The sequence below is a fragment of the Strix aluco genome, chromosome 2, assembly GCF_031877795.1.
Source record: "Strix aluco isolate bStrAlu1 chromosome 2, bStrAlu1.hap1, whole genome shotgun sequence".
In the NCBI taxonomy this organism is placed as follows: domain Eukaryota; kingdom Metazoa; phylum Chordata; class Aves; order Strigiformes; family Strigidae; genus Strix; species Strix aluco.
The window spans coordinates 111,448,626-112,602,058 of NC_133932.1; the positions used below are offsets into that span (position 1 = coordinate 111,448,626).

The 1,153,433-nt window shown below is 38.2% G+C and overlaps 3 protein-coding genes across 17 annotated transcripts; 2 read left to right on the top strand and 1 right to left on the bottom strand.

Annotated features, from left to right (window-relative positions):
• The first annotated feature begins 5,840 nt into the window (after positions 1-5,840).
• DCLK1 (doublecortin like kinase 1) lies at positions 5,841-263,729 on the top strand. Of its 4 annotated transcripts, XM_074815834.1 has the most exons (18): positions 5,843-6,308; positions 9,404-9,792; positions 20,446-20,792; positions 135,146-135,245; positions 181,186-181,302; positions 195,761-195,855; positions 213,340-213,424; positions 214,787-214,895; positions 219,792-219,849; positions 221,258-221,377; positions 227,232-227,378; positions 232,458-232,591; positions 233,283-233,360; positions 234,004-234,100; positions 235,999-236,079; positions 243,297-243,410; positions 249,097-249,170; positions 258,582-263,729. In XM_074815834.1, exons 2-18 carry the CDS (start codon positions 9,417-9,419, stop codon positions 258,637-258,639), a joined length of 2,190 nt encoding a protein of 729 aa, XP_074671935.1. In that variant the 5' UTR covers positions 5,843-6,308; positions 9,404-9,416; the 3' UTR covers positions 258,640-263,729. The 4 variants fall into 4 exon arrangements, with proteins under 4 accessions (XP_074671938.1, XP_074671935.1, XP_074671934.1 ...); XM_074815833.1 differs by lacking the exon at positions 249,097-249,170; XM_074815836.1 differs by lacking the exons at positions 5,843-6,308; positions 9,404-9,792; positions 20,446-20,792; ... (1 more) ...; positions 181,186-181,302; positions 249,097-249,170 and adding an exon at positions 194,698-194,829.
• Positions 263,730-325,598: 61,869 nt separating this feature from the next.
• NBEA (neurobeachin) lies at positions 325,599-840,287 on the bottom strand. 11 transcript variants are annotated; one of them, XM_074815840.1, is made up of 59 exons: positions 839,635-840,287; positions 748,374-748,605; positions 741,946-742,046; positions 741,595-741,690; positions 738,188-738,309; positions 727,463-727,589; positions 720,993-721,112; positions 715,462-715,608; positions 710,175-710,372; positions 709,614-709,747; positions 696,368-696,476; positions 693,715-693,867; positions 692,775-692,943; positions 679,984-680,063; positions 679,156-679,218; positions 678,950-679,047; positions 676,924-677,016; positions 673,696-673,804; positions 671,523-671,604; positions 671,192-671,315; positions 670,672-670,864; positions 669,384-670,403; positions 665,445-665,662; positions 663,789-663,942; positions 656,885-656,908; positions 654,297-654,477; positions 653,049-653,179; positions 651,659-651,766; positions 646,602-646,770; positions 645,120-645,215; positions 631,989-632,427; positions 619,556-619,692; positions 615,324-615,450; positions 610,080-610,207; positions 590,973-591,034; positions 577,551-577,615; positions 564,332-564,440; positions 560,507-560,673; positions 520,972-521,096; positions 498,263-498,406; positions 495,111-495,149; positions 483,003-483,139; positions 431,057-431,174; positions 430,068-430,170; positions 424,209-424,324; positions 414,551-414,663; positions 404,945-405,085; positions 397,190-397,309; positions 386,289-386,441; positions 374,396-374,563; positions 353,653-353,742; positions 351,970-352,162; positions 348,724-348,795; positions 346,413-346,568; positions 345,297-345,467; positions 333,928-334,029; positions 330,376-330,572; positions 329,500-329,651; positions 325,599-327,385 (listed from the first exon to the last, which is right to left on the bottom strand). In XM_074815840.1, exons 1-59 carry the CDS (start codon positions 839,911-839,913, stop codon positions 327,295-327,297), a joined length of 8,865 nt encoding a protein of 2,954 aa, XP_074671941.1. In that variant the 5' UTR covers positions 839,914-840,287; the 3' UTR covers positions 325,599-327,294. The 11 variants fall into 11 exon arrangements, with proteins under 11 accessions (XP_074671941.1, XP_074671940.1, XP_074671939.1 ...); XM_074815839.1 differs by having other exon boundaries at positions 351,970-352,147; positions 619,538-619,692; XM_074815838.1 differs by having other exon boundaries at positions 619,538-619,692.
• On the top strand, positions 477,862-482,092 carry MAB21L1 (mab-21 like 1). 2 transcript variants are annotated; one of them, XR_012622088.1, is made up of 2 exons: positions 477,862-480,872; positions 482,028-482,092. XR_012622088.1 is itself a non-coding variant. In XM_074815849.1 (1 exon), exon 1 carries the CDS (start codon positions 479,230-479,232, stop codon positions 480,307-480,309), a length of 1,080 nt encoding a protein of 359 aa, XP_074671950.1. In that variant the 5' UTR covers positions 477,862-479,229; the 3' UTR covers positions 480,310-481,174. The 2 variants fall into 2 exon arrangements, 1 of the variants encoding a protein (XP_074671950.1); XM_074815849.1 differs by lacking the exon at positions 482,028-482,092 and having other exon boundaries at positions 477,862-481,174.
• Positions 840,288-1,153,433: the final 313,146 nt, after the last annotated feature.

Consider the following 1,153,433-nt stretch of genomic DNA (forward strand, 5'->3'; position numbering starts at 1 on the left):
ATATATGCTGCCCAAAGGGTTTGATTCTGGTTGTTAACAGGTGTGGAACCCAGCAGATGTTGCTTGACAACCTCATATGGCCAGTGCATCACAAAAAATAGCATCTAGAAGGTGAAAAACTACTCTTAATATAGTGAAAATTTGAGACACCTCTCAGGTCACTATTGTTTTCCCACTTCACTTCTCCTCTTTGAATGACCTGAGATTTCCCCCGTTGTTTCCTGTTTTCTGCCCTCAGACATCCTTTAGTGATCTGGGACACACTGGCTGATTACTTTCTTGAGACTGAGCTAAGGTCTGTCCCTCCCTCTCCTCGCAAAATCCTGCCTCAGCTACTGTGATGTTCCAGCCCTCTTCTGACTGGCAAGACCCACATGGCAAAAAAATTATTTGGGGATTTACTTCAAAAGTGCCAATAGTTGGTGTAGAATTTCACCCTCTAAATTCTTTTGGGAAGCAGGCCCTTCTTAAAAATAATGTTTGTAAAAATTGTGTCCCAACCCTAGCTCCTCTAACTTATTTTTAAAACACTGGTAAACAAAACTACCCCATATGTTGTTCTTAGGTTGTTAAAAAAACTGTGTACAGTTTGTGCATTTATATTCATAAAACATTCCAGCTTTCTCTCAAAATGAAAAAGATGGTCCTGAAATCCTCAGTTTAGAGCATGTGAATACTATTGAGATTGACTTGAGGTTATTGTGAACATACATATTCTAAATTATTTAAAATGCTTCTGCCAAAGGTTAGCAGTCAGCAAAGAGTATCAATTTACTTTAATTAGTTTGAACTAAAGACCAGCAAAAATTCAGATCCTGCACTTCAGAATTATTCTAATTCAGCTTCTCGGCAATCTGGAAAGGAGAAAGATTATAGTAACAGTTTACTTGGATATACATCTTGCTATACTACATGACGATGTAGAATATTTTGGAGATGGATAGAGTTGTTTCACAGGTAGTATTTGGCCTGCCACACGGATAGTTCATTTATAATTGGTAATCCCAAATGACAGGGGTTTATGTTCAATTTGTTAACCAATACGGGCAAGCAAATCAAATCAGACAAACAGCTTTTTAAACATGCCCTTAATAATATCTTAGATAATCGTACCTGGAACATATCTGAACAATATCTGAAAGAAAAAGAATTGAGTCATAAGTCTGACGAACCATGCTGGAGGTCTTTTGTTGACTTAGTTAAAATATCCATGGAGTATCAAAAAGTGAAATACCATAATTTTCCAATACAAAACATGTTCACTTTACAATGGGACCTCTTTCCAGTGGACTAACATGTAGAAATAAATTTAAGAGTGTTTTACCCATAGACCAGCATGTATTTATATCTACTGTATGCAAAGAGAGTTAAGTCCTGGTCTATAGCCTGTTTTTAAAAGGATTAATTTCTTGAAGAATTCAGTTATAAGCAAATAAACGAGACAAAAAAGAGTCTTTATCAGTGAATGATTTTACCAGATTCAGAAATCCAGTTGTGCAGTTAGAGAGAATAGTGTCTTTTGTTAAAAATATCCTCACTGAAGAGAAATACAGAAGGACAGATAATACGGCAAAAACTTTTATTTACTTGTTAAGTCTGGACAAGTGAAATATGAACAACAGACAAATGAGAAATCATCAGTGAGAAATTTTACAGCCAGAAATACTAAGGACAAAGAGGAATTAAAAAAAAAATATTGTGGACAAAATTAATCCTAGAAAAGTCATAGGTCTGTTATTAGAAATGAACAGTTGAAATTGTCAATAACAGATAGAAGTATTCAATGAATATTTCTGCATAATGGAGTCTCATCCCAGCCATGAATGCCATATGTTTTTGCCTAAAATAAGATGGCAAATGATTTTTAATACACGGGTAGTTTAACCCTAAAAAGAATTTATTTACGGGGCTGCCTGAAGGATTAATGTTGCTATTCAAGAAATTAAAGAATAGTAAGGAAGTATTAAAAGCCTGGATAAAGCCAGGGTTACATTTGGACAACATAAAAATATATATAAAAATATTATATAATTCTAGCTATCCTGGAATCAGTAGCAGGTAAAAGAACTGAAGGCCTGATAGGTGATGTAATCAATACAGAAAATGATTGTGTAATTAGTGCCAGTGAGCATGTCAAATTGGGTAGCTTTCTGGGTGAGATTGCCGAATATGATTGATAAAGGTGACTGCATCGACATGTGCTTCTGTAAAGCAACAGACATACAGCAGTACATCAATCTAATTAAGTGATAAGCGTTACACAAAATCAGTGTAACACATAGCAATTAATTAAAAAACGGCTAAATGACAGATCTCCAAAAACAACTATAAACAGCTAATCATTATCCCTTGGGTAGTTCTTGAGGAATTCGTAGAGTTCTGTCATTTTTCATGAGCGAGTTTTTCCCAGCGCGTCTCTGGTGCGTGGCGCCAGGGCTGGGTCGCCCCACCCAGGCCTCTGCAGTGCCCAGCTGGCTGGTGCAGCTCCAGCTGCTCAGAGCCCTGCTGGGAGCTGGCACAGGCTGTTTGCTGAAAGGGGCACACGCCACCACTCTCGCACCAGTTCCGTGGCCTGGTTTGGCACCCTGAGAGCTGCCGGCCTCTCTGACACAAAGTGGAGTGAGCTCTAAACACACCCCTGACACCACTGCCTTGGGGGATAGAGCCCCACATGTTAGAAAACGCTGTCCTCTGCTACTCCATAAATTTATGAGTGATCTGCAGAAATACTTAACAGCATTAATGGTAAAATTTGCAGATGACATAAAATGCATAAAGCACTAAATAATGCAAAGAAAAGACAGTATTTCTGTGGGGAAATTGACATCCTTTAGTAAGCCAGGATCATTTGAACATGCTTTTTGAGACAGCTGAATGCAAGGTCATTCAGCAGGAACAAAGAATGTAGGTCACGTTTAGAAGACTGGAGACTGTGTCCTGGAAAGCAGTGACTCTGAAAAGGATTTAGGGGTCACAGTGGTTAGCCAACTAAAGAGAAGCTCCCAGAACAATGTTCCAAGGCATTTGGTACAGCCTTCAGATACGGGAGCATTGGGTAGTGCCATAACTGTATCCAATTCTACTGCACACTTTTGACAAAGGTGCTTAAAAATTATAAATGTTCAGAACAGCACTGTTGGAATACTGTTAGATCTGAAAAACCTGATTAACAATAACAGAGATGAGAAGTCCAAGTTACTTACTTTATCCAAACTGGGATTAAGAAGTGACTGTATTGTGGTTTATAAAGATGTGTTACAAAGGGATCAGGAAACACACAATATTCTGAAGTCTGTCCAACGAGGAAAGACAATTTTGCATTAGTAAAACAGTATGCCGTTTTACACGGTGACTATATAACTGTTGAAACAATTCACGCAAGCTTTGTTTCTATTTAGAATTGCATTGTTTTAATTTGAGGACAAATACATGAAAAAGGTGAAGGAAAAGCATCTTTTAAAGTGCTTTAAAAAGAAAGGCACGGCAAGCATGCATGACAGGCAAGCAGATTGTACAGTATTGTGTTGTGTCTTCATGTTAAATACAAAACTCTAAATGAGCAAAATAACACATTTTAAATGATACTTTCTTATTGGGTTTATGTTGTATTGTGTAGTATTATGTTGTATTCTTTTGACTTTTTTTTTAACATAATCAGAGTGAAGGTCTTTCTTGAATATCTGTGAAACATTTTGCACACTTAGGCTAGACATAAATAATACATGTCAGAGAGATGTAAACACCAATGGGAGAAATAAATTATGTACGTGAACACAGGGCACTATAGCTAAAGTAATGAGCTGAAACATAAGAAACTTCCATTAACCTGATCGTCAGAAGAAAATTCCTTACAATTGGAGGAATTCAACTTTGAAGAGATGTCTCCTTTGGGAATTAGAAGCCCCATTACATTTAAAATGAACTGGACAAAACAGCACTGAAGAATGCTAAAGAACAATCCTTTGTCAGGACCATAATAGTCTTTTCTATCTCTAAGCTTTGTGATCTCCTGTTTTTTCTTATCATTTAAGACTGTCATGAATATTTTATTTGATTGTTGACCTACAAAAGAAGTGGTTTAAATAGAATTTTATTGAAAGATTACCAGAATTCTTCTAAAATTAGTTTCCATTCTCCTGTCAAGTATACCAACATTACCAATATCGCCGTATTATCTGTTAGGTCTAAACACAGACCAAGAGATTTGCAGAAACAATAGACTAAAAAGCAACATGGCTGGTGAAATACTCAGTGTGGAGGTGCTCAATTTTTAGGAACTCGAATCTGAAAAATGACAATCTTTAGCAAAGTGCCTCAGCACCCCATTGACCATAGGGGAAGAATCAAGTGCCTTAGAACAAGATCCACGAAAGCTAAGCTAGGTGCTAAGAGCGTGCTGAGGACAGAGCTGTATATTGAATTATGAATCTTCAATGTTCGGGTATTTTAATGCTATTACTCCTTTGAGCAGAGGTTTTCCTGAAGGTTTCAGGTGTTTGTTTCTCTTTCAAAAACTAACGAAAGAAGTGTAGCCGCCAGAAGACTCCTGTCTCTGCTCTGTACTTCGTGATTAAAAACCTCCTCCAGGATGATGAAGACAGCAACAATTAATTTTTCTCCTTTAGGGAATCTCCCGCCTTCTAAGACCCTATCTGTGGATGATTCTAGGGGAATAGAAAAGGACTGTTCCATTCCCTTCTTCTTTTGAGCCTCTTACAGGTTTTGTAGACTGAAGGCTTCGTTTGCCTTCAAACAGATTAAGCAGGAGCCTCTATTCTGATTAGAAGTCTATCACTGGGAGCAGGGCACCATGGGCTTAAGTCCCTGCTCCAGTGATTGTTTCTGGATTTATGGATATAAAACACATAAACGGTCCGTAATACAGACACACAAAGCCATCTTTTGTCCTTCCCAAATGAGTGCCATAACCACGAGGTTACAGACTAATTCCTTCTCTCTGATCTAATGCATTTTTAATTCTTTCAGAGTATGAAGTGAAGCAGCTTCAACAGAAGGGATGGGCTGTGTTTTCTTCCCTTCTACGTCCCCCTGGACTGCGGGCTGTTTGCCTGACAAGTAGAAGAGAGTTGAAGTCTTTGTTGCACAAAGGAAAGCAAACCACGTGCTTCACCTCGAGAATGTTTTAACCACTGAGATTTTTATATTAAAATGAACAGTAACCAAGCCTTTGAGAAGAAAGCATCAGTTCATGCTGAATTTTTGTGTGGAGGTTGACCTAGCAAATGCAGTCTAAGACCTGAGGGGCTTGGGCATAGGAGGAGCGAGTCAGACGAAGCCTGAGACGCTTTTGGGCAAATACATCTTCTGGGAAATTTAAGCATAAAAACTACAGCATCTCTGGAGGTTAGTGACCTCCAAGGTGAGCTGTAACTAAGCCAGTGGTGTGAGGAGGCCTGGCTCCAGATTTACTACCTAAATTCCATGTCAATCCCACCTTCAGCACCCAAGCCCAGTCATAGGGCTCTGGGGACCGGGTGGGCTTTCAGTACTTCGGGACCAGGCAAACCTCACAGAAATGCCAAGCGACACATTTGGTAAAAATACATCTAAAGGCGTTTTCTGGACTCCGGGCCAGGGCCTCGTAGGGCCAACTGCTGTCCCCCGCCAGGCACGGCCCTGCCCCGCGCAGTCAGGCCCCGTGCGGCACATCTCAGCGGCCGGGGCTCTCCGGGGCGGCGGGAGGCGGCGGGCGGGCAGCCGCTCGCGGTGCGGCCAGAAATTACCTCAGGGGGAGCCCGCTGGGAGCGTAACCGACCGTCCCAGCGCGGCCTCCCCCGCCCGGGGCTGACGGCGGGGCGCAGGCGGGCGGCGGCTCCGCTCGCCCCCCCCGCTCCGCGGCAGGGCGCGCTGCCGGGGGCGGCTCCGGCGGTCGCCCCGCAGCGCCCGGGGAAGAGCGGGCCCGCAGAGGGAGAACGAGAGGGGGAGACGGCGGCGGCGCCGCCCTCTGGAGAGAGCGCCAGGGAGAGGCTGGTGTGAAGAGCCGCATTTCAATGAGGGCCGGGCTAATGCAAATCACTGCAATCGGCAGCAGCGGCGGCGGCAGAAGAAAGGCGAAGCAGCTGCAGCCCGGGCTCCCCAGCAGCGCGCTCCAGCCAGGGGAGGCGTAACAAAGGCAGCGGCGCCGCTTTCTGCGGCAACTCCTGCGCTTAAAGCCGGGTGGTCGCCGGGGGGGGGGGAGGGGGGAGCTGCCCCTCTTTGGCCGCTTCCCGTTCCGAGCCGCCGTTTTCCCTCCGCGCCCCGCCGGCAGGTCTGAGGGAGGAGGTTGGTCGCCAGGCTGCGGACAACAGGTAAGGGCCGGGGCCGGGGATGGGTCCGTCCGTCTCCCGCGCGGGGGCTGCGGCGCGCGGGGCCGCCGGGGCGCGGCCGCGGTGCACCTGTGCCCATGTGCCCATTGTGTGGGGCGGCGGCGGCTCCGCCGAGCGCCCGCGGCGCCTTCCCCGGGCGGCTGCGGCCGCCGGTGGCGTGGGCCGGGGTGTGTGCCCGGCCGCGGGAGCGTGGGGCGCCCCGGCAGCCCGGGGGAGCGCGCGAGGTGCTTCCCCCTGCGCCCGGGGGCGAGTGCGCCTCGGTTTTGTCACCGTGCGGTTCGCGCTGCGCCGCCCGCCCGCCCGCAGCGGGGCTCAGGTGCTTGATGCCGCTTGCAGCGGGGCTGGTCCTGTTTCAAGCACGTTTCCCCTACCCCCAGCAGCATAAACCCTCTTTTTTCTTGGAGCCGCTGCCGCATGTACCCACGTTTCCCCCCCGCCCCCCGCCATGACTAGTAGTCAGTCTGCTGCTTAGTCTCTGAATGATCTTCGCCGGGTCCTAGTCACATCGCTGCATGATGTATTCTTTTTTTATGTCAGCATGTATGATTGTTTTATGTAATTGCTCACCCACACCTGCATTATAAATAATTCTTTAGCAGATGTATAGGGTGTGAAGTGTTGGGCATGGTGGTTTTCCAGGGGTGTGTCCTTTCATTTTTCTGTATCTGTATGGATATGGATATATATTTATACACACAGGGAAATGTCTGATCAGATCAAATCGTTTAGGATTTCTTTGTCTGCTCTGACCTTGTGGTTTGAACATGCTTTTCTGTAAATAGCAGGACTGTGGTGTTCAAGGGGAGCTCTATTTCTGTTTTAAAGGGCGTGATTGGGAATTACAGCCGTTATTGATTAAAGCGTAAGTGTGCGGAAGAAAGGGCAGTGACTCGCAATTCTTCCTCCCCCCATCCAAAATTGGTAAAGCTGAAAGTATCTTAAAAAAGTATATCTTCATGTAAACTTGCTTTTCTTTTTTTGTGTGTGCGTTTGAGATGGTTTGAGCAAATGGAACAGCAGACCTAAGAAAAATCCATTTGTCTTGATACAGGCATTGCTTTTGAGATACAGTTTCTGAATTGTGAGTTCTGGGATTGTTTAAATCTGAATAACAGGTTCTAATTGGAATCAGAAACGAAGTAAAACAACTGGCATAATTTTTTTAACATGGAAACGGTGGTGGTGTAATCTTGATCCTAAGCTGTGGCCACTAGGTGATATTTTGTATTTAACCTATAAAGAAGTGTCAGTGAAATGTCACAGCAAATGTTCTTTCAATTGAAGTGAGGGGGGTGTGTGTGTATTTATGCTGAGGAGGAAAACGTAGATTAGTCTTTTATGTGTGTGTGTTTATATATGTGTACACGCACACAGATACTGCACCATAGGTACCTTTTAAAGTATTTACAAATATAAATCTTGCATATATACATAAGCACATGATACTGTGCCAATGTAACAAAACAAGTTGTGGCTGTAACTGAAGCAGGGTAAATAATTTCCACCAAGGCCCTGCAATGGCAGTGCTTAGCCTTAGGTGCTTGTTCTAGTCAAGCACGTGAATTGCTCTGAGGAGTTGTTGAGCACATCCCCTACAGCTTTGCAGCATCAGGGTCTAGCTGTATAATTATTGGTTTAATACAAACTCCTGTAAACTAAAGAGCATCCATAAGTCTTTCTGTATTTCCTCCTACTGTTTTACAGCTGGTCTGAATATATTTTTTTTTCTTAATGGTCACACAATTATGAGTGGTTGAAACAAAGCTTCTGCTTGCTAGTTTTTTTTTCTTTCTATTGGAAATCAATAAGAGAGACCACTTCTAAATTAGATCTGTGTATGTGTGCTATAAATAAACTTACTGTGCTTTGCTGTTCTGGAGACAGCTGCAAACCTAGGTGGCTCCTAAATTAAAAGAAGTGTGTTTTCAACATAATGACCTTTTGATCATTGTTTGGTTTTTTTGTATTTTTGTTTCTTTTATTTGAGAAGATTAGTGAGCAATTTGTTGTATTTACTCTTGTGTTGGTCACAGAAAGGAACAGAAGTATCTACCTCCTTGATTATATTTCAGAACACGAGAACTTCCAATTATGTGAACTATATTGAGAAACGGATCATTTTGGCCAGAGCTGATGGGTTTTTGTCACTGTCAAGTATGGGAGACACCAATAGTGAATTTGCCCATCGACATTGAATTTATCACTCCTTCAGTGATAGTTTTGTAGGCAAAAAAAGCTGTCAGCCTTAATCAGTTTGAAGATCGGGCCTAGGTTATTAATAATACGTCTTGCAAATGTTACAGAGCACTAAAGTAGCTTGCTCGTTGAAAAATACTAGTTTCCTGTCTCCCTCTAATATTTTTTTTAATTTCATGACATTTGAGCACTCCAGTTAGTTCAGAGTGTGCAGAGTATTTGCAAAAGGACAACTGAAGTAATTTATTACAAATCTTAGACTGTAGGGAAACTGGTGGTTGGAATACACAAGGACTTTTGAACAGTGGTCTTGACCCACAGAGTGGTAGTCCTGATTTTCATCACCAACCTGCGACATCTGTTTCTCTGAGAAGTTCTTAATTGCTTGATTTTTGGCGACTGGTTGCCCTTCTGAAATGGTACCTCTTGAGATCACAGTTGGAACAAACAGTTTAATGGGGCTGAACAGTCTAGAAGGTAGACCGGACTCAAATAGCACCTGAATATAACATGAGAAAAAGTAGAAAGCTTATGTGTTTGTCCTCTTTTTCCAGTAGCTCAATTTTGTCTCCTCATTTTCAGAGTTCGTACTGAATTTGAAGTAGCGCTTTTAAATGTTTGCATATTGCTAGCAGTTGGTTTCATAAGTGGCATTTCCATGGTGTATAAAAGCCTAACTTATAAACTAGGTATTATGGCATGGCAAGAGCGTTAGCGGTAAAATTAACATGTGAACATAGCACAGTTTCATTAAAATATTCTTCCCAACCTGGAAGGCAGTCCTCTGTAAGTGCCGTGTATAGAATGTGAAGTCTCAAAGTGAGGTCCCTTAAAATGTGTCAGTTTCTTAAACTTTTTCTTTTCTCTTGTTCATCCCTTAGGTTGAACTTCAAGATGTCCTTTGGGAGAGATATGGAGCTGGAGCATTTTGACGAGCGTGATAAAGCGCAGCGATATGGCAGAGGGTCCCGGGTAAATGGTTTGCCCAGCCCTACTCACAGTGCCCACTGCAGCTTTTACCGAACCCGTACTCTACAGACCCTGAGTTCTGAGAAAAAAGCCAAGAAAGTTCGTTTCTATCGTAATGGAGACCGGTATTTCAAAGGGATTGTATATGCCATCTCCCCTGACCGATTTAGATCCTTTGAAGCTCTCCTGGCTGATCTGACCCGAACTCTGTCTGACAATGTGAATCTGCCCCAGGGAGTGAGAACAATCTACACGATTGATGGCTCCAAGAAGATTTCCTCATTGGACCAGCTAGTGGAAGGTCAGCAGTAAGATTTGGAAGTGTAAATTTATGTTTGAGTCAGTGTTTGTTTGTCTAATCTGTTAAGTCTTCTGCAAATAGGTAATGGTATTGTTGTTCTTATTGATAAAGAAAGGATCTTCGATGGTATAACTAGAATTGTGAATATCTTAAATTGTGCCATGAAATGTTGTTGCCTTGCTACTTATTTCCCTCTTGTTGAAAGTGTCTGACCTTCCCCTTATCTGTTAACCTAGCGTTGATAGTCCTAGATCTCAAAGATCACATCTGCTGCTTTTGAACTTGCGTATTTAAAAATGTCAGTGAGTTAAACTCAACAAGGTCCCTGGTGCTGATGAAACCTACATGAAATTCAGTTCTGATTTTTTTTTTTTTTTAAAGTCTCTTGGTACCTCTAGTGAAGAGTTCCAATTCTTCCCTACAAGTAAATATGGCTTAAGTAAAATATTCGCCTCTCATGGAGTGACATAAATGTAGGCAGTCTGTTAAAAGAGTAATGTTGTAGCCATGGTCAGCTGGGGTAGACTGTAAACTTTTCTCCCATGTAGCATTTCCCTTTTCCTCTTCCTCAGTCCATTGGCATCCTTATGTTGTTTTTAGATAGGGCTCGTGTACCTGTAGCATAATGCATTACCAGTGATTTGGTCAGAACTGGCAGGTCTTGGTCACCGGCAAACATTGGAGATGCCAGTCACTAATTTGCCCATCAACACTGAATTTATCACTCCTTCAGTGGTAGTTTTGTTGGCAAAAGAGGCTGTCAGTGTTAATCAATTTGAATATTAGACCTAGGATATACTAATATCTTTTACAAATTTTACAAATCGCTAAAGTAGCTTTTCCAACATAAAGTGCTTCTGGTTTGCAGTGGGTTTCTTTTTGTGTGTGTAGGCAGTAGTTCCTAGTATGAAACGTCAGAATGTATAAGGTCTGAAAGCTTTAATTAGCACATGGCCATAAATGAGGCTGATTTTTATCTGTAAAGTTTAAATGCAGGTGTTTGACTGTACTCAAAGGAAATAAAGGTAGAAAAATTTTTTCATCATGCTTCCATCCTGCCCCTGGCCCCAGTGTGCCATGGGCAAACCTGGAAAGCATGGATCTATAGCCACTGGATAGCCAGTTTAGAATTGTAACAGAGATTGTAATTCCTTTATGATTTCCATTTTTAGAACCGGGTGAGAGAACTTGCAGTATCAATACGTAATGAGATGATCAGAAGGCTAATGTGGGGAGAGAAGAAAAGGGTAGTGTTGAATAAGGCTCCAGAAAGGGGAGCACATCTTGCATAGCAGCTGTTCAGCCACTGTTGAGTTGTCTCCTTTAGGTGTCATAGCAGAAGAAAGCTTTTTAAGGGGAAGTTTTGAGAAGAGGATGTTCTTGATTATCCTCCTTGCATAAAAAGGAGAGTAGGACACAACACGAAGATGCTCAAAAAGAAAATTGAAGTGGTGGAATTGTCCATGTAAGGGTTTTGGGGGTTAGGACTGTAGGTTTAGTGAAATGAAAAGGAAACTGGTCTTAAGATCAATGTTATGAATTCCAGGCAGAGTTAGAACTGTATTTGTCAGGACAGTATTTAATTGGTGGAGAAAATCAATTTCTGGAAGGAAAGGCCAATATTAATCAACATCTGTTTAAAAGCAGTGTTTGTGCATTTTCTTCTCAGTAGTTGTATAAATAATTGTGCTTATTTGATTGGTATGCTCATCAAGAAGCAAGTATCATTGATGTTAATGTTGATTTGCACAGTCTTTTGCTGCCAGTCAGAACCAGCTTTTGAAAAGAAAGAACTGAATGCAGAAATAAATTCAGCAACCTATAAGATAGGGTGGGTTTTTTTTTTTTGCAACCTAGGGAAGAATAATACCAGTTATAAATCAGTCAGTCAAAATGAATGACAGTACAAGAGCATAAATTTATTTTAAAGAAGGGATTTGGGAATTCTTTTAGTTCTGTGGGACTTTATTCCTTACCTTTTCAATGAACACATTCTCCCTTCCTGTGTATAGTTCAAGTTGGACAGTCTTATTTTCTTGTGCCATTAACACTGTGGGATTTACAGAAGTCAGTCTTTGTGTGCAAGTAGAGAGCTACATCCTTGTTTCGCCTGAAAGAGGGCTTCTGTCTATTTGTACAAGGTGGGTTATTTTGTTCTGTTTCCCTCATAGAGCTTCACTGTAGAGTACAGGTTCATATATTGTTAGCTCAGGGATGGTTTTTATATAAGACCCTTCCACTCCACAGTACAAATTTATTAGAGTTTGGCTAGTCTGGTACAGCATTAATTAGCTTGAAGCTGTGCTTTGTGTTTAAATAGCTGGAAAATCACTTCATTTTTGCCTCTTGCCAAATGACATTTGTGCTCGAACTATTGAAATATGAAGCATTGCTTTCTTTGTGGTGAGACTATTCCTTTACTTTATGAATTCATTTAATGAGATTGGTATGAATTGAAATCGTTTTTTTAAATCTCTTTTTTTTGGGGGGGGGGGGGGGGGGCGTGTCATTGATTTTAGTGTTTATGTTGTAAGGTAAAAGTGCAAGACTTTGATTTGGTGGTGGTTTTTTGCCTTTATGCCTGTGAGGAAGTTAGTGTACTCTTACCTTCCCACATGGCATGTGAAGACAGAGAAGCAACTAGCTCCTGGGGAAAACAAGACAGCAGCCACTGTCTTTCATCCCACAGCTAAATACATAGAACTGCATGAAAGATAGTCCCAAAGGAAAAAGATTGTAAAGGAGCTGTTTTGCTTCAGTAATATTTAGTTTATCATAAAGTTCAGAGTTGGCATGGCTCTGTGCTGGTGCTGTAGATTATTTTGAGGTGCATGGACACATCTTCCCTTTATTTGAAACTAGTGGCTTCCCTAGTTTTTTGTTGTGGTCTTTTTGTTTGTTTGGTGGGGGTTTTTTGGTGGGGTTTTTTTTGTTGTTGTTTGTTTAGTGTTTTTTTTTTTTTAAGACTTGGGGCATTGAGATTTGTTGGAATTTGATAACAAGGGGTATATACTGTTGTAAAAAGTTTCACATGCTCTACAACTTCTCCTGTCACCTTAGATGAAGGAAAGAATGCAGTGGATTCAGGTTACCTTCTTTTTTGTCAGCCCTGATGTTCAGGACCCTCTTACTTTTGAAGAATGGTTTCCATATGTGACAGGACTTTATTTCCTAGGGATGACATGTAATCAAAGCACATAGAAACAATAAAAATGAAGTTGCTATTAAGGCTAAATTGTCTAGCTGTAAACAAAGTCTCAGGAAAGGACTAAATGCCATTTGCTTTTCCAAAAGTGTACCATATTTAAAGCTGAAGGCAGAGGTCAACTAATGGGTTTTACCCCCAAAATTACCACTGAACACTGTAATAAGAACAGTAGTAGATTGGAATAAGCAGGATAACTCTATTTCAGAGTATTATTTACAGTTTTTACTCATGGGGTCCTGTTATGTGGAGCAAAGACCACAGAATCAATCCATAGCCAGAACTGCATCCCTTTCTCATTAATTTTTGTTATAATATTACCTCAGAGTCTTGGATATTAATCAGAATCAATTGTTTTAGGTTTCCATGTTACCTACCACAAAAGATGAACCCTGCAGCAGAGAACTGGCAGTCAATGACAAACCAAAAACCCCAAACCACAAGGCTGAGAGAATACTGGAAAACAATATTGTCACATGTCAATATTGGGTGCACTGCCAAACTATTGTAGAGACTTGTATGCATGCGTGCACATTTTGTGTAAGCATAATGAGAAAAATGGGAATAATCTGAAAAAGAAAAATTAATGTTTCTCAGAGGTTATCTTGGAGCTGCAATCCTCATTGAAGGATCAGTTTGAAAGAGCACAGATATATCAGTTTTAAAATCTGGGAGTAACTGGTTAATAACTTGGGAGATCTGGACCTCATTCCAGTAGCAGAGATGGTGGGTCACATGAGGACTGCGAGAAGGCTCTTGCAAGTCTTGGAGACTGGCAGTTTGTTTTATGCAGCAGAGAAACTGCCTGCCAGTGGAGGGTTTGAAAGGCAGTGTCTCCTTGCTAAAGTGGTGGGCTGTGACAGAGTTTTTGACTTTTTTTTTTTGTATGTGGGTCTTTCTACTCCCACCGTCACCTCATTCTTCTTATCTCAGCTTTTCCCTCTCCTACCTGCTACTACTGCTGCCTCCTTGACTGCCACCCGTTCCAGTGGTGCTGGTGAGAAGCCTAGCCAGGCCAGACTGTAGGAGCTGATTGATGTGGTTTCTGATGCGCTCTGGAGATAATGCTCTTTCTTCTAAGTCATGCCTGTCTCAGCAGCTGGGAATTAATGGGCTGGAAAGATTCATATGCATATGTAATATATCAAAATAATAATAGTAAAGTATCTGTTTAAATGTTTGTAGAGCTGGATCTATGTGGACATTTGTTTATAGGATTGAATTTACAGTGGATATTTACCATGGACTTGATCCAGCGCTATCAAAGTTAGTGAAACTTGGATTGGATCCTGTGGCAGAAATGCCTGCAATCCTTACATTGTTTAATAAACAAACAGCTGAATAATCCTGTTGGATAAAATGGTACAAGGTTGTTCTGGCACTGTTTATTTGATTATTTTATTTCATGACTTTGAGAAGATTCATCCATTAGCCAGTTGATTCACTTTGTCTTCCTTAACAACTCTTGGAAGGTCCCATGGTTTTTTATTCTAGGCGCTTTCCAGTTATTTTTTTTTTTTAAGCATGTACAATGCCTATCTTTCTTGTAGCAAGACTGAGGAAATTCATGGGGGCAGAGGGGAGGAAGTATGTCTTTATTTTTTCATTTGGCTTTTGATGAGGGGGAAAAAATAGAATTTTTAGTCTGAACTGAGCAGAAAGAAGTCCTTTAAAAGGTCTGAGGTGATCTTATCTAAGGTTTCTGGTGCATCTGATTGCTAGGTGAACATGAGTAGGTCATATTTATTTTCTGTAGGTGCTCCATCTCTTTTGCACTGTTGCATTTTTTCAGACACTGCAGAAAGACAAGGCAGCAGTAGTGTAGTTTAAGTAGGTTATTGCTCTATTAACTAACACATTTGGGAACTATCAGGTAGTAACTTATTTGGTTCAGGTCATCTTCCTTTTGCAATCTGCTCTGCATGGTGAGGGATAGTCAGAATTCTCTGTCCTTTCCCCTGAAAGATTGCTCTTCTGCCTTTTGTATGTGGAAGTGAAGAAGGGCAGGTTTGCCTGTTGCACAGGGTACTGGGGGTGCCAGTTCTGCCCCTGTTCTCTTCATCTGTTTCTTACCCCGTCCATTGGGGGAAATGGGACTGCAGCAAGTGCTGTGCTAAACACCGTCATCACCGAAGTGTGCAAGTACTGTGGTTCCTCCATCTCTGGTGGGCTTGTAGATCAACTTTTCCTCTCCTAGTACATACTCTACTGCAAGGAATCAACAGTTTTCAATGAATTGGCTGTCCTGCTGCTTCCACAAAGAAGGGTTGGTTGTTCCCTTTCTGCTTGCATGATTCAAACAGGTTCTCTATTCCTTCTTCAGGGTTTTCACCTAAGACCAGCTGGCTTCTTTATGAAGCCATTTTAGGCCAAGTCGCTTTTAGTACAGAAGAGAAATGCAAGTAATTCCCTTCAAGAGATAACGCCTTGATCATGCTTGTAGTGAGAATATCAGCAAGCTGAATGTAACAAGCTAACTGCTAATGTCAATATGCCAAAGAGGGAATCAACACTTGCATCAGGAAAGCTCCAGTACTTGGAGGCAGTGATTCAATGTCTCCTTAGCAGCCACCTTGTACACAGATATTATTTTTTAAATTATATTTTTAATACACGAAGCATGTCATGAAATTCTGTTGTGACCTATAAGAACTATCCTTCAGTGTTACATGGCTCTAGTGGTTCAGCCGCATTGAATTTTGACTGAGGTGTAATTGCAGGTAGTAGGTTTTTGTCTTTTTTTTAGCATAAACCATGTTTTGGGATCTGCCCTTCTACATGATTAGCTTTCTGACTAGCTTCTCAATGCTAAGATTTATTTCAATTGTTCCACATGGAATTTCCTGAAGTGTTGTGCACTTACACAACTTAAATTGTAGGATTACTAGTTCGAAACTGGCAAACAAGCATTGTGTATCTTCTTTTTTTTTTTTTTTTTTGTTGAACATTTAGTGCTGTGCATTTCATTTGCACTGTTGCTGTGAAGAAGTAGGAGGGCTGTCAGGAAAGGGATTCTTTCTAAGGTTTTCGTAATTACTTTTTTCCTAGATGTCAGATATCCCAAAGCAGCTGCATGTCCCCCTTTTCTTTTTCTAATGGCTATTGATACTGTAATCAAGAGTCAAAATTTCATTAGTGACAGCTGACTGCACTGTGAAATGCTTGCTCCCCTCTCTTGGGGACCTTTGGTCAAATAGACACTTTAAAGGCTGTCTTTCCTATGCTTTTGTTTAATCCAGTTAGCTCCAAAGATTCCTTCTTCAACACATATGTTCTGTTACAAATCTAGTGTTTGGAGATTGTTACTTTCTTCCTCCAGCTGCCAGTTAATCAAAGCCGATGTTTGTGGGCTGTATTTGTGCTTAGGCCTGACCCACAGTAAGAGCTGATGGTGCGCACTGGGATTACCCCAGACGTGTATTTTCCTGGTGCTTTGGAATTGGGAAAACCAACTTGTTGCTGGTATTGCCTGTCTGCAGATCACAGCTTCTCTCTCCCCTCAGGTACAAGTCTTGGGGGTGAGGCTGTTGTCTGCGAGGGAAGTTGTTAAAAATAAAAAGAAGAAAATTGTGTTGTCACCTAATAGTTTTGTTGAGGAAGCAATGGTTTAGGGAGAAGGTGGATTTTATTGACTAGTAAGTCATGCCACTTGTGAAACTTCTTTGCAGTCTTCTCTCCTTAAGGTAACAGCACAAAGGAAAAGAGGATGAAAATCTAGGTGAAGGCTTTTTGTCCTTTTCTTTGAGACTTCCTCTGCGTACAAACACCATGGGCACTAAAGAATTAGGCTAGACATCGAAATTTCTGGCTGCTGTCAGGGTGGGTCCCATGTTCAGGAAACTTAAGCTTGTATTTGAGCGATGTAAGATACTTTTAGGACATAGGGGTTTTGTCCATTCACAGAATCACAGAATCAGAATCACAGAATCAGAATCAACTAGGTTGGAAAGGACCTTGAAGATCATCTAGTCCAACCATTAACCTAGCACTGCCAGTTCCCATCTACACCATATCTTTCAGCGCTATATCGACCCTACTCTTAAACACCTCCAGGGATGGGGACTCCACCACCTCCCTGGGCAATCCATTCCACTGCCTAATAACCCGTTCTGTAAAGAAATACTTCCTGACATCTAGTCTAAACCTTCTCTGGCGCAACTTGAGGCCGTTGCCTCTTGTCCTATCACTTGTTACTTGGTTAAAGAGACTCATCCCCAGCTCTCTGCAACCTCCTTTCAGGTAGTTGTAGAGGGCGATGAGGTCTCCCCTCAGCCTCCTCTTCTCCAGACTAAACAACCCCAGTTCCCTCAGCCGCTCCTCATACGACATGTGCTCAAGACCCTTCATCAGCTTCGTTGCCCTTCTCTGGACACGCTCGAGTAATTCAATGTCCTTTTTGTAGTGAGGGGCCCGAAACTGAACACAGTAATCGAGGTGCGGCCTTTGTTCTTACAGGCTTTTTGTTCTTACAGGCCTGGCCCTTAGGACCACCATGAATGAGAACTGCAGTCCGTGGCTAACATCCCTGAAGGTTTATAAGCCCCAGCAGTTTGCTTGAAGTATAAACAGTCTTAAATAACAGCATTATGGGAGAGCTGTCTGTATTTCTGTTTTTCTATATAAAATAGCTCTTACTAAAGGTATTTAATTAATCTTAGGTGACCTTGGATACTCTTACCTCCAAGATATTCTGTAGCTAAATATGAGCCTCTTCAATGAGAAAAAAATATATCTTGGTGTGAATACTTTACTAATGTAATATAGTACTATTGGAAATGAAGAAAGGGAAAAAAGTCTCATGTTAAAGCAATCCTATAACTTCAGTGGTTGTCTTGGTCTTTTTTTAGGATCATTTACACAAAATTAGTTTTGTAATGTAGCACTGACATGTGCTCTTAGATGCTACGAGGAACCCAGCTGACCTTTAAATATAGCTGATATTAAAAATCATGTGGAATGCTATCCTTTCAAGAAGGGGAACCAAAAGAGTTCTTAATAAACTAAACGTAAATCTTCTGGGTACAACATGTATGGCCATTTATTTATGCACCTACCCTTTGAGAAGTAAGTTTTAATATGAAAGCTTTTTAAAAATAAATGTTATTTCATGCAATGAAACTGAACAGTTTCTCTGATAGCTTTGAACCTGAAAATCTGATTTTTATTCCCCCCCCCCCCCCCCCCCCAGTTGTTATTGGATTTTAAGTCTTACAGCAAACACAAGTGGAGACAAGAATAATTTAAAATAAAATTATAAAAGAGACTTCTGTAAAGTATTTTATAGAACAGGTATTTATTGTATTGAATGCAGTCCTATTCATAGTAGGATCTTTTTTTTCCTCATTTTATTAATGTTTTTTAAAACTTGTTAATTTTATGGAGTGGTGTGGGTGCATTCTGACCTTGCAGTAATTGAGTAGCTAGTGCTAAAATATTGGACAGGGACATGGATAAAAGAGAGTACATACTGTTTGATCACTCTTGGATCATTACTGTGGCTAAGCCTTTCTGTTCTGATGTCACCCTATATATATATCTCTCTCATATATATACAGTGGATAAAAGGAAGAGCTTACCTTTGTCTCTTGTAAGGTTGATGTAAGTGTTCCATCTTAGATTCTTAACACTTCAGATGTTGCTGCAAAGTGCAGGTTAACTTGAATTTAAATGACGACTAGTAAGCATTGGAATGTCTTACTTCATCTCCCACTCTGTATTTTGTTCTGCTTTAAAAGAATGATTAAAAAAGAAAAAGGAAAACCAAAAATCTTTTTATGGTTCTTGCTTGATCTTATGCTGTCATTGCATTTATCTTTTCTGCTCAGTGGTCCATCTTCACATGGTGCTCTGAATTCTTTGTCTTCTTTGGAGTCTTTCCGCTGCCTTTCTGGTAATCATGGTACAGTGTGTTACTGTCTCACCTTTGGATCATCATGCCAACAGACTTGAACCTCTGTTGCATCCAGGGCCTCGTGTCCCAGCAGATCTCCCCCCATTACTAACTGTGGTAACTCTGTATCTGCCAGCATTCCTTGTGTGCTGTATTGTCTGTGGAGTTGCATTGGGTGCCCCAAAACCTTAAAATTTGTGTCCAGAAGTAAAATTTAAATACTGCTTTTTCTTTTAATAATTGAATTGTGAGTCCTCTTTCCTTCGGGTAGGGATCATTAGGAAAATCTTTAGTTCTTATGTGCTTTTTGGCATAGGAGGTACATCACTGAGATTTGCTTTGTTTTTATTTTAATACCTTGGGCAAAACTGCTAACATGAAGGCCTCTATGCTGTTAGCATACACTGAACTACTGAACCCAGAAGAATTAAAACATCTCAGATGTTTCTGTGCTATTGTTCAGGATAGGATTTTGCATTATTTGTAATGGAGTTTAACTGCAGGCTGCCAGAAGGTGTGGTCTTGCTGGATCTAGTATTGTTTTCCTTGGGTTTTTTTTTGCAGCCAGAGGGTGAACCAGATCAGCTTGTTGTAAAGTTAGTATTGTCTTTGTTATGTTCAGTCAGATCACCGAGCTGATCCAATTCACCCAGTGCGACTGGCAGTACAGTCACTCAGTCAAGCTCAAGGGAGAGGTTGGGAGCATCCAAGCAGGTGCCCCTTTCACAGCAGCCTGCAGCTGGACCCAATTAAGGTGTTAATCAACAGGGATGTGCTGATGTTTTCTGTCTATCTTCTAGTGCCCCAGAAATTGTGTGTGTGTGTGGTATTTGCAAAAATATTTTATTGTAGATAATGCTCCCATAGAAATATGAGCTATAATCCACTTTTTAAAGTATGGTAAATTTGTTGTGAGGAGAACTCTCTAATTATTATTCTTTGCCTTCCTTTCCCCCCTGTATTATATATTGAGTCAGTAGAATAATACATCGAGATTCTTTGCCTATACATATCCTGGGTTTATACTACTTAAAGCTTTAAACAACCAAATGTTAACAAATCTCCTGTGACACTTTCATCCACCTTTTACAGAAAGTTATTTGTAACCTATAGTTTTTGATAACAGTTTATATTATTTCCTCGGAAGTGTTTGGGGCCTGCTCTTTCGTTAGGAGTGGGCCATTTAAGCATAAAGGCTGGGGGACTATTGGGATGATGTGCTGGGACTGGACAGCTGATTAGTTATGAACACTACTTACTGACAGCAGCAATCCCCACTGCAGATGGTGTTTTCTGAAAAGAAAATTGCTGCTTTCAAGGATTTTGTAACAGCATTTTCTGAACAGTTAGCTGATGAGTGATCTTTAAAAGATATTTTATAGTCTGTAGCATCTGAGAAGGGAAGAGATCAATACTGTATACACTGTAGATCAAGAACGATAAGAATAATGTTTAATAATTTGAGAAGGATTTGATTTAATATTTTTCTGGTTTTGTGGTGTGTTTTTTTCTTCCCTCTCCAATCTGACTTGCTGGTCTGGAATTTTTGTTTCTGCAGGGGAAAGCTACGTATGTGGTTCCATAGAACCCTTCAAGAAACTGGAGTACACGAAGAATGTAAACCCAAACTGGTCAGTGAATGTTAAGACAACTTCTACTTCTCGTTCAGTGCCGTCTCTTGCCACTGCTAAAGGAGGTACTCCAGATGCAAAAGAGAATAAGGATTTCATTAGGCCTAAACTAGTCACTATCATCAGGAGCGGAGTGAAACCACGGAAAGCAGTCCGGATTCTGCTCAACAAGAAGACAGCACATTCATTTGAACAGGTTCTTACTGATATAACTGATGCCATCAAGCTGGATTCAGGGGTGGTTAAACGCTTATACACACTAGATGGAAAACAGGTAAGAATTTTCATGATGCTCATTCTCATCATGAAGAAAATACAGTTTTCCAAAAGGAAAAGAATTGTACATTAGTAAAAAATTACTTTTTTCTAGAACATAGAACCAGGCCTTCCACTACTTACAGTGTACTTAAGATCTGTGAGCAGTTCAGGAACATATAATGAAGCATTAGTTGGCCTCAGTGACGGTCTTGTCATTTATGATAAATAATAACTCTAAATCTGTCAGTCGAAAGTGTGGTGTGGTTTTGGCTTTGCAGGCTGGAAACATAGGATGAAGGATGTCATTTTAAAGAAGCTCATTCTGTTAACTTGTTTCAGCTTTTTCTTGCAGCAGTTTTATGAATCATTGTACTTGCCTTTCCATGAACTTTAAGAACAGTGAGGACACATTCCACCATGATAAATGCAGGCCTGATGCTGTCCAGAGTGACCAAATGATGAATCTTACTGCAGCTAGAATGGACTATGAAGAAGGTGCAAGCTTACAAAATGAGTGAGCTTTTTCCCTTTTGCAGGAAAACAGGTAGGGTTATGTGTGGTGCCCACATTTATTGAGGAGTCTCTTGCAGGTTACGTGTTACTTCTTCTATGAAATAACTTCAAGCGGTGTCTCTTTTTTGCTGACTTATTAAATTGCAGTAGGGTGAGATTTTTGAGAGGCTTCTTATTGAACATGGGGATGGAGGGACAGGAAAAAATATTACAGAGTAATCCTACTTCTTTTTTGTCTTTCACTTTATTTGTAATTTATCTACGGACATATATTAATTATAGCAAAACTGGAGAAGCTGTTAACCTGGTGAAGGGCAAGACTAATTTCAGCATGACCTTAGACTAATTTCAGCATGATTTAGAGCAATGGTGACTCTAGAGAAATAGGCAGATACTTGCATTTAGAGATGTAACTTATTAAATCAAAGAAATGATAGAGGTATAAAATGTGGGTAGAAAGATAAGTGAGAAGCTTCTCCCTGAGAAGCTAGAGGCTGCTTGAGACCAAGATATCTCTGCTGTAATATAGCTGTGTTTTACAGATTCTAGGCTCAATGAATCACAGGTATACAACTAACAGTGTAGCTATCAGCAGATGCTGCAAACTATGCTTGATACAGGTAAATACTCAGCTAGATCTGGTGGTGATCCTAACATGGTCTGCAGTTACTGGGGTTAATATGCAGGCATAGCTCAGGGAACAGCTACAGCAGCACCCTCTGATCTCAGAGAGGGCTGGTTAATGGACAGGCTGCTTATTCAGAGCACTGGTTCAAGTCAGGGCCAAGTCTGGCTTGACCAGAGGTCCATTCCATCTTCTGTTTTGTATTAGTAACTTCTGACACCAGACACAGACAGTAGTTCAGTTCCTGATGACTGCATACATGCCTGTAATGATCTCATTACTGTGACTTCGTTGGGAACTTTGACCTGGAGCAAAAATGTGCATGTGAAGTTCTTTTTGCCTGCAGCAAAGGTAAAGTGTGTGTCTGGGGAAACTCTCATTTCCTGTCCTCCTTACCTTGCCTCATACTCCAGAGAGCACTAAGGCTACTAAATTTGAGGAAAGAGTTGGGATTTTAAAGCTGCAGAGATCAGTGGTGGTCTCTGCTGTGACCTTGACAGAAAATCTTGAGTGACTATTCCAGTTCCTGCAAACACTCAATAAAAAGGGATGCATATCTGTTTTGTATTGTATATGTAAATAAACTTGTGGTTTAAGTATGAAGAAGTGCAGCCTGGAAGGATGCCAATGTGGACTGTCTCCTGGATAACGTGCTCACTTTTTTTATATTCCAAAGTCCCCTTTAATGGTTGTGCATAAAATGGAAAAATACCTTTACACCTGTTTTAGAGCTCTAATTGCTAGAAGTAAATAGTACTATCCTACTACTGGGGGAAAAGGGAGGACCAGGTTTTCTTGGCCCTGAATCAGTGGTGTACTGGGATATTTGTTACCTACCTTGTAGCCTGAAACCCTTGTGTCTAAAGGCTTTTCTAGGAGACTGGTATCTCCACACTCCTTCCTTTTTTGGCTATGCAGTAAAAACTGCATAGCTCACTGCCTGACCCTACTGGTAAGGACAGGTTTTGAGGGAAGGTGTGTGTGTGTCCTTCCAGTGAAATGGAGACTTTGCTCACTGCACGTACAAAGCAGCTTTGCTGGCAGAAAGGGAAATGAACGATCCTGCGCTCAGCAGGAGTAGCCTGTTGCTCACCCCTGTGCAGGGAAGTCATTGATTTCCTGTGCTGCTAGACAATTGCTGCTCCATTTTTTCTCTGCCAAAAGCCTGATCTCCCAGATGGCGTTTGGGGCACGATGATGGATTTCTTTATTGCTAAACTCAAGCTGTGAGTGATTACTAGGAGGAAATCCATGGTAAATCCAAAATTTTTCCAGCAGTGTTTATAGTTGGGAATTTCTACTGTGAGTCCTGCTGCAGCTTTGAAGGTTCTGGTAAAGCCTATGTTCAGTGGCTAAATCTAACAAATCTGTGATTAAATCTTTCATCACTAACTTAAAAAAGCAATAAAATCTTGAAGCTCTGAGCCAAGAAAAGTAATTTACTGTAAGGATAAAAGAATAAAGCTCTCCTAGGATTATTCTTTGGGAATGCAGCTTGGAGAAAGGCTATTCTGTACAGTCATCTCTTGTGAGTTATTTTATGAGGCCAACAATGGTCAATTTTTGCTATGGATGGACATGAGTCCCATGTGCAAGTGGGCAGTGAGGTATGTGTACTGTTGTTGGGTATTATCATTAGATGCCTCAGGCTAATAAAAAGAAAGTAGTAGGAGTCAGAGTCTTAACTGGGCATCCAAGTTACGTGGTTGTCTCATACTGACCCTACACATTGAGGAATTGAACTTAAATGCTCTCCCTCCAGCAGCTTGGTTAGTTGTGAAGTTTTGATTTGTGTCTCTAAAAGATGTTAATAAATATAATGTTCAGTTAAAAGGAATGTAAATGATGGCCTATAAAATTTGATGACAATGTAAAGAGCTTGTCTTGATGAGAGAGGTAGTGCTTGAACAATCAGTACCTGAGGAAAGTTATGATTACTAGGGAGAAAGCTCTTCCATGCCATCCAGTTGCTTCCCCCATCACAAAAATTCCTTCTTGGTTTTGGAAAATTCAGGATTTTTTGGTGCTCATGATGCTTTTTGGGTGTTCCTTAGAACTTGAGAGAGCTTGATTAAGCAAGTGTGTTGTAGTAGCCATTTCAATTTTTTAATGCTGGAATAGCAGAAGAAAGGGGGGGGAAAAGCCCAAACAAAACCCCAACAAAAAAAACCACAAAAACCACCAAGAAAACAACCTTCAAGAAAGCAAACCCCAACAAAATTAACCAATTTTGTCTCATTGGGTCAGTGGCAGTTCAGGGACTGATACTTGATGTTTTCTAGTATTGAGTAGGTATTTACTTTGGATTTCATGCATTCAATTCAGTTTTCTTAAAATGTGTTTCTCCGTATTACAGAGTGACTAGTGGTTTATTTGCATTTCCTTATAACTTGTCCAAACCTGTATTTTGGCTACGAGGTTTCTGAAAGTTTATAATTTAATTTGTGCTAGAGGGGGGACAATATACAACTGCAATCTGGTTGTATAGCTTATCAGTGGCCTGTGTTTAGTGTACTCTTGCAGTTCAATTATTAATGATTCCTCAAAGCAGGATAGGTTTCGTACCGTGTCTGGCATAGTATATTTTTATGGATATACTTATTTTTTCTACTGGTACAAGGAACTGATGGTGTTTAGAGGAAGAGATGGAGTCACTGTCCTGTAACATACTCATGTATTTGAAGATGGTGGGACTCTCAGAAGTGTTTAACAGTCTTATGAGCTCAGGCCAAAATTAAAATCTTTCCAGGGGGAGGTCTTGAGGTGTTTTCCTTGCCAACTTTGCTGTGTTAAGAAAATAGATTGAGTAGGTTTAATGGCTGCCTGTAGGAATATGTATCATGAGGGCATGCTCTTACTGTATTTATCTTTTTTTTTTTAGATTAAAAGGTTGTTTAAGTGCGTGAAAAGATAGTGTTTATGTTGACCCTTAATATTATCATGTACTTGTGCAGAGAAGGAACACCTCATAGCTAAAAATATCTCTTGCTTTACTGTAGCTGCACCGTTGCAGTTTGGTTTTTAACCTTCACTTAACAGAAGGTGTCATTTTTAGTTTGATGTGCATTAAAATATGGTTTTGTAAAAGACAGTGTGCGGACACACAATGCAAACATTAAGGATACAAGCCGCCCATGGAGATAGAGCCTGGTTGCTGTGTTGCAAGCTTACTTCTCTGGTTTCTGTTTACTTGGTGCACTTCTAAAATGACACCAATGACTAAAATGGGAGAAAACTAATGAAGGTCACACATAACAGCTAAATTGTGAAACAGTGTCATTTTTAGAAGTATTATGTGTGCATTTGTACAGGGTATTTACAGTTTGCATGTTTAGACAAAGACTAAAATTTGGACAAAGTGCTTTGTTACCTTGTAAGTCCTCCATTAGCTTTTGGTAGAACAAACATCTGGTTTATAATGGGACCTACTTATTTGAACATGTGGTTTGTTTAGCTTAGCAAGATGCAATCATGCAAATTATTTTTCAGTTTATGCATTATGCTGTTGATTTGACTCCAGAGAGATAAGTTGTCAGTGACAGAGATACCAGTCACTATCTGATTTTTTTTTAATTTTATTTTATAAATATGTTATTACAAATCAAGTTACCTTTACAAATACGAAATACAGCTACTATTACTTAGACATACCTTACAGAAGTGTGTGTGAGAGGTGTAGGATGTCTCAATAACCTTGCTTTAAGCCATTGAAATAGCTATTAAAAAAACTGGCTGCAAGGATAGGGAACATCATAGTGCTGAAAAGCTTGAAGCTTCCTCATTGAGTATAATTGGGGTTTTTTTAATTGGAACCCCACTTTAAAGGGCGTGTCTTATGTGATACAAACAAACTCCCTTTTCTGTGGACTCCTCTCTGTGAAGGCACCTAATATCTTAAGTTTTAAGAAAGTACTCTCAAGAAAAAGAAGGCAACGGTTTGCACCTACGCCTAAACTGAGCATGTGCTCTTTTTATTGTTTTGTTCTTAACAACTGGAAAACATTTGATAATAATGTCTGTATTCTACAGTAAATTCTTGGCAAAATCTACCCTTTTGTAGGATGGATTAAAGATCTCAAATGTCTTTCTCTAGACCTGGATTGTCCTTGGTACAGAAAAGCCTACATAAAGCAAGGTAGGTATCATTCACGAAAAGACATTCTCTATTGAGCATTTGTGTAGCGTATGTTATACAACAATCTAGACAGAATGAATGTTAAACAAAATAAAATTTACGTGCAGCAAGTGACTCGTTTTGTGTGTGCTCTGTAATTTTGATTCACATCAGCATTTGTAATCAGTTCCATTCTTAATATAGAAGGTGCATTTAATTTTAAGGGTGACTGTACATGTTCTTTTTATTTGTTCTTCAGTTGTAGTAACAATCCACTCGAGATGTATGCAACTTAAAATTATTCCTAGTTTGAAAAATGTGGACAATAAAGTGCTATTTTATCTTCTGTATGACCTCTCTTGAGTGCAGTAACTTTAACTTCTCTCTTTTGTTGAAGGCTTTGGAGCTCGCTGCCAGCCCCAGGCACGCAGGGGTGGTGTTGCTCGAGCAGAGGACCATGGTGAATTCTCTGAGAGATGTAGCTGTGCAGATACTGACTAATTGGGAGCAAACACTAAGTAAAATGGCTTCTGCAGCTCAGGCAAGCATTTTAACAGGGAAGCAACAGCTAAGGAGACTTATGCTTATGTTTTTGAGGTGGTACTTTAATACTGTGTTACCACCTGGGGACCTGCAACCCATTGTGCTTACATGGTACAAGCTGTTTCTTCCTAAGGGGCTTCTAATGTGAATGCTTGATGGTCACACCCCTCAGAAAATTCCCTAGCTGCTTAATTTTAGACATGAAGTTTAGTGCCCTTTCTGGAAGATGCTGACAGACCAGCACACTCTGTAGCTGTGAAACACTCGCCAAGAACAAAGAGTGTCTCCAGCTTTTAGTGCACCTCACTTTGCTTCCTTCCTGCCTGCAGTACATTTAATCAAAAACTTTTTTCTTCCTCTGGAAGATGTATCATTTCTGGCTTTGGTGTTTTGAAACTGATTTTGGGAAAGGACTTAAAAGATGAGGATTTTTTCTCAATGCTGGGGAAAGGGCCCCTTTTTGAAGATAAAATAGACTGGAAAAAAAATCAGTGCCTGTAAATTGGCTGTCTCAGCAGGTGGTGATGAGCTCTGGGGGTCTTGGAAGATTCTTATGATTCCTGTTGAGAGAAGTGGCCTTCTACTACAAATTAGACTGTACTTTGAATTATTTTGAACCAGATTTTTATGCTTTTATTAAAGACATCCTAAGGTAGACAGTTTGCTGGCAATTGGTATTATCCTGGTGTTAGAGGAGGTGATAGGTCCTTGAACCCTTGTGACTCTGGGTACACTGTTTTGATGTCATGTTACGACATTGACTAACAATTTTAATTGTTACTTGAATAAAGTTCTGTAAAGGAGTGAACAGAAGCCCATTCCTAATTGAAAGCAGTGTGTTCATTCATTTGTCTAGGGTCGGTTCCTATTAAGCTTGAGACTAACTGTGTTGCTCTGTCTCTAAAAGGTCTCTGACAATAGGAGTTTCCAGGGTTGCTAACTGGCATCCCTTAGGAACTGTAGGCTGACTTTGAAAATTAAGAAGAGAAGATGCCATCTTCTCTTCTGTGACCTTTAGATTGGCTTTCATGCTGTGCAAAACAAAAGCTGTTATTAATTGAGTAAGACTGAAAACTTGCGCATCTGCTTCAGTATGCTTTAAGTATCATATAAGTTGATCTTAATGTCTTATAAGGATATCTAGCTACTCATTAGAGAGTTTATGTATAGTCAGAAGCCTTTTTTTTAAGGAAGAGTAATTTCCAAATCTTAAAAGATGGAGTATCATATTGTGTAAGTGTGAGGAAGGGTGTCTTAGTGGTAAGGAGATGGTGTGGTCATTCACAACGATCAGTTACTATAATAAATGTCCTTTTCCTCTACATCTGAACTTTGTTTCATTGCTTTAAATGCTCAATATACCTAAGAAGAGCCTCTCATCCATTTAAGTTCTGATTTGTGTATTGCTGACTAGTGGGGGCAAGAGGAAAGAAAATGGAAACATCCCCAACTGTATAGTCTTGTTGGGGGTGGCTTTGTGTGTGTCTTTTTTCCTTATTTGTTTGGCAAAAGAAGACTTGGAAAAATGCTTTCAGATTTCTCTGATGATGCTGTACGATTGTTTTGTGGAGACAGGCATGAGGTTATTGGTGATCATTGAAAAGAGTTTCCACTGCTCAGTAACACGCAGTCCTCAGGACCAGATAGGTTCTCTGTCAACAGCTGAAATCTTTTTGTGATGCTTTCAAATAGTGGTCATCCTAAACTTACTGTGTTCTGCTCCTCCATCCTGTTAAGATACTGCATTTCATGACTTTCACGGAACAAGCTCAGCTCAATAGTTTGAGAGTTTGACAGTGCACACTGTAAAGTCTTCATGTTCACTGGGACAATTTTATTTTTATTCTCTGAAACTGTTATTGTTAGTAATATATTTTTCATTGGCATAAGTAAGTGGTGTGTGTGTATTTCCTTTTTCTGAAGTGGTATGATGTAATAAGACTAAAAAGGATAATGAATCTTGGGTTTGCTGGGTTGTTTCCCGTTCCTTCCAAAACTAGTTGTTACAAAAGGTTGAAGATTTTCCAGCCGTTTAGCAGAATTCTAAGCATCATCAAAAGAGAGAACATTTTCCTCTCATATTTTTTTCTTGCAGCACGTGTTTTTGCTAAGAAATTAAATTATACTATTCATAGGAAAAATTCTTAATACCGCATGCAGCTTATTAGAGTTTAAATATTTGCTTTTTAATGTAAGCATTTTAGTATAATTCTATTCTTGGATTGTTGGGCCTTGAATTTTTGCACAAACACTTGGAAAATCCTCACAATCTCTCTTTCGAAAAAGTTGAATTGATAAACTAAAGGCTGATAACTTTTTAATCAAACTCAAGTTTGAACAGCTACCTGACACTTAGTGCAAGTATGTCCTTGAATACTCACTCTTTCCACTTACTTGTCTCTTCAACACCTTTTTGCCAGGCTGTTGTGCAGAAGAAAATTCTTCTGTGAATGATGAATTTTGAGAGGGCAAACTACATAAATATTCTGTCACTAGATGTGTTTTTCTGGGAAATCTAATCCTTTCATTTTTCTTCAAGTTTTTAGGAACCAAGATCTTTAAAACCACAAAACATAATTCATACTGGCAAAATAGTCCTGAAATTACTGATGGTGGAGGAGATGGTAGTGACAGCCCAATTTTGTACCTTGTTTTACTAATTAAGCTATTATGAACCCAGTTTCTTTTCTGAAACTGCAGTTAACTGTGAAGCATCTTAACTTCTTTTCAATACTTTCCAGCTTCTCAAGCCATGCATTTTACTGTCCCTTATAGAGAATGGCAAGAAACACAAATGTCTTTGGATATTCTACCTATTTGGTCTGGAATTGCCTCTCATGATTCTTTTTCTGTAGAAAGTGAGTCTAGGGCAATGACATACTTCTCAGGTGCTCATCAATTTAATCAAGATGAATCCAGGTCTCTATCTTTAGAAGGATTCTTTCTTAAATGAACCCTGCTGTGTATAGAAGTTGGAGATGCAATTCTGTTTCCTTGCTCTGTGTGTCTGACGATTTCTGCTGTGAATTTCAGTAGAGGTGGGACTGAGACTTAGAGGATCTTCAGGGACAACAATATTAAATACTATTAAATCAGTGATGTACAATGTATTCTGCCTCTTTCCCCCTCCATTCCTCTTTAAGCTTGAAACTAATTTGTTCAATCCTGTAGGAAGTACTGACTTAATCTCTTCTGAATCTATGTCCCCAATAATGTGTGGCAGTTCATGGGGGGAGAATGTCCAGACTCAATCAGATTTAGGAACTAATGCAATTGCTAGTAAGCTAAAATGTTTCCATTGTACTGAATGAAGCCAGTAGTACTCTGAAAATGGCTTTATTTACAAAAATAAACCAAACTCTTTGAGGCTGTTTTCTTGATGGTACTGGTTAATGGTATGCGAAAAGGTGTATATCACTTATAGTTTGTTCTTAAATTTTATTAAGTACTTTCTGTTACGTTTTCCCCCAAAAAACTTTTGAAGTAGGTCAGACCACCTGCTACAAGGAGGTGTTTTTGCCTGAGAAGGCAGCTAAGGAGGGAATCGAGGTTCTTCCATAGGATTGAATTCTTGAAGTCATAGACAGAAGAGCAAAGAAGTCTCTGGGGACTTGAGGCATGCAAGACAGAATATGGCACTTCACACATAAATAAAATTTACACATAAATGCAAATGAGTGTGAAATTATCAGAGGGAAGTGAGTTAAAATTCAGAAAGCCAGACAGAAGACTGTAGTATGCTCACACTGGAACCAGCAAAGCATTATAGGTTTGGAATTCAGAGTTGGATGTTACTGAAAATAAAACTCCTGTTAAGTAGTTAAGGCTGATTGCCTCTCCCAAATCAGTTGTTCTGGTGGATTTGGTTTTCCATTAAATGTTGGATCTCAGAAACTTCTTTTATTTAAAACTCCTGAGTTTTAATAGCTTAAAACCATAAGAGACATTTACTCATTGAGTGAAATCTCAGTTTGAACTGCTTTTAATTATCTTTTTGGCTTGGTTTAAGCAATGATTTTCTCAAAGCAGCCAGGCAGTAGGGGAAGATTGGGGGCATCTTGTGGAATAGCCAGGGCAGAGTGCCTTTGATTAAAAATGAGGGAAGGCAGAAGTTGCCTGAAATGCACATGCTGACTTTTTAAATAGAAAAATGTTTACTGTTCAAAATACCTTCACCTGCCTTTCCTTGCAGCCAGGTTATGTGTCTGTTTTGCATTAATTTGAATTGCAAACTGCAGCTGCTGCTATATATCATGCATCCAAAAGCTAAACCTTTGACACTTTCTTTATTCTAGTTGTCCCTGAAGTATCCCGCTGTCTCATGTTCCCTTTCTTGATTGCTTATATGCCTCTGAATCATTTGTCTGTTTCTGAAGGTTTTCTAGGAGACTCCTTCATTTTCTTTGAGTTTTTAACTACTTTTCTTGTGTATTTCGGTATTACCTCCTTTTTTGATTTCTAGTCGCAACTCCTGTTCATTTAAAATCTAGCAAATTCTGACAAATGGTGTTTTCTGTGGAGCTTGTTCTGTGTGTGAAATGGTCTCCTGAGCACATCTAGACTCCATAGTCCAGCTCTTTTTGGTTCTGTTTGTATATCTTGTATGCTATAAGCATATCAAGATTTCTTTCACCTTCTGCTGTTTCTCCATGTATGAAATCTGTGTTTGCAACTTACACCCACACAAAATCTGAGTTAAAGCTAATGCAATATATGGAGTCTTTAAGTGGCATACTTACATGCTCCCTGGAGAGGAAATAACTTTGAGAAGGAGGTGAGTGTAACACGCGTGTGTTGTGGGAAATGATTCTGGCACACTAGACACTGATAATGAGAAACCCTGTGTTCACATGAGAATAAACTCATGCATGCTATAATTCTGTCTTGGTGCTTAAGAATAAAAAGGTTAAAAATATAGAAGTTCATGATCATAAAAAAGTCCATATATGACATTGTTCATTCTGATACAGAGTAGTTCATTTTCTGTCAACTTCTTACTATAGCTACATGAGCATGAATAGGGTCTGGTAGCAGAGTTTATAGCTGAGCATTTGGGTTTAGGGTGAGAGGACCTGGAATATAAAAAGGCACCCTATTATTTCCTGTTGTCTGAGTAGTCCATATTGCTATCTGAAATGCTATTGCACTTCTTTTATTCTTACTGCTTAAAAATACCTCCTGTGCTCTAGCACATTCAGTTTTCTATACGTTTGTGAAACAGAAGGTGACTTATAGGTCTTAAAGAAAAAAATTGTATTTGGATGTTTCAGTTTCTAAACCAGAACACATCTGTTCTGGGGCAGATTGAGGAGCATTGCAAATACTCTGGAGGAATCTGTTTAAATAGTGTGATCTTGATGAATTGGGAACACGGACTGCAATCAGTGTAAAATTTAATAAGGTAAATATGAAGCAGTTAATGTAGGAAAGAATAATCAAATGGCCTATCAGAACTAGAGGAACAGAAACCAGATGAGAGTGCCGTAAGCATGACGTGAAGGTTTTTAACAGAAGGAGTGTTGAACATTTCATTGCTTGAGATGGTGGAAAAACCTATGTGTGTAGGAGAATGGGACATAGAAGTAGTAAGTGTTTAGTGGTTGTGTAATAGGATCTTTGTGAAAACAGTTGTTGACATTGCTTTTTTTCATCAGGGATAGGCATAGATAATTTCTGTACCTTATGTAAAGACAATTGGACTAATACTAGCATTGACTGCTCTCAATAGGGTGAGCAAAGGTTGAGAGAGACATAGTATCTAAAGGGATGAAATAGGAAGAACAGGGCTATTCTAACTGGCTGAGAAGCAGCAACATTGATACTTGAGCTTTTTACTTTTTTAGTTAAATTTAGCAACAAATAAATTTGAGATGAACATTCAGTATCTGTAGTATGGAGATGCCAAGCAACTAGGTAAAGTCTGTCTGAGGCTCCTTTTCTATAACACAAGTTTGAAAGGAAGTAAAACCTTTATAGTCATGTATAAGTGTTCCATTAGTTAATAAAATGTCTGACATTTTCAGTTAAAGTATTTCTCAAAATGAATACATTTACCTAATAACTTCTGTTTTTGACAAAAACCTATTCAGTTGAATGTTTTTTTTAATTGGACAATTTCATTAAGACATGAGCAAGAAATAATGCCATGAAACTAAAATTAGTTTTAAAACATTTGCTAAATTTTAAATGTGAGACCAAAGGAGCAAATGGGTAAAGATGTATAGGAGTCATTAGGAGATGAATAGTATTTGCAGGAATAACACCTTCCTGAAAAATGCTTTCAACTGAACTTATATTGCAGCTTTATTTAAATCTTGTTTAAGCAGCAGTATCTTAATGAGAGGTCCTTGTATACAGCCTGCTGTGTTTTATACTTTGGTTGTTTGCGGGGGGAGGGAGGTGATGAGAATGAAAGGATGAGACTTTTCTTTCTCTGGCAAGTCTTCAATGACACTGTAGGAGGAGTAGCTTTTAAATGTGGCATCCCTGTAAAAAATGAACCCTTCTATCTGCAGATGGAGGAGGGCTGTCCTAGAAAAGAAAATTAAGCTCTGGTTTCTCTTGTGCTGAGTCCAAGTGAATGCCAGTCATCTCTCACAGCATACAGTAGGAACTGCTCTCTTAAATGTTACAGAAGGAAGGGGGAGAGGAACAACTGAATGTCACATTGTAACTCTGTAGGAAGAGGAAAGCTTTAACAGTGCTTCTTCTCTTATAGGCAAATAATCAGAAGGATCACTGAAATAAGAGGCGGATGCTCTGAAAAAATGACCTATATTGTGACTATACTGATTGAAGCTCTTTACCACTGCCTCCAGCTCCTCCCCTGGGTATGGGAGGCCCTCTCTTGCCTTTAGTTTCAAACTGTGGCATCTTGTCCTGCTGCAGCATTGAAACAGGAATGTTATGATATTATGTGGTGATCAAGCTTACTTTTTTTTTTCTTTTTTTTAAACAGCCTCTCATGACTTAACATCATCCTGAAAAGATAGGCAGCTCCAAATTTTCTCCTGAAGAACCTAGGTAGAGTGTGTGGGAAGTTTTTGTATCCCAAATCAATGGCAGTCTGTCTGTACAGTAAGTGTTTCCATTCTTTGGGAACAAAGCCTCGCTAAAAATGTATACCAACTTTCCTTAGCTTTTATTCTGTATTATTTTAGATTACTCCCTGGAAATAAGTCTTTAAACTTGGTACAAAAAGCTCTAAGCAGATTAGAAAAGGTGACAAGTCATTTTTAGCTTGTCAAATAGAGCTGGAACAGTCTTACAAGGTGCAGTGGGTGTGTGCTGCATTAGAAAGAACAAAGACACCACTTCTGCCTGCAGTCCTAATCAAGGTTAGGCAGCAAATGCTGGATAACAGTTAACTGAGAGGCTTATGCAAAATAGAACTTGAGATGTTTTGCCTTTAGTAAGGTGTATTGGGTTTGCATAGCACAGTTTTGGTAGTGGAGGGGCTACAGGCGTGACTTCTGTGAGAAGCTGCTAGAAGCTTCCCCCCATGTCTGATAGAGCCAATGCCAGACGGCTACAAGATGGACCCACTGCTGGCCAAGGCCAAGCCCATCAGTGATGGTGGTAGCGCCTCTGGGTTAACATATTTAAGAAGGGGAAAAAAACCAACCTGGGCAATAGTAGCTGGAGAGAGAAGTGAGAATATGTGAAACAACTCTGCAGACACCAAGGTCAGTGAAGAAGGAGAGGGAGGAGGTGCTGCAGCTGCCAGAGCAGAGATTCCCCTGCAGCCCCTGGTACAGCCCATGGTGAGGCAGGCCGTGCCCCTGCAGCCCACGGAGGTTAACGGGGGAGCAGATCTCCACCTGCAGCCTGGGGAAGAGCCCGCACCAGAGCAGGTGGATATGCCCAAAGAAGGCTGTGACCCTGTGGGAAGCCTGCACTGGATCAGGCTCCTGGCAGGACTTGTGGACCTGTTTTAAGATTTGATTTTTATTTCTCATTGTCCTACTGACTTGATTGGTAATAAATTATACTAATTTCCCCAAGTCGATTCTGTTTTGCCTGTGACAGTAATTGCTGAATGATCTCTACCTCTCCTTATCTCGACCCACAAGCCTTTTGTTATATTTTCTCTCCCCTGTCCAACTGAGGATAGGGAGTGATAGAGAGGCTTTGGTGGGCACCTGGTGTCCAGCCAGGGTCAACCCACCACATAAGGTGTACATAATTCCTTTTTAAATTAGTAGTTAATCTCAATCACTTAGAAATAGAGATGTAGAGATGGAGATTATTTAGCAGTGGACATGAAGATGATCATGAGACTGGATCATCTGTCCTTCATGAGGGGAGATACAGAAGTTGAGAGGACAGCGTAAAGTTGTTATGGATGCTACTAGACTGGAATGGTGAGGCCAAACACAGCACAGAAGGAACAGCAAGGAGAGAAGAGTTTGTAGAAGGCAGTACACAGCTACTGAAGGGACTCGAAAAGATCACTTACTGCCTTTACACAGGAGCCTGTGTTGCTTGTAGGTCAGGAAAAGGAACTTATTTATAATCCTGTGAAACTCTTATGGGAGCCCTGGGAGTAGAAGGGTTATTGGTAGGCATTGCAGAGGGAATAGTGGCTGTCTCCTGGCAAATCCCAAGTAATGCATCGCAAAGAAGGAAGAGAGGACTCCAGAAGGGTAGATGCTCCGCCATTTCCAAAAACATAACAAGTAATTTAGTCTTCTGCCATCTACATAAGCCGTGATGTAGCCAAGTATTTATGTTAGATCTTTAGCAAGTCTGAAAAAATTTTATTTGCAGACATATCTGAAGAGTTCATTTGGTGAAGCTGTAGAAGATTTTAGCAAACAAAAGATTTAGTAGCCTAAATTTGTTTTCTGTTGTTGGTGAAACCATAATTTGGGTTTTTTTTCCCTTTAGGCAGCTCTTTTCTGTACAACTTTAAAACTTTCCGTAGACTTTATGTTCTAACTTCCGTTCTCAGAAAAGATTTAAGCACTGTGAATAATACCATTCTGAGTCAACTGGCTAATGCTAACAAGTTTCAAGTATTGTGACACATCCTTCAACAGAACAATAAACTAAATTAACCAGGGTTTTTTTGGTATGGCTCTCATTCATAAAATTCATACCCTGTGAAAACTCTCTTCAGATGTCTTATCTCATTCACTTGCTTCTACATTGTCATGTGGAGGAGAAGCAGCACCATCAGCTACTTACCAACACTGCAAAACAGCTGGGGAAAATCTATTCTTCCTACTTTTCTCCCTTCCTATATGGAGGATGGTGTGTAGGAAGGGGCAGGGAGGCAAAGGGGAGATTGGTTAGGGGGTGCTATTTCCTCCCCCCAGTAAATGTGAAGTTATTTCCTGAATGAGGATACAATCAATCTACACTGAAAAGAGTTGATTTTTTTTTTTTCCTTTCTTTTATGACCCTGCATAATTCAGGTTTTGTTTCTTCAGAGATGCTTCCGTAAATCTCTGCTACTTGGTAATTTGCCTATCTGGGAAGGGCAGGTTTGAGCTCTTTTATGTGTTTGTGTACTCATATACCCACGATCCAGCGCTAACATCACTTCTCTTGAGAAAAAATAAGGAGTTAGAATTTTTTCTGCCTTTTTTTTTATTATTATTTTTACCTCTTCCAGTTGGTGGTGTCTGTGAACAAAAACTGTGCTATCCCAGTTATTTTTTCAGGTGGATTTTCACCCCTCATGTTCTTCCTTCCCCTTGCTAGTATGGCTCAGATTTCCCTCAGATTTGTGAAGCTTGGTCCTGCTGGGAACTAGTACCGAGCAGAGCCTGTCTGGACTAGTCCTTAACTATGGCAGCTGGCTTTATAAGGAAGTAGTTTTCATATATGGGATAGCACATACAGCTGTCTTTGGAGAGGAAAAATGATTTATCATTCTAGAACTAGAAAGTTTGGGGTGGTTCCTCCCTGATCTTGCTCCTTCTCATATAAATGCAAACAATCTGTCGCTTGTTTCAAAATATTTGTTAAAATCTTTTCAGGCTGTGGAAAAATTGTCACCAAGAGAGTCATTATTTTAATGCCGTTGCTGATCTTTAGAGCTATTGGAGTGTGTTGCTTTCATATGAAAATGTGAAAGCTCTTACTTTCAGAGGTACTGGGTAAATGTTTTGCTTATAAAATCATAGAATCATTTAGGTTGGAAAAGACTTTGAAGATCATTGAGTCCAACCTAAACCGAACACTGCCAAGTCCACCACTATACCATGTCCCTAGGTGACACATCTGCATGTCTTTAAAATACCTCCAGGGATGGTGACTCAACCATTTCCCTGGGAAGTCTGTTCTAGTGCTTGATAACCCTTTCAGTGAAGAAATTGTTCCTAATATCCAATCTAAACCTGTCCTGGCACAACTTGAGGTTACTTCCTCTCATCCTATTGCTTGTTACTTGGGAGAAGAGACTGACCCCCAGCTCGCTACAACCTGCTTTCAGGTAGCTGTAGAGGGCGATGAGGTCTCCCCTCAGACTCCTTTTCTCCAGGCTAAACAACCCCAGTTCCCTCAGCCGCTCCTCATAAGTCTTTTGCTCTTAGACCCTTCACCAGCTTCGCTGCCCTTTGGACAAGCTCTAACACCTCAATGTCTTTCTTGTAGCGAGGGGCCCAAAACTAAACACAGTGTTCGAGGTGTGGCCTCACCAGTGCCGAGTACAGGGGGATGAGCACTTCCCTAATGCTACTGACCACACTGTACCTCATACAACCCAAGGATGCTATTGGCCTTCTTGACCACCTGGGCACACTGCTGTCTCATATTCAGCTGACTGTTGACCAAAATGTTTAGAATGATGAAGGATCCTTAATCTAAGGGATGTTTTAGGATGAAGAATGAAGAAACTGTTAAACAGTAAACTGCATATTCTTGATTTATCATATATCATGACAGATACCTTCTTCCAATAAGTTAATAGTTTGATGAGCAATTGGAGTTACAATCTTCTCTGTGGGCAAACTGAATTCATGTAGGCAGTGAAGAATGAATTTGTCACTTACCGTTTGGAAAATGTCTTCAAAGTATAATGCTGTCAGATATCCAGGCAGAGTTTAATTGATTGACTTCCTGAATTCAAGGGAAGTTTACTGGACTATCTCTTCAGCAGAAGAGAATTAGGACTGCTTCGTGGAGAGCGTATCTTCACCTGCCTCTTCAAAGAGCAGAGAATGTTCAGTGATGTATTTCAGTGACATGTTATTTAGCTGACGTGCTAATAAAAACTTCTTATGCTTTGGGATACAGCCTGTAAAGAGAGAAGAATGTATGCTACCCCCCTTTTATGGCTCTTTGCTAAGGTGATAGTGCCTCTAACTCTTTCAAGGCTTCTGACTGGCCAAATGATTGAAGTATAAAACCATTTCTGAGATAGCTGGGTAAGTTTCTTACGTTTCTTATGCTTCTGTCGAGTGATAAATTTGGTCTGCACTCATAAATCTTCTGCTGTTCAGTGTCCGGTTAAAAGAACTCAAATTCCTCATGCCTTGCTTTATGTTCCTGTTTTTTTTTGGAGGCTAACTCAAAAGTTACTGTAGCTCTGTTAGGGTACTGTGGTAGAGAGAACTTCATAGGCAGTATTTGGTACACCAACCCGTCAAGCTCTCCAGAGGAGCTGTGTGCAGTAGTGTTTGTCAGGTTATTAGGGTGAGTCTGTCTGTGGTGGGAAATAGGCTGTTGGTGCATAATGCAATACACTGGAGAAACTTCTTACACGCACCCTATAGCTCAGAAATGATTTCACTATTGCATTAAAATTAATGGAATCTCTACAGAATTTGTTTGTTTACATAGCAGGTAACATGTTAAACTAAGGGAACTCAGTTCAGTTGGGATGTATATTTATTTTCTTTTATAATTCATGATAACTGATTGGTATGCACCATTTCTCCAGAGCAGCTGCTTTGCTTAGCTCCACTGGGTTTTACACACCTGACAATCTTGTAAGAATACTACTTTTCGCAGTTCATTGAATAGCTGAGGATGAGTACGGTTGTATGACTGATTTCTTTCGTTTGCAGAAAGCATCAAGAGGATGTTTTTTCTTTTAAATTTGCTGGTGTCTTCAGTGCCAGTCTAGTTTCCCATGGGAATAAATTTTATGGACTATCTATTTCAGTCGTTGGCTAATACATTTTGAACCTATGGGTCTGCTTAAGTCAAACTTGAAAGAGCAATAGTAACTTTGAAGCAGTTCCAATGACTTTATGAAATTTTATGGTTGAATAAAGCAGGCTCAGGTTGGCGCCCTCGGTGCTGCAAGTGGACTTTTGCTCTTGTGGAGGTGAGGCAGCTGGGACTCTTGTCACTGATGCAGTGTTTGGCAGTAGCCAGCTGCTCAGCAGACAAATAGTTACTGTCTAAGCTAACTCTGTGGAGGTGTCATGGTGAATTGGAGAGTGATGAGGTTAACATGGCAGGAGGAGAATCCATCCTGTGCCCGTCAGTGGGAACCTGCCATCAGCGAGCCTGTCTCTGAGCAAATGTACTCAGGCTTTCTTCATCTCTCTCTCTCTTGAGTATATCATGCTGAGGAGTTAGGTTGCCTGGCTAGACAGCAGAACGTACTGGTTTTCTATTTGAAGAGAGGACTTGTTGTTATATTGGTTTACTTTCCTGGGAAATGAAGCATGTGGTGGGGTTTCCCCCTCTTGTTCTCTAGTAAAAATGTATGCCTTGAGCCTGCTCTCCACACGTGCACATGCACAAAATGTAAATGTGGTTAAAATGCATTAAGGAGATGGCTGTCTCTGGCATCTCTCTAATTACTAAAGAAGATAAAATATTTTCTATTAATAAATATTTGTTAATGAATAAGAAACTTGAATATGCGTTCCTTAACTCAAGTGAGCTATGATGTACAGTTCTGCCTTTTCACTATGTGAACACTTGCTTTATCCAGCTTGCAAATATTCTGGGCGCACCCTTCAACGGTTGTTCTGTGCCTTTTTGCCTCAGCCCTCTTCTTCCCTGAAAGAGAAAACACTGTCTGAAATGGGAAGCATTCCTCTTTGACTGTGTTAGAAATCTTCAGGTATATTTGCCAACCTGAACTAAAGGGAGAAAGGGGCTACTCGCTGCTGATGCATTGAAACATTAGCTCTCTGTAAACCCAATTTTAGAGAAGGAATGAAAATTGCAACTAGTAATTTAGTGTGTTATTTGGTGATTTTTTTTTAATGGTGGGAATGCTGTAGGAAGTAATACAGAATATACCCACCCTATTTAGGGTTGCCTTTACAGTTGCTTTGTTTCAGAGTTTTTATAAATTAGTCTTTACCGTTTCCGTGGCAACTCAGTTGTCTGCATTGGTTGCCAAGGAACAGCTTCTGCCGCACAAAGGACAGGGACACTGCTACAGAGTGATTTCATTCTTGGCGCTAATAGGCAGTGGAAGCAAAAGCTTAATATTCGATGGAGTATGGCCTCCATATTGACTGTTAGCAGGAACTTTATTTTTTTAAAAATGTAATTGGGGCGTTGGCTTTTCTTTGTAATTCAGCCATCACGACCTCCTGTTATACGCAGCTACAGGACTCCTGTGGAAAGGTGTAATGGTTGCATAGACATAAAGCACTGGGAAATGCATGTTTTCAGAAAAGTTTACAATACAATTGTGTTATTCTCTGCTTAAAAAAATGAATGCAAGATAAGTCCCAATTCTGTGATTTGCAGAGACCAATTAAATATTCTATTTCTATGTATACCAGCAAAGACAGGATTAAGAGTGAGCACTGTTAGGATAACTCTTGGGACACATGGCTCCCTACGCTCTCTGGAACTCCAGAAGTATTTTCTTATTTGACCTCTGGTAAAACTACAGTCTGGGTTCCCATCTGATCTTTCTTTTATGAAGCACAAATTGACACCTGTCATCAGCTCATCAGCTTTCTAAAATGAATGCAGATAGAGGGAGCATATTGTGAGTCATGATTCTGTGTTAGTGTAAAATTTTATTTTTGAGGCTGCCTTGCAGCCGTCAGTTCTATGGCTGTGAGTTTCTGAGTGCATGGTCTCAAAGTAGCTAAGGAATTAATTTGGAATTTGTTACAAAATAATATACATATTTTCAAAGGGAATATTAATTTGATTTTTAGTTTTGTAAGTGGTAATCAGGACAAAATATTGTACATCACACATAGACACTAATAAATCCAGTTCTGTGAGAGTGAAATAGTGAGAGAATTGGACTCTTTCTCAGAGGCTGGTGTAGACACAGAAATAGGATCTTTTGATCTTAGTATAGAATCTGTAACTCAGATTTAGTCTACCTCTTCTCATTGATTCTCTAATGAAGTGCCGTTACTATACAGTGTTACAGGAGTACTGCTCATAAGTATTTTTTGTTAGTATTTGGAATAGCTGCAAGGAGGGTGAAGTGAGTATTGTATAATGCAGATTAGTTTGTTATATGCAAAAATGCAGATACTTCTGTGAAAGAGAAAAGCTATTGCATAGTATTGTCTGTCCACAGGTGTGTAAGAAAAGAGGCCGAGAATAGTTCTTTTCACCCTTAGCTAAAATGCCAAGGGTTTGCAATCGCAATGCAGCTTACAGAGTACAAGGAGAAGCTGAGTGTTTACAAATTTGATAGCATCTCTAGTTCTGTGGCTTAGGCAAAAAGCTATATTACCTGCAGCCACTTTGCTGTTATAGATACTGAGCAGGGCATATCATCTTAGGATAAGTGTGGCCAAAAAGCACTGTTACTACTTTCTACTTTTTGGACACTTTTTAAAGCCCTTTGTCACCCAGTACTAGCCCTCCTTATGTGAACTGGCATGCCTGCAGGCTAAGTCACAGGAGTTCTTTTGGACTTGATTTAGTTTAGATTAGAAATGCTTTGTTCCTTGGAAAACTGGAGTTCAGTCTCTGAAGCAAGTCAGTGCCTCCACATGGTATTCCCAGCTTGATGGATTACTGAGTGAAGTGCAGTTTTATTTCTGACTGTTATCACCCTTATTACTGAATTTATTATTTTTTAATTTCTAATAAATATGGAGAACTGCTCAAACCTTTCCTGTGTTGTAATAAAAATAATCTGTTGTTTCATAGTGAAGATGTTTGTAATGAAAGCTATTATGCAGTCAGCACAGATAAACCTACTGGAAATCAGAGCGAGCAGTAACTTGATTTAGATTAATGTTTGAAAAGCTAGATGCCAGATTTCAAATATTGTATTGCACCTTAAGCAAACCAACTACATTTTGTAAATTAGGAATAAAGCAGTGGGTATGGTGGTGGTATTTCATAGTGCAAACCAGAGAGCCCTCAACCCCTTTTTTTGCTCCTAGTTAGCTGTAATCTCAAAGCTTTGAACAGAGAAGAGAGAATGCACTGGATAATAGAGGAGCAAGTTACCTATCTTTTAATGAATGCCATAAATAGTAGCCTATCCTTTGTACTTGCTCTCTCTTTCAGATACGGTATGCCACGACACAAGCCCTACAATGTTCTTTAAAAACCATTTGGGGATTATTAAATGGGGAACATTGAATTCTCTTTCTCTATAATGTACTTACAATAATTTGCAGTTGCCCAAATAGCTTTACAAGTCACTCGAGGCATGATTTACTTAAAAATTATATGAATCAATTAGATACTAAAACATACTTAATGTAAAAGATATAGCACAGACTGATAAAAGCCAGGCAACTAGATTAAATACTTGACCTAAACTTGTCCTTTTGAACCAGATGCAGGGCAGCACTCAGGCTGTAGGCTGAGTGTAGATATTCTGAACTGTACTGATGTTCTAATCTCCAACCAGATAGGTTGATTGGAGAGCCTGTGATCACTGTTTAAATATTTATTAAATAAAAATGTTTATTATAAATACCATTTACAAGGGAGTAAAGGACATTGCAATACAATTGAGCACTATTTCCTGAGTTGTTATTAGACCTTTATTTAAATGAGATCAGTCATCGATATTGTATAGAATCTGGCCAAACTGGGGATCTTTTTTTTTCCTTTTCTTATACATCAGACTTTAACATCCTGCTCTGATACAGCAAATCCACACAAATGTGTTATGTAAAGTGCATGTCCTATTCCATCTCTCTTTATTGCCTGCCCTGCCAAAATCAAATAAACTGCTGAATGCACACATGAATATCTATTTCTAAAAAAGTCCTTATTTTTGCTAGCTCTATAATGGCCGAAAAGAATGTATTCTGGAAGAGGGTTTGAATGGGGAAACTCTTTATTGTGCCCAGGTTGATGCAGCTTTGATGAGATGGGGTTGCTCTGTAACTTGTTTACATTTCCTGGTGTGCTCACATTGTCGGGGCTTGCTTTCCAGCCTGGCTGTGGCTCTGCAGCTGTAAGCACAAAAGCTAGCCCTATCCTGGATATTCCTCCCAGCTTTTGGTACTATCAGAGTATTCTTCTTGATTTGATTCTGGGTTGGAGAGAGTCTGTTTATGTTTAATAGTCCAAGTTGCTAATAATTCAGTCTCACAGGAAGGAACTGAATGATGGCTTTAAGGTGTTTGTGCTACCTAACGTAGTTTACAGTCATCCCAGTCTAAGCTAAAAAACAGTCTCTTTTTGCACTGCCTCCAAAGTATCTGGAAAGAGAAGGAGACACTAAATTTAACTGACTATTTCACATCATATCTTAAAACTAACAAAACTAAACCTTAGCTACAGTCTGTGCCATGTGTTGGAGCTGGGCTGTGAGAAAATTCTGTAAGCATACTAATATTGCCTTAAGAAAGGAGTTCATCTGACCAAGTAAATTTCCTAGAAATTTCATAGAAATCTCTTTGGGTAGATTTCCCTGTAAGGGTAATTCACAAGAATGTGTGAAGAATATGGTGGTGATTTGTGTTAAAATATGATGACTTTGTTAAGAATTTACCATGTACATAAGTTAAAGGAGATATGTCATAGTTTTATTGTTAAAAGGGGTTTGGAGGTTTTTTTCCCTTAGTGACAGATGCTAAGCAGGTGGAAAATTACCGGCGGGACCCCTGTCAGAAGTCCCCAGCAACACCGGATTGCGCAGGTGAAATATGATTGGAGGAATCCCTGCCAGGAGCCCCAGCAACATCAGAAAGCCCGGGAAAGTTTAGGGGGCTCTGCTGATTGGAGGAATGCCTGCCAGGAGCCCCAGCAACACCAAAAAGCCCGGGAAAGTTTGAGGGACCCTGCTGCGCATGTGAAGGAGGGACTATAAAAGAGAGTGACGTAGCACCACCCGGCGCTCGTCGGTGCGGAGTGGGAAGCCCCCCCTGCCCCCCGGCATGCCTAATTTTTTTTTTTGCTTGTTCTTATTGCAAATAAATTTATTAAAGATATTTTCACCTCTGCCTCGGCATTTATAACAAATGTTATCACCGAATTGAGACTTTTCTGAAGTATTGCTGAAAACCAGCAGGTGACTGGAATTTCCATTTAGTAAGTTGTCAGTACTTGCTGTCTAAATAGAGATTTACATTGTGCACCATTAAAAGAAAGTTACTCTCATACTATATTGCTGTTGATTTAATAAAGACATTGACACCAACTGTGTGATATGGGGAGTCTATACACTTAACAGGTTGTTGACCCTTTTTAGCCTTCAATGAGTAGACCAATCAAGCCTTGTGTTAGAAGAAGGTAGAGGATATAATACTGGGTTTGCATATGAATACACAAAATGGCACCAAAAAAAAGAAGTCCTGTTTTATTCTGCTCCTGCAAAGGGACTCTCTGCTTGAGGTTCTTACACCCCTTCTTTAGTCATTGCCTGTGTCCAGAGCTGCTCCGTTTTTTGGGGAAACTGTTCTGTCTATTTTTTTCTTAGACCAACCCTTCAAAAATTAGGTAAGCAAAGAGCATGGCTTCTGTGTTTCTTCATGAGTTGCTGAAAGTCTCATGAGCCATACTTAGGTATTTTTTTTAGTATTTTTTTTCTTTTTGAGTCTGTTCTGTGTGCTACCTTGTTATTTAAAGCTCTGCAAAAGTGTGTTGAACTTCTTTAGGTGTTCTATATAGAAGGACCTTCTATAAGTTCCTTAAATCTAGCCTGCCCAATGAACGCATACAGGTAAGTGTTAGTCTTGCTGGTTTTAAGTGTCACATAGTGACACTGATGTTCCTTTACCTATTACTCATTTTCCTGCCATTTTAAACAGCATCTAAAAGTTTGGGCTTTTATAAGACCTCTTGTTCTGATTAACAGAGACAATTCATAGTAAATTGGGATGCCTTTGGCAAGATAAAGAACAGGAGGACATAAATTTATTTTCTTACTATTAACTTGTGCAGTTTTTGCCTTTGGGACTTTTTTTTCCTATATATACATTGTGAGGCCTTAATAGCTTTGGCTCATTAGTCACACAAGCTACACCTAGTAATAGTGACATTTGAAATATGCACACAAGGAGAATATGGTTCCTGGGGTTTGAAGTTGGCTTAGAGGGATTAAGCCTAGTTTAGTTCAACTTCCAGGGTTTATTAAAGTGTATGTATGTGGAAAAGCTCCAGGGTAGGGTATCATACTGCTGTGTATAATCACCCAAGCTGAAACCTATACTGCCCACAAACCTGATGCTTTGGCTGATGGAGCAACAGGTATTGGTAGTTTTTGTGCCCACTTTGAAAAGGAGCAGAGAAGGGTCACAGTCACTGTAAGACTTCAGAGATACTTGCTTTCTTTTGAACATGCACAGGCATGGATATATTTTCACTGCAGTGGCAGGATCCCATCCTGCGATTTGAAAGTGAAATTATATTTATTGTTCACAGCTGCTGTCAAGGAGAAATCTTGCAAGAATTGTGTTTTTCAGGCAAAATGCTCACTTTTCTCATTCACCCTTGTTTCTTAAGTTGGTGGATTTTTTTAATTGTGGTTTTAAATTTGTGGAGGACGCTAGCCTAGTACGCTGTGGCTCAGTTTGCTGAAGTTAGCAGCAGCAGGCTAGTCCCAGGAGCTATGCGGGGCAGCCTTCATGGGTACGGCTGCTTGCTGCATCTTAATAAGCACATCTGCAAGAGCTGAAGCCAGCTGCAGGGAGTTCTGGGGAGGGATAAGTTTTGGACTGTGTTCACCATCAGCAAATGGCAGCTTTGGGAGGGTGGTGTTGGCTCAGGCCGAGAAGCCCAGCGTGGAAGGGCAGTGAACATTCTGAGCAATCTGAATGTCCCTTGGCAAGGTGTCTGCAACTGCCTCTCGTGTTCGGGGTAGTCATCCTTGGAGGGTTTTTTGTATAGCTTCAGTGAGTTAAACTACATGGGTTATATGTGTATCTTTAGAGCTTGGGTTGGATATTTTTTTAGTTGGTTTACAGTTTCTTGTTTGCTGATACTAGAAAGGGAGAGCATTTTAATCTGTTGCTTTGTGTATTAAACATTAGTCATCATGTTTCTACATTAAATCGATCAGTTGTTTTACCTAGGGAAGAACAATAATTCAGCCTTGATTTGCCTTTGATCTATGCAGCAAACTGTAATGCGTCTCTTGATTGCTTTCTTGTGATTGCTGTACAATATTTTGAGCATTCTTCTGCTGTGAATCATTGTTTGGCAGGTACATGGAGAACTGCAGGATCTAGCTGAAAACTGACAACTTTTCCACATCCTGCTGATCTTGGCCATATTGCGGAACAGTGGTGGTCTCTTGTACTTATGACTTTTGAGTCTTGTGTCATATCTTAGACAAGCTTTTAATCTTGGTTTTGGGCTTATCGTCAGAAAAAATATTTGGATTGAATAAAGTGTCTGTGCAATATATTAATGTATAATGTCTCTTGTTATAATGGTCCTCAGGTACAGTTCCAGGACAAGAAACTGTTTATATTAGCATGGCTACTTTCTCAGCATTCAAACTAGTAACTGTATCAATATCTTTATCCCAAGCACTTGAAAATGAAAGACTAAATGATCACTATCAGCTTACAAACCTGTATGCTTATTTTAAAAATAGAAAAAAAGAAACTTCCACTTCCTTCCCCTGCCACCCCCTGCCTTTTTTTTTCCCCACCAGATGTTCTTCCAGACTCTCAGCTGCAGATAGTTAAGAGCTCCCTCATACTGCACACTTTATGCTGAAATCTGAATTGGACAAGTATCACATGATTGCCTGAAACCAGGAGCGGACGCTTCAGGGAAATTACAAAATATTGCATGATTCCCGATTAAAATTGTGCATTGGCATTGAGGAGGAGTTAGATTCCCTAAAGTCCAAGCCAGGATTATGATATGGAAAATAAAGCATCCTGCATGTGCAGTGCAAAAATGAAAACCATATGTAATACTGCAGGGCCTTGAAACAATTGTAAGTGAGAACATGTGAGACTGCAGTAGAGTTTAAAATGTGTGTGAGTAAACATGGTGTGTTCTTCCATCTCCTGCTGGTAGAGTACCCCTTGATGCAATTTCATTTCATAAAGCAATTTGCAGTTTACAAGCCCAAATAATTATTTTTGTTTGACTTCATTTCTAAGTTTATCCCCTGTTCCCATGACTCTAAAATTTTGCTCTAGAGCAAGAAAGTTAGTGTCCAGTCAGAAACAAACTATTAAAGATTACAGAGGTCTTGAAATGGTAACTTTAGGTACACCAGAAGCAAATGCTAATCAGGCAACACAGTGTTTGCAAACGGATTTGGTGGCAAATGCAGGATACATCAAGCCTAGTTAGTGGCCTGTAAACTGATGCTTAGGTGTGGAATTTATGAGAGTCTAGCAGCTACTTTTCAGAAACATCTCTACCCTCCTGGCAAGATTTTTTAAAGGTGTTTATGTGAATATAGCTGCCCACAGCTAGTATTCATCGGAAAGCCTTAGCCACCTAAATACCTTTTAAACTGTTCATCTTTGCCAGAAGGATCACAGACTTTGCTGGGGTGGGTCTTTTGAACTCAACTTTAATGCTTAGCCTGTGCTAAGACAGGTAATGTCAGGGAGAAGATAAGTATAAGCCAAATCAGACATGGTTTTGGGAACAGTACGATGGGGTTTTTTTCAGGGTGTACTTCACAGAGACACTTGGACAAAGTACAGGATTTGCAAGTCTCAAAAGAGATTGTCAAGCAGTTTGTTCAGTGAGCCATATAAAGGCTCCCCTTCAGAGAAGCAAGTAAGGAAAGCCAGTAGGAAAACAGACAGGTCTTGGAGCTTCACAGAATCATTCAGGTTGGAAAAGACCCTTGGGATCATCGAGTCCAACCATCAGCCCTACTCTACAAGTTCTCCCCTACACCATATCCCCCAACATCTCATCTAAACGACCCTTAAACACATCCAGGGATGGTGACTCCACCACCTCCCTGGGCAGCCTATTCCATTGTCTGACCACTCTTTCTGTGAAAATTTTTTTCCTAATGTCCAGTCTAAACCTCTCCTATTGCAGTTTAAAGCCATTCCCTCTTGTTCTGTCACTAATCACCTGTGAGAAGAGACCAGCACCAACCTCTCTACAATGTCCTTTCAGGTAGCTGTAGAGAGTGATGAGGTCTCCCCTCAGCCTTCTCTTCCTCAAACTAAACAGTCCCAGCTCCTTCAATCCCTCCTCATAGGATTTGTTCTCCAGGCCCTTCACCAGCTTCATTGCCCTCCTCTGCACTCGCTCCAGCACCTCGATATCCCTCTCGTATTGAGGTGCCCCAAACTGGACACAATACTCCAGGTGTGGCCTCACCAGTGCAGAGTACAGGGGGACTATCACCTCCCTACTTCTGCTGGTCACGCTATTTCTAATACAAGCCAGGATGCCGTTGGCTTTCTTGGCCACTTGGGCACACTGCTGGCTCATGTTCAGCTGCTTGTCAATTAGAACCCCCAGATCCTTCTCTTCCAGACAGCTCTCCAGCCACACCTCCTCAAGCCTGTAGCGATGCATGGGGTTGTTGTAGCCGAAGTGCAGGACCTGGCACTTGTCCTTGTTGAAGCTCATCCCGTTAACGTTGGCCCACTGATCCAATCTATCCAAGTCTCTCTGTAAAGCCACCCTATCCTCATGCAGATCGACACTCCCGCTTAACTTGGTGTCATCTGCGAATTTACTGATGATACACTCAATGTCCTTATCAAGATCACTAATAAAGATGTTGAACAGAAATGATCCCAACACCAAGTTCAGTTCAGTTCTGAGTTCTGGTTCAAATGTTCTGAATGAATGATGGTATGTCCATCGCACTTTCTGTAATAGGGTCAGGGGCTGTTTCTAGCCCTCTGCTCAACATTCTCACCATAGCAAGTGATTCCTAATCTTAACAGCAACATAGTACAATAGAAATAAGAGATTTTTTCAAAAAACAACCCATAGGGCTGAGCAACAGAAGCTCTTTAATACAAAGGGACCTCGGATAGCCACTTGACTTCATGGCATCTTCCCACTGGTTTCTACCTAGAAATTCCTGGAATATCCCAAAGTCTTCTCTCCTGCAGTTCAGCTTCTCAGCTCTGCTGCTTGCCTTCCCAGCCTTCCTCCACAGCCTCAACTCAAGCACTGCATGGGCACTGCAGACTTTCTACCAGACAAACTGCCTCCGTTTTTAGAAGAGGATGTAGGTTGTCTTAAGCAATGAATCACTTTGTATTTTTTCCAACATACATTAAGATTCGTAATCCATCCCTAACCATGACCATTTAACAAAGCAACACATAATTTGATCATTTGCAGAGAGGTTTGCTGGAGAAACTTTTTTTAACGTGGGACATGAAGGATAACAAGAAAGGATCCTGCAAGTATGGTAGTTGCAAGAGAAAGTTCAGGGGAAATGCGGTGCTGTTCAAGGATGGAGGAAGGCAGCCCGATGACAGGTAACACACAAAAAGCTGAAGTACTCCTACACTTCCCCATCAGTCTTTGTAGACAAAGTTTCTTTCCTAGCAAAGTGGTTTGGGAGGGAGAGGAGCAGCCTGCAGTTGGGGAGCAACAGTGTAAGGATTACTTCTCTTAAGTAGTTGGACACCCCTAAATTGATGAGCCTGAAAGGCTCATCAAAGTCTACGAAAAAGTAGTGTGAAGCAAAGTAGCAAGGGGAACAGCTCACTTGGGAAGTTCAGTTTGGACGTTAGGAAAAACATTTTCACTAGAAGCGTAGTACAGCACTAGAGCAGTTTGCTTGGAGTTTGTGTAATCTTCATCCCTAGAAGTTTTTGGAGCTTGACTGGATGGAAACCATCAGAAATGAATGGGGCTCTGGACTAAAGATCACCAGAGGTAATTTCCAACCAGATATCTATGGTTCTGTGAATACTTCCTAATTTTGTGTTTTGTTGCATCTATCCTTTATTTTTTATTGGCTGTTTGGATAGGCCAGCAAGCCGAGCTTCTGTCATGAACTGGTGGTGAATGGCAGTTTTCCATTCATAGCCCACAGTCAATGCGACGGACCATGTTCCTCAGCGAAGAGTGTGCCTTTGAATGTTAGGTACATGGCAGCTACTCATCTTGAATCCTGAGTATTAGCCATGTAATAATTCACCTATGCAGAGGTCTGATGGTCTTGAGATTTCATTCTCTTGTATGCTTTGTAAATCACAACTGTTGATACTTCCTTATTGTTTTGCTTGGGACTAATTTTCTTACTGGGATTAGTATTTCTCAGGAGACCTCAGTGATCTACATTATAACTCTGTTTGCTGATGGATGAACACGTGCAAAGATTCAAGATTTGTGCAGGTGTGTGTGGTAAAACTTTATGGAACATTGATCAAGTAAAAATAAGAGACAGCACAATAGCACTGGTGTTCTGTGATGCATCGATTCTTAGATTTTTTTTTTTAAAGGTTATAGTAAAAACTTCAGTCTTGCATTCTTTTTGAAAACTGTTTACCTTAGAAAGAAACAGCAACAGCTCTCTTTGCCTCAGAATCATAAAAATAATTATTTCAAATTCAGTGTAAATTTGACTTCTAGGCAGATGAGTTTCTGGTATTTGTTATTAAAGTCAAATATGTGTAAAATATTCCTTTTTTTTAATATGACCTCTTGACATAGTATGTTCATGTAAAAATAGAGAAGACATAAATATATCTTGTACAGAACACCTTATGTTAAAGCTTGTTTGAATTATATATATAAGCATGAGATACACTGGTACCCATTTTCAGTGTATTATAGGAATATTGTAATTTTTATTTCTGTTTAAAAAATGTACATTTACACAATTTCTAGGAGATGGCATACACAGACGATAGTCTATCTCCCTTTCTTTTTCAAATGTTTCTGTGAATTTGTCTAGCTACCCTTCAGTCCTCTGCCAAAACTGTTTTGAATAAGTCTCTTGGACTAACTGTTGGTTAATAGTATGTAAATTCCTAGATCTGGAGCATCATGTGTTTATGCATCTTTCCCTTCATGCCATCCTTGTGGCCCTTCAGTATATTCTTATTTTTGTGCTTATCTTTATTTTCCTATTTATCTCTGAGTAGCTATGGTAGTCATTACAAATGTAATAGAGATTAGCCTGCTTTTGAAACTCAGGGTGATTTTTAAGATGCTAATGTTCGGTGTCATAGAGAGATGGGATTTTTTTATTACCAGCTCAAGCGAGCGTGGTATAATTAACATGTTTCATCCAGATCGAATCTCCAGAGCTTTGCTGTTGACACAGAGCAGCACTGTAGAAAGCAGTTTCCTGTTTGGCTGGGGGTCTGTTTGCAGCACTGCCAAAAGATGCAGTTGTGTTTCCTCCTGCCTCTTCTGTGCTAGCACCAGGACTCAGAGATGGCTGGCTGGGATCCCAAAAGTACTAATCCCAGTACAAACTGGGGGATGGGGTGAAAGTGCTACAGCTGGCCAGAGGTGGAAGGGTGAGATGTGACTAGCCACATGACTGCAGCACTATTGTGGGCTGGCTGCAGTTGTTCTTGGTGAAACCACATCCTAGCAGAAAGCTGCTGAATATATTTGAGTTATGTTCATTTCAGAAGCCTGTAATTTGGTCAAGTTCAAGAGGGTTTTCACAAGAATTTAAAAATTCATGAACTTGGCTTTAGCTTCCTAACCAAATGGCGAGTCTGTGCTCCAGATTGTACAATTATAAGAACTTCTCATTGAAACAAGTGTTCAAAGAATTTTAATATGAAGTAATCTCTTCATGTTGGACCTGTAGTTAATGAGGCTTCCCACATCAATGTGATGTGAGACTGCTACATGGCATGGGAAGTTTTACTCCAGATACATCATACCTTGCCAAATTTTGGAGAAGTTTTCTATTTTTAGAAGTGGATTAGTATCATTGTTCCATATAAAAAGGGGAAACAAAGGGGAAAAAAGGCAGGAGGAAGGACAGGGTTCTTGTCACAATATGATATTAATCGGTCCCTTAGCCTTGATGGTGTGTTACATACCACTACTGGGCTCACCTCCATGTATGGAGGGTAAGCAGACTTTTCCTGCTGGGGAAGAGACACGCTTCCAACTCCATTCCCTTCAACTGCAACTTCTGAGGGGGGACTTCCCATGTGACTGCTAATGTTCAGTGTATGGTGAAGTCATGTGGGGTTTGCCTTTTATATAAAAGCTTCTTGTTTTCCTTTCATCGGTCTTCAAAAATTATCAGTTTATTCATCTATTTGTCACTTTGTGCCTTAGGGGAGAGGACTTCAATTTAGAGATACTGCTTATATGACCAAAACAAATAAAGGTTATTCAGCAACCTCTGTTTGCTAGCTGGGTGCCCTTTTCAGCTTCTGAAATGAAGTTGATGTGCTAGGTAAAGCATTGTACTGGGGTAGCAAATAACATTATTTTTAGAAGATTATGTTTTGGCAGCAGGAAAGTTACATGAAGATGGTCTTAGTTGTGATCTTGTCTCTAGATAAAGCAGTGTTTAAGTGATGAACAAGAAGGAAAAGTCTTCTATGGCTTCACAGAGCTCCCTTGTGGAAAGTTCTTTACTTGTGTGCATTTAATGGTTCTTGAAGCTCAGGGAGTTTGCAGCCCATTGGAATAGTTGTTTCTGCCTAGGCAGGAGAGCAAGTTGCCTGCCTTGGGCCACAAGCTGACGATGGCAGGATCAGCATGGTGTGGGTCAGGTAACAACAGGCATACGCTGTCAGGGCTTCATATGAACAGTTGCTTTCATTATTTACTTTTTATACCACTTGATCACCTCTGACTGTTACTGCAGCACATTGGGATTTTAAGGCCATATAAAAATCATTTTTCTGTTGCTAACATAGGAGACTGAAAAATGCATTGTGTGTGGCCTTTTGGGGTAAAACCATCTTGATCCAATATAATAAGAGTAAATTACAAAATACTTTAAAAGTTATAACCTTCTGTCCCCTGAAGAGAAAGGTAGTATCTGCTAGCATAATTTTTATTTAGATGTTTTAGTTTTCCCAGGGGTAAAAAAGTCTGTTTGGTTTTCTTGCTTCATTTTTAAACTTAAGGTGTTCTACAGAGCTGGGTTTGGTGGCTCTGTGCGGGATGTTTAGCTTTGAAGTTAGGAGTAATGGTTGTTTTTGTGATTGTTTTAAAGTTGTAGAATAATAAAAAATCAGGGAGTCCTTCCCTCTTCAGTTTTATAAAAACAGATATTTAAAGTAAATTTTACTTTGTTCTATTTTGAAAGTAAGAAAAGACAAAGCAAAAGGGAAAGCTAGCTTCCTGTAGTGGATAAATGGTGTGTAACAAAACAACTGCTGAAGGCTTTTCAGTGGTTGTCTGCAACCTGTCTTGGCAGTGCAGCCTCTCTGATAAATGGCAGTGAGCTCCTATGCATTCTCCCCCTCCCAGGAGTTGTTTTTATATCTTTCTTTATTAAGAGTATCATACAATGAGGAGATATGTTAAATAGCTGAGACCTTTGCTTCTCTGTCAAATTTGAGTGAAGCCAATGATTTTAAATATTGTGGAGATAAAAATACGTGGTTTGTAATACACAGTATGTTTGCATAAGGCCTGTTTCCTTACAAGATTACATTGTTTAGGATTTTTGGATTTTTTTCTTTTTTTTTCTTTCCTGGTTTTACCCAATTACTTGAAAACCTCCAGGTTCAAGTGCATGTGGCCTTTAGTATTAGGTTGTACTTAGGTCTAACTTTGTATTCTAGATGTATGGTTTAGTGTTCTGTCACTGCTTTCTAAAACTGAAATAGCTGTGGACATGCTGCCATTGCTCTTGAAGAGGAGGGAGAGAACTGCATGCTGTTGAGAACCATGAGTTCACCATGGTTTTGACATTACGAAATCCCCACATTTCCTTTCTGCCTTCAGATTATTTATTACTTTTGAAAAGGTTTTGCTCTTTCTAATGCTGCTTGTGGCCCAAAACTTACCAAGTATTTTGGGGTCTTTGAAATTCAAACCAGAAGAGTAAAATGTTTCCCTGCGTGAGTGAGCAGAACCAGTTAACACAGAACCAGAGAATGGAATAGGTGGAGCACCTCTAGGAGTCTCACTGGCTGAGGATACAGACAACTGCATGTGTCTGCAGGTACCATATATGATAGTCAGAAAAAGTTCTTACAAGATAGGAGCTCTAACTACGATTTTTCAGTACACTCATTTTTCAGCACAGTTTCTCTAAGACGTTCAGAAAAAATATTGTATTAGGGCCCAAATAGTGGGGCCCTAATTAACTGTTGTGTTTTCTGCCCTTTAAAAATTTATATCTCCCTCTGGAGTATGTTGAACTGAGAAGTTACATTTTTGGGATGTGGACAGTCCATGACTCTCCAAAACTGGAATGTGAATGGAGGCGCAGTCAAGTGAGCATGGTGTTGGTGTTTGTTATTTGCTAGGTTATGATGTTTTATAGACAAAGGTGATTCCCATTTCAGGTAATAATACTGTTTGGGTAGAGAAATGAATCAAATAAGAGTTCCTTAGATGTATAGCAGAGTTGAGTAAGTCTTCAAGTAATTTTTGTGAACTACTACTTTGGTAATGCTTTGTGCTGATCTGCTGTTGTAGAAAATCACTTTTCTTTTGCTCAGAAACTCGGTGTAAAGGTCAGTAGCACAGCTGTGACAGGCCATCTCAGACAGGAGTGGCAGTTCCCGCAGTATCTGCTCTCCCTCTGTACCAGAAGGCTGGTGCATCTGCTCATCCCATTACCAGCTGCCCTTCTCACTCAGGAGCTTTTTAATACAGACCTCCAGCGACTGCAGCCTTTGTGGAAAGTTACCTGAGCTAGCAAACCGTAGGGGTTTCTGCTTCTTGCCATTTGTATATGTGGTATCGAAACATAAAGGGGGAAAAGAAACCCGTTGAAACTAGATCCTATGCTGCTCTTCTAATTCTTAAATAAGACATGCCATTCCTACTAACGTAGAGTGATTTTGCTGTTTCCACTTACTGGATTTCTGTGGCACTGAGGCATAGCCCTTAGCAAATTGCTCAGGATGTCATAATGTGGTTGTACTGTAATATCACCAATTTGTACTGTGAAACCTCAGCAGTATGTAAGGTGTCTGCAAAAATGTAGAAAATGTATCTGTTGATGTTAAAGGGAGGTGATCTTTTTACAGCTGTAAAAGTGAAGGCATTGGGGATGGGGTACTGTCTAACTTCGGCATTTAATTGATGTACTTTTGGTACAGCCTCTCACCTAGCTGTAGGAGACTAACTCCTGCAGTCCTGGACAAGAGAGAAAGGACTGTTCAGAGCAGAAATTAACCAAGGTTCTGTTAATCTTTCTGACTTTTGGAATAGAATTTACAATTTTGTTTTGGATGTTGAAGTTTTCTAAATCAGAAAGGGGAAAATTAAAGTGGCAATGAATGGTATTGTCTACTGTATCAGAGGGTGGAGAGAAAGGGTCTTCTGAATTAGAGAGGGCAGAAAAAGCTTATATACAAAGTAAGCACTGCAGTGGAAGAGAGTGTTTGTGGTTTTGACAAGCAGACGAGAGAAGAGGATCAGTTAAAGGTAAAACAATGAAGTTCAGAAATAGTGAAACAATAGAGGAGTTGAGAGAAAGTTTCTTAAAGATTGATACCAGTGAACAAGAGGGGGGCTGAGAAGTTACAGCTGTGTGTGATGTTTTGCTGAGACAAGAAAGAAGTGAAAAGGAGCAAAAGGTAGGATCTGGATAGTGCTGGATTTTTCAGGTAAGAGTACAGAGCTGAATCAAGCTCAGTATCTGTTGGATGACTGAGTCTTTATAAGGATGCTGGAGAAGACAGTTCAGTTCTGCCCTCTTCTTTAGAATAGGGTTCCTTTCTTGCTGTTGCTTGAAATGATTCAGTTGGCGGGAAGCACCCACCTTTAACCAGGAGTATTTCTGTTCTGATTGAAGGCCATTTTCCCTTCTTGTGACTAGACATATCTTTTTCCATTGCAAAGATAACCTAAGTTTAGCATACGATCAGGAACATGCTATCTCTGGTGAGAACTCTTTCACTGAAGGGGGGCAGTTCCTACACTGTCTTGCCACACACCTTAGCAATGATCACTGGAGCTATTTCATAGGAAAAGCTCCTTCGTAAGCATCTCTCATAAGAAAAGGCTGTTGAAAAGTCCTGTTCTGTTTAGATTCCCCTTCTTTCTTAACTGCCTGACAAAGTTCTATGTAATGTCAGATTATTACCTTGATTTGGTAATTTCTAAAGTACTCCCAGTGATAGTGGTAAGATACTGTTGACTTAAAAGCAGCAGAACTCCAGATAAGGTGCTGAATTTATGCTTCTTTGTGGGATTTGACTTGGTTTGCTTATTAAGGTGAAGTTACTGATTTGGGGGTGAGTACAACAGTGATAGTGGGAGTTAGCAAGTTCATTCCCTTAAATTGCTGTTTCATTTCCTTTTTCTAAACAGGAAACTTCAGATTATTTAATTCTGCCATGGATAAGCCCATTTATTTTAATACATACTTTTTTTGTACTTGATTCTTTATAATGGTTAACGAACTGGAATTTTTTATGAAACGAGGAGATCATTAAGGATTCAGCAAGGAGATCATTAAGAAGTTAAGTTCAGCTCCCATGATTTGTAGGCTGAGGACTGGCATATATCAGAGAATGCAAACAGGAGCTAAGGTAGCCCAGCCCAGAATAGGAAGGGAAGGAGCCATGCACAGCTGTGAGTCTGTCTCTTCAGGTGGGATTCATTTGCTTCACTTCAGGTGTTTGCTCCCTCTGTTTAAGCTAATTGTCTAGACTATTGTAATAGCCAGTGAAAAGACACAGGCATTTCTAAGGCATGACTCATGTGATCTTTTGTAAAATGAGATGAACTGGACCTGCAAGAGAGGATTGTTTCTTTGTGAAATGGAGCTTGAGGTAACCAGAGTACATGTAGATGTTTGCATCATGGAAAGCCACCTCTGGGGCAGAACATCACTGTGGGACACGCCTGGCACTTGACACTGCTAGAAACAAAACGAAGAGAAAGGGGCTGGAACTCTATGCTACCTGGGAATCCACCCCAAAACCAATGGTGTAATAGAGCTCTTAGATGAGCATAGCCTATCTGAAAAACTGTTGGTTTCTAGTTTTGAGGGTGTTGGGGTTTTTTTTAATCCCACTTGGGAGTGAGGGAGTTATATAACAGCCATGTCAGCACACCCACAGCATCAGAGTGGTGACACAGTTACAGGGTGAGAAGAGCAAACCATAGATGCTGTTTGCCCAGAAATTTTAAACAAAATGGGCTGTTCAGAGGTGTTTAATTGCAGTGTTGGCAGCTCTAATTTTTCTGTCCTTAATTTTGTGGTAGTCATTGTCTGTCTTGAAAATGTGGCTTCAGAATTCTTGCAGCTTTGTGTGAGAATCTGTATTGCTCTTTTCTTCTAAGCTGCTAGATATTATGCTTTGGAAGCAATTCTAGAAATGTGATTCACAGCATTTTATTCACATGCTGTTTTTTATTAACCATTGAAGATCTTCCATTTGCTTCTTACCTTAGGAAGTTTGGGGCTGCCTTTGTGGATTTTGAGCATACTGATTTGACACTGTTGTGAGAATTGTAATTGATTTAATTACTTAGGCAGAATTAATTTGAATTGTTTAAATTTTTTGCCATGTATAGAGTAGCTTTTTGAGATGCTTTTGGGCAGATCACTCCAAACTGAGTAGAGCAGAAGAGAATGGAGATTGGGGATGGCTTGCTTTTTTTTGATACCATAAAAAAAGCTGGAAAAGTTTTATCTTTCGGTGGAAGAATAACAGGTAATAGGGTGGAGGTGTAGGTTATTTCAGAGTTTCAGTTTTTATTCACTGTGACTATATGTGTCTCAAAAGACTAATTGACAACAAGTGAATTAGATTTTCTGGTAGCTTTTCTGGCCTGAGAACATCTAACTACATTTGTTAACCTGCAGTAAAAAACAATTGCCAGAACACAGGACATGTTGATGTAATTATTTTCACTGTTTATCTTGTGATAGGAAAATGCATACAGACAGATCAATATAACAATCCCTATTAAATGTTTCTGTTCTGTAAGACTTGGGGAATGATGCTAACGCAAATGCTCTTCTGAAACTATCCTGTTGATAGTTTCTCTCTTCTGAAACTGTCCTGTTGATAGTTTCTCTCTTCTGAAACTGTCCTGTTGATAGTTTCTCTCTTCTGAAACTGTCCTGTTGATAGTTTCTCTCTTCTGAAACTGTCCTGTTGATAGTTTCTCTCTTCTGAAACTGTCCTGTTGATAGTTTCAGAAGTTTGCTGATTGTAGTGAAAGAGCCAAGGGTAGGGAGGGGAAATCTGCTAAGGGCTAAATTATGATCCATTTTTGCATGGTGAGTATCAGGGAAGGTACCCTGTAAACCAGCCTTTCTGGAGAAAGTTTCTGAAAGCTTTCCTTCAAACAGTTCTGAGTGTCCATCAGGCCTCAGATATTGTGGAGAGTAAAGTGTCGCTGAATTGATAATTCTTGCCTTGGGCTTTATTAGACAATGATGTCCATGGACCACAAAATCATCTCTTCTTTGTCCTTTTGAAACTCTGTTAGGTGTTTATTGAAAATTATTTCCTATTTATTCCTGACACTTTATTTCCTATTTTAACCGCTTGCTGAGCAGGGGGCTGATATTTTCATGCAGCAGTCTATCATAGCTACCAAGATCTTACTGCTAACAGGTGATAGTTTACTCAAGCTCACAATTTTCTTTCTGAAGTTAGGATTGTTTTTCCTATGTGCATTATTTGAGATTTAATTACACTGAATGTTACCTGCTATTTTATTGTCTGTTCAGTCATTTTTCATAAAGTCTTTTTTTCTGTAGTTTGCCTTTGCATTTATTACCTTGACTAATGTCTTTGGTGGATGTTGTTGTCAGTGCACTCACCCCTTTATCTGGAGCAGAAAGGCTGTATGTCCTGTATGTTCCAGAACTCCACTGGTGACGGTAAAAATTGGAAACATGAGTAGGAGTATGTGGTCAATTGATTATTTGCCTGTGCAAGAAGGGCCTTTGCTCTTTTGCATACCTAGTCTCCTTAAAAGCCTTAATGAAGGTCTTTGTTGAAAGTCTTTTGAAATTTGAAGGAGAGGAACTGCATTAGCCTTCTCCACTGGCTTGTGGATAGAACTCCAGTAGACCTGTAAATCAGGATATCCCATTACAGAAACAAAGATGACTCTTCCCAACTGGATCATATTTACTCAGATATCTCCTAATTCCATTCTTCATTGCAGTTTTTATTAGTATGTACAACACATATCTCAGGCTTAACATCTTGCCTGCAGTCTTTTAAAAGTCAGTTACCTCTGCCACTACACAGTCCTCTACTACCAAAATACTTGTAATTGAGAGGTGACATACTGTTGTGTTAGTAATTCACCAATTTCATGCTTGAGTTCCTTTAGGATTCCTGCGTTGAGTGCCGTCTGGTCCTGGTGAGTTGTTAGCACTTGTTTTGTTGGTTCCTGCTGTATCTGCTCATACAGTCATTGTAATTTCAAACACATCCTTGGAGTCCCCTGCAAAGAGGGGCCCTCATAGGGGAATCCTGAGAAACAGCATTACAATATTGTAGCAATAATGTGGCAAAACTCTGTGAGACTTTATAGGAGGGAAAAGTGATTTTATTTTAATACAAAGCAGGTTTCATTCCACACTTTCACACCTGTGTACCTGTAGGCACTAAGATACTTCTGCCCACGCAATTTAGCATTCAGGCACCAAGATGTGTGTATCCACGTCTTTGGTCCAGGATTCCTTGCAGTAATGTGGAAGACAAGGGACTCCAGCTATTGAGTTCTCACCACAACTTCTGGATCCTTAGTTTGGCAGGCATGTGATTAGTCTCCATCTGGTTAGTGGTTAGTCCATTCTTTCTCACCTGCATCATTACGAATTAGTTGCAGTTCTTTGTTTTTAGACTTCTTTTGCTGATTTGAGTATCCCAAAACTCTACATATAAATGTGCTGCAGTTTTGCTGGTCTGCTAATCTTAAATGCCATGAACAAATGCCATTCTTATATTCCCTCTTCTGCTGCTTTTCCTGGTGTTTCTGTGCTCAGACATTACCATTTAGTCTCTATTCATACCAATGTTAGTATTTCTATCATAGTTCTTTACAGAGGCTCCCCAGTGGCTCATACTGTTGCCATCACTGCAGTGAATCTGGTGTATTTTCTGTAATGCCTTTATCTTCTGAGTGTGCCTTTACTACTCTGATCATGAGTTGCCTCCTGGAGTTTCTGGCAGGCTTCCTGTTCCTGATGTGCTTGAAGAAAGATTTATCATTAGTCTCTGCCAGTTGTTCATCAGATTTTTTTGTTTGTTTTGCCTGCCTTGCTGTGCTTTTACATTTGATTTGCCAGAGATCATGATCTATTGAGATATATTTTTCTATTTGTGCTTAACTTTGGCTTTTTTGAGGTTAACCTCACTCCTACACTGTTGTTCTAACTGTTATGTTTTCCTTTCTTCCTTTCTCAGGTTTTACTTAATAGGAAATATGTACCTATCTTGTCTTTCCAGTCTTATCACCATTTGTAATCTCCACAGTGCCTGCAAAGATCTAAATTCTTTATCTGGCCTTTCTGGATTCTCTTAACAAGCTTGCTTACGTTTCATGCTTGCACTCTCTGAAGCTGGGTGCAACTGTAGGTTGAGTTTTCGCTTCCACTGCTCCTGATGGGAAGCTATTGCGTGGAGGATTTTTCAAAATCTTGTAGTTGAAGAGCCACTCTATATTTAGGATGATATCGAGGGTTGCATTTTCTTTTGTGGGCTTCCTACCCAGCTGCTCTGTGAAACAGTCACTGATTTAATTCAAAAAAAAGTCACATCCTGATATGATGGGAAATTTGTGATCTACATTGAAAAGAAGTGAGCTGAAGTTTCCCATTACGATACTGTACTTTCATCATATCACATTAAGTGTTGCTATTCTGGTTGGGTGGTAGTAAGGACCAAATACCTTCCTGTTTCAGACTGAAATCTAGTCCATGAGGATGCTGCTTTAATTATGGAAATGATAGGTTTATATATTTGAAATAAGGGGAACTGAACATACTTGTAAATCAAAGTTGTACTTTATTAAGCATAATCATAGAATCGTTTGGGTTGGAAGGGAGCTTATCTAGTTGCAACCCCCCCTGCCATGGGCAGGGACACCTTCCACTAGATCAAGTTGCTCAAAAGCCCCATCTAACCTGGCCTTGAACACTTCCATCCACAACTCTGGTCAACCTGTTCCAGTGTCTCACCACCCTCACAGTGAAGAATTTCTTTCTTGTGTCCAATCTAAATCTACCCTCTTTCACTTTAAAGCCATTACCCCTTGACCTATCACTACAGGTCTGGTAAAAAGTCCCTCTCCACCTTTCTTTAAGTATTGAAAAGTGACAAGAAGGTCTCCCCAGAGACTTCTCCAGGCTGAAGAACCCCAACCCTCTCAGCCTTTCTTCATAAGAGGGCTGTTCCAGCCCTCTGACCATTTTTGTGGCCTTCCTTTGGACCCGCTCTAACAGGTCAATGCCTTTCTTGTGCTGGGGACCCCAGAGCTGGATGCAGTACTCCAGGTGAGGTCTCATGAAAGCAGAATAGAAGGGGAGAATCACCTCCCTCGATCTGCTGGCAGCTCAAGTCAAGTAAGTGGAGTAATTTTTGTGACTGAAGTGCTGAATAAGTAGTTTACTTAAGGATAAACAAGGACAAGTAAGAGGAGAAATTATTCCTTTGTGTGTTAAAGATGCCTTTACTTAATCCACTAGGCAGTGCTGAAAGCCTTTAAAGGTACAATGAAGAAAACAGTGATGCTAGTTCTCTTTAGATTCCCCAAGTAGGCTATTTCTCATCCCTCTGTGTTTCCAAGTACAGGGTATAGTATTCAGGGGGACTTCAGCTACTCTGGCAACTTCCAGAAAATAGTGTTTTAACATGCACAGTCTAGCAAAATTTCAGCACTTCTTTTGATGAGCAGTGCTGAAAGCAACTCGGGGTGAAGGTCTTCTGTATTTGCTTCTGACTAAAAGGAAGGAATGGGTGGAGGAGGGTGGTGAATTGGATGAAAGTGGCTATTAAGCAATGTCCTGGAAAACATACTTCAGAAAATCAAAGAATTTGTTGAAGTCTGAGGACAGAAGATTTAGTGGTTTCTTAAAGACATGCTGTAAGGGCACAAGTACAAGCTGTTTTTTTGGGAAGAATAGATAGCCATAATTGCCACTGCCTAATTACAAATTACTCATTAGTCTGAAACTGAAGGAGCCATGCAAAAAAGGGATACTAGGTCAGCTTTTGAACATGTCTTATAAAAGAATAGTACTCATATGTAGAGACATTATTAGAAGGACTTGGTACAAAATAAGACAGAGCTGGCAAAGCTGCAGCAAAAGAAAGCACTAAATCACTAAAGAAGAACTTGTCTGTTAGGCAGAAAGGCTAGAAAGTTACCAACAGATATTTCTAAAGAAGTTGTAAGCACCATTTTTACTTTACTGATCAGGATTAACTGAGCAGACAAGCACAAGGGCTAAGATGTCAGAACACAGCCTAGCATACATACACAGAGGCTAAAGCTTGGGATCTTATGGCAGGTAGAAGGTTTAGGCAAATGACTAAAATAAGTTGATACTATTAGGGGACCTTATTTGAGAATGAACAGAAGGTAACTGAAATTCTGGAAAACTGAAAAAGGACCAACTTAGTGTTTCTAAAGGGAACAGAGTGTAGAAGTATAGAACAGAACTACAGGCCAGGCAGATTAATTCCTGGAAAAATACTGAAACAAACAATTTGTAAGCATTGGAAGAAAGTGAGGTGGTAAACAACAGTCAACATAGATTTGTCAAAGACAAGTAATTTTGAATCAATTTGTCTTCCTTTTGTGACAGAGCAACATGCCTGCTGGATATGGGAGAAGTAGATTAGATGTATCTTGACTGTAGGAAAGCTTTCAACACTTTCTTAGTGCTCCTATGAACAGGGTGTAAAAATACTATCTAGTTGAAGCTTTGTACAAAGGAGACATAGAACCAAGTTTAGTGTATGATTATGCTTGTTTGTTTTCAGCTGCAGAGAAATTCCCAGTTTTGGAGTAACCTGTCTCAAGTCTGCTACTAATTAATATTAATGCTGTTAACAATAAGATCTGTCCTGCAAATCATATCAGAGATTGAAGCTATCTTAGAGAACAGATTTAAAACTGAGGATTTCTTTTTTAACACTGTAAAAGCTAAGTGTGAATTTCTGAAGAATAATCAAATACCACATAGGAATTAGTTGCTAGTGAAGCAGGTCTGAATAATTTTGAGGTTGTAGTTGATTCCAGCTGAACACTAACTGGGAACGACATCTTGTTGGAAAACATTGCCATTGGCTGTATAAGCAGAGTGGTTATATGCAGCACTGGTCTGGCTCAGAAAATACAGAGTAAGTAGTGAAATGAAATGTGCCCTGCATGGGGCTTCAGGCTTCAGAAAAGATGTTTGACTGATTGGAGACAAGCCAAATACAAGAGCACCAAGACTGAACAAAGATCTAGAAAACTTCCATGACATGGCCCATGGCTGTGGCAGTCTTTGTCTGCAGTTCTTGTTCATATTACTGAACTCCCTGTGCTACTGTTGACTGTGAGTTACAGTAAATCTTGTATATAATCATGGGGTTTATTTTTACTTTTCATGTAATCTTCATAAAACTGCATTAAAAAGGAGCAGGGAAAAGTCCTTATTCTGAAAAGGTCCTTACTGAGGTTGCAAAATCTGGTACTTAATTTGAGAAAGGCCATTTCTCGTGTGCATAAGCATATTCAGCCTCAATGTGTGACCACAGGCTGTCTTTTTAGTTACGCAGTTGCATATCGTTTTCCTCATACAGGTTTCTTGTCTTATTTACTGCGTGTCGTGAACGCACACAAAATCAGCAATGGTGTGTGGTCATCATTAACATATCTGCTATTGCCAGTGTTTGGTTTGGTGCAGTCCAGTGTTCTTAAGGTTTGGGGCTTTTTTTAATTCATGTGGTTCTACTTGTATAGCATCCAGTATGGATCAGTTCAGCTTACTGCAAGGCAGTAAAATGAGTTTTAGCGATTTAATATCCAGTTGTTCACGTTGGTCTTGTTGAAGCTCATCCTGTTAACGTTGCCCCACCGATCCAATCTATCCAAGTCTCTCTGTAGAGCCTCCCTGTCTTCATGCAGTTTGACATTCCCACTGAACTTGGTGTCATCTGCGAACTTACTAATAATACACTCTATGTCCTTATCAAGATCATCAATAAAGATGTTGAACAGAAATGGTCCCAACACCGAGCCCTGAGGAACACCACTTGTGACCGGCCGCCAGCTGGATTTAGCTCCATTGACCACCACTCTCTGGGACCATCCATCCAGCCAGTGCTTGACCCAGCAGACCGTTCGCTCATCCAGGCCATGGGCAGCCAGTTTTTCTATGAGAATTCTATGGGGAACTGTGTTGAATGCTTTTTGAAAATCCAGGTAGACAATATCCACAGCTTTTCCCTCGTCCAATAGTTGGGTCATCTTGTCATAGAAGGAGATCAGGTTTGTCAGGCAGGACCTGCCTTTCATAAACCCATGCTGACTAGGCCTGATCATCTGGCTGTCCATTATATGACTTTTAATGGCACCCGAGATGACCTGCTCCATGACCTTCCCTGGCACCGAGGTCAGACTGACAGGTCTATAGTTTCCTGGATCCTCCTTTCTCTCTTTCCTGTAGATGGGTGTCACATTTGCCACCCTCCAGTCCAATGGCACCTCCCCAGTTAGCCATGACTTCAGGTCAATCATGGAAAGTGGCTTGGTGAGCACATCTGCCAACTCTTTCAGCACCCTTGGGTGTAACCCACCCGGTGCCACAGACTTGTGTGCATCCAAGTGGTGTAGCAGGTCTCTGACCACTTCCTTTTTAATTGTGATGATCTTAATGGCCATTTAAAAATAGAATGTTCACCACTTGCAGAAGATAAACTTGGTGTGATAGCTTTTGTTCTTCCTAGTCATGCCATAAATAATATTTCATTACTGTGGTGTAAGAAAATTAATTTAGTCATATGCTATGCTGATAAAAAGATGAATACAGTGATGTATATGAACTCATAGGTGAGCAAGGTCTTATTCTGATCTTTCTTCAGCTGATGTAACTCCAGTGTAACTGGAAAGAAGTCCTGGTATGTATTTTCTATATAGAAATGGGTAACATTTGTAAGAGACACTTACGCTGTGTGCTGAAGGGCAGGGGCTGTATATTTTTGGAAGGTGACTTTCTTGAACTGTGTGTTTTGAACTCTGTTTCAGTCTGACTCCCTGCAGAAGAGAGAATTTTCTGTTACCTTGTAAAAATGAATAATTTATACTTGCACTGTGCCATTCAGCTCAAAGAATCTTGAAGTACCTATAGAAATGCAAAGAGAATCAAAATTGCAGGTTACCATGAAAGTATACTAGTCTGAGCAAAAATTGGGAACAACTGCTCTATAGTTCACAGCTCTCCTGGATAAGCATATTTGAAAAAAAAAAAGGCAAAAAGAGAATCTGTTTCCTCTTTACCCCTTATTATGTCAACCAGTTTCAAACTGGAGCTGTGCAGTGAGAGGCTATAATTGCTTGTCATGAGGGATAGAGGAGTTTAAGGAATACCTTTCCTGTGAATCCTTTGTTGAGTAACCTAAATATTTCTGATTGTTAAACTGAAATCCCTAATTTCAACCATCTTCTGTATGAAATCCACAGACTGAAAAACTCAGGAGTGGCGGTGGTTACAGCCATGCATGTGCTCTCTCCAATATTTCTCTGTAAGCTTCCAGGGGGTTGTACTAATGAAAGCTCCTGGCATGTCTGCAATGCGGTCTGAAGTGTGACTGCAGTTCCTTATGCATACTGAGCTAACTCTAAGCCAGGTGGAGGCTGTTCTCTATCCACAGCAGCACAGGTTTTAACCACTCCTTGTAGCAGCCTCCTGCTTTTCTTCCTTCCCAGTAAACTGCCTCTGGTGCAGGGAACTGGAGGCAGTGAACAGAAGACTGGAGCTTCTATCTTAGCAATGGAAATGGAGTGAGCATGCAGTGGAGAAACTCCCACACTGTCTCTGTTGGCAGGAAGAATTAGAAATTGTTGTATATTAAACAGCTTCCTTTCATTCCTTCTCTCCCTAAACTTACCTCTCCACAAACGTGCTTAAACTTTCTAATGGTTAAATACTAAGCTTCACTTATTCATGCAGATTGTGCATGAAGGCATTTTAATTAGCCTGTCAGCTGAGTGGCCTATGAGAAAAGGAACTGTGGCTGTTCTTGTAAGGTAACTTCATAGATTGTCCTGCAATAAACAACAGCTGAACAGAAGAGGATAGTGTTTGAGTCAATAATGCTGCTTGATTTTGTCAGCTGGCATATGGTATTTGTAGTCCTTAAATTGGTTTAAAACATAGATCTCCTGCTGTGCTGATAGTTAAATCTGATTATTCAATGATCTGGCTTTTCCTGTAAGATACCAGAATTAAACAAGGCAGCATATTTATTACGACATGCACCAGGACTGCGTCAGTGCATCCTTTAATGACGAATTTGTGAAACCAGCTTTGTGGGACTAGAGTACTGAAGGTGAGATTTGACTGTTCCAATGTGCCTGGCATTTATGAGGAGGTAATAAAAGGTGTCTAACTTGCTACCCTAGATTTTACTATAGCTTCACTCTGAAGCGGCAGCAAATATCTGCTTAGTGACTAACTGTAGTTTAGTAATCCTCACTGCAATATTTGACACAAAACTATTGCTGCAATATTTGACTTTCCTGCAGTGTTCAGAAAGAAAACGATGACTAAGTTCAGTTCTGGTTTCAGAAAAATTTGCAGACAGACATGGAAAACATAGCATATTTGCAATTTAAAACACTTCAGACTATTTTTCTTCCACAGCATGTTGTGTTTCTCCAGTTATAAATTCATTGAAACTATATTAATCTTTTCTGTCTTTTTCTTATGTGTGGTAGGTATCTGATGGTATCCATCATCATCTGCACCTTAGAAATAAGAAACGTAATAGAAGTTTAGCTGCATAGATCAAAACTCAACAATGAATCATCTGTTCTCATGAGTTGCTGAACAGTTTCAACCCATTCAAGAAAAAAGTAGTATATCTCTAATGTGGGAAGTAAAAAGGATTTAACTAAAGAAAATGCTGTTTTCCAAATCAACTATTGATTATGCCCATTCACAGTATTTGGTTGGTAGTTTAAATCCTTTTAGTGTTAGAGAAGAGCTGCGTGGCATTCCTGCCACTTGGTAAACCCAGTGCATATCCACAGTGGTTTTGGATATATCGGATTTACAGGTCTTGACAGGGCATGTGTATTGCACCTCTACAGAAGAATGGTTAGTTCCTGCTTGCATGGGATTAACTACCTATTCACAGTACTGTTGTTCTGTGCTTGTATGACAGCTTCAGTGTTGCTGGGGGGCCGTGCAGGTGTAGGTTCCCAGTGACATGATAGGCTTGAGGGACTGCAAGAAGGCTCTATCCAGGTTAAGCTGATGCAGCAGCTGCCAGAGCAATGAATCCAGCCTTTGACCTGAAGACCCTTTTCTTACGCTTGCAAGTTGCCCTGAGGAAATGAAGCTGTCTGGAGTATAACTAAATGGATTCTCCTGGGGGACCAGATCTAGCCTCTGTACTGAAGGTTGAACAGAATGAAATCCATGTGTTTCTTCCAGCCTGTTTCTGTATAATATCTAAAGCTTGTAGTGAGCAGAAAGATTTGCAAATACTAGTTACAAAAAAGTATACAGGAGATAGAGGAAGCTGATAGTGATGTTGATTTTAACGTAAAATATCTGTGTATGCTCTGTGTGCCTGATAACTTCAGAGTATTTTTGCTGTTTCATGAGAATTTTTCCAGAGTTGGCTTTGGTCGATGACCGTCAACACTGAAGCTGTGTATCAGTTATGTGCTCAGGCTGAAACATTATGGCATTTTTTTCCTGCAGTGTTTCTAGCTTGTTTTGAAAGTAATCCAGGAAGCAATTGCTTCTTCTGCAAGGTTTGTACCATGATTCTGTGTGTGTTAGCACCAAGAAGTTATGACTATATCTCTTCTCATGACTGTAGTTTGGAGAGACAGACATGAAATTTTATTTCTTTAGTGTGCATATAATTGCAAACTAGTTCTTCCTTGTATTAAAGAATGGGTTCTGAAGAGTGCAGCTGATGTTGATTGCAGACCTTTTTCTTATCAGATACTTCAAAAACTTGATTCCCTCTTCTGATATGTAGAAGATGTTTTCCATAGTTGGCCGTAATACCAGTTAAGGGACTTGTCCAATGCTGGACTCAGTGTCAGAGAGGGAGGGGGGGAGGAGACAACTTTTCTCCCAAATTTAGTTCCCCAAAACCAGAAAATACTCACCATATGAATCAAACCTACTCTTTTATAGTTCTGGGGAGAAGGAGAGGAGAAAATCCAGCGGCGCAGTCCTTTGGGACATTTGCTAGAGGTGCAGGTTTCTCAGGGTGAAGTCTCTGACGTGACTGACTGACACCAGTAATGGCTGTGCTGCATCCCTGTTAGAGACTCACCCCAGAATCCTTGTTTTCTCTGTTGAAACTCTCCTGCTGTGTTGCTCAGATCCCAGCTCCAAGTGCCTCACCTCGGTAGGGAGCATGTTCACTAGATAAGCAAGCACTTCACTCAGGAGGTGCAGACGTGTCGTGTCCAAACCCAGTGGGCAGCCCGAGTTAATAAGCCCTGCTGGATTGCTGCTGACTCTGTCATGAAGCACAGTTTGTAGAGATGAAAAAAACTGAAAAGTGAGACTCTGCAAAAATACATTGAGACTCTTGGCAGAGGAGTTTGTAGTCTAATTTGATATCTGTTAACTGAAACTGTTTCATTTTAAATAAACAGGAAAAACTGATCACCAAGGTTCCTTTCATGGTTGGGAGTTTTTTAGCATGCAGACTTACTGTAGGGAACCTAAACAGGATCAAAGTGGGTGCTCTTCACTTTCATCCATGTGTGATTCCTAGGTGCATATTGGATTTGGCCCATGAACGTGACCCCTTACTTCCAAGTATTTGATAGCAATTAAAATATTGGGGATGAGGAGGGAGGTTAGCAAAGATTGTTTACATTCAAAACAAGTTGGAGTGAAGAACTATGAACTAGATGACCTCTTAATTTGTTAAGTCTTTTAAAGTCCTTTATAAATATGGTGATAAACTTGTTTCATAACTTTCCCTGGTTGTTTCTGTGTTTGTGTGTGTTTTTTCTCCTGAAAACATTGAATTGCAGGAAATGGAAATACTATTCCTGAAATTGCCATTACAGTCTCAATAAATATAAAGACTTTCTGATAATCACAAGTAAAAACAAGGAAAAATTTAATGACAAAATGAGACTTGCTCATAGAAGGAATAGCATGGATTCTTGTACTGTGATTACAAAGAAGAAACCAAATTTACATTGCTTTAAGTCAGCCTAGGAGCCAAACACCATCCACTTATATTTTTAAAGGCTATATATCAGGTGCAACACATCCAAATGTCTGCTGTCCAATTTCTTTTTTTGTCGTTCTGTAGAAGTAACATCCAGTTTTCAAAGGACAAATATTTATTTCCTGAAAATCAACAGAAAGGTATTAGTTACTCTGACATCTCTTCAGGTTATCTGAATCTATCAACATACTGTTCACTGTGGTTAGTAACACACTCAAGTTATTCATTGTGCAGTGGTGCATTTGCACAAATACCTTATGTTGAGGATTTGTGGACGTTAACAGGGGTATCACTCTAATAATGTAATGCCGTTGCAGTTCCCAGAATGACATGTCATGCTCTACAGTGTTGACATTTGTCATACAGCAGTGATGTTACAATCAACCAAACTAAATAAACAAGCTAAACTAGTTTAGTGTTTGTTTCTTCAGTTCAGTCAAAGAAGTAAGAACTTCTAAATAAGATCTGATATCAAAACATTTGCAAACTAATTTTGTTTCTATGCTGAAGTTTATTTTCAATGGCTCAGACATGGATCCAATTTTCTTGGGAACAGCCTCTAATTCCTTATCACTTTCCCACCCTTCTGACTGAAGTATTCCAGTTAAATTTTTCAAATGGAATTTCCAGTTGTGGGCAGGAGAAGTACGGTATGCCCAGCCTGCAATTGCTGTTCCCTCCTGGCCCTGATTATTGAGTGTACGCAATGTCTTACAGATTTAGTGGAACTGAGAACCTCAGAAGAACATGGTCTGTGTGTCTGTCTGGGAACACCAGGACTGACACCTGCAACAAGGCTTTTGTGGTCTGGGGAAAAAAAGCAGTTAAGGAGAAAAATCAGAAGAATTAATGGGATTTGGTAGGTAATCCTCTCTCAGAAGAATCCTTGTAGGCTGAGGGGGAGTGTTGGTGGTTGTTGGAGGAGGTTACGGAAGTTCACTTTCCTTTGTGGAAAAAACCCCCTGATGGTTGACCCTTGGTGGTGCAGAGGTGCTGTTTGTGCTTCTCAGGAATCCTTCAACTTCTCTGAACCTTCTAAGATTTTGCAGGTGCTTACCATATGAAGCATCTCAGACCAAACCTACCTTCTGAACATCGTTTCTTTTGAAACACTTGGAGTTTTGCAGTTGTTGACGGGGGCTTCCTGCTTCATTTAATAACATTGCGTTGAGTACTTGTTCTTTGCGTTTACGTATAGGGGTATTAATGAATTCATTTTGAAGATAGTCTGAATTGACAGGGCTCTTTTTATCCCCTAGAGCAGCGTGTTAAATATTCAGATTTCCTGATTGCTTTGAATATGTTTGCTTTAGTGATTATGCAATATTATTCTAATATTCCTGATATAAGGAAATAAAATTACATAGAAGTAAAGCAAGTGGCTTGGTGATGCAGTAGGAGACAGACATCTCTGGTGGAAATTATCTTATTGCAACCAATGCTGCCATTAAACTAATGTGTGCCTCCAGTCATGTCAGTTCTGTACATTCAGATATTATTAGGCAGGTCTGGCTGCCTGAACATCACTTCATTAAGAGTGAGAGTCCAAAGGTCAAAGGCAGCCTTTGAAAGAATATGGATTTAGGATCTACACCCCATGGAATTAATCAGAAATCAGGGTATTTTGAAACCTGTATTTCGTCTGCTGAAGATACTGTAGTGCTGCAGTTATTATTAAAAAGAAATATTTACTGATATTGTCGTCTTGGATTCAAAGTAACTCAGAAGGAAGAAACTAAGAAATACTATTTACAGAAATTTTTTGTCCTGCTTTTGATGCCTTCAGTTTCAAGGATGCATTAACATGGTATGTTTTTTGTACTGTAGTGAATGTTTCAGAGCAGAGAGTGATTGCTCCGACTTCAGAGATAGGACTGCAGCATTTTAGCTGCTTGTCTATACATCTGCCTCTTGGCCATAGTATTTAGCTTAAAATAGCGTGTCACAGGGGTGAAATGAGTTATCATGTCTAATTATCTGTAAATCCTATCCATCCTTCTCAGTGCCTTTCAGAGAAAAGATGCTCATCTTTTAAACCCATCTAACTTTCCCCTCAAATACCATGAACAGAAAGGGTCCCATTCTCTCTCATTTCCACATGTGTTGACATGCCAAACTTGCTGGTTATTGTGAAGTTGCTCAGCATGACTTTACTGTGATGACTTCAACTTTCTTTTCCTTCTCTTTCATATTCTCAGTGTTTGCTTGCTAAGCCCTGCATTTTAAGCATCAGTCCCACCAACACTGAGACACTTGAGTGTCATCACTCAGCATGTACAGGACAACCAAGTGATCAGGCCCAGTCATTATGGGTTTATGAAAGTCAAGTCCTGCTTGACTAACCTGATCACCTTCTATGGCAAGGTGACCCGCTTAGTGGATGAGGGAAGGGCTGTGGATGTTGTCTGCCTGGACTTTAGTAAAACCTTTGACACAGTTTCCCACAGCATCCTCCTGGAGAAACTGGCTGCTCATGGCTTGGATGGGCGTAGACTTTGCTGGGTGAAAAACTGGCTGAATGGCCGGGCCCAAAGAGTTGAGGTGAATGGAGTTAAATCCAGTTGGCAGCCGGTCACAAGTGGTGTTCCCCAGGGCTCAGTATTGGGGCCAGTTCTGTTTAATACCTTTATCAATGATCTGGGCAAGGCGATTGAGTGCACTCTCAGTAAGTTTGCAGATGACACCAAGTTGGGAGGGAGCATTGATCTGCTTGAGGGAAGGAAGGCTCTACAGAGAGACAGGCTAGATTTGAAGGGCTGAGGCCAATTGTATGAGGTTCGACAAGGCTCAGTGCCGGGTCCTGCACTTGGGTTGCAGCAACACTACAGGCTTGGGGAAGAGTGGTTGGAAAACTGCCCAGTGGAAGAGGACCTGGGGGTGTTGCTCAACAGTCGGCTGAATATGAGCTGGCAGTGTGCCCAGGTGGCCAAGAAGGCCAATAGCATCCTGGGTTGTATCAGAAGTAGTGTGTCCAGCAGCATTAGGGAAGTGGTCATCCCCCTGTACTCGGCACTGGTGAGGCCGCACCTCGAACACTGTGTTCAGTTTTGGGCCCCTCACTACAAGGAAGACATTGAGGTGCTGGAGTGTGTCCAGAGAAGGGCAGTGAACCTGGTGAAGTGTCTAGAGCACAAGTCTTATGAGGAGCAGCTGAGGGAACTGGGGTTGTTTAGCCTGGAGGAAAGGAGTCTCGAGGAGCCCTTATAGCTCTCTACAACTACCTGAAGGGAGGTTGTAGCGAGATGGGTCTTGGTCTCTTTTTCCAAATAACAAGTAAGAGAATGAAAGGAAATGGCATCAAGTTGCGCCAGGGGAGGTTTAGATTGGATATTAGGAAAAATTTCTTCACTGAAAGGGCTGTCGAGCATTGGAACAGGGTGCCCAGAGAGCGGTTGAGTCACCAGCCCTGGAGGTATTTAAAAGACGTGTAGATGTGTTGCTTAGGGACATGGTTTAGTGGAACTTGGCAGTGTTAGGTTAACAGTTGGACTTAATGATCTTAAAGGTATTTTCCAACCTAAATAATTCTATGATTCTGTAATTCTAAACTGCTGAATAAAATTACAATTCATTGCTTATATAAATTACCCATCCGAGAGGACCTGACTTATAGACTCTGTTTGGCTTCAGATCCTAAGTCAAAAATGGTTGAATGTGATTCAGTCCTTGGTTTCCTCAATATCTGAGTCAGTTCTGAAAATGTGCATTAGGAGACTGTGGTAGTATTTCCTCTGGCCTTTATTTCATATTTACTATGTGCACTGCTACTCATGTAAAAAGCAACATAGTAATGAAAAATAAATATGGTAGTAGATGTGTCATTTTTTCAATAAAAAGTTCACATTATGGCATAGTACAAGTATTTTGTGATACATGAAAGTTTTTACTTGCTTCATGTATGCAATTTACTACTGACAAACTTTTTTTTATCTACTGATGGGGGGAACCCAGGTGTGAAAAAGTGATCTTTTACAGGTTTCATAAAGCTTGAGTTGCTACCCCCATTTCATAAATTTGCCCTCTGTGCGTTAACCAGGAAGGGTGAGTTCTGCCCGGATAATGTAACACAACAGTATTCAGGGTTCTTACTGGATTCTGGCCTCCTAGACAATCCTTGATTAGCTTGAGATACAATTGATTAACAATAACATACAGATAATGTTTATACTCTTTCCTCTCTAAAACAACTTCATCAGGAGTTACCAGTTTTGCCTTGGAAGTCAGTGGCTTTTGTCTAGGAAAACAGAAGCTTCATCTAATCTCAGCTTCGGGAGTAGATTTTAGGTAACCATGTTTGGTTTTTCCAAACTGCGAATCTGCAAGTCCTTCCCACACCCAGATCTGCACACACAGATATGTGAAAATCAAAGGGCATAATCTGGTAGAAATTCTGCTGTTACTATAGCATATACAAGACGATGACAGTTTTGGCTGAAGTACATTTTTCTAACAGGCAGCATCTGGCTTTTAGTATTAAAAGTAAGCCTGTGAATAAAATTCAGACTATTCACAATGTGTTATCATAAGACTATTTTTCAGCAACATTTGTCTTTTAGGTGCTGGTTGGAATGATTCATTTCTAATGATAAACATTTTGCCTCTTTTGCAAAATCCATTGTTTTAATTCTAAAAATGAATCAATGAGAACAGAGCTTTCTATTTACAGCTTGCCCAGCTCAGGTTAATGAGCCAAAACAAAAATATGCACGGTGTTGGCTGTGAAATAATCGTTCGCTTTGAACAGAAAGCACTCTTAGAAGCAAAGGAGTTGTTAGGACTAATCAGATACTTTTTTTTTTTTTTTCTTTTTATATAGAAAAGCTTTCATATAATTATAAGTCCCAGAATGAGGTATATACTAATTCAGGAATGAAATGAAAAATAGTCATGTGAGCTATGTATTTTGGAGGACAGTGTCTGCTCCATATTCTGACCTTATTTGCTTCATTTAAAAAAAAAAAAGAGAAAAGAAGAGTCTTACGCAACATGAAAGAAGATACTGTTGTCCTTTTGCTTCCCAATGCCTGCTAGTTTTGGGAAGGAAGAGGGCTACAGGATCTTTTCTTAGGTTACAATTCTGAGTCTTTTTACTCTGATCTCCCAAACACCTTGTATAACGTTGTTTTGGGGGGTGGGTGGGGTGTGTGTCTGTGTGTGTGTCTGTGTGTGTTGTCTGAAGGTGCAAGATCCTTCACCAGTCAGTTTTGAGGCACTGTTTCAAACTACTGACAGCTGACTTTGGATGCCCCATCACTGGAAGTCTTCAAGGTCAGATTGGATGGGGCTTTGAGCAATGTGATCTAGTGAAAGATGTCCCTGCCCATGGCAGGAGTGATTGGACTAGGTATCTTTAAATGTCCCTTCCAACCCAAACCATTCTGTGATTCTATGACTTATTCGAAATATATAGCTCCTGTTCATTCATGGCAGTTTACATGAACCTCCCATCTCAATTTGACATTCAGTACTGCTGTAATACATTTTCAGAGTGATCTTAGGTTGACCTTTCTTATGGGACATTATAGACCATCACTTCTCTTTGTCAGTACTTTCACATTTACATGCAGGTGAACCATTTTAACAGTAGTTTCTGTCTTCTCATTGATACCTCTGCTCAAAGGGCATTATCCATAGCTTTGTGCTCTGATTAAGTATGCCCTCTTCTTGAGGTTAGGCACTTGAAACTAAAAGTGAGTAAGGAAATGAATGTAGAATAGTTCTGCATACAACAAATAAATACTGTATCAGCAACTGTGAGTATTTAAACTACATCTTGGTCTAAGTAAGGTAGTTTATGCAGAGAAGTCTTGTTCTTCATTATGGCTGTTACCACAGTGAAGAGCTTGTCTGTGCTGGAGATTGCGCTGCAAAATAGGGGAGGGGGGAGGAATAGGAAGAGATGTGTGTGGCAGGGTACTGTTACATTTCTGGGTCACATATGTAAATGTCTACACCTGAATTATCAGTGATTAGTTTACATTAAACTTTGGAGGAAAAAAGTTCATGTCAGTATCTCTAAAAAATTTCACTAGGGTCTTGCAGTAGGTTGTATTATCTTGCCATTAGTGAGACTGGAGACAATTATTCACTTTCTCCTGATTCATCCTTTTTAGACTTCCTCCAGGAAGTGAACTGCAAACAGGATTTTCACTTTGCCAGCAGTTTTTAAAATAGCTGCCTTTTCCATCCTCTTTTGATTGTAAAAGAAATCAGTCTGAGATGTCTGAGATAAGTTTGGGGTTTTTTTTAATTATTTTTTTGTTTTCTAAGATTCAGCATTTTAAATAGTACTCCAGTATGAGTCAGTGCTTTGGTATCTGCCTTTTATCAGCGCCTTACCTTGCTTAGAAAAAAGAAAAACTGAATTTATTGTGTCATGGATGCTAAATTTGCAGACGTGATACTGAGGGCTGAGCGCTTCCAGGTGATTTGTTAGCAGCACCTTATAATAACAAAAGAGTTTTTAACTGAAAGTTAATTTCAAAGACTGCTTAATAGAGTTACAGAAATATGAAGAGATGAAGGTGTCCCATGGGGTCCTTACAGGTAAGCTTGTGGTGGGTGTGAGCTGTGTGGCAGATCAGAGGCAGAGGACTTGTAAGAGCAGGGGGACTTCTGGCATGAACATACCATGTCATTACATAACGTTACCTGTGATGATGCTGCTTTTCTCTTTGTGGTTTTGTGGATGAGTCATCAGTTGCAAGTGTGAAAATCAGATACTTCCCTGAAAATCTAGGGACAAATAAAAAAAAAAAAAAGCACCTGATCTTCAGTTTTTCAACCCAGTACTCCGCGAGCATAGATGATTTGCATTTTTATGCATGACCAGAGCGCCACAGGCTTACCAAACTATAAATTAATAACAAAAGCATAACATGGGTATAAGTAACTGACATTTAGGTTTTCCTTGCTCTTGAGTATGCTAATATCTGGGCTGGAAAATTATGGTCCTTCATGTTAGCTGGCTTTCTAAACTAATAATGATCTGTGTTGTGCTTTGCAAAGCAAAACAGCTTCATTATGGGGCTAAGTGCTGCTGCCCAAAACAGTTTGACCTGGTGGTTAGAGCACTTCCCTGAGGAAAGGGAAATATTTTCTTTAACCATTAGAATATTGCTTGTCTGCTACCTTTGATGATTAAAAAGAAGTAGTCTTGCATTTCTTTCCCCTTATGGAAGGGCTTTAGCTTGTGGATAAATGCTCAGAGGAAGCATTTAAGATTGGCAGAGGTGGCATTTAAGGTACATCCTTCCCTCCCCCCAGTTCTTCATGTTTCCTGTTAATTGCTCATACTCCATTGAGTGCATTTATTCATTTCAGACCCTGTTCCTGAGAGATCTGATGAAGTAACGTAGAGACATCATACAGAGACTTCTATTCTTTCTACTCTGGAAGAGAAATGCCTCATTAGTCTCGGCCAAGGTTTATCTTTTCTTGAGTACACCCGAGTTTACTTTTGTATTCACAATTTTTGCCTGCCTACCATAAGCTTTCTTCTTGCATGCAGTTTCACTCCCCTCACCACATTAATAATTTTATGTTTCCTTTGCCACTAAAGGCATAATCACCAAAACAATGCACTGAAGTCAAACTTGTCTGGTTCTGAGATATTGGAAGCCCAACACAGATCTTGGAAATACTGCAAGGATGGTATTTCTGTGAGTTGTCCATGATGTGCTTATGTACCCAGCAACATATGAGTTCATAGTTCCTACCTGCCAGTTCAATATCTGGAAAAAATAAATTGTTGCAACTAGGCAATGTACACTTGGGAGTGTGTTTATGTTCATAAAATCTAGAAATATTTTTACTACATTATAATTACACTATTATATTACAGATCTTGATCTCCTCCATGCAAATTTTCATCAAAAATTTATACTGGAAGTATTATAGTTAGGGACATTCCAAAGTTGAGACATACCTAATATATTGCTCTGGTTTTCCATTTAAGGAAGATGGGGCATCATGACAAATGGATACCACAAAAATATTAGATTTTCACTATTCCTTTGAGTAGTCCCTGACCTTTATTTGGTGCATATTTTTGTAACTGTGCAGCACTGAAGTATTTTGGGTTTCGGATTCCATGTTAATAATGTCATATAATCATGGTATTAAAAGAAAAGGGAAAAAAAAAAGTTGGAGGTAATTAACTGCCATTTACTTCTGTGACCCTTACAAAAGTTGTAATGCTCCTGCTTCTGCAGTCTGCAGTGCTTGTTTCCTCTTGTGGAAACTCTTGCCGTTTGCTGAGAGTAGGAGCTGGAAACCTGTTCCCAAGCACTGATTATATCCCACAGATTCATCCAGTGCTATTTATCCAGCTCTGGTACAACAGCTGTGTACCTACATAAACCCTACCCTCAGCATTTCTTTTTCCAAAGCACAGGTCCATTAGTCAGTTGGCCTAGCAGGCCATGAAGAACTGTTACTACTTTAAAACTTCATTGACTTTTCACTGAGAAATCAGATGACTGTGCTTTATTGGGCCTATGATTAGACAGGAATGCAAATTCACTGCGACACTTAGCGAAGGGTTAAGAAAAGGTTTCAGTGTGGATAAAAGCAGGAAATAGAACCTACAGGAACTTGCTCAATGACACTGTTTTCTCCTAAACTAAAGAGCTGTCACTTTCTATATGTGAAATTTTTTAATATACAAAAGGCAGATGTGGCTATAGGGAGAGTGGTAAGACATTTTAAGATAATTTGATCAAAATCTGATAGGCAGAGAAGTTAGGGCAACAGAATTCTTTCACAGTTGTTTGACTTTTAATCTGTGTTTACTGGTACATAGATATTTGTGCATTAATTGAATAATAAAAATTCAGCAAGGGATTTTTTAGATAACCAGGTCTGAATGTAGCTATATATATTTTCTGTTTGTTTCCTGAAATTGAATGTTTTCGTAAGCAAAATAGCAATATAGACTGAAGTTTTGCTTGTCTCAGCTACCTGCTCAACTACCTCATTTGCAAAAGCCTGTGGGTAGTCTAGCTTCACTGGTTGACAGTCTTTGAAGAGGTACTTCCATTTGAAATCTCTGGGGGTTTTTTCCTTTGTGATGTTTGGAGATAGGGAAGAACACCTGTAGACTAATATTCTATGAACAGATGAGAAACTCAGTTACTGGGATTTTTTCGTTTGGGATTACTGTTTTATAAAAACCAGCTATCTCTGTAGCCTTCTGGTTCCCTATAGGCTAGAGACACTCAGGGATTAATACACAAGAAACTTGAGATGTTGAGTAGCATACAACATGAATTATAAAAAGGGACTATTTCTCTTATGTTTCAGCAGGCAAAGGGAGGTACAGAGGTAGAATAAAATAAAGGAAGGGGTGATTCATCTCACCTAGCTCTAACTGTCTAAAGTTCAGTGTCTAGTCTAAGCCAATTGTTTAGAGATAAGTAGGTATTTCCACAGGGCAATTCAGTTTCTCTTGAAACAAGCTGATACGACTGATGCAATGAATTACCCTTTCAGGTTTGCTGTTCTTCGTTAACTATGCTCTGCCTTCAAACAACAAACTGAGACCATTCTTGACTTGTGTGATAAATTGTTCTTAAAGTCATAGGGTAGTCTTTTAACTTCTAATTCTTTCATTCTTGAAAAACAACCCTCACTGCCCTCCCCCACACCCAACCCCAAAATACCCTGCCCCACCCTCTCCTGTAAGGTCTTATAAGTAGTGAAAATATTAAGCAGATCTTAAAATCTATGGTTGTATTGTTGTTTAAGCTCTGTTGGAATGGATGCTTGAAATGGCATATTGGTCCTCTAATGGTGAGTAGTCCGAGTCTTCTATCTCTTTATTTGTTGGTAGGTTTTTTGTTTTGTTTGGAGAGCTGGGGAGGGATGGATCAAGGCATCTCCCTAGGCAGAGATGCAAATGCAGTGATGGCTCACTGCATGCTCTTAAGTCACTTTTTTAGTCACGTTCTTTAGCTTTATCCAGAAATCTTAGTTTCACTATTGTTTCTGAAGGAAAGAGATGAGTTTTCAACCTTCATCATGATGAGCTGCAAAACTGGCACAACTACTCAAAGACCCTGGCACCTCTCTGAAAAGGTCTAATCCATACTCTGAACCCAGTCAAGGTGGCAGATTATGGGTTCCCCAAATAGGTCTCTTGCTGCTGCCTTGCAGGGGTACTACGAAATCTCTTCTTAAAGCTTGTCAGCTCAGTATGAATAATTGCATGGAGAGCTTTGGGTTGAAAGGTCTGGAGGTAAATTTGCTCTGATGCTGCTGCATCCCTTGAGGTAAAGCTCGAAGCCATGCTGGAGGCCAAGAAAGATAAAAGGAAGCTCATACAGAATCAATTATCATGATCCAGTCATCTCATATACACATAGTTGACTTATCATTCTACATCTTCATTACAGATCTGGACCTTGTCACAGACTGACTTTAGTGATCTGAAAGTATTTACAAAAAAAGAAAAGAAAAATGTGCTGAAGATTTGATTATTAATTGTGACAATTAATAAATTGTGATTATTAATTGTGACAATTATGTGTGTTATGTTGACTGATTATGTGGAGATAAGAAGATAAAAGGACTGTTTGGAACATGGTAGGAAATAAATAGTGAATTAAACTATAAAAAGAATTTCAAGAGAATATTTTTTAGATAGAATGTGTAGTGAAGGGGGAGGAATGAAATGCTGCTTCCAAAGAGCAGTATTGTGGATTAAGGCAAGGGGCTCTGCTGGATGTCTGGGATATCCTGGGTGATAGAAGCCCTAAGAAAGGGGATGAGCTGGAAGCAAGTTCCAAACATTATCTGCTTAACCTCTTTTCCTCTGCTTTTTCAGCGCTTTGGGGGAGGATGAACAATGTTGATTTGGAAGGAAGTTGCCATTTTGAACTGTTTAATCAGTCACTGGTAAGAGCTAAGCAAGTCTTACAGTTAGGCTTGTCACAGATTCCCCCAAGAGCTGTAGAGGTGCAAGGTGGTACTTACAAAGATATAAAGGCAGAAGTTGTCTTTGAGGAGCATATTGATAACAGAATTCTTATTAGAAGTATGGCATCTAAACTATAGAGTTACACACAGAATCCCCAGCAGCAGTAAACAAAAGAACACGGATCTGTATTTCTGTCGAACCTTCATGGCATCCACGCTGCCTCTGATGGTATCATGGTATATGAGTTAATTTCTCCTAGGGTCAAATTTGGTTCTCCATCTTCCCTCTTGCCTTGTCTGTTGACCTATGGGATATATTTGAAAGAAGGGCATAAATGAATCTGGTCCTGAATTTAATGCAAAAATCTCCTGAAACAGAGACAAGATTTCTTAACAGGGCAATGTTGTTTGGTTTTTTTTTTCTTCATGAAAGAAAAGATGTCTTCTAGCAAAGATGACCTTGAATTCTTTTGAAAATTCTTCTCTTACATGCTAATGTGGGATTCTGCATCCCTTATTCAAAACTTAGGGCATATTTGAAGTATTACAGATAATTAAAAATACATAATATTTCAAGGATTTTATGTCAGTCAGAGGAATGGCTCTTTAGAAGTTAGTCTTGTATATCAGTGCCTGTATGTATCACATTGTCCTCACATTGAAATAAATCACAGCATTATTACAAATATGACTTCTTTGCCACTATGGTACATTTTAAACAGTCATTTACACTCATATTTGATTTTTTATTGGTAAAAATTGTACAGTTTCTACAGTAGAATGAGAAAAACCATGAACCTGCCAAGTAATGCTTTTTTTCCCTTTTTTTCTGCATGCACAAATCTGAAAGTTGTTCCCCTCAGCAGCTGTCATTTGGTTCATTTGTGTGTGTGTATCTTGAATGACAGTTGGCAACATTGAAATGTTTAAGTGAAGACTGTCTCCATCTTGCATGAATGGGGAACGTAAAAACCATCATTGTATCGTTTTACTCCCTTCCAGATACCAGAGTGCTGAATGACTAGCTATAACCAGGGCTGTGGTTATTCTCTCCTAAATCAACCCACCCTGTATCCAAAAAAACCCCACCCGAAAACCCTATAGATCCACAAATGATAGAAGCTACCTTACTAGTGGGAACCTTCTTGTTTGCATGGACAAGACATCTATTGACAGAATTATTTAGCAGCAGTTCCTGTAATACTGTAGAGATTGACAAGCGGTGTAGCATAATGATGGGAACAATTCTGAAGCTGTTGGCTAACATGTCTTCTGCCCTTATTACATTTTGAGCAGTTTAGTTTCCAAGGCAACTGCTCATGTCAGCATACAGATGTGCTTAAAGCTATGGGAATACATTTCCCAACAAATCCTTAATTTAGCGACAAAACATAAAGGACTGACTTCCGACCTTCTTTCCAACATCTGCAGAGAATTCAAGATTTCCTGTGAGCCAGCAGCATGTCACGTTAACACAGAGATTTACCAGAGGGGAGTGATTGGGACAAATATCTAAGTGAGGCATGGTATTTACTGATGGAAAAAATGTACTTTTGATTACATCTCTTTACTGTGAGGACTAGAAAGTGAATAATGAATACATTGTAACCATTGTTGTTAAGACGTTGTTGTGGTGAGGTTTGGTCTTGGTCTTGATTTTGTCTTCCTGTTGAAAAGAGAAGACTGTATTATTGTAGAGAAGCACATTGTGAACACTGTACACAGTGCCGTGGAAGGTGCAATGCTTGCTGATGGTGCTTTTGCCGGACCTATATTTCTCAGTCAGGTAGGTCACTTTCTAACTAACTGGGGCTGCTTTCTTGAGGGAGTAGAAAAAGGCAAATAAGCATCCTAAAACTGTTGAGCTGATGAGCCATTACCATAATGGTTTTAGTTCAAAACTGCAATGAAATACAGAAGAAATACTATTTTCCATGCCTTGTGAACCAATCGGAGGACTTTGTAACAGAGCACAGTGGTTATCTATTAAAGAAAAAATTAGGGGAAATTATCCATGGGTGCAGAGATGAAAAGATCAGAATGATCTGTTGTGGTCACCTACCCTGATCTGCCATGTAAAGCGGAACAAAGGGGTTTGCTGTTCTCATTTTGGCTCCCAGGCTTGTATCTATATTTGAATACCATCCACTATAGCATAAACACTGATATTTAAAGAGTTCCCAGGGAGTGAAAAATCTACCATAACCCTTTGGTAGTTACTATAAGTGGCTTAATATTTTCCTTTGTTGAGAAATATGGTGCACTTTTTATCTGAATTTATCTAGCTTCAACTTCCAGTAATTTGTCTTGATTAGGCCTTTGTCAGCTAGACAGAAATTCTTAAATAATTAAGTTTCTTTTTCCTGTGTAGCTGCTTTGTCTGTAGTCCTTTTTATCTTCTCTTTGACAAAATGAATGGATAGGTCTCCTTGAATGTTGTTGCAAAGGGGTATGTTCTGATCCCTCAGTTGTTCCACTGGCCAGTCTCTAAACTCTCCAACTTACTGCCACTGTCCTAGAGCACACAATGTGCCAGGAACATCTGTGTTAGACCAAAACACAAAAATATCATTGCCTCTATACCACTACTTGAGATCGCATTTTGTACATCCAAATGCTCTTTTTGCTCTTTTTGGCCTTAACATTACAGCAGGCACAAATATTTACCAGATCACCCATCAGAAGTAGCACACCTCATTTAAATCAACTATTTCCATGTTCACAAAATATCAGTGTAGTTTAACAAGACCAATTTTCCATAAATCTGTCCCAGTTATCATTATTATATTTCCTTCTTGTACTTGCTTGAACCCCATACCAGCTACCATCTCATTTTCCAAGAACCTAGTGTCTGATTGACAAGACTTTTTAATTATCCAGATAACCCTGTTCAGTTCCCTTGATTGTTGGACTGGACCCTTTTCCCAGTCTTTCTGGACTTTTGTTGCTTCAGAGCACCTCATTCATCCTCTTTTACAGGTCTTAAATGTAAGTTATCCCCAAGTTTACTGATTTAAAACCCTTACTGGAGCAGCTGTTGTTTAGCATCCTCCTTTGATGGTAATGGTAGGGGCATTATTTCATCCTTTATGATGAAATGTTTCAGACTATATCCTATTTTGTATCACTGACCTAGTTAAGAGCTTACTTGCAAAAATTCTTCCTTTTTGCCTTCTTTTTGCTTTGGCAGTAAAAAGGATTCTCAAAGAAATTCACTTTACTGTTCCTTTTTCATGGTATCTTCTGTTTCCATGCTGAACCAGGCTACTAGGTTGCAGATTGACTCATTTCTTAACCCTATGATGCTATTAGTTTGTAAACCTGCTTGTCAGAAAATTCTTCTATGGTTCTTGTAATGTTAGTTCTTATCCTTTCAAACGTTAGTTGTCTTCTAATATATAGCCACTAGTCACTTCTCTTTTTGGTTACTGCCCAGCAGCATATTGAGAAGAGGAGGGAAGGCCTCCAACTCTGTATCCAACAAAGCTATTTGCTGCTCTCATCCATCCCACTGCTCAAGCCAAAAGGGATGAGCAACTGGCAACTATTCCAGTTATTGAGCATAGTCACCAGTAGTCAGGAGTACAGAATTTCAGGGATAGTTCTGGTATGTATGTTGCATTGTATCAAATACATATTTGAGAAAACCGATTACTAAAGAGGTGTTGCTCAAGGAAAACATCTGCCAGTTAACTAGAGGTATTGGTATGGGGTACTTGCTTTGGTTCCATCCAGTAGAGGAGCACATTCTTTTTCTGAGCAGATCAAGTTCTACAAGAATTCCTGTAAATCAGGAATGATCAGACTGCATCATCTTTGCTTCTAAGAACTTCACAAATGTACATTGGAAGATGGTTTTTAAATCCTGTATCAGTTTGTTATACAAATATTTGCTAATGGAATGAAAAGTGTATTTCACAAGTGTCAGGGATATTAGGAAACATGTAATCAGTTGTATCAACTGCATCAGTTTACACTTATGAGAGGTAATGTCTATGAAATTATTCCTTCTGTTGAAGAACTCATTGAGGAAAAAAATGGCTTTAGGTATGGTGGGATGTTTGCTTTCAAGAGGGACAATTTTAGTGTCTTTCCTCAGAATATATGTGTACCATGCTGGGTGAAGGGTAAATTAAAGCCTAATTCCTATTCTTGGAAGAATCATACTTCGGTTATGATTAAATCCCACAAGAAATCCCAAAAGTTTGCATAATTGAAAAGGTAGTGCTCAGAATACTAAGAGTAAGTGGAGTCTCAACATGAAGAGGGGTAGAGGGACTTCACGCCCCACATCTCTCCTAATGCTACTGGTACTGAATACTGTGATAGATTCAAGTTAAAACTTATAAAGGAAGGTAGAAAAAGACTTCCTAAAGTTGATTGTTGAGATTAGTTGAAATGAAAAAAGTTGATAAATTGAGATTATTTGAAATAATTTCAAATAATAATATAATTTCAAATAATTTGAAATAATCTCAACTATTTGATTTAAGTTGATAAAGTTGATAAATTGAGATTATTTGAAATGTTTAGGAGGTGGTGAACTTTTAAGAGTGTTTCACTATCATGTTTTGCTTTGCTGTGAAGATTGCATGGCTGTGTTAGTTAACATTTTGCCCTGTTCATTCCCTCAACTGCTGTAAGCTGGTGATTCAGGATGGTTCAGTAGTGTCACTGGAACAATCCTGTTTACAAATGTACAAAACTGAAGAGTCAATACTTTAAAAAATACATGCTTTTTTGGATTTTCTTGAAAGAAATCTTAGTTTTGCTGCAAATGGGATGTGGACCATTTTAATTTCGAGGAACAATAAAAATACTGTTGAAGAGCAGAGAGTTTACATTAAGTTATTTTTGTGGTGATTTTTTCCAAGACTTTTACTATTCATATACTTGAAGAATTTTTCTGCTGTAAATAAAAGTAAGTACCATTTGAAATGGATCACGACAACCACTTGCAGACTCAAGCTTCAAACCTGTAACTGATCATGGGGAATTTTCATTCAGCAGGAAATTCTGACATGTCAGAGTTCTGTGCTTAATTGGGAAAAAATATCAATCTCATTTGAGGATGGAGCACTTCAAAAACATTGGCACTGTTTTTGTTTAAAATATTGATGAAATGCCTACATTCTCAAAAAATGTTTTAATTAAACCAAATCCTCATTTCCCAATGATAAAAATTCCAATGTTTTTTCAGCCTGTTTTACACAAGAGCACGAAAAGTGAGTTAAAATTCACTTGTTACAGTAGGAATTAATTTTTGCATGCATGACAGAATTTGGGTACTTAAGGAGAATCTCTTTATCATGCATAAAAAATAAACCATTCTGTTGCAGAGTTGTTGGCTTGCAAAACTAATATGACCAGGTTAGCATTTTGCTGTCTGTTTTGCACCTCTATCTTCAGTCCTTTATCAAATCAAATAAGATTAACTGAGCTCCTTTGGTTAGGAATCTCTCACTAATATAATGAATTTTCCTGAAAACAAACACCAGTGTGTTTTTTCAAGTCTTAAGCAAGTGGTGTTGAGGAAGCAGATCAGCAAAGCCCTGTTTGGAGCTGTTAGGTAGGCAGAGGGGTAGGACACATACCATTAGACTTTTGATGCAGCAGGGGTATGGAGAGAGAAATACAATCAGTTGGCACTGCTTCTGGAGTGTGTTATTGCTGAAGGCACCACTTCAGCAGACATCCTCAGCAGACATATTCAGAGTTGTGCCTGCTAAGTTTACTGACTAAAAATACATTCTTTATTTTCTTCTGGCTGTTAAAATTCGGGACTGAACCCAGCCATCCTGTGAGCAGGGAGAGGCACAGCGAGTACAGCACATCCACGCACCTGCGGCTTGCTGTCCCCTGAAGCTCATGGGCTGCCTGTCACTGATGGGCCCAGCTGGCCCGTAGCTGGGCATGTGTGCACGGGTCTGCTTTGGTTCGGCATTTGCAGTGAGATTGATGGCTCACATTCTAGCTGTAGGATCTCTTTGCCATCAAAGCAGGAACCAGAAATACTTGGATTTGATTATGTTTACAAGGTAACAGTTAGCAACAGTTTTCTGTTAGGTTAGGGGGAGATATTCTGGAAGTTTAAAGCAGCTTTAGGCATGAGTTTTAACTGTTCCAATACAAATGATATTGAACAACAAGGATTTTATAACATGAATCCAAACCATGCTACTGTTCTGCTTTGGCGTGTAACCATTGTAGCTAACCCTGTCTAGTCATGTTGTCCAATATAACAAAATCCATGCCAGGACAGCTTCCTGTAAAACTTTTGCCAGGGAGCGACGTCATGCCAGGATCATACTGTTTCTCCTATCTTAAGAGTAATTCAAGAGGCCGGAGCCTCTGCTTCTCTCTGCTGAAGCCTTCTCTGAAGATAGAAATTTTTCATTTTCCTATTCCTTTGTAGATGTTCCTGCTTGCATATGTTTACCACATCTACTGGAAAAACATAATATCGCCAAGCATCAAGCAGCTGCTCTCTGTGCTCTTCTCCAGGCCACAGAAGGAGCAAAACTGGAGCTGAAAATTGTAGTGTTTAGGGACAGTCTCCAAGAATGGTTTGTCATTAAATGCAGATCAAGTAACTTTATTATAATTGCAAACTGCTATTGAGGACTTCTGACATTCTTTAAACCTCCCTTGCCTGTGTAGTCAGGGGACCGGACCATATGGTCACTTGTTTCCTGTGTAGTTATGAAGACTTGATTATTTATTTTTCAAGCTACATCTCAACACTTTGGTTTTGTAAGCTTCAAAAAAAAAAAAAAAAAAAAGAAAAAGGGGAAAAAATAGGCTGGACCACCCAGTGGACTAATTTTTAGTTAGGCTAGGTTAAACAGATCCACTCAGAAATAAAAATGTATTTTTTGATGACAAACCAAGGATTTGCTAGTGTATTATTCTTTTTTTTTTTCCTGTTAAAAATGTTTATTTGCATGTTGATTTTGCTGTGTAATGATAAGATCCACCTCTTCCACCTGCATGTATCAGATATTGGACTATGCTTACACCACCTTTGCATTGTTTTGCTAGAATTTTTTTCCTTTCTACTGTGCTCTTTGAGGGGTTAAGCCTTTGCTGAAATTATTTTTCATATACGCATAGTGGTGGTAATTTTTTTTGGATGATACTACTCTTAAATCTTAGAAACAATGTGTCAAATTGCAAGGTTTAGATTTTTGGAGTCTTGGAAATAAGACAAAACTGTTGGGCAGTTTTTAAAGGAAGGCATATGGAGTGATGGTGTAAAGTGCTATGGAAGAGAGTATTCTTCCAGACTTGTATGCCAAGTAGCTGCTACCATTGATTTATTAATGTGATGCTGTGATTCAGTGCTGTCTTTTGGAAAACCAAACTGTGGCTTTGGGGTCCTTCTAGAGATCTGCACAGTTTAGCTTGTCAAAGAGTATGAAGAAGTTTTCTCTCAAAACTAAAACTAGTTGCCACTTTTCTTTGAAGGCGTGTGTAGGATTTGAAGCGACCAGTATTCTGGGTTTAGACCAAAAGCAGAAAGTTGCCTTAGACAGGGCTTCTGGAGAAGTACAGGACTGGGAATGGCACCCAAATTGGATGTGTAGCTGTTCTTCAACCACACAAGTGACAGTGCTTTGGACTGAGTTGAAATGCAGGCAGTCTGGCTACAAAATAATCACAATTAGAATCTCTTTGGAGTAGAACTGTTGTTCTGTGTTAATTCTTTGCAATTCTTAATATCCTTGTCAGCTACAGTGAACACCGCTGCAGATTAGCCTTGCTGCAGCTTTCTACACTGGCAGCATCTTCTTTTCAAGCTGGTGTTCAGAGTCTTGCTTTGGTAAAAAGCATAAGTTATTTGTGTACATAGTACTTAGAGGGACGCTAAAGAGGGCCAGAGTTTGTGAAAGTCTTCTAGACCTTCACATGCGATGGACTAGTTTAAAAGATAGCCATCCAGCATAGCTCAGCACCAAGGGTGAGGATTTGGGGTTAGTGATGTTACCCAAGTTGCACAGTCATCATTCCTCTAATATCTTTTATATTTCATTTTCTGTCAAAAAAACCCCCACAAAACTGTCACATTTTTGTCATTGTTTTGGGGACTCTGGATTAAGTTTTTCTGTATTATTTCTGGCATAAAAGGTAGTCTTTTTAGACTTCAGAACTGCTGCAGTTGCACCTGTAAAAGTGATGGCTATGGCTGCACCCTGAGTTACTCAGTGGGTAGCAGTAGTTGATCACAAGCTGCCCTCGTGCATCCATTTTGAGACAGTGCTTTGTTTTAGAGCTTTGAAGTCTTTAATTTCATCCATAGTCTCTTGTTCTGACTGTGGACAGACAACGTAGAAAAGTCCTGGTAGACTGTTCATTGTTCAAATGTATGAAAGATGTGGGGTCTGCTAAAATACCTTTTTATTTTTACCTTGTCACGTGATATCTGTTTGTGTTAGTGGTCGCTGTTGACTCCCCCTAGAAAAAAATGTGATTTGAGACCATCAGAAATAATAGTATTTTTCAAGTATCCATAAGCTGGACCTGACTAGTATACTTCGCAGTATTTTTTTAAGACTTCTTCCTGGGAGCTAAGAATTTTGAATTGATTTTGGAAGGTGCTGTTAGAGGGTAATTACTAGTGGAAGTTCCAAGTAAAATGGAAGTTTCAATTATTCAGGCTTCTTGTAGGAGGCAAAGCTGTGGAGGAGGAATGGTTGTATTGGTAATTAGTATTTTTGAAAGACCATATAAAAATAGATAAAAATAGATAAAATGCTTTACAAAGTTACATATGGTGAATTTTGTAGCATTTGAAAGAAACAAGCTGTATACACTGATACTTTATTTAAATGTAAGCTTCAACTTTAATCCTGGTAATGCATTATTCTTACAAAATGATAGTGGGAGAACAGAGCATTAATTAGAGAGAAATATAAATACAATATGGAACTCAGGATGGTTAATTCTAAAAGGAATCTTGCCTTAAAACTTCCCCACATTGCTGGAAACCAGTGGTTGTGAGGGTCATTTGAGTAACATCCGAAGCACAAGACACACGTAATGAAAGATCAAAGAAAGAAGAAAGCTTGGGGAGAGAGAGAATGGGAAGGATTCTGTGCAGAGATGCTGACAAGTTTTAGGTGGAAGTGAGCAGGTAACAGGGGAATAAGGGAACTGGAAAAAGGCCTTTAATATGGATTTTGCTTTGAGGTAACACAGTAATCCAAGCCGTAGGCCTTCACCTGTGATGTTTCTGTGTGCAGAGGATTTGTCTCTGAGGTGGCAAGTTCTTAAGGAATGGATATAGGGCTAATGAAGGCTAAAACAGTTTAGTTTGAATTCCAGAAGTCAAGAAGTTCAGACTGAGCCAAGATTAAATTAAAACTAAGCCTGGAGTATGGATGGTTTCAAGATTTTAAAGATTTTTAGATTATGGTAATTGGGGTCGCTAGGAAGAGGTTCTGTACCAACAGCTATGCTGAGAAAATAGATTATTTTCGTCACAGGGGTGTTTCACGACCATCACCATTGAAGCTACAGTGAAGAATGGTAACCGGCGATGAAAAGGAGAACCTTTCAAAATAAAATTATTGGCCTCTGCATTGATTAAAAAAAATAACCATTCCTGACTCCCATCTGCCTTTATTTTCTTTATCTTTTCCCTGTTTTATAGTTCTCTGTAGTTTTCGTAAATGTCATCGTCCACATCTTTTTGTAGCTCCTAGTGCTTTAGCAGGATTTTTGAATGTAGAATACGTTTCCAGGAAGGGATGAGCCATGCCTTCTCAGTGCTGTTAGACAAATAAAAATTATATTTATTCATTTTTTTAATACATTCCAAAAGTTATGTATCAAAGTGTAGCATGTCTGCGTTGGCTGCCTTCTTTATGAGACAAAGCTTGTTATTAATATTCCTCAGTCTATGCACGTGCCTGGGTTGGTTTTGGGATAGGTGGGACCTTAGGTGGTTTCATCTGTCCTTTGACACATCTTGATGTTCATTCTAGAAACACATGAAGTACATTTACTAAGCTATTGATGCTTTCAGTTTACTGCTTCAAGCAGTGTTTGTTCGTGTTCTGTGGAGCATTGATGAAAAGTCAGTCCATGTCAAGGTGAGAACAGCTTCCTGGCTTTAATGAAAAGTAGCAGTATGTGTCCAGGTCTAGTTTTGTTTTCAATGTTCCTCACACTTTACAAGATCAAGAAACATTTTCTATAAAAAGTGTCTGCCTCCAGAAAGTAGTGCTGTAGATAAAGCACTGGACCAGGCAAAATATGGGAAACTTCTCGGAACATACTTCCTTAACAAATCAGTTCATTTGTCTTTCTGTTTCCTAAGTCACATATTATGTATATAAAAGGTTAGCTTTACAGACCAGAGGCTGTCCTATATATTTCTACAGAATTTAAAATACTTGTCATAATATAAACCCAATTAACTCATTTCTGGTTCAGTGCAATTCTAGGTTTGCAGGTTTTTTGCCTTTTCCTCTGTGTGGGCTTGTTGCCCTGAACTGGATGGGAAATGGATGTAAATTGTTCTGGAGTAAGATTTAGGAAAGTTGTTCTCTGACCAGATGCCATTTATATAAAACGTAACGGGGGTAGATTGTTCAGGACTACTTTTTGTAGTGCTCTGCTTAGCTCTTTACTGAAGTGCACAAAACCCCGAGTGCTTTTTTCAGGACTGTCCAGAGTGGGACACAACATATTAGGGCTTCTGCCCACCGCCTGCCTTCTCCCCTGTGCAACCTTCGTGGAACGAACCTGGCTCTGTGTTTAGCACAGGAGGGATCTCCACTGCTGTGCCCCTCTCAGGTTGGGGTAGGGGCTTCAGTGTTGCCCATGGAAATCTGTAACCAGAGTTGTGGGCTAAAACTGCAGTTATAAGAAAATAAAAACCTATTGTGAGCTGTAATTACTGACTAAACACCCTGCTTTTCTTTGGTTAGTTAAGTATGTTCTGTTCTGGCCTGTGGCTTTGAAATGTGTTGGGTATCATAAGGACTTTCCTCATAATTTGAATTGTAGAGAGTTGATTGCACCATTTCTGCTAAAATATGACATCTGCAACTTCTATCTAAGGTTGTGCAAATGTTGTTGTCAGTGTTCAGAGTATTAGTTTTACAGGATTTTGTTAAGGCTGTCCGTTAAAGCTGCTCTTTCCCGTCATCGTAATGAGGTCTACAAACCTAAACTTCAGAAAACTTTTATCTTTGTGCTTTCTGAAATCAAGTAAAATCACAATTAAAAGCAGTTAGCTGATAGCTGGTGTTGAATGTTGTAATCTCTAGAGTTAAAAAATTCTCTGTAACCTTTCCTAGTACGTAGAAATCCAGAGTAAAACAGTGAGTGGGATGTGACTGTGACAGCTGACATATATCATAGTCTCAGGTCAGTCTTTTCACTTGGGTCCCTAGTGCTGTCCTCAACACCTGTGTTTATAGGCTTTTCTCTTGCCTGAAGCTCTGATAAGCTCAGCTGTCACACTCGAATATGTGGAGCATATAAATCTAAATGTTAATGGCAGTGTTTGGAAATTTTGTGAGCCTATCTTTTGACTGCCATGTTCTTCTTCTGATGTTACTGGGTCTGTCTAGCTAAGTTACCCTCCCTTGTTCTGCTCAATGAAGATCCAAACAAAATGTCATTTCTGCTTCCTACATCTTTCCTTCCCCTGGAACTAAAATAAATGCTACAGTATAATGTGTTTCAGTTACATAAACACTGTTCTTCATCTGGTTAATTTTACTCCCCTTCCCCACTTCCTACTGATCTCTTCACCAATTTCTGTCTCCAGGTAGAACAATTTGTGACCTCCACTTCTTATCTGCAAGTTAGTTAATTATGGCCTAACATCTAAGAAGCAGGAATGCAACTAGAATAATTGCTCGCCTGCATTATTGTGGAAAGGTCTTGTAATGTGTGCCAACCTAATTTAAATGCTTTCCAAATAGGTTTAGTGTGCGATGTTGCAGATACACGATTACTTGGCATACAGCAGCAGCTTAGTGGTATGATGTTGGAGCTTGGCTTAGGTTCAACTAGTGCATTGTATTATCCTGGATCATGCTGATATGCCAGTTGTCTTGCATTCCAAGCTGTGAATGCTTTTGAAATACAAGGGTGATGCTCTAATGCAAAAGGATTTCTCTGTGCAATTCTAGCACAAAGATTTCAGTAACTTGTAGATGTCAATGGGATGATGAGAGCTGTACATTTAATTTCAGAATTTTTTTAAATGAAATTAAATCTACTTTTCATGTAAATTTCCTTATGATCATACAATGCATTTCAGCAGAGGGACTTCTGGTAACCATCCAGAAATTTAGGATCAGGGTTCAGTGTTGCTGCTGTTCTTTAAGTTTGTATGAGGTACAAAATGTGTGTGGACCACCCCACTACTCATAAATACACCATTGCATGCCTGGCCAGGTCTGTTAGCTGGGATGCAAGTGTCAAATATATCAATATGTATTTAGGAAAGACTAATCTACATTCCAGGAAGCAAAGAGATACTACATGGTATGTAGGCTGTGAAAAGTGTGGTGGCTACTTGCTCCATCTGTGCACTTGAGAAGGGTTGATCTGAATTTGGCATACTATGTACACTGTGGCATCTTGCAGGATGTCACATTGCTTGTGCTGACTCAAAGACTAATCTCAATAGCAACAGAATGGTCTTTATTTTCATTTTTTTAAAAAATTGTTCTTATTGACTCCATTTGAATTTTATTCATAATTACAGAACTTTACCGATTAAAAAAAAAAAGCACATTACTTGTCTTTATCTCCAAATTTGTAATGTGTTACATTTTGAAAATCATATTTTGAATAAACATGCAAGATAAAAGAATGATAAACGAAATAGTAAGTAGCAATTTAAAAGTTAAAAGAAAAGGATTACCTGCTAATCCATTGGATTAATCTAGAAGATGGCAGCAGTTTCAACTAGAATTAGGACTTTATATAGAAAATATACAAAAATTTCCCATTAATAAGATTCAGGAGGCAAAACTGCATTGCTCACATACTCAGAATGTAACAGCTTACAAGGTGTTGTAGGTCTGTTTTACAGACAGAAGGGATCATAAATTTGACACCCTTAAAATTGCTATAGGAGTGAAAAACCCAGGGGAATCTGTCGATCCTCTCTTTCTGTTTAGGAATGCCTGCATTTCTGAAAGCACATTTCTACTTTTGTTTTGACTTTGGGATGTCAAGTGTTTCTAAGGATTGAGACATTTAAAGAGATAATTGGGGGTATAGCAAGGAGGACATGGATCATAAATAAGGGAAACAGAAATTGCCAACAAACAGAGACAAAACCAGCAGTATTGTATGGAATTTTACTGGGTCAACATAGAAATCCCAATATAGGATGGAGGAAAAATGCTATTGTTTAAAGCAGGAAAAGCATACTGCCATACCAGTGAGTTTATATTCTTGGGGTGTTTCCCCTCTATGAGCACTGATGGGAAAATGTAGTCATGTGATGCTACTGAGCAAGAAAAAATGGTGAGTAGATACAGAAGAAAGATTTGCCTGCATTAAAGGACTGCCCTTCAGCAGTTTTTTTTTCAACAAGATTTTCATGTTAGATTTTACAGCTGAGTTAAGACTTTTCAGTAGGTAGCTGTTATTTCAGATAGGAAGGAATGGTCCTCCTGGATGTGCAATTTCTGTCACAGAGACATTTAATATAGTTCAGAATATACTTGGCAGAACTTTAGAATCAGTACTGACTTTTAATTTATTTTCCACTTTTGCATCAGCTCTTACAGTGAGAGTTGATAAACCTATATTTCTTTATGCAGCCTGTAGCTTTCAAAGCTGTAGCTGTTTTAAAGTTCATCACAGAACTGATCCAGCCATCTCTGGAAAGGGACTGTATAATGGGGTGGTGGTTTCCCACGAGAGACACAGTTCATCCTGAAAGGCAAAGGTACATGTGCAGGGCAGCTTTTTCAGCAAGGGGTGGCCAACAGAGGACATTGCTGTCATGAGATCAGATGGCACTGTGTTACCCTGTCTCAAGACTGAAATACAAAAATGACTTTGAAGCCCCGTGCCCTAAGAAATGCATATTAGGGCCAAGTATCTGAAGCCTTTCTTGATAGGGCAGACAGTTACCAGGGAGAGAAGCTCTCAATTAGAACTGTGAAGGTAATTGGGTACTGCAGGGATAGGCATGGCATAAATTGGCATTAAGAGTTGGAAGTGGTAGCTGTGGTGAAGCCTGGTGGGAGGCTTCCTTGTGGCTCTGATGGTGATGCCTAGGACACTTAATACAACTCTCTTTTCCTCTTTTCCTGTTTCAAAAACAATAAATGTTTCTTTCATGCTGCTGCTATTGTGAATGGCTCATGAGCTTCCTCTTCATATAAGGACTGTACCCCTTTCTTTCCAAGCAAAATGACAACAATTCAAGCCCTGTTCCCTGAGAAATCATCTACACAAAACTCTGGGTAAATGTGAAACGTGAGCTTCCTGTTGGCTGCAGATATTTTGTTTCTTGCTGGGGCTTGTGCAGTTTCTTTCCAGCTTTGCCTCACAAGAAGTCTTACTGCCTTCATTTTTGCTAGTATATGTACCCTTGACTAAGATAAAATGCCTTTGCATTGTTTTCTGATACCAAGTCTGTGTACCTGGTATTATTTAAATAACCCTTATAAAATAAATACTACCACAGTGAGTCCGCTTTTCTGTCTGGTTTAAAAAAAAAAAAAAAAAGTTGATGAAATACCAATCCCTTTTTATCTCTTCTGCAGCCCAATTTACAAGCACTTTTAAATGGTGTTTACAAACCTTGCACTACTGCTTCTTGATGCAACAAATTATTAAGAGGATACAGTGATATGTAGAGGACGGATGGGGACAAGGAAGAGATCCTTCGAGAGTCTGGCAAGAGTGTGAAATTACGAATGTCAAGAGGCAAAACTGAAAGTGGAGTAGGCATGGAGATGGGGGTGGGAATTCCAGGACTGAACACAATGAGCAAATGCTTCCTGCCTGTGAACTTGAAGAAGGACAGAAAATGGAGTAGTTGCAGAGGCAAGAGAAACTAGAGTATTTGATTTTACCTTCTTTCTCTTCTTTTACTCTTTCTGGAATGCCCATTTCAGATCTTAAAACTAAAATCATCTGTTTACATGAGTTTAGTCTTTGTGTTCCTCTCTTTCTGAACTCCTGCCTTTGACAATGCTCCCTATGGAAGCTTCTCCATCTCAGAACCGCCCAGCCTTGGAGCAGGCAGGCAGTGGTAGCTGGTCACCTCCATTTCCCTGTTCCTGCCTTCTCCAATAGACCCCCTCCCCAGCATCCTCAGTCTTTTCTATTAAACAGCTTGAGAAGTTTCACTGTTTAACCTCTACCTTGGTTAACTTTCCCCTCAGCAAAAGGGCAATTCATTTGACTTTTGTACTGTCCAGTTTCTCTGTAACTATATCCATCTTTTCTGATCGTCCTGATTCACCTTGGTATCCCCTAAGAATCTTCTGCCTCTGATCCTGTCACTCAGCTTCTCTGTACCTTGTAGTCCTTCAGCTCTGTTGACTCCACTGCTGCTTTTAATTCTTCTTCCTTTGGTTATCCTGTAAGGGCAATTTGTTTAATCTTTTTCCCATTTAAAACTCCTTGTTCAGTATTAATTAAAAAGGAATGTAACACTTCGAGTCATGTGGCAGGCCTGGTTTTGGCTATTAAATTAATTTCTCTGGATCTTTGTTATTTAGTAGGGCTGAGCTTTCTTTTTTGGTCCAAAATGATGGTAAAGCATAAGACTATCAGGAGATACTGATAAAAGTGGAAGGTGAGGGAATATGCAGAGTTGAAAGCATTGGTTGCTACAGAACCAACAAAGCAACTTTCCCAAACCTCTTTATAAATAGACTGCAATTCAGTTCTTAAAACTTAAAGGTGGGTATGATTAAAGTGTCTATGTATAAATATAAGTGGTAACAACTAGTTGTAGTGTACCAGCTAGATACGAAAAAAAAAAATTCTTTTTTTATTGGGGAAAAAAATTTTCCTTTTTTTTTTCACATGGGAAGACACAGAAAAACAATAGCTTGAAACAGCATTTCAAAAATTGTATTTATTTTTCTGAACAGTAAATGTACTCTATCAGAATTGAATGTTTCTGTGACAGAGTTTGAAATACACGATTACACAGACACATGCCCTGTGCCAGCCGTGTTACTTGTAAGCAATAAATCAGTTTATCTTCAAACAAATTAAATCTGACAGCTGGCCTTTCATCACTGCCTATCAAATGAACATGTCAGACTGTTCAACTCATTAACCTCCTGCTTAAGTCAGAATCCAGCCTGGGTTTCATATGAAGTGAGGTCATGGTAGCCTTTTAGCATCCATTCTTTAAGGAAGTTCCTAAGTGTTCTTCTAGGAAGAAAGATTTAAAATCCCCATCCCACTCAACCCCAATCCTTTAACCCTGTGGAGAAGTTTGTGAGGCTGTTAGAATACTTTGGTGGTAGTAACAACAGGGAAATTCAAGCAAATGGCTTTGGAAACGTGTGTGTTTATCTTCTTGTTGTCCAGATATGGAACTGTAGCATTATGATTTATGCTATTTAAAGAAAGGTTGAAAATAAATTATTTTGGAAGCTAAGCTCTGCCTGCTGAACACAGAACTTAGGCTGAGGAGTTTTATTTTGCAGTACCTGTTACCTAGACACTGGGCATATGGATCAATTGCCCCTTTTCTGTGGGCATATGTGGGTGGATGCTAGGGTACAGGGATATAACTTCTGCAGATGTGAAGAGGAAGCAGAGAGCACAAAGGAAAACGTATCTAAGAAATGATCTGGTTATAAAGAGTTTTCAGCTGAACTGTGTTGCACGTGGATCAAGCATTATTGACTTTATTGTGCTAGGTTTTGGACAATACACAGAATAGTCTTTTCCCAAACCATTTGTAGACTAAACTGGAACACAGACTGATAAGATAAAGAAGTGGAGTATAGAGCGCTTCAAGTCTTTTACTGTACAAGTAAGACTTGCAGAACTGACTCCTATCTCACACTTCCCTGCAGTCCTCTGCACTGTTTTGTGTTCTTTGACCCTTCTGCTTTCACTTGACTCAACCTTCATCACAGACATGAGATCTAATGTGTGAGAAGATGCCTGAGAGGTCTGCAGGTAAGTCTGGAGAATAAAAACATGTAGAATTGTAGCAGGCAAAGAGTAGACTTGAATGCAACAAAACACCGCTTTTATTCCTGGCAGATGCCCCAGGTTAGCACAAGTAAATAAAACGTCATTGGTGAAAAAATAGAGGTAAACTTGATTTAAAAAAACAAAACCAAGAAAAAAAAAAGGCAATTAGTTGACCTTTGGGAAGCTTGTTTCCATATCCAACATTTAAAAATCTTTAGTTATTTTGAAATTATAGCTCATAAACAAACAGGCTTATGGTTATGACTCTGTCATTTCTTGGACGTGAAATACCTGATATGAATTGCCCGTAAGTTTTCTTACCTTCTCCAAGTTCAGATTTCTTTTCAAGGTTCATTTTTATGGAGCTCTGTATGTCAGCCAAGAAACAGTGATCTGAATTATATTCAAAAGGTTGGAGTAATAGTTGGTTAAGTAAGGGAGCATCTAAGTAAGGGAGCATCATGGAAAGAACAGGTCTGCTTAGTCTGTAATTAATGAAAAAACGAGAAACAGATGGTGGGAGTAGGATCAGATTCATAATTAAGTCCCAGAAGGTTCTGTGCTAAGACTTGTCCTGTTCATCATGCTCATAAATATCCAGGAAGAGGGATGCGTGTTGGGTTGACGACGTGTTTTATATTGGGAAAGTCAGTACTAAAGCTTGTGGCAAAGACTTACACAGGTATTTTATGATATTAAATAACTGGCCAGGAAGAAAGCACAAATGTAACTTCTTGTCAGCAGGTGAAAAGTGATGCACCTAACTAGGTATTCAATCATTTCTAAATCGGCTGTTTCTGTTAGGGAAAAAGATCTTGAAGTTGAAATGCACTGTATTTTGAAAGCCTCAGCTACAATACTCAGCAGTGGTCTTGGGTGCAACTGGGGTATTAGAAGTGGTTTGGAGACAAAACAGCAGATGCTGCTGGTGCCCACAGCACTGTAGGGGCATGGACACTTCTCAATTTGTGCATGCAGTCCTGCCCAACCCTGTGTTTTCTCTGATATACAGAGAAGAGACCTGCAACTTTTTCCAAGACTAAAACTTTTTAGCAAGGAGAGGAAAGACAACAAAAGGGAAATGGAGTTGAAGTCCATACAGTCATGAATAATGTGGGAACTTAAATAGGGAGTTACAGTTCACTGTTTCTCATTGCATCAGCAATAGGTGATAGATCGCAAATAGAAATAGGGAACAGTTTTTACATTTAATTCTGAAGTCTATTGTCATTTATCATAGAAAAATGTATGCAGATTCTAAACACTGTGTACTCTTAATGCAGTGAGTTAAACTAATGTGACAAGTGGACAGATAACTGTCATTCTGAGCTAGCCCAATTGATCATGGTTTTCAGTTCCTTCTTAGTTTCCATCTCAACTTTAAATTAAAATGCTTATGACTGTAATATACAGGTCTTATGTGATGCCTGTTCTTTAAGCTGAAGACATACTTGAAAAGTACTGAAAGTTACAGTTGTATGTATAAACAAGTGTGTGTGCGTGTGAGGCTTAAAAGTCCTTTTTCTATTTACAGATAAGGCCAGAAATTTTATTTGAATGTAAAGCTACCTTCTCTCAGAGGCTGGACTCTAGGCTGCCCTAGTGTTATCAGTTTCAGAGTTACCAAGATCTAATAGGTTTAGACTGATTCTTCAGTGATGATACTCAGTCTCTCAGAGAGATTAGTATCTCTCATTAGCTTCATGTGGCATTAAAAATATGTTTTTTAATTGAGGTTGGGTATTCTGAGGGAAAAAGAACAGTTCCTGTTCTTACGTTGTTACAGGCATGCTGGCTTAGGAGATGCTGCTGTCATTTACGTACTCTGTGTGGCACAGAACGATGATTCAAAGCCCTTGGCTCTATTCTTTCCTTTTCTTTTAAAGATGAATTGTAAAAGGGGAATATGCAGGGTTATTTGACATATCCGGGGAAGAGAGTCCAAATGTAGAAACAGACTCTGGCTTTACAAACTATGCCAAGTGTATCATGTTTATAATAGTCCTCTTAAGAGATGTAATAAATATTTTCTAAAACTTGTTCTAAATCTATGTTTTACTAGGAAAAATTACCTTGTGTACAAAAGGAAGAAGTTGCTGCATCCTGTCCTCTTTCTATCCAAAAAGTTTGTATTGTCAAGAAGAATAAGAATGTAAAACCGGTTTCTTTTTCACGCCTCATGTCTGCTTTACACATGGAAGCTGAAGATCAGCAAACACGAAGGTTGTCTTTGTTACGGATAACTTCATCTTTACAGATGAGGTGACCAAAAACCCCTCAATTTGGAGGTAGACTTTTCTCTGCACAACAAAATTGGGAGTATCTAGAGATCTAATCTCATGACTCAGAAAAGTGTCGAAGTCTTTAAATTATTTTCATCAATACAAGAAGATACTTGAGCAGAACTCACACGTTTCTATCTAGGCCTAGCGTTTCTGTGACTTTGCAAACATTCTTATCTGTGCTGGTTAAAAGATATGCCATAAATACGTTAGGTTTTGGCAACATAAGAGGGAGAAGGATATTTTCTCTCCCAGAGTAGGCAATTGTATTCATTTTTTGTGTGCATACTATAGTATTGGGGGAGAAAAATATTTGAAAGGGATCAGTGGCCTGTTGAGTCAGCCTTTCTTTTCCAAGGCAGGACCAACTCTTTGCATATGTCTGTCTAAACCTTCAACCACCATGAGATTCTGCAACTTGTCCATGGAATCTTTTATAGTATTTTACTGTTCTTCCTATCAAAAAGTTTTTCCGAATATTAACCTAAATCTTCCTTGCTTATAATTAAATTTCTTCCTGTCTTAGCAACATATGCTTTTCCTATGCAGTAGTCCTTTCTATATACAAATGCTTATGACCAAGCCATTTTTTCCTTCCAGAGTAAACAATTCTAATTTGCTCAATTTTTTCCATATGTCACACTTCATACATTTTTCTTTCTTCTTTGTCTTTCTTGGACTCTACAGCATCCGCTGTCACTGCAACTCTGTTGTCTGTAACATTAAATGGTTTGAAGGCTCCCTAGAATGCTTTTTGGTCTGAGCTAACTAGCATACTCCTGCATTAGGGAAATGTTCAATTTACTTGTATAGGTGTCACCTGAGGGTCCAAAGTAGCACTGCAGAATGATTAGGGATCTATGAAACGTAATTTGCAAGGCACTTCTTGCATATGCCTATCCTTGCCTCTTGCAAATCTCATCATCAATGACTTTATTATATTTATTTTGGGGTCATGGACTGAAAAAAAATACTGTTAAACATCATCAGGCCCAGTGGATCCCTGCTGAAAATGATGCCTTTCAGGGTGATTTCCCAGTTGCAGCTACTGTTTGAGAACTGTTATTCAGCCACCTAATCCAATTATCATGTGCTTATATTGTAATTTTTGAATCAGAATGTAGTGCAATAACAAATGTCTCATCTAAGTTTGTCTGTAGCATCTATGTAGTTACCTTTATCAACCAAATCGTTATTTCATTGGAAAATAAAGCCAGATTTATTTGACAATGTAGATTTTTCCACAGAATTGCATTGACCAACACTAATTATATTCCCATCCTCTAGTTCTTTATTTCCCAAATGCATTAAATTTATCAGGACTGGTGTCAGGCTAACTAGAGTATATCTGCCAGTGTTATCAGAAATTACCTTTTGTTTTTTACTGGTACCCTTCCAGTCTTTAAAAGATTCTGTAGCAGCCAAAGATTTATGTATCAACAAGATAGACTATTTTTCAGCTAGTCTCTTCTAGGCTTTTGGATGATACTTACCCAGCTCTTCTGATTTTAAACGGTTTGTTTTTGTAGTAGATATTTTCTGATACTCTCTTCAGTTATCAAGGGACTGGAACACACTCTGTCATGACTTGATGCAGTAACTCTTCTGATACTTCTGAAATGCAGGATAGACAAACATTTCCTGCATCTTTATTAACAACTTTGCCATCCTGATCCATAGAGAACCTGCACTATTGCTTTTGTTCTTAATTTGCTTGAACATTTTCAGTATCCTGAGTCCTTGGAGGTGAGATTTTCCTTTGTCTTCTTTCTTTACTGGTTTTCTGTCCTTTTACAGCTTTTACCATGCTACTATTTATTTCTCTTTTTTTCATTTGTGTGATTTGATAAAAGACACCTTAAATTGCTTTTGTTTAACCACCAGATGAAAGGTTTTTCGCCCATGTTATGTTGCTCAGCCAAGCCACAGGTTCTAGACAACTGAAAAAAATAGTTGTGATATTTTTTTCCAATCATTATGCTCACAGTTATGGAATAAATAGGTAGCCACTCAGAGCTGGGGAGCATCTTCTTTTGGAGGCACAAGTGTGTGCTCATGCGTTCAGTTCAGACTCATTTCAGTTCTCCAGTAATTTTCAGACTGTGGTTATTACTTCAAAGGTAAAGCGCTTACACTGTCAATTTACTGTTCTTTATACAAAAGGCAAATTTAGTATGCAGTAAGGTGTTTTTTTTTTATTGGAAGGTTATTGTGTAAAATATTTTAAAAATGGATGCCATGAAATGCTGCTGTTGGTTTCACGAAAAATCAGTCATACGTTTCCTATCTTGAAGTGTGGGAAAGTGAAAGCTTGGTCACTGTGCAGTGGTGAAAAAGAGTATTGTTCATTCTAGTGGAAGGGAAGAAGAAGAAAATGTCAATGGAGATAAAGTCTGATTACATACTGATCTCTGGAGACTAAGTGTTTGGGTGGCTGGCAAGGCAGACAGACAAAGGAGCAAATGAGGTTGAGCTACACTAAAATGTCAGATGTACCTGGAGAGGTCTTGAATCAGAATGGCACTTTTTGGCATTTTAACTGCTCTTCTAGAAGAAATATTGCAGAGGGGAAAAAATGAGAATGAAAATGCCTTTCAGTAATGCTTTGTTGCCTGCAATTATGTTTTCAGTTAGGGTTGATCAGAAGCTAGTATTAGGGTTGCAATTAGATTACTTAACAAAACTGAATTTCTGTGCTTGGAAGTGTTTATTGCATTGGAAAAGAGTGTAGACCTCAGAACTGGGATGTATCACAAAGGCAGTGAAGAAAGATGAGTGCAAAGAAAATTGGCTAAACCTCACTTAAGGTATAGATGATTGAAGCCCTCACAACAGACTTCTGCTCCTTAAAGTAGCACAGATATATAGGAAGTTCCTCTTGCCAGTGCATAAATTAGGCTTCTTGTATGTGAAAGCAGTCAGGCCTGTAACATCTATGTGTGTTCTCACCAAGCCATTTATTGGCAGGCTGAAGGAGTGGAAAATCATGACCGTTTTCCTTGAGATGCTTGGATGAGATTGTTGCCTTGGGAAGTGTGAATTTGATGGCACTGTTTCACAAATCAACCATTTGAAAACTAGCAGATGAGCTCCCTAGTCCTCCAAAGGTCTGTGAAGGTGAAGAAGGAAGGAGTGGTCCTTCGGGAGCTGGAAGGACAGAACACAGCCTTCTGCTGCGGAGCCCCTGTCTCACGGGCCAGTCCTCGGTGCTGCTCTGTGTCTCTTTCCACATGAACTGTAATGGGACATGTCTGTCCTTCACAGGCACCGGCTTGACACCTGTAGGAATTGTGGAAGGGCAGAGAATTACCAGTGTTTAAGTAGTTTAGCATACCCTCACACAGCAAAGCAATGTGTATTGTGCTGGAACGGTAGCTCACTGACAGCTACGGAAAATCTGCAAGTGCTCTCTGCCTCTTTCAGGCACACGGTAGTCACTGGGTAAGCTAAAGTCAGCAAGTTTAGGTGTTTTGAATTTATCATTGCCCGTGTACATAATGATGTGTAGGAGAGCTCTTCTGGCGTTGTCCTCCATATCCTGCTTTATTAAGAGTATTCTGGTCATAGGGGAAAAAACAACTCTATGATCAGCAAAATCCATCCAAATGCAACTGCCTCCACCCTCGTCCACAGTTTTACTATTGCATGAAAATTAAAATTGATGTAAGGATTCCATTTTGATCCTGTTTCCTCTAAAGGGTACCTTTTGGAAAATGCTATTTTGACATGCACATGAGAGCCTCCGTATTTGCGCCGCCATCACAAGAGCACACAGTAGAGATTTCCACACTAGTTTTAAATTAACAAACTATTATTGGAAACGGTGTCTCAGCAGCAGCACAAGACTCGATAGGGGCCACTTTACCTTCCCAGGCAGTCACTGTTTCCACAGGGAGGCATGTTCCTGCTTACCACCGCAGACAGACAGTAGTGATGCTGTCTGCCACGGACTCTCAGCAATTCCTTTTCACCTATTGTGGTATCATATTTGGCAGAGTTAAATAAATATGGAAATTCCTTTGAAGCCGAAAAGTGAATGTACAGAAATTAAAACAGCCCTAAGTTCAGGGTCAATCAGTTAAGATCCAAATCTTATGCTTAATTGTATCAAAATAATGTCACACTTCTCTGTCAATGTATCAAGAAGTAGCTGGAAGCCTTACTGATAATGATGCTGAAATGCATAAGGAATACCTACTGCATGTGCTCTGTTTTGTTCTAGATTATCTCTCTAGCTATTTTAAACCTCATTATAACTGGAAAATTACCTTGCATAACAGCATGCACTGCAAGAACTGAAAGGGTTTATGAATAGCAAATGGCAGTTAAGTTCCATTGCAATCAGCAGTGCTGTTTTTAGGCCAGCTGAGTACTCCTCTCTATGGTTAAAATGTGATTGCTATCAGTGTGATGGTAGAAGCTCACAGAAAGAAGTGAAATTTCTTCTGGCAATGCTTGAAACAGCTTTAAAATGCTCTTGCTGAACTGTGTTGGGAGTCCAAGCAGAATTTTGTGTCAGGTGATTAAACTCCATCCAAGTTTAACTTAGTGAAATGATCTCTTCTCTCACCATTTATATTCTTTTTTAAGAGAAACAGAGTCTTCACAAGAAACAACTGTTGCTCCTAATATTCCTCTCTTTGGGAAGCGTTGGAATTTGATAATAATCTGAACATCCCCCTCTTTAGGAAGACTTGGAGTTTGATAATGAACCTAGAGGCAGTATTTTCTGAATAGCTACCCCTTCTGTAGGAGATGAGCACCACTGTAGGTGCTTCTCAGGCCTGAAGATCATCTGAGGCACCTACACAGTCTGAGAACTGCAACCCATACCTACAAAGCAGAGGAAACTGCAGCATTTGTGCTTTTCTCCTGAAGCCTCCAGCTGCTCCGCTCAATCAAACAGTAACCACTTCTGGAAGGGTAGGTTGGGAGTCTCATTTTATAATCTGGTATACAGAGAAAATGTCAAGAAGATCAAGATCCCAGAGAGGGCTAAGTGGCATTCACTTATAGGGCTAGATTTCAATAGAAAATGCTTGGCAGTTACTCTTTCTGGTTTCTGATGTGGAGGAGGAGCCAAGACTGGAACTGTGTAGAAGTGAGAGCACTTGTTATTAAAGCATTGGTTTTCAGAAAGGTTGCATCCCATGGTAAAGAATTACTCCTTGAAAATGAACTTCTGACAAATGCAGTCCCTTGATTGTGGTATGTTTCTTAGCTAGCAGCTGTCCCTTTTATTTCCAGAGACATGTTGCCTGGTCAACACTACAAAACTAACTTTTCTTTCCTTTATTTTGTAGGGATGTCTTTGTGGGAAGGTAAATTGAGCTCAAAATCTGATTCCCATGTCTCTTGTTCTGTCAAGAGACTCTGTCAAGAGGTTCCCTCATCAGCACACAAAAAGTGACACGTGTTTCTCTCTTTGGGGGTGGGGGCTTATTGCACTGAGTGGTTCCTACACAGTTCTTGACAGATGCAGTGCCCTGTACATGGCACTATCAATGTTTCTTCACCTCTTCCGAGAACATACTGCATGGACTAGATGAAGGTAGCTCCTGTCTCTCACTGACTAGTCTCTAATCCCATGTCCCCATGGGTAGGGAAGGAACATTTCAGGTGGTGTCTCCTGCTCTCTGTAGTCAGTATTATTTGCTCTCAGTTAGCAGCTTCCTTCTTATCACAGGTTTTCAGAGCAGCCATCCAGTACTTGTCCAAGAAGTAATGTCACAAAGCCTGTGGTCTCCAGTTTACTTTAGTGGAGGGGAATTGTGTACTATGCTGCAGAAACTGCTTCTGCCCTTGAGATCATTTGCTAGTTCATTTGACAGGACTTAAAACATTCACTGGATTGACCCCACCTAAGCAAAAAGCAGGCACTTATAATTTACTTCATTAGACTCTGCTTTTTCATGGTGGTTGCATCTATTTTACTACCAGACCAAAAGATTAAGTTCTGCTACCCTGTCCTGCTCAATATTACACTACTTTGTTTTGAATTACCCTGGTTTCAGTTCCAGCTGTGACTGTTTCTGGTGGCTTGGTTCCTCTCACTGTCCTGCCTTTGTGATCTTGAAAATTTGAAATTGGTAGGATCTCATGAGGACAAGTGTCCTAGCCATGCTTATGCAGTGATGGAGCTGATGACTTTTTCCACAGGGCAAGTGTTCAGATGGTTCAAGTTTTGAAGCCACTGAAAAACCCTAGGCTAGTTTAGGGCTTTATTTGAGCAAAACAAGAAACTCCATATGTACTATGTTTAAGGTGTCAGTAAATTGTGATTTAGTAGAATAATAAATTCTATTATTATGTATATTATAATATATAAAATAAATTTTATTAATCTTTTATTAATAGAATAATCAGTAGATTAATCAATAATCAAAACTCAACCTGTGATGCATGTAGTTGTGATAATGTAGAGGAAACATTAAGATGCTGTTGCTGTTCTCTCTAAATACACATGAACTCACATTTATATTATTCTTTCATCCCCCTGCCTTTGTAAACTCACTGTGACTTACATCAGAAGAATAGTCTGCAAAACTTACTGAAGAAAGTAGAGTAGAGCTGTCCTGTTGCTTCAAAAAATCTTTTGAAACATTGGTAACATTCCAGATAAAATGATAAACACTTTCCTTCTTAGTCAACCACAAGTCAGTCCTGACAGTAAGATCCAGATGAGTAATAGTGGAAAATGTTACCAAACCTGAAATCATCCAGAAAGATCTTGGTCTTAGCATCCTCTTGTGCTTTTGAACAGCGATCTTTCACCCTTTTGTCCCTTTCTATCTCACTCCTTGTCCTTCTTGTTCCTGTCCTTTACTCCATCCCAATTCTGCACCCCTCAGCGCTGTGCTCCAGGCACTTGTACAGGCAAAAGCAATTCCTGATATTTGCTCTGGTTAGTGATGCCATTTTAGCAACATGCTTTTGAGAATCTATCTGAATGCTCTGTGGTGCAGAACAAACTGGCAAATACGTAGGGAAAAGAAAAGGAGGAAACCTGGCCTGTGTCACAGGCTCCTGTTTTCTCTGATGGAGGAAAAGGGAGAAGATGAGAGGAGAGGTATCTGTGTGCCATACGTTTAAATGGCTGCAGGCAGGGCTGAAGCTCTGACAGTGCAGGACAGTTGCCGGAAGGCAGCAGACAGTAGGACAGCAGCCCTGCTTTGAGCTTGTGGGTTGACTGTGGTTCTGTAAAGGAGTTGAGAATTAGGTGGGGGCGGGCAAAAGGACTTATGCTTGATGAAGGAAAAATGCTGTCTAAATTAAATGAGATTGTAGAAAGGGACTGTAGATTCTGCATGTTGAGCTTAAGTGTTTGAGCCTGATTGCTTATCAGGACATTGCAATCCTAAGATTAAAAAAAAAAAAAAGAGAGAAAAAAGCATAATTTCTCTCTCTTGTGGTATGATTACCTTCAATTCAGTGATAAGATGACTTTGCTTTGAATGAGTTAAGCTACTAACTCAACCCCTGTGGCTCTCCTCCTTCCTTTTACCCTGTGGCAGCAGAGAGCATCCTCACAGACAGTTGCTGTTTTCCTGCTGAGCTCCTCTAGTGTGAGCAGGCATGGACTGCTATACAAAACACAGGTCTGGTCATGGAGAAAGGAAGAGTTGGAGGGGTTTTAGTTATCTCATCTCTGCATGATTCAAACTCTTTGGTTGATGGTGCACAGACTTCAGGTTTTTGTTGTAGCAAATGGGGAAGGAGATAATGCAAAGATTATTGGGCATTCATTGAGGCTGCAACACAATGGGGAAAATGACTGCAAATGGCTGAAGGTTTAAGTATTAAATCTAGGCTTCCAGTGTAGTTTGGATAATTGTTTGAACTATTTACTGTGAACTTCCTCACCCATTCCTGTTCTCTGCACCCCATCTTCATAATGGCCTCAAGTTGCACCAGGGAAGGTTTAGACTAGATATTAGGAAGCATTTCTTTACAGAATGGGTTGTTGGGTGTTGGAATGGGCTGCCCAGGGAGGTGGTGGAGTCCCCATCCCTGGAGGTGTTTAAGAGTCGGGCTGAGGGATATGGTGTAGTTGGGAACTGTCAATGTTAGGTTAATGGTTGGACTGGATGATCTTCAAGGTCTTTTCCAACCTAGATGATTCTGTGATTCTGATTCATTCTTGTCATCTGGCCATCCATAAGATACCATGGCCATCCTTCTCCTCATGCCAGGCAACCAGAGCTCACATTTTGTTGCAGTAAGGAAGCAGTGGCCATGGTGTGCTGTCTGTCTTACAGGTATCCAACTGGAGGGCCTCTCCTTAACCGTGGCTTCTGAATTTTCCTTCCAATGTGCCTTGAAGGAGATTGGAGTTTAAGTTGTGTCTCTGCATTTTAAATATGTAACGTTGGATAGGTATCCTTTTTTGAGTTTTGTACATATTTGGCTTTTTTTAAAAAACAAAACAAAATTACCTGAATGACTGTATATTAAATAGCCATTTTTTTTCTTCTCTGTGTGCGATGCTGAGTCTTACTGCTATTAATAGTTCATGTATAAATGCATTAATGCGTTAGAACCACTATTTGTTTAATACTCTTAAAGTCACTTCAGAGACATTGCAGGGGTTATACCCATTTTACAGAGGAAACGGAAACATGGAGAGATGCAATACGGTGTCTCACATATTTTCTGATTCTGGGTAGCCAGAACAGTGTGTCTGTATCCAGGCTCCCTATGCAGCCCTTTTCAACAGTCCCTTAACAGCACAGCTTCATTGTGTTTAGCAGCCTCAGCCACAACACCTTCTTTTTCCCCTGCAGTGTCATTTTGTTCAATACATACCTGCTAACTTTTCTGCCAAATGAAGGAGGATCCTACAGATAACAGCTTTCTTCATTTTCCTTTTCCAAAGGACACCTGCTCGGGGAATGAGGTAGTGTATGATCACGTAATTAAAGACTATATAATGTCCGTTCCCCACTAGGGGACTATGGGGAGCGTGGCAGCCACAGCCCCTGGCTCCCATTCTAATGCCGCAGTAGCATCTGGTGGTTGGAGCAGCAATTACACATGCAAAAATGGGGCTTTTCTCTTTCTTGTGCCATAGAGCTGGGAGGGGCACATGCTTGTTAATGTTGCTCTGTGCTTTCTGGGGCTAAAAATTGGCCTATGGAGGCAGAGCATTAGAAAAAGAGATTGTCTGGTTATAATATGCTTCTATAGGATGCACATTTGAATAACGCACACCCACCTTAAAATCTGAGCAAATTGGAGTTTTCACAGGGAGAGAAATGATGCTTTTCTTTGACCTTGATGTAGTCCCTGCTCCAGAGAATGGAGGGGCTAAATATTCTGTATAAAGCACTTGAGTTGTTTGAGTTTTATCCTAGCTGATAACAGAGAAATGGCTGAATAGCTGCTGCTGTTTTCTGGGACTGACACTGGTGTGAAAAATGTCAAATGGTTTAAGAACTCAACATGATCATCAAGGATGTTGATACATAATACTATCTATACATAGTGCAGCCAGCTCTACACAGGCATAAATTCTCCCTTCTGCAGAGAAGAAATTAGGAGAAGCAGGTTTCATGTGACAAAAATGAGATCTCTTTCAGAAGAGAAGTAGTAATTTAAAATCTAAGTGATTCTTCCTTGCAGTGGTGCTTTGTCTGTTCTGGTTACAGTTCATCATCAAGCAGGTTGTAAACTGCAAAGAATATATGTATGTTCTGAAAATGCCCAGTGAGCTGCTTAGCCATGGAGCTTGACTTCAAAGCTGACAAAACACTGTGGTCAAAAGCTGTGTGCTTGGCCCAACTTATGCCTGGTGAGAATGGACTGTGTGAATGAGGGCTTGTGATTGCACTTACGGGAATGTCATAGACTCTGAGTTTCTCTCCCCTGGCTCTCCATAGGGCTTCTTCCACCATGAGATGGCAAGACAGTTTCAAGTCTGGTCCTTTGAGGGGCTTCAGAACTAACAATACCATAGATAGCCCTGACCTTCCCATCCTGTTGCCACTTCTTCCACAAATTTTCAGCTGAGAGATCCTGAGTCCTTTACTTGCCAGCAGGTTGTGGGGGATCACCCCAAGTATTCAAGGTGGGAGTGAAAGCAGAAAAGTAGATAAGCTGCACTAATGTGGTCACTAGGTAGAAGCATAGGGGAAGAAATGCTGCAGTGTGGTTCTGCAAATGAGTAGTTCCTAGTTTCAGTATGTTTCTCCTGTTTTTATAAGTTTGGAAGGATCTTCACAAAGACATAGTTGAGCCTCTCACTTTTTCTGCCAAGCAGACATTGGTAGAAGGCTTTGGTTGCAATGCCCCATAGTTTTGATGGTGCTGCACACTGAGTTTGACTTCAGACTGTGGGAGGATGACTTCCCAGCGGTGTGACACAGCTTCTCTGGGCTGTCATCTGCCTTGTTAGGCCGTGTTGTATAGACACTTGCTGCTTTCTGTTAACTGTGCTTGGCTGAAGTGGGAGGAATAAGCCTATTTCTCCCCATGCAGTCTGACTTCAGCTTGAGTAAATCAGAGTTTCTATGCTTGAAATGCTGTTTTCTGCCCTAGTATCGCAGTACTGTACAACTTAACAATAAAAACTGTGTTCTGTGGACCTTAGTTACTTCCTAATAGGAAAAGGGATAATGTTAGTGCAAACTTTTTTTGAAGATCATGTGTTCTTGCTTTAATATCATGTCCTTGAACACAAGCCAAGTAGTTTTCAGTGATAAACTTTTCATATCTTATTCTAGGTTTAAATCAGAAGATGTAGGTTCTTCTTCAGTGCTCAAGAAAAATTAACTTCCTTCTCTGCATTATGCTTTTACTGAACTCTCTCCAAACTCAGGACACTTTGTAAATGTGCGAAAAAATATACCTGTATTGTGACACATTGATTAAACTGAAACAAATCATGTGGTGGCTTCTGGAAGGTCAGACTAAAATTGAACTTGGAACAGAACCTATAAGAGTGCATTCGTAGGCCTAGGGGTTAAATCTGTATAGCCCAAATGCTACAGGGGTATGAACCTTTATTCCCTTTTAGGACTCAGTACATTAATTAGTTTGTTACGGCTGCTAATTATCCCTTCCTGCATCTAAGTTTCCAGTCCTGGATGGGCTGTGATTTTCAAACTTTGCTGTCACCTCAGAAATAGTCAGTTATATAAATGTATGTCTTCTTGTTTTCCCATGGACATAATTTAAACTTGCAGATTTTTTTTATGCTGTAAGGTATGTAAAACAGTAGTAAATATAGGATTATGTTCATTAAATGAATTGGAAGCTGCAGATTTCAAAGGGTCAAGTGTATTGTGCATGACAGCATCCAATTGAAAATAATACTAGAGGAAGCTGTCAGACAGCAAGACTTCCTTCTGCACCAGGTGAAGTGGGCTGGCTGCAGTGACTTTCCTGCTGAAGGACTGGGTAGGCTCGTTTATTAGTGGATTCAGGCTGTCTTGTGCTGTCTGCCTGCAGTTACTTCTCCATATCCAGTTGGAGAAGGTAAAGGCTGTAGCAGGAAACAGTGACAGTGACAGGTTTATATAAATGCATGAGAGAGCAAGCAAAGAGAAATTATAGGTTAAATAAGTATTTGCAAATATAACACTTAATCACACTGTCTTTCAGAAGATCCAATGTACTCCATAGCAGGTTCATAGCAGTCATTTTTTAGCTCCAGTAAATATCATGAAAAGTATGTCTTTTGTGTGTTTATCTTAGGAAGTTACAAAAAAGTACTCCATGACATTTTATCTGGAACACAGTGTTCTACGCTGGGGTTCCTTGGTTTTCTTCTCAAGGAAAAAGAGTGCGTGTTTCACTCCATTGGTCATATAGCTCGATGCTGGAATCCTGACACTGCTGTGGTGAAAGGTTTCCATGGCTTTGTCTATCTGCCTGTTGCTTTTATTTCCTCAGAAAGTTACAATTTGTGCTTGTGTGTGAGAACATGCTGTCGTGGTTATTATGGATCTGTGCTCAGAGGCAAATGAAGAGCATGATGAAGACAGAGCTTTTCTCATTTCCTGCTAAATAAGAAAAGAGTTAGATCTGAGAGACAAATCCATTTTCTGACAGCCTGTGTCCCAAATGTCTCACTTCAAACCTTAGGCAGCTCCAGACCTTAACTACTGTGAATTGCAATAATGGACAGATTAAATTGCAACTTCTATTTTGAGTTCAGAATAGAAAAGCTCCCTAAATTAAATTTGGTGGATCAAATCCTCAGAGGTTGCAAAGGCTGGGCAGTGGTTTCCTCTTCTCCCCTTCTCCCCCATCCTCATCTGTGACAAAAAAAGACCCTGGCAAGTTTGTGTTTCTGCAGAAAAGGTCATTTAGGAGACGTGCTACTCCGTGTGAGGCAACCTGCACAGGAAGAGCTCAGTGCTTTGTCTAGACTGTCTGCATATTTCTTGCCATGAATAAGAGTTGGCCTTTATTGCTTGCTTCGTCTCATCCCTATGTTATGCTTGGGTAAAGCCTCATCTGTGAGATAGGAAGAGACTTTATGGTGATGGCTGTTTGTGCAGTGGAGCATGTGGTTGTTCCAGGTTCATGTAATCTGAGAAAGTAGGTAAGATAGTAGTAGTATGAAAATGGCATGTAGGGTTAGTGGGAAAAATGAGCTACTGATCATTGTCCCCTTTCCATGTAACAAAGTAATCTCTGTTCATTATTTCTTGTTACCCTTTGACCTCTTGTCACACTGGTAATAAGCCTATTATGTGAATGAAATGTGTTCTGTAAACTCAGGTCAGTTCTTAATGGACAATAATTCAAATGATGAGACACGTAATTGGTTATAACTTACTCTAATTGACATGCTTTTCCCAAGACAACTCCAGTGCTCAGACAGCAGGAGCATGGATGTTATTAACCAGGACGAGTGTGAAGGACGTCCCACTTTTATATGTCCTGTTTTGTTTCCCTGGATCAGATGCATGATAACTTTCATCTGGACAAAATGTCTTTTAGATCATGTACATAGAAACACCTTCAACCTCAAAATCAGCCAGAAAATTCCTTCCTACCTTAATTATATTAAATTTGAATGCTGTTGCAGGCAATGACAGATAATAAGCAGGCAGTAAAAATTAGGTGGCACTGCAGTGCATGTGTCTGCTGTGTCTTTCAAGCATTGGTCACTTCTTCCAAAGAGGCTAGTCTTAGGCCAGCATTTAAGAAAGAGTATTTTATTTTCTTTGAATTACCAAAAATTTGAAGGCCTCAAATCTGAAAGGGCAGAAGATAGAATGTTTCTTTCAGAAGGTGCTACTTGTAGCAATAACAGTGCAGTGACTTTTTTCCTCCTTCTAGCCCGGGAGTAGAAGACTGAAAAAATGTTTTCAGATGATGGACTGCACTGATATTGTATGTTAACATAATTTCCCATCTTAAAATTGTACTGCCTTTAATTTATTTAAATAGAAGAATAAATATTTCTCTAAGTTGAGCAGACAAAAGTAGACATTTACTCCTGCAGAGTGGAAAGCTCTCATGAGCTTTAAAGTCCTTTTTTAAAAAATAACTGCAGCAACTGCGAAGGTTTTTGGTTATGGAAAGACTGAAAATATTTTCTCCTTCTCTTTCTTAGACTCCCTCAGAGCTGCCAACGACTACAATCACCTGTCAGCCAATGATAAAAGAAAGATGTTTTCTTAATGGGAATCAGATACTGGTTTCATACACAGGAACAGTCAAAAAGCACAAAATTTTACATGTTCCTATTAAGCTATTAAGTCAAATTGTTGATGATTTATATTTGTGCCTGTTCATGAGTTTCTGAAAAGCATTTAGTTTCATTCTTACAGTGTGAAAAAGTTGAATGTCACCTACTGGTTTTTCCTCCTGAAAGTCCCCTTCCTGCCTGAATATTTAAAATATGTCTTAATTTCCACACTTTATGTAGGCACACTATTAATTGAGGGGAAAGTTTTTGTAGGCCTTTAGGACAGTTTCTAGGATCACTGTTTTAATCCCAGGCTGTTTTGTTCATTTTGTATGATGGCAAATGCACTTTCTTCTACACTGGATGCACAGATTTTAATCTGCTGTAATGCTCTGGGTTTCAGCCATTTCCTTATTGCAAATGAATAATGAATAAGCTGTGGTTTGAAAGCTAATGGTTCAAGATGAAATCAGAAGCTCATTGCAACATGGATGATATTCATTTGTCATCTCCATGGAAACATCTATTTATCAAGACACTGCAGCTAAGAATGTAACAAGAAAGTAAGCAATTGCTGGAATGCTGGGGTTTTGCTGAGAAGCAGATTTACCAAACAAATGATCACATACAGGATTACACAGGAGTTCAGCGTTATTTTTGAAATTGGATTTTTTCTTAAAAATACATAAATCTTTTGCCTCAAAGGATATAGATTTTGTTGTGCTTTGAAAAGTTGAAAAATACCAGTAGAATGAGGAACAAGAAGTGTAGATACCCTGGAAGTTCTCTCCCATTCTCACCTGTTGTGGTCCATGTGCCTGAGAGCATGTGGTAGTTTCAGAGCTACAGAGTTACATGGTCCCCTTGCATCCAAACATGGCAGCATGGCCCCCTGCAGATAATATGCCAACTATAAATTTAACTGCATTTAACAGTGCTGCTTAGCAACAGGCAAAATGTTACATAAATTTGTGATAGAACAAACTTCAAAGTTCTCTTTAACTGAGTTTGGGTTCAATCCTTTATTTCTGTTAGCGGGAAACAGGGGCTTGTGGAAGAGGCACAAAGGTACAGTAGGTGTCATTCCTCAGGACCGGACTCACCATTTCTTCTCTCAAACAGATTATTCTTTTCTCATTTCAATAGCTATAATAGTGCAAGCCCCCATCTTGAAACACTGTTTAATATGTCATTCCATAACAAGCTTGAGTTTTTGGGTTTATGGATGTAATGCAGTGGACTCAATACTGTTTTAGTACTCTTAAGACAGCTTTAATTGTGTGCCAGGAGGTAAGCTCAGAGCTTGAGAGGCAACAGAAGGAGCATTGAAGGCTTTTTTTTAAACTTTTATTTATGTCATGTTTCTTCTTTTTGAAGCAGGAAAAGGTTTCCCGAGCTGGTGCTGCTCTCTCCCAGGAATGCCACATGCCCTCGCTGAGGCAGGTGATGCAGGAGGGAAAACAGCCTGTTTTTTCTCCCCAGAGTTTCCACAGCCAGATTAAATAGTTACCCCTCTTCCTCAGGAACAGGGTCAGGGATAGTTTGGCTTCTGGGAGTGAAGTTAATGAAGACAGATAGGTTTGTCATTTGATGTCCAGGTAAAGTTGGTGAGGAAAATGTTCACAGGGCATAGGCAAAACTGAGAGGGATTGGTGGTAGTGAGGTTTGTCTCCTGTAAATTATGGACACACAATTCACACAATCTGTTCTGTTATTTATTTCTGTTCCACTTGCATTTATGAAAGTGACTTATACTGAGGTTGGGTTTTTATTTTTTTGCTTTTTTAAGGGAATGAGCTATTTTGGAGCATGCTCATAGCCCCCCTGTCAGGGGTTTTTGCTTCTAAACCTATATAAATTCTGCTTATTATCCTTTACAATTAGTTTCAAAAATCAGTTTGAAAAAAAAATCAGAAATTTCAACTTGATTTTGCAGAATATTTACCATGTATGTGTCAGTTCCACAAATGAAGCATGCATTTACTTCCAGTGCGTTAGCAGTCCTTGTGACATAGGGAAGCATTTTTATGTTGATACAAATAGTGCAATTTACTGGTAACACAAGGTATGTATGATAGTATGTACACCTGAATCGATGGCCTCTAGCCATGCTGATGATGTTCTCCTGTAGTGCCTCTTGTCCCATGTTACTATAGAGATGGAAAATGCTTCAGTAGGACCTGATCGTTAGCTCCAGTTGTCAAACATGTAGCCTCTCCTCTTACTTCCCAAGGGCAAAATATTCTTTCACTGTCTGAGAGTGAAAAACAAGAGTTGAAGAGTAAGCAGAGAGACAACAGGGTGGGAATAAGGCAACCGAGGCAGTGGGTATTAGCAGAGAAAAGAGGGAGAGAGTGATGGCATAAGAAAGTGAACTGAAGGAATAAAATCACAAAATCAGAGTGGTTGAGGCTGGAAGGGACCTCCAGAGGTCATCTGGTCCAACGCCCCTGCTCAGGCAGGGTGACCTAGAGCAGGCTGCCCAGGACGTGTCCAGATGGCTTCTGAGTGTCGCTGAGGATGGAGGCTCTACAACCTCCCTGGGCAACCTGTGCCAGTGCTCAGTCACCCTCATGTTAAAATCTGTTTCCCGACGTTCAGAAGAAGTGGGAGAAAGTGTGAAAAACAAATTTCACACTATGAGCACTAGCTTGGGTGATTGCTCATAGGCGAGCATAGCTTTAAGAAGAGCTGAGTTCATGCATCTGAAGTGTTAGAAAGGGAGAAAGGCTTTCTCCTGGGTAGAAGCAATAGATTTCTCACCCTTACAAAACCAGAATTCACTAGTTTTGAAGTTCTGCAATAAAAGCTCCCTTGAGGATGGAGTAGAGTTCGTTTATGATCCTTTTTTCCCCCTTTATTTCTCCATTTATGTGCTATTTTTCCTCTTAAGCCTCTCTGGATATAAAGAGGCCGAGTACGAAGCTGTCTCTCTGCTAGAGAGTGTACAAAAGTAAAGTAAACCAAACCCAGCGGGTGCTCGGCTCTGCCCGCGGAAGGTGGGCGAGGAGCGGGCTGTGGCGCGGGGGAGCGGCGGGGCGGCGGCGGGGCAGGGGCGGGGCGGCGGCGGGCAGCGGCCGGGGCTCGGCGGGGCAGCGGCCGGGGCTCGGCGGAGCCGCAGCTCCCCCGTGTGTGCAAGCGGGAGGTGGCAGCGGCGCCCGGGGGCTCCGCTCCGCTCCGCTCCGCTCCGCCCTGCTCTGCTCCGGGCCGGCCGAGCGGCCGCCTCCGTTCCTCTCCAGCCTTTCTTGTACGGTACATCAGTGCGCCTGCGTTTTCTGAGAGTGCTGTCAACAGGCATCACTGCTTTCAAATAAATATTCAAATTTAAGAACGCTAACTTTTAACGTTAAATAAACTCATGATAAACTCATGATAAACCAAGCGAGTTTGTCATATGTGGCTGAGCCTGAGTATGCAGAGCATTTGAAGTCTGCACTGATAATTAAAATTGAATGAAGACCTCTGGAGCCACTTCAGATGGACAAGGAACTATTTAGTCTCATTTAAAAGCAGTATTCAGTTCTCTGAATATTCAGGGCTGGTTAGGAGGGAAGGCAAGGCCTGCCATTAGGATGATGTCTCTTTCTCAAGAGTGAATTCATTCTGAAGTGGCCACTAATGAACTCAGTAAGGTAGATAATAATCTTTGTACAGGAAATATTTTAAAAGATGCCCCAGATAGTGATTTAGAGCTTTATGTTCTTCCGAGCCTTCAGGTTGGTTGAGTCATTGTGCCATTCCAAACAGTGGGTAGTTTTTCCCCTCTTGAATATTTTTCCACCAGCTTTTGGGTCACTTGAAAGAAATTAATACATTACTTGCATGATCAAGTTTCTATTTGCAGAGGCAAGTTCTAATCTTGTCTGGAGGATCTTTAGATATATCTTATGAATCTCTATTAGTGTTCCTTTCTTTTCCATTGCTGTGTCTCTATGTTGTCCCTCTCCTGCATTAATTTGCAGGTTTAGGAAGCTTTGAGACAATTAGGGATGCCCAGTGAGTGTATTTATTCAGGTTAACTAGTAGGCCTGTTTTTTACTGAGACTAAATTAGTACACTGTCAGCAGTGAGGTACCTCTTGAAGGCAATTCAAAGTGCTGAAAGTTTTGCTCCTGCTCTGAACCACCTCTTTAAAACTCTGTCTCCTTCCGTCAAAGAACTTTCTGTCCATGAAGTTAACTTTTGGGAATACATTCCCTCTGTGTATAATAGCAGGAGAAAAGAAATACAATTTATTATAACTTAGTTTTAAAGGAATATTAATACTTATGCTATGTCCAAATCATATATTGCCAAGTAAAAAGACCTATAAAACACCTATCCAAGTCCTAACATTGGCCTGATAAAGACGCATCACTGGTGGTGCTAAAGTCTCTGGCTCCTACTGAGAGCTTATTCTGGGTCCTTGTAGGTTATTTCTATACCAAGTTACCTCTCTGAAGCAGACAAAAGGAATTTTGTATTCTTTCAGGTTCATTTTTATTATAAGAAGGGAAAACATGCCCACAGCCTCTTGGCTTCTGCAAAAAAGGGTTATACTAAAGGCTAACCATCTTGAAGAAAAGCCAAAGTAACTACCTCTATAAAAATGCAAAGTGATAGAAAGAAGTATCTTGGGGATTGAAAGAGTTAACTTGATTTCAAATGATGGGGAAAGCTCAAGTAAGGGTGTATGTTTGAGGTATTTTTGGCTAAGTGAGTCTGTTGCCTGTTATAAATTTGCTAGAAAACTGTAATTACGTAGTTAATACAAACCAAATGCATCTCATACATTGCTGCCTAATATACATTGCAAAGAGTTACTATGCTGAGTGCCCTTGAACAGTTATGCACTTGGCAGAGCACTGCAAGCATGGTTGTGAAACTCTGATTTTTCTGTGTTCATATTCCCCTTTTTCAGGGTTTCCTTTAAGTGACAAGAAGAGTTAAAGTTTGGATTCAAATATCAAGTTGTTACTGCAGTATCTCTTAAGAAAGAAAAGCATCTCATATTTTTTCTGAAGCATTACCTGTGCTTGCTGAAAGTAATTAACAACAATTCCAAACTAATGAAGCCAGTTGGAGTAATTGGAGCCTTGCCATTAATATAAGTGAGAGTGCTTTTCCCCTGTCTCATACCTAATGCTTGTGAATATCGTTCAAGGACTCCTTGAAGAGTCCCAGGACTAAGACTGGCTCATAATTATTTCCATCCCCATCAGAGTGTGTCACCATCTGTGAGCTGTGTAGTCAGTTCCTTCTTGCTGCTTTTGTCTGACTTGATAACTATTTTTTTTTTAATTCTGCACAAATGATCCAGCTTTGACAGTTAGTGTATCCACAGCTCCATCTTTGCTCTAAGGTGGTCAAGCTACTTGCCTTTTCCCCTTTTTGCTTCTGAACTGGCAACCCTGTTCTTTCAGTTCCTTGATTAACAAAAAAAAAGCCCCCCAAACCCAACAGCAACAAAACCGTATGCAAGCACAGGAGAGAGATTCAGACTATGACATTTCACAGACATACCTAAAATTAGGAGACATCACCAGTTTGGACAAACCTTCATGTGTTTTTTTTTCTTATAGGCCAGACATTTTTTGGTTCATTATGTTGGCAGTTACAAATTGTATCCTGGGATCTTTAGATCTGTTGATATTGATGCACATGGGATGTGTAGAGAAACGTATATGGTTTTAACTCAGTTTCCTGAGTCATTCTGGATGCAAACACTGAACGTGGGTGCAGTGCGAAGATCAGCTGTCCTTCTGGGGATCTGGCCCTTTGTGCTGCAGAAAAGTGTCAACGAGTGAAATGGAAATTCAGAAATGCAGCAGGGCATTATCACAGGTGAAATTGCTTTGGGTGCAAGTTTCCCTTCCCAACATGATGCTGTTTTCTGTTATTGTAGCTTTCTCTCTCGAAGTTATCTGCGCCTAGCAGCCTCCTGAATCACAAATGCACTAAATTCTTCTTCGTTTTGTAGCCTGACTTCTTTCATGTTTCTTTATCACATCATTCCCTAAAAGGTGCAGGATCTCAAAAGTAAAGGATTTTTAGCTGAACGCTGTTAGGTTTGAGTTCATAATAGGTAGTAGAATCAGAACATAGATGATACAAGTCGAAAGATTGTAAAGTTGTGTAAGGAACAGCCGAAGTGCTGTATGGTTTGATGGACTTCTGGCCCTCCCATTAAAGTTCTTTGGCCCCAGATGAAGTTATTTGGGGCTGCAGTGCCTGAGCAGAGATTGCTTCATCTTTTTGATTTCATTTGGTTTTTGAGTCCGTTTTCTTCAAATGCATGTTAAATTGCATATTATTTCCAGGCGCATCTGGCAAATATTTTTGGTACGACTATTGCATGTAAGTGATGCACTGCCAGCAGAGATGTGCATCTGCATCAGGGTGTCAGTTTGATATATCTTATTATGTCAAAAAGAATCAAAACACTTCCAAATTCCTTTGGCAGTTATTACATCTCCACATGTTTCCTCTAAGCTCTGCTACAGCTTAAAATAAGTCACACTAAAGGTGCACAGATGAGGATGAACTTTCTAATAATTAAGCATGAATGCAATGCTCTTCGCTTGTGGAATCTATAAATATGCAGCTGTCAGGTCAGTGATGAATGCAAGAGGTTTTTATGGCAGCCAAAATTTTCCTTTACATTTTCTTAGGCAACAAGTATATTTTAACAATATTGGTATTGGTACCAGTATTTTCTAATAATTTTAATCTTAAAATTAAAAACTCTGGATATCTATTATTAATAAAAAGTACCTCCTTTCACAGTTTACAGCTGAGATTAAGATTACAGTTTAAATATTAAAATTTTTTTTCTAGCAAAATAGAAGGGATTTTGAAAGAATTGTTTTATGTGTCATTGTGCTAGAACTTTCTGATGTGCTTGAGAAAGCTCCTCTTCACTTTCCATTGCTATGTTAATTTATTCTGTGTTTTGCTGGCCTGGATTTATTTGATACTTTAACTGACTGCATCTTTTTGTTTAGGTATCTCTTAGCAGGTTTCTTTTTAATTCTCAAATCTTTGAGTAGTCAGTTGTGACTCTACCACTGCTTGTAAAATACTTTTTCCAAGTGTCAAATCTGAGTTTTTTGCTTGCTTTCTTTGATGACAGCTCTATTCCTGATGGTTCGTGTCATATTCATGGATTTGTAAACTCTATTCATTTTTTACTTACTAGATTTAGTAATGTCCCAGAACTCGCTGTACTGAAAGATTCACAAGCAATAGTCTGCATTCCAGTAAGAATCGTTTACATGAGAAAGCAATCTCCAGGTTCAGTGTACTTCAGAAAACTTAACGGTTGTAATCAGCCTGCCTGCGTAGTGGAGACACTGTTCTGACCGAGGTGTCTCTTCCACAGAGCTGGGCTTAAAATTCCAGATTTTTGTGATTATTGCTTGTGTCTGCTCTTTCTCCATCGTTAAGCTTTTGAACTCTTTCACATTGTAAATTTTTGTAAGTTAGATTCTCTCTGCACATTTCCTAGCTTTACTGCTCTGTCCTAAGGAACCAAAGCCCAGTGAAAACAGCTTTCCAGTTACGAGAATCACTTCACCAGAGTCCAGTTATGGATTGCACATGTAGACCCTATTTACGTTGCTTAGTAATTTTTCTGACGACACAGTCTTTGTTAATGGAATTACCTTGAATTTATAGCAGTTACTAGCAAGACAAATTCTCTGATTAATTTCCCAATAAATGCTCTTGGGGAAGTATATAATTTGAACAGTGGCTTTGCTAGATAGATACTTATATATTAATTTTAATGTTTATTTAACATGCTCTCTATCCATCTTGTTAACATCTGTTGTAATAATGGAAACTATTGCCAAATAGTTTCAAGAGTGATGGTGATGAGACAGCATGCATCTGAATGTCTGTTTGGATTGGACTTTAGATTTATTGTCCATATTCTGCTCTTAGAAGAAAGAGAATCTCTCAATTTTCACTTTTCTTGAGCAGAAAGAGTTGAATCATTTGATCTGGTTATTGAAAGGATTACTATTATTGTTCAGCCCAACTGACCCTCTGGAATTTGAGGAAGGTGTTTAGCCATTTGAGGTTTTGCATTTTCTGCTATTTTATTGCCCTTATCGTTACATGAAATGCTACATTATCAGCATACTTGTGTTGTTTTTGTACTGGTTCCAGCTGCAGTGTGCAATGACTTGTTGAAACCTTGACATCTGTTTTCCCTTTTCCTCCTTTTTTTTTTAGAAGTCAACCATGTCGCTCTTTTTCAGTGTTGCATGCTGAGCCTTAACTAAGCATGTGTATCTAGCCAGAAGGCATCATACATCTCAGTTACATTCCAGACAGTATACGATGGAGTGCTGTCCCGCATACTTTTTATTAATGATTATGCCTGAAAGAAATGCAGTTTACAGCATTATCACCAGAGTCCACCATTAGTCAGTAAGCTAACATGAGAACATTGTGACATGGACATTAAGGTGATGCCTGCATTGTAGTACTGGGATTTTGGAATTAAAATGCTTTCAAAGAAGGAAAGATACGTTTCCCATCTCTAAGTATATTTGGGTAGCTATATGTTATTGCACAGTCCATCTGCTACTTGAATCACTGGTTGAAATCTGGTGCTGCTGCAGGCATGAGGTATGATATGTTCAGTTCAGATATTAGTAACTCTTCCAAATTCCATGTTTCTACCTGCTTCTGCAGTGCACGCTCTCTCACAAGAACAAGAAAGCCAGAAATATTCCCACATTTGACAAAGACATACTGTGAGGCAGGTTGCTCTGAATCCAAAGACCGGTCCAAATGAAAGGAAATCTTTGGTTTTAGGGGGCTTTCCAGAAACTGCCTCCTTGAATGCCACCGGGTGGACCTGATGACATGGTAGTCTCTAACTTGGATGCTTTCATAATGGTGTGTAGACTATAACTTTGACCTTTTCGTGTATTAGTCAGTGATGTATATAATACAATTTCTGTTATACAGAAATTTGCAGTATCTAAAGCAAAATTACAAATTGAAGATTTCCATCTGGATTTGGATCCAGACAACTAGTAAATTTTATTCAGACCAATTCCCAGATAAGTGGTGTCTTCTGCAGTCTCCAGGAGAAGACTCTGTGATCTCCCAGGGTCTGAAAAAGCGATTGCAGCTTGCTGCCACAATTTGCAGCTGGGAAGGTAGAGAGCAGCATCTGGCCAGCCAAGTAGAGCAGGACCCAGCTCATAGCTTTCTGCTGAGCAGAATTTTGCAAAAATAAGAAAACCTCTAGAAAAATACATAGTGGACTGTGGTGAAAAGTGAATCCAGTGCTTCTGCTCTCAGAGTTAATTTAAGGACTCATACTTGTCTTATAGCATGTGTTTGATAAATGTCTTAATTGAAAACAGAAATAGTGGTATTGTACACTTTCAGGTAAAATGAGGAGAGAGCCTTTGGTTGAAAAATTGTATTGAATTCAAAGAGTGATTGTGATCAGAACATTTTACTGATCTGCAAGTATTTGGAAAAAGCACATTTTGAGAAAAATTGATCATGTGCTCCTCATTTTTGAGATTTATGAATGAAATCCGAGTTTGCAAGATTTTTGGGGAAACACATTAACACTACTTCAGAAATAGCAGACCCACTAATTGCCTTAGGGGGAAATGAGCCAATATAATGCATTTATTAAACACAGTGAGCATGACTGAGTACAGTGTTTAATTTCATCAGCACTGGAAGCTTACCCTAAAAAATATTTTTATTTGTACTTTAAAAAGACATTTCCTTCTTGTCTCCAAACCTGTAATTACAATTTGCAGAAATTGGCACCTGACTACATTTTTCTTTTGAATTAATTCATTTTACCTAGCTGGTCTCTGCCCCCTCATTTACCTGCTCTAAGCAACTAGAAGTATAGGATTAAATCATCAGCTACAATTTGTCATGAAATATGAACAATGAAAATTCCTGATTGATTGTTCTGGCTTATTTTAGAAACTTTACACACAGACGTGCGAATGTATTCCAGTGCTCTGCTGTTGATTGCAAACATAACAAAGCTGTGGATTTTAATTTTTTAATATATCTGGCATGGTATTCTAAAAAGTAATATTATCCCAACCAATTAAAAAAATAGCATTTTCACTTGTAACATGATTGATGATTGAAAACCCACTTGGGTTTTCTACTACGTGGCCTTCAAATCGTAGGTTTTTAGTTCATAAGAGGTTTTGTCATACAAAGGCCTTCTTCAGCCAACAAGCTCTCAAGTATCACTGCTTTTTGAAGAATACACTGACAAGTGCTTAAGATCATTTAAGAGACTGCTCTGAAACCAGCAGCTTTTGTTCAAGTCCAGTTGCAGGAACGCGATGATTTGAATGGCAAATAAGTAAAAGTAAACACCATCTTGATACAGAGGATATTAGCCATACTAGCGTAAGTGGATGAACAAGCTTCCTTAGGATTCCTCATTCATTAGATCATGGGCAACATATTCTGTGCCTAATTTTTCTATTCCTGAGTCTTTAATGGTAGAATTCGGTAAAAATCATGAAATAAATAGCTCACAAGGGCATGGTACTGCATTTATTTTTTTTTCAGCAACAGACAGCTTGTATAGTTGCATAAATTGTTTCCCTTGAAGATACACATTCTGAAATTCAGATACATTTCAACAGAAGTCCACAGAGTTGTGTGAGATAGTATAATGGGTTTCCTGGTAATGTTGCAAATGTTTCTGTTTTGTTTGCCTAGTCTTTGAAACTATTTTAGTATCTCTGACAAGGCTTTACTCAAACACCTAATATCAAAGAAAAATTATTTTGTTTAGTGTTCAGAATAAAGTAGTAATATTAGAGTAATATTAATTTCCTGGTGCTTAGCATTATACGAATACACTATTTAGTCTTAAAATAATTGCTACCTGTTTGGACAAAAATACAGGAGGGCTGCTGGATTCTGCACTTTGTGTGTCTGACCACTAAATGGTGGTGTTGTATTGCAGCTGAAAAAGGAAAATACATGAATATGGCAGAGAGAAAAAAAAAAGTCCAGATGTAGTTGAACTCTGCCATCAAAGTCTCAAGTGTTTTTCCACTGGCCCATTAATTACATCTTCTGCTGTTAAATCAGCCATTCTCTCAATGTTTGATTGTTCTGAGAAACCATCCTCTGTTTAACACTGATTTATTTTAAATGTGTGAGGAGTTTTTTCCTCTCTGTCCCTCTGTGAGCTTTGTTCTGCTGTTTGAATTGTCCATGACAAGCATGCTGATCTGTTGTGCAATTGCCATGGGATTAACAGGAGCATATTTTACGGTGACTAGCAGGATTCTGTTTCCTTTGATGCAAAAGAAGACTGTAGTTGATGTGGCGAAGTGATTCATTATTTAGGCGGAATGTTTAGTTGGCCTATGTTTGACTTTTATGAGCAAGATTGTCAGGAGTCTGGGACTGTGAAGTTATCTCTCTCTTAATTGTGGTGTAAGAATATGCATCGTGTATTTGACAGGGAAAAAGAATGCTTGGAGATGTGCTTGTGACAGATGGACATCCCACTTCTTAATCCAGCTGGACCTCTGAACCTGAAGGTTCACTTTCCTGTTTCTTTGCCAAAAACATTGCTTAGAAATTGCTGCAGTTTTTATATTGCTCATAAGTATGCCTTTCTGCTTACTTGCTTGAATAATCTATCTGGTAATTCAGCTTTATCTTTTGTGTTCTTTATTAAAAAAACCTTCATTATAATCAAAATATTAATTTAAATATAATGATAAATAATACTATGAATAATAATACATTTATTTTTGAGATAACATCTGTGGTGTTGGCTTTCCCTGTATGCGGGAGTAGTTCTGACTTGTGCTGCAGCGTACAGATACATGGCCAGCTGCTGCTCTCAGTAGGTGTTACTGAGCAGAGCTGCTGGGGTAAGAAAGCATGCCTCTATCCTTTCTCAGGACGAATACAAGAGGCAATAATAATGCCTGATCCTGCTTTCTGTATCACCCTGGGGCAGACAGTAGAGGACTTTTGCCTTACAGCTGCTTTTGCCTTGCTTTATGCTCTAGCAGCCTCCTGTCTTCCAGGAATATGCAACGGGCCGCGTGTTGGACCACAAAACACTAGGATACAGCTCTGATTCAGAACTTGGAGCCAATGTCTGTCTTTTTGTTGACTCTTTGGGGGAGTTGGATCAAGCATTGTGTGACTTGTTGTATGCAAGTCATTGCCTGTTTGTCATTGTGATTCACTAGACACTTTACAGTAGTTTAAGGAGTAGCCAATGCCGCAAGGTACTTCCAGTCAATATATAGGATATACCTGGCTGGAAATGCAATTCTCATTTTGTAGGAAATGCCAAACAATAAAAATTTTGAAGCCACGAAAGAAACAGAGTTAAAACTTGCTATTCAGAATTTTTAAACTATTTGTAGTCCTGGGATGTTGCTTTGGAGTTGAGCAAGATATGGGACCTTGAGTATCCATATAAACAAGTACCAGTGTGATGTTCTTAATGTGATGCTCTCCTTCATCAGTTCATCTCATGCCTTATTGGCAACCAAATAAACATAAAATATAAAGAGAAAATGTACAAAACACAATGAAAAACTATTGCTTGCTATGTAAACTGTCCAGGTTTCCCTGATCTAAGTTGTGTATGATAGTCATTCTCAAAACAGATATTGCATAAATAAAAGTGGCTCTGAAGAAACTCTACTGAGAGTTGTGTTTTTCTGTAGATAACATGAACCTGCAATGCACTCCAGTTTTGCAAGGGCAAAAGCTCATGCTTCACTGGTCTTCAACCGTTAGAGGGTTGGGTGAAGCTCGTAAAAGTGTTCACCTCACATCTGATAACTGCAAGATCTGAAATACTCCTCTGAAATGCCTACTCTTAGTTGCTACAAGGCAGGAGCCGGATAGTTAAAAGTAAAAGATGTATACTGGCTTAAGGTTTCCATAATAGTAGCAAAGTATTTGAGACCCCTTTTATATACAGAGTTAAGGGGTGAAGTATTATCCTAAATTTAGGATGTAAAGAGAAAGAGGAACACAATAAGATTATGGACTTGGGAAGCCAGTAGTTTTACAGCTTATAGTGTAGTCTCTGAAGTTAGAACTATAGAAGCTGTAGAGTTTCCTGATGGCTGTAATCAAGGACATAGTACAGAATAAGAGGAAGGAGCCAAAGACTAAGCCACTCCAGAAATGAAAGAGTAGTTTGAAACTGCAAAGAAATGCATTGACTTCAGTCTTTGTGAGCAGGAGAATAACTAAATATGGCACCATGAAAACCAGAAGGGAGGTTTCTGCAGAAATTGTGTGGCTCTGATAAATTGGAGTTAAACTGAGAATGAGCGAAAAGCATTTCAGAAGGAGGCTGCTGTTGAATTTGCAAATGCTGTCCTTAGTGGATTGATGGAGAGATTGTAAAGAGCCACAACTTAATGCCTGTGGTGCTCTTTGGAGGATGCTGAAGAGGAGAATGTGGGAGGAAAATTACATTGTGTTGCTAGAGTATTGTAGCCAGGGTATGGAATTAATGAAAAGAGTGTGCTCAAAGAATTCGTATGTAGGAGAGAAAATGGAGTCTGGTAGAAAGGCAATGGGAGTTGCCTTGGGCAAGATATATTGTTGTGGTGTGTGGTGTAGAGGGCTGAGTCTAGAAGAGAGACTGAAGTGAGAGGGCAACAGTAGTGTTTGAAGTTAGAGGTGGGTGCGAGAACAGGCATCAGCGTTAGAGACTTTCAGAAGTAAGAGGTGCAGAGGGAAATGAAATTTTAGTTCACTGAAGGGTTTGAATAGTGGAGTGAGGGGATGAAATAAGCAATGAGCTGGCTAGAAAACTGTAGAGCAGCAAGTTTGTATTTGATTCAGGTAATGAAAAAGTAGGTGAAAGGAGGAGATGCCCACTCTAGGCTTGATGATGCTGTCTCCACGTTTCCTCTTTCCCATGTGAATGTGTGGTATCTTGCTCCAAACTAACTAGTCAGCACAATTGTACAATGGTGCAGCTGCCTAAGTAAGGTAACATTTGAGGAGTCATTTTTGGGTGCGGATAAGAGCCATGTTCTCACTGCTTTTATCTTGTCTGCCATGAAACAATTTTTGACAGAAGTTTGAACAGGCCATGTTAGTGGTTCCCACAGAGAAACCTTTCATGAAACTGAATACTAGTGCTTGTCAGCATTGCATTCATGCCTAAGCCCATGGGTTCCCTGTTGGGAAATATCCCCTGCTCTCCTCAAATTCTGTAATAAAGAAGCCTGTTAGCTAAATTAGTTTTAATCTAACAGAGAAATTGTTCAGGTCTCACCTCATGTTTCAGGCCAAGGTATAGCAGTTTCAGTGTATTAGAACTGCCAAGTTTCTCTTGTCTTTATCTGAACTTTAGAGGATTAATTTGGAAGTGTTTAAAAAGATCTGTCACAAATTAAACACATTCCTCAAAAAGGTGGTGATGGCACAGTTGCAAAACCTAGGATCTTAATTTAGATTGATTTTCTTTTATGCATGTCATCATTTAGTGCAACATAGAAAAACAAAACAGAGGATATTAAGATTAGTATATAAAGCATAGTGTGGAAAGGTTTTCTTGTCCTTATGTGAAAAGCCCTTACTGACCAAGACAGAAATATATATTTTAACTCATGAAAACAGATACTTCGTTCCTAGTGATTTATTTTCCAAGTCTTAGCTGGATAAAGATCATGAAGGCTCAGACGTGTATAACACAGAATGGATGTTGGTGAATACACAAATTGTAGAATTAGACTGATACTGTATCTTCAACAATTAAAAAAGTAGAGCAACCTCAGTATTAGTGGCAGAAAGAACAAAACGAAGAGTAGTCAGTCCTGAGTCGGTGCTAATCAACAGGCAGCTGAGGCAGAAGGTGTTCATGGGGTGAAGCATGACTCCCCGGGGCACAAGGGTGCTGGCTTGCTTCCCATCTGCTCCTGTGAGGCAGCAGGAGAGCAAGATATTTTTGCTGAGTTTGAGTATGAAAATTTATGTTTTAACTATGATGGTGTCTTGTGTTCATCTGATTTGGGGGACACACATACTGTTTCAGAGGCATTAATCTGCAATGTGGCCTCACAAGCCAGTTGGTAAAGACTAGGTTCAGCCAGTTTGAACCCCTACAGTAACATCTCTTCATTTACAGAAACCCCTACGGTAACATCTCCTCTTCATTTACAGAGGGCACTCTTGTAATGAGAATTTCATGATAAAATGCTCTTCTTCACTGAAAAGTGCTCACAGCTTGATGATGCAGTTGTCACCATGGAGATTCCACTCTGACAGAAAAGAATGAATTAGGTGTCGTTCAACTTCAGAAATGTGTAGCAGATACCTCCCAGTGCCTTTGGATAACCTACCACCTGAGGAGACAACTTGGACTAGAAGCTGAGAAAGGAAGTACATATATGCTGATGATAAGTTATATTTTTTGTAGATGATCAGCACAGGAAAGACATGGATCTGTTGGAGTGGGTCCAGAGGAGGGCCACAAAGATAATCAGGGGGGTGGAACACCTCTCCTATGAAGAAAAGCTTGAGAGAGTTGGGGTGGTTCAGCCTGGAGAAGAGGCTCCAGGCAGAATTACTGTGGCCTTTTGGTACTTTAAAGGGGGTCTATAAGGAAGAAGAGGACAAACTTCTTAGCAGGGCCTGTTGCAGTAGTACAAGAGGTAACTGTTTTAAACTAAAAGAGAGTAGGTTTAGACTAAGTATAAGGAAGACATTTTTTACAGTGAGGGTGGTGAAACACTGGAATGAGTTGCCCAGAGAGGTGGTAGATGCCCCATCCCTGGAAATATTCAAGGTCAGGTTGGACGAGGCTCTAAGCAACCTGATCTAGTTGGAGGTCCCTGCTCATTGCAGGGGGCTTGGACTAGATGACCTTTAAAGGTCCCTTCCAACCCAAACTATTTGATGATTCTATGATTTATAAGCTCTTAGGAAAATCCATAGCTGTCACAAGACTTCTTACTGACTGCCAGTGGTAGATGGCAGTGAAATCAGTTCAGGATCTAATCTGAGATGTTCCTCCATGAAGCAACAGGCAAAGTGTGGGGAAATGGATAAGTACTGCAGAGGTGGTGGTTAGTGGAAAATATAGTTTGATTGAGAAAAACAGAGGGAAAATATCAATAAAGATCAATTCATATCTTAAAGCAAGGAGGGGCTTTGTTTTGTTGGAAAAATCAGTCAGAGGGAAAAAAGAAGAGAGAAGTAGTAGAACAGAAGTATAGTGAGCTTCTTTAACATATGAAGAACTAAAGAGACCTGCCTAGGAATTAAACATTAAGGCTGAGTGAACCAAAAGTAGCAGGAAAATGAAAAACAGTTCCGTAATTAAACTTGACACAAAATTAATGAGTCAGAGTCCTAAAATCATGAGTCATGTAAACACTGAGGTTTTTCCAAGGATAAAGTTTTTTTTTAAACGTCTTTTTCACCATCAGGGAAATGATAATCAAAACTCAACATGAGATTGTTTCAGGTTCAAAAAGGCTACTTTAAAATAGTTTTAAAACTTCCCAGCTGGCTGGCTACAGGATGAAGTCTAGAAGGTACTTGCCACTGACTCTCTGCCTGCCTCCTCCTTTGGGCTGCTCTTTCCCCACCAGCACTCCGTGTGTGCTCCTGCCTTGCAGCCCACGTCTCCTCCTTTCTTAATGCCTCATGTTTTCCTTTTGTCATCTTTAATTTCTCTTTTTCTTTTTAGAAAAGCCCTATATCCACTTATCATTTGAGTTCTTAAAACCTTCTGCCTCTTTTTTGTTTTACCACCTCATTTCTTTGTCCTCACTTTTCTTTCCAGCTCTTCAACAGCCCTGATGCCCGAGGGCACCCCAGCTGGAGGTTTTCTCATTGCTCATTCAAAATAGCTTTCATTTTTGAGTCTAATTAAGTCGTTGTTACTAAAAGAAAACAAACACACAGAACACCCCCCCTCCTTCTTTTCTGTCAAAGAACCCAGCATTATGAAAACTGTAATGAAAACGTGAGAGTTAGTAATCCTGGTGGTGGTGGTATACTGTGCTGGTGTTGTGAGCTATTCCTGAATGCAGAGGAAAATGTGAGTTTCTGATTATTTTTTATTTAAAAATTTCAGAGTTGGTATTAACTTGATACGTGGTCAATTTTAAAACAATAGGAAAGTATTCCGTTTGCTGTGACTGACATATGCAAAGAATTTTGTTCTGGGTTGTTTTGTGCATGTGTTTGTTTTAAAACATGAATTCCAAAAGGTCCCTGATCCCACTTTAGCTAGAATACAACAATTATAAAACGTGATTTCATCTGTAGCTTTCATTTCATGCTTTTAGAGAAAGGATTGATTCTGTCCCTCCCTCCTTCCCTCCCTCTTCTCCCTCTCCCTCTCTTCCCCTTGCGTTTCTCTCTCTTTTCCCTCCATTCCCCCTTCCTTCCCTCTCTCCCTCTGCACCTCCACACCACTATCAACTGCTCTTTCTCACTTGTAAGAGAATAAAACCAGGTAATGGCTCTACAAGCTGCTATTCTTACTCTCTGGTCATCTGTGCTCCAAAACCTAAGGCATAATTTCTCACATCTTTTGTAGATATAAGAAAGAGGGTCTTCATAACAATGTTACCAACTTCAAAGAGGTGAATATTGAGAGCTTAAATGTTTTGGGCCAGACAAGGGAAAACAAAAGGCTCCGCAACAGTTAGGAGATTTCTCATTGGTTCCAGGTACTTGTCTGTTTAAAAAAAGAAAGAAAAATGAAGGTAATTTTTAAGGTGCATATAGTGTCTGTGCTATAGTGCAAAGTCAGTCCTGAGGCTGGGCTGGAAGCCAAATTTGCTGCTCTGTTCCCTGTTCTCCTGGGGCAGTTCAACTGATCTGCTTCGTGCTCCCCCGGCGGCTGTGGGTGCCTGGTCCAGCTGGGTCCCTGTGTCCCCTCTTGAGCTTTTAGCAAAAGCGCCACAGCAACTGCTGAGATATGAAATAATTTGGGGTTCTTCCTAGGCAGACACCTGTGTTTCCCCCTGGAGGGGCATTGGAATGTTGTTTACTAGGACAAGGATTTGGGGGGGAGCCAGGCTTCAGCCTGTACAGCTTGCTCAGGTGAGTTCAGGCATGACGAATTCTTCTGCCTCTCCTCTGTTTTGCATCAGCTATGTACAGGTCAGGTAGTCTTTTTTATGTGACTTGCGTATAGCCCGAAGCCTGTACTAGCGATCGATTTTCTTTGCTGTTGCTTGTTGTTTTTCTTGCCACCGATGCAAAGGATTGTAATGCCTGAGACTCCCTGGTCTCTGGTAACATTCCCCTACAGAGTGTAAGAGAGACACCATTAACTTTAAAAATCACCTCTTTGCCAGAAAGTTTTTTGTTTACAAATGTCACAATATATTTAGTATCAGGTGTGTGGTAGAAAACATTTATTTTTTCAGTTTCTTTTTTCTTAAGGAGTATATTTGACTGCTCCTGCATAGACTTTGTTTTCCCCACTGTGAGAAACACCCTGATGGAATATGGAACATAAAAACTCTTTTGTGAAAAAGGAAAAGATGGATTCTGTGATTTCAAAACAACAAAAATGTTAACAGAGGCTTTTATAATTTGCTATTTAAAAAATTTACTAATTTCAAAGCTGATCACATGCAATAGAGCACACTGGCCTCTTAAGCACTGGCACAGTCCAGTATAGGTGATACAAATCCTTGATCTTCTAAACCATAACTTCTGAGGAGCTGTGTTCTCCAGAAGTGAAAATGTGTAATAAAAAGCAGGTCCTGTTGCTTAGCTGATGACTGAGTGTGAATAAGAAAGTGCTTGCAGATTTCTCTCCAAAAAAGCCTGGAGGGGGGTGCTGTATATTTGTTAGATGCCTTCTGGAAAGGCCAGAGTAACTTCTGAGGAGTGTGAGCTGGGGAGTGGAGTGGGCCAGGAATGCTGAGACAGAAAGGATGGGAAATGCAGACAGTGAAGGACATCGCAAGGCTTCCAATAAATAATATAATAAGATACTGGAAGCCTGAAGAGAACTTAGTCTGCAGTGGGATGGGTTTGGAGGGAACTTACACTCCTGCTATGAGCTTTCTAGGAGCTAGAATTATAATTCCCAAATTAATAAAATCTCAGAAGGCAAGAAAAGCTGTAGGAAGTGTACGTAGTTTTAGTTAGAGTAGGAAACTGAGAGTCTGGAGAAAGAGGCAAGCATAAGAACACTTTATATTGTAAACGTAAAGTTTGATAAAACCCAAAGATATCTAAGTACAAATTATTTTTCTATTGTGCTAATCCTATTTTCTTTATTTGCATATAAATTACACTGATTGAACCCAAGATGCTTTAAATATTGGTGTAGTTGAGCCTGGTTATGTGTTGCTACCTCAATTTTAATGTCTTGTTTAGGCTTGAATGACACCCTCTTAACTGGGGAGAGCCAAGCATTTTTGAGTTTTAGTAAATCCATACAATTTTTGGATTCAAATATGAATTTAATTTTCATTCATGCTTGTTGTCAAAATAATTCAACTTTGTGCCTAGGGTTGCTTATTATTCATTCAGTTCTAATAGTGTGCTTAGTATAAACACAAATGTAAAGGTTATCACTCCCCAGAAGTGTGTCAAACTTAGGAAGCAAACAGGAAATCACAGGATTTTTCGTGTCATTCTGCAAATTAGTAGTTTTGTACATTCTGTGGGAGAGGTGGCAATTTCAGAGGAACTTGACTGAAGGGAAGAGATGTTTGAAGCTTGGTGGGAGTATGGGGTGGGAAGACAGGCAGGATATGTCTTGTGGACCAAAAAAAAATGATGGGAAGTAAATGAGTTTATATAAAGGTTGCTGAGGCTGATACACTAATAGAACATAAACTGAGTAGGAACATGGTAAAAAGCTCCATCAAATATTTACATTTTTGATGCTGGTGTTCAGGTACTGTGTGGTGTTAAGATGACAATGATGATAGGAATAGGGTTGTGGTGGACCTGAATTTAAAATTACGTGCATTGCTTAAGAAAGGTTAATTTGGGGAGTACGTTTGTCCTGTTTTGGGTATTTATTTCATCTGGATCTTTTTCTCTCAATTTCCTGTTTTTTCATTTGCTACTGCTCTACCTTTAAAATAGTTTTAATGACAAATCTTACTCTGCAAGCAAGTCACGACATGTGCCACTGTTTTTCTTCCTTAAGGTTTTTCTAGCGTAGAGGCTCATAACTGTTGTAGATACTGAAGCCTTCAGGCATGTTTCTGGGAAGCATGAGATGAATTTTATAACCCCTAGACACCAGTCACTGCAGGTTGGAGGGGTGCTTATTTTTTTATGCCAAAGTCTGGTAAAATCTTATTAGCTAATTCTTTTACTTGTGTTTTTGTAGGCTTTAAATGCTGACTTCCCCCCCACTGCTTGTTATGAGGCTGGAGGTCTGGTTCAGCTGGACTGTTCTCAACTATTTTGTCAATTTGTAGAGATTCTTTATGTGTTACTTTCCTGTCTGTAGACTTGAAACTCTATTTCTGAAATTATCCTGTTCAAACATCAGTGCACTACTTTATTACAAAAATTATATAAAAAATAAGCAAAAATAGCCTTTTAAAATCTTGTAAATGTGAAGCAGGAACAGAATTCACCAAGTGTCTTTGTTTTTTATAGAGGTAGTCAGATATCTAATTTGGTTTTAAAATTTGTCAAAACTGGATCGGTAAGTCCAAAGTCAGGTTTTTGGAATGTTAATGATTTTTCTTTAAGAATATTAGTAAAAATAGTCATATGAATGGAAATATTAAACTGTTCAGTAGTGCCCTGCGAACTAAAAGCTGTTGTAAAGAAACCATAGAATCATAGAATAGTTTGGGTTGGAGGAGACCTTTAAAGGTCATCTAGTCCAACCCCCCTGCAATGACCAAGGACATCTTCAGCTAAATCAGGTTGCTCAGAGCCCCGTCCAACCTGACCTGGAATGCTTCCAGGGATGAGGCATCCACGATCTCTCTGGGCAACCTGTGCCAGTGTCTCACCACCCTCATTGTAAAAAACTTGATCCTTATATCTTACCCATATATCTAGTTTAAAACCATTACCCTTTGTCCTATCACAACAGGCCCTGCTAAAGAGTTTATTCTCATCTTCCCTATAAGCCCCTTTAAATATTGAAAGGCTGCAGTAAGATCTCCTCGGAAATCTCATGTATGGACATAAAACTACACCAGTGTAATTCTGACTACTCATATTTGGGAGTAGAAGGGATTATCCTTTTACTCAGTATGAGAAGAATCATTCCGAGCTCACCTGATTGTTCACCTTGGTGCCTTTGAAGAGACTTCACATCGACTCTCTTGGCAAAGAGGAAGAGTGTGTGATGGAGCCTCAGTTCACCTGTATGAGTTTCATTCCCTATTAGGGAGATTTTGCTGAAATAACTACATTTCATTCTGCATACACAGCTGTAACCTCGTTTCATTGCAGTCAAAGGATAGAGATGTGGACTCAAAAGCAAATTAATTATCCACTAACTACTGAATGGTATCTTGGGCGTAAACAAAAGGCATTTACCTCATACACCACTGATGCATCATGTAATGAATGTGACAGTTATGGCTTTTTATCTTATCTCTCTCTTCCTGCAGTGTCCATGAAAGTGTTTCTCACTTGTAACAGATGGTCAGAGCATGGCTTTGAAATTTATCTGGAGGTGAAGCCCTGTTGATTCCATTAAAAGTGAAGAGTTTTCATGCAGATGGAGACAAAGAGGGATTTATTGTTCTGACAATTCTGATGATGAGGTATTTCATACAATGCCTTCCTTTCCTTTTTGCTTGTAGGTGATGTGCCTTCAGGATTTCTTTGGCGATGATGACATTTTTATTGCATGTGGACCAGAAAAGTTCCGTTACCAGGATGATTTCTTGCTGGATGAAAGTGGTAAGAAGATGTGCTTTTAAAATGTTTACAACCAGAGTAGAGGGCAGATTTCCATATCATGCTAATTAAGCCAAAACTTTATCACCTAAATTGATTTCAGAAAGAAGATAAATATTTTTATTCTTTAAATTCTGAATACTGAAAATAAGAAATAACTGAAAGTGATAATAAAGCTGCGATAATATGCAGCATAAAACTTAATTTCAGCCTGAATTTCATATACTGTAAGAAACAGTCTTGTGTTTGGTGGAACTCCTTTTTTGCAAGGTCTTTCTTAGTGTTTTGTCTTTATTTTCTCTTTGAATTTATTCTGCTTCTTTATCACAATCTTTCAACCTCATAGTTCTTACAACTGAGATTTAGATAATGCTTCATAGGTAATATGATAATGGAAGATAGATACAATTCTGTATGGAAGATAAATATATTCAGCAAATGCAGACAAAGTCATCTGAGAAAATTCAGGGAGTCATCTGTTTTCCCAGAGACTGACTAATACAATAATGTAATCAATGTACATAATCCTCTAAGGAAAACACTTGTTTGATTTGCAAATACCTTTACTGTTACAAAGAATATTCCTAATTTAGGAACCACAATAGTAAGAAAAAAAACGTAAGCTTTGTGCGTTTGGAAAAAAAAAAAAAAAGAGCTACCATTTAAACTGCATTTATTTTTGTGTTGAGCAAGACCCAGCAAAGGTTTTATTGCCCCTGCACTCTCTCTCAGTCCAGGGTATGTTTGTAATCCATTGGTATCGGCTCCTCTCATCTTTTTTTGAGACATTAAAGGTCTCAAAGAACAGCTGACTGAAAAATTAGTCAGAAAAGAATTTGTTACAGTAGTAACTACTTCATAGTCATCATGTGCGTGCTTATTTAATTTCACCACTTCATCACTGGTTTCGATGCAAATATACATTCAAAATGAAAGATGGTGCACTTGTATTTCCCTGACTAACCTGTGAAACTGGAAGGCTTCTTGGTTTGCCTGGATGCAGAGAAATGCTTCATTAGCTTGTGTAGGAGCAGAGGAAGCCAGCTTGCACAGACCTTACATTGTGAGCTGAAGGATGAGTCTGAAAAAGGAGGTATCTTTGCTTCTGGGCGAGGGAATGGTGTTTTGTATCAGGCAAAGACAGAAGCAAGCACACATTCCACTTTCCTCTAGAGGACCTTATAATACAGAAATAAAAATCGAACAGTGCACCAGATTTGTTCTTTGCAATAATCAAATTGTTGTAGTTGCCTTTAAGGTAAAATGTACTAACCCTGGAAAAGTAACTTTAGCCATCTTTAGGACAGGAATTAGAAAGGTAAGAGAAACACATTTGTGCAGCAGGGGAGTTTCCCAGGTGGCATTGTGGCCAGCACAGCCGTCCTTGCCTTTAGTAAGAGGAGAGACAGGTAGTTGACAGCATCATCTGGATTCACTAGTGTCTTATCTGAAAAATGACACTGGCGGCTGCCCGGTGTCTCCTCACAGTGAATCCTGCAACAGTTTTTCCAGAGCTGACTCAGGGAGAAACGCTGACAACAGATTTGTCTAAATCCCTTTTTGAAGTAGATAGTTCTTTTTTGGAGGTCTCGTGTCAAAGTACAGACATAGCCTGACTCTGCCTAGTCTTTATTTGTCTGACATATCGTCATCTCTTTGAGTAAGCACTATCTTTCTCTGGAACATTGGTGCTTAAAACCATATCATGCTGAGCTGAAAAAAAAAAAAAAAAAAGCTTAAAATCTAGGTTGAAAATACAACTTTAGCAATTTGTTGTGGTGTTTGCTTTTCTACTAGATAAAGCTTCAGTGAACATTGACTGTTTTGACTACAGGAGTGAAGAAAGAGCAGAAATTCAGACTCCAGACTGTGTCCCTAATTCCCTTTCAAAGTGTTCATCAACTTTGTTCTCTATTTTTAGGGAAGCTTGGTATCAGAAAGCTTGTTTAGGTTGCTTGTCATTAATAGCTGATGTACCAGCTGATGTGGATCTAGTCTCTGAGTTCTAGTTCTCTGAGGTAGGAGCAAGATTTGGAGAGATAACTAAAAAATAACTGAGCTTTTAGTTTGTTTTACTTGGCAAATGAAGTTTGTGTGATCATACTGTGTGTCTGTGTGTTCCTCATTGTTAATCTAAGGACATTAAAATTATTAGTTAGTGCTGTCCAACTGTGCAAGGCTTGGAAAGCCTGTCTGCTTTCCTGAAAAGCAGCTTGAAGCAACACTGTTAGTCTCTGTCACTGCATCTCTCCAGTGTTTACCGGTTTCAGCCAGATGATAAGAATAACAGTTAAGTTGTTGCAGCTAAAGGAGTAAAGAAAAGCAAATTTTGAAGGTGGGAAAGAAAAAGCAGAGAGAATAAATACTTAAACAATAAAGGCTCTGGGCTTTTTGGAATTACATACCAGGGAGGAAGAATACCCTTGTTCTATATTCAGAGTTCAGAGCTCCTGATACTAGAGGTGAGCAAGAGACAAAGTTTTCTGGGATTGGAAATCACCTGTACTGGGATTCATTTTAGCTAACACTAGATATCAAGAGAATAGGTACCTGCAACTGAGCCAGTCCCAGTAGCTTTCTTTCCCAGTAAATAAAACTTAGACCTATTGACAAGGTAGATGGTAGATGTTTGTTTGACTTAGTTGAAGGTGGATGTTTAGAACAGTTCATGTGACTTATACTGCAGAAATGTCTGGTTTGCTTTTTAAAGGGATCTATATGCCTGATTTAGCTGTTCTTATCTACATTGTATTTCTGTGAAGTTGCTGAAAAAACTTTTAGGATGAGATTAATTCCACCTCATCAGAAAGGCAAAGTCTAAAGACTCGTCAGTCTGCGTTGTTTCTAGTCATCTTTCTTTATCCTGCTCCCATGGCTTGCTCCTAGCATAGGATAACACCTTCTAAACACCACAGATTCAGAAATTTAGAAAAACCAATGTAGAAATCAGTGAATCAATCTCCCTAAGTGTGGGATTAACATTCCTCATTTAATTTCTGACATACGTGTCTAACAAACCCCTTTAACACCTCTGATGAGGAGGAATCTGTAACCTCCTGAGACATTCTGTGCCAGTGGTGAGTTCTCCTTATTGTTTTTCAGCTATCTTACCCCAGATTCCCTTGCTACAAATGAAGCCCATTACTACTTTTCTTATCTACTGTGAACATTGGAAACAGATGATTCCTTTTTCTTTGAAAAAATCTGTGGACTGCTATGAGCCTCATCAATTTTCTCTTCTTTGGGCTGAACTAATTGTTCAGCCTTTCTTTGTTTTGACTTCAGGCTCAAACCTGTCCTTGAAGGAGGGAGTGTTTTCCTTCTTTGTATCATCTCCCTTGTCTGTTTTATGTCTTTCAGGAAGATGCATTGCATATCCCCTTGGCAATCAGTTAAGAAAAGTCAGTTAATTAGGGATCCATCAAAGAGAAAAACAAGCAGTCAGCACTATACTTTGTAGTTTCTTTCTCTTCCTTGATGTACAGATGTTTTTCATATTAAACATGCTGTTTATTGCATGAAATACAGAATCAATAGGCACCACCCCCATCATAATTCCTAGCAATCATCTCCATATCTGACCTAATTGATAGATATAATAGCCACACACACTTCCATCAAGAGAACTGCAGGTGGGACATGAAGATCATGGGAATTACCATAAAATCAAGGAGTAAATACTCCTTGTTTGTCAAGCATCAGTGGCAATGCTATTTTCATAGAAAGTTTTTGTGGGAAATGTAAGCACAAAAACATTATATTAATGAAGCACACATTACATCAGCCAGCTTGTAAGAAGAAAAATTCCTCAGCGTAGAATATGGCAGTGTCTGCTTTAGGCATTGTTAGCTTGCAGTTCTGGAAACTTTCCCAGAAATCCCAGGTTTTCTTTAACTGATGATGGTTCAGTTTTCAAAGAAGATAAGTCAGAGGATGGTTTTCCATAGCCCTCAGCTGCACGTTGGCAGAGATTAGGGTTTAAGGGCCATGCTTACAAAAATATTTGCCATCAGATGTTATTTAGGCACCTAAATAGGATTTGGCAATTGAAATAATTCATGGGATAGGCCCCAAATGAGAACATCTTCTTGGCTTATATGGATATTTCTCTCTTAGCACTGTAAAATATGAGTGTTTTTGAGGCTGACAGTATCAGACTTAAAAAAAAAATTTAATTTTTAAAAAATTATGTTTAGTTAATATTGACTGGGTGCTTTGGAAGCTTGAGTCGCACAAACCTAAGTATGACAGACTTCATGACAGACTGTGAGATGCATCATGTAAAAAGGCTGCAATCTCAGCTGACCAAAGCCAGTGTCTGCCTCTAAACAGAGCGTAACCAACGTAGAATGTCTGGATGTGAAAACAACTGCAGATCTCTTGTCAAGAGCACGTATTACTGTTGTGGAAACAATGACGAGAATTACTTTCTTCTAGGGGAAAATTAAGACTGGAATCTTTGAAACCCAATTTCACTTTGGCTTTGCTGGCCTGTGTTAGTCCTCAGCTCGTCATCTCTGTGCCAGCAGTGTTACTGCTTCATCTTGCCAGCAGCAGACAACTTGCCAGGAAAATCTGAGTCCTGTGGCGTCCGCACACATGCGTGTGTCTGTAGAGGCATGCACACGCATCTGATTCAGTAACTGCGGTTAAGGTCAGGAGTCTCATGTTTATCCCTGTTAATAACTGTCAGGTTTCTGTAACCTCCATTACTCTGTCCTTCCTAAAAGACGGAGGAAGGGGAAATCAGTTATAGTCCTTGTCTACCCTGATTTATAAGACAGAGACTGATGTGTTAAGCAGTTTTTGGCTGGACTTAGGAGTGGAGAGCATGCTGGCTGACTTACTCTGCCCTCATCAAAAACTCGTGCTTTGGCAATTGGAAAGTAATGGTGGGTTCTGGGGACGTGGAGATATAACTTTGCTTTCAACAGAGGCATAAATATAAAGTGTTCCAGTGCAGGGTGATATTTTAAAATGTCAACAACTGGTGGGCCTTGGAGACAGATATTCTGTGTATGAGGCAGAAACAAACGAAGGCAGGAGGGACCAGTCCTCTGGCTGTGTGTACCATTTAGACTAATGGTTCAGAAAGGGCAGAAGGAAAGAAGCTATTTTTCCTGTGGATTAGCATCCAGTGCCTCCTTTATTTTCCTACTCCAACACCTCCAGTTTAATCTCTACCCTCTTATCATGCCTTAGACACTTGCACATTACCCTCAGGTCCCTCCCGTTTGGCACGCTGCTGCCTGTGCTCATTCTCTTCCTCACAGTAAGGACGTTAACAGGATTTCTCTTTTATCCATCAGTGTGACAGTTGAACAACTTTCCCCAAACCGATGGGAATATCCCCTCACTGAGACCACCTGCATCCAGCTGCACTGCAAGTACCTCCATCCCTCAGCCCGGGCGCCAGGCTCCGCTCTGGCTGTGCGGAAGTACGTGGTCCTATGGTAGCATGCGAGTGACTCACCTGTTTCTGTTATGTTAAACTCTTAAAAGGAGGATGCTGTTCTGCAGTTAAATACTAAGAACAGGCTGTTAGCGTGATTATCAGGTGGCTGTTAATATAATATCATGTGGCGTTCATTAAATAAAATCTGTAGTAACACTTGAGTCAAATGAGCTGTTCACATGAAAAATACATTTACAGAACTTAATTTTTTTTCTGTGCAGGATTTCTTTTTTAATATTTGGCTTTTTTATAGATATGTTCTTGATTACGTAAGTCCATTTCTTTATCTGTTGTGTGCAAGCTATTTGCTCTGAATATTCTATATTCTGTCTCACAGGTCTACTTATTTGAGACATTGCTTCTCACCTTTCTGCCTTAGCATCTCTAGCAGTGAAAGTTGGGTCACTTAAATCATAATCTTTGCTCCCCCTGGCTGGCAGATTTATAGACATGAATAAGGATGGACATTATAGCTTTCAGGAAGATTACATATGTACTTTCCAGTCCAGATTTACATTGAAGTGCCTCTCTCTTCTTTCCCTTTCCCCACCTCCTCACCATGCATGCATGTATATTTGCATAGTTATCACTTTTCATCAATGTTGCTGTGAAAAACTTGCCTGTATGTATAACCAGGAAGAATCGTGATCACTTAAAACTTAAAAAACAGTCTCTCATTTAAACTAGCCAAACAGTAAGGCTGCAGTTGATGCTAATTCACTCTGCTCATTGAACCAAATGTTCTTCAATATGCTTTCTGCAGTATTTGCTTTCTCTGATGTCTATTAAAAATAGCATGAATGAAACACCATCCAATAAATTAGAACTGGTGGAAATTCCTACTTCATTTGCATAAGGAGTTTTGAGTGTGCATATTCCTTCAACATTTTTCCATGTTAGAGCTGATTTGTGATATAAAAATACTAAAAACTTTCAGTCCAAAACCATCAAGCTTTTCTCAATAATACGTGTGTATTATTTAAATAGCATTTTTATTGGGAATTTATAAATATAAACTTCATAAAACTTCAGCTTGTTTTAAATAAAAGAAAAATTGTTATTAAACATCAGTAGTATTATATTAATGTACAGGTTTTAGTCATAACAGGTAGTGTTAATATGTAGTTAATAACAGAGTAGACAGAATGTGTTTATTGGTTTTATATAGCTCGATATTTTTGCTCTTTTATTTTATTTTTGTGTTGTAATTTCTTGAACTGAATCTTGCCAGGTTTGGATTGGTTTGGTTCAGGTTGGTTCAGGAGATTGGTTCAGGAGAATCAGATTGGTTCAGGAGAAAAGATTTTTCTTACAAGACATTTTAAGCTAGTTTCCCAAACTATGAACATCTCAGTTGTATATCCAAATGCTAAGGGTGCAATTCCAATTTTTATGACCAGTTTTATAAACAAACTTTCAGTTCTGGGGAATTAACACAGAAATGTGATAGACCCGACAGGCTAGATCTTGACGCTTGAGTTCTTAATTTGACTGTGTCATATCTCTTCTTTCATTGAAGTTGCTTTATTTCACAGCCTTTGAGCATAGTCCACAGTTTGTATAATACTTCATTCTAGACCACAGGTTGAGTTTTGAGCTTGTACATTCAGTCTGTATCCTCAGAAGACAGCAGTTTCCAAAATATCAGCTTCCTTAGAGTGCTTTTTAGGAGAGACTATTTTTCACTTTTCCAGTTCTAGTGATGGTGGAAGCAGCAGATAGTAGCTGTATATTATAACCCCCCTCCACTGCATCTGTTAAGTAGTTTGATGACAAGTGTAGGGGAGTTTAATATCAGAGATGTTTAGAAATCACCTTTCCTATATGTTTATCTTTGCACTTTTCCTTGTCTTGTTAATTAGCTTGGTAAAGTGGAATGTACAGTGTTGGTAATCTTAGCAAGCCTATTTGTATTTGTATTTTTCACAGTTTGCAGATCCTTTCCAATGCTGGAAACTGTAGTCCTATTGCAGGAGATCCTTTGGGTGAGCAACATAGTCCCATCTTCTCCAGTTATTCCAAGGTTGTGAGACAGCTTTGAGATGAATAGTTGTTATAACATCAGTGCTTCATTATTCAGTTTGCGTACCCGAACGAACTGTGCCATCTGCTAAACTGTGTTAGGATGTGCCCTGGAGACCTGCCTGTTTGTTGGATAGTATGGTTGCATCAGAGAGATTTTGTATTGAGATTAGAGTCTACTCATCATCAATAAATTTGGACTGACTTGTTAAATGGACCATTGTAATTTTCTACTTCTCATACTAGATACAGGCACTATACCTGGAATTGTGTCACGTCTTGAGTAAGTATGTGCACACATTTTTAATGCCAGAGCTGTCCACAGGTTCTCTTATACTGGCAAAATCTTTTGAAAAGAGAATAATTATTCAAAATCCAGAGTTCATTAGCTTTTAGAAAGCAGAAACTTTCTGAAGGCATATGAGGAAATTGTATTCATCCTTAATATTCATTAAAAGCTTTTTCTGTTAAGAAATGTTATCAAACACAAACCACAGTACAGCAGCTGAGAGAGAATCAAAACCAGCCTGGATTATATTTCAATTTGGTAAAATCGGAAACTGAGTACCTCATATTTATATACTCATACGTATTTAGTGAGATGCTGTGTATACAGACACAGATATATCAAGTATAAAGGGTTTTACTGTCCTGCAAGTACAGCCAGTAGACCTCTGTATAATGGCTGCGTTGGTCTGCACCGCAAAACTTATGGCTCACAATATATGCTGCAATAGTTGCTCAATGCTGTTATTTTCAAAATGTAACCTACAGAAATTTGCCAATGAAAAACTCAGAAGTGTTACCTGACAGCTCGGGTTGCTTCTGTGAACAGTCACCTTCGAATAAACTTTTTTCATGGCATAGCTGCTTGCAGGAAGACTGGATGCTAATATTATGCATAAAGTAATCTAAGCCTGAGTAATCGTTAGGAAGTCTCATGTTGCCATGGAATTGAACACCCGTAGGTGGTAGGTCATGGAGCTCTGATTTGGATTCTTTTATTCTTCAGTCAGAGCTTTTTTTAAATTTTGTTCTAAAGGAATTGTAACACTTGGGTTTTTTTTTCTTCTGGAAGAATGTCTTCTAGGGTCTTAAAATTTATTGAAACAAGAAGAAAGGTAGCCTGAGATCTCATTCTTTTAAGTCCTCTGAAGGACCTGGGTCAAGGAAAGTTTTTGGAAGATTGTTAATTATCCTAACAGACTGGAGGGTGGTTAGAAGATGAAAAAATTTAAATTGCTTAGTTTTTTCTGTTACTCTGGAATAGGAAGGAGAATTTTTTCACAGCTACTTAGAACTGCTCAGATTGTCTAGAAAAAATGGGAAGGCAACTTACAGAGCAAGGCAGTTTCTGATGAAGGCACCATGTTTAGGAAGAAGAAAATCCTGCGGTAGAACATATTTGATAAAGCTTTATAAAAAAGTATTTCTGTCTTGAACTTTACATGCTTTTTTTGTTTTGCAAGCACATATTAATGTCTACAGAATAAGTGACTTGAGAAAATGGAATAGATTGATTTTTGCATAGCAGTTGCTGTACTGCAGGGCTAGAAGATAGGATATATTGTTTTCTGCTTAAAAAAAATAATTGGGAAACCATGGGGAAATACACACCAGGGAGCTTAACTTTAGGATCAAATAAATTGCTTGAAATTGTCATTAAAAATAAAATTTTTAAATCCATACATAAGCATTTAATAATAAGGACAAACCTATGCAAATAAAACAGGATTGATTTTTTTTAAATCACTTTGGGGAGGACTCTTCTCCTGAGATTCTGCTGGGAGTCTACTGGGATCACAGCTCAGACTGGATGCAGAGAGACAGCTGCATAGTTTTCACCAGTGGGACAAATACTAACATATTATGAGAAGCTTTAAACTTCCTAGATGCAGATTAGAGACAAAATGCTGCTAATGCTAACTGGGAACATTTATTCCACTTAAATTTAGTGCTGTTAATAATAATGATATTACGGAGAGCTGTCTTAGAAAGAGCATTAGATGTTGTAATTGTGTGTTGATTTCATTTATGTTCAATAGAGGATTAAAGAAAACCAAACCTGCCCTTCAATTAAGGGTTTTTTTATATTAAGAGAGAACACTTTGAAAAATCAAGAGAATTAGTCAGTGAAGTCTGTTGGACTTAAGAATTTGGGGACTTGAACATTGGAGGAGGTTTGGAATTTCAATGAAAAACTAACCCAAAAGCTCTCTTAGGTTTGCATCTGTCCAAAATATATTGGTAAGGATCCAAATTCAACTGGCAGGAAATGGAATGCCTAAAAAGAATTGGTCAGTAAAGAAGTCTACACCAAAACATAGACATGAAAATGTTCACGTAGTCACATTTGTCAAAATTATGCTGATTTTGACCTTGCAAAAGAAATTAAACTAGATAAAGGTTTTAGCCAGATGAGGAGATTAAAAAAACCCAAATAAACCACCGTGAACTGAAGTAATGATACAGTGTGGTAATGACAGATATACTATTTCAATATTTTGGCTTCTGTATTCAGGGAGAATAAAATATGTAATGGGAGAAAAGCACCCTGTCTAATCAGAGTCTTTGGAGAAATGCAAATGACTGTCCCAGAGAAGAATGCAGAAGTCAGTTGCAAAATGCATCGTTTTGTGCAAGTAAGACCTGTCACGATGGAGGAAAAAATAAGTTTGTATGCACTATTAAGCTAGTAACAGCATTTAATGCTATGCACCTTCCTGTAAAGCACAAGAAACTGATATTAGTAACGCTTGTCTGTCATTTATGTACTGATCTGATTTCCCATACTCAATAAAATGAGTTTTCAGATAGGACATCAGCCTTATGAACAAACTCATCTGTAAACTTCAAACCACTCATCTGAACAATCTCTGAAGTATGCTGTGATATACAGAATGAAAGATGGTTTCATGGGCTATTTCCAGCCTAACATGCATTTTCAATCTGCGATTATTTAAACTTTCTCAGAAGAAAAAAAAGTCATTGAGACTTTACACACCTCAGTAAGTGTTGTGGTGTTAGCAGATATTCTTAGTAAAGCCACGTTTTCCAGATATCCCACTGTTAGCCTATTGCCAGGATGACTCAGCTTGTTTACTTTAGTTTTATCTAAATAATTATAGCAAAATTTAATTGCCTGAACCAAATAGTGTTGAAGGAGAACCCGTTAATATTAGAGGCAAAAGCTGCCTAGGGGCTTTTAAATTAGAGACAGTCCTGGAGTCCTTGGTATTTTTTAACTTAGGAAGCTAATTTTTGGATTTGCTGTTAATAGGTACAGTAATGTTGCACTAAGTCTGCTTCAGCTGAGGGCAGCGGTAGCATCGTGGAGGTAGAAGAGGCAAATATGTGGGTGGGCTGGCAACTGCATGTGCCTATGGGTGGCAGGCGGGTTTTGTTCCCCACATTGCTCAGTGTGCAAGGCATGTGTGTTCAGGTGTCAATGTTGATTTAACGTCTGCATATAAAAGTGTTTTGCTTTAGTAAGAGTGTTGTATTAAATTGTTTCATGGATGAGGATTTTATCTGTAAAAATACTGTTAGTGAGATCTGAATTGTGGTAGGCTTGTCTGAGTCTCCAGTTTTGCCTTTTTCCCTGCATCCATTTGTAGACTCCTTAGACTCTGGTTGATTTGATATTTCTCTTATGTCACAGCTCAATATTTTTCTTGCGTGTATGAAAATTTGATAAAAATATTCAAAATCGTTAATATTTGACACTGTAGGCATTCTTTTTGTTAAGGGCATGCCAAGTAATGTTGTTATTTTAAATAGCCATTAGAACACCAGGTGGCTTTATTTCTTCAGACAACATCACTTTATGGTTTTCTTATTTGAAAATTGCTGCCTACTAACTTTCAGTACTCTTATTACAGGCAGGTTTGAGACACTAACTAGAAAAAAAAAAATCAGTCTGTAATATTCTGAATTCCTTGAGGTATGTTAAATAACTTTATCTGCTGCAAAAGACCCAGTGTGTGCCTGTTTAACTTTCTTTAAAACAAAACCTACTGCAGTGGACACTTACATAACAGATTGTGTTTAAATGGAACAAAAATATGGTTGTTATAATTCCTTCTCTATTTATTCCAACAATGTTGTGAGAGTTTCATCTCTTTTTCCTACCCATTACAAGCAATCTGCACTACTTACATGTTCCTGCCAACCAAAACCAAATTCAGACTGGTTACACAGGTCTGAATTTGGAATAATTGCATTCTTTAAGGAAGTGCGTGATTGGTGATTGGTCAACTGGACTGGATTTGGATACAGCTTTTCATAGTGAAGACAGAGGAATGGTGTGAAAAGAGCCTACAGCTTCCACACACATGCACACACACACTTCCCGTGATATAACACTGTTTTAAGTGTATGTATAGATGATTGGTAAAGGACAAGATGAGAGAAAAACCTGCAAGAAATGCAAAGTAAGTATTGTAGGTACGTAGCAAGGTAGTGCAGAATAGCCAATATTTTTGACAGGGTTCCAAGGTACCTGCTATTCTTGTTATGGGCAAGTCTATAATTAGTCTAAAACCCTACACATTAATTGAGCTATACTACCAAAACCAGTGACTTCCTGGTAGGCTAAAATAGTCTGATTCTTACTGGCACTGGTCCACATTTTCCACCTCCAAAACAAGTGTCTTGATATTTTGCATGTAGGAATACGAGAGCCATGAAACTGAAGAGGTAGGAAGCAAGAAGGAGCATGTGTCTACAGTCTAGGAAGTAAGGACATATACCAGGGAGAAGAAGCACTTCCATTCAGCTCCCTCCTTCCTGGAATAGTTTGTAGTGTCTGTATCCACCATAATTTGTAAGCAAAAATGCATAGACATTAAACCTTAATTGTCATCTGTTTTAAGTTAGTGTCCTAAATGCCAGGTAATGGAACAAGGCACTGTTGCAGGTGCTCTTGCTCACCTGTGCTGTCCACATTGACTGGCATGGTCATGTCCCACGTCACTTTGTCATCCAGGTGAACCCCAGTCTGGGAACCTGTTTTGCATTCATGAATCCCTTTCAAGAGTGAAGGAACCTTAAACTTTGGAAATGACAATCCAGCCCCAGGAGGCTTCATCCTTTCTCAAGTTGCATCCATAAACCAAGATGCAATAGGCATAGCTCCTTAATCATGCCAGTGCTTTCAATTTTGTATTTATAGGTATCTCTCTCCTTATTATCAATGCACTTTAACTTAGTCATTTCACATATATTAAGTAAACAGTGATCTTCAGTTAGTACAATGCCTTTTTTTTTAGTGATAGCATCTTAAGTGACAAACAGAATATAGGGTTACTTTTACTTTTAAAACTGATTAGACAATTTCCCTTATGCTATGTTAGATAAACATTTTTCTCTAAGTTATTAAAATTGTTTCTAGTTTCATGATCTAGCCCTGTATTTGCTTCTCTGTGAGTCGGACTGCTTTGTTAGCAGGCCTTTGTGAGCCTATATCCAACTTTAAGTCATTTCTGTTGCAAAAAAAGCCCCACCAACACTAGAAAACTGTAAATTGTAAATGTCTTAAGAATGACCATGTTTCACATTATCATTACATAATCACATCTTGTCCAATGAGAATGTCACTATAGTAGTTATTTAACTGTTCTTACAACTCACTCAGACATTAATATTGCAAAGAAGGATTTCCTTACAAACTAGTGTTGTACAGATAGTCCAAAAATCTGTTACAGGTGATTTGAAGAAAGTTGTGCTTAAGCATTGAAAAAGTAAAATAAAGAGTCGAAACCTAATATAAATAGTGTGCTGTAATTCCTTTTCTACCTTATGATGTTTAAATACATACCTTACTCTTCGTCTCCCCATTTATGCCTAGAGTTTCTAGAGTCTGGGTCAGGTTGAAAGATGTAGTTTGCGTTTAAAATTCAGAACTTTTTTGGCACATGTGACCTTACTAAAAGACACAGAATTGTTGTTGCATTGCACTTATATTTCGTAACTGGTCTGAAGAGTGAAATAGCTTTGGAAGGAGCAAAGCCTTTGTCAGTTCATGTCAGGGTTGAAAGTTTCGTAAAGTGAAGAGTTCATGCATCAGCAGACTCTTTACACAAGAACATGGTTATTCATGAGGTCTGGTGCTGAGAGTCTTATCAGTTAACTGTGTGTCTGAACTCCAGCACTGCTAAAAAGTTTTCAGTCATCTCAAGTGCCCCAAGGATTTGTGGAGAACATGCTTTTTTTGTCATCTTGATCCTTTTCCTGGGTCCTCTGTTAAGCATAGCCTTCTCAGCCCCAGAGTTTGGTTCCAGTTGAGGTCAAAGTGGTTAACTCCCATTCCAGAAGTGATGCTATAGTTTTCTAGCTAAAATAAGAGGTTCATTGATACTGTGTATTTCTGTGTTGTGTTAGAGGTGAATCTAATGAATAGCTTTGTTACGAGATTTTGCATTCCTTGGATTTTTATTGCGTTGAGCTCTAATATAATTTGCATTGCATTGTGTGTAAGCTTTCATCTTTAGTGAGGTAGGATATCGAGTATTTCCTCTTCTTACTTTTATAATGTTATTTCCGACTCTGAATTTGATTCAGGTGCTTATTAGGTATTTTGAACTCTTTATAGATGACAGGCACTTATTGATGGAGATACAACTATATATAGCAGGAATTGCTTGTAGTACAGAGGTGCAATAGGACTTCTTTAAGTTGTGTAAAAGTAACTGGAGTATATGGGTACAGGGGATATTTACCAGCTTGTAGGCAACTCTGTTTCTGAGACGGAAACTCCATAGATAGTTACTTGTTCAATTGATATTGCTGAAGTCAAATGTAAGTGAGGTTTCCTTTTTAAAGCACATAAATAGTCTCCATTAAACTACAGGCATTTTGTTAGCTTTGGGAGTTTTTGCACTTTGGGGAGGGCTTTGCCTGCATAGGGCCTTATTTCTTCCAGCAAAACAGTCATCTGGAAGATTTCAAAAAATGCTTGCATTCTTATAACTCATGTTTCAAATTATCAGTACTGTATACTGAAGACCACTTGTACAGTTTTTATTGCTGTTCCAGAATATTGACATACCTGTGGGTTTTTTTCTTTATCATCAGAATGTATAAGGGGGATGCAGGACACACCTTCTCCACCCTCTCAAATGGATGGCAAGAGACCAGCTTTCTGTGATGTATAGTAAATTGCAATAGCAATATCCATGTTTTCACATTAACTCTTCATGTAGTCTTTATATATTTGAATGGAACAATGAATCTCACTTTGCAGTAGTACATAAAGTTGTTCAAGAAACAACAGAATAGTTCAGTTGGAAGGGTGTGAACATTCCTGCTTTCCTAAGAGACCAAGTTTCTGCAACAGGTTTCCTGCTTACGTAGCAAGTTTGGAAAATAAGTCACTTGTGGACATAATTTGATAAAGGATGTCCATGATGAATAAAATTATTTAAGCATGTTAGCTATGACAGAGTTTCCAGATGAGCAGTTTCTCTTCTCAACAGATAACAGGGAAAACTTCTAAACATGCTTACCTTACACTCACAGAATGGATTTTTTCTCAATGAGATAGATTAGAACATAGCTCTCCTCTAAATGACTTAGAAGTCCCTTAAGAGCACCTGCCTTTCTTCTGAACAGCTCGTGATGTTACCTGCTCTTCCACAAGTATTCCTAGCTTTGGTGGCCATTTCATCCATATTTTCCAGAGCTTTCTTTCCCTCTTCTCCCTCAAACATATGAAATAGCCTTCATGGACTCATCCATAAGACTTCTGTTTCAAATCTTCGTTCAGTGATACTACTTACCTTTCATCTGGTGAACCTCATGATGCAGTTATGTGGACTGGCAACTGAAAATATTTGGTGATTAATGTGAGGGGCAGGTCTTTTTCTCCTCCTTTTAAAATAATCTACATGGATATTTCTCAAAAGTACTGAAAGCTGCTTCCATGTCTTTATCTCCCTTTTAGGGAATATTTCATGATGCTCCATCAAGTTCACCATGTCCTTTTTAATGACAATGATACTTTAAAATACCATTATTCAGCACTACCTACAATGAGCGGGGCTGTTCCTGTTTCAGGGCTCTGTACAAATTCAGGCAAACGTATTCAAATTATACATGGGTGTTTTCATGTCTGAGAAGGCTGACATGAAACTCTGGAATCATAGAATTGTAGAATGGTTTGGGTTGGAAGGAAACTTTAAAGGTCATCTAGTTCAATCCCCCTGCAATGAGCAGGGACATATTCAATTAGGTCAGGTTGCTCAGAGCCCTGTCCAACCTGACCTGGAATGTTTTCAGGAGTGGGACATCTACAACCTCTCTGGGCAACCTGTGCCAGTGTCTCACCACACTCATTGAAAAAAATTTCTTCCTTATATCTAGTCTGAATCTACTCTCTTCTAGTTTAAAACCATTACCCCCTTGTCCTGTCAGCACAGGCCCTATTAAAAAGTTTATCCCCATCTTTCTTATAAGCCCCTTTAAATATTGAAAGGCTGCAATAAGGTCTCCCTGGAGCCCAGGATACAGTTGGCTTTCTGGGCTGCAAGCGCACATTGCTGGCTCATGTCCAGAATTTTATCCACCAGTACCCCCAAGTCCTCCACTGCAGGTCTGCTCTCAATCTCTTCATCCCCCAGTCTATATTGATACCGGGGGTTACCCTGATGCAGGTGCAGGACCTTGCACTTGGCCTTGTTGAACCTCATGCAGTACACATGGGCCCACTTCTCAAGCTTGTCCAGGTCCCTCTGAATTGGTCTTTTCAAGTGTACCCTTTAAATCTCTGTCTCCTTTCCATTATGCTCCAGCAAGAAGTAAAGAACAGAATTTGGCATGTGGGACACAATAAAAAATAGAGGATACTGAGTTCAATGGTCACAGATTACTGATGCCATTGCAAATTCACAGTAACAAACAGTTCTTGCCCATTTCCAGGCTCCAGTTTAGAAAACTATTTCCAGAAAGACAGCAGGTTCACTAAGTCTTGAGTAATTATTTCCTAAAAACACTTCCTAGAAGATGACTTGAGTGGTCTGTTCAAGGATCATCCATCACATTCATCCTGTGGGTTAGTCTTTTACTCCAAGTCTGAGGAAAAGATGATTTAGGTGGTATACATGGGACATCTGAACGCATTTATGTATGATTCTGTCTAGCCAGCTTATTACTTCTTTCCCTTACTGACAAATTCTTCGGGACAAAGATTGCATATTTTTGTGGTTATGGTTAGCACCTCTTATATATGGGAATAACTTCAGTAAACTAGTAAACACCTGGACATATATGTTTAACGTTATTCTTGGATATACTGTGATGAGATCTGACACAACAGCTGTGCACGTATTGAGAATGGGAGAAGTGAGAGAAAAAAAGATCCTCATCCCCAAACATGATTTTTAAAAGTTCGAGTGCATTCTTCCTACTGCAGCATACACTTGCTGTGTATTTATCGTGAGAAGTAGCATAGCTGTCAGGCCTCCCACTTGGAAAGTGATTAGATGCACATATTGTGTGTATTAGAAGTGCCTAACTAGGCAGAATATGTGACTTCCACCATTGCTACTGTAGTTGAAGTTGGCCTCATTTTCTTTAAAGTTGCCTGTGATCTGCAAACCCAGTAATGAAGAAGGAAAAAAGAAACAAAATGAAACAGTAATATGTATCTCCTGGGTATTTCAAAGCCACAGAGCACTAATTAAAATCTCAGACTTAAATATCTGATACTTGGGGGTATAAAACAGCGCATAGGTTAGCTAGAAACCATAACTTCACAGATAAACAGTGGCAAAATAGAAACATAACTGTCTGGGGCCAGTTGACTTGGGTGTTAGTAGAATTTGATTTGAATAACTGTTGGTTTATACATCTGAAAACTGTCGTTTATTTTTCCAGCATTTGCATATATTATCTGGGGTGTTAGATACTTGAGCTGTAAGATGCCAAGAGATTATCAAATTACTGGTGTGCTTTATGTACAATGTTCAAGCTGTGTCACCTTAGAATATAACTCCTCATGCAGGGAAAGCATCCCATCTTTGCTGGCTCACCTCGTCACAGGACAGGGGATGATTCATACTGTGCAGAAATGATAGTGAGAAGCTGTTAGAGCTTGATGCTCAAGAAATTTCATGCTAATACTTTTTAGCCTGTCTTCTTTACCTTCAAAGTATCTCCAAATAAATCAGTCAGTGCACTTGTTTTCCTCTACCCTCATGTTGTAACCAGCTGAGTGGTAATGTGTGGTCTGTGATAGAGAAGGGCAGGAATAGAAATGGTGTGTGAAAATAGCAAAAATGGACTATAATAAGAGCAGATACACTGTATGGAAAGAACTAAAAATACATTCTGGATAGATGTATGTGTGTGTGCATACACATATGGGAACAAAACTTTAATGGTCAGTATACAGATTCTGTTGCTTGGGGGTTTTATTCCTTTAACGATGTATTGATTTCCACTTCCCCTTTTCAGAATTTTTTTGGGGGAGTTTGGTTTTGGGTTGTTTTTTTGTTGGTTGTTTTTTTTTTTTTTTAACACCTGAAGTAATTTATTTCTTTACTGTTGTTTAAAAACAGTAAAATCTTAGCAAATAAAAATCTCTTTTATATAAGTACATGTAAAAATCCACATAAATGCTTCAACTAAACAAAAAAAGGAAGAAGGAAAAAACCTCTCAAAATCCAAAGCACTATGTAATAATACTGTGCAAATATTAAGCAAATCAGGCTCACATATGTTAGGGAATTCACAAGTTATGGTTGCCTACCAAACTATGTTTTACTTCATCATTATTTGGCTTCCTCAGTGCTTCAGCATGGCTGTTCCCTGCTTCCTCTGCCATCCCTTACAGGACAGCACTGGGAGTACAAAACAGAGAATCTCCAGCTTTCATTTCCGTGTTTGGAATAGCAGTAGCCTGTGGATATCAAGAAGGGAAATTGGAAAGAAAGTCCTGCTTCTCCCCCAATAGCTCCAAGTGGGAGATGCTCAGTGGTGGTTGTACAACATGGCACAACTAACCATGCAATCAGTGGGCAGAAGCTGTGGAGGTAGGTCCCCCATGATGCAGGCAGGATATTCAGAAAATATCTCTGTAAGGTCTGAAGACCTCTAAAGAAGTCTTTTAATCACATGAAAACATGTCTAGAGGTTTGTATTTTGTCTGGACCTTTGCTTTTCTGTGTAGCTGTGTAAATCACAGAAAAACTAAACTTGATCAGTAAGGAGTTTTATGGAATCAGATGGTTTTGGGTCTCTTCCAGTCCTGATTCCTCTGGTTTCTTTAACCTGACAAATAATAAACTTTCCCCTAACCATGTGTACCTTTTGGGAATCAACTGAGGACTTACAAGTTGTGTAAACTGGCCTGACGACAGACAGTAAACATGGAAAATTTCAACCCACAGTTAAAGTTTTCATGAAGTTATATAAGCAACTGGTAAACAACATTTTATAATGGGAGGTATCAAGCAGCTTCAACTATCAGTCAACTGTATTCAACTTCAAGTGAACTGTAATGTTCCACTTAATGTAAGCTCAATAATGTGTTTTGCAGTAGAAGGGAGGACTCACGATGTGGTTGGTGTAGACAACATTATACACGTGAGTTGTGAAGAAACAGAAGTTCTTGGCACCAAATATCTTACCTTTTAGATGTGGCAATGTGCAATATGAGTCACAGAATGGAATAATTTAGTGTTTCTTTGTGCATTTCTTGACATGCATTTCAGCAGAAGTACAAAATTTTAAAATTGCTATTTTATTTTAAAAATTTATCTTAAATACTGCTACTAATTACAACAGCAAGAAAACCATTGCATGTTTTACATTGAGATACCTGTTAATCATGGTATTTGGAGAACAATGCAGCTGTGCTATCTAGGACTTCTCATGCAATTACTAGCCTGAGGGTCTAAGTCCTCACAAAAATCAGGTGCTCAGAGATGTCTGAACATATAAATCATTAAAGCAAAATTTTAAAAAATCAATAAAATTTACTGGATATCTTTTATGTCAAAGAATTTTATGAAAATGTTCAAAAATTTTCTATATGTTATCAAGATCTAGGAGTATGAGCTGGTTTTGGTAAAAATAAATTTTAAAAATACCTGTGTTATAAAAATATTTTATCTGGTATGACTTTATGGAAGGAAAAAAAAAATTTAGGTAGCTTGATGTTTGAACTGTTCAAGAAAAGGTCATTTTATAAACAAGCTACATTGAGCTAAAAGCCTTTGGAAGACTTAGAAATGAGAAGGTAAGTTAGAGCCATACAGATCATGTTATTAAATCTGGGCAAGCCTGGCATTTGGTTTTAAGCCAATAGAAGTTTCGGACTGAAAAAGTAAGTTACATCTGGCCCTCTACTGAACTTTGGTCTTTAGTACCCTTTCCCATATTGCAACATGGCATGCATTTGAAGCAATGAAAATTAGCTCCATGATGAAAGGAGACTGTTTTCTGTGCTGGCGGTAGACTTCAGCAAATACCTGTGGCAACCCAGTGGATTCAAAATAACACCAAAAGCAGTCAAAAAATCCTATAATAATAACAGCAGGAGAAAGCTTGATGTTTGCAGTCTTCTTAACTTGTACTGGGAAATGTAAAAGACTGGTATCTCCCTTAAACTGCGACGACTCCTTTGCCAGGACACCACTGGTCTTACAGCTGGCACTGGTGGTCTTCCCGTCATGGTCTTCTCAAATTCTCTATTTGGGGTCATTTCTTCATTCTTCAGCTGCAGCCCCAGTGTTGCTTGTGTTATTCCCAGCTCATCAAATGTGGTTTCTCAGGACTTCCTAATTGTCCATTCCTGGCAGGATCACAAAGCCTCTGCTGCATCCTTCTTCTCTTTGACCCTTTTCAGATTCTGCACTGTTTATCACACCTTCTACAGTAACATCTTCACCGTTAAGTCCTGTATTTTCCTCTCCCAGTTTCTCTTCCTACTCCCTCAGAGCTTCAGTGTATCATCACAAAAACAAACAAAACCCCCACCTACTCCTAGGGAAGAGGGGAGAGAGGTGATAGAATAAGCCTCAGGATGTGATAAGATGCTGGTAGACAATATTTTTGTTTCTAGCTGAGCAGTGCAGTTAAGGATGCTCTTCAAAATTGTTACTGGGTCCAAGCTTCTGTGTCCTGGAAATTTCTCAGGAATGCCATTTCTTAGATCCACTTCATTTTAACATATTACTGATCTTTGAAACAAAAGTATCCTGTGCCCCTTTCTTCTTACTGATGAAAACTAATTTGTTGGAAATGTGAAAATGGAATTATGGGAATATGTATTTATGTTGATGGGAGAAACTCTATTATCTCAAGGTCTTTCAGTGTTTTCTTTTTTTGTCCTGCAACTCTTAAATTAGATTGGGCCTTCGTTGTCTTTTGTGCTTTGACCTTGGAGGTCTTACATGTTTGTAGTGACCACCAGGATTTCCTACTTATGCTGGTGGTACTGCTTGTGGTAGAAGCAAACTCACTGTCAAAAAAAGCAGAAACTTGATTACGAGATTGGACTACTTGACAAAGGTAGATATTTAGGCATTCACTCATACCCCTTAATTAAGATGTATTTTCAAATTTCATTTTTCCTGTCCTGTTCAGAGTAAAACCACATAATTAAAAAACCCTAAAATATCATTGCAAAAATATGTATGATTTATTTAAGAAAATATGTGGAAAATAGGAACTCTTGTTAGAAGGTTTGTGTGCAGCCAAATACAATTCAAGAGGAACATCATCAGCTAGTATATATTGTCATAGTCCTTTCACGGTAATTCAATTAAAATCAAGATGTACAAGCTGAGAATATGCACTGAAGTGTGCATATTAAACATCTGCTGTTCAAAAAAAAAAGATTTAAACTATCTGAACAGTGAAATAAACTGTGAAAAATCTGTTTTCCCTTGTTTTGTCTTTTAAAACATTTAGCCCTCTATACCATATATTTAAATTGAAAATATATCAAGGTCATTTAATTAGAGAAACCATAAAACCTGAGATATAAGATATAGTATTAAAAGAAGGCTATCTGCTAAACCAATTCAGTCAGTTTCTTTCAGGTACTCAATATGATGTACAGGTAGAAAGTTATGGAAATTCCCAAGATATGAGGGGAACAGTTTTGTAAAAATGATGGAAAAAAAATTCATAGGACTGGATTGCTTCTTGGTTTGTTTTTATAGCATGCTTTGAGAATAAATTTTCTTTACTGATGCATATACTAAAAGAATCCTTTGCTGCAGCCTCTCTGCATTGCTTCCCAGAAATTGAGGATGAAATACATAGCTCTTTTTCATACAGGTTTGTTTTAAAAAGGGTGCAAAATGACTAGGTTTTTGGTCAGGTAGACTTGCAGAAAAATTACCCAGCTTAGAGAAGGTCAAGCTTCACTAGTGTGAGTACAGGAGTTCTCATTACTGTGTGCAACATGGTCCTTCTTACTTCACGTCATGTAGCTGATGGTTTCTGAGGTGAGCATCTTAATGTGAATCTAGGTCCTGTATCTGATAACAGCTTAAACCAGTTATTTAGGTTCTTTCTGTGTAAGATGAAAAAGAGGAAAACAGGTAAGAATGTCCCTTGTCTCCTTTGTTGCTTAGTTGGTTGTAGAATAAATCCAGATAAGTGAAGCATAAGGCTTTTGCTTTATGTAGGTGTTCTCCACTTCTGTAGTACCAATACAGTAAAATCACCACATATTTTCCCACCCCCTACGTACATAAAGAAAAAATAGCTTATGCCTGAGATGTAAAATTAATCTTGTGGAGATCAGCAGCACGCTGCTATGCTCAAATTCTATTGCTTCCATAGAGATTCATTTTCCATTTCAAATTGCTAGGGGAGCCATAAAATATTTAGATACCTACGTATGTATAAATCTTTTGTTGGATACAATTGTGTCCAAATATAGAAGATCTGCAGTTAACTTTGGGGGCTGGATCTATTCAGATTTTAAAAAAACCCAACAAACCAACAAACCAATGCTAACATCTAAAATTAATGCTGTAGAACTTTCCATGTTATTTAAACTAACCTTCAGATTAAAATGAAATTAATTGCTCATTTACCATAGTAATAAAAAGCAAAGTGTTGTATTAAACCAAGGATGGCTGTAGAGTTCTATTGATCTAAAAAGCTTCCTCACCAAGCTGAACTGGAAGAACAATGCACATCTCTTGTGTAACTTCTCCAGATTTTATTAGCTCCTTTATTCTCTCCATGGTGTAATTTAGCAAAAGGAAATGTAGCATACAGCCTCTTAAAATATATTAACATGTGGCAAGTTGTGCAGAGATAGGCGAAGATAACAGATCAGGCCAATTCTTTTTAGTACTCTTTGGATTACAGTCCATCCACCAAAGCCTTGCAGAAATTGTCCCATGAAAAGGGAGAATTTCTTCCCAGGTTCATCCCTACTTGCTTAGGTGATAGTTTATTTCTGCCCTTTCCCTCCAGTATAGAAGGTGGAGAGGAATACCACACTGCTGTGACAGCTGCTACATGCTTCACCAAGACTCTGCTATCAGTGGTAGATCTTCACACATCCAAGTAATACGATTAAATGTCTGTCCCCAAGAATCACAGTTCTGCATTTGACTCCTTGACTTTCTCCTGTCCTTGCTCACATACACTAACCTCTCCTGTCTTAAGAGAAGTTGAATGTTTCCTGTGAATTTTCTTCAAACAATGAGTCCATTATTTAATCCAGTGCACCCAGATGTTCCAGTTGGACTCTGGGAGGGGGTGGGGGGTGAAGAGGAAGCAAGATTCAGAAACAGTAAAACTTTCATAAATGGCTGTTCTGTTGTTATGTCTTTTGAAAATGGTGTATGTGCCTGGTGTGTTCCATAAACACATGCATTGCATTGGGTACAAGCCAATGCATTTCATTCAAGGACATCTAAATATTAGAGGGAAACCATCAAGCAGTTATGGCTGAAGGGAAAAATTAGAGGGAAGAAGAAACAGTTCTGCCTAGTTCAATGAGTAATAACTTGATTGGTAGACATTTATAGGGTAATATTGAAAGAGCAAACAAATGTAAGTCATCTAATTAGGAAACTGAAAAAAATAAGAATAAAAAAGAGGAACTGAAGAAGACGTATACAGTAACAGCTATAAAAGTGTCTGTTGAATTGCTCTTCATAGTGAAGAATGGGGAGGACAGTATCTGATTTACACAAGGGTTCTCTCAAGTTACAGAATGCAGTATTTGTGCCAGTGTAAAACTGGGAATTATGTTGGTGTTTGTGTTTGGCATACTTTGCGCAAAAGTTCTGAGCAGATGTTTGCAATAGTTTGTCATTAGTGGATGTATAACTTTCTCATAAAATGATTATGTTATCCTCACAATGAATTAAAATAAAATGTATCGGTCAATGTATGTGTGTATGCTACAATATTAATAATAATTTGCAGGATGATAGAGATTGTTTCAGCTGCCTAATTCAATATGGAAAGTCAGTTCATGATCATAAATCATGGAACAAATTATCTTTTATCTTAAAAGAGAATGAAAACACTGCTGTTAGATTTATGTGAATGGACATATGCTCTTGCACCTAGCTGTTCTGAAAGAAAATTAGTCAGTTTTCCATACAGATGCATTTGAATTTTCAGATCAATAGTTAGAACAGCATTTATACTTTGTTGGGGTCCTTCTTCATTTTTTTGTTGTCGTGTCACTCATTAAATTAATAAAATATTTTAAACCCCTTTAAATTCAATATTTTTATATTCTAAATTATTTGCTTGGCTGGTAGACTTTAAAGTTCGCATACACAAGCAATTTCAGTAGCTTGAAAAGTAATCACACATCAACTCAGCTGTAGCAATTGTCCATGTGCACATAACTTCATCTTCTATTGTAGACTCAGCAAAGCCACGTTGCATTAACTCACTTTTACTATGCATATATGCAGATAATTTCTGTGACTCAGCTGACACTCAGTAACTCAGTAAGCTGCAGTAACCTGATCATCTGCTTGAGCCTTTTTTTTTGTTTTAATTACTGTTTTAAACAAGACCTAACAAAGTTTCTCTTTCTTTTGCTTTTTAAAAATACTATTTCTTGTTTGATTGGGCATGGATCCATTTTTTTTTTGTGTGGTTGGATCAGCCAGGTTCTGCACATTAATTTGGGGCCACAAAGTGAGAGGGGTTATAGAGACCTGTGTCCACAGCTGTGGCTCATACTGCTGTGAAAAGAGAAGTCAAAACTCCTTCTCTGTCAGAGACATGGGGAGCAAGAGCCCTCATCAACAAGCTCAGCACAGACGAGCACTTTGGAGCCACGAAACAATCTCCTGCCCACATGGGAGTCTGCAGGAAAGGGTGGGAGGTTGACGGCTTTTTGGATCTGGCCCCATTTCATCTTAATCTGCTCTGGCTCCTGATCTTTTCAAAGTCTCCCCATTGTGCGTGTGATTTCTGCTAAACACGCAGAGAAATTTTTAAGATCAAGACCATATGATATAGCAAGATTAATCTACCCTTTGGCCTTCACCTCTCCCTCCCACTGGGGGAGAGGTTTGGTTCTGCTAATTTGTCATGTTACTTTTTTTTTCTCCTGCCATCATTTTTTTCCTCCTCATGGTTCACCTAAATTGGGGATTTTGGCCCAAACACTCTCAGCATATAATGAAGATAAATAGAATTCTTCATGTCCACTACATGAATTTTGAAGAGATCATTGTTTATTTCACCCAGTTTTAATGTGGAGAATTTGTAACTCATTTGTAGAATATAAGTGTTTTTTCACTTTTATTATATATTGTAGCTGAGTGAATCCCTGTAGGTCTGTGAAGCAGATGTGTTAGTACAGCCAGTATAAAAGCTTCATTCCTTCCCTCATCTTCTGCAATGCAGTCAAGTTTTGAATTGTTATGATATGCAGTAATTAAATATGAATAAATAAAATATCACCAGATAATGAAGCTGCAGTCCCCTCTGTCATGTTAAATCATTGATGAGGTGCCTGTGAGTAGGAACTGTGTCTGATAGTGTCTTCTGACTTGAAGTCTCTGATTAGTTTTGGGAGCATTTGTGTAAATTTTTCCATCATCTTTGCATCAATAGCCAGAAAAAAAATATTTTGCCACAGTGAAACATACATGGATCCTTACATCCTCCTACCTCATCAATCCGATCCTTTCATGTCTTCTGTCACCGGAACCAGACTGCGACTGGACCATGGCGTTTCCACAGCAATTATGGTCTAAAGCCGGGAGGAAGGAACACTTGATGGACTGAGCTATACATCTTAAGTGACCAACTGAAACAGCTGAAGAGCAGTAGCATTGCAGCTGCCTGAACTGTTTCAAACAAGCAGCACCTTTTAAAGTAGCCATCCTGATGCATAAATCACCTTCCAGCTCAAAGACAAGCTCCTTTCTGTAGTACTCGCATCTGATGAAACCGAATGACAGCTTTCTCATAACTTATAAACTAGATACTCTATAGCTCTCTCATGGGTGAGAGGAATACAGTGCAAGCAGAGGAGTCTGAAATTGGGTCTCTAGAATCTGAAATTAAATATTATAAATCTGAGATATTTATAGATATAAAACTAATAGAAATAGATACAGAAGCCATGTTTTAGATGAAAGCCATTATGGCGACAGGAGGAGTTTTCAGAAGAGTACGAATACTGAATTCATACATTATTTCCCACAGAGTAGGATTTGTAGGATCTAAAATACCTGGATTAACATCTGGGCCACTTTGAAACAGACAAATGCAATGATTTTCATCTTCTTCATTATTTCTTCCATTCCGTCACTGAAATTAATATTTTTTCTGGCATATATATGACTTCAAAAATGGAAATAGATAAATAGAAGTACTCTGCATCTATTCCCAAAAACCTAACTCTTTATTCTAACAATCTTGCAAATTATGTACCTAACAAGGTAAAGTTGAATTACATAGTTGTTATCTGCAAAATTGGTCTACTTCCAGTTAGGTTGAGACTGGACAATCAAAGCACTTGAGGGTTTGGTTTACCGTGTTCTGTTGGGATTTATCATTGCATTTGCATGGGTGTATCTTTATAATACTTGTATCTTTTTTCCAATATTTCCTTATCGTTAGAATTACTTTTCTTTGAAGCAATGTCTCTGGTACTCTGCTTTTATATGATTGATGAACTGCACCTTCTGTCACATAAAGATAGCATAGAATATAGTAATTAGGAAAGAAATTGGACTTGAACTGATTATTTTTCTTCAGTAGCATCACAGAATTCCTCTTAATACTAGCTACGCCCAAGTGAGATTTAAATAAACCCTCTCACACAATCAAGCAGTCTGTTGTAGCAGCACAGAAGTTAGCATATGCTAATTTACCTTTGCAAGCTCCATTTTCCTGTAGCTAGGTTGCTACCAGTACTCAGGTTAAATCTAGGATGGTACCTCCAGATCTCTACACTGCAATCACAAAGTAAACATGCCTCGTTAAAAGACTCCTATTTGTTCGTAGCATTCTTTCAGCGTAGGAAGACACGCCTGATCTACACAACAGAGTGTTGGCATCCAGAATTATTTTTTATCTCCACAGGTTTGCATGCAGGCACATGTAAATGTGGAATAAGCAAACAAAGCTCAGCTTGTGGCACCTAAATAGAACCACATGCCGCAAACCTCAGCCAGCAACGCAGCTGCCAGCAAAGCTTCAGCGTGCACACATCCCAGGAGCAATGTCAGCAGCTGTGAGCCCAACAACATTTCTGGCAGTGATGTTTTCCAGTTTAGGCCTGACCACGCTTTACATCTCTTGCCCATCTGTTTGTTTTGCATTGTGTTACATCATCCTGATTGCAATATTTAAACTATAAAATCATCGGGGGATCATACAGAGGGGGAAACTGCCTTGTGCAGGTTGCCTCAGGGAGAGCTTTCTATTCATAGAAGTTGGTGTCAGAGAAAGTGCAGAGGCTTTTTTGTGGGAGGAACAGACATATGGGAAGCTGGGGCTGACACTGACAAAACCACGGGAAGGTTAGAAACAAATTGGAAAGTTAAGGCAACGATATTTTGTCTTCAATATTCTACATTTTGGTTATGAGGGAGATTTATTATGTTCTTCATTAGCTTCTTGGGTTCCAGGTACTGGTAGAATGGAAATGAGGAATTCTAGGGACTATATTTCATCATCAGCATTGTTGTCTAATTCAGTATTTTGTGGCTTTGAACAACATTGCTATATATGTGCTTAAGTTTGTGAGAAAGAGGTCAGATTTTCTCTTAGAATGTCTAGAGGGAAATAGAATCACACACAGAATCACACAGAATCATCTAGGTTGGAAGAGACCTTGAAGATCATCCAGTCCAACCATTAACCTAGCACTGACAGATCCCAACTACACCAGATCCCTAAGCGCTATGTCAACCTGACTCTTAAACACCTCCAGGGATGGGGACTCCACCACCTCCCTGGGCAGCCCATTCCAACACCTAATAACCCGTTCTGTAAAGAAATGCTTCCTAATATCCAGTCTAAACCTTCCCTGGTGCAACTTGAGGCCATTCCCTCTTGTCCTATCACTTATTACTTGGTTAAAGAGACTCATCCCCAGCTCTCTGCAACCTCCTTTCAGGTAGTTGTAGAGGGCGATGAGGTCTCCCCTCAGCCTCCTCTTCTCCAGACTAAACAACCCCAGTTCCCTCAGCCGTTCCTCGTACGACATGTGCTCCAGACCCTTCACCAGCTTCGTTGCCCTTCTCTGGACACGCTCGAGTAATTCAATGTCCTTTTTGTAGTGAGGGGCCGAAAACTGAACACAGTAATCGAGGTGCGGCCCTACCATATATAGGAGTATGTCCTGTGAATAAACCTGGTTTTTAAGTTAACTTTTGGGTTCAGCTGTGTTTGGAATTCTTGGTATTTGTTTATTTTCAGGTATATTTGAGTATATACATAAAAAGTATATTGGAATGACTTTCCACAGTAAATTAAGTGTCTTTTTGAGAATATTTATAGAAAATAAGTTAGTAAATGTTGGCTTTGCATCAGGTCTTTACCGGTAGCTGTTCCTTATCTGTTCAGAAACGGCTTCTGAGTGTTGCATCCCTTCCAAGACTAGGAATACTCTTACTTTCAAATATTGAATCATCCCAAACTTCTCAATGCATGTTTGAGAGGAGTAAGACTTTAAATAAAGAACATATCTGAGAAGATTGTGGGTGACTCCCAAAGAATAATATGACAGAACTTGTTAAATTAATTATTTTTTCATCTTTCATAGTTGCTACACAGCTTCAACTCAAAAGCAGCACAGTGTTTTGTCAACCCATATGACAGACCTCTTCAAACACTTAGTACAATTTCATCTTTATTAAAAATATTAGCAATGGATATGGTTCCACATTTGAATTTCTTTAAAATGAGTGGATGAGATACAGGGCTAGGAATGTTTCTTGGACACCGCCTTGAAGAACAAAAAATTACATGGGTCAAAGAATTAAAAAAATGAGACACCACTACAAAACATTCTTGTCTACTGCACTTTTAGGTTTAGCATACTTTCTCAGTCTTAGTAATGGCTTTCATTTCATGGAAGAAGGTCAGCTCCTCCTGTCCCCCTTTGCCTGCCCACTTTTTCTTGACTATCATTTAAGCATCAGCTACATATTAAGCTGTGATCCTTGCTTCAAATGTTGAGACTGCTTCAGAAGGTGGTGTGGACTAACATGTTTGTGGTTGGTTGGCTTTTATTTTGGTTTTTTATGACAGGTTTTCTTGAACTGTGTAGTGTGTGTGAGTTTCTGCTTTCATTTTGTTTTTTTTCATCAGGACATGGGCTTAAGAATGAAAGACCTGTTTCTAGATTGAGTTGTGGAAGATGTAGATAGAGCCATGCCCCCTCAAGCAACTCTAGCATCACAAAATCAGTTTAGATCTGTCCAGTGAGAGTAAAAAAGGATGTAATCCATGAAGTCAGTAAGACATGTCTTCTCCCAGTATTAAGTTCCATCATATAGTTGGTTTGGAGGGAATGTACATACATTAGCCAACAAGATTCTGAATTGTCTGTGAAGGAGAAGATCTGTGGTTTTTGGGAGATACCAATCCTGCTAATGTCCTGCTGAGAGGAATTCTTACAGCTAATCAATCTGTCTTTTGAAGACAAATAAAAGATTTATATCTTAATAGTCACCGCACTCAGGAAATTATAATGATTTTAATTCACCCGTTAAGCAAGCACTTTTCCCTTGCTAAAATGTTCATGGACTTTCAACCAGTGCCTCTCTTCCTTTTACTTATCTTTCAGCTAAATCCAGACAGAAGTGCTGACAGTGGAAAACTTTTGAGTACCTTCTATGAGTCATACTAGGAAGACTTAATCAAAAGAATCATAGAAGGGATCTGAGAGGTCCCAAAGGAGGACCTGCTGTATCTAAATTGACTTTACAGGTTTCTGGCTAACCTGTCTGTGTGAAGTTGTAGTGAGGAAAATTCAACAGGTCCTCCACATGATCTGTTCCAGTACTTATCCTTGCTGTTAAAAACATGTTTCCTTATGTCTGAATTAATCTACCTTTTAGAAACTTAAGATCACTCTTTTTTGTCCTATTTGTGATACAACTTACAGTAGGAATTTATTTTCTCCTTTTTTTTGGCAGTCTGTTAAACATTGAAGGCTCCTATTTTGTCTCATCACCTCTTTTCTGAACTAAAGATCCTATTTATGTTAGTTATCCTCCATTGGTCATGTTTCCCAGAGCTGTGATCTTCCTTGGTATTCTCTCAACCCTCTGAAGGTGAAAGCCTTGCTCCTAAATGGGAAACACAAAAGTGGATTTGTTGTGTAAGCTTACGCTGCAGTAGTCCTGAGGAGAACAGAGTAATTCAGGTGTCATCCACGGAGTGGTCCTGATCATAACAGCAGGATAATGATTTTGCTGCAGTAGTTTGCTTCAGATTCAGCATGTGACCCACTGCAAGACTTATGTCCCTCTTTGCAGAACTGCTGTTTAGTATTTATGCAACTGACTCATGTAGTGAGCTGGTTTCTACCTTTTTTCTGTTGCTTATTCTTTCCTGGTGGTAATATTTTGGACTTGCTGTGTCCTGTTTTTTCTAATGACTTCTCCAGTTTTCAGGATTCTTCTAAATGGCATTTATGTTCTTCTGTAATGCTTACAGCTTTACCTGTGGTAGTGTCATCTCCAGATTGAAAATGCTTACTCAATTTATTAATAAAAATATTGACTAGTACCAGTCTCAGAAACAAAATGCTGGTGAGCTCTTCCACTCATTCTCTCCTAGTTTGACAGTAAACCAATGGTAACTAGTGTGGTTTGGTTTTCCAATACCCATCTTAAAAGTGGTTTCTGTAGGTGGTATTTTACTAAGTTGCAGCTTGGCTTTCAAAATCCCAATTAGAAAAGTTTATCATCTATACTGTCCTCTCTGTTATCCTTTTATAGGAAGACTACGGTTTGTTCTTGACAAAACTATTTAGACTATTATATATAATTTTAATATCTTTATTGTTTTGTATTGTTACAGAATCACAGAATGGTTGAGGTTGGAAGGGACCTCTGGAGGTTATGTGGTCCAGCCCCCCTGCCCAAGCAGGGCCAGCAGGATCCTGGTGCCCAGGATCATGTCTAGATGGCTTTTAAATATCCCTAAGGCTGGAGACTCCACCACCTCTCTGGGCAGATGTTCCTCTGATGTTCAGAGGAAACCCTCTGTGTTTCAGTTTGTGTCCATTGCCTCTTGTCTTGCCACACCCAAAGGGAAAAGAGCCCAATTCTGTCTTCTTTATACCCTCCCTTTGGATAATTTTTTCCATAATCTCAAGTTAGGCTGACTGTTCTTCAACTCCCAGTTTTCTGATTGGTCTCTGTTTTAAAAATCAGCACTTGCTTTGACTTTTTCTAGTCTCTTGTAACTTTACTTGTCCTTCACAGTTCTCAAAAAATAGTGTCTGGTAGCTCAGAGATTGTCTCAGGTGTATCCCTAATTATTCTTCGCATCTAACTAATTTGAAAATGTTATCTAAGGACTCTGTCTAACCTGAACTCTTCTTAGTGTGTCATGTCTTCTATTCTTGCTAAAGTTATGTTCTCTGCCTTTTTAATGAAAATGGAAACAAACAAAAAAGATTAAACAGTTGGCTTCTCGTATTCATCTGTTTTTAATGGATAGTTTATATATCCTTTTTTTTTTTTTTTGTGCAAGACTCCTTGCTAATCTAACTAATTAGCTGTGTAAGTGCCATTGGAATTTGGTTTATGCTTAACTGTTGTGACTATAATCTTTAGCCCAGGATAGTGTATTTTGTTTCTTTGAAGAAAAGAAAAAGGCTTTTAAAACTTAATGCTGCACAACAAAGTTGTTAGACTGGTAAATGCATTATAAATATGCAGATTTACTTGAGAAAAAGCATCAAAGCTGAAATAAATAGGACAATCAGTTTAAATACATATTTTGTCCCTCACCACAAATCAGTTAGAAAAATCTGGAACTTCAGGAGACCTGGTTAAAATGTCTTAAAAGTTAACTATTTTGAATGGAATTTTCTCGGTAATACCTTTAGCTGATGCTTTCCATGTGAAGCCAATGTTCTGCAAATGGGGATTTTTTCTTTTCTAACCATGGAAAGGACTTGAGCTTGTAAACTTCAAAAAGAGTAATTTGAAATGGAAGATGGTGGAAAACAAGTGATACTCTTCAGAGAGGGAGTAGTAGTACCAAAAACCCAGAATCTGTTGGACTGCAACATTGTCACTTCTCTTAGACTGGAATAAAAAAAAGTGATGGAATGCCTCTGTACTTGATGCTTAGGATGATGTTAATATTTACCATATGGATTGGATAGGAGGTCTGTTTATTCTCAAAATAAAGAACAAGATGATTTTTAATGGGTAATACAATAAATATTACCTCTTTGTGTGGAACAGCAAAGTAAGCTGTTGACCTTGCTGAACAGAAAAGTTAAGAACTAATTAATTTGTACCATCCTCTCATTTAATCTCCAATTTCATGAATAAAACAATGCCAGGAAAAACGCCATCCAGATTGTGCATATAAAGTAAGGCACTTCAGTGATGAATTTTTCCCCTGACTTCACCAGGGGTATTTGAGGGATATCTGCTGTTAGAGTATATGCCCAGTAAACAAGCTTTTGTTACAGAAAGAAAAAGAAAGCTGTAAGCAAAGGCATGACACATTTCTTTTTTCGTTAAGAATAATGCTGAGGCCAGAAATAAAAATAATACAGTTGATTGAAATTATAATTAGTTGTGTCATCTTAACCATTTCCGGTTAAAAGTAACTCTCTGATATTTTGGTCAGTGCAGCTATTGTGGTAAACCTGCAGAAGTAGGGGCAGGGTTCTGAATATAGGTGCAAACTAATGAACATTTATATCAGCATTGAAACAACGTGGGTGAAGCATACTGAACAAACAGTGATAAATTAAAACTCTGGAAGTGAAGCAGAGTGTGTGGCAAGACATGCAAGACATACATATTAAAGATTACATGTGTGCTAGTGGTGTGTTTTAGCTAATGACAAAAGTCTTTTTTCAACTCAGTCTTCGAGTTTCTTAAAAATAATTTCTGATAATGCAATTTCAGTTTCAGAAATTAATACTTTACACATGCAAATTCATTCACATGGATTCAGTAGGAAATATTTCAAATTCATTTAGGCAAGCAGGTTTTAAGGAAGCCGCCTAATTTTGGCTGCCTACAAATGCAGAGTTGGAAAATAATTAGATATTGTACCTTGTCAGAGAAGCTGTTGCAGTGATGAAAAATGGTTTTTAACTCCTTATTATCACTGCTGTGGGGTGGAATTTTTCATGATAGCAGATTCCTTCTCTGTTGAAAAGTAAAATTTAACATCATAGCGTTTGTATAGCCAGAATATTAAAATGGAGGTTTGTGTGAGACGATTCTGACAAAAAGGTTAGCACTTGGAGAAGGCAGGAAGATAAAATATACACAGTAAGATCATGAAATATAGTAAAAATCTTGTGTTAATTTTTGTATTCAGTGAAAGAGCCCATCCCCATCCAAAGATACTGCTTCCAGTTAGGGTATGTTCACCACTACTCAAAATCTGTAATTTCTAGGTCATTCATGAATAAGAGTCATCTTTTCTAATTTACAGGTTCCTAAGATAGGTCACAGAAGTGAAGATGTTCCATTGCCTGTAGAAGGACCATGGGATGAACAGTTCATACATATACATCATATTTTTAGTTATCTAAATAATAGACTAGATGAGTTCAATTGTCTCAACAGTGTCTTTAAGTTACGTAGACAGGGGCATGTTTGAAGATAAAGGAGGAAATACTTGAAGAAAAGTTTTGATTATACCTAAAATCTATTTACCTTTTTAGAAAAACTTTCTGGGTGACTTCACTGAATTTAGAAACAAATGAGGACTTTGAAAGTTATACAGGAAATAGTATAAAAAGTTATACAGGAAAGTTATACAGAAAGCAGGATGAGATATTAGTGACAATACGTGAATTCATGAATACCGTCCTTATTTCTAACTTATAAGGCATTTTTGGAGTAGTACATACACCTGAAAGTATTCTTAGTTTGGGTGAAGCTATTTGGGTTCCCAGGAACTTGCAAGATTCTCTATTTAATTGATTTGCAATAAGGCATAGATGGCTTTAATTGTTTGTATTTTATTGTATGTAGGTTTTGCCTTGTCAGTGAATACTTATCCCAATTTCAGAATTGGAGAATGATTTTTCACATGAAAGAAAATCTAGCTTTTTCTATGTTTTATACCCCAGTCAAAGCATGTTTCTTGGCAGAATTGAAAAAAAAAAAAAAAAAAAAAAAAAAAAGATGTAGATATTTGCTACCACAAATATCTGGCACACAGTTGAAATAGTATTCCTAATTGTTATCATGAGTGGAGGACTGGTTACTGGTAAGAAAACAAATCAGAAGATAAGATGCCTCAAAACCCCAGATAGCTTAGTGCATGGGATAAAACTTTAAGATTTTGTATTCTATGCACACATCACTGTCCATCTGCATCAGGAACATGCTGAACAGGAAGACATGCAGAACAAAATTGAAGTAGGCACAACCATGACGATAAAAGATTTGAAATTTCTTAAACCTCTGTGAAACACCCTGTTTTCCTTTCATTTCTAGAAACTGTATGATAGTTACCCTTTCGAACATGTTGTAATTACAAGTCATAGCTGCCACTGATTCATCAGTAGGGTTGGGTGAATTGCAGTGTATATCAATGCCACTAGACAGGATGGTACCATTTTCCTTTTGCTGAAGAGAGTGAAACTTAGTTCTGCAAACAGAAGGTTACTGGTTTTAATTGAAGGCATGAATGCAACTGAAAAGTAAAATCTTATTAGCTGCATTAAGAATTAGCAACATGGAACAAATTACTCTTAACATTAAAAACTGAAATCAGTACTGCATTTGGGATAATGATCTGCTGACTGGCCTGAGAACATTGCTAGTGAGGCTAATGTCTTTAAGTAGTGGTAAAAGGTACCAGCCTAAGGCTTACAGTAAAGAAGTGGCTTACCAACGGCTGATATCCTTGATCCTCCCTCCTTGCTTATCTGGCGGATACAGCTGTTGCATGAAACTGATGTTCTCATCTTAGAGAAGCAGATTGGCAGGGATACTGGAAAAATAAATATCTGTCCCCTACACATAGACCTCAAAAAAAAAGCAAAACACAGCAGAGAATGATATTTTAGCTCAGAAAGAACTCATGAAGCCCATACAGTTAACTTCTGAGTATCTAAAAAGTAAGCCTTTTTTGATCTCCTGGTAATTTAGATAACTTTTCCCAATCTTCTCTAGAAACACATTAAATTTGTTCATTTTATGACACATTTTTTGCAGGTTAGTTACTCTCTGTTGCTTTCTTGCCATTGCAAATTCTAATGAACGTAGAAGCTAATGAAACATTTCAGAAATGAAACATCACAGAGCCGGAAATTGGAGGTGTTATGATTCTGCGTGGTAGCATCCCTTAATTACCTCATAGTTACATTTTGTCCATTTGACAACAGGAAAAATCAAGAGCTCACAAGTGAGTATGTTGAGGTTCCTCCTAGTTGTACCAGTTCCTACTGCTCATTGACACCACCATGCAATCTCAGGAGCTTTGTGCTCCTTATCTTGTCCCTAAGGTGTCTCAATGACGTCAAATTGTAGCCTTGGGATATTTCCTCTTTTCTTCTCAGCCTTATTGTTGTTAATGTCCATTAAATGCCTCAGACCTCTGTGGTAATATTCAATGCTATAAAGGGACTGCAGTGTTGCATTGTTAGTCTTGTTGCCAATAGTCCGTACTTCTCTCTCCTACCTTGTAGTTCTTTCTGTAGTTATATAATACAACATCTTATTGCAAGATGTTTTGGCTGGAAAAAACATTCTTATTTATCTGGTATTACAAGTTGGAAAGCTTTAAAGCTTGTAATCAGACCTTAAAATTGAGTTTCACATTACCACCTTTAGTCTTAGTCAGTGGTGAGAGGAAGGACTGAGGCTTCATGATACATTTATTTCCTCACTGAACATACTATAGAAGCACCTGGTGTTTCTTCTTGGCTGAGCATGCCCACATGAATGAGAAAGCCAGTATAACTCTCTTCTGTCAGGAGTTCAGATCTATTTCTGATATAGTTTTGGCATCAAAAGAAAATCAAGGGAAAAAATGCTCTTCTATTTCATGGCTTATGAAGGACCCATTGTAGAGTTATCAGAATACTGTTGGTGAGGAGAAGATATGTATTTATTTCCTTACCAGTATAGATTCTGTATAGAAAATATGGTTTTAAAAAACACGCATTTTGATTTTGTTTTTCCTTCCTCTTTAGGTACACATAGTTCTCCTACAGCAACAGGCAGATTATGGTAATGTCTTAGAGGAGACAAGCAGTGGTTGTGTGGTTACTGAGTGGGATATTTGCCTGCAGTAAAATTTTATTTTCCAAACTAAATGTGATAACAGAATTGCATAAATAAGCTGTTCATGGGAGCTGAGACCTACTTACAACAAGCAGCATGGTTACATTCTACCCATGACTGGAAATCGTTTTAGACTCTGTAAGTAGTCTTGCCACAGTCTTTGAAGACATGAGTTGCCTGACCCTGGTGTGCGCGGCACTGAAGGCTTGCCCACATGGTTGTCCACAGGCCATACCGTAGTCCGTGTCATTTATGAGTAAACTTGTAAACCCATAGGAAACATGGCACTTGACAAGATTTCCCTTAGGGTTCACAGTGGTATTTGAGCAGAGAGAATATATGCTCAATTCGAACTATGATCTTTTAAAACTTCACAACCTGTGAATTATTTTTGAGAGAAAAAAACAAAATTGTGCCAAAGAAGTTAATAACTCAGCTCAAAAGGGTTTGTACAAATAGAAAATAGGGAAAGACAAAATTTCTGTGACACAGACTGAAGAGTTGCCCTGACAGCAGAGACTGCTAACAGCATCCGGGGCTGTATGAACAGGAGTGGACTCAGTAGAGACAGGGAAGTAATTAGTCTCTACTCAGCACGTGTGAGGTCACATCTGGAATACTGTGTCCAGTTTAAAGTCCCCCAGTTCAAGAAAGACATCACTAAATCAGAGGCAGTTAGAGGAGGACCATCAAGATGGTGGGGAGCTGGAGCACTTGCACTGTGAGGAGAGGCTGATGGAGCTGGGCTTCTTCAGTCTGGAAAAGGAGATGGCTTCAGGGGGACCTGCCAGCAGCCCCCAGTGCCAGTGGGGCAGCATCTCTTCTCCATCAAGATGATGGAGTCAGGCTCCACACAATGATGCATGGTAACAGGATGAGAGGTGACAGGTATAAATTGAAACAAGAGGTTCAGACTGGATATAAAGAAAAACATTTTCACTGGAATGGCAATCAGGTACTGGAATGGGTTTGTCCGGGGGGCTGTGCAGTGTGTGGGGATTTTCCAGAAATAACTGGACAAAGCCCTGAGAATCACAGAATCTCAGAATGGTTGAGGTTGGAAGGGACCTCTGGAGGTCATCTGGTCCAACTCCCCTGCTCAGGCAGGGCCACCCTAGAGCCAGTTGCCCAGGACCATGTCTCCAAGAATGGAGATTTTACAACCTCTGTGGGCAACCAGTTCTAGTGCTCAGTCACCCCCACAGTAAAAAAGTTCAGACAGAACATCCTGTGTTTCAGTTTATGCCCATTGTCTCTTGTCCCATCACTGAACATTGCTGAAAGAGCCTGTCTCTGTCTTCTTTGCACTCTCCCTTTAAGTATTTATATACATTGATAATATTCCTCCTGAGTCTTTTCTTCTTTAGGCTAAACAGTCCCAGCTTCCTCATCTTTTCCTCATAGGAGAGATGCTCCAGTTGCTTAATCATCTTAATGGCCCTTTGCTGTACTCTCCCCAGTACCTCCATATCTGGGGAGCCCAGAACTGGACACAGTACTCCAGGTATGGCTTCACCAGTGCTGAGCAGAGGGGAAGGATCACCTGCTGGCAACGCTCCTCCTAATGCAGTCCAGGATACCATTTGCCTTCTTTGCAGCAAGAATGCATTGCTGGCCCATGGTCCTCTTGTCGTCTGCCAGGACACACTGGTGTTTTTCTGCAAAGCTGCTTTCCAGCTGAGTGATCCTCAGCATATATTGGTGCATGGAGTTGTTTCTCCCCAGGTGCAGGACTTCAGAGTTCTTGTTGCACTTTGTGAGGTCCCTCTGGATGGCAGCACAACCCTCTGGTGTATCAGCCACTCCTCCCAGTTTTATGTCATCAGCAAACTTGCTGAGGGTACACTCTACCCCATCATCCAGATCATTAATGAAGATGCTGAGAAGGACTGGACCCAGTGTTGACTCCTGGGGTACACTAATAGTCACTGACCTCCAACTAGACTTCATGCTAGTGATCACCACTCTCTGGGCCCAGCCACTCAACCAGTTTTCAATCCACCAGTTTTCAGTTTTAGTCTGCTCATCAAGCCCATACATCAGCAGCTTGTCTACGAGGATTTTTTGGGAGACAACACTGAAAGCCTCACTGAAGTCCAGGTAGATGATATCCACTGCTCTGCCCTCATCTACGAAGCCAGTCATTTCATTGCAGAAGGTTGTCAAGTGGGTCAAGCATGACTTCCCGTTGGTGAATTCATGCTGACTAATTCTAATTATTTTCTTGCCCTTAATGTGCCTTGAAATTATTTTCAGGATTCATTGATCTGTCAGTTTCGCAGGGACTGATGTGAAGCACACCTGTCTATAGTTCCCTGGGTACTCCTTTCTGCCCTTTTTGAAGATATGAGTGACATTTGCTGGGTCTTCAAATGGCTATCCCAATCACCGTTATCATTCAAAGATTATTGAGAGTGACTTTGCAATGACATCAGACAACTCCCTCAGCACTTGTGGGGTGCATCCCACCAGGTCCCATGGACCTATGTATGTCTACTTAAGTATTCTCTAATCTGACTCTCTTCCACCAAGGGTAGATCTTCCTTTCTCCAGGCTTTCCTCCTGATTCTGGGACCTGGGATTCCTGAAAGTCAGTCTTGCTAGTAAAGACTGAGGCAAAGAAGCCATTCAATATTTTAACCTTTTCCATGTTCTATGTCACCAGGGCCCTGCCTCGTTCAGCAGTGGGTGTGCATTCCCTAGTCTTCCTTTTGTTCCCTTTGTACGTAAAGAATCACTTCTTGTTGCCTTGACATCTCTCATCAGATTCAATTCCAGTTGGTCTTTGGCTTTCCTAACTGTCTCTGCATGCTCAGGCTTGCTGTATATTCCTTCCATGTTACCTGTCCCTGCTTCCACCTTTTTTATACTTCATTTTTGTGTTTGAGTTTTGCCAGGAGCAACCTGTTAATCAATGCAGACCTCCTGGCATTTTTGCCCAACTTCTGCTTGTTGAGATTTTGCTTGTTCTGGAGCACTAATCAGCTTTCTTGGGTCCCTCTTTCCTCCAGGGCTTTATCCAGTGGGACTCTTCCAAGCAGATACCTGAAGAGTTCAAAGTTTGCTCTCCTGAAGTCCAGAATTGTGATCTTGTTTTTTGCCCTGCTCCATCCCCTCACGATCCTGAACTCCACTGTCTCATGATCACTGCAGCCAAGGCTGCCTTCAGCCTTCACATCCCCAGTGAGCCCTTCCTTTTTTGTGAGTGTGAGCAGAGAGAGAGAAACCTCACTGGTTTCTCTATCACTTGGATCAGGAATTTGTCATGGATGGTTTCCAGGATCGTTCGGCACAGGTTATGCCTTGCTGTGTTGTTCCTCAGGTTGGTTGACATGTCCCCCAAGTGGACCAGGACTTCAAGCTTTGAGCAGAAAATTGAACCAGAGAACTTCTCATGTCCAGCCTGGATTATCCTATGATCCTGTGATGATTGTTCATTTCTGAAATCATCATTTGGACATATATTTTGTCTGTGTTTCTGCTCCAGTGGGGAGATGTTCAGCTAGCTGCGAGAGGTGGGTTCCTCATAGGACAATGTGCCACTAGTATAGGGTTACTCTGATAATAGGTCATGGTCTATATGTAGCCCATCAGAACAATTTGCAGACCACTCCTAACATCACCCTTTTTAAGGAGACTGTCAGCAGGGAGGGACGGTCAAATGCCCTAGTGGGTGCAGCCAGCTGCCATCCTTCCTCTTCTCCAGAAATGGTAGCACCTCTCCATACCATGTGAGCAGGAGCACTTCTTGCTGGGAGAGAAGGAAGATGGTGACAAGATGCTGTTAGCCTCTGCAGTTCAGGTCACCCACACTGTTCTTGCCCATGTGTGACAAAACCTCAGATGAAGAAGAATTACTTTTTATTAATTTTTTCATTCCTGAATGGGTTGGGTGAAAATGATATAAGGGCTGTCTTGAGTATTGTCCCTAACAGCATTATATCCGTAGGATGGAAACATAACCTGGATGTGCATTTAGTTGCCTCTTCTTTCCTTTTGTACTGCTTTCCACCTGGTCCTTTCCAATACTATGAGAGGAAATATTCAAATATAGAATCATATCTCTAACATCATTCTAGCTCTGGCTGCTTATAACGTATCGAGAGAACTTGAATGAGTGTTAATACTTGCAACAAGAGAGTTAAGCTTTAGTGCATAACATGAATTGCAAGAGAGGGATGTAGATAATTCAATCATGGGTTGGTATACAGGGCACCAGACCTTTTGGCATTAAATGGAATGCACCTGTCCCAGAGGGGGAAGAGGATCTTGGGGCAGGAGTTAGCTGGGCTCATTGACAGAGCTTTAAACTAGATTTGAAGGGGGAGGGGGGCAAAACATCATCCCATCTGAAGTGCATGTATACCAATGCACACAGCATGGGTAACAAACAGGAGGAGCTTGAAGCCATGATGAAACAGGAAAATTATGATGTAGTGGCTATTACAGAAACATGGTGGGATGTCTCCCATGACTGGAGTGCGCCTGTTGATGGCTACAAGCTCTTTAGGAGGGACAGACAAGGAAGGAGAGGTGGTGGGATGGCGCTGTATGTTAGGGACTGTTATGATTGCTTTGAGCACAAGTGTAGCGAAGACAGGGTAGAGTGTCTTTGCGTTAGAATCAGGGGGAAGGCCAACAGGGCAGATGTTGTAGTAGGAGTCTACTATAGGCCACACACCCAGGACAGAGAGGTGGATGAAATATTCTGTAGGCATTTAGGAGAAATCTCACGATCACTTGCCCTTGTTCTTGTGGGAGACTTTAACTTCCCAGACATCTGCTGGAAATACAACACAGCAGAGTGGGACCAGTCACGGAGATTCCTGGAATGTGTGGGAGACAACTTCCTGACGTAACTGGTGAGAGAACCAACCAGAGAAGGTGCCCTGCTGGATCTCCTCTTTGTGAACAGAGAAGGACTGGTGGATGATGTGGCAGTCGGAGGACGACTAGGCACAACGATCATGAAATAATAGAGTTCTCTATTCTTAGAGAGGCCAGAAGAGGGCTAAGCAGAACTGACATCCTGGACTTCAAAAGGGCTGACTTTGTCTTGTTTAGGCACCTGCTTGAAAGGATCCCTTGGGACATGATCCTGAAGGGTATAGGGGTCCAGGAAGGCTGGGCACTCTTTAAGAAGGAAGTGTTAATGGCTCAGGAGCAGGCAGTCCCCAGGTGCTGTAAGAGAAGCCGGCGCCAGAGAAGACCACCCTGGCTAAACAGGGAGCTTTGGCTGGAACTCAGGGAGAAAAGGAAAGTTTACAGCCTTTGGAAGAAGGGACTAGCCACTCACAGTGATTACAAAGAGGCTGTGAGGCTATGCAGGGCAGAAATCAGGAGGTCTAAAGCCCAGCTGGAAATTACCCTGGCTTCAGCAATCAAGGATAACAAGAAATGTTTCTATAAGTATGTCAGTAGCAAAAGAAAGACCAGGGAGAGTCTCCATCCCCTGCTAGATGCAGGAGGAAACATGGTAACAGGTGATGAGGAGAAGGCTGAAGTCCTTAATGCCTTCTTTGCCTCGGTCTTTAATAACAAGACTAGTTGTATTGAGGGAATCCGGCCTCCTCAGCCAGAAGACTGGGAGAACGACCCCCCCGCAATCCAGGAGACAGTCAGTGACTTACTGCATCACATAGACACACACAAGTCTATGGGCCCTGATGGGATACACCCGAGGGTGCTGAAGGAGCTGGCTGGGGTGCTCGCCAAGCTGCTTTCCATCATTTACCAGCAGTCCTGGCTGACCGGGGAGGTCCCGACAGATTTGAAACTGGCCAATGTGATGCTCATCTATAAGAAGGGTTGGAAGGATGATCCAGGAAATTACAGGCCTGTCAGCTTGATGTCGGTGCCCGGGAAGCTGATGGAGCAGCTCATCCAGAGTACCATCACACAACACATGTGGGACAACCAGATGATCAGGCCCAGTCAGCATGGGTTTATGAAAGGCAGGTCCTGCTTGACTAACCTGATCTCCTTCTACAACAGGGTGACCTGCTTATTGGATGAGGGAAAGGCTGTGGGTGTTGTTTACCTTGACTTCAGTAAGGCCTTTGACACCGTTTCCCACAGCATTCTCCTGGCAAAACTGGCTGCTCGAGGCTTGGATGATCACACGCTTTGCTGGGTAAAGAACTGGCTGGATGGCCGGGCTCAAAGAGTTGTGGTGAACGGAGTTAAATCCAGTTGGCAGCCAGTCACGAGTGGTGTCCCCCAGGGCTCGGTTTTGGGGCCACTTCTGTTTAACATCTTTATTGATGATCTAGATGAGGAGATCGAGTACACCCTCAGTAAGTTTGCAGACGACACCAAGTTGGGTGGGAGTGTTGATCGGCTCGAGGGTAGGGAGGCTCTACAGAGAGATCTTGACAGGCTGGAGCGATGGGCTAAGGCCAGCTGTAGGAGTTTCAATAAGGCCAAATGCCAGGTGCTGCACTTGGGCCACAACAACCCCCAGCAGCGCTACAGGCTTGGGGAGGAGTGGCTGGAGAGCTGCCAGTCAGAGAGGGACCTGGGGGTGTTGATTGACAGCCGGCTGAACATGAGCCAGCAGTGTGCCCAGGTGGCCAAGAAGGCCAATGGCATCCTGGCTTGTATCAGAAATAGCGTGTCCAGTGTTGGGGTCACCATTAGCCAGGGTCCTTACTTCTCCGTGCAGGAACAGTAACGACACAACACCAATATGATGATCAGATCGTCCTCCGTTTATTTCCCAACCCTGGTTACGTTTATATTCCACTAAGTTCCGTACAGGCGCTCATCTATCTTCTAATAGGCTACAGGTTATCTGCATGCACTGTTCATACGCCTCTACAAGCATTTGCATTGGTTAATTGCAATTAGTACGTAAAGACCAAAACTTGCCAAAAATTCCCTTATCTCATACCCTGTTTTGCTCCAACTCGTGTGCTTTTGCTGACCACAGATGTTTCTCACTTATCTGCTATCTTCTGTGTTTTTGCCAGCCTGATTTTGCTGGCCTTGTCTTTGTCCTTGCATTCTTCTGCCTACACTAACTTCCCTCCAGTGTGGCCCAGACTCCTACAGGCCAGCAGGGACAGGGAAGTGATCTTGCCCCTGTACTTGGCACTGGTGAGGCCGCACCTTGATTACTGTGTTCAGTTTGGGGCCCCTCACTACAAAAAGGACATTGAATTACTCGAGCGTGTCCAGAGAAGGGCAATGAAGCTGGTGAAGGGTCTGGAGCACATGTCGTATGAGGAGCGGCTGAGGGAACTGGGGTTGTTTAGTCTGGAGAAGAGGAGGCTGAGGGGAGACCTCATCGCCCTCTACAACTACCTGAAAGGAGGTGGCAGAGAGCTGGGGATGAGTCTCTTTAACCAAGTAATAAGCGATAGGACAAGAGGGAATGTCCTCAAGTTGCACCAGGGAAGGTTTAGACTAGATATTAGGAAGCATTTCTTTACAGAACGGGTTATTAGGTGTTGGAATGGGCTGCCCAGGGAGGTGGTGGAGTCCCCATCCCTGGAGGTGTTTAAGAGTCGGGTTGACATAGCACTTAGGGATCTGGTGTAGTTGGGATCTGTCAGTGCTAGGTTAACAGTTGGACTAGATGATCTTCGAGGTCCCTTCCAACCTAGATGATTCTGTGATTCTGTGAACAATTGTTTTCTTTACATGTTTGAAACAGGAAAGCTTTTTACACAGTAAAGTATATTACAGAAAGTAGCTGTCTTCTGCATGGACAAGTTTTTCTATTACGCAAATGACCATAGTCATTTAGCTTGAATGGGTCATTCTACTTTGGTCGTGTTTGTTGATGGTTAGAATATTCAGCTCCCTTCCTGACTGATTCCTGTGAATGGGGCCCACACTGGGATAATGTAGTTTTACAAGATCAAACAAGTTGTCTGTTAGGTGTTTGGACATTTAAATTCTTTGTTTACAAGAAAGGTAAAGAACCTGTTTACATTTGACCTGTATAGATGATTTCTGGAGCAGCTGTTTATGTCGATACATCAGTGTAAGGTTCTTGCTGCAGTTACCTAGTGGAATCTAATTGAAAGCTTTCATCTGATTCCTCCTGTTTTCAGCTGATAATTTCCTCTTACAACAGAGGAAATGTTTTTCTCCATTTCCACTCATCATTCAGTATAAAGTGAGAGTAGTCATCAATGAATCACATAAAATGTCAACAGAAAGAAATTAGCTGCTATTGGGCATTAGGAAGGTGGGAGAGTTTGGGAAGAAAAGCTTCTTTGGGAAGACCAAAGCATTTCTCTGGTCCTCTCAGCTCTCAGCTGTGCTGTATGTTCCCTCAGTAACGCATCAGTTCTTGCTTCTATTTCTTTCAACAGCTTGATGAAAGACAAACAGTTAAGGCAGCCAAGAGAAATACATTTCATGACATCATTCTCTGGTGGATACGTTTAAGTTAATTAGTTATGCTCAATTTTATTTCTTTGTTCTCTAATCTGTCTAAACTATGTTACAGGCTCCACTGATCATCTCTGTGAAGACTAAATAATGTGCAGGCTTGTACATGGTATTTTCTGACTAGGGAGGAAAAATTATTGTTTATTTCTCTTAACCTATGTTAAAGAACCTTAACCATGGGAAGAAAATGGGCAACAAAATTCTGATACAGAACTACATGTTTACTGATGTATTTTTAAACAAGTGATGTATACTGACATCATCAGGTGAAGACAGCATAAACATTGCTGCAGGCTTCTAATTGTATATTGGCTAAGAAATCTCTTTTTTTTTTTCCTTGTCTGTATGATATGCCTGGTGATTAATTTACTATCCATTATGAGTGCAAGACATCAGCATTATACACACTAAGTTCTTTCATCCTCAGGCCAAGAACCATTTTGCAGGTGTAATGCAAGGATGCCTGTGTGGGTGTATATAAACTCTAACCTGAACATCTTGCAGTGTTCTCAAGTGGGAGGGTAATTTCGCCTCTTCATTGATTTTACTGATGTCTCTTATGAGCAAGTAGTGCCATTTCCCTCAACCTGTGATGAATTGCGTGTGCTATACAATGTGGGCTGTTGCTCACCAGAGGATTAAGCAGGAGCAACAAACCTGCTTCACTTTCTTCAAAGCTTTCATGAGTGACAGACACCTGCGTCATCTTGTACAGTCTTAACATTTTGATATATAAAAGCAGCCTTCCAGTTCTTCTAGAGGAGACTGCCTAGGTTGACAAAAATGCTTACATTGCATTTGGCTCGTTTACAAAAAAACCACTGCATTACTTGTGCTGAAATCTTCAAAAGCAAATTTTATGTGTAGTCTCAGCACTGTTAAATTAAGCTGTCCTAAGTACCTGCAGTAACCATGGTATTTAAAAGTCTGGATTACTGCAGCAGTTCTTTGTCTGGGATGTGGTACATACTGTACTTGGATTTTAATGGAGCCGTTTATACAGATTTTATATTTTCCCATAAAACCCCTCAAGATGAATGAAAACAAGTGTGGGCTAGATGTTTGTGCTTTTCAGTGCTCTTTCTGTTACAGAATCTTGCTGACTTTCTTAATTGCTAACTTATGCAGTTTCTTTGTCTTTTAGAATGTCGGGTGGTGAAATCCACTTCCTATACCAAAATAGCTTCGACTTCACGTAGGAGCACCACCAAGAGCCCGGGCCCATCCCGACGCAGCAAGTCTCCTGCTTCTACTAGCTCAGGTAAAGCACTCAAGAAATCTTTCTTAACAGCAACCACTCTGTTTCAATACAGTGCGCAATGTACTTAAATGTACACGTTTCTGTGGAAAAACATTGTATGTATGAAACAGTTGATAGTAAAAATTCACTTGTTTTCTTAGTTGCATCTGAGATTAAGTCTTCCCAATACAAAATAATTCTTCGGTGTTTTATAAATCGTACTCTGGCATTACCATGGTTCAATTTACTTTATTTTCCATACATGATTTTGCTGCCAGTACCTAAAGAGTGACAAAAAGAGGTATTCTTTGTACTAGGAACTGAATAAGCACAGTGCAGAAAGTAGTCGAAGTTATGCAGCATAGAATCTGTGTCTGCAAACGGCTGATTTCACAATCTTTTTCTGTATTTTGTTTCTGAGGGAATTAAGAGGTAGCAGTGAGAAAAGGAGAGGTTAAAGACAGTGAGGATATTGAGGAAAGGGGGGCAGGGAAGAGAAAGAATGCAATTACAGATGTGAATGTGAGGTGCAAAGATAGCTGAGGAAGAAATAGGTCAGAGTTGACCTAACAAGCCAGTAGTAAAGGCTGGAGAAGACACAGCAAAAAGCTTTAGAAAGTTCTGTCTGAAGGGCCTTGCTTTGGCTGCCTTTGCAGCTGCTCCCACTAAATAGTCTATGACTAGTTCCCCCCTGTAGCTTTTTCCCAAGCAAAACAAATAAATAAACAAGAAAAGTGCATTAGATAATTTGCCAGTATTGATGCCTGAAAGCACAAATAATACTTGGTGTGGGCCAGTTGAGTAAACCCAATCCAGCATTTGCAGCATTGCTTGTCAATATGGATTTTGCAAGAGGCAAAGATTAGAGCTGTCTGAAAGCCACCTCACTCTTTCTGCAGTAAGTCTTCTACCAACAGGGAAGCTAATGTCATAGTGGGACCTGTGTCCAGCACCAGTCTTTACGGGGAGGTGGTGATCAGCCCCGGCTGCTAGCAGGTTTCAAGGAGGGGAGGCATGCACTTAGTCTCTGTTTTTTCACAAGAGATGAAGCTGAGAAAAAAAGCATCCTTGCTCAGGGAAGGAGGGGAGTGGGAGAGACACAATGAAAGACAGAGGTGTGGGTAGCAAGCAACGTGCCTCCTACACATCCTAAGAACAGCTAAAATAGAGAAACCTGAAAAGAGGGAATGGGAAGAAGAATTGTGAGGAACAAGCCCAGAGTAGCTCTTCCTTAAACATGTATTAAGTAGCTTTATTTGTAGCTAGGTAGAACAGAGTTAAATTAAACTGTAGCAAGGGAGGCCCTGTTTAGTGTGTGAATGTTATGGAGTCTTTCTGTTTTTTCCCAACGAATATTCATTTGGGAGTATGAGTAATGGACACTGAACCTGTATATGTTCATTTCTATATGGAATAACTGTCCTGCTATGCATAACAAATGTTTCTGCCATGGGACTAGCAACATTTTTGTCATGTTGACTATGTGATACATTGTTGGGTTTGGTCCTGAGAGAATAGTACTGTTTTTACTTAAACGTGCAGGGGAAGCGTAGGTGAGTAAATCTTAATTTCCTGCAGTTCAGTTTTACAATAGTTTGAGCAGAATACCATTACACGTTCAGTCACTGCAAAAGATCAGGAGATTATTTCACAGCTTGTGAAAAAAAGGAATGTTTTCATTGTGCCACAATAATAATTAATATATCATTAAATTTATATCATGAAAAGAAACTGTGGTGGAAATATTAATGGTTGGTTCTGTTCTGATGACCGATTTACCCATCTTAAAAATATCTTATGTAAAAACAATAAATTTACAGGAAATAAGTACATAATAGTTTGTCAAAAGGTGGTCCATGACCTTGCCTATTTGACATATTCATTTGGACACTGTAATTAAGATTTTCTTAGAGAAAGACATCAGATGAATTCCTACAGGAATGTGTAGGTTGACAGAACAGACTGTCAGCTGGCAGGAGCCTAGGTGAAGAACTGGCTGAAAGGCAGGGCCCGAAGGGTTGTAGTCAATGAGGCTGCAGCGGTGTTCCTCAGTCCTTAATTCTAGGCCAGTTCTGTTAAATATTTTTATGAATGATCTGTATGAAGGAGTTGAGTGCACCATTAACAAGCTTGCTGATGATCCCAAACTGGGAGATGCTGTTGACTCTCTCGAGGGACAAGAGGCCTTGCAGAGGGATATAGATAGATTGCAGCATTGGGCAATCATCAATGGGATGAAATTTAACAAGAACAAATGCTGGATTCTGTGCCTGGGATGGAGTAATGCTGGGCACAAGTATATATGGGGAGAGTGACTGGAGAGTAGCCCTGCAGAAAGGGATCTTGGGGTGCTGGTCACCAGCAGGCTCCATAGCAGTCAGCAGTGTGCCCTGGCAGCCATGAGGGCAAACCACATCCTGGGGTGCTTCAAACACAGCATAACCAGCCAGTCAAAAAGAGTGATTATCCCAATGTATTTAGTGTTGGTACAGCCTCACCTTGAGTACTGTGTGCAGATCTGGACCCCACAGTTTAAGAAGGATGTGAAGGTACTCAAACGCATCCAGAGGAGGGCAACAAAGCTGGTGAAAGGGCTGGAAGGAATGTCATATGAGAAGCAGCTAAGGACTTTGGGCTTGTCTAGTTTGGAGAAGAGGAGTCTGAGGGGTGACCTCATTGTTGTCTACAGCTTCCTGAGGAGGGGAAGTGGAGAGGGAGGTGCTGGTCTCTTCTCCCTGGTGATCGGGGATAGGACGTGTGGGAATGATTCAAATCTGCACCAGGGGAGGTTTAGACTGGACATTAGGAAGCATTTCTTTACCAAGCTGTTTGTCAAACATTGTGTGTTGGGTTGACCCTGGCTGGACACCAGGTGCCCACCAAAGCCACTCTATCACTCCCCTGCTCAGCTGGACAGGGGAGAGAAAATATAACAAAAGGCTTGTAGGTCAAGATAAGGACGGGGAGATCACTCACCAATTACTGTCACGGGCAAAACAGACTTGACTCGGAAAAATTAATTTAATTTATTGCCAATCAAATCAGAGTAGAGTAATGAGAAAATAAAAACAAATCTTAAAACACCTTCCCCCCACCACTCCCTTCCCAGGCTCTACTTCACTCCCAATTTTTTCCACCTCCTCCCCCTCAGCAGTGCAGGGGGTTGGGGAATGACGGCTGCGATCAGTTCACAGAATCACAGAATTGTCTAGGTTGGAAAAGACCTTGAAGATCACCTAGTCCAACCATTAACCTAACATTGACAGTTCCCAACTACACCATATCCCTCAGCGCTATGTCTACCCGACTCTTAAACACCTCCAGGGATGGGGACTCCACCACCTCCCTGGGCAGCCCATTCCAACGCTTAACAACCCGTTTTGTAAAGAAATGCTTCCTAATATCTAGTCTAAACCTTCCCTGGTGCAACTTGAGGACATTACCTCTTGTCCTATCGCTTATTACTTGGTTAAAGAGACTCATCCCCAGCTCTCTGCCACCTCCTTTCAGGTAGCTGTAGAGGGCGATGAGGTCTCCCCTCAGCCTCCTCTTCTCCAGACTAAACAACCCCAGTTCCCTCAGCCGCTCCTCGTACGACATGTGCTCCAGACCCTTCACCAGCTTCGTTGCCCTTCTTTGGACATGCTCGAGTTCATCAGATGTTGTCTCTGTCGCTCCTTCCTCCTCAGGGGGAGGACTCCTCACACTCTTCCCCTGCCCCAGCGTGGGGTCCCTCCCACGGGAGACAACCCTCCACGAACTTCTTCAACATGGGTCCTTCCTATGGGCTGAAGTTCTTCATGAGCTGCTCCAGCCTGGGTCCCTCCCATAGGCTGCAGTCCTCCCAGCGACAGACTGCTCCAACATGGGCTTCCCTCAGAACCTCGGGCTTCCCTCAGAACCTCGGCCTTCCTCAGGCACATCCACCTGCTCTGGCATGGGCTCCTCCCCGGGCTGCAGGTGGAGATCTGCTCCCCCGTTAACCTCCGTGGGCTGCAGGGGCACAGCCTGCCTCACCATGGGCTGCACCACGGGCTGCAGGGGAATCTCTGCTCTGGCGCCTTGAGCACCTCCTCCCCCTCCTTCTTCACTGACCTTGGTGTCTGCAGTGTTGTTGCTCTCACATATTCTCACTCCTCTCTTCTGACTGCTGCTGGTCTTGTGCAGTTTTTTTTTCCTCCTTCTTAAATATATCCCAGAGGCACTACCACTGTCACTGATGGGTTCAGCCTTGGCCAGCGGCAGGTGCATCTTGTAGCCAGCTGGCATTGGCTCTACCAAACATAGGGGAGTCTTCTATCAGCTTCTCACAGAGCCACCCCTGTAACCCTCCCACTGTCAAAACCTTGCCATGCAAACCCAATACACACAGGCTTCATAGAGAAGGTGGTCGATGCCCCAAGCCTGTCAGTGTTTAAGAGACATTTGGACAATGCCCTTAATCACATGTTTTAACGTTTGGTCAGCCCTGAATTGGTCAGGCCATTGGACTAGATGATCATTTTAGATCCCTTCCAACTGAACTATTCTATTCGTTCTAAGCTTGTTACCGCTTAGAAAGGATAAACAATTGAAAATGTTTCTATAGAAGTTAATTTTAGCAAGGACAATATATCTAATTTGTCTGTCTGTATCTCTTGTGTTTGGTTTCTGCAAAAAGTGAGGTCAAATTGTGTGAATGTTACAGGAAGCCTATTTCTACCTTTACATACATGAGTATTTACATCAGTATTACTGTCATAAAAGGAAACAATATTGTACTAAGTGGGCACTTGCCCTTGAGAATTGTTTTAGATCACGTAAAACTAAAACCAATTGATTAATAGATTTTTCAAATATGCAATTTGATATTAGACACTGCATTAAAAAAAAACAACAGCGGAAAGAAAAAGAAATACTTGCTCTTAGATGTTAGACAAAAAACCAAGTTCTCCCATGAAATGCAGACAATATGTACACATTTCACTATTCTGCCATCCAGTAGGCCTAAAAATACTGCCTGTTTATTGGAATTATGTACCCATGACAGTAGCAGAATAGAGAAATTACCAGTACACATATGAGCAAATAATTTTTTTCATGTTGTCTACATTAAACATCTCAGTATTAGAGAGTCTCCCAAATGACTGGTGCACAACTGTAAGTTATGCTTTTGTTGTCATGTTGTTACTGCTAAGTGTATATATACGTGGGGTTTGTATTCTGTGCTTTTAAACTGCTTTCAGTTCATCTTTAAACTACTGTTAGGGGGTTTTCTTTCACTGGGGATAAACATAAAAAATACTTGAGAAAAACAGTAGATTCTTTGCTCAGATCAAAGGTAATACCTACACATTCCAAAAATGAAAAGATATATCATTTTGTGAAGAATTGTATGATAAAAGAAAGTTGAGAAAGGTAGGGATAAAGGGCAGGCAGAAAGAAAGCATTATTGATAGTGTACCCTTGAGAAAAAGCTAAGTGAGCTGTTTGGAGAACAGTGTGTTGCTAATTAGAAAGAATCTGATTACTCTTGTTTGATTCTTGCTGTGTTTTGAAAACTCTGTACATTCATGCAATGCAAAAGGATCCGATGCCTGCCTTGGTCATCAATTCGTGCCCATATCAAGATAATACACATAGATAACTACATGGGCCAAAAAAGGAAAGTTGCATAGACAAAGATTATGTTAAAAAAATGTAAAAATCTCAAAGTTAGATATTAAAACTGATGAAATCCTAAAATGAAGAGATATCCTTGAGTTACCCTTAATTCTCTCCTGTATGCATCTATAGTATGGTATTGTCTTTAATGTAGGTATTCAACATTATTTTTCTTCTCATCCAGCACAGGATTCATCATTTTTAGAGTTAATGAAGGTAGAGTCTTTGGGTCATTTTCCCATTGTTAGATAAATGGATGTGTAAATGAGGGTAGGAAATGTAGCCAGTCTGCTTTGGTTTAAATACCATCCTCAAGAACTGTTTCCCTTCTTTAACACAGAACTTCAAGTGGTAAGTGAATTAAGCCAAGCTTCGGCTTGAACTAAACGTTTATAAATGCAATAACGTCCATGAGTCCCTTGTTCTGAGGAAATTATGGGGTGATGAACTTTCCCAAATTTGTCCCAATAGCTTCTGAAGTTGCTTACAGAAATCAAAGGGGTTATTTTGGGGGGTCGGTCGGTTTGTTGGTTTTCTTTAATGTCTGTGTCTCATTTTCACATCTCTAAGTTTGGAGCAATAACATTTTACCAAAACCAGTGCTTTGAAGATGAATTCCGTAATGTTAACAAATAATTTTCAGAAAAAATTCTGTTTGAAGGCCCTCACCCCTAATGTGTAGAGCTTTCTGTTTCAGTCTCACCTTGTGGTGGCTCTGGCTCCTGACTATGTGAGGGAGCAAAAGGACCCTGAGTGTCCCCTGTCCTTGGCAAGCCCCCAGCCACTGCTCATCTGGTGCTGGGGGCAAAGGGCTCTTAGTGGCATTCCCAAGGGTCTTGGATTACTTTCATCCTTTGGAGTTGCCTTTCTCCCTCCATGCCTGTAAAGGCAGCATCTCTGGTGAGCCTGAAAGCCCCATAACAACACTGTTGGGCTTTGCAGGTACATGGCCATGGGAATAACAGCATGGGAACAACAGGATAGAAAATACTGTCCCCCAGGCTGCAGGGTTGCAGAGAAAGACCCTTAGTGATACCAGAAGCTACACTAGTGCTCAGTGCCATGCAGGTTCAAATCTGTACTCTGGTTAACTGAGGGCAATGAAATATGTGTCAATTGGGAATGGGAGACACTGTCCTCACTGTTTTTTGAGCTATACAATCTACAGTGATCAAAAAGGCTACATCTGCTTTTACACCATTTCTTGACATATTTAAGAGGAATGTATGCCTATCCATAGGTGATGTTCACCTTTCTTCTGTCCTTGCTTTTTCCTTTTTTTTCTTAACAGAGCATATGCTTAATGTGCTTATATTTTCCTAGTAACCTCCCTGGCTCCTGAGAGCAGATGCATCCTATTTTTATGTAAAAACACAGAATACTTTTTTCTTAAAAGAGTATGTGCGACCTAGGAAGGTCTGTGGTAAGAGCTGACTTCTCCATTTTTATATGTTTTGTTCAGTTTTTTATTTACATCTGACTCTGTTTCAAAACAGTACCACAAGACAGAAATCTCGCTGCAGGAGGATTGCTTTCTGTTTTTTTACAAATGCATTTGAGGTATTGTCTGCTTCAAAATGCTTTCAGTCTAGTTAGAGGAGAGAAGCAGGGAACAAGGCAAAGAAGAGAAACAGAGAAAGGTAGCGTGACCTCCCAGGCAGGCAGAGGTCTGAAGTCTGGTTCCAAGTGCAATAGATAATCCTGCCTCTATTTAATTTTCCTGATGCCTTCTTAAAGCCTGTAAAACACTTTGATGGGTTTTTTTGTTGGCAGCAAATATTATTCAGGAAAGGACATCACAAAAGAGACGTTGATTTTCAGTGAGACCGGGTATTGGCCTGTTGCTGGTAACTGAAAATTATGAATTTCTGACGGCTATTCAGTAACTGTAGGCTTCTGTCCAGCTACTAATTAACACCATTGGTGGCAGCCTCAGTGCAGGTAAAGAGGTAAGGGATTCAAAGAAAGCAGCGCTTACTTCTTCATGATCATTAATCAAATCAAGAGCAGCATGAGATGGCTGGAATTATTGTACTCTTGGTCCATTAAATTAAGAAAAGATACTGCATTCGGGTGAACTATGTTTTAGCCTCTGAATTCCCAACTCTAATTTTCAGGACTTGCTCTCAACAGAAGTAACTACTTTCTTTTTTTCAGTTGGAGCACCTCCTTCAAAATTATTTCCTTCTCAGTTCTCCTCCCTTCTGAGCTATCTCCTATTGCCCTCAAAGTATAATCCAAAATATTTTGGATGCTTGAAATCTTATTTGTAACAGAGATTCAGGTTTGGTGTTAAGAAGAGTTATTTAGGAGTTTCAGTTATTTAGTGCACAAGTATCTATTTCAAGAGTAACGGGATTAATACATACCTATTCCGAATGATGAAGGGAATGTATGTGAAGAATGGATAGAGTAGGTTATATTACCAAAGGCTGTGTGTTTTTTTAAAAAATTGCGCCTGGGAAAAGAAATTGTGAAACTACATGTCAAACTAAAGCCTGATCAAAACTGTAGATGGTCCCTAAAGAGAAAAGTGTTTTAGGATATGGAAATTGGATCTTACTGAAGGCTTCTCTAGAGCAGATGCTTGTGCTTTCCTCAACTAGTTAGAAAAAAAGAGGTAGATGTGTTCCTCTGCGAGAAGATATGTTTTCATTTAGTTTGATAGTTCATCCCCAGACCATTATCCAGAAACAACCCTTCTTCAGCCACCTGACTCAAGAAGGTCTTTTGGATCCCAAAGGAAGGAACATGATGTATCGTATTGTCTTTGGTGAGGTCACGTGTTTTTATTCACCCTGTTATAGGTACTCCACTGACAGCTTTCGTAATAAATACGCTGAAGTGAAAATTTCCTGAAGCCAAGAGTACAAACCCATGGGACCGATGGAGTCATCCTACAGACCCAGGAATTTCCAGATGATTTTTACTTTGATCCTGGCTTCCTTTTAATTTTTTATTTATGGTGTTTGTATTTGATACTAATAATTAAAAAAATAAGGTTTATCATTTTATAGCTTTCATAAGTTAGTAAGAGAAATAGATTTGGTTAGACTGAACAGTTTGACCCTCTTAAAGGATTAAAAAGTTAAATACTGAATGAAGAAACATCCTCAGAGTTGATACTTCATTCACACAGACTGATTTGCGAATCCTAGTCTTTCCGATTAGGCAAAACAATTCAAAAGAGACATTTTTATTAAATCTTACACACGTGTAGGTGCTCCTCAATTAGGTATTACATGAAATTAGCAGCCAAGATCATAGATATCAGCTGTACTCTGATGAAGTGCAGAGAAAAAAACCAAGAGGCACTTACCCACCTTCTGAGGCTACAAAAAAAATATTTGTGGATTCCAGGGAGTTGTATTTTCAAGGAAGGCTCCTGTCTTCTGAGATATTGGGCATGTCTGCAACGTCTATGTGTCTGCAGGACTTCTCTGCCTGATAGTGTGGACATAGCTGACTTCAGGATGAGATAGAAGTGCTATAGTGGGCACTCCATGGAGATCAGTGAGGGCTGAGCATGTGGCGGGTTTACAATCCCTGCTGAGCTCTGCACTGCTTGGGTTACATTGTGTGGCTACCACAGGTACCAGTTACTTACAGGGACTTGGGTATTGGTGGTTCCTGGGATGCGAATGTAAACCTGACCTGAAGGTGATCCTTTCTGATGACATTTCTAATCTGTTGATCTGTTGATGCGGTGAAAGCTCTATATGGGTCTGTTAAGCCTTGTCATCATGGCAGTTCTTCTTGTATCTGCCTAACTTCTTGACATAAACTGTAGAAAAGATTGAATGTATAATGTGCAGTTTAGCACCAGTTAAAACTAAGGTAGTACTGATTATTTGGGATTTTTCTCAACCAGTTACACGCTAAGGTAGAACCTACAAAGCCTTGTCTTTACTGGGGAGTGATAATGAGGGCACTTGCTTAATGTGGTGCTCTGGATAAACTGTCTTTTGGAGTGAAGACAAAAATGATGAGATGTATACAAGTACAAAAGCAGAAGGAACGAAAAGGCAAGGTATGGTTTGTTCCCCAACTACTCTGTAACTACATAATCTTGCTAACACAAAAATGTTTTGGAAATGACAGTGACAAACTACAGGAGTAATTGAGACAAGGTCAAGTAGTGATCTCACATCACCATTTTCTAGCTAACAGTTGCTGACACACATTGTTGTGACTTCTGTAAATCATTTTTTAGTTTAGGCTGTCCTAGTCATGAGTAAGTTGTGGGTGCAAAAAAGCCTGCACCATTCCTTTCCCTTAGTCTCCTCTTTCCACCTCACACACACTTTTGTGTTTGGCAGACCACTTTTGTAAACTCACAGAGTCATCTCTACAAGTTTTATAGAGTACAAGATGCTAACACATCAACAGGCAGTTTTATAGAAGAGCATGATTTTAATACAGTGCAGTGACATTGGCAGCTTCTCAGACTGGCACTTGATACTTTAATTCAGCCTTTCTCACTTTTTGTTTTTATTACTTAACAAAAAGATACTGTATCAAAATTTATTTATTAGAATGCCATCAAAGTGCTTTTTTTAAAGCATTTTCACTAGTTTATAAACAGTATGATATGAAGACCTATATTGCTTTTATCTCAGTAGATGATGGTATCCAGCTTTAGTGTTCTATATAGTGGGGTTTTCTACCTTCGTGTGTGTGCCAGGTGCTGGAAGAACAAATGCAAAGAGAGGTTCTTGCCCTGTTATGCATCCTCAGCAAGAGAGGACAGTAAGGAAAGGAGTTCACAGCTAAGCAGTTGTATACCGCTGCTCAGAGCAGCCACAATAATTTTGTTGTTGTTGTAGCTTTTTAATATATATTTCACCTGTGAAATTTTGAATGGATAAATCTTTTTCATGAGACGATGGGAGGGCGCTGTGTGTTAAGCTGAAGTCCCTGACCCCTGCAATTCTATGAATAAAAAGTGACAAGAAACCTCTTGCCTCACTTAATAACATGATTAATCACAACAGTGATTTACCAATTTCAAATGTCTTTATCTACATCAAGGTTCCTTGTGGGAACATGTGCTGTATCAGTCAGTGAGAAATGCAGTGCACATACTAGACAGGAATGCAGTTTCCAACCAGAATGCATTCAACCTAAAAATGGATTTTAGGTCAGTTTAGACTATATTCCTGTACTTGTCAGGAATGCATTATTATTAAACATTATAGATTTTATTCACATGTTTGTTTCCGTGTTGTCTGGTCATGAGCGACATATGTGAGAATGGTGTTGTGTTTGTAAATGGAGTTCAAGAAGGGGGTCAGAATCAGTCCAGTCTCTTTGTGCTACACAGCACCTAATACCAACTCTGCAACCAAATTTGCAAATTCAGTACAATGACTCACAAGGAACTAGAGACAGAGGTGGAATGGCCAGAAAGCCATAAACATGAAGATAAAAATGAAGGGCCCCTGGAGTGGACTGGGGAATTATTAGGAATTACCATTTCTTCCCTGTTGTGATGTCTGTCTTAAGCATTACATTAATAATATCAGTAGTAATAGTTATATATATCTACAGGTATACAGAGCACCCAGAAGACAGACATGATGTCCACAGAAAGTTAATTCTGACAGAACTTAAAGCCTAAGTAGGCAAGTGGTAGAGATTACATGACTTGTCTGATGTTGTGCAGATGCATATAGAAAGCTGGGCATAGAACCCATGTCACCCAAGTCCCTGTTCAGGTTGACTCCAGTGTAGACTCTGTGTGTCCATCAGTCATCAGAGTTTATTTAATGGAGTTCTGCTCTTGGAATAAAATCCACCAAAATTGATAGGTGGGGAGAATTTTGATGATTTTGCTTCATTACCAGCATATCCTAAACCTCTAGGTATGTGGGTTTGGATTCATCTTGCCTAGCTTTAGAAGTCTACACTGCAGTGGATGCTCGTAGTACATTCTTCATCAGGTCTGTTTTAGATGGTTGCTTGGGGATGATACAACTCATGCTATGACAACAGCTGGGTTAAAATAAGGTCTGGAAGACTACTTCAGATTGGTAAAAGTAGTCTCGTCCCCAGTGCTAATTGTCATCTCTAGAGTTTCCTGAACAGTTCTCCACGGAGAGTCCTTGTATACTCCTGGAAATCCTGGTATGCATTTTAGGTACTTAGCACCTTTGTGTTTTGGATTTGGGTAAGGAGGTGAGCAAACTCCACTTAAATCTCCTGAGGGTCTTGATCTGTTAATTGTGCTCCTGATTTCACATATTACAGATGGCCTACAGAAGCACAACTATCATAATTTTCCTTTTTAAAAAGTGCTGTTGGGGAGAGCTTTGGAATTTAGCTTAAATGCTCTGGATACTTTGGTAGTGGCAAGTGAGTAATTTTTAGGGTTTATGATACTTTGTGTTTTCATCTCAAATAGATACTCATTAACATGGTACATGTGGGAAATAGATCAAGAGTCAAAGACAAAATTGCATCTATTTGTCTGGTTCCAGTTGGTCGCCTCAAGTCTTTGTCTTCAGGACAGAATCATGGCAATAGCAATTCTAAGAAAAACTAATGTTGAAAGTTACGAGGAAGGAGTAGATCTCTAAGGAAAAGGAACCAGTACCTAGTGCTACAAGGTTTATTAAAGTGTATCTGTTATCTTAATTTTTCTCGTAATAATAAGATGTAAGAATATCTTCTTGGTTTAAAGAGAAGGCAGAGCACTAGTCTTGTTAATCAGCAGTCTTGAGGACTAGCTCCATGTGAATAGTAGTAGTTTAGTATTAGTTTCTAAATAATGTCATAATTGTTTATAAGAAGCCCTTTAAAACTTCAGAAGTTTGAGATTCCAGAAAGCTCATTTTTAATGTCCTCATCTTTCCCTTTTCCTAAATGATTTCAGAAGTATTGATAATAAATTTTATTTTAGTCATTATTGGCCAGACCTATGGGGTATTTTACTGAATACTGTATGAACATCAGTGAATGTGTCCATATGCATGTGCTTTCCCCCACATGCTTAGTACGATATTTGAATTAGTGCTGATAATGTGCAAACCATTGTCCTCTGTAGAAAGAGAATTTGAAGCCTAGATGAGTGGAATGGTTTTCTAGAAAAGCAGCCTATTTAATTCACTTAGTGTATCTTCTTGTTCCTATGTGTTCCAATTAGTGTATCTTGTTGTTCCTATGGTTATACAAATATATTGCACCTTTACCTTAAACAATGCCTTGCACAAAGTGATGTTGAGATTTGATCACTCATAGCACCTAAGCACTATTAAGTGATCATTATTTATCATGCAGTATAATGTGTTTTATTGATGTGTATGGTGTGGCACGTGTACATTATGTGTATGTGTACTTATAATGTGCGGGCCCAGTATTAGCCAGTGAGAACAATGTATTACGTAAAAAGTGAGAAAAATCTATTAAAAATACCTATTGTATTATCCAAAGGAATTAGCATTTGCTAGATTGCCAGTCAGCCAAGGTTTTACAAGAGTTATTGTCATTTTGATTTTCAGATGAGTCATTTGGTATATTGCCCCCAAAGGCACCTCATTATGATTCAGTGCACAGCATTAAAATTGCTTAGGCTTTCGGGGCTCCATGGAAAGCGAGTGGGGGTTGCAGTGGCTCAGCGTTGTGAAGCAGCAGCATTATGCTTAATTGACACCTTTGATGTAGCCCTAAGACAGCACCTGCACCTCCCACTGCTGCTCTGAAGACGTCAGCCTTACGCAGAAAAGGCTTCTGCTTATGAATCCTGCATCGCATTCAGCTCATTCTGTGAGCAGCCCCAGCTATCCTTAGCTAATCCCATTGCTTCTCAGTTTGGCTACAGCTTGGCTTAGTAGAGAGCAGGAATTTTGCTGCTTGCTCTTATCAGGTTAAACAGTAAGATTTTGTCCATGTTAGAACTCATAGAAGGTAAGTCAAATGCTTTGTTGATATCCTAGTATGTAAATATTCTCCTAAGATTCAGAATCTGGGAATCTGATTGTTGATTCTTTTTTTTCTGGTGCTGACAAATGTGGACTGTGATATAACAGTTGCTTGTTTAAGAATATTTACATACATGTGTGATACACGCTTCGTAGTGTTTCTATCAGTGCTTCAGTGTGAACATTATTGATAGCCTCTTGTGTGATTAGTTTGTAGTAGAATTCTGTCCTCTGCTGGTATTGTTTTGTTAATTTAATGGATAATGTCACATGCATGCAAAAGATGCTTCTAAAATGATAGACACTGACATATATGAAGGAACCTACTTATTTGAGAAAGTGGTGCTTTGCTGTAAGTTAGACCTGAGGTGTTACATCCAGTTTATTTGCATCTGGAAAGCTCTTCTGGGTTTAGTCTGAGGTGATGTTTGGGTCAGATAGTATTGCAAAAATCTCTTCAGATGAATGAGTGAGAAACAGCAAGCAGCTGATTTGTTCCTGCAAACAGTACTGCTTTTTATTTTTGGTGGGTAGCACTTCAAGCCATAACTAAATGGAATGCAAAGGTTTATATATGGCAAGTGTCTGTTAAGGTTAACAATGCACCTTGCTCCCCATCAGTTTCAAGCACAGGAACAATGCAGTTTAAGAAAACGGGATCATGTTCTCTGCCATTGACTAAACAGTCTTTTCAGGTTTGTTGATAATTTGCTTGCACTCTGTGTAAAAATTGGCTTCATGAGCCAAAACTCTGAGGAAACAGTTCTTTTGTGAATTACTTTATTTAATGTTTAAAATACTAAGTAAAACCAAATTAATATATTCAACAAATAATTAAAAGAAATATGTTGATTTAACTGTTTCTTTGCTTTTAATAATGCCTTGTGTTTATTTTTTTCAATTTATCATCCTTTTAGTGAATGGAACCCCTGGTAGCCAGCTTTCTACTCCCCGCTCTGGGAAGTCTCCAAGCCCATCTCCCACCAGCCCAGGAAGCCTACGGAAACAGAGGGTAAGGAAATAAGGAAACTGATTTCTGAGCATGGCTGGGGAGAATCCGGCATAACCATTATCCAATAGCCTTCTCCCCACTGATTGCTTATGTGTAGAGTCATAGGGTGGAAGAGCATGGATACAGTCCTTGTTGTGTTTGTACAACACTCTGAAGTGGCATACATCTGTTCTGTGTCTGTCAAAATGATAAGTATGCTGGGACTTGGTTTATCCTTGAGGGGAAAAACAGGGGTACCTTTCTCCTTTGCAAAACGGGGGTTTTTTTGTTTTTCATTTTCCATGGGCATTATATCACTTGCAAAACCTACAAACAGCTTTGATTTTGAAGTGAGGTGAAAGAATGTGCTGCGGAATTTAGCTGTGGATTAGCTGTGATATCATAGCCTTGTGCAGTGAAGATACTATCAGTACCAAGGCAGCATGAGACTTGTCAGTCACTTTGCTGGACCAGAGTTGTTAGTAGCAGTAGGTTCCCTCTAGTTATCATGTATAGAGGAATCTACAGTGTACCTAAGCATCCAGAATTAAGGTAGTACCTATGTTATTGCTGTAACCCGCTGACAAAATATTACTCGTTCAACCCTAAAGGCTTCACATGTTGATTTAATTAATTGTATCTGTTCAAAAGCAATGGGACAGATGTCTATGTTATCTTCTCTTCTGCTATTTTCTAAACTGTGATCAGTTCTCAATGAAAGCTTCCCTAAGGCAGTACTCTGTATCTCAGACTTGTTTATAAACACAGTTTGAACACATGCTTTTTCTGCCTTTTCAGTTTTTAAATAAAGACATAATTTGCGTGTCTCAAAGTAAGAGGATTATGAACAAAATTGGCAGTGCTTGACTTTAGGGGCTGGTGCAGACGTGATTCTGCAGATATCGAGATCAGGAATAGCTGTAGCATGGCATGACTCCCTTGTAGCCTGTGTACCCTTCTTCATGTCTGGTGGATACCAGGGAGCTGAGGAATTGTGCCTGCCTAAGTCTTACCTCAGGCTGGGATACAACCATGGTTTATGCCATGTCTTAGTTTATAGTTAGGGAAGCCGACTGTGATCTTGCAGTACAGAGATAGTGAGTGAGCGGCAACTTGAAGCCTCAGGGTAGTGTCATAGTTTTCATCATCTGGTACACAGAGAGTAAAGATGCAAGTTTCAGTTGGGTAAGCTGGTACTAAAATCCTCTTGAATGCAATGCCTTCCCTACACTTGTTTGTTCCTACTGTCAAAGCTTATTAATGAATCATTAATAAGTCACTGAAGAGGGAACAAAGTGTCTTCCAAATGAATTATACATTGGTGATGTAAGGGTGTCTGTTTAGATCGATGATACCAGTATACAGTGGATTTTCATTTGCTTTTCACTGGTAACTTTCCTAAACTTCCTTCCCCACTGCTGATGCTTCTCTTCCTGCAGTGAAGAAATGTTTTTCTGTTAAGGTTTCTGAATGGGTGAGTGGGAACTATGTGGTCATCACCATTAGACACAAGAGGTTTTTGGCCACAAGATTTCTGACTTTCAAATGTGAAGAGGAGAGCATATGGGCTTCTTCTTACCCAGGTTCCCTGTGTGGAAGTGTAACAGGATCACTGAGTGGCAGTATTACGGATGCAAAGGGCTGTGTAGTGGTAACGTAATCACATTGCTAATGGTATAGAAAATAAATATTGAAGTAAACTACAGGAGAGACAAGACATTGTTAAAGAGTTTAATTCTCTTCTTGGATATTCATATCCAGTCCCCTTGACCTTGGTAGAGGACTTTTCATGCTTGTCTGGCTTTATTTTAGACAGATTTTTTTCTTTTTACCTGACAAAACATGGAATACGTTAATGTAAAAATAGATTGCAATCATGTAAAAATGCATTGCAATAATATTATTTAGGTTACAAAATCAACTGCTCAGAAGTTCAGGGATGGAAACCTTACACTTGCTCTGAGAATTTATTTCAGCTCCTTTCATGTTTAACTTGTGAAGTGAATGAGCTAGAAGTTCAGTGTAAAAACATATGACTCTGGCATTATAGGTCATAATGTGTTTTCCAATGACTAAATTAGTTCTATGAACAGGCATTAAATAGTGTTTACTAATCTTAATTTTCTTGTTAGCAGTATAATTGGTGTTCTGTTTTGTCTTAGTATCATCTTTTGTATGTTGCCATTTAAATTTTATTTAGAGGATACGTTATTTTATGTACCATATTGTCATAAACCAAATTTGAACCCAAAGCATTTGGCTTTGTCTTCAATGGCTTCAGCTACAGGGCTGACAAGCCAGCTGCAGGAGAAGGTTTATTCCCTAGGAGGTTATGGAAGTGTTGGTATCATGTGATAGACCTACAAGAGAGAAGAGGAGACTGATTTCAGTGCCTGCCTTGTCCCCAGTGTTGAGAGGTGAGGTATTCCCACCCCAAAAGAAACGCATTGACTGCTAGAGCCACAGTCTGGGGTTGAAGTTGATGGCTGGGTTTCTGACTGGTCTGGGTTTCCCTCTTTACATGGAATTTGAGGGAGCTACTGCTTTAGAACTGAAATAAGTTGCTGGGTCCTGGGAATGCTAGCTCAGCTGTGTAATTTGTTTTTTCTCTGCCCCCCCCCCCCCCCCCCCCCCCCCCGTGCAGTTAGAGTTAGAGGAGTGCCTGTTCTCTTGTGCCGTCAGGTACATGGGGATGCCAGGATGCCAGTGGTACATGCTGGGTCTGGAAGGCGATAGGGAACTTTGACTCTAGCATAGCCTGATTCCCCTTGACGTAACTAATCAACCAGCAATTCAGCATCCCCATCCGAGTGCTGTGAGGAGTTGTAGGCTTGGAATGATCAAACTGCTGAGGGGTCTGGGCAGGCTGCCAGCATTTTTCCTAGGAAGTACAGGTGAGGGCAAGTCATGCTTTTGAATTCAGAGGCACAAAAGCAAGGTATATCCACAAACAGAGACATTTCTCCCTGTGAATAGTAAGGAACTGTAAAAATAGTAGAGATGGTAAAATTTTCTGAAGAAAATATTCCTTCTAACCATGGAGTGCATTAGACAATTTAAAATAAGGATCAATCATCTTGCTGACATTTTATCACTCACCTTTTTAAAAAAATAAATTATGGCCTTTGATGTAAGGCTTTCCATTGATGTAAATAAAGCTAAAATGGTGCTGTGGTAGGTACATACTCAGGAAAACATCACTCTTGTAACCCTACAGATAAAATTTTGTACCCTCAAAAGCCAGAACATAAAAAGATAAAGTTTTATCCTTTCTCACTTGCATATGTATGTGGCTGAGTTGTTTCCAGAAATTCAGAAATCAGTGAAAGTTATAGTTTTATAATTTTGGGTGAAATTCAATCTATATTTGAGGAAAGTAAGATTTGAAAGATTAATTTCATGGGTGTAATATAAGGACTTGAAAGTGAACTAGAAACCATTTATCAGCTATCTGAGCTAACTGACAACCAGTTACCAGCTTCTGAACATTTTAACTTGCAGGCTGTGTACTTTAGTTATGCTTTCTTGTAATTTAATTCTTTCTTTATTCTTAAATAGGAAGTTAAAATTTTTCTTTTAAAATTGGTATGTACTTAATTGTGTGTTTCCACAGAGGATTAAAACACCTGAAATTCAGGTTTATAGCAGTTGAAGTACAGCACTATTGTGTTGCTACCACAACACAGTACGGTTAATGACACAGACTCAGAAAAGGTGACGTGGCAATCATAACAATAAATATATACGTAATAGCAACCCCCACATTTTATTTAACTAGACTTTATAATACTTTATGAGCTTACTTGCCCACTGTCTTGTGTTCAGAGTCATTACTTCAGTTAAGGTGGACACATTCTATACTTTATACCTGATTTTCTGTTGCTCAACATTATTTTAAGTGTTTTTTCTACTTCCCTAGAGATTAATCTATACAATAATAAAAACCTGGATTTAAGGTACCTCTTGACTAATTAGACAAAGAAGTTGAATTCTATGTATATAAGGATTTTTTGAGTTGTATCTGGCCAAGAAGTCTTACTGATTCAGCAAGTTTTGTCTTTTTATTAATCTATGCAAAATAATAAATATATTCTCCTCATATTTTTCAGAAATACAGCTCTTTGGATAATTATAGGCAAGGAAAATTCTTGCAGAAAGGAAAACTTTAAAAACATTTGAAGTATTTAAAAGTATATGAAAAAGAGAGAATATGATCCTGATATCTTCTGCATGATTTTGCTTTAAAACAACCATAGAATTATTAAAATAAACACAAAAATATTCCCTAAATATTTAAAGTCGATTCTCACAAATATCTTCTTTGTAAGTTCTGAATGCATATTTTTTATATTCAAAGGAGTGAGCAGTCACCTGGAAGATACTATTCAAAAGTTTGGGGTGATACCCTCGCCAGCAAATCAAAAGAATTTTTTTCTGTACTATATATTAGAAATTCCCAAACTGTATATGCTCAAAATAAATTTTAATAATTAACTAGTTAGTATTCAGAATGAGATGGTCTTATCTGTTTAAAATTCTTCTTTTGTCTAGATTGTTCACAACAAAACAGAAATGTATTTAAGATCTGAATTTTCACTCTGCCAGTCTAACATGTCTGCTACTGTATGTACACATGCCCATTGGCAGAATACATGCAGAATAAGCATTCTAAGGGAATTAAAAACCCCTTTAAGGGACTTAAATCTCCTTTATATCATGCCTGCAAGTAAAACATAAACCTGCATAGATTACTGAGATCCTTGTAAATTTGGAATTTGTAAAGCATTCCTTTTAGGTAGTCCTTATTTTATAGTATAGCTTTTAGTTCTGTTTATTTTTTGTCTCAGTTATCTTTCTGTGATTTAAAAAAAACCAAAAACCCCCAAACGTCAACCCTAAAGCTGGATCCATCAGCCTTCCCATTCCCACGTGCTCTTGTATTTCGTCTTGTAGTTGTTTTGTTGTATTTCATAAATGTGTTCTGTACTTAAAAGATCCCCCAAAGCACCTTAAAGATATCAGAGCTTGGCTATGAGGTATGCTGGGCACCTGCCTACTTGGCACCCGCCTACTTGGCACCCCTCTAAACTGTCAGTTATGCATAATTCACCTTAAAAAGATAGTACTCTGTCCTCTACCACATCTCTTTGCTGAACTTTCTCTTTCATTCAGTGCCACCGTGTATCTTGGCAAGAATTATTGTGCTGTGTAGGTTGGATAGGGCAATGTATCATTCCCTAACACCTCTGGCATTTGAGGATTATCTGATCCATCAGAGGATGCTCGGAGTGGGTGTTGAAAAAACGAAGAGGATCCGTACACTCAGACTCTCCCTCTGCTGTCATGAGCTGGTTGCTTGGCTACCATCAGAAAGAGCCAGTGACAGGGGGATTTTACACGTTGCCTTTTTACACATACACACAGAGACAGCAAAACTGTGGAAAAGAGATACCATTGTCAGTACAGTGTAGGTAACAGCAATATTCAGTATCAGCATTCTGGGGCTCAAATGTTGCTGGATCCATGATATATCACCAGTGGGTGGCAAGTTTTGATTACCTTATATACGGTAAGCACTTACTTTCCTACTGCTGTTTGCAAAACAGCAAAAAGGAAAATATATTCGCTTTAAGATTAAACTCATATTGCCAAGTTTCCAAACAATTAGGAGATTCTCCAGAATGGATAAATACTGTTTTAATAGTGTTTAGTAGGAAAGAATTAAAGAAAAAAAAATAATTGCCTCTTTGAATATGTTGTACATTGAAACTACAGCTTTATTTACTAACCATCTATTTGTTGATTAAAAAATGATTATATGACATTAAGCTAAAAATCTGAGTATCTAGAATATGTGTATTTTATGTTAAACAATATCTTCTGGTCCACAGTAACAAAAAGAATGTAAGACAGTTGCAGTGCAACAAATCAAACACAATAAACAAATCTATACTGCACTTCATCTTACAGGACCTGTATCGCCCACTCTCTTCGGATGATATGGATTCAGTAGGAGACTCAGTGTAAAAGAGAAAATGGAACAATGTTTATGGTTTGTGATTTGGTGAAGGTTTAACATTTTTAAAGAGAATAGCTGCTAATTTACAGTAATAGTGAATCGCACAAAAGAGTTTTGCATATTTAATATTGAAAACATGGGGCCAAATTAATTCTAGTGTGTGGGGGTATTTTTGGCTTTACCACTGCATTTTAATGCAAGAATTTGAAATGAACGAGCCATTGAATATGTCTATCAAATACAAAACAGCATTGTGCACACTTTAAGGAATGAAGATTGGATAAAGTGAATATAACGCACAAATCTGTAGTGGGCACATTTATGAATAGCACTCTCTTTATCATCTAAGGTACTGATTATATGTTCTGTTTTTACCATAGGTATCTTTATTCATTTTGGTATGAACAGTTAATGAATACTTTGCTTTTACCAACGAATAGGTAAAATGCAGAAAAGAAAAAACCTGCCATATTAAACTGCTTGCACCACGCTGTCTGATCCCAACATGCACATTTTGAGCACTCTAAATTTAGTCTTTTTATCTAAATGAAAACTAAGAAATCCCGTATGGTCACAGGACAAAGAGTAAATTCTTTCAAAGCAGTGTCCAAGTTCTGTTCACCGCATTACCATCTGACGACTGTAAACAGAAGGGAGTTCACAGGCAACATGAATGTTTTACCTGGCAAGAGCTGTTAATACTGATCATCTGTGTGTTGCAAGTAAATATGGACAGAATTCTAAATGAGGAAATACGGGGGCCTGCTGGCTAGCAGCGTCATCTGACACACGTATGATGACACCTTTTGGAAAAACACATTTTGCCTGAGAAACTAGTGATTATTTTCACTTAAGGACAGGAACATAATTTTTTATTTGCTGTAATAAGACATTTTATCCTTTTTAAAATGAAAGCCTGCAGAAATGATGGTACTGTAAATCATCCTCCTATTGACCTAATTTCTCTGTTTTCATGATTTCTAGAGGTGGTCATTTTGTACAGCATGAATATGCAAAACTCCTTTAGTGTTAAAGTAGGTCACGCATTATAACCAGTTGCTTAACAAATATTTACTAATTTTATTTGTTTTCTGCTGCTTTATTGTGAGAATCTTAGACTAATTTACATAATAGCAATATTTCCTGTCGTATATTGTATATTGCTTTAAAATTTATCTGTTGTATTTAAGCCCATAGTGTAGTGATCACACACTTTTACTGTCTTATACCTTTCCTTTCAGTATCTCATATACTAATGATTTAAGAATTAGAAATTAGTGTGATTCTGATCCTCAACAAAAATCTATAGAGATTATATTTTTGAGCTGCTTAGTGTTAATATATTTTGAAATCAGCAAAATTTTCTTAATAGCAGAAAATGTTTAGCTGCCACATGCCAACTTTTAAATGTATTGAAATAATTCCTTTACACTGATCTGTCCATAATAAAATTCAACACCTGGAAAACGTTGGCATGTGATGTTATGGCTTCACTGTATCAATACCATTTTCTTTATGGAGGATATTTGCAAAGAGAACAAAAGGGCAGCAGAATACAAAACTTACCTTCTCTGTTTTCAATACTTGGTTCCAGTATCACCTGGAGAAAAAGTCATTGATCTGGCAGGTTTGCTGAAGCAGTTAGGTCATTCCCTTTTAAAATGCATGTTTCGCCATTCTTGCTTCAGACTTCAAATCTAAAACTGTTCCCAGCAGCAGGAACAATCCCCCCTCACCATCCATGATCCTAAGGCTGTCCTGTTCTACTGAAAAGGTTCGCAGCTGTGAAGTTACTTGCATTTTTGCCTGTTATGAGAGAATGTCTTTGTAAAATGCATTACTTAATCGCAAGAAATGCTTATTATGTAAAAGTGCATTGGGATCAGTTTCCAAAAATTCAGACGACTCCACCAGACTGAACAAAATACTTACTGACGTTTTGAAAATTGTTTTTTCCTGTAAAGAAAATAAATTGCAGGAATTTTATTTTTCCTCCCCTCTCCCATATAGGCTACTGCTGCTTAAGGCAGTTTATTAAGAATGTTTGTTCTGCGCAGGGAACACAGATCGCCAGCAAACCTGAATCCCATGGCTTTGCTTAGCTGTGGAAAAGAAAAATGGACCTTATATCAGTAATTGTTATCATAGCAAGTTCTCCATCAAGACTGTTTCAAAGAATATGCTAGTCCATAACATTTAATCATTTCAACATATGACTTGTATTAAGGGGCTATTCAGGGGCAATATGTATCATTAATATTTCATTTAAGGAATGAAAGTCCCTTAGAGATTGAAAAGGTACACTGTTTATAGACTTTGAGGTCCCTTTTGTGTGGAATGTAATTCCCATTATACATGAGCAGAAATGAAATGTTTCTTTTGAGCAAGACCAGAAGGTTTCAGTTTATGGGTGAAACTGAAATTGTGTTTCTTGATGCTGTAGTTCTGCTTGCAACAGCACAGGTTTTAGTTTGTTCCTAGATCTCATCAACTTCATTAAATAATGGAATAGCTTAAGCAACTTTATAGTGTTTGAACCTCTTATAGTTCTCTGTATGCTGCATTATTTGTGCCTACTCTAAGGTGATTATGATGTAGCTGAAGAGTCTTATATAGATTTTGAATGCTTTGCTTCCCTCTGAGCTTTATGAATACTTGTGATTACTTCCCTCATGCTTTCTGCAACTTTCTGGGGTTTTTTTAATCTCTTTTCTTCTTCTCTTATGCAAGAAACAGTTCACATGTGAAGCACAGAATGTGTATGTTTATATTTATACACACACACACACATAGATAGATTAATGACTTTGAAACCCATGCACAGTTATGTCACATTTGTGGCTTTAAACAAACACATGGGGAAAATGTATTAATAGGATTATCTGGTGGGATTTGTATAGCTCTGTTAAAGTCAGTGGAGCTGCACCAACCTGTACTTGCTGAGGTTACTCCCCTGAGGAAGTCTGTACAATTTTAAGAGATCTCATGTACAAACAAGGGCTAAGTTCTGCTCAGTTTGAAGTTAGTGGCAAAGCAACAATTGACTCCAAGGTGAGAAGGATAGGACCTTATACACAAACACATATACAGAGACAAAATATTAATCATGAATCATAAATTTGAAATGGTATTATTTTGACATGCTCAGACTGTCTCCTCTTGAACTGCACTGTTCTGCAGTGTATTGTCATGCAATATTAGAAGTTCTTTTGTTGAAATCAGTAAAATCTTTAACATTCATTATCCAATGTGAAAATTGCTTTTCAATTTGTAAAATAATTCAGCAACAGCACGTTATATTTAGTTATTTTTCTCTTTAAACCATTTTCACAGGGCATATATGGCTGTCAAATGAAAATTCTGGGGCATTAATATTGTGGCTATAAATGTATATTATAAGAAAGGATACATAATGTTAAATAGCCTTGAAGAACACCTGAGTTGAGATTGTGTGGTGTAACAATTGAAATAAATAATAGCGTTTGCTTTTACAGTTTCATACTTCACAATGCAATGTGAACTTTGTATAGTGCAGTACATTACAAAAAATGTCCTCCAACTCTAAATGTTAAAATGAATAAACAGTAATACAGAAAAGAACCTCTGATCAACCCGTTTACTGTTTTATCAAAAATAGGACAGAAATGAACAAACAGAAAATCTTCATGGTGCTAAATTACCTGGTCACTCGATGAATACTTAGACTGATTAATGTTGTCTGGGCTTTTTGTTGTATCCAGTAATGGTATACAACCAAATACAAGATTGTTCTTTATTTAATCTTCACTTTCAGTTTATCTGTTAGTGATGGTATAAGAACATTTAACTATGAGTGATCAATAGAAAAATAACCTTACTTCATGCAGCCAGCAGTAGCTTTACAGGCAGAGCAAAGCAAGCAAATCACGCTCTTTGGAAACGGGTGTGCTGTCCCCCCAGGAAGCCCCTCCATTCAGAGAGCAGGGCTTGCTGAGCAGAGCAGAGGCTATTCTGAGCCGTCTTTGATGTCGTAACACCTTTCAGCTGGCTTGGTTTGCCTCTTTCACCTTGCACCTGATCTCAGACTGGCTGAGCACCCTAACTCTCCACGGAAGGCAATGGATATGTAGATACATGTGTTGTGTGTGCACACATTAGCAAAGAGTTAAAAACACACGCAGTGGACACATACAAATTTGTATGCATTTTAATGTCTGTGTTTACGCATGTTGATTATATTCAAATTTGCTTAAATTAACCCTCAGCAGTGAAGTATGAAAAGAGCTGTACTGTATTCAGCATATACGTGTTGTCTGATGTTATATGAGGTAATTAGTTTGTGGTTTGCCCTTCAATACAGTGTTTTGGAATTTGGACTCTAGTGAAAGAGGAGCTAATAATGTTTGTGCTAAGGCCTCTTCATTTTGTTAGTTGCACTATGATATTGTAAATATTGGCACATTTACAACATAAGTTTAAGGTTTTACAAAGTTATGCATACAATTATTTTTTTTAAAGAAAAGCTCTTGGATATTTGCTTTTTAAAATATACCATTTTTGTATTAATGTGATGCAGGAAACCAAAAAGAAAGTTGTTGTTTTATCAACAAAAAATGTAAAACTTGCAAAAATAAATGCCGATGAATGTTTTATTTCATATAATCAGCCGAAGAAAATCACCGTCATTTTTATGCCATTTTTCATCATACTGTGTTGAATTTGTGTTTCATATTTGAACATGTCATCCTGGTTGCAATTTGTTGTTTCGCTAGATTTAACATAACTGTAGATTATTGTAAGCGATGTAATAAATATATTTAAAAAATACACACTGTTCAGTGAGTTTATTTTGGAAACGTGATTAACAGGCTTAAAAAAAATACTTTCAGGTGGTATTACTTGTTCATTTTGGATCAGCGTTGTCCATCTAACAGTTCACTTAGTATAAACATATGGGATTCATGCATCCTAATGGGTTCCTTTAAATAGTAGATGTATTCAGTGCCTTTTTAAATAATAAGCTTTGGGCTTTAGTGTGTAGATGCAAAAGAACCTTCAAGGAAGAATTTGGTTTCTAATGGGTCTTTTGGAGACAGTAAATATACCTGCCTTGAATTGCTTATGGGTAAGTTCATGTGCATGCAACGGGATAGATCTGAAGTATGAAGTGGGAAATTAGTAGACTATCCAAAGCAAGGTACCAGCTCCCTGCTGACAACTCAGCTACAGCAGCACTACTCTTAAGACAAGTATTAGGAGAATAAGCCTGTGAAAAGCTAAGAGTACTGAAACATGCCCATGTTGTTTTCTTGATATATCTTTCCACTCTTTAAAAATACATATCTATAGCTTAATTTTATTTTTTGTTTGGCGGGGGTGGCGGAAGAGAGACGTTACAATTTCTGACATGTCACCTGCCAGATTGATGCTTTAGCTGATGTTCAGTCACTATCCTAGAGGGATCTGTGAGCCTGCTAAAAGTTCTAGTTTTGAAACCCTCTTGGTTGCTAGTAAGTAGGACTGCATAAATAAGGTATACAGACATGGAAAAGAAACAGTAATATAGGAATGAGGAAGAGTAGAAATAAAATAATTGAGGTTTCTGCCTCTACCAAGTAACAGTTAAGAATACCAGGAGAGCTTTTAAAATACAACTCAAATAGATTAAAAATAGAAGTGCTGATTTTGCTGTGCCCTTAATCAGGTGGAACAGATAAGAACCTCTTTTGATGGCCTTTCAATTTTTATTCTGTAGTTGAGTGGAAAAGTCTACCTGTATATAACTTTAGAAAAGAAAAAAGGAAACATTCACATTGTATCACTGCACATGTAACTTTTTATGTTAACCGCAGTATGGATACAGTAATGACAGGACAATTTCTAATACCATGAATCTGATACTCTTTTTTTAGATCATCAGTCTTTTCTGGAGGATGACAAAGGTTGAGTGAGCCTACAGTCTGAATTATGGCTCAGCTTTGGAAACAGCTGTTAGGAGCTAGTGGAGGTTATGTTTAACTTTACTGTTAAATACCATATAGGAAACTGTGTTGGCCTTTCAGAATTGCCTTGTTACACAAATCGAATGAGTGTATAAGCAGTCGCTGCAGTTTGATAAGAGGATCCTAATAAAACAAAGTGCTCCAGCTTGAAAATTTAACTTCAGTCTGTCAACTCCATTTCCTTGCAAACTCTTCCATTTGTACCTCTATCCCTCAAAGAAGAAAGCCAACACAAGTTCCTGAATGACACATGCTGGATTCTTGCTTGTGTCATTTGAATTTATCTCTTCTCCAAGCTGTGTAAATTCTGAATTGCATAAATGAAATAAAATCATTTCCCTAGTAGGGAAAGTGAAATCAAGTGTCTAACAAGAAAGGGCAGGATGTAGAATTGTGGATAAGTAGCAGGTTTGCATACATTTTTTATTGTTTCTTTCCAGATGAAACAGTTTATAAATAAATTTGGAGCTTATGTGTCAGGTTAGTATAGTGTCTGAATTTAAAAAGAAAACAATTGCATCATTTCTCTTTCTATACATTGAATTCCATTGGTTTCTATTCTTTTGGCATGAAGATTGTGGATTTGATGTTTCTCCATGAAGTAATTTTTTTGCCAGCTCTGTACTGTTTACGTGAAAAATTTTTTCCCTATCTCAGCTGAATGGGCCAAGAAATGAAAGCGATTAAACAGAAGAAAATCAGAAACATTTTTCTCTGGATAGATTTGGGAGAGGGAGTTTCAGTGTAACCTTTTGCTTCTCTCTAAATTGAATAACAACCAAAAAAAAGAGTGTGTTCTTAAAAGTTGCATCAAAATATTACTGTTTTAAACCAGCTGTCCTCCACTTTACCTTTTGTCCTCTGGAGGTGTACCATTTTGTAGTATTGACTCACTTATTTCTTCAACACTGTTACATATGACAGGATTTTTTTGAGCCCTTCAAAGTCCTTCAAAGCTAATACCTGCACTGGACTGTTGTCTTTATTTTACCATTAACCATGATGATCTTTAGGCTAAGAAATTGACTGTGTCAGGAATTCATGACGGCTGTCTTGAAAAGGTTATTTATAATCAAACTTAATACTAGTATGGGCTCCAAAAGACGTGAGCATGGTTGCTTAACTGTTTAGTTTTGGTTTTAATGCTATTTCTCCTTGCTGAGTTTAACTTCATCTTACATGTATTACTGACACACATAGCTTTTTATGTTTTTTAAATTCTGTAGAATTCTTCGGAATAGGGAAAATCTTAGGAGGCATCATTTAAAGATATTAATAATTACCTTATCCTGAGCCTCCTTCCTGAATTTACAATTTGTTTACTAATTATAATCTTCACTTCATTAAGCCCACTTCTAAAAGAGCAGAACTCTGCATGAGATCCAAACTTAGTGTTACACCTGTGTGCATTTCTGTTACTTGCATTTCATCCAGATGCTTCCTTCATGCTAGGAAAATACAAAGGAATCTATTGTTGAGAGACTTTGTAGACTCCATGTGCTGTAATAAAGATTTTGAGAGGTTTAGAAAATATAGTGTAGTGTTTGGGGTTTAAGATTCAGGAATCTGAATTGCATTAACAAACTTCCTAGTCATACTAATTTCTAAAAAGTTTCTTTTCGTAACTGCTGATACTGGTAGTCCACAAGAATAATTACTGCTGTTTAGCTGGAGTGGGATTTTAAGATTAATTTACGACAAAGGTGAGTATGGGGAGAGAGAAATTACAGTAATATTTATTTTACTGCCTTTTTTCCATGCATTTAGCACAATTTCCACTGAGATACAAACTATTTACAAAACAGTTGCTAAATAAATCTCCCAGTGAGACATGGATGAAACTCTATAGCACTAATGTTTCTATTCACATCAATGAGATGTGTGGTGTGCTGGCCATCTGTTATATAAACCTGAATAGGATCTGAAATCCTTACACCAAAGATCTGATTTTTTTTTTTATGCCATCGCTTTTATGGAGGTGTGCCGTAAAAATGGCCATGTGCTGGCAACCTGTGCAACTGGACTCCTTTAAGACTGGGTAAAAGTGATGACATTTCAAGCACCTCAGCATCTCTTAAAATTAAAACAGCTAATTGCATTAAGGTCTGTGTGTTGAAGAGATTATACTCTTGCTTAGAGTTTGTTTTTCCCCCCTCCCCATCTGCAATATCCCTGATGGGGTCCACAGCTGTGAGAGGAACAGTGTGCACGACAGACTGCCTCACGATTGGCAAGCCAACTGGAAAGAACACTGAGACCCACAAGGATTGCTGGACCCGGAGGGCTTTCAGCGTGTGAGAACAACGAGCTAATTAAAGTCTAAATAAATGGAATGTCCTTCTAGCTGAAGTAAAGATAAATAAATAAATGCCTACGTTTGTTCCAGAGGACTGAATAAAGATTAAAATATTAGTGTTGTGTTTACCTAGTAATGTCTCTTTAATTGTTAAAGGAGGTCTGTCAGCAGACTTGGTGAATATATCCAAATGTACAGTTCCTGGTTTGTTTTTAATCTTCTGTTTTAATAGGAGGGGTTCAGCAAAGGTAATGAAAAATATGTGCTTTCTTCATAATTTTCAATTTGTTTAAAAATTTTAAAGCTTAACGTTTTAAAATCTCAGTATGTATTTTTAGCAAATGTCTTCTTAGCTACTGCTTCCTTGTCACTGGTGAGCTCTGCTTCTGCTCACATGCTGGTACTTCACACTCAGATCTCGCTGAAGGGGCTGTAGGCTTTGTTTGCACACCTATGGTACAGTATGTGCTACTAATGCATCACTTTAGTTCTTCAGTTATGAATATCATCTTAGCATTCCCATCTTTGTAGTGTCAATAAGAAAAGAAATATGACACTTAAAAAATTGATCTCATACTGATATTTTATTCCTTTTCAATTTTCTATGGGCCACTTTTTTTTTCAGTTTGTTTAACTAAACCTAGGTTAAATACATATTTAGGGAACTATACCTAAGGCAAATATTTAGGAGTGAATTTAATTTCAGTCGTGTGTAGGCCATTAAGGCTATTTGTATTTAAAGTCAAGCACTTGCTGAAGTTCTTTGCTGAAGTGAGCCTTCAAAGGAGTCTAATTTTGGAAGGTCTGAGCAATCGCAGTTCTCAGCTAAACCTTGTCTTGAGGGTTCTTGAGAAAGTAGGTTCCCAAATAGAAATTTGAGTCTCTCTAGGCACCCATTCTGAGAAGATGTGGCCAGTGAGTTAGGTCTCGATTTTCACATCTCCCATTCTCACAACTGAGAACAATGGGTGCAACACTCCATAGAGACCATCAGACTGCTGAATAAAGCTGCAGTGCTGTGTAGTCAGCAGTCTTGACCTAATATCTGTTGAAAAGTGTAATCTCACTATTTAAAATTTAAAAAAATGAATAAAGTAGTTGTTTGATAGTCTATTGAAAATTTAGCGCTAACCTTTTTGTGTTGTACCCCTTAAATGTTGTAAAGATTCATTCCTGGTTGTATATGTAACAAATATTAAACATTTAAATTGTAATTACTTTAAGAAAATACTGTGAAGTGGGAAAAGAAGTAAGAAATTGGATGCCTGGTCTAGGAAAACAGACACATTAGAATGGGTAGAGAAAATGTTTTTCTGCTTATTTTACAAGCAGGAGTGTAAAGGAAACAATTCTCTTATTACATGTGTATAAAAATAGGCTTTGAGAGTGGCTTCTCCAGGCATGAGAACTCCTAGCATTTTCCTGTTACCTTGATCCTCATCTGCTCATTTGTTCAAAAATGAACCTGAGAGGTAAGTTTTTACTGAGACATCCTGCAGAGTTTAGCACAGGAATAGCACATACATAAACACATCCTAATCATGAAACAAGGGCAGCAATATCTTAGTGAACTGTATAAAATCAGCCAGTGCTCACTTCTGTGGTCAAGAGGCAGCAAAAGTAGTCCAAAAACTGATTAATGCAACTTTTAATTCTGGTCAAAACTCAGAAGAAATGCTTGGATGGATGAAAAGAATGAGCTGGGATTGATTAAAAGAAAAAACTGGCAAAGAATCTCTTGGTAGATGGGATGTGCAAGCTCTCGGAATTATTTAGTGAAAAGTAAGCCAAGTTCAGCCTTTGTCTAAATCATCTGACCTTAGTCTATTGTGGGAGAAATTAAAAGTTAGTCTGTTCAAATGAACTCAGCATACTGGCCAGCTTTTAACTCTGCTGACTGCCTTCTCCCTGCCTCCGTACTCTGCAAAAATCCCAACTACTCCATTGTTAGTTATTCTTGCTCCAGTCATCGACTGTGCTTTGCAGTGGCAAAGGAGAGAGATCATTCCAATGAAGCTGTATTAAATTTGTAAAGTGGATTGGCACCTTGCAAACACAGATAAGGAACTGATAGTGTTAGTTACATGCAGTACAGCCTGAAATTTATGTAATATATAGATTGAAGGAGGTAATTAAATACCACAGCACTTTGTAACCTTTCAGCACGTGAACTATGTGAACCTGAGAAAGTTTTAGTTTTGGAAATCCTCTGAATACTTCTCACTTATCTTGCCACAGGAGGACCTGAGGAAATGCTCAGTTTTGCTGTAAGTTTAAAGGGCCACTATTACATTTGTAGCTTCTTCTGATTTCTTTTGAAGATGGGAGAATCCTGAAGATATGTTTGTATAATCGTTATGCAGCACAGGATAAAAGTTTTGGGTGAAATCCAGTCCATATCATATGTCTGTGTAGTTTCATCCATCTAGATGCGTGGTGAAGCAGTCTTCATAAAGTACATGCCTAGAGTCCATATGTAACTGATAGACATTGATAGGTGCTTTGGAAGGCTTCCCTAGTGAGATCCTGCCTGCTATACTTTTGGCATCCAAGCTGGGTGGCTACAAGTCTCCTTCTAGAGACTACAGACATACCGTCCTCCCCCCATTAACTGTATAGGCAAATATAGACACTTGCTGTACAAGTACTTAAAACAGAGGTACAGACTCGTGCCTCAAGTGAGTTATATACAATCAAATGCTTTTCCGAAAAAGCAAATGTTATTCACCCTGACCTTTTATTTTCTCCATACATTGCCATAATGATTTCTCCCTTCTAGAACTGGAAAGGATTTCACCAGAGGGAAGTTTGCAAAAGTGAGGAATTCTGCCCATAACAAAGCCAACTTCAGTCAAAACAGATGTTTGTGCTTCTAGTGCCTGCTGGGTTAATGGTGTCACTGAGAAAACAGTCTCCTGCCTGCAGAGGGCATAGAGCTCCTTAGTTTTCCCTGCCAAAATGTGTGTATAATAGGGAGAAAGTAATGGACCATACATAAAAGCATTGGATCGGGGATATCACCATGTACCAAAATGTGTAATTTCAGTGGAAAAATTGGACTCTTCCCAAGCATCCACATTTCCCTCCACCAGAATAAATTGATACTTTACATAGGGAACACTCTGGGATGTGTGTCCAGCAGGAATGTGCTGCAGATACTCATGCTTCTTAAAAACCATCTGTTTTCATTTGTGTCTCTCCATTTCCAGAGTTCCCAGCACAGTGGCTCCTCTACCTCATTAGCATCCACCAAAGTTTGCAGCTCTATGGATGAAAATGATGGACCTGCAGAAGGTAACATTCGAAGGCTGACATTTCAAAGCAGTCAATGTAGTGATAACAGCAGCTGTGTAGGAAATGAGTCATTCTTCCTGCCGGAGAAGGTGGGAGCGTTGCGGGCTGGATGACTCTCTTTGAGGAGGCTCATCAGTCTTAGCAAAGCAGTTAGGTTCACTCTGGATCAGATTTGGTCTGGACATCGCTAGTCAGAGGTGTTTTTGTCGCTGGATACTCAAGATCCTAGTTTTGCAGGTGACGTAGTGCTGACTGGATTATTCCAGTAATTTTTTGTCTCATCTGTTATGGTACTAAAGAACATACTGCAGTCCTGAGTCTTTACTTAGAAATGATTAGTCTCACCCCGTACTAAGGCTTTGAGCAAGTTGGCTAAGGGATACTGCCTGCTCGAATACTGCCAGTTCACACGTACATATATGTAAGTGTGTGTGTATATTCCCATCTGAGAGTAACTCTTCATGCTGCCTGTGAATTCAGGCAAATCCCAGCCTCCTTGTAGCATAACATTCACTTTTAATGCTAAAATGGAACAAAGGACAGATAAAGATACAGTTAAAAGTACTGTCTTAAAGAGTGTAAATTCAAGTCACATTTCTGAGAGGCATTTTTTTTACGTTACGATATTTATATAGTAGTTTGTATCAGCTGCAGTTTATAGTCAGCTTTTAGAGGCATGTTAGGTATTTGTAACACGCTATTTCAAATACATTTAAAAATAATAGTACATGAATGAGCACTAAAACACATGAAACTACAAGTTTTTCTTATGCTTAGACACTGTGTAATGCAATTTTACCTAAACATCTGGTGCCCAGGTTGCATGTGAGGTAGTATTATTGAGAACATTTGTTTAAAAACTAAATATTTAATATTGGGGGAGGGGGAGAACTAGCACTTAGCACATGAGGAGTTTTATGGATGTCTCAGTTTACAGGATGTAATAAAATAAGTGCTTGAGTGTTGGACTTCTTTGGTACATATATTTAATCATGCTGTGTCAAGGAGTTCCAACCCTTTTGGAGGCTGGTCTGCGCTTGTGCAGATCACAGAGGCCTTTTCATAATTAAAAAAATACAATTTTGGTTTTGTCCTGGGGGCATATTGCAGTGGGAACGGTAAACTATGTAACACTCGAATGGTGGTATGTTTGAGCCCCCAGAAGTCTTATTTTTCATTATTGTATCTGTGTGAAACCTGTTGAGTATATACAATGTCAGCAGCATGGTTTCACTGTACAGTAAGTGAGATACCGACTCTGAATGGTTTCCAGGCTCCTAAACCGTAGACTTAAAATGCATGTTATGTGCAACATCTGTGTTTCCTTCACTAACAATAAAAATGTACTAATGATTCTTTCAGAAGTGTTGGAGGAAGGTTTCCAGGTTCCAGCATCGATAGCAGAGCGATATAAAGTTGGAAGGACTATAGGAGATGGAAATTTTGCTATTGTGAAGGAGTGTATAGAAAGGTGAGGAGGATAATATGCTTATTACTGTAAAAATAACCATTAATGTCATGCTTTTTCTAGATCATGTCTTTATTTGTAGAATATAGGACATGTAATAAGGTAATGTCTCAATGCCAGATGGAGAAACTAGTCTAATGCCCTCTCGTATTAAAAAAAAAGTGAGTCCAGGGGACAACTATGAATTTAATACTTTGTGGGTTTTATATGGTTTGGTTTTTTTCTCCTGCACTCCACATGATTTTACCAGTTCTTTGCATTAAATCTTTCTTCTTGCACTGAAATAACATCTTTTCTTGCAGTATATTCTCACAACTCTCCCTTTAAATTAGACCAATGAAACATTTCACATGTAGGAGCATTCTGTAAAGATGTCAGGAAGTTTTTTATGTGTGGTGTAGTGGTGGTAGTCAGCACAAAGAGTTGACTTTGGATCCATCTATTCTGCCTCTGACACTGAGGAGTAACCTCCTCTATGTTTATCTTCAATTAAATGAGCACCTAACTCCTGCTTGCCTACTTTATGCCATTATATGAACTCTATCCAACTTTAGGAGCCTGCACTGCAGACATCAAAATCTAACTTCTTGAGTGCCCTTTACCGTTAAGAGGTGAGAACAGTCACCCTTAAAGACTGATTTTAAACATCCTCCAGATTAGAGAAGTCACAAGTCACCTCAAATGGCAGCGTTGCTGAAAGTGTCCAGGTTGACTAGCTCAGGCGTCGGTTTCTAAATCTGGTCAGGCAGGTCATGAACCAGGTTTGAGCTGGCTCTACCCAACATTAAGAGTGTAAAAAATAGGGAACAAAGGCATAAATGCTCTGAGCAGAACTGCAGGTGATATTGTTAAAAATAGGAAAATACGGGGTAAAAGAAGGCAGAAAGTACCTGTATGTGAAATGATTGTAAGATTGCTCATGTTAGATCGTAGCAATGCAGAGAGGGCAAAAAACTGCCAGAGCTAGAGATATGCAAAAGAAAGAACAATAGAGATGTCAAGGTCTAATAATGAAATTCCACACGTGAAGTTTTATATTCCTTATTACCATTTCCTAGAGAGAAGACTTACAGAAGACTGTAACCTCACCTTTTGGCTCTAAGAAAGAACTTCTGCTCTTTAGCCTGTAAGAATGTGATATTAACCCTAGAGAGTAAGTCAAGATTAGATCTCATGGCAGATGATGATAAATTAGCTTGGCTGGTTTTAAAGTAGAGTCTCTTTGGAAAAAGACAGGACCTGCTCTGCATCTGAAAGAGTCTGGCAAGTCAGAGACCATGAAGACAGCTGTTGGGAGAAGGGGGAAGAGTGGATTTTGTATCAGTTGACAATGTGCTTGTGGGACTTGGCCAAAGCTCTTGTGAGGCCTTTAGAGCTCTGTCAGAGTGAGTTCATGGTGGAGCTGGTCATCTGGAGGGTGATAGCTGTTCAGATCAAACCCCAGAGTCTGAACACAGAACTGGGGAATATGGAAACCTAAAGGAAGCAAAGCAAAACAATATGAAAACAAGAAAGCACCGTAGAACCCTATGGAGAGTGCATGACTGATGAAAAACATGGGTGAAAACATATTACTAAGAAAAGATGAAAAGGCAAGCTAAAAGTAAGTGAGTAGTGACAGAGAGAAACAGATTACAAGGCAAAATAAAAAACAGTTAAGGTTTTGATACACTGTCATTCAGCTGAAAATGCCAGTTGTGCTGAGAGACAGTTCAAATGTGCTAGTGTGCATTTTACAACTCTTTCTCAAGCTGAGAGAAAAGACATGAACAAAATTAAATACAGGTCCCACCACACCTAAAAATAGTACTGATTACAATATCCTCAAGAGCTTAAATGAAAACTGTTTCCTGTCCTCTTGTCTATCCCACTGGTCCCAGAAGTATCCGATAACACAACATATCTAATGAGTCTGTGCTCAAATAGCATGATTACTCAGGTATTCCCAGATATATACTCTTAAGCTCTCCATTGTGTAGATCCCATTTATATCAGAGAGTTACTACTTTGGGAGAGCTTGAAAATTAAAGTAGAATTATTTCTGTTAAATTTCCACTTCTAAAGCAGTATACCCTTACCATCACAAGTGTGGAAAGAGAAATTAAAAGTTCAGAGAGTAAATTAAAGCCAGTACATGTAAAACCCCTTCAAAAACATTCTTCACAGTCTTTCTAAGCAAAAAACACTTCACTTCAAAGTCTGATATGTCCATCATTTGCAGAGCCAGAATTGATGGGGTGATATTTGGGACAGAGGACTTTTCCGCTTTCTTCTGATGTACAATTCCTGTGTGCATTACACTTCAAAGGAATAGTGCCATGAGGTGTTAAGCAAGTAGGAATGGGTCCTGTTACACATCTTCACTGATCACATGGATACTTCTACTCCATAGCTGTGGAGACCAGCCCATGTGCACTGGTTAGCCACTCTAACACTTCAGATGCGTTCACAGGCGTTTTCCTCTGGCAACAAACAGTCCAAATAGAAACAAATACCATCTTCAAAATTTTCACGTGAGGACTTCTGAATCCCATTCTATGTATGGATGAATGCATGGACATACACACTCACACACACACAAATACATTTAATGCACACACAAAAATAATGAAGATAGATTTTTGTCTCCAGTGCAATGGAAATCTCTGTGAATTTTGCAAAAAGTTAAAACAGCCAGGGAACATGGCACAGAGCCCTGTTATGAACTAGGGGTCTAACTCTGTGCCCTGCGGTAGTGCTGTGGGTCCAGAATTTTATCCAGCCATAATGTGTTTCCTACTTTGTGTGGCACCTTTTTATTGTTTGGGCTGAGTGATAGGTGAGAGGTGATATGCCTGTTTCACTGTGAGTTTCTGGCATGGCCATGCATATTTTTTGGCAGGTGTGTAACTTGCAGCACTGTTGACAGCCTGCGGTTCTGCAGCTTTTTAGGGGAAAGGATTTGCATTATCTTAGCTTTAATTTTCTTTTTACCAAAACAAAGAGCAGTCAGAGTTGTCATCTGCTCGTTACATATCTGCTCCGTCATATGTGCAATTTGTCCTGCGGTGTTTTCATATGTGTTCGTTTTTAACTTTCAGATACTTCCAAATTCTGACATTTCCTCACTAGCTCAGATTTCCCAGTGTTTTGGAGTACATGGAGTCTCCTATGGCCAACAAAAACCATCAATTTCCTTTCTCATGACAGAAAGGAAGCATTCCTAGGGCAACCAAGCAGCTTGAAAGAGACTCCTATTGAAAGAGGGCATATTTTATCTGAGTTTGAACCCCAGATATGTTAATTTCTAATATTCCTTCTCCTACCTCCTCCTTCCATTCCCCAAAAATAGTGTCCATATCTCTTCCAGTCCCCTCACTGAGCTGGGACTGTAGCCACCAAAGAGCAGCACCGGGAAGGGGCACCGCACATGGAGTGCAGCCCATTTCTGTGGCTGTAGCATTAAACCCATTTGTGGGGGAGTACAAATATGCGAAGTTTTGATTTTTTCTCTGCTTGTCTCAAACAGCCATGCTGTACTTTTTTCTGAAGTCATAAACTTAATGATCCAGTGTGATTTCTTTGCACAGCCTTTTAACTGATGTCTTAATACAGGCTGTCTTTGCTCCCTGATGACCTGGGAACTCAAACAGAGTTAATATTTTGGGATTTTTTCTTTCTTTTCACTGAAGTCCCCATTTTCCTTTAATACCTACTGGTATATCATTGGCGGAGGAGTTCTCTATGCTTAAATGTGGCAATGAAAATGCCCAGTCATTTTCCTAATGCAGTGCTTTCAGTTTATGACTCACTTTGCATGTCCTATTTGACAGACTGTGCACACTTTTAGGCATGTTTATTTATGTATTTAACTTATTATATATCAATATAATGTATCAGTTTAACTATGTTTTACTAAACAAAGAATGAAAAAAATCCCCCAATATGCTTCAGAGGTTATTTTTTTCTTTATTTTTAACCAAACGTATGCCTAAGGGCAATGTAATAGACTTTTGTAAACTGTTTAGATTTTTATTACAAAATGAAAGCGTTTCAGTAAGAGCTTTTCCTTATATTACCCATTCTCCATTTAACCTTATAGTGAAACTAGAGCTTGTGAACAGAGCTTATTGGTTTCATCCTTACAGACTACTTTTGGTTTTGTAACTTGATCAAGAAATGGAAATTGATACTGTTAACTTGTACAAGCTTATTTTTCTATGTTAGCATTCTGCATAGTAAATATCCGTATATATGTGGTAGTGATAAATATTATATGGTTTTAAAAAAAAACACTTAGAAGGAAATGTGTTTTCATCCTGAAATAATTCTCTATAATTTCTTACTGTCTCCAGAACCTTTCATATTCTGTCCTATAAACATTGTATTTAACTCTGCTAAATATCATAAACTTATGAATACATAAAACATTATTCTAAGGGCTGACTTTTTTGTCATTGCAGTTGTGAGTGCAGATATGCAAACAAATGAATTTTCATTTTAAGTAAAAAGTAAAACTATTTTCCATAGCTTGTGTTTTTTGTATAATACAAAAAAACCCTTTTTGTTTTTGAAAATACTTGGATCTGTAAATACGATATAATAGTTTTACATAAAACTGCAGAAGTAACAATTACCACTATAAAATTAAAAACTCAAGATATTTTGTTTTTAAAAAATTGAAATTATTTCATTTTTTAAAAAAAAATGCTTAATGCTTTTTTCTCAGGCACATGTATTCAATAAATTTGGCTTAAGTTCACAATTCCAGTCAAATCCAAGCTTCATTTCTTGACAAAACAAATACTTGGATAAAATTCTTGCCCAGACCTACTGTGCTCAAATGACAAATATAAACTCGACTGAGACAAATATTTAATGTGATTGAACATATGATTTTTTTCTTTTCTCTTTCCTTAGATCAACTGGTAGAGAATATGCTCTGAAAATAATCAAAAAAAGTAAATGTAGAGGAAAAGTAAGTACAAAAAAAATCATATAAAACCAAAAGATTTTTTTTTTAAGAAACATTTTGTGAGAGAACAGTTTGGGAAGCTGTCAGTGTTTGTCTTCTTCCTGTCAAGTGTTAGAATCTTTTTGGTTGAAGCCTTTGCCTGCCCTCTGGAGACCCTTGGTGTATCAGTATAAAACACTGCAATGTGTCCTTCTAGATGCATGTGTTGATTCTCCAGTTGGTTCGTTGTGTGTGGGCACTCCCCTTGCTCTTCACCCCTGTAATTATCATAGAATCATAGAATGGTTTGGGTTGGAAGGGACCTTAAAGATCATCTAGTTCCAACCCCCCTGCCATGGGCAGGGACACCTTCCACTAGACCAGGTTGCTCAAAGCCCCATCCAGCCTGGTCTTGAACAACTTGTCTGGGCAACCTGTGCCAGTGTCTCACCACCCTCACAGGAAAGAATTTCTTCCTGATATCTAATCTGAATCTACCCTCTTTCAGTTTAAAACTGTTAACCCTCATCCTGTTACTACAGTCCCTGATAAAGAGTCCCTCCCCATCTTTCCTGTAGACCCCCTTTAAGTACTGGAAGGCCACTATAAGGTCTCACTGGAGCCTTCTCTAGATGGAACAACCCCAACACTCAGCCTGTCCTCATAAGGGAGGTGCTTCAGCCTCCCCAGTCATCTTCATGGCCCTCCTCTGGAACCACTCGAGCAGGTCCATGTCCTTCTTATATTGGGGGCCCCAGAGCTGGACACAGCACTCCAGGTGGGGTCTCATGAGAGCAGAGTAGAGGGGGAGAATCACCTCCCTAGACCTGCTGGTCACACTTCTCTTGATACAGCCCAGGATATGGTTGTCTTTTGGGGCTGCAAGCACACATTGCTGGCTCATAGTCAGTTTTCCATCCACTAATACCCCCAAGTCTTTCTCCACAGGACTGAACAACCCTGTCCTCTAACTTTCATAATTTCAGATGCTATAGAAAACAGAAAAATACACTAATTATAACAACACTGGTCACTATGTCTAAACAGTATGCAAGGTTAATCAAATCGATATCAGTTTTATACCAAGTGACTGTTAGCTTTTGAAATCTATAACAAAAGATTCTCTGAGAAGATGCTATCACATTTTTAAATCAGAAGATTCTGCATCAGAGAAAAAATTTTATAAAATTTTCCTGCGTCAGAAACATGTCTTTTCCTCCATCTCTTTTTCTGCATTCTACTCTCTGTTCTTTCAGTTATTACACTGATGTTATTTCTAGACATATTCCTTCCATACTTCTGGAGGAAACCTTCGTTACCTTTCCAAAAACCCTGGAGAATCCATGCAGGTCCAAATTCTCTCTGCTTTTTCCACTGTGAAAGTTTTTTTCTCACCAACCCATAGTCATTAAAGATTTCTTTTGTGTGGCAGGAGCACATGATCCAGAACGAGGTATCTATTTTAAGACGAGTCAAGCATCCCAATATTGTACTTCTAATTGAGGAGATGGACATGCCAACTGAGTTGTACCTTGTCATGGAACTTGTAAAGGTGAGTATTTTAGAGACAAGCTGTTTATTAAGAATTCTTTCAACCATATTGAGAAATTTCATTGGTACAAACACTTACTAAAAATCATGTAATCACAGAATAATTTAGAATGAAAGGGGTCTCTGAAGGTAGTCTTGTCCAGCACCCTACTGAAAGATGTGTAACCCACTGTCAGATATTTTTTTATAGCTTTCAAATATTTCAAATATTTGTCTAACTTTCTGTAGGACTGTCCTGGTTTCGGCACTCAGAAGTGCCCTATGGACAGTAGTTTGGAGATCACCAGTTTTATTTGCTCCCCCAAAAGAAGTCTCTAAAAAGTTTTATCTTAAAGAAAAGCATCTGCCTTGAGGTGAATTGAAAATAGACCCAGTCCAAATAGCCGTAAATGCCAGCCTTCAAAATTCAATATTCTCTAATAAAATAGTTTAATTGAATGTTATTAATTTATGTTAAATTTAAACAATATTACCTGTCTTTTTTCTCTCCTGATTTATATTAACACATTGTCAGGCTTGCCTCCTTGATAATAATCTAAATGTAAGCTGGAGGAGGGGAAAGTGAAAGAGAAAAACTTGATATTTAAAGCATGGTTCTATTCTGAAAAGTAGGTTTGCGAACGCAGTGTTTTACATTTGGGACCCTATTTATTTCTTCGTAGTAACTTTCAGATCTCATGCATTTATTTCACTCACTGGTGGAATTACATATTCAAAATGGGTTATGAAACTCAGACCAGGTCATCTCTTGCCCCCATACTGTCAACAGTGCAGTGCAAGAAGTATGAATTTAGCTCTCAGTTCTGGTACTAATACACAAGTATGTCACCATGCATAAAAGGTAGTAAAATTCCATTTGAGTAAATTGTACAAATTAGGACAGAAAACTGTTGAGGACATCTTGTCCTCCATACTTACTTTAACAGAATACACCCGTTTTTCACATTCACTAGTATGATTAGTGATTCTCCTTCCCTTCTCAACTATCCTGTGGGAAGGACATCTTTCCAGCAGCTACCTCCATTTCCGTATTTTGATCAGCATGTTCTTCTGGGGCAGCCTATCATGCCTACACCTGGGAAATCCACAGTTTTAAGTGATTAAGGACAAAGATTACAATAAAGCTGTGCAGCAGCGGCGTTTTTGTGCAGGCCTGTTGTATGTGCATGCTCAACACTTGTGAGTAAATCAGGCACTCTGAACCCTGGCACCCTGATCAATTCCACTTAAATTAAAAGTGTGGTCACCTTCGGTAGACATCCTCTCTGTCCATGGTTAGAAACAGGCACCACAAGAAGTCATGAGAAAAAGTGATTTTGGCAAGCAGGGTCGTTATCTTCTTTGCTGTGGTTGTAGGTGGAGATTAGGGGATGCTCTTAATGTAGGCACCTCATTGAGGTGTTAGATAGGATGATTCCAGGTCCAAGTATTTCTTAAAGAACTTCTCAATCGCTGGGCTGGAATACGAAAGCAAGGAGAATGAAAAGATTTTTGGTTTATTCCATTATCCCCTGTGCTCCATGGCAGCAATGGTGGTGCAAGCTGTGTTCCCAGTGCAGAGCTGGGTGGCTGTCAAGGGTGGCCTGTGGGTGGATGGCCACATATTTTTCCTGTCCTTGTGGCAGGCTGGGACAGCCTTGTTATCCCTGAGAAGCTCAGCCCATGCCCCACATCTTAGGAGATAGCAACATTGTCCTCTGTGTTTTGAGCCTGCCAGATGTCCTACATGGCTTAAGTGGTGCTATGGAGGTTATGGTCTCACTAACACTAGTGTCCACCATCTCCAAGCTCTGAGGAAGCACACTGGGACGTGCTGGTGGCAAGGACCTGACGGGGTGCCCAGCATCCCCATTTTGTCTGTGATGGAGAGGCTAAATCCTAAGAAAAATGGAAAGTACTGGCACTCTTCCATGCCACGAATCTCTCTGTGTAACCAGTCCCAGAAGAATTTCCCCATGTTCTTCGTAGTCACAGCCCTCTCTCGCACTGAGGAGTGCAATGTGGAATAGCACAGCTTCAGATCAGATGCCATTAGCCATCTAACACTATTTTAATCATAATTATTGCTCTTTCCTATGATAAGTAATCTCACTCTGAGATCGATGCTGCTGCGGATTTTTCCAGTGTCCATGAGAGCTTGTTCAAAGGTACCTCAGTACTCTTGCACAGCATTGCAATCTAATGTAGCCACAGCTTCAGCCTTCATTGAGAAATCCTTCATCTTGGCCCCGTGAGGTGTGCTAAGAAGTAAAAGCTGTGCCTTGTCTAACATGCCAAGACATAAGCACATAGCTGGTTTTATGGGTGCAACCTGCTGTGCTGTTCATACTTGGAAAATATTCAAACTGTAGTCTCTAGTGGATTTTTAATCAAAGTCCTACACAGCTAAATAAGAGAGGAGGGGACTGACAACTCTTACAAAATAACTAGCCTAAAAGATGTATATAAATAAAACCACCTATTATATTCACTTTCCGGAAAAATCTGTCTTCTTGCACTCTTTCTTGTTTACTCTTCAGGGTTACTGCACATACTGAGATATTTGTGCTTTTAGTTATGCTATAGAAGGGTTTTATAGACATCTCTGTAGTACAGATATCCTAGAGAGCACTGTTTTAATGTTCTTTACTTTTATGTGGAATAATAGAAGAAATTTAGAAGTACCCTGATCCTGGGAAGTCAACTTTGTTTCTTTGAAGCAAACATCTATTCCTTAATGTTTAATCTGGAAAAAAAGCCTTGTTATACTCTATGGGCACCAGGGAAGGTATTTCTGGAAATACATTAATTGTTAATTCACCAATCCTGTCTGTTACCATTTCATAGCATGCACTGTTAGAATTGATTAACCATCTGTTATTGACTGACTTTTGAAGACCTGACTTTAAATCAAACTCACAGACAGGAAAGAAATTCAAGGAGAAAAGACTTGATACTGCAGAGCACGGTTTCAGTTAATACCACCCTGCATTAATTGGCAGTAACATGTTTGACATAAGTGGCTGCTGCAAATACTGCCCTCACTTCATGGCAGATAGGCCATTCATTGCTTTGTAAAGTGTAAGAAAAAGCACTTCATAAATACAAATATAAACACATTGCAAGTGGTGCTTGTAAAAGGAAGCAAGAACCTGGTTTCTGGCACGTTGCCTTTTTACACAGCGAAACAAAATTGTTATTCAAACCTAACAGGGGTTTGGCCAATTTAACAAGCAAGATTTATTGCAGAGTTTCCTTTACTGCTCCAGGATATGATTTCACTTTTGCAGAAGAAAAGAGAGATTATATCATTTACATAACAAGGTAATAAATAAATAATTGGTTACTGTACTTCCAAGTATACTTCCTCATGTGCACAGATGATAAAAACTGCATTCAGATGTTTCTGGTCCCATTTCACTCCAGAACAGGGGATTTAAGACTGAAATGTCATCCTGAACTCAACCCTTGTGCCTGAATAAATGATAGTGACCTGCTGTGTGAATTGGCTAAGCAGAACCTTCCAGGTTAAAGTGCTCTTCGGGGAAAGGGAAGTCTGAAAACAATTCTGCCTGATATAGCTGTCAGCTCTGTTAACTCTTTCCAGGATATTACCTCTCTTTTACCTGCAGAGAATCCCACAGACTAAATATATGCTCTCGTTCCTTAGCAGGCTACCTGGTAAGAAATTTTACTGAGTAAAGTAGACTGCTTAGATGGAGAAAATTATTCTGCTTCAGATTGGTTTGACTGTCTGTTAATGTGCTCTGCAGCCTCTATCTTGTTTTGAGTTTAGGTTTCTCCTGCACATGAACATTTGTACATTTGTACTTTTTCTTCTGACTTTAGGCCAAAATTTTACCTTCTCTTTTTAAGATTCAGCTTCATTCTTTCCTGCCTCTCATATCTCAGCTTGCACTGTTTTCTTTGTTTGGAGGCAGATCTTTTGCTGATGTTATTGACACTTCTTCTGAGCATCTGGAACATATTAGATAAGACCAACAATCTGTCTAATCCACTACCTCATGTTAAAAAGCAGCTGGTACAGGGTCTTCACAGGAAGGAGCTTAGGGAAGATAGATTATTTATCCCACATATTTTGCCACATGCTGATATCTAATACTTAGGGATCAGATAATGCCATGAAGTACATGGTATTGTACTTTTGCCAAATATTTGGCCTTGCTCTCTAATCCTCTATCTGGTTTAGCTTGGCCTTTTATCCCTCCTTTTCCTTGACACTATGTATCTTGATGTATCTTGATCAGTCACTAGCCAGAGCAAGAGGTTTTGATGTGGTCCAGATTTGACAATGGTTGGCTGCAAGCAGTTTCCAAAGCTGGGGTTTTGCATCTGCAATGGGAATAAACATGCACTGGTAGACTTCAGCTGCACCTCAACAATGCAAAATTTACAATAGTTTGTTTGGGGTTTAACAGGTAATGTCTGCTTTCTCAGATTTGAGTCTTCGGTCTTTCCCTTTTTCTCTGTAGCTGTGATTCCTGGAAAAAAATCTGGTTTTGTTTCTTTCCCCTCCTCCTTTCACTAAGAATTGAAAACAGTGTTTACTCTGGAGCTGAGCCTTAAAAAAACCCCAGCAAATAAATTGAGGCTGTTGATAAAATCATGAGAGTTGGCAAAGCTGGGACTCCTCTGTTGCCTTCAGAAAATACCTACTTTTTTTAAAAAATGCATTCTCCTGTGATTTTTTTTCTTCATGTTTTGACTGCAGCAGGGATTTTTTGCATTGTTTTTGCAGAATTATCTATCCCTCCTCTTTTTTTTTTCTATTGGTCTGTGTTTTCTTTGTGGTGCTGCTTTGATTTTGGATGAAGGCCCAATACTTGTGAGTAGTATCTCTCAAAAGATATTTGTTTTTTCCTCCACTCTGTCAGGCTTCCTTTTTAATCTCTTCTTTAAACTTATCTTTTGGTCTTTCTCCAAGTGCTTACATGTTCTTCTTCCCACTTGCCAGCTCAGCTCTGGAAATACAGTCCAAATGTCATGGCTGCCTCAGATCCTGGTGAAGATCATTTCAACTTTGACGACTTCCACTTAATTTTCCTTCTTTTCTTCTCTCTTGTTTTCTTGTGGTGGTTTGGTTTTTTTTTTTTTTCACTGGCAGTAGCTTTTAGCTGAATTAAACAGCACAAGCTGGAAATGGCACAAGCTGCCATCTGAATTTGTAGCTGTGGTGCAATACTAATGTTAATTCTTAAGTGTCTTCTAGTATGATTGTCTGACAAAGGTGCTGGAAAGTTCTTCAATATTAGCTGCAAGAAGCATTGCACTACCAAAAACTTCACATCTTATGTACAGCAAGTGTGTTCTAAAATCCACATTTCAAAGTTTTATGAGATGGAAACAGACTTTTAAAATACACTAGCAGTGATGACAGGTAGCTGGTTTGAGTTTTACTCAGAGTTCCTATATCCTTCTGGAGTTCAGTCAGGCTTTGGGCAAAAATTTGATATCAGCCTGTTTGTGATTATAATAAAGAGTGGCAAGAGCTGGTACACGGCATCATGACAGGCAAGCATGTAGGCATGCCAGAAATTTTCAACAGGGTCTCTGAACACACAGGTTGGCAAGTGCTGGACATGTTACAAAAGCAGCAGCAGGTGGGAACAGTTTGCAGTAGAGACTCTGGCCTCTTGGATAACCAACTAAGCCATGACAAATGGTTTTGAGTTAGTGATATGTTCAGCTGCCATTATGGGGGATGTCATCACAGTACCCATAGTTTATAGCTGCAAGGAAACTGTGCTGCTCCTCCCTCCTCCTGCTCCTCTATAAATGATGCTCCTTGATCTTCCCAAAATTTTCAGTCATTTCACAAGCAGTATTGCTCATATGCTATGGTCATTTTGCTCCAGGGAGGAGATCTTTTTGATGCTATTACTTCCACCAACAAATATACAGAGCGGGATGCCAGTGGGATGCTTTACAATCTGGCCAGTGCCATCAAATATCTTCACAGCCTGAACATTGTCCACAGGGATATCAAGCCGGAGAATCTACTGGTAAGTGAAGATTCAGCTTTCAGTACTGTTGATAACTTGGGAGTGTGTGAGAGAAGGCCTGCTCTTCTCCCTCCTTCCACATACCCACCAGGTTTATTTCAGTCTTTTAAGTCATTGGTCTTTTAATTTTAACCTTAGTATTGTAAAGCTCTCCTAAGAATAACAATTATCACAAAAACTACAGTAACATAAGCTGGTATGTCTAGACTGTTCCCCAGGAAACAGCAGCAGAGTTGTTCCAGTGATCACTAGAAGTGACCTTTTAGTAAGCTGCAGTATAATTTCGAGCTTCTCATAAATACAAAGGTGTTCTGTCCTCAATAGACTATTCTGTACTTCCGCAGCTACCTCAGTAATTAGCAGCAGTTCAGTTTTTACAAATATGGTGGGTGTAAATGTTGTGCCCTAATCATGTAGCACGTCAGAGCACAACCAGGAAGATACTTCAGTGTCCTTCCTTTCCATGCTCCATCTTCCAAATAATCCTATAGCACTTTTTATTAAGCCACTTTCCCAAATACACAGCCTAAATCTTCCTTTTCCTGACTGAATCTGTATGAGCCCTATCTACTGAAGACAATGAAAAACATACCCTGGCAGTTAGTCCTTCTTCTGAGAATTTTGCACTCGTGAATGCAGCAATTGTGTTCTCCAACTGACATAGTTTTATTTCTTCTGAGAAATTAATTTCCGATGATTATTTCACTGTTCTCTGAGCTTTCCTGAATTTGGTGACATGTTCCAGTATCAAGATGTCCCAATTATCCATATATTCAGCAACCATAAAACATTGTTTAAGATGCCTAGAATATCAGTTCTCTCAGTTGTGTGTTCTCTGCCATGAATTACTACACTTAGTCCTGGTTGACCCTGAAGAGGTTTTATGGAAAAGTTGACTCAAGTAGATCTTACTAAACTTCCATTTCTATAGTTGAGGTTACTCTAGAGGCAGGTGCCTTTATAGTTCTGGGTGAGGAAGTAGCCTGCCCTCATTTTCCAGAAACTGCTAAAAACTTGTTGGGTAGAAGTTTCACTAGACCCTGACAACTGATACTCCTTTTGCAGCCCTTGTGCTGATGTTCATAGATGGCTGCATGCAGAAGTTATAGCAATCATATGCCAGGATTCATTTATGCTGTAGCTTGGAACATGCAGGAGGGTCATGGTCAGGGGCAAGGCTTGCTCTGCTGCTGTCTTGGCACGTCTCTAAATGCCTGAAGTCTGACAACAATAGAGTTAAGCTTTTGGGGTAAGAGAGAAAGGTAGGCAGGAGATGGGAGCAGCAGGAAGAGGATTAGATTTGCATGACCAGCCATCTCTGGTAATTACCCATTACCAGGAATGATCACACTGTTTGCATTGTAGCTGAAATGTTTCTGAGTGATTTTTTCCAGTGTTGTGCATATGTAAAGGTCCTACATTGATATTGATACTGAACAGTGAGGATACAGCGCTTAACCTCTGGCAGTATCCTAACTCTCAAAACCCAGCATTTGATTCATAGATTATATTAATTCTCTAAGGTTTATTGGGTCCTTGAAAGAAACGAACACTGTGTTAGAGGAGTGCTTAGGAACCAGCCTTACCTGAGTTCTGACCCTGTCTCTGATGTTGGCCTTAGTGTCTCTTGACCTTTCTACTCTTATCTTCATATCTGTGAAATGGGATGGGTAGTTCCTTCTATCGCAAGACTGCAATTAGGGTTATTTTCGTGGCATTTATAAAACACTTGCAAAATGCCATATGGGTCATAGCCTTTCTGTTGCTAAATACCTTCAACTTGCCTTCTGTAGCCTGCCTTTTGCTTGCAGCTCTGTAACCTCTCACCTGGTAGTATTTTTCCCTAGTTCTTGTGCTGTTGTTTTCACACCGTTACTGTCATGGTCTTGCACCTGCAAGCCCTGTAGTGTTGTTACAGCAGGTTCTTCTGACCACCGGTGTGAGAATCAGCCCTTTCCCAAGCTCTTTTCCTACCTGCGGGTTGTAGCTTTAGGTTTAGTGGAGCCTATAACAGACCTGCCCAAAGCGGAGCAACAAACCAGGGGGGCAGCATCTGCCCTGATCAATGCATTTTCCAAGGCTAACAGCCCCATTATTAGGAAAAAGCAAGGGGGATGAGCAAGGCCTGACAAAAGCTGTAGAGTTACTACAGGAAAAATATGGGAGGTGAAGTAGAACATGATGCTCTGGAGAGGGCGCCCAGAGGAGGATGCTCATGTAGAGCCTCCCCTTATAGCATCTCTTCCCGGGCTCCTGAGACAGCTTTCCCTTTCACCTCCCTCTTTCTTTTCATTTTTCATCTTCCCCAAGAGTAACTTTCATGCTAGAGATGATGTGTGCCATTGGCTATAGACCCTGCTGATAAATGTTCGTGTGTGTGACCCTGTCTCAATGTCCTATGTGCAACACCAGTTATTTCTGTAAGTGCTTAAATATTCGGTATCCTCAAAGCATGCAAAGCCCACCTAACAGTCAACTGTCCAAGAGTTTAGGGTATGCTGAATACCTGTGATTTTTTAGCATTTTTTTTGTTCTCTAGAGAGTGTCTTCCATGTTTTAATTGGAACATTTTTCATAATTGCTGCTATTTAGCACGTTTATTTTGTCAAGTCATGGGATGTCTTTATAGCCATATAATAAACCCTAGAGAACAACTTCTCTGACTGTTGCCATCTGCACTGATCACAAGAGCAGCTTAGAAAATACTGACAGTCTTTGTAGTAATAGGATACATATGGTGGCACACAATTATGTGTGGCTGCATTCAATTAGTGTTGTACAATTACACAGTTTTATTGCTTAGTTAAAACAGTGAAAGCACTACATAGTGGGTAATTTGCACTAATCCCCATTTCTTTAATTGCCCTTCAGTATTTAAATGCAGTGGAACATATATAGTGTTTGTTCTGAATAACATGAGCATTAAATTATCTTTCACATTCCTTGACTGGCAAGTAACATACCACAGCTTCACATTGGGCTCCTTTTTATATGGAGTTATAAAAGGGTGAGGAAAAGTTACTTTCTTCAGTTTTACAAGTCAACTGAAGTAGTTTTCAAAGGAAAGTAATTCCTGGAAACAGATGGGGCAAAATACTGGAAAATGCACAGTACGAAACCTTCTGCATTGGTAAACATTGCCAAACAAGCCTCTTCCATAATGAATTTCTAGGATATTTGAGTCATACAAGGTACGGTCTGTGGAAGGAAGGAACTTATGAATGTTCACTAGGTTAACACAACTCAGAGGGCTTTGTAAAAGATAACCACATGAAATAGAATATGAGATGCTAATTAGACTGGATTCAGCTCTTGATGTCTAAGTGTACACTTTACATTTTTCAGCATGTGAATATTTAAAGCTCTAGTCTCTAGCTTTTAATTAAAACTGTTGTTGAAATTAGATTTATTACTGCCATTTCAGAGAGCACTTTCTTTAGTTTCAGGAACCAGATGTATTTAACAATCTGTGTTTTTAATAAAACCATAATTGCTTTTTATCCGGTGCTTTTCTATAAGACTATCTTTTTTTCTGGCTTAGTAGCAGAGAAATGTGAATCCGTATCAAATTGCTGGTCCTCTTAAAGATCCAGTTGTAGTATTAAAAATAACATAAGGGGGAAGAATTTTGTGTATTCTGAATGTCTGCTTGTGGCTGTATCACCTGGTAGTATGGGATTCGGGACAGAGAGAGGTTTTCTCTCTAGACATGACTAACATTAACAAAGGAGAAACTGGGGGGACTTTATAATATAAATAATTATTAAGAGCTATAGCAGATCTGTAGCAAACAGTGTCAAGAAGCTTCAAGATTTCTTTTTTGTACCAAGTGAACTGTTCAGGTGTCAATTTTAGAATTCATTGTATTTTTGTAAGGAAAAAAATCCAGGATTTTCCTCTGCAAACCGTTGTAGATAAATGTGATTTCTGTTGTAGGAGTAGCTGGTCAAGATGGGTATTAAGGATTATTTTGGTTTTGATTGTGAAGTATGATATCTTCTGGTTTTGCACAGTGTTACTGCTAATTGTTGTCAGGATATCACTATTGGTGAGCCAGACTGCATGGAGCTTCGAATTGGGTTGCAAAATAATAAAGTGATGCATATATACTTTAAGAAGGCCTCCTGTAGACTGTTTCCATTTTCTAAGGTGCTGTTGTGGTAAACAGCATTAAATTGCATCATAAGCAATTCCAAAATGGGAAGCAAGAACCCAAACCAGCAGTTAGATTAAAGAAAGACTCACAGTCTAGTGTTTAATTTAGATATATTTTAGTCTTTTTTACTTTAAACATTTTTTGGTATTTTTTCAGTGTTTGCAGGTTTGGGGTTGTTCTTTTTCATTGACCCAGCTTTTAAAATTGTGTATTTTTTACTGATGTTCCTAGCTTTTTTCTTGTGACTGTACCTTAATCTCCCTTTGCACCCATAAAAACCCATGAAGGATCATGTTGCTGTGGTGAAGACCATGTCTTAAAACAGGATTTTCAGGTATACTCATTAACAGCCCTACCTATGTCTGTTGGTGATGGTAACATACCACTAAGACACTGATTGGTGTTTAACAGTCATCCAAGGAGAGGACAGTGTTTCTAGGTGAAATAGTCCACCCAGGTTTGCATCTTATTACTTCAATACACAGAGAAGAATCTGTTGCTGCTATCAGTGCAGTCACTGTTGTATTATCTAAGAAGTTGAAGTTCCTGTGCAAGCCTTTAAAGTCTGTGCAAGTGAAAGGTATAAACTCAAAAACCCTACAATCTGAATTGACTGTCAGTGGGGAGTTAACCTAGGAATGTCACTGCTGGAAGGTCAAACCTTTGCTTCTGGGCTTTAGATTCTAGCAAGTAGTATGTCCTTTGTTGGCCAGGTACCAAGGTAAGTCTTTCCCAAACATCCTGAGCGCATTCAAGGGAAGTTGTCAAAATTGTCTGTGAATTTTCAAAGCAGAGAAGTATGTTATAGGTAAGGAGAGAAAAAAGAATGTAAATTAGAAGGAACATTTCAGGCAGTTAGTAAATGATACAGTAGTTACCTTGACGGAATTGTGTTAAACCTTTGAATTTTCCTCCTGGTTTAGGTTTATGAACACCAAGATGGAAGCAAGTCCCTGAAGCTGGGAGACTTTGGCCTAGCAACAATTGTGGATGGACCTCTATATACTGTTTGTGGGACCCCAACATATGTAGCTCCAGAAATCATTGCTGAAACTGGGTAAATCACTTCTAGTGATGATTCATTGATGTGTACACAGTGGAGCATGTTCTCGACGATGTGCCTGACAGGAGTTCTTGCAATTAAGATTTTTATGCTACCTTTGCTTGGGTATGACGCAGAATGGTGGCTCATAGAACAATTTAGTTGGAAGGGTCCTCTGGAGGCTATCTTGTGCAAACCAGCTCAGAGCAGGACCAACTTTGGAGTTATATCAGGTTTCTCTGCCAGTTGTTGGCCTCAAACTTCTCAGCTTAACACTGAGTTATTAACTACACATTTGCAGATACATTAATTCTTAAGCTGTCCCCAGAGACTGCTAACTACTGTTAACTTAATTTTATTTTGTTATCACACACTGTCTTCTTCTGATTTGTTCCACAGAGTAAAATGCCTTCTGGCTTGAGCAGCCTGTGTCACCTTTGCAGGCTTCTTGTTGGTAGGCGTCACTGTCTGTCTCAGGAATACAGCACAATATCTTCTGTTCACTCCTACATTCTGATCTAATGTAGTTTTAAGATGTAAATGTTAAAAAGATTTGAAAGTGGAATTAGATAGGTAGGTAGGACATAGAGAAAATTCAGATGAGAATATATAGGAAATTATTAATAATTCTGAAAATGTTTCCTCTGTTCTTGTACTGTAGTTCATAGGAGTCAAATGTCTCTAACCATGTCTCTCACACTTCTAGATATGGCTTGAAGGTGGACATCTGGGCAGCGGGTGTGATTACTTACATCCTGCTCTGTGGTTTTCCTCCATTCCGTGGGTATGGACTGATCTATTCAACGATCGTTGTTCTGTGAATTGGTCCCTGTGCTGCTTTTGCATTAAGCACAGGGATTCCCACTGGAAGAAGTTCTCTGCTTATAGGGTTTGGTTTTTTCTGTGCTCTGCATAGTATTTGACACAAACCCCATAAATGTCTGTGATTTTACTGTAAAATCTCTGTCTCATGTTTGTTTATTTTAATTTAAACTTCATTGCATTACAAAACAAGAGCCTCCATTATGGGTTCTGGGTGCCTTTGCCTGATGTTTAAAATACACAGTGAAATAGCCATCTTCTTTCATGGACCAAATACAACATATTTTGTGGTCGGTAAAGGTAATTAAAAAGTAAGCCACTTAATAAGGACATGTCAGATCTTTTGTCCCCTCAAAGCAATTGCAAAGTTGTCAACAATCCTAAAGACAAGCAGGTTACCTCAGAAAGAATGCACCAAATGCACTTTGTTTTATGATCTCGCCATTCACAGACATGGTTGCATGCCGGAGGGGAATCAACAGCTTCCAAAAGTATACTAAGGGATTGCCAGTTAAAACCAATTTCAAGAAGCCCATTGAATCCAGCTCTGGAAATAATTTCTTTGTGGGTTTTGTTGTTGTTTTTGTTTGGTTTTTACTTTACAGAAGTGGAGATGACCAAGAAGTGCTTTTTGATCAGATTTTGATGGGACAGGTGGATTTTCCATCTCCGTATTGGGACAATGTTTCTGACTCCGCAAAGGTGGGTTTTATAGTTGATGATACTTTCTTCTCCAATATTATTCCCAGTGCCAGTATCTGATGCGTGTTGTTCTTTCACAGTGCTGTATTTGACATGTCTCGTATATCTCCTGCTACACCCATAAGTTCCTCTGGGTCACCAAGTACGTTGTCGTTTGATCACTGGTCTGTTAGACTCCAGGTGGTTCTGAAATGGACCCCATCTCTTATGATGCCTCACACAACAGAGGCACCAGCAGCCCTTACTGATCAAGAAGACATTTCAGTACCTTTGCTTGACCTACACTTCTTAGCTTGAAAGCTCTCTGGGACTTTGCTTTATATGTACTTACGATGGGGACCAGTTACCAACCTGGAGCCTTTGAATATTATATAATAATATTATAGGGATGCTGTTTTCCCTTTATTAATCCTATTAGACAATCTGTCTGTTGTTTCTTTCTGTCAAAGAACCAGGCCTCGCATTGCCTGTAACTCCTTATTGTTGTCATTGTGGTATGAAATACAGACTTGTTCTGGCCACCAGTTCATGGGCCATAGGCTCTTGGAACATGACACAAAGGAGGTAGAGCTTGAAGTGTGCTAAGGCAGATACAATCCTTTTCAGGTACAGATCCTGACAGAGTTCATTATACTTGCAGAGCAGATCAAGTTTTTTAACTCTTATTAGTGCACTGGAGCAACAGTTTAACTCACAGAATTTCTAGGGACCTGACATTCACTATAGTTGGGGAAGGGGTGGAGAGAGAGAGAGAGAGAGAGACATACATGTATGGAAAAAAAATAAAAGCCAAAACCATAAAACTATTCATATGATCATCCTGTAGATAAGTGCTTAATTTCTGCCAGTTTACTTCTGTAGCCTGTAAGGCAAAGCCAGGCAAAACTGTCTTCCTGTTTCTTTCAGTTTAATTAATCACAAAAAAAAAAAAAAAAAAAAAAAAAAGAAAAGGAAATTTGGAGGTAGATGCAGGTAATGAGAGTAGTGTTCTACATTCTGAATCTCCATTCTTTGGAGAGTTACATCCTGCTTTTACAGATATGTGGAGGGTGATCAGGACTAGTGTTTTAGCCTGTTAACTAATGAGGTTAACAAATGGGATACAGTCACAGAGTTGGAAGAAGTCCTCTAAACCACATCATTGTGTTGTAGCAGGCTTTATTTTGTAGCATCATTAATGAGAACTCTGCAAGTCCTTTGCCAATCGTGTTACCCTGTGAAACTCCTTCTTCCAAATAGTCCAGTCTAAAATTTCTGGTTTGAAGCATTAGCCTATTCATTTAACTTCTCCTTGTCACTCAGAATTATCAACTTTGGTCTTTGGTGATACCTCTTTATTTACTGTCATACTGCCCTCCTGTTTTCTGTGCACTCCACTCACTGGTGGAATTAGATATAGGTTTATTTACATGCTAGTTGAAAACTAGGTAATTGCAGAGAAAATCAGAGGATGAAAAATAATGTTTTTAAGTGGGTTTTTTTATTATCTTTTATGTCATTTATACAAGAGCTTAAAGTAAAATTCTAGATTTACTGGCTTTTTTCCTACTGAGGAATTGGCTTTTTCTTAATGGGAAGCTAACCTAATTTCATGCGACCATCTGTTTTGTAGATTATGTGTTAAGTGCTTTTCTCTTAAACAGTGGCTACAGAACTGTAACTCAGAACTGTCTTCTAGCTTTCCAAGATACTGTTAGATATTGATTTAAAAGTTCATCTTGAAGTTCAGCAGTTCATAGTTGTTCTTTTTTTAAAATAATCTTAATATATTTCTGCAGTTGGTAGTTCACTCTCTCTTCGAGCAGTCTTACATAATCAGTTGAAGAGCACTTTAGTGAATTAAATGTTGATTTATTCTTTAAAAATGTTTAAATTTGACCCAGTATTCCATTTCTCAGGAACTTATCACAATGATGCTTCAAGTAGATGTAGATCTGCGATTCTCAGCCTTGCAAGTTCTTGAGCATCCATGGGTTAATGTAAGTATTTTTAGGCTTGTAGATGCTGCTTGTAATTTGGCATCTTTGAGCTCTTTTCTGTCAAATCCTTTCTGTGCCCTTCTGGAGCCAGTACATTCTAAAAATGCCATAGGTTTAACTGGAAATAAACTGGGTTACACACATACCTTGGAGTATTCACTGTTTTATGTATGCTCAGCTACATTTTCTCTGAAATATTTTGGGCCAGGTTTTCAACAAATTTCAACCACACTCGACAAATTTATACCTCCAACAATCAGCTTGTGGGTTCAGTGACACATTTTGCTCTCCTAAAATCAGATGGACTCAAAACTCTGACAGTTGTGATTAAGAACTATTGAAATATAGTCCATAGTGTTAAGCCTACTTGATCCAGAATGAAACAGGGAAACCTTTAGAATCATATTTAGCTTCTGATGTTGAAATATACATATATTTATTTGCAGCCATATCCATTTAATCTGAGTTACCATGAAATAGCTATTTATGTATCCTGGCTTGTCTCTAAGCAACTGGACTTTTGCCATAAAAGTCGTTATCAGTGAGGTGGCATACAGATAAATCTGGCAGAGAATAAAGAGATTTCTCTTTAGTTAATGTTGAGACAAGGACACTACTTAATATTGGTTAATTATTTCAGACTATTTAATATGTCTTAAAATATTTGGGTGACAAGAAAGAAAAATTGGAGAAAATCCAGATTCAAATTCAGAAGGGAAGATTGAGAAAAGAAATACAATTGGGATGAACAGAGAAAAAAAATAAAGAAGGAAGAAATAACGTTTCATTTTGCTTGTTGCACGTTTGAGTGTGCAGTCTTCCTTGGAATACTATTCGGTCCCGTAGCTGCTGTATCCAAAACTGTTTTGTCACTAAAACACTATTCTAAAAGTTCAAATATACAGTAATCTCAAATGCTAATCTTTTTTATGAAAGTGTCCTCCAGATAGCCCAGAACAGTGGTGATCAGTTTTTTACCAAGTATATGCTTCTGTCTTGGAGGCTCCCTTTTTGCCCAAACAATTTTTTTAAAAATTGTAAATGCTATTATCATGCAGAGCACTTCTGCAGTGTACAAAGAGTGCAAGGATCCAGGACAATGTCTGATGAAAATCTTTTCATTTTCAAGATGACATTCAAGCAGCTGAAATATTAATTTTCCTTGGTGCCAGGTGCTGTCCTTGGATATAGCGTTCTGTCACAGTTTATAATGACTTCTGGTGACTGAGGTGTCTCTCTGTCTCCACGGGAGAAGGACGGGTGGGGATTTCTGGAGTGCTGCTGATGGAAGTGACTGATCAGAAGCCACAGAGAGGCCAAGTCACCCGTGGTATCACTCTGCATACTGCTGCTGAGGTTACTAAAACATCACTTGTTTACACCACCTGAGGATGTGGTCACTAATCTTCCTCTGTTTCTGAAAAATACATTGGAACTGTTAATGCTCCCCCCAGACACCTTTTTTTTTTTTTTTTTTGGCTTCAGTTACACAGTGATGTCTTTTAGGAAGCCATTTTAGCAAGATGTATTAAGAAGAGATGCAGCTCTTTGTCAGTAACATGATGGTGATGATGTCCCTGCTGATGGGGAGGGACAGGGAGAGGGGCTGGGGGCTAAAGTCTTTTAACACTCGAGAGCTCCGTTAACCAAACCTGAGCTCTGGTTACTGGAGCACCCTGGAAAATTCCTGAGTTTCTGTGCAATAAGTTAAAATATGGAGCCCTTTACCAGAGGATGCTGTAGAGGCCAAGTATAAATGGATTCAAAAGGGAGTTTGATACATTTTTAGAGGATGAGCCCATTGGTGCCTATTAAATATGGGAGTCTGGATATAGCTCTTGGCTCACAATCTTCTTAAGTACTTGGTTGGCAGAAACTGGAGGATATACCAGGGAAAGTTCACAATCTACTTGTCTTCGTTAAATGTACTATTTCATAAACAGTGACTATGATGCACTGTTGGAAACAAGATACTGTGTTCAATTCACCTTTGGTCTAGCTCTGCTGCACTTCTCATAGTTTTGTGATGATTATAATTCTTTGCAATCAAAACCTATAGCAGGTCCGTCCATAAATAAGTGAAACAAATATTCCATGACAGCTCTGTAATTTCTTCTTTTCTGTCCAACTGCTGCTTTTAGCAACTGAGATGAACCAGTATTTTGTCTTCAGCAATACGCTAACGATAGTTCATAATGCAGATCAAAACCTCTTTTGAATTCCTCCAGATATTTTTTCTGGAAGGAGAAAGGCCAGCACTGGGACCAGTTCAGGAAAGTGCTTGAGCACATTCCAAACATTGCTCCTATTTCAAGGCATCACACATGGAAGCACTTAGTATTAGGCATAAAATTAACTAGATGGCACTAAAATTCTAGTTCACTTCAGGAGAAATGAGAACATGGCTGAGTTGAAACAGGTGCTTAAATGCTTTTGTGAAAAAGGACACTTTCCTGAAGTGGATCGGGGAAGTATGCAGTAGATAGCCTAGCAGGGACAGCCTGCCTGTGTACAGAGGCAGAATGATACCTGGTGTCAGATCTGACCTCGCATCCCCGTACCATGACCTGCTTGGGAGGTCACACAACCTCCCCATACCTCATTTTCCCAGCTTCAGGACAGGGAATTAATATACTCAACCCTGTTTATAAAAGGCTCTGCCATCTATTTGTCATAATTACCTGATCAATTATCTGCAACTTCCATAAAATACTGTCTTTCTGAGAAGAAATGGCACATGGAGTTTTCACCTAACACTCCGTTTTCACAGATAACCTGTTTAAATACTTTTCCATGGCATCAAATGCTGGACTTTACTTTCCCTTTTCTTATTTTAGTTTTGAAGCTATTCACAGAGTGGTAAACTTGCAGCTAAAATACTGCATAGGACAGCTGGCTTGAAAATCAGGCATGTGTTTTCTTCGACAATTTTAAGAAACATTTTCTCTCTTTGATCAAACCTTTGATAGAAGTGTTGTAACTGCTTACACTGTATAAAAGCGTTTTGTAGATTGTAAATAACCATTCTACTTTATAGCTGCTTACTATGTGATTACTTGGTAAATTGCTGAGATTCCTGGAATGTGCTTTGACAGTTTCAGTAGGAGCCAACCCTCATTTCAGTTTCAGTTTTTGCTATAAAAATAGCTGGAATCCTCTTGGAAACTGAAAAACTTGTTATGGTCAGAGTCAGACCAGTAAAGCAGTTCCTATGTCAATAATATCCCAGCTGTTTTCAATTCAAAAAAACAGAACCTGAAAAGATGTTGGCTACATGCCACTGCCACAGATGGAGATCTTGAATTCTAAATGCAATTCGGCAGCAGTTCCTTGCCCCCTCCATTTAGTTTATTTGGATTTGTCTCTCCTATGCAGTATACCTGGAAACAAATCCATGAGTTTATACTTCCCCTACAGGGACCCCAGCTTTTTCCTTTACCTGCTCAAATTCATTGCAAAACCAAAGAATTATAAAAGAGGCTGGAAACTTGAGGTCTGGCATTTTAAACATTGATGCTATTGATAACCTGAATTGTACTATACAAGTTGCAGGATAAACCTACTCTTTTTATTGTAGAAGTAGTAAATATTTCCTGATACAGCGCTGAGTAGTGAATGCTGAAAAGGATGGATTGCATTCTGTAAATCCTTCTCTGCTAAAATCATCAATGTAAAATGTGGTGTGTTGTTGCTGGAGGAAAAAGATGGCACACACAAGCATAAAAGACAATTAGGGAAACTGGAGTTTTTACATATTTCCTTAACCATGTCTGCCTTGGAAATCTGTGTGCAAAAGAATTGAATAACCAAGTAATAAATAGTAATGAGCTGAACATTTGTAAGGAAGTTAATTTAAAAAGACATTTCTTATTTGGCAGCTGCACTACTTTTGGTTACACCCTAGGACACTGCCCAAAGAAAAATTCCTTGTAATCCTTAAAGGAAAAAGAGTCCAAAAGCTCTTCCAGCACTTCTATTTGCTCTAATTTTCTGCTGTTATTTATATAATGACCTGTTCATCTGATGCTTTTAGACCTGGAAAGTAAAGCTCTTGTGACAAGCTTGTGAAATGGATCTGAGTGCTTCAGGGCAATAGGAGTCTGGAAATCCTAAACTTCATTCCATCTTTTAACACTTCTTTTTTCTTTGAGTGGGAATGTCTCCTGCCATACAGAACAATGCAAATATGAAAACAGTGTTTATCAATTACTCAAATGATGCCAAGATCCTCTGCCTCTCTTTTTTAAAATGTTGATTTCTTGCAAATAGACCATGAAAGGTCTTTTGTGGAGGCTGATCAAATAAAAAAGAAATCTTAAGATCCCAAGTAGTTTACATTGTCCAGGTGAAAACTCAAATTCTGGACCAGAGTTTTCAAACTGTCAAAGGATTTTGACTGCCCAACTTCTGAGACGTGCTCAGGAGAGCGATTCTTTCAGACCATTAGCAGTCAACATTTTCTGAAGCTCATGACCCTTGAAGTTTCCCAGAGTTAAGCATGAAAAATCGCTAGTGATCTTTAAAAGATCTTGTCCTGTCTGCTAAATCTGAGATAAAATTCTGTGATCCTAACCCACTGCAAGAAGTAGTTCCTAATACAAAGGTTAAAATAGGGGAAAGGAGCAGTTAACCTCTTTGGGGACTGACATCCTTCCCATTACAGCAACCTGATGAAATTCTTGTCAGCAATGTTTAGCCTGTTCGCCAATTCTACAACTTACCCTGCTGATTCTGGTGAATCTGATGGTTTTTTTTTCACTTCTTGCCTTTTTAAACTGCAGAGCAGCTTGTTTTGTATGTAGTTAAACATCTGTCATCTTTCACCCTCAATATCTATCTATTTTATTGTTGGCTGAAGTGATTCCAGGAGCCAGCTAATGTATATTAGCTTGTTTCTAAAGCACGTTGGAATAAAAAAAATAGCTACTAAACATCAGGTAGCACCAACAGTAGTAAGAAAATTTAATAATGGTAGAGTAATTCCCATATATCCCTATGCTGCATCTTAAATGGAGCTGGAAGATATTTAATCTAAAAGCTGAAGCCCAAACTGTGTGTCTCTGGTACATTGCCACTGGAATGGTGAATGTGGTACTTCACCAATAAAATATTACCACAGTGTTGGTAACTATTGTCTTCTCCATAATTTAGTCTTTTGACAAGATGACATGAACGTTTGGCACACTTTCATGTCAAGAAAGCCAAGGGAATGATTTTTCTTCTTTTTTTTTCCCCCTCTAGTGAAGAAGAGTTCACTTTACAGGCTAGCTTTCTTCTGGGAAAGGCAAGGTCAGCAGAAAGCAGGTTATTTTTAGGGGTCATATAGCACTGAGCCAAGACTCCCCGGTGCTAGACAATAATCAGCTACTGGGTTGTATTGTTTTGTTTTGTGTTTTGCAGCTGTGTGCACTTGACCATATTTTGCCGGCTGAGACATTCTGTTAAGGGGTGAGTGAGGGATCTCTAAACACAAACTCCCCAAGCTAAATGAATAACAAACCCTAACCAACCTCCCTAAAATTCCCATATGCTTGCTGAGCTCATGATTTACTGCAGTGACTCTGTAACTCTTTAAGTGCACTCAGAATTGCTGCAAAGCCAGAAAAAAAAAAAAAAAGTGCCTGTCATCTCTCTGTATTCTGATCTTGTCTCTTGTTTGCCTGTATTCTAGGATTTCTCTTAAGTGGAATTTAAGAACTTTTCCAACGATAGTTACACATACCATGCAGTACCAGCTTGGGTACTTTGTGGATGACCATTGCGGATGGCTAGTGACCTGATATCCTGCATATTCTGCCTATTTTGTGTTTTGTTGCCTATTCCGCCTATTCTGCATATTGTTGCCTGAAATCCTGCATATTCTGTTAGCGGAGAAGTCTCACCAAGCAGTGGCTTTTTGCACTTTTTTCAGGCAGAAGGATCTTATTTGCAATTTCTAAAAAAAACTCCTTTCTTCTCTTGGGCTTGAATTCAAGCTGCTGACTTGTGCAAAACTGCAAACTCCCTTCTGTCAGGGTTTCACTTCAGCAGCGAGGATGCCTGCATGCCTAGGTGCAGATAGACAGGTTTGCTCTGCACAGTGGGATGTCTCAGCCAGGAGAAGGCACCTCCCGGCCCAACCGCATGGTTCTGGGCTGGAGGTCACGCACAGCCAAATCGCTTGGTGCGCACAACAGCAGAACCTTGCAGAACCATCCTTGGCCATGCAGTTGTGTGCCTACTTTTAGCTCAGGTTAGCTCAAGTTGAGAACGTGTCTTTCGGCAAGGAAGAAGAGGCCATCCACAGCTGGCTCCAGCCCTTCCCTGCTTTCCCAGGCAGGTTGTACCTCTGTCTGTCCTTTCCCTGCAGCATCCCAGGCTTGTGTGCCTTGGGACTGGGGGAAGGAATTGCAGTCCCTTGTTATTAGTCAGTCAGAGATTCGATTTGCAGAGGTGGGTTTGTTTAACTATATGGTTTTAGTACGGTACAGTCATAGTCTGCGGGGAATGCCACAGCAAGCCGTGAGCCTGCGCCTAACCTGGCCTGCAGCCATACGCAATGATACAGCCCGGTGTTGGTGAGGTCCCGTGCTCACCTGTCCCGAGGTCTCAGCTAGGATATGTCTCAGCTCCCATCTTGCCTGCGTTTCCTCACTGTGGGACTCACTGAGCCATGGCTGGAACATTCACCGAACACCATAGTCCCTGAGTTTGTCACCTTTATGACGAGGCAAGGACCTTATTGGTGTTTCTCAAGGCTTTTGGAGGTCCTTTCCTGCATCCTCCCAAAACACGGCCTCTGGTTTCCATAATCTCTTGGACGCTTTCTACTTTTGGGGTCATTATCTTTAAATTTATGTGATGAGTAAACAGAATCATAAACAGGTCCAAGCCTATCAAACTTTGAAATATTAATGAACCTAAAATAGCTAGACAGTGGTAGTTAAGACATGGTAGAAAGAATAATAAAATGCTAAACAATTATTATTAATTAACATTCCCTAAAGTTTGAGAGGAAGATGTTGGGTAAAGAAGAAGTGAGAGGCTGGTTCGTGACATAATGTGATGTTCATCTTATAAATACCTTAGATATATCGATGGAGACAATGATTGACCCGTATTTCATTACAGACTTTTTGTAAACTTTTCTATATTGACAGGTGCTATCAGAATCACCTTGCAATTCCTTTATTTTTCCTTTTCTCACTGAAGTTTTGTTTTGCTTTATTTCTCTGCAGGATGATGGCCTTCCAGAGAATGAACATCAGCTCTCAGTAGCTGGGAAGATAAAGAAGCATTTCAACACAGGCCCTAAACCGAACAGCACAGCAGCTGGAGTTTCTGTCATAGCAGTAAGCATCTGAAATACACAGCTCAAACACTTAAATATGTGCCCACAAGGTAGTGTGTGTTTAGGACATGCCACCAAAAGAAACCGGAGAGGGTTAATCTTTAGGTAATTCTAGTGTTTAATTAATATAAACATAGTTAGACTGGTATTCTGCACAATTATCCATTGATTCTCCTTGTGAGTCATATTGTTATTTAACAGCCCTAGGAGATATAACTGTACACACACTTCCACATTTTACCAGAAGATCAGTGGACCTAACTCCAATGTAGATTCAACAATTTGAACTATGGGATCATGACATTTTACTTGGCAGCTGAATCATCACATGGATTGAGGCCACACAGAAGTTGTAGCAGAAGGACAGCAGCACTTTAAAATGGAAATTAGTTCAAAATTTTAACAGAAAATATGTATGGCAGCCTTCTCTTCTCTGAAGACATCAAAGAGAGCTATGATGCCTCACTCCTACCTTCATAGTTGATATGAGTCTAGCCACTTCAGATTTAGCTGAGCAGCAGCATTTTATTGTACTGCCGCATGCAAGCTGCTTCCCTTTAGGCAGAAGGACTTAACTGGGTAAAGGCTTAATGGAGCTCCTTGTTGCCTTCTGTCATGTTGCAATTCCAGTCCAGGCTTTCCAGGTTAGAACGTGTTAGAGCTTCTGAAACCAAGCTTGACCAAACTTTTGACCAAGCTTTACTGAGGTTTCAATGGCATCCTCAGTGTAGCATACATTGCATACATTTGTAATTTTTCCCCAAAGATGAACATGTGTATTAGATATACATGCACACAGAATATATTCAGTGTGTTATGAGATTATTCATACTAATGCCATTGAATAGTAACGCACATCCTTCACATTTTTGATACATCTGCCTGTGTTTGTAAGCTTTTCTTTATTACTCATGGTAGTGTTAACGCTCCAAATAGTCACTAAAAATAAGTGACACGTTAAGCATAACCATTCCCATATCAGATTACTCAGTGTTCATTCCCAGCTTCCATAAATTGCAGGTGGTGTGACTGCACATGTACACTTTCTTGTACTGTTTCCACTTTCATGTTTCTCAGCTCAGCCCCTCCAGTGGTGAGTTAAATCAGCATGAAGTAAACTCAGCTCAGCACATGCAATCTGGCTCACAGGTGTGAACTGTTTGTGCAGCAAAACGGATACTCTCTCAAAGTTACTTGGTATAAGTACTTAAAATTTCAAGCTGTGCCTCTCTCATATTTTTTCTTTACTCTTTCCAACCCTGAACGTCCTCAACATGGAAGCAAGTTGTTCCTCATGCTTTTCCTAGATTTTCTCAGTCATCAGCTAACATAGTCAGCATTTATTTATTTTCATTTTTAAGCAATAATACTGCAACAGCTCTCCCACAACTAAAACATCACATACCCATTGCTCATCTGAAATGCAGGTATGTTCTGTATAGACTAGCTGAAACCGTGTTCCTTTCGAATGGACTGCCAGCACGCTTGTCCATGAGAATTACTGCTCAGAACCTCCATGCTAATGACTTCAAAGCTTAAAAGTGAGAAATGATGCCTCTGTCCTCATCCATCCCTTGCCTCCTTTATGTTTTTAATTTCCCCACCCTCCTTTTCTTTTTCTTTGTCCCAGTTCCTCTGCCAAGGAATTGTTTACAGCAGTTTGACACTTGAGTAATGAAAAAGGCACTGTAGTGAATCTTTCCACTGCAAAGCATTATACATATATATAAAAAGTATATGTTTAATTATATTCTTAATGGCTTTTATTTATTTTTTAGTGTTTGGAAATTTAACAGATTATTTTTAGTGATCATCCCTATGAGTGAACATCATACTCTGGCATGATTAATCCTGCAACTTGGCCTATGAAGTAGAAATGTTTACAATATTTTAACAGAATTCAGAAAGTGGTTTCATTAGCTTATGTCAATTATTTTCTAAAAACTTGGAAGAGATGGGGAAGTATAGACCTCTTTAGTGTTTTGGTAATGTTCCAGAAAGCTAGATAATTTTGATTTCGATAATAAATTACCTTTATTTTCTACAAAACTAATAAGTAAAATAAAGCCAGAAGCAAAACAACAAAGCCTTTAACTGTTGTTTCTGCATTTGAAAGCATACTTAATATACATTTGACATGCATGTCATCAGGGTTTTATGTTTGGGAATCTTCCTTTAACTGTGCAATCTCAAATATCATAGAAGTAAATCTTATTAATGAAGACTGCTCTACATTTAGAATTTTCAAAGTATGTACAGATGCTGTAACATTGTTCAGCACTAAAGATGTGCACTAAGTATATTTTCTACAAAAATACTGTTTTATTGTGCCTGCCTGTATGTTTACTGTAACTTTTTGAGAGAGTGCTTGTGTATATAATATAGAGATGCCTTCTATATATTATATAACACATCTGTGTCTGTGTGTGTTTGTGAAAATGTGTTAATATGTGCATATATTTATATAGCTTACTTAATAGTATAAAAGAGAAATATTAGCATTATTTTGAGTTTTATAACTCTGTTTATGCACAAAGATAGCTAATCTGTGGTATTTAGTTCTTAATTTGTCCTCTCATTGGTATGATATTATATGCCTATTTTCTTCGGTGGTGAGAAGTAACACACCTCAAAGATCTCAAGCAGTATTTATCATGTGCACCAATTAAAACTATAATATAAAAACTAAGTTCCTAAAGATATGTTTGTGGTCAGTTTGACTGGGAGGAAGTTTGAAGCCACGTGTATTTTGTATATGTCTACTGTGGCTACTACTTCCTTCAGCAATGTCCAAATACATTGTACCGACTCCTTGGTTCAGACCTACATCTGCTTTGTTGATGTGGTAATCCTCAGTAAAAGTTGTCTCTGACTATTCAGGGCAGAGACATCCTACAAGTTCTCGTGCATGTGTCCAGACTTCAAGTTTGTCCACATTTGAAAGGATTTGTCAGTTTGGACAAACAACCATAATGAACACGTTGTGCCTGCCTAGCAGAGTAGTTCCTTTGCTGGTATAGCAGAAGATGATTCCTCAAACAAAATTAACTGTACAGGCAAAGAGACTTCTCTGTTGATACATTAATACATCATTAAAAGTTCTGCCAGCATAACTACGTCAGTTGGGAAAAAATTCCCTTAAATCAACATAGCTTTGCCAGCAAAATTTTAATTGGAGAACTAGCTTTTAAAACAGCAAGAGAATTAACAAGTCCCTAAAAAACAACCGCTTGCTGATGGGAGAGTAGAGATCAATTTACTTGCCCTATTCTTAAACTCTTGTCATGGGCACTGACAACCAGTCTCTGTAGGAGATGGGCTGGGCTAGTGCCTCCCCAGTCTGTGTCAGAATGGCCACATTACTGTAAAGTCTATGCCAAAGTATTTGCAGAATCAGGTTTCTCATACAGCTTTCCAATAGGAACAGTATTCTGTAGTTCCATGATGGTGTTTATAAAAGATACTGCAGTAAAAACATAAAATCAGACGTTACTAAATAGTCTTTTTAAAATTTCAGGATAGATTTTTTCCTTCAAGTCTCCAAGGATGTTATCCCTTTTTTTTTTTTTTTTTTTCTTTTCCCCTTTGGCCACGAAACGATACTCTGTGGCTGTACCCTCTGGGTTTTAGTGACAGTGGCTAAAGGGACCAAGAGCCAAAATAATTTTTTAAGAATGCTTCTGCAATCCAGAGGTGTGCTGTAATTCTTTGTACAAACTGAACATCGTTGACTATGTGTTCATGTCTGAAGTGTTAAAGCTTTGCCTGCATGTTGTCACTTTTGTGCTTGTATTTTTGCCATTGTTAAGACAGAGGAAAGACTAATGATAATCTTCTGTTAAGGTTGTATGAGGTCTCTGTCTTGGCAATGGGAGCAAACTCCAGCTGGAGACTCAGAGGAATCAAGTAGGACAGCAAAAGAGAAAAGCTGCTGAGAAAGTTGGTGCAGCTCTCTGCCTTTTGCAGAGTCCTAGCTGGGCTGGTGAGGCTGCTGCAGGCAGTCCGGCAAGAGGAAGGCAGCGGATGGGTCATTGCCCTGCTTTCTGCCGATTTTAAGACAAAATTACAAAGTGTTATTTTTAGCGGTGGGATTTCTTGGGTCGTGTGGAAGAGAAGCCAAGTTTAGTCTGTGAGTTTTGCTTGGCTTAAAGATGAACTGGTGCCTAGGCTATCACTTCCCATCTATTGTTTGTGTTGTCCTGGGATCATTGTCCACAGTCAGGTTTCTCATGGCAGGATTTCCACACCAACGAAATTGTTTCAAGTCATGTTAGGAAGCAACTCTCCCGATCTTCTCTATATCACTTTTTAGCTGTCCAATTTTAGGGCAATATTTTTGGTCTGCTTTTTAAGAAAACTTCCCTTTTGTGTATTTTATGTGCAGCATACAAGGAAGCCAGTAGATGGCAATAGTAGACCAGTGTAGTTAAGCCAACAGAAAATTAACTTTAGGTACAAGGTCCTCATGGTTTTAAACAGCAAACCTCCTTTAAATAATTCTAAATAAGATGAAAGAGGCATTGTTTTAACAAAATGGAATAAATTATTAAATTCTACACTTGCAGGAGAGTCGTCAAGAAAAATTTAAATTTGCAGTTAGCTCCTAGCTACCCTTGAAGTGCTTGGTAACTGGAAATGTGTTGAACTGCTTTTCTGAATTTAGAATTAGAAACTGTCATCAGTATTGGAAATACATGCCACGCTCTTATTGAAGCACAAAATGGCCTTTTCTCTTCATAGGGCAAAATGTGAAAATCATCGCAACTAACAATTTTAAAGCAAGCAGAGTGTCTCCCTCAAGATAATTTCCCCTAAATTTTATTTAACTCGGCTAAATGATGTCTCCATCGTCGGTTAGTGCAGCACAGAAGGGTTAGAGAAAACAACACATTTTCTTTGTTCCTATGCACATGATTCTGCTAATGATAAACTAAACTTAAAAGATCTCTATTGCTTAAGTAATGTCATGAGCATACTTTCCTGGACACAATGTTAAATTCATTTCCATTTTGACTTTAATTGGTGCAATTTTAAACCGAATAGTTTTGTGCTGTTATCTTTTTGAGCATGAGGTGTAAGCTGAAATGATAAACAATGTTATTCATGACTCTGAGTAGTCCTACTCTCCAAGGTTAACGCATTTTTAGAAATGAATTACCATGATTGATGGGGTATCAAAACCTGATTCTTTTCATCTTTACACATTCCATGATTATGAAGCAGTCTAATTTAAGCCTTGTGTAGTCTGTCTAGCCTGCTCCTTGTGATGGTTGCACTGCATTTTTTTAAAAATTATTAAACCTCTCAGTTTAATTGCAAAAGATAATTTTCCATTGCTGGTATGTGCAACTTAAAGGGGCACTTCTGTCTTTGGAGGTAACAAGATAATTGTCAGACTTTTAAATGAGTGCATTATGCATTAAGTAACCTATTTCACAAACTCCATTTTAGTTTGAATAAATTGGCTTCTAATTTAGCAAGACCGAATCTAGAGTTAGTATCTTTTTCTTTTATTTCTTCACTTTTTTTTCTTTTTTGTCTGAGGTACGTAGCTTTAGGATGTTAGATAAGTGCCTTCTGAAAGTGAAAACAGTAAATATGCACTAAATAAGGAACAGCTTGCTCTGGAGTCTGAATTCTTTAGCCTAATGTCGATCCACTGAGTTGCCCCATTTCTCTCTGCTCAGCTGGACCACGGGTTTACCATCAAGAGATCAGGGTCTTTGGACTACTACCAACAACCAGGAATGTATTGGATAAGGTATGAGATGGTGCAGCGCCAACAGTCAGTGTTTCCATGGCAACGTGCTGGCAGTCTCCATTAACCAGTTCCTTCAGTGGATAAACATGCTTTTTGATTTGTTATCCGGTCCATATGCTGCTTTATCAGTTTCGTTTTAATCTTGATTGAGATGCCACACCCCCTCATTCCCTTTCTTCACCCATCCCTCACACCCACATCGCCAGCTTTCTCTTCATCGCACATGCTCAGTATCAATTTCCCCTATAGTTAAAAGGACAGTGTATATAGAAAATCTACTAGATATGCTGAAGTACGCACCCTCCCCCTCCTTATTGCTTGTTAAGGCATCTGCTTCGCCTGCGCTCCTGTGTTGAGACACATGGAGCAGCAACAGGCTCTCAGCATATATTTTCCTCTTTTTCCGTGTGAGATGTGGAACTATATACTGTCATTTTAAACCCACTAAACACAATCCTTACCTTAGATTGAACAATGCATTTACATAACACGGGCCGTAGAAACTCTCCCAAGTTCAATGAAATACAATGCATTGTATGTGCTGGTAAGCTTGTGTTTCTAACAATGCATTCTTTCTCTTTTCTTTTTAAAACCCTTCTGATACCTATTTATTTTGATTTTATTTTTTTAAATATTGCATGAGTCTTTTGAATATATTTTTCTTCATTGTGTAACTGTGCCAGGGTTGTCGTTAGCTGGCTTAACCTATATGATAAAAAGGGGGTCTGGGTGGGAGGGGGTTATTCTGGAGCTGGGGCAAGGAGGGATCCAGGTCTGATAGCCCACACGAGGCCCACACACCTCCTCAATCAATCCAGAGCCCCAGAATTTCCATCAAGTGGTTATTTGCTGGCTTTTTTCCTTCTTATTACTCACAAGACCCACATTTTGATAGCTGGAGAAATTTGTATAAGTTTGTTGCAAAACCTGCGTTTTCTAACACTGCAGTGATTGAAGCCTTTAAAAACTCCTCTGTGAGGTATTTGGAAAAACTCAGCAAATTAACCACATTAGTGAAACAATAAAGATGGTCACTGCAAGTGTTTCCAGTAAAGTAAAACTCCCACCCTGGATCATTTCACTGAATGCATGGATCAGGCTCCAGCACAGTTTCCTAGAGGTTCCCTGAGCACACACCAAGTGTTAAGTAGATTCTGATATGGATGTTCTGGGGAAAGAAAAAACAAAAGTAATCCTATTTTTCAGGCAAAAAGTAGAAAACTATTTCCCATCCATCAGCTGAATGCTGGCTAGCAAGAATTGAAAAACGCTTTCACGCCAAGTGCTCGAGTGTGCAGCAGGATGTGTAATTCCAGCCTATCGCACTTGCATTGGTGGCTATAAACCTACCGTGACCTGCAAGGACATAGCAAAACCTTCTTGGTCTGTGGTGTCACTTGGCATCACGCTTCGCAGGTTCCAGCCCTGTAACACAGCCGAGAGACAACAGCACAGCATCTCTGCTTTTTGGTTTTGAAGAAGGGGGGAACAGGGCCTGAGTGCCCAGCTTTAGCTGAGTGTGGGTTTGATGGTACTAGAGCAATTTTTCTTTTCTGCTTATGAAGTAAAGATGGCGTTTTGGGTCAAGCAGGACTTTGCCAAATAGTTGCAAATTTAATGCCTCCTCTGTAAACTGGGAGAAAGCTCTCATGAGCTTTATTTATCTTCCTGGAGTTTAGATGCTCTCCATGATCAGCTTATACTCCTTCTCTGCTTTACTATTTTTATTTTACACCAAAAAAAAAAAAAAATCTGGCTTTCCATTTGCTATACACAATGTTTGGCTCTTTTAAAACCCCAGCTTCAGGGGGAGCAGACCACCAGAAACAGGAGCCTGTGATAAAAGCGAGCATCTCCTCTCAGATTGGCCTTGACTCAGTTTAACTGCATAGCCTAGATTTTGAAACAAACCATATGCATTTTGAGGAGGTAGGGGGGAAGACTCTAATTCTGCAAAGTGGTAAATAAATAAACGCTATAAAAAAAAAAAGGGGGGGGGGGGCATTTGACTAAAGCACTAGTAATGGCTGCCATCAGCATACAAAATGACACATCCCTGAATAATGGGCTGGAGCAGATGGGCGATAATCTCTCTTATTCATACATAAACTGCTCTGTTTTCCAGCTGGGGGCAGTAACAACAATGTTTATAATTAGTGCTTTCTAAACAGGGCACCTAGTGTGGAAAGGCAAATTGGGAGAGCAGGGCTCCTAGGTGTAGATGCTTAATTAGGAAACGCTGTAACAGGGTACCTCCGAACAAGCACTGCCTTGTGTTTGGTCCTCTTTCATCTCCAAGAAATAAGCAACTGCTGTAGTGACCAACATTTTAGTCTAAATAAAACCATTTCGATGTAGCAAGAGTTTACTTTTTAGTAGCGCAAATGCAAAGCATATGAAAAGGTTCATCAATTCCCATCTATAAAACAGTTAATTTATCACAGGCCCATGAAAATCAGCCTGAATTCACAAGTATAGCGAAAAATGAAAGCAGGTCCCGAGGAAAATGCAATGCTCCTTTTGTTAGTGTTAAACTATTCATCTCTCCTCCACTCCTTTCATCGTTTTCATCCCTAGTTTCTAGCAGTCTTCTAAAATATCTTTTTAAATGGCACTATATCCTCCCTCAATCAACCAGAAAACCTTTTCCTTTCTCTGCCTAAAAGACTTTCCTATTCAAAGTGCCTCAAAATCCTAGGTTTCTGAGCACTCATTCTACATCCTGTTTTATTCCCTTTCAGTAGGATAATATATGCAAAAGTGACATGACTTTTTGAGATACTAAAATAGAACAAACCTTATGTTCAGTAATAGTTGTTGTAGCAGGTATGAGATACAATGCCTGGAAAATCTTAGTGTTCCTTGAATATGAGGAACAGAAAGAAACACAGAGGCCAAATCAGTAAAATCATTTGGATCCTAGACTGATAAATGTTTTCAGGGCAGCCAACCTAATGCTGTGGAGACATCAGCACTGCAATCAGAAGTGCAGCAAAGGCCAAAGCAGCGTCAGTAAGGGATGAGACCTGGAGGTCTCAGTTAAACCCCTGCAGTCTGCTCTGCCCCAAGGCTGGTGAAACTTGTTCTTGATAGCCAGGAAAACCAGCCTTGGTTCAGGTGGGTAATGCCCATGGTGCAATCACACCTTCATTCACTCCTAATTATCAGTGTCAACTCAAGTCAAAGACAGCACAGATCACCCATCTCTGAGCAGATACTATGTTTGGGATTTCTTTTTTTTTTTTTTTCCTCCAGTCAGACCATTCTCTGATAGATCTCTTTAAGAAAGGGTTAAAGCCAATGCATTCATCTTTTTAATTTCCATCTACTGGAACTTAGCAACAGTGACCACGAAAAATCCAAATGGCACCTTCATTGTCCAGAAATATCATAACTGATAGATTTACTTTCTTATAAGGAACTTTTCTTTAAGATGCACTTAACTGAGACTTTTAACAGTTTGTTGCTTCCAGTTTTTTGGCTTTCTTGTAAGTAAGCCAGAATATTAAGAGTGAAAGTATTTCAAGCCTTTTCTTTAGCCCCAAGTGTTGCAGTGTCCTGCCCATAGCCTTCCTCAGCTGCTTTACCTGTTCCTCCTAATGGTAGCACATTTTGAAGACAATACTTGGCATAATTTACCAGTGTTTTCTTCGATCCTGAATTTCCTTTCTGGTTCTGGTTTATGTCTGAATCTTAACATTACTTTAATCTGCTTCTGACAGAGTGGCCTGAATTTTTTGCCTTTTCTGGGCTGATTCAGAATATCAGGGGAGCACTAGAATGGTTGTATCTAACATAAAATATTAGTACAGGTAGTATTGCATATAAGATTAGTATAAAATGTTAGTGTATGTTGTTTTCTAGATATCCACAGGCACTGTAGAAAAGCTAAAGGAGCAAAATAAAACCCAGGAAATGTACAGGAAAGTCATTAATGATCTTATCTATGTAATGACAATAGCAAGGAGATGAGTTACTTTGGATGCTTAACAAAGTCATCAATCCAGTCAGTACTGAATTAATAAAATATTGGATTTTTAAAATACAGTTGTCACTGTCACAGTTAAAAAGTATCTGAATAGCTCATTTGAAAACCCATAGTTCCATCCTCTGTGTTTGATTCCTAATTCCCATTACTTTGCATCTGTCGAGTTACTTAACACCTGTCCCAAGTGAATACAATACACTTTCAAGTCAAAAGTTACAGCCAGACAACTTGACAAAGGGACAAGGAAGTTGGGAATCAGACTTGCTATCTGTAAAGTGCCATTTTTAATACCGTAAAACCCTCTGTAAACTGAATATTGGTAAAAACAGGAAAACATCTAAACTCATTTAAAATATCTTCTGCTCTTTGACTAAGAAAACCACAACTGATTTAAAAAATATAAATAAAATTCACCCATGCAAACAACTTGGCACTAACTCTCTCCCATCTATAATTGAAACCAGCTGAGGAATCGTGTCTCTAAAAAGGAGGGATGTCAAAGAGTAAACACGAACTTAAATATAGCAATATGAATGCAGCAGTTATATGTGTAGCATACTTGTCTTTGTATTCACTCACCAATACAGTACAAAGCATACATCAAATTGATTTGGTTTTCTTTCTTTTTTACTTTCATTTTAGTTAAATTTCATGCCAGAAGTTACATGGTGTGCTAAAGCACTGGCCTTTTGTATTTGGAGGTCTAGGTTCAAATCCACTTGATTAATTTGTCCCCTCGATGTGGTCATTTGCATGTCTCCAAATCACCGTGTAACTTGACTTAGTTATAGCTTGTGCCTAAGAGGCTAAAAATAACATGTGTCTTTCACTCCTGGATTGAGGTGCATTGCTAAGTTTGAAGTACTCTCCAAAAAGTGTCTTGAATCATGAATCAATCACATGTGTGTGTATATATATATATATATATATATATATATATAACCTGAGGAACCCATGGAAAAAATATTAAAAAATCAGACTGAAAGGCTGCCTGGCTCTGCCATGAGCATTGTTTAATGGTCATTTTTGCAGTAAGGAAACCTGCCGTTACATATCTCAATGTATTGAGGTCACTAGCCAGAAGCTTGAGGAAATAAGATAAAATTATCTAGGTGTGAACATTTAAATATGTACATACACATACATGCATATAAAACAATGCACTGGAAGAAAAATACCAGTGTTTCAATACATAGTCCATGCAGGTCCACACACTAAACAAAGCATCACAAAAACTGCAAACAAATTGCAAATATGCTCCTGCAGAATGAAAGCGAGTGAAGGGAAGGGTTTCTTAGATTAATGCATGAACAGCTGCATCCCCAGTTTGGTCTCCTGGCTGATATGAATAATGGATGGGCTAAGAGGCAAAATGCACAATAATGTTCTTTTATTAATGAAATGAATATATATCTATATTTGGTGACCAGCAGTAAATTAAGACAAGTGAAAAGAAAAACAGTCATTGCTCGCATTCATAAAATGCAGTTACTTCAATCCAATAATTACTGACCTGACAGAAAATATCACCCCACAGCTAAAATAAGGCGCTTCCCACTGCAAATCCAATATATGTATCAAAGCAGTTGTAGTTTTTGAATGTCTGTTCGCAAACACAGAGTTCAACATTTTCCAAGATAAAAAAACGAATTTGCATGGCTCAGGAGTCCTGCAGCATCAAGAGGTAGAAATCAGAATAAAGACACTCCCTATGGCAAAATCCTGGGAAAATACTAACTGCACCTTAGTATATAGGTGACAGAAACAGTGATTTTAAAATAATGCTCTGTTACTTCAAATGAAATGCATATTCAAAAATGGCTTGTTAACCATTTGGTACCGAGTGTCAGGATTACTAAAGGTTGATGCAAAATACATTAGTGCTTAATGAAGTGCTTCAGACCCATCAGCACCAAACTATTAGAGGCAATCCACTTATCTGCTGCTGGATAAGAAGCTCTACATTTCCTCATATGGATTGTAGGAGGACAGTCTCATATCTTATTTAAGAACACTATCCTTACATTTTAGTTGCCATTACTATCATATAGTGCTCAAAGTTCTCACTCTCTCACCTCGAGCCGGGAAAAAAAATGTCAAAATGTGATAATGAAAATCTGGGATTTGCAGTCCTGTGAAGCATAAGTGCACTTCAGATCCTCTTATTATTTATTGAAAGAGAAGCTTAAAGTAGAAATGCCCTGGAAATCCATAATGGACTGGTTCATGCACCAGCGAACCACCCAGCTGAATAGTATATGAAATAATACAGCTATTAAACCAAGGCAATGTGTATAAGAGGCCTTTGTTACAAAACCAGTAATAATAATGAAAAAGCTGATTTTTGGAATATACCCATGTGCACAAGAGGGTACAGTGGGTGAAAATTACACTTTCAAAATGTATGCAGTCAATACTCAAATGTATCTTACCATCTGCCCTGCATTCCAAAGCACTAATCTATCGTATTTTGAAATTCTTTACAGGTAAAAAATAACCATGACCTCATTAAATGAAAAATAGCATTTGTGCAGAGTGACAATACTGTCCAGCAGTGTATTAGTCACTGGAAGTGCAAAATGTCTTCATAACATTGAGCAGAATAAGCCTGCTCTTGCAAGGTCTGTAGGGCTTGTGAGTGCTCTGTCTGTGGCCAGAAGGGACCCATTTTGTGGTTCTGACATGTTAAATATTAAACATTAGACTATGACCTATGTATTTTTGCTTTCACTAGATAAATACTCCCTTCTTTGGCTCTCTGTGACTTTATACATTTTTATTCAATAAGTTCTTTGGGTGAGAACGGCTCTGAATATCTCTCAGCCCAGGAGAGTGACCACAATAATGCCCCTGAGTCTACAAGCATGTCTTTACAGAAACCGATTGGATCAAATTCACGGGAGACTTTGGATAAAAATGCAAAGAAAAACAAAGTCTCAAAATATCTCAGGAAGTTTCTGAAAGGTTAGGAAGCCCGAAATATTTGGTCCTACAAACTACAGCATAAGGTGCTGGATTAGGTGAGATCATTGGGGTTTTTTTGCTTAACATTTTTTATTATTGAGGCAGGAAGTGCCTTTATGTATTCTTAAACAAATACTTTTAAACAAAAGCCCCCAGAGCTTCCCCAACAATAGTAGAAAACTGGTATCTTGGGGTTTATTTTTTAAAGGTATCTTTAAAAAGATGTCCTGATATTTAATTATCTTACTAGTTTTGCAATTTTAGAATTCTGTACTTTAAAAAAAGCGATATCCTAGGCTAAATTTCAAAACCAATCTTTTATTCAAGAGTATTCTCTTCTGTGTAACTTATCTGATTTTAAATACCTTCAGTTTTTATATATACATTTACCATTCCATGTAGTAGGTTTAAAAATAAATTTAGAATTTAATACAAGTATTTTAATTATTCGACTAGAAATGTTAAACTTTCTCAGAGGAGAGTATCTATTACCACAGGATGATGTGATGTGGTTTAAACTTTAAATAAATGCTTATTTCCTCTAAGCATAAAAAATCTTTTAAATGGAAATCTGTATTTTATAGAATGGTAATATATGCCATTCTTTGCAATTTTCACACAGCATTACATACTGTATGCAGTATATTCACTGTGTGTAAAAGATCTAGGAATTCTTCTGTTTCACATTAAAAAATAATCAAAACCTGAATTGGTTCAAGGCTAAGAAACATAGAAGGCATTGAAAATACTAATTGGAGCTCTTAACCAAAATATTAGCAGTAAACAAAGAATTTCTCAGCAGATTAGAAGTGTTGGATTTTTTAGCAATTTTTGTTTAAAATACGGGGATGAACTTATCGAAGTTAATTATTTTACCCCTTTAAAGTAGTGATATGTAGGTCCTAAACACAAAAATAACAGTTCAGCAATTTAGCCTAACTAAATCCATTTGCTATAGTAGCTCTGTACTCTTGTCCATCTTTCTGTCTCTGTTACATCATTATTGAATGCTGATTGCATTATTTTAGAGCATGGATTGCTATAATGCTATTCTGCACTGGTATGATGGATTTAGTTTTCATTTTGTTCTCAAAAATATGTTTGCTATAAATACATCTCTGCTCTCCTATGAGGCTCACACTATAACTGGTAAATTTTCTAGAGAAATCAGTCATGTATATCTCAAGAGAAAACAATAAATCCTTTGAAGCAGAATAACCTTTTGGCTGCATTCTTTTAAATGAAAATTTTCATACTAGGGACAAATTTTACAAGCCTTAGCAGTTAAACCTATACAGTTCTCAAAGCTATCTTTGCCTCCAGTGCCATGATCAGATATTTGTTTGCATTTTGTATGTCATCTTACTAGCCACCTGCCTTTTCCCATTTTGCTTTTTCCAAAAAAAATCATGGGCCGTGTTTTAAGAAGGCAGCCCTGCTTCAGAAGGCAGTTAACTATGTGTCAAAGTGCTCTTGCTGAATCAAGGCCATCCTGTCGAACTTGTAATTTTACAGTGATTTCAGGGACTTCAGTCTAATGCCCCGTAATTATAAAAACTGCAAAACCCAGTCCTATGCTTGAAATCATTAGTCAGACTTGGGCTGCCCTTACCTGGGTTGCAGTTTCACCTTGTAAATGTGCCAGAAAAGCAGAAGAAAGGATGTGGCTAGAAGTTACAGCCATCTTATTAAGACTTGCATTCTCAATAGTGGCAGAAACTGATCAAAAAGTAAAGCCCATCAAGTAAATGTTCTTCTTTCCCATTCCTAGATACTCAAGATAGGCCTAGATAAAATTAGCGAAGCATTTCATTTGATAGACCTTGGTTAACAGGAGGAGACAGGGTGGTCAGGTTAAACGGGTCTTTCCGTCAGAGCTCTTCAGCGTTCTCCCTAAGAACATCCATTGAGTGGCATGAGGAGGTGTCAAAGAGCTGGACTAGCTCCCTTCGGTGTTTGTTTTTTTCTTGTCTGACAACTTCATCACAATCCATCTTTGTTAGCCAATTGCACTGACTTGAACATGGGTGAGTGTGTATCAGCCTTCATTAGGTCAAATCAAAGACAAGCGTACATCTCTGCCTTGCCTGTAGAAACAGATTTATACTTTGAGAAGGGTGGGGGGAAGGTCAGTTGGTATTTGGCTTGAAATTTGAATCTATTAAAGGATGAAGTTAATAGCATCCAGAAGTAGAACATATGGCATCCATATATATGGTACTGTATCTGCTTGATGATGTCACGCCACCTCTTAAGGTTTGGGAAATGCACTTTTTAAAGCATTTAGCTATGTTGTGGGCTCAACCTTTCAGACCCGACTGAGACAGAGCAGGTTTAATTTGGTCTGAACATTTATTATCCCTGATATTTGCAGGCCACATAAAAACTCATGGTTTTCATTAGCTTTGCATTTCACACACAGCCTAATTTCATTTATTCTTATTTTATGCCCCTGCCAGACCACCGCTCTTGATAAGGAGAGGCAGGTTTTCCGACGAAGACGCAACCAGGATGTGAGGGGACGTTATAAGGCACAGCAAGCTCCACCTGAACTCAACTCCGAATCGGAAGACTATTCACCAAGTTCATCCGAGACTGTTCGCTCACCTAACTCACCCTTTTAATAAAACACTTTTACTCAAAAGTCTTGGCTTTAACCCTTTGAGACCCTGAAAATCCTTCAGACCTGTGTGAAGTGATTAGAGCTGATCTATCCAGCAGTAAATGCTGGGATGGTGGAATACAAAAGGGTGCTCACAGAATCTTTGTAAGAATAATTTCCTAATTGATTGAAATACTTGTTCTCTGTTTAGATTGCAACTTGCTGCTAATATGATCCTCAAAGGGTTAAGGCTATTTTGCTTTTTTATTTCAAGATAGAAGCAGTGAATGTTTTCATCAGTGAAGCTAGGAACTGCAGTATGTAATTTTAGCACATGTTAACCCTCTGAGTAAACAATCAACTTATATCTTGACAACCCACATCAGGGCTTTATTCTGGCTTTTTTGCTTTTATACGCACATATCTTTTATAGTACCCTGAAGTTCCTTGCCTGTTTCTGGCCAAAACAATATCAAACGCACTATTGCTTAGGGGTTACAAATATAGGCTTTAAAAATGAAAATAAAATTAAACAAACAGCATCTTCTACAGCAACTTGTTCTAAACTTGCATCATACTTCCACAGGGACTGACTGTTGTTGGATGATATTATTCAGGCTAATTGGGATATTCAGTTCAGGGCAGCCTCATAGTTTACAGAAGATGACCATGATGATGGCCACAAAAGGTTGCTTCCATATCGTTTGCTGCTAATGACAATGCAGAGTCTTGGGAAATGGCTTGAGGACACATTCTGTCATGTAATGGTATGTAATGATCTAGTTAAGAAGTTCCTGGTTCCTTTGCCTCACACTCAGAAATGTACAGGGATCCTCTCAGCATGACCTGGTTATTCCTGGAGAGTCACTTTTAAAGATTAACATTGATGAGAATTACCCTTAAAATAGCTAGAGTACTTCTAAATCAGGGAAAATACAAGTAATTTAATATATATGTAAAGCGTAAACTGAATTAGCAAAAGTTTTGTCTTAGAATGGAGATCTAAAAATGAATCACCAGTTCTATTTGTAATATTTAATAAAATGGGCATTTACACAGAGTATACATATTTCTGGTTTGTTAAAACATCAGCACAGCATTATAGCATTTTATTTAACCATTATCCCAAAGTTGGGTACCACAGAAATATTACACTTTGTAGACTTTTGCTTCAGATGTGATAATTTAAAAGAAAAATTATTATAAAATAACTCGAAATTTCACTTGAATGAAAAAGGCAACTTTGAAAATCCTATTCTAAAATAAAAATCAACATTGTGAAATTTATACTTTTATTACTTATATAAAATGGAAATTTTATCCTCTAGAGTTAAAATTTTCTCAGTGTTTTTAAAAAGTCACATAAATATGACTCTCTCCTTGCATTTTTCCTTTTCTTTCTTTCCCTTCCTTCCTTCCTTCCTTCCTTCCTTCCTTCCTTCCTTCCTTCCTTCCTTCCTTCCTTCCTTCCTTCCTTCCTTCCTTCCTTCCTTCCTTCCTTCCTTCCTTCCTTCCTTCCTTCCTTCCTTCCTTCCTTCCTTCCTTCCTTCCCTTCTTTCTGTCTTTCTCCATTTTTCTTTCATATCATACAGAAATATTAATATGCTGCCCCAAAACATATGCAGACTTTTCTGATTTTGCTGGGAACTATAAATAAATTTTGGAGGAACGGGGCAAGTTGCCCACAGTGCCGTTTTCATTCTGAGTTGTGTGTGCTCATGGAACTGTCCCTACAAGTAGTTGTGGCAGCAAGTGTGTACCTGCAGCTTGTTAGAGCTAGTGTAATGCTCTTTTGCATTTCTAGTTGAACTGTATTACAAGAAACATTGAAATTCTTTTGTTTCTCCGTCCTTTAAAGTGCATCTTTCATTGCTTCAGTCATGAAAACTTATATATTAAAAGTTCTGAATATTTTAAATACAGGAATTTGTACACAAGTGGTACAAGTATTTCATACAGAATGCTTTTGAATTTACCCAGTGTCAATAATCTAGAAGTGAGATATTTAGTAGAAGAAACTAGATCTCCAGACTTCCTTGGTAATAAAGAGAGGTGAGTGTTTCCAGGTTTGATTCATCTCACCTGTCATGGACATGCAGTTTAGACAGGACTCATGCTTTAATTCACCTGTTGCTCTCACTCCATTGACTGTAGAAGGAACTGCTGCCAAACTTCAGATTATGAATTTAGTAGAATGAATCTCACCCTAAATCATCAGGAGACTCTGATCTCTGAACGTATGTCCATGGGCAGAAGACCTGTGCACAGCCTCAGTTACTCTGTCTGTAACCTGAATAACAACCTAAGTTGACTCCTTTCTTCATTTCCCTTTTGAATCATTGCATCGTATTGGTGCTAAATGTGACAACAATTTTTTTTTTCATGCTTATTACATATACTAGGTTGTTAACAATCTTAACCTAAGTGAAGCAAATAGGTGTCTTGTGGGCAAAATCGACAGGGTCAAAAGGTGAAGGGATAAAGGAACTGCCTTACAAAAGTTCTCAGGTTTTGGGAAAGGGCTGCATCTGTGGCAGATCGTAGACCATGCCCTTCTAACCGTAGAATCATTGCAGAAAGAAAACCCTTGGTAGATAGGGCACAGCCACTGCCATTGTGATGTTAATGGTGTAGTTTGATAACATTTGGGTAGGACAAGGATTATTTTCCATAGGATCAAACCCTCAGCCAACATAAAGCCTCCCTTGCCACTTACCTGCTTCAACTTACAGTAGGTCAAGGCACATGTTCTTCCAGCATTTTCCTTCCCACATTATATCATAGCCTTCCCTTTAGAAGAGATAGAATTCAGCCATGTAACTGCAAGACATACATTTGGTAATAAAAAAGTGTCCATTAACATCACATGTTCCTTGACTATTGGGAAAATTTGGCAGTCTTAAAGCAAAGGCCAATGTTCATTCTTCTTAATTAGAGCGGAAAGTCAGGAGAAAAAAAAATAAAAATGCTTCACTTGATGCATGAGAAATATTATTCAAAAACCCATCTGGGATTTTCCTATCACCTTTTCTTTGCTTTACTTTGGAATACAGGGTTATCATTAAAATAAGATGTTTGGCTCCTTCATCTTACACCATCTTGTACTACTTTAAATGTATGTAAAAATAATCCTAGATCCTGAAAACCCTACTCATCCCCAGCGTCTTATATGTTTCTGATCTTTGGTTCATGTTTTATGAACATAACTATAAAAATACTTTTAAAGTTATTTTTAGGTCTGTGAGAGATGAGGTTTCAAATTTCTGATAGCCTCTTTTCAGGCTTCAAGGAAAGGTATCTGAATATTTAAGCTGTTTAAAAAGAGTTTGCAATGATGGTTTTAAATACATCCATATATATTTTTTAATATAACCATATATATGAATATATATATGTATAGTTTCATGGAAATAATAATGGTTCAGGCTTGTTTGGCAGTGAGTGCCCTTTTTCTTGTCTAACCTCTGAATTCCTGAGGGTAAGTGAAGACAGAATATGCGGCCCTAAAAATACTTGAAATAGCAGTGAAAAAAAAGAAATCAAAGATAACAGGCTATTTCTAATGTGATAATCTGGGAGACCACATAGCACACTGTGGTCATTTTATGGTAAAACATACCAGTCCTCCTGACTCCTTTCTTCATTTCCCTTTTGAATCATTGCATCGTATTGGTGCTAAATGTGACAACAATTTTTTTTTTAATGCTTATTACATATACAAGGCCAACTTCCTACCACCAAGCCTGTGTAGTTATCTGACATGGAGGGCAGTTGTGGTAGGCACAGTCTATCACCAAGGAGATGGAGAGGAGCGCTTCCAAAGGATGATTCAGGTCATCTAATATCTAATAACATCTGGAGATGCCTGACAGTCTGATCTCAGTATTTACAGGAGAGTAGAACAGGGTCACTTCCAGCTTGATTCATCTCAAATATAAGTGGGGATAATATGGACCCCAACCTAAGTGCAATATTCTAGTGAGCTTACATGCAGTAAGCAAACTCTGATATGAAAATGTAGTACTGATAGGTGATAGCACACGATTGGTTAAACGGTACTGAGTTGGGCATTGTCTCATCTAGAGTTAAGCATCTAATTTAGCGCAATCATCTAAACTTCCCTTATAGTTGCTAGAGACTGGCTTCTCTAGTGGATAATTAAAATTCTAGGATGGATGACTCACTCACTAGATGAGTGCCTGGCCTAATATATTTAGAACATGATTTATTAAGTCATGACATATAAATTAATATTTCCATAAATTACAATTTTCATAGCATTAATGTACAAAAAATCCAGAATACTATGGTTCTACTCAGAGGGTTAACAGAAAAGCACTAGGCATGCTGATTACATTGGTGTATCCAAACTGCTTTGCTTTTTTAGCCAGTGTTTGCTGATTTTTTCAGAGAATTCTTGAAAAATTTCAAGTTTGAAATAATTTAAGTGTTGTTGTTTAAGGAATTTCTATAACCAAATTAATCTTATTTTTAGCTTAACTTATCACAGGAATAATATGTATCATTGATGCAGTGTAAGTCTGTAGTTATCAATTTTATTAATTCCACAAGTGATTCCAGAAATCTCTCTTTTTTTAAGTACTTACTATAGAGCTTACAATGGTGGCATAGGTGACTGAGACTGTCTTTCTTATTGGTAAACAAACAATATTGTAATTTCAAGAAAGTCCTAAGAATCAGCTTTTCAGTTTGGTAGTGTACTAGTTAGGGGAAAGCTATCTCATGACATGCATTGTGTAAATCATCTTTGTAGATGAAGACTGTTCATATTAATGAACACATTCTTTTTCCTTGACATTGTAGCAGAAACTGTTTACTTGTTAATGAACAACCAATACATTAATTTGCTTCAGACTGTTAGAGGGGAAAGTGAGATTCCAGTCATTGACAATGTTATTGCTTTACAGTAGCCCTCATCTAATTTAAATGTGGTGCATACTACAATAAGCAAAGCCAAACCTGTGAATAAACTCCTGAAAAAGCCTGGTCGGTCTTTATTCAGTTGGGTACTCGCATACAGTAGCGTATGACAGCAGGAAGGCTTTCAAGAATTGTTGAAATGAAAGCGATATATCCACAAATAAGAGCTAAATTGCAATCCTTTCCCTATAGGGCATATATGTTTAAAAAGAAAAAAAAAGAAAAGAAAAATTGGCTCAGAGGTTTGCAGTGCTACTATATTACCACAGGGCAAGTACATTAAATCATTGTTATTTGCTAGCCTGGGGTATATGTTAGAAAATGGCATCTTTTTTATTTAGTTTAGATTGTGGGCAGGGAGACCTTTCCTAATATTATTGCAGTGCCTGCTAGTGCTGCCATGGTTAAAGCTGTGAGTATTTCCATTATAAACTCTTAGTCTCAAAGGTTTTTAATTTGATCGTAAAAATTTGCTTCAGGCAGAAACTTGGCATACAATTTTTCAGCTCAGAGTGATTCTTTTCCTAAAATATGAGGGAAATCAGCTTGACCTCTTTGACATTTATTTTCTAAGTGTACACAAACGTTCACACACACAGACACAAAGGCGGGTTTTATGCAGCTCATTTCAGATGTGTTACATTTTTCAAGCATATCTCGCAGGTCTTAACTATGAAGGTGACAGCTCAGAACTTTTGGACATTTTGAAAACCAGGGAGAAAACTCAATGATCAAGAGCAAAATGTTCCACATGTGGGAGAGTTTTATTTCGACGTGACAAACATTTAAAGTTTGAGCAGTAACGGGTATGTATATATGCCCTGTTGAGTGCTTGTGTAATTCCTAAACCCATAAGTTTAAATCATTCCATGTCGGAAATGCACAAATAAATGTGAATATGCTGAATTTCCCTGTAAAACTGGGAGAAGAAGCAGGTTCATCTTGTGTTTTAGAGTAACACCACGGACAAAGCTGACATTACACCAGCCAAAGGGTCCACAAAAAAGAAGAATCAAAGGAACATTTTCTCTTAAAGGGAAAAAAAAATCCCCCGAATAAGACAGAGTTGAAAGCTTACACTGAAAAAGAGAGGTATTAAAAGAAGTTTAAAAAGCATAAGTATGGAATCATTTGAAAACTAGAGAAGTGCAAGGGAGCCACACAGTGTAATGAATCCATATGCGGAGCCAATCAACTACTAATCTGGAGCAAATTTACAGCTACAAACAGGCATAATTAATCTACAAATCAAACACACCCAGCAGCAGGTGGAATTGAAATCCTAGTTCTTTTAGCAAACATAATGCAGACCTCTTTCTCATATATTCACTAAATGAGACCGTGTGTAGCTGTTTGAAGTAGTGTTACATACACGTTAGTGGAGAAATCAGGTGTTTAAAAAATGACAGTAAATTAATTTTTTAATAAAAATTCTGCAGCATGCTTCTACCTTAATGGGTCCTTGGGAAATGACTGCTTTCAAAAAGTGATGTCTATGCATTTTATACTTGTCTACATATATACTTCGATAGCCCATGCCAGATAGCTTCAGTAAAAGTTGAGTTGCTATACTGAGGCTTCATATTACGTGCAGTTTTCTGCAGCAGGGGGCAGAGGAAGGAACAAAGCGTCCATGGAATAAAGAGTTCATGGAATGACCCACCTGTAATGGAGATGTCTTCCTTAATCCTTCTTAGTGGTTGACTTGAGTGATTAACTACAGTGCTCAGTCATTTCCAAAGGTGTTCACCTTACCTAAGTGGGTGAGGAGGGTGTTGTGCCAATTTTCTTGGTGTCCACCTGCAGTGCTACGCATTTTGTCAAGCCATGAGTAAATATCAGTTTTGGGAAAATAGCTGTTTATGCTAAATGACAGAGACAGAAAAAAGCATATAGGTTGAGATTAGCCATGACAAATGTAGACTGGCATTTGGAAGATGGTTTCCGACCAACTAATCAAACAGATTTTTGAGAGTTTTTTCCAGTAGAATCATTGGAGCCAAGAAACTCCAATTGATTTTCAGGTGGAACTTGATCTGTTGATGCGAAACTTTCTTCTTGAGGTGTTTCTGATATGTCTTCATATACATTTGCTGTTATAGGAGGACTTTGGACTCAGAAACCCAGAAGATACCTTGTATTTCTATGTTCCTAGCAGATTTTAAAGCTAGTGATGAGTTATACACATCTAATTTTAAGTGCCTGGAGAAAAAAACAGTGATGAAGAAGAAGCGTAGATTACTTCTCTAGAGTAACTCTCAAGAAGAGCTGGCATTGCTACTATGTTACTGTTACTGTTACTACTACTACTACTACTACTACTACTACTACTACTACTACTACTACCACCACCATTGCTGTTCAGAGGTAATTACTTTTACCTACTCATCTCCATTAGGTGCCTGGAATGCTTCAACATCTGCTAATAAGACCAGAAGGGTCTTAAATGAGTAACAGCACCTATAAATTTATTTTCTTTTCAAACAAAATGCCCAAAGCTATTGAAGCTGGGGTGCATAATATGGTAAGAGTTTGAGAATTGGTAATAGAGAAATTGGTAAATTGAGAGAGAGGATTACTTGTAAAATATAAATGCAATGGATCGTATGTCCAAGGGAATTCCTGTTGCTGTATCTTGCAAAGCAGAGTGATAGATTTTTTTCTCTTCAGCATATCCAAGCACATAGGAAAAGGCAAATAAGCTTTTAAGTTATGAACTTCTGACAATCTGGTATTCATCATGAATCTTAACTAAGTGTAGTCTTCATGAAATTACCTTAGTGTGATAGGGAGTTAAAATTTAAGGTGGGTAACATCAGATCTTGACAATTTTTGCTATTGATAGTTAAGGGGTGGGAGGAATCAAATTGACTGACTGATGCTAAAACCAGAAGTAGTTCAGGAGAGGCATTTCCAGAGAGAGTTGATGTGAAAAAAGGGAGGAGGAGGACTCTTGAGTAATTCCCAGAGGCCCATTTATCACTTGCCATTTGTGGTGGTCTTCGGTGTCTTATCTGAGGGAGAAAAAATTACTCAAACTGCTCCAAGGTTAAGGACATATCCGCTATAACTTATTTTTTATTTTATTAAGGAATTAATAATAACCTTTTATATTCTGCCTGAAAGAAAATTGTTAAAGGATTAGTTGAGTGTGAAATTAAATAGAACTTTTGTCATGCATGCTAAAAAGCTATATAAAGAAGTGGTGACCTTTAAACAATTTTCTAAACTATTTCAATTTAGAAAAATTTTCAATTCTTTTGAAACTTAGGAATTACTATGTGGTTTGAATGGCATGGATGACTCTTTAATATTCAAGGTACTAATTAAATAATTTCTAGATGATACATATTCCTGCAAAAATAAGGAGGGAGGCCAAATGGCATTTTTCAACTCCTGCCATTTATGCTAATAAATGTAAATGATCAGGAATGAGATCTGATATTATCCCCTTAACTTATGAGCTAAGTTTTTAAGTTGTTGCTTAATTTTATGTAAAATATTTGCTCTATAATGGTAATAAAAGTGTAGAAAAGGGCAAATCACTTAATACTTCAGCTCTAGTCTCAACTTCTAATGAGCTCATGTTTCTCGAGCTGAGAAGCATTACAATATATTTCAATTCAGTCATCACAAGCAAGCCACTAAGGAGTTACATCCAGCTGCATTCCTGAGAAGCTGTGCACAGGCTTTAAAAATTAGTCATGCAGCCACATCCTAGTTTTCCCACATAAACCTCTGCACCAAAGTGAGTCTTGATGTACATGCTTATAAAAAAAAAGAAGCAACTATTCAAAAAATTCACACTTCATGTGTTAATTTCCCAGCACAGGAGGTGAGTTTGGATAAGCGTATGGAAATCAAATATAGTTGTGGACTGACAGCCTTTGTATCTGGTGCCCTTCAACACTATACATACCAACTCTCATGAGAAATGTGAATACTATTTTACAGTGGAAGCCTGCTAAATCCCACTAATGACTGGAAGTTTCATTGTAAATGGCTGGATTTTGGAATTAGCAGGTGAATGAAGAAATACAATAAAAGACCAGAGGATAATGCATTGCATAGTGTACTTTTTCATTTGTTCTGACATTTGATTTAGTTTTAATTTCATACTTCATACATTATCAGCAAGTGTGCTGGAGTGTAAAAGCTACAAATAAGGAGTCTGAGTAATATGAGATCCCACCAGGGGTCTTTGATTATTTTTGCTGAAAGGCAGAAAAAGTGCTATTTTATCTGTTGATAAAAAGTGTGTATTTTATCCTACCTCATTTACAAGTTAATAGTTGCTATTTAACAGCTGGTTCATGGAACAATTCTTGATGCAGTAGATAGCTGCAAAACTAAAGAGTCTGTCAGAACATGTCTGTCTGTCTGTCTAGAAGATGAATTTTTATGTTCACAGAGATTATAAACTGACAACAGGGTTACAGGCATGTGGTACTTTCCCTTTTGGACTTTGTCTTCCCAAAGCGTGTGCCCTCCATCTTACTGACGGCACAAGTTTTTGGCATGCTGAAATGAAAGCTAGTGATTTGTGAACACAATAGACCTTCATGAACCTTCACTGTCTTCAAACAAAACAGCCCCCTTCTTCTGTACTCCTTTTCACACACCTCCAGCCCCTCCAGGCCCCTTGTTGCTTTATCCTTCCTACACTCCTCTCATGCAGTACAAATGTACATCCATGCAGTAAAACAGATCAGGGAAACTGCTCCAGTGGAATAAAAAAGTTTTACCCTGCATTGTTCTGTTCATTGCTCCGATACAGCAGGATGCAAGGAAAAAGGGTATGAAAAAGTAACTGCTTCAGTGGGAAAATGGGACTACTTTCAACAGCAGTGGTGGCTTAAATTGTAAATGAAAGCAAGGGATAGGGTCTAAAAAGTGTGTATTGTGTCTGTTGGGATCAAGTTCTACATTGTTGTTCTTTATATCTGGATCTTTCAAAGCATTTTTATTTTGAATAAACTGAAAGAGTGGGGTAATGTGAAAAATATTACAATAACAAAAGAAGATAGTCTTGGAGGAAGTTGGGACACCACCACTTATGTGTAAACATTACATATGCTCAGTAAGACGGAATATGTGAAGAGGGGGCATCATGTGCTGCCTTCAGATTGCCTACATGATCTAGGTTTTTCTGATGCTTTCTAAAGGACAATGATGGAAGACACACACAGACTCTATCTTGCAGTCACTTGCCCCAAGGTGATAAATAACATATAGCTTTATTATTTGTTGCCATTCAACCTTCAAGATGGGAAAAGTCGGTTGCTGGAAACCTTAAGCCTAGATGCTGCCCTGGTTGTAGCTTTTTGCTCTGTGAAAAAACACCGGTAGCCTATGAGGCTCCTCTGCACTGTACAGTCACCAGCAGCTTCCAACAAGGTAAAAATTTATGATGCCTTAAATACCATTTAGTCTGGCTGAATGAAGGCCAGTGAAATCCTCTTTTTGAAAGATAGTTGAACCAATGATAATTATGGAAGACACACTTCTGCAAAGGGACTGAAAAATGCAGCTATTGGGGTGCTGGTTTGTTGCTTCTATACTGGCTGTGAGCACATGCCAGGCATCAGGCAGCAAAGAGGGACCCTGTGGGCAGCTTGCAAATCAGTAATCATAACCAAATCTTCCCTGGAAAGCAGATGGATTTAGGGTTTGGGTTTTGCTTTCATTTTTCTAAACAGGAAACTTGTTCAAAACTCATACTTGCCTCCTGTTACTTGTTTCTGTTATATTCAGGGTAATGGGACTTTGAAAACATTAAAGAAAAAAAAAACAGCATTACATCAAAGAACTATCCAAATCTTATCGTGATTCTCCTGTTTGGGCAACAGGCAGATTGGGAAAATAGAATCTAGATTATGTCTAGCTGCTCATTCTGAAGTACAGACATACTGTACTCCAGGCAGATAAATCACCTGAATGGAAACCTTGGTAATTCATTATTTATTTCCTTTCATGTAACATGGAGCTTGGTATTGTTATTTTATGTGCAATTGCCACATAGTCAAATCTATCATACCACAACATTCCAGGATATCCCCAAATTGTATCTTTTTATACCACCTCTAGGTAGGAGAAATAAAATAGAGATGTAGCAAATTTAATGAATGACATTACAGTTAGAAAGTTAAACTTTTAGCACTGAGAGAGTTTCCTTTTGTCAGAGGTTGCCTGATTTTTGATCAAAAACATGAATTTGCATGTATTTGTTTGAGCAAATACTGAACTTTGAAATATAGCAAGTTTAATTATACAATATGGTAAAAAAAAAAAGACATCTCTGGTCCAAGGCTTCTCAAATCACCTGCATAGAGAGAAATCAATTTATTCTTTTCTGTTAGACCCCTGAAAAGATAAATCCACTGACCCTGAAAATAGATCTCTTTTTATTCTTGGCCACATCCATAATCCTCCTTTCTTAATAGCTGAAAAGAAAGTCATAATTAATATGCCACTAGAGAGTTTTCATTATTTCCTCAGAATTACCTCTTAATTTACTAGATTAGCTTGATTAAGTAATGAATTTGTCAGTTCCAGTTTTTCCCTAAGAATATGAAATATCTCATTTTTGACCAAGTGATGCTGAATTAAACTGCAACCGAGGAAGACATTTTGGCCTAGATTTCTTTTGTTAAAAATTCTTTAAAACCGTTTTCTTAATGCACACTTAATTACTGAAGGCTACAGAGCCCCACAGGCCCTCTCTACCTGCAGACTTTGCAGCCACAGAGCTGGAAGTAAAGCGCAGTGGCCCAGCAAGCTGTTTCCCTGCGCTGAGAGCCACAACACAAAGGGAGGAAGGGTGTTCTAGACCACAATCCTGCTGCTATGTCACAGCAATTTGGTCATTTACTGAAATGCTGGGTTGAAGTGCCACTAAAGATAAACAATCACTCTCCTGCAGAAGTGGTCTCTTCCATTGGCTGGAGGAGGAGAAAATCCTGATTTTCTGACTAATATAGGTCAAATTTTCTGTACATCAGTGAAGAACACCACCCTTCCTTCACCAGTGCGTAGCAGAAAAGTTTCGTGTTGTTTCTGGGTTCATTTTTTGAGAACTGTGGACTTTTCTCTTTGGTGTTTTTGTTGCTAAGTAAACACCTGTCAGTAATTAATTGTAATATTTTCTTCTAATTGTGAGTCTGTAACAGATCAGAAAGTGTCATCCTCTCCTCTTTACATGTCAAGAGAGACTGGTCCTCATTCCTTGCAGTCCTTCCCATTTCACCCAAATGAATCAGTTAAGTAGCTAACTCACTGACTGCATATATTAATGTGCTCAGTAGCCTAATTTGTGTAAAATATGCAGTGGTTGCCATTAAAATGTCAACCTTTACCCTTATAGCAGTTATAAAGGAAGGGAGAATTGTAGATTCCTGCCTGCAACTCGAGGTTGATAGTACCATAATTGTCATAGGTAGAAATTTTCTGAGGCCATTGGAAGTGTTTAATGACCGGCTCTGTGCCTGTATGGGAATACAGACTGGCAGAAACTGGCTTGTTCTGCCCTGAGGCCGCTGGTAAAAATGCTAAGAGAGGCTGAGAAGTCAGTCAGTCTTAGGAGCTGGAGTAGGATGGAGACAGGTATATATATATATATATATAAAATGATAGCCGGAGAAAACCAAACCGCAAATAACCATGTGGCACTGAAATTCCTAGAGACCAGCAGTCCACAAATCAAGAGAACATACCCAGTGAAGAGTGATGAGCTGAAAAGGAGAGCACAAAAGCCTGACACGCCATGAGCCAAGCAAAAGTTTCCAGACTGTAGGATTTCAGTGACTCACAGTCTAAAATGTTTGGCGGTGCAGGAGCTGGTGAGAGCCAGCCAGCTGCTCTGGTTGCAGGGAGTTTCACACTGCACAAGCATGCAAATGATGTAGTGATGATGAAGTGTAATGCTATAAGGGGAGAAGTGGTCAGCTGGCTCATGTGGACTGTGCCAGCATGGGGGCAGGAGCTGGCTGTCCCACCTCCCCACTTTGAAGGACTAAACTTCGTGTTTTCTGCTTGATTCCCAAACCTGTGGATTTTTCTTTTAAACCAAATGAAGAGATGACAGCTGCTTTTATTTTAACCTCCTGTCTGCAACTCTGATGTTGTGTCTCCGCTACAGGGTTATGCTCTGCTCAGGGGAGACTTCACTGCAGCTGGCGCAGAGGAAGCCCTGAAACACATCAAACCAATGAAGATTTTTAGAAGTAAAGCTCTAACAACCTCCGGTGTGCATGTGCAACTATTGGTGTCCAGAAACTTTTCAAGTTGCCCAAATCACAGGAGGAGCATGTGGCCTCTCTCTCACCCCAGCATCAGCTTAGTGGCCAATTTTATGTCCTTGCAGCAGAGCACAGAGGTACTAGAACTCTTCAAAGAAACAACAGGAAAATAACCCATCAGTTTGAAAAGCCAAGGCCTATGTGATGGCCTAGATCTGGTTTATTTGTTAATTTTTAGCTTGCATGAGGTGTTCTTTAGAGAGGTGGTGGTCTGTGTGAAAGGGGGTGGCAGCCAACTCCTCTGGGAGCAGTGCAGGCTGCTCTACCAAGCCATGGAGCTGGCAGAAACGGGGTAGCTGATGAAAGCAGCAAGGAACAGACACGGCCCAAGCTCGGGGGTGATGGCAAGAGCATCCAGAGGAACAAAATGGGCTGAGCAGAGTTTGCTACAACCAAAAAGCCATGGAGTTGGCTGAAGTGGAGGTTGAGAGAAAGGATCTGTCTGCAATGACACAATGGACAGGGGGAGGTGCATTAATTAATCCTTTTTTTTCTAGTCTGTCTGGCATAATCAGTCGGAGCTTAAAACAAGTTGACTGTCTGAGTTTGTGTTTGAATATAGCCTATCTGGGTGGTTCAAGGTCCCCTTCTGGGGTCACTTCCTGAAAAGAGTAAGTTTTGGTGGGGCTAGCTCAATGCTGTGCCTGACTTGAGACAGAGACATTAAGGGAGACCTTGACTGTCTTTAAAAGTTGCTCACTTTCAAGCCCTCGTGCCCTGTTCTCCTCTCTGCCATCCCAGTGACTGGATGCCCCTGCCCAGTTCAGGGAGAGGAGCAGGAGAGTGTTTCTTTGCTCTCCCATTTCTGAAATAAAAATGGAAATCAGACGAGGGCAAAGCTTTCAAGGCCTGTTCAGCCCAAGTGCTTTCAACTACAGCAAAGCACAAGGGACAGAGGGGCGATGCACGCAGGCTACTGTGCGAAGAGGATAAATTCAAAGCACTTTTCCAGAAAGTATTACAGTACCAGGAGAGCTAATGAGGAAAAAAGTAACAGAGATGAGTAATACAGAGAAAAAATGAAACAAAATCACAAGAATTTGGAGGCAAACTGGCCACACATTTCAATGTGGACACACAAAAGGCCTGCTGTGCCACAGTCCCTCACCCAGGCATTTCCCTGGGACACCGGGGCTCTGTGCTTATTGCTCCAATGATTTGGGTTACACTGTAAATGAGGTAATGGAAATGTGGACCAGTCAGAAAATTGAATGGGATATCCAGAAATCAAGTGTCAAACTTACTTTACTACTTACTTGAGGTCCAAATGTGGAAGAAAAATCTCCCATAGGACTTTCATTCAGTCTCCTGTGTGCTGCCTTTCATGTGTGTCTTAAATTACACTCAAATGAGGCTCCTGTGCCCACAGAGCTGTCAATGTAACACCGCTTGCCTGCGTCTGTGGAGAAAAATTCATTAGTTTGGGTGCCAGAATACCATTAGTTAAAACCTTACCTCTTTTCCTCTCTAGATGTCCCACTGACATCAGCCTGCTCCTCACCCACTCCTCCTTTCACAACTTCTGTGTCTGTTGGCTGATTTCAACCAATTTGGAGAGAAGAGGCAGAATTCTCAAAAATAATTAAGGATGTACATGTATAGTGACAAACAGCTCAGTAGCTGAGAGAAGCCTAAATTAGCTGTTGGCCCTTGTGCCAGAGAGAAATGGACGGGAGCTGGCAGTGGTCCTGTCTAAAGGGGCATCTTGGTGGTTGTATCTGGCTGCCTTTCTGCAAGGAGTGCTGGGCTGTGGTGGCTGAAGGGATGGGTGGAGAGCTGACTTGATGCTGCTTTGAGCGTTGGGCAGTACAATGGACAGCACTGATGTCACCTTTTCACACTTCCAGCTGAAGTACTTGATCTCACTGCCCTGCAATATAGCTGAATGGCTGGAAAACCCTGAGAGGAAGCAGCAGGTCTCTCATCTTCTTCCCTTCTGCCTCCTACCTCTGCTTCATCCTTCATTTTAAAGGGACGTTATTATCCCTTCTCTTTTTCTGCAAGAGAGAGGAGTACCCTTTTGCCTTCCCTTTTTTTTCTCTTGATGCACTAAAATTAGAAGTGAAAATGGCTGCTCCTAGGCTTCCTGTCCTAGGTTGAGTTGTATAATTTTGATCTTTTTAATATAAAATATTCTGTTCTGAAATCTGTGATGATGAATGTAGCTCCCATTGAAACAGAACTCTTCAATATTTGAGTCCCGTGAATATTTTTGGAAAAAAAACATTCCCTTATTTCATAATTCTAATTTTCTTCTCAGAAGAAACATTGATTTTCCAGTTAGCTTTCCTTAGAATCTATTATTCAGCTTCTAAGCTTATAGAAGAAAAGATCTTACCAAGAAAATAAAAAGATTATGGGAGGAGGGAAACCAACACAAAACCCACCCCCTGAATATTTTACACATCTTTAACATTATTCTTTAAAAAAAAAAAAACACACAGACTGACTATGCAAGTGACACTGTCTTGCAAGTCTATGTGAACATTTCCTTGGCTAATGTTCATCAATCTGAGGAAGGAAACCAGGTGACACATGTGAAATGCTGATCCTGCTGCTTGTCCCCATGCCATATGGCAGCAGAAGCTGGCATTGTTCTTTGGCATTTAGACCAGAAAGCTCTTTTGCCCCAGTCCACTGCTGTTTACAGAAATAGTGCTTCAGCCCTGACCATTAATGATGTGCATGTGTCGGACGACAACGCTGTAACCTGCAATAACCTTGTAAAGCCAGGGCACAGCACAAACACTCTGAGGACAAACACATTGCAGCATTTAAGTAAAAAAGATTAAGTTTGATGTGGTTTAATTTACTGGAAAAAGGAATTCCATTCTGGTTTTTATAGGAGAAGATTGGCTGGAAAGAAACACAGCTCTGTCTAGCCTGGGCCGCTGGCTTTATCAGGGTGAATTCATCCCATATAGAAATGTTATAAGCCTCTCAATGCTTTTTGGTTCCAGTGTTAAATTCTTTGATAATTGTATCTTGAACTATTTCCCTTGCCAGCCTGATCTTTAACCCAATAACCTTTTAAGTCGGATTTTTTTTCCTGTCACTCAGTTTAAATCTCGTCTTCCTTAAATTTAAGTATATGTCTGTTTCCCTTGCCTATGTTTTTCCTGCTGAGCCCTCAGGTTTATAGGCTGAGTCATTCCTATGTGAGGTTTCTTCCCATTCTTTGCTTTGTTTGTTCTGCTAACTTAAGCAATCTGTTTCTCTTTTGTTCATGTACAAGAATTTAAAATTTAAGAAACTCTTGTTATCCTCACCATTCATTTTCCCACTTCATCATCTGTCTAACCTGCCATGTAATTCAGTCCTTCTCCAGTGGCTTCAATTGTTTTTATAATGAAAAACTGTGTATGGGATGTGAATGATCCAGAGCTTCAAAAGCAATTTCTTGAATATTAATGACTGTGCTTTTTTTATCTCCAGGATTATAGACTGCCAATATCCATGTCTTTGAAAGCCTTTCTGACAGGAGGTTAACCATCCACTTCAGCTTGGCATTAATCATGCTAATTTGATGACTTTTGTTTGCTTGTTTACTTGTTTGCATAGTGGATCTTTTCCCTCTCTTCCCCTCCTTCCTTTTTTTTTGACTACCCTTTTGATCAGCTGGTGGATTAATTAGACAACAATTGTTCCCCTGATTTTCAGCAAATCCACTGTTTTGGAATCATGATCTAATAGGTACATAGCACAGACTTGGGAGCATTTGAGTCTGTTCAGAGTTGCCTAACTCAGCATGTCTTGTTCCTTTGTGCCCCCTTTTTTTCTACCTTCTGTAAGGTGTGAATTGGTCTACATGACTAATCTGAAGCAGTGGACAAAAGCTATTTTGGTCCTTAATCCAGTTTGAGCAAAGGATTGCTTTCCCTCACTAGTGTTCTTTAACAAAAATAGACCTTCAATCCCTGTCTTGTGATCTCCTGGTGTGCGACAGGTCAGAGCACCCACTTCCTTCTCATAATTAAATGAACGTGTCAACAAAATAGGGCTTTGTTACAAAGGGAAGAAAAATAACTAAATAGACAAAGCTTTCTGCTCAAAAGCAAACAAATAACCAATGAAACCAATTCTTCTTTCTTCTAAATCTATGAGCACCTACAAAGCTCAGAATATGGAGATGCATTTCCCCATTCTCACCTTCCTTTCTCAGATCCATGTGCAATATATGCCTCATCTTTCTCTGTAGATGTTCAGGACCAGTCACCCAAAACCCATTGCAGCCTCACTGTGATTGATTGCTGTCTTCTCTAGGCAAACATTAGTAATGAATTATATACAGCCAGCGTGCTACAAGCATGCAGGTTTCTAAGTACAAAATGATAGAGGATGCAGGGTTCAATGAAAGATGTATTCCTCACTGAGTCACACCAACAAGCTGCCAAGAGGAGGGGGCAAGAGGTTCAGACCACATTTAGCCACAGTCCTTTACTCACCAGTTAAGAACAGCAGGTGAGTCCTAATGTAGTATTCTTTGACATACTAGTAAATTATTAATATAACTACTAATACACTATAACTGATCCAATAAATTACTAGTAAAACACAATAACAGACGGGTTGCTATAACATTGCTCTAGTTGGGAAGCAACCTTTATTCTGCTCATGAGGGTGAACAGCCTGTCTCCTACTTCAGGCACAAAAAGAAGCATTTAGGGGTAAAAGATTAAGCCAGTCTTTACCGTTTAGGAGGTTTCAAAGGGCCTGTTGGCTATAAAAGCTGAGCTATCCTTTCAGAAAGGAGGCATGGGCAACAGCAGAAACTGTCATCTCATCAGGAGGTAAACAGCAAATCCGCTGAATAATGGAACGAGAGAACTTTCTCGTGTTACCTTAGTCTAAACAGATTAAGCATATTTTTGCTTTTATTTTTTCTGCCTACATCTTTTATAAACATTTGTGGCTGCATTGTCTGTTTTGAATATTATGAATAAATGCATGTTTGTGTTTTTGATTAGTCTGAGGTGAGGGAAGTGTAGCTGGCTCACACTGAGTTTCAGGTCACCTGCCAGCGGCAGAGAAGCATTCTTCTCTCTGGCCTGTGGCAGGGCCATACTTGGCCCTCGACAAATGATCCCTCTCTCCTGCATCCTGCATCCAAGAGATCCAGTAGAACAGGCCCACCTGAACCACACGGGGAACTAACACAGGGGTCAGGAAAGGCAGAAATACCTTCCCGCTCGCTGTCGGTGAGGCAAAAGCTCTCTGCTATGCTGGAGGGGGTCAACAACATCCCTCTAGCCCAGGCATCACTGTGGCAGAGAGCATTGCACTGGGAAATGAGAGGATCAAGTTTTTCTCCACCACAATAGTAAATTTATTAAATGGCTCAAAGCATAGACATACTTTGATGCCAGCCTGTGTGGGAGCATAGGTTGCCTGGCTAAGGGAGAAAAAAGACCCACAGGAGGCAGGGCACAAGGAGTAAATGCACAGTCCAGCCCTGCACCAAGCTGTGCTGCCTCACCGTGGGGATGTCAGACTTTGGCGCAGGCTGAAGAAACACTGACCGGTTGCAGCTGCTGCTAAATAAATTGGTGCTCGGTGGATTTAAGGAGGGGCCTCTAAAGGTAGAGGTGTACAACAGTCCTTTGGGAGGCTCTGTGGCCCAGCAGCAAGGTAGGTCTGACTGCTGCATGAGGCAGGATCATGGAGAAACACTGATCGGCAGTGAAGGAGAAGCCAGATGTGTGTTTACATCGGAGCCCGTCACTCCAATCAACATTTGTCCTCAATGCAGAGAAATGGGCACTTAAAAGACATGGCTTCTCATCCTAAGGTCACATGAAATATGTCAAATGAATCATTAGCTGTATGACCTGCTCAGATGTAGGCATCTGTAAGGCTAGAATTACTTGGGAATAATTCTTTCCAATTTCTCTGCTACAGTCCATTATACTGTTTATCTCCTGAACTCCTCCATGTTGTTCCCATAATGTTTTCCTGGTGACAGAATTCCTCCACATTTCTTGCTGTCAGGCATTGTGGCCTCAGTGTACAATCAGATGGAGCCTGTTCAAACCACCAATAGCTGAAAGCTTTATTTCAGGATTAAAATAATTTTGCATCCTCAGATGTGATATGTCATATGTGCAAATAACTAATATAATTCAGTGATTGATACTGATTATTTAGATACTAACAGGATTTCCTAAGCATTCAGTCAGCCAGTATTTTGAAAGCATGGTGTGAAAAATTCATATGTCTCAACCAAAGATCTCCAGAACAAATGACATTCACAAAGCTGTGGGTACTCGTTTGCTCAACTGCTTTCACCATAACTTGACTCTCTGTTTCTCCTTTGCTAGTGCATTTTAGGAAACCTAAAAAACCCCAAAACTAAAAACCTAAACAAGAAGGTTCTTCAATTCTGGAATTTCGAGAGCTCCGTCAAGGAAGGAAGAATAGCAGGACCAGCTAGGATGTGCCAGCTGCCCTAGCCTGGGACACATATTGCAATGCAGTGAGACAGGGAGCTAATTGTGGGCATCTAAGTAGATCTGGTCCCTTAAATAAAAGTAAATTGGGTCCTTCTTGAAAAGAAATGCAGAAAAAACCACTTTTGGAACAGATACAGTGCACAAAGTAAAGGAGTGCTATGAAGGGGAATGGGGGAAAAAAGCAGGTAGTCATTTTCCTGATATCTCTGAAACAAGGCATGCACAAACCCAGGGAGAGACTTAGGAAGCAGTAGAGCTGTTTTGGGATCAGGGAACAGTATAATGTCTAGAGGACAAGCGAGGCAATGGGAAAGATGTGCTGTCCCGCTCACAGGTGTGACAGGCATGGCAACGCTCTGGTTACAAAGGGCAAAGGAGACACCGCTTGAGGTCTTGAATCTTGTCCTGAAACCCTTTCTGCCAGCAGTTCTGACAGGGCAAAGGTAGGCACCAAAATATTTGTGTGCAAGCCTCTGAAAGGAAACATGTGCTGAATAAGCCCTGTGTCAGTTAACACAAGAACCTCGTGCCAGTGAATTGCCCAGTAGCACTTTTGCCTTCTTTAATCATATTGGTTGGGTTAATAAAAAAGGTATGATTCCTGTATAAATACTACAGTAATTTCTGGCTCTCACAGCACTGATACCGAAATGTGGAGTTATTTCCTATCTCTTTAAGGCTCTTTCAAATATTTTTAAGATTTTTTCCTGTGTAATCTTATTTCACTCTTAACAGGTCATGACGTATGTTATATCCTGGCTGTACAAAGAGAAATAATACTATATCCTCTTTTACCAATGCATCAACATGTCATTTTCTCTCAAATAAAAACAGAAAGAAAAATTGTTAAATGAGAGAATTTGAAAAAGACTTCATCCATATTATCTAAGGTATACTTTTGTGAGGAAGGTATAGTTTCCTGCCACAAACATTCAAGGGAAGAGTACTTCTGCTTTATTATTTAGAGACCTACAAATCCTACAGCTCCAGGGACACTGGGGCTGGAAAAGGCATGCCAAGGGGAGCCCAGCATTGTACCAGCATTGGTCTCTCCATACATTTCTAATCCTTGCCACCCATGGTGTTGGGGACCTCAGCAGCATGACCTCTGACCCATGCAGCAACTAGAGCTAGGGTTAGGCTTAGGTTTAGGGCTGAGAGAGTCACAAAGCCTACAGCTCCAGGGACACTGGGGATGGAAAAGGCATGCCAAGGGAGGCACAGCACGCCAACAACATTGCAGCCGCCACACTTTTCTAATCTGGGACACCCATGGTGCTGGCAACCTCAGCGCCAAGATGCCATTAGGGTTAGGTTTAGGGTTCAGAGAGCCAGAAACCTTACACTTCCAGGGACACTGCGGCTTTTCACATCTTGATCTGAGCAAAATGCTTCTTTGCAGAGGACACTGTGCTCATCTCCATGATGGAATTTTTTTTTTTCATAAACATGTTTAGCTACCCATTAGAAACTTTTGCTTGAAAACTGTCATACAGCAAGTTTTAGGGATAGATAGAGGAAATAACTTTAAGGCACTGCCTTAAACATCTTGGTTTGTACTTTATCTTGTGTTATATTGTATACTAAATTTCTATTGCAGAGATTCACTGGATCCAGAAACAGTAATTAAAACTAGTATCTAGAAAGTTTATTTTAGGGAAGGGGGGATGCGTGTCTCATATCCCTATAGATGCACCCAAGTCGCTATTGCTCGTACAGGCAGTTTGCAGAAACAGCTTGATGGGTGAGTACTGTAAAGTGCTTTAGTTGCCTCACAAGTTGATGAAGGTGGCAAGTTGTGGTCCATGATCAGTTAGCCAAAGATGCTTTGTCAGACATTTTCATTAGTGAATGCCTCTGAGAGACTGAAAAACTTTTGAATGCTGAAGAGCCAGGTTTTGTTCACATATGATAATTAACTGCCTTCCCAAGTAATGAAACTCCCAGTGATTGGGTCAGACTAACAGAAATAGCAAAGATGTGTGGGTAATTCTCCCTTATCTCCTGGGGTCCTTTCTTCACGATTCATTTTCAGTCATCCCAGGGACTGTCTCTGTTGCTACCAGCCCTGCCCAGTGATCTCTGGTCCCTAGGAAAGATCCTCCTGTCATCTTGAAGGTGGGACTCTGTTTGTCCCTTGCAGCACTTTGTCTCCATGCTTGAAGACAAGCAGACTCACCTCCTGTCTGTGGCTCCTCTCATGCCAGCCGAAGCTTCAGGATGCTGGCCTGCAGCAGTGGCAATTTCTGCTCTCCTTGGGGGTCCTACTTGGTTCAGTCTCCTTACAGGAGTATCAAGGAGTTGTGGACAAGAAGGGAACAACCCCAAGTACTGTCTGTCACAGTACTTTTACAGTATAACTGTAACTTGTTTACAAAAAAGTAAAGAAACCATATTTTGTAGTCATCTGTTTCCTGCTTATTTTATATAATAGCTACTGGGTATTGAGGGCAGAGACTATAAATGATCTAAACTTGAGAGGGTAACAAATAGTTTTAGGGAACGCAAAGGCCTCTGCACCTAAAGAGTATAAAATTAGCAAGGGAACGTTCATTTTAGCTGATATATTGTTTTGTGACAAGAATATGGCCTGATCTGAATGCTAAAGCTGAGACACGAAGCTACTTTCTTCAGTTACTGAAAGGTAGTTTTGAGCTTGGATTGTGTGTATCTCCTCATGAATGAGAAACAAACTCAAGTACATCTGGTCTAGTGTAAGGCTTAGGTTTCAAAAGGCATCTTCTTCATGACAATTTTTTTTTCTTTCTGTTAAAGTAATTTTTCAGATTGGGTTGCCCCTGTATCTCCAAACATAAAGGAGAAGATTGAGTTTTACAGTCCTTCCCAGGGTTCTAAGAGATTTGGAAAAACGTAGATAAATATTTCTTGTGATTTTTTAATCTTCATTCCTTAAAAACTATAAAAAATAACAACGAAAACTCCAGGCAAGTTCCATAAGGAAAACAAAGTTTCAGCAGCTTCTGGTGAACATGGGCTCACTTTTGTGAATCAGCCATGGATGATTATGGTTTCATGTGGAAATTGGGCAAAACTCTGCTTTTCATGATGTCATGCTTCACACCTAGATTAACCACAATGTGTTTAGTTGAGTTTAATTTAGTTTCTGGTTTGTTCAGTTCTGAAGCGCTATAAAAACAAAGCACGACAAGGGGCATGACCCCCATAGAAAAGAAAACACAACAGGGTCTTGCACTAATAGCTGTAAAATACTACTGCTGAGTTCAACGTTGGTTTAACAAATTCCCTATACTTTACCAGTCCTTATTTATTAAAAAATAAATAAGGATAACTCTGTTCATTGCACCTGCTACTCCTTTGCAAGTAATATATATATACTTATACATGTGTGTATATATATACACACACATATGTGCATGTGCACACATACATGTTATCTATATGTATTGATTATATATATATGTATGTGTTTGTCTTTCTACTTGAGTAGATGGGCAAAACTCTTTGATTAAAACTTAAAGATTGGCATTAGAAGTTCACGTTAGCTATTGATGATCCAGCCTACAAAGAACAAATGGCCAAGAGAGGTACCTGGAGCACAGATTTCGGGACTGGAATACAGCTTGTGTGTTTAATACCTATAAAATGCCATGATATTTTTAACTGAATTCATACTCTGAACAACTGAGCAGTCATTTGGTTACCCTTTCCAACCATTACTTGGTCTATTTATCAATGATACATACAAACACACAAAAAAGAAGTGCTGACTTACATGTTGCAACTTCTTAAGTTTCTTGATGTTTTTCTTGATGTATTTCTTGATGTATTTCTCTCAAATACATGTTATTTTGTTATGACTCTGGATTGATGCTGACTTTTCACACAAACTAGCTCTCTTGGTTCTAACTGAATTATTTCTCAGAGGAGGTTTTCAGTGGGTATATACCAAAAAGTTTGTAGTCTTACCCAGCATATGTTGAAGTGTGAACTAAATACTTAATGGTCTGTTCTGTTGATGATACACATGTGTCCTGGTTTAGCTAGGATAGGGTTAAGTTTCCCCAGAAGTGGGGGGGAAGCTCTAGCTGGGTTATTCAATACCATGCTGACGTCACCTCTGGGCTCCGAAGCGCGGGAGCTGGGAGAATCGGTGAACGCGTGTGTTATGTGATCTCTCTGCTCTCACTGCTGTATCGGTACATATCTTGCACTGTTCATTGTTATTACTGTTCTTGTTCTTGTTATTGTTGTTGTTTGTTCTGTTGCTGTTGCACTGTTGTATTAAACCTCTCCTTATCTCAGCCCCGGGGCTTTGTATTTCATTCCCTTTGTGGGGGAGGGGCAGCAGCCACGTGGTCTCAGACCCCGGCAGGGAGTAAACCACCACAACATGTATACTCCACTAAGACCATGAAGCCTACTAGAAAGTAAAATTGAGCTCAGGGGAAGCATCCATGTATCACATAGCAAACTGTAATGTTGCCTAAATTGGCTAAAAAATCCTCTGAAACAAATATGAAATGGGAAGCTTTTGCTATTGTCATAAAATAGTGCAAAGAAACACCAACAAAGCAGAACCTCGTTGCAACAGATGCTATAAAAGAGAATAAAAAGCTCATGACCGAGTTCTGAAAAAGTCAGAGGTAACTGTAAAATGAATGTTTTATTGTATATTTAAGTAGAAGTCTTGGAGCAGGGGACAATAGCTAAGAAAGAACTGAGATTTCAGTTTACTATGCAACTATTTGCTCATTATTCTTCTCACATACAGCTTCTTTCACGCATCCTTTTCCTGCCCCATCCTCTTGTTACATTTGTTAAGACAAGGTTCTAGATTTAGAAGATCTGAACTTTGATTTCTTAGTAGTTTTTGTCTCATTTTGCTGATGCAGTGCTCTTTAAGGAGCAATAAGAGAAGTCATTTTTACATTAGTCATTGATTTCATATATATGCTTAGAGATGAGTGAAGTTGAAAAGGTGAGAAGAGCAGAAAGCTTCACTGCATCAGTGCATAAGGAGTGGAAAATCATAGTAGTTCCTCCCTGCATGCAAAGGAAAGGAAAATCTCTAGGCTGCTGGAAAAAAAGGTCATTTGTAAGTAAGGGCTGGGGAAATAATTTTCAAAAGGAGAAATCATCAATACATGTTTATGTGCATGCATGTCAAGGCTCTGTATTTATCCTATTGGGATGGGTAGCTAAACTAATTAGAGTTTAAAAACTCTAATAAACGAATTCTGCAACTTTGTTTTGTTCCCAAATCGTCTGAAGAGTTATTTTTTATTACAATGGGGACTGCATCATTTATTGTGTTAGAATGATGCTGTAAAGTAATGGACAAGTATAAGGGGGATTGAGTGAAGGCTGCGTCAATTTTTCTTATTTTTGCTACTTGACTTTGCAAGCTTACTTAGATTATTTTAATATTCCTTTTGCTTTGTTTTATCTATGTTTGCATCTTTTTAAAGATTTGATAAAAACATAGTGTTATGGTGCCCAGCACATCTCTGTTTTCCATTTCAGTCAGTAAGTTAAACAACAGTTTCCGTCTCTTCTAGCTAATATCAGAAAAGGCAGTAATGTTTTAGGAAACTTGGAGATCAGATGAAGAATGCTCTCTTGCCAAAACACCTGGCTTTGATGGAGTCTCAGCAAGCTTATGTAAAGATTTTTCACAGTTGCTTTTCGATCTGATAAGGAATAAGTTCAGTAACTCTAGAGAAAGTGGCTGTTTGCCATGTAAGAATTTAGCATTTAAGCTAAATCTAATAAATGCCCAGAATGTGATGCTTATTTCCTGATTTCACTAAGTAATGTAGATGTAAAGATTTTTATCAAGGATACTGGCCACTAGTCTTCAAGACACTATCAGAAAATCAATTCACCAAGACAAGATTGGTTATGTTCACCCCAGACATGTGTTCTGTAATGTCAGACACTTAATTAATATACCCCAGGTCTCCTGTAGATTTAATCTCCTCTCCGTCTGTGTCTCATCTCCACTGATGCTGAAGAAGTATTTGACAGTGAATTTCTATTTATAACTTTATACTCCTTTTCAGTTCCAGACTCATGTTTTGTTACCTGCAGGGTTTGTAATCTGAGACTATAAGCAGGAATCAAATGATTGTATCCCAGACCAATCTGGCTTTAGATAACCACATTGCATAATCTCTTCCCTGTATTTTTCTTGTAAAATTTACCTCAACAGTTAAAATAACTAACATTAGTTTGAGGGTTATGGCTTCTTCATTTACTTTTTTTATTTACACTAAAAAATATTTATCATCTGTTGCTCATTCTATACACCCAAAAGTCTAAGGTAGAGGAGGAGGATATACTTTTAAAAAATTTAATTGCTTATCAGGCAGCAAAGGCATGGAGCAGCTGACATACTCCACAGATCATTTTTCTGTATGTTTAAAAATGTCATAAAGTCATTTATGCACAGCCCTCAAGAGTATCTGGTTCTAAATGAAGTTTTAATTAGTCATACGCCTTGCTGAATTCTAAATTAACTCAGGAAAGACACCTGGGTACTATTATGGGAACATAATTATGACTTCTAGCCAATGTGCAAGACCAGTAAAAAACCACAACCTCAGCAATATTTTAGAAACGGGACAATGATAATTTGGGAGGTATTAAGTCATCTACATAAAACAGTAGTTATTTTAGAACAGAAATATTACTATATAATATGTTTAGTTCAAGTTATCTCATCAGGAAGGGATGTATTCATGACAAGTATTTAGAAAAAGGAAAGTGGGTAATTCATACTCTGACCTGTTTTCTTTAGGGCAGAAGAGAGAGAAAAGTCATAATAAAAATGTACTAAGAAATAACTGATAAACACGAAGTAAACACTCAGTATTTTTACACCCATTCTCAGAAATAAGAGTATGTTCAACGAAATTGGGAGACGGTACATAGCAAATGGACACAAAAAAGTATTTCCTCTTGCTGCACAATCTTCAGCTGTTCTACAAGGTGAGAAATACCTGGAAAACCTGCAACGACTTTGGAAGTGGAGTTTACAAATCATCTCAAATAGAGTAGGAAGCTTTTAAAGAAATATCTGAAATTCTCTAGGGAACATTTTTAATAAGGTTTGAAGGCATATTTCTGTATGCTTCAAAGCATGAGCCAATTTTCAAATGGTGGTAGATAGAAATAAATGTCACCAGTAAGTTAGGCCATGACTGCTTCCCAGAAAGTTTCTTCTGTCTTTCTTGACTGGTATGGCCCTACCATCGATACAATCTGTTGATTAATTTCTTTATAATCTTTCTAAGCCCCACCTGTCTTGAGAAAACCCAGAAGACTCAGTGAGTGAAGGAATTTGGTAAAATCATAGAGTCACACAATTGACTCCAGTGTTAGAGAATTTACTAGGATTCTACGAGAATTGACTATAAAAAATGTAAATACTATGCTTATTGTAGAAGAATTTGCTATAAATAATATCTGAAACTGTAGGAAAGGCATCCTATAGGTATTAGGTGGTATTATCAAGAGTTATTCAATATATATATCTTTTTACACAATTTCTTCTTTTCAAACCTCACAAAAGTACTCTGTGGTTGATTCTTTCCACATTACCATCAGATGTTGATGACAGTCCAGCATTAACTACCTCTGAATTATTTTGTTCAGAGGATACCCTCCTAACTTTTGTACACTATTTAAGCCTGTTTTCGTTTACCTAAAAAGGAAAGATTGAAAACTGATTAAGTTTGTACATCATAATTAGAGAACAAGGTTCACTGCTGTAGGATCTGCTGTAACTGTAGAACAGAAGTACAGAATACAGCTGCCTATTAATTGGAAATCCTTGCAGAAAGTACTCTACGCCTGTTCTCTGTAGCATTTACTAGTTTCCAAATTGTTTATAGCAGTATTATAAGGAATTGTATTTGATGCTGTAAACTCCTTGGAAACCAACAATTCTGGTTATTCTGGGGACTGTTTTTTCTACCTGTCTGATTTCAGTATAGTTGCAACTCATTTAGCATGAGAAGTGACTGTTGGTGCATAAGAGTTTCTGATGAGGACTCTTTGATCTCAGACTTTTATCCCACCTTTTAATCCCATTGTGTCTTAGTTTGTTTACTTTGTTAGCTTGACAGCAGAATTTGCGTGCCTTTCCACATTTTCCTGAGTCAGTGAGATTTAAATAATGTTACTGGTTCTGTTTGAACAAGCAGTACCCATACATGACATTCAAACCCAAATTATTGACCTAGCCAAAGCCATTCCTTTGCAAGATACTTACCAAACCAGCAGCTCTAATGATGCATAATTAGTGCATCACCTTGCTGTCCTTTGCAGAATGGCACATTGGAGTAGTTTACTGAGAGCATAAGTAACTGATTATTTGATAACTCATTGTGGAGACTGTTAAAAAGGAAAAGATTCATCATGTAATTGCAGAAGTTAATTGAGGTGAGTAATGTGGAAGGCCCAACTTGCTTCTAATCAATGGAAATTCTTCCAGGGAGATATAATGGTTGTGAACATAAGGAAAAATGGGTAAAAATGAGGAAAATATTTATTAGAATTCTTAGTCATTCTTTTTCTGAAACATTCTACCCTGATAAATGTGGAGGATAAACACTATACAGAAACTTTGAAACTATAAAGAGACTTTGTGTCATATAAGTACAGGAAAGTTTTGTCTAAAGTGCAAAAATATTTCCAAGCCAAGAAACTCACAAGTACCTGTTAGTGTTTAGAAAACTGCATGAGTGACTGTGTATTATTAGGCAATGAGGAGTCAGCTGGAAAGGAGGCTTAGCTAAGAGTGAAGTCAAACAAATTTCCTGCATCTGTGTTTTCCATGGAAGGTGCTATTCAGAGGGCATTTCCTATGGGAAATCAGACATTGGCCTTAAGAGAGATTGTAGTGTCTCAGGAGGAAGTTATGAAGCAACTTGAGAAAGACAAATGCAGTGAATTACCAGGAGCAGATGGTATTAATCTGAGGAATTTGAAGGAAATAAACTGTGAAATAGCAGAGATACTGATGAGGTCCTTCCATGTACAGTGTTTGTTCCGGGGGACTTCAAAGTAATTTCATTCAATTAATTTGATTTTTTTGCCTCATCAGAGGAGGGTTTGTTCCAGGATCTACTGCCTGGATGGGCTTCCTTGTGGTTTCTGCTCTGGGAGGATCACTAAGGTGCAGGATGTGAGGAAGACTAATCCAGTTGTTTTAGACCAGTGTGGCTACTGCACAGGAAAATCTTTAGTGCTTAAACTTACAGGCAGACAAAGGAAATAGGGAAAAACTGATTCCCAAGTTAAGTCATGGGAAAAGATTTTCAGTGAACGGCTGTTTGCTAGTGTCAAGATGTCAGTAGTGAATAGGGAGTTGAATAAATCTGTAGAAGATATGCAATTGTGGGAACTAAAAATTATAAAGAAATGGGAAATACTCTAAGCAGATTTACATATGTATATATGGGCTGAGAAACAAGATGTCAGATAAGGTAAAATCAAATAAAGGTTAAGGAGTAGATCCAATATAAATAACATATATCTTTATAGAGCAATAGCTGGTGAATTCATAAAAGACTCTGTGAAAGAAAAATGGAAAATGTCAGGTAAGGCTGAAAAATATATCTGTGGATTAGAAACTTGAATTGTAGCAACTTCTTGTGTGGAACACATTAGGTGAACACACAGTACTATGCAACAAATGAGAGTGAGAACTGGAAAGGCAAAGGTTTTATTCTGACAGCTATTCACATAGACATTTCCTGTGAGCAGGAAAACCATAGGAGTGAAAAATCTCAGAAATTATTTTCACTGAATCATTACAGTGGCAAGATAGTGATAAACATTATATTTATAAATGATATCAATGTGAATGTTTCCTTTAAATGTTCAGCTGTGACATTAAAAGGAATGGTCCTTATATAACTGTCATTTTGTTATGCATGACTTCGGATTATATATTTTTAATGAGGTACCATACAGAAAATAGGAAATGGGATTAGGTATCTGAAAGACTCTAAGAAATGATTTGTGGGATTTTCTTTTCTACTTTAAGAGCAGGAATTAAGAAGAGAAAGGAATGTGACTACTGAGAAAAAAAAATGGAATGGATCTGGGGGAAAAAAAAAAAAAAAGAAAAAAGCAGAATCCATGAGGTCAAAATTCTTCTGAAGTGGGTTCCTAATACACATTTCCTAGGCAACAGGTGCTCCAGAAGTAGATGGAGGAGGTGTTAGGACAGTGGATTTCATGGAGTTTAGAAGAGGGTCTGCAGACAAGATAAATCATCTTCCAAACAAGAAGATGTGGAAGTCAGACAGCTAGCTAAGGAGAGCTGCATGTGGCAAAACATGGTTATGGGGAGAAGACAGAGTTTGCCTAGTGAGGAGGAATAAAAGTAATGGATAGTTTTGCTGTGCAGAAGAATGACGGGGACAACCAAGAAGAAGATAGGTGACAAAGGAGAAAGGGAAACCAGCCGCGGCAGAAAAAGAAGATAGAACAGCTTACATAGTCTGAGACTGGAGTTTAAAGAAGAACACAGATACTTATTCAGGTAATTGTGACACCGAGAGAGATGATAAGACAGAATGATCTGAGGACAGACAAAAAAAACATTAGAGAAGAACATGAAATTTGCTTGAACATGAAGAATAGAAGTTTTTATGAACCAAATGACAACTCATTACTCTGAGATGCTAGGCCTGCACTGAAGCAGAGAACAAAAGGATGTGCTGTGGACACATATGAGGCTAGAAAGGATTCTGGAAGAAAAATCTGTGGGTCAGCCTTCAAATTAGGGCAGATGGTGCTTCCAAATTCTCACTGAAATAGATGAAAGAAACTTGCGTGGGCAAAGTTACTCAAATAAACTCCACTGATCCTCTGAAGAATTCTCCTGTTCAATAGAAAACAGGGCCAAAGTTTGACAAAGCTATGGAGATGGTATCCAGGTCTTAATTTTTAAAGAAGCTTTGTGATATTGACCATTGAGAAGAATTCATAGAGGGAAAATATTTTACATTTCTGTGAACTCCCCTTAAATAATCAGATTTCAGGCTTTTGGAACTCAGGCTAACACAACTGGTAGGGAGATCTCGAACCTTTGAAACAGAAAAGCAAATTCAGCAGACACTTTTATAGTCTCCAGGCTTAGATTTAATATACACAAATATGAAAATCCAGCCATTAGGAAAAAAAATATAAAGAAGTCCTGGTGTTACAGGTGCAAGCAGATTTCAGAAGCATAAGAGAAACATGTTTTTGAACAGCTATATTGCTTAGGTCAGCCATTGAAGAGTGCATACAGTTAAAAAAGATGTAAAAGTGAAGTTAGAAGGGTAGATTGTATATGATGATATGGTTCATAATGACAATATATCAAATGATAGTATGGACAAAGTTTGAATCAAAATTATGCCAGTCAAATATACCATCAAAAAGGGGTATTTTCTGAGGTTCTACTAAGACTCTTACAGTCATCCTCTAAGTGGTACCACAGTCTTCACTGCTTTTGATCAAAGCTGAGAAAAATAGCACAAAACCTTTCTGTTTCCCTTTTTCCCATTCCCTTTTTCTCCTAGAGTGCTTCTCCCTGACTTTACTGAAAAGTTTCTTGCTCGTTACTCTTTTGAGACCATTGAGTATCCTGCTGGCCATAATGGTCTTGCTCTTTGATGGAGTCCCTTGGTTTTGCACTTGTAAGGTCTGTTTCTTATGTTACTGAGTTTGTGAGCTTTTTGAAACAGTCCTTATTTGTATGTGACCGAGTGCAGCAGGATGCTGCCCTGTAACTTTTAGGTATGGGGATCTCTGGGTTGTTCAGAAATTATTGTAACTTGTGCAAGGTCATGCACAAAATCCTAAACTGGGAGTTTCTGGACTCCATTCTTGTGTGCAGTCCATCAGCATACGGCAAACCTGAGAGAGAAAGTAAAATAAAGTGATGATAGGTACTTCCTTGTGGCTTCAGAGATGATGTGCAACTAACAATGTGAACATCTTAATTTTGTGAGTTCCTGAAACCTTTATGATAAAGCTAGAGATGGTGAAACATTTGAAATGCTGCATCCTGTTACTTTTAATAGGACTTTCTAAATCATTTTGGGTCATGTCCATGCTATAAAAAGGCTTTCTTTCTTGAAATTCTACAACTGTTCACATACTTGGTCTGACTGATTTATCTGTTTTGTTCTATTATAGCTTAATTTTCCAAATAAAAAACTATAAACCTGCATTTGTATGATGTCAGAATCTTCTGCAAGAGATTAATAAAATGCATCTGATTGGGTTTTGCTATAAATTTTTGCTTGATTTGTGGATTTAAAGCATCCTTTGACCCAACAGCTGTGAGGTTAGAGAAAGGAGGAAACAACCATACTTCTCTTGCTCCAAGGGGACTGTAGAGATAGCTTGCTGAATCAACCAGCAGGATGCTCAGTACTTTAACTAATCCAACTTGCTTACAGTCCCACCCTCAGGATGCACCACTTTTCTCCAGATACATGCTGTATCTGCAGGAAGAAGGAGGCCTAGTCATCACTATGAGAAATCTCTGAAATCAGTGTATTTATTCCCCTGTGCAAATCCAGCTGCTCTTACTTTCTGTGCTTGCACTCTACCTGTGAGGGAGCACCAGCTCAACGTATCATGAATTGTCGCTTACCCCTTTGTATAGCAATGAAGTTTGGCTAAATATAAACTATTTCCAGATCAGTCAAGTAAATTCATGAACACATTTTGTGGCAAGTGGCTGATATTGCTTAGGAACGGTAGAATTTTAACCTAATCTCTAGTATCTGAAACCTGTAGATTTTTAGGTTAATCTGTGTGTCTGGCTACCTCATCTGGACATTTTAATCAACTTTGAATGTAAATGTTAGGCTGGACTGTCTTTTGCTTGGTTATCATCAAGAAGTTAACATAAAATGCAGGGTTGTCTTTTGGGATGTGACATGCATCTCCTTCTGTAGTGAACGGGGCTATTTCCAGAAGGGACATTTTTTATAAAACTGCCTCTTCTACACCCAGCTCAGACAGAAATAATCAGTTTAATGTAAGTATGTATTGTCATGTGGTCAAGCTTTAGGTGAGAGCAGATTTACGCAGAGAAATCAAAAGGAAATGGCAAGAGATGTCTCTTGCTGGATTGTGTGACAATAAGTGGCCACACAATGGAGAGCTGTCAGCTCTAATCTCTAGTCTTTTCTCCATTCTCAGAAAGTGGTCTTTCATTTTATAGAATATTAGTTTCCAGTGTACTCATCTGTATCTGTTAAATATTGATTATTTTTTCCTTTATTACAAGGGACGTATGTAAACAAAGAATCCATATTCTAAGGACCTTAAATGTCTCAGAGAATTACATTTAGAAATCTAAGTCTCACACATTAGTTGTTAGAAAACAAGGTATTCGGACAGTTAAGATGGATAGACATCTCAAATCTACAAATACTTTAAGATGTATATATGAGGATGAATGGGGAGGTGCACTTTAGGTATATCAAAAGAGGCATAAAAAGGAAAAGAACAGAGTGGAAAACTGTGGCTGCTGAGAAAAATTTTGGCAGGGTATTTGGCTGAGAAGTAATCTCCCCAGAGAAAGGTCCTCTGAACAAACAAAACCAGTCCAGACAAAGGGCTATAAAAAGTTCAGAATTATGTGCTGAGATATAATGGCTGTAATTGCATTGGTTTTCTTGTTTGTTTTTCTCTCTCGCAGCTCTTGGAGTGGGTTTTCCTAGAGAGCACAAGCCGATTCTGGTAGGGGCAAGGACCCAACATTGTCATCCGCATGTCACTGGCAGCGCTACTCACTCAACAGCACATAAGGGAACGTGGGGATGGGAGGCCTGTGGTAGGATGGTAACACTTTCTTCCCTCAGCTGGAGGGGGCTCCATGGTCCTGGCTGCAAGCAATGCAGATGGAGAGAAAAAAACAGCATTTAGAAGGGAGTTGTGGGAGTGGAGATATTCGCAGGACCCTACACTAGCTTCAGAGACATGTCCTGGGAACCTGCAGGCAGCTCATTTGAAAGCTTCCTGGCCAGCTTTCTTTAGCGTGTCTGTCACATAGCATTCATGAAGCCTCTATCCTGCTCCTGTAGGAGCACCCGGGGATGTCCTGGCAGCCCTGGCAAATGGCAGTGGGAAAGGCAGGCTGTTCAGGAGCGCTGTTTTCCTTGGGGCAGGGCTTGGTTTTCAAACCATATCAGAGGCAGCTACGGTCCCTGCCGCAGCCCTGTGCATCACAGCTAGCAGCCGCTCTCAGCAAGCTCTGCATCCCTTGCCAGCTGTTTGTCGCAGATGCCAGCAGCTGGCTTCACGCCTGCCCTCCCCACCCTGCCTCCAGCCAGGTGGGCATGGCAGGGATGGGGAGCTGGGAGAAGGTGGCTGGGAGCGGAACAGTGGACATGTCCCACACTGGGCAGAAATGGGAGTGTGGTCAGGGGGCGGCAGGAGCAGTTTGAGCAGAGTCTGTGCAAAGAGAATGACAAAAATGATAGGAAAAAACAGGGCAAGAAGGGAAGTGATAGTATTGCAATAGATTTTTGGTGGGTTTTTTTTTTTTTTTAATTGCTAGTGAGTAAATATTTTTTATGTGTGTGGAGGAAAGAGTTGCAGATCTATAAGACATAGCTCTCTACAGAGAGGTCTGTGTATAGGGCTAGTGTGGAAAAGGGACTGTCATCTCCTGCAATATGTTATACGCAGTAGGAATGACAACAGGTCATGTCTTCTGAAAATAACTTTGGAGGAGATCTAATTTACGCATTTGGGTACTCTGATACAATGCTGCTCAGTGTGGCATCTGAGCGCATTTCAGATGTCTTCAAATCTGAGACTGAGACATTCACAAATAAAGTGAGACAAGTGGAAGTTGGGGGGGGGGGGGGGGAGTGTCTTAGGGAAGACTTTCCAAAATTAGATTCTTCCCCTGCCTCACATGTCACCCCACCCCCGTGCATTTTTGTAGGGTTTTCAGTCTAAATCCAAACATGCACCAGAGAAAAGAAGCAATGAGATCTCAGGGTCAAAGGGTGAACTCTGCTTGTTGTAACATCTGTTCTTGCTCACACAGGGAAGTTACATGGGTGTGAGGAAGAGAAATCAAAAGAAGTAGTTAAAAAATGATCATGAAATGCTGGAGAAAATAATTTCTTGTTCCTGTCAACTCTCTCCTCCCCCCTGGCTCTGCCCTTTTGGAAATCCTTAGTCACATATTTGACTGAAGAGTAAGAAGTGGATTTGAGGAGACTGTGACTAAATGCAAATTGGCAAAAGAGGGAAAAAGGGATTTTAGCAAAAGAAGAAGAGTTCCCATTTTTAACAGAAAAAGTCAAGCTTCCCTCTTCAGAGGATTTCATTAACGCATCCAACTGAGGAGACGGCATATGGTTTACATAATGAGTTGCAGCTTTATTAATATGGAAAGCAAAATAAATGAGACAGACTCATTTTTTTTTTTTTTTTGTGGCTCTAGGTGGAGTTCAGCCTGATACTGCACTCTGATTTTCATGATCCGTCTGTGCCTTGCCACCCAACCCTCTGTCCAAGTGCTGGACTGTCATTACAGGGAAACCTTTGAAACTAACACCACTGGCTCATCCACTGACTACTGAATTGCTTTTAGCCCAAATCAGTGAATTCTAGAGCAAAGGCAGGGCTGGTCTGCAAGACTAATCGAAAAATCTGTGACCTTGTCTCTGGGAAAGGTAAGATTAATGAAGAGAGCAATTCAGTGCAGTAGCCAGTGACTAGATGACAAAATAGAGTTATCTGCAATGTGATTGCCAGGAGAAAATCCAGCAAATGACTATCTGACATGACAGTCACTGTCAGGTGTCCTGACATCGAACACTTGCCTGTTATAGGGCCGGTTAAAGGGCAGGACACAGCTTCACGGTCCTTGTTCATAGGAAGAGATGCAAAATCAGATGGCTTTACCACACTTTCAGATATTAAAAAACTGTGTTCTTCACCCAGAATTGAATTGTTTTACCTACTTAAATTCATGTTGCATCTTCAGTTTCCATCATATTTTCATACTTTGCCATTGAATTCACCAGGAGTCACAGGCCTGTTTAAAGACTTGTTTCCACTATTAAACTTCTGCTTTATCTTTCAAGTGTATGATCAAGTGTACGACATGCAAGAGCCTTATCCCAAGTACCTGGTGTTCTAATTCAGGCTGTCTGGCTCGGTTTAGTCTATGAGCTATGCCAGAATGAGCAGAAGATTTCTTTTTCCAAATCAACCACTCTCTGTATCGATTCTGTGATTGTTACTACTATCATTTTTTTAGAACTGAAGGTTTTATTTAATTTAAAAAAAATCCAGTAAGGCTCACTTAGATTACCTCCAACACAGTTGTATAGGAAAGAAAGACTTAGGATAAGTCCCTTGTACCTCATTTGTTAACTGTTTGATGGCATCATACTCTCTGAGCCAGTCTGTCTGATCGGTCACCAGTGACAGAGCCAGTCTGCCCTGCCTAGGTACTCTTTCAGTGGATTTTACTTTGTTTCTCCCTTGATCCTGTAGCAGTGGTGCTGAGCTGTTGTTCTCACTTGGTGCTTGGCTTGAGGTTTAATGCCTGCCTTTCAGACTTTTTAGTCTGAAAGATGTCCTAATGGCCATCTGTTTTCTTCAAGGTTTTGAACTGGCCCAGTGAAAGACATTACATGTCTTCCCAGTGCTACATGATAACATACAGGTGACTTAGTGAGAGTCCTTTGGTTGCCTCTGTGCAGTAGCCCTTCAGAGCACCACAAGTGATATAGGCCTTTTATATAAGAACTCCTTTCTTCTTTCCCCCCATCTCTTTAAGAGAAGTAGAGATTTTGCCTCTTAGAAAAACACTGCATTAGGCTGGGAACCAAGGGGTCGTAAATTGATGTAGCCTACAAATTGCAACCAATAATTCTGTGCTATTCCTACATTTATTTTGCTGCAATGCCTCTAACCCCCAGCTTGCAAGCATTTTTACCTATTTTGCAAGGTACATAATGCACAGGTTGTAAAAATGTAATTTCTGGCAAGAGTGGAAATAAATTCTAGATTTTAACATGGACACATCCACTGTTCACTCAGTTTATTACAGTATTCCTCAGCCAAACCTCTGCCTGTCCTGTCTGAATGCCGGGCTGTGTTGGCCTTAGCAGTTGTAGGACTTGGCTTTTCTGTATGCAAACATTATGCAAAAAACATCCGGCCAGCAAAGCCAGAAATAGCAACGGGCCGATTTCCTCAGTTCTGCCTCACAAAACTCTGCATAGTCCATTAACAAAATACGTGCCATGTTTCCACTTAGTATGTTCCAATAACATCTGCTCCATTAGCTTCTCAGGAAGAGATCTGCAGCATGAGTTTAATTCAAATAACACCAATGATGTGTGGGGAGAAATAGAAATGGCAACAGTTGCATATATCGTCACATAATTGAAAACTGCCCTTGGATAACAGTAACAAATCCCTTCTCATCTGGCATTTTCTGTGAAGTTTCATGGCTACATGTGTCTCTTGAGGGACTGCCCAGGAAGCTGTAATCTGTGAGATTTGGATGGAGGTGGCCTGAGTCACTTGTACTAAGCAGCCTCAGTAGTTGTTATAACTGGGAATATCTCCACACAGAGAGAAGCAGACTTGGATTCATGGCATCAGAGAATATATCAACTTGAAACAGACCCACAAGGATCACCAAGTCTAACTTCCTGCTCCTTGCAGGACTACCTAAAACTAAACCACGCGACCAAAATCATTGTCCAGATGCTCCTTGAACTCTGACAGGATTGATTTCATGACCACTTCCCCAGGGAGCCTGTTCCAGTGACCGAGCACTGTCTCAGTGAAGAACCTTTTCCTAATGTCCAATCTGAACTTCCCCTGACACACCTTTATTCCATTTCCTTGTGTCCTATCGCTGGTCACCAGAGAGAGATCAGCACCTCCCCCTCTGCTGTTCCCCTTGGGAAAGCTGTAGGCTGTGATGAGGTCACTCCTCAGCCTTAAGCTGAACAAACCAAGTGACCTCAGCTGTTCCTCATAAGTCTTGCCCTTGAGGCCTCTCACCATGTCGGTCACCCTCCTTTGCACATACTCTAATAGTTTGATGTCCTTCTTATATTCAGGCACCCAAAACTGCACACAGTACTTGAGGTGAGGCCACACCAGTGCAGTGCAGAGTGAGACAATCACCTCCCTTGACCGGCTAGCTATGCTGTGCTTGATGCAGCCCAGGGCACAGTTGGCCCTTTTGGCTGCCAAGTTTGGCTTGCCCCTTTTCAAGCTCAGTTTTGCTGCTGTGCTACCATGGACTAAGCAGTTTTCAAACTACAATTGCTTTCATGTCTAGGTACTCTGGAGTGAAAGCAAGGTAGGAAACAAAAAACTCTTCACTGAAGAGTTGTTCCTGCATTGTCAAAAGCTCAGGTTAAGGTACATGGGTGTAATTTCCCTGGTGCAATATATTTTTAATAATCACAAGCCCATAGACATAACTAGGAACTAGCTAAATGTACATAAATGTGCAAATGCACACAGCTACAGACAAAACCCACATCCCTAACGGTGCACTGTCACAAGGAGGAGAGGAAGCGGCACCAGGGAAGCCCCCCTGTTTGTAACGAGGTAGATGAGAAGGTGGGTTGTACCTGCTGTCATCTTGCTGCTCTCTGCAAGGCCTCTGGGCTCAGCACAGCAGCACCCATCTCAGCTGCCAGCTTTGGGTTTGACTGTTAAAATGTACAGGGCCTGAACACTCAGCTTTGTGTGTGCTGAGATGGGGAACTCAATATTTTCAATCCTCTTCCTTACACCTCCCAGAATGTCTGCATCCCAGGTGTCAGGGAGGGGTGTAGAGCATTTTGTTTTGGGCCACCTTCTCAGTGGCTATAATATAGGTTTTCTTCTTTTATGATTTTTTTTTTCCTCCATCTTGAGAAATTGTCTATCTCCAGGTCATTGTTCTGGTTTAACCTTCTCATGCCTGCACTGCCAAGGTAAGCTCCATTTCAGAGTAGATCACCATAAATCTTGTATTTTAAATATATTGACAAAAGTAGGAAAGAGTTGGATATCTTGAGCATCAGAGAGATCTAGCAATCTCTTTTTTCTTTGAGATAAGAGTAGGCAATTGCATGATCCTACTGGATATTCTTCTCTTTGCTTGATCTGTTCATCTCTGTGTCTACTGCTCTATTATAATCTCTTGTGTGAAGAAAGTTTGAGATGTGAAGAGAGATAATAAATATATTCCATTGTTCACTGCTACTCTTCAAATGATTTCTATAATTTAGATTAAGTAGTGTGGCTGTCCTTTCCCCATAACTCTCCCTTTTCACGTTCCCTGGTACCTGTGTTTATCCAGGTTGCCCAATGGCTGAAGTATATGACAAGGAAAAAATGTATGATTGTCAGTGTCTTACTAAATTAATGCAGGGCCAAACAGAATGGAGAGATAGATATTTGGAATAAGGGGTTGATGTTTGCAATCTCTTTCACTAGCAATGTTTCTTTAATGTAAAACAAAACAGCAAACTTGAGTTTTGGTGTAGTTACTTTACGGATCTATCTCTCTCTGTAAACCCAGCCTGTTTTTTTCTCAATTCACAAAACTAATCTTGGGGTCAGATTCTAAATTGGGAAGACCAATGTTTGAAACTGCAAAGTGCTTTCCTGTAAAAGTGGCTAAATGTTAATTTTACTACTGGTATGTGCATTCAGTTGTTTAACATGTCTGTTCAGTACTGAGTTAGTGTGGACACTAACTGCTGTGAGTTTCTTGGGTCTTGAGGGCTTTCTCCCAAGGAAAGCTACTGAAGAAGTGCCCCAGTCTGCTACTAAATAGAAATTCTTGCTGGGTAGGCTTTTTAAAAAAGGCTTTGGGTGCTGTAAATAAAAGTCAGCTTCCACCAGCTAAACACTGATTTGATTTTAGTAAGGTTTCAGTTCAGCACATTAATATTTCCTATGCAGAAAACTGACAAAGTTGGAAAGTTTCATCAGCTATACATCAGCAGGTTTTTCAGTATTTTTCGGCTACTTTTAAAACCGGCGATGTTCCGTCTTGTGTGACCTTTTGCTCTGACTAACAAAAGTAAATTGAAAATGTGAAACAAAAGGACAAAAAGATAATTGACAGTTGTTAGAGCCTGAGACACAGATAGAAGATGGTGTGATAGGTAAATATTTAAACAGCAGAAGAAGATGGACTCCATGTATCACACCTTGCAGTGGCCATACAGAGGAGTAAATGCACAGCCTGAGCTCTGTAGGCTGCCTGCAAGCCTTGGAGCCAGAGCTGACCTGAAGCTGAAGGCTGGCACTGCTGCAGTGGATGGCTGAGTGAGCTCCAGCTTGACCTCGGGTGACAACTGCACAGAGAGCAGCACTGAGAAATGCATCAAGACATCTATTTTAATACCATTCTTGTAGACATGGTCAGGCTTAATGCACTGGTGTCACAAGAAATATCTTCTGGGTGGAATCTCTGAAGCAGCTATGGGTGCTGTAGGTAGAAGCCAAGAACCTCTCCAAGTGCAGTTTGAGGTCTGAGCCCCTCTGAGAACCACATGTGCTGACATGGGACTTGCAAGTGGGTTCGTGTGGTCTGAAGTTCATGTGAACTGTCACTTGCTCAAGTTGTAGTTTTGCCGTTGTTTCCCTTAATTCTCTTTGTCACACCCTCTGAATTCCCGATTGGGTCTTCTCAGCACAGCTTTTGCTAAAGTACGTTTATTTTGTCTCTCCAGTGCTGCTGCTATAAGTCATCATTTTATTTTTATAAAAACAAATTAGTTCTCATTTATTCTGTATGCAACAACTCATTTCCCCATGCCCCCCAAATTAAAGTTGGTTCCATTTTAGACATTTTAGTTTACTTTAGTTCTCACAGGATGACATATATTGAGGTAACCTCTATGTGTCTCCAGTTTCAAGACTCAGGTAGCACCTAGATGCTCAAGGATTTGTCCTTTTTGCTGGGGTGGTGACCAGAAAACAAGCAGCACCATTTTCAGTAGGCTTTCTATAGCCAGTGCCATGAGATAGGAACTGTGTCAGCTAAGGTCCAAGGGACAGCCACCCACTGCAAGCCCCTTGCAGTGGCCGTTTGCAGATGCTGGTTATGGTTATCATGTTGGCTGACCTGCCAGGTATAGTTTATTCTAATTCTGCCAAAGTCTTGCTAATGTTCCTTGGTTCCCTGCTGAACAAACATGCAGATTTTAGTACTTGTCCTCTTTAACAAAAATGACATTGTTATAGGTTCAGCTGCTGTTTTCCAGCTCACCCTGCAGCTGGGTGAGCCAAAGGCACAACATCCTTTGGGACTGACAGTTGCACATGTTGTTCTGATCCTCTCCTGGTAAATTTAGGGCCCACTGATTTGAACTTTTGCATCTACAATACTGCTGATTATAAAATGTATGTGCTACATCACTGCTGCACTGTTTCATCACTCCCAGTGTTGAATGGATCAGTCAGGCACAAGTTGCTGGAATTTCAACCAATCTCATGCTTCCTGGAATTTTGGGGGTGGAGGGTTCATTTATGAGTAAGTTTCTATTCTTAGCAGCTATCCTTGTTTGTGCAGGATAGCACATCCCTGGAACCACTTTAGCAATATGTATAATGAACGATTCTGTAATTTGAATATTAGATCTTTAATAGTTTAAAAGTAAAGGGTAGGGCTTTGTTCTGGAGTGACACTCTTCCCCCAGTGAGAGGCATAGATTGTCTCTTTTCCTTGTCATAGCAAAGAGAGATATATATGAGGTAGGAAGGGAGGAGACATACTCTTTAACTGCACCTGATTAGAGATATACCTGAGATACACATGTGGTCCTTCAGGAGGAAGGAAATGAACTCTTAAATCACCTTATCCCTTCCTGATTTCAGATTCAGTGAGTGGAAGGTCTTTGTCCTACCAAAGTGTTTATACCATGGCAATGTCCCTAGCCTTTGCCCAGCTCAATCTGTGCTACAGTCCCACCTCCGAGAAAGCTGATGGGCAGACATGTGCACTGATCCTGTCAGGGGAAGTCAGGCTGGAGGGAGTTCCTCTTGCCTGACTTCTGATATCTACAATGCAGACCTTCTTTTTCTCTGCTGACTAAATTAATTCTAAAGTAATTAAAGTCAGGTGAAGCCCACCTGGTCACTCTCATTTGCACAATGGTTGTGCTGGCATAGGGTCCTTCTGGGTGTATATGAGGTTGTTATAATGTGTGGAGGGATGGACACTGTATGTTCTACATTGCATTCAGACATACCATGAAATTTGCTGATTACCAAATATCATCAACTCCCAGAATATAGTTAAAGATTGAAAGCTTATGTACAAACACTTTTCTTCAATAGTATATATGTATAATGTTGATTTGGAGATCAGTTGTTCAGATACATAACCTTCTGCTTGGGAATAAGTAAATTTTCTTAAAGTAAAAGTTAACATCTCAGTGAAAGGAAGATATTTATAGAAAGCTGATTACATGTAGACTTAACACAGGCTATCTGCTCTAAATATTTCTCTTCTTGAAGGCTAACAAATAATAAAAACTCAAAACAGAAATCCAGGTAGAGAATTCATGTTTACTCCTAATAGAAATGGAGAAATTGTTTTGGAAAACCACCCACCATTCTGGGTTTTGATACCATGTCTGAAGGTTTCATGGGAGGTCAGGTAGATGGCAGAGGGGAAAATGGTGATGAAAGGTCCTGATTTTTAGAAGAGGTCCAGAAAACGCCTTAGTTTGAAATTTAGTGTATCAATGTAACTACTAATCTGTTCTGAAAGATAGTGCATCAGGGATTAATAAATCAGTGCTTGTAACCCATTCATTCATCTAGTCTAAAAGAGCTTTCAGAGCTTTTTGTTCACTGGAGAACAAAGTATATCTGTATGTATTATATACAGATATATATCATATCTGTAGTGAACAGGCATATTCATAAGGTAACCGTTTTTCACTCTCTGTTTTAGAATCATAGAATCATTTTGGTTGGAAATGGCCTATAAGATCATCTAGTCCAACAGCTAACCTAACACTGCCAAGTCCACCACTAAACCAAATATCTCTGGGATGGTGACTCAACCGCTTCCCTGGGAAGCCTTTTCCAGTGTTTGATAACCTTTTCAGTGAAGAAGTTTTTCCTAATATCCAATCTAAACCTGTCCTGGCACAACTTGAGGCCATTTCCTCTTGTCCTATCACTTGTTCCTTGGGAAAAGAGACTGACATCCACCTTGCTACAACCTCTTTTCAGGTAGTTGTAGAGAGTGATAAGGTCTCCCCTGAGGCTCTTTTTCTCCAAACTAAATAACCTGTTCTCTCAGCTGTTCCTCATAAGACTTGTGCTCTAGACCCTTCACCAGCTTTGTTGCTCAATGAATGTTGCTGCTTCTACTTGTCTGGCATCCTTTCTCTTTTGGGAGCTTGCAGGCTCATAGAGCAGCTCCCCTGTGGAGTCAGCAAGAATTTTCCATGGTGTCCCCATTACAAAGCGTGGAACTGCCACCTCTCACTCCTGGTGTGATAGAAACTTCACTTTTGCAAATCAGAAGCAATACAATACTTGCTTTGAGAACTGTGCCACCAGTCTTCTAACTGGGCGTTTCAGTGGCTTGAGAGTATGAAGCCTCAGATGATAAAATAATAAATTTGAGATCATCCGGGACTTCTGCTACATGTAATGTGAAGGATCCCCATTAGCTTATTCAATAAATTTCCCAAAGCAGAAAAAAAATATTTTTAGCAGCATTGTAACTGTATGTGCTGTAAATCATTCACATATATCACTTCTGTCATGTAGTGATTAGATCTGTGGCTGGTCTATGACCAAATATTGAGATATAATGAACAAAATGGAAAATATGTTTGACCTGTTAAACAAAAGTGAGAACTGGATCTCACAGTGTAAGTCTGCTCTCTGTGTTTGCCTAGAGCAAACAAGCAGGAAAGGGAAAGCATTCATGTGGAATGTGGATGAAAATAATTCAGCAAGGGTTACTGTAAATACTGTAGGAAGCACTGGTGAAAGCAGATTAAATTCACATTACAGGCAGGTCTCAAATGCTGTAACACTAAGACATAAAATACAGAGAAGAAACAAAATAGTTTGGTTTAGTAGCCTTGTGTATACCCTAAGGAAAGAAGTGTCTTTCTACTGTCATAGTACCTTCAACAGTTTTCCGAGCAGATACAGAAGCTGTTTCCACAGTCCTTTTTCAGGGATGGCAAAAATTATTTGTAAATTAGCCTACGAAGTTTCTTTCCAGAAGAAAAGTACATTAGTTATTTTTCAAGAAGAGGCAGACATCTCTTTGTTTGCAGGTTCCACAAAGCCACTGTACTGGATTTTTAATATTTCCATATATTTCTTTTTATATTTCATATATATAAATATTTATATATATTTAATATTTCCAATTATCAAGGGGGGAAAATCCAATATTAAGAAAATTATACCTGTTTTATTCTCCACGGTTTAACAAAAGCAGTATAAAATCCCTTTTGACTACACAGAATTGCCTTTAATTTTCATTGTTGTGGAACCCATGTAGTTCATTGCAGTACCTTAATTATTTTGTGTACACAAATGAATTGGCTTACAGTCTAATATGTGCTTTTGATAAGGAACCAATAGAATTAACTAGAATTACTAGATGCCTTCTTTGAAGACTTACAGATGCTGCCTGCTACATAGGACTGGAGATACTATTTTTACAAGAAAGGAAATCTTTTTGACCAGAGTACTTTATTATGGAAGCATTGCAGCTGCATTTTGGTAGTGGTTTTTGTGTACCTGCTCCATGTTATGGTCAGCAAATGTGAAAATACATCTAGCTGATGCAACATGAGATACAGAACACTTCCAAAGGACACAGAAGTGATACTTAGTAAGATGTGTGCTTTGCATCACAGGCCACTGGTGTGAGCAAGCCAGACGTAGCTGACCACAGCAACTGCTACATGAGAACAAAATGTGTCAGTCATCAAATCTTGTTTGTAATTTTATTTTCTTAATCTTGAAAACAGTGAACTCTCCTCTGTACACTTTTTCTTCCTTACTTCCTTTCTCTGTGTTCATCTACATGTAATTTTAAAGTGAAAACATATGACTTACAGCCTAACTCTGTCCATTTACTCAGCTGTACCTATTTAATCAATTTAAATTGGAAGGAGAGTTTACCAACTTTCAAAAATAAATCCAGGACCAGTGCAGAGTATTGTATAAACAAAGGTCTAATTTCATTTTTGCTTATTTTTTAAAAAAAAAATGTGTGCAGGGAGAAAATTTTACAAATGACCTTTCTGCTTGAAAAAGAAAAAAAAAAAAAAAAAAAGAAAGAACATGGTGGTTCTTTACTTGGATTCTTCCTCTTCTAAGGCCACAACAATATTAAGAAGCCCTGAAACACAACGGAGAGTTTAAATTAATAGCTTCTGGCAAACTGTCAACTGATATTAACTTTATCATTCAACACAATGTCAGTTTGAAAAGCTTCAGGATAGGGCATTTGAATGTTAGAATCCTGATTAACAGATTAAATGAATTCTGCTTTATCTTTCAGCCCAGTACTGTGGACCAGAACACCTGATTTACTAATCTTCCCTGACTTTTGGGTAAGTATCACTAACTGCAGCTTGGACTCAGACCATCATAAGACACATGAAGACAGCATGGCAGATAGTTGCTAGAAAACAGCAGCTAAGCTATTTTGTTATTTTGGTTGGCCAGTTTAGATCTCATTAATGCTAATACTGGAATAGGCTCATGAAACACAATCCGAATCTGTGTTTCATGTGGCCTGAATTTTCTTGGAATCAAAGTTTCTTAAATAATGTTTGCATTTGGTGTCACTAAGCTCCATGGGCCCGTCTTGCTATGTTCTATAAAATTATTTCATTCATGCAATCCTTCTCCTAAGGTGCTGCTGCACTTTATCAGTGGCAGAAAGCAGTATGCACTCTAGCCAGGCCAATGACTTGCTTGTTAGTATATGCTCATTCCCACTTTTAAATGTGAAAATTTTATAGCTTGCCAGCAAATACCAGCAAGTTTTGTTTATACCATTGTTAAGCAGGTGTTGCTTCATACCTAACATCTCAATGAAGTTTCCAGTTTTCCCAGAGATTTATTTTTGTTTAAACAACAACCACTTGCAGATTTGAGATCTTTTAGGATTTCAGATGCGCTTAGAATTGAGATGCACAGTTAAATTTGAGGCTTTCATGCAGGCGTTCAAATAACTGAGTGCAAAAAAGCAGATAATTTTCACAACCAATTTTGGTGTGTGCTTGGAACAGGAATGTGGAATTAATAACACATAGAAATGGTTAAAACCATTCTGAGGTCCAAACACCTTTGTTTGCAAAACACCATTCTCAAATTTTTTTTTCTTTTTGTAGACATAAATATTCCCAACAACTTCATTTCTGTAAGGAATTACCATGTCATTGAGACAGGTATAATTGTGGAAGGACAACTGGAAGAGGAAATTAATCTTGGGATGAATTTTAAGATGGGATTCCTCATACCACCTTAAGCTGTTTCCATTTGAGTTAGTCATCCTGAATTCTCTTTACAGACAAAAGAGATAAACAAGTATTTAAAACAGTAGGTCTCTAATTTAGGTGTTTGTTTTAGAACAAGAGGAGTTTTGTTCTTTAAACTCTTGTTCATCTCCTTTGTCAGTAAAGGGAACTGAGGACAACTAGTTCTGCTGTGCATATGAGTTGTGCAAACTGAGTCACACCTGTGCACCTTCTGTTTCTTGCCCCGTTGCCTGTTCCCAAGGACAGATAGGTCCCAGTATATTCTTCCCACCTTCCTGTTCCTTAATTGATCTGTTGCTGAAAACAATAGAAGCTTGAAGTTGTTGAACAGGTATTTCCCATTATTCAGATTTGTCTCTTGCATGTCTGGTAAATGAGATCAACATTTTCACCAGTGACAAACTTGCTGGTTTTGCTGTTTGCTGTAGAGCTTCTCTTTCAGGAATATGTGCCTGAAAAACTGTTCCTTTTTAAGGCTGATTTTTACCCTCTCTTTCCAAGGACAGTAGTATGTGCTGGTGAGGCCATGACAGTTGATTAACTCTGGTTATCAGGATGCTTTCTTTATTCCTGTTAAGTCTCTTGCAGACGTGTGGTTCCAGCTTATCACATCACTTTGAAGGCAGTCGCATTGTGCTCTTTTGACCTTTTGACTATTCTTCATTAAAAATTCATTGTTATGATTCCCCCAAGAAATATGCATTTCTCCTCAACCATGTTTCAGCTCTGTAAAACACTAAAATGCCTTTTAAACCCATTTTTGTCCATTCAGAAAAGCATTGCAAAACCATGCTTCTGCAGCACCTCCTACCTAAGAATGCCAGAGCCCTTCACAGGCATGAATACATGAGAGTAAAGTAAATATCATACTCAAAAGATGGACAATGCAGGACAAGGTTTCTTTGCTAAAGCTCAGACAACAGCATCATAATGGTATATAGCACCTTCCACATGATGCTCTTTTTTTTGACGTCCACTCCCATGCCTTAACCACAGTAGCCCATAGGAGCACATTCCTCTCTCTTTTCTGAGAATTGATTTATCACCATAAGGATGGTTTATTATACAGCCTCATGCTGTAAATTTTTCCTGCTCTAATGGCTGATAGAAGTCTGGCACCGCAATGAGTTCCTGCTCATTTACTGTCTGGATATCAGGTACGCTGCTGATGTGAGAATGAGCTTCCTGGGAAGACTCTCTTACCATAGAAATGTGAGAATCAAAGAATTCAATTCTGTTGGGATTTTTCCCATTAATCAGGGTTCTGAATGATTTCATAACCCTTTGTTTCCTTCATCTTAATTTTTATTGCATCCCAAGTTTTATAGAGAAAATTTTTTTAGATCAAAACCCAGGAAATAAAGAACCAAGCAATAACTGTGAACTACTGCCTCAGCAGGACTGTTTGTTCAACACAGTCAAACAGAGCCAGTCTGCTTTAAAAATGTGTACAGCTTCAGTTTTATTAAATGTAATTTGTCTTAATGCAGGCGATAATCAACACTGCATACATCTGTGAGGGAAAGAGGAGGGCTGGGAAGGCAAGGGATCCTTTGAGATGATTTCTGTAGTCTCATGAATTTATTTAGGGACTTGGAAGGGGTCTTTAATTCACTACAGGAATTGCTTGCCAGTGGAAGCAAGGCTTAATTCATAAGCAGTCTGGTGTTGTAGAGTGCTTTACAGTCCTTACATTGAAGGTGCCCCTGTAGTGCAAAGTACTGTCACCATGGAGAAGTGACACAGTAATATGAAAGATGACTCTTGGAGGCTATATCTGAATGGAAGTCATAAATGTAGCTGCAGCTCATGTAACCATGCCTGAGCTAATTGCAAATAGGCTGGTTTGGGTAAGGCTGGCCCCATGTCTGCTCCGGTCTGAAAGCTGAGTGAGCACAAAGTAAAACGGTAATGGCTTTTCCCTCTCTGCTATTTGAAAGGACACCTGTGTAAAAAAAGTAACCAGTTAACGTTCAACTCCAGAAAAACTAAGACAAAATTATTAAGATCTACAGAGTATCTCTTCCATAATATCTATATTATGGGATAGTTGTTCTCAGTGGGTTTCTTGTAGATCCCTCCAATACAACTTGTTACCAGACAGCAACAGTCTTAATGTCTGTGTCTGTTTATGAGTGTCCCAGTGCTAACCAAGCACAGACCTAAGCACAGGAACATGTGCATTTTCACGCTTAATCATTACCATTCAGTCTATTAAGAGGAAAAGTCTCACCCTGATAAAGCTCCAAGAGATCCAATTACAGCAGGTTGTCCACCAAGTAATATGTTAATGTGAACATGTCACTCCTGGACTCAGTTTCCTCTTCTCAGTCTTTTTTTTTTCTTTTTTTTATAATTCAAGTTGTGTTTCAAAATGTTTATCCTGTGTTCAGAGCTGCCTTTGGGAACAGCCCCTATTACCTTTCTCCTACAGCAGCTGCTTTCGCTGGGAAAAATGTAAGTGGTAATGAGCTTGGCGGGTGTGTGGGAGGCAGCCCTGTTTCCACCACAGCTAGGAAGGGACTTTGGAAAAATTCCTGCAAGACACATCGTGATGGACTTTGTCATTCAGAAAGAAAATGTGTGGTTCTTGACCCTGCAAGCAGAGTTCTCTGCTAGAGTCCTACTTAACCAGGTAAGGTTCATGGTGAGAGGGAAGGATTTACAGTTTGTTGCTATAGAAGAGGTGGCCCCTCTGGCACCCTTTCATTTCACAAGGGGAGAAGGGGTGTCCCCCTCTGCTGAGAGATCTTTTACAGGCGCTGAGTCTCCTGGAGGGTTTTTCTTGCTGAACACTTACCTCAAATAGCCTTCTTTTCCCTGGTTCAGTGTGGTTTCCACTTTGCTCCTGCCTCAGCCCTGATGTACTGAACATCTCGATCACATTAGGTTGCCTGGTAAAACAAGGAAATGGGAGTGTTGGGACATAGCAGCTCTGGGTTGAGAAATGGTTAGGGAGAAAGATTTTAGGGAGGCAGGCTCCCAGGTAGAAGGCTGCAGCCTTGGGAACAGTCAAGGTACTTCTGAGGCGGAAGGGTTTGAGACTGATTTTCTCACAATGAGGGCTGCAAAAGAAATTGGTGAAACCTGTGTGGAAATACAAGGTCTTCATGTGCAGTCTGTTCTTTGTGCCCTCTACACATACGTTGCTTTTTGTGGAAGTCAGTTTGGAAAACAGAAGTAACTATCTTGGGACACCTCTCTAGGGCTCTTTAATGAGGTGTATTTCTGGGTGGGGTATACACAGACCAAGATGCCTCTTCACCTTCCTTTAAGGCTCTCTTTCTGTTTTGTGTCAGACTCACGGCAGCTCTCCGCTACACTTCCCAGCCACAGACCCTGCTATACCTTCCCAGAAGTTGAATTTTAGCCTCCACTACTCTAGGTTCAGTTAGCTTAATCCCTTAACCTCATAGCTTGCCCTTTTTGGGTCATGTAGTTGAAGCAAGTAACTGCAGATTTCAGTGAAGGACCTCTGAAGCAGCTATGCGTTTCTTCAGACAACACAGCAGGTAACACAGAGATAGAGGAAGCAGGGACTCATCTACATCCTCACTCCTGACTGCTCATCAAGGTTTTGGTCCATTTCCATTCAGTATTAGTGGTCCCCTCTAATTATTTCATTTCTCCTCATAAGATTCTTCCAAGTCCAGGAGCTGTTTAAGTCCCTTTGATTTTGACAGGTTCCTCAGGAAACTCTTTGCTCAAGAGGCCAATCACATCAGTCTGAGAAGGAGCTTCAGTTTCTCTACACCAGCCTTTGTTTTTTTAAAGGGTTTTACCAACATCTCCAGCTCTTTCTTTCCTCTTTGATTTTCATATACTGAGAAAGCAGCCTCCTGGGACATTTGAGTTGAGTTTGCTGCCTTGGAAGGCAAATGCATCATGGAGTCTCCACTCTGTGATTGTTAAAAACCTGATTTACAGTCTAAATTAATTTACATAATGTTTGTACCTTTTGAATTTTCTGCCAGAATCATCCTTTATTTTAAAATAGTTCCTTTGTGCTTGCCCTCCTGGTTTACTTATAGACTATTAGACCTGGTAATTCTTGTTTGTACCCATCACATTTTTAATTGATTTCTCCTAAGAATGGTCAACCAGGAAGCTGTATCACACTTCTGATGAAATCTCATTGTAGTACTTTTTCTAATGGCGGTAACAGTGTCTTACTCCACTGGAAGCAACTCACACAGAAGGTGAATTTGAGATTGTGTTTATCTCTTTTACAGGTATAATACATTGCATAAGAACAGAAAGATTATGGCAGCTGGGATTCGTTGGGGCAGAAACTCAGCATGCCTTGGCTGTCTCACCTGAAGTGCCCCATCCTGTATGTATCCCTCAAGCAGGCATGACAGGCTAGGCCTTGTGCCAGGCAACACATGTCTAACTCCCTCAATCAAAGTACTATGGTCTTGTTTGACCAAATCTTGAGAGGGAGAGTTGTGTTGTTGGTGGGGAAGGTGTATATATATGAATTTGTCTGATTCACTTGTTACTGAGATAGACTTTCCTTACTAGCTTGTGCATTAAATAGGATTTAGGATGGAATTAAGCATTATGAAGCTTAGAACTGCTCAGGCAGAGGCATTTTGTTGTGTGCACAATAGCAGAAGGGTAAGCACCAGGAGCAGTGGAAACCTAGGTGTTAAGAGAGAGCTGGTATCTAGATGTTTGGGAATGGCAGTAGTAAGGGTGTAAAACTGTAGATACTAGTGGTTCGCCTTAAGTATAATGGAAGCACTAAAGAATAGATCCATAGTCTAGTCATATCTGCCTTTGTGCATATTTGAAGTATAAAGAGAAAAAAAGTGAATTGAGTTCATATGCAAATGTAGATTGGTACAGGATTTACTATGGATTACTAATTTCCCCTCAGGTTTATCCTTATTTCATGAACCATCAGGTCAGAACATGAAAGAATGAACTGCTGCAATGGCAATTACTTCCTGAAAAAAACCACGTGTATTTGTGTGATGGTCACAAAGTTACAGATGTTCATTTCCAGTATTGTAATGTGTAGGACCCTCATTACCTGACATAGACCATGGTGATGACACTTCCTTTAAAGGCATATTAGTAGTTTATTTCATTTTCTGCTTAGACATGCCTGCTGGTCTTCATCACTGCTGGAAATGTGCACATGTCTTAATGTTCAGAGTTTCTATGTTCAGTGGTATGTATAGCATGAAAATTATGAATGTAAATAATAAAAGTCAGCAAAGGCATGTACAATTTTGTCTATTTTTAGTGTTCCATCCAAATGCTTGTTCAATTATGTTTTTGTCCTTTCCACCTGGCCTCCCTCCCTTTTTATGTTATATGTGTATGTTGTGTGCCCTGCCCAATAATGCTGAAAATTGTTAACTCTTGACAATTTGAGGGCAGACAGAAGGGGCATCTGTTGTATGTCGCGGGGTTTTTTTGATGCCTGGTGATAATGTTGATACAGATACTTTGATCTTTAAGCAGTTTGACTTCATGGAAGAGATTCTGACCGTGTGGATGTCTAAGTAACTTCCATCAGCTCATAAATCTAAATAATTCTCAAACTCTCCTACTGGTTTTATGGTCTCCTAAATTATACAGTCTAAAGTATTTTTCAACTGTTCCACATTTCTGGACAAGCCTTTGGAGATGGTGAAAGCTGAGCCTTTAGCGTCCTGTTTCTATGGCAGGAAGGATGCAAGCAGCATTTGTAGGCTTGGGCAGATGAAGATGGTTTTCACCTGCTTTGTTCTTGGGCAGATGTTTGTCATGCTTAGCATCCATTCTCCTTTAATGCCTTTATTAAAAACCTCTCCCCCACACAGCATAAATTTTGCAGCCTACCTGATCTCTCATTGATGTTGCAAAGGTCTTTCCATGGCAGATTTGAATAAAGGACAGATATTTTAATATTTTTTTGGTAATAACTCCTGTGGTTTAGGAGAGGTTTTTTGTTACCACTGGAATGCAATAAAAGCCTCTTTTGAACACTTTTGATGAAGGGTGAACTCTTTCCATGCCTGTATGTGTGCAGGGGTATGTGAGGAGTACCCGCCCGGGACTCAGTCTTCCTCAAACTGGTCTTGACTTTTAAAAACTGCTCTGAATTAAGGACTCCCTCTCACCTCAAATCAGCACCTTGCAGGCACAACTCTGGGCTTCCTTTCTCTGATAAAATCTCTATTTGAAAAGATATTTCTTCCAGGCTTCTCACATTTCTGAAAAAGTGTGATTTGTAGAAGAAATTTCACTTTGCCAGTAATGCTCTGATTAAGCAGAGGAGGAAGACGAGGAGGAGGACCACCTTCACATTGCCCTCTCTTCCTTTTCTGAGGTCTGTGTTAGGTACTAACTACTGAGTCCTTCTGGTCTCATTCAGACCAAATGCAAGTTTTGGCCAGATTTTCTCTGTAGAATGGCTCCAAGTAGGGCTATTTCATTGTATTGTGTATCAGCAGGTTAAAATTGCTGCGGTATCTGTTGGAGCATAGTAACGATCACTGCTTTCCTCTTATCCAAATCCTACATGGCCAGCAATGGCACTCTGCAGCCAGAGGGAAACAAAGAGCCATTACTTTCAGTGTGCGCTTCTGATCAGGATATATATTGATAGTTTGTGCTAGGAAGAAGGGTTTATGCGTGCCTCTGGCAACTGGTGGTGTGAGCTGTGCACCTATAAATTCTAAGTTGGCAATATCAAACAAAAAAATATTCTCCAGCTATAGCCTGAGGTAACAAGGAGTGGGAAAAGCCAAGTTGCACTACTAATCCATAACCACAGAAATGACCTCCATTCCAAAACAAACACTACATAAAATCTTAAAAGCTGGCCAGCCCAATATATGTAATAAAATGTCAGTAGTATAATTTAAACCAACCTTAGAAATCGTGATATATTGTATTTGGCCATTTATACACTTCTGTATCAGTGTTAGCTAAGAACAAAGGTCAACAGCCATTCAGGAGCTCATTCCACCCAATGAATATTATCATCAAACCATTCTGCTTTGATGGTAATATTTGCTAATTACCAGGCAGCACCTACACAATAACACAAATATACTAATTTTAGAGAATTTAGTTTCATTTAAAATGTCATAAAGAAACATTTGTGAATTACAATATAGTTATTGTGGATTTCACAATGTTATAGCTGAGAGAAAACTCTAACCTTAGAGATTTGGCAGCAGTTGCATTTGAGAAATGATAAACCCATTATATGCTCAGTAGACATCCCCCCATCTGTTGACAAAATAAAATTATAGGAAACATTGGACTGAAATCAAATGTTTTTAATAACCATTTTTCTTCTCCCCCCAACAATAAAATAAATTCAGTATAACAAATAAAATGTAAAATGCACAACAGTTTACACAAGACAATTTTTACAGTTTCATGGGAGATTTTGAAATTTTCTCTGTGGAGTTTCTCCAGGTATTTCAGGCAGGTGTTTGTGCTATCTGTATGGCCCTCTTGCTATAATGAATTTAATTTTGTGGGAACCTACTTAACTCACCCTGTTTAGTTAAATTATTTAACAAATTAATTCTGCTTTGTCTCTGTTTGCTGCATCTGTGCTCCATAGCTATGGACAGAAAATGGGATAATGTTGAGCTGTATGCTTCGTTAGCCAATCGAGTTTAAAAGGCAGATACAAAATATAGAAAATATATGTTATTTTATGACTTCTCATTAGGGCATGATGCTGTAGATTTCATTTTTATCCTTCGAAATGCCTCCTGTCTTCAGATCAGAGACCTGTTGGAGCATGCCGAGGCTTCTCTCCTGTCTATGTTTCCCTTCCTCTGCCCAGATGATGGGTCTGGCTGCAAACTCCTGCTGTGGACACAGTGGTTCCCAGTCTGTTAATAAAGACATACCCTTAGATGAATGTTTTGAATTGTCAGAAATTGCATAAGCTAAGGACATATCTCTGAGTCCAAACATGCTTCTCAAATACTGCTAGAAACACTGGGGAATTTTTCTGACTATTACTGGTATCTGGGAGACACTTCTTCACCTGATCCCCAGATCTTAGCCTGGCTTGTGCACCTTTTACTGATGTGTGCTGAGCAATTCTTTAAACACCTTCAAGAAGGGCTTTGGTGAGTTTGTCACTTATTCTTGTAGCCCTGACCTTGTCGTTTAGATTTGTTGTATCCTGTGTAAGGAATTCTTTGTTGTAAGCAGGTTGCATGAAATCATCCTTAATTCAAATCAGGATACAGTAAAATGCAAATCCATTTATTCATTTACAACATGCTAACAGAAATCACAGTTACAGGTGCTTAGAAAGAAACACAGCAGAAAGAAAATCATGCTGAAACTACTGCCACCAAGATGCAATCGGAAAAGCCCCTCTCCTTTTATTTGCCTGACTTACAGTAGATGCTTCCCAATGTACAGAACCTGCCCCTCAGGCTGTGCTCCCCAGGCACAACCCACTCTCAGCAGATCATACCAGGTTTTATAGCTCATCCCTCTCTGGGGGTCCTTTGTATTCCTTCTCCGTTTCATCTCCCACCTCTCTATACATTATCTCCTTTAACCTTATTCCAGGGATACCTATAACATGAATCAGAGAGGGTATGGTTGGGCAGTGTGGCCCCAAGAACTGATCCAGCCAAGAATGAAGCCAGTGGGCAACAAAAAAAGGGAAGAAGGTATCTCTTTCCAGCCTGATCCACTTCTTGACCCACTTTACCTGGTAGGTGGGAAAAGAAGCCATACCCACAGGGCAGGGAGAGTCCAGGTTTGGCTGGACCAAATGGAAAGGAGGGGCTCAGTGGTCAACACCACTTTGAAATGCCTTAACTTGTACAGATGAGAGGTATTTACATTTGAGTCAGTCACCCCAGGGTGCATTTGTTACCAGTGGAGAGAAATAAGTATGTATTACCACAGGAAGATTTCTGTCATTAGGTATCCTAGATATCTAAGACAGGTATCTCAATAGTTCAAATGACTCTCTCTCCACAAGTGCCTGTTTGCATCTTTCCATTGATGATAAAGGTATCCTGAGGTGACATGTATGGATTTGGATATCTGATCTTAGACAGCCAAAGCATTGGATGAAACAAATCCTGGGTTTAGTGGGTGCATTTCCATGCTGACAAGGTCCCAACCAAAGGACTTGAAACCCATCTGCGTATTGATAAATAGCTGAATGACACGAACACATGTACAGGCTCCTTACTGACTTGTCTCAATGGGAATCAGTTCGTTTGGGGACACACTAGACCAGAATCGGTACTTCAGGAGATGTTTTTACAAGATGTTACAATTCAAATCCTAATGAATCAGATATTTAATTCAGGGGTCACACCAGACTTTTGTTAGAAACTCAGACTTCAGACTAGTTTTCTTCTCCCCTGGAAGACACAGAGAAAACTATGATAAATTAAGTGTCAAGTGTGATATACAGATAAATGTTGCCATGAAGTGTGTTTCTCTGGAATTTAACCAGGCCTGTAAGCCAGTGTATCACTATAACCTAGATTTAGTAGTGGTAAAGTCAATTCAGAATGTCTTCATTCTGTATCTAATTACCTGTCAGTCTTCTTTTGCATGAGATCTGTGTGATTACAATTTTTTGAAATGTGTGAAACAATTTTAAAATTTCAGAAAATATTTTCTCACAACTAACTTGTTGGTAAGTGTAGTTTTCTACTGTAAATAGCACTGAGCTTAAGTGTCTTGTGTAATAAGTGTCTTGAGTCCCTTTAGCCTCTGCATTCTCAATTACACATTGATTTTTAGTGTAGTGGATAGATAAGGAAAAGTGAAGTTGTTAGTGAAACCAAGGAATGCATCTAGTGTTTCCTTAATTCAGATATAGACTTCCTGAGAAGCGTTTAGCCTAACATTACCAAGTGTCACTTTCTACTTATCCGCTGGAACCAGTGCAAAGGTGGGCTCTCCAACTCTGCTTTGCAGTTAGAGTGACTGGTTTCTGAAGATAGAGTTCACTCAGGTGATTCACTCAGGGTGTTATGACAGCTGTATTCTTATTTTTTTCCCTGATTTCACAGCAGTCTCCCTAGATAAGGTTTTGAAAGACAGAGCTAATAGGTTGCTTGTCAGCAACATGGCTTTACCTGTTAAGAAGCTGGGGATGCTTGTGTTGTCAGACAACAGTGGTGCTCCTCCCAGCTTCTTTCATCTGGATATTCCTACTTCAGGGAACAACATGTTGAACAGCAGTGTTTTGTATGATTTCTGCAGGGCAACTTGATTCCTCTGCTTTGAAGAGAGGACAATATGGTACTTTTAGCAAAGCTTTGGAAAGCCATGAGGGAGTGTGAGTTGTCCCTTCCCATTATCTCATGGGAAAATGTGGTTGCTGAAGCACCTAGTTGTGTGCTTCCAGTTCCCTGTGTTTGTCTTCTGTCTGATATGACCTAGTGATGCTCAGCCCAGCTCCTGTTGGCACATCTAGCCTTCTCGGGAAATGTCTTGGGAATCAGAGCTATATAAATTATCTGCTGCTGCTTGACAATCTTTGCTGAGTAGTTTGTTGATAAAGTTGCTCCTCTTACTTGTCCAGTCCATCACCATCACCAGCAGAAAATAATTTTAAAAGATTGTCCAAAAAACTCCATGAAAATTTTGCAGTATTTGATGACCCTGCACTTCCATGATAAAACCAGTACGATTGCACAGGTTTTTCTCTAGACAACTGCCAATCATGAAGGTAGACTTACTGATCTTATAAATTTTGAGTAATCTTGGCTCAAAAAAAGTTGCTTATAATTGTAACATTTAAATGTACCTGTTTCATAACAATTTTTATACCAAGTGCACCTTAGCAACTCTAGGTGCATGGCTATTAAAAACAGAGACTGTGATCTGAAGTATTTTCAATGGTACATGTGACTTGACAAATCTAGACAACCTTCTCAAATAGAAAAATGCTTTTAGTTGTTTTTAATTTTGTTTCAGAAGTTTGGGTTACACTTCTTAGGTACAATTAGGTATAGTCTCTCTAGTAGTAGCTATTCTAACCAATAATAACCTTAAGATATAGTGTAACTAACCTCTTTGTTTCTGTTTTGCTACATTATATAATATACACTATATAATTATAAATAATATTGCACAAAACATATGTAAATAGAAAGAAAGGCAGAATTTAAAAGGAGCTTGAGTTTAAAACTTGCTTCACCAAAAACATGGCTTTGAGCTAAAATTGGCTATTGGAGTTGCTTGAACACTCTTGGGAAATACAGAAGCATGAGGATTCCATGTTTGACGTACTTTGCACATTTAGACGTAGTTTGCACATACAGACTTAGGCCTAAGTGACAGAAGAATTCTAGATAGCACACAAATGGATAAATGGTTAATGGTAAAAAAATAGTTGCTAATGAACCCTGTATTTTTGCTGTTGTCACTCTAATCCTTATTTAGCTGTTGTCTGTACATGAACAGTAGATATCTCTATAAAATCCCCCTTAAATTTCACAGTCTTCTCAGAAATTACTTTATATGTAAAAATATTTTTTTACATTTAAACTTTTTTTATAGGAGATCCACTTTATTACAGAAAATTATGTTTACTAAACTTATTAATACATTATGTAGTAATAAGTTTAATGGTTAAATAATGATGTACTCATTATTTGACATTGTATTAGATGTATTTTAAAATCCAGGTTTTATATAAAGTCTCTTCCCTTCAAACATCAAAAGGCACTGAGATCAATATCAGACTGAAAAACTAAAGGTGAAGTATTCTCAAGTTCACTGAGAAGACAGTGTTAGACAGGAAACACCATAGCGCCTCCTGAACCAGTCTTGAAAATGAGTAGTTTTATTTCAGGCTGCAAAGGGATCATATGCATTTGCTTATTAGTGTCTGTTGCCCACTGTGTGTTACTCTGGACAATCTTGGAACATATGCAAAAGATCTCCAGTCAGTATACATCATCACTGGCACTTAGGACACTCATTAAACTGGACAGTATCTCCTTTTTTTGAGTAACAATTCTTCTGTCTAAAAGGTTGCTGTGTATTCATCTGCAGTGACATTTATATGATTGCCTTTTATATCTTCATGGTTTTCTCCCCAGTCATTTATTTTCCAGTCAACCACTAAGTACATTCCTATGAGTCCTTTATTTTTTGTTATATGAGCTAGCTAGCTGCCTGTAAATCCATGAAAGCTGCTTTTTATTATTTATTGTCATATGTGGTTGAAAGGCCAGCCTGTACCATAATGTGTGTGACTGCTTTAGTCCAACAAGGAATTAGGCGAGCTCCAAATGAAAAATAAGGTGGACTGTAGGTGTTGTCCCACACCCACCCCTGGCAGCCCCAGGAAGTGTCCAGTGCACAAGGAACACACTTTTTATATTAAATTTCCCCATCATATGCTCAAAATTACTATTCTCTTCCTGCCTTGAGTGGGCACGTGTCTCCCTCAGAGTAGGGGTTTGAAGCCCCAGCTCCTCTTCCCCTACTTTCTCATGCTGTTGGCTTAAAACAGCTACAGGATTAATAACCAGATGGGAATGAAGAAGCAGAGAGGGTGTCAGTAAAGTAATTTGATTTAACTCAGGTGTTTTGGCTCCAAACCTTATTGCTGCAGCCACCATGCGTGAGGGCTGCTGGTGCTGCGCCTTGGTGGGGAGCAGCTGGTGCCTCTCACACGTCATCAACATAATCGTCTAATGAGTTCAGGCAGCAACACCCGCCTGGCCCCACCACCGTGCGGGGATTACACCCCTATCACCGCCAGCCTAATCTGTGGCCCAGGGGAGCACAGGTGTAACTGAGCACCTAATTTGGCCCTGCAGCACTGTTATTATTGGCGATGTGGAAGGTGGTTTGACCTGACACGTGAGGTGCAGAGCCTGGGAGTGAGTCAGTAACTGTAATCCTCCTCATTTTGGCCTGGAAACTAAGCGTGTTTGGAACACAAACATGAAATCAGTCCTTGTAACATATTTGTCAATGTTTTCTCGATTTCCAGCCTGATATAAATCTTTGTCTCCTATCATGCAATATTTGTATATTCTTGCCTTTGGTTTAATAAAACAAGCATTTGAGTCTGCAAGTAACCCTTCTGCAGATTTTTTTTTTAAAAAAAGTTCTATCACACTATCACAATAAGGAACATCTTGGAGAGATAGGACATCTTCAGGTTTGCTAGCAGAAGGTAAGTACTCTGGATGCCTCTGCACTGTAGATTGACAGGAATTGGTGTAATCAAGCACTACCTCTGAGGAGGACAAAGTGTTTTGGTTTGACTTTAGCAACTCTTGTTTTCCATGTTATATCAATAAAGCCCATCGAAACAAAACATGGGGTCTCAGAAGAGACAGGCCCTGTGTAGCTGCATTGTCTCCTCAAGATACAGTGTCATTCAGTGTTGTCCTAGCTGCCATCTCTGCCCCTTTTTGTAAGAACAGGTTTCTTTCCAACACTGTTTCCACTCCCCCATCCCCATTTCTTTAGTTCAGGAAATGCAAAGAAAAGACTTAATTGGAACAGACTTCTCTATGGGACTGTGCTGGTTTTGGCTGGGGTAGAGTTAATTTTCTTCATAGTAGCTAGTATGGGGCTATGTTTCGGATTTGTGCTGGAAACAGTGTTGATAACACAGGGATGTTTTTGTTGCTGCTGAGCAGTGCTTACACAAAGTCAAGGCCTTTTCTGCTTCTCACCCCACCCCACCAGTGAGCGGGCTGGGGGTGCACAAGAAGCTGAGAGAGGACACAGCTGGGACAGCTGACCCCAGCTGACCACAGGGATATCCCAGACTATATGAGGTCATGTTCAGCAATAAAAGCTGGGAGAAGAAGAAGGAAGCGGGGGACGTTTGGGGTGATGGTGTTTGTCTTCCCAGTAACCACTACACGTGACGGAGCCCTGCTTTCCTAGAGATGGCTGAACACCTGCCTGCCAATGGGAAGTAGTGAATGAATTCATTTTCCTTTGCTTATGTGGGTGGCTTTTGCCTCACTTATTAAACTGTCTTTACCTCAACCCATGAGTTTTTCCACTTTTAGTCTTCGAATTCACTCCCTCATCCCACTGGGGGGTGAGTGAGTGAGTGGCTGTGTGGTGTTTAGTTGCCAGCTGGGTTTAAACCACAACAGGGAGAAAACCCTATCTCAGCTAATATGTCAGGGATGGGGATCACCCTTTTCCCCTCCAAATGTCTTGTTTGAAAGTCTTACATTTTCATGAATTGGTCAAGCTAAGTCCCATACATTTGTGAATTATCCACACCAGAGAAAGACATTACTGCTTCAATTCCTGGATGAAGTGGGTCTGTTCTCCCCACTGGCTGGTGGCATTCTGGTCCTCTGGAATGACGAGGGAGCTGAGAACTTCTTGTAGAAATCCCTCTAGCCTGGAATGTTACACAAGGCAAAGAAATGACCTGTGGGTCTGTAAAGGTGGCACTATATTGTTCTAGGAATTCTTAATGAAAATATCATATTGTTTTGAACACTACAAGGAGTCACTTTCTTTCAGTGAAAATTTTATAAATTAAATAATAGAGATTACTTAATTTCCACATGTTTGAGATTAAATGTTCTGCTGATGTAAAATATCTCAAGGCAGTGTATTCTGTAATTAACCTCAAAGAGTTTAAAGGGTCTGGATGAAGGTGTCTTTTGAATTATTGATTTTTGCTTTGTTTATTTTTTATAAACTGATTAAAACACAAAATTTCTTGCCAATCTATTAGAAGGAAAAATGAATCAAACTATGACAGGCCTGTCATCCTGACAAGATCCCGTGGAAAATAGTAGTTAGTAAGGAATTTACAGATGAGTTAAAATAATGACATAGTTTGTTATCACAATAATTTGTGAAAAAATATACAGACGATATAGTTTTGATGAGATTACAAATCTATTGAAAAGAATAACATGGTTTCATTAAAGGCTTTTATTTTATAATGCATAACACTTTGATGAAGAAATAACAGTCACATCCATGTCAGTATTTGAAAATGTAGTTGTTTCCACTGGAATCCTGCAGAAACATTTTTCTGTGAGAAACCCACTTCCAAAGGCTAAAAGCAATGGAAGATGCAGGAAGAGGACACTCTGATTGTCCCACACTTGCCCAAGGCAGAATCCTATCTTTTTATTTTTCTGTCAAAAATTGATTTGTTTTTGAGTTCATAAATTTCTCGTTGATTTGAGATTTCAAATATTTTCTTCTGGAAAGCCTTTCAGTGGGTCTACTTTGCAGTTATATTAATGCTTGTTTAAAGTTTCCCTGTTCTCTTAGCCTTTTATGCTTTGAAACATGCATAGTTTGTATTTAAGTGCTAATTTTTATGGAAAGTGACAATGAGCATTATTAAGGAGGAGGACTTTTACTGAAGATACGCTTAAAAGAAATCACTGCAAACATTGATGTCTGAAAAGAAAAACAGTCTTCAAGAAGGACTGGAGGTTTTATGCACTTATAACTAGATCCACATTAAATGCCTGGAAATGGACATTTCCGGGAGTTGCAGTCCCATAATATGATTTTCTACAGGCTAAATATATAGAGATATTAGATTCTAAAACCAAGATTTGAGTATAATTTAAGTAGTGGCAATATAAATACAAGTGTTTTATCCTTCAAACCCTGCTTTGTGAATGACTGCATCTGTTAATCTGGAAAGGTTACTATGAACATCTTGTCTATTCTAAGATTGTTAGTGCAGGCACCTTCCTTCTTTTTGCCTTAGATACAAAAAAATGGACCTGGGGTTGGGCTCCTAGACTTGCCCTGAGCCCAGGTCCTGCCAGATTCCCTGACTAGAATTTTTACCGGTCTCTTTCTTCTCCTTGGTACCATCTAGCATTGCGATATAATGATTTGGTTTGTTTTGGCCTGTTTTTTGCTAGAAAGTTCCCTAAGTAGCAAAATGAGTGATCCATAGTTGAGCTGCCTTACACACACATACATGCATGCAGGCATACTTGTGCTGTGAGTGCCTCTGAAAGGCACAGTGGTCCCTTCCCTCCCCATGACAAATACATGGTGACAAAAGGGATCCCAGAAACAGGGAGAGATTGGGGAGAGAGAGATTGAGCAAGAGGTTGAAAATGTCCCTACAGGCAACTTATCTTGAAGAAAAGTTGCAGGCAAGCAATCTTTTTTTTTTGTTTTCTATCCTTAACGTACATTCAAAATGCATCCTTTTACCCCTCCATCAAATAAGGAATTGCATTTTACAGAAAAACATAATCTTTGAGCTGTCTACTTGTGTATGTGTTGCCTCATCACATTCATTATGGGCTGCCATGGAACTCAGAAGGCATTCCTGACTAGTGTACTGGGCCAGATCATCCATCAATGAAGAAGGATCAGCAACCCTTGGGACACTAATCCCAGCCTACATAGAATGGGGTGTATGTGATCACGCTATTTGTAGTCAGCTCCTGCACAGGATCCATATTCATTCATTACACATCTGGAGATTTATGTCCCAGCTGAATCCTTCCCACCTGATATTCATAAGTGCTGCAGTAGGTGTCTGGCTAGCAGGCTTATCTCCCACAAGATAGCTTCTTGCTATTGAGGGACTTATCAAGTTAGGGCATAAGCCTCTGCAGTGAGGCTCTGACAACAGAGGAAGCTATAGCAATGGTGATGGTAGCTTATTACCTCTTTCCAAGGTAACCAGTTTCATGGATCTGAAGCTGGTGTCAATGAGCTTCATGGAGAAATGGCCAAGGAGGTCCCTGACCGCATACCTCTTGAGGGCTACAAAGCAAGCAGAAGCTCTTGCCAGTCAGTGTTGACGTTCACTCATGTAAAGGTATACATAAGGCAGCATGCAAGGGGACTGTGAGTTGCCTGCCAAAAAGCACTGAGGTCTTAATAAGCTCAGCACATTTCATGTAAGTTATTGCAACAGCTGTAGTCAGTCATCCAAAAGCTGTAGTCTTAGGGTATAGTGTTCAAACAGGATAGAGCGGTCTTGTGCATAAACTTGTAGCTGGGAGTTATTCTGAGTCCCAAGTCCCATCTGTCATGACTGTGTGATATGGTTGATAGGCTAATGAGACTCCTTGTAGGTGTCATGACTACATCTAGCAACTTGAGCAATGAAAGGTGGAGGCTTGGGCACTGTGCTGTGTGTATGGCACACATCTGTATGGCACACCGTTAACCTATCGCCCTCTAAACAATGCCCTGCATTGTGCATGGGCTAGGATGGGTTAAGGACTGGTCCCAGGCAGTCTGGCAGCATGGCTAGAGGCTGTCATGCCACTTGCTTTCAGGTCAGAGAAGGGCCCTGACCTGTGCTAATTACTAGGAGAAAAATACTCCCACATGACCGCTGGTTCTGCTCGAAGACACCTGAAAGGTAGGATACCCTTTTCATTTCAGGTTTTTACCTCGTGCAACTCACAGTGGGACAACAAGGAACTTGGTGAAGAGATTTATATGGGACTTCTGAAGCCTCACATGTGTGTGCTTTATGCTGAATCTGCTCTAGTTCTCCCTGGCAGTTAGGGTGAGTGAGGGCATGTGATGGGTACCAGGAGGGACATGGTTGTAGGAGAGACAAAGTCCAACTTACAGCCTGTTCTTCATGGCAAGTTAAAACAAGGGGGACAGAAGGGTTTAGTAGAGGAAAGAGGGGAAAGGGACATTGCAGGACCGGAGCTGGGCCAATCTGTTTGGGCCTATTTGGAAGAAATGGACCAAGTGTTTTGTTTTAGAAGAAATCTGTCCCTCTCTGACTTTTTCCAAGCCCCTGGCGCCTTCCAGAGTCCTGCTGCCTTCCTACTGAACCAGTCACTTTTTTCTATTACTATTATTTGAAAAGATGTGCATGCAGGGACACTGGCCACCAGGCATTATTTTATTTCCTGTTTGATAGCTCTGTACAAACTAATGCATCTGAACAGCTATGAGCACTGTATTTATATATATAGCTGTACAACAAGACTGGAAGATCACTTTCAATTTTTCTGCTGCCTTTTCTGGTGATCACTAGTTCTGCTACACAATGAAGGAAACGAAGTGCATCATTCTTAAATTTGCATAGCTATGATACTAGGATTAGTTTTGCCACAGGGCTTGGTCACTGCAGCATCCTGTCAAGACTAAGTCTCTTCAAAGTATAAACAGACATGAAAATTTTAAACCAGATCCACTGGTGCTGATAGCTTTTAGCTCTCTGTAATCTTCTGGCACCAGAGGAGATTTTTTTTGCGTATTAGTTTTCTGCATAAAAGCATATTCTCTGCTCAATGTTAGGAATGCTAGGCTGAAGGTAGCTTGGCATTGTGGCACCCTTAGGCACACAGAGCCCTTACACCAATCCTTTCATGAATAAAATGCACTCCAGCCTCTGAATTTTGCAGGTAGGTACCCATGTTAATTATCCAGGTCCTTGTTTGTGCAAATGCGGTGCTATTGAGAGAGGACTTACTTCTAGCTAATGATGCTGAGCTGTAGTGCTGTTTAGGCATGATGTCACCACAGAGGGACACATAAACTGAGTCAGCTGTTTGGCAGATTTTCATCTTCATAAATTCCTCTGTAAACTAATTATATGGCCACAGCTTATAAATTTTACAAGAAAGTAATCTACAGACTTGTTTTTCTTGTCAGTTGCAGATCTTGAAACTTAACTGTAGATGTTGCAAAACTAATCAGTGGGGTTAGAGAGTCTATAAACTGTACTGTATTGCATAGACATATAAATTTCCAGTACTTTTCTTCTTTAAATACCAGCATAAGTTTTAGTCCATTCATTTTTAGTGTCTGCAAGTAACACACACACACAAAAGCCTAAATAAAACCACAGTTAAACCCTTGGAAAATGTGAGCATAAACTCCAGCTAGAATTCTCCACATGAAATATTTATATGTACTAGACAACTTGTATCAGGAGGTGGTTTCTCTTGCTGTTATCAGAAGTCAGCCCTTCGCTCCCTGTTTCTGCTTCAAACGCTTTTATCCCCGGCAGCACGAGGCTTGCTTCAAACATCCTGCTCACTTGTCAGCAGGGCTGATGCATGATATTATAACAAGCATTCACCACAACTGTTGTTCACAGGCAGCATTTTTAGCTCTACAAGCACAACCCATGAGATTCTCTATCAACATAATCATTATTTATCCAAGTTTGTTCCAGTAAATTGAGCCTAACTAGTCTTTCCTTGGGGTAAAATGCTGCAGCCTTGTATTGTTGTTTGTGTAGAGAAAGCAGCATCCTCCTTAACAGTGGTAGGATCTGGACAAGACCCATAGCTGTTGCATCATTCTCCTGGTATGGCATTGGCTTATAGTCCAATTCTTAATCGAGGACTAACTGGCAGGAACATAGTCAATAACTGTGCATTATTTTCATTGTAGGTGTATTTTAGTTGCACAGTTATGTGACTGTAAAAGCCTGTTAATACATTCTCCTTGTCCTGTGACTTTGTGGAAACCCCCATTTTTGTAACTTAAACCATAATGGAAATAGCACATTATTATTGTTGTTACTACTACTACTATCATGAGTCTGACTTGTTTGGATACCCTTACCTATGAATGCAATACAGTAGGATTTTTTTTTTTTCCTTTTGTAACCCATGGACAATGTCTCATACAAAGGTTTGCTTGGGCACAAAATCTTCTAATTTGTTACTAAATTGTACTTCTCATAATGCTGAGAGACTTCATGCAAACTGTATTAATTAAGATAATAGTGATATTAATTTTTTGTTTAACTGCAATGGTGCATTTTTTAATCATTTTTTTTGAATAAAATATGAAATTAGGGGTGATACTTGTATAATAATGGAATGGACATTGTGATGTATCAATAAACTGTTTCACATGCCACTATTAACATACCAATCCTCTCATCTCCTCTCCCATCTCTCCTCCATCCCCAAAACAATCAAGTCCGGTTAGCCACTTCAAAAGCTGATTGATATAAAAAGATACCTGCTAAAATGTGTACTGTATTCTAATAAGGTTCTCAAATATTGGTTTTAGTTCATTCTGATAATTGTTTAAAGAACAATCCTTCTAAATGGAAAGGCAATGAGTGGGGCAACAAATTGAAGTGTTGGTTGTTATTCTGCTTTTTAGTCAGTCAGGAGTTTTCTAATTATGAGGAAAGTATTTTGCTTACCATTACAACCTTAAAGTAGACATCTGACATTTAGATAACTACCAATCTCTACTCACTTGCTATAATCTTTGTAGGGACCTCAGCATTTCCAAAAGGCAATTTATCCCACCTGTTTTGTTCTGCTATGAAAGGAGTGTAGATATCTAACTTTCAATGCCCAAAATAAGCTGAAATTAATTTCATCTTATCACATATTGAGAGATACCCAAAATGGCTCTCATCAGATCTTTGCTTTCTGCGAGGTTTACTATACAAGATTATTGCCTGTTCACAAGGACCCTAAATATCCCTTAAAGGCTTTGATTTTTCACTTCTGCTGATCAAAGTATCTTTAGTAGCTTCTTTTCATGTACTGACAATCAAAAGAGTTGCAAAACACACTCTGTAACCTCCATTTTATTTCCTGAGACCCCAGTAAATACAACCACCCAGGCATGCATAATTTTTGGCATATATATAGCATATAAGAGAGGATTTCTTAAAATAATTGTTTGTTCCTAATGATAATGTGAATGTTTTGATGAAAAGTTCATTGAAATGAAAAACAATCACTGAATTCTTTGCATATTTTATTTTTCTTTTTGATTTCCAACTCACACACATCTGGCATATTTTACATCTTTGCAATAAAACATGGTTACAATAGCTTAAGGAATTTATATATCCAAAATATTTCACCATGATCTCAAGATGAAATGAACTTGTCTTCCAGATGTTCAATAGTCCCCCAATTCTAAGCTACAAACTCAAGATATTGCTTACAGACGGGTGATGAATAACTTAATCATTACGTTGATCCCCATGATTTCAGAATCTTATAAATACAAACAACAATGAAGAAGGAAATTCAGTGCTAAACTTACTAATACAAGGTGGATAACAAATAAGTAATCACATCAATAAATAATGATATGTTTCTGGTGCAAAGTGCCAATACAAAGAATCCATTATCTTTTTAAATAAATGACTGCAAGTGAGTGTAAATTCTGAGAAAATTACATTCCTGTTACATGCCTCATAGCCCTACCGACACAATATGTACATCTATGACAATACAGTCACCAAATATACAAAGAAGAAACATGAATTAAAGTGTATATACCCCTGGGTGTGTAATTTGATCAGTACAATGTGCAGAAAATTATTCCAATAGTTATCATTACAGTATTGTAAAACATGAAGTGCCTTAGTCTGAGTGGCTTCAGGTAAGATTTTCAGAAGAACCAAAAAGAATAACCTCAGTCACCTTTACAATGAAGCTAAGGCTGTCAAATAAACCAAGCTGCTCAGAGGAAAAATAAGTGAAAAAAACACTGGGGGCTCTCTTGCCCATGATTTATATGCCAAATGTTAATAATCCAGAAGTATAGCACTTTGTCTGTATTGGGAGTCATTAAGCATTACAAAGCATTAAACTGAACTTCCCTCTTTGCTCCCTTTCTGTCTAGCCTTTGAATTTAAAAGGGAAGAATTTAATTTCTATTGTATAAAGTATAAATATGGCAAATGATGGCTTTTTATCCAAATGCTTCATGAGCAGAACTCCACTTAAGAGGGGTAAAGTTTAGATTCAAAAAGTGAAAAACATGTTGGTGGAAATGTCAAAATTACTGTTTGCGCCCAAATTCAACCCTTTAACACAAGCTGTACCCTTAGGCAGATCTCCAGTTTGATTTGTGTGAATGCACCTGTTCCTTCAAGACATCAGGTTTAAAGTACATGCAAGTTGTAACTCCACAATAAAATTAAGAAACAGTTTTGTTCTTTATACAAGGTTTTACTTTTACAAAAGTATCCCTTTAAAGTTAAGATGTGCATCTGATGTACAAAGTATCAAACGTATTTTTTTTATCTCAGCTTGAAAAGAGGCTGGAGATGGGATGCATGTTAGGTTCAAAGCCTAAACATTGAAATAACTGGACACAAGGTTCCCCAGAATTTTCAAAAGTCTTTTGTGGCGCATCCTACTACCTTTTCTCAATAAACAAAGATATATGAAATAATTACCAAAACATTTCCTAATTCATATAATTTACATGATACAAGCTTGCTTTTCAGCAGCTGGTGTTCAGTTGTGAAAAAACACACAAAGTAAAATGGTTGCTGACTACAATGTACAGCTATTGCTGGGTGTAATGGAATGTACAACGGAGGTCAATGCAGACGTGGTTTTCCACCAGAGACTACACCTTTCATTGCAGCACTTGTGCTCTCAGCTCTACCTGGGCTTTCAGTTCTTCATTCCACTTCAATATCTGTTCTGATGTTCATAATGCCACCGATTAAAATCTATATTAAAAGCTACAATGCTGCCAGAAGCCATGCCAGTAATCAGAGTTCTGAAAAAGATAGGAAAGATGGTCCTGTTAATCCTCTTTTACCTTTTCAAGCAATGGGTTACCATAAACGGTAAAAAATCTAAAAGAACAAGGCACTTTTTGCAACACTGTCTGAAGATTAAGCTCATGGGGGGGGGCGGGGGGGGATTCAGTTTGTGATGGGATTCAGTTTGTGATGGAGACATTACATTTAGGTGCTGACATATGAGCCAAATTTCCATGTTCCCATATAGTCAAGGGCGATCTAGAAGTCCATTCAGTTGCCTTCACATAGGTAAAAGCATCATGCTCTCGCATATCTTGCCTAGCCTCCAGCTGCTTCTCCAGAAGGGTGTGGGTCTTCACTAGGTCCTTTGTCATATGTGCTACCCCAGGTATGTATCTCAGACCTCTGAGTCATCTCAAACAGTACTCACTGGCTATGTGTAGGCAACTGAATTAGGCCCTAACCAGTACCCTCAGTGCAGTCTAAGACCAACTCTCTACAGGTCACTGGGCATGTACTTTAGGGTGATTGTCCTCTAGACTCCACAGTCTGTAGCAAGTAAATTATTACAGGGGCTTCTTCCTGTAGCTCACATGAAGTTGTCTATGTCAAAACACCTTCCTTCGGGTGTTTTAGAACCCAGCTGCCTAATTTTGGGCACCTTGTGCCACTGGAAGTGCCCCAGTTTGGCTGACATGCCTATGCTGACTGGCAGCTGGGACACAGGACCTCTGCACTTGGGGCTGCAGTTGGGATCTGCTGGATATCCTTGGGCCTCCCAGACAGAATGGGATGCCTCTGCAAAGACAACTGAACTGCTCCCTTAATCACAAGCTGATCACACCTTGGTACTCCTAAAAAGCTTCATGTTGAAATGTAGCCCCATATTTGTGTTGTTCTGGTGGTAATAGTTGACGTGATTTTCCAGTTATCACATATCCTCTACTTCTGGTAGCTGAGTTTTAAAATTGGATTTAATCACCACTTCTATCAAACCATACATAAGCCATTCTCTGCTTAATTATGTGACTAAAGCTGAGCAGGTACTTAAAGCACTTTGCACAGTTGGGGCTTCCCAGACTGGTATTACAATAAGGGATAGAGAAAACAGGCAAGCTGAAATTTTTTGCAGTGTAAATAAATCTCTTCAAACAGAGCACAGTATTGTATGCATAAATTGGCAAAACCCCAGAAGCGAATAGGTCTCTTCTAGTAAGTTAGTTTCAATTAGACTAAGTTTGAGATGAAAAACTTGTTTCAAGTCATCTACTCATACATGAGTAAATTAGGTACGTATTTTGTTTATAGGCGGTTTTGTTGCTTTACAAAATGGGTATATAGCATAGCAATGCTGAAAAGTGTAAGAAAAATAAACTGAAATTAATGCTGTATGATTGTTCTAATATCCTATGAATTCTTTGCATGTCATGAGTTTGTATATTAATAAGAAATACAAGACTGATCCATGATGTAAACAGCAAATCCACTCATAACCCTGTATAAATGCACATATAGGCTTACATTATAATCACATTACAATGGAAGACTGAGGGACCAGTTTCATATATCTTCTACATTTACACTGTGCATTTTAGTGCCACAGCAATGACTACAAAAATCTAGGCTTGTACACTGCATCTCCATTGCTCAAGGTCAAAGAAAAGGACCACACTCATTCCTTGTGGATAGATCCACTGATAATATTACACATTATAGTCTAGATGCAACCCCAAGAAGTTCTACACAGCTGAAAATCAGAAATGTACCACAAACTTTTGTAATTGGTTTTAAGACATTGGTTAGTATGCACTAATGCACGCCAATCCAGTCTGACTATTCCTATGTTCTTAAGTTAATGCAATTTTACTCATATTTTGCTAACTGAGTCTCTGGCTTACTGACTTCAATGACATAAGATCTCGCCTTAATGTTAAGTAATAGCGCTATGAGGGTCAAGGATCAGAAAAAATGCTGAGTCGGATAAATCAGCAAGATAACAACTGGGGTAATGGTTCTGTACCATATCCTGTTAATGACTGCGTATCATAAATTCATACCTTAAAGTTCATTGATATATATACTTTGTGTAATTCTACCACTTGCATACAAATATTAATGACAAACTCACCTCTGATCATGAGACAGATCCATAGCTCTTATGCCAGCATCACAGCCAGGGTAAATATAGAGCTGCTTGAAGTCACAGGCCTGCCATACTTCCACTACACCATTGTCTCCCCCTGTCACCAGGTTCTGCCCATCGCTGCTCAGGAGGATGGCCTTCAGGAGAAAAAGACAAAAACCCAAGCACACAGTTAGCTTTTATGGAAATGGGTTAATACTACAAAAATTTAATCAACTTGTAAGCATTTCTTTAGCTCTGCCCACTTTAAATTTGAAGAAAAAGGCTCCCACTCCTATTTCTCCCCAATCAGAAAATAAACCAACAAATTTTGAACTTCCAGATTTTAAATAAAACAATTTTGTGCTTTTAAACATGATATATAACCAAAAAGCTCTTTAACTGAATCTTCCAAGACTTGAGTTCAGCGCATAACATTTCAATGTTTGTCTTACAATACTTGGTGCCATCACTAACACCTAAAGCAGAGCAGCAATCTGCATTCCTAATGCTGCTTCAAGTGATAGTGACAGAGCAGAGCCCTGAAGGCACGAATTCATGTCTTGGCTAATAAATGAAGAATGGACTCTTTTCAGAGCATTTTGTTTTAAAGACACATTTCCCACTAAAATTTAATTCCAAACAAAAATTCCAGGAATCGTGTGGGATCATAAACAATTTGTTCTTATTTATTCTGGAAAAGCTCAAGTGCATTTTTGCATTTGGAGATGGAGACGAGAGGATCTGTGTTTGAATATGACTTAACCAGGAGGCGGCAATTTTACATATGTGATTTCCTTTAAACTACATGGCAAATATATTCAATTTATTTTAATAAATCAGGGTGAGACACAACAAATGTTTGTTTGCATTTAGATTTACCCTGGTTGAATCATTGATCTCCATCTGAGCTAAGAGTTTGCCATTAATGCTGAAATTGCTGAACCGTCCTCGTTCATAGTAGATGATGCAGTGACCTTCACTAGATACTGAAATTAAGCGAGGATACAAGCAGTTTTCTGTTCCTTCCAGGGCTCTCAGCAAATCTCCAGTAATTGTGTGTACCAGACAAGGACCTTCTGTACATGAAAACATAATATATCATACATTTGCTGCTTATACAAAACATATATGCTGTGTACAAAAGCAATGCATAATACACATTTATATCACATTAGTCCTGCATAGATACAAGAAGATGCAATGTCTGCTTAAAGAATTTAAAATATGCAACAGAAAAGGAAATGCAAGCATATTAAGAAAATAGATACAACATGCATAAAAGTGGAAGTTTATTATTTACTTAAACTGGTAGGAGTTGTCATCGATCTGTTTTCTAAAATATTCTTTCCTCCTTCCAAGCATTCATAAGCCTCAGCCTTACTGCCTTCCTCCAACAGCATGAACTCTCTTTAGCCTGCCTGTTCACATTAAACAGATGGGGCCCTATCAGTGACTAGTAGGAGCAACTCCCAGAGGGCATATAATCGTATCACTGCATATTTCTCCTATAGACAATGGCAGTTCCTGTAGGTCCTTTCCCCCAATGAATATGTTATATGCAGAGATTTCAGTCCCAAATTGTTTTAGCAATGGGAGTCAACCGACAGTCAACAGAGTTACTAAGCTATCTGGACTATAAGAGCTTTTAGGAGTCCACACTATATCTGCATTTACTTCAGAGAGATTTTAATACAAGATTTTAATGTCTTTTTATTAATACTGATGAAAGAAAAAACCAAGTATGAAATCTACAATGTACATTTTAAGACACAAAACTAGGCTATTTCCATTTCCAGACCTATGAGAAAAGCTCTTGTGAAAGTGAGATCTGTATTCCTACGAAGAAAAAAGTCTCTTCTGTGATAAATGTAATGAGTCACGGTAAATACTAAATTTTTTCTTTTATGAATCATAGGATACTCCTGGACAGCACAGTAATCTCTTCCTTATACAACTGGCTCATGACCCTGAAAGTAAATTCATACTGGCAGACTCAGCCACCTCATGTTAAGTCCTTCTAACTTCTCTGAAATTCACACAGCAGCTGGGTTTGCCCAGGTAGAATGAATCACAGCATCAGTGCATTCGTCTGTGGGCCCTCTGGTACAGGTTTTTATCTGTATTTGCATAAAGACTTATGCAGAGAGACCTCAAGCCTGACTGGGACCACGGGATACGACTTCAATGGAATTATTTCCTCAAATACTTGAGTTTCAGCTCTGGAAATACTGAAGTGCCAGAATGTTATAAGAAATGATTCTTCCACCTTTAGAATAATTACCGTGTTAGATTTTTCAAAAGAAAAGTGTAATGCCTTCATAGCCAAGTGGTCATGGACATGAAAAGGCACAAAGAAAATCTGATGTAGGATGTTACTGTAAAGACATAGAGGCCAACCACTCTTTTTTGTGTTTGTTGGATAAGAACGTGCAAACATCAACCTGACGCACAGGATTTTTCTCAGAGGAGTCCTGCATGTGGTGTCTCCCTGCCTCAGCAGATTCTCGAGTGCTGCATGTGTTATCACAGTGCCACAGCCAGCTCCGGAGGGACAGCGTCCCCACGAGGGAGCACAGGCAGTGCTCAGGCAGGATGGCAGAGCAACACAGCACTGCCATGAAATGCAATCTAAGAAGCTGGAAAGGGAGTGGAAAGGTCAGAAACTGAAGAAGAAGCTTTAAAACAGGCATCTGCTGGAAACCAGCAATAAAAAAGGGATTTTCTGTCTGCATTTATATATGGACTAGAGTTTGAAGAGAAAGAATATGAGAAGAGTAACTCAGGGGACAGACTGAGCCTCCAGTTCTCTTGATCAATTACAAACATATTCTGGATTTCATGTAAAAGTCTTTCATCCTCCAGCAGCCTTTACCTCTAAAAATATGTAAGTTACCAGAGCATTATATACTTAGTGAAGCAGAAGATAACTGAGTACAGATTCCAGCTATTTTAATAAGAGGAAATTTGCAAAAAACATAGTTGGAAAGGGCACACTATTATGTCAGTAAGAGTGTATAAAGCTGCCTTAAAAGGTAAGAAATAGCAGTGCTGCAAGAAAAAACTTTAGGTTCAGCATCACTGTAGATTTTTTTCATAAATGTCTTGACTTTGCCTACAACTGTTATGTACTATGTCATTATGAGAGTTAATGACCCATTAGGATTTCCTGGTAAAAATGCCTTTACTCAAAAGTTTCACACTCAGTTTTGAAAATAAATGTTGAGCTCCGAGGCAGTATAAAAGACCATAACCCAGGAGCTCAGCTGTGAGCAAAAGAGGGCAGAACAAGCATCACATCCTTCTTACCCTCAGAAGAAGCAAACTTTTAAAAAATGAATACAAGAATATCCATGGGGATGAATAAAACAGACATCACTGTAGACAGAGAAAGCAAGTAGCTGGATGTGGATGTAGGAGTGGATTAGAAATGAGATAGGAAGATATATAAGGAAGAAGAACCTTAAGGAAGGACAAGGGTAATGTAAAGAAAGGAAATAAGAGAGGAGAAGAGATAATGTAGCACAAAAGAAAGTAAGAGAGAAAGGGGAGGAGGGGGAGGTAAATAGGAAAGGAAAAGGGAAAAAGATATGCAGTTTGCCAAATTAAGAAAATAAGCTGAATGAGAGAAGGCAGTGGGGGAAGAAGAGTGGACATGGAATTAAGGGGAAAAGGAGAAGGTGGGCAGAACAAGTGAAATGGACCAAATGCAGGAGATACAAAGTAAAGAAAGATGAAGCAAACAGTCATTGAGGTGGGTGCTTTATTTACATCGATTACCAGTTACACAGGAGACTGCTGCAGGTTTGGAAAGCTACTTTGAACATTTGTGTTAGCAATTGTTGGATACTTGGATTCCATAGATAAGTAACAGGGAGAAAGAGTGAACAGATGGCTCTGTTTAATAGAAGAGAGGTAACAACAAACCTGCAAACTCCTCATTATTTGGAGTCCACTACAAAAAAAATAAAACTACTGGATGAAATGCTGTCCACAGATCCAAACCCAAGCAAACTGACCCTGCTTGCCTTGTTGAGGACACTGACGTCAGTTCTACAAACTGCCATTCAGTAAGATCAGGGTGGAGAACTTGGAGCTGGGCCTCCCTTAAATACAGGTCTCTATCAACAGGTTTCTTCAAAATTGTGTTATTGTATAAATATTTATCAAATTCTCTTCCAGAGCTGGGGGGAATAGTAGCACAGGCTAGCAGTTAGAAGGAATGATCAACTTAATTTGTGTCTAAACCTTGTAAGTCCAGATAGTAAGTAATAGCGTTTAGAGTAAGCTGCTGCAGATACCCCCAGAATTATAACACCTTAGTAGAGGAGACTTTAGATAATTAAAGTATATGTGGCTTGAGGGAAGACTGAGAAGTACAACTAAAAAAGGCTCTAAAAATGTTAAGAGTTAAATCATAAAACCATTTCTGACCTTTAGCACCACTGATAACGAGTCCCAGCTCTGCACAGACTGACACGCAGACAACTTCATGGTCATGACCAGTTAGAACAGCACGAGGAGCTGGATAATCACCTGTTAAAAAAACACACAAGAAGAAAAACAAAAAAAGGAAACAACAGAGGAATGCCAAACCACACCTGTTTCATCAACAAAGGAACTTTGCTGTAATTTGCCTTAAACGAGGAAGCATCAAAGAGAGGTGCAGTGTGCTTAAATATCTCATACTTAGGTTTCTGAGTAAAATACATTCAGATATCATAAAGTTTCATAAGCACAGCATCTCAATGCATTAATTCATACATTAACAAAAAGCAAACTTTTTTGGTTTAGAAATTATGGACCACATGCTGTTTACAATACACAAATGATAACTACATCACTGGTTTATGACCTAAAAATACTGAAAATGTGTATTTCAGATAAAGAACACAAAGCGTGGTGGTATTAAAAGCACTGTAATGTAAAAGTCTGCTATTGAACATACATGTCTCGACTTCTGCTAGGATGCTAAAGAATAGCATGAGTTGAGGATGTTCCTATATTAATGATCTTAATTTGTTTCATGAAACTGGGGATAGAAGAGAGAAGGAACAGCACTGTACTAGAAAGATATTAATGTTGCACAGACATTATTGATTCAGAAACACATTGAATGCTTATAGATTAAAATTATACCTAAAAATGGTTATGGATATACATAATTTTATATATATCACTATGGATACCTGTGCCTTTTTCAACACATTTAATTTATTAAAGAGTAGGATAGACTACTCCCTAAATATTTATCTTTTACATTCAGGAGATAAATGTATTTTATTTTGGGTTCAAACAAGTGGGTATTTGTGGAGTGTTTATGAGACAAATAGCAACTTTTCTGTGGTTTCTAAGAATAACAGATGCTGACATCTTAACAGTGAAACTCTTATATGCAGTAAGGAATTGCTCAGTATTTGATACTGCTTTGCCAGGCAGAGACTAACTTGCTAAAAGTTAGCAATTTGCTTGATAACACATATTTAATCTGGTTATATTTACTTTGCAGAAATGAAATATAGAAAATTGGGATATTCCAAAGGACTGGAGTTCTGCCAGTGTACTTCAAATATTAAAAGGGATAAAAGAAATGATCTAGGGAACTGCAGATGAATTACTGTAACATTAATCTTATGCAGAATAACAAAATGGTTAATCCACAGTTCTGTCAACAAAGAATCGGAAGAAAAAAATCTCATTAATGCCAGTCACCATGCTGTACTGGAATGGTAGTCTTGTCAAGTGAGCTTCTTATCTGTTTTTGACAGGATGACAGGTATAGTTGATAAAGATGGCTATGTTAAAATGGCCTCCATGTATTTTTTTCAAGATATTTGTCTTAGTAATACAATGTTTTTATTTAAACCTGGTTTATATGGAACTGACTATGGACAACACAGAAGCTGGTTCAATGACAGAGCTTAAAATTTTTTGTCCATAGAAAGGTATCTACTATGCTAGGACATTGGAAATTAGGGTGTCCAGTAAGGAGCTGGGAATTGATTCTTGATCGAATACTAACCAATAATGGTGTCTACAGGATAATATAAAAATCTTTGCTGGTAAGATATGCATGTACATAGAACTGGTACAAAGATAATGGAGAAAGTCATTATTATAACATTCTCTGCACTGCCTAGTTAAATAAAAAGGTAGTAAAATGTGTTTTGTTTATTTTATTTATTCTGAATGAAGCCAGGTGGAAGGTTGATGCTCCTGGACAAGCACAAGCTCTGCTCACTGGAGAGGAGATTCTGTTCTGGAAGGCAGTGAGACAGAGAAGGATTTATGGAGCGAGAAAGGAAAAGTCCCTCAGCATTAACTTTCAATGCAATACTCTAGAATAGGAAATAGGAATCAAGACCTATCTTGCCACTGTAGACCAGAAAGATTAAAGTCTTGTACCCACATTTACAGAAATAAGCTTAAAGGAGGGCCACAACTGATACAGAGAATAAGAGGAGGCTGCACAGTGTTTGAAGTGTTTTCTCTCTTCACTGCACAGGCAGCAAAGCAGTGACTTGACCACCATAGCTGGGAGTCACAGTCATAAAAGATGTCCAATAGCCCAGAAATTTATCTTGCAGCTAATGGCACAGCAAGGTCCAATGGGTGAATGACTGCACACTTTTCAACTCTGCAATAAAATGTAGTTTCCTAACTGGAAGAACAGTTAAACACTAAAACAGATTAAAAAGGGAACTACCTGAGCAATATCGCATGAATTTCTGAAAGATATGCTTTAGGAATGGAGGCTTGAATAGACTTTTGTGTGTCAATGAATTTAGTCTTTTTTATTGCAGACACTCACATCATATAAACCTGTTCATAAATTAATGAAATGGCTATCTGGGTATGTGACTTGGAACAATGTTCCAGACCTTTGTTATTCTCAAGGAGAAATAATGTGATTTTCAGTCTGAATTTATTCCTGTCTACCTTGTATCTCTTTGTTCTTGTGTTAGCACTGTCCTTTAGCTTCAGGTCTTTTCCCTCTCTTGTGTTTTCCCCACTGATGTACTTACAGAATAAATCAGCCCTCTCGGTCTTTCCTCTTGACTCTGTTAAACAAACCAAACTCTTACAAACTCCTTTGCAGTGACAGGCTTGCCGTTTTTTAGTCATTGTAGAAACACATTTCTGTGTCTGTCTAACTCCAAGTTCTTTCTTAAATTTCAGTAGCCAGAACTGTATGTAACAATACTTGAAAATTTAGCATGAATCTACAGTATTTCTTGTCAAACCCTAATGTCTCCTGTCATCAAAATTTTAATAATAATTCCACATATTATACTATCTTTCTGAACCAGCTGAGAACCATGGATTTACAGACTTCAGTTTTGGACCCAATAGTACAGGGAGTCAATCTACCTGGTTTTATCATTGCATTGTACAGACACATTAACAATTTCCTATCTCTAATGAAAACAGCTACCCCAATAAATCCTGTTTTCCCAATCTTTAACTTAGCCTGAAAGAAAAGAATCTTTCTGGCCTGGAAACTGAAGATGTGAAATGAAAACTGGGCTTTACTGCTAGGAAAGGATGGATGTTGGAAGAAACAGAGAAAGATGATTTGTGTATCTCATCAAATACTAGCTGTATTTTGAGATTTAGATTTTTATCATTTCCTCATCAGTGTTGCTGCTGAGAACCCGATCTCCTTTTGAGGTTTTCTCTTCTCCAAGTGCATAGCAGAAAAGTGAAAAAAAAATGCTATTCAACTAAATTCAGAATTTCCCACTTTTTTTTTTTCTTTTTTTTTTTTTTTTTTTCCTGTTTGTCGCCCTGGAAGAGAGAGGAATTATGCTCAATGTTCATCCTGCCTTAAGCTCTGATTACAGAGGTGTATACAGTCATGTCATCAGACTGCAAGGGTGAATGACTGAAATTATTAGATAGTTAGAAATTTTTTAATGGAAAAGAAATAATGTAATTTTCAAAAGGAGTTTCCTCAGTGTTTCGTAGGAAAACACTATAATATCATGAAACTGTAAAATGTCAGAATATGAAAAAGGAGCATATTTCATTGACTTCATTTATAAAGGAAAATGCTTATAAGAAACAACTGCCCTGAAACATAGATCTTTGAGTCCTGCTTTTCAATAAATACAAATTAATAACAGAATATCATTATTTGGAGTAACAGTCCGACAGTAATTGAAAATAGGATTTTTCCCCTTAGGGCTCAAACAAAAAAAATTATTCAGTGATACTTTCTACAGGAAAAGCTGTGGCATGGGGAAGAGAACCTCAATCATATTACATTTTATTGCTAAGGACAGAATTTGTGAACTCCAGGAATCATTCAAAATCTAGCAAAATATTCTGTCACTGTCACATCACTACTGATAGATGCAGCCAGAGGTCAAAGGCTGAATCTCTGAGGGAATTGCAGGTGAAAAAAATCCTACCTATGAACTGAGATACCATCACTGTAAACTCCATGTAATTTCCCCAAAGGAGCACCTTTGAACCAATTTACTAGAGGGCAGAAGGAAAAAAAATAATAATCTGCTGTATTTCCAAACAAATAAGTTTTTCTACAAAGCCTAAAATAAAATACATCTTCCCTTCTCTCTGAAAAATATAATGCTTAATACTATTGTAATGTTCTTCTGGAACAAATGATGTTCTCACATTGTAAGGAAAAAAAAGAAGAAAATAAAGAGAACAGACAGGATTACTATTTCTCTCACATTGTTCTTTTCCAGGAATTATGTAGAGATTGCTATGGGGACACATCTAGGAGTCTTCTGTATAAAGAAACATGAGGCAAATCTCAGCTTCCATTTCATCTTTGACTTTGATGGATGCAAGTACAAGGCTATAGCTGAATTATTTGTTGAAAATAGTTTACTTTACTATTTACTTTACTATTAGCACTTTTGAGGGGATACTCATCAGAAAAAAATATCATAGTGGCTTTCATAGAAGTGAAATGCAATAACCTTGAATTTTTCCTGCCAGAAAAAAATATCTTGGAGTTTGATGAAAAGATAAGGTTATGACCAATAAATAAGAATATTTCAAAATAGGACATAGCCATTAACAATGTCCACAACATGAGGGAGCAACGGTTGTAAAAGAAAGATTGCCTACAGAAATATATCCATATATTAAAAATATTCTCACCTCCAGCAGAACTGGTTTATTTGCTGAGGAATGTGAGCAGCCTTGTACATATCTACAAACAATTCACCTAGATGAGTAGACTTTCAGGTACCTTGTACCTATCCAGACCCCAAAAGGAAAATTACAGTGGAGGAAAGGAGAGTAAGGATTTGCTGCTTCTCTTCCTATTTCTTCCACTAAATTGCTTTGGGAACTTTGGCAAGCTACTGAACCACCCTGCACTGTACAGTTACAAGCAACAAAGCATAGGCACAGACATCTGTTGATAAAATGCTAGATGTAACTGCATTAGTTCAGGTGTATTATTGGCTCATTTACCTTTCTGTATCAGCCTTAGGAGAGAGATGTCTTTGGCTACGAGAGTAGAGATGGTGCCAGTAAAAATTATACACTAGTTTTCAAAGAGCTTCTACTCTGGCAGAACAGTGCTAAGATACTGTATTTTAAAAATTAATACCTAAATTGCACAAACATACAAGTACCATAATAACTCTTTAAACAAGCAAAGCAGATTGCATGTGTGCCAACGTGCTTCCGCAGGACCTTCACACGGCTGTTCAGTCCACTTTGTACAGATCACACTGGTGGCTATTTCTAAACTGCTGCCTTTTCAAGGTTAAACTAGGGCATTTTATAGGGTATTAAAATGTAGAGGGATATAAAAGAATAAGTGAATATTCTGAGTTCAGAATATAACTACTCTTTCAAGACATAAACTCGTAAAAACTGTGATGTTCACAATTTGAAATTGTTTCAAAATTATGTTATGTAAAAGGAATACATAAAGGTATACTTCATGACAGACCTTAAAAAAAGTGCAGGTTAACCTGACAAAGATTCTTCACAGTAGCGCTTACCCTCCCTTTCAGGCATATACAGAATATACTCACTGGGATAGGATGAATTGTTAGCACCTCTGAGGATTATGTTATAATGTTAAACAAACCCAGTTTAGGGCTGATAGACACAATATTTTCCAATGGTCAGGACAGTTCCTGTTAGAAAAAGCAGGGTTAACTCTCACACCTCGTGTGACCATCCTCTTGGAAGCTACAATAGGTAATAAGAAATGTCAAGTCCCAAGATCAATGAAATTTCAGGCTCTAGGGACAAAACAGGAATAGCATTGATCCTTTTAAAGAACACCAGTCAGAGGGTGAATGTAATATATTGCACAGAGAGGCTCAAGAGGATAAGCGGCCAAGTCCAACATACTTACCTGACAAAAAATTCAATCAGCTTTTAGCACAAGCTGCCTACTCTTCCTTTCTTTCATGCAGGAGTCTGGTTCCAATTAAAGTGTGCAAATTAATTTTTATCACTTCCAAATTAGTTTCTGAATTTGTGTCTGTTTCAGATGAAAGCATCTGTCCCTCACTTTTCTGCAATTCTATCATCCACTTTGGTATCTGTTCAAAGACTCAGAGATAATTCTCATTTTCGAAGTCACTTGTTTGAAAGAGACATTCAATAAAGCAATCATAAAATATAAAACAACTATAACGATACATGTTGAACTCCAGGGCATATCATGTACTCTCTTTGCTCCTTTTTGTGATGACTAATACAGTTGCTATGTGAGAAGAAATTTGTATACAAATTAGCGCTCAGTTAAAACAAATCTCAATATATCATAAGAGAAAAAAAATCAAAACACAGATTGTCAAACTCCATCTCAATAATTTTTCTATTCAGTCTCTTAGAACTGTAAAGATTTACATTTGCCAGATCACTTCAAAGAATTAAAATAAGCAAACTATGTCTTTTGCATGTGCCGTGTCTTCCTAAAAGAAAACAGATTCCTTTCACTGTTCTCTCAACTGCAGCTGATTTATATAACGTGGTCATCAACTTAATAAGGTGCAGATTCAGATTACCTATTTCAGATGGGCAATTTTGGCTTAGAAACTAGGTATCTGACCCTGGCAAGATGACTAAGCTTCATTCAGTTCAGTGTTTTTCTCAAAGGTGGTACTTACCTAAGCAAGGATAAAGAAATAAGGGGAGGCTCAAACGTACATAAAAACCTGCATTCAACTGCCCCTTCAGCCTAAATGAATTAATGCCACATCTCACACTTTCCAGGAGCATCCCCAGGCACCAGCCTCTAGTCTAGGCTGGATAAAGACAATTTCTATCACTGCTATCAGAGCTTAGCCATTGCATAGCCACGAAACCAATTTTTGTTGGACCAGGGAAAGTATGAGTAGGGAGAAGATTTGCCCTACATACTGCTGTTGAAGGTACGCAGTTTTGGTTCCTGGTTTCTTGATTTATCTCTATTTCTATCCAATCATCATGTCACAGAAGATGCATAAACAAGAGCAGAGAAAAGAATTTTGCTTTCCACCAAAGCTGGAGGTTCACACAGGGCCCCTCCCACATTAATTTATAGCCTGATAGTCAGCATATGCTTGTGTATATGGGAATGCAGGTTTGAATTGCCTCAGTCTCTGGAGGCCAAGAACTTAGTCTCCCACTTCCTGGACAAACATTCTAGCCAGAAAGATTTTTTACAAGCTATTTTTAAAGCTACTCCTTGGAAAACATTGTATTTAAAATCTGGTAAAAATTCATTCTTTTCACAGCAATTGTGAGAAGTGTCAAGACACTGTGACAAGTGCAAACTGAACCAGAAACTCCTTTTTGATACTTATTGTAGAATAAAAGTGATAACTTAATAAACACATTGATTGGAAAAATTATTTTAAAGTTATAAAATGAAGATCATCATGCTCTCATAGGCTAGTTTTCAAGACACTTGAAAGACTAATCCAAGACACAGTTTTTCTCCATTCTCCTCTTTAAACCAAAGCTGGTTCTGTATTTCCTACAGACACAGCTGAGGTCACCCTCTGAGCACACGCTTACACACGTATTTCAGCAAAAGGCTCTACACAGGTCTGACAAGTTATGTTATTGACATCCATGTTGTTTAGTAAAGATTTTATCGAACTCATGAATTCTAGAAATTTTAGCAGAATCGGTAAGGAGTTTGTTCTGACAATCTTTTGCCCCAGAGTATTTCACAATAAATGATTGTGATTGCTATGTTTTCTAATGAAATTGTATCTACATTTTTCTATACAGATGTTAAATTACATAAACTGTTTAGGACTGGGGGCTTGCTTTTTAGCCCCCTTAACATTTTCTGAAATAGCTGAAGTTCCTTTTGGTAACTGGATGCATCAAAGTTGAAATTGATAATTAACTGTCTTTCAGCTTAAAAGATCATTATAAAGTCAAACATCTAACCCAGATAATTACTATATCTGACATTTTTCTTTGAATTCTTCACCTTCTTACAGTCTGTGGTATAAAATATCTTATCTGTGTCTCCAGATGACAGCTTTTAAAAAACTAATCCCCCTTTTTTCCACTGCAAATATCATCTACATCTTTCTGGAAATTCATTCTAAAGATGTTAACTGATTGGATTTGACCTACAGTGAACATCTCACTTTCATTTTTCCTACAAGCTAAATCTTAATCTTCTACCAGTAAGTATAGAAGAAGATTAGATTAGGAAATATTTCTTTACTACTTTGGTGGCTTTAACTATGTAAAACTTTAAACATATTTTCATAAGGATTGTTGAGAATGCTTCACTCCTGAAAATTAGTATACAGGGAATAAGTCGTACAACAACTACCATGTGTGTTCATGGTAGGGAACAGAATCTAGTAGTCATTACTTCAGCAGAAAGATTTAGTAATTGTAGAAGTTTTGAAAGGCAGAATCATAAAATCATAGAATACCAGCTTGGAAGGGACCTCAAGGATCATCTGGTCCAGCCTTTCTAGGCAAAAGCAAGATCTAGACAAGATGGCCCAGCACCCTGTCCAGCTGAATCTTAAAAGTGTCCAGTGTTGGGCAATCCACTACTTCCCTGGGGAGATTATTCCAGTGGCTGATTGTTCTCATTGTGAAAAATTTTCCTCTTGTCCCCAATCAGAATCTCCCCAGGAGTAACTTGTACCCATTACCCCTCATCTTTTCCACCTTTTAAAAGTGGAGTCTCCATCTTCTTTGTAGCCACACTTTTAATACTGGATCATGTTGATAAGGTCTCCCCTAAGCCTTCTCCAGGCCGAACAAACCCAATTCTCTCAGCCTTTCCTCATATGACAGAATTCCCAGTCCCTTGCTCATCTTTGTGGCCCTTCTCTGGATTCTCTCCACACCTGTCCACAGCTTTTTTGTATAGTGGGGACCAAAACTGAACACAGTATTCCAGGTGTGGCCTGATAGGCTCTGAGCAGAGTGGGATAATGACTTCTTTACCTCTGCTGGTGATGCCCTTCATGCAACCCAGCATTCTGTTGGCTTTCTTTGCGACTGCATCACACTGTTCACTCATATTGAGCTTGTTGTCCACCAGGAACCCCAGGTCCCTTTTCACAGAGCTGCTACCCAGCTGGGTAGAACCCAGCCTGTGCTGCACTCCTGGATTATGTTTTTCCAGGTGCAGGACCTTACACTTGTCCTTGTTGAAATTCATAAGGTTCTTCTTAGCCCACTCTACCAGCTTATCCAGGTTTTCCTGCAGGGTGGCTCTCCCTTTTGAAGTGTCCACTTTCCCTATGTTCTTCAGGCATGTGATCTACCCTTACTGATATATGTTCATGAAAATTCAAGTATATGTTCATGAAAAGTCAAAGTATCTGTCAATAAGGATATGTTTACAACATGTGAAGATCTGGTATCCATGGTAACTTTAATCCACTGAGTAGAGATAGCAATAATAGTGATGACATCACTCTTCTTCAACATGAGTCTTCAACATGTCTTCCACATGAGTAGTAAGAAATCTGATCAATGTATTTTGAAGCTACCAGAGTGGACTTGGGTATTTAATCTTCCTGAGTTCTGCTACCTGTGCCTGTGAGATATTTGCCTGGACATGACTATCTGCAGCACAGTCTCCCATTAATCTGACTAAAAGGCCTTTTCTTCAGCAAAACAGCACCTTATCCATATAGAGTTAGAGACAGAGAGCGAATAATACAAAATTCTTTTTTCATTGATTTCGTCAGCCAGCTGATATCCTTTCTTTTCATAAAATGAAAGATCTCCAAGGCAGACACTTCCAAAGTTTCACAGCTAAGATATAAAACCTGAGATTCCAAAAAGTACCACTTTCTTGCATTCAGATATGTTCATGATGTCAAAAAGGTATCAGAACTAAAATAAGTCTATCTGCAAAAGAATTGGAGCAGTTTGTATCAGCCAGTAGGGAGATGCTAATGGCAAGGCTGTCCAAGACATAATCAAATGAAGTAAAGGAAAAGTCTTACACTTTTTCTTCAATGAAAGGAGCAAGCTCTTTTTTTTTTTTTTTTTTTTTTCCTGACTCTTAACATAGAAATTCCTAAAACTTGGTATGAATGACACAGGCATTCAAGGAAGCAAAATGGTGTCAAGCTAAACAGAGTGTCCTGACATGAAATTCCTTTTCTGACTGAATTCCTCCCTACCTGAGAATTAAGAGCTAAGAAATCCCTGTAATATACATAAAAAATAGAGAAATTTGTTATGGAACACTTTTTTTTTTTTCTTCTCTCCATTCTCTGTTATAAAAACTAAAGAAAGTCAGGTGAGAAAGTGAGGTTTTTATCTGTCTCCGCTTTGTTCATAGACAAATGGAAGAAAATTAAAGCACAATAAAAAATCAGCTGCTGCAAAATTAACAAAATTTTTACTTTGTAACAAATAAAACACTTTTATACCAGGCATTCAGTTGAAGAAATTATTTCACTTAGATGTCTGTAACTGACAGGTCTACAACTGCCTCCAGTCAGTACTTGAACCAGAAATCAAAATTGATAGTGATGGATTCTTCCATGTTTATCTAAAGAGGCAATATCCTTGTGCTTAAAATAATCATCAGAATTCAGAAACTGTTTTGAATGAAATGGATTTAGTGTTGTACAAAACAGCTATCGTACATGGATAAAAGTTGCTCTTGTCTTTAGCTGTGGTCACATTTCTGGCTTGGGTGAAGGGATCCTGTAAATTAGTAGTGTACTTTAAGTGCCTTCTTACATAAATTAATATTACTATTTTTGTGTCCCCTTCACTCTGCAAAGCACTGATAGTTAGTCCCCAGCAAATGAAATGTAAACTCCTCCTGACATTTTATCTTTTTCTATTTTTATTCAGTCACATTGCTTCTCCAAAGGTTTGCTTCCTATAGAAAGACCTTTCTCAAAGAGACTTATTTAATTCCATGGCATGTGAGACATTCCTTTTTTGAAAAGGCAAGCAGCTGATATAGCATGCTGTAGCACAAAAGGAGTAAGCTAAAATGCCAAAAAGTATTTCTGGGGAAAGGAAAGTCAAAATATAGTGATATACGTCCTGTCACTTAAAGGCCATAACCATCTAGTTTATGATGACATGATGCTGTAAGTGATAAAGGTGATTATGAATTTAAGAATTACTCCCATACTATTAACTGTTACCATGCATGGACTGTTTAAACTTTTTTTTGGCTAGTATTTAATGAATTGCTTAGCATGTGGTGCTCTTCTTATACCAACTTTCAACCTGTAAGTTAAGTAATCGATATATTTGGTAATACCTTCTGAAGCTGATAGAAGGAATGCTAAAAATCAATAGGTGTGACAGAGGACCTCTCAGGAAGGTGTTTTTTACAGGATACTTACTGCTATTTGGATTGTCACCTATAATATGATGTCGGCCACTCCAGTACCAAAGCAGCAATGTAGCGTCACGAGACCCAGACACAATGTAGCAATCACCACCAATATAGGACTCTGATCTGGCAAGGCAAGTCACGACATCCCAGTGGCCAAACACAATCTGAGTTAATTTTCCTGGTGGGAGTGCAAAGTGATACAAATTCAGGTTTTTTAAGTACTTGCAGCATTTAGAAATCACTAACTAAATCATCAACAAATATTCAGTTCAAATGTAATTTTTGCCTCGTGTCCCTTAATTAGAGTTCACTACATGCTACAACAAGATTAAAATATCACAAAGATAAAACTTTTTTTTTCTCTTTTTATGTTCCTACTGAGGGCTGTGCTCTGTGTCAATCCATAGCCTAACCCTTATCTCTGAAAATCCAAGTCAGTGCTGCAGTCACTGAATATTAAGTGGAGTTGCTGCTCCATCAGTATTTAAGCTATGCTGTTAGAACACTATTTGTGAATTTAATGAATGATATGCATAAGACAGCATATGAACTTTTCCATAATGGTGTTACATGATTATATTAAAAATGTATATTTGTGCCATGTTAATGTCAAACTAAGGTTTACTATGATTATCACCTCATTCTTTCTATTATTGCAATCAGTTTTTTGCAATACACTGATGTCCTGGTTTCAACCATGACAACTGAATGATATTAGGCTAAGCAATCAGACAAAGAAACAAAATATTAGTTCCCCGTAGCAGGGTATGCAACCTACTTCCTTATTACATTAAATAAATAGAGATGGAAACAATACAGCCATGAAAATATTGTAACAAAAATTTTGATTGATCCTTTTGATATGATCGATTCCCTGAATACAACCATAGTATTCAAAAGTTACCGCTAACAAAATTGTATGTCCTTCTCTTTCCTTTTAAATCCTTTATCTTCAAAAAAAAAAAAAAAAAAAAAGCATCTTAAAGCTATTATGCCTAAACAATAATGAAGAATTTTATAAACTGCCCTTTATAATTTATTGAATGGTAAGCACAGGCATTAGATATGGTAGTATTAAGACTTTGTGACCTAAGAAGAAAAAGATAGTTGTATTTAGGGTCACCTGTTTCTGTAGAATAAACTCGAAAGCTCTTGTCCCAGAAACCACAGATAAGAATGTAGCGATTATCTGCTGTGACCACAAAGCAATGTGCATTGATCTGGATGCTCTGATCCACAAGGTCTGTGATCTGCCGTTTGTTCACACCAGAGTTATTGGCTGTAACGAAATGCAAAACACATTTTACAAGTAAGCCATTCCAACACCTTCCTGTCATCCACTTACAGGAGAAAATGAATACGTTTAACTTTCAATGAACTGTGAATTTGTTGTTGAGTAAGCATTTTGAATATGAACATTTAGAGCTGTCTATATGGGTGTCAGAAATATAAAATTATTGCGAGATTTCTGGTTTCCCTTTGAATAAGACAAAAGATTTTACAGGGGATGAGAATTTCTTCTGAACTGCCTGATGCACTGTGTAATATGTGGTAATATTTTAAGTGCTCTGCTGAAGTACTCTCCAAAACCAAACTGAACTAGGGGAAAGTGATGGAAGTCCATTTAAAATACCAAGTCAACGCTAACAAGACTGCAGAAAGTAAATTCCTGCTGGTTGGTATCTCTTCTACAGAAAATATCCCAGCTCGTATTGTGTGACCTTGACATACCCCATACCTGCAGATGCTTAACTGGATCAAAAATATAAGGATTGAACCAATAAAGCTATTCAAATCTAATGTGATTTTTCAACACTGTCTTATCACCTACTCCTCAAGCAAGGAGCCAGGCCATGGGCAGTAATGTTAGAACTGGCAACGCCACCTGGAAATTCCCCCAGAGAGAGGGAAAAGGAATGGTTCATGAAGAATCCCGCCACCCTGACTGTCAAACAGAGCTGTTAGGAAGGACTGGGAGTAACCAGCTAATGTGCTCTTTACTTCCTGTGACACAACAGACAGGATTCGACAATACAATAAAGGTGTGTTCCCTCTCACCTAATATTAACTTTCTAAAAGTTCAGTATATAATCTAAGTTAATTATCTACACTCTCTCTGTACTCACTGGAGAGAGAGACTTTTCACATGGCAAGTCATCTCATGCTGTAATAGCTATCCAAGTGCTAGACAACTCCAGAGGATGGTTTCTCTTTCTACAGTAGCAATGGAGGGAATCTTGACAACTAACTTCAGCTAACTGAAGTTAGGTGAGATAAAACTCACTCTGAGAGGCAGATTTCTCCCAATGTAGGAACACGACTTAATGCAGACAATATTCTGAAATTTCTTTTGTCACTATTTTTGGTTATCCTACTTAAATTGCTCACCACTGCATGAAATAAGAGACTCAACCAAAAAGACCCCTTATTTTAAATTTGCTTGTAAAAGCTAATACCATGTTTATATACATTCCAAGAACACATATTTAAATTACCAGACCCTCTATGTCCATTCACTGGAAGATAATCAATAATAAATTACTCAGATTTCCAGAACAGGTGGACTCAATAGTTGTGCCCTAGCTTTTGAGAGAAAATTGAAAAGAAAACCATTGACATTATATGAGCAAATGAAGCATACAGAATGAGGAAACTAACTCTCCTGAGGTGCTTGTATATAAATCTTTCAACTGTGAATATTGACACAGGAGAAAAAGGAACTTTTCATCTGGAGATGTTTAAAAATGCTTTTTTTTTCTCATCAATGCTACAAAATTGTCTCTAAGAACCTTCCCTATCCCCAATTTTTCTCAAAAATATGCCTATGGCAAAATGTAAACAAACCACAAAGCAAATAGTTGCAATTAAAGAGAAATAAGGGCTGTTAGTAATACAAGTCCTGCAATCTAACGGTTTTGGCAGATGCTACTTCTCAAAATACTCAATTCTCAAATATTTTTGGATTTAAAAAATACAATTATGTATCAATTTAAAACCCAGTCTTTACTAATTTAGTAATGCCGTCTTGAACAATCCAAACCATAAAATGAATGAAAGGAAATGAATCTGCATCTGCACTGAGATACACACTACTGGCTGTAAGAAATGAAAATATGTGAACTCTACCAGACCCTCACATTTTATTTTACTAATGTGACCTGATAAAAGAACAGAATTATAGATATGGACTGACAATGTAAGTGACTTAATTGGTTGTTTCTTAAATACCAATTGCTGGTGATGTTAATAACAAATAGCACTCATGTAATTCATTCAGCATCAATAGCTAATGCTTTTAGTTCTCCAGGACTGACAAGAATAAATATTTTCCTATCTCCTGTGTTAAATGAAGCATAATATACAAATATAGCTTAATCAATAATTCTTGAAAATGCTGTTTTCAAATATATTGCAACATTTTCATTTTGACATACCAATCAATGGATCCATTTCGATTGGAAGATGATGGGCTTGATCCAAAGAATATCCTGGGGCTCCTCGAAGGCCTATGCATGAAAGGAAGAATAAAGCACATGACAACCTTGTTGTCTACATTTCTTATATGATTTTTCTAGGTTCTAAACCACATTATCGCATTATTACATATGAAAAAAAGTAACTTCTTACTAGTTCTATGAGTCTTTTAAGATTTCTTCTGTGCTACACAAATATGCATTTGTTAATTCAGTTATATAATAGTAACTACAAATGCATGAGCACTAATTTCATCATGATTTATGCAGCCACAAACATTCACTAAATAACTCCTTTAAAATAGCGTAACAGAGAAAGTTTTCTACGTTTTATCACTGGGGGAGATCTTATAATAGCACAGAAAAGAAAAATAATTGGATTAAACATTGTTATGAGTTTCTTACATATGGAAACCTGTAAGTGACAGAAACTTGGACCTTTTTACGGATTTATCTAGAATTTTTAGCTGGGAAATTGTGGGCTACAGTAAATTTGTCACAATTATTCCTATTACTTCTATCTTGAGCAGTCCTTAAGCTGTTCAAATGTGTATCAGGGGATGCATATTTAGTGTTACCTGCTGTCATGCATGTATAGCATTGTTTTGGCTCTTCTGAGCACCTTCCCTAGCATATAAATCACAATGGTCACTACTAAAACCAGAATTTTTGTCAGGAACTGCCATGTTGCACAAGAATATCCTCCATAAGAGGACATTCTGGAGAATAAACTCAACTTTCTACTACTGCAACTATTGCATTTTCTACTTCTGCAATAGACAACCAGAAAAGGTAAAAGAAAACAGAGTCTACAGCTGGCCCTGTTAGCTTCTGAAAAACATTGCTTTGAGAACTTTTCCTTCCCTCCTTTCTCTCCTTTCAAAACCGAACCTGTTTGGGACAGATCTTTACTGATATTAACTTCATTTGCTTCTACTGTGAGATGACTATGTAAACGCCTTCTACTGGTAGAAACCCTAAAGCTTTACATACACCTCACAACAGTAAAAGTGGTCTGTACACATTTCTGCAGATGAATGCATCCTTTATACTAGAGTTGTGATTTTTAAAAATAGTATTATGGTAATAGCAGGAAATTGCAAAATAAAAGACATTGCCAGGCAGGATGTAAAATCATTAGAATGAGTTTTGATTCTCCAAACAGTTTTGTTTTCCCGTCTCTTCCTGTTATAATATATTCAGAAAGTATTCCTCTCTTTGAAATCTACACCAGAGGTTTTCAAATGGTGTGAAGTTTATTTCATGCTTGGTTCATGATGTGAATTCTGCATGTTTGCAACGTTATATGTTTTACAAGAGTATATATGAAAAACTAAAACCTAACAGTCACATGCATTGTAAAGGTCAACATGACTTTTACTAAACTAGATGACTTCAAATAACAGTTAAGGAAACCCTTGAAATCCAGGAAACTAAAACATTAGTGACCTTGACTCCGTCACAGTAAAGTATGGATAGGAATTTTGGCTTCCCCTCACTGGACAGTCTGGATGAGAAAAAGCATACTCAAGCACTAAATAAGCCTTCTCAAATGGAGAAGATGTGAATGATGATGGGTACAGAGTACTTGGGCAGCATCCCTGAAAAATCCAGGGGAACTAATTAGGAATTAGTCAACCAATGTTAGGCAAAAGAGTATTAAAATACCAGAGGACAGTTTCTGTACCTCTGAATCATTTCTGACATTGGGGTCTTCCACTGAGGACACTGTCACGTAATATTTTTTAAAAATGTTTTGTTTGTTCTTCCCTCTAAATTTTCCTCTTTCATTTTAAAGAAATGGGCAGAACATTTTTACATCTAATGCAGTTGCAGCTGATGGAATATCATAAATGCATGGATTTGTGAAAGTCAATCAGATATCCTGGTCTGTTCCTGTCACATTCTCTAAACCGCCATGTAAAGTTTGTTTACAAAAACAGGTACATTCAGAATACATGCGAAATTTAATATTCATGCTAAAATTATTTAAATGTTCAGAATAATAGTAATATTAAATCTTATATTAGTATTCAAGAATTCAGAGTGATATTAACTTTACGTGCTCTGATAGTTCCTCTATCATCCAACGCATGCCTGTGTGCCATTCATTCCTCTAATTATTGCTTGTAACACCAGTCTTTGGCCAGCCTTGTGCATAAGAGGTGGGATCCATTTCACCTGACTTGAATTATTCACTGAGGAGATGTTTACATGTAAATCAGTGAAATCCCTAGGTAATCTAGAATCCCTTTATGTCTATTGGAGGTAGACATCTAACCTAAATATCACAAATCCTTTTCCAGGAGGACCTACTTCTGCCCAGGGGTTTGTCCTGTATGTAAAAAGTGGAGGATTCTTCTTTTTTTTTTTTGCCTAGTCCCTAAAAAGTTCCTGAGCCAGCTACTGAGTCACACTCTCAAATACCAGGTACCTTCTTGTTTTTCTCAGGTGGTAAGAAACCTTCAAAGGTTCCAGATACTGTAGCATAAGGGATATCACAGCAGGAAGATACCATAAAAATGAAACCTGTTCACTCCCTCATGTACCTCAAGGCCCCACCACTTATTCAGTAATGCCTGGGACAACCTCAGCACCTACATGTCCAGGTAGAGAGACAGGACAGTCCTAGTGGCAATATGGAGAGGTGAGCAGACGAGCTGGAAGGCAAATTTGGGATGACCCTGTTGGGTGGGTTTTTGGGAGGGAACGAGGAAACTTCTCTTCAGAATAGTTCAGTGTCTGGCTGCTTAGGTTTGCTTAGGGACCCACATTATCTAACGGTGACCCAGGGGAAGGCTTATGACAAGCTCCTGGACAGACCTGAAATCTCTCTCAAGCAGGAGACAGTGATGTACACCCTGTAGTATGTCAGTATGTATTCCTGAAACCTGGGACATATTAATATCAGCTGCATCAAGAACAGCAGCACTCTCCTGAAAAGCATTATATCAAAGGCTGATCCTGATGTAACCACAAATCGATTGGCTGCCATGGTGATGTGCTGCTGTTAGGAAGAGTGTTTCTAGGAATGACACCAGAGAAAAGACAAACTTTGATTATTTGACACAAACCAGAAAAAACAGTAATTTTTTGTGCACAGGCAGGTCAGTGAGATTAACCCACATCTGGCTAAATCGCACTCAAAATTAAAGCTGCACTGTTATGGTCCTTACATTTGAATGAAACAAGCCTGTGAGAACCTACCTACTGTGTTGTGCCACCGATTGACTGCAAACAGCCTGCTGCAGGTGACAGTCACCACGGCAGGAATGGTCAGGTGGGGCAGCGTGTTGGCTGCCACGTGTGTGACGGGGGAATTTGATGGGAACTTCAGCACCATGATGACATCCTGCTGCATCTGATCTTTAAACATGAGTGGGCTCTGTGGAAGGAAACACTGTTGAGTAGAAAGGAGAAGAGAGCAGAAGAAAACAGAAGGGATAACACAATTAGTGAGGAGGTCTGAGGGAAAACAAGGTTAAAAAAGAGCAGGCAAGCATGTGCACATACAGGGAAAACAACACTACCTGCACATCTACACTAGTGATGGAGGAGAGCAAGATCAGAAGCTATTATTGGATCATTACACAAGGGCAAGCAGAGAATAGGTATGGTAAGGGTTATCATTACAGGGCGCAAAATGACTGTTAGCATTAATTAATATACAGCAAAATGTAAAATTATACAGCAGTTAATATTCTTACAATAGAAGTACGAGTTAAATAAAAGAGTTAAACAATTAATACATCATAAATATAAATGCTATAAACTACAATGGTTGAAAAAAGAAATTTTAAGAGGGACTCAAAAACTCACAGATATTTAATTTTTCTTAATGAATTCTTTAATGAAATACAGCACTTTCAAACATAGACAATTTAATTTTATGTAAAGTATATACTTATTAGGGAGTCTGTAAGTAATTATAAACCTGTTTGATGATTCTAGAAGTGACAGTTTTTTGTACATAGAAAATAATAATGTTATTAAGTACTGTTTTTAATATGTTTTTTTTCAACCACTGTTATAACAAATAGAATTCTTTCTAGAAGTTCAAATAATCCTTTCTACTTATCACTTTAAATTATTATTAAAAATATATTATCCATATCTTAAGAATATAAGTATTATGTATGTTTGACATCTATACATTACTTAAAATAACACAGCTAACACTTCCAGATCAATTCCCACTTTTGCAGTGTACAACTAGATAGAGTGGTTTCCTTGTAGATAGATAAAATGATTGAAACTACTGCACGTATTACTGTCGATTTACAAAACTTAGAAGAAAATATCTAGCTCTAAGCATTTAATCAAAGGCACCGAGGGGCACAGAGATTCGTCTCATTCAGTTTGGCTATTTCATATCATTCTTTGCAAGAAGCACAGAGAAGAATGCGTTAGGAATGAATTCTGGAGTTCAAATTGAAATTCGAAATATACATTGTATTCTCCCAGGGGAACAGGCAAGAGGATTCCGGCACAATTTGAACTCATATACTTCATTTTTGTCAAGCAAGCATTGTTCATAAATCAGCCCCTAACCATCCTTTAAAACAAAACAAAACAACATGCTCACTCTAAGAAAAGCCTGCAGTCATTCCTAGTACTTGCAGAAATAAGAATGCAGACATGTATTTATCAGGCGTATATTTAAGAAGGTAGGGCCTTTTAATACAGTATTAGACAGGAAAAGCCAGGACTATAGAAAACTAAAGCTCCACCTTGTTCTGCTAGAGCACTGCGAGCCGTTGCTGCCAGGAGAAAGTATGGCTGCATGGGCAACGGAGGGCATTAAAAGTGTTGCTTAATGGGTACTTTATGACCTACAAAGGATCCTCAGGTTCAAAGGGAATGCATTCCCAGCCATCAGTTATGTCTCACCAGGTGCATGGCAGAGCTCCGAGGTGGATGGGGCTCAATGAGCAACTGCGATGGCGTCTGTCCAAAGTTCTGTATCTGCGCCTCCATGGCCTGCGGGCAAGGGAGAGGGACTGTCATGAGCAATATGCATCAAGGAGAGAGGTCAACACACTGTGTGACAATGCAGGCATATCCCAAGTCAGCCATGAAAAAAGTCCAGAAAATTCACCCGGTGCTCTCCTCCCAGGCTGTGGACTCATCCAAGTGTTAGTATTTTGTAGACAAGCTTTGCTTCTCCTTTCAAGCATGCTTCAGTTAACCATCTAACCATACTCATTTCCAGTAACTGGCGTTATATGTGAAAATGTTAACCTGTGAGGACATGCAGTTCAGGTCTTGGGAGAGCTTTTTTTTGTACTAAAAAGAACATATATACCTTAATAAAGTCCTTTGTAAGGAGGAAAGTATGAGGATCTCTAATAAAATAAGCCTCTGGAATCTTAAATGGGGGGAAAGAAGAGCAAACTGAGAAACAAAATTCATGAATAGAATAGAATAAAACCAAAATAATTACTATTTCAACAACAACATTAGTAGGTTAAAACAAAAAAATGCCAGAAACAAATCTTGCCAGGCACATTCAGACTAATGTAAAAATCCTTCCAAGTTGCATACATTCACTGAGTATTTATTTAATGTTTATTTTTATTGTATTTTTTCATGAGCTTTCAGGCTTCACAGGTTTGAAATAAAAACTTAGCAAATCCAATGCATTCTTCAAGACTTAAATCTACTTTCAGAATAAATCTGGAGTGATTTGATAGGAAGTAGAATACAGCCCATATACTGAGATGCTTCCACTACTCAAACAGTCCATTCAAACAAAAATATATTTAAGATATATTCTTAAGAACTTTGGCAAAATATTGCTGCTTGTAAAAGCAATACTGTTAAAGAACACTCCTTATTTTTCAGACAGGTACTATTTTATTTGACCTTGTAAAACTGAGACTAAAGCATTCATAGAAAACTAAACTGGCAGATTTTGAAATGCACTGTGCATTATGTACCTATATATATACTGTAACCTGCACTACTGACCCTTATTTTTCTTGAGAGCTTTATGAATTTTTCATTCGCTACCACACAAGAAACATGGAAAAACACTGAAAACATTACTATCTTGGTAAATCATGTTATCTCTTTCAGACATAAAATGGTAAGAAGCACAAAAGATACTTCATGATACAGAAGAATCCTTGCAATCTACATATTTTATAAGTCTTACAAGCCAATCTGTGTTTTCCTCCACTTCACAGCATAGATGCAAGAACAGATGTTAGAGAGAGATTTCCTAATAGGTCACTAATGTCTACCACTCTTGATGCCCTAGATTGACAGGTATATAATGAAATACCACAAACAAGCATTTGGCAAGAAAGAAACTTAATGCAAAGTCCAGCCAAGCGACTGAAGGAGTTTCAATGGATCGTAGCCCTAGCGCATTTGATGCTGTAATTATCCCAGCACAGGTGATTTCTTGTTTTTTTGACTAATTCAGAATTAACTTCATTCTCCAAGGCACTGGGTGTTTCTTGGGAACTGGTGAGCATCTTGGGTTTTATCAACATAATTTAATGATGAATTAATTTAAAATCATAGAGTAACTTTATACAAAACGAACTCATTTGTGTGGGCATATGTGTGTCTGTGTGTACACGTCTATACAGCAACTATCTATATGTACCGTACAAATAGTATCTCTTCACACACCGTAGATACCTTCACTCATGCAGACACTTTTTATACAGGAACACAAAATTCACTTCAAGTCAAACCGAAGGTAGTATTTTCTATTTACTTTTAGTACTCTAGAACTGTTTTGCCTGGTGGGGAGAAGGGAAGAGAATTGCACTTGTTTCTGAATTTAATTTTCAAAATGACAAAGACTAATATTAACAATATCAGGCACTCTGTGATATATGCTTCCACACAGATCTGTCAATAATATTTTCAGAAAAGTAATTTCCATTTTTCTTTTTCCAAATAATTATCAAGGTTAATTTAATTTTAATTTTTGAAAGAATTCTGTGCTGAAATAAGAGTGTGAATTGTATTTGGCAGCAATACTAAACAAAAACCAGATCTTCCTCTCCCACCCTTTATAGTGATCCTTTAAATTATACTTCTGTTCTCTCACTGGCACACTGAAATGAATTATTAAATTTTTTTTTCAGTGTAGCCCAATTCTAATTTACAAGTTTACTTTCATGTTGTCCGGTCTTGGCAAATTCTGATTGTTTGGCTGTAAATTCTGCACATATAAACTTTGCTGGTTCTGCCTCTCAGTTCAGGTAGATTTATGATAGTAATAGAGGAAGAGAAAGAGAAGCAGAATATGATAATAAACCAGCATGAGTTTTTCAGATTATGAGGAATGGACACTTAAAACACAACTGTCAAAACTAACTATTATTTTACAGCTGAAGATGTCCCGGTAAATACTCACTTGCATATTTTACGCACCCATAATTTTAAAACATTTGAGTTAATGCCAAGTCCTTCTGTAACCAGAACAAATGCAGAATCAAAACCTTGATATTCAGGGAATATTGAATATTTTTGCTGGCTTGCATTTACAAGACAACCTCCTCTCCCCCACCCTGTGGACAGTAATGTTATCCTTTTCTTTAAAAATACCATTTGTAAAACTGACAACTCTTAGGAGCATTAAAGAAACTGAAAAATGTTTCTGAAAAAGTACCCATAATATTCAACTACTGCACTGAGACTATAGTTTGCATAACACCACAGCTGTGCATAGCTACAACTGCTATTCCTCTCTGGAGGAGAGCTCACAACACTTAAAAAGGACAGAAAAACCTTGTCAAAACTTAACACAGAAGATAAACATAAGCATACAGAGATAAAGTGACTGGCCCAAGGGTATTCCTAATGCTGCCTCCCATCAGATCACTTGACACAAAATGAAAAGCAGGTACAGAACAGATCTGTGAATGATAATGTAATACATTGATTTGTTTACAAGAGAACTCTAGCTGTATCTGAAATTAATCTGAAAACTGGTAAGTGTACACTGCAGTTTTTCTTGAACTGTAAATCACCAAACTTTAGATTTATTTAATGGTCTTAAACATTTCATTTGAATTAATCAATTCCTTTTCTTCCATCAGATCTTGAGTATTGTGTGCAAAGTGCTACACCACTCCCTGAGACACACATTCTAGTCAATTTAATACAAATTTTAATAAAATAAAGTTTATTCTCATTTCACCTTCAACTGTCCTTTGTGCAGAAACAATATAACCTTGGAATTCAGTGGCTGCCAAATTTAACGCTTTCAGAACAGCAAAGTGGCAATTATATTAGTTTTTACTTTCTTAATAAGGTGTTGCAGAAAAGCTATTTAGTGAGCTGATTTGAGATTTCCCACTGTTTTTAATACACATAAAATGAGATTTGTACTCCAGACACTTCAGGGAGTATCTGTTAGGATATGATCATGTATTGCAGAAAGAGAAAATGGGTCTTAAGACTATTGTTTGATAATCATAGGTCAGAACAAGGAAAGAAAAAATATCTGCAAACTTGCTGGCAATTCAAAATTTAAAATGAGTTGATCTCACACATCCTAATTTATGCAATCAAGCAAAACACAACTTAACAGCACTTAATATTGGCCATTTCACAATATTATAGAGAGATATTATATATTATATAAATTCACTTATAAGTTTACGTACATTTTGGTTAAGAAATCAATATATCAAATCATCTGATCTTGTGAATGGTACTAATCTTAGACACAATGAACAATATCCTCAATGTATTTTGCTCCAATGAAATAAATGATTGGGTTCCAATTTTTATGCTTAAAGGCAGACTGTACATTCACAAGGGCACTGGGATGCTCTTCTGCAACCTGGAGGATCAGTCCTTAGTGTCAGCTTGCTGTGGAATTAAGAGTTCAATACATCTGCTTTGCTCATTATGCAGTCTACTGAAGTATTTGTGGTTTATTTCTTAATTCTGGTCAAAAGAAATACAAATCTGTCATTAAATAATTCGAGCAATCTGTTTCTTTAGGTGCAAGAACTATTTTTAGTGGTCAAAGGCAATGCCTCCATCAGCAGGCAGTGTAACTCAACAGGAGCAGAGCTGCAGAGCTGCAGAGCAGAAGACTTGGTCGTAGAATAGAATAGGATATTTTTTTTCAGTTGGAAGGGACCTACAATGATCACTCAGTCCAACTGCCTGAGCACTTCAGGGCTGACCAAAAATTAAAGAATGTTGTTAAGGGCATTGTCCAAATGCCTCTTAAACACTGACAGGCTTGGGGCATTGACCACCTCTCTAGGAAGCCTGTTTCAGTGTTTGATCACCTTCTCAGTACAGAAATGCTTCCTAATGTCACATCTGAACCTCCCCTGATACAGCTTTGAACCATTTCCATGTGTCCTATCACTGGATACCAGGGAGAAGAGATCAGTGCCACCTTTCTCTTGAGGAGCCCATGCTGAAACCGTGCCCACTGCAGGGTTTTCCCATCAGGTTGGCTCCAGCGTGTGCTGCAGACCCCAACAGTGGCTGAGCTCTGCTAGCTGCACCCCTGGAACACACTGCTTCTGTGACTTAGAAGCCAGTTCACACACCCCACATACTGCTCGGCAGTGTGAATGAAAGCATGGCAAATGGGGACAATCGGCAGATTCATTTCAGAAGCACAGCCCTAATCTAAGTCAAAATGCTTCAGTTGACTCATCTAAAACATTACAGAAGTGAAGGGTTTGTTTGCTCTTTGACATACCTTTGTAAAAAGGCTAAGCCATGAAGCAGTTTATTTTAACATACTTTTTCTCTAAAAAAGTTCTTTAGAAATGCAGGTAAAATCACCAAGGAAGGTATTAATGGTCCATCTCATTTGCAAACTTCCTTTTTACTGAGAGAGATGTCTGGTGACTACAAAACACAAGAAACATAAAAGCATGAGCGCTTTTACTTTGAATCATGAAGGGAAGAAAGAAATTCCTAAAACCAGACTGCATTGCAGATAGTAAGACTGTTTTTATTCTTATGTGAAGTGGCCCTGTTTTATTCATCTTCACTGATTACTGACATAATCAGTTATTTTTTCTAAACTACGTATTATCTGACTTTCTCTATGTTTTTATTACTTTTTTTTACATATTCAGTTTTTTTATTACTAATTCCCATAATCCTGGTGTGTTTTGTTCCTCTTGTGTACCACATTCAGGTTTTTCTACAATCCATTTTCCCCTGTGCATGGGGACTGGGTCCAATGAAGAGCGAAAATCTGTAGCCATTTGAGAAATATGCTCCACAGCAATAGTCATCCAACTCTGCCTTTCCTGAAAGTTTATTTCATTTTTTCATCCAAGTAAACACAGGAATCCTTTATGTGCTCTCCCGCCTATGCAGCCAGCATGCTCAACAGCCCCCAAACACCATCTTCTTCAGAGTAAATGTGATTGACAGCCCTTTGATGGGTAGCATAAGCAGCTTGAAATGTTATTGTTTTGTATGAGTGGTGTGAGAGAGTGCTTTTTTTATTTGCATCTACAGCTGTTAAGTAGCATCAATAACTTCAGGACTTTTGATAAGTTAGATTAAGATTATTGATTTCCATTTTATTATTGTATGTTTGGAGGAAAAAACTGCTGTAGTTTAAACACAAGCAATGACTCAACTAGTCTGGAGGCTTTGATACAGTCGGTTATTTAATCAGGATACTCAAGGGACTGAAAGATAGGCACAGAAATGGATTTTCTCCACAGGTCACTACTTTATTAATTTAACAATGGAGAAGGGGCAACCTTAAGCTCCTTCCCCTCACAGGAGGTATCTCATTGGATCCAGTGTGCAATTAAATGGCTCCCCAGCAGACGACCAATAGCTCAGAGCTGACCTTCAGCCTCCTCCCAGAGTCAGTCCACCCCTGAACTTCTTCCTCATTCCTCTGTGAAAGGAAATAGTACTACGAAAGGAGTAAGAATGTGAAAAGTAAGCTCTCCCATTCTCTTTACAGGCATGAATCACATGGGTGACAGAGAGCACTGCCTTTTAACTTTCACACTTACCTCATTAAGCTACTAATTGTGATGCCTAGTTCTTCCCTCTTTCACCTTTATATTTCTCCCATTCTTGTCCCTGGTAGTCCAATACATTGTGTCTCATGACACAAAAATATTTTAAACACTCTGCCAGCTTAAGCAAGCATTTGGTTAATACACTGCAAATGGGAAATAAATTCAATACCTCTCATAAACAGAAACAGAGAAGCTGAAGCAAAAATACCATAAAGATGGATATCCTGCAGCCCAGGCAGGTCTAGCTGAGAGTGACCCCTTACCCTTTCAGGCATACTCTCATGTGAGGTTCCTGTGTGCCTGAGCACAAATACTTCCTTTTCCCCTCCAGCAGCCCATTCCCCTGAAAATCACAGAAAACTTACTACACTGAAAAGGGCTGATGTCAAAAAGTGAAATGCTCCCCTCCCTAACTATACCAGAAGGAAAAAAAAAACAATTTTCTATAGTTTTTCTCTTTCTTGTATACTTCCAACTCTGCCTGGAACAAAGGAGTTTACCACTGATATAGTGAAATTCTCTCACTAAATTACACTAAAAACTACAGCAAACACTGTTATGCTCTAAAGCAAATAGCTTTAACTCCCAATTTCTCTGACAAGGTCTATGTTGTTATAGGGGCTCCTCAGGCCATGTTGCTCAGTTCATCACTTTCTTTTTATAGTTGCGATAATTTTTAAAACTGTGGGTTTTGCTCACAGCCCGTGGCAATTTTGCTGCCTTTTCTTCCCTGCTGTTTGCCTGTATACAAGGCAGATAGGGAGCATCCCTTTGCTTGTAAAGTCAAAGCCGTGCAAAACTCTAAACATAGGCTGGAACTGAAAAAAGTAATATATTTATTTATAGTTTGTTTACAATTACATTCAAAATTTTATTTTTCAGAATAGAATAGAATAGAATAGAATAGAATAGAATAGAATAGAATAGAATAGAATAGAATAGAATAGAATAGAATAGAATAGAATAGAATAATTTCAGTTGGAAGGGACTTACAACAGTCTAGTCCAACTGTCTGACCACTTCAGGGCTGTCCAAAAGTTAAAGCATGTTGTTAAGGGCATTGTCCAAATGCCTCTTAAACACTGACAGGCTTGGGGCATCGACCACCTCTCTAGGAAGCCTGATACAGTGTTTGATCACCCTCTCAGTAAAGAAATGCTTCCTAATGTCCAGTCTAAACCTCCCTTGGTGCAGCTTTGAACCATTCCCATGTGTCCTGTCCCTGGACACCAGGGAGAAGAGATCACCACCTCCCTCTCCAATTTCCCTCCTCAGGAAGCTGTAAGGAGCAATGAGGTCGCCCTTCATATAAAGAACATTTTATTATTCTCATTTCATGCCATTATCTTTTTCAGTTGTTCATTTGTAATAATTCCTGTCCCATACAGATTGGTAACATTTACTGAAACTCTTGTGTGTTCATTGATGTCATGCCAAATGAAATCATTGCTCTGTCATCATTCTCCCAAATCTGTATTAAGTTTATAAAAGAAAATGCTGCTTTCTTTGATCATTAAATTACTGAGTACAACACATTAGAAAATATTTTACTGCTAAATTACTTTTGTGAGAGATGCAATAGCATCATAAAGTAATTCATTAAATATGTAACTTCATGCCATAAATAGTTAAGGTTTTGAAACCTGGGCAATCAGGATTTTTTATTTGTAGATGACTGATAATTGCCCTGAAATAATTTTCCTATTGTTACGTAATGGACAATGTCAGAAACAAGGATTCCTCTCGATCTGACAAGAAATTTTGTCTTTTCTGAAGACATTCAATCTTGTTTTTTTTTTTAAAACAGTAATTTTTGTTCTTGTTTTTAAATGATAAGTCTTTAAGGTGACTGACTGAAATAATTTATCACCTAAACTCTACCTATATAAGGAAACACTTCCATATCCTCTTTTCATTATTCAGACACCAACACTTACAGTTACATTCAAAAGGCTACATGGACAAATGCTCTGTGTGATTTGTTGGGTGAGAGGCCAATCTAGATGATCTTTCCCATCTGGTGTTTAGGTCTATGGAACAAGCTTGTCTTTGACATCTTGATTCTGCAATGCAAATTACTAAAATGTACACCTGCAACACAGAATTTCTCTGTTGATACCACTCCTTTGTATTACTCCTTTATGTGATGGTAATCAAAGCATCACAATATGCAGAATTGCAGATGTGTCCTGGCTAGTATTTGCAAACCAAACCAAACCAGTTCTGTTGCCTCAATGTTGTACCTCCTGTTGTATAAAGCCTGTTACTAAGACAGAGTCCTCACTCTTAGGTGTTAGCAAGATCTTGCTCAGAATATCATCTTCTATTCTGGCCAAACTGTTTCTTTCTTCTTGAGTTTGTGTCGTCAGGTTCAAGTTCCAAAATCTTGAAGCTATCCTTGCCTGCATCTTTCTGTTTTCTTTTTTTTTTTTTTTTTTATTTTAAATCTACTATTACAGTCTTAGATTTGTCACACCTCTTATTTCTTGACACCCCTACTCAGGAGTTTTTGCTTTTAAGCCAAGTGTTTCCTTTCCTCTCCCTTATGTCATCCTTTAACTAATTTATTTTTCTCTTTTGCATATGAAATACAAGCCAGGATGCTGAAATCTTCATTTTTGTTTTTAGATCTTTGGGATGGAATTTTTTTTTCTTGGAAGCAGAGCAAACTTTTGACACAAACTTTCTTTTCTGAAAAGGCTCCTATGATTCCAAGTGCATTATCTCCAACAATGAAAGTTATTTCAAGGCTTTTCTAAAGCAGAGATAAATTTGTTACATTTCCTTGAATAAGAACTGAACTATCCTCTGAATTTTTCAATGTAGCTTCTTTTCTGACCGGAACCACTACAGATTTTCAAAGTCTACAAAAGAGGAAGTGAAGGAATAAAAAAATTACATGAAAACTGTCATTAGCATCCTTTAGTTGGCAGTCACTAAAATTTAGAGTAATTTTAAAAAAACACTGCTGCTGTCTGGGATGCTAAAATTGTTTCCACATGTGAAAAGCAGTGAGTAACAGCCAGAAAGCCTGAAGTTCCAGTTGTGCTAGGCTAAAAATTGCCAGTAGTATTTTTCAAAACACCATCAACTGCATTTAGAAACCTGCTAAACTTCACAAGTCAAAAGTACAAAATAAAGTCTTTTTTGTTTAAAATGCCTAACTAGATTACAATATCTCAATGAATTCACTAATGAAAAAAGTGAATTCATTGAAAAGTCCCAAAGGTCAAGACTAAAAAATCCCATAAAGCTCTGGGAAGGCTGCAAACATCATTTCTCTGCATTAACAACCATACCAAGAGCTCTCTATTCCTATGAATCCTTCACTTCTTCTACAAGGCTCCCAAGAACTGGCTTCCTATCCCTTTCCCTTCCTCCTCCTCTCCATCAAGAGCTCCAAATGTCCTTTCTGTCCTTTTCGCCTCTGTTGTTCACCTGGCTTCTCATGCTCCCATTGCACCTTGGCGTCTCCCTCCCCCAAGAAGACAGGAGCTGTGTAAATGCTCATCTTCTCATGCAATTCCATTTCCCCTCCATCCCTCATTTGTATTTCTTTTCTTCAGACATGAAGAGAAGCTTCTCACCCTGACCTGTTCAGTTAAACACTACAGCACATGTAGGGCTTTATTCTGGGCAAAAATTGAAGGCACTTTTGGTTTTCCTATTATATAAAAAAAATTCAAACTCACATGTCACTGATCCATCACCAGAATACCGAGCTGAAAGCAGAAGCTAGTGATTTTGTGGCAGTGAAGACAGTGGTATTATTATACCTTTATATTCCTACAATAATAAGCTCCAGATATTGTCCAGGAGTAGAAATGTTACAAAACAGAGAAGGTACTTGTGAAAAATCTCTTGTTAATCTTCCTCTCCGTTGAGGCCGAAGAAAGAAGAAACTTCTACTGTTCATGAACATCTGCTGGGGAAAGAGACATGGAGCAACCTCTAGTCTGGACAAAACAGCAAAACTGAGCATCTGTCTTTATTCCATGGCATGGTCTGCAAAGCAGAAGCAGTCAACCTGACCTCCACTCACAGCTCTCAACAGGCCAATGCATCAAGCGAAACAAATGGGGAAGAGAATATTTCTGAAGGACCCTTGACTTTCAAGCTGTGTGACCAAATGGCTCATGACTTCTGCTAGCCAGGTAAGGTCACAAAAGCAGAAAGAGCCTGGTTTTGTTGGTACCTGCACAGCTGCCAGAAGAAAAGGAAAAAATAACCAGGATGAGAATAAAATACAAGCACCCTAGACGTGTTAAGTGCTTTGGGGAGTAATTGGGAGTGGAGCCAAGGAAGTAGCACTGGGCTACTTCTCATGGTTTTCAGGGAAGCTGATGTCATTGGAATAGTGCACTGCCTCTTACACATAGCAAAATTTTACTCCGTACTGTAGGAAGGGAGAATTTGTTGGGGACCACATCAAGTTTAATACTATTTATTACCTCCCCTTGTCTTTGGTTTTGTTTAAGACACCATATATGTTTTTAATTGTAATTTTTAGGAGCGGAGAGGCCTTTAAGCATAGGCATCCTATCCATAAAAATGCAATAGTAATATCAGCAGGAGGTTTCATTGAAACTTTGAAACTTCATCCACTCTTTTCTAATTAATTTTTTTTCGTTGTGACTAAGAGCTTTAACAGTGAATGCTTACAGCTGGTTTTAACTATGCTTTTTATTTTAAAAGCTAAATTGTGAGCTTTAAAAATTCACAGTTAAACTTTTTAAAATCAACAATAAATGTATGCGAAGTTCCTGCATGACAAGTTTATTTCGGGAGGGAATGATTTTTTAAAGAACAAAAATTCTTAAATTCCACCACCTCTTTCATTATTTTTCTGTCCATCAACTGAATTTATCGATTTTTTAAGAAAAATGTCTCAAGTTATTTCCTTACTTTTCTTCCACTTCAATTACACTTCCCTCCTCAATACTGTTCTCTTGCTCATGAATTTACATTGTATTCTGTAAAACTACTACACATTTATACATTTTGTGTAACATTCTGACAAAATTGGCAATATAAGAAATAAAAAAGGGAATGTGCATATTTAGGACAGTATTTAATTTCTGTGACTTGGCGTAAATTAAATGCAACTGGGTTTGGTTGTAGAAAGTGTAGTAAACTCTAACTCTGGATAGCAATCTATACATGGCAGGTGCTCAGGACATCTACTGACTGCATTTTTTTCAAACTATTGACTTAGCAAAGGACCAACCCCTCAGACAGAGGGACTTAAACAGTGAAGAGCTCCGAAGAGCTAAATTGACTGTCTTGAAAAATTTCCACCCATAATGTAGCAATTTTTAAAAAATAATTTCTACATTAACCATTAATTTGTCAAAAATTAAAAATTTATAAAGATAATCCTGAATTAAAACAAAAAAGATGCAAAGACTTATGATGGAAGTTAGTGTAACCATGAGGCACAGACTTAACATAGTTAGTGACAAAGTACTTGCATTCATGTGATGCTTACAGCTATTACTATAACAGAATGTAGCAGAATAAAAGATATAGATTTAAAAGTCCCAATTTTTCTATCTGCCCATAGTGTATATTCTCCCTAGCAGTGCATTTTTACAGTATTTGCCTATTCTAGCTTGAAATGACCCATTTAATGAGGCTTCTACGATTTCTCTTTTGAGATTTGAACAGTCATATTACAGCCTATAGACCTTAGGAAACTTCTGCCATTAAACCTGAACTTGATCCTGTAACTGTTAGTTAATCTGACATCACACCAATTAATATCCCTATCTCAGTTGGCATGAGCTACTCTCTATATTCCTGCTTTTCTGCTACACACCCCTTTTCACTCTGTCCTCTCATCAATAGGATGTTCTTCTCTGAACATTTCTGGTACACCAGCATAGGGACTAACACACCATGCTCATGAGGAAGTTCAACCAAAACATGAGAGAAAAGGGATCTATTAGCAACTGTTCATACCCCATGACAATTTGGCCAGTAGTTGACAAGAATTCAGATGATCATAAACAGATAGTCTTTTGAACTACTGGGACACTGATATCTTTTGATGTACAAGTAAATAAATGAAGGTATAGGATCGAGTCTAGAGAATATCACTGTCATGGAAAACATTATTAATAGCTCAACTAATGAGTAATCTTTACTGACAGAAGGATAACGTACACATTTCAGAAAGCCATTACACAGAACACACACATCATATTTAGTTCTACTTATTTTACAATTAAGAACTTCCCCTACCAGAAGAAAATGAGGAAAACGGGGAAGCAAACAACAGAACAGTCCTTCTGAAAGCTTGCAGTAATAAAAGAGGAAAGGGTACTTAATCATTAAAGAATGCATTTTAGCTGTGACTTTTTTTCTTCTGGTTTATTACTGAAATAAAACATGATCACTGAAGAAATTTTTTAATGCTTGGAAAGCAGAACAGACTCAGTAAATCAAAGTATCTAGCAGGCGTATTTTGTTCTTGTTTTATAAATATAAAACTATATAAAATTAAAAGTGTGACTTCATGTTCTACTTCTGCTTTGTCAAAAAAAAAATAGCAAAACTCAATGAGTAAAATCTTGTTAATGAAATAAAATGCATTAGATTAAGAATGTGGTAATATAACACTAGTGGTTCTTTTTTTTATCTGAATGGAAAGTAAATGCTGGCTTATCTCTTTGCTCTCAGTTTCATCTTTCTATCACAAATCTTCTGCCTTGTTCCCACCTTAAGAAGGTGCTCTGAGATTTGAAAAACACATACTCTTCACTACAAACTGCGGTTATGATGAGGCTCCAACCATCTGTCAGCCTTCAATTTATCCAGTGCAGGACACAAGAACTATCTCAGAGAACAGGCAAACCTTCAAAACTAAGAGCTGAAATAGGACTGACAAGGAAGTAGGTAAAACATACATACTGAAAGGTGTTGCATATAGTATTCATGAAGCTTCAGTGTATATTAGAATTTCAGTTTTGGAAACAGGTTATACTGTTACATTTAAAATAAATGTTCTCAGTTATTTTCAGGGTTTAGCTTATAAAGGAATAATTCTGTTTGGATTATTTCCCAGAACGCATACTTCAAAACTTCACTTTGTTCTTGACATAAATTGAAAACAATAATATAGATATACTGTACACAGGCTTCAAAATGGCATTAAAGAGGCACATTATCAATATGTTTAAAACATTTAGAAAGCTCAGTTTTGCCTCTTTCTAAGTGAATGACTACATACTTAGACCGAGTAATATCTGTTCCAATAAACTGCTGTGTGTGAAATGTTCTGAATAATAGTTAATTTATGCTGAGGTAATGACACCATAGTCTAACTGAAATCTGTGCTAATAGGAAAAAAGAAGCCCCTTCCAGCTATTTCTGTTACAATCAGCTGCAGTAATTTTCACCCCATATCCCTCTGTCTCTCTCACATAAAATACTACTTCAAGTGTATGTTAAAATTGTTGCTAATTTTAAAAATCAGTAATTGGTACCTGTCATCCATATGGAGAAAAACAAAATAACCAGACAATACAGAAGAAATTTTCATGTACAAGACCTATATTTTATATATTTCTGCAATAAAAGAGAGCAATTGTGGTTAATGATGTTCTTTTTATATCAGCAAAACATTAAACTCAATTTGGGTAAGACTCCAGGATGTTCTGACAAAAATGCATATGAAATTTCTAATGTAGATGAGAACTGGCCAAATAATTTATTCCAAATAGTATTCAAGGTAGATTAAGACATTTTTCTGGGCTATGAGTTATTTACAAACTCACCCTAGTATTCCTTTGATGAATGAATTACCTGAAATATTTATCAAATGGGTTGGTCGATGTCTCATCCGCTAAAGAAGTTATCAGCAGTTCTTCAGTTTGAATGGTTGGTGATGTACAGAGTGGCAGTGCTTAGCTCTGTCTGGATGCTGAGGTTTTTAATCACAAGTACAATGAATAATAAACAAATCTCAAACCTTCTAATATGTCATTTTGGACCAAAAAACCACCTGTATGCCACTTTTTTCTTTTACTTCCAGGGACTGTGTATTTTCTTGACTATGAAAGGATTCTGAATCCCCATAAACATATAACAGCAGAATCCAGGAATGGTTGTGAACTCAGATCAGCACAGATTCACTAAAATACTGATTACCTGATCATCTCTAATACATTAATTAATTGGAGATATCATGATCAATCATTAATCTAACTGTAGATAATTGTTTTAAGCAATGGTAGAAGGATGTTATTGATTTGGAATCCTATGGATCAGATCATGATTTCTGAGTTCTTGTCATAAATGGCTTGTGTTACGTAGGGTAAGTACTCCCAAAAAGTTATTTCATAGTACAATTGGATGCACAGATAAAATGCTTCAGTTATTCTGCAGTAAACACCTTCTCAAAGCCCTTTCCCCTGAACAAGAAACAAGAGCACACATTAATTTCAAAATAAAAGCCTAAGAATTGGGCAATCACTGGATGGTAAGTGACCTCATGCAATTTACACTAATTCCTTATTGAATATCTGATTTAAGGTGTCTCCTCCTGTATTCAGTGTCTTCTGCAGGAATCTTTACCTACAGAAATAAATATCTTGCCCTCTAAAAATCCCTGTGTTTTTCTTCTTGATCTATAGAGAGCTGTCATAACAAAGTGACAGCAAGTAAAAACTCTTCCTTTCCCATTTGCAGAAGAGGATACTGAGCTTTGAAACTCATTGGAAAGACATAAAAATTATTATATCCAAAAATGCTCCCAGAGTGAAACATAAAAATCCATTTAGTTTTCTGCTGATAATCTCTTAATGCATACAAAACAGACTCACAGACCAGAAATACTATAAAATAACCAAGATGTTTTTCCTCAGAATGGTATACATTCAGAAAAAATTCCCTGTTTTGTATGTCTGGGAAACACAGTGTTTGTGAGTGAAGGAGATGTAGACTTTCTGACAAAAATCAACAGGATGCAAATACACATTTCTTGGAGAAGAACAGAGCTCTTAGCATATAAGAAAATAATTTCCACTTCAGTGACAGCTTTTACTTGAATAACTGTTCTTGCTATACAGATTCCTTCAGTTAACTTTGAAAAAAGTAGATATTGATGCTACTTGCAGCTTCCTACTTATTTCACCACTATCCATATTCATGCCTATGCAGGACTGCTCCTAGAAAGGAAGCAAAGGCTAGCCCTTGTATGGAGGCAATTAAGCACAACTGAACATGTAAGTGGCCAGTGCTGCGGGTACAATTCAATCAAGCAGATCCATAGGGGTGGTTTTGATATTTTTGTCACATCAAAGAAACAGTGTCCAGAAGAAAAAGATCTAACAAAAATGAAATCAGAATAAATAAGAATAACTCCAAACGAAAACAAGAACAAGCACATGGTTGCAAGGGCTGATATTACTTTGAAAGCATTATATAGTGCTATTAGAATAGTGTGTTAATTTTTTCCTCATAAATTTGCCAGGTTCAGCCACCAGGGAAAGGCTAGCATTCCAGCTCCCTTTGTTAAAGATGTATCTATCTTGCTGAGTCTTGACAGCCCTATCATGTCAGCCCTCTGTAGTAGCAAAGAGTGTTTCAGCAAGGAGGGGGGAAAAAAGGAAAGGGGAAAAAAAAAGAAGTGAAAACTGATGTGATCTACTCTGCTTCCTGTGGGCATATTTCACTATAGCAGATCCAGAGGGATGCTTTGTTATTCCTGTCAGATCAAAGAAAGAGATAACAGAAGAAAATATAAGAGGAAAAATAAAACCCAGAAATGAGGGTAACTGAAAAGCACTGCAAGTCTACCACATCATTATGACTTTTCAAATTATTTAAATATGCTAAATATCAAGTCACCACCAAAGAAATAAATATTGCATAGGCCATATGCTCTGTTAGCTGCCAGCAAAACTGTCCTACTAGGATTAGTTTACGGGCGCAGCAACTGCCTGTCAAACACTCACAATTTTAATCATTTTTCAATTTGCTGTGAGTTGCAAGTATGCTCAGGTATTTTGACAGGTGGCTGCTCGGAACAAATATCTGAGCCCAATAGCTTCACACCGTCTGGCTTTCCTACACACTTGCAATTCCTTTTGGATTGGGGGGATGCAAGCATTTGGTGAAGATGCAGCAGTCACAGGAAAGTCTGTACTGCACTGCTAAGCTGTATTTGCAACTCACACAGAACACAAGTATGACACAAAGTTAGTCTAAAGTCTAGTGCAAACCAATAGCTGTGTAATATAATGTTCCACTTGATTTTTCAAAACATTTCTAATCACAAACAAGCTGAAGGTCTAAAAAAAAAGTAAATAGAGATCTGGCTATGATTTTAAACAAATAAACAGAAAACATGAAATAGTACTTTTCTGCACACTAGATGTGCTTTCAGTACTACATGTGCACTAACTGCCCACTTAATTAGTTTGTATTTAATCTACAAGATAGTACTGAAAATAATTTTAGCTCTTCTGTTGCATTTTCTAATGACCAGTATAACTGTGCTGTTCCCTTTCAGCCACAACATTTTGTGTCATACAGGAACAAGTTCCTAACTTGAAAAAAACCCAACTCTGTGGATTTTTGAGTGTCCAGATTCCAGGTGTTTGGGAAAAATGAGGCTCCTAAAATCTATAGACACTTGGGGAGAAACCAAGGGAGGATCTATATTTTCCTAAAGAAGTGAACCAATAACATCAAAGCACCATAAATAAACCACACTTCCGATATTGTTCTTTAGCATTCTCAGCATCAACCCCCTGAAGTCAGCAAAATCTGTCCAGTGGAAAGGATTTGGATTATGATGTAAACTAACAGTAAAGACAATTCCAAATAACATCTAATGTCCAATATAACTACTGTTTACATATTAAAAAGAGATACAGGCTTTGTACCAGGGATGTTCTGTCATGTTTCTCCACAGGAGAAGACTGTCATGGTAAAGTTCATTATCAATTACTGCTTTACAAGTACAAGATGAGTTAAGCTGTCATAATTTTCTCAGCCAGAGATCCTGTGCTGTCAAAGAATGTCAATTTTTAATCTGACAAAAGGAAGAAAATTATCTGTTATTCTGACCTCTAATTTCTTGACATTTTAATGCTGTAATTGCTGTGGTTAGTGCTGCAACCATGATTTCACCTGTCAAGTAAGAATGAATCAATACCCTTAAGCTATTCTTCAAGTTTTAGCTTTCACCTCACTGCTTTTACTTTAAAAAAGGAAAAATCTACAAATAGAATACAAAAGGTTGCAATAAAAAAAACTAACAGAAGAATAATTTGGGGCTTGAAAAATGTTTGTTACACATTTTTTTCTTATTATTACAAAATGAAAATGACTTTGCCATGTGCAGAATAGGAGAGACCATTAGAACTGATAGAACTGGAGAATTTCCTAATTTCTAATCATAAAATATCTAAAACAAAATTTAATTTTATACGTTCTGTGGAGCATTTAAGTCAGCACTTTCATGTTGCCCTCATCACTACCTGAAAGAAATTATAGTGATCAAGTATTTTTTGTGGTATCAGAAAATTACAAAGTTGCTTGAAATATCAAAATCAGTATGTTTAAATGAAACAAGTATACTTTACTCATCCAGCGCAGATCTTAAGTTGCCGAAGAGTTATTACAGGGGCAGACATATGTGATTTCGTAGACTTTAGTAAACTAAAATTTAATGCTATCCCAGCATTCTGGTTTCACCCACTGTGAATTTGCAAAATAGAAAAGTCGGATGGAGAGTCTTCTACTAAATAGGTCCAAACAGAACAAAAGCACAGGTTGTCCATTTTCCCAGTGTTAAACAGTAGAGAGTTCTTAGAGGGCTCCCCCATGCATGTGAGAAAGATTGCAAGGAATGGCAGGGATGAGTTATCCCATCATTGAATATATTTTTGCTCCAGCTAGAAGGCTACTGAAGTGACTCCTTTACCATTCTTCACAGAAAACCAAGAACAACATATTCCTCTGTGGTTAAGTGAGGTGCTCAAGCAAATGGTGAAAGTGAAAGGGCCAAGGTATAGCACGAACAGGTCATGGGGATCTGCCTTTACAAACGATGTCTTTCAATCAGCTCAGACCTAAATGGCAGTTTTTTTTAATTTGGAGCCTTATTTCACCAGACAGGTTCTGCTGGGACTCAGCTCAATATGAAATTAGTTACAGCCACAGTTTGAGGAGGCCACTGCCGTGTTTGAGCCCATTGGTCTGATAATGGTCACTGCCAATAAGGTTGTATTATTGGCCTATTTTACAGTCATTTATGGAGAACATTCACCGTCTTCTGTGTGACAGAACAAAAATGTTTCAGTTTATTTAGAAACTAATAGTGAGAGATGCATTTTCCTGGATAACTGCAAAGCTCAATTAATTTTAAATTGCAGTGTTTCTAAGTTAAGATGCCAGACACCACCACCTGCTGCTGTGGAACATACTAAACAATAGTTATCAGTATTTTTAAAGGTGCTAGTGTTCCCATCCTTATATTTCTGTATTTATAAGTGGTCTTCAGAGGCTTTTAAAAGATCTTTTTGATTTTAATTTATTTTCTGGAATATCTAGTAAAAGCCAGAATAAAGTAAAAAAAACCAACAACACAACAACAAAACAATGTATATAGAACATATATACTTGTAACAGAAACATGACATCCAAATACCTGATCTACTAGATCATCAAGATGTCAGATGCTTTATTACTGGCCAGAGAAGGTCTGCTAGTTTAATAAATAGAGCTCAGGGAAACAGAATAAGGCTCTAAATCTGTCTATATTTACACATGTATTGTAATTTCTAATTAAAAATTAATAAAAAATATTTTTAACCTTTTTATAACAAACCACAAATGACCAATGTCTGAGATCTCTTGGAGGAGAAAGCATTCTATTTTTAAATGCATGCATATAACTTTATGTGTCTATATATAACAAAAATTAGGAGGATTCGTTTTTCTAAACATTTTGCCTTCTCATTGCTAACAATGACATTTATTTACTCATCTAATTTGTGGCAATGAAGATAAAATTGTGCTTTTAGAAGTTTACACAGCATAAATAGCCTAAGAGGTTTATATGTTATTGACTGACAGGACATAGGTTAGATGTACGAGTGAACAAAAACATCTCCATGAATTTCTTGAAATTTCTGATGACAAGTTATGCATGTAAGTAGAGCCACAGGAGAGCTGAGGAGTCTCATCATGTCATAAGATGTTAAATAAGGTGCACAGACAGACAGATAGACCTCAATCCTACAAGCTGCCCTGTGGGAGTAGACCCTTAAAGTCAAGACATAGGAGTCTGCCCATGCAAATCAGGACCTTAAACCATGCAAATCCCTTGTATTCATGGTGCTTGACACCTGTTTTACACTTTAAAAAGCATTGCTCCTTCATATCTCCAGTTTTGTACTTTACTGACTCTTCCCAAACTCAAAGTTTTAAACCCAGAAAACCATTATGTAGATGTTAACATTAAAAATTTGAGGCAGTGCAATCAAAGGAATTCTGCCCATTCTTAAAACTAAGCAAATACTAACTGTTTACTAAATACAAGCTTTGCAGTGCATGGTGTGAAAATCCAGCTCTAGGAAGCTAGAGGTCCCAATGTTTTTTCAGTTCTGCTCCTCAAAAAGCACCAAATGTAACAAGATGCAACAACACACTTCTAAAAAATATGCCAAAACCCAATATATAGCTGAATACGAACGCTTTCTAGAATCTCTTTCAGAAATCTGTAGATTTCTAACTTCAAGATTGGAAAACAAACAAACAAACAAAAACTCAGCGCCTGGCAATGTATAAATTATTACTGTTTTGCATACAGCAGATGGCAGCTATCTGGGGGAATGGAAGATTGTGTGTACAGCTTCATCACAGCGGTACTCATCTAGCAGCTGTTGCTTCTTTACACTTTTCACCAAATTTCAATTGTTTTAGCCAACAAATAGATGATATTAGAAAATGATCATTCAAATTAATATTCTAACTAAAGACAAATACAGACACTGGAAGGAAACATTTATCAGGATAGCTAGCACATTTTTTTAAAAAATTTACTGATGAATTTAAAACATTCACTTGTATATATGTGCATGTATAATATTTCACACATACGTATATACAAACATAAATACTTGTATGAACAAATACCATTTTTTATTTTGGTAAGAGTTTGATTATACTTTACATGATTATGTGCAAAAGTAATCTGAATATTTGCTACTGTCACTCTAGAAAATATATTCTTTTTCAGATGCATATTTTCATCAACATTATCTGACTGAAAAGGTTACATTTTTTCCCTATGACTATGATGCAGTTTTTTCTTTCAGCTTTTCAGTTCTACTAAGTGAACTTAATAAAAGTAAATCAGAAAAAGTAGCAGAATATATATTACATTATAATTTCCCACATCATAACTGATCATTCATCTATGAGTAACTTCAAGCAAACAAAATACTTTGGGACATCTGTTTCATTGCTAGTTTATTAATCGTTGCTTCTGAAGTCACCTAGGGCCCAAGTTCTGAATCAAGTCACACACAACAATTTTCTCCAGCAATGAAAGATGGAAAAAATACCATTTCTTGTGAGATGACAGCACTTTTTAGAACGAAATGGCAGTAAACACCTACCTCCCTGAGGACAGGATCAGTGATACTGTCCAGGTTCACAGAGCCTTCATATGTTAGGTAGTGGAAAACATTGAGTGCACGCACTGCTTCTGGTCCTCGTTGCTTGTAGCCAAATATAAGGTCAATCCACTGATGAAGTTGACATGATACAAACTCGCTTTCCAGGGCCTGCAAGTGAAATTCAGAGATAGGAAGTAAATTCCATCTTGCAATTTCATGCTTAAATTATGTCCTACCTTTTCTTATTAACTGAGGAAACATAATGGGTATCATTACACTTCCTGTTCAGGCTTATTTGAAATATTTTAAATCCTTCAAATATTAAAAAACAGAACTAATTATATTGAGAGACACACTAAAAAGATATTCCTCTTTCCTTCAGCTTTATATCATGCTAATTTTCTTCTCAGCTACTGGGTTTCTCCCAGCTGCAAGGGTTTTAACTATTAATTTTTGGGCTTGTCAAATAAGTTAGGTAATTTGTCAAGAAGAACTCATGAAAATGAGAAAACAATTTCAAAAACCCAATCTTCTAACTTATTTTCCAACTAGTTCTAATTAGTCTTAAATCTAAAATGGAAACTTGAGGATTAAAAAGCTGTATTGGCAAAATAAGGTTCTGAACTCTATGTGTAAATTGTGACTGATTTCTCAAAGGAGAGAAGTATTTTTCACACTCATTTTTGACATTAGGTTGGTTCACCAGAGAAAACACAGGCTGTGACTAGCCAGTTTAAAAATGGGTTCAAGGTTTGCTATTCCTTTGCTCAGCATATGGAAAGAGATTAATTCTAGAGGGAGGAAATGATAGTATCACCCTTGAGCTTGATCCAACCAATGTGCCTTTATCAGACATGATTGGCATCCTCAGTAGATATCATTGCCTGAAATGAAGCTTTCAAAAGCTGAAGACATTACACAGTTTCTCCTTACCCCTCTACCAGACTACCTGTCTTAGTTTCCCATAAGCCTGTACCTGGACACACAAATCATTCTCCTATAAAGACTCATCACGTATTTAAGATGGCATCCTGGCCCACTCATTCCTTCTTTCCTAATGTTACCTTTGAAGAAGAACTGTGATAAACAGGAACTGGTATTAAAATAAAGATTCATGGTTCATTGACCAAATTTTTATACATGTCCTTGCCCAAACTCCATCACAGTCTTCATTTTGTACAGTGTCATGCTCCTAGTTCCCTTTGATCATAACAAGTGCAGTTCATTTCCCAGATCTGGAAACTAACTTCCGATTAGAAAAAAAAAAAAAAAAAAAGTTACAGAATCACAGAATGGCGGAGCTTGGAAGGGGCCTCTGTAATTAACAGGTTCAACCTCTCTGCTCAAGCAGAGCCACCAAAAGCAGGCTGCCCAGGACTGTACCCAGACAGCTTTTGAATATCTCCAAGGTTGGAGATTCCACAACTTCTCTGGGCAACCTGTGCCAGTGCTTGGTCACCCTCATAGTAAAGAAGTGTTTCCTCATGTCCAGAGGGAACCTCCCATGTTTCAGTTTGTGCCCATTGCCTCATGTCCTGTCACTGGGCACCACTGAAAAGAGCCTGGCTCACTCTGAAAAAAAATACCAGCCTTAATACTATTTATTATGTTAACATCTGTGTCAAGCTTACTACTACTCACTGCATACAGGCAGAGCTGGCAGCAACACTCTATATTACAATATCTAATACTTCTAATTCTCAAAGATTGTTGCTTTTCTGTTTTCTTCCCCTGAGAAATCCTAATTCCTCCATTGTTTCTAGCACTACACTTTCCAGAATAAACACTTTCCAGCTAGGACAGAGTTTCATGCCTGCCCCAGGAAAGTTCAAATTTTACAGGGGGATAAATTTTGGAAAAAATGTATTTTTATTTTATTCAGCCACATTGTGAGACTGCTTCAGAAATAGTCATCGGACATGGTAGTACTGTGCCATGCACTGCCCACCGGCAGCAGCCCCCTGCCCACCACCCCACACACAGGAATAGCCACAGACAGGGCAAGACACATGGGTCTGTCTCCCTGAGTAATCATGCCATCGTTCCTCAGACATTATCCCTGTAATGCCCCATGTGGAAGAGGAAATCTCTGTGCTTTGGTAGAAAAATGGATCCTTTCACCATAATGGTGACTGTTATTTCTGAGGAAAATAGATGAGAAGGCTCATGCTTAATAGCTGACATGTAGCTCAGTTTTCAAGGGCTTAAGTTCAGCATACCATAAGAAGCTATAAAGAAATGTTGCAGAGAACCGTATAAAAATTTGTTGTTTCCTTTTCAAAATCAGAGGCCTTCATATGCAAATTGTGACTAATATTATCTAAATAACATTAAAGCCACTTAAACATACCATTTTGTTTCAAAGCATGTCTCCCAATAAATAATTAAGAAATGCAGGTCCTTAATTATATTGTGTGTGCAACATGATATACTCAGCAACTACAACATCCTGTATAATTTTTTTCATAGGACTTTTACCTCATTTAGCATTCAGAATGTTAGCATGCAAGGATAAATTAAGTATGCCACAGCAACCATAAATAAAGCATTTCCTAACTTTTAAATACTCAATTTTTAATGTTCCTTTGTATGTAATAAAACTTAAAATAGAATTTAAAGCCTGTTGTCTTTCCAGCATCCACTCTGACCAACTTACAGCAAGCAGCCTAACTGTTCTCTTCCTCCTCCAAACTCTGCATATTTATAACTTTCTTTTGCATTGGCATCCATTATTTATTTATTAAAAAGTAATGAAAAAAAATGTTAGACATTTGCTTTGGTCAAAAATAGCACTGTTATTTCTAGAATATGGAGAGCATTTCAGGAAAATGGCAAAACTTCTGACTATTTAAAGGTGGGACAATAAATTTCAAAAAATAAATGCTTGGGCCAAATGAGCATATTTCACCCATTATCTCCTCCAACATCCTCTCCCTGGTGTTAGAATCATAGAACCATAGAATAGTTTGGGTTGGAAGTGACTAAAGGTCATCTAGCCCAATGCCCCTGCAGTGAGCAGGGACATCTTCAACTAGGTCAGGTTGTTCAGAGCCCCATCCAACCTGACCTTGAATGTTTCCAGGGATGGGGCATCTACAACCTCTCTGGGCAACCTGTTCTAGTGTTTCACCACCCTCATCATAAAAAGTTTCTTCCTTATATCAAGTCTAAATCTATCCCCTGTTAGTTTAAAACCATTACCCCTTGTCCTATTGCAACAGGCTGTGCTAAAATATTTGTCCCCATCTTTCTTATAGGCCCCTTTAAATACTGAAAGGCCACAATAAGGTCTCCTTGGAGCCTTCTCTTTTCCAGGCTAAACAACCCCAACTCTCTCAGCCTTTCTTCATAGGAGAGCTGTTCCATCCCTCTGATCATTTTTGTGGGCCTCCTCTGGACTCACTCCAATAGGTTCAGGTCTTTTCTGTACTGAGGGCTCCAGAGCTGAATACAGTTCTCCAGGTGGGGTCTCACGAGAGCAGAATAGTGGGGGAGAATCAATTCTCTCAACCTGCTGGCCATGCTTCTTTTGATGTAGCCCAGGATACAGTTTGTCTTCTGGGTTGCAAGTGCACATTGCTGGCTCATGTCCAGCTTTTCATCCACTAGCACCAAGTCTTTCTTGGCAGGGCTACTCTCAATCCCTTTATCCACCAGCCTCTATTGATAGGAGGATTGCCCTGGCCCGGGTGCAGGACCTTGCACTTGGCCTTGTTGAACTTCATGAGGTTCACAAAGGCCCACTTCTTGAGCTTGTCCAGGTCCCTTCAGATGGCATCCCATCCCTCAGGCATATCAACTGCACCACTCAGCTTGGTGTCATCTGCAAACTTGCTGGGGGTGCACTTAATCTCTCTGTCTATGTCATTGGTGAAGATATTAAACAGTACTGGTCCCAGTACGGACCCCTGAGGGACACCACTTGTCACCAATCTCCACCTGGACATTGAGCTGTTGACCACTACCCTCTGGATGTGACCATCCAACCAATTCCTTATCCACTGAACAGTCCATCCAGTAAATCCATATTTGTCCAATTTAGAGAGAAGGATGTTGTGGGGACTGTGTCAAAGGCCTTACAGAAGTCCAGAGAGACAACATCTGTAGCTCTTCCCTTGTCCACTGAGGTAGTCACTCCATCATAGAAGGCCACTAGGTTGGTCAGGCAGGACTTGCCCTTGGTGAAGCCATGTTGGCTGTCTCAAATCACCTGTCGTCCACGTGTCTTAGCATAGCTTCTAGGAGGATCTGTTCCATGATCCTCCCAGGCACAGAGGTGAGGCTGACAGATTAGTAGTTCCTGGGGTCCTCCTTTAAAAATGGGTGCAATGTTTCCCTTTTTCCAATCACCAGGGACTTCACCTGACTCCTGTAACTTTTCAAATATCATGGAGAGTGGCTTGGCAACCACATCAGTCAATTTCCTTAGGACTCTGGGATGCATCTTGTCAGGTCCCATAGATTTACATATATTCATGTTCCTCAGGTGGTCACAAAGCTGATCTTCTTACAGTGGGAGAGACTTTGCTTCCCTAGTCCCTGCCTTGTGGTCCATCTACTCAACAGGTGTGGAGGTGTGAGAAGAGAGGTTGCCAGTGAAGACTGAGGCAAAAAAGTTGCTGAATACCTCAGCCTTCTTGTCCATTGTTACCAGTTTGTCAGTCATGTTCATCAGGGGGGTACACCTTCTTTGACCTTCCAAGTTAGGAGAGTTAGAAGAGTTGAATGCCTATGTTATGTTTCCCTGAGGCAGTTTCTACTTGCATGATCAGCCCTTACTCAGCAGTAACACCAGAGAAGGCGTTACTGACCCTGGCAGGTTTGGAGAACTTCTATTTCACATGGATGAATGGTTCTTTAATAACTTATTAAATAAATGATTTACTTTTTAATTGCGGCATGCCATGTCTTCATCTCCAATTCTTTAAGCAGATCTATTGTACTATTTTTATAGGTCTAATGGTTCTTTAAAGAACCTTGGGGTCGGTCCTTAGGCGCTTGGGGAAGAACCTTAGTTTCTTGGGGAAACTTTGCGGAAATTTGTAAGGAGTGAATTTAATTATTTTGAAATATAAATTTCAGAATTCCACACAGAATTGGAAGTCAGAAGAACTGCTGTCAGGGAGGCTGTGAGGGTGCTGGTGGTAGCAAGGAGACTAACAGCACTGTGCCTGCCAGGCACTGTGTGGTGGAAGATCAGTGTGGTGGGGGATTTGGGGCAGAGACAGGAGTGGAAGGTGGAGAGAGGAGCCAGAGTTGTGAAGGACCGTGGCTCTGCATGGGTCTTAGCACCACACAGCCTCCAGCTGTGGGCTGTGATGGGTGCTTGCGATGTTCACGTCTTCCCCATCGGGGTGTCCTGTGGGGTATGGCACTGGGCACGAACAATAGGTAGGGTGCACTGAAGAATGGGCCACCAAAAGGCTACAAAGTCCTAACTGGCTCTCGGTGGGGACAAGGCTCCTGATCTGTGCCTTATAACCTCGATTTGTTTTAGTCAGGAGAAAGCTGCTGATGTCAGGTCTGACCTGGTTTGCTGGTGTTTCTTCCAAGTACTTCTGCAACGCTACTCATGCGATACTTGCAGAATTCTCTCCCTAATTTGCTCTAATGCACAGGCTGCTCCCCCTCTATGTAAGTGCCTCCTGAAAATTTATGAGCTGTTCACTGTCAACGGTACATCGTTTGGTTCCTCAAGAATATGCAGTGCTCAGTAGGGAATAGGGTGAGGGAATTTGCTGTGTGAAAAATAATTTGTAGGTACAGTAGGAACATCATACAGAAAAATATAACAATAATATCCTTAAAATAGGCTGGTGATTGCCCTAAAGAACATCATTTTTCAAGAACATTTTGGCTTTAAAGCATTTTGGAGGCTTTAATTTTGTGAGCATATTTTCAATATGAAATATAAGGAAACATTTTTTTTAGAAAAGCAATAATAAGTAGTACTTATATAATATTTATGTTTTTTAAACATTCTTACTGATAAACAGAAATGAGCTAATATGCAGCTTGTTTTCTATTATAACTAAAATGTACAGAAAACAGAGTTTTATTCAGGCACTCTCAAACTGAACTTGTTTGAACCACTGTTATTAGGGATTAATTTTCAAATAACAGTATTCCAGTCAGTATTTTTTCATGGGTTTTGTTTTGAGGAAGGGGTCTCTTGTTTCTGTTTACAGTGGAGTGACTTACATATTTTGAAGTAAAAGTACTGTGTTTTTTGTGTGTTTGCACACATGTTCCACAGGCTGAAAAGCTGACCTGTAGCTATCATAAAATATAAATAGGCATTAGTAAGTATAAGTTTATGTATATACTAAGTAAAGTTAATATAAGCCAAGTTACTGCTTAATGGGATCAATCACTATAGCTCTTTTCAGACCTTTGTGGAGTATGAATGCTGTACATCTTCTGCTCATCCTACTTTGATGTTAACATTATTTTTTACAAAGATTCCAGTAGGAGGCATTGGGTTTTATTTTAATGCACACTATGTGCAGTGTAAAGTATCAGGAGCTCTGGATTTGTAAAATATGCTATTCCAACCTCTTTCTAACACAATGTTTTGTGTTATCCAGGTATTTTGTGTCACCAGACAAGAGGAAAGCTCTAATGCTGTCCCTCATCTGGACCACAGCTGCACCTGCCCCTCCTGTTTCTGCAGTTCCTGCCTTGTTTCCCGCCCCTCCATAGCTATATGCTGTTTGCCTCTCCAAGAATTCCTACCACAATATCTTGCTACTAACTTCAGTATATTTAAAAATGTTTCTTCAAACTGCTCTGAGACACTTTTGTTTTGCAAATCTGCTCAATAACAGACCATTGGCTGTCTCAGCCTGAGCTGGGTTTTTCTTCTCTCCCCTTTAGATCTGTGCCCCTCTGCAGCCATTGAATACACAGATTCTCTCCACCTAATATCTGTTTCATTTACCATTTCTTGTACTGACTATCAGAGCAAAGTCTTTGACTCTTGTAATAAAGTAAACAGGCAATACTGATATCTGAAATTAGTTATATTCATTTAAACAAAGTAATTATTTTTAACAAAAGTGACACAGAAGTGCATTCTACAGATTTGGGTTATTCAGGGATGTCTGCACAGAAACTGATCCTTTATGTGAGTGTCTTCAAGATGTAAATGAGATTCTTCAGCAATAGAGAAGGTTTAAAAAAAATCACTACCATTTCCAAATTAGGTTGAAATCTCTGTTAGCTGAATGAGTTTTAATTGCATTGAGAACAAACCTTGGCAATACACAAAATAAAATCAAAGCTACTACTGAGGAAGTAATATCAAATCTTATCTACTGTTTATCTGCTAAAAAAGGAATGTCAACTGCTTCTCAATGGTGAGGAGAAAAGATAAATGATAAATCTTCCATATCCTCATAGCACAGAGATTTCATAATAGACATTTCTAATGACTATTCAAGAAGCTTTTTAATTATGAAATACTATGCATGCTTCTGAATAGCCAGGGAACTGTACAAAAATGTAATTGGCAGCAGAAGAGTGCAAATAAATCATTCAAAGACAGAAAGAAAATTCAATCTTAGTAAGTTATGTAATAGGAACAAAATATGTATAACAAAAACAGGACACAGTTTAGTCTCTCAAAAATATGATTTATAGTGAATGCATTTTACTCAACACTGTAATTTGTAATTTAATATGTGCATAAGCCATAATGAAAATATCATCATAATTAACTTTGAATTACACAATCTTGCATCTTTTGTTTCAAAACTAAAGAATGCTTATTATAAAAGCTCTGCTTCAGTGTTTCACAGTGGTGTTCCCTGCCTTGATTTAACATGCTTGACTTACTGACTGAATCTGTTCTATTTCTGGCTCTCAGGACCGCTCTAAGTCTGTGGGGACTGAGAGGCTGAGTAGGACTACAGATGCACATCTGTGGAACATTTTATGCGTGGGGTTTTTTTTTCCTGGTAAACTGGGAGATTATGATTGATGAGCCCTGCATTAGGGTAATGTTATCAGGGACACTTTCTGCCTCTGTCCTTTGTGCCATTGCCGAGGTCAGACCATAATCATGTTAGCATTGAACATAGTGCTTTATTAATGTTTCATGAGTAACTCCGTAGTAATCAGTCTAGCTTTGTTTGGATAAATAAAACTGCTACAACAATCCCTGATGTATACACTGAGTGCTTTAGAAGCTACTGTAATAAGTCTTAAAAGTAACTTGACTGAATATCTTTTCTGGTCTTTATAGTAAGTCTAATTTTCATAAGTTTAAAGGAATCTCTTTTGATGGAAAACCATTTTCATTTCCATTCCTGTGTTTAGCTTAAGTGTAAAACACCCAGCTGAACAAGCAACTAAAACAACACTAAAACCCTGCCTGCCATTTATTAATTTGTACAGAATTTTAGTAAAGTTTGTTAACCAATTGGTTAAATTACGCTGATTTGTGTCACTGTGCCTCTGTGATGTTTTCTAGGCTGTTCTCTACTTGCTTTGGTAAATCTCAGGATGAAATGCTGAACGTCTTGTTGCTATTTAAAGAAAATGCTCACATTCATATATGTGCAAGTTGGCTATATATAAGGATTTTTATTTACTCCCACATTAAATTACACATTATATATGCCTGCAGCAAGCAAAAACAAGATCCCACTGTATGTTACACAGTATCACACAGGATCCTTTCCACTGAAATGAAATGACTACTGCTGATTTCATTAGACAAGGGATCAGGACAACATTTACTTGAAATATTCCTCAATTTTCTGTGGCTTTCCTGCAAACGTGTTCTCTACTTGCTTTGCTAAATTGCTGTAGAAATTCCAGGCTTGCACAAGCTTGCTGTGTTTTACACGTCAGCACCACACCCAGGCTGTTTTTTTTCTCAAGATAGATTCTTGTATAACAGCCAAAGCTTGGCCTGGGGATGACCTAACTGAATAATACATCTGCTGGCCAGTTCAAAACATGGAATCAGACATGAGGTAGAGAATGTCAAACTTTCCAATCCTTTTATATCTGTTCCTTACTTTGAACAGTCTAGTTCTAGTGACCAAAACGAGAGAGTACTGGCAGTTCACTGTATGTGCTAATAAAACCCTATGTGAGGAAGTTTTTCTGAAAAATTATTACACTTTGAAAACGTAATTCCATTACTTCTTACTACACATACTATCTGCATTTTTGTGAAAGAGATTATCCTTCTTTAGCTACTTGTTAATTTATTATAAGCTTTATAAAAAACTATGCATATATCATGCTCTTTAAACATCCCAGTTATTCATTTTGTTACTATCTTCTGAACTCCATCCAAATGTGAATACTTCTAGTCTCCCAGAAGTGAATTCAGTATTCCAGGTGCAGTCTCAAAAGGACTATACACAGATACAACTGTTTACATCCTCTGTGATGCAATGATTCTCCATAGATGGCATCAAAATACACTTATTTTTGGTGAATATAGAATTACAGAGTTTTATCTAATCTAATTGCTGCTCATTGTCACCCTTACCTCGCTACTGGTCTATTTTTGGTACTATTTTTGTTTCCAGACTTCTGCTTCCTATTGAATATCTTTAATTCTTTCCTCCCAAGGTGATTTCGAGTGTATTTTCTGCATCTAATTCAAATAAATCTATGCTTATTTCTCCTGGTTTCTACGCAATTCCCAACCTTATTATCATTTGTGAACTTCACCAGACTGTTCACTAGAAGATAGCATGTATCTGTGTAGAACTGAATTTTAGCTATTGATCATGCTCTTGCTAAAAGTAGATGCTGGGATGAATAAAGGCCATGCGTAAACTGCCTCCAGGCAAAACTGTATAATAACAGCATGATGCTGTATAGGAAGGGTATGATACATAAGTGAGATCATTTCTGATTTTAGAAATCTGAGAAGTACTCAATTAGTTGAAGCCTGTAATTCTAATAGTACTTGAACCTTAACATCAGTTTGTCTGTCTATTGGCAGTCTGAGCATACTTACACATGTATGGAATCAGTCATTAGTGCTGTTACAGGTTAATATTTAAAAGGTATTTCCAGCTTGTAACTATTGGTCTTTCTTGAAAGTACAGTCCTGAAGAGGCATAAATGCTACACTCTAAATTCATGCAAGCAGCTGTTTTCTTCAACAGCACAAAAGTTTTCTGTAGAGAGCTTCTATGCTATTTTCTAAAAAGAGAAATTGCATGAGAGAAATCAAATAAACTAAAACTAAAGCTTTTCTTCAAGTGATCTCTTATCACATAGTGCCTTTTATCCTGCTATTAATCATTCTATCTTTGTGGAAAGGAAAGATGGAGAAAACACAATTTAGGATACAAGAAGGAATATTCATTATAAAATTACCTGAAGGGAGTTATTAATATGCATCTCTCATTATATTCCCCAATAGGTGGCAGCTTGTTTATCCTTTTTCAGTAAGGTATCAGACTTCTGTTCTTACAGATGTCAAAACTAAACCTCTTGGTCAACTTTAGTGTGCTTACTCCTGCACCCAGTTTGGGTTTAGCCACAACCGCAGTCCAAAAAAGGGCTCTGTGCAGTGACACGGGCACTCTGGAGTAGCTGTGATTGTGCATCCCACACTTCAGAATGCTAATGGAGCTTTGAGGCCACCTCCTTCTTTGCTAGTAAAATTGCACTTGAATTTATTGCCACCAGCTGTGACAATTACTTGTTTTGAGAATGTTATAATGTATGCAGCTATAAGATAAATCAGCCAAGAAAAAGAAGGAAAATGTTGTTCAGCTTCTTCCTGCCAACAAAGGACCACTCCTTGGAACACTTTTCTCATGCTTTGTGTAGTTCATTTTGTATGTCTCAAGTGATAGCTTGCTATTACTTCCTTAGGAGACTGCTGTACATATGTCAAGCCATTTACTCTTCTAAATGGAGGACACTTCTCAATCATATACATCTAGGAGTAGGTTTGTTTCTATAATATTCTTCTATTCTTTCAAACTTCAAATGGCTATTTTTTCTATCATCTCCTGAAGAACAATTTTCTTTAAATAGACAGTTCTTGAAATTAAATTGCCAAACTGATTAGAAGAAAAGCAACACTGCTAGACTTATAATCCTACAACAAAAGCACTGTAGGGAGTAATGCACAAGCTGAACAGTTCTGCAACTGTATGGAAACACATGGCTTATTGAAAGTATAGTCCTGACTCTATAACCAAGACAAGCAATATGCATTTTAAGAAAGATCCATTTCCAGGACAATACCATAAATTGAACTATTGCTGGCCAAAACATCAGAATATACCTTGTTTTTCCTAAAAATTACTAGAAGCATTAACTAGGTATTAACTCTATCATTAATAAAATCATTATCTATCAAATTAAGGCAAAATATATACAACATAGATAAATGGGTTTTCATGCTTAAATTCTGCAGACTTGGTGTTTTACATCAGAGCAGTTCTTTTGCAAAATTTCTCGCAGTTGTTGGCTTATGTTCATATTTCTACACTTCCAGCTCATCCCTGATGTGTATCTTCATAGTGCATAGCTTCAGTCGAGTAAGAAATATAATATATCTTGCAGGATACCAGCATTTATAATAACCTTTTATTTTTTGATGTAGAAGGTGGTGAGGAGGAACAGACTTAAATTTTCCAGGCTATCCTGTATTGCCCAGCTCATGCCCATCTGATGCTTTCTCATGAGAGAGTAAATAACTGAATTTCATTTTCCATGATTTGGGCACATGGAAGGAAAATCCAGGGTAAAATAAAGGGTTCTGTCAAGCAAGACAGAATACAAATCCTCCTTCATTTTTTATTTTGTTTCTGTAAATCTAGTTACAAGGAGATGAAAACCAGCATTAGGTTAGCTTGTTAAAACACAGAACTTCTTACTTAGGCTGAACTAAAGTGCACCTTACCATCCTGTTGATACGGACGAAGTCTTCAGGCTTCTTGGCCCATGGGGGGAGATCAACATCGTTCACAACAACTTCATCTTCCCTGATTCCTAGATTATAGCCATTACTGTTGACAAACATCTCTGGTAGGTAGTAAAACTCTGGAATTAACTCCTAGCAAGGAGAAAACACACAATGAGATTTCACATTTATACAGAGATTCTAAATGGTGCTGCCAGAATCAGGCTCTGTTGTAGTACACATTAAAACATTCCTGGTTTTGTTTATGCTTCTGTGCACTTGTTTAAGAAATTTTATAGTATGTTTTCTTGTACTTACGGTCAAACATATTTTTCATAATGAAATATTCAGTCTTTGTTTTTCCCATATCTGGTTTTATGAATAGGATAACTTTGGACAGCAGTGCATATCAATAAAGGAGATCTCTTCAAAATAACCGGTACAAGAAAGTGTATACTAAGCCTTCAATACTATAAATATGTTGGATTTTGTAATCATTATTTAACTAAACTATTTAAAAGGGAAAAAAAAGTTGCTGATATACTGTCTTGATTTTACTTTCTCTATATTCTTTAATTGCATAAGAAAAGTTGGCAATTTGATAACCTATATAAGGAAAAAAAATTCAGGGTGAATTAATTTTTCTACTGTAAGAAAAATTCAAAAATACATGGATATAGAAATGTCAGTACAACAAATGTCCTTAAAACAGTAATACATGATATTTAAACTGTGAAAGATCAATAGCTGAGTAGCAAAGATCATCTGAAGTGTATTAATACATTATAGATAAGTTAGAGTGTGAAGTTTTTCCCAGTTTCCAGGATAGCTAAATAGAAAGGCATTTTGACATAAATATCGCCATTTGTTGCTATCATTTTAGCAATAAGTATTGAACTGCAATAACAAAAAAGCTTTAAAGCCCGCTATCTCTTTTCTAATATCCAGATATGGATTAAATTCACAAAATTACATTGTTAAAAGCATTATGGCATTCAGTTGTGTAACATGATCAAAACTGATGACACAGCACCTGAAACTTGAGTCTCTTTGTGGTCCTTTCAAAGGCTGCAGACATGAGAAGCATAAAAAAAATCACTGCAGACACAAACTTATCTAATTAAATCTGATCTGCAACTCCATAGAGAGTAGAGCAGTTAAAGCATAGATGGTCCTTCCAAATTTATTAATTTAAATTTTAAAAAAAACAAGAATATTTATGTTACAATTTTAAGTATGTTCAGAGAGGCAATTTACTTGCTTCTTTACATCATTTTTAACATACTATAAACAGTCTGAATTCAGATTAGACTACAATGCAATGCCAATTAATATCTAACCAGTGCAAAACACTAATCAAGTGAGACATGCCTGAGCTTGAATAGCTCATTATGAAATGAGCTGTAATTAAAAAAAAAAAAAATACATGCAGTAAATAATAAAATAGTTGCTAGAGCAAAGTCAAACTAAAAGCAATCCTGAATATCCTATAAGGTTAAAAGAAAAAAAAAAAATTTACTGACAATCCTAAATTTCATCATATACCTCTAATTTACTCAGAGTATTTCTAACTCTCACGTTCCCGAGGTGTTCTCTAATGAAGCCCGAAGAAGAATGAATGATCCTCACAGTTGGAGAAAACTAGACACTAATCTTTCTAGAGCTCAACAAACTACTACTAACTTGGGACTAAAAACTGGCCAAAACCCAACATGTGCTACCATAGAAATCACTGACAAACTAAAAGCATTGCCTTAAAGAAAAGAAACAGTCATAAGGACCTCAGAATGATGAAATATTAATGTCAAAATTGAATTAAACGTCAATATTCAAACGAAACAGAACTTATTAAAGGAAAAAAGTAAGCAAAGTTTATTTCTATTTTGTATAAAAGCCTTGAAACGCATACCACTGCTTTTAATTATCACCATTTTTTATGCAACATGGTGGTGTACTAACCTGCAATGTCAAATAGCAAGCAAGTTCTTGATCCCATCAAAGATACGTTATCTCTTAAATTTCCTTTTTCAGTTTTAAATGACCTAGGATCTAATTGTGAACTTTTACATCTAACGTATCTGAAAGATTTGTGCTACCTAGAGACACATGTAGCGTTAACTGAATTCTACTAACGTTCTGACTTCAGGGGTATCTTGAAACAAAGGGATTTAAGTAATTAAATATTTTTAATGGTATTTCCATTTAGTAATTTTATCTTTGTTGCTATTTGCTTTCAGTGTAATTTAATGTTCCCTTGTCTGGTATAACAGAAAACATAAATAGAAAGCATGCGATTAACTTTCTTCATAAGATTTATTGTGTTGTATGTGTTTAGTTTGACCTGTCTTATTCCTGTGCTCTGGAAACTAACCACTGCCAGACTTCTAAATCCTCTTCAAATAACACTCTCTCTAGAACCTTAATCATTTCAGTTACACTTCTTCTGGTATTTTTTTTTTTTTTTTTTTGTCAAAGTAATGAAACTAAACACAGTATTTCAAAAAAATTTAATAAATCCACTTATTATAGTCTCAAAAGTTTCTTCGATGTTATTTTTAGCACAATTTTGTTTGCTTTTTTGAGTACTATTTAGCATGAATTGAACCTTTTCTTGAGATACAAACAATGTTGCATGTGACCTTTCCCAGATACTGACATATTTCCCATACTTTGCATTAACCATTCCGTTTTCTTTGGTAGCTTTTGATATTCCCCTTGTAATTTTGGGGTCTCCACTATTAATTAGACTAAGAAACCACTCAGATAAATCCATCCCCTTCTCATTTCTAGAGAATGAATGAAAATATACTAAAACATAGATCCACTATGAAAACTTGTGACACGCTGTAGGTACGAACTTGCTAACATTTGGAAAAATCTTCAAAATGTGTAGCTACTTAGAAGCATGGAAAACACAATCTAGAGAAGTGTGATAGAAAGGGTTTTTTTTATGTGTTCACTGTTTATTCCACTGTGAAAAAATAAAGAAGCTGTCTCTTCTACCTCATGCCAATGGCAGGTGCTGGGTGAGGATGGAAAGGTGAATACTTCGTTCCCCAGGGCCCCTAAGCGTGCTTCACTTGGAGAAGTACAGCTGGGAGAAGCAGAGAGAGAAGGGACTAACAAGGACAGAGCACACAGCAAGGACAGAGCCTGGGAGCTGGGAAAAGGAAGGAGCAGACAGGAATGAACCTCAGCAGAGACAGCAAGATGACAACTGGGGCCCAGTGAGAATTGCTTTAACCAAGAAGTCACTGAAAATTGCAAGAATGAACACAAGAATGAAGGAAAGGATAACACTAGCAAGGGCTAGAGTTATTTTCAAAACCTATTTACATTTTTCTCAGACAGAGTTTGGGTTTTCTTTGTTTCGTAAGTGGGCTTGTACCAGTTCATATTCTAATAAAGATTATAGCTAGAGAGAGACAGCTCTCTTGGTGCTTTTACTGTTAAGGACAAGGAACAGATACATCAAATATCTGTTTCCAGGGTCACATTTGGAGAGATGACCTTGCCCATTCCTCTGCTCCAGAAGAGGTTCAGCTATACCATCTTTCCTGACAGATATCTGTCTACCCTGTTGCCCCAGAATTGGAGTGACAGGAACTCCACAATCCTTCCATCAACTGACTTCAGTATTCTTCATCTGAGGAAGTTTTACCTAATGCCTGGCCTCAATTTTTCTTTACACAATCTAAGTCCATTTTCCCTTGTCCTAGCTATCAATCCATCCCAGATACAGAGAACAAATTACTGTTTTCTCTTTGCATAGTTTATTACATGTTTGGAAAGCATTATCCTACCAGCTTTACACCCTTTCAGCTCCTAAAAATCTGAGTGAAGGACAATGATTTTGCCTTCTGTATTGCTACATTGTTTAAGTTTTAGTTACAGATATGTAAAATATTATTTTAACCTCCCCAAATTAGCTAGTAGAATTATTCCTAAAAAGTGCATAACTTAATTTACTCCTATATATACTTTGGCCTTGTTATATTTTATCACATGTTCATCACACAGAAGCCAAAATAAATGTTTTTATCAACCTCTGTGGTCTTTAGATCAGAGATTAAGATTGCATGCTTTTCTGACAGGATCTGCTATTTCTCATTCATTTTTATGCACAGTGTAATTTGCCATACAACATAGCTTCTTGCAAATCACCAGCTTCATACTTTAGAAGGGTCATTGTTAAATTCCTCTGGAAGACAGGAACAAGGAGACTCAGAAATTAGCAAGGGAAAAATGTATCTCAGGGATGGTATTTACACCAGGGGATGGGACACAGAGGACCTTCTGTCTCCCAATTTGCTTTCCACTTGACAGACAGAATAGCTGATAAGGGGATCCTTAAAACTCCTATTGCACTTTCAGTGGCACTAGAGGTAAAAGGTCAAAGCAAAGCCAGGTCTATGCAAAGGAATGCTTGTTTGAAGCTACCATGATTTTGAGAAGTTTATGTTTCAAGCTAAAAATGTTCATGAAAGACAAATCTCAAAATATTTTCTTCCTACACTAGAAACATTGACTCAGCCAGTGTAAAGCAAGACATGAAGGAAAATATCAAAAATAGGAACATTAAAAAGCTGCCCCAGAAGTTGCATCAGTTTGCAGGCATAAAATGAGGGAGTGCAAAGAAAAGACACAGAAGATCAATATTTTTAAAAAGCCTGGTATTTTTAAAATATTCAGAGACCAATTAAGCATTTTAGATGCATATTGTTATTGTATGCCATTCAGCTGATATATAACTTTGCATTAATTGATACAATTCCGTAAATTTTATTGGTTTCTTTGCTCTTGCCAAAACATATCAAAGGTTCTAAATAAATCTTTCTGACTACATAACCTGTCATGGGTAATTTCTTACCACAATAAATATCTAGAGTTCAAAGAGTTAATAAAAATAGGGATTCTAGTGATCTAAACCTATTTGCAGTAATTTCTGTCTAGTTGTCCCTGACATTTCACAAGCTGGTAACCTCCTCTGCTCCCCTTTCATTCACACTTCTAATAAGATAGGTTAGCTTTCTATCATTTAATAGTCAGCTACCTTTCAAACTGCCCGAGAAGCTTGGCTCTTCTCAGACGAAGAACGATGCAGTAAAGCTACTGAGGGGTGTAAAAAAAAGTAAAATGAGTATTATAACAGACATTTCTTGTCTGTAAATGTGATCTCTAGTTTATTTTAATAGCTATACTAAAACCCCAAGGTATAGTTAACAGTATTATATGCCTTGTGTCTTTATATAAGAAAACATCCCCAAATGCATTTTCTAATTTACAAGCCTGTGACAAATCCAAGCTGCTGAGAAATTAAACTTTAAAAATATGTCTTGGGGTGATAGAGGACCACTATTAACACTATCATAATTGTACACCACTTGCATCAAATCTGACGTTTCTATTTAATATGTTTTGCTAAGGGTATACCATTTTATGGCCTCCCAATGAAATCAAATCCAACCCAGACGTTTTCACTTTTCTAATATATTTCACTTCAAGGTTTTAAAGCTGCCATTTCTTTTTCTTTCTTTCTTTTCCTCCCAAAAGGTTGATCCCCTGGCATCCATTAATTCCACAAGAGCCTAGTACTGGGTCAATGAGTCAGTCATGAGTACCTCCATTAACTGTGTTAATTCACACTAAGGCACCTTAATGACATTTTGTCAGAGCTACCTTTCTAACTTCTAAACACACTATTCAAAAAGTAATATAACAAGTTTGAGAGGCATTAGGAAAGATTAGTGCCTGAACAGGAGGTTCTGGGGAAGTCAGTGTTACCAGAGACTGGAGCAGGGGGGAGGTGAAAAGGAAAAAATGTGAAAGCTGACTGGCCAAGTTATGGTCATTTCCGGGTGACTTGCTTCCTCAAAGGTCACTCCATGAACGTTCATTCTTCCTCCAGCTTGTACTGATTATCTCAGTAGAAGGTCAATGTTGAGAAAGGGAGACACAATAAAGTAAACTCTGTTATGCAGGTTCTCACTTGTGTGTTACCACCCTAACATAGCACATACCATATTAATTCTGCTTCAGCCACTCTAGGTGAACAGGTTTCTTTGAAAATGAACCAAACCAGCTCCAACAAAAGGAACAAAATTGTCTATGTAGATAATCATATATTAAGCAATGATGTACCATACACTACATTTTTCAAAGGTAGTGTACCTTTTTCCACAATTCAAGATGTAGTAATTATAGCTTGTTTTTCAGACTGATCAAACTACTGCCACAGCCCTATTTTCATTCGCTCAGTGTGAAACAATTTAGTTCCAGAGGAGACTACACACACACAAAGGGAGAGAGGGAAGGAAGGAAGGAGAGGAAAGGGAGAAAGGGGGAACAGAGAGAGCGACAGCCAGAGAAGACACATGCATGTGAAAAAAGGAGACTGACCCACAGAACTGCAGCTTCCTAAAGAGATATAAGTTCTTTTGCAAATATCAGGTATTTGTTTTTTAAATTTTAACGCAGATTTTCTTAAAAGTGGTTTGTATGTTTCTTTTAAAACTACGTTGAGACTGCAAAAGAACACTGTTGTGGGAAGTGTCTGCATTGCTTAAAAATCTGAATTTACTAGTTAAAATTGACCTACTTCAGAAGTGACTTAAGCACTTAAGAATAAAGCACCTCATAGTCTTCTTTCTTAAACAATAACTGATGAAAGAAATCATAATACAGATTTTACTTTCCTAAAAAAATTAATTTTGAAAGTATTTTTTTAATTAGACCTTGCTAATAAAGAATTTAGGCAATTCATATGATTATTTAATACAGTACTTGAAAGCAAAAATTGTGGCCGTCTTACAATAGACACCATTGAAGAATGTCAGATTAATTCATTATACACACTGTGTTTAAATTATTTTATAACCTGTGCCACAGTAATTAATGAGATTAGTGAGATCAGAGATTAAATGTATTTAAAGCAGCTCAGATGAATTTCAACTATATGATAAGGAATACATGAATAATGAACACTTGCTATTCTTAACAGTTTTCAAAGTTTGCTACTTTGACGGATAGTCCATATTCCACGCACCTAATATTTACTATAAAGATTCAAAAATCTTTAGACTGGGAAAACAATTCACAGCATGTATATTGTGTGGGAATCCACACTGCCAAAGACCCCCATTTATAACTGTGTGTGCAGCCAGAAGAAGCTACACAAATATGCAGAACACTTTGACAGTGAACATGCTTTAAGGTTTTGTACTCACACAAGCTCTATACATCTTCTCTTTTGCACACTATCTACTTTCTCACAGGACTGCTAGATAAATATTACAAGATGCCAGACAGCTGAACGTGGATTTTTGGATGTTTCACACTCTCAGAGGTGAAGGTCTTTTGTTGTGCAAGACAGTGGTTGCAGTTCTTAGGACAGTGGGCAAAATGAGTAGAGATTTTGAGGGGGTTTCTTGGTGATTCCCCAAACCTCACTGCTTTTCCAGTTCCTGAAAACTTGATTAAAATGCTTAAAAAGCCTGTAAGGCATTCCAAGCAGTAGCACAACTGATCTGAAAAAATGAGGTATTTGTAGTATTAATAATAGTTCAGTTTCCCATCCTTTTGCAGAATGAACTCCAAGGCCTCAGGGAAAAGTTGGGCCTGTTGTCATGACATTGAGAAATGCAGTTCATTAAGATCTTAAGCAACAAACAACAGCAACAATTAGCTGCTATACTCATTCTTGATTTATCACTAAGAAACACAGACTCTACAAATGGAAAGGGCCTAAAGGGTCAGCTAGCACATCCTCTTGCCAATTCATGATTGTCCCTGATGCTTTTTCAGTGCTTTGCCAGTCTATGTTTCTAAGAAGCTTCAGAATTAAGGGGTTTAGTACTTCCCCTTGTGAGGATATTCAAATTCAGAATACTCAATTTCACTTTAACTTTTCATACTCTGTTAGCTAAGTAAGTGTTTTTCAACTCTGATCCCTTTCCTCTGAGGTCTACCTCTTCGTTCCCTGACAAACAATTCTTCTCCCTTTCATATGTTTGCATATTTCATAGCATTTATGTTACCATGTCTTCACGTTTAGACATTAATTCCCCACACATACACTCATTTTTCTTCCTGTATCCAACTCCTTAAACACATTTGCTGCTCTTCTTATGGCTCCCTCCAGTTTGGGTATATCCTTCCACTAGCTAGTTCCCAGCAAAGAAAGCACTAAGAATTTGTTTTATCCAGTATACATACTAAAAAAACAGAACAATGAAAAAACAAAAAACTTGTGCTCTCCAAGAACATGAGAGCTCTGAAACGAATGACTAATCAGACTGTTTCATGTGGAATTTAGATGCCATGAGATATTCTAGCTGTTATAATGCTAAGGATATAGCTTCGGTCTCACTACAAGCTTTCTGCCATCCTGCTGATCTTCAAGTTTCCCTGTTCAACTGAACATAAAACAGCAATGCATTGACATATATTGCTTAGACTACTGAAGTGTACTTCAGTAGACTTATTCCAGTAGTGGTTTTGTATTAATATATAACAAATTAATTTGATGATGCAATACATTGAATGCTGGTGTTAAATACATTAAAAAAACTCCTCTCATTTCTACCTTTTTTTTACTTTTTTATTTAGATAGCTTATGAACTTTTTCTATTTGCTTTAGCATCCCTTAAAGATTCAGCTTTGAATCTGCTTTTGTTTATCTATTTTTATCTTAAGATGAATCAACTCATAATAAATCAATTCAAGGTTAATTTCTAAACCCACCTTCCCTGTATCTTCATTAATTAACAAAACTGTATTTTAAACAGCATCTTTAATCCCTAAAGTATCCCTGAACAGACAGGTCAGGGATTATCTGGAGAAAACATTTATTGGCTAACATACCTCATCTGTGCCTCCCATATTAGATTTTCTGTAATGACTTAGCTTCAAGTAGTATTTCTCTTTCTAATGGCATAACAGAAATGTATATATATCTAAATCTGACTCTGGGTCTCTACAGCAGACTCCCAAATGTATTCTAGAATACATTATTTTACAATCTTTTCCCCAGTGCAACTCTGACCCTTAATTGTTACTATTTTATCCAAGTTATCCCCAACTCCCTTTTATACTTTCAGTGACATTAAAGTACATAACTAACCCACATCTTCACCTTTTGCCTTCCTTTTCTGAAGGTATCTGGTTTTGAACATCTTTTTCATACTTTTTTTATTTTAATAACTTGACATTTTAAAATACAAATACATTTTTGTAATGCAACTCTTATCCCTCCGTAATTCCTGCATCCTTGCAATAGCTGGGACCAGCAGTTTAAATTACCCCCACTTGGTTCACAAGACTCCTGGTATTTTCATACAAATATTTCAGCTCTTTTTTACTGATAATGCATTCGGTTGCTAGTTTAGGAACAATCCTTTCACTAATTATATACCCTATTTGAATACCATCCCTCAGTCTGTCCACAGATATTCCTTTATCTTTTGCAATGCCTTCATGTATATAACTGCCCTCCTCCTGAGTACTAAAGCCAGACAAGAAGATTACAGTCACTTCCAACTGTCTTCCCCTATTCCTCAGTTTAAGGCTCTTATCTCTTGTTTCAGCCCCACTCTTAGGAAGCCATTTTCCCAGATATTTTGGTGGAATTCCAGGAAAACCAGATTTCATTGAAAGGGAAAAATCAAAATGTCAGCACTCTGAATTTGAAGAAATGGCTGCTTTTCATATATAGTAGATATTAATTCAAATTCCTTCCATGTTCTGAAATTTCCTTTGTTTTTCTTACAAAGGTAACAGTGATAGTACTTAAAATATTACTGATTTCCAGGGGAGCACAAATAAACATGAAATGCGTTTTAAGAGTTTTAGGTTAATTTCTTTTCTTTAAAAAGCATTTTCTCCCATATGTTAAGATGGCCATACAATTTACAATTTGTTATTCTAACTAGTAACTGAATAATAACAACATAGTTTGTCCACATACACTTCTGAGACTGCTGGAATATTTATGCAAACAGGAGCTCTGGAATAAAAACAAAATGACAAATATACTTCTCTTTTTGTCAAGTTAAGTGAAAAATATAATGGTAATGTGACCTTGACTTTTGCATTTCCTAGTATGAGTGGCAGTATCAAAACAGAAGAGAGACATATTCACTTTAAAATTAAGTATAAAAAAAAGAACAATTAACGGTATACTGCAGCTTTTGCGTACTTCATTACTAGAAAATGAGAATCATGAAAGGACCATATTATTCAAAATATTATTAGATTTTGGGTTCTTTCTGATAAGGTCCTATGTATATGAACAATAACCCTTTGTATTTAACAATAGGTAAGGAATAACAACAGTAAAATCACCCTGCTCTCCGGCTGTTTCTGTATATCGTGTAGAAGTTGTTTTAATCTAATGTGTATTGTTGCATAATATCCCCAGGCACATTCAAGTAAAAGCTAGAGCTGTACAGAAAAGCCAACATTTTTAATGGGTCTTGTCATTAATGCTTTATTAATTGCCCCAGGCAATGCAAACCCAGAGCTAGGCAAGCTATAACAATATGACACTTTAAGGTCAAATCCAATTCCTGCTGTGTTTTATGGAGTGGGCCAAATATTGAGTTAACAGCAGGAAAGAACAATTTATTGGGCTTTTCTCCATCTCCTGATTATCTGATCTAAATTAGATCAGTTAGGTTTTTTTTTTCTCTAAAAACAAAACACCTTTTGTCCACTCAACTTCAAAGAATCTTTGATGGTTTCTGTTAGAACAATAATCTTTAGTAACATCTACCTTTTATTTAAACTATATCTAGTGTACTAAATATAAAGATATGAAATATAAACCCCTCTTTGTCCCTACATAAAACAAAAGACCATAAATGAAAATGCACATTTATTGATTTATTTAATGTATATATTACCTTCACATCTGAGGTATCTCTTTGGCTGTTCCTCCAAGACCTGGCTACTGAAGAGAAGGTTCGATCTGGGTGGTCAAACTTGCCATCATTTGCATTTAGAAAGAACGTTGTAAAGGGCTCCTGTAGTCAGCGAAATGAAGACGGATTAAGAAAACAGCAAAAGGAATCATGCAGCAGGTTTCTAACAAAATCCAAATTACTGTTGCAGACCAAAATGCTTCATAAAGGCAGAATTAAAGAAAAATATGGCACCTTAGTTGTATCTATGCATAGGTATTTGTACTGAATATCTTAGTACATTTATTGGCAATAACACATTTTACACACACAGAGATCTTGAGTTCTGGCAGGAAAGGTTATTTTATATATTCACTCTTCCATAAGACTAATTATTCATCAGTGGCAGATCTATGTAGCTTAATTCCAGTTCACAATGGCTGCCTACTTCACTGCAACCATCATAAACACCCTCTGTGTTATTTATATTACCATGCTTTGCCTACCCCTTGTAAGATGGTATGCCAAAATAAAATCTTAAAAAATCCCCTGCCTGGATTTTCCTTTTGTTTTCATTTAACTTAAAAGAGCTCAGTAGGTTCCACTTTGCCTCACGGTGGGCAGAATGGCTCTATGGTCACTGTGAGACAGGCTATGGTTACAGGATATCTAGCTTTATCATTACTTTGGGGCAGAGATACAGAGCTGAAATATTTAGAGTTTTTACTTTTGCTAATTCTATCTGAAATCACACTCCCAATACTTACTAAATAGAAATAGCTATTAACTTTGGGTAGGAAGAGCTCAAGTCTTAGACAGTCTGGAGAACCCATTTTTATGTCACTGCACTCCACTGCAGGGAAGGGGTTGACAGGGGACCAAATCCTTAATTTGACAGCAAAACCTGAATACTGAGATCACTGCCAACTCCCTGGTTTTCCAGCACCACTCCATTAGCTCTCTGATTCAACTAATATTTGGCAATATGTCTACATGGATGGAAACTATGTCTTTCTCTTTGCCAAAGTCTGATGGCGAATGCTTGAAAAAGTGTGCCTTCCATTAAATTCACATATAAATTTATTTCCTTGCATGTCCTGATCATTTGGAAATTTTGTTAATCAAAGCAATTCATAATAACCAGATCATAATTCTTATTACAGTATTACCCATCTGCTTTTTGCATTTTATTCTATATATCTTCTATCTCCTTTTCTGAAACTTTTGAACAAAGCAGGGAACTCCTCCATTAATAGGAATTATGTCACACTATACACCTTGTGTTTAAATTAGCCAAGATTAAAGAAGATTCAAGCAATTCATTTTCCATAGCATTTAGGAGCAATTAAAATATACGTAAGGAAAACATGGATGCAAAGGTAGTGAAAGAATCCAAAAAGGAAAATAAAAGAGGGAATTCAGACTTACAGAGACCATTCTTTCTCTAATCTTTACTCTGCATGTCTTCCTAATTAATTGTTTCTATCATACATAACAGTCAACACAGGCTACTTTTTTTCAAAGACAAGAAAAACTCTAAATTTCTCTCTCTAAATGAGAAGGAATGGGATCTCTCTCTTATTGTCATCATAGTATGCCAGTACCTTTGAAGTAGCTTAAGGGAATTGTTTATATCTGAACAAACATTTTTTTTAATTTTTTTTTTAGCCAGGGACAGTATTTTATCTTTCAGTGTCTGTCAGTGCAAATATGGAATAACTTTCATTATAATAATGCAAAACATTCTACCGCTAACAGAATGGTGGGGGGGGTTTCAGTATTTTTTTTTTCTCTAAATACATTGGGGATTTATTTTTAAAAGATATATTCAAAATAATAGGTAACAATTTAAGAAATATACTTTCATCAGTGCATTTATTTCCATCAAAGAATCTTAATATGTGTTAAATAATTAATTAAAAATAACTAAATTAAATACCAAATCATCACAATATCATTTCTTATTGGAAGACCCTAAATCCCATTGTACAATGACTATGTTTGCACTTGTGACTATTGAAAGAGTGTGTGTCAAGTGAAGAAGAGGTTTATAATTTGAACAGAATACTAACATTTAACGGTAGCTGAACTTGATGAGCAGTACAAAAGTATCACAATGAATTGAAATACTGAAAGAAAAGAAATTAAGTTTTTATGTGTCCAGATTTTACAGTGATCCATATAGTGAACTTCATGTAAAATATAAATGAAAAAGTGTATGATTTGGACCCAGAGCTAGCAAATGGCAAACAAAATACACAGGAATTGGATTATAATAATTTATCTTAAAATCCTATTAATATTATCATTTTAATATTGAATTTACATAAATTCTTTTAACATTAGAATTATTTTGGTTTTGACTGAATTCTTCCCCCCCAGATCCCTGTATATATTTGCAATAGCAATCTTTGCAAATTATGCTACTTTTCTAGCTTACCCATACTAAAAGACTTTATACATTGTTGATCTGAGCACAAATAATTCTGTCTTCTACCAACCCCTATCTATCACTTTTTTCTTTGTAAGATATGTGTAATTTGTTGTGAGTATCATTGTGAAGCAGACTGTGGGTCACTGCTGAGGTTCTGAAATAAGAAGCAGTTGATGGATTTAAAAAAAAGCAGAAACCAGAAAAATTATTTCATTACAGTAAATTATGTAAAAATATTAATCCAAAATTCCATTAATCCACAATTCCACATTATTTTATAAGCATCTGAGACAAATATACAAAAGCAAAAAAATTCATAATCAAGGATTAAACTTTTAATAGCTGAGCACTACAGGGTGCCCTATTATGCTATCTTGCTATGACCTGTTGTGCCTATCTTTTTAGATTTTTAATCCTTAGAAGAAATTCAGAGCTTTCACTTTCTTTATCTCAGACCTCTCACATAATTTTAAGGTAATTTTTATTCTCTGGAAAGTCAAGTGCTTATGTTATATAAATACAATTCATATCTGTATTCAATATACTCATTTAAATACTGTTACTCTATGATACCGATTACTGTCATTTCATGTAAAGGTTTTGTTGCTGTGAAAGCTATAAAGCTGCACAATGTTTTCATTATAACCCCATCTCGCTCATTCCTAATATTCTGAATAAAATTTACGCCTTGTTCACTGCCAACAAGAAGATAAATTTGTGGGGTACTTGATTACGATGAATACAAGCTTGAGCTGTGGGAACAAGGAATTTTTCCATTCGACAGCACTTCTCTCCCTCCATCCCCTTTTAACTGTGCCTACTCCCATTTGAAACATTTATGGTGGAAGTAGAGGAGGGAGGAGGAAGGGATGTGTCATTCTAAGACATCTTATGGCAAACAAAAATGTCTTTTCAGTCATTTGTAAGAGGACAAAAAGAGAGTATTTGGGGTTTCAAGTCTTCCCCACCTTTGAATCTCACCAAAAGATTGGGGTTTCAGCTCAAATCAGACCTGACTCATAATAAATCCAGAATTTCTTTTACCTTGTACAAGTACTTAGTCATTGTAACATTAACTGGAAACCAATTATTCTCTACAACTTCTTAACTACCACCTTAGAGAATCATGCTCTCTAATACTGGTCTCTCTTTCAATGAAGATGTAACTGACTCACACAAACACAACCTCTTCAACAGCAACTACTGAGAGCATCCAATTGCACCACAACTCTAGTCTATTTCACCCAAAAATCTGAAGAAAATGCTGATATTCACATTCTACATTATACAAGCCAGAATTCATTCAACTGCCTACTTTTCTGTTTCTTCTGTCTACTTTTCAGGTTGATATTCAAGTCACTGGAGTATATGGCATTCTGATGTAGCATTCTGCAACTTATATACTCAGTGGTCCAGATGGAAAGCATGTGAAAAAAATGCTCTTGAACCAAGTGGTAAGGTCACCTAGCCATAAACTATGAATATTTAATTTCATTTATACAAAAATGGAACTAAGTCAACAGAACAGTGCATCCCTTCCCAGAACACTTTTTATTCTGTTTGCTGAAGCAAACTTGTGGGCGATGTTGGCTCCTACGGAATAAGCAGAATTTCTTGGGTTTGTATCTAAAGATGTGTGATGTGCAAAAATGTTTAACCATGGTTTGATGTCAGTTACACCTCAAAGGAGGGGAAGACATTATTATATAAATCATGGCGTTCTCTGCTCGCTTTTATCATCATTGTTAACCTGAACAATTGTTAACTCAACAATACGGTAGACTTTGACATTCATTAGCTACCTCTGTAAAGTAGTTATCTAATCTTTAATCTACCCCTCAATTTAGAAAGAAAGCTGATCACTTTCAAGAAACAGTTGATTTTGGATATAAACCTAACGTTTCTGGAGATCATGTGGAATTCATTTGTAATTATAGCATTAAATATTTCTAGGCTGTGGCTCAGTTCATTTCTTATGTAGCTAATTAAAGGGTTATCTCTTGACCTTTCAGAATTCTAGCATGATGTAGTCACCTGAAATGTACAATTGATTAGTTTAAATAAACATGTACAGGTAAATTAATACATGTACAGGTAAATATAATTTCAATTCACATATGAGTTTGTGCATGCACACATGTATGTGTGTGTGTGTAGAGCAGTTGTACAGAAGGAGGGTGCATGCATTATCTTGCTTTGGGAAAGTTTCAGGGTCAGCTATATAACCCTCAAAATGACCATAACCAAACTGATATATGGCCTGGTGAGGCTGAACCATTGCTTATCCTGAAACTGCCTTCATTTTTTTTCTAGCATTCTTACAGAGAAAATGGAGCACACATAGACTTGTACAACCAGCTCACAGAAAATACAAACAGAAGCTTTGCAGATGCAGTAGTAGCTCACAGCTTCAGTTAAGGATTACACCCTATTCTATTAAGTACAATGAAAGGCAGAAGAACAAAAATTAATATTAAAATTATTATATTAGCTGCAATTATCAGTAGCCTCAGCATATTATATGCTAAGCCACTGTCGTATGTTTGAAAACATAATTAAATGGGTCACTTTTAAAGATGGATTTTTACTGGACAGTCTTAGTATACAAAAGAACTCAAAACCCTACTACCGGTGAAAAATTTATTAATGACAAAATGAAGGCAGAGATTGATGATATCAAATTTGATTAAACAGGACAGAACTGAGGCTAAGGCATAAAGTGCCTTTTATAAAAGTAGCCTGATATATCAGATAAAGGAAAGCAACAGAGGGAAATATAAAGCAGTAGGGAGCAGATTATCAGAGAATTGACTCAGAAATATATTACAAGCAATGTTTTGAAGAGAACTGACAGGAACCAGATTGCATCTGTCAAAGCCAAAAAGCAAGATTCAAAAAAATTTTTAAGGTTTTATGGCAATTACACAACTCTATACATACATACTTCAGAGTGACTGAAAGGTCCTCTCCTACTGAAACTACTGTTTTCTCCAATCCAAATGCCTAGGCACATAGTTTCTCCCCCTGGATTCCCATTACTCTATACTGGTTTGTTCTATTTCTGTCTAGACTATCTCATTCCCAGTATACTCTTTGTCATAGCTTTTTGTTTGTTTGTTTGCTTGGTTGCTCTCCATTTCTCTCTTTTTTCTTTCCCTTTTCTTTTATTCTTTGGTCTATGTAGTCTTCTCCCATGATTTTACTTTCCACTCCTCTCTTTCACTCTGTTTGTTGTCACCTTCTACCAAAAGCTCTGCTGTTACACACCCTTTCCCATGAATATTCTTCAACCCCTTAAAATACTGAAAGCATTTTTCTATCTGAATCTCTGCATCTCTTATTGTCAATTTCCTGCACTAGACTGTAATTTGCCTTTTATAAAATGTTCTTACACAGTCTTCTTCGTAAACTCATACCAAAACACTAGCTCAAAAAATTCACGAGCATGAAATCCTACTTTAACTTCCAGAAATCTGATTTAGCCTTATCTATCAACTTCATTGGCATAATCTTCTCCCTTAGGATTTTTCATCCTTTAATTTGTAGCCCAAAATATCTCTCTAAGGATCACTATGACTTTATAATCCCCATAATCTTTTCCTGTCTCTATACACACTTATTTTCAAATCTTTATTTTGGGTTTCCGTATGCAGCCTTATCCGATTTCATCATGTTATTTCCTTTTTCCCTTTTCTGAGCTTTAAACTTTCCCCACGTCTGTCTCCCTCTCACTTCTGTTGTCTTCTCCCACTAGTGACTGCTTTTTTTTGATGGTCACTCCTATTTAAATAACCTTTAGAATATCTGTCTAGGTGTGCCCCATATTTAAATTGTCCCTTTGTTGTTTTCACCTTCTTGCCATCAGCAATCTCTTCCCTGGAAAGCACTGCCTTTCCTTTTCTGCTTTCTATTCTCACATATATTGTTCGCTCTAACAAAAATAATTTGTCAGGTCTATATTGCAAGGCCATCAAGGCAGAGACCTTGTTCTCTCGCTCTTTTAGGTCAGAAAAGAGAGAGCAAGAACACCTACGGTATTACATAAACAACAGTAGTAAAAATGACACAGCATTAGCCTAATACAGGAAATGAATACTCCTTGGTGTGTTGTACATTCAGCCTGTAAGCAGACTTTTAGACCTAAGAAATTGCCAAACAGCAAGAGGGGATCTTTTGTTGAATAGCAGCCAAAATTAATACATAAACATGCAAATAAACCCACTGTTTTTAATATACTTTAAGGCAACAAAGAAGCACATGTGAACCATAAAATGTATTCACAGTATATGAATAATTTAGCAACATTTAAAAGGAGTACAGTGATCACCCCATATAGGAGTGTAATCAACGTTTAGTTTCCCATGGGTTAAGAAGTATATCCTGAACTCATAGACACATGAATTCTTCCCTTCTGAGCAGAAAAGCAGGACATGTCTAAGGGAAGCTGAGATGAGTGAAAAATCAGATGTCAAGCTTTGTGCAGTTCTGCTTTGCTTGGTTGTGCGCAAAACATACTTAGAATACACCTTATGCAACCGATTTTTATTGGCGGGGTATAGTTTAAGTTCAGTAATTACACAGTGACTCAACTTCTCATTAACTCGGGTTTCTCTGTTAAACTTTCAGTCTCTCATCAACACTCCTTTTTCTGTAATTCAGTGTGTTAACATGTAAACTGAATTCAGATTCATTCTATCTTTGAAGTTTGGCCACCTTCCCTAGATCTGATTGTGAAGATTGGGTTTAAGTATGAGGTTTCCAGAACTGAAACAGCAGCTTAAGTTAGAATCTACAATTTTACATTTCTGAAAACTGTAAGTTATTAATCCATTGAGAAACATTGTTCATTTGCGTAAAGTATTACTCCATACTGCTTTAATATAAAACTGGTTCTATAATTCCCCTCTCAGTTTGACACAGTTTAATGTGCTTTCTACAAAAGATTTTTCTTTAATGTTGCATATATCTGTCCCTAGCTGAAAAATAATGAATATATGAATAGTATCAGTTTCTCTATTATGTAGAGACTTTTTTTTTTTTTAGATGGATTTAGTTTTAGATGTATTTTCTTCATCATATGTGACCTTACACCACAGTTTTGTGTCTAAACATATTTCAGATTGTTTGGGTTGGAGGGACCCCCTGATCACTACAAATGAATATACACAGTATATCTAGAGAACTTCTGAGATTTTAACGTAGGGAAGAACAATAAGATTTTGATAGAAAGGTACTTTCATTAAAAAAATTGAAATAGTGGCAAGTGACAGAAGAGATGCTGTAGAAAAATATATTAGTAAAAACCAGGGTACAGAAATACTCACAATACGAACAAGCCAAGCCAATGTAGAAGTAGATGTAGAGTAGTGGGTGTTGTAATGATAAGGTGGAGTCTGATCATCTTCCCATGTCTCATACCGTTCTGCATAGAAGACTGCTCTCTTTGGGTTCAAAGCACCAATAGGCTGCAAAGGGGGAAGAGGTCAAATGTATTATCAGCTGAAGGGCAGCATGTCTGATATGTCATGGGTTAATTCTGCATTAAGATTCACTACACAGGAGAGACTCTGCAACCAAACTCATTCCATGCTGTAGTAATCCCTTCAGATTGCTGTAATCTTAGATTTTCTTTTGAAAGGCTTTGTGTACTAAAAGTCTTATGACTTTATTTATTTTAAAGGACAAATACAAGTGATCCACATCTGCAGATTTTTCAAGACCTTCTTGAAGTATGAGTTGTTTCCCAATTAATTCAGTTAACATTGTTCTGGAAATAGACTTCTAAAAATGCATTTAAAATGCATCGAGGCCAAACTAATATTTCTGTTGCTGTCATTCACCATAATCACACAGCTAATGAAAACTGACTTTTGCTCACACAGGATACTTTGTAACGCACAGTTCATGATGAAAAGATTTCATGCAGAACTGCTGATGGTGTCTGGTGATCCTAAGCAGAAATACTTAAAAACCATGCATAGTCCTGCAGGACTGGATGTATTTTCTGACTGAACAAAGCCACATTTTACTGAGCAAAACAAACAAGCTTTGTACCTAAAAACAATAGAATTTGGAAATTATTCACAAAGTCCATTCTGAGCACATGTAACAGACAATCTATACAAATTAGGTAAAAACCAAAAGAAATGTAAGATAGTAGCAGGAACTATTACTTTTGGTGTGTCTACTTAGCGGATACATGCTTTTCTGTGATTTTTTTAACCTACTTTAGCTCAGAATTTTTTTCAAAATGTATTGGTCATTGTGTGTCCAGAAGTCCCTGGGATAAAGAAAATACAACAGAAAGTAACTAAAACGTTGAAATAAATATATAAGTGATCTTAAATCTGTTTTTCCAGATGAGCTAGTAGTAGTGCATTTATTACCTATCTGCAAAGAATCTTCAGATTTTAGCTTTTGCAGTAAAATTGACCAAACACACAGAGTTTAATACTTAGAGGAGAGCACAATTCCACACATAATAATTGTATAACCTTAATATAATTTTAAATGATTACTTGATTTGTATTAATCAAAGATTAAGAGTTAGAATTCATATTATTAAGGGAATTACGACTTGACAACAAACATATACTCAAGGACTTTGACACTTTTCAAAATACTACCAGGTATTATGACATTTCATTTTACCGCATAATTTTTCTACTGAGCTAAAATGCAAAGTAATTTGGAATGGAAATAGCAGTACAAGGTCAAATCAGTTTGTTTCACTATTCTATGTATGTAACCGAACTATTTTAAAGCTACAAGTATTTTATTCCTTCACTGCTGCTATGTTTTTTGAGATGGCTGTTAAAAAGGCTGACGTAGAACATCACGTTTTCCAATTTTACATATTAGAACTTGTTTTTAAATAGCAGTGTTTGATGAACACTTAGATTTTAAAACTATGATTTCAGTATTTTTCACATGAAACACTTGGGATGCTTAATACTTTGCTGTGTCATGGAGATGTTAATAGCTTTCTCATAAGTGTAAAATGTATGAGTAATCCCTAAGGATCAGTGTTATCTGGTGCAGATTGCACTGCAAGACCTCACAAAACATTGTTGAAAAAGAAGTATGAGCCATTCCCTAACACTCTCCAGGCTTGTTTTCCAACTACTGGAAAAAGAAGAAATAAATATTTGCATTTTTGTTATACTCAGTTTTGCTACACATCCTGCCACTGTCAGGAAACATGTTGGCATTATTATAGTCTATAAGCTGCCAATATATAAAAATGGTTGTTCAACCTATTTCTTGAAAGAGTAACTTATTAAAAGACATTCTTTTCCTATTAGACTGACAAACTGTGTAGATATATGTGCATTTAGCTAAGCTGTATCAGGGCTCTGGGTTGCTTTGGGGACTGCATGGGACCTCCTGATACCACCCTCATTAAGCTACTGTGAATCCACTACTCTGGCAAAACAAATTCCCATCCCCAAACGCACATTTCAAAAGCTAAAGCAGTAATTCACACCCTAGTCTGTTAACAGGAAACGTTCACCCCCTCTGAGAAAGAAACACAAAATGGCAGACAAATCAGTGAGATTGTATTTTGTAATGGAAAATACACCCTGAGAATATCTCTTCCCTCCACTGTGAAGGTACCTCTTACCCTACACTGCAGTGAATTTTGAGGCTATGGAAGACAGAGGCATCATCTGTCACAATATTACTGTATATATATGTTTGAAGGTACAGTAGGGAAGCGATATGGTGATTAATTCAAGACTGAAAATCAAAACTCTAGGCCTTTCAAAATATATTTGAAGCTAATCAGATATCTTTCATCAAATAAGCCATGTGTTTTCATTCTTCACTGTAAATTGATTACAGTAAGAAGAACTGTGATGCATAACTGATGCTCAAAAATAATTACAAGGTATTTTATTTTATAGAGTAGCAAAAATTTAATGATGGTTTAACCCGTAGCTTTAAATAACTCCTTTTTTAAAAAAAAAAAAAAATATATAGTTGTATTCAATGAAAAAGGTACTTTCACTCAAGAACTTGACAATGATTTTCCAAAATCACATAAAACGCTAATGCAAACACACCATCATGTTTTCTAGGTTCTTCACGGAGAAGTGTTATTTCAATTTAAAAGATAAAAGATGTAAGATTGTAAAATGGTGCATTCCCATTTTCATGTAAAAATGCCTGCACAGTAGCTAAAATAATCTACTTTCAGAAGACACATGTTCAATTTATTAAATGATAAACCTAAAAAGCTGTATTCTGAAGATTACCTTCATCCTCATCAATATTCTTTTCAGAGTCTGAATCCATTTTTCTTTCAATTACTTTAGGATTCATTTGAAGAAAAATGCTGAAATGCACAAAATATCTGCTGAATAAAATGGAATCTTTAGAGAAAAATATCACGAGACTCATCTCTTTTCTTGCACGGCATGGAAATTTTCATGTGGAAATCTCTGGGAAGAACCTTTTCTGGGAATTACCTGTCCTTGCAGAGAAAGAAAGGAGGAGGTGAGGTAGAGCTTGTCTTCAGCTAGAAAGTCTCACCTCGACTTCTTGGGACAGATCCTGGATTTGAGGAACTAGTGATCTGGATGGTAGCCTGGGATTCGGGAGATCCAGGTTCATTTCTGCCATTCCACAAAGATTTCTAGTGTTCCCGGGTGAACTGCTTAGGTATGACTATCGCTTGCAATACAAAGGTGTGCTAGAAATCCCTGAGCTAGCTCTAGAGGAGCTAACATGCATACACAGCACCATTTATGCAGAGATGACAACTGGAGTCTCAGAAGTAGTGCAGCTGCCTCACTGCAGCACTGCACAGGGAGAGCTGGGAGCTGCCCATGCTCGTACAACTCTGCAGCTTCTGGTTCAGCATTACATCAGTTATCTCTGGCCTGTGGCAAATAAATACAAGGAACATCTGATCCCCCTTTTCTCCTTTTCTGTGCAGTAATGGTGACCTCTATGTGAACCACTTCTATGCACATTAATGGAAAGTACTCAAATCTCACATTTTTTTGTTGTGTAATTTAAAAACTTGTTGATTAACCACAAATAGATCAGCTTCTGTGTTCCAAATGCCCAGGCATTTTCTGAAAGCAAAAACTTCCCTAAATGAAATGCCACGGAGTAAATTCAGAGAAGTCTGCCCCTAGCTTCCTTAGAATTTTTTTTAACGTCCATGTGGCAAAATGCTGTCACCCAAAGAAATGGTAGAAGTTCATCCTTCAGTAAAGACATGTATTTTCTGTAAAGATTTTAAAACTCAGTTGTACAGACTAGCAACTAACTCAGATTTTCTCTGATGAGGCATGTGTCCTGCTAGGTGACATGTTCTACAGTAATGGTAGTCTGACATTTCTTGTGAAATGTGTAGGGTATATGCAATTTTGGTCACTTTTCCATAGTGTTACAGTGCCATTCTCAGTCCAGAAAGTCAACTACTATGGTTTTAATTCTGACACCATGGGTATAAAGTGAAGATAAATTTTATTTATGGATCAATCCCCGTACCTTCACATAATGGGAGAAAATTTTATTTCCATTTCAGTGAGATTCTACTGCTGTGTAAACTAGTTAAAATTACTTGCATAAACAATACAAAGGCAAATATCAATCCATATACTATGTCTCAGTCCAGTACTTTAACCATAAGACTAGTCCAGAAACTGAATTTGAGTCAAATTGTTCTGAACATTAAATAAAACGTTCTTTCTATAATGTTTTATAAAATGCTTTTTCCAAACACACTATTTGTCTTTTTATTAAAAAAGCCCTTTGTAAAGACTCATATCAAATAGTATTAACTTTTCATAAAATGGTATTATAAGATATACTTTACTCCGACCAAGCAAAAGAACTCACTTTATGACAATGCCTATTCAGCCACTTCACTTCTGATGTACTAAAAGCTGCCTGAGTTTATTTTATACTTCTTTTTCCATTTAAAAATAAAGTAAGTATTTACTTTAACATTAAAAACACACTGTTATTCATGACATTCTTTTTTCATCTGGCTAATCTCTTTAGACATCTGGCCTTTGAACCAGTGTATTGTCAATACATCTAGTGTTTATATCCACTGGACATGTTATGTTAGCTCATGTAATATTTACTGTTTTGCCAGCAATCTTCATAGAACTACATTCTCTCATGAGAGCATAACTGAACGTAGCATCCCATTTATGCAGCCACTGAAATAGTGTGCTTATCTTGACTCTAATTCATGCAGCTGTTATCTGTTTATGTCTTTTTTTTTGTAATGTACTGTGCAAAATAGTAGCTAGGTACAAAAGAAATCTTGAGCATGCCTTTATGTGGCTCTGGCTGAATACAGACTGAGCTCTTCCTGACTGCTTGCTTTTTTATTAAAAAAACCCACCAAACAACAACCTTTAAGTAGAACTTCTCAGGAGGGTACTTTAAAGTTTAAGATAAATTCTAATTTTATCCAAATTTGTAAACAACTTTTCTTCAACACATCAATATCAACATTATAAAATACAAGAGTTCTGGCAGATTCAAAGTACCAGAGTTTCACAGAGTAAACAAACTTCTTATTTAAAAAAATAAAATGTTTAACTGTGTGGCTTAAACCAAATGAGAATCAAACTCACTTTTCTTCTGATGGTAGAGTTGCATGCGGTAAAGAGAGAAGTTACAGAAACCGATTTCATTTTTACAGTGAGAGTGGCTCTTGATAAGTCCATAAACTCCATTCCACAGCTTACACATTTTTGGAAGTATTAAGTGTGGTTTGCCTTGAAATATTCACACTTCGATGTGTTCATTTGCATTATTACATTTAGAAGCCTTGGGGCTTTATCACTTCCTTTTCTTGAAATGGCACAGTAATAAGGAAAAGTGGTTATGCTTATCACCACCCGTCAGTCAAACACCTTCTATATTAACAAAATATAATTTTTTCCACTCAATGAATGGGCGTGTGATGTTTCATACACATGTCAATATTAGTATTACTTTGCCTGGTGAAGAAATCATTTTATTTAACAGGAGGTATGACTGGAAGTAAATGAGAAGAAATTCCCATTTACACTTTAATGAGCAGGGACAATGCAGCATGTCAAACCGATGCACTCACTATAATTTAGGAGTAAAAGTCATACAATTTTGCACAAACAAACCATACTACATTTTAAGTGTGTTGAAATCCCCCAAAACTCAGTGTACAGTAAGGGCTGCATACACATTTCCTGTACTAATGTTTAATACCATGGGTATTCTTCCAAAGGAAATCTCAATAAAGAAGAAAATAAGCAGATCACCTGGTGGTTTGATAGTGAAAAGATAATCTATGTATCTATGACAGCCTCTTTCATTAGCTTTTCATCCTGTCAAACAATAAATATAACCTTTAACCTTGTATATGTAATGAATAAAACTTGAGCCTACACTGTCTAATCAAATGAGAGGTCCAATATATCCTACTGCTATGGCACCTTCTATGCCCATGGGCCCTGGTTTTAAATCTCAAATTATATGTAAAAGGAAAAAAAAGCCTTGATAGGGGAATTTCCAAACACTTCAAAGAAAAAGGACAGAGGAATTCTCAGACTAATATTTAACTATAATTGTTCTGAGGCAACAAACAACATCTGGAAGTAAAAGTACCACAATAAGGAGTGCTACATAAAAACAGAATAAAATAGAATAGAAGGAAAGGACAAGTTACATGTTCCAAGACAGCTTTGCAGAAATGTAAATATTTAAGTTTGAGTTAAATGCAAAAGGCATATGTTTTACTCTGTCACTAACATCATAAGCAAGCCAAACACATCTAATTTCATTTCCACAAAACACATGAATTGCATTTGTTGTGTATGTTCACTTAGGAGTTGTGATATTGCAAAGGTGGTGTATCACATTTTATACAGAAAGCCTAGGAATCAAAGGTTAAAAAATTTCAAAAGAAGTACTGTCAATTATCATAATTGACACCAGAGCTTTGTACGAACTTTGTGTGATAATACACAAATTAGTTATGTTTTAGAAAGTTAGATTTAGCATCTACATTTAACTACCAAAACTATTTTCAATCAACAAAACAAAGCATGATAGATGTTTTCTCTTTTAATTTCATTGCTTTTGTGTGCTTTTACCACATATATAATAGTGTTAAAATTCTAAATAATTTCAAAAGATTGTTTGAGAGGTATTAATTACTAAACTTTAAGGACAGAGGCTTTGTGAAACCTAAGAAGGGCAAACTTGCAGGAAGAGAGAAAGCCAAGAATCGACAAAGGATATTTTATCCGTCAACAGATTAGCTGGAGGTTCTGATTTGCCATCAAATCTGCAGGAATATTTCTCCATTGCAAGGTAAAATCTGACAGAAGGAAGTGGCTCCTCATGGAAAGGATACTGTGTGTGCCTGCCCCAGAGGTCTGGCTGAGGCTTAATAGCACACCCCGGTTCAATAATGTGAACAATAAATCACTAACTCCTGCTTTTAAGCACTAGGCTACTCAGGATTCACCTCCCTAACAAGGAAAGAAGGGGCTTACTTACAGATACAGGACGATATCAAAAATAAAAACAGAATTGCCAAGGAAATACTTCAGATATGTTTTGATTTTGAAGATTTTTACTGATAATGCACAAATTGAAACAGGATGCAAGTAATGCATAACAGCCCAAGTGCACAAAGAGGGGCATTTAATATTAACTGGCCACTGTCTTCTACAAAAAATTATTAATCTATTTTTCCTTTTAAAACCATTGTAAAATGATCAGATGTTATTATAGTAAACACTGGAAAAATTTGACAATTACACCCCTTTTATCCTGAGGGATCCCACAACACTTTACAGATTGCACGTGTTTTCTCACGCATCCATGGGATAAATGCAGCCCAGATATTGCCAGAAAGGAAAGACCATTCTCCTTAACTAGTTCTGTGTAGGCTTTTTTTTTAGTGGTCAAAACCCTAGCTTTTCCAGAGGAAACCACTGGTAGCTTTTGAATAAAAGAATGCAGTTATCAAATTGGGTAAGAAAAAGTCCTCGGGCAAAATACTGCTGTGCACATTGCACAGATTCTTGAAGAATCATAAATAACCAGGGACTTGATTTTATATTTCCTTTCAAGGGAGAGTTCTACTAGGAGTGCAGTGATACTGAATAAGCTATACAAGCACTAATTCCATAATGAGTCTTTACTAACTCATGAGGAAAACCTATCTATTCAACTATCATGCTACTTCCTGTAGCAATTACATACTTTAATAGGCTGCCATAAAAATTTGGATTCAACCAAAACTAAGTACCTAATGAAGGACTCCTGAGACGCTGTCTTAATCACGTTGCACTTCACCACATGCAGTGCTATTAATACTAGCAAGAAGTGAGTTTGAGAGATTTTGAAAAGTGTAAGCATCTTAATGAAAGGTTTATCACTACAAACAATTCTAAACCAGAAATATTTTTATACATGCTAGGGAACAAGCCAGTGCAGGATGATCACTGGTCTTTATTTAGCTCATGTCTGTGGATTTTCCGTTATTGTTCCTGGCACAGATTACAATGGTGTTACAGAATTGAAAAACACATTTGTGAAACATACCTATAATATTGTGAAAGGTCAGAAGTTTTACATAATGTAAGTAGAGTCTCAACTAATTTGTTTACATTTGAGGCATACCGTGAATGTAGATTAATTTCTGGTTTTATTTAATTATTTATTTATCTAAGAAAAAAAGGGAGAGAAAACTTAGGTGTCTCTATCTGCTATTATGCAATCAGGTCCTACTTGAATTATTTTGGAAGCCTCACAAAAGCAGGCTTCCAGAAATGGTTACAATACATCTGGAGGTATTGCAAGCACACTCTTTCCAACAGGGATATGAGACTATGAGATACCCAAGGTGGGATCTCTCCGTTGCTGCCCAGGATGTGTGTGTGCAGGAAAAGGAGGAAAGAAAAGCAGACTTAAAGGCAGAAGCCACAGAAACTCTCATCCCTCTCCAGCAACAGAAGGAAAAGCAGGGGCTGCAGCACAGGACTGCAGCACAGGTCTTGGGGGTCATTTTCTACTCTCCAGCCTCATTCCTTAAGTCAGCAAATGACGGCCCCCTATGGTTTTGAGACTCACTCAACTTGGACGGGCAACTTCTCCCTCCTGGCTGAGGAACTGTGGCAAGGATGAAAGAAAGCTGTCCATGTCCAGACAACAGAAACGTCACGCTGGGGATGTTGCAAGGCTACCCACCTTCACTAGTAAGAAAGTACACACACTTTCTTAGTTGATAGGCACCAGGGAAGAGACTTCCCACAACCCAGTTTCAAACCCGTTTTTTTGTGTAGAGCCCCTCCATATGCTTCTGCTATGCTTGGCCAACACACCTTCTCTCCAGTCTCTTGACACAATCAGAGGACCACAGCTGGGTATAGATGGCAGTCTGGTGCTATTAGAGAAACAAATACTAGGAACTGTGTAATTATAAAGCACTAACTGCCCAAGTCTGGCTGAAGGACAAAACCCACAAATAATGAAAGGGACCAGATACTCCAGGGTCTAAAATACAAAGTACTTGTTTACTGGATAATTATTAAACCAAAAGGAGGTGCTGCTATTACATTACTCATCTAGTCACTGCAAAATAAAGTGAAAAATTAGTTCAAGCTTTTTATTTCCAAAGGATCAGCTTTAAAAAACTAAGGGAGATAATTAGTGAGATGAAGTGGTCTGATGTGATCCATATCAGAAAGTACAGAGGAGTTACAGGTTTGGAACCAGATCAGTCAGGGACATGGAAGTAGCATAATGTAGAGATTCAGTACAAAATTATTCTAAAATAGAGAAGTCTATTTCAGACTTTTCCGACTTTAAGATAAAGACCTAACTTAACCAGACTATAAGTATAAAACAAAATTTCTTCCTGAAGGGTCTGGCTGACTGTCTTTAACAGAATTGAAGCATACCTTTGAAAGATCTCTGAAGTTCCCTGGAAGGGTCAGGTCTAACTCTTCAGATTCATAGTTTGTTAAAACCCATGGAAATACAGGGTATTGGTTCAGATCATTGTATGTTCGTCCTATTAAGAAAGAAAATGTTTAAAGAATTAGAAAAAAGTGTCCACTTCTCCAGCTGAAAAGCAATCTAGCGGTTACTTTTGTTGCATCACATGTTCTCAGTTCCCACCACTTGACAGAATCAGGTGTAAATCTTCCAGACAAAAGTATTCATTTAGATGCACTTATCTTGAATCAGAGGTCAACACAGAAATCAGCATAATATAAAGAGCACAGTATCTTTTAGGACCAACTAAAATGCACCATATGCCAATAAACACTTTCTTTTTTATTTCCATTAAGCTATTTTCATAGCATGAATGTTGAAATGTAAAACCACTAGACTATTATTTTCCTAACAACTGTATGCAGTATCATTAGCTGGCAAAGATTAAAGGAGACTCCAAACAGCAAGGGGCTAAATTTGAGGTTTTCAAATCTAGGTCTATCCTAGATAGACCATATTAATCCATTATTCCCCATGGCTCTTCTTCACTGAAGAAGTGGTGAGATTTCACAGCAATCATGGAATCAAAGTGGAGGAAGTCATGTTTGCTTTAATACTATTTTGTAACCACTTTGAAAATTAAAAATATTTTTCTCCCTCCTAAAAGACAGCTGACTGTCCCAGGCCACTCCCTCCAAACTTAATGAAGGAAACATTGCTACCATCCCAGTGCCTCAAATGTGCAAAAGCCATCTTTATAGTTTCAAAAGAACAATCTGCAACTGAAGTGAACTGAAAATTATGAATCCATCACCAGGAAAAGTGTGTTTGGGAAAGTCTGTTATTTCTATCTCAGCTGATATTTAGTAGTATCTAACACTTCAGTGATAGAACAAATGAAGTTGCTTAGTACAGAACCATCCACCATATTGATTTACTGAGAACCACACAATATGCAACATGAGTCTTAAAAAACAAAATCAGGTCATAAATATATGTGTGTGTGTATTTATATAATATAATTAGCAGACTGAAATAACCCAGGTTAACAATTCCCAGTCCTGCAGCAGATTTACAGCCCTGTCTCACTAACTGCTTCCTTCCAGATTCTGAACAGATTCCTGGGGTATAAAACCCAGCACAGGAAAACACAGGCTTCCTTGTTCTGAATAGCATTTTCAATTCTCCACAAAAATCAGCTCTGCCTTAATGAAATGTGAAACTTTCACTACTCTACAAACACCTTATTTTTTCAATAGAAGTTGATGAACAAGAAGCATGTTTCTATTTTGTACATAGTTTCACTGAAAACAGGAAAAGTGTATCTTTTTAACAACTGTGTGTCCTCATTTTTACATTTTGAACACAGATGTTCACAGGATTATAAAAAAAAAAAAATTGAGTTGCAATTACAATTTTGTTAAAAAAAGTAATACCAGCACTGTGTGCCACACACAAATAAAGATGGATAGAAACAAACCCACTTCTTTAATATCAACAATGAATGAATGCAAAACCACTCTTGGACAGAATGAGAATGTATCAAACAATTAAATCAAGAAATACACCAGAATTTATCCATGTGAGCAAGGAAAAGGAAAGGTACTCTCTAGCAGAATATTAATTGTTTTACATTTTTCTGGAGGGGCTCTATATGTCTTGAAGTAGGACAACTCTGCCTCATTTTCCATATCTGTCAAATCAGAATATTATTTTCCTTTTTGGCAAGGGATTAATTACATATGATTTGTAAAGTTTCTTGAGACTGTCAAATTTAAGGTTCTATAAAATACGGCCTTTATAAAACTATACCGTTATACAATCAAAGTTTTTCTCACCATCAGAATCCTCAATTAAAGTAAAAGAAGAATGTGCAAAAGCTTCCACAAAAGGAAGACATTTGTGTTTATGTAGACTGCAGACTAAAAGAAATTTGAGATTCAGGAAGAGAATGACTGAGATGACTGTAGTCTATTACAAAGCATAAGCAAAAATGACGATTCTTCAGAATCAAAAGTTTTATGGAAAAGAGTTCACAGTTATAAAGACCTTCAACTGAAAACACTTTATAAAAACATTTGGAAGGGTGAGAACATCTTTTTGCAAAATTTTGAAAGGAAATTTAGGGTTATCCAAAATGATGTTTTATTTCAAGATTGAGATTTTCCACATTGGGGTTTTACTTAATTTTGACATTCATTTCATTCATTTAATTTCAATTTCAGTATTCAGCCAACAAGATTTTGACTTTTTGTTCCTATTCCACATAGGAAAATCATAAATATGTGAATAGCGCAAGAAAAAACGCAATCCTGAGCCTAGCTGCTGTACACGAGTTCTCCTTTACTGTGTGGTTTTGATAAGTTACTTATAGTATGGACACATGAACAAATTGTCATGTGGAATTAACTCTACGTCAGGACACTGCAGTAACTCTTGTGTGCATTTTTTTAACCCCGCAGTGAGAAATAATTTGAAGCAGTTTATCCCTCAGTTTAAGTAGGATAAATTACAAACAACAGAGCCTTTGTGATCATGTATTTGATAAATATAATCATAGTTTTGTGAAAAAATAAACAAAATATTTACTTCTCTCCTACTTGAATATTTATAAAACATATTTTATTTATGAAGAGATTAACTACAAAGAATAGCTGTTAATTTGTTTAGTAAAAAAGTTAGTGATTTATTTTTCTCAATTCAACAATTTTCTTTTTAATATCAACAAACAAAAAAGACTTGAGAAGATGAACCATAATTTAAATTGTGAAAGGAGACCAAACCTAAATGATGAGGTAAGACCACACATCTATGCTTATCTGAGTGGAGGACAGTGATCTAGGCCTATAATGGGATTACAGATCCCTAATTCTAAACATGCATAAATATTAGTGGTTTAACTTTATTAGGAATGCTTTCTTGATCAGTTCTGGATTCACAATGACTACTTTCAGAGTAAAGTCACCAGATGAATATATTTAGCCATCTCATCAGTTGTCTGGTGCTTCCAGCAAGAATTATTTGGTTCTTTCTGTAGCTGAATAAATATAAAACATAAACCTGTACCGCTATTGGTAGTCCCTATACCTTTTCAGAAGCTTCAGATTTTCCCCCAAGTAGGCTTACAGAGATTAATATTAAAGGCTGAATATTAAATATCGCAAGCCTGTGACACTAATCTACTTGAACAATAAAACTGAGGCATAGTAAATGAGATCTCAGAAATACTGGATATGTTTCTTCATTAAAAAAAACTTTTTAATTAAACCATCCAATTTAACGTTTTTATATGGCACTTTAGTTTTGAAGGTAAAGTGAGCTAGAGACAGCTGACAAAGAAATTATAACTGCAATTCCTTGGTGAAAATGTTAATGACAGCAAAATATTGTTTAATTAGATGATTGCAGCATCTGGATTAACACTCTTTAAGAGCGATGTTCCTGTGCTTGTCTGCTTCTTCACACTTTACAGACATTTTGTCATCTCTAGGTCATTAGGAAAGAATTTTTAATGATTTTTCTAGAAGCAAGTAGTTCGAGTTACATCTAATTAGATGACAATAATAAGCCCAACACATGCAGTAGCTAAATATATACATAATTAACCAGTGAGGGCTTGTACATCACAGAGTAAAAAAGTGGAAAATGCTAAACAGGCGAAAAAAAAGAGGGAGGGGGAAGAAGTTCATCTGAATTTATTACCTGACTGAAGATGTCATTTTTTTCCAAAAACCTTTAAAAATAATCCCTTTCCACTATGAGAAATGACTTACAAAAATTATGGATATAATTATTCTCCACTTCTTTTAAAAGCTGTGGCAGGTAGGATTTAAAAGAATTAAAATTCTAATAAATACAAATGCAAACACTCATTCTGCAATTTGAAAAGAAAAAAACCTAGCAGAAATCAGTTAAATACTGAGAAATAGATTTGAAATCTAGACTTCTAACTAAAACAGTGCGCACTGCAACCATATTACAAGATGACTTCCTGTTCCCACTCTTCTTGATTCCTTTTGCTGTAGTGGGATTAGTTTTAAGTACTTTTTTCAATAATCTTGTAACTGAGAATAGTAAAAATTATTTGCTCCCTATATCACCCAGAGGGTTGACATACATGCTGATCACATGCAATATGGCCTTTTCCTGTGCATCTAAAGAAAGGACAATTAGAATAATCATAGATGGTTCCAAGCATTCAAAGCTAAAGGATCCCTGAGAAGGCAATAGGTAGGAGGAGGGGGAAGGTGGCCAGGAAGGCTTATGTCTACATAACCAGGACAAAAACCAGGGGCACAGAGAGTATAACACTGAGACTGATTGATAAGTAGCAGAGTGTAGTGTTTACCTTTGGGAGAAAAACCCAGAGCTGTAAACATGATGAAATATGCTCAAGTCAGAAAAGAGGGCAAGAAAGAGGTGAAGACCTTGGAAACAGAATAGGGAGGCGAGAAAATAGTTGGCTAGAGGGCCAGACAAACAGGTTGAAACAAGACTTTAAAGAGTTTTGAAAATGGAGAGTAATTTCGAATTGAAATTGCAATGAGACATCAGGCCAGTGCAAGTGATGGTAATCAGATATCCTTGGGTAAGAAATTATCTAGAAAGAGAGAACTGTGATAGCTGAAGTAGACAGTTATTAAGTCATGAGTACAGATCACAACAGAAACAGTTAAACTAAAAATGAAGTCGGGCAATGTTTCAGAGGTGGTAACAGGGTGATGTAAAGATTTTTTAAAAAGTCATAGAAAGATGGATTTTTTCCAAGGGGACACTTCAGTATTTCAAACATTGATTAAGAACTTATAGAATAGCCAGGGGCCATGCTTGTCAAGACAGACAAATTGGCAAACCAGAGAGAGATTTAAGGAGAGATTCATATATTTATTTCAGTGGTCCTGTTCTACAGAGACCAACCAGTCTGTGTAATTAACAGTATTAACGAGCAGTCAAAGGACTTCTTGTGGGAAAGGACCCAGTTGCATGTCACAAATGAAAGAAATGAGTTGGTGTCAGAAGCCTCACTTCTAAATGTCTCTCTTCCAAGGCTGCTGTTTCTTGAATAATTTCAGAAAAGGATCACAAGAAAACATAAGTGATTTCTTACCGTTTTGTAAAAAGGGCTAGATGCTACTTAAGGACCATTGTAAGAAGAAAGAAAGCTACAAAGAATTGGCAAAAAAGTGTATTAAAGCACTTCGTTAGTGGAACTCTATCTATTTGGAAGAGAAGAAAAATCAACAAAGGGACCTATGTATCAATTACCAGCAGATAATCCACATAATCCACAAGTGCCAAACCTCCACACCTCTTAACTGACTAAGCTATAGCTCAGATATGCTGAAAAAGCCAGTAGGAGCTAAATGGCAACACGAATAAAAAAATTTTGAAGCTTGTATTTCTCAATAGCTAAAACCAATGATATTGTCAAAAAAGAAGATGCTGATTAAACAAACAGTTATAGTCTAAAACTAGGCCATTGCTGCCTACACGAACAATTACTGGCAAAGAAGTTGTATCTTCTAAGGAAATATTTCTTATGCGGTCTCATTACAAAAGAGTGTAATTAAAAATTTATTTGGAAATTGGATTTCCAAAGAAGAAAGAAAAGAAAATACATGTCTTGTCTTTACTTGGCAAAGGAGGTCATGAATATAGTCAATACTCTGTCTTTGTATACAAAATAGAAAATCCTGTATCTACTTCTGACTGACAAGGGTCCTGTCTACAGTCCATATAAGAATTTGTTTCTGTTTAACACAGATGTATCTGGACAGTTATCAGTTCAGTGTTATCAAAACAAGGGCAACATGTAGTAGAGATACTTTGCTTCCAGTACTGTATTTCTGGTAGATATATTATTTTTTTTAGTGCTTCATCGAAAAACACCTATTTGTTGTAAAGGAAGTATTTTGGAGAAATACCTTTCAACAGAAGATTTACAGAAGCACAGGCACAGCTGTAAAAGCAGTGGTGTCAATCAGGCTGCCTCATAGCTCTCAACCCCGCAGTTTCCCAGATCTCAAGCCCTGGCAGTAGATTGCCATGCAATGGTGGAGCCAGGAAACAGGTTGGGGATGTGAGAACCTCTAGGCTTTATAACATATATTTATGTTTTGATGCTTTCTCCTCTGCCACTGGACTTGGAGCTCACATACACTCCATTGTGGGTGGGTTTCTGGTTTGCCAGGAATTTTATGAAGAGATTCTTTGCAATACCCCCAAGTTCTTCATGAGTTTTTGGAAGTCAGCTTCCTAGCTGAAGTTCTGACTTCATTAGAACTACAAAACAAGGTTATCTTTCAAAAAAAGAACTTTGGGGGATTTTTTCTTCTGTCAAAATGTTGGAAAAATTTAGGGTTTGTTCCAAACTGGAATAAAAAGCTTATTGCCATGTGTAGAATCGCCTGTTGGCTTTCAGTCAGTTTTAATTCTCTTATGTTGTTTTCAGAAAAGTTTTTATGTGTGTGTGTCACTGGCAGGGAGTCCAGCTATTGACAGTAAATTTTATTCTAGTTTTCAAAAAAACTTCACAAGTTTCTATGAGAGTGCATCAGTGACCGCAGATGTTATAATGACATTAGCAACTGAAATCTATTTATCTGTGTTCATAGAGGCTACAAATCTTCAAAATCTTCAAGAAAATGAAGCAGAAATAGGAAGAACATAATACAACAATGCAATCATGCTTTCTTACAAGCTCTTTGCATTGAAGGCCATTCTAACCTGCAATAGTCATAGGTGATGTCAGTGGACCCTTTACTTCACTAATCCTGCTGGAACACTATCAGATGTGACAGCACTCTTGCTGATTGGGAAAGCACCCAAGAATCTCAGCTGCTTTTAGACATCCCTCCAAAATCTTTTATGAGATCGTACAGTGATACATGAACATGATGACTGTTACCCTTCTTGGAAAATGAAAACACAGCAGAAAATAAAGAGAATGGTAAGGACCCATTAGCAAAAGCCAAGCAATGCAGATGGGTTTGAAATAAAAATCAGAGTAAGGGATATTCTTTGTGGCAAGGAAAATGTCTTCAAATGTTACCCAACATATTGTTGACATCTTAGTAGAAGAGTATGCATGGTATTAATTTTTATTTGACCAATACTGGTCACTTCCAAAACTTTTAACAATCAGCATATTGGCTCTCCTTCAGAAAACATATATTTGTTGATCCATGTGACCTCAAAGCATCATTAAAAAGAATGACTTTACAAAATGAGTCAGTTAATACAAGATGGAGACAAAGAGTTAAGCTGAACTGCTTCTAGAGACTCAAATTTACCTCCCTCTCTTTCAGGGAATATGGTCTTTACCTAAATTAGAATTTGAATTTGATGATGCACTGCTGAAAGACTTCATAAGATGGTAGGTAATGCTGTGAAAATGAGCAAGTGAGGTTATGCAATTAACAACAATGAGATTATATGAACAAATGAGATTTACCAGTAAGAAACTGATAGCAAAAAATCTGCCAGAAAATAAGTGCTTTGAGTCAGAGAGAGACACTACTAAGGTACTGACCAAGCTGCTGTAAGCTTTTCCAAATACAGTACAAGCTCATAGACACACAAACAAAATAGAGTCAATAATCCTCCAAACCTTTGGTATAGCAGGTGGTACCTGGAGTGCAAATGTCAGGCCATCCTGTTGTAAGGCAGGTGAATGACACTAGACAACATTAAAAGAAACTTGCCTCATGCAACTACCCAGGTGTTTGGCTATAAAGCCTGCCTACCAGTACTACTGTCAAACAACAGGTCAAAAAACATTTTTCCTGAGACCTCTGAGATACTCTGAAAGGAAACTCTTTAGGCTGAAACTTGTTTATTGATGGATACTTTAGCATAAGTGTCACTGCAATTCCTAATTGACTTCAGACTTAATGATGTCTTTCAGGTTTGGATGCTTTGGTGATGTACCTAAAAATAAATGACCTTGGAGTTTTAAATTGATTAAAAATGAAAAGTAATTTATCAAAAATTGGCTCCACTCTTGTCTACTCTCATTTAAAGAGTTTAGACATGCTGCTTACAGAAGAAATGAATGCATAAAAAGGAAATTACAAGTGAAGGACGGTTCTGTCGGTAACATATTGGACAAGGACTGAGGGGACCTAGGCTAACTTCCCAGCTCTCCAGTAAACCCTTCAAGTTCAGGTGAGGCAGTCAGGGAGCCTGTGAGGCTCTGCCTGCATTTCCTCATCACCAGAAGGGCAGCGGATGTGAGAGACACAGAGCGGCTGGAGTCAGACTGATGTCCAGGAGCAGGATAGCAGCATTCCTGTGGTGCTGCGCCAGAGGTAATAACCGCTCAGCAGGGCTCCTTCCTTCAGCAGAGATCTGCGGGACGGTGGCTATAGTGCTCGTGAACCAAGCTGGTGAGCCTGTGTTGGGCCGCACCATATGGGCTTTCCAGCCCAGGTCTCCAGTAGCTTCAGGGACTCTGCTTTGTGCTCCACTGCACAAGGTAAACATGCTCTCAGATTTCCAACTGTTCAGCAGTAGCACTTCTGTATCACACTGGGATAATTTGATGACACATTTATTAATGTCTGTAAGACTGGATGCACAGAAGATGACTACCATATAAGCACAGAGGCAAAAGCCTAAAGGTTCAAAGCAAGTTAGTTTGACAGCTCCTGAATTCTGCCACTGCCCGACTGGGAAGAACATAGTGACTGTCCTCAGACTGGTCAGCGTAACAGGTACTACCTTTGGGTTTCACACTTAAATTTGTCTTATGTCTGGCCTGAGGATAACCTCAAGTATAAAAGTCAGGACCAAGTAAAGATGAGACTTGTAACAGTGGAGTACAAAATGCCTTGTGGAATTTAATTTGGGTTTCAAATTAAAGATCACTGGAGTGAAATGTCTGAAGAAGGCTCTCTGCAGGCAGGTTCATAAGCAGCATGTGTGCTACAGGCAGGAATCGTAATAGTAGACAACCTCCTGGAAATCTTTGTATATGGTGTAGAAAACTGCTGCTTTTTACATTTAAAATTGCCACGGGAGTTAGCACATAGAAAAGGGAAAGGTGAAAGGAATAATGTCATTGTGAATGTTTAATTAATGACAATTGCCAGAAAAGCTCTTCTTTTGCCAATAACGATTGGATGTCTATGGCAGTTATTTCTCATTTTAAATACCTAATCTGATATTATATTTCAGCTCAAAGAACTAAACGAGAAAAGATGCTGTAATCTAATCATACCACAATCCAGGTGACATCTGTACTAGGCAGAATACTGTTGTTATTCTGCTGTCTAGTTGCTGTTGCTGAGAATGATGAAGTAGCGAAATTACATTTTCCCATTATTATTTCCAGACACTCTCTGGCAATGGTTTGTTGACTCTAATAAAGCTTCAGACAAAGCTGTCAGCAGAGGAAATGGCAGAAGGGGAGCAAGGAACAGCCTCCACAACAATACATGAATCTAAAGTCTCAGTGATAAGTTGTGCATTTTCTGATAAAATTTAATGTGTGTGTTTCAGAATCTATCATAAAGCTGCAGCTGAATTCTAGAGGGATAAATGTATTCTATCAAGTCATGGTGCTTAAGACTTTAACAAACATAAACATATTATGAAGGATTAAAGAGTCGGAAGCCTTACCTGCTATAGTGTTGAGGAACATCAAGTATTCAAAGTTAGATATCTCCCGTCTCTGCCAGCGCTGAGTCATGTTGGAGGATTTATAAAGCTGTCGGGGAGTGGCCAGAGAGATTCTCCTAGGAAATACATTTAAAGAATTATTTTTTTAAGAGCCTCATTAAATGTTAAGATGTAGGGCAATGTTATTAGCGTGATTAATTTCAGATTCTCTCAGAGGCTTTTTTATTTCGTTTAATGAAGTCAAGAAGACACTATTACCCTTATTTGAGAAATTACTAAAATTAAAATCTGTATTTAATTTTACCAGTACTACAGCACTGTAATAATTCAGAATAATATATTTGGGGCCTTATTTTATTCTGAATCTGGTTAAAAGACTAGAAGTAAAAGAAACTGCAGACCTCCTGGTGCCTGGCTTGTCCAGCAGGAATAAAAGAGGAATACCATTTCCCTGTTTCAAAAGAATACATTGAGATAAGTTCATTAAGGTGAGTGAGTGATAGATTAAAGTGCCATGTATTTCCAGCACATGGGTTGAAGATATTTATTCCACAGTTTGGACACCTCCTCCATGGTGAGCTACCCGTGATCCCTTCCTATATCGCAGTAAGCTTTGAGATTTCTATTTATAGCCTGGTTTCTGAAAGAAACAAGGTTTATTCAGTTATCTGCTCACATGTCCATCTGCCTGTCTCTCCACAATAACTTCTGAATTGCATTTCATTCAAATTTGGAAAAGGAGTAGAAGACTCTAAGATACTCAATTTCCACACATTTTCTAAAACTTAAATGACTGGATAAGGGAGAAAGAACCAAACTACTGTGCCAAGGAAGAGAAAAGCAGAAAACTTCAGCTCTTCTATATTGAATTTGACAACATCACAATAACCAAATATTGTGCACCAAGTTCTAAATTACCCATTGTATATACTGCCCCTGGCTGGTAAAATATAGGGGACTAGATTCAGTCTACACTAATGCATTAAAGAAAAAAATCTGCAACAAGCAGAAATAGTCTCACTGCTCACAACACGTTTCTAGGGAAAACAGTCCTTGCTGAAAAAAAGAAAAGGAAAATCTTTGGAAGAAGAAAAATTCATCTCCTCATATACTTTGTGTTACAGAAACTTAAATCTTATAAATGGATCAAAACAGAGAAAATGTTTATACCTGTTAAAAAAAAAAGAGGATCTCTAATGTGTAGCCTATTAATGCATTTAAAGAATGCACCTAGTATTTATATAGCTTGTCAAGAGTAAATAGAGACCCAAAGCTTCAGCTTTCAGCTGCACACTAAGCACACTAAGTGTACTATTTCTAGACTCTCAATGCTGAGTATTTTCTTAAAATAAAGTCATATACAAGGTGTCAAATTACAAATTTGTGGACCATCTATTTCTAAAGATACATGTACATACTCCTACCCACGCACTAAATCCTACTTCTGGAGAAAGAATGATCACAATTAAATTATCACAATTAAATGTCTAAATTGTCAATGTGTAGGTTGTCAATGTCTGCCATACTTAGGCTTACAAATTGGGCATACAAAAATGGCCACTCAAGTGTAGGTACACTTCTCTTTTTAAAAATCTCTGTTAAGTCTTGCCAGCTTGGTTAGCTTTATTTTACAGTAGACTCTAGGATGCCAGTGGTAAATACACTTTACTAGTATACAGGAGACATTACAAAAATTTTTTAAGTTGTTTCTATTATGCTTCTTCTGAACAATTTATCAAAAGAATTATCTGAATGTAATCATACTTTAGATTGAATTTTATAGGATAACAATTACTTTTACAGTGGAACTCTCAAAGACATATTGTTCCCAGTAAACTATGACTAATGCTACACACAAATTAATAAATACAGAAAATAAAAATACTAAAGAGATCATTAAATTTACAAAGCATTTGTCACAGACTTTCTGTTCCTCCCATGACAAAACAACATTTATGTATCAGTACAGCTTAGTAACTGCTTTTAGATTTTACCCACAATCTCCCAGGGAGTCTCAAAAATCTATAAACTGTCAAGTGCTGGACTTTGCATTTGAATGCCTGATTTGAGCAAACTCTACAGAAAATCAAAATATACTAAAAAAGCTCTTTATTTACTCTATAGCTAAGGTGTTTGAAAGATTCATAGTTATTTCAGCAGAGACTGGAAAAAATTATGCACAATAAATTGGTTCCACACCTGCTTGTTTCAGTTAACACAGGAAGACCCACTGTTTTGTGTTTTGCTAAATCCACCCAACTTTGATCAAACCACTTCTTCCCTTCGATATGCCATCACCAGTATGAAGATGTATAAATGAATGTGCTTCCTTTGCTAGTAGAGAACCATGAAATACCTACTCAAAATGGAATCTGCAGAAGACTCTCTGATGTACAAGGGGATGATCCAATTTTTCAAGCTTTGTATGCTTTAAAAATGTTTAGAAAACACGTCATGGCATTTTGTTAAGGGAAGGGATGTTATATATCCCATATGTGGAGCATGATCCACTCCCTTTCACAATTACTTTTAATTTAGTTAGCTACAATACAATCTTTAAGTATCTTGTAAAAAAAGTAGCACCTGCATGATGTTTTCTGTTGTGTTGCTCCTGTTCAGAAAAAAAAAAAAAAAAAAAAAAGACTTGGGAAAGTCACTGGCTTCTGCCAAGAGATTCATCAATATTCACTTTTAATCAAAGTTCTAAAAGAGGTTTTATGCTTTGATGACATCAAATCTTAGTTTTCCTACCTCTCTCCCTTCCCAAAATCCAAGCTCTGCAACCAGCTACACCAAGATCTGAAAATCCATCATCAAGCTACTGATGTGGAATAAGTGCTAGTGCTGAGCTGACGTTGAATATAGTTACCATACCAGCCAAAATATGCTTTCTTCCAGCAAAGCTTCTTTATTTGTATTTCTTAGCTTTAATAACTGGAGCCATTGTTTTACCCAATGCATTAATAGCCCACAGAATTTCAGTGAAAGGTGCTAGCACATGTTTAGTGGTGAAGTATGATACTGTATCGTTTACCAGTTCTTTGATCTCTGTACACTTACAAAATCATCAGGCACCTCACAGTTGGTTTCTACGCTGTGATGTTACCCTCAAGAAAGTGCATCAGTAAATTACACCTGAGGTGTTAGAACCCTAAAAAGTGGTCTGCTAATAGTATTGTAAAGATGCGGATATTACTCTACCTATGCAGAATCATATGGAGCTATAGAAATAAGTTAAATAAAAGGCACAGTACTGTCTGCCCAGTTGTATCATATGGCTAGGTCATAAGCAAACTACAATCAATGCAACATGTTTCAGGAACAGTGAAAATGCATTCATCAAAGACAGATGAATTTGATTACCAAATCAAACTGAAGTCTTCAACATGTGACTAATTTTAAGGATGTAATTACTTCTTTGTAACATTAAGTACAGGTTTGGATGTTTTGTTGAATCAAAGCATTAGACAGGCTGTTGGGAAAGGTAGCAAAGAAGCAAACTGGAGACTTGCTCAGAACAGCAGGTCTGTAACAGTCTTGGGAAGAGATACCAGTTTGCCTACTTCTAATGCTTTGTGCCATTAGAATATGATAAATATTGGTTTTTCCTTCAATTTCCTTCCATCTTTGTTAATTGCAGGATTTCCCTATGAAAACAGAAATGCACTTAAAATCCGTGTACTGCATTAAAAGTAAATTACTCCTTCAGAATGTTTCCATCATGAATGCAATTCTTTACGATAATGTAATTAACTTTAGATGAAATGTTTATCAGAGTAGTATCCGAGAGGAAATATTAGTTACAAAAATAAAACTAAAGAACTTAACCAAAACAACCAGAAAGACTTGTTTTTTTAAAAATATTTTAAAGTACAGCTTAATCTGGAAAATGGGCCATAAAAAAAGTATAACATTTTACTCAGCATAGCAGCTCCTTTTGGTTTCTCAGCATAATTTCTCCTTATGTTAGTTATACAAATAAGCATATTTTTAAAAATTAGCATTCCAGAGCATATTCATAGGAAGGAAAACTATATTCTAACATCAATAAAATATTAATTGCAGAGCAGTTATAAAGCCAGATTTTCCCTCAGTTACTTCACTTGCAATCCTACTGAAGACAGTAAGGGTATGTAGACAGAAAAAAAAGGAAAAAACATGATTACAGGGTCTTTATTGTGCATAAATCATACCATGATTATGCAAAAACAAGAAAGAAAAACGAACTTCGCTACCATATGCCAGATTTATTCTGAAGGCTAGCAAGCCCATTTTCGATTCAACTTGAACTTTAATCAAAAAGGTATGGAAATAACTGCATATAATATTGAAGCTGAAACTTTTCCAAATAATTATGTATCAACAAACTTTTTCAGACAATTATTCACTGAATAATGCACAAAGGATATGAATTTCAAAAGTAAAAAATGTCACTGTAGATATGAAATTCTGATTGAGAAATTTGCATTTTGTTTGTTCTAGAACATGTGGCCATTTTTATTTCAGAAAGCAATACTATTACTTTCCATTTAGAGACAGCAATTCCTTTAATTTGAGCATTTGGAAGAGCAATGCAAATATTAACAAGATGCACCTTCCAAAGAAATGCCCCAACTTCCCCTTGATCTCAGTGAAAACTTGAGAAATTTGGCAGTTTGCCTAAGAACTTCAGCACATTCAGGAGATCAAGCCTTAAGCATCATGAGACTCTTGAGCTCATGACAGGGAATGATGTTCAGCTGGGAATGAAATAGTTCTCCAATCCTACAAATGCTTTGACATTTCAGAGTATTTCCACATTCTGCACTGGGATAAAACAAGGACAATATGAAGTTTTAGTTTGTAGGAAATGACTTAAAGAAAGAGAAAGACATATCCCAGGCATTACACTGATGATTAAGTAATTGGCTTTTGGCCAAGTCAAGCCAAATGGAGATCTGAACTCAAAGCACCATATTTTGTGAATTTCCTGCTGTTTCCTCACTCCTTTATATTTATTTGTTCTTCTTTGATTTTGACCAGAAATTAATCCTGTGCCTAAACATTTTTCACCAAACTTTCTCTTACACTCTCAAAACAATTTTAGGTCTAAACAAAAAAAAAAAAAAAAGGAGGCAGGAAATTTTCCCTCCCCCCATCTCAATGAAGTACACATGAAGATCATTTCACCCATCACTGAAATATGAATGCTTTTATAGTATAGGATCTGACAAGTTCCAGCCTTATTTCTGACCAAAGGCTGATTTGATATTGATGTTGATGAGATAATAAAAACTGTACTTGTCCATAGTATGTGAAAATCTCTAAAACTGAACCTTAGTTGGTCTTTTACAAAATATATATCCTCCTTAATTTTGGAAACAGAAGAATAATGCATTATACTAATGAATGGAAGAAATTTGGAAATTGCAACATAGCTACTATACTGATGAGCAATGAAGTAAAACCCTTACACATTCATATAAAAGGTGAGTGAGAAGATATATATAAAAAATAATTTTCAGTCAAGTTTAGTACCATGTCCTGCATAACAATCACAGCAAGATCAACATTTGTCTATACATTTATAAAACCTGACTGAAAGCAGACTCTGAAGAGATAAGGTATAAGTTTTTTTCTGGTCCTTCACTGGAAGGTACTTATTTCCTGTAATTAAAAAGATATAATTTACAATACTTTTACTTCTATTCATAATAACAGGATGTATAGTAAGTACAGCGTATTGTTTCTCAAACTAACCTTAAGAATGACAAAATCTGTTTTCATGACAGGAATAATGTTTTAGTATTGACATGTTTAAAAATATCATTTGTATAACATAATAAACACAAAATATAGAAACTATTTTAATTAAATTACCTGGCTTGTGGCAAACCATAGCTGGTTCCTACTCCAACACGTGGTAAACTGTACACAACTTTTTTCACTGTTGCTTGGTCAGGAAAATTAAACATAACAGAAGCTAAATGAAGAAGAGAAAATATGGACTAGTAAACCACCTGCAGAAGTATGTTTCTCCACCTGCATATATTTAAAAAATGCTCTTTGTTTTTTATTTGGGAAGAGAAGTCAGTTCCACTTTTATCCTCCTGAGGATCCAAGTTAGAACAGAAACTCCCAGCATACTTCACACCTATGTATCATTAGCTGGTTAACGGTTTGGTAATAAGTCTCCCCTTTTGCAGAAAACCTGAGTAAGGTATGCTTCAGAAGAACCGCAGCTTACTATTAACCCATGTAACCTTTTATCAGGCTGGGAAACTGTTCAGTAGATGGCATGGCATTCGGTCTTCTAACTGGTGCATTACAAAAAAGAGGACCAGAAATTGTTTAATTCCCTCTCCAGTTTAAATCAAAACTTACATTAGAGCTCCCTGGGGCAAAAGACTACTGACACACCTCACCAACCATTCAACTGGGATTCAGAGTAGCGCACAGAGAAAACTGAGTGGATTCATTTATTGATCTGGTCCTTTTTACTTTAACTCAGTTTATAATTAGAAAAGGAAATATCCTTTTAGATATTTCAGTAAAGTATTTACAGAAAATGAAGGAGAGGGGTAAGATCATAGAAAAAGCAAACTTCCTAACAAATATTTGAAGAATTTACCAATTTCAATGATCTGTTTTTATAAATAAATCTCACTGCTGCACAGAAATCAGTGAGATTGATTTATGTGATTGATTTTAATACAAAATGCAATGAATACATACAAGAGTAAGCATTACTGAACACAGACATAAGCACTTCACCAAAGGAAGCACAGAGTTTAAATTCTAAGATTAATAAGTAACACACAAAATAACTACTAGTACATTTTAATGCAACAAAATAAACAAAGACATACTTCTGTTTGCCATAAACACTTCCAAAGCTGTGTTCTGGAGAAGATAACGTCTTGAAAAAACAGCCCGAATCTCACTGAACATCCATTTTCCATGAAGGCCTTCTGTATAGGCAAGGACCTTTAAAGAAAGTCAAGGTGACAGTTATCAGCAGGAGTTTTTCATTAAAATATTGCATAAGAACATAGTAAACTTAACCCATCAATGAAGTACAATTAAGTTATCATATCTCTTTAACACTTAAAAACCGTGAGTTAAAACATGAACTTAAATGTTTTTAAAAAATGCAATGAAGTATAGCTTTTAGAAGAGTATCAGTAAGTACCATAACCTGATATTCCTAAGACCTATTTCTTATGAGTCACATCAACTTATTTTCCTCAAAAACCCACAAACTCTACAAGTAAGCATAGGCTAATGGACACAGTTGCAATTATGCTTAGCTGTATTTTCTTCCAACAGTGTGCATGACACAGTTGTCAGTTATGTATTGCATAACAGATTTACTTCTGAGGCTATGTGCAAAGTACAACCAAAATAATATCATTTGCTATTCACATCCATTTCAGGGTCATAAATTAGATCTCCCTCCGTTCCATTAATAAATACAGAAATTAGCTAGAACAGTATGTCAACACAATAATTTTTCTGAAGTTAAGTACATCTAATATTTCAAACCATGAACAAAATTTAAAAATTTGTATTTTTGCATTTTAAAATTAATGCAAAAATATTTTAAAATAAAATAGTTAAAAATCAGCAGTGCTTTTTCAGTTAGTAAGTTTCTCAATTGAAGTTATTGGTCTAAGATGAGATACTAATACTTAAATGATCTTTTACAGTCTTTCACTGTTCTGGATGTTCAGGAAAACAGACAAAAAGACACAATTTACTGAGGTAACAGCTTTATTAACTAATTTCATCTGTGAGTTATCATTCTAGCAGTATCATGCATTGTAGAACAACCCTTTTCCAATTCTCCTTATCAGCTGGAAGGCTGCCTTCAGCCCTCCACCTCTGCTCAAGTGGGTTTTGCCCATAGCTGAGACCCTGACACTTCATCCTACGAGGAGTTAGTTGTTTGGTATGGGGACCATGCCCTCACTACACCCAGCTGCATTTCTCAGGCTCTGTAGACTGTGCCTTCCCCTACGCTGCAGTCACTAAGAGAGTTGCAGCCTCAGTGAAACAATGAAATGCAATGAACACCTTCACTAAAGGGAAATGCAAAAAGATTTCAGACTGGAGAGACTACTTCTCTGTTCACCATTAGTTACACAGAAGCTGTTGGTATACCAGCTTGCGGTGCTTTAGTCACTCAGTTGAGGTCTTTGCTTTCTGTAATCATGACCTCCCCCAACTTCTGAATAGGGAAATGTTAGAGAGACCATATGTTGCTGCTGTCAACGATCCTTCATGCTTGAGGTAACAGAAATTTTATTCCTTCAGTTTTTTCACTGATGTAGCTTCAAGTTAGTAACATGTCTTCATATATGAAAAAGCTAATTTAAGTTTGTACACTTGGTGTTAAATGAGTTCCATGGATTTTTGTTAATTTGTTCTCCGTAACTTTTTTCTCATAACCATGATGAGTCTATTTCGGAAATGACAGTAACAACAGCAGCAATACAAATGTGCTTCAGCACACTGAAGAGCATTAAATGTTAGTTCTGTCCTTGACAAAAACTGGACAGAGGAACACACTGTCTGTAATGTCTACATGAGAAGTTACAGACAAAATTTAGAGCAACATTGTGGCTGATGGTACTGTTTCATTCACCTCAGCTCTCCACACTAACTAAACACAGCCCTGAATAAGGGAAGGGGTTTGATTTCTTTGAAGATCCCCCAGACACATGGAAGAGACTATACACTCCCTCCATTCAGTCACAGGCCAGCTGTGGAATTACTACTTCATATGCTAAATTCTTGCAATGGTTAAAAAATCTGCACCTTATTTTTAATTTGAACTCTGTTGACTTTAGCTTCTAGCCACTAGATCTCGTGACACCTTTTTTATATGAGATTAGAGTGTTCTGGTATCAGATAACTTTTCCTTGTGTCAGTAATTACAGACTCTGATCCAGTTACTGCTTAGATTTCTCTTTGATGAGCTAAATAAACCAAATTTTCCTTCAGTCTTTCATTGAGATCAGATGCTAGGATACAGGTGGTATCATGCATGTGAAATTCAGATGGTTAAGAACAATGACTGTGAAGATTTCAGCACCCTTCTTCTTTGAATGTATTCTGCTGCTATCTGATACGTAATTTTTGTAAATACATGGGTCCTTAAGACACAGAGAGGAAACAGGGAGGAAAACACTCAAGTTTGAAAAGCTAAAAGATGAGAACAGTCTCCAGAGAGAGGAGTTTGAAATGTATATAGCTGTAACCAGATCTACAGCAGTCAGCAGATTTGCTAAAGAATTAGTTCCTTGACAAAACACCATGCTTCAGGAATTCACATTTTGTTTCAAAAATGTTTCTAGTTGTCCTACTTTTTTCTAAAGAAAAATGTTTAATACTAACTATATCCTCTGTATTAACATTTTAGATGATTCACAGTAATACATTTCCAATGTTTTGATATATACCATAGTTTAGTTATTATAGGTCAACACTAAAAGCACATTGTATACTGACCACACACTGGTTTCCTCTTTCTTCCTCCTCTTCTTACTCAAGTATAAAGCAATTGTAACTTCATAGAGTTACATTTACCCCACTATGAAATGAATGACTTAAGATAGCACTCCATTAAAGCAGTAGAAAGGATAGGAAATCAGAGGAAAGGAAGGAGTCTATAATTCAATTACTGTCCTCAATTACACTCTTCTTAACTGTCTATTAGTCCTACAAATATCAGATTATCATGTTGATATCAAATCATCTCAATTATTTCGGTATTTCTGTTGTATTGTTTTCCTGTCCAAGATATACTACCCATTTTTGTCATCCTCCATAATATTCATCTAACACCATTTTCAACCGATGCATTAAACCCTCCGTCATTAGGTATCTACAGTTCACAGCAGAAGTTACTGACACTGTTGCAGAATTCTTTCTTCTCGTTAAAACAACCAAAACAAAGTAATTTCATTTTTCTGAGTTAGAATCTTTTAAAAGGTTTATACTTTTGTTTCTTCTTCCAGGATGATTTTTAGCATTTCACTTTTTCATATCACATGAATGAAGCCCTGGCTATTTTACGTTTTTTACAGACTGCACGTATTGTATATTTTATTATTCATAAAAGGATGCAAATAACCACTTCGTTCACCAAAAGACACTGGAATTATGTTACCTAGTTATCTGAAGCCAAAATTACCATGTGCTCCATCCAATATTTCATTGTTGTTTATATTTAGAGTCAGTGCTCGTTATTTTGATAGCTTTATGAGTTTTTCTCCTAAAAACAGTTGTGAAGACTTCTTGTTCTAGGCATGTCTTAATGGTTGAAACTTCATGATTAAGCATGGAATTCTAGATATGTTTCAAATAAGCTGTTTTTTGTAAAATAAAAATCAACCAACAATGTCTACATGTGAACTGAGCACACTCTTCATTTTTTCATATCGGCTGCAATTGTTTGGTTTAAAGGTTACTTCTACTTGTAAAACCCTTTCATTTACTCAGAAGTATGAGTATGTTTTAAAGATAGTAATGGGTCCACTGGCCAGATGGTAGATCAAGAATAAAAATTTGCTAGGATACACTGCAGTAAGATGAAGCTGTCACCTTAACAGGTGAATGAGAAGTCTCTAAATCTCAGGGTTCTGTAATATGGAAAAACATCTATTGGAACACTTACTTAGATTAGATTAGTAAAGCAGCTTGGGATGTTCAGATGGAAAGTTCTACAGAAAAGAAGCAGAACCATTACTGAAGTGCTTTCCTACTTGGCTCAGATATGAAGGCTCCATTATTTTAACTTTATTTCTGAGGTAATCAAGATATCTACTTTTTTTTTTTTTTTTCCAATTAAGAGTCAAGACATTTTTAATCATAAACCTACTTCAGTAATTATTCAATTATTGATAATGAATTAATTGTTAATTAACAGCTGGAATTTTGAAGCACTGCATTAACCAGAAGATCAGAAATACTAGTTTCCATTATGCTAGAACCCCTGATAGATTATGTCCACAAGTGAAACACTTTAGTATTGAGGCTTATTTTTGCTGCTTTATTCCATTTCTTAGTATTTCATAGCAACAGACACAGCATGTAAAAGGATACTCTGGTCCTTTTCTTTTGATTATTGCTTTTGGAAATGAAATAATTACAAAATCAGGTGCTATAAGGAAATCAAGGAAAACAACCTGTACAAGTCTTATCTATTCTCAGTCACTAACTTTATGGTAAGAATGGTCACTTCTCCAGCCTGTTGTAAAGAATTGTTGCTTACTGCTTGTATTTTGCTCAGTATTTTTTTAAAATAGCCCTTTGGGGTGATTCACCAATGCCTATGTATGTGAATTTAATCTACTAATTTTCAATGGGAATTCATCATTTGTCTTTTAGAATCAGATTTCTGGTTCGTGGTATTTTAATTCTAACCTGATTCCTCAATGAAAGTATCAGTTGATACTTGTAACATGTAACATCAATTGATACTTGTCTAGCTTTGCTTATATCTAGTGCAAAATGCATATATACATTAACATAAAATATAACTTTGTTGTTGTGTTTTATGGGGTTTTTTATTTTCAAAGCACTTATTCCCTGATTTCCTTCATTATTATTTACCATTTGTACTAATAATGTCAAACAACAAGAGCAGTAAGGGACAGGGTTGCCTTGCACTTATGTATAGTAGAGCTGGTTAATTTTTTGCTGCATTTCCACAGATACATTCCAAAGTTCCTATAGATTTTTTTTTTTGCACAGTCTGAAAATGATCCCCAGAGTCATGCTTTCTGAATAAAATGGCCATTTCCTGAAATTAAATGCATTTTTTTTCCTTTATCAATGACCAGAAGAACTTCCAAGAATAATGTAATTTTGCCACTGAAGATAGCTTTTCATTTTACAAAGACAGTTTTATCCAGTGCTTTAGTGTAGCTACTCTTATCTGTAACCTGGACACCACTATTTTAGGTAGAACATTAAAGAAAAGAGCTCTGGCATGTCCTTAGTTTAGACATCAAAATCCCACTTCTTCAACTTCAATCTTTTGCGTTTCAAAAAAATTATTCACTCTGCATTTTAACAGATTTGTCTTGACTGAGTAAGGTCTAGTGGGATGCTCCTGCATCCTGGTGGCCCAACTCAAAGCAACCCTTCATCTTTTTATTTGATTCAAAGGTTTGGAGACATATGCTTAAAAGCACTGTATTGTATATTCACAATCTGCCCCTCCAATAGTCCACTAACCTTAATAATTTTTTCAGATCTCTCTATTTTCCAGTGTTTTAAATGTTCTGAATTATATGTGTCCAGTGATACAATTTTCACCAAACTCAACAGTGGTAATTATAGCTACAACTAATTTATGTATTAACTATACACTGTACCCTTTTTGTCTTTTTTTTTTTTTTTTTTTTTTTTTTTTTGTAACTAAGCTTGCAAAGCTTCCAATACAAAATAAGCCCTTGTCATCCCCATATACAGTGGTCCTTTTGTCTGAATAGGATTTTTGTTTGTATTTCATTCCTCGTTCACCATCACCAACTTTTGGAAAACAGATTACCTGCAAGAGCCAACTATAAGTCTATCTATCTCATGTGTCCCAAAAGACAGAAAGAAGAAATCTTGGTTCATTTCAGTTACACTGCAGTCCTGACACCTATGTTATCAAAATGAACAAAAGTAAAATAGCCTTGGTGTTCCAGATTTCCAGGTCAGGAGCTCACATACAGTTTCTCATGACAGACTTTTCTGTGAATACAGTTGCCAAGGAGAGAAGAGAAACCCTCTGAAGCTCCCTCGACCATCCTTGTCAAATGAATATTTAATATTCCCTAAGGTTGAGAAACTGTTTTTTACAATGAAATCCTGTTGTGAACTTTGAAAAAAAAAAAAAAAAGATGTATTTTTGTCGGTCTGGCACTACCCTCCTGAAAAATAACCAAACATAGTTGTGATGGGCATGAACTATCCAAAAGGTTCTGCTTGGGTCTTTTGCCTCTCTATTGTCTGGTGGAAACTATCTCCTGCTTTCTGTATAAAGCGAGCTCAGAGGTCCATAATGAAAAAGTTAAAATCTAAATCTGTGGTCACCTCATCATTTTTTGTATATGAATAGGCAGGAAAGAAAACAAAAAAGATGCCAAGGAAGGGAAGAAAAAATAAATTATCATTGTGGGAAAAGCTACTACCCTTTACAGTTATAATTGAAATAGCAAGCAATAGAGCAATAGTACGCTTCAGTCACAGAGCATCAGTTGATTTCACATTAACCATTTCATAACAGCCTGGTAACCATAAAAGTCATGGAACTTATCTGGTTGTGCTGGGTTTGACTGGGATAGAGTTAATTTTCTTCATAGTAGCTAGTATGGGGCTACATTTTGGATTTGTGCTGGAAACAGTGTTGATACTGCAGAGACACATTAGTTATTGCTGAGCAGTGCTCACAGAGTCAAGGCCTTTTCTGCTTCTCACCCCACCCCACCAGTGAGCAGGCTGGGGATGCAGAAGTTAAGGGACACAGCCGGGACAGCTGACCCCAGCTGACCAAAGGGATATTCCATACCATATGATGTCATGCTCAGCATATAAAGCTGGGAGGGATGTTAAAAGTTATGGCATTTGTCATCCCAAGTAACTGTTTTGCATGATGGAGCCCTGCTTTCCTGGAGATGGCTGAACACCTGCCTGGTGATGGGAAGAGGTGAATTAATTCCTCGTTTTGCTTTGTTTACGTGTGCAGCTTTTGCTTTACCTATTAAACTGTCTTTATCTTAATCCACAAGTTTTCTCACTTTTACCCTTCCAATTCTCTCCCCCATCCCATCAGGGGGGAATAAGTGAGCAGCTCTGAGGGGCTGAGCTGTTGGCTGGGGTTAAATCACGGCACTGGTACATTCCCAACATCAGTGTGTTATAGGATGCTTCCAGATTTGCAACCTCAGCACTTAAAAGAAGATGCCTGCCAGTGAAACATGGAGTACTTCACAAAAACATATCACAGTGAATAGATGTTTCATCAGATAGCTGTCTAGAGCCAGCTACAGAAGTGCGGTTATGCACCTGACCCAGGTACACGATAGGTATTCAGAAAATAATTTAGCATCACTGTACACTTTTAGAGGTTAGAAACACATGAAAACAATTACTAAAAATCATTCTCTCCTGTCGGGATTTGGATTTCCCTTTTACAACTGTTTGCTAGCATCTCCATTTGCTTCAAGGAAAATTTGAAATTTTGAATGCAGTTCTTCATCGGTTAAAAAACATGGTTCCTGTGCACATACAGCAAACTTTCTTCTCTAGAACCATCTAACAACACGGAGCTCACTACGAGTACGTGGCAGACTGCATGATTGCTTCATGTATTCTAAATACAGTTTGAAATGACAGACATTAATGGCATGGAACCAGACTCTTAGAGTTTATGAAATACCATATTGAGTAAGCATTATGTAATTTCAAAATGTTTGATGAAGTACTGAATATAACTTTCAGATTTAGCAGGAAAAATATGCATACACTGTAACAAGGGATATATCATGTTAAGATATGTAAGTGCATAAAGAAAACATTTATTAAGAAATTTCAAAATCAGGTAAGTTCAAATAATGAAACACCTTGTATTCTGCTTTTCTGAAATGGAAAATTGAGAACGTAAGTAGACAGAAGGGCCAATTCAAATTCATTTAATATCCTAGTGTTTGACTGAGTTCTTACTATTTTCTTTTTTGGTATACGTTTAAGATACTTCAAGAACATCCTTTTTGCCTAATAGTCACATAAGAGTAAACAATTCTAAAATCTTATCAAAATACCACGTTATCATTTTTTCTTTGCATACTTTGGTCTAGTAAAACATTCTCAATTTCTCTTTACATTAAGATCTGCTTTCCCCTTCTTTATAATATGTTTCTATGTAAAATGTTTCTTTATTTGTAAGCTTTAAAAGCTTTCCTTCAAGTAGCTCTTTGTGATACTATACTCTGCAGGATGAGTTGAGTATTATGTGCCATTATAATTTCTCCATTCACATCAGTTTTAAAAATCTTTTTTAGAACTTTTTTTAAAAATAAATATTGGCACTCCTGCTTCATTTTTCTCCTCCTCTTCAGGGATCTAAAAAATGCAGATATTATTTTTGTGGTTTTGGGCTTTACTTCCTTGCCAAATTTTCTCAGCTTATACTTCTACTTCCAATGTTTTTTTAAGCTTTCAAGAGGCCCCTTTTCTTGAAACAGAACATGAGGTTCTGTTCACCCCAACCTTTTTTAAATTTGATTTCTCTGGTCAGCATACCTCTTCAGTATCCATTAAAACAATGCCCGCTCAGCTGACAGGAACTGACGCTCTTATTCCCACATTCATTTTCAGTCATCTGAAAAATTATTTGAAGCTGGCCCATTTTCAGGCCATTTTCCTCTTTGCATTGGTAAAATGGTTTTGCATATTGTGATTTTGTGTTTGAGGGAAGCAATGGACAGGATATGGGGACTTCTTGAGAAGCAGCCGCAGTAAGGTTATTAGAGTTAAAAAAACCTTGCTCCTAGATACGGAAACACTGTTGCTAAATGTTAACATCTGGATTAAAATAATCTAAAGAGAATATTTTATGTACTCTAAACGCATTATTTCTAGCTCTGCCTTTGTGAAACACCCATGCATAGTTTTAAATATAAGGATAAGTGGTACTGACGTGGGAAAAAAGCGAAAACAGAATTCTGAATAATAATTATTCTTAATCATTCATTTTATGGGCATTACACATCTGTGTGCCTTTGCATGGTTTCCCTTCTATGCAACATGCAAACAGATTGTCAATTTAAGAGAGCCCTAAAATGCCAGCAAGGGACTGAAATTCTTTGGAAGAGTAGTATCAGGAAGAGGCAGGTAGCAGATTTAGACATTACCACTTTAGAAAAGGGAGGCAGAGGCCTTTTTTAGGCTCTACTTCCAAACTACATTCCAACAATTACTGTTTTAAGCAGAAGTTTCAGCTGATTTAAGGATTCTAAAACCGGGAATAAAGCTGATGGTGCCCACTGGGTCAAGAGCACATGTGAAGAAGCAAAAGGTAAATATATTCTAGTGCCACAGAAAGCCATATTAGAGCACAGTCCAACTCAAAACACAGAGGTTGAGGAAACAAATATTGGGGCAAAATCTGAAGTAGAAAAGCTCAATTAGTTCTAGTTAACAACAGGATTGAAGCAGATTGTGCCTGTTACCTCACAAGGTTTAAGATGATTTTGTGTTGACTTTGGCAACAATGGGATATCTGACTAAAATCTAGTGAGAAATCTCAACAGAACTGTTGTTTCCATTCTCACTCTACATCTCATGCTTAGAGATTAATCCAAACAGGCGAATGGTGATCTCAGTATTTACAGTCAAATTGCTCTGAGAAATTCTGCCTCAGCACCACATTCAGTGAAATGCAATCAATTTTTTTCAATTAGAACTGTGTAAATTACATTTTCAGTGGTGTGGACAAGCCAGAACAGACATAAAATTGATATGATCTGAGCAAAAACTAGAAATATTTTTTCAGGATTAAAAATGGAGAGCTTGTTTTTCTGTCAGCTGGTTCATTCTGGATCTCCTTGGCAAAAGTAAAGCTATGGAAAGAAAGGACTTGTAATATTCACAAATCCAGGGAGAAGATAGTGTTGATAAATGCTTGTAACTTGAAACCAAAGCTGGACATTTATTCATTAAATAGTTACTTGACAGAAAAATCCAGTTTTATTAAACTTGAAACAGTGGTGGATTTGACAGAATTTCTGAGTTTTAGCTGAGAAAAGTTGCGGGACTAGATTCAAACACCAGCACGAAAACAAACAAGTTCTCTGTTGCCTAAAGTGAGAAGTTGGGATAGGAACTCACATTCAGTTCCCTTTTATCTCAAAGGTATGTGAACACAAATGACATCCTTCCCCAAGGGTGTTGCCAGCTCCACCTCACCGCTGTGCTCTCCATGAGCAGCTCGCAGCTGGAGGAGTGTTCCTCACTGGTCCAGGACTGGAGGAGTGCTCCTCACTGGTCCAAAATGGACAGTGCATGAGTGAGCTGCGTCAGCTGCCTCAGCTGTGTGCTGCCCCAAGAAATGGCAGTGACAAGCAGCTCCTCACAAGCTCCTGCACATGTACGACCAATTAAACAATTGAAAGGGAAGCTCCCTGACTCCTGCCATGTTTTTGTAGGGATTGCAAAGTAAGCACTGCTTGCTGGTCATAGTTTACCAACATACAAGGCAACCTGCTCCCTTCAAACATAGGAAAGAAGTGAAACAAGACTCCCTGCTTTTCAGGTGAGTGTGCTGACCATCCAGTTATTGGAAAGGACTAGAAGAAGCTCACGTTCTTCTACATTCTAAAATTGTGTCTTTGGGAGATTACTCCATCCTCATGTGCATTAGTTTTCCCTTTGCACTAAGTGACTCAATCAAGTTTTAGGACTCAGCAAAAGCAAAAAATGTAGGAATAGTTTGAAGAATAAAGAACGTATGGTATCCACAAGAATGTTATGCGTTCTTTCCCAAGAATAAAGCCATCACAAAATCCTCGGGGTCTTTTTTTTTTTTTTCTAGAACTTGCATACTGATATATTTATTCAAAAGTGCAATGCCATAAAAAGTATCTAAAGACTCAAATGCACCATGATGCAAATCCTTAACATTATAATAACTGAAGGCACTATAATTGGTCTTAAGAAAAGTGTATATACAGAGTTTTGTTAAACATTACGCATTTCCTACCACGTGACAGGTAGAAAGATAGGTTTATGTCCCTCTTTTTACAGATGTGAACTCGATGTCCTATAGAAGATATGTGCAAGTGTCTTGGATTTTAACAGTTTCACTTTTGATTTACTCAGTGCAGAATGCACATGATCTAAGATCTATAAAAGTAATTAGAAGACAACATTTTTCCTACTACAGAGCTTAATTTTTTTAAGTTTCTGTTCCTAATATCTCATCCTTTATAAGATTGACAATAAACCAGTAATACTTTGTTGTTAACCTCATACACAAAAGCTGTTTTATTAATCCCAACATTTGGGAATATAATTGGAGTAATTTCTACTACTGAAATTTTAGCAATAAATTTAAAATTTATTTTTATCAGCAAAAATATATATATGAATTTATAAAGTGATAGATATTATACATCTACAAGACCCTCACTATCCCCAAACTTTCTGTATTACAGTTTGTAACAGACAAGCATAATCCTCAAGAAATTCAGAATTCTACAGCTGCCACATGCTCAGCTGTGCCTAGAAGTGTGGGGTCTGAAGCACTAGAGACTCCTGGAAGTCAGTTTGCTTGGTGTTGGAATTTAGAGCAGATTCAGGGCTACTCTATGTTATGTCAACTTCTAATGTCCCCAGAGGACAATTACACTGCCTGTGAATTATGATGAACATACATCAAAATATCTTCATTTCCTGATATATTGCCATACCAACTGATTCCTTATTAACCCACTTAAAATGAGTTTAAGATGAGTTTCTTTTGCACTACTGCAGAAGACAAGGAATTATAGCACTGGAAAAAACCTAATCCACAGCAACCAAAATTCTACTATACCTTTTATTATTATATATGGAACATTATCTCATATTACTAAGTCTGTGCAAGGAAAGAATAGCAATGTTTCCTCTGAGAATTTTAACTTGGAGTGCTTGCAAACTTCCTGGTGTAACTAAATAATAATTTAATTAGTTTGCATTTCATTACACATTTTGCTTTATTATTTCAGAAGTACCTATACATTCTATACTTGCTTTAAGGAACATTTCTTTTTATCAGATACAGTAATTAAGCACTGAAAAATAAATCCACACAAAATATAAAAACTGCAGAAATTAATATGTATCAAATGTAAACTGAATGTAGAAACCCCATAAATTATTTTTATGTCAATAACTGGAGCCAAGTTTACACAATATTTTTAGTACGTGCATTCTGTATATTCTATGTGTATTTTCACATAGTTATCAGCTTGTTTAATGTGAACAATGTAAAGGTCAAAATGATAGATAGATACAACTTTTTTTGGGGTCTAATCCTATACAAAAAATTCTCAAGAAAGCTAGGAGGAATTTTAAGAGTCTACTCAGCTGGCTACCAAAAATGGATTCTGGGGCACACATATTGTCTTCTGATGTCTGCAATAGATAGGGGAAGAAGTGCTATAGCAGATTAAATATACAGTTCCCTCCCCTTCAGATTTCTAGCCAACTGGAATGTAAACCTGCATGTCATGAATTTGGGCATACTCACAGTCTTTCCTGTGGTGAACTCTAGGTTCCCAGTATGAAATTACTGCAACACCTGTCAGCATATGGAGACACTTTGTGTGAATGTGCCTCTGTTTTTATCCACTACAAGCTACTCCACCACAGAAGGTATTTAGATTTTATGGACTTCTGGGTACTATGCAACTATGAAAAAGTGCGCCAAACCCAGTTGAAGAGGGTTCCTTCATATAGCCTCAATTAATTTATTCTTAACATTTGTTTAATTTTAAAAAATTATTAATAAAATGGAATTTACCTCAAGCTTTACAAATAGATTTGATATTTCCACTTTTTTTAATAGATTACAAAAAAAAAAAAATTAATAGATAACAACAGCCAGCTATTCAAATTCTACTATTAATCTAGATTCTTACCTTTCTTTTATGGGGGTAACAGGCTAATTGCTTTAGTAGACAATAAACCCTATTAACTTGTATAGACAGATTACTGCCTGTACTGTGATTGGCTCTATTCCTACCACCATTAAGTCTGGATTTGATGCATATCACATTCCTTCTAAAGAATACAAGCACCCTATGTAATAGTCTATCTCTGATATTGCAAGATGCATCTTTTCTTTGTAGCTGAGTATCCCAGCTCATACTGTTTGGAGTAGAAGCTGAGAGTACTGAGCAGCCAGAGAGCTCAGCATCTTGCAAATTTGCTTTTCTTTCACTGAAAGCCAAGGAAGTCAGATATAAAGAGAAGAGGGGAAAAAAAAAAAAAAAAAAGGAAAACTAAAAGCCAGGAAAATTAATGTTAAAACATGTCTTAGCTCTCTAACAAGCAATGCTGTTCAATGTATACTGAAATACTGGCAAACATACAGTGATCCTCAGGCTGGCTTTATTATTATGAAGTTCCTTCATTTTAGAAGTTTTTTGCATGTGTACACATTTGTGAGTGAAAAAGAAAATGGTACAAAAGGATCATATAGTTTAATTAAATGAAGCAATCATAAGAGATTTTAATTCAACAGTTCAAAAGTTTACAGTGACCTTCTAATCTCACTGTGTAAAACCAGAGAGAAGTCTGCTAATTGCTATTGTTATTGTAATTGTTATATGACTATTTTTGGCTATTATGCACAAAACAAAAAAAAACCACCAGCCAGTGGATACATGGACACATAGCTATAAAAAGAACCTAGTTTTGTTAGTAAGACAGTCTACAATGAAATATTTGCTCTTCTTCATTTACATTACAGGGAATTAATGATGAAACCAAGCTAAAATAAGTCACCACTCAACTTTTTAGCACAAGGATGGGGTACTTTTAGAGCAGTCCTTAGAGAGAAAATCCAACACATGCCATTTGAGTGTTGCTAACTAATCCTCACTCTGCTTCTATTTCTTTCTATGAACTGCAATACAAGGTCCAATAGAAGCCTTAGATGCGTCTCAGGTCCAGTACATGCTTTTCAAACTTAATCAAGGGAATATAGAAATGTATATAGAAAGATGAAAGTGTCTTTGCCTTTATACGTATTGGAAAAAAAAAAAAAAAAAGAAGAAGAAGAAAAAGCTGGGGGAAAATAAAAGTGAGATGTTTCATAGGGGAAGGTTAAGTCTGATGCTAATGCTTATTTAAAACGGTGACAGTCTGGAGTAGTGAAGCCTTGCTGGGCTGCTTTAATTTCTCCCTGGAATAGCTCTCTCCCAACCTTCGGCAGCACATCAAAGTCTCTGGAGCTCAATTAAAATTGGATTATATTGAAATGGTCTATCTATGGAACTGTGTGCTCACTAACACTTTTCTTTCAGTAATACTCCAGATGACAGTTGCCCATCCCAATTTAAACAGTTGTCATAGAGACCATGAACTAAAGCAGCAGTAACTAACAATACAAAGGAAAGGTAAGTGGTAGGATTTCTGTGAATGAAGGGCTTGGTTTCCAGCCACAGTGCTCACACTGCAAGCAGCTAAATGCAGAAAACATAAACGGCTGTAACGCTCTCCACAGTCCTAAGTAGAAGGGCAAAGTAAGCAAAATAGTAAACATTTTCCTTTTTTTCCCAGTAGCTAGAGAAGTGTTTTACACACCAGCATGTTGTAGCTACCTAAAATGTCCAGAATCAAGTGACACTCCCTCAGAAAAACATCAGGTAACCCTGGAGTCAAACTACAGTCACCAGTCCATAAATTAAAGCGGTCAATAGGTACTTTAGAATTGCAATAGGAAAAATAAGGTATCGAGTGTCTTTTTCTTTTCAAAAATATTTTATAGGAGATTCTTTAATTATAGACAATGTACAAATCCTTTGTCTTTATGATAAAAATCTAAAATGAAGATCTGATACAAATCTGTAAGAAACTCAAGAGTATGTTAACACTGTGACATTCGATGTGCCTAATGCTTTCAAATAACTTTATTACTGGTTTTAACTGTTTTATAATCTACAGCCACGTAGATTTTTGATGTACTGAACTAAAGCCTGACAGTACCACCTGAAAACTCTGGCAGTTTCCAAAAAATCCAAAATAACATAAACAGCTCACATTTCTGGCAGCACCAGACAGCAATGTATTTAACAGTGTAGATTGCTAGCAATGATACTATTTTCTCATGTAGATGGCATGTTTCTGGCACTATAAAACTCTTAACCTTTCTTGTAATTGGCTTATTGAGAGTCCCAAGGTTGTTTTTTGTGCCATTGGGCTGATCACCATGGAAATGAACACTTATTGCTGTTTCACTGTAGTGCTCTATTTTTCTTCCAAGCCCTCCGCAAGCATCCTCCCTGCTCTCCTGGGAAGGCAGTGTTAGGATTTTGAAGCAGCAACAAGGCAGAGTGCAAAGAGCGTAGGCCAAAGGGGAAGAAAACAAAAATGTGTCAGAAAATCTAAAAACTGCACAGATCAGAATTTGTCAAAACAAGGCCTTGCTTTAAACCAACAAGAAGGGCCCTTACAGCTTGGGCCTTGACAAAGCGTGGCCTCTTTTTTTTACTTTATTATTATTTTTTTTTATTTTTAGCCCAGCTGTAGAAAACACCATCTAATGAACCTGTCTGGGGCTGCTGTCCCCATCCTGTCAGGCATGTCAGGAGATGACAAGCACTGGGGACAGGCCGCCGCCAGTCACAGACAGGCCTGCCAGCTGGAGAGTTCAGCCCCAATCTAATCACACCACCAGAAAATAACTTTCACGCTTGCAGCCTGACAGGATGGGCTCAAGGAAAAGAAAAAGAAAAAAAAATTAGGATCGAAACAATGCTTTTTGTTTCAATTACATACCATATTGGGGGGCAAAAAAAAAGAAAAACACTTTTTAAAGCTGCTAGCACTTCATGCTGGTTTCCATCAGTGGAACTGTTTCTGTCTTTCCTTTAATGAAAAGAAGACCAATAAAAACATTAATGCCAGCAGTTACAGAAGAAGTGAAAATGAGACAGTATTTGCAGTACCTAGATATGCTTTTGTTGCATTTATTGCTATGTATACACACTCTTTTCCAACATATATATAGATACAAAAATACCTGCAACCATTGGCAGAGCTACACTTACAAAAATGTATGACTGATGGTATGTGCTTTTATTATTTCAAAGAAACTGGGTTCATTGAATAATATATCTCTTCACAGCCATCACTCTAGAGTTTGTATTATGTCAAAGTACTAATGGTGAAGGTGTTAGTGCTTCTGAAATGGTAATGAATATTCATACCTAAGAATAATAATTCAAAAAAAAGTATTAGAGCCCACAGCCTCAACACTGGTAGTTCTTTCCTATTTACACACAGACCATGAATAAATAAAAAGGAAAGTCTTGAACGTGTACCTTCAAAGGGGCTATACTGAAAAGGCAGTAGTATACTGGTAGGCATCCTATCTTTCTCATTCAAAAATTGCCAACACAGATCTCTGCTATAGAAATTTAATAATCAAAAATTGCTAATGTAGATCTCTGCTCCAGAAATCTAACAATCAGTAAATCCACAGAAAGAGAGGCTAAAAATTATTATTTAAAAAACAAAAAAAGTAATTCCCCCAACAAGCATTAAAACAAATTATTAGGTCTAGACACAAACAAAATTACTTAAAAATACACATTCAGCTGAAATGAAAGTGCAAAGTGTTAACTAAGTGTACCCTATCTACTCCTAAATGTAAAGCAAAATATATTTCTCTTCTAGTACATGCATCTTAATATGTACATCTTAGTAAACAACTGCATTATCTGGAGGGTAACTGGGATGGCAAATGATTGGTTCATGTAGTACTTAGTAATTATTTTAGAAAGAAATTATGAATGAATGTAGGTCCATCTAATCCCTATAAAATAATAAAAAATTAAGATTTGTTATTGCATCCTGCCATTCATTCACTCTCTGCTGACATTATAGATGTCAGAAAGTCTGTTTAAAAGCTTGCTATCTCTATTCATCTTTGTTTCTGGCATGAAATACAGACTATAATAATCTTGTCAAGCCCACATTTAGACACTAATTCATGACCCTCTGCTACAATTTAGAGAAAATTCATACATAACCCTTTTAAAACAAACTATGACCCCAGACAGAAGAGTAATATCTAGATCCAGCTGCCAAATATACGCTGACTAAAGCCACGGCCATGCTGATGTTTCTGTATGGATGAGATGGTCCAAACCAGTAAGATGTATTAATTTTTTTTTAACCTAAAGACTAATCAGATAGGGTTTTTTTTCCATTTTGAGATATTAGGTATTCAATTAGGCATCATCTTACTTTCCTGGAAAGAGAGAAGTAATCATCTCTTTCAATATTTAAAGACTATGGCTAGAACTGTGAAAAAGAAAAAAGAAGTTGAGACTGGATGCAGCCCCCACTGCCCATGCCAATGAGATATGGGGACCCTCAACTTTTCAGCAAAGCCTAAAACTCACCATCAGGGACCCAGCCTGCAAAACTTATGCAGGAGGATACATAGTGGAGCTGACCATTACTCAAAACCTATCTGTAGACTTGGGAGGACAACCTCAAACGGAAGTGGGTTACTGCATACATACAAATGAAAACATCTTATGGGAGCAGACTAGATACAAATGCACTTTTGCAAGGAACCTGGATACAAATGTAAATATACTTCAACCTACAATCCCCTAACCATGTTTGAAATCTGAAAAATGAGACAGTAGAAGCAAGTGCTGTCACAAAATCTGTTAGTATTTTGATACATATGCTACCTAGATTACAAAAATCTTTTAGAGAGCAGGAAATAAGAAGCCTGTTTGGGTTTTCTTCCATGTTTTAGGAATTTTATTTTGATTAATTTGATAAAGAGAATGGAGAAAAATATGCTTATTATTAGGGAAACAAAGGTACGCCATACTGGTCATGATGACAGTAAACTAGCTGCCAGCTCTGCGTGTTGAAGGCATAGATTGACATGATGAAAGGCAATGACATTGATAGATTTCCTGTCTCCTATATTTGGTATTTTCATATGACTAGTTACAGATTGATGCAATGTCTTATCTTCATTCATATACACAGGGATTACTACATTGACCAAAGAAATGCAGTCAACTCCTGTTGATTTAAGATGTGGAAACATCATCTAATATCACACACGAGTTGGGTCATGAAGTGGTACAGAATAGTGCACCCACCTGAAAGGATAGAAATTTCTGCTAGACAGAATGTAATTATTAAAACTGTAATTTTCTCTGAACATCAGCATTACCACCTTTGTTAATAATTAAATGTACTGCATAAATTTAAAAGCCTCCAACTGAAAAAAAAAAAAAAAAAAAAAGCTGCTCTATCTGAAAACAATGGTAATAATTAAAAAAAAACCAAAACCCACTGATTTGAAACAGCATTTCTACAGATTTTTTTCTCATAGAGAGTATCTTTCTCAAAACCACCATGTATTATTTTATCATCAGCTTACACACTGCTGCTTTATGGTGGTATTATTTAATTTATTTCATTCATGTTGAAGCAGAGAGCTCTAGCCTCTTGACCCCAATTTTCACTTAAAGAAACAAATTTCTTTTTTGCAAACTAACTCAATTTTTCTCCTGTCAACCTTTAGCCTCACTTTAAAATATTAACCTTTTTCCTATCATGATAAGCATCCAACTTTCTTCTATCCAAATTTAATGTTAATCACCATATCTTATGATAATGTTATATTCACTTTTAGCTACCTCTGTCAAGCACACAGAAGTAATTTAAATCTATACATCCTCTTGGAATGTAGTAGCACTTGAGCATTTTTGTACATGCTAAAACTGCACAATACCCTTTAAAAAGCAGTATTTCTTTTGAGTATTTGCATTTTTCCATTTTGTATTCTAAAATGGTAGCTAAAAGATGTGTTTCTCCTTTGAAAACAGAACAGGAAACTGAGACAAGGCTGAAGATACACTTAACAGAGAGCAATGCAAAATTATCACAATTGCTTGCCTGCCTTTTCTGCCAAAAATCATTAGGCAAAATGAAGATACAGCAGAATTAGGGAGAGGAAGCCTGAACTGGAGGGAAATTTTGCCTACATTTATTTTGATGCTATCCCACCAAACTAATTGAATGAGCTGTATCAGTGTTGCTGACAGAAAAATCCACTTTATATAAAATACTGTAAATAATTTAAAACTTCCAACACTACAGAAAATAAATTAGAGAAATTTTTACATCATCTTTCTAGAAGCAGCATCTAAATAAGATACATTAGTTATTATAAATATTAATGCTGATTTTGGACTTGTTTGCAGAAATGTTGAGTGCTCTAAACAGCTGTTACCTTTGGAAGTTTGAAGCAGAAGCTGCAAGTACTTCAGAGAGTCCAAATTTGTTTTTACACACAGGTGCCCACTATCAGGAACCTATAGAGTGACCTTACTTGCTTTTCCCATGGAAGAGTGTTTCACCCATGTATAAGGAACTGCTGAGAAGAAACACCTATTTGCTCCAGGAGGAAGACTAGATATGTACATTTCTCCTTCCTGGTATTAATCACTTATCCATAAGAGCCCACAGTATTATTCATTTAAAAGATTACAAAACATAAACAAAACAAGGCCATAATAATTTGTGAAATACTTCAATGAATGAAAACAGTGACCCTCTCTTTGGCCATTTCAATCTTCCAATGCAACTGTACAATACTGACATGAATTTCCTACATCACTGCATTGTAGCATGTTTACCATGGAGAATAAGGTAGTCAAGATGTATATTAAAAAAATCTAGTGAGAGCACTATTCTTGGAAGAGCTTTTTAAAAATCAGTTGGTTGCTGTTGGAACAGCTTTCTCTACCAGCAGGAAAACTTTGGGTATTTTTAATATTTATGGAAAAACATAAGATTTTTACAATAGAAAATGTCAACTAGTTCTATTAAAAAAGCACTTGAAATACTTTTTGTCATTTTATAGTGGAATGAATCAACAAATATGACTTTTCAAACTTATTATTAAAAACTTAGAATATGGGAAGACTCAGTCTGGTCCTGCTGAGGTCTTTATTTATGACACTGAACAAAATACTCCTAAAAAGATTCCAATTTTTTATAAGCTTACACCAAATAACACCAGGAAGTAACATTTTCCTACCTCAGTATAGAGAAACTAAATTGATCCTAACGAAGAGTAGAACAACCCAATACGTATTTTACATGAAAACATCACTTCATGTAAAGAAGAAAACCTGCTTATGGGTAATTGCTGTCCCAGATGTATCAGGCTCTGACAATAATGAGCTCGTTTGTCCACTAGAGGGCAAGGAGGTGGAAAATTAAAATATTGAACTGAAACATCACATATTTCAACAAATATTTCAAGTAAAACTCCTGATAGTATAGACAATAACATAACAGAAACACAATTAAAGTTAGCTGGAACTTGTATTCATTAACTATCGGAGTTTTCCTCTGTGATAAATGACCCCATTTGGATGAGGATGGCAGTACTTTTACGCCTCTGGAACACACTAATGTCTAAGGATTTTCATGGACATTAAGCCGCAAAAGGTTTGATCAGAATTGCAGAGCTGCTTGATTTTAGAAGGACGGGGCCTTCTCCAAAACCCACTGAAATTATTCCAGGTCTTTCCACTGATTTCAGTAGCTTTGGATTGAAAGGAACTCTGATCAGAGAAACATCACTAAAAAGTGGGGGAGCAACCCTAAACACCACAAAACAGAGAGAGAGTAAAAAAGTAAACACATCACTCTGTTCAAATGATTAGGTGCTAAAAGAAAGGAGGGCCACTGGACAGATAAAACATAACCACAATACCCTGCTCTTTTACAGTATTACTGCATTCTGTAAATACATGCAGAAAGGAGGTGATGCTGTACAATGAAGGCATCACTACGTATTGTCAGGATGTCCCTCTGGTTCCCTGGGCAAGAATTACTCCTCAGTTTAGTATGAACACATCAGTTCAGATACTTGTCCAAAACTTTCTATAAAGCCAGTTTTGCACAGTCTGTGTGTTCCACCCTGCTTAGTTCAGGCCATGTATGAACAGTCTGGATGTAGAAGAATGAGATCTCTTTTATAAAAATTAGTCAAGCAAAATCATCAGAGAATCTCATTGTCAAGCTGGATTCTCTCCTGGTTGCACATAATCACCAGTAACTGTAAGCCACCTGAGGCGTATGCCACATGTTGACATTGTAAAATTGAGGTGTACAGAATTTTCAGTAGACTAGTAGGTCAACCAGTAGAGAAAAAAATGAAAACTTGTTTTTGTTTGAATTTTCCCTGCAAAGCTAAATACATTTCTTGGTGGCTTAGGTTAAAGATAAAAGTCATGAAAAATTCCACTGTGCTCTTTTGAGCATCACTACTCATAGCAAAATCAAATCTCTGGAGGCAAAATGCTTTCCTCTCTACCTCCTTCCCCTTTCTAATACACAGGCTCAATAAAGTCAAAGAAACATTACACTGAGCAGTGATGGGACAAGGGGAACACAATTAGATTCCCACTTTCTCCACGATTCTTGATCAGTTCTGCAAGATATTACACTGCTGAATACCGGAACAGAATAGGCCAACCTAGGGGAAAAGTATTGCTGATGGACTGACTGACTTCTCTCCCTCAGCACAACAGAGGTGGGTGTGAGGACCAGAATCTTTCCACCCTCTCACAGAGTGAAAAATTTACCATGTGTTCTGGGAGAAGATTTTGCTGATGCTAAGCAGTCTAACCACTAGCACTGTGGCCAAATCACCACAATACGAATACAATTTTTTATTTAAATTTAAAATATAAGATACAAAGCTGACATTAATCTCTCCAGTCAGATAACTTGCGTAGTCTGAATTTGCTTTAGTAACAACTGCTTTGAACATTAATAGCAAAACTCACAAGGATTATCTGATCACTGCCATTATCTATTGATTATTATGTCTTGATAATGGCAGTGATTTTAGACTTTTAAACATAACTGTACTATATACTATGAACAAGTAAAATCCACAAAAAGGAACGTGATCTGAACTATCAAGCACAGAAATGTGTTCTGCCTGTAGGATGACCCAATTTCTAAGTTGCATTGTTCAGGCAGGTCATTGTGATAGATATTGTGATAGATCTAAGCATGAGATCCTGTAGATTACTAAGAAAAGCTTTGTAATGAACCTGAACAGAGTCCTCTGGTCCTGTGAAGCTCCTCACAGCATCATTTGATTCCTGGGCAGCACAGCATTCGCTCTGCTGAAACAACCTTCTCATATTCTTGTTCTCATATTCATTGCTAATGTATCAAAGCATAACACTGAACAAAATTGCTATCTACTCTTTTCACACACATATTTTTCAATGATCGATAAACATACAGCAATAAAGTGCAGCCCCCTCCCAACCTAACCCAGCTCCCAACCCCCTTCTGTCCTCCAGTACTCCTCTCTGTTTATCTTGCTATTATGCATGAGGTAGCAGAGAAAATCCTTCTCCCCCAGTGTTTCGGTTTCAGTCTCTGCCAGTGAGTGAGCCTGTGCTGTTGACCTTAGCTATTCTTTCTGAAATCCTGTATATGAGCAGTTCAGTTTAAGAAATACACAACTTTATGTAATCAAACCCAATTTTCACTACTAGAAAAAACAATCAAGCGAGGCATATTCCCCACTGGTATTTTTTCTTATCAAACTGCAGGTTTTCATCTGTCTCCCTTACAGTACTAAAGTTCCTAAAAAACCTCCTTTATTTTTCCCTAACAGAAAGGAGCTGAGAAATGAATTTCCTTCCCTTTCCTTTGGTGTCAAAACTTTTGAATAATTTTTATCAGTTAAGAAAAAAACCCAAAAAAACAATTCTGTTTACTTCATCAAAACCACTCCTTATCTGAAATAAACACAGAAAAGAAAATCAAAGTAGCTAAATACTTTTTTATATCTATGAAGGCTTAAAACCCAGAATACATTCTTTGAATACAAATAATTATATGTTCTTAATTATCCAGGTCCCTGACAATTCTTTTGAAACTAAAATGTACAAAGAGAAAACATCATTATCAGGGGAAAACATTTTATATCTATACAATATTTAAATATTTTTTTTAAATTGTATTATATACCAAGATTTTTAAAAGCAAATGGGATATTTTTAAAACTATATTCTGCAGTAAAATCAGCTGCTACTTGAAGAATGTACAGAAAATAAGGATAGTAATTGAATTTATTGACCCAGTGATAACTCTGAGTAAGCAAAACTTGACTTCGACAGGAATTATACTTGAGTTAACACTGCAGGATTGGTCTGCACAATTGCCAAATGACTTCCTGTTTCTTCATCTTGTATATTAAAACCTAGTAAAACCTTGATACCTTGACATAATTTTATGTTGTCACTAACGTTACAGGACACTCCAGCTTGCCTTTGTGCTTGGAAGAAGCCCTTCTGCTGACATCTATTATGTACAGTCTGCTTACATTTGCAACTGTGCAATGCAAACAATGCATAGGGAATGACCTGTTCAGTTCTACACCAGCAACAGATAAAACTGCCAAGTTTGGAAGCACAATTAAAAACAGTAGCTGTGACAAAAAAAAAGAACATCCCACCAGCTTACTGTTCTGACCACAGGAAGACGCCAGGAGAAATAGCTGTTGTGTGTTTATGGAAACAGGGAGGTGACTAAAAAGTGCCCTGTCAGTTTTCAGCTCTGTCTTGCCAGCTGCATTAAAATGCAGCCCTGAGCAATTTTTTTTTTTTTTTTTTTTTTTTTGTCTGGAATTTCAGGAGCTGAGAGTACAAAAGAGCTGATGAGCAATGAATGCTTCACCCTTCCTCAATTAATCTTGTCTCTCTACCTTTGCTTTTGCTTTCCCTCTACATGAAGGTAATAATGACACCCTCATCCATTATCCTTTTATCCCTGTTATTCTCGTGAAATTGCTTAATAATATGTTACAGATTCGTCTTCACTCACATAATTCTTCCTGTCATTTGCAGTATATCATCCTGCAAACATACAGCCCACTTTCACTGGCCGTTCTTTGAAGATTATTGTCAGTGACATCTTCAGGATGCGTTTGGAATCTGGAGCATCATTTCCGTTGCGATGGGGAATTACACTGACTTATCTGTCATTGCCAAAAGCACAACAAGCAATTCAGTGTTAATGCAAAGGTAACACAGGTTTTTATCATGCCGCCAGAACAAGAGCTCTTGTAAATTTATGCTAATATGGCCCTTTTATAGTTTAATAACCTCCTCCCTTACTGGAAAAAGGGGCACATGCACACGCACGAGCACACACATGCACACACACACGCACCCACACATGCTGGTAGTTTAATAATCTGTGTCACAGTGTGGTAGGTAATTTGTAGCTGATCCTCTTGTAATTATTTATTTTAAATCTTTTTATGAATGTTAATCTTATATAGTACAGCGGATCTCCAGTTTTGTTAGATACACAGAAATTGTAAGAAGCAACTGAACAGCTTCTAACAGTAGGTATCAACCATAAATAGTTCCCACAACACAAATTCCCTATTTCTCAACAAAATAATAACAGATCAGGTTTTTTTGGTTGACTTTTTTTTTTCTTTCTTTTTTTTTCTGTAAGGCTATGGCTGCTGATTCCGTTTGCCTTCCTCATCAAGAAATCCACAGTACTAGAAATGAGCCCTTCTCCCTGATCCAGGGTGGCATTCCAGAGGGACCCTGGCGATCCTGCCTGCATGCCAAATCTGACAACACATGACAAGCCGGTCGGCGTGCAGTAATTTGACTAATTATACCGGATTAGAGCATATTAATGCAAGCTGTTTTCTCCAGAGTTAATGACCTGCTGACTGGGTTCTGTAAGGCCCCACTAGGTCTACAGACAGCTAAAAAACAAAACCCTGCTTTCTAAGCCCTCGTCATTTCGCATCAGCAAATGAGTATATCAAACTACTGAGCAGCAAAATTCAAGCGACATTTTGTGTGCTACAAACCCATACAGCCTTCCCTAACTTTCCACCTCAAGGGTTTCTTTGATATAAAATTAAAATCTACTTTTTTCTTATTTATTTCCTTCCTGCAATGCAGAGTCCAGAAATTGAGGAAGATTTTTCTTTTCTAGATTTTCCCCCCATTTTGTATTAATGAGCACAGAGAAGAGAAAAATAACTTATGGTCACTGTAATACTGCCATGTGATTTAATTATTATGTTAAGTTTCTACACTTCTCAAATAATTCAGTACTATAAACTTTATGAAGTGATGTTCTCAAATTAAATGTGTTTTTTTAGGAGGTTACACTCCTTGGGATAATTATTTTGGGATTGATTTTTTGTCTACTTTTTTACTAGCTGAATAACTTTTTCATAAAGAGATTGTCTGTTGTTTTAAAATATTTTAAGTGAATGAAAAATATTTTCTAAACTTGAACTGGATTGTTTAAAAATAATTTAGTTGTAAATTTTTGCTGGTTTTAAATACAGAGTTTTAAGAACATAATCATTTTGACAAATATGAAACAATGGGCTGAAACTAAAGTTTTTTCCCCCAAGAGCCATGGATAACCTTTAGCAACATGACAAGGGCTTTGCATGTAGCTGTGTGTATACAATGTAGATTCTCATATTCTGAAATATAGAAACATGTCTTTCATTTAATGATACATAACTGAATTATCTTACCATTCTAATACATAAATTCACATGTGGAGCTCTTCATATGTACAGGCTTGTGTATTCTTATTTAGCGCTTGGAATATTTCAATACTCCACTGAATACTGAAAATATGCCCATTCAGCAGAAGACAACAGTTAACTTCTTTTCCTTCTTTTTCTCATGTCATTTTTTTAAACACATGTATGTGTTACTTTCTGGAATAACTAGAAATATAAAATCATATGCCTGGTACGTTTTTCTCAAAATACACGTGAAAGTAGGCAACTGAATTGCAGCTCAGACACATTGAGCATGTATTTCCAATATAAATGTATCACTGATGCAAAATATGATAAATTTATTGCAGGGAAAAAGTTAGAATTTCTGTTAGCACTATACTATTATTCCATTATAATTCTGCATGTACATTTATATGTTATGTCTCATAAAGGACTAATTACATATATCCAGTACGTAAATTATACACAGAGAATCAAGTACCGTGCTTATGCCCACGTGTGTATCTTAGCATAACTCAAAGGGAATTTAAATTTACTTTACCATAAATGAGATCAGAAACAAACTCAATTAGCCCGTAAGGTCTTTGAGTCAAATTAAACTTGGTACAATCCACTATCAAATTAGTTATGCTTTGCATTTTGTAAGCCAGAAGAAAACCAGGCTATTTGTGACTTGTGCTTGCAGAAAGCATTCTTTCCTTTCAGTGAGTAAAAGAAGAGGGTCTGAGGAACATTAGTAATGCTGTAAAAAGTCCTAGAGGACTAGCTCAGTCAGGAAATTGGTAATGGACTAGAGAACTTGACTCTAATTTACTAGACTATATACGGTAATTGAACCCCGGTCTTGCTTTTAATTACCCTAAGACCTCTGTTTTGCCATTACCCTGAAGAGCCTGAAAGTTATCACCCTCAGACTGCTGTACAATAATCTATGGAAAATGAGATGTCTACTGCAACCTGAAAGGCAGTTACCAAACGTTCACAGCAAAAAGGCACCACCAGCCTGGCATTCTTGTTGGCACTCCCAGAATGGGACTGGAGGAGTGAATGGGTATGAAGGCTACTAAGCTGTCACTTCTAAGGGGGATCCTTCAGGTCATGGGTGAAGCATATCAGGAGGGCAGTGTGGGAAAGGCAGAACTATTGCTGCTCATGCATAAATAAAGGACTTTGGTCTTCAGGGCTGTCAATCCAGCATCTTTCAAGAGAACCAAATTCATTATACACAAAAAGTGTAGATAGTCCTTCTAAAAGCAATAAAGCTGCTATCTGATCCTCCTCTGGATAACTATGTAATCAATTTTATACTGAAGTTGCTTTAACAGTAAAACTAGGTTTAGTAAATGGTTTTGTATGCTAGAGGTAGGAAGGAAAAACAAAACAAACCAAACAAGGTATATGGTGACTTTGTTACAATAAGAATTCAAATAAATTCACATTTTAATATAAATAGACATTATGTTTTATACCAACATACAAACTGAAGAAAATACAAATTTTAAAATGAGGAAAACATCTGTATAACACTAAATAGTAGCTAAAATGTACACACTGATAGAGAAAATCTCAAAGTTTAGATTAACAGCCTTTAAAGCTTTATTGCTTTTAAGAATTTATGCAGTACAGACTTACTGTGATTGAGAAGAAATATTTAATTCCTGACATTATGTAAGTTCTGAGTCTGTTTATCTAAAATTCCAACCTTTGTAGCTGACAGAAATTTTTAGGCTTTACTTGAACAGCCTGATTACCATTCACACCTTCATATCTCTGTGACACTGGCACAAAATGGCGACTGGGTGATATCCCAGAAACTTACACGGATGCATAAATCATGCTATCATTTTCCTCTTATGGCTATATAAATCCTGGTAGAAAGGACAGAAGGTTTGTCACACTAAGGTCCACTCTGATAATTTCCCAAGACCTCAAAGGTTGTATCTAGTTTACATACAAATGTCCATATGTACAGTTGTAAAACACCCTACCGAAATACAGAATTGAAATCTTTTTTCTATCATTGTGTTTTCTGGTAGATAAGTAAGAACTAATGACTGGCAATGTTCACTGATCTTAAGTCCACTTTTCCTTCAACTGTAAACTCTGGCATTGCAGCTGTGAAATCCATTCTCTTTTCTTGCAGACTACCTATACACCAAAGCATATAAAGTGAAAAAAACCTATAATAAAAGGATCTAGCAGGAAGGCGAAGTGGACATCTACTCAGAATAGGAAGGTTCAATAGTTTCATTCTGAAGAAATAATAAAGCACTTTTCAGCCTATCAATCACAAAATATCAGAGTGTAAAATATATTTTATGTTATGGGCGCTATTTCATAACCACTATGATTCTTTATTTCAGTTTGTTACAATTTTTTAAAGGGCATCTCTCCAGGCTGCAGGACACTGAAATTATAAAATCAAATACCTTCCTGAAAATAGCCAGGTTAAAAAAACCAAAATGGTATGTGTTGAATATATACATGTAATGGTCAGTCAGGAAGACAGAGTACTACAAATCAGTGATGGAAGTTTTCTGTAATATAAAAATATCTGTTGATACCCTATTTTACCTGGGCATGGCAAACAACACCTGGAATAAATGCTTCTATAGTCAAGTGACTGGGTTCCCTTTAGACTAAAGAAACTGAGTAATAAAGAACCAAAATCTGTGACATTCTAAATCTCGTATTATTCTAATCCTCTTGGATATCTAGAGCTCAGAACAGCCTGAACATCTTCAAACAGGCTTATATCATACAATTTACATTCACTTCATTCATTTGTGATACTAATTTATGCAAAAGCCTTAAAATTGGGGTAACTGAGGGAAAAACAAACCAAAGCAAAATACACTCCCCCACACCATTTGTTACTACTGTAACTCTCTTGTTCCAGAGTTAGACAGTGTTTTTGAGGAAAAAAAAACCACCACGGGAGACATACATTATGAAAAGAATTGGACAGTCAAGGCTTTTATTTCACCAGTCACTATGCACACTGTGATCCAAACAGAAAATACATTCCCATTTGATAAAGAAGTTGACAGAACAAGTTTTAAATTATTTCTTGTTACTTCCATCAGACACATCATATTAATATTTCACTGAGAGCTGAGCATTTAAAAAAATGTCATTATTTATGGGTGTCCAAAGCCCTAAAGCCAGCTATTCCTGTCTAAATGTAAACAAAGATCTGATTGACTACAAACACAGACTACATTAAAATCAATCACCATTTATTATGCACAGTTTATTGTTGAAGCTAAATTCTCATCAAATGAGATTCAAGAGATAGGTCAAAACTTTTTTTAAAATTATGTTTTAAGTGGCATTTCCTAAAATTTAAATTCAATGAACAATAATATATGTAGAGTTTTTGATCTGGCTTAAGTATTATTTAATAATGATGGTACTAAATAAAAATCACTAGAAAGCTATAGCATCTGCAAGACAACAAAAAAGGCTTACAGCAGAGACTCCATGAAACATTTAGCTGGTATTTTCCACACACTGATCCAGTGAAAAAGGGTAAGCTGTAAAAACGTGCTTCTGAGAGTTTCAAACCATATTGTACAGAAGTCACATCAAATTAATACTGAGGACCATTTAGAGCTTTTATTCTGAAAAGCTTTTGAAAAGGGATTAAACTATGAAAACTCACATGATACTAAAGTACCTATTAATGGGTTTAGGGGGGAAGGAACAATGAAAGTGTTATTTTTAGATAAATCGTTACTTTGTATGTAGCAGCACAAAGCATTTGCTAAAGAGACACTGCAACAGTTCTCCAGCAATATCCCACACATCTAAACACTGAGTAGCAGGAGAATTTTTCTTGTCATTAAGAAGAATCTTACACAGAAAGGAGGGTCTTATGGTTTTCTCTCTAATTTTCAACAACTTCTATAAATAATTCATTAGGAAAATGTAGTTGTACTCGAAAACTGTATAAGTAAAACTGGCGCCGTTTTTAGAAGATTACTTGTTATTGTCGAAAATATGACTGCATGTTTGTAGTCTTCCATATGCACATCTGATTATCGAAAGCCTGCTAACAAACTACTTGTATAAAAAAAGTTCACATTGTACAATACACTTAACACACAGAAAAATTACGTTTTCAAAAAATAACAGGAAACAGCATGAGTAGTGAGAACAAGAAACTGGGGTAGTTGTCATCTCATCAAAAATAATGAATGCTCAAGAGATTTCTAACTTCATCTCTTCCCAGTCATTTGTCCGATAACAATAGGCTACCAGAAGAGAAAAGACTAGGCACAGAGCGCGCTCTTCTTCCTCAGTTCTAGCTAGCACCTGTAACCTCCAAACAACTATGTACCAGCTGAAATCCACATGACGACAGCCCCAAAAGACAACTGGAAATGTTGTTCCTAGCCTGCTGTGCCTCCATTCAGCGACGGGATGCACCACATGGTGGATGACAGCTTTGTGTCTGCCCCATCTTGCAGCCTCCCCTCCTCCCTCCACACACAGTCGTGCACACACAAAACAGTCTTATGGCTAATGATGCAAACATGAAGTGTAAAGTCTCCTTAATTTGACCCTTGTTAAACTCCTAATTGGATTGAGGCGGTCTCAGAGTGGAAAGCAACCCTGGATTATTCAAGAAAGCTTTTACAAAATGAAGACCAAATTACAAAAGGCTTCCACTCTGGCTGCAGGACACCACAAAGAACAGGCAATGAATTGCAGCTGTCACTTAAGTTAAAAATCTAATCAATTGCCTTTTTTTTAAACAGGTAACTTTTTGAACAGTTTCTTCATTGTGATACTCTTCAGAGTGCGCTTGACCCAAATTTAATAAGCTGCTATTAAAGCAGAAGAGCAGCTGTAGAGCAAACACTGTAGAATGATACCGTGCATTCAGGCTCTTAATGATTTTAAAATGACTACAACCATTGCTTCATTCAAGAGGAACAAAGCTCAGGGCTCTTTGCTCAACAATGTCTTAACACAAACTGTCTGAACAGACAGCATTCATTTGTCCTTCATGAACCCAAAAGGTCAGCTGCATTGCTGAGAACATCTCAACAGTTTAATTGTGTTTCTCCTGTAGGAAGACTCAGAGGAGAAACTTGGGGATTCCTTGTATATGAAAACTAGCCCTTTTTTTTTTTTTTTTTCCTTCCAAGGAAATATACAGCTTAAGTACAGAGACAAGGGGTGCATGATATGCAGACAGGTGTAAAACATGAAGTAATTATAGAAGCTCAAATTAGTTCCTAGGCCTGAGGCAAAAAAGAGAACAGTGCCTTGACAAAAGGGAATAGCAAATAAGGATAGCAAACAAAAAATGGCTTGAATGTGTAAATTAGCAAGAAAAATGAGACAGAAAAGCAGCTTTACTCTACTATTATTCACCACATGAGAACAGAGCAGCTGAACATGATCAAGAGGGCTTTGGAGGAGAGAGGCAGGCATCAACACCGAAACGAAGCCAAAGAGTGGCAGCTCCGCACTTTCTAGTCAGTCACTCATTATGTGGTGAAGTGCTCTTGAGAAGTGCCTCTTATACTTGACCTATCATATTACTTCTTCTGTAAACACATAATCCCTGCTTGTTAGGTGGTGTCAACACTAGCATTCATTCACTGTGGTAGTCCTTTTGTGTATAGACACTTTAGAAGTGCTGCCAAAACCAAAGAATTGACACCATAATAAAACAATTTGAATTTCAACCAGGTAAACAGATCCTATGCGCTTCTGTAAAATGTACTGTGCAGAGCACTACATACAGTGTCCCTTATTTGCAACAAAGCTTCTTTCTTATCACAAAACTATTTTCTTTGTGTGTCTTTTAGCCAGATTAACAACCACCTAATGATTAATATTAATAAATGAACAAGGTTTAATAACAGGAATTACAGCCACTGCAACTTATTTGCTTCATGCGTATATATATATATATATAAAGAGTTTCCATATTTTTACCTCCAGTCAGCTAAGCAAGAAGACACCAAACAAAACAAATTGTGGTTGTGTAAGTCTGACCGCCTCCTATATGCAACATATTATTACCATGAAGGTCACAAAAAAGCTATAAAACTGGTCAGCTTTTATGCCAGAATTTCATCCTTTTGCACAGATATTTTATACTTCAACCTTTGTAGGGACTTATGTCTGATTATTAGAATTAGATATTTAGACCTTCCACTTTTTGCTGTTAAAGGCACAAATTCATACTGAAGAACACCTTTTTTTTTTAACCAGTCCATAAGTATAAATAATGGATTCTGTGCTTCTGCATTAACAGAGGTATTCTAGACACGATATCACCCTCACATTTATGAAGTGCTCTGAACACTTTTGCAGCCTATATGACTAAAAAGATGAATCATTCTTTCACTCAACACTCGATCAAATATGAGTGAACTTTGCGATGTATCACTGAGTATCAATGAAACACAACACTAGAATAGTAGTATTTGGTTAAAATGATAATTTTACAAATGAGTCCACAAAGATACACAAAAGGAAGACTCAGACACGTAGCACCCCACCTCTCAAAGCTGAAGAGCCATGTTAGCACTGGGTACATCAAAAGGAGCAAGAAAGTAACATTACAGGCCCGATATGGCAACAAGGTGAGGTGATGCATTACTGCGGCCCTGTCTACATAAATAACATATTATCATGTTACACCAATGTCATCATCCTCCTGCCCAGCATTGCCAAGACTTTTTTGTTGGGTTTTCTTGGGCAGGAAATGGAGCCTACATTCCTATCCACACGTAAATTCTGCAGCTGAATGTTTTGTGTTCATGCACTGAACTGTGCATTTCTGGGAAACCTTGACAACACTAGTGTTTGGCTCAGTTGGCTTACTTAGCAGGCAAAAATAGGCAGCTTGCCTACCATTTGGTCTATAACGCATCCACATGGGAGCAAGGACAGTGAAATATTCCTACCTGTACTAGCCACTGCACCTCATTCAAACACCTCTTATTGAATTCTCAGCAGCCTCAGCCAACCTGAACACACTCACATCAAATGAAAATCTAATTTTCACACCTTCTACTTTTGCCTTTCAACTGTTGCTTCTCCCAGTCCTGACCCTTAGACAGAACTGCACTACATCACTGTCCTTTTAGAAATTCCATTTTATACTGGCTTTAAAAAAAATCAGATATACAAGCTTCCTACATAATATAGTAGTAGCATTATTTATTACAACCTTTTTACCTTTTCCACTACCTCTTCTATTTTTTTCCACTATTTCTTCCATTTGCCAAAATTAGACTGTAAAATGAGGGCAGAATCATAATTTTTATTTCTCTAAGGCAACATGGAAATGTGTGTCACTCTATAAATATTAAATGAGACCAATAACAAATAATGTAGGCTCGTGAATGGTCTCATAAGTCCCATGTTTAGTAACATTAATTTAAGAACATATAGTACCACACAATACAAGCAAGTTCAGCAGTTTGTGCATCCAAAAAGGTCTCATTCAGTCCTACTCATCAGGACTTAATTTAGAAGGTAAAGAAATACCAGCCAAGGTGTTAATATAACTATCTACAGTTTAAAGATGTGCCAGGAACTTCATTATACATGTTCCCTCTCAACTTCTGGAATCTCTCTGTTGTCTCCTTCTCAACATATCCTGTTTCCCATCCTAATAAAGCTCTCCTTTACTGTATAGATTGCATAAGCCTCTGGACAGGTTAACCTCTAGGTCAGTGAAGGATGCTGAAAAGGCTGCTGTTTTCACTGTCTGGGGCTCTGGAGAGCAGCTCTTGGAGAACTGCCTTATTCGCTTTCACAAAGCAATGACTTCTGCCCACAAAAGCAGCAACTACATTGAGGCCAGCTCAGTTAAACCACAGCCCAGAGTAAGCCTGGGAAATGTTGACACTTTCCAGCATGATTCACAACATCAGAGTCACCATGTGGGCTTAGGTGCGCTGGCAGAGATTCCTTAAATCTGGGATTTCTCCTTAGTGTGGTACTTTATATGAAGAAAACCCTACATGTTTCCACTTTAATTCAAACTCTTTTAATCAAACTTCTTCCTTCATAATTTGTCCTCTGATTTTCCCCTTTGATTCTTTATATTGCTTTTGTAGTCCACTCCCTTCAATTAAACAAATATTACTATAAGTTTTCAAATTAATTTTTCCTGAAAAGTTTTAGTATCTCCCATTTCAAATTAATTCTCTTTGATCTTTTTGCCCTGATCTTCAGTCTGTCCAATCACTTTTTTTTCTAACCCAAGCACAGCATATTTTTTGGTTGTCTTCTTGTTTGTGATTTATTTCTCCTATTCCACAAAGCTGTATAAATGTAACTAAATGGATATAAAAATTGGGGTTTAATTGAATCACTATTATTTTGCCTGCACAACTGATCATCACATACAGTACCACAGGGTCACTGTGGGGTTGGAGTTCAAATTCCTTATGTATTCACTAAACATTTGCTTTACAAGCAGTCCAACATGTCCACTGTGTGACTGACTGTCACATGTGGAACATGGCAAACACTCTTCCGTCAACATTTTTTCAGAATTTCTAGAAAACAGACAGTCCAACTGGGCAGCCTGGTCCCATAAATCTGGGAGACTACCAGGGAAAATGGAAGGGTATGGCTTACCAGCAGAAAGGAAAGCCCGCTTCTAACACTGGTGAGCTTAACAAATAAGAATTTAGCACCCAAAAATCAACTCAGATTCTTGGTTCCAATTTCTGCTAAATGGTTATTACTGTAGGTTATGAGTATTATTTTACTACTATTTTTCTAGATACTAATAAGAAAAAATATTTTTGCCTACCCATAACTGATAAGCCAATCATACACACTAGCCCTAGTGTGGCATAGTATAAATAAGTTTCTAGGTTCAAGGTGACTTAAATAGTCATTCCTGTCACAAAATTCATGTAAAGTAGCAAAGGAATGGAAATTAATAACATGAATGCATCTTACCGAAGAAAGGAAAGTAGCACAGAGGGTGAAATTACAGCTCTCAGAAGGCCATGCTCTGGTCTGATGCAAACTCTTGCAGAGGCTGACTAACATGAGACATGAGTTCACGCAAATGAAAAGTTTGGTCAGTGCAGAAGAATGACATGTAAGCTTCACTGACCCAACTACATCTGATGTAATTAGTGTCGTTGGTTTAGCTAGTGCTTGATTTGGACCATTAATCTTAAATATTTTATGAAATGTTTAAAATTATATAGAACAGATGTACTCTGACTAAACATGAGTAGATTACTCGGAAAACTAAACTACACCTAACAACTGTAATATTTGAATAAGCACAGAACCATAATTCCAGCTAACTATTCTTTCAATGTGTGACAATCTTTCTCCAATTAAAACAACTGCTCATTTTTAGGCATTTTCTAATATACCAGTCATTGTAGTTTGTCACAGTCCTTTAACACAGAACAAAGAAAAACCCAGAAAACCTTATAGAACGTGGAAAATTCTGATTTTCATCTGTAATGTCTAACCTATCTAAGGATTTTAATGATAAGTACATGCTGACAATTTAGCAAACCTCTTGCAATATCTGGGATGGTAAGCAGGTAATATGTGTGTTATCCCAAAAGTCAAAACCTATCATAATTGTATCATCAGCGAACCCAAACCCAGGCCAGATTTAATATCGCCATAAATCATCATGTAAAAATTGTCCTCAGAACATGCTTTTATATATGGAGGAAATACAGAACAAGCATAAAGCTAAACATCCTTACTGCCACAGTCCAAAAGCAAATTCTGTTTATTTCAAACAACTCAAGCGTAACTGCTACATTATAAAACAATTGTTCTCGGCAAACCAGTTAGTTTTCAAATTGTGTGTTTCTCCATGTACATTACATACAGGTATATTCATACCCATTATATGAAAACAGCTTTTCTCCAACACTCTTACCTTCTGATGGTTATCATCTTGGGTATATAACACTGCAAACTCTTCCTAGGAGAACATGCTCCACACAAATTCAGGAGCAACAATGAAGTGACTGGCAGACCTTCTGTCCTCTTTTATCTTCATGGTTATGAAGATCAAGGTTAGCTTGAAATTTTGTTTTGTTTCCTTTTCTTTCCCAGTGAAAGTACTGATTTTGAAAAATGCTATTGATACTATAAACTTCACTACTGGGACAGGTTAGGACACAGACAAACTTCAGGTCTGCTGGTGACGACATCCTCTTGCTTAACATACTAGCTGAGGAATGTCATCTTATACGATTCACTTCTGAGAACTAGCAATATCTTCTCACCCATCATGCTGCTAATGTTGTCATAAGCACATCCCAGGTTGTTTTCACAAAACCAGGTTAAAACAGTAATTCATTCTCAGTAAAACTATTTTTCTAGTCATGCAGCTAGTAGGAAGGATGTGAACTGTATTTTCTAAGCAGTTGTTTTCCAACCTTACAAAATGCTTTTTATAAAATGTACACAACAATAAGGTTGTCTCTTCTCCCATTCCTACAAGCAGTACTATCACTTTTAATCTTTTTTTCTGGGAAGGAAAATTTTGTTTAAGCACTGAAAAGAAGATGCAAAAGTCTTTCAAATCTGGATACAGAGCTAGGGGGTGAAGATGGGAAAAGCTGATATAACTGAAGACAGATATAATTGAAGACTATTACAACTGAACACAGATGCTGAGATACTTGTAAAAACATCCAGCCTGATTGGATATCTGTGAATCTGGTAGATGAAGTGATAAACCCTGGAGTTTCTGTGCACCCCATGACTTCATGACTTCAGAGGTATGTTAGCATCTTGGAAAAAAGATTTTTAAAACCATCCTGGCAAACAAATGTATGAGTACTTGTACAGAGGAGGAGGCCCACTAATGTCATTGGATTTACTTGCCTGAGAGACTGGTGAGTCAAGACAAATTAGAGTGAGAATGGTATATCTAAGGTGAAATAAAGGTTGACAACCAGGCTTCAGTAATGATTTTTTTTTTGTTGCTATTTCCTTCCCAACATTTAAATCCATCTTTCCACAAAATATCATCAATTACCAGAATTCAAATTGCATAATAAAATCTGCTTTGCTAAAAGCTATAAAGGGAACCTAACCTTAACTTATGGGGTTCAGAGAAACTCTGAGGCATTTAACACAAGTACATTTAAGTGGGTTACTGCAAGTCTGGGAAGAGTAAACAACTAGACAAGAGCCATACTGAAGTCAATATCCCTAAAGTTACAGATCCCATTTATAATTTTCAGTTCATCCCTATATTTTTAAACAGATGTACCCAGCCAATATCTTTGTAATTAGTCTGTGGTACACTGAATAGCAAATTTTCTCAGATGGACTCAATACCACATGCTCCCATACATGTCCAAAGTGGAAGGCACAATATAACCATTTTACAGAACTCTCAGGAATCAGACAGGAGCAGAATAAATCACTCTGCGAACAAGCTGTGTACCAGGCTTCATTAGTTATAATTACCCCCAAAATATGCTCAGCAGAATGCGCACGTGTCATCTGGGAGTGACACACAATAGAGTGGGCAACTTATAAACTCCTCCAAGCACAGAAAGAGTCCATAAAACAACTGGCTTGTGCATTTGGATTCATGTGATAACACCTCCTATTGCATAAGCCACCAGATGACACAGATGGGGCAAATACAAACAAGGAACATTTCTTTTGTACAGGCATTGGACTTCATTTGATGCCTATTCAACCAACAAGCCGAGAAAGCTGAGTATGAAACACTAGATCTTTGTCTTTTTTATTTCCCAGATTGTGCTACACTTGCTCAAAATAATGAAACATGTATAGTTTTAAATACTTTGAACATAATGACTTAAAGAAAAAACAAAGTGAAACAAAACAAAACAGGATGTTAAATTTAACATAGTTATGCACAGGCAAAACCAAATACTCTTCCCCAAACTTTAAATGGAAACATTTCTAATATAATATTAACCAGCATCTCCCTTTCATACATCATATCACCAAAAGAGTACTGCTATGGAGATTTGATAATGTGAAATATGCTTTACTCAGAGGGAAACTGATATTCATATACAGTTCACTGTACAGACTGATTTAATGGCAAGTATGTGCAAGTTAAACATGCTCATATATGTCAGCATTTTAAAATAAACACAGAAATATATTTTGTTTGGATGTTACATGCGTAGGCTACTGCATGTGTACACATATTGATACGAATGCCTATACATCTGTTTGCTTCTATATTTAAGTGTACAAACACATACAAATAGACCCATATAAAAATACAGACACATGTATGTGTACACACTCAAAAAGCACCCTACACCTTTAGGCGGCATATATGGTGCTTATACTGTGTTACATTTCTGATGTGCTGTTAAGGAACTATGTAATATCCTCACATCTGTCAGCTACTTCCAAGAAAACCCAGAAAGTAACTCCAAAACTCTGACTGCATAATATGTTCAGATTAGTAACTTAACGTTAACCACATGAAACTGCTCATACCCACAAAATAAATACCCGGCTATTTTGATACATTGGACTCTAACTGAGGTTCACAGACTTAGAGTGGTAACATGAACTGTCATGGAGAGAGTTGAGTATATCCACAATATGTGAGATCAATTAAGGTCTATTATAAAATACCATCAGTTAACCTGTGATCTGTCAGATCTGTGCATCAGTAACACTGTGTAGATGTAAGCAAGGACAGAATTTCACCCGCTTGGCCCCATTTCCGTGTAGTGCAACCAAGAGGTCAGCTTCAGTATTCATGCATTCAGTGCCAGCAAATCCATATAGTGCTCACAGGCACAGTGGCAGCAATTTCCTATTTTTAAAACATCAGAGAAGCATGAGCAATTTGTGAATAGGAGCTGCTATGGTATTATTTGAAGTCACTGTCTTCTTCTTTTCTTTCTTTTTTTTTTTTTTTTTTTCTTTTTTAAAGAAACAGATATTGAAAGTATCCCAGCTAATAATTTCATTCTGACACTTGAGTTTAAAAGGTTAAGTTACTATCTGAAGAAAGGTAATCTGGCTGCCTTTCATAGCAGCCTGCAAGCTCTGCAATCTGCATAGAGAGGGGCATTTGTCATCATTAGCTGAGCAGTGACAGCTGGCACCTAGGGTGTCCCAGATTCAAGAAGTGGCAAAGGCACTCTTTTACCTTAAGTTGCCATTAAGTATAGCATGCTTCATAAGGAGCGTATTTTCTTTTTGTTACATAGCATGAAATAACAGCAGTGAATGAATCTGTATTTTTTTCGGCCTGGAGAACGGGCTGATATACAATTAGCAGTTGCCTTTAGACAAGACACCAGGTTTATTATATGAGAAAACATCCAATTCGTTTCATTTGAAAATAACTACAATTGGCTCAAAATTAGGGCAGTATATTTTCCTTCAAAGATATTTCAGACAGATTGATTTGTAAATTTTATTTATGGACATGACAAATTGTGAATAAAACACAGTTTTTAACTAGAGGTATTGTACTGTCACTTCAAGCTAGAAATGCCTAATTCCTTAAAACAGACAGGTTATTAGATATAGGAAAAAAAATAGTCCTACACTGGCATATAAGCTAATGCAGTTCATTAATGCTTTGAAAGAATACCTGATGGAGCACTATTTTAATAGCAGGATTCAAAACTTCAAGTATATTCTTAGAGTGCATTTAACAGTTAAGTTTGCCACATTTTTTTTTCAGAACACTTCCATGAGATTTTGCAAATGTTTTCATATTTAAGACTGTATTTAATAAACAGAATGTGTAAAAGTCTATGAAAGAAGTCGTTTTCATACTACCATCAATTATTAAATCTATGAAAGACTGAAGAAATAGTTTATAAACATTAAAAGACCCTGATTTGATTAGTTTTATAGAAACAAAATACAAAGCTAAAAACTAATATGCCTTGAAATTAAAAACAAACAAACAAACAGAATTTCTCCACAGTCTCTCAAAGTTGGAAACATAATCCATAATGCTAGATTTTGCATTATTATGTAAACTAGTTTTTCACAAATAAAACTAATTTTTGTGTTAATGTAAAATCTATGCAAATACATGCAGTCATTTATCAGGGAAGCTGACAAGCATTCCATATTGGAGAGGGAAAATGAAACTGCCTCAAGAATAGAGGCAATTAATTATTTCTGTATTTTCTCTTCCTCTGTCTTGAGGCACAAAAGTTATCCATCCAGTTAAAACAGCAAATGAAATAAAGAGATTTTTTTTTTATTTAAACACATATGGCTTTTGCCTGCAATACTGATCACCACAAGGTCTACAGATGCCCGTGGCTAAATTGTACACTGGCAGATGCACACAAGGGAAAACTGTGTTAATGCAGCGTGGTGAACAAAACAAATGAAGAACTGAATTTTGGGGGGGGGGGTGAGGGAGAGAGGACTTCTTTTACCCCATCAAGATACGCAGTTTACCTACCAAGAGTGGATTAGGTTAATTATAAATTTATCCTGCAAAGTTTTTTCTTATCTCCTATGTCAAAAATCTGAATAGCACGTGTAAAAGAAAACACCCGTGCAGATCCACACAATTTTGTAAGGTACAGATTATAAATAATGGGCTTGCCAAGATAAATGGTTATATTATTTCATCTTTACAATTAAGGACTAATAATACATAATGAATGTACTCACAGAATATAATGAGAAAACTGTTGTCCAACATACTTGCTGTCATATTTTACCTACTTAAAGAAGCAATCTCTTGAAGTGTAGCTAAAAATTGCAAGCATTATGGCACAACCTAGCATGTGTCATATACTCTTCTGTGCTTCAGAGGGCTAGTAAGAGTTCTGCACTTGTTAACTGTTCCTTTTGATAAGGTTATTTTAAAAAATTTAAGCCATAATTAGCCAGTTCATTCCTGGAAATATTTTGCAGAAGAAAGCAAGAAATAGACATGGTAAAAGATTCACTGAAAATAAGACAGAATCACATTGATCACAGTAACCTCTCTCTTAGTGGGCTTGTACACACCGCATAACTTTAAAATCACCACTGTAATGACCAAATAAAAACCAGTAAAGAATATATTTACAGTCTATTCCTGACATGTATTTTGAGTATGTCGCACAACGTAAGTATATCCACCCCATTAAAACCAGCATTGACAAAAAAAAAAAAAACCACACCACACCACACAAGAGTTTTTTTTCCTGGAAGTTTCCTTTAATTTTACAAAATAATTATTCTGTATCAACTGAAACTGTAAATAAAGAAGATTCAGAAATGTAAAATAATAAAGATATCTCCTTTACCTCATCTGAAACCAAGAAGACTTAAGAGAAAACATTGTCACTACCCTAATAGATACACTGTAGGTTTTTTCTTCTTTCCAATGGCACTAATGTATTATAAGCGATAACATGCTCAAAAGGCAAAATCTATTTCTACTATTAAGAAAAATTGATAGTAGTATTCCTTTAAGATAAACAGATATTTCCATAAGCAGCTAGTATTTCTCTGTCAACAACTGTATTGGAGATTTATGAAACTACAAGACTATGTGTTATTTTTGTAGTCTTTCACATTTCAATGACACCAGCACTATGCCACAAAGCATCCAATTCTGTATATTCTGTCCTAGAGCTCAGCTGAAAAAATGTTAGGGAAAAGTAGGAAGGACAGTAGGTGGTCTAGGTTAAATTTCCAGACCCAAGTAAAAGGAGAACTAGCGCGATTTGCTGCTTTTAATAAGAGACTCATTTCTCCCCCAGATAAAATATTACACTCTACAATGACAATGTTCCACTAGTTCAGGAAAAAAAGTTCAGAGTGGTGGTGGGAAAATCAATACATTTTAATCTAAGTATCAAGTTTTTCCTGAACAGATCTCTTCCCTTCTTCCTTAAATAATAAGCTGGTTGACATGTTTATATTACAGTTATAGCTAGGATATTTTTAGGAACAATGAATAAGTGTTTTTAGCAAGTAGGTTGCTTATATTCAAGACTGTTAAAAGATTCTGTACCTTTTGGGAGTTATAGAAATAATCCTGAATATGCAAAAGTACATGAAGAATACAGTTGTAATAGAGATTTTGAAAGCATAATCTTTCACTCATTCCTTTGAATAACCTCACTCTCCATGTAAGGGGTTTAGAGCAGATTAGGGAAAGCATTTTTGTGGGACCATCTTGTTAAAATATGGACAAAACAGCACTGTCCTTTCTCAAGAAGCTAATTCAATACTATCGCTAAAACACAATGAAATTAATAGGGAAGTTCTGCTTGACAGAAGAGCAGATACTTGGGCGCAAAACATATTTCCTCACCAACGCCTGTATTTGATGCACTAGATATTTTAAAGACACACCGTATTTCATCCTATTCAGATGTTAACCTCCAAGTATTACCCCACTTTGGCCCTGATCCTGCAAATAACTCCCCACGCACTTAACTGTGAGCCTAAAGAAGCCCGTGACCTCACCAGAACCAGCTGAATGTTTCACTAGCCATGTGTGCATTGGCAGGATCAGGGCCTTCATAAGGTTCAATGAAACTTATTAATCACTCACGACCAACTCACTCAACTCTTCACTGCTATTTGGAAAGAAAATATCGGAGCACTATACACTACATTAAAAAATAGAAGTCTGCATTGAAATATGTTAGGCATGTCTTTTTATAGCTAAATCAAGATAAAGTGAGTTACACAGGTAATGTACCATAACCATGCTATTGTAAGGGGAGAGGACAAGTTTCATTTTGCCTTAGGGGGACTTAACATGCCCCAAGTATTGGCAACATGAAAATTATCAGTAAACACCTAACATGACAAAATGTATATGAAAAGATGGTGCTTACTTATAGCTTTATATAGGCTAGTGTTCAAAGATGTTAAGCAACATGTTTTCTGCTGATTTCAAAAGCTCCATCAGCTACCTACAAGATGATGTTGTTTAGTTTGCTAGTTGATACAAAACCAGTTTACAGAAAAACACCAATCACAAAAATAAGTATGTTCAAGACTTACCACTCTCCCATTTCGACTGGACTAATAAGATGCTGGGTTACTCATAAAACATAGTATGAACAATCTGAGTGATGCCATAATTTATATAATGATGCATTTCAAATGCTCCCACACTTCAGTTTCAAGTTACATTTGCTACTGCTCTAGTCCTCTCTCAGACAACGTTATTCCAGGGCTAGAAGTTACCAAGGGGAAAGGTTAGTTTAGACATAAAGTCTTCGGAAGCTGCTCATCCAACACATACGGCTTTATTTTCAAGGTCAATGTTGAATATTTTCAGTCATTTAATCATATACAGCATGAGAGAGTAATGAGAGTTCTGCAGTGGTGGATGACCCACTACAGATGTAGTAGATTAAAAGGCGTTAATCCCCACTGATTCCACGCTCCTCTCGCAGTTCAGTAGAAAAGAGCATTCTCCAAGCAGATCGCTTTTTTAAAAAAAACAACAGTGTTGGACTGCTTAAATAAAACGCTGTACTTTAAGGAATGTCTGGCTTTGGAGAAGCTGATGGAGAAGTAAACCAAATGAATAATTCAATGCATTTTTTCCCTGCTTGAATGTTTCTGCAGTTCAAGCTAAAATTACAGTTGTGTAAACTCCATGTTTACTTTTGAGATGTAACATTTTAAAGAAAACAAATCAATTATTGCTTTTTTCCCTTAACAGACTGCAGAACAGAGGAATTTAAAGCATTAACAGTTCATCTGTAAGACCTAAGATGACGAAGTCCGACACTAATGAAAACTCTTTTCACGTTGTTTTGTTTTTTTTTTTTTATCTTTAAGGGGAAGAGAATACATACGTGCATTAAGTTTAGCACTGATGAATGCTGTGTGATGCAAAAAGGAACTATATCACATTTTTTTAAAAAAGGAACAAAATATTTGCAGAAAACTGTAGATAATGGAAGAAAAATGTTTGCATACCTAATTATACGAAACTTATATGCAAAAATCTAAGTAATGAAATGTGTAACATCATTAAAGTTGAACTTTTGCAAACACGGCAGCAACTTAGATTTAAACAACTTTTCATTTGTTGCAAAATGTGAAAGTGAAGTCAAAAAGTAAACTACAAATAATAATACAGAAAATTGCAAGTACCATCAACTATCACAAAAAAAAAATGATGGTGCGTATGTTATATAATCTGACACTTAAAGCAAACGCGGCACAAATATCTGTCTTTAGTTTTCCTACTTGAAAAAAAGTAAATTTATTGTTGCTGGCAGGATGATATGGATGAAATAACCAGGATAAGGGGGGAAGGGGAGAAAGAGGAGCCAAGAAATCAGATCCATTCAATGAGCCTTCAAACTCACTTCAGCAGTAGGGATAAATAATTTAATCAACTCAGCTTCATTTTTTTTCCAAGCTCCCTAGCGCAATAGGCAGATATTAAAAAATAAAACTTTAAAATTCATGAGTAGTTGTGTGTGGAAGAACTATCACTATATAATACGAAATACAAAGTGATATCAATACAAGCACTTTTTTTGTGCATATGCATTTACATGTGCATTTTAACTCAACTTTTCACCACATGAAAAGGAATTATTGGTGAAATTTATATATGGAACTTTCTTTTTTTATTTCTCTTTTTCAAATTACACTTTGGGGGGTGGGCGAGTACCTGCAATCAAAGATTTTCAACACCATTTGGCTTTTTGGCTAACATGAGCACTACGTGACAAGGTGCTGTAGTTTGAAAGATTTGAAATAACAAGCAGAGTTCAACAAATGCTGCTATAGTACTCCCTAATTAGGGGAAAATATGTAGAAAACAGTAATTTGGTAAAAGTCACCAATATCATATGGTACCATTACCATGACAAATGATCAATCATCATTTTAATGAGGTGATTTTAATCTCAATTTTCCAGAACAAGTCAATACATATAAAAATAAAACTCGGTGATGAAAAGGTGTTCCTTCCTTTTATAATTTATGAAGGATATATGAATAAATACAGAGAAAAACTAACTGCAGTAAGTGGTCAGAAGCTTCGAAAATATTAATATTTGGTATCATATATAGTCAGATAGGCAATAATTTTTGGAATCTAAATCAAACCACCGACTTCTTGCCATGTGAAACAATCAGGTCACCTCAGCAGTTACATTTCAGTGGTTGACTGGTGTCAGCGATGCCTAAATCCACAGATTTTCAAACTATCCAATGTTTACGGTGTGTGTGTGAAATGAAATGATGTAGTGAAGTTAACAGCAACCTTTAGTGCCAAACATCACCCAGCCAAGACTAAGGTTAATATTTCCCATAGCCACCAAGATACAATAAATACATATAACCTGCATTACTTGATATCGTAGGTTAATCTTAGCATTATATATTCAAAGCTCGGATTTAGGGTCTAAAACGTAGCTTTTATTTAAGTTAATTTTGCCACATTATGAAAATTAAGATTACTGGCAGTTTAAGGGTACGACCTATCGCCTTTTGCCTTTAGCAACTGGATTTACGGAGCTAAAACCCACGGGGCAAAACTAAGCAACACCTCGCCCGAAACATTTCCATGGTTAATGTGTGGCTCTGCTGCAGCTGAGGCGATGAGAAGTTGGCCGGGGCCGCTGTGCCCCCTCCGCAGGAAAGGGCTGTTCCCTCGGCGGAGATGGGAGGAAGGGACAACCTTTTGTCCGCCCGCTTTAACTTTCGTTTTTACACGGCGCCGGTATGTAACCTCGCGGGGAAGCAGCTCTTTCTTATTTAAATCGCAAAGAAGCCGCCCCCAACGAGGCAGGGCCGGAGGTTTCGCGCCGGCCGGCTCCGGGGCCGAGCGGCTGCCGCCGGGGCGGGAACCGGCCCCGGGACCCGGACTGGGACCGGGACCAGCTCCAGCCCCGCCGAGGGCCTTCCCCCGCCCTAGGCAGTCCCCGGGACCCGCCCGCTGGAGTTGGACTCAACTTCGCCGCTTTTCCTTCCTCCGCGCAGCCCAGCCGTGCCCTGCTCCGGCCGCCGCCGCGCCTGAGTCTGAGGGCAGGGCGCGACCGGCATCGCCCCCGGCCCCGAGGGGCGGGCGGGAGCGGCGGGGAGGGGGGGTCGTCCCGGGCCCCATCCGCGGGGGCAGTGGGGCGGGATGTGCCGGGCCGGCGGGGTGCCTCCCCCTCCCCGCCCGCCGACGGGGCCCGCGGCGGTGCCGCCGAGCCGCCCGCGGCCCGCGGAAGGGGGGAGAGGTCCGGCCCCCGCCGCCGCGGCAGGTTCCCTGCGCGCTCGGGGGCAGCCGCCGGTAGGAGCAGCGGGGGACGGCGGCGGGGAGGCGCCCGCCTGTCCGCTCGGACCCAGCGAGGACCCCTGTAAGTGCCTGCTCGGGGGAGGCGGGGGGGAGCCGGCGGCCCCGGGAGCCCCCCGCACGCCGCCGCCCCGGGGGGGAGGGAGGCGGCAGCCCCGGAGCCCGGGCGGGGACGGCGGCAGCGGCCGGCGGCTGCGCGGCTCGGGGGCGGCTCGGGAGGCGCCGGGACCGGGCGCGTTTTGCCGCCGCCGGACCCGCCGCGGCCGGGGGGCTGCGGCCGAGAAGAGGAAAAGCTTCTCCGGGACGACCTGTCACCTGCAGTTCTTCAGCGAGGCGCCCCAAGGCAGCCCTCGCCCCGCTTTACTGACGGGCAGAAAATGATTCCCGCATCAGCTTCCTCCTAGGAAGAGGCACGGGGAGCACCGTACCAACGGCAGACCGAGCGAGCCAGGCACAGAGTCAGAAATTCTTCGCGATGCGCAATAAAGTTGGTCGCATTAAGACGTTGAATAAATGTCGTGAAATGTTCTTTGCGGTATGACTTCTCTTTGGCGATGGATGTGCCTGTGACAGTTACTTTAGGAATTAGTAATCGGGCAGTAGATTGAAGATTCCAAGTGATTAAAAGCTTTGCTTTTTTTTTTTTTTTTTTTTTAAATTTTAAATATATATAATTCAGGGCTCTCTTGAAGTGAAGCTCAGTAAATGCTGCAAAGCAGCAGAGTTTGCCACTCCAGTTTATTTGCAAATAAAGGTCCTGATTACTAACACTTAAAGTACCGAGGGCGAAATTTGCTAATTACACATCACACACACGAAACCCCAAACTGTCAGATTAGTAGCATGCCAGCATGTTTGCAGTCGCTAGCATCCCTCCCGTGTGCACATTTACTAAACGCAGCTTGCTAGCAGAGCTCGCTCTACGGTAAATCGTCCAGGTTTGAAATTAATAGATACTTATAGTGCGTCTCAAAAAGCAGCTGAACATTCACTCTTCACAACATATTGGAGCGCTATACGGAACATAAAAACGAAGCTAAGAATTGGCAGATGAGATTTACCGTTCATATCTGCTACTTGATTTCTGGAGGGAATGTGAAAAAGACCTGACAGATACGTTTAGCGATTGATTCTCCCTTCATAAGGTACAAACACAAAAAGCAAGGCAGAGACAATGCCGAAATGCATTAAACCTCAAAATCGATTAGAGCCCGTCAGAAGATCTTTTAAAACAATACAAATCGTGAACCTGTGCGTAATATTTTATTCCAAAGGACACTAAATTTCCCGTGAATCTGCTGCCTTGTTCACTGGCCGGTTCATGAGAGGAAAAAAAAAAAAAAAAACAAAAAAACAAAAAAAAACCCCAAACAACAAAAAACCAACAAACCAAAACACAACAACTTCTCGCTTGCAGTTACAGACAACTATCAGGAGGAAAGGACAGCGTGATGTGACGCCAAGTGTGAGTTAATGAATTTACGCCTCTGCTCCTGCAGGAGCGAGCCCGGTCTGTAGCTCCCTAGTTGATGGATGCCCATTAATACACCTGCATTCCCGTCTCGGCCGTGGGGAGGCACGCAGGGAGCCAGTGCGGAGCGGCACAGTTTTGCCAAGTCCTTTCGAAACGTCAATACCCTTCAAGTTACACCCAAAGGAGAGCGATTTCTCTTGATTTCCGAGCGTACAGATGACCGGGGCGGGTTTTCTGCCAGTAACCTTCTACCTTCCTATATGTGCCTGCGTGCGCGTGTGTGTGTGTGTGTGTCTGTGTATACATATCTATCTCCTAGAGAGGGATTAATTAGCCGGGTTTGAGCTGAAAGAGGCTGCAGTGACGAGCCCAGTGGCGATTGGCCGCCCGCCTGGCTGGCCCTGCCTTTATAATTTCCACACGAGTGCATCTGGGCTCTTATACAAACCAACAGCCAGCTTCTTCTGACATATACACACACACACACGGCACTTTTTTCCACCATCTGATTAACCACCCTGCACACACAGAGTGATTACTACGGGAAAACATAAATAAATACGAAGAGGTTTTATTATTTTGACTACTGGAAGCCTCGCTGTGTCTCAGTGCAACTTTTGTTTTTCTTGCTGCTGGGGAAGGTGCAGCTCTCGATGCTTTCCTCTCACTCACGGACCCTTTAAAAAAAGGGGGAGGAAAAATATCGCCCCCTCCAGTCCCCCGCCCGCCCCCCCCCACCCCACCCCACCCCCACCCCCCCCGCCACACACACTTCAAGACGGCTGATCTAAAAAAGCAGGAAGAGAGCATCTGAGGAGCAGCAGCCCCAGCGCATTTTGAAAAACATTTGTTACATTTCAGAGTGCGGCAGCCTGTTTCTCCTCTGAAGTTGGCTCCAGCCTTAGCAGCCGCATTGGATCCCACAGCCTATTGCGAGACTCCGGTATACAACCCGGATCTCTGCCCCAACATGATCGCGGCCCAGGCCAAGCTGGTGTATCATCTGAATAAATACTACAACGAGAAATGCCAAGCCAGGAAAGCTGCCATCGCCAAAACGATCCGAGAAGTCTGCAAAGTGGTGTCGGACGTGCTGAAGGAGGTGGAGGTGCAGGAGCCTCGCTTCATCAGCTCCTTGAACGAGATGGACAATCGTTACGAGGGGTTGGAAGTCATCTCCCCCACGGAGTTTGAAGTCGTGCTGTATCTGAACCAAATGGGGGTTTTCAACTTCGTGGACGACGGCTCCTTGCCGGGCTGCGCTGTGTTAAAGTTAAGCGACGGGCGCAAGAGGAGTATGTCCCTCTGGGTGGAGTTCATCACGGCGTCTGGCTACCTCTCCGCTCGCAAAATCCGGTCCAGATTTCAGACTCTGGTGGCTCAAGCCGTGGATAAGTGCAGTTACAGAGACGTGGTTAAGATGGTGGCGGACACCAGCGAAGTGAAGCTGAGAATCAGGGACAGGTACGTCGTGCAGATCACTCCGGCGTTCAAATGCACGGGCATCTGGCCGCGGAGTGCTGCCCACTGGCCGCTCCCCCACATCCCCTGGCCGGGACCCAACAGGGTGGCGGAGGTCAAGGCGGAAGGCTTCAACCTCTTATCCAAGGAGTGCCACTCTCTGGCCGGCAAGCAGAGCTCGGCCGAGAGCGATGCCTGGGTGCTGCAGTTCGCGGAAGCCGAGAACAGACTGCAGATGGGCGGCTGCAGGAAGAAATGCCTCTCTATCCTCAAAACCTTACGGGACCGTCACCTGGAGCTGCCGGGCCAGCCCCTGAATAATTATCACATGAAGACTCTGGTTTCATACGAATGCGAAAAGCATCCCCGAGAATCGGACTGGGACGAGTCGTGCCTGGGGGACCGGCTCAACGGGATTTTACTGCAGCTCATCTCCTGCCTCCAGTGCAGGAGGTGCCCGCATTACTTCTTGCCCAACTTAGACCTCTTTCAGGGCAAACCTCACTCGGCCCTGGAAAACGCGGCCAAACAAACGTGGCGACTGGCTAGGGAAATACTTACCAACCCGAAAAGTTTGGAGAAACTTTAGAGAGTAACTATAAAACCCGCCCGACCGATAAATCTGCTTATTTCCCGATGAAGTTGAAGCTGCCTGTTCGAAAAGTCAACTATTTCCACTTGACAATGCAAATAATATTCTCTTTTAAAAAGGAATATAGCTTAGGCTCTTCACAAAGAAAAGCAAATAAGAACAGCAAGTATCGTTCCTCTAATCTTCGTCAGAGTTTTGCAGTTCCCCGTGGAAAGAAAAAAAAAAAAAAAAAAGAAGAAAAAAAAAAAGGAAGTATGTTACCTGGAAAGGAAAATTGGCCGTAATTTAACATGATTGTTACCATTCTGCCTAGAAACGGTACCAACGGATTATAACAAAACCCGGTATTTTTATGTAAACCCTCTGTGAGTAAAAGCTATTCGGATATGCCACCTGAACAAACCCTAATGTACCTTTTAATTTGTATCAAATATTGTGATCTCACATTGTCTTTGAAATTGTGGATGTTGGTGTTTTGTGATTTGGTGAACAGAAGTTAAATTGCCATTTTGGATACTTCAAGGACATTTTCTGCTAAAGAGAAGATACCATTTAAAAAGGTAGATTTTATCATGGTACTTTTGTTAATTGTCTTTTGAAGTGTCTGAACTTAACAAGTTTACATTTTTCGTTTCATATATATTGCTTGTTCTATTTCTAACATTCCATAAATATACTTGAAATGTTATTTAAATATATTCAAAAGAAATTTGGATTCTGCTTATATAATAACGCTTGAATATTGGAATTATATATTTGAAAATGCACTTGAAATACACTGGATAATTACCTTTTGTGATTTAGATTTTAATTTCTGTTGCTGATTTATTTAATTACAAGCTAATAAATGAAGTAAAATGCATATGGGTAAGCGTTTCAATACTGGATCAAGTTTTCTACTTGAAAAAACAGAGGCAGCTATGTTTTGTGAATTTTGCCTTTCTGTGGATAGTTGCTTAAATCCTGTAAAGCAGAAAACTTAAGGGCAGGCGCCTGGCTTTGCATTTTGAATAGTTTTGTAGAAGGGAAATATTGGGGGTACAAACACATTAGAATTTAGCTCCAGATGACCATCAGCAACTGTCAGACACCGAATAATGCAGTAACACTCTTTCAGCCGTCAGAAAAGAAATCTATTTTCGGAATGTTTACTATACGACGCTGGTGTGTTTCTGCTGGGTTTTGAACAAAGCTGAGGAAACACAAGATAGCCCTGAAGCAGCCAGTGTACTGAGTAAGCAGTGAGGCTGATACAACTAGCATTTCGGCACAAGTAGTAATAAAGAAGAAAATAAAATTTATAGGTGAAAGGTTCAAGCCGGCACCAATAAAGTGAACAACAATATTACTTCTGACCTACAAATCCGTTATGAATGTGATAACATTGCCAGTTGCACTCCCAGAAATCAAGCCCCTGCGCTCCCAGGGCATTCAAAGGGAATAACATGTGTGTGCCTACAAAACTGCAAGCGATCCAAAACTGCCCATCCATACTGCAACGCCTGGTCCTTCTCAGTATGCATTTCTCTAAAGCGGCTTTAAAATCAAAACGCAAAATACCAGCGCGGATTTTGTGTAGTACCCTAACAGTCAACAAGTGCTGAAAGAGGCCGATCGCCTGTGTAGCACCCACTAGCAACTATTTCCAGTGGGTGCACTTTAACGAAACCGTTATACCCAACGATTCTGACAGATTTTTTTTTTTTTTTCCCCAGCACTGCGAAGAAAGTTCCGAGTTTGAGAAATTAGTCGTCAAAGAGAAATCGCCTTATTACAAACATATTCAGACGAGGTCGCTAGCATTTTCTTGTAAATTATTTATGATATTTCTGCAGGAAAACAAAACAAAACAAACCCCAAGGTCTTTGTAAGAGTACCTCCCCTATTTTCTCTCTTCTAACATTTTCCAGAGCAGTAACAAAGAAATAAAGCAACAGCGATATGAATAAAAAGAGATGCAGGCGGGAGGAGCGCCCTGTAGCACCCGTCCCTTCCGTACGCCCCCTCCTCCCCCCGCGGCAGCCCCCCGCTCCGTTCCGCGGGGAGGAACCACGCAAAGGTTTCTGCTCAAGTCACGCACCCCTGCTCTGCTCTGCTGCGGCTGGGCTCGAGGTTTTCGCGGAGGGGAGGGTGGGGGACGGCGCTGGGGAATTGGTAGTAGTAAATGACTTCAGAAAAAAACAGAGCTTTCCCAGGAATCAAGTCTTGGGTACATGCCTATTTCCTTTTTTTTTTTTTTTTTTTTTCCCCGAAAATTAGCGTTCACTTGCATTTCAGCAATCAGAGTGTTTACAAAATGCGCCGTGTTTTCTTACATGGAAATAACGGGATTCTCCGATATCCTCGGAAGGGGTAAAACCTTCCGCTGTGCCTCGGGAAGGCTGCGGGCTGGGACTGCTGCTCCCTCCAGGGATTTCAGAGCAATTGGCTTAACTACTAAATCTGACCACGTTCATACAAAGGCACCGAGCGAAAGGCTGTTGGAAAACGCGCACGCTGCCGTAATAGAGGATTTAACATCATTAATACATTACGCTTTTTTCTTCTTTTTTTTTTTTTTTTTTTTTTTTTTCTTTTAAGTAAAACGCAGCGAGAGGCGGCAGACGGGAGCGGAGTTTGGAGGGAGGGGGCGGCCCGGGCGCACGTGTGCCGGGGCCGGGACGGGGACCGGGACCGCCTGCCGCACTCACCTTGGCGTCGATCTTCTTGAAGGCCGGGTCATCCTCGTCCACCTCGAAGTAGATTTCCGTGGTGGTGATGGAGAGCGTCCCCTTGGCCACCACCACGGGGGCGATGAGCTGTGCCGGCGTGCTGAGGACCACGGGGCCTGCAAGGCAAGGGCAGCGGCGTCAGGTTGGAGGCGCCCGGCCGGCCCATCCCCGGTGGCCCTTCCCCTTCCCTCCGCCAAGCGAGCGCCCGGCGAGCCCCCTAATAAACTCTGTTTGTAACCCGCCGAGCGGATCCCCCTCCTGCCCGCGGTCAGCGCTTTGAACTCCGCAGTCAGGACAGAGGCGAGTCTGGGAGCTCCGGGGTTGCGAGATAAATCAGCCAGCAGCGAAATGCAGAGGGGTTAGAGTGAAAAATAGCTGCCTCTTAGAAGTAGGTCCCTTCTCTTTTCATGCCCTTTTGCTCCTCGTTAACACTATCGCTGTTTATGTGCGATAGCGGCGACTCGTTACACACAGCTTGGACCCGGCAGCGAAGGGTCCCCGCGGGGGCCGGGCCGGGCCGGGCCGGGCGGGCGGCAGAGCAGCCCCTGCCCCTGTCCCTGCCCGCCACACCGACCCTCCGAAGCCTGCGGGCATTGCTTTTAACTCTGGGTCCACACCTCAACTCCGAAAGTACCGCGAAAGATCATATATATATATATATGTATATATATATTTTACCTACTTCAATACCACACGCACACAAAGGCTGGCATCGTTAAATATATTTACGGCAAGATCATTTTTACTTCAACTTGCTGTCACTTAATGCTTTTAACATTACTGTAACAACATTTTGCTCAAATATATTCCTTAACGAGACGCTTGCATGGGCACTGAAAAGATGGGATGGGAAAAACCTATTGTAAAAGGCAGCCTGCATCGCACAAATGGTTAGGTTTTAATTCAGGAAAAAAACCAACTACTTTAATGCAAAAGACACCAGGGGATCACTTTTTCACCATCTCATCTTCAATATGAATGCAATCTACTCTTAAAGCCGACAGTGTCGGTGTTTAGGAAGCTCACTGAAAAGAAAAGATTAAATATAAAACACTCTTCTAGATTTAACCACTAAAGCGTGTAGGGTAATTTGTATACACATATATAAACACACACATCCACATGCATGCACAAGCACACAGCTGACACGCAAATAATAAAAGCCTCAGCACTGAGAAACTGGGTACAACATCCAACCGATACACCTTTTAGAAACCGGCAAACTGAGCATCTCAGTGAATGCTAAAGAGGGGTTGGCTGGTTTATGCAGTCAAAAATCTCCTCTGCAATGAGGAAGACCTTGCTGGGATGGCAGAGGGTGCCTGCGTCCGCTCCCAGCTGCCGTCCCCAGGCGCTGCCCTCTCCGGGGCCGAAGGCAGGGTGCGTTCGGAGGGCCTGGCGGGCGAGGCAAGGCCCGGGCTGCAGAGAAGCATGGGGGCAACCTCTCCTCCTCCTCCCCTAGTACTGCACGCACACTTTACTACCAGATCTTGCAAGCAACACTTCAAATTACTCGCTTAGCCCAAATTAGTCCTGTATCGGCACATCTAACTGTCATGTTGTTAATGTTTTACTGTACTGTAACACCCAATTTGAGACCGTATTGCACAATGTTTTGTCATTTACGCTGCAAAACAAATAAAGAGGAAGGCAGGGATTACTGTGTGTACAAGGGGAAGCTAAAACGCACAGTTTCAGTGACAGCTTTCAGCAGCCCAGCATGGCAGGCTGGATAATATTGATACAAACTCTATTTTCTTTCATTTTATTGTTTTCCATCTCCTAATAAACCGGGGTAGCCTCTTGACCCTAGTCAGCTGATCAGAATCACATGCGCCGGGCTTGCTTTGCTGCCCTCCCCGTCTCGCCTCCATCTTCTCTCCCTCCCTCCCTTCGCGGTGAGAAAGGAGCCGAGCCGAGCCGAGCCGAGCCGAGCCGGGGAAGCCCGGCTGCAGGCTCCAAAGGGCAGCGTGATCGATCCGAAACGCCGCTTTAAAGCCTCATCAATCTTCATCTAGGTTGCTCAAGTAATTACGCCCGATTCTCTTGTACGATTACAAGTGGATTTGGGTTTCTATTCCCCAGGCCCCCTTTCTTTGTGTTTACAGAAGGGGGGTCTGGGCAGACAGCGGCTCCCTGCCCTGCAGAAGCACTTGCCCTCTCAAGCAGAGCGTCCCAGCCCTCCCCTCGCCCTTCCCCGCAGGGCGGCCGGGAGCCGCTGCTTGGCCCGGCGCACGGTGATGGGCTCCCGGGCCTTTGTGCGGGGAAAAAACCGCCTTCGGAAGATGCGTCCTGGAAACCACCCGATATTCTATCACTTTAAGGAGGCGTCTGTGGGCTTTGCTGAATCCCAGAAGGAAGACCATCAATTTAATCCAATTACCCCTTTTCCCTAGTGTTGTGTGGCTAAAATAAAAATAAAGCCACCGCTACTTAATGGTCAAAAGGCCAAAACCCATAATCTGACATCCAGGAGAAGACAATAGGTGCACCCCGGCTAGCGGGTGTGCTAGCGAAATGCACTCACGTCCTGGAGGCGAGGGCAGCGCTGCAAAAGCGGGGGATGGATGTGGAGGTAAAGGGGACATTCACTTCTTAGCTTGTTACTGAACGCAGGGGAAATCGGGGATTTCTGGCTTCCTCCTTCTCCTCCCAGGAAAAAGCTCTGAGCTCCCAGACCGGTACCTTGGCATCTGCCCTGTGTTCTCCTCAGATGACACCCTAGATTTGTTGCAATGTAAACATGTCAGAGGTATTAAAACGCGACAAGGAGTAAGCGTTATTGTACCCTGCAGATGAGAAAACGTTTGCTTGTGGGTTGTGTTGGGGTTTTTTAAAATTTATTTTTCTTTTTTTTTTCGTAAAAAAGAAACAGCATAACAAACAGTGGTCAAATTATGGGATTTCGGGGCAGGGAGTGTTCAAACTAAGTTCCAAAAATCTTCGCAGATTTTTTTTTTTTTTTTCCTCCTGAAAGCACAAAATGAAAAAAAAATATTCGGTATTAACAGTGTATCATTTTTACACTTGTCCTTTGGAAATCTCCAATTACAACTTCCAATTCCATAGCATGTTTAAGGAGCACTGAGTCTTTTTGTTGTAGCCTTCAGGGAGCAAGCCAGCCACCGAGAGAATACGAAATTAATCCACTACAGCTATAGAAAGAGAGGATTATGTTTTAATCCCCTTTGGGATAGTCTCTGGATTTTAAGGATCCGATATTAAAATGTTTACATAGAGCATAATCAAAATACTGCAGATTTTCCATATGGCAGCCGAGCTACCGGGAAGCTTTGGATCCCCTTCCCGCACCCAATTGATAATCTAATGAAACAAAAGCCGGGCACACCTGAGCCAAGAGCCGCGGGACGGGCTCATTCGCATGCGGGGAAGATAACGAGCTCCGGCTACCAGCCGCACCCCGGCCCCTCGGCGGCAGCGGCGGCGAGCTGCGCTTTTCCAGGGGGGTGTAAATATTCATTCCCAGCGCGGCTGTAGCCGCCGAGAAGGGGAGCGCGTCCGGGACCGGCACCGGGGCTGCCGCCGGGCGCTCCCCGCTGGCAGCGCCCGGGGCACGGCCAACCTGTGGCTGCTCAGCCGCGCCCAGCGGCCCGGGGCTGGCGGGTGGAGGGGACGCGCCTCTGCAGAGCGCCTGTCAGCCGCGGGGACCCCAGCGCAAGAGCATCTCTTCTGAAGGAGCGTTTCTTGCCTCTTCCCGACCTCTCTGAAGCGGTCGGGGCGGCCCACAGCAGAGAGGCAGCGACCTAACAAAGACGTTCTGGCCTTAAAACCAGACCAGGGATCACTTCAGATCCACAGGTCTTGTAATCTGTTCGAATGGAGAATTTTCCGCTTTGCCTGGTCCCTGTGGTCGGCACATGTGATTTACATTTCTAAAATAAACGCTACCGCGCATATACATTTTAAAATAATATTTTCTTTCCGAAAGTAAATGATTGTGGGATTAGAAGGTCCCAGTGAAAAAAGGCAATATGTAATCTCTTTCCTCCCCTCCGTTAATTTTTGTTAAACAGAGACCCTCACTCCTTGTATTTTGTTCTTGTACTAATACCTAGCTCTTGTATTTTTCAAGTTCAAGTAAAGAAAGTCAATGCAAGTGAAACATTCTATCAAGTGAAAGAGTTTGCTATCTGTTAAAGCAACACCGGTAAAATTACACCTCTTAAGGAAAGCTCCAGAAGACTGGTATTTTGAACTTGTTATTTCAAACATTTTCATTTTCATAAACTGTCATTTTTAACTTCAAGAGCTAAAGATGTGTTATATTTATGAGCTTGAAAATTACACCGGAGGTGTATTTGCTGAAATGATTGGGCATAATTACTCCTAAGTAGGATAAGATATATGCCTTTATACGCTGAATTATGAAAACAATCAATTTACCTGCTGCAGACATAAAAGTCTTAACTTTTAAAATAATATTTTGGTCATTACTTATAGATCAAAAAATACTAGCTGGGACAAACACTTTGAAAACATATCCAATCAGATAGACCAATTTAATTTTATAATCTACTGGTAATTATTCTGAAAAAAAAAGTGGTGAATATTGTCATGTTTAATTTTTAGCTGATGCTGTTTTAAAAGAAAAAACATATCAATCTTTTTTCATATACCGTTTAACATGGAAAATACAAAACAGATTATCTGAAACTAATACATTTACTATGTAAAATAGTTTACATAAACTACAATTTGTAATTTGACATGATACTTAAGCAAGAATTTTAAATTTAAGAATAGTTATTAAAAATCACTCACAAGGTACCTGAAATTAGACAACTGAAACTCCCTCAGCACTTCACCTCTAAAGCCAAGTGTTTCTGGCACTGACTTGCATTTAAAATGACTACAAATCCTTATACTTGAAACAATTTACATGTAACACACACTCTCGCACACAAAAACTTCAGCTTCTTGTAATATAAATCATATAGCATACAAGCAGAAACAGGTATAGGCATCAGAAGCCTTTGGGAAAAGCTCTGTAGTCAGGAAAATATTTCATCCAATTAAGATCATTAATATAATATATGCACTGCCATGTAAATAACAAGTAAACAATGTAAGATTCCTAAAAATCAAATCACAGAATTCAGTCTTTTTGTTCCTATTCTTGTCAGAAATCTGATCCAAACTACCCTTTAAAAAGACTTCTGCAGTAAATATATTGAACTTACATGAGGATGGTTGCCCCCAATTTGTTCTCCACTACAGCAGATACAGGGAGTAACTCCTTCACTCAAGCCAAGGCTTTTATAAGAATGTATATATACAGCTCCCTTTACATATCACTTTCAACAGTTTCAATAAAGAGAGTAATTTGTACAACTTTCTGATTGCAAAAACCAGAATCTAAGTCTAAACATGACTATAATCTTGTTTTTCTCCTCCGCCACTGAATAACAACCCCAATTCATTTCCCCTGTTTTCAGAGATATCCAAGCTTACTTTGTTGGCTTTTTACTCTTGCACAATCATATGTTTCATATTGTGAGGGAGGGATTGATTTTTATTGTTTGTTTAAATGTCATTGCCAGTGTGGATAGGCCCTGATATCAAAAATTTTCCCCACTTTTCCCCCCTTTCCTCCATAAGGCATGTAACACTACTACTAACATCAAAGATCAACTTCAATGGTCTTTTTCAAGAACAGTAACTAAACAATTACAGCAACTCAATTCTCTTAAGTGGTGCCATAACAGCAAACAAATGTGTTCGATTAAAAAGTAAGTGTAAATAAAAATAACCTTACATATTATAACTGTGAATCAAATAGTAAGAAATAAATACATATTTTTAATGAGATTGTGAAAATAGTTAAAGATAGTGTTGCTTAAGAAAAAAAAAAAAGTAATTTTCTCTTAAACATATACATAATTTTCATACATTTGAATCAAGTGACATGCACCTCCACAGGCAAATTATTATTTGAATTCCATACCTTCCTGGTCACACTGAAAGAAAAATATAAAATAGTACTTCTTGCTGAGGGAAAATGTTTCACAATATTCCTAGGAATAAGTATCTCTTTATATTGTTCAAAGTGTGATAGAAAGCAACCACTTAATAGAATGGTTACAGAATATGCAGAGACAAGCTCAATACTGTACCAAAGTCAATCTTATTAGGTATCTTCTCACTGAAGGTCCCACGGAACAATTAGCTGGGTGTCTAACAGTCTAAAGCAACTCATAAAATCAACTTTTGCCCCCTTTTGCAGGTAAAGTCTGATTTGCTCTGTGACACACATGAGAACCTCTGAACTGTGTTCAAGCTCCAAGTGGCTTATGTGGGTTTAGTATTGTTCCAGGACGTGTTTGAGCACCAACCTGCCAGATGATCAGGTATTAATAATAATCAAGACTCCCCTTAATGATTTACAGCTGGCCAGAAACTTAAAATATTTGGGATAGGGACCTCACTACTGCAATGCATACATTTGCCACTTCAAAATTAGATTCATTCGGTGTGCTCTGCCTGAAGCTATACCTTGGAAAGACTGAGTAATTTAAGCTGGTTTGGAAACTAAGAACTGGATTGTTAAGCAGTGCATCCAGATGTGAGTATACTGCACTAATGCACTATGACCCGCACTAGCTTCCTCCTCATTTTCAGGTAAAATTTAAGGTACATTTTTCAACCTAGAAAACCTTAAGTGATGTTGAACATGCCCACATAAGTGACAGTTTTTCTCTCTGAGAGAGCCACTACAGCTGTCTATTTAATCACAAGGTAACAGAAAAAAACACACCTTAGAAAAGCATATTTAATGTTGGAGGAAGAAAGGAGAAAGCAGAGGGAGCATCCTGCTATAGCAGTATACCACCGAAACAGGAACTCATTGTAATGAGTCAGGAACACGAGGGATCAAATCCCAGTTGCCAGTCTGAGTGAACCAGACTTGACAGGTATCTTATACAGTCTAGCTTGTGTACTTTGTCATGCCAATAGAGCTCAATTGATTAGAAATGAAATGAAAGATGTGAGCCCTCAGTTTTCATTTCTTCTAGTCTCCATGCTGGAAAAGCTCTTCAGGATAAACTGTGAGCCTTATACTTCTTGAGACCGTAGCGAAGGGAAGTGTTATGTTCAGATAGCTTGTGATAGTTTAAAGTTCAGTTATTTGGTTAGCTACTCCTATATGTGTGTGGGAAGAAAGAAAGAAGTTGTTGAATAAGCGTATAACTTGCTAGGTATATTTGGAAGAATCATCTAAGATGCAATAGTTGCAACTTCAAAATTTTCTGAAAATACGAGTATCTCTAAACACCACCAGAACCAATGGAGGATGTTTTGTAGTGTAACTCTGTCTACTGGTTGATTGCATGTTTTGCTTTCCCACAGTCAGGGAACTTCTGAAGACTCTCCCACAAAGATTCTCTGGTACCTAATAAAAGGAGAACCAATGTGACAGGCTCTGTCATATAGGCTTTTTTCCTTAACAACCTGATTTCCTTGCAGGAATTTTATTGCTTCTGAAATACTTACTCCTGTGTTAAAGTTTGTTCAAAATGGCTTCCAGGTTCAAAAGATGCATAGAGGCTGACAAGGATACTCACATAAACCTTGTTTCTTTAGAAAGCCAAGCTAAAAGCTCTCATGTAATAGGCTGCTAGCGAGGACTGTCCAAATGCACTGGGTGAGGCCACCTCTTGTACAATTTCTGGCTAATGAAACCAGGACTAACCAATCTGTCCTCTTGACTGAGTTTTTAGCTTGCTTCTATAACACTAGTGGGAAAAAAGAGAAAAGGCAAAAAGCAAAAATCTTGTCTGTAGGTCAATGAAAGTGCTTAGTTTAAACATAGGTACTGTTGATACAGTTCTGGATATATTCCTACCACTAATCTATATAGGTTCATCCCTATACATTCTTATGAAGCTTACAGGGATTTTTATATGGGAACCAATTGCATAGTGAACATGAAATAAGGCGCAAAACAGTGGAGTCTGGCTCCTTGTGACTAGATATGTCTTTCTGCAGTCTCTCTCCTATATATCAGGTAGCTCATCGGCTTGACTTCTGATAAGCTAACCAGTTCCATCCAGGTTGTGGTACCACAGGACAAGGGAGAAGCTACACACCTATGCACTAGGCAAGTGTGCAGTCATAGGCTCCACTGTAGTCTAATTTTGCAGACTTAGAAATTTCAAATAAAAAGAGTTTTGCAAGTTATGGAAAAAAAAATAGACTGGTATGAGTGGTAAGAGCACATGAAGCACGCTCAGAACCATTCATAAATACCAAACAAAAAAGTTTGAATTGACTTAATTTTAAAGCTTGGAAAGCAGGAAATCCAGCTGCATTTTAAAAGCTGAAGATGCTCAGAGTGGGGTGTAATAAGGTACAAAGAGAAGAGCTCTTCAAAGCTGTGCTTAGCAGCACTATGATATGTGACTGACAACCACCTTATAAAATATTAAGCTATTTTCGATAGTAATGTGGAAAAAATTATTAGAATAAACACTGAGACGTCTAAAAATAGTATGTTATAGAAACTGTGGGCTTTTTTTTTGTTTTCAATGTGAAAGCCAACTACATATCAAAAGTGTAACTGTTTTCAGTTTATGCCTGAATCTATACTCTAAATTAAACTCATACAAATATGCTTTTCTTTTTTATACTTAGACTTGAGGATCAAAATCTGAATATATAATGAGCAGAAACTATGGAAATCTGGCTGAATTGAATTTCCATGTTTGGAAGTACAAGGCTTGTGTGGTTATGTGTCTACCATAAAAAGGGAAAAAGAATATTCTTCTTCCACATTCCTGTCCCTTCCTCAAATAAGCAGTTCCCCCCAATGAAATTCCTATCTTGAATGCTAATTTGCAAGAAAAATGGAGTTCGAGGGGAGAAAACTACTCATTAGTACATGCTGAATTCAGTGAACAGTTTCTATTGAGAAGTGGAGAAGTATTAAGACTTTTTTTGGTGTTTTCTAATGAAACTTTGATATTTGTTATTTAACTGACGTATTTGTGTGTGCACATATACATACATACTTTCTTAAAGAAAAAGACATAAAACATGGAAAAGCTTAAAGTACCTTTGCCACCTCCATACAGAGGGAAAAAGAGAGTGAGAGAAAGATAGTGCAAGAGGGAGGAGAGAGAGAGAAAATGGAAAAAAAATGAAAGAGAATAACTACTATCTCTGACTCTGGAAGCCTCAGAGGTGCAAGCTGTTGGAGGCTGAGAGAGAATTATTAGGAAGCATCACTGTATACTTGTTACAGTCCTTCCTGGGCTTCCACTGTGGTCGCTGCTTTCTGCCCCCTTGGGACCCCCACAGACCATCAGAGCCACTGGAGCACGGACAACAACTGCTGTAGTAGGACAGCCCATGATGGGCGGCAGGGATCTCCCAGCCTCGCAGGACAGAACATACCGGGGATGGAGGAGAAGGGTTGGAGAGGGAAGATGAGACCACTCTTGGAACTGCTATCATAGAATCATAGAATCATTCAGGTTGGACAAGACCCTTTGGATCATTGAGTCCAACCATCAGCCCTACTCTACAAAGTTCTCCCCTACACCATATCCCCGAACATCTCATCTAAATGACCATTAAACACATCCAGGGATGGTGACTCCACCACCTCCCTGGGCAGCCTATTCCACTGTCTGATCAATCATGCTTTGCTCTCCAGGAGTTGAGAGGGATGAAGATGATTCCTCTCCTCCAAAACCTCCTGGGTAGGCTGTGGTTGCTGCTGGAGACAATATAAGTGCTATTCGGTCCTTTCTTTCAACCCATTACTCTGACAGCAGCTAATGTAACAAAACTTTCTCTGGTTGACCCCAAACGAATTATGGATTTTTTGCCTGCAAAATCTAATAATTTGAAAATCTGCCTCTCAGTAGAGGCCCAAGTTATTGTTCTTTTCTTTAATTAAGAAAATCTACTGTTTGTCTAACTCCATTAACAAAAACAATAGAAATGATCCTACATACCTTAAAATAATTTTGAGATGGCAACAGAAGAGAAAACAAGAAAATATGTCTCTCCAGTACTCCTTAAGAATAGGTAAGAAAAAGTTGCAAAACAGCTTTGCTTTGCTTACCAAAGATTGTCTGGTCACAATATCTGCTCAGAGATTTACTGGTCAACTCTTGTAAAGAAAATTCAGTGTCAGATTTTGGCCATAAGAGATGTCACTGTAACTAAATATGTATATGTATAAATATTAAATGCATATTTTATATATATATAAAGATGAGTCAATTCTATCTAAGTTTTCCATCCCAAATACTTATTTCGTGAGCTTTTTGTGACTTTATATGCAGTTTCTTGGTGTGTTAGTGTTTTTATTACTGCATCTGGCCCTACGCAAGGCTTCAAAATAATTTCAGAAATGTAAATGAGTCCTTTGTTAGAACCCGGAATAGAAAATTTCCCTAAGGGCTAAATGATTTACTTCTCTTTTTTAGGTACTGCTATACAATTTTAACTGTAACTCTGTGTAGTAGAACTTTTGGCACTATTCCAATTTCCTCTAATGACAGTGTCAAATATTTTTTCAATTGGAAATTGCTCAAAATCATAATGATTTCTGTTAGTTTGTCTAAAATGAGACTAAAGGCTTATTTTGCTTAGGCCACAAAACAGATGTTGATAATATTTGGTTACCACCAGTCTTGTCTGGACTTCAAACAGATGACCTGGAAGTGAAAGGTCTTATATCTCATTAATAATAATACAAGCTGTCAAATCCTCATGACCTAGTGTGTTCCTTAGCACCGGCCAGTAAGTCAATACACTCAGCACACTACCAAGAAGTCTGGATAGAGGGCTTATCACATTTAGCCCCCAAGCCAATGCGGACTAGCTACCCATGCTGGTTTGGATGGAAGATCTGCTCTTGTTTAGCAGTAGTATTGCTGTTTTCTAGAAATATTTCTACACTGAAGTTCAGAGTTGCTAAAAGTTAGGGCAGTGCTGGGATGCTGCATCTCACTCAAACCTTCCTGGCACATTCGCATTGTAGGAGGTCTCCTTCCGCCTAGAGACAGAGACAGATGTCCAGGAAGAAGGGAAGATTCTGTACTGAAGGTTAAGATATGTTAAGACTAAGATGCATTAAAGACAGTTAGTGGCTTTCTTTGGGTTTATTTGGATGAGTTGCTCAATCTCCTCGTACAATGGAGTGAATAATATGTATTAATTCTTGCAAGACTGTGTGAGGCTGTAATTTACCATGGAAGTCAGATTCTGAGTTGATTGAGCCCATGCAAGTAACCAGACAGATGCCTGCCAAAGCCTTTTGTCTTCCTAAAATAACCCAAAGCCTCATATCCTCCTATCTTTACTTCCTTTTTTCTTTCTAGAAACTACTTTTTAGAGAGTAGCAAAAGACTTTGTCAGGGATACTTTGCTTGGCTGGGGCCTATTTGCTGTTGCCACCAGACATATGACAAAATAGATTAAATGTGCTCCAGTTACTGAACATGTATCTTTCAAGATTGTCATTAAGACTAAATTCTGCTCTCGGATGTGCACAAACAATTCTCAGCAAGTCAACTGCACTTTCACAACAAAGAGAAGAGAACGTATTTCTAAAATGTAAAATTCATAAAACCTGAGTGGTTCAACCTGCATTCTGTGGGTGGTGATTTTTTTGTTTGTTTGTTTTTTTTTTGTTTTGTTTTGTTGTTGTTGTTGTTTTTTTAATGCTCTATTTTAGGGCAAGATCAGTGCTTTAAAAAAAAAGTTTTGGGAAAGAATATTAATCATCTGTTAAAACATATTTCCATTTGAGAATGCCAGTTTACGATATTAAAATACATCCACATATTTTTCATTTTGAAAAAGTCACCTACTAAGCAGAAGACAAATTGTTAGCAAATTTGCATTCTTGGGCTCTTAAGAGAAAAGGTAAGTATTTAAGAGCCCTACTGCAGCATTAGAAAATAGAAAAGGAAATGAAAAGGAGAAGAGTTAGTAATGTCAACTCACTACAGTGGATTTGATTGTACTACCCACAGATTCACAATATATTAGAAAACTGTTAAAATTGACTGGGCTATCTCAATCATTAGTTCTAAGAGAGATGTGACTTGCCTCTTGAAGTGAACAGTCTGGGAAGAAAAGGAGCTAAAACTGAAACAGAAAAATGTAAAATATTTTAATACGCAAATGCTAAAATAAGAACAATATCTTTTGATAACATACTGTAAGACAGTTAAAATACTGCTTTAGTTAAAAATCTTGATGCAAACTTAGAAGTCATAATTCTAAAACCATAATAACATGGAATCTGATTTTTATATTTTATTAAAATGCTACTTAAGATAATGAAATCTGACCAACTGCCATTGCCACATATGGAATACTAAGATTATACAATAAAAATATTCAGACTATAATTATTTAAAAATTCTCTATCCCATATGTAATTTATCAAAGTGAACTTTACATTGATTTGTGCCACATGGTTGATGAAAAACTATAAAGAGTCTCTGGAACAAAAGGTATGTACAGATAACTTTGTACGAACAGTCTCAATCTGTTTCAAACTTTTTTTTTTCTTTTTAGTTTAACTTCATAAATCAAAATATTGTAATATTTATATTCGCTTAGTTAAAAGTCTCCTGAAACCTAAGGTCTTGTCTTTTTAAAAGGTGCCTTAGTTTCATGGAATAAACAATGTTAAATTGTTTTAGTTAAATGTGGACAATCTTAAATCAATTTAAACCTGGTTTATAAAGATTTTGTTTAAATCTTATCCCTTACTGAGACAATCCAAATTGTTGTAAACTAGGTTTAAATTGATTTAAGCTTTAAAGTTAAATTGGAGGCATATTTGAATATAGAAATGCCTATGTGCCATTCCACTCTGAACAGTAACTAGATATAAATGATGCTGTGATATACCATAACTTGATATATCTCAAAGATTTCCAGATCACATACACTGAATCTACATAACTCTTTAGAATTAGACAGAATGGACAGTGTGGCTTTATTGGGACTTGCTCTTCAGAGCCGTCAGAGGTTGTTCTAACTTCCTTAGGCATAAAACCCTCCTTCCTTGGCTACTGCTTTTCTTGATTTCAGTTATGGGACACAAGTTCCAGAGTCACATTGTATATACTGAGAACTGTGGAAAACAGTGACAAAAAAGTGACTGCAAAATCATGCAGTGAAACAGAGGGTATGGCAGGATTCAGGTTTTTTTCACTGATGGGGAAAATTTGTAGAAGACATATATGACACCATTAACTCTCAAAATAATTTCTGCTCCAAAAATGAGCAAGAGTTGAGTAGCAAAGGCTGGAGTGAATCTAATAGAAAAAATGAGGTAGTGGAATGTGGGTTCGAGAAGTTCAAGGTTTTTGGTACACATATAGCAACATTACCACATCACCTCACCAGACTTGGAGTTGCCTTGCTTGCCCTGTCAGTGTCAATAGGGAACACAAAGGCTGATTTCTGACAGTGTTAGGACAGACATCCTGTCAGTATTTCAATAGTTAATTTGTTTCAATTTCTATAATTTCTGTTTTTCTAATACTGGCAGTATCTCCCAATTTCTACAATCGTAAAAGCCAAGGACTAGAATTACCGTGCCATGTCCTGAAGGAGCAGGGGATGTCATCTATGTAGTGATCTCTAGTAAAAGGGTACATTGCACATTAACACGTAAGGATGCATTGAAATACCAGTTTTTTGAAGAGAGATGTAGCTATAGGTATTGTATTGCATGGGCATGTTTTAACGAAATGGCAGTGTGGGGGCATAAGAACTTCATAGCTGACTGGGAGATTTTCCAGACTGGGCAAGAATTTTTCACGTCCACTTTGCAGTTCTAATTAGTATTTCAATGTAAATGCAGCCTTTAAACTATAGCTACTGTATGTATATTTAGTTGGAAGCACTCTTCTAAGTATAAGAACTTAGCCAAAGCAGTACCGAGTTTTCCTTCTAAAGGAGAAAGGGACATCGATCAAATTATCCCACTAATAGTCCTGCTTGAGGCACTATTGTACTGGCTTAAGACAACAGTGTCTCAGCAAAGGTTAGCTGCAGATTGAGAAAGCAAGCAGATTTACATATTAACTGTGATAATCATATACTGAAGGTTGCTCCCACATAAAAGCATTTACTTCCCCCTCTGCTCTGCTCTAGTTTCAAAGTATGAGAGGCATTTTTTTGCTTTTTTCATTTGATCATTTATTTTTTGTTTTACTTTGGTTTTGTTTTATTTTCTTTTACCATCCATTTATGATCTTATCTTTGCTACAAATATCCACTATGGCATCAGAAGAAAGTGCAGGAGCAAAGACAGCTAGTTTAGAAATTCAATTATGCAGAAAAAATCCTGAGACATCACAAAACTTCCCCTGAGTGGAGTAGTTTAATAAAAGTATTCCTAAGTAAATTAACCTAAAAAAATTCATACTGCATTTCACAGTTCTCACATTTTTAACTCGTCTGAGAGTGCATTTTCAACTTTCAACATGCCTTTCTTTCCAGACTACTTTCCCAGGAAAGGTAATATTGCCTCAAGACAGGGCTGTAAAGAACCTGTTAGAAGATGGATAAAACTGAGACCTCACTGCATACCTTCACCGAGGGAGAAAGGACCAGAAGGGCTCTCTCACGTACATATTTACAGAGGATTCATTCCCAGCTTGTATGCTAATTAACAAAGTTCATAGCTTGGTTACAGTTTCATTCCTTCTTAGTCCTTGCTTAAAACAGTCAACTTTTTCCCTCGCTGTGACAGATGGGTTGAGATACTGCAGATCCCCCTTACTCTATCACTGAGAGAACTGGGTGCCAGCAGGAGCGCAGGTGTCTCTCCACAAGCTGTGTGGCACTTGGGATCAGGTCATGAATGCACACAACCACACTCTGATTCACAAAACCCTGAACTGTGGAATTAGCCCACATTTTTTAACCAAAAGAGACGTTCCACAGTGGTTTTACAGAATTTTCAACAAGTCACAGGCAGTAATAAAAGCACCTCAGGTATTGCTATTTCTCACATCTCTGCTGAAAGACACTGCAATGGGCATATGCTTTGTAATCAGCTCCCCTAGGTCATGGAAGTAGGACATCATACTAAATCTAGAACACAAAGAATCTATTCATACTGTAATTGTATGCTTAGCTGTCAATATCAAGACACTAACCACAAAGGTTAAGAACTAGCAAGTTTAAAAGAGCCTTTTGGCTCATATCTTAGTTGTAATGAAAAGTATAATTACCTGCAAGGTTGTCAATCTCTTTCTCTTGGAGCAGACTAACAGCATCATCATCTCCTTCCAGCATAAGCTCTGTTTCTGCATTCTGATTTACCACAGCTTGACTTCGGAAAGTTTTCTTTGACTTCACTACATCCTCTTCAGTGCCTAAAAAAGTTACAAATGTTGTGAATTTAGCTGAGTAATATTTTAAATATAAACCAACCACAGTCAAGTAGTAAAAAAATACAGTATAAATCACCTTTATCAAAAAAGGGAAGGAACATTTTCTAAAACTTTATGAAGGTTTACAAAATATGCAGCCTTATTCTGTCTTTCAAAATGTATCTTGAATAAAATAAAAACTGTTTCACAAAGACTCTCCTTCTTTTAATATTTGCTATGTACTTTATGTTCAATGTTGTTCCATTAGTTTTCCGCCTGCAAGAAATTCAGCAGGAGTTTCTCTTGGGTTCCTGGTGTCTTCACTCAGACTGACATCTGAGAGCTCAAACCACCTAGTCTAAAGAAAGGACTTGTTTTCAGGAATTCAAATCTGTCATGACTTTTGTCTTAGAAATCAGGAGGGACAGGATGGTGAAGTAGGAGATGGGTTATCTCAATACATGGCAATAGGCTATGCAGAGATTCAGAAAAGACTGAAAAAAGACAAGCATGGTGAGGGAACTTTGGTGTGCATCTGTGTGTGTGGTGTTTAAGGAGCACAATAAAAATGTCAGTGTATGGACATGTGCCAATTACCTCAAAGGACTTCACAGGTAAGTCTTACCCTTTCTTCTTGCCTACAACTGACTTTTTCTATTCAGACTGTTGGTTCCTTACGGCAGGAGATACAGAATCATAGAATCGTCTAGTTTGGAAAAGACCTTTAAGATCATGAAGTTCAACTGTTAACCTAACACTGTCAAGTCCACCACTAAACCATGTCCCTCAGTGCCACATCTACACGTCTTTTAAATACCTCCAATGTTCCAATGCTTGACAGCCCTTTTGGTGAAGAATTTTTTCCTAATATCTAACCTAAACCTCCTGTGGTGCAACTTGAGGCTATTTCCTCTTGTCCTATCGCTTGTTACCTGGGAAAAGAGACAGACACCGACCTTGCTACAACCTCCTTTCAGGAAGTTGTAGACAGCTATAAGGTCTCCCCTCAGCCTCCTTTTCTCTAAGCTAGACAACCCCAGATCCCTCAGTCTCTCCTCATAATATTTGTGCTCTAGACCCTTCTCCAGCTTTGTTGCCCTTCTTTGGACACACTCCAGCACCTCAATATCTTGTAGCAAGGGGCCCAAAACTGAACACAGGATTCGAGGTGTGGCCTCACCAGTGCCAAGTACAGGGGGACGATCACTTCCCTAGTCCTGCTGGTCAGACTATTTCTGATACAAGCCAGGATGCTATTGCCTTTCTTGGCTATGTGGGAACACTGTTGGCTCATATTCAACCGTCTGTTGACCAACACCCCCAGGTCCTTTTCCGCCAGGCAGCTTTCCAGCCACTCTTCCCCAAGCCTGTAGCACTGCATGGGGTTGTTGTGACCCAAGTGCAGGACCCAGCACTGTACCTTGTTGAGCCTCATACAATTGGCCTCGGTCCAGCAATCCAGCCTGTCCAGACTCTCTGCAAACCTTCCTACCCTCAAGCAGATCAGCACTCCCCCCCAACTTGGTCTTGTCTGCAGACTTACTGAGGGTGCACTCAATCCCCTCGTCCAGATCATTGATAAAGATATTAAACAGAACTGGCCCTAATACCAAGCCCTGGGGAACACCACTTGTGACCAGCTGCCAACTGGATTTAACTCCATTCACCACAAATCTCTGGGCCTGACCATCTGTCCAAGCCATGAGCAGCCATTTACTCTAGGAGAATGCTGTGGGAAATGGTGCCAAAGGCTTTACTAAAGTCCAGGTAGACAACATCCACAGCCTTTCCCTCACCCACTAAGCGGGTCACCTGGTCATAGAAGGAGATCAGGTTAGTCAAGCAGGACCTGCCTTTCATATACCCATGCTGACTGGGCCCAATCACCTGGTTGTCCTGTACATGTCATGTGATGGCACTCAAGACGATCTGCTCCCTAACCTTCCCCAGCACCAGGATCAGACTGACAGGTCTGTAGTTCCCCATATCCTCCTTCTGGCCCTTCTTGTAGATGGTGTCACATCTGATAACTTCCAGTCAACTGGGACCTCCCCGGTTATCCAGGACTGCTGATAAATGATTGAAAGTGGCTTGATGAGCACTTCTACCAGCTGCCTCAGGACCCTTGGGTAGATCCCATCCAGCCCCATAGACTTGTGTGTGTCTAAGTGGTGTAGCAGGTCGCTAACCATTTCCCCTTGGATTACGGGGGCTTCATTCTGCTCACTGTTCCTGTCTTACAGTTCAGGGGGCTGGGTACCCAGAGAACAACTGGTGTCACTATTAAAGACTGAGGCACAGAAGGCATTAAGCACCTCAGCCTTTTCCTCATCCTTTGGCACGATGTTTTCCCCTGCATCCAATAAAGGACAGAGATTTTCTTTAACCCTCCTTTCTTGCTAATAGAAACATTTTTTTATTGTCTTTTACAGCAGTAGCCAGATTAAGTTCTAGCTGGGCTTTGATCCTTCTAATTTTCTCCCTGCGTAGCCTCATGACATCCTTGTAGTCATCCTGAGTTGCCTGCCCCTTTTTCCAAAGGTCATAAACTTTCTTTTATTTCCTGAGTTCCAGCCAAAGCTCTCTGTTCAGCCAGGTTGGTTTTCTTCCCTGCCGGCTCGTCTTTCGGCACATGGGGATGGACTGCTCCTGTGTCTTTAAGATTTCATTCTTGAAGAATATCCAGCTTTCCTGGACTCCTTTGGCCTGCCATCTTAAGTTTTGTGAAGATCCTACTAGCGCTTGCCAGAGTTATTCGCATCATGTAAAAAATTAATCATGATGTGGACAAATGATAAAATCACAAGTAGCTTTCATATCATAAACAGCTTTCATGATACTGTTGTGACATCTGTATGGTGTTTGTTTCTTAGCTGGGGAGAGGTCATTAGTTTTATTTTCAGTACTACAGGCTCATAGTAGCCTTAGGCAAGAAAGCTTTCTGGTTTTTTTCCTGAACAGAAAATCCTGCATCTCACCTTGGACCATACAAGATCTGGGCATCTCCAGTTCTGCCAACCAGGAAGAAAACCTGAAATGTAATCTCTCCTTTCTGTATAATTTGGAAATTTGATTCCTAGTAAGCTACAGAATGATGGGTGAAATCTCAGCAAAACCAGGCATGTGTGGATTTTGCTCATCTTCCACAATGCCTGAACTTAAACATGATGAATACTATTATGGCAGATGTAAAATGATGAGGTAAAGCCCAGTAAGACTTATGGCCTCATATTAATACAGGACAACTAAGTGGAATATAGTAAGCAGATAGGTTAGTGAAGATAGATGCATGAAATGGAACTAATGTGTAAGGCAGTTTTGTTATTACAGTCAGTGGGGAAGGTGTTATGCTTTTATCGCCTACTCTTATATGATTCTTTTAATTAGTTTGTGCACAGGAGAGTCACACCATATAAATAAAAATGCTGGAGGCATATTTTTCTGTGAGTGTGTTTACTCGGTTTGAAGATCACTGTTAGCATGCCACTATTATCAAACTCCACCACAGGCTGAGACAACCTCATGTTTTACATTGTCTAATATTAACCTTTTGTATACTATTGCTATTATCCCAATTGCTATTTCTGAAACTACAGAGCAGGTAAAGACAAAGTAGAAGTAAACAAAATCCCATTTTTATCACCAAGCTCAAAATTAAGAACAGCATCTCTAGTCTTCCTGTTTGTTGCTCTCTCCAGTAGGACCATACTGATACCAATAGTGATTAAGACAATACTGACACTGTTATATACTTATACACTGTGTTTTGCTGTGTTCAGTTATTAGGCTGTGATCATTACTTCACTTGCATAGGTTGCTACTTAGTATAACTAACTGTAATTATTTAACCAATTTAAAACTGAATCAAGTAACTAACGGTTGGAAAAGTTTTCAGTACTGTGTCCAAACTTTTGTTTTTTTGTTTGTGGGTGTTTTTTTTTTTCTTTTTCTTAATTCTCAAAAAGGAACAAGAATTGTAGGAGCATGGAAAAACACGAAGGAGTAATGTGCTTTAACAGACCTTCAGTTTTATTACATCAGAATTGTCCTGAGCATTTAATCACTAGATCAGGATCTTGTTACACTTGTGTTTCCTGCAACGGAGTTTAGCATCATTTGACACAAGTAATATGTCCTGCTGTGAAGCATTTGACACTAAAGGAGACCAGGCCTGAGATGAACTAACACAGTGGAGGAAGGAATCATGAAAATACTGTTCTCTTCCTTTTTGGTAGGTTTGGTGAGAGTTTTGAAAGTTTCTGAGCTTTATAAAATGTGATAATCTTCAATTTAATTACTTAAAAAGTACTAATCTGGAGTAATAGTAGAGTCAACCATTTCTGTAGTAACAGATTAGATTAGTGACAATCCTTTAAAATTATGTATGCATGAAGATGTATTTTTAAAATTACAGGAAAAAAGTTCCAAGCCTCAAATCATTACTAGCATTTAAAATGCATCACAAGAACCTGAAATTTAGTGTATTTTAAATCCCTTGTGATGAGAGTTCCAGTTAGCAGATTACAGAAATATTGCCAGACACCAGTGTAAGAAATGTGGTAGAGTAGAAGGCATTAAATTAGTTTGGCAAATTTGGAGCTTAGCAACAAGACAAATGTTTCTAATATTCATTCTGGTTTATAATATTAAACATACATTTATCTAAAAGAAATATTGTAAATGGCACTTCTTTGTCCTGATGGAAAAAAGCTCTGGTTTGGCTGTTGTTTAAATTTATCACTTTGTTGAGTGCACCTCAGTTTTGCTGTACTGTACCAAACATTTATCTAAATGAAAGTGTACGAGACCCAGAGTTGCCCTTCAATCACTATATCCTTTATGAATTAGAGTTCCATTTATCAAAATTACAGCAAGAAGAGTAAGGTCTCACAGGGCTGTCTCATTACAAGGCTTGTAAACACTGTCCTTACAAAGAAATGGTTTAACACCTAACAAATCAAAAACTGATTTGGAATAGAATTTATTTGAGATCATCTATCTTCGGAAGACGTGCTGTACTGAGTGCACTTCGTGGCCTTTCTACCCATTCATCAAGAAATTAACAAGCGAATACCACAGACCACCAGATCTCCTTGGATCCTGAAATGTGAAATATGTTCAAAACAGATCTGTCACAGATGTTCTATTTTTATATTTCACGACAACTTCAAAAAGGTTTTAAAATAAGAGAACCTCTCCAAACAAGAGTAAAAAGAAAAACAACTTGTCTCTTTAAAACCAGACAACAAACTGAATAAAAAATTATATGACATAAAACTATGTCTAGTATTGTTAACAGTGATATAAAAAGGAGAAATGAACACTTGATATTTCAACATGTTTGAGAAAAATTAAAACTGAAATTATTTTTTCAAAGCCCCAGCAAAATTACTATGAAATACAATCCATTTCCTGATAGTTCATTTAAAACTTTTTTTAGGACACAAGGAGTTTGTATTTTAAAGACACAATAAGGAATTGTATTAATGTCAGTTCCTAAGTCTAATTAGAAAATGTTTCAAATCTGTTAAAACAGGAAAAAAATAAAATGAAACTAAATATAATTTCAAGAAAGCAACATTTTGACATTGGTGTGCACAGAACTGGAACTGGCAGATGCTATCAGTTCTTGTCCTTACCAAACTCCTTCTTAATGGATATTTTTCTAGACTGAGATTTGGAAAGAAGCCTTGAAATAAGCAGCTAAGTATTTCTTAAAACTACATTTTGTAAAGAAGTTAAAGGAAATAAGTTAGTCAGCTCACACTGAAGTCCAGCAGAAGCTGGTGCCCTAATTTCTTGAAACTTGAGGCACCGTGTTAAAGATATTTCAAGAGAATGTATGTATAAGATTAGATAAACCGTTTTAAAAAAAAAATCCATATTTTGTTGCACTTGTTACCATCTAGGCAATTTTTTTTTAAATGTGCATGTTAAAAACTGGCTTCCTACAGTAGCTTCACAATAACTGAAAAGATCTCATCTTTAAAAGAAATTAAAGAAACCAACCAGCACTCCTCTACAAAACCCAAACTTCCATGAAAAGGTGTGCATTTTATATGTCTGAAAGGTTATATGAGCTGCACAGTAAACTTGTACAGTATTGCCAAGAATTTTCTCATCTCTCTTCCAGTAGCATTACTTTTCCTTAAACAGAAATTATTAAGCAGACAAAAAAACCCCGTACCAAAATTCCACAAAAACCTAGTAATTTCCCAAGAACAGGAGAATCTCATGCTATTTTGCAGCTACAGCCTCTAGAAGTATTTAATACAGACAATATTTAAGCAATTTGGTGGGGGGGAGGGGTATTGTTATTGTAATATCTGAATTTTTGGCTTCTGTAGGTCACAACAGGTTCTATGGATGCAGTCTAAAGTTCAAAGACGCTGTAACTGTCCAGACCCACAAAACCTGTTACTAAATAAAAAATTAAAATTAGCAGTACAAACATAACATATTGATTACATTTATGTTTATGTAAGCTTATTTTATTAGACTTTACACTAATTACTATGATTTAGTTGAACACAGGAAGGGAGTTTCCAGTTCCCTCTTTACTTCTATCCATTTATTATGTATTCAAATATAGTGTTTTAAATTTTTTCTCTCTGTATTTGGTACAAAATGAGGTTAAAAATATGGTTAATTTTAAGAAAAGTTTGCTTGGTAATACTGTAACCAACAAAAGGAGACTACTGCTTCTTATAAAGTTGTTTCCATAGTTTACTTCAACGAATTACCGATAAGGCAATTTATGCAGTGAGTGCTCTTTGATCTCTGAAGAGACATGGCAGAATGGAAAGTTAACCTCATTTTAATGTTACCTAAATATACTGACAGGAAATTCTAATGTTTCCAAACATCTGGAAATCTGCTTCATGGGATGGTGTTCTTCTTTTCTATAAGAAACCTTTTTCATATATTGTCTTTTACAGTTTTATGTGGCTTCTAAAGGAACATTTTGACATAAGTAAAGTCAGTTCTCTTTATAGTAAAATGCTGCATTTAATTAAAAACTCTCTTTTATAGCATCTAAAGTACAGTTTTTGTGAAACTTAGCTCTACTCAGAAACTTTTAAGGGTAAAGTTGCTTTTTCCTCCTTACAGATCATTAGTATGTACTGTTCTGTAGAACGCTGCTTTTGTTGCTGAATTTTAATCATGTAAGCTAGATTTAATATTTTATTAAATGAGGGAATTCAGAATTAGTTCTTCACAAGTGGGTACCTGATAGGTCATGATGTGAATCATGGAATTATATCACAGGTAAAATATAATTTATCAACAGAGCTTGAAAGAACTAAGCTTTTTCCCGGAAGAATTTTTTTGTGTATTTACAAACTAACTTTTACAGGAAGAACCGAGCTTACATGTGCATAGAATTAAAATGCAACACTATTATCTACCTTTTCTGTTCATTCAACATTATTAATACTTGAAAATACTTAGAAAAAAAAGTTTTGCTAGATAATCTTCCTGCTTTATGTATTCTAACAGTTTAAGCCCCTGCTTTTATTGCTAATCTTTACTAACTTGATTAGGCACCGGGACCCTCGCAGCAGTCACAGTTATGGAGAGCAGCTGCTTGGGAGTCTGTAAACTGACCTCTGCAAAACCCAGTAAGATTAAATCATCGACATGGTGACCACTCCAGCCCAGGCTAATATCTTTCCGCACGGCTACAGAACCAGCCCTCCTAGGACTGCATTCACTCCATGGGAAATGTGCACCAGGTATCCCTGGGTCTGCTCAAGAGACTGGCCTTCTGGCTTTGAGTAGCAGACCGGTGCTGGCATATCATGATGAACTGTCCCCACCTGTGTCTGCTAGAGTTGTTATATAAATTGCAATGTGTTTCTGGAACTGGCAGCTTTGACTGGCATATAATTTAGTTTCCCCAGAGAATCAGAGAAGTGACTGTTATTAAAGGAAGGCTGGTTTTAATAGATTTAATAAAAGCCAGAGGAATCTAAGTCATATTTTCATTATTAAGGATCTTTGAAGAAATGAGGGAGAAAAACTATGAACATTGCATAGAAATTAAAAGTTGCATATATTTGTATTGGAAATTACTTCCACCAAAAGTAAAACCAAATCACATTTTTGTTTTCTATAACAGATAAAGACCTGAAAATTTTATCATAGACATTCCATACATACATTTTTCTCCAATTTTTATGCCTAATATCTGACCAAATTAACTTCTTTATGTAAGTCATTTGTAAATAAATACTGTTGTACTCGTTTTCCTCTTGAAAATTCTCAGATATTTTGCGTTGTAAAAATGAGACTGACACAAACTATGCCAATGAGGAGACTGAGAATATGGACAAGGCCAAAATGAACACACTTCTCAGATGAGGTTGAAGGCTTTTTAAACAATAAATACTTGTAGTTAGTCAAAGTGTTGTATATTAATATAAAAGGACCTACATAAAAATAAAGATGAAGTTATCATGTTGGGCACTCATTATTTTTTTAGTTTACAGGTAGGAAAACTGAGATTCAGAGCGGTTACAAAATTAATTTTTAGAAGCTGTCAATATTATATTTATTTGAGATTTCAGGTGTTCTAAGCATATGAGAAAGGATCTTGCACTGATTCAGCACTGACCATAAACAGTCAGTGGGTGACAGAGTCAGATATGTCCAGTCTAGCAAACATTACAAGGCATTTCAGGCTCCTGAAGGGCAGTCTTCATTCTGACTGGAACCAGAATTCCTTCTAACAGGAACTTAAAACAGTTAAATGTTTATATTTGGATTAAGATGTAGTTTGCCACTGTAACTTGTACACACAAGAATGGATTCATATTTCATGACTGATGACCTTTACAAATGCCTGTCAGTTTGAAATGCAGCCTCTCGATGTATACTGTAGTTTGATGAATTGCAAAAAGCAGCCAAATTCTCTGCTATGTTGTGGATTGCTTAAACAGGCAAAGATGATACACAATGAAAATAATTAAGAGCAATAAAAATTTCCTAACTGTGTTTCCAGCCATTTTACAGAAGTACAGTAATAGCTGAGAGGAAAATAACTACATCACACCACCAGTTATTGCTCAGTGGAAAGGACATCAAGGACACTTGCAAGTAAGAGAATTGGATCAATATTAACGCGATTTTCATTTCATGCTTCCCCAACTCCAGTAAGCTGACAATATACTCTGATTATGTGAACTGCCTCTGAGTAACATAGAAAAGGTTATTAGAGCAAGAGGTGGAAATGGAATGCACTTTTTATATTGACAGGTCTGCTAATAGAGTGTACTGATTTTCAAAGCCGTGCAATGCATTTTCACAATTTGGTTTTGACAGCAAAAAGGAATTTCATTTATCTTTAATTCAAAATATTCACATGTAAGCAAAGGTTTCTTAAGACAGGCCACTGAAGAGGGTAATCAAACTATTTCAATAGGAAAATGTAATTAATAAGGTAAGAAGCAAAAGGTGATTGAATTTAAATATGTATGACATGATAATGAAATAATGAAATAAATCTGCTAAACGATGCATTCTACGCCTTTGAAATAGCATCTGATAAAAAGTTTTTAAGATAACATAAGAGTGAAAAATACATCATGTCTTAAATTCAGGTCTGGATTATGTCTGGAAAGTTTTAGATTAGTTCTGAGTTTGAAATACCTAACCCAAGCACACATTCTCCAGGAAAAGTCATGTTCTGACTCTATCTGCTTGCAGAGCCTAAAGACAGGATCAAAGTTATCAGACTTCTGAAGAGGCATACCCCATACTAAGGAACTGTGCCCACATATGCTAGCCTCAATTTTGCTTTCTGCTCACAAAAAATTCTAATTGAAAAGGCTAATAATGATAAAGCCTTGGGAAGAAATAAAACACTCTTTGGAACTACAAACACTTGGTGTATGTACCAGCCCAATGGTAATGCACTGGCATGTGAGAAATGTGATCTTACCTCTCATATTCGGGGATTCTACCCCAACATTTCTAAACCTTGCCCAACATTTAAAAATTAAGTCTTCAAACCATGAGACTGACCCAAACCGCAATATTTTAAAAAAGAAAGATATAGTTGTAGTATTGTGGTCTGTCTTCTAATTTTTGAATTCTCCTTCTCTGTGGCCAAAGCATGGGCAATTATGTCTGCTAGAAGGCAACTTTGTCCCTCATCACTTAAGCTGTTGCTATCAGATCCAAACAAGATCAGCTCTTTGGAAACAGACACTGTACAGAGTCGTAATAGGACAGCTAAAAAATTAATTCTTTAGTGCAGAGAATGAAGGTGCAGGAAGTTTAAAATTATTTTATAGTAGCTATCATAATTCCAGTAGTTAGGTAAGTCTTTTAATTTCTATCGAGACTACTTAGAGAAGAAAGACTCAACAGCTCATGATCAGTGCTTTGAGGAATCCATTTGCCAACATGTCTGAAATGATTTTTACTGTCTGGAATGGTAATCTTTTAAAATGAAATTCTGTTCGAGACATACAGAAGGAAGATTTTATGCAGTCTTTACACAGGCAAAATCTCCTATATACGACATAATGTCTCCTGTAACTGTTTCTTAAAAGGATTGTCCCCATTATATATAAATAATAAATTTGTCAATATAATAATGTCATTAGAACATCTAGATTTACTCTCCATTACACTGTCTTTTACTGTGCAATTCCAACTGGTTCAGTGCGCTGCACTGTTTTGTTTTTTTTTTCTGTGCAAATTTCATTTCATCCTCACATAGATCACCACATCTTTAGAACTGGCATGCATCATTTTCACTTCAGCAGCAACAGTAACTGGTGGGAGGAACTGTTTCTATTTCTGCGTAGATCAATGCCTATAGCAACACCAGACAAAGGGCAGCACCCACAGGATATACACATTTGTGAGACAGCAGTGTGGCCCTAATGCTGGGATATTTGTGTTTAACTCTTAGGTCTACCAAGGGACTGTGCTTTAGTAGCAACAGACAGCACTTCTATTTGGACCAGGCTGTTGTAAAAACATGAGCTCCTAGTTCTTGAACCTAAAATTGAATTGTTTATCAAATTAAAATCAGAGCTTTGCTATTTGCTTGATTGGGCCAGATTTTTATATATATATATTTAAAAAAACCCCAAACAACCAAAATAGCTGTAGTTATAAAACATCTATGTTTCATACAGTCTAGCAGATGAAAAGTGAAACAGTAGCAGTACACAATCACTGAGATAAAGCAGAGTCTGACAGTCTATTACTAAAACAGCTCAATGATATCATCTACAAGATTTCATTATTTTGTCTATGAAATAGGTGAATGGTAACACTGTCCCAGGTAGTAAGCCTGTAGCAGCAGTTGGCAGTAAAGAGAAAAGGAGAGCAGTATTTTATTTCACCTTCCATTAAGCTGCGGCGTGGTGTCTGTGCCGTCTTTCATTCCGCTTCACAAAGATCACAAGAGAGCGCAAAGCTTCTATGCAACTGCAGGGATACTTGCAAAATTGCTACATTTATGTTAAATTTGCAAGAACTGTCAATACTATCTTCCATTCAAACTAGACCTGAGATGGTCTTTAGACAACATGATCAGCTTTTTGAGGGCATGGGATTGAATAACTTGTGCTATATGAGACACCAATAAAACACTCTTCAAGCATTATGCATAGACCTTTCAGCTGGGAAAATAGATCTATTGTAGATGATGTTCAGGGCTCTATACAAATACACTGGGAGATACACTCTTTAGGCATACAATAAGGATAAGAAAAAAGTCATGTCAGGATGTAGCATGCAGGATATGAAAAAAGAAATTAAATATATAATTGGAAACATGCATAATATGCTGGCTGATAGAATTCGTAACAAGGTGTCTTCCTTGTCCTGCTGGTTAGTGGTATATTTGAGAACTTTTCTATAAAGTGTATTCGTTTTTTAATACAGTGCTTTCACTAAGTGTTTCTGCACCCCTGCCTGTACCTTGCACAACACTGAAGCTCATAAAATCTTCCAGTTTGTTTCACTACACTGGTACTTTTTGTGTATGTTTCAAAGCTAACACTACAAAGTGAGAAACACATAAAATAAGTGGTATTGAAGAACTCACTGTACTTGTGTACATATGATATGGATAGCCGGTGCACATATGCATAAGTCTTAGTTTCTTATGTACCCATCTTACTATTTACATAAAACCTCTATGATAATTTTAATGTGATATAATAGAAATATATTTTCTGTGATAAATATAAAATAGTGCAATGTAAAAAGACGAGTAAAAATGCTTTGGTATATTAAAAGATATATTGTCTCTGAAAATTAATTCCTTTATTTTTGTAATCTATACATAGCGATTCTGTTTGCTTTGCGAAAGACAAGAAATCACCTATATCAAAGAGATTTCCACAATCTGCCTCTGTGAACTTAACTCATCTTTACCTTGCAAGTAGCCCAGAGGCTCTCAGAAACCTGTGCCCATTGCCTGAAAGCCTGTCATGCCTCCTACTGGCTGTCGGAAAGAGTGGGAGAGTAGTCTTTTTAAATCTATACCATGACCTAATTCTAGGCTGCAGTGGTTGCAGCACTGCTGAAATAATGGCCCTCCATTCCAGCCATGCGCTTGGCAGGCTGTCCTAGCCAGGTCTTTTGAAAACACCTTCCTCTGTATAGGCAGAAGTGGAACTTCACCTTGTATTTTTAGACACATTTGGTCCAGCTTTAGCTTCTTTACTCAGTTATTGGTGCTATTAAACACCTTTTTTCTTTAACAAATGACATGCATTTCCACTTGTATACAAGGTGGAGAACAGAGTTCTGCAGTCAAGAAGACATCAAGAATAAGAAAAGTGGAGAAAATTTAAAAACGGAATATTTTGAGCTTTTAACTATAGCCAAAGAAGATTTAAAGTGCTATTACTTCTTAACATGGAGTCTTAAAGCGTAGAAACTAGAAAGTAAGAAAAGCACACAGTAAAACCTGGGTCCTAAGAGTTACATTCACTCAGCTGTGAAAGCTGTCCTGAAGGACTATTATTAGACTTCCACTGCCAGAATGTTCTTCCAAAATGTTTCTATGAGATGCACTGAATATACATGGGTCAATAAATTCTATTTCTTTGTCAATTAGTGACAGAACTGAATTAATAGAAAAAATACGCCTTTCACACATGGATTTGAAATCATTTCACATCATAATAATTTACTGGTTTTGGTAAGTAAATGACTTTCATTTGGCAGAACAGACAGATATCGTGTACTGTTTTCAGATGAAAATATAACGGTGGAAGGAAGAAAAATGGATAGAATTCTAAGACTGGCAATGGTTGTGATTTTTAGGTCTTAGGAATGGCTTTGCAAGCCAATTTGATTACTTCAAGAACATTCCGAAGTCATATGCTTTCAGATGAAGAAGCAAGAAGCAGAAGTAGTTATGTTAACTGCTGGTAAAAAGCCAGAAAGTTCTGCAGTAAAATCTATTAGCTCAGAGCTATAACAGCAGCTAAAATCCAGGTCATGCCAGATAACCTGAAAATCTCAGAGGAAAGGCATTTGAAACCCAACACAGAGGTTTTGAGGGGAAAAAAAAGTTTTCGTATCCTATTTGGCTCTGTGTAAAGATTGAATTAGAGTCAAGATAGAGATTCTGACATTCGAGATTTCAAGAAATCATTAAGAAAAATTGACTATTTCTTGAATCTGTACTTAAAACTTATTATAAAGCTGCTATGAATATTCCTACGCTAGAAATGACATATAACAGGGAGCAGATATTTAGACTGCAAAGGACTGCTAGGATACAATTGCAACTCATTTCCATCACCTAGTCAGACAGCAGAAGCTCAGACACTGAATGTGCAATACAATTCAGCACAATAGTGTTCAATACCTAAGCAAATTCCATTACAGTTTACACCTTGAAGGTGTCTTTCATTACATTACAGTGGATTCTAAGAATGAGGATCATCATAATAGTAGATATATTTAATGAGAAGGGGGGGGGGGCTAAGAATATTAGAAAGAAAGCCAAGTTAAATCTAGTATTTTAGAGTTATTCTCACAATTAGGATTTTCTTTGCAGATCATTCTAGTAATACCTAATGTAAGCTCTTATTCCTGGACTTTCTTTAAACAAATTTCATTTTAATCTCTATCTGACAACTACCATGTAAAATATTGAGAAGACACAATTATCATGTCATGTTTTCCCTAAAACCCTATGAGGATGAAATATTTGGATGTTTATTTGGAAAAGCAGTGGATGGCACTGTTGGGCTACAATTATAAGACTGTAGATGCAAAACTTAAATTGTTATGCTTAAAAAAATACACATATTTTCATGAATCCTTCAGGCATACAATTCAGATGTATACTCATTCAGAGTACACTGGAGATTTCAGAGTCAATGTGGAAATTAGTTCATATACTGAAAGGATGTTGTGTAATAGGAGTAAGATTTTAGGTGCTCCAAGTGAAGCAGAATGGTTTACACGCTTGTCTCACATGGCAGCATGATCGCATTTAGACTAAAGAACAAAGAGGACTTACTTGATGACACATGGAAGCATTGTTATGGATTAATTTAATGATTGCATATGTATTCTTAAAATACTCACCACTGAACATCAAGTAACATACACGTGTTTTCTGTCCATAAAGTGGATGCCATTTCTTAAAACTGCTCACAATTAGTTGTCAACTTGTGTTTACTTACAGACTAAAATTAACTGTTCATGAATGGGGTGAGGGTTAGGGTTTCTTCTTAGCCAAGGGCTTTTGTTCTTTAGTTTCTCTTCTATATTCACACTTAAGACATTACTTAAATAAATATTAGTTTGGGAAGTTATTTTGGATAAGGGTCATCACCTGCATTTCCCCAGAGCAATGTATTTTATGATATTGTGTGTGTTACTAATTTTTCAGGATAATGTATTAACTAAGTAAAAAAAAAAAAAAAAAAAAAAGACTGCCAAAACCATTTTTGTGGCTCATGTAGTCACAGCAAACTCAATTTCAGTAATAATAAGTATTATACTGTCCATGAGCAAATTGATATCAGAAGTGTTTTATGATGATCCATACCTATTCAACAACTTCATTAATGATCTGGATGATGGGGCACAGTGTACCCTCAGCAAGTTTGCACATGACCTGAAACTGGGAGGAGTAGCTGATAAGCCAGAGGGTCATGCTGCCATCCTGAGGGACCTCAGCAGGCTGGAGAAATGGGCTGACATGAGCCTCATGAAATTCAACAAGAAGTGCAAAGTCCTGCACCTGGGGAGGAACAACCCTAGGCACCAGTATATGCTGGGAGCCATTCAGCTGGAAAGCAGCTCTGCAAAAAAGGACCTGGGGGTCCTGATGGACACCGAGTTGAACATGAGCTGTCAATGTGCCCCTGCTTCAAAGGTTAATGATATCCTGGGCTGCATTAGACAAAATATTGCCAGCAGGTTGAGGGAGGTGGTCCTTCCCCTTTACTCGGCACTGGTGAGGCCATACCTGGAGTGCTGTGTCCAGCTCTGGGCTCCCCAGTACAAGAGACACATGGACATACTGGAGAGAGTCCAGCAAAGGGTCACAAAGATGTTGAAGGGACTGAAGCATCTCTCCTCTGAGGAAAGGTTGAGAGAGCTGGGACTGTTCAGCCTAGAGAAGAGAAAGCTGAGGGGGCGGATCTTATCAATATACATAAGTACCTGAAGGGAAGGTTTAAAGAGGATGGAGCCAGGCTCCTTTCAGTGACAGGACAAGAGGCAGTGGGCAAAAACTGAAACAGAGGAAGTTCCCTCTGAACATTAGGAAACACTTTTTGACTCTGATGGTGACCGACCACTGGCACAGGTTGCTCAGAAAGGTTATGGAGTCTCCATCCTTGGAGATATTCAAAAGCTACCTGGATATGGTCCTGGGCAACCTGCTCTAGGTGGTCTTGCTTGAGCAGGTCCCTTCAACCTCAACCATTCTGTAATTCTGTGATATGTAAATCTGCATTTCTTAAAAAAGTTTTATGAAGATTAAAGTAAGTTGTGGTGGAGGATTGCATTTCTAGTATCAATCAAGTGTTTCTGCTCTGTTTTTAAATCCATGAGAAATTATGTAAAATCAGTCTTTAACATTGAGATATAAGTAATCTAGGGTTTTAAAAATATTACTGAAGACTAAGTTCTGGCAACTGTCTACTTTAAGCTCTGGCTCCATTGTAAGAATCACAGAATCCTTGAGGCTGGAAGGTACCTCTAAAGATTGTCTAGTCCAATCCTCTGTCCAAAGCAGGGTCAGCTAAAGCAGGCTGCTCAGGACCTTGGCAAGCTGGGTTTTCAGTATTTTCAAGAATGCTGACTACACAACTTCTCTGGACAACCTGCTCCATTGTTTGATCGCCATTAGAGCAAAAGAAAGTTTTTACTTATGTTTAAATAGAATGTTCTGTATTTCAGTTTGTGTCTGTTGCCTTTTGTCCTGTCACTGGACACCACTGAGAAGAATCTGACATCATCTTCTTCATTCTCTCCTAACAGGTGTTTATACACAACTATATGGCCCAGCTTTGAGTATTCTCCCCACTGGGCTAAACAAAGAATATCTAAAGAATATCTGGATCAGCTTAGAAGTAAATGCAAAAGAAGCCTACAGAAAAGATCTACAAACTCTACCCTGACAGCAAAGCTGTTCATACAGATATAGTATAGAAAGCAATTATTTCATAGACAAAACTGAAAGCATAATTTGGTCTTCTCTTACATGGTACATAGAGAATGCTCTCACTTCAGGTACACCTAGAAAAGTAACTGGGTTTTATACATCTAGTGAGCCTGCTAGCAAAACTCTGATAAATGATGATCCAGTATCAGTTGTCTTCAGTTTGCTTTCAGTTTTGCATTAGCTACTGAAAAAATAATGCTTTCTTAAAGATAGTTCTGAAATTAGTGTTGAAACTGTTCTGGAAACATGGTAGACATTGTCAGTAAGTATAGACAAAAGATAGCATGAAGATAGTGAAGTCAGAGGACTTTATGAGGCTGAGAAAAAGTAAATTAACGTTTTTAGATATACACAGTTTACGCAGTAACTTTGACAGACAATCTTGAATTTACTGTAAACAATAGTGGTATTTTCACCAACAAAAGACACCTCTAGGTTGTTAGCAATGTAATTAGTGTCAACAACCTAATATGTCTAGAAATGAAGACTAGCTTTTAGGTGGGCACTCAGGCTTCCTAGAATAAAGCATTTGATTTTACAGCAAAGCTTCTGAACAGAGATGATGAAATTGAGCATCTCCAGTTCATGGGACATTCTGATTTCTTCAAATGTCTTATCATCTAAAAATGTCAAGGTACATTTGTTTGCAAGACACTGACTTAGCTTTCTGGAACATTTGGTGCATGCTAAATGAAACCAACTTCTTACCAGTTTCTCTGGAGTCTCCTCCCACTATCTTGTGCTAACACTGACTGAAGAAGGCAGGAAGCCCAGCAGTTCAGGAGATGGAAGTGAGGAGCTGTGCGAATCAACTGTTCTGGACTTCTCTGCACTGAGGGGTTGCTCTAGAGCTACAGTTACTGAACATTCATCTTGGTACATTTTTCTTTAACACTGAGGACCCTCAAAAACTGAATCTTCCTTTAGAGTCCATAGGACACCAGAATCCCTGTTCTGAAGACAGTCCCCTGTTTGAGTACAGGTTCCCATGGATTTCAGACTCCCAATTTCATAATGGGGAACCCACACAACCTTTCTTTTAAGGTAGTGCTTGCTTCAAGCTAAATGTTCTGGGAATGTAAGTCCTTCAGCAGCCTGAAGGAATGCTGCCTGCAATTCTTTGATAGTCTATCAAAATCCAGCAGCTTTCATGAAAGTAGATTTCCGGTTTGAACATTTCAGATTTCAAAACCTGTTGCTTTTTAATCCTGTTTGTATAATGAAACCATATTTCTGATGATGAGCATGCACAGCATTTACTAAAACTGAGAGCACTAAAGACAAGTCCCAGAAGGAGCTATATACAGTCTGCTCCCACTAGAACCACTCTTGAAATAAGGTTGCTAACTGAACGTCCAAATACATAATGGAATGAATAATTTAAATATGCAGGTTCAAAAGTAACCGCCATATTGCATAAGCAAGATGTATCTGTAGTTTTGTTTCAAAACCTGAACATATTACAATTCAAAGGCTTTTTTTTTTTTTCCTTTCTTCTTTTTCATTCTAGACATTCAGGATCTGTCATGATAATCAGTTTAACAGGCCAAATATTCTTGAGCACAGACACTAGAAATATTTGACCGGCTTACATATATATGTTTAGAACATGGGCACTGAGTTATTCACGTCCATTTCCTCCAGTGCAGACTAGAAAATGTGGCCTTTCTTGGACCTCCTCTATGTGCAAATGGTTTGTGGACCAAAGTCTTTAAAGACTGAAGGACAAAAGCTTAATAAATTAACTATTTTGCTCTTAAGATGACCTTTGTGGAACAGTCTTCTGTCTCACTGGTAGGGTGGCACAGTAGTGTCTCATCTATACTAATCTCCAAAAAAACTGTTAAGGTGATTAAGTGGAAGAGACAGTTCTTTCACCACATGTACAAAATCACTGCGAATTGGGTCATATCTGCATATTTCATGCATTTATTGGTAGCAAAATTTGGGAAAGAAGTAGAGTTTATAGTCTTTTATACAATCTTTTCACTTTCTTTCTTTTCAGTCTACAATTTAATCGATTTCATTGAAACTCCATTTAAACTTAAAAAAAGAACTGCTTAAAATCCATCAACACTATAAAATTAAAACTCTACTAAAAGTTTCCAGGTAGTTCAAAATCCCATTATAGCTTGCACTTTGATACTGCAAAGTAGTATCCCTTCAGCTTCACAAAAGGGAGAAATGAATCTATATTTCTATTCAAGTAAGAATTTACCTAAAACAAAAGGGCACAGCAGATACAGTGCTGAACTACTTATGCTTGAATTTTAAATCTAGATATGAAAGTTGTTTTAACAGATTACAAACAAATCCAATGCCTAATACCAAAAATTTAGAAGTGGAGGAGACTAATCCAAAGTGAAAAATTCTCCAGTCCATCTCCTGTAAATGCTGCTATGAGTCCGACATACCTACAGGCTCAAAGGACAGTTGATAGCCATTGGAATAAGCTACAATTTTTTGCACAGTTGTATATAGCTATTGGAATGAGTTATAATTTCTCATTCCAATATTTTTTACTTGTCAGGTACTTTGAACATATACATGTGTATATGCACACAAACATACATATATGTATGCATATTATATTTTATTAAAACCAGGCATCTGAACATGCATACAATGGCTGACTAATAGACTGTAGTTAAAAAGAAGCTTCACCCACTTGCCTTGTAGCAGAAGTTTTTTGAAAGAATACTATTTCCCAGTAGTAGATAATATATAATATTTCCTATAGGAAGAAGTCACCAGCTAAAATTAACACTTTTTGTTTTAGCTCTTCAAAGGTAGAATTTAACATATGTGGTTACTTCTCTAAAACAAACATATAGATCACAGACAGTTTTAATTTCCAAGACACTTCTATTCCTTGATGACTGCAAGTATTATATAATTACAGTATCCATACCTCCAACATCAACTCTGATTTAATACTAGAGTAGCTCTAGAACACTTTTTTATTTATCAAGGTCATATCTTGATGGCTGCACAAGCTTAGATAAATCAGGTGTTAGGCACATCTCCAAGGAATCTGAAAATTCTCTCATCTGCAATCCTCAGCATATCTTATTATTTACTGCCAAAGAAATGACTGATTAATTTTGTCATCTTTGCTCTGTGATTTTTGCTCAGCTGAAACTGCCTGCCCTCTTCTGCAATGCCTGATCAGACTTATTTAAGTTGATGCCTTTGATCGTAGACACTGAGGAGCTTGCTGACTTAGGCTTTGACTAAACATTCCTCCACTGCAATATTTATGCACAAAATCCTAAATGATAACTGACAGTCAATGTAGATAACAAAAACTTGTAAGATGTTTCCACTATTTTACTGATGCTCAAAATAGCTTTACTTGTACTAGAGGTATCAGTCAAGATGAAAAATTGTTATTAATATAACAAAAGTCCAACAAATAATGCTTTGATGAATAGTTTATTTCTCACAAACAAAGTATCTGAGGTCAGGTAAAAATCTGTTACTGGAAAACTATGCCGTATGATTTTTTTAAAATGCTTTAAATTCTTTCTGTAGTGTGATATCATGCTTAGTTTTGGAAGCTAGGTGCATTTTACTATCAAACTGTTCTAAACAAAATTATCAAAACAAAGCTCGTAAAAAAACCACAATGAAAGTTAAGCCCTATGGAAAAAAATCTGCCTCCAGCTCTTTATTAATCACATTCCAACACCAGAGGCTAAAAGTACATCAAACTGCACCAAATCCTTTTCACATGACAACCTCATAAATTATTCAACTCATTAGTAACACCAAGAGGCATAAAAATAACATCAGTGTTAAGGATGTTTTCTTACAGAGAAAGGTCAGCTAAAAGTTTCAGTATGAAAATCCAAAGCTTTAAGCCTCTGAAAAGTAAGTACACCTAGATAGAGTCCATTAATTATAACTTTAATGCATGCTGGTTCAAAATTCCAGATGTTAATTTCAATACATATATGAAAAATTAGAATTTTAATTCTGCAAACAAGACAGCGTCAGTCTATTGCAATTTTTATGCAACCACTAAGTTCGATGTGTACCATCTCTAAACACACCTGAGCTTTAATTTTCCTGTATGTTGAATGCACTAACAGGTGAGTAGCATGACATTATATAGAAACAATCCTATATGAAACTATAACTACTTCAGTTTTTCTGTTTCTTCTGGTTGCAGCTTTGTCTTGCAGGCTAGCTCTACTACCAGGCAGCTGCCACCTGCACTAAAATACTAGAATACAGAAACTACATAAATGGAGGAAATCTTTGCAACATGCTGAAACTGTTTAAGTGCAACTTGCATTATAGTTCTTATAAACCCCCCCCACCCAAAACCATTTCCAGAATCCTCTGAGTACAGTCTTATTCCAAAGATACAACATTCCTGCTATAAAGGCATGAAACAAAGTCCATCTAACTAAATGGAAAGCTCCTGTTATTTTAAAAACAGGATAATAGCAAGGCTTAAAACTTTGTAATAATTTATAAATCAGATTTCTTCCTGTTTTAATGCTAGTTTCATATCCACAATTAAAAATATTAATAAGAATATTTTTATTTTTGAAAGGGTTCTTATATCTGTATAACACATAAAGACCGTGGTTTTGATGATTATTTGCCTTACAAAAGCCACACAGTAATTAGTACAGTTTCGCATCTGCCTCTCATAAGATCTCAATTTTGATGTTCTGGAATATTGTGGAGAAAATAACCCTTTGTCAAATATGCAATACTATACACTACTGGGGGAAATATCTTCCTTAACCCAACTTATGAACAGTTTACGACCTGAAGTCCTGCACATGATGGCCTTCATGTTTAAATAAGTATTAAATTACACTAGCCAGTGTAACTGCACACACAGATATTCATTTATATGTCTAACCTTGTTTGAATCCTGGCTATTTGCCTCAACAACCTGCAAAGTTGGTGAAATGTGTAGGTCACACAGAGTTAGCTTTATATCTATCATATTCAGAACTTCTGGTAACATTAGCCTTTGGCTACACATCAGCTGAAAAGTTCAACTTGCTTTGTGTATAATTACTTCCATTTTTAACTCCTAAATGCTAAAGAATCCCAGGATTTTTTTTTTCAGTACTACAGATTAAAAAAAAAAAAAGACAGAAAAACATCTTAATATTCTTTAAAAAATTCCTGTCTTTGATATGTTAGAGAGGTACCCCAGCTTAAATCTGAGAAATAAATTTGCTTTAGACTTTTGGAGTACTCAGGTTCAGTCTGCTATACAGAAGTCACTAAACATATGAAACATAAGAAACTTTTAGATGATATAAGGGAATTTGTATGTTCCTTATTTGTCTTTTACACTGCAGCTACCTCTCTATGAATATCAAACATCATCTAATCCTTAAGTTCCTAGACTGAAGCTACTATGGAGTCAGTTCATTATTCAAATCACAGTTATACTGAAAATAATTATTTTAAACAAGTTGTTATGTATTTCATATGTATTTGCAGAAAAAAATACTTTTGGCTGAGATTACACATGCCAGGATAAAACTTCTGATATTTTTTAAAAACAGTTAATTCCTCATTCACGGAAGGTCTCCAATGGAACTATTACGACACATTAGTTTGATGGCCTGTTTCGTTCTGTCACTCTGGAGAGACAAGTTCAGTTACTTTTACAGTGTCTCAGAATTAGCATCTGGGAACGCTAGAGGTATAATGTGAATCCCTTGGGGATCAGAAAATTTAACAGCCCACAAGCTCAAATCTTCTGGTTCATTAAAGTGTAAGAATTGAAAGAATTCCTTTTCTAATAAGTTGTTCTAGGAATTCTCAGCACTGTCCTTAGAAAAAAAGGTACATGATTCTCAGGGATTCATGGACACCAAATAAGCATAAGCTATGTTTTTAAGCAGGAGTTAGTACTGACCATATTCCACAGCAGCTTTCAGGAGAGCATCAGAATGAGTAGACCCAAAAGCATTGCGAACAAATCGTCTCCGCCGGCGCAAATCATCTTCCCAGTAATCCAAGCGCCAGAAGTCATGCAGTTGGCTATGAAATAAAGAACACACACATCAGCGTCTACCACAGCTTGAACTGTATTTACATACATTATAGTATAATTTCACTGCTGCTTTTCTATTTCAGGAATACAATCTTGTAAAAACATATATTACTACAACTTACAATATTCTAAAATTTCTTCACATGCATTTATATATTATAAACCTCAGCACTGCCTGTCTCAAAATGTTCTGCCTGCTGCTAAAAACATTAATCACACTGAGCCCATTAACAAATGCAGCATCAAATTACAAGTATTAATGGCACAGCTTGCTTTCTTTTACAGTGTTTTTAACAAGGCTTGTAAATCATAGAATGGACCTCAGTGCAAATAGTTTGCAATTTAATGACTATGGTCCCTTAGCAGACTGAACTTAGAAGTATAAAATATTGCCCACTTGAATTTTGTGGAACTATGATTAAACTAATGTGCTGAAATATTCATTGAAATAATTCCCCACTGCCCCTAGCAACCTGAGAAAATTGCAATTTTATTCATTATTAATAACACTGAATTAGAGCAGCAAAAAAATTTCACCATGTGGTAATTGTCTTGGTAAATTATTATTCCAGCACTAACAGAGTACTAGGATGACTTTATAGCTTCCAGCTAATACAAGCCATTAACAACCATGGCCATCTTTGTGTTACATTGCCTTTTTACGTTCAAAAGCAATATTAAAGTTCTGTAGAATGATATAAGCCATTGTTAATTGAACAATATTAAAGTCAAAACATACACATATATAATCATCTGGTATTCAACTTCAGTTCTAAAGAAATGACCAGCTCCACTTTCAGAGAACTTCCTGACCTTATCAACTCAAACATCTCCCACATCAATTTTATAAGTATGCTGTGGGATATTTGGGCAAAGCTGTACTTTAAGCCAACATTTAAAAAACTTTCTGGATCACTATCAAATACCCAATATGTTTGTGGATGCATCCTTATCATCAAACTCATAACTGAACACACTATACACTTAAAATGATTCTGCAGATCATGACCTTGCACACCATAACTAGGGAACCACTGCTTTAAACCAGTTGTTTTCAATCTATCTGCAGAACCTTGGAGATGTGTAGTCAAAAGGCAGATGAAAAAAAAGAGAAAAGTTTGCAACTCATGAGTATGGGCTATATATTTGCTGGATTTTTCAGGTGTAACTTCAGCCACTGTTTTCTATATTGCCTTCATTTTGAGTAGCTATGCGCTGGTAGCCATTTCCAGAGGAAATGCAGAAATATGCTAATGTAGAACAGACTTTAAGTTTTTACAGTCCACTTAACCACTTTTTTTCATGCTTGCATGAGTTCTTGTCCAACTATTAACCACTGTCATGAGATCTGTATCAGTTCTGGAGGGCACAGCACCAAGGGGAGTGGATGTAGCAGCATACCTTCTAGCCACTTACAAATTTTCAGAAGCAGCACACCATCATTTTTAGTCAATGCTGGGGTTTTTTGGATTCAGAATGACATTTTCACTATATGCTGCTTCTTGAGTCTGTGTGACGGTCCTAATTTCATTGCTGCCTTGCAGAACAGGCATTTTGCTTATCTACAAGCAGTGAGAAGGCAACTTCAGGAGTTCAGTGGGAGCTGCTTCCTCACTGAGAATAATTCAGAGCATCTTGTGTAAAGGTGAGGCGTTGACTCTGAGCTCCCATGGTGGGAAGATGCAGCATTAATGGCCTGGCCTGCATGCTATGAGACATGCTATGAGACAGAAATATTTTGCTATCTTGAGTACCAAGTATCTTTTGCTAAGTAAAATAGCCTGCTTTGGTTTAGTACTATGATACAGTTTTTGCTTACAAATGTGAGATTTCTCCTCCTGCACCGAGCACTGGATAATTTTATTGCAACTGCTAAATCCCCTTGACCCTTATACGATATGAATGCAAAAATATGCAGGTGACTGCCCCATGGTTTAAATAATCCTTATTTCCACAGCCAACTAGATTACACCTAATTTCTTATTCCCCCATTTTATACCAGTTAAGTGACATGTTGAATCAGGTTGTTTGAATGAAAAAGTGCATATTAAGCATACTATAATGAATTTTTTTTTAAGAACTAGAAGTTCATAGCATCATTCATGAGCTACTTCTACATACTTCAAAAACAGAAATATATCTGTATCCCTTTAACTGAACAGTTATTTTAAATGCACCCTAAAACACATGACCCAAAGAAGTCTGCACCATGAGTTCAACTGTTAAGATAATTTCCTTACAAACTGTAATATAATCCAATACAAACCTTTTTCATCCTTATCATAGTGAGGGCTGGTATGAAACTAGTGATATTACAAGGTTACTAACAATGAAAAATTTTATTTGGAGTGGTGCACGTGTTGCACACTTAATCCCAAATTTCAGATGTGCAGTATTTCACATAGCTAATATAGTCACAGAATGTACATGTTTTAATGGAACAAGCCCTATTTTACTACAGTTATTGAAGGATTACAAATTCTGTTTCACTGCCACTGTCATCATCGGTGCCTGCTTAGAAACTCACTGTGTACATTCTCCTACTTCAAAGAGCATTTTATCTTGTTAAAGGCCAGCATGGGATGGAAAGGCAAAGTGGTGTTATGCTACCCCAGATAGCCAAGTCTACCCCAGATAGCCAAGTTGGACTTTGGGAAGTTAGAGCAAACAGCTTTGAAGTCTCCCAAGGGCCTGTTGCTCTAAAACTCAACTGCCCAGAATTCTGTGTAACACTCTTTGCTACCATACCACACACAACTTCCATACATTTTGGGACAAAGACTACTGAGATGGACTAAAGTATTTCAGGTAGCCCAATCTATTACCCTCTTATAGGAGAAATTGTGTAGCTCTCAATTTAGAGGAGTATCAAGCCAGCCTGCACAGCAAAGTCCTCCCTGCCTTTTCACAACATCTTGATAGCTTGGACTTTTAAAAGACAGGTTTTGAAAATATTTTCTGCTAACTCCTACAGCCACAGTTCTGATGAAATGTGTGGGAAGGGTTTTTTCTTTTACTTATGAATATTAGCTGTTCTAAACAGCTTTGTCCACCCTGTGGGCAGTCAGTGTCCATGACAGTAGCTCCATGGCTGTGAAACCCAGTTCCTGTTCACATACAAATGCAGTTTTCTGTAAGTCACCTACAGTTACAGCAACTAGAGGCAAATACAAACAGTGGAGAGTAGCAGTACACACGTCCATGAATGATCTTCAGACTGCAGCCCAAAGGATGGGCTGCCAGATGGAAGAGATTAAGTTCGAATGAAGAGGAACAAGCCTGCAGGCATGGGGGAAGGGGAAAAAGTTGTTTGGAAAAAGAGGTGGGTCACAGAATTGGAAGAATGTCAGAGAATCCATAGTCTTTGTAATACTGGGAAACTGCATAGAAAAGGCAAGGAATTGATGATCTATAATTTCAAGAATTAGTCCTGGTTGTTTTTATGCAACATTTTAAAAAGGAAAAACAATTCTTTTCACAGTGTGGAATTATGATTGTGTTTTGAGAAATGAGAAAAAAATGTATATTGGAAAAGTATAAAGCATTTCCCTAAGGTAATATGAAGAACAGAAAATTTGTAACATTAAAAAAAAAAGAAAACTTGAAATACAAAAAATAGGAATTATTATTTATGTAATATTTATTACAGTTAAAAAGTACAAGCCAAAATATAAACATATTTGCCAGAAGATCTAAGTAGTAAAAGTCTTCTGTAACAATGAAAGAGCAAATACTGTTCAGAACTGGTATAGCAACAGATACAATAATTGTATTAGAGTGAAGGTTTTTTCTGACTGTGCTTGAAACAGAAATCATGATTGCTGGTTCTATCAAGATGGTGAGACAGGTATGCAAAAATCACATCCCACATTATAGTGGCTAAAAGAAAACAAAACCTTGTTGTACATGAACAGAAACAAATATCAGAAGTCTTAATTAACATAACTAGTATAGTTAGTCTACACAAAAAAGACTTTTTTAGTTACAAAAATCACAAAGCTCCATTATGTTTTTCCAAAGAGCATGCTAGAGAATCACAGAAACAAAACTAGAAATACTGAAAACTAAAAATAAGACCAAACAAATAATACCAGTAATACTAAAAACTGGAAATACCAATACATGGGATAAAGATGTCAATGAACCTGAGAAACATCTAATGCAATGAAAATTTAAAAATATTATAAATAGGAGTGAAAAAAATCTTTAGGCATTCTTATAAGCAGCAACATCTCTTCTTCCCTTAAGTATACAATCACAAGAATTACTGTTAAACATCAGGAGTATATCTGGCAGAGTTTCAGGGTAGAAGAGAAAAAGTCTCAGAAAAAGAGCTTACCATTTAAATAGAAGGATGCTAAATACTCAGGGAAATTTAGGTAATATTTAATCTTTTAGAAGTTTTTTTATGAATACGATGTTGAGTGACTCAATTCTTGTGTGAGAAGTTTCATACTGTAATTGTTGAAAGAAGCTGGGTGGACGCATCCTAGGGAAGTCACATGGATAATATATGGATTGCTGGAAGTAGGGTTACATGGCTTAGGATATCAGCACAATACAATGAAGTTATGTACACAAACTGGTGAGGTGACATAACAGCAGGAAGACAGGCCATGAAGAACATAAGAAGCTGGTAGAGAGGGCACTGGCAATAAATATTGGGGGATGGTGGTTGTGGCAGTAGGCAAATAAGGGATGTCTAGACTGTTGGTTAGGGATAGCATTTCCTGGGGGATGGCTGGATGGTCAGTGACCACTAAGTTTTTCTCCACTTTATCCTGTATTTGTAATCACTGCAGCAAACTAGCATGGGTAAAAGTGAGACAGAAAGCAAAGGAACTCCCTGTGAATTTGGTTAAGCAGTCTGTCCTGGTCACTGACAGCTGGAGGATGTGGTGTGGAGAGCACAGCAGTCCAGCTAGATGACTTATATCCCAGCAGCATGGCTGGAAGGCATGTCAGCACTGCCATATTCAGAAGTGTCATGAGAGATGAGAGGTATTTTTGTACCTCCTCTGTAGGGCTGCCAAAATGTGAAAAATTAAAATAGGAAGAGACATGAGACAGGAATGATTGGTGAAATTTGAGGAGAAATGTAGACAAAGTCAGAGCCCTAAAAATGAAAAAGGAGTTGATAGAAAAGTCTACAGTTAGGCAGTGAGGAATTAAAAAAAAAAAAAAGTAATAGGGTCTAATGAATAGATAATATTAATTGGAAAATTTTCCCAGAGCAGGAGTGAAACAGAAGGACAGATTAAAAGGTTTCTTCTAGCAGTATTCTCCATGATTCTGGGAAATGGGAAACCATAAACACAACAGATTGGGAGGCAAAGAAATTGAAAAGCATAGATGAAAGGTTTGAAATTTAATTATTGATTTGTGAAGAAAAAGAAACACTGAGCTGGAAAAAATGGAGAAGTAGTAAGTTTGTAAGGAACAGAGATGTGAGAAGAAAACCAATGACTATGGAAACTAGTGGAATACAAATAACTGAAAGTGGATGGGAAGAGAAAGAAATCCATATGAATAATTATGGGTGGATAAATGGATAAATACTGGGTTATCAAAAATATCTGTTAGATAATCTATAATATTTTGAGAGTTGTGAATTTGAGGTACTTTTGTTTATGACAGTGAACTCCAGAAATCTGTGAAGTTTAGGGCTGATCTCTGGGATTCTGTGATTATGAACAGAAAAAGGGAAAAAATGGTTCATTTTAACACAGTTGGTAATATATACAGCACAAGTTCCCAGCAGATTACATACTAGTTGACCCACAGGTTTTCCCTGTGGAGACCGGAGGATGGTCAAAGTTTTTAAAAATAGGAGAGAAAAAGTTTTGAAGTTGTTTACACTTGTGAAGGATGAATGCAATTCATAAACCTGCAGACTTTTACAGAGATTGGTATTTGTGTGTTGTCCCTTTGCAAGGTTTGGGTGGAGGGGAAGGGCTTTCACGTGGACCTTGATATAAGGGTGAAATAGAACACGGAGGAACTCAACAGAAAATAGTGCTGCTGATCATCGGAACAGGAGCAGAGGAGTCACCTTTGAAAAGCAAAAAGAAAAAAACTGCCAACAGTTTATCTCCTATTATCATGTTACTAATGGTCTTGCATTAATAATGAAGGACAAAGCTGAGAGGAAGAGAATTGCCTACAAATGAAAAGAGAGCAAAAACTATCAGAAGACAACTAATGATTAAAATCCACCAAATTCCTAGAGAAGAATTTTCTAAGAACAACCTTGTCAGAAAAAAGGGAATGATTTATGTGGCTTTTATTTTCTTCTTAAGGCACTGGAAAAGGTATATTTAAGACACACTCTTAAGGAAACCCTCCAACTCCTGAAGCTTTTATGACTTAATTTCAGTGAAAAAATTGAGGACACTTAAGTTCAAAAGATGAAAAATAGAAAGGGGAAGCTGAAAACAGAAATCTCTCCACATGTATTAATCTTCAGTTAGATGAGACATCAGAAAGGAGAGTAACACCAGTAGATGTGAAAGGGAAGCTGTGGCAATAGAGGTGTTCCTTTTAGCTATGGTAGTACCTGAAATATAAACTTCTAAGGCAGTTAACTCCCAGATTATATTGTATGGTCTGACAACTTGCTTCTGATCATCAGGAAAATTTGTATAAAATGCAGACAATCTGTATACAGATTGAGGAATTTAGTATATTGCATAGAGTCTGAAGGAACAAATTGATAATGAACACACAAAGACTAACAATCATCCTGATTGTCTAAATTTTTTATAAAACTTAGATCTCCAGAATTAGATGTTCATTCTGGAATGGCTGCTATATTATTAAAAAGTAGTAAACATATCAAGCAGCAGTAGTTTTAGGGAAATAAGACTAACCATGCATAAAGCTATATGGGAAAAAACAAGAAAAAACCCATGTACCTCTGTCCTGGTTTAACCAGCATAGGGTTAAGTTTCCCCAGCAGTGGGGGGGGAGCTCTAGCCGGGTTATTCAGATACCATGCGGTCGTCACATCCGGGCGCGTCACATTTCCTGGTGCACGCGTGGTTTTGTACATCTGCTCCTCTCACTGCTGTATTTGGTAGCTATTTTGCTCTGTTCATTGCTATCACTATTACTGTTATTGTTATTGTTGTTGTTTGTTGTGTTGCTATTGCATTATTGTATTAAAACTCTTCTTATTTCAGTCTTGGGGCTTTGTATTTTCACTCCCTTTGTGGGGGAGGGGTAGCGGCCGCGTGGTCTCAGACCCCGACAGGGGCTAAACCACCACAACCTCTTAAACAAATTGCAATGGAAATGACAATAACCCACATGTCTACAAACTAAAACTAAAGGTAAGTGGAATTTTTTGAATTATTAAACCGATTTAACATAAAACATAAATTTGAAGTAATGCAAGATAACTTGGGCAAATCTATCCAAATACTAATGTGCAATAGTAGGACAATACATGTAGTACAGCTAAATGAAACAAAACAATTTTTTGATGTTTTATGGTCAGTTCCTTTTAGTTAATCCAATGACACTGAATGAACAACTGAGGCAACATAAAAAGTGGATACATAAATTGTCAGCGTTTGACCCACCAGAATCACAACAGGTTTTTTTAGTAACAAAATATCAGTAACAACAGAATGCAAGTGCACCAAATTCTAGGAATAATAAATTGTATTCCTAGAAACACTAAAATGAAGTAAATTTTAAGGTTAGTAAAATTAAGGCATATAGTAATATTATCTTTGAAGGAAATGAAAAGAAAGTAGATGGAATAATACTCTGTGGTTTAACTCAGATTTCTAGTTTGGAACATTTATTCTATTTCTGAATGTGTGGTCATCACTCCGAGCAAAGAAGAAAGAAACCCTCTAAAGCCCAGAAAGCCTTTTTAAAGTTTCAAATAAATGAAATTGTGGCTAAAATTCACTTTTGGAAAATGTCTTGAAAGAATTACAGTATTTTAGGAGATTTTTTTTTGTAATGCATTTTTTGTTTATGTCATCTCAGTACAGTGGCGTACTCACTAAAATTTCATAAGTACTACCATGGTGCCACAGTATAACAAACTCCAAGATGGAATGAATGGTGTATTGTGGTTGCCTCTTTCTTTCTTAACTGACTGCAGAAAGAGACAGACAGAATGGTTTAGATTAGAAGCATAATTGTAGATGGCTAAAATTAAGTAAAATGTATTCCATGCTAAGTGTGTAGCTTTTCTTAGTCAGCATATCAAAGTTCTCAAAGTTTCACTTCATGTCAAAGTTTCACTGACACAAAAATTGAATCTTTCAATTTCAAGAAAAAAAACCCTATTTATTTTACATTTTGACCATTATGTTTTTTAAAATGTCACATCAGAAATACATGACATCAGCTTACACACTCCTGCTATGAAGAAATACAGCATGAAAATAAAAAAAATTGAAGGCTTTTATTAATTTAGAAAAGTGAAAGGGAAAACCATCATAATTTTTCACTAAAAGATTTAACAAAATACTGTTTTCTGATGAAGAAAACTTTCAAAACAAAATTTCCATTCAACTCTTCTGTTTGTACAAGTATACCACCTGCTGGTAGCAATAATATTTTGTTTAAGCACCTCATGTGTCAAATTAAAAGTAGAATAAAAGTGAGTGCTCTCTGAACACAACAAACAGGAGTCCACCTGAAATAGTAAAACTTTTTGTCAAAATAATCTAGAAAGTATTGTGCCATTTCACAGCTATAATCCATAAGAAATCTGATAAGCATCTCAGAAAATAACATCTTCATTTTGAGAAAGCAAAATGCTGATTTAATAAACTAAATGGAAAATGCTTTAAGACAACTATTTTTGCCATAAAGATGCTGGATTTTGAACACGGTTAACTTTAATAGATAAGGTTCTTATGATACTACCTAAGGTATTAACAGAATTAAAGTTCTTTTTTTAGAATCAAGTATTCAATGTAGTTCATCTCTTGAGCTTCAAACATTAAATATTCTTCCAGCAACAATTCTGTAGACCACATTTGTCTGATAATACAGCTCACTACTTCTGTTCAGTTTTTCAGCCGAGAACATCCAAGCGCATTTGAGTCAGAAGCATGGTGACTCAATTCTGCCTGGGGAAGGTGAACAACTGGTTGCATAAAAACCAAATAAGATGGTGTTATGACCACTGGAAAGTAAGAGAACTCTTTCTTGTAGTTATGCTTTGCCTCTAGTATAGCATCTTATTGTCTGACTCTCTTCTTGCACAGAAATTCATTTAAAACCCCCAAAACCCAACCTCCCAAAAAAACAACCCTTACCCATCTAACTCAGGTGATTTTAGTATTATTTGCTTGGTTCAGGTGTAGTACTGAAAAGGGAAGACAGAGAGAACAATTTATTCAAATCTCACAGAGACACTGTCCTCCTTTGCCTTCTGCATGAATGCTATCTTCTCTATTTATGTAAATGAGGATATTTTGCTCCTGAGTGAAATGAACACCACTAGATTCTTTAGGTAGCTTTTTCTACCTTTTCTGCAAAGAAAAAAAAAATCAATTTTCCCTTTAAATTCTGAATGGCAATAATACCACTGCATTAAGAAACCCCAATAAGCAAAACTGGAGGTTGGGGTTCCTCCTCAGTTTGTTGTAAATGTCACCCCCATACAGTCCAGATCAGCCCAATGCAGAAGTTCTGAGATTCTGCAAATGTTCTGATGAAGCAGGCACCTTTTACAAGAAATAAAATTTACTCTATTTCAAGATTGTTATGTATCATATTAAATATATAACTAGGGACAACAGGGTCCTAGCTTCTCAAATCTAGGCTTTTGTGACTTATCTGCAATTCTAGAAGAGTTAAACACTAGCTAAAAGTTGCTTCAGTTAGGGCTGCTGTGCTTGAACAATGGAAGAAACAGTCCCAAGTTTTCAAAGTGGGCATCCAAAGTCAGAGAGCTTGTGGAAGCCTTGAAAACTTTGGTGTCGCACTGGCTTACTTAAAGGTCAAGCACTAAAGGCTCAGACTTGTAAGTAGGGATAACATATGTGACTGCTGATAAGGCATATGCTGATATGCCCCAATGGTCTTCTCCATTCCAGATACACAGATTAAGGTGTCTGAATTTCTTGTGAAAGAACTACTGAAGAAGCTCCTGAACATCCAAATTACAGTCCAGTTTCAAGGCAAACCATCAATCACTTGACAAAAAATCTAGAGCTGTACTTTTATCTCATTAGTTACTCCTGTTTGTAAGTCATGGCTCGAAGGCTATGGCATCCAGGAATAGAAATTTGGTGTCTCAAAACCTTTAATTAGAAGAAAGAAAAAATGTTTTATCTAAATATTTTCAAAGTGTTATTCTAAAACTAAGACACACAGGTTTTTGCAATACTGTTTCTTAAAAACCCATAATGAATTACTGCTTCAAACCTTTATAAATTATTCAAGCTGCAACTGTTTAAAGACAGCTAACTTATAAATGTGGCATTGAGATTAAATAATTAGCTTCCTTGAGCCTATCAATGAACAGCAACAGTAATCAAAATCTAATAAATAAATAATAAAGTTTTACCTAGGCAATTATTTTAATTTCCATCATGCAGACCAGTTTATTAAAATGAAAGTCTAATAACACACTATTTTAACAGAACAATTATTTTTGCAAAATTCTGTTTTGAGCTTGGTAATTGGAAATATTTGAATTCAAAATTTATAGAAGTCTGAAGTTTTACACTTTCTGCAAGTTTTTCCTTTTTCTCCTAAGTATCATCTGGAAGTACCGCATAAATTAAGACAGACACCTAGCTTTAAATCCACTATTGTTCTTAAGAACTGAAATAAAGACATGCTGGCCCAATTAGTGGATATGTCTTGACTGGTGTATAAACAGTTATTCCTATCCACAAACACAACTTGTATTGATGAAACAAACATTTGCCAAGTGGCATAGTCATGAGTGCTATAGAATTTTTAATAGAGACCATGTTTACAATACTATCAAATAAATGCTGAAATAATCTTAACTTTGATCTTTTTTGTTCCTGGGAATTTTTGTAAAAGCTAAGAAACCAACTTGGCAAGTAAATCAAAACTGTTCTATTTATACTTTATTTCTGACAGTCAAGAGGTTCTTTAGAAGTATAGAAACAGTCTTCTATAAAACATCCCAAAATATATCAGCATGACCTAATGATTTATTTTTGGCTCTGCAAAACTCATGGGAGAAGAAGCAGACATGACATTAAAAAAAAAGACAACACAAAATTAAAACTTCCTTGTTCTCTGCCTTGAAAAAAAAAATCTCTATTTTTGTGGGTGTTGAAAAACAAGCATCATGGGCTTCAAACAATGTTTGCATACGAAGTACTTCTGACAATCCATTATTCTGGATATATTTTTTAAAGTTTCCCTTCCTTTTAGCTACTTAATCTGTTAAGCAATTCTGTGTGACAATCATGAGACACAGCTGATTCTTCCCTTGTCTGTAGCACAAATCTGTGACATGACCACATGTATCTTTTGCGTTTTCCATGTACTTTCGTAGTTCAGTTGATATTGTATAGTATGATTTCCTATAGGGATATGCTTTATAAATATAATATAGAATGTATATTTGGCTATATTTGGCTGTATGTTCTTACTTAAATGAATATTACAGTTAAAGAAAAATCAGTAGCAGCAGTTTAATAAACTTATACAAAACCCCACTGCTTTTCTGTGTAGAATCACCATGAGGAATTACAATCCTCAACCTTGCTAATTAAGATGATTTCATCCTTTACACGTTCATTGTAGGGTTTTGGTCTTTTTTTTGTTTTAAGACTTTATTGCCATAGTTGTCATGGAAGATGAGAAATGAGAACAGGAGTTCAAACCCATCTATTACTACATCAGAAAGGAAAGCTTACTGACTGGATAAGTACTGAGGTAAACAACTGATGGGGGAAGGAACCATATATCTGGTAACAGAAGGATGTGCTGCTCTCCCTTCAAGAGCATGGGTAGCCAAATTTCCTGATCCAAGAAAGCAAAAATCAAAAACTTCACATGATTGTGAAATACAAGCTACAAGTTGAGAAGAGACAACATTCTAGGAGTAGTTCAAAAGTGGGAAAAAGTGAGACAAAATGGAGCTTGACTCAGTCTGTACTTGGGATTGAAGGCAATTTGGTGATGGTAGTTTTTGGCTTACTTTCTCTGAGCTGTGAATCTGGATCATCCAGAATATTTTCTACCAAAGTTCCTTGTGCCATAGGCCCTGGGAAAGAGTTGACCTTGAAGTGCTGAAAAGTCACATGTGGCTTAAGAGCCGTGGAGCAGGTAATGTCAGCCTCAGAGGTTCTCCAATCTCTAACGACCAACCTGGGGGAAAATGCAGTCTGCTCTCTTCCTTCTTCAAGAACTTCATTCTTCTAGAACTTCTTGCTTCATTTAGCTGCTTCAGATCTTCGCTGTGCAGCTCAACAGAAATTATGTGTGAAGATGCTGCAAGGTTGACTATTACCTTATTTTTGGCAACTGCTTTTTCTACAGGGACCAAACTGCCTATGACCTGGTAGAATTTGTTTTCCTTTCTTGCAATTTGGGAGGCACAGTTCAGCTATTGGGAAGTTAATACTAGCAATTAACAGTTGCAATTTACTGGAAGATTAAGGTTGTCAAATTATGCCAAATGATAGCTGAGTTGAGTTCCTTTTATCTAACTTAAGATGTCAACATTACTGAAATTTAACTGATCAAACCAGGCCCGTTTTATAGGTGATGGAGAGAACTAGTTGCACCTTGGGAAAAGTTGGGTGATAGGAATCCTACTGTTCTTTTCTCAAGTAACAAAGGTCTCAACAACAGAGAAAGTAAAAACCTGGGGTTCTCACAAAAGAATCTGGCATCTAAGACTTGCGTTGAATTGTCAAGGGAAGGATCAGGTCTGAGAATTCACATGACTGAGTGAAATCCAAGAGGCAGGATAGAGAAAATGAGATTTATAGGCTATATGGATCCCATTAAATGAGAGAACTGGAGAAAGTGGCTGATTGACTTCTTCCAGTCTTATACTACTACAAGTAAAAGTTATACGGAGGTGTCTTTTTCACCACCTGATTGATTTGCTAAAGGGAATCCTGAAATATAAAATAGACAAAAATCAAAGAAATCATCTTCTCTGTGTAAATAAAAATATTTTGAAGTTCCTCTTTTAAAGAACAGGCTTATGATTTTATTGCTATATAAGCAACGGAGAATCAGAGAGTCAGCATTCAAAATCCCCAGGTTCAGACTGTAAATGGCTTACTGGAAATAAAATTCTTTTGGACTGGTACAAAATAATGAACATAAAATTATATACATTCAGGAAACAAAAACTGTATAAATTCAAGCAGTGGAAAAAAAAAAGCTGGCACAAAAATCAGACTATGTTATTAAAGCAACTGAGGAAGCCTTACAGTTAAATACTTAAAACCAGAATACTCTGTTATGCATAATACAATGTTAAAAAAATCAACATTATTTTAGAGAGTCTGAATCTGTGTTGTAGAAGATACATTTTTTTTTTTTTAAAAGAAATAATTTATGCCCAATTCTAGAAAGAAGCATAAGTTTAAGTATAAGCCTATGAGAAAGCACATTGAAGTCAACAACATATTTAAAATGAGACACGTTTCAGGACATATGTTGGGGGCTTAAATCCACCAAAATTTGAGAAAATGCTTTAAAGCTACTGGTAGAATATCAATGTATTTTTTTACACTACAGATTGAACACTGATAGGCAGATACATAGAAATTGGTATTTATTACATACAAATAAGACTTTAGTTGAGGTTACTTCATTAACTTTTTTTTGCTTTCTAAATCAGACCTTTTTTTAAGAAGTAAACAACCAAACCAAAAAGCCAAACTAGTGAAAAGCTTCCACCATGCCTAGTAAGAAATAGATCAAATTGACACCAGTGTGAGAAGCTGCTAAATCACTCTGAAAGATTATTAATCTTCTATACAGAAAATGAACGTAGATTCTATTCTCATCTCATGTTTTATAGGACTTTTCATTAAATAAATAACTCTAATACACTTCTAGAATTGGTTTGGTCTAGTATCTCATTCTTTATTTAAGCAACCAAAGCGACATGGAACTAGGTGTGTGAATATACACATCAGGTCTGTATTCTGTATTGCTCAACAGCTGTTTTTTTTTTTTGTTTTTTTTTTTTTTCTAATGTTTAAGTGAACTGGCATAAGGCTCCTTGTCCTATCAGCAAAAGACCAAATAGTTCTGTTCTTTCCTCTATATGATTTTGCTGATGGATATTTATAGATTAAGACATTTCGTGAGTCTTTCTTTTTCCAAACTACCTAAATTAAGTTGCTTTAGTCATACTCATATTACCATTGACTTGAAGCACCCTTGTCTTTCTGTAGATGTTCTGTAATCTCTGCAGTTAGTGATGAGGTTCCAAACTGCACATACAAACCAAGGCACAATATATAATGGATCTATTATTGTTTTAATATCAATAGCCTCACATGGAGTAATAAAGCTGAATTATGGACCAAGAAGTCAGCTGCTCTTTCTAGTTTAACACCGAACCTGTCAAAAGCTTCTTGTGTGGTTTTGGGGAAAAAAAAAACAAAACACAAAATTGTGTTCTTTATTCACAGAAAAAAAAAATAATTCTTCTTCAATTTATCTTATCCCTTGAAAAAAATATGTAATATATCCATTATTTAGCTTCAGGGAGAGCTTAGGAAAATGACACTGTACCATGACATCTACATACAATGCTTTGAAAATACTCTTGCTTTACACTCCACCACACTTACAACATTGTGTTAAGAATTAATTCCTGATACCAGCAATATTATCTTCTAAACAGGCAGTGTAGCTCAACAGATTGATAATGAAAAAAATACCATTAACAACAACTGCAATGTGTCTGTGACTGTAGTGATTTGGTGACTACTGAGAAGGCAGTATGATTCAGAACTTATTCCCTATCATTAATCAGATTACTTGCCAAAATTTCTTTACATGATAGAGTCTTGTTGATCCTGTCTGACCAGCCTTTGGCTAGCAGAAGGACCATCAGTCCTTGCACAACAAAGACCTCTTTGCTGATAACTCTTAAATTTCTGTGCAGCCTTCATCATGGCTAATGTGGTAGAAGCGAAACACACTAAAAATCTCACACTCAAGGTAACACAAAGTTCGAAACTGACTCTCAATAACAGAGCCTTCTCAGACACTAATTTGCTAGAGTTTTATCAGTCACCAGTTAATAGTTACAAATGCATAGACTCGGTCATTTTTTCCCTTAAGGCCTATTCTGCCATGATGAAAATGGCTGATGGCATGGAACCATTCAGAATCTGCCTTTAGAGCAGACAGCTTCACAACAAACACTGAAAATTCAAACAGAGTAGAAGGAAAATACAGGAAACATCTCCAAAACCTTCATTTGCCTGTCACAGGCCTCTGAAATTAAGCAGGAAGAAAGCAATCAGATTAGAGCATTGCTCTTTCTGATATTAAATGCTTTTCTGGTGTGAGACATAAATTTTTGAAAAAAAATCTGTGTTCTACTTGTGTTCCATAGGACAATGTTGGCAGCATACCAAAATAACAAAATAAAATGAGCATAACAGTCATAATGCTCCAATGATCCTAAGGCAGCAGTAGACCCAGCACTATGACTATATGGAAACTTTTAGAAAGATGAAGAGGAATCTCTTCCTGCTTTGGGAGGTCTCTACTCCCCAGATTAATTTTTTGCCCAAGAGTCACTATATGTCATTCAGTGCTCAAGTTGTATGCACTAGGGGAAGAATCATGGCTGCCCTCCTTAATTTTCAAAATAAATTTGCAAGCAAAGTATTTTTAATTTGTACGTTGAGTATCAAAAAATAGAGAAACCACAGAGAAATACACATATACTCTAACTTCACCAACATCCAAAGACACCAGAATGTAATTCACTATATAGCATTATGCCTGCAATATTCCAGAGATACTCTGAAAGCCTGTGACAGGAAATAAAAATTTTTTTTTTCAGGCTTTGTCAACAAAATGTTTCTCTCTCAAACATACACACCAATAATAATTTGTGCCTAGACTGTTACAGCTGATTCTATCTGAAGGTGAATACAATTATGCAATAAAAGTTATGGCAGACACAACATGCCTCCCCCCCACGAATCACCAAAGTTTTGTGGAATGGACACTTTCAGCCTTTTCTGATGATCCTATCTCATTTTACACTAGCAAAACACTAACTGGAATGGGGAATGAAAGGACTACAACCATATGGCTCAGGCCCAGGCTCATCTCTTGCTACATTGCTCCAATTCAGCACCCAAACCTTTACTATTTTTCCCCTTTTGAAAATATTGAGTCAGCATAGATGTGTGGATTTGGTTGAGGAAGCTTTAGTCATCCCTGGTTAGCTTCCTAATGGCAATAAAGCTACAACCTGGCACACTGCAGATGGGGGAGGGTGGGTGAGGAATGAGAGAGAAGCAAGTACATGTGTATGTCATTCTCTTCTCTCTGGCTATTACACAAAGTAAAATAGCTCCAGCTGGAAAAATTAACAGAGACTTGCTCCAGAATAAGTAACAGCCTGCTAGGAGAGCCTCCAGGAAGGTGGACAAGGTCATTTCAGACCTCCCCAGCTAAAGAACAGAGCCATAACTGAGGGGTATATGACAGTGATCTTTAACATTATGAATGGCTCCAATATGGTGAACCAGGAATAAGGCCTCGCTATTTCTCATAAGAAAAGACCTAGGTAGAACACACACTTATCAAGCAACAAGTTCAAAACAAATGAAAGTGCACTTTGTGTGAATTTCTCACACAAACAAATTCAAGGTGTGGAACTCAATGCTATGCCATATCATGGACAGCAGAACGTTACATGAGTTCTTAAAGGGATTAGACATTTCCTTTCATATTGGGGAAAAAAACCACCAAAAGTTATTAAACTCAAAACTCTGACTCAGGAAGTCACTGAGCTACAATTTGCTGAAAGCTGGGAGGATATGCTGGGGGAGTATCATGATAAAGTCACCTGGGGAAATACTACACTCCTCCCTAGGCCTCCTCTGCTGGCAACCAACAGATATTGGAGTAGCAGACTTGTAATCTGATTCTTGTAGTTTGCTGTTATATCATTTTCCACTGTTATTCTGGGGCTGATTCCCCAGTGCCATCAAAGTAGCCCCATGTCAACTAAGTTTTAGTCAATTAACTCTCTTCCCCAGGTTAACAGCAGTGCTAAGTATCTCATGCCATTGGTCAGCTAACGAGGACAGCACATTCTCAGCAGGAGGACTGAGGGTCTGTAATTATTCTTTAGAAGAATGCAAATTTGGTTCAAACCTTTGAAGGTGTTCATACACAGGGTAAGACATACACATTATTGCAAAATTCATTGGTCCTGAAATATAAACTAGTTTCTAGTATAAAACCTCCCTACTTTTATGAGCTTTTAATTTTTTAAAATGTCATCTGGTACTTACATTCACTGTCAGGTCGCAAAGAGTATTCTGTAACATTTGAATAAGATGACTGATTTATAATCTTAACATTTACTCTTTTGGAGTAAGTGCAGTAAAGACGAGTCTACATTGTTAAATAGGAGAAATCAAGATAAACATGAAAGAAATTCACCAAGCTTCATCAATATTATGGTATTTTGCTAATGTAAAAGACAAATCACCCTAGCTTCACTTCAACTGATGAAATATAGAATTCACAATGTTTTATACATTATTTTTCATCAACAATACTTTTTTGTTGCCATTTTTTAAATGGAGATATTAATAAAATCACAAAGCAGCTGTGTAAGACAGTACACATTCTATGATATGTATAGTTTAAGACCGTGTATGTAAGGAATGTCTTTAACAGCTAAATTGCATAGAGTTAGACTGCAATGAAAATGTTATAAATATCTTCAAAATTTGAAAAAAAGTGACTTCTTTAGTATGTAACTGAAAACTGAAACAAAAAGTGAAGTTAAAAGAAAAAAAATCAGTATGCTTAGGGAGCAGTTGATCCATTTAAAAAACACCACTTTATCTGTTCTCTTTTCCTTGGCAAAATCCAATAAACTGCCATTATATTCCTTTTAAATGGTTCCATTACAAGGATTCTATAACAACAGACTAATCTCTTGATAATTATAATAAATGCCTGTAATCAAAGCAGGAACCATTTAAAATAAGGAGAAAGGCTGTTTTCCATCAAACTCATTGTAGTTCCATGACCTTTGGAGCATTAAGCTACATCATACGCTGCCACCTCTAACTGCAACATAGCTTTCCTACCAATCCTGCTCAAATAAAAATAAAAAGGATGAGAGATCAATGGCAATGTGGATTGACACATGGTAAGAGTTCTTACTTTCCAGCTCTGAGACTTGTAGAACATAAAAACCTCAATTTGCAAGATTCCAAAGGCTCAAAGCTGGCAGGATTCAGCCAGCAGCTCTTTGACGGGCTTTGATACGTAGTGCTTCCCTTCAAGAGGGAACAGGGGAAGGAGCAGACTGGTGTTTTAAACAGTCGTGCTATGGCAATGTGAACTGTATATCACTACTAATGCTTAAGAAAGTATTACTTTTCAGAAAGACAGGACATTTTATCACAAAATTCGATATTGTATTCACATGAACAAACAATGATTTCCAGAGATCATTTAAGAAACTGAAGGCTGATAAAATTACGGGAAATGACTATATATGATCAGAATGGCTTTCATCTGCATTTTGTTAGACCCAGCATTGATTTCACTTTTCAGCTGTGAACAGCAAGAGGCCAGCTGTGGCCAAGGGAGAGAGCAAGCAATGAACCAGGGTCACAATAGAGGCTGAGTTGTCAGAAAATTTAACACTTTTAATGACTAAATCTCAACAAAAAATATTCAAGTTACAACCATTTGAAAATTATATCCAGCGGGTCCCACAAACTGTCAGGAAATAGAAGATTTAATTTATGACAAAGTAAAACCTTTGAACTCTAGTTATGTGAATAAACAGCATTATAAGGGGAAAACAAACAAAGCAAGGAAAATATAAAATACATTGCCTTCAAGGCAGAAACAACTACATTTTACTTCGTATTCCCAGATGTGTTAAAGGGAAATTTATGACAGCATACTGAAAAGCAAGATTCCCATTGTGAAACCCTTCACATTTATTTAACTAAGCACAATCATTGAAAATGACCTTTATCCAAACCCTTCACAGCTGTCTTAAAATGATCTAAAACTATTGCCAGATTTCCTTTAACTAACATTACTTAACAAAAAGTCATTACCCCAGGGCCATATTACACTACTGGCAAGTAAACACAAATCCATTTTCAACAACATGCTACGAAGTTTTAATGAAATATTGATAACAAATTGAAAACTCCCCATTAAAAAGGTGCCAAACAATACGAATCATCACAGTTTTCTGTTCTAGCAATAAATACAACTTCCTTATTTCTGATAAATATTTGTCAACTACTCGACGTACATGCAAACGGAAAAATGGCTAATACTTTCAAAAAATCTCACATTTAAAACTGTTATTAAATGAGGTGCAAAATTATTATAAATGAAGCTGTTCTAGCAGCATATTGTGAAAAGATATCCTCATCTGTTCTCAAAAGACAGCACATCCAGAGTGTACATTACTCTATAAAATTAAAGGGCTACTGACAATAAATTCATATGGCAGTTTTCATTGCAGTACACTAATAATTTACCAGTGTGTTAATAATGCTTGATTCCAAGACTTAAAAAGCAGTGTGCCAAACCAATGAACACCTTAATCTTTCTCCTTTTTCTACATAAACACTAAACATAAAGATTAAAAGATTGTTGCAAGAGCTGGCCTCTTGCAGGTCTAGGTCGACTGACAGGGGTTAGGGAAAAAAAAAATCGTGGAGACAGAACAGAACAGTTTAGTTTTTAAAACAAAAGTATAGAGCCACAATTAAAGGGGGCATACTGTGGGGAGCAGTGAAAGGACTTTAAGGGGTTGGTTAGTTCTCTAAATCATGGCTTTCAGATAAAGATGATTATGGTGGTTCCTTGGTGTGAGAGGGAGAAGGGTACAGGAGGTTCATTTCACCACCAAGTAATTATGCTGACCCAGAGCGTGACCATTTATCATGGCTGAAAGATGACACTCACTGTTAGTCAAGGGAAACTGCTAGTCAAATGCTTCCATCTAGATCAATACACACCACATTTTTCTACAGCCAAAAGTAATTATACAACAGCAAACTTCACAATCAATACCTACTCGAGCTAACTTATATTCTGCTGTACAGACATGAAGGTATGGCACTGTCAACTGTCACTGAAGACTGCTGCATTTGACCCAGATTAAAGGGTTTCCCCCCACCATTATAAAGGATTTTGCTATCTATATTCTGAGTAAAAGCAAATGTATCCTCTTTTCTCTATCATTAAAACCAATGAACAACCATGCAGGTTTTCAGGACATGTTGCAACCTGCAGCTGAAACTGTCATTCTTGTTATAATTTCATAAAGTCTCACTTAACACAAAATAAAAAAAAAAATCAGTCAATTAAAGAAAAATCAATCTTCCTAACCACTGAAAGCTAAAATAGTTTCTGCAGCATTAGTTTCTAAAAGCTGCAGTTGAAGACCTGACCTTTGTGAACTCCAGAGATCAGAAAGAGAGAAACATACATACCTGAAGTATTAAATCAATGTCATTTTCAGTATTAAACATATATTCATGTTTGTTTACACAAAGGTGTACACATAGGATCCAGTGAGCAAGCTAGTAGACAAAATTAGGCTTTAAGAGTTTAGGTTTTGTTTCAAAATATATCTAAATGTCAGTTTTGACAAGCTCTTTCAAAAAGGCAGAGCTTAGTCTTATAAACCAATCTAACACATCAAGAAAGGTTAGAGGGCAGAAAAAAATCACTACTTCAGTAAAAAAAAAATATTTGACATCCAATTTTCAAGTTGATTTATCAGTGGAAAGCTAAAATTGATAGTTTGCCATTACTGGGTAGCAGGCTGTCTAAGAAAGCTGTTACAAAGCCTTTCATTTTGATTTAGCCACATGGATCAATACAAACCTATACTGTTTCAATTTTACAAATATTGATTTTCTGATATAACCTCTGTGGAAGAACATTCATCACCTGCCATACTAGAAAATATTGAAATTTATTTTGTAAACTTTGATTCTCAACAAAATACAGTGCTTTACTGAGTGAAGTGAAATCTGTTTTTCCAGATAACAGCTAATCACTTTTAAAATGATATTTTGAATAACAGATTTTTGCCTTTTCATTTCAGAGTCTGACTTATATTGTTAATCATTTAACTGGATTCATACTAAAGAAGATCATAAAACTCCCCTCTGTTTTTGATCAAGTATCTTGAGATTCTTTTCAGTTTTAATGAATAGGAGGACAAACTAGAACTTCAAGTTAAAATATTCAGTTACAGTGAATACTAAATTCTTACACTAAGTTTCTTCCTAAACCTAGAACCACCTAATGCTTCAGGGAGGAGGATTTTTTTTTTCCAGATATCAAAGAAAAAACAAATTCTTAAAGTAGAAACAGCTATTTCATGAAACAAAAATCTTTACCCCATATTTACACGACAATACTATTTACACAAGCACATTAGGTTTTATCCTCTTTAGGCTTTTCTAATCTTTTTGTGACATCTAAGAGCTCTCTTGTTCCTCTGCATTCAAAACACACTATGTTTTTATATGTTACTTTGCTCATATGTAGTTATTGAGTTTTTTGACAGCCCATTCAAACTAATATAAATACTGAATTACAAAAATTGTGTGCATTCATAAGAAAATTTTTAACTGTGCAGCTTTTCTGGTTCCAAATTATTTCATCAATCCTCAGTACCTTATTCAATTGAAAGAAAAAGCTTAAAAATAATGCACAAGTTTGAACCAAAGACTTTCTTTACCACTTTCTTTCCCATTCCCGAAAAGACCCTTTGTGAGCTGCCTAACAGGACCACAAACATTTCTGAGTGCTGCACTGCTGCTTGTAAATACAGATACACTATCCAACTAGGGCATCAATACAGAAAAGACACTAAACAGGTTTTAGGAGGAAATATACCCTGGATAAAAGTGTAAAATAATTTTGTTGGCAGCATATGAAAAATAAATGAGAAAAATCATAATCCTATGTTGGAAGGACACAGTCCAGGAATGAAATTCAACACCCAAGAGGGTTTAGATTAGTAAGTGCACACTCAGAACATGTGCTGGTAACACAATGCCATTCCTAAACAGGACTGTGAAAAATTCCTAAATGATTAAGTTAAACACTAAGTGAAATTCCTGAAATAAAAGCAATATTTTCATAATGGAAAGAATATAATAAATTCTAAACTTTCTTGTGAATGTAATGTCATGAAACCAGGGTAGAATTTCTTTGTAGTTTTAGGGCTCAATATGGATAATCTGTCTATTTATAGAATACAGAATGTTATATCTAGCATTTGGATACTAGATTAATCTTCCTATGTGTACCTGAAATCAAATAATACCAACATAAAAATACCTGAATTTGAAAAAAAATATTAGTATCACAAAAATTCTGTAAGATAGAGACGTGGGAGAGAAAACTACAGAAAAGAAACAAAATAATTTGACTGAATACAGAAGTAAGGTCTTGCTAGTCAAATCAGATGTGCCTTTTCTTCCTGTTCCAAAAATGCTAGAATCGGATCTTAAGTGCAGTGGCAATGGCTACATGCAGCTAGAAAGGACTCTGTGAGCCATTACACAAATTCATCCTGTTATTATTCAGATGCTGGTGATTTTAACCATCAAAACAGTGAACACAACAGAAACTCATTACAGGACTACACGACTAAAGCATGTTTAAAAATAAAGCAAAGCAGCACTAAATATTTTAAACCTTTCTCTTAAAATAAGATATTAATTAAGAACTATTTTTAGGGATTTTTCTTCCATCAACAGATCTCAAATCACTCTGTTAGCAAAGTACCATAATTCACGTATTACAGATGGGGGAAAAAAGGAGGATAGGTAAAGACTGAAATGATTTATTCCACATTGAGGTGTCACCTCACTGGCACCACCAAGATTATAACTTCATTATTTAGGGCATAAAGTGACTGCTTTCACAGCTGAAGAAAGAATCTTGCTTTCCCATATAAAATGTACTGTGAATTCTGGAGGGGAGAGTGGATGGAATGGTTGGTATGTCTTGGTCGAAAGAGCCATGAATTGCTGCTCTGATTTGTTAATGGCACTTATTAAATCCACTATTCCATAAATACGTATATTTTCAACAAATATTTAAAAAATACAAGAAATCTGAATAACTATAATTGCAATCTCCATATATTATTCAGTTAAAAAAATTTCCAGCATTTTGAAAATATGTTTATTACATAACAAAAATTTATCTTGGTGCAAAATAACATTTAATAATTTCTGAAAAATAATATACCCCATAACAGGATTGTTTTGTTTCATTTTTTTTAGGGAAAAAAAATAGGTCTTTCGTGGTCTCTAGTTTTCTTTGTTTTTTTTTTTTTTTTTTATTTAATGAAGAAAAAGAAAAATCCAGAAACAAAGCATCTTGTTGACACTTGGGCTGCCATCATATAATCATAGTGGCAAATAACTAAAAAGACAGCATTTGCAGTGAATATGTTTAAAGACCCTTTCATTTATTAGGGCTTTTCTGTATCTAACTATATTCAGAATGAGAATGACCTTCTAAAAAGTAATGATGGTGATTATCCATATAATGGTTGTAACATGCAAATATACAGCAGCCATGTAAAGGAACAAAAATCAGGCAGCAACTTCACAATGCTTAAGGGCTTCATATTTTACAGCACCAGCATTAATGGAAAAGTTAATGTAGCATTGAATAACAGTGAGTTGCTCAGCTGCTGCTACTGCTGCAGAACATTTAGATCATGGAAATAACACATCATTTTTTCACTCCTATTGCTTTCTTGACCCACAAAAACCCAACTCTCACCCACCCCCAAAATCATATGCAAAATATTCCTGCATTACTCAGTTGCTTAAGAAATATGCCCAAGCATATAATTTGTAAGACCAAAAATTCAAATAAATAATTAAACCACAAACCTCAAAATAATTAAGCAACAGTGCTGAAGAAAATCTCAAAAACTATACATTGTGACTTAACTCATACTATGGTACAAATGCATGCATGAGAGAACAATCACTTAATGCACTACACAAAATGAAACAGCATTTTACAGTACTTTTATCTCTTAATTCCTGATGTTAATACATGAAATATCTAGATAAATTATGCATGTTAAATTCCCTTGTTTTCCATATACTAGAGAGTAAAAACTACTGAGCGCACTCACTACAGTGACATTTAAAAACTTTTCATTGATCCAAGTCTACAGGAAAGTTTCAGAAGGTAGGCAACACCTAGATACTGTAAACTGAGACACATAATTAGCTCTGAATTGAATGGCACTGACAATTGTGTTTAGGGAGAAAACTAAGGAAGGTGCCACAGACCCCACAACTATAAATCCTGTAAACCATGTTCCCCCTTTCTTATTGCTGGCTGGTTTAGAAAAGAAAAAGAAGGAAAGCTGTTATGTAAATATAGAGTAAATGTTGGAATATACCAGCAATCTTTCCCTGCTTCATAAATTCATGCAATGACCCTAGGAGTTTTGCTCCTTCTTGATGCAAACTGTAAAATATGAAGACATATCAGAGTTTAGAATTTCCATTAAGGAAATTAATCCTTCCTGGAATTCCAGCTCATAATGGACATCAAACTTTAATGATTCTGCACTGATGCTGGACCAGGAAAACTTTTTGATTTTGTTGCTGATTGCCTTTTTTTTACCATCAGAAGCAAAACAAAGTGAAGAGTGGTGAGCATGGTAATGGAAAGGGAGAAGATTCACCCCTTTATTTTTTGCTCTCAAAATAATCAAAAAAGGTGCCGCTAATTTGAAATTCAGGCAGCTCAAAAAGTAACACAAATGCTTGAACGATACTTTATAGTTTCACTGTTGATGTCATACCAGAAAATAAAAACTGAAGAGTAAGGACCACTGCTTCCAGATCCTTTGAAATTTGGTTATCTGATAGGTCTAAACTCAAAGGTTTTACAAAATGACTCTTCAGTCACACCTACAGCTGTTTCTCAGTCAGATAGTATTTGTCAGTTACTATGAAAACCTTCATCTCCCTACCTTAATTCATCTGCTCTAGATGTTCAAGTGACTGCAAGTTCTGGAACTGATATAATCATTGAGTTATACATATGCCAATTATATCATTCACTAACCTTTACGCTTCTATAATGTCAATGATGATATTAGCTATGAATTTCTAATAGGGTTGAAAAAGTACCAAGAGAAGGTATGTATATTGCCTTTACAGCTGGTAATATTAACTGATATGGGGAGAAAAACGACAATAAAAAGTTCTGAGTATTACAGCCAATGGAAAACCTAAGAAGCCAGCAGCCAGGAAACCAATTATTTACTAAAAGCTACCTCAAAACCTGCTTGTGATTTAACATCTTATAAATGTTTTGGAAACCATGAGTGACAACAGAAATCTGTAGAAGTTCTCTTGTAAGGGAATGTCCACTGTGGCCTTTTCATTTTTACAGCAGAGATTCTTCCTAAGGAATGTATTTCTTTTAGAAAACAGCAGCATTTCAACTTTACAGGGGGATTATGAAAAGTCAAATTTAACAAAAGAAGGAAAAGTAAATATATTTTCTTAATCCTAATATTAGAGAACAAGAATTTAGAAGTATATTTTTTTGCTTTCATGTGCAGAAATTGAGAATTCATTGATTACTTTTAAAGAAGGGGAATCCTCTAAATAAATATTGCATTGAAAGAGCCACCCTTATTAATTTGGCACTGTGTCACTGAAATAAAGGAGCTATTCTAGTACTTTCAGAATAGGACATTCCTAAGAAAAGGGCTCTGTTTAAAATTTAGTGGTGTTCAGCAGAACCTCTTAACTTCTCTGCACAGTTGGCAATAACACCCCTTCATAGCTCAGCTAAAGATTATCAAATGATCCAGATATACAGAGAACACCATAGCCAAAACCCAAGATATGATCTGTAGATTTAGCTTCTGCCACACACACAAATTGATGTACTTGGCCTCCACTGGATGTCCATTCAGAAAGAAACATGTCTGTTTCTTTCCAGGGAAGAGAATATATTCATCACCAAACAAGAGCAGCAACATACACAGTATCATTAGTCCAAAAAGTAACTTGAAAACTAAGCCTGAGTATATCTGATATGCTAAAGGACAATTTACACTAATGGAAAAACATAAATTGTATGTAAAAAGTAATTTCCTTGTTTTTAAAGACAATTAGTAATATTCCTCTAACTCCACTGAATTGTACATAAATTCCAACCCATCTTTTGTACTACATTTAATACTTTGGTTTTATTCCATCAGGCCTCAAACTTTTATAATACCTTCTTTGTTAAAATTTAGCAGACAGTATCGTTTTCATTGAGGCTATTATAAGAGAAATTTGTGGCCACTCCCACAAGTTTCCAATCACAGTTTTTCTATATTTTTAATTCCAAGACTGTTAGAAATTAAAATATACTTGGGAACAATTAAACAGTGTGTCCATCTAAGAATATACAAACAGAGATTTTCATTAACTCTTCATTATGATCTCAAATGGATAGACTATTACAAAACAAGCTATTCTTTTTTCCTTATTCAACCTTGCCTGGCAGTAGGCCAAATAACATGGGGTGTTTTTTTATTTTCTCTCATGCTTCTCAGTGGTATTTACTTGAGATTAAATCAGAAAGGAGAGCAGATTCCATTTTATTCTGGTGTATACATATGGCATCCTGCTCCTGGCTGCTCGTCTTTTCTGACAGGTTTCACTCAATTAATTTTCATAGATTTTTAGCTCAACAGTTCAGTATGAAACACTACCACTGAAAATACTGTCTGAAGTTCACTAAATAAATTTCCTCCACAATTAAGCTGTCATCAACTTTGAAAACATCACTTTTTATTCAAGAAAACACAAGAGGTTGGGGTACTATTCAGTGTAAAAAACTACTATGTGTCTGAAAATAATGCCTTGTTAGCTAATAAAAATTGGAAACTTGAATGTCTATACATTAAAGAAATTTTAAAATAAACATTTTTTAATAATACCAAAACAACGCTTCTGCTCACCATGAGGGAAATATATCATGTTTTACTTCCCCCCATGTTTTCACATAGCACAAGATATATTATGCATAAAAATTAAGGCCCTCTTATGGCAAAGTATCCCAAAGGCTTCAGTAGTATTTCTAAATCGGGCCTAAGAGATGTCAAATTTAGCTTCCTCTTTATGTACATTTTTATTGCTTCCTACCATTAGTGCAAACATAACTTCTAGTAAATCATCAAAAGAAATTTCTTACACATTAATCTTTCCTAGATTCAGATTGTGACTTTAACAAAACCAAAAAGCATTCCCACTCAATAAATATAATTTGCTATCAGGAGAGAAGAGAAAAAAAACAATGAGAATCTGAAAAATTAGTACACTTAAATTTTAAGAAAGAATTTTAATTTTAATTTATTGGCATTGTGTATACAGAATATTTTTTAAAACTATGGTTAGCATTCTAAAATTGAACAGCAGAAGTACATGTGGCTTATGCATTTTTTGTGGATTTTCTAATAATCTAGACAATTGGCTAGTTTGCCACATTATTGAGTTTTAAACTAGTTCAGTGCCATTGAATGTTTAAGAAATACTTATGACATAAGGCAGTATATTCCTGAAGCTGAAATAAACATTAGACTCTGATGTTCATCTATGTTATTGAACTACCCGCAGGGAGCTTTATGGGCATACTATCATGTCAAGGTCACAGGATTAAGCGAGCAGTGATGACAGTAAACAAGCCTTTTCTGTATATTCTAAAGGGTCTTACTGAGTTACTTAAAATGCCATAAACATAAATAGTCTCCTATCTCTACCATACATCCATGACAGATCACTTCAAAATATAACACTCTTGAGCAATGGAGCTTTACAACCTAACCAACAGCCTATATTATTGACAACACATATCAATATACTGGGGAGCACAAATATTGGGAGAAGCTTGCAATCTGTCATGGTCAGATATTTTATGTCTGTAAGTGTACAACAAATATATTGACATACGTGTCAAACCTCTATGTGAACAGATTACTGCTGAAAAAACCCAGAGTTTAGAGGTTAAGAAAAAACATGGTTATATAGAAAAAGTAAATGCTATAATAAAAAATTTACCTAATATATACAAGCCATGTAAAAACAGATAATAAAATCAAACCTACACAGTACTTTCAATACTAACTTGAATGATTTAATTAATCGTTATAAGTATACTGTGCATTACCATATCTATTTTATCAATGAGGAAAGCAGTATAATCAAGTACAGCAACCTCCTTCAAGTCATGTCAAGTCTATGACAGACATCGTGTTCCTGAATCAGTCAAAATAAACCCATGTAAACTTAATTTTTTCACTCTTCTAAAAGAACAAATCAAACCAAAAACCCCAGATTGTGATTAATGGAAGTGATTAATGGAAACAGAAATGTCTGCTGGGAATATTTTTCAGAAACCAGAAAAGTGAATTGTTTAAAGATGATCTTCGTAGTTTACTATCTGTGAACATACAGACTGTGCATACTGAAGCACCAAACCCAAGGAACTCTCCTGCTAAGCTATATTAAGGTAAGAAGGAAGGGTCAAGGCTTTGGTTGCTGGCCTGTGTGTCCAACAAACTATGTTCCTTTTACACACCTGAAAACAGGACCTCTTATGTGGCACTTGGGAGCAGCAGTTGCACATGCACTTGCTCGTCACTCCCATGTAGTAATACTGCAAGATATGACTCCAAGCAGATTAGAAATTACTGCAGACAGAGCGAGAGGAGATAAAGTGAAATAGGCACAAGCACAGAGTATTTCTGGTTGATGGTAAAGGTTGGATAGATGAAAGCTGCAGATGATAAGGACAGAACATATACTGCTAGGAGATCTTTGATCTCCTCAAACATGGGACTATGAACCGAAAGAAAAACCTGCTATGCAGAGATAAAAGTTTTTCTTTTTAGCATTTGATGACCTCTATGATTGACACATTGACTTAGGAAAGCTCTAAACTAGTTAAGAAGGAGGATGATGTTGTATCACAGAGAAGCAAAAATGGGGAAAAAAAAAAATCTCTAAGGTTGATTTATTTTTTTTTTTAACCTGGGGGGAAGAGGGGCAGGAGAAAAAAACAACTGAGGACACAAGAAAAACGGATCAGTCTGTTACATATCTTAGCTGATTACACATTGCAGTGATGCAAATGGGCAATACAGGAACTAAGAAGTCTTAGTATCCAGAAGATAAAATTTAGGCTGGCATCAGAGAAGCTTGCCAAGACAAATCAGCATTTGTTCCTGTGAGAAACAAGAAGTACTTTTTGTTTAGCACATAATAGTTTACTTCCTCTGAAGTTCAGAAACCGACATGAAACATATTTATTGAAACTCTGGACAGTGTTAAAAGGACTAAAATGGTAGTACTGCACTTTGAGATATAACATAAAAATCTCTACTACCACCTCTGAAAGAGGATGGAGACATGATATATTTTAGTTTTTTTAAACAATTAAATGAAAACAGACCAAACTTGGTGTTAAAGGGCTCATTGATTAAAACAACAGATCTTAAAAAAAAAAGTTATGAAAAGATGTATGTTTTGTATACCTCTGAAAAGTAGCTTAAGTTCACTAAGGTATTTTGGATTTGATCCTGACTAATTCAAGGGTTTTTTTTGTGAGAGTATCTAAGAGGAAATACATCTAGACTGAAAATAATCACTGAAAAAGAGAGTTCCTATTTCCAAGGAAAAACATTAAAGCTACAGAACAACTAAGTTAAAATCCCCCAAACTTGGAAAATTTCAGGAAACTGGTGGATAGACCCCTGGTTAAAATAAACTTGTCATAATTTGTAAATCTGAAAGTACACACACAATGCCAAACAATTCTGATGTGGAAGGAAGATAAAAATATACTAAAATACCAATGTGGTTGTAATCAAGAGCTCTTTAATAATCACACATAATCAAAAAGGAAATGTAACAAGAAAAAAAAAGAGGAGAACAGGGCAATTCCTGATCACTCACTCAGCAGTTCTCTGCAAATTTATGAAGGATAGGTGTGATTCTAGATGACTGGAAAAGAATGCTATGTGGTCTTAAAAGGGGAAAACCACACTAAATGCATTATGAACTAAACCTTTGATACCTGCAAAGATACTAGAAGAATTTATCAATCAGCTAATTAACCTGAAACAAGTAATGTGCATTTATTATGAACAAATAATTTCCTTTACACCTTTGCCATTTTATTTATTTGTTTATTCATCTACAGCATAATCAGAATAGTGATCTTTTAACACAAGAGTACAAGAGTACTTGCATAGACTAAGAGAAATATGGAGCAATATAATAAAGGAATACATGACTGATTAAAACCAGTAAAAGGGAGTATCAAAAGTTCATGACCAGATTGGGAATGTTTTCAAGTGGGAGATGGTATGGGTTGTTTCCTGAACTCTGCTGTATTAAATATTTCATTACCAAATTTGATGAAGAATCAGAGAAAATCCACAATAAAACCGGAGGTGACAACAAGCTGTGAGAATTGCAAGCATAGTGCAGGAGAATAATAATTCAAAATTACTTTAAAAAATCTAAAATCTGTAAGATAAAAGAGAAAGACAACAGTCTTAAAAACAATTAGAAACACAGATATAAAGCAGCAAGTGATTACCAATGAGTAGAAGGGAGTAAGAGCCTGCAGAGTGGTTCTGGGAAGTACTGACTGAGCCTACAATCTCATTTAACATGCATCAGTAAAGCTATAGTGTGAAATAAACTTAAGTAGAGTTGTGCACTGTTGAGGGCTCACCTGCAATCAAGTGCCCAGACTGCAGTACCTCTTTCTAAGGAAGATGTAGGCAAACTGCAAGGAATCTAAAGCAAGACACCAACATTATACAAGATATAGACAATTTAATGAGTAAAGGAAGGCTGAAAAATCTGTGTTTGTCTAGTCTGGAAGTCAACAGCCTGAAAGGACAGTATCAGCTTCCAAAGATTTTGAGAAGGGCTAGGTTTAAAACCAGGTATAATTAATCTAATTTATAGCAAAGAAAATGATCCTGTAATGCACATGCAAACTAAATTATAAAGCTATCAAAGCCATACAACAGGTTTTCTAAGGTGTTTGCAGAATTTCACTCTTCCCCACTCAAAGAAAGGGGCTGCAAAGTATGATAGGGATGTACCAGACTACACCTGCCTCAGTGCCTGAGGATGATTTAATCTTCAGTTCCTTTCCAGACCCTAGTCTGAATGTCTCAAATTATTTTACAAACATACGGTTGGACATAAATATATTTCAAATAAAAAAGTACAAGACACATCAGGGTTTTGAGAGGAGGGGAATCAAAATGGCTCCACTGGGCTTTCACTTCTGGTTAAACTTTGCATTTCTGATGTTTCCAACAAAAACGTCTGACAAGTCTGTCAAAACACTACAGATGTTTCTCTTAGAAAAAACCATTTTCTACAGCTTTGCATTAATCTTCTGTAATCTACTTGAAGCATCACATGGGAAAGAATCCTGGAGTGTAATGGTACTACAACAGCTTACTGTGACTTAAAAAGATGTTTCTCACCCATTTTATGTCACAAAATAAAGAATAAATCAAGGAATTTCAATTTCTGAGAAAAAAGGGCCTTCTTAGAAACATAAAACTTACTTTTTCAGAATCTTCGAATCTATGGCTTTTGTTCCTTTTTTATTCTTTGCCTTCTATTCTTACATATGGAGAAGATGGCAAATGCACTGCTATATTGCACAGGTATTACTAGATAGACACTGGAGAACAAGTGAGAATCATGTGAGTAAAGTGTTATCTGCCTAATGAGAAATTCTTCCCTAATGGTTTCTACTGAGTTTCTACCTCTATCTAAATTGGAGGTAGGGAAAGAAGAAGCACAGATACTGGGAACATTGTCCAATACCAGCAACTGCTAGTCTAGTCTGTTTATACCCACTGCAGAGGCTGTTTCCACTACAGGAACTAGGAGGAAAACATGAAGAAAGGCAGTTGAACTTGCAAGCCCTACTGAGATGTGGAAACTTCAAAATCGAGACTGACTGAAACTGAGATTCCTCAGGAAATCCTGAGTTGAAAATTCAAGCAGTCTGAGTATTAGATGGACGTATCATGTCTACTTGTCCTATCTTTCTGTTTCTTCAGCATTCACTTACAGTTGAAGGGCTAGATGGACCACTGGTCTCAACCATTATGGCTGTTCTTGTGACTGGTATCCTGGAAGCTGAATGGCTGCACGGGCACATGCTAGCTCTATGGCTAGATTTAAGAAGAAGCAAAAGTCCTTCTTTGTTAAGGCTGGCCTTCCTCTTAATATAAGTATACTTTAAAATTCCCTTGTTACTGTTACATTAAAAATATATATAGTAAGTTGACTGTATGCAATTTGGATTTGTATTCTGATTGCTGTTCCAGTTAAAGACTCTACTGACATCTAAAGATCTGTTATTTCTAAAGCTTAAAGAAAACCAACACTGGCAAAACTTTCCTCTTTGTGTTTGTCATGAAGCAGAAGGAGAAAAAACAAATTTTAGGCAGGAACACAGAACATACCAAAGAGAAGTGAGAAAAAAGAGTAAATAAGAAAAACTAATTCTCTTAATGCAGAAGTAATAATGTGAAAGAAAATGCAGAAGCCTTCCTTCTTTAATATGAAATACATTGTACTGTACTTCTTGGAGATAAACAAGTCCTTCCATAGTTGAACAAGTCTTCCCTGAGTACCATGTCTTTCTCAACATTGGAAAAAGCTACTTTTTTCCAAAGAAAATATTTTTTTCTGAGGTTTCTTCCAGCTGTGGGAAAAAATCTATAGTGAACAGCACACAGTTCAAAACAACCGAGTAACCTTGCACAAATACAGAACTGAATAAATCTCACGGAATCAAACTGTGCACTCACTCGTACAGCCCATTTTTGGTTATACAATAGTCCTTTCTTGGCAGGTATCTCTATGATGCAAATAGCATCCTACATCTAACTTCCTATTATTAGACAAGGATGCAGAATTCTTCTATCCCCCTTTTCCATCATGCTTGTCAAATGCCACAGCACCATTAGCAAGAGCTCCTTCAAATAGACTTCCATCACAGTGGTAAGCAATCAGGGAGGGAGGAAGAGGGTACGCAGTGGCTAGGGAATGTAACATAATGGGTGCAGAGAAGCAGGAGCAGCACAAAGTTGAAAGCACAGTATGAAAGGCAAGAAGGAGATTGAAATAGTAAAATAGTATAAAAGAGTGAGCAGATTAGAAAAATAGTCTCACTCACATTTATGTTTAAATCCTGTTACAGGAGGCTGACTAATAGTGGACATAAAATGTGAATAATGCTGACACATTTGCTGATCTCAATGTATCTCAAGTAGTGCAGTCAAGTAAAAACACCAGAAGACAGAAAAGCATTTTCTTAACGTTTTGTTGTGATGAAATCATCTCAGAACTAAATATTTGAAACTTGCAATCAGGATAGCTAAGGAGCTGAAAAGTGCACAGTTCCATCAGATCAATCTGGAAGGATCTATTCTGCAAAGAAAAATAGATTCCACCAATTCCAGAAGCATAGAAAATTCATAGTTCTTACAGAGTATGTGGAAAAATGCAGAACCTTAACAGTCTGTCTAACAATGGGCACGTCAAACACACTTCTGGATCCAGTAGACAGGATCTGGTCCTACATCTTTTCCACTGTTCTAAAGTTCCCTTTGTAATTTATGTCTAGCAGTTAAAATGAGCCAGAAATGAATGAATAGCTAAACCAGATGAAGCTGATTTGCAGTGGGGGACAGGATAGGTTCTGTGTGTCTCTGAAGTTCCTAAGACAGCAGCTAGTATAGAGATGGAGTCAGAGCATGCCAAAGGCTGTCTGTAAAGGAAACTCCTTCTGACTAAATTCCTGTGTTCTGGTCTCCCTTGCTGTAAACTGGAAACATTTGGTTTAGAAGCAGCGTCGTCCCAGAATCAACTTATTTAAGTGCCAAGCCCCATAGGCTCAGAAAAGGGGAGTTCTCTTTCCGCTCTCCCCTCCTGGCCCCCAGCAGAACCCAATCTCTGCAGAAGCACATGCTGTAGTGAGAGGCAAAACTAGCTGTCTGGCAAGAAACTTTTTATTTCCAGCCTGTCTCCCCAGACGAATTTGGTCTTCACCACAGAATGAGTTTGACAGCTCTGCCCTCCACCATGAATGATTAATTTGTTATGGGTGTCTAGTTTAACCAAAGATGGATTTGAACAGAAAAAGTCCTTGTATACTTGCTATTTGGTAAAGCTGCTTTAATGTAGGTGGAACCTCCTTCATCAAATCATGGAAAGCAAGAGAACCAAGTCTCATTTTTAAATGTCATTTTTCTCATTATAGTAATCCTCCTGTGTATATCAAAACTGATCATGTGAAAATATGTATGACAAGTATTTCATATTTAGATTTAGAACACAAACTGGAGCTAAGAACCCTTTGTATTTCCCTAGATTGCCTAAACCCTACAGAAACTGTAAGGTAGAGCTATATATACAGCATTCTTGAAAAAAAGTTTTTGAAAAGTTGAGAAATCTGATTAAACTAAGAAGCTGAAATAAGAAAATACTCCAAATAAACACAGTAACAGATTATGGCCCAAAACACAGGCTTGCATATGGCTGATAAGGAATTTGAACTGTGTGTACAGACAGATTTCACTAAACCTTTTTTTTTTTTTTTTTTTTTTTTAATGAAAGATGTGTATGGGGAGAGAAGCAGATGGGGAGGAAGAGAAGCACCATATGAAGCTGACAGAGAAGACAGGAGGAAGCATATGTTGTGACATGAAGACTATAACCCTGAAAAAAGCTAAGGGTAAGTGCTGGTTTAAAGAAGCTTTGAACACTAAGCTATGAAACACCCTGTTTGATTCTTCCTGAGTTCAAGGAAATAGGATGTTGCATATTCACTCTGAATAAGTGGCAATGCATCAAAGAAATAACCAACTCATCAATTTCTCATCTGAATGGGAAAAGCCTGCAGAATTCTAATTTTGGTAGAATGCTGAAATTAAAAAAAAGAGAAATACAGTATATTTAGGGTAAGCTATTAGAAAGATACCTATAAGTGTCAAATTGCCAAAATGAGGAAAACAGAATTTGTTTGGTTTAAGGGCACGAACAGGATTTATAACAAACTAATGAGATTTATTTGAAATCTATTATTCTTTATCTGAGATATGTAGGAGAAAATAAGATGATTCAATAACTTCCTTTTGTTGTAAAGGAGTTGATGCTCACACCTGCAAGAAATCGAGCAAAAGAACTTTGGGTTTCACTTGAAGAGGTGAAGGGAAAATATTTGTGAAGGGAGAAAGAAGTTAACACTGATAAGCAATACAAAATATAGGTTTTTTCAAAACTGTTATTTACTGTTTTAGACAGAAGGAGATGAAAGAGTAAACAGGTTGTCAGACCAACTCAAACTGTACTGATTGATTAATGTATGGACAGGAATAGGTTGTACAATGTTACTGTGTTTGTAGGCATTTATTCAAGTGGCGGAGCACTTGCATATAAATAATTTCTCCTTCATATATTAACAGCTAATTAAGAAGGTAATTGAAATGCAAGTCACCTACAATTTTATGTTATGTTTAATTCAACTATATTTATAAAACTATAGTCTGACTTAGAACTGAAAGTTTCATATGGTATTTTGTTGACTCACACCATTCAACTTCATTCTCGTTTCCTCAGATATTTTGAGAAGTGTTTATGATAATCTATTTAAAATTCATAATTTATAAATACTATAGAATTTCACTCATTAGACCTTGTTTTTCCTCTCAGTGCTAAGTTTCTATGTTTCTTAATAGTCTCTTTGTTTTTCAATGAACAAAGAGTAAACTTTGTGGCACCTACAGATTAAACACAGTAAATGCTGGTTGCTGCTTTCTTCAAAAACAATACATGCAGACACAAAAGCTGGGGAGGCTTACAAGCTCATTGTGTTGAACCACAAACACAAGGAAAAATTTTCTCTACAGCTGGGTCATATTTCACAAAATGAGACCTTAATATTTTATAGCATGGGCATCTATGTTAAAGAACTTAAAAATTGTTCTCTACCTGAAGAGAGAAACAAAAACACATATACATGTACTATATGCTACAATAATTGTGTATGTGATAGAGAATTGAAGCTTTTAAGAATTACAGTCATTCTCCCCCAGTAGTTTCTTACCTGTCTTACCCATTTTGGACATCAAAAAGCATTGCTATTGCTCAAGTATTTATCATGTGGAAGTAGTTGCCTATTTCCTCCCCTGCCCCTTCTGAGCCTAAGAACATTCTCCCCCTAACTCACCATTTCAACAAATGGTCTCCAGATCCTGAGGTGGACAGGAGACCAGCAGTGTGCCTTCAGAACTGGGAACACTATCCCTGATGGAAATGATGGAGTCACTACAGAGTTCTAGAGGTCTGGCGTGTCAACCTATTCTTTTTTAAAGCAACTCTGTATTCCAGTCAGGCTGTATCTCCTGGGGCACAGAGAAGCATCAGTTTATAAAGAGACTGGTAACACTGTGTTTGCCAAGAATTAAAAATGGAGACATAAGGCCTGTTGTGTCTCCTGCCAGCCAAGACCAGAGGTCTGTACAACTTTAGAATCCATCTCAATTTCCATCATATAAAATGTATTGGAGGAGCTACCTAATTAATAACAGTTTTTGCTTTCTGTGCCTAAGCAGTTTAATGAGACCCCTCTCTACTTTTTGCACTTGAAGCCTTTTAAATCTGCCCACTGAGAACCAGTGACCTTGGTCCTTAACAAGGCTCAGAGGCTCTCCCACTGGACACCTCCCGCCATCCTAAGCCTTTCCATTCACAGTCCACTAGGTGTCATGACAGAAGGTGCACTTGTGTGGCGGATCACACGGCTGCCACAGCACACATGGTGAGACCTGCAGTGCAAGGCCATTTGCTTCCCGATCAGCTCCTGCAAATGGAGAAGCCCACTTGGAGACCTTGTGCTGTCACCATGTCCCCACTTCTCCAGGTTAAGGAGCAGCCTCCAGATAAAATACAACCGGGCCAACAGCTGTACCTAACAGGGCAAGCACCAAAATGGGAAAGCAGCACTGCAAGTAACTGAGAAGAAGACACACCGGGGAAGTGGCGTGACAGGAGTAAAATAAGAGTTTATTTTTTTTTGATGTAAGAAATTTGATAGGTTTCTCACAGGTGTCAAGCTTCTTCCATGGCCCATCAAAAATTACCATGGACTGAAGAGCAAAAGAAGCTGCAACAGTGGTCTGTTGCCATTTAGGATGCCATCCAGGAGAGGAAAGTTATAGGGCCCCAAGAAGAGATAGTCTCCTGAAAAAGTTAGTGACCAGGAACTGACTTAAGCCAGCAAAGTGTCTGCAGCCATTCACAGACTTGAGCAACAACATTATTCAAAAAGTCACAGACATTAAAAGGACTGAAAATTGCACTTATTTTCATCAGGTTCAAGTCTCCAGACACACAGCCTTAAGCCTCAACTAGAGATAACATGAGTGTCCATTATGGACTAAGGCTGTTTTGAATTAACCATATCACAATCTTCTACTTGTCATTTTTGTATTTTCCACCAGAACGCCTCTGGTGTTAGACTAAAGGTTTTTCACAATTTCTACCACCTTAAAAAATAAATACATCTCGATCATCATCCAGAAAATAATGATTTCTTTGGAAGATATAAGGATGATGAACATGAAAATTTTTTCTTTTTTTTTTTTTTTTTTTAAACACTGTGTAACTGCAAGAACCAACTACACAAAATTACAAAAAGAATAAACATTATTACTGACATGTCAAATTTATTACTTGGCAACTTTTCTAATAGGCTTAAACCCTAGATATGTATTCAAGCTAAATCCAAATAGATTTTTTTTTGAAAGAAAATATTTATCTAGAGAAAAGCTTTTGTATTAGTCTATCAATCTCAACTAGATTTTTACTGAAAAGGTTTTTCAGAGCTAAAATGGAACTTTCTGTTCTGCTCTGCCTGACTCAGAACAGACTTAAACAGGATTTAAGTAGAAAATCAAGCAGTAAAAAATTGGATATTTGGGAGTAGAACTTTCTTGATTTCTCTTGTTTGAGCTGCTCCACTCCGAATAAATAATCAAGTATTTGTGGCTAGAATGCACAAACAAGAAAGAGACTTGGCAGTCTCTAGTTTTGCAGACAGGGTACTCACATGGCAGACCCAGGTTCAAGACCTTGCTCTGAATGAAGGAAAGGAGTGATTTCAGCTCAAGTCTTCCACTTGAGGGTCAGCACCTTAGCCACTGGCTATTTTTGTGATTCAGAAGAGCAAGGCTCTGGCTTTTGGTATCATATATGAAAATGTTTAATTTGACCTCTATGTTGAACAGAAAGAACTTTTAAATGCAGTACTCAATACAGGTCTGATTAAAACCTCAAATACTACAGTATCACTTACATACAGTAGAAATGATATATTTTGGACCTTTTTTTTAAAAAAAAACCCACATTTTTTTTAACAGGATTGCCTGCAGAATAGAGTTGCACTTTGATTATGTTCAGCTTTGCACATGCTGCTTTTAAATACAGTGTATGTTTTGCTTTAAGCATATGGAATTTGTCTGCGCATGGCTGGCACTGACTACTGTTTTGTTGTAGGAGAGTTAAGATTTACCAGTGGATCTTACCAGTTCATTACTTGCACAGAAAAAAGCTATAAACAGAAGAAAGCATTAGACAGATACTAAGTGACCTAGTTCTGCTGGTTATTCTACTACTGACTTTACAATGCTAGACAAGTAATTTCTCTTCTTTGTTTCAGGCTTCCCCTGTCTATGTCTGTATGGAAATCTCTACATCTCAATATCTCATTCAGAACACTTCACTCAGATTCTAATACTGGTAGGAGCCTCAAAACCTACTGATATACTAACAGTAAAACTGCATTACACTCAACAAATACCCATTACAATTTATTTAAAATATGGTAAAATATTATGTTTGCAGTCTGTAAAGGAGCTTGATCTGTGAACCTTTAGCAAAGGACTTCTCAAGAACCAGTTGAAGAAAAGACTAACAGAGAAAATATATTTTAGCAATACTAGCTCCTAATACATTCATATTTCAGTTATACTATGACTGCTTCTCTTAACCTCTGAAAAGAACATTTAAAACCCATGTTTGCAGCTTACCTGTGAGAAACAGCTCCCCAGGCACCATGCTTATTTGTGAGTATATTGAGTATCTTCTGTTTCAGCTGATTAGCTGTAACATGATCTCGATGCTTAGCAGCACTGATAAGATGATCACACATCTTCTCCTCCTCTCTTCTGTCAGCAGCATACTGAGCACACTGTGACTAGGAATGAAAGTACATCTACTTCATAAAAGATAGGCTATTTAGAATTGCCTTAAAATTATTATTTATTAAAACTCTTTAAATGTGACAAGAATTCATTAAAATACTTTTAAGAGAAAAAGGACACACTTTTCAATTGAAATGGTTCTACTACTATATATTGTCTGTGAAAAAGCACTCAGAATACTTAAAAATTGAAATATTGAGGGCAAAGACAACAGAATTGCAATTAAAAACATTTAGCTATACGTCTCTGTCTGTATATGGGTGACCATGGATATGCCTTAAAAGTTGGTCTTCATTTGCAAAAGTTTCATGTATTCCCATGTATAAAATACAGGTATAACACACATAGCATAATATATAGAAAAAATTATGTACACTGGTTTTTAAATTTTTAAATTGCAATAAAGCCTATAATTAAAAAGCTATTTGATAATTTTAGTATTATGGAAGTCCCTATGAAATCAGGAAGTATATTTTCTATTTCATATCACAACATAAAAAATTTTCATAACATATCACATCACTTCTTAACCACACTTTTTAACCCTAATGGTTAAAAAATCACGCATCTTTTAAATTGAAAAAAGATCTAATGTTTTTATCATGTTTCTTTTAAGAGATAACTACCTCTAAAATAAATGCTGTGGTTATTGACCTTCAAGTAAATTTGTTTCTAGAACTGTCCAAACTCTATAGTGTATTTATAGTGTATTATAAATCCTTTCTTTATGTATAATAAAAACAATATACTTTTTCAATTTCTTTTCTCAAAATTGTGTTAAGTTCAAGTTCAATTTCTCCTCCTAGTAAAGATCTTTTCAAAATGTTTAAACAAAGGAAATGTAGCCATATTAATTAAATAATTTTATAGATATAAATTACAAAGATTAGATTATTTTCAAAATGGCTAATTTTAAAATCACCTTTTAAGAGAGAATTTTGCATGTACAGTTATTGTGCACCATTTTAGAACATTTAACCAACACTCAATGCTGTAACAGTGTTGAATAGAATCCTATTTTCTAGTACTCAAAAGAGCAATTAAAATTAAGTTAACCTCATACTAAATTGTAGTTTTTTCTTCACATTTCTGCACGCTACCTTTTTCGTACAGATCACATAAACATTCAGTAAGATTTCAACAGTGGTCTTTCCACTGTATTACAGCCATTATTTCAAATAATCTATCTGGAAAAGAACAATCGTTACACTAATTCATAACGGGTTAATTCATTTTTCAATTTATCTTCTTGTACAGGGAAGCACCAATTAGTACAATGATCTGCCTTAGTAATGAGGTTAATATTTCACCAGATCATTGGACAGTAAAATTAAATTTTCATTTTTCTTCCTGAACAATTACAAAGGTTAACAAAATGAAAGTTAACTGTGAAGCACCCATACTGGGAGGAATTTCACTGGACCTGACTGCAACTGGAGTTACAGGATAAAATTTAGATGCTGGTCTATGGCCTCCCCACTATGCAGGCAACGCAGTAACTTGGTGCAGCTTGGACCAAATCATTTCACCCATAATGATTCAATTAAGGTTTAAAAGGTACAAATAAAATAGCCACTCACTTCTCTGGCTGAGAGCAATGATTAACATGTACTAAAACCTAGAACATATACCAATACAGTTTATTAAAACAAAATGACAGATTTACAATTATGCAACAGAAAACTACCAGAAATCTCTTTGTCCCTACTACTTTCAAGTAGGATGAATAATAAAATGTTCAGTTATATACCTACCATTATTAAAGACAATATATAAAACATTCTTTCAGACTTTAACCATCACCTTATTTAAGTACATCTGAGTTTCCTATTTAACACAGGCTACATTTCATAATTTTCTTTTATGACTTGCAGATTTTATCTTACTCATCTAAAACGTGTAGCTGAGGTTTTTCATGTGACAAATATAATGAAAATTTTCATATATGAAAAATGTGTTGGTTTCTTTACTAGACAATAAGACTGACTTAAGGCTATTCCTTTAGGGAATTTAGTTAATATTCTAAATCCTATTTGCTAACAGAAGCTGGAAGTTAATTGAATATTCTCATTTTGTCTAGAGTTCTGACAGATCTTATACCTCAATGTATTCTTCAAAGAGCAGATAACTCAATCTTCTATTGTCATCTTAGGTTACCGCATGATGCTCTGATAAATATCAAATGTTATTTATTGTTGTGGCAATATGAAACTTCACTCTGACACACATTTAATTGTAAATGTGATTTTATCTAAGTTCAAAATATCCAGTATATGCTTCGTAATAAAGTTGTTGCAATCCCATATGACAAGTGTCTGCTGTCTGCTCTGACAAAATGAAGTAAAGGTTATGTATATTCAGAATGACAACAGATATCTCTGTGTCTCACACTTTTCAGCTGGGTCAAGGAGCACAAGAACTAGTACATCAAAGTGCACATTTAAGAGAGCTGTTTCAAGGAGATAAAAACCTAATCAAAATTAAGATTACTGGATCCTATTTCTAGCCACCAGGTGCTTGTTGACATTTTCTGACAGATGAATAAATTGATATAGCTATTTATTATCATCAATACTAAGTCAGTCTATCTTAATCCTAATGTTAGGTCACTTGAGCATTAAAACGTGGAAATTTATGTTTGTGCATATATACTTACATACACACAAGTGTATGCAAGCACAGGCAGGTTTGGAAATAGTAAAAACCAGTGATGCTGAAATGTTGCATAAAACACCATAAAAATGCAAAATCATATTTGATAATGTCATGTCAAAAACGAAATTTTAACTTTACTCCATCACTTCTGCATGAAAATTTTTTTAATAAGAACAAAATGAATCCTGAAGAAATAATCAAAAACATGTTAAACTGAACACGTTTTAAAAATAGGTTTTTTTGTATTTGTATAATTTTCAAGCAATGTAATTTAAATGATATACTGCAACTCTCATTGATGAAAAAAGCAATTGAATGCTGACTACTTTTAGGAGTAAGAATTATAGACATTAAAGAGTTATGGGAATAAACTGCTCTGTTACTTCTTCAATACATAAAAAGAATAGACATTTTAAACAGTCTTACTGTTAATAGTTAATGATTCCTAACTAGCAAGAAAGATATGTAATATCATATTTTAATATATAAATTATAGCAAGTAAATGTTTGAAAGTGCTCCAAAATGCAAAATGTTCTAACAAAAATACCTTAAAATATTAATTCTGTTTAACACATTTCTATTTCTTATTTTTCATGAAGTGGCTTAAGTGCATTACTGCTTTTCTTTCTTAATGAACTCATATAAACTGTTAATAAAATCCAACAAAAATAATTACTGATGTGATTTGCATTACTATTTGCAATAAATCAGAAAATTCTTTGTAAACCTAAGGGTCTGCCATTTCAGTTTAAACATTCTAATTAAGGGATTTCTTCAAGCTGTAAATGTTTTCATGAATTTCAGTGAGGAGATGAGAAATTAAACCCATTCCTTGTGTTTGACATTTACCAAAGCTTTTAAAAACTAGTTTTGAAATGCCTTCAATGTAAATTTCTTTCTTGGAAGAAAAAAAAAAATCTTTATTGTATGGGGTTACAGTCTAGGTGACAACTGAGAGAAAACAGAGAAGCAGAAATGCACTAACTCAGGCTTACCTCAAACTCAGCATGCTTGTGGACATCTTCAGCTCTTTGTCGGTTCAAAATAAATTCTGCTTCATTTGCGACACGCACTATATGGTCTTTCATTGCATGACACAGTAATCTAGAATAAGAAAAATCAATATCAACCTTTGCATATGATGTTCTTCAAATAAGCTCTTTCAGCAGATTACTTAAAATGGAAAAAAATAAATTATTGAAACTACTGTAAAAAAATTGCCAAATTAGTTGACAAGAAAAATGTAATTTTATCCAAAATTTTCTGTATTTGTGAAAGCACAAACAAATCATGTTATATGCAAAAAGCTTTCTGCTTATTATTGAAGGGAAAAATTCTTTTTGGAAGTATTATATTTTAAGTATGTTTTTAACAGCAGTCTCAATATGAATACATTCATATCATTAAAAAAATGCTAGACAACCGCTTAAACTCTTATTGATACCATTATATGATTAAATAGAAATATTCCAGTTTCAAAGTCTTAAAAAATCATGAGATTAATGAAGATTTTAAATTCTATTGAAATTGCAAAATAATATAAATATCTCTTGTATTTTTTTCAAACACAAGAGTGAAAAGTGCATCAGATTTCCAAGTTTTCATGGCATCAGAACTAGATAAATCTTACTTAAAAAGAAGGAAAAAATAGATTAAGATTGGACTGAGACTGAGAATGTCAGACACCTTAAAGTAAGACTCTTGTAAAGACCTCCAAATACCGTGAGATGCATAATAAAATTGCAGCATAAACAACACTGTGTTGTTAATGCCAATGTCTTATTGGGCAGGAAGAATGGAAGCAACTGCTTTCTTGTCCCTACAGTCTATATGTAAGGTTGCCAGTTCTATTAAATATTGCTTTGCTCTTCTTATCAGCAGGGAGGAAATATCTTTCAGGATGCAAAGATATGATAGGTCTGTTTAGGATCAGGAAGAACTGTTTCTCTTTGTGTCAAATTGGCACACAGTCTGGGATTTTCCTCTTGCAGCATCAGGGAAATGCAATTTCAGAGATTCTTATATTAAGAATGCAAAATTTATAGCAAATTCCAGCCTAAGGTTGGTGTCTGATGCTTAGAAGCACCACAAATAAAAGTGATAATTATTAGAAATTAAAACCATGATTACTAGACCTTACACCTATAAGATAGAAAGATCTGAACTCTATTCTTGCCTCCCTTGGTGTGTTCTACCATCTCTGAAGGAAAGAAATCACTTACCCTGAGCTAATGTTTAATATGGATATGTGGCATGGGAAGACAAATGTTGGGGCCTCTGGTTAGAGATAAACAAGCTTGGATCAAGGTTTCACAGTGGATATTTCCACGTTTAATAAGCCTTTTATTATATCTAATCCTTTGCTATTCTTGAAAGCAAAAAGGTTTTGGCAAACTATAAGCTGAAAGACTAAAGTTGCCTCCACTGTAGGTTTAGGTTTATTTTTTAATTTACCTTGCTGGAAGATAAGCTTTAGTATTTTATTACTGATATAAGTGTTCAGATTTTTATTGCTACAATGTAAGTGCAGAACTACCCTCAGATATGGATTAGGAGTGAGCATTCATGACTTTAACAAGCTTCTCTAAAATGAGAAAATACTAGAAGTCATGTTTAACATCTTCAGTCAAATTTTGCATCACAGATCTTCCTGAACTTTTCCATATGACATTAATGACCTGGAAGCAACTAACTAGGATTTCAAAACTGAACACAGATTTCAAGTGTCTACTAGCTGTACATCCCTTCCCGAATGAATAAACTATTGAATAAATAGAGCACAGTGCAAAATCAGTATCTTTGAGTCAGCTGTGGTCCAGGCAGGATTTCTAGTTCCAAATGACTTTACGTGAGGTCAACAGGTTTCTTAGACACTCCCTGTCACCAAGAATTTGGTGACAAAAGATCGAGGCTAACTTCGATCCGCTGGGTTTATTATTTGGAACAACTGGGCATAGTTTTTATACTTCAAAAACAAAACTAAGCTGCCTCTGTTCATGAGCAATGTTAAATACACATCATCTTCACCTTAGTTGTATTTATCCGTAGTAAGACGTGCTCACATTCTCTGTGCCCATTTACGCACTAAAACACCTACAAGGGACTGCAAATGGATTCCCAGAGAATTCTAATTTCCATAAATTATAACTAAATCTCTTGCCAATACTCAGGGAAAAAATATTAAATAAAAAATAAAAAAAATATCTGTCAACACTGGTCGCTAGCTACTTTACAGAAAACAAAAACTTTTATAGACATGCAGCAGATGATTCAAATCAGCTGACTGAAACTGCTGGTGACCCCAGCTGTACCTCCCACCCCTCTAATGGACCTTTCTTTTCCAGAGACTGGGACCTGATGCATTTGGGAACAACTTCGGAGCTGCTGAAGTTTTTGGACAGCACATCAGGCAAACTAAGTCAGATTTCAGGTAACTTTGAAATGCCACAGGTCTTCAGGGTCCAAAGTCAAGGAGGTGACAAATAAGAGGTGACCAGGGAACGTGTCTGAGCACTGGGTCCTGACTGCCTACAGCACTCAAATCATTAGCTTGGCCCCAACTAATTTTTTGGCTCACTCTAACTTCTACCCAGAAAATGTATAGGCATGGTCCAAGGGACAGTTCACTGAAGACACATTCATGAGACTGAATCAAATTAATCTCTCTCCAGTGTTACACAAGAAAGTTGTGCAGGTGTTTTCATGCCATACCCCAGCACACACAGAACACATCATTTTGTGGGTAGCCCTCAGATTCCAAACAATCTGAACTAAACTGACAAAATAGTAATGATAACTTAAGGTGAAACAGGAACCATACAGGCTTCAGGGAAGAGCTGGACTAAGTGCTATGTAGGATGAATGAAGACACTCTGCTCTAGCAGGTGCTAACCTTAGCAGTATGAACATTGGCCAGTCCCGGCTATTTGATTTTATTTAAAACTGCAGACATACCTGCTCTCTCCCGTTTTGTTTGTTGTCAAAAATCTTATCTATGGGATATCTCAGTATTATTTCAACTGTGTCTAGCCAGTTGTTTCATGCACTCTTGTATGTCTATCACTGATCATGACTTCTTCAAGAAAAAGATGAAAATTGTTTGTATGGTGGTCAGCACGTTGGGATTATGACAAAAAGTGAGGCCACAGCCTATCAACACTATATAATAATTAAACAATAGTGTATTAATGTGTGTTAATAAGAGACATACTGTGATTTGCTTACCTTAGGAGCTTGTATGCACCTAAGATAGAACTTCAAAGACAGGTAAACTATGTTTTTGCATCTAGAAGACTATTCAGAATTACACTAGTCTTAAAATCACTTGCCAGAGAGACGTTTCAAAAAGGGAAGGGTTAGAATCTAAGACATCATTTAGAAATCTTGCATGCCTCTAAAAGAAGCCTTGGCCAGGATGTTTTGATTTGCACATGCAAGAACATAGGGCAGCAGACAGAGGCATAATAAGTTAAAGCAGTTAAATATGTCATCTTAGCTTTGAAAGGAAAGGTAGCTACTACAAGCTCAGGGAAGCAGTGCCTTACAAATATTTTTGCAAAGGAACTTGCTTATGTACTTTCTGTATGTGTTCAAGGAAACTTGTTACTTTTTGAAATATAAAAACACTATTTAAAAATAATATTTTGGTACTGATTTTTACTTCTAATAGAAAGCTAATTTGTATTCTCAAACTATATTTCTACTAAGCAAAAGATGTCAAAAGTGTTGTTACTGTTATATAGGGATTAAGTCATAGCCAGCTAAATCTGATTGATTCTCAAATTCTTAGAGACACAGCACAACTCAGCATACTGTCCTAACTGGGTTACACCTGATGAATATGCATGGTAATGTCAGCATCCTTTGAATACTTACCAATTTATCTAAATACTTACTAATTCAATCACATGCATGACATAAGATTTAAAAAAATAGAACAAGAAACCTTCGACTTTTCTGTCATGAGAAAAAGTGCTTACAACTATCTTTTTGATTCTCATAGAAAAAACAATAGTAATTATTCAGAAAGGATCACAAACAAGAAAAAATCTCACACAGTAGTATCAAAGGCTGCCAACCCATCAAAAAAATCTTTCACACACTGCAGATAAGAGAAAGGAACAAGGACCTCGAGGGCAGCAAATTCACTCCTTCACTGTAACATGTAGCTACATCATACAAGCTCTTTCATAAACTATCTTTAGTTTATGAAAGGATTTTCATGAAACCTAGCTCATGAAATGTGTATTCAGTTTATGAAAATGTGATCGAGTTGCTTGCCTCCAACACAGCTTTGGAAGGTCCTCTGAAGGTTAAAACCCTTTTACTTTCCAATCCAAATGTATTCTTCAGCAGTCTTTACTGCTTCATTTTTTGCAAACGTTGCCCTTAGGTTTACACAATTCTTCTTCCTTCTGTTGACCTTTTGATATTCCAGCTATCCCTATTTTACTAGGCTAAGTAAATCAGCTCTCTGGCTTTTCTTATGTGGCAAAACAGTAAAAGAGATTGCCTTTTGGGTTTTTACTGATTTCATACACTGATTTTACCTTTTCTGCAAGTGCATAGCCAAAACTGTCAGCAACATTCTAGACAAGTTCTACTCACTATTTGCATAGTAACGTTAACGTTACCTTATTTCAATGGAAATACCTCTTCTGATGTACTTCTAGAACTGTGTTTTCCTTTTTCTTAGCTCCATATTCTATGATTTTGCAAAAGAAAATTTCAGTGATAGATGGTCTTTCACCTCCTCAGGCATTTCCAAAAGATGAACCAACAGTCTCTAGCATATATTCTCAAGAACATGAACTCCATGTACTGTTATGTTATAAAATATTTATGTAACATATTACATTGTATATTATTTATACTAATGCAGGTTTGAAACTCATCCAGTACATCCTGATTGGTATTTCAGTCACCTGCCCAACTATATTTCCTATCCACAGATTTTTACAGAGCACTCCCTTTTGGAGAAAAGTGTATTCTCTGCATCTTTCCCAAACCATCATCCTGTGCTGGAGTGACCAATGAAAGTAAGAAGGAGCTTGAGGCACAAAATGCATATATACTTGCTAAACAGAGGGAAATTTGAGAGCAGTACCATTTTCACTCTCCTTTGGAAATAAAACATGTTCTTTAGTGAGATTCCTTATCACTGACATCTGAACATTTGTTGTGACTGAATTATACCCACTGTTCTCATTCACTCTTGTAAATCCTAATCCCGCCTTAGAAAGAACCACCCTCAAAAGACCTAGTAGATAGATTGATGTTGAGACAGTGATGAATCAGGCCTTCTGTTTTTTATCTCTACACAAATAGTCCTCCCAAAGGACTAAGGACTTATATGAAAAGTGTCACCACAGGCTTGCTGTACTTTTTATACTGTTTTTCAGTAATTCATTATTTACCAAAAGAGAAAAGACACTGACCTAGAATAACGTTTGGCTTTATCCTGTGTGACCATTTCTTCAGTTGCACCACTGGAACTTCTACCAGAATTGAAGCCAAGTGTGCTGCTGTGTCCTTCCCCAGCTGAGCTGATCTCAACCAGGAATTGATGACCAAGCAAAAAGCTTATCCTCTTTGAGCGGCAATTCTTATTGCATAAGGTAGAGATTAAACACCAACTTGGTAATTTATGGTTTCTTTTTACCAAAACAAGCTTGATTTCTACTAATGCTCATAAATTTATGAACCACAGTTAAAGCTCCCTTACTACAAAATGGGTTTGATTTGTTTTTAGACTGAATCAAAGGACTTTCAGTAAGGAATCCACCAACAAAGCAGTCTGAAATCAGTTGTGACTCAAATCCTGATATACTTCTATAGGTAAATGAGCTTTCTGTTCAGATAGTTGTAAAGTTTCTAGCTGAACATATGAAAAATGGAAGTAAAAACTAGAAGATATGCTGGTAGTTTAAAATAAGCATGACAGGGCTCTATAGCAATAAGCGCAAATGGCAGGCTCTCCTTTACCTAAAAATTGAACAGTCTCAGACTTATGAACGAGAACAGACTGAATAAGAGTATGTCTCGGGACATGCCAATTCATAAATATGAGTTATTTGCAAATGTTATTTAGAACTAGGCAAGAGGTTATTTAAAATCCATGTGGCTTGCTTTCCTGAATTCTGTCCTCAGCAAGGTTACTTTAGAAGTCCAGAGTATTTACAGGTTAAAGGAAGTTGTGAAAAAGTATGTGCAATCAATCAGAAGTCTCTGTTTTTCAGATACTAGGGTTTAAAAAGGCTGGATTGTGGAATTTCCACATTCCAAGAAGTCATTCAGGTAAATAGCCAGAGCCCGGAAGAGGGGTTTTTTTTGGTTTTTGAATTTGAGAAATAGAGATAGTGATAAGACTTTACTTAAACTGTCTTGGAAACATGTAAAAAGCATAAAGTGTTTGCAACACATTCAGATATGGATTGGGATAGGTTGTGACAAACAGTGCTATCTGTACATCTATCAGAACTGAAGGATGAAAACTCATATCTCACTAACTATTCTATCTTGCAGTCAGTTCTCCCTAGTAATAATCTCACACAGAAAGAGGGCTCATAGCTATTATGTTACTAGATAAAACAATTGTGCTTATGTTACCCAACCTTTCTTTCATTTGAGATAAACTGAAAAAGCAGATCATTCCCAAGCAGCAATTTTCAAAACAGATTACAAAATGAACATTTGTTATAATTTAGCTGAGGTCTTGCTTCCTCTACTCATTCCTGAAGTTCTGCCAACTCACATGTCCAGGGAAACAGATGTTCCTCTGACTTACTTTCATCAGATGCCCATAGATTAATTTTTCCAAGAAGCAGCCTGGAAATATGCCACTTTTTCTCCAATCACAGTTGTTTTGACAATTATTACTCTTAATGTCATTCATAAGAAATCAAACCTATTGTTGCACTTAGTATCTATAATAGGATTCACAAACTGGTCTAACTTGGAGTTTGAAGTTCTACAAGATGCAGTGCTGCTATAAATACTTTGAAAGTAAATTCCTATAAACTTTAGAAGGTAATGTCTAACACAGGGGTCTGATCTATAGCAAAAGGATAATGAAGAATTTACTAGAGAAATGCTCGAAATTATAGTAAGACCAGCAGTTATAACTGAGATTGCCTGCATCTCAGAATCAGCCTCCCCTTTGAGATATGATTGGATCAGGCAAGGCTAGAAGGTCAGAGGATGCCTCAAGACCTCTAACAGATCTAAGAACTCCAGCTGTATTGACCCCACAAGATGGCTACCATAACAATGTATGCTTTGTCCAACACAAGCTGACTATTAGTCTAGAGGTACAGCAAGGACAGCTGTAGTAAAGAATACGAGATTATAAAAAAGCACATCTAACAGGGAACTCAAGCTCATGCCTCAGCTGGAGCAGAGATACAGACATTCAGTGCCCAGTTTTACAGAAGTATCTATGATAGAAATCCTCTCCGATGGAAGATGACATTTAGAATCAATTTCCATAAAACAGCCACTCGCAGTGGATAAAAGATTCCTCCAATCAAAAGTTACACTTAGTGAGGGTGACAATACAGCAACAGAATTTGGTTACATCTGTCGAAGACAGAATAATCAAACAACTTTGTTCTTACTTATAGATTGTATCTGAGTGCTACAGCTTCCCCAGTGCTATTTTCTGCCTGGATTTGCATGTATTGGATTTTGAACATCAAACCAGAATCCTTTGAAAATTGTTCTGGTATCCCTCAGCTACATAACATCCATGACGTCTGAAGACCACCTATCTTGCATTCTTGGATGATTCAGATGAGACATCCATTCTGACCTCAAGACTCCTGTGATCAAGATAATTCTCAAGACAGAAACAAGGAACAGCATCCTTTCTCCCTCTTTCTTGGACCCAACTACTAAATGAGTTCTTCAAGGGGTATCTAGGGACCCAAGCGTAAATGCACGTCATAAACCGAATATGGCAAACGGCACCATAGATATACCTTTTAACACAAGGCCTGAACATTTAAGTATTACAGACAGTGAATAATGACTGTGAGCTCATTTACCACAAACCAAACATATCAGAACTGCCAAACTGCAACAGAGGATGTCCAAAAGAAAATTTGCTGCAGTTACCCAACAATCCTAGTTGAGGTAACATGGAAAGAATGTAAGTCTTTATTAGCCTCCTTTCAGGATTTAATCAGCAATTCATCTAAATTTAAACAAACACAAATTTCCAGTCTATTTAAACACTCTGCTACTCTTTCCAGGAAATTAGTGAAACCTCTCATCAAAACAAGATTTAAAAGAAAAAAGCCTCCTGTGAATTTTAAGTATGCTTGGAGGTTCAGGTAGGTGGATGTGCAAAAGTATGTATTTTCATGGCTAAAGGCACAAAGCAAACTTAGGTACAGAGATGAAACTACAGAAACAAAGCTTACAATTTTAAATCTCAGATGCAATATATTCTCATGTTTCCTCAAATTTATATGATGATCAGACTGCTCCTGATATTTAAAATGGGGAAATTCTGTATAAAATAAAGGAAATTAAATGAAAGGACAAAGTAATCTCTTTAAAGAGATGAGTTTTGTGAAAACATAAAGGGGGAAGGAAATTGAAGATGAGGATAGTAATCCAATTTTGAAAGACTAATAGATAATGACCTGTAACATTCATCTCTTTGGCAGGATAGACCCCTGAGATACTTCGCTTGTGAAAGGCATCAAGGTAGAGTACAACCAATTAACCACAACACTCAGAGCCCCATTATGTAGCCAGTTTTCTACCTATTTAGTTGTCCGTCCACTCAGAATGTAGTGTTCTAACTCTGATACATGAGTATTATGGGACACAGCGTGGAAACATCGCCAATGTCAAGGTAAATTACGTTCACTGCTCTCCCTGTGTTGACAAATCTAGTTGTTTTATCATAGAAAGCAAACAGGTTGGTCAGGGATGATTTAGCTTTTGTAAATCCATGCTGACTGTTCTTAATTACCTTCTCCTTCATGCGACCAGAAATGTGTTCCAAAAGGACTTGCTACATGTTTTTGCAAAGAACAGAAGAAAAGCTGACCAGCTTATGGTTGTCTGCTTTTGTGGACTGTTTTAAAGGTGGGTGGAACATTTGCCTTTCTCCAGGCACCTGTGACCTGCCCCAATTTCCTTGCCCTTTCAGAGATAATAGTGATCGGCCTTTACAATGACTATGTATTATTGACTAGTATGGGACAAGTTGCCTTAAAGAATCCTTGATTCAATCCTCATCCACTTCTGGTAGCTCTCCATGAACCCCTTCATTAAAGACAGAGGCTTGAGAAACCCTGGTGAAGACTAAGGCAAAGGAGGTATTGAGCATCTCAGTCTTATCTGTCACTAAATCAATCATCCATCCCATTCAGCAACAGGCCACATTTTCTACTAATGAAGTGGTAGAAGCTCTTGTTGTTCTTATTATCTCTTCCAAGTCTCATTTCCAGTTGAGTGTTGGTCTTCCTGACAACATTCCTTACATGTTCAAGCAATGTTTATAAATTCTTCCTTTCTAGCCTGCTTCTACTTCCACCTCCTATGTACTCTCTTTTTGCGTCAGAGCTCTACTATAATTTCCTTGGTTAGCCAAACAAGTGCCTTGATAAATTGACTTTTTTTTTCCTGTTCTTGCACGTGGACAATGCTGTTCTTTAAGGCCTGCCACCTTTCCAGACCTCCCTTGACCTCCACGTATGTATGTGGAGGGATCCATGGGATCCTACCTATCAGTTTCCTGAATAAGCTAAAATCTGCACTCATGAAGTTTGTACTCTGCTACTCTCCATCCTCACTTCCCTCAAGATCTTGAACTCCACTATTTCATGGTAATTACAGTCAAAGGTGCCATTACTACATGCAAAAGCAGTTCTTGCTTGCTAATGAATAGCATATCCAGCTGTGTGTCACTCTTAGTTGGTTCATTCTGTATTAATCTTGACTGCTTGCATCCCACTTTGTTGCACTTCCAGAGGATGTCAGGAAGGCCTTTAGGATCCCCCTGAGAACCAGGGTTTGTGATCCAGACATTTCCTCATACTGTTTAAAGAATGTTTCTTCCTTTGCCTCACCCTGAATGGGTGGTCTGTAACAAACTCTCACCATGATGTCGCCCTTACTGGATTCTCCTATCATCCTGTCCTGGAAGTTATCAACCAGACTGTCATCCAACCCATTGAAGAGCTCCACACATCTGAGCTGCTCCTTCACAGAGAAGGCAACACTCCTTCCTTGCTTTCTCTGCCTATCTTTCCTGAGGAACTTGTATCCGTGCATCACAGCACTTCTGTCATGCAGTGCAGGCTGTCTCACCAAATCTCATTTACTCCAGTGACATCATAGTTTTGTGATTGCATGTGGAGTAATTTCTACTGCAGGTTACCCAAGCTGTACGCATTTGTGGACATATTTACTTGAGGTGGGTGGTTCTGTCTTCTCTCTTGTCTTGTCACCCTGCACCCTTTTCTTTTGACCTCATCCATCACCACTCCACTTAAATGTGCATTGTAATCTCCCTCCCACATAATTCCTAAAGAACTCTTTTCATGTCTCCTTTTACAGCCAACATTGCAGATGCATCCAGCTCTTATTAAGAAGCATACTTATGTGTATACCCTAATGTAAATCTGAAATCCTAATTAAGCTGCTATCAGTGAAGCTCTTGACATGTGTGATACCCTCAACATCATATTCGTAGCATGAGACTGATTAAACAGAAGCATAAAGTTCAAGATCATAACCAGGTTGTCTCTAAATCTTTCAGGTGCACTATAGACAGTGTTATTCTATACTTCCAAATTAAATATCTTTGCATATGTTTTCCCTTAAAGTATTAATTTAAATCTGTAGTCAGATAGTCTTGTTATACTAAAAACTGTTATAACAGTTCCTATTTTTAGAAAGCTGTATCAGTGTTTGTATGCTGAATTCTACAAATATGTGTCATTCAGACCTTCCTAACAAAACATTGTCTAAACCAAGAAAAAACAGAAACAAACACAATAAATCAACTGATTTAAAATGAAAATGCAATTTATTAAAGTGACAGGAATATAGATTTTTTTTTTCCACTACAACTAAACCAACATGTTTTATTTCAGAACATTTCTACTAAAGTCAAAGATCAGAAAGGCACTTGAATTATTTCAAGCATAAACAACAAAAGTTATATACTCAGAAAAATCACCTTATAGCATCCATATATAAAACCAGATAGACATCTAACTGAAGTTATTAAGAACTATGATCCTCTGCATTACATCTAAACCTTTTCCTCGATGCTCAAAAGAAAAAGCTTTCTCAAAACTGTTGATTTATTACCCATATCTCTCAAAATCTTATCCATAAACTCCTTCAAGATATTCTTAGTCTTCATTTTGCTTTTAATAATTTAAAATTCAATCATTATTGCACAGCGATTATATGCAATTTTACATCCCATTAACCCTGCTTTGTTTTAATTATAAAGATCCTTTGTTAGATTCCTTTAAATGATCCAGTTTATAATTTCAGGTTATCCTAGGGAGCACTTTAATTCAGCTACACATTCATCAACTGTTTATGTCCTGTTAATTGTTGACAACTGCACAATTGCATTCTCTAGCTATGATTGATGAACTGCATTCACAAGTTTAGCTATTAAGCAGAATAAATATTTATAACAATTTCCAGTTAAAGGATTGTTATCTTTATACCCAAAAGGGTAAATTAAAAACAAATGGGCTGATTGCAAAGGAGAGCATTCTAGTAATGCATACACACTTGGTTCTAAAACACCTTTCTGAAAAAAGTATATGGAGGAACATGTGTCTAAGGGCAGTTTGATTAGACATTCCTTTGGATTTAAGCAGCAGTTCTTAAACACTACTTTGTTTTGAAAAGTTATTTTTAGAGGGGAGTAGAGGGTCCACTAATACCTGACCACTAAAACTATACAGATGTAGGATTTGTTCAGAACGAGCATTTTATCAATAGTGAGCATGAAATAATATCTGAACTCACAAGCCTGTCTGAGAAAATAAAAAAGGTCAAAATGGCATTGTATTACTATCCAAGAACATAAGCTTACTATAAATATTCAGTCTATTACCATGTAATATTTATTGCATAATGTGCAGTACATGACCCACTAAAGTAAGACCTATTATGGTGTAAACTCCTATTGCCACTTCGTAGTAAGAAGAATTTCCAGTGAAAGGACTACATTTCCAAATGCTATATTGCAGTGTAATTCCAGTGTGCACAGGGAATCTAAGAGAATTTACACTAACCAAAAACTGGGTAATAAGCTACATGCTGCTGTTTTCTAAACTTCGTTTTAAATGAATGCATGATTTAATGACGGAAATATCAGCTAGACAAAAAATATTCTATAATAAAGAGAAGATCTGATACTCTGGTAATGACATACCATTGGTGAAAAAAAGAAACCATACATAAAATGAACATTTCTTCAACAGGCGTATTGCTATTTTTTTTTTTTTTTCAGCTGCACATATCAATACATCTGTATTCAAATGGATTTAATGTATTGGCCAATACAAGTCACACACATTACCCATGTGGCTCCATTTGTCTTTGTCATTCCACTACCAGGAAGGCCAAAGAGTCCCCCTTTGCTGCCCAGCTTGCTGGCTGGAAGTACTGACAAACATTGCACAGAGTAAAAGATAGATATAGCATTATAATAACCTGAGGATTGATAATAAAGTATCTTAACAATTTGCAAAAGCAAGGCAGCTCTTATAAACGTAATATCCTGTGTGTTTTACAGGACTCAAATTGGACCAGAAAGTCTAGATAAAATAATTCCTCATGAAACGATAGTATAGAGAAGTGCATCTGTACAATGAATGCTGTGCTTCTAAAACAGATGGAGCAGCAGATGGGTTTACAGATTGGGCTCCCTGGACTGTCTGGGTAAAACAACCTTCCTGCTCTGGAAAACGGTGGTTCAATTCTCAAATAAACCAAAACCTCTAACAGTTCATGGGAGCTGTATTTCCTTCTGTCAATAAACAAAATTTTCAGAATTTACACATTTCCAAATTAAATATTTACTATATAAAGTAACTATACAATAAATCTCTTAATTAAAATGGCGTTTTCACAATCTTTTTGGAACAGATGGTGAGGAAGTATTATCACCCAATGGAATAAATGCAAAATGACTACTTGTTCAAAAGCTTTAAAATTAATTACCTTCCTTCATTGATGAGCTCAATAAATGCAAGTCCTGCATTCTTCTGAATAGAATTTTGCCATTCCTAAGAAAATAAAATATAACATGATCAAAACCCAAGGATTTTTAACCACATTTCTGAAGCTGACCCTGATGACTTCCTAAGGAGCTTGAATTTAGGCTGAACTTCTTCATGCTTTGCTTTTTTTTTTTTTTTCTCTCAAAGAAGAATGACCTGCTCATTTAAAAAACGTAATTCATTCTGATTTTCAAATAAATTTTAGGTGGTTATGTTCTCTGTTTCACCCTTAAGCAAGCTTTGGTTTCCTTGTCTAGAGAATATGAAAACACATTTCATTTCTTCAATTCATACAGTTGCCCAACGAACATATTAAGTGCAACAAAGTGAGGCAGCAGTAGTTTCTTCACATTTCTTCACTGTTACACCTGTACATTTTATCATATAGGGCAGGCAATAATCTGTGTACTGTCCATCCCTCTTTGAGTTCAATCTTTGTTCCTTCTTCATTATAAGTGAAAACAAAAACAGTAGCTAATGACAAACTGAGGTTTTAAAATTCTTTTACTATTAACATGGATTTCCAACATAAACTTTCAAAACTGATTTAAACCACCTAATAGATATTAAAAGATAACAACTTTTACTTCATATATCACTAAGTTAAAGAGAAAATTCTCAATGCATCACAAACAGCTTTTTGTCATGCAACCCACTGCGTCTATCATGCCAACAGACTTGATACTTGAGATGAAGAAAGGTTGAGATATCTCTCAATTACTTTTTTGGGGCTAATTCCTTAAAATTTTTTTAAAGAGTAATAATCATTTCCTTTTCATCATACAGGAAAAAAATCAAAATGCAGTAGCTGGATTACAATTCAGAGAGACATTTTCTAGTCTGAGACTTCATGCTATAAACAAAAATGCGTAGAGAGAGTTAGTGTTACAGAACTATAATCCTTTACATTACATTTTTTTCAAGACTAAAAGATCAGGCAGAAACTCCCAATGCTTTTTTCCTGATATGGGCAAAAAAGAAGATAGCTTTGCACAGATAAAAAAAAATTCTCAATGAATAGTTGTGAAAACTAGTCACTAATCAGCAAGGTGCTTCTTACTAATCCTATGAATATTCACAGATCTGACCAAGTCATGCATCTTAAAAAAAACCCCAACAACAATAATCTTGTACACATGATTGGTTTTATGAGAGGCAAGCTACTAAAATACCCAAATAATGAACATACTCTTAACCCATTACTGAGCAGGTAGGTCCTGATTAGGGAAGATAGAGTATCAGCACTCAAGCCTTGAGCTTGTGGGCTAGAAAACCATTGTAACATGCCCTTTCTTCAGTGCTGATGAGTGTGTTCTTTTCCAGATCCAGTAACTGAAGTGAGCCTAATGATCTAATTTTTGGAAGCAATTAAATCACATTGGTATAATACAAAGTCATTCTGAGAAATTAAGAAGGAAAGGATTCAATTGCGTAAACATAGGCGCCTAGCGCCATTTTTAAAAACAATAATCTGGGTTAGAGATAGTATTTGAGGTGTAGCATTATTATATTTTTTTTTTAAACACAGACTTTTACTGTACACTACAAAAATCCCTATTAGCATTTTCTTTTGAGGTGCTTTTCTGCACCACAGCTGCTGACTTTGCAGTCAGGAAAGCAGAACTGGTGTCACTATGATTCAGGAAAGAAGTTGAAAAGAGAGAAGCAGAGGAAAAATAAAATGGCTTCCTAAAACAGCTATAGGACAGCAGGCTAATCAACTTTTTAAAGAGAGACAGAGGGTCTACCTGTGTCTGTAAAAGACCAAGAGATTCTTGCAAGTCTTTTGTCGGATCTTCCTGCTCACTGCAAATGTCTCAGATACTGCAGAACATCCAAAATGTCTAACTGGATTTTAGGTGAGAGATTTTAAGGTACTTAAAGAGCCATTAGTATCTATGTGGAAACAAACAAATCTCTCCTTAGGTCTCCATAGGTGGAAAATCTCATCAATTTATCCAAAGTAATTATTCATGATAAAAATGTGTGAAACCTGCCCAATTATCTACCAAAAAGTAGTGGAAAATAATGCAGAACCAGAAAGAAACCAGGATTCATGGTTCAGGCACTGCTTCACTACAAACTTGCTACTAAAAACTTCAGTACAAACTCCCAACCCTCCACTAATCCACAAACAAGGGAATAATTATTACTACAATTTCCCCTCAGTTTTAGGCATAATTTAACAGATTCACAATGCTGAGAGGTGAACTGCACTTGAGAAGAGGCACCTGGTTTTCTTTTTTCCACCAAAGACCCAAACAATATACTGAAATACTTAGAAATGCCAGCAATACAGTTGCCTTTGCAATGGCCATTCAGGTCACTGCATGCACTTTAAGAACTGGATTAAGTTGCGGAGTTATATGCTCAAAGAATGTGCAGCGATTTTGTTTATATTATCTTAGATTCGACAGAAAAATCTTTCTCACACTCAAGATGCAAGAAGCAGAAAGATAAACTCCAAATGTAATGGATGTAGTGATGGTGGTTGGAAAATTTATGCTATAGGCAAGTAGAATCATGGCATAGACATTCGGTTATTAGCAGCTAAGTGCTTGAATGACTACACTACATCTCAGGTAGCTTTAGTGTAGTTTATATCCTGAATCTTCTGGGCCTTAAAACAAGAGCTGAGAGACATTTCTGTGCCTCAAAAATGCTGATGCCAATTACATGCTGAAGTAATAGAAGACTTTGACAAAATCATGTACCAGATTTCTTCTATACAAGAAGAATGCATTGACCTTTCTTCCCTTGGGGGTCCTGCTTGATAGGGCAGGGGGGATGATTATTGCTGCCAGCAGTGCACCTCTCAGAACAAGGTAGGGTATAGAAGACTTGAAGATAGAGGCACATTTAGAGACTAACACAGGCAGTGTTCAAGAATGATAACACTTACTACTTCTTTGTACTGAAAACAGAATGAAGATATCAAATTTCATTTTTAACTTTATTCATGTTGAAACAAATCAAAAAATTGTCTTCATACACAATAATGAAACATTATAACTTTAGACAGTCAGTTCAATTACTGTCCAGTATGGTTATGTTCTAAATATTTTATATTATGCAAACTTCTATTGAAGACATCAAAAATGTACTAAACTATTAGGATACTGGCAATTGCCACCTCCCTGCCCCCAACCTCTTGTTCTCCTCCTCTATTCCATCATTGCTTGAGAAACATCACTTCATCCAGAAAGCATCAGTACATGTTCCCTGACAGAAGGTTCAGACTGAATCCAGTTATGAAACTGTCCATGCAGAGAAGGGCAGGAGATGAATAAAACTGGGATGAGAGTAAAAGACTAAAAATTCTAAATAACAAACCATAACACAGTACAGATATTACTTGAAATTCAGTTGTTTTTCTTTTTTTACATTTTTCTTACTCTCTGATATTCTTACAACTTTTAGTTTTCAATGAACCTTCCTAGTCCCATTTCTTTAAAATTCTCCAATCCCCAGTACACAAAAAAAAAAAAAAAAAAAAAAAGGCCAGACAGTATTAACAAATTTAACATGTAAAATTGATACCAGAAAATCTGCACAGGTAAAAAAGAGTAGTGAAGGAGCAAAAAAGGAACAGCTAAGCCTGGCATGCTAAGAACTTTTTTTAGTTTATATTATACTCCTTTCCAAATCAACTTTGGTTTACTATTTTTAAATTTTTATTCATAATCATTAGAAAATTTATTTTAAAATATATTGTGATAATATTAAAAATTAAATAATAAATCTGACAGAATATCTTTATAAAAAAAAGAAATAATAATTTCTCAGTTTTCATAATTTATATGACAGCTCTTGCCCTTTTCACTTTCTTCAAGGAAGTCTAAAATTGTGCCACAAATTACAAGTTCCTCAACAAACTGCAGTTACTGAATGGACAGATACCTGGTGTAGTAATCACCCCGCAATTCTCCTTGCTGCTTTGGCAATTCTCTCTTCCCCAGGTCTTAAACTAATCTGAGTATTTTTTTTCCTTTTGTCATATTGAATAGTTATTGTATTTTCTAGTCTGAGATATTAATAACTCAGTTGATAGCTCAATTCCTCAATCAGTGTAGTTTAATCCTAACTTCTTGAGACAGATGGAATTCTATTATATTGGCTCTCTTCTTTCTAGACCCTTGAATATGTTTGGAGAAAAGTCTTGTATGGAGCTGAACAGGTGCTACCTTTTATCAGGAGAAGGAAGAGGAAATTTTATAAAAATGTGTTTGCAATTCACAACATGCATGTAATTTAGCTTGGGTTTGAACTCCATTTGTGAAGTTACCTTCTAAAATCATCAATAACGTGCTTTGCTTCATTGAAGAGGAAACATTCAAAGGAAATGTTACAAGATTGAAGGAAATGTTTCTTTATAGCAGAAAACCATGTCTGTTAAAAGTAGGTAAAAACAGAAAACCCAACTGATTTCAAGATACAGCCTCATAAATTTTTGAGCAGATTACTCATAAATTTCTGAGAAGATTATAGAGTTTTTAAGATCACAGGACTGTCCCTACCATTCCTAGAAGAATTTATCTAAAGATATTGGAGTCTTAAATCCTTCCATTATTGTTTGGAATGAGAATCAGATCCAAGAACTCAAATTTTACTGCCTTTATCCTTCTCTTACACTCACATGTATACTGCTGATATATGATAAATAAAATGTATGTTTGGTCTACTCTTTCAAGTAAATTTGGGATCAGTTTTAGGATTTTATGATAGGTCATCCATTTTAAAAGGAACTATGTCCCACGATAAGGAAATTGCAAAATGACTGACGACATCCTCCTGGAAGGCAAATCTGCCAGTATTGGAATACACCAGGCTTCTGGCCAAATCACAGAAAGGAAAAGAATGTGAAACTTTCACAACACTATTTATGTCAATATGAATTTAACAATGCAGCAAAGGTAATAGGAAGTTTTAGATTTCACTTTCACAAGACTAAAGCCTCATCTTTCCTCCGTTTTCTTCACTTGAAGTAACATGTTAATTTTTTGCTTTCTTGGAAACATATAGACCCACTGCCCTTCTGACCACCTGTGGTAATTGCCCAATTTATCTTGGAAATTAAGTCAAACGTTCCTGGGGGAACATTTCATTTGTATCTTAGAAAAAAAGAAAAAAATTTCACAATTACAAAAACATTTACATTATCTAAATAACTCTAGGGAAAATGCCAAATTTATTTAGATGATACATACCATATTAACATTCATCATCTTGTAGAAATTCTGCCTATCTTCTAATACAGACAGAAGATACGTGTTAGAAGATACCTGCATCTCCACAACTTCTAGAACTTACTTCCTGACTGGAAAAATAGTTCTTCATTTAAGAGACACTAAAATTATTACTAATAACATGTGTTGCTAGGTATGGCTATTAGTCCTAAAAGCCAGTCCACTTATTATTCAACCAACCTTTGATGTTAAAGGTGGACAACTAATTTGAAGTCTTCCAAAATGCATCATTAAAGAGAAGACATTTTGATGTACAGAAAAATACTCCTCACATTATCTCTATTTTATATATATAGTGAACCCCATCAAAACTATGGTAAATTTATTAATAATGATGGTCTTGAATAATGAGCTTTTGCACCCTTTCTCATCTCTTTAAGAAGTACCAGCTGACTTTTTCTGACTTTCTAGGTGTTTTCCTCTGATCTAAGATTCTTCTCAATTGTAGGCAACTTAATAGAGAAGTCAGGGGAAGACACCTTGCCATATATGGGGAAAGTAATTCATACAGTTTTCTGATCCTGCCTGTTTTGCCATGAATCTAGAGAAGGTTCAGATCAGCATCTCATTGATGTGTAATAAATGTATTCTTTGACATTTTTTGTCAAAAGTACTCTGACAGGGACAGGCAAGAGAAAGGACCAGAAGTTCCACGGTGAGTCTGGTGTAAGGAACGTACTGAAGAAGAGATCATGCTTATTACTAAGGGCAAAGCACAGAAGGAGTTTTCTGAGTGCATGGGGATCTGGAAGGACATCTCATGGAATAATCAAGAAAGTAAAATTGTCCAACAAGTAGGAAAAAATACACTGATGGTTTCCATTTGAAAGACAGATTATCAGAAGCAGATAGCAAAGAGATGAAGAGTGAGATTGGGCTGGAAGACATTCTACACATAAACAAGGAATTAATGCAGGAAAATTCTCTGACCTTCCACACAAAAAAAAAGGATAATACAAAATGATCATCTTTTGGAAAACTTCCAGAATTCTATAAAGCAAATGAGAAACACCAGAGGAAAACAAAACAAAAAACAACTGCCCCCCAACAAACCACTTAATTTCTAGAGCAAAAAAATATAAAGGAAAAACTTTTCTACTTCTCCTATAGCTTGTACTGAAGTTCATTTCTGATTTTGGAAATTACACTAAGTGTGTATAATAACCTATTTGTGTATAGGCCATGTTCTGGATTGTGAAGGGCCTCAAATCAACAACAGAACATAAGTACATGTTTAACCTGTACCATATTTGATAATGGATGAGGACACAGTAGAAATATTTCTCTCTTGTTGGACATTTTTATAGTCCAAATATGATTAAAATATTAGAGAAAGTACTCGCTTCAGCTACAAAGACTTTATTTATTGAACTTAAATTTGAGCCTGTGGTAAAAGTGGAAGTTACAAAGCCTCAATTTGGAGCTACATGATGACATTTTCATACACCTTTCTAGTGCTTTGTCCATTGTATGACAATCTGAGGGATTTTTTTTTTTTTGGTTTTAACTTACTTCTCTCCCAGCAAATACCAAAATTCCCTTCTTTTTTCTTGACTGCCACAGAGGCAGCCTTTCTTTCCTACAGCCCCAGACATCCTACCTGTCACCTACTATGAGCTGTTGCTTTCATAGCTACTCTAGAAGTATAATAATTTAAAAATTATTATTTTATTCAGAGTTACTTTTTATTTTGATGTGACTGTTTCCACCATTGCATGTATTGGTGAAAGGGAGCAAGCAGGAATATGGAGCTAGGCATGGAGAAGATATGATACCTCTACGAGTGTGATCTGGGCCAGAGAGAAGCCTAAAATGATGATCGAAACTGCAGCCATGGCTTGCAGCCATGAAGACACAAGTGGTGTTTTCCTTCTTCTTTGTGCTCCCAGATTTGCAGTCCTCAAATTCTCTCAGTAGCTCTGTTGACTTTTGAACTAGGGTCTCAGTCAGCTTAACCCACTAAACCAAGAAACAAATGTCTGAACAGTTTTCAGATGTGTTTGTGAGTCTTATAAATATCAGCACTGCTACAAAAGTGGGGTTAGCAAAAGAATAAGCTGCAGGACAGAAGCAGTGTAGCAGATCCAGAACTTTGTTAGGAGAAATGTTTTCAAGATATGCTGGAAAACAGAATTACTAAAACAATGAGTTTCTGTATGTTTGCATATGTGCTTCTGTGTGTCTTTCCCTTCTACATCAAATTTTAATTCCGATTTTTGCAGTGATACAATATGCAGAATTGTCTCCTCCTAGTTGCACTGGTACAAATAAGAGACAGTGGATAATCCAACAGGACAAATGGGAAAATATGGCCAAAGGTAAAACACCCAACTTGTTCCATGATTAAGAAAAAGAAAGATTAAAAAATTCCACCTCCGTAGAAATTTGCATAGCCAACCTTAATTTCATCACTGAAGTTATATCTGACTTAATTTCCTAAATGGATTAAGTCTGAGGTTCATTGTTCTTGAGGTTTAAGAGAAACATCCATTATTTAACTTGTCTTCAGCCTTCCTACTGCAGTTGGTGTCAAAAAGATAAATAGCAAACAATTCTGTTAGAGTGCTACTATCACAGTTACTCTGAAAGACCTATCATTTACCAAACAAAAATTAGGGAGTATAAGAACTCTAGGAATACATTTGGAGGGAATAAATAAGGACCAACAAGCATAATTAACGTTGAATCTAATACTGGCAACAAGAGTAAGCATACAAAATTATTACAAATAAATCTATAATGAAAATTGAAAGGTTTCTAATAATGTATAAAATTAAAATGTAACATAGACATACAAATAGTGTAGTATAGAAATAATGCTGTCTTAAGATGGAGCCTGGTAAAAAACCTGTTGAGGATGGTGCTTGATAAGAAGGCACTGTACAGCAGAGCTGGAGAATTCTTACTTAAAATTTCCTAGAAAGCCTTGAATAGATTATGTTTAGTATCAAGCATGGATTGTGTTTCTGTTATATGAATCCCACATTTCAGGGCTTCTTCTGGTCAGCTGTAGGGACCAGAAAACCTTTTTTCTGCTTGGTTTCTGTGTTGGGCAGCTGCCAGTTTTTGAAGCCCAGGAGCTGTCTTGTATTCCAAGGCAGAATGCATATTTAGATGTGCTAGTGTGTACTGAAATCTCTCCAGTGTCTGGTTGATGGGTCTTCCTATATTCTCAGAGCTAAACCTATCACAGAATTTCCTCAGTGAGAATTTCCTTGGAATTTGCACTGGCAAGGCACATCTTTCTGTTTTTTTTGTTTGTTTCTTTTTCCACCTCTCCTTGGAGTGGGATTAATTGCTTGATATTGCTTCAGATTTTTTCTTGCCACTTAGGACAATAGGCAATGCACTCATTTGCCATGCCCTGTCCCGCCTTCTGCCCCATTTTGCCACTTTATGTTTTGATTGCTATAGTGTATATATAGTAGTATAGAACTACTATGTTTTACATGTGTCAAACTGCTGGGGAGTATTTTACGGATTGTGCTGCCTGGGAGCAGATCTGTCACAGATCTTTTTTTGGTTAAGTATATACTGAATGGCTGCCTGTGATATGAAGAGACAGACCAGATTCAGTTCAAGTAGCTTCTAAGTTTCCAGGTTAATGGATAAGACAATATGGACAGACACAACTCATTTATGAGGCTCACAAGGTTAACCAATGTTTGAAAGGCTTATCTGAAGCTCAGTTTACCCATTAGTTACATACTGGAGCTTGTCAAGTTATGGATATACTCTTGGTATAGTTTGCTTTATTTAAGGCTCTTTAAATTCTATAATTTTTCACAGAAGTAAAAAATTTACAGAATCTACTTATACCTTAATTATAAGAGGGACTATGTGTTATCACTTATTTGAGATTCTCCTAACAGTTTTTAATTGCCAGTTTTAAGTAAAGCATTTCTTACTTATGTATATCCTTTTCCTCACTCCTCAGAGTTTTTCTAATAAAAGCCCATTTATAAGGGACAGCATCTAAAAGAAATCTTCTTCCTCAACATAGTGATTCAGAAGCAGAATATTTTCATTCTAGCTTTGATATTTCCTTTGCAGGCTCCTGAATTACATTCTTGACCAAACTTCCAACAGGTGGGGAAAGGAAATCAACAGAGTGAAGGATGAATTGAAAACTACAAAATCCTAAAATTAGGCAGATATTCTACATGCATTCTACAATCACAAATGACAGCATTTTTTTCCTAAAGTAACCATTTTCCCATTATAATAGTTACATTTTTAAACACATCAAGTAGCAAGATGTCTTAGATACTGAGAGAGTATTTTCTGTTTAAGAAATTAAATTTCTCCTGTTAATAGATAAGATACAGAAAAATACAAGTGGCATGAGATAAAACTCCTTTGGGATAACATCATTCAGTTTCTGCAGAAGCTGTATCCTCAAAGAGAAAAATTTGCAAAAGATCTGGAAGTAATTAAAAACTACTGTAGTGTTTTGGCTAGGGAAAAAAAAGAAGAAAGTAATTGAAATCTAAATCTGATGTAAGAAGAAACTACCTCGCAAAAATTAATGTATTTCTTTTAAAAAAATTTATGGTTTATTGAAGAAATCTGCCACTCCAACAGCAACACAGCTGTGACATGCTCAACTAGGCTGAGGGAACAAAGACCAGCTAATCAAGCACAGATCTTGTCAAACATAACACATCTTCATCCATTTTATGTTAAAATAGGCCAAATCCAAATGCAAATGCCTATTTTATGATAAGCAAAAATCATTATATGTTTATTATCAATTATCCAGAAAAAATATATTTCAAGTACTTGGATGTATGCTTTTGGTTTATATAAGAAATAAAGAAAATAAAGCCTTCAAATTAACCTAAATTTTAATCTAGTGAAGTAGGTGATACTAGGAAAAAATAAAATGGGTGCAGGAAAGCAAGTTACACAAGAGAGATTCTGAAAATACAAAGAGTAGAACTTTTTGTTCTTCCCCAAATTCACAAGTGACGCACTTTCCATACAGGAGTTCCTTTAAAATTTAAAATGTATTTTTCACAGAAACTCCAAATTCCTTTGGGGGAAAGGCTTGATTGCATATCCCTCAGAGTCAAAAAGCCTGCCCATATGAACTGAATTATCCATGACATGTACCTTCAGACATTTGTAACGTGATATTTCATGTAAATTTAGACCATACCTTGGACGTGAGCCGCTGGCAATGTTGATTTTATTCAGGAGCTCAGATAAGAAAAAAAATTCTGACATCCTTGCTAATCTGTAGTCGTTAACATGGAATTTCCAACATAAAGAGCATAAAAGCATCTAATTTGCTGTAGCAAATGAAAGGAAAACAAACTTCGCATTTCCCTTTCCTCTTCAATGTCTAAAGTTACTCCGTTCTGTGCAAACAAAATTGTACTTTTCAAAGGTTTTAATATTGTCATCTATCTTTTGAATGACAGATTTCAAACTTCCCCATATAATCTGTAAAATGTCATTTAATCTGAGTATGAAGGATTTACCCATGTTAGGAAGAAAACCCCTAGTTATATTAGGATTACTGCAAAACCACAGTACTTTATATAGCCTTTCCAGTTCATATTACTCAACTTATCATATAGAAAAGCTCAGGTAGCACTATCTCTTTATTTATAGAGATGACTTAACCTCATTTGCTGCAGACAACATCTCCTATACTCCTAATTCCAAATTCTGTGAGCTATAGGCTGGATTACAATATTTGTCTGTCTGCCATTCTCTTCCTCTAGACATTTTATGTATTAGTACTCTTATAGCATTTACCTCATGTTTTATTTGACAAATAGTTTTAAAATGTAAATAGAAAAAAACTAACAACGTTTTTCCTGCAGATGAATAGAACTACAGACCTGATTGTTTAGTACACCTGTAGGATTAAGTACAATATTCTGTGGAAATGCAATTTACAGAAGCAATAGTTAGAGTTAGGTGAGGGGAGGAGAATGCAATTTGCACCGCTACAGCCCCCTGTTGACCAATTCCTGTAGAAACATCTAACACCACCAGCAAACATTACAGGATTAGCTTCTGAAGTACTTGGTAATAAATGGACAGCAGGGCACAAAGTCTTCTTTACTTAGAAGGTAAGGAAAAAACCCCGAAGTATCAGATGGGGTGTAAAAACTAAAAGCTTGCAATTTCCCCAAGTAATTGGGTAGAGGGAAAATAGCTCTCCCAAACAAACACTGAAGACAATGAATAGATGTTCAAAACTTCAGAATGATTAGGCTCTTCACATTATTTCAGGTATAAAATGAATCTTATTTTTAAAATAGCTGAATATTTTTAAATAATAAATTACATGTATAATAGTCATAAAAATAACAAATTGATTTAGCTGCATTTGTTACATAGCTTTACTGGGATGTCTAAAGCAAGCATTGCGGAAAGAGCTTAAATTTCTCTCTCTTCCTTTCAATCAATATTTGAGGCAAAGTTTCATCTCTAGGGCCCTTAATGGCAGGAATTCCTGGAGCCAGCAAATGAGTAATGTTAAACCTATGATTAGATGATGAGGCCATCAAAGACACTAGACCCTAATGTTACATTCCACTTTATTCCTGAGAACTGCAGTAAAAACAAAGGCTAGAGAAGAAAGGACTGTAAGTTATTCCTTCCCTCAAGAAAATGTTTCAAAAGCTGCTAAAAAAAAGTAAAAAAAAAAAAGTTTCATGACATGAACATAGAGCTCAAAAGCCTTAATGGATGTTTTGGAATTTTCCTGGAACCCAGGACTTCACCATTAGGTAACAAATTTTTCAAGTGCCCTGCTGGATAAGGTTTGAAGTTCAAATCCCACTGAGGATTCCTGCCAGGGTTGTATTTTTCTTTTACTTTTCCCTAACCAATATCCACCCTGGCTAAAAGAAGAAGGAAAAAAAAAAAGGAAGAGAAGAAAAAAAAAAAAAGGAAAACAAGATTTAATGATATCCTTATGACAGAAGCTTGAAGAAACGCAACCTATGGACTGGCAAACAGCAGGTAAGTTGGAATCCCTCAAAATCAGTTGTAAATGCTTATTATTTACAGATAGATTCCTCAAAAGTAGATCTTCATTTCAATTACCACTAGAAACTAATTTGTTTTCAGTACATTTTTGGTGCATGTTCTCAATATGCAGCAGTAAATGCTCAAGTAAAGCTACAAAAAAGTAATTTTCCTTGGTAATAATATAACAAGTTAACCTGGGCATTTTATATACTAACTTGGTTTGAGTTTAACTGGTATTATAAATCTGTGGGGAACTTCGTAAATGAAACACTGTTAATAAGTCTTTAGAGAAGTCTGAAAACCTGTGAAGTTATCTGGAACTGTTAGGCCATTGTATTTTTCTTATATTTTACAAAATGAGCAAAACCCTAAAATGTTGATAACTTACTACTGGCAGTTTAAAATAAAAAACTATATACATGACATTAGTCAATAACACTTCTGTCAAAACAAGGAAAATTAAAATTGAGATATAAACAATTCAAACACTATGAGGTATTGTTTTAGTTTTGAATATTTTACTTGTGAAAGCAATTCAAAATGTTGAGTCAGATTTCTGAAAAACCCATTACTGCTAGGCTGAAAACCCAATAATTAACTACAACAATTTTTAAACAGAAATATTATGCTACTGTCACCTAAACCATGTTCTGCTACCTAAACCATGTTCCTCTGTTTTTTATATAGACAGCTACATAAAATATCCAATGAGTTATGTCACGTATATCAAAAGTAATAAAGTTACCACAAAGTAAGGTTTTAAAAAATTACTAATTCAAAGACAGATTTCAACATAATATTATGACAACAGTATCCTATTTACGTATTCTAAATATGGACTGGCTTGAAAGAGAGTTCATACACAGAAAAAGTGCATAATGTACATCCATTCACTTTTACAAAATGAATACAAATAAAGATTGTATACCCTGTGAATATAGACAAACTATGGAAAGTCCGATAAAAAAAAATCTACAATTTATATGCAACCAGAAGAGATTAATTTGTATTTTCTTATACTGAAATGGAAGAATGAAACAAAGAGCAAGATACAATTCTTAGGCTGGCAGTAATCCAGCACTACACAAAGAAACTAATACAATTAAAACCAGAGAATGTCTTACCTGTGAACAAAGTAGCATAACAAGTTCAACCACTGAAGTACTTGATTTCATACAAACCAGACCTGCAATAAATAGTCAAAAATGAATTTAAAAGATTGGTGATATTTAGTTATTATAGCTCCAAGGTTTCAGAAATTCCATAAAATATCTGTAATATATATTTTTTTATCACTCAAATTCACTGAAACAAGTTTCAAGCACAATTATCTGAGCATTTCACATTCAAATATACTTAAAAGTTCAGAAAGCATCAAAGAATCACCTAGAATAATCTATACCAAGTTCAGGACAGAATATTTTTTAATTCAGTCTTTTTGACATTTAGCTTAGTTCACTATTTAGCTAAATAAAAAAATAAATACCTACCTATCTATATCATACAATGCCATTTAATATACAGCAAACATAAGAAAACAACCTTTGAATATTAAATCCTGTAAATTCTTAAGAATAAACTAATCAGACATTAACATGTAAAGAATAAAGCCTCTGCTTAGAAATTAATTTTTATTTGGTAATTGATTTTCCTGTAATTGAAAGCTTGAGTATTAATGAAAGAGGAATTAATGTAAAATCTTATCTTTATTAGAATTATAACCCATAATTTGCAGGCCATGTTTCTTAAAACAAACCTTGAATTATGCAGTTACTTATTGTTTTTTACTTACTTTAAATAACCAATACCTAATAACATTGTCGCTATTGTAAGTACTCATTTGCAGCTTTGCAAATGGAAATTTACTTTCTGAGAGAAGGATATCATATCTAAGTATTTAAAAGATGCATTATAAAGAAACAATGAGGAAATTACACTTCTACTGTTATCTTTATATCTGGTAGCTTCTGTTATCTAAAATCATATAGACATTGATATGAGGGTTTAGGGCATAGAAAGACTTTTGTTTTATTACAAAAATTATAAACTCACAAATATAAAGCTTACAGCTAAGGACTAAATAGGAAGCTGAAAAGCAAACTGATGTGCTTTAAGTAGGTTTCTACAAACAGCGATTAGAGACAAAAGCACTCCTACACAATAGCATGTATATTTATTGCAGGTAGTGGATAAATACCCTTTTGTGCCCATTTTGCTAACAACCCCATCCTTATTGTATAGTAACACAGAACAAGCTGTAAGAAGCCACTAGGATTCCATTCTATCAGATATATGGGCAGACAGTTAACTAATGAAATAAGAGGCAGATGTGCAGAGCTCATTTAGGGAGACAATTGCTGTAATTGATCAGCTATTCTTATGCTCAAGTGCTAGAGGATCAGAAAGATTAATGGGATACTTATCACCTGCAGGCTACCTCCTCCATTTGAAAGCTGACAAAGAAAATCCAAACAGAAGACTGAACTCTACAGTTAAGCCAATGCAGGTAGCACAGACATATCAAATATTTTACCATAGGATGTTCTCTGGTTTAATATGAATCCACCACATATTCTGTAAAACTAAAAAAAATATATTTTTTGTCACATGTTCACTTATCATCTTTCAATATCATAGAACGGTTTGGGTTGCCGCAGGTACCTCAGGTGTATTAAAATGTGATCAAGGCAAAATAATGCTCTTAGAAACATATTCCCATGCTACAGTCTTCTAAATTTGTATGTGACTTCAGCTTCTGAGTTTAAATCAGAAGAACAAATGTATCCTGAAAAAGCATCACAGCTACAAAAAATAAACCAATTAAATTACCTAACAAATGTTTATGCATCAGCAGTAATTACTTTGTATCTTCACCAGGTTTCCAAAAAGAACAGAAAACTCGATGCAAAATAGACACTTTAAAGAGAAACACATAATGAATATTTCCTGGCTTAATTCATTAAATTAGAAGTTCTTAATTTTCAAAGACAGTTGGTGGTACTTATGCCACCTGCGTAGCTTCAAACAATATGAAAAAACGTTTGGAGTGTGGACCAAACCAAACATGCCTAAAATGGCACAAAGCTAGGATAAGTACTCATGATTATTATCCAGATCACAATGATGGTCTAGTTCTAATGACACAAACACTGCATACATAATAAAACAGGACTCTCTGTTTGAAGGAAATCATAATTACCTTAGTGCAAATCTTTCTATTTATTTACCGTAATAATTTTTATATATTTTATATCTAACTTTTTAATAGACTGATGATTCTACAGGCTTGAGTAAAGTGGTTGTCTGACCTAAAATCGATGTCTTTATTTGTCTGGACATCACATCTAATCAACTGCAAGCTTAGATGTAGCATTCTAGCATCAGAAAGGAGAATTGAACTGATTTTGGTGAAATTCCCAAAAAGAAAAAGAGGAGGATACAGAACTGACATCTGGTTAGCACATCAGCACACACATCACTTGTAACCAGTTCTGTAATTGCCTGCTGATGAAACAAGCCACTGATAAGAGCCATTAACACCTCTCATAACCAGTAGTATTCAAACTTGACATTCTAAGAGGCTGTTTTTCATGTCAAAAAGAAATAAATAACTGTTAGAGACTGTAGCACTTTTCACACGTGAAAATACAGAGAGAGATAGGAAAGCCTCATAAAAGAAGTTCATAGTGTCAAAGATGGATGCAAGGAATACCCTTTGCAAAGCGCCCAGTCTACAGTAGAAATTAAGTGTGCAGCACTCTAGTTATAACTAAGCAAAACCAGGAGTAGCCATGACACAGAATGGGGAATCCCATGCATCTTGATGGGTAGGAAGAAGGAAACAGAAATACTTTCTATTCACCTTTAAGTATTCATGCTATACATTCCTTGAAGTAAAACAGAATACAAAAACGTGAAACATTCATAGCAGGGCTACAATTTCACGTTGTAAGTTTCTTGCTTATCAGCCTCCTACTCCCACTTCAGGGATTCCTGCCACTCAAATCATATGAGGGAAAGTGGGTGCCCTCCATTACATGCTTCATTTCCCCCTTCCTAGCTGCCAAGGGCTCTATTTTTGTGTCCCTTGTGCTTCTTCCCATTTTCACTTATTCCTGATTAAGGAGTTAAGATTTGAAATAAATAAACTTTTTTTTTTTTTTTTCCTGTTACTGAAAACACAATTAATCTTCAGTTTACTGTCAGAGCTGTTGTGGAATCAATAGTAGAGGGGGGCAGATCCTTGTCTGCCTATTAGGAAAATCTGTCAGAATGCAATCTCTGGTTTATGAAGATCCCACATAATCAAAACCCGTAAGAGTAAGTTAAGCAAGAATCACCATCCTTGTTCTGTTTAACTTATCCTACATAGACCAGAAAAAACGTCTTTTTAATACTCTTTTGCTTTTTAAATTTGCACGATCCTCTGTTCCAGGAAGTCCAACTTGTGTGAATTGCCTCACCGCTTTTGGCTTGGTACAGACACTAAAATAATTTCCTTCAACAGACAGTACATAACAGACAAAAATAAAAAAGGAGGAAGAAAATGTTCTGCTCCCATTTTACAGAAGAGAAGACACAAACTGATTGAGGTATCTTCATGAAATCAAAAATAGAATTTGCAGCATGAATCAGAATCAGTTTCTTAAGTCCCAAATGCACTAACAACTGCATTTATTCTTCCTCTTTACTGTTTTGCAGGATTTGACAGAGATTTTTAAAGTGTGCAAAGTTTTATTAGTTTTAACACAATGAGAAACAAAAATGGTAACAAGCTTTGAAAAATAATGGCTTCTCTGATTGAAGAGAGCACACAAATCTATTTTCAGTTCTCTTTCCCCTCCCACTTAACTCCAACGAGAAAAAGTATTTGCAATTCAAACTAAAACTGTTGCCTGCATTCTTCAGCTGCAGATAAATTCTTCCTATACCATCTGTATCAAATGCCATTAAGGAAGCTAATGTAATTACTAAAATACAAGTGGTTATTTCCTGCATACAGCAAGGTTAAAAAGGTCACTGTTGAACTGAATGGAGTACGTGCTCTTTATATTTGCTGTTCTTAGTACTTTTCTTCATGGTCTATTTTCAGTCCATTAAATATAGCCATCAAAATTCAGCAATTTGATGGCAACAATGACCACATATATGGACACAAAAACTGGGAGCATCAAGTGCGTGACCTTAGCTAATCTGGAATAAATGATGTATGCCTGGCAATTATCTTAAAATGCTCTGGTTTACTTGACTTCTTTTTCAGTGTTCTTCTGTTGGCCCAAAGATATGCTAATTATTTCTTTTCACTATGACTTACTAATGTCTAAAAAAAGATTAATTTCAACTACACTATTTTAGTCATGCCTATGGCATTAATGAAGTCATGGGTTCAAAACCTTGAAGCCACCATGCTGAACTAGTCAGTGTGAATTTCTATTTTGAAGAAATATAATGTAGGCTGATAAAATCAATTTTAAAAAAATCCTTATGAAATAAGATCATGGTTTTGAACTTCTTTATATTATTATTAATACAGTGTGTGTATGAGTCTAACTGAATACCAACACAATTTCATCTGGTCTTTATCAAGGTTTGCCTGCATTTTCTTTCAATGATTTTACTTTGTGTCAACTTAAACCCTTATTGGAACTGGAATCAATTGTAATATTAGCAAAACTAAAAGTTAAATGTTTTTATATCTTATGTTCAACTTAGAAAAAAAGATGCAATTAACTATACTTTAGAGCCTGCAGAAATCTTTCACTCAATTATAGCTTCTATATATCTGAAAGTCTCAGGTATGGCTAAATAAAAAGCATGAGAGAGTTTAATCCATTTAACCCAGTTCACAGAGAAAACTTGGCCTTTGTTACTCCTGTACAGTGTGTCATCAAAAGAACAGGAGCTTTGTATAGAAAAAAATGCTTATGACAAAATAAAGACATGTCATTATATGCATTGTTTGTTGATGTATGAAAAATGCATAAAATGTACTTAGAAAGGACCATAAGGTCCTAAAACTAGATCAAAAAAAAAAAAAATCAGAAAATACTAGAATTCTCCTTTTTAACTTGTATTTTTGTTAGGCTATCTATTTTCTGTTTGCTACTGATATAGTCTTCCATGTACTGTAAACAAAACGGTATTGTTTCAAATTGTTCACTATAATTACTGGTAACTCATACTGTGGTATCTCTTCCCACAATCCTCACTGACTTCTGTGCCAAGAAACAGAGTAGGAATTTTCCACCAGTAATTACCACTCACAAATTGTGTCTTCATATTTGATAGACTATTCCCTTATACTCTATTCAACATTTGTTAGGAATGACACAACAAAGTTTGAGTACAGTTCATGCTGATGACAGAAAATAAAGCATATTTTGACTGTGACAGTACTAGGAAAAAAGTGATGGTGATATTTTGGTTGGAAATGTGAGTTTTCCTTCAAGTTTATTTGTTCTTGTAAAATGTCTTTTTTCTGTTAGCAGAATCTTATGGCAAATTTTTTCTTGAATTATTTTGCTGAATCTAACTTACAGTCAAAGAAATAAAGTTAGGATTTATTTTTTGATCATTAATTAAAATTACTTGGATAGTTTAAATCTACATTATTCCCTCTCTGCTATATGTTGTCATTCAGAGAAACCTAGATTCAAATTGCTGTTTTAAACCAATTATCAAGTTGGTGGTGAGTTCAGTACAGCTCTGAAAAGAGGTAGTATGGAGGGAAAATATAAAGATATGTGAAAAGTTTGAAAGTAAATGCTAGGTGTGTAAAACTATTAACTGAAATAACAGATGTTCTTATTCCAATCAAATAATTATTAGGGGGAAAAAAAAAGATGTGTATTAAACAGAATGTAATGTTTTGCAAGATTACACTCAAAATTGGTTTTAGAGCCATACATGTGTCACATATTTTGTAGGCATTTAAATTACACTAATGGTCTTAATTTATGAAAAGCAAAGGCTAGCAAATATTCAGGAATTGCAGAAAGTCTGCAGGTGGAAATCACAGCCATGTTGCAAAATAATTACAACTTCACTTTTACTAGATGAAAGGAAACACTATTCCAAAGAACGTAACGCACTAAAATAACAGTCAAGGTTATGGATTTAACAATTCCCTTCAACAGCCCTGACTGGCAGAACACAACATTACCACCAACTCTAGGATCCATGAGGGATGGCTGTATTAGTACTCCAGACCATCCTTTGTATGGGTAGATCTCCTTTACAGATCAGAAGAGTGACACAGAAAAACATGATGAATGTGAATTTGGCTCAGTGCTTTTGTAGTTGATCAAGACAGTTATAGGATTTTTTTGTTATGGTGAAAGACACTGCACAACACATGCAGTATCATTTATATCTGGTACCTGAAAATCTAGGAAAGCTATCATCTTATGTTATCAAATGAAATGCCTTTCACATCAGAAATCTTTGGAACTCATATCTTAAGATAAACACCTCAAAATAAACACTGATAGGTCAACATAAAAAAAAGACATTTTAATGGGTTCAAACCCAACTCAAATGGTTTGGCCCTTTTAGCCAAATTAGTAAAATAAAACAGATCTTAATACTACGATAATAGTTAAAAGAAAAAAGAATGTTATATAAAAGTTTCTTAAATTATTTTATGGAAGTAAGAAAACCTATACTACTTTACCACTGCAGTTACTAAAAACGAATCTAAATGAGGACCATAAAATATCCAGATGGAATCACAGAATGGTAAAAACCCTTGAGAGCATACCCACAGAGAGGGGATTTATTGCAATGTATACATGATTTACTTTTTAAAATTACAGACTTTTGTACTGTGATCCCATGAGCTGTAACAATATTGACAAAACTGATGCTGGTGCCACATTACTCTGAAGAGTCTAGCCTTATACCAACGTGTAGAATTTTTGTCAATTTTCCATTAGTGTTAATGTGATGCACAAATTCTCATTCATCAAATGAAAAGAAGATCGCTTAAACTATAAAATAAAACCCACCACCACTGTTCAGTTTAATATATCACTGAAGATTTTCAAAACTGATCCAGTTTTTCATTTACCGCCTGTGGGAAAATGCATTTGTGTTTCTCTGTCCTTCTGTTAAAACAGTATCTCTTTGGATGTCTTTTCAAATACCTGTTGTGACATAGCGAACTAATATGCTTATCTAATTGCTATCCCAGAAGAGATCTAAAATTTGTATCAATCATGTATCAATTGAGAAATTGTTCTAATTAGCATTGATAACACTAAATTATTCTTTTCATATAAAAGAATACAATGCAAATGTTAATTATTAGAAAACAATTCCCTGTTAAATTTAAGTGAAGCAGAATTCTTTTGAAACAACATACTTACTAGATACTATAATTTAATTTGGAAACAAAATGTGTTTCCTTCTCTTCTAAAGTCCCCTTGTAAACAATGGGTCAAAACAACCAAACCAGTGATCACATTGCACAGTAGCTGATCAAATTAAAACACCTCTAATCTTGAAATTGTCTATGAAATCGAACTATTGCTTTTCTGTTTAAGTCTACTTCAGTTTCAGATAGACTTGAATAACTTATAAACTTTTTATTTTGAGGGAGCCTGGAAAAACTAAAAAATAAACTACACTTAGACAGAGGTTCTGGAAAATCAAAACCTGTTATTTATCTAGAAAGAATCTCAATGAAAACCATTCAAAATTTTTTCCAAACACCCAACAGTCCACTGTGAAAATTAAAATATGATCCTGAAAGTCTTCCGATTTCCCCCTTTATCCTATGGTGTTACTAAATAAGTGGATTAAATTTGTGGCTAAATTTCTGCTACAGCTGCTGCCCTGGATATTTTATTTCAATGGATGGAGTAAAAAAAAATTAATGGAAAAGCCATAAAAAAATTAGTTTAAAAGTGAAAAGTTAAAAGATTTTTCAAGTTTTGTCATGTGATATTTTCTCAAGATTCCATTCATTTCTTGACCAAGTTGCTATTTTTGATTACATTTGTAGAAAAACTACTAAATGAAAACAACCGATACCAAACAAGTTGCCACATATTCAACAAATCTGAGAAAAGACAACTATTTTGAGATTTTATGTGCTACTGATCCCTCACGACTTTGTTATTTAAATCAAGAAACATCTATCCCTCCCTTCTCTTTTTTCTCAGTCCTTCACCTCCTCTTAAATCCGTGTTACAGGAAATACATTTCAGAAGAATTACCTCAACAGTGAATTATTTTCAAAGAAGTATAAAAGCAGAAATCAGAACATTAATTTCACTCACTAACAGAAGCAAATGTTTATACCTTCACTACCCCTATGATGCTTTCTCTTCATCTCAAGAACTTTTCTAATTCTTTCTAAAGCTGTCAAAAGTTATATCCTGGACAAGACAGATCATAAGTATGATCACAAATGACAGTGTCTAGAATATCATGCTTTCCATGAAAATGCATTATTTAATGTTATTTTTTCCTTAGTTATGAGGTTTTATTTTTTTCCAGAAATTCATCAACTTCTCCTTAGCTTCAGTCTATAACTTATTTCTATTTGGTGCCCATTTTACTGTGCTTTTTCATGCTTTTTTGCTTCTCTCTCTTTAGGAATTGCCTTTTGTTTCCTTCTTTCTACTACTATGCTTTAGTTCTTTGTTACATTCTTTCCTATTATGAGGGGGAATATTATCATCATGGAATGACACAACTGAAATGTGTGTATGGTGAATGACAAAAAAAGTAAGGCAAGAAAAGGATAAGCTGCACAGCAGTAAAACCACTTACTTTTTACTGGTCCTCCTTACTTCCTTATATTTCTTCTCTTTGGCAACCCTGAGGCCATATTGAGAGAACAGGGAGTGAACCAGTGCAGCTACAAATAGGAAGTATAACAAAACCTCACAGAACTCATGCAGCTTCCTAAATTTCTAAGGCCAAGATGACCATTATTTTAACTAGGTGTGATCTCCTAAGTAGCATAACCCACCAGATATTTTTTGTTTCTCACTGAGCAAACTGTTGGTGAACTAATATTTTCTTTAGTTAGTAATTGTTTTCTGAGAATTTGATAACAAGGAAAAAAAAAAAATCTCCATTTCCACACTGAACTTTGCTGACCTTAGTTGGCAGCCATCAGATCTTGCTCTTATCCTGAAGCCCTTCTGACAAATGATAATCATTCTAAACCAATGTCTCTCAAAACACAGAACCGTACCACAGTCGTAGATCTCTTGAAACAACTTGTATTTCTTGTGTTTCAGTTTTCTTTATTTACTTGACAGTAACATTGTTACGGGCTCTCCCTAGACCTGCTTTGACATCACTTTGCCATCTTAATTTGACATATCACAACTGTCTCTGTTGTCTGACAAGTTTTTCAGCATGAGGGTTTCCCATTGCAAGAAAATCTCCACAGACAACATCACTATTAGTATAAAAAGATTGGATCATAAAATTCCACACACCGACAGACAAAAATAAGACATGATATAAGACAATATATGTTTAGCAGGTTTGTTTTTTTGGGGGGGGAAGGTAAATTTTAACACAAAGTTAGACTCAACACTGTAAAGATGTAGGCCTTGCAAAAATAATCCCAGGTCTGTAGGGAGTCTGTTAACATCTAGATAAATCAAGCTTGACGGTTCATTAATGTTTATGCTATCGTTAAAATTTTCTTCTATCAAAACCAAAGAGCTCTATAAATAGGTATATTTTTAAGATTCAAGTAGTTTCTCAAAAGTTAATTGATTCAAGAGTTTTTGTGGAATATTATTTGTTTATGCCTTGAAGGAATGGAAACAATCACATCGATATCCAATAGGATGAACTGTAGAAGTGCCTTTAAGTCATCAGGACAAGTAAGGAAGTTTTGTAAAATCGGTCACTGATTAAAAGGTTTCATTCTGGGTTATAAGAGCAGGTGATAAGTAGACACAGAGTTAAGGAATATAGAAGGAGAAACTGTGACCAGCCCTAATGAGATTAGTTTTGTAAAGAACCTGGATGCACAGCTCAGGCTACACAGAAAAGGATTATTAGACTATGCCTCATGAGAAATACATCTTTCAGGGCAAAATCTGATACAGAGATGTTATTTTCACCCTATAGTTTATCAGTTAGGTAGTTCTCTGGAAAATACTGCTGGGATAATAAAGTAGATTGATTCCATTTTTAAGCCTTTAGAGGACAAAGGGTGGGGCAAATACCAGCCTAACTGTTTCAAGTCCAAAACCAGGCAGAGTCCCCTGCTGAGTTCTGAATGATGAATTAAGTGGAATAAGAACCAGAGAACCTCTGCCTGTGGGGAGCTTCAGTCACAGCATGAACATCCTGTAGATACTGAATACCTTTTTGGCATACCACCTCGTTTTTCTTTGGACCCGGACAGTAGAGGAGAAAATAATAAGGAGGAAAAAGGTAGCTGTTCTGAAAAAAAAAAATTGTACAACTTAGTCCAGTGTTACCATGCAGCACTGCTGTATACCTGATATGATGAGTCCACCTACAGGCTATGCTACAGTAGTGCCCGTACGTGTTAAGAACTTTCTCAAGAATCTTTTAAAAGTTATTTCCTTGAAATAACATTAAATAGATCTCTTGCTACTCTTTCTGTAGTAGGAGACAAACATACTAAAAAAAAAAGGAAAAAAAAGAAAATTATTTTCCATGAAAGCTGAAAGTTAGAACAAGAACGAAGACAGAGGGACATCTGACCTGGATGGTATTAGGACAAAGAACAAGTATGAAGTCATCAGGGAGGGTATTCTTCTAGAGTTGTAAGGCAAAACCACCAGTTCTTTCTAGACCTTATGGCTTGCAACTGGAATATAGGCTACTATGTTGAAAAAGAAACTTGTGAGAAAGTGTCCCATACTGCTGCAGGCAATTGTGACCTGAGGCCCACAAATTACTCCTTTTCTCATTCTTTCAGAGCTCCAATATTTTGTGCATTTCTTGATGTACTTTAAAAGAACAGCAGTTGGTATTGTTTGGTTTCTAATATAATTTTTATAGTAGCACTTTCAACAGTAATTTAGTAACTTCAAACATCTAGTGGCTTCTATATTTTCAAGGATAATTTTCAGACCTTCTTTTCAGCAAACATGACTACTTTACACCATGACCAACTTTTGTTTTCCTGAGGGCATATATTTATTTATTTTTTTTACTGCTTAACACCTTCTGTTGAATATAGGTAGTTGATTCTAAACTTTACAATTAGTCTCACCATTTTCAGTCATTTTTTCTCCACTGGCAAAGCAACAGAACCGCCCCAATTTCTGCCTAATGGGAACTCCATATATTTTGGATTGTAAAGATATCTTGATTATTAATTAATGTCACAATGATAATATAATCAAGGACCCATAATCTGAGTGCCAACAATTTCTACCCTTAAGTTACGTTGGGACCACACAAGCCAAAAACAAAGGAGAGGGCATGAGCAGTTAACCTCTGTTACACAGCCTAATACATCATAGTAAGTGTTCAATTCATTAGACAGGGATAGAGTGGCTCATATGTGTAATTAATTATTGGCAGGTTTACTTTCAAAAAGGTGCCAGATGCTATGTATTTCCTAGTTGCTATCTGGATCTCTGATCTATAATGCTTCCTGCCGTATTAAGCATCTGTTCAGAACATACTTCTGCACACAGGAACTTCAGTTATTAAAGAGTTAAATCTTCAAAATCAAATGAATGTCTATCCTCTTCACTTTCTGCTGTTTGTAATGATATCCCTTTAAAGGAATCATAAAGGAATATTATATGAAAGAAAAATGTTCTGTAACTGACATGAGGGTCATTATAGTTCGAAGATTTCACTGTGGATAAATAACAGACTTCTGCTGTGGCACCTGCTCTTCGGTTCCTCCTCTGAATGCCAGTATTGGGATCTGTCTTGTCACTAGTAGCATATTCTGAAAAACAGTGTGGAAGTTGCAAAGCTTTGAACCTTGACTCTGCTGGAGTACATGTAAATAAATAGGCAGATTTGAATATCCATTTAACCTTTCATTATTTCTTTGTTCTTACCATACAGACTTCTGGAAAACTGTTGTTTTCTGTATCCATGTGTATGTATCTGACTCATCGATGTTTTTTAGTAAGAAACACTTTCAGTCCCAAAGTGTTTGCAGAAACATGAGCATACTGTGGAGCCTTTCAGTAAGATACTAAGAGATAATAATAGATAGTTTCTTAAAACAAATTTCTTACAAACCTCTAAATAGCAGTTTGAAATTAATGAACTTTTTTTTTTTTTTTTTTCTGTCTATAAAGAGATTACAACATGTGCAGGCAGGATTTCAAACAACAGCATTTAAAATCCTCTGTTTTCCAGAGGATTGAGTCAGACAATTCAGTGGCTTTAACTGCACTGTGCTAAGCCTGAGCATCACCTCTTAGTGGACACAGAAGAATGTACACTGGGACTCCTAGGGCACATGGAAAGAAAGGAGTGGGAGGTGGCATGGCAGGGAAGAAATATATTATGAATTCCTTAGCCTTAAAAATCAGTTCAGAGTCCCTGTCCCAATACAAACCAAACAATCCGTAAGATTCCTGACACTGACTGACCAGAGCGATCACGTCCAGTGAGACACACACTACAAATGACACTAGCCTGATCTCCCCACAGAAACATTTTTAACATTCACCTTGATTTCTAACAGGGATTCTCTGATGTCTAGTAGGGTTGAGATCCTACTGCTCTCTCTCTCAGTTCTGCTTTATCAATTGTTTTCATGTTCCTTACGCTGCAATATCGATAGTGTTGTACCAACACTATATTACACAGATGCAAATGAACCAGATTAAATTCTTTGGAGCTGCTTTTCAGTTTTCTGTTTATTCACTACATGATGATAGCATAATCCAAATGATAGTGCTGATTAAGAAATATACATGTAACTACTGCCTCAGCCAAGACATTATAGGGTTTTCTTTAAACAGCCAATATTCATGAATATCATGTAAAAAATAGTAATTTTTAAGCATCCTCTGTTAAACTGGCTGAAACTGACCAACACATTAAAAAGTTATCAAGGGAGTAAAAGGCTGATCCTCCTCACCCAGCGTGATCACATAAGTCTCATACCCTTAAGAAATCACATTAAAGTATATGTATGGCTATGCATTCATATGTTTGCAAGGGCTCTCTGAAATCTGGGACCAAACAATAGCTGGCATGAGCCACATGAGACTCGTCTGAATAGACAAACTTCAGAGAAAAGAGAAGATGTCTCATACAAAAATGAGCTTCAAGGTAATGATTAAAGAATTTATTAAATGAAAAATAAAAATCAGTTTTTATACATATATACACACACATGAACACACACACAAAAGTCTGAAGAAAGGCTTATTTCATGCAGTGAGTTGAACACTGCCCATCTTTGATTCCTCAAGGGAAGATGATATATTCTTGACTGCATCTGCAGATGAGATGCAGTCAACTATAGCACCAGGAAAAACCACTTTTTTACTGATCCCTGCAGGTGGCTAGCTGACACTGAAGTACATCTATCTATGACCATGTGAACAAATGCAGTGACGGCAATGTTAGCGGAAATCAAGGTTAATGCAGACTATCATTCCTTGCAGGGTATTTCACAGACAAAATGGGGATTCACAGGTTCCAAAGTCACGCAGAATCTCCAAAACCATTCAGCAAATGCATGACATTTTTCCTCCTGAGAAGCTAGACTGAAGACTACCATTAGAAAGAATGTTTAAAACAGTCATAAAGACTACAAGTAACATGTTTTCCAATGTTATTTAACCTCATTAGGCATTCTGTTCGTAGAAAGGCTAAGACATCCTGTAGTATATAACTTCCTATCTCTTCTCTTTGGTACATCGAACAAATCAAGCTCCTTACATTGTACTTCACAGAGTTTATCTCCCATCCATCAGTCACTCTTGTGCCCTGTTCTTCTGTTCCCCCTGAAATGTGTGCGTATCATTCTTGAAGTGTTGACTACAGAACCAGATGGTAGGAGTTTTATTGAAGTTGTGCACAGAAATGAAATCACCTCCTCATCTATTCTCCTAAGCATCTTTGCTGCCTCAGCACTGAGCTAAGAGAGCCCAGAGTATGCTAATTATTACAATAATCCCCACATTCTTTGAGTGGCTTCATCCCTCATTTCCTACCCTCTGGATATAGTCTATATTATTTGTTCCTAGGGATTGGACTCAGAATTTGTCTGTGTTGAAATTTGGCTTTTTTTTTTGAGTTTTTTCTTGAGTTATTCCACAAAGTAATTCGACATTTCTCCAGTGGAATGCCTTTGCTTCTCAGTTTGTGTTTCTCTGTCTAAGCAGTTAGCTTTGCCAGGAATAATTCTGCCCCATAATCAAGACTGTTAATAAAAATATCGAAGTAGGATCAAAAAGTGGCTCATAGAAATTTCAGCACTATGAATAGCTTCAGGTTTTACGTGTATACTGTTAATTTCAGTTAATGAAAATTTTAAAATCATAACACTTTTTTATTCCCTTTCTCTCTTACTTGCTAATATTTATTCATTTATTGATTTTGTTCAGAATACTGGCTACATGCTGTGCTGCAGACTGGTAAGTGATTGCCAAAAGTCTGATTAGATGAAAGAAAACATGCCTGGACACACAAAAATATTTTGGATGTGGCAGAGTGAGACAAAAGAACGAGAGAACAATATGAATAGGAAAATAAAGTTCTGCAAGAGCATGCAATCTCTCTGCTTTATAGCACCTATGCTCCTGAGCACAAAAATAATACAAAGGTTCTGAAAAGTTTCTAAGACAAAGCCAAGGGCCATGATAAGCACCAAAAAGTACCTTTTTTCCCAGAAAGTCTAAGGGATTTCCAGACTTCTACAGCATCTCAGCAAAATGGTTACTCTGTTCTTCCTAACACAAAACTAGGTATTGTTTGAGGAAATCAGAAACAAATTGTGCTAGCATTGGTAGATGCCACAGTGATGTCACACTTGTGGTCTTTGGGAGGTTTTAAAGTAGTGTCATTTAGCACCCACGTTCTATCTGTGGTTTCCAGAGGAATGTTTTGGACAATTTTTCAATTGTTTCAAGAAACCTCCTGTTAAATACCATACAAAACTAGTCCACATCACCACTTCTACTGCATATTTTCATAGGGCTATGTGGTGAGTTAATGAGGAGAAACAGACTCTACTCATATCAGCAGTTTCATCTGATTTGAATTGTGAATGTATCAGAAACATATCAAATGTACGCCATAGCCAGGATACCTGGCTGACCTTCTATCCAGGTAACGACACAGGAAAATTAAAAGCATTGGTAACATTTATTTGGTATCTCACTGGTGAGAAGGGAAAGCATTTTATGTGACTGTGTTTCGATCCTGGACCTATTGTAACAGTTCAGGACAATCCAAAATAGCTGTAGTGAAAATACTTCTACCCATCTGTGCTTGACAAAAAGAGGATGTAACTTTTCTTTTGGATACAGATCAGATTACACTTGCCTGTAACATTTTCACCTAAAAGCTAGAATGTTGTAATGCACTTTACATGGAGGCAATTTGCAGACCATATGGAAACTAGAGTTAGTGAAAACATATCCATGCAAGTGTTAAATGGAACTCCACAATCAGCATTGCTAAGCTTAAGTATGTGACCTACACATATTGCATGTTTGTTTCCAATTAGATTCTATATGGACAATTTTAACCTTTGCAACTTCTGTTCTCTGAGGCATTGAAAGAACCTCAGTTGATGAACCACAGTAGTGTTGGGATGGCTTTGGTATACTCTGTTTGAAACTATTTGCATTTGATTGCAAATCAGTCCTTTTTAACGTATCGTGGTGGACACTTACTCTGGTGGGGAGTTGAAATATTTGGAATTTAGAAAGCTACCTCTGAAGAAAGAACTGGTTCTGGAAAAAGGGGCAAAACTGTCTACTATTCCAGTAAGGAAACAGTAGAAGAGTTTTATCAATAAATAGGTTCTGCAATGACAGATTACTACTTGATAGAGCTCCTCTGCTACCAGTCACTTTGGAATTTACATAAACAAACATGAAAAATTAACATTTTTGAGTATGAATGGTCAAGTTTTTGGTCTAGACTGACCAGATGATTGCAACCAGTTCATTTCAACTCCACTCAAGAGTCAAGAAGCCACTGCCTTAGATGTTAAATATAATTTCCACAAAAAATAAATCAGCCAGTCTTCCATGGGACAGAATGATGATACAGGCTTAAGGAAAATGAGGTGGCATGATATGACTGCAAGATTTTTCACTAAAAGTTCCAGACAGCTCAACTACGACAAAAAGGTGAAATCATAACTAAATTGTATATAGATTTCCAAATATATATTAACAATACCTATCTCAAAGCATCAGATATTTTGGAAAGTTTTCATAATTAACCTGGTTTAAAAGTTGTTTGTTTTGTTTTGTTTTGTTTTTTTTCTGTTCCCATTTCCTTTGTGGTCTCTCTTCAGCATGCAACACCTCAGCTACAAAACTGTGGATTTTCTTACTAAGTCTGAAACGATTTAGTAATTCTTACACACACACATGCACAAAAGCACTAGAGAGTGCTTCAAAAAAGCACACACCATCAAGAATGCCTGCAGTTATTCAGGTTTTAGCAAAATCTGATAGGGAAAAGGCTTCATACCATATGGAGGTTTTGAAAGACAGCAAGAGGAGGGAAGGTATTTTTATGTTTCAAGCTTGAATAGTCAGAAGAAAAGGGCATGCTTTAGAGAATGCAACAGATACTTCTGTGGTAATCAATTTGAAAAACAGACAGCACCTTCAGACTTGATTAAATAAAGTTTATTTGCTCCTTTTTAATTGCTATAACTAAAACATTTACACATAAAGCAACGATTGAAACTATTTCATATAAAACTGTCAGGCTAATTACTGCTTGCCAGTAAAAATCAAGTTTAAATTATCAAAGCCCCACAGGAATTCTGCATACTCACATACCTTAAATCATGCCACTAAAACCCTGTTTTGCAGAGTCATTACATGGAGAGCCCTTTCAAGCACTTCAAGGACCACCACTGGCTTTCAGTAAACAATGACAGGAAATTTATCAAAGTAAATCAGGTAATGGACTAGGAGAGAATCTAGAATTCCCATTTAAAGGGAACTTCACTAGGCAATGATTCAGTTTAGTTGAGATCAAGGGTCTCATACAGGCAATGAAGAAAGAAAAGATGAGAAGTAGTACACAATGACTATAAAAGCAGCTGAGATCTCCATTAAATTATTTTAGAGAGAAAACAGAAATTCAAGTCCTGAGGCATGCAGTGAAAAAATATAAACTGTGTTTAGATTTTTTTCTTTACAGATTGTATTCTTGGGAAGAAAGGAGTAGTTCTTAGAAATCAGAAATGAGGCAGTGATTGAAGAGAAGGTTAGACATAACATTAAGGAAAAATGATGGGAAGGACAGTACTTATTTTGAAACTTGGTGTTTGGTTCATAAACGATGATTCCTGAGACTGAATTGGATGGCTGAGTCATAGATGGGACAAAATTTGGAGCAGCAGTCCAAGTGGGTATCGGAAGAATTATACAGCCAACAATACCATGTCTGTCTGGACAGGCAATGAGATAAACCCATACTGCCATATAGTTGTGAGGTTCCTGTGGCCTCTAGCTTTTCAGTCTTTGTCATATACTGGGAACTGTTGGAGCCTTGTTCACACCATGAATCTGACCAAAAGACAAAGTCAGAACAGCATCGGCGAAGAACATTTTTAATCCATGAAAGAGTTTCGGTGAAACCAAGACAATTTTATTTGTATTGTATAAAAACTATAATGCAATTAATCAATTGTCAAGCAGAAAAGGATAACACTGCTACAAATTTTGAAATCAACTTCACTGAAGTAAGAAACTTAAGAATGGAATCCATCAAGTATCTATCTTATAGCCATCTCAATGTTCTCAATGAGAATCTTAGACCATTAATTTCAGGTGTCATTATGTGAGAACTGCAACTTACTCATAGCTATAAAATAAACAGTATAAAAACCCTGAAGCTTCTGAGAATTACTAAGCTACTACACCGTTCCTTGGTATTATTAAACAATAATATTAAACAATAATCAGACAAAAAAGGAAAAGGCTATTTAGAAGACTTCAGTTACAAGGTGCAAACATTTCTAGCATTAAGAATAAAAGAGGGCCAATGTTGTGGGGTATGACAACTGAGACCACAGAAAGACTGTACACTAATATTTAGATAAAGCACATCCATAATAGAAGGAGTTTTGGAATTTGAACACAAAGCTGTGTTTTGTCTATGTACTACTTAATACGTTATAAGCTTTGCCTTAATGAGAATTTTTCATAGAATCATAGAATTGTTTAGGTTGGAAAAGACCTTTCAGATCATCAAGTCCAACCATAAACCTCTCATTAAACAGCAATATTGTGTGTAGGAATGATTCTGGAAGGAAAAAGTTTACTTGACTGAATATGTTTCTCTGGATATATGATGTGGGATCAGTGCATGTTCATACAAATTTCCCCATCACTATTTTAACTGCATTAGCACTGATTCATTACTTTCTGCGTGAGCTTGCTGCATTTGCTCTTTCTGCATAATTTCTGCATTACTTACTGCCTCACTTATGAGGATTAATTATTTTCCCCAAATTTTGTAACTATGAAGTAGTAAAGACAACACATAAACCACCATAAAAATCCTTGAAAGTGTTCAATGATACTTTACTTTAAAAAATAATCCCTTTCTATTCCTCTCTAGGGACACTCTTTATCTGCCCATGTGAATCCAACTGACCCACTTGAGCAAATAGTGTCCATACCAAATCTAGATGTACATATCAATAATGTTGGAGCATAGTCTTCAATTTACTTTCTTCCACAAGAATTGATTATACTTTTTAATTATATTTTTCACTAGGTTATCAGTCAGGCTGAAAAACTTACACTAATACAATTATTCTTAGGAGGAAAAAGCAAATTATAGAGACGTTTTTGCATTCCAAGATGACAGGACATATCTTTACACAGCACCTCACTTAGGGGGAAAAAAAAGAGTACAAAAGCTATCTTTTTTAATTTCTTTAAATGAAATTAAATGCAAGGAAGTGAAATCACAACACATTAACAATGGATTCATTTATTTATCAAAAATAGTTATATAAAGTCTAGTGAAACCAAAAAATTGTTCATGTCAAATGACTAATAGCTAAAATAATATAAGAGAAACAGTACCTTCAATCAACAGCTCTTGTCCATGACTGCCCAACAATGTTCGGGACAGGAAGGGGGCAAAATCAACAAAAATTTCTCGCAGGAGAGGGGCCACCTTTTCTAAGGCTCTTTCAAGCTTTGCAGTGATACTGTGAAAAAACAGATACCATGATTGGAAGAATACTTAACAATAGGAGTTAAATTATGTCAAAGCATACCTGTTTTTAAAAGTTGCTGTAAGCTTCTTTAGAAAAGAGGATGATCATAATTTGATTATACTTTACAGTGTTTAAATGGCTTTAAGTAAATGCAAATGTCATGTCAGAGTCAGCAGTGTGTCAGCCTCATAATTTCTACAGCATTTACAGAATACTCCAGAACAAGTAAAATTTTTATTCTCATTTTCAAACACGGTAAGAAGGTCAGATATTCAAGTGTAAGTCTATTTCACCTATCTCAGCTTATACACATCTAATCATTTTATATACATTTGAAACCTTAAAACAGAAGTTTTCACACAAGGCAATCACCAGTAACTTGCTTTTTTGTTTAAGCTTTCAAAGAACTAGACCTGGCATTGCAATGCTAGACAAGGGAGTGTATGAGGAAGCATTCTAGTACAGGTATCAAGAAAACCAATATTATTTTCTTCAACTTTGAGGAAACATGATGCCAGGTATTTTCTTTTGCATTTATACTTCTTTGCCTGCTGAGACTATTACAGAATCACAGAATCATCTAGGTTGGAAAGGACCTTGAAGATCACCCAGTCCAACCATTAACCTAACACTGACCGTTCTCAACTACACCAGACACCTCAGCACTATGTCGACCCTACTCTGAAAAACCTTCAGCGATGGGGACTCCACCACTGCCCTGGGAAGCCCATTCCAACACCTAACAACCCATTCTGAAAAGAAATGCTTCCTAATACCCAGTCTAAACCTTCCCTGGTGCAACTTGAGGCCATTCCCTCTTGTCCTATCACTTATTACTTGGTTAAAGAGACTCATCCCCAGCTCTCTGCAACCTCCTTTCAGGTAGTTGTAGAGGGCGATGAGGTCTCCCCTCAGCCTCCTCTTCTCCAGACTAAACAACCCCAGTTCCCTCAGCCGCTCCTCGTACCACATGTGCTCCAGACCCTTCACCAGCTTCGTTGCCCTTCTCTGGACACGCTCGAGTAATTCAATGTCCTTTTTGTAGTGAGGGGCCCAAAACTGAACACAGTAATCGAGGTGCGGCCTCACCAGTGCCGAGTACAGGGGTAAGATCCCTTCCCTGTCCCTGCTGGCCACGCTATTTCTGATACAAGCCAGGATGCCATTGGCCTTCTTGGCCACCTGGGCACACTGCTGGCTCATGTTCAGCTGGCTGTCAATCAACACCCCCAGGTCCCTCTCTGACTGGCAGCTCTCCAGCCACTCCTCCCCAAGCCTGTAGCGCTGCTGGGGGTTGTTGTGGCCCAAGTGCAACACCCGGCATTTGGACTTATTGAAACTCCTACAGTTGGCCTTAGCCCATCGCTCCAGCCTGTCCAGGTCTCTCTGCAGAGCCTCCCTACCCTCGAGCAGATCAACACTCCCACCCAACTTGGTGTCGTCTGCAATATACACTCTTTGAAACATGGAGTGCTCCTTAATTTCTACTTGTACAATGAGAAGAGGTGTTGTGACTTCTGTTTGATTCTTTACCAGAAATAATATTCCTTTGCCTGAGGATACAAAGCAAGCAATAGAATGCAAAGCTCAGAGTGTGCTAAGGATTGTTCCCCTTAAGAGTCCTTCTTCCCTTTTAAAACTTGACAGAGCATAACACTTGTGTCCTCTGAAACTTTTATGCCAAGATTAAAAACCTGCTGTGTTATCTTAAAGATGTGAAATATTACTTAAAAATAGGAATGAAATTATATACATATTCTGGTCTACCAAGAATTTTTGCTATTCTTTTTTGGCTGATGGTGGCTGTAGGGGTTTTCTTTGTGCTTGAATTACAGTACCAAAATATTCTTGGTATTTAAAAGCACAATTATATGAAGAAGTTACATATATTGACAGAATCTAAGAGAATGAACACTGACATTTAAATTTTACACTGTATCTACTATCTATAAACACTAAATAAATGTGGACTTTTAAATTCAGGTCACATGAAGACCCCTACATTTAAAAAGAAAGGTGACATTATAAACAAAATGGAAGTTTTCCTTCATTAGCTTAAAATTATTTTACTGTCTTCCTATAGCTTATTTTCTTTCAATGTGCTGCTTTCCCATTTCAAATTCATATATTGATTTTCTAATATTCTAAAGGATGGATTCATATTACCAGCCTTTTTTTTAGATGATTAGCTGAAGTGAATTTCACTGTGCTAAAGCCTCTATTGACTACTTGAAACAGGCAACTAGCTTAGAGTTGATAATTTGCAACATCAACCTAACCCAAGCTTTTGCTGCTAGAGATAAAAAGCCTACTAGATTAATCCAGACTTCTCTAAACCATGTTTTAAAATATGCTTTCACTGTAAATTGGTTTAAAAGACCTAATTTTAGAGTTCATTTAACTCTGAAAACTACATACAATTGAAAAAATTACAAGTTCAAAAGTTCTTAACTTAAGATCAAATTTTTAAGAATTAAGTAATACAGGAGGTGTGGATGTACTATTAATCAACACCTTGCATAAGCTATTAATAAACTTCTTGTTATGAAATGGATACCTGATTGATCTTGTATATTAGAGATTTATTCATGGGCAATGGGAATAGTATACTGTGAAAATGTGAAATCAAAGTTTAGCACTGTTTAAAAAAGCATATCAAAGGACAGGAATTAATATTTAAATTGAGAAAAAAAGAAGAAAAATAATCCATTTTCCTTCATATAAATCCCTGGTGAATTTACATGTTGAAAACTGACTGGAATTGTTGTCCTTCAGTTTCAAAAAGAGCAAACAGAACTCAGAAAAAAACCATATAGACATCCCCAAAAGTGCTTTAGGGAAGCAGGTAGCCCATCTTGTCCACATACATGCACAAACAGCAGCAAAAGAGAGACACTGATCTGATTCTACAGCTGCTTCTAACATCTATTATACCTTAGAATGCATCCTGCAATCATTAGGGAACTCCTTGTGGGATTAATGTAATGAGTTTTCATGAGTGAAGTCAGAGGTTTTTGGTTTGTGGGTTGTTTTTTTTTTTTTAAAGAATGAACACTGTGTTTTTTCCTTTCCATTTGTAGACATTCAAGGCAAATAAACTCTTAATGGCTTTCAAATTCAAGATTATTTATTCTGCATATTAAAGACAATACACAGCAGAAAATAAATTATATATATTATATACAATTTCTGTGTTTATAAATGTGATAAACCGGGACAGGAAAGACTGAAAGAGCACAGTAACAACATCAGATTAAAAGAAATACTTTTAAAACTGTGAGCAAAAAACCCAAATAATCCTGTGGACAGTACTACTTACTCCTTGAATTGGTCACAAGAAAGTACAGAGTGGCACACACTGTCTCAGTCCCAAGTATGCTACCTTCCCAACCTCATTCCAGGCCAAACTTCTACCTCCAAATTGATGATTAAATGTCTAAAAGTCCAAGATCATTCTCCTGCTTACTTTCCTCTGCTGAGTCTAGAGCCATAAGCAGCTATTTTCAAATGCAGCTGCTATAAGGGAAGGCTTGGATAAGTTAGCTTTCACTTCATGCTCTCTGATCTCACAAACAACTCTGATTTTTAATCTCATAAAAGCTGAAGCACAACGAATTCGAAGTGATAAAACCAAAAATTATCTATTATCAAAATAAAAAAATTTTTAGTTGTTTCTTGGGAGGGGGTACAAAAATGAAAAAAAAGCCCAAAAGACATTTTTTGGGTTGATTAGATTTTAAATTATCTACATTTCTGATATTGCGCTCCACATAAGCTTTTTCAGCCACTAATTTCAGTTACTACTCAGAGTACAACTACTTCTAAGTTCAAAGTCTGAATTCAAAATTTGAATTCTAGATTTTGCAACTGAAGTTTTTCTTTGACACCAGGACCAAAACTTTCAAAATGTTTGTGAAAAAACAAGAACATTGCATTGGTTAAAATAAGTGAAAAACAAATCAATTAGTGATCCAGTTTCATTTTTAACATACTTCCATATCCAAATTTTAAGAAAGATCCCACCCTTAGCAAAGCACTCTCCTAACATATGAAGAAGACAAGAAGCGAAAGAAGTAGTTTAATTATGCCACACAATATCTCCTTGATCATTTGCACCTTTTTGGAGTGGAGCCAACAGCCCTCACTTTCAGCCTGGGCATGAACCCATTGCACCTGCACGATTCACCTGAGACTTCAGATAGGACTAGCAAAAAAAGGCTTTTTTTGCATGGTGTGTTAAATCACTGAAGCACCAACATTTTTTTTACAGGTTATCCAGGGCCCTTGATTTAAGTTTATTTCCTTTCTAGTTTGTAAGGAAATGAAATTCTCTTGTTTATGAGCTTGGTTGCTGCCTCCACTCCCATTGTCTTAAAACCATAACTCGAAGTGGATGGCCAACTAAGGGACACTTGGCAACTCCTTAGCATATCCTGTGTCAGCTTTTTAGGGCAGATGAGTGTGCACCTTGAAAGGGTCAAAAATTTGTCTTTGAAGTGTGCTGCGGCACAACTGAATACCTTTACAAAAGGTGAAGGTATCTATTATACAAAGATATTTAATAGGAATTTCTGAGGACATTTTCCTGGCTGCCAGTCAGTGTAAGAGGGGTATTAGCTATCCCACGGCATGTGTCTCTTGCAACACCAACTCAAATATGATGCACCATTTACTTAGCTGCATGCATACATGCCTGGTTTCATCCTCTCCAGTTTAAACAGGGCTTTCATTTGCTCAGAAGAGGTTATGACTCTCTTTCCACTTGCTAATGCTCCATTGCTAAGTTGTGCTTGTGTTCCAATTCCTACAATGATTGTGGAGCAATGTAAAAAGCCCATCAACTAAAAAATTAATTTTAATGAAGCTTTAATGTCTGGCATAGTTTCAACAAGTCAGACATTTCAACAAAGTATTATTTTAGTATATACATTCTTAGTACCAAAAAATTATATAAATATACACCGTATTATATGAATAACTACAATAATGCATATTAAATGAAGTAAAATAATTTTTCATATATTTTTCTTTTTACACTATTTTGTATGTATGAAGTTGTTGTGGGAGGAGGAATTATAATTAATATTAAAAGATAGAACTTGTGTACCTCATGTTTTCAGCTGAATCCTCCGGCATTGGAGCAACAGTTTGGACAGCTGGGAGATTTTTGCTGGTAGCACCATTCACAAAGCTGGATGACGAAGAGGAAGAAGAAGATCCTGAGTCTACTGCACCTGTCCCCCAAAAAATACAGGTCTTAATTCAGTCTGAAGAAACAGAACTTTTAGAGACTTTTAATACAGTCCTTGTCTTATTCATCTACTTTTAAGTAAGGAAATAGTATTATTTATTCTAAAACAATTAAAACCATTCCATGTGATTATCATATAAATTAATACCTTATTTTGCTAGTGTAAAAATAATAAGCTTAAAAAGCTATTGAAAATCAGGCAAAATAAATCCTTACCTCATTTTCATTATTCCCAAATTATATTCCAAAGATGAAAACATTTTTACATCATCCTGTAAAGCAAGATCTTTCTAAAATAAAGGTATATTTATGAGGTGCTTGAGTGGAGAATAGAATTTTAACTATGTATTTTTAATATATATACACACACACTTCTTGGCTGCCCAGTTGCAACTACAGGCAGAAAATAAAATACAAATTTAAAAATCACAGAGAAGATAGAAAAATGTATATTCCTTCAGGAAGTAATGGGGGAAACCAGTGTCTGAGGAGTATTAAGACTCTAACTGTAGTTTTTCTGTTTCCTTCCTCGAGTCAAGGAGAATTTTAAGATCTTAAAAGTAGTGAGGGCAGTGGGGGTATCATTTCAATGGGTTGTGAACAGCTGACCAGAAAAAAAGATGCAGACAGAGCATACATTAATACTTTAAGTGATCTGGGTCAGAGCTAAGGGCTAAACTTAGACTCTAAATGCCAATCTATCATGTTTGCTGAAATGGCACCGTGAGCTCAGCCTCTCTGAAGCAAACTAGCAAAGGCTCACTGGCCATGAACAGTAGTGAGAGCACTGTGATAAACGCTGTCCCTGTTCTGCTGCATAGCCCTTGTGCAACACGTCACTCCAAGAGAGGTAGCAACGAATGGTCTTGTAGTTGAAGTTCAAAGCCTAAAGGACTGCAATATTACCAGAGATGAGGGTGACACGCCAGATTTATCCAGTTAGCCATGAGGGATGGAGAACCCTAGTTTAGAGATCAATGGCATTATTCTGACAATTTTTTAAAAGGATAACTGGTAACTCCCCATTGCTGGTCAGATTTAGCAGTTGATATATCACAGGTTGATTACACAGGTATGTATTGTTTTTCAGTTTCCTGCAAAGCTCTCCAAAGCATTTATGGTTTCTTAACTGCTTAAGCAGCCAGCTGACAGTGAAGTAGAGGTCAAATGCTGGTAATGGTGAAAAATTCTCTGGCAGCAGGGATGATTTTTTTTTTTTTTTAATTTGCCTTTAAATAATTTTTACTGATAACAGAATTAAGGTAAGGATCAGAATTTTGACTGGCTGATTTAAGAAACTTTACAGTCAAAACAGTATCAAAATGCAGAAAGATTTGCTGGGCTTGCTGACACTAGAGTAGGTGGTGACGTTCAGAATTTAGACTAGGAACTGATTTAGTCTGTTGTTTTAATAATGCGAGTGAGAGGTGCATTGTAGCTTACTCTGCGGGTTCCAACTTGGACTAAATACAAATTGTAAATGTACCCAAACACACTGAGAAAGAAACACAAAAAATGCAAGGTAGGCTATCTTTCCCAAGATAGGAATCACAGCAACTTAGCTGGGAACAGGGTAGCTTAAAAAAGGTTAAGGTTTCATACACGTGTGTGTGTGTGCGCATACGCACGTGTATTCATATTCTTTACATATCTATATTCATATATACATAGGTAACACATATTTTTATTGCTTCTTCCATTTTTCTTCCAAAGTAAAATTTTCTTCATTAAGGTTGTTGTCTAACAATGCAGTTGCTAAGTTGTTTAACCAGCTAGGCTCCCAGAAGAGAACGTCAAACAAACCTAGATCTACTGGATTAACACAGAAGTGAGAATCAGGGTATGAATTACAGATATCCAATCTAAAAACCTTTATAGGTTTCTTACATAAAAAGATGAAGGAAGAAAACCTATCTCCCAAAAGATACATTCAAAGCACCAAAAGGACTTCAGTAACATATATCTCATTACATCGTGACAGTGACATTGACTATGACAGCGATGGCAGATGGAATGTAAACACTGACTGCAATCCATGAATAACTGAAAAAACCACCTTTTTTCACAAGTCCAGCACAGAATAGACCTCAAAGATAAAACTATATTTCTAGAGTATCTGTGACATACTGTAAAAACAACTGTAAATAGGTTTGGGGGGACATCTAGTGTTTCTAAAAAAATTGTATACTGTTTCTTTTTTACTGTATTAAAAAAAAAGAAGTTCTGCTCAATGAAATTCTATACACTCCTTTAAAATTATTAATAACATAGATAATTTCACAGACTACAAGTATATAAACCAGAAAGTATCTGGATACTTCATGTATATATCTCAAAAACTAACATACATGATCACTGTTTTAACCACTGTAGGCATAGCTTAATTTAAAAAGGCAAAATGAGGATTTTTATCTAATAGATATTTATATTTTCAATGTGATGCTACTTTTTTTTACTGTCATTAATGTGTTTAGCATTTCTAAAATGTCAGTATAAAATTCAAGTCTTTAAAAAAGGTTGGGGGGGAAGGACTTTTCAAACTATTTCTTAAGAGATTTCATCAATAAAGCCTTTCAGATGAATTCAGGCATAAAAGGCTTTACTAAAGAAGTTCAGTACACATACAGTTCTAATTAAATCTGATACTTGCTGAAATTCTATTGAATCAATACTTTTCCTTTAATCAAGCTAATCCATAGACTAGCAGACAAAAACAGTTGCATTAAAAAAAAAAAAAAAAGCTCTAAGATCTACCAAAAAAAAAAGCAGTCTTTAATCCACAGTGAGTGTACCATGGTATCTGCAATACTGTCCTCTACTAAGAACAGTATCGAGGAAATGACTGATTTTTAAATGCAATTACTTACAAAGAAGAGCTACTACATTCCAGCCAAAACAGTTCAGATCTTTAATCAGTGAGAAGACTGAAAAGCTTACACTATTCAGTATCATTTGGAAAACAAGGTTTCCAATGTAGGATATTTTTTGCATGACATAAGAGTACCTAAAAGGAAATCCATTCAAGATTAACAGAAATGGCTACACAAATGGAATTATTCATAGAAGTGATAACATTATTCAGAGCATTCATTCCTCCCATCTGCCTCAGGATAATTAGATTTTAAGATTATTTTTTTTATCCTTAGAAAAATCAAAGTTCTATTACCAGGTATTAAAGGTAATCTGCAAAAGGAAAGAAAAAAAAATGAGTGTGTCTTCATATTATTCCATGAATCAGAAGGATGCCAAAAGCTTCCCCTTCCATTTTCTGCAACCCCAGGGAGATTTTCACTTTCTCAACCCTTGACTGAAGTTGTGATATCCTTGAAGAGAGCTCTTCTCTCAAGTGCTTTTGCTTAGTTTAGAAAGAAAACAGACCATAGCCAGACATTTCAAAGTTTAAGTAAACAACAGTTGCTCTCAGTAAGGATTCATTTCTGAATGGAAACCACAGTCTCCATGGTCAACAGACTCCTTTCATGATAGCCAATCCCGTTATTACTATTACAATTAATTAAAAAAAGAAGGTCTTCTCCCTCTATAGGTCATAACAAACAACTACTGATAAAACATGACTACAGTTAAATTAGATAGGTTTGTATTGAAAAACCTTTGAAAAATCATAGCATAATTTTCATTGACAAATATTAATTGCCCAAAGTATTAACCCTCCACAACCTATGATATATTTATTAAACGGTTAGTTGTCTTTACTTTCTTTGATGCATAAGGAGGGATTAACTGGTGTATATCATATATACATCCTCTACCGCAGAGCACTGGAAAAGTTAGCTCATTTCAACTCTACACTTATAAAACAGTATGAAGACTATTTATTCACTTACTTAAGGCTGTTCAAGTCCAATGTGCACTATCAAAGATTATAAACATACCCTAAAAGAAAACACTGGCTCTAGTAATGGCCAAGATTTAAACTTTCCAGGTTTTTATTTTAGAAGTACAAAAACAGTAACAAAAAAGATGATAAAAAACCAAAACACCACTAAAAGTAACAAAACAAAAAACAAACAAGAAAAAATGGGGGTCACAAAAATATTTAAGGACAATACCTGTTGTATTAATCATACTTTTTGGTGTAGCTCCTGTTGCAGCAAATATATTAGGTGTACTACCCGGTGGTAGTCCACTCCCAGCTGTGGCAGCTCCAACTGTGGTAACAGCCAGACTACCTGGAGGGGGTTTCTTTACTGGTACAACCACACTCCTGTGGAAAAAGAAACAGCAGATTACTAAAACTGCACAACTGAGTCAGCAAGAGTTTTTGTTTATGATGGGATTATGCTGTGTTATAATGCTGTTGCTGAGGAACACATAATAATGTCAATTTTCCTGACCTTTCTGATATAGGGTAAGACTATGTTAACAGACCTTAAAACCATACTGCTATCCTTTGCAGCTTCATGTGATTCTGAGAAACTTGTCTTTCAGTGCTCACAAAATGAAAAGACCCCACAACTTCATTGATACATTGTGAATACCACTATCGTCTGTGTTCTAGATTTGCAAAGATGATGTTACGTGTTGGAAATGATGCCAGCATACTTGCAATCTATATGCACACAGTATTAATGAGTATATTAAATTGTTGATCTTACTGAAGTTGTCTAAGATGACAATTAGTACTGTTTAACAGATTTGTTGGCGACATGGACAGTAGGATTGAGTGCACCCTCAGCAAGTTTGCCAGCGACACCAAGCTGTGTGTTGCAGTCGACATGCTGGAGGGAAGGGATGTGCCATCCAGAGGGACCTTGCAGGCTTGAGAGGTGGGCCTGTGCAAACCTCATGAAGTTCAGTGCAAGGTTCTGCACATGGGTCAAGGCAATCACATGCACAAATACAGGCTGGGCAGTGAGTGGATTGAGAGCAGCCCTGCGGAGAAGGACTTGGGGGTATTAGCGGGTGGAAAACTGACTATGAGCCAACCATATCCTGGGCTGCATCAAGAGAAGTGTGGCCAGCAGGTCGATGGAGGTGATCCTCACTTCTACTCTGCTCTCATAAGACCCCACCTGCAGTACTATGTCCAGCTCTTGGGCCCCCCAACATAAGAAGGACATGGACCTGCCTGAGCAGGTCCAGTGAAGAGCCATGAAGATGATCGGGGGCTGGAACACCTCTCCTATGAGAACAGGCTGAGAGAGTTCGGGTTGTTCTGCCTAGAGAAGAGAAGGCTCTGGGGAGCGCTTATAGCAGCCTTCCAGTACTTAAAGGGAGCCTACAGGAAAGATGGGGAGGGACTCTTTATCAGGGAGTGTAGTGACACAAGAAAGAGTAACCCTTTTAAACTGAAAGAGGGTAGATTTAGATTAGATATAAGGAAGAAATTCTTTACCGTGAGGGTGGTGAGACACTGGAATACATTGCCCAGAGAAGCTGTGGCTGCCCTCTCCCTGGAAGTGTTCAAGGTCAGGGTGGATGGGGCTTTGAGCAACCTGATCTAGTGGAAGGTGTCCCTGCCCATGGCAGGGGGGTTGAAACTAGGGGGGTTGTGCAAGTATAGTTGACTAACCACATAATTTTGCACTCAGCCTTCTGGAAAAATGTCATACTCATTTAAATCAACAGCACATGATATAAATTGAATGCCTAAAATGCAACACAGTAAATAAGTGCTTTCACAATATTGATATGTCCATTTAAAAATAAGATTTAAAAACCCATCTTAAGAGTTTGAAGCTTTTAAGAAAAGAACAGGGCTTTCATACAAAAAATCGGACATCATATCAGATATATATAGACAACATTGCATTCAGACAAACACATTCTCAACTAAAATTAAACCACTCTCTTTTTTTCAAATCTCAAAACTAAAAGACTTGCTCTACATGTTAACAGGGAAGGATAAGTAAAATATTACAGGGACATTTAGTTAATATTTTTTCAACACTGGACAGCTGTCATAGTGTAGACAACTATATTTACATTTTTCCATTAAGTATTTCCATTTATCTATAAAAAAATGCTTCTAAAAATTCTACTTCAGTAGAAAACCTGAGTGAAAAACAAACCTGAAACAAATCATATCTGCAGATGTTAAAAAATATATGTTCATCATCACACACATGTTTTCTGGTTAAGCAGATACACTTTTCTTTAAAATTAATCATTGTGATCTAATAAAAGAACAAGAAAATGCAACTATTTAGGGTAATAAGGCCACATTTCACTCTAGAAGTTCCTTTGGTAATTATTTTCTTACACTTCTGTGTAAATATGATGGCACATGATGGATCAAAAAGTATGGAACAATTTTTTACAGTAATGTAGTTTGTTCATATATATCTAAATCCTCAGTCTCCCTGGATTTTAAAGACTGGTGATGTAAATTGTACTGATGATGCCATTGTGAGAATTATATACAAGTGTTATTTTTTGTGATCTCTTCTTATATGATGACAATGTACAAAACAATCCATAAACAATTTTTTTCTCACTCTTTTTACAGGGGTAACAGTGCCAGTTGATGTCTCTGCAATCTGAACAACGGTTTTATCACTACCCTGAAGCATGTACTATTAGAAAGGTAATTCTAGGCATATTGATGGTTTTCTGTCTCCTTCCATTTACATTAGAAGACGAGTTTGCACAATGCAATACCTATTGATTAAGATACATGACCCTAAAATAATTGCTTTTGTCAATAGTTCATAATCTCTTACAAATGTTGCTGATAGAATTGTTTACATAGCAGCAGCCACAGGTGAATAAAGCCAGGTCTACATGGGTTAGATTACTCTGCTCCATAACACCATGAAATTTCCTAAAATTAGCTCCTATCCATGCACAAAGATCTCTAGTTCAATTAATACTTCAATGAAATACTTGAGTTCTGGTCATTCAGGAATACTGAATAAGTACTCAAAAGCAGAGTCCCTGTAGTGCCATAGAAATGCAAGAAGAAATTAGGACTTGTATCTTAAGTGGGAGTATCTCCTGATTATATTAATTTCATATGAAATTACTATCATTACCTACAGCATCTTTGTAGAGAACTAGGCTAAGATTGGTGTGAATGAAGAATGAATGGGAATATTTAGGTGCTGAGGCACAAGAAGGAAAGATTCCGAAGGAAAAGGCATCTTAGACTGGCCTATGCTAATGGCACACAGATTATCAGGTCAAGACCACAGGCATGTGGCGTTGTTTCACAAGACAACCAGACCCTGAAGACAAGAACAGGGAACAGCGATGACTCAGAGAGGTGGGGAAGGACAAAAAGACTGTTGACAGCTCCATAAGGGTAAAAAAAGGCATATTCAAAACTTGAAAATAGTTGCCAACCTATGAAGAACCAAGAAGATGTGAGGAAGACTTGACAGCTAGCGTCCCATGCTCTCCATGTCATTGCAGCAGATCCTGGACCTAGGATCTGGACAGAAGCATAGTGGGTGCCTGACTGCTGGATAGACTCCTTAGACATACAACCATTCTAGTGTTTGCAAACATGAGACAGTGTGAGTGAGAGAGATCTGTTTTGGTTTCAGTTTTATTTTAAGTAAAATAACTTCTCCCTCCTATAAGGTCTGGTATTGGTATCTGCTAAATCGCTGATACAATTGCTGCAAAAGTGTTTACTATTTTCCTGGTACTTTTCCATAGAAGATGAAGCTAAACTTAAGGTCTTCCTCCTTATCTTCAGACAGCTCAGTGGTCTTTCAGAGTATCCAAAAGATCCCCTAACCTTCCGAAGCAAAGACCACATATGTCAATGTCACTTCTCTGGCGTAACAGAATCATAGAATAGTTTGGGTTGGAAGGGACTTTTAAAGGTCTAGTCCAACCCCTAAATGTATTGGCCTCCTATAAAGGCAAAGACTCTTTCCTTAAGAGTGTAGTTTAAGATGGAAAATCAGCTCCCACGGCAAGAAAGGACAATCCTGCTCAGATCCCAGAAATACTAATGCTCTACATACAGCTGACATACTTTTGAAGGTCTGAATCTGGACATTAAGACAGGTCAGGTCTTATTAAATTACAAATTATCAAGAAACATCAAGAGAAACCTCTCTACCATAAGAATAGGCAAAATCAGTGAGACATTAGCTGCATATTCATTCAGTCTGGGATGATTTCTGACATGTCATACATGGTGACCTTGTCAAAATGTCTCATTTCTACTGATAAAACAAAATACAGTGAGCGAATACAGAATGACATCTAGATGAAGGAGACTGAGAAACTGTAAGAACAACACAGAGTGGCCAAAAATGTGCAGAACAATCAGAGGGACAGCAGAACAAGAAAGGTGAAAGAGGATGACTGTCTGCTTTCAAGTAAAAAAAACCCTTTTAACAAATCAAACCACTCCAACAACACATACAGTGAAAACAGGCAAATCAAAACAAATCAGATTTATGAAAGAAGTATAGCTATTTACCTGAGCATAATGTGAATGGAGGAAAGAATTTAATACAATAGATGCCTTACAGGCATTCAGGTATTTCTTTCATGGAGGAACAGAAATATACAGACTAGAAGAAAAGGTTATATACACTTCCATCATTTTGCTTTATGTCTTGTTTTATACAATGTATTTCAGACTTCCTAAATCTTCCAAACTGGTCCACATTTTTCTGAATCGTGTCATCACAGTCTCAAATGATCCCAAATTATTTAGTCAGCAAAAGCTTAGTAGTAATTGGCTGTAGCAACTGTTTTTATTTCTCTGTTCATGTGGTTTACAATTCTAAAAAGAATTGTGACTGCTAATCACTATTCTGTTACTCTATGAGTGTCCTTTTCAAATTGTAAACCTAAGCTTGAAGTCATCATAATTCATATCATGTTTAAGGTAAGTATTGTTGGTTGAACCTGCATACCACTTGTGCATTGCTGGTTCATTAAATAACCTCAGCAAATGGCTACAGGATTCTTCTGGGTTTTAGAAATTTGCATGAAATAACTACTTAGAAAATAATACCATCAACAAGTTGAATTCCAAAAAAATAAAATGGAAATTTAAAAAAATACTTTCTCAAATTAACTTTCCTTAAAATTTAGCTACCCAGGGTTAGTGACAGCACTATATTTTCTCTCTCCTCCTCTGTGATCCATATTCCAAATCTCTTCTCCATTTTAAAATTTAAAGGCCTTCCAACATAATCACTCTGGTCAACCAAGAGGTCAGAGATAAACCTCCAGTACTAGATATGTGTGCTACCTATCTCAGCAGTGGCAATTAAATTAGAATCACTTTATGCTCTTCTGGGATATGTGAAATCTCTTAAGGCTGAATTAATATTGTTGCTCCTCCTTTCCTCCCCCACAGCAGCTGAAAGCATGAGGATTTTCAAGAAGTGCTCTTCAAAAAGCAGTACAGACTTCAGGCAAATTTTTCACAGAAGCACTCTGTGTCAAACAGCAATTTCTGCCAGATGTTTCAGAAGACATCACACAGAGATTAATTTAATCTCTGAAAAGAAAGCTTAGTACTTCTTCTCTGAAAGTTATTCATATTCTCCATACCTATGTACATGTCCAGTCCTTCATGAAATATGTATATTGCTGATTACCCACTCTTCTTTCTGATTTCAACTCCAGATTGCAATTTGAGTCTGTAACAAGCGATCGTTAGTACGTACTAACAACACATTTTGAATTCTACTTTAGACAACCTTCTATTAGGCTGACTGCATTAAGATAAAACTCATCTGAAATCAAGGAGGAACGACACCGTAAGTCAGAGTCAACTGCCATGGAGAAGAAAAACTGGATTAAAAAAATGTGAGGTTTACTGAAGATATATAGAAAGCTCACAGAAGGATATAATCTTTGAGATTTATGCAAATGAAATCCTAGTGCTGAATGTCCAGTTATTATGAATTCTTTCAATCATTTGATACCATACATTCATCAAAACACCCAAATCTTAAAGTACATAAAATGATCCTAATCTACTAAAGACAAATTGTCTGTTTCTAAATAGATGAAAACGAATCATCTCAGGTGTGGTTTTAGGGTAAGGACATGAAGATCACTGATCTTCGCTCTTAGATCAAGCAGGAGAGTGAGTATTTACCCCCAACAAAATTCCCAGTCACTAGTACTTCCTTTGCATTCAGGATAAATTAGCTGAAGCATCTAAAATGATCTAAAACACTGACAAGAAACAAGGAAAAACTGTAAGAGTTTTAAAAGCTAACAAGAAAGATGAATGGTCTTGGCTGAACAGAGAAATTGGAAATACTGGAAATTTAATAAGTTTGAAGAATGTGCATAGAATATAAGTGAAAATGTCATGTATTAAATGCCAGAATTATCATTGAATAAAGAAAAAAACATAAAGAAACAATCAATATGAGGTATAGACTGGGGATGAGCGAGGAACCTAATCCTGTATATATGATGCAAAAAACCCAAAAAAAGCAAGAGCTAAAAAGCAGCAGTCAATACAGCTTTGATAGTGATTTTACAGAGGCCTACTGGGGTAAAAAAGCAAGACAAAAATCCAGTACAATTTTTATCTGCATACCCAGCGAATCATATTAGAGGGTAGAGAGATCCTGGTTTCTCCTGATAAAACATACATAAAAGTTCAGTTGAGACATACCTACAGCTCCATGCATATGAATATGAAAAGATGGATATCACACAGGTTATAAAAGAAGTTTTGAAAGAGCTACCTGTGTAAAGATTGCTAAATGATGGACAAGGGGAATAAGATTACAGCTTGATGAAAAAACCTGAGGATTAATATACCCAATTTCAGTTGACTTGAACCTATTCATAAATTTAGGATGAATTTGTTCTAAACATACAGCTGAGGTGGGGGTGTACTTCCACCTTGTCCCCCATTTTATTTAGCAAATGAGTGGCTAAGACACTCTCTAGGAATACAGACAATGCAACTTCAGCTCCCTTCTCCATCTAACAGGATCTGAAACCACATCTCCCATTCCCTGGAGTGTATTTTAACTGCTACCTTAGAAAGTGTCTCTTTGGACCACAATCTCTACTGCACAGAAATGAGGAAAATTACTTAGAGTGAACCGGAACCCCAGCTGAATCACTTAATTCCCACAGTTCACAAACTACTCTGATACCCAAAGTAATGGGGAATGCAATGACTAAGTACAGACAGCACCTGCAATTGTCCTTTCTTGATTCATGGGAAAGGTGCTCTGTTTTCTGCAATTATTTTTCATTATGGTCTTTAAAAAGTAATCTTTTCTGTTGGGAGAAGGCTGAAACATACTTATTCATAAGTCATTAAGTTTTCAGGAAAATCAAATCTACTTTTCAGCAATCATCTTTTGGAGGATCGAATGACTCTTAACACGAATATAACCTCCTAATTTAGCTATTTTATTTAAACATCTGTTGTAGACCAGTGCATATCAATGATCTAAAGGTGGGCAATAATACAACAGATAAATATTGAAACTCTCTATTTGAACCTTCAGTGCATCTTCTCTCATAGTTTCTTTTCTGTATTCTGTCAGTCAGTACTAAAAAAAAAAAAAAGTTTATTCAGTTTATTCTAGTAAAACACATAGATACTATGAGTAGTCCTTCTAAATATAGCCTACATATGTAAAACATACTAACCACACTTTTTGAACACCTTCTTTCTCTGTACTGACTGTCAGGACATGTATCAGCTCTCACTGGATTTCACAAGATGTCCACCTTTCCTAGCATATAAATACGTTTAAAACTGGCCCCAAGGACCTTCGGGGGGGGGGCGGGGGGAGACAACACCAAACCAAAAAACAAGACTAAAATACTTCAAAAGCATGTCCTTCAAAATGCTTGTAAAGACTTCATTGAATACCTAAACTATGCAAACACATATCGTTCCAATTTATGAAATGATAACGGATTAAAAGGTAATAAGGTATTTAATAGTGGCAACAATAAATGATCCTCTCATTTCCAGGTACTCAAGTTTTCCCACTTATGCAAGCATGCATCCTATTGAAATGATTCTAAGTACAGAAAATATATGTAAATTACCTCACTTTGAAAAAACAATGAATGAGACTCAAAACCACGAGCAACCTGAATTTCAATAAAAGCACCCCTCTAAAAACTCTCTATTAGAAAAAAGAATGGAACAAACGTAAGCTTCAGAATGCAGTACTGGGTAGAATCAGAAATAAATTTGAAAACGTTAATGGTCTAGGTTGTGTCTAGTGGGACAAATGCAAATTGACAAAAAAACAGAAACAAGAAATCCCCAAACCCTAAAAATCAATAACAGGCACTGGTTTTTGTCAGACAAAAGATGAGAAGGCAAAAAGGAATTATTGGTGAGTTATGCTCCATTAGTTGCAAATCTAGGTGAAATAACCCTTTGTGTTTGCTTCTAAAAATGTCATCCTGGATGCCATTTTCAAGGAATTCAGGCTGACGTTAAAAGACATGTCATAACTTTGAGGATTCAGGCTCCAGTGTCCCAGAAATCTGTTTATATAGCCCATAATGTAATTACAGCTACCTTAAGACAGATGAGGCAGAAGGCAGCGATATATTGAAAACTAATTGAAAAATGCAGTTGTCCAGAAGCAGTTGTGGGGAAGAGGTCTCTGAAAAGCTGCTCAAAGCTTCAGAGTTTGAAGTGAAATTTTTGATGTTGTCACTCTCAATCTATTGAAGAGCTGACAGACAATCAAACCCGTCTGGCTGGCTGGCAGCTCATTTTGCTGGCAGGTGGCAAACAATTAGACACACCAATTTGTGCCTCCTGATGACATTAAAGCATGAAACTAAGTTGTATGCAGGGCCTAGTGATTTGTGTGAAAGCATTTCAAAAATAATACTCTTTGCCGTGGCAACTCATTTCAGACTGCCACCTCCCATTACGGCTTTGAGCGGTGAAGACGACAGACTTGAGTTACGTGCGGTGCAAGGCCGCTTCTGTTCAATCCGTCATCAGCGCCCCCTGAGACCTCAATCCCCTCCTTTCATCAATATCACCTCATCATTTACATTCGATAGTACTTGAACTGCCGCATACATTAACAACACACAAGTCCTATTTGATAAAACATGTTGGGACACATTTTCTGCTTTTGTATTTCATTTATGACTGCACAAATTCTACAGAAGAATACACCGTAGCCTATTACATAATGACTCTTATGAACATATTAGCAATATACCATTAAAAGAACATGTAGGGCAAAACACATCATAGTAAATGATAAAACAGAATTCTTAAGTTCGGTTCTATTTACAGGAGTTTGCTTTATAGGGCGTTTACCTGCATGTAAGATCAGCGATTATAGTTAAAGAAATACTTTAAAACAACAAAGTTAGTGTTATTTTTCTACTAATTACTTATTACCTCAACTCTTCTTTTACAAGGCACTCAGCCATCCAAATGCAACAATAAAATAAAAGAAGTCCAGCCTCACAAAGACTATCTTTTGATTAAAGTGAAAAATACATTTCTCTAACCTTGATTTGCTTATAAATATGGAATCACTGTGTGTATTTTATAAAAATTGAAACAAATAAAACCTGACAAAACAATACACTCCATTGCTCATGATTCTCCCTAGAGAGAATAAACATGACCAATAGCCACATTGCTCAGTGAAGTTCCAAAGGCTGCATAAACTACAGCAACAGAAGATCCTACAGAAATATGGTCCACAGGCATAGTGTTAGCTTTTAAAAAATATGCAGTGTATGTTATTTATTTGTTATTTTTTATCAGCAAACACAATTATATTTACATGAGCAATTATGGAAAAACAATCATGCTGTAATTTTTTTCTGTTTTTCAATGACAATTGGGATACTATGGGCAACACAAAACGTGCATATACCACCACAAGCTAAAATTCATGTTGCTTTCTCAATATTTTAATTATTTCTAATATTATTTCAATATGCTATTCAAGGTTTTTCTCCCGTAACCTTTGTTTCACTCCCCATGAAAAGTTATAGGGTCAGGATCTCAATCTGCTCCTCCTTTGTAAGTCAAAAAAGAAAAGCAACATCTTTTGCCTCCAAAGATTGCCACAATGGTCAAGTAAGTACTTTGAAATTATGAGCAAACTGCACAGAGTATTTGCCTGAACAGTGGCCATCATTCAGTAAGGCAGCTATGTCATGCAGCCAGCCAGGTGATGTCCTGTGGGCTAGGAACATCAGTATTTTTATCAAGATGCTCAAAGATCAATAACATCCATTTAGTTGGAGGAAAGAATTTAACACTTCCTGATCTGCTGGGACCTGCCTGAACCTGCAATTTTCCCTTCATAGTTGCTAGTTATATTAAAAAGCATGATCTACGTCACGCACCAAAATCAGATAGCAGGATTATCTATTTAGAAGAAACAAAATATCCCCACAAAATTGATGTAAATGGGTCTTTTGCCTGAACTTCAACCATTACCACTTTTTTGCTGAATTAGTAAACAATGTCAAGGGCTGACATGGTACAACATATGCTACCAAGATACAAACACAGCTGTACGCTTTGTACAGGAAATCATGGAATCACAGCTTGGTCAGCAGGGTAGCAGGATAGGGAAAAAAAAAAACCACTAAACCCTCTAGCTCCTAAACAAACTTACAAAGTGTGAAATGCCTATGAAAATCTGTGAGCTCTAGACATGAAGCACCTCTCAAATAATTCCATAAATCTGTAATAGCAACTACTAATAATGATGTTCAAAATGTACAAGCAGTCATACTGTTGCAAAAAGAATCTCATGGAGGCGTTCTCACTAAATACAGGTTATGGCCAACCTACTGTAGCCCTTTAATGCTTTCTTATAAAGCTATAATTTAGAAATGCAGAATAAAACTAATCTCTTCAATCAGTTCCCCTTAACAATGACAAAGGCATCTCATAAGGTGATATGCTCCATTTAATTTAAGTGTCTAGCGTTTTGTGAATTAACAACCCTCTGAATGAAGCATTTTTCTTTATTGACCCAGGTAGAAATTTAGCTGAATATGTTCAACTGAAGTAACCTTTTGGTGGTTACAGTTGGGTGCTATTAATTGTACAGACAGCACAAATTTTTGTACTGCTTAATGTACAAGAATGCATTCTGGAACATGATAGTTCCTCACAGAGAATAAGGAAAAATTCATAACTGTACAGGAGGAAAAAAATATTTTTCACTTTACATTGAAATCACTCTAAATCAAAACATGCAGATTGATGGAAGAAAAAAATCCTCTTAATGAAATAGTTGCTAAATGAGCTTTATCTGGAATGGCCTTAAGACCTAAAACATTATTATTATTTTATTAGAAAGGGATATATTCATTGAGTCTAAAGCACATTTCACTTTTCCTATCTTGATCCAATCTTCTTTGTTACACATATTCTGTTTGTTTATTGAATTATTTCAGAAAAGCAGCCTCAGTACTAATATATATACAGACAAAAAGGTATCAGCTTTTCTATGGAATTTATGATGAAAAAATGGCTCTTTTATTCTAAAATTCTCATGTATCTTCTTGCAATTTACTATTTACATTACACTGAAAACACTGATTGCATATTGTTTTACTTCAGACTTTAATGAAGATATTTCTGACATTTTTACAGGTTTTATGTAAATGCAGATGGATTTTTCTTATAAATCACAGCATAGCCATTTTCTTGTTTTATTTATTTCCTCTAGAATTTTAATTCTTGTACCTGCATGACTAATACATTTCCACAACTTTGCTTAAAATTTTGAGACATTTTACCATATTTTTGAGTTAAGTCTTTATTCCATTTTTTACTTTTAAAAAACATTTTAATGAAGAAACTGCAGGGATCTTGTCATACTGGAAAATGTAACCACATCAACACTCATAAGAGTTAGCTCTTTGCACAGGTTAAGATTGAACCCACAATGGATTAGGTTACCCTTCTGGAAGGATGTTGTCAGTTGCACATCTTATCACAACTTCTATGTTTGGAATAACTGAGATGTACTGGACATTTAAAGAAAAGTATATTCGTTAGAAGTTGGGAAGCTACAGCCTAAAAAGAGAAACAATGGACTCTTTGTGGAAATATTCAGCAGTTATTTTTAAACACTAACTTTTGAGCTTATTTGCTGTTTAAAGACCTAAAGGAAACTGGTTTCCACCATGACCATGCAAACAATTTGCCATGGTCGAAGCATTTCAATACCAGAAAACAGTGCAGTGATGGATCCAATTAAGACTTAAGCCTTTGAAAGAACAGTCGACTGAATTTCTGCACAGTCTGTTCTATATCAGCAGATATTACCTCTCCTCCTCACTAAAATGCTGTTTTAAAGGAAAAAAGATCTTATTGCAAAAATATTTCTTTACAACAGGCTTGTTTTCCAAGTACCTTGTAGAGCTTTATTCACTGCTGACAGAGAAAAACAAGGTGAATTACTTTTGTCTATACTATACGGTCCATTTTGGTAACACAGAAAGGAGAAGTAATGCAGCTGTTTTTCAACATAGTCTAATACAAACCAACAGAAGAATAACCGTTAAAAAAAAAAAATCCTTCAAACTTCTGAATTACATCAATATAAAATAATGAATCCAGCCATATACCTGTCAAATGAATGAAACTGCATGGGAAGAATAGCCTGAGCTTCTCTCTTCAGTGCAGGATCTGGGTAAGGGATCGGATCCGGACCACATTCTGCAATTTCAACAGGGGCTGCCACAAGACTTTTCAGTATTTCCTTGACATTGATGCCTTTACTTTGGCTGATACTGGATATTGATGATGCGGGTTTCAGGATTTCACTGGGGCTTTCTGTTAAGCTCTCCTGAGATTTCTTCACTTCCGAAGACAAAGTAGACAACAGCTCACTCATAGCATCAGGGCCAGTGCTGGTCTCCAAGTCTGTCCCATTCAAAATATTGGGCATCTGTTCATCTCCAATTCCAGAATCTGTATGAGGAATAGAGCTTTCCAGCTGAATATCTTCAACTGGTGTCGGTGTTTCTTTATCTTTGATATTTTCTGGAAATACAGTTGGTGTCTCTGCAGTGAAATAGAGATTATGACAATATTTATAACTTAGTTTGATTTTTTTCCTAAATATATGATCATAAGGTTTTACAAGACAGAAATGTGTTAGGAAGCCCACAAATCTTGGTAGTTTAAACCTTAAAACCTCATTTTATATACACAACATTTCGCTATCAACAGCTGCTTGGCATATATAAAAGCTTGGAAGAGGGAGCCCACAGTTGCATTATGCAAGCTCAGTGACATTTAGAAATTACAGCCCACTACTCACACAGTAATCAAATAGCAAAATACTGCCAGCAAAAACAATGTTAAAAATTATAACCTATTGACTGCATATCTATACAATCTGTGAGACTACTGGAAGAGAAAAATGCAATCACTTATGCTTTAGGATGACTATACAATTTAGTCTTTTTATTGCTGTCAGCAAATATGCTTGCATTCAAAAGAAAACTGCTAGACCTTTTGTTTGCTCTGCTTTTTGTTTAAAATGTGTATTATACACATTTTTCACACATATTATATTGAATACAAATTTATTTATACATGAATTAAAAAAAAGTATTATTGTTAATTCTTTAGATAACTCCCTCTTCCCCATGAAACGTAAAATTCAGTAATTCTTTTAGGCAAAAGTTAAGAACAAAATAAACATCTTCATAGAGATTGGCAAGTAAAATCTGTTATGTCTGGAACATTTCCAGATTGAAACGGACTCTACAACATCTTGTAACCGAGAAAAGTGTACCTCTATTAATCACTTCAGTGAAACAGACACAACAACTACTAAATAAGAATAATTTGTGATGCTTAGTGGAAAGTTACCTAGAGTTGCGAATAACTTACACATTCATCTTTTTGGTTACATTTTTTTAAAGCAACAGACTGTGGCTATTTTTAATGACAAAAAGCTTGCACTCAAACTGATTTTTAAATTTATTTTCAAACTCCTTTATTTCTATTGGATCACTTGTCTTGATTATAAAGTTTAGCTGGCCTATGTATGAAATAGGAATACTTGTTTTTTTATTTGATGGTTTTGATATAGCAGTTTAGATATCATGGAGAATATTTTACAACATATTTAGATGAAGATCTGCCCTTCTGACTATTCCAAACAAAATGTGCTTTAGCAATGTAACTAATAACTTTAATCACATAACTTATTACCAGTTGTTTGATACAGTCAGGTGTAAAATATCTACCTATTTACCACACGGGCATACGTGTGTGTGTATGCATGTGCACATAAAAAATTCTGTCAGAGATTATTTATGTATTTGAACTAATGGTAGTGTAAACATCTTCATGTATATAAGTATTAACCAACAGATATAGATAGAACAGAAGAGGCTTTTAAAAATACGAAGTAGAATGACCCATTATAAGACGTGACAAGGAGTATTGTTTTCTTCTTTTAACAGCCATAAATGCTGAAGCCACTTCCTTCTTCTCTTTCTTCTAAGTGCCTTAAACACATCTTATCAAATAGATATGAGCATTGCTTTGTGAAGCAGGAAGTAGAAACTGGATTTATGAGCTGCATAAAATGCACTTAGCATCTGCCAGGTCAGGAAGTAAAAAAATCCGTATCTACTTAGAACTGCCTATATTTGGCACAGAAGGACATCTGATCCACAGAATGATCCTAATGAATTTTCTGCTTGTTTGTATCTTTAAAATTCATCCATACAAAGACAACACTTTTCAACTGAAGGGAAGAGTAGGACTGGACTTTCAGTCAAGCAGATTGTTGCCCTTGTAATGTATTGTAAGTAAAATAGCGTAAGGTTCCATTATTATGTAAATGAAAAGAGGAAACTGAAAAAAGAAGACGGCCCACTGCATGAACTTAGAGTACACCTAACCTCAATTTTCATTAAGGTCAACAATGATGAACAGAAAATTAAAGACAGGAAAGCTAATAGAAATGCAGTTGTGGAAATTCGAATACCCTAAGTAAACCAGAAGAAAGATTTTAATGTATTAAAACCACGGGAATAAACTGACTCCAAGCCAATTTTGAAAGAAACTGTCTATGAAATTACTGGCATAGTAGCACGTACTTTTTCCAACCAGGTAAGAGGAGATAGCAACATATGACTGGAGAAAAACCACACATGGTTTCTCTTTTTAAGGAACGGGAAAAAATACTCTGGACAACTACAAACCTTCAACAGTAAGCAAGATTTCAGGATTTATTTTGGAGTAAAGAATAGTAATGGAATGACAGATTACAAAATGGCCTTGCTAAAAGAGCTTTTTTAATATTTATTGCTCAGAAAAAATAAGGGCCAATGAGGCAAAATTCAGTAAAGCTGGGGTTGCCACAACAGATAGTAATTTAGTCAGGAGAACCTGAAAATTAATAGAATGTGGGAAAAGAAACTGGCTAAGGAGCCATCAAATAATTTCAAAATTAAGAACATCAGTCTGAGAGAAACTACCATGGGAGTTACCTCATTTAAAATATTAATAAAGTTTTCAGGTGACAAAGTAAAAAATTCTGGTGGAATTTGCTGATGACAAAGTTACAAGGTACAACTGACAGCCACAGGAGGATGATTATAAGAAGGCATTATGACAGAACTGCAAGTTACATTTAATACTGAAAAGTTATGCATCCAGTGACTAATACAGAAATTACCATTATAACTGGAATTCATCAACTGGAAATGACTGAAGAGAAGGATCTGAATACATCAGCCACTGGGTAACTATTCAGTTACAATATAACATTGCCATGGAAAAGGCAAATATGATTCCAAACTTTTCTGAAGAAATAGCTCCTGCAACAGTTAAGTATTAATGACATTAGAGAAGGCTTTAGTGGGGTTCATTACAGAATACTGTTTGTGCTGTTATATTTGAGAAAGATGGAAGTGCCACTATGGAGATCTACAGTGATGTACGGTTGCAGAAAAAATGAGTTTGGCTGATATAGTCTGCCAAACTAATACTGAGTTGGTATACAATAGCTATCATACATGTATTTTCAGGATGCAAACTCAAAAAAAAGGACTTAAGATAAATTTAAGGGTTGCCAAGATAAAAAGGATTTAAGATAAATTTAAGGGTTTGCAAGATAAAAAGTATTTAAGATAAATTTAAGGGTTGGCAAGAGCAAAATGAGTGCAAATTCACCAGGAATAAATTTAGTTTGGGAAGTGACAGCCTTCAATATGGAATTAAGACTCTGGAATACCTTTCCAATCAGAGTAGCAAGTTCAAAAAACAGAACTAATTTCAAGACATTATAAATATGACTGTACTTAATTACTCAGCAGGTGCCTTGTAATCCTTTGTTCCCAAATGAGAATAAAATGCCTAGAGGATTGCACCATTTGAAGCTAAAATGGAAAATTAAATTTGTGGTTATAGAATTTAGATATATACTATACAATGTATAACACTAATTAAAATGATCTAGGAAAAAAATATCAATGGAAGTTATTCTATATACAGGTAAGTATATGGATACTTGATCTCCACAGAAACCAGACTTATACCTTTACTTTTCTTACTGTGTCTTCAGTATCTAATATGAATACACTGCACTAAGCCAATTTAGTCTGATTTATCACTATGAATAACAATCTCTAAAAACTACCTAAATCCAATGCATTAGCTCTCATTTTAAAAACATCAACCAAGCTAAATGAATAAGGTTTTAAAAGGTCCAATTTACTTTTTGTAAATCAAAGGTAAATAAACTTAGAAGAGGTAAAACTGCTTAATAACTGCCTCTCAACTAAGAATACTAGCAAATTAGTATTTATGAAATTCAGATAAATATGTCTGAAAGACGTATTATAAGACCTTCCGGGATCAGCATTATTACTAGTACTATTTTAGCTAAATTATAAACTCCTTAGCATGGGTCACAAAACCCAACCAATTTTAGTTACAACAGTGCATATCCACAAGCTTTATTCTATGTTCATTTATACTGTCATAGCACTTCTGCTGCCTTCAGAATTCGGGAATAAAGAATACTTCTTCATAAAGTTATTTAGAAAAATCACAAACCAGTAATGCGTATGCTTTTATGAAAATCCTAAATACTCAAAGCAATTTAGCAAAATTATAAACATGAACAGAAGCAAAAATATAACTGATTGCATCTGTCTATGTTATAACATTGTGACAGTAAGCCTGTAAATTTTCAGCAAACCTCATCAGTTTTCTGCAGCACAAGGCCATGTCAGTAGACAAAGCAGAAACATTTCTAGATCTAGTGATCTTAACCCTGTCAGAAATAGGCAGTTGGAAGCCAGATGCCTCCTTCTTACTGTTTTTCATTGTAACTAATGAGTTCATCTACTACATTATGGGAAAAATATGGGCTTAAGTTAACTAAATGACATATTGTATATCTGGTGACCTCATCTGTCACGCTCCTTCCCTACAATATCTTGTTTGCTTGTGATTTATGAAGTGTATTGTAATTGTTTTAACCTACTGAGTTACCTAAATAGCTCTCGCACTGCTTCCATATGCCTAAAAAAATACAAAAAACCCCCCATGTTTAACTTAATAATGAGACATTTCATATCTGTGGTAAACATACAAAATTTGCCATTTTAAAAAATGACAAGACAAAATATTCTGCTTTTAATCTTTATTTACTTTTTAAAAATGGAAAAACCGTGTGTATATGCCTGTGGTCTTTTGATTTTTAATTTCATTAAACCTCCCTACTTGATAAAAATCAGCTGAACGTTTTCAAAAGTAAAAACATATGAAAATTATTATTTTTAACTGCTTACAATATGGCTGAAAATTTATTTGAAAGTCATACTATTCCAAATCATTGTCAGATTTCTGCTGCAAACAATATAGCAACATTTGGCAACGGGAAGTTTGGGGCAATCTTGATATAGGAGCTGTTGTCACCTTTCAGTCTGCAGGTGCATTGGAAAATTTATGAGTTCTTTTCTATACAGCTATCTTAAGGCATTGATAATAACCTTATTAGCTGCCTTTTATATACCCCTCTGTAGTATTCTACAAACTTTCAGGGACAGTACCCTACAAGCTGAAAACTTTCAATCCAACGAGGCAGTGATATTACAGCTTCCTCCATAGTTGGCAGAGTCAACTAATCAATTCCTAAGCTGTAGGCTATAAAGAGAGAGTGAAAAAATTCTTCCTAGCAAAGTCAATCTACTACTTTTCATGTATGAGAAACAGCACAATTAAACTGAGATGAGAAACTACGTATGGGGACAGAATCAAAGAGTAATATGGGTTTGATTTAAAAGTACATTGAAAGGAGTAACCAAGAATGGAGTTGCAATGGAAATGTCCTCAGAGTTTGAGGCACAACAGTGAGAAGAATCACCCTAAAAGAAACATTGAGATGACAAACTGCTCTATATCTACTCAGGACCTTTTGTCCTGTTGGCACTTCTATTTCTGTGTGAAAGTTATAAAGAGACCAGAGTAAAAATTCCCTGTATAGTGATGCTGCTCATGGCCCAACCACACATAGTGTGTACTTATTTTGGCAGCCTGGGCAGTATTCCTCTTCATGTAATAACTAGGCATTAATAGGCAAATTTGGTCGTGCTCCAGTAATGGAGTTCACAGGGTTCTGTTATTTCTGAGGCAAGGCTATCTGAGCAACACTGACTTTTGTTTTGCAGAACACATTTGCTCTTCTAAAAATTTTTAAAATAAGTTTCCTTGTTGAATGAATTATTTAAAAAGTGATGAAAAAGAGCTTGGCTTAGGGTTACCGTTTGTCATTCTTGCACTATCAGGCTTTCATCTAGGAAAAAATTTGATAAATACAGCCTGCATTTAGCCTGGATCTGTTATTTAGCCAGACCTTTTATCCAGGTTTCTGAAATTCCTGCCAGACCAAAAGCTGTCCCTTTGCTTCTGCAAGGATAGCAATGCAACAGCACAGATTCAGTTGCCTGTCTAACAGAGTGCCAGTAATCGCGCACATGAAGAGTTGGAAGTGGAGCGCATGCCATGGCAGCATCTGGCTGGGAAGAATGAAAGCCACAAGCAGGGATATCCCAGGGCTCCGACATGGAACGACTGAGGGCAGGAGGAACACAGATGAAAACTGGGGGACTGGGGAAGGTCAGATATGAAAGACTCTGGGGTGGGTTGGCAATTGGAAGGGTGCAGATCTTGAGACAGGAGATTTAAGACAGAGGGTTGCGAATTACCTTTCAATCAGACTGGGTTTGTGAGGAGAAAGGATTTAGCTCTGGACCAGGGAAAATAGAGAGGCTCAGAAATGGGAGAGAAATGGAGCATGAGAGACCTAAGTGTGGGAAAATCGAGGCTGGGAAGTGATTGAAGAGGACAGAGTTATCATCAGCCCCTTTTCACAGCTGGACACCTGTAAGTGCATGTCTTCTCTTTTTGCTCACTGGAAATTGCTTCTATTTGCTTAAATTCCTCTCAAACTTAAGAAAATTGAAAGTTGTATTACAGAAAGGTCAACTTCAAAGTATAAAAACAGCTGTTTATATTTGAAACAAAAACCATACAAATTAAGAACAACATGGTGATATGTATTCTTCCTAGGTGAATTTTCCTAGTTTTTGTCAGTTTTTATTTTTGTCTTGTATAAACTCAAAAGCAGATAATGAAGAAATAGATTAGTTGGCAGCTATCTATGATAGTATCTGTATTTCTGACCTGTGCTGAGAAAGCTGATGTTTTTGTGATTAGACATTTCTTGCAAAAGAAATAGAAAAAATTGTCACTTAGATTACAGCATCCAGCAACAAAATTTAACAGTGAAGCACCGAGTATGTTCCATACATATGATGAAATTTACACTAAAAATGTTTTAAGCACTACTCAGAAAAATCAAAAACTTTTAAAACATCTGTAATTTGTGCAAATGAACATAAGTATTGATGTTACTTTAAAAAAAATCCCTATTACAACTGTTTCATGCGTACATAATGACTGATCAATTAATCATGAAATATATATATGCAAACCTTTCTTCTGATGCCTTAAGTAGTTTGTGAAGGGCAATAAATACTAGATCAAGATGTACGTATTCCTATCTCATGATCTTCAAATGTATGTCCTCTTGGAGGCAGCATATATTTCATCAGGAAAGCAGTATGATAATTTTGAGCAGCAGACAGAAGTTCAGTAGAATTTGAAGTTTATGATTCTCATGATTATCATCCACGTCCCTTGTAACATTTCCCTCAGTTTCTTGAAAACATGTACAACTAGATTTTGAGGAAGATGGAGCCACAACTTCTGTCAGGACTTTGTGGAAGCAAAGGATATTTTGACAGGCAATGGAAATTAGTACTTTAGTCCTCTTGGCATAGTTAGACTGCTACTCTTACGCGAACTATTTAGTTTAAAAATAAGATGGAAATCTCTATGCTGCTATATTAGGAATACAAACAAGAGTGTAGCAATGTACAATACCCAGAATACTATGATCAGAAATACCTGATGCTTGTTTTCAAAGAAAAAGCTGTTTCTGCAACCTTTTAATATAGTTTGTTCTGTAAAGAAAATAAAATCAATAGCTTCCAGTCCATCTACAGCACGTATTTTTAAGAAATCTTTTAATTTACAGTGCTTTGGGAAAAATACAGACAGTGATATCAAGGGAGTTGAAAAGCCAATCCGTTTTTGATAAAATGTTGTGATAAGCTACATACCGATTTTCTTCGCACAGCATGTTATAAGGTGAATTGCACTGTTGCAATGCTTTCATTTCCGAAACACACCTGAATAATCCTAAGTGAAAACATCAGTTTTCAACTAAAAATATCTTTCCACTATTTGGTTAACATTAATTGTGTTCTCAGTAATTAATAGGCTGCCAGCTGAAGTGTAAAAAATGGATTATTTACACTTTTCCACTGCTGGAGATGTGGAAGCACTGCTGAAAGAAACACTAGTCCAATAAACCTTCAAGGTAATCAAGGACAGCTTCAGTAATGACCAGAATTGAGAAAATTCATCTTAAGTGATCCTGACCACCATAGCTAAAACTACTTCAAATTTGCAGCTGTAATTTGAACAGGTTGCTTGGTTTTATATTAGAAGGCTCATTAACTGCTATTAACAGAAAATATGCTCCTCTATATCTCCTGTGTCTTATTCCAATGACAAGATATTTCTGCTCTCAAAATACATACTGATTACCCTCTAAGTGGTAAGAGAAAGGGCTACTCTCAATTTTTCAGTCTCAACTTCCACACCGTCCAGACATAACAGAGATATTTTCATACTAATTTTGGGAAAACACCCCTATCTTACCGGAGAAATCAGCCGAGAACAAAACATTATTCTCTAAGCTATTCCATCATTGTACAAAGGGAACATGCCTGCCAATCATTAGGTTGAAGACATTACGTAGTTGTTTAGATAGCTATATACTTCCTACTTTCAAATCAGGTAGTACTCAAAGAAGAACATGTATCTATGAACACATATGTAACAAATTATAGCTATCTATGGGATGGGCATATCATTAGGCTGGATTAAGTGCCTGAGATTAAAGAATTTCATGCCATCTTTTGTCATAAAGGAAGTTTTGTGTCCAGAGTTCAGTTAAGCCTAGCCAAAATAGCCAGGATTACTCTGACCAAGGCAGAGGTCTACAATGACATCTACAGTGAATGGAAAAAGACAGAGATTTCTAGTGTCCAATTTATCTCTCTTTTAAGTAGATCTCTAAAGCAGGCCAGACAAATTGTACCCTAAATGTGCCCCAACTTCTCTCCACCTATTATAAAGGGAGACCAGGACGACTAGCTCTAGGCATTGATTCACTACCGATATTTTCCAGAAAGTAGAACTCACGTATGACTGATGATTTTGCGATAAAACCTGAAATTTGCGATAAAATCTGAAAAACAGAGCTTTTGGTTTTACTGCAATACCCACAGTCACAGACAGTGAGAATGATAAAGAACGTTTCTATCATCTTTGACTAGTTAGGTGAAAACAACTCTCCCCTTCTGGCAAAGATATTTTTAATGCTATTCCCACCTTTACTACACCTCCATATCAATTATGTTGAAGAACTTTATCACAATCAGCTGACAAAATCTGATGAACCAAAAGGCCTGTAGGCCAGGCAACATTTTAGACCACTTCATAGGCTCTTGCATTTAAATAATTCTGAGTTTAAAGTCTCCATTTTGATATCTTCACAAATGCAGAGAAACTGAGCCATCTGACATCCCCAAAGTCTAACTCATTCTAATTTTCTGGTGTTGTGAACAGAAAGAAGTAAGTCTGGCAACATATACTTTTGTCAGACTGTTCCTCAGACATCCCTCGGATGCAAGAGAATAGTTTTGATCTGCTATTTCCGTTGAGACTGTGATAATAAATTACTCCAAAGAGTAATACTATATATTATCTAAATTGAAAAAAGAGGGAGCTTTCTTTTAATTTTGCAGGTTATGCTTTGTCTGACTAAGCACAGAGTATTTTAGAAGTACTGCAGACCCTTTAAAGTTATCAGAAACTAGTAGGAGAAACCCAAGCAGATGCAACAAACTTACGACAAGGAGTAAATCTAAAGATACAGACACATTATCCAGTGGATCAGTTAGAAAGAAAAAATAAATACAGAAGTATAGAAAACTATAAATAAATAAGCATTTTTATTGTTAAATGGTAGTCAGGGATACCATTGGTTTATTTTTTCATTCCTGGGTGTGTCCTTTCTCCTTTAAGCACCATAAGATAACATATAGCTTGTAAACAATATTTGATTAACAGTAAAAGAAACATTAAATCCTTATTTTATCATCTCTAAATATTTGTAAGTAAAAGTAGAATATATTTATCTGCAAAGCATATTTTAAAGTCTTTTATTTCAATACTACGTTTTATTTGTATATAATATCATCAGTAAACTAAGCAAAGGTCAACAGTTGGTATGATGAGAACCAAAAGGTTTCCTATCAAGTATAATGATGTTTAAAATTCTTTTAACCTGCTGTAGTTACTCATAAGAAGCATACACCAATCACTGTAATGTCCTGAGACAAGTAGGGTCTCATACAGCCTTAAATGTATTTTAACTAAAGATATTGCCCCGTATAAAAAAAAAAAAAAAAAGAAGCATCACTAAGAACAAAATCAGTATCTTAAATACCAGTAATATACCTACTTCTATCTTACCCTTCCCTGGAGAAGTTTCCTGGTCAGATAATTAGATTCCATCTACTAAAAATGGATTTCTTTTAAGCAGCCAATCTTTTTCCCCTAATTCATAGAGATCTGTCCCAAAGAAGTCTTGTACAGTTCTAACAATAATGACACAATTTGCTGCATTGAATTGGACTGACAAAGAACAAATACTTTACATCCATTTAGTGTCATATGGAATGAATAAAATATAGAGACTTTACTTCCATGTAACAACTGAATTTTTATCCTTTTTTTAATAAATAGGATTTTGCTTTAAAAATATGTGTTTACTTCTAAATGCAACATTAAACCACTCTACAATGTGTTAAAATACCTTGAAATTTAAAATAATATTAAAATATTACATGCTTGCTGACAACATCTGAAAGCATGTCAGATCACTAAAAGGAAACCAATTGGCTTAGTCAATGGAATGAAAGATTTTTGAAATGACAAAATAGGTTTTGACTTCTAGCCTCTTCTGACAGCATTGACAATTTTTTCCATTTCACTTCCTGCTAATGTTAAAAACTGAGAAACTGAATTCAGAATATAAAAAGCAGAAACATTTTTCTTCTCTAACGGGTGAAAGAGTTAGGTGCAAGAGGCCAAGACCTCGCAGAGGTAAAACCTTGAAGGATGAGATGATATCAACAAATAAAATAACTAGCTACAGATAACATTTCCTTTATTGAATAATTTGTTTCTAAAGCCAAAACACTTTTCTGTTGTATCCTGCTCACACTTTTACTATAGTTCTATTGAACTATTTTAAAAACAAAACTGTATTTTACTTGTACTCAAGCTAAAACAAGTACTACAGACAACAGTATAGAAGACACAATGCTTAAAAAACGCTTTATCTGAAATATTTTGGTGAGTTTGTATGACTGCCTCCATTTGTTCTTAAACTTTTTTTCTGCTTTCATTACATATATTTTGTTGCTGTACTATATGTGGATAAGAAGAAAAACTATTTGTTTATCCCCTCCTTTTGCCACCCATTATATCAAATGTCAAGCTTTGTACAAATAGCAATATAATCTCATTTATGTTGCAGTCTAGTTTTATTGTATTAAATTTAATAAAAATTAAAATGTCAAAATTAAAATGTTAAAATTAAAAATTAAACTGCGTTTTGAGGCAGTCTAACCAATCCCAATTTTCAAGCAAAGGTGGTTAAAAATAAAATATCCTATGCCTGATACACTGAAATATGTTCTAAATGCAAATAAAAAGATGAGAAAGCAATATCTAAAGAAGTTTTAGGGGTTTATTCTGTAGTATCACATAGTATTGTAGTAGTCTTCTGAACTAAGAGCAAATGATTCCTTTTTTTTATCAACGATGGATTAAATCATATAAATGCAACTATGACACAACAAAGAATATTACACCAACAAATTGAATGATCCAAAATATTTTTTTTTCAGACAATAGTCTTATTAAGCAAAATCACAAATGCTTGCTTACTAGTTGTTAGAATTTAAAGCAATTTATAATACACATATATGCCCACACCAAAGTTTAAGAAATGCCAGATTAACAGTGATAGTTTAAACTGATGTAATGAGTATTTTAATATAATGCTCCCAGAACAGCATATGATAAAAATAAGTTGCATTATTACTAAAATAGGAAGTTAAATATTTTTGTTCTTTAGAAACAGGATGCAATTTTAAATCTCTTAGGCTTTTTATAAATCAATCTTTTTACCCACTGAGATTTTTCAAAATTATACCAAGAACATTTTCATCACATTACATTTTTTAACCTACGTTACATTTCTGTATTCACAGCACAGTGCATGCAAATTAGTGGCAAAATGTACATGCAAACTTGGCTAAAGTTACATTCAGGCAACCCTTTCTTTTTCAAGTAATGACATCTGAAAAACATATTCCCTGCATTATACAGTATCTATTGAAACAAACAAATGAACAAACAAACAAAACAAATCAGGTCCAAAACGTATAATAGTTGCTCTGGTCACAAAAGCAGTTTTCTTCAAGAAAAGCACAGCACATTAACTAACAGGCATAAAATAATTCACAATACATACAATATCAGAGGTTTACATACCATCAAGAAGGTAAGAAAAAAAAGCGAGAAAGAAAGGCAAAAGAACAGGAAAAGATATGGGGAAAGGGAATACTACAAAAGTACTCCATACTTTAGGTGGTATGCAATATTTTTAAAATAGGTCTGATTTTATTTTTACGGACCTAATATTGTAGCAGAATAACCACAAACCAAAAGCACTTGAAATTGTCTACATCCATTCCCTCCTCCTGACTGCTTTTATTTTTTATTTTATTTTATTTCATAATAAGTAAAGTTAATAAATGGTAGTAAAAGTGGGAAAGAGATTTCCTAGAGAAATGTAGTCAGGAAGTTAAAGTTTTAAAGGTATCATCAGGTCTGATCTCCATGTAACCTGAGGCGTATACTTATTTATAAACAATTACATCACAGTTAGTTCTTGAATTACATGACATTAAATAAGAACACCCAAACAGGTTAGGAGATGATGTTAATATTACCTTTGTAAAATGAGTGGGCAAAGCTCTGTTCAGGAATTAACTTGGCAAGGAATCCATGGTTCAAACTTGGGTGAGGGATAGATGGTATGACCACAACTGTGGAGAAAATCATGGAATCAAATGTGAGCCAGCTAGTATTCATGTGTGGCCTGATCCACTGTGGATCCATGACAGATATCCTATCTCATTGAAACATGCACATATGGTATTATCAACGAAAAAACGCATTTCTAAAGGAAGAAAACAAGTTCTGTATCAAGAGATAGGAAACAGCGTACCTATTATTTGGGCACTTCAAGAGCAACAATTATGGGGAAAAAAACACAGATAGATACAGATATATATACACACACACAGAGGAAAGACAATCATGATGAAATTGTTCACTGAAACTAGCAGTTTCTTAGCGCAGAACCATAACATAAAACCAGGGAGGCACAAAAAAATTATGACTTCTCATAACTAACTACATTCATGTATATTTAAAATGAAAAGCCTACAAGCACATGGACTTTAAAAATTATGTGTAAGTAGTAAATTAAAACATCATGATGAATCAGAAACTAATGACTAAATGTAAATATGACATGAATTGGAAGATAAATTCTATGAAGAATGAAAATTAGCAACTCCATAAATGAAGAAAGTAAATAAAAATCAATACAAGAAGAAAAATATACATAGCTTCATGGAGAAATTCAGTTACTGTTTTCAGTTCTTTTAACAAAGAAGGTACAGTTATAATCAATCCAATCTGACTTGAAAAAACCTACTGAACTGACAGTGTAAAATATTTGAAACAAAGTGGAGTAAAGTTTGGATCTCTAATTTCTGACAGGTTCTGACAGCTAACAGACTCCCTCCCTCTCAGGCTGAAGAACACATGCTAGTAAAAACCACTTACTACTAATAAAATTCATGAACAGTTCAGACAAAGAAGGCAATAGAAATGTTTCCTTTTTATTATACTGTTTCCATAGGCTTTTAAATGTAGCCACCAACACAGCAGGATCCCAAGAAAGTACTCAGTCCTCCACTACCCTTTCACAAACCTCCTCACTCAAACAAAAGGAGTTCACATGGGCAAACAGCTGTGTTTGCTGTTTATACATTTCATGGTATAGAGTTAAAGATATCTGTTCTTCCTAACAAATAACAGATTCAGAAAGTTGTGCTGATCAACTATCTTGTACTTTACATCTTTAACTCCATCAGGCACCCTGTTTCTTTTTAATTATTTTAAAATTAAAGAAAAAAAGGCATAAAAAAGCAATATGCAAATGAAAATTAGTTATACCCTATAAGCAAATATACAGAATAACTGAAAGATGTCAATGTACGTTAAAGAATCAAATGATTACAGAGGAAGAAAGTAGCAAATAATTTCTTATTAGGATTTTAAGCTACTCACTAAAAATACTTTGCAGTAAAATAATTACAGTTCTAAAAAAATCAAATAACATTTGAAGAAAACAAATGTACCTGTACTTGTTGGTGAATTTATTTCTTGTCTGATATTTCTACCTGCTTGGCTCCCAGACCTTGCAGTTTCTCGTTGTGGTTCTAGTATATCACGGTATTTGGAAACCATCAGAACAGAAATAAAGTAGACTACTGCCAAAGCTAAAAACTGAGCTTGTTTGCTGTCATCCTGTGTTGGAGAAAAGGGAACAGTTCTATAATATTGGACATTTCCACAGAATTTTCACACAAGATCATCACAAGGCTTAATAAATAATACCTTTCTGAAATGTATCTGTTAGCGTAGTAGCAAACGGATTATGTAGAAGATTTAATGTATTCTCAGGCAAGTACTATGCACACAGCATGTATTAAGTACTGAATTTTACATGTAATTTGGCAACTTCACAAATCTCTTGGACTGTGGAGTCAGTGGGCTTTTCAGAACAGAGGCCTGACTGCTCTGAGAGTGCTTTCAAGGCTTCCCAACAGCAAGGGCAACTGACTTTTGCTGCCCCAAGGATGAGACGTCCTGTCACAAGAAGGTAAGGAGTACTACCACTGAGAGGGAAAACTAAACTCGCTGATGCTTTTCTAGCTAACACTGGATGCATAAGCAGACACAACAGATTTTGCTAACAAGTAAAAGCAGGAGGGATATGACAATTGTTTTTCTTCCAGCAATAAATCCCAGCTTGGACATTTTGATTCTTCAGCAGGATGGCCAGCAGCAATCCCAGTTTTCCAGGACTCTGATTTAAGTAAATGCCAGAACCACAACGACTTTGCTGTCTTCTTTTTCTCCCACCTCACGTAGTCTGCTGTTCTATGGCAAGTACCATCTATGGTTTAGGTATCATTCTGCTTACATTCCGGTAGTTCAACTGAAATACCTTCTATTATTATTATGGTGCAAAATCCAACATGGTAGAATTAAGACTTCAGCCTCTATCTACTCCTACAGCGGTTTCACCTTGTCTTAATTCCACAAGTATGCATTTTCTATTACAAATCCCATGCTTGCTTTCCATGTTTTCTAGTTGTTACTTAATTTGGCTGCACGTCTTTGTAATTCTGAAAATAATTAGAAATCCTCTTCTTACTTCATAGAAATGTCAGAAACAATATTTCCCCTATTCCCTACTCCTCCAGTTAAGAAAAGAGTTGGTGACACAAGATCTCCATCCAAATTCAACTTTGCCCTTTCAAGATGATCAGGTCATGTTGACAGATAAATTGTTTTTCTGTCGAGTTCTACTTTCTTCTTCTTAAAGCTATTTCTAACTCCAGTCTTCACTCCAATCCATTTGAACTTAGGTTGGAGAAGTTTAACCTTATCATATGGGATAAAGCTCTGGAGAGAAGAGAGGCCCAAGAAAGCGGATTGATATACAAGGATCGCCTCCTCCAAGCTCAGGAGTGATGCATCCCAGCAAAGAAGTAGTCAAGTAAGAATGCCAGGAGACCTGCATGGATGAAAAAGGGGCTCCTGGACAAGCTCAAACACAAAAAGGAAGCCTACAGAGGGCAGAAGCAAGGACAGGTAGCCTGGGAGGAATACAGAGAAATTGTCCAAGCAGCCAGGGATCAGGTTAGGAAGGCCAAAGCTCTGATAGAATTAAATCTGGCCAGGGATGTCAAAGGCAACAAGAAAAGCTTCTGTAGGTATCAGTGATGAAAGGAAGACTAGGGAAAATGTGGGCCCTCTCTGGAAGGAAACAGGAGATGTGGTTACCTGGGATGTGGAGAAGGCTATGGTACTCAACGGCTTATTTGCCTCAGTCTTCATCGGCATATGCTCCAGCCACACTGCCCAAGAAACAGAAGGCAAAGGCAGGGACTGGGAGAATGAAGAACCACCCACTGTAGGAGAAGATCAGGTTTGAGACCATCTGAGGATCCTGAAGGTGCACAAGTCCATGGGACCTGATGAGATGCATCCGCAGGTCCTGAGGGAACTGGCAGATGAAGTGGCTAAGACACTATCCACCATAACTGAGAAGTTGTGGCAGTCCAGTGAAGTTCCCACAGACTGGAAAAGGGAAAATAAAATCCCCATTTTTAAAAAGGGAAGAAAGGAAGACCCAGGGAACTACAGGCCAGCCAGTCTCTCCTCTGTGCCTGGCAAGATCATGAAGTGCAGCCTCCTGGAAAATATGCTAAGGCACATGGAGGTTCTTGGTGACAGCCAACATGGCTTCACTAAGGGCAAATCGTGCCTGACAAATTTGGTGGCCTTCTACAGCAGGGTTACAGCGTTGATGGATAAAGGAAGAGCAACTCACATCATCCACCTGGACTTGTGCAAAGCATTTGACACTGTGCTGCATGACATCCTTGTCTCTAAGTTGGAGAGACATGGATTTGATGGAGGGACTGCTCAGTGGGTAAGGAATGTATGGTCACACTCAGAGAGTTATCGTCAATGGCTCAACGTGCAAGTGGAGAGCAGTGACAAGTGACGTTCCTTAGAGGACAGTGCTGGGATTGGCACTGTTTATCATCTTTGTCGGTGACATGGACAGTGGGATTGAGTGCACCCTCAGCAAGCTTGCCAGCAACACCAAGCTGTGTGGTGCAGTTGACAAAATGGAGGGAAGGGATGTCATCAAGAGGGAACCCAAGAGAGGTGGGCCTGTGCAAACCTCATGAAGTTCAACAAGCTCAAGTGCAAGGTCCTGCACATGGGTTGAGGCAATCCCATACACAAATACAGGCTGGGCAGTGAGTGGATGGAGAGCAGCCCTGTGAAGGAGGACTTAGGGGTATTAGTGGATGGAGAACTAACTATTAGCCAGCAATAACGTGCACGCAGTCCAGCAAACCAACTGTATTCTGGGCTGCATCAAGAGAAGAGTGGCCAGCAGGTCAAGGAAGGTGATTCTCCCCATCTACTCTGCTCTTTTGAGACCCCACCTGCAGTATTATGTCCACCTCTGGGGCCCCCAGCATAAGAAGGACATGGAGCTGCTTAAGCAGGTCCAGAGGAGGGCCATGAAGACGATCAGGGGGCTGCAGCACCTCCCTATAAGGACAGGCTGAGAGAGTTCACGTTGTTCAGCCTGGAGAAGAAAAGGCTCCAGGAAGACCTTATAGTGGCCTTCCAGTACTTAAAGGGGGTCAACAGGAAAGATGGTGAGGGACTCTTTATCAGGGAGCATACCGATAGGATGAGGGGTAATGGCTTTAAACTGAAAGAGGGTAGATTTAGATTAGATATCAGGAAGAAATTCTTTACTGTGAGACTGCTGGGACACTGTAACAGGTTGTCCGGAGAGGTTGTGGATGCCCCCTCCTTGGAAGTGTTCAAGGCCAGGTCAGACAGGGTTTTGAGCAACATGATCTAGTGCAAGGTGTCCCTGCCCATGGCAGGGGGTTGAAACTAGATGTTCTTTAAGATCCCTTCCAACTCAAACAGTTCAATCATTCTATGATTTCATATTTATTTGCATATATATAATAATATATAATCTCTGCTCATGGCTTGGATGGGCATACACTTCGCTGAGTAAAAATCTGGCTGGATGGGCCCAAAGAGTTGTGAATGGATTTAAATCCGGTTGGCGGCCGGTCACGAGTGGTGTCCCCCAGGGCTCAGTTTTGGGTCCACTCCTCTTTAATATCTCTATTGATGATCTAGATGAGGGGATCGAATGCACCCTCAGTAACTTTGCAGACGATACCAAGTTGGGTGGGAGTGTTGATCTGCTCGAGGGTAGGGAGGCTCTGCAGAGAGATCTGGCCAGGCTGGAGCGATGGGCTAAGGCCAACTGTAGGAGTTTCAATGAGGCCAAATGCCGGGTGCTGCACTTCGGCCACAACAACCCCCAGCAGCGCTACAGGCTTGGGGAGGAGTGGCTGGAGAGCTGCCAGTCAGAGAGGGACCTGGGGGTGTTGATTGACAGCTGGCTGAACATGAGCCAGCAGTGTGCCCAGGTGGCCAAGAAGGCCAATGGCATCCTGGCTTGTATCAGAAATAGCGTGGCCAGCAGGGACAGGGAAGCGATCTTACCCCTGTACTCAGCACTGGTGAGGCCGCACCTCAATTACTGTGTTCAGTTTTGGGCCCCTCACTACAAAAAGGACATTGAATTACTCGAGCGTGTCCAGAGAAGGGCAATGAAGCTGGTGAAGGGTCTGGAGCACATGTCGTACGAGGAGCGGCTGAGGGAACTGGGGTTGTTTAGTCTAGGGAAGAGGAGGCTGAGGGGAGGCCTCACGGCCCTCTACAACTACCTGAAAGGAGGTTGCAGAGAGCTGGGGATGAGTCTCTTTAACCAAGTAACAAGTGGTAGGACAAGAGGTGATGGCCTCAAGTTGCTCCAGGGAAGGTTTAGACTGGATATTAGGAAGCATTTCTTTACAGAACAGGTTGTTAGGCGTTGGAATGGGCTGCCCAGGGCAGTGGTGGAGTCCCCATCGCTGGAGGTTTTTAAGAGTAGGGTTGACATAGCGCTGAGGGATATGGTGTAGTTGAGAACGGTTAGTGTTAGGTTAATGGTTGGACTAGATGATCTTCAAGGTCTTTTCCAACCTAGATGACTCTATGATTCTGTGAATAATAACTGCTATTGTACTACTTTCAAAAACACCTTGCAGTGAAGTTTTATGCTAAAAACAGTTGCAGACAAATCAGAAAAGAAAGTATATATTTATATATAGTATATGTACATATATGTTTAGCAGAAGTAAAAATTGTCTTTATACATCAATTTGGTGCAGTTCTGTAATACATATAATAATTCTTCCTCCTACTCTGGTTGGACAAATAGCTGACACCTTTAGTAATACAGTTTTATCGAACATAGGCCATAGCTGATTTATTCTGACTGTGATTATTTCACTAATATAAGATCAGGTCTGACTGTTAAACACAGTTAGCTACTAGTCTCAAATAGCTTACCAATATGATTTAACGTGCATAAAGTGGCTGGTAGTTACAAAGCCACAGGCAGATGGTTTGCAGATAATATATGAAGTGCAACATATGAAGGATATTTTTAATTCCAGTACAATCAAAATCTCTTTCAAAATATAAGTGATGATCTTGCAGAAGAATTACAGCACATATTACTCACCACATCACGAAAAACAACTGCTCGTAGCCGATTAATATCAACATCCTGAAGAAGCCTATCAGGGTCTTTTATAGGAGAAAGATTGCCAGGGACATTTTCAAGGGGAGTCTAAAAACAAAAAGTATTGAGATATTCCCCCCCCCCGCAAATATCACAGCATTTCTGTTAGAACCTTAATTTAACACCTTTTTTAAATATTGCATCAATCTTAAATGCTTTTTTACTAGCAATATACTTCCATTATAATACCCAGACAGGTTTCTAGAAATAAAGCAATACTTTGAATTATTGTCTTAATACTATTTAGATATAAGTAGTTACATCTTCCCAGTACCTCAGAACAACTGTACCTCTTCCCAGAGTTAAGATAGTAGTTTGCACACAAAGGTTGTTTCAGATTACAGTTGTTTCACAGAAGTACAATAAATTATTTCTAATACATGTGTTAAATTTAAAAATTATGAGTAGAAATGCTTTTAAAAATCAGTTTATATTCATTTTACTGAGAATTATTACAGACTACTTAGAGAATAACTGCTATTGTTACAAAAGCATAGAGTAGTATGCTTCCTTTAAAAAATTATAATGTATTACAAATGATGCCTAAACAGCTAGAAGTCTCCTTGTACTGATTTGCTTTGCACTGAATGTGGTAACGTGGAGAAATGTAATGTTTTTGTGAGATTTAATGAAATAATATTGTGAAAGGAGCTGAGTTTGTAAATGCTATCTGAAAAAGCCTTTAGGGAAGAAAACCCACAGAATTTAGCAATGAAAATATAGTAGCAAAAAAAGAAATCCTTTACATCATACAAAGTGTTGCATTTTAGTCATGGACTGTGCTAAATTCTTTGAGATTTTAGTTTCAGGACTCCCAAAGGCTTAAAGCTGTAAACAAGTAAAAAAAAGATGAGCAATGATTAATGAAACTGCAAAAACTAACCTGTAATTGAATATTAAACAAGTTTTATTCCAAAAATCAGATAGAAAATACTGATGTGTAATATGCATTTAAAGGTCTGTTGAAGTTACCAGACTCAGATGTTCCACCAACAAAGATGTGATTGCAGAGTTTCATCAAAACTGCAAGTGCCCTGACAGATTAAAAAAGCTGTGCAGGTACATACGACAGAAGTGAGTAAGGGGACTTGCTCTTTGAAGTAGACCAAGCAAGAGAAGAAAAGCTGTTTAAAATTATGCAAGTCATACTACTGCATTAATGTCTTCTTGTTTCAAATAAATCCCCTCACATACTTTTACTTTACACCACTTAATAGCAAAAACATAAGATTTTGCCAAATATTTGAGAAGGCAGTCACAATTATTTTCTGATCCTATAAAGCAGTGGTACAGACTTGTCACTGCTGCTGGTAACTGAAGACTGGGTTACCTTGGTCGCTGCTGACGCAGTTACACCCTGAAGAGCCTCCTGAGTTTTACTGCTGATTAATGATGTCTTGTTCACTCTCTCTCTCTGCCTCTGCCGACATTCTAAGCAGTTCCTCACAGCCACACAACAAACTAAGAAGTTATGAAAATGCTACAAATTAGAATATTTTCTCATTATTATATTCAGAACATCAATCAGCAGGCTGTACATCTAGTTTCATATGTCAGTAACCATGTCCAAATAGGAAATGCAACATAGTTCTCACATTAGACTGTCGGTACTAAGAAAGCATTATGGTGACTTACTCATTTCATTCTTTAGTTGAACAACTAAATGTTTTATATAACTGCTATATCACTGTATTAAAATTTGAAAATTATTAGTCCTTGACTGGAGCTCTCATATGTTATTGATCAGTTATCAACACTTAAAATCTGGAAGTACTTATGTACAGCTAGAATAGAAAAAAATAGTAGGCAGTAATTTAGAATTTGATGAAAATTGATCATTTAGAATAAACCACAAGTTTTATACCAGGAGCAGTATAATTATCAATGACCTAATAAGTCATAAGAATAATAACAGCACAAAATCTGAGTACAAAAATTATTCATCATTTGAGAGATGAAAAAGTATGTGGGACATACATAACATTAGCAAAACAGCGTCATGCCAGATGACAGTCAAAATTTAATGCTTGCAAGGATAAATTGATATAGTTTGCACAGAACAGTTTGAATTATTCATAAATTTTTAAATTTCCTAAATTAATTCTAACTAAATATAGCAAATACTAAATAGTGAAGAGAGGTGCCAGACTGTTGCAACATACATTAAGGTCTACAGAGTCTGCACATGCATCCCATACTTCTAATCTTACATAGACTATAAGTAGTCTTTGAAATCCATGGAGACTTGGATAAGGAGATCTGCCACATGCAGGTAGCAAAGTAGTTTTAAGGAAAAAAAAAAAATTCTCCATTTACTTATATATATTTAGTATTTTTACTCCCTGAAAATACATACAACTTGAAATACACAAGAACAATTTCAGACATGTCATTTTAACTTATTCTTGTGTCTAAATTGAATCAACTTTAAAACTGTATCAAATCAATAATAACCAGGATTTTTATTCTATCACATCATAGTCAGTACAAGTCCTTTCCTACGTGTGTCACCATTTGATCCATCTGTAGCTCGTTGATCTGTAAGTAATTATTTAATACATACTGTCTGCCGACTTACCAAGCCTTAGGCACTGTCGCATTAGACCTCCAGAAGACATGTTTTTTTCAGCTTCAATCTCACTAAAATTTAGAGAACTGGCAAATACTAGTACATCAACCATTGCCATCAGACGGCTGAGAAAAGTTACTGCTGTCTCTGCTGACATTCCTTGTGTCACTTCAATATTTTCCAATTCAGTCTTTAAAAGGAGATAATTGAATTAAACAGTTTGAACACAACTGAAATATAAAGACAGCACATACACATACAAATCTAAATTGTTATGTTTAATGGCAAATACATTGAAAAGTTATTTAAAAATCCCCTATTACTATAAACTGTGAGTGAAATTTAAAGTAAGACAGCATGAAGAGTGAGAAAATTATTTACATTTACATGCTGTAGTAGACGCAAAAAAGTTTAATATAAATGAGAAAGTTATCAGCATTTACATAAAGACAGAGTGTGGCCAGATAGTAAAACAATGCATGGTATATAAGGGTGCAACATACTCTTACATTCTTCCATAGGCTAAGCAAACTGACAGGTAACAGATGAAAGTAATTACTGTCTGTATAGCTTTTACATTCCTTTAGATATACAAATAAATGTGAGGAGGGGAGTGGGAAAAATCAGACAGTTTTGCCCTGTTTCCATGAATTGCTTCTCCCTGGGAATGCCTGTACCATATAGGAACCTCACAGAGTCCAATTCTCCTGGAGATCAGAAGACAGTATGTTTACTCTCTCACAACAGCAATGGGAGGAAGCAAAAATGTGCCAAGTTACATGGCGTGCAGCTCGTATTTCCCAAAGAAAGGCCATTTCTTTCCTAATGTAGTATTGGTCTATCCTTAATGGGAATCCACAGAAAAAAGCTGAATGAGGTCAATATTTCTGAAATCTAAATGGGGATCATGTTTTTCTCCAAAAACATAGTTAAATGTCAAGAGTCATGTTTTCAAATGCATTCAGGTGTCTAACAGTGCAGATAAGTGAGAAAACAGTAAGTTTAATTAAAAAAAAAAAAAAAAAAACCTGTTTAAAGATTTTACCTCTGGAGCTAGGCAAAACAGAAAACAGGATTTAGTACTTGACTGTGACCACATTTATATACCTAAATACTATTTTAAAAATTGTTTACAGATGGCTGATCCTTATTGTCAACAAGATCTCAGACTGCAGGGCTCTTCTGAACACAGAGTTCAGTTATTTTGAAAATTATTACTTCTGTTGTGTTTGTTTATTTGTATTCATTTGCTAAGAAGTATCTATAAAAAAAATCAAAATATGTTTTGTGCTCTTAAGGCTATTTCCTTCCAAAGAAAAAGAAATTAAAAAAAAATGCAAAATGCTTTATTTCCATAGTTTAAAAAATTACTATCTTCACTCATGAGTCACTTTTTAGAATATTTTACATCCAAAATTATAAAACTGTGCCAAAAAGGAATCAAACATTTTGAAAATTGGATACAATGTGGCATGTGTCACCACTTTATTTAATTTCTCTTAAGGATGTAACATGTCGGTTACATGAGTGATTTGGGAAAGGCTGTCATCTCTCTGATCTGCTCAATAATATCAGAAAAATGGTAAAACGACAATGCTCAGAAGAATGATTTCCAGACTATCTTCTTTAGCCAGGTCTCCCTTGCTTAGTGTGTGCTGTGTTCGTACTTTTTGGAAAAATAAGCTGCTGGTTTTTTATAACAGACTGGAACATCATTTCTGAAACCACTCATCCAAAGAAAATGTATTTGCTAAAATCTATAGCCATAACAGTCTGCTAGAAAAACTCACAGGTGGTTATAGAAACTGGAACTTCCAACTCATGCTTGAAATAACATCAGGCTTGCTAGAAGCCAATTGACTGCTTGATGTTGATTTTTCTCAAGCTTCAACTGTATTGCATAAATCATAGTATTAAACCTTCTCAGAATATCTATTGTTTTATTTTGTTTGCAAGTTATGTAATAAATTCAATTTATATAATATTTTAGTATATTTTATCAAGATTTTTGCAAACTTCGAATTGAAAAAAAAAAAAAATCTCTTTTTTCACAAATCTCCCTAAAATTTTCCTGGATGGAAAAAAAAAAAGTGTGTCGTTTTTTACAGCAAAACTTACCATCAGTTCTACCTGTTAGATACAGCACACTGATATTCTAATAACATTTAAAATAAACTCCATTGTTGATCAAGCTGCCTTCAGGTTTTAGCAATACTTTAGATAGCTGTAGCTCAAAAATTCTTTAAAAAGTGACCTGATCACCATTTCATGACTACTCAGCATACTTTAAGAGCAGTAACAAGTCTCCCATACAATTAACATGTTCAGGGCCTAAAGAGTTTTTCTACTGACAACCACATTTATAACTTAAATCATCTCACGGACCTGTCTACATTCAGTCCGGTAGCTGAGTAAGCATCATACTTAACAATGCATTAAGTTAGTCAAGGGAAACACGTTAGGAAAAATTAATGATTACACCCAGTACATTCCTATTCACATCCTACTATATGATATAGGAAAATAATAATAAAAAGCCAAAATATTAAATGATCAAAAATAAGGTATTTTTGAAAATGCAAAAAACTGAAACTTACAGCAGCAATACTAACCTTAGAACCCTGGACATGCAACAGACAAAACAGACAACAGATCACAACAATAAAAGAAAAAGAAAATTATTTAAGTTAACTAAAAATACAATGTAAAATTGAAACAAATTAGTATCTTGGAATTATACATTTGTTTAATTTATAATTAGAACAGCAAAACATTTCAGCTCAGGATGAACATTTGAAAATAAAGACTTCTAAGAGGTAGTTATGCACAAGGAAAACTGTAAATCTTGTATTATTATGGAGTTCATGTAAACAATGATTCTTCCAAACCAATGTACATCTTTCATATAGTACATAGAGCAATTTTCTGAAGCAATGTAAACCAAAGTAATGTTTTCACTGATTATACAGAAATAAAATGAGAATTTTACAACAAGCTATTCAACTGAAATGTAATAAAGTAATTAATCCTTGTATGAGGAGGCAAATATGTTTAAAATGATTTGACAAAACAAATATAAATCACAAAAAACAAGCTGGTTCTTCATGCATAATGCTCCTTCCTTTGAAGCAATACAAGATAGGTCAATATATGTATTACTTGTGGGTGTGATTTCTTCAACCTAAACCAATATCATTGTGGATATCTGTATACTTTGGAACCATAGGGAAAAAAAAAAAACCCAAAGATTCACTAAGGCCCTGGGACTGAGTTAGTCTTCAAATTCCCATGTTCACAATTAAATAGGGGTGTTAAATTTTTATGTTTTAGTTTTAGGTAGATGCACTTTCTCTCTTATCACAATGGGCTAGGAACCAATCCTTAAGTTTTCACTGGTTATGTTTTAAAAAGAGAAAAAAACTGAATTTTCAACAGTATGTCAGTATTTTTGTCATTTAAATAGTGGAAAACCTAATTTAACAGAAAGAAAAAAAAAGTTGAAACAAACTGCTTGCTTTCCTTTTGGAACAGAAAACACCATGTTCGACCAGTTTTTAAATAAACATGTTTTCCTCTTTTCTAGATGGATGCACCTCAAGAATTAACCTGTGGCTATTATCTCTCAGTTACTAGCTGACAATTTTTACATCAGTGTGCCACCGATGATTCTCAGAATTGTAACAGATCACACAGCACCTCATGTGGAATCACATGAGTCATGAACATGATAATGCTAACACTATATACAGTACATACAAAAGAATATCTTGTCTTGGCTTTTAATAGATAGACCTAATAAGACTGTCTTTAAATGTTTAATTGAGCTTTGTAGACAACCGTTCATATAACACCAGCAGCTCTCAGATCACAATTTGAGAGCTGCTGTTTTAAATGTTGCAAGCAAGAATTAGAATTGTAGACTTCACAGACTAAGTTGAGAAACAAACTAATTGCAAGGGGTCTGGAAATTTACTCTCAATTGTCACATATATTTCAACTCAGATTTCTACTGCCTTACTCAATGTCCTCAAGTCCTTGTCACAGCTGCTATGCTTGTAGTAAGCAATGATTACTTCAAATTCCTAGCTTGTACACAAAGTTTTTTTTCTGGCAATCAGCTTCTATTAACAGAAAGCATCTTCTGCAAACCTTTTTCCTTACAGCTCTCCACTTGTCCACCATCTTAAAAATGTCTTTCTTAGAGCTGTAATTAAAAAGCCTCAAAGACCTCCCACTCAGAAAGGAAAAAAAGAAAAAAGGAAATAGGTATTTTATATTTTATGACCTCCCTATAATATTGGCAGTTATCTAATATCCCCAATTTAATAACCAAGACATCACAATCAATAGTGAAACACACTCCATCTTATACTGTAAAACAACAAAACTGATTATATTTTTTTGTAAATATTTGCTTCAGTTTCAAATTGTTTCATATATACAATTGACAGCCCTTTCAAAACACCAGCATTTTAAGCAAGTCCTTGTACAGACCCTGAGACAGAGGGTGGTACAGAATTGAAATCAAGGGAAATATTAAAACATGGGAATAGATTACTGTGAATTACAGTAAACTTCCCCCCGTATGTCATACAAATGTATAACCTTCACTGTGTTCCTGAGTCACAGATTTGTGAGTGGTTTGTTTTTACACAGAATGCATTTTTTTTTTCTTTTTTCTATTCATACATAAAGGCTCCTGTTCACAGCACTATTCAGAACACCCTAATCTGGATTAAAAAAAGCAAGGCAAAAGGCAGATTTCTATTACAAGAATTTAACAGCGAGGAGACTCCATAATTAAGATTTCCTGTTCCACAGCAGACAAGGGATCATGGAGTAATCTTCCACCCAGCCCAGAAAAATTGCCATTTCACTCCAAATCCTAACTATGCAAAGGAAAAAATCATCTTGAAATGGGAAATTCCCCAAACATTAATCTTTTTAAAGAAACTGTGACAGTACTGCTTTTTCAGCAAGGGAGGGAACACAATACAGAATCTTTTGCACAAAGGAAAAAAAAATCTGCAATCCCTCCAATATTCTGAAAGTCATTTTGCTAAATTTATCTCTTGGTTCTTTTCTGCATATAGACTTAATTAATTCAAGCATCCAATATTCAGCATCTATTCTATTAATGAGAAATAGGTGAAATGCCTTTAAAAAATGAAAGGCAATAGGGCACGTGTAATAACAACTAACTCTATAGCAGACTGTTGAGACAAGAGTTTTGTAACAGACATTTAGGACTCTTTATGAACGAACAGTCCAGGATGAGGCCTTGTTTGAACTCAGACCGACACACTGAAGTCAAGGAACTGTGAATAGGTAGGACTGTGAGATCGATAAAGGAACTATGTGTCTCTGTCTGTCATTTTCAACGTTAGAAAACAAGCTACATCATAAAAAGAGGCTGGATTCAGCTCTAGGTTAACAATCATTGCCATCAATGGACCCTACAGGGGTCTGGCTCACCAGGCACTAGAGGCTTACATTAGAGATAGCTGAATCATTCGCTTCTACTGAGTAGATCTCCACTGGCTAGAAATTTAGTCCACATGTAAGTACTTTCAGTGGATACCTAAATTTACCCTAATCTTTTCCGAATTCCATACTGTTTTATCATCTCAAAGTAAAAGGGTGGAATGACCTTTACTGTCTGTTCTATAGCCTTTTTGCTCTCATATTTCCTTATTCCAGACCAAAGAGTAAATTAATTTTTATACATAGATACAAATACATGTCCTATGCTGCAAATACAACACTCTAGGAGGAAATAAGTAAGAACTATTACTTTAAAATTTCAATATGGGCCCAAAAGGCCTTCAGTGGGAATATTTGAGAGTCACCATTCATGAAAGTGAGAAAGGAAGAAATGTAGCAAAATGAGCTCATACTTGTTGGTAAACTGAATATACATACTCTACAGGATCTACAAAATGTGGGGGTTTTGACACCCAGAAAAGCTCCACAGAATATAGATATGGAGGATCAGAGGCTTCCAAAGACAGACAGGCTAAACAAGATGAAGACTATGGATTCAAACAGGCACACCAGGAGATATGACTCAAGCCTACAAAGTCATAAATGATACGGAGACGAATAAAGACATGACTAACCGCTACTTTCATAGCATAAACAGTAAGGCACATAGTGACTTTATACATTTAAGCAGGTTTAAAAAAAAAAAAAAGACAAGAAGTGCTTCAAAGATTATATAATTACTTTGTCAGACTCAATGCAATAGGATATTATGGAAGCTAAAAGTGTAAGTAGCTTCAAAAAAGATTAGATAAAGTCTAGAAGGATAAATTCCTCAGTAGTTATTAAACATGACAGCCTGGACACCCTCTCTGGCTGTTAAAATCCTAAATGCTGAAAAGAAGTATCATTAGAGCAATCAATATGCTTGCTCAGACTTCTGTATATTGATGTAAGGTGCAGTCACTTTTGGAGGTAGAATGCTAAACCAGCTGGGCCCTTGGGCTGACCCAGTAAAGCAACTTACGTAACATGGGAACAGCTTGCTTTTGTGAGAGTAGTACAGTACTGCTTGACTTGACTTCTAATAACATGCCCAATTTAAATTACAGAATCACAAAATCATACAAAAACACACAATGGTTGAGGTTGGAAAGGATTCATGAGATGCACCACAAAATTTGGACTGCATATCTTGTGGAAAAAAACATTCATTAATGTAATTAACTACAATACAGCAGGTTCGATCTGAAAATCAAGAAACACTTTTTCACTGTAAGAGTGACTGAGCACTGGCATAGGTTGCCCAGGGAGGTGGTGGAGTCTCCATCCTCAGAGATACTCAGAAGCCATCTGAACACAGTCCTGGACAACTGGCTCTAGGTGGCCCTGCCTGAGCAGGGGCATTGGACCAGATGACTTCCAGAGATCCCTTCCAGCCTCAACCATTCTGTGATTCTTTGAATTGGTGAGGGAGAAAGCATATTGGCTCTTTCCTCCCTTGAGAGTTACTCTGGCAGACAGTATCACTAGAAAGTCTGCCGTAAGTATTTTTATGCAGTGGAGACATCATGTAAAATCTTCCAGTTTCAGACCTCCTTGCTTTTCCAATTAGCAGCTCTTGGAAGGATGAGAGTGAGAAAGAGCCTTTTGGTACTCACTGTAAGCACTGGACTACTTTGCCCTTTCAAGACTGAGAAGAAATATATTCCTAACCAGCAATCCATCCACCTTCTCCACAGCAGTTCAAGGATGCAAAAGTATTAGCAGTCTGAGAATCAGTGTGAAACTTCTTTTCATTCATCATATGATGGATATTCAGAAGTGGTCTGATGTCCAACAGGGGCATCAGGTCCCTTCATAACTGTGATCCAGAACAATATCAAGGGAGAACACCTTCTCTAAGAAGGAGGAAGGATATGCTGGGCTTTTTGTATCTGTCACAGATGAATAAATCCACCTTCCTGCTAACGTTTATGGATGGGCAATGATGGAACAGGGATGGGGTTGAATGGGAGGGAAAAAGCTCTCTGCTAGGTGGAAGTGATTATGAAATCATCATTTAGATGGTAACAGTTATTTCCAGGTGAAGGTAATATGTGATTTTACCAATTACTTCTCCCCACCTTCCCTGTACATCTGGGACAAAAGTAATCCCCCTTTTTTTTTTTTTTTTTTAAATTTCACAGAGTAGGATTAATTCAGTTTGAAGCCAGCTACTGATCTTTTAGTGAATTAGTTTATTTCACAATTTATTTTTACTTTATTATCCTAAACAGATGGCAAAATGGATCATTTAAGTAATACACACAGTCCCCATGTAGTGGAGAAATTCATGCATAATACACAAATTTGAAAATGTAAAATTTTGTATCAATGCATGAAAATCACTGCTATTGTAGCAAGGCAGTATCAACACACAGTATTTTAACAAATGGATATGTAATTTATAAAGCTGTTTCAGCTAGCTATCTATACACACACACATATATATATTTGTTATCCAGAATAGAGGGAAATGGTGAACTGCAAAATTATTATTCTATAGAATGGCTCTGCAGTGTCATAAACCAGGATAAGAGCTAAAAACCACAAAGACCATTCAATGGAATTGCAGCCTAATTAATGCTGTGCCTGGTTTGTATTTTTATATAAAAGATGGTAAAGAAAACATCTTCATTTATAAATGATACCTGGAACATTTGTTTTAAAAAATATCTCCCACTGTCCTTTTATCTAAAGACTGATAGTACAGCCTGCATCTTAAGATGGCTTGGTGTGCACTCTCTCATACTTGTCAATATTTGCAATAAAGCACTTGCAAAATCTTTTATTCAGCAACCCTGACATCATTCTTGTGACTACAGACAACTGAAGTCTTTCCTGTGAATCTTGCACTTTTACTTATGTCAAATATTTTCTCAGTTAAAACAGTGAAAATAGTAAAGACACATCATTTTACCATTAATGGCCTGGCTGAAAGTTATGTTAATGTTTCGACAATTGCTAGTCCATACATTCATATCTTTCAAATAAAATCATGCAAAATAGGATTTTTGCTAGCTAACTAGAAGTAATAGTAGAGGCAAAGTAATCTTAGTTGCTGAATGGCTAGAACAAGGAATTGAGCTTTTATTGCCAAAATACATTTGTAGCCTTCAGTGCCTACTAGCCACATTACCTCAGCAAAGCCTCTTTGTCCCTCCTGGGCTTTATTTTCTCTCATTTCAAAGACCAATGTTAACTTGCTTAAGGGATTAAGATGCTTAAGGGATGCTCAAGATAACAGTTATAGTATGAAAAAAATAGTCACAAATATTATATCCACAGACAAGGCATCACATTCAAATACTGTAATTACTATTGTTGATGATGCAATATTTACAAAATATTTCTCCCTTTTTCGTGAAGCATTCTATTAGGCTACTCAGCCTGCCTGAGCTGTGATCACCTAGGAACTTACAACTTCCTAAGAACATTGGAGTGGATAAAAATACCAGCCTATTTCAATACAAGATTAAAAAAAAAAAAAAAAGGAACAAAGGTCAGAACCTACTGAAGGAAAAAGTAAACAGAGTAGTGAGGGGATGACTTGGTATCATTTGGCATGCAAGCAAATGGTGGCCATGCAAAATAGATTTATGAATATCAATGACTAGCCATCATAAAGCAGGTAATTTTGTTACAGTAATCACGATTTGTAACCATGGTCCTAATGGTCTTCTATTTCAAATGAAATATTAAATACCTATGAAATATTACCCTTATTTAGTAAATACCTATGAAATATTACCCTTATTTAGTACTACTTCTCTAATAAGACTAGCATTTCAAATGCAAAATGTTATAAACGCTCTGTATATCAGAGCTTAATGGTTTCAACTATAAACTTACATTTTTTGAGGGAATTAGCAGAGAGGGGACATGAGTCCCTGAAGAAGAAACGTCAGCTGCAAATAGTGGTTTGTATTATTGACAACATTTTCTAATATAACCACTAGGTGGAAATATTGTACTTACAGTTGGGGATGTGGCTGCTGACAGCAATGGTAAAATTCCTCCACAAGCAATAATAATATTGTCTACCATCTGGGAAATGAGGTGTATTGTGTTGTGTACAAAAATAATATTTTCATTGCTATTGACAAAGTCCATCACAGACTTTGTGGAGTGACTGCAAGAACAGAAGAAAGAATGAATTAAAAACAAACAGTGAAAATAAGTTTAGATAAATTTATTCTTTACAACCAGACCGCAAATGTTTCTTTGATATAAAGGCAGAATCTCGTCTACAAAACTCTGCATGTAAACTGTCTAAAAATATGAACAGGACTAGTCTAACGAACAAATTGATTGGTATCTACTTTCACACCAGGATTAGTTTCAGATACCCAGTTGAGAACAACGGCTTGTAACCTTTTATTCCCATCAACCAGTACTTCACTTCACAGGCTGTTCTGCTGATAGCAGTAGGGTTGTTTCTTCAGCACAAAAGTTCTTACTTAATATTAAGAGTTCATCATAATGCACTACTGACATTTGAAGCACCCTTGATAACACCTAATGATAACACTTGCTAGTGTTTCAAAGGAGAAATTTGATAATATGGTGATATCTTGGTCTAATATAAATTTTACTAACTAAAATTTAGCATTAGCCACAGCTTTGCAAGCCACTGATGCTAGTAAGATTAGCTGAAATCTCAGCAACTCCTGATTTTTGAGAAATTGTCCCATGAAACAGTCACTCCCCAAAATAAGACACTGTGAAAATATTGAGGAATACTCAGTCTATAAGTATGTTGTTTTCCTAAAACAACAGTGTTGCCAGCCAGCCAAGAAAAATTAAAGGCTTCAGTTGAAAATATACAAACTGAATTTTAATCTCCAAGAATTACCTAAATACAAAGTACAAACCCCTCCCACACATTTGGAAAAAAAAAAAAAAATATCAAAGTTTTCTATTTCTTAGTGACTATCACAGAACAGTTCACCAAACTGGAAATGAAATGCAATGTAGATTGGTCCTCAGATATAACTATGCTCAAGTTTTCTGAAAATGAACTATTTTGTCCTAGAAATCAGATTAAATAGTGTCTGTTATACCTAAGGGCTCTGATAACAGTAAGTTATTGAGTATCTCTGTTAAAGTGTTCAAAAATCCTAGGAAATCCCATCGCTGTCATTAAATATAATATAACCACAAAGACTAACCACAACCAGAAGCTGGCATACAAAAAAAAATTGTCAACTAGAAAGAGTGATTCCTTAGAAAACGTTATAGGAAAGAGGTTTTATTTATAAGGTTTGCAGGTAGAGAAGCTCTCTTAATTGATCATTAGGAGAAAATAGCCATTAGCAGACACACAAGTCTTCCTCATGTCTGAAACAGAAGCAGCAGATACTAATGCTAAACATAAGCTGAAAGAGCAGCTCAGTTTAGTTAGGTATGTATGAGTTATTCAATCCCTCGAGAAAACAAAATTGTTACCTGTGAAATAGAGCTGTTACAGGCTGGGAAGGGGTGAAAAGAGAAGATACAAGATACAGAGGGCCACTTCAGCCAACACTAACTCTTTCCTTTCCCACTATCCCAGTAAGATCCTCTAAAACACATCTATTTTTCCTTTGTTGATGGAAACACAAATCAGGACTTAAAGAAGAAACAACCACCTACCTTCTCCAAACATGTACATCTGTTTCTAGTGCAAAAAGCAAGTCTGTCAGGAGCCGCTGGTGCATGGGAGACCATTTAAACTCTGGAATACGAAACATAGTTGTGCGTGGACCTGGACTAAACTGTCGTCGTTGCTCTTCTGTCATTGGCATTCCTCGAAATCCCAAGTCAACACGTAAATCCCGGTCTTGCTGGGTGACAGATCGACCCTGTACCGCCTACATCAAGAAGAAGTTCAAAAATCATGTTAACTTTTTGTATAGTGTTTTTGAAGGAATCACAGAATTTGAGAAAGGATGGGCTAAAACTGGACTCAAGCACAAACTACAGGAGATACTGATATTCCAAGGCAGGCAGCATCCTTCAGTAAAGGAGCAGCTCCAATTCAAATCTATCAGCACTGAGGGGCTACAACTGGCTTTCCTTTCAGCTATTCACCGATGTTTTACACTCAGGTTCTTCACTTGAAGTATTACAGAAAAGACCAAATGCAGCCATATACAAGGTCAGCAGTGACAAGACTTTATTTATAGGAAACAACTATTCTTTTGTGCTGAAAACACAATTTTCTTTGAATATTTGACTCAAAACATGGACAAATTAAACACTGATGGCTTCAATGAATTAGTGTACTTTTACACAGCTCATCATTTTCCAAAACCAATTTATTTATCTGGTCTTTTTAGCAGAATCATTAGAGAATCAAGTCTCAAATCTCATTTTGCCAATTTTGTTACAGTTTGTTAATTGTTAACACTTTTATGCATCCTTAGGACATTCTTTAGATTCTCCCAACAGGTGGTGGATGTGAATTTTATTCCCTTTCAATACCTACATCCTCATGACTATTTCCACTTGGTGATCAAAGACAAAAGTAAAAGATACACATAGAGGATATGATTGAGAATACCGTGAAGGAAAAGGTAGTAAAGAACAAACATTTTGACTGAATTTGAGACAAATACTTATAACATCGAAATTACTTATAATACTCAACATCTCTGAAAGGAAGAAATACAAAGTTGGACCCTTGAAATTATTTTAAAGTGACTTTATATTAGCTTAAAACTGGCAAAATAGAAAATATACTTGATTTGCTCACATATTCATTTCCTGATTTAAATCTGGACGTTTAAAGAAAAAAAGACATTTATAAAATATTTGTGCTAGCAATGTAAAAATGGACATGGCACTGGAGTTGAGCTCAGAAGTTCTTGGATATTTACTCTGATTTTGATCTGCTGTAGCGAGCATTTTGAGAGCAGGGCAGGTTCTCTTTTGGGTAAAACTACAGGTAGTTGTCATGTCAGCAGCAGTAATGGTATCATAAATGTACCATAACAGGAAAGCTTTTATCTAGCCAGTAATACTGTATTTGCAAGAATAGGCTTTGATGTGCATTGCATAACCCCCCGTGAAACACAACTATCTACACTTGGGTGGCCAGTCTTTCAGTCATTTTCAGTGTTTTCAGTGGTCTCAAAGAGATCAAATCTAACGTGGCAGTACCCACACATGCTGCAATCAAAACTTCAACCTCTGGCTCCACTGCAGACATGTTAAAATTAACATTGCTCTTTACTCATGAAAACAATAATGCTTGATTTATGTTTTATTTAATATATATTTCCATATTTTTTTTATTAACATTAACTTAATTTAAACAGAAAAGATTTAACTATGGACAGCTTACAGTTCACAGGGAATTTCGCAACACCCAAAGAAGATATTGGAAGATAACAATTCTGGTGGTTAGACAGTTGATAATTGTTTTTAAGAAAATTATTTAAGAGAGATATTAATGGCTACAGATTTAAACCAATTCATTGTAGTTTATCATTGATTTTAGTGGGAGGGAACTGTAATTTAAGTAGTATATGGAGAATCAAGGGAGGTAAATAACTTGTAGAGTCAGACCCTTGAAGAATACACAGTTTGTAGATAATCTGCGGATCCAAATAATATGTTAGGAATTTTGTGAGTAGCTAGGAGTAAAACATTTGGAAAGCATTTTGTTTCTCCTACCTTACAATGATCTGATAACAGTTCATTAAGTTTTATGTATCATTTTAAACCTAACAAATAATTATAGGCTTGAGGAATTTACATTTTTATAATTCAAGTGTTACAGCTGAAATTCATCAAGAGAAGAGGTAAAGGAACAGAAAAGTCCCAAAGTCACACTGACAGGATTTTCTACAGTAGCTAGTACAAAGTCATATTATATTTTTCATTAAAGATTTATCTTACAAATTCACTGTGTTTATGGGTGCATATAGGTATATAGCAAAGGAATACTAGTATTTCACTTGTCTTTTACTCTTTAAACAACAATCCACATTTCAAAATAAAAACTGACTGCTCCTTTTTCTTGCTATCCTCTAATCATTCCATTTATCAGTTTCCATGGTAACAACAGGCTTAATTTTAAGACTTAAAATAAGGTGTTTGGGAACTGATAGTAACAGACACACTATTCCTATTGAGAACTTTAAAGGCTTGATCTTTATCACACAGAATGCTTTTAAATATAAGGATCCCTACACAATGTTTGATAGTCCATCACTGATGTTACCAGGATTTTCATAGTTTTGAAAACAATACTTACAAGAGAACCCCCAAGTTTTCTTATAATACCCGTCTAGGGAATGCAAGAACTCCATCTGCTTTTCTCTTCAAAACAGAGGTTCTTACCATAGAAGAGAGACTTAGGAGAGTGTGTTCTTTCTGTATGTCAGAACCCACTGGTCTGAGTAACCATTTTTTTAAAAATAGTTTTTTAAAAGGGAAAGTATCTGTTTTGGAAACTATATTGTTTAAACAAATTCAAATGTCCAGTCACTGGAGTTCTTCTGAAAGTATTGTCTCCCTGAAGAACAAAGTGGGCAGGCTGATCTGTGTTCTTTTATCAGATGACATGTACTTTGAGTGTACGCGAGTGTATCTCTGAAACTTTCTTCTGATGATTTGGTACACACTAAACAGTACCGGGCAGAGCAATTTTTGCAATGTTTGTTTGGCTCTTCTTCCATAGTTTCAGGAAGTCTGCTTGACTTTAAAATCCTAGAATATAAATACTGGTGTACATACTGGACATCTAGTCAGCTAGTAAAATCTTGAAGGTAGTCAATTCTTTTACCTGATAACATCCTTAAAAGCAATCTTTGATTACCTGCTACAGTCTTTGAACAATGCCAGTGAGGAAATTAATCCTCTGCTTTAAAAGTTCAAAGTGATCCTATATTTTGCTGTGTATAAGGAGTGCAAATTTTCAGAATGCTATGGCTCTCACAAAACCACTAATTTCTCAGAATTTTTCAGAGGGAGACCTAGACAAGAAAGGATCTCCAAGAAGAAAGTACATACTACTTCTTTCATTAATCATCTCTGGTCTAGAAATCAAATCACAGTTTTCCTTCTATTATCCCAAAACTATTTCTTTTCTTGTGTTAGGATCAAATGTCAAGATTACTTAGGCCAGCATTCCTGTACAGGAAGAAAGACAGTGTACTAAAGTGATGTGAGACTACCTCTGAGAAAGGTACAGTAAGAGTAAAAAACACTTCTGTGTGTATTTCATAATAAAGTATAAATATTTCTAATCTTAAGACATACTAACAAGAAAGTCTAAAGCTGAATTCTAAGAGTATCATTTAATCTGTCCAGAAGAACTAAGGAAAATGTGTGAGAGATTCACTTAGCAAGTTTTTTTTAAACCAAAGCATCCACAATTGCAATACATATTTTCTATACAGATATGAAAGACTTCACAATCCTTACATGTTACAGCATTTTCAAAGCACATAGGCTTGGAGGACAGACACCTTTCATATAATTAAAGAAATATAGTTCAAATGTCTCTCAGACCTCATACTATCAATTTATCAATGAACAGCAATTACATCAGACATATACATGGCTACAGCTCTTGAAACTTACCTGGGTTGTGGTAGTTGTCTGGATCTTCCGTATCTCCTTTCCTGCTTCCTTACCATCATCAGATCTTTCTGTATCTGATATTATACTTCCTGCATCAACACTAGGTACAGTTTTGCTACCAGAAGACTCTGTCTCAAGAGTTGTGGCAGTCATTTCAGCATATTCTAATCCTTTAGATGACGAAGCCAACTCCCTCTCAGAAATGCTACTCATTCCATCTGAAGTTGTATGAATCTTGAACTCCTTGTCCTCTATTATACTTGAAGCACATGTTATATCTACACTACCTGTCATATGTGCAAGCAATCCCAAATCATCATTTACACCAAGATGCATCTGTGTCTCTTGCACATTTGGAATAGAAATGTGATTACTTGAAAGTTCAGGTAGAAGTTTCTCCTCTTGACTAGGTATTTTATCAAAGAGAAATGAGGTACTGTTATTAGAAGGTTCATCTTTCTCATCAGCCAGAGTTATTAATGGACCATTATCTTTTTCTTCATTCTTCTTAATAATACCCACACTTCCATGAACATTATTTTGGAGCTTCTCAACAGCAGCACTATATACATTATCTAGAAGCGATTCGACTTCTACAAGTGCACCATTTTCTCCAGTTACCAGTGTCTCTGGTGATAAATCCATATCATCAAGTTTTACTTCAGTAGCTTCTACCTTTTCAGCTTTTATATCAACTAAAAGGTCATGAACTTCCACATGCACTCCTCCTCCTGGTCTCTCAGCACTTCCAAGCACATCATCTGACACCTTTGTAGCCATAAGTAAGTCCCTCGTATCTGTGCTGACAGGGTAATCTGTTTCACTTTCTGGACTTTGACTTTGTGAAAGGTCTTCTATCTCTCGAATTTCCATTCCACCTTTTGCTCCTGTTGTCTGAGAGGAAAGACCTGAGATGGTACTCACATTCCCCTTCTTCCCCTTTTTTATGTTTTCTTCCTCTTGCCTTTGATACTCTTCATACATTTTTGCCAGATACTCCTTGTGAGCCTCATATGTGACCTTAAAAAGAAAACAACAGATTATATAGATAAATATATGCGACATGAACCTGGACAAAAACTAACAAGAATCTTAATAACATATTACATACACCTTACAAATTGTTTCACAGCAAAGCACCTACAATGACAAAAAAATGCCACCTTGACATGTATGGCGACAGCCACCAGATGGCACTAAATCACTTTACATCTTATCTTATTATATTCCTGTAGTCCCTTTGGAGGAGTTACCAGTATTAAAAAAACATCCACGAGCCATTTCTTACCTTGGAATGAGCTATAGAAAGAGTATCCACCCACACTCTCCATCCTCCCCATTCATATTTTATTGCATGATACAAGAGAATACGGAAAATGTTGTAAACCATCTCTGTGATCTTCTGCTCTTCAGAGTTCTTAGGGTTAATGTATCCCAGAGAAAACATCCAGTCCTGCCACACTGAACACTGAAGTAAACATCTAAAGTGAAATAATTAGGTCAAAATATATCCAAACAAAGCTTCTTTATTTTAACATTATGATGGCTAAAACGGGAGGAACATCTCTGAACATCAATCCAGTGGTAGGAAGAAACTTAAAAATACTTCAGAATGAATAAAAATTTGAAGTATATTCTAAACAGAAGAACCCAGTATTAGTTGCTGAAGTAAGAAAAGTTACCACAAACCTACTCCATTTATTTTTTATATATTCCATTTAATACACAGTATAAAACCACACAGTGTATGAACAGATCGCTATTACCCACAAATCAAGGTTGAGAGAATACTATTTGTAGTGACATACCTTCTGTTTTCACGGCTATTACTAAAGAGTTTTATCATATCAGATAAGAATAAACGTCGAACTTCCATCAGCTCTGCACTTGGCGTGGAGTTTTTTAACAGCGTTGCCACCACCTTAAGAATCACTTTGAAAGAACAAATTAGTTACGTAACACATTTTAACAACATTTTAAAAAGTCGCTGACAGCAACTAATGTAAGCAGTAATTGAAACCCGTATGTATCTGAGATACCCTAATGAATTGTTCTAGCTTCCTGAACCATATTCTTTCAAAAACCCCCATAACCTCCAGGCAATACATTTATCATACAAACATAATATATTTTCCTTACTTGGATTCTGGATTTTCACTGTAGAATCTGGCTCTGGATGCGGTTTATGAACAACTTGAGTGCATACTTGTTCTGTCAAAATCTAAAACAGAATATTAAGTTTCTTTTACCATTTTTAATTAAATGCTACAGCATTTCTTTGTTCATTTTTAAATTTGTTAAGAACGTTTACCATGGTCACACTGTAACTTCATATAAAACATTTTGGTAAAACATTATTATTCTTGAAGAATGGAAATGAGCAATTCCTCTATGCAAGAATCAAGATTTTCATGGTTGTACAGTGGCTGGTTAACTAACTTTTTACTTAGCTGGCTAAACATATAATATCGGTGTTTTAAAGATATTTCATTCATATTCCTCATAGTGTTATACATTTACAGATCAAACTTCTTTCACGAGCACTGTACATCAAAAGATACTCTCATACATTCCATTCATATCCAAACCAAATAATTCTTAAAAATGGGTTTATCTTTCTCCAGCTAGGAAAGAGGAATAGTCACAGACAACATTCCGTGGGAATAATCCTGGGGCTTCACATAATGATCAAGACAGATCATTCTGTTTCATGAATTGTACCTGACAAACTAATTAATCTGTATTGAGTCAACACCACAGACCTTTCACACTGGGATACCTGTCACTGGTTCTATGCATGCAACTTTATTTCTAAAAACAAGCTAAAAATTTAAGGATATTAACACAGGAATCTCAATAAGTATATTCAAGTAAATGTATTTCAAAATAGAAAAATTTCACTAGTAATTCTTATTTAGTTTAAAGCAGAACTTTAGCTCATTCATTAATCAATAATCAAACTAAAGTCTGTTGCAAACACAGTATCTTTGAATGGGTCTTCATGTATTGGTATTTAAAATAGAGTGCAAATACGCCTTAGCTTTTTATGAGAGAATATGGAAAATATCTGCATCAGTTCCTTGGAAAATCTTTTGTACTTATGGCATTAACTCCCTTTTCTCCCGCTCTGTATATTTTTTCAAATGTAAATGTCTGTGGATGCTGGACTCCATGAGGACTTTAAATTTGTCACCGAGTTATATATTTTCTGAGAATACCAATCACAGAAGCTCTCAGAAATCTGAATGCAGAGACATGTAAAACTGTGAGACCCAAGTGGTCAAACCACACAGGGTAACCTTAGATGTGTGCAATGAAAAAGAGCTTGATGTCTGAATAAATCATTGGCAAACTGATGACATTTAGGTTTTTACAATCATAGGAGAGCAGTTTCTACATCACTCAGACTCAGAATCCTAAATACCAAGCACTCCTTTAGTCTTCTGTGTCTTTTCTGGAACCAATCCTGAGTGTGTCTTGTCATTACACCTATTTGTGACTTAAAAAAACGCAAAAACAACAACAACAACAAAAAAAAAATCAAAAAACTTTCTAGTCCATAAGATCATCAGAATTTGAAAGAAATTCAATTCTAAGTCACCATTTTAAAAATAATTGAAGATTGGACACGATATTTATGCATTTGCAGGCATGAGGACATCAGTTTCGACCAACTTGATGTTGACAAAATTTTGCTTTAACAAAACTGCTCATCATCAAAACTAAAGTTTGTACCAGAGCCTGATAGAACAGTTGAATGCTTCGAGGTTATATTCACTCACCTCAAGCAGTATCTGTTACATAAAAGTGGCTGTGTTCAGTTATCATTTTGGCATACTATCAGCATTACTAGTTAAGAAAGAAAAACAGCACTTTTCAAAATTTTGTAAACTTGAAAGGAATGGCACAAAAAAGAAAGAAAAAAGGCATCTCTGGCTCCAGACTTTCCATTGCAATGAAAATGAACTCCTCCAACCAATGGAGGAGTAAGAGCAATTGGAGGTCTGCAGTAACTTTTTTTTTGTGGAAAGTGCTGAACATCTTAAATAGCAGGATCTCTTCCATCACCCTTTGTAATGCTATACGTGGAAAGTTTTATAAAGACTATGTAAAAATTATGATATTGTAATAAAAATATCCAAAGCATGGCAAAATACATTCTGAACCAAGAAATCCTTTCTTAAAATTTCTGTCTAAAATTTTCTCAAAAGTCTTGTGAATCAGGATATTGTAAAGCACAGAGTCAAAACAATATAATTAAGTTATAAATTTAACAACATAGATGACAATCTCTATGTTTAATAATTCGTACCTCATAAAGCGTGTTGTATGTTGTAACGGTCACTGTGTTTGTATGCAGCATCAACCTTTCTCCAAGAAGTGTGAAAAGACTGTGAGTATGCATGATTTCAACCTTTCGCCTGGAAGAGAAAACAAAAACATTAGGAAAATGCCAAGCAAGTTGAACATTTTAAGTAAATGCAAAAAAAAACAAAAGCCAAATATTTTTATGTTGTACTAAAAAGTTCTCAAACTTGTAATTCTGTAAATATTATGAAATAAACATAATTTAAGACCTTTCCCAATATGAATGCAATTGTAGTAATAAACAAACGTTCTCAGAAAGTAATGTTGCATTTGGGGTGGACTTTTGTATAAAACACACCGTTCTCACCCTCCATGATTTTCACTGTGGAAAAAGACAAGGCATCCCATTCTATCTTACTCAGTCTGAGAGAGTTCAAGATGTTCACAGGCTGGCTAAAATGTGATCACTGCAAGAACACATCTTTTGTTGCTTTCTCAAGGACTCAGGACAATCCAATTCCAGATCTTCCAACAAAATACTAACACATACAGATTTAGCAGTACTGCCATTCTCTTATATAGCATTCTCTCATGTAGCCAAAATCATTATATCCTGGAATAACATACGTTACAATGCAAAGGAAATAAAATCCTGAAAATTTATGAAATGCCAAATGGTTGAAGTGGATTTTATAGCTAGGATCAAGACCTACTCAAATCTTAAAAAGGGGAGAAGAAATCAGCTCACATCAGTGAATTCCATCTGTCCCAAAACACTACTCTTTTAGACCAGACATATCATAAATAAACAGAGTACTTGTCATAAATTACATCATTAAATTTATCTACTACTATAATGAATATGAAATACAAAACATTACTCAAAATAATTAATAATCCATATTAAAGAAGCAGAAAAATATGAAATAAGATAAAATACAGCAAAGTTTCTGTAAAATTCAAAAGGTAAGAAACCCCCTTTTCATGATTACTGATGATAATAACACAGGTTTAAATTACATAGATTAATTCTAGAACTTTTGAAACGAATACATTATATTATAATTTTCAAATAACCACAAAGGACAGTGGCAACAACTTAAAACAGTGTGTACTCTTCTGTGCACAGAACAGGGTTCATGAGTTACTTATGAGAAAAACTACAGCTATTTACATTGTGTGCTGTGATGTAGCACATGGAAGTGAAAATCCATTGGCAGGTTTAAATGTGCAGATAAAAACCAAAAGTAAATAATGGACTATGATTTCAGTGGTGGCATAGAAAGAGTGAAAGATGGCAGAGAAGGAAAAGAAGAGGATTTTGCCAGTTGTTAAGGTTAGACAAAGTAGTCTATCATCACAGATCACAAAGAAAAATCAATTAAGTTATTCAGGCTCTCATCCACTGGTCACTTCTGAGAATCAATTACCTCCACTCTATAGCTTAATCTGTGATGAATATATATGAACTACAGCAATGGTAATTGGATTTGGTACCTATACATTTGTTAATAATATAGTATTGGTTCAGATTTCATAAACCACATTATAACATCTCTGTATGCAATTTTGCTTTACTGTATTAAAATACAATGTCCATTTCCTGTGCCGTGAAACAGAAATTTTAGTACTTAATAATTTTATGTATTTTACAATTTTATAGTCACTTAAAATTTCCTGTAGTTGACTATAATTTTATAAAATCATGCATATGCACACATATGTATGTGCACAAATAGGCACAACTCACAAACGCTAGCTGCAAGATATGAAAATGGGAGGGGGCATTTTTACTTGTTGAAATCTACATAAAATGTGAACATTTACAGATGTTTGGAGGTTTGAAAATTAAAAAAAAAACTTTGAAAGTTGCACAATATTTACGTGGATTTCATTGACTTAAAATGCATGAAAAATAAAGTTAATTTTGTGCTAAGTACTTTGATTCAACAATGGAAACTACAGATACATCCATAATTACAAGTATATGCTAAGGACGAGGAAATTAAATTTCAGCTTCTGAAACATCTCACTTTTCTTTTTCTGTAATGTTCTACTGACAGAGTTTGCTACTTGACTTGCTGGATAAGCAATAAATATTTTAAACAAATGTACTTATTTGGACACAACCAGGCTTCTGCACAAGTCAAAGCATCATCTGGTGTATTTGACTTAATCAAACTCCTATCAATGTGAATGACTTTTAGCAAGTAATGTTTGAAAAGCCCTTGGAGATTCTTGAGTGGACTATCAATTTTTTTATTAATTCCCAGAATGCTATTTGGCTTGCTGGATCCCAAAAGAAAAATCCCATTTGGGAGCATATTCTCAGATAACTGTCTCTCAATTATACAATCATATTTTATTGATCTTACTGAGAAAAGCGTGTCTAGCAATACTGCACTCTGGCTGGACTCCTAGCTCTGTTACCTTCTAATGAGGTTTTACATGAAGTTGTCTCTTGTGAAGCGCACAGCTAATTTTCATACTGCACAGTCTCCTACTGGAATATCATTTTGGGTTAACCCTAGCAGGAAGCTAAACACCACATATAGAAGGGGAAAAGTGAGCAGCAGCAGGTTATGCAACACTGCATGCTTTTTAACTCTTTCTTAACATCAAAATATGGAAGATGAGACTAAGTATGTCTATTTCATGACACCAGTTCTTTCTAAATGTGAATATTTCTTGCATAGAGGTACATCCTTACCTCCCTTTTTATGACTATTAGTCTGTTTGCTTTTCCTTCTGAAACTTTCCCATGTGAATAACATATTTTTCTATTCCATTCTTCCCATAATTTTAAAGCTATTTTAGAAGTACTGCCCTGAAACTTTTATTGCAATGACACTGAAAATTCCAGGAACAAATTTTTGCTGACACTCATATGTTTCCTGTTATCCTTAGCTGAACATGCAATATAAATTTATAAAATATATTTTTGGAAAATGTTTTTCAATCATTTTAAGACTTGAATTTCAGCATATCATATATTTGGCAGATAATTCTGTATCTTTTCAAATGTGACAGTAGTGACAAGTTAACTGAAAAAATTATTTTATCCCAATGTATAAAGGTATCAGAGTGTACAAATTATTAATCAGAAAACTTAACAATTTTATTTTAAGTCATTTGTAAAGACTGTCAAAGAATATACAGTAATCATGACAAAAAGACAATAAGAATTGTGAACTTAAATATATCACTATAAAAATTTTAAAACTCCACTTACTTATGACCCAAGTGTTTAAGAAAATATCCAAGGACCTTCAAAGCTTGCACCCATATACTCTCACTTTTGGAAGCCAATAACTTATATATTACTCTAAAAAAGAAAAACAAATTCAACAAGTCCTTCAGTTTATTATGAAACATCATATATATATATATTGTATTTCACTGAACGGGGATATTTCTCAATAAATAAAACTATAAAAATAGCAATTTACACAAAAAGGAAGGATATACTGAAAGCACCATGCACAGCATAAGAATTTGATTATGAATTCTTTAGGTTAGAGACATGGTTCCATTTTGTTGAGTTCAATGTTTTATAATAGAAAATGACAACCTTATCTTATACTTCTACCTTGAAACAACCAAACAAAAGACAGTCTGAGCATTTGTAGCTTCAGACAAGGGAAGCAGACTGGAGCACATTAGGTGCTCCATCCTGGAGTTTCTTGGAGAACTTGGATGCTACTGAAAATTTCCTTTCGTTCTTAAAACCCCTACTCAATAATATCTTTTCTACACAGGATAGTCTACCTGCATTTAGTCCCAGGATGTTTATACTGAAATCTCATTTAACAAAAGTAAAATATGGCAATATGTTACACAAAATCCCATATACATCTATGAAGCCACATCCTCATTACATCTAGGTTTGAAGTAGAAAAAAAATACATCCTGTTTTTAAAACCTGGATAAAAATTTAACTAATTTAATGTATTACTTATTTAATTAATATCATTGCCTTAAGTACAAATTCTACAGTCTTTCAGAAAGGAAATCAGCTTTGATTTGAAGGCACCAAGAGACAGAAAACATTACCCTTCCACTGGACTGATCCTCAACAGATTTTTAAATTTATATTTCAGTTTCCTATTTGAATTAGCTGAGCTTCAGCTTTTAGCCATTCTTTTCAGTATTTCTGCACTAAATAGTTCTTTAATAGACAGTATCTTCCTCTTTTGAAAGGACTTTCAAGTGACCTCTGAGACTTTTGTCCTCTGATAACCTAAGCAGATGGACCCCTAATTCTACATAATGCTTTTCTTTGAATACTTAAATGTTTTAATTTTGTGAATTCTCTCCAGTTTTTCAACACAGACTTTCAAACACAGAGACTGCACCATCAAACGATTTTAATATTGGTACCACTAATGTTACAAAAATATGTCTTAAATGCTCTCAATCAGTCTTACCCTTCTTCAAAAGGTGTGAGGAATTCTGTCTGAATACAGACAACTATATGCAGAAAACAAAGTCCTAACTGTGAGTACAATGAGTTTTCCCTTCAACTCTCATTGTCATTCAATGTACAAGTATCAATGTACATTTTCTGTACAAGTATTTGTATGAAGATCTTAGTATTTTGGAAAAAGAGAGCTTGAATTTATCAGGTAGTAAATGTTTTCTTTTTCCCTCCCCTGTTTTACAAACCCCTTGCATTTTCCAAAGTATTTTCAGAACAGCACAAAATAAAATTCTGTACTAAATATTAACATGAAAATTATTAATCTCTGAAGAAAAAGAATTAAAAAATTAGGCATAAGAAAACAACAGAAATAGAGCTTCTCTCGGAATTATCAATTATTAATTTTACTGTCAAACAGATATGAATTCTACACATAGTATTTTAATCTTTTCAGAGAGAATTTGAGAGGTTAGGGCATGATTTCTCTTGTTTCCTCTTCTTCACTCCAGATTGTGAAACATCTGAAGACAGAATATTCAAAATTATTCTGAAATAGATACTTGGCTTTTTGATGCATCTTTGTTAATTACATATTCTATTTGAGATTGAGAAGCAAGAACAACAGTACGTTTACCTTCAAATATAATGATAAACTTAAGTGGAAAATTTTTCCTCTAAACTATCAAAACCACTCTGTATTTGACAAAAAATATAGCCTAAATTATTAAATTGTAGTTTGAAAGATCAACAAGTGTGATATTCAGGTGAAAAAGAAGCAATCTGGAGAGTGATGATACTGGAACTACTTTTAAGATATTTTCTCACTTCACTGTCTTACCGTATCCCATTTCTCTGATCAAAGGCAGGTATCATGGATGCTGGATGTTCGGACATTAGTGCCACTAGCAGCTGCAGCACATCGTGAATATTTTCATCCTGTATGACAAGCATCAATGTTATTCTACAAACTAACCTGAACAGCAGGCTTCCCATAGAGCTGTTACAATTGTTTACAGTAAAAGACAGGTAATTACAGAAATGTACCTCATGCATTGTTAATAAGTAATTTAATATGCTCTGCAGTTCATCTTCTTTCACTCCTCGATCCTAAAAAAAAAAAAAAAAAAAAGAGGGGCATTATCCAGAGAAAATACATTCTTTAAGTTTGGCTCAAGAAAAACTCGGAACACGTCAAATAATCCTACAATTTTTTTCTACTTAAACTCAAAAGACTAATTTATGTCTTTCATTCCATTGCTTTTCCTTATCACACTGACGATTTAAAACAGTACGAAGTCAGCCCTCTATTCCTGCTAGAAAGGATTATTAGTGTGGGCCCTCAGATACTACAAACTATTACTGTCACTCCTCCAATCCCTGAGACAGAACAGAGGAATAAGCCAGGCCAGAAAATACTGGTTTTCAGTCTAGTCTCAAATGGCAGATAATACCTCAAAGACTAGCATTCAGCTGTAACAGAGAGAAAAAGTCCTACACCATTTCAACCAGTGGTAGAACCAAAAAAAAAGGATGAAGCAATAACTAATTTAACAACTGCCATTACTTTTTTCATTTGATGAATCAAGCAACTATCTACTATCACCCCCCCCTGAAAAAAGCCCAAATACCTGAAGGTTCTGTAGTCTCATATACTACTTCTGCAAGTACATTTAATAAAATATATATGGCATAATTTGGTAAGGTTAATAAGAAACACTCTGCATATTTACTTCCTTTATGTTGTTTAGAAGTATGTGCATGAACATTAGAACTAACCAGAAACACATACAATATCTGACAGGTATACATATGAGAGATCCTATTACATGCACATAACAGATCTCAAATGTTTTCGATCTGGAATAGACTTACCTTCAATATAAGTTGTTTCAAAAACAGAAGCATAAATGCCCTTAGTGATATGATTTCTTTCTGTGAGGGCCGAGGACCATCTGGAAGAAGCAAAATATACCACTTTTAAATACAAATTCCTTTAATGACTGCAGCTTCTTAAGGAAATCACAGCTCCTACAACAGATCTAGTATTCTATTCATCACATTAAAGTTCATATTTACAAATGATATCATTTATAACTTTTCAGAATCACATTTTACAACACCAATATACATAAGTGATGTTTCATTTGGAAAAAAATAAATCCATATATGTTTTGGTTTTTTAAACAGAGACAGGAAGATGAAAGTAATCAGGTCTATACTCATACAACTAAATTGTGTATGTTCTGTAGGTGTCTTCATATGAACTAGGAGTTTCAAATCCCAGTATGAGCACCTACTCTCTTTATTGACTAGATCTACTCAACTGACCCAATGTCAGTGCCCCATTCAGGATAAAAATTATTAGTTCTATTGACTACATTGAGTTGAATTCCACTGAAAACAATGGGAGTTTAAACACCTAGCACAAGCTACACTGTGGACATGTAAACTTAAAAGGGTCTGAATACAAAGTTGAATATTGCCTAAAATATGTGGTAACAACTTGAGATAACTAAGCCACTATGTTAATACCACCTGAATGAAAACCAACAGAGAAAGAACTAATGAAATATTACTGTTGGCCACTACCTGTAGCAGAAACTGAAGTCATTTAACCAAAGAGAAACTACCATCTACAGAAAATATTAAAGTTAGATCAGCAAAAAAAATAAATCTGTAATTCATAATACTTTAAATAATTGTGCTTGAGGAAATATATTAGGAAAACAGAAGTATAAAAAAAATAAACAGAGCCTGAAAAACTATATTCACTTGAAAGCTGCTCTACTGTATTTTCGATTCTCCCCTTTCGTAAATAGTTAAGGTTGAACTGGAGATTCCTTTGTTAAATTCTTACTTTTCAAACAATGCCTGTCACAGACAGTCTTAAATTTGGCACGGTAAAAATAAACGTAGCCTAATTTTTTTTCATCAATCATTTCATCTTATGCTGATAAACACATATCAAAGCTTAATAACACTCTGTGTCTCAGTATTATTTCCAACCCAGATGAATGCAATTTATGAAGACTTTTTTATAGTCTCCAGTGCCACTTTTTGAAGTGAAGCCACTGATGTACACACAGTAATTCAAGTTTGCAACGGCAAACCTGAAGGTAAGTTATATTTGTTTGACTAGCAGGAACAAAAAGAGTGGTTAATTGTCTCGGTTTTCTTCCCTGTTTAGAAGTGGCAAGAGGAGAATTAGGTACTTTTCAGAAAGAAGCAAATAAATCTCAACCTCTCCCCACCTATGTGTAAAACCAGTACGGATACTGTTGTAAGAAAACTATCATATAAGTTTTAAAGATATAGAAACAGGATTATAACCATACATTCTAACAGCACCACAAAACATCTATTTCCCATTGTAGAAACATAAGTAAGTACTAGCTGCAACTACATTAAATATGGTTTTATGGCAATGGTGTGCTTCTAGCCAACAGCTATCTTTTTCCCTAATTCAAATACAGATTCAACTTCTCTAACTGCATCACAGAAATCTGTTTCTTTGCACACCCTCTTCCCTCCTACATCTTATTGGGATTCAATATTAGACAATATCTGAAAACCAGGGCTAAAAACTGAGGCATTTTGTCTTTGCTGGAAGACGCTAATTACGGAAATAGAACACAGAACACTAAGGCAACGGGGAGCTCTGCAAAGCATTTCTGTAACAGAAATTTTAAGGAGGGATTAAAAAGGAGATATCCCAAAGTAACTGGGAACTTGGTTAAAGATACCCAGGTTTCATACTTCATATTCATATAGCCACTAGTTTATCTGAGAACCCTGAAAAGGGTTCTTCAACATCCAAAAGATACCGAAGGAGGTGTTGCTTGCAGGTTATATGCCAAGCAGGCAAAACAGTGCTTCTTCCTTCAGTCCTCCAGTATTTGGTTGTCCTCTTGTATTTTGGTTCTGTCTTGAAGCTTCACTGCATTAGAATCAGAAAAAGGGGACAACCTCTACCCAAAAGACTACATTAGTTTGAAAAATCAAGAGGACCAGTAGAGAAAAGTAAGACACTGGAAAAATTGGAAGCTATGTAATCACTAGGCAGCTACAAAGAGTGGAAGAAAGGACTGCAGCAATAGTAACAGAACAGTCATATGATACAGATTGAATGGAATTAATTAATCTGGGAAGTTTTAAAGCTACATAAAATGGATTTGCCACTATAACTGTTATGTCATCACACTTTTTGGCTTCATTACTAATTGAAGAGCTTCATTACTAGTTGAATAACTTCATTATTAGTTGAATATTTATTTTTAAAAAATGCATTATTGACCAAACAATGGTATAATTTATGCTGTAATTAAAAAATATACATTATACTTAGGTTTAATGACTATGCATTGTACTGAGGTAAATAGAGACACGTAGATCTTGATTTTCAACTCAAACATTGAAAAGTAGTTTTCTTTATTAATCTTTGTGCCCATCACTAGATATAGACAATTCAGTGTCACCATCACTCAGAAACTGATAAAAAGCACTGCTAAAGACTAAAACCAAACCCAAACCAAATCAACAACAAAGATAATCCTTTTAAAATTTGGTACAGCAACCATAAGCCCCTAAACCAAAATAGCTGCATTCTTGTTAACTGGCAAAGAGAAAGGATGCTTCCCTTATCTCACACCAGGATGAGTCACTAAATCATTTCCAGCTTTTAGATTCTTTATGTATGTATTTATTGCAGATAGCACATGCTTTGCATCAGATTTTTTTTTAATATACACTCATAATGAGAGTTAGCCAGCTTTATGCAGACAAAAATAAATGAAAAAAAATTATTCAATTCATCTTTGCAGCACAGAGCAATTATAGGGGCATAAACCAGAACTAATTAAGAGGGAATAAGTAAACATATTCACAGAGTAAAGTACAATCAGTAATGGTGTAAAAAAATGATTGGGAACTTTGAATAACAAAAATAATGATTTCTAATCCTGTCTTTGGAAATAAAACGTTGTGTTACCAGCAACAAAACACATTCTTCCATCTGGCTTCTTTATATGTGAAAAGCATGATTTTTCTACTCCTTAAATTAATAAAACATGATACAGATAGCAGTATCTGATCTCCATGCATGCATAAACAACATCGCATGTTATGTGGATCACAGAAGGATCTACTTTTTCTAACTGTTGCAAAGCTAATGAGAACTGAGTTCCACTCTAACCCAGCTCTCGAAATAACTCTGCAACTTTTTCTATCCACAAAAGGAAAAACTATAGTTACTTTCTCCTTATAATAAATTTCACAATTCCCACTTTTCTAGCTCATCTTCAAAAACATTGGGCATTAAAAATGTTCTTGAAAACTCTATATAATGTAAGTTAACTTGGACATTAACAACCACACATTCTCTAGCAGGAGGCAAGATGGATCTCATAAAGGTCCATTCAGAGTAAGAGTTGGGAAGCACACAGGAAACACTAGTGGAGAAAAATAAATGCTTGGCCAACAGCTCAAGAATGAACTACACTACTCAGTAGTCTGGAACTTAAATGCACATTTCTCTCATACAACAAGGACCTTGCAAGTATTTCATAGCGATGCTCCACAACAAGGTCCAAAATACCTTTACTGCAATAAATTTCTGAGTGTTGTTAACAGTATGCATTCTGTTATTTTGTCTTAGGAAAAAAAAACTCCACAATATTTAGTTTATTTTTCTGTTACTGCCTTCATTTTATGCTTTCTCATTACTGCACCGCTGCCAGTCCATCAGTATTTTCAAAGAATGCCATGCAGTTGGTAAGTAATTCCAATAAAGATATTTCAAGGCATAAATATCGTGGTGGAGTCTAATAAGTTCTTTCTTAAATTTACAGAAATTGTACATGAAATTAATTCAGCAACATAAAGAATTTTTTAAGTGCATAAATGTTTTATTTTTAATTAAAAGGGTTAATAAAGAAATTAAACTATCCAACAGTTAGTAAACATCCAAAGATGAAAATAAAAAAGCGTATTTAATTTTTTTTTCTGTTGCTTTGATATTAAATATATGTGTGTTTTGCCCCTTCTGAAAGACAATCACAGCTTGGCTTTTCTTTAAATATAAGCCTGGTATGTATTTTTAAAAGATGAAACATCAAAAAAGAACACAGACTGGCAACATAATGCTAAGATGTCTCTCGCAGTTTGAAGTATTATCATTGAAATGCACCATCTACCACAGCAAGATACAGAGTTAAATCTCTCCCCATTTATCTTTTTATTCATTCCCAAAATCCACAAAATGAAATAATTATGGAAAGAAGTGATGTAATTTTAAATAATTTTTACTCAATTGCCTGCTTCACTGTGTCTTTAGATGCTGCAACTGTTGGGCCACGCTATCATCTTCTCCTGACTTCACATCTTATTCTGTATGAGTTAAAGGCATGAAAGTGGCAATTCAAGAGAATAGCTATAACCATAGTTCAAGTGTAAAATGTAAAATATAATATTGTTTAGAGATTCTTTCCTGTGGAAATTGGTTTGATTTTTTCTGCTCTTCCTGACAGAAGAATTATTTCAGAAGTTTACTTTTATATGGTCTTAATAAAACACAAGTCACTTTTCTCTGCCACTTATTTATAACTGGTAATTTAATTTTAAAAAAAACCCTACAAACACAACACAAAAAAGTAAGTAAAGCTTATAATTTTAAACAGAAAACTTGCTTCCACTATGTGGATCTATATCTAAAATGTAAAAACTATTAAGAATAATCATCAAGCAAGCTGATAAGTATACTTTTTGAAAAAGTGTTTCTAATACTTCAGAAGGAAACAAAACAATACAAATTTAGTATACTGAATCCAAGAAGATAAACCAGCTTAAAACAGGAGAGCAATAATGGAAAAGAAGATACAAAACAAAATTTGAAAAAAATATTTGAGCCTTTTAAATACTTTCAAACATTTACACCTCCTATTTTATAAGCTGAATACCAGGAGATGCAAGAGGGAAAGTTTCCTTTTTTAAAGAAAACAGCATTAGCCAAATGGGAAGCTTCAATGGCTTTAAACAAGGTATACGAAATTGTCAGTACAGAAAAACCACACACTGTGTTTTATTATGTGACGGGAAAGCAATAAAACCTTGAAGCAGAGTAACTGTCTGCAAGTAATAGTAAATCAAACTACTAATGTTAAATTAGTATCTCTGCATAAAAAATTATATGCCTAGAAGACAAAAAAGCATCACACTACTAAAATGCATGAGTAAGCTTACTTTCTAATGACAGCAAATTATTTGAAGGCACTGTAACATAAGCAGTCAAATTTCAGATATTGTCAAGATTTCCATTAAAGTCTTCTTCAGATCTGAAAAGTCTGATGTCAAGTTAGCTTAGCGTTTCAGTTGCCTCTGATAAGAGAATATGATCTGCCATTTCCTCACACTATGCATTTTTCTGTTTCTTACAGTAAAATTACTGTTCATAGACAATGGGTCTTGTTCTTTTACCAAATGCTACTTAAAATGCAGTGTAAGTTTCTTACTTTTACAAACTTCTTTTTACACATTTTTCTATGTTTTAACAAATGATAAGTTTGCCAGCTACATGTGACTGCATGCATGCTAATAAACACACAAATCCAAAATCCTGGAACAGTTAACTTTTCTTAAATATTAGGATTGGTGAAGTTATGAGTTACTGAAAACTGAGCTGGAAAGAAAAAAGCACTAAGCATATTAACTACAGCTACTTCTAGTATTGTAAGACTATAAACCTGAATCAGCCAGGCCTGCATATCACATTGGCAAATTGCATTTAATGTTAAAAGAAAGAGCATCTGGTGAAGAAAAGTGATTTAATATGCAGCTGATTAAACATTTTGAAAAGTTTTCAGGAATTTTATCAATTGAAAGTAATTAATCTGATTTTGATAAAAATCTAATATGAAAATGAGCCAAATAAGGAGGAAGATGAAGTTCCACCAAGGCTGGGTTGCCCTAGACCGTGTATTAAAACCAATTCTGAAAAGAACCCCAGAAGGGTCATTGTAATGGCTGACTCTATTCTGAGGGGTGTCGAAGGCCCAATATGCAGACTGGACCCAAGCAGGTCTGCTGCCTTTCTGGGGCCCAGGTAAAGGACCTCACTGTAAAACTCCCCACTCTAGTGAGACCTAAGGACTACTACCCCCTCTTGGTTTTTCAGGTGGGTAGCAATGATATTACCATCCCTTCAGTTGCAGGGATGGATGACGAAGATTATAGGAGAACTCAACAGATGAACTTGTGGCTCCGAGGCTGATGTTACCGGCAGGGCTTTGGATTTTTTGATCACAGGTTAGTATACAGGACGCCAGACCTTTTGGCAAAAGATGGGATGCACCTGTCCCAGAGAGGGAATAGGATCCTGGGGCAGGAGTTAGCTGGGCTCACTGAGAGAGCTTTAAAGTAGATTTGAAGGGGGAAGGGCACAAAACTGGAACTCCCTGATATAAGCCCCAGGGAAGATTACCACAGTTTGTGGGCTGTTGTGCCAGTGACGACCCTCACCTGGCCATCTCAGTGGAGGCAACGGATGGAGACATGCAGCACAACAAAGATGCAAGGGATATAGATGAATCAGTAACTGTGGTAACATCTGTGAAAGGTCAGGCTGGAATTAAGACCTCTAAATGAGAAAAGGTGTTGGGGACATCAGCCCAATTGAAGTCCATCTATACCAATGCACACAGCATGGATAACAAACAGGAGGACCTTGAAGCCATGATGCAACAGGAAAATTATGATGTAGTGGCTATCATGGAAACATGGTGGGATGTCTCCCATGACTGGAGTGAGCCAGTTGATGGCCACAAGCTCTTTAGAAGGAATAGACAAGGAAGGAGAGGCGGTGGGGTGGTGCTGTAAGTTAGGAACTGTTATGATTACTTCGAGCACAAGTATAGCGAAGACAGGGTGGAGTGTCTTTGCGTTAGAATCAGAAGGAAGGCCAATAGGGCAGATGTTGTAGTGGGAGTCTATTATAGGCCACCCACCCAGGACAGAGAGGCGGATGAAATATTCTATAGGCACTTAGGAGAAATCTCACAATCACTTGCCCGTGTTCTTGTGGGAGGCTTTAACTTCCCAGACATCTGCTGGAAATACAACACAGCAGATAGGGATCAGTCCCAGAGATTCCTGGAATGTGTGGCAGAAAACTTCCTGACACAGCTGGTGAGTGAACCAACCAGAGAAGGTGCCCTGCTGGATCTCCTCTTTGTGAACAGAGAAGGACTGGTCGATGATGTGGCGGTTGGAGGCTGACTAGGGCACAGCGATCATGAAATAATAGAGTTCTCTATTCTTAGAGAGGCCAGGAGAGGGCTAAGCAGAACTGACATCCCGGACTTCCAAAGGGCTGACTTTGACTTGTTTAGGCACCTGCTTGACAGAATCCCTTGGGAGATGGTCCTGAAGTGTATAGGGGTCCAGGAAGACTGGACACTCTTTAAGAAGGAAGTCTTAATGGTACAGGAGCTGACTGTCCCCAGGTGCTGTAAGAGAAGCTGGCGACAGAGAAGACCACCCTGGCTGAACAGGGAGCTTTGGCTGCAAGCCAGGGAGAAAAGGAGAGTTTACGGCCTTTGGAAGAAGGGGCTAGCCACTCAAAATGATTACAAAGATGCTGTGAGGCTATGCAGGGTAACAATCAGGAGGTCTAAAGCCCAGCTAGAAATTAATCTGGCTTCAGCAATCAAGGATAACAAGCAATGTTTCTATAAGTATGTCAACAGCAAAATGTCAACAGCAAAAGAAAGACCAGGGAGAGTCTCCATCCCCTGCTAGATGCAGGAGGAAACATGGCAATGAGTGATGAGGAAAAGGCAGACATGCTTAATGTATTCTTTGCCTCAGTCTTTAATAACAAGACTAGTTGTACTGAGGGAATCCAGCCTCCTCAGCCAGAAGAAAGAGACTGGGAGAACGACTCCCCCACAATCCAGGAGACAGTCAGTGACCTACTGCATCACACAGACATACACAAGTCTATGGGACCGGATGGGATACACCTGAGCGTGCTGAAGGAGCTGGCTGGGGTGCTCGCCAAGCCACTTTCCATCATTTTCCAGCAGTCCTCGCTGACCAGGGAGGTCCTGACAGATTGGAAATCAGCCAAAGTGATGCCCATATATGAGAAGGGTTAGAAGGATGATCCAGGAAATTACAGGCCTGTTAACTTGACTTCGGTGCCCGGGAAGCTGATGGGGCAGCTCATCCTGAGTACCATCACACGACACATGTGGGACAACCAGATGATCAGGCCCAGTCAGCATGGGTTTATGAAAGGCAGGTCCTGATTGACAAAACCGATCTCCTTCTACGACAGGGAGACCTGCCTATTGGATGAGGAAAAGACTGTGGATGTTGTCTACCTTGACTTTAGTAAGGCCTTTGACACCGTTTCCCACAGCATTCTCCTGGCGAAACTGGCTGCGCATGGCTTGGATGGGCACATGCTTTGCTGGGTAAAAAACTGGCTGGATGGCCGGGCCCAAAGAGTTGTGGTGAACAGAGTTAAATCCAGATGGTGGCCGGTCACATGTGGTGTCCCCCAGGGCTCGGTTTTGGGGCCACTCATGTTTATTGATGATCTAGACAAGGGGATCGAGTGCACCCTCAGTAACTTTGCAGACGACACCAAGTTGGGTGGGAGCATTGATCTGCTCGAGGGTAGGGAGGCTCTGCAGAGAGACCTGGACAGGCTGGAGCGATGGGCTAAGGCCAACTGTAGGAGTTTCAATAAGGCCAAATGCCGGGTGCTGCACTTGGGCCACAACAACCCCCAGCAACGCTACAGGCTTGGGGAGGAGTGGCTGGAGAGCTGCCAGTCAGAGAGGGACCTGGGGGTGTTGATTGGCAGCCGGCTGAACATGAGCCAGCAGTGTGCCCAGGTGGCCAAGAAGGCCAATGGCATCCTGGCTTGTATCAGAAATAGCGTGGCCAGCAGGGACAGGGAAGGGATCTTACCCCTGTATTCGGCACTGGTGAGGCCGCACCTCGATTACTGTGTTCAGTTTTGGGCCCCTCACTACAAAAAGGACATTGAATTACTCGAGCCTGTCCAGAGAAGGGCAACAAAGCTGGTGAAGGGTCTGGAGCACATGTCGTACGAGGAGCGGCTGAGGGAACTGGGGTTGTTTAGTCTGGAGAAGAGGAGGCTGAGGGGACACCTCATGGCCCTCTACAGCTACCTGAAAGGAGGTTGCAGAGAGCTGGGGATGAGTCTCTTTAACGAAGTAACAAGTGATAGGACAAGAGGTAATGGCCTCAAGTTGCTCCAGGGAAAGTTTAGACTAGATATTAGGAAGCATTTTTTTACAGAACAGGTTGTTAGCCATTGGAATGGGTTTCCCAGGGAAGTTGTGGAGTCCCCATCCCTGGATATATTTAAGAGTAGGGTTGACATAGTGCTTATGGATATGGCGTAGTTGAGAACTCTCAGTGTTAGGTTAATGGTTGGACTAGATGATTTTCAAGGTCTTTTCCAACCTAGATGATCCTCTGATTCTGTGAAATGAAGTTAAAATGAAATTAAATTTAGCAACCCATCACCTCAGCAATTTTTATATTTCCACAGTCATTTGCTTGTAAATCACCACAGTTATTACAGCTGTATTAATCAGAAGCAGAAGCTACCTGTGAAATAACAGCAAAAATAGTCCTAGTCCTGATTTGCATGGAGAAAACTCCATAGCTATGCTGGATTTGCACATCCATTGCTATGTCACTGATCTTCCTCCCAGATAAGCCAACATTCTTAAGCTCAACATAAGGAAAGCCACTTCTACAGACAGGAAAGAGAGTAGTACAAAATACTTTCTTATAGTTGTATCAGTTACATGGGACTTTCTGCAGTCTAGCAACAGGGAGGAAGGAAGAGGATAAGGAACAAGGAAGAAAGTTGGTATTAACCTTTAAACAATTCAAGTTTATCTATAAATCTAACAAGAAAAAAATGGAGAAAATTCAGATACAGTGAATAATAGTATGTATTTTGAAAATCTGCATGGCCTCACAGTTTTTCAAACACCTTCCCAACTACTGTATGAAGACCTTAGTAATTGTGATTTTTGTTGTCATACTGCTACAGCAAACAACCAGTAATTTTCACTATCTGATTACCTTTCAGGGACCTACCTGGTTGCCTTCCTGAGAAAAACAGAATATTGTCTGGAATTGACAGAAATGAGAAGAGAATGTACGATATCCTTAAAGTAGGTAAGAATGAAAGAAAAGGTAGGGAAGAAAAACAGCCATATGTATGCTAATTTAGACTTAACTGATTCATTTCTCATTCCTAATTTTGTGTCCCAGTGTACCTTCTGTTCAGATTTTGATAAATACATTATATGTTTTTTTGTAGCTATTCAACTGGCATTACACATACAAATACTCCAAAAATACAGCTAACTGCAGAGAGGCAAATCTGGGCAGATAAAAACAAGTCATACCTCCTACAGAAAGAAATGTCACACTGTTTCCACAAAAGAGCAAGCCTAGCCAGAGGGAAGTCTGTAATATGCAATACATTTTCAAACTGTTGTTAGGTACTAGTATCATGACACAGAAGTACAGGAATTCTTTAATTAAAAAAAAAAAAAAAATCAAAACCTCAAAAAAACCCTTGCAAAAAAACCAAAACTCGAAAAGAATTACAGCAATAACAAGTAGATAATATTATCGGACTTATAGTCTCTAACTAGTTGAGCATTTTTCCAGGTCTCTTCGGGTGTAAATATGGTTGTCACCTGAAAACTTTACCTCCCAACAGCTGGTCATTCAACAGTCACAAATACAACGAACATATTATAAGCTGATCAGCTGAGTTTTTAACATCCTAATTCCTCACTGAGCTCAGATATGGTTAACATGTCTGATGGTAAAATTGTGCCTATGCAGCACCAGTAACCCTCAGTGGAGTAGAGCTCTGAAAGCATGAAGCTGGATAAGGTCAGTCCTAGGGTAGGATTCAGCTCATACCCTAATTTCAGACATCTACAGTGTAGTTGCCATCACGTGAGACCAGCTTCTAACCTTCCATTGAAGTCAATGGAGGTCTAATCAATATATCCAATGGAGTTTAGAGAGCAACTACCTTTCAAACTAAATAGCTCTTCAAGGCTCTGTTGACTAGGGGTAGGACACAGCTTCCAAAACATACTTATCAGTGTGATTTGACATGCCATAAGATATCAAAAATACCTACTCAGAACAAGCAGATTTAATGCAGGATGCACAAGACATCAGCATCCTTCTGAAAGGAAGGTGGGATGCTCGAGAGAGACTAAAATGATGCTAGAAACCCATACTCAAGCAACTGACTCCTGCATTCCACTGTCTATAATCAGCATATGTCTAGCTCAGATGAAGACACCTCCACTGTGGGTACCAAAAATGAACTTCTATTTTGGCAGAGGGAATCCGGAATCAGTGTAAGTGGAAAATATATTTTATCACTGACAAAAATTTCAAGCTAATTAAGTAACCAGCCCAGTTAATTTTCAAAATCTGATATTACAAACTTTTCATTCAAATGAACAGAGAACAGTGTGCTTTTGTTACTTTTTTAAAGCAAATTTTAATAATTTTATTAAGAGTATCATTCATCTAATATCATACTATGAGAGAACTACTAATGAGGTCCCAGCTCCAACAGCAGCTCTTTCTGTGAGCCTCAACAGGTTACAGCTTCACTGCCTATTAGCATTCCTAACTGAGGATAAGAATTGTTCCTTCCATTTTTATTTATTAAAAAAAAATATTGAAGAAAAACCCTATGCATACAGCTCACAAATGGAGAATTATCCAATAACTTACATGTTATATATGTCACATTCTTAAATATGTGTATATGTGACTAAAACATCCCCCAATTATTCAATTTCTCAGCATGACAGTAATAGTTACAGAGTAAAGATAATTAATAAGGTCTCATATCAATTAATTTTTTAAGAGACTTTCAGCCAAATCGTCCCTGCTTACACAAGTAGTCAGCTAAATGTAATGACATTACAGCTGGAGTGTATAGGATTAGAATGATTTGATGCTCTGATTAATACACATCTGTTACATGCAGTGTTTAGCCAATATGTATTACTGTATTTTGTTGTTGCTGTCATTCAATGCTTCCTGAGCTAAGCAAAGCGCATAACTATAAGCAAAGCTAAATCAATACCTATTTTATAAGGGCAGAGAAAAGGTATTATTAAACTAGAAATACAGCTTCAGAGATCTCAGCAGTGAGAACTGGAAGTTTCCACTCTATTTTCAAGGTCACTTAACACTACCATTCATTCAAACCCCACAAAGCTTTCTTTGGCATATGAAATACACTTAACATTTCCTCTTCTTCATAGAAGAAAAAAAATCAGTGATTTTAATACATTTCCTAAAAAGTATGCCCACATAAGCATATGCTATGCAAGGGAAGACCAGAGCTGGAATCTTCTGGGAATACATATAAACATAAGGAATTACCATCAGAGGTTTATGATATACCAATAGTACTTGCATAGTCCTTCTGCTTTTGACTACTGGTACTGACTATTGCCATTTACTTACCTCCTTGTCTACAGATCCAAGGAGCTTTCACAAATTTACATCATAAATCTTCCTATACAAGAAATGCATATATTTTCTTTCTTATGCAGTGTACTTACCTAATCCTTTAGGAGTAATTCCACTGCTATCAGCAGGATTAACCACCCAGTAGTAGTATTTCAGCGTGTGCATTAACTGCAGTACTGTTCCTACTCTGCGTATAGTGTTATAGATCGTAGCAGTTCCAATGAATTCAGCTGACAAGTAGGTATACAAAGACAGCTGCACCTGAAGAATGAAATAGTTACCCACATAAACTTAAATTCTGTATTAGTAACCTTAACTTGTAAGTTTTTTTAGGATTTACTTTGGACATGACATAAAAAGCTAAAAATTAATTACAACTTTAGTTAGGGCAGGGACTGGACTGATACCTGGAATGACCTTGAGAGGTCCCTTCCTAACTAAATTCTCTGATTCTATGATTTAGGTGATGATAAATGTACTGGTTTGCTTTCTATTCTGTCTTTTTATACTAGAAGTATATATTTTCAGATTTTAGGACATGCCTCTTTTCATTTTGGTCCACATTCCTCAACTGTGATTACTTAGGAAAACAAATAATTTCTTATCACCAGAGATAAGCAATAACTTTTTATAGTTTTTATCAAACCAGAACACATAATTTAAATTAAAATGAAAGCTTATGTGAATGTGTAACAAGAGATATCTCACCTTTTGCTTACAATTAAAAATACGTACCTTTATGCTTAATCTTTAGGAAAACAATGTAATGCAACCACTGAAAAAGGGACTGGGTTTCTAGAAACACTCTTTTAACAGAATTATCCAGAACCTTAAGCAAAAATGTAAATGCTTTTAGGAACTTATAAAAGACACTGGAGAATATAGTTAAGCAGGCTTAATGATCTAAAAAATCTTTGCTATTACCATGTTTTAAAACAAAAAAATTAAAAACCTAAGTACTGTGGTATAAAAGAACATTAGTATTTCACTTCATTGTAGGAGAGTCGTAATGTCATTCAAGTGTACAATTACCTTTGCAGGGGTATGTATCCAGATAGCAGGATTAAAAAGGATGTGATCACATAATTGCTTCAGTAGAGGTGCTCCATGAGACAATCCATCCAAATATTTTGCAAATGACAAGAATTGTTCCAGAACTGCTCTGGTTATATGAACTCTAGATGACTGGGGAAAAATAATCAGAAAGAACAAAGATAAACCTTCTTCCTTAATATACTTATAGGAGAAATATGAAGTTACATTTTCACCAGGCTCATCTTTACTAAATACATGCAAAGTTGTATGTTTTTATGTCACTGAATATGAAAGGAAAGTAAGAAAAAATTATCAGCAACTTATTCTTTCTAATAGTATTCATTTCTAATGGCTACATTTAACAGGTTAAAAATAATCATCAATAACTGAGGTTAAATCCTTTCTTTTTTCTTTCTTTTTTTTTTTTTTTTTTTTTTTGCTTTCTTTATTTTTATTTTATTATAAACCAGCCAGGATTCTACATTTCCAGCACAGTGCCTTGAGAATTTCATCTGAAGTCCTTAACTCATTCTTCAGTTAATTATGCGTCTTGCTGAAACTGTATGTGAATACACATTACAGGTAGACTTGCTTTTGTTTCATAAACATAAGTAGGTATTTGAAGGAGTTGAGTTCAAGGTTTCCTCAAATTTCAAGAGAGTCCTTCAGTTTCATAGCATGTGCTGTAAAATCACTCTTGAGACCTGCTCCTATGCAGTAACATGACATGCGGACTTTGACTTCTTTATATACTAAGTTAACAAAAGTTAATAGGAAAAACCACTAAACATCCTTCCCCTTGCATTCTCTACAAAATGTTCCAATTACTTTTAATGCTGTAAGTACAGTCTGGGACTATGCAGATTTGTTATTTTTAGAAGTGAAGTCCATTTGTCAGTAATACAAGTTCAGCGTGGATGCTGAGTTTCCTTTGGCTTGTACATCACAATTCACAATAAATAGTTTGCAACTAGTAAAACCAAAAATTTTATTTTGAAGTCCAAGCCGGAAAAAAAAAGCCTTCTGTCCTCTCTGAAGTATTTGATCACATGAAAATGAACAACAGATAATTTACAAATAATAAAATTGAGCCTTGCTAGGAAACAAAAGGATTTTTTCCTGCCGTGTGTGCCAACTGAATATAAGCATATACTGAAAAAATAAAATGCATCCTTTTGAAAAACTGCAGCTAAGGAGAATACAGCATAAAAACCCCAGAAAACAGCATATGCTGTAAGAATTATGTTGTGACAGAAATCAATCAAAATCCTTTAAATATTCACATACCCCGAGTTTAATGATTGCAGCAGGTGTTAATTAGAATAGTATGCAAACTTTTTTTTAAATTCCATGTACAACATTCTAAATTAATGTATTCAATGTGCATAAACCATAGTGCTCTATTCAAGAGAAAGGGGTGCATACTCAAGAGAAAGTGAGCCCCCATGAGGGCTCACTAGCCTGCCTGTATATAACTTACAGAATTAGAGCTAACAGCTTTGTAAATTCATTCTAGTTATGTCACAGGAAAACCCACCACTGGAAAAAAAAAAAAAAAAAAAAAAAACCACCAAAAAAACCAAACCACCTTAGACTAGTTCGTTGACATTCTAAATCACACTTGCTTAGTACAGAAAATATAGAAACAAATAATCTGCTTTTAGGTATTACTTCAGTGAAGGTAAATTCTTATGGTAGAAAGGCTTTATTTTCCTCACTGAAAATAACATTTTCAGCAGGAGCTGAATGAGAGAAATTATTTATCGTTCTTCTTCAAAATTCAGTACATTTTTAAAGGTGAGATTATCGTTACTTAATTTTTACCATCAGACAACACAAAGCTCTGGTCATAAATTTTTCTCAAATGATTGTTATACTGACCACATGCTAATGAAAAATACAGTAGCAGACTTTCAAGAATGTCAGAGCCATAAGATTCAATCGCAAGAGTATTACTATCTTAGTACAGCTGACAGTAGTTTGTTTTCAGATTATTAAATCACAGTAACAGGGTTTTGTGAGGGCTTTGGGCCAGGAGGCAGGTAATGTTCCTCAGACAAGCATGTGAACTGAACCTCAGTTTTGTTATAACTGCTCATCATGTCTGAAAACAAGCAAGTAAAAGGAATGCCCCTTGCGACTGTTTCTTTCAGAAATGAAATTATTTTAGTGTTTTGCTTCTTCAAAACACAGAGCAACTATTTCAACAATTTCAGAACTGAGCCACAGAGGATTAACTTAATTTTTATTAATGTACACAAAAAAAGAAATTTAAACCTAAATTATAACATGTCTGTGATATGCTTGTACAAACTGGGAACAAGTGAACTTTCCTAAATGAGAGTTTGGGGGACAGAGAGTGGAGAAACACAAATGAAAATATATTAAAGTGATTCACAAACAGATCTAGAGTAAAAGCATAAATTAGACAAACCGGATCAACTCCAGAAAACTGATTCTTTGAATATTGGCATCTAATAATAAGGAAGATGAAAAGACTCCTGTAGACAATCTGTAAGTATTACAAATCGAAAATATTTTATATCACAAATATATTTTATTCCACCAGTCCTCTGAGTTAAGTGATTGAAAATATCACAATGACAGTTAAAATACTAAGAACAAAGATTAAAAAAACCTCCAAACATACCTTTTCAAGGAGGTAGCCAATGACTAGAAAGCCTTTTCCACCAAGCATTTGTTCTTGCATGGCTACTGAACTCTTAAGAAGCTCAACCAAGAAAGCCAATAGGGTAGCACTGCACATAAAGAACAAGCATTTTTTCAGATTACAAATGTAGAAAAACCAATCTGTTACATTCTGAATATTCACCAGCTATTAAGTGAACAGAAACAGACTTAAAGTGGTGACCAATTCCTTGAAATAACACAAATCTTACTTTTTCTGTTGACAAATTTCTTTAATGATTATTCACATATTACAACCGTAGGAGTGGGAATTCATATTCAAACAGAAGTGCAAAATCATTTTGTCAGCTCTCATGATTTGAACAGGGCTATCCCAGGTTTTAAATATCCAGTCCTGCAGCTTATAGTTCCAGCCAAAGGTTTTGCAGTTGGAAGAGGCAGGAGATGATGAGTGGGATACAGCTGACAGTGCTAGAATGATGCAGGCAGGGGCCATGTCAACCGTTTTACCATCCAGCCTATCTATGCTAAACAGCAAAATTTGCAGCCACTAGGTATATCATCATTCCACACTTTCAATCCCTAGAGTTATTACTACCATAGAAATGAGGCATAACATGGCTGAACATGCATGTAGGCAATGATGCCCACCACAAACCACAGTGGAACAGCAGAGTGGAGAGCTTCCTTCATAGTTTCTCCAAACCAAATATGAGAATAATATCTAGGCCTGACCAATAAAGGTTGAGAATCACTTTCATCCAGTTAGGAAAGAACAAAGACTCCAGAGGCCACATGGAAATCACCCAGCAGCCCATGCCAGCAGTATCTGTAAGTGAGGTGTTCAGAAGGCACAGGGAGGGGGAAAAAAAAAGTGTTCAGAAAAGGCTACAGTTTAGAAACAGAAGGTATATGAAAGACTTAAGTGGACAGACTTGACAAGAAAATGAAACTATGTTATGAAAGCCAACAGCGGAAACGTACAACAGATCAATGCAGCAAAGCAAAACCAAAAGTCACGATCAACTCTTGGGTGGTAAGTGGGAAACAAAAATACGCTCATCTGTTGCTGAAAGACACAGAGGAAAGGCAGAAAGAAAAAAACCCACCACATTTATGACAGAAATGAAATATTTAAAATGATTTTTCAAATATCTCCAAAAGGTAGATGACAGAATGCATTATACTGCATATAAAATGCTTACATAAAGTCATTATTCCTTTTCTAAAAATAAAATAGGTGTAACAGTTCCTAGCTCTACAGACATATATCTTCAACCATGAAAGTTCTCACACAGGTGGTGGGTGCAGGCAAGGGTGAAAACTGTGGCTTTTGCAGCTATGGAAAAATGAATTAAAGGAAACGTCCAACCTGCATTTTATAAATTTCAACTTTATTTACAGTATCTACTCAGCTAAAGGTTCACTTGCTCTCCAACTACAATCTTTTACTTTGAAATAAATGTTGAGATTGGTTAATCCATGCCAGCACCAAAAAATAATCAATGTGCTGAGGAAAACAAGATTTATTCTATTTGGTGAACAAGGCTGCCATGCGAAAAGTACACAGTGTAGGCAAAGTACATGCTGTGAACATGAAATAGTGCCTTGTCTTGCTTCATTGTTGAATGGTCACAATAATCAGTCTCAAATCACAAAGAGAATGCTTCACAGAGTGTCAGCATTAAAAGAACACAGATAATATCCATTTACAGTACTCCAAAGCTTTTATCAAAACAGCCTGTCAAGCTGTCACATCAATTTCAAACCAGGTTATATGCATCAATTTTTTCTTACCCTGACTGAAAGTTTCTATTGTATTTGTCATCTAAAATAAGATACTCATCATTTTTGCTACATGACAACCCATAAGAAGCTCATGTAAAGGATTGAAGATTTATATTTAAAAACTTTTTTAAAAAAATTGAATAGGTCAAAGAAAATTCCATATAGATACCCTTTATGAGTAACCTTATGACTTAGGAGGACAATCAATTATGCATAAAGTTAAGAAACAGCATACATCTTTGCAGGATTATGACCTAAATGACAATAATAAATACTATTAATATTGTATTGAAAAGTCAAAAAACATTCTTAAAATGGATTTTAAAAGATTGTTGTAGCATGAACATGGCACCAGACTTAAGCTTAAAAGGTTCTACTTCCACTTCTATAAGCGATTTATCAAAAGCCCTTTTCTTTGTATTGCAGTTTATTTGTCCATTCTATGAACTCAGATGGAAACTCATGGGCTGGAGTTATTCTTATCTCATATTAATACAACCTCTATGCAATTGTTAGAAATTCTGATAGGACTCTGGATAATAGAAGACACGATGACATCATAACAATAAAGATTTTTCTCTCCTTTTAAGAACACATAAAACACACCCGTCAACTCAGAAATAATCACTGGCTAGTTAATATTTAACCATGCCGCAGAAACAGAAACATACAAGCTGGTTCTATGCAAGAAAGACTGAATCAACAAAGTTTACTAATTCAGATCCAGATAGAGCCCAACTATCACTTTTTAGATATTAACCATCTTTATGCGGGGTATAGCTGAACTAATTAATCCTGTCTGCCCCTATTAGCTCTGCACAGATCTACCTCAGCTGTCACTGCAAAGTGAGGCCAATGTTTCTAGTTCCAGGAAAACATATTAATTCAGCCAGTGACTTTGTGAATGAGCTATGCCTTTTCCTAAATCCAAAACAGCTTTTAGCATCTATTGAACCAGACACAAAGACACCACAAGCCAGCTCTGCAGTCAGCTCAGGTCTGCAAACAGTAACTCTAGCTTCTAATCCTTCTGCATTATCCAAGATTGACACCATAAATAACAGAGTTGACTGTAGCATATAGTAATTCAAATCTTGGAATAGCACACATGAATGAATCATTACACTTTACACCTTCCAACACCTAAAAAAATTCGAAGTACCAGAAAAAGCAGCAGTTAAGGAGAACCACCTGGCAGTCACATAGAGAGAGACACAATGAAGTTTGATGTGAATCTGTATAGGACCACAGTATTGATAGAAATTAGCACCATAATTAAATGTAACTAGCCGTTTGTCCGCATCGTTATGCAGGAAATGAAGTAATTAAAACATCTGTAATATTTTAACTGATAGAAAAATTGTAAAATTAAAATAGAAGTATTTTTAAAAATCTCACTGCACGTACAGTACTGAAGCTATTACTACCTGAAGATGATGATCAGAGACAGGGAGAAAACAGATTACATGCTTAGTCTGATTTTTTTCCAGAAATCTTGCTTTCACCTGTTTGAGGTAAAACTTTTCTGGAGGAGGAAGGAGGGAATGAAACTGCACAAAACACTGCTTTTACATGTTGTTCTCTATCTTACACAATTTATGCTACAGAGCATTCAACCTGCCGGAAAAGTCCCAATAGTTAACAATTTTCAAATAAGCTTTCTCAACCTCTTCAACTTCTCTTTCCTCACATGTTCAGACTGACCTCAAGCAAACATTTAAAAGTGTGTGTGTACACATATATACATATATATATATATAAAAATCCATACTGACATAATGGATCTTTTCACCTTAATATCGCATCCTAAGAATTTAGTCTTCTAGAGAACTGACTAATTTAGAGGACTGTATCCAGAACTTTTAACATATTTCTGAGGACAGTCAATTTATGTAGTTATTTTGGCAGCTGAAAATAAATTAAACATGAAGATTTTAAATATAAATTTTTTTATCAGCAGAACCAGGTTGCCAAAATTATGCTTTTAAAAACGTTGCTGTTGAAACAGGGGAAATAATATTGATTAGAAGACTGTCTTCTAAGATGAACAATTTTTCAAACAGAATTTAACAAACTTACCAGTAACTAAAATGCATCGGATTGCTGTAGGGCTCACATTAAACTTGCAAAATTCTGTGCACTGCCATACAAAATTTCTCTCCATTCTTGCCTATTTTCAACTCCCCTAGATACAAAGGCAAATATAAAGGATACTTCAGCCCATTCCTACATCTCCTCGATACCACACCCTGCCTAGAACAGATCAGTCTGTCTGCAGTGCAGCTAAGATACAGATACAAAATGGAAGTATATATGACAACCAACACTAAGTCAGACAGAATTAGGATTTCTACTGAAAATAGAATTAATTTCAGGACAAAATTTTTCCAGCAGTTTTCCATTATTAAGAAGTGGGAAAAAAAAGGCTGCAGATCAAAAAATAATGTGTTGCCAATGGTTATGATACTCCTTATTCTATAATATTGTAGAGACAGTTAGTCTCTAGAATACTGTTATGTAAAAAACTGAAGATTAATTACACTGTTACAGCATTGCCTGATTTTCCCCTTAAACATACATGTCCCTTGTGAAGACTTTACAAAAATATATTTTTATTGATAAATAAAACAGAAGCACAGAATTGGTGTTCACAGCATACACTGTCTGACTGGAAGATGTCCTTAAGTATCCTTTCAGGTCTATACATAACTATTATATTTGTGAAGTCCCTACCTTTATAATCCAGACAGTTATTCTTATGATGTGCACTGTGAAGTTATAAATACCATCTAGCTTATTTAATTTATCTAAATATATAAACAGAACTATTATGTTTCAGTAGCGCATCATTATGTTTCAACATTACATTTCAGTGTCACAATCTTCAGTCAACACTCATGCAATGTTACTCCTTAAATAAAAAATATACTACAAATATTCACAAAACCAATGGCTTCTGTAGATAAGTCTTCAAAATTCCAAAACATGACACTTCCTTCTTCATTAAAAATAAGAATAATCACACACATAAATAAATACTTCATTTTCACTGCCCATTTATATCTATGGTAATTTTAAAGAACCTTTTCATATTACACATAAAAGCAGCTCACAGTGGAAATCCCAGGACTATAAAGTCTACATGCTACGACAATCATTGAACAAGAAAGATCCACCTTTGTCAACTTCTAAATTGACTGGTAGTTCCCACTAAGCAAACAATTATTACTGTTTTGTGGAGCTAAAATACAGGACAATTTAGATAAACTACTCTTATGAAATGAGTTTCAATGGCTTCACTTACAAATGAAGCATCCTATGAGGAACATTAGTCATTTATTCAAATAAAGTCAGATAAATGCTTTGGAGGAATAAAGAAAACCCTAAAAGTCAAGAATTTGCACCACTAGGATACAAGTGAAATTTGTCTTGGTCTTTTTTTGTTGTTATTTATTTTTTTTAAAAAAAATCACTACATAGATCAATTTCTCTAGTCTACTATTTTCCATGACAATTTTCTCTGAAAAATTTACTTTAAGTTTCATCTTGGATTGTGTATTACAAAGTTATCTGGACTGTGCTTTACAAAAGGCACCTTTAATTACAGTAGGCATGTAGCTATAAAGATCTAAGCATGTTGATTAACAACAGATGATTTAACTTGAAGAGGCTATGTAAAAGAGAATGATACAGGTATTTGTTCTGTCTGATTATCTTTGGGAAGGATCCTTTATAAACTAATTCCATGTGTATTTCCAGCTTCTCCATAACAAGACAAAAGGACTTTATGATTAACTCCATCACAGGCTGTTAATATGACAACTTTTGAAAATCAATCTTAGTATAAACAGATAAAATGATATTAAGCAAAATCATATAACAACAATTAATGTTTTCTTTTTAAACAAAAATTTCCTAAGGTACTTGCCCCTTAACTTCAATTCAAAATGCAACAGTGGCTGTATTGAGATAAATAATAATAATTATTAGTATTGGTATTAGCATTAGTATTACTTCTCTTCATCTGCTGGCTGTCCATTACATCTCATTGTTAGCAAACAGTTTTAAATGAGTTTGGGTAATTCATGAAGTAATTTGTTATTTCATTAGAATATTTAAAAATGTTTCATACTATGGGCTTAGAAATCCTCAGAGAGAAGCACTAGCAATATATTAACAAGATATTTTGATTCACAGAATATGGGAGATGATATCCACTTCCTTACTTCATTCCTTCAGGAAGAAAATCAAAGAACAAAGGGTAAGCATGGATTTCAGAAACTGTTTTGACTGCACTTATGATAAAGGTTGGGAATGCAAAAAGGGATTTTCATCAAGGTTTATTCACTACTAAAGCATGAAATCAAACACTTGTGCATGTTTTAATGCAATCAATTGCTCTGCTGCTACATTACTAATTACTCATATTCATTCATTCATATTTATGTAGTCATGGCTGCTAAAGCCTGTGTGTCGCAAAGCTAAGAAGGGTTCCCCTAACCAGTCTGGAGGTAATATAAATTCAGAGCAGAAGAGACATGGACAGATGGTGGGGATGGAGAGGAAGCTCCCATGTGCTACAACAGCTCTCTAAAGTGCTTACTTAGCTTCCAGTTTAACTACCTTTTTTGTTTCTGTAAGCTTGTTGGAGAGAAAGGGGAAACTACTTCCTTCTTTTCCCTTCTCTACTTCTTTTTCTCATATGATGAGGACAGTAAGAAAAGACTATTAAACAAGTTTCATCCAAACTGATGCCACTAAACACAAGTCTCATGAATAGGTATTGCGTGGGAGAACTAGAGGCAAGTCATTAGACACCTCTGCTTACAGACAACATTTTGGAATACAGACTCCAGTCATAAATTAGCCACCCTTAATAGTTCCTGGATCTTCTGGAGTATGTAGAGGTATCACAGTTTGGAAGTTTGCAAAGGATTTCAACCACAGGACACAGTGACTGTATTTTCATTATAAACTATTGCCCAGGCAGTCTGATTTGGCAAGTCACATTCCTGCTGTCACAGTTTGTTAAGATTCCAGTACAACTGATTTCATCTGAGCACTGCTAGGTTATATTAGAGATGTGAAATTTTGGGTGCGATATTGAGCCTTCTTCCCTTCAAAATGCATGAGGGTTATCAGCACCCAACTCTGCAAACTCTAAATTGTAGACTGGAGGCAGCGATGGACTGGGACCTTAGCTCTCCATTACAGGCATGAAAGGAAATGCAATGACCTTGGAATGGATGACTTTTGTACTTACTCTCAATTTTAAATACCTGCGCCACCTGTGGCAAACAAGAAAATTCTTGAAAGACACTAGGAGAGGACAGGTTAGGTAGGTAGGATACACTTGGCATTCATCTTATTTGCTACCATGATATTCAATTAAACAAATGACATTATTAAGAATTATTGGAAACTCACAGATTTTTCATATTAAGCTAATAAAAAAATCAAGACATCAAAATGTACTTCCAGCAAGCTGTGTTATTTCCTATCTGTGGAAACTGATAGGAAAATTGTCTACTTCCTATCAAACTATTAATCTATCAAGAAATAGATGCAGCAACACTACTAGTTACAGACAGGAACCCAAAAAGTCACCATCTGAATATAAAAAATACTAATAAAATGAGTACAAGATATTAACCGATCAAAGCAAAACACACAAAACTTTTATAGGAAAAGATGAAGAACGGGAGTTGAAATATTATTCTTGCCCACCTCACCAATGTTTCCATTTCACGGATTTACAATAGGTGGGCAATATACTCTGTAACAGGGCTACCTATATTAAAGAGTGAAAATAATACTGACTGAATAATAATAACCTGACTGAAAAGATGCCTATGTTTACTTTGCTACAAATTTTAGGTGGGTATATATATCACCTTTAAGAAAGTTAAGGTGGACCTAGGCATTGCATTTATTTAGTATGATAAACAGTAAAAGTATTTTCAATCTTTATTGTATAGTGTATGTGATCTAGCAAATCCAGTTAGTAATTTATAGAATAAGTATATAAAATAATTTTTTGAATTATTTAATCTATTTAAGCAAACAGCCACAACTCCTTCTACTTTCAACTATCTTCCCAATATGGTACAGTCCCAAAGGAATTCAAAACCATACACAAGAGACTGTAAGTGAACAAATCAAGTCCATCCTATCATGTTGCCCATATAGTATAATCAAAGGTAACAACAATAGTATCATAACAGAAAAAAACACTGTATGGAGTTTGCATGGCAAAGTTTTGGTAGCGAGGGGCCTATAGGGATGGTTTCTGTGAGAAGCTGCTAGAAGCTACTACGTCCGACCAAATCAATGCCAGCCAGCTCCAAGACGGACCTGCCGCTGGCCAAGGCTGAGCCCATCAGCGATGGTGGTAGTGCCTCTGGGATAACATATTTAAGAAACAGGGACACAAAAAAAAATGCGCAACAGCAATTGCAGCCAAAGAGAAGAGTGAGAATATGTGAGAGAAACAACTCTGCAGACACCAAGGTGCACTGCTCAGATGGAGGAGGTAGAGAAAATTGGGAGTGAAGTTAAGCCCAGGAAGAAGGGAGGGGTGGGGGGGGAGGTGGTTTTAAGATTTGGTTTTATTTTCTCATTATCCTATTCCGATTTGATTGGTAATAAATTAAACTAATTTCCCCAAGTCAAGTCTGTTTGCCCGTGATGGTAACTGCTGAATGATCTTGTCCTTATCTCAACTCACAAGTCTTTCATTCTATTTTCTCTCCCTCGTCCAGCTGAGGAGGGGGAGTGATAGAATGGCTTTGGTAGGTACTTGGCATCCAGTCAGGGCACCACAAGCACTCTATATTTCTTTTTGTTACATAAACATCTTATTGACCTAAACTGCTAAATTTTCCATACTATCCGGAGTACTGAAAAGCAGGATGAAACTAACAGTCTTGGCAGCTGAGGGACCACCCACCTGAATAGCAGGTGCATCACGTAATCTAAGAAAACATACTTTTTTGCCTCAGTCTTTACTGGAAAGTGCTCCAGCCACACTGCCCAAGACACAGAAGGCAAAGGCAGGGACTGGGAGAATGAAGAACCACCCACTGTAGGAGAAGATCAGGTTTGAGACCATCTAAGGATCCTGAAGGTGCACAAGTCCATGGGACCTGATGAGATGCATCCGCAGGTCCTGAGGGAACTGGCAGATGAAGTGGCTAAGACACTATCCACCATAACTGAGAAGTTGTGGCAGTCCAGTGAAGTTCCCACAGACTGGAAAAGGGAAAATAAAATCCCCATTTTTAAAAAGGGAAGAAAGGAAGACCCAGGGAACTACAGGCCAGCCAGTCTCTCCTCTGTGCCTGGCAAGATCATGAAGTGCAGCCTCCTGGAAAATATGCTAAGGCACATGGAGGTTCTTGGTAACAGCCAACATGGCTTCACTAAGGGCAAATCATGCCTGACAAATTTGGTCGCCTTCTACAATGGTGTTACAACATTGGTGGATAAAGAGCAACTCACATCATCCACCTGGACTTGTGCAAAGCATTTGCCGCTGTCCTGCACGACATCCTTGTCTCCAAGTTGGAGAGACATGGATTTGATGGAGGGACTACTCTGTGGGTAAGGAGTTGGCTGGATGGTTGCACTCAGAGAATTACAGTCAATGGCTTGATGTCCAAGTGGAGAGCAGTGATGAGTGACATTCCTCAGGGTTCGGTATTGGGATTGGCTATGTTTAACATCTTTGTCAGTGACATGGGATTGAGTGCACCCTCAGCAAGCTGCTGATGACACCAAGCTGTGTGTTGCGGTCGACATGCGGGAGGGAAGAGATGCCATCCAGAGGGACCTTGACAGGCTTGAGAGGTGGGCCTGTGCAAACCTCATGAAGTTCAGCAAGGCCAAGTGCAAGGTCCTGCATATGAGTCAAGGCAATCCCATGCACAAATACAGGCCGGGCAATGAGTGGATGGAGAGCAGCCCTGCGGAGAAGGACTTGGGGGTATTGGTAGATGGAAAACTGACTATGAGCCAGCAATGTGTGCTTGCAGCTCAGAAAGCCAGCCATATCCTGGGCTGCATCAAGAGAATTGTGACCAAAAGGTTGAGGGGGGTGATTCTTCCCCTCTACTCTGCTCTCGTGAGACCCAACCTGGAGTACTGTGTTCAGCTCTGAGGCCCCCAACATAATGACATGGACCTGCTCGAGCAAATCCACAGAAGGGCCGTGAACATGGTCAGGGGGTTGGAGCATCTGCCTTATGACAACAGGCTGAATGAGTTCATGTTGTTCAGTCTGGAAAAGAGAAGGCTCCAAGGAGACCCTATAGTAGCCTTCCAGCACTTAAAGGAGGCCTACAGGAAAGGTGGGGAGGGAGTTTTTATCAGGGACTGTAGTGATAGGAGAAGGGGTAACAGTTTTAAGCTGAAAGAGTATAGATTTAAATTAGCTATTAAGTAGAAATTCTTTGCTGTGAGGGTGCTGACGCACTGGAACAGGTTGCCCAGAAAAGCTGTGGCTGCCCCCTCCCTGGAAGTGTTAAGGCCAGGTTGGACGAGGCTTTGAGCATCCTGATCTAGTGGAAGGTGTCCCTGCCCATGGCAGGGAGGTTGGAACTAGATGATCTTTAGGGTCCCTTCCAAACCAAATCATTCTGTGATGATTCTATTAATTTAGAAGATTAAAATTTTAAGTGGAACATGACGTTTAAAAAACAAAGTGTTCTCTCATGGTCCTGTTAACAAACCCCTTCTAATATTAAAAAAAAAGAAACTAAATAATTGAGAACCTTGATTTTGGAATGTGCAGGAGAGAAGGAGGTGAGAAGGATTCAGAAAAGTAGTCTGGATACCTAGGACACTTACACTGGGATAATCAAGCTATTTATACTTCCCAGCTCTCAAGAACACATTAAGACAAAAGGCAGCACAGCTATTCAAGGGACAACTTCTTAGTGCCCCCAGTTGGCTACCAGAAAGAAATAAATTCTATAGGCATAGTAATCCTTTACAAACATAACTGTCTACTGTCTTCAAGCATCATCTGGACCTTTTTTTTTTTTGGCAAAGTGATATAAACATTATCTGCTTACAAAAATACATGTATTGTAACAGCTGAATGCAGCCTTTGCTGCTGTTGCAGATATATTTCATAGGTAAGAAGGGTATAAACAAGTATCAGATACAATTCAACAACTGCATTTTGGAAAGGTACAAATAAAGAGAGAATAGTCTGAAAAACAAGGGGAAAGAAGGGAAAGACTCAGTAAGTCTAATTTTTCCTTTATTCCACTCTACAAATGAATCTTAAATGTATCCCTATTTTTCATGTTTAGCCCCTTTTCCCCATTATCTCCTTTCTTCGCCAGAAGAAATCTTTTATTCCTTTATTTGCCTACTTCCTTTCTCACTTAAACTATTATTTTTCTCAGTATCTACATCCTATTAAATATAAGAAAAATAATGCACATACACCAAAACCATGGCAATTCGATGTTTAAGTTATATCTCATCAAGCAGCCATGGGCTTAAAAATCTTTTGAATATGTTTTTCAGTTAGGATCACATCTTCTATTATGCATTTGTAGAATCATATAGCATAATGAATTACAGATCTCTTTTTAGAATATAATCTAATTATAGGAGAAGAGCATTGATTTATTCAAGAACAACTTTTTTCTTCCTACTTAGAGTTCAACTAACTCCAGAAATGTTCTGTACATTTTAAATTGAACTTTATGAATGTTCTCACTCACTGGAAAGACCACACACTTGGGAAGAATTAGTCTTTATCTCGATTTATAAAACTTACATTATATTAGCTCTCCATTTTTAAACAGACCTAGTTACAGCTTTATCACCTATTACAGACTCAGCTCATTAATGAATTTAACATGTATTTTATTCATATCTATGGACACATACACACATAATCTTCCTTAAATTTGAATAAAGCATTTTTGCCTATTGTCCAGTAAATAAAAACATACAGGGATACTTTTTTTTTCTAAAATTATTTCAAAGCAGCATTGTTTTTTCTATTTCCCTTACTTCACAATACTTCAATGCAAAGTACATACTGGAAAACAGACTGTGAAAACAGTAAGTATCCCACATGAGCCAATACACAACCAGCTTTTCTGTCTTTACTACGGAATGAAATAATTTGCATCACTCTACTGCTTGGAAGTAAAATTCATTATTCTTAAGAGTGGTATTGCTTCTAACATTTTACTGAAATACTCTTATGAAATACATTAACTTTTCACACTATGGAAACAAATAAAAACCAGCATCCATCTTAACTACATATATTTGGGTGACCTAAGGGAGAAAAAGACGACTGACAAAATTTCACCAAATTTATTAACTTCTTAAATTAGATTGAGACAAGTGATCTTTCATGAGAAATTATACCAATGTATCACTTTCAGTTAAATCTTTCAAAATTGTAAGCAATTTAATTATTTTTCAGTTAACTAACTTATTACTGAACTATCTAATTCAACAGGAAATATCCAAAATAATAGCAGAGTTTTCTAAGTAGGAAAATAAGCCATGTACTGAGAATTAAGCACCTACTTTATAAATTTATTCAAATACAAAAGTCAGTTTATGCTGCCCCTAAACACTGTTTTCTAGCAGGTTTTGGTTACATATCATCCTACAGGGAAACACCATACCAGTTCTTCAGCATTACCTTTTCAGTTTTGTTACCTCCAAAGGTTTAGGCCACACACTTTGTTCTGACAAGTTTAGACACTGTGTTGCCACTAGAATAGGAGACTGCCCTGACAAGCAGGTGGCAAGAATCTTTGCAAAAATAACTGCAGGTGAACTAGCTTTGAACATGTCAGTGTGGGTACTGACAGATTCCTAAGCAGTCCTTTGCAGGCTACACATGGAAGCATTCATTTAACTTCTGTGCAGGTTTTTCAACCTAGGGGTTACTTCCATAATATCAGAGCAGAGACTTCATGTGCCCCTGTTTAAAGCTCTCTTGGTGTGTACCCAGCCACTGTTGAAACTGTAACATGGCCACATACCTCTATGACTTTCTGACCACTTATTAATATAGAGGGAGATATCTGCCCTTAAATTTTGAATGTTATTAAATAGGAATATAACATAGACTTTGAGAAAGTAAACAACATTGCATTGTCAAGTAAAAGCACATTGTTTTTTTCAGAATTTGCAAGAACTGTCACAAAACTATCCTTAAAAGACTCTAGAGTGATTTGAATTAATTATTTAATCCAATCAATTTTATGTCAGTTTCATCTGGAATCTCATCAGCTTAATACAATTTACACCTCTCTACAGTAAACTCATTTTTTAAAAACAGTATTACTTTCAAAGAAACAAGGGTAAAATGTGAGTCACAGCATTTACAAAAGAAAACAAAAGAAACATTCACACAACAAAAATGGAAATATTCTTAGTTTAATTTAGTTTTTATCTTGCTTAAAGGAGCTTACCAAACTGTTGTTTCCACCTGACTGTCGTGCAGCTGTCGATTGTCTAACTGGGCAAAGAGAGGAAAAAGAACTTGAATCCCTCCAATGGAATGAATTGCACTGTGAATGGAGTGGGTTACGATAGCTTTCACATCCTAAATTAATAAAATAAATAAAGAAAAGGAAAAACATCAGTTAGCCTCAATTTTAAAGGACAGTTACAAACATAACTTGAGAACACTTTAACACTGAATTGAGTGCAAACTAAATCAGACTTGTTTTGACTTAGTTTCATTACTTATGTTTCAGTTATAATATATACTTAAAGGCAAACATTAAACAGAAAAACTTCAGTATCGTGGCAAACTGTGCCTCATGGTATGATGTATATATTTCTTAATGAAGGAGTAATCGTCTTTTGCTCTATAAAGTGAGCAAAGAACAAACAGTTCAAGTCATAGGTATATTAAGAGCTGAAATAATACAAAATAATGTCTTTGTACACTAGCACACAAATCCTCTTATTATCCAAATGATGTTGAGCTAACAGTAATCACAGAACATCAAATTAGTAGCACAAACCTGAAGCATAAGAGCATGGGGGGAGTGTACAAAAATTGAAGGGTTTTCCTTTGGTGAGGATTCAAGGCATAGCTGAGCATCAGTAGCCTTTGCATTATAAGTAAAAGCAATGCTACTTGCAAGTTTACCATCATATAGCACTTGTTTATGATGCTCAGCCAGATGAATGTCACTCTCAGATTTAAATTTGAATGTGCTCTGAAAAAAAAACAAAACAAGTTTTACCATGTAAATATTTTAAACAAAATACTTGCCACAAAATGTGCAGAAAATACATTGGACTTGAGAGGGAATACAGAAACTGTTAAACTTTAATTTTCCAGTAGTTTAATGCTACTGAAGAATGAGACTTTTTTTTATTTACTCCACATCGACAAGTCAATATAACATTTGGTATTTTATGTAGCATAATTCCTCTCTGCTTTCAGCATCAGTGTTTCAGAAGTAATTATTTGGAAGAAATGTGTCACACTAAACAGCTATAAATATGTTAAAAAATTGAGCATGCAACGCATTAAAAATAAAGCACAAATGAAATACCTTGTATTTTACTTTATATAAACTCACTCAAATTAGAATATGAAACTGTATACCATTTTGATTAAAGGAATAGTTACTTTTAAACAGCATTAAAACTCATGCTTCATTAACAGTCAGAAGTATATATAAACAAGCTACTTACACTTAAAAAAAAATCCAAATAAAACTATAAATGCCATATTTCAAATTAATGATTCTCAAACTCAAAGCTTTTACAAAGGAAGATTGAAAATTTCTATTATTCTTAAATGTACTATGATTCATATCTGATCTAAAACTAGGTTCCTGGCAACACTGACAAATCAATCAAGCGCAAGAAGATAGATTTCTGCCTTTCTGCAAAGCATTGTCAGATTTACTTATAACTATTGCATGTAACAATCATTTGACAGTGGCAAAAAGACAACTAGTAGTAACACAGTGCTATACTGATAAAAGTAAAGCAAATTTGTTAGAAATGACCACCATATAATTAATGCAATATATATATATAATGTTATATTTTAAAATCTTTATTCAGTTTCAAATAATTTATTGTTGAGGTTAATTATGAATTATTTTTCTTGTTTTCACTGCATATAGCCATGATAATTCTCTTTATCCCTTTGGTCCCACCAAATCTTTCCTTCTTGCCCCTCCCCCCCCCCCCCCCCCTTCAGTAAGAAATCCGACATCATGAAAGTATTGAAAGTACTATCACTAGGGTTTTGGTTATCCAGGTGAAGCAACTTTGACATCTGGTACAAGCAGTGTGAGAGCATAAAGACAGCAAAAAAGAGCCTTAGATTTAACATATTCTATATATGGTATAAATATATACAGGATCCATAAAGAAGATTTAAAGGATAGTTGTCGTTCCTACATGAATGGCAGAGGGAACAGAGAGCTGAGAAATACTCCCGTACTGTCTTCTCCAGTAAAAGCAGCTGTGCTTGATCAGGACCACTACTTAAACATCAGCAGCTCTCCCCTTTCCTTTAGCAGCAAGAGTGTTGCTTTTTGATTTACCATTCACCCCATTTTGCTACTGTGATTCAGTGATTGTAAGTATAAATTATTTTATACTATATAATTGGCTTAAGCAAATTTGAATTTTCAAGAGTATTTTGTGTTTGTATGTGTGTGCATGAATGCATTTTTACTCCAACCTTTGTACATGACAAGAAGATTGATACTGTAGCACTGATCAAGACCAAACTCAGATGCAGCAACATATGGAATAATCTGATAACCCTCCCATACACATTTCAAAACAAGTTAAGAGGAGTGACACAGACTTGACAGGGCTATTAGGAGAGGGCTTTGTTGAAACATCCCTTTATAAACGGCACCAAACTCTGCTATCAGATGCATCTCTTCCTCCCACATTATCTTCCTTGCCCCACTATTCCGTGCTTATCAGCCCCTCAGGATCCCAGCTGAGACATGCTTCTCTCTTCTTTGCTGCCTGGGAATCAAGATGGGTAGCAGAAAAAGCACAGTGAGAGCAAGGATGATGCTCTCATTTCCTTTCTCTTTCTGCAGCCTCCAGCAGCTGAAAGCGTCAACATAGTAGGTAAAAGTCCTGTTCAGCAACTGAAAGACTCAAAATGAACATGCTTTATTACAGATAAAACCTGGGAATGCAAATACTGAATTCTACTATGTTTCTACTAAATATAATTTAAAATTTCAAGACACTTTATGGATGAATCCAGGAAGACTTAACAGGGAACAGGCAAATCGCATAGTTCTACTGCCAGTGTATTTTCCTCTCTTCCCCTCTTAAAAGTTTGATCATGTGTAATTTCTATGCAATAGTTACTAAGTGTGGCAGCTTTTCAATATTGCTACTCACACAGTCAATGTAACATTTTTTGTTAAAAAAAAAAAAAGAATAGGCCTTTTGCTACAACCGAAAATTTACTATTTCACAGTAAAATATCTATTTGCTTAATAAAGAAATTTTTATGCTAAGGCATGCTGGTTACAACTAGATGCATTCAGGACGACATATTGAGCAAGACCAGCATGTAAGTATTATGAACTGTTTCTATGTTACAACATTCTGTAATAAGCAGGTAATGTGCAATAAAGAATATATTCTATATATAAATTAATATAAATATTATATTTAAATAATAAACAAAGATTATTTTAATGAATTCTCTAGTTAATCTTAAAATCCATTGCTTCTACCTGCGTCACAGGATGGGGGTGGGACAAGGTGCAACTGATTCACTTTTCTGTGTAGATCAAGATCTGTCTTTCCCAAATTCTGGCTTTGGTGTTATTTGCAACATTACATGCTACATATATTCACAGATGTGTGTCTACTGCACTGTCCTGAGCTCTGGTATGTTGGTAGAGTATGCAGATTTCTCTGTATTTCAGAAGTCTGAATGGCAGTCATTGTAGACTAGAGGCATTATGAATGATTGTGAGGGTAGCTGAATGAGAGGTAAAATCATAGTCTCTTGTCATGAACAAAGCAGGTAGAGCACTAAATAAGGGAAGGTCTCTTTCCCTAAAGAATCAGAATCCTGGGATATAGTGGACTAAAGTAAGAATTATAAATCAAAGGAACTACCACAGGAAAGAAAAAACACCTGTATGAAGACATTCTCCAAAAATTCTCAATTATTTTGAATAATACTCCTTTGGGAGAAAAGCTTTGGTGCAACGGGTGTTCACAATGCATCTAGAATAGTTGCTCTTTTGGAAAACTTGACCAAGTGATTCTCCCAGGTGGCTAACAGTATCAATATTTAGAATGAACAGGACATGTAGTGAACTACTTAAGAAAAGCTTCTGAAAGGCAATTTTGCATCAGCAAGTTAGGTAAGGGCAAGAATGTGATCTCTAATGTCCAGCAATTTGAGCTACGTGTCAATTGAAGCTCCCTTGGACCATGAAATACCATACTGAAGTGTTCTGAAATGATGAACCTTTGCACCCACACAGAATCTGAAAGAACTTATGGAAATAAACTTAACTGAGACATGACAGAGGCAAGCTTTGAGTGAAAGCCACAATCAGTGACCTTCATTTTTTCAGTCATGGGTAGATCTTGGGTTGGAAGAAGGTGAGAAAAAAGGGTTCTGTTTTGTCTTATTTTTTTGAAATAAGGAAGTTAAAGAAAGAAATTGTGTTATTCCTAGGGTCCTGCTCTAGGAACCTGCTCCTTTTAACTGCTATTAGTAAAATATACTTTCAGATTCTTAGACAAGGAAGGAAATGACTTTACAGAGGAAGGAGGCATTAACTGTGCTGGGAACACAACCTAAACCTAAAAACATGATATGCCAAAGAAGAATATCCCCAAAGTATTAAATTTAATCTAACTGACATTTTACAATAAGCAGTAAGAAGATACAGGTGTGAAGAAATGTAGTTTAAAGGAAGCCTATGAATCAAGGAAGGTAATTACAACACTGTAGTAGGGTTAGTGCAGTAACTGCTGGAAACATCATTTAGCGTGAAAGCATGTATGCCTTATGAACCTTTTCAATACTCACAAAATATTACATAATAATTTTCACTTCCTGAAACCAATGAAAGCATTATTCCTCTTTGATATCATTTCAGTATGCTGCTGCAAATCCAGGAACTTAATAAATTCATAAAGATGTATGACATTTATTATTAAGAAGTAAAAGGTTACATTACTTTCTTCTGGATGACCAAAAAAACATTTGCAGAAATATTTGTTCAAACAAAATACAGTATTAAGTTTGGAAACTTGTTTGCACAGGTGATATACTTCTCTTGACTGACTAAACATTTTTAGTTTCAAGGCAGGTTTTAACCATCAGCTGTATTCAACAGACTTCCTCTCTCCAAGTAACCTTGACATATATTTGGCTATTCACACTACATATACCATAAAAGATATTTTCAACTGTCACTGCCATTCAAGTGTTAGCTTTCATCAAATGATTTAGAGCAATCATTTTCAGCACAGCAAATTAATATTACTAGAATCTAAATGTTGATTTTTACTTGCTAATTTTAAAAGTTTTTATTTTCAGCGTATATGATATATACTAAAAAACTGAAAGTCTACTTCAGATGATACTGCAAATTTCAAAATTGGAAAAAAAAATGGGAAAAATTGATGGTAGAAATTCAACAGTTTTTAATTGGGGTTAGATTCATTTCCAAGCCTTTCCCACTAAGCAGTTTCTGCAGACTTCTGCAAAGTATCTGCATTTTTTTTCTTGATGAAATAATACTGTACATAGCCATTCCAAGACACAAGTGATTGTTCATACTAGAGATTCAAGTTTATGCATGCACCATTAATTTGTCCGAACTGTCCCCTAAATGTCTCTGGCAAACATGACTAAAAAGCTCAACTTTTACTTCAACAGAACCGTTTTAAACTGTGTAGTTGAACAGAATTGGTTTATTATGCCCTGTGGAATGTTAATCTGCCCTAACTCAGGTTTTAAACGTGAACAGTAAAGAAAGTTATTCCCCTGGTATTCAGTACACCAAATACAAAATTGTTCTAATCTGATTAGGATCCAAAGTCAAATTTGACATACAAACAAGTTTCAGCTATGCTTTAAAGAAACAACTTGCACCTTTCCAAAAGCTGGTGGAAATTAACGTTAGTTAGGATACTTGAAGAAATACTATTCTTCTGCCGAAAACAAATCAAATAGCTCTACATGAACCTAAGAGGAATATCTACATGCATACGTATCTTCCAATTATAACTATCAATTATTTTCTTCTTCCAGTTTTTAAGACCCATTGTTACCTTATATCCAGGTCCTAACTGATGTATTGCAAAAATCTGTGCAGGGTTGAGTGCTTCAGTGAATACATACACTGCTCCAAGCTGGCCACAGAACACTCTATTAGCATCAGCAGTCTCCGAAGAGCCAAGAAAACATTTATCATAGCTCTGTATCAGAAAGAGGCAATGTTAATGAAGTTTAGTCATACAAACTATACAATGAAATAATATTAATGTACAGCTACTGAAGCCAAAAAATAAAGGGAGACTGTAATTAAGAAAATAAATCAATCACTTGTTACTTCAGTACCTGATTCTCTGTAGTTTTTAATATCGTAGCATTGTTTCACAGGTCAGTATTACAATGCTGTTATGACTGGCTGCTAGGATTTGGTTCTTATTAATTTTTCAACATACAACAGAGAAAATTAGAACAGTACATTCAAGTACCAAATAACCTTCACTACTGCCTTCTAGGAAATATGAAAGCCTTGAAGTTCCTTGTAATTATAATCAGAACTCCCACTGCTAACACATGAGAACACGCACCAAAATGCACTCTTCTTCCACTGTTGTGCTAACAGAGCTAAACATCTCTAGCAGAAAAAAACAATTACCAATTTTTCTAGTTTGCAACTGGTGCGCAGTCTTTCTCTAAGATTACAGCCTATAACGATTTGGTTTGACCTTAAACTCCTCTTCTGCCTTTTTCCACATCATAAGAGTTGTTATTTTCCATTCCTCCTTCCATCAACTATCCCTCTGCACAAAGACCTTCTGCAGTTCTCCATCTGTCTAATTCCTATTTCAGTTTTGAAGTATTTTTTGTGGCTTTTTTTTTTTTTTCAATTTAAATTTATTTTTCAATAATTAGCTGAAGTTCTTCTGGTGCTTCTGAGAAAAAAAGGCTTTCAGGTGAAATAAAGTTGAGAACTTAACTTTCTAGAATAAAGATGCAGGGAACTGGAAAACAAGATGCAGCACAAGAGAACAACAGGAAGGGCAAGGATCTTTGCAAGGTTATTCTCTCAGCTTCCTTGAGTCACATGTACTTTATTTAATGGACACGAGGATCAAGCATCACTTTTTGACTTGAATCAGCATCCAGTAGAATCTGCGTTAGGAAGTCTGCTTTTTCATCCTGCTTGGTTGCTGAGTTTTCCCCTAAGAAAAACTTTTTTCGCTAGAGAATGGAGTCAAATACAGTGATTTGCTACAGCAACTGATCCAAGTGGATAAGCTATTAACAAGGAAAAGAGGACTCTGTCTAAAGAGTTCAGGACGAAGTCAAAGATCTGGAGCTCAGCTTTGCAACAGGGTGAGGGAAGAAGTATCCAGAATTGTATCTCTGATTTATTCTGCTTTTGAGCAAATACCTCTTCTAGCTTTTTTCCCTTGGAATTTCTAAATTTTTTTATAATTTTTTTTGGACAAAACTAAAAAAACTACAACAAAATTGATTCACAAAGTTATATTCAGGATGCACAGTGCAAAGACGGGCTATGAGACCACTTTGACTACAGGTAAATCTAATGGTGAAATTTCCTAACAATTTGCTGAGACATACATTCCTGCCTATTACAGGGTATTTTCCTCGATTCTTCTAGTTATCATTAATTGTACAACAGCCATTGTAGCTCTCAATGGATTACAAGTTTTACATATAATTACATTCTAGGTCTGTTAGCCTGTAGTAATTTCCAGTTCTGTCTTTTATCATTCTGACCAGATTATTACACTTTCCCATTTTCTGGTGCTTCACTCTGGATTAAGTGTTTCCTTTAATTTTAACTGGAGGGGAGGGCTAACTCCTGATCTTCTGGTAATTTTTATTCACTTCTGTTCCAGATGCCAAACAATCTATAAACCTTATTTAATTATTTAATAAATATTTATATAATTTAGACATATAATTTATATAATACATATTTGTTTATTTATTTATTTAAAACCAGCACCCAAAATTTATATAATACATATTTGTTTATTTATTTATTTAAAACCAGCACCCAATACTCATAGCTCATTTGGTCTTCCTCTAGCTATCTCACATTTCCAGTTTTAAACCTGATGGACACCAACTGATCCAAGTTTGTTTGCCTATTTCTGTACATGCCTGATAGCATGTCATTAATGACCCAAAGATGAGTGGACTGCCAGATCTGCTTCATTCAGTGCCTTGGTCCAAATCCTCCTATTTTGTTGACATAAAAAAATTAAACTCTTAGGACTTATGGACCTTGTTACTTAAGGACATAACTTTATCCTTAATATTCTTGATGCTTATAAGCGTTCTTTCAAATGCAGACCAAGTGTTATTGATGTCATCAACCTGTTTGCTTTTCATCAGTTGTGTCAACTATTTAAATCCTACAGCTTCCTTATCCTACAACAGAAATGCAAAGTTCTGTGAAAGATGTCAGGACATATTCTGACATCCCCATATTCTACATCTTGAAGAGAAGTTTTATGCTTTCTCTCATGTTACTTCCTACAGATTAGGAATTTTCCCCAGTTAAGAGCTATAATAGCCAAACTCTTCCAATTTAACTTCCATCTCAAAGTGTATTTGATCTCTTCTAAATAATTAACTCCATAAGGCATCTGGAGCTGATCATGACTACTGACCAGCTAGCAATTGCGCACATATGGTTATGTTATAGCCTGTCATGAATTACACTTCATCTTTTTGTCATAATCTTTAGCTACATTTACTCCTTGGAATATAAACTCAATGAATTATTTACCACTTGTATTTTATTTTTTGGGAAAAAATAAAATAAAATAAATTCACAGTCTCTACCAAGACAAACCTATGCTTAAAAAAAAATATAAATTCAACTCAGTCCTTTAATCTTAAACTTAATAATGCAAATTTAATGGATGTTTTATTAATCTAAAAAATATTTAATCATAATGCATTTTGTTCGGTGGTAGCTTTGACACAGTGAGCAACTGAAAAATCTTGTCTTAATTATATTTAAACACTAGATCTCAATTATCTTATAATGTTCTTCTATAAGAAAAGACTGAAAAGAGTAAGATGTACTTAGTCAACAATATGCAACTCCTCTCCCTTTCTCAGTTTTCACTAACTGTTTTCACAACCTGTACTGTTAAATCTATCAGTATAATCTACATGAATAGTTATGCACAATAAATGATGTAAAGGAAGAAGAATGAGTGGCTGACTTGCATAGTTTTTTCTTTTCCCCAAAAACTGTTATGGTAAGGTATTTTCTTGTCATTTTGCAGGAGACTAAAGTTATATACAAGTGGAAGGGTATGAAGGTCAAAGTTAACAAATAAGCTGGATAATTGCTCAAGACTTTTCAAGGGAATACTTTTAACAACTTAACATTCATATGAAACATATACAGTTAAAACAAGAGCTTTTCTTCCTAGCTAATATATAATAGTCCTAAGGAGCCTACATATGCACTCACCTATTTTCCTGTTTTATGCCTTTTACACAGTTGCATTCATACATCTTTCCTGAATTTCTCCTACTTTCTATTCTATTTCCTACTTCTGATAAATTTTTGTTATTACAAAATAGAGAGCTAATGATAACTAGTCTCTTTCATAACTTACTCTATTCTCCAGCAGACAAAGTAAAACCTTTGCAGAGACTTAAAGGACTTACAGTAAACCATCTAAAGCTTGGTAAAACAATTCCACCTTAAGAAAAGACTGTACTTCTGTTACATGATAAAGTAGAAAGGAATACTGTGAAGAACATATGAATAGAAGAAGCAGCTCTTCCTGCTAAGCATTTATCATCAAGGATTACAGATGCCCCCACCACATAACTAGTAACTCAGCCCAGATCCTTTGAGACCTCAGCTGGCTTTTCAATCACATTCTCACCTATCACAAACATGTTTATATTACCAAGGAGAAACCATGCTCTGCAAAAACTGAAAGGTTTGCCTTTTCTTGCAAGTAGAAATGCTACCAACAAAACAAAGAATGGTGATCAGAAGATTTGGCAAGCAGAGCTTTAATTAACATGTAGTATTTAAATTCTCCCTTTCAATCCAACTTTGCCTCTAGAATTTAGCAAAAAACAGTTAATTTCCTTAAGTATAAAAGAGCTTCCTTATCCAGGCCTTATACAGGCAGTCAGAAACAACTGAGAGTTATATTATAAAGAAATAACAAAAGTGTAGCAAGCTGATGAATCAAGTACCTCTGAAAGTCTAGCACAGCTTCAACTGAAGGCAAAGCACAAGAGAATCATTTTGTCTGCCTTTCCCATCCAAAACTTTGGGCCAGAAAGAGTGCCTGTTTTCTGCATCATTAAATACAGACTCTTAAACCTTCCAAAGCAGAAGGTACAAATAAAGAGCACCAAAAAAAATTTTTGAAACTTATACAGATTTCATTAAAACAATTTACATATAAAAATGGATGCATTTCCTGTAAGAATATACTGTTAATTTGAACTCAGTCCAATTAATAGATACAGATGTATTTACAGGTATACATGCGATCTTCTCCAGCTAAAAATGAGTGGTTTCTGTCTGTGGGACAAGCAGATGCAAGATCACTGTGTCATTGCTCTGAGCTGACTAATGTTTTACAACTGTATGTCTCTCAGTATCTTTTAACTGGTTTGGATGGCCAATAAGGGAAGACATCTCTGTGTAAAAGTTTACTAAAGAAAATTGCTGAGTATTTCAGGGATGAAATTTTGTAGCAGTTAATTTGTACTTGCTAACAATATTAATTAAATATTAATACCTTAACAAAATATGCTTGTTACTGGGAGACAGATGTAAGACTTCAGACTTTGCTTAATACTATAAATCTCTTGACATTCCTCCATGCTTTTGCTCTCTAGCTTTTACTTTTTGTCTATCTTATTTGTTTAAAACTGTAAACTCTGCATAGAAGAAATGATCTCTTACTATACTTACACAGTGCTTAAAACAATATGACACTGATCATAGTTCAGGCTACTCATTTCTACTGCAATTAAAAAACCTACTTAAAATTTAATGTTCAATAACACAAAGAGCATAGAAATGTTTTCACCATTAACAAATATCTCCGCTTGAATCCAACATAGAACTTGATGTGATACAAAAATGAGTACTTCTGTATGCACTGGCAGTATGCATAGTCATTTGGCAGAATAAATCAGTTTTTCTTAAGGCCTTTTCTCAAGCTAAATGTGTAAAACCTGTAACTCTATCATATTTTCTTATGGAAAAAGCTAAGTATTAATCCATTGTTATCAGTGTCCTCTATACAGTATCACATATTAAAAATATTAGTTATAACAGTCTCTCCAAACAAAATATCTGAAAATTTCATTAAAATAGCTATGCAAAATACAGCAAAAAAATTCCCCAATATTCTAAAAAATACTATTATAAAAAATTAATAATGTTACACTTCATTGAGTACATAACTAAGGAAGATAGATAAAAGGAGAAAGTTAAAAGAAAATTTGCAAAGATCTAGAGAAAACAAATGTACTTTTTTTTCTTTTTCAATTTACTTTAAAGTGAAAAGCTATGAGAAAGGAAAAAATAAAATCTTACATCATTTGTGTTAACATGCCAGGCCATGTCACCATAGGATACCAGTTGACCATTCACGTAACATCGTATTTCACTGTTTCTCCATCGATTATAGATGTGTACAATGCTTATCATGTACCACTGGAAAGACATGGAAAATCAGTACATAGTGGCAGGTTTCGTGCTATAAAACGTAAAGTTAATGAAGAACATTAAAAATAAGTGACCAGTCTCATAAAGTTGTACAAACAGAATCCTTGCAAACTCATGAAATTAAAAGTCAAGTCAATGGAACTTCAAGTCCAGTCAGCAGAACTGTGCCTAGATGTAATGATACACCTACCTGCATCCCCTTTATGGGATTAGAGCCAAAAATGCTTACATACAATTAAAAAGTTGAATACACATCCATTCCTGAAAGTGTAATTTAATTTAAACACTATATGCTGTAACACAAAAGAACACATAACTGAGTTCTGATGGGAAATCCAGTTCTATGTGCACTTACCTTAACAAATTTGTATCATGTATCTCTGCCTTTTCATCATAGCTCTCTGTCAGAAATTATTAAATAAAAGGAAAAATTTCACAACAGCAAATTTTACAGCCCAGTTTACAGTCCTGATTGCTTCATATAATTTTCTTTACCATTCCACCAATTTTTGGACAACTGTAATATCATTAAAAATGCATTTATAATCAAACAGAGAAAGCATCACAGTAAAATGCTTCCAAGTACACTATAGTGATCTTTCAAATAATCTGTTCAACAGGAATCATTATGTATATGATGAGTAAGTTCAAGAAGAAAACCTTAAGCTTCCTTTAAAACCAAACCTTTAAACTCATTTAAGACTAGGAATGGAAATTTAATCTTTAAGATCTACAAATCAACTCTTACTTAACTATAACGGGTGTCTGTATTATTTCAAATTATATACAAACCAGATGAAAATGGATATACTGGAGAAAGTCCAGAAAGGGCCACAAAGATGATCAAGTGATTGAAGCCTCTGACACACGAGGAGAGGCTGATATGGGTCTGTTTAGCCTGGAGAAGGGAAGGCTCAGGGGGGAATCTTATCCATGTGTATAAATACTTGATGGGCAGGGGATAAAGAAGATGGAGCCAGAGACTTCTCACTAGTATCCAGTGACAGGACAAGATGCAATAGGCAGAAATTGAAACAGCCGAAACTCCATTTAAACATACATAGGAAGGGTGGTAGTAAGCAGGAAGGACTGTGAAAACACCAGCACAGGTTGCTCAGAGAAACTGTGGAGTTTCCTTGCTTGGAGATATTCAAAACTTGACGGGACAACATCCAGAGCAACCTGGTCTAGGTGTTCCTTCTTTGAACAAGGGGTGAGACTAGACTGTCTCAACATGTCCATTTCCAATCTTACTGATTCTGTGAAAAAGTCAGAGCATCTGCCTTGAAAACACCACTTCATATTTTAATAATTTGGAATAGTAATTTACAATTTACTTGTCTTCCCTTTCTTGGTATTTGTTTCAATGACTATCTTTTGATTTCTATGTTCAGCTAAGTCTCTTTTTTTTCAAAGTAGAGAACTGTATCCCTCAGGGCATTATTTTAATAAGTCACTTGGTGACTCTCCCTGAGCTGAGGTAAGTAGATACAGTGCCTACTAATACAAAAATCTTCCTCTCTGTATCAGAGAAAATAAACGTAAAAAATTTTCACATTGATTTTGAAATCAGACAGAGCACAGAATTACAAATTAAAAAAGCATGCAGCAAAATATATTTTGCCTCCTGCTCTTGAATTAGCTAAATTTACATTTTAAACTGTAATTTCTTTTTAGCCAGGGAAATATTGAAGTATTAAAAAATGGTTTACTCTTTGTGTCATATTTGTCACTAGTATCAATCTAGATCAAATGAGTAACACAGGTTTTCAAAGCTAGTTCCTAAAATAGAGGATGACAAACTCCACTGAGTTAAGTCCATAATGCATTCTTATCAACAGGAAAATAAAGGTCTTTCTGACATTCCTGCTTGCTCACTTGATTCAAATCCTGTCATCCCTGTATTTTAACGATATAAATTCTCTTATTGCATGACAACATAATTTCTTTCAGGCTTTCAGAGGAGTATAATGCCTAAAGTTCTTGGGGAATCCACACAGAATGTATCAACTGGCTCACAAACCTCCTATGCAGAGTTAAGAATCCTTCAAATAATTTGACAGAAGTGGGGGAAGAGACTTCCAGTGCAATATTATATTGCTTTGTGCCTGATATGTTTATCTATGTGTTTTCTAATTCTTTCAATTTTTCTAGCTTCTACAGCATTTTAATGGTTAAGAAATCATGCCTGATAATATGTAATTCTAAATATCAGCAAAGCCTTTTTCTACAATTTGTATAAATTTCCATCACCCATTTGTTTGAGAAAATAGATTATATACCACAATTAAAAGTTTGGCAAATTTCATATTCAAAATTCATTGGAACTTGGGGGTGCCTGCTGTAAATTCCTGGCAATTAATAACTCTCTCTTATATTGATTTCTATACCTCTTCTACTGACATTTCAATTTGAGGCACTTCCTCTGACTCATCCACATTGACTTGTCTTGTAGTAAACAATGATGTAATTAATTCATTTAGCTTTTTTGTTATGATACTATATTCTTCAAGGGCTCCTATTAAGCCTTAGTCATCTAATCACCCCTTTGGACTGGAAAAAAAAATTGAATTGTCATAATTTTACATATAATTTGCTACAACTTACACTTTTCTAAGTATTCTTCATTTTGATACAACTTCCACTTTCTGAGCAACTTCTTTTTACTTACAAAGGCCTCTACTTTGCTATTTTCTGTGCTAAGGTACATTGTGATTTTCTGGAGTAATGGTATATTTGCTGCCAGCCTTTTCATATCTGCATTTAAGCAATTTCTCTAGCACTATCAAACACCTCTACTTTAACTGCTCCTCTACTTTTTTTTTTTTCCTAAGGAGTGAAGGCAGTTTTTTGCAGTTCCTTTAAATATAAAAATAGCAAATCCTGCATATGCAAGCATATTCTGCATTTTTCAAGACAAAATCAAGCAAAATCAATGTGTGAGCTCTCTAAAAAAAAAAAAAAAAAGGAAATAAATCCAAATGCTTCTAGCATTTAAAAGTTTGAACTCTCATCCCAACAAGATGCCACACAGTTTATAGCAAAGTAATGCAAAGTATTAGTATGCTTTCTGATCTTCCCCAGTTCATCACAGATGCTATAACCATCCTTATCATGTGGCTAATAATTTAATCTGAATAGTATGGTTTTCCTACTTATTTACTGATTTTCAGTGCGCAGAAGCTCTGTTATTTATTGTTACAATTAATTACTTACAATTAATTAATTACAATTATTTATTTGATTAGGTTAAGTCTTTAATATAGGGCATCACTTGTCTATTGGTAAGACTCACGTCACTGTCACTCATAACTACAATTTCAAATGAGTGCCCACTGATGGTCAAGTCAACAAAGCTTCTGACACTTCTATCAGGCCAATGACTTAATTTAAAATAGACATTCCAGTTTCTCTTTTTTTAGATATGTAGAAGCAAGCATACATGTATGTGTCAATTTCCTATTACCTATGTCTCATTTATGTAGATGTTCTTTGCTGATGTTGTACAGGCATTTTTGTTGATTTCTCTCCTATTCTCTATCTGAGGACATGGTTTTCAGGACTTTACTACTACACAATGAACCAAACCAAGGTGTATAATCTCACACAATTTTTCTTCAACTTTTATTTGAAAAATCCCCCTCCCTTTTTTTTAATTTTCAAAGTCAGTAATACAATTTTCTTTTAAGTTCATTCTACAGTCTCCTCCGCTATATCATTTTCTCAAAAATGGACCAAGACCATGTCTCTCTGTCATAACAAGAGCTTCCTTAGGTAGTACTCAAAGACACTTCAGATAACAGCCTGTTAATTTTTTCTACTGCTGAAATCTTTCAAGCTTAATCCCCCACTGCTGAGTAAGGCATATTCCTACTCCATAGCACAGTAAAATCAGAGAGATGAGGCATCACACACTAAGTATTTCCAAAATGTGGAATTTAATTCAGTCTATACTGCAATTAATAAAGGTGTTCAGGATTAGAAACAACAAAAAAAAGCTGTTTGCTCTCTTGACTACAGTGCTTTCCTGTTCATACTTTTTCCAAGGATTCATGCTGAGGCTGGAACTCAAGGGAGAGAAAATTACTGGGGGTTACTAAAACACAAAAATTTCACTTTGGAGTCCCAAAAAGCAGTATAGACATATTAAACACAACACTGCCAAAATTAGTTTAGCTTAGTTGAGAGGGCAGTCTATTATACTACACCCACATTTTCTATTTGGTGATATGATGGTGAAATTTCTCCGTGTATTTTTATAACTAACTTGTTTTTATAATGTTGTTAAAATACATGAATTAAAACCTAAACTAATCACTTAACATGTCTTAAAGTTTTAAATTAAGATTACATATTATTCTGTGTATGGTGTCATATGACATAGTTAACAGTGGGAAGAAGTGAACATCTTTCTGATCTGCCTACATAAAGCTTTTGACCAGGTGGCTTGAATACGTAATTTTACTGTGATTCAACTAAAATTTTTTAAAAAATATTATTCAAAAGTTTAATGAGGATGATTCTGGCAAAAACTTTGCTGAAATGTCTATGCCTGTAAGCAAATGGCTAGAATATAGTATATCTGATGACAAAAATCACACTTCTCAAGTTAGTATTTAGAGAGTAAGCTGCTTCGTAAATGGGTACAAATTTTTTAATACGTATCTACACATTCAATGCTTACACAATGGAACCAATGTAATTAGGACCTAAATAACATGAAGAAAATAAATCTACATGTTAAACAGGATATGTTTTGATTTGTTGGAGCTAGGAATTGTATTTGACAGGTTTTCTTTCCTCCATTAAGTGTTATGTACCTTCCCACATACGTATATACACACAGATTATTAATGGACAAATATCATATGAAACCACTTGCAAATATATTCTAGAAGATTTATTTCAAATACTTTCTAAATCTGACATACAACCCAAAGTGTATGAAGCACGATCTTTGAGAAATATAAAACTGGCATGGAAGTTATATTTGGACGTACTTCAACAGATCAGTAGATTATGATTTGAAACTGATATTCATATAATGAACTATCCATGTACTAGTATTTCAGAATTAACTATTTTAAGTAGAATAGCAAGCGCTAAAATTCTCCAGGGATGGCATGAAGGAAACTAGTCATTCATAATAAAAATTATCAAAAGAACATCTTGCTAAAAAATGAAAGACTGCTTCTTCATCAACAACTAAAGAAATGATTAGCTAAATCCCAAAAGTTAGTTATCAATAACATTATCCAAAAGTTAACAATTCCATTTGTTCCTAAACTGAGTGTTTATCAGTAGCATCAGATGTGCTACTTTAAAAGAAAACTGAACTGTCATCAAAACTCTTTTCTGACTATGAAATAAAATAAAATTTGCAAAACAGAATTGATTCATTTCAGTACACTCAGCAGATATATATTTATAAGGCTTTATACATCCCTGAGTAATATGTTAGAAAAAGACATTACTATGTTTTAAAAAAACACAAACGATCTCAAAACTACATGACAGAATTAGAATCAGTGATTTTGAATCACAAATACATACCAAGAATAATAGTAGAACATAAAGCTGATGAGCAAACAATGGCATTCTCTCCCTAAGAGATTGGTTTCTCAAAACAAAACAAGCACTGAAATTCAATATACAAATTCTAATGCCATAAAAAAAGAAATGAGCTTCACAGCAAAATATATACAAGGCTGCTATCAACAATAAACACATAATGCTCACTGTACAGAAAAGTCAATGTTTCAGTCAGCTAAGTGAAATATTGAAGCTGCAGAATCATCGTTCTCATAGGACTACTAGGCATACAGTAGAAATGAACACTAATATGATCTAGAGAAATAATCAAGATTTACTATGAAAAATGAGAAGTCCCAAAACATCACTGACATAGAAGAAAGTTTAGAGCCTTATATTCCTCAGCAACAGATAACAAAACTCTAGCATTACCAGAAAAATTGTTCCAGACATTGGCACCAAAGTTACCAAGTACAGAATGTTCAGAAATAGAATGATGACCTTTTAAAAATAAAATACATCCATTTTACAAATACCCCAAATTCTTCCCTATCTGAAGCTAATTAAGTGGTATTTTTTAAATTAAGTTGATTTTACAGAAGTGATTCTTTATAAATTATTACATTTTCTTGAATTGATTCTGGTCTGTAACTGACATAAAACTTTGCATGACCATCAGAGAAGCTACTTATAAATAAGAAATTGCTAGTAACACTATGGCACTAAAGAAATTTTAGCTCTTCTTCCCAGAAGCACTTTGTCACATTTTCAATGTTACTCTTTACTGTAAATACCACTTTGCTTACCTTGCGTGGCTGAAAGTCATACTTCACACAGTGCTGGAAACCTTTGCCTTTTGACTTCAGTGATGTAACTATTAAGCAGTTGCCAACAAAATGAGCAGAATACCCAACACCTTTGCTAGTGCGGAAACTGAAAAGAAAGAATTATTAATGAAATTTCAAAAAGAGGAATTACTGCATAATAAAAAGGTCCAAATATTACTTTAAATTGCCATGAGAAAAAAAAAAAATAGTACCTGTAACTTAATTTCCTTTATATCTTCTCTCCCCACCATTTCTTTGGGGGAGTTACTAACCTTCATCACTTACTTGATTTCAGGCTACATTCTAAAAATCAGTACTTTCTTTTTGTTTACAAAAATTCAAGATGGTAAATACTGTATCTATCAGGTTTTTCCCTCAGTTTCCTAAATCATCATCATTTAAAATAAGACATCTGATTGGCTGAATGGCCGGGCCCAAAGAGTTGTGGTGAACAGAGTTAAATCCAGATGGTGGCCGGTCACGAGTCCCCAGGACTTGGTTTTGGGGCCACTCCTGTTTAACATCTTTATTGATGATCTAGACGAGGGGATCGAGTGCACCCTCAGTAAGTTTGCAGATGACACCAAGTTGGGTGGGAGTGTTGATCTGCTCGAGGGTAGGGAGGCTCTGCAGAGAGACCTGGACAGGCTGGAGCGATGGGCTAAGGCCAACTGTAGGAGTTTCAATAAGTCCAAATGCCGGGTGTTTCACTTGGGCCACAACAACCCCCAGCAGCGCTACAGGCTTGGGGAGGAGTGGCTGGAGAGCTGCCAGTCAGAGAGGGACCTGGGGGTGTTGATTGACAGCTGGCTGAACATGAGCCAGCAGTGTGCCCAGGTGGCCAAGAAGGCCAATGGTATCCTGGCTTGTATCAGAAATAGCGTGGCCAGCAGGGACAGGGAAGTGATCTTACCCCTGTACTCGGCACTGGTGAGGCCGCACCTCGATTACTGTGTTCAGTTTTGGGCCCCTCACTACAAAAAGGACATTGAATTACTCGAGCGTGTCCAAAGAATGGCAATGAAGCTGATGAAGGGTCTGGAGCACATGTCGTATGAGGAGCGGCTGAGGGAACTGGGGTTGTTTAGTCTGGAGAAGAGGAGGCTGAGGGGAGACCTCATCGCCCTCTACAACTACCTGAAAGGAGGTTGCAGAGAGCTGGGGATGAGTCTCTTTAACCAAGTAACAAGTGATAGGACAAGAGGCAATGGCCTCAAGTTGCACCAGGGAAGATTTAGACTAGATAGTAGGAAGCATTTCTTTACAGAACGGGTTGTTAGGCGTTGGAATGGGCTGCCCAGGGAGGTGGTGGAGTCCCCATCCCTGGAGGTGTTTAAGAGTTGGGTTGACATAGCGCTGAGGGATATGGTATAGTTGAGAATGGTCAGTGCTAGGTTAATGGTTGAACTAGATGATCTTCAAGGTCTTTTCCAACTGAGATGATTCTGTGATTCTGTGGTTTAAGTTGTAAAGAAAATCCACCACAGAACAGATGTGAAATGACTTGCAATTTTATGGGGTTTGTAGAACAATGTGGCCAGTATAACATAGATATTTGGATTCAAGGTAATTACTATGCACAATAATTATTTCTTTTTCAAGACTTACGATTTAGTTAAGCTAATGATTTATTAAATTTAGTCCTCTGAATTGTGGATTTATTTTCATTTGTCAAATTGATAAAGGACTACAATTTTAACAAAATAAGTTTACTAAGTGTTTCCAGCTTTCTTGTGAAAAATATCATAAAGACAGATAATGCAGAAAGATCACACATTTCTCTACTTATATTTGAAATCAAAACCACTGTGAAGAGAAATTCTGGACTTCTTAAAAAACATTTTGCAAGGTATCTTGTGGAAATTCATGAATGACATTACACACAGCATTTTTAAAAATGTACGTCTATATCTACAGCTATGTCATTTCCTTCTGAAAAGCTAAGTACACTAAAGAGAAGTCTGGTGTCATTAATATGGAGCACACTTTATACAGTTTTTAGTTGGGTTTTGTGTTTGTTTGTTTTTTTTTTTTCATTTAAACCCATTACCAATCAGGTTATAAAAATAACCGGTTGCTGAAATACAAGGTCTAAATGGTGAACATCCATAAATTCTGAAATGAAGCTTTGCAAGTATAAGAAAAAAAAGACTACTAAATTTGAATGTTTGTATATTCTCCTGTAGCCCACTAATTAACACTTGTTCATATCTTTAATGTAGGCAACTTCTAAAATAATTTTATATTATTACAATAATGACGATTTAAATGGTTTCACTGTAACATTTTCATCAAACACTTTTACTAGGTTTTTCAGAGTAACATTAAGAGGTGAAAGACACATGCAAATACTAAATTCAGATTTTATCTTACGTAATAGCTGCTGAAATTCTACATTTTTCATCTACCCTACTACACAAATACAATCTTGATTTTAATATGCAGAAAAATTGCATAGTTATAGATCTAATTCCATCTTCAGAAACTTAAAGTTAAATCTGCATGCGTACATTACTGAAGGAGAGAATCAGATTTTCCTCTTTCCTCACTGTCAAGAATATAGCTGACAAACCACAACCTTCTGAAAAAAATAAACACCTTACAAGACAGGTGCTGTGACTATACCCTGAGGTGGCCAGAGAGTAGATGTTCTTTTCCTATGAGGGAATTTTTAAAGGAGGTCAAAAGGAATAATTCAAATTCTAGAAATACTTATATTAAATGTGAAAAACAGAGTGATCAGGCTAAACAGAACAGGGGTAATAACATTTATAGACAACTCTCCACCCTAATGTGTCCTTGCACAGAGGCCCTTACTTCCAGTCTTGATTTCAGTCATGTCATGAGTTGCAGCATACTGTGCCTCATGACCTCTGATCATTACGGTGGTTCTGTTAGCACTGAGTCTAATGTCTTGGTTTGCTCTTTTGCTTTAGCAACTTAAGGTGCTGCAGAAGCTACATTTTTCCAAAGTCAGGCTGTGGTTTACTCAGTCTTCTATCTGTCTCTATCTGTACACAATTTTCTCTCCCCTCACGCTGCTGTGTTAGAAAGGAGCATTATTCGTTGTCACAGCCTTTTGTACAGTCTTCTACACAACTCTCCTTGCAAATAAAGGGCACTCTTTTTAATAAACCTAAAAAATCTTCTGTAAATAAACCTAAGATATAATCTACGAATGAGAAGAATTACATACTGTCCATCACCAGTGACCTCAACAGTGAAGACAACTTTTAACACTGCCATTCCCCTGAGTCTTTTGAAGACTATTTTTAACACGGATCATTTCAATAATCTGGTTTCCTCAATGACCCCACAGGCAGCTATACCCCATAACAAAAGGAACACCGAACAGCCTCATCAAAGAATATTACTCATATACATATTTAACTTGCATTACCCACATACACAAATAACCTGCACGACCACAGTACCGAATTTTGTACAATAAGGTTACAAACCTTAAAATACAGCTTTTACAATAAAAACAACTGAATGTGTTGTGGGCTAGTTTGAGACTTTGATTTACCTCCTTGGAGCTTTATAACATTCAAAGAAATTTTCACCAGGTAGTTGCATCTCTTACAATGCCAACTTTGTTTCTTAGCAACATAAGTCATCTCTACAAGCTAAAATGGTTTTGGCTAAGAGAATCCTATTCTGGAGGATATTGAAAAAAATACACAGATTCACTACATTCTGCCATATGGTGTAACAGTATTTGATGAGATATCAAATAATTTTTTTTTTAAAATTACCAACAGTCAATCATTGTAAATGCCATCACATTTTTACACCACATTTTTACCTAATAAAACATTATTAAAATTGTGTAAAATGCATCCTACTACTTTGAACAGGAACTAGCAAGCATTTTGGTATATACTGAGAACACTGCAAAAAAAACCCCACAACCCCAAACAAACAACAAAACAATGGCTCTTGAAGAAATATCTACACCTTAAAAATTTTTCCCTTTCCTAAGCCCCCAGTTACTGGGCTGATTTGGTCACCATTATGGTCAAACCAGACTGTTCCTGAAATTTTAAACACCAAATTGCCCTTACGTGTGTAACTTCCTGGACTTCAGCATGCGAAGACAATTAAGCAATGAAATAATGAAAAAATAGCTCATTTCTTAGCAGGACTCTTCATCTTGGAATAGAATGAATGAATTTGTAAACAAGAAGCTCAGCCAAGATTTTACCCTTTTTTTCCCAAATGAATTAGCATTCTAATACAACACTAGGAGAGAAACTGAGAACTCAAATATGTTCTCCGTTTACCTGAACATTATAATATACAGATTATGTTAATCTTCACATTTTATTTCTTGCCAAAGGTAAATTAAGCTAGGACTGGTCTCTAGGATACTGCATAGAAAGATGAAATGCACACAGACAACAGGAGCAGTACTGTCAATACCCATATGGTTTTATGAGCCTTTAACTACCTCCTATAGCAGCTGGTATACAATTTTACTACAGATCATTCATAAAACCCTTATAGTTATGTTTCACTTCAATCAGTTTCTCAACGCAGCTACTGAATGTCATTAAACTTCAATAGCAGGTAAGCATTCTTCCATCCACTGGTGAAACTGTTTAGTGATTCCAGTTTCTTTAGTTTAGGATTTTATAAGCAATTTAACACATGATCTTAGTACTGAGATTGAGAAGATATTAATTCATTATTGCCTGAAGAAAAAAAAAAAGGTTTCTTTTCTACTAACTTTGGAATTCCATTATGTGATTTTGCAACTGTTCCGCATTATCTCATTATTATTGGCTCTACAGAAGGACTGAAAAGTATAGACAGCTTGCTTTGTGGCTTTTTTGGTTTTGTTTTGTTTTTTTTCTCCTTGTCCCAAACTCAGTAAAAATAAAACTTAGAAGGCTCTTTTAGAAGTTTTAGCCATTCTTCCATTAAATGGTTGTGGAAGCATTTGGATGTTTTAAGGACAAAAAGCAACAATTATAACAACCCAGACTCGGTTCACCCTCCAATTCTTTTACAGAGCCCAACACATAATTTGAAAGAAAGCATTTAAAAAAAAAAAAAAAAAAAAAAAGGACAAACACAAAAAAACCCACCAAAAACCAACCTTAATATCTAGATTGATTTTATCTAATTCCAGGCCTTACTTAGAAGTAATATCACCCCATCTCCTTTCTTAGCAGAAACAAATATAGGGATTTAGAGGATGGAGACTTCCCAGTTGAGATTAAGGTTAGCCCTAAATTCCTAAATTTGCACTGTCTTTATGACAAAGAATCTACACTTCATTTTTGAGGAAACATTTCCAATGATCTATTAAACTGCGATTATTATTATTATACTGTGCCTCATTATAATTGTGATAAAATGATCATAGTATTGTGTGTCTAAATTTTTGAATTTTCCTGTTTTGCTGTCTACTCACTGGATCTCAGACTAAACAATCCATCAGCATCAGATTTTGCACAAATTCTGAAAACAGAACTCAAGAGCATTCTTAATTTCATCACTTTTGTTTTTTTCTTGGAAGATTTCATTATAAAATGCATTTTCCAGAGCACAGTTCACTCCAGAGGTTCTCTGCATATTACCAATTTTTTCCATGGTTTCATAAAAGTAGCAATTCTTAACTGTAAATAGTATTCCAGCAATGCTTTTGCCAAGATTTCAGGAAGCAATCACATCACCTTTACTCTCTTCTCTGCTTATTCAGACTGTCCTTGAAAAGATCACATTAACTTTTTCAGCTAGAGCAATGAAAATGCAGTTTATGGTCAGTTCATTACCTACAATAACCCTTAACATCGTTCTGTAATTACTGTTTTTTAATACATAACTACTAATTCTGTAGGCATGGCACCCATTATTCACTGCTAGGTATATGACATTGGTTTGCTTACACTTAAGTTTGTGCTATAGAATTCTGAATCTTACCATTTGAACCTGACTGCTCTGCAACAAAGCCTTCTCCTTGCTGTTATTTATCATCCATGTAAATGTCAAAGACTTCTAATTTTTCTTCCAGAATTGTCACACTCATTTTGTAATTGGTAAGAAAGCTACAGTACTGTTCCAATACACAAGTATTAATAGACTGTCACTTAGCAGCTGCCCAACATCATTCTCAGAGATAACTATTTTTAAAAAAACCCAACAAATTGGCTTACAGTTCTCGAAGCAGCACTTGTCATTTAGCTAATCACAGAACAGTAGCAGTTTTCCCTCACATCTGGCAAATGTGAAAGCATGTCTTTGCTTCCCTTGTCCATTTTTAAGCATTAGTTTTCACATCATGGTCAAGCTGATATAATGGTGCTCTCCCATCAGAAAGATCTCTGGCCACTTCCTTTCATACTCACTTAAAGGCTGAATCAGACCTAAGAAGGTGATTGGGAATAGTCAGCATGGATTTACAAACTGGAAATCATCCTTGATCAAGCTGATAGCCTTCTATGATGAGATGACTGGCTTGGAGGATGGAGAGGAAAGCTGGAGATGTGTACCCTGACTTTCTAGCAAGACTTTTCAACACTGTAACAACCTCAATGATAAACTAAAGACGAATGAGCTAAGTAAGAGGACGGTGAGGTGGTCTGAAAAGGAACTGAACTGCTGGGCTAAAAGCACTGTCATCAGTGGTATGAGTCCAGTTACTAGTGAACTCAGAAGTCCAGCACTGGGACCAATCTTGTTCATTAATAACCTGAATGGTCAGAGTGTGCCCTTCAGCAAGCTTACAGCTGATCCAAAACTGGAAGGAGTGGCTGATACACCAGATAAGTGTGCAGTCATTCAGAGGGACCATAGCGGGTTGGAGAATCAGGCCAACACGAATCTCATGAAGAACAACAAAGGGAAGTGCAAAGTCCTGCCCCTGAGGAGGAACTGCCCCAATCACCAGTATATGCTAGATACTGACCAGCTGGAAATCAGCAAGTTCAATAATGTGCCCTCATGGCAAAGGCAGCCAGTGGTATCCTGGGCTGCATTAGAAAAAGTATTGCCAGCAGGTTGACAGAGGTGATCCTTCCCCTGTCCTCAACACCGCAGAGACCACATCTGGATTGTTGTGTCCAGTTCTGGGCTGCACAGTACAAGGAAGACATGGACATACCAGACTGAGTCCAGCACAGGACTGAATGATCAAAGCATCTGACACATGAGAAGCGGCTGAGATATGGGACTGTTTAGCCTGGAGAAGAAAAGACGTGTATAAATAGCTGATGGGTAGAGAGTAAAGAAGACTAAGCCAGAGACTCCTCTGTGATATCCACTGAAAGGACAAGACGCAATGAACACAAACTGAAACTGATAAACTTTTTCATTGTGAAGGTTGTCAAAGACTGGTACAGGTTTCCCAGTGAGGTTGCGATGTCTCCATTTGTGAAGATATTCAAAAACCTGACTGGAGAAGGTCCTCAGGAACCTGTTCTAGCTGACATTGTTTTCAGCACCTCTGCTTCAAATCAGAGTCCTCTTTGAAGTTGTGCATGCTACTCAGTTATTGCTTTTAAAATAAAGATTGTTTAAAAGACAGATGACTTAAGAAGAAACTATGAAGAAAGAGTTAATTTATATGACACATTTTTCACCTAGTTGAACAGGAAAAGATATTACAGGCCCAAAAAGCACACTGAAAGAAAATAAATCTTTGGTATCGTCCTCTTGGTGGTGGTTGTGTGTGACTCAACCTTTCATGTGGCAAAGTCCAAAATCTGCGTGAAGAAGTTTAGATGGATGATTTAGTTTGAATATTTTTCTTGTTTTTAATTATTATGGCTTCGTTTAAGCTGCTATATAAAAATGACAAGCTGACTCCTAATTTCCTTCAGAGGTTGGCATATTCAGTTTCTCTTATGTGTATTACATGCACATTACATTTACACAAACTCAATTTTGGCATTTGACTTCTGTAAGACTGACTTCTTTCTGTGGCTCACAGGAAGCATTTGCAATGTTCCACCTTGTTAGTCACAGAAGTTTTATTTCCCACTCTTGATAAATACTCTCCTTTTACATATATTCCATAACAAGGGGTAACGTAAGAAAATGAGACACTTGACTATAATTAAAGATTTGTGCACGCAGGTGTCTGTGTGTGAGATAACAAGTCATTCATTCAGCATAGAAATGCTCAAAGATTACTTGAAGAGTCTGTGCATCCAGGAAAATACCTATGCTTACTAGAGAGGTTGTCCTTTATGCACTACAATAAGAGAGTTGAAACTCCATATGTTTGGGGGCTATACTTTCTCTCCATGTTTGCAAGCGGCAATGACAAAATATAAAAAGACATTATTTTGGTATGTTCTGGGTTATGAAAACAGAAAAAACCTGAAAACGAAGAAAAGCACACATCAACCATGGGGAAAGATAAACTCAAAGAAAAAAAAGTTTTCTTACTCTGCTAGACTCTTTATTTTAATCAAGCTAATAAACAGATACTATATTACTATATTAAGTTACTTACTATAGGTAAATCATACTGTCAGTGGACGTCTTCTAAGCAAACACAGAATTGTTACAATTGTAGCTAATAAGAAGTATGCTTATTAAAAAAATATTCTTTATAGAGTATAATATTAAGGTGAAACCTAGAATTCTTTTGAAGGAAGAAACTCAGGTTTCTTTGGTAACTCGAAGGGCAGCTTTGTGGGGTTCTTTCATTGACATGTTCAAAAACAAACTAATCAAGGAAAAATCTGTTTATTAAAGACAGATGTCTGAGAATACGTGGCAGTTATTCTAAGCTATACCACTTCTTTATAGCAAAGCGAATACAGGCTAGAGAAAAGGTCTAAATCAATATACTTAAAAATGGAACCAGAAGTAAACTCCCTCTGACACAAATATGAAGTATCCATAAATATTCAGGAAAGCTTAACACATGAAGGATTTTAAACTATTTCAGTGCAGAACATATGTTAAAAAGTATACTCAAAAATCTTAGAATTCAATAAGAATTGTAATCACATCATAATAAACATCAGAACTACATCACGGCAAAAAATATGTACAAAAAAAAAAAATCAAACATCTGAAGTTATTCTAAACTAATGCCATTGATGCTTCTGCATTATATTAGAATCAGAAAGAATCATATTTATCACTCAGACTAAAGGTCTTTCTACACTACTTAACCATAAGAAAAGCAGCATACATCATGGGCTGTACAACTTTGGAGTATACTTTTCTTGCTCTGAGGCAGTAATAAATTCTCAAATCAAATACACCACCTAAAGTTACCAATTCTGAAACATACATTCTGGCTGAGAAACAAACTATCATGTTAAATTTCTGTATGCATGTTCAGTCCTATAATTGTATTTTTTACTGTCCTTGATAGACTGAAAATATAAATAAAATATAGGTCACACTAATAAACATAGCTATAGCCAACAGCTTGAAAAAATCTCCATGGTAGAATAACTATATGACTTAGCAGAAAATGGACACATGGAAAAGCATTATCCCAGATGGTAATTTAGGGAAAATTTTCTTCAGAATAAACCTAAATTATTTTTAATCAGATATTTCTTCCATAAAAAGTATGAATTATTTTGATTTTCCAAGTAAATGCACAGTAAGATTTTTATGTACTGATAGTACAAGTACCTTTCTGAGACTACATCTACTGGTCCTCTCCTCAGCTGACTACTAAAATCTTCTGCTCTTTAAACTACCAGGAATGACTATGAAGTGAGAAGCATTACTTTTGGTTACGTTCCTCCTTGTGCTACTGCTGTTTTCCTGAGCTGATAAAACTTCATAGATCTTGCTAATATCCAATCCTCATCTGTCTGCACAACTGATATACAGTCTAAGAGTATGAGAAAAGGTAAGTCTACTAAATAGCAAATAGATAAACAATGAACAAGGGCTGAAGAAAATACCAGCATGTTCTGACACAACAGAAGGTTCCTTATTTTCCCTATTCCTTTTTTTCTTCAGCTAAGACAACTATACTTGAGCAGATACATAATCAATTTCTGAAGTGAAAAAACTTTTTTCATCATTGGCCAATAGAATAAACATTTTTACTATTATAACATAATCTCTACATATCAGAGGACAGCAATAAATATTATTTCTATTTTTATCACAACAGCAAACATAAGCAAACTAAAATTGTCTCTCCTGCAATTAATGTATTATGAAATATAGCTTCTGTTTTTGGGAACTGGTGATCAGTGAGCCATTTTTATATTCACAGATCTACTTTCTATTACCTCTAGCTAATGTGCAGACAGTATGCTCTGGAGTAGAATAGATTTGTTTTGTAGTACTGACATCAGATAAGAAACTCAAACACCAAACAGAAAATATGACAACATTCTCCGTTTATAGCTCTATGAAATCATGTAATTTTAAATTTAAATATTTTAATAAATATTTAATAAATTTTAAATATTAAAAAATTTAATTATTAAAAGATTAATAATTTTTAATATTTAAAATTCCTAAAGAAACCACCACAATAGATTCCATGGTTTATCAACAAGGCATATGTCTTCCATCCATGGATTTGTAAATTGCAAAGCAAAAAGGACGTTTGATTTTGTAAGTGTTTGTAGACAGTAAGCAGCCATTAAAATCTGCAGATAATTGGGGGAAAAAAAACATGTCAGAAACTAAAAACAATGAGAAAGATTAACTGTTATTAGGAAGCCAAAATGAAGTGTAACTGCAGTGATTTAAGTTACTTACCAATAGAGATAGGGTTTATCCTTATCTACATTGATATTGTTTAGCGGATCCATCCGAAACCAGGTGTTAAGAGTAAACCCATTTTGATAAGGCCACTTAGCAATAGGAGGCAATGCAATTGCCTGTAATGAAAAAAACAAAAAAGAAAAAGGAAACAAAGTCAAAAAGTGAATTTTTCAAGAAGTATTGCTAAAGGTAATAGCTTTCTAAAATCCTGTCGTTCTAGATCTGCAGATCTGCTTTAACTTTCAAGTATTAAAGAAGAATATTAAAAAAAACCCCTTCAAATATTTTTTGACCAAATGCATTAATATTCCATCTATTTTAAAATACTTTAATTTTTAACTACATAAATTCTACCAATAGAGGACATGAAATTAAATTTGTGAATGGGCAATATCAAGAGAAAAAAGTAGAAAAATTACTTCTGCAGAAATTAAACTATAAATTCAGCTTTCAGTAAGTATTCATCTCATCAATAGTCTTAAACATTAAGAACAAATTAATCTCAACAGATAGTACAATAGAGATTCACTGTTAAAACTACAATATAAAAAAGGTTGTTCTCTGAGATTTAAGAGCTATCATGTTTTTTTCCTGTGAACACTTAGTAAGGTAAGAGACTGAAAATTTTAAACCCATTCTCAGTTAAATACATTAATAGTAAGCCATGCCCTGGGAAAAAAAAAATTATTTTTCAATATTTTATTTTTATGGGCTGACTGATTAAGAGGCTTCAGAGAACTCTACCCCTGACCCTGAATACCTGATCTAACTTTGAAGTTAGGTACTCTTTAGGGAGGAAATTAGACAAGATGAACTTCAGAGGTCACTTACAAAGTAAGTGTTTTCTATGATACCACTTAGAGATAAAACAATTTTTCTCCTCAGTAGGAGAACTACACACAAAATTAAGTAATTAAAAAAATTTAAGAAATTAAATGTTTGTAATAATTTAGAAATTACTGTAGAGATTACTGATTACAAAAAATTCCTTCTCCCTCCATCAGACGAAATATAGAATATTTTACACAAAAGTAGTTAAGGAATAATAGCCTTTAATACTACTACTTGAAATAAGTTGTATATTAATGCAAAGCTGAAGAAAATAACTTTATAAATAACAATAGGATGTTATTTCTAAGTGTATCTAATTGATATTTTTCAGTTTCAGTAAGATAATTTAAACTCTTACTACACTTTAAAATAATAAAGACTAGTTAATGAATCCATGCACTGATGGTATTAGCAAGGCAATTGCTGAAAGAGTTTTAAGAGCAGAGAAACAGTTTATTAAGAACGATAGGGAACTCATAGTAAATTTTACAATTAGATACAGCAGTGTGCTCAGATTATGCTAGTATTTGACTAGGCAAAAGAAATAACACCAATTCTGCTGAAGCCTAACTTCTCAGTACTAAACGTTTTAAGGAACTCCTTTGGGATATCACTCCTGCCTCCTGAGAGGGAGTTCCCTGCCTGAAACAGGAAAAGAGCCGTTTGATGACAAACAGGAACACCCGGGAATAGTACCACCACAAGGCATCCTCCTAAGGAAGTGACTAATGTGCTACTTATACAGACTGGCAGCAACATAACACAGATATGGGCAGAGCCCTTCAGTTAGGATAGCAAAGCAGCGCTCACCAGCAGATCAGCAGACTGGTTCAGTAGACTCTTGGCTACTTCATGCTACCACTGAAATCTTGCTTATACAAGGAGCATGCACCCAACTTTAAAGAGGGCCAAACTGATACTTATCATGCCAAATAAACATTATGCTGTTTCTCTGTCTGATGTCATCACTGTGCATCACACCTGAAAACCTGAAATCAGTGCTAGTAAACTCTTATCCAGTCTCTTTCTTCTACTGAAGTACTTCATTGTATAGGTCATTTTGTAAGTAATCACCCTTAGTCCACTTCAGAGGGTGACCTCTCTCCAGAACTTCATACTGTAATCCAACATGCACTACTCAAGAAATGCAAATTTGAAACTCATATTTCTTGATTTACAGGTGCACAGTCAATGATGAGTGGCATGTGGAACAAGATCCTAACCAAGGAAAGAGAAATGCCTATTGTGCATTTCAATCAAGAAACTTCATGCTCCTGTAACTGATGCACCTCTTTGGACAGGGAGGAATATTTGAAATTTTTCCCCTGAAAAACGTTTTTTGAAGCTCTGATACAAAATTATATTTAAGAGAGCCATTTCATCAGGGTTTGCCTCTGAAGCCCAGAAATGTCAAAGTAGTATGTGCTATTATAGACATTCATATTCTGCAACAGCTGTCTTGCTGCTGCATGTACTTTCAAGAGAGGTTAACTGGTTTTAATTTAGCAGTAGCAAATGAAACTCTCTCTTTCAAAACTCAGTAATTAATTCCTTACACAATATGCCCTATGCATTTTGCTGACACATCCGTCTGTGCAGCTGAATATGAAACAAGATCAAGGAAGTGATCTAGCAAAAAATAACTCAGGTGAAAACCAGTGATTTTTAAGCCAGTTTATTTCCCTGATGCAATCTGCCACACCAGCTGTATTCACACAGAACACAAGGCAGTGGTTTATGCTTGAAGAAAACTATTAGTGCTATTGAGGAAATACAAGTAGAACAGCCCAAGAGAAGCTCCTAAGACCCTTCATGCCCTGGCATGAAAAGACAGGCTTCTCAGGATTATTTCCCCTTAAAAGATTCCAAGCTCTACCATAAGCATGTACCATTCCATACCAGAATGAAACTGAACCTCATATCTGGATTTCTCATTTTTAAGCATTTGTATTTACTGCCTTAATAATGTATAAATCTGTATACAATATTTGAATTTATTTGTAGGTTTTTTCTGAACATACATTCAGTGAATAGAAGAGACAATATGTATTCGAGAAAGTTTAGAATGGAATACAGTTTCATTGTCATAAGTTATCTCAAGAAGTAAAGCCAAAAGAAGACTCCATTTAAATCACTGCCTTGAGGGAAACAGCTGATGGAGCTCAGTCAAAAAAAAAAAAAAAAGATAATAAAACTTATGACGAAGTTGCCACTGTAAACTGTGATTACATGGACGAGCTCATCCCTGTATTTTTCTCAAGCCTCTGCTTTACATAGCAATTACATTATTGAAATAAAATAAAACTGTTCATTGGAATTTTCAGGTTTCACTTTTATGATAACTTCCCCAGATAAAAATCTGCTATTTGTCATTGCATCCTCACAAGTGCAACTTCTCAACACTACAATTAACCTTGCAACCCTATGGAAGGCAAGGTCTAGACTACTCAAGCATGTATTTCCCCCTCTCGTTTCCTCTTCAAGAATTTCCAAAACCAAATGAAAGGAAATGCAAATGAGGAGCAATTTATTTGTTCCACAAGTTGTATTTTTTTTGGTTGAAAACTTACTGCAGCACTACAGCCTGGGAAGTTGAAAAAGGTATCAGGCCCATGTCTCTGTGGCATCTGATTAAGGACTGATAATAGTTTAACCGCATGTCTTGGCTGTGAAAACAAGAAAATTGCACAAAAGTCAATACAACCATTTTTGTACTCTCTAGGCTACAACGGAAACTGGACTGTTTTCAAACAACATAGCAAATTAACTCTAAAGTAGTTAGTAAAAATACTTCATAAACATATGTTCAATCAACATGAAAAAAAAAATAAAATTCAAGTTTATAAGTCCCAGGAGACAATTTATGTTAACTTCAGGCTCTAATGGAATGACACTTAATGCTTTATCTGATCACAGCTTACCCAGATTCCATTTTCGCCTCGAAGCATGCTGAACAAAAGCTTCAACTCTTTGACAGTGATGCTGTAGCTGGCAAGAACCCCCAACATATCAACTAGAAGATCTTCAAAGGAAAATAAAGTTATTCTGAACTCTGAATTTCATTGTTTTGACAAAAAAGCTGAAAAAGTTAATACCTTTAAAAGTAAGTGTATTCACAAATTCTAAAAATCAAACTCAGTTGCCTTAAATATTTTACAAAGGTTTTCATATTCAAGTTGGTTTAGTTATTTTCAGAAATAAATTTACATATGCAGTTTTATATTTTGCATCACACTTTGAACAACGTGTCTGTTAAATTTACGAAGAATTAGTTCTTCCCATTTCACAATTCATCATACATTATGAACAGTTTGCTCCTTTTTGTTACATACTTTTGGGATAAGGGTTTCTTCATTCCTCTGAAGTTAGCATTTTTCAAAAACTTCTGACCTAAAAGATGCTTGACATTATTCTTCAACTTAAGCACAGCACACTATACTGAGAATTTGTATGGTTCCCACAGTTTTGCTACAGTAATAATGCTTCCAATTTTTACCAGAACGAAAGGTCAGGGGGGAAAAAAAAAAACAAAACCCACAAGCAAAACCCCACAAAAAAACCACAGTGAGAAAACAATTAAAAGAAGTGATCAAAATTGCTAATGAATTTATGTAATACAGCTTTCATTAAAACATCTCAAAATCCATAAACTTTTAAAGTAATGACATGAAATAGCCTGCCTCTCAGAGAATATCAGGTTTAAATTTACTGCTAGTGCTTGGATCTTTATAACACAGAATTTCACTTTAAGAATTTGTCAGCTTGTGGGATGATGGACTCCACACTTTCTTCTGGAATAAAGCACACTACTAGGAATTACTACTTCCTCTAGCAGGGGAAAAACAATTTGCTTATCTTCACAGACGTGGCATATGAAATTTAATTCAGAAATAAAGCAGTGAAATACAGAATTTCCAAAACAAAAAAGCTATGACACAAGAGAACCAGCATTAACAAACTTTTTCAATCTGCTCAACAATCAGAAAATTCTCCCCATAAAAGTTGTAGAAAACATGAATAAGCTTACATCTGATTTGCTACAGAAGACTACGTGTTTTTCTTGTTCATTAGTGAAAGGATGACTCTTGAAGGTGCTGACAAAGAGTAGTCTTAAAAAGCTTCCACCCTTTTCAAGGACATTTCACATTGATATTTTGTTTTAAACCAAATTTTCTCTCTGCAAATCCCTTATGTATGTGTTTTTGAGTAAAACCATCAATATCAATTCAACTTGTTCCACTATGAAACCAACCTCTGGTCCTCAGTAAGCAAAAGGCATGTGCGATGAATGAAATATCATTTAATTTACAGGAGACATAGTAAGCTGTTCAGTGAGTGAAACTGCATGTCAGGAAAGGCAAAAGAAAAACACTGTATCCTGCAGACATTTTCACCATAAGATCTGAATATATTCCTAATGTTCAAGTATAGACTTTTTTTCCCTTTCTTTAAAGGAAGGATTTATTTAATCTTCCCTTTAAAATTAGTGCCACATTATATTTGTAACAGAATTTCTTAAGGGAAATCAAAAGAAAGCTAAGAAAACTACACCCCCTATTCTTTTATGAAGGTGAATTCTATGACTCAGCTCCTCCTCTGGTACCTACGAGCATCTGTCCCCTTCACTGTACAGTCTCCAGCCTGCAATGTGAAGCTGGCAGTGATTGCACATATTGTACGTGATTAGAAATTGAGAACAGTAACACACTGAAAACTCAGAAATGGAAATCAACACAAGTGAATACCAATCCTTGCCTGACAATTTCCCAATTCTTATTTTGCATTCTTAACTTGCTTTTTAGATCCAGCTACTTCAAATTTTGCTTCCATTAAAAAGTGTTGCGTAGAAGCAAAGCTGTTTGGTGAAAACCAGAACATCATTAAAAAAACCCAACTTCTAACCTAGATGACAAAAGTAAAAATTAATATGGTCAAACACAGAAATGATTGGCAGGTTTTTAAAATTACAGAACATGTGCTGCTTTGTTTCACTGTTATAGCCCTGTACTACCTTATGGCACAGAAAATTTCTTATTTCTACTGGAGATGTTGATAACCCACAGACATTGGAAATACATATTTATAAATAATGAATAAAACATCGATGGAGAGAAAAAAATGTAAGCTCCCTAACAATGTTACTCTGGGTAAAACAAAGACCTGAAAGATCGAAGCTCAGTAGGTAACAAGTAACGACAAAGCAAAGAACATCTGTGGAAGCTGAAGCACTTAATGCTACTTAAAAATATTGCTGTAAACACCTCTAAAGAAAGTTTGCTTCTTGTTTCAATCTAACAAGACTTAAAAAGAACTGTACTCTATTACATAGCTTTATTCATAGTTATTAGAAATCTCATATAAAAGAGTCCACATCTGGTTTATAAATCCTAATAATTCACTCATCTATAAATGGACAAAGGTCACAAAACATACTACAATTAGGTTTTTTTAATTTTTACTTCATTTTTTTATATTAAATAAGATCATATATATATATAACTGGTATCTATGACCTCATTTCAGAAACATGATTGTGTAAAATAATAGTAAGTGGAGAAGAAGAAAACAGGCATTATTTCTCATATTTAATGCATTTCTAAAATGCACAGAATGCAACAGATTTTATTTCTGTTAATGGCAGCTTCTGACTACTTTCATACTAAGCAGTTTATATATGATCTATAAATTAACCAGAAACCTTGAATGAATGTTTAATTCAGTCATAGAATACGAAAATACAATGATAAAAGAGCCTGCCTGTCTTTCAAGTAACCATGAGCACCTATCAAAATGAATTGTATGGCATTAACTTTAGAAGACATATTAAACAGCATTGGAAATGCAACTTATGGAAAACTACCCTCATGACTCCTTAACCTTTTAATAACAGACAGCCATGAAATTGTGAATTTTAACTCTGTTGGTGAAGTAAATTAATTTCTATAGGTTGGCAATAGAGAATGTGATTATTTTGCAGTTTTATGGAACCAGTTGAAAGATAAATGCTTGTTAACAGCCCATTAATGACAGAGCAGTCAAAACCTAACATTTTTGCTTAAAAACTAGGAACTGTTTCAGTGCTTAAGAATTCAGCTCCAGCAATTTTAGAACAATTACCTACAGCATCACAACAGAACTGCAGGAAATAAAATGGGGCTCAAGGGACACATATCCACTCTGTATGAGTTCAGGCTACTCTCTCATCCAGCATTCAGACTTCTCTGAAGGTACCACAGACACACTAGCCCAAAGACTGCCTCAGAGCAGATGATCTGCTTCACTACTCATCACCTGGAAATAGAGAACTGTAAAAAGCGAATCCCTCAAGGAAGATCCTGTGCAGCTGTTAAAAAACAAAAGTGCCAATCACCTATGCAATTACCTCAGTAATCTTTCCGCCTTAACCATTGATAAAATGGCTCACCATCCCCTATCTTAGTATAACAGACTATCACAGTACAAAGATGACTTCTGACAGGTGGTGCTTCTGGAAAGCAAATTAGAATACAAGTGGCAACGACCCCATTTGGATTGCAACTGAGACTTTCAAGGTGATTAAGCTTTTATTCTTGACCACAGAATCTGTAAAATCTCAAGAAGATATTTAAAGTGCTGAGAAGCCTCATGAATCTGATAGTCTTCATCTAAACAGACAGACAAGTTCTCACTCCAAAAGATTGGGTACATGTTTTTTTGCTGTTGTCTTACTTTCATAAAACCAGAGAAGAGTGGCTTCAGACTGAGACTGCTCCTGAAAGTGTGCTGCCAGAACATAAAACAGAGATTACGTCTGTCTTGTCTATTTAAACCTTATCTAGGTCTAATCACAGTGTTTCACAAAGGAACAAGTGAGATGACCTAAAACCAAACAAACAACTCCCCCAAAACCCTAAAAAACCCAAAAAGCTGTACCTTTTACAGATGATAAAAGCCAACTGCAAAACACTGGGCTGACAGAGTATTAGCAACTCTTTTGGGAATAAAGTGGTACTAACTTATTAGGAATAAGCACTAACACAGCTCTTGTTCTAAACATCTTCCCTGAATGTTAAAAATCATTTTGCCACAAAATTTCTTACTTTATTCTCTGGGTTTGGAAAGATCATAGAAATATCTGGGGCAAAACAGTTCTACAGTCATCTGGTGTCAATTATGACCTCAACATCTGCATAGCAGATTAGGGAAGAGAGATACTGCATTAGTTGTCACTGATTTTGTCATCAGGTGCCTACCACTGAACTAGTTATTACATGACCATATTTACTACTTCTGACTTATTACCAACATTGTTGCCATTTGTAAAGGGGATGTGAGGTGCTCACAGAAATCAAGAGATAAAAGCAAAATTACGAATTTGGTTGCTTCCATGTCTTTGTCAGAAAAATTCTCAAAAAAACCCACAATCTCATCTATTTACAGTTATCAGAGAAAGAAAGACCCTACAAAGCATTCTGTCAAATCCCTGCTCATGACATACAGAAGACTATTCAGATAATCTGACACACATAGCAGAGCTAAAATGCCATCAGAATTCAAATTTTCAGTTTTGTTTTTAAATTAAATATGTGCTCTCAAAAGCAAGCTTGCTGATGTCTTTTCTGCAGAAGGTCTCTTTCTGAAGTACTGTGTGACCACTCTTCGAAAAAAATTAATAGGGTAGAAGCTCCGTTATTTTTTTTATTAACGTACTACCCTTGGCCTATATTAATAGTTGTAAATTCAGAGTGATTTTTCAATTCTCAGATGCTCCTCTCAGATGCTCAGATCCTATACTCTTGATTTCTGATTTCTACAATTAGTGGAGCGTTTTTAAAAATTTCTCTCTAATGGGGACATCATTACAGTTATATATGCCACATACAGAAGTATTATTTAGGGGAGTCTAAACCAGACAAATTTTATCGGTATGACTACTGATGCAAGCACATTATTTCCATGAGTGAAACCCGGAAAAACTTCAAGATAGAAATGTTTTCATCAACTAATATCTTATATTTAAAGTGGAATAAAGCAGTATCTTTGCACTTATACGATTCTGACATATTTACAAGTCCTGCAAAACAAAGCATACTTGGTGAAAACCACTGGTTTATGAAGCTATTGATCTGTTATACTTCAGTCTGAATCTCGCAGTACAATATTTAGCATCACACTTCTGGTTTTAGCATTTACACATATATTTCTAACCAACAAGGTGTGTGCTAAGACTTGCTTTGAAATACGGAATGCAGCTTTTTCAAATAATATTACAGATACTTTTATACTGAAAAAAAAAGCCAAAGACAAAAACATTCCCGAATAAGCTAGTTTTCATGTAGCTGTTACGCTTCTCTTGTTTCTGGTCTGAAATCCTTGCTGGTTTACTGTTCCACAAAGCCTATATATGTCAAGAATCAGATTATCAACTAAAATCTTACAATTATGGAAGACAAACCTCTTCAATCTTTCAAAAATGCCTCACAATTTAAGCATCCTACTATCAGCTCCAAACTATATAAAAATTAAGAACTCCTTTCACACTGAGTTGAAAGAAACTGACTAGCTTAAGTTTCTCCCCAAGAAAAGTAAGGAGTAGATACGTAGCTCTCAGCTGCCATACTTAAATGTGATTCAAGTGTTTTAAACATAATTACTCTAACCAAGTAATTCAGGATTACAATCCGTACCCTACTATTGAGAGGACATAGGATGGAATAACATAAACTCCTTCAAAAGTACTCTGAAAACCTTAGCTGTGCAACAACATAATCACTTATTTTCAGTAAGCAAACAAAGTATGTTATTTTTTTAATGCTGTAAAAAATTATAGGACATTAAAAAGCACAGGTATAAAAACTGAAGAGATATTATAGGGAGCACAGCTATACATTATGAAACGATTGTTTAATATAATCCAAGTGTCCAGCATTTAAAGCTATGAATAATTTCTGATATGCTGTCAAATGTAGGTTATGTTTAAAGTGGATCATAATAACAATTCTAACATCTGAATAATTCAAAATGATCAATGTATTTAAAAACTAAAATATTACCTTGACAGTTAAGAAGTCTAACATGTACTGTTCTTAATTATGTTCAAAATTGCTTTTTTTTATCACTCAGATAACATTATCTTCTGAGATGAATTAACAGGCAGTTATTTTAAACAATGTATCTACACATATTTTAAACTAAGAATACACTTTTGTCATTTTTCTGAAACTGATAAAAAAGTACTTCTGACTCTATAGCAGTACTAACCAAAATATCACTTTAAGTAAAAACCAAGACATCCCAAACCCTTCCATAATCACAAAATGCTGACAGTTCCAAGAATGCAATAATTATTTTATCAGTTGGCAATTTATACCTGCAATCATGTCGTCCACAGTACTCATCTTCAGCAGTACCTGTTCAATTAAACCAACTTCCGTGCTAGTCTGTAAATTACGGACACTTTTACGTAGAATTGCCGTGAACATACTCCAGATTTCTGCTTGGCACGTTACATCACAGTGCTCCAAAAGCTCTGACATGCACGTAATGCTCTCTGCATCCTGGATTATAAAGTTCATCTCTAGATCAAATTCGCCACCAACCAGCTACAAAAGAAAACAAGAGCAGCATTACAATGTGAAATACATAGTTTACTGTTTTTCATACCTTTATTGTGACCAACACTGACTATTTTTTGCATGATGACAGAGGTAATTTTGATAAACTCACAGCCATGATCTGTAAGACAGCAGATTAACAATCATGCTATGCAAAACATATCTTGTACAAAATATACACACTAATATCATAAAATACTACCTTCAATTTTATGACAGTGCTGAATACAACACTTTCATAAAATAGAATCAAAAGTTATTTGAAATATTCCTTCCTATAAAGTAATTGAAATGGCAGCCTGGCCCAGAGAGATGTAGTGCAGAAGCTGCGGAAACTGAAAAGCTCAAAAGCAGTTGAGGCTTTCCCACAGTTCCCTGAAGAGAAATTTGCCTATTCAGGAATAAAAAGACACTGATAATAACTTAGCTATGTTTTCTCCTGATATAAGCCAACATTTGCCCTTAGTGACATGTTTGTAAGGCCTTACTGCCCTTTCCATTGTACCACCAAAACAGTCATGCAGTCATGCTCAGAAAAAGAATCAGTGATCTGCTGTGGACCAACGCAAACACGGAAAACTTGCTGAATTATACCACAGAGCAGTTCATCATGTGGCCAAGGAAACCTACTGCTGGTGCAAGGGAGAGACAGCACTGGGAGAGGAACAAGTACTCAGATGGAAAGTGATTTAACAGCAGCACAGATGAGAGTACAGCCTGACTTCTATCTACCCAGATACTTGCAAAATGCTATCCAAGGTCCTGAGCTCCAATGAAATAGCACAACTACCAGGCACATTTTAGGAGGGGGGAAAAAAAAGAATTAGCAAAAATTTGCAAAAGATACAGTCAAGACCAAGTATATCTTAAGGAATGGAATTCACCAATTTCAATCAGTCACTTGCGTAACTTAAAAAAGATGCACTCAAAACACCTTGCTGAACTGAATGTGAAACCTAGTTCAAAAAATCCAATCCCCTTTCAATTTTCCATTCTGAAGGAAACAAAGCCTGACTCTTATGCATCCTACTTTACCCTAGTAACCTTGAAGAATTTTGAAAGCACCACTGTTAAATTTCAATAACTGCAAATATATTACCTAATTCAGAAAGGCAAACAAACAGAATAAATTAATTCTAAAATAATTTTAAGACAGTCTTTTCTATTTGTTTCAGGAAGTTATAAAATTAAAATTGTAAGAACATGTTTTAAATTGAAGATATTAAAAAATTAATCTATTATAAGTGTATAATTTCAAGAGTCACTTTTAATAGAAAGCTATTTCATAGCCTATTTAAAAGCAGTTGGTATTGCCTTCAGATTAAACTCCAAACAAGAAGTAAGCTGAACTACTATGCAAACTTTTTTTTTTGATGGTTAAACCTATCCAAATATTCAAAGTCTTCTTTCACACCCAATCTTCAGACAGCATTAATTCAACTAAGCAAGGACTTGCTTTGGCTTCTACCCTAATTCATACTTTTCATCCACTTACAAATTACTTTTTCTCTATCAATTAATTGCTAATAACCAATTTATAATTTTCTAACATAAAAGTTTCTAATATACTAAATATATAAAATGACTACCTCCTCAGTTCTCCTTAGACATTTAATTACATAATTATCATTATCATAATTATGATTAGTATTTTGGCTTAGAACTTGTGACTGCATATCATATATTTGCATATTTGGTAAACACATGATGTTTACCTACCAGAGACAGGCAATAAAATTGTCAAAATTAGAAGCACAGTATTTCTATGGTCATTATTTAGAATCATGAAATAGTTTTACAGAGGAAAACACCACACTTTTCAAGAAACCTAGGTGGAGTTTCTATTTCTGAAAACGGCAGTAACTGGTGCACACTTCACCAGCAATCTGGGTTGTTTTTTCAGATATCTCTCCACCTGGACGAGCCTCACTGAGATTATCTTAGAAACACACAGAGGTAAGCCAGGCACCTGTAGAAGACATTCAATTAAACTCTCATATTGTTATCCTGAGATGAAAGGAAGGACCTTCTGGAAGTATCTACTTTTTCCCATTTCTTTCCATGTAGGAAATCTAGGATGAGAAATTGTATCTGTGGAGTCTCCATCCTTGGATACATTCAAAAGCCATCTGGACACAGACCTGGACAACTGGTTCCAGTTGGCCCCGCTTGTGCAGGAGGGTTGGATCAGAGATCCTCCAGAGATCCATTCCAACTTCAACAATTCAAAGATAATATTTCAATATACAACTTTCAGATACCTAATTTAGGTGAGATGAATCCCACCATTTGTTTTTGGTAACAGTTGGACCTAAAAGCAAGGAAAAAACTAGTAATATCTCAGAATACAGAGGTTCAATACAGACTGAATCCCTTTTCTCATACACTATTCATTGTAAAATTCTTGCTAATGTAAATTAACATAGAATGGTTAAAACAGACTAAAATAATTCAAACTATATTTTCTTGCTAATGTAAATTAATATACTAATATGTAACATTCAAAAGACTGAAATAGAGCTCACTGTATCAGTCTGAAGTGATAGGATATTTCAGTATTATTAAAAACAAGCTGTCTCTATATAAAACATCTCAGCGAATCCGCATCAAAAAATATCCCAACTGCTAATAAAATTGGGTTTATGGAGAATCTTCTAGTGGGCTATGGACTATCCAGTAGGTACTACAATTATTTTATTTGTCCATTTGACCGCAAGAGATTTATAGTTCATCAGAGTGACTGCTTATTATTAAAAGAAAACATTAAAATGTACCTGATTTGCCCTTAACTGCAATTTAAGCATATTTCAGCTAGTAACAATGATCATGAAAATCAACTTCTTCAATAAAAGAAACAAAGTAATGAACTAATTAACATTGATGGTAAAAATTTAAGAAGGTGGGGGGAGGGTTACTTTTTTAAAGTAGTCATCCTAAAAATCAACAGTCCTAAAAATCTTAAATCCTAAAAATATTAACAGTCATGATAAAAAGAAGCCTAAGATGACAAGGAAAATCTAAACAAAAATGAAGTGAGTATACAGAAATAAATGACCATGGTTAAATTGTGTTCAAGAAGTAATTAATACAAAGCAACCTCCTCTGCTTTAAAACAGAGAAGTAAAATATAATTCAGCCAAGAAGTAGAACATTCACTACAGAAAAAAACATTTCTGCACCTGTATTTCCCAAGCAAATGACAGTAGGTAAAGAGGAATAACCAGTCAGTCTTCACAACAGAGGGAGGTTATCAGTGGAGAACCACAGTGATATGAGCTGGTAACAAGTGTGGATACTAATGAAAGGACAAAGTTTGCTGTAGCGCCAAAAATCATTAAATGCATTTAAAAACCACCAAATACTGAAGGCTGGGAAGATTTCTTTGATATTAAGTGGCTGGGCAACAACATATGAGTTCAAAGTTAGTAAATGTGAAGTAATACAACTTTATTATAGTTTTACTCATATATAAAAAATGACAGGCTGTCAAATCTGCTATTATCAGCCAGAAAAGAGATCTTGGAGTCCCTGTGGGTACTACTTTAAACAACTACACCACATTAAAAACTGTCAATAGGCAAATGTAAAAATTTGTCATGAATTTGCAACTTCATAACTTGGGTAAAATTCTGGATGCAATACCACACAAAAAAAGTTAAACCATACTGTCATAAAGTAAATTATTTTTAATATAACATATGGAAGATTTCTGTAGTAAGATAAATTTCAGCTAGAGTCCAATATTTACACTAAAATAGAAATCCTTACAGGAACCAACATACCATACCACAAATCAGTGCTCTTTCCATATCATAGATCTGAAATACAATCTTTTTTCTTATGTCACTCAGTCTTACTTTGCATTCTTCAAGTGAACATTTAATGTTCAGTGAAGACAATGCTTTCACTGTGATTAAGTATCCTGAATTATTGCTTGTACTTTGTCAAGATCATGTATCACTTTTTAACTATTCTGCATCTTTCACAGCACATCTGTAAGGCACATCACATCAGATCATGGTTCCAAGCCAGATGAATATGGCCAACAAACAACTCCTCCTGAAGATATACTGAACTGGCAGTTATAAGCAAATTAGGCTGTCTTCCCTATTCTGAGGTTGTTTACAATGACAGGTTGACACTCCTTGCAAATTGCTCCAAGAGCCTATCTTAACCTACACCACAACCCTCAAAAGTAGCTGCACCACTCAGAATCTCAATTTTTCTGAATACTGTGGACATTGCTCAGTAAGATTAGGCCATTCATTATGCTACGCAATAAAAGTGTTTCTTCCTAAATTGCCACATCTATGCAGAACTTAGGCTGCTCTTTTACAACCTTTTCTTCTAGAACAGATGTCAAATACTCCCCCAAAATAGAGAAGTTGTCTACATATGTCTGATAGTATATTCAGATCAGTTCTCGAAATAGAGTGAAATATGTGCGGCTGAACATCTAGAACCAAATTGTTTACTTGTGAAAATCTGAATTTTTCAGGATCAGATTCTTCAAAACAAGTTCTGAAGAATGAATTGAAATGAAGAGAGAATGGAATAGAATGGAATAGTTACAGTTGGAAGGGACCTACAATGATCATTTAGTTCAACTGCCTGACCACTTCAGGGCTGACCAAAAATGTTATTGAGGCCATTGTCCAAATGCTTCTCAAACACTAACAGGTATGGTCATCTCTCTAGGAAGCCTGTTCCAGTGTTTGACCACCGTCTCAGTAAAGAAATGCTTCCTGATGTCAAGTCTAAACCTCCCCTGGTGCAGCTCTTAACCATTCCCACATGTCCTGTCCCCTGGATATCGGGGAGAAGAGACCAGCACCTCCCTCTTCACTTCCCCTCCTCAAGAAGCTTTAGAGAGCAATGAAGTTTCCCCTCAGGCTTCTTTTCTCCAATAACACATGGCTTCTCAACTTGAAAATTCATCAAATGAACACAGAAGAAAGATGGCGGTCAAATGGAACATCAGGATGATAATGCTACTGAATGGTGAAAAAGTCAAAGAAAGCCAAGGTCAGAACTTATTCTAGGAGGATTTTATAAAAAAAACCACCTGAAGACATGAAGATTTTTCAACCCAATTTCATCTGTGATTAAAAAACCCCAAACGACTGCCAAGCATAAGGATCTTAAGAAGTGCATGAGATGCAAAAAGATATTTTAGAGGCATTTGGTATTTTTTTGGTTAAATGAAAAACATGAATGCACTCTGCTAAAGAAAGAACAACACAGTAACAACAATAAAATGTGAAAAACTGAACTACAGGAAGATCAAATAAAACATTTTTCTTTGCAATTATTTTGCTAAATAGATGAAGTATCAACATGTTCTGAGAATAGTCTATTTTGCCATGTTCTGCACACATACTTAGGAAGAAGTTTCATGGTACCTAAACTGGACATTTTTTAATATTTTTAATATTTTACACATATTTCTCTCTATTTCTTCTCTGATTCGCAGTCTTAAGAACTACTAACCCATACAACTGAATTTACTTTTAATTGTTAAGAACACTTTTTGGCAGAGTTTTTGGTTTCTTCAAATGTCATCTTAATTACAAGGATATGTACAAGGAGAAAAAGGTATAATCTATAACCATCTACGACTTCTTGTCTTGTATTTAATCTCTATACACTTTTGGGCAGGGAAAGACATTTTTTCAGTTCCACATTTATCCATCATAAAACTGAAATTTGATTGTACTTATCTACAACAAAACCAAAGGTCCTTGTTGTAACCCCTTTTTTCCCTATCTACATTAACAGACTTGTATTTTATGTATTTGTCTTGATCAAAGAAAGTGTATTAGAACTATATAAACCAAATTCTTCAAACATTTAAATATCCAAATTTGCTGTTCATTACTATTAAATAAACACTTCTTTCTAGGTTCCTTCAAGTTTGATTCCTATCTGCATTTTTTTAAACAAAAATCAAAAATATAAATTCCAGAATACCAGGCAGACAGTGCCACTGAAAAACTGAATTATCGCAATGGTATAATTACTACAACCCTAACAACATCCAGTTCTGATCTGCACCAAGGCACTCTTTTTTTCCCTCTCCTAATTAACTACTGTCACAATTGCTCTACCTTTTCTAAAGCCAAGAATAAACGATGGCATATCACAATCAACACGACATCTGGTTTGGACTAGTTTGTGAGAACCATTTCAGATTAAAACATATACATATATGATTAGAATAAAAAATCTTGCCTTGTAAATATAGGAAGCAAGCAGTTTGGTAACAAAACTATTAATTTTCTTCCACTCTCTCATGTTCATGTATCTTTCTAGGCATTGCAAAACAGCTGACTTGGCTTTTGGCACAAATTTCCACAGGGGAAGAGCTGGAAATAACCAGCTGGGATAGGAATGAGAATCTCTTAAAATCCCAAATTAATTAGTTGTTTTAAAAAGAAAATGAGCAAACTTTTTACCCTTGATAACTGAAGCCATCACATAACATTCATGAATAATTCTTGTTCAAACTGAAACATCTTTTCTACAAAACAACTTTGGATTGATTTCATAATCACCAGTCAGACAAAATCCATCCAATCAGAGCTACTGCTTCTATCATAAAGACAGGGCTCCAATTCAAGCATTAAAACACGGTAGTCTGAAAAAGCTGTGGTGGACCCAGGCAGAAAAAAAAACAGGTAACTGTTTTCTGGTGATTAACTAAACCATTAACTTTCTAAGCAATTAATTCAGGTGTTCAGGAAGATTCTCCTTCACCTGCATGAATGAAGATTTCTTTAGGTAAAAGTGTTTAGAATGCTAAATGACATAAATTAAACTTTTCAGGGACCAGTATGTGTGTTGATCATATGCACTTGTTAACCCAAATATATCCATATAATTATGGAGAAAAACACAGATAACAAAAACTTAAAGCAGATATTTTCTATAACTTGTACAGATTCATCTTTTTTTAAAATTATTTTATTTTTAAATGTTTAATTGTTGAGTGGAGTTATTTAGAGATCTGAATTACAGGTATGTGTATCTGGGTAATTTTCAATATTCTCTTTACCACAAATGGAAAGTAAAAGGTGCTTCTGGGAAGTGATTAACCTCACTGGTTTTAGAGGCGACATTAGAATGAAATAAATCTTTCCCTGGACTTTTCACTGACTATAAAAAGACAACTAGTTCAGATATGCACATCTAAAATTATGTCAGATTAATCTTACCCAGTGTGCTCACAGTATGGTTTATAAGCAAATGACAGCACTAAAAAGACTGATTCTCACGTGAATCACTAAAACAGCACATAATTCTCCACATTACCATATCACTTTTAAAGGAGCCTTCATTCATTTTAGCCTCAAAAACATTTTTATCCTGAAAAATGTATAGTATGGACACAGCAGTGTGCCACTGGGGGAATGCTACCCAATAAGTTTATTGACAATTTTAAAGTATTCTGAGAAAAGAAAATAATTTAAATGTCTTTTATACCTGCTGAGAAAATACAAATGAAGTAACATGTTCAGCTTCACTTTTGGTACGTTCAAGCATGAGCTTGTTATTAGGCAAGCTTAAAAATTTTCAGTGAAAGATTTACCTTTAATGTCTTACATTTTCTTTTGGGGGAGGAGGGCAGTCCTGTAGGTTTGTGTACTGCCTCTGGCTGAGATGGAGTTAATTTTCTTCAGGGCAGCCCATATGGTGCTGTGTTTTATGTTTCTGACTAAAACAGTGCTGATAACACACCAAGGTTTTTAGCTACTGTTGAACAGTGCTCACACAGTGCCAGGGCTGCCCATTTCTCCCTCTGCCCTCCCTGCAAGCATGCTGGGGGTGGGAACAGGTTGGGAGGGGAACAGCCAGGACAGCTGACCCCAACTGACCAAAGGGATATTCCATGCCATCATGCTCAGTAAGAACACTGTGGGATAGTCTTTCCAAACTAGGGGTTGTACAAAGACTGGATGGGCATCAGTTTGCTGTGGGAGGTGGCAAGTGATTGCCTTTGCATCACTTGTTTCACAGACACACACACACACACACACTTATTAAATTGCCTTTACCTCAAGCCATGAGGTTTTGCTTGCTTTTGGTCTTTTGATTCCTTCCCCCATTGCACTGGGGGGTGTGTATGTGGAAGGAGTTAAGGTAGCGGGTGCTTATTTGCTGGCTGGGAGCAACCCACCATGGTTTAAAACTTTTGGCTTCTGTCCTCAAATTTAATTCACACAGTTTTGCCCACTGAGCAGCACCGCTCAATTCAGTAAACTCTAATGAATCTTGTATAAGTGAACTTAAGAAAGTGCTGAAGGGGAAATCTGTAAATTACACAGTGACAAACCATAATCTGATACAGCAGACTTAAGAGTATGAGCCCAACTAACCTTGAGCATGGCCTGCTGAGTTCTTCCAAAAACATCACACTTCAATGTTTGTCTCAGAACAGCAAAACCCAAAATTTTCTGAATAAACAATAAAGCATGTTTATTCCCTAATTCAAACAAGCCTGCATGTTACACCAGTATTATACAGGGAAAGCATTTTATCATGCTCTTCCCCATCCTACAGTCATTTTCTGTAAATCAGTAGTTTTAATAATACCTACAGTTTTTCTTCTTTTTTTAGACTTCAGATCTTTTCTCCAAGCATGAAGAGAAACAATAAAAAACTATTTGAAATGCTTGGAAGATAACATACGTTGTGAAAGAACAAAGGCTATATAAGCAATGAAGATTGACTTTGTACTTACCAATGTCCTCCTGTTGTCATTGTTACCTGCCTCAGGATATCAGCTTCCTTGGGACATAAACCCGGTAGAGACAGTAAAAATTATTACAAGAACTGTCTACTTTCTTTTAATTTCAGGAAGGACAGTTCTAAGTAACATCACTGGAACCAGCAGTAAGATTTTCTACAATTAAATGACAAAGCTAGCAACTGTCAGACTGAAACTGCCTTTGTTGTAAAAAAAGTTACATATAGGTTTATTAGGCACTATTGCTGCTTTATTTTAAAAAATGCTATTGTTATCTAAACAATCATCCCGCAGTTTCACATGGCAAAGCTGGTACAATGTAGCTCTAATACATTGTTTAAAGGGGGTGTGAACTTTCATCTTTGGAGGGTTTTCCGAAGGTAAAGTAACAGACAGAGTAGACATAGGTAGTAACAGACACGAGGTATATGTCTGTCAGGACCCATTCAGTCCAGTCCTATGATTCCAGTCCTATGATGCCAGCACTCTCCAAGTCCCAGAAGAAATGTTTGCTCATGTGATAAGCCCTGCAACATAGTAGTTGTCAATATTTATCTAATGATAATGGTAATACTTAAGTAATGGCGATGGTAACATTAAGTCACTTCAGCAAGCTGTCCCAAAGAAACACCCTATAAAGGAACTGTTTCTGTGTATTTAAACTGTTACACATGTATTGAGATATTGTTTCAGACTCCCTTCATCAATTTTTAGTATCAAAAACTATAAGCTGCTTTGATGCAAGAAAGGGAATAAAAATCATTTTGTTGTGCTGCTCAGAAAACCTGTCCCCTGTACTAAGTCCTGATTAGTGTGATTTTTTTTATCATGATGAGGTGTTGAAATTCTTTGGCTGAAACCTCATGGCAAAAAAAAAAAAAAAAAACCAAACCACCAAACCCTGATGGATAGAAATGTCAGTCTTATTTAGTTTAAAAAGAGCATAGCATCAAAGCATGGTTTGAACTGTATTTTACAGTAGGAATGTTGTAGTACTGCAGTATATTAGAACTGCGGTAACATATATAACATGTAATTATCCAGGTCAGATTAGTTGAGTTTTACTAACTTGCTCCTCTGATAATAGAAACATCAAATAGAAATTTAGAAAATAAAATACCAAAGATGTTTCAACGGAAAAAAAAGTCACAGGACTGCTCTTCTAAATGGGGCACAGATCTAAAAGTCAAATCAAAAGAAAAATCTTGTAGAGGTATGTTAAGAACACGTTAAAATTAGAATTATGGGTACACTGTTATACCATATTCCACATACCAATATTAATGCAACTATGCATTAAACCAAAGCATCGAAAACAATGGTAGATCAACTGCAGTCAAGTATACATATGACAAGTGTCAGTTACACTCAGATACACCACAAGTCTGCATTACTTGGAGTTAACAGTTTGACTTAATAGTTTGCGAAGAGAAAATTTTAACTCCTCTCCCCTGCTTTTTAAACACATACTTGACAAAGCCAGACCTTTCCTAAGTATCCTAAGCAGAGAGAAAAAAGAAACCACAAAAAAATATAAAGTGGGCTATTTGGCACAAAGTTCTCTAGATCTTTCTTACTTAACTGTAAAGAATGCTTGATCTCGGAGTAGGACAGAAATTAGTCTGATACAGTTCAAATGTCTGCCCCCATAAAAGTTTCATTAGCACAAGACTAACTCCTTGAAAGAAAAAGTCCTACCTGAGAAGGTATGCAAGAGGAGTGTTTTAAAGTGTGACACAGGACAAATTTTACCCACTTAGGAGAGCTGGAAGAGCAATCCAGTCACTCCTGTCAGAAATTAAGACCGATAAAGGCATTTTACATACAAGTACCTAATTCAAAACACAAAACCAGTCTAGTGTTCCTGTGTCACCAGGAGACCCTCTTCCCATTTATTATACCAACCTCCAACAGATCTTTTTGAGCAGAATATGAGCTTTTAGTTCAAGATGTTGAACCTAAATACTGAAAAACTAAGAAATTGAACCTGCAGGTTTATTTTCAGCAAAGTAAAATCAAAACTATTCTCAAGCTTGGAACTAATTTGTTTTCACTTTCTCTGGTTTAGTTCCTCTTATATATTCCTTTTGATCTAGACTTAATCAAACAAAGATCTGCCGGTTAGATAAGGGGACATCCTTACCTCAAAAAAGGGAGTAGTTAATGACCATTTAGTATTCAAAACTAAGTAGCTTAGGTTTGCCATGTCTGTGAAAGCAAAAATTCAAAATTTATTTTTACAGACTATATATTGATAAATGAGCACAGCTTAAGAAACTTGAAACACGGTATTACTAAACAGATATTCCTAATTCATTTTGTTTATAATAATTCATAGCCCATTCTTGGCTCTCTTCTCTCATTTTCACAAACTTCACTTTAAACTCAAGATACAGATGCAAGTACAGTATAAACTCATGACATGTCTAATAAGCTTCTAATTTCCAGATTTCAATAACCAGTTATATTTTAAAACAAGTTCTTTGGTGGTGCTTTGAAGTTGTGCTTTTTTTTGTTTGTTTTTGCTTTAACCTATCTTGTTTTGTTTCCAAGACAGAAGAGAAGCAACAGAAATTCAAACAACTAAGAGGTACCAAAGTCACAAACCAAATGTATTTTGCAACTACTTTTGTAGCCTCTTCTAGCCTCTTCTGCTAATAAGACTATGCACTTACACAGGCAAATCTAGTAAGTCACCAGCATCTCTTACTTATTTTTCAGCCATTTACAATTTAGCAATTTACAAATTTCTTTATGATGGCATAAAAAACCCAAATTTTTTCAAGAGTCACAAGGTATATGTACTTTTTTTTTAAAGTAGTTTGAATAATGTATTATCTCTGTAAAGCAAATCTTGCAGAGGTTTAATATAGTTATCAGAGAACACCACCAAAAGAGTTGAAAGACTAAGAAACATTAAACTTTCAATAATTACACATTGATTTTAATTGAATTTGTACTGCACAACTAACAGTGTCACACAAAATGTTTGTGCAGATAGCAGTATCTGTTTTTAAAGAAAACAGCTGAAAAATCCTACAACGCACACACTCCTGCTTCCCCAAGTTCACATACAGAAGTAAGAGAATGTATTTCCTATAAATACTAATAGATGGTTTTAGTCAACAGAAGTCTCCAGTAAATCAAAACATTTGGGTTTTATTTTCACAGATAACAACATTTGTTATTATTCAAATGTACTTGTCAAAGCAATTTTTTTTTTTGTTAACTCACAGAGGCATTCTGTGACTAGAATAAATTGCAACAATACAGTTAATGGAATTTTAGTCTTGGAAAATGGTGGATTTTATTTCAGAATAGTCTGTGGGATGTTTCCCAGGCACATCAAGGACACAGAACCTAAATATTATAGAAGAAAAATATGATAAAGGATGTTAACCATGAGAATTGTGGTGTATGTTTTACCTACACACTTTGGCTAAGATCATAAAAATAGCCACATAGCTTCAGGACAAAGAGCTACCTAGCCCACTATCTTCTTCTAAACAGCCATCATGTATCAACCCTTGGTCTGTAAATACAAAATGAATAGCCTGCAGGCTGTCTTACTGTCTCCTTTCCCATGAAGTAATCGGAGAGGCAAAGGGGCTGCACTCTGCTGGCACTACCTGATTTTTTGTCACTATTAAGGAGCCTTCTTGCATACCCCTCCCCATTAGCACCTCTTCCGCAAGCTCCTACTGGACAGAGCAGGCTGACTTTCCCCAATCCAGGGCCTCACCTTTCTGCTCTGCATCCCCTGCAAATTTATACAGTATAACCTCTCGCTCGATGGCCATTACAAAGCAGGTCTCTATCCAATACACTCTAACAGGACTGAGACAGCATTATATCCTGTGTCCTTCCTAAGAACCTATGGAGAAACGTATTTCCCTAACTACCTGTTCCATTATATTAAATGAAATTTGGTTACCTGAGATATTCAGCAGCTAACCAATAAATAATCTACTTTTTAATCTAAAGGATATGACTATTCAAACATAAAGAAAAAGAAGTTTAACCTAAGTAGCTTTCATATTGCAAACAGGTTTCTATAAAACAATCAACATATGCAATTCACTTACCTTGCTAAATATCACTTGTCATTTACCCAGTTTGCTTTGTTTTTATACCACTACACTGGTGTTTGGTAAGGAAAGGAATTAAGATTAAGCTACGTGTTAGCTATTATAAAATGAAACAATCCATTTTTTAAGTGTCCTATTCTCATATCCACCTTTCTCTTAAATTTTGATTTTCTTTAGGGTCCTTAACTGCTTTTATTTTGAACTGAAACACTTCCCTCTTGTCACAAAACACTCTAAGACACTGAAAAGCCTGGAAACTATAAATCATGGCTGTGCAGTATTTAAAAGCAGAACAATTCCAATGAACTTAGTTATGACAGTGCCATTTTCCAACTTATAGGTGTCAAAAGTATCCTGTTCGCATTAATGATTCATGACAGAGTGAAAGCTCAGGAGAACCACAATACCAGGGACACATGATCTCAAACAATACTGAAGTTAGAGGTGCACAATAGTGGTCTTACCCTCCACTTCATGTTGCTGAAAATCAGGAGCTTAATGGGAAGAACAAAGAAGTGTTCTTAATTCTCAACGCCTTCCTGCTCACTTACTTCAATAAATTTGAGATACCCAGTAATATTTTTGGTATCAATATTTTGAAACTTTCCAATGGCAATGATCATCACCAGTTGGTGAAGCTCTACATTCAATTTCAACATGCTCATTTTCAACAGTCTTCCACTTTTAATTAGATGCCAAAAACATTAATTAACCACACAGTCTTTTTTTCCCAGAAGTTAACATGGGAGAAAAAAACCCAGTGTTTAGGCACAGTGAAAAGCCCTAGCTCATTTCTGTATAATGACACTTTATTGATTATAAAACAAATGTTGAACATGTGATATAGTTCCATTTAATTCTTTACATGTGACATAACTAGGTAAAAGAGAGCCAACAGCAAATGAGAAAGTCCCAGTCAGCATGCCCTCTATTAAAAAGATATGTAGATTCCAGCAAATAACAAAACCCCATATAATCTATAATTGAGTTAAACTTATTAATGGAGCTTGAAAAAACTCTTCCTGTAGAACCTACCTAATTCTTGTTAAAGACTGAAATGCCTGTTGACTATATTTTACAAATAAGCACAGTCAAATGTGTAAACAAGCATGGTTTTACCTCAAAGCTTACTCTGTTCCCTTGATAAATGTATTTTGTCATATAAATTTTAATTTATAGCTAACAATGCACTTCTAAATCTAATTAATACAAAAATCACTAATAATTTCTCAGAAATACAATATTTTGCAACAGCATATGTTGTTTACTATGTGATAAAATGCAGAAGAATACCACCACGTTACACATACACATGAATTATAAGGTGTCAGGGTTGGGAAAATTAACAGCAAGATTCCATATCAATGGCCATATAACTCCTGTGGCTTCTTAGTCTTGTAGCCTGAAGTTTGTTAAATAATCATCATCATCTAAATTTTAAAGTAAAGAGAGTCCACATGTTCTTTTTTTAATTTTGTTTTAGAAAATCAAGAGATGTTATGTTTGTTACATTTTTCTTGTTCTCAAAAGTGAACAAGATACTAGTAAAGGACAGTGATCTTGCTTTAAAAAACTCTTTTAAAACTTCTCTAAGCTATTTTTTTTTAAGTCCTTACAAGAAGCTCCCCTTGGTTATAAAAGTAATTGCTGATACTTAGATTTACAAGACTCAGATTTTTTTAATCAAATTTGTCAATATTTGTCCCCTTTCCTTCTCTAAATAACGCTCATGATAGTGTAAGATAATTGTTCTGGTTTATGACTGATCTCCCACAGGGTTTTAGCTATTAGTGTCATTAATGATTTAAGACTCTTTTTGTGCAAGGATAAAACCTAAAACCTCAACCGTTAGTTGAGACACCACAGAGACCACAATGACAGCTGTTTTACAAAGCCAGAAGTGCATCCTAATTGCCTTTCTTCCCCTTTTAATTTGTTATGCAGTTTTTCATCCAATGAAATATTTTTTTTAACCTGTAGAAGATAACACAGTCAAGAACAAGGGCCAGAATTATATAGCAAAATAAGAGAGGTCAATAATGCACAAAGGATAATTTTAAAGGAGGAAATTGAAAGGCAGAAAAATAAGCATAAGGACCAATTTATCAGTGGTCAGAGAGTTTCCCTTATGTAAGAAGCTTGTTGGATCTCTTAATTGTTCTGCTTTCCCAAACTGAACACCATTTTATGTACAACTGCTTCCACTTTTCACCTTTTTACATGATCCAGAGGCAAGGGCAACATAACTAGTGTTAGGTGCAATTATGAACCTACAGCCTAGATAAGCATGAAAATTTTTATTTATTCTAATACTGTATGTGTTACTTCCCTATTTTTGTTTTGTAGTATTATGAATTTTGTTTGTTACACAAAGTATTTCAGTACTTGAAAAATATATATCCACCTTTCTAAAGATGAAACCCATAAAGAAACAAAACCAAATTATTGTAGCAGGAAGTCCCTGTAGAGAGAACAAGGTTATCTCAATACTGCACTAGTGCTCCCATTGTGTTTGCCTCATGTCACTGTTCAAACTACTGTTCAAGAATATAAAACCAGCTAAAATGTCTATCTAACCTATCCCAGCGGCAAAATGTCAAATATCTACAAAAACCATAAGAACAGGATAAGCATATACTGAATTTCCTTCATTACAGAGTCCCAGTCTCCCACTACTTCTGATACAGGAATTTCTTGATCCAGAAATAGCATCTTTGTTTCACCAAACTGGTAGATTTCCTTCTATTAATTTCTCTGATTAGTTTCTGAACTCTCTTATTTTTGGAACCTTAACATTGTATAGTAATGAGTCCCACAGTTTCCTCATGATTTGTGTGAAAATATCTTGTCATACATATGCTATAGGATTATTTAATTTCATCCCTCTAGTTCTTGCATTTTTGAAAAGCAAAGAACAAGTTTTCTGTCACATTCTCCCCTTTATTCACCTCTATCTCAAATGTCATCTCTTTCCCAAGCTGAATGATCCTACTTTGTTAAGTCACTCCTCATCTGAAATCCATACTTAATGATCCTTCTTATCCTTCATACTTTTTGCTAGTTCTAATATATTCTTTTGAGAGTGGAAATTACCAGAACTTCATACAACATGCAAAATATGGACATATCATTAATTCATACAGTTGTACAAAAATGCTTTGTTTTGCTCTTCTTTATTAATGATTCCTAATATTTAATTTGCTTTTATGATTGCTACTAAGAACCAAAATGGTTTCTCACAGAACTAATGTAACTGTGAGGCCATTTATAAGTGCATTTGTGTGAGAGCACAGTTAATACAGGGTAGCAGATATGAAATTAAGTTAGACCTTCTACTACTCTTTATGAGAAAAGAAGGAAATAGACTTCTGAAAACCTTTCAAAAATATTAATTTCACCACATACTCATTCTTGTAAATATGTACACAACATAAATGCGGTATGTAACATGACTACCATACTTCCCTGTAAACACCAAACGTCTCCTTCCCCATATATGATTCCCATCATAAACTATATACATAATTACTAAATACAGTTTTAAATGAAAGAATAATTTCACTAATAAAGAATTAGGATACTAAACCCTGTCCTCTCCCAAACAACACTTAAAAAAACCCCCAAACCACTCTTTCTCAGCAACACATTATCCCTTAGTTGGTTTACTTAAAAAAACACAGTCATGCTTACAAAAAATATGGTTAACAGGCAACGTAAATTTTAAGCTAGATTCTCTATCCCATTTTGACATTTCTTCCATGTTTTGATACTATACTTATTCATCATTTACTCAACTAATGCAGGCTGAAGCTTGAAGGAAACACTTGAGGATGCAACTCTTATACTCTCTCCAAGACTCAGACCCAGATTTTGAAAACAATATTCTGTGGTCTGAGTTTCAAACACTCCATCTGCAAAACTAATTCCACAGCTCCAGCTGTACTAAGCATTCTTTTTAAGGCATCATGATTTGTATACAAGACAACCACAATTGATGTGTCAATAATCACAAGGATTATTACACAATGGTGGAAAAATCAAGTGTTCTTTACTGCATTAAAAGAGAAATTTCTTACAGATATGTATGATTATTCCTTTAACATTATGTTTAGTTGATATTTACATAACTTCAATATAACTTCAAATCACATAATCTATGGATCAAGGTACTCTTCTTGGTTAAAAAATTTTTATGATCATTTTTTTCTCAATAATTAAATAAGAGTTGCCTCCACTCAGAAGTAAATTCTTAACTTACTAGTAAAAAGAAAAGTCTCTGATTCAAAGAAAAAAAAAAAGGGGCAGGAGGGGGCTGTAAGAAAAGAGGGTTTTAATAGGATTAGAACCCATTTTTAATTACACACCTATGTAGCCATGTCTTATTAATGAAGACTTGGGTTCTAAAATAATCAGTTTTCATTTAAAGTGATTGTGTTTGGAGATGCCTAACATATTCCTCAATTATGTTTTAGAAAAGAAATTAGAATACAAAGAAGTTTAATACACCTTCTTTATTAAAAAGACAAAAAAACCCATTCTACTCACCTAATTGAAATGAGAAAGTAAAAAAATTAAATTAGAAGTAATTCACACAAGGCACCAGTCAAACTTGATATTTGGCTGGGTTTGCATCATCTTAAAAGCACTCAGACACTGTTTATTTCTGAGGGAAAAGTATAAAATACTAAGCAGCAATAAAAGCAGAGGGAAGGCCTTCTACACAAGGCCTCATCCTATGGCTGGATTGAGTTACTTTCCCTCCCGTTGCAACTTCGGGGAATAAAATATAGAAAGGAACTGTAGCTACAGTTCACTCTTTAAAAATATTTATTCAATACCGTAAACCCATCAGAATCTATCGAAAGGATTTTCCAGATCTCATTTTAAACATCCCAAATTGAATCTTGAATATGTGAAACATAAGAGCAACAAAGATACTTTGAGAAAAGCAATCTGAAAGTATTATTTTGCTATTCAGTATTTTTACCATATTAAATGTATTGGTTTGTATTAATGCATATTTAATATTAATTTATATTATTTAATATATTATTGAATATAATTCATAAAATATAGTAATTTTAATTTATATTAAAATGTTTGCAAACATTTTCAGAGACCTATGTCTTAGTTCATTGTGATTAACACTAAGAGTATGTTTTTTCCCTCTTAGGTGGTGTAAAACAGAATCAGTACTTGATTTAGCTGAAGATGTTACTCCAGAGGAAATGGAACAGTTACATAAATGGAAAAAACATAGCTATATAAATCATAATCCATAAAAGCTCTTTCAGAAGAGAGGTGTTCAGAAACCATTATCAACTGGCAAAATAGAAAATGTATTCAGTTGCTCTTTAATCGAATGGATAGTAATCAGAAGTGAGTATGCCAAGTTAAATGATAATTCAACCCATATGTAAACAGATGAGAACAATTTTGCAGGAACATAGTCATTAAAATGACTGCACAATCTTAATCAAAAGTTCAAGCGTTTCCCTTTCCAGTACTCCTCCCAAGTTTTATTACATGCAAATCTTATTATATCCTTGACTTACTGAATACATGCAATAATCACAACTCTATTCTGCAAATAAACTATTTCGCTTTCAGTTGTTTCAGTTAATAAAACAACTAATTATTCCACTAGTTCTTCTTGGGGTATTTCATTTTAATACATAGTCAGGGCTTACATCCTCAAAAATTTCACATAAAAATCCTCTCCATAATAGAAGTTACAAAAGTACATGGAGGAGGAAAAATAACTTTTTCCACCATGTTAATAGCACAATCAGAACTTTGAACTCCAGTAGCCAGTTTAAGTTTTTCTATTTTTCATAATTTATAAACAATGAGTTGCTTTGTTCTGATTCTGAAGGCCTAAGTAACTAACCAATTATTCTACATTTCTGTATTTTCTGTACATTTCTCATTTGTTTAGGCAGCAGGAAAATCCACAAAAGAAAAAGTACCTACTCATAACTAGCTAAACAGAATTCAAGCAGAAGAAAACTTGCAAAACCAAATTCTGACAGCTCTTAACAACTGGACGAAAATTAATAGCTCAATCGTAAAGTGGACATCACTTCCAAAGAAAAAGAGTACATGCTCTGGGAAAACAATTTTTTTAACAGGACTGTTACACCTACTCAGAACCATAATGTTTGCAAATGAAGTATGGCAGTGTCAAAAATGTTTCTTACTTGAAAGCACCTGAATCTATATCAATTTGTTCCCCAAGAAGTGCCAGGGAAATTCCTGGTGTCAAACTTAACCTTAATTTAACCTTAAGCAGAATACATCACTCCCTTTTCAGTCTCACATGAGACTTGAGGGTTTGTGAATGCTTCTCCTATGGAGTTCTGTGTGGAAAGAAACATCCGTTGAGATACTGTCACACAACATTCGTATGTCTCCTCTGTGTTGAAAAGTAATCTCTAGTACTGTAACTAATACTACTTTCAATACCAGTGACAATACTGAACTGATGCAAATTTTATCTAGTTTAGACACTTCCCCCTCCCTCTGTTGATGACTCAGAACAGCATTTTACTAACACACTCCAAGTTTGATTGACGTGGAGAACTTTAAATTTGATTTTTCCCTCATTAATAAAGATGCTTCGTTTTAACAGCCTCCCTCCCAACGTGAAGTCAATCAAAGCTAAGTTGTTACTGAAACACAAGAGCAGCTTAACACATGCAAAATTCCCCCCACTGAGGTTCTCATCGCAGTGGTGATGCTGAAAGAGCCTGTGCAAGCCAGCAATCCGACTGCAAAAAGGCCCCCTGTGCCAACATTGGGAGAAGTCAGGAAGTGGGAGAGAGGGATAACCACCGCCTGGTCTTGTTCCACTCCGGTTTAAGGGCCATTTTCAACCGCTCTATACTGGCACTACAAGAGAAGGGTTAATTTAAAATCACCAAAGATTGTTAAGATTTCAAAGGTTGATTTAAGATTATATTGCCTTGGGTGGAGTTTTTTTTGGGGGGTGGAGATTTTTTTTTGTTTTGGGGGGTGTTAAAGATCTGAAATTGAAGCATTCTGGATTGAATGCTGTAAGATCCCATCTTGCTTACCTGGTAGAAGAGAGAAGTGGGGAGGGCCATGGCTTCCCTAGTTTTTACAGACTTGTACCAGAACAAACAGGCCCACGGAATATGCTTGACTAGAATTATCCACTTAGGGCACAAGCACATTTAAAGCAGACACCATATTGACAAATACTCAAGATCCCTTATCATTTGAAACAGTTTTATTAATAGCATTTGCTCTGATTTTAGTTAGAATTTTAACAAACTTACTGTTGCCAAGTAACAAAAATCACATTAATTGCATTTTTAAGAAGTGACTTCAGAGTTACTCCAATTAAAATGAAAATTTTACCACAAAAAAGCAGCTTTAGTATAGCTGTAGTAGTCTAAGCATATAAGAAAGACTAAGTTTACATTTTTTTTTAAAATATTTTCAGAAGATGTCCAGAATTCATCACATTGAAACAGGAACACAGTCAACACTGGGTAACTGAAGATGACATACAAAAGGGACACATACTAAAAGATCAGGCACAGGAACAATGCTGGGAAAGCCCCTGATAATGCTCCTCACATGCTCTCTGCTAGAAGACAGCTGTCTATGAAGCGACCACACTTTGGTGTCTCCTCAGTTACCGCATGCAAGCTCAACTTCTTTCAGTTCTGCTCAGGCTTTTATAAATATTTGTCCTGCATAAAGTGCATTTATTTAAAAGTACGCAAACTAGAAGTAAAAATCAAATTTATACCAAAGTTTCAATACAGTGTCGGTTTTCAGAAAGAACAAAAAGCTATGATTCATACTGCGGTTAGGTGAACCTTCAACCAGATAACAATGTAATTCTGGTTGGGGACCACAAAAACAGACTGCAAGCAAATCAGCAAAGGACTGCCAAAGAGTGAGCTTCAATCAAACAAAAAAATGTTACCACACAATCTGGAGTATCAATAAACATTAGAAATTCAGTTTATGCATGCCCTTGTTCAACTACACTTAGTACTTCACATAATGTTCTGTAATTAACAAATCAAAATACTACAGTTTCACAATTTTATTTAAAAGTCTACCCAAAAGTCTTTGCAACAGGCAAGAGAGGCAAATTTTTGGTTAGTGAACTTCAGAACAACTGTTTAACCAAATTTTATAAACCTGTCTGCAAGAAAAGACTAATCTTTCCTTGCAGAAGCCTTTTTTAAAGTATAACAGATAAACTACATAGACATTTCAAAGCCAGTTTTAATTAATTAGCAGAACCAAAACAAACAGTAACAACAACCACAAAAAGATGTTATTATTGCTCTAATTCAAATCTACTAACACAGGAGAAGACACCCAGATGAAGCACAAGTAACCACGGAAGTACCCACAGCCTCCTCACGATATTTCATGGCAGATAAAACTGTTTGACTCATACAGGCTTACTCATCTGATTCTTAAGGATTTTGACTATTGTTATAAGTAAATATTTCATAAATACATGATAGTTGTAACCTCTTCTCACTATTTGCTAAAGAAAGACAAAGTTCCTTCAGCTTCAGGAGTTTAATGTAACACTGTCCAAATGAACAGTTGAAGCCTGAGAGCCACTGGTTGGACTAACCCAATTCAAACAGCAGGGCAGGAACACAGCCAGCATTTGAGCTGAATGTCAGGTAGTAAGAAAAGTCATGGCTTGCACCAAACATAAGCACAAAGAAAAAGGATGGCTGGACAAAGGTCAGACACCAGGTACTTCAGCTGCTATTCAGGGCACACAAGCCCTGCCTTAGCTACAGAACAGGACTCTCAAAAAGCACTTTCTCAGTGCCACAGTTGCTGAAGCCCCAGGCATCTCCCAAATCTGTATGTACCAGACTGACTGGAAACAAAGGAACACCAGATTGGCCAGATTAAATATTTTACAGTGACACAGCTGGAACAAAAATCAGCCACTACATAGTGGTCAGGATACCTACTCTGTAAAATTTTTTAAGTCATTTAAAATAATCAGTTAAACATCTGACATTAAACTTGCATTGCTTTTATTCTGCAAGCTATAAAGAATATGTCTGGGAAAGAGGTAATGAATAATCCATCTGTTATTTTCTCAGATTTCCTGAAGTTTCCTTTTTTTTTTTTTTTAATTACCGCTACTGTGTTTAATAATCTGATTACATATTCTAACATGGTGCACAAAGGCTACCAGTCTAAGATTAAAAGTACAGAGGAAAAAAAGCATAAATTGCTTTTTGTTTTCTTCTGATACCCAGTGCTGTAATACAAACTACCCACTTTCCTAAATACAGATCAGAATCTGCTACTATGGAGTAACACCTGTGCTAAGACCTTTCTTTTCATTACAGAAGATACACAGCAACCTTTGGGCCAGAGCTGGGAAAGAGTTTTAGGGGGGTGGAGACAGTGGAGAGTGAGAAGCTTATTCCCTAAGAAACAAGAGGTCCCATGGGAAAAATACATACCTTCCCAGTCATTGATGACCACAAAACAGCTGATGATATTTCAAACCTTTAGACGGACTTCCACAGCTGAAAACACATTACACTTTCAGTATCAATGAGTCACCTTCAACTAATCTTCTTATGTTGAAAAACAACTACTAAAAAACTATCCTAAAATCATCGCCACGTTCAGGATTTCAGTTTCAGGTTCTTCCATCCTGAAAGTTCATAGAATAGGAGATTTGAAGTGCTAAACTCACTTTCAATATTTTTAAGAGGGAGTATTTTTTAACATCAGTTTGGGAAATAAGCATGCTCTTTGGGAAGGAGTGGCTGGAAAGCTGTCTGGCAGAAGCTTTGGGGGTGTTGGTCGACAGCAGTATGAATATGAGCCAGCAGTGTGCCCAGGTGGCCAAGAAGTCCAGTAGCATCCTGGCTTTTATCAGATATAGTGTGGCCAGCAGGACAAGCGAAGTGCTCATCCCCCTGTACTCAGAACTGGTGAAATCGCTCAGTTTTGGGCCCCTCACTATAAAAAAGACATTGAGGGGCTGGAGCGTGTCCAAAGAAGAGCAATGAAGCTAGTGAAGGGTCTAGAGCGCAGGTCTGATGAGGAGTGGCTGAGGGAACTGGGGTTGTTTAGCCTGGAGAAAAGGAGGCTCAGGAGAGACCTTACCGCTCTCTACAACTACCTGAAAGGAGGCTGTAGCGAGGTGGGTGTTGGTCTCTTCCCCCAAGTAACAAGTGATAGGACGACAGGAAACGGCCTCAAGTTGCACCAGGGGAGGTTTAGACTGGATATTAGGAAAAATTTCCTCAATTAAAGGGTTATCAAGCTTTGGAACAGGCTGCTCTGGGAAGTGGTGGAATTGCCATCCCTGGAGGTATTTAAAAGATGTGTAGATGTGGTGCTTAGGGACATGGTTTAGTGGTGGACTTAGTAGTGTCAGGTTTACGGTTGGACTAGATGACATTAAGGGTCTTTTCCAACCTAGAAGATTCTATAGTTTGAGACATCCTAAACAGCCATACAGAGAGCTACAAACAGCTTAATCACCCCAAACTTTAAATAAATATATAAACCCCAACCCCACCCCATACACACACACTCCAATTCCACATCTAGATGAAACCAAAACTTTTTCCAAAGAGTCCAAGTATGCTTCTTAATGAACAGAGAAATGCACTCCCCCAGACTCAAGCATCCTGGGTGTCAGTGCACACCTCCTGTAGGTGAGAGACTGTGGGTGAAGTTACCAATACAGTATTTATACACACAAAGTGAAGTTCCTATTGTGGATGGGTAGGATTTTGGGGAGGAAGGCACAGGGGAAGCATTTGCTAAATAAAGCTTCAACAAAACACAAACTCTCCTAAATTTTACTTTTGATCAGCTATCATTTTTGTAACAAATTATTTAATTGAAACCACCTTGACCAGATCAAGTGGAAAGTTCCCCAAAGTAGCCCTAACATTCTGTTCTTAATACCACCACACTGCTGCTGAGTTATTTTCGTGCTAGCTCCATGGAAACAAAGACATAATCGTTCATTCAAAAGGCTGCTAAAATTTCCATTACAAAATGCGCTTATAAAAAGCCTTTACTTTGTGTTTTTATTATGAGAGGGAGAAGAGAAACTAGGTTATTTTCAGTACTTTAGTGCAAGCTTCAGAGACTGCTGTGCAGATTCAACCAACACCACTGCTATAGTAAAAAATTAATTCTGATGAAGTTTAGTAAATTTGGTGCAAGTAAGAAGAGCAGTTATGGTTCATAACCTCCTTTAAGCTTGAGGGTTATTTGCTGTGTCAATCATCACATTGAGGAAACATTGAAATAAAAACATGTATGTGACTTTACATTTAATTTACTTTATTTGATCATAAATATTAAATTATTAAACCATAAGCTAGTTTTACAGAGTTGGTACAAAGTATTAATATTTATGTATTTTTTCTGTAATATTTGTATGAAAAGATATTAAAGTTTTCTTGCAAATTTAACTGATTTAAATTTAACTTCATTTAAATTTAAATGATGTCCCTCCTCATCAGGAGCACCCATAAGAAGGCCTTTTATTCCTCTTGAGTCTTCCACCTTGCAAAATGAAGATAATGTTCTTTTACCCCCTTACTTTGATTTATGTCCCTCTTCTCAAGTAAGAGGTTCTGACTAAAAGGACAGATGACTAAAAAGACTATCCATTATAAAAATGCTTTCCTCTGGTTGCTGCACACAGAAGAGGGAATACCATGTTATCATACAAAATTGCTCACCACACCATGGTTTTATCAGATTGGAAGACACCAAGAAAAAATACCTTATGTCACAATATGGTTCATGAATATCTCAAATCAAAGGATGTTCTACTACTCTACAAGAAATACATTAAGAACAAAAACAGAGACAGTGAACGAAAGTTTACATCCTCAGATGCACAAACCTAACAAAAATAATCAGTGGAATGTGAGCTTTATTTTCATGTGACAGCTTGATTACAACCATATTCAGACCTCCACTTGCGTGATGGTTACACTGTAACACTCAGAAAATCTCCATTCAAATGGCGTTTTAAGTTAAGGTCCTGATGCTGAAATTAAATGTAATTATTTCATCAAGTATCTGCTCTGGATTGAATACCTTTGATAGTGTAGTGCCAAAACAGAGATGGGAAAAAAAATTTGCATCCCCCAAGTCACTGCTTTGAAAAGCTCTAGTCTACTCTTTGGAAAGTATCTTAAAATGCAGCAGTTGTCAGAATGCATTTTTGGTTTTGTATTCAAAATTAAGCAAATTATAAAGTTCTTCCAAAAGAAACATGAGTTTGCCTGTGCTTAGGTTTGCTAAAGACCATATAAAGGCATCCACACTCTTGATTTAAATATGTGTAGTAAGAAGACATGATACTCTACAGATGCTCTACTACTACTTGTGGGTAAATTCTTACAGTGGCTTTTCATTCTATTAAAAATGTACATCTCATTTTTAATTTGCCTGGTTGCAGCTTGTGGCCACTTGTTCTTATGATTTTTCTTGTCACTAGATTAACAAGATTTTAATACCAGAAACTCTTACCACAAAGAAGTCCCTACACGCTTCAAATCAAGTCACACCTCATTTTTTTTTATAAGTTCAATTGACTGAGCTTTATGTCCTTTCCTGCAAGATGTTCTCTCACAGACATAAAACAAATTACTTTTGAAGGCCAGTAGACAGGGGAAAAAAAATAAAAAAAGGAGAAGCTCTAGACATACCAGAGAATTAAAGAAAAAAGAAAAAAAAAAAAGGGAAAAAAATTAAAAATGCATGATATATGTATTGTTATAGAGAAACTTACATGAGCATACATTTTTAAATGATTTATGCACAAATATTAGTCAACAGAGAGGAGTGAAAAAAAAGAGTAGGAGAAACCTAACAGCATTTACTTTCAGAACTTTATATTTCCTTTAACAGCAAATAAAAGATAAACAAATTGAAAAACTTGTTCTCTTAAGCAGCATTCAAGTTATCTTCCAAGAAAATAAACAAGAAAAAACCCTCTCAATCACACTTTTTAGTTTTGTTCTTATGAAAAACAGTTCCATCATGGAATTCCTCACTCAGCACAGCAAAAACAAAGGCTTTAGTTCCATTTAATTTTGTCAAACAAGTGACTCAAGTATTTTTCTTCCATGTAATCTTAACAAAGATATAAAGGAGATGCTCTCTTCAGTCCCTACTCCCCTTGCTCCTACTTAAAAATTACTCTTTTTCCTTCCTAATTCACTCTTCTTTCTTCATCATATTATCCTCCCATTTGTCATTAGTTATGCAAGTTCTTTTTGTTCTGTGAAAACAGCTAAATAATAGTATTCAAGATTTGTTTATAAAACCAACTTTAATGCTTTAACCTAAAGTTCTATTATGTTCTTAATGAATACTAAAATAGCTTTCTTTTTGTATTCATTTGTTGAACCGGGAAGAATATTTCTGAAGATGTACCAGAAGAATCACTGAAATTACTGTAATTACTGAACACATCTAATTTATGTAACAGCAATGTATAAAAATATGCATGAAAATACAAGTAAGAAATAGGGGATTTATGTGGACTGTCCTATATGTTAATGCTCAGTTTTACCTGTATATTGGTTTCTAAATGCTCCTTCATTAGCTATTCCCTGTTCATAAATTTAATTTTTCTTCCCTATACATAGGGAATTCCTCAGGCTTTTATCTGAACAAAGGTTATGTCTACACAGGTACTTTGCCTCTTTTCCAAAACACTGGAGGAAATTTTTCAAAACCCTGAAGAAAATTTAAGATAATTCCAATATCACAGAACCATAGAATACCAGGTTGGAAGGGACCTCAAGGATCATCTGTTCCAACCTTTCTTGGCAAAAGCAGTATCTGGACAAGATGGCCCAGCACCCTGTCCAGCTGAATCTTAAAAGTGTCCAATCTTGGGGAATCCACCACTTCCCTGGGGAGATTATTCCAGTGGCTGATTGGTCTCACTGTGAAAAATTTTCCTCTTCTGCTCAATTGGAAGGTCCCCAGGAGCAACTTGTCCCCATTTCCCCTCGTCTTTTCCATGGGACTCCTTGTAAAAGTGGAGTCTCCATCTTCTTTGTAGCCACCCTTTAAATACTGGAACACGGCAATAAGGTCTCCCCTAAGTCTTCTCTTCTCTAGGTTGAACAAACCCAGTTCTCTCAGCCTTTCCTCATATGACATGCTTCCCAGTCATTTGACCGTCTTTGTTGCCCTTCTCTGGACTCCAGCCTGCCCACATATTTTTTGTGTAGCGGGGATCAAAACTGAACACAGTATTCCAGGTGTGGCCTGACAAGTGCTGAGTGGGATAATGACTTCTTTATCTCTGTTGGTGATGCCCTTGTTGAAGAATCATGTTGGCTTCTTTTGCCACTGCAGCACACTGTTCACTCATATTGAGCTTGTTGTCCACCAGGACCCCCAGGTCCCTTTCCACAGAGCTGCTCCCCAGCTGGGTAGAACCCAGCCTGTGCTGCACTCCTGGATTATGTTTTCCCAGGTGCAAGACCTTGTCCCTGTAGGCCATTCTTTCATCACCTAGGGGTTTTTTCCAGGTGTTTTATTTTGTATTTTTTCATTGCTATAAAAAAATTTACATTAGTCTAAATCTTACTTCTGGTCTACAATGTCTCTTTCAAAATAGTGTAATTGTCAAGATTTACCACAGAAAAAATTATTAGAATTTTGAATGAAAATACAATACATGCTCTTCAGTTCATCACAGTTAACTAGCTCAGAAATTTAGGACCTAAAGGAAGTGTTGTTGCTTTACAGGAATCTGCTTTTTCTATACATTCACTACAGATTCTCCAAGTTATCTCTGTGATATAAATGCTCCACTGTGCAAATGGTTAATTTCCTACGAGCTCAGGAGTCAAAAAATATGCACTATATTCAGTAGACTTGTCACTGAGTTACAAAATAATTGCAACCTTCTTGGTTTTATATGCTGTTCATGCTCTTCCTTTGGAAAAGGATCTATAAACATATGCAGTATCTCACCCTGCAGAGCTCTAATATTATTAGGAACATATAAAAAGGACTGTTATCTTCACAGAATCATCTAGGTTGGAAAAGACCTTGAATATCATCTAGTCCAACCATTAACCTAACATTGACAGTTCCCAACTACATCAGATCCCTCAGCGCTATGTCAACCCCACTCTTAAAAACCTCCAGCGATGGGGACTCCACCACTGCCCTGGGAAGCCCATTCCAACACCTAACAACCCGTTCTGTAAAGAAATGCTTCCTAACAGCTAGTCTAAACCTTCCCTGGAGCAACTTGAGGCCATTACCTCTTGTCCTATCGCTTGTTACTTCGTTAAAGAGACTCATCCCCAGCTCTCTGCAACCTCCTTTCAGGTAGTTGTAGAGGGCGATGAGGTCTCCCCTCAGCCTCCTCTTCTCCAGACTAAACAACCCCAGTTCCCTCAGCCGCTCCTCGTACGACATGTGCTCCAGACCCTGCACCAGCTTCGTTGCCCTTCTCTGGACACGCTCGAGTAATTCAATGTCCTTTTTGTAGTGAGGGGCCCAAAACTGAACACAGTAATCGAGGTGCGGCCTCACCAGTGCCGAGTACAGGGGTAAGATCCCTTCCCTGTCCCTGCTGGCCACGCTATTTCTGATACAAGCCAGGATGCCATTGGCCTTCTTGGCCACCTGGGCACACTGCTGGCTCATGTTCAGCCGGCTGTCAATCAACACCCCCAGGTCCCTCTCTGACTGGCAGCTCTCCAGCCACTCCTCCCCAAGCCTGTAGCGCTGCTGGGGGTTGTTGTGGCCCAAGTGCAGCACCCGGCATTTGGCCTTATTGAAACTCCTACAGTTGGCCTTAGCCCATCGCTCCAGCCTGGCCAGATCTCTCTGTAGAGCCTCCCTTGAACAGTAATGTGAATTTTGAGCAGATTTTTCCTTTAATAAGTAAACAGATATGCAAAAATTAAGAATGCCCCGAGATTCAATTCTATTCCTCAGTGGTTAAGGAAAACTTCATTTAGAAAATGGGACTGATTCTTCCTCATACAATTTGCATTTAATTATAATAGTGTTGATGAATTGATCATGTCAGAGTCTGAGTATTTTAATAAACACCTAATTAGTAAGCTTAAAATGCACAGTGTTTCCAATGAATTTCTGTGTTAATACACTTATCATCCAAGCAAGAAACCAGTACAGCAAGGTTTTCAGAGCTCTTAGCTTTGAATGTCAGCACACTCAGCTTTTAAGGTTGGAGCCTAAACCATCATAAAACTGACAACAGACAAAATAGGCATAGACAAACAAAATACAATGAATGATAATAAACCTACGTTATACACTCAAATCGGAGACATTGCCAGTCCCAGGGATACTATTACATTAATGAACATCACTTCTGCTACACTTGCTATTCTCACATTTTATACATTCTGCAGTAATGTCTGGTTTTCTGGTTTTGTTTGTTAAAATGCTCCCACAAGTAGGAACATTAATAATTTTACCCCCATTGCAATGCTAGAATCAGTATTAAACAGTGGTATATTTTGAAACAAAAATATAGAGAGGTCAGTCACATTCAGTAATATGGCAGAAAAAAAACAGGCCTACAAAAATTCAAACGTAACAGAACAACCCTTCTGCTCTGACTGAAGCTAAAATCCCCAAAATCCTTAACCATCTATTCTTACATGGTATTAGCTCCAGAGAACTGGACCTCCCTCAGTTATGCCCTTTAGGATGACACAAGCTGCAACAGCTGGAGAAGTAAAGTAGCTTAACCTGGAGAAGGGGTGTCTTACTTCAGTCAAAATCTTCCTCTAGGAATTTAACACTTCCCAGAATTAAGATTTAAGGAGACTTATGGTGGCGCCAAACAGCGTTTGATGGAGCGTAGTTGGCATGGGCGCTTATGTAAGTTTTAGGCACAAAAGCAAAGTTATGCAGAGGATGCTGGAGGGAAGCAGCTCTCTAAGAGGTCAGGAGCAGAAGACTATCAGCACAATACTTGATTATGCAAGCACAGAGCTTTCTGAAGCCCAGCAAAATGAAAGTGTACATAAACCCAGAATCAGGGTGACAGACAAAATTCTCCAACTTCTGACAGACCCTGAAAGTTAAAGCAACATATTTACCTGGCAAGTTGCTGGCGCCACGCTTTGAAACTTCAATGAATTCACACTTAGTCTTTGTACGAGTATGGGCCTCAGACTTCTCCATTTACTCCTGCACCTCCTCCTCCTCTCATCTCATCCTTAGCTTCCACAATAAACAACACAGAAATCCTACTGACAAACACTGTATGTACAGGGCATAGCTGTGAGCGTTTCAGTATCAGAAGGCTACAGGAGGCCTTGTGTGGGAGCAGCTGTGAACTGCCCTGGGCTGGTCACAGCCATTTCCAGCAGGCTTCAAGACTGCTGTGAGTAATCTGTCACATCTCAAAACAGCAACTCCCCTGAGTAGCATGCTGATCCTCTGCTCGAGTGTCTGTAAGCCAGAGGCAGCAGCCACAGGGTAGGTGACACCAACATGCTCTTGGGGTGAGGTACAGCTCACTACAGCAGGTGTGTGCACCCCCGAGGGACAGCAGCCATGGGCGACCCACGCTGAGGCAGTGACACCCTGAGGGACAGCCACTGAGAAAAAGTGTGTTGGAGGAAAACCTGGAGAAGCTCTGTGTGGCAGGAGAAAACTATTAATAAGCAAAAAGCCACAATAAAAACAAGCAAGCAAAGTGCAGCAGGGAAGAGCACTAAGAAGCAAGAAGTGTCCAACAGAAATGGTCACACAAATGACCCCAGCTGTGCTGCCCATGGCCTGTTGGAGGAGCTGGGATGAACCCAGTACGACGCACAGTGACAGCAGGGGAAACTTGGGCTGGGGAAAGGATAGGTGTCCAGGTTGCCTCCATCCTGGGTCAGGTGGAAGAAAGTGTGTAGGCATTTGATTATTTAGTTCTCCTCAATATTCAAATCAGTGATGAAAGCTTGTGTTAACTGGCAACGAATTAAGTAAAAATTTGCCAAGTCAAGGCTGTTTTGCCCATGACACCTGATTAGAGAAGCAGACCCCTGCCATTTACCCAGGTTGCTTGAAGAAATCTACATCAGAACGTGCAATATGCAAGGACACCTAAGGCTTTTTATTTTGTAACTGTAAGGAAAACTACATTAATAATGGAGATAATATCCTTTTTAAAATCTCAACAGTCCACAATCCCTTCTCATACTAACTGTAAATCTATATGCAGTAACAGATTTGAAGGTGTGGTTGGTTAATGGGACAATCCCTCTATGCAAGCTGGTTCAGTTGACTTCAAATACTTCTCTGCATTAGAAAGATAACACTTTGAGGAGAAAGGAAATCAAATAACGGTTCAAAACTGAGAACACTATCTGAAGCAAAATAAGGAAAAAAAGGTAGAAAAAGTACTATGACAATTGCACAGATGTGTCCAGAGAACCAGATGTCAGAGAAATGGTTACTTTTTGTCTTCATTATTTTGTTATAGAGAATTCCATAATCCTGCCTCAAACTCTATTTTCAGTTACCATCACACAGCCATTCTATTTTATTTAGAGAAATGTCGTATCAAAGTAAATGATTTGTGCATTGAAAGACATTTTAGATTGCTGATAGCAGAAACCGTCGGCAAAGTGACTTAACTATTGAGCCTGCTTTCTTGGTCTTATATAAACAATTCATGATTTAGTTTTCAGAGATAAAACCCAGTTTGTGCCATTCTAATGAGCACCTTATTTGTGAACTGGGGTATTTGCTAGGAATTTGTAAACTACAGCATAGTCAAGTTATGTATGCATTCCATACAGAACTGCAAAGCACCACTCAATGATGCATATACAGATTCTAAATACTACGTGACTTTAGTTGAAGGGCATAAAGATTTGTTGTTCTAGCTTTTCCTCTGTTTTCATCATAATGGACTTTAAAATTCTCATGGTAATACATATAAAGTATAATATTCATGTTCTCAATTTATTCACTATCTTTTACTACGGCAATTCTCAAATCTGTGTTTGTAATTACTTCCAGCATTTCCACCTGCTTCCACTGTCAGCTGCCCTTACATTACGCTTATTAAGCATTAACAAAAGAGCCTCTAGTATCCCACAGGCCTTTGTGTCTCACTGCTCTGTGTCTGTTCCAAACGACCTTGGTGTAATGCAACCAGAGATACACAATGGTGCCTTTCGCCCAGGCCCAGCTGGCTTCCTTTTGACTCCCTTCTCTGTGCACACACAATGCTGAAAGAATGAAAATTTTTATGCAAAAATTTAACAGATTTTCATAGGTAACAAAACTATTTACATAGACACGGTCATGCATTACTAAACACACAAATAATTATTTTGTAATAATTTTTAAAAGATCTGGAAAGAGAAACACTTCTGCAATGAAAATATATTACTGTAGCTTTGTATTAGAAATATTATTTACTAAATGTTTGCATTAAACAGAATTTGGAATCAAGTATAAGTATTTCATTTAACTTCAGTACATTTTCAATATTGAAAAAGTAATGTTGTCTTTTTTGAGATTCCATATATATTGGAAAAAGGTTTTGCTTAGCCTATCCTGCCAGTGGATACACTGTTTGGACACTCCAAACAAGGAACCAGGCATTTATTCAAAGAAATTATTTAAAGAAATAGAAGATTCCCTCAAGGAAAAGCACACTTCTTCATAAGGTACTTGAGATTTTGTCCTTTTCTTCTGTAAAAACTATCCATCTGGCAACCATGCACATGAAAAGGCTTTGAACTTATATTCTTATAGGAGAGCCTTACAAGTCCCTGCATCAATAAAATGATTTCTATTCCACACAGACTTGGAGAGTGTAACTTCCAATCAGGACTGATTAGTCTGAGTCTTTTGAAAAGTCTACACAGCAGCTGATAAACACTTGGCTTGTCAAATACAAGAGCTTTGAGAAAAACATATGGAGATTCTATTTCATTTTTAATATCACAAAAAAAATTAAGAATAATTGGAAAAGTCAAACTAAGTTCTGTACTTTACCAGCAAACTCTACAGGCAACTCAGTGAGTGGGCAGGACCACCCAAGCAAAGCATGGCAATGGTGAGCAGTCCAGGCACTGGCAGCTAACCCATCTAGTTTTCATGTTCTACCATGCGTGAGCAGTCCCCTTCTCGTATTTCTTAATCTTTCTGCATACTGGGCAGTGGCAAAGCAATTTAGGCCTAACGGTCTTTGGCTAGATTTAGTGACAAGTACCTGGAAACTGTGTAAGAAAGAAAAAGGAAAAAAAAAGCATAATCCCCACCCTCTCCCTATTTTTTCTTCTTTTACGCTGTCTTCCTTTCCCTTTAGCAATACAAGTAAAAGTTTAGTAATATTCAGCTATACATAATGGAACAAGTAAAAACAAAAATAAAGGTTTGAAAGATTTGGAAGCAATAACATTTACACCATTTTTTAAGGTAAGTGTGAAATCCCCTAGCGTTCTGATGCAATTCCCTTAAGATGTCTGATCTCAGTTAACATTTTAAAAAACCTACACAGAGCAACTGCCACCTTGAAGAAGACTTAAAAACCAAAACACTAAACTTTTCTCACATCTTTATAAATCAAATACATTCATAACCTGTAAGACTGTGTTCCAGAAACAAATATCTTTAAAATGAGTAGTAAAATGAAGTAATTCACAGAAATTTTACAGTTCTAGTTTATGGATTTTACAAGACAGGTAAATTAAATTATATCACCTAGAAATTCACTGGAGAGTAAAAGCAAATATCTTAGAAAACCTACTGTGTTGCAAGCACTTACATCCATTGTAAGACAGTAAAATAGCAAGAGCTACAGTCCCAGATTCCCTTAGCAACAACAAGGAATTATATCTGAAAATTAAGTGCAGAGAAAGGCGAACGTGAAAATGAGAAGCAGCGATACCAAAGCAACGGGCCAAACCTAACCACAAATTACAAAGCAAGTATCAAACAACTGCCATTACTGAAAGCACTACAAAAAGAACCCCCAAACTACCCCCTCAAAATACTGAAGAGCGTCAGTCCTTTCAGTGTACTTCCCAACACACGTATTGGGGCCACAAGGCAGCACACCTTTGTCTACAGGATTCTGAGCTTCGTGCTGTCAAAAATAAGACAAAAAACTCAAAAAAACAAAATCACGTTATTAAAATTCCTATTAGACTGCCCTTTCAGTTAGGCACTGGTAAAAATATGCAAGTTTCTGAATTATTTCTTGTAATGATCATAACAAGCCTTCACCTGAAAGCTAAGGGCTTTGTCACAAAAACTCCATGTGACTTAAATATATGCTAAGATTTTGTTCTTTTTTTTTTTCTTAAATTGCATGAGCACACAAAATTATTTTTTAATCTTAAAATATAGTTTAGGCTAAAGGACATATCACAAGTTGCCTTGTGAGGTACTCTGCAAGCTAGAAATCAGCAGTGTGCTTTGAGAAAAGTCAATTCTAGCTATACAAGACTGGGAAGAAAAGAAAATAGTACACTAAAAAAACAGAAGGGGCCATTAAGAATAAAAGTCCAGTTGTATTTATGACAGTATGCCAGTCAGACAGTTGATGCATAAGGAAGTTCATCATTAACTGTTTTGTCACTAAACTGAGGAGTTCACATTCAAAGAGAAAAATCAAACTAAGCTCACTAAATGGGCATAAAATGGTGTAAAATATGGCTAGAATAACTGGAACACATCTGTACTAAACAACAAAGTTTAAAGAATGTACTTTAACACATCAGAGATGAGGTTACAGTCGTGTCTTGGCACTTTGGTTAAGACAGGAAATAGAAAGAAAAAACAGTTAATGAAAATCATTTTAACAATGATAGAGAAACAAAGAGAAAAATAATTTCAAAGAGAAAAAAAGGAAAGAAATACATAAGCATAAATTGTCAAACAAGAAAGGAGAAAAAAGTACAGGGAGACAAGTTTTACCCTCTTGACTATGAAAAACATGTACCAAAAGGAAAAAAATAGTTTTGTGCAGAAGTGAAAAAGAGATCTATGATTCACCATAAATACAAAAGAAGCAACTTGGAAGAGATAAACACAAAATCCTGAACAGAATTTAGGCACACCAAAAAGAGAAGTTGTTACAAAATGGGACTCTTATGCAAAGTCAACTGGAGACCTCTAATTTACTATATCAGAAACCTGGATGGGCACAGCTTCCGGAATGGAAGCAATACTAGAAAGAACTCTGAAGTCTTGTAGGAATGCCAGGTGGAACTTCAGTACAGCTTAAACATGCTCTTAATTTAAATATCTACATGTCAGTTGTCTATGTAAGCATTCATTCTTGACAGTAAAAATCTAGGCAACTCAGTCAGTGAAATCCAAAGGTCCATTCAGCACATCACATGTAGGTCTGTATTTTATGATAATACACACAGGTGTCCAAATGATGTCAGGGGTGACAGAGACAGTCAGTCATACAGCTTGTCTTCACTGAAATTTTGCAACTTTTCACTGCCACAAGGATATCACTTAGGGATTTTAGCATGAAAAGTAAATTCTTCTTTTTCAAACCACCTGATCAGGGTTTGTTGAGAAGGCTGGGTTTGCGGGTGTTTTTTGGGGGTGTATGGGTCATTTTCATATTTGTTTTAAAGCTACATCATCCCAGACTAATTCTATGACGAAGTCAAAAGCTTTAAAATAAAACACTACCTCAATGACTTGGTTAAAACAGATTTAATCAAGAATCAAGGCAATCTAGTATTAAATTTGCTTTTAGGCTCCTAAAAGTAACATGTTTACAAGTTATCCCTGTTTTGATTGTCTATTATTAAAAATTCAAAAGCATATCGCAGAACCACAAAATGGTTAAGGCTGGAAGTTGGAGGTCATCTCAGCAAGAACTCCTGGCTCAAGCAAGTCCACCTAGAACTGGTTGCCCAAGACCATGTCCACACAGCTTTTGAATATCCCCAAGGTGAGAGATTCCACCAACTCTCTGGGTAACCTGTGCCAGTGTTTAGTCACCCTCAGAATAAAAAAGTGTTTCCTTATGTTCAGAAGGAACCTCCTGTGTTTCACTGTGTGCCCATTGCCTCTGGGCACCACTGGAAAGAGCTTGGTTTTGCCTCCTTTGCACCCTCCCTTCAGGTATTTATATACATTAATAAGATCCCCCACTGAGCCTCCTCTTCTCCAGGCTAAAAAGTCCCAGATCTCTCAGACTTTCCTTACAGGAGAGATGCTCCAGTCCCTTCATTATTTTAGTGGCTCTTCACTGGACTCCCTCCAGTATGTCCATTTCTCTCTTGTACTGGGGAGTCCAGAACTGGACACAGCATCCAGGTGTGGCCTCACCATCACTTAATAAAGGGGATGGATCACCTCCCTCAATGTCCTCGCAATAATCTGACTAATGCAGCCCAGGATACCATTCACCTTCTTTGCAGCAAAAGCACATTGCTGACTCATGTTCAACTTGGTGTCCACCAGAACCCCCAGGTCCTTTTCAGCAAATCTGCTTTCCAGCTGACTGGCCCCCAGCATGTACTGGTGTATGGAGCTGTTCTTCCCCAGGGGCAGGACTTTGCAGTTCTTGTTGAACTTCATGAGGTTCATGTCAGCCCGTTTCTCCAGCCTGTCAATGGTGGCATGACCTTCTGGTGTTTCAGCCACTCCTCCCAGTTTTATGTCATGTGAAAATTTGCTGAGGGTACACTCTGCCCTGACATCCAGGTCATTAATGAAGATGCTGAATGGGACTGGGCCCAGTATTGAACCTTGGGGTACACCATTCATCACTAGGCTCCAGCTAGACTTTGTGCCATGGATTACCACCCTCTGGGCACAGCCATTCAGCTAGTTTTCAATCCATCTCACTGTCTGTTCATCCAGACTGTATATGAACAGCTTTTCTGTGAGGATCTTATAGGAGACAGTGTCAAAAGCCTCACTGAAGTTCTGACAGACCATATCCATGGCTCTCCCCTCATCTACCAAGCCAGTCATTTCGTAATGGAAGGTTATCAGACTGGTCAAGCATGACTTCCCCTTGGTGAAGCCATGCTGACTGCTCCTGATATCTTGTTGTCCTTCATGTGTCTGGAAATGGTTTCCAGGAATAGCTGCTCCATCATCTTCACAAGGATCGAGGTGAGACTGTAGATCCCTGATCCTTCTTCCTGTCATCCCTGAAGATAGGAGGCAAGTACAGCAGCTGTATTTGTTCATGCTTTGTCTTGTTCACATAGAATCTGAATACAAGACCCAAAGTCTGAAGTATGTAAATTAAAAATATAACTTCAGAAAACACTGGCGGTTGCAATTCAAGGAATAGCCATGAAACCAGTAACAAAAAACAACAACAACAACAAAAAAGTATATTCCTCAAATGCAGTAGTTCCTGCTATATTACAGAATCACAGAATCATCTAGGTTGGAAAAGACCTTGGAGATCATCTAGTCCAACCATTAACCTAACACTGACCATACCCTATACACCATATCCCTAAGCGCTGTGTCAACAAACATATTCTGTTTTTCTTATGCAAAATGATTCTGTGGAAATTCTTGTCATATGCTGGAGTAAATGTCCTGAATAATGAATTTCTCAAAGTAATTCCTAAAAATTAAGAAGGTTGCAGTTACTTTGCTCACTATTTTCAGAGTAGTATAGCACTTTGAAAATGTTTTACTACGGTGCAATATAAAGGAAGATCAACTCAGGCTAGTATAATTCTCCCTCTAAAGGTCTTCAAATCATGTGAAATACTGCAACTGTAACTTTTTATTGGTACATGTAAATAAAAACAATGCCAATACAAACATTTTACCTAATACTGAATATTGCCTCTCCTTCCAAACATATACAAATATGCCTGCAGTAAACTTCTCTACCCAGTTTTTCAGACAGTTTTCGGGACTTCAAAACAATCTTCTGAGATCCTCTTGTGTTCCAAGGTCACTGCTCTTTCAAGTAACTGTCGCACCCAATTACCTGAAGGTTTGTATTGCTCTCTCCAGCTTATTCCTCAACTCAAGTGGTTAAGTACATTTCTATACAACTGTTAGTGAGAGAAATCTTTACATGAAGTTCCTCTAAAAACAGGCATAATACAATTAAAACTTTGTAGAAAGCTGCTCAGGATCAGAGTAAAGAAGGGCAGAGGCAATATGACAGAAAGATGTTACAATGATTCAAATTAAGTCATTATTAAAGACAGCCTCGTGACCAACTTCAGACAGTCCAAGAACACACTGTCACTGAAACAAGCAGTCTTATCAGCCACCTCTCTCTAGCCATAAATTCCTATACCCTGAAATGGGTGAGTTTTCTAGATGCATCTGTCTGTCTCACCACATGACAGGAAAACTGTTAATTTTGCCTGCAAGCACAAAGTCAGAAGCATTTTTCAACAGCAGCGACGCGTGAGATTGACCATAATTTACTGTGAAATTTCATCATTTGTTGACATACATGCCAAAAAATTGCCAAGAAAATTCTTAGCAACTGCTTTTGATCAACATTTACTTCTAGTTTTATTTGTTTTTCATTACATTAGTATAGGCTCAAAGTGTATTAACTTCTCTTACCAGATTTGGCTCATTTCTCAGTTTAGGTCAACTGACTGGAGTTCTGCATTTCTCTGCAATGACTTCGCCAGTGCCCACACATACAACTTAGTTACGTTATGACAGGGGTCAGCAGATGGCACTATTACCTATTTTTTAATACTATACTTTTTACTGATAAATCTTTATTTAACAGACACCTTTGCTGTGTGTGCATGTGCAAGCATGCACACAAAAGAGATCAATTTCAGAAGAACAACTCTAGCATTGTACTGATGTTTATTAAGGCTGCAGGTTATCCAAAAAATTGCCTATATAGCAAGGCTACTGTGTGTTAAACACAAATTATGCCTGGCATACACCTAAATTCATACCACATTTTCTCTCTATTAAGAAATAGACATAAAAGCCACAATAATTATTACCACACTGAAAAAAAAAAAAAAAATCATATAACTCACACTCCGGAATGGGATTTCCCCTTTCCTCTATGAGGTGGACTATCTAGCAGACTCTGATGCTTGTATTACAGAGCACAAAAAGAAAGGTAAGTATTACTTACATTCTCTTGCACTCATGCAATCCACCCCTTCCTTTATATAAATTAACAAAGTAATTATCACATCACTGATTTCAGCTTTTCCCCTAGGTTAATTTCAGGAAAGTCGCTCTGACTGAAAGCAGTATATTTACCCTGGGAAAGGTTTCTAATCTCAAAGTAAAGAAGTAAGAGGAAAAAATTAAGAGATGTCTGGTGAAAGTTCTAATTTTTTTAAAGTGAGATGCCAAGTACTTATGCTGCCTTTTACATATGCATCACTTTCTAGAAATTTACTCAGCTAAAACCTTACCTACATATATCAAGCTGATTGACAGCATTTTTCTCTTTAGCTATATATTTCATCCTTGTTTACTATATGCTTTCTGACCTCGAAATTTCTGCCTATTCAACTATTCTGAATGAATTCAGCTCTTCCATACTGCTAGTTTACTGTAAAATATGTGTAATCTGGAGAAACCAGACATAATTTCTATTTAAGAAAAAGGCCACTAACTGTCTAAACTAATTCAATACTCTGTAAACAGAGATATATGAATGCATTTTCTTGATATTAATGCAGCACCTCTTCCTGCAACAGTCATAAATCACAGAGGTGTTGACCCAAAGCAGAGCACTGTAAACCTCACCAGACCAGAATTCTCTTCCTCCTTGCTCACACAGCCCTCCACTCCTCCAACCAGCTTCATGACTGTTCAGTCTTCAGTAATCCCCCATGATGAGCAACGCTACATCTAAGCGACACCGATACTCAAAGGGAATTCAGAGTGGCAAAAGGGACTAAACTTTAGAAGTTTCTTCAATTCCAGAGGCAGAGGCCCAGGGTGGTTGTAACTATGATGCTTTGGCAGAGGACAGCACAGATTTCAGGATGATACTGATGTTGAAGCTGATGGTAATGGCTAGAATGACACCAGGATGAGGGGTGATCACCGATCAGTGGAAACCACAGCAAATTGCTGGGATCATACGAAGCAACCTACTTCTCTGGGCTGACTGTGCTGCTCTACTTTCCCTATCCTCTCAGGCTTTCACTCCTGCTCCAATCACTGAAGAGGAACTTGCAGAAGCAGTGCAGGAACTCATTCAGAGAACGCATCTTGCCAGGTTTAGCAATGCAGTCTGCTTTGTTTCCTCCACCTAGTTTCTTATACTAGAGTGAGGAAGTAGTACCTGGAAGTGAATGAACGGAGCCACCAAGTCCATAGAGGTGTTCCTCTGTTCACACTCCACTTAAATGTTGTTAATGACCTCACGAATTAAAACTGCCTTGTCTGACAAGCAGTCATAGCACACAGTTAAATCATCAACTTACATTTGCATGCCTGCGTGGAATTGTTACTCATTTTAACTGAGCAGACTAGAGCTAGAGTACAGTCAGTCAATTCAGGTGATATTTTTAAGCCCTTCAAATAATCAATACATTCAATAATGCATTAACTTCAAATATCATTAACATTTAATATAAATAAGTTTTCAGTTTTCACATAAGGTAAAAGCTAATATTCAGAATTATGACAGTATCAAAATATTGGATTTAGGCACCTCTTTTCATTTGCTACAGTGTACAATCATTTCCTTCAAAATGTCAATAAGTGACTAAGGAGAATATTCAAGTAAGTGTTTACAAGACTTATATAGACACCTTGTTAAGTATTTCTGGATGCCAGGGACTAAAAGTAAATGTAAAATGTAAAACTATCTAATGTATTATGTGGTTTTGGAACCAGAACCATATATTACAGAATGTACTTCAAGTAAATATGTTAATTTATGTTTCAGTATAGTAAAATAGAATATAAAATATATCCATCTGTAATTTAAAAGGCAAAATTTCAAGCCTGCATTTGAAATACAAAGCAAAGACATTTCTAACATTTTCCTGAACATTAGATACTTTTCAGGCTTGTATATTAGTATAATGTCTAAAAATTTCCAATAGCGTAAAATTTGAAAGACTCTACCTGTCTTCATCTAATGAAAATTTTGGATGAGAGTTTGACCAATTAAACATTCGTAACTTTTCTCCTCAGTTTTATTTTATTTCCCAACAAATACAGGAACTGTTGGCCAGTTCTTCTTTTAGCTATTGGATTATTCTGGTTTTATCCTAATACAATAAGGCCTTCCAAGAGTGATATAAATCTTTCATTAAGTATTTACTTCAATGATGGAATAAACTAATGGCATGCTCCTTTGGCCAAAATTTCTACTTTCAGTTCCAAATTCCTGAAAAACACACTTACAACAAAGTCTGTACCCATTATTTGAACTAGACTCACCCTTTTTTTTAATTTGGAACAAAAACAGAGATCAAAACTCAGCTATTACAATATGCAAGAGTTTACTGAATTTCAGGAGCAAAATAGAAGTGACAAATTTACTTGTTTCACTTAAAGTCTTACCCAGTTTCTCTTCTTAGACTGATTAGTAATTTCATAGTCACTTGCTTTTCTTCATCTACCTAATCTAACTAATCTAAGGCTTCACTTTAAGTCTTTAATCAACTATAATAACTGAACTCCGAAATGAAGCTACATCAGGGACAGCGTAGTCTAGAAAAAGTAGTCAAACTGCCAAGTTTAACTGCCTAGCATGTCTATTATGGTCAATGTGAGAAGAGACCATGACTTTCAGGTTCAGTAAGATGCATCTAGAATCAATATTTTGCCAGAGACCATTTATAAAATTTTGCATATTGTCCTGGTTTAACCAGGATAGGGTTAAGTTTCCCCAGCAGAGGGGGGGAGCTCTAGCCGGGTTATTCAGATACCATGCGGACGTCACATCCTGGCAGGTCACATTTTTCCTGGCACAGGGTGCACTCGTGGTTTTGTACATCGTGCTTTCCACTGCTGTATTTGGTAGCTATTTTGCTCTGTTCATTGCTATCACTATTACTGTTATTGTTATTGTCGGTTGTGTTGCTATTGCCCTGTTGTATTAAACCTTTCCTTATTTCAGTCTTGGGGCTTTGTATTTCACTCCCTTTGTGGGGGAGGGGCAGCGGCCGTGTGGTCTCAGACCCCGGCAGGGGCTAAACCACCACACATATTTTTGAAGATTTTGTGACTTGATGAAAACTTTTCTAAAAAAACTTGATGAAAATCTTTTCTAACTAATTAAATAATACATTTGAAATGTGAATGCAAGAAGACTCTCTGAAAGGAAGAGAAAAATACCATCTCAGAGTATGAGACAGGATGGAAATGTTCTGTTTATTACATCTGCTTTTTTAATTTTTTCATTTCATCATGAAATTGGATTAAAAAAATAGATTTTCATAGCCAGATGCAGTATAAATCCTGAAGTGAGACGCTTATTTGGCACAAAACATGAAAGTTAAGATCATCTCATGACAGTGTAAAGATACAAAAAGCTCAAAGCAACTTCACCAATAGTTGTTTTCAGCTGGTAGATCAAATGATGAAACAATGATTCAATCATTAATCTGAAAGTCAAAGCCTTATTTAAAATTACATTTTTCTATTTTGTCTTCTTTAACTATATTTCCAGTTTTGTAATACAGAACAACGTATTCTATTTCTAAAAGGAACTTCCCATACTTTTATTCTTACTTTTTGTACTGTTTATCATAGTAAGGAAAGTTTGACAGGTATAGCCCATATTGCTCCTCAGAAATTCCAATTTCAAATGCTGTAGTGTTTGCTCTCTAAGCAAACAGTATTTGTCAACACAGATGCACTTCAGGACAGGGTATGAATGTTTTTTTCCCACCTGATGTCAATGGTCAGTGTTAACATTTTTAAGTGCAAAGTCACTAGGAAGGTCCTCCCCAAGATCCCTTCAATAAGCAAGAGACAGGGCAAAGACACACAGCACAAACTCCTAATTCACAAAGATCTGTTAGTGAATTTCCCCTTATCACCAAGACAGTTAAAAAAGAATAAATAAAAAACATCTCTGAAATATCAAAGCAAAACTAATTTTTGAGTCATTTCTCTCAAGAAAACACTACAAAAATGCTACCTCTAGAGTGCTGCATATGGAGGTGATTAGCACAATTTATCTCCTCCTCTACAAGGCGCAGATTGTGCTTGATTAAAATCTGTACTTTATATATAGTTGGCTCTCCTTTTATTTCTGCTAAAAATTATAAACATTGTTGGGTTACATTTTGTTGTCACACCTTGTATAGAGCCTCAGCACCTTGCTACGTCGTTCTCCTTTTTCCTCCCTCCCCAGACACCTACTATTTGTCCTTGCAGTAAGAATGAGAACAGCAGACAAAGCAGCAGCTTATACTAGATTATGACAACACAGGTCTGTTTCTGAGACCTACAGACGCTGTGCCCTGAAGGATCATTATCAACACTTCCAGCAGAGTGAGATTCCCTGTATGTAAAGCAGCACAGTAATTGCTCAAGTGACAGACAAAAATCAGCCAGCAAACACTAACAGAATTTTCTGTTATTCTTTCCTAGTAGTTGTTGCAACAAAAGGCTCCTTTCTATTGTTGTAAATTAACTGCTTGTATTTACATGCTTAACAAACATTTTGCTTTATCAAAACAGTTACAAAAGGAACTCAAACCACCAGGAGTGTGATCACACTAGAAAAATCATTCCTACCTTTAAAAAGCCTGGCTTGTATTTCAGCAAGAAGACAAAAGAAGATAATGTCACATGTCTGTAAGTCATTCAAAACTAAACCAAGAAAATATCACGTATGTAAATCAGTTCAACTCCTGGCATCTAGAACTGCTTACATATTTGAGAAACTTTTTTTTAATAGTAAACTATTAAAACTAAATTTAAAATTAAATGTGAAATTATCACATAAGGCTGGATTTCAAGTAAAATACACTGTAATAATGTAGTAGCATATCGGAAGTTTTAGAGATAAATGTAATTAAATGGACCAAAGCCATTGGTTAACTGTCAAAGTCACCCTCAACACAGAAGTCTCTTTTGTGAAGAGAAAAATTTTGGAAAATACCTAATTTTAGTCTATTTATTAAAGTTTATTAGTATCTTCATCTATATCATTATCAGTTCATTAAAACTTCTCAAATGGGCTAAAATACAAAAAAAGTAAACCCCACTTCCCTTTTTAATCTCTGAATATAGGTGAACAGGTGGATCTACTAGTTCTAATGTCATGAAGGACCAGGAACTCAGTCAACTGAGTCTCCAACCTCCTGCACTATTTCTGAGGCTGCTTTAAATGAAAAGCTGATTTTGAGAAACTATAATCACAACACCTAAAATTATACATATTTACCAACAAAATCAGTTCTAAAATACTAGGCTTTGATGCTCACTGACAGAAAGGCAGCATCAGGCTCAGCAATGAGGGGCATATTAGAGTATCTTAATGGCTACCAAGCATTGAGCTTTCCTTTATGAAACATAATCGAAAAAGCAGAAAGTAGAAGATACACTGACTGCCTAAACACACTTTATTTAATATGATTCAGATACTCTGAAAATATACATTTATTCCTCTAATAAATTAATTTAAAATAAGATTATGACCTAATTTTATAAGTCCTTACCAGACTCACAAAGGCTTGGATACATACAGTCCCCCTCCAAAAACGTCTCCAAGAAATTAACACTTCCAGCAAAGTATACCAAATCACTAAATCATATTCAAATTGGCTCTGATTTCTCAAGTCACACATTTAAATAAGAATTTACGTTTTTATTTCAAAGCCATCAACATTTGGGAAAAAAAAAAAAAAAAAAGACAGGACCATTAGAAATCCCTGTGATTTCTGTCTAGGGCTGCAGTCAGTCAACTACTTCTAAGCACCAATTTGATTTTTAGATGCAAGAAAAACTGCTCTATAGGCTTTTTCACATCTCTTGTGAGTAAAGGAACAAAAACAAGCTAAAGCTCTAAAAGCTAGGCCCAGAAAACAACAATGGATTTTGATGCAAGTCCGACAAAGATGATTTACCAGTGAAGTTCGTCACATCTCTGACTTGATATACAAAAGAGCAGTGATCTTTCCCCCACAGACACCATCAGCCTCTTCTTATTTCTGCACTCAATATTCTAAAAGGCTAAAGATAAACAAGTCATTTAAGGAGGGAAATCACATTTTAAAATATTTAGAACCAAAAATTATTCTTTTGTTAGATTTAATTTTCCTGTTTTGGAAAACTGCTATAACGATTGTTCAAACTACTACTTCATTTGATCTAGAAATATTTACTGTCTGTATCCTTTAAATGAGAAAGTTAACATGAACTCCTCTTACTGAAAACCATTTAAAACATTTAAAATTACTATCCTATTATCTGGAAGGAATCTGCAGGCATTTCACAGGATGTGTTTAAATAGTCAGGTTGTTGAGTGAAAGAAAAAAAAAAGAGCATGCAAGAGTGCATTCTAACAACTGGGGGTGGAGGGGAGGCCACTCTAGATACTTGCAACAAGCAATAATTACTCTTACATTTTGTAGTACACAGACATTAAAATATTGACAAACCAAGACATTAGCACCATCAATTTAATCTGATATGACTTGTCTCAAAAAGAAACAAGTCAGAAAATTTATTTCTTAGCTTAATTTACTTTTTCCCCTGATGAAGCTGACTTTCCCATCTATGGAAAAGGAGTGCAATTGCTTTCAACTAACATAGACATACTTGACTTTTCTGGAAGAATTCCAGCTGCCTCACAACAAGATTATTCCATATCTGGTTCAACCTGTGTCCACCACATATCGCACCACTGCTCTGGGAGAAGGCTGATCAGAGGCCCCTTCTGCTTTTGAGGTCTTTCTGGCAACATCTTTTCATTATGAGTAATTCATAAACTGAAGAGTATCTGCTTTGCCCTATGAAACTCTGTAAGCCACTCCAGATATACTTCAGGTGGACTGGAGTACACAGGGACTGTGGAAAAGAACCTCTGGATACGCATATATGTACATTTCCACAGCAAATTCTAGAACTGCTATTAAGTCAGAGCAAAGGACATGTAAATATTTAAGATAAGGGATTGGGACAGAGCTTTCAAGCACGATTACCTTCACACTTCCCTTTCTACCATGAGTGAATGACTTTATTTTTGCAGTATTATCAGTGAAGCAGACTATTCTTTTTGATAGTTCTCAAAAGAACATCCATGACAGAACAAACACCATTCAAAACATTTTCTAATATTGTGTTTCTTATGAAGGATTTGATTAAGAAAAGATGTGTCATAGCGTTCAAGAACTCCAGGATCGCAGAGATCTAGATGTTATGTAAGATCCTTATAAAAACAGAAATGCTGGAACAGCAATGGAACAGAGCTCTTCTGTAACCAGACTGGAATTTCCATGGACAAGTAATCTGCTAATAAGTATGTACTAGTTCTGTATACAAAATAGGGATTAACCTATTTCCCTTTATGTACCATCTGGGTGCTAGGCAAATGAAAAAGTCCATTTTCACCTGATACAGAATTTAGACACTTAATCATATTGTGCTAATATCTGCATTAGATATGCTGAACTTCATATCCCATTGTATTAAAACTCACAGCTATTCCTGCACGCTTCATATTCCCAGACACTAACTTGAATGCCCTGCTTTGATCAAGAGGTGAGCATTACATGAGTTAAAACCTTATAAAATATATTCACTGTTTTTATTGCAGAAACAAATACAGAGAGAAAGAATCAAGAAATCAACTATGCTAGCTTAGAGCTTTTTTTTAGTATGTTCAGGTTCTAGCTAACATGAATTTTCATAAGGTAAATGGGCCAAATCAAGATGCACATTTCAAGAGACTATGAAGTCTTACAACATCTTTAAAAATAATCACCAAAGACTTCTGCTAGTTCCGTAGAATAATTTATGTTGATCTGTAAGTGCCAGCAGAGAATTTAAAAGCAGTACTCTATTTTAGCACAAGCGCTGCCACAAAAAAGAAGCTGTTCTTTTGAGACTGTTTGATAGTTAGTATTTCTTTTTCACCTCTCTTCCACATAAGACACGCCAACCACTGAACCATCTCTCTTTCAAAAGGAAAAGTTACCATGGATGAGCTTCACTCTCTGTGAAGAGGAACTGATATCCATAAAAGACATCACGCCTACCTCTGCTAAAATCTTTGAGGTACACTAGAAGACCATGTGAGCAATTATGACTTCTTTTGTGTTGAATTTGGAATTCAAGAACTTTCCCAGTTTCCCAGCAGGATTTAGGTTTCATTTACTGTCCATTTCATGCAGGAAAAGGAAAAATGCAACTGGTACAGCAGAGTATTTCTGCTGGCCATGACTGGAAAGATCCTCTTTCAGGATCCCCTGAACTTTAAATATGTTATTCAGGTGATAAACATCTTTCAAGATCTTGCAGTATTTGTACAGAAATAATTTCTTTATGAAGCACGGAGTTGCTATCAGTTAAAGGCTTTCCACCAGATGAAAACTGTTCTAAGCTCTTGTGTTTACCAGACTGCTGTTGTGCTTATTGCCTATGTTATGACATCAGTAGATCCTAGATGTGTCTCCTGAGTAGTGCTCATTAGAAGAAATTATGCCCCATCTTCATATACTCATTAACCGAGGTGGTATAACAAGTTAGAAACGATGAAATCCTTTAGTAAGCTAGCTACACATCCATCGAGGCACTGATGAATGCTCAGCTATAATGAACTAGGCCCATGATCTGGATGAAAGATATGTAAATACTCATGCAGTTCCTGTACAGGAAACTGCATTCCAACAAGACATGAACATCTGTCCAAAAAAGTAATCGAAAGGCTGAAACCGGAAAACAAAAAAAGCTTGCTTGACTACAACTTGTCCTCTTTTGGGCCTTCTGTGGGAGCAAGCAGTAATTGAGCACCCAGATGATACAAAATACAGACTTCCTTGACCAGAAGACTCTGTGCTTATAGAGGAAATGTCTTCGGACAAAGGAGGCAGAGGCAAAACAGTTCATCCATTGAATGGTACAGTGAAGTGTGTTAAACAGTGCTTATCCCCTCCTTCTCCCACAAAGGGAAAAATCATATTCAACTAGGAAAAACACTCATATGATAACAACTTTATTAATCACAGCATTTATCAACATTCTGAAAATAGTGCTGGCCAATTAATGGATGCCTTGCACAAAATCATGGAAATATGATCCCATGTCTTCCCGTATTTTCAGTAAGGATCCCAAAAGAGAAGAAAGAAATGAGATTTAGGTTAGTAACAGTATCTATGAAAAAAAACTGAGGAGGTGGTTCTTAAGTGCAAAATGGGATGACTGCAATGATACACAACTTCATGAAGGAGATATGAACACATCTTTGATTTCACTGCATTGCTACACTTTTATCCCAGAACACTGCAAAAACATTCATATTGCTCTCTTCACTAGGTATCCCCTTAGCAATTCTGAATGATGCTCTTGCACTTCACAGTGGGTTCTACAGCCCACATAGTGTTGAAAACAGAAATTTTAACTGATATTGAAATTGTCCTTAACTAATGAAAAATAATACTGATCTCTTTCTACTGATTCATTCTGAAGAAAAGTAAAAGCCAGGGCTTAAAAGACTGGAAAAACTATATACAGCATCAATTAACACAGAAACTGTTGGATGCTGCAGGACTGCATCTGATGTTAAAATGCTAGCAAGAACAGTTATGCAAGTAATTTGGACTTATATTTGTATCACATACACATTCTACCCAATTCAAACAAAAGAGTCAGAACAGATATAAAAATAGCAACTACACGCGCTGAACACAACCAAGGTACTGAACAATATACTTAAATGTGTTGTACTGGGTCTGGCTGAGCCAGAATTGGTTTTCCCCTGTAGCAGCCCTCATGGTGCTGTGTTTTATGTTGGGAGCTGGCAGGGTGTTGATAGCACACTGGTGTTGTGGCTACTGCTGAGTAGTGCTTACACAGCACCAAGGCTCTTTCCGACATTTCCCCCCCGCAGTGGGACGGGATGGGCAAGATCTTGGGAAGGGACACAACCAGGACAGCTGACCCGAACTGACCAAAGGGATATTCCATACCATATGACGTCTGCTCAGTATAAAGCTGGGAGAAAGGAGGAAGGGGTGGGGTCACCCTTGGTCCTCCGAGGCAACCACTACGCCTATTGGAGCCCTGCTTCCTGAGAAGGCCCAACGTCGCCCGTTAATGGGAAGTAGAGAATAAATCTGTTTTCTTTTTTTTTGCTTCCGCGCACGGACCTTTGCTTCACTTTGCTTATATTAAAACTGCTGTTGTTTTACCCACAAGGGTTGTTTTGTTTTCCTATCTTATTTTCTTTCCCCTGTTTGCCCTGTTGAGAAAAAAAAAGGGAAAGGGGGGGAAGTGATAGAGAGACTTGGTGGGTACCTGGCATTTAGCCAAGGTCAAACCACCACATGTGTATATATAAATACTTTAATGGACAATTATGTGCAACATAATGTAACAATACATCATAAATATAACATAGAACTACTTAACACTGATGTAGTTACACAGTACTATGCTGTGGCACATGATGGAAGCCATAGCTAGTGAGCTTTACATTCCAGCTGATGAGTAATTAAGATTTACTGATATTACACCACGAGTTGTGCTATTCCACTGCTCACTATACTACTCAAATAGCCACTAGAGTGACTGTTCAGGTATCCATAATTTGAAATGTGAACCCTGGGACAGGATGGGGATACTTAATAAAAATATTAGAAGTTAATGCAAATTCTTCATCAATGGCATTCTTATCTGAACACTGAACAAATAAAGTCTATAATCTGCCTTTTATTAAAGCAGGATAATGAGTCTGCTGTAAAAATGTCTACAGAAATTAGGATATATACATCTCCTGTGTTTCAGTGACCCTACAAAATAATAACGTGAAGTAATCCTTTGTTGAACTATTAATTTTAGAATTTGATTTAGACTTTTGTTGTAGTTTAACCCCAGACAGCAACTAAGCATCATGCAGCTGCTCTCTCACTCCTCCCACCTCCCAGTGGTATGGGGTAGAGAACCAAAAATAAGTAAAACTCATGGGTTGAGATAAGAACAGTTCAATAACTAAACCAGAATAAAATATAACAATAATACATAATAATAGTAATGAAAAGGACTACAACAAAAAAAGAGACAAATAAAACCCAAGGAAAGACAAATGATGCACAATGCAATTGCTCAACCACTCTCTAACCAATGCTCGCCTGTCCCCCAGTTTATATACTGAGCATGACATCCTATGGTACGGAATATCCCTTTGGCAAGTTTGAGTCAGCTGATCTGGTTATGTCCCCTCCCAGCTTCTTGTACACCTCTTTGCTGGCAGAGCATTGAAAACCAAAAAATCCTTGACTTAGGAGAAGCACTACTTAGCAACAACTAAAATACCAGTGTGTTATCAACATTATTCTCACACAGAATCCAAAACACAGCACTGTACCAGCTACAAGGAAGAAAACTAACTCTATCCCAGCCAAAATCAGGACAACTTTTCACTTCAAGGGAAAAAAAAAAAAAAAAAAAAAAAAAGGCAGCCACATACATGCATCCACTTATGATTAAAATTTCTAAGTTGACTTAACTTCTATGGATGGTGAAAGTTCAAACAAAACCAAAAAAACCACTGATACATTTAATCTAACATAAGCCAAAATATTCCCAGAGAACAGACAACTTTGTCATTCCAAAAATAAATGATCTTTTAGAATTAAACACTAAACTTCTGTTAACTTTAAAGACACATTATTTTGGGTGTAACGGATAATATTTTAAAATATTACGGTCCTAACTCATGTTTATCTAGTATGTTCTTAAGCGAATGACACACCAGATAAAGTTATACAACAGCAAACAAATCACTACCATCCACAATTCAATACAGTACCAAGATGAAGTGAAACATTAACTAGAACGAATTTATGGTCCATTTAACAGCTTCAGTTCATTTTAGATTAACATATTGATTGTCTAGACATGAGGGGTTAAACTCCTTAATTTGGACTGCATGCAAACAATGTCAGATTTTTTTTTTTTCTAAAGTAGCCAGATCTCTCAAGTAGCTCTTCAAAAACCCAGAAAAAATTCTATTTATATTGTAAAGACATGTCAAGCAATAAATGAACCATTATGTAATAAAAACTCAGGGGTGTCCCTGCTCAGGTAGGAGTTGTCCATGGGCGTCTCAGTGATGTCTCTGCTCTGGGCACCCACAGGCCACAACTGCCTCAAGCATGTACATAGTCAAGTACAAATAAGTTATATGTATACTAAAGGCAAAGTTTACTTTTGCCATATTTAGCAAAACTGGAATGCTTAAGAGATACACATCTCAAAATATGAGACCCACTTCAGATTTGGAAATGGTTTCCTAAGTAGTATGATTTCAAAGATGTTTTCAAGATGTATATTATTGTGCACACACATGCAGACACACTTTGTAAGCTGCACACATTTCAAAATTTGTTGAAAAAGAGCAGATAAAATACTTAATCATTTAATTTACTCAGTTACACAGTGTAATTCTGAATGCTTCAGCCCAAGGAATGAGCAGTAAGCTTGTCAAATACTTTTAGGTAAACTTCTCTAAACAAATATGGTAATCATAGAATCATTTAGGCTGGAAGAGACCCTTAAAACCCTAGTCCAACCATAAACCTAACACTGCCCAGTCCACCACTAAACCTTGTCTCTTAGCACCACATCTTTTAAATACCTCTAGGGCTGGTGACTCAACCATTTCCTTTGGCAGCCTGTTCCAGTGCTTGACAACCCTTTCAGTGAAGAAGTTTTTCCTAATACCCAGTCTAAACCTCCCCCAATGCAACTAGAGACAGTTTCCTCTCATCCTATCGCTTGTTACTTGGGAGAAGAGACCAACACCCACCTTTCTACAACCTCCTTTCAGGTAGCTGTAGAGACTGATAAGGTCTCCCCTCAGCCTCCTTTTCTCCAGGCTAAACAACCCCAGTTCCCTCAGCCGCTCCTTGTAAGATTTGTGCTCCAGACCCTTCACCAGCTTCATTGCCCTTCTTTGGACATGCTCCAGAACCTCAGTATCTTTCTTGTAGTGAGGGGCACAAAACTAAACAGTGGTGCAGCCTCACCACTGCCAAGTACAGGAGGACAAGCACTTCCCTTGTCCTGCTGGACACATTATTTCTGATACAATCCAGGATGTTATTGGCCTTCTTAGCCACCTGGGCACACTGCTGGCTCATAGTCAGCCAGTTGTCAACCTGCTTTTCCACCAGGCAGCTTTCCAGCCACTCTTCCCCAAGCCTGTAGCATTTCATGGGGTTGTTGTGACCCAAGTGCAGGACCTGGCACTGAGCCTTGTTGAACCTCATACAGTTGGCCTCAGCCCATTGATCCAGCCTGTCCAGATCCCTCTGTAGAGCCTTCCTACCCTCAAGCAGATCAACACTCCCACCCAATTTGGTGTCATCTGCAAACTTACTGAGGGTGCACTTGATCCCCTCATCCAGATCATTGATAAAGATATTAAACAGAACTGACCCCAGTACTGAGCCCTGGGGAACACCACTTGTGACCGGCTGGCAAATGGATTTAACTCCATTCACCACAACTCTTTGGGCCCAGCCAGCCAGCCAGTTTTTCACCCAGCAAAGAGCATGCCCATCCAAGCCATGAGCAGCCAGTTTCACCAGGAGAATGCTGTGGGCAATGGTGCCAAAGGATTTATTAAAGTCCAGGTAGGCAACAGCTACAGCCTTTCCCTCATCCACTAAGTAGGTCACCTTCTCATAGAAAGAGATCAGGTTTGTCAAGCAGGACCTGCCTTTCATATACCCATGCTGACTGGGCCTGATCACCTGGTTGTCCTGTACATGTCGCATGATGGCACTAGAGATCATCTGCTCCATAACCTTCCCCAGCACCAGGATCAGACTGATGGGCCTGTAGTTCTCCAGATCCTCCGTCTGGCCCTTCTGGTAGATGGCATCACATCTGATAACTTCCAGTCAACTGGGACCTCCCCAGTTGGCTAGGACTGCTGATAAATGATTGAAAGTGGCTTGATGAACACTTCCACCAGCTGCCTCAGTACCCTTGGGTAGATCCCATCCAGCTCCATAGACTCGTGTGTGTCTAAGTGGTCTAGCAGGTGGCTAACCATTTCCCCTTGGATTATAGGGCACTCATTCTGCTCCCGATTCCTGCCTTCCAGTTCAGGAGGCTGGGTACACGGAAAACAACTGGTGTCACTATTAAAGACTGAGGCAGAGAAGGCATTAAGGCACTCAGGCTTTTCCTCATCCTTTGAGACTATGTTTCCCACCCACGTCCAATAAAAGGTGGAGAGCCTCCTTAGCCCCCCTTTAGTTATTCATGTATGTATAGAATACATCATAACAATTAAGACAAATTAATTCTTCAGAAATGATCAAAAAATACAAAAAGACATCTTCTGCTTCAAAGTAAAATCAGGAAAGACATACAGACACATGAACTAGGGGAAATCTTTATATTTTTTAAATACCATGCTCAACTGTTGAGTTGGTTGGGGCTTTTTGGGGGGGGCAGGGGGAAGGAGTTAATCTTTACATTGCAAGGTAACTAATTTTTATTCACATTTCATGAAAGCCAGATGCACTGGTTTTGACTACAATAGAGTTAATTTTTTTCACAGTAGCTGGTATGGGGCTATGTTTCGGATTTGTGACTAAATCAGAGCTAACCCAGGGATGTTTTAGCTTTTGCTGAGCAGTGCTTGCACAGCCTCAAGCTCTTCTATTATTCCCATGTTACCCCACTAGTGAGCAGGCTGGGGGTGCACAAGAATTTGTGAGGGGACACAGCCAGGTCAGCTGACCCCAACTGACCAAAGGGATATCCTGGACCATATGAAATCACACTCAGTAATAAAAGCTGGCAAAAAGGAGGAGGAAGGGGAACACACATTCAGAGTTATAGCATTTGTTTTCCCAAGTAATTGTTAGGTGTTATGAAGCCCTCCTTTCCTCAAAATGGCCTGCCAAGGGGAAGTGGTCAGTTAATTCCTTATTTTGTTTTGCTGCACACATGGCTTTTGCTTTATCTATTAATCTGTCTTTATCTTAACCCACGAGCTTTTTCACTTTTACCATTCTGATTCTCCCCTCCGCCCCACCAAGGAGGAGTGAGTGGAGTGCGCAGCAGTGTGATGCTTAGCTGCCTACCAGGGTAAACTCACAACAGAAATTCATGTTTTCAAAATCAAATTCTCCCATGCAAACATGGTTTCTCTTAATTTTAAGGTTCTCATGGCTCATTTTCAACATTTTGCAACAAAGTATTACTTTTTTGTAAATGAAGTATGGTTTAGGTAAACCACAGGGCACTTTTCAGTCAAAAATCTGCAAGTCAGTATGAGTAATTTACAAATATAAAAATGATTTTCAAATAATTGCAGCATTTTCTTGCATTACAAAATTGATCTCAGAAACTTAAAATCTTTTACCAATAGTCTACTTGCACATTTCTTGGATTTGTTCTTTGACAAGACCCAAATTTAACATAGGAGTTTGTCCCACAGAGGAGAAAATTATTGTGAAGGGTGTTCAGTCTATGGTGAAGTCCCAAATGATTGAAAACAGGAAAATTCAGTCTATACTTTAGTATTACTCCTAGCACCTCTTTGATTAAACATATATGAGTGCCCAGTAGTATCTCAAATCTAGATAATTAATGAAGTCTAACCTAAGTAGATGATAAATTGCCCTTGTCTGGCTAAACAACAGCAGAGGAGCATGTCAGGGCACAGTCTTCAATGCCTGTAAAACAAATGCTATAAGCACATTGTATGTGACCTTCCACTTCCCATACTGCTTTCTCACAATACTACAATCAAAATGAAAGATTTAGTATTTATCTTAATGATGGTTTATTTTTTTTTAATTTTTAAAAGACCTCCTACAATTTTGTGTTTAAAGTTGCAGCTGACAATTTACTTTGAAGCATAAAAAGAGGTGTTTCCCTTATTGTATTGCAGACAGATTTCTAAAAGAGTCCAGTCAAGACCAACAAATGTCATCAGAACCAACAATCATCAAAAATCTTCCTAATTTTCACACCAAGGCATGTTTCTGACTTAATCTTATTTAACAGCCAAACTGTTTCGTAGCAAGCCCCAAACAACCCTAATATAGCATATGTCTCCTTGGAAAGCTAACGAGCCATGGCACTGAACAACTTCCTTGTTCGGTTCAGGGACAGCTACAGTTAAGTTCTTCTAATGCAGGTTCCCATTCAGGTCAATAATGTTTCATTAACCAGCTTGGTTATCCTGCTTGAATTTGAAACAGTTCAGACAGAGGAGGGGGAATAATATTTATAAATAGGCTGATTTACAAAATTAGACAGGCCTTTAAGTAGAGCTTCAAACCTCTGCTGCTCCACAGCAAAGCTGGAAGCAAACCTGCATTTCTAGCAGATCATTGTAGCTTCCCTTCAGTTTCTTAAATCTGACACAAGGAGCTGAGGAAATAAAGAAGCACTAGGCATGCTGGAAGTGTAGTGCTGCAGTAGGAGAACAGGATTAGCACGTTAACAGGAAAGCAAACAGAACGACTTCACATCTACATATAGTTGTATGACAAAAGGAATATCAGAAGTAAGGTCAGATCACCAAGTGTCAACAGGACTAAAGGAGAACTGTACATTAATACCTCCACCATAGGAAGAGAGGTACCAAAAATATTCTCCCTTCCCTCTCACCTCTCCCTCATGAGAGGAATTTAATTAGAGTTTTAATTGGAGCCTGAGGCTATAATAAGAGTTTTCATACTGAAAAAGTTTGTAAGAACTGCCATATTAGGTCAGACAAAAAAAAAAAAATTCTGTCTAGAAAAATACCTGTTTATTAACAAGACTTTAAAAGATATCATGGAAAAAGATACAAGGATAGGGTAAGCACTTGGCCTAATTTTCCCCTCTACAACCTCCAGTATTTCCTTCAGACTTCTTGAGCTAGTGGGTATATACTTGTATGTGATAGCTTCTGCTGCAAAAGCTCATAGCAAGTTGTCTCAGAACTTAACTACACATTATGTTGAAAAGCATCTCACTTCATTTTGAATGTTCTCTACTGGTTAGATTAATATGACATCTCCTAGTTAGAAGCAACAGCAAATCCGTTCACTCCCTGTATCATTATTTCAGCAGAACTGCACCCTACTCGTATGCTGTTCTGATCTCTTCCTTTTAATCATGTTCGTAACGATTCCTAAAACTTCCCTTTCTGTGACTGAGGATTGAGCTAACATTTTCATTAATCTATTTCAATTACAAGGTTTCATTCTCTGAGTAGTAACAGTCAACTTAAGGACCATAGGTCTGTATGTAAAATTAGGATTACTCCTTCTCTCCATATACATACTTATTTACATTGAACTGAATTGTCATTTTATCAGATGGATTTTTTAACTTATCCTGAATTACCCTGTAGTGTCTGCAAATTTGACACTTCATTACTCATTCCTCTTCTAATGATTTATGAATATATTAAAAGCACAGGCCTCAGTTCAGATCCTTATGGGATTCCATTGGTGACCTCTCTTCAGTATGAAAACAGGGCATTTATTTTTGTTCTTTTCACTGTACGTTTTAACCAGCTTTTACACATCTAAGAATCTCCCATTATATCATGGCAGCTCAAGTTCTTTTAAGAGCCTTTGGTGAAAAATCTAGCCAAATACCTTAGATGATATCAACTGTTCATATACATAGTTTCCTTCAGAAGATTCTGATCCTTAAAACATGTTGAAACTTTTCCAGTATTCACACACATGCTCTCTAATTCCATTCTGAATTGTGACTACTACCTGCTTACTAGTACATTTATCAGATGTACTGACCTACACCTCCCCTGATCTCTTCAGAAGCATTTTCATTATTATATACTATAACTCAATTTCTTCATACTTGAATTCCTTAGAAACGCTGGGTGAAGATGACTTGGGCTTACTAGTTGCTGCTCCACATGACATGTACAGTTCCTGCTAGGGTCAGCAGAGTGGTATCAAGCGGTTCAACAGTCAAATACCAAATAAAGCAAGGAACAGTTTCTCTGCAAATCCCAGCAGATTCATGCAGTCCCACAGCTGATGGGCCCTCAGGAACACATACTCACCTTCAATGGAATCATCCTGAAATTGTAATAATACTGCAGATGTCCTATTTGGTAGGAACAGAGACCTCAAGATAATAGTTCAGGGTCAAGGAATTTCTTTATTTGTTTATTTTTAAGGTAATGGTTCAAAGGAGGGGTTCTGGTCTGATTCAGTTAGTCACCCCAGGGAGAAAACATATGCACCTCTCATACTGCTGAGGGACAGCTCGAAGGCACATACACACTATGTGCCAAGCACTGTGCCACAAGAGAGGAGGGTGACGTAAGAAACAGCTCCCTCAAAAGTCAGAGCGCTACAGAATCAGATATGGAATCAGGTCCATGATTTTATGTTTGCACACTTGCTTCCCAACAATTAAATTTTTTATACCAAAACATGTCGTAGGACATGACCTACTTTATTTAGCAAAATACAAGAACAGACACAAATGTCCCCAAATGGAACTACACATTCTCTTGATAAAAATTAAATAAAGTATGCTAGGTTAATACACAGGTCAGTGTCAGTTAAAAAAAAAAAATCTTTACATTCCCTCTTTCTCCCTTTTCCCTAAGACACTCATTAAGTAACAGATGTTGCACTCATTTATCAGCAAGTGGAAACAACAGACGACAATGATTGTATCTGTCACTGGTTACCGTAGAGGAGGACATTACAGGCACTGTTTGGAGTACTTCCAATCTGATTTTGTGACATCATGCTGCATCAAGCAGACTGCAGGCAACATTGAAACACCAGCTTGTTGTTGAATTATCAAGTCCTAGTATCACAGTAGGTGGGCCCATATTAAGTCTACATTGATTTTTGAATTCTTTGTTTATTCAACCTCTGACTCAAAAAAGCCACCATTAAACCTCTTTAGAACAAGCATTTTATGTTCATTTTATCCCAGAAGCAAGATTTTATTATTTAAAAATCACTTTACATATTCTAATACTAAAGTGAAGAAAGAGGTATCAAATAGAATCTGATACTTCTCTGGACTTTGAACATCAATCTCCTTGGACAGCAAGCTTCAGATTCTGTACATGCAAACACGGTTACATGAGTGTGTGGAAACAAACATTTTGTCTTTAGGCACCTTTTAATATCCACAGTATTGAGTGATTGAACACAGCTGGTTTACTATATATAACATATATAAACTTTAATATAACTTTATGAACTGTAAATTGCAACACTCATGAATATATAAATCATATGCTTTCCTAACATGAATTCTTTTAAGTAACTGTTCTTCACTACCAGTCTAGTAAGATCATACCTACCTCTTAACACCAATATCCAAGGTGACCTTAGGCAAATCATATCATCCTAAGTAAACTACGTCTCACCAAGATGTTTCAACTGCAGCTTTATGTAGACATATCTGACTCTTTCAGCTTCATACCATTACAATAAGAATATTAATAATTATTTTATCTCAGATGAGTGTTTAGATGTAATTGTGATGCTCTGAAGCATCATATTGTGGTAACATGAGTTTATAAAATAAAAAAATACTTCACTTCCTCTTAACATTTTTAGATTCAGACGGCTATGGATGTTCCATCTTTTATGTTCAATACATTAAAGCTACTACAGCAATGCAAAACTGCTTTGGCACAATTCCTCAGGATTGCTTTCACTTACCTTTCTAATTTTTATACCACCCATACCTGCTTTTGTCTTCTCACCAAAAATCAAACATTCCTTATTTACTTAGATTTTCATTGTAACTTTTATTAATGAACTATTAGCTAATTGATAAGAAAAAAGTTACTGTAAAATAAAATCTGAAAAGAAAGGAAGGATTACAGACCAAATAGTGTTCTTTCTCAGGATGCTAAATATGTGTAAATAATCCCCACTGCCTCCAACTACAGGTTAATCATATTACTAACAGAAAATCTCTAATAATCATCTTAGTAAATTAAAATCCTTGTTCAAATACATTACTCACAAGCAAATGTAATTTCACATTTAATTTACACTCATTCATGTCCAGTGAAAAAGCCAAATGTTTTTGTGACTACCTTATTCTTAGAACATAACTTCACAAATGAAGACATCTGGTTTTTAATCAATCAGTCTAATAACTAACACACAGTTAGATTCTAGACATTGTGACTATTTTTCCTGGTCTTTCTCAATTATTTAAGCAGTCCTTGGTGCATTTTAGTGGTATCACCACCAAAATTACTAGCTTTCCCCTGCAAAAGTAAATTCATATTTTGACTTTCAAGGTGCTCAACATTTTATCTAAGCTACTGATTCATTCAGTCCAACAGCCCATTCAACAGTGGCCAGACCTAGTTCTTCCTCACTGTAATTTTTAAATTTACTAAGTATATGCATACAAGATCTATCAGTAGAGATTTTTTTATTATTATTTTTTTAAGTTGAAAAAAGTTTCTTCAGCTATCACTATGTAAATAAAGCCCTGGACCTCACCAGGCTGCAGTGGCAGGAGGTGGGCATATGCTATACTACAATGATAAATGGTTGTAGAAAGATGCAGAAAGACACAGTAGGACAGAAGGGTGATGCTATAACAGAAATACAGTGTGACCCAGTGGTACAAGCTCGTAATGCTCCACTGTTGTAACTGTGATTGGACTTTGATCCTGGCCAGCTGCTCCTTAAGAATAGCCAAAGGAATGCTTCCACCTTTGCAGACGGAAATAAGGTATGCACCCTACAGGTGACACACAATCTTTTCCTTCCCTATATTAAAAGCATCACAGAAATAGCAGAAGAAAGCAATCCCAACTCTAAAGGTAATACAAGCTTACTACACTCCAAGAAGTTAGAAAGAACCAAAAAGATAGTCTTCTTCCCTCCTCTTTCTAAACTCTGTGAGGAAGTGCATTGACTCAGTTGGCAGATACAGTTCACAAACAAGTTCCAGAAGTTAATGCCACAAGCTTCTTTATCCCATACAAGTGGGAATGTACAAAACCACCTGAAGAACTAACATCCTAGTTTCATCCTTCTTGAAAGTGGTTCTTAGACACCAGTCAAAAGGCAGAAGTATTCTTTCATAAGAGCCTCGAGAAACCTCTCTGAAATGGTCCAAAAGATATGGACAAGTAGGAAATTTTAAAATAAAATACTAGGTCAACAATTTCAATTTCTTAACTGGCAACTATCTGAGCCTGTATAAATTATGTGGGACTGCAGTTCACATAGCTTTTAGCATCTATGTTGAGAATATCTTCCTAAAATGCGTGCAACAAAAGATAAACATTTACAATAAAATTTGAAGTAAAAAAAAAAAATGTTTGGGTTTCCACACACATACTTTTAGGGAATCAAATCCCTCGAGAACAAGGCTTACTCGTTGAAAACATTGGATTAGAAAAATTAAAGATAAGTTTGTGACCTTTACGAATTAATCAGTCTTTAATTATGTGACCGAGGTTTTTGAAGGTATACAGTTTCACTATATAAAGAAAACGTGTGTCATTTAAATGACTTATTTGCAAAACAACCATTCCAAACCCTATTTTAGTCTTGCTGGATATGCAGAGGTAAACTCCAGCTGATCTCTAAAAAGGCCATTGTTTGCAGCTGTTGAATAAGGAAAGCTTATTAAAATAAGACGATAACCATTAAAAGCATAAGCAGTATTTTTTCAAATCTATGCTAATCAGCCAAAACACAAAATACTATTTTTTCCCACAACCAGGTTGTTAGTGGGTAACAGACAATACATACAATATTTGCATATTTACCAGTTCCACCTTAAGTTGATATTAAGGCAAATTACGGAATATCCAACAACACTAAGACACTTTCAAATGACAAGACAGTGAAGCAGATAAATCAATCTAGCTTCCTGAGGACCCCTCCATGCTTTACTTTGTCTTACTAAATGCAGCTACCATAAATCACATGGACTACATGAAGAATAAAGTAATTTGAAATAAAATATTTAGTTATGCAAAGATCCACACATAAAAATGTAATCTGTATGTTGCAGAAATATGTATTTAGTCCCAATACATTAAATACCTTGCAACTATAGTACTTACAAATGTGTTACAAGACACATTTTAAGCTATTTTACAAGATGCAAATACCAAGTAGAAGATTAACACATATCAGCTTTCAATTACAACAAGCTATCTACTTCTGTTTAAATGTTGCATTTCCTTGATTTGGGTCAATTTCACTTTTTATCACAATATTACAGCAGTGGATCTGTGCACAGTGCAAACAGGCACATGTTCTCAGACAGGTTGCAATGGGTAGCCCACGCAGGGCTCCAGGAAGAAAGGAAAGGGTGACTCCAGAACTGCAGTGAGCATTTGACATAGTGGAGGAAAATACATAGACTAGAACCTGATTAGCAGTGTTGCCAAAGCAAGGCCTTCTTTAGATCCTATTGAAGACTACACAACTATGGAAGAACTCACAGCATGAGTCCAGTTTAAATGGCTCACTGATCTAGGGAAAGGAAATGCGAGTAGCTTGGAAAACAGCTTTGACAACTAACATGTAACCCAGATTCTTCTGTCATTTATCAGAATCGCATCACATAAAATGAAATTGCAAATTAAGGATATTAAAATTGAATGTTAAGACCAGATCCTTAGACCTAACAAACTGTTATAGTATTTTTTTCAGGCAAAATCAAAGCATAGTGTTTAACTGTTCCTTCCCCATTTATCTGCATCCTTCCTTTCCTCCTCCTCCCATTCCTCAAATCTTAGGACTATCTTTATTTTCATTCTTTGTTGTTCTTTTAGTTTATATCACTTCTCGCACATCTTCCATGTTTCCAAGAATACTAATCTTTACTTTTGATGAGATGACGCCTCTTGAATCTTCTGCATTCCAAATCCTTTCTTTACACTGTCACTCAAATGTCACCTTATTTCTCTTTACTCTCTTTTTCTCCTCTTCCACTCATTTCTACCAAAATAGCTACATTTTCTTACCCATCAGTTGTTCATTCATTAATTCACACTTCCCACAATGCCTTTTTTCCCAAACTTTCAATATCAATGTTATTAGCATATATTCTTGAATTGATAGACACAGCTGGGTCTTTCAAATATTTACCATAGTAGAAGAATTAGGCACATTATTCCTGACAATCCTTAAATTTGTCCAAAGTGAATCATATCCCACAAGGCACTTTCAAAGGTCAAAGTCCAACAAGGACACACTTTATGCTGCCAACAGTTTTATGTCAGAAAATTAATCCATCTCAGAACAGGATTACTCACGGCATTCTCCTTTAAGCAGAGACTGAAGCTTTAGGTTAGGCAATTAATTTCAGCAGTCACCTGGAGATGAAGACCTCAACATCTATCTTTTAACAAAGATAATTCCATGATTGAAACTCATACACACCTGTTAACACAGCTCAAAAAAATCTGAATGCAAACCCCTTATTTATTGATTCCAATAAGCACAAATAAATTAATATGCTGTAAAATATGGGGTATGTAAACTTCCTTTTAGACCAAGTCTGTGTATAAATACTGAGACATCCCATGTGACTTCAGGTAAAAAAGCAAACAAAAATATACTCTACCTGTAAAAGATAATTTTGGTTATGCTGAAGCAGGTCCATGAAAAAACAGTCATCCTTAAAGGGATGTCAGTAAGAACATGCTATTTGCCAGAATCTTTACAAAAAGATTTTTGCATCAGGAATTAGAATTCAGGAATTAAAAGGCAAGTCCCATGTCAAAGCAAGCAAAGACAGAAGTGTTACAACACAAGACAGTCATGTTTTTAAAGGAGGCAAAGTATATAATGGCTTATCCTATTTAATGAAACGCAGAATATTTTATCTGAACTAGTTGTAAATAAGAACACAAAAGCTGTGCTCCAAAAAACAGGTTATAAGAGACATACAGATTTTTTAAAAAATAAATAAATCTTTAGGAGATGTGGAGCCAGTTTTTCAGAGGCACCTGGCCATCTAATTTGACACTACAGGTATGTCTAAGCTGTTTTGGAACACTGATCTCATTACTTTTCAATTGCCTGATCAGTATGTTGATAAATACTAAAATATCATCATATTAGATACTTTTAAAACTTCATAAAATAATTAAAATTCATTTTAAAACTTGTTAAAATGCTGTTTCATATACTTGAATGAAACCCAGCTGCCATTCAAATTCAGTTTGACACACATCTCAGTCATCTAATAAAGGAATTTATATATTTTTGTATGCATTTTGAAAATACTCATTGAATAAATGTTAAAGAACCACTAGCTTATACAGAATGGAAGATAACTTTTTGATTACCAAGCAGTGGTAAATGGAGTTCAGACACTCCTGGACTGTCATTTTAAAGCTTGACTAAAATTGGCTACTCAACTCATTTCATTAAATCACTACACTGCAGGACACAGCAAAGCAAAGGCCACATTAGCAGTCAGCTGTAAATCACATTCACTGTAACTTATATGTTAAGAACCTTAAGACAGGGCAAGAAGTAGAAAAGGTAGCAAGCATAAAGCACTGAGTGTGAGCACAGGTTCTCCCACACGCAGAGATGGACTGGTTCCAGCAAACAGTAACGTTGCCCTCCAGTGTTCAACACTATTTCTTTTAGGAATGACTCCTAATTAATATCTCCATCAGTCTCCTTAGACATGCTCAATTATAACACCACTGAAGCAGAGAACAAAATACAAGCCTCAGGCTAGGTACTCAACGCAGAACAGACAAACAAGTAGAGACAAGGATTTTAAACTTTTTGTTGTTAAAAAAAAAATCTGTTTTTTCCATAAAACTGCCATAAGAATACATTACTTATCCTGCTTCTTTTTGTTTTTTGGTACCCAAAAGCTATTTTATTAAAGCTTTACAGCGTTGACAACACTTACTGTAAGAATCCATTACTCAGATTCTCAAAATCCATTACTTGGATTCACACATAGCAAATGGCAGTTTTCTAAAAAATGCAAGAACATATTATTACTTTTTTTTTTTTTTTTTTTTAAAGTGTTAGGACTTCTAAGGCTAATGTCATAAATGAAACTGAGTTCCAACTGATAAAGTCTTCAGTCCGTAAGGAAGGCTATCATTGTTAGTAACTCTGGGCTTGAAATCTTACAAAAATAAATGGACAAGACTGCTCTTTGCCAAAACACAATGAAGCTTGCAATAAAAGCTTTATTATTTAAGCAAAGCTAGAATCACAAAAACGACTGAGTCTGGGTCAGAAAATACACCAAGAGTAAAGCCACTGATTTTAACTAGGCAACTGTCCTGTAACCAAGGAGAAAGTACCCATGAGACAGATACACAATGTAAAAATATGCATAATGCCTAAAGAGGCAAAATAATGAACTTGACATTCCAGTGATTTTATTCTAAACATGGTCTGAAATCATATATATTCATAGCTTTTCCATTAAAAACTTAAAGATACATTTTATGTCAAGTACAACAAAATTGCTCAGAAAAATCTTTACAGACACCACTATAATAATCAGTATAAGCATTTGCATAGCCAATACAAAAATAGACCATAATAGAAAAGTCTGGGTTAAAAAACCCAAAACTGTTATATAGCTCCAAGAAGAAAATAACAAATTTGAAGTTCAAATCCCAGATTTGAATATGTCAGTACCACTAACTATACCACAAGAAGAGAGACAATATTGACTGGGCAACAATGGATCTCAGATTAACTGAAAATTAATCACTAGGTGATTAGGAAAACATCCGCACCAAATTTGAGAGATCTAATTTGGTTCCTAAATAAAGGGCTAATCTCTTGAGACAAGGGAAACAGAAAAAATAAGCTTTTCTAAGGTCAACTGAAAGAAAGATTCTAATTCAGACATTTTCCCACCTCTGTAAGAGTCCTTCTCCATCTCTCCCCTTCCTTAAATGTCTATAAAGTACATCTATAGAGATGATAACTTAAAACTTGGTACCTGTTACACACTGTAATCACTACCAACTCTCCAAACTCATCTTACCCTCCCCTCCTGACACATTTACAGTCATCAGTCTCAGTAAAAGACCTGTCAGAGAATCCATGATGTAGTGCTGCATATGCTTCTAACTAAACAGTCTCACAATCTTTTAACAGGTGTATGACACAACTCCAGGAAGAGAAAAGCTACTCCACATTAAGTGGAGTAGCTTTATTTACTCATTCCATAGCCCTGCAGCAGAGTGCTTTTGTCACAGGACATGAGATACCGCCTTCTCTTTCACAGGATGCCAGTTTTGGTTTTTTACTTTGTTTTGTTTAGGTTTTGCTGAAATACAGAAAACCATGGTATTTTGCCATTCTGTCATATGGCAAGTGCCATCCTAAACACATCTTCATAACGCCTCTGGTCACATTCTTGTGAGCACTGATCAGTTAATACCTCTGTTAACACACTGTTTAGTAGTAGGACTATTCTCAAAGGTGTGAAATAACTGAATTTTGACACCAATTCATAAAAGGAAGTTAGGCTATTACAAACATCTAAAACAAAAAGATTGAAAAAAGTTCCCAAAATTAAGAGAATTAAACCAGAGAAGAGTTATACAACAATCTGACCAGATCTATATGCAACTAAAGGCACTGAAAAAGACTACAATTTGTCTACATTCAAGACTGAACAATTAAAACCAGACAATTTGTCACACCTAGGCAACAAAACCCATATGTCTGCTTCATCAGTGTAATTTTCTTTGCAAAAATCAGATAGTAAGTTAAGGGAGCTGCTATGAGAAATACTAAAGATTTAAAAAAGCCAAACAACCTCCTTGTGAATTCTACTGCCAGTAACCAAAGGAATAGAGAAAAATAGCAGCATCTTGAGATGCTGTTTAAAAAGACCAGAAACAACACACTAGTACCTCTGTGCTCCCAAGTGGCTTTACAATAGAATCATAGAAAAGAAGAGGCAATCTGACACTGAAAGCATTTTAACATTTTAAGAATAAAAAATAAACACATTGTTAAGCACCAATTAAATATACTTATATAGGTCCTAATGCCCTGTATAAGGCAAGAGAGGAGTTTTATTCTACTTTCTAATAATGATAGCTATACAACATCAGAAAAAAATTCCATTTAAATGAAAACTTGATAAAATGCAGTATGTCATCTGATAAAAAATGTCATGGTAACATATTTACAGGTAGCTAAATCCAGTCAAGAATCAAGGTAGCATCACTATTAGAGTCTGTGGATGTCACTGTAGCAACCATCTCAGCTAACTGTAAGCAACCAATTTAATCCAAATCAGGTCTGTGTGAATTTTCCAATTAAATTTTAATAATGGCCTTCCAAAATTTCCTCAGTATCATCTTTCCACTGAAAAAATGGTCATAAAAATTAGTTCTAGTAAAACAGTCTCATCCTTACATCGTTATTGCAGTTACTTGCAACAAAAAGATCTAACCAGTATCAGCAGGGATGCAAGGCCTAGTAAGACAGAGGGAGAAAGTAAACAAAACAGATAAGGATTTGCTCCATGTATCGCATACTTAAGCGGCAGGGAGGGATGACACGACACACCAAACATGTTTTGAAAACTAGGGGATTTAAAACTAAGGGATTATCACTTCAATCTGTTCCAGCAAACTCATGAACAAGAAACCCAAAAAAACCCAGTAGTTAAGACTGGAAGGTATAATTCTAGAAAACACTTTTCACTCCAGTTAAGAACTGAAATGCTGGTTTTAAAATATTTTCCAATTCACCATTTTTTTCTGTTTAGATATAGGGTAGTTTCCAACAATAAATAAATAAATTAGAACCCTTCAGCTTGAAGAAGGCATCTGAGGGAAAAAAAAAGAAAAAAAGAGACCTATAAAATTATGGGTGGTACAGTCAAAAATCAACAGCTCTTGAAATATAAGAGCTAAGGGGTATCACATTAAAGTGGGAAAACGGAGGTTTAAAAATAAATACTACACAATCAGTTTTGTAATTCTTTCCCACAGGAATATATGCTAAAACACATTTTACATGCGTTCAAAAGCAGCAGAGAATTTCATTGGAGGGAGGAAAGAAAAAAAGAATAAAAATGCATCGACTGATGCTCAGTATAAAGGTAGCACCTAAGAAGTCTCCAAGCCATGATTTGCTAGTGGCTACTGCAGCATTAGGAAAAGGCTTATTACAGGCTTTCCCTGCTCTTAAACCCTTCCCTATGCACCCACTCTTGAAAAACAGAATAGTGAGCTAGATGGATCTTTGGTGCAACTTGGCATAAGCAGTGTTTTCTAAACCAACATATTTTAATGAAAGCAAACAAAATTCTCCTGTGAAAGGAGATGCCTGCAGTCCCAAAATAATAAAATCTGCAGTGAAAGAGGCACAATGAAAAACTGTTGAGGAATTAACACTTGTACTGGCAGACTCAGGCTACTTACTTTCCCAAACCACATACAAATTTCATTTGGTAAAGGCAGCATCAATTTCCTACCATTTATTTTCTTGTAGTGGACTCTTAAGGCATGGGTTTAAACACATACCGAAGTGCACACTCACACACAAACCAGAATCTTACTTTAGACAGTTGTTTAACTCAGCACTCACTGAGGAAGAGTGCGGAAATCCATGCACACAAGGCTACACATAAAAGGATGTGTTGGGTCTGGCTGATACAGAGTTAATTTTCCCCACAGCAGCCCTCATAGTTCCATGCTTTGCATTTGTAGTCATAAAGGTGTTGATAACACCCCAGTGTTTTGGCTACTGCTGAGCAGTGCTTGCACAGTATTAAGGCAGTCTCTCCAACATTCCCCCTGCTTCACTTCCAAAGGCCAGCAGGCTTGGAATGGGCAAGATCTTGGGAGGGAACATAGCCAGGACAGCAGACCCAAACTGACCAAAGGGATATTCCATACCCTATGACATCTGCTCAGCAATAAAAACTAAGGGGGGGGGCGCATTTGTTATTATGTTTGCCTTCCAGAGCAACCCCTCCGCCTACTGAAGCCCTAGTTCCCAGGAAGGGGCTGGACATCACCTGCTGATGGGGAAGCAGAGAATAAATCTTTTGTTTTCCTTTGCGTTTGCATGTGTCCTTTGCTTCTGCTTTATTAAACTGCCTTTATCTTGACACACAAGATTTTTTCCATCCTATTTTCTCACCCCCATGCTGCTGAGGAGGGGATTGATACAGCACCTTGGTGGGCACCTGGCATCCAGCCAAGGTCAACCCACCACAAAAGAATATTAGGGGGAAAAAAATATTAAAAATCACTTTTTCCACTCCAAAAATACAGCATCCACTCAAAAATAAATTTCTACTGAAAAATTCAATCATAATGGAATTAAGTTCGGGGGGTGGGGAGCTGAGTGCAGCAGAAATCACCAAATTCTCCATGTTATCAGACTTGCTTAAACATATGCTGTTTCTAGATTTTTCTCATTTTGGCCATAAACAAGGTGTTATCACTCTGAAGGCTCTGAAAATTGTATTGCCTTTAAACAATTGAGTGAAGACTGTAGTGCATGCTTAGCATGACTCTAAACATAACTTCAGCTTCTCCCTCTTAAAATCCCTGTAAAATTGATTAAATCACTCCTTTATGTTTCCTTGGTTAAAAGTAGGATCCCTGCAGCAGAGGACAGTGTAACAGTTTACAGTTTTCCCAGACACACATAGTTTGAATACTTACAGTAGTCAGATGCAAAACTTCTTAGAAACAAATAAATAGCATTTTGTAGGGAATCAATTTCATGATGGGAAAATGCAGATTAAACAGAAGAAAATTTAGAATAAGAACCAATTAAAGTGATAATCTTTACTTCTGACTACGAAAAAGTATGGTCAAAGTTCTACATCTACCTTAATAGTGCAAACTGGGCAAAAAGGTTCTTCCTGGGTATCATCTCTGCTTAATCATCAGGCAGGAAATGAGGATTGGTAATCAGTGCACCTAAATGGAAAAAATCTATAAAAATAGATAAGAAGGGAAAACTCAGAGTATGTCTACATTAGCATCATAGTTCATGAGATCAGATATGTGCTCTTCAAGCAAATCACCTAGACTTCTCCATTTTGAATGTGGATGCTTCAGTTCACATCACAACATGATCTTGTAGTGCACAAATTATATTTCAGATGACTAAAATGAAAGATGCACTCCAGGAGTACACACAAAAATCAACCCAGGGAAATCCAGATCTTCAAAAACAAAGTGTGTTTCAGTTGCTAACAAACAGGACCAGATTAAAATTAGTCTGAAATAACCTCCCTTAGAAAGCATATCATGTGGACACTGGGTCCTCCGCACCACTTGTGCTGCTCTTGTACCAGCACTGGTAGCTAACGTGGGACCTTTTCACATTCTGATAGATGTTATCTGAAAAATAAGATGACTGTGTCCCAAAGAAGCAATCAAGGTCTACCCATAGCTAAGTATCAACAAAGATTTATAGGATCCTGACATATTCAGCCCTCTTCGACTAACACTATTGCATCACTGGGTTACCAATGGCTCATCTGCATTAGTCAAAGGACTAAGTTCGTTCCTAGGTGACACTGGTCTCAGTAAAATATCTTAGATCTTGTCATGCTAGAGATGTCATAGAAGGAAAGATGAAGTTGCCAGTTTGGCATCCATAAGCTAACTATAATCACACATACAAAAGAGTATCTTTTTATAACTTTTATTTATTTCCAAATCTGTAAGGCACAAACACATTGGGTGGTTCCAAGAGAAATAACAATCTTGTGAAATCACAAGCTACTGGAACTGTTTTTCAGGATCCATGCAGAAAGTTATTGCAAAACTGCTCTGCCAAAAAAAAAGTGTTATTATTAGATATTTTTTGATTACACACGACTTGATAGAAATGGGAAAGAAGCTCCAGGTAGCAACCTTTTGATGTCCAGTAAGGAGAATTCTCCAACTTTGAACTGAATCTATTTCCATGGCTTTGTATAAAGTCTTGACCCAACAGAATACAACTTCGATATCTTCTAGACAAAGATGGTTCCACCTTTAAAAACACATGATATTTTAAACACCTTGATTCGACACGGTAAGAAGGCAATCTCCCTGGATCCAGGATATAGAGGAATGCCTCTGCCTGAGAGGCAGAGAAAAAATAGAAATAAATTAAGCTCATCTGAGGAGATATTCAGTCATGACCCTCATTGAGAATGAGCGATCTGACTTTATTCTTACTGAAGAAAAAGCCAGCATAACAGTAACCTGCCATTAAAGCTAGTTCTTCCAACAGACACAGAAGTTTTCTGAAAAGGTGAAACAATAAATGCATTGCAAAGGGTGGAACGTATACCAACAACCAACTGACTGTTAAGTTCAGATCCCATGGAAGTAAAAGCTACCTGACAAAATCAAGCAACTTACTATCCCTACGTAGAAGGAGTGTGGAGAGAGAGAACAAAGAGCAGATCAAGAAAGAGCTGATGTTGGGCAGCTTGAACACAGCAGACCTTAATGCAGCTCATAGCCTGAGAAGCATCCTAATCTGATAATGACCATCACCCATGAGGAAGACTCATGCTTGAATCAGGTTCACTTAGTGGAATCTATGCAGCCCTTACCTGTTTTTAAACAGGTTTAGGAAAGAAAGGTACCTGGCATACAAAATCCATTTCACAAGGGATATGAGGTTCAGCTAAGAGATACCCCCTTTATCCTCTGACTGAGCAGGTCTTGCAAGAAAACAGAATAGATTTGCAAATCCTAGCTAACGGGCTTAACTGAATGAAACAACAATGGCACCTAAGCTTCACCATGCAGTCATAAGCAGAGCCCCAAGCACTTCATCTTGCTCCTCTCTCCTCCCCTCTCCCCCCTTCAACTACATTTGAAACTCAGTCACCAAAGAATTAGGAGAAGTACAACAGAGAACACAGATTAAGGCCCTCAGTAGACTGGCTGCACACACCATTTGCGTCCTTGATGAAAAACTGAACCCACAGAAACAGATCCTCAAGAAGGACAGCCTATAGCTCCTATTTAGATCATCTAAACAAATGAAATGCCCATTTCTCATTTGCCAGAGACTGCTCATAGAATCTAGAATGGTTTGGGTTGGAAGGGATGCTTAAAGATGACCAAGTTCAACCCCCCCTTGTCATGGGCAGGGACATCTTTCACTTTCAGGTTGCTCAAAGCCCCATCCAACCATTACTGAACACTTCCAATAACGGGGCTTCTACCACCTCTCTGGGCAACCTATTCCAGTGTCTCACCACCCTCAATGTAAAAAATTTCTTCCTCATATCCAATCTAAATCTATCCTCTTTCAGTTTAAAACCATTTCCCCTTGTCCTGTCACTACAAGCCTTGGTAAAAAGTCTTCCTCCATCTTTCTTATAAACTCTTATAAAGCTTTCTTTTGAGTTCATCACTTCACAAAGGAAACTTCTGATAGTCAAATTAATATTTACATGCTACTCACAAAGACTGATCTATTTCATGACACAAACTCAGATTTATTTTTTTTTTTATAGAAGTAAAACAACAGAGTCATGTTGTCATTCACCTGTACATCATAATCCTGAACACAAGACAAATGCCTGGCATATGCTCCTTACCAAAGTTACACTATACTGGTGTGCAGCCTCCTTCTATAGTGTTGATAGGCCTACATGACTTTGGCTACATGAATAAGCTTTCCAAATCAACAGATAAATGGCAACCAACTTGGAGAGAAAGGCTTATCGATTCAGATGGTCTGATGGTCTTGCCATTGTTTTGTGGAAAAAGGAACCTCAGCAGAACTGTGCCAGCAGCAATCTGAAGGTATGTGATCTCAAGAACATACAAGACTCAAGTTTATCTGTGCATAGACAGACCAGAAATGATGCCTGCTACAAGTGGTCATGCATATACAGGCTGCAGCTTGACCACTGACCCAAGCTGACCTCAGGATATCAAGCTAAGATCAGCAGCAAGATGAGTACATTCACAGCTAACAATCAGTCCCAAGCAATGAAGACCCTGATCAACAGCAGTGCAAAATATTTCCACAGTAGCATGTTGCCACGGCATTGGTTGTAGCTGAGATTTTGGGAACTTCATAGATACACTTAATAAATCTTGTGAGACCTGAAGGGGGTGCAAGATTGGCTTCACATAAATCCATTTTAGAAGCTGAATTTCCTGTTAAGAGTATAATGAAGACTGACCATTAACATTTCTTTAGATGTATATGACAGTCTTTGGGAAGGGGGGAAGAATCCCATCCTAAGGGACTTCAAAAATATCTGGGTTTAGGTGTCTTATAAAAGCATATTAAAAAAGGACTTGTAGAAATTGCACTAATACTGTAATCTGTGAGAAAGGAATGACACTAAAATAGAGCTGGTAAAAAGAAATTAGGAAACCATAATTGCACACACACAGAGTAGTGGTATCTTGAGGACAACTTCTACAACAGATGGTTGGTTATATCAAGTAGAGGCTTTCTGCCTGTGTTTTAGGGAAAATGATGGTGTATTTTGAAAAATTAAAATCTGAAAACAATTCTCAGATTGACCATCTTCCCCCCCCCCCCCCAAACTGTAGAAAGATATTATAGAAGGAAAAAAAAAAATTTCAGTTTCCAGCTTCACAATTCTAAAACCTAGCCTATCTTTCTTTTTAAAAGGATTTCTTGATGTCTCACTAGAAGGGACTGAAGTTTTAGAGCATATCTTTCATAGTGATTATATAATTTAATTTTGGAATGGCATCACTCAGTTACATTTATCAGTACATTTTTTTGTCAAAACCTGATCCAAACAGCTGAGCTTCTAAATGGCCTCCCCTTCTCTGTTAAGAGTCTGCTATGCAGTCACAAATTTTCACTTTTAAGGACAGCATTATGTACACCCCATTTCAACACACATCTTAATACCAATTATTGTAGTTTCAGCAGCAGTCAGCTACCGAATATACTGTTGCTGTCAAGTTGAAAAAATTCTGATGCAAGAACCTCACAGCAGCTCAGGAATTAGTGACTGCCATATTATATAATTATTAAAATAAATAATCTATTCCAATGAAATATTTTATCACAATGAAAACAAGAAGGTGCTTCTTTTCTGCTTCACCAACCACAAAACAAGGACACACAAATCAATGTACTGCAGCAGCAAAGAAAGCCAGTGGGATGCTGGGTTGCATCAACAAGGGCATCACCAGCAGAGATAAAGAAGTCATTATCCCCACTCTACTCAGCACTTGTCAGGCCACACCTGGAATACCTGTTCAGTTTTGGTCCCCGCTACACAAAACAAACTGTGGACAGGCTGGAGAGGGTCCAGAGAAGGACCACAAAGATGGTCAAAGGACTGGGAAGCATGTCATAGGAGAAAAGGCTGAGAGAACTGGGTTTGTTCAGCCTGGAGAAGAGAAGGCTTAAAGGAGACCTTATCACCGTGTTCCAGTATTTACAGGGTGGCTACAAAGAAGATGGAGACTTCACTTTTACAAGGAGTCCCATGGAAAAGACGAGAGGTAATGGGTACAAGTTGCTCCTGGGGACCTTCCAATTGGGCAGAAGAGGAAAATTTTTCACAGTGAGACCAATCAGCCACTGGAATAATCTCCCCAGGGAAGTGGTGGATTCCCCAAGATTGGACACTTTTAAGATTCAGCTGGACAGGGTGCTGGGCCATCTTGTCCAGATACTGCTTTTGCCAAGAAAGGTTAGACTAGATACATGATCCTTGGGGTTCCTCCCAGCCTGGTGGTATTCTATGGTTCTATGACCTAAGCAGAAATTTCATGGGTTTATGACTGGCAACACTAGATTCAGGTGTCAAAATAGGCCAAGAATATCGTATCAAACCATTATTTTACTTAAATAAGAAACTTCTTTAATAAACCTCAGTGTAATACAGGCACACATTCTTACAGCAAACAGAGGAATATACCAAGTAATTTTGGAACACAGCTTTAAAATACTGAAATTGAGAAATTACTGAATGTTGAATGGGTTTTTTTTCTTTCTCCTTCCACCTTTTCCTTCCCCTAAACCATTCATTCAGGTTAAAGGAGGAGCCTTCATAGCTCCCTTTTAGCACCTATAATAAATATTTTAACCTGTTGATGAATGTAAGATTTCCATAAGATGTTTAGCACCATACTTGAACATTTAAGACCAATATGAAATTCAGTCGATAACCTGAATGTGCAGGATACATGTTAATAGTACAAGAACTTATCCATCACTACTGGTTCCTCAGCTAAGGAAATACTTAAAAAGGCTTAAAGGCTGTCCTTTGCATTGATGACCAAGATATTTGGAAGAGATTTTTCAGAAGTATTTGTTACTCAGGATAAAAGACTATGGTAGCCATATTTTCATTCAATAAGTAACAATACTAACTTTGAAGAATGATTTAAAATAAGAATTTTGAAAAAAAAAAAACAAAACAAAACAACAATAATTTTAGCTACAGATAAGCTGTAATGGTAATGCTATGGAAGCTGAAGGGAGAACATATGTAAATCTAACCGAAGGAGCGTACAGAAGAGAAAAAGAAAACAGACTGAAAGCCTGCATCAGATACTTTGTTTCTGTTTCCTCTGCTAACAGTGTCTACCCAGTACTCCACAAATACAGTCATTGAAATGCATCTTCAACACTTGTTCTCCATGACAATTCAATTTTTACTTAATTTGAAAGTAAAGCCATAACCTACTGTTTGACATCACTTATGACAAGGATTACAGTGAACTGTACTATTGCAGATCAAAAGAAGACTTTAAAAATGCAATCATATTTAAATAGTGAAGATGGTAAAGTATTGAAAAAGTGAATCTTTAAGTACATTAATTCAAAATTTCCATTCTGAAGAAAGTAAAGTCCAACCAACTGAAAAATGACAAAGAAATTATTGGCCAATAAATGTCTAAAACAACTAATAGTGCCTCACTAAACAGATATATCCTTTTTTTAATACAGTTTTATCTGATTACTTAGAGCAGACATGTAGCTTTTTTTATTACTTTTTTACTGTAAACAGCTCTGTAGAGCCACTTCACCTCAAATGAGCAAATTTTATTCACAATATTTGGAGGGTATCAGATTTTTAGATCTGCACGTGTTCCATCATGCCCTCCCCCAAAGTCTACACTTGAATACATGCTTTCTCAGATTTGACTACCAGTAATAAGAGGCCTTCCATTCTAAATTGTTCTGAGTCATGATTTAACATTCTGTAACTGATCTAGGCTCTTTTTTTCTGATTTTGACCAACCTTCATAGTTCATCTTTAAGGCTTCAGAATTCTGTGATTCAAAGCTGGATAACAACATCTACGTTAACATTTCTTCCCTAACGCAGAAGGGCCTCCAAATGCTTATATTTACATTTATAATGTACTGATGTTCACCATTTTCTTTCCTTTTTGCCATGAATTTTTAAAGAAGAAAAGATGATCCAATGAAACAATGTGTGTGCCGTTCAATCATAGTTTGCAATTAAATGTGTCAGACATCTCACATCTTAACTGGCCCTGTGCAAGGAAAAAAGGAATTGAATGAAATTTTAACATTATTTAACTTTGTGTGCTTTTTACCTCACCTATACAAAGAAAATCTTATGTAGGCATCCATGATATAACTACCAAATACAGATAAAGACAATGAAATGTTTCCAGGTATAACACAGACATACACTGGTCTCTGGCAGTCAACCAAAACAAAATATACTATATGATAGTGATAAGACGGAAGGAGTTCAAACATGGCCCTGATCCTTTCTTCTACAAAAAAAAAAAAAAAAAATTAGAAAAACCTTCTAGCCTCCCAGTTAAAAAAAGAAATCTCACAGTAACTGTGACATGGCAGTATGATGCTTAACTAAAAACTAGTTGGGTGCATTTTGAACATATCCAGAACTGACAAACTTATAAAGGTCTTGTTCATTTGTTTGTTACATTTAAATTGTAACTTACTATTCAACCACCATAACAAATACATTGAAGTTTTTTCCCATACAAAAGAGTTTTAAATAGCAGCAGCTGTTTGACAGACTTGAAAAAGAAAACACTTTAATGAACACTTATTTATAATATTCCAAGCCAGGGTAAAACATCCCAATCACTATGAACTCCCTACAAGAAGAACAGTTATACTCTTCTTTCTGTTCAGCCAGGGACTTAAAAAGCACAATAGAGCTATGAGATACAAATCCTACAAGATCCAAATTCCAAGCCTTCTGTGTGAAAGCCGGACATGCATTTCCGGTGGATGTATCACACAAGGGGTGCCACTTAACTAGGAAATAATCCCTAGATGTGTAAGTAAAAGCTATAGAGCATGAAACGTAAGCGCTTTTATCCACATCGCATTGAAGTAGAATGTGGGATTAGTGACATAAAAAGTTTAATACAAGCTGTTTACTGGTAACACTGTCCTCCAAGAAGTCTCTAAATAGCTTCAAATGTATGAAAAGAGACTTCACCAACCTGCATGAGAGAACAAGCTGATTCTTCTCTGTCAAACAAGACTTTCCAGAGGTGGCACTGGAGTTGCTGAAGAGCTGCACGCCACCATCAATTCTTTTAACTAGTCAGAACCTATCTGTGTATCAGAAATGGCAGTGCATCTAGGACAGCCAGTATGCATAACTACACCTCTAGTATCAATTGATTTTTTTTAATTATACCTCACCACTTCAAACGTCAATGCAATGAAGAAAGTCCACAGATTTCAAAAGCTGAAAAACAGCTATTTGTTGAAATACAGAGAAATGAGTGGTAGTGCACATCGATCAATCTCTGCATAAAAACGTAATTCTGTTTACAACCATAAACAAAATTCTTTAACCCACAGGTTTTCTGTACCTCCTTAAGAATCGTATTTCAAAATGTTTCCATCATTTAAATAAAACCTATCTCTCTGTGGTGGGTTGACCCTGGCTGGACACCAGGTGCCCACCAAGCCACTCTATCACTCCTCTTCAGATGGAAAGGGGGAGAAGAATACACTGAAAGGCTCATCAGTTGAGATAAGGACAGGGAGAGATCACTCAGCAATTACCGTCATGAGCAAAACAGACTCAACTTGGGGAAATTAATTTATTACTGACCAAATCAGAGTAGGATAATGAGAAAATAAGACAAAATCTTCCCCCCACCTCTCCCTTCTTTCTGGGCTCAACTTCACTCCCAAATTCTCTACCTCCTCCAACCAAGTGGCACAGGGGGACAAAAATGGGGGTTGGGGTCAGTTCATTACATGTTGTCTCTGCAGCTCCTTCCTCCTTACTCTCTTCCCCTGCTCCAGTGTGGGGTCCCTCCCACAGGGAACAGTTCTCCATGAACTTCTCCAGTGTGGGTCCTTCCCACAGGCTGCAGTTCTTCAAGAACAGACTGTTCCAGCATGGGTCCCCCATGGGGTCACAAGTCCTGCCAGAAGCCTGCTCCAGCGTGGGCTCACCACAGGGTCACAGCCTCCTTCAGACATCCAGCTGCTCTGGCGTGGGGTCCCCCATGGGCTGCAGGTGGAGATCTGCTCCCCCGTTAACCTCCGTGGGCTGCAGGGGCACAGCCTGCCTCACCATGGGCTGCACCACGGGCTGCAGGGGAATCTCTGCTCTGGTGCCTGCATCACCTTCTTCCCCTCCTCCTTCACTGACCTTGGTGTCTGCAGAGTTGTTTCTCTCATATATTCTCACTTCTCTCTCCAGCTACTATTGCCCAGGTTGGTTTTTTTCCCCTTCTTAAATATGTTATCCCAGAGGTGCTACCACCATCACCGATGGGCTTGGCCTTGGCCAGCAGTGGGTCCATCTTGTAGCTGGCTGGCATTGGCTCTGTTTGACACAGGGGAAGCTTCTAGCAGCTCCTCACAGGAGCCACCCCTTCAGCCCCCCACAGCTACCAAAACCTTGCCACACAAACCCTATACATTGTCTGAGACCAGGACTATATCACTCCAATCCCTCAAACCCCAACACCTTCAGAACCTGAGCACTACCCCACACTTTGTCCCCACAAAGCATCATAATATAGTTTTTTCTATGACATTTTACTCCCCAAAGATCAGTCTGATTACTTAAAGTATTTTTTCTCTACAGCTTACTTTGATGCTTATAATAAAAGACTTCAGACAAGTCTTTGTTTTCAGTCACAGTACAAATGTACTGACATAGAATGGTTACTCTTACAAATATATGAGAAGAAAAAAAATGTTGAAAAAAATCATTAAAAATATTACTGGGGGAACTGAACACGGATTAAGAAGCTGGAAGCTACTTACCATACAGCAGTACCAAAATGTATTAACAATTACTGCTAAATGCTACTTTTCTCAATAACTCTCTTGGCTGTATTAATTTTTAATAATGCCTCAGTAGCCTTTCATTATAGTGTTTTAAAGATCTCATTTTGCTAAACTAAGTATAGACTATTTAGTTGGCTTTCAATTTTCTAAATAAATAGAAACACCAAGGAGTTTTTCTTAAGTTGGGATTTGTTTTTAGACCACAAACAATTCCTTCCTATCTCCCAAGAAATCTTCAGGATTTCTTAAAGGAATTTTAAAATCAAAATTCACATTGGCTGCACTGTCAGCTGTAGCTTGTACCACGTCCTTCTTGTACTATGATGTTTGTGGTCTCCACAACAGCTCATACTCTACAAAATGCACGCGTAAGGAAATTTTAAACCAAATATTTTTTAAAAACTAATGCAGCAAAAACGTACATAGTCAGTTCAGATGTACCACTTAAGCAAAAAAATCCCAATCCTCATCCTCAAAAATGCCACACACCCCAAAACGTCCTAGTACCTATGAGGGGCTGGGGGAAACACAACACTTTAAGAGATGGTAATACAGAAAGACATAACATGACCATGGACAGAGTTCAGAAAACTGAATTCCTATGTTAGCAGGCTGGCACCAGTTTAGTTCAGGTTGCTTTACCAGCTTCCTTACCAAGGAAGCCTTAAAATCTACTGTAGCTCCACATATGAGTAAAACTCCGCATATGAGAGGAGAATTTTGAAATCATAATTGAAACAAAGTGCTCCCAAGATTCCTCTGACCTCCAGAAAGGACTTTGAGCTTCTTACGGCTTTTTCTGCACATCTGGATAATATCAGGTTTTGGTACAAGACACATTAGGATTGATCTCAGCCAGAAGAAAATACATATGTGCTACTCTTTCTTCAGGGTGAAGTACATTTTGGCTAAAACAGAGCTCAACTGACTTAAACCAGTTATGTCATAACTAGTGCAGAAGAAGAGCTCAAATACAAGTATTTGCAGCCATTCTAACTTCAGAGGATAGGCTAGAATCACAAATCAAATCTGTGACAAACTTAAATCTGTACTATATTAAAAAAAGGTATTTCCTATTTACATTCTGAAACCTCTTAACTGCTTTAAGTTTAGTTTAAGAGAATGATTTCTTAAAAAATTCAACACTTAAAGCATTTTGAAGCCCACAATGTGGACTTAGACTCTGGTATTAACAGATGGTGGTAATTCCCTCAGACACCTCAAAAATTAATAAGACATCATATAACCAGTCATTTCAAGGTCTCTGTAAATCCAGGCAGACACTGCATCACTGAGAGAAGATAACCTGTTGTACTCAGGATTTTCTATTCATTATGTTACGAGTTTTTCTAAATGTAAAGATACCTTTCAGCAGTATCATTTTTTAATAGCTAAACACCTAAACAGCTAAATTTTTTGTGTGCTGATACTTTTAGGAACAAACTCAACTGGAGAAGTATCAGCTTTGACAGACCTAAAAAGTATCAGCTTGTATGGTCTAGCCTCAGTCTGTTGAAACTTCTGCTTCCTTTTGACTGTTGCTTGTAGTTATACCAAAGGCTCTTAATACATGTTTTACATGTATTTGCATTAGTTTCAGCTGTTGGATATCTGAAAAAGTGAAAACTTACATAGTAAACTACACCTTCAAGACAGAAAAAGGATTACAGACTTGAAAACTATTTTTTTTAACTGAACCAGAACATGAAACAAAGCAAGTAGATCCAGATTTACTTTTAAATAGAATTTAATCATTTTTTTTTAGGAACAACAAAAATCACATAAGCTATTTTACTATAATTAATTTTCCCTTGTTATAAAAACCATTTATACTAGTAACAAGGGAAATCATGACTGTGAGAAGTGGGAATAACCTGCTTCTGGATTTTAGGAAAAACCTGTAACTATCAACTCCTTCACTGGAGAACAGTCTGTTTTAAAGAGAGTATCAACTCCTATTCACTGAGTACTACCTTTAAAATGTCAAATACTATACTGTTTCAACTGTCGAAGACTGACTTCCTCTCAGTGACTAAGCCTACACATTGTTCCAGTCTCAATGTGTTTATTATTGTACATTATGTTACTTTGAACAAAATAATTATTTTCTTTACATGAAACATGAACTATAAAAATTTTGTTACACAATCACCTTTGCTTAATATATTACAGTTTTTAAGTTACATATAGTTATATGCACATAAAGTGCTATGGAACATTTAATCTATAAATATTAGACTATATATAAAGTCATGAATCTATTCAACAAACTCAATGCAGAACTTCAACAGCTTTGGCTCTATGCTGAATATTAGTATTTTTTTCCTTCTGATATCAAACATCTGCAACTTTGAAGACTATGCTAATAGCTCTTCTAGTTTAACTTCAATTCATGCTAATTTGTTGAAGAATGTAGTATTTATAGTATACTTTAAGAGCTACAGAGTTTCATTAACTCAGTATTAAGCCATTAATATTAACTTTATACATTTTCAGCAAAATATCAAATGTAGCTACATTTTATATTTCTGAAATCCAAGAAATAAAGCTTACCTATAGCCATAACTGTGATTTGCAGAACTGACAGACACTCTTGGGTTTGTGTGTTTCATCCAAGGCTATCTATTAACAAACGGGCACAAGAGATGAAAAGTAAACACTCACTGCTGTGGCTCACAGAGGTCTGTTTTCTTTCTTGGCTGCATGTGGTGCAAATTGTCCTTTGCTGGGTTAGGCACAGCAATATTGACTGGATTATTTGTGGTAGATATTGCAGCTCATACTGTGAGATGAGGAAAAAGGTTGCTATAATTAAAAGGCTTCCCAGACTCCACCTCCCACTTTTTGGAAAGGGACCACTATTATCTGCACAAGGAGAATAAAGATCTAAATGTGCGAATGATTAAGGGATCGGAACATCTGACATTCAAAGAAAGGCTGTAGAGAGCTGGGATTGTTTAGCCTTAAGAAGAGAAGGTTTGAAGAGATCTTATAAATGTGTATGTGTATTTATTTGCAGGGGGGGTAGGTGGGCAGGAAGGAGAGACAAGGGAACCAAACTCTTCTCAACAGCAACCAAGTAGCAATGGGCACAGGAAACTCCACTTACATTTAACTAAAAACTTGACATGGGAGTCTCCATCCTTAGAAGTACCCCAAAACCAGCCAGACAAGGCCCTCAGCAACTTGATCTAATAGATCCTGCTTTGAGCATGGATTTTTGTCTAGAGACCTCCAGAGGTCACTTCCATCCTTAACTGTTCTACAATTCTTTGAAATTTCTGTGATTCTGCTATTTTATGAAAGTGCTCTGACAATTAAGTTTCAGGAGGATGTTGTAGTGTTAGTGCCAAAGACAAGAATGGAAAGGCATGATCATTAACATGATTTTGACAAGAGAAAAAAATGTGTTGCATATGAGCAACAGGACAGTATGCTGAAGTTTCTTTTCAGATGTACTCAATTCATTTCAGCCTTGGATAGTAGATGCAACTCTAAGAGGCTCTTCTTGTAAGTCTACTTCTGCATTCACATAATGCTAAGATATCAAAAGATGCAACGGAGGCTGCAACATTTCCATGAGAGTAGATGAGAAAGTCTTTCAAATCACCTAAAAGCTGCATAAAACAAACCAAACAAACAAAAAAAGACTTCTGCAGGTTGTTTGGAGGTATACGTGCCATAGCTGAACACACAGAAGCAGCAGCAAAGGAGATTTTTGGATCCCCAGAGACTAAAACATGAGACAGGGGCTCCAGAAATCTCTTTAATCAGAAAAAGAATTAGAAGAATGAAGTAGCTCCCACCTCCTGAGAATCTTGCTTGGAAGACCTTATTCAGTCCAAAGCAGTCTTAAACAAATGTTTCCATAAGTTTCAGCTATTCAGCATACAAATATTAACAACCATGTAGTCATCAGTCACAGATATGACTTAGAAATACCACACACCTTGCCATTTACCAAAACAGATAAGGTATTCCACTGGAGTAAACAGAAGGAAAAGAGAGGGTGCTGATATTTTTTTGACAATGTCAGCAAACTTCTTGCTCATGGAGGAACGTGTTGAGGAAAACAATCCTATTGGACATATAAACACTGCATTTACAGTGATGGCTTTTGTTGGAACTCTCAATCTCAAAAGAAAACAGCAAAAGTCACCAGCCATGAAAGTATAGCACACCACTTGGTAAGATTCTTTACCTCCTTCCTCTTTCCGTAACTTCACATAGCCACAATGCAGTTTCCATAGGCCCCTTGATAAGTTTCATTTATTAAGATAAAAATTACAATTTTAAGAGGGATAAAGCTGCTTTCTTCCTACAAAATTGGCTGCTTCTTCTCATTTCGGGCAACAGCTCTTGCCCCCTTCTCTCAACATTCCAATTTCTGCAATTAAAAAGCTGCAGCTAATGCCCTTCTGCAAAGATGCTGAATCTCCAAGTCAATTCTCCAGACCACCTGCATAGCATCCTCAGATATACTAGTTCACATTTGCTCACATTAGGGAGATATTACACAACTGGAGATGAGAAAACTCTGTAGCTACATTCTGATGTATATGCTCTATTGAAAGGGGCAGAAAGCAACTCCATTCTGCTAGGTATAAAACATAAATTCAACTTTAAGTGAGAATGCTCCCCTGATTTCAAAGTAATTTTTTTTTCTATTTTTTTTTTTTTTAATTGAAGGCTTTTAACACTAAAAGTGACACAGAAACATTTTAGCTCACAGTTAAATCAGTAAATATTTTTTGGATGCAGTGAGCTACACAAAGTATTGCTAAAGAGTAAGAGCAAACTCTAATCGGTTAGGCATGAGCAATCCAAGACAGGGCTTGGCTTCAGTCAGTTCATTACTAGCTTGAACGTGTATTTCATGGCTACTATTCTATATTTAATGAAAGCATATCTTACTTTTTTCTATAATTCTGTAGTAGGAAAGACTCTTTGTTTCAATAGGTTTGTACAGGCTCCCTTGTGAATCAAAGGACATGTTGTTTATAAATATTCAAAACCTTTCATTTTTACAAAACAAAAGAGCCAAAAATGAAAAAAACCCTGTTACAGTGGCTCTTAAAGCAGGCAAAAGTTAATAAAAGTTAGAAAATTTTACGTAATTGAGTATTTGTCACAGAATATAAAGATTTAAAAGTGAAAAAAAAAAGTGAGATCAGGTAAAACTGATTATGTCATATTGCTGGTACTGGAGTTAGTTTAGAAATCTTTACTCAAAGAATGACTATTTCCATTCTTCTGTCTACACCGTTCCAGTACTACAAAAGCCATCAGGTACCAAAAAGCATGGTATGAATAACAATTTCACTTCTAAGTGAATACCTTGCCCTATCTCACTTCCAGCTGATTCCAAAACCTGATACCTATTCTCCATAGTTAAGAAAGGCTTCCAACTGTAAACAAAAAGGCAATGAAAGAAACATCATTTTCCAAATATAGAAGTCAAGCATTTGTAAGCTGTTGAACAGCATAAGCAGTATTCACATTTATGCAAGCTTTCAGTGAATTGTTATGCTGGAACAATTTCACTGATGCAACGCAATTTTATATTAAAGCAGGGTAGTCACATTATAGGTTTGCATTAATATAAATGAGTCAACATCACTGGTATAAATCTCAGTAACACCAAAACTACTTACCTAGCTATTGAAGATTATTATTTTCCATGTACTTCTAAAGTAGAACAAACTCTAAACTGCAAAAATTACCAGAACACAAGTTTTAGCAGTGAGTCAGTAGGTTGATTAGAAGTGGAAGTGCTTCTCTACTGGAAATAACAGATAATCTTTCTCTTAGAGAAAAACATTATTAATCTTCCTAAATTGGAAGTTATGAAACTATAGTTCAAATAGGTGAAATCCATCATAATCCTATAGTTAAAACAGGTATTTCTATCATTAAGGAAGCAATATGTGACTCTCCACAAATAATCCCTTTTTTTAAAAATTGTTTGTTATCTTTATGCTGAATATCATATATTGAATATGGTATCATTCATAGCACATGCAAGCCAAGCTTTTGCAATACAGAAATGGGAGGTAGATCATCAAATTCAAAACTCATGTTTCAAAAGATCTGCTGTCTCTGACTGTAAAACCAAATTCTAAATATGATTCAGACTTAAAGCTTAAGGGTTCTGTCTGTGCAAGAACTAATAAAACTCCACAATGGGGTATTTCCAAACATATGAACAGCAATTAAGGATCAAATTCCATTATGAAATAAATAGATCTTCATCAACATAAACACAGACTACTACACTGACCTCTGGCCATAAGGCACACACAAGGTATCAACTAATGAGGTAGCTGCAATGATACTATTATGTGTAAAGTGTTACAAAATGCTGTATTAACAGGAGAAAAACACAAGTTGATTTGAAATGGTAGGTTTATTGAGACAGGCTAAGATAGAAAAACAAAAAAGTGCCATAACAAGTAATGAAGAGGTAAGATTAAGAGATTGATTTAAAATAGCTTGGATAGTTTATTAAGTTAACACAGCTGTGTTAACACTGTGCACAGTATTTATCAGGATACAAAAGTCTCAGGTTTGGTACTAACACAATCACAGATTTCATTCTACTTTGATTAAATTCAATATGGCATGAAAGGGGAACAAACGCTTCAGTAGGATTTCATGATCATGCAGTTTCTGGGTGTTGGTTTTGGGGTGGTGGTTTATGGATGTAATATGGACAGTAATTCACATATTTGAAGAGTATGAGTGGAGACACTGAAAAGCATTAACATGAAAGAAAAAACTGCACCACAGCCTCCTAGACATCAATCTCGTGAATGTAATGACCCACGTCCCTTGACTTCTACCCCTTTGAGTACTCATCTGAAAGCCAAGGGGCAGGGGAGACACTGAGGGAAAATATGTAGGGAATAGAAAAATTAGTGTATAACTGAGTACACAGCTAAATGCTTAGTCTTGTAAAACACATGGTTTACATAGGGAATCAGGTCATGATTTTGTAAAAATATCATCTTGATCAAGAGGGGTGCTAACCCTTTGCTTGATGCAGCGGGATAAAACATAGGTAGGGTCTCAGGTGGGAGTAGGCAAAGGCCAAAAATTGGAGGTGTTTTATTAATACGTCTCAACTTTATTCCTTCAGTGTGACAAAAATAATAAAGAAGCCTTTAGGTATTCACCTCCCTTATAATCCATGAACTGAATCCTGTAAAGACAAATAAGATGTAAAGCTAAGTAGAAAATAGCTGTTCAGAGTTAAGTGGTAAGGAATACTCGGTATACTCACCATGACAGATTTTAAAAAGTTATCACCTATAGAAATGTATCAATCCATCATACCAGAACCACAATGGATTCCAAGCCACCTGCTGAGATATCACTAGTCCTTCATGACCAATACAGGATTGAATAAAACTTCCACCCATAAACACCTACTGTCAAAGATTAGATAAAAGGCCAAAAGCAATCAGTTACACTAAAAGAAATTAAACGATCAGTCATTCAAAGATTTTCTGTAATCACAACTAAGTTTTCCATGAAGGTATTAGATTGGCAACAGCTACAGTACTCTTAAGTAGCCACCCATGGAATGCTATTACAAACTCTCGCATTGGATACTGCTCTTTTCATATGGCTCTGGTAGCTTCTACAGTAACACCCCACCATAACTCAGTTGGAGATAATATGAGCAGGATAAAAAGGGTCTGGTGGGACAGACAGTAACTTGCACAAGGACTGCCACCTCCAGTTAAGTACTACCTAAAACAAAAATCACACACACACAAAAACACACCAAAGGAAAAAAAGTAACAATTTCAAAATTCCCACGAACTTCACTTTTTTGAATACTATCAGCAATTATACTACAAAAATGGGAAGGTTTCCACCAAGAAAACAGAATAAGATTCTCAACCCTGCAAAGCTGGCTCCACAAGAGAAACAGAAGTCATATGATAGAGGCTACAGCTCATGAGGCCCACGCTTTCTCAGAGTACAACAGCATCCAGTGAACAAAAGTGATTCTTCCTCCCCACACAAGAGCAGAACTGTGCCACAGGATGCTGCAGCAACCAAAGCTGTAAATGGATTCAAAAAACCTCAAATATCAAAATCCAGCTTTAGCTCAAGACCACCCTCAACCAATGTTTGAAGAAAAGAAGTACCAAAGGAAAAAAAATTTCTTACATATGTCTCCCTTTACATTTTTTCTTATGACCACTACTATGGAAAGACGAGAATGATCTCTCACATAATCCAACCCATTTGCTCTAAAGCTGCAAATGCCACTCCTACAAGTACACAATGTGACAGAGCACTAAAAAAATGGCTTACCTCTTGTGATGGGTGACTAACACTGAAGTAGGATGGAACAGCCAAGAAAATGAGAAGAGCTAGGCAGAAGCGTGGGCTGTAGTCAACAAGAACAGCAAGAGACTTTCTGAACTATGCCTGGTGTTTGACCTACTTCTTATAAGCACTCTGTAGCCTGATAAAACATATATAAAAGCTTTCCAGATTGCACAAGGAGAACCCCGGTCAGCTACACCTGTATCAGATTGAAATCTGTTCAAATCTGCATTACATCATCTGTTCAAGATGCACAGGCAAAACGAGCAGCATGTGTCAGCACCAGTCACAATTTTTTAGTATCAGTCGGCTTCCTGTTCACCTTTCTTATTTCACACTGCCATAGAATCAGCACTACAAAACTGAAAATCAAAAATTCTAGGAAATTCAACCTGGAACACAGAAAGCTTTCTAAAACCTAAGAAACAATGCAATTCACATAGTCATGTTTGATGAAAGCCGGCCAGACAAGAGACAGTTCAAAATATACACTGAAGAAAAAATTCCCAAGACCATTAAAATACTGGAAAAGCAGAGAATTAAGGAAACAAGCCAGTAAAAATAATGAAAGGACAGGCCATTCAATATATATTTTAGAAAAGCTAATTAAAGCCATGGGTGGAAATTTTGCACTAGGAAATAAGTGAAACAAAAATACACAGGCAGACAGACTGACCCACACTTCTACCTTAGTATCATATTTGCTGGAGCACATGGTGCAGAACTTTATTTTAAGCATCCGTCTAACATGTATCATAAGTACAAAAGGGTATCAGGAAGCAAAGGAACTATGGAGACTAACAACAAGCACATCTATCACAGCAATAACAACATCCTTGACAGTACCTTAAGAAAACTAATAGAGCTATTCAAAGGGGAAAGGCCTCCTCATCAATAGAAGCATAGAACTGGTGTCAAAATATCCCCAAAGAGAAATCACTAAGAGCAATTAAAGGATTACGTTATTTGCAAGGAAAGCCTTTTCCAGTTTGGTGCTTTGCAGTACACAAGGGTCAGTGAACACACATCTCTTAAAGATCATGCTGAACCTGGGACTTCATATTAAACCCATAGACCAAAATCAAAATAAGCACCATCCCAGAAGAATGCATGAGGTACAATAAGCAGTTCCCTCCTACTTCCAAAAATGTAAAAAGAATACAATATTCTATAAAATCATTCTAGAAAAGCCTTCAGCTCATAGACTTAACATCTTCTGACCTTCATAGTATTAACACTAGCAGGTTTTTTTAAGAATAACTGTAAGTAGTTCATAGGCATTAGCATAGAAAGGGCTGAACCCTCTCTCCATTATGTATTCCACTGTAATGTTAAACAATGAAAAAAATCGCACAAGCAATACTAGAAACTCTACCAAGTTACATTCCATTAAACAAATTCACCACTATAACAGAACTTTGAACACACAGTAAGTTTGGAGGAAAAGAAGTGTCACTAAGAAAAACATCAAGAGAAACAATTAATCCCATAAACAGCATAGGCATGCCCAAGAACAAAATACTGTCTGAGCTGAAAGTCAACTGTTAAAATTTGGCTAACCTGAAAAACCAACAATATATTAGATGTGGAAAAAGATTTTTGGCACTGCATAAAAAGCACTTCATCAGCTCACAGATACAATAAATCACTGTGTCCATCACCATCAGAAGGTACCACATGAAGTAAATCTGAAATGCAGTAATAGAGACCACAGTGTGGGGCCACCAAAACAAACTTTAAAGATAAAAACTGTCCAAGAGAACCTTAAGAGGAAAACTAACAGGAAAGAAGAGTGATCATCTCCACGACAAGAGCAAGCCAAACCAAAGTTTTGTCTCAGACATTTGCTGCTGCTTCCACGCAGATGCAGGAAGAATTAATAGACTTGTTTAAGCTTTAAACAGAAGAGAGCAGTAATCTCAGATAAGAAAATTAAAAAAAAGTATCTCAACCTTTAACTTTTGATTCTCTCTGATAATACAAAAAGTCTCAGCTATGCAGAATAACAAAAAAGCTATTACTAAATGGCTTACAGATACCCAATACGGTACAGTATAGGTTATATTTCTCTGAGACTTAACATATCAACTGACATATCAAACTGAGATCAGCTCTTTAAGCTCTGTCCCCTCATTATCACACTTGCATCAAAAGTCATTCAGAAATAGTAAAGATAAAGGCTGAAGGAAAAGAAAACAAATCAAGTTCTCTCCACCCCACCCACATCCCAAAGAATGCTTCTAAAGTACAAAACTGCATTTTATTTGAAGTTGCTATTAAAATCCTTAATAGAGAATCAGATAATATTTAGTAGGTTAGGGATATGCTGTCAGCTTTACTCTGTATCTGCCATATTCACTATGTTTGTTTCACAGGCAAGTAAATTAAGTTTCAAATATAGAAGCCTAAGTTTGTGACATTCACTGCCCTGAGAAGAAAAACATTAGCAGACACAATATAACCTCTCTCTGCTATGGGAATACTGACTATTGTATATTAGAGTCCATCTGTTAAGTAACAACTGCTCCAGAATGCATCGCTACTGCAGCAGCCTCCCAAGCAGTTCCACATTCATATATGTCTCCCAATGCTGAGAGCACTGTTAAACACTCGTGTGTTTATTTTTAAATATAAGCATAGCTTTCAGCAATAGGAACTAATTAGTAGGTAGATCTTATACGCAAGCACTGTCTATCCTCCACACAAATACCAAAACACATTCCAACCTGCCCCCCCAAAGGCAAGCCAATGTTAGTCCAGTTGCTGATGCATTAACAGCCAGAATTAAAATAAGCTTAAGTATCAGTAAGAAGAATGAAAGAAGAAAGAAAACCAAAAAAGGATTAAACATCTTTTTATCTGTCACGATCTATACAAAGCCAGTTAATCAAATAACTGCATGTCATTCCCTTATTTTGAGTGCTACTTTTAAAGGAATGGGTAATAATCCAATAAAGTTATGATGACTTGTACAACACTTGTACAAAAAAAGAAATTTACAAATGACATCTCAGTTAAGTGTCAAACAGCTTGTAGAGAGGAGTGGGAAATATACCAGATTACTGTTTTGACATATTCACAAAACTATTAGGGCTTTAACCCTGTGTGTTCAGATAAGCCATAAATATTAAAATGATCTGACCACACCACATCTTTCCCTGCATGCTGCAGCTTTTCCATTCAGTCTGTGCTAGGTCAAATGCAAATAACTGTCAAACAGAAGAATACATCCTTTTAAAGTGCTTGAAACAACATATATTCTTTACATGACTTTGTATAAAATGAGTGGAGGTTAGAAGCATTAAACTCATTTGAAACAAAGGCAGTTTCAATTAATTGCCATTCAGTTTTGAGTAGTCATTTTGCTATCATATTTTATATGCAAAAATTGAGGATATTTCATTGACTGAACTGCTTCAAAAGCTTTGCTGCAGCAAATCTTGCATTCAGGAGCAGCACCAAATTGCACATAATTGAAAGTGATTCATTTTTAGATCCACTCGTTTGGCTTCTGTAGGTTCCTCAGGCTTTGGTGTAGGTAGCGCAAAAACATTAAGTCATACAGTCCTGCAGTAACTCTTTCACTCCATGAAGTGAGCAGATGACTAAGGAGCTACATTTTAGCATGTTTCTTCTCCTTGTTTCAAGCCATTTACCAGTGTACAATAGTATTTCGCAATGCACAGACCTTAAAATTAGCAACAGAACTTACTTTGCAGACAAGAATGTGTTTTGGAAAGCATGGCAGATTATTAAGACACAAGTAACCCAATACAATACTGCAATACAATCAACTCTTTATTACAGATATTAAAGCATATTAAATCCTTGCAAAAGTCTCCCTCCTCCCTCTTCCTCTACATAAAATACTCAACTAGATCTGAGCTAACAGGGTTAAACCCTTCACATGTTCCAGCCACTAAGAAAAGATACCAGCTCAGGCTGCCTTTTTTAATGTTTTTCAATTAAAAACAGCTACTACATTCACGCCACTCTTCTTCCAGCGAGGAAGCCACCAGGTTATAGGGCAGCATCCAAGACCCCAAATTGAAAATACTTAAATCTCCTTATTTTTCACACTGTGAATTGCACACACTCCACTTCTGCAGGAGGCGGCCGGGGGGAGGCACTGGGAAGGGGAAGAGTGGCCTGTCTGTACTAGGTAGGGTCCTGCGTGGAGTTTAGGGAGCGCTGAGGGGGCTTCTGTCATACACACGACGAGGAGAAGAGCAGGTCGCGGTATTAACGAGGAGAGAGGAACAAGAGGAGTTTGGGAAGGAAAGATGGTTGGAGAAGGGCCGTACGTGTAGGAGGGCCACAGGGGCTGGGAAAATGAAGGTCCCTTTCGGGTTGCACAGGGGCGGGGGGGAGCAGGGAGCAGCCCCGGGAGGAGGTTGGCTGCGCGGGCCGGTGCCCAGGGGCCCTCTGCCCGCCGGGGCGTCACCGGGGCGGGGTGCCCGGCCGCTTACCAGGTTCAGCACCGTCTCCACGATGTCCCGGTTGCTGACCTCCCCGACCTGGATGAGTCCGATAAGGACGGCGAATTTCATCCGGATATTGCGGATCGGCACCGACGGGTTAATCATCCCCGCGGGGAGCACCACGGAGCCGGAGCCCGACGCCCTCAGCTCCCCCATCACCGCGACGCCGCTGCCGCCGCCTCCGCCGCCGCCTCCACCGCCGGCCCCGACGGAGATGAGTCCCGCGGGCTGCGGGTCCGGCCCCGACACCGGCTTCTCGCTCGCCATTTACCCCTCGCCGTTACCGGCACCTGCCGCCGCCGCCGCCTCCCCGCCCGGCCGGGCCGAGCCACGCATCCACCGCAGTCGCACCCGGCGGGGCCGCAGGGAGCCGGCCCGAGGCGCAGGCACCGTCCCAGGAGCCGCTCCCCCGCTCCGCTATAATGAGGGATTATTATGGGCGCCGATGCCCCGTTAGCCGAAGGCTGCCCAGCCGGGGCCGCCTCCCCGCCGCGGGGCGGGAGGAGCGGGCGCCGCCGAGCGCGGCGCGGCGCGGCCCGGCCCGGCAGAGGCGAGCAGCGCGCGGAGCCGACGGCGGCGCGAGCGATCGCCGCTGCCGCTGTTGTTGTGGAGCCGAAACCGCCGCCGCTCACGCCGCCATGTTGCCGCCCCCTGCCTGCGGTAGCCGCTAGGGCGCCTGCGCCGAGCCCGTCGGGGGGAGTGGCCGGGCCGGGCCCCCCCCCAGCCGGCCGGGAGACAGGTGAGCAGGTGCACGGGGGCCGCGCTGCTACCGCGGCGGCGTGAGGGGCCGCGCTGAGGCGCGGAGCCGCCGCCTTCCGCCGGGGTGCCGCGGGCCGGCGCCCACCCGCTCCGGGGACGTTACGCACCGCCGCCTGAAGTGACAGGGTGGCGCCCGCCCGCTTCCACGCGGGGCCGCCCCCCGGCCTCGCCCCGCCGCCCCAGGGCGCCCCCCTCGGGCTGCCCGCGGGACTGCGGGCTGGAGGCCGCCGCCGCGGCGCTTGGCGCCTGTCGCCTGCTGCAGGCCTCCGTCGCGGGGAGATGCCCCCTCCTCGCCTCCCCCGGGACCCTGCTGGTGAAAGGGCCTGGGCTGCCCCTCGGCGGCTGGGCAGGGCCCGCCTGGGCTCCTCGGCCGGATCCCACGCTTTCGAGTCTCTGTGGTCTCTGCCGTGCCTTCCCCGCACTGTTGTGTGAGGAAATGTGGCTGGATAGGGACCTTTTGGTTGGTTTGGTTTTGTTTTGTTTTGTTTTGTTTTTTAACGGGGGTAGCAATTTCAGCCTTAGCAAGTGGTCAAGTTTGAGTGAGAGTGTCAGGGATTGTGCAAGGGCTCCTGAGCTTTGGTCACCTTGGACCAAAGCACGGGGAGGGGGCTCTGCCAACTTGAGAGCTCGTGTGATGCTTGTTCAGGGAGAGGGACATTTTTCCAGAGTTCTTGTTAATACCTGCAATCCTGGTTCTTGGTGGTGGTGTTACATCCCTTGGTTTCAGTGATGCCTCATGGTAATGAGCATTTTTTTAAGCCTCTGCAGTATTATACCAGAGAAATAGAAGTACCTCTGGTGTTTTGAGGAGGCTCAAATTATTCAAATAGTTGTTTGAATAAAGTTGTATTTATTTGCTCTATGTGTGCTGGAGGTAATCCGTCCCTGTTCTCAAACATGTTCTGTCTTCACTTCGTAGTGGCTGTCATTGCCAAGTTGAATTTTACAACAAATCTTGTCCCCCGGTCTCAGAATACCATTCATCCTGTCTCTTCTGTAACCCCAAATCTGGGAATTTGGCTGGATTGTCGGTCCTCCTTATATCCAGCTTTAGATAATAAAATGCGTAAACACAGTGAATCAGCAGGACTCAATCACTACATCCTCCAGGATTACAGCAGCTGCTCTAAGCTCCACCAAGAGAAAAAAGTGAAGACCTCAGCTCTGTACTATGAGATGCATTAGCTCTACGTACTTGTAAATACAGTATGTTACAGTTACTTGTTTGCAAGATCTATAGGTGCTTGACAGCATGCATAGCCCAGATGCATAGACATGACTAAAACAGTGACTAAAACAGTGGTTAGCTGGGAATCACAGAACCAACATTATTTCAAAAAGCTGCAAAAGACTGGGAGAAAACCCAAAAGATTGATTATGGGAGATAAGAAAGCACAAAGTTTTCTTGGAAGGAAATTCCTTTACAATTTACCACCACCACGAGCAACCTTGTATGTCTCAGAGTAAAGGTACACTTTAATTTCATACACTCATGGAGGAGCCAAAGGTTCCATTCCCTACAGCCCCACAGCCGAACTAGCAAAACTGAATACACATGCGCTTAACTGCTTTACTACAATCAGCCCATCTTAGTTTAATCCCCCAAAGAGGGGCATTTCAGTGAGCTAACCAGGCAGACTTTCAACTGTAGTGGATGAGAAGCTCTTGTACATCACAAGGTGAGTTCTGGGCACAATAATTTCCAGCTAGTGGATAATGAGGAGCTGATGGAGTAGTGGGTTTCAAATTGCCCTTGCTGTTTCTATTCTTGGCTGAAGTAAGTCCTGTTCTGGAAGCTTTTGAAAAGATTCTCCAGAAAAAACGTAGGCAAAAATCCTTAACTTGGAAATATCAGTGAAAGATTACATTACTTCTTTTACTTTGCCCCATTTCCCATAAAAACCAACAAACAAAAAAGGCCAATCCAAAAGTTAAAACTTTTGACTATGTTGGAATGCTAAATTACTGTTTCAGTCTACAAATGACCAATTATGCAAATGTTCAAGTTAGCCTGCCCAAAACTGTTTATCTTGATTTCAGAAAGGAATATTTCATGTTCTTAATGATCCTATCTGGCAACCAGGTAACCTCTTAGAGTTTGCAGGTCCTCAAGTTTGTGTAAATAGAAGTTATTTAATTATACATGTAAATATTTCTGAAAATTCAAGACTACATGACCTTTTTTGCAGAACTGAAATCTAAGCCTAGCAGTCTGTAAGAGTCACTAAAAATTATAACACCCTTAGGAGCTAACACTCAACAGTTCTCTTTCTTTGTTATTCGCGTATCCACATCTGTATGGTGAGGCATGTTGCTACAAATAGTATGGTGGATGAAAGCTTCATGTTGGCTGATAGGTTGACCAGTTTTCTTGTTCTGATTCATCACATGGCTGCTGCCTGTTAAATGGGTAGGGAACTAAGTTATAATTGCTTTTCTATGGGTAGGTATATTAATTTGGATCTCTATCCACTTAGCAACTTTTACAAATCCCAAAATAACTTTGTGGCTTAGAGATCCATTGTTAAATTTGCTTAAAATTTGTCAGTGACTTGTTCATTTTTGGGATGGAACAGATGGATCAATAGCACAACCACATAAACTTTCTTTCTCTAGAAAAGTGGAATAACAAAATATAGTTTGATATGTTTTATTATCCATTCTATACGTCATACTACCATTTATGGAAGACTCCATGATTTACACATGTAGCCAAATGCTGGGGTAATTCTTGACTACAGCTGTTCCATATACAACTATCAATGCATTCCTCCATATTGAATTTCTGATAAAGTTGCAGCCATGAAGTTGTATTTGTGAAATCCTTCATTATATAATTTTCAGTTTAGGACTTGAACTGGCTGATTGTCATTTCCTCTGCTGAAATCACATAATATACTGTATGTAGTAGAGGAAAAAAAACTCCTATTAAAAGAAGGTAAATTCCCAACATTATGTTTAAAAGGAGAGACTTCCTTTAGTTCTTAAACTCATATTTGGTTTTACAAATACATTTTTACAAAATCATGTTCTCTTCATTTTTATAAGATGGAACACTGTTAAGAAGTAGCTGTCTTCTCTAATCAACAGTGGTTTTGATAAGCAAACTTTCATTGAGGTGAGCCATTCATCAACTCATGTGCACATTATTGTAGCACTGGCATTCTGAAAGAAGAACAAATCTGTAACACTAATTTCAGCCCAGTAGTAATTGCAGATCCGGTGTTCATTTTCTTCCATTTTAACACTTCTTCAGACTGAAAATTAAAATAAGAGTACGTACACTAGAAATGCTTTCTTTAAAAATAATGTTTGTCTCCTGGATATTGACGTGTTTGGTACAAAGACTGTGAATTTGTCAGTGACAATGTCATTCATGAGGTGGCAAGTTGGGTCCCAGTCCAGCAAGGTGTTTTGCATTAGCAAATCCCCATATTTGCATCATTATAACTGTTTTCAGTTCGGCTTTCAAGGTCAGTCATTGACACAGGCCCAGACTAGGTGTGGCAGGAGAGAGTGTGTGTGGAACGATGCTACGCAATTCTTTGTCCTCCACAAGACAAGACTGATGCCAGGATCTGACCTCGTCCCTTTCTGTACCTTTCAGAACCTTGCTCCTCACTGAAATGAGAGAAAGCAATGCCTTTGCTCCCAGAGCATACCTTTGCTTCGCTTGTAATAAGATGATGGGAGGTTTCTTTTATGTATTCTTCAAATTTTCTCAGCATCCATTCTCCATAAATACCAGAAGGTGGTCTCAAATATAGTTTTAAAAAACAAAGAAAAAGATATGTATCCTATGTTTCTATGCTTGCAACAGACAGACGGGGGAGAAAATAAAACTAACAAATAATTGTTTAAAGTTTTAGCTCAATTTTTATTTCAGTTGTAAAATAAATTGTAACAATACTAGTTTATTTTTGGGGTAAAAAGATTATGTAGTCATTCAACTGAGAAAGCAAGCTTGAAAAAATGTTTTAGAAGAAAAACTCTTGACTACAAATAATGGAACTACTTAAGCGAATAGGAACTGCTTTGTACAGGCATATATATACACTAAATCTTAGTAAAAAAATTTTTTTAATAGTGAAATGATGTAGATTAGGACTGAACCATGTTTGAAAGAGTTAGAGAATTCTCATTTATCTGCCACAGTGACATCAAAATTCTGCTTGCTTTAGCATGTCTGTATGAGGACTCCTGTTGTGTTTAATTAGACTATTCTCATGAGTAAGGATAATGTGATTTGTTCCTGTGCCAGGCTCAGGAAGTGCTATTAGCCCCTCTTTCTTGAAAAACATGATTTCTTATAAATTTAAAATAAAAAGCTAGGAAATACAAACTGAAAGGCCATCACAGCATCTAAACTTACCCTGCTGTGCATATGTATTGTGCCAAATAGTTCCATTCACTGTTTTTGAACTTCCACGTGACAGGGTGCATTAAAGCTGAAGTAAAAATCCTGAAGTTAGAATTTTCTTGCTGCTCTAACTGTAAATGATTTCTACCTGCTTTTTCTATAATTCCTTTTCCTTAGTCTTGAAAGAGAAAAAACATGAAAAAAAATGCCTTGTATGTATTTCCAGAAGCAAGTTTTGTCATACCCAGTGCAATTTCAGAAACACTGTAACAGGCCTTCCAAGTGAGATTATAAACATTTCAATCACAGTGAAGCAGATGAAGCCAGTATGACTTCACAAAGTTATTTTGATTTTTATTGCAATAGGTAATTTTAAAAATATGTAGTTAATATCTATGTGAAATTTATATAGTTAAAAATGAACTTTCTCTCTGCTTTTTACAGTCTGAGGAGTAAAAATAAAACAGACATTATGATTGTTCTCATGGTTGTAAATACTACAGGGAAGAATTCATTAAATGTAAGCTTTTAGAGTAAAAAGAGGTAATAGTCTGAGAAGCAGTTAAACAGTAACCAGAGCCCCTTAAAATATAACTCGTAATTTTAAATAAAAATATGTAAATATGTATTCAATTTGTCTTTTTTTTTTTTTTGCTTAATTGCTTTCATTATGGTATAATCATAGTAAAAGATGCATAGATGTAAATAGCAGGTTTCATGACATTACAGAAAACATACAGCACAATTTGTTATGGTAATGCATAGCTCTTAAGTTCCTGACTTTGAAAGGGTTCATTCTGTGATTGATTCACAAATCTTGCTTTAAAACCATGAGTTTGAGCTGCTTAATCAATTCAGCCATTTTATTCTCATCTTTTTTATTTTTTACAAACTTAACCAGGAGAGCTTTTCAGTACTGAAATGAATTTTTAATATTGAAGTTATTATTAGGTCAATTATTATGACTGTCAATTATTAATATTGACCCCTTTGTTGATTCTCTCCATAACTGTTTTTTCATTTCATTGTTATTGATAATTCATCTCCTTGATCCATAGATGCTTCAGTCTGTATTGTTGACTCTTGCACAGTGGGAATTTGGTAACATCAGGACACACAAATATCTATTTTCTCGACAACAGTAAGGATCTTAAGAAAAATCATGTTAGTCTCTTCTCTCCCTGTATTCCCTACTCTTTGTTAAGCACTCCATTTGCATACAGCATGCCAAGATGCCAGATAACTTTAAGAATTATCCTCTGACGTTCACCACAGTGTGGCCAATTCACAAAGCAAACAGTCCATACTGCCATTGTTAGTCCAAGACGCTTTTTACAACTAGATTTACATTTGCTGGTTTTAGCAAAAATTATTTTTTCTTATAAATTCTAAACTCTAATTAGGTTTAAAAACATGTAGCTCTTACAAAATTAGTTCCAGTGTCTTAAAAATGATACAACAAGAAATTGTTTTAAGTTCCATATGTATGAGCTAAGTTATTGTTACTTCTGACATTTTTCTTTTAATGTCTTTCTAGACAATAACTTATGATGGAAATTAACTTTGGATGTAAACGTTCTTTGCAATAATACAACAAACTAATTGTTGCTATTATACATGTCTATTTGTTGAAGAAAAAGACCTAATTCATATATGTTTGATGGCCTAATTTTATTATCAGGGAACGCTCAACAGTTCACCAAAATATCATGGATATTATCATCAGGAACCTACAGTAGCTATGAGTATTATTTGACATTATTTCTCACTCTACTCAGCACTTGTTTTCCGACTCTACTCAGTACTTGTCGGGCTGCAGCCAGTCTACTGTGTCCAGTTATGGTCCCCACAATTCAAGAAAGATGCAGGCAGACTGGTGAGGGTCCAGTGGAGGGTCACAAAGATGATCAAAGGTCTAGAGAACCTGCCCTGTGAGGAAAGGCTGAAGGAGTTAGGTCTTTTCTCTGTGGAGAAGAGAAGGCTTGGGGGGACCTCATCACAGTATTCCAGTACTGAAAGGGCAGCTACAAAGAGGACAGGGGCTCTCTATTCACAAGGACCCATATGGAGAAGCCAAGGGGTAGTGGGTACAAGTTGCACTGGGAGAGTCGACATAAGAAAAAAAATTTTTACACTGAGAACAATCATTCATTGGAACAACCTCCCCAGGGACGTGGTAGAGTCCTCATCACTGGAAGTTTTCAAGATGTGATTAGACAGGGTGCTAGATAATGTCATCTAGGCTCTATTTCCCACAAAAGGTTGGACCAGATGATCTTTGGCGGTCCCTTCCAACCTGGGCTGTTCTATGATTCAATGATTCTATGATTATCTTCCTAAATTATATGTTTAGCTATTATATCTGTAACATTAGAAATAGTTTAAAAAAAAAAAACAAAACAAAAACACAAAACCAAAAAACATCCAACAAGCAAACACCCAGTAAACATACTCATTATATTCCTGCAAAGCAACTGACTTCAGAGAAGTTGCATGAGTGAAAGTAAGTGCAGGATTTATCCCAAGGGATTTATTTAGTTGCTTGGTTTCTTGCACTAAAATGAAAAGAATGTGTTATTCAGGATAGTTCTTTTGTTTTCTGACATCATTGCCAAAAAAAAAAAAAAGGAAAAAAAGCCATCTATCATTTAGAAAAGAGTTATGATACACTTCTTCCTCAAGTTCCAAGTATTATTTATTTTTCCTTGCTTTAGGATTACCTTTCAGGATATCTTATTGATATTGTCTTAATCATTTTGATCTATGACTGTAAAAGAAGGGGTGTGGCACACAGCAGGGAAAAGGATGTATTTCTGGATGTTTACAGTTGCCTCAAGAAAGTCAATCAAAATTACCCTGTCATCAGAATTCGAATAGCATTTATGTTTGAGGTCATGATCTTGAGTTAATTGTTCTGCGTCTTTCCTGAAGTAGTGCTTAAAACTGGACTGGCTACTACAGTTGAGACTTTACAGTACTGTGTAGAGTGGAAAGATTATTTAACGTCTTGCAGGTTACACCTTTTTAAAGAAAAAAATACCAGTGTTGTTTGCTTTTATTGCTGCAACATGACATTGTTGACTCTTATTCAGCTTGTGATCCTCTGTTGCCCCTGGATCCTGTTCTGCAGAAGTACAAACAAGCTGAAGGAACCACATCCTGTATTTGTGCAATTTAGTATGCCTTCTAAAAGTAATGCCTCACACTTGTGTCTGCTCAATAACATCCTGTTTTTCTCAGACCATTCCTACAGTTTGTCAGGATCATTTTGAATTCTAATCTTGTCCTCCAATGTACACACAGTTGCTTCCAGCCTAGTGCTGTTTCCAGATTTAATAAGCACACACTTTATTCCATCCTCCAGATCATTAATGAAATTATTATATAGTATCAAACCTTGGTCACCCCTGCAGAACACATGGCACCATTTTTCATGTGAACAGTGAGCCATCAGTATGTATTGTTCATTATAATAAAAAGTATATATAGGTTCATTATAACCTTATAATAAAAGTTACATACAGACCATGTTTCCAAGTCTTGTTTTCAAAATATGTTCAAAGACATTCCTAAAAGCTGAGCTGACAGAGTAATTTAGGCTGGCAGGGCCCTCAGAAGGTGACTTGATCTAATTCTCCCTTCTCTGACTCCCCAACCCTCAACACTGTGAGGCCTAAAGCAGGGTCAACTTTGAAGTTAGATCCAACATTGAACTCAGGTTGCTGAGGAACCTTATCCAGTCAAGTTTTGAATATGTCCAGAGTTGAAGATTTTACAGCCCCTCTGGGAATCTTCTTCCAATATTTGGCCACGCTCATGGTGGCTTTTTTCCCCTTGTAATTATCAGGAATTTGCCCTCCTGCAACTTTTGTTCATTGTCTGTTATATTTTCACTGTGCATATCCAAGAAGTCTGGCTCCATCGACTGTTTCCACCTACTGCATGGTTGAGGACAGCAGTTAACTGTCACCTAGCCTTCTTTTATTCAAAATGAACAAGACCAGTGCTCTCAGCCTCTCCTTGTGTTTCAAGTGCTTTCATTATCTAACCATCTTGATGGCCTCTGCTGGACTCACTCTGCCAGTTTGTCAATGTCTTTCTTATACTGCGGAGCCCCAAACTTGACACAATTCTCCAGATGTGGTCTTGCAAGTGCCAGCTAGAGGAGAATAAGCACTTCAACTAACCTGCTGGCTATATTCTTACTAATGCAACCTGATTTGTGTTCAAGCTTGCATTGCTGCAGAAGTGCACTGCTTATTCATGCTTATCTTCTTGTCCTTTAGGTGACCCTAGGTCCTTTTCTACAGATCTGCTTTCTATATAGTCAGCCTGTGCCATTACAGTATTCTGTCCCAGGTGCAGGATTTTACATTTGCCTTTGCTGAATTTCATGAGGCGCTCTCAGGTTCCTGAGCACATTCCCCACTTCTACTAATTTAGTTGGCTGAGTTAAGGAGTGTAGCTGGCTCGGTCCAAGGTCAGCTCCTTACTGCTAAGAGCTGTTGTGACACAAAATAGAGGTGAGGACATGCCCCTCTGTTCCCTTGGGAACTGCTTTTAAGCTGAGGCTGTAATGCTGGCTCCTGCCTGTGCTACATTGCAGTTGTGTAGCGACTACATCTGTGCCTGATCTTATACCTTCTTGATCCTGACCCTGGCCCAGAGCCTCTGGTTTGACTTTGGACCTACCTAACATGGCACTGGACCTGCCTTGTCACTGCAGACTTTTGAGGTGATCACTGGATTTGAGCTGGATCTCTTTGCTGTGTCCAGACCTGTTCCTGACCCAGGTTTAATGTCTCAACATTCTGGATCCTTGTTAGTAAGCTCTGTCCCTGCCTGCCTTGCTGCCAGTTAATTTTCCCTTGCAGGGCAGCCAGCCCCTGCTTCTCCCTGCCAGGTTCCTGCCAGCCTGTTTCTCTCCATGTTGAGGTCCCTCCAAATGGCAGCGCAGCCCTCCACCTTATCAACTGGTCCTTCGGTGGTATTCACAAAACTGAGTGCACTCATTCTGGTCTTCAATAACAGCATTATCAGCGCAAGGGCCCTGAGAGCATCCTCCCTGCTGGAGGTCTGACTTCCTTGGCTCACAGCCAATTTAGGGATAGTGCAGCTGAGGGCCATCCTCCTCCCTTTGGTGCCCTTGGACAGAGTGATCCCAAACAGCTCTGCAGGAAGGTCTCAGCAAAGGTTGACTCCTTTCTCTTGGGAGCTACTTTAAGGTGCAGCCCAACAGTTTGGCTCCCACCTGAACTATAGCTCCCATTGCATTGCAGCCACATCTGTGCCTGGTCATGGGCCGTGCTGATCCAGACTTAGACCCTGATGTGCAGACTGATTTCCTGGCTTGACCTCAGCTGTGTCTCACCACTATGGACTTGCCTTGCAATCACTGGACAGTGTCTGACCCTGGCTACCACAGCCAGACCACACTTTCCTCATTTAGGTACTGTTAGACTGGGTCCTTACCACCGAGGCCCCTGCCCTGCTGCCTGTGTTGTTGCAGCCAGCTCCTGGCTCCCCATCCCTGTGGAGGAGTGGGCTGTCACTGCTTCCTTACGATCAGTCCAAGTATCCACCCTTGAGGACTGCCACTAAGGATCAGCTGCTGGGTGGACTTTGAGCTGCTGACCACTGCCAGCTCTGCATGCACTTTGTAGTCGACCCATCCATTACCTCTGTCCCTTATCTACAAAGATACTATGGGAGATTATGTCAAAAGTTTTGCTAAAGCCAAGGTAAACAGCATTTATTGTTCTCCCTTTATCCACAGAAGGCAATTGAGTTGGTCAGACATGTCTTGCTTTGATAAATCCACAATGATTGTTCCTAATCATGTTCATCTCCTTCATATACCAGAAAACAATTTCCAGGAGGACTTGCTCCACAATTTTCTGGGGGATTGGTGTGAGGCTGACTGGCTGGTTGTTCCTACAATCCTCTTTCTGAACCTTCTTGAAGATGATTGTGACATTCGTGTTTTTCCAGTCATCAGAAATTTCCCCTGATTACCATGACCTTTCAAAGATGATACCAAGCAGCCCTGCAATGACATTGGCCAACTCCCTCAGCAGTACTGGATACAGGTGTAAGTCCAGCTTGCTTAAGTTATCATCAGCTCACTTTTTCTCTACCATGGATAGCACTGGACTCCCACATACTCTTCCACTAGACCCAGAGACCTGGGAGAGACCAGGGACTGGGAGCAGACCTTGCCAATAAGGCAAGGAAAGGCACTGAGTACTTCAGCATTTTCTACATCCTTTGTCACTAGTTCCTTAACCTATTCAGCAACAGGTCCACATTTTTCTTATTCTTTCTTTTGTTTTACACATAAAAGCTCTTGTGACCCTTTGTGTCCTTTCCCAATTTGAATCCCAACTGAGCTTTTGAATCCCAACTGAGCCTTTTCTTTCCCAATTCCTTCTCTGGACATTCAAGCGGTGTCTTTGTAATCCTCCTGGATAGCTTGTCCCTACTTCCACCTTCTGTACACTTGCTATTTAGCATTTGAGATCAATCAGGAGTTCCCCGTTAAGTCAGACTGGCCTTCTACTATATCTGCTTAAGTTCCAGCACACCAGGATGGAGCCATTCTTGCATTTTGAGGAAGTTGTCCTTGAAGATCAATCAGCTCTCCTGGTGTCCTTTGCTCTTCAGGGCAGCCTCTGATGGGATCTTGCCAAGCGAATCCCTGAACAAGCCAAAATCTGCTCTGAGATCAAAGGTCTTTATTCTGCTACTTGCCTTCATTGATTCTCTCAGGATCTTGAATTCCCATCATCACATGGTCACTGCAGCCAAAGCGTCCATTGGTATTCATATCACCAACCAGTCTTTCCTTACTTGTTAGAAGATTCAGCAGATTACCTTTGTAGTTAATTTCATCTATCACCTGTGCCAAAAGACTGTCCTCAGTGGACTCCAGAAAACTCTTGGATTGCTTACACACCACTATGCTACCCTTCTAGCAGATATTGGAATGGTTAAAGACCACCCCCTGCCATGATAAACTGGGCCTGCAATCATGAGGCTTCTTTCTGTTGTTCAAAGAAAGCTTTGTCCACCTCCTATTCTTGTTGAGGCAGTCTGTAATAGACACTTATCAAGCTTCCCTATGTTGACTTCCCCTGTTGTTTTGCCTGCTGTCTTTTCCATAGCAATGTTCTGTGCATTCAAGCCTTTTCTCTGTAGTGAAGAGCCCCTCCTCCTTGCCTTGCAGCCTGTGGTTCCTAAATAGTCTGTATCCATCCACTGCACTTCTCCAGCCATGTGTGCTATCTCACTACACATCTGTGATTCCAGTGAGATCATAAATCTGTGACCACAGCTCTGTGACTGCCGATGGACTATTCCTTCTGTTCATTGCCAGTCCTGTGTTGGGAAGTTGAGAAGTTTCCCATCCCACTGGATCTGCAGTTGTGCTGCTTTCTCAGGGGAAGAGTGAACCTGCCCCATCATACTGTCCACCAGGCCCTTCTTCTCTGTCCTCCTTTCTTTGCCTTCTCTTAAAGCTTTGGGCTTTATCCCCTGACTAAAGTCTAAAGCCCTTTTCATGAGTTAAGCCTGTTGCCAAAGATGCCACATCTTGACTGATAGACACTACCTCTCTGTAGTTGTCTTCATTCCTCAAAGACAGTACTGTGGTCATAAAAGCCAAACACAGCTCACAAAACCAGCTGCTCAGCCAACTGCTGATCCACAGCATATTTCCACTCCTACCCTAGTCTATCTGGGCTTCTGTGCCCTTCCACCCAGGCCACAGAACCATGGAGCCTCCCTTGACAATGTTGGTGCTCACAAGGATGATAGAGATAATGGTCTGAGGGCTGGGCAAGCCTTGACAATCTCTTTGCAACATCTTATATCCAAGCCCCTGGAAAAAAACCTCAAATATGGCAAGCCTCATCAGCTGCCTGGTGCCTCTGTCACCTGCAGAAAATGGTCTCTAACTGCAGCCTCTTGGTGCCTTTTAATGTCACCTTTTCAACATATGGATCAGTTGCATCGCCTCACGGAACTGGTACTTCCCCTGTTTCAAGTGCCCTCCAGTTGCACATGTGTGGTAATAGAAAGAGCCTTCTTTCTGTTGATGGAAGCCACAAGTATTTCCAGCCGCCACCCACTCAAATGTAGCTTCTGTCTGACCTCTGAAAAATCTTCATGAAGAACTTGTAGATTTCCTCCCATTCACTCCCTCCAACACTGTGCAGTCTGTTCATCTTCCTTGGCACTTTCACCTGGTGGCTCAGTGATCTGAGCAGAGCACACCTCATACAGATGCAGACACCATCACTTCCAGCTGAGTTTTGGAGAGAAGCAGCAGGCACTCTCTGCAGTCTGAGACCTGGATGGGTAAGTCCTCTTTCAGGAGCTTCGTCTCAGTCAAGACTTCTGTGCCAGGAGCAGTCAGTCTGACTGCTGCTGGGGAGCATGTGTTGTGGTATGCCAACATCATCACTGTGCTGACTCTTGCAGACCTGTGCAGTCTCAGAAAGAGACTGTAAGCTCCTTTGTTTTCCCTCTGGTGTGAACTGCTTCATTGACTGCAGAGTTCCTGTTTTTATATCATTTGTGGCATTCCTGGTCAATGTAACTCCCTAGGACCTGGTTAAATAAGAAGCTTGGTACAACCCTGTTTCCCTCCCACACACGCTAGATGATTACCTGTCTGGCAGGCAACTTCTAATATCAGGTTTTTGGCTGCTGGCTATGATACATCCACTGTGTGAATGCTAAATTAGTTTTTTGTAAATTACTCCTACATATAGGTGAAGGGAAGAAAATCCCACAAGTTTTGGGTGGTTTATGTTTGTCCATAAAACAGGTGCATCAGAGGAAGAAGATTTGAAAAATTCTTCAGCGGATACATTCCCAGCTGAAGTTCTTTAAAGGATTTAGTCGGTACTCTTCAGTCTTTAGGGTCTTCCTAGGACTGCAATAAAGAGGACAGTTAGAGAGAAAGGGGGTGGGAGGTTGGTAGGGTAGACCGAGCTTCACTGAAGCAATTTGCACATTTCTGTAATGTGACAAATTTGTCTTCACTTTCACAGTTATATATAATTTTCTTGATAAAAATATACATTTTTTGGCAATCTTTTTATAAATATACAAGTTTTTTATATGTGAAAGTCCATGAATAACATTTATTTACCAAGATACCCAGTGAACTAGGGAAAGTCCCCAGGAAAACCATACTTTCCAAAATGTGTCTCATAAGGGCTGTAAAATTTATTGCAAGGTATTCTAATGTATCATTTGAAAATTAGTGGGTGATCAAGCAATTACGCTGTCATAATAGGTAAGCACAAGGGAGCAGTTATAATTGCACAGGAAAACTTAATTTTGGCATTTCTGGGCTGTAGGATTGTCCTTTCTACACCTCTTTTTATTTTTTTCTTGAGTAAATGGAAGGTAGTTTTTAAGAATACATTAATAAAACTTATTCTACATAGAACTGCATCAACTTTTTTTTTTTTTACATTGAAATAATTTCAATTTCTTTCTATTTATACTAATAGGATGCAGTATAGCATCAAGTTATTTTCCCTACATGTTATACAGACCTGGCAAGTAATAACTAAATTGCAATGTTTGAACAGTGCTAATGTTATATTTGATCAGAACTGTCAGTCTCACTGTGCCTTGTAGGCATTGCATCTCAAAGGTTTGCATGTTTAAAAAAAAGGGCTCATGAAGACTCACAGCTTTGACTTATTTTCTTGGGTAGCTATTGTGTTTTTATTAACCTCCACAGAGTTCAATTACTTGCAGATTCCAACTTCAGGTACACAAATCAATGCTATCTTTAATTTCTTTACAGATAGCTTACAAGGCATTTGGGTTTGATATAGGTGTGATGGAAACAAGAGCCTTTACTTCAGCTTTTAACTTTAGTGTTGAGTATGGATAAAGGTTACGTAAATAATTTCTCCTTTCACAGAGTTTTTCTCCACTGTTTAACAGAAGAGCCCAACAGATCTTATTATAGCATCATATTTCCACTTTTATTTATTTTTTTAAGCTTTAAAGATTCTTCATATTTTCCCTATCCATGACAGCTTTCTTTGCACATAACTTTATCTGTGAGAGCTGTTATCACCATAACTGGGCTGTCTAACCTGTATCTTTATATTTTTTCCAGAGGTAAGCAAAATTTTAAGTCAGGTATCTTACGTCATACCTCTTTTTTTTTTTCCCAGAATTTTGTCATTATTTGTTTTTAAGATGCTTTAAAAGTTTAGATAGTCTCTGTTCACTACTTACTACTGGGTAGGCTCATTTGGAGTTATTTTTAGTCTCTTGAAATCAAGTTTTAGCAAGCTCATCCTGAGAAAGCTTTCTTTTCAAACGTAGTTGGTTAAGTTTTTGAATGGTTTGCACTATTGATTGGACTTTCATTCTTGCATGTAAAAGCAAAAATAGAGTCATTATCTTACAAGCTTCTGGCTAAATGTTTCTTTAGCAAAACTGATAAAATCCCATTTTGACTTGCTGGTGATCCAAGGCACTCTGAAAACATTTTATATTTACTGCCTGTTTGCTCTGCCTTCTGCCCTCAGACCAGTGTCCTCTCAACATAATTTTGTTTCAGCATCTATTTTTATTCTCAGCACAAGTACTCCATAGTAGAACAGATACCTTTATCTAGTCTTCTTTTTTCCCTGTGTATTTGCAGAAATGGTCTGATTGACCAGTTCCACTGACAGATTTTGTGTTGCTCTCTGCCTGCTATTAAATCTACTGATTACAGCAGCATGGTTTGGATTATCTGTGGGCTCTGTCTCTCTGTAGAGCAAAGGAATCACCTAATAAAGCCTGCCTTGGAAGATTTAAATGAGGTGAATTGTTTTTTGGGGGTTTTTTTTAGGCAACTACCCCTGTATGTAATTGCCTCCAGAGGTGGCAAGTGTTCTCATATCGTGTGTGAAGAACAGCTTAGAGCTGGCCAATATGAAACAGTGACTAAAAGAGCGTGTTTGAATAAGAACTTAAATCAGGTAATCATCTCCATTTGACTTTGAAGTTCTCTTCAGCAGCTTTGGGGCTCTGCCTTCCTTGGGAGCTTCCTTCTCTTTGAACTGGAAAGTCAAGCTCTTTTGTCTTCTTCCTTCCCATCAAGTTTGCACTTCTTTCTGCATAACGGTCTGACAGAAAGATAAACATTGTCCCACTACTTTGTCATTCCAACATGGTGGCTGGGGCAGTATCCTTGCAACTGGAACGAAGGGTTCAAAACCACTCAGATTAAGAGATTTACATATCCTGTATATATATAGGTATAACTAGGTTATTAGGAGCAAACTGAGTAGCGCCAGCAAAACTGTCTTCATAGGATATAAAAAGCAGTTTGCACTGTATCCTCTTTGGCCTCTGATGTTAAATGAACTCAATCCTACCTGTTAGGGATGGGAGCAGTCTTCAGTGTACCACCTCAAAGACTGGACTCGTTCAGGTGTTTAGATGTGTTAACTTGTGTGTTATATAGGTCTATAAGCTTCAATATGAGGTTTAGATGTGCAGCAGCTGCAGCTGAAACATTGACCTCAGAGCCAGGAAATGATCACTGTCTCATTTTATGTAACAGTATGTAAAATAGATACACTTGATATATAGCATCTTGTACAGAGTACAAATAATCCTTGTTCCCTAAGAAGATGGCATCACAGTTGAAAGTATTTGTCAGTTCCAAGGTGTAGGAACTTGACAAATTCAAAAGTCCCAGCTACTGTCAGATAATCCAAACATTGCAGCTTTTTAAAAAATCATTCTGCAGAAATAATTTTCAAGAAGTGATTTTACAACATGAAATCAGTATTTCCATGTTCTCTTTTAATCTTCTGCTCTCCAACTCTCCCATACTTACACCGTAGCATAAAAACAATTTATACAGCCTGCGGTGTGTATACTCTATACCATTAGGCAGAGCACTGCCTTTCATTCAGTAGTTGATCAAGGTCTATTTATCAAGGTAGCTTAAAGGACTGAAATTTCAGCTTGTACTTCTCATGCTACTTGTTGAGTTCCTGGTTTAGTAGATCCTCAGTACCTGTTTTGTTCGTCACTTTTTCTTGAAGATTGCTTTTCTTGTGGCTTAGTTGCTGGAGAGTAAAGTAATTCCTGAGCTCATACTGGCCCCTCCTAGACAAGTTTCCATGTAGGTTCTCCACTGCAGCTGGTTTACCCTCAAATGAATGTATCCCTTCCTCAGTTTCTTTTCCTAGACGTCCTTTTCAAGCCAATGCACAGCTTTGCATCCTGGATATACTTATACTGATTTTCTTCTTCCTGGAGAGGTCTGGATTAGATCCACAATTACTTTTCCACCAAAACTGGTTTTGATATTTTCAGAATAGCGGATACCTTCAAAAAGTCTGGGTGGGTTTCAAACAACAAATGTACATGCCACATTTTAATGGTGAAGAACATCTTAGAATGTGTGACAATTTATATGGACTGAGCTCACATAACCTCTGCTGCAGTCTTTCTGAAAACTGATTGAAATTTGTAACTACAAAATTGTGTTCAATCTGTAGTTTGATACCACATTGTGCTGTTGTGTAATACTTTATTAGATACCTAAGATCTGATAGATAACTCTTTCTGTTGATACTACGGTAGGCTTCGTATTCATCTCCACATGTAAGACACAGCTTGCAACTCACCAAGTTTCTACTGTATTAAAAAATAAATAATCCTATTCATATTATTGTAGTTAAACATCTCAAACCTCTGTTCTGTCTTGACAAATTTGAAGTCCTGACAATGACCTGTCTTTCTTACTGAGTAAAATGGGAAGCTCATAATGTTGCCATGCCTCTTAGTTTATTAGAAAGCAATTAGCTATCTCCTAATGGGCCCGAACCATAGGCCTCGAACCAAAGTTGGCTTGAGTGAACCTAGGAGTTGACTTCTGAGTGAACCTCCTAACCAGCATCATATCAGCATGAAATATGACCATGGTAATATCCTCTGAAAACTATAGATAAAGAATATATATTTTTGGACCCTAAGCCAGCTGTTTCCTAGAAGACAGGAACTCCTCGGATGCGTCTGGGATCCTGTCCAGATCTGTGATGCGCCTGAGTGAAGTGAAGCCAATCTACCAGATGTTTCTGTGCTCCTTTTTCATATGATTTGTTCGTTAAACTGTATAAAAGCAGGACCCTCTCACAGCGAAGATGGAGACCTCACCTACAAGTGGATGCACTGCGTAGGACTTCCCAATTGCTGGGAGTGGTTCTCTGATCCTTTGCTGTGACGGGGCTCCCAAGCTGAAGCACGGATCTGGGTGATGTTAAAGTATTAGGACAATTGGTGATGTATCTTTCTTAATCACTATAGCTAACTTTGTGTAGTAATGATCAGGTGCATTACCTTGCTTTTTCATAAAGTAAAATAAACTTATCTTTTTAACTTGGTGTCTGTGTCCTTTCTGTTGACCCTGTCAATTGACAAAACAACCAGTTACTGCAAAGTGAGCAATTACTTGCCTTTTCAAGCATTATTAGGCATATCTAGATATTATTCTCTACATAGCTATCAGAAATAAATTTAAGGACAGATTTTCAAGAACTGCCTATGTTTGAGTCACAATTATTCATGATAATGCTTTTCGTGGTTTACTTGTCTAGGCACAACACAATTCAGGAAGGAACGTAAAGAAAAACATAAATCCCTTAAATGCAAAGTTTTCCGCCAGAATGCACAGAATTCTTCATTGCCATTAAAGTGCTGAAAATTCTTCCTGGAATAAAAAGGACTGTATTCATTTTCAACGTCTGTTTCGCTTGTACATATTTATTCCTGTGAATTTTTTTTCAGATTTATGACTCTAGGTTATCATATAATCCAAATGTTAATGGGGTTTGCAGAAACGAGTACCATTATATGGTTTTACATACATTGCAACAAAGATGTTTTATATTCTTTGCTGATGTCTGTTTTATTTATAAGAATCATAATATAAATATGATTCTGAACCACTGAAATTGTGCATATGGCTATATAATGTATTACTGTCAGTGTTACTGTTATTGATAAATTCACCCTTTGTTTACAGTTTTCATAGTGTCTGATTACAGCTTTGTTCTTTGACCAGATTTTAGGATAGCCAGGAAAACTTGATTTTCCCTTGTTTGAATAAAGTAGATGCAATGGGATCCTGATTCAAACTACAACTTCTTATTACTAAAAAATAATACTAGTTTTAAAACATACAATTTTAGTCAAATTGTAAAACAAATGATGCACTGGTACAATGAGACAAGTAATCCTATTTCTCATCTTATTTCTGAAGCCTGCTGTGGGAATACCACCCTTAATGAATCCAGAAGAAAACAGAAGGAGAACTTATGTGACTGAGAATTTCTGCTGTATCATCACTGTTTTTTTCTTATATTAAAATTGAAGGTATGGAGGCAAATGAATATAGATGAACCTTTATGTTTAGATTTTATGTTGGCAATTGTGCTGTAAAAGTATATGTATAGCCTGGTCCTAATGAAAACTGGGTGGTGGTGCTGTGCAGCTTGTCACCTAAATATTCTTATTTATTGCTAATAGTGACTGTAACTCTTTGTAATGTAAGAGGCTAACACATGTGTTAGGTTAATACAAACCTTGACAGGACTTCTTCTGCTGTAATCCATCTTTAAAAAGCAAATATAATCTGATAAAAATGTGAAAAGGGCATCCCTGTATTACTACCCCTCCCCCAACTTTATCCTCTCTTCCATTAAGAGTTTGATTCTTAATTCATATAAGTCCTCATTTCAATGGGATGCCACTGAAATCAATGTCATAACATGTATTGCTGTGGATAAGATACTGGTCCAAGAGTTTTTCTATAGTAATCTGATAATACAAATGTAATTAGGTGTTAAAGAATCTTGAGGTGTCTGCAGTGTAAACATTAAACATTGATCACCTGCTGATTTAATTTATGAGCATAAATATATTCTAAGACAGTGTCTTGAACTTAGGTAGCACACTGACATAAAAAAGAAAAGTGGGATTGAAGTCATTAACATTTCTCTGAGTGACACTACAGTGGATATTCTCAGACCAGATCATTTATAACAACAGGAAGAAAATTCCATCATCAACAACTGCAGCATTAGGAGCGGCACAACAGCCCCTTTTCACTTCTTCACTTTACAAACCCCAGTAATATATATTTCTTCCTTTTCAATGTCCATGCTATCGTGATAATTTTTAACAAAGTGTAAAATCGGTGGGTGACAGTGACTGCTTTCTTTTCATCAGGTACTATACTAAATAAGTAATGAATGCATTTATTCATTGAATTATTAAGCTACTTCAGCAAGTCTAGCGGAGTGTAAATGTTTCAGAGGCAAAAATGGTAAGTTAAACTTGAATGGTAAGCTAGGAATTGCTTATACAGAAAACTCAACATACCCAAAATATATATTTATGAACACAGTCTTTTTAGAACGCTGTTTGTTATTTCTTCCACCAAGAACAAATTCCTCCAAACTAAGCCTCCAAAGGATTAGATTTAAAATAAAATTTGCTGAAATGAATGATGAATTTCCCTCAAAGTGGAAACAGAAAAACAAGGAAATGAGTTAAGCCAACATTCACATCCAAAAGATATGAATCTTCAAGTATTAGCCCATAACCGTGAATTTGGTGCATACCTGGAAATGCTCATATTTTTGGTTCCAACTTCCTAAGTCTATACTGGAAAATAACTTACCATTAACTATAACAAGCCTCTCACAATTTTATTATCGACACATAATATACAAAGAAATGACAGAAAACATAGGTGATGTGTCTTTTGTTTTTTTAAAGATAGAGCTTCAAATATTTCACACATACAAACTTCCAGGGTTACCTTGTGTACACATAAGAGATCGGATCTCTCTAGTCTGACTTTGGATATCTAAATTTTATTCAGCCAAGGATGCAGTCTGACAAGCTGTCTGACAGTGCAGGCTGAAATAGGTCCTAGCTTCACTGTATGATTTTCCCTCCATACTGTCCACCGAATTACACTATTTGTTTGTGGGTCAGTTATGACTGCTGTTAAGCTGAAACAACTGTTGATATCAACACTCATCAAATGATGGTTCATCTCAAAGGTAGTCACCCCATGCTGCTACTGTAGTCAACAAGAACACCCAGAAGACTATTTGTTGGCTCTAGTTTAGAGTTATGACTTGTTCATTACAGTTGTCTGTGTCCATGGCCTAGGGTGCTGGCATTCAGCTGAGCAGGTCATTCTGTGACAGCTTAGTCTAAGTCAGAGGTGGGTGTTTCTAGCTTTTCTTTGCACCCCCAGCTGCACCTTCCTTCCTTTTCCTTCTGCTTTTCTGATCCTCTGATGAGATGGTTTAAACTATCATGACCACACTTTAATATGAAGCTTTAGATGCCCAAATAAAATTAGATCACTCTCAGTACCAGTTTCTAAGAAAAAACTTATTTAAGACCTCACCTTTAGTACAGAAGTAGATGTATTCTTATATTAGATGATAATGTATGAGTGATATAAGAAGTTGCCTCACTTCAATTTCCAGTTATTTTGTGCACAGTTGGGAAATTTTAACTGCTGGTGTCTTAGTCTGTGCTTGTGCCTCTGTGCCTAGGATCAAGGTTTAAGGAGGAGAGGAAATAACAGTAAGGGAAAAGAATTGAACTGGGGTTCTCCTGAGAAATCTTGACCTGTCAATGTCCATGGGAAAAAGCAGGTTGCCTCTGAGGATGCAGAGTATGGTAGCTTTATCAACTCTGAATGGTCATGGAGATTGGGGCAGAGAGGTTCCTCATGACTGAAGAAAAGCAGATGCCCTGTACTCGAAAATGGGAAGAAGCACAATCTAGAGAACTTCAGGCTGCTCCCGGAGAAAATTGTGAAGCAAGCCTGCTTGAAAGCCACTTCTGTGTGTATGGAGAAAAATGAGGTAATTCATAATAGTCAACATGGTCTTGCTGTGGGTAAATCCCTGAGCAACTTTCTCTGAATTCAGTGTTGACTTTGCTCTGAGCAGAAAGTTGGACTTGAGATGTCCCAGCATCACTTCCAGCCTGAATGATTCTTTGTCTTATTGACAGTGACTGTATTTCAGGTGAGAGGGTGATAAATGGGAATAGTAACTTTCAGCTGAGGAATTACGATTCTTGACACTATCTGATCCTACTTGCATGAACAAAATGAGGAAGCACTTTAAAAATTCGGGAAACTTACATGTGCAGTGATTTTGTCTCAGTTTGATATTTACAAAGCTCTAAGTAATGTCAGTTTAGTGAGTGGTTTCCAATAAATACTTTGTTATATTCATACCTTAGGAAGAGAATAGAGTGCAAAATTACACTTCATGTTGACTAACTTCTGTGTTGTTTTGTTTGACTGTCTTTAAGCTACTTCAAGGCAGTTTGCAAAATTTCTACTTACAAATTAAATTAGCTACAGGAACAACATTTACTAAGAATAAGGCAAAGGTGAAAAATTTTGAAAGATTGTTACAATGATGTAGTAGTTTTTGTGACAAAAATTATGCTGTAGTTGCTCTGCTTACACTGGGTAATTTTCTTTTTCTTCCCCCATGAATTTGTTTTCATCAGAAAAAAATTAACTCAGATAAGATAGCAGAACAGCTATTTATGAATAGGAAGTTTTATAATCTTCACATTCTAGTTCAGACCTTATTCACAGTTTACTGAACTGGTGAAAAATAAGTTTAAAAAAATGCTGAAGTCATCTTAAGAGCTTGCCTATGCCTATATGTCCAAAAGATGGCTAGTTAAGCAATTAAATCTGTATTTAAGTAACTATGAGTGAAAATCATCAAAGTCATCTAACCTAACTTCATGTATCTAGAAACTGAACCTCTAAGACCTGACTATTCACTATCTTTTCTGTTCATAATCAAGTGAGAGAAACAAGCTTTTGTTGAGGGTGGAATATGTAAGCTTCCTTCACAGAATCACAGAATGGCTGAGTTTGGAAGGGACCTCTGGAAATAAATTGGTCCAATACCCATGCTCAAACAGGGCCACTTAGAGCTGATTGACCAGCACCCTGTCCAGATGGCTTTTGAGTACCTCCAAGGAGGGAGACTCCACAATCTCCCTGGAAAACCTGTGCCAGTGCTCAGTCACAGTGAAAAAGTGTTTCCTCATATCCGGAGGAAACCTCCTTTGTTTCAGTTTTTGCCTATTGCCTGTGGTCCTGTCACTGGGCACCACTGAATAGAGCCTGGCTCCATCTTCTTTACACCATCCCTTCAGGAATTTATATATATATTAATAAGATCCCCCATGAGTCTTCTATTCTTCAGGTTGAACAGCCCCAGCTCTTTCGGCCTTTCCTCATATGTCAGAGTATGATCCAGTCCCTTAGTCATCTTTGTGGCCCTTTGGTGGACTCTCTCCAGTGTGTCCATGTCTCTCTTGTACTCAGGAACCCAGAACTGGACACAGTACTCCAGGTGTGTCCTCACCAATGCTGAGTAGAGGGGAAACCTGCTGGCAATGCTCCTAATGCAGCCCAGGATACCATTCACCTTTTCAGCAAGGGCACATTGCTGGCTCATGTCCAGCTTGGTGTCCACCAGGATCCCCAGGTCCTTTTCTGCCAAGCTGCTTTCCAGCCAGGTGGCCCCCAGTGCTTAGGATTGTTCCTCCCCAGGTTCAGGGATTTGCACTTTTCATTGTTTAACATCATGAGGTTCCTGTCGGCACATTTCTCCAGACTGTCGATGTCTCTCTGCACAACCCTCTGATGTACCAGCCACTCCTCTCAGCTTGGTGTCATCTGCAGTCTTGCTGAGGGCGCACTGTGCCCCATCATCCAGATCATTAATGACATTGTCAAGGATCCTTAGATGCCTCAGGATGAGTTGTTCTGCTCGCTGCAAGTTACTATTTCTGTCCATTAGCTATGGAGAACTCTGTGGTTACTAGCTCTGACTTAAGTATCTACATTAGTTAGCTTAATTAGCTTGGTTGCTAAAGCTAGAACAGATTACTCTGACCTGAAGCAAACAATCTGGATTTTAGAGAGGTGGACCATTGTGACCTCTCAATGGCTGAACATGTTAAATAACTTTGAATAGTTAGGTTAAGAGATGCCTAATAACATGAAACCGTTTCCTACAGCACCTACCACATACTTCCTAGTACCATTTGGAATTACTCACAATGAAACCTGCATCACCCTTTTTAATGAATTATTCATGATTTATTTATTCTCACTGTTCAGTCATGTTCTTTTTATACAGCTTTCCTGTTTCACCAAGTCAGAATCTTTTGGAACAACTTCAGCTATTCCCTGTATTTACACTTTTCTGTATTTTCTGAATGCTGTTACATTTCCACTTCTTCACTACTTGCAGAAAAAGTCACATTTCAACAAAATGCTATCATACCATCTTCTTAATAATTTGTTTCTCACTTCTGAAATCTTGCAATTTTATTACAATCTCTGTAGTGTTAAGATTAGAATGAATTATTCTAGCTGATGTCATGCCAGTGCCAAATTAAAAGAAAGCTCATCCTTCTTTTTGTACGTGGTGTCTCTATTCAGTGTCAAGACTCATTGCTAATGCCAAGTTAAGGTTTCCTGGTCTTATGCCCTTCTAGAGTACAGCAAAATCAAAACCTTAGATAACCAGAAAAATACAGAGTTAAGATACAGAAAAATGCAAATTTGTATTTTCTTTCCATTCAATGCCAAAAATACGTACAGTACTTGAATTTTGTTTTTTTGCAGGTAATATAGGGAATTGGGGGAATACCATAAGACAAAGGAGGACCTCTAATACTCTGATTTCACTTGTCCTCTTCATGCTTTGCTAACTGTTCTCACTAATACCATTTGGGCCAGAAAACTGCCATGTGCTTCTACTGCTACAAGGTTTAAGACTCAGTCAAGGATCAATTCCACCTAACTTTAGAGACTTAACTGAGTTATCTAGTCTAGAAGCTGAGTGTCCATACATCCTTCTATAATCCACACAGAGTGAAATGGCTATTGAAGTTCTGGGACACCCTTTGCAAATACCTCTTTGTGTTGACTAGAGGCATTTTAGGGTCACGGTACACCACCATGCACTTAGAATTCCAGCTAAAAATCCAGTGATCAGTGGATGGATCCAGGTCTTACTGCTGAAAGCAGATAGATTGGATCATAGAAAAGCAAGGACAACTATGTTAGCACTTTTGACATTGATTTTCCAGGAGGACTAGAGAAATATTAATTTTTTTTTAAGAAATAAGATTAATTAAAGCTGTTGGTTGGTTAAACTAACTTTAAATGCATGACAGATGATCTTCTATTCATCCCTTCTACCATCTTCAATATTTTGTCATACAGAAGGGCAGGGTGCACCTACTTCATATGAAGTAGCAACATATTCACCCATCAGAGATAGTGTATGTTGTCTTCACTGTTTGATCTCGGTTAGTCTGTTATTTTGTTTTAAGAAGAAATTGAGTGGGTCAGGTAGGATGCTTTGGAGGGAGATTACATCTTTCCTGAAGAGCAACTGAGCATCCTAGAAAGTAAATGTTGAAGACTTCTGAGTGTTGCAAGGACAAGAGGGAAAGAAAAGAGTGATGGGAAGGAGCTGCACACCATAAGTTCAGTAACAAAGAATGATGTGAAGAGCAGAAGAATAGTTGCACCTCTTGCCTCAGAGCACCAGTAACATAGGTTTAAGGGCAACTCCTTGAATCTGTGGGTTCCTGTGATAACTTTCTCATTTGCCTTGCCATGCCTATGACATTTCGTCTTTTTGGTACATGTATGTTTCTTGTAAGAGCTAAAGAATTAATCTAACAAGCTGATCTTTTAAAGATATTTTCCTTTTTGCTTTTCTGAATTATAGTTGAGATATAGTTGAAGATAAATGCAGGTATGTAGAATTTATCCTCCTGTCATATGGGAATTTTAGTTTAATGCATAAAAAAAGTTAAGCTTGCCCACTCTTTATTTGCACTATACTACTGCCAAAGAGGATGTAGGTGCCCTGAATGACAGATCAGTTAGGGATAGTCTTTGTTTCCTGGTTCCTGATAATCAAGAAAAACTGGTTTCCGTGGGAGCAGAATGCTGAAACTAAAAAACGCATGGGATCTTGTTTTTCCCCAGAAACTAAATTTGCAAAAAACCCACCAACATACCCTGTTTGTACCTTCTTAAGATATCTAATAGGGTCCACACATCATAAATTGTGTCAAATGTGTAAACCTGATGAAGTGAAGCATGCAATGTATAGGGTTGTCTTTGTTGGTGAGGCCCAAGCAAGGAATATCCTTTAACAGCCCGGCATTCCCTGGGGACTTCAGAGGGACAGTGTTCATCTACCACCATCCACTGAAGAGCCAGAAGAGCTGAAGAGAATGGATTTAGCTAAAATAGGCTTCATCTGCATGCCCGATCTTTTTATTTTTCTTTTTTTTTCTTCTTAAAAGTAACAAAACCAAGAGAATGGATTTAGCTAAAGCAGGTCTCATCTGCATGCCTGATCTTTTTATTTTTCTTTTTTTTCTTCTTAAAAGTAACAAAACCAGTTGTGGGGTGGTGTGTTTTGTTGTTTTTTTTTTTAATGCTTAAGTGAATACAATACTGTTATCTGCACAAATGTAGGCTGGCAAATTATGTCCATTATGTCCTGGGTAGGGGTCATCTGCACATGGCAAGGTGGCCCTAAAGAGATCTCAAAAGTTTTGTTTATCTGACAAGAGAAGGACTGTCCAAGGTTTTCTGGTCACACCAAGAATTCTAAGACCATGTGTATTGTGGGTCCCTCCCATAAAGAGCAGGATGACAGCAGGGGTTCCTTGTTTAGGAGTGTGAAAGCAGAGATGTCAGCACAACAAACATGAGTAGTAAAAACAACAATTCAAAGTAAAAAAAATAAGTAAAGCCTGCAATATTCATTCTTCTGTGAGATCTCATTTGTAATGAAAACAGTGTTGATAACACATCAGTGTTTTCATTATTGCTGAGCAGTGCTTACACAGTGTCAAGATATTTTCTGCTTCTCAGGCTGCCCTGCTAGTGAGCGTTCTGGAGGTGCAGAAGAAGTTGGGAAGGGACATAGCCTGGACAGCTGACCCCAACTGACCAAAGGGATATTCCATACCATATGATGTCGTGCTCATCAATGAAAGCTGGGGGAAGAAGGAGGAAGGGGGAGACATTTGAAGGTCTGATGTTTGTCTTCCCAAGTAATTGTTATGCGTGATGGATCCCTGCTTTCCTGGAAAAGGCTAAATACCTGCCTGCCGAAGAGAAGTATTTTGCTTTGCTTGCACACACAGCTTTTGCTTTATCTATTAAACTGTCTTTATCTCAACCCATGACTTTTCTCACTTTAACTCTTCCAATTCTCTCTCCCATCCCGCTGTGAGGGAGTGACTGAGCAGCTGTGTGGTGCTTAGCTGCTGGCTGTGGTTAAATCATGACAAATGCTTAAGTAAGAGGTTTTCAACTATAGCAGAACTCCCAAACTGTACCAACCTTCTTGCCTTACCATATCATATTGCAAAATTTGTATATATAGACAGTGCAAGGCAATCCTTGGACGTGGGTACTACAATAGTTTGAGGAATTTAAATCCAGATTTCAGTTTCACCTATTTACGTTCAACTCAATTCTTATCCTTGATCTCTGTCCACTGTTATTCTATAATTGATATAAAATGTGACAAATGCAATTGATTAGGTTCAATGAATTATAAAATAGTGATAAACAGCAAATTTTGTATTTATTTGGTATTGAATTGGATAAACTCAGTATTGTTTTGATTTGGTACACAGCAGACTAAATGGGTTTGTGTTTTAAATGTTGCCAGAGACACCAATTAAGAGATAAATCCTGTCATAATAGGTACTGTGCAAATATTACTTCCTAGAATAACTGTTTTTTATTTGGAAGAGAAAATTCTAGTATCCTTTATAGCTGCACAGTCTTGAACAGAAATGGAAAAAAACTTAAGCACATTGGGATTTTTGTGTGACATCAGAACCGGATTTAGCTCTTGAGACCTGGGAATGTAAAATGAAACTTGGAACTATCTATGCTTCATTTGAAGTATAAAACACCTTTTAAAATGTAAACCACCTTTTTAACTATAAAATGACATTGGTCTAAATTTTTTAGATGAACAGGTACAAATGGCATGTTTTTTCCTTCTTTACCCACTCCATTTAGATTTTCTTGCATGTAAAACTGGTATTTGACTTGTTTACTGACTATTGAGCCAATATGGGCAACTAATTTGCAATTTATACCATGCTACCTATAATTCCTAAACACCCTGTGCATGTTGATATCGCTATCCATTTATATGACTGTTCATTCTGTGTGTGAAATTTTAGAGTACTGAATGTAATATCCCTGCCTTAATTTGGTCCTTGCAGTTTACTACGTATGGGATTATTTTTGTTTATATCCCTCATGAATTCTCTTACATTCCCTTGCATTATAGGTAGAAACAGCCTGTGAAATTTCTATTAGTGAGAATTCATCCGTGCTTTTAGAGACTGAAGTCAGGGACTGACCCATGTACCAGTTTAAATAGAATAGAATAGAATAGAATAGAATAGAATAGAATAGAATAGAATAGAATAGAATAGAATAGAATAGAATAGAATAGAATAGAATAGAATAGAATAGAATAGAATAGAATATTTCAATTGGAAGGGACCTACAACAATCATCTAGTCCAACCGCCTGACCACTTCAGGAGTGACAAAAAGTTGGAGAATGTTATTAAGGGCATTGTCCAAATGTGTCTGAAACACTGACGGGTTTTGGGTATCAACCACCTCTCTAGGAAGCCTGTTCCAGTGTCTGACCACCCTCTTGGTAAAGAAATGTTTCCTAATGTCAAGTCTGAACCTCCCCTGGATGGGGGGCTGAGTACAGCTGGGCTCCCCTGGATGGGGAGCTGGGCACAGCTTTGAACCATTCCCATGTGTCCTGTCCCTGGATACCAGGGAGAAGAGACCAGCAGCTCCCTCTCCACTTCCCCTCCTCAGGAAGCTGTAGAGAGCAATGAGGTCACCCCCCAGACTCCTTTTTTCCAAACTAGACAAAGCCAGAGCCCTTAGTCATTCCTCACAGGACATGCCTTCCAGCCCTTTCACCAGCTTTGTTGCCCTCCTCTGGACACATTTGAGTACCTTCACATCCTTCTTAAACTGCGGGGCCCAGAACTGTGCACAGTACTCAAGGTGAGGCTGTATCAACACTAAATACATTGGGATAATCACTCTTTTTGACTGGCTGGTTATGCTGTGTTTGAAGTACCCCAGGATGTGGTTTGCCCTCATGGCTGTCAGGTCACACTGCTGACTGCTATGGAGCCTGCTGGTGACCAGCACGCCCAGATCCCTTTCTGCAGGGCTGCTCTCCAGCCACTGCTCTCCCAATTTATACTTGTGCCCGGCATCACTCCATCCCAGGTGCAGAATCCATCATTTAGACTTGTTAAATTTCATCCCATAGATGATTGCCCAATGCTCCAATCTATCTAGATCCCTCTGCAAGGCCTCTTGTCACTCAAGAGGCTCTGCAGCACCTCCCAGTTTATTATCATCGGCAAACATGCTAATGGTGCGTTCACATACTGCATCCAGATCATTGATAAAAATATTGAATAGAATCGGCTCTAGAATTGAACCCCGAGGAACACCGCTGGTGACCAGGTGCAGCCTCATTCACTATAACCCTTTGAGTTCTGCCCTTCAGCCAGTTCTTCCCTCAGTGCACCATGAACCCATTCATTCCACAGTTGGACAATTTATCCAGAAGGGTGCTGTGAGGGACAGTATCAAAAGCCTTACTAAAATCCAGAAAAACTATATCCGCTGCCTTCCCTTCACCCACTAGGTGGGTGATCTTATCATAGAAGGATATCAAATTAGTTAAACAGGACTTTCCCTTTGTGAACCCATCTTGACTGTGCCTGATGATTGCATTGTTCTTTAAATGTCTTTCAATAGCACTCAGTATTACCTTGTCCATAATTTTTCCAGGAACTGAGGTTAGACTAACAGGTCTGTGGTTCCCTGTTTCTTTCCTCATGTCCTTCTTGTAAATTGGAATGACATTGGCTAGCTTCCAGTCAGCAGGGACCTGGAATTTCATGAAACACGAAGAATTTATTTACATTTATCTGCTAGGTGCCCCAAATATGGAGGATCACCCTTAAAGGTAAAGTAAACTTTTTTAGCATACCCATTTCAGTGTTGTCCTGCCTGATGGGAATGTCAGTGGAGATAATAAATGGTGTGGACTACATCAGAAATGAACTCCAGTCCACTAAGAAATTCACTGAAACTACAGAACTACAGAACCATTTGCAGATACACAGCAGCCATTGTTTCCAAACCTAACAACCCATTTGCTCTTTTAGAAGTCACGTGTTGAGCTAACAAACACTAGTTACCAGAAAAAAACCCTTTTAACTCATTTTTTACTCCAGAATCATATCTGTGGTGTGGTCTCATTTCTTTATGAACAATGTCAGTAAATTAGTTAGACAATTCACTTCAGAATATTTTAGATTAAATGCTATATGTATCTTTTCTAGAAATCCTTAGATAACCCTTGTGCTCCTTGAATAGGTAGTCACAGCAGTGGCCTTGGTCAATACTTTCTGTACAAAGCAATATGCTGGTGAATATAGCTATTATACATTCCAGCGTGTTCTCACCTCTATTTTATAAACAGCTGTATTTAGAGAAGCTTCATTACTTCCTAATTATACTTACTTCCCGCCTTTTTTCCCTCATTAAAAACTGAGTAGTCAGCACCTCAGCAATTATATCATCATCACTAATTTTCTTCCTCTTCATTTATTAATTAGACTCGTTTGCTCTAGTTTTTTTTTTCCTCTGCATATAAAAGTCATTCTGACTCCTTTTATTTCTTTTGAATAATAATAATATTTTTATTAATAATTCTTTGTTTAGGATTAATATCATGGTCAGAAATGATAAGTCTTGATTCTGCTTGATTTTGTACAAACAGAAATCAGGACTCAAGTTAAAAGACTGAAATAAAACAATTTTAATCCAAACTTTCAGCAAGTCTGTTTTAATCCTGGATACTGCTAGTACCTTGTCCTGCATGACTTCTTTGGTTTTCAAGAGACATTCAGGAAACAAAATGATTCTAGAATACTGGTCATGAAAGACCCAATATTAAGCTGATTCTGACAGATTTACTAAATGTTGCATCATGCCTATGAGGGAAGCAAAGGACTTCTGTGCCTCTGTTACAATGACTGGAAAGATATTTGTCAGCAGATTTGCTCTGACTCCCATATAGCCCTGGTGACAGGGTGCCCAGAGTACCCTAGGTATATTTTCTAGATCCAAATGAATTGTCTGCATATGTGTGTCTGAAATGATCTTACATGCACGAACACAAAGAATACACCTAAAGTCATATTATTTCCATGCTAGTTGTTGTACAGAAGTAATAAAATTGCTGTAATATAATATTGATATAATATAGTATGTATAGTAATCTTCAGAAGCCTCAGTCAAGATGAGGATCTGCAAAATACAAATCATCATACAATTCCTATTCCTTAAAAAATCATATGCATTCAGATAAACACAAAGCCCCAAATATTTTTCACATAAGATTTTTATGTAACATTTTGTATGAAAATGTACTCCATGTGTCCCTTTATCATTTTCTTCCTTTTACTTTTGAGGTCTTTCTGGCAAATTTTTTCCAGATCTTCCCACTGGTCTCCTGTTGCATTCTGCTAAATAGCTTTCCTGCTAACCACAAGGTTATTTCCTACTCTAGTTCTTTCTGCTCACATACTTTCAGCATATTTGTTCATTCTTCCTCAGTCTCTCCTGCTGTTGTCTAAGTTTCCACAGACCTTATCTCTGATTCATCAGTTCCTTTTTCTAACAAATGCTGCTTTGCATATCTCTCCATATCTCTGAAATATTCTCCTAACTCCTCCCTCTGATTACAGCATGCAGTTATGCAGAGCTCCTCCAAACCATTCCTGCTCTTTAAAATAAAATGATTCTCCATATCACTATGCTGCTCTCTTCAAAGATCCTTTCTTCTGTGGCTGCCACCCCAGCAGATCATGTATATGCTCTGCTCCCATTCACTGTCATTACACTGGACCTGCTTAGTAATGTAATGTTCTCTCATCGGTTCGTGGTTTTCCCATGTCTCCCAAGTGACTTCTAAATAGAAAATGGGTATGTGCTTTAAAGTTCATGCAAAGTGCAATTTTGGTATTATCAATAGCAAGCCTGCTTTTCTGTCCCAAATCTCCAAGGAGCAGTCTTTTTCCCTTTCAGTCTTTTCTTATCCTTTCCTATTTGGACACTCAAAGTGTTCATCACACCAGCTCTTATTACTTCTCTTTGCCACTGCATTCAGGACTGAAGCTAAGTGTTTCACTTGGGCTCCTCCTTCTGATGACATATAGCTCCTTTTGTTGAACTTATAGCTGTTTCTTGCATCAACAGCTAATCTTGAAAGCCTTTTAGGTAAAAGGAGAAAGACTGCAACAGGCAACATTTTCTGGGTTTAGATTTATTTTCTAATCTGCCAAATCACATGCATTTCACGTCTCTAGCAGCCCCGCTGGAATGCTAGACATTCATCAGGGCTGCTGACATTACTCAATAGTTCTTCCTTTCCTTTAGCATCCTCTTTTCATCCAGTCACATGTTTTTTCTGCTTTGTCTTTCACCAATTTTAGTCAGCAGCTATGGGGAAGTGCCACACAGATGAAGAGCAATGATAAAGAGAGACAACACTAGTGTCTCCAATACCAGGGCTATGTCTTTCACTCCTATTATATAGGCAACACAGCTCTTAAATACACTACCCAATATCATATACTCACATTTACTCACAACAACACCTACAGTGGCTGCAGATGTTCTATTGCAATTCTTGCGATTCTGTTATTGCTCAAGCCTGCCTGATGCACTGAGTCCTTCCATAAACTAGTCATTATTCTTCTGTCCTATACCTCTGTTTACTGCAACTAACCCAGCTTCCCTCACACTTCCCTCCCCAATAATTCTTTCAGTCTCCTGCATGATCCAGGCTCATCCTTCTACATTCCTCCTCTTTTCCTCAGAGTAGTTGGAAGTGTGAAGGTCATAGTAGCATTTCTTTTTCTGGAATATGAGGTTTGGTGGACTTAAATCTCCACTCTTATAATTTACCCTGGCTGCGAGAGCAGGGAATTAATAATCTTCATTTTTGAGGAAGAGCAGAGATGGAACTGCAAAGCTCATCAGTTCTACACATCCTCCCTTTTTACTCATATTTTCTAATTTTCCTTCCTCCCCCCACTGCCTTCCATATTTTACCCTACAGATTCTGGTAATGTCTACTGTGGAAAGACTTACTACAAAGATATTACTGCTTCTCTGCCTCTATTACTTATGTGGAAGATGAGTCACTGTACAAACGTGATAAGATTAGCATCCTGTCCTCTCGTGGCCTACACTGTGAAAGCCAATATGGTGGCCATTATCCAGATTGTGTGAGTTGTGCCAGGAAAAAACAATCAGTCTCCTGTCAGCACACTATATGTTACAGGTTTATTACACTGATCCTTTCTCCTGAATGTCATAAATATGACATGTTGCTTTAACAATTTTTGCAAAGAAGGTGCAAGATGAATAACATGATGCTGTTGTTCTATAAGACTGCACCTGTATTCCTAAGTTTGTTTTATTTAAGCAAACATAAATAATAAATAAACAGGAAATATTCATTCTTAATTCAAATTCAAATGGACAACACAGAAACTGCACACTAAATGTTTGTACGCACATTCCTGCCATTTACCAAAGTGGATCTTCATTGACACTACTTCTCATGTCAACAAATCTGAAAAAATAACCCTTGCCTGGGAATAAGAATCTCTTAGATGGTTTCTTTTTTTAGAGTTAGAAGGGCACCTTATTGTTTATCATAATAATATATTTTTCTGACATATTGATGATACATTTTGCTCCTAAAATCAGTCAGTCTGAATTTCTGCAGGCTTTGATTAATGAAATACTGTAATACTTTTCTCTGTTAACTTTTTATTTTTTCTAACAATTTAGAAAGCTACTCATATCATTGGAGAAAAGAAGGTGGTATTTTAAGGAATGACATAGACTTTTCTATGACAAGTCTTTTCTGGAAAACTAAATAATTTTTCCATGTTATTTTTTCATGAATTTATAGATGTTTGATGCTCCCTCATCTCCAAGTACATTCATAAAGCTACCCTTTTTTTGTTTTCATTTTTATTTAAAGAAGAGAAAGAACAATTTCATCCAATTTCAAAATCCAGTAAACCTACATTCTTGTTTCTTATATTTGTGGGACTACATTCATTTTTGACACAAAGATTTCTTATTAGGTAAGACTGAAACTATTTGAAAGAAGTAATGTCATTAGAAGCTGAAGTATCTCAGCAACTTATGGAACTGAATATTTAGGACTTTGTTCAAACAGAACCCTTTCATATCTAATGTTTTATCTCCCAGAAAATCTGTTTACATGTGCACAAATAATTTACGCTTCCTTTTGATAAGCTGAACACCTTCAGTCTGCAACTAAAAGGTATTTTCCTGAATAGCTCTGAATAATTTGAGTCATATTTCTTGATCCTACTGTAATTTTTCTACAGCTTTTAGGGGTGTAAATGCAAGAACTACATGCAATGTTCTAGTCCAGTAATGACATATAAGGAGGGAAAAGAAAATCCCTCAACTTTTCTCAAACACTCTCCTGCATTTACATTGAAGAGTGATGTTAGGATATCATTCTGAGCTGCTTATTCACTGTGACTTTATTTTTCTGAGTTGCTTTCCAGTATATAGTCCTCATTCCACAGCTTTGTCAAACACATTTTTCCTTCTATGGATATTCTTCATTAAGCGGTATAAGTATGGCTTTCCACCACTATTTACCAATCTTAATTGTAAATCGTAATTTGATAATTATATCTCCAATATGGTATGATTTATTCCCATTAATTTCTGAAAGCACAGAAATGGCACCTGACATTTAGTAATGAATGAAATAGGCTGAAGCCTGTTCTGAGTTCAGTGGATCCTCAGCTTCTCAGTTTTAGGAGTTAAGCAACAATGTTGGCATAACAAATTTTTACATCCAGCACGCCTAACTATTTGTTCCCATCCGCATGCAGGAGCATGCTGCTCTTTTCTTTGTGTCAACTGTATCTGTGAATTAATATGGGGTTAAGATCATTCAACCCATGTTTTAAACTGAGAATCAGGAGTACAGAGCAAGAGCTTCTTAAGCTGACCTTCCTGACAAGCCCACTATATTGTGGATCTGTGGACACAGACAATTCCTACTTCATTTATCATATGAATTATTGATATTTCATATTTTTAAAAAACCCAACAAAGATGTTATGCATATTTAAATTGCTTTCCAGCAGATCTGGTACCATCACATAAACTGTATCCATGGATAACAAATGGCCACTCTTTTTGTTTCACAGAAGTGCCAGAGAAATTCTTTATGCCTAAAAGTCTTGTTCTAGGTTGTGAGACATATTAACAAATTGGATTGTGGAAATTTGGACTGCCAATGCATTATCAACCATATGAATATGTAAAGGATTTTTACCTTAAGTATAATACCTTTTGTGAGTACTAGAAAATAATTCCTTTTTTCACTATAAAACATGGGAGAATACCTGTTTTGGAGGGATAATAGGGAAAAGACAAGGCTAAATAATAAAATTATTCATTACTATGGTATTTCATGTTCCCTATAATGTGTTAATGGTTTCCTAGTAAGAAAAATAAAGTATTACTAGGTATTTTAAATGGGATAGATTACTGTCTACTGTAATTAGCAACTATTCAGCTTCTGAAAAAATTGAGACCATGAATGCCTACTTCATTTGTCTGCACTTGATTGCTGAAGTATATCACATAATTTAGAGTTGTCTTTTATTATATTTGCATCTCACATCTTAAATAAGATATATTCAAATGATCTGAAAAGCAAAACTGCTACAGATAGCCTCAGTAAATTGTATGGAAGTAGCTTCTCTTCCTTAAACTATCATTAAATTTTTGGCATAACATATTTTAAGATATAATCTATATAAAGTATAATAAATATATTGTATAAAATATATAAGGTATATATAAAAGGTATATATATAAGGTATGATATCAGGTTTAAAGTACTTTAACCTCGTTAATATGTATCAAATGAAATGTGACATAAGTGAATTCTTAAGAGTTTTCTTTCATTTGAAAGCAAGCTAGGGGCTTGCAAGAAACAGAATCTCATTCTGGGCTTTTATTTGTCAATTTAATCTACAACTTCAGTAAAGCTACACTTTATTGAGAGTAGAAATTCTACTCTTTTTCCTCTGGTATAATGATGTGAATATCAACATTTTACGCTTTACAGCATTATAGTACATAAATTTGAGAAAGAATGATTTCTATATGTGAAACAAGGGCACAAGGATAATTCTGCCTTTGGAGTTTTAAGACTAATGTCCTCTCTTCCCGTTGATGAAAGATCTTACAGATTGTGATCTCGTTCCTTGAACACAGTTTACTACAAAATGCATCTGCGTTTTCAACAATTTTGCTTTTGTGTCCATAGCAAACAGAGCACAACGATTTCTTCATACTATGGATTCTCCCTAATGTGTCCTGCTATTGTGACAGGCTCATAGTTTTAATGTCACAGACCATTAATTTATCCTTAACACTCTAGTGTCCATATTGTGCACAACTTTGACACATTGACTACAGTAAAGGAAATTCCTAGATTCAAAACAATATCATATTGTTCTTTACTCCCTTGGATATGCTTCTAATTTATTTTTTCTACTACTGTTTACACAGATTGTGTGGCATATTCATTTATGTTACCAATATATCCATAAGGAAGAGGTAGAAACTTGCTGTTGGGAAGTCCCATAAATTCTCAACACTGGCACTGTATCAAAGGCTAGTCAGTTTGAAAATACATTTTTATTCATTATAAAATAGAGGATCAGAGTAGATGATACAGACATACTAACCTATGAATGATGAGTATATCTGAGACAGCAAAAGGCATTGTCAGTCGATGCTTTGCTTTCATGCTTTGTCTAGACTCAAAGTCCCATGCAGTAGAGTCAAACAGACTAATACTGACTGTATCTGAATGGTAAAACCCCGTGGCATTCTAATTACATTTTTGTGATATCCATGAGAGGCATTTGCCAATGATGTGCCATATAAGGAAAGCTTGGAATCAGGTTTTTTTAAGCCAACTGTTTCATATTTTGCTATGTGACTGTGTAAAGAATGACAGACTGTATTACCATGACAAACCTTGTGTAAATAGAGAAAAAAAGAAGCAAACTATACTTTTTAATGCACCAAGTTTTCAGTGAAATGTGATACTGAAGGGAAAGTAATTATCTGTGGAGTTCAATTCAGTTAATGAAACCAAATGGCTTTTGCCTTGTGTTTATTCGCTATCTTGTTGTTCAGAAAGGTAAAATTTTCACATCAAATAATTTCATTACTCTACTGCAGAGGTGTTTTGGTGGGGGTTTTTTCTAATAAATGCAGTGCTTTTGTTTATATATGCAACACAGTCTGCTGTTTATACTCATGTGGACTTACTTTTCTGCCTAAAAGTTCTCTGTTAATTTTTCATCAGTATAGCAAAACACTATCCTCTTGTGGTGGACTGTTTTGACACAGTAGGATGTGCTCCATTTTCTTGTGTGACCACCATTTTAATTGTAAGATTACAATGAATGAATGTTTGCATTCTGTCCTCCGTCTTATTTGGAATCTCCAGATCAGCATGTATAAAACAGTAGGCTAAGACTGTTCTCAAGCATCAAATGACAACAAAAAGTCATGTGATCATTAATTTAAAGGAGTCAAATTATTCAAATGCTCACACCCTTTGACAAGATGTGCCTTAAGTCATGGAAGAAAGGCTGGAACTCCACTGAAGGAGCATCTCAACTCATTAGGCTGAATAGCAAATTAATACTGCAGTAACATTGCAATTAGATCCACTGAACATCAGATCAGAGACCTCCCCAGAACACACCATAACTACCACATGGGTTCCATGCTCCAGCTATACAATTTGCACCTGAATCATACTATGTTGTCAGACTAGTACCCGGCAGAAGACCCACCTGAGCCTAAGAACTTCAGAAAATCAGTTAAGTCTTTCAGTTCAGGTGATTTTAGAGAAGTGAGTAAGCAATCCCACTTTCTACACATCTGTGAATTGCTATAAGAAGATTGTTGCATCACAATTTAGAAAGTGTAGGACAAGGCTCGATTGGAAAACCTGGCAAGGCATTGCTGGGTTCACTTTCTCCTTTGTATACCACGAGGGAGAAAATAACATGATTCTTACAGAGCAGGTAATAGCATAAACACAAAAAGGTGGACATTCATTTCACAGAATTTGTCCTTCTAAAAGTTAGGTATGCCCTTGAAGGTAATAAAGTACACCTCATACATTTGTTGGAAAGAGCCATTAAAGAGAGAGGACAACTGAGCCCATCTTAAGAAAAATGTCAAAGACAGGTAGGAGATACGTCCCAGAGGTGTCTGCCTCATTCCAGTAAGATAGAGGGAACTGAGGTGACCAGTTTAGTTGGCTAAGGAGAGAATAAGCTGTTTAGGACTATTTGCACAACAGTTTTGTCCCTGATCAAGGAAGGTCTACAGATGTGAAGCATTTGTACCCTTCCTGATGGACCAGAGGAAATAATTTGCTGATTGGAAACATTCAAGTGCATGAAGCAACATAACGAGTGGTTTATTTTCATACTGAAACAGAAAAGTTTCTGAGTTGACCAGAGAATGCAAGCTGATAGACCAACCTCTTACCAGTCTGTGAAGTTTAAGGGAGGAATCTCAAAGAAATCTCTGTGATTTTTTAGGGAGTCATGATTTCATAAGAATACAGTCTCACTGGATGGGATTTACTTCATTTAATGGTAAGAGAGTAATCTGCCATTCAGTCAAAGTGCTGCAGCATGTTACAGAAAAAAATATATACCCTAATTTCTAAAAGAATTTTGCTTTTATTCTTTCATGCTTTTCTCTTCTTTGGTGCAAAGAAAGTTATTCATGTAAAAGTAGAGGCTTTAATTTTGTGCCTAAAGAGAACATGAGTGATGACAATTGAGCGTAAGCCAGTGCAGTTCACGAAAGGTGGAGTGACATCCAGCTAAGAAACAGAAACAAAACAAGTAATTTATGGAGTTAGGAAAGCTCTTCATTTTATCTGAAGGGTGGAATAATTTTGGAGGAAATCTTCAAGACACTGAGAGTATATTTATGTGACTACTATTGAAAAAAAAGTATCACTACAGAAAACAGGCATTCTATACTGTTTGAAAAAATTATATTTTTGCAGTCTGCTTTTTATAAACTGAGCAAGAATGAGGTTTAAGACCTAATAAAGTTGTAGTATGTAGCAAATGAGTTCATATTACAACAATGAACTGATATCTGCACAGGGTTTTGAAAATCGAAACACTGTAAATTATAATTGATGGATACTGCTATTTATTTAGATATTTTTAGTGCTTGAGGTTAATAGATATTTGTCTCCATTCCATCAGCTAGTACATGCATTCAAAGACAAATCATTGTTACAGGACCAGATAGCTTTTACTCAGTTATAAGTGTCAAGACAGTGAAAGACTTAAATAGCATGGCTATAGATTGCTTCCATTTTTCAGAATACTGCAGTGCAGAAACTTTTCTTCTTTTAGGACATGTCTAATGTGAAAATGTGACTGGATATAGTGCATATCTCCTAAGTGTGTCAGTCCTCTAAAGTACTGACCAGCATCTATTAATCAAATGTTTTTGATTGACTACTCTGAATCATTGTCTCCTAAGGGTAAGCTTGATATACTGAGATTAAATTTTTCCTAGTCATTGTCTGAAGAACAATAAGGAATATCTTTAAAAGATTTAGTCTTTGTGTACAACTAAAGTCTTAGAGTGACCTATTGAAGAAACCACACTCAAAAGTCTACTTCAAGATTTACATACTGTCTAATGCATGAAACTACTCGGAAAGAACTCAGTACTAGTATGGATATTCACACTATATGAAAATGTCCATATATTGTGACAATTTAGGGTTGAAGTCATTCAATAGGTAAAAATCATTCTAACAGAGGTAGCTACAAAACATTTTTCAGAGTCTGAAATGCTGGAAAAATTGTTCTTTTCATCATTCAGTAGCTCATGCTGTTTTAAAAATATCATCTCAAGTAAGGCAGATGAGCCTGTAAAGAATTTAAATTATTTTTTGCAAGAAGAACATAGAAAGTGTGGAATGGGGGTTTCACTTTGACATCAACAGTGCGTATTTTTCAATGATCAGATTGATGGTCTTTTTTGCATATAAGGTAATAATGTGGGCTATTAGTACAAATATCCATTTGTATGTCCAAAAGGAATACTCAGTGTTTGAAAACAGTTTTATCCTGAAGTCTCCAGATATTGAAAGCCTGTTGTGCTTAATATGGTGAAAGTTTGGCAAAGCAAACCTATGCATTTTATCACTTGGGGAACTCCATTTTAAGTATTTTCCAAATCCATGCATTCAAGTCATTCCTCTCTTAAGGCAAACAAGGCTTCAAATTCCCACCTTTTTACAGGAAGGGAAAGCAAGGTGCCACACTCCTCATGGTAGGAGTCAGTTTCTAATTTTGTTTTCCTCTTTCCAGTCAGCTTTTATAATTGCTCCTTAAACTAACTAGGCTTCACAGATGTGGTGTCTCTTCTCAATGGGTGGCCCTTTTATCCCTTTCTAGTCCTGGTGGGGAGCCTATGCAATCACAGCAGGCATTGCATAAAATTCTACTTCTGAAAATGGTAGCAGTAGGGAGAAACTGTATATAAACATGCACACAATAATTTGGATTTCTGAATTAAGAGAATTTTAATTCCTTACAGGAAATTCTAAATCTTTATATGATATTAAAATTGCTCCTTACTTTATACCTGGTGAGGAGGAGCAAAGATCCTAAAACAGTGAAAACAGATCTGAATGAGATCTCAGAAATCCATTTCGACATGGCCCAGCTATACCAAAATCATAAGTTACAGAAATTTTTCAGACTTACAGGTATAAGAGTAACACTTACGAACACTTATGTTAAGATTACTTTTTTCTCTAAGCATTTATGTCCAGATTTGTAATCGAATTAGGTTAGGATATTAATTTAAACATACCCACATTAAAATTTATCTACATTCTGCTTTCCTTTCATAAGTGTATTCATCAGAATAGATCATACAAAAAATACTCTTCCTCCTATATAATATTGACTACACTGTCTGTTGGCCAAAGGCGCCTCTACACAAAGAGAATTTAAACAAAAATATCACATGGAATCCTCTTTGCCACCTTCAATCTACTTCTTAACACCGAAATGGCTGAAGAGATATAGGTTAGTGTAGCAGCTTCAGAACACCTGGAGATAAAACGGAAATAGGAAACATGAAAGAATCTTTTTATGGCACTGATTGTGCACTGCATGTCCTCCCATGAAAAAATGTATCACCAATATCAGTGTATACATATGTTTGCATATACCCTGTATGTTTATGTATAAAACTTGTTTCTCCAGTCATTGCTGGCTGCAGCTCTGAATCATTTTACAATCAGAAAGGAGAACTGCTATTGTCAATTTTCTTGGCACTGACAACTCTTTGGACTGGTAGAGTGACAATTAATGAGTATTCTATATGTAGTAACCTCTGTCAGTCAATTGGAAACCTGGTCTATAAAAGACAGTATTAAAATTTTTCTTGTGAAACATGTATAGACTTTCTCAATCTAAGAAAGACTGACGGTAAATAACATCAGCTGTATTATGTTGATAATTATGAATCCGTAAAATTTTAGGACCAAACTGTATTTGTAAATGAATATGATTTCTCAAACTGATCTCTTATATTTTTTAAAATGTCTTTTTCTACCTTATAGAATGTCCTTAATTTCCCAGAAATACCTATATCAATATTGTATTCTTCCCCATGTAAGAATATCCGGTAAAACACTGCTTTCAGCACAATAAAAACAAGCGACTGCACTAGAATTGGAGTTGGATATAATCTACCTTTATTACTAATGCCTTTAAGCCATCTTCAACACTAGCTGCTGTAAAATGAGTGCAACTTCACTATTGATGCAGTCTAAATAGGTGATCTGTGCAATGATCTGCTTGCTTTCCCTAAGACTATTTCCCTTGTTGCTGGTTTTCCTTTCTGTTTCAAGAGGGTCTCTGAGATGTGAAAGAATATGCATGTGATATGAAGTATATCAAAAATCTATCTTGTGTCTTACCCTGAAGGTGGCCAGCTCGTCCTTGCATGATTATCACAGTGGTGGGATCTGTCATAGGAAAGGCAGAAGCAGGAGATGCACTTCTGTGAATAGTAGCTCTTTTCTCCCATCAGAAAACTAGTGGGAAAAAAAGCCTATGAGTTGGGCTGACATCAAGACTAGATGTTTGACCTTGATCATGTATCCCCTAGCACAGATACCCAAGTATGCTGTTGTCAGCCAGTATTTGTTAAGAGACAGGTTTCTGTAGTGCACACCAGTAGCAACCTCTATTTTAGATCTGATGGTTGCATTCCCCAGTATATTTTGTTATGGTTGTAACAGCTGAACTCAAAGGACACAAAGCTATATACCTGTCATTGCTCACATATTTTTCATGTTGGTATCTATGCTCTGCTCAAATGCTTTAAATATTTACAATTCTGTATGACAGTGTTCCCTTATTACTTCAGCATTCCACATCCTTCTAAATACCCATTTTCTTTACTCCTTTTCCAGATTTTTTTTTTTTTCCTACTTTTGACTCTCAGATACCAAGGGAAAATATCATTGCAGGGAAAGGAGGAAATTTGGAAAAAAGTTGGGTATTAAATCTTAAACAAATCACATCAAGTTAAGACCTAGTCTAAATTTCTGACAAGGGCTCTACATCCCATAACTTGAATTCAAGGCAGCTCTGCAGCTAGCATCTAAATTTGGATTTCTCTGTTTTTAACATATGAAAGATATCTGTCATACCAGTTTGTGCCTAGCATAATCTGACTGCTATCTTTGAAATAATCTAACTCATTCAATGTTTAAAACAGGAAAATTACATTTTGTTTGTCCCTCTTTGCTGTGAGGTAAGAGGTGAATTTTTATTCATGCCTTTATTCGTACAATTTATTCATCAGGTATTTCATGCCTGAGCAAAAGATTCTAAATTATATTACTAAAAACTCAGAGTACACAAATAATTGTAATATGAGAAAATAACATCTCAAAACCCAGTCATTTTCATCTTTAAAACGTACCAGATTTTTTTCATAGCCATCCATTACTTGGTTTCATTTCAATTTTTCTTAAATCCTATTTACTTAATTCATACTGCTGAAGAAAGATTATTGCAATGCAGGGTAGAAAGTTTTGCTGGATTTGGTAAAGCTACAGATATATTTGCCAAATAGGACCCTTGTGTGGTAGACAGCTTTTTTAATTATACATTGTGTCTTTGAGGAATAGCAAAGATGCACATATATTATTTGCCTATTGCAGTTTACATATAAACTAACGGTTAACTTAACTGCTTTAACTCAACCTAGACACACATTTCTGGCATTAATCCAAACTTTAGCAATTTTTTTTTTTTTTTTTGAGACCTTGTAGACATCTAATGGCCTTGTTGGAGAAAAGATCAGATTCTTATAATTTCCTTTATGCACTAAGTCCTGCAGGTCCTCTAGGGTCTTCAAAAGGCTAGAAAGCTTATGAACATTATTTCCCCTTTGGCAACACTGACCACCAATTTCTTATGGATAAATAATTTCTGGTGTTTTTTAGCATGGATTCTTCAGTATTGTATCTAAACCAGCTTTTTCCAGCTAGAAGGAAAGTCTATCACAAGTTGCCAAAAGCAGCTGCAGCAGCACAAAATATGCATTACTCTGATATGTCCTGACTCAGTGAAAGGTGGTGGAGGGGAACACCGTGCTACATGAGAGAGTGGTTGCATGTCTTCCTGGTTAATGAAATGGCAAGACCCATACAAACAATGCAGTGAGGCTACACTGTGCTCTCAGTCAGTGATGAGCTGCTGGAGGCCACATTAATGAAACTCTGCCAGATCCAATGTTGATTATGCAGCAGAATGGTTGACCCAGTGTTTGAACAAAAATTTAGAAGATGATATGCAAACTGACCATCCACATCATTACAGGTGGGCTGGACAGCATTTCAAGGTCAGTTAGTGCTTTGTGTAAGGTGGTGGCTAAAGTGTATAACATCACAATGCTGCACTTCAGAGAGCTGTGGTGAATGCATCTGTTTCAGAAAATAAAAAATGAGATCTATTGTCAACATTGGTGTCATTGATCTGTCTGTCAGTGTGTGTCAGTGACAGACTTGTCATTTCTCCTGGGAAGCACAGAAAGAAAGCATTATTGGTGCATCTGGAAGCATGGTCTTGATGAGTGTGACTGTGGCAGATCATGACATATGTACTGGAGGCACATCGTAGGTAGAAACTGAGACAGGTAGAAACACTAATGGCACAGCACGGTATTGCCTGCCTTGACAAACCACTGGCTCCAGCCTTCAGGCAGGAAGACAGGATGCTGCATATCTGCCACTTTTCTGCATTGTTCCAGTGCTATTTCCCAGCAGGTCTAAGGGGATGTGCTGGTGAGACAAATCTGCCTAGGACAGTTTGTTGAGTAGGTATTCAAATCCACTGATGATTAGCATCATCCTTTCTTTTGAATTTAAAAAAACACTACCAGTGTATCTTCTTTTTTCATGGTTCTTGATATCTTTCACACTTCATTTTCAATTCTATAATTATTTTTGTTTAGAGAGGGAAGGGATGATAAAACAAAGTTGGTCTGGCTAAGGCTGAGCACCACATGTTTTATTTTGAAGCAAAAGACACTCAGGTTGTAATATAGTTCCAGTTTACTTTCAAGCCACAGTCTCCAGTTGCTTATTCTGTTTCTGATGGTGATAGTGATAACATTCCTAAGACAACTTCTTATTGGGAGTGCCAGTAAACAGCAATTAATGGATGAAAACCCAGCTTTACTGCTGACTGGCATAACATAACTGTGAGAGGCAAAGGTATGAATAAAAAAAAAAATCCAGCTGGTTTTCAAATATCTTAACCGAACACCTTTGTTTTAGAGGAATTGGCCCATGCTGCAAGTACAAGAATGTATCAAACCAGATTATTTTTATGAATTTTATTAAAAGGACAACCTAATCTAGAATGAAACATACATCACTGATTAAAACTACTATTACTGTCTGAGATTAATTAACAATGGACTAATGCAAGAATTAAATCAAGGTAATAATTGAAATTGAATCAATAAATCAATGGTATCAAATTATCAAGTCACTAAATTAATGCAACTACTTAAATTTAATCATGAAGTTGGCAGAAGAAAGAGGCGGGTTTTTTGTTTAGTTCTGCTTTAATAGCTGAAGAAGTTTTTCCCTTTCATTGAGTCCTACCTAGCACTCCAGCTTGAAAATGAGCCCTGATCAGTTGGTGAACTTTTATGAAGGAAAATTAACCAAGACAGGCAGTAAAATTTGTTTTGCCAGTTTTACAGAAGTACAGAGACTAAAGTGACTCTTTTACCACTCACCATTTCTAGTTAGAGCTCGTAGCTGCTAAAGTAGTCATTTTACTTCTGCTCTATTTCCATACATAAAAATAGAAAAATTTAGGAAACTTAAAATTCAGTGGATGCTTCTGAATGCAATAGCTACTTGGGGGTTTTTTTGAGAAGACAGTCAATAATGACAGATTTCATAGTTTTGGCTTTTAGGTTTCTGTAGGTACTCTTTTCTGTACACACATTTGCACTAGCACATAAAAGCCCTATCTACACACAAAGAGTGCAAAATGAGACCTCCCCCAAAATAAAGCAAGCAACTTCTTGATTTTCGTGGTCTCTCTGCTTTATGTGATTATTTATTAGAACCAACCTTTCATGTAGTGATAGACTAAACATGGCAAGTTACTGTATCTTTCATCCCTTCTTCCTCTGGACATCTTGCCAAGATAAGAAAGCAGTACGTCTCTACTGTATGGTCTTAACTGTTATAGGAAGGATGTTCTACATTATCTGAGATATTTTCTATGTGACTTTTTGACTCAGTAGATGGTTCATGAATTTTAGATATGGTCTGGCCCAAGGCCCGCACAGGGAGCAATCTTTGAGCTCAATGTCAATTTGGTAAGTTCCACTCAAGAATTACTAGTAATGTACAAAATCCATTATCAGAACATTGTCATAAGATGCGTGAGACCTGTACTAGAAAAACTGGTACCAATCTTCTATCTGGTCTATGAACCATGGTCCCATTCTTGGCAATTGTAGGAATTACTGGCAATTGTCAACATCTATTTAAATATGATTCAGTGACATAGTTATTTTCTTGCATCAGGCAATAAAATCATGGAAGTCATTATGTGGCTTCATTTAAGACAAAAATGTATGGATTGCTTCGATCACTTTTAGTCTAACCATGCACAGCTATGTTTATATCTCTGCACGGTGGTCTTCCATTTACTGTAGAGCAAAATTTTCCTGAGCTCTGTTCAAACATAAGCTTCTCCGCCTGATGTAGCAATTTTGTCAAGCTACTGCCAGCATACCAGTCCTAAGGTGAACTATATAATAGAGTTTTCTATTGTAAGGATGTAAATCAGAGGCAGATGTGAAAAGCCTATGAGTAAAGCATAATAATACAATGATAAAACTTTGTAGTAGCATGAAGGTTTCCTCAGTTCTCTACTCTCAGTTCAGGTCTCTATGGCTTAATAGCTGCATAAACCTTACAAACAGGAAAGAGCCATTGATTTGAACGAATACAGGCATGCACTGAGGGGGTAGAATTGAATCTCTGCAGGGTACTCATTCTTTTTTTGTTGTCTCTGAATTGCCATGATGTGCACAGAATAAGATTGGCCTCTCACAATGCCCACCTCAGCTGGCAAAATTCTGCACATTGCACAGTATGAAGTGGTGTGAGACAAGGCATGCAGATAGGGATCGGCAGCAGGTTGAGGAATGTTGTGCAGTTACTCCATTTATATTTCCAGAAACTTGTGTCCTCTCCTGCCTATATGCACTGGACATGGCCCACTGCCCAAGACCATTTAATTGCATGGGCTAAGATATGAACTGTCAACTGCCATGTTTGGCACATAAAACCAGCAATTTTTAGCTTATTGCAAAAGAACTGAAACAGTATGTGGTTGCTTTTAGAGATGATATAGAAAGCTTGGGTTAAAATGTAGCTGACATTCTCTGCATACTGTGCAAATATAGAATTAGATTTTCAAACATTTAATACTGATAGCTATGGAAAAAATGTTCTAGGTGTGACCTTCAGCACAAAGAGAAAGTGCTGAACTAAAAAAGACTATTTAAACATGTATTTTCATCCTCATAGGAAACCATTCTCATCATTACAGAATTAGTGACAGCAGTTTTCTAGGAACTCTTGCAGGAATTTCTTCTGAAGACCAAAAACAATAGTGTATAATAAATGGATTTATTGTGTTAAGATGCATCTCATCCCTGGGTTCCCTTGGTGTAGTGGCCCCAATACTTGTGCTGTGAACGATTTTGGTTAGGCCTGGGAAATCACCAAGGAATGAAAGTAAGGGGTCTACCCAAGAACACGTGGCTTACTCTGACACTTATGCAAAGACACACACAGATGGCCAAATACCAAGTACACAGACACTTTAAAAAATGAAATTTTTTTTTTTTTCATCACATAAAAGTGTGTGGAAGTGGCAATGAAACCAAAAAATGAAACTCTTAACATTTTTCTTTGGGAAAGGCAAACCAAAGCCAGTTACATATGTCTAACATTACCAAATTGTGCACTATTGTCTGGAGTTGCTGATTGTTAATGGAGTACCTTCATTTTATTGAATTATCTTTATCTGAGAAATTACTTCAATAACTTTTAAATTTCTGTGGTTTACTCATAGAAAAAAGTTGCCAATAAATATTGGACGGTAGGAATCTTACACTAAGCTGATTTATGCTAATGAGATTTCAAACATTTTTGGCAGAATAGGAGCATTAGCAAATAAACATCACATATAATTTTTATGATATGGTTGCATCTTAACTACAGAATGGGTCCTCCTGCCTTAGTGATCCAGAGCAAGAGACATTTCAAAGGACACTGCAGCTTCTTCTCTTCCTATTCCATGGGTTTCCTTCCCAGACTGCCAATATTTCATCTGCTTTTCTCTAAATGAATGAAGCTTCTGAGTATTTTATCTCTTTGCTTCAACATGCTGTATTGAATTTTTATGCTGTCATTTTAAACACCAAATGAAATGCACTGTATTTGCCAGATTTCTAATGGTGGCTTTCTTTTCATGAGGAAGTGACATATGTTTAAATCATTCTATTGGTGCTTAGAGAGTACAGTGAGTTTGACTAAAAGTTCAAAACCAAGCCACAAAACAGTCTATAATTCAATCTGAAAAACCCCCTACTTCTCAATTTTGAGTTTGGGTAGCAATTGTGGAATTCAGGCCTTTTCCCTTCATTCCAACAAAGCTGTAATGGTTTGTTTCCACTTAGGATATAATGGTTCACTTCTGACTTGTATTTCCATTTGCTAGAGTTGATTTTTGAAACACTTTATCCTATGTGTGTTTATTTTGTTTTTATAAAGTGCTTTCAGTGAGGACATACTTTACAACAAACAGCTTTTAATGTCTACAATTACTTCAATCAGTGCTCAAAGAATTTGTTTTAAAGCAAAATAAACTTGAAATAAAATGGAAAAAATAAATTAAAATTTAGAAATTAAGGCACAGAAAAGAGCAAGTGATTACATTCTAGATTAAGTAGAAAGACACCCAAATGAAAAGAAATACTGTAAATTCCTTTTAGCATTAAAAGGCTCATTGAAGAAGTTGTTCAGGATTTTGGTTAAATACATATCCCATTTTTCACTGGTCTGGGGTTATGTTCTGCACATGTCGGTATGCAGACTGGAAAAACCCTGCTGATATTTTACAAGCAAGAATGGCTGTGCTTTTGCTGCCACAGGGCAGACCCAAGCCCAAATTAATTAATATTAATTAAGTAGTTATTAATCATAGTATTGGCTATAGTGTAGTTATTACTGGTGATAATTATGTTAGTAGTAGGAGGCTATGCAGCTGGCATTCTTGGAGGAAACCTTGCAGTGAGGATGTCAGATGGAACAAACAATTTGGGTCCTTTCTTGATGGGACAACAGGACCTTTTCTAGGAGCGCTTTCATGTTCCAAGCCATGAGGGCAGGTAGAGTTTGAAGGCAGCCTGAACTTGGACTGAACTTAAGCTATTTAAAAGAACAGTTTGGACACTTGATCCTGGGTTTTGACAAGAGTATGGAAGAAGTACAATATGATTCTTGCTGAGGAAAATTTCCTGCCCACATCTCCTCCAGTAATACAGTAGAACAGTCCAGTCAGCTTTCAGAGGATTTGGGTGCTATGACAAAATCCAGTCTTGATATTAAATGGCATGGATTTTTGAGGTGTGTCATAGCTGTGTGTGTTCATATTTATTTCGAATTTCTATTTCTGTCAAAACCACATACCTTTTCCTATTCTGGAGTTGTTGCTTTTCTTCACTTGTGTCTATAAACTACAGTCTGAATCTAAAGGATAAACCCTTAGAAGAAGACATTCTCCCCCATCTATAACACAAATCCTTAAAATGCCACAAAATGATCCTCTGTAGGATGCATAGATGCATGCCCATTTATGAAATCACTGTTGCTTTTATCAAAGAATCTTAGTTAATTCCAACAAAGTTCTCAAAATTGTTTGCCTAAGCAAAACATTGCTACCCATAACGGACTTCCTGAGATCGTTCATCAAATGCTGATTCCCTACTTACACTTTTCTTACTTCATATTTTAAATTACACTAAAGTGATGGACACAGTTGTATATTAAAATTATAAAAACTATTTCAAAATACTGAAAAAAACCCTGTGTTCTCAGGCTGCTGTTCCCGCTTGAAGAATCACATCATTAAGAATGAACAGTTTGAGCTGCATGTCTTGACACATCCTTACTTGTTCATCTACAATGTAATGAAGTTGTTTACTGTGAAGAAGAGGAAAATATTGCATGTAGGAAGGTCAGTAGTACAGGCATGGGAGGTCTAACCATTATCTTCTTTCTTCAACAAATCTTCATAGGAGGGGTTCCAGTGACACTGTAAAAGAAGACAGAGGTTAAAACTAAACAACTGTGTCATATAAGCAAAATTTAAAATGTCTGTAGTATGCAATTACTGGGTACCTCAGAGAGCCATATGTCTGCTGGTTCTTTTGGGATTAAAAAAGGAAAAGAAAAATGAAACTACTGAGGACATTCTCACTGGATGACTTGCACCATGTCTGGTGCATGCTTTATCATTAGCATTGTAGTCGAAGAATCCCTATTTCTCTGTAAAAGGAGCAACACTAAATGATCCAGTTAAATATTTCAAGGGTGGCATTGCTAAATAATTTGTGAGAAGCCAACCCTGATAGAAGCATGTTCAACCTCATCATAGAACTTAAGGACTTTGCTTATGTGAAGGTAAAAGTCCAATTGGCTGTTGCTGAAGATGCCAACATTTTCATACTGAAGTTGCAGCAGGTTTGATGCATTTGTTTTGCTCCCTGACTGGATCCCTAACACAAGTGGGAAGGATATTTCTTGGAAGTGGTTCTCGTAGACATGGTTTAGATTCAAAATGCAGGAGTGAGACAACTTTGTCTGTGAACCTCATATAAGGATTATTTTATACAACAGTGCAACAGTGGCATTTCTGTCTCTTTATTGTTTAGGGGTAATAGTCATACTTTTGGAAGAACATGAGGGGTACTAGTTGTCAGTTGATCCTAAGGCACATATAAAATGAATACAAGTATTTGGATAATCCTTTTTGCACAAATTCACAGTCTTGAATGCAGCTTCCCACAGAGTTTCTCGCTATAAGAATATGTTATCTGTAATTCTACAGGGAAGAGGTTATATCTACACTTTGCATCCAAGGCTCAAGCACCATCAATGAAAATCTGTCATCAGGGCAAGCAACATATATAACATATAAAAAGCCGTTCCCAGAATCTTGATTGTGACTCAAGATGAAAACAACCATGGGATCCTCAGTCTGTTTTGTGTATTAATGAAATGCTGTACTCTTCCTCTTTCATAGAAGTTCTTGTAGAATAAGATCTTGTAAATTGGAGAATACATTAAAAAGAAAGTGTGTTTTCACAAGAAACAAGGGGCATGAATAATCCTCAGCTTGCACATCTAAAAACTAGAAAATCTGCACAATTTGTCCTCTGTTTATTATCAGTGGAGACAAAAAAAATTATGTTGTCCTGTGATCGGAGTCCAACAAAGGGCACATTAATCCTTAGTTGATAGTGCTTATTTTCCTTTCTTGATCATAAAGTATCCTACAGGACTTAGGTCAGGCTTGACATCTCACTTTCAGACATCTTGAGTTAACATGGCTCCCACTCAACAGGTCCTCTCCTACATGCTTTGTGGAATATGGTTGGTGGAAGGAAAACATGATTTTATGCTTTAATTACACTGCTAACCATCTCTTGTATAGGTATCTAATTTTACTCTTTTTGATGCTTTTCCTTCTCTAATTTTATTTTAAGTTGTATTATAGATTCATATAAGACCTTATATATTAGTCATTTACTACTTCACTGCAAAATAAAGTTTACATCCATTCTCCATAAACATCAAAAAAAAATGAATGAAATAGTAAGAGCAACCTTATGTTGTGACTTTACTCTCTGCAAAATCATAAAAGTACATATTTTATACAAATTCTATATTATGAACACTTTCTTTGAATTTCTTGTTACCACTATTAATGATAACCTGAGTGTGTCATCTTGAAAATGTCTATATCTGGCTTGTGCTAGAGAAATACACTGTAATATTCTTCTAGTCAATTACCAAATCCATCAAAGATAGTAATATTTCCATGCTTGCTGTTCTGTATATCTATAAGAAACTATGGGCATATGTCAAGTTCTTAGTCATTTGTGTAGCTGTAGAAATAATACAGAATCAATCAGTCTTGAAAATTGAGTTAAAGTTGGCAATTTTATTTTTCTGCACAGTCATTAAATATTTAATATTTCCTCTTGTCCTTCAGGGAATAAATTTAAGAAAAATGACTTCCCATCTAAATGGTCTCACTTCTACCAAGTGCCCCAAGTAAGGCTTTCCTATGATAGATTATGCTTGGTTCCACACAGCTACTACTTGCTCTGTTTGGAGACCGTAATCGGGCTTGTCCAGATGATTTTGTCACCTTGCCTGCTAGATAAGGACTCTTTGTGAGACATTTTGAAGTAGCCCATTTGCAGCCAAGGTCTTAGGTGTGTGTCAAAATCCTGAGAGCAGTATATTATTTAAAAGAAATATTAAAATTGAAGTATGTGCAGTTATTTCCTTATATTGTTTTAGGTGCAAGGGAAAACAAGGAATTGAAAATGAATGAGAAAAACAGAAAAAATACCTTTAGCATTATGGAGTGTTTTCCACCTATTAGGATACATAAGCAATTCACATTTCAAAATGTACTTAATCTAGTGAACAGATAATGACTGTCCTTCAAAATATTCTTACTATAAGTATTTTATAATTCATTTATAAACTTGGTTTTGAGTAAGATTAATCTATTTTTACTAAACACTAAAGTGAAACTGTGAATAATGAAAAAAATACTTGGTAACATTTCAAACACTTGTGAATGAGATTTAAATTTTGATTTTTATTATCTATTTTCCTTAGCTTTTCTGTGACTGGAGAAGGAAATTCATGCTGTGGTCATATGAAAGCTCACATAAAAAATTTGTTGTCAAGATAAACTTAATTACAAATCAGTAAATGTTTTGGGACTGTTTCTTCAGGTAAAAAATATATATCATCTGATAACCTGAATGAAATATGACAGAGAAATATAAAGCTAGAATATTAAAACTCAAATTCTTAGAATTATAATCCCAGTCTCAAAATATTCCATGGGAGAAATTTCTTTTCATAAAAATTAAAACAATTATAAATGGCAACGATAATCCCTTTGGCTTGTGGAAACCTGTAGGTGTCTCTCAGCAAATGGTGAGAGAACAGCAAACCTGTTCAAAGCACGGTCTGGAGAAGAGGGGATTTGTGCCCAAGAACATACTTCACACCATCTATCAACATGAAATGGTATTGAAAACTTTGTCTCAATAGAAAACCCATCAGAGAGAGGTTTTCTTCTGAATTAAGTATCTATACCAAACAAAAAACAGGAGGGAAACTGCTCCTCTTCATACTTTTTCTCCTAGTCCTGGTTCAACACCCTGTCGAGAATGAAATATGGAGGGCTCCAGAAAGAGTCTTCTCTCTGTCCTGTGAAGGCCTGACTGCCAGGTTACGGTCTGTAATACAAGACACAGAGCAATTTAGACACAGGGAATTTAGGATCCATGACATTAGAAAGCAACTCAGTGGATGTTCAAAGAGTTCAGGGGTCCCAGGAGCATCAGATCTGCAAATAATTTGTCCTGTTAGGTTGTAATCTCAAGATAGGTAGGGCTGATGCCTTGCCAAAATTGCTTTTTCCACATATTTATTCTATGGAGACAACAAAGAACTCTTCCCAGACAACCACCAGACAACAGAGACAGAAACACTAATACACACAAAAATGAGAAAGAGAAAGAATAAGTAAAGGTTTCATGTGTGGGGTTTTTTTTTTTTCGGAACACTCACTGCCTTTGAAAATTCCTCACTAAATATGTTCTTTCTAAAAGGTATTTTTGTACCAAAATAGAATGCATTATCCAGTCAGTCTCCATGGTAACTTTGTTTCTTATTAAATGGAAGAGGAAAAAAGCCTAATTAACTCATATGACCTTTTATTTGTTAAAGTGTTCCACTATACCTTTAGTGACTCTGTCTGCTGTGTATTGAAAGACACCATTTCCCTTTGGCTGCTTTTCTTTTTTAAGAATGACAAGTTTTTCATATTAAATTTAGATCATCATGTGCAAACAGAAAATGGCATACCAAGGGGGAGAATGATGCCTCTCTGCCTCTTGAAGCTTCTCTTAACTTTCAGATGTAAAGCTACTTTACCTTGGTGCTGCAGGAATACCCATTATGCTCCTCATTCTCTTCATAAAATCCTAAATGACAGGCTTCCAGCAATTATGTCTGGTGCTAGTCAAATGCAATCCCTTAGACAATTAGTTTAACACCTTTATCCAGGGAAATACACTAAAATAAATACCTTTATCCAAGCCTTTCAAAAGCATACTAGAGCAAAAACAATGAAAGGGAAAGATAAAATAATATAAGGACGTTTCTGAAGAAAAAAGGGCAAGAAAATCCATGGGCCAGGTTGTAATTCACACTATGGCCTCTTTACCTTTGTAATAGTTTTAAGAAAGGTATCCACTATATTTTTACATTAACACAACACTGGGAAATACTATAAACACAGAATACTGGAATCAATATTTTAAAAAATCCAAATATTCTTCAAAGATTTTCTATTTCTACAGATTTTAGTGTATAATTGAAAGAAAAAAATCATTTGAGAAATGAACCTTGAATTTAGCTTTTTGAATTTTCTACAGATAGACTGAATGTTTATGAGCCTGTGCCCAGATCTTCCTGACACTTGAGGGAGAAGTGCTTAAAAGTCCAGCACTGTGGGAAGTAGCATCTGGGGTGGACAATCCTGACAGAGTTAAAAGGTTTTACAGAAGGGCTTCAGCAGCAAAGCTGCTATATGGCCCTTGGCAATGTTTAGTCCAGTCTTGACTGGGGAAAGCATCATTATCAGTAAGGAGGAGGGGAAGGAAGAGGAAGACCTGCAGGTTTTCAAATTAAGGGTATATCAAGGGAGTTACTCAAACTACAGGCATATATGTGAATGCCTCCTCTTGTCACAGGCATCCAGGAAACTACTTGCTATTTGCTAGAGACCCATTACTAGACAAGCAAGGACCAAGACAGGCAGCAGAATGATGTTCATCAGGATATGATGCTAAACCTCACCCTGTTGGGATGAAACCTGGCAGGCAGTTGCAGAAGATCACTTGTGCATCATCTTGAGTAGGGCTCCCATGGTTCCTCTGTCCTCACCACAATCCAAGTCACATCTCCTCTGTGGACCTGGGAGACATTACATCAGCACTGCCATGTAAGTGGTTCTTGGACACTAGAAGAAAGTGTTTCTCAGAGAATAGTGTGTTCCTATTCCTTGCCTTTCTTTAAATAAGCTACTGCAGCTGGTATTTAATCTGTGTATTTAGTCTGAAGGGGCAATGAGGAATTCCTGGTTACTCTAGTAAATAAAGATATTTGAAACGGCACTGCTCTGTTACAGCACTTGGCCTAATTGAAACTGGTTCAAGTAAACAATGGGTCTAGGAAAAAAATGTTTTAACAGAATCACAGAATCTTCTAGGTTGGAAAAGACATTGAAGATCACCTAGTCCAACCATTACATAACCATACATATTACATAACCAGTCCAACCATAACCTAACATTGACAGTTCCCAACTGCACTATATCCTTAAGCGCTAAGACTCTTAAACACCTCCAGGGATGGAGACTCCACCACTTCGCTGGGTAGCCCATTCCAACACCTAACAACTCTTCTGTAAAGAAATGCTTCCTAATATCTAGTCTAAAGTCTATCTAGTCTAGTCCCTGGTGCAACTTGAGGCCATTCCGTCTTGTCCTATCACTTATTACTTGGTTAAAGAGACTCATCCCCAGCTCTCTGCAACCTCCTTTCAGGGAGTTGTAGAGGGCGATGAGGTCTCCCCTCAGCCTCCTCTTCTCCAGACTAAACAACCCCAGTTCCCTCAGCCGCTCCTCGTACGACATGTGCTCCAGACCCTTCACCAGCTTCGTTGCCCTTCTCTGGACACGCTCGAGTAATTCAATGTCCTTTTTGTAGTGAGGGGCCCAAAACTGAACACAGTAATCGAGGTGCGGCCTTACCAGTGCTGAGTACAGGGATAAGATCACTTCCCTGTCCCTGCTGGCCATGCTATTTCTGATACAAGCCAGGATGCCATTGGCCTTCTTGGCCACCTGGGCACACTGCTGGTTTAGAGCCATTGATGCGAAGTAATGCTCAATGTTCTCAATACAAGTGTAAGCCTCTCTTCATATATTACAGGAGGGGTTTTCTTATTAGGTATGCTGGCTCCAGAAGGCAGCTACTCTTTATATATATTTGTGCTTTGTACGTTAATTTATGTTTCAAAATGACATAGTGCTCTTAGACATGAGCTGCTTTTTAGGATTTGCCCTGTTTATCTGCAGCCTTAGAATTTATTTGCAATGAATAGTAATAACAGTTTTCACAGTTAATATGTGTTGGTTCTCTTGACACAATGTCATCTGGGATTAGGTAGACTGTGCCCCAAGTACCATATCTTAAGCACCATCCTTGGAAAAAGGGGCCAGTCTCATAGGGTAAGTAAACAGAGTACTCCCGAGCCATACATTGGGAAGGAAATAGAGTGAGAATATAGGGTATGGTGCTGGCACCTGGCCACTTGGCAGAAGGAGCCAGGGAGGAGTGGAAAATGGTTAGAAAATGGTTAGAATATGTGTGTGGTTAAAGGTAAGCCTTGTGATATGCAGATGGAAGGAGAAGCTACCTGTGTTACTTTACAGTGGGTTCTGGTCAGAGTCCGAGGCAGCACAAAAGAATATATTTTCAAATAACAAACATTTGATTGATGAGGTGGGGCTGAAAAATTTGCCATGGTTCAATCAGGCTGTTATGACATTCTTATGGCCACAGAGAAATGATGGGACATGGAGAAAAATGTAGGGGAAGTTCCTTTTAAGTCTGGAGAGGAGAGTTTGTAAGGAAAGAAGAGGCCTCCAGAAGAGGCTAGGCAAAGGCTGATTGGTGCAGGTAATTAAAGGCTACGGTGCTGTGTAAATGCAAATGATGTGAGCATGGGCTAAGACTACAGAATTGAAAGTGTCTGCTCCAGAGGACAATGTTTAGCCCCTGTTGTATGGTGTCTGTTTTGTCACAGGGCAATGTGACAATTTTCCCTTCTACATTAAACTGACAGCTTCCACCCTGCAAAGGTTTGGCATTCTTGGTCCTCCTGTCATGCTCTGTGGTCATAAAACAGAATACATTTTTTTTTGGTGTGAATTTTTTAGTTTCAAGTGTTCGTAATAATTTAAGGGCTGCATTTCAGGTTATCATACATAACTGTTGGTTTATATTATGAAACTGAGGTTGTGTTGCACAACCTGGAGCATGGCATGACAACAGGAATACAGGTGTGTGGAGGTTTTTGGAGGTGCACAAGAGAGGGCTTTGGAGATGTACTTGGAATGATAGGAGACAAATCTGGTGCATTCTTGTCATTGCTGCTTTTTGATAGACATCACTCACCAGAACTATGCCAAGGTTTTGCTTTAGAGGAAACTAGTCCCAGGAATAAATCAACATCTGTGCAATTGGGGAACCAGGACTGGGAATGAGCTAGTAACTCCCATACTTATGAACCTTCCAGTCTCCCAGATACAAAAAAATTCTGTCAAATGAATTAAGAAAGAGGCAGAATAGAAATAAATATGAATTTTATTGGGGGAAAACACAATCTAGAGCAGAGCAATACATGATAGCAACTTCAAACTGATGTAGGCTTCACTGATGGCTTTGAGTGTCTGCAAGAGGTACTTGACAGACACCCAACATGGAAAGAGGTTGAAACTGAGTATTCCCAGCTTGTTTGGACCATCACAAACTGCACTATCAAAGCCAGGGTAAGTTGTTGTGCTTTTGATCACCTGAGTATAATGTGATGCAGGGGCACTGTGATGTTGCGGCAGATTTGCTGTTTCTGTTACTGTCTCCTAAACTTGTGAGTCATAGCTTGTGTCAGTGTACTGCAGAGCAGGATTGTTGTGGATGCTGAGGCACTATGGGAGGCAGTTCCCTTAGAGAGAAAGGCACGTGGGATTAACAAAGTATATGAACTGAAGACAAACTAGGGTATGACCTGGTGTCTGGAATGGCCTTGCCAGAGGTACCACAGGATGGTGGTATTCCCATAGACTCCCCATATAACATTCAGTATGAAGATAGCTGGAAACGCCAGAAGGTACTATATGAGCCTGAAATGAGTGAGGAAGATCGGGCTCAGCCTTCCTTACTGGCATGTCCTTTGGGAACAATCTAACAGAAGGTAGCACAGATATAGTGTTGGAAAGTACTTCCCCATGGGATGCTACAGGTTGTTATTCATTATCCGTGTTAGGGACAAAACTGGACCCAAACTCAACAGGAACAAAGAGGTATAGTTGCTGGCCTTTTAGTATGCATGCAATGTTGTAGCCATGTGCAAGACAGCAGTAGCTCAGAGAAATGTGCAGAGAATCTCACTGCTTGAGTTATATGACGTGATTACTGGATATCGAGTGAGCTTAGACCAGCAGCTTGGAGCAAAATGGTGAACAGAGCTTTAGCAGTGCAGGATGCGGAACAAGACGTTGAGCATCTAGCTTTTTTCAGAACCGTTCTCCTATCCCTAGCAGAGGACCTGGATAGGAAGCCACGCTCCCTAAACAACCATCCTCGGAAAATCCATAACTGCAGCTGCCACAGGACCTGGTCACTTACTGCTCCGTGAGCCCTGCTTGATCTCCAACTTTCTGACAGCAGGGTGGTTTCAGAGTTTCCTCATTCTAAATGCTGTGCAGAGAGGCGTGAGGACAAACAAAATGTCATATTTGACATTGAAGAAGTGAACATAGCATGAGCATTATAAAATGCTGATTTTCTACAGCTCAGAGCAATTTCTGGTACTGGCAATCTAGCAGTGGTGAGAACCATCCTGAGTTTCACTGAGCCAAAGAAGGAACTAGAAAGTTAGCAAGGAACTGAATTAATGTCCCAATTATATGTTTTATGCCAGAGGCCAAACACAAGTGATTTCTGCCATTGGGGAAAAAAAGCTTGTTTTCAGTAAGCTCCACCAATCTGAGAAACACTTTGAGTATTAGAGCATTCAGTTTCCTCCACAGTGTTGTCTATAACTCTTTGAAAATCTGGACAACTCCTTTGCCTTTCTGCCCTAATCCATCCTGTATCCATTTTAAATGGTAAATACAGAATATGATTCAGATTAGGCATGGCTCTATGAAAGAGTGATGTTACAATAAAAGTTCCTGTAATAGCATTTTATGATGTTACAATAGTTTTTATCTTTTTTTTTAACAATGGAATTATATATATATTTTCTGTGCAAGATAGTAAATAATTTTGTCAACAGTAAATGCTGAAGTATTTCAGAGAAGTATAGTGTAAAAGATAGATTAGGAAGACAATTTTAGTCTGGTGTCCAACAACCTCTTCCTAGTATATCTCAGGTTTTTTGCTAGTCTTTGTTACCTCCTCCATACCACTCCAGGTACCACAAGACTGGGAAGGAACTCCTGAGTCATCAGCTTCAGCAGGTTCATCTCCTGTTATGCATCTATTAACCTTTTTCTAGAACTGAGAGGTTGAAAAAACTTGAAGATGTTCTCCCTCGAGACTCCAAACAACCTGTTCAGCACTTCAGTGGGCTGTTTGGAAATAATCTAATCTGTAGTAAATGTATTCATGGTCCATTCATACCTATGCCAAAGCAGCTCTTTAGCATAAATAATCTGTATCTCTTTTGTTCTTTCTCTACTTGAGACTAGAAGCCAGGCCTGCAAGAAACTAAGAAAAACAGCCTGAGAAAGCTAAAGTTGAGGCTGATCGAAGAAATGCCTCAAACACTCGCAAGTCAAAACTATGAGTCACAAGGTGGATAGTGTGGAGGTCGAAGCTGATAAGGCTGCCCGAATAACACAAGATGCAGCTGGAGGAGGGAGCCCTGTGGAGACAGGACGGCTCTGCTCTGGTGCACCTGGCCAAATTTCAAGGGCCGTCTGTCCGGTGAATGACCTTTGCTTCATTATCCACGAAATGCATATTAAAGTTAACACCCCTCAATATGATAACGAAGGCTAACATGATCGTGCTAATTACATCATCCCATGAAACAGTTTACCCATCCCTGTACATGGGATATGTAGGTATGTGGGTCGAGCTAGGGGATGGACCCAAGGAAAGTGTGTATAAAGCAAGGGAGGGGAAAGAAAGGCAGGGGCCCTGGAGAGTCCAGTGAAGCGAAGAAGACGGATGCAAGCTAAAAAGATGGATGCCTCCTGGAAGCCTCACTGGCAGGATCAGCATGGAAACCCACACCGGTGATCTGTATTTCCCCATTCCCTCTATCTCCCTCTTTTCCCTTTCCCATTAAGAAATGCAAGGCATATTGTATTGCTTGCCACAACTTGCTATATACTTAGCCAATTATCGTGTGTTCAATTAGTACATTGTGCGTAGTTAATAAATGCTTGGACTTGGAGACTTGTTGTCCACTTCCTTAGGGATCTGCGAATCTGAGTCACTTGTCTCCCTCATCTGAGCGGGATGTGACAATAGACAACAATGTCACCCCCACTCAACTTTCTTCCTGCTTGTCTAAGTAAGCCAAGCTTGTGTCTCAGCTAGTAAAACGTTTTCCATTCTCTAGAACAGTCTGGTTAATCTTCCCTGAGTTCATTTTATCTGAATTAATCTCCATGAACACAGGTAACCAGAAGTGTAGGATCTACCCGATGGAACCTCCAGAGGACTATAATATCCATGTTTCTCTCTCTCTCTGTAGGAATGGATACACTCTAGATTTAAAGTTGCATTTTTTACAGTCTCATCATATCAGTGGACATATTTCCTCTGTGTTGTACTCTTCCCTGAAAATCACCTGCAGTTTCCAAGTATCAACTCCCAGTTTACAAATAAATACTCAGAGCTGCCTCTGTCTACACGGCCCTGCACCTTGTACTATTAACCTACTGTTCATTTATTCCTCTTTCGTCTTCATGGCTATTCAGTTTTCCTGCATTATATCTTGATCTATATAGCTAACGTCAAACACCAGCTCACCAGCAAATTAGTATACCCTGTTTTTTTGCATTATTATCCTTCTTCTTGTCTTGAAAGTGTTCCTGAGAGCTAACAGTATATTTTAGTCTCAACCTTTTATTTTTTTTGAAGCGATGATCAAATTCTCTGTTACTTTTTCACAATGGGTGTTACTTTACTGTTCAAGTATTCTTACTGATTTTATCTAAATAATTTGCAGAGTAAGATATCACTTACCAAGAATGGATCTTCATTTTGCTTGGAATTTATAAAGTACAGTGTACATCTAGTTTACAGGTTAAGTAAGAGTTTACCAAGTACCTACAGGATTATTCCTTCTGTTATGCACTTCTGTTTATAAACCACTCCTTGATCAGAAAGAATAGATTCTTCTCTTTAAATATGCAGAAAAAATAAAGTGGCTGAGATTGTGTTTCCCACTAAACTGTAGTTTTCAAGAAGCGTTATTGGAACAAGGCACAGCCACCTTTTTTTTAGTAGAAAAAAGACAGAGGATTTATGATGTGTGTAACTATGTTAGAAGCTGATCTGAATTCATTTAACCTGGGGCCTCTAACGATAATGTAGTTGAAATAATTTTAATTATTATCATTCTTATTGGAGACAGTAGAATATTTTTTTCATTAAAATCTGTGGCTTGTTAAATGAACTGAGCCAGGCATCTTAAAACAAAATTACATTAAAAATGAATATGCCATCCATTATAAGGAGATGCATCATAGATTATATTTACATTTTTTTGACATTGTGCTATAAATCAGGGTCAAATCCTGATATACATCACCTGATTATGTGCTTCATGACTGGCAAAGTTTGCACAGTGTCTTTTGGCTTAGTTGGGAGGAAGGCATGGAGCGCCTTTGGGTACACTTGAAAAGAAAGAATGTAGCACCCATAATTTTCAGGACAGACACTCCTGTCTTTTGTTTACTTACCAGACTTTGTCATCAGAACAATCATTTGTTCTGGCTGTTGTTTTAACTTGTGCTTTCCCGTACAATGCAAGTGTCTGTAAGCTTCTTATTTCCCTTGGTGGTAGTTTTGTTGCCTTTTACTGAGCCTTCAGTGTGGGATGGCGGCTCCTTGGGGGCCAGAAATGGACGGGCATCTCCAGGGGCAGCAGCGCAGCAGGTCACCACCGCATCTGAACAGAGGAGGACGGTGGTGCTAACCAGTTCAGTCATGTGTCCAGGCAATGCCAGGCAAGTCCCTAGTGTGAGGCAAGTCTGGGGTCAAGCCCAGAGGTCAGCCCATGGATCAGGATCCAGATCTGGATTGAGTGGCAAGGCACAGGCATAGCCATAACACTGCTCCAGTGTGGCTCTGGCAGTGCCTCGGTGTGCGAGTCTCAGTGTAAAACCAGCTCCTGGGCAAGGAGGCAGATTCCTCGCTGGGGCACCTTAACAGACCTGTTCAGAGGAAGCCTCTGATGAGGTTTTTTAGCAGAGCTTCCGCCAACAGCTCTCTTCAAGGCCAGGCACCTGCACCATTATCTAAGTTGGCCCTGAGCCCGGGCAGACAAATCCCCAGGAGCGGGGTGATGTGCTCGGAGTTCTGACATTCACTATCACTGTATATATTGACTATCATAGAGGAAATGATATTGTTCAGTGTGAAAAAGTGCCCCCAGATGGCAAATAAACCAGTGGTATGGTTATGTTATTCACTGAAATTAGTTGAATGTGATTGCTATCTGTCATTGAGGCTAAGTAGATTAATTAATTGCTGACCAGCTATTCTCCTCTTTGAGATGGGCCCAAAGAAAAAAATGCCAATAGAAATGTTGCAATGTAGCTACCGGGAAACTTTGGATGTTTAATTGCCTCCCTTAATTTTTTGAGAAATAATTTCCTAGGTTTGCAGTAATGTGAGCATCTTAATACTAACTTAGATCTTGTGGTTCCAGGATTTTCCCAAATGTCAGATAACAACAAAGGAGGTGAAGGCAGACTGATGTGATAAAATGAAGAGAATTACTAAAAGCACCACAGTTCACCACAAATAAAACAACAAGGAGGCCAAGATACAGAGTACTTTTACCTTTTCTCAGTTTTCTGCTATGAAAGGAACCTATTTATTAAACAGTGGTGAGCTGAGAAGGGGGTTGGAACTGCAAGCAAGGAAACTGCCTCTGGCTTTTTCATTCCTACTGCTTTGAGAGAAAAAGGACTTGTCTCCACTCTTTGTAAATAAACAGGACAACATCAAAGGTACCTGGCTCCATCCATTCCTCCTCCTAACAGAAATATGCTGCAGGACCCGAAGGCTGGGTAAATGCTGGGGTCAACAGGGGCAGCAACTTTTATGACACCTGCCTTGGTATCTGCTTGCATTACTGATAACTTTTTCCATGTACTGTACTTGAAAGAAATGTAACTGGTTTAAGTCAAAGAACGTTTGATCATCCAACTTTCTCCACCTCACTGCTGCTTATGTTTAGGCTTGGATTATTTTGTATGAGAAAAAACAATTCTTTAAAAACACTCCTCCAGTCTTCTTTAAATATTTGCATTCCCAGGAAGATGGAGTCTCTTGGTGAGGACTCCTATCAAAAGCATATGTATAAGCTCGAGTATGTTTTACTTTTATAGATTAAAACTTCCCCCAAACATTCAGGAGGAAGAAATATGGCTGTAAAAATATTTAACTGACAGAATCACAAATTAACATATTAATATGCAATTAGAACTGGAAAAAAATTGTAAATGTTTTCCCCACTACTAACCAGATAAAGAGCAAAATATCTTAAAAAGAAATGGAATCACACTGCTGGAAGCATAAAAAGGACTGACATCATAGGAAAAAATATGACAATTTCTATAAAAGATACAGGAACATCCCCAAAAGAAAGAACCTTTGGATGATTCCTATCACATAGATATTAATATTTCTATCAATATTCTTATTGACAGATAATTAAAAATTAAATTAAATGCTGTATGGAATACACTTAATTCTTATGAGAAATGTATTTTGACCATGCTGTAGTGTCACTATTTTCTTTTGCTTGGATATGCCTCACCTAACTTTATCTATTTTTAGACTTCAGTAACTACTCTGAACAAGTTGCTGAATTTCTCTTGTTAGTTGTCTGGAGAGCAGTCAGCATTTCTGGCGAGCATTTCTGCTCACCATTTGTTCCTTTCTTACTCTTTGGTCTAATTCTGTTGGCATATGGATTGGCTGCCTGTGTGGTAGTGACTCAAATTTTAAATCGTTAGCTAGATGTGAGCTAAACAAATAAAGTATTAGGAATTATGGTGCTTCTCACTTACTGGCTGGCCAAATGAAGCTTTGATGAAATCTATTGTATTGTGGGTATTAGGATATATCTTGCTTTCCATGTATTTGGTAAGATCTTTTTCTTCACCTTCACTAATATTAATCTGAAGTACATGCATTAAAAGGAAAATACACCCTTGTCTCTCTAAATCTTCAATCTGTCATAATTGAAAAGTACTTGGTCTTTAAATATAAATTTTCTGTTTCTGCAGCATTGTTTTTCTTGTTTAGAGGAAGAAACAGAATGTAAGATGTGCTTGTTCTATAATTGGACCTTTTTTCTAGTATTTATTTATCTGAGAGACTTGTTTTCCTTGACTTCTTGTTCTGTTCTCAAACGTGTATGATAATCTCACTTTGCTCTCCTACTGTTACTGTTTTCAAGTGACTGCAGTTATGAGTAGCTAACCTGCTGAGACATAGTTTATTTAATACCTGAAGCTGTCTTAGGGACCAGACATTCATTAGAATACAAAAAATTGTCAGTGGGCAAACAGATCTGGAAGAAACAAGGACCTAGCCAAATCTTCAGCAGATGAGAAAAAGTGTTGAGAGATTTTGACATATAGAAAATAGTAATCATTGAAAGTGTGTCAGGCTTTGTGTAAACTAGCATAACTTTTTGAAAGATTCTTCTGATTGCTCAGTAGTTTTGCTGATTAGGTTCCTCCTAAAACACGGGAATAGACATAAGCAAATCTTGAACATTTATATTCTTTGGGAGTAGGCTTCTTCATGAGAAGGAACAATAAGAAGAGGGAATAAACATCCTGTACCTGAAATGTTTGACTTTTCAGTTTCAGTTGGCTGCCCAAATCTGGGAATATTTGAAAAGTTTTGTTTACAGTTTGAGATCTCCACTCTTGCTCATTTTGAATGCCAGAACCTGCCCTGTCCTTGGGTTCCTTCTTGTTCATTAGATACTCTTTGACAATTGCCTCAACTAGGGATGAAGATGGGGAGAGATCAAATAATCTAGCTACCTGGGCCAAATCATATTTCCAGATAAAGTCAGGGCAGAAATGTCTGTATGTGAACTCGTGCAATTAAAGCGTGCATTTTTTGCAGTGTTGGATTCCAGTGAACATTTTCTCCCATTGCACTACTGAGATAAGAATTGCCTATTTCAACATTTCAAACCCTGTAAACGAAGTTCCAATTATCATCAGATCAAGTTAAAAATAATGATGCTTTAAAGATTTTAATTCCTTTATTTGTTGCCTGATTGCTAATCTGTCAAGATAAATTTGAGCATGTATTCAATGTGAACACATATATATTTTTAATAAAAATTTTTAATTTGATTTTTTTCTTTTTTTTAATGTCAGTAAATGTTCAAAGAGAAAACACTGCCTCTTGAAGTGTGTGCAAATAGTTGTGTTTGTAAGACACATAATGCAGGAAAAGAGTTTTAAAATGGAATAATCTATAACCTGACATTAACTTGCAAAATAATATGTTGAATATTTCATCTCTTTTCAGATTTCTTAAGAAATTAATTTAACAAACACTTAGGACTGTATGAGATTTTCAAGTTTTAAAAACTCCATGGCTTAACATTACTACTAGGAGTTCTTAGACCATGCCTCTGTCAGCTAGAAAAATGTTCAAGGTCAAGATTCATCATCTTTGCACCACAGTGGAATGTGCTAGTTTAAAAAAAAAAAAAAAAAAAAAAGAAAAGGAAGAATTCAAAATATTGTAGAGACAGAAAAATGATAAAAATAATGGAATTGTGGTAAAATAGCAATCATGACTGGACTGGGTTTGTTAAAACATACATATTCTTCAGAGAAAAAAAGAGATATATTAAGCTACTGGCTTAGCTCTAGATATTAATGATCTCATAGATGGTTATAAAGAAGGAAATGATTGCATAGACAAACCAGAATCTGCTTAAGTAAAAAATTGCTTTGGGGAAGAACTGTAAAAAATGTTCTAAGGATTGGAGGTGTTATGTGGTATCCAAGGACTGGATAGGAACTGGAACAAAGATCTCAGAAATACTGCTAGAAATAAATACTGTTGGGAATTCTGTAATGGTAGAAGATTTTGACTTCCTGCACACAAACTGGAGAACAGACAGAATGAATGTGAATGATATGGTCAAGGTGTTTCTAGAAATGTTGGCTCAAAGATTTATTCACATAAATACTACATGAGTAAGAAACAGTGCTGTTTAAGACTACGGTTTTAAAGCATGTGAGGATGTTATATGAAGACTGATTTTAGAATATAATCTTAGACTGAGTAATAAAGTGTTGACCTTGTTTTATGTAAATTTATGTATGAGTTAAACTAACTCTTTGTCTAAGATTCTAAGCCTCAAAGGAGCAATCTTTAAAGACTTAAATAGTACATTATAGGGTCTCTGATATGCTGTTCATTGGAATTTCCTTAAATCAAAGTTGCAAAAAGTCTTTAGAATTTGCATCTCAAGTAAAGAAAGAACCTGCAAGTGAGGTTTCTAGTTCTAACATACTCAAGTGACGCCTCTGAAAAGGCACAAGGAATAATCAGGAGTAGAAAAAGAGACAGAATGAGACAGCAAACATCTTAAAGCTCAGGCAGGAGACAACTGAGACTTGCTCCAGGTCACACTAGGCTAGGTCTTCTATTTGAAATTAGAATAAGCAGAAAAGTAATTTTTTTCAAGTTGTTTAAATCAATACAGGAGCACAGTGCCACTTCCTGAAAGGTTGATATTAGTATCTATACTTTTATTATTTTTACTATGGCAAATGCTTAGATTATTGTTGGAAGGATGATAATGCGGGAGGTGAACCTCCTGCCTGACCTGGTATATTTTTTGCTATGTTTCTAAGAAAGAAAATGAGGGGGGGAATCCTATACAATAAGCATGGTATTGAGGTTAAATGAGATTTAGTTGTTCCTTCCTGCCATTTTCCCCAGATGTTTCAATTAACTAAGTACCATGATATTGACTGAGGAAGTGAAGGCAGAGCAAATGATGGACATGAGTTTAAAAAAAAGAAATTACCTCAAGCAGAGTAGAAGCCTCACTCATGAAACATGTTATGCTCCCATGAGACAATCACCATCCCAGAGTCTGGAAAAAATCACCATATGAAATCACAGATCTTGATATCAAGTTTTAAAAATTACTCTTATCAGTGCTGGGTGGTACTTCATGACTGGAAAATTACCAGAAAAATATAGAGCAACATCAGCCACAATAGATTGATTTCAATAGTAAGCAAAGCTTTAGAATAAATTTGGAAGAAATATTAATTAATAGCATTGAAATAAATGCTACAAGAACATAACATGTTTTTACCAACACTGGATAAATCCAGAATAACACAATATCTCTCTTAGAAAAGAAAAATTATTTCTCTAGACAAGGAACTAATGTATCTAACATTCACTAAAGTATATGCTATGGTCTCATTTGAGACATTTAGTAAATCCAGGGGAGAGAGGTATGAAAGTCTAAGGAAAGTAAGGAGGAGAAGACTGGTTGTATCAAGAGAGGAAACGTGAATCTAGTGAATCTTTACCACCAATGTCCCTAGAGGATGATTTTTGGTCTTTTTTGACAATTTATTAATGATGTAGGCAGAAATTATAGAAGTCTACTAGTTAAACATGAGGATGACACAGTTTGGGCATTAAAAACCAGACTATGGTACATTTCCCATCTGTGCATTCAGTCTGGAAAGTAGAGAAAAGCTTGTAGATATGAGTATAGAGAGGTTCTGCACAGCCATTTAGTGGGAACAAAGAAGACTGATTTTTAAGACAGACATAGCTGAGTTTTCAAAGACTTATTACATAAAGTGATTGTCTGCAATAGTAAACTTGTCCTTGATGACTGAGGTGTTCCCTCCCAGCCTTATATTTCTAGGCTAAAAGCTAAAACACAGGTCTTAGGAAATCTATGACAGTCAGAAGGCCATTCAAGGGATCCCTTTTAAACCACTAAAAGTTTCAGAATGGGGAGAAGCAATAACAGAAGTAATTTCCAAGATTGCAAACTGCCTTACTAATTTGTTGCAATTAATTGCAAGTAGCTGCCATCCCTCGTAGTGAAATTCCTCTGAGAGCCTCTGGCTGCAGACAGCTGCCCTGCCTCTCACTAACACAGAGACCAGAATCTTAGCCAAAATAAATTACCATAAAGGATCCTCAGAGTTCATGTATTAACCACCGCATTGGTGCCTGTTTACCACAGTAGCCATTGGTGCGGAAGTGTATGTCTAAAATGAAGTTTATCTAAAATCATTGCAATTTCTTTCTTAGCCTAAGCTAGCCATCTAAGCTCCTTCCATGCCCAGTAAAAGACATGTGCCTTACCCTGAAACAGCTGTCCAAGATAGGTGGGATAAATTACATTCTGTAAATGCTTGTCCTGGTCTGTCAGCTATTTAGACAGTCTTGATGTCCACGATGCCTAACTTTACAGATCCTTAATGCTAGATGGAATGGAAAGCACATTCTGGGGATTATTTACAAAGATTTACTGTAGGTGAGGAAGGCTAAGCTTTATATGCTTCCTCCAGAGTCAGACCATCAGTTCCTGTAGAGAATGAGAGAGTGCAGGATCATAAATTTAGCCCAAGTCAGTTGCTCATTTTTACTGACATTAATCTGTGGCTACTTGACCGTCAGGACTGCATCCCACCCCACTTGACATGAGTGGGAAGTGGCAGCTAAAGTAGAGCTGTCAGCCTTTTTTTCTTTTCAAAATGCTTTTTCTCCAACACATTTAATTTGGGGGGAAAAAAAAAAAAATGTCTGGAGGCGGGAAGGGCAGGGTGCTTTGTAAGGGAAGGGTTGCTGCAAGAAAAGACTCACAGCAAAGAAGGCAGGGCAGAGCCTCGCCAGCTGGGCCCATCCCACCACCCTCAGCCAGGTGAACACCTGGCAGCCCCAGCCCAGGTCATTGAGCACCTCCCTGGGAATGAGGATGGGCCAAGACTGGGCCAGAATGTTGGGATCTGGAGCCATGGGACCCATGGCCAGGTAGACAGCTGCGATGCAGTGCAGTTCCAGTGGGGATGAAGGGCAAGCGTCTCCCAGTAAAGCAGCTTCAAGAGCTCCAAGTTTGGGGAGCATAGGTTGGTGGAGCTGTCTCACAAAGCTCTCAGTATCAGCAAGCTGGCCTTGCTGGGGACTTAAATATGATCTTCAGCTCCCTGTTCACAATGAAAAAAAGTCTAATTTGAAGTTCCTAAGAATTAAAAAAATACTTGGTAATTTGGTAAATACTGTAAGTTTCTTTTTCATTTTAGGGGGACAGGTGTACAAAATGTACAGCATTGGCCTAATAAGTTTTGACTCCCCCCTGCTCTACAAGAAAGGGAACAGTGTTTCTCCACATATAAATGTGGGGTATCATTCATGGTCTGAAAACAATGTGATGTTAGAGCTTTTACAAAATTAGGAATGGTTATCATTATTTGCCATAGGAATAGTATCATCTACTTTTTCAGTTCTCAAAAGTAATTGGATTATTTAGATTTAAACTTTAAAAACCCAAATTACTGTGGAACAGTAAAGGTACCTGAAAAACCTGATAGATGATAGCTCCTGAAAGTTGTTAATGACTGAAATTAGGCAGTTTGGATGGAAACTTACACAGCAGCAACCAAGGTTTTCAGTCCCATGTGTGCTATAATTGCAATATTATTCTTCAGATGATTCAGCAGTGCACTTACACAAATCATGGGCATACACCTGTATTAGCATATTCTTTCTCTAACTAATCAATTCACTGTTTTCCTGCTCTGTGCAATGTTTGTCCCCTATCAGAGGTGTCAGGAGACAGCTTCCTTTCCTGGAACACTCTAACTGTTCTGTAGGATGAAATAAAGACGAAGAAGTTCTGCCTGGAAACTGTCCTAGTTTCAAAGAGATCCCAGATAGCTTGCTAAGCTGCTTTCCATATTACAGCTAAGTATTTGTCCAAGTATAATTAACCCCTCTACACACACCATCCTTTGCATTTTTTATAAAAAGAAACATTACAGGTTTTCTGTACCTGTCATAAAGGAGCAGAAGTAGTACGTTCCCAACATTTTTCCTTAACAGATCTCCTTGGAGATTACCACACACTGCCTTAAAACAGTTTAACTGCATTGAACCCCATAATCCATACTTTCTTATGTGCAATGTGGGTTCTTAGATTAACTGTAGATTGGGCTCACAGCACTCAATGCTGATGAAGAACTATATTTGGGGTACTCTGTGCTGGACTGGGCTTTAGGTTTTTAGGCTTGCATTAAGATGCAGAGCTGTGGTCTTCATGAGGTAACTGAACAGGTAGCAGTGTCAAGGGTAGAGCCATAAGCTCCTGATCTTAAAGTGGGGTACTTGTTTGAAAAATAGTAATGTAGCTATAGCTAAGGAGCTTTCTTTGAAGGGTTTAATTCATATTCTACAAAGCTTCATATTTTTAACCTTTGTGGTAGGTCTTTAATAGGCAGAAACTCATCAATCTTTTTTTTTAATAATAAAAAGAGATGTCATAGCTCAGTTAGAAATTTGATAAAGAAACTGAGATTTCAGATGAAAGATATTTTCCAAATATTCCAATTTGTTATGTGATGTAAGGTGTAAAAGCAATAAAATATTTTCATATCCTGTTTCGAGAGGCAGAGGAAATTGAGCAGCTGATGAATGGAAATGCATTATGTCTACTCATGGTTTTCCTTTCTTAATATAGATATTCAATTAGCAACTCCCTCATTATAATTATTTTTTTACCAACTGCTATTTTATGTTTGTGTGAGCTACTACAAATTCAAAATTTGTTTTATTAAAGGAAATATACCTCTGCTGTCACACTGATCAGCACTCTTATTTTCCTCATACAATTCGCTGGACTTGGATTTTCCTCTTGACAAAGAAATGAGGTTTGGAGTTAAAGACATCTGGCAAGGCTTCCTCATTGATTTAAAACACTGAATTGGATTTCTAGTTCTGGCTTGCATTGAGGCTAACTGTGTTTTGCAGTGGTTTACAGGTACCTGGCATCATCACAAGGTTAAGAAAATTATGAAAATTCCAAAGAACCTGGGTTTCTCAGTCTGTCACCAGCTCTGAGACCCCCCAAAAGGTGTCAGATAGAAAACAGGAGGAGTGATACCTTTCTCCTAACCTTCTCCACATCTGAGTCTCTGTTTCTCTCTTTTTTTTCCATTTTTTGACATTTTGTTCTGACTCAGTTGTTGCAATGTCATAAACTGAGGAAGGTTTTACTCTTAACTTGTTAGGGATTCCAGGTTCCAATGAGTGAATAAAATAATGAAGAGTTTTTACATAGTTGGTCAAAGAGACTTAAGTTAAAAAGAGTTTAAAAATAATGAAGTCACTTAAGTTTGCAATTATTATAGAACCCAAATGGTTAGTTAGCAAGGTCCAGCTAATGACCATGACCGTAATATGTAGCATTGTGGAACTGAGAAACCAAGTCCAGACTCCTGACCAGAAATTGTTTCAAGCCTCGTTGCTGTTCATTTCAACATGCAGCACTATACTGGAACTAATCCAATAAAAAACTCTGAAAGTTCACCTTCATCCTCCTTTTCCCTCAAGGATTTCTCTGTTGGCAGAATCTACTGTGTTCACACTCTGTTTTGCCACAGTTGTTCCCTTCGTTCAGATCCTTTGCTAAATTGGAAAGTGTTTCTCCTTCAGAACTGTAAAAATATTTGTAGTTAAAATTCCACCCAGACCCATTGTTTGAAAACACCTTATTCCACCGATGTTTAGCATGCAGTACTCAACCTTCAGTTTTTCATTTACATTAAGGGACTACTCTGGGTTTATTCCACCTTCTAATTGTATGCACTTTGGGAAGACCCACTTTTCAGAAGCCATCTGTCTTGGTAACACATTCAACTCTCTTTATGTATCACCGAAAAGTCCTTCTGCATGATTGGCACAGGCTTACTTTAAAGGACTGAGAAACTTGCTCTTCTCCCCAGGATTATTCTATGTTATCAAACTTTCATGGTCTAAGACTATATTAATTTTTCTGGTTTCTCCTGTCACATTACAGAAACCTTTGCTGAGAAAATCCTCTGGGCAGGTTGTGGGTTCCAGAGCTGGGTCCTCTAGCGAGGCAGAGAGTTTTTTTCCACAGTATCTTTAGAGACACTAGTGAGCAATCCCAACCCCACGCTAGCAGCCCTTGCAGTGTTGGAAGGAAGGAAGGAAGGAAGGAAGGAAGGAAGGAAGGAAGGAAGGAAGGAAGGAAGGAAGGAAGGAAGGAAGGAAGGAAGGAAGGAAGGAAGGAAGGAAGGAAGGGATTTCCAGGATCTTTCTTTCTTTCTTTCTTTCTTTCTTTCTTTCTTTCTTTCTTTCTTTCTTTCTTTCTTTCTTTCTTTCTTTCTTTCTTTCTTTCTTCTTTCTTTCTTTCTTTCTTTCTTTCTTTCTTTCTTTCTCTCTTTCTCTCTTTCTCTCTTTCTCTCTTTCTCTCTTTCTCTCTTTCTCTCTTTCTCTCTTTCTCTCTTTCTCTCTTTCTCTCTTTCTCTTTCTCTCTTTCTCTCTCTCTTTCTCTCTCTCTCTCTTTCTCTCTCTCTCTCTTTCTCTCTCTCTTTCTCTCTCTCTTTCTCTCTCTCTTTCTCTCTTTCTCTCTTTCTTTCTTAACCTTAAACTGGAACAAGGTAAAGGTAAAAAAATACCCAGAAGTTAAACGAATGGATCTGGAGGGGGTGGGGGGTGGTGGGGTGGGCAGGAAGCCAGCAGATGCAGAAGTATGATACAATTCAAAGTGATGAATTGTGTATTCCCAGGTAAAGGAGAGGACAGAAAGTGGCAAAATGAAAATAATGAATGATGAGGGACAATCTCGATAAATGAAATCCCAGTTAAATAGGGATTGAAAAAATAAAAATTTCATATAGAAATTAAAAGAAGCTAAGAAATATGAAGAGGAAAAATGGAATGCCTTATTTTAATATATTGATCTATAAACATGCAAAAAACTCAATGGGAGGAAGATAATTAGAGGAACACAGTAATAGAAAAGCATAAACTATACAGGAAACACAGCATAGACTGTAATGTAATTGATACTATATCTTAAGGAAACAGTAAAATCAAATAAATAAGATTAGTGTCTCAGGTAACATTGAAACTTGCTGACTGTTTGAAATTTTAATTCTAAATAGGAAACATCTAGTAATATCCAACTAGGACAACAACGATTTTTGTGACCTGCTCAGAGTAATCATCAAACCAAAAGGTCAAGAAACAGAAGAATAATGGAGGTTTAGCTACACCTGTTGAAATGACACGACAAAACAGGGGATGATGCTGAGACTAAGTTTTTAGACAACGTGACTGACTGCTCTGTAGAGTAACTAATTAGGGAGCATGTAGGAAAAGTTGTAAATTGTGGCTTGCTCCTGAGCAGCACCCAATTTTTTTACTAAAAACTCTTTATAAAGTACTTAGATCCAGCATTTTTGCAGTCATAGCAAGTCCCCTGACCCCCAATCTGCTACCATACTATTTAATGTCAAAAAGATGACATAAACATGACAAAATGTTGTTTCTTGTTAAAAAGAAGATACAAGGAGAATGAAAGGGCAAAATGTTTTTGCATGACATGTAAAATGCATTAAATAATTAGACAACAGATAGGATGTTCAAAGAAAATGCATATTACTTATGAAAGTTAGAAAGACCAAGAAAGCACTTAAGCCTGAGATAAGATGACATCCTAAAAGAGGTCTGTTAAAAAGGATCACAGGCTACACGGATTTCCTTTGTCAAGTACTCACCAAACCTTGTTACGGAAATAGCTCATATGAATTAAGAGGGAAAGTTCTAACATGGTTAAATATATTAAAACAGAGCAGTAATAAATGGTTAGTTTTCCCAGGACAGGGAGGTCCTGAGTGACCACTCCCAACTGGACATGGAGGTCCCCACTGCAACTGTTCAATATATTCACAGATGATCTGGAAACAAGAGAAAAAAGTGAGGTGACAATTTGCTGATATTAGTAAGTTTTAAAGAGACGTATAAAGAGGAGAACTGATTAACAAAAGTTGCAAAAAAGGCTGAAGACAGTGAATCACAGTGTAATAAAATGATGAATAAAATTCAGTATAAACAAGCAAAATGTGATATTCCTAAATAAAGATCTCAGGTCTTGATATCTTGACCAGCTACTACTTAGGAAACATAACTTGGAGTTATGATAGCTGTATGAATATGCTAGTTCAATGCTTAGCAGCATTCAAAACCAAATAGAATGTTATTAGGAAAATACTGTGAAAAAATACAAAATAAACCTCAAAATATAGTGATCCTGCTGTGTAGACTTATCACTCTGAGTATTTTCCATGCCATTTGCAGTTCTACTCACAGCTCAGAGAGGATTTGGTAGAATTGGAAAATGCACCAGTGATAAGTGCTGTCCTTTAGGGGTCATATTGGGATGAGTATTATTTAACATCTTTGTTGGGCACATGGACAGTGGGATTGAGTGCACCTGAAGCAAGTTTCTGGATGACACCAAGCTGTGTGGTGTGGTTGATATTCTAGAGGGAAGGGATGTGCCATCCAGACGGACCTTGACAGGCTCGAGAGGTGGGCCCATGCGAACTTCATGAAATTGAACAAGGCCAAGTGCAAGGTCTTGCACACAGGTCGGGGCAATCCCAAACACAAATACAGGCTGAGCGATGAGTGGATTGAGAGCAGCCCTGCAGAGGATTTGGGATTATTGGTGGATGAAAAACTGAAAACAAGACAACAATGTGCACTCGCAGCCCAGCAAGCCAACAATATCCTGAGCTGCATCAAGAGAAGTGTGGCCAACAGGTCAAGGGAGGTGATTCTCCTCTATTCTGCTCTCATGAGACCCCACCTGGAGTACTGTGTTCAACTCTGGAGTCCCCAATATAAGAAGGACATAGACTTGTGGGAGCAGGTTCAGAGGAGGGCCATGAAGATAATTGGGGGCTGGACCACCTTCTTTATGAGGACAGGCTGAGAGAGATCAGGTTGTTCAGCCTAGAGAAAAGAAGGGTCTGGGAAGACCATATAGTGGCCTTCCAGTACTTAAAGAGGGTTAACAGGAAAGATGGGGAGGGACTCTTTATCAGGGATGTAGTGACAGGAGAAAGGGTAACCATTTTAAACTGAAAGAGGGTAGATTTGGATTAGATATTGTGAAGAAATTCTTTATTGTGAGGGTGGTAAGACACTGGACTATGTTACCCAGAGAAGCTGTACATGACCCTTCCCTGGGAGTGTTCAAGGCTGGGTTGGACCGGGCTTTGAGCAACCTGGTCTAGTGGAAGGTGTCCCTGCCCATGGCAGGGGGGCTGGAACTAGATGATCTTTAAGGTCCCTTCCAACTCAAAGCATTCTATGGTTCTATGATATTATGATTCTATGATTTTATGATTCTATGATATATGTTAACTGAACAGCTGTATTAAGAAAGGAAAACCATGAGTTGACCTAATGAGTTTCCATTCATCAGATGCTTAATTTCCTCTTTCAAAACAGGATATGAAAATATTTTCTCACTTTTACATCTTACATCACATCACTTGATGTCAGATACAGGGAACAGGACTTGGCCTGTTAGTTTACTAGTACAGATGTGGCCTAGATTGGCTCTGGGAGGTATTGGGCTGCATGAACTTGACTTGCACTATATAATCTTGGTTCTACTGAAGACTTATAAGATCTGACACCACAGAACTTTTTTGGGGCAGGAAAAAACTCTACGAACTGAAAATTAATTCCTTCACATAGGTGTATTATTGTCACATAAAAGAGGAAGAAAACAGTTCAGTTGTGAGCATGTCCTTGTTCTGCTAAGTTCCAGTCTTTGCAGTAGGAATTTTCCTAAGTAAAAAATTCAGGATTTATCTATAAGTATTGGATACAATTAAATTCAAAAGCCGGTAGGGGTTTATCTTAATATTTTTTCTAAGACCAAGCTAATGTTTCATAGTAAATATACTTACTAGTTTATTGAGAAAACCATTCAATAAGGGGTACATTAACTAAGATCTTAGATTTGTACTTAGCACCCTTTGGTTTCCTAAATTTGACACCAATACAAGAGGACAGTGATTTGCTGTAAGATGCTAGTGGCTAAGTACTTCTTTCAGTTGTTGATTCAAAACCATTCCACTGCTGGCCTGCAAAGACTAAAGTACATAAAAACCACACGATCCCATTCAAAAACCGGAACCCTTCATGTATGCTGTCAAGACTTCAGTGGAGCCATAGCTGTGTAAATGGCACTAGACACTGGCTTGCAGTGCTGTTGTTCTGTCTGCCCTTTCAGTTGAGTGAACATGCACATATGTCAAAAGAAATAAAAATGGGACCACTTTTAACAGTGATTATGTCATCTCATACCTTTTACGTGGCAGAGCATAGACTAACTCTTATTATTTACCTTTCTCAGAATATTCTTTCCCATTTAAAATTGGCATTTAAAGACTACATGGCCCTTTGAAACATTCCTCCATCCCTGGTGTGTTCATATATTCCACACTTAACGCTGATCCAGAAAAAAACCCCATCTGATCAGTAAAAAACAAGGTAAAACCCTATAGCCCTATTCATACCTATGAGCTATATCAGATAACATCAGTGATTCATGCTTCCTGTCTAATGCATTTGTGGTTTGTGTCACCCTGCTGAGACAGTCAGGGGACTTAAAAGAGCAAGCTTTTACATCCTGACTTAAAATACCAAGATCTGGTATTTGGTTAGAAGCTTACATGCCTCTGATATCTGTTCGGGCATCTTACATACCACAATTCCTTTTATGAAAAGTGAATCAGTTTTTAACATTGTGGGGAAAGCCTCTCGTCCAGGTAGAGTTTAGCGGCAACAGCCCCCATCTCCGTCCAGATTGCTGGATCTCCATCTTAGGACCTCCTGTCCCAAAAGCGTCCAACACTGCTGAACCTGGATGCAATTGCTCAGTTCAGTTACAAGAAGTGACATATTTCCCTGTGAAAAGACATCATTGAAACACTGGTATATACATGTAGGTTAAACCACTCTATAGCCTACAAGAATACAGCTGATGATTCAAAGTGCCATGTGATAAATGGATACCATGTTAATTATTTCAAAGTTGCTGCTTATGTGATGCAATGCTGATTAGTTTACATCACACCGAACGCAGTACTGTTAGATGTAATTAAACAGTGTACATATGAGAATAACCACATCACGGCTATTTTGAAGAGAGCTCTATTAACGTTTGAAGCTCTGGCTAGCCTAATAAACATACTATTAACTGTCATGGCTAGTATTGGGAGGTTCTGAGCATTTTGTCTAAGACTGAGGTCACTGGTTTATATTCTGTTGGCGTTTGTTTATGCTAATAACTGTTTTAGTTTGCTCATCTGCTAAGGGGTACAGTTACTGATCCAGTTTCCACTGAAGTCACTGGATATCTTTTTGTCAACTTCAGTAGGAGTTAAACCACATAAAAAATGAAGACCGGTAATAGACAAGGACAATATTCCATTCTTGAATTAATATTCTTTAGTTAGACGTGCTACTACTGTTTTTCCTCTCGCCTGTAGACTGCTACCTTTTATTACCAGATCTAGGCTCTGATATATAGTTTAATAGATTTGCTGTTGTTTGAGGTAATTTGAAGGTATTTTATGGGAAAACTTTGAGATGTTGTTTGATCTTTTATTTTTCATTATTCATATGCTAATTCTTATACCAAAGCATCATGACAGCTTTATAGTTCATATATCTTGCATAACTGTACAAATATTTCAGAAATTAAGAGTACAGCTATATAAACTAAATGAGCTATTACAATGTGTGCTATTAAAGAAGCATGTCTTTTAAAAAGTGAATAGCTATGCTTTTGAAATTTAGCTATCTCATTTCTTTAAGATATTTACTGTAGAATAACATTAGTTTGCTTTTTGTTCTTAAGACATTTGGCAGTACTAAAATGTTGGCTCAGTTGTGCTGTACAAAAGTCAACAAACTATTTCCATGTAAGTATGCCGTCTGTGTTGTTATCAAATATCACAGTTTTATCATGATTGATACTATTGCAATAAATACATGAACAATCCCTGGATCTTTGTTTTAATGAATTACTGGAATTTTTGTGAATTAGCACTTCCTGATCTTAGTTCTACAAATACAGTTTTCTGACTAGATCAATATCACATCACAGTGATAATTAATCATGTGCAGAATGTATCCCTTAAAGGAGAAATATAATCCTTTTTTATCCACCGGAAAATACACTCTCTGGGACAGGATTTGGAGTCTGTCCAAGCTGCACATGGTGCAGGGGGAATTGTTTGTTAGGGATGATAAGACAGTCTTCTAAGAGCTTCTTAATACATACATGTAGGGCAGAGTTTAGAATGACTGGATTTCTTAATGCAAATTTCTGTTTATTCAAATGTTCATCATAAGAATATAATTATCTCAAATACAAATACTTTTTCCTAAGCCATAACAATATAACTAAAAACTTCTGGTTTATTTGTTTTTACTTTGAAATACATACATACATAGTTGCTTAACCTTGACTGTAACCTGCAGCTTTAAAAAGTTTATTTTTCTGCCAGCAGCATACTGAGTTTGAAAATGTCCATAGGGTAATAGAAAATGTATAGTGGTGATAAGCAGTAATTTCACAGTTAACTGATCATGATGTTACAAGATGCAGTGCAACATCCTAATCTTTCCTTACTCTTTCTCTTTCTTTTTTATAGCAGTCTAATTAGTATTGCTTGGTAGTTTTATAAAAACTAATGAACCGGAGAAATAAAAGACGTGACAGTGAAAGTGCCTGCCCCAGATTTCCAGCTGTGATCAGGTACTCAGTATACTCAGGAGGATAAGAGGATGCACCCTTCTGAACTGAAACTAACACATCTCCAACACCTTGCATGTTAGGTCTTGAGATGCACGGTGATTATCTTCCATACACTCAGGGAAGTGTAAGGTAAAATGATTTATTTCACTGTTGTTTAGGACTATGCACGCTGACAGTTACCACAGCTCAGCTGATGAGACGTTACTTGTTACACTGCTGGAGCAGTGTATTCACTCTTACACTGCTGGAATCCTTTGTATTCATCTGTATATATCTCAAATCTTAGAAAGAGCTGAACTGAATCTTCATATGTCTGGATTCCTTGCCAGGAAAAAAAGTGTGCTTTCATGTCTGAGAGCAAATTGGTCACTGCTTGGTGAAATTCTGAATGTGATGGTTTCATTTTGAACCTTGGGCCAGCACGATGACATCTTTGAAAGTAAGACTTGGGGAAGGATGCCTCAGGAAAAGCCAGGTAACAATTGACTCCAATAGACTGAAATGAGTATGAGTTTCTCAAATGAATTTATTAAGCTTTAGATCACGCCTTGATTCAAAAGGCTGAGGAAATATTACATCAATTTTCTTATAATGAGCGAAAATATGGCCAAGAAGGCGTAGAGCAGGTCAAAACCTGTTGACCTTCCTTTCTAGTCTATGTATAGCTGAACTTTGTACAAGCTATCAGTTCCTGAACTTTTAAAATTACCTTTGCATAGACCTTCATATGGCAATGTTCTCAGTTCAACATAAATGTGCAAACTCAAACCACTACCCGATTAGTTTTATAGCACAAGAATTTCCTTGATAGAGCTGATTATTGCTACTTTGATTCAAGCAAACAGTATCTTTTCTTCTGGGTAGGTTTTGGTTAGTTTCATTTCTTTTAGTTTCAAAAGTGTACAAATCCTTCCAGTATCTGCTTTAGGAAGACAAGCCATTTATAAAGATATAATCCCACTGTGACAGGCACCTTGCATTTTACACAAAACCAGCCTGATCTTAACTACACACTCCCATTAATATTTCCTCTGTGCTTGTAATACGGTGAATGAAATGGAACTAATTGATTATAGTAAAGTGGATGAGTTTTAAAGCTCAAGAGGAGAAAGTCAGAGATACCAGCACTGTTTCAAATGAACTTTGCCTGATCTGTGGTGGTCTTGGGGTGGAAAGCCCCTTCTCTGACTCAGAGCACAACCTGGGCCTAGAGTTTTCCCCTGATGAGCTTGGTGAGGTGGCTACCAAACTGTTCATACCTTCCACAAATTAAACAAAGGCAAGGATCTGTTTTCAGTTCCCAAAGGGCTTTCTGAAACAATTTTATTCTTTAGTAAATTATTGCAAACTGTTTAGTTTCATTCCCATTCAGTAAGAAACCATGAGGCAGCTGGACTGTTCTGTAATTAGCTGTCTGTATTAAACTGTGCAGGTTGCATTAGTCAGGAAATGTAAATATTTTTGGAGACTTATTCTGTTCTTACTGATTATATTTCTATTTGGACCAGTGCATGTAAGAGGAGAATCTGCCTAGAACTTGCAGAATGAGGTGCATTGTCCAGTTCTGACAGTCAGGTAACCCAGACATTATTATTTCTGTCGCGTTACTCATGAAGAAGGTTTTAACTCAAATATGAATGGGACTGACCTAAGACTTGAGATGGGATTCATTTGTCCTAAGACAGGCATCTAGAAGTTATACAGAAGGTCTGACCTGCCTAATGTAGGTTCCCTTTCCAATCAGTGAAGAGAAGCAGGCGCCCACTTAGGTAAGTGTCTCAAGAGGATGGAATGACTGGCCTGTTGGGGGTGCCTATTTGCCTCTACTCGTTATGAAGGGCGACTATCTCAGACAACTAACTTGGACATGTGGTGAGCAATCACGATAACTGAATGTATATGTCTACTGACATTTTAGATGCTGTAGAATAACCATGATGTCCATGTGGATATCACTGATATGGCACAGCATTTCTGTGTATTGGCATTTTAAAGTTCCTTTATTTTAAAAAGTGTATTATAATATTTCAGTGAGTTTTGAAGAGGGCCTGAAATGAGGTAAGAGGTCAGACTGATAAGCACGTTTTGGAGGCCTGTTCAAAGTTAACAAGCTAATATGGTGGATATGAGGAATCACCTTGGTTCAGTTTGGCTTAGGGAAGTAAGCAGACATCATGACTGCGGAGTCACCACTCATTCCCTCTTGTCCTCAAGTTGTTGTCTTCTGTACGAGTACAGAAGTGATTGCTAAATTCATCTTACTGGCATTTTTAAGAGAGGGAGATGGAGAATGTGTCAGGATGGAGAAAGCATCAGCATCCTTGATGCTGGTGAGCCAGTAAGAGGGAAAATTACATGTAATAAGATTCCTTCTGAAGTTATGAACTTCCCAAAACCAGAAAAATTAATACTGGAGAGTGATATAACATCTTTAAGGGACTAGGAGTAATAAGAACTGCTTTTCAGTTATCTTTCTGAGAAATTTTGTTTTTCCTGTTCTTACCATTGTTAGCCATGGCACTTAGTATGGGCATGGTTTCATGATATTATTCCTGGACTTCATGCATAATAGAAAAGGTCTATTTTCTGGGAAACTAGTCCTATCACAAACAAATATAGTCAAGCAAATGCTGTTACTCAGAGGAAACTAAAAACAGAGTGAGGTTCAATGACCAGTGGCCTGAGCCTTTGCCTCCTGGGACTAAAATTAATGCAAATAGTCATCAAATAAGAATAATAGTTTACATTCATGCTGCACAGCTATTAATGCAAACACAAGGTAGAGAAGATCACTATTTAGCAAACAGGAACAGACAGTTGGGACCAAATTTAGAAGAGGAATTAGCTTCATACAGGTTATATAGTGCAGTGCTTTATGTGGTAGCACTTGCTCCTGGAACAGTCAGGACTGTGCTAGATCATTATTTGCTGCATGCAGAGACTTTTGTACATTGGGATGGGAAACCAAAATAACCTCTCACTGTGTATTCTGATATGGACTAATGTCTGTGTATCAAGAATCAGTACAGTGCATGTGTGACATTTAGGAGGTGCTCAATAAGCTAAATTTTTCCAGGCAGCCTCATACTGATTGCACATGCCCAGAATATCTGTGATGCATGAGCTGTAAACCTAATGCCTCCAACAAGCATTGGGTCTAATGTGTTGTGCACTGTCCCAGAGTGCACGCCAACATTTTCAGCTGTTACACAGGTCCACCACTCCCCTCTGAGCATGCACGCTGTCATTGCTGGAGGGCTGTACTGTTCCTGCAGACCAGGAGCAGCACACTGCTGGACATCTGGAACAAACACCAGTTTTTTGAACCTCTCATGGGTGAAATTTTTGGGTTGCAAAAGAAAATCTGAGAAAATATTCACATATATTTTCGCCCTTCTCCTAGAGTTAGTTGGGGATTATTGGGCTGTGAAGAGTGCATTTCAGAAATTCAAGGCTCAGAAAGAAAAGGCAGAAGAAAACTAATGTAGTAATCAGGGTGTTGACCCAGGAAGGAAGTGTATGGGACAGGTACAAACTGTTTCAAGACATTGCAACTAAGATTTTTTTTTCTCTGCCAAAATAGGCCCGTAGTTCCCAGACAAGTAACTGTCCTTTTTCATCTGACTATATTTGTTCTCTCTGTTTCTAATTATAGAAATCTTGATTTATTTTTCCCCAGACAATATTGTAACTTCAACAGGAGGGGAAGAGGATTCCTGCACTCAATCTAAGCTATAAGTGTCTTCTTAGGGCAGTGGAGGTGAGAGACTAAGGTTTAAACTTGTCAAGCTGACAAGGGAAAAGAAACAGGCTCCCACTCTCTGCCAATCAAGAGTTCAAGAGGTGACGGAAGCAACCAGTGTCCAAGATGCTTAGGTGGCACTTGAACACTTGTTCAGAGAAGGGAGCAATGTTAGCTATGCAATCAGTAGAGAGCATCTTGGAGGAAGTCCCAAAGGCAGGCGTTCTGTCCTCATTGTGAACCCCACACTGTGAGGACCAGAGAACAGAAGTGCAGGTGGCTGGGCCAAGGCAGTCACAGGGTTATCTTCTGATCTGAGCCCAGTTCCACACCTCTTCCCAGTGTGATCTTCAGATCCCAGGGGGAACATTTTCTTTCTCCTGTGTCCTGTCTCTGGCCTCCTCAACTATCACCCTGTCCAACCACACTCTTTCCTACTCCCCAAATCATGTCCTTTCCTAGTGGTTAGTTAACGGTGGCTCCTTACTGAATTTTTTTGACACCTCTTCTTAAGCTTCCACCTCTGAGTCTTTGATTCCAGGCTGGTGTCCAGATGTTTGAAAGTTAGTCATTGAAGCACCTAATTAGCAGGTGGCCAGACAGCTTCGTAGCATCTATTTATAGGTATCTATTGGTAATGAATGATGCACCTGATGTTTCAGATGGGAGTAATTCTGCAGAGTACTGCCTGCAGAGCAGCCTGTTAGAAATCAAATAGAAGGTTGGAGGGTGGAGGTTTAATGATTGTAAAGTAAGATTATGTGTGTTCAAAATCCTGGTTTAGATGCTTCAGCTCTTCTATGGTTATAGCTCACAATGAAGGACTTACCATTCTTATGGAATACACGCACCATGGATTAAGTGGTAATAATGTAAATGCTTATGACTGCATGTAAGATGTTTCTAGCACATAACAGCTGGTTTATTTTCTGTATATGGGCATTCAGGTGCTTTAAAACACTTAGGTTCATTTGATTAACAATGAGTGGAGCTAGAGACAAAAATTATTAGTGTTACTCTATGAAAAAGCCTTTCAGATCTTTTATGCCTTAGAGTGCAATAAAACACCTAAAAGAAATCAACAAATCTGACCAATTTACAATTGGCTTATCTTTATCATAGTGGTATGCTCTGCTCTGCTCTGCTCCATAGCTGATTTATTTTCTTTCAAATTAATGTTTTGATCTCACAGATAAAGTTTCTCTGGTATTCCCTAGACTCCTTTTAAACTCAGTGGAAAGACACAGATGCCCTGAAGGGTGATTCATTCCTTCCTAAAATAATTTTCCAAGACTTGTGAAATTAATATCTCTGTGGAGGTGTCACTTTCTCTTCATAACTATGGAGAAAATCTGGACAGTTAACACAGGCTACACTTCTAGCTTTTAGGTGACCAAAGTCAGGTGAAACTAAACTTGCTCTATGCCTTATTTCCTTTTCCCTTTGTAATCTTTTCCTTTTTCATTTCACCTCCAATGTTCTTCATGGGTCTGTTCTGCCTTCATCTTATATTTCATTAGTTTCCTCTATTGCATATGCTTTAAACCTATTTTAAATCAATAAGAACCGAGGGCACTCAGCACATTGCAAAGTTAGCTTGAAGTCAATGAAATTGACTGTATGAGTCAATCTGAGCACAAGTAACAGAGCTTGTCAGAGAAGGTTCCTTACTCATTTGCCCAGCTCAAATAAGCTAGCAACTACAGATCAGCATCTTTTCAGGATCGACTTTATGCTTCAAACTGGAAATATTTGTATGTCTCACTTGTATCATGAACATGCTTTCTTGTACAAGAAGATTGTCTTTCATTGTTCCTTGAATGTGAAATAAAAACACACAAACAAAAAGAAGAAAAGAAAAATTATTAAAAAACAAAGGTTGCAGAGTTCAGACCAAGTGTGTTACCTAACAGCCACTACAGTTGTTAATGTTAATCAGCCTTTTTCTGCTTCTTCAGCAGAAAGGAAGAAAAAGTTAAAGGGCAGAACAATTTCCTGTATTTAGTCTGTTTCTATCTGTAGAAAAGGCCATTTCCCCCTTGTTCTTCTCGATGTTAGAAAGATGTTGCTATGATGCTAGACTGTTAGGTCTGTGCATCTTAAAATTACCTTTATGCTGTTGGTTATTGTTAGCACAGTCACTATGTTCCCCATCATGGTCAGTTCAGTACTGATAGCAATTACCTAGCTCTTTTCTTTACCTCTACTCACAATATAACATCCAGTCACTAAAGCTGAATATGTGTCTTTGAATCTTACAAGGTATCACAGCAGTCTGTTGCTTGTCACAGCTGATAAAGATTCTTTTGGTTATGTCATATACATGTAGTTTGTCCTTTACTAGTGTGTAGAGTTACGGGATAGCTGTTGATCTCAGCCTGGCCATTAAACACCCTGACAGAAACTTGACAACAGTATCTGTTGGATGCCCTAGAATGGTTGGCTAGCAAGGAGGTGCTATGATCTTACATGTTAGCTTTATTGAGAAGACGCTGTCATTTTTCATGTTCACCCTAAACACCATGTCAATCCTCAAGACCTGGATGATATCACATGTTGAACAAAGAACAGTATGCTTTGGATATAGTCAGAAAATGCTGAGCAGTACTCAACCTTTGAGAAAGAAATTAATACCTTTACATTACCATTAGAGTGCCAGTTATCCCACAGTCACTAAAACTGCTATGGCTTGTTCCCTAACATGTCTTTAATAGAGAAATATATAGCAAGAAGACAATGAAAAAAACTTGTTTACCTTTTCCCCAGCCAGAAAAAAAATGGCCATCCTGTCAGACAGTCAAGTAACCCATCTATTTATGAGTAACCTGACATCATTGTAATAAACTTCAGGCTGATCATGGATACAGGAGAAACTTCAGGCACTGCTGAGAGGAATAGACTGTGCAAACAGAAATGCGATGAGAAAAGCATTTCTTCAGTAATGGCTCCTAATTAAACACCAAACTAACACTCAATTTTTGCATTTCATAACCCTTGAGAGGATCAGTCCAGACAATCTTAGAAGATGTTTTCCCATGGCCTCAATTCTTGAAGAACAGGGGAAAGTATGAGAAGAACCCATCAACAGAGGTTTGTAAAAAAGCCTCCCAGGTGACACAAAAAGGCCTTTTAAATTCTGTAATAAATAAGCATAGTATAAAAACTTCATAGATGCACAGCTATGCTGAAAAATCTATTAAACCTTCCATTTTTGCAGCATGCATTTCAATACCAGGAGTTTTATCAAAAGGAATAATAAATCTCCTTTTTAGTAGTCTTTCATGCCACATTATATGGATCACAATGGAGTTTGGCCTCACTTGTCAAAACAATCAAGGCAGATAGTGAAAAGCTTAATCAAAAATTGGGGGAACTCTACAAATTTGCAAACACAGTCACAAGAAAGCAGAAAAAGAGAGACTGCCATAACAGCTGTCATGGGGAAACAGTGATTGATGTTTTGTGTAATGGAACACAAGCCTCATACTAAGTAATAAGTACTCAGTCATCATCCCACTAATTACTCAAACTTCATTATAAAGAACACCAGGGCCACAACTAAATATTGTATATTACCCCTCATTCTAATTACATAGCCTTTTTAGTTTCATTATAAAAGCAACACATTATTTAATAAATTTTCACTTAATATATTTTAAAACAATTTTTAAAATATTATCTAACACCCTAGGGATTTTAACAAATCATTAAAACCACTATTCATGTGTACAGTAGCAGTCCTGTGGCCACATAAAACTGGCATCCATTTCAACTTCATTTATAAAAATCAAACTTGGAAACCCACTGACTTAAAAGGTCCTGACTCTGGGTGTCAGAGTTTTAATGGGGTTTCGCAGGTGTAAGCCAGCCTTAATTATATCTTTAAAGTGTAAAAATATATCAAGAGAAAATCCTGGTCTCTTCTCTCAAGAGTTTTCAGAAAAAGCAGCTTCCTCAGAAAGTTCCACTGGGACATCTTGCAGATGCTATTCTGGTCGCTAAGACTTCCTCCAGGGAAGGTAGAGTGCATGGGTCTGAAAGGCCTCATTGTTACAGATATAGGCCTAAGAATATATTATTGTCTACTAAATGCAAAGAATGCTGATGAGACAGACAAGTGAGAGGGAGATGCAGCTTATTTTGGTTTTGCTCATTCCTCTAAAATGCTCAGAAACACAGTGGTGTTTGTGGTGCTGGAGAGCACACCAGGGGATTCCCATGCTGCTCATCCCACCAAGATGAGTGGGTTCATAAACGAGATCACAGAGATAAGCTCTATGGACTGAGGGGTCCAAGTGTCTAAGGCTAGAAGACAAAAAATGTGATGGCCCATCAGCTTCCTTTTTGTTTCTGATGGAGCTGGAGATTCAGGAAAAGCTGCTAATATGAAAGTGTCTTATCTTAGTGAAAAAGATAGAGCAGGACTTTAACTTTGGAGAGCTTTTAGCAAATTTCACTGGAGTTGTAACTTGACAGCCAACATTTTTTCAGCTATCCCAAATCCTGTGGTCTTCAGATAATGCAAGACTGTTTAGCTTGACATTTAGAGATGGCAAGGATAGTCTAAAAGAAGTAGACTGTGTATTTAATCAAACAAAGGTTATTTAATGGTGTCATCTTTTTTAGACTACATGCTTTCATTAGCTGTGACCATATGGAGCTCACAGATGGCAAATAAAACAGTGACGTCCTGTTCAAATAAGAAGGGGGTAAGAACAGTAAATAAATTGCTGGCAAAATCAAGATGAATGATCTATGTGATATATATGATGTATGTCAGAGAGGACTCAAAATGTCATGTAATACTTGAGTCTGGAATGATTTTCAGTCTGAGCATCAGGAGCTGTTAGATTGACATGGGAGAATAAACTTAGAGATTAATTTTAGGGAAGGGAGAATAACCATGAAAATGTGAGAATGAAGACTTCTTTCAACTCCTCAGCTCTATTTCCACTTTGGTCCTTCCATGCTGGATTTCCTCTTTTCTTCCTTCCCTGAGGGTACTGTCAGGGTCACTTCCTCTAACCCTTTCTCTTCCATGTTTTGTGAAGAAGGATTTGGCTCTGCATTCAGTATTGCATCTAGCTGGACAAGGAGACTTTTTTGAGCAGCATGGTCCATTGTTTCTGTCTAAACCCAGAGGTACAATGAAGGATTGGCTGTACACTACCTGTTGCACCAATTCCCCATGAGTTAGAGGAGTAGGATTTGTGGACCATGAACCCAAAGTGCAATTCTTGCCAACTAAGCTTGGATGGGTATTTACCCTTGTCTCCAAAGTTTTACCAAAACCTGCTCGTTAAGGTATATTACCTGGTGCATATGAAGTTGCTGAATATGGTTGTGGCAAACAAACACAGCATGTTAGAGTGCTCTGGTGATGGGCTGAAAAGCCACAGGCTGTGAACAGTTTCAGCACACAACTTTTACCAGCTGAAAGGTATTTCTGCTGTTTTGCCTTCTCCACATTGAGACCACTGATCTTCATTTCTTCTGATGCAAAGTCAAGCAGGAGAGCCTAAGGCATAATTATTTATAGGCACAGATGGTTTAAATTCACCCATTTGATTTGGGAAGGAGCAGAGAATAAGTGACTCCACAGCACAGGTGCCAGTTCCCCTGGGGAGGTGGCAGCAAACAGCGCTGCTTCTGCAAGAATCCAGCTCCTACTGCCTTGTGCCTAAAATGTGTACCTGAGCGTCTAAACCAGCTGATAATCAGAAGTCTCCCTGCAGCAGCCACTGAGATGAACAAGCAACATAAACATCCCCTAATTCAAGTAAACATCTAACTGCTTAATAATCAAGTTTTATACAGAAGAAGAGTTTATGCACAGGCCTTACACAAAGAATGGAATATTGAGGAACTGATGCTACCTCAGACTCCTGAGGAGATACCAGATATTTTGGGAAGCTAACAGAGATTGGTATTCTTGCTCAGAGAAGGTCAGTTACATCTATTTTCCTCTTTTAAATCAAGCGTCTCCAACCTAGCCTATCATGAAGCAAACTAGGTGGGTCAAGAAGTTAGAGTGTGTTTTTTGTTCCTTTAATTTTCACTGATGCTTGGATCAGCTCATTTTGTTTTATATTCAGAATTTTAAAATTTTGGGAAAAAAGTTTCAAGAATGCTATTCATCTCAATTTGCCAGTTGCAGTACAACTATACTCGGTCATTGGATTTTTTTTCTAATTCTGGGGTAAGAATGGAGGATTGAAAATCCTCATTGCAGGCAGGTAAGGATACTGAGGCCTAACACTTTAAAGGATGTACTTGGAAAAACAGAAAAAAGACTGGGGAACAATTCTGGATCTGCAGAAACAAACAAACAAAAAGTAAAGTTACTAACTGGTTTTGTGCTGACTTGTCTGTATTAATCCACTATAGGATTTGGTTTTTCTCTGTTTTACCTATCAGTCTTTTTGAAACAGGGATTGTATTCTTGCTTTCTCTTTGTGCAGCATTGTGCACTCTAAGAATGCTGGGCTGATATTCCCATAAGCACTCTAATAATATATGCAATAACAAGTATGATGCTTTCAATTTTAGAATTCGTTCTGATGATAGAAATGTTCGTTGGACAAAATTAGTAAAACTAAGTATGAAAATTGTAGGCATGCAGATGTGTTATCACAGAATCACACAGAATCATCTAGGTTGGAAAGGACCTTGAAGATCACCCAGTCCAACTGTTAACTTAGCACTGACAGTTCCCAACTACACCATATCCCTCAGCACTAAGTTGACCCGACTCTTAAACACCTCCAGGGATGGGGACTCCACCACCTCCCTGGGCAGCCCATTCCAACCCCTAACAACCTGTTCTGTAAAAAAATGCTTCCTAATATCTAGTCCAAACCTTCCCTGGCGCAACTTGAGGCCATTACTTCTTGTCCTATCGCTTATTACGTGGTTAAAGAGACCCATTCCCAGCTCTCTACAACCTCTTTTCAGGTAGTTGTAGAGGGCGATGAGGTCTCCCCTCAGCCTCCTCTTCTCCAGACTAAACAACCCCAGTTCCCTCAGCCACTCCTCGTACGACATGTGCTCCAGACCCTGCACCAGCTTCGTTGCCCTTCTCTGGACACGCTCGAGTAATTCAATGTCCTTTTTGTAGTGAGGGGCCCAAAACTGAACACAGTAATCGAGGTGCAGCCTCACCAGTGCCGAGTACAGGGGCAAGATCCCTTCCCTGTCCCTGCTGGCCACGCTATTTCTGATACAAGCCAGGATGCCATTGGCCTTCTTGGCCACCTGGGCACACTGCTGGCTCATGTTCAGCCGGCTGTCAATCAACATCCCCAGGTCCCTCTCTGACTGGCAGCTCTCCAGCCACTCCTCCCCAAGCCTGTAGCGCTGCTGGGGGTTGTTGTGGCCCAAGTGCAGCACCCGGCATTTGGCCTTATTGAAACTCCTACAGTTGGCCTTAGCCCATCGCTCCAGCCTGTCCAGGTCTCTCTGCAGAGCCTCCCTACCCTCGAGCAGATCAACACTCCCACCCAACTTGGTGTTGTCTGCAGACTTACTGAGGGTGCACTCTATCCCCTCATCTAGATCATATTTAACTAAAGGTTACCAGTAATTTCTGCTTATTTTGCCAGACAAGTGAGATTTACATTTTCTAAGAAAGGGTTAAAAGCAAACAGGGTTTAGCCAAGGGGATCAAAAGTGTGAGATGCCAAGAATGTTTCTTCTCACCATAACCCACTAATTCTCTCAAAGCTGGCATTATGCAAGACTTCCTTGGCATTCTTTAAGATATTCAGTGTTCCAATTAATTCTCCATTCAAAAGCATGAGCACACATAATGGTGGGATACATTAACATTGTGCCATTTGATACTCACTCAAAAACTGGATACAGTCTGAATTAAGAAAGATCAGCCACAGAAAGAACATATGCAAAGAGATGTGACATCTAGCAATTACAGGCCAAAACCAGAATAGGATTTAGGTGGACTGTAGATCCAAAGTCCAAAACTGCAACCTGAAATCCTCCCACTCATTAACTGCTTTACATCAAAGTTTTCTAAATGCCAGTCACTTCAAATCAGAAAACTGCCTAAGGTGTCCTTACTTCAAGTATGTACGGATCTACCTTGTCCTAATAGATTTCTTATTCCTTGTAATCCCACTTGGGATCTAGAATCTTGTCAGAGGCACACAGTGTAGGTCTACCAGTGAATGTACTGGCAGCCTGCACAGCATCCTGACACAAACATAACAATAGCTCATTTCTTGTAATTTTATGAGTTTACTAGTACCCTAGTGATACTAGAAGCTTCTGGCCACATGTGAAACATCAGTTCAATTATCTTTTATGTTGACAAATCCAACCCCAAACTTCTTTCCTCTTAACAATGTGTCCAAACAACCAAGCGAAATGTTATGTCATGACATCTTCTACTTAATCTCTTACTGTTGTGTCAAAGTGCAGGAAAGGGTGCAGCATTCATGGATGTAGAGAAATCAAGTGACAAAGAGAGTGTAGCTCAGTGATTAGGATGTTTTGGCAGAAGCTGTGAACTTTAGGAAGACTTCAGCTGGCACTATTAAAGGTCATGACTATAATATACCATCATGGTCACACTGACTACCATCAGCTTCAAGAGGTTGCAACATAGATCACATGTTCAGGCACACAATGATTTTGTAGTAGAAGTACAGGCTTCTGGCTTTTGAGAAGTAATATAAGTGGAAGGAATCCAGCATGATGAATTTAGACTTAGAACACAGACTTTAGGCATTGAATTGGGTCAAATTTCATACCAGTTAATAGCTCATAACTCAGCCTACTGAAGGCTGCTGCTGAGCATTTCCCTTCCACATCCCTTTGAGAAACCAAACCAGCTATTTGCTAACACTGGCAAACTTAAGCATCCATTAATTCCCTCCTCATTGGTCTGAAATCCACCTGCCCTGCTTAGATCAGTGCAGACACAGGAATTTCAGCTCCAGTCTGTTTGCAATATAAATGGTCCCAAATATGACAGACTAAAGATTACAAGAAGTTTCATTCTTGGGTTCTTAAAGATGGCTTTTGCTATGATTTTTTCCTTTCCTGCTAAGATCATTTACAAGATAACCTCCAGTTTTCAACCTCACCAGCACTCACTACTCCACAAGTTGTCAAATGCTGTAAAATCAGGAGTAGGGTGCCTACCCAGCTGTGCAAAAGGCAACAAAAACTCACATTTTAATGATAGCTAAAAAGTTTGCTAGCTGCCCTCTCCATTGATCCTTTTTTACCTTTTCTGGCAGTGCACTGACAGTTAAAATTTTCTTGGCTATGGATAATTGCTGGATGTATGTCCAAATTTTGCTCTCTGAAAAGAGCTTTTGAATGGGGCATGCAGTATGCCCAAGTTACCTCCAAAAGAATGCAGTTGTCCAGTAATTTAAGCCAGCCATACTTGGAACTTCCATCTCCTATCTCTTCTGACCTTCCTGTAAATCCATATAGATTATAATCTAGCTAGTTTGGTTTTTAAATGCTAAATTTTGGCTTCTAACTTCTGTAGACTTTAAATACTCCTTTTAAAAAAAAGAAATTTTTAAACATTGAAAGACTTGCATCTTGTTGAAAGGGATGGACCTACAGATCAGATCCTTAAGTCACCAGAACATGAATTAAAGCAACTATAAAGGTTCAGCCCCATTAAATGGTTTAATTTAATGTAGTTTTGAAAGTTAGATGCAATCTTTAATCTTACACTACTTATAGTCATAATTGTCAATGTACAGATGGATCTTGTTTCTAGGTGCATGACTCAGCATGATTAGCTTCCTAAACACTTTTAAATATTTATGGGTTAGGTGTTCGTTAGTTTTTTGAAAGGATTCTTTATTTGAATTCCATTTCATCCATTTGACTAAGAATTTTTTTAGGGAAATCAATGCAGCAAAACAATACTTTTAAAAGGCAACAGTGCTACTTAATTGTGAAAGCAATCCTAGTTTATTGTGACACCCATAAACGTGTGGCACATGCGGTCTCTGTGACACCAAAGAGTTATTGGTACTTTATTTCTTTTCTAATAATGTCTTTATTAATATAGTTCTGTTCAGAAAAATTATTTTACTGTCATTTCCAAAACTCTTAAACTATTTCTTAAAATTAACTATTTTTCAAACATTCTTACAGGAGTTAACAAGACTTTTGGGGAAATTTAGTGTGATAGTTCTCTAGTGGTACTTCATGTCACCAGCACTTGTGAAGAAAAAAAAAACCAACACAACAAGTTTTGTAATCTTTCAGAGCTCTGCTCTTATTTATTTTCCCACACTATTTATTTATTTAAATGCACTCTCAAACACAAATAAGAGCAAAACTTCTGGTTATTCTGTGGACACTTACGTGTCCACATGTAATTCACAGCTAAGTATGCTGACTTAAATAAATGGGTCTTATGCAGAAATTCTTTGAAATAACACCTGATCTCTGCCTCTTTGCAAATTTCCTCCATCAGAAATCTCTCAGGCCATGTCTTGTCTCAGGCTCCTCCTTCTCCTATCAGAGTTAGTAATTTACCTCAAAAAAAACAGCACGATCTGGGAACACTTTCATATATGAAAGCGCATCCTCTCTGCAGGCTTAATCAACAACCATTGAAGTTGCTGGAGAAAGCTCCCACTGATTTGAGTGGGAATTGGTTTGAAACCTTTAACTGGGTATATAGCTTAATCAGAACAGAAAGTTGTTCTTTGAGGTCTCTTGATTGATCAGATATTATTGTACTTAAATGAATAACCCTTGGCTAGTTTACTCCAATACTGCTTCTTTTTCCTCAATTAAGCACAACACAATGAAATAGAAATCAATCCTGATCAAGAGAGTTCACTGATGTCTGAGTTTTAATGAGACTCTTTTTGTATCAAAAGGTCACTACATTTTTTCTAACAAGGCATAAACCCCAGCTTCTAACAGTCCCCAGGAAAGACTTTTCAGCCTGGGACTAGATTTAGAAAGATTTATGCCTCTTACTTTTTCATCAGTCCTACATGACTGCTGCCAATGTAGTAATCAGAAGTTTGGTTAATAAAGATAATAGGGTGAAATTCAAATTCTTGGAAATATCTGAAGTCACCATGAGGTGTGATAACTAGTTAAAAACGAGAGAACTGAATCAAAAGCAGTAATTGAGTAGAAACATTGAAAAAATAACAGTAATACTCATGCTCTGAAGTGAATCCATTACTATAAACAAGAGGGTGGTTGTAAGAGTTTATCTCAGGCTTCTTGAACAAAAATATGTGATTTCAGCTTCTGAATCCTTTTCAGCCTATAACATGATCTTTGGTGCATAGATTTTACAACACACCTGGAGAAAATGTAGAAAAAGATTGTTCTGGAAAGGTAACCATATCTTATGTTAACTTTGTAAAGATTTTCTGCAGGTGTGCTGCAAGATAGCTTGTGTGTCAGTGTTAACATGAGGTAAGGGGAGATGCTCTCTGTTGGTGGCTACAGCTTTTTCCCAGCAGGCAGAGGACATGACTGTCAGAGTTCCTGAGTCTGACATCTATCCATCGCTGAAGTGAGTGGTCTAACACTATGGCATAGCGTAGTGGGTGTCAGTAACAGCACACTCTTTTTCATGTATGGTGTATTTGTCTTCACAGTTTTTTTAATGTGAGCCACCATCGCTCACAAGGAAAAAGCAGGTGCATGAGGTGTGGAGGAGGTTTTGGACAGCGAGTACCACATGTCACACATCACGTAAGTGCCTAGTTTCAGTGTAGCAAGAGACACACCAGGTTCCCACCCTAACATGTCTACCTGTCTCTCAGCTGCAAGGAAATGTTGGGGTCCAGTTCCCTCAGGATGGGTAAAAAAAGAAACAAGGAAGGATGGATGAGAAAGTAATATACTCGCAGGGTAGGTCTAATGCTTGTGTGTCTTGATGGATGCCTTGAGAATAAGAGATTTTCACCTCCCAAGGTCTGTGGCCCTAGTTGTAGCAAGGATTCCTGCTTCCCAGAAATTGGTTAAGGAAACTGTCATTAAGGGTGTTTTGGTTCTTCTTCCCAATGGTGCATGGGATTCTTCACAAAGGGATGACCTATTAAAAGAGTCTGAAAACAGGGGAAACTAAGAAAAGTCACTTGGGGAAGTGTCCTCAGGCTTGAGGCAGAGCTTGCAGGTAGAAGGAGCAGCCAGCTGCAGTGAGGAAAGGCCATGATGCTTTGGAAGACTTCACCAGAAAGGCACTAGAAATCAGTGGAGTAGAAGTTGCTTGGTTTGCTTTTCTTAGGAGCCCTTAGTGCCTGCAAACCAAGACCCTCACTGAATAACTGCACCAAGAAAACCCATGAACACTGAGGGACTTGTGCTGTCTTATTTTCTGCCAGGCATCCATTACCACATTCATCAGAATGAAGTGTTTTAATGTACAGCTTCAGATATTAGTTCACATCTACTGGCAGTTGCACTAAACAGACCCAATCAGTATTTATTTTATTATTAGCTATTTATAACAGCATTTCTCCAAATTTCTTGTCAGTTTTACTCTATGTTTTGAGGCGTTTTACTGAGTTCTCATGTTGTATGTATGCATGCATTATATATGTGCAATCCATTCTGGGTTATTATGCACATAGATCTGTTCTGTGGATTGAAGAATAAATTTAACACATGCAATCCTATTGCCCAAATGTTTTTCATCTAGTCCTGGCTATATCCCAACAGTTACATACAGGTTTTACTCAAGGTAGGTATCAGCAGGTGTCATGCTTTGCACAAACAGTTGCACTTGCACCAGATCTGCAGATGAGACTGCACTGTTGGGGAGATGATGCTGAGCATCCATGTGCATACACATGTTCATGTAAACAGTGGGTAGTTGCCAAGTTTGAAATAGAAAATGGATTTAATACTGTGGGTACATCCTGCATTTCCCCATTGTGTTTGTTTGGGCAGCAGGAGTGAAGGTGATGGGGAATGTGCGGTTTTTCCCTTCAGCTGGAGGCTCCATGGCCTCCCTGTGATGGAGAGCCCCTGTAAGATGAGTATGTGCTTCTCGCTTAAGGCCAGACCCTGGCTTTGCCTGGGGCCGTTGCTTAGAGGTGGAAGGTATTGTAGTATATTAGTTAATAGGGAGGAAAAAAGGCAAATTAATAATGAAGTAGACTGAATTTTAGCAACACTTCTGCTCTGTTCCTCTCTCAGAGGATTAAAAAGATGGTACTGAGATGGTTTGTTAAACAAATCTGTTCAGCTCCTGACCTTCACTGCTGCTGAACAATTTTCTTCTGCCATAACCATCTCTCTCATTTTCAGAGAGATAAATAAAAAATGTGTGCAGTAAGTTATAAAACAGGCAGCATTGTTTGAAGGAGACACGTGCACTTTGTGACACTCACAGCTGACCTTGAAGCATATGATACAGGACAAATGTAGCTGCAGGGGAGCTCTTAGCTAGTCCTGCCTTAGTCACTGTCAGCACGAGTCATGTTGGAATGCCTTCCAAGGCACTGTTTGGCTTGAAAATAGCTTCACATTTTAGAGTTGCTTTGAATTTTCCTTTTTTCATTTTTGACTTTGGTTGATTTTCCAAAGTGTAGCACTGTATTAAAAGGATTTTCTGCCTGCCTTTACCCTCTTTCTGCTCCCTCCCTTCCCTGCCAGCTATTCTCTTTTCCTCTTCCATTCCTGGCTCTGGGTTGTTGCAGTACTAGTATATACTATTTAAAAAAGCTAGCAGCTGGCTCAGCCAAGCTCTGATCTTTTCCATTATTAGAATGTTTAAAGTCACTATCAGCTATAACAGAATAGTAGGGGAGGAGGTTATCTTATGGCCCTTTTGTGCAGTCTAAGATAATAAATTCAAAACCTGTAGATAGCAGCTCCCATACAGGATTACACAAATAATAAAAAGGCCTGGGAGTTCTAAATGAATAGTCAAACAGGTCAAAATGTGGATGTGAAGAAAAATACCTGATGAAACCCCAGCCTTTCCCACATTTCTCTCCTGCATAAATAACAAGTTTTTTCTGGATTAACTTTAAAGCCAATTCACTATAAACATTGAGATTAAATACATAGATTTTCAGGAGTCCCAAATCAGAATGTTTTTAATATAAACTTTGCAATCATTTCCAAATCACAATAGCCAGGAGTAAATGTTCTATTGGACTTGAAGAGGGATGTATCCATCCCTGCACCTCCATTAACACAATCTGCTAGTCTGTGTGTCTCTATTCCTGGCCACAGGAGGCAGAAATACCCCTGAGTCTTCATCTTGGGATGACTGTGTCCTATTCTCCAAGCTCCTTCTGTTACAACGAAGGCATGTGTTCCAGCCAATGATAATTCATTAACATTATAAAACCACCTACATATATTTTTTGCTAAATTCACAATATTGAATCTTCATAACTTGCATCTTTTCCATAGCCTGTTTTCTCATCCTTCATAATGTCCTCATTACTTGCTAGTGCATCATATGGGTCCCAGTCCTGCAAACTGGTTAACATCACACCTGGACCTCATGTGGACCTGCCTACAAATGGGGAGTCTCAGATATGTGTGGTTATGGTACAGGGACTTTCATGGATGTCTATACAATATCAGTGTGCATTTCACAACAGCAAAGAAAAGATCCCCAAGGCATATGTGTAAAAAGAAGCCCTCTTCTTTTCTAGAATGAGCTTTATTTGGGATGTCCTCAGTGCTAGCCTGTGCTTTATGCAGGTATAAACCAACTGGATTCTTTCCTGACATCTGGACTATATTTCAGGGGTCACTGAGGCTGTTTTTTTAATACTGTAAATTCAGTTTCAGGGTTTAAAATACCAGATCTGAGGTGCTGCCTTCACATGATGCACTAAATTAGTACAAGTTCATTCTGCCAGTCAAACTCCTATAAAATTTTTGAAGGGGTAGCTTCATTCCACCATACATTCTGCTGGCTCAGGTATCTGTCTTCATGCAGCTGACATAGAGCCAACTGAACACTGTACAGTGTGTTCTGGCTAATCAAAATGTACTGCATCACATAGACATACTATGTCTATGGGACCTGATGGGATACACCTGAGGGTGCTGAAGGAGCTGGCTGGGGTGCTTGCCAAGCCACTTTCCATCATTTACCAGCAGTCCTGGCTGACTGGGGAGGTCCCGACAGATTGGAAATTGGCCAATGTGATGCCCATCTATAAGAAGGGTCAGAAGGATGATCCAGGAAATTACAGGCCTGTCAACTTGACTTCAGTGCCTGGGAAGCTGATGGAGGAGCTCATGCTGAGTACCATCATACAACACATGCGGGACAACCAGATGATGAGGCCCAGTCAGCATGGGTTTATGAAAGGCAGGTCCTGCTTGACAAACCTGATCTCCTTCTATGACAGGGCGACCTGCTTATTGGATGAGGAAAAGGCTGTGGATGTTCTTTACCTTGACTTTAGTAAGGCCTTTGACACCGTCTCCCACAGCATTCTCCTGGTGAAACTGGCTGCTCACGGCTTGGATGGGCACACGCTTTGCTGGGTAAAAGACTGGCTGGATGGCCGGGCCCAAAGAGTTGTGGTGAACAGAGTTAAATCCAGTTGGCAGCCGGTCACGAGTGGTGTCCCCCAGGGCTCGGTTTTGGGGCCATTCCTGTTTAACATCTTTATTGATGATCTAGACGAGGGGATCGAGTGCACCCTCAGTAAGTTTGCAGATGACACCAAGTTGGGTGGGAGTGTTGATCTGCTCGAGGGTAGGGAGGCTCTGCAGAGAGACCTGGACAGGCTGGAGCGATGGGCTAAGGCCAACTGTAGGAGTTTCAATAAGGCCAAATGCCGGCTGCTGCACTTGGGCCACAGCAATCCCCAGCAGCACTACAGGCTTGGGGAGGAGTGGCTGGAGAGCTGCCAGTCAGAGAGGGACCTGGGGGTGTTGATTGACAGCCAGCTGAACATGAGCCAGCAGTGTGCCCAGGTGGCCAAGAAGGCCAATGGCATCCTGGCTTGTATCAGAAATAGCGTGGCCAGCAGGGACAGGGAAGCGATCTTACCCCTGTACTCGGCACTGGTGAGGCCGCACCTCGATTACTGTGTTCAGTTTTGGGCCCCTCACTACAAAAAGGACATTGAATTACTCGAGCGTGTCCAGAGAAGGGCAACGAAGCTGGTGAAGGGTCTGGAGCACATGTCGTACGAGGAGCGGCTGAGGGAACTGGGGTTGTTTAGTCTGAAGAAGAGGGGCTGAGGGGAGACCTCATTGCCCTCTACAGCTACCTAAAAGGAGGTTGCAGATAGATGGGATGAGTCTCTTTAACCAAGTAACAAGCGATAGGACAAGAGGGAATGACCTCAAGTTGCGCCAGGGAAGGTTTGGACTAGATATTAGGAAGCATTTCTTTACAGAACAGGTTGTTAGGCATTGGAATGGGCTGCCCAGGGAGGTGGTGGAGTCCCCATCCCTGGAGGTGTTTAAGAGTCGGGTCGACTTAGTGCTGAGGGATATGGTGTAGTTGGGAACTGTTAATGTTAGGTTGATGGTTGGATTGGATGATCTTCAAGGTCTTTTCCAACCTAGACAATTCTGTGATTCTGTGAAAAGGAAATGTAGTTGTTCTCGCATCTAGCTATCACATTTGTACCGTGCGTTGATCTAAAGCAAGCTGATTTTCTATTAACAGACAAGAAACCAAGGATGTAGTTAGAGGTGACATTGAAAAATGGGAGATTTTTTTCAGAAGCCTGGAGATGCAACCAAAAGGTGGGTCTGCTTTAGAAGATGAGGAAGAAACCTCTTTTCTCAGCCTGATGATTGGATGCCTTATGCTGATATTTAAGCACTCCTGGTAGAGTTCCTGGCCATTCCTCCAGACTGCTGCTGAAGCCAGCTCTGGCCACAGCTCTGGGAGCACTACAGTAGGATAGGGAGTGCAAAAAAGTGGGCTACATAAAAGCTTTTTAGTGAATAGAATAAAAGGGCAACAGAATGAAACTAAGAAGATCCTTTCACAATTAAAAACTATGGTAAAATCAAGGATTACAAGGAAAGTGTTAAAATCTAGTTGTATTATTGGGCTTTAGAGAGTTAAATTTTTTAATCCAGACATAAATAGCATAATAAACAAACCTTTTCAAAGTGTATACTTTTAGCACTTCAGTAGACATCTTGAAATTAGTTATTTTGCTATACCTTTTAGCACTTTTCCAGCAAATCCCTCCTACATCAAACCGACTGTGATCTTCTCCATTATCTAAATAAAATCGACATCTGATCGAATCCTGAAGTGTCATCTTTGATTGCAAAGATGTAGGTCACTTGTCCCTGCTGTGGGGACAGTGGGGGGAGGATGCCAGTGGGGGATGATGTTGATATTGACACAGATTTGAGCAGTTGTGAATCCAAGAAGTCTCAAAGGGAATCAAACGTACCAGAATAAATCAGTGAAATTCTGATGTCTGAGGTACATTTGAAATGGAAGTGAATTGATTCATTGTAGCATTAGCACACAATTTACTGAATGTACAGATGATTTTTATATATATGTATGGGAGCTGGACTCGATGATCCTTATGGCTCCCTTCCCTCTTGAGATATTCTATGACTCTATGATATGTGTTTTTCATGATATGCTCCCCAGTATTAGTGACTTCAATGAAACAAGGTGTTCTATTGTATTATTGACCAGCATTCTCTTCTAGAGTTTTAGCTGAAATTTCTTTTGTACTTAAATAACAGCCTGGTTTATTAAGATTTTGCAGTGAGTTTAGTTTATGTTAGTCAATTAATACTGTTGCTAGGGAGCACCAATAATGGTTTTGAAGTATTATTTGCTTAGGGGTGTTTAAATGGTTTTGTAGCGGGCTTGGAACAGTTTAAATTACATTCATGATGATTCAGGTATGGCAGTTTTAATGGACTTGCACTTTAATGACTTTTTGAAAAAAGTCCAAGAAAGCCTTGGATTATTTCCTCTTTTTTTTTTTCACTGAAAAATCCATAAAACTTAGAAATGGTGGGAGACATGACACTGATGGTGATGTGCCACCATTTCTTGTTTCCTCATTATTGTCTGACTGTCATTTCAATAGTAAAATATGATTCCTTTCTTAGACTTTTACCTCCTTCTGCCTGCCCCAGACTAGTTTTACTTCCACACATTTAAAGTACTTCTCTTTTTACTTGGGGAAAAATAATCCTTACAGGAAACCTTCACCTTTTCCTGTCCCAAACATTTTTTCACTTACTTTATGCATAGGATTATTTATATAGAAATTAGTAAATATGTATATATAAATGGAAGAGAAAAGAACAATGAGCTAACCTTTGATCAACATAACTTAAAATAAGAACTAAAATTTGTTCCGGTTACATCATACATCACCGGCTGAACATGAGCCAGCAGTGTGCCCAGGTGGCCAAGAATGCCAGTGGTATCCTGGTTTGCATCAGAAATAGCGTGGCCAGCAGGGACAGGGAAGGGATCTTACCCCTGTACTCGGCACTGGTGAGGCCGCACCTCGATTACTGTGTTCAGTTTTGGGCCCCTCACTACAAAAAGGACATTGAATTACTCGAGCGTGTCCAGAGAAGGGCAACGAAGCTGGTGAAGGGTCTGGAGCACATGTCGTACGAGGAGCGGCTGAGGGAACTGGGGTTGTTTAGTCTGGAGAAGAGGAGGCTGAGGGGAGACCTCATCGCCCTCTACAACTACCTGAAAGGAGGTTGCAGAGAGCTGGGGATGAGTCTCTTTAACGAAGTAATAAGTGATAGGACAAGAGGGAATGGCCTCAAATTGCACCAGGGAAGGTTTAGACTAGATATTAGGAAGCATTTCTTTACAGAACGGGTTGTTAGGCGTTGGAATGGGCTGCCCAGGGAGGTGGTGGTGTCCCCATCCCTGGAGGTGTTTAAGAGTCGGGTTGACATAGTGCTGCTCAGCTTTTCTTACCGAATACTATCAGGAATGTCAGTGCAAGTCTGCCACAGGTTTGCCAGTGGCCTTCATCTGCACAAAAGAGTGTCAAATGAGAGAAGCTGAAATTAAGAATTGGAATGAAATGATGCACTAATAGTAAAAAGATAACTGAATTAAACTTTCTCCAGACAGTTTCAATACTGCAATATTTTTTGAGTTTTCTGCAAGACAACTTCTAGGTGGATATGCATTTTTCAAAAAATGGAACTTAAGACAAAACAAAAATTTTAGGGACCCACAGTCTCAAGATGCAGCAATATTCACTAACATTGAATCCTACATAGAAAAGCTATTATTGATTTTTACTAAAACAATTTTTTTTATTGTCAGAGTTGCATAATAAAGATACTGTATGAAAAGAAAAAGTCCATACTAGCTAGCTATTTCCAAACTGAATTCTGAAGTAAGGCTTCTAAATCATTTTCTAAGGTCTCTAACATTCTCTTTTGGATAATAGCCTCAATTTCTCTGGGTTGTGAACAAACAGTAGCTAATTACCAAAGATCAAGTTACAGGTTATGGGGAAAAATTATGTATTTAAGCCCTATGTCTGGTGTCTAATATTTATGCTAGCAAAATCTTGATGCTTTTCCATGAGAAATGATTAATCTGATGTTTTAAAAGTAACAAGCACTCCCTTGCTGACAATACAAGTCTTTTATCCCAGAGTTATCTATGAGAGTAGTTCATGAGGATGTTAGGATCAGGCAGCGTGTTTCTCATAAGTCTTTCAGTGTAGGTAAAAAAACCCCAAACAAATCAAACCCAAAATATCCAAACCCACAGCAAAAAGTAGTCGTCAATTCTCTTTCAGGATCTTTAAAGAATCTTGAAGTCATTACAGATGAAAAAATAGCATGACTGTGAAAAGATCCATTTCATACTGCATTTATTTTGTTTCCCATAAACAAAGTTCTGCAGGCAATATGTTAAATATTTCATGATAGCAGATGCAAGATACAGCATTCAGCTAGTTTTATCCTCTGTAATCAGAGGGGAAAAAGGTCCACTCTGTGTTTTTACCTAGGGCACAGAGAGAACATGCAATGGTTATAATGTTTACAGAGATTACATACCTTGCATTAAAATCCATTTTAAATGAAATTGCCCTGTGTTTTGTCTATTTAACTTAAAATTAATTTAGCTGCAACATCGTGGGTTTAAAAAAAAAAAAAAAAGGCAAAAAACAGCCCCTGGTTTGAGATCTTGTCATGCATTTTGAGGACCTTGTATAAAATCTGATTCTACTGAACTCAGTAACTTTATTAATTGTGAAACAGGGCACGCTTTTACCTTCAGTGTCTTTACCTCTGTATAATAACAAGACTCATCCTACCTGCCAGTGAAGGAGGAAAAATGTATCAAAACCAGCCAAAGTGAAGAAGCTTGGTCTTCTGTCTCCTGCTGACAATGCCTTACTGCTATCTCCTCTTTTAACTGAATGTGGGCTTTCACTCCATAGCAGCTTCTTTACATTTATTGGCATACATATGATCATTTTTAGCATTTACCACTTCACTTTCCACTTGTTTTTGACCCAACAAACTCTGCCATTGTCGTGCTGTAGTTACCAGTCCAGATACTGAAATCAATATTCTATTCTTCATTTCTGAGCAGAGTCTATGCCTTTTCCTTCCATCTTTAGGATATCTAGATCAATCTCTGTTGTCTTTATCACTTACTACCCATGGTTCCCTCGAAGAATTGTTTCTGTAGTTAGTGGGAGGGAGGGGGATTATTTCCCATAGTGACTGTGTTTTACATTGCTCTGCTCTAACCACAGTAATATCAATAAGGTAATACATATACCTCTAACAAGGTATAGTACATGTCTGATAGGTGGCTGATGAGGCTGTTACTCCATTAAGGACTTCTGACAGCAAGATACAAAGTTCTACCACTGTAATGCAATTGGAATATTTCACTTAGTTTGAGCTATTATAGATTTTTCACTGACATCCAGAAGCTTAGCAGCTTTATTCTGAGAACTATTTACAGTTCCCAAAGTGTAAAAGAGTTTATTTTATTGTATACTTTGTTATCATTTCCTTATTAAGTACTCCCTGAAATTACTTTTCTGTTATGACATACTGAAGAGTAATAGGAATGTAAGTATCCTTTTTATATTACATTTTTCTGATGACTTTTGTATAACCAATTTGTGCTGACATAAATACTGGATTAATAATAATAATAAGGATATGATGTTTCACAATGCTGTATTGCTCTGTGTATAAAAAGACCCTATGCTTTCCCAACTAAAAATAATGCAGGTTCTCTGGCCTTTGTTGTCAAATGGTTCTCCAGAGCTTTATCAGATAACATCACTTTTTTTATCTGAAATCTCTCCCACTCCCCACTTTCAGTAACTTTTACCAGTTGGTAAAGCTTGAGCCCTCTGTGACAGAGGCTCTGTCCCTCCTGTGTCAGCTGGCTGTTCAGCAAGCTGAATGGGATGTCTGCCATTTGCTGGACGTGCTGGGAGCAGGGCAAAAGGCTTCCTTCTCTATTACATGTGACTTTACAGCAGTGAGTGCACAGCTTGTTTCTGTGCCAGAGGGTGACCTTTTCAGCTCCTTTTGTAGGTATTATCAATATTACTTAATGAAGTAGTTGTTTGGGGAATAATGACTTGACTGATATGAATAGCAGCACATATAGAAGAGAAAATACTGACTGTCTGAAGATGAAAGTACACTCTAATAAATAACAGTGGAAAATACCTTGCCTGGTTTTCATGCCACATCTTAAAAGCAGTAGTAAAGATGCCTCACACGTTCCTTCTAAATGCCATTTTCAGTTGCCCATTCCTGTGACAATATCTAACTGTTAAGACTGATTTTCGTAGGCATCTTCTCTCACTCAGTTTTGAAGTGTCAACAAAGGCAGATTAGACATTGTAGTAAAACTGAAGAGCTTAATTTCTGTCTTGTTTTCAGCCTGTTACCTGTTACCTACAGTTTCATTTGGTGTTGAGTGGCTCTGTTATTGTGAGAAATGGTGAATAATCATTCCTTATTCACCTTTTCTGCATAATTTTAAAATTATATTATAAGACTTATTTTATATTGATAGCTTCATGTTATGTTCCTTTAATACTTTTAATATTATGTCCCACCTCAGTCTTCTCTTTTCCACTTTGGAAGGTCTTAATCTATTTTGTTTAACATCCATTTCGGTCATGTATTCATCCAAGTTTCCTTTATTTGAAATTTTTCTAGTTCTCCTGTATTACATTAGGGATTACCAGCTGTAGATTTATACATATCTGTTTCAAACAACAGTTCTCAATGACTCCACGTCACTAGAGTAATTGATAATAACTAGCACCGGTCAGTCTAAAAATGTCTGAATAGAGCTACTTTTCCACGTGATTGTAAATTTGCACTAATGCCATCAAAGCCAGGACACCAGTGTGGCAGGACAGCAGATGTGAGTCTGGGTACCAACTCTAGACTTCATGAAGTCTGGCTGTCCAAAGCGGAGCTAAAGGTTCAGGAACTGGAAAACCAGAGACACGGAACACCAAATCTCTTTAGGTATCCCATCTTTCCCATCAGACTCCACCATCTGTTTTCTGCAGAGATCCCAGCAGGGATGGAGCAGGATTGTCAGAATACCACCCTGTGAAAAGGCCTGAAAAGTCTCAGCACCTACATGTTGAAGTGGCTGATATTCACTGTGTGTCTCTGGACTGAGGTTGATCTCAGAGTAGAAAGATAGCATGGCCTGCACTCTGCACAGAGGACATCCTAATTAAGAAGGTAAGGAGAATAAAAAAATAAACAGACCACCCCACAACCAAACAGGGTAAGGCAGGTACTAGTCAGAGAGATAAGTGGGTTTGTAGGTCCTACAGAGTGGACACAAGAAGCCCATGTCTGTTATCTGCACAGAGAGAAATCCAAACAAGTTAAGCACAATAAGATCCCCTTGTTTTGTTGGCCCCTGGGGTCTTCTGGCAACATATCTATAGATCACAACTCACATGGGCTTTGGAGCACGAACCTCCATCCTCCAGTGTCACATACATGCAAGTTAACTTGCTGATAGGTCTGTAGAAAGAGTTTAAGTGCCCCAGTGGACCTGGGTAGGTGCTGCTGATTTTGTTGTGGGAACACAAACAGCTCCTATTCAGCCATCTGAAAAACACAGACATGGGAAACACAGTAGGAATGAATGCCTGAAATTCTTTTATGTCCCTTGAGTACCACCTCACAGGTAAGAGTGTATCTGCTCCCTGTTAAATGTAAGCTGTACTGTTTTATATAAACTTTGGACTATGTGGCTATCATAGACTTGTCTGCTAAGTCTAATGTTTCTGTGGGAACACCATGATTCACTGGAAAGATGGGTGATACTCTTTCTAATTTGAATAGTTATGTAAGCCCACAGACACAACAAGCTGCACCTCTTGTCTGCGGGCTCCCCTCTCGTTTTGGGAAAGCATTATGTCTAGAGCCAGTAATGATGTCTATCATACTCCATCCTGTGCTGAGTGTAGGTGATACTGGGTAGGGTTATCCTCATGACAGTACTGGTAATGGATAGCTTTGCTCTTCCAAAGTGGTTATCCAAGATTCTCACTTTGTCTTTTTCCACAGTGTCTAGCCACCCATTTCTTGACCAAGCAATCCAGTGTTCTCCTTCCACCCTGCACCTTCCTGTGACAGCAATCTCCATTGCCAGGAGGAATCACGCTGTTGAAGTAGAAACAAAATGAGCTCTTCACAGCTCGTGACAGTGGCCCTGTGCACAGAAAGTTTTTCAATCCATTGCAGTTAATGTCATGTTTTCAGCTTGATGTGGTTCCATCACAGTGTGCTTCTAACCTAGAGGTGTTGCAGAGTGGATGCATACTGCCAGCATCCCTGTAAAGAAATGCTGTTCCATCTGGATTGTGTCCTATGCTTCAGAGTATTGAAAAGCTCCAAGATAAGGGTATCCTGTGCTGCTGGTCAAACAGAAGGCTGAGAACTGTTGTCATCTGTAAAATGCTGACCTCCAAGAAGGAGGGGCTGAAGTTCTTACTCAGGTACCTTACCTGTCCTTCTCCCTCATGGTTAGAAAAAAGAGCTACAGGAATACCAAAGTCCTGCACTGCTGATAGAGGGAAATGCACTTCACATGGGCAGCAGGGAAGGCAGTAATTAAGCTGGAGGGTGGATGTGACCAGGATGGTATAAAGGTGTTATTAGAGCTGCAGTGTGAACTCAACTGGGTGTGCTGACACTCAGCCTGTGCAAATCCAACTGGTAGAATATCAGTATTTGCCTACAATAGCAATGGTAATGCAGATATAGTGACTTTCGTGGGAGCTGGATCAGACTCGTGCTTTGTGTAAGTGTAAACTGAAGCTTTTAAAAACAGTAACGGATAATGTTTTAAGAGCATAAATAAGTAATGGAGTGGATCAGTTAACAGAAATACTACCAGTATAAATGGTAGGAGAACAAATTAAGGCACTTAGTTTTGCTCCAGCTTAAACCATGGCTTTGCTTATGTGCATAAAATTAAATGTGTGCACAAGCTATTGCTGAAAGACTGGACACTGACACTTAAATTTATCCACATATTGTATTTTCAGGTGCAATTCAGTACAACTGAACCACTGTGCAGGATTTCACAGACTCCATTAGCCTGTTAGCAAGGGATCAGAGGGTCATCTGTGTAAATTGCCATAAGTCAGTGGCAGTCAGGCCTCAAGAATGTAACTGAGATTTAAATTCTGACTGTGATAATAGCGTCCATGGTTTTGTGTAGGCTTTCTGCAGGGGAGAAGTCATCCAGGCTAACAGGAGATCTTTTTTATCTTTGCCTGAACAACATAATCACTCTTCAAACCTTATGTTTATTGAAATGCAGGTCAAAATGAAGCAAGTAGTTAAAAGCACAACATATGACTAGCTAGGGTTAGAAGGCAATAGAGGTTTACTTTTATTAAAAAACCCTGAAAAATAAAAGCAGATCTAAGAACAACTCAGAGCATCATTAGGCAATGACTGAGATAATGCTATACAGCGTCCTCTCAGCTTTTGCTTTTTGTGCAAGTCTGCTGTATGCTTCAGCCTAAAGGCAGAAGAAGCAGCTTTCATTCACCCCTCCTACACTGTGTGGGACTGTCAGATGACAGCCCTTGAAAGTGATCATTATTATGACATAACAAAAGGGTTTTTTTTAAAAAAAAGGAAAGCAAACATTAACAACTTATTCTAGTTGATATTTCTGCTGTTTTCATTTAAGTGTTGCCTCCTCTATTGCAAATATAAAAATTCTTGAATTAAAGAATGTTTTAAAGTGCAAATTTTACACCAAAGAGTTTTGGTTTTTTTTTTTTTTGACCAAACTCTTTCCCTACTTCCTGGAAAACTGAAATCAGTTGGTGTAAATGTCTAGGATGAAAAAGCACAGTTTGTACCCATTCTACAATTCTGATTATCTAACACCCACATTTAATAAAAATACCCTTTATTTAATGGCAGGCTTGATTTTAAAAAAATATGTTTAAGTTTAGTTTGAATTCAGGCAACGGAAAATGCCTTGTTTTATTGGAATAAAAGTGAGGGTTTTTTGCTTGGAAGAAATTTTGCAACAATCAGGATTTTTTTTAAATGTAAAAGCTTTCTGTATTTTTCATGCATTAAGGAATGACACCTGTAGATCTAAGATCCTTTCTAACATGTATTTATTATCTTTTTATATTCAAAATTTTCTTTAAATCTTAAGATTTTGGGACTTACAAAATGTTTCCTGGAAAATCCTAGTTTGGAGTACCATTTGGACCAATTTTTGATACTCACTTGAATTAGTCAGTGGATAGAAGAAATTGCTACTTACCATGAGAAAGAGGGTAAGAATTTATCCCCCACTGCAGATCTATACACATACTTCTCAATTCAGTTGGGCTTTCCAAGGTTTTACTGCAACTAAAGCCTCAGTTTTGCATTTCATATTCAGATCCGCTCTTGACCATGCATTTGGTTTTAAATGCTTGCTTAACAGCTGCTAACACCAATGGAACCTAAATGTATATAGAAGTACTTTCCTGGATAGGGTTGTACCTAACAACACTTGTTTTGAAACTTTGCAGAACAACGATTCAAATCATACTAACTGGCATAAATTTTGCTTATACTGTTCTCAGCAGCTTCATCTGATTTCAATTACTTTATCTCACTTTAAGTGTACATACATATATCTTAATCATAAAATATTAGAAAACATCCAATATGGAGAATGATGATATAGCTCTCAAATTCCCAGGACCCTGACAGCATGTTCCCAATTTAGATCACTAAATCACCTGGCCTGTGGGCAAAGTTTCTTTATTCCCACGTAAGTCCTTCTGAGCCAGGTGTAGGACTCTGTAGATGCCTTTTATCACGCTCAACTCTGTCTAGCGCAGTTCTGCAGGTCCATTTTTCTTGAAGACTGTTTCAGGGCGATGCTGATCATGCCTCCAGAAGGAGGTCAGTGCATCATGTATGCTGTGTCCTCTCCATCTGCCTAACAGTGTGCAGCGGCTGCACCAACTCTCTTGGGAGATGCTCCGCTGAGCACCAGAAGGAGCTACTCAGAGCCTCCACTACCTAAAGAAGTCCTTCATCTGTGGTGTCTCTGATTTAGCTCAACAGTGGCAAAATTAGCTTGGGCAGATTTGTAAACTTCAGAGTTTCTCCAAGTTTAACCTTTCTTTGCACCTCCTTGCCATGTATGTGAGGTTTTGGCTCATATATATGGCCGCACGGGACTACTACAGCTAAACTGGAACTGTGCACAGCTTCTAAAATTCATAATTATCTGGATGGTTTTCTGAGGAAAATCACAGTCCATAGGAAATGTAACAAAAGTTATGATCCTGTTATATTGGTATGTTTTGCTAACCTAATATTCTTGTACTTAGATTTCACTGCTTCAGAAAAGTTATCATAAGGGACAGATTTTTTATTTCTGTGTGGAAGGTGTCAACTTTAAAAAGAAAAATAAATTTAGATTCACTTTCCTCTTTACCTACACTACAAGTACTAGACTAATTTCTAAACATGCTTATCTTCCTCTTATTTTGCCATAAAGACATTTCAATTTACCTTGTTCTTTCTTATGATTAACTTCAGCTCTGCTGAAAAAGATCCCCTTTATCAAAAGGGAAAATTTTTAGCAAACTTTTCACTCTGCACCTGTTGTGAACGTGGATAGCAATTTCATTCTGGATGGAGTTGTGTTAATTTAATATTAAGTTTAATTTATATGACAATGCTGTAAAACTTCAGATTAACAGGTGCTTGACAAAGAGCAAAAGGAGTGTCTTCTGCTTCAGAGGCCTTATGGTTTAAGCTAAGAATGTCAACAGTCATCTCCTGTCCTGCCCAACAGATGACTAGAGACTGGGGCAGTTCTTTAATTTCCTGTCCAGGGAGAAGCGCATTAACATTAAACTGTTTTGAATTGGCTAAGGATTTAAAACAACAGGCAAGGACGTTGGACAGTAATTTCAACCCTCCAGACCTTTAAATTTTCCTACCTAAGTTTACTCTTAAATTTGTATTTAAAGAATATAAAGGAACTTCACAGAAACAATGTATCTTTGTAACAGCACCTATACTCCTGAGAAACCCTTAGGTCTCCTGGTATGTATTACATGAACTATACCTCTGTGTTAATTTTGTCAAATATTTCCACTGATTTATTTATTCATTAATTCATTATTTTCTCTGTTTAATTTTAAGAGATAATTCCCTGTCTGACAAGTAGTGAGAGACTGAGAGGCAGAAAGACTGGAGTCTTCCCTTTGCACCTGTAAGAGGCATGATGCAATGAATAGATGAGTTTCCACTGTTGAGCCTTTGTGCCTCATGTCAGATCTATAAAGTTAAGTACTTGAAGTCAGAGGGTCTGTTTCCACGTAGGTAGATGTAATTCCGTTGATTTCATATGTTCATCCATGCTTGCATTTTAGTTCCGAGAAGACAAGCACTGATTAGAGGAGATGTCAGTTGATATGTGGACAGCCATCTTCAGGAAGCTGACTTGATATTATTAATTTTATGAAGGTGAATGAACTCAAATAGGGAGTTTTTGAGATATTGAGGCATTTTGAGATAAGCTGCATTTGAACTAGTGTCCTGGTTTAGCCAGCATAGGGTTAAGTTTCCCCAGCAGTGGGGGGGAGCTCTAGCCGGGTTATTCATATACCATGCTGACGTCACATCCTGACGCGAGCGCGGGAAGAATCGGTGATCGCGTGGGTTGGCGCAGCCGATTCTCTCTTTGCTGTATGGGTATATACTTTGCTCTGTTCATTGTTATCACTGTTATTCTTATTGTTATTGTTTGTTGTGTTGCTGTTGCTCTGTTGTATTAAACCTCTCCTTATCTCAGTCTTGGGGCTTTGCATTTCACTCCCTTTGTAGGGGAGGGGCAGCGGCCGCGTAGTCTCAGACCCCGGCAGGGACTAAACCACTACAACTTTGGTGCTCCAACGTGGGGCTGGAGAAGACTGAGATAAGGACAAAAGGAGAAGGTGTGTTAGAGCAATCTGTTAGGTGTAATTTTTTTTTTCTGTTTTTATTTGTATTGTTTGATAAGAAACGTTTGCAATGCTGGGCAATTTGCTTGCGTGGTGGAGCTGGATTAATCCTTATATCCCCTGTGTGTTCCCAGTGCTGGTGTTTGTTCTCAGTGGAAAATGTGCCAAGGGTCTTGTTTTGCTGTACTGGTTACTGTCTGCTTATAATGGGCTGGTATCGCTGTTTGTGGAGGTGAACCGCTACTTGTTTGCTGCCTGGTCTTTTGTTTGGGGTCTCACCCCCTCTATGGGTGAGCCAGGGGAAGAGATTCTCTCAGTTTTTGAGAGTTTCAGCTATCCCTGGAGCATCCTGGCCACTGTGTTTGCGGCACAATCCTTTCTAAATGTCTGCCAGATCTTGTTTTGGGCCATGCGGTATTTCTCCAACAATAGCACCACCTGGAAACCTGCCCCGGGGGCAGATAGTTATAAATGGCTAGGTATGTGGGAGAAGATGGGCAAGTACCTGAGTCAGTGGTCACCCCCAACGTTCTGGGATTTCACTCCCGAACAAGTGCAGAGTCCTGATAAACTGGTGGAGTGTTTGGAAAAGGTGTGTTGCCAATCTGACAAACCCCAGGAGATGCGACTCGCTGCGATGTGCTGGGGGCTTGCCCATGCTTACCGCATCGCCCTTAACACTGATCACTGCCCTCAAGGGGGAGGAAGGGCTGCAGGGTCTGAAAGTGAACTTACTGGTGCAGCAACTGGGCCAGAGGGACAAGCAGTACCAATATCAGTCGCCCCGATACGAAAAACCAAATATACCAAAAAATCCCCTCGCAATGTACAGGGTGACAATGAACCAGACCCATCACGAGAGCAGGAGGAAGAGCCAGAGGTAACCATCCGATCTCTATCCCTGAGTGAGTTGCGAGATATGCGGAAGGATTTTAGCTGCAGTCTAGGCGAGCAAATTTGCACCTGGTTGCTCCGGTGCTGGGATAGTGGAGCTGCTGGTTTGGAATTGGAGGGGAGAGAGGCCAAGAAGCTGGGACCTTTAGCCAAGCAGGCTGGTATTGACAAGGCAATAGGGAAACAGGCTCAAATCCTCAGCCTTTGGAGGCGACTCCTGCTTGGTGTAAGGGAGAGGTACCCCTACAAGGATGATGCTCTATGTCAGTTAGGCAAGTGGACCGACATGGAGAAAGGCATCCAAAACCTCAGGGAAATGGCTGTGTTTGATATGATCTATGGTGATCTGAATGATGAGCAGTCACCAATGGATCCAGATCAGGTCCCTTGCACACAGTTGATGTGGTGGAAGTTCCTGCAAAGTGGACCAGAGGGACATTCCAAAGCATTAGCAGTAGTGTCCTGGTGGCGAGACACCCAGACTCAGACAGTGGATGAAGTGATTATCCATCTCCGGCAATATGAGGGAAGTCTCCCTTCCTCCCAACATGCTTTGGTTTCAGCTGTAGAGGAACTGTCTCAGAGGCTCCAGAAAGTGGAACAGGATATGTCCTATGTTCCACCTGCACGGGCCGATGTCTCAGCTATTAGAAGCAGGCGTTTCCCCACCCAAGAGAAGGCAGTGGAAGACACACACCACGGGGCACCCTGTGGTTCTTCCTCCATGACCATGGGGAAAACATGAGAAGGTGGCATGGACAGCCCACTTCCGCCCTAGCTGCACGAGTACAGCAACTGAAAGGGAAGACCACCATGAAAGGGGAGTCTTCCAAGAGAGATGCAGCTCCAGTGTCTAGTCGGAAATCTCCCAGACAGAATAGAATGGCCAACAGTATGCTTGACCCTCTTGAGGGGACCAGGAAGTCATTCTTGCAGGAATCACTCTTAGATCAAGTGAGTGATGGTGAGCAGGATTAGAGGGGCCCTGCCTCCAGCCAGGTGGAGGAAAGGGATAATCGGATTTACTGGAAGGTGTGGATCCGATGGCCTGGCACATCAGAACCACAAGAATATAAGGCCTTGGTAGACACTGGCACACAGTGCGCCCTGATGCCATCAAGCCACAGTGGGGTTGAATCCATCTGCATCTCCAGAGTGACAGGGGGGTCCCAACAGCTGACCCTATTAGAAGCTGAAGTAAGCTTAAGTGGGAAGGACTGGCATAAGCACCCCATTGTGACTGGCCCAGATGCCCTGTTCATCCTAGGTATAGACTACCTCAGTAGAGGGTACTTAAAGACCCAAAAGGGTACCGGTGGGCCTTTGGTATAGCTGCCCTGGAGAAGGTTGAGCAATTGTCCACCTTACCCAGCCTCTCAGAGGACCCCTCAGTGGTGGGGTTGCTTAAGGTTGAAGAGCAGCGAGTGCCAATTGCTACCAAGACGGTGCACCGGCGGCAGTACTGCACTAACTGAGATTCCCTGGTCCCCATCCATCAGCTGATCCGTCGACTAGAAAGCCAGAAGGTGATCAGCAAGACTCATTCACCTTTCAACAGCCCTATATGGCCAGTGAGAAAGTCTAATGGTGAATGGAGACTAATCGTGGACTACCGTGGCCTGAATGAAGTCACGCCAGCGATGAGTGCTGCAGTACCGGACATGCTAGAGCTCCAGTATGAGCTGGAGTCGAAGGCAGCCAAGTGGTACGCCAGGACTGACATCGCTAACGCGTTCTTCTCCATCCCAATAGCACCAGAGTGCAAGCCACAGTTTGCGTTCACTTGGAGGGGTATCCAGTACACCTGGAATCGATTGCCCCAGGGGTGGAAACACAGCTCCACCATTTGCCATAGACTGGTCCATACTGCACTGGGGAAAAGTGGGGCTCCAGAACACCTGCAGTTCATTGATGATATCATTGTATGGGGGGACACAGCTGAGGAAGTCTTTGAGAAAGGAAAGAAGGTAATTGAAATCCTCCTGAAGGCTGGTTTTGCCATCAAGCGACAGAAAGTTAAGGGGCCTGGAAGGGAGATTCAGTTCCTAGGAATAAAACGGCAAGATGGGCATCGCCACATCCCAATGGAGGTGATAAACAAGATAACAGCCATGGCCCCACCAACCACTAAAAAGGAGACTCAATCTTTCCTGGGCGCTGTGGGGTTCTGGAGGATGCACATCCCAAACTACAGCCTCATTGTGAGCCCTCTCTACCACGTAACTCGCAAGAAGAACGATTTTAAATGGGGCCCAGAGCAACAACAAGCCTTTGAACAAATTAAGCAGGAGATTACCCAGGCAGTGGCCCTCGGGCCAGTCCGGACAGGGCAGGAGATTAAGAACGTGCTCTACACTGCAGCCGGGGAGAATGGCCCTTCCTGGAGCCTTTGACAGAGAGCAGATGGGGAATCCCGAGGCCGACCTCTAGGCTTTTGGAGCCGGGGATACAAAGGCTCTGAAGCTAACTATACCCTGACTGAGAAGGAGATACTGGCAGCGTATGAAGGAATTCGAGCTGCCTCAGAAGTGGTCGGCACTGAGACACAGCTCCTCCTGGCACCCCGACTGCCGGTGCTGGGATGGATGTTCAAAGGAAAGGCTCCCTCCACACATCATGCAACAGATGCCACGTGGAGTAAATGGGTTGCGTTGATAACACAATGGGCTCGCATAGGGAACCTCGACCCCCCAGGATTAGTAGAAATGATCATGAACTGGCCAGAGAGCAAAGATGCTGGGATGTCACCAGAACAAGAGGTGAAACGTGCTGAGGAGTCCCCACCATATAACGAGCTGCCAGAGGAGGAGAAACGATATGCCCTGTTCACTGATGGGTCTTGCCGCATTGTGGGAAAACATCGACGATGGAAGGCTGCAGTGTGGCATCCCACATGAGAAACCACTGAAGCTGTTGAGGGACAAGGTGAATTGAGCCAGTTCGCAGAGGTGAAAGCCATCCAATTGGCTTTGGAGATTGCTGAGCGAGAAAAGTGGCCGAGGCTCTATATCTACACTGACTTGTGGGTGATGGCAAGTGCCCTGTGGATGTGGCTGCAGCAATGGAAACAGAACAACTGGCAATGCAAGGGCAGACCCATCTGGCCCTCTGAAGTATGGCAGGACATTGCAGCCTGGGTGGAGAACCTCGTTGTGAAGGTGCACCATGTGGACCATATACCCAAGAGTCGAGCCACTGATGAACATCAACATAACCAGCAGGCGGACCAAGCTGCTAAGATCGAGGTGGCTCAGGTGGACTTGGACTGGCAGCGTAAAGGTGAACTGTTCATAGCCCGGTGGGTCCATGAGACCTCAGGCCACCAAGGCAGAGATGCAACATACAGGTGGGCTCGAGATCGAGGGGTGGACCTCACCATTGACACCATCGCAGAGATCATCCATGGGTGTGAGACGTGTGCTGCAATCAAACAAGTCAAACGGGTGAAGCCCCAGCGGAATGAAGATCGATGGATGAAATATAAATATGGAGAAGCCTGGCAGATCGACTACATCACACTGCCGCAGACCCGCCGAGGCAAGCGCCACGTGCTCACAATGGTGGAAGCAACCACTGGGTGGCTCGAAACTTATCCAGTGTCCCACGCCACCGCCCGAAATACCATCCTGGGCCTTGAAGAGCGAGTCCTGTGGCGACACGGCACCCCAGAGAGGATTGAGTCGGACAATGGGACTCACTTTCGAAATAACCTCATAGATGCCTGGGCAGAAGAACATGGCATCGAGTGGGTCTACCACATCCCCTACCACGCACCAGCCTCTGGGAAGATCGAGCGCTACAATGGACTGTTAAAAACTACACTGAGAGCAATGGGGGTGGAACCTTCAAACACTGGGACACACATCTGACAAAGGCCACTTGGTTAGTGAACACAAGAGGATCTGCCAATCGAGCTGGCCTGGCTCATTCAAAACTTCCACGTGTTGTAGATGGGGATAAAGTCCCTGTGGTGCGCATGAGGGACCTGCTGGGAAAAATGGTCTGGGTTAGTCCTGCGCCGGGCAAAGGCAAACCCATCCATGGGATTGCTTTTGCTCAAGGACCTGGGTGCACCTGGTGGGTGATACAGAAGGATGGAGAGGTCCGATGCATACCACAAGGGGACTTGATTGTGCGTGAAAACACACCATGAGTTATACTGTGCTTTTGTTAATTTTTTTTTTGTCAATGTTAATTGCTAAATGGCAGCTTGATGTGATGCACATGGTATAGAATAAAGGGGTGGATTATGTCCTGGTTTAGCCAGGATAGGGTTAAGTTTCCCCAGCAGTGGGGGGGGAGCTCTAGCTGGGTTATTCATATATCATGCTGACGTCACATCCTGGCGCGAGCGTGGGAAGAATCGGTAATCGCGTGGGTTGGAGCAGCCGGTCCTCTCACTGCTGTATCGGTATATACTTTGCTCTGTTCATTGTTATCACTGTTATTCTTATTGTTATTGTTTGTTGTGTTGCTGTTACTCTGTTGTATTAAACCTCTCCTTATCTCAGTCTTGGGGCTTTGTATTTCACTCCCTTTGTGGGGGAGGGGCAGCGGCCGCGTAGTCTCAGACCCCGGCAGGGACTAAACCACTATAACTAGTGAGTAGGAAATCAAAGACAGACTGAAAATTTTTGTCAAGGACACTGCTTGCCAGGGAGAGGTGAGGGCCAATCACTCTGCAGGGGAAGGGGAGCTGGGAGCTGAGACTCACAGCAGGGTGAGCAGAGGCAGTACTGTCACCATCCAGGGCTGTCACACTGCACCTGAGCCAGAAGTGCAGAGAAGGCCTGTGATAGCAACCAGCATCAGACACAGAGCAGCATTCACCCAGCAAATCCACAATGGTGAGGCATGTCCAAGGTGAAGCCAGAATATCAATGCAGAGGTTCAGGATCAGAGTTAAGATCAGGGAAACATAAGATGGGGCACAGTCATGGCTGCAAAGCAGCTGAAGTGCAGCTCAGGTGAGGACCAAGCACAAGAGTTCCAGCTCCAAATTAGCTCCCAAGAGGAAAGAGAGCCCCTCTGAGGCTTTTCCAGCTCTTGTTGCACAGCAGCTCTCGTCGGTGACCCAGCCTTAAGCATGGCCATCTAAACTTCTAGAATGGGGTGGACTGTGCTCCAGACCCTTAACACTCCCATCATCTTGTGGCCTAGTGATGCAGGATACCACATGAATGGACTGAGAGAGGTCCTGAGCTCCTGGATGGAAATGAACATCCTGGCTCTGAACTGACTCCATGCAGGGCCAAGACCTGGGTGTGCTTCAGCCCCTTTCCTTCATGCCTGGGCTTTTGCCAAATGAGCATCAACACACTGACTGCAGATGAACCATGATGCACTGTTAATGAGATGATGAAATGTCAACCAGGTTTTCTTTTTTTTTTTTTTTTCAGTGAATCTTATATTTGACCAAAAAAAAAAAAAAAAAAAGCAAAAAAAAAAGCAGTGTTGGAACAGCTGCAGTTGTGATAAATTCACCCTTGATTTGCTAAGTTTTGGTCACAGTGCAAATGGCAATAATGCTAGAAATGTCAAAACAGTTCATTCTTACATTTTCCAAAATATCTTTATGTGCACTTCCAAAATCCCTTCATTTCAGACACTAAATAGAAGCAAAGACATGGTGGGCTGGCTTGGCAATGTTGTCGAGGCAAAGGTGATCTCTTTCTATTGACTGAGGACAGAATTCACACAGTCTGATGAAGGTGGATGAAAGTCCCTTTTTTCTTTCACATTTACAATATCCTAGCTACCATGTTTTAAGGTATTCTGAGTTACTCTAAGACATATTTAAATGTGTGCTGAAGCAATGACAACATGCAGCCTTGTGATGGAGACATTGGCAGAATGAGATATGTGGATTATGTCCACATATGGCAGAGTGTGAGCTCAAGCACTTGTGCCCTGCTCATCTACTCACTTCCTCGATCTGCTTTGGAGTGCTTCAATCAGCTCTCCAGCATAATTTTCTACAGTGGGAAATACCATAGGCATATGGATGTGGGCTGGCTGGCACCACCTGGCCTTGTAGTTACACAGAGGTCCAGTGATCCATATCCTCTTTTGTTTCTGAGCATGGATGTTGTCAGAAGTTACTGTGTCAGGAGAGACAATTAGATGTTCTGACATCTTGTCTTTCCCGTGTTTCCAGACTCATTCTGGCAGTTCTGGATTCCTGCTCACCTTACAAAGGCTTGCACTGCTTAGCCATGTGCACCCATTTGGCTGTCCCTCAAAAGAACTCCTATGGAGGCAGATGCCCCTTTCATTCATTTTACAGCTCCTCCAAGGAATGTACTTTCTCTTATTCTCTCACTAGGGCTGAGTGAGTGTCTAAACATTCCTAGCTGAGGACGGTTTTGACAGGATGTCTTTCAAACACTGCAAAGTAGAATACATTGGGCGATCTGGTGAGGCTTGAAGGCTATCAAGAATGAACTACCCAGACACCTTCTCCTCTGACTCCCCGCCTTGTTTTACTCTAGTCCCTCTGTCTCTTTTTGCTTTCAAACACCTGAGAATTAATTATTCTACTCTAAATTTTATACTTTTGGTTTTCTTCTTTTTATTTTGGTGAGGGGATTTTTTCATTGTCAATTTACCTTGACAATGCAGTCAAACAGAAAATGTAATTATTCTTATACCCTTAATCATTATGGCTTTGTTGCACGTATAGGACTGTGAATGAGCAAGGTAGTCAGGAGACAAAAATAACAAATAAAGTATCTAGTACATTTTACGTTAACTGTTCTTTTGGAAACAAAGTTTGCCAGAGCAGTGGATGAAATTCAGTTCAATTTACTAAACTGTTTTTTTCTTGGATAATGAAATTCCCAGGTCATAGGGAAGAAGAAAAAATCTCAGAACACTGGGCCTCAAATAGGAGATTGTAGAGGTAAAACATTTTATAGAATATGCACTCAAAGACTAGAAGGCCAGAAGAAGCCAGTAAGATCTCTTTCATGTAGCTTGGGCAAAATTGTCCCTTCTTGTATTATTGTGCATTTGAGTGAAAAACACAAAAATGTCTCTTGTAGCAAAAAAATCTAGTTTAAGTTTAAACACTTCCAGCTATTTGGAATTTAGCACAGGATTTAACAGTCAAAAATTTGTAGCTTGTCCGTGAGTCAGAGTCTTTCATTCTTGTTTTCTTCCCCACATAGATTCTCATAAACTGATTTATCCATTCTTGAACTTTCTCTTTAATAAGCAAAATAGTGAGTTATAAAGCGGAGCTTCCAACCCTTCAATCTTTGCAATGGCTCCTCCCTAAACTCTAACTTTTTAGCAATCTTCTGGACACCCAGAGGAGGAAGCACAGTCCTGATACATATGAACACATAATTTTCTATCCTCATATTGGAAATTCCCTTTGTTTATGTATCCTGGGATTGTTTTAGACCTGTGGACAGTGTCAGCCTAGGATTTTATATTCAGATTGTCCAGTGTGATCCTCAAACTTTTTTCAGACTGCTGTATAGGTTACAGTCCCCAGACCTGTATCTATAATCTGCATTTTGTATTCTTTATTTATATTTATCCTTCTCGCTTTGCGTTTTGTCTGTCTGAGCACCGCTCAACACCATTCTCCTTATCAGTGACAGAGTCTGTTCACTCTTCCCCATCCTTAACAGTGTGATTTGCAAATCTTATCTTCAATGATGTTATATTTCCTTCCAGGTCACTGAGAATAGTGTTACACACCTCCAAATGAAACCCTGCTCCCTGGATGGATCCTGAGAAGCACGCACACTCAAAGATTGTTCATTTACGCTTATCTTTTGAGATCTATCAGCTCACTAGTTTTTAATCCATTTACCATGTGAATTTTTTCTGTTGTTCTAGTTTCTTAATCAAAATGTATAACATCAAGTCAAATATTTTCTTCCCTGCTGATGTTAGATTAATGCTGTTATATTTATTGATGAGCCTTCCCTATTATAAAGAGATACTAATTTAGCTGAACAAGCTCTAGTTTTCATCAAGTCGGTGGGCGGGCACTAATAAAATTAACTTCCCTTAGCAGTGCAGTGAGGACACTCCATAGCAGAGGGAACATCTTAATCTCTCTATCCATTTTCAGCCACCTGAAGAAGAAATTGGTGCACCTGAACTTCTCTTATGAGAGAGGGAGGGTGTGAAAGAACCTTACCTCTCTGTGTGGAAGAGGGCAGAGGGGCTGCCCTACGTTGGTGGGAGCAGAATCCTACATCCCTGAATCCCTTCTTTCCAATGGAAAGCAGATCCCGTGATAGCCACATAGTAAATCTACCAGCCCCATCACAACTATTCCTGCCTTTGTTGCCTTTAAAAAGAGCCAACACAGTGAGATTATCTGAGATATAAACTAGTGATAAAATAGAGATATAAGCCCCATGCCTGAGCACCTTAGGTTCCTCCTGTCCTCCCTTACTCACGCAAAGCACATGGATGCTGCTACATCTGATGATGGCAGCAAAACCACTCCTTTGTCAGTGATAAACATTGTCAACCTAAAGGCCTGAGGTACAGAGGATGGCTAACAAGTAAAGGAAGAGGATTAAGCTATTATCAAGAGCCCAGAATTTGATCTGTAGAATTAATACATCTGCTTCAATAGATAGACCAAAGGATGTTTTGCCTGTGTAGACACTGTGAGATAATCATAAATTAAATATGCGACCCAGGTGCCTTAAGCAGCATGAGTCACAGACTGTGAATTAGCAGAACTTTTTTTGACCTTGAGAGCTGCAGAATTTGGTTCTGGACTGTTAATCAATCTTTATTAAAGGCTCGTTCTTGTATCTTGCTCTGTATCCTGGTTCAAAACCTGAAGTGTTTAAGGACCAGTTTAAATGTAAGCACATGAGTGCTGTCCATGGGACTTTATCTGTCAGCCACACACGAGTGTTCTGTTAGAGCAAAGGGAAGATGTTCAGTTTCTTGTAAGACCAAGTGCTATGACAGTGCATGGCTCCCAGTGAATTGTAAGTTTAATCGCTCTGCAAAATATTTCTCTTCTGGTACTAATTTCAGGACAGCTATTGATTTCAGATCTTTCAAAAGCTTTTCCTACTGCAATTATGACTACTTTCTTGTTCATCTGAACATAACATGAAATAGATATCTGCCAGAACAAGCATAAGTAGATATTCATTACTTTGTCAATTAATTCCCATGTATTATTATGTGGAAAGTGTATTCTGTTATAAATATCTTATCATGTGTTTGATTAACCACATAATATTTTTTTTGGTTAAAAATTGATTGTATGTGCAGGCATGCTGCATGCTGCTTGTTACTTGCCTACAAGTGATTGTTCCTCAGGAAGTGAACATACTGTGCTAATTTTTTTCCATTGGTAATCTCTTCCTTTTGAGATCTACAGCACTGTAATCCCTTCCTTTCTACATTCTATGGATTAAGTCTTCTTTTCCAGCATGACAGACTTTAAATAACTTAATGATTAGGTGTCTGCAAAATCCCTTGCCTATATTATAAATAACAATATGTAGCCCTCAGTGAACACTGAGAATGTAAATCAGCATTACTCTTGCTGTTTATAATATCAGAAAAATCCACAATTGAATTACAGCCTTATGTTCAGCCATGGACCATGAAATTAGTGGGTAATAGCAATGTACTGAAACTCATACCGTTTAAAAAGGATCAGGACTAGAAATGATCAAAAACGTGTTTTTATAAAACTGCCCTTCACATGTAGCCTGAGTCATTGCTGCATCACATAGAAGAGAAACAGGTGAAAAGTCAAATCTACATTTGATGTCCTCTGGTTATTAGCTAGCATAAAGGCTCTACATTTGGTATTTAAACAGTTAATAACAACACAAAAAACCCACTGGGTAGTCTCCTATTAAACTTTTTCATTTTTTATGGTGACTTTTTGTGTATGTTATTGACTGTTACTGCTACATCATTTTGATAGAAAGTACCTATGGAGAGGCATAAGGACTAAATCAGATTAGTTCAGAGGATGTAAATCTCAGATAACAAGTGACTTCCAGGACAGTGCTCCAGACTTACATAAGGACAACCCCTTGCAGAAGTGTCCTCCTCACTGTGTCTTGCACCATCCCAAGCCCTCGCAGGGTCAGCCTCGGCACCACTTCATTGCACAGCAGTCCAACAGAGCTGTAAGGTGCACACCAATGTAAAAGCCATAAGTCAGAGGGGTGGGAAGCTAGGACCAACCTTGCTACTGACCAAGGCTGGCCAGCAGTCAGGTGTGAGGTATATGCAGCCTATGGGCCAGCACTCACTCATGAAACACTGTATGCATTTTATATTTCACCCATGTATTAAACTAGAAAATTATGAGATCCTGGTCTGAGAGGAGCAGGACTTTGGTCGCTCTGTTCCACTCTGTGATTTCTACAGCACAGAACTCTACTAATGGAGGGAACCCTTCACTGATGGTAATGAAGAGTCCAAGTGCCTCCTTGCTGGAGATAGGCACCTGCCTGTTAAGTACCAGATTGAGTGTCCAAGCTGAGGCCACTCTAAATTCAGCTCCAGCCTTGCTTTACTCCTAGAAGTAATGCCCTAATAGTCACACAAATAAGAGGAAACCGACAGGGATCTGTATGCAGCTTGCTTGTCTTTGATTAGCACATCCCACAAGAATCCAGCATGGTTTTTATTACTCTCTCTCACCCTTTTGAACTTGGTTCATTTTCTTAGTTTTGCATTGGCCTAATTTACAGTACCTGAGGCCATTGTTATCCTTTCTGTACACATAGTAGGCAGTATCTAATGAGTTGCTATGAAATCCCTTCCTCTTTTTATCTCTGGAAGCTCTGTTAGTAACTTTAAACAAGCACCATTCATCCCTAGAGCAGGTCTGATCTCTCTCTGTTGTTTTTTATTTTGTAGGTCACTGTTACTCCAAAGCTTAATTTTGTAGCTATTATTTTTCATATAAACTCTTACCTAAAAAAACTGTAGTCAGGACTTTACTTTAACCTGCTAACATGAACAAATCAAACATCAGTCCTAAACATTAACGGGAATAAAACATTTAGTTGCTTTTAAAGTATATCCAAAGCCTTCTGGGTGCATGGTTTCACCAAACCTGAGGTACACAGAAAATGTAAAATGAAAGGACTAGTGAAGAAGGGCTAAATTTGGTGAAACCTTAAAATTTAATGTGCATAAATCTAAGCCAAATTCCTGAACACATCTAGAGAGGACAAAATTGAAATTCAAAGGTTAAAAATAATACTATGGTATTTGACACTATCATTCTTTTTATCTGTGGCTCTGAAAGCACTTTCTGAATAGTGATTCTTAATGTCTTGAAGGAGAATTTTTCTTCCTGTGTTTTAAGTCCAAGTAAACTGAGGCACTGAGAAGTGACTTGTCCAAGTTCAAACACTGAGTGACAGATAGCAAAAGAAGCAACTCTACAGGCTGAAACCTTCCACTGAGTCTGGATGGGATGGAGTTAATTTGCTTCACAGGAGCCCATATGGTGCTTTGGTTTGGATTTTGATTAAAAGTGTTAACACACCAGTATTTTGGCTATTGCTGAGCAGTGCCTGTGCAGTGTCAAGGCTGCCTCTTCTTCCCATTCTGTCCCTGTGAGTAGGCTGGGCATGGGCTAGGAACTGAGGACAGCGGACCTGAACTGACCAAAGGGGTATTCCGTACCATATGATGGTCTGCTCAGCAATAAACCTCAGGGAAAGGAGTAGGAAGGGGGATGTTCATGGTTATGGCATTTATCTTCCCAAGGAACCCTTATACATAATGAAGCCCTGCTTTTGTGGAAGTGACTGAACATCTGCCTACCAATGGGAAATAGTGAATAAATTCTTTCTTTGCTTTGCCTGAGTGGGCACATTTTGCTTTCCCTATTAGACTTTTATCTAAACCCATGAGTCTTCTCGCCTTCCTTCTATTTTCTCCACATCCTGCAGGAAAGGGGAGTGAGTGAGCAGTTGTGTGGGTGTTTGGCTGTTGGCCAGGGACTACCCACCACAAGTTCTCAGGAATGGTGTGTGTATTCAGTGCTTGAACAAAGACTTCTTCTCCAAGAGGTAGACCCAACCAACTTCCAGTTGGCAGCTGGCACTTCAGACTTTGAATAAAACACATTTTCAAAGAATTTTAGATGAAGAGAAAGCCAATATTTTGCTAAACCATGAACCAGTCTAAAAACTTTGGTTAAATAAGTTTATTGATATCTAAGTGGAATAGTTATCCTCCTGGAAACTATGCTAGGGCACATGGAAAATAAGAAGGTGATTTGTGACAGCCAACATAGTTTCACTAAGGCAAATCATGCCTGACAGATTTGGTGGCCTTCTACGACAGGGTTACAACACTGGTGGATGGGGAAGAGAAACTGATGTCATCTACTGGAATTGTGCAAAGTTTTTGACACTGTCCTGCATGCCATCCTTGTCTCTAAGTTGGAGAGACATGGATTTGATGGATGGACCACTCGGGGGATAAAGAATTGTCTGGATGGCCACACTCAAAGACTTGCGGTCAACAGCTCAATGTCCAAGCGGAGACCAGTGACAAGTGGCTTTCTCAAGGGTCGGTATTGGGACCAGCGCTGTCTAACATCTTTGTTGATGACATGGACAGTGGGATTGACTGCACCCTCAGCAAGTTTGTCGACAATAGCAAGCTGAGTGGTGCGATTGACGTGCTGGAGGGAGGGATGTTATCCAGAGGGGCTTTGACAGGCTTGAGAGGTGGGCGCATGCAAACTTCACGAAGTTCATCAAGGCCAAGTGCAAGGTCTTGCACATGGATTGAGGCAATCCCATGCACAAATACAGGCTGGGTGATGAATTAATTGAGAGCAGCCCTGCATAGAAGGACTTGGGAGTAGTAGTGGATGAAAACTGACTATGAGCCATCAATGTGCACTCACAGCCCAGAAAGCCAAGTGTATCCTGGGCTGCATCAAGAGAAGTGTGGCCAGCAGGTCGAGGGAGGTGATTCTCCCCCTCTACTCTGTTTTTGAGAGACCTGACCTGGAGTATTGTGTTCAGCTCTGGGAACCCCAACATAAGAAGGACATAGATCTGCTTGAGCGAGCCTAGAGGAGGGCCATAAAGACGATCAAGGGACTGGAGCACCTCCCTTATGAGGACAGGCTGAGACAGAGTTGAGGTTGTTCAGCCTAGAGAAGGGAAGGCTCTGGGGATCCTTTATAGCAGCCTTCCAGTAAGTACTTAAAGGGGGCCTACAGGAAAGATGGGGAGGGAGTCTTTATCAGGGAGCATAGTAATACGATGAAGGTTAATGACTTTAGACTGAAAGAGGATAGATTTAGATCAAGTATTGGGACGAAATTCTTCACTGTGAGGGTGGTGAGACACTGTAACAGGTTACCCAGAGAAGTTGTGGATGCCCCCTCCCTGGGAGTGTTCAAGGCCAGGTTGGACGGGGCTTTGAGAAAACTGGTCTAGTGGAAGGTGTCCCTGCCCATGGCAGGGGGCATGGAACTAGATGATCTTTAAGGTCCGTTCCAACCCAAAGCATTCTGTGTTTCTGGGATTCTATGGTAATAGTCACAGAATCAAACCACAGCATGCCCTAATCAATGGTCTCATGACCTTCTGGTAGAAGATTTCAGTAGAGGAACTTTAGCATAACAGTGTTCCCTGGATTACCAATCAGACAGTATCATACAGGTATGATTCATGCACTTGGGATAAAGTTGGATTTTTTCTGTTCTTTCAAAGTATAGACAAATAACAAGAAAAAATATCTGTAATGAAGCAGCATTACAGATCTAGTTTTTAACCATAAACTCACAATAATAGTGAAGTGAAAAACTAAGCAACCTGTCAGCCCTACTACTTTTTCAAGAGAAAGGCAGAATAAGTGTTTGACATTAACTGCTTCCTTAAAATTCATCTCATTCTTCCAAGACATGAGAGAATGTGCATAATTCAGTTTTAGATTATAATGTTAAAGGGACATTTTCAGCCTAATAATAAAAGCAAGCAAGCCAAAACAGTCCTCTTTGAAATTGTTCCAATTTTATCATTATGATGTGTTGTAACTGAAGGATACTCCAAATACTGTATTTAGCTTATTTTCTTCATGTTATTATGAGCATTTTTCATTTAATTATTTCCCCTGTCTGAATATATCTTTCAAAATCCAGTGTAGGGTTAATAAGTGAAACAAAGAATATCAATTTCCCTCTCCTCCTCAAATTTTATTGCAACAATAAAATCCATAAATATGGCAGGAGGACCATCATGTAGAGGTAAAATTTCATTTTAACTATTCTTGATTCACTGTGTTTCAGGCTGATAGTGCTTGTACCTGGTTATTATTGTTAGACAGAAATAGTTTTAAGACAAGTTATGTGAAAACAACTTCTGTTTAAAATATTGTCGCACATTTACATCACATTGCATTAAGGTTCAATGTATAAAATGACTAATAAATTCTAAAGGTAATAAAAGGTAATTATAAAGGTAATTCATGCCATTTATGAACAGAACATCAGAATGATCAAGCGATATCTGGGGATCAATTAAGAGTTTGTTTCTGTATCAATATCTGCATACCTCTATACATGTACACACAATTAAAGAAAATTTTACGAGGAGAAAAGGTAAAGCAAGCTAAATAAGTGTTCCCTTCTTCTGTATGCCCTTTGACTTAGTGAAACAGTTGGTTTTTCCTCAGATTTTCAGAAGCACCTTTGATACGCAATTCTCCTGCCATTCCATTGTGTCCAATACATGCATTGTCACACTGACCTGAAAGTGTCTTGGACAAAGGTTTCTGATGCCTTTTTCATCCCATGATTTTTACCCTCATCGAAGCAGAATACTCTTCCTAATTCCTAGCACCATCCTTGGGGGTTGAGAAGACTTTCCAAATCCCAGTAACCACCGTGGCTCCATCCAGAAATGGCACAGTTGGTCAGGTGTCTTATGGTGCATCTCTGGGAAGGTCTTCCCTCTGCTTGGGATTTATAGCTATGTAGTCTCACCCTTGTTCAACACATGGGTCAGTCTCGTCCTCCTGGGAGGAGGATTTTAAGCATGTTTTTTAAAAAAAATCTGAATTTTGAACTTGAGGACCTAAGACTTCTTGTAGTTGTAGAATAGGGAGGAGGCCAACATGTTTGGAATGAGAAATACCCTTGCCATAATTATAACTGACCATAGTAATTCAATATATCATACTGCAATTGCAGCTTAGGAAGTGGAAGCAACCTTAGCAGAGCTAAGGAAGCACTCCTCTATTCTGGTGCAAGACTACCAAGGGGCAGTATTTTTGTAGTCATGTGATAATGAAAGAAATGACAATGGGGAAGGTGGAGCAACCCATGCAGTATTCAGTGAACTTTCTCACGTGACTGCATTACACACGTGTATAATTTGTATTTCTTTGGGGACATATAGTAAGGCAAGTCTGCTTCTTCACCCACTTTTGCAAGTTTACTGTTAGCAAAACTCCAGTGACTTTGACTGAAGAAAATGAGAGTATAATTGAGTTCAGGGTTCCTGCTTTGAAGACTTCACAATCTAATTTTGGACTGGGGCAAAAAAACAAAACAAAAGCCAATTAGAGAGGAAAGAAAGACAAAGTCCCTCAGGTCATGCTCATGCCTTCACTGGATCTGTTACGTGTCTTTAAATAGAAGCTCTAAATCACCAGTTTATGAACATCATGAAAGATAGGAAAAAGATATTTGCTTTTATTACATGCGACTAGAGCACAAATACCTAATTTTTGCAACAATACCATAGCTAATTTTCTGCTCATGTGTGATAAAATTGCAAAGCTGACATTATTGGAGACATTTGCAAAAACATCTGTAATTGACACTCTTTTGTTTTTACCAAAATAAAGAATTTATTTTTGTGATTAGGTGTCTGTGCACCACCTTCTCTCAGAGCCCAGATCACTCCTCCAGACCTCACAGAAAGGTACCTGCGAGATCTCATGTACCTCACGTCTTAGCAGCTGCTACTCTGATGATTATGTCTCTAAGTGCATGTGGCTTACACTATTTGTACTGCTTTACTGAGCTGCGCTTGGAAATGGATATTAAGGTAAAACCTCTTCATTAATATGTATCTATCTTCCCTTTAATCTCACTTTATGTACTGGCTAAGGTAAAACCTCGTGCATTGCACAGGCAGTATAGAAATTGAAAGGAGAAAAATGAATTCAGTTTCTGCCTTTTAGAGCTTGCTTACTTGCTTGTAATCACAGACAAAAATTTTCCTTTTAAGATTCAATCCTCCCACGTTAGCTCAAAGCCTTTACAATTTCATTCTTGGGTGTGATATTAAAGTTTAATCTTTGAGGATGTTGAAATATATTTCCTGCAAAACGTTATGGGCATAATGCAGGAAACAGATTCTGAAACAACAGACAGCTGCTGGAGTTTTGTGAATTCAATTGTGTTTGCCTTTAGTGTCAATACAGTAAGCTTTCTTTGCTTTGGTTTTGTTTGTTTGTTTTGTTTTCTTCTGTTCTTCAATAGCAACATTCCAACACTTCAAAGTCAATAGATTTCTTGCTGTAAACTTTACCAGGTTCATCTGGAAGACAAGCCAGTGAGGGCCAAGGGTAATAATTATTGTAGCAAAAGACCTTTCACTTCATCCTGTGTATCATACTCATGAATGGCTTTTTTACAGTTGAAACTGTTAGTGCAATTTAACCAGAGCTTTGCACATTCTACAGTATTTCTTACAGTAATGAAAAAGGAATTTGCTGAACCAAAGAAAAAATTAAATCCTATCAAAAGGTTGGCATTTCACTAGCAGATTTCTCAGCCAGCTGAAAGCTAGTCCTCTGGTATATACACATTGAAACTCATTTCTATTTATATCTGATATTTTTTTACCACAGAATATGTTTCACAGAATTAATTTTTTCTTTGTCTTTCTCTCTCTCCAAACCAGAGGCTTCAAATTGCTGGTAGAGTTTGAGCAAGTGGGGGAGTGCAGGGAAGGAAGTAGGGTTAACATTGATTTAAATATTTGTGTTTAAACCTAGATTTTAGTATTTAAATATACTTAGAGCAAAAATATTCCAATATTCAGTTCTTTATCTGTGAGATTAGGATAGCTCTGAATTTGTTCTATGTACTTTTTATACCGTGATGCTGTCAACCACTGTCTTTCCATTAATATTGGATAAGTCCTAGATACTTTCCTAGCTCAAATGGGACACTTTTTTTTTGTCAGCTCTGTAAAATGCAGGCAGAAAGAGAGAAGTAACTGCAAAGAGCAGTTCTACCTATATTAGACCTGAATTGCCCTTTTGAGGTGCCTCTCTATCACCACAGACTATTGAGAGTGCTGGGGGTAGCTACCCCCTATTTTATGCATCTCAGTTAAGTCCTGAGCCCCAGACGTTTTTCTGCATAGTATATACATTCAGGATAACTATAGTATCAGTCCAACATATAGGTGCATTGAACTGTTTCACACAATGGGTCTTTTAGATTTACTCATAAGACCAGACAAGTCATAGATATTCCTACAGAGACATTTCACACTCAGTAGTAGCTATGGAAGTCAAAGAAGATGACTACACCTGGGTGATCGCTTGTAGAAGATATGCCAGGCATATATGGCAGTGACAATGAATGTTTAACATCCTGATCCCTAAAAAGCTGTGAATGACATGTGCAGTTAAGTGCTCTAGGGAAAATATTACAGATTTGAAAATGGAAATGGACTGATTAGGTAGGCTAAGGTTTTTAAGAGGCTTAAGGTACATTTTTACGTACGGGATCAGCTGTGGCTTGGCCATTTTCCCAAACACATAGACGTTCTGCTGTGGAACAGACTAGGAATCAGACCATCTCCAAACGTTTTTTTTTTTTGTTATATCCCTCTCCTGTGGCTGTACAACCAAATAAAGTGAGAGGACAAAATCCAGGTAATCCTTAAGTGCCTGAAATGAAAGCTACATGAACAAGAGGCACTTAAATTCTGGAAAGCAATCCAAAAATACCTGCCTATCCCCATTAGACACCTAATATGCCATTAGTACTGAAGCTTTTCATCAAACAAAAGATGGTATTTATAAGAACAAATGTGATCTATGCCTTTGTCATTAACAGGACGAATGAGCACTTTTGGAAAATGTTTATTTTCATTCTTATCTACATTTCTAAGATAGGGGAGATGAATCACCTATCATAGAAAGGCTTATGTCATTGATTAAAAAGACTATGTAGGGTGACCAGCCCAGTTATATTGATTTACATTGAAGATATCCAAAATGTAAGGTGAACTAAACCCTGCTTAAAGTGTCTAGAAACCAGTCTAGTATGTCTAACACAGTCACTATCTTTCTAGAAAAATTGAGCCAAGTATGTATTTCCCATTGACACCAACTAAATGTTGGATTCTGCACCTGGGATGGAGTAATGCCGGGCACAAGTATAAATTGGGAGAGCAGTGACTGGAGAGTAGCCCTGCAGAAAGGGATCTGGGCGTGCTGGTCACCAGCAGACTCCATAGGAGACAGCAGTGTGCCCTGGCAGCCATGAGGGCAAACCACATCCTGGGGTACTTCAAACACAGCATAACCAGCCAGTCAAAAAGTGTGATTTGCTGTGTTCAGCATTGGTGCAGCCTCACCTTGAGTACTGTGGGCAGTTCTGGGCCCCGCAGTTTAAGAAGGATGTGAAGGTACTCAAATGTGTCCAGAGGAGGGCGACAAGGCTGGTGAAAGGGCTGGAAGGCATGTCCTGTGAGGAATGACTAAGGACTCTGGCTTTGTCTAGTTTGGAGAAAAGGAGGGGTGACCTCATTGCTCTCTACAGCTTCCTGAGGAGGGGAAGTGGAGAGGGAGGTGCTGGTCTGCTGATCTCTTCTTCCTGGTATCCAGGGACAGGACACATGGAAATCATTCAAAGCTGTGTCAGGAGATGTTTAGACTGGACGTTAGGAAGCATTTCTTTACCAAGAGGGTGGTCAAACACTGGAACACACTTCCTAGAGAGATGGTCAATGCCCAAAGCCTGTCAGTGTTTCAGAGGCGTTTGGACAATGCCCTTAATAATTTGCTTTAACTTTTGGTCATCTCTGAAGTGGTCAGGAAGTTAGACTAGGTGATCATTGTAGGTCCCTTCTAATTGAAAACGATTCTATTCTATTCTATTCTATTCTATTCTATTCTATTCTATTCTATTCTATTCTATTCTATTCTATTCTATTCTATTCTATTCTATTCTATTATCTCTGTGGGTTCCACAAATTGGGCAACCTTGTGCAAAAGTCTTCAAAGAGGCTAGTTTCATAAGTTTGCTGTCAGCCCAGACTTTTTTCCAGACAGTCCCATTAATGGTGCTGCCATTTGGACACTTCTTTGTGCATTTAGTACCTAGCATAGGTATAGCACATTAGGTATAGCACATGCAATTAAAAACTGTTCAGTTAAATAAGAGACTGTATATCACTGGATGAAGACCTTTCAAAGGACATTTAAAATGTAACTGAAACACTATAGCAGAGGGCTTAATTTCAATGTATTCAAATCCTCAAAGAAAAATACAACCAAAGTCAAAACCAGCAATGACAGCTGTTATTCTGATTTACACCATTCAAAGATTTGAGCTAATTAAAATCAACCTACCAGAGTTTTGGATGAACTGATGAGGTTTGAAATACTCCTGGGTTTCTAAAGTGAAGTATCATCAGAAAATCACAATAACGATATAGAAGTATTCCTCTATATCTGGAAACTCTGAATGAAAGTACTTTACTGATGACAATCTGAAAGAGACTGAATCCCCCTGCTTCCACTTCAGATTTTTAAAGCTGGATACTAATTAATAAAATTAAATCCTGGATAAAGAAAATGTTTCAAGCATAAGACTAACAGCACTTTTCAAATTTCCCTTGTAGAGCATTGCTGTAACAGCATCTGCATCTGTTTTTTAAAGAGGACTGTACAACTTTTAGGGTCCCAGAAGCTCAAGGTGATCTGAAATGTGCAATCACAATTGCTCAGATGTATAATCTAGATTTTGCTTACACCTATAAATTTCATAAAAGTCCAATTACTTCCCTAGCAGAAGATTGAACTGTCTCATGTATCAAAGCAGACTAAGAAAACCCAACAAAAGCTACTGACCCAGAAATATATGAAAGTAGACATCAACCTCTTCACACCTTGGGTACATTTTGCTGCACACTCAGTAAGGCTTCACCCTCAGTTACCTGCAGGTCCAAGCCCAACAGCAACTTCAGACTCACCTACAGCACACTTGATGTGGTACCCAGAACATGTTAACAGCTGCCAAATACAGCTGACACCTTGTCACAGGCCAAGGTCTCATTTGTATAGGGAAAGTTGTATGGGATCACAGGCTGGGCTGACTCCACTATGGTCCAGTAGTCTGGAATATATCCACAGCTTTGCTTTTTTGGTCTGCATTTTTCCATCCTGTACCAGATGCTTCCTTGGAGAGGTTTGAAGATGAGGCTGTCAGAATCCCAGAACTGTGTATCCATAGTGTCTTTTCCAGTAGCCTGAATTCAGCTCAGTTTGAATTCTGTATACACCCCCCACCACTCTACAGACGGCTACGCCAGGGCCCTTCAGGAGCCAACACGAGTCTTGTCTGCCTGATATTGTCACTGCAGATAGACAGAAGGGCTTGATGGAGATTATAGCAGGTTGGATGCAGTAAACTGGCTCAGGATTAAACTTTAACCACAGAACTCACATGTCTCCAGAAATGCCAGTTGGACAATGCCACAACCCAAGCTAAGAACCTTCTGAGAGGTGAGAGGTGTCAGTACACAACTAATATGGCTTTGAGCCCACACGCAATGGGCTATAGAGCTGAAAAAAATGGGACAGGGTGTGCTTAATCCTACTCCAAGCCAGTTTGTTATGCTGCAAGAACAGTGTAGTCTGCTTCAGGGTCACTTAAAAAACAAGCATACTAATATTTGTGAGGACCTGGGAACTGTTTCTAAACTGAGAACCTGTATATTTCACAAGGTAAATCCTGCCTCCACTGAGTTCACTAAAACCTTCTTGGTTTCAACTAAGTTAAAATTAACCCTTTGCTGGCTGTAAGACTAACGTGTTGTTCAGAAAGATTTCTGAATGTTATAGTGTCTGAACTTTTGGAGTGTAATAATGAAGTATGACCTGCTGTGCGGCTGCAGCAGTTAATGCTTGGCAGTTATTTCAGTAAGATCAGGCTTTGCAGGAGGGCCAAGACCTTCTATTCCAAATTGTCCCAAGTTGTGCCTGCTCTGTCACATCCAGGGAGACCTGAATTTATTTTGCCTGTGATAATCCCAGGATTAGAAGTACTGGGGAGTGGGGTACAACACCCTCATTTTCTAGTTGCGAGGCAGATAGGGTTAGGGTGTGGTATTTGCCTGGGCTGATCAGTCTTCCCAAGAATCAAAGATTGTCTCAGGAAAAATTCTGGGCTAATAAAGTACTGTGCGGACTTATTGCAAGCATCTCCAGCAGCTCAGGGAGCTCTGTGCTGTCCTTCATTAGGTAGTAGAAGTATGTTTCAATACAGTGGCAATTTGTAATAAATCCACTGCCTTCTGGTACACGATCAAAGCCTCCAGTCCACTATTCTGAGATCTAGTTACATCTTTAATTTTAGAGTTCAAAACTGAAAACCTGTCCTGCAGTGGATGGTTGCAATCTTTTCGTTCAGCTTGTTTTCTCAAGACTTGAAGATTCTCTGTTGTTATCTCCATGCTACTGTCCACCTTCAGTGCAAAAATTTAATCAAGATGGAGGTCAGAAGACAGTAGGGGAGCAAAAACCAGCCCTGCAAGCAAAATGGAGTTTTCAGCTTGAGGTAGACATGTTGAGAGTGTCCCTGGTTTCAAATATAATTTACAAGGTGTAGGTGGACACCCCCAACTTCCTTCCTGGTGAGCTGCTAAAGCTCAGCACACTAAAGCGATCACTTGGGACAACAAGGAGCTGCTGGCCGGAGATGCAATGTGCCACTGGCTGCAGCACCCAGCAGTTGGGAGAATGTCTCACCCTTTAAAATCTGTGCTGAAATTTAACACTGATTTAACCAGCTCTAATTGTTTAGTTAAATCTGTGATAGCACCCTATAAGCAGCTGAACAGATCTCTGTGCCTCCCTGTTTCTCTTATGAGCATCTCTCCTGTTTGTTGGGTTACTTGTCCTAATAATAGAGATTCATCACAGTGGTAACTTCCTACTCCGTCATCTCATTAACCACTCCTGCAAAACACCACAACACCTAAGAGTTCCCTGCTGAACTGCAAATTACTGGCATTCCTCTCTTTCAGCAATTATAGGCTCTTTTTTAAAAGCATGAAAACTGGTCACAGCTGCTGTGGGGAATTCCTACATTGTTTGTAAAGGGCCATTACACCTTTCCATCTCTAACCACCTACAGCTACTGGGACAGGCAGCTCACGTCTCTGGATTTACATTCCTCAAGTTCTTGTTCTGTGTGTCAAAAACACTTCATAGGCTCTGAATTGGCCTTTTAGAGCATGCTTTGTGTCAAATTCGCATAAAATTTATGTTGACAAAAGCAGTTGTACTAGGCTTATTGTGAAACCTAGGGTCTGCCAGGAGAAAAAAACTATCTAGTATATCTTGCATGTTAGAGACAGCAACGTGCATGCACACACACTCAGGAGTACCCTTACGGTCAGTCGGAACAGGTAAGACCTGACCCAGGGGTCTCTATGCCTCCTGTCTGCTTTTGCATGGTGCCATCTGGCTGGTGGTGGACCATAATAAGGCCCTAAAACATGTGTTGCAGTGGGAGATGGGACTAATAGGCATCACACACTCATAGTTCATGTTACTTACATGAGTAACGTTGCTGCACAGAGCAGGATCTCGGGAAAATGCACAGGGATTCAGGCCACTCCCTAGCAGAGCAGTCTAATTAGAAGCAGACAATAAATTGTAACACAGATGTAACCAAGGCCCCAGCAAGGAGCAACAGGAGGAGAGAAGAGCTCTGTGCAGGAGCATCAGCTGGAAGCAAATACACACACACTCTTCCTGCTGCTGCCCAGGGACCAGCTGCAAAGGCCATGACTGCACTTTTCCCTTCCTTGCCCCATCCTCCCATGGAGCAGGCAGTGGAGTCCATGAGAGAAAGGACTGACATACAGACTGACATTCAGACAGGTTCCTGCTTGCAGCTTTTGCTGCAGTATTATCTAGGGTCCTTTGCATTAGCAACTGAAATGCCGGTATCTTTGCTTTACTGGTTCCAAGGGTTCCAAAGTCTTGTTTTCTAAGAATTTTGTGTTTGGCTGTTTGTTCAGTTTTGAAACAGGCTGCCTTCCAGCAGAGGAGAGAGAAGTGGAGCTTCAGAAAGCTCCTGGAGAAGTTTGTGCTTAAAACTGAATTTTTAGAAGGGTAATTTCAAAACTACCACCAACAGAGTAAAGATACTTTTCTTTCTTGTAAAAATTTGTATATCAAAACAAATCATAACTAGACTGCCTGGGTGGAATTCAATAACTAGACTCTTCTAGAAACCCTTTCAAGTCCCTATTTATTGCTTACAAAAGGTTTATGTTGTTTCTGTGTTTTTCTCTACAACAAATAAAACTTGATAAGCAGAAAAGTTTCAAATTAGATTAAATATAATCCCAGTGACATAAATATTATAAACCCCTTGAATCTTCCCACATGGGAATGTCTAGTTTGAATGACACTTTCGCACGTATGAGATATACACATGTTTAACAGGATCAGTCAACAGCATTTGTGACAACAAAATGAGCGCATAGCTGTCTCAGCAGAGCGGACCTCTGGCAACATCATGCACAAAGAATGTAGATTCAGACCTGACAATGCAGCACCTTGCTACAGAAGAGAGAGAAATGTGAAAGGTGCCATGGGTATGTAGCAGTGAGCGGATCTGAGGGGCTCAGATTGTTAATGCATTTCAACACATAACATTATTTTTCTGTGTTTTCAAATTGACTGGAATTTTTTTAATCACCAGTCCAAAGCTCTCCAAACTGGCTGCCCACATCAGCCTGAGTTTTGTAGATAATTTCAGTTAAAGTTCTAAAATAAAATTCTGGCAGCTGTTTTGGCAACCCCATACTTTGGAGCCACAACTTGAAATACGCCCTCAGAAGTAGTAATGTCCTTGCTACCCTGAAGAAAATTCGCATCCAGTTTATAATCTTTGTCATGGTTGCACTGGGAGAAAGGAGCATGTTCTCTCCTCTGCTCCCAGTTTCCCACGCTAGATCAGGGAAATGTGGAGAAGGAAAATGCGTGTTTCACATGCAGAGGGGCCAAGCATCAGGTTTGTAGCTGGGAAGGATGCATAGCTGGGGAGGAGGCACCTGGGCAGTCACTGAAACTTGAGACTTGCCATCCCTAGAAGAAGACCATTGGTCTGTGAGTGAGACTAATTGACTAGTATGGAGACTGGGTTTGGTACTTAAAGGAGAAAACTCAGGCTTTCTGGTCACGTTAAGAGAAATAAAAAAACTGAGTAATTGATAACATGATTGATTTGGTGAGGTGACTATTTGGAGGTGAAGAAAAATCCTGAAAAATCCAGAGACTGAAAGTGGTGAGAATTGAGAAAAAGTGGGGCATGAAGTGTGTGCCCATGAGCAGCTCAGTGTCTCTGAGCTCTGAAGGGTAACTCCAGGTACCAGAGGGACACGGTTCCTCTCTTCAGCAGCTGCCTGTAGTGGCCCAGACAGCCATACTTCAGGTTGATATAGAAGCCATCAACTTACTACTGCTAGCCATCACCCCACAAATACAAGGGGATACTGTCCCCCGTGAAGAGTTTTATTTGCTCATTTGAAAGGTGTGTGGTGCTGGCTGTTGGACTCACAAATTTGGGAACTGTTATGTTTAAGAACCCAGATCCTAGAGCAGGGTCAGGACCAGGGGGTGGGAGGAGGAAGAGAAACAACATATTTTTACAAAGTCCTTAAGACATGTAAGACCATAACAAGTTGGATTTTTTCCCTTCCCTTTTTCTTTAGAACATAGAATTTCAGAAACAAACTCACCATTGCAGATGAGTAGAGGCCTGGTTCTTCTTAACTCTTCCATTGCCTTCTCAGTCATAAAGAAACATAATATTTTTGTCTCAAGAAACCTATCAGCTATAGGCTTCAGAGTATCTGCTCAGTATCACAACATGCTTGCCCTATTCATGTGCATCAGCATCTGCTATTGCTCACTGCTGGAGGATACCAGGCTAGATCCTAGGCTGAGCTTGTTAGCCCTCCTAGCGCCATTAAACTTTAGGTTTTTTATACTGAAATCTGTCATTCATTAATTTTTAGTTATTAAAGAAGATAATTAAAATGGATGATTGAAGCATATTTAGAAAAATAAGACTGCACTAAGTACACAGGGACAGAGAAAAAACAAATTGGCCAAGGCAGTACAGCAGTTTTATTCTTCTACCTGCAACACTAGTTAAAAGGCAAGGGAACTATCATACATTTTCCAGTGTAATTGGAACCATAGCTCTTGAAAGCACTGATTATGCTGTGTTTCTATAGTGCCAAACCCTTGGTTAGCTGGAATGCTAACAGCATCATTCCCTGCAGCAGTGCTTTCTTTGCAGTATTATCTTTCAGGAAATAGAGTTTCTTGCTTAATTTTACCCATGTTAATAGATATGGATTAATTTTGAGAAAAGCAGACTAAGGCAATGAATTAGAAAAACAAAACCTCACCTTATTTTGGAGATAGTCATGAACTTGACACAAATCATTGTGTTAGCATAATCAGCTTTTTGCTAATCACCGGTTTTACCCAGCCAAATACTTGAAGACCAAGACTGGACTCAAGCTCTTCACTTTATTTTTTCTCCTTACGGACCTACATGTTTTTATACTCCTGGCTGTATGCCCAACTCAAACATGAAGGAGGAGAGTTCCCAAAGTATTAATTATTTTTTTCTCCCAGGAGAAAAAAACTCTGGATTAGTGTTGACTCCTCCAAATGAAACAGGTCTAGAAGTCAGATGTCTCATTTCTTAAGCGAGTTTATTTCTCAAGCTCTGATGTAGGAGCAATCTGAATAAGTTAGGAATGAGACAGGGCTTATGTAGCCCACACTGCTTCAGGTGGCATGGGATCATGCTCACAGTGTTGAAAGACAGTGAGAAGGCAAAAGCCCAGGGATCCTTCTGCCAAATCTGTTCTGTTTGTGCATGTTTTTACAGAGAGACTTGGATAGATTGGATCGGTGGGCCAATGTTAACGGGATGACCTTTAACAAGGCCAAGTGCCAGGTCCTGCACTTGGACCACAACAACCCCATGCATTGCTACAGGCTTGGGGAGGTGTGGCTGGAGAGCTGTCTGGAAGAAAAGGATCTGAGGGTTCTAACTGATAAGCAGCTGAACATGAGCTGGCAGTGTGCCCAGGTGGTCAAGAAAGCCAACGGCATCCTGGCTTGTATTAGAAATAGCGTGACCAGCAGAAGTAAGGAGGTGATAGTCCCCCTGTACTCTGCACTGGTGAGGCCACACCTGGAGTATTGTGTCCAGTTTTGGGCACCTCAATACGAGAGAGATATCGAGGTGCTGGAGCGAGTGCAGAGGAGGGCAACGAAGCTGGTGAAGGGCCTGAGGAATAAATCCTATGAGGAGAGATTGAGGGAGCTGGAACTGTTCAGTTTGAGGAAGAGAAGGCTGAGGGGAGACCTCATCAGAAAGGATGAAAGCTACCTGAAAGGACATTGTAGAGAGGTTGGTGCTGGTCTCTTCTCACAGGTGATTAGTGACAGAACAAGAGGGAATGGTTTTAAACTGCAACAGGGGAGGTTTAGACTGGATATTAGGAAAAAATTTTTCACAGAAAGAGTGGTCAGACAGTGGAATAGGCTGCCCAGGGAGGTGGTGGAGTCACCATCCCTGGATGTGTTTAAGGGTCATTTAGATGAGATGTTGGGGGATATGGTGTAGGGGAGAACTTTTAGAGTAGGGCTGATGGTTGGACTCAATAATCTCAAGGGTCTTTTCCAGCCTGAATGATTCTATGATTCTATGAAATGACCACAAAGTATTCCCACTCTTATTCACAAAAAAGAAACCTTGAAGTCAGGAGGGAGTTTCAAAGTGTAAATCCCAGGGTGGAATTCATCTGATGAAACACAGATGCCTACACCTGAGTTTCTCTATTTAGCTGCTTTTTGAAAGTGATATGGGAAATAGGCACTAAGGCATGACTCTTCTTAAAAGTAGATGTCTAAAGGAAATCAAGTGAATTGTGCCTGAAAATTTCCGGGTTTTATCTGCTTGTTGTAAAAGGCATGAGGATGACAAATGCAGTTGTAGGCTAAAATGGAATTAATTCAACCTGGTGTCACAGAAGCATTGGTTCTGCTCCCCTGCGATAGGTGTCACAGGCAATGGAAGAGAAAGAGCTACCAATACACATTCTTCCGGGCATTTTCTACTGACTGCTTGAGGTATCCTAGTCGTTATGTATCCATAGACCACTTTTTCCCACTTTTAAAAAAAATCTCATCTATTGGGTGTGCATCATGAGAATAATCAACCTCATGAAAATTATCACAATGATCCCCTTTTTAGTGCATTCAGGGACTGTACAGTGTAAATCCTAGCACTCCCCGGGGTCTGACATCAGTTCCATGTGCAGTGCAATTGCTTCCAGATAACCTAGCTTATCACCTGGGAGTGTAGTGTAATTTAAATGATGTACATCTTTTACTCTTACGATGAGTTAGCCATATTGATCTTCCCAAAGGGGACACTTCAGCAGGTATGTATCATGAGTTGTGATGTAGCTGATAACTTTTCTAATTGTACAGCCTGAAATAGGTTGATAAAATACTAGATTTATAGATATTGTTGTTTTGTGCCCAGGTCTTGCATCTATAATTTCCATCTGGTGTGCAGAAAGGAAATTTGTTTTCCTCTAAATATGTCAGGCTGTTAAATGTATGTTGCTTATGATCTTGAACATAAAAGGCACATTCAACATCAGTAAAATGAACAATGTACCACCAATCCTTTTGTGTGAGAGTATTCTAACCAAAAGCTTTTGTTCTACTGAAATCAATCTGGGTTCTGTAAGGAGACTTTTGCATTTAGCTGAGCTAGTTTGCACTGATTTGCCTAGTATATTTACAGTGTCATACTGAGCATGGCTACCACCACATGAAATGTGTCAAGTTTAAGTGCAGCAGGATAACAATTATGAGAATTACTGTGGTTTATGTATTACAAATGAGTCCAGGGCGCAGGAGTGAAATTCCAATCTAGTGGAGATTTTAAATCTTGACTCTCTTGAGGTCACTGGTGAAACTGGTCAGCTTCTGTAGGGCCAGAACTGTAGGAAGTGGTTTGTACTTGTTCTCTTATTGAGGTAACACAACTGGGAGCAGAAGCAGGATTATAAAGCACTGCTCCAGGCTCCTGTGATGGTTCAAACACAGGGATTGGAAGGGGACTTCCTCTAGGAGTCCTGCCTTCAAATGGAGAAATGGTGCTTTGAAGATGGTTCTGACTGTACAAATCTCATTTTCCCAAGCAGTCAGGAAAGAGGAATGACAAATACTCTCAACAAAAACAAAATGTTCTCATACATGCCTTGCAGTTATTATTTTTTCATTTACATCTTGGAACTACAGAAAAGAGCAGTCCTTAATGTTTAATATTTTATTTCATATTCATTGGGTTAGAGTAGAGAATCTCTGATACAGTAAAAACTATTAAGGGCATATTAACTACAATTAGGTAGTAGCAATTCACAGAAGAATAGGTAGAAAACATAACTGGACCACACAGAAAGTAAGAAGTAGGGAACACTCATTTATATTTTTCATTATCAGGGTAGTTCAAAAGTTCTGGGGCTATAGTAGGGGCACCTCCTTTCTTCCTCACTCTGGGGACCTGGGATGAAAAGAAGGGAGGGCAATGCTCTGGTCTTACTCCTTCAGGACAGACTTGGATCAGATGACACATCCCCGCCTGCCTGAACCAGAACCAAAGAGGGCATTTCAATAGCATTTAATTTGCTCTTCAGCAGCTCCGCTTTGTAAAACTGACTCCTGGGTCAGAGTTGTTTCTCGCTCAGAGGGTACCTGAGTTTCTGCCGTATCAAATGTATGTGTTTGGTAAGGCATGCCTGGGATAGGTTTCATCCGTTTCAGATCCCTGTCTCGTTTTAGTGATGCAGCTGGAACTGCAGCTCTGCCTTGTAGCTGGCTGACCTGAGCTGGAACATGTCATGGTACAGACATAGAGTAGCTAGGGATTAAGGGAAAAGAGCAAAAGGTTGCCATTGACATCTGATATTATCAGTGCCAACAAAATGGCACCTCTAGTCTCCTTCCCTACCTGAAACAGGGTGCTAAAACTACAGATTGACTCCAGCAAGACATGAGTTAAAACTCTGTATCTGCAGTTCGGAATATGAGAAAAACAAGACTGTGAGCATATTTCTGGGCCACTGACTCCAGCCCTCTGTTGTCACAAGCAATTCAGGTGCACCAGATGACTCCATCCTTTGGGTACTTGGGAGCTATTTGAAGTTATGTGCTTCCCATTCTTCCCCATTAGCCTTGCTGGAAGGCTCTTCCAGGGCTTCACTGGGACAGTAAATAGGATTTTTTTCCCCAATATCTAATTTCAATTTATTCCTTGGTCAGTCTATGTCTTTTTGTGCTTGTAAGAGCATTTCCTTCAGATTAAATAGCTCTACTTTCTCTCCTGTGTATTTATAAAAATCAATTGCGTCACCACTCTGCCAACTTTGTTTTCTTAAACTGAGCATTAAATTTTCACACAAAATATGTTCTCTACTCCTCTGATCGCTATAATAGCTCTTCTCTGCACCTGCTTCAGGCTGAATTCATCTTTCTTGAACCTGCCTATAAGGATTTCAAGGGTTAGATTTGCAAAGGGAATTGGGGACATTCAGGTACTTTACTACAGGAATGGAATTCACAGTGCTGAATTTGTCATCAAAACTCTTTTTGAATGCCTAAGGATGAGCACAAGGAATAGTGGTATATATAAGCGTACCAAAAGTAAGTGTCAAAAGGGAAAAATGTGATATTTTATCTATAGTGTAAGATTTAGATGTCTACCTGAACTCTGAATAAGCACATTTTTTGCTGCCTCCTTCCTGGTTTAATAAGCATTTGTGTTAATCTTACTCTGAAAGAATCTGAGGAACAAGTTTGCTTTCACTTTAACATCCCAGACCACTGATTGAAGGCTTTGAAGCAATGGCCTGTTGGTGAAGAACATTGCTGACTGTAGGTGTCATATACCTTTACACCTTTGCCAGCCATCTGGATTGTTTTGATTGGCACCAGAGAAAAAAGGACACTTCTGTGCCACACTTCATCTTCAGTAGATGACAAAAGTGTTTATGTTAACCACAGGAGACTAACACAGACATCTTCATTTCAGCAGTCAGAAGCTGTGTGAGGGGAAACCCACCCAGTATAGGTCATTGGTTATAAGGGCCCTACCAAGGAAGACACCCAGCACTGCTGCAGAAGTCTCCTGGTTTATCAGATGGAAATTTGCTGTCTGACATTTGCAGAAGTGTTGCTTTAATAGTCCTGCTGTACATCTCACTGCTGTTGCATGTTATTGACAACTGTGTTTAATTCCATCCTTCTTTATCACAAATTAAAGACAGACATAATGCTGAACTATATACAGTTTTAAAAAAAAGTCCTTAAAAGATAATAAAAATCAGAGTAGTCCATGGACTGATTTAATGATGGGTTAATATTTACTTCCAGGAAGCTCTTAAAGACACTTCTCCCATATGTGCATTATCAAAAAAAAAACACATGCAAGATGACTGGGAGACTAAACTAAATGTTTGATCTTCTCCCATTCTGTTTCTTAGGAAGTTTGACCCACATGGTTGGTTGGTGTCCCAGGAACTAGAAATCATCATCTCTTTGGGATATTTTGCCAGACTGCAGAGGATTCGGTGCCTCCCCACACTCTCAGGGATTTTTGCTCTCTCTCTCAGAGACCATCTTTATGTCTTCAGACCAGGTAGGTGAGCATGGGCTGTGGTGCAAAGCTCTCTAGTCTCCTGAATTGTGATCCTGCAAAACTGGCTTGGATCAGCCTAGGCTTCAGTGCCAGTTCTCCAGCTGAGGCAAAGGAGAGGAGTACAGACATCATCTTCATAGGACAAGGGGTAATGTTTTTAAAGAGAAAGAGAGTAGATTTAGATTGGACATAAGAAAGAAATTATTTAGGATGAGAGTAGTGAGACACTGGAAAGGTTGCCTAGAGAAGTTGTGGATGCTTCATCATTGGAAGTATTCAAGGTCAGGTTAGACAGGGCTTTGAGCAACATGATCTAGTGAAAGATGTCCATGCCCATGTCAAGGTGTTGCACTAGAAGAAGTTTAAAGGTTCCTTCCAACATTCTATGATTCCATCTAATTTTAAAATTCCCATCCTCCCAGTGGAGACATTGCATGCATACACTCCTTTCACAATGATGATGCCAACCTTTCATAAAATAAATGAACTTTTTACTAAAAAAGACCTAGGAAAATAGTGGGAACTCATCATTCACTTCTATCAACTCTTATCCCAAAATGATTTTTATTATTTATATATCCACTTACAATTTATTTTTTTCCAGGTTCAACACAAATGTGGCTCCATGTTCTTCTTGTGAACCAATATTTCTCTACAGTCTATACCAGAAGAGACCTCATCAGAGCGTTTGCAATGATGTTATGGCATCCCTGTGGATTGGTTAGTAGGTCTGTTGGAAATTCAACTGAATTTATAGATTTCATTTAAGTATAAAGGACTACCCAGAAAAAACATCTTAGAGAACCCGTCAGAGATCAGCTGCCTCTCTAAAATGCACAAAATGCTTGATGTTCCAAATACAAAAAGTCTAAGAAACTGATAAATGTTTTCTCTCTCCCTTTTCTATGATAGCAAGCCAAGTCATTATCTGGAGCACTGCAACAGGTGCCACTATCAGCCAGGACTGTCATGTTGTAACCGACGTTTCATTTTACTCATCTTTGAGCAACAAAAGCACAGGTCTACTGCAGGGAAGAGAAAACAAAATCTCCCACCTTTTCCCTACAGCACTGGCTATTCTGTTTAGAGTTCCAGATCCTACATGGATCAAAACTCAAAGTTTATTCCTCCTCCCCAGGAGCAAATACATATTCAGGGTGTATGTGAACTAACCTCTTCAAGGCTTTCTCACACATCCAGGGCAAGGGAGGAATTGTCGTTCTATGAGATCCAGGGATGTCCTGGTAATCTTCCTGTAGCAGTGTAAGAAGCACAGTTAAACTAAAACCAGTATTATAACTATTGACCTCCGATATTTTTCAAGGAGTATGTCTGGGGACTAGAATTTTCTATTGAGAACCAAACTCTCAGTTCATGTATAAGTAATTTTCTGCCTTAAAATTAAGTGGGTTTTGTTTGTTTGTTTTAATGGCTAACAGCAACATGATTCAGATGTTCTGTTTCTCTTTCAGAGTGAGACTGGTTGCATTTAACTGTAACTTTTGCAAGTAGAGGACTGCTGCTAGAGACCACTGTTAGCAGAAATGCAGACTCAGAGAGTGATTTGTTTTAGGGAAGATAAAGGCCCATTATTCTACAAAAGTGGCAAGTTCTCTCTCTTACATCAAGTTATTCCTTTTAGGAATAATATTAGGAGCCTATAGTTCATGAAAATCCTGGAGGAAGGAAAAAAAGTTAATAAAACAACTCAGTACCATCACTATGGAATAGTAAAAAGGGGTGTTAAAAATTGGCTGATAACATAGTGGTTTAAGATATATTCATAGAATATATGAAACAAGAATATTTAGTGCAAAAGCAGACTCTTTGTTCTTAACAAGTACATCTTTATGGTTTTTCTGTTGCACAGTGTCACTTCTGTTAGTGGTGTAGCTATATAAAGTTCCAGCCGCATATGGGCCTGTATGTAACTTTTTCATGAATTCTGAAGCTAAGCAGCATTTTAGAAAAGAAAAGCAGCCTCAGAACAGTATTTCTGACAGAGTCATAAATTACTTTCTTTCCATATGTTCACAATAATTCTTTAATACTTCCTCCAACTCCTGCAGAGCAAATTGCTTAACTCCTTTTGCAGTGATGGTATTCTGCAATGACAGGATGGAACTAAATCAAGAAAATTAGTAGGGAAAGGAAACAGCTGATATAAGACCAATAGACATCACTGGAAAAAAAAAACCCTACACACAGGGTTTTGGCCACATAACCTTTCTTCAAGTCTGGAATCTGGAAGAATTTCAGCTCTTCAAACTTGTCTTTCTTTGTGTATTGAAAAAAAAAAAAAAAGAAATAAAGTAGATTAAAACAGGTGGGAAAAGAGAAAACATAGGTCCCACCACATCACCTTCAGATTCAGATAAAAACACTATGTACCAAATTCCATCGATTATATTAAAAAGTTTGATATACTACTTACTGTAGTATACTTATGAGCATCTTAGATATGTATAGAGAAACTGTATATTAAAATTAATTATTAGCTTACTAATTAAAGTTAATAATAAGTAATTTTAGCTTACTAAATATTTGTTATTGATTTATTTTTCCTTCTCCAATAGAGTGTGGCTAGAATTCTGTAACATAAGTTACTCTACTGAAACTTTATTTCTCCAGAAATAAACTGGAAACAAATATAATCCTCAGATTCATACAGACAACCCAAAACTCTTGATTCAGCAAAGACCAGAATATTAACAAACTCAATACTACAGGTTTCATTTGAAAATGATATTTTTGTGGAAAACATGTAAGACAAATTCAAGCACTAAACTGGCACAAATGGGAAAAGACAGAAAAACTTCCAAAGCAAGAGAAAAGTAATCAAACCTGCTATTGTGGCTGATTTTCACGGATCAAGCTGTTTGACTTTCAAGGATGACCTCCTCCGAGTTCCAAAGTGGTCATTTCCACATGCAGGAAGTCAAGCAGATGTGGCAGGAGGTCTGCATGGATAAACAAGGAGCTCCTGACAATACAAGGGAACACACAAGAGGTGAACACCCAGAGGGAATATGGAGACACTGTCCAAGTGTGCAGTAATGGAGGCAGGAAAGCCAAAACCAACCTGGAGTTGAATCTGGCAAGAAATGCGCAGGGCAACAAGGGCTTCTTCAGGTGTATCAGCAGCAAGAGGGAGGCTAGGGAATATGTGGGCCTGCTACCGAATGGGAGAAGGGAGCTGGTGACAAAGGATGTGGAAAAGACTGAAACACTCAGTGCCTTCTCCACCTTGGTCTTTACCGGTAAGACCTGCCTTCAGAAATCCCAGGCTCCTGAGACTAGGAGGAAAGTCTGAAGCAAGAAAGACTTAACCTTGGTGGAGAAGGCTGAGGTTAGGGAACATTTAAACATACTGAATATACACATGGTATTTGGGACCCAATGGGAGGTACCCATGAGTTCTGAGGGAGGTGGCAGACTGAAAAGCCATTGATTGTCTTTGAAAGGCCAGGGTGACTGGTAGACTTCCCAGATGACTGGAAGAAAGTAAATGAGACTGTTCTCTTTGGGAAGGGCAACGTGTATTTGGGGAACTCCAGGATGGCCAGTCTCACCTCAATCCTGGAAAGGTAAAGAAACAAATCATTCTGAAAGCCATTTCCAAACACATGCAGGACAAGAAGGTGACTGGAAGAAGTCAGCATGGATTTACAAAGGGAGAATAATGGTTGATCAATTTGATAGCTTCTGGGATGAGAACACTGGCTTCAGGGATATGAGGAAAGCAGTGGATGTTGTTTACTTTGACTTTAGTAAGGCTTTTGATGCTGTTTCCCATAACCTCCTCATAGAAAAACTATGAAGTGGAAGTAGATGAACAGGTGGTCTGAAATCTGGCTGAACTGCTGGGCTTAGGGTTGTGATCAGCTGCACAAAGTCCAGCTGAAGGCCAAACACTAGTGGAGGATCCCAAGGGTTGATACTAGGTCCAGTGCTGTTTAACAAATTTGTTAATGACCTGGAATGATGGGACAAAGGGCATCCTCAGCAAGTTTGCAAAGGATGCAAAACTGAGAGGAGTGGCTAATATACCAGAGGGGTGTACTGCCCTTCAGAGGGACCTTGGTAGTCTGGCTAAATGGGCTAACAGGAATCCCATCAAGTTCAACAAAGAGAAATGCCGAGTCCTGCCCCTGCATGGGGAGGAATAACCCCATGCACCAGTTCACACTGGCTACTGAGCAGCTGGAGAGCAGCTTTGCAGAAAAGGATTTGGGGGCCCTCCTGGACAAAAATGCAATGCTCCATTGCAGCAAAGGCCTTAGGAAGAGCATTGCCAGCAGGTCAAGGGAGATGATCCCTCCCCTCTACTCTGCACTGGTGAAGCTCCATCTGCAGTGCTGTGTCCAGTTCTGGGCTCCACAGAACAAGAAGGAGATGGAGTTGCTGGAGGGAGTCCAGTGAAGGGCCACTAAGATGATTAAGGAACTGGAGTATTGGACATACAAGGGAGAGGCTGAGAGTGCTGGCACAGTTCAGCCTGGAGAAAAGAAGGTAAAAGGGGATTTTATCAATGTGTATAAATGCCTGAAGGGAGGGAATTAAGAAGATGCAGCCAGACACTATCCAGTGGTGCCAGTAAAGGGACAAGGGGCAATGGACTGAAATTGAATATAGGAAATTCAGTTTAAACATAAGGAAAAACAAGTCACTGTGGGAGTGACCAAACACTGGAAGAGGTTGCCCAGACAGGTTGTGGTGTCTCCATCCATGGAAATATTCAAAAGCCAACTGCCCCTGCTCTGAGCAGTAGGGTGGACTAGATGATCTCCAGGGGTCTCTGCCAGCCTCTGTGATTCTGTGAAATACATGAATATACAGCTGTGATCAACAGTTAAACATTTTTACCTTTGGTAGCTCAAAATAACTCTTTTTAAAGATAAAAAGTCTTCAGGAGACTTTGACACCCCTTTCATGATAATAATCTTTCAATTTATTCTACTCTTAATAGACAGCAAAATAATAAGTGCACACAATCAACTTTTCAAAAAAACAGTTTAAAAATTTTACATTTATAGTTCATGTTTTGTTTGCAGAGAGCCTGAGATATGTTTTAGCTGCAATAATTGTTATTAACAGTAACAAATGAGATGAGAAAAGAATATAGACATTCCCTGCTTCTTCCTCCCCACTTCTGGGTGAAGGGAATATTTCACTTTAGGTATAATGTCTTTTTCAAGTTTCAGTTAATATGCCCAGTTATGAGTGAGGATTTTATTTTTCCCTGCATATGTCACCTTGTGTCCAGGTTGCAGTCAATATCCTACAGAAAAGAAACATCTAAAAGAAGTATATAATACTAGTTTTTCTATCATGTATCTGAAACCTGAGGACACATATTCTTTTTCAACTTCTGGAAATATCACTGTCACAGGCCATGATCTAGAAATCCATAAAACTATCTGGCTTCTTGCTGAATAAATGAATAGTAACCTGACCTTCAGTGGGCTTGTTCACATGCTCAGGAGAGGCATATGTTTATATGCACACTGAATCAAATCTTCTGGTGGTGACATAGTGAATGGAATAGCTTTTTGAACCCATCAGCTACAACCCTGCAGGTGGGAATATTAACTATGTTTCTTCATCTCCCTTCCTACCTCATCTAGAGTCACACCATACAGTTTACCCAATGCTTCTGTTCCTTCCCTGTTCTTCCTTTCCTTCATGGTGTAATTATTTGCCTGCTATCATTTTTTAATACCATTAGCATTATGCGGTATAATGCAGTTGCAGAATATTGATGGCACTCTGAGTCGACCCAACAGTTACTGTGGAAAGGCCCAGAACAGCTACTGTGCATTATAAAAGCATTAAAGTGTGAGCACTATGCGATAATGATGGAATTATCCTTATTCACTTCCTGCCACTTTCTGAATGTCATACACAAATTGAATACTAGATAATCATATTCCTACCTGGTCATTTTCTACCTTTAGTCTCTATATCATGTCAGAATCAACTGTGTCCTTTTACTGCAGCAGTTGCGTGGGCTTGACTAACAAAAGCTTGCATAAAGAATTAAACATGTTAATACAGCAGAATACTTTTCCTCTTTTCGTTTTTTCTTCAGGTTTTGATGAACTACGTTTTTATTCAAGCTCTAGTTTGTGAATTGGAAGAGAATTCAGATTCCCACTCAGTGTGATCATTATTAGACAAAGGGCTTTTTTTTTTTTTTTTTTTTTTTGTTCACTTGTAATGGAGTAGTTTAAGTCCACAGAATATGAATTTACCAGTACATAGCTGTATTCATGACAGAGTGAACATAAGAACAGAATAAATGCCTGTTTGGGTCAGACCAGGGGTCTATCCAGCTCACTGTTAGGTCTCTCTATTTACGACAGGAGATGCTGTTTCAGCAGGGTGCACAAGCCCCACCATTTTCTGCTGTCCCTTCTCCTTGTACTTGCCACAACCCTAGCTGGTGTGTCAGGGATGTCAGAAAGTGCATGCCTTTCTTGTCCCTTTAGTATCTGTTTATGGACCTATTATGCATGAGTTGTCTAATACTTTATTCTAATATGATCTGCATCCACAAGCTCTTATGGCTGTGAACTGCAGAAGTTAATTGACCATTGGTGAGAGGTACTTTCTTTTACATGTTTTAAATCAAGCTCCTACTGGTTTAAAAACCTGTCTGTCATTAAAAGATTGTGCAATTTGAATAACCATTCTGCATTATCTTATCCACTGTTTTCACGGCTTTACAAACCTTAGTCATATTCCATCTGTCTTTCTCCTCTCCAAAGACTAAGAGACCAGGAATGTCTTCCTGGCCTTTATAGTCTCTTCTTGTAAGTCCTGTCCTTATTGGTCTCTTCTCATAAGGCAGCTGCTCTATCCTCTTGATCTTTTAGTTGCTTCTACTGTATTTTTCTTGAGTTGGACACTAGAAATATACATACTTCCACATACTTCTCCAGACGTGGCTGTATCAGTTTTTTCATAGCATTGAGGTGTTCTCTTCTGTTTTGTTCTCAATACTCCTCTTGATGAAACCTAATATTTTGTTGGGCTTCTGGCTGCTGCTGCACACTGAGCTACTGTTTGGATGCAAGCCTGTGCTCAGACCACGCTTTCATCTGAGACCCATTTTCAGAAGAAAAATTTGGTCCTCGCTTACCCTTCAGTGTCATACCACCTACCTCCAGTGCAGATGGACCAGTCAAACAATGTCCTGTATATCCATGCATGGTCCCCATGGCACCTGTAGTGCCACCACATGGCTGATATTGGATATATGTCATTCATATGAGCTTTCTTAGATGGGGTCCACTACAGACTGTTGCAAAGGCAACCAAGATTTGTAGCTTTTTTGTGCCCAAGCTGGCTTTGCACATGATGGACATGTCAATGTAGAGCTATATGTGCCTCTCAGGGCATGAAGACATCTCAGGGAGTACACTGAGGTTTAGCTCAAACCTCACTCCCTGATTCAGCTTTGAAACTTACAGACCAGAAATAGCCCTTCTTGCAGTGGAGGGTGCTGTCAACATGAAGTGCAGGTTCAGAACTATTAAGAAGAAAAAATTGACTGAGAGCCGTTCCCTTGAAAGCAGTGCATGTGTTGCAGTCTCCTCTTAGATCAAAGCTGCATAGAGCCCAGTGGAATAGGTCGACTGACCTCAAGGACATAGCACAAATAAGAGAGTTATTGACCAGAGAACTGTAGATACTGAATTCCTGAAATTATAAAATATTTTGACCATCTTTTTATTTTTGCAAGCATCACTGCAAGAACATTTGAAACTAGAGCAATCCCCTTGTCAATCTCTACCCTTCAGAAAGGAGAATAGTTGGGTGGATATGTGCACAGGCTGCTATTGCCTTGTACCACAAGAGCCGAGCATCAATTGCTTCATTTGGTGTGTTTATCAACTGCTAGTATTTACCTCCTTTGCATGTGTTTGAATAGACTGTCTAAGTATTTTGGCAGTGATTTATCTTTTCAGGCAGTTGCTTCTTTTCTGTTGAGGTTTTTAGGGATGTTTTTCTCCCTGGCTATGGTATTGTGGGTAGGATGCAGACCTGCCAACCTTGTATTATTCCCACTAAGAGAAAAATAACTGATGGCTTGAGGGAGAAATGGAGGTAATTTCAACAGACCTCAAGCACATTATTATTTCTGCATTTTATGGCTGTTATGGTTTGCTTGAGTCTACTTGTTATTCCAGCTGCCTATGTTTCTTCTGTCTCTTTATTTTTATTTGTAAAGCTCTGTCAACTTTCAAGGATAACAGCAACATAGTTCTTTATAATTTTTCACTCTTTAATTATTAATTAATTAGTTCTGAGAGATTTTTGTACAATGTTCATTACAGATCTGTCTGATCTGTAAATATGATGAGTTGTTCTTCAAACAGCTTACTGGGATATATTTTTCTTGATATGCATTGTTGAAAATGAGTACATATAGCTATTTTTACATCTCATTCCTCTGGAACAAGTGTGATGGTGTGGCTGAAGAGGTGAATGCTATCAGAATTAGCTGTTTTTTAGTTCACATTGGTTTTATAATCTGGTTTGCTGTTGCCTTCCAGCTGCTACTGGTGTGAATCCTGCTAAAGCACAGCAAACTGAGAACTAATAAGAAAAGACTTGGCCTCAGCATGACTACTTATATATGGGTTGGCAAAATCTGCCCTTCTTGTCTGGCAGAAACCTTTTGATTATAATTAGTTCCAAGAAGTAGAAAGAGGGATGTAGTGTTTTTTTTTATTCAATTTTAAAAAAAATTGAACAAAAATTTGCTCCTTTGATTTAACAGACATTAACAGCTAAAGTGTCCATTGCGACCTTGCATCAATTAGAAAGTGAAGAGAAGATCTAAGTGACAGTTAGATGTAGAAAGTGGTCATTTTTGTAGTAAAAGCAAAAGAAAAACAAGCTAAATATATGTTAGCCAGGAAGTTCTATTAAAATAATCCTTTCATATTTAAAAAACAAAAATCACTGTAGAGGTGGCTGTTGACTCAGTATTGCATATCCAGCTTTATAAGGGTGAGGGACCTCATGATTTTCGGAGATCACTTCCTACCTTATTTTCTATGATTTGCAAACCAAAGTCTTTACTTGAATTTTTAGAGTACACAACTAAACTGCAGTTCTGTAAAACCTTCCTGTCTCAAATCAAATGCTCTGTTTTCCAACAGAACCTACCCTTTCCCTCCCAAAGCTTAAAGATTCAAACAACAACTAAGCATATGGATAAGATCTGCTCTTTTTCTGGAAGAAGAAATTATTATTAGAGTTTTTTCACATGGAATTGTAAAAAAGCTTGAGATTGTCTAATTCAGTGAATTCTGAAGGTGCAGGTAATGTTTGGTTTATCATCCAGAGATGACAGTAATGTTCAGGTGATGGTGCAGTGAGTTCTTGTAACACAAATCTAATCATGAGCTTGAAGGGACTGGTTCATTTGCAAACATGGCAAAGCAAACTGCAGCATTCAGTCTACACACAAAGCCCCTGGAATTTATATGATTTCTAAAGCCATTGTTTTGAGGAAGAGAAACAAAAACAGAGTGTACAGGCTGGATAAAGTCCATGGGAATATGGTTATCTATATAATCTGTAATCTATATGCTGAGATGTGCAACACTTCCATATGCCCCTGACCTAGTGCTGCAGTTCCATATAACCAGGGTTCAGGGCAATGGTAGTTAGATTAGATGTGTCACCAGTACTAATAAATCCCACTCTCTTAAACTCATATTTGGTCTTGCATCATATAATATCAAGCCTTTTTAAAAAAGAGCCCAGACGTCATTTGTCCACCAGAGAGCAGCTATATGATGGGGCCACAAGGACAGGTGTTTGTCTATAGCTGGGTCAGACCTGGTGTGTCCAGCCATTGATAGGAACACGTGAATTGATGGTCATCACATGGTAATACAGATTTCCTCCATATTCTGTAAGTGTAACATGATTTAGGGCTCAAGAGTATACTCGCAGCCTGGGCTTTTCATAGAGTACACATGCATCAAGTATTGTATCTTCTTTATTAGGCAGTACTAGGTGATGAATGGAAGGACCTATTTTGTGCTATCAAATCTTTAATGGCTTCTAAGTCTATTATCATCAACTGTAGCTGTCAAACCAGTCGTTCAAACTCTCATGGTGTCACAAGCATAATAAATATTAACCAGTTTTTCAGAGCAATTTTAATATGTTGCACTCTTCAGCACAAGAACCTTTCTTGATATAGTCAGTAATGCATGGGCATTATGGGTAAAATGTTGTGGTACTTGATAAGGATTAATGTGTTTGTTTATTATGTTGGAAATTATCTCCTCCTGAGCCCCTTTAAAACTCTTCTCCTGAAAAATCACTTTTCAAGGCTCATCTGTAATGATGTAAAAGTTAGATCTCTGAATCTGAGCATGTCACCCTAGATTCCCCTTATACAAAGAAACAGGTATTCAAGAGGGTGATCCTTATGACATACCTTTTAGAACAGCTTTGGACCACCTCTGTCACCATTCTAGGGAGAGAACCCTGAACCAGGTGTTGCTGACTATGTGATGCCCACATCGCTGTCACCCTTCCATGAAAACTGCACACATCCAGGCTTGGTCAGATCTTCTTTAGGCCTTTTGCGGTGCCTCATAAAATAGTGTTCTGAGGGGTGGGATACAGTTCAAAGTGTCCAAAATAATTAGGGGGCTTGTTTCATCATGTGAAGCTTGATGAATGTGCTGTGTGCAAAGCAGTATGGTGTAGGATGGCTGGGCCACATAAGGGTGCAAAGCCTGCCGGTGTGGTGGTATGGGACTACCTCAGGTGCAGCGTGACATACAGCCTGTCTAGGCAGGATTACCCTGCCAAAAGCAACCAGTGCCCACCTCTGAGGGAGCTGGCTGGCTCTCAAAGGAAGGCATGCAGTCTGGACAGTCTGGATTTCAGGATCTGGGAGTGAAACAGGAGCTGACAGTTTAGATACCAGTCTTGGGATGAATTGTGTCACCCCCAGAGGTATATATTTCTCCACTGACCATAAAGACAGCCTAGGAAAAGTACACAGACTTTGACTTGTAGTTTCCTAAGCTAAGGCAGATGAATTTCTCCAGGGACATGAGACACTGTTTGGCTTGTGTCCCCTTAGGCTCACAGTGTAATGCTAAATATAAGGGGCCAGGCAGAGAAGCCTATGGTGTGGTCTGGCTCATGTCCATGTTTCTGAGGACAAGCCATTTTACAGCAGATCTCCCATGGAAAGAGACAGGAATTAAGCAGGGTGGATGGTCAGTGTTTGACCTCACTCTTTCGTATAACCCTCTTTTATGCAGCAGCGTAGGCCTTCCTATAACAACTTAATTCAGGCAGCGTGCTAGAGCATGCAAGATTGTGATCCTTACAAGACACAGTGTTGGAAATTGCTGTATTTGGAAATCCTTAGGGAGGAGGAGGTGATGCTTTCCTCCCAGATGGAGTGGAGGGTACTTCTACATCTGGAAGGGATCCAAATTCATGTCTGCCATGAGTGTACCCTAACCATCAGTGTGTAGACTGGTCACAGGGGAAACTTGTATGGAGGACCAGAGGACTTTTCAAGGTATTCTTGCAAGTTAGATCTTTCCTGAGGCAAAATAGGCAAATTAAATCGGTCTCTCATATACTGTCAAGTTATTTTATAAAAATGTTCTCTCCAGCTGTTGCTGTCTGCTGTTAGTAGATGTGCAGTGTTGGCCTTGCAATCTTGGTGGCAGCTTACAAGCTGTTTGAAAAATCCAGCACCAATCTTTTCTCATAAAACATAGCTTGGTAGCAAAGTCATAGCCTGGTTTTCTGTCACCAAGGCATAGCCAAAACAAAAGTACTTTGCCCAGCAAGGTGTTAGACACCTATGCCCATGACAAAGCTTTACAATGTCTCCATGTCCAAACCCTAAGTTGCATTGTTTCTGACTCCTCTTGATGCATTGGTCAGACCAACATTTCAGAATTCTCCTACCTCCCAATTTGGATATTCATATTTCACCTTGATTCACCCTCTGTTCAGTGAATACACTTTTTTTTGTAGGACGTGCACATTGTTCCACCCTTCCAACTGAGTTAGCACAATCTTGAATAGACAACTTGCCTATCAATCACAGCTGTCTCTGAGCACTGCTTTGAGTGGTGTTTCAGTGAAGTTGTCAGATGAGTATGCATACTGATCAGTCCTTCACCAGTCCTGCCCATTATCTCCTCTGCTTGAACAGTGATCTATATTTAATTTTAGAAGAAAGAAAAAGTAGGGATATAAGTTTGCAAGAGAGACTCCTGAGTTGTTAAATCCCGGTGGAATAAACCATGTTCTCAGGGTGCTCAGTGAGATCCACCCTTTTCTCACTGCCTCCCCCCCCCCCATGATCTTAAGCAATTCAGTGTGATTGATTTTGGGGGTCCCAGTCTCAGTCACTGATTCCTTTCTGTCATTCTAAGATGAATCCATTTACCTAAAGCAGTAGACTTCACACTGGAAACCAGGTGCTTAAAACTTAGGTCTTACAGTGCTCCATACTGCAACACCCAAATCCTTTCCTTTTACTCAGGGCTTGAGTCATATTTTTTCCTAGCCATTTAATTAATTTCATGACTAATTTTGAATCCACTGGTGTCAAACAGTAGAAAATTTCTGTATAAATCATGTGATAGAACCAGTTATGAAATGCTATTGCTGGCTTTTGCCTTCTTACACATGATACCTTGGGTCCTGGCTCTCCAGTACCCAAATAATTTGCTTAGTTTGGTCCAGCTCATCTGATACCTGGAGAAGTGAGCACACTACTGTGCAAGGGAGCTGGTATGCACATTTCATAAAGACAGGCAGGAAGAAGAGGTGGTGGAGTCACGCTCTATGTTAAGGACAACCTTGAATGTATAGAAGTCAACTACAGGGATTGTGGAATCCCTATTGAATGTCTGTGGGTCAAGATCACAAGGGTCATCTCCAAGGGGGATCTTAACAGTAGTCATCTGCTACCAACCCCCAAACCAAGGTGATAAGGCCAACAAAGCAGTATTTGTGTCACTTAAGCAAGCTTTAGGTCAACAGAACCTGGTTCTTATGGGTGACTTCAACTACACAGACATTTATTGAAAGAACAATACAGCAGCTCACATGCCATCCATCAAGTTCCTGGAATGTGTAGGAGACTGCTTCCTCATACAAATGTTAGATGTGCCAACCAGGAATGAGGCACTGTTGGAGTTGCTATTCACAAACCAAGAAAACCTGCTTTGTAATACCTCAGTTAGTGATAACCTTGGCTGCAGTGATCGAAACGTGGAGCTTGTGATCCTGCTGAGCCTGCTTACAGTTAGTACTAAGGCAAAGATTTTAGATTTTAGAAGACCAAATTTCAGCTCACTCAGAGCTCAGTTGGGAGGGATTTCATGGGAAGGTTTCATGGATGATAAAGGAGCTAGTGAGTGCTGGAAGTTTTCCAAGAACAGTCTCCTGGAAGCACAAACCCAATTCATCCCCTTTAAAGGTAAGGGAAGTAGGCGGAACTGGAGACATCCCTGGCTTAACTGCAAGCTTCTGAGTCTGCTCAAAACCAGAGATGGAAAAGCAGATTAATACCCATTGAGAACTACAAGGGCATTGCCAGAGTGAGCAGAGATGCAGTTAGAAAAGCAAAAGCTCAGTTCAAATTTAAATCAGCTAGAGATGTCAAAACTACAAGAAAGGGTTCTTCAGGTACATAAACAACAAGGAGAAACAGAAGGAAAATATTGGCCCACTGTTAAACAGGACAAGTTATTTACTCACCAACAACACTGAAAAGGTAGAGGTTCTCAACACTTTCTTCACCCCTATCTTTACCAGCACTACTGGACCTCAGGCCTTGGGGACAAAAATCCAGGTTGATGCAAACACAGAACCACTGTCAGTGAAGGAAAAGTTGGTATGTGAACTATAATAGGAGCTTGACCCCTACAAATCAATTGGCCCAGATGTTATCCACCCGAGGGTGTTCAGAGGGCTGGCTGATGTTGTTGTGAGGACACTTTCCGTAATCTTTAAGAAGTCATGGAGATTGAAGAACATCCCAGAAGACTGGAAGAGAAGGCTAATGTCACCTCCATTTACAAGAAGGTCTTAAAGGAGGATCCAGGAAATTATAGGCGCATCAGTCTTACTTCAATCCCAGGGAAAGTTATGGAATGAATCTTTCTGGGGGCTGTCACAAGTCAAATGAAGCATGTGATTGGGAAAAGCCAGTATGGATTCATGAAGGACAAACCTGATCACCTTCTACAACAAAGTAACCTGCTGTCTTGCTGTGAGGCGAGCGGTGGACTGTCTACCTGGATTTCTCCAAGGTTTTTGATATGGTTTCCCACAGCCTTCTCTTAGAGAAACTGATGTGTTATGGTCTAGACAAGTGGTCTGTGCAGTGTGTGGGGAACTGGCTGACAAGCCGCACCCAGACGGTGGTGATAAATAGCTCCTCTTCAAACTGGCAACCTATCATAAGTGGAGTGCCCCAGGGATCAATGTTGGACCCAATGCTGTTTAATATCTTCATAAGTGATCTAGATGTTGGGATCAAGTGTACCCTGATTAAGTTTGCTGATGGTACCAAACTGAGTGGGGAAGTGGACACTTTGGAAGGGAGAACCACCCTGCAGGAAGACTTGGATAAGCTGGAAGAGTGGGCTAACAAGAACCTTATGAAGTCAACAAGGACAAGTGTAAGGTCTTGCACCTGGGAAAACATAATCCAGGAGTGCAGCACAGGCTGGGTTCTACCCAGCTGGGTAGCAGCTCTGTGGAAAGGGACCTGGGGGTCCTGGTGGACAACAAGCTCAATATGAGTGAATAGTATGATGCAGTAGAAAAGAAAACCAACAGGATGCTGGGTGGCATCAACAAGGGCATCACCAGCAGAGATAAAGTTCTTATCCCACTCTACTCAGTGCTTGTCAGGCCACACCTGGAATACCGTGTTCAGTTTTGGTCCCTGCTACACAAAAAAGATGTGGACAGGCTGGAGAGGGTCCAGAGAAGGGTCACACAGGTGAGCAAGGCACTGGGAAACCTGCTGTATGAGGAAAGGCTGAGAGAACTGGGTTTGTTCAGCCTGGAGAAAAGATGGCTTAGGGGAGACCTTATCAACATGATTCAGTATTTAAAGGGTGGTTACAAAGAAGATGGAGACTCCCATTTTTACAAGGAGTCCCATGGAAAAGTTGAGGGATAATGGGTACAAGTTACTCCTGGGGACATTCCAATTTGGTACAAGAAGAAAATTTTTCACAATGAGACCAATCAGCCACTGGAATAATTTCCCCAGGCAAGTGGAGGATTCCTCAAGATCGGACACTTTTAAGATTCAGCTGGACAGGGTGCTGGGCCATCTTGTCTAGATCCTGCTTTTGTTAAGAAAGGTTCGACCAGATGATGCCCGAGGTCCCTTCCAATCTGGTATTCTATGGCAATTGCAACAAGAGCTTTCCTGAGCTTTTACTGATTTGCAAGTTTAGAAGTATAGAAATATAATATATTCTAACTTAAGAAACTTTAAAAAGCAAGTTAGATGAAAATAGAAATGCCACCAAAGAATAATTTAGTAAATAGTAAACTCAGTCCACAGTACCTACTCTTTTTTAAGCACAACTTTCAAACAATAAACCAGAACTAATTAAGGACCAGAATCTCTCTGTATTAATGGATATGTTCAAAGAGCATACATTAGATTATTCTTACATATATCTAACTGTATAAAATCCCTTTTTAAAATGTTGTGTTATACTCTGTATAGATTTGGATTCCATAAGCAAGATTCAGATTTATTCCAGTGTTACCTTCTCTTGTTGAGGCAAGTGAATTTTATGGAGCCACACAAAGGCAATTCACCTGAAGGCAGCAATGCATGTACAGTTGCCCTAGCCTACTTTACTCATCCCTTTTGTCAACTTCAGGAATGCTAATGATTTAACTAAAGACGGTTTAGCACAAATGATGAAAGATATCCTTTTCTTCACATACAGATTAGCACTTCCCTCTGCCAGGTTACATGAGTTAAGTGACAGCAGAGGACCTGGACAGTCTGTAAATACAAAATCAATGTATCCCGCCCTCAGCTACATGAGTTAAACCATCTTGGTTGCAATCTTGGTTGCACTGATGTACCTCTGGATTTTCTCTATTGACAGCATTGTTCTCTTGGTGAACAACAACGATTCCTAAGAGCTGAATTTGGTCTCTCACAGATTTTTTAAAATAATAATAACTCACCTGCTTAACCATGTAATTAATTCTCTGAAGACTTTATATTTGTAATCAAGGATACACTGTACTACAGTCCAAGAAAGAAGTAAGTAAGGATTTCAAAGGTCAATTATTGGCCAATACATGTTTCCAGATATAATACATACCAGGATAGCTTTATTGTCTCTCAGATGAAGAGAATTAACCTAGTAATCTCTAGATGGCTGACTTTTTAAAGCAAGCCTCACTAGTCTGTCACAAAATTACTTATGTGAAAGACTGGAATATTTTCTGCACAGAAGGTCCTGACAAAATTGATTGCTCACTTTTCCCTTCAAAGAAAATGAATGCTCAGTATCTCTGAGATTTCTAAATAGTATAACAAATCTGTGAATTTGCAGATACGGGTAATGTATAAATCTCAGCATTTTCCCTCTATTTACTTCAAAAGGTGATCTATTCTTAAGGAAAGGAAGGGAATGAAAGGGTTTATTCACTGTAGGCTGGGTAGACAAGCTCCTCTAACTCTGGTGAACAGGATGAACCTTTAAAAGAAAAAAAAAAAAAAGGCTAAACAAACAAACAAACAAAAACTCAGAAAAAAAATTTCTTTAGGGTTTTGTGAATCCTGGACATAAAGAATCCTCTAGGACCATCTCTAAGTTAGCATAAATTAAAACAGCTTTTAAATTTATCTCTAATTTTCTGGGACAATGGGAGCTTTTAAGACTCTGCCAGTACTATGCTGCATAAAGACACAAAACAATCACAATCATCTCCTGTGTTGGTTGGAGCCAAGCTCTGTTCTAACAGACATTAAGCTCAAATTCTTTAGACCTCTTTTCCTGAAGTTACATTCCCAATGAAGCTGTATCTAGTGCCATTTTTCCCTAGATAAATTAACTTATATTTCTTCCAAGCTGGATGTTATTTTGTTATTTTCAGCCTCATTTTCAAATCTTAAGTCTCTGTGTCTTACATCACTGCCCTCATGAGTATTAAGATAAAATTGAAATTACTCCTTCGAACATGAGATTGATGGTAAAAAGAAATCCCGGATATGGTCTCCTGTGATGTACAGGAATTATATAACATGCAAGAAAAAGGGGAAAACTCAAGGAAGATCTTCCAAAGATGATATTTTCTCCTCTCCTACATAATGTCCTTCTTTTCTAAACTGTGGAGATTGTGATACAGGAATAATTTTGAAGGTAGCTTCCTGTCACAAGGAATGCTTTATTCTACTGTCTTACCAAAGCTTTCAGATGCAGAACCAGAAATAGCATCCCCAAATGAGAACCTGTTAGGTGCTGTGATTAAGGGCTGACTGAATGAGGCAACGGGATCTCTGTTCAGTGTGTGTTCATATATGGGAGGTCTAAGCACCAGCAAGCAAGTGGAGACGGGTGTTTCCCTGGGGAACTTCAATCATCTGTGTGTGGATGTGAGTATAAGTACACATAACTCACACGTGAACTTCAAGCCACACCAGCAGCAAGAAAGATAAGAGGTCTGGGAGGGCCAGCTACCAGACAGACACAGGCCTGGGGCTTGGAGACAGGAGAGCCCAGTGTCTGAAGGCTCACCACTGGGGAGACATTTGGTCTGGACCAGCCTGTGTGTGGTAGTAAGAGAAGGTCTAAGTACCAACAAAGGGAGTGAGGCAGTGAACCTTGGTGCTTGGCACGGCCAGGGGTCAGCACCTGAGGCGGGACACAGGGATCTGGGGTCCACTAGCAGACTTCCTTCATGATCAGCAGAAGAGGAGCAATGGGATGAGACTGTCTATGTGGGTGTTGTGTGTTTCCTGTCTGTGTTGATCAGTGTGGCCAGCCATGCATAAATGTATTTGTGTACGTGTGCATGTGTGCCTAATGGGATGCATGTCCAGCTTCACTCCTGGGTGGAGCTGAGGACATGAGTAACTCACATCTATTAGTGTACTGGATTTGGAAATTCCTAACAAAATGCTGGCACTCTCTTCAGATTAATGTGACCTTGACCATCTCCACTAACACAGTAATCAGATTTCCCATACAAACTGCATCCTGGCAGCTCCACTGTATTCTGCTTCCATTCATACAGACTTACTGAAACGATAGACTTTGACCACATTAAAACTGAACAGATCTCTGGGCTACTAAAGTATGATTATCCAGGTATCGATGTGGGTGTGGTTCTCCCTCTGCAAAATGCCATTCAGTACCAACACAAACACTACTGCCTTTGGATTTAAAGAGGACAAATTTGGTTTATATTTTTATACAATACTACAGCTCATTTTCGGTTAAACTCACATTATAAAACACACTGTTGAGACCCAAAACCAGGCAGGGTGGCAGATGCCAATGCTCTTTCCATCACAGCAAGACATGATATAATATCCTTTCTGGATTTACCTGCCCTTCCATTTGTCATTCAATGCTCCTGTTGCCATAGAAGTCAAGGGAAGTTTTGCCATCTAATTCATCTGTGACATTTGGAAACTGTCCAACAATCAACTGTCTAGAAACCTTTTTCTTACTAGGAAAGCATCATTTGTTCTTTCTTCCTTGTCTGAGAACTGTTTCTGTAGCTCTCCTCTCAGAATGGATGGGACAGGGTTTCAGGATTTGTGAGGGAGGAAATTATGCCTTTCTTTGAATAGCTCCTTCTCAGAGGTGTTTTATCTGTGGCAGGAGAAGGATCACATCTAATCTGAACTGTTTCTGTGTCATCCTACAATTAACAGTTGAAATGCTATTTTCTGTCTTCTTAAGCTTTATTTCTTTCAGTTTACTGACTACAGTCCCTGTCTTCTTATCATCTCCCAATGGGTCTGTCTTCGAGATGAGCATAATAAGTAGAAGGGCTCCCTGAGATCTGTGTTAGGATCCACTGTAATTAGTGAGTAGGAGGTGACCCTGTAACTTACGAATCACAGCCATGTCAATGGTTTGTTCAGAAAGGAAAGATGAAAAGAGTAAGGCAGATAGTGGCTGGAGTTTTGTTTCAAGCAATTCAGAAGCATGGAGAGAAAACTTCATCTGTGCTGGGAAATGAAGGAGGGTCAAAAAATGAGCTCGAGTGCTGAAGCGCATCAGCATCTATGTTGCTTAGTTATTACCATGGTCCTTGCTCTCTTTTGGACTATTCAGATGAGCTCTCACCAATTCCAATGCCACCAAAACAATGAGGCTTATTTTCCTTTCACTTGTACTGGTATAAATGAAAACTCATTCCATCATTGTAAAAGTACAGCAAATCTGATTACATGTTTTTCCTTCTTCAGCTATCCAGATTGTGAAGGTCTCGGTTCTCCTGGATCAGATTTAGCTGAAATGAGACAACTAGCTGAGAATTCTTGAGTTTGGGTAACAAGGTCTTGATTTCTCCTGAACTGATCTCATCTTTAATCTAAGAAAGTTCTGCCTTCAATCTTTTTTTTTTTTTTTGGTGGCATATGATGAGGCAGATGTATTCAAGCATTGACTTGCACCACATTCTATGCAGTATAGATTGTTGTGTAGCAGGAGACTCTCCTGCCTTCTGGTCATAATTGCATGACAATTAGTCCTTAGAAGAATACATTGTTCTCCTTAAAAGATTCCCTGATGTTTATAAATTATATTCTTTGTAATCATCTATATTCATCTACATCTGGAAAGATTAAACACAGAATGTTCTTTTAAAAACATGGTGGGAATTTTATTTGCCAAAATGTCCATCAGGAATACTTTCTACAATTCTGATGAAAAAATACCGTTGTCTGTAACAAAGAGATGGCTTTGAAATATTTCTTGTACATTCTGCAGTATTTTGATGGATTTGTACATCTGAAATATCCTAATTATGTATTTACTACAAGTTTTCAGATTGCATTTAGGTTGATTAATATAAATCAGCAGTACAGAATACTAGAGCCTTGTCTCTACAAGTATAGCATCATTAATAATACTTCTTTCCTGTTGTTTTTATTCAGCTAGTTTGTACTGATTAGAATTGCCTATAGTAATGTGGAGTTCTTCATGTTCATTTAAGTGCTGAAATCCTTTCCGATATGTAAGGAAACCTAGGCTAGTGTAGCTTACTGTGCTGGGTCTGTAAGAACACATAGGATGGACATATGAATGTAGACTGTCTTTGAGCAAGCATGGTGTGGCTTAAGGCAATAAAAGTGAATTGAAGACTTAGAGAAGGAGGAACTATATTAATGTAAAGAGGAAAATGTCTGTGCTCTTCCCTACTAAATATGGTTTCTCACATTTAATATAACCACGAGGCCTGACATTCACATGACTGCCTAAGCTATGTAGGCAGTCAATGAGGAGAATGGGAACTTTTATGGCATCATTCATTTGACCTTTTTCAGACATTCACATTCACTTTGAAATGGCTTTTGCCCTATGTGTCAAAAGGCTTGTATCTCCCTGAACACACAGCAACAGTGTCAAGCCGATGACCTAGTCAGAGAAAATGAAACACCCTGCCCTGGCTCATGCTAGGGCTGTCACAGGGGAGTCATCAGGCCGATAGTTCAGAGATAACACCATTCAGTGAGTCAATAGGAGATGCTTTCTCGGTCACCTTACATACTGAGGGGTGTCACTGCCTACAGCAGTCTGGGGCGCATGATGGGGTGCAAGGGAAAAGATCTTGGAATTGTACAAGATTTGGTATGGGATGTTTAAGGGAAGGACAAAAGGTGGAGAACGAGAGGGATCAAAGTGATTTGGGGAGCTACCAGAGTGGCAAAATAGAAGGAATGAGGTAATAAAAGGTGTAAGTCCCATGTAAACAGATTGCTGACCAGTACACTTGCCCAGCCACATGTACCAATCTTGTCTGATCACCACTTTGTGTCCTGTTTTCTAATTTAAGTCTATTTCTAACTACTTTTCTGGGCAAAGGGGCTCTTTGTGCCTGTGTGTGTATGGAGGTCTGAGTGTCAGCAACTGAAGGGGAGACAAGAAGTCACATGTAGGGGTCTGCATGCCCGTGGTGTCAGCAACAGTGGAGAACAGGGTACATGAATGTTGTGTGGGTGTGTCAGTGTGTGTAGGCACTAGTGAACATCAAGGTATACTTGCTTGGGAGTAGGAGAAGAGGATTAAAAGCCAGATATTGAGGCAATCATAAATATATGTGAGAATCAAAGTGGACTGGAGGAACCAGAGGAGGTCCTGGCTTCTGAAGACACTAGGGTTTGGGCATTGGCTGAGGGAAACAAGATGAGACCATTGGTGCTGTTTGTGTTTTGTGAGTTCTGTAGCTTCTGTCTCTGCTGATTTATGTGGCTTTCCATGAATGTAAGCATATGTATTGTGTGTGTGTGTGTGTGCACACGTTTATTGGGAACACATGCTCAACCTTGCTACTGGCTGGACCTGGGAACATGGAGCTGCAGCAGCCTCGCCTCTGTCAGGTTGCTGGGTTCAGCAGTTCCTAACACCCTAGAAGTGCTGGTTCTGGCCACTGACCAGAGATGGTCTAACTAACTAGTTCACATTAGGCCATATAATTAATAAATATTTACATGTGGTCAGAGAAGTCTCTTTTTGGGAACCTGGATGAGTAAACAGCGATGCACAGTGTTGTCTATGTATTGGAGACAGTGCCCTTTGCTACCTCTCACACAGTCTAAAGGAGCCACTGCTTGAACAGTCTAAAAGCATTCCCCAGTGTGCAAGCACACCTCTTCCAAAATCAGCAGCCCACCTGCAACAACAGAGAGCAGCTGGGGAGAGATCGCTTCATCGGTAACCCACAGGCTGGCCACAGAGGTTGTGTAAGGTGCTGTTCTCAACTCTGATGAATGGTGCTTTTGAATTTAAAGAAAAGTGAAGGCTTACAAAGGCTTCCAGGCTGAACTGCCATTTCTACGTGCACAAACAGTTCTCACCCAGTGAGATGTACGTGGACTTTTGTATGCAAAATGCCATGAAAAATTAACAAAGGCAGAGTATGTGCAGTCCCTGGGATCCCTTCCAGCATGTGTGCTCTGTTAGTTCCATAAGCCAAAATACCTTTCTGATCTATGCCTTACCAATTTTGCTCTAGGCTGTTCACTCTCAAGTCAGAATATCAGAAAATTCTGGTCATTATATCACACAAATGGAACCCATTTATTTCTAAAAGCTCAGGGCTGGATGCTGGATGTTGAGTGGATTTGTAATACTCCTCTGAAGTTAGAGGACTGAGTCTGGTTTAAATTAATGTAAATGGAATTAGAAACTATTGCATAGGTTCCTGTTTACAGAATGTATTATCTTCACATCCATTTTCTATTAATTCCTTTTTTCCAGGCATATGATGAACTAATAATTAGAGTATAGAACAATCATGTAAAGATTACTGATTGCCAGCTGATCACCCAGAGACATTCCTATTACAGTCAGCAAGAAAAAATATTCTTCCATGTAACTCATAAACAATACCCTTGCTTGCAGGGGAAGGGAAAGTATTTTGAAATGGGAATTCTTTGGGAGGTCTCAGAGAAATACTCTATATTGCAAGTAAACAATTTATAACATATTTTCTTTCTTGAACACTAAGTATCTGTCATATAGTGGAAAACCTTGTGGCAAAATTAACTTGTATCCTGACCTTTTGCTTTTATTTTTTTCTCTTCAGCTTGACCTACTCACAGCCTCAGGATAACTATATGAATATACACAGTTCTTAAAATCTCTTGACATTACAAGCCTGTTCTCTAAATAATATTTTTTGTATGAATAACTCATGGATATATAGGCCTGTCTAGACCTTTGTCTTGCAAACCAAAAAATCAATTAAAATCATACACTGTAAAAAAGAAAAGTCTGTGGCATTTAAAGTGTTGTCTAATTACAGAACAGTTAAGAGAAAAGAAGTAGGGTTTGGATGATGGGAATTTTGGCAATGCTGAGCAGAAAAAGACAGATGACTAGAAAGGGCATATTATTATAGCACTCTATTGTATGAATTTGGAACAGTGGATATGCAGCAAGTATGTATATTTTAAAACTGACTCTCCCTTGGATCTTTACATTGTTCTGTCTGATCATCTTCTGCTTTAGCCAAGGCACAACCATGTCTTTGTCCTACTCAGAAAATATATCCTCTGTGTTAGGCATAGGATATTTTTCAAGGCATCAGGAAATCTTACGTACATTAAGAATAACCTATGCTCAAATGCTTTATACATTCCTGGAAATATTAGCCAGCATACAATATTTGCTTACGTAGAAACTGTACCCTTCTGTCTAGATTAATTCCTTCCCTCCACCCTGTTGTTTGTTTTACTTTCAAGCACAAAAGTCATGCCAAAAGGATATTTTTAAATTGTCAATAATTTGGGGTTTGTTGCTGGTAGAGGATGTGGCCATTTTTTGCATACATCAGTATGTGGTACAAATACTACATGTGGCTCTATCTGTTCCTTATACAGTTTCTTTGAGGCAGCAGGAAATGAAGCCCATTTTCTGGATTTTCTGACATTCCCTGAGTGATACTGCATGACCGATAACGCAGGGAAACAAAAAAGCAGAAAGCAGTCCTATAATGTGAATATGCAGATAGGTAATGATGCTGCAAATCATACATTGTCCAGATATTTTGACACTTCAGAAGCCTACTACCTAACTTTTTTGGACATAAGCAGGCAATTTCTGAAAGGTAATTGGTATAAAAATACACATTGTCCATATGATTTCATTAAGCTTGTCACAAGTAAATTGAGATAGAAAATATCGGTTTAGACAAATACATTTCAATTTAAACCTTATTTGCTGATGCCTATGGGAATTATGAAAGTGAAGGGTAACAAAGACATAATGAAATGCAGGAAGAAATTGGTGGCATCAAAGAAAAACCTTCTGGAACTTTCAAATTGGTTTCAGATGCATGTCCAGCTCTGCAAGTGTTTTATAACTCATTCTCAAGAGAGAATGTCAAGCTTTTGGACTCACAGATAAATTACATGACAGAACATAACCTCTGCTTCTGAAATATTCTGCCCCTTCATTAAAAGGAAGCTCCTGAAGGTGGAGCAGAGTACAGGAAGAGAGATAAATGGAAGGCTAAGGAAGATGTCATGTGAAGAAAAAGAACAATCAAATTACTTTATTTGAGTTTAGGATGTATAACACTCCATATTTCTGATTAGTCACTGTTTAAACAGCTTGCTGCCATTTTGCACTGATGGAAACATTTTTCTTTTAACAACAAAATTAAAAGCAGAAGAAAGCAAAAGAGCATAATATGATCAGTTGGGTAGATGACCTTATTTTTGTGATTCCTCTCTTTTCTTACTTTTCTTTCTAGTTCATTAAAGTTCAAGGACTACAAGAAAAAGAAGTTGGTCAGTAATTGTGGTTCACTTATTTTCTTTCTTAAGCAGGGTGGGATTGAAAGTTAAATTACAGAGCTTTCTGTTCCCATCTGCTCTGCTATTGGAGTCTCATCCAAGAAGAAATAGAAGGGAGACAAGTGTCGTGCCAAGAAGAGTTCACATGGATATCAACAGGATGTTTGGAGTCTGTTGTGGTTTCTCCTTATTTAATACACTGAATTAAATGTCTATCTACAACAGACCTCCCAAGATATGAGTGTTTCCTTTTCTAAATGTGCGATACATCACAATTCCTGTGAGATATCCGCACCTCTGGAAGTGCAGGGAGATGTGTGAATGTGTTTGAGAGCACTGGACAGTAAGACATAACTGGTAGTCAAGAAAAACAAAACGAAGTTAAGAAGGTTGTTGATGAAGTCTATATTTAGCTGTGAGGGTCCAATCTCTTAAGGCTCCTTCTGCAACCAAGTGAGAGGTTTCTCCCAGGGACAATTCAGACTGGGAGCCCAACTCAAGATGTTCTGAGTAGCCTCCTGGAGCAGCCCCAGGCAGTCACTAAGGGGCAAGTCAGAGAAGAGTTGCCTCCTGTGGCTGATTTTCCTTGTGGGACTCAGCACATTCATGTGTGGGCAGGTTCCCATCCTTCTGCTGCATTAAAAGGGACTATCAAAGAGCAAAAGTGCTGCATATTATAATTTCCTCAGTCAGTAGAGCTGTAATCTATTTATCACTTCTTCAAATACAACTTAATTTGTTAACTTAAAACACAGCCTTTGAATATGATTACATGTTAATTTTACTATATAATCCACAAAGTCTGGTTAATTAAATGTACTTTTAAACCTTCCTCTATGCCCCGTTTTGAATGATGACTCTGATTTAATTCTAATTTCTTTTCTAGGAATAATCCCCTCATGTTTTGAATTATCAGTACCCACAAACCTTGTTTCTACTTGCATGAAGACTAAGTTCAAATTAATACATTTCTCTTTCCTGTTCCATCTGAAACATGAAATTGTCAAATTTCCTTTATTCATTTTCAAACAGTTCAGGTTTTGTTTTTTTCCCTGTATTATAATAAATCAGAAAGAAGACTCAATTCAACCAGAATACAGATTGCTGCGATGGCAACAGTGACAGTGACAAATCATGAGTTGCATTTTGACTGCATGTCTTAACTTGCCAAAGGTACACCTCTTTAACTGTTCTCCTGACAGCTGCCTTGTCCTGGAAAGGTGTGAAACCACCAACTCGGTAACAGGGCACTTAGATTTGATTAGTTCTGCAGTGTTAGTGCTTGATTATGCCCATTTCTGGCTGGCTGAGCTAAAGAAATTACTATTTTCCTTTGTCTCCACCATCTCAGCTGTTTGTTGGTGGCCCCTGCTCTCAGCTACTCTTTCCTTAGACCCGTTCATGAAATCATTCCCATCCAAATGAGGACACTTAGCAAAGATGAACTATTTGAACTACCCACCTCATGCAGACAGAAATGAGGCAGAGTGGCCTCATGTGTGCAACGTACCACCAGATTTGAGTGAACAGCAGTCTCCAGGGGAAAAGTGGTGGTGAGGGCTGATGGTAGTTTCTCCAGGCAGCAAAGGGGAAACGTGATTTTTGCCTGATTCTACGCCTGTGTACAAGCAATCCCATGCAGGTACCTGCAAGAGCCCTAGAAGATGATCACACTTAAGAAAGAAACGGTGTTTCAGTTTCTAGGTTGACTATCGAGAGGATGCTAGGCAAAGGGTTCAAGTTTCACAGTATGACCTCAGGACTAGATCTAAAAAAGTATTTAGACTCAAACGGCTCGAAAAGACAAGATCCAACAGCTGTGCCTGCTCACAGCAGCCTGGGCAGTAGTAAGGCATAAGGTGCATGTTTTCTCGTAAACTGGTTAGAACATCTAGCACATTTAATAGTGCTATTATTTCAATTAAGTTTTTGTGGGTTTTTTAAGTTTTTCTTTAAAAGGATAAGCCGAATAGCTCTCTTGCCCTATAGAAATGGGGCTATCATTTCTAAGCTTCGAGCAAGCTGGGTTCATATATCCTCTTCTCATTACTGGAGTCTCCTTAATTTATGGGGTGTGACTTGGAGTATATTTAGTCTTGTGGGTCAACCCATGTCAGTCATGGAAGAACATAGAGAAAATGCTATTAAAGAGACTTAATTCTGATTAGCCCCACTCCCTGACTAAAGAAAATCCAAACCAACAACCTCCTCCGCCCCCTAACCTCTTTGAGTAATACCTGGAATTATAATATACAGAATTACTTTCATCATTTCAATTTGAGAGAATACACCTGCGGTGTGTTTTCATGGTTATTACTAGAAAGGATGAGCAAGCAAATGTACATCTAAAGAAGGACATTTCTAAGCCAAGACTTAGTGTAAAATTATGCTTAATGCTTAGCTTATCTTTTAGTACAATTTTGTCAAGCAAATTAAAAGAGAGAGCAAGTTAAGGACAACTGATATTGAATCAATTAGTGAAATTTTCACATTTTAAATTGTCATGTTCATAAAAATTATTGCAGTACTGGCAATCAAACTGAAAAATGAATTGGTAGCAGTGACAGGAACATTTATTATTAGCATGAGCTTGTGAAAAGAACATGAAGAACCGGCTTCTTTTCATTCTATCCATAGAAACTGTTCTAGGTAGCACAATGAGGCAATGGCCTAAAGGCCAGACTTTTTGATAATCTCTACATAGATATTTAGCACTTGTGGGATCTTGAACTAATTCTCGGCAATCCACAGAGGAGCTGTCTAATTCTGAAGGCTTTCTTCTTTTATTTAAAGGGCTTTTTGTGTAAATATTCTCTCAGGAGCTCCTAGGTGTTGTGGAGATAAGCATTATAATGCCAGGGACCTTTGTGGATACCACATATACCTGAGGCAAGATTTTGGATAGCTATGTTTGAATTACTGCTCAGTTTTTGCCTCATGTCTGTGGACAACTGAAGTAATTGATTGGTCCCTGTTGGACGTGCAAAGTTCAGGGTGCCTCCTGCTCTGCTTCTGACTGTGAGAATTTGCACGTGGACATGAGTGTGCGGGCGCATAACATTGAATAAAGCCCCAGTAGGATCTAGAAACATAGGCAGGTGCTGCCATGGCCCATGAGAAACCAGGTGCTGTGGGTGCTTTGGGCAGGCCAAGCACAGAGCAGCAATTGCAGCCTCTACTTGTGGGGGACATTGCTCTTGTGGGGGACTTTAACCTCCCAGATATCTGCTGGGATCACAACACAGCAGAGAAGGAACAATCCAGGAGGTTCCTGGAATGTGTGGAGGATAACTTCCTCATACAGCTGGTGAGTGAGCCAAGCAGGGAAGGTGCCCTCCTGGACCTGCTTCTTATGAACAGGGAAGAGCTTGTGGGGGAGGTAAAGGTTGGAGGCTGTCTAGGGTGCAGTGATCATGAGATGATCGAATTTTTGATCCTTCGAGAAACAAAGAGAGGGGTTAGTAAAACTGCCACCTTAGACTTCCGGAGGGCAAACTTCGACCTGTTCAAGAGACTGGTTAACAAAAATCCCTTGGCAGGCTGCCTTGAAGGAAATGGGAGTCCAAGAAGGCTGGACATACTTCAAGAGCAAAGTCATAAAGGCACAGGAGCAGGCTGTTCCCGTGTGCCGAAAAATGAGCAGAAGGGGAAGGGGACTGGCCTGGCTAAACAGGGACCTTTGGCTGGATCTCAAGAACAAAAGGAGAATCTATCGCCTTTGGAAGAGGGGGCAGGTCTCTCATGAAGACCATAAAGTCGTAGTGAAGTTATGCAGGGAGAATATTAGGAGAGCCAAAGCGCAGCTAGAGTTCAACTTGGCTGCAGCTGTTAAGGATAACAAAAAATGTTTCTATAAATTCGTTAACAGCAAGAGGAGGATTAGAGAAAATCTCCCTCCCCTACTGGATGCAGAGGGGAACATGGTAACTAAGGATGAGGAAAAGGCTGAGGTGCTCAACACCTACTTTGCCTCAGTCTTTAGCAGTGGAACTGGCTGTTCCCTGGACACCCAGCCTCATGAGCTGGGAGATGGGGAGGGGAAGCAGATTGAGGTCAGCACAGTTGAAGAGGAGGTGGTCAGAGACCTGCTACACCACTTGGATGCACACAAGTCTGTGGGACCGGATGGGTTACACCCAAGGGTGCTGAACGAGCTGGCAGATGTGCTCACCAAGCCACTTTCCATGATTTACCTGAAGTCATGGCTAACTGGGGAGGTCCCATTGGACTAGAGGGTGGCAAATGTGACACCCATCTACAAGAAAGGCAGAAAGGAGGATCCAGGTAACTATAGACCTGTCAGTCTGACCTCAGTGCCAGGGAAGGTCATGGAGCAGGTCATCTCAGGTGCCATTAAAAGTCATATAATGGACAACCAGGGGATCAGGCCTAGTCAGCATGGGTTTATGAAAGGCAGGTCCTGCCTGACAAACCTGATCTCCTTCTACGACAGGGCGACCTGCTTATTGGATGAGGGAAAGGCTGTGGATGTTGTCTACCTTGACTTCAGTAAGGCCTTTGACACCGTTTCCCACAGCATTCTCCTGGTGAAACTGACTGCGCGTGGCTTGGATGGGCACATGCTATGCTGGGTAAAAAACTGGCTGGATGGCCGGGCCCAAAGAGTTGTGGTGAACGGAGTTAAATCCGGTTGGCGGCCGGTCACGAGTGGTGTCTCCCAGGGCTCAGTTTTGGGGCCACTCCTCTTTAATATCTCTATTGATGATCTAGATGAGGGGATCGAATGCACCGTCAGTAAGTTTGCAGACGACACCAAGTTGGGTGGGAGTGTTGATCTGCTCGAGGGTAGGGAGGCTCTGCACAGAGACCTGGACAGGCTGGAGCGATGGGCTAAGGCCAACTGTAGGAGTTTCAATAAGGCCAAATGCCGGGTGCTGCACTTGGGCCACAACAACCCCCAGCAGCGCTACAGGCTTGGGGAGGAGTGGCTGGAGAGCTGCCAGTCAGAGAGGGACCTGGGGGTGTTGATTGACAGCCGGCTGAACATGAGCCAGCAGTGTGCCCAGGTGGCCAAGAAGGCCAATGGCATCCTGGCTTGTATCAGAAATAGCGTGGCCAGCAGGGACAGGGAAGGGATCTTACCCCTGTATTCGGCACTGGTGAGGCCACACCTCAATTACTGTGTTCAGTTTTGGGCCCCTCACTACAAAAAGGACATTGAATTACTCGAGCGTGTCCAGAGAAGGGCAACGAAGCTGGTGAAGGGTCTGGAGCACATGTGGTACGAGGAGCGGCTGAGGGAACTGGGGTTGTTTAGTCTGGAGAAGAGGAGGCTGAGGGGAGACCTCATTGTCCTCTACAGCTACCCGAAAGGAGGTTGCAGAGAGCTGGGGATGAGTCTCTTTAACCAAGTAACAAGTGATAGGACAAGAGGTAATGGACTCAAGTTGCGCTAGGGAAGGTTTAGACTGGATATTAGGAAACATTTCTTTACAGAACGGGTTGTTAGGCGTTGGAATGGGCTGCCCAGGGAGGTGGTGGAGTCCCCATCCCTGGAGGTGTTTAAGAGTCGGGTTGACATAGCGCTTAGGGATATGGTGTAGTTGGGAACTGTCAGTGTTAGGTCAATGGTTGGACTGGATGATCTTCAAGGTCTTTTCCAACCTAGACAATTCTGTGACTCTGTGATGCTTCTAGGATTATTGCTCCCTTTTATCACCTACAAAATGCAAAAACAGCCCTGGGAGCAAAGAAACTAAACTGACATTTACATGTCCTAAGTGAGTGCCATAACAAGACAGTTACAGAGTCACAGCTGGCCTCTCTTGTCCCTTTCTGGTTTATAACCACCATGGTTTTGGCTGTACAATCAGCTATAACAGAAGGACCAAGGGCATCCCTACAGAGCTTACCTTCAGCTGGATGTGACAGTAATCTAAGAAGGGAAGTAGGGTCAGATTATAAATTTGCATCTAGGTCTTGCACTTCCTAGGAAAGTGTACTAACCAGAAGCGTGTGATGCAAAGGGCAAAAGACATCAGCCCAGACATATTGTCCACTCTGGTTGCATTTTGAAAAGAAACGAGTGAGACACAAAAGAATTGTCATTCCATGGTGGAGCTATATAAACTTCTCCAACAGATTAATAAAATGAATCACTGAATACGAACTATGGAACTGACACTGCTATAGATTTTACAGTTTTGTTAATTTTTATTTTTTTTAGAGGAGGAGGTTTAAGTAGTTTTTATGATTCATATGAAGATATGTGATTGTGATAAGATAAGAAACAACGTAATTTGTTTCTGTATCAGAAAGTCAGAATGTCTATATCCTTTATCCTCTGTATCCACTTTGGAGGTCAAGGTTACACTCCCAACCTTAGACTTTCAAACTTAATTATCTACAAGGACTGGTGCAGCCACATAATGTGGCAGGGGAGTTTTATAGCTGATGCACAGTAAGAGAGAGATCAGTCAGACTAAATGATCTAATTATTTCTTTTTACCAAAAAAAGTTATGAAAATAAGTCTCCAGTTGTCACAGCTCTGAAAAAAGTCCCCCATGACTCATTCAAACCAGACATGACTATGCAAGCTGATTGAAAGCAAGAAGAATGACTCTGAGAGATTTAAATTTCCCCATTCATCTCAACAAGGTTTTACTCATCTGCCTCTTGATCATTTAAACGTTGGTGTGAATCACTATTCCGTTCCTCAGTCTAATAAACAAAAAAAAGCAGAGGGCCGTAGATACTGGGGAGGAAGATGTTATTCCTTAAGGCCAAGACCAAGAGCTCAAGGGAATGATACTTGTCATAGATGACAGAAATCAGATTTAAGCACAGTAGGACCGAAGAACATATACACTCATAACTTAAATAGCTACCCAACATATACCATGAGCTATACCCAGTTAGATTCCCCTTCTCTCAGAGGAATTTGATTTCCATGTTTCTAATTTGAAACACTTGCAAAAAGACAGCACTAAGTTCAAAATCCAAAGTAGTATGCTGGTCTGCAACATCATTGCCTTATTAATTTATATCACTCATTCGACTGTTAATTGTCACATTTTCCTGTACTTGCTGCATGCTCTGATCTTATACAGCAGAAAGTTCAGGATTGATCCTTGACCCTGCCATGACCTTTCAGTGCTAGTTTGGACAAACCACTTATTTTCTCTGTGATTCAATTCCCTTTATGAAAAATTCCACTTATGAAAAATGAAGATAATATTATTTCCATGATTTGCAAACCATGTTGAGGCTAAATGAAAGAATGGTAGCACATACAGTAATAAAATATGAAGGAAATTGCTTAGTTTAAGGATACTGGGACTATTATCACTTTTTGATTAAGGGAGAATTTACAGCAAAAATACATAATGCAATTTTACCTCTACGAATTTATGAAATTCTTGCTTCAAACAAGACTTAATGGATTTCTGTGAGATAAAACATCACTAATCCCAATTAAATCTTCGCAATTGCTACTGATTCTAGGCAAGCACTGTAAAACCTTAGTTGTATAAAATATATTTCTCTCAAAAGCCATTATTTTGTGAGAAACATCTCTAAACTGTGTTTTGTTTCTAAGCAGAAAATTACATTACTAAAATCTCATTTTGAGTGAACTGCATGCTTAGCATATTTGAAGAGCAGTAATGCCAGCCTGTGAAGTGCTTTGTGACAAAGAAAGCCTCCAATACATCTCAATTCTAACCAGTCTGCCAGATTTCAATCTCTTGTTTAAATCTGGGAGATTTTATGATAAATGCACATTATACAAGCATATATAACGAATGCCTAAATGTACATTTAACCCAGAGATGTAATGGTCAGGGGTTTTTTTTTAGGTCATTCTAAAAATTGATTCAACTGACTATTAACCAGTCACCATCTATGATTTAGGTAAACTCAAGAGGCAGATTATCCAGAACGATCAGGTTAGTGCACTAACAGGCACACAGAAATGGAATACCAGATCATATCAGTTTTTCTTCTCGTATTTTGTCTCTAGTAGTGATCAGGGATTTTATATTAAAATTTAACAAACAATTAATACTGTAGTCTCTTTTCAAAGGTTTGTCAGTCTCCACCAGTTAACATTAACTGGATCTCTTGTTCTCTCTCAAATATATAGTATGCATTTTCATATCTATATATGTAGCAAGAGTGCTTTGTTTCAATTGTTATTACTCTTCTAATTTATATTCAGTTCTAATTTTTGGTTTCAGTCTTACTAATTATCGAACATGGTGATATTGCAGAAATAAGTTTTCTATGGAAATACATTAAGTATACAACATATTATTCATTTATTTAAATCTTTTGTATTGGAAATTGCGTGGCCAACAGGACTAGGGAAGTGATTGTCCTCCTGTACTCAGGACTGGTGAAACCACACCTCAAACACTGTGTTCAGTTTGGGGCCCCTCACCACAAGAAAGACATTGAAGCACTGGAGTGTGTCCAAAGAAGGGCAACAAAGCTGGTGAAGGGTCTAGAGAACAAGTCTTGTGAGGAGCAGATGAGGGATCTGGAGTTGTTTAGCCTGGAGTAAAGAAGACTGAAGGGAGACCTTATCACTCTCTACAACTACCTGAAAGGAGGTTGTAGCGAGGTGGGGGTCGGTCTTTTCTCCCAAATAACAAGTGATAGGACAAGAGGAAAAGGCCTCAAGTTGAACCAGTGGAGGTTTAGATTGGATATTAGAAAAAATTTCTTCACTGAGAAAGGGCTGTCAAACATTGGAACAGGCTGTCCAGGAAAGTGGTTGAGTCACCATTCCTGGAGGTATTTAAAAGACGTGTAGATGTGGTGTTTAGGGACATGGTTTAGTGGTGGACTTGGCAGTGTTAGGTTTACAGTTGGACTCGATGATCTTAAAGGTCTTTCCCAACCTAAATGATTCTATAATTCTATGCTCTTACAGTAACTCAATTTCTTTTTGCATTAAATTCAGGTAATTCTTACTTCTCTGCTTAGTTTTTTTTTCAGGTTTAATTTCTACCCAGTTTTGTCTCATTACTTTTCCAATCTAGACAGCCCATTTACTGTGTGGTTCTTGATAGTAGTTCAACATTCAGATTTTCAGCTAACACCTCATAATCTGGTTCTATTTACCAAAGTCATTTGTTATGTACTTCTTTGGACACAATTGTGTCACAGCAGGTATTGTTGTCTTACTCTTCTATAGCTTTTAATATAATTTAATACCTCATTTTCAATTAAAAAAAAAGTAAATTATGCTATCAGATCACAGAATTTTCTGGGGAGTCAGGCAAATATTCAGATACAGTATATTCAGTGTAGTATTTGCCCTGCAGATTGGCAATAGGTTGACTAATTTTAGAATAACCTGGGCTCCTGGGCTGACACAAATGAGGGCAAACATTCTTCATGTATCCAGGAAATTAAGTAAAAAAGAAACTTCCTACTACCTAACTGTCCCCTAGATTTCACTCAGCCCAAAACCTAGGGAGGAAAGCTTATTGAATGTATATAGTTGTGTTGTTTTCTTTCTTTGCTTTTTTCTTATGGTAATTTACAGCAACTGAATTCAGTCAGAATCCCTCCTGGCTTCTTTTGCAATCCCAGCATGTGAGCACCTGTGTTTGGTATTTTGTTCAAGGAGAGCATTAACAGTTTTATTTCCGGGGCTATCATGTGGACTGGGAGGATGGACATCCTGTTGTGTTTGCCCAGAGGGGCAGCTTGGGGCATGCAGGAACAAGGGTCCTTCCCCTGAATGCATGTGTGCACACCAAAGCATGGCACTTTTGTCAGACTCCTTTGTTTAACTGTCTCCTAATTCAGGAAGTACTGTACTTCCTCCAGTCCATTTTTGGTTTGTAGCTCCACCAACAGCAGTGCTGTTGTCTACCTGTATTGCCTGAGGGCTGAATCAGGTGAAGAGGGTCTGAATCTCCCCTGCGTGCACTGACAAGACTGAGCGCTTTTGGAAGCCATCCCTGTAGACCAGACCTGCATTGCTCAGCACCTCTTACACAACATTTCAGTTTCTATTCAGGTCGTTGACCCACCAATTTGGATGCTTAAAACATGACACCTTGCTCTCATAGTCAAGAGAAATTTAGGGCTCTATTCAGTTGCCTAAACATGGGCATCTAGTGCCATTTGAGATGTCCCTCTAGTTACCACTCTACAAGTGTGGGGATGTCCTCTGTAAGTTCACATTTAGTCTTTTGAGAACTAACCAGGAAAGAATGGGAAATGGGATTCAGTCCTTTTTCCACACCATGGGCTTCAGCCTTCCCTTTCCCAGATCCCTGCCCCAGCCCTCTGGCTGCTGCGTGTGTTGAGAGCAAATCCTGCTCCCACCCAGATTGTGTCTGGGCCTCTGGCAGTGAAGCAGTCCAGATAAGGTGTCCACATTTGCACCATAGACCTGCCAGCTCTCCCACTCGTAAGAATGGCTCTAGTAATAAATAAGCTTTTGCCAGGAGACAAGCAACAAAGTCACTGAAGCAGAAACTAGAATGCAGTATACATTTTATTTGTGCATAGTGTCCTCAGTATCAGGACTCTGTTGTATAAAACATGGCACGAATATAATCAGAAAGATATAGGTCCCTATTCTAAGTTATTTAGGGATAAACTATGTAAGAAAGGGAGTTTTACTGCTTTCACTTTACATATGAAGAGTGAAGAAAATAATGGAAATATTCAGACACCTACAGATAGTCAGTTTGTGGGACTATCAAAAGTGACTCATAAGAAATTTGGGATTATCTCTTTTCCGAATATGACCTACTTCTCTGTCAAATGAGTGATCTCATCATACCTCTTGTATATCTCTTGCTCCACTTCCCTAGAGGTCAAGAAGTTATTTGCTTTTCCACTAGCCTCTGCTTGCAGAAACTATCTTTACTGCTAGCACAACCAGCTGTAAATATTAATGGTTATATAAATACATCCTCTGGAATGCTAACAGTACTTCAGATGACTTCTATTTTTCTGTGTCAACATGGAACAAGTAGATACCATTTGCAGGGACTATCAGCACAGGAAAGCAATAGCATGACTGTAACAGTATTACAGCCCTCCATCCAAAACTAAGTTTGTCAGAAATCCAAATGATAGAGTTGTCATTCTTTTTGGAGCTAAACCCAGAGCTGTGACATAATTTTCCTTAACTTGCTCAACAGAAGACCAAATCCAAATATGGCCCCAATCTTTGCAAAGGGTAGCTATGAGCCAGCTAGCCTAAACTTGTTACCTGGAAAGCTGCTGGAATAAACTCCTAAACCTCTCTGATTGTAAACAGTTGAAAGATAATAAAATAATAAAAACAGGTCAATATGGATCTGTCAAGAGCAGTGACATCCTTCTAGTTCCCTCTTTCAGTGGGGTAACAAGGCCTAGTGGACAGGATAGAAGTAGATACGGTAAATCTTGATTTTAGTAAAGCTTGTGGCACAGTCCCTGCAACATTTTCATATGAAAAGTTGGAAAATATTGTTGAAGTGGTTTTATTAAGAATTTGCTGTCAAAGTGAAAGGCCCTGACAAATTGGGAGGCCCTGCAAAAAGTCTCTCCCCATTAATATTCAATATAAACCTTCAATATGGTGATGATGAAAGAGGGGGGTAGACCCATAAGATCTGGAAATGACAGAAAGTTGAGATGTACAACATGCACTTCAGTGGTCAGAAACAGAATTAAGAATGAACTCAATAAAGTAGAGGACTATTCTGAAATCAATATAGCAAAATTTAATAAGGCCAAGTGAAAATTTCTCCAGGAAGAAAACAGAAATTAAATTCATAAATACAAAATGAGAAAAAAAACAGAGTAACTGGTTAGCTGGCAACACTGCAAGCAAGGCTCAGGGGGGTTCACATGAGATGCTGTCACAAAAGAGACAAGTCACATTCTGAAATCTCATTACATAAAAGACTTATTGCTAGTTAAATATTAACATGTGAGTAATTATTAATATGGTACATAGTTATTACACTCCTTGGAGCAAGTGGTAGAGACTCAATGACAACAGTATATCCCATTTTGAAAACCATCATTAAAAAAGGTTATGGATAAACTAGAAGGAAACCCCAAGTCATAAACAAAAGTGATAAGTAATCTAAAAAATTTACAGGACAAGCTGAAGAAACGTTCAGTCCAGAAAAGAGAAGACTGAAACAAGACAGTATAATCGTGTCAAAATATTTGAGAATGTTAGAACAGTAATTAGCTGTTCTCAATGGCAGTGATCAACCAGACAAGAGGAAATTGGCCTAATTTATAACAAGAGACATTTAAATTAGATATTACAAAAACTTCTTAGCTGTCAAGATATTTGAAGACTGGTTTTAGTTATCTCGGAAGGTTATGGAATTCCTGGCATTGGAGGTTTGAAGAACAGATCCAGTTAGAGAAGTATCTGTCAGGAGTAGCCCAGAAACTGTGTCTGACCTTGTTTGGGAGCTAAGGAATTGAGTTAATGACCTTCTGAGGTCTCCATCTGGCTTTTTGTTTCAAATGAGATTGTGATTTCTTTCAGGGTTTAAAGAAACTTACAAGTACTACTGGATATGTAGCTGTCATTTCATCAACCAACCACAAATTTTAAGAAGATCGTATATGGCCAGGAAAAATGTACAGTGCCCACTTGCCAGTATGTATGATCTGTGTCACTAATGTGACTGTTTTGTATTTTGGATCAGTTTGCAGCATTTTCAAACTGCACATCCTGATTCCAAGTCCTTGATGCACAGTCACCTGCATCCTTTAAGAACCACTGGTACACCGATTTAACCCTACTCCCATCTGTTCCTATTTAACTGGTCACTGCCTTGAATTGTTTGCCCAGCCACAGTAATACAATTTATTCAGATACAATTTAAAATGGATATAGGAGCCATAACATATATTTTTAAATCCAATACCCTAGTATAATCATTCATCACTCATTCTCTCTTTCTCTAGTGAAACATGAACTTAACATTTGAACTCATGTTGAACTTTTGAACTCTCAATTTTCAGGAGAGCTTGTACTTAGCTGACTGCTGAGGACTGAACAATACTTTGTCATTCACCCCTGACATTTTATTGTGTAGGTCAGAATCATGTTTCTGGATATTTTGAATAATGATGACAGTGAGAATATTTCCTGAAGCTACTCACTTAAGTAGTGGCCCGGCTATGGCAGAAATGAAAACAGCTATTCAAAATCTCTCATTTGGAAAAAATAAAAGAAAAATCTTGAAGTGGAAACAGTGGCAGAGGATCAGTAACGGGAGAACAGTGACTGCTCTCATTTGTAAAAGAAGCACTTGTAGAGTTGATGCAGAGTGAGTCCTTTAGGAAGAGAGCATTAAAGAGATCTCAGCTTTGAATAACTAGAAAAATCAGGGTACAGAATGTTGATATGAATGTCTTGCTGATTATGGAAATTTTAACAAACATACTGTATCATAGATATAAGGAATAACAATTTATGTCTGATAGATCATTCCAGGTGTCATGATTTGAGCCCAGAGGGCAACTGAACACCATGCAGCTGCTCACTCACCCCTTCCCCTTTGGGACTGGGAAGGAGAAATATAGCAAAAGACTTGGCAATCAAGGTAAGTACAGGGAGAGATGACTCACCCATTATGGTCACAGGCAAAAGACAGATTTATTAAGGAAAGAAAAAGAATATCTATTTAATTCAAACACTAAAAACAACACTACTTAACAGACAGAGGAGGACAGCGAGAAGTATTACCACATCTTCAAAACACCTTCCCCCAGACCTCCCTTCTTCCCCAGCTCAGCTTTGTTCACAAATTCTCTACCTCCCACCCCACACCCAGAGGCACAGGGGTGCAGGGGATGGGGTTATGGTCAGTTCCACCACTCCTTCCTCCTCAGGGGCAGGACTCCTCACACTCTTTCCCTGCTTCAGTGTGGAGTCCCTCTCATGGGAAACAGTCCTCCACAAACTTTCTCCAACATGAGTTCTTCCCATCAGCTGAAAACTCTTCCTGAGTTGCTCCAGCATGGGTTCCTCCCTCGTGTTGTAGTCCTCCCAGCACCAAACTACAACAGTGGGGCTTCCCACAGGGTCCCAGCCTTCTTCAGGAACACCCACCTGCTCCAGTGTGGGGTCCTTCACAGGCTGCAGGCAGACCTCTGCTCCTCCATGGACCTCCATGGGTGGCAGGGAGACGGCCCTGCCATCTCACCACGGGCTGCAGAGGAATCTCTCTCCAGCACACCTTCCCCTCCTTCTCCACCTCCTTTTTCCCGCTGACCTCAGTGTTTGCATAGGTGCCTCCTTCACAACTCCTCCTCATAACTCCCACTCCTTCTCCCAGATTCCCCTTCTTAAATACATTATCACAGAGGTGTAGCCACCATCACTAATTGGCTCCGCTTTGGCTAGAGGCAGGTCTGACTGGAGGCCAGGGGATCTTTGAGAAGCTTCTCACAGCTTGTAGCCCCCATCCCCTCCTACTAAAAAGCCCCACTACACTCACAAACCCAATACACCAGGGTATTAGGATTCATAGGCTATTCAAATCTTCCGTCACATTTCCTTAAAAATATGTTATTTTAGAGAAATCTACTGTGCCTTTAAAGTCTTACCTCAGAACTTCTTAGACAATCACTGAGATCAATGAATGTATGAAATTTTATTGATATATCAGTTAGGGTTACCCCCTAACCAGTGTTACTCAATATTTTTATCCCATGCTTCACTTCAGTCAATAAGGACACTCCCAATGCACTACAGGGCACTGCACTTCATCCCAGGATGAAGCTCCCACAAAATGTAGTTTTGCTTCCCTCATTTGCTTTATAACTACAAGAATGAGATATGCAGCCTCAGGCAAAATAAGGCTATTATTGCATACCTGCATATTGCAGAGGTATCTTTCTGCTACACCTTTTCGTATCTTCTGTGCAAGACATCATTTGTATTGTGTTACGTTCTGCAGTTAAGGACTGTTTGTTAAAAGTTTAGGAATTCCTGTTTTAAAGAGGATTTATCTTCATCTGGCTTGGCTAGCAGAAGCTAGGCCAGCTCTGGGTTGCTGGGCATCATATCAGATGGGGACACAAATCTATACGATGTGCAATGCAGTGTGTGATTTATATTTCCTTGCCTGTATTCACAGTTGCTTAAATCCTAGTTTATACAAAGTATGAAAAATATAAAGGAATCATTAAGAAATTTGGCCAGGTGATTTTGCAGTTGTGCAAGTACATGTTAGCAGATCTAGACAGCTCCTTTGTATTTCAAAAAAATCAAAACAGAAAGTTATAATTGATTTTTAACAAGCAAGTAATCATTGCCTAATTCAACACAATACTTAAGCACAGGCTTAACTTCCATTGAAAATTAGATTATTTTTCATTTGGAAAAGGGGAGAGAAATCCACTTACCTAAGACCCAATACAGGAAGTCCATAAATACCCAAGAGAAGACTGATTCTCATCACAGGTGTTTATGTATAGACAAATGCCTTTAATTTTAGCCAACCAAGTTTTAAATTTTTTTTGATTGAATGTGAATGTGAATCTGAAAATCTTAATACTATTAAAAAACCACAATCGCTGCAATAAAAATATAAAACAATGTCTATCAAGTTTTATCAGTAACTGAGGGCTAAGATCTTTTGAACTTATCCTTAAACTTCCCAGTGAGAGCTATAATTCAACATTTGACTGCTCTAAGAACACTGGAAAAGTAGGCAGACCTTCCAAAGCTCTTCCCCAGTGTCATCAAGAGGAAAAATTTTTAAAACGCTGAAGAACAACAAGAAGTCAGGTATGTCAGGCTTTTCTGGATGAATACTAGGACTGGTTATACAAGGTGGAGAAGCAAACTGAGGTAAGCGACACTGAATACAAAAATGTTGAGAGTGAACTAGAAGTCTTGTTTTGCTTAAATATCAGTGTCTGCTCAGTTTCACTGGCAATAAGATACTCATTATTCCAGCCATGTTTACTGGATAATGATCGGAAAGAAATTACATCAGGGATAATAGTAATTGATAATCTCCAGATTCCAACTGTGACTGCAGTTTAACAAAAACGCTTCAGTCTTGTATATCTGAAGAGAAAACTGAGTCCTTTGCTGTTGCTCATTGTGTATCTATAGCCTTCTTGCTGCAACCTCCTTTGGGTTTTCAAGACAAAATGTTTTAGTAAAAAAAAAACAAAAAACCCCACAAAACCTCTTTGCAACTCTAGAAAAAAAAAGATATTGTGGAGGTAATTCTGAGAGATACAAACCATCACCCTGTTTACACATTGCATATCTTTCCATCTATCCATATCTGTCTGTGATATCTACTCAAATTCATGTTCTCCCTAGCAAAGGCTACTCCTCTCTTTGCGTGCTCACTGTTGTTTGTACAGTGTCTTGACAATGAGATACCATATCATCTGGAGGTAACACATGTAGAAAGAATACCCACTGCAGCTAAAATAACCATTTAAGTCAAGATTTGGGGGAGTTTATCTTGAGATTTGAGGTACCTCTTGCATAGATATGTATCTACAGATCTTACCAGGTTTCTTTCAGGGCAAACACCCTAAAAGGGAAACAGATAAAGGAGCTTGGTTTTCTGAGACCCTAACAACTGTTAAATATCTCCTTACTTTCCTGACATTCTTTTACGTGTAGAGAAGACATGAAACTACAGGCAGTTCTGAAGGTGAGAGTAGCTACACGCAGTTACCTACAGGCTGAAAACAAAATCCTCAGCTACTACTCCAGGAAAAGCTGTGGTGGCAGTGGCCCTGGTGACAGTGGGCATCCTTGTCCCTGACACAGCCCCCAAGGATACTCTGGTGACTGCAGCACTGCGTGAAAGGGACCCCACCATCATGCCCTCCTTCACCTTTTCCAAAAGAAATGGACTCCAGAAGTGGTTTTTAGGGACCATGATAATGCCAGGGCATACCTGCTGTGACCCAAGAGCCCCAGTCACTCCAGCTCCCCAGGATGCAGGATGAGACATACCCAACTGGTTTCTGGATCCCAGTTGGGCGCCATCTCTGTTGGGAGGAAACTGCGTACCTGGCACCCAGCAAACGATCTGTGTAACCACTGCACTGCCCAGGCAGGGTGTCCTGGGTCTTCATCATGCATTTCAGTGTACCAAATGGAAAGCTGTAGCATTTTGGCATCCATCCTGTCTGGAATCTGGATGCTGAGCTTCTGCCTTCAGCTGCTATCCTTAAATATTCCTAATCCAGGTTAGTTGACCTTTGTTCATGGTGTTAAACAACAGAACACAAAACTGGGATTCTTAGTTTGGCAACTAAAAAAAACCCAAACAAACAAAACCAACTTACTTTCATACAACAGATGAAGAACAAAGGCCTGACTTCAAAAAACATTAGTAATACCAAATGTCCAATGTGGTTGACATGAAAATTGCACAGAAATCAGGCACAGAAAACTTCCCTCAGTATTCAGTAGGCATTTGATAAAATAAATCACAGCATAGCAGATTTACTTATTCTATTTAACTGAAGTCATCACCTCAGCTAAGTGGATTTTCTCTACTTTCCAAGCCTGACTGTGGAAAAAAAAATGTGTGAAAATTGATTAAGTCAGAAAAACTTGCATGAAATAAATAATTGACAGAAATAAACTGAGTAAGAAAGGTAGCAGCTTAGACACTTCCTCTGTTGGGTTGAAAAATGAGAAATATTGGGTATCACTTCCTAAAAGTAATTATCTTTACAAAAATAAAGTGATTATTTTTTGAAGAGTGAATGACACAATGGACACATAGCAAACTGGTATAAGAAACTGTAAAATCCATAACTAAAGCAGATGTTGTTTTAGGAAAATCTGAGATTCTTTTAAGATATAATTAATAGTTGGTACTAAGTACTTGCTTCTTTGTAATTTTAAATAATTTATTAAGATTCATTTAATAATTTATCAGTGATAATTAGTGATTATGTTTATTTCTACACAAACATAATGCATTTTTTTCTTGCTGAAGTGGAAAAACCAATTCACTCTTTTAGGATTTTATCTAAGTTAAAATATTATCTCATTGAAATAAAAGAATCTGATTGACTAAATGGGAATTGAGTAGATGTGTAGGAGCAGCAGTCCAGATATACAAAGTTGTTGAGGAATCAAGTTGCCATTGAAATCAGATTAAGTGAAAACTGCATATAAAATTGGAACTGTATAGGTCACTTTGGGGAAGTTAACAAAAAGTCTAAGTTATGCTAACAACCCAGCTGAAGTGCTAAAAAAAATCAAGCAGTCAAATTTTAAAAAGACATAAAACCAGACAATAACTCATTCAAGTCCTGTCAGCTCCAACTCATTTAATTGGAAAACCTCCCAGACACTAACAGAAATTGTATCCATTCCTAACATAGGAGCTATGGCAAAATGACATTTGGGAGCTGCCAAACAAAAAAACTGCTATTCCTGCCATTGAAAAATGCATGAGACCTTGTTTATACAAAGGCTCTTGTTAACTGGTGAGAAACCAGTGCCACTGCTTAACTAATCAGTTACTATTAACAATCTTGGTTTGCAAAGAAAATAATTATGAAGAAATAAAAGCTTCATTATAAATTGCATTAAGAAAGCAAGCTGGCCGTTTGAACACTAAAAGTATAAAATAACTGGTGTCTTCTAACAAAATTCTAACTCAAAGTCTGCAGTTTTTTATCTGTTACATGGTAAGAATGCATGGCACGACTTTACTTGTTTTCCTAAACTTTTTTTCAGATAAATTTACATTTTCGTTACTCTTGTGGAATGGATGCATCTCTTTCAAAGCTTTTATTTAAAAAAGTAAAATATTCATTTTCTTCACTCTTTTACAGAAGCACCTCAACAGGGTATTCAGATCACCAGTTGTAGGTACATACTGCAGGAGTAGTGTTTACTTATTTTCATAGGAATTCAAGATCTAGCAACCATACAGAGCAGGCAGTTTCAATCAGTAACTGTTCCTAGGGCAGACAGATGTAGAAGGTTGCCTGATAGAAACCTCAGTGTTTGTCTTGTAGGAAAAGCAAGAGGTGGATTAAGATCTGCTAAAGGCAATGGGAATTCTGTCTTCACCTTCATGAGAGCAGCAGAGAGGCCAGGGTGTTCTCTATAAGAAGACTTCTGCTTTGAAACCAATAAAAATTCCCATTAAGGACTTGCTCTAGTGAATTCATAATGACTGGCAAGAATTTGTAAATACCATGATGACAAGCCATGTCATATGGACAGCATAATTTACTAATGAAATATCACCTCTTTGCAACTTTATTACCCTCTCCTAATAATTAATCATTGGAATAGGTTACAAAGTGTCAGACTTTAATATTAATGTAATATTTAGATGCTTATCATCCACACTTAAACACTGTTATAAGGTTATAGCACAACTCCCTAATATTAATTTCCGCAAAATATGAATTATCTCCTCATTGCACTTTATCCATGATTTGCTTTATGCCTTTGATTATGTAGCAGTTATAGTTATTGTCATATCATGTCAAATGTATCAAGCTGGGGAAATTTTCTGACCAATCACAAGTAAAAATACCTCACTTCTTCACAGTTTGATATGCAAATGCTGGCTTCTCTTTTTTAAACTAAAAAAAATCCCACAAACATAATGAGGACTTAATTTGCCTAATGAAGAGAGCACAAAATCTGATGGACTTTGTTGGAAAGATTGGTAAAGTTTAGTGTGGAATAGGCACATTGCAAAAATTCCTGTAGAGCTTTTCTGAAGACCTTCTCAGTGAGAGCAGTCCACGGTGGACTTTTCCACCTGTCCCCAGTTCTCTAAGTCCCAGAGGCTACTTCACTGCAGACTCTTGGACTCAGATGAACCACTTGGCAAGTTCCTCCTCCTTCTCATCCCCAACTAACCCATGCCATGAACACCCTGGGTGCATAAACATGGGAGTCTAGTGGCACTTGTAGACCCCTTAAGTTTCACAACCCTGAAGGATCTGGACCCCTATGGGCTGTGTGTCATATGTGCCATTTCTGTGGGTGTCTTGGATACTCCAGAGCATCTCAAGCAGCACTATATACATATGTGTAGGCAACTGAGTCATGACCATGGCCCAGCAAACAGCCCTTTCAGAGGATGCTGTCTCACTCTGGTCATCATAGAATCATAAAATCATTCAGGCTGGAAAAGATCCTTGAGGTCATCGAGTCCAACCATCAGCCCTACTCTACAAGTTCTCCCCTACACTGTATCCCCCAACACCTCATCTAAACGACCCTTAAACACATTCAGGGATGGTGACTCCACCACCTCCCTGGGCAGCCTATTCCACTGTCTGACCACTCTTTCTGTGAAAAATTTTTTCCTAATATCCAGTCTAAACCTCCCCTGTTGCAGTTTAAAACCATTCCCTCTTGTTCTGTCACTAATCACCTGTGAGAAGAGACCAGCACCAACCTCTCTACAACGTCCTTTCAGGTAGCTTTCATCCTTTCTGATGAGGTCTCCCCTCAGCCTTCTCTTCCTCAAACTGAACAGTTCCAGCTCCCTCAATCTCTCCTCATAGGATTTGTTCTCCAGGCCCTTCACCAGCTTCGTTGCCCTCCTCTGCACTCGCTCCAGCACCTCGATATCTCTCGTGTATTGAGGTGCCCAAAACTGGACACAATACTCCAGGTGTGGCCTCACCAGTGCAGAGTACAGGGGGACTATCACCTCCTTACTTCTGCTGGTCACACTATTTCTAATACAAGCCAGGATGCCGTTGGCTTTCTTGGCCACCTGGACACACTGCTGGCTCATGTTCAGCTGCTTGTCAATTAGAACCCCCAGATCCTTCTCTTCCAGACAGCTCTCCAGCCACACCTCCCCAAGCCTGTAGCAATGCATGGGGTTGTTGTGGTCCAAGTGCAGGACCTGGCACTTGGCCTTGTTGAAGCTCATCCTGTTGACGTTGCCCCACCAATCCAATCTATCCAAGTTTCTCTGTGGAGCCTCCCTATCCTCATGCAGTTCGACACTCCCGCTTAACTTGGTGTCATCTGCAAATTTACTGATGATACACTCTATGTCCTTATCAAGATCATCAATACAGATGTTGAACAGAAATGGTCCCAACACTGAGCCCTGAGGAACACCACTTGTGACCGGTATCATGTACCAAAACCCTCTGGAAGAAGGATGCAGAATGACATGGGGCCATGTCAGACCTGACTGAGCAAATGAACAACCTGCTTTCCAAGGGGAAAATCCAAAAAGAAAACAATCATCCTTGCAGTTTTGAGGACCTGTAGGCCTTGGCCAGTGGATGTCTCTAGCACCAGCTTGGAGTCTCAGGCCTGGGGATTATCTTATGCCAAATTTAGAAAGAGTCCAGGACAGTAATGGGAAAGTTTTCTCAGAATTTTTGCAGGAAATGGTCATCTCTGACACCCCCAGACACTAAGCAAAGCTGGTGATAGGCAAGGTGGATACAGAACTATCTGATAATCAAATACTTCTTGTGGCCTTGTCACCAGGCTGTGACCAGAAACATTACTTTTTCCAGCAAAGCAGCCCAAGAAGCGATAAATACACTGGTTTCAAGACAGATCTGGGTTGCCTGCAAACCCCAGTGTCAATATTTAGCCAGCAGGCTCAGTGGATCTCACTACAGGTGAAAGCCAAATCACTGGGACGAGTGCTGCAACCATACATCCACCAATACAGCCCTGTGTGAATGCATACCACAGCTCTGGGCTCACAGTTTTTCTTAGAACTGGAGAAATGCTGAAGTGTGCCCTGGCTCCCAACTAGCCTGTGTTAGTGGAAATCAACCTCTGTGCATGCACAGAGCAACCAATGCATCACCACACCCTAACATTGGAAAGGGCAGGAGAAAGTCTACAGGATCCACCTCCACATAGAATCTTGAATCCCTCCCAGAAACCCCAGCACAGACACAGCCTGCTTGTATTGGGCCGTGAGACCTGGGTCAGGATGCCAGCGCTCTCTACCTGTGTAATGTTTCTCTAAAAAAGCATAAAGTCGTGCAGAAGTTCTGCATGGGTATGGTTCAGACATTCCTGTTGATGCAGGCATACACCCATCATTGGATCATGAACACTGCCAGAAGGGTTTCTCGGAAGATGTTTCCAGGGCTGGGTGCTACCTGACTTTTTCTATTGATCAACTGCTGCACTCTCATGGCTCCTAATTCCCTTAGGAATGCTCTTGAGGGGAGTCACAAGACAATCTTGAGAAAATTAGGCCTTGGTGTCGCACCAGGCACTTTATAGTGTCATTGCAACTTCTTTTTCCTGCTCACTGTTGTATTCACTTATAAAAATTGGTAGAAATATTGGAGATGTATAACTAGACTGTGCACCACCAAACTGAGCTGTTCAGAGATTTGTGAGGCTCTCTTAGGATCACAGAAAAACCTGAGGTAAAGGGTAGGGCTATTATTGCCATTCAGATGGTTTAGCCCATGTTTGCAGCAAAGCAGGAGACTTACCATCTCATGTGAAATTCCAGTACAAGCTTTGTGACCATACAGAAAAAGTACCAGGTACACTGGGCAAGGCAATATAGAGAAAACAGTCTTATTTGATAGGATGGTGGCTGAAAGATTTCTACAGATGAAAAAAAAAAGGATCCCCGAGTCTCAAGAAGTCTTTCTGTATTTTATTTTCATGACTTTTAATATCAAATGCAGATATAGTCTTGGTAGCAAAGACAAGAATCAAGCCTCAGGCCAGTGGTTCAACCAGTAGGTTAGAGAGCCTAGGTTTTGTGTCACATTCCTACCCAGTGAAATCTTATTTTGAATCACATTGTGAAAGTGATAAAACATGCATATCTGAGTGCTTCAGTCTGAAAATGGAGTTGAGTCTACTTTCTAGATGAGAGGTCTAGAAACCAGGTTATTACATAAAATTTGAGGAAAAAAAATGCCTCTTTCTCATGCCAGCTTTTAAAAGAAAATTGTATGAAGCTAGTTTGATCTTCACGGAGTAGTAGGCAGCCTTTGAAAACCTGTCACAAGCTGTAGGAGAACTGGTGATGTCAGAAACTGCTGCAGTAATCACAGTAGAGAGATGAGGACAAGGAATCTGTGGGGAACGGTTGACTAGAAGGTAAAATGGGGAAAACAGGCTGACAAAAATAAAGATAGGGAAAGGGTCATGGGGTTATGGATAAGTAGACTGAAGGAAAGAAACAAGAGGACTGAAAATAGCCATGCAGGCAAGCTACTTTTAGGGTGTGAAACCCAGGCAAGTAGACTTAGATTAGATGAACTCAGAGACTGAGACCAGGATGGGGCATGCAGGAGGCAGGGCTGAGATATATCTGAACAGAAATGATCACACAGATGTGAGAAAGGCAGACACATTTATGCACACTCCTCTCTAGAACTGGTAGTGGAGCCCAAGGTTCCTGGTGTTGGTCACTCCTCCAGTGCTAGCTGGACACTCAGTGGGAAACTATGCCATCCTATATTCTGCTTATTCCCATAAAAATGATCCCCTGCTACTGCTATCAGCTTCTCCCTGAGCTTGAGTGGTGGAGCTCTCTGCAATTATTCCTAAATCTTTACCCTGCAGGATGCTCGTTCTCTGAAAAACATGACTCTGGGCTTTGGAAGTGAAACACAAGCAGCTCTCATGCTGTTGTTGTTTGTGAGTTGAATACTCAACCATGGAATTTTAATTTTCTTTTTTTCTTTCGGTGTGCAATAAATATTATATGGATGTAATTACTGTCTATGGAGTTAATAATTGCCTTGCATATGCAAGCAAGTCAATTTGCTCGAGAAAAGGTCAGGAAACAGGCTTCTTGTTACTTCTTCTGCTTTCTGACTTTGACCAGAAAACACTGTAAGGTTTCTGTAGATCTCATTAAGCTTCCAAATTCAAATCTACATTTTTAAAAAGGTGGATTTTCACAGGCAAGGCTCTGAACTTTCTAATTAACCTGCACACACATACACACAGAGAAGAGGATGGAAATGTTTACCAAAATCAATGTGATTACAGTCCAATTTGTATTTTTATTATAAAACTGTTTCCCTAATCCAGCTGCAAATAAACCTATACTGACCAATTTTATCATCTAAATTCGACACAAGGAAAATTTTTTTTTTTCCTAACAATAAATAAGAACAGTTTTAAGAGGGGTCCAACATGTCAAGTGGCAAGTGAAGACAATCTTTATTTGCTCGAACTGGGTGCTTTCATTCTGGCAATAAGTAATAATAATGGGGGAAAAAAAAAAGATAAAGTCATATTTTAATAACTTTACAGGGTGAAAAGTGTGTGGAAAGAGTTCTCTGGGAATTGAGGATATACAACATTTCATAGGACTACCAGACTTAACAAGATCAATCTTATTTTGACATGGGGATATTCTTTATTTCTACCACCTGTCCAACTCCTGCTTTACTATGGCGTGCACTTCCCAAACTCTCAGTGCTCAGAGCCATGAGCTGAGCTGTCAGGGTCCCCATCCACTTTTAAGTGCTGCAGGGAGGCACTTGGCCAGGAGAAAAATGCCAATGAGAGAGGGAGAGAAAAGGGCAGCCTAGGTGAAGAAAATTGTGGAGCCAGTTGATTGATAGGGGTCCTCTGCTCACAGTCTCAAGCAAAACCCCTTGACTTCATTCACACATAAAATCACCTGCTTACACAGCTCAAGACCTGGCAGCCAAACCACATGTGACATTTTGATGATCATTGTGATGATATTGCTCTGCTCCTCTTCTGCTGATTCGGACTGTCAACTCCATCTCCATGCAAAAGATCATCTAAGCTTGGAGGATACCAACAGGGCTTGGTAGGCAGGTAAAACAAGCAAGAACAAGTGAACATAGCCAGAACATGAAGTTGTGGGATGACATCCTGCCCCTCTTACTCAAACCCCAGGGATGTCACTAGAGAGGATTAGGACATGACCAGCCTATTGGCAGCAGGCTCGTCCCAGCTGTGGGACCGCTACCAACACAGACTTAGCCTCACTGATATGCACTGTTTGACATACACAGCTCTGTCCCTCTTGCAATATCCCGCGTGGAAGACACCAACTTCCCTGTTGGCCACAACCATGGGGAGGACTTTGACACCATTCCCTGCAGCTGCACAGGTACCACCCATGCTCCTAGCACATGCTATGGGAAATGGGACTAAAAAGGGACAAGAGAGGAAGGTTACAAATATATTACTCTCTGAAGAAAGTTTACATTTTCTTGATAACTTCACTTCTGGAAATTTTCTGGTCCTCAACTTGACCTTGGTCTCTGAGCAATTAGTTAGCAGTGAAACGGATTTGCCACTTTAGACAGCTTTACAGACACTGAAGGGGGGAAACTTAGACACCTTTGGGAAGAGCAGAAACTCAGCTGCAGATTTAGAAATGCCAGCATTACCCCTAGGTGCCTAAATAACTATGGGGACCTGATCCTCAAATGCAGTTCTTTCCTCATAATAATAAATATTGCTGTAGCTTCACCCTGCGGTCACATGGAATGGCTATCACTGCCATGAACACACTCACAAGCTCCAAGGGAGTTGTGGATTACCAGTTGCTTGAAAAAGGCATTTCTAATAACGATACCTAGTTTTCAAGATCCAAAGTTAGAGGGAAGAAAACATCCATTTCATGGTAGCATGTGGTTTTTCATGAAGATACAGCTCATCTCTGCTTTGAGATCTTTGTTATGGAAGTCATAACATGCATTTTTCTTGCAGTAGTGACATACCATGAAATTCAGTCTAGTTTCTTGTGGAGGATCAGGTTAAGACTTACTATCTGTGGGATTTAAGTTATATTATTATGATGATGTTAAATTTGATAACAAAGTAGATCAAAATTAAATAGGATTTGCAGTAGAAAACAAATCAGGCTTAATTACATTGCAATTCCTGAGTGTGAGAACAGCAAAGTAATAATGCATTTACATTTTAGCCAAGGGAATTCACATTTCATGTTAAAACAGCAGCTTTATCTCCTCTGCTATGTCTTGGTTCTTCAGAGTTCAAATCACATTGCTAGTGAACTTGAATCTAGTTTTGGAGCTTCAATACATATTTTAAGTAAATAAGCTGTGTGTCAGTGAAGAAATGATTGTGGAATATTTTGCAGTGCAATCAAAAGGCTGTATTTCTTCCTGGAAATGTAACATGGCATGGCAATGGTAACACACTTCAAAACAGATTCCAAGTAGCTTAGAAAAACATATCATGTGGGTTCATTTTTGGATATCAGCTGAATATTGCTGAATTCAAATGTCCACTCTGATTCCTCTTTGATTGTTTCAGCACTATATACTCTTCATCAAGACCTAGTTGTAAAATCAACTCTGCATTTATAATTTATCAGAGTACTGAATGAACTAGATTTCCCCATCCCAGGAAATGCAGAGTGCCTTCACTCCATTGTCTCAGTGGGAGTTGTGGAAGTTCAGTACCTCCCTGTATCTTGTTCGTAATGCAATCTATTTGCATTGTTGTTGTTGTCATTTGCTTTACAAGAATAAGGTTCTAAATTCTTGTTCAAACACAGGAGAAGGATAATTTTTGCTAATATCCTTGCTAATAGGGGTGCTGAAATAACATAAGCTAATATGAAGTCAGACAGTCATACTTTCATAAATCATTCATGTAGTAAGCAGCTGGTGGTGCAAAAGAAATAGCACCCTCACTGCTACCCAGCTGATAAAACCCTTTTGTCTTCAATGCTGAATTTGACTTAGGTCTTCATATAGTCAGATAAGGTGCTTACTAGCCACAGTGAAAAAGGCAAAGAGAAATAGAACAACCCTGAAATATATGATTAAAGAGTCAATAATGAATTTATTCTTATTCCCTTCTTTTTTTTTATTGCAGTACAAAACCTGACTTGCTGCATTAGGGTAAAACAGACAGTAGGAGATGGGATGGGGGTAGAATGAGCCAGAAGAAGTTCTTACAATCCACGTTGTTCATGCAAACATGACAGCTCTCAGGTGGCAGGTGATCACTGAGTCCTCTGCAGCCCTGTAGAATCTGCGCCAGCTAGGCTTTATGAACATCACATCTCCAATGTGTGTACACTTTCAGGATGAACGTATGACCCAGTGGACTCTAGAACCAGCAGAAAGGATTTAAGCATAAATTTCCATGCCCCGTGCTGCTATCGAGCATGAAGGATGTGTTCAGTACCTGCGCAGTAAGGTGGTGTTAGGAGGGGATGGTCCTCACCTCTCCTTTCCTTGCTTTTTTCCTGATGGCAGAGCCTTAGCAAAGCTGTATGTTTGGAAAGACAGGGGAGAGGGAATGGGCCAGGAGATACAGCAGACAGAAAAAGCAATAAATGAGTACCAGAAATGCAGAAATGCCAAATTATTTGTTAAAGGGAACAAGATAGCAGCAAATCTTTGGTCTTCTACATTGTACATCTCCAAAACCCACTAACAAGACATGTGACAATCCTTTCTTCTTCATTTGTTTGAAATGGTCCTTAATTTCAGTTAAACATAAACGTTTATCTGGAAACATATGCTACTCTCAGGATATGTGAGCCCCAGATACAAGGACTGGCCATCAGGAACTGTATAAGGAAACTTCTGGGTGTTATTCAAACAAACATTGCTGATTCAGTTGTCTTTTATACTTCCTCAGGGACCTGACCCTTTTATGAAAATTAAAAGGTTCTTGTCTGTATGGAAAACACTGACATGCAGAAAGGGAGTGAATAGATGACCTGAACCTGTAGTCACCATCCCTCCTAATTGTGGCAGTGTATCAAATGCAAGGAAAATGCACACAAACCGATAGTGCTGTGATCAATGAAAAATCACTGTAAATCATCAGGCAACAATAACAGCCACCCCTTTTCCCCTTCCCAGGTTGTTCATTCTTCCTGTGGTTTCACCTTTAGAAACTGCTGATTAAGAAAGCCCCCAAAAAATCATGACCCAAATGAAGAGGAGGAGGACAGGGAGGGAAAAGAACAGATGATATTTATGATTAAGAATCTCAATCACTCTAGCATAAACGATGAACTTAAGATCATTGGCAATAGAAATAGTTGACTTAACAGATGGCAGGCAGCTCCTGTCAGAGGAAACCATTTTGAGCGTGAGCTTAATTGAATGGTACAGATCTGTATAAATTAACATGTTTTAAAACTGTGCATATTCTCAGGTGGATTTTCAGAACAATTTTTTAGAGGTTTTCAGGTCCTTTCCATGAAATACTTGTTGTCAGAGGTCGGTTCCAAATTTTCAGATGGCTAAATGTAAGAAAAATGAATGTACTGTCATCTGTCTTCAGAAAGCAAATGCTTGTTAATACAAGCTGTACTCTGTTTCTGGTGCTCATGATCTTGTGTGCTTCTTACAGAAATACTTTTGTTTGAGCAGTTCCTAGGGGCAAACATCTGTGTATGTGAAATTTTATTAGGTAAATAGTTTCAATATTCAGTAATTACTCTGCTTGAAGATATTGCAGTAAGATTTAAAAAAAAAAAAAAAAAAAAAAAAAGAAGTTTCTCTACACTAACCCTTTTCTTGAAATTTTCAGTTTATGGTGGATTGCTCTGTGTATGTAACAGGACATCAGTTCAGTCAAAGAAAATGTTATGAAGACCCAAATAATTTTTAACACCAGACTGAGGCTGTGCCTCAGCATAGTTGTTCATGAGAGCTGCAAACAGATGCTGCACATTACACTGACATTTGCAACAGAAGTGTGAGCAGTGGCTTTCCATACATTATGGTGCAAGTGGTGTGCTATTCCTGCGAGATAAAGTGAAGAGAATCCAATACAGGTAGAAGAGCATGAATGGGACTTATTTCTTAGAAATCTGAAGTAGAGAATGGTGTGAGTCTACTTATCAAGTTTATAAAATCTCAAGAAGACAGGGTGGTACAATGGTCAGCCCTAACCTCCACTGCTTTACACTGTGCATAAACAATTCCTAGGCTGAAAAATTCCACTGAAATGAGTATATAATGAAAAAGCAAGGTCAAAATATCTGTCAAACTCCCCAGACTTCAAAGAGTTGTCTCATTTCAGCACAACATCAGTATCCCATTTCAGACCAAGCAAATCTGCAAAATATGCCTTTATTAGGTTTCTCCCTGGCATGGCCCTCTGCATATCTGTGAACCTTTTCATGAACTACATTCCCAATTGCTCTGATGTCTATTTCTGCCACTACTACATCCCAAATACTAAATTTTCTATTATTTTTGCAAAGGTCAAAATGACTTGAGCTAGGTATGACAGAGCAGAAAAACTGGCCTTCTGTCTGTAATCTGACATCAATCAAAGAACCTTTTTGATTATGAAAATTCTCTTATTTCAAGGTAATTCATATTAATTGCAGGTGATGGGCCAAATTCCCTACTGGCCTAAGGCATTCAGGTTCCATCAGCTTCAAGGCACTTGTGTGCACATCTATCAGTCATATATTTCTGAAGGAGTTATTGTGAGTTAAGTGAGAGTACTGATTTATAGCAAACACTTTACTCTGAGATAGCTACCTCTGTAGCTTATTCAGCTCTGTAGCTGCCTTAATTCAATAGCACTTTGTTTACTCTCAAACATAACTTTACATTTGTAAAATCAAATTGTAAAAAAATTTGTCCAACAAATTGTAAGTTCATGTAAAGAGTCCAGTCTGAATACCCCCGGCAAAGGACTAAAATCCTTATTTAATGTGGGTCTTCACTAAAATTTAATCTGATTCTGTACCTGGCTGTAGTAGAGATCCATGCATGTCTGTGTGGATAACATGAGAAGAAAGTAGATGGTTGTGACATGACCCCATGTGAGCCAGAGGTGAAATTACCTTGATTTTTCTTTAGAGCATGCACACTGAAAGACATCTAAAGATTGCAGTGGTCAAAAGTAAGATTTGTCTGAGTGCAAAAACAATAAATGAGAATAAAATATCTCTTTGAATGGCATACACTCAGCATGTCTGGGTGAGACAGAATAAATCTCCTCACCATGTCCTTCCAATGGACATCTTCTGTTCCAATTTTGCTTTCTAGTCCAGTAATTTTCACCACATTTTTGGGCTACTGTAACTGTCACACAGTTTCTTCTGGATCCCCAGGAAAGCCAGAGGCATTCATTTTGTTCTGCATCCTGCTCTACAAACCAGTCCTCTGCTCCTCTTGGGAGCCCACAAGTTGTGCCACTGCAGCCATCCCTTGCTGGCAGTGTCTCCAGCTCCTTTATTGCCCCACGACAGCCTCTGGGAGCTGTGCCCAGCTGAGCCTGCCCAGCTGCTCATAGAGAAGGCTGGACCAGTTTTCTCCTCCCTGTGGGACCAGCTACTGGACCCTCTATGCTGTAGTCAAGGCAGTGTAAGTAGTCATCCTACCTCTCAGCTGCCTAGTTACACCTCCTAGTAAAATATAATATACTGAATATTTACGTAAACTGCGCCCAAAACCAGTTCTGCCATCTGTCACAGTTGTGAATAATGAGTTGTTCGTACTTCCACACAGTTATACATGCAAAGATCTCCCCATAATCACAGATACTGTCTTTAGCCTATAGAAAAAGACATAGGCACTTCCATAGGTCTACTTATCATACATTTTCTGGATTCCAACCTCTGGAATGAACTGTCCTCTGGAAATGCCTATCTGTTCATTGACTGCATAAGGAGACTTGATACCAAACCTTCAACCAGACAGCTAGACAGATGTCTAAAGTTAGGTGAGAAGATTTCATACATGAGTTACCACTAGAGAGTCAATTAGTGAGCTGAACAGGGGAGCCCATTCCACAACTTTGGGCTCAAAGGGCAATTGGGATGGTCACAGCACTTCAGCTGGAGAGCACATGGGAACAGGGCAGGTCCCAGCCACCAGCACCCTGAGCAACATGCAGAGATGAAGCGACATGAATTGTGAGGAGTTCACACTTTTAGTATAGCTGCTGACAGCTGATCATGAAAAGTAGTCTTTGGAAACTGGTGTCTTCTTGGAGGGGGGTGGGAATAAAACTGGAGGGAACAAATTAAAGAAATGGAGTTGAAAGGAAACAGAGAGGACTAATAGAAGCACAGCAAAGGTTTCTGAGAGCACCAAATGGACTATCATTGAAAGCCCCTGAAAGCTTTTCTATCTCCATATCAGATTGGTTTTATAGAGAGGACAGGTGGTGAGTAGAGCTGTTTAGGTCAGTCCTTACACCTGACTGCTTGGAGAGAGGTATGATCCAGATGAGCTGGTGCCAGGCTAAAATCGAAGATTCAGTTTCCAGGTCTGTCAGTGACCTGAAATACCGTTGCCACAGTCAGATACTTCCCCCTTTTTATGCTTCATTTGCTGATTTATCAAGCTAGGGTAGTTATTCTGTAAGCTTCCTTTACTAAATATTTCCAACTGACTAAAAGGAAAATCTCACTTCCTGAGCTAAAGGTTATTAATAGTGTCTGTTGTACTCACTTGAAAAAAGCCAACTTTTTTTTTTTTTAATTTTATATTTTTAGAAATGGTAGAAACCTACAAATGTAGAGAAAATGAATGACTAAATACTTACATCTATGTAAATACATATGTATAGGTAGATCTTACTGCCACAGGGAAACATCGTTACATGCTAAAGCAGAGTTCAAGCATTCTCCAGGTGAATTGAACTGCAAATTCTTACTGGTCTATCTAGTGCCAGAATTGAGCCAACTGTGAGCTGTGTGGTTTGCTTTCAGGGATGACCACTGCCAAGGATAGCAATATTTTGCATTGCAGTTTTCAGTAGAATTAGAGGAATTTGATGGCTAGGTAACAAGAAAAATTACTGCATTTGGCCCTGACTTTTCTCACATTCTCCCTCCAGGAATGTGCAAACATCCCTTGTCTGTTCTGTGCACAGATTTATCAAGCAGAGATTGAATGATGGGAGCATACCACTGAGGCAGTTTCATTCATGTAGTGGGTGTGTTTAGGCAGTTGCTACGGCTCTTAATTTGTTTACCAAGTACATATTTCTCACCCTTCCAAGGAGTCTCTTTCAATAAGAACTTACCAGCAGCAGTTTCACTTAGGTGCTATAGTGTCTAAGAACATATGACTCCTTGGAACAAAATCCTTTCTCCACTGAGATCAGTGGGACCTTTGCTGTCAACGGAAAAGTCTTTACCCTTTGTCTTCAATTCTGATTTCATCTAGTTGTATATCCACCCACAGTATTTTCAGACCCCTTTGCAAACAAGGGAAATAATATTTTTTGTGGAGTCCTGTGACAAGTCTTGAAATTGTACTATGATATGATTTATCATTTGTCATAAGGCAGAGCAAAATACAGCTGAGTGAATGATTTGCATGTCCCAATTTTCAGGTTATTTTCCAGAAGACCGTATTGCTGGTTTTGCCTTTTCCTGTCTATGATGCCCTGGATTAACAAGGAAATAAATAGTAGGTCTATATGGTCTGTTAGACACAAAGTTATAAACACTATAGAAAGCATCAGAAGGTTAAAAGTGTATTTTCATATAGTAAGGATTGCAAAGAATGGGAAACCATGTGTTCCAGCAAGAGTCTGGTCAGAAACCACCAGACCATCCTTAATGAGGGGTATCATGATTTTTGCTATAATCCGTTACACTGTTAGTAGATAAGGCATATGTAAGGCTGAAAAATAGTTACCAATATACTTTAACTGAAAATAAACAGTAGAAACTTGTAGAAGCTTGTTACAGGCTGGATGAAAAGACATTCTTGGAAGCACCTTTTCTCAGCTCCCAGATGTGTGCCCACATCCATGTGTTTGTTCCCTAGGAATGCTCCAAAGCTGTAGGATATGTAGTCATTCATATGCACAAGAGTTACCAGCCTAAGGCAGAGAAAACTTGAATTTTTTAGGCATGCATAGCAATTTTCTTCATTTCATCTCTGTCAATGTTAATCATTTTGGTGAGGATAATCTGCAAAATTACAGTTACACTTAAAAGAAATTATTTGGGGTAAGAGTCAGTGGAATCTGAAAAGCTATTCAGCTGACCAAATGAAGGTGTCTATTTTATGGTGAGATCAATAGTCGTCTAGGCTACAACAGGAACTCATACACATAGCTCATAGTATCTTTTGCTATATGAAACAGCCTAGTGCATCCAAGATTCACACAGGGTTGGAGGCTATGACAGAGAACTTGAAGAAGACATGTGCCCTCTGGAACTGCAGATGGAGGCCAGCTGCTACATCTCCGAGCATCCCAAATGCCCATAGAAGTCTATGAATGGCCATTGAACCAGACCCTAAGGTTAAGAGTCTGAAGCTGAATCCTATTCTTAGTGGGACAATATGGGACAATATCACAGAACCACAGCCTGACCACCATAAACTTATCAGACCCAAGACTTCTTGTAGTGTCAGGAAGAATGTCATACCTCCCTTATAAATGCAACAAAAATACAAATTGCACAGATAATCACCGGAGTTTTAAAAATTTCTGAAAATCTTCCAAGAACCCACCAGGAGATGGAGAAAGTTGGATCAAATTTCTGTTAGAAACATATTTATTTCTAACTTCATCTAAAAATGGTAAAATTGCCCTCATGCTTCAAAAACTGTTTAAGCAAAGTTTTTTATGGCAGTATACATTCTGTGTATCCATCATTGTGATGGGGTGGGTAGTCATCTTGTTTGCTCGAGTGAAGCAAAAGGCTGACATTACTGGCACTAAGCAGTATATAACTTCATTTAATAAGGACTCTTTGCAGTTTTTTAAATTTAGGCAAATGTACATCAGTACGGAATATAGGATTAAGCTTCAGTTACTGTTAAAGTCTTTGGTATCTTTAAAAAACATGGTGAAATTGTCTTTGAAGTCATGGCATTCAGAGTTTGAAAGCCTGGCCGTGGTAAGGAATTTAGTATCCTTCAAGATATTTAATATTAAAATGGAACTAAAATTTGGTCTAAAATAGAATTCATTTGGTCAGAATTACCGTCAGGAAAAGTTATCATCATTGACTCCCATGCAGAAGTCCCAGAGAAGCATGGTGGGATCCACTTCAGCGTTAACCTCCCTCCATCCCTCTGCACCTGGCAGAGAGTGCTCTGGAGGTGGTGGGGAAATTAACGTAAGGAAAAAAATGTGCAAGATGGTTTACATTGCGTGTTTGAGTTTTTAGCTGAGATATCCAAAACTTGAGGTTTTAGCCACTTCCCCCTGCTTTCCAAAGGTTGGCCCACACAACCCACTTTAGACATCTAGATCATCTAGAGGTTTGCAGAGAGAGATACCGCTGCTGAAAGCTGACACTGAACAGGATACCACATAGGGATAGCCAGAAAACCTGCAGAGGTCAGATACCTTCCCACCCTCTCTGCAACTTCAATTTCTGATCTAGGCTGAAAATATTGTGCCTTTCCTCACAGCTGCCTAGGTGGGCTGAACTCCTGCCTTTTGAAGACTGACAGATGGCTGTGCTTGTGCCACTTTTATGATATTACAACACTGGCCCAAGAAGAGGATGATCTGGGTTTGAAACCTCCTTCAGATGGAGAGGGCTCAGACCTGCATTCCCAGAGGTTGCCCTGTAGAGCGCATTACCGACACTTTCTGTAGGGTGTGATGGAAGGAAGGAAGGTAGAGGGTATTTGCCTGGCCATACTTCAGTTTGCCATGCAAAATCCACATGGTTAAAAGAAAAACAGTTGAGAAAGAGTATAACTGCAAGATTTCTGTTCAAACAACATGCCCTGTGTTTCTGGTCCCTCACCTCTGCATCACTGCTCCAACTGCAAGACTGATGTGCATAAGTTGTGCACTGATACCAGCTTCTCTGAGGTTTCAAGTTAGCATGTGCAGTGCCTAACTTCAGTGCCTGGGATGCTTTTAGGTTAGCCACAAGGTGCCTATTGATTCTGAGCAGACAAGCATTATACAATGCTCCACTGCTGTCAAGGCAGAGATGCTTAATTTGCATTTAAATGTAATTGTGTCCAGAATTTTAAAGGTGTGTATCTAACACTTTGTAAGCAAAACTTTGTGTCACAGAAATTTTTTTACACCAGCCTTTATGTATGAGGAAAAAAAAAAAAAAAAGCTACTGCAAAATAGGCCTTGCTAGCTCTAGTGCAGGTAAACCAACAGAAACAAAGAGAGGCCATGCAGCTCATTGCCTGGCAGGAAGACACCACACTGCAAACACTGCTTACAAATATTGAATGAAGTGAAGTACAAAGGAGCATATTAATGAAGTCAAAGTGACAATCACTGAACACTGTATTAATTAACCACTCCCAGTATTAATTACTCCTACTGAAAAAAGATCAAAATTTAAAGAGCTTTATAAGGAAACAACCATCATGGCAAACACCATGCTGTCACAGGGGCATTAAATACATTAGATAACGTGATGAAGATATTATCAGTCTCACACAGGTGCCAGAGTCACAGTGGTCTACTGGTGAATACAGTATGAGGAAAAGCTAAGTGGGGTCCAAGTTCAAACTGTATCTTTCACTGAAGCCAGTTATCATAATGCAAATCTACCACAAAGTCTGTTTAAAATACATGGTAAGGATGCTACCGGTCTGTTAGAAACTTGGCAATTGAACAAAGCATCAGCAAATTCTGCCATGTACAGAAAGTATGTATTAGATTCTTTAGAAAAAAAAAAAATGCTGTTCTACAGTGCATAGCAGTTGCCTTTCTCCAATGTGGGGAAGTGTTATTACGTTCATCACTGGCTCAATTTCTTTCCCTGTTGTTGGCAGCAACTACATCTGTCTTAGCAACTCAGGATATTATTAGGTAAACTATGAACACCCTCAGAGACTGTAAGCTCTCAGGGCATCAATATATCTGTCACATTTCAAAATCATCAATTACTTGTACAGAACTGAGTCTTCTTAGCATCATAGCTGGGACCTTGACAGCAGCTGCTCAGTGCTGGCAGCACAGTTCCAACTGTACAAGTCACCCCAAGTCACCTTCCCATCATGGCAGGACAGCTCACCCACCTTTCCCAGCAACCAGCACCGCTCCTGAAAGGTCTCTCCCTAACTCTGGCTCCCTGTAACCCCAGTGAGAGAGAGGTGTTGCCCAGGGTCTCATATTTTGCTCTGAGTGGCAAAATATAATGGAGCATCTGGTGCCATACAGGTGAAGGCAGGCAAGGCTGTGGGCAGGACTTGGTCCCACCATGGCTTAGAAGCTGCTGAATGTGAGGACAGGTACCCTCAAAACCAAGCTCCTTACCACTGTCACAAGCAGCAGCCTCACAACAACAGCCCCATAACTCAGACTTGTAAATACCTAAGGATATTTGACATAGTACCTTCAACACCAAAAGAAACTAAAGGGGCAGTTTGCAGCCCATGCCTAGAAGCCTGCTCAGGGCACTGCCCTACATGCAGCAAGGGTCCTCCTCATCCTGCCCCGTCTCTCTGCTGCAGTCACTGCGGGTTCCCCACAGCTCCCTGCAGCTTCGCAGCCTGCCAGCTCCATACCCAGGCCCCAGCACCTAGGGAAGGCAATGCTCACCCTCCTGGGCCTCAGAACGGAGGAGTCAGGAACTCTCGGCAAGCTGACACTCGCACTCGTGGTGATGACTGCGCTGAACAAACCACTGCTATGGTCTGACTGTAATGGCAGTCTTCTTTGAAGACTCTGCCATAGCAGAAATTGTTTTGTGAGAAGTACATCGTCTGCAAAGGCTGGTTTATCTGCTTGTTGTCAAAAGACTGTTGGGGTCTCTCTAGAGACATATACACGATGACAGTTTCAAACAGCACATATATTACCCCTTTAGGCAGTTTGCTTATCAATGAAGATCATAACAGCATTCACCACTCTTAATAAGCCCAGTAAATGACATCAATTAAAAAGTTTATATTTTCAAAGAAGCACAGGGAACCTAAATGATTTCTGTAAACATCTATCAGGCAATTGGTGAAGGAAAGGAGTGTGAAGTGTTTTCCAAACCTGGAAGATGCTCCGAGTACCCATATACTTAATAAGAATATCTTTATTTTCTTGTCAGTCAAACTGACTCCATAATGCTTATTGGATACTACAGCAAGAACATTACAGGAAAACAAGATACAACTTCAGTGATTCAATTGGTTTTTGTATATATGCATAATAACATTCTCTCAAAACCTATTCTGACTTCTCACACATAACTAGTAGAGGCAATGTTGCTGAAGACGTTATGACCTTTATTGTGAATATGATGATATTAAATAAGCAATAAAGACAAAGCAAAAGACAAAGCAAAGGAAATGGAGGCCTGGCATTACCCCACTGATTCCTTTATATTCACAGTAAAACATGAATTTGCACTTGTATGCAAGCACTACTAATGAGGTGAAAGTTTCAATGGTTCTCCGTTGTAGAGTAAAAAGGCTATCATTGACAAGATGAGATTCTCTAAATGGCTGGACTGTCTATTACGATGGCTGCAGAACTGAAAGTTAGTTCTATATGTTTTTTTCTTTTGTCACTGGACCTCATTCTGTTCTCAGCCACACTGGTAAAAACCAGCATTACTGAAGCTATTTTAGCATAAAACTAGCATAAGTTAAAAAAATGAGGCCTCTTGCTTGCAAAAAAAATATATTCTTAATATGTACTGGAGTTAAGGAGAACAATATACATGAAAAGATAAATTTGAAAGTTGGTTACCTTTTTGAAAATTATATATATAATTACATAGACTACATTGAGAATAAAATGTTGAAAATATTGTTCTGTTTCCTGAACTACACCAAGATCATAAGATATTTCAGCCTTCCATAATAATCAGGACACTGAGCCCTCTTATAAATATTACCTTACTATCTGACACCTTTTGCCGAGCAAGACATTTATATTGTTGAAATACACACAGCAAGCACACATTAATCAGTCCGTTGATAGTTATTAATACTGATAGACTGGTTGCTGAGCTAGATTAAGACACATTCTTATCAGCAGGAACTACTCTTAAAAAATCGTAAGTATAAAATATAAAATGTAAACTAGTATCTGATTTAATTCTGGATAGGATGTTTGAGATTAGAGACGTCACTGAAATCTCTGTTTATCAGGATGAACATTGTGCAATGTCCTTCAAATTCTTTCCTTGTGCTAATCTATAGCCCTGGAATCAAACCATATGCATTCTAGTAAAATGTTGTTGTTTTAATTAATTAATTAGTAAATTTCTAAATAAGAACTTAATGGAGTTAACTTTTTTAAATTCAAGGAATCCCACAGAAGATGGATTGAATTTTATAGTCTCCTCATTTACCTTTCATTGTTAGGCACGTCCTTCCTTAGTTTTGTCCCATAAATTAGTCCACGGGCTTTGCACAATCCTTTTCCAACTGTTGCATTGGTATAGATGAAGCAAAATTTTTGTTAGACCACAGTTGTCATGAAATTGTGATCTGTGTCAGAAAAATATTCTCCTTGGATGGACATGTTGTCTTAACTGCATTCCCTCATGGCATTGTGGGTTTTATAATTTCATTTAGGTAGTAATAAGAAGTGCAGATATTTCACAGGAATAATAGCATATTCTGTCTTGGCTACTAGAGCCAGAGATACAAAATATGCTGAAGGCGAGAAACCAGTCTTCACTGAACTATTTCATATGAACGTATTTTCAAATTCAGAAGCTGATGGAAACCAGCTGCTCAAAATCTCCTCAGATTTGGCCTTTTGGATTTACATGGCTAAGTATGCCCCAGACTGTAATGGTGTATGATTGAGCATACTGCAGATTACATCCACCAGAAAATAAATCTAAAAGTAACATGGTCCTGAAATCATCTGACCTGGATAGAAACGTGTTCATAACTTTTGCAAGGCAATATTTGTATAAAATCTACCGAGTGAATAGTGGTATGTAAATTCATCTTTTCTCAATCTCTTGGACTAAAGTCAACTTTGAATGTTGCAATGTCTTTAGAAAAAAGGAATGTTATAACCACATTTACATTCCTTATTAACTTTCTTGAATTGGTACCCCACCAGAGAGTGTGTTATCATTCAAAACTCTCTGTTTTCAATGCTTACAAACACCACAAAGTACTGCTGGTATGATCACGCATTCAGGAAGGTGCCCAACTGTAATACATAGAGATAAAAAACTCTCCCTCATCTCAGCAGATTTTATGAATGTCCAAAGACATTACTGTATTGAATTGTTTTATGTTTGACAATAAGATCAGTTTTGCTAAATAGTTTGGTTAATTTGGTTAATGATAATTTAGAGTATTTTCTCCTCTGCTGCAAAGCCTCCTAGAGTATGTCACTCTTTTGCACTTTACTGTAATGACTCCCTTGCTGGCCTCAGCTTTTCTTTATGTACTACCTAGACTCACTGACAATATCTACACAGCTAAATAAAAGAGGGTTGGGAGCTGATTGAGCTCTCACCCTGTGAACATGTGGGACTAACTGTCTTGCATTGGCAATGCTTAGTATAAAACTCCCCTACAGTAAATATGTCTCAGACAGAGACAGTTGGTGTGAGCAAAAACGGAGCTGGGGAGTGAGCTAACAAATAAACAGAGAGTTGTTGGGGTAGCCTTCTTTCATTTGTCAGTCTAGACTTACAAACCAATGACATTCATAGTCCTGCATAAGGTATTATGCTACTTTGTTATTGATCTCAATATCCTATAGTGTGCAATCTACTAACAAGGTTATAGTGGTGCCTAATCTGTGTGCTACGTACATTTTTCAGGGTGTCTTGTGCTGAGGATGGGTGAATTTTAGAGTAACTCTTGCAGACATACTAAAACATGTCAGGTCTGTATCAAAACACAGTCAGGAAGTGTTACAGAGAATGATGGAGACATCTGTATTATTTTTTCAATAGCTGTTTTACCTGTCTCAGTTTATGTGCTTGATACATTTTCATTTGATTGCATGAATTTAAATCTGGAGTATCTGTTAGGAGGAGCATTTGCTTTAGTCAAATAGAAGTTATTGAACTCACTACAAGGATAAATGGGTGAAATTAAAGGGCCTCTGATATATAAAAGATCAGAATAGCTCTTCTAATGGTCCCTTCTGGGCTTACACTTTATGAATCTATGTTTCATTTCCTACTCGCTCAGTGATAGAGATGAGATACCTTCAGGGAAGATACCAAGAGTCCTTCAGAGAACAATGGGTAAGCTATTAATCTGAAAGTGCCTACCTGCCTGGTTCAGGCTAAGGTTAACAAGCTTATTGTCCCACTTCTATGGCTTGAGATCAAAGGACATCTATCTGTTTAAAAATCTTCCTAGAGAGAAGTGGAGAGCAAAGAAACCTGGGGGATGGCAATGTGGGGAGACAGCAAGGCAGTAACTGTAGGAGATCCTGTCCATCTCAGTCAAAAAGACATAGCTGCCTAAAGTAAACAAAAGCTAGAAAATAAGATGAGGTGTGGGTAAACGCGAGTGCTAGTTTGTGTTCCCCAGTTAGTTAAACTTGTAGAAAAAAGTACTAAACTGTGCTTTAGAAGGTTGTCTTGGATCATTGTTAGCAGCTGCTGCTGGCAGCTTTGAAAGGATAATCGCCTCCAGAGACCAAGCCCACTTGGATCAGCCAGAAACCAGAAGCCAGCACTAGTAAAAACAGAGTTTGAAACACAGTCAGTAAAAGAGTGGTTGAACTGCAAGGTTTCATTGAGGACTTACAGAGTCAGTGTGACCCAAGACTTGTTAACCTGCAGTTAGGACCCTCAAGGACTGAAAAGAGTATATAGACACATGTTTTAGCAATGCCTTTGCAAGTCACAGTGCATGGCTGACCAGCGCATTCAAAGCCTTCCTAACCTGTTTCCTGTCATCATAAATCACAATACTCTGCAACCCACTTGGTCCTACTGCTTAGCAACATATCTTTTTCTTGTTCTAATGGTTATGTCCATTTGAAATTACTAAGATATTTGCTACCACAGCTAAATATCAACCTGGAAATCAGGAGGTAAGGTTCAGTTTGCATCTTTGCTGGAAGAGGGTCTATAACATGGTATGATGTTAGCTACCAGACCCTGCATCCTCATAAACAGAAAAGTATTTGTAATACTCAAGTTAAATATTCAAGATACATAGGTTATCCAAGATATGTAGGCTAAATACCTTGCTAGTATACACATTGACAATACTGAACTGCATTCAGCACAGATTATAAATCTTGTCCTGGACTCTGCATTATTGCAATTGCTGATCAAGTCCACTGTTCTCAGAACATGGGTTAGTTAATTTGCATCTAACTCATGTATGCCTAGATTAGCTACCATCGGCTTTTCATTATAGCACTGACATAGTGTAACAGAAATCACCCCGTACCCCTCCTTTGATTTCACATGTGGACCTCATAGCCACCTGGGTGATCTTTCCAGGCAATATCCTCTCTTCCTGATTTGTCTTTGCTTCTTATACATTTGTGCCTCTCCTTGAGAAAGAACTGCACAGGTCCTGTGTTGTCTTCTTTAACATCATCAGTGCCCAGTCCTACTCTTAAGTTTGGTTAAGTGTCTCACCATTTCTCTATCCATTATTTTACCTGGAGCCATTCCACATGTCCTCTCGCTTCTCTTGTTCCCTGGAAGAGAGCAATGAGATGTAGCCTCAAAAGTATAACCTCAGCAGGCTCCACATTCTCACAGCAGTTCCCTTCCTTGTGGTATACATGAGCTCTTCTCCCTTAAAAGAGTGCAATATAGGGAATAGCTGCAGTTTTTAAGCAATAAAACTTTTTATAGTATTTGCAGGGATGCCTGCCAAGCTGGGTTATACTGATATGTCAGCAGCTCTGTTATGGTAGCAGGCTGTGGATATTTCAGTTCAAAGGTCGTAGTATTCTGCCAAAAAAATGAGAGATAAACTTACATTATGTGTGGAGTGTATTTGAACAATCCATCTGTAAAAGATAATGAAGGCAGAGAGGACATTAAATAATTACTGTCAAATTATATGAACTTTGATTTAACCCCTGGCAGCACAGTGCAAAAGGCAGGGAGCATCTGGAGGAGGTAACGAGGCCAACTTGGACAGCTCCTTGCTTCTGTCCAGCTTCATGCCATTGCTTCACAGACCCATCCTTTGAGTTCCAGATATGTCCCTACATAAGGCTGATGCTAATCAATGACATAAATGGCAACATTCAAAAAAGCACAGCAGACACTTATTCTGTGTCATACCCTAGATTAAGTGCTCCCCTGCTGTTGCCTAGGACACACTCATGGCCTCAAGTGTGGCAGTGGGAAGTTTAGAAACGCCAGCACTTGGCCCAATATTAGATCTGTCGAACCTTCCAGACCCAAAGAAGAAGTATCAAGTTTTTATAATTTTTGCCAGCACACCGAGCATTTCCACAGATGATTCATTTGTATGAGTAGTGTGAGCCAAAATTAAGTTCAAATTCTGCACTTATACCAATAAAGAGTGTAGGAGGTTGTGGATTTTTTAGGATCCTGCCTAAGTGATGTCTTATTTAGTTTGAAAAGGATGAATTTATAAGTGTTTCAAGTAGCTGTTATCTCTCTTAGCTACAACCTATCCCTAAAACACCACTTTTGTCTGAGGTGTTCAGTCCTGCACCGGCTTCTTCAAGTCCAAATGTCAACAGTTATGTTCAGCCAGAGAGGGCAAAAGAGACAGAACCATGTTACTTGTATAATCAGTTGTCACTTAAAGACATTGAATATGATGTTATACACCTCTCAATAAACCCATAGTCTCACACATGTGTACACTGATAAAATGGGATTCGTTTTGGATAATTACAGTATGAAAGGACATTTTCATGAGATTGCAAATAAATAATTGAGGAAAGGTTGATTTAAGGCATTAAATGATTTGCTTCCAATTGTCAGCTCTGTTCTAAATGTGGGTATCTTCCAAGCCACCAAGTGACTAAGAAAACAGTGCTGCTGGTGCAGGATTAGTCACTATGTTGGGATGTGTTTCTGTACATGCCTTATGGATAGATTTCTGTGGGTTGAGATAAACTGCATGTTGCTGACACACTCTTCAGCATGAATATGTGTGAAGCAAGTGAATACATTTGGGTCTTCTTGTGTCTTTACCCAAAGGGCTTGGGAATAATCTCCAAAACTGTGTTTGTCATGGTGTAATGCCATTATCTACATTGGAAAGACTTAATGTGTAAGCCTTAATTTACTTATGCCTGTTTTGGCCCATAGCCAATGGCTTTCAGATAATAGGACACCTGGATGTGGAAGGCTGTCTCTGTGGATGTGGCTCTGGAGTTCACAATCTGAGTCATGTCTTTGCCTTTTCCCAGGGAACCTGATCTCCTTGCACTACCCGATGACTCCCAAGAATTAACGTAAGAACTGTCTGCGTGAAAGGAGCATGACACAAGATTGGCCAGGTTATCTTTTTTCACACTAAAATCTGTCATGGTTATTTTGTCAGCTTTCCTGTGACTCATTCCTTCAGGGCAAAGAATGTCCCTATTTTTAATGGCGAAGGGGCTCCACTCTGCTTCCAAGGTCTCCAGCATCTACATCCCAACAAAAGCTTCCTACCTTGACTTGTGCGTGGGAATTGTATAGCATGGCAATCTTCCAGATCAGATGCTTTCACTGCCAAATATGCCCATTCTCATCTCAAACACAGCCCTGTTCCTACATCATGGCTTTTGTGCAATGCTCGGTACATCTTTCCAACAGGAGATAGAACTCAGCAATGGTATCACTCAAACAGAGGTACCTTTAAATGTGTGTTGCACTTTTTTTCTTTGGACATCAAAGCATTTAATAGTCCCTACAAAGCTCATTTCACCCACAACTGCAATGCAGGAGTACTCCGAACTCTAAGGCCATAAAAATAGTACCATATTTTCCCAATGAATCGCGACACAAATGCAATATAGATGATAGTATATCAGCTTTGTTTTCCCCAAATGCCACCCTTGCAAATTCAGTCTGGGGTTCTACAGTGAATTTGACTCTTTCCATTTTGTATGGCAGAAGGAGTAGCACAAAGCCTTTAGGAGAGTGCTAGGACCTGAGTTATCCTGCCTGATTTACTGACTTCACCTAGAGTGTCAGGGACTCTTCTTTTGTTTTGCAGCACTGATGGGTCCCTAGAAATGCAGCATGTGACCTGCACTGGCACTTCATAAACAAAAATGGACTCCAGCTTACATTCATTTATCTGTGTTGCCTCAGAGGGGTTAACACCAGCAACTTGCTTTTCCCTCTAACACAAGCAGATGTGATTATGAATATATGTAAGAAACTGATACGTTAAGTAAGATTGGGCTGGTATTATTTTTCAGGATTGAGTAATCCACTGAGTGATTTACGTAAAGTCACATGTGAAGGAGAATCCCCAATCTCCGGAATTTCAGTATAGTATTTTTATCACATGATACCTCCACAAGGTTAATAAGATATTATAGCTGCTGTTCCTGTGTTGTTATTGCTTATCAACAAAGCTGACGTATCAGTTACATTTGAAATGCCAGAGTAATACTGCGGTGAAAAAAATCAGTTTGATCAGATTAATATGGGGATGAAGACTAGATTGATTCTGTAATTTTGTATCTACAAACCATAACCTTTACCTTTTTTCTGCTCCTGAAACAAAATGCAAGTATGTTTTTCTTGTAATTTTCACTGTTTCAGTGCACTAAGAGTATATTTTTTTTAGTAAATCTAATGTCTAATGTTTATCGAGTAAATGGATTTAATATGAAAACCCTGACACATAGTTCCTCAAGTGCTTTCCAAAATTATCTTGATGGAAACTCTCTATTGTTACATCCATCACAAGGCAGTTAAATGTGAAGTAAGAATTGGAGGCGTTGATCTCCCAGACTAAGCCACATAATTGAGCTGAAGGGATTTTATATTATTTGCACTGTGGTTGATTATTTAACCTAAAGTTCTCAGTGAAACTGATGATCTTTACACAGTCCTGTAGGACTTCAGTCTATCATTATGTCATTAGAAAGTACCATGTTCTGTCTCTGTGGAGTCCAAAATGCATGTTCTTCAGATAAAAGTTAGATCGTAGTACACCAGAATACAATGCCGTGTTGTCACAGGTGTTATTTCAAAGTCCTGAGGGTGTTGCAACTCGGTTTCCTTTTTCACTGGACCTACTAATGCTTTTCAGGCACAAAATACCTATTCTTTCTGCACTCCTTTAGTTTGGATACCATCAGCCTACCTCCAAGCTATTGGCAGTGAACTCTGGCATTCCTGCTGGGAGGAAAAATAGAGGCTACTGATATCAAAGGCAGCACACAACATTGACTCAGGCCCTGGGTATTTTATAATGTAGGTTTGCAAGTTTGCAAATGGAAGTCTGGAGTTTTTGGAATGGAGAACAATCTATGGAAGCTTCCTTTTGTAACATGCAAAATAAAATACATGTGCATGCACATAGTTTTCATTCTAAGAAAGCTTTTTTTTTTTTAACTGTGCAAACTGTCCTTACACCTTTATGTCATAGACAGACTGCATAGAAGCAATCCAACTCATGTACGTGCTAGTAGTATATATCTTTGAGACTGATAAATGTGAGTAAATATGGAGCTACTGCACTTACAAGCTTAAAGATTTCTCTTTATTTTTGCTATTGCTTTTTGAAATTAAGATCAAAGCAATACAGCTACCTCGATGGCAACTAATGAGCTAAAAGTTAGTTGTTTGCTAGTGTGCTTATTATTTGTCCTGTGCAATATGCCTTGATCCAGCCATTCCTCCAGTTCCGCCCTGAGTGCTGTTCTCCAACACATTTCTGTTACTGTCAGATTATTTTGAATCTTTACTTGATATGAAAAGCTATTCTTTAATACATCGAGTCTACCTTTTCAAGTAGAGCACAATTGGCCTGAACACTGAAGAAACAAGCAGGAAAAAAGAGGCAGACAGGCTGAAAATGCTGAAGGGGAAGAGAAAGGTCCTGAGAGAATGTGTTTAAAACAGTCTGTTAACCCAGATACTGTTTCCCTCAGACTCTCTAGTGGCTGGCTCACACAGAAATTTCATTTTCTAACATTGAAGATCAACTGGAAAGTACTTCTTAATAGAAAATGAAAGTATTGCATTTGCAAGCTGCCAGAGAATTACACAATTAAAAATAACCTGACACAGTCTAGATGAGAAAATGCAAAAAAATACCACTGAATGGGCTCAGAATTTTTATGAAAAAGAAGACAACCTCAGCCTATCCAAAAGTGCTGTCCTAAATCCTTGAGTGTTTGGCACGTGTTTTTCCCAATAATTTTTCATGCCTTTCTAGAGGTTTTTGTAGCATATTTTCCTCCTTCCACATCAGTAAATTATGTTCAAAATGACAATCTTACCGTCCTCAAAAACAAAACAGAGTTTCACTGAAGGAGCCAGCTGTAATATAGGAAAGATTAATTGTGTGAGTGATGGGTTTAGAGGTGATGTTGGCATATCATTCATGTCAGCAGTAAGGCAGATTTAGAGCTCCAAACAGGAGTATGAGGTGCTTGCTTTAGGTAAAGAGTTGCTCTCAACCTCCTTTATTAAATCAATAGCAGGAGATGAGGACATCAAAAGAGGCCCTGAGTCCCTGCTTGCAACCCTCACAAGGGCCACATCTGTGCTATTAAATGCATCCACTCCAGCAAAATTTTTGTCACTCAATGGTCAAGTGGTGGAGAGAGTAGAGAGGGCCTTTACACTGTTCAGGGCTAGCCTGACATAGAGTAAGCTGGTCACGTTGATGTTGCATAGCAGTAGATCTAGAGATAAGAGTTATATCATAGTACATCAGAATGTAACATTGTCATGAGTGTCATAGCAACTGGCCTGGGATATAGGATATAATTATTACTGCATGTGGTTTTTTTCTCAGCACTAAGTTCAGAAATAATATAAATGCCATGTTGCAGTCCATCAATAAGAAACTGAGGCTAATGTTGCCTGCACTGAGATGCAAACACGTGGGTGTTTGTGAGAATGAAGAGCCTTCTGGGATCCCTAGGACTGTGCAGGATGGAGGGAGCCAGATCTCATACAGGATCATCAATATTGGCTTTTGGGATTGGTCCCTGTACTGAAGTACTTGTCTGCTTGTATCTGAGCATTGTTTTGGAGAGCTGTTTGGAGTGGTCCAAAGCAAAAATGGGAAGCAAAATAGCAATTTTCAGGTGTGGACAATTTGCCTCGTCCTCTCATTATTTATTAGAGTACCTGTATCAACATATGACCCCTTTGTAGAACTGTACTAGGGTGCCTCATTACATTGGCTTGCATCCCCCAAGAAGTAAAATGATTTCAGAAAGCAGTGATAGGCACTAGGGTTTGGCCTATTCACTCCCTCATTTTGATGTAAAAGTGAAATAATTTGCTCCTTTCCAACATTAGAATAGATGGCACCCTTATACAAAATGGCTGCCCCTCCAGAGGCAATGCAGATCTGTACTATCTCAGGCTGACACGGACAGAGGGGAAGGCAACAATAGTTTGATAAATTTATTGGGAAATCTTCTGTAGAACTGGACTTACCATGAATAAAAAAGAGCACAGTGACTCATATTTCTGTTTCTTGATCCAAAACATTCTTGAATGTCAGCTAGCTGATAAGTAGTCAGTGATGATACAGGTCTAAGACATCTTATCCTTCAGAAGGTAGATAAGACAAAGAAATGCCTACAGGTACAGCTAATGAAGAAGAAGGAATCGGCTGGACAGTCACCCTCAAAGGATGGCAGTCAACGGCTCAATGTCCAAGTGGAGACCAGTGATGAGTGGCATTCCTCAGGGGTCAGTATAGGGACTAGTGCTGTTCAACATCTTTGTTAGTGACATGCACAGTGGAATTGAGTGCACCCTCAGCAAATTTTCCAGCAACATCAAGCTGTGTAGTGTGGTCAACTCGCTGGAGAGAAGGGATGCCATCCAGAAAGAGCTGGACAGGCTTGAGAGGTGGGCCTGTGCAAGCCTCATGAAGTTCAATAAAACCAAGGGCAAGGTCCTGCACATGGGTCGAGGCAATCCCAAGCACAAATACAGGCTGGGCAATGAGTGGATTGCAGCCCTGCAGAGAAGAACTTGGGGGTATTAGTGGATGGAAAACTGACTATGAGCCAACAATGTGTTCTCGCAGCCCAGAAAGCCAACTGTATCCTGGGCTGCATCAAGAGAAGTGTGACCAGCAGGTCGAAGGAGGTGATGATCTCATGAGACCCCACTTGGAGTACTGTGTGGCTACCAACATAAGAAGGACGTGGACCTGTTGGAGTAGGTCCAGAGTGGGGCCAAGAAGATGATCGTGAGCTGGAGCACCTCCCCTATGAGGACAGGCTGAGAGAGTTGGGGTTGTTCAGCCTAGAGAGACAAGGCTCCAGGGAGGCCTTATAGCAGCCTCCCTGTTGTTAAAGGGGGCCTACACGAAAGATGGGGAAGGAGTCTTTATCAGGGACTGTAGTGACAGAATAAAGGGTAATGGTTTTAAACTGAAAGAGGGTAGATTCAGATTAGATATAGGGAAGAAACTCTTTATTGTGAGGGTGGTGAGGCACTGGAACATGTTACCCAGAGAAGCTGTGGATGTCCCCTCCCTGGAAGTGTTCAAGGCCAGGTTGGATGGGGTTTGGAGCAACCTGGTCTAGTAGAAGGTGTCCCTGACCATGGCAGGGAGGTTGGAGCTAGATGTTCTTTAAGGTCCTATCCAGTCCAAACCATTCCATGATTCTATTCAATGATTCTATGAATATGCAGCAACTCAGGAAGCAGAAGGAGAGGGAAGGTCAGGTTAACACAAATTTTTCAGCTAATTGCACAGATCATGTCTTCTTGTGTTGATAAAGGGAGACTTTCAGGTCCAAGTGAGGATGATAATTGTGACATGTAAAGCATTCACTGTGGTGCACAGCTATGCATATGTGACACCGTATTTCTATTGTAGCAACCACTGTTATTAATGACTTAATTTAAAAAAAAAAAAAAAAAAAGAAAAAATAATTATGAGAATTACAGTAAAAGCTTTTGTTAACTTCCATTGATTTTACCTTTGTCTTTCACAGTGGAGAGTTTCATGGTGGTGAAACATCAGCCTTTCTTGAGCAGTCCTCTTAACTATTCTATAGACAAATATAATTAAACTTGTTTACATGTCTCTGCTCAGAGGATCATGGAAATTAGCTTCCCAATCTTACACAGGAAAGGAACAGAACACAGAATAAGATTGTTCTTGTCTCTGTAGTGGACTTCCAGAACTGTATAACATGATATTATTGGTTACTTTAACATCCAGAAAGCTTTCACCAAAGTCATGCTATCCTTAAAGCAGCAGTTAACAACATCTCTTGGTATCTACATGTAGTCACCAAGGACTTTATGAGCAGCTGCCACATGAACATTTATTCTTATTATTACACAGTTGTATTTTGACTGTGACTGTCAAAACTGTCGCCACTGGGAATTTGGCAACCATAGCAAAAATGTGTTTGAGAAATATGAGGATATGTCTAAATGAGTATATGCAGAGATTTGAGTTCAGTTTGCCTGTGCTCAGAGCTGGTCCTGAAGTGCTGTGCCTGAGCTAATACAACCTGCTGAAAAGGGAAGTTATGGTTTTGTAAGCTGGACCTGGGACCATGCAAGCATGCTTTCCAAGCATCAAGGCTGGTACATCCTTGTACAAACTGTTCTGGGGCTGTGTGCTCACCCATGAAGATGTGCCTGTGGGTGTTGAACCTGGAAATTCACCACACTGGTGTTTTGCTGATCAGGGATATCAATTAAACTCAGACACCAGAGTGAAAAGAGCAGGCATATTTTACTAGAAATAACTAAATAATGTAATAGAATAATACAGAAAACATACAGTAAGAAAAGACAGAATAGTGCACTTAAACAAATAGGAAAATACAGGGTAATGCATCAAATCATTACTACTTGAGAGAGAGAGAGAACAGTGATTAAGAAAGATCCATCACCACTTGCATACGTTACCATCATCCAGATCCGCAGTCGCTGGGGAGCCCCGGTTACAGCGAGGATTTGGAGAACCTTTCCCTGCAAGTGGGAAATCCTACGCGGTGCGTCCACCCGTAGGTGAGGCTTCCAAAGTCGCTGTGAGCGGGCCCAGCCTTATATACCTAAAAATCAGTAAGCCAGAATAGCTGACACCTTTGTTTTAAGCGGAAATATCTGGTTTTCATCTCAGTTAGGTTCCCCCCAGAGCCTGGCCAGGGCTTAAGGGAGAAGCTAAGGGAGTTTCCCTGCTTATCTAGTTAATTTATGAGCAAGGTCACAAGGCCAGACAACTGTTTCCGTGGCCTTGTTATCTTGCCCACACATAAAGAAATATAAGGATACATTCAGGATAGACATGTTTTATGATGTTTAAACTACATCTTCTATGCATATTTCACTAATGACTACATACAGAGTTAGCAGTTTCAGTTCAGGGCCTGTTGCTCAGGCTTCAGTATTCCCACCTTTTACATCAGAACAGTTGGTTTGTTATAACTTAGTATAATACCTAATAGTACAATGGTTATCAGTTATAAAATGTACAGGATTCATCTATAGGTCAACTCTGGCTTGGGTTTATTGTCCAAGCCTTAGCATTTCATTTGGTCCTTTGACCTATAGGTGAATCATGGCTCTCAAACCATCTCTATGGTTAGTGACATTAGTTTTTGTTCATCAGTTGATGATGTTTTGTCAGGTGTGTCCCGATCCAATATCAGGGAGGGTTCTTAAATGATCTCAGTAGTGATCTTAAGACACAAACGAGGTTAGATACCATGCAACCTTGTAAACTCTATTTCCTGTAACAAGTAATAATAGCAATAGGACAGAGGAAAGAAGAAAGAAAAAGTCAGAATACCTAAGCAAGCAAACAGAAGAGATGTAACAAAATCAGTTACCACCACGAATTCAGTGATGTCCTGTTGGTTCAGTCTCTCCTGAAATCTCAGCTCTGAGCCCTGAGAGAGGAGTACGCAGTCTTTTTATTGTCCAAGTCCCCACAATTTCTCCACAGAGTCCGCCCATTTCCACGGAACTCATTGTCATACGTGCCGCCCCGTGTTCCTCCAGGTGCGCATGTCCAGGTGTTCACAGTGGTCGTGCTGGAGGAGGGGTGTCGGCCTGTGGTGTCTTCAGCTTCCGCACGCCTTCCTCACCCTGATTTCTTCTCCACCTGGCTCGTGCGCAAGCGCAGCTTGGCAGGCACTGCCAAGGATGTTGTTGTTCTGGTTTCAGGTAGATATGGTGGTTTCTTCGGGGACAATTCATCTCCTTCAGAGCGTACTCCTTCACGGCGACAGGATGTTGAGGTCAGGTAGTGGTAGTGGTGCAGCAGCAATGTCGAGGCAATACAGTCTCTCACACTGCCCCATGGCTTGACATTGCTGTCCTCGTGGTGGTGCGAAGGATAGAGATATAAAGAGAGAGAGAAAGAAAGGACAGAAATAGCGTGCAACATGACAACTAACGATATTTCTGATTAACATATAACTAATAACATCTTTAACAGATATATAAATTTTCCATTAATAAACATGTAACTAACAATATATTTAACAAATATGAATATCTTCAGTTAACAAGCATATAGCTAACAACATCTCTAACAAACATGTCATGCTCAAAATTAACTAACTCTACAAAACCAAAACATTCTACAAACCGATTTTAAGGTTGTAAGGAATCAGTAGAAGAACACAACGGCAGTTTACATGATTGACATTCACAGGGACAAAAAAGTTGTATTATAAGAACAAATAAGAAAATTATTATCAAGGGTCAGGCTATAAAGTGAATTGAAATTATTACTAACATATTATCCATTATTTCTCCGTGATTCTGGTAATATATCACTGAGTGTTTGTGGCTCTGGTAGTCCACGCAGTCTGTTGCCCTGCTCTGACAAAGTTGGGGTCAGCATACACAGCAGGAAAATCTCTTTCCACGCCCCTTTATCCTAAAGCGTATGTGTCATCTGGGCCTAGAAACTTCTATCCCAGATTTAAACAAAGGTAAATGAGCAATAACACTACAAATAACAAATAAAACAATATTAACACTGACAATGGTTAACAACATCCTAACCAAACATATAATAAAGGTAACAGTGACAATAACAATGTTAATTAACAATATTTTAACCAAACATATTTAACTAAAATGTGTCCCACGTTGGGCCTAATGGATGTACTCCCGGTCCTTGGGGATTGGGGGAAGAAGGTGGTTGTCTGCATGAACAAGTACAATTACAGGATGTTTTACATGGACACTTATAAGACTAACACATACATATCACAAGGGAAAATATTCTGGTTGTTGTTGTCAATTGTGGAGCTGAAGATGGTCTGGCTCGCTGGAGCTGGGGTCTGCCTTTGCAGCAGGAAAATGAATTTCCATGCCCCCAGCCCAGAGTGCATGTGTGGTTTAGGTCTTGGTATTTTCATCTTGCCTTCATGGGCCCAGTAATGACCTTTTAAAGCCCAGGTCCCATTAGTAAAGGGACCTTCCCCTGATTTGGTGTCTGTTGTTTGCTCATAATACTGGTAACTGACTTAAATCCACAAATTCGTTTTCCTCCCATTCTTGGTTAACACTTAGGAAGCCAGTGCTTCCCCCAGAACCAAGGGAGAGGGGAACAGTCACCCAAAGCAATTTTTGCAATGATAGACAATACATCTTAGAAATATTAATAAGACAATGAATATCAACACTATACAAAAATTTAAATTCACATAAGGATCCCCCGTCGTGACTCAGGATATCTTTCTCCGGGGGGTTTACCTGCAAGAAAAAGGAAAGAAAAGCTTCTCGGTTCATTTTGAGAACCGGAAGTGGGTTATAATTAGAAAGATGGGATAATCTACATTGTATTAATTTCGTGCTCCTTTCCATGAGCATCTTTGCTTTCCAGGTATACTTGTTTATTTGGGTATCCAATACTAATAGTACTGCTCCCACCATGGGGAATTTGACTAAGACAGGTTGTCCTGTAAAATAGGATGGATTTCTGGTGTGGTCAGGGCCATGTGGGGCTGGCTTGATGCCCACAATGCCACTGAATTCCCAGAAACTTCACTGTCTCAGACGGTCCTTGGATTTTTGCAGAGTTAATTTCCCAACCCTTCTGTTTCATATGATCTACCACTAATTCAAGAACTTGTTGTATTTCCTCCTCATCATTTCCTTAAATCAAAATACCATCTATATAGTGGCTTAATTGTGTGTGAGAAGGTAGCTGTATTTTATCTAAGTGTTCAGCTACAATTCTATAACAGATAGTGGGGCTCTGCAGCCACCCTTGAGAAAGCAAATGCTTTTCTGCAATTGGGATAGTAAAAATAAAAAATAAAAATGCACTAGTTAAATTTATTACAGCGTACCAAGTTCCTGGATGTTTCTGAACTTCTTTTATTAAAGTGACAGTGTCTGGCACAGCTGCTGCAAGCGGTGCAGTATGTTTGTTTACTTCTCTAAAATCCACTGTCATTCTCTAGGATCCATCACTTTTCTTGACAGGTCACACCGGACTGCCATCTCAAAACTTCTACATCTAATAAATTTCTAATTGTCTGTGATATCTCTTCATGTCCTCCCAGAATTCTATATTGCCTCATTGTAACTAACTTAGTTGCAGCCAGGATCTGCTCAGGAGGCATTTTTTTTTTTTTTTTTTTTTTTTTTTTACTTTGCTGACTGTAACAGGTCTGGTACTAATACAGGGTTTAACTCCAAATTGATACTGACTATCAGAAAGATTTAAAGTTAGTCTTCTTAGAATGTCTATATTGATTTTATATTCAGGAATGGGGACAATCATGACTGAATATAATAATTTTGGGAGGTTTCCTGTTTTCATTTCCATTTGTGTTTGTACAGTTTTAATTTATTTTTCTCCCAAACCTGTAATAATTACAGGTTGTTTTTTAGATTTCCTGGGATTCCCATATATTAAGGAGGCCTCTGCTCCATCCTCAATTAGGGTATTTACAGTTTGTGGGAACTGGTTGTTCTAGATAAAAAACAAACAAACAACAACAAAAGAAAAAAAATAAAAAAACCAAAACTTTAAGTTCTACATGGGGCCATCGGTCCTTCTGCACTCACTGCCCTGGAGCTTGGTCATTAATTCATATGTGCTGATTATAACATTGATTCCCCTCCCTTGCCTCCTGCAAAGGGTACAAGTCAGAAAATGCTGTCACATCCTCTTTCACCCCCGGAACCGGTGATCCACTCATGGGGGGCCCTCCGTGGGCAGATGGAGGGTCCCGTTGAGGTTCGAGAAGGGGTGCCATAGGCTGAGTTGTCCCTGGATCCTTAGTTTTAGCACTCTGCACTCTCTTGCTAGGTTTATTCAGCCCTCTCTGTGTATATATTCGCCACGGCTCGTTAGTTGGAATACCATAAATTTTTTCATGAGACATGCTGTCTTTTAACAAAGCCGTAAACATTTCCGTACGAGAAATCCTGTTTTCACTGCCTTTAGGGCTGTCTCGAGTATCTCGATTCCCTGCACTCCCTCGGGGGCTCCACTCTTCAAGGTCACGTAACTGTTGCACTTTTTCTATTACTTCATCGAGGGGATCCCCCATTTCATTAATGCAAAGGGGTATAATTACATTTTTATATGCCAGTGGAACGGTTTTAATCACTCTGTTTCTCATAGTGACCGACAAAGGATGCCACACCATAAAGTCAGCATCTCCTACAAAAATAGCTGCTTTCATCCCTTCCTCTTTCATTTGCTGTATACAATCTCGCAAAGTATACCACTGACGGTCAGATGCCAGCCAGTCATTCTCTGTAGGATATTTGGTATTACATCCCAGAGCAGCCAGTGCTAACAAATTAATATCCTGAGTGTTGTTTTGAAATGCATCCTGCACAAAAGCATTTGAACTTAAAATCAAAAACTTTTTAGAATCTCCTGCGTCTAGGGTTACCCCTGCCACTCCCTGATCCTGCAAATGCACCATCCAAGAGAGCAAGGATTCCCCCGGTCTCTGCTTAAATCTTTCAATTCTATCATTTACTTCATACTGTGTATAATCCTCTATCATATCCTTCCTCACAGCTTGCCCACTATTAGGATCTCTACCAGGATCCCACTGCACACTCGCTTCTGCAGTCACTGCATGAACTTTCTTACACTTTCTCCTTTTCCTATACTTATATTGTGCTACTCGCACCGCAGCTTTCTCTGCCACTGTCTGATAAGTATCCAGCTTATCAGCAAACAACTTATTCTGGCATTGCAACATCACTATTTGACTCTTCAAATCACATATCTGTCGCTCCATCTGGGAGCGCTCTAACAACAGCCTCTCTTTACTCTGGTGTTGTTTTCTACATGCAGTTAACAAAATCCACCCTCGTTTACTTGAATTTGTAGTTTCTTTTCCTTTTTCAATAGGTACCTTTTCATACAATTTAAAACATCCAATGGTCACTTTAAATAATGGTATTTTTGTTGGATCCCACTTCTGACACCAATTTATGTTTTGCTGATCAGGGATATCAATTAAACTCAGACACCAGAGTGAAAAGAGCAGGCATATTTTACTAGAAATAACTAAATAATGTAACAGAATAATACAGAAAACATACAGTAAGAAAAGACAGAATAGTGCACTTAAACAAATAGGAAAATACAGGGTAATGCATCAAATCATTACTACTTGAGAGAGAGAGAGAACAGTGATTAAGAAAGATCCATCACCACTTGCATACGTTACCATCATCCAGATCCGCAGTCGCTGGGGAGCCCCGGTTACAGCGAGGATTTGGAGAACCTTTCCCTGCAAGTGGGAAATCCTACGCGGTGCGTCCACCCGTAGGTGAGGCTTCCAAAGTCGCTGTGAGCGGGCCCAGCCTTATATACCTAAAAATCAGTAAGCCAGAATAGCTGACACCTTTGTTTTAAGCGGAAATATCTGGTTTTCATCTCAGTTAGGTTCCCCCCAGAGCCTGGCCAGGGCTTAAGGGAGAAGCTAAGGGAGTTTCCCTGCTTATCTAGTTAATTTATGAGCAAGGTCACAAGGCCAGACAACTGTTTCCGTGGCCTTGTTATCTTGCCCACACATAAAGAAATATAAGGATACATTCAGGATAGACATGTTTTATGATGTTTAAACTACATCTTCTATGCATATTTCACTAATGACTACATACAGAGTTAGCAGTTTCAGTTCAGGGCCTGTTGCTCAGGCTTCAGTATTCCCACCTTTTACATCAGAACAGTTGGTTTGCTATAACTTAGTATAATACCTAATAGCACAATGGTTATCAGTTATAAAATGTACAGGATTCATCTATAGGTCAACTCTGGCTTGGGCTTATTGTCCAAGCCTTAGCACTTCAACTGGTGAACTGAAGTGATGGCTTCTGCATATGGGGAATCCCCCCTTTAGTTCTCAGGTGGATTTTAGTATCACTCTACTGATTTCCAGAATTTCAAAACCTTTCCTTTATTTTTCCCTTTTTTTTTACTATATTTCAGCTATTTGTCTCCAAGACAACTTGCAACTTGTTTTAGGTTTATTACAACAATAATTGTCCAGTCAATCATAATTATTTCTATATGTTTTGGTCTAAGGTATGCAAGGTTTTTTTATTGGCAATTTAATGTCCCTCCTGGACAGCAATATGCTAATAATTAGTCATTTAAGAAATATACTCAATATATTTACTATATATACATTGACATGAAAGGAAATAAAGACACTTCATCCTATAACCTCTTATGAAGTCATCCAAGCTGTTCTCATTTTTTGTTTTCACAGTGCACTTATTTAAAACCTTGGACATCTGCTACCACACAAAGTAAAAGACTTATAAAAAGGCAATGAGATTTGTTCTACTGTGTATTACGTTGCAGACTGTGCATAGTGCACATGGGTGCAACTGAAATTGTTGGTGGTGGACACCCAGTGGGTGAGAGGTAATTATCCATGACCTCATACATCCTTCTGCCACTTCCAAAGAAGGGCATGCAGCAAAGCTATTGTTCATAGCAAGAGTGATCATAGCAGTGTGCTTACTAGCACATTGCTTGCAGTACAGAATAATCCCTCTGAATGTACATTACCTGAAGAACATTTTTAAACCAAATTATCCTTGCCAGAGATGACTGTTGTTGTCATTCTCCCATGTATTCTTCTTCCTGCTAAGTGGTACTGCCAACAAAGAAACAGCCTATGCTAAAGTACATGACAAAAAAGATTTGACATTCTCATTGACATTATCTCTCCTGACAACAGCCAAATTATGCTAGTGTGTATATATGTCAATAACACAAAGTCTCTGGTACAATCACTAAAACATGAGAAAAAGATAAGAAAAAGACTGTAGGCCCAGAGTAAGCATATAGTTTGCTGCTAGAGCAGCTCTCCACCTGAACAATAACTTTTTCATACGTGCCAACTAATGATGCCATGACATCAGTCCAAATGGCAGCAACCTGCTTCTGGCTCTGGAGGAAGAGTTTCCTACCCCAGGGCAAACTGTCTTGGGAAGAAAAGTGGCTAATAATGGCCTCATAGCCAATATACTTCTGATGTGAAGTCCCTGGACTAAGAAATTAAAACTCTTCCATCGTATTCTACTCCTCCCATGATAATTTCACATTTCTACAATTCTGTTCCCCACTGTGAAATAGTCAACCTGTGGCAGAAAATTGAAGTTGGTACTGGATTTCAGTAAGGATGGAAAACTGAAAACTTTCTGAAGTCTTGAAATCTGTTTTTTTTATGATGCTGAATGAAACTGAGCCAAAAAAATCCCCAAAAAACAAATAAGCAAACAAAAATACTCACCTGAGATGGGAAAGATCCCTTTCTAATCTCACTTCTTAGAGCAATCCTAGAGCTAGTGAGACTGTTGATTAGGGGTTCTTAGCTGTGCTGGGGGTAGGTGTTTCTCTAGACCCTGATGCAATTGTCTGCATGAATCACAGGATAGTTCCTAAGCAGGAAATGAACAGCACAATCAGGGTCATTTTATTGCATTCATGCTCCATAGTTCCTCTTTTTCTTAATTTAGTTTTCATTGCCCTCCATTACCAAACCATCCTGCACTGAGCAATGCTGCTCTCAGCCTTACGGGACACAAGATAGTAGTTCTTCAGAGCTATCTCCTGAAAGTTTTGTTGTAGGACAAAGGCTCTTTTTTCATTGTCAAATTATATCAAGCCACTGTATTTCAAGCACTTTTTTCCTTGAAGTCTCATTTGTAATCGCTTTTTTTTTAACCTGCCTAGATTTGCACCTTTGTGGGTGCAAGTCGCACCCGCAGTCCTTCTTTGGCTCCTGATCTAATTCTTTACTTATCTACAACTACGTACCAACTCCAACCCTGCACTGAGTATAGTCAATGTTACACTCAAAATCTTTCTGTTAGCAGAAAAATACACAAGCCAAAGATTTATTTTTAGTGTAATTGAAATCTCAACTATCTAATCAGAGAGCTATTGTTAATCTCAATCTAATTATTACATAAAAAAATATAAAATGTTTTACTATTATAAGATGGATTTCAATAATGACACAGTTTAAATTGTTTTACACTCCCTTCCTAATGCCTGTCCCTTTTTCCAGTGTTATGTTCCCCCTGTGTGCAAAGGTTCTGTGCTGCTGTCACAGGTCATCAGCATCCCAGGTCCTTTGCCAAGAAGAGTATGGTGCTGATGATGGGTGTTTCTTTCTCCTTGCTCACCACATGGGGCTATTGTTATATATCTTTTATCACACTATACTACTTGCCTTTTTTTCCATTGGAAATGTGAGATTTCATAAACATGAGACCTTATATATGCTGGATACTTCTTCCTTGTTCTCTTTGTTAACCCTAAAACCAGTTTACCCAGTTCTCAGGACTGCATTTCTTTAACTACCAGTGGTTGACCACTGATGACCTGTCCACAGTATTTTACTTCCGTTATCATCCCATGTCCGAACACCACACTGCATTCTTCATCATCCTTGGTAAAGGTTTCTGCTATGATATCATTCCTTTACACCACATCATTTTGCTAGGGTCAAAAATTTTTAGTTCTACACAAAATAACAGCTTGTTAAATGCTATCTGTGTAAAAATTGTGGTTATACCAGACGATTATACAAAGCTCAGCAAAAGTAAAACAAATTAGGCAATAGCCACCTGGTCATTAGGAAACTGCTGTTAACAGCTAAAACAAGCTAAAGCAAAGCTGTGGGCAGCCCAGGACAAACCCATTCAAACCCTGACAAGTCTGGAGGCCTCAGAGAGTTAATGTGAAGCTTCTGGTATGTTACTAGTGACGACAATTTGTATCTATTGGGTTACAGGTCTGCTCTTAGCTGCCCAGGACACTGACTTTTGATCTTCTGTCTGGAAGGTCTGACAAGCGTCACCAGAGTGCCTAAAACAGATTTGAAACTTCCAGTGGTGTTTCAGATCATGAATGACTTGTGGTTAGTGACTCGACAGTCCTGCTGCCCCAAGTTCCCATCAGCTCTTCAATGGAGAGAGGTGGATACCACACTCAGTCACTCAGTCTGCCAGAGCTGAGCTCCACTGTAGGAAAAGGCCACCCTCTCCCTGCCATGGCACAGTGATGGACGGGACACTACAATCTTTGTGGTTTACTTCCATGCAAGTACTCAGTTTCTGCTTGACAGCTACTTGACTTCTGCAGCCCTTCTCACTAGGATCATTTGCGGCTGCTCAGCAGCACCATCAGAAGGCTTACTAGAAAGCCATCTAACTTGGGATATTGCTCTCCGCTTGATTAAAGTCAGCTGGTATCTGAGAATTTTATCCCAGAGAATTACTTGACAAATGATAGTCCTGTCTCATTTCTGCAGCAATGCCTTCAAAAGCCCACAGGATCCAGATGAAAATTTGTAATGAGGACAATTTGTAGAGCAATCTCAGTGATACCGTTCAGTGTTAGCACTAATTTGTGACTTCTTTTTTTCCAGCAACAAGGGGAAGAGGGATTAAATAGATTTTACCTTCAAATAGCATTCTGGTTTCCTAGTATATGTACAAAAACCTTATTTCTTTTTTATTCTATGTGCACACTTTTATCTTTTCTTCAGGAGTACCTGCAACTGGCATATGTTTTTTGCTATAGAAGTGAGATAGTTTTTATTTGTCTTATCTTCTTCAATGAGAAAATACAAAATCAAATTGAAACAGCAGGCAAAATAGTATATATATGCACAAAGTAACATGCAGTCATGCCTCCTCCAGGCTGGAGCTGTCGTCAGTTACAATAAAGCCAACAGACAGCCGGTGCAAAATACGCCAATAACCCATCTCTCTCTTCAGTTCATACAGAGCTTTGCACGAGGTGTGATCCAAGGGAAGTACTGGTTTTGGGAGAGAGCCAATATCTGGGAATATTTTCCTCTCCATCTGATGTGAAAGAGCCTCAGTATGGTGCTGCAAACGCTAAAGGTTCTGGCTGACAGCTAGTCCAGATGTCTGAGGTCACACGTACCACCACACCACCAACTGTACTCAAAGAGACACGTGGAATATGAAAGTCAGTGCTTCATGCACATCATAAGTCCATAAGTCTGAAAAAAATATTCTCTGGGTGGCACAAGGTGATTTGGTGCCAAGTACTTTAAAAGCCTTCCCAAACATATGTGTTTACTTTGCTCTGAGGCACCAAGTCCACTTCGATTACCACAGAAATCAAAGCTATAAAGGCAATTGGTTCAGGGGGATGGAAATAATTTTCTTTTTTTCATATGTCTTTGAAACGGCTACTTGTCATCTGGCAGATTATTTTGGCATCATGGAAGCTTGCGGGGTTGCTGAGAAAGAGAGTGGAGCAGAAGTACTTTAGGGCAGGAAACTGCTAGAAGTGGCAGATCAGTGGAGAAATTGGACAATGCAGAGATGCTGCTGTGGACATTTCTTCACAAATTGTCCCACTTACATATATTGGTTGGTGCTGTTTCATGTGATTAGAGCTGTGGAAAAGCAAATTCCTAATCTAAAGCAGTTTTTTTGCAAACAGAACGTTTGTCATAATGCCTTTTCAGCGTTTATATGGAAAAAAAAAAAAAAAAAAAGATAACATAGAAGGTATAGCTCTTGAGCTATATCACCAGTTGCAGATAAGGTGAATGCCTGCTACTGGATACCCGTTTACCTTGGTTAGATTCTGGTTTTATTGACATTAAAGCAGACTTCTGTCCATCAAAAGCATCACTCTTTGTAGTACCAGCTAGACTTTTCAAACCCTTGTGGAATTTAGCACTGATGCCTTGTTGTCCTGTCAGAGTGATTTTGGGGGCACAGGAAAATCAATCATGTTTTTGGGAGGTAGGATGAGGAGAGGCAGAGAGTGTGAAAGCTGCTCCATGGCACTGTCAGGACCTTTCCTCCAGCCACAGGTGAGGATTTATGAGCCTGGGCTGAGGAGGAATGGAGAAGAAGTGGAGGAGTTGTCTGCTGGGCAATGTAGCAAAATGTAGCTCCTTGAACATCCCCAGGGAGCAGAAGAGGCTGGGGACCACCTCACAGGCTTTTTGGGAAATGCACATGGTTTCAGCACCAGGCCTTACCGCATGAGTCTGAGCCCTCCTTGGTACCCTATGACTGCCCTTCAGAAACATTGCATCCCCGTGTCATCATGCAGCTATGTGTCTGGCACCGCTCCCCCATTGCGCTGCCATCACTCCCACCTCTGGCCCTCCATGGCTCCCTGAGTATCACTCGGCTCACATCACTGCTGGGATGCAGCAGGCAACAGTGTCCTGGAGCTTCTGGCTGAGAGTCCCAGGGAGCAGGTTTGTACCTTCTGGCATGCATGGAAGTCCTTCTCTGGTTACCCATTTTGATTCTGTAGAAAAGCTCTTTAATACTCTAGATATCTCAGTAGCTTAGTCTTCTCCTCGTCTCTCACCCACTCATTACACATTTGGCATCGTTAGTTACACTGGTGCTAACCATACTGAGGATCTGGAGGAGCTGGACAGCTGTGAGCGCTTGCATAATGCATGATATGCCTCCAGCAGTGTCTTTCTCCTTTGCACTTTCACAGCAGTAGAAAGGATGTCTGAATTTAATTTTTTCCCTCCCTTTCCCTCTCTTCACCTGGTCTCATTAGCCTCTCTGGGGGTCACCATTACTAGGTATGACTCCCTTAAAGCACACACACCCACACAACTCACCCAATGCTATTTGTCTGTACTGCCAGTGCCTGAGGCTACCCTGAGGACTATTTCTCTGACAGAGTGTATAATGCAATTCTGTGTATTTCATTCTCATTTTAAAAAAGAAACCCTGCCATCTACTTCCTTCTTCCAGGTGTACCATGACGTCTTTCTGCTATTTTCATTTTAAACTGACCCTTTTAAGAGTCTGGCTTTGAAGCAAGAACTTTAATAAAGAACGTTTTAATATTTTTTAGGCACCAGTGGTATCACTGCTGCCTGTGGCCACCTCTGGGGCTGCCCTTTTTCCAAGCTTGGGACCTGAGGCAGCTTACTGCCATGGTCAGTGCAGCTATCTTTAGCTTTCAAGAAGACTACTGTTGCTGCTCTGTGGCACCAGCAGTGACAGTTTTCTTGGTTGTTACAACTGTTCAGCCTTTCAAAGGTTATTTTTAGGATTATGACCTTTGAGATGAACCTTCCCACTTAATCTCACCAGGTCTCCCAGGTATATAAATGACTGCTGGGAATAATCAGGTCTATGAAAGTTTAAAGTGAACCACCTTCATCTCTGATCTTCATTTCTCAACTTCATCTCTCTTGCACATATGCATATACACATGAATGCATATCTGTGCATACACTTCCATAGATGGGAACGTGTTGATGGGGCAAGAAATATGTCCTTGAACATCTGAAAGTCTATTACATTATTGTATTAAATCAACCACTGTCCTGGTTCTGGCTGGGAGAGTTAATTTTCTTCCTAATAGTTGGTACAGAGCTGTATTTTTTATTTAGTATGATAATAATGTTGATAACAATGATGTTTTAGTTGTTGCTAAGTAGTGTTTATGTTAAGGATTTTTCAGTTTCCCATGATGTGCCAGAGAGGAGGTGTACAAGAAGCTGGGAGGGATCATGGCCAGGACAGCTAACCTGAACTAGCCAAAGGCATATTGCATACCACAGAACTCAGTATACAAACTGGGGCAGTTATCTGGGAGGTGTAAACTACTGCTCAGGGACTGACTGGGCATCATTGGTCAGCAGGTGGTGAGAAATTGCATTGTGCATCACTTGTCTTTCTTGGGTTTTATTTCTCTCTCTTTTTGTTATCTTCTTTTTAATTACTATTATTATTACTATTATTATTATTTTATTTTATTCCAATTATTAAACTGTTCTTATCTCAACCCATGAGTTTTACTTTTTTTCTGATTCTCCTCCCATTCCCACCAGAAGGGTGATGAGTGAGCGAGCAGCTCTGTGGTGCTTAGCTCCCGGCTGGGGTTAAACCAGACAACCACACACAAGCAGTCACCTTAAGTCCTGTCAAGCCAAGAAAAATTACTGAAACAAAATAATTGAAATGAGGAAATAAGGGTTAAAATGGCATTTGTTTAAATGACAAAACTCAGAACCCAAAACTGGCTTCAGACACTCTCAAATTTATATTACTATGAATTCAAAACACATGAAAAAGAGAAGTAAAATATTAATCAAAATTTATTCCATCTTGTGCTATCGGGAGATATTTTAAAACTTCCTTTACTGTTCAAAGAAGCAGGCTCTGGTTCTCATTGGTACAGTGGAAGACTTTATTGTGCTAACACTATGTTTACATTTAAGAATGTCATAGCATTCCAAACCAGGTACCTCACAATACTTTTTTGCAACACAAATGGCTCTCTGAATGCCATTGAAAGTTTGAAACACTCAACAAATATTGTGCAAGTTCTCGAAGGTGCCCTTGTGCATCCAGTTTTGAAAGAACAACTCTAAATGTCAATAATAATCTGTTATTCACTGTATTTTTATTGTCATAGGTATCCATTTCTTGTAGTATTTCCATGTAAATCCCTGTGATACCAAGTATTAAGAACACTTCTGACCTTCTACCTTAGCAGATTTTTACAATATGCTAGTTGAGATATCCTTAAAAATTATAAGAACATCCATAGCATATTCTTTTATAAATTTAATTTTGTTTTAGAATTGTGTTCCCACGCTTATTTTTATTTGTTATCGTAGCCTACAGCTCATGTAAAACCTCATCACTGGTATTGCCACTAACTACTCAGTCATTTCATATATCTGCAGAGCATGTTTGTATAACATAAGCAGTAAAGACAGTGTGAAAAAATAAGGACAATGGAGAAGTAAATGAACACAAATAAATAAAACAACATTCATTCTGCTTTGTCATAATACTGTTAATTCACAAATATTTAGACATTCACTTTTTTATGAAAATGTTTGTAAAACCTGAAAAATTCAGAAATCTAATATAAAATGCTTTTGTCAATAGTGTATATTAGTTACCTTTCTCCTTATAAGTTTTTTTGTTCAATCTGAATACAGAAATAGTATTCAGTAACTCACCTATCCAGTGAGTTATCAGTGTGAAATAAAAGGAATAAAATCTAGCATAACATTAAGGATCCAAATATGGAATGTCTCTGTGCTGTTGCAGCATATAATTGTTGATAATAAATTAGTTTCACAGTTTGAGGCCATATTCCCACTCAAGGAGTAGAGCATTCCCATGTTCTCCATTTATCCATACCAGCAATCACAAAGCTATTCAGCATATCAGATTTCATGGTAGACCCATGAGACGGTGGGTCATTTTTTCTGTAGGACAGGTTCTAAGCATGATCAAGGAACTGGCCAGTACTGATTGACACTGGAGAGCATGATGTGGTGCAGGTATGATCAAGTATGGTGATGGAGGAAAGCAGGATCCACCTTTCAGTGGCAGCATAAGCTTCAGTAGTTTTGCATAAAATCTCACCCTGAACGTGTTGTGTTTGTGTGTGCAGGGTTTTGGTAGTGGGGGAGGGTCTACAGTGGTGGCTCCTTTGAGAAGCTGCTAGAAGCTTCCTGGCTCCAAGTTGGACCCACCTCTGGCCAAGGCCAAACCAATTAGTGATGGTGGCCACACCTCTGTGATAACATATTTAAGAAGAGGAACCTGAGAAGAGGAGGAGGAGTGAGGGAAATACCTATGCAAGAGAGGAAGAGGAGGGAGAGGTGCGCTTGAGCAGACACTCCCCTGCAGCCTGTGGTGAGAGCGCAGGCTGTGCCCCTACACCATGGAGGTCCATGGTGGAGCAGATGCCCACCTGCAGTCCGTGGAGGACCCCATGCCAGAGCAGATAGCTGCGCCCAAGGAAGGCGAGGACTCTGAGGGAAGCCCATGCTGGAGCAGTCTGTTGCTGGGAGGACTGCAGCCCATGGAAGGGACCCATGCTGGAGCAGTTTGTGAAGAGCTGCAGCCTGTGGGAAGGACTCATGTTGTAGAAGTTCATGGAGGACTGTCTCCCAAGGGAGGGACCCCCACACTGGAGCAGGGGAAGAGTGTGAGGACTCCTCCCCCAGAAGAGGAAGGAGCAGCAGAAACAACGGGAGATGAACTGGACACAAGTCCCATCCCCTGTCCCCCTGCGCTGCTGGTGGGGGAGGAGGTAGAGAAATTGGGAGCAAAACTGAGCCTCATAAGAAGGGAGGGGTGGGGGAAGGTGTTTTTAAGATGTGGTTGTATTTCTCACTGTCCTACTCTGTTTTGATTGATAAATCAGTGATGGTGGTGGTGGTGTTCAAACTAAACTGATGTTCTTTCTTCCCCAATCAAGTCTATCTTTTGTCTGATTGGAGAGTCATCCCTCCCTGTCCTTGTCTCAATCCCCAAGACTTTTGTTGTATTTCTCCTCCTTATCCCACCAGGAAGGGGTGGAAGGGGCGGGGGGGAGGGGCATGGAGCAGAGAGTGAGAGAGCAGACATGTGGTGCTCAGTTGCTTAAACTTAAGCTCTGAGCTTAAACCACAGCACTGAACTGAAAGAAACCAGGGCCATATTGCAATCTGAGCATTACTCTAATTCAGTTCTAAGCAAACATTTGGGCATTGAGTGAGGTTACACTGTTGACTGCACTGTCTTGTCTTCTTTTGCCAAGTCAGAAGTCTACCAATATCTCTTCTAATAGAGTTTACCACTATGTCCATTACATTGAGTTTACAAAGCTATCTGTGTCACCCAGCTTTGCCCCTGTTCTTCTACGTGTCAGCAAAACTGGACATGAGTCTACTTAGTATAACTGATGCTTTACAAATTCCTTTCATCCTTCCTTCAAAACCTTTTGTCTCATTTAGATATTCCAGTTCAAGGATCATGCAGCTATTTTATCAAAATGCATTATTTGTCTGAGGTGTTTTGTTGACAGGAAGTTTAAGCTTCACCATGTCCTCCTACAACGATTTTGCTAAGCTTTGAAATTGTTATTCAGTGAAGTGAAGTGGTAAATCTGTCCTCATCCATGGTGTTCAGACCACTGACTGGAACATTTTTGACTGACATTATTAAAAAGAAATATAACCCCAATCTCTTTTATTTTCAGTTTTCTTTGTCTTCAGTGATGTATGAAATTTCTTTTAGGCTATTACAAATCTTCATCAATTTTTTCTTCACTTGTCATAGTAACACAGACCTCTGTTGTATTGCTATTTTCACTAGTGAAAGAGCATGACTTGAAGTTCAAACGGGCAGAAATCTTTGCCTGGATTTGGAAGCAATATCTATCACGTGCAGTGGGACTTCACCTACTTGGTCACACTAAAGTCAACAGGGTGGGATACAGTGGAGATTTAGCTTCTGAGTTCTTCAAGAAGACGTGTCAGCTACTGTAGTCTGATTTCTGCCAGAAGTTTTTCCATGTTTTCTGAACACATGGTCTCTATTCTTGTTTAGGATGGCAAAGTAACATGTCAGCCTGAGAAAAATCCTAAAATTGCTGTTCTCAGCTGGACAAGAAGAATGAATTCCTTGCTCTAAAAAAAAATGGAACAGGGATTTGTAACTACTTTTGGGAAAGGAAAGAGAGGTTTGATATGAGCAATGCTTTAAGCACACATTCCTCTTTTTCCTTGTTATTTAGCCATTTTTAGCAATTTTATTTAGTTTTTTTTTGTTATTGGTCCTTGTGCTTTTAGTTCAAACATTGTACATGACATGGTAGCTAACTACTGGTCCAGAAGATTACCACATCCAGTGATTACCAAATAATTATGCTGGTGTGAAAGGCAAATGTGATCCATTGCATGAATCTAAGAAAAGTGAGGATGTAGTCAAAGTGTGCTTTTCTTTCTCATAAGACAATGTACAAATAAATACTATTAGCGATGATTGAATTATTTTAATAGTCTTTGGTGGAGTATTTAACTAGTTATTTTTCTTTTTATTTTCAGTAGATAAATGTATGTTTAATTGTGTACTGCTGAGGGTCACTTTACAATGTAACCAGGGTCTTTTCCTCCTCTGTTCACTCCATTATTTCATGCCTGTCAAGATATTTTTAAACTTCTTATTTTTTACTAAGTATCACTCTACATGTTAACTTAAAGATTTAATGAGGACAAAATATGTATGACCAAGTTACCATTTTCAAGCAGAACTTTGCACACTAGGTTCAGTAGATGTTATGAAAATAGACCATAATACCTGCCAGGGGGTCTAGAGCACTTAACATGATGGGAATAAAAGGCATTACAGCTACATCTCCCAGGAGGAACAGTGAGCAGGAGCAGATGCACTCTGAACTGCACCAAAAAAAAACAACCCCACAAGCCAAAATAAAAACTGTATACAGTTCAGTAGACTGAAAGTGTTTAAAGGAACCTTGTGGTCGTTTTTTATGAATTTATTTTTTATATTCTATATTATTTTATATGGTCTTTTTCATAAAGATGTTTATACTAATTCAGAACAAGATAAGATGTTAAAACATCAGTATTTCCCAGGCACAGATATTTCAAATGTCTCTTAGCTTTGCCCTCCATAATTCTGGTCCTTATGGGTGTAGCTAACACCATTCTGCCATTTTAAGTATGGCTTATGGCATTAGTTTAACATATGTAAGACATCCTTTGAGATGTGGTTTCTCCCAGATATACTGGAGAAGACAGTTTGGTTCAGTTGCTTGCACTGAAGTATCCACTGCCGTTTGAGATGCCCTAGGGTGTCTAGAAGACATCCACCACAACATAGGACCCATGAGAGACATGATCATCCAGAACAGTTGCTAGAGGCAAGTGGGGATACCTGGGGACATCTCAAAAGAACTAGATGTATGACGTTGACATAAAGTTATCTCTTTGCAACAGAACTGAGTTCATGCAATTTGTATGACCTAGTTTTAGACACCCATCAGAGATGCTTATTGTAAGAGACTAGTCTCATTAGACTCCCTAGGGCAGCATTAGGTTGCCCAAACATAAGTTTCTAATGACTTTTCAGATATCTTGTGGAAAATGAGACATCTTCCTGTGACTTGCAGACTTGACAAAGGCTCTATGGCCCACCCATGTTCTTCCATGGGAACTGGAGGCTAGGCAGGTTGCTTTAGGGCAGGTAAAATGGTAAAAACAGCTATGTTAGGAAGCTGAAACCCACCTCTTGTGCAGGAACAACGTGTGGCTTGATTCTAGACATGGAAGTTGAGAGACCATTTGAGATATCTTCAGACAACTCAGTTGGCCTCCAGCTGTTGATCCTGAAGGCATATTTTTCCTATAAACCTAGCATCAGATCTACTTATACTCTCTAGTTATTCTGGTTGTATTATGGCATTTGAAACTCTGCATCTATGTAAGGGCAACAAAGCCAAGACCCTAGTCTCTGAGGATCATATTCAGTTGCCTTAATGTAGGTGATTAGCCTGACATTAGGTCAAATACATCTGACTGAATAATTCTCTGGTGGAGCCCACCTGGTTTTCTTGTGAGGTTATGTGAAAGCAATAAGGAATGTAAGCTGGGGGAAGAGGTAAATTGATTGGGTCCTCTTATGATTTTCCCAGTTTCTTTTAACTTATTTCCTCTTTTGCTATGTGACAGAAGGAAAAATGACTGGCTTGTCCTTCAATTTGTATTCAGGACTTTCTCTGATAGAGATAGGTTATGGATCAGACACTTAAATAAAATGAAGACAAAATAAATCATGAGAAATAATGAATAAAAAAAGGAGCAAGGAGGTGGGACATAATTAAGGCTTAAAGTCCAGTATTTATGGAACAAGTAATACAATAAAATTTAAGTCTTTTACATTTTGTGAATTTATTTCTTCCGTAACTGGATGCTTCTGATGGTCACTGAAAACTTAAAGCTGTTTAAATTGGACAAAAAATGTCACCAAGTGAGAATTCATAATGTATTTAGCCTTGGTGACATGTGTGACACCCAGTTTGTACAGACTCAAATATGACTGCCAAATTGGAAGTCTGGAAGTCCTGAAGCCTATTCATCTTGCAACCCATGCCTGGAAAACTTCAATATGTACCTTTGATGTCTGGAGAAGTGTCATTATGACATACAGTCCATATGACATATCAGCCCATTTTGAATAAATACTATACAAGGTGTAAAATAGTGTAAGATCAAGTCCTCCGTGTCTGTAGCCCTGGCACATTCAAATTAACCTAGAGACATTGCAGAAAAATGAAAGACTGCAGAAAATCTCATATTTCATTACCCTAACTGCCAGGAGTGTGCCCTGAAACATTCTATCTCCTGACTAATAAATGCCCGCAGGAAATATTATTTATTTATGTGGTTTTGTAAAGAAAAACATTCTGAAAGTTTATGTGGGATAGTTCTGAATATAAGGAAATGCATCAATAAAATTCTAATTAGGGCATTGACATTTTCCCCTTGGAGTCATAGAAATGTATCCACCAGTATTTCAAAACTCATAATTATGTCATTAGGATCCCATATAGAATGGGAAAATGGGTAATTAAATGGATGAGAAAACAGAAGCTAGAAAATCTTTTTTTTTTTTTCTAGTGGTAAAATGCCCTTTTGCATTGCAGCATGGGTCTCCAGAGGAAAAAAAAAAAAAAAAAAAAGGATGGGAGGAGAGGCAGATCTGATGCAGGAAATTCTTCCTGTTATTGACATATCAGCACACAAGAGATCATGATGATAAATTTCTACCACTGTATCTTGCCTTGAAAGTAAACAGTCTACAATATATGGAGCATATTAATCATGTAAAGTACAATAGACAATACAAGAATATCATGAGCATAAAGTCTTTGGAGAATATCCTTAGGTAGCAAATGAGTATTTTCACAAAAAGCATTTGAAGACTACTTATGAGCATAGTCAAGGGAGGTTTTAAAAAGGTTGCTAAGGGTGTCCCAAATTCTAAAAGTTTCTTGTTTCTGATAAGCTACAACCCTGAAGTGGGTGGATGCATATGGTAGGAGACACTTCCACAAGTTTTTCCAAAGTGAAATATGTGAAAATGATTGTGAATGGGCTAAATGATTACAAAGGGAAAAACAATGGGTTTGAACACTGCAACCCTCAGCCTAAAGAAGGTTGCACTGAAATAATTTCCATGTTAGAAATTATCTCCCCTCACCATCCACACTCAATGTATTACAAGGATCTGAAACTAAGACAAAATGCTGCCAAACATTTTTCTGTTACTTAACATATATTCATTTTAGCATTAGGGTAAAGATTTTGGGAGGATATCACTGCACTTCATAATTATGATGTAGGTAGTGACTTTGTCACTTTTTCAATAAAGTGCTGCTTTGTTCACAGAATGCTCATGAGACAAAAGAGAAAGTTGTCTCCAGGAATACAGTGCAAGCTTTAGAAGGTCTCCTCTTTCTTTTGTCTACTTCGATTCCTCCAAGTAGACAAAAAAAGAATGCCCTCCTCCACAGGGGGCATTCTTCTGGCTTGCCATTTTTTAAAATATACCAGTAGCTATAATTCATTACTTTAACTCTATTTTTCCATTCATTTTCAAGCCAATAAGCCTGAAGGCCCACATCACACTGTCCCACAAAATGCTTCTAAAAAATTAAAGATTAGCATGAATATTCATGACCATTTAATAGTTTCTCATCACTGCTTGAAGATGCACAATATATTGCGCCTTTCTCAGAGTGGAGAGGCACAGATAATTACTTTTCTCTGTTTTCAGCCATTACCTTTGTTGTTGACAGACAGCTTCTTCTGGAGTGACTTATGACTTGGTTGTTGTTGTGACTGCTTCAGGATAAAGGCCTTTTGAGTCTTGATCACATTGCGTTCCACTCAAGTAGCTTTCAGAAACAAATGCTTCATCTCAGACACTGACTAGACTCAGGATCTTTCCCCTGCATCTGATTTTTATTACTCCCCAATACTTCCTTGACAGGCACAAAGCATGTATTTCAGTACTCAGTGTATCTTGTCAGTCCTCTGGCTGCCAGGTCAGCATGGTGTCTGTAAGACCATTGTCAAGTGGATATCTTGAATAGGCTAGGGTATGTTGCATGGCAGTAGGTACCTATTCATGGCAACTATCCTTCTGAACACTCTGCCATTCTTAACTTTCCAAAGGTCCTGAGGGAGAATAACATTCACCTTACCTTGTTTCAGTGATGCAATTAGCATTCAACGCTAACAGAAAAAGACGAGGTTACCAGTGCCATTTGAGATGTTGTAGGATAAACCTGAGATATCACTATAACACTTGAAGATACAATCTAACACTTACATGTGTCCTTCTCTACAGTATCTGGAAACCAGGAGAGATTCTCTGAAGCATTCAAATAACCCTAAGCAACTACATCCCATCCTTTGCCTCAGCTTGCTGCCAGTGCTTCCGTGGAGTGACACAGAAACATCTGGGAGATTCAGAATCGCAGAATGGTTGAGGTTGGAAAGGACCTCTGGAGGTCACCTGGTCCAATGCCCCTGCTCAAGCAGCACCACCTAGAGCTGGCTGCACAGGACTGTGTTCAGACGGCTTTTGAATACCTCCAAGGTTGGAGACCCCACAACATCCCTGGGCAACCTGTATTAGTACTCAGTCACCCTCACAGTGAAAAAGCATTTCCTGATGTTCAGAGGGAACCTCCTGAGTTTCAGTTTGTGCTTGTTGCCTTTGGTCCTGTCACTGGGCACCACTGAAGACAGCCTGGCTCTGCCCTCTTTGCACCCTCCCTTCAGCTATTTATACACATTAATAAGATCCTCCCTGAGCCTTCCCTTCTCCAGACTGAACAGTCCCAGCTCTCTCAAGCTTTGCTCATGTAGAATAGAACAGAATAGAATAGAATAGTTCAGTTTGAAGGGACCTACAACAATCATCTAGTCCAACTGCCTGACACCTTCAGGCTGACTGAAAGTTAATGTTATTGAGGATATTGGCCAAATTCCTCTTAAACACTGACAGGCTTGGAGCATCGACTACCTCTATAGGAAGACTGTTCCAGTGTTTGACCACCCTCTCAGTAAAGAAATGCTTCCTAATGTCAAGTCTGAACCTCCCCTGACACAGCTTTCAACCATTCCCACACATCCTGTCACTGGATACCAGGGAGAAGAGATCAGCAGCTCCGTCTCCACTTCCTCTCCTCAGAAAGTTGTAGAAAGCAATGAGGTCATGCCTCAGCCTACTTTTCTCCAGACAAACCCAGTGTTTATAATCAGTCCTCACAGGACATGTCTTCCAGCCTTTTCACCAGTTTTGATGCCCTCTTCTGGACAATGTGACATGATCCAATCTCTCAGTAATCTTGGTGGCCTTTCCAGTATGTCCACGTCTTTCTTGCACTGGGGAGTTTAGCACTGGACACAGCACTCCAGGTGTAGCCTCACCAGTGCCAACTCCCTTGACCTGCTGGCATTACTTTGCCTAATGCTGCGCAGGATAACATTCACCTTCTTTACTACAAGGGCACATTGCTGGCTCATATTCAACTTGGTGTCCACGAGAACCCCCAGACCATTTTCTGAAAAGCTGCTTTCAGTCAGGTGTCCCCCAGTGTATACTGGTGCCTTAGATCGTTCCTCCTCAGGTGCAGTACTTTGCACTTCTTGTTGAACTTCATGATGTTCCTGTCAACCCATTTCTCCAGCCTGTCAAGGTCCCCCTGGATGGCAACATGACCCTCTGGAGTATCAGCCACTCCTCCTGGTTTTGTGTCATCAGTAAATGTGCTGTGGGTACACTCTGCCCCATCATCCAGGTCTTTAATGAAGACGTTAAACAGGACTGGGTGCAGTATTGACCCCTGGCGTACACTGTTAGTTACTGGCCTCCAACTAGACTTTCTGCCGCTGGTCATCCCACTTAGATAAGCATTTTAAGATGAGATGAAATGTCCCCTGAAGTGGCCAGTCTCTATCTACAGACCATGGAAGGAGGGTAGAGTGACAGAAAAAAAAAAAAACAAAAAAACAAAAAACAAAACAACCCTTAGGGTAAATAGCTAGAACATGGCTCAAGACAGATAAGCAGCTCCCGTGTCTGTGTGTCCACAAGTATGTCGCCATGTGAGTGTACATGTCTTCAAGACTATCAGTGACTGACTGAATACACTGGTTTAGTACAATGAAGTACACATTGTTAGAGACCAACTAATAAATAGATAATGAGAAGTCATTCCTAACCTTATTTTACCACTATTATTTTCATTTTGTCTCAGATTGAAATCTCTGTTTTAGGTATTTTTCCCCATTTTTCTGAAGTGAATCTTTTGTTCTGAACTCTTCAAGAAATTATTTTTCCATTAACACAAGTGTGTTAAAGTTCTTACAACGTATCATCTGTTAGTTTCATTAGTGCTGTTTATTTTCTCTTCCAGCTCTTACCTCACCAAATAATTAGCCCTCAAGATACTGTGCTACCTAACACTCTTTTTTCAAATACTGTTTAGTTAGCTTTGTTTCTACATGATAGCACAATCACATGGATTGTGAGTCCTGAGAGTGTGAATACATTTTAAAGAATAAAGTTTGATGAAATGCTGTAGGAAGTGTGCATGACTCAGATTCACATATCTACTGTTTTTTCCTACTTAGATTTTTCAGTGTGTCTGGTAAATGTTCTTATAAATACATGCTCTGCACTGTAGCATGCTTTCAGGGCCTTATTCACCTCCGTGTTAGTGCACATTGGCCAACAGAAGCAACATAATGAGAAATCAAGCCTGCTAGTCCTCACTTAGTTTCAGTAATTTGTTGGATATTGTTTCTATTTCAAAATACCAATTTGGCACTTGGGAGAATGAAAATCCAGCACTCCAGTGTCAGGGAGTAGTTCTGAAGATTGCAGATATCCTGCAATATCCTTGGCTGGTGTAAATTGGTCTTGCCCCAGGAGAGCCTATGAAGCTAAAGTGATTTGTTTCAGATGAAGTTTGGCCTATGAAATACATTTCTGATCTGATCATGAACAGTCACAGTACCCAAGAGCACACAACATTAGGCCTCTTACTCCTGCAGATATATCAGGTATGCAATAAGCAGTTTCTAAGAAAAACACATTGCTTGTCATATGTTGATTTACAGTCCCTATCAACAGGATTATTGTCATGAAGATGGCAAACTGGTTTTGTCCCTATGGGTATCTACTGGTAATTCTGTCTTGAATATCCTTAGCTACCTTTATGACTGCCACACATAAACTGTGCTCAGCTTTTCTGCTCCTGATTTTCTGCAAATGTTGCATGTGAGATGTTAAAATCAATTTTATTCTTGGTTCTATTCAACTTGTCTGGATATTTTTGAGATGGGACAGTCGCTTCAAGGGGAGAGACATTTTTGCTCATGAAAAGATTCAACTTTTCCCTTCATCTTCTCCAAAATTCAATTTAAAGTATTCATGTGATTTTAAAGCATTATTTCAACGACTTTTATTGTGACCTTCAATTCTTTACCCTGTGTGCTATGTGGGGACATATGTAAATTCTGCTGTGGGAAAACAATTCTAACAGATGGCAAACCTGTTTGAAAATTAGGAGGCCAGAGGGCTGGATGCAGCCACAATATGTGTCATAGGAAGGGGGGATCTCTCTTCAACATTTCCTTGAATGTACCTTAGGCTCAAGGTGAAACAAGGCAATGGTAGGGGAGAGGAGTACAGTACAACCCCAGACATCCACACATGGACAGATATTTACAGCATAATACACATTCACTGTAAATTCACATCACTAAGCTTGCTCTCTTCTGCCTCATGAGAAAATGTCATCCATCCATCACATGCAAACCATTAATCCTTAATAGTTCTGGGTATTACAGCTTCTCTGGATGGTACACTCCTGCCCTGATAAAGGGAGGGGAGTATGTTGCTGCCAGGGATGTTTTTAGCAAGAGCTGCTGGTGATCTGACATCAAAACAGGGAAGTATTTTTATTATTCACGGAACTGAGTACATACGAGTTCAATGAACACTGAGTTTGGCAAGCCAAAACCAGAAACTAGCCCAGAAGCGTGCTTAGCAGGCAGCCAGTGCCACGCAACTCCATAAGAGAGACCAGTTGAGTGGCAAGCAGTGACCTCCAGCTTGCCTTGCAGCTTTAGCAGAGGCTGGTGCCGCCCGAGGTCCATGCCTCCTGCACGAGGTAGTTCTGAATCTTGCCTTGTTCAAGTCTGTGGGTAGCTGTCCTGCCAGGACAATTTAAAGTGGGCAATACAAAGTTGGTCAGATGAAAGGTTTTGCACTCCCAAAGGCCATCATCTCAATGATACTCAATGGCTCCTCTCATCCTCTTTGCACTGTAATTGTGGCCCCATCTTCTCCTTGGATGGAATATGTTCCTGATCAGCACATGTTTTAAAGTGTAGCTCTATTCTGTAAAGTAACTATGTAAAAATGTCACCCTTAAACTTATCAGATTTGTCACTTCAATGTGTTCAGAAGCAGATGTCTTCACTTTAATGACAAAAGTAAATTTTTACTACTTTTTACCTGTCTTAACTCTATGGAGCCAATACAGCTAAAACATTAGACTAGATTTTTTCTTCTCATCTGTGCAAGAACTATTTATTAACATTCAGTCATGAAGACAATTGCCAATTCTAATTTGCAGTTTCTAATTACAATCTCAAATCCACAAAGTGGCCGGAGGCAGTAGATGAACACATTTCAGGGTAAGATTTATTTACAGACAATGATGTTCTCAATGAAGTCATGATTTGAACAGTGTAAGTTATGATAAAGTGGTAAAAAGGAGACTAGATTTCCAGAATTAGGTTGGATCTACAAGGCTGATAACTGTCATAAATTTTTATCAGTAGAACATTGAGAAGACCTTAAGATATAAGATAGAACACTATCATAGCACTTCACACTTTTAGTGATTTTTTTTTCAGAAGAATTGAAGCAGCCTTGTATCTTAAGTGACACACTGAAAAGTCCATGTGAACAGAGAAAATGAACTGGTGATTTCCTCTGGGGTCTAGAGTTGGGACAAAGTTTCAGCTTTCAAAATCAGACTGTCTTCCCTCCTCTGTGCAATATGACATCTTTTTTCTGAAGGTCTTTCCAAACCTCTCTTTCTTCCCTGCTACTTTCGGTGAGCTTGCAAAGATATACACACAGTCATGGAGCAGCTGGAAATCAGTGACATGCCTGGCACTGGTTTTGCTGCTCTGCCTATTGTCCTAGCAACTTTCTTGCAATTAATGCATTGGAAAAATCTGAGGGGTTCAGGGTAGGTGAATGCTGACACAAGTTTGTAAGACGTAAATATAGGGAAGAATGTCTTTAACGGGGCAGGAAAACTGAAAACTAACAGGAGATTGCAAGGAATAATGCGTGAGAGAGGACTATCTGAACACAATAAACCCCAGACTTGTACAGCCTAATCTCCTTAAATCTTTGTGCCTTTTGCCTAGTACCCACAGGCCAGCTTTGGGCTTTAAGAGGCATTTGGATTCTGAAGCAATGCCCCCAAAATACCGTGTTTGTACTATTTCCTTTTAATACCTGTGGACATTCATAATAAAAGGTACTATAACATTTCACAGTGTTGAGATACTTCTGTCCTTTCCATAAAGATATAAAAAAACCCCTCTTTGGGAAGATCAGGATTGTGAATAATAAACAAATGCTTTAACTGACAACTTTGGGCCAACTAATACTCTCCTAATGCTGGCATAGTTGTATTTTGTTGTAAAACAGAAATCTGGGCAAAACTGTATTTACACTGGAGAGGAATCCTTCTTCATACATGCTTTCCTTTCTCCATTCAACATTTTTCCTGGCACTAAGCTGTGATCACCCTTTGAATCATATCAGCAGATAAAGATATGAACATTGCAAAGTAACTCAATGTTATTAAAAAAAATCCCAAGATCCGAAAGTCCCATTTATGTTCATCTTACACTTTTATATCCAATATTATTTTAATGCCTCTTTTATTAAAGTGTCAACCAAGAGATGCTGTAATCAAGTGATTGTCAGGTCCTTTTTTATGATGCTTTCTGTTTGTCATTTGCTTTTCTGTTTGTAAGAAAGTTATTCTCTACAAAAAGCATATAGGAAGGTCTTCATTTTGTAGAGGGAGTTCTTATCCTCTGCTTAGAAAAGGACTCTGTTCTGAGGTTTTGGAGCTCTAAGCAACCCCAAAGGTGTCACAATTACAGTGATCTTCTGTACTTGTAGAATATAAAGGTGATTTGATTCATAATTCCTTTCACTTTGATGAAACCACTGGGAAGTGCTGTTCAGTGTGAATCATAACTCAGGTAGTTAAAGAAAAAGGCAGAGAACGTGGGAGACTGGACTAATACAAAGAAAAGAGAAGAGAGGGCATAAAAGTCTCATACTGAATGAGAAAGGGCCCTTTGCTGAATTTGATTATCATCGTGACTTGGGGTTAAGCACCTACTTAGTCTTGCGCTGGGGTGGCTTGAAGCAGAAGCCCAGTAGATCATGGGCATCTTTCCATTTAATTCTACGGGTGATGGATTACATTCTTATCGAGCACAGGGTATGATTTATTAGGGGCTACAGAATTTTTACAACCCCAGGTTTGTACATTCATTACTTGAAATACATAAGCAAGGAAAATAATGCTGCTCTGTTTACAGCTATTACAAAGTAGAAATGGGCAAACCTTGGAAAACTCTCGTATCTCCCTCCTTGTCTGCATAAAGCAAGTTTCTTCCAGGTTTCTGACAGAACTCTCCATGTATAGCTGACTGGGAAGACTTTTCAGGACATATAAGTGACACCTTTTATTCCTAAAATGTTTTTTGCTATTTATGTGATTTTGGTGTTAATGGTTTCTCTCAGCTAAAATGTAGCAATAACTTTAAACCAATCTGAAAAACATTTTTATTTAAAAAAAGAAAAGACAAATATCATGCAGTTGTTCACAAATGTTGAGAATATCAGTAACCATGGAAGTCAGGGTCTTCCCTTTTGCTCTCTGGGCACTCTCATGACTAGGCTATAAAATGAATTTTCACTTGTCTTTTCTTCTGGCCTAGAGTTCTTGCACTTGTGGCTGAAAATGGCCCAGCTTTACCAGTGAAGAGGGCTGGTACCTCACTCTATGCTGTCCTGGAAATTGTGGATTTCTTTGAGGTACCTAACAAAGTTATGAGGGCTACGTATGAGGTCTCTTGGTCACTTTTCCAGAACTCTCCCAAGTCCATGACTTTACAGCATGGACATTCAGAATGGCCAAAAGGAGCAATAAGCAACAGCAACAAAAAAGTGTTCCAGCTCTTGCACTATTTCTAATCCCTGTCCCCTTAGCAGTACAGTCATTTCATGCAGGATTTTTGACACCGGTATAAGGACTGTGAGAGTGTTTATAGAGACACAAGGGAGCCAGTCTTCAAAACCACTCAACAAAAGTCCAATTAAATTTCTTGACAGCTGTTAAACCACCTCAGAACAATTTTGAATACACTTCTCATTCATTTGGGATTCAACTGATATAATGATGAAGAAAATGTAACAATGAATTTGTTTTCCAAGCCATGCTTTTAACAGCAAATGACAAAGCCAGGCAACAGTGTTCCTGTTGCATGAATTGATGAGAATTAGGTGTTCATGGCAGGTGACAAAGCAGAAAGAGTACAAGCTTCATTTCCCACAGACTTGGCTGGGCCTGCAAGGCTAAATACCAAATTGTTTTCATTCAATCAACATCCAGCAGCAGTCAGAAATTGAATTCTACAAAAGATTTCTTCAGGGTCCATAAGCTTTAGGCACCCTCGAGTGCCACATTTAGTAGGTAACCACAGCAAGGAAGTCTGCCAAAAAAAGAGAAGGATAAGGCAAGCCATCTCCTTAGGCTGGAGATATTTATATTTACATTTATTGGCTTAATTGGATACATCCTTATTACGGTAATTAATGTAAAATCATTAAGAAGTTCTATCAATTCTAATGGAATCTTTGCACCTTGGGAAAAAAACCCAGACCCAAGTTTACATGTATGATGTTACATGTCCCCCTTTGGCTACATGTCCCCAGATTTTGGTTAAGTACTTCTTAACTACCTCCTCTGCCACCTATCTTTTTATTAACATCAGACCATATAAACAATTTTAATGATCACAACCAAAAGGCTGTAGGGTGACAAGTGGATTGTGTAGGTGAGTGTATCACTTTCATGGAGATAAGAAGACCAAAGGAAACATTTCTATTTCTGTCATGGACCACATCATTAAATATTTGGCTGCATCATTCATTCTAATGCCCCAACAACTGTTCTGCTTCGATTTAGAAGAAGAGGAAGAAATCTATTCTTATAATTCTCTTTGCTGTAAGGCTTTCTTGTCCTCATAACCCCCTCTGCCAGTTGCTCTACCTGAGGCTGGAAGGCCAGCTGGGACTTCATCTAGGGATGGGGTATGCAAAGATCTGGCTTTCTTTTCTGCTGCTAATCCAGGACACAGGTATATTCCTAGAGTTTCAGATGCAGAAAGGCTGCCAAAGCCTGAAATTAACCCAATAACCAGGCCCCTACTCATTGACCTTTTTCTCAAACACCCTCCTTGTGCAAAGCAGCAGCCAGCTGATGGGGGAAGCTGCGAGCATTGACGGGACTCTGGAGATGCCACCTCCTGTGATTGCAGGGAAGTGAATTAAGGGGTGGGGATACAGTTCTCCACTCTGATTTTGCTTTGGAAAAGCTCTTGTGCAAGAAATTAGTTTGAGAATAACACTAGATAAAGCAGACACTGTGACGAAGTGAAATTTAGAAAGGCAGTTTGACTGGAAGGTAAACTTTATGTGGCCTTTTTTTCAATGTGAATTTTTGGAAAACAGTACAATTTAAAGGTTTGGAAACCAGTGTGTGTATATATATATAAAAAAATACAGGCCATGAGTACTTTCCAGTGATGCCTCCATCTTATTCTAGCACTCCATTTCTGTCTCTGTGAAAGCTCTTCAAGAATGATGCACATTTGCCTCTCTACTGTGATTCTCAATAAAGATACAAATAAGTGTCAATGGTGATGATGTTTTTTCATAGTATATACACTTGTCCACTAGAAAACTGGACAGAAACTAGCAGATAGTAGACATGATTTCCAACCACTTCAGTGCTGGGCAGTATTCAAGTCAGTGACACAAAACGAAAAGCTCAGTCACCCATTACCAATCACCCAAAACGTAGAGTCTCCCTGCATATATTTAATTCTTCGACACTGATTAAAATAGCTTCATTAAAAATTGTATTCAAGGGCCCTGGAGTTTTAGCCTCTGATGCTTTTTATGTAGGCCAAAGAGTACTTGTTCTACAGGATTGAAGGAGGATTAATCAGCAAATTGGCTGCAACTTCCTTCAGAAACAGAATGCTGATTTTTAACTACTATATTTTAATGATATCTCTGAGCCTGAAACTTGATTTTGTGGCATTCAGCATGTGACTCATGTTCTCTTAGAACTTTGAATTATGCATTTTATCTTTTCTTTTGAGTTTAGTTTTTACCCACAAAGAGCTCAGTCACTCCCAAATAAAACCATCCAATATGCTTCTAAGGATCTTTTGGTTGGTATCATTTCTTATTATTCATCAGGAGTCAGAGATCCAGAGTCCAGCCCTGGACTGAGTACTTTTGCCTGCCTGAGCACCTCTCATAGCCTTGCCAGCTGCCCTGCCAAGACAACTGTTTCAGAGCCTCTCACTTTCTCTCTCCAGTTTTTGCTTCACTTTTGAGACTTCAGAAGCCTTGCTTTTCTCACGGACTAGAACAACAGTATTTTTTGAACGTTTATCCACCAGGAAATCCATCTCCTGATCTACCATGCTGTCTCTTTGTGCTGCCACACCGGTGCATAAAAAACTGTTGTGACCCAGATTACAAAAAACATTTCCACATGCGAAACCCTGGCATACAAATTGCTCCAATATTTTAGTTGTCTGACTTACTGCCCTTTCTTGCTATTTATAGGACCACAGGATAGCTCAGTTTGCAAGTGATTTCATATTTCTAGTGCAACCTCCTGCCCCTAGCATGGCCATCTTTGAGCTCAGCTTCCTCCCACCAGGCACCACTTTGAAGAGTCTGGTTTCATCCACACTGTAGGTGCTGGGGGACTGCTGTTGGGTACCCCAAAGCTGTGTCCTCTCCAAGGTGAACAAGACCAGGTCCCTCAGCTTCTCCTCACAGGGCAAGTGCTCTTCCCCCTCCAATCATAATGGCCTCTTCTGAACTCCCTCTGGTTTATCAATGTCTTTCTTAAACTGGGGAGCGCAAAACTGGATCCAGTAGCCTACATGTAGTGTAACAAGTGCTGAGCAGAGGGAGTAATCACTTCCTTGCTCTGCTGGCTCTGCTTCTATTCATACAGTCCAGGATACTATTGCCCCTCATTGCTGCCAGGTCCACTGTCAGCTCATGCGCAGCTCACTGTCCACCAAACCAGAAGAGCACCTACAGTAGAGCTCCCCCACAGCAGAGCCAGTCCATCCCCAGCCTGTGTTTGTCCCATTAATTCTCCCTGCCTAGGGGCAGGACTTTGCCTTTTTCTTTATCAGATTTCATGATATTGCTGTTGTCTGTACCTCCAGGTTGCCCAGGTCCCTCTGAATGCAGCCCTGCCCTTGAGCATGTTGACTGCACCCACACTTGGGTGTCAGCTGCAAAACTTCCTCCAGTTTCTCTAGGCAGCCTCTTCTCTCTTTTCACCACATCATTTTTTCTAGATATTATTTTTATCTTAACTGCTTATAAAGCACAAGGTAAATTGCACTCTGTTCTGCTATTAGAGCTGTCAAGCAGAAGTCTCCTTGTTTTAATCCAGATCACATTCTTTCTTACACAATCCTTTCTCATTCATAACATCCAATCACATGAACCTGAAGAATGTATATTTCCTCACTGATACAACAAGGTGTTTTTGTAACAGCAGTACAAAACCTTAATCAAAGCTTACAGGAGCAGGGAATGCAACAGTGTATTTTTGTAATGCGTCAGTAATACCAAATCCCAGCTCTTTCAGTACCAGCTGATTAGTCTAAAATCTCAGGCAAACCAGCTATTACACCGTGCTATGAGAGTATTTCGAAACTGGATTCCTTTCTTTAATATCAAATAGTTCTTAAAAACTTCCAAAAATGTTATTTTTATTGAATCATAGAATGGTTTGGGTTGGAAGGGACCTTAAAGATCACCTAGTTCCAACCCCTCTGCCATGGGCAGGGACACCTTCCACTAGACCAGGTTGCTCAAAGCCCCGTCCAACCTGGCCTTGAACACTTCCAGGGAGGGGGCATCCACAACTTCTCTGGGCAAGAGAGTACTGACTTACTGAGAATTTTTTAGTTATAAGCAGGCTTTTGTAATCTTCATTAATATGTATTTTAAACATTGATATTTCTCAGATCAGCGTGGCTCACATGTTCTGACAATTTTAAAGGAAGAGTTGGTCATCCTATGTTTTAGTTTGTTGGTTTATTGTACTAACTAAAGGATCACTAATTTTAAACACATTAATATATGTAAAGCTCCCTGTAAATACAAAACTCAAAGCTCAATTACTCTTCCACATTTTGCTGTTCCCCTGTGGAAAAAATAGGGTAGGGGTCACTTTGTACTAAAAATACACAAGGAGTATATTTTGCAGCTCAAATATATGTCAGCAAGTATTTATGAATCAAAATAGGATAAAACCACATCGATGATACTAAAAATGTCAGTGAAAACATTAGAATGGAAATACACTTCCCATTTGTTTGTCAGCCAAATACTAAACCTGGACTAATGCTTTTCCTTTGCCAATCCTGCTGTTTTTTTCAAGCCTGTGATTAGCATTAAAGAGGAAATCATGTGTTCTATGTGCCTGTAAATATTCACATATCCCATTTCCCTCATCTGCTCTTTTGCCCCATGACTGAGATATATGGATGTTCACCTGAAAAGCAAATGCCTGACTGTCATTACTCATGTCTGAATGCCAGCTCCGGAGCAAGGAGAAGCCAAGGCTCTTGAAATAAGCAACAGTCAGGGAAAGTTTCGACAAGCATGCAGGAATTGTACCTCTGACAGTTGCCTCTTGATGACAAGACTATTCCTTCCAGAAAGCACCAACTGAAGAGGCAGATCAGTGTCAGGCTCAGGATCTGTCTGTGTCCTTTCTCCAGACACCACTTATTAGTCATATTGGCAATGTCCAAAACAAAACTAAAAAGACAATTATATCAACCAAAGGATGTTAAGAACAGCAGTGGAATCTTTATATAGAAATACAATTCCTATTTATTTGTTAGCCCCATCCACAATCAGGTCTACTGCCTCCTTTTTCCAGGCTTCGCTCAACATCATACATGTTTGGAGATCCCCGGGGCAATCACATGATTGGATGTTCTCTACCTGTGCTCCCCAGGGAATACGGAATTGCAAGCTGACAATTTTTTAGACAAGTACATCTTATTTGGGCATATTTAACTTCTCAAGCCTTTATTCACTACCTCAGATTGGAATAATTTAGGATTATTTGTCCTAGGTGTCTATAGGACTCCCAGGTAGTTCCACCAGCTACAGACAAGCCAGGAAATGGGATGGCAGCAGCCATCATCTTTCTCTTTAAACTTTGCCTTCACCATAGTAATGCAGTGCTGCATGTTGGCTGTGCCACTTACCTAGCAGATGTCTTTGATGGTAATAATCCTCCGTGCTTTACTTTTTTTCAGAACAAATGTTGAAATCCATCAAACAGCTTTATTTCAATATGCAAGGGCCTGTCTCATTTGTGCATTGCTAAAGCGCATATCTAGAGTGGTAAAAACACAGTTTGCACTGAAAGCGAACACACCTAAATTAAGGTGAAGGCCCTCAGATGCTATCCAGATTGATATTACAGCAGTACATGTACAAACGAATAGATGTAAATATTTAAGATAGGTTTTGTACAGAAACAAACCTACAGAAAGAAAGAAGAGGTCTCAAGCTCCTAGCGGCTCAGAACAGACCTATTTCACATACTGACTGGGTTTGCTCTTGCTGCGAGTAGTTAGTTCACTACAGAGTAAAACAGTGCAATTAGCATAAGATAACTTACTTTGAACAGCATAAGAACTACCTGTAAGATCTGAGACAGTCCCATCAAGCACAGATATAATGAGCCCAAGAACCCTGGTTTTCAGGTCCCTGGGCTTTTCAAATAGAAAACACACACTTATCAGATCCTTTTCCATTTGTAGCATGAATTGCTCCCCTCAGCTTATAGCCTTCAATTCACTGCAAATACTCCTTCTGTTTCAAGAGAAAAGCAGAGAAGATGGAGAGAAAAAGACAGGCTGAGGATGCCACACTGCTCTTTGCACTAGGACATTCACCACACTGGTTGAACAAGCAATCTAACGAGTAATGGCTTTTGTAATTATGATGCCCCATGTTGCACTGTAGTTTGGCCTCTCTCTAACAAAGTCATTTAATGCCCTGTGAGTTAGTTAACCCTTGTGTAAAATCAGCCCAAAGATAAAGACTTTTCAATACCTCACAGAAAAACTGTTAGGTTTAATTTATGTTTGCCAGATTTTTAAGGTATTTACAAGAACATACTTGAGAAATTATTGTCACTGAATTATCAGAATCATGCTTTCAGTGTAGGGTCATATCAGATGTGAAAACACTTCCAATTATGTAATTCATTATGACAATTTTTAGGATCTTTTAGGATCTTCTGTCTCGAATACCTGATCACTAACAATATTTATTGAAGTTAACTGCAAAAATTGTTCAGTGAGGTAGAGAAGGTATTTTATCTTGGTTTTATAAATGGGAGTCTGTCTTGCAGACAAATGGACATAAATCTTGCTGCGGCACACTGGGGAGGAGAAGGCAGAACAGTGAATGGAAATTTAGGATGGAAGTCATCTCAGCACTTCAAACATTAAATATCCAGTCTAAAATAATCTACTAGAGAGCAAGAGAGACATCTCCCCAGCACAGTACATCACTGGGGCGTGCTGTCCTCTGAAAATGTCTCTCATCTAGCCTCATCAGACAGCCTTCTGATAGCTGAAGCCTAAAGTCTTACCTTTAGTACTGTTGCTTCCAAGGTGGCATGGGAGTACCTATCCATTGGACTGCCTTGTTTGTGCAACCTAGGTCATTTCTCCAATGAGTTTACTTCAAAAAAAAGAACCAGCAACCACATCACAACTGGCCATTGTGTGCCATTTTTAAACCAAATCTATTTTGCTAATCAGATTTCAATATACCATGTCACAGAACAAGCAAATGTTCTTGAATAACCAAAATAAAATGTCTTGCCCTGGCAGGAAAGCTAGTAGGTAAGACCATTCTGCTCTGTAGAGGAGACTCTGGGGAGACCTACAGCATTCACTCTGGCTTTATTTTTAGAGGACAGGCTGTGCTAGCCACAAGAGAAGACCTGCACTGAAATTGCAAGCCATATACATCACAGATCTCTGTTGTCACACAGAGACAACTCTTCAGTAAAGTCAAAATATTGTTGGTTCAGTTGCATTAGCCTTTCTCCAGTTCACGCTGTGAGTCCTGAAGGGAGACAAGGAGTCATGCTGTTCTGCTTACTCATGCAAAGGAAACTAAAATCTGTTATGAAATAACAAATGCAGCATGAAAGACCTAATATCGGTCTAATCACTCTGCAAATCTTGATCTTAAGTGGCAAAAATGCCTTTGCTGCTCAGTGACAGAACTCAACACTGAAGCCAAGTGGGGATGAGGAATAGAAATACTTTAGTACGTCTTGTTTTTCCCTTTCATTCCAAAGTTTTCATTCCAAAAACTGGTTCATGTCTGCATTAGTAAGAAGTGATGTGCAATAGGAGTGAATCTGCGGAGTGGGACAGCTGGTGCAAAGGAATTGCAGGTCACGCTATCCCTATTTTGGGGAGCAGTACTTCAGGTAGCTCTAGTCTCACTCCATGGGCTGAATGGCCACAACTGGCTGGAACACACTTAAAGGCTCTTCTGAAGCCCATCATTTTGTTTAGTTTAACCAAGAGGTGTCCAGCTTGCATGCTAAGAGATTGGTCCATGACCAAGAGCAAGACACACAGGGATAAATGGGAGATTTTCTTCAAAACATATCCTCAGTTTGCACTAAAGCACTGATCCAGATTCATTAGGCATTGATTTCAAGGACTTGCTGGCAAACAAAAACTGCATGGCTGGGCAGTTGACTGTCTGTGGCTTAGTCTATACTACTGAAATTAGATTGTCAAAGCCACCTAACAAACATGCAGCTCATACCCAAAAAAGAAACTATTTTATAGGAAGCATTACACCATATTTCTAAACACCAGCCTTTATATTGGCATCTTTTACCAGAATAGACTTCTTACAAGATTATATTTCTACACTCCATGCTAACATAGCTACTTTAGCAAGAATTTGTTATTTAGACATTTCACAGAATCACAGAATCGTCTAGGTTGGAAAAGATCTTGAAGATCATCCAGCCCAACCATTAACCTAACACTGACAGTTCCCAACTACACCATATCCCTAAGCACTATGTCGACTCTACTCTTAAACACTTCCAGGGATGGGGACTCCACCACCTCCCTGGGAAGCCCATTCCAACGCCTAACAACCTGTTCTGTAAAGAAATACTTCCTAATACCCAGTCTAAACCTTCCCTGGTGCAACTTGAGGCCATTACCTCTTGTTCTATCACTTACTACTTGGTTAAAGAGACTCATCCCCAGTTCTCTGCAACCTCCTTTCAGGTAGCTGTAGATCTTCATAAACTCTATGAAGCCTACACCATTCTGAACCAAGAAAAAAATCCAGGAAGGAAACAAAGTCCCTAAACCTTCCCCTGCTGGACCAAAATGCTTTTCATAAACACATTTTATTCCAGCAAAACAAATCTGACCTCACACACTGAATGCCTGCTCCATGCTAGTCTTAGCTGCACTAATCGGATATTTGTGTGAGCTAGAATCTGCTTCAAGTAATGCTTAAATAATCATGGAAAGAATGTGGCCCAACTGTGAGAAAACTTTAATCCCCTTTCTCCCCCCAAATGTAGGTATATGAACAATAACACTGCAAAGCTTTAAATACATCTTTCCTTTGACCTTTTGTGCTCTTCAGCTCCTTTTGATACATAACCAATTCCCTGTGTCACATTATACATGAATTAAATTCATGTACCTCATAGCATTATGTTACCAGAGAAGCAGACAAGAAGTCTGTTTTGATATCTGAGGTCTGGATCAAATAAAAGGTATGGGTACTTGAAAATAAAGCTCTGCAAGGCCTCTGACAGGGCTCTTGGCTCCTGGCTCTTGGGGTGAAACCCAGAGCTGATTTTTGGCTTCAAAAGGTCAGTTATAAAAGAGACATGACACCTTCAGTAGTCTTGTTATTAGGAGGCTCAATGGAAGATCTTAAACCCTGTCCCTCAACAGAGTTTAACTGAGGCAAGACTGAAGCAATATATCTTCATATATATTTTCATATACATACATGCATACACACACACATATATATACGTATGCATGCAGTCTGGATCCACAGCAGTGTCCCGATGTGAGAGACTGAATTGTCCTATGACTGTCTCAAAGCTTGCTTGTGTCAGTGCAAACCTCCAAGAGATGCTGCTGCGGCCTGTGAATTGGTCTGGGGGATGTCGCCCAGAGAAGCGGGAGTGTATTGAAGGATGCACCCCCCCACTTCTTTGCGGTTGCATTGTCCGGACTCTTTAGACAAGCCTCAAAGGGGCAGACCTGTACTGAGCTGGCCCCATCCTGTAGCCATTTGTGGCTCTATTGTGTAGGCCAGACCCCATACATGCGTTGCTAATGAACTGACAAGAGGCAAACATTCCTGCCCTGAAGCCAGATGCAACAAAACCTGTTGGACCAGAGGAAAAAAAAACTAAAGCTGGGCAGATATGCTAATCAGCAGATACAATGAACTTAAAAAGGCAGCAGAAAATTTTGCTCAGTGTGCATCTACCATCGAAGCCAGATCGGTGTGCACCCACCACTGAAGAACTGAAGACTGAGGACAAACAGTATGCCGCTGGATCCATGGTGGTGACTATTCTTGCAGCCCTATCCTGCATCCTTGTTTTATTTCTGTCTTTTCCTTCCATTCTGTCCTATTGCTACCCCTCTTCACTTTTTTAATAATGCTGTTTTGGGTATACAGCATTTGACCTCGTTTGTGTCTTAATCTCGTCGTTGGGATCATATCGAAATCTCCCCTGACATTGGATCGGGACACCTGGTCACTACAGAAAGCTACAGTTAGTCTTTACAAGGGTGGAGACAGTCCTTTCTTTGCCGTAAGAGGAGTTGAAAGTGATAAGATGACAATGTAGAAAGTAGGAAACCAAGGCCACTTACTTCTTCATCTTGTATGGTTGCAAACAACACCTTCTAGTAGCTTCTCCTAAGTCTACAAGCAAGAAACCTAATCCAGATGTAGTCAGCATCCATGCCTCTTCTTGTCTTGATCACACTACATAGCAAAGCTCTTTAGACTCTGGGCAAAATCAGAGAGCCTATGCATTTCAGAAAGTGTGGTAGTCAGGACACTTAAGTGTTAAACAGAAAGCTTGGGATCTGATATTAATATCCAGGATCCTTTCTGGGGTTTTATTCAAATGAATAAGCAGCCAGATAACTGGTACCACATCTTCCCTGCCCTCCAGAAGGTACTATCATTACAGAAGAAGACTGATCCCTGTTCCTGCCCTTCTGGCTCGTGAAGCTTGCATTTTTGTCCCTACAGGTCCCAGCACAACATCCTTGCTCACCACCTCCAGAGCCACACAGTCCTCTGCTGGAGTTAATGTAGAGCCAAACTTGCTATATGGCAGTGCTGGTGGCCCTGGTCTCCTGAGAGACTGCACCAGCCACCACTGTGCAGAGAAGGACCTCCTTCATCAGATGTATGTTTGAAAGTGAATTGTCAAGTTTTCTGGGAGAAATAAACAGCTGGATGCTTGTTTCAGACTGAGTGGTAACATTTCCAGCCTCGCACTGGGGCATAACTTTGGGCACTTGAGAACATTTTGTCACTAAAATCCAGGTCTTTTAGCTGCTTCAGCAAGCTAGGCACCATGGGAAGGGAAAGAAGAAGTGCTCTCTTGTACCAAATTAAATGTAGCCTGCATCCGAAGTTCTTAAATACTGTTTTGTTCCCAAAGTCCTTGAAAGTGAAACTGGGCAGAGAGCAGTAGCATGAGACTTTTGCAATCACCATTCAGGAACCTCTCAACTGTGCCTCAATCTTGTTTTACACGATCTTGTCCTGTTCCAGACCCAGCCTGAATTCTGATGAGACAAATCCACAGCAGGAAGACCAGAAAAAATTGATCCCAGGCTATGATCATCAGCCATCAGCTTCTGGAATGGAGCTCACAGGTTCCAGGTGTCTCTGACGTAGTGACACATGAGCACATCTGAATATGGGGACAACAGCTCTCTAGTTACTGCATGAAATCTGGCTGGCTGGTTACTTGGTCAGGATAAAAGTGTGATGTTGGTAATTCATTAAAATGCTTTAAGTCTGGAGCTGTGAGTAGAGCTATAGAGGTTATTCTTTGCTTGCTGCTCCATCTTCACCACACTTATTTTCTCCAGATGGCTCTAATTTTGGCTCTGAGTGCAGTTCCTCTTCTGGCTGTCACTGCAACAGTTGAACTACACTCAGGAGGTCAGGCTAGACTGCCAGACTGTCTGGCAGTGATGCTCCTTGGAGAACTGTATCTGGCCCTTTCTCAGTTGGAGTTACTAGGATGCTCTTCAAAACGCTGTTGTACTGCATTTTCAGAGAGGGAATCCCTGCATGGCTTCTGAACAGTTCCAGTTAATGGTGCACCACAGGGTAACTTGATGACAAGCATAATAAATTGCTCCAGGGCCAAAAGTCCAGTGGTACTGAGCATATACAGAAGTTTAGTTGAAATCTTGCATCTTTGTACAATGCAGATGGCGTACACGTGGGCTGTTACACAAATTTGTCACTCCATTGATCTCAGAGCTGTACTCAAGTCTGGCAGAGATATCACCTGGAATGGCTTAACTAGGGTTTCTGCAGTAGTTTGTTACTGACTGACCAGCTTGGAGAACTGGGTTTCATATTTGGAAGGGTCAAGGCCTGAACTGGCAGCACATCCTTGACTTCAGCTCCAGGCACTGCTTGGAGCTAATCAAATTCCTACCTGTTTTATGGGGAAAAAGCGCACCTTTCATTTTGTTCCAGACCTTTTAAAAAGGCAGAAGAAAAAAGGGGGTGCTTCAGACCATGGCACTATTCTTTTTCTTCCCTTGAAACCAAGTGCTGTTTGAAGCATGGTGGAATCATCGCTCATTCTGCAGGAAGGCATGCATCGTTTCTGTGATAACTGGGCAGCAGAGGCCACTTACACGTGGGAGTTTCCATAGTTCTCCACAAGCAAGGAACAAAACCCTTACAGCTGTCATCTGCAAAGCCCTTTGCACAAATTGTGGAAGAGAGATAGATTAATATGAAGATATCCTTAAACAACCCTCTGAATGGCCAGTGGGAGACAGCTCGATCTGTGTACCTCACATAGACACACTTTAAAAATGTGAGTGAAATGCATTTAAGAAGGTAGCTGGAATAAAGAAGTTTTAAAATACCTGATATTGTTCAGTTGACTAATTTTATATACAAAATAAAATTATTTTAAATAAGTTTCTGATGAAAGAATAAAGTTATTAAAAAAGCTTAGAACCAAATGGTAAATTTTAATGCTGAATGAAGAAATCTGCCTAGTACAGTTTATTAATCAAGCAGTAGGAGAAAAAACATTTACCTTGCATCAGTGAAAGTGAAGTGGTATTCACCAGAATATCAGAGTTTGTCACCAGAATATTAAAGTTTCTGAAGTAGTTTGTACTGAGAGAGCAAACAGACAGAATAGACACAAATAAAACCTGCTTTCTCTTTCCACATCTTCCCTTTTCCTGAAGAGGATAAGAAGTTACACAGATTTCCCTAAATATGACATTGGTCATTAACATACCTAGAAACTTTTAACTGACAGCACCTTTTTTTGTATGACTTTTCTCAGAAACACACCTGTCCATCTTGGACAGAGAAAGCATTTGCATTACCAGAGGACAGGAACTTCACTCTAATATCCTTCTGAGTCTCTGGAAAGACAAACTGATCTCTCCTAACTTCAGATACCCAGGCAATAGACACCAGCATCTGACCTAGCTAAGAGCTCCTTTGGTAAGGAGGGAAATAGATACTTTTAGAGCATGACTTGGTAGCTACTTCAGGATGAGAGGAAGAACACCTTAGAAGATCTTGTTTCTTTCCATTGACTATAAAGACGCTCTAGATGTTAACCGAGATATAGATGTCCACCTTGTAGATGTCTACAGCTAGTCACTGAAGCCCATAGTAAAGGAATTCTGGTATGCATCCCTGGGTGAAGCTGAAAAACACCCTGCTACTCTACTCTTTTATGAGCTCAGAAATGGATAAACAGCAGAGTTATTAGGCCTCTCCTTCTGCGTTTCCTGTTTTGTACTTCAAGGTCCATATCCTGTGAACATTAGCACAGGTGGCTGGCTGTCATACTTTGAGTAATCCACTGTTTTCAAAGGTAAAAGAGCATATGTGCACGTTTTAGCATGATTAAGGCCAACACTCAAGTTATTTCAATATTCCCACGAGAGTTTAATTACAGAAAATGACCACTGAATCAGCAGTTTCTGTTGAAAGGTTAAAATAAAGGTTGGGAAACAAGAAAGAATTTACATACTCTGAAGGGCTTTTCTCTAGTCTCTGTTTACCTTCGCCCATGTAATTTCTATCATCTTTCTCAGAAAAGTTAATCTAAAGAGCTGTAAAACTAGATTAAACCTCTTATATGGATACTGTTATTCAGAAAGAAACAGGGCTAAATTCAATTTCATTTACATCACTTCTAAAGTCCAAAGGGAAGTAAATTATAGTGACTGAAAGTAAGTTTCATTTTGCATAAAAGTTTCCACTGGCATGGGGGATTAATATAACTTCAATAATAAATTTCAAAATTGCTATGTTTAATTCAGATCATTTTCCCTCAGCATCAAAACATAGATAGGCTCTAAATGGTAGTTATTTGCTATAGTGCATAAGCCCTTAAGAATGGATTAAGAATACTCTTTAAAATATAAAAAAGATCCAACTTCAGTTGCCAGAGAATCACAAGATGAAATGTAGCAGTTCTCAATCAGCTATTAATGACGACCAGTATCATTAGGCATGCCGTGCTTCACCAGCAGTCTGCTGACACAACGCACTGTCGTGTGATAACAGAGTGGTGGAGAACATCATTTTTAAAGCAGCATGATCACACTGAATTTAGATGACCTGATTCTGTAGGGCTTGAAAAGGCCAGTTTGCTGAGCTCCACTCCAAACACATCATATCTCATAGGTCACAGATTAGACTTTGATACAAGCTTAGGCTTTAGAACAGCTTTAGCATTCCAAAAATGTTGTCACAGACATGGGATTGAACTCTTAATTTGGCAGGATATCGTTCTTTTCACTAGCACTGTGACATATGGGGGGGGAGGAGGAGGAGAGATGGGAGGGAAAGGTGGTCGTTTTACATCCCTACTTAGCGCTCTCTCTCTCTTTTTTAACAGTCATCCATTGCAATCCCTCATTGAATAAACTTGGCAATCACAGGGGCCAGATGTCAGAGCCTGGCTTTGACTATAACTCTCCAACACTGGCATTTGTCTGTGCCATTGGCTTATTCGTGAGCAGTCCATTACTTATTTTAAAATGGTAAAGCTGTTGAGTTAGCATCATTGTCTCTCTGCATTCAATTCAATCATTTGCAAAATAGCCATTTTCTAGACACAGAAAATTCTAAGAAGTGGCCAAGAATGTGTAACTCCATTTATTTTTTTTTTTTTAATACTAGGATGGATCAAATATTATATGGTTAATTAGCTACTTCCTTACTAATCTAAAATCACTAATCCTGTTATTGAATCCAAATACCTCAATGTGTAAGGAATTCAGAGAGCTTACCCTCATCTGCTTTTGTGTTTTGCACACCTATTGTGGGCGCCTGTAAACAGTAAAGTAATGTCACAGTAACTCATGCATTAATAGGGTCAGGCTCAGAGATGGCGATATATCAAAGTTAGTTACAAAAAAAATCTTGGAGGATGTGAAATCATTTCTCTGAAGTGCTGCTTTGGTCAACAGCTGCAGATGTGTACCAGAGATTGCCACCTTCTGCAGGGAGTCTCAGTTTTCTTATACAAACTCTTCAGCATAACAGGGACAGCTGATCTGGGCCCATAATAAAAGGGTTTGAAGTCAGATTCCTTTTGTGGAAAGAGCAATCTGCTACCCAATACATTTGAGATGTATCTATGGAGCTATATATTGCTGCCCAGTGATGGGGGAGGAATGTGGGAGATGTGTCATCATTTCAGCTCTTATAAAAGAAAAATGAAAGGTATTAGTTGCAGAAAAAAATGCCATTATTACCAAGAAGAATGAAGATTGCAAGGGAAAAAAAGCAATTGAAAGAAAATGCATTACAGTATTGTTTTTAAATATTCATTTCTATGAACTAAAGCTACTGTTCATTTTTATTGACTAAAGGTGCTTCACATTAATATTGGAAACCTCTATGTAGAATCTGCTACATTTTAATTATTTCTTGCCCTGCCTGGGATATTAATGTTGTGATTACCCTTGAAAGAGTATTACCATTGGTGATTTATGCAAAACTCAGTCAGTTCTATGACTCTATCAGTTTGAATTAAAACGAGCAATGGAGGAAGTATGCTGCTATCATGTAAACTGTAGATCATCATTATTTTCAGTAGTTGGTGTGGTCAGTGTACTTAAAGCATTACATTCAGTCAGTGTTCTGGAACCCTTCCTTTCTTAGAGCAGCAAATCACTAAGGGAGAAAAAACTGAGATTTGGCTCCATGGTCTTAGATTTAGGACTATAATAATCCTATAAAGTAATGTGTTTCATCTGCTGTACTTTGTTTAGATTCAGCATTTCAGGCCAATGCTTTTATAGTTTAACTGTTAATGGCTGAGCTGGCCAGAAAGTGTGTTTAATAGATACAATTTTCTGATTGTGTTAAGCTCTACATGATCCATCTCCTGGCACTCTGTGCTGCTGGATTTAATCATGAAGTATTTGTACCCACTGAAACTGAGCATATCGGGTTTGCATGGCAAGGTTTCGGTAGCAGTGCACTACAGGGGTGGCTTCTGTAAGCAGCTGCTAGAAGCTTCCCCCATGTCCAATGGAGCCAATGCCAGCCAGCTACAAGATGGACCCACTGCTGGCCAAAGCCGAGCCCATCAGCGATGGTAGTAGTGCCTCTGTGATAACATATTTAAGTAGGGGAAAAAGTGGTTGTGCAACTGGGCAACTGTAGCCCAAGAGAAGAGTGAGACTATGTGAGATAAACAACCCTGCAGATAGCAAGGTCAGTGAAGAAGGAGGGGGAGGAGGTGCTCCAGGTACCAGATCAGAGATTCCCCTGCAGCCCGTGGTGAAGACCATGGTGAGGCAGGCTGTGCCCCTGCAGCTTTGGTGAGCATCTGGCATCCAGTAAGTGTTAACACACCACATGGAGTTACTGCAGATGTTCAATAAACTCGTTTATCTCAATGACTTAAGATTTCTGGAGGTCAGAGAGTGTCATGCTGAATCCCAAGGATCTTGTTTCTCTAATTACTAATTTGGCTATGGTCATTTTAAATCTACTCTAGAGTTGGCAGCTCTATCATAAACCTATTTCAAAGCCTGTCAGACGTTGCTTTCCTGGTTGACAAGGGGCTGCTCTGCTTTCCAGGACAACAAGAGACCAGACCAGGACAGCAGCTTCGCTTTAGTCTATCTAAAATATCAACTACTTCACTGTCTCAAACCAGGATCACTGAATCTTTGCTCTGATCTAACTAACTTGTCAGGGAGCCTATGGCTAGCACACAATATTTGCCATTCAATCCCCAGAACTGGAACATTTTTGGGAGAGAGGCAGCAGCTGGTAAAGAGTGAAGCTTTCACGTGATGGACCCATTGACATCATTAAGCAGATATTTGTCATTTGCAAAAAGAACATTTATCTGTTCTTCTCCTGGCTGTGGTCAATCCCACTGGAAGCTGCATGGAAATTTTAGTATAAAGACATCAGAGCAGTGACGCCAAAGGATGAAGTAAAGAAGTTTATTTTATTCTGTTATTTCTTACTGTCCCACTGTAAATAAATAAAAGAGATACTGAAATACCCCATGGCAAATCTCACTCTAGGTTTCCCCCACAGGAAATGTGGTGAGAAAAGGATAATATGAGGCCACATCTGTCATCAGTGATGACCCACCTGCTGGGAGATGTGCCTTCCCCTCAGTTCTGTTTTTACTCCACACTATAGCTACTGAGGCATCCAGGTGTGAAAATGCTGATCACAAATGTGAGTTAAAAATCCAGGTTCCTGTATAATATCTAGGAGAACTAATCAGCTTAAAAAAGGTCAGAAGTCAGCACACTGTGTGAAGGACATCTAGTCCAACCAGAAGGAAATGTAGAAAGAGAATGCCTGTGAAATCTTGTCCTTCTCTTGTCTTTAAGGTACACACGTGCATTTTTAACTTACTCACTAGGTTGAGAATTGGTTTTACAGTCTAAAATTATTGTGAAAACTGTGTTTTTTCTTAAAATATGTCTGCTGAGTCATATAAGCCATATGACTGCCTTGTCATTTAAGACAAGGCAGCATTGTTCGTTTCTTGTACAGAAATGAATGGAGACTGTTCAGCAAGGGAATGACCTACGTCCCCTGCAACCTGGGAAGGTTCAGCTCACCATCCCAGGAAAGAACCCAAACGCTGGGACAGCACCACTTTCTGCATCACCTTCTGAAACTAGGGAAATAACAGTGAGGAATATGAGATTCGTTTGTCCAGCCTTCTGCAGCCTCAAGCAGGGTGAAGACCCTTCATTGTGAAATGGGATATAATAGCACTCCCTCAAGGCAAAGGGCAACCTGGGTGCAGGTCTTCAGCTCCATGGGTGGCCAGCATCTAAACCGCTTTATGAAAGGCATTGAATTGCACATCTGTTACCTACTTGAATGAGTTTTGGATCTTCAGAATACTTACAGTAACATATGTTCAGGAATATGATTTGCAGCCAGAGAGAATAAAGGTGCTTTCCTGAAACCCTCGCTTCAGCTTCTGGCATCTGGAGATGGACAAGAGTTTTGACTTAGTCCTTCTTAGTGTTTCTTGTTGGTTAGGTCTAGACAGTATCCTGTGATGTTTTGAGTCCCCAGACACCATTGGGGTTGTGCATGAGGTGTGCTACATATGCCTTTCAGCTTCCACTTTGGGATCAAAGCATCCACTCCATGCTTCTTGTCTCCTACACCTTCTCTTTTCATTAGAGAAAAAGTCAAATGCTTTCTTATATTACACATGCTTTACAAAAGCACTTCCTCATTTCCTGTACTGACAGGGAAATTTGATGAGGCAACCTAGGAAAAAAAATCTGAAGACAGTACAAAAAAGATAGGGCATGAGGAAAATGTGTAAAGAGAACACAGCAAGCTACTAGCTTAACCGCTATTATCATTATTCAATATGGTGTTGAAGAAGGCATCACAGTTATCTGGAGTTAGAATTACAGATTCTTTCATGAAAACCCCACATGTGTGTACACCAGTGTCTAAACTCAGGAACATATCTGCTGATGGCTACTGAAGAGAAGTTTTAGCTGTCTTTGAAAGCACCTGGATGTGCACTTGCTGTGAAGATGACACATGAAGTCATCTAAAACATTCTGCTTCTCTGTTTCATCATCGTTACAGAGTTTTTTATGAGAGCCGTAAGTTATCATCCTCCTCTGTGTACAATACTTACTGCGGGCAGGAACCACAAGGAATAACTTATCACCTCGTCATTAGGCAGATTATTGCTATCCGGAGACCACTCCACAGGCACTGTGACCAAACCCAGAGAGTCTGCTCACACCACCTGGGGGTGTGTACGTTGGCACCTTCTCTTTATCACTGGAAAGAAACACCAAATATCTTTTTCAATCTGCATTGTAGGTGAGAGTACCTACCTCCTGCTGGCTGAGATCACACAGTATTTGCCATAACAAGTTGAATAATGGCTACAGCACCAACTATTTAATGAAGGAACATATGTACTTTTGAGTGTGTCATCAAGACAGGTACCCTCAGTGCTGACACTGAGAGCATCCCAAGTGCTGTCAGAATAGCTGCACTTTGAATCACAGTTTCTGGAAACGTTTTTTTGACACAGCAAGAGAAGATCCTCTGGATCATTCTCCTCCAGACTGACACCACTGTGGGCAGTAGGCACACCTACAGAGTGAGGGAATGTTCTCAATGCAGCATGTGGTTTACCACATAAAGACAAGCTGCAATATGCTCTGAAAGGCAAGTGGCCAGTCCTTGGATCCTTCCACATTGTACTGTCTCTGGCTTAGCCCCACACAGTTCATGGCTGGACTAGTGACCTTTACCAACCTGGCCCAGCAGAGTGACCATGCCAGGCTACTGCTGTGGGTCATGAGTACAGCTGAACTGTTCTGGCCCCCATGAAAAAAGGGCAAGGAGGGAGAGCATGTACAGAAGTTGAACAGCTTCCACAGTTTACTAGACCACATTTTATTTTTGTGAAGGTTTTTATTTATAATGAAAAAGATTTTTTTTTAAAAAAAGAAAGCAATAAACAGCAAAATATTATGTTTGAGGTTTTAATCCAATTTCCTCCAAAACAGCCACTCAGCACCTACTGATTCCTCTTCTCACACAACTCATACCATGGGCTTTATGCTAGATGTGAACCAGTAGCTAACGGTGTCCTCCTAGACCTAGGCCTGAAGTTGACATTATTGTTGATAAAGCCAGATTGTATACTCTATGTGTTCGCTAGAGCTCTCTGAACTGAAGACTGGCTGCTTATTGCTTTTAGATCCAAGACTGAGGGGAGTCTGAAAGCAGCAGCCATTGATGGCTTTCCGTCAGAAACAGCTTTTAACAGTGTACACTTAAGGGTACAACGTGTATGTGAAGAGTGAAAAGGATGAGTGGTGTAAGGGCTGGAGACATCACAAGGGGAGATCTCTGTGTGGGCAGGGAGTACTGGGTTGAAACCACACACACACTTCAGATCAGCTCATACTAGTGAGCAGTAAGTGTGCTCCAGATGACAACTTCCAAACATGCAACAGCTTGCAAGCAGATGAGGACTGGGAATGAAATCCGGTTGTGCCCCAATGAGACAAGAGATATGTACCTTTGGAGACTTGTGCTTTAAAATTTTACTTTTAAAAAGAAGAAATTATTTTAAATAGTTTTCTATTTAAAAGCCAGAGGAGCAGAATTAAAGTTCTTTTAAAAAGAAGAAATAATTTTAAGTAGCTTTATGTTTAAAAGCCAGAGAGGCAGAATTAAAGTTCCTTCCAAAGGAAGGAGAGTGACAAAAGTCTTCTTGGATAATATGAACTTAAAAAAATCATCAAAGAAGGTTAAATGTGAATGAGTAATCATTAATATGCAAACTACTGTTTAACCAGTTGTCAAACTGATTCCTGAAATATGTCTTTGAAGCCTAATCATGTATAAATCAGTAACCATGTCAATGACCAGTTAGAGTGTATGGTTTTGGAACTAGATGATCTTTAAGGTCCCTTCCAACCCAAACCTTTCTATGATTCTATTCTAGTCTATAAAGTATATTGTGCATTTATGTATGTGTTTCTGTGTATATATATATGTATAAATAAAATATTTAGAAATTTTATATATGTTCATGTATAATACATGAATTAAGAATAATTTATTCTCCCATTCCATTTCCCATTTCCCATTATTTTAAGTTCCAGGTTATCACATTATTGCTAAAAACATGTAAGACCACCTTTCAAATACAGAATAACACATCTTTTTATGGATCTGAATGTTGTGCCATTCAAAAACCCTAAATCGAATTTTAATTTCATCTACCCTTTTACATTGGGTAAACATACAGCCTTAGGGATGAAACTCATATTCAAACTTCCAAAATTTTTGTATTGCAGATGTGTGGTGGGCAATCTGTTTCCTCTGCAATATGAATACTAAAACTGTGAATGGAGATACCAGTAAAAATAAAGTAGTTCCTTTGCACATAGTGGAGGAAAATTCAGTTGATTTTAACATGAGTTCAGAGTAAGATCGCTGGTTAAGAAAACTGGAAATGCATTTCCAACTACTTTTTCTTTTTTAAATTTGCATGGTAAAGTGTAGAGTATTGCTCTCTACTACATTCAGCACTTCACAATAAGCATTTTAAAACGCTGTGCACTTGAGAAAAAAAACAAAGGCGGTTGGTGGAGTGAGTAACAATGGGATTCATTAACATTCCTAAGAGATTCTTGAAGAATCACAAGACATCCAATGCTTTCAATCTGTGTGCAGTACCTCTTTACATGATAGCTTACTACAGTTATGTCAACATGTCAGTGAGAAACATGAGGCTATTGCAGAAAGTGTGGTTGAAGAATAATCCAAGAAGATGGAAATTATTCCAGGAAGAAAAGGCCCCCTGAGGATCTTGATAAAACCCTGAATGAGAGTAATCTTCACTGAGGGTATGTTTTCCAAGTGGTAGTACAGGAGGAAGCATTTAGGTCTAAGCCTCATCCTAAAACACAGACTTGAGCAGTACCAGAGTCTCATTTTACAGTCTCAGCAGAGGCACAGCACCCATTTCTTTTGTATAATGACCTAAGGAATGCAATGCATTTACACATCACCTCAAGATTACAGTCATACAAATACTATTGTCCTTCTTTCACTTAGGCCTATGAGTTTTTCAGAAATGTTTGTGCAGCTAGTAGGCTTCTGAGGAAACAGTGTTTTACTGTACCACATACCACTTTAACAACTTCCCTTCAGTCAGGTCTGATCTTAGTTCAGATCAGTTTGGGAATCAGGAAGCGTCTTCACCCAAATAGATCATGTGTCACAAGCGCCACCTAATAAGAAAACAGTCACGCAAGTATGAAATAACCAGTAAGAAAGCAGGGATATTATCACAGTTCATAGCTATTAAAGAGGCAGATTGAACAAGACTAAGGCTGAATGAGGCTAATATGGACCTTGATGACTAAGAACAAAATAGCCAGAATAAAGTGAATGAAACCTCTTAGCTGACTCAGCAGTCTTTACTGTTGTTCTGAACATTCCACTGGTCTCTTCCCCAGTCAAAAACCCATTTTCTGGGATGTATGCATCTTAGTGTCCCTATTCACATCTCCTGGGGACCCTTCACATTTCATAGAGACTTAGCACTCCAGTCAAATTGCTGAGACAAACCTTTGCATAAGCTAGAAGTCAAACAGAATATGTTTTGTTCCATCATTTGATTGGAGAATGCTTTCCAAGGGTTACCCTATGTTAGAATCCTTGTTCAGCTACAACCTGCAAAAACGAAGTGGTCTACTTGCCTACGTGGGCTTCCTAGAATGAACCCCTTGAGAAGAAGTACAGTAACCTTCCACACAATTGTCTAAAAACACAACAATTCTAGAAGTACATGCGTAGTTCTTCAGCTGAATGTGAGAAGGAAAGCACAATCATTCCCATTCACAGATATTTCCCCATTTCCCCCACATTTTTGCTAGCTCAGCATCTTCTAAAGGAGTCATCCTATCAGTCCCCTTTCCTAGGCTCTGTCTTTTAGAAAGATACTCCCCCTAGCAGCCATCACCAGGTCAGCTAAACCAAATGGAAGCCTAAACCTATTTACCAATTTGAATATAAGTAACTAAGAACACCATGGGCCTAACAGCTAAAAGGCAATCTACTCCATGACAGAGCAAGTCATACCTTGAAGAGATTCTAGGAATTTCTTTCCAACAGACAACTGAAATATAAAATGCCCCAAAACCTCTTGCCAGGGCAGTACTTCATTTTTCAAAATTAGCTGCACTTTGACAGCTTTGATGAACCTGTAACTCAAAGATCATTAACCTACTTCCTCTGTCTTTCTGAAGGAAACTAATAGAAAGGTTACTTCCAATACCTTACACATGTATGGCTTTTCAATGGCTTAAAAGGATTTCCTCTACAGCACCTACTAAAATAAGGTTTCACTCCTCAGCTGAGACTCTTCTTGCCAGATGATAGCTCAGAATGACATTTTTTTAATGGTTCAATATGTAGTCATCTCTGAAAAATATGAGTTTAGTGCCAACAATAGATTGACTTTTAATGAGAATAGCATTTACCGATGTCCCAGTAATTCACTTATCACATACTATCATTAATGTACCAGTAATTGTAAATTGCTGCTGCCTACAGAAGCTCTGCTCACAGGGTCCTGTGAAGTCAGCATCTTTGCCTTTATGTAGACTGTAGAATCTTGCTTGGCTAGTGAATCTAATGTGTCATTTATTTTTACTGCCTCATTTGTACATTGTTCCCATTTCTTTCAGAGGTTATATTCTGCTTTCCATGACCAATCTATCCATCTTTATAAAGGGATAAGAATCTTTTTAAAGAGGATGAGTGCCAAATGCTGTACTTTATTGAGGTTGAAATACAGGCTGCCACACTGTATTCTGAAAAGCAAACAAAAGAACATACTGAAGAGCTGTAAGATTTCAAAAGAGCTGTTCAGCAGAAAAAACATCTCTCTGTATCAGAACCACTGGGATTATTAAAAGCAAATGCATATGGCTTCATTTCCCCCTGCACAATTAGAAACTCCTTTTCTGAACTGTATACAGAGTACAACACACACGAGCTCCCCAATGTCTCAGGACAGTACTTAGGTGCTATAATAGTTAATCAAAAACAGAAAGAGGAAAAATTATCACTATATAGTTCATGAGAAATACTGTGCAAATACAATTTCATTGTTTAAAGTATGTCAGGAGAAAGAAGAATGTAAAGTCTTCTGAACAGCCACAGATAAATGTGCTTGCCATGTCTTTGTATTTCATCAATCAGGAATGAAGCCAGATTTTTTTTAGAACTGAGGCTCAAAGACAAATCTCTAGGAAGAGGGGGAAAATACAGTATTCTGCACTTTCCACTGATCTTTCTATGCCTGTTACTGATTTTTTTCAGAGATTCTTTGCAAACTTAACTTTATTAACTGATTAGCAACAACAGTAATACAGAGATGACCAATCACAAGATGAAAATTCTATAAATGTGCCGGTGATAATTGCATAAAACTCTCAGCAAACAACCAATTACTTCTATCCTTTCTCTTCAAAGAGGAATAATACAAAATTTAAATAAACACAGTGCGTTTTCGATATCATATTTGCTCATAGAAGAGTTGCATCCACAGACTTGAAGCAAGCAGTAGGTAGAGTTAAATTACCATTTATTTTAGAATAACTTTACTTGGCCTCAATCTAGGTTTGGAGGGCAAAAACCGGAGGGGAAAACACAACCATTACAATGGAATTACAGTAATTTGCAAACAGAAAAGTGGGTCAAATCTGCTGCATAAATTATTCATAATGAATTGTTCGGTCAGATTTATATTGAATAGATTTGGAAACACACTGAAATTGAGATCAGATTTGCTGTAAAGGTAAAATTACTTTAGCATATTACCAAAAAAAGCTATAGTATTTTACTTTATGAAATATTGAGTTGACATTTATTTACTCATTAGGGTTACCTGCATTACAGGTAATGGATGGAACAATCCATCCATCCATCAAGGAAACTCTAAGCACAAAATGCCACAAAGAGAATGTGCATTGCATTAATGGCTAGCATTTAAGGAGAGTGAACATGAGATAAAACTTGAGTGACAATATCCACTAGTATTAAAAAATCACACTACAGGCTTGAGCCTCCCTGGTAATAGGGTGCAGGGCAGCTTGGCAGGCACAGAAGCTGAATGCAGTATGCATCTGTCTTTAGGACTGATTCATCCTTTCTGCTGGCACAGTCTGTTTTCCCCAGCATGCGAACATTTAATCCAGCCCCCCAGGGATGTTGATGCTGATAAATAAAATGGGTTCTGTTTCGACCTTACTAACTAGCAACATCTCCCATTCACATCCACTCTAAGCTGTACTAGCCATAGGCATAGTGGGCACAAGCTTGCTGGGGCTATCAGGCCCAGATGTGTGCTCCCGCTTTATTTAGAGATATGGTTGTGGAAGAGTTAAGGAGGTCTCCACTGGCTCCCCCCTGCACTTGCCTGTCCCCACCCACAATGGAGACCTGTCAGGAAGGACAACCAGGCCAAGCCTTTTTGGGTACCTGATCAGAGCTGTCTCTGCAGCCTGACCACTTGGGCAAAGACTAGGTACATCAGCACCCTGCCATAGGAACTCATCCTCCAACATCTTTCTGGATCCCAGCAGGGAAGCACGGATTTGGATAAGATGTGCTTTTTCTGGGAGAGCTGCTTTATTTTTCCTAATTTATTTTTGGCAACTGTTTTGGTTTAACAGGCACGTCGTGGGGAATTCTCCTTCTCTCGAGACAAATTTGTCCTTGACAGAACTTCACTGATTGGAACAGTTACATCAGGGATGAATCTGGCCAATTATCCCTTCAGTTTGGGTAAACATCACTTAGCTGCTTTAACATCATTTGCTCAGATAATCAATACACACAGCTGACATATGGAAATGAAGGCAAATCCACTGCATAACTCCACTGGACACAACTGAGGATATACGCTATAACACTTGAGCAAGATTACAGAAGCGCTACAACTTGAAAATGTATAGTATGTCTCTCTCCGCAAAGGACTGTTCCTGGCTTTGATCATGTATATACCCAAAAGAACACTTTCTAAATGCTCATGACTTCCACTCTTGTTTTTTCATTACAACTGGTACAAAAGAGAAGTACCTTTGGTACTTAATAGTGTGCAGGATTACACAGCATTAGAAAGATGACCTTTTTATTCTTCTCTGCAAGTTACATAAAGTGCTTGTAAAACATGCTGAGCATTGCTCTCTGGGCTGCTGAGTGGCAGAGAAATTATAGCAGCTGAAAGGAAAAGGTACAGGTTAGATAACTATTTTAAGAGAATTTTTTTCAGTCTTTTGTAGCAGCATCTGGCATTTTATTTATTGTACATTTGGAAAAAGTGGTACATCGAAACTTCCTCTCTTCATGCATCAGTTGAGGGCAGAGAGGGAAACATAATCTGTTTTGTAAATATTAAAAACTTACATAAGATTTTTGCATATCTTTACTCATCACTACAGCTACCATCCAGGCTGAAGTCTTCTTTAGAAATGCTACCTGCCCTTATATCCCCTGGCTACACATGGTTCTGGTCACAGCGTTCACCCTTTCTGGCCTCAGATGATATCTGGTCCTCTCCTAAAGGATGTCATCCCCGTGCCCAGCTGTCCCAGGATCAGTGTTGAACACCTTCCTCACTCCCCTCCCTCTCTTGCTGCAGTAACTAAGGTCATCTATTTCAAAAAAACCCCACTCTGTTACAGCTGTCACTTGCAGAAACACATGAGAGTAGATGCAAATTATCGACTGATGTATCTGGAAGATCCAAACCCATGTAATGCATAGCTAGATCACAAGAGGCAGGCAAACCTGTGGCTACAAGGACTGAAATCAGCACAGAGAAGTCCTACCTATGATCCCTGGAAGAAGGGATCTTGCCCTCTAGCAGCTTCCGGGACTCCTCATGAGAGCCCAGGATGTAGTGGTTCTTGAGGTCTCCATTTGAAGATGAGTAACTTTGTTATTTCTCCCCTACAACTTTAACTGAAGTTCAACCCATAGAAAAGCAGTTTCTTGGCTGATTTGTTGACACCGTTTCCAAAGTTATCACCAGGAACAAGTTGTTGGTTGCTAACAGCTCTTTTTGCTTAGCCATATGCTTCTCCTTTGAAACTTTGGCCCAGGATGAAGGTTAAAAAAAAGCAGAGAAGTTGCAGGACAGACTTACAAACAAGTAAATGGTCTTACCCATGAGAACAGTCAGGGAAACAGCATGTTGTTTGACGTGGATGTGAGCAGACATGAACTGAATAGTCACAACTAGGTTACCCTCTCAGTAGAAAAAAATAGCACTATCAGCATCTTACCTTCCTGAGGTCCTCATCCTGCAAAATACTCCTGGCCTCTCACTTCTGCCTGCTAAAGCTGCTCTGGCCATGCGAGCCCCCCAGGCATTTGTATTGAAGTCCAGCATTATGTTACCAATGAAGATGCAAGTGTTGCATTGAACCTGGGTCTCCTCTCACCTCACAGAGCATCCCCATCTTTGTGGGTAAGGAATAGGTGAGAGGGAAGGTAGCAATACTTCCTCCTGGGAGTTTTCCCTCCCCATCACCTCCCTTCCTGCTTAAAATCTCACATGAATTGTCCCAAGATAATTGCATTTCTCAAGAAAAGCTCCTCTTGTTAGAGTCATCCTGGACTGAAATAAAAAGCCACTTTCTTGTCAGAAAATGAAGATCCTCACACTGACCCTAGAGCAACCTTCAGGACTTCCCTCTTCTCCTTGTCTTCTCCATGCCTTTTCATTATTTGTTCTTCTTTATGAATTTCTCCTTGTAGAGAGCTGCTTCTCCAGCACCCCAGAGAAGCCAGTATACCAGCAATTTTGACAAAACATGTGAAAGGGAAAGCAGATCAGTGACAGGTCTTAGTGGAGAGTCAGGGGTGATAGATTGCTGTAGCAAGATGGTCCATGCTAGAATCCGAGTACTGCATCAGCTTGTGGAGTGCATCCTTTGGGTGCACGTAAGTGGGACAGTAGGTCATGGGCACTGGCAATGGATACAGCTTTCCACAATCCCTCCTACTCCAGTTCTAGCATTATAATCGCAGAGGATGGGATCCTACATACTGTGTTTCATATTCTTACATACATTTGGAAAGGTTGTTCCAATTGTCAGCACTCTCATGACCCAGTGTCCCAATTACCATGGCTTTCAAAGAGTGTTCTTCAGGGACCAACAGTTAATTTAGTGCACGGTTCACAGCCTTCCTTGTTACCACAAGAAAATATTAGAAACCACAAATGGGTACGTACTCTTTGTTCAGATGCTGCAGGTTTGCTGCAGTACACTTGCATCACCACAGTACAGAAGTAGCAGTCAGAAGAGCAGAGCAGGGGAGGCTGCTCTCTGCACCAGTTCTATCCAGCTCAGGACCTTGTGAGGGAACGGCTTTTTATTCCATCACTGAATAGGATGAGTAAAATGGAGGAAAAAAAATCCCTGTTGGCCTTTCAGAAGCATCACAAAATTTACTAAGGATGCTATTTTATTCTTGTCAAATTTAGTTGGCACCATAATTTTATTTGCATTTGATTCACAGACACAATAAAGGGGAAGATATAACACTAGACAAAGGCAAGTGTTATGTGACAGGCGTATTAATCTCGCAAAACAATCACCTGCATCAAGTGACTGGGGCAAGAAATAACAGTCTCTTAGTAGCACTTTGGTGTGTCACACACCTATTACAAATTACATCACATCATTCCATAAAGAGCTGTTGAAATATTTATTTGAACTATAAATCTTTTTTTTTTTTTTTTTTTGCAAGATAAATACAATCTAAGTTGATGTCAAAAGTTATTTCCTAATGTTTCTCTTGTTGTACCGGATCCAGTATTCTTAACATGACAAATCTCCCTCAGTCAGATACAGTATTTCATGTGTTAATAATTTTAAGTATTACTACTGAATATGCATTAATTATCTATGAGCTGTATTTGAAACTCAGATGTTGTTCTTATCCAAGCTGCAATCTGCTGGTCACAAAAATGTGTGTGAATGTGGATGGATTTGATTTACAAACCAAGGAAGAACCCACAATTTCATTAAGAAATAGCTGAGGAAGGGAAGGTTTCTTCATTAATAAAAACAATTAACGAGTTGCCCAGCTGTGTTACAAAGCAGTCTGCTACTACTAGGCTGGCACCCTGGCAGACTAATAATCCAGTGTTAATTGGGATATACTAGGCGGGACATTCAGCTTTTGGTTGTTATTTATACTGATCTCCATTCACAAGCAGATTTATTTCAAATCTTTACTTAAAAATAAAATAAAGGCTTGATTTATTCTGAAGCATCAGCCGGTCAAACCCTTGTGATATGAATGTTTCTGAGGAAGTTTTGCCAAGGAATCTTTGTGCTGCTGGTGGGGCTGTCACAAAAAGCATGTACCAGCAAGGGAAGGAGACTGTAATTCCTGCTCCTCCATCCTTGCTCTCCAAACAAATGTGGAGAGAAAATAAAAGCATTGCTCAGAGCAAGGAACAGTAAGTGGGGATCTGATCCTGCAGTAGCTGTGGAGCCAGACTGCTTGCAGGACCTTCAGGGAAGCATTAGGGCTTGATAAGCACCTGTGCCTCTTTCCTCCCACCTTGATGGTGCACTACGTACAAACAAGAAAAGTATTGATGCTGAATGCTTTCCCACAGAGTAAAACCCTCTCTCAGTAGCTGCTTCTTATATTTTCTGAATGAGATTCTCACCTTAAAAAAATCAAAACAAAACAGAACAAAACAAGACCAAATCAAAAGCAAAACAGAAAAACAAGAAGTAAACCATGGACACACACACAAAATCCGAAGTTCCAGGTTATGCGCTTAGTTCTACTTATTGAGTTACTGTGGCTTCCTAGCCATGTATGTAGCACAGCTGCTTCTTTTCATACCCAGAAAGCTCCTTCACACAGTCCATTTGGATTTCAGTCAGTTGCTACTGTGAGGCAATCAGATTCCTTAGTATCCTATCTGCAAACACAGTGCCCAGGTTTCTTGGTACTTTCTGCTTAACTCCAGCTTCTTGCTCCGCTCTGCATCCTCAGAGCATGCCCAACAGACACCAGCAAAACCTGGGTCCTCCCAAAATGCCACCACTTAGCTTGAAACAAGCACATTATGTAACTTCCAGACATTTATTTGCCTGACTCTAGCTTTTAATCCTAGGTGATTAACTAAGCCTTTCATTCACCTTTGAGAAATTAAAGTATGAAGCTCTAGTCTCCTAGAAGTTCTTAGGTGGTTGATGAAACACATGATTTCTAGTGGGGGGGTTCAGAAATCCATCCTTTACTGACTTACCTCCTACCTATAGAGGCATCTGTATCCTTCTCTGTTGCTCTGTCCCAACAAGCAAGATCACACAGCAAGTCAGGAAAAGAGGTGCTACAGGTCAGGGTGTTCCCTTGCAGCAGTGTAGACATAGTACAACTTACTCTAAGTCAGTTAACTCAAACTGGTTGTAAGAAGCTATTATGTCAACTCTGGTGTAATTTTCCACTTCTGACTTGTAAATTATTGGCTGAACTGCATCAGACAGCACCTGTCCTTTCATGTGAGGCATTCTTTGTATTGGCAAATGAACCAGCCTGGGGCAAACAAACAAAATTACTCCTTGCTTAGTGAAATCATATTTACCAAGCCACACAACTGAGTAAATATCCTGAAGGAAAACCATTCCTCATAACCAAATGTATCACAATGTAAATATTATATAAAGAATGTAAATATCCCTTGAATGTGCCCCATAAATAAAATTATAGCAAAATTAGTTTATTTGCTTACGTACTACATGTATAGTATGGTAGTCATCAACGTGTACAGGTAAAATTCAAGCAAAAAGCAATGTAATTGATCACATCTGAAGCTTTCCTGCAAATGGAGGGAAAATTGCCTTTTAGATGATATACAGTACAGCACGACTGCATGACCATTGACTTTTAATCAGCTGGGACACAGGCAAAGCCCACCAATCATGAAGAATTTCCCTGTTACTGGTGGGAATTTTTAAAGATTTATTATTTTGAATATGTCTGACCACAGTGTTTCCGTGCATGGTTTCTTTTTGAGATATTCTTTACTTAATGGCTATAGTTTTACACAATTTGCCCATGCAGTTGTGTAACTGTGCTCAACACTTGTGAATTACTTCCAAGGTTACTATTAACTAGCAAAAATATTTCATTAATTGTATTTTTTTATAGAATAAAGCATATTATACCACAGCTGGTAGAACATATAGATTAAAATGGAAATTCTAAAGGGCTGTCTCTGACCTTCATTGACTTAGGTCAAACCCAGCTATGAAAGTTAGTGACTTCATCTCCAAGAAAAAAATTCAGACATATCAAAGAATGCACTGAAGGTATCAAGGCTTCATATTTCACACCCTTGATGTGGCAAATTGATTTACAATCACAGAAATACACCTTCAAATGACAAACATGGTGGGAGAAAAACTCATGTGATCTGGCACAGTGAAGAAGCCCTTATGAGATAGTTCCATTATAATACAGTTTCCTCAATGTAATTACTCAGGCACAACCTCTGCATGTAACGAAAGACAGTACTTTTCCTACTTATCTTTGCTATAGATGCCACAAACTGTTACTTATCTACCCAAACAGACCTGATGGGAACATGACCAATTGGTTTGTTCTGGAAGGCATGGTGACTTGCTTTTGGAGTTACAGTTGAGAAAGCCTGATTCCTTCTCCTACTCAAAGGACAGGTATGAAGGAGGCACCTGGGACATCCTCTCTGCTCTTTGATATCAGTCCCCATGCCCAAGGATGTGGCATATTGATGCTGAATGTTTTCCCACAGAGCATAACTCCTTTGCTCCCCACAAATTCCTGGCCTTTGTCATTACTCACTACACAGGCCAAATAGTACCATTTTATGGTCCCTTTTGTCTTCACTCTGCTGTGCCAGGGCCATGGACAATGTGTCTGGCTGTGCCAGGCAAAGCTGTTCAGGAGGGCTGTCATGGCATGGGGATGTGAAACTCTCCTTACTGCCTAACAGAGGAAGCCTTATGCCATGCTGACAGCAGCAAGTGGTCTTACCTGGTGGCTCTGGGCACACCATGCCACCTCCTGGTGCCCAGGGCTGTGCTAAAATAGACCCAGTCTCATATGGGGGAATTTGCTGTTAGAACCACAGCCAGACCTCGAGCCGTGTGTAAATCCCACCCCCCTGAAATACAGCAGGTGCAGCAGTGCAGCTCGGGATGCATCCCCTACCCTGTACGCCACGTCCTTCTGTGTGACAGCTCAGTGGGCTCAGCACAGGCAAGGGGGATGCAGTCTTCCTATGCTCTCATGGTGATGGGATGCTGGGCGCTGGGTGAGGGAGCAGCCTGAAAATGCCTGCTATGAGCCGCCAGTGACTTCTCCCAGGGCTAGCCGATAGTGGAGATATAGCATGACTCTGAAATGTTGTATTTTCTGCCCAGTCTGCCCAATAATTAGGTAAAGACTGTCTTTTACAGCATAGCTATACATTGCCTAGATTGATGGAGACCTGATCTCAGCTAGGGCCTCCAAACTCAACCACAATTCAAATATAATAAATGACTAAACAACAGGCTTTGTGGGCTTCTGACAGCTTCTTCTTTAGAAAACAAGCCTGGGAAATGACTATCCAACTCAGAGAGTGACTGGGAGGTTGTATTTTTCTTAGTAAGCAGAAGAAAAGCAAACCCTGTTACGCTCTTTCATGGTCTCTGAAATGTGTAAAGAGCTAGCACACAGGACAGCATAACATGCCAGTAAAATTAAAGCACAGATCACAGCTGGAAAAAGCAGGCATTTGTTCACACTCTGGAGGCACTTTCTATAGTGCCAGAAAGATGATAGTTTTATGGTCTTTAAATAATAGGTTGACTAATGTACTTTGCCTTGTATTTCAAATAAGTTTAATAGTAAAAGGGAATCACAAGTCTCTACTTATTTTGTAGCTGAAGGGCATCAATCATATATAATTTTGTAACTTTTTTCAAATGAATTGGAGCTTAAGTCGCAGCATTAAGAAGATGTCATCTTTTCACTAAGGCACTGTTATAATTTTGTTATATAACAATATGAGATACAAAATGAAAAGTTAAAATTACACAGACCAGTAGATAAAGCATTTACTGAAAATCTATCTGGCAAAGAGGGCATGATTTGTTTAAAAGACTGCCTGAACAGATGTAACAAACACAAAATTATGTATCTTCAGCCCACGTTCAATGCTCTACTTCAGTTTAATTAAATTTCTTCACCTCATTATGTAAAGCTTGCTGTCCGTGAAAAAACTGGCAACCTTAGAAATGAAATTGTCTACCTGCTGTGGTACAGTGGATTGAAGAGATCAGGTTTGTGTCTCTCTGTGCTGCCCTACCACTGTGATTCAGAAAATGGCAGAGCCTCATTCACAGTACCTTAGTTGGGAGCGCAGGGGTGGGATGGTGTCCCAAGAATAGACAGTACAGTATAGATTGCATACCATAGGACAGCATAGATAGTATAGTGTAGCATAGAACAGGACAGGTCAGGAAGCAGAAGGCAAAGATGACAATCATTTTTCTGCCATGCTGTGTAAACTGGGGCGACCACAGACCTGTCCTTTCTATAAATATCAGCTATCGCTTTTACTAGTACAACAGATACCATCCCAGGCCTGCAGGCATCCACACTCAATACTGAGTTATACTGTCAAAACTGAAGACACTAAGTCTTGGCTTAAGTTCCCTTACAGCCTCAGCCCTGGTAGCAATATATTTCCTCAGGTGGACACGTCACTACCAGGGCAAGCCCACCTTCACATATGACTTCAAAAAAAAAAAAAAACAGGATCTTTCTGCACTTTGTTCCCCACTTGAATAATCTGAATAACCTGTAGCTTAACAGGCATAAGCAGCAATGCCTGGTGAAGAAGAAGCTGTATGCCAACTGCTGATTTCCCCTTTATATTCTTTGTTCTGGCATAGCAGTGCCAGGTCCAACAATGCACGAGTCTTTCTGTGGAGGGTTTGGAAAAAAATGAGACCTATGCTCCTTGGAGCTGCCTTAAGCCTTCTCTGGACAGCTAGCATCCTGACAAGAGGTAGATCAAGCCAGGTTCACCACCACTTGTAATAATAATGTGTATTAGCTGTACTATTACCACTTTTACAATAGACACTACATGATCTACTATCTCCTGTCCCCAAACTCTACATTTTTACAAATAAGCCTTGCCCTTATGAGGCAGATGGGAAAATACAGCAGCTCTCTGAAGGAAGAGGCACAGATCACAGCCTGAGGGACTTCATATTTTTATCAAGATCTTCATTGGAAAAGTGAACAGCATTTATCTTACTTAGCTTTGAGGTCTGCCAACCACTTCACTGCCACATGCTGCTGGATTTATCAGGGCCATGGCAGGATGTAATTGAGATGTGCTGCCCCCACACAGGCTAATAGCCTGACTTTCATGAGTAGAAGAAGAAACAGATAAGGGAGGATGCTTCATCTTCTCAAGAGTTTAAATCTAGATGTGCAAAAGAAAGGAGTCCAGGAACACATGCTAGATAACAAGCAGAAGGTCTGACAGGTGCGCAGCTTCTGAGATGGCAAACATAGGCAGTACAATCCTTATGGAGAAAAATATCAATAAATTTAGAAATTGCACCAGCTCATATGAAAGGTACATGGAAAATACAGGCTTTTAAAAATCCCCCTAGCCAAATAACACTTCAGGCTGCCCACAGAGTCATGGTTTGTTCAGCATAAGTACACTTTTCTTTCTTTCCCTCCCCCCACACTATAATATTTTTCTTCTTTGCTTTACAGCTTGTTGTGTAGAGGAATATCAACCCTGGTTTAAGCAAACCCCTGTGTGACACACCTCTGAAGAAGTACCATGCCCACTTGCCCTGCTTTTACACTCCCTTCTTTACAGATGCTATTAGCTACTTCTGAACACAAGATGCTGGGCTACACAAACCTTTCACAACCTCGGGAAGAATTTCAGCTCATTGAGATGCAGGGTAGCCATAAGATTTTGATGATGTCACTCGGTCTCCATACTAGTAGTCCTCCTCTAAACCTCTCTTTGCAGATCTTCAGCATCAGCTACTCAAGTGACATCCACTGACACATGACTGGCACTGCTGCCAGGGCCAGCCTGTGCCCCTGGGAGCCACTTGCAGCTCAGGCTCACCAATGGGACCTGGCTGGAGGTGTAGCCCCTGCCTGTGCCAGCCAAGCAGCCCCAGATCAGTGCCTTTCCTTAATCCTGTTGAGACTTTTGCTGAAGCATGGTCAAAAGTATCTACTTCATTATTATTTATTGCCCTCTTTCCTCCTTCCATATTAAGATAAAAGAGACGGCAATATAAGTATAAACTACTGTCTCACATCACTTTAGTATACCTCAAGGTACTAATTCCTAGCAAAGGAGAAGAATTTAGTACCTTCCAGGAACTTCACTGCTATGATGTAGTCAACAGTCACATAAAAAGCCCAAGTGCCCCTCTCTCACACATGTTTAGGAAAGTTTCCCAGAGGACAGGAGAATATTTTCCTCTAAATCTCCATCTTCATAAAGAATTTCCTCCCTCTGTTGATAGCTGTTTGTAAAATAGTTTTCCGTGTTTCTATTAGCAATAAACATGGAGGAAATTATATAGAGCTACACCATATAAGAACTTATCATTCTTTATGCTTCTTTCTGAAAATTACAAAGCAAATCCAGTTTCAAATGTCCAGAAATTACAGGAACATAAATATGCGGACATATTTGTCTCATGGATAAGGTCTCTACATACTGTGTTCAAGACATATCAGGAGTATTAAACTGGCTGCACATAAACATTTTTTTGATCATACATTTTATACAACATTATGGATTCAGCTTACATTTTCTGTAACTGTTAATTAAGAATAAGCCACAGATGTGTTTTCAGATATTAATTTCTCTGACATACGAATGATGAAATCTAATATGCAAGGTATGGTCTTCTGTATAACAAAAACATGCTAAGCCAAAATTAGTCATGTTGAAAAAAATCTAAGAATCTAGATCTAAATCTCTCTTTATTGTTATTCATTATTCTGCAATTTCATTCTGCTAATTGTTAGGCCTGTACTTAGTAACACAACTATGCAGTGGCATGCAAATTTGCCCATGCACTTTTGCCTTTTTATTCTGTAAATATATCACTTGCAGGAGTTATCATCTAGAAAGAGAAGGGACCTGCATTCCTATGGGCTACCTAGTGCTTGTTGGCTCTGTAGTCCAAACCACAAATTTTTGAAACCTTACTTGTCTTCAGAGGTGTACAAGTCAGTGGGCTACAGGTTGCCTAAAATATGACTGATACAGTGTATGTTTCCAGGGTCAGATAAAGAGATTTTTTTCTAAATAGGAGAAACGGAGAGATACATGTGTCCAACCTGCAGTTAGGCAGGATTTTTTGAGGGATACAATTTAAGACACAGTTCAATCATTATTATTTCCAATTCATTTGGTGACCTGCAGCTGGCAGTGAGATCTGCATCACCGGTGAAACCCAGCCAGGAACATTTCTGAACAGTGGTACATGTATCAAACACATTTTGACACTCCTTTGGGGGAACAAGTGTGAAAATGCCAATTTGAAAAACGGGAGAGAACATTCCATTGACATTCAACTGTCAAGGATGTGAGAAGACATATTTTTTCCTCAGGTTGCTGGGCAGTCTTGTCCCACAGAGCTCTCCTGGAAGGACTTGCTGGAATTAAGGATTTACAATCCTGCCTCCTCTGCACTAGACTGGAGTAGCATAAAATGACATGAGAGCAAAACCAAAAATAAAAATTAAAAAAGGGAAGATGAAAGGAAAAAAGTGTATATAGTAAGCAGAAAAAAGTAATGTTAATTTGTTTACAGGGAGCAAGCTAGGAAAAAAAGCACAACTGTATTATCAGTATGCAGAGAATACTATTTCCCTAAATGAGTGTGAGAAAACCCTTAAACAACAAATAGCAGCAAACTGGAACCACAAGACTGCCTATGAAACAGGAGCCAAACATCACACAATTAGAGTCATATATCAGTACAGTAGCATTCAACCCAGAAGGGTTTCTGGTGACTTTGGTGGGTTTTGCCTCAAATCCTGTTATTTTGAGTCAGTTCGTTGTTGGAAATAAAAAGACCTCTATTGCTCAGAAACAATAGAAGAAAATCTGCTGTTGGTATGCTCCACTGAGGCAATCAGAATCATAGAATCATAGAATGGTTTGGGTTGGAAGGGGCCTTAAAGATCATCTAGTTCCAAACCCCCTGACATGGGCAGGGACACCTTCCACTAGACCAGGTTGCTCAAAGCCCCGTCCAACCTGGCCTTAAACACTGCCAGGGAGGGGGCAGCCACAACTTCTCTGGGAAACTTGTTCCAGTGCCTCACCACCCTCACTGTAAAGAATTTTGTCCTAGTATCTAATCTAAATCTACTCCCAGTTTAAAGCCATTACCACTCATCCTATCACTACAGTCCCTGAGAAAGACCCCCTCCCCATCTTTCCTGTAGGGCCCCTTTAAGTACTAGAAGGCTGCTATAAGGTGTCCCCGGAGCCTTCTCTCTCTAGGCTGAACAACCTGATCTCTCTCAGCCTGTCCTCATAAGGGAGGTGCTCCAGCCCCCTGATCATCTTCGGGGCCCTCCTCTGGACCCACTCGAGCAGGTCCATGTCCTTCTTATGCTGGGGGTCCCAGAGCTGGACACAGTGGTCCAAGCGGGATCTCACGAGAGCAGAGTAGAGGGGAAGAATCACCTCCCTCGACCCGCTAGCCACACTTCTCTTCATGCATCCCAGGACACGGTTGGCCTTCTGGGCTGTGAGTGCACATTGCTGGCTCATAGTCAGTTTTCATCCACCAACACCTCCAAGTCCTTCTCTGCAGGGCTGATCTCAATCTGTTCATCTCCCAGCCTGTGCATGGGATTGCCTCGACCCACGTGCAGGACCTTGCACTTGGCCTTGTTGAGCTTCATGAAGTTCACAGGGGCCCACCTTTCAAGCTTGTCAAGGTCCCTCTGGATGACATCCCTTCCTCCAGCGTATTGATTGCACCACACAGCTTGGTGTTGCCAAGCAAACTTGCTGAGGGTGCACTCAATCCACTGGCCAAGTTGCCAACAGAGATGTTAAACAGCACGGGTCCCAATACCGCCCCCTGAGGAACACCACTTGTCACTGCTCTCCACTTGGACATCGAGCCATTGACTGCCACTCTTTGAGTGCGACCATCCAGCCAATCCTTATCCACCAAGTGGTCCATCTATCAGATCCATGTCTCTCCAATTTAGAGACAAGGATATTGTGTACAGAAGGTGCCACAACAAAGTACTCTTAAAAGTCTTACATACCTGTGGTAAAGAGTAAAGAGGGAGGCAAAAAAAAAAAATTTAAAAATTCTTGAAAAGCTCTCAGATTGTGATATCACCTAAGATTTGTAAAGTCAAGCAGAAAACTTTTTCTCCTCTACCAAACATGACAAGACATTGTCTGGGCAAAACATTAAATTTACAGTTCTCAAGAAGGCCAATGAAGAGACAAAAGATGCCAGAGGAACCAGAGGAAACATCAGACTTGTATTCTTCCAGAAAACACACTGAGCTCCAGTAATTTGATGGCTTCTTGTGAGGTTGTTTTCTTCATTTCATATTTTAAACATATATATGTAATTAAAGGCTTTGGTACATTTGTAATAGTTTAGTAACACTTCCTGTTTCTTGGTAATAATTGAATCTGGGGTTGATAGCCTTTTCTGTGCTTGCTTATGAGCCTCATTCCTTCCAGAAAGAGAAAATACCCACAGCTGTTTCACTGTCCCTCTTCATCTCTCTGAGTCTCTGAGGACTCCTCTGAAGAAAAATAGCTTTGGGAATTATCTCCATGTAGGACAGTCAGCAATGATATAAGGAAGCACTGTTTTAGCTAAGGTACTTGCAAGTATTGCAGTCTAATAAGACAAATGGGAGCTTAAATGGTCATATATTCATTGTTCTAAATAATTGTGCTTATTTCCCTTGCTGAGGTGCCCACCTGCCAGTGGTGCCTGGTGGCTTGGCAAGCCAAGAAACCCTGCAACAGTGTCCTTGGTAGCAGTCCCAGTGCTTCCAGTACAGCCTGCCCAGGGCAGCCCTGGGGATGTGGAGAGGCCACACTGTGAAGTCTGCATGAGGTCTGAAGCCAGACAGTGCACGAACATGAAGAGGACACCTGTGTTTGAGTCACTCAGTGATGGTGCTGCTTGTGTTTTCATGCATGATACTCTTGCAAAATGAAATGCAAACCCAGAAATATCATTGCTGAAATTCCTCTAGAGCACGGGAAAGTCCAAGGGACCAAAAGAAAGGATAAGCTGAACTCTCGTGGTATAAGTTTAATGAAGATGAGAATAAAGAAACCACAATTGCTGTGATTTTATGATACTATGAGAGATCTGAGTTTACTCTTGCAAACTGACTTTCCTCTCACTGTTTCACAGTGAACCCCATCATATTTTTTCTTTCACTTAGTTTCAGGTTTTATGATGTCAGGAAGATGTTCAAGATCCTTGGAATTTTTACCTCTTAGAGTTTTGGAGAAAGTCCTGATGTTAAGATTCCTGAGCCCACTAAAAGCTGAAAACAAAAAAAGCTTAAAAAAAAATTTCAGCATTTTAAAAATTAGTGTCTTAGCATTTCTAAGACAATTGCCTGATTTTTAACCCTGACTCAGTGCTTTTGAACACATGGCACTGGCTGTAATGATTTCCTCATCTGTAAAATTAGGATAAATATAATGAACTGCCACAAAGCAATGCTGGAAAGTTAATCAGTTGGAAGAACATATGAGATGGAAGTTACTATATGCCTGTAAAGTATTACTGTTATTAGTTACAATATCTGAGGCAATTAAAATATAAATTTTGCTAAACTCAGGCTTTTAACTAACAACAGAACATAAAGTATGTTTTTCCTTTATGTGAAATACCCTGGAGGAAAACTTAAATCTATATTTACTGTCCAACAGAAGGGATGAGTTGGCTTGTTCAAGGCAAATTGCATTAAGTCTAGAAACACAACAAAAACATCAATTACTGTCTTAGCCCTTGTGCACTTAGCTTGAGGTTGTTCACCAGTCATGTGGGAACAATTATCTTTATGGATTATTGATTATATTCAACCCTCAGGCAGCTGTGGGCCTCATAAGACATTTTGTGGTTGTAAAAAAGGGTAAATTTTGTAGGCTATCTCAAGAGCCTTCCTGAATAATTTGAGAATGTATTAATCAACCTCCAGGGTCAGTTACCACTAGTAAACAGACTAGATGGATAATTTGATTATTGGAGATTCTTCAGAATATAAATAGGTGTAGTAATAATGTTAGGTAAACTAAAAATACAAGATATTGACAAAAAGGTCTAATTCACGTGTATATAAGGAAAGTAAATTGTAAATATGTTGGGACTGGTGGTTGGAAACAGCAATTATTTTCTCCAGAGATTGCCAGAGGGAAGGAAAAAATGGCACATATTTCTCCTGATGATTGGTGACAGCCAACATGGCTTCACTAAGGGCAAATCGTGCCTGATGAATTTGGTGGCCTTCTACAACAGGATTATAGCACTGGTGGATAAGGGAAGATAAACTGACATCATCTACCTGGACTTGTGCAAAGCTTTTGCCAATGTCGCACACAATATCCTTGTCTCTAAATTGGAGAGACATGGATCTGATAGATGGACCACTTGGTGGATAAGGATTGGCTGGATGGTCGCACTCAAAGAGTGGCAGTCAATGGCTCGATGTCCAAGTGGAGAGCAGTGACAAGTGGTGTTCCTCAGGGGGCGGTATTGGGACCCGTGCTGTTTAACATCTCTGTTGGCAACTTGGCCAGTGGATTGAGTGCACCCTCAGCAAGTTTGCTTGGCAACACCAAGCTGTGTGGTGCAATCAATACGCTGGAGGAAGGGATGTCATCCAGAGGGACCTTGACAAGCTTGAAAGGTGGGCCCCTGTGAACTTCATGAAGCTCAACAAGGCCAAGTGCAAGGTCCTGCACGTGGGTCGAGGCAATCCCATGCACAGGCTGGGAGATGAACAGATTGAGATCAGCCCTGCAGAGAAGGACTTGGAGGTGTTGGTGGATGAAAACTGACTATGAGCCAGCAATGTGCACTCACAGCCCAGAAGGCCAACCGTGTCCTGGGATGCATGAAGAGAAGTGTGGCTAGCGGGTCGAGGGAGGTGATTCTTCCCCTCTACTCTGCTCTCGTGAGATCCCGCTTGGACCACTGTGTCCAGCTCTGGGACCCCCAGCATAAGAAGGACATGGACCTGCTCGAGTGGGTCCAGAGGAGGGCCCCGAAGATGATCAGGGGGCTGGAGCACCTCCCTTATGAGGACAGGCTGAGAGAGATCAGGTTGTTCAGCCTAGAGAGAGAAGGCTCCGGGGACACCTTATAGCAGCCTTCTAGTACTTAAAGGGGCCCTACAGGAAAGATGGGGAGGGGGTCTTTCTCAGGGACTGTAGTGATAGGATGAGTGGTAATGGCTTTAAACTGGGAGTAGATTTAGATTAGATACTAGGACAAAATTCTTTACAGTGAGGGTGGTGAGGCACTGGAACAAGTTTCCCAGAGAAGTTGTGGCTGCCCCCTCCCTGGCAGTGTTTAAGGCCAGGTTGGACGGGGCTTTGAGCAACCTGGTCTAGTGGAAGGTGTCCCTGCCCATGTCAGGGGGTTTGGAACTAGATGATCTTTAAGGTCCCTTCCAACCCAAACCATTCTATGATTCTATACTTTGCAGTGCTGATGGTCAGATTTGTAAAAAGAGCAGCACCCAGGTGGTTCTCTTCTTGCTCCAGGTCTTTGCAGTTCTCCACACTGGCTTATCAGAAGGAAGATGATATATATATGAACCTACTAGTCAGTTCAATATTAATTTATGACCAAAAATGCTGTATATGAACCAGTGATGAAGGTACCTGCCAGAGAAACAGCACTGTCCTTCAAGTTCTTGAAATACTCAAGTGTCTTTAAAGAACAAAGGTTGAGGATTAAATCAGCTTCCCTCAGCAACGGTAGAGCTGTGCTCATCTTTGAATTGCAAATCACTGATTTAACACAGGGAAAAAAAAATCTATTTGCCTCCTTCAGTTACAAATCAAACATTAGGAGAAGACTGTAGCCCCTTTTGGTTAAGGTGGCACCTCATTGTGGTCACACAGGTTTTCTATGATCACAAACTCTGAACTCACACTCTCTTTTGTTCCCATCTCAACTTCCCCCTTTATTATTATCCTTTAAGCTGTCCTGAAGTAATCTACGTCTTTTTATTTATTCCATAGTATGCAGAGCAAACCCTTGATGATGTAACCGAGGAAACGGGGTTTGTTTTGTTAATCTGTAGATGTCTTTTGTGCCAAGAAGAAAAAGGAAATACTTGCTGAGACATTTTACCAGTGGTGGCAACAATCTTCCTAGGTTTGGGATCCTTGCTGCCACCTATCTTTATGTTGCCTTCTAGATACGGCACAAATTTAACCTCTGTAGTTAGTGGGGCAGTGGTGGAATCCACAGAAACAGATACAAGGTTTGAACTAATTAAGATCAAAAATATGACTTGCAATATTCCCCACCTTTCTGCTTTTCAGCACCTAAGCCTATTTAATTGCATGTCAAATAATAGGAAAGCCTCCTGACTATTGTGTTTCAATACTCTACTGTAACCTCTCTGATAATTTAATCGTAGATTCTTTTATGACATACTAGTAGCTTTGGCAACCTGAACCAGTGGAAATGTTTCTTACCTGCCATAAAAAATTCCAGCACTGTCTTTAGGAAAAACCATAATAACCAAGCTCATGGAGGTGAAAACTGTACAACTTAAGTAAACATGAATGATGAAAAAAATATTTTGCTTGTTTAGGAAAATTAGCACTTTTAAAGTAGGTTGCATATTTTAAGGTAGCCTAGTAATTCTCTATCACATTATGGATGAAATTTTACTTAGTTCATTGACATAGGTGAATCTACTGAAGTCCTTAAATCTCCAGATTTCATTTTAATTTGTTATTGTGGAAGTTTAGTGTTTAGTTTTGCCAAGTATACCAGCATATAATGCTGAGCTATTTCTTTATCCCAAAGTAAAAGATACATGGAGCAATATAGAAGTCACGCTCTTTGGAAATTCTGTTCCTTGCTTCTGACCTTGTTATGAGTATTTTAGGCAAAATAGGCATGCCCAGGTTGATCTTTATTGGTGTGCCTTAGCAGGACAAAGTAGCATGAATTAAAGGTCTCTTTAATCCAGTGAAGGAAAGGAGAATGAAAACTTTCTAGAAGATGAAGACAGAAAAATTCAAAGAGAACTGTGGGATATCATTCCACTGCTTAAAAGGAGCTTGAAAAAAGTAGTCTTCACATCATCCCTGTGTTTAACAGTCCTCTGCAAATCATGAATCAGTCCTGTCTGCCCTTCCACTCCAACAGATCTAAATCCTTCTCTCCCACAGCCCACCACCTTAGCTTGTAAATAATTTATTTCCTCCCTAACAACTTTACCTTTTTTCTCTCTCTCTGTTTCTTGCTCTTTCCCAGTGTTCCCTTCAAAGATCTGCATTGCTCCATTTCCTTCACCATTGCGCCAGCACAGCCTTGGCACAGCACTACCTCTGCTGAGACATAGTCCTTTTTCCACTCCCTGAATGTACTCCAATTGAGACTAGATGCCTTTATGAAACACGTTTTAACTGATGGAAATGTACTAAAGAGTGGTATCAGGGTCTTTGACATAAAGTGATGCCTTCAAATAACACAAGCTGAGCCTTCACCCATTTTCACCTCAGGAGGTTGTGGTGGTGCAATTCTTACCTCTCCCCACCCCTCCTTGTTGGGCAGCTTGGTGTTAGGTGTGATTCCACCCACATCCCCCGAGCTATACACCAATCTGCAGAGATAAGGACTGCTAATGTTAAGGTGCCCCCTTAACAAGCCTGGCTCCTGCCCTCCCGACTGCTCCAAAACAGTTATAACAGCCCATCATCTCCTAACAGCCTGGCACACCTGTGCCTGGGATGTGGTCAAATGGGAACAATAACAGAGTTGCACATTCATCAAGTTCTTGTGCAACTGCTGGAAGACACCAATATACTTCGTTGTTCATATCTGACAAAAGTCAATTATCTTGGACCCTATAAATTGCGACCACAAGGGAGACCCTTTGAGCTCTCTTGGATCACAGCGGGCCTGTGACCAGTATCTCCCCTGAGCTGGGACGCCTCTCAGGTACCAAAACCCTTAAGGTGTCATCTGCTGCCAGAGCTGACGGAAGGCCAGGGCGAAGTCAACCTGCTCGAGTCTCAATTATCGCCCGTTGAGGAATGCCAAGGCATTGTGAGTATTTGCTCTAAACTTGAGAGGGAAATTTTCTTTTGAGCTAGCTTCTCTTTCACCCGTTCTTTCTCTGCTTATTGGTGTGTGGGTACGTACTTCATTCTACTGGATCCAAATACTTTTGTCTGTGTGTGTGTGTTTGTACGTTTTGTGTATGCGCATGCATATATGTATAAATTAAGGTACCGTTAAGTTAGTGTGAATCTTGTCATTTTAGAATCTGTAAATAAGTCGCTTTTCTTTCTTTCAACATTTCTGAATTATTTTGTAATGATAGATTGCTGTTAGTTATTAATAAATCTAGATTTCTTACTAAAGCATTACCATGTCAATATTTTCACCCGCGACAGAGCTCCCTGAGCTAAATGTGGTAGGTATTTAGGAATTGTCAATGTATTTCTTTTCCATGGACTGGTCCAGTCTCCCCTTTAAGCTTGTGCCTTTACCATGCACAGTAGCCACAGGAACTTTGTTCACAGGCTGACTGGGTGAAATACACTTTCACTGGGTGAAATACATCTCTTTTTGGTTGGTTTTAACCTGCCTCATACAATCTCTGCTAGACACCTCTATATCTGTATTGGATGAAACAGTGAATATATCAACCCCTATTCTTCTCATCACACTGCTCATGATGTTTCATATCTCTGTTTTATCCCCTCCTGTGCAGGCTTCTTTCCCTGTACTGAAGAGTCCTGGTTTAGTTAGTTGGTGCTCACATGAAAGTTATTCAATAATCATTTTTGTTGCACTTCATAGAACCTTTTTCATCTGTAACACCTCTTTTTGAAGATGAGGGGACCTGTGCTTTATGCAATACCTATGTTCTGAGCAAACCATGAATTCATACAACGGCATTATGACATTTTCTGGTTTGTACTCTATTTTCTTCTAATGATCCTTAATATTTGCATCTGCTTCTTTGACTGCTACTGAGCTCTGAGACTGACATTTTCATGGAAATATTTATTATAACCTCAAGATCTTATTCTTGAGAGTTAATGGTCAGCTAAAAGGCTATCATTTCATATGAAAAGTTAGAGTTTTTTCCTCTGTGGACTGCCTTCATTTATCTACACTGAATTTCACCTGCTATTTTATTCTACAGTCACTCAGTCTCATAAGACCTTTCTGTCAGTCTTCACATTTAGCCCTTGCCACTGTTCTTAGTCCTGCCATGAATAATTTTGTATCATCAGCAACCTTTGTCATGCCATTGATCATTCCTTCCTGCAGACTGTTTATGAATATGTTGAACAGCCCATGTGCCCAGTCAGACCTCGACAGGAATCCACCAGTGACCTCCCTCCACCACCCTCAGTCTCTCCAACCATTTACTCAAACTTTCAGTTTCAAACAATAAACCAGCAATACAAGAACTGCCTTTTTTATTCCATGATTTAGTTTTATTCCATGATTTAGTTTCCTTAAATGTTTTTTGAGAGAGAATCTGCTGCAAATCTTTCAGGACTCCAAATGGAGTCTGTAAACCAGACCACCACATCCACATTCCTGTTGTCTCCCCTGAGGAACTTCAGCAGGTATCTATAAAGCAAAATCTCTCCTTACCGAGGCCACATCAATGTTTCTGAAGTAGATGGAGCTTATCCAAAATGTCCACTAATTCCGATCCTTATGTATTTTGCATTATTTCCCCTGTGCAGAGGGGGCATTAGTCTCATTGCTCCTTGGCACTCTTTTTTAAAACTGGGAGTCAGTGAGATCTGGTGGCTAAGTTAGGTATAACTTAGTGATCCTCCATTCCTCCATCCTAACGTTTTATGAATCTGTTCATCAAATGCCAGATTTTGACAAAAGGAAACCCCCCAAACCTCCTGCTCTGTTCTTTTCTTCTATATAAAGATCATTTGTATATTGGAAATTACTAATCCTTACATCATTGCTTTTGGACTATGATTTGGAAGCTCACATATATCTTAAATATCCCTATTGCTGAATCCAAGAACAGATTGGGGTTTTTTGTCTTGTAAAAACCTGAACATTGATACATAGCTGTTAGTCAAGCTCAAAGCCCTCATCTGTAAAAAAAAAAAAAAAAAAAAAAAAACCACAATTTCATTGTGAAATTTGGATATTTTTAACAAAACTTCTCATTATTCTGCGTACAATTGTTCTATTACATTCTCAATATTTACTAGCAGATGTGACAAAAAATTCCTTAAGCAGGTTTCATAACTTGTTAAAAACAATAGATAAGGGAGATGTGTTAGTGTACCAAGCAGCTGTGTTCTGAAATTGGTCTTAATTTATGTAATCAACAAGGCATTTACTGTTATAGCATGCACCTGTGTTTATATAGGTGTGTTCACCTATGCATACTTTATCATTAAAGACAAAACTGCTGAAACAGACATACAGATGCATGGACTACAGCTCACTAGGAGCACCGACTATGACCACCACCTGAGAAGGGGAGAGTTAAATAATTTAATGCAAATGTTAGGGCTGATTGACAACAAGGACTTATTATTCACACACAATTCTGTCAACTAGGTTTTTTAAAATTCTTTGTCAAAACTAAAGGATCATTAGAATCTCACAGAAAACTCAGGCTTCTAGGGGGAAAAAAAATCAATTTGGGACCTCCAAAAATCTTTGAGACACTCAGAATGCTGTATTTCAATTGTGCTGTTCAGATTTATTTTACCTCAATATTTGAATAATAATGAAATAAGCATATATCAAATTATGTATAGATATACAAAATGTAATATAAGCATATTATTGCCACAAAAAGTAACACCAAAAAAATATTTGAAGTAAAATGTCTGACTTTTTCCCATTAAAAGATTGCAAAAATCAGCACTTTCCTATAAAACATTCTTATATTAGCAGCATGGATTTTTTTTTTCTAGGAGGATTATTCTATTTAAAAAAACCCTGGATTTATTATCTGACTGCTTAAGTTGACTATACTCCCCTCAGTATCTGAGCACCTCACAAACATTTCTTTTCTGTGTTCTTTTTACTATCCATGACAAGCACTTTCCTTCCTGGACTTTAATTACTGGCATTTTCCATGGGGAAGGATATCTATATGGGGAATACTTGATCTCCCAAAAAGGCAGACCATAAACTTCCTGCAGGAGTCTAGCTGCAGAAAAATTTGTCTAGAAAGACAAAAAGACAGGATTAATCTAATCCAAGGTAGTAAGAGTCATTCTTCTGTGAAATGAGGAAGACAGACATTTAGGAGGCAGTTTACATCCGTACAACAATACATGTTGGAGCTCATCCATCTCCCTGATTGGACGAAAAGCCTACACATTTATCCCAGGTAGTGTGCTCTGATGTTAAACACTGAAGAGCTGTAACAAGAGAGGATGAATTCCAGATGTATTGGCAAGCACCAATAACCCCACTAATTTACAGAAGAGCTGCAACTGATAGCACAGCTGAATATAGAACCCAGTGCTGTTCCTCCACTCCAACGAAGTACCTCCGTATCACTGGTGAAGAAGGGCTCCATATAAACATTGCTCTTGAATTAGAAGGCAGCTAATCTATGGAAAGCCCTGAATCAACCCTAGACTCACAAATTAATCTTTAGGAAAGGAATGACTTCTGTTGTACAGAAGTCATCTGCGAAACAGGGAGGAAACTGAACTGTGAAGCTGTAAATCTCCAACTAACATGGTGACATTTGGGTTCTAATAATTTGAGATTTTAATATGACATGTGGCATTTTTTAACCTTTGAGGTTTTCTACTAATCAGATTCTTGCAGTATGTTAAAGATGCAGGGTTTTAGAGGTTAAATGACTTTGCTAGAAAAAAACATATTCCAGATTTAGCGTTCTTTGAGCACCACAGTACAGAATACAGAACTACTTTATAAAGGTTCAACCACATAGATTGCTATGTCTGGTTTATGTGACTTATTTTTAAGACAGAAGTTTATGATTACCATGTCATTCTTCTCACCTTTATAGTCAAAGCTCTATCAGTGTTTTCACTTTAAATTGTGTTCTTTACGGCTATATTCTTTTATTTGGTGTTACTTCTACATCTCAGTATGCAACAAGGAAGCTCAGTGACTCAAGACTGTGTAGTGTGCATGTAAAACTTCAAAAGAGTGGACAAGGAAGCCCTCCGTGCTTCCCTCTGTGTAAGTCTCAGGAGACATCCCAGGAGGTGGCTGTTCCTGCTGACCGCCTAGCTGGCCCCAGATGCCACTTTCATGAACCGGTTCTCATAATGTCATTGAGTGATCTCTAATTCTTTGAAATTAAGGGAGCAATTTTTAAGCCAAATCAGGAGGAGCAACTGTCACACCGGTGTGTTCTGCAGCTGTGAAGGTATGGAGACATACCTTCATGTTTGTGAGGTGCTCAGATACTGAGGGGAGTATAGTCAACTTAAGCAGTCAGATAATAAATCCAGGGTTTTTTTAAATAGACATGGACAGCTTCAGACTCTCCAGAACATGCTGCTCTGCAGGATGTCAGAGCCCTGGCTTTTCAAAATGTCACAGCTCCTTAAGGAAGCTATTAATTTTTTCAACACCACAACTGAAAGAGTTTTACTTCCCTGCCAATAAAGTATTCACTGGAAAGCAGGGGGGAGGGATGGTTCCTGGAAGGGTTTTCAAATTGTGTAGCCTAACACATTTTCTTACAGCTGTCACTTAATAGCTTTCTTAACAGAAAGGTACTTCTTTTCCTGTACAGCCATGCGAGGTATTCCTGAGCAAGCACAGGACTGATCTTCAGGAGACTAGAAATTGTTGTTAATAAATCCGGAGGTAAAACAGGCGCACTGTGTGGTTTAGTAATCCGCCAATGACAGCTGTCCTGGGAGTGCCGAGGCACTAGGCCCACTGTGCTAGAAAGGTCCCCCAGCAACTCCACTGAGTAAAACAGGAGCAGATGCCTTGGTCTGCTTGCTGCCTGTCCTCTCTCCATTCCCCTGCCCCCCCCCCCCCATGGAAAAGCACATAATTAGGAAAGTGCAGAGCCTTGCTCAGCTCACCGCAGTTTCTTCCCTATCCTGGGGCAGGCCTGAGAGCACCTGGCAAAGATGCTAAATGATGCTGACTCCACTCGTGCTGCCAGGGAAGACAGCCTGAAGTGCACACAATAAAGCAGCCTTCAGAGCACGCTGTGAGTGGGGAAACGGTGGGAGTCAAGCCATTACCCCCAAAAGTAAAATAGCATTTGAAGCCAATGTTCTAACATGCAGTCACCTGTGTTTAATCATGACAGCTTCTATACCTAGGATTAGCTCTAGAATATTCTTGCATAGGCAGAAGTTTAGAAGTAAAATGGTTGCATGCAATTAGTACAATTTGTTCTGACCTAGCTGTCTGAGCCAGTCAGTCACAATGTATCTGAGCTGCTGAGGAGCAGTGGAAATAGAAACACCAGTTGATCAACAGATGGATTTAATAAGCATGAGATTGAGATTTTTCTCAGCAAAAATATATTTTGTATTTAGCGCATCAACTGGGCATCAGGTCTCATTTCAAATCCCCCCTTGCCTGTGGCTTTCAGTCTGGATGAGGATTGTGAAGAATATGGTGGTGATTCGTGTTAAAATACGGTGACTTTGTTGGTGTTTGCTATGTACATAAGTTAAAGGAGATTTATCATGGTTTTATGGTTAAAATGGTTTGGAGGTTTTTTTCCTCAGTGACTGTTGTTAAGCAAGTGGAAAATTACTGGTGGGACCCCTGTCAGAAGACCCCAGCAACACCGGATTGCGCAGGTGAAAAATGATTGGAGGAACCCCTGTCAGGAGCCCCAGCAACACCAGAAAGCCCGGGAAAGTTCGGGAGACTCTACTGCGCATGTGTGGACAGGGGAAGGTTCGAGAAACTCTATTGCGCTTGCGCAACAAGGAGGTGGGAACTTTTTTGGGGAGAATTACGCCCATTTGTGAATATGCATGAGGGTAGACTATAAGGGGAGTGACGCAGCACCACCTGGTGCGTGTCAGTGCAGAGCAGAAAACCCCCCTGCTCCCCGGCGTACCGAGCCCTTTTGTTTTACTTGTTCTTATTGCAAATAAATTTATAAAAGATATTTTCGGCTCTGCCTCTGCATTTATAACAGGATGGATTTCCAGATCCCAATGACCCCTGCAGAAGGTTGAGAAAGGTGGTGACAGCAGGTGTTGAGCGTGCCTCACAGGCTCCAGCCACTGCACGGGCACCAAGAGCCATCCAGACAACGACAAGGGAAAGGGGACAGGCTGGCAGCTTTCACAGCCTATGGCAAACACTCTTGAGCCCTGGCAAGAAGGACAGAGCTTTCGTTCTTATTTTGCTAGTTCCATGCCCCCATGTAGAGAAATGCCTGCATAGCCAGCAAAAGCAAAACTGGTACCATAAACGTTGCTGTAACAGAAACATACGAAGCTGACAGTGAGCATGCTGTTAAATCTTGTGTAGACAGTTATATAAATACCACTATAAAAGCATTATAGATGCAACTAGTAAATGTGGACTTTAATTTTAACAGCCATTCTGTGACCTCCTCAAACTCAGTTATTTTAGGCAGTAAAAACATTCTGCCTCCCTTAAAGCCGAAGACAAATTTCCCATTGTTTTCAACTTCTTGGGTCAGAAGCTACTTGCCTTGCCTTCGCTAGTCCTGAGTGCCACCACCTTTCATGCAAACAGCAGATTTCCTTTGTGTGTATAAGAGTTGTAATGGCTCAATATATTAAGACACTGCATTCAGTTTCAGATTTCTCCTTTGCAAGGTGCCCAGATGCCCTATATCATGCACATCCCATGGGCCACCTAGGACTCCTGCTTCCTGAACATGCACTGATGAAAAGCACCTGCAACTGTCTCCCTAGCAGCCTGTTTTCTGAAGTTATTCTGCCCTTTGCCTGCTATAGCCACATACCAGCACCAACAGCACTTTATAATATATAAAGTGATAATAATATGGGAGAATGAAATTCTTTATGGCTGAATGCCAATATAATTTATGTATTTAAAAAATGCATATTTAAGCCTCATTATTTGTGTATTATCTTTATATTTAACAGATCTTTGATTACAATATATGATGCATACTTCACTGGTGTGTTCAAAATCTCTTCACATTTTTGTTTGTACATGTTTCCTCTTGATTGAAGGAAATCTTAAGCAATATTGAATAGAAAAAAATAAGAGCATTCAGTTGATTTGCAGAATGGCACATCATTCAGTAACTGTATATGGCCTGCACCATAGCATCTGAAACTAAATAGTTGTGTGGATGATTTGTATTTGCATAAAATACTTTTATTCACTATAGAATACTGATACGTGGATGGCAGACAGGAATGTGAAAAGCAAGGACTGAAGATTTAGGAAGAATAAAGAGAAGATTAAACATCATATTTGGCTTCTCTGAAAAGGAAAAAAAACCCAGAGGATAAAAAGGAGAAACACTGTTAAGAACTCTTGCACGTTCTTGAAGACCAGGAAGCTAAGATGGAAGGACGAGTCACAGCCATGTGAAAAGGAGAAGATTAGGAAATGCTGAAGAGCATTGAAAGGAGCAAGTATCCTCTTCTACTTGAAAAAAATAAAATGTAACTTTTTATACATCTAATGATGACATACGGTATAGAAATAAGGTGACAATAACGATCAGCATCTCTATTCAGCCATCCTTGTTGTACACAGAGTGCAGGTACTACAGCTGTAACCCGTCTAACTCCAGGAGGCACCCAGGACACCCAGGATGCCCTGTTTTGTCCAGTCCACCTACTGTTACTGAAAGATTTTACACTGGTGAACAGAGAAGACAAAGACTCTGTGGAGACATTTGTATGTTAGAGTATACGTGGGATCAACTAGAAATAAGCTGAAAATTCAGGCAGTATAGGAAGCAGCCTTCTGGCAGTTTGCTGCACCCTCACCAAGTTTGCTGATGACACCAAACTGGGTAGTGCGGTGAACCCGTCGGAAAGGAGAGCCATCTTACAGAGAGACCTGGACAGGCTGGAAGAGGGGGCTAGAAAGAACTAGTATGAAGTTTGACAAAGACAAGTGAAAAGTCCTGAACTTGGGACAAAATAACCAAAGGCCCAGTACAGGCTAGGATCTCTGTGGCTGGGGAGCAGCCTCACATTAAAGGGGTCTGGGGTTCCTGGTGGACAACAAGCTGAACATGAGTCAGCAGTGCACTGCTGCAGCAATGAAGGCAAATCAGCTCCTGGGCTGCATCTGCAGGGGCATTGCTAGCAGAGATAGAGACATGATCATCCTAGTATATTCAGCGCTTGTCAGGCTGCACTCAGAGTATTGTGTCCAGTTCTGGTCCCCACAATTCAAGAAAGATGTGGGCAGTCTGGATAAGGCCGAAAGGAGGGCCACAAAGATGATCAAAGGGCTGAACAACCTGCCCTGTGAGGAAAGATTGAAGGAGTTAGGTCTTTTCTCCATGGAGAAGAGAAGGCTCAGGGGGGACCTCATCACAGTATTCCAGTACTTAAAGGGCAGCTACAAAGGGGACAGAGTCTCTCTGTTCACGAGATGGAGGAGACAAGAGGCAATGGGTACAAGTTGCACTGGGAGAGGTTTCATCTCAACATTATAAAGAATATTTTTACAGTGAGAACAATCAGTCACTGGAACAACCTCTACAGGGATGTTGTGGAGTCCCCATTGCTGGAGATTTTCAAGATGCGATTGGACAGGGTGCTAGATAATCTCATCTAGGCTCCACTTCCCATGAGGTCCCTTCCAGCGTGGGCTGTTCTATGATTCTATTCTATTCTGTAATGCTGGAAATAGCAATGCAAGGATCTCAGGCTCAAAGAGTGTTACAGTACCAGGGGCAGGATGAGGGCAGTGGAGGAAGAAGAGTTTCCAGTCTTTTTCAACTTCAGTAAACAACAATAAACCAGCAAAACCGAGTAAAGGCTTCACAGCAGAACCCTCCAGCAGGGGAAGGGAAAAGAAGAAAAGCAGAGGAAGCTGGAGAGACTGTGAGGTTCTTTCTCCAACTATACCTAGAGACATCTCCCCAGTAAATTTACTGTTCTTGGGCTGCCCAACTTTGTAAATGTGGTAGAACATTTCTATCAATGAATTTGATGGCATTGGCAATGTCATTGCTGTATATAAAACACCTGGAATAAATTATGAAATCTCAATTGACCTGAGGGATCAATCAAGCATTTTGAATTCAGTTATCTGAGCAGCTAACTGGATCTGTAAGTTATTTCAAATACTAGAAGTCTTCCCCAAAACAATGGTTGCTCATTGTGTAAGTGTTTATGTTTGGTACCCCACAGAAACAGATTTTAAAATCCACATTGTAAAGCTGATGAAAACCTTGAAGAAACAGTAATGAAAGAACAGAAAGCAACAAAGTAATTTTATTTTATTACAGTCATTTATAGGCCTCAGCTGAAATCGGATGCCATTATACTAGTTACTACCCCAGTGGGTAGGAAGCACTACTTCCCTCATGAAGAATTCACCATCTGAGAAAAGAAAATAAACAAAAGATGGGATTGATCTCATGTAACTTTACCCACGTAAAAATGAGGATAGATCTAAGATAGTTGTCCAGGCTCCTCCAAAGCACAGTGGAAAGAGAGAAACTCTTCCAGAGACAAATAATTTATTTTACCCACCTCAGATGTGTGTTTTCGGATGAAGTGTACTATCCTGTGCCAGCTTCCATGTGGCAGATGCACCCGCTCAATCAAAATAGGATTTCTTGGCTGCTGAAGTGTAGCAACTCCTGACTGCCTTTGTTCTCAGGGCTTCACGGTAGTTGGGGCCTTTGGCCAACAGGAACTGCTATTCACCACAGATCAGATTCGGCCTGGGTATAAATGGAGTCCCCTGGGGGAGCCATTTTGAGCTCGTCCCCTGGAGCAGCACACTGCGGTTGAGGACTCTCCCCTTGGGTCGGGACGCTGCCCAAGGAAACTCCTCGAGGTGCCTTGGGTTGGGACGCTGCCCTGAGCAGGTCCTCGAGGTTGAGAGCCCTCACTTGTCAGGTGAGTGATAGAGCGTTTTGGGTTGTCATTAAACCCTAGGGAGTGGTGCTTTGTTCTGCATTTTGGGTTGTTGTTAAACCCTAGGAAGTTGTTCTGTTCTTCTCTCACAGACGTTTGAATCTGTAATTTGCAGAGCGCTAGTCAATTGTGTTGACAATAAATTTTTAATTTTTGGCGGTTGCTTGTTTACTTGAGAGCCTCCGTAACATTCCCATCCTTCTTTTTCTTCCCATCTCTCTCCATTGACTACAGAGAGATCTCTCTCTCAGATTAGTTACCCAACTCATGGATGGCCAAGGTCAGTGAGATCCTCTGGCTTGCCCCATCATTATGAAGTGGTCTAGCAGCAGCAGGGCAATGTGAATGCCCATGTCCCCTACATGCAGGTAGGGAAGCCTGGCACACAGCACATGGTGAACAGGTGAAGCTCATGCCAGAACAAAGACAGAGCAGAATTTGGGAGTCTTTGCAGGACTGGGTGGCTACAGTTACCCAAGGTGTTGTTGACTTGCAACATTGGCGTCAAAGAAGGCAGCACCTTCATCTGACTTCCTAAAGTCGCTGTGCTTTTGGGGCAAAGGTATCATGATATTTGTTCATATCTTTTTCCGACATATTTGAGGTGTTACATTTTGGCTGAGATCCTTCAATGTTCCTGGACTAAATAGCACAATATAGAATGATAATGCTAAGATTCAATACCTCTAACCAGAATTTGAAAAACTAAAAGAAACATCAGGAGGTAAAAATGTTTAAAAATATATACATTTTTGAAGTATGCGCAAATGCAGAAATTCTACCCCCACAAAAATCTTTAAAATGACTGGAAATCAAAGGGCATCAAACAAGCTGAAAATGCAGAAGAAAGTATGAGTTAAGTTCTCTACTACCTCAGTATGAGCATCACCTGAGATTTGTGTATCATCACATCCAAGACCAAGCTGATACCAAGTAAGAGGTATTTTCCATGGATTTTTCCAGACCTTACAGTCTGGAGACTAAAGAGTAGGAGAAGAGACAAAATGACTCATGGCTATAACTCAGGAATTTTCCATTATTATCTCTGTTTTCCATTTTCTTACCGCTAGTACAAGAGGCAGAAAAAGATACTGAAAATTTTACAAGTTTTGCAGGCAAATCCAAACCAAGTTGGCTTGAAGCCCCAGATGTAACTGTTAGAAGTGTTTTGTTTTCACTGAAAACTCTTGGTAAAGAAGCTTCTACTGAGAAATGGACGATTCTGAAAAGCAGGGATGTCTTCTTGGAGCCCATTTAGCATAAGTCTAAATATTTTTAAATGCCAGTAAATTCTTGACAAATTTCTGGTAATAGCTTAGATCCTGTATCGTAGGAATGACATCTGAAAGAAACTTTTACGTGGCCCTGCCTTCCACCATCTACTACTATTGTTTCATTCTGGGACAAGATGCATGCAAAATGTCTAAAATCAGAGCAGCAGAAAATAATATTTAAAATCAATACAGAAATAGCAGAACTGACAAATCACAAGCTTAATTGCTGCTACCCTGTGGTTTCACTGTATACCATTTGGTAAAACATTTCCCTGCATCACCTTATTGCTTTTTTTTAAGGCCTGTCCTTGCAATTTACAATCCACGAGACTGCTGAGCTCTGTGGAGACATTAATTTGCAAGCTCTTCAAGGCACAGACCTTGTCTTTATTTCTGTGAGGCACACAGGACACTATCAGCACTTACAAATATTAACTGAGATAATGTAATAACAGCTCCTCCACAAAAGGTGCATTAGGGTGGATTTAGAGTTCTCCAAATGTCTTCCATTACAGTGGACAAACAAGTAACACATTAAGCAGCCAGTTCTTGGCCTGCACAGGACCAGCCTTAAGGGATTACCCAGTACCATCACATTTCTCACTGACATCAAACACTAACAACATCTCCAGCATGTACACACTTTTGATTCCACAATGTTATCGTCACCCTCAGTGCACACATCAAATAGCTGAAAAGGGCCAGCTAGTCATCAGTACATAAATGTGCTTTGCAACATCATCTGGGGTAATGGAATGCCTAATTATGGCACTTCTTCTAAGGTGATAAAAATCTAAGCAGTGGAAGAGATCTATTGAGTAAAAGAAAGCTCATGGTCAAGAAACGTCAAGGTTCTTTATGGAATTTGTTGAATTAAATTGATCCTATTGAACCACAGAAAGCAAGGAGCTCATCTAGTTTTGTCCATGCCTGGGGCCAAGTAGGAGAAACTCAGACTGAGACCAAATCAATTTATTTTCAGCCATGTCTAAATTTTTGAGACACACCTGCTGCTGTTCTGACAGACACAGCTGTTGTTCTGGATGTACAGTTACTATCACTATAATGAACACTATTAATCCAAAGGCTTAGTGCAGCACAAAAATTGAAGGAAAATATCTTTCAAAAAAAAAAAAATGTCTCTCCCAAAAGACTCAAGTGTTTGTCTTTTACTTTCACTTTAAGGCCTTTTTATGGTGCTTTCATGGTATAAAATAGGTGAAGGAGAATCAGCATGTTACCCTCTAATTTAGAAAAACACCAGGCAGGGAGCAGTGAGAGTCCCCTTCTTCCTACTCCCACTACCCCCCAGCCCAGGGGATCCCAGCTCCTGGGGGAAGGTTCAGCTCAGGAGCACACTGGGAGCTCATGCCCAGGGATCCAACTGGGGTGTTGGCACAGAGGCACCTCTCGGGGTGCAGACACACAAGGGTGCAGCAACACCTACCCTCTCCCCATACACCCACTCACAGCCAGAGCTGCACCAAGACATCCGTTCCTTTTCTTTGTGCTCTGCCCTGCACAGACATGTAAATCTGGATTAACTCCATTACATCAGCGAAAGGGCAGCAGCATAAAACTGAGCGTGAATGAGGTCAGACAGGTACAGCTCTCAGCTAATGTGTAAAATGCACACTTGGTTTCATACCATTGATTTGATCCACCATTCTGCAATTACCAGTCAAACATTTTTTTAGAAGCCTGACGTCCAGAACCAATATTTTAAATCAGGAAATAAAATACCATCCAATCACGTTAAGGAAATGGAGAACATGAACTGAAACTTAATATCTAATTACGTTATTAATATACTCAGTATATATAGAGATTATAAAAATCTTCAAGGAATGAAATACGGTTTGCAAGAAAAGAATCCTGGTTTCTGCTTACTCACAAGCTGGGGAACGAGGGTCTTCATGCAAAAAGAAAGATGTCACGCTGTATTTGTACTCAAATTATGAGCCTGGATTCTGCAAAAATTCAAGATGGACATTAGGTTCTCCAATAGTCCAGACAGGGAAAAATAGATGGAGTTAAAAAAAAAAAAAAAAAGATAAAACAATGGGCAAGATCCAGCTCATCCTCTTCTGGTAACCAAACTGTGGACTGCAATACTAAAACTGGGAATCTGACTCTCAGCAGGGGCATCCAGGCAAGCGGTGGAGGTGATAAAACTGAACCAGAGAGCATCCCTCTGCATGAGCCTTGTCCCAGAGGCAGTCAAGAGGAAATGGCCATAAAAACCCTCCCAGCCTTTTGGGGGGCTTGGGGCCAGTCAGACCAACACCAAATACCTCTGTTCAGACTGCAGAAGTCACAGCTAGGGAGAGGCATCCATATGCACAGGTCTCACTTATTTTAAAAGACAGCCACCAAAAGAGCAAAGCAGGGCATCAGCACTTCACATGGTGACCCTGGCAGGCAGAGCATGCACCTGTCAGGGAGGCTGAGCTCTTGAACCTGCGCTCTCCTACCTGGTGGGTTTGGTGGGCTGTATGTAAAGAAGTGCACAAAAGCACCAGAAGTTTGGGGCATTTGGATGGGGGGAAGAGGGGAGAGATTCTTACTGTGGTAGCTGCTCTTCTGGGAAGCCAAAGAGGAATATTCACAAGCCAGAAAGACCTGAGTAAAGGACTGTGGCCGCTGCCTCAAAGTTAGAGCACTCAGGTAGGAGAAGGGAGTTCTGTTTCCTGGCTATGGCTTTTATCCAATAAAGATTTAATGTAACATACGTAAGCAGTCCAGGGATTTTTGTTGATCATTGTCTTAATTGACTAAAGTGCAAGGATACTGTTCTAACTATTGATTTTCTACTCAAATTAGTGCCTGGTATTTACCCTCCATATGTTTATTCCTCTGTCATTCAAGGCCCTCTAATGTTCCACAGGGTTAGTCTCTAACTTACAAGTTTATTGTCCTGTGCCTTCTCTGCATATGCACAGCATGCATCAGGCTCTCACTGTCTCATAACCATTAATAACCAACTGAAGTGGAGAATTTGTTTTAATCAGCAAAGCTGCTGAAAGAGAATTAGCCTTGCACTTAAGGGAATCAGTTCCACTATTGATTAAACTGCTTCAGATTTCCTCCCTGACCCCATGAAAATGGTTAAGTCTCACTCTGCCTCAGTTTCCCACTAAAAAACCTGAGTGTGATGAAGATGTCAGAAGTTTTAGTCTGGAGACAGCAGTGATGAGACCATTGAAGTCTCTCTCCCATGCAGAGCAGGATGGCTGCAGGATGCCTGTCCTGAGAAGCTGGGTTCTGCCCTCCAGAACCTCTGACAGTTTCTCCACCAGACACTTCATTTACTCAACCTGAGAAGTGAGTCTTGGATTCAGTCCTAATGAACCAGGGAAAGAAAATATTATATACATTTCAGAAATAGCTCATAACACAAAAGGGAAAAATCTTGTTACAGTGCACTCCAAGTAGCCTATTCAAGGTAATCACATTTATATTTATTAAATGGGACAACATTCACAAAATGTCAGCATTGCAGCCAAGACATAAACATATGTTACTAAAGACATAGTCCAGAAGCAACAAAATGGTTTATGATACTTCCTGTTCTCAGAGTCCTCCTTTCTTATTCCTAATGATCTCTAATTAGAGGATGTACCAATGTACATGCACGGCGATATCCAGGCTAGCTGCTTCATATAAATGCCTTTTTCAATAAAGGAAACACCATACAAGGTGGCATATTAAAGATCAATGCCAAACTTCTTTCCCTATAATTTAGTTAATTATACTCTGAAATAGCATCTCCAGTTGGTTTTTAAATGCTTATTTTTCTGATGAAGATAACTGTTGTAAAATAGGCATAAATTTACTTCCTTTGCTTATCCAATGATTTATTTAGTTAATCAATAGTAAAAGAAAGCATGTATGAAATGAAGCGGATCTGAGTCAGTTAGAGGTTTTAAAGAAACAGCTGCAGGAGTTTCCTTTGTGCAGAAGTGGTGGTGAGCTTTCTGAATAGGAAACAACCTAAGCTGAGGGAGCAGTGCAAGGGGGTTTCTCTCACTGCTGGTTTGAGGGACAAGACACCTGGAGAAAAGAATCTGGCTTATTTTCATTTGAAAAACAGCAAAATATGGTGCCTGACAATACACCCTCCATTTTGTAATTACAACCTCTAGTATTCCAGGATCACTAAACACAAGGATAAATCAACACATGATTTCAACCACAAAAATAGACACATCTCAGCAAAGTACTTAAGACAGGCTTACAGGCGTTGCTGAATAAGGATGTAATTCTGAACTTGATTCTGTAAAATGCTTTGGGGCAAAGTTTTGAAAATGCATCTAAAAATGCCAAAATACCAGCATCACGCTTTAATGAATTTGTACAGAAATAAGTGGAGAACAATTGATTCAGGTTTTCCAGGCACATCATTGCTGAGGACAAAAATTACTAAATTTTAAGACAAACAACGTATTTGAAAAAAGCTGGCCTGGCAAAAAAAGGGAGATTATATCAGAGCCTGGAATTTATCTGGTGCTACAGCATGTTTTTAACAAAGCTTCTTATAATAAAAACTGAAAAAATAAATTCAGCATTGCCTCAATATAGCAACAATGATCAATGCACAAGAAGGCTGAAAGTCACTGGGGAAGCAGCATGATGTCATTGAAATTAAACTTATAAGTTGTAAATAAATGCCCACCCCCAAAAAACCTCAACATAATCATAAGACTCTTAAAATGGTACAGAAATGTCTAGAGTGACAGATATTTTGGTCAAGATGCCTACCTATTTTCTACAGTATTTTACATATCAAAACACTTTTCTTTCTAGGCTTCAAGCACTAATTTGTCTTCTTTTATTTTGATGTGGCTTCCAAGAAAGACAAGGCATTGTACTCAGAGTGCAGTATCAGGCCTGTAATATGCTCTGATGGGCAAAGCATTTCTGCTGTCTTGGTCTCAGAGACATTTATTAATGGATGGCAGATAATGCTTATTATGTGCCTGAGATAACCTCAAAAGATCCAGCGCATACAACTAGAGGTGAACAATATCTGTTCTTGTGAGGGTTTCTTGGCAATAAAATGGATTTTCAATGCCAAATATATAATATTTTTGAAGAAAAAGCAATCAGACTTTTGAGAGCCTACTAGCTGTAGAAAGTGTTTGGGAAATAAGCAAAGACACATTGCATGTCTTCAAAATCATTTAATTCATCAAAGGGCAAAGAAATCAGCACCTCATTGAAACACGGCCTTCTGTATCTTTTAGTTCTGATTCACTTAAAGGTAGGGAATATGAGTTTTCTCTGGTATTACATTCTCTGGTAAGCAGGATTGACAAAAATACAGTCATGTCATTCAGACAATAAAGATGAGGTGATCCTCTTTTATTTCCCTCATTAGTATTTAATCATGCACTTCAAAAGAATTTCTGAAAACACAGATTTTCCTAATACCATCGCACCTTAAGATCCACAGCTACAGTTCATGTTGAAGTGTGTTTAGTTGTATCTGAATGTATGCTTTTAAATTAAATTAGTCTTTGAGGCTTACTCTTCTGCCAACTGCTATTTATCCTGCAGGAAAACAACTCCCTGAAGAAATGCAAATAATTCATGGTTCTTGAGGGCTTTGGGACAATTACTATGTCATCTGAGTTCTCAAAATTGCAGTAAGTAGGTTATATAGCCTTGGCATCATCATTCCATATGGCTGCATCCGAAATAAGATGCTTAGGTGGGTTGTAAAGTGACATAGTTCGAATACACATAATCGTATCTTAAGCTCAGCTACAAGCCCTAGGCCACCACCAGTTCAATAAGGGATCAGACACAGGTCAATTAAATTCTGTGAACATTTTATTATCTGGGAGCTGAAAGTCTTTAGCTGAGATTAGACAAATACGGATCTTCACAGATTATAAACACTACACTGATGCACTGTTACTGAGTTATGCAATGAATATCATCTCACATCACAGATAAAACTGAAAGGAAAATAATGTAAACAGGTAATTTCAGGAGACACTCTAAAACACCAGCACCGATTCTGTGTTTTTAACACATGGGAGCCATTACATAGGGCTACCTTTGTGAAAACTACAAAGATGAAACCAGTAGATTTTCTAGACTTGAAATTGTAAAATATTTCTGTGTTGTCAGAATGTATTTTTCACCGGAAAAGGTTTTCCCCAGCAAACTCCCGCCCAGTTCTTGTTAACTGTTCCCACTCTGTTCAAGATCACCAAATATAATGTAAGAAAAGGAGATGTTTTTTTCTCTGTTATTGCAGTCTTCTTTTAAACTGAACTGGCTTACTCAGTTCTTTATGAAACTCACTACGCTGTTTGTAAGAAGGCATGGAGGGGGCCAGCAGTTACACTAAATTTTTGTGCTATTCTTCCCGTCAATACATTTAATCTTTTGAACGTTTTGTGTTATCCTTGTGGGATGGACTACAATATTGAGTATGAAGCCCCAGATCACAGAATATCTGGGGCTTTTCTGCTTTCACACTTTCCTCTCGTTTCCCTTCCTAATCATCTCATAATTCTTAAAGTGATTATTAATATACTTTTATTTTAAAATACTCTTAATTTGATTATTCTCATTATTCTTGCAATTCTTATGATTTTCCTTCCCCCTTTTAAGTATTTTTAGAAAGTATTTTCAACGCAAAACAACTATACAAATGCAAATTTTAACAAAAATTAATGCAAATAAAGAATTAATATTCAAAAATAGATTAGGAGTTTATTAATTTTTAACAAACAAGTGTCCTTTCTGCTTCACAAAAAGAGTTCCTGGATCTTGGACCCTGTTCTGAAGCACTTACAATTCAATCTTGACTTAAGATACAAGAACCATAAATCAGTAAAGGAGGTGGGGAGGAAACATATTACTGTTCCCCCAAGCAACAGCAACTTGACTATGTAGCACCAGTGATGCTATCAATTATGCTGAATACATAAATAGATGGCCTTTGTTAACAAACACAATTCAGAACTGAAAATTAACTGTATTTTCTGGAGCACACAATATCTGTATTTTGCATTGTGGTGTCTTACCACTCATAGAGCCTTAACAGATATTTCTTCCCAGTTACCTCAACAACAGTACTTTGTTTAATCTAAACTGTGAGTGCAACCACACTGAATGACAGGGGACAATATGTAAGGGATTTCTAAAATAAAACAAAAGCAGATTTTTTAAAAGATAAACTCATTTAAGTCATTAAGAAGATCTAAGGAAATAATGTCCTTGAAAGTAGGTTAAGGTTGTTGTCAGGTCAATCAGATACACCTTAGTCCAACGCTGCATTGCATTTTAACAGCTACCATCTCATTTTCTATGTATTTTTTACAAAATTTACTATAAAGGCATTGGGGACATGCATGTAGGAAGGACAGTGGGGTTTATTGTTTCAGTGAAAAATAAGGTTTGAGATTATTCAAAAGCCAAACCATTTTAGGTCTGTATTTTCCAATTTGGAATTTTAAAGTTAGACATTCATCTTCATGTGGGAGCATACAAACCGGAGTAGCTTGGTTTCTAGTGGCACTAAACATCCCAGATAACACAGGAATGGCATATGTTCATGCCTATGAAAACTGGACTTCATGCTTTGCCCTGAAGCTAGAGATCTACTTTGAGTAGCCACTTTGAGAGATTTTGCTAAGTTCAAGGTAGTTCACAAAATTAGTACAAAACATCAAATGACTAAATAGGTTTTCTAGGCTTACATCTAGTTATTTGATTTCCTAAAATAAATTGCAGACAATGGAAGTAATTAGGAAGCTGGAAAGATTTTTATGTGGGAAGCCAATAAAAAAACAGAAATCACTGTTCATGATTTCTAATACAGTAATGCCTAGAAGTCAGGTACTTGTCTTTGCTGGACACCTGTGTGCACATAACAGAGAGATATTTTCTGCCCAAATTGTTTTGCAGCCTAAAATCCCAACAGTTGTTTTTCATTAAGAGGGGAAATGGCAAAGGTCTATAGACCAACAAACAGTGTGAGGAGTATGGACTATGTGTGTTCCTTTATCTCATGTCATTACACAAAAGTGAAGAACGTTCAATGAAATCAACAGGGATCCAGCTGCTACAAGGAGACGCATTTTTTGTTGAAACATAATTGACTTTGGAAAGCACTGCTGCAAGGTATCTCTGAGAATCTCGACACTGCTAAGCAAAAAGAGGACCAGGGAGTTTGCTCATACACTTGACATCCAGGCATTCCAATTGCTTAAACATTATCTTATGTCTTTGCTCTCCCAGCAGCTCCAACCTACTTTCTTGCAAAGCAATATTTGGGAATAGGTCCCTTTGGGCAATACAGCTGTTCTTGTATGGACAACAGTGCACCATTTTGTCTCTTTCTGCCCTCCAATGATATCGTCAAAGGATCAGATATTCCCAGATGCACTCCAGGCCATGAAATATATGTCCTGAGTTTCATGCTGTTAAAATGCCACATTGCTGACATTATTTCAGGTACTTTGAGTAAAAAAAAAAAAAAAAAAAAAAAAAAAAAAAAAGGGCGGCAAAAGATTATTCTTATGTCTTATGACCACCATTTAGGTCCTAAGGAAATACTGGGCCAAGTGACCGTATGGTAGACATGCTCCACTGCAGAGTAGCAGTGTGAATGCAAGCCAGCTGGTGCCATCAGTCCTGGGGACGGAGATCATTTCCTGTCCTTCCTGCAGTGTGAGATGTGCCACATCACTAACCCTCAGGCATACAATAGGTCTGCATCTGTTTTATTTACTAGCATAGATGTAATCAGTGAGACCAATAACTTAGGAGGACCAAAAAAGTATCTGATGGTTGCCAAGAGAGCATGAGAATCTACCCAACTAAATTAAATACAAAATAAACATTACCTTAGCTGTGAATCCTCATGTTCCAGGACATCAGTTAGTAAAATTCCTGTGATTAGACAGAAACTGCCACCCTAGACAAATTTATATGGTGTGTAATTGCCTGCAGTGGTTTCCCATCTTCTGTAGTACAAATCTTCACACACCACTGGTTTGATTCAGTCTGGCAACTTCTGTGATTCTAATATTGGCATCCAGTCATGTCACTGTTCAGGTAATATATCCCTCAACACACAGTGGTCAAATAATTCCTTTGCCACTACTGGCCTTTTTGAAGTTTACAAATTTAAAGCATTAACCTATTTCCAGCATGAGGTACTATATTATCACACTAAACTATGCAAATTGTTTACAAGAGCTTCCTACAGAGCATGCATTTGCTGATAACAAGTGCTTCCTGAATGGAATGAGTGTTCTTAACTACCCTTAGTGAGAGTAGGAGATGCTTAGCATTTTGGGATTAGACTTGAGCCCCTCGATCCTTGCCTGATTCCTGGCAAAATCTGTCATCTGGCCTACATACCACAAGTTCAGCTTGCCAACTACCACATGATCTTCCTGCAGGTAAAATACATCGGCAGAGATTTGTTGGATCAAAGGTAGACATCTAAGAGTATGGTCTAATGTGACCTAGTTGTCTAATGTTCCCTTCATAGCCCATGAAGACAGTAGGAAGTTCTACAGAGCAGCTAATTTAAATCTAATGGCTAGAACTGATTTCCCATTAATTCTAAAGGGCATCTACAGAGCTTTAACTAAGACATAAACAACCACACTACATGTCTACAAGTAAGTGAGCTGAATCCCACCACCACTTACATGCTTCAGTAGCTTCATCAGTTGGACTAGACTGGAGTGCAGGTAGGTGCTGCATGGCCCTCACAATGCACAGAGCTTTGCAATTTGCTGGTTCTATTCCAGGGATGCTTGTGCCACACTTTTCCAACCCTGCTACCTGATTTGGTAAAAAATATTAGTTCTGCAAATGAAACTCACTTTTTGCCATTTTTCTTAGACCACAACTAGACATCAAAACTACTGTTAATCTCCCATTCTGTCAGTATCCAGCATTTCTTTATGTGGGAATTGATCAGCAACACAAAGGCCAAGCAGCAGCATAAATGAGCTAAGTGTTGGACTGCAGCTGAGATACATAACCAAGGACATGGGCCTTCCTCTGCCTACACCCCAGATCATAGAATCAGAATGGTTTGGGTTGCAAGGGACCTTAAAAATCATCTAGTTCCAACCCCCCTGCCATGGACAGCAAAACCTTCCACTAGACCAGGTTGTTCAAAGGCCCGTCCAACCTGGCTGATTGTCTCAGAATGTGACATAACTGTGATCCAGTGCCCAGTACCTGCTATAAGCTTGCCCTGATGCTACATCAGAGTAAGATCCAGGTGCATACACCCTCACCACACATCAGCTGTGAAATCAGAGACCTGGAGTTGCTTCTTTCCTTTGCTTCCCTCTCCTTCTCCCAAGATGATTTCCTGAACTACACCTGCTGATGGCAGAGATGGAGGAGGAGGGACCGTGTCTTATAGGAACTCCTCCTCGCTGCAGGCAGGAATGAGACCAGAAAGGGAGCAGGAGAAGGAACTTGGTGAAATTTCCCTTCAGGAAGGGAAAAGGAAGGAAATAGGAAGGAGAAAAGACAGGACTCCAGTTCATATTCCTCAGTCCTCAGACACAATGCACAAACTGATTTGGGAACACAATTTTTTCTCCTCATCCTTTTCCTCTGTTTGCTTGGGTACTCTTCTAGGACACAGGATGTTAAAATACTGATGCTGAGGAAGGAATCAGATCTTCTACTTCATAGGCACCTCCTGGTATTTAACCTCGTATGTTCAAGAATTAAGCCTTTAGCTGTGTATTAAAGGAAAGTAACCACAACTGCATTTGGGGAAGAATCAAATCTTTGCAGTGTGCACAGTAGGTTATTGGAGAATGATAATTAAATTCAGGACCTAAGGGCTTGGAGGCAAAAGGATTGTTAGTTTCTGGGCTGTCATCTGTTTAAGGCATCTACTGGCTATAAGCTGCTCAGACTGGAGAAAATTTTGTCATAAAGGGGAACTTTCAAAGGACAGCTCAGGTACCCCCAGAGTTTAGTGGCATCTAGACAGGTAGTTCTAGATTGAAACTTTGGGAATTTCAGGCACCTGATTTTTTCCCTACTGCCAAATTCCTTTGTGCAATTTTCATATTGTTTGAAACAGGAACTATCAGGCAATTGAAACAAGATAACATTTAAAATTAAAATAGGGAACGATGTGCTAGAAGGACATAGAAGCTGAATAAGGATAGAGTGGGAGAAGAAAGTGAGCAAAAAGGGTGTAAGAAGAGAAAGGCAGAATTAGGATGGAGTGGGAGAAAACAAGAACAATCAGAATTAAAAATAAATCCCAGCCACTTTTCATGGTGAAAGCTCACAGCTAGTAAGCTGATTGGCATCTTACAGCTCTGCCAGAGTATTACAGAAAGAGCTTTTGAAGTTCCCATCATGTGTTTTATGTGTTTCATAATCACATTTGCTAATTGGAAGATGCACGATTTCATATGTACTAAGGCCTAGTACTTTACCACTAGAATCTAATTAGTAAATCTTGGAAAGAAAGGAATGCAAGCTGATCATTTTTTCAACAAGCTTGTATATAGAGTGGAAGAATATTGTCAGGATTAAATGCTAGATAAAACTGTGGCTTTATTAATTTTCACTTGACTCTGATACAAATATATGAACCATGCAATTATTTCAAAATCCTAGTGGCATTAAACTCTCCCCATCTCATACTTCTTCCTCATCTCACTTTCACCTGCAGCAGCAGAGAGCACTTTCTCCTGTTAACCTGCAGTAAACTCTGCTTACAGCTGCCTTTGAAGGAGATCTGCTGAAAGTTAGAAATAAATGAGACAAGACTAAGATTAATAAAATAGGCATTTTGTTATGACCCAAATTCAATCCATTAAGAGAAAAGACTCCTTTCTAGTTAAATTGACTGAAACATTCTGCAACAATGGAAAATAATAAAACACAATTAAAAGTGAAAATGACCTGGGGCTTTAAATACCCAAGAACCACAGTAATGGAACAAGGCCATTTAAAGGTCAGGAGCTTATAAACAATATTCTCAGAGCAATTTCTCAGGAGGAAAATAATTTCAGATGGACC

Coding starts and splice junctions, on each gene's coding strand:
- DCLK1 (XM_074815833.1), top strand. CDS start 9,417: ATGTCCTTTGGGAGAGATATGGAGCTGGAGCATTTTGACGAGCGTGAT. Junction 227,379..232,457: donor TCAAGCCGGAGAATCTACTG/GTAAGTGAAGAT, acceptor CTCCTGGTTTAG/GTTTATGAACACCAAGATGG. Junction 236,080..243,296: donor TTGAGCATCCATGGGTTAAT/GTAAGTATTTTT, acceptor ATTTCTCTGCAG/GATGATGGCCTTCCAGAGAA.
- MAB21L1 (XM_074815849.1), top strand. CDS start 479,230: ATGATCGCGGCCCAGGCCAAGCTGGTGTATCATCTGAATAAATACTAC.
- NBEA (XM_074815838.1), bottom strand. CDS start 839,913: ATGGCGAGCGAGAAGCCGGTGTCGGGGCCGGACCCGCAGCCCGCGGGA. Junction 738,310..741,594: donor TCCCAGGCTGTAGTGCTGCA/GTAAGTTTTCAA, acceptor TTTTCATTACAG/GCAATTGCATTGCCTCCTAT. Junction 696,477..709,613: donor CAGGTGGAAACAACAGTTTG/GTAAGCTCCTTT, acceptor CTTTATGTGCAG/TGCTACCCTATTGGCTTTCT.